This window comes from Rhinatrema bivittatum, chromosome 4 (genome assembly GCF_901001135.1).
Source record: "Rhinatrema bivittatum chromosome 4, aRhiBiv1.1, whole genome shotgun sequence".
Taxonomy (NCBI): domain Eukaryota; kingdom Metazoa; phylum Chordata; class Amphibia; order Gymnophiona; family Rhinatrematidae; genus Rhinatrema; species Rhinatrema bivittatum.
The window spans coordinates 146,531,340-147,490,641 of NC_042618.1; the positions used below are offsets into that span (position 1 = coordinate 146,531,340).

At 44.9% G+C, this 959,302-nt stretch overlaps 6 protein-coding genes across 12 annotated transcripts; 3 read left to right on the plus strand and 3 right to left on the minus strand.

Moving 5' to 3' along the window:
• Positions 1-8,633: 8,633 nt before the first annotated feature.
• Positions 8,634-16,921, minus strand: CFL2 (cofilin 2). The gene is made up of 4 exons (XM_029598943.1): positions 16,787-16,921; positions 11,842-12,149; positions 10,324-10,400; positions 8,634-10,220 (listed from the first exon to the last, which is right to left on the minus strand). The coding sequence occupies exons 1-4, from the start codon at positions 16,787-16,789 to the stop codon at positions 10,105-10,107; spliced, it is 504 nt and encodes a 167-aa protein (XP_029454803.1). The 5' UTR covers positions 16,790-16,921; the 3' UTR covers positions 8,634-10,104.
• Positions 16,922-63,166: 46,245 nt separating this feature from the next.
• Positions 63,167-577,493, minus strand: BAZ1A (bromodomain adjacent to zinc finger domain 1A). 2 transcript variants are annotated; one of them, XM_029598945.1, is made up of 29 exons: positions 577,351-577,493; positions 576,850-576,987; positions 568,316-568,594; positions 535,784-535,927; positions 509,960-510,061; positions 500,468-500,555; positions 487,411-487,433; positions 465,404-465,521; positions 440,478-440,565; positions 422,055-422,221; positions 421,296-421,391; positions 407,729-407,867; positions 406,591-406,737; positions 399,951-400,046; positions 379,261-379,485; positions 376,561-376,726; positions 337,945-338,058; positions 317,136-317,260; positions 315,584-316,165; positions 296,796-296,959; positions 273,147-273,295; positions 227,785-227,933; positions 199,269-199,361; positions 187,670-187,917; positions 160,483-160,676; positions 157,344-157,840; positions 135,556-135,701; positions 65,119-65,206; positions 63,167-64,161 (listed from the first exon to the last, which is right to left on the minus strand). In XM_029598945.1, the coding sequence occupies exons 1-29, from the start codon at positions 577,437-577,439 to the stop codon at positions 63,971-63,973; spliced, it is 4,845 nt and encodes a 1,614-aa protein (XP_029454805.1). In that variant the 5' UTR covers positions 577,440-577,493; the 3' UTR covers positions 63,167-63,970. The 2 variants fall into 2 exon arrangements, with proteins under 2 accessions (XP_029454805.1, XP_029454804.1); XM_029598944.1 differs by lacking the exons at positions 487,411-487,433; positions 509,960-510,061; positions 535,784-535,927; ... (1 more) ...; positions 576,850-576,987; positions 577,351-577,493 and having other exon boundaries at positions 465,404-465,545.
• LOC115090177 (piggyBac transposable element-derived protein 3-like) lies at positions 98,802-103,673 on the plus strand. Of its 2 annotated transcripts, XM_029598947.1 has the most exons (3): positions 98,802-99,125; positions 99,702-100,723; positions 100,956-103,673. In XM_029598947.1, exon 3 carries the CDS (start codon positions 100,957-100,959, stop codon positions 101,968-101,970), a length of 1,014 nt encoding a protein of 337 aa, XP_029454807.1. In that variant the 5' UTR covers positions 98,802-99,125; positions 99,702-100,723; position 100,956; the 3' UTR covers positions 101,971-103,673. The 2 variants fall into 2 exon arrangements, with proteins under 2 accessions (XP_029454807.1, XP_029454806.1); XM_029598946.1 differs by lacking the exon at positions 98,802-99,125 and having other exon boundaries at positions 99,288-100,723.
• Positions 577,494-626,967: 49,474 nt separating the features above from the next.
• Positions 626,968-727,254, minus strand: LOC115090178. 5 transcript variants are annotated; one of them, XM_029598948.1, is made up of 8 exons: positions 727,009-727,254; positions 701,345-701,466; positions 687,591-687,729; positions 671,218-671,339; positions 645,670-645,780; positions 631,566-631,672; positions 629,442-629,532; positions 626,968-628,387 (listed from the first exon to the last, which is right to left on the minus strand). In XM_029598948.1, exons 1-8 carry the CDS (start codon positions 727,103-727,105, stop codon positions 628,271-628,273), a joined length of 906 nt encoding a protein of 301 aa, XP_029454808.1. In that variant the 5' UTR covers positions 727,106-727,254; the 3' UTR covers positions 626,968-628,270. The 5 variants fall into 5 exon arrangements, with proteins under 5 accessions (XP_029454808.1, XP_029454810.1, XP_029454809.1 ...); XM_029598950.1 differs by having other exon boundaries at positions 726,914-727,245; XM_029598949.1 differs by lacking the exon at positions 645,670-645,780.
• Positions 727,255-741,328: 14,074 nt separating this feature from the next.
• SRP54 (signal recognition particle 54) lies at positions 741,329-882,389 on the plus strand. Its single transcript, XM_029598953.1, has 16 exons — positions 741,329-741,605; positions 767,754-767,862; positions 770,684-770,775; positions 783,787-783,871; positions 785,186-785,290; positions 786,144-786,210; positions 786,317-786,374; positions 800,660-800,810; positions 835,311-835,459; positions 841,894-841,994; positions 854,869-854,955; positions 867,574-867,647; positions 868,816-868,924; positions 878,127-878,297; positions 878,863-878,958; positions 881,893-882,389. Exons 2-16 carry the CDS (start codon positions 767,785-767,787, stop codon positions 881,982-881,984), a joined length of 1,515 nt encoding a protein of 504 aa, XP_029454813.1. The 5' UTR covers positions 741,329-741,605; positions 767,754-767,784; the 3' UTR covers positions 881,985-882,389.
• An 11,154-nt stretch (positions 882,390-893,543) lies between these two features.
• FAM177A1 (family with sequence similarity 177 member A1) lies at positions 893,544-936,749 on the plus strand. The gene is made up of 5 exons (XM_029598954.1): positions 893,544-893,700; positions 895,078-895,251; positions 920,090-920,156; positions 927,213-927,310; positions 935,327-936,749. Exons 1-5 carry the CDS (start codon positions 893,626-893,628, stop codon positions 935,528-935,530), a joined length of 618 nt encoding a protein of 205 aa, XP_029454814.1. The 5' UTR covers positions 893,544-893,625; the 3' UTR covers positions 935,531-936,749.
• Positions 936,750-959,302: the final 22,553 nt, after the last annotated feature.

Below are 959,302 nucleotides of genomic sequence, written 5' to 3' on the forward strand. Positions count from 1 at the left end.
TAATAAAAAGATCAGCCCGGTGGCTCAGGTGGTAAGTGCTGTGCAGTGGCATGTAGAAGGCCCCCCCCTCATCCTCATTCAATGCCCAGGTGGGCTGGGGCCTGGAATGCTGCAGAGGTCACATTCACAGCCTCCCCCCCCCCCCCCCCGCGAAGAGTTGTCATTGCTCAAGAGCAACACCTAGTGGTTAGTTTTAGGGCCTAAAAAGAGCCCTCGTGCAATGACTGGACTAAACTTAAACTGGGAGGGCATATAAAATAGGGAGGGAGGAATCCCTGGGTAGCAGTGAATGAAGGCACCAGATCACAACTGTAGTTCTGATTGAGCTGGAGGTACAAAAGAACAGGAGTAAAACAGGTCAAAAAAATTAAAGAGACAGTAGTGAGACTTTAACTTAAGAAAGGAAAGAACTGGAAACCTTTATAAAGATTCTGTGAAATATGATTTTAGAGTTGTCACAGCTATAAAGATCCAGGGTGGGAGGCTTTTGCATATTTCACTCTCATAGTAATATCATAAATTGGACATTTAAACCTTATATGTCAATATCCAAGTACAGGCAAAGATAATGTGAGGAATAATTTAAAATCAAAATCTTTCATTTTTAAATTATCAGGTGCAATGATGAGAATTACAAGAACTAGAATTCAGTAGTTGTTTTTATTGGTAATTTGTATTCTACTGATATTATCACTGTATCATGTTCAATACTTTAAACACTCTGGTCCCTCAACATGGCCATGTTTCGCTTGTTGGCTTCTTCGGGAGGGACTTAGCTGTCAATAATAGAAAATACACAAATTCAGAATAAAACTTGGGAGCAAATATGGTGAAAAATATTTTAAGTAAAATTAAAACTAACAAAATATTTTTCAGTCTTAGAAGTAACACCCTAAAATAGGTTAGGAAACAAACCAACACATACCTGAGACACCTGAATCAGCTTACTAGACAGTGAAATATAGAAAACTCGCTTTGAAAGAGTAAAATAAAAGGACTTAAAAACGGTGCAAAAGTATCACATGACCCAGAGGGTCCAATTAAAAAAAGGATCTCAAATTACATGACCTTAGATGAAAGTCGACCATTCAATGCTCCAGTTAAGGCCAAGTGGATATAGAGATTGTAACTTAAAAATCCACCTTGGTTCTTTCTGAATGAGGGCCCAATCTCTGTCTCCACCCTGAGGTCTAGGAGGGACTGAATCAATAGCATAAAACCGAAGATCTGTAATCAAGGGATTGAGTTCATGCCAGTGGGTTGTGAGAGGCGACGTTTCATTATGTCTCCAAATATTTCATTATTCTCTGGTGGAATCCTTCCATTTACCATCTGAACGTATTCTATTAATCACTTTAGACAGTGAGGCCCTGATTTGAATATTCCTCAACATTGAGCCTTAGCTACGGACCCTCGATCAATGACCCCAACCCATGTGGGTCTCAACAGATTTCTATTTACATTAACCTATCTAGCTCTGACAAAAAACTACTTTAAAATTTGATCACCATTTTTGCTTCAAATTAAAGGCACAGCAATGGGGTCCATGATGGCCCCTGACATTGCCTGTCTTCATGTGGAAGATTTTAGTCCATTATTTACTCCTCTGCATTCTGGTCCCTGATAGTTACAAGGTAGAGATTTATTGAGGGCATCTTTTTCATTTGGCGAGGCACTGAGACTCAATTGTTCATGTTTATTAACTGGCTTAATTTACAAAACCCTGGTTATCATTTGAGATAACAGACTTGTGATGGGAGGGACTACAGGTTTGCAGTTTGAGCCGTTGCCCTCTAGTCCCTCTTGTTGCAGCCTTCGGGCGAAACATGGGTCCATGTCAGGGGACACATTGATCTGTTTCCACTTTCATTTTGAAGGTCTTGAATAAAAATACAGTTACTATGGACAAAGCATCTCTTAATGACTACAGTGGTCACTACCAGCTATTGCCCACATTGCTTTGTATTGTCATCCTTTGGTTGCATAGTATTGGATTTGCCACGGACCCCAAAAGACCCCACTGTAGACCTCTTATGTTCCACCATATCATAGAGAGGACATGCACTGCAAATGCCATGTGATTAAGAACAACAGCCTGATTTTACTGGAGTCCAATCCTGCTGCAGGAGGGCTTTTACTAGGTCTCAGCACTGTGGCTCTTTCGTCCAGGAGGAATGCTCTCTCTTGTAATAAATTAATCCATGTTTCTATGAACTAGATTCTCTGGACAACAATGAGTTTGCCTTGGCAAATTTGACCAGAAACCCCAGAGAATGAAGGAGTCAAAGTCTTCTTGAGGGATTCCTGAATCTCCCACTGGGAGGAGCCTGTCACCAATCAGTTGTCCAGGTAGTGAAAAATACAGACCTGCCTGCCAGTGAAGGTGTGCTGCTACCACCACTAGACACTTGGTGAATACCCTTGAAGCTGCAGAGGCCAAACTCGAGAACCTTGTATTAGTAATGATTCCTTTGCACCACAAACCTGGAGGTGCTTCCAGCAAGATAGATGAATGGGGATACAAGCATAAGAATTCTTGAGAACCAGGGTGCACATCCAATCCCAGGGCTGACTGAATGGCAGAATCGTATGGACAGAGTTCATCTTTAATTTCACCCGAACCAGCAGTTTGTTCAGCCTTCATAAATCCAGGATAGGTCTCAGCACCCCGCTTTTCTTGATGAGGAAGTATAGACAGTAAAATCACTGAGCACATGCTTGGGCAGGAACCAGTTCTACTGTCTTCTGCTGAATGAGCAACTCCACCTCCTGCTGAAAGCATGCAGACTGAGACAGACAAACTTGATGGGCTGTGGGAAAATGAGAATTATGTAAGCAGTAGTCACATTTTCAGTCCCTAACAATCCTTGATGATCTTTTCCCATTCTGAGAGAAGGGGGAGGGAATCTCTTCAAAAACTAGGCCCAAGATTCACCTGTGGTTGTTGTCAGACCTTAGGTTGACTACATTCTCTTGGGGGTTGCCTGGCTGGAAGCTGTTGCATGAGAGGGGCAGTCTGATGACAGTGGTAAGAGCAAAAAGGGCATCCCTGAAAGAATGCTTGTTTATAAAAGAAATACTGACATTTGGATTATTGAGTCTGGTCATTGCCTCTGGCTAACAGAAGCTGAATAGTAGTTTGATGCTCCTTGGACTGAGCTACAGTTTCCTTGACCTGATCTCTGAACTTGTCTGCAGTACAAAGAACATCCATAAGCTGATCATGCATCCCTTCCAACAGACCACTGGCTTATAACCAAACCAGCCTACACAGCCAAAGGCCGATGCCGAAGTTCTGGCTGCAGTGTCAAACGCTTCTCATACTATGTGTCCTTCACTGTATTATGAACCACAGCTTGCTGTGGGTCTATCAATTCCAGAAGAGGCTTCAGTTTCTTTACTCACTCAAGCAGATATCTCAGCATATACAGCTGTTGTGCCATCATGTAAGTACTCAGCCTAGAACTCTAGAAGACAATTCCCAAAGGTGTCCAGGAGCTTTGCGTCTTTTCCCCAAAGAAGTATTGGAGATCACCAGAGATCTCTTGGTGTGACTGAAAGCCTACTCCACAAGAGTAGTGAGGAAACTGGACATCCCAAAACCAGAAGCTGATTGCACTCTATATTTTAAAGTTGAATTCCCTGGCTACCAGCAGGCAAGTAGTGGGATTCTGCCACTCCAGGACTTGAGGTCCAGGAGCAACTTGTGCACTGGAGTTACTGCCAAGTTTGCTGGTGGCTGTAGGCGCACCAGGTGGCCAAAAACCTCCATCCTCGGATCCACCTCTTTTCTAACAATAATGCCCAGCACATTTGCCAACTTGTCCAGAAATCTGGAATAGCAGAGGTCCTCTTGATGGAGGTGGAGGGGGAGGGGAAGAGGAATGTTGCACCGTTAGGAAAGGGATCTAATGGAATCCCTGTTGATTCTTTCTCTGACCCCGATAAAGGGGTTGGGAGGGCAGGGAGACCCTGATCCATGACCCCAATGATAAAGATGGTAACCGAGGCGGAGACCTTTGTCTTTCCAGAGAGGACATACCCAGGCGGGAAGCTGACCTAGCCAAGGCTCTGTCCTCTGACTTCAAATGGGATTCCCCAATCACAGGAGAGAGCTAATTACTATGGCTAACAACTCTTGTAGTGGGCTACACACAGGTATGGAACTAAGTGGAGCTCCAGTCCATGGAAATATTCCTCCTATTTTAGATAGGAAAGGTTCCAAGGCTCTTCTGTTCTCATGAGTCAAGGAAGTAAAGACATTTTTCAGCAACTCAGATAGCTGGTCCACAGGCTGTTGTGCTCTCTGAGCTAGAGGTGGAGAAGAGTCATCCTCTTCAGAAACCCCTCTTGTTGGAAAACAGCTGATGTACCTAGCTCCAAAGAAAAATTAGTTGTTGAGACACTCCATGCCGGTACCTCCATTGTGGCCTCCCGTGCCAACATGCTTTGAACTGGCGCCTTTCCTCCCAGAGCCACAGTTGTTGTAAGCTTAAACAGAGTCGGCTCTAGTGTCTTGAAACTCCACGCAAATGGCACCTTATGACTGAAAGCTCTGCGCTGCCACCATCGACAGCACCCTGGAAGGGATGATTTATTATTTATTTTAAAATGTCTACATTCTGTCCTATACCTGACAAGTAGTTCAGGACAAATTACAATTTAAAACATGAAAAAGCAGATGGGCATACTAATCACCATGAATAACATTAAAACTCAATTCCAAACTCATCAGGACATTCTTGTTTTACATAACCAGACATGGAAAATTTGAGAAATATGCGTTAAGCTGCTTCCAAAACATTCAAGAATCTGAAATTTACCGTATTTCTAATGGAATTTGATTCCAAAGCATGGAACCAGTAGCAGAAAAAGCCCACTGCCGGGTTAGGCACAAAGTATCTCTTTAATCATGATGTTATTTGAGCAAACTCAGCCACAGCCCTCGGTGCTGATAGCCCTGCAGCCATGGCCCATTGTGGCTTAATTTTCTTGAGTACCAAACAGGCTCCACCTTGGGAACAGGCCCACTTAGGCACCATCTTCCATTGCAGAGCACTTCCATGCCTTGCTTAATCCCCTGCCCGAGGCAGATCCAGGAACCAGTGCTACAGGGGGGCAGGGAGCTTAATCATGGAGTAATGACAAGGGGAGCCTCGACAACTTGGTACAGCGAGAGCCCCAGGACATCCTGCTCCAGGGCGAAGACCAGCTCTGATGTCCAGACTCATGCTGAACTCTACTCTTCCAGACCCGAAACTTCTAAGCCCTAGTGGAGATGCAACTGCAGGTAAAGCCATATCATGATAATTGCCCAGGCATTTATCGCAAACCTCATGGGAATCCATGATGAACATCTGGTGCTCATAGATGCAGGTCTTGAAACTGCTGCTAGGGGCTTCCTTTTTAGGCTTCTCCCCCGAGCCTGCCAAGAACTTGTTAAAATGTGTTTCCCCCCAGTCATAACATTGTGTATTTGAGGGCAAAGAAAAATTCTGAACTGCAATAAGGCAGGCCTAAAACATAAAAATCTGAGCGCGTTGAGTCAAAGGTCCGTATGAAAGCCTGGACAAAATGAAGATCGAAAGGCTAAATGGAAGCAGCACATGCTGACGAACCAGCAACCAGGGTCAGTAAGAACTTTACTGAGCTTTGAGAGATGAGTCTGTTCAGCACTGGATGACATCACCCACCCATCATGGCTACGTCACGCTTCCTTGTGGCTGAAGAAGCCTGTCTGGCGCGTGGTAGACTTCACAGCATCATCTTCAAGTACAGCCCAGCACTCTGAACATTATGTGGCAGCAGAGTGCACAGCTTGGATTACTGAGCTGCAACTGCCCTATTCATCACTTACTGTGTGACCTTCAACAAATCACTTAACCTCCTCCTGCTGTTGGTATAAACACACTGATCTTGGGAATGACGTTGTAGCGTCTGTATAGTGCGGACGACTAGATAAACACATCCACACAGGCAGCACTGCTACACAGCTCGCCATCTTCCTCATGAATGAAAATGCATGCAATATAAATTACTCTTATCCATCAGAAATGGGCTGAAGAACTGCAATCGTACATCCCCTTCTAAAATCCAGCTATGTATCACAGGAAGGATGTGCACACCATGCCCTTAGACTGCATTATTAAAAGCCCCCCAAAAAGGGGAATAAGCAAGACAGTCCCTAATCAAAAGAAAGAAAATAAAGTCAGTCACCCCCCCCATACACAAAGTCCTATTTTCAATAGGTCTCAATTCTGTTCCCATGGCATAAAACTTTTTTTTATAATCAGAATCTTCTGAGCCACACATACTAAGCATTTTTTCCCCCCAAACATAAAATGAGTAAGCCCTACTTAGTGCTTTTGACTTATGCTGGTTAATTTGTAGTGGGTTCTTTCTACTTTGAGCCTATGGGGAAAACCAACAAGTTGGATATTAGGCCCACTGTGGGCAGCAGTGCTAGGACATTATCACTTCTGAAATGATGTTGCTTGGTAAGTGCATCCTAAATGAAAAAAAAAAATAATGAAAACTTAAAACAGGCAAGCTCACAGGAACAGCTGTAAGCCTGAAATAAAACAGTCAGCCTTCTACAGCAGAAGTCCTCAACTCACTCCATAAACCTCAAATGGATTTTTACCCTTGTTGCTAATTCACATCAAACCACTCACCCCATTCTGAGGGGCTGCCTAACGAGAGGCAAGAAACAGCACAAAGATGGCCCACAGGACGAGTGCTTTCGCCAAAATGCTGAACTAGTAACAAGCAGTAAAGTTTCCCTCTGGCTCTCCTATGCTGACAGCAGTCCTTACTGTTTAGCCAGGGTAGACTGGCAGGCAAGGCAGGGCTCCCTCCTCCCTCACCCCCCCCCCCCCCTCGCAGAGCAGGAGAATCATGTCCACGTTTGCCATTTGTGGACAACGATGACAAGATACAAAAGCATGCGTTTGCCATAAATAGCTCTGGCTGGTGGAGAACTTGCACAGGAGCGGATCAAATTCTCTATAAGGAGAACAGCTTCTGGCTGCAGGCCAAACTGGCTGGCTGCCGGAGAGCCCTGCTATAGGAAGGCTGCCCAGTCCCACCCTCACAGCACTACACAAAGGTCCCTCATTCTAGAGATTTCTCCCACCGAGTCATGCAGCCCTGCTGAACCGCACTAGCTGTATATACATGTGGACATTTACACACATATACATATATATATATATATATATATTAGACAAGTCACCAAACTAAGACTAATTCTCAGGGTCTATCTGTTCAATGTCTCATGCAAATAAAATGTACATCGTCATTTGTCAAGTGTGCCGAAATATGTAAGGCATGCAGGCCTCCAAAGTAAGAGATCTTCCAAGCACAGACTAGACATGTCAAACTTACACAGTAAATTAAGGCACGTCAAAGCCTCTTAAAAAGACACTATCGCTTTTCATGCTGGATTTTTCTTTTTTTTTTTTTTTTTAGTAGTCAACTTCTTTTGACTTAAGATCAGAGGCAAGTGACTGAAACTGAAAAAAACAAATTATTTTCAATAAAGCCCATAATCTGTTTTCTGAAGGACTGCTCCAAAGTGGCAACTGCAGTTCTTCCTCACTCCGCCCCAGCACATACGTGCAAGAGGTAGTTTGCCAGGGCTGGGAGGGAGAGGGTGCAGAGCTCGGTGGACAGTGGGGTTAGACAGCGCAAAATACAGCATCATCATCATCAACCATGGTGCAACAGATGCCTTATGAAGGCTGACATCTCCCTCTATTTTATTCTAATTTAGTGCTCCTGGAAAGTGGACTGACAGAGCCTCCATTTATGCATAGCATAGGGCAACATGATCAGTGGCAGTGCCAGCTTCCCTCACTCACTGCCTTGCACTGTGACTCAACCCTGCCCTGGAAGGCGGACCTCTAAGGGTGAGTTATTTAGCCTCCATACTTGGGCAATCTGCAGCTGCTGCCACCAAGACTGCCAGGTAAAGGTGTCAATTAGCGCTACAGTGATTAAAAAAAATGTTTTTTTTGGCAATATAGCACTTCAGCGCTGGGAACTGCTTGCTGCAAATGGTAATGACATTTGAACCGGTGACCCAAAGGTGAATGGCGCAGGGTTACTGTGAACATCCATGCAGCTATCCAGCAATGGGATCTTTTGGAAGACAGCACTATAACAGCTTTGAATCATTATAAAGAAGTATGATTTAAAAAAAAAAAAAATCCCAGTGGTAAAAACAGAATTACTCAAGCATGACAATCAAAGGACATGCACTATTAAAAAAAAACAACAAAACACACCTCCCTGCAGAGAAAACAGGTCCCTTGAAAACAAACAAATTCCCAGCTAGGCTCCTGCCCTTGAGAATCAACGCTCACCATCCCAAAGGTGTCAGTGCAATGACTGCAAACTATTTCCTTTTGTTGCTGTCGGCGCTACAGAAGATAACCATGTGACAAAATTCCAGTAGTCCGCAGTGACCTTAAAAGCAGATTCGGCCACCAGTCTTCAGCAGTGAGTGGACAAACGACTACCAGTCTTGAGAAATGGCCTCTGCTGCTCTTATCTTCAGAAAATAAATTTGCATTCCAATTAAAATACATTGAAAATATGACTGGTTTTATAAAGAAAACAAGGCAACTTCCTATATTAAGCCACAATTTTTATTGTAGTGTGGCCATTTTGTTTTTAATCTCAAAAACATTGCTCCATTTAAGGCTCTTTTTTAAATACAGAAACTGTCATTGTGAATGATTTGTTTTGTTTTTAAATAAAAGAAAAATGTTGTTTACAGATTCCCATGGCAAGCAAAGTGATACAACTGGAATACTGAGGGTACATGTTCCATTTAGAGCGATCAGGCTCATCAATGGGCAGTATTTCAACTTGATGTAAAAGAACAAAATCATCAAAGAAATAAAGCACACCAGCACCCTGGCCGTCTGAAGCATAAGTGGTGAATCAAAGTCTCACATTTCTGGAATAGTGCCTTCTCCCCATTTTATTCTGAATGTTAAGTTATGTGGTTAATAAAGGGCCAATGGGCACAGTAGGCCCCTAACGGAGAGGAGCCTTTCATCCCCGAGTACAGCAGCAGTTAGCGCTGTAGTCTGTGATGTGCACAAGAGTCTTGCTGTTAAACCATTGCCTGAAAGCAGGGAGCATCTCAGTGCATGCGACAGAGGCAGGGGCAGCTCCACCATCACCAATTAGTAACCACTCACTGACTTTTCAATGCAATGGAGGTTGTGGCAGCTGATGGGACCTGTACCCCAATATTACAGTTTTCGCAGGAACTCCAGTTTAGTGGCTGGATATTGCCACGCAGCAGCTCCTGGACCCAACACACACCAATGGCTCTTGTTTTGCTTTTAAATAAAAATGATACTTGGGTCACAGGAATGGACACAGGCAAACAATGTGGCTCCCATGCAGCGACTTACTGGCAGTCTTTTGAACCATCTCCTGAAAGAATAAAATCAGTAGCCTGGACCCCATCCCCTTACAAATAAAAACCTATAAACAAAAGTGCTTCTGATATATAGGGCTACAGTTGAATACCTGCTGGCAAATCAAAACAACAGAAGGACACCATATAGGCTTGCCCCAGGCAGGTAAGGTTTAGACCTGCACAAAAGAGTGAGCTGGAACTGCAGTTTAGTGCAAATGTAAATGACACTGAATAAAAACAGCTACCAGTGGAGAATACTTTCAAGGCATTCAGCTTAGCTTACCCTTTTTGTCTTGTGGAGTTTGCTAAAACTATTCACGGTGACTACCATCCAATTCATTTGCAAGAGTTGCTGCACAGGGGGCACACTTGACGTCACCTGCGTCTGGGGGCAAGGAGGGAGGGAAGGAAAGGGGAGGATTTTGCTACAGGTGTATGATGGAAAGGCATCCCTTCGCTTTGACACAGAAAATCTACAAGAACGCAATAGTTCAGTGGCAGTGACTGCTGCCAGGATGCCGAGATCACCTTCAGATGGGAGGGAAGCAGAGGATGGGCAAGGACAAAATGAAGAATCCAAAAATAAAACCAGCTACAACTATTCCATGGGTTAGCACAAGAGCTGCAGAAATGGAAGCTCCCTGGATCAGGTGGCACTTTGTCCATCATTTCAAGGGGGTTCCTTCTAGTGAAACCACCACCTTCCCTCCCAGTTTCTCTGCAAGCGTGCAACGATCCTTAATGTCCTCTAGTCCGTTTACTTGCCACTCATGTTTAATACCTGAAAGGGAAACAGATGAAGAAGGCATAATTGATTTCAAGCAGCTCAACACTCAACAAGTCACCAGTGACCCAGGGCTGAGAGTTTCAGAGAATGCACGCACCTGTGAACTTCTTCTTAATAGCATCTTTGGAGCTGGCGTAGATCATCTTACTTTTCAGAGGTGCATTATCAGGAGCCCTAAAGAAACAAAACAAAAAAAAAAAAAGAAAGACACAAAATACTTGGCTTGGGTCATGTGAAGAAATTGAAAGAACTACAAGAAAGCCCTAGGATTCTTTATCCTATTAATGATGATTTGGCTTCTGCCAGTTTAGTATTTGGAGTCAAAATTATCAGTTAATTAAGCCAGCACTAAAGATGTAGTCAAATATTACAAACTAGTTTCATTTGGATAACTTCAGTACAAAATGCAGAATTTGAACCTGTAATAGTTCTATTTTATCTTTTGTGCTTTTCTGTGGGGCACATCTATTTTGACAGTTTTGAATATTCTAAAGGTGTCTACAGAATAAGACTAGCAACCAAGCACCAAGACTTCTATGCTGGCAACCCACATCTCCTTTTCAATGCTATAGTTTCTTTGCAATATCTCATTTTTATACTTGATAACACTTTTTTGCTTTTTTAGTTGTAGTATTAAAAGTAACAAACATATCTCCAAAACAAGACTGGAATTCTGCAGAATGGAAACAGAACAGAATGAACAAGAGATAAGGGAAACCCCAGAGTTCTCAGCATCACTTGCACAGAGTCCTGACATGATCTTTCAGAGCAAAGGACCTCTCCTGGCAGGCTTATAGTGCTACAACCTCCTTATTACAAACAGGACTAGTTTCTTGCTCCTATTAGTAATGAAATGATTCATCACATATCCTCTCTGCTGAGCTGAAGGATTTAAATGAGGAGAGAGGAAGTGACAGATCAGTTACACAGGAAGTAAAAGAACAGGGCGTCAGAGCTGGTAATCACAAAGGTTTGACTGCAAGCACAGCTGGTGGAATCAAGGTTACTAATTCACCCCAGGTCAATGAAACAGACTGATCCAATCTCAGTTTTTCACCATGTAATGCATGGAGTTGTTGTTCTGATTAGCAAAGGAAAATCAATGGAACAATCAGAACTACAACTCCATGAATACCATGGGGCAAAATCAAGATTACATCAGTCTGTTTGGTAGACCCGGGACCAATCAGCAACCTTAAGTGAAATCCAGGGTGGGGAGGAGGAGGGATCATAACTGCAATACCAATGAGGGCTGCAGGTTTTATTACAATAGGAACATGCTGTCTGATATCAGCAGCTATAATACCAATCTCAGCCTACCAATTGATGCCATGCAAAGCCAACTACCTGTAAAAAAAAAAAAAGGAAAAATACAAGTGAATCTTTCCTCTGTACCACATTCCCAATTTCTAATTTGTTGGTTTTGCAACATTGGCCCTCAGGAACGGACACTGCCTTCATTTGTGATCAGACCAGTTTCTAATTCAGAACACATTTTTTTGTTAACGGCTTTTACAGTTTATGTGAGCTTGCACAGCAAAGCTGATTTCAACTCCAGCACATGTACATTTCTCCAATAAACCCTACCATCAAAACAAATTTTATTTCTACACACCAGAAAATAAATACCAGGTCTTCTTTCTTGGACTCTCTCGTCTCATATGTGGCATCATACAAACCATATCGGCAATCATTCAGCGGTAGCAACTTTACAAAGGAGCCGTAAGGGTCTTCCACGGTGCTCCCAATGTCACCCACTAAGATCTGCTTCGCCTTCTCCACAATTATTTCTTTCTTGTCATCGCTGAGGCAGAAAAGAACAGCTTTCTTCCTTTTTTTAATCTCTTCTGCCGTGGAGGACTTCCGGACTTTCATATCATTGAAAACCTTAATGACTTCATCATTTACAGTGACTCCAGAAGCCTAAGAACAGCAACAGATGAACAGGAATTATAATTTTGTTTTTATTAGAGGACATAAGCAGGGATTTTAGGTATTTTAAAATTTGAGGCTTTGCAGGGTATAGTATCTTTTAATTTGTCAAAATAGGTCTAAAACCAAGGACCTCGTGTGGTCTTGAAAGCACTTTACTGTTGGTCTTCTAAAACGGGACTGGACAAAATTTCTCTGGATCTAGGAGCCAGCGACGGGGAGACCGCAGAATCCCCATTTAAGGTCTGCCACAGTTCCTTTAGGGCTTGACTTGCTAAGACTATTTTCCCTTTCTATCTCCATGTAGGGTAAAAACACTTAGTAAATCAGGCCCTTAATTTCAGTTTACAGTGGGTACCCACCAGTGTCCATCTCTCACCTGCTCATCACCATCAGTCTTCCCTTCTCAATCCCCGACCCGCTTACCGCCTCATGCCAGCCACACCTAATCCAAGCCAGTCACTCATCCCTCTCCTTTCCCCAGCCAGTCAACCCCAACTAGCCAGCCCTCCCGTTTTTCCACCCTGTCACACCCCAAGGCAGCCATCCCTGCCTATCCCCAACCCATTAGTTAGCTTCAGCCATCAGCATCCCGACTTCAGGCAGTTACCCCTCTTCCTCATCTTCTAGCTGTAGTTATCACTGTTGCCCCTGGAGGAACAGCTGTTCTCTTTAATCTTCATGTGCAGCTCTTAATGAATGTGAGCCGCAGAGTGCCTGAACTCCCACTCTGGTCTTGCTAGGTTTGAGATTGAGAGACCAGTGCATTAACTTGGGACACCTGGTAGTTCCAACTCACTAAGAGCCACGTGATGCAGGTCCTGAGCGAAAGAAGAGAGCTGATCAGACATCAGATGGAACAAGACTAGGAAATCCCAGGCCACCACAGCAAACTTTCAGATCATCATAGTGACCCAGCAATCGGGATTTATCATGCCCTGCTCTAAAACGTAACAAAGCATTCAGATACTCCAGTTTTCTCAAGGACCAGTATGGCTACTACAACTCTACACTGTAATTTGAAAAAGAAAGGGAAATTCAGAAGTAATGCAGCTACATCCTCTGAAAGTGGCAAAAGTCTAAATAAAAGGTGTACTGTCAGGTTTACATTTTGGCAACTGCAGTTTGACCTCCCCTGTGCACCTATAGCCCTGAGCTTGCAGCACTGGCTCTCACATTAATTAGATGTGTACAAATGGAATCCAAAACAAAAGATCAATGTGCACACACATTATTGGTAAGTCCACAAAAATACCCCGAGTTTATGTTGTTAGGACTGCATTCATGAATTTCTGGTTCTAGTTCTTAACGGCAATTTTCACTAAAACCGATCTATTAAAAGCCCCAACAGTTTTGCATGTACACTTTGCTCTTTACATAGAAATACAGAAGAACGTACTAGTCTACACATCCACACCAACTATTCAGCTTTACAATCCCTGCCACAGATAACCTCTTGAGTTTATCCCATGCTTTCTTGAATTTAGATACTCTTTTGTCTCCACCACCTCCATGGGGAGGCTTGTCCATGCATCCACCACGCTTAATGTAAAGAAATATTTACTTCTAAGTCTACCCCCTTTCACCCTCATCCCATGACTCCTTTCTAGAGCCTCCTTTCCTCTGAAAAGGCTCACCTCCTCTGCATGGAAACCTTGGAGGTATCTAAATGTCTCTATCATCCTCTCCCCTATCTCACCTTTCCTCTAGGGTATAAATGTTTACATTTTTAAGTCTATCCCCATATGCTTTAGAATGAAGACAGATGACCATTTTAGTAGCCACCCTCTGGACAGACTCCAACTGGTTTATATCCTTTTGAAGATGTGATCTCTAGAATTGTACACAGTATCCAAATGAGGTCTCATGAGGCACAATATCGCCTCCCTTTTTCTGATGTCCAAACCTCTCCCTAGCATCTTTCTGGCTTTTGCCATCATTTTACCCGTTCAGCTACCTTGAGATCATCAGATAAAATCACCCTCAGATCGTATTCTCCTTTCCTGCCTAGAAGAATTTCACCCCTATATTGTATCATGGGTTTTTGCATCTTAAATACATTACTCCATTTTTTTAGCATTAAATCTTAGCTTTCAAACCCTAGATCATTCCTTGAGCTTCACTTTTGTATTCTTTATATTAAATGAAATGGCATGCTGTCCAAAAGGCAGTCCTAAGGTGCAGTCAAGTAGATGAGTCCTCTTGGCTGCATGCTAAGTTCAAATAATAATCTGTAAACTGGTTGGAAAACTCCTCCAATGGTGTACTGGATGTATGCAGGATGTTAGCTCATCCTACAGTAGAGAGAGAGACTGGATGATGTCAGAGAGTTCTCTAATCACTTTACTATACTTTTTTCCCTCCAAATCTAGAAGTCAGACAAAAAATTACTGGCATTAGGCAACATGAAAGGTGCCTTTCAATCTGGTTTAAATATTCCAGTGGCATGCACAGGAATCTTGCCATGGAGTATTCACTTAGGAATCTCTCTATTTTACATATATACAAATATTCAGAAATACTGCCATGAGCGGAGTTTTCTTCCCTTGGTTGAAGCAGCAGGCCGAGAACCAGGAAAGCCAAGAATCAAATCCTGCTTCTCCCACTGGCATTCCTCATGACCTTGGGCAAATCACTTTGCCCTCCATCACCCCAAGCATAAACAAATTTTAGACCCTCTGGAGTAGGGAAATATTTACTGTACCTGAATGTAACTTGTCTTGAGTTCAGATTTGGAAAAGCGAGTAATCAAATCTCCAAATCTAATCTGAGAAGTTACTACTCCTGAAGCTGCACAGTGGTGATATCAACAATACTGGAATGAGGCTGCAGTGAAGTCACGGATTTTAGAGAGGCAGGGATGTTATTTGGGTATTACAGAAAGTGAGGAGTTTAGATAATGTGAATAGTAACTGAAAATAAAAGTACAACATTCACATTATCCACATTCCTCGCTTTGTTCATAATATATATTAAAAGTGCACATTATAAAAAAAGACAGTAATTCAGGGCTGGTGTTTCCAATAGGCAAACTAGGCGATCATCTAGAGCACCAAGATTTTGGGAACAGCAAAATCCTACCAGCATGATCCAGAGTGCTGCTGTCACAGCCAATGGAGCCACTGCCACCAGTAGGAGGGAGAACTGTGCTGGAACTGCTTGGGTGGGGGGGGGGGCATAAAATGACTAAAAGTTTGCCCAGGGCACCAAATATTCTTGCACCAGCCCTGCAGTAATTTCTCTGGCACAATGCCATCATTCAATCCTCACTCATTAGACGTGTTTTCAGTATCCTACATGCATGAGTTTTTGACAATACAGCTGTATGCACGTTATGACATTTCACACTGTTTGGCCACTGAAGTTTGCAGTACTTTGTAGGGGTCTGGGCGTTCACTGTTTTTTTCATGTAGGTTACTATCTGATGCACTGAGCTCGGAATCTGAAATCCCCCCTCTGCCCTTTTCCTGTGCGCCTCCGAGCCCCTTGTCCCCCCCAGTACCCATCTGTTCCACTGGTGCTTTCCCTTATCGGTTTCCCCCCCCCTCTTTCTTAGCCTTGCAGCGAGTCTGGCCGGCTACATCACGGCCTGAAAGAACTTCAGAAATGTGCGTTCCACCTAAACAGTTTCAGCCTCGGTTTAAAAACCCGCATCCCACATTCCAGGTGCTCCAAGGCACTTACAAACGAATTCCCCCCCCCCCCATCCTAATTTAGAAGAAAGTCAAACCGCCGCCGCCGCGTGCGCCATCTCGTAAGAAATTGTTGGGAGCAGAGACAACTTCAGCATCACAGGCAGAACAATCGAGCCTTTATCCCAATAAAGTTTCCGGTATTCAGCTTAACCTTCAGTGGTTTCCATACGATAATCTTATGAGTCGCACGGTTTCAGCACAAGCCACAATGAAATTGTATTCGTTTGTTATTTTCCCTAACACTGCGGCAACTGCCTAAGAGTGAACGAAGTGGAGCCCCTACAAGCAGAAGTCTGACCTACACGGGTTTTAAGGACAGGGCAAAGAGATCGAGCCAAATCTGTTTAACGTTGGGAAACCGGGGGGGGGGAGATCTAGCGTCCGGGGGCACAGGCGTGGCAGACCGGAGAATAAATCTTTCAGAAGAGCAGAATAAGTGTCAGGCCAGAAAACAAGCCCACGGGAAAGATCTAACGGAGCAGCCTTGCTCACGTGCAGAGGAAAAGCCTCCTCTTGCGGTAACGGATTGCGCTAGGAAACGTAAACAGGTGAGGGGGGAGGGTGAGGGGGAACCGCTCCCGGGCTCGGCGCGGGAGTCGCGGCACCGGAGCACGAGGTGCGTCACCTCCAGCAGCGTCGCCGGACGGCGAGAAACCACGGAAAGCGCCAGCGGGCTCGGCCCCCTCCCTGCTCCCGGGTTACGTGAAGGCAGCCCCGCATGGGGAGGCCTGGAGGACGAAGGCTCCGGAGATACGCGGGGGGGGCCTGGGGCTTGCCTCGCAAGGGGAGCCCGGCGCGCCTCCTCTATCCCCCTCAGCCCAAAGCGGGCTAAAACCAGACGAAAATGAGAGCGAGGGGAGGGTACCGGGGAGCCTCAGCGCCGGCCTGCCCGCCCGGCATTTCCCCCACCCCCGATCGCCCACAGCCTCTTACCATGGTGCCGCCGGCGTTATTGCTCTCCGGCGCTGCCCGGTACTGTGCAACGAGGGGGGAGGGGAGGGGGGGGCTCTGCCTGTCCCAAGCGCAAATACGCACAACTACCCGCCCCCTGCCCCAGCTCCTCCTCCCTTCCCCCCACCCCTTCCCACTTGCAACAGGTTCCAGCTTCCTGCTCTCCCCCTACCCGCTACTCCCACCAGCTCCCTGCTCTTCCTCAGCTCTCTCCCCCCATACAGCTCAGCAGTTCCTCTCCCAGAGCCTCTGGTCACCCAAACTCTTATTTATTCAATGCTCCATCCCAAAGATTTCCATTCTTCTATTTGTGAATGGTGCCATAAAAGCTAATCAAACTACCGCGTCCAAGGCTGTTAATTAAGAAATAGCTTCTGATTTGTAAACATTATACGTTTAAGTTCCGTCTAAAATTTGTAATTATGGGGTCAGTTTGATCTTTTTGACAATTGTCAGAGAGCTTTCATTTATAAGGAGTGTGGGTCGTGCTGGCTTAGGTCCGTCGATGCTGGCTGAGGCTGCTCCACTGCTTTCTGGGTATATAAAAAACCAGGAATTTCCTCTGTTGGATTATTAATTAGACATTTATTAGGAAAATTGGTACCGGCCCATTACTTGCTCCAGCAGGATAGCAACTACTATTATTTATTATTTTTATAATGCTATTAGGCAAATGCAGTGCTGTACAAACACATAAGAGACAGTTTACACCTGGGAGTTTACAATCTAGTCAAGGCAAATATAGATGACAAAAAAGTCTAAGATTAAGAAGAATTTAGGATTTAAAGGCAGTTTCAAAAGGGTGAACTTTTAAACTGTATCTGAAAATGGCAGGAGAGGGAGCATAAGGCATCAGCTCGGGAAGTCTATGCCACACATATGGCACAGCAAGGTGGAAAGCATTTATAGATGAATAAGAGAAGTTTGAACTGTATACAGAAGTGGATAGGGAACCAATGCTGCAACTTCAGAAGAAGAGTTAAATGAACAAGCAGATTGTGATAAATTGCAGGAAGACCTTGTGAGACTGGAAAATTGGGCATCCAAATGGCAGATGAAATTTAATGTGGATAAGTGCAAGGTGATGCATATAGGGAAAAATAACCCATGCTATAATTACACAATGTTGGGTTCCATATTAGGTGCTACAACCCAAGAAAGAGATCTAGGTGTCATAGTGGATAACACATTGAAATCGTCGGTTCAGTGTGCTGCGGGGCAGTCAAAAAAGCAAACAGAATGTTGGGAATTATTAGAAAAGGAATGATGAATAAAACGGAAAATGTCATAATGCCTCTGTATCGCTCCATGGTGAGACCGCACCTTGAATACTGTGTACAATTCTGGTCGCCGCATCTCAAAAAAGATATAATTGCGATGGAGAAGGTACAGAGAAGGGCTACCAAAATGATAAAGGGAATGGAACAACTCCCCTATGAGGAAAGACTAAAGAGGTTAGGACTTTTCAGCTTGGAGAAGAGACTACTGAGGCGGGATATGATAGAGGTGTTTAAAATCATGAGAGGTCTAGATGGGGTAGATGAGAATCGGTTATTTACTCTTTCGGATAGTAGAAAGACTAGGGGGCACTCCATGAAGTTAGCATGGGGCACATTTAAAACTGATCGGAGAAAGTTCTTTTTTACTCAACGCACAATTAAACTCTGGAATTTGTTGCCAGAGAATGTGGTTCGTGCAGTTAGTATAGCTGTGTTTATAAAAGGATTGGATAAGTTCTTGGAGGAGAAGTCCATTACCTGCTATTAAGTTCACTTAGAGAATAGCCACTGCCATTAGCAATGGTTACATGGAATAGACTTAGTTGTTGGGTACTTGCCAGGTTCTTATGGCCTGGATTGGCCACTGTTGGAAACAGGATGCTGGGCTTGATGGACCCTTGGTCTGACCCAGTATGGCATTTTCTTATGTTCTTATGTTCTTAACATAGCAATACTGAAGATAGATAAGTCATGCAGCTGAATTTTGAATAGATTGCAGTGGAGAAAGACTGTTAACCACAAATCAGCAAAAAACAAGTTGCAGTAGTCTAAACGGGAAGTCCTCAGATATTAGATGAACGTTTTGGTAGTATGCTCAGAAAGGAAGGGACAGATTTTTGTAATGTAATACAGTAAGATACCAACACACTTTTGCAGTGTTTCAGATGTGCATAGAGAAGGAGAGAGGCATCAAGGATGAGCCCAAAAATTACGGGAGAACCAGGAGGATGAGAGTGCCATCCAGAAACAGAAAAAGAGGGATGAGGAGAAGCGGGTTTCAGGGGAATGACAAGAAATTCCATCTTGGCCATGTTCAGGGCTGGATTAAGGCGAAATGAGCCCTAGGCAGTAGGGAGGGGAGTTTCCTCCCCCTCCTCCCTGTGGAGGGGTTAGTGCCGATCCCACCTGCCCAAATCCCTTTCTCCCTCTTCACCTCCAAGTCGCAGCACCTGAAGACGATGAAAAAGCAGCATGGGGCCTTCAGCAGCACTCTCAGACTGAGGAACTCTGTGATGCCCCCCATTGCTTGAGTTTTCATGGTAACGGGAAGCCCATGCAGTAGGAGGGGTTGGCAGGACACTATAGGATCTGTCAGTGCACAAGGAGTACTGAAGGTCTCGTGCTTTTTTAGTCATGCAGTGGTGGTGATCCGGCTCTTATAAGAATTTGGTGCCAGAGGTACTTGATTACTTTGCCTATGCCTAAATCCTTTTCTGCATCTAGATCACATACTTGACCAGGTTCTGACCTGAGCTTGGCTCCACTTCTCAGATTTCCCAGGCCATATATAGGTTTCCTCGAAGTTCAAAAGGAGAAGCTGGTTGAACTATGGGGAGCCTCTTGGACTGTAAATAATATATAGAGTAACAATGATGTCTTCAGTGATGTGCTTCCTCGCATCAGTTTGAGGGTTTTCTTAAAACATTCCATGAACCAAGTTGGTAGGTAGTAGACCAGGGTCTGGAGGGCTTTCTCTCCCAATAAAGCATAAACTTGTTGCATCACTCTGGACATGAACAAGATCTCTTGGTTGTACAGCACCTGCTTGGGCAATCTTACTGATAGGAAGATCTCCATCAAGGAAGTCACTACCATCTGGGTCTTCATTTTCCATATGGATATCAGGTGACTAGGATATATTTATTTCCATGAGCAGGTTTCTCCAAAGGTTCTACCACATCCTTAGCAATTCTCTCAAAGGAGGTAGCTATGATGGGCATTGGAACCAAAGCAACTGCTCAAACTCCAATGGGTTTGGTTGACTGGCACGTAAGACAGGACAGGCAATAGTCCTGGACTTGTTTGTACAAGCCAGGCCAACAGAACCAGGATTTTCTCTTTGGTCTTCTCTTCCCTTAAGTGGCCCCTTGGACAGGGCTTCCCGAACTTTTAGCCAATGTAACCCCATTTTAGCAGTCAAAAATTCAGTTTTCTTATTTTAAATCAAGCAATACAAAAAGTAACACTGGGTATGGCCTGTTAGCCAGGGCAACCAACATACTCATATGGATAGTAAAAAAAAAAAAAAAAAGGAACGCTAATAGAGAAAGGTTGGGGGGAAAGGCAGGGAAGTACACAGGTTTCAAAAATTGTCTTTACCTCTGAGTACTCAAAAAGGGGTGGGGAAGATATCCATCCCAGTGTCACCAGTTTGTAAAGGGTGCACCCTATCCCAAACACAAAATTGTGTGAAATTAAAACAGTTAAGAAAATGAAGAAGTCCCGCTTGATGGTGGAGCTGGATAGATAACAAACCAAATAGATGAGCACTGCGGTGTGTGGAAGGTCTCTCTCTCCTGGGGAACTTCTCCAAATGGTTTACCTGTTACTAAACAGAAAGCAGGCCTGGTTTCAGTCTTACAGAAAGACCATAGTCCATCAGCTTCTCTTTCCCTGTCCTATCTGTTGTGGCTATGGCAAGGGTTTATGCTTGACTTCGGCTGAAAGGCTGAAGTAGTTAAAATAAGATACTGAATTTGTGACAAAAAGCAAGGAAATAAACCTTTTCCCTCTCTGCTAAGATACTCTTTGTGCAAAGTTTAGATTACTTAACTCATCCTCTTAGTAGGGAGATCCAGCCATATGCTCCTGGGCCTGGATATCTCTGGAAAGGAAGTTGCTCAGTCACTCAGCTCCTGCCTCCTCTGTCCCTTGTTGGGATTTTATATGTAGCTTGGCTATGAAGCAAGAATAGCTGTCTGTCTCTCTATTTCCTCAGAGCTCAGACTTCTGTCTCTCCATCTTGATAATTAGCTCTTCAGGAGAAGAACTGATTGCAGAACTGCCAGATATACTCCTCTCTTCCTGGCTCCAACTTCTGACCATCCCCGCCCCTCACACACAGACAGAGCCAGTCAAATTGCATTTTTTCTACTTTAGTTGGTCTCCTAGCATTCATTTGGCTTCCTCCTCTGCTGGCTATGTAGTGCTGTTCTTTAGGCAAGTTAAACAGTACTGTCCTTTTCCCAACTTGTAACACTGCTGTATTCTGGTTCTTGCAGAACATTTGTCATTCACAGGAGACCACAAGGGATTTTGACATGTTTTTATATTCTTCACCTTGGCTGTGGCGGCCTGCAGTCTCTGCAGGGTTGAAAAGCCCTTTTTGGCAGGTCCAAAACACATCACTGAGATCCAGACGCAGCTTGGTCCACATTGTAAGGCTCCAACACGTCATAAACTTGTGGGGGCAGGAATGTTGGGAAACCCGGCTGCGGACAGCCGCAGCCGGGTCCCCCTCTCTTACCAGCAAACGCCGGTACTTCCCGCTGGATTCCCCATGCCTGCCGATCCGCATCAGGGCCTTCCCTCAGCGTTCTCCCCACGAGGGAGATGCTGCTGAGCTCTTCAGGGGACTCCGCCCCTTAGGTGCACACATGCATAGAAGGCCGTAATTTAAAGGGACCTCAGCGGGAAACCTCGGCCCGGCCCCAAACCTGACGTCACCGGCAGAGGCCTATATAAGGCCACTTCAAACCTCTCTGCTTTGCCTTGGCAACAGGTTGACTCTCCAGATTGCTCTTCCTGATTCTGATCCATTGTTCCTGTGTTCCTGTGTTCCTGACTCCACTCCAGTGTTCCTACCATCTCCAGCTCCTCACAGTTCCTGTGGTCCGCTCCTGTTCCCGCTCCTGTCCTCACTTGCTTCTTCGGTTTTGACTTCGGCCTGGTTCCTGTATTTCTCTGTCTGCTGCCTATCCTGACCCTTGGTGTGTTCTCCGACTTCGGCTTGTCTGCTGCCTGCCCCGATCTCCGGTCTGGTTCCTCGTGTTGCACCCTCGCTACCCGCCTCGACCCCTGGGCCGTCTCCGCCTCCTCAGTCTTCTGCCATTCTTGACTCGGACCATCCACCGGACTCCCTCCTCCAGGAGACGTTCACCTAAGTCGTGCAGCCCCAGCACCCAAGGGCTCAATCTGCGGGGAACGAGGGCTGGTATAGGTGAAGTTCCTGTCAGATCTCCTGGTCCAGTTCTGCCTCCTGGCTTCGAGTGCCACTGTAGTCTCCTTCAGTGGATCTTCCAACTCTCGAGCCAGCTCAAGGGTCCACGCTCACAACAGTTTCCAAGGTCATGGACCCGGCGGATCTCTCTGGCCTCCAGGCCATTCCAGGCATGGTTCAAAGCCTGCAAGCGCCCAGAAAACTCCCGAGCCTAAGCGTCTCTGGAGAGCTGACCTTAGGCTGTGTGAATTCTGCTCCCCAATGCATGGTTCCAGTACCCCTCACATACTCGGGGGGTTCGTTCTCAACATTGGCCTTCATTGATTCAGTGGCCGGAGGAAATTTCAGTCTGGATGTGGTGGAACAGTTACAGCTTCCTGTCCTGTCGCGTATCCCACCACTGAGGAAATCCTCTATTCACGGCACTCCTCTTCCAGGCCGAGTTTCTGCCACCACCGCTCCGGTGTCCCTCCACACAGGGGTGCTCCATGAGGAGGCGGTCTCCTTTTATATTCTAGAGAAAGCGATCCATCCAATAGTGGTTGGGCCTACCCTGGCTCCAGAAGCACTCTCCACTCATTGACTGCGATACCCTCCAAATCACCACGTGGAGTTCCACTTGCTTCTCTAAATGCTTGCCCAAGTTGCCTCGCCCTAGTGTTCCTCTGGCAACCATCTCCTTGATGCTGCCATTACAGTATGCGGAGTTCACGGACATCTTTTCTAAAGAAAAGGCCGAAACCCTTCCGGAGCATCGGCCCTTTGACTGTGCTATAGATCTACCCCTTGTCCCTACCGGAGACACAAACTATGATGCAGTACATTCAAGAAAACTAGAACCGAGGATTAATTCGACCCTCGACCTCCCCAGCGGGGGCTGGGTTTTTCTTTGTCGCTAAGAAGGACAGTACGCTCAGACCATGTATAGACTATCGAGGTCTCAATGCCATCACTCGCTGGGACAGATATCCTCTCCCACTCATCCCAGAGCTCCTAGACCGTCTACAAGGGGCTAAGGTCTTTACTAAGCTCGACCTCCGAGGGGCATACAATCTCGTACAGATCAGACTGGGTGACGAATGGAAAACCGCCTTCAACACTTGTGATGGGCATTACAAGTACCTAGTAATGTCCTTCGGATTGTGTAATGCTCCAGCGGTTTTTCAAAACCTCATGAATGAGGTCTTCTGGGACATGTTCCATTCCTCTGTAATAGTATACCTTGACGATGTGCTTATATACTTGAAGGACCTCTCCACCCATCGACAGGAGGTACGTCGAGTTCTACAGCATCTTCGAGAGAACCGCCTTTTCGCCAAACTGGAAAAGTGTTTGTTCGAACAGAAATCCTTGCCATTTTTAGGATACATTGTGTCTACTGCTGGATTCCACAAGGACCCCGAGAAGGTCTCCGCCATTAGAGACTGGCCGCATCCAGGAGGAATTAAAGCCCTCCAGCCCTTCCTTGGCTTTGCAAACTTCTACCGCCACTTCATTCCCCACTACTCTCAAAAGGTAGTGCCACTCACCACCCAAACCGAAAAAGGCGCTAACGCCAGGGAATGGCCACCAGAGGCCCTCCAGGCCTTTGAAGACTTAAAGCAAGCCTTCCTCCTCGATGCCTGTTTACGCCACCCAGATCCCACACGGCCCTTCATCGTGGAGGTAGATGCCTCTGATCTGGCTGTGGGAGCAGTCCTTAACCAAGTCTCCAGCAAGGGCACGCTGCTTCCCTGCTCCTACTTCTCACGGAAGTTATCTCCCACCGAAAGAAATTATGGCATAGGCGACAAGGAGTTCCTAGCCATAAAAATGGCCTTTGAGGAGTGGTGGCAATGGCTGGAGGGGGCCCAGCATCCCATTGTGGTATACACCAACCACAAGAACTTAGAATACCTGGGCCGGGCCCAATGGCTGAACACCCGACAAGCTTGCTGGTCCTTGTTTTTCAGCCGCTTCAATTTCTCGCTACGATACCGGCCGGCATCTAAGAACATCAGAGTCAATGCCCTCTCTCGCACTTCCGAACTTGAGAACACACCATCAGCACCGCAATTCATCCTAGACCCAGCTAAGGTCCTTCTGGCAGCGACTTCTGGCAGTGACTTGGTGTTATGAACCTGCCCTGTTTTAGCTGCATGGGTATCTTCTTAACCTCTCTTCTCCTCCTTCTTTAGCAGCGCAGAGGCTGCTGATGTTCTTCTGGGTGGCTGGAGCTGCTCCAGCACAGCTCTGGTGTTCCTTCACGGCCTGGAGGCCGCCGGCGTTCATGCATGCAGCAGGTGCCACTGCCATGACCCGTGGCAGGCCCGCCACCATCGTCTGTCTCCCTTGCAGCAGGGAATCACTGCTGCTGTCACTCCATCGTGGCAGGAGCCGCGCTTCTGCATCTTAAGCAACCAGGTGGCTGCCGACGTGGTTCCAACGTGGCTGGAGCCACGCCACTGCCTCCCCTGCGGCAGGAGCTGCTGTCTGTGTCTCCATGTGGCCAGGAGGCCGCCGCCAGCATTTTTATGTGGCCCGGAGGCCACCAACCTTACCTCCAGGCCCTTGAGGAGAGAGGGCCCTCAGCCCTGACCTTGCCTGAGTCCAGAGCCGCCTTGGTGACTTTCCATGCGGCAGGGAAGCCGCCTCAGACGTGCTAGGCCTGGTTCACGGACTAGCTCTTCTCCTGCAGTCTTCCTCTCAGTAGGGTCGCTATCCAAGGTCCTGCCCCTTCTTCCTAAGGGGTGGAGCTGCGTTTCTCTTTACATCTTAAAGGAACAGCCAGAGAGTGGTGCACCTCTGATATCATAAAGGGAGTCTCCTCTTCAGCCCTATAAAAAGGGCCTGGCTTCACTTCCACCTTGCCTTCGCAAGGAGCCAGTCCTCCTTAGGACTTCTTGTCTTCAGCTTCTCAAGGCACTTCGTTCTATGTGGGATCCCGTGACTTCGTCTTCTCCTGGTCTCTCGTCTCATCAAGCTTCTGTGTTCCAGATGTTCCTGATGTTCGTCCGTCAGATGTCTTCACGTCTAGATATCTCTTTTTTCCAGATGACCTTCCCGCTTCATGGCAATGCAAGTCTTCAACAGGTTCCAGCTTTTATCTTCCTTATCCTGATTTTGTCGCTGAGGCTGTTATGGGAGTCTCTGTTTGGTGGACCCTTGGGCTGACCCGCTGGAGACTGGGAAAGGTGGTCAATGTCTCTAGTGAATAGCAGGCCGGGAGGCACATGTTCAGGCAGGACGTAGATGCTCTTCACCCTGGAAGCTGGTGCTCCCCCGGGAGGAGTCCATAGGAGCCCAACCGCTGGGACTTATGTGTCTTCACCCTTGGAAGCCGAAGGCCCCCCCCCCCCCAGGAGGAGCCCGTAAGGACCCGGCCACTGGGACTTAGGCGGGTTGTGGATCAGGACAGGTAACTGGAACCAGACTAAGACAGTAGCAATACTGTAACTGGGTACGGATTCTGGAACCAGACAGGAACTGTAGCGAGACTCGGGTACTGGAACCAGGCAGGAACTGTAGCACGCAGGCTGGAACCAGGCAAGTACTGTAGCACGCAGGCTGGAACCAGGCAAGTACTGTAGCAGGCAGGCAGGGACCAAGCAGGTACTGTAGCAAGCGGGCAGGAACCAGGTAGGTACTGTAGCAGGCAGGCAGAAACCAGGCAGGTACTGTAGCAGGCAGGCAGGGACCAGGCAGGTACTGTAGCAAGCAGGCAGGAACCAGGCAGGTACTGTAGCAGGCAGGCAGGAACCAAGCAGGTACTCTAGCAGGAATGGAGCGACGAAGGAAGGCGAGTCACTCCGGGGCACAGCGCAACAGGAAACCGGGAGTCTAACCCGTTGCAAGGCAAAGACTAGGTGGCCGCGGCCGGCTTATCAAGGCCGCGGCGCCTGACGTCAGAAGTTGGGCGGAGTCACCAGTGGCGGGAAATGGACTAGAAAAGAGCCCAAGTGGCGTGCGCGCGCGCCTAGGAGCCGGGCGTCCATGGGAGGGCTCGCAGCAGCGCAGCCCCAGCAGGGATGCCGCCAACCAGGCTGCAGACCCGACCTTTGGAAGCGGGAGCAGGTCCGGGAACCCGGAGGTAAGGGCCTGGCCGCGGTGCTCGCAGCCAGAACCGCAACAGTACCTCCCCTCTTACGCCCCCTCTTAGCCGGTCCGGGTTTACTTGGGTGATCCCGATGGAACTGCCGTAATAAGTCCTTGTTGAGGATATTACGGGCCAGTTCCCAAGAATTATCCTCGGGTCCGCAACCCTCCCAGGCAAGCAAGTATTCCCATCGGCGTTGATGAAACCGGACACCCAAAACTTCACGCACTTGATACATGACCTCGTCCGGTACTGAAGGATCCGATGATTCAGGAGCCCGGGAGTGGTACCTGGATAACACAAGAGGCTTCAGCAATGATACATAGAAGACGTTATGTATGCGCATGGAGGAGGGTAGGCGTAGACGGTAGGAGACTGCTCCCACACATTCGGCGACTCGAAAAGGCCCACAATATTTCGGTGCTAGTCGTCTGGACGGTATCATAACTGTAGATTTCTGGTGCTAAGCCAGACACAATCTCCTGGAAGGAAGATGGGTGCTGGCTGATGATGCCTATCTGCCCACTTCTTAGCGGACAGGGCGGCCTTACGGATCTTTTCCTGGGTAGAGATCCACAAGGAACGAAGCTGGTGAGCTGAGAGTTGCACTGCCGGGAGTGCACTAGGTTCAGGCGAAGGTTAAGGCGGACAAAGTTGCTTCCCATAAACAACAAGGAACGGCGAACTTCCAGTGGCAGTATGCGTGTGATTATTATACGAGAACTCCGCCCACGGGAATAATTTAGCCCAGTTATCTTGACGTTCGTTCACAAAGGCATGAAGGAAAGTCTTCAAAGTTCGATTGGTTCGTTCTGTTTGCCCATTACTTTGAGGGTGGAACGCTGACGAAAGACTAAGTTGCACATTGAAGCGTTTGCATAAGGCTTTCCAATAACGAGCTGTAAATTGGGGTCCTCGATCGGAGACTATATCTTGCGGGAGACCGTGAAGTCTAAAGATATGCTGGGCGAACAAGCCGGCCAGATCAGGTGCAGAGGGTAGCTTAGGCAAAGGGACAAAGTGTGCCATCTTGGAAAATCGGTCCACGGTTACCCAAATGACTGGATTACCTCCTGAGGCAGGAAGGTCCACGATGAAATCAGTGGAGATGTGTGTCCACGGCTCCACCGGGATGGGCAAAGGTTGCAAGAGACCCCTAGGCTTCCCGATGGGCGGCTTTTGAACAGCACAAGTAGGGCATGAGCCCACAAAAGCTTGGACGTCCTGTCTCACCGTTGGCCACCAGTAGAAATGGTTTAACAAGTCTAAAGTCCCTTTCCACCCTGCATGGCTCCCAGTGAGGGAGTCATGGGCCCAAGCGAGAACTGCTCTCTGAGAGCGACGTAGAACGACGGTCTTCCCTTGGGAGGACACTGAGGTTGCAGCAAGACTTATTTTCTTAGTGTCCAAGATATATTGGGGTATATCAGGAGTCTCTTCGACCTCAGAAGAGCGCAAGAGCGCATCAGCTCGAACGTTCTTCGAGCCGGGTCAGTAGTGTAACGTAAAGTCAAACCGGTCAAAAAACAGGGACCACCGGGCTTGTCTTGGATTCAGGCGTTGAGCTTGCTTCAAAAATGCTAGATTCTTGTGATTGGTGTAAATCATAACCGGGTGGTTGGCTCCTTCCAACCACTGTCTCCATTCCTCCAGGGCGAGCTTCACGGCTAGCAACTCTTTGTCCCCAACACAGTAGTTGCTCTCTGCCAGGGAGAATTACCTTGAGAAATATGAACAGGGCAACAGCTGTCCGGAATCAGAGTACTGACTCAGTATGGCCCCCACGGCCACATTGGAGGCATCAACTTCCACCACGAAGGGCCGGTTGGGATCCGGATGGCGAAGGCAAGTGTCTAACAAGAAGGCTTCTTTGAGGGCCTCAAAAGCTTGACAGGCTGAAGCAGGCCAATCCACCACGTTAGCCCCCTTTCGGGTAAGGGCAGTTAACGGTGCCACAATACGAGAGTAATTGGGAATAAAGTGACGGTAAAAATTAGAAAAACCAAGGAAGCGTTGCAACGCTTTAAGACCCTTTGGCCGGAGCCAATTCTTAATAGCCGCCACTTTCTCAGGATCCATTCGAAAGCCAGCTGCAGAGACTATATAGCCTAGGAACGGCAGGGACATCTTCTCAAAGCTACATTTTTCCAGCTTCGCGTACAGACCATGCTCCCTAAGTATCTGAAGCACTTGTCGGACATGCTGATGGTGCGAAGACAGATCCTGGGAGTAGATTAACACGTCATCGAGGTAAACAATTACGCAGGTATTCAGAAGGTCCCGCAACACCTCATTCATCAGGTGCTGGAACACTGCCGGGGCATTACATAAACCGAAAGGCATCACGAGGTACTCGTAATGCCCGTCTCGGGTATTAAACACGGTTTTCCACTCATCCCCGGGACGGATTCTGACTAAATTGTACACTCATCGCAGGTCCAACTTTGTGAAAATCTTCGCTCCTTGAAGCCGATCAAGGAGTTCCGGGATCAATGGGAGTGGATAGCGGTCTCGCTTGGTAATAGAATTTAGGCCTCGATAGTCTATGCATGGCCTCAGTGAGCCGTCTTTCTTGCTGACAAAAAAGAAACCTGCCCCTGCGGGCGACTTGGACGGGCAGATAAAGTCCTTGGCCAGATTCTCCGCTATGTACTCGGACATGGCCCGAGTCTCAGGTACGGATAAGGGATAAACCCTTCCTCGAGGGGGCATAGTACCAGGTAGCAAGTCTATAGCACAGTCATACGGATGATGCTGCGGAAGGGTCTCCGCTTTGGTCTTGGAGAATACATCTGTAAAGTCCTCATAAGGTGCTGGAGGCACCATGGCAGAGTGCATCAAGGGAAGTACAGGAGTCTTAGGCACTTTCATACAATTAGCTAGGCAGAAAGGACTCCACTTGACAATCTGTAGCGTGTCCCACTGAATCGTGGGTGAGTGTTTTTGCAACCATGGCAACCCGAGCACCACAGGGTGGACAGCCTTCTCCAAAACTAGGAAGGCTATCTCCTCCAAATGGATTGCCCCGGTGCGGACCATAATGGGTGCTGTGGACATCTGGACGGGTCTGGGAAGAAGCGTCCCCTGGATAGAGGTAATTCGTAATGGGACCTCCTGTCTATGCATAGGGATTCGCAACTGGGAGACTAAGTCCTGCAGGATGAAATTACCTCTGGCTCCGGAATCCAGGAATGCCATCGTCTCAAAGGAGCCTCCAGGATATTCCAAGGTAATAGGGACAGTGCATTGAGGAGCTGTAGTACAACCTAGGAGGAGCTCCTCCCGACCTCCTAGGCTTTGGCGTTTTTCCACACGCTCCTGGCAGCATGCCAAGAAGTGGCCCTTCTGGCCACAATACAGGCACAACCTCAAAGAACGCCGACTTTGCCTTTCTTCAGCAGAGAGCGGGGCCCGTCCCAGCTGCATAGGTTCGCAGGTGGGAGCGTCTGGACGGAAACTCTTGGGCGAGGGCAAAAGTCTCGACCCACGAGCCGGGCTATGGCGAGAGGAGCGCTGCTCCTTGGCTCGTTGTTGTAGGCGGCGATCGATGCAGGCAGCCATCTCGATTAAGGCGTTGAGGTCCTCTGGCAGATCTCGAGCAGCAATTTCATCCTTTATGCGTCCAGAGAGACCTTCCAGGAAGATGGACTTAAGGCTACCATCTTGCCAACCTACTTCCTGGGCTAAAGTCCGAAACTCCATCGCATAATCTGCCAAGGAGCGAGCCCCCTGATGAAGTTGCAGAAGATCCGACGTAGCTGTGGCTACTCGGGCGGGCTCATCAAAGGCCTGGCGAAAGTTCGTGATGAACAGTTGTAAGTTCGTTAAGGAGGAACATTGTTTTCCCAGAGGGGAGAAGCCCAAATTAAGGCTTTCCCATCAAGCAGGGACAGGATATATGCCACTTTCACCACATCCGAGGGGAACAGCCGGGGCAACAAGGAGAACCGTACAAAACATTGGTTCAAGAAGCCGCGGCAGGTCCTTAAATCACTAGCATAACGAGAGGGTGCCGGTAGCTGAGTCACAGAGGAGCTGTGACCCTCGGGGGCCCCACCAGCAGAAGGCAAGGACTCCAGGCGCGAGAATAGCCATTCCACCGTGGCTGCCAAAGTATCTATGCAGCTCTGGTGCTGTAGCATCCTCCAGGCCATCCCGGGCAGATCCGAGGGAGCGGGTGCATTCGCCGAGTCCATGGCCTTGCAATCTGTTATGGGAATCTCTGTTTAGTGGACCCTTGGGCCAACCCGCTGGAGACTGGGAAAGGTGGTCAATGTCTCTAGTGAATAGCAGGCCGGGAGGCAGATGTGCAGGCAGGACGTAGATGCTCCTCATCCTGGAAGCTGGTGCTCCCCCAGGAGGAGCCCATAGGAGCCCAACCGCTGGGACTTAGGTGTCTTCACCCTTGGAAGCTGAAGCCCCCCCGGGAGGAGCCTGTTGGGACCCGGCCGCTGGGACTTAGGCGGGTTGTGGATCAGGACAGGTCACTGGAACCAGACTAAGACAGTAGCAATACTGTAACTGGGTATGGATTCTGGAACCAGACAGGAACTGTAGCGAGACTCGGGTACTGAAACCAGGCAGGAACTGTAGCAAGCAGGCTGGAACCAGGCAAGTACTGTAGCAGGCAGGCAGGGACCAAGCAGGTACTGTAACAAGCAGGCAGGAACCAGGCAGGTACTGTAGCAAGCAGGCAGGAACCAGGCAGGTACTGTAGCAGGCAGGCAGGGACCAAGCAGGTACTGTAACAAGCAGGCAGGAACCAGGCAGGTACTGTAGCAAGCAGGCAGGGACCAGGCAGGTACTGTAGCAGGCAGGCAGGAACCAAGCAGGTACTGTAGCAGGACCGGAGCGACGAAGGATGGCGAGTCACTCCGGGGCACAGCGCAACAGGAAACCGGGAGTCTAACCCGTTGCAAGGCAAAGACTGGATGGCCGCGGCTGGCTTATCAAGGCCGTGGCGTCTGACGTCAGAAGTTGGGCGGAGTCACCAGTGGCGGGAAACGGCCTAGAAAAGCGCCCAAGTGGTATGCATGCGCCTAGGAGCTGGGCGTCCACGAGTGGGCTTGCAGCAGCGCAGCCCCAGCGGGAACGCCGCCAACCAGGCCGCAGACCCGACCTTTGGAAGTGGGAGCAGGACCGGGAACCCGGAGGTAAGGGCCTGGCCGCGGTGCTCGCGGCCAGAACCGCAACAGAGGCATTGCCTCAAATCCTGAACCCTGTCTGGATCCTCGGAGTCTTCTACTTGCCTCCACTCCATGAATGAACTCTGTTTCCCGTTCCATCTCAGTGTGGTGCCTGCCTGGCCTTGATTGGCTGTACAGGGCACACTTCAGTGCAGGCTTCGTCGGAGTCTTCACTTCATCTTCTCTTCTCCCTGTGTGGGGAACCACCAGCGTGGTCCGTGACCTGTCTTCAGTGGCTGAGTAGGGCGCGTGATGTGGTAGTACCGACTCAGCATTCTGCAAGCAACTTGAGTGGGGAATCACTAACGTGGTCCGTGACCAGCCTACCTGGCTGTGTAGGGCGCACCGCCTGCATGGTCCAGGCCCAGTCTGACTAGGTTGTGGAGGGCGCGTGATGTACAGCACCAACTCAGTACTCTTCAAGCAACTCATGGCCTTCCTGAGTTTCTTTCTCTATGTGATCAGAGTCTCACTTCACTCCACATATTCAGAATCTCCTTTCTCTACGTGTTCAGAATCTCGTCTCTCTCCACGTATCCAGAGTGTCGTTCCACTCCACATATCCAGAGTCTTGTCTCACTTCAAGTCTTCGTCTTCATTGACGTCTTCGTCCTTCAACCACTGTCTGTCCTGTTGCAGTCGCTGCTCCTTTGTGGGGGGGTCCGAAAGGGCTATCAAGTAGTTGGAGGACCACTCTCGAGACCAACATTACGTTGTTTGGGTCTCTCTGCTGCGTACAGGTTTGGCTGTGGCCAAGGTTCCAGCAATACCAGCCTACACTTGGACACGCTTCACCTGCCTCGGCACTTGCCAGAGCTCCTCTGCGGCTGTGTTGTGGCCCAAGGATACACGAAATCACCAGAGATGGATCCGCTACCCGCGTTCCCACAACACTTGGTTCCCGCGGGCAAGACATTTGTACCCATTCTCCTGCGAAAGAAAATCCTCTCTTGGGCACACGATTCTTTGACGGCCAGGCATCCAGGCAGGGCCTGGATGCTGGAACTCTTAACCCGCCATTACTGGTGGCCACAAGTCAGTCGAGATGTTCAGGCCTGTGTTAGTTCCTGCCCAACCTGCGCCCGGCAGAAGCCCTTACCCGGTCATCCGAGGGGACTGTTGCAGCCATTCCCAGTACCAGCAGAACCCTGGACCCATATCTCTAAGGACTTCGTAGTTGATCTACCTCTGTCTGAAGGAAAGCAGGTCATCTGGGTCACCGTAGATAGATTCTCAAAGATGGCCCACTTCATGGCCCTCCCAAAGCTCTCTATTGCGCCAGAACTTGCCCGACTCTTCACGCAACACATCTTCCGCCTGCATGGGCTACCACAGCATATCGCCTCAGATTGAGGATCACAGTTCACCACTAAATACTGGAGGGCACTTTGCAAAATGTTTGGGGTCCAGTTACAGCTTTTCATCCACAAGGCAACGGCCAAGCAGAGTGGACCAACCGCTCCTTGAAGACATTTCTCCATACCTTTGTAGGAGACAAGCAGGATGATTGGGTGGCTTTGTTACCTTGGGCAGAATTCTCCTACAATCATAAGAACATAAGAAAATGCCATACTGGGTCAGACCAAGGGTCCATCAAGCCCAGCATCCTGCTTCCAACCGTGGCCAATCCAGGCCACAAGATCCTGGCAAGTACCAAAAACTAAGTCTATTCCATGTTACCATTGCTAATGGCAGTGGCTATTCTCTAGGTGAACTTAATAGCAGGTAATGGACTTCTCCTCCAAGAACTTATCCAATCCTTTTAAAAACACAGCTATACTAACTGCACTAACCACATCCTCTGGCAACAAATTCCAGAGTTTAATTGTGCGTTGAGTTAAAAAGAACTTTCTCCGATTAGTTTTAAATGTGCTCCATGCTAACTTCATGGAGTGCCCCCTAGTCTTTCTACTATCCGAAAGAGTAAATAACCGATTCACATCTACCCGTTCTAGACCTCTCATGATTTTAAACATCTCTATCATATCCCCCCTCAGTCATCTCTTCTCCAAGCTGAAAAGTCCTAACCTCTTTAGTCTTTCCTCATAGGGGAGTTGTTCCATTCCCCTTATCATTTTGGTAGCCCTTTTCTGTACCTTCTCCATCGCAATTATATCTTTTTTGAGATGCGGCGACCAGAATTGTACACAGTATTCAAGGTGCGGTCTCACCATGGAGCGATACAGAGGCATTATGACATTTTCTGTTTTATTCACCATTCCCTTTCTAATAATTCCCAACATTCTGTTTGCTTTTTTGACTGCCGCAGCACACTAAACCGATGATTTCAATGTGTTATCAACTATGACACCTAGATCTCTTTCTTGGGTTGTAGCACCTAATATGGAACCCAACATTATGTAATTATAGCATGGGTTATTTTTCCCTATATGCATCACCTTGCACTTATCCACATTAAATTTCATCTGCCATTTGGATGCCCAATTTTCCAGTCTCACAAGGTCTTCCTGCAATTTATCACAATCTGCTTGTGATTTAACTACTCTGAACAATTTTGTGTCATCTGCAAATTTGATTATCTCACTCATCGTATTTCTTTCCAGATCATTTATAAATATATTGAAAAGTAAGGGTCCCAATACAGATCCCTGAGGCACTCCACTGTCCACTCCCTTACACTGAGAAAATTGTCCATTTAATCCTACTCTCTGTTTCCTGTCTTTTAGCAAGTTTGTAATCCATGAAAGGACATCACCACCTATCCCATGATTTTTTACTTTTCCTAGAAGCCTCTCATGAGGAACTTTGTCAAACGCCTTCTGAAAATCCAAGTATACTATATCTACCGGTTCACCTTTCTCCACATGTTTATTAACTCCTTCAAAAAAGTGAAGCAGATTTGTGAGGCAAGACTTGCCCTGGTAAAGCCATGCTGAATTTGTTCCATTAAACCATGTCTTTCTATATGTTCTGTGATTTTGATGTTTAGAACACTTTCCACTATTTTTCCTGGCACTGAAGTCAGGCTAACCGGTCTGTAGTTTCCCGGATCGCCCCTGGAGCCCTTTTTAAATATTGGGGTTACATTTGCTATCCTCCAGTCTTCAGGTACAATGGATGATTTTAATGATAAGTTACAAATTTTTACTAATAAGTCTGAAATTTCATTTTTTAGTTCCTTCAGAACTCTGGGGTGTATACCATCCTGTCCGGGTGATTTACTACTCTTCAGTTTGTCAGTCAGGCCTACCACATCTTCTAGGTTCACCGTGATTTGATTCAGTCCATCTGAATCATTACCCATGAAAACCTTCTCCATTACGGGTACCTCCCCAACATCCTCTTCAGTAAACACTGAAGCAAAGAAATCATTTAATCTTTCCGCAATGGCCTTATCTTCTCTAAGTGCCCCTTTAACCCCTCGATCATCTAACGGTCCAACTGACTCCCTCCCAGGCTTTCTGCTTCGGATATATTTTAAAAAGTTTTTACTGTGAGTTTTTGCCTCTACAGCCAACTTCTTTTCAAATTCTTTCTTAGCCTGTCTTATCAATGTCTTACATTTAACTTGCCAATGTTTATGCTTTATCCTATTTTCTTCTGTTGGATCCTGCTTCCAATTTTTGAATGAAGATCTTTTGGCTAAAATAGCGTCTTTCACCTCCCCTTTTAACCATGCCGGTAATCGTTTTGCCTTCTTTCCACCTTTCTTAATGTGTGGAATACATCTGGACTGTGCTTCTAGAATGGTATTTTTTAACAATGACCACGCCTCTTGGACATTTTTTTACTTTTGTAGCTGCTCCTTTCAGTTTTTTTCTAACAATTTTTCTCATTTTATCAAAGTTTCCCTTTTGAAAGTTTAGCACGAGAGCCTTGGATTTGCACACTGTTCCTCTTCCAGTCATTAAATCAAATTTGATCATATTATGATCGCTATTGCCAAGCGGCCCCACCACTGTTACCTCTCTCACCAAGTCCTGTGCTCCACTGAGAATTAGATCTAAAATTGCTCCCTCTCTCGTCAGTTCCTGAACCAATTGCTCCATAAAGCTATCATTTATTCTATCCAGGAACGTTATCTCTCTAGCGTGACCCGATGATACATTTACCCAATCAATATTGGGGTAATTGAAGTCTCCCATTATTACTGCACTACCAATTTGGTTAGCTTCCCTAATTTCTCTTAGCATTTCACTGTCCGTCTCACCATCTTGACCAGGTGGACGGTAGTATACCCCTATCACTATAGTCTTCCCCGACACACAAGGGATTTCTACCCATAAAGATTCAATTTTGTATTTAGTCTCATGCAGGATGTTTATCCTGTTGGACTCTATGACATCCCGGACATAAAGCGCCACACCTCCTCCCGAGTGCTCCTCTCTGTCATTGCGATATAATTTGTACCCCAGTATAGCACTGTCCCATTGGTTGTCCTCTTTCCACCATGTCTCTGAGATGCCAATTAAGTCTATGTCATCATTCACTGCTATGCATTCTAATTCTCCATCTTACTTCTTAGACTTCTGGCATTAGCATACAAACATTTCAAAGTTTGTTTTTTGTTTGTATTTTCATTCTGCTTTTTAATTGATAGGTATAAGTTAGAATTTTTTAGCTCAGGTGAGTTTTTAGTTTCAGGCACTTGGACTACTTTTCTAATTATTGGAACCTCACTGTCGGGATGCCCTAATTCTAATGCATCATTAGTATCCTTTAAAGATACCTCTCTCCGAACCATGCGCTGCTGAGCGACTGTCGGCTTTCCCCTTTGTTCTAGTTTAAAAGCTGCTCTATCTCCTTTTTAAAGGTTAGCGCCAGCAGTCTGGTTCCACCCTGGTTAAGGTGGAGCCCATCCCTTCCGGAAGAGACTCCCCCTTCCCCAAAAGGTTCCCCAGTTCCTAACAAAACTGAATCCCTCTTCCTCGCACCATCGTCTCATCCACGCATTGAGACTCCGGAGCTCTGCCTGCCTCTGGTGACCTGCGCGTGGAACAGGGAGCATTTCAGAGAATGCTACCCTGGAGGTTCTGGATTTAAGCTTTCTACCTGAGAGCCTAAATTTGGCTTCCAGAACCTCCCTCCCACATTTTCCTATGTCGTTGGTGCCCACATGTACCATGACAGCCGGCTCCTCCCCAGCACTGTCTAAAATCCTATCTAGGTGACGCGTGAGGTCCGCCACCTTCGCACCAGGTAGGCATGTTAGCAGGCGATCCTCACGCCCACCAGCCACCCAGCTATCTACATTCCTAATAATCGAACCACCAACTTTGACGGCCGACCTAACCCTTCCCTCCTGGGCAGTAGGCCTTGGGGAGATATCCTCAGTGCGAAAGGACAATGCATCACCTGGAGAGCAGGTCCTTGCTACAGGATCCTTTCCTGCTGCACCTGGTTGGTGCTCTCCCATCATGAGACCTTCTTCCTCCAAGGCAGCACCAGGGCTGCCAGTCTGAAGTTGGGACTTGATTACTGTGTCCCTGAAGGTCTCATCTATATACTTCTCTGTCTGCCTCAGCTCCTCCAGGTCTGCTACTCTAGCCTCCAGAGATCGGACTTGTTCTCTGAGAGCCAGGAGCTCTTTGCATCGCATGCACATGTACAACTTCTCACCGGTGGGTAAAAAATTATACATGTGACACTCGATGCAAAAGACTGGGAAGCCCCCCTTCTTGCTGCTGGACTGCTGCCTTCATCTCAATTTTGATCAGTTCCTAGTTAAGTTTTAGGTTGCTATGGGAGTAGGAATGTGTCTAATGTCCTTTAAATGTATTAATGAATTCACTATGTGTCTGGTAGTGGCCTACCGGGGTCTGATCGAATTCTCAATAAACTTTTTGTTGATGTTTTGTTTTTTTTTTTGTGAAAGTGGCACCTGCCTATAAATTAAGGGATGAGCTAGGGGTGGGTGGGGGAGGGTTGGGAAATACAAACAGTCTAACTTCAGTTAGTCAGCCTGAGTGACTCACTGCTCTCTTGATTAACAAATGTTGGTCCCTATTCAAACCCAGTCACACTACCTCAACACCTTTCCAAGGTGAGTAACTGAGCTGAACTATTCAACTTTTTTACCTAGCTTATTTCTAGCTTCTGGCTACTTTTTGGGTTGTTTTTTGGGTTTTTTTTGTGGGTTTTTTTTTTTTCAATACAAGCACTCAGTTAGTATTAAATACAAACACTCAGTTCTTTAAAAGTCTAGGGAACACTCAGTTCTGCAGACTTTTAAAAATAAACACACTACCTACTGCTACCTTATTGACTGACTAAAAATACAAACAGTCTAACTTGTTTATTCACTGCCTAACTACTGCTACCTTATTGACTGACTATTTAAAAATACAAACAGTCTAACTTATTTATTCACTGCCTTTCTATTAAAGGCACAAACACACTAAATAATATTCCCAAATAGTTAACTTTGCCCCAATACTTTTAAAAAAGACAATGTCCCAAGCAAAAACTTACTGATTCCTTTCAGCCACCAGCAAGGTGATCCTCTCCTCTCAGTGGACAGGAGAGGCTCCTGTCCACTCGGCGACAGGAGCCTCTCCTTTCCAAATGGTGTTTGGTAAGCAACCTAAACCACCCTTACTACTTCCTCTGTCAGTGCCCTCACCTGCAGTCCAGCTCACAGCCCAGCAGCTCCACTCACTCTGGGATTCCACTCAAGTCAATTTGCTAGAAGTGGCAGAGGCCGCTAAGAGGGATACGGATATATACCGCCGCAAGGCTCCACCCTTCAACCTCGGAGATCGGGTCTGGGTAAGCACCCGCCACATCTGCCTTTGGATCCCTTCCATGCGGTTGGCTCCTAAATACATTAGACCCTTTGCGGTCACCGAACGCTTGGGTCCTGTCTCCTACTGCTTACGTTTGCCATCTAGCCTAAAGATACACAACGTATTTCATGTCTCACTGCTAAAGCCACTGGTTCTCTCATGTTTTCACCGCAATCCACCGGAGTTTCTGATCGCAGTGGTGGACGAAGATCCCATCTACCAAGTGCAGGAGATTTTGGACGTCCGGTTTCATCACCAACTTTGGGAATACCTAATCTTGTGGGAGGGCTTTGGTCCGGAGGAGAATACTTGGGAGCCTGCCTCCAATATCCTGAACAAATCCCTTCTCCTCAAATTCCATCAAGATCATCCAGACAAGCCAAGCCCCCCGGGGAGGGGGCGTAAGAGGAGGGGTACTGTTGGGAAACCCGGCCGTGGACATCCGCGGCCGGGATCCCCCTCTCTTACTAGCAGATGCCGGTGCTTCCCGCTGGCTTCCCCATGCCGGCCCGATCCGCGTTAGTGCCTTCCCACGGCGTTCTCCCCATGAGGGAGATGCCGCCAATCTCTTCAGGGGACTCCACCCCTTAGGTGCGTGCATACGCAGAAGGCCATAATTTAAAGGGACCGCGGTGGGAAACCTCAGCCCAGCCCCAAACCTGACGTCACCAGCAGAGGCCTATATAAGGCCACTTCAAACCTCTCTGCTTTGCCTTAGCAACCGGTCGACTCTCCAGAGTAGCTAGTTTTTTTTTAATTTTTATTTATTATTTTTATATACCGACATTTGATCTCAATCGAGATATCACACCGGTTTACATTCAGGTACTGTAGGTATTTCCCTATCCCTAGAGGACTTACAATCTAAGTTTTGTACCTGAGGCAATGGAGGGTAAAGTGACTTGCCCAAGGTCACAAGGAGCGACAGCAGGACTCGAACCCAGGTCTCCTGGTTCATAGTCCGCTGCTCTAACCACTAGGCTATTCCTCCTCCCTAGTTGCTGTTCCTGATTCTGTTCCAGTGTTCCTGACTCCGCTCCTGTGTTCCTACCATCTCCAGCTTGTCCCAGTTCCTGTGGTTCCGCTCCTGTTCCCGCTCCTGTCCTCGCTTGCTTCTTTGGTTTTGACTTCGGCCTGGTTCCTGGATTTCTCTGTCTGCTGCCCATCCTGACCCTTGGCATGTTCTCCGGCTTCGGCTTGTCTGCTGCCTGCCCCAACCTCCAGTCTGGTTCGTGTTGCACCCTCGCCGCCCGCTTCAACTCCTGGACCGTCTCCGCCTCCTCAGTCTTCTGCCAGCCTCGACTCGGACCATCCACCGGACTCCCTCCTCCAGGAGACCTTCGCCTAAGTCCTGCTGGCCCCAGCACCCAAGGGCTCAACCTGCGGGGAATGAGGGCTGGTATAGGTGAAGTTCCTGTCAGGTCTCCTGGTCCAGTTCCGCCTCCCGGCTTCGAGTACCACCGTAGTCTCCTTCAGTGGATCGTCCAACTCTCGAGCCGGCTCAAGGGTCCACGCTCACAACAAGGAACCTGGTTCATAGTAGCTTGCTACATAAAAACCTCCATCTTTCTTTCTTTTTCCTTCTTTTTTATATTTCTCAAATTTGTGAATGTATTAAATAGTGAATATCAATAAAATATATTATACTGTGTCTTACAATCGTTTCATTGTGTTACTATTTGTAACGTTTGGCCGGTTGCAGGATGGCCCCGCAACCAGCCACACTCACTCCGACGTCCCCGGCACCTCCTGCCTCCTCCACATGCCACGAGACGTCCCAGGAGCAGGGACACTGCACTGGTCCTTTCCCAATGCCATCAGCCCTGCATTGAGAGACCTTCTCCTATAAAAGACCCCTCGGCGGGGAAACCGGCGAGGCACAGAGTGATGATGTCAGCAAGCGGAGTATTCAAACCCCCACCGCACTCCCTGCAAATGCCTCAGCAACGAGCCCTCTTGCCTAGCGGTGCATGTTGCTTTTCTCCTGTGCCTTGTCTTGCTTTCCATTTCCTTGCCTCGTTGTCCTGCCTAGCCTTGCCTTTTTCTTGCACTTGTTCTGCTTCTGTAGTTTTACCTGCCCTGCCTAGTCCTTGTCTTTTGTGTTCTGACTCTGTCTTGTCTGTCTTGGCCTGTTTCCTGGTATTGACCTCTGCTACAGACCCAGACTACCGGCTTGCCTGCCGCCTGGTGTTAACTTCTGCTGCAGTCCCTGACACTATCTTTTGCTGCCTGCCCTGACCGCAACTAGAACCCTGTTTACTCGCTGCTGACTCTGACCTTCGCCTATATCCTAACACCTTCTGACCGCCCCTTATGGGATCCCCTCGCCTAAGCCCTGCCAGCCCCTCAAACCCAAGGGCTCAACCTGCGGAGAACAGGACTGGTATAGATGAAGTTCCAGTCTCTGTCCCAGTAAGGACATGTCCAACAGCTGTTGGTGTGGGCCTAGTAGGTTTGCCTGCTAGACTGCGTCAACTGGGCCACAGCACAAGGGCTCACAACCGTGACACTATTACGCAGCATGAACGTACTTTTATGTTCCACCGAACATTAATAACTAAATTCCACTTATCTTTTCTAACACTCCTGAGATGGCTAATTCCATATTCCCTCAACTTCTGGCCAATAAGCCACTTATGTTTTCATGCCACCAAAATAGAACAAAAGTGGAACAACACAAAAATGTGTCACTCGGAGAGCCCAGGAAAATGCCAAAGTGGTCCACTTTCACTGTGAGGCAGCTGCTTAAGGGCAATTTAAAAGTTCTGGAATAATTGCTTTCAAAATACTCATTTTCATGCTTTCAAAATGGAACAGTTCATGGAGGAGTCATGGTTAGCCAGAACATCCAGACTTGTGGCTAACCTTGAGAATCCATGCCCAGAAAGCCATTGCTTGCAGGTTTGAGGCTCGCCATGTCTGACAGTTTTTAATTTACTATATTGGTTTCCAAGCTACATGCGGAAGGATCTGGTGCTCAAGACAGAAGATAATAGCTCCCGACTTGTCTGGCATCAAGTAACTTTTGAAAACTTCAATAGTAGTCCATAATACCAGACCGTGTCATAAGCCAAAGACAGATCCATTAATGCTATTCTGGTCTTTTGGCACATCTGAAAACCCATCTCAACATATGTTGTCAGTGCAAGCACTTGATCAACACAAATTCTGCCTGGTCTGAAGCCTACCTATTCACTTGGTAGGGCAGCTTTTATGAAGAGCGAAGTACAAGCCATAATACATCTTTTCATCAATTTTAAGAGCTGTACAGAGAAGAAATACTGGTCTGTAACTTTCATTTTTTTTTAGGCAGCATTCCTAACTTTAGGAAGTAATTAATCACTTACTTTTACTTCCGTCTAGACAACATGTGTTTGTCTATCTGCTTCTCTGTCTCTAAAAGAATGAACTCATGAAGAGAACTCTAATAGCCAACTGCAACATTTCACTTACACACCTTTCAGAAACTTTGGAAAAATGCCATCCATACCTGCTGCTTTCCATGGCTTCACACCAATATAGCATCAATCTCAACTCCAGTATAGTAGAACATAAGGCTGTAACATTTACAACAATAATAAAAAATGTCACAATGCAATAAAACAATTAATAATTCCTAATACGAAATGTCCTATCCTCCTACTCTCACTAGGCTATAAAAAGAAACCAGCTGAAAACATGCTACATGGCTCAGTGTGCATCATTGAACATCATACTTTGTAAAGACCGGTTCAATTGGGAATGCATTTTGTGACATTATTAAGATTTTTTCCTTCTTTTCTTCAGATTTAAAACTGAATAATAGGAAGAGGGCACTACCATAACACCCAATGCATCAAGACTTGGCTGTCAGTGATGTTTCACTAGACAGCTAAATTTAGCCACTCAAATTCTGGGTGGTCCAGTAGGCAGAGTAAGGTCAGTGGGGAGAAAGGTGGCTAGCCCTGATTTTCAGTGCCAACTGTCCCACTTAGCCAGTTAAATCTAGGCGCTGTAAATCTGTCCAGTCAGCATTAAATCTAGGCACTGTAAACCTGTCCAGTCAGCATTCATCAACCCTCTTCTCTGCCTTGGATTATCCCTCCTGCCCACTTGCAGTGCCAACATGGACCAGAGTTAGATGATGCTGGCTATGGGAAAAATCAACCAGAATTTCTTTTGAAAGTTTAGCGTTAGAGCTGTAGATTTACTTACTGTCCCCCTTCCTGTCATTAATTCAAATTTAAGAACATAAGAAATTGCCATGCTGGGTCAGACCAAGGATCCATCAAGCCCAGCATCCTGTTTCCAACCAAGGCCAAACCAGGCCACAAGAACCTGGCAAATACCCAAACACCAAGAAGATCCCATGCTACTGATACCAGTAATAGCAGAGGCCATTCCTTAAGTCAACTTGATTAAAGGCAGTGAATGGACTTCTCCTCCGAGAACTTATCCAAACCTGTTTTAAACACAGCTACACTACGGGGTAGATTTTATAAATTTACGCAAGTGTGTACTTTTGTTCGCGCACCAGGCGCGAACAAAAGTATGCTGGATTTTATAAGATATGCGCGTATCTTATAAAATCCGGGGTCGGCGTGTGCAAGGGGGTGCACATTTGTGCAACTTGTGCACGCCGAGCCCGGCGCGCGCTGCCTGTTTCCTCCAAGGCCGCTCCGAAATCGGAGCGGCCTCGGAGGGAACTTTCTTTCCACCACCCCCGCACCTTCCCCTCCCTAACCCACCCCCCCGGCCCTATCTAAACCCCCCCTACCTTTGTTGGCAGATTTACGCCTGTCAAAAGCAGGTGTAAATCTGCGCGCGCCAGCGGGCTGCTGGCGCGCCATCACCCGACCCGAGGGCTGGTCCGGAGGCCTCGACCACGCCCCCGGGCTGGCGCCACATCCCCGGTCCCGCCCCGAACCGCCCTGGATATGCCCCCTCCCCTTTTACAAAGCCCCGGGACTTACGTGCATGCCGGCGGCCTATGCAAAATAGGCGCTCCGGGGTGCGAGTGCCCTGCGCACGTAAATCCAGCCAGATTTATGCCGCAGGGCTTTTAAAATCCGGCCCTAACTGCACTAACCACATCCTCTGGCAACAACATCCTGATGGGTCTTGACAAAGGCCAATCCTACCTACTGGCTCTTCTCGACATTTCAGCAGCGTTCGACACAGTAAACCATTCAATCCTCATCAATCGTCTGGCAGAAATCGGCATCACAGGTTCTGCACTCATCTGGTTCAAATCCTTCCTCAACAACAGGCACTACAAAGTTAGAATTAACAATAAAGAACCCCTCCCTGTCCCTTCCAATCAAGGAGTACCCCAGGGTTCATCACTATCCCCTACCCTGTTTAATATCTATCTGCTACCCCTTTGCCAGTTACTTGAAAGCCTTAACCTTACCCACTTTATATACGCTGATGACGTGCAGATCCTAATACCCATCACTGATCCCATCAACAGCACCCTAAACTTCTGGAACAGCTGCCTTCACTCCATCAATCTCCTACTCTCTAGTCTAAATCTGGTTCTTAATTTGTCCAAAACAGAACTCCTCGTCATCTCTCCCAACGATAATAACCCCCTCGTCAGCAACCCAATCATACCATTAGTAAGCCATGTGAGAGACCTTGGTGCCACTCTGGAGACCAGAATGAATTTCAAAAAATTCATTAACACCATCACAAAGGAATGCTTCTAAAAGGCTACATGTTCTTAAACAGCTGAGACCTCTCCTACACTTTCATAATTACCGTTCAGTCCTTCAAGCCATACTGTTTTCAAAGATTGACTACTGCAACGCGCTACTACTCGGCCTCCCCGCCTCCAGAACTAAACCATTACAGATGCTGCAAAACGCCGCAGCCAGGATCCTTACAAACTCTCGTCGTATGGACCACATCACACCGATACTAAAAAACTTACACTGGCTACCCATCCACTATAGAATACTGTTCAAGGCATTGACCATCATTCACAAAACCATCTATCATCAATCCTTACTCCAACTCATCATCCCACTCGAACTCCAATCTTCCACAAGACCGATCAGATCCGCATACAAAGGATCTCTCCAGGCTCCCCCTAACAAATCCTCCATACACAACTCCATTCAAAAACGAGCACTGTCCACCGCTGGACCATATCATTGGAATTCTCTACCCCCGGATCTACGCCACGAACAATGCCATCTCTCCTTTAGAAAGAAACTGAAAACCTGGCTGTTCTCTCAAGCCTTCCCCTGAAGAATCACTCCCCAACTAGCACTGACTCTCACACCTCTTCCTTATTACCTTCCTCCTCACTTGGACCCTTTACCCACATCCCCTGCCCCCCTCCAGCCCCTGACCTCCCTCGCCCCTTTCGGTTGCCTCCTCTGCCCCTTATCCAAAGGAACTGTTATGCTCGAACTGTTTATTTAAACTAGCTGCTAAATCAGCACCCCAAGCTAGTCAATTGTTTTCTGCTTTTTTGCACTACTCCTTTAGTAGCGTTAAGTTAAACTAATTCCTTCTCTCTTAATGGCCCTGAATTGTACACCCTGTTTATTCTAACTTTCTTTCTAGTTAAATGGTTTTCCCCCAGTTATGATGTAAACCGGTATGATAAGACTTCGTCTTGAGCATCGGTATATTAAAAGAATTTAAATAAAATAAACAAATTTCAGAGTTTAATTGTGTAATAAGTGAAAAAGAATTTTCTCCGATTAGTCTTAAATGTGCTACTTGCTAACTTCATAGAGTGCCCCCTAGTCCTTCTATTATCCGAAAGTGTAAATTACCGATTCACATCTACTCGTTCAAGACCTCTCATGATTTTAAAGACCTCTATCATATCCCCCCTCAGCCGTCTCTTCTCCAAGCTGAACAGCCCTAACCTCTTCTGTAGGGAATTATGAGCTGATGCAGTGGGTTAGCAAATCCTACTGACTCAGCCCTTTCACATACCTAGACTTCCCTATCTCCAACATGCAGAGCACAGCAAGACCCAACCTCCGTGAACTCTAAGCTTGTAAACCGCCCCCATTGCTTAAAGACAGGATGTCTGTCTGCATGCACACAGCTGCCTGCATGAGACATACACATATATAGTATAAGCTTTAGCAGCCCACGAAACTGCTCTTGACACATCCCTACTTCCTCTTATGTGGCTGTCACACTTAGGCAGCTAGGTTAGCACATCTCAACTGCCTCATGTCCAGCTTGTGACATCCCCCCTCCCTGCCTCAATACACTGCCCACTTGCACGTACTCAGCTAAAGGCCAGGACAAAGACATATATGGTATAAAGGCTGCAGCAGCCAATAATATGAGGGGCATGTATTTACAAGAGCCAATGATGTTATGGCACATCTGTATGCTATGTATAATGTACAATAAAAGGAGAGCCCCGGGGGGGATGAAAAGACCTTCCCGGGAGCCTTCACCACGAATCCTGCCTGATGCGTCTTAATTGCCGCGACATCTGGTGACCCCGACATGATAGCCCCCTGCTCACTCGGCTGGAACAGCCTAGGTGCGCACCGCAGCAGCAGACCCGCTCCCGCAATCGTAAGTATTTTTCAGCGAGTTTGCTCCCAACATTCGTGAGTATGGGGGGAGAATAGTCAGCTCAGCAGAGGCTTCATGCAAAAGAGCTGCAAAAAATAATAAAGAATCATTATTTCGTCACCAGGGGAGAAATAGCACAAATCAGATTAGGGGACTTAGAAAAATTGATAGGTGAAATAAACTGCCTTTGCCCATGGTATCTGGAGGCTGGAACTCTGGATGTCCACGATTGGATTAAGATAGGCAACAGTCTCCATGCGCCTTCCGCGCGCTCCCATACGGCAATTGTTACTCTGGCAAAAGTGCACAGAGGCCCTAGAACACATAAGGACTAAAAGTCTCAAGGCGCCATCTCCAGTTCATGTGTCCTTAGAAGCAGACAGTAAAGAAGCAGACAGACCGCCCATTAGTACACCTACCCCCCACACTCTTCCCCCACCATATCCGCAAACTCCCTCAGGGACGGCAACTTCGCTGTATCCTCAGCTTCCCATGCCAGAACCCATGACACAGCCCATTCTGACCTTCCAACCTTATTTAGAAAAACAGCCCTTAAGCACAATTGAGCCACAACCTGGCCCGTGCGGTGCAAGTCGCATGGGGTTTCACCAGGAACAGCAAAAAGGAAACCTTATAGAAGAAGAACTATTAGAAGGACTTCAAGCCTTTCCCATCACAGAAAGGATCAATGATCTAGGCGGGACAGAATATAATTGGTCCGCCCTTCCCTATAGTATTCTCAGAGAACTCCGCACAAGCATCAAGGAGACAGGGTTCCATTCCTCTTACACTCGAGGGCTGCTAGAGGGACTGTCTAATGGCTATAAATTAGTTCCCCAAGACTGGAAAGACTTGTCCCACATGTTCCTCACCCCAGCCCAGTATGTAGTATGGGAATCTGAATACCAAAGGGAAGCATTGATAGCAGGAACCACTTCGGGTGGCGCCTACCTACCAGAACAGCTATTTGGGTCAGGTCAATTTGCCACCATGGAACAGCAAGCAGTTGGCATACCAGCGGTCGCTTATCCAGCGATCGTCCGCTGCGTAAATAAAGCCTTTAAAAAGGTCCCAGAGTCTGGGAAGGTCACAAAGTCATTTACGATGACCCGACAAACAGCAACAGAGCCCTACACACAATTTATTGATCACTTACAGGAGACCATTAGGCGACAGGTAGATAATCCAGAAGCGAGCATGGAGCTCATAACAAAGTTAGCTTTTGAAAATGCGAATGCCGACTGTCGTAAAGTTTTACAACCCATAGTTGGCGGACCTGATTACACCCTAGCAGACATGCTCAAGGCCTGTGCAGCTGTAGGTACCCATGCCTTTCAAATGGATGCCCTCGCTGTTGCCCTACAGAAAGGTCAATTTCACAAACCCAAAGGCACGTGCTTTAACTGTAAGAAACCCGGCCATTTTAGGCAACAATGTCGAGTCCCAGGTGGCAGGGCGTATAAGGGAACCGATTCTGCAGGGGACTCTAGGTCACGACCAAAAACTGTGTGCCCCAAATGTAAGAAAGGGTTCCAATGGGCGAATCAATGCCGAAGTACCAGTCAGGGAAACTAGGTTCCGGGCCAGCGACAAGCCCCAGCCCAATTGTCGCAGCCCCTAAGATCAGGGCGCAATCAGCCACAGCGGCGACCATTGGCAGCACCGGCATAGATCTTATTAACCAAGATACAAAATTCGTAGCATTCCCAGGACAGGTCACTCTGATGCCCTCTGCCCGAGCAGACCGTCGGGTTGATTCTGCCTTGTTCCTCTGCAAGCAAGGCAGGGATCCTTGTCATTCCAGGGGTTGTAGATTTTGATTATGAGGGTACTATTATGATACACTACTCACAACAAGGGAGTCAGCGGTTAACCACAACATATAATCAATTCACAAAAAATGTGGAACCCAAAATATAACACTTCAATTAATGGCCTACGAAGGTGTCAGCAAGCCTTGACGTTATGTGTCACTCTCAAGTAGACACTAACCGGTCTTATCTATCATTCACCTTCATCATTATTTTAATGCAACAAAATATTTTTTCTTTTTTCAAATTAAAACAATCCTCCATTCATATGAACAAATGACTCTTTCATATACAGTTGGTAGGAAAGAGTCATTTGTTCATATGAATGGAGGATTGTTTTAATTTGAAAAAAAGAAAAAAGAAAAGAAAAAATATTTTGTTGCATTAAAATAATGATGAAGGTGAATGATAGATAAGACCGGTTAGTGTCTACTTGAGAGTGACACATAATGTCAAGGCTTGCTGACACCTTCGTAGGCCATTAATTGAAATGTTATATTTTGGGTTCCACATTTTTGGTGAATTGGTACTATTATGATCCAATTTGAAACCAAATCCTCCCTCACATTGCACAAAGGGGACTCCTGGGCACAGTTAGTCATGGTTCCCTGTGTCTTGCCCGTAGGAGGACAGCAGACTGCCAGAGGCTCCAGCGGCTTTGGATCCACCCAAGCCCCAGCACTGCACCCTAGCATTTTAGCAGTGACTCAGGCAATCAGAAAAGAGAAACCGAGGAGAACCTATATGCTAGACGGTAAGCCCTTTGAAGGCATTTTAGATTCAGGAGCCGATGTCTCAGTCATAACCACTGATAACTGGCCCACCGACTGGCCAACAGTAGACTCCCCCTCGGTGTGGGGAGTGGGGGGACGGCAGCTGGCCCGCTGCAGTGCTCGCTGGCTAACAGTGACAAATCCCTCCGGCTCAGGCACAGCAAACTCAAAACCAGTAATTCTTCCCATCCATATTAACCTTTGGGGATGAGATTTGATGAGTCAGTTTCAAGCCCGGCTAGTACTAGAAGATTAAGCATGTCTCACAGTAAACCCACTGCTCTCCCCTTAGCTTGGAAATCCACCACACCCATCTGGGTGGAGCAGTGGCCCCTGCCTAACGTTAAACTTCAGGCCCTCAATGAATTGGTAAATGATCAATTAGCTGCTGGTCATATTGAACCCACTGTTAGTCCATTTAATACACCTGTTTTTGTAATAAAAAAGAAATCGGGGAAGTGGAGACTCCTCCACGATCTCCGAGCCATTAATGCTATTCTGCAACCTATGGGTCCGCTTCAATGCGGCACTCCAAATCCGAACATGATTCCTAGAGATTATCAAATTTTAATAGTAGATTTGAAAGACTGCTTTTTCACAATACCACTATGTGAAAAGGACAAACAATTCTTTGCCTTTATGGTCCCGGTATTAAACAACCAGAGACCAACTAAGCGCTATCAATGGACTGTTTTACCACAAGGAATGTTGAACAGCCCTACATTGTGCCAACATTTTGTAGACAAAGCATTACAAGGGTTTCGAAAGCGTTACCCACAAGCATTACTTTATCATTATATGGATGATATATTAGTAGCTACATCCCTAATCCCAGATGACTGGCTGCCCCATTTATCCTCGGAACTAGCCAAATCCGGATTGAGAATTGCCCCTGAAAAGGTTCAAAAACATGAACCATTTCTATACTTAGGTCATAAGATGCTACAGACTTACTCCAGCCCTCAAATTCCACAGCTAAAAGTGAATGATGCATTTACATATGTACAATTACAGCAATTGCTGGGATCCATCAATTGGCTACGCTCTTATGTGGGTCTGCCCACACATATGCTAAGTCCTTTATTTGATGTGTTAAGGATCAGAATAAGTCCATCAGAATTGATTACGCTAACACCACAGCAGAAAAGGATTTTTCAACAGGTCAATGAAGCACTGAAACTAATATGGGTAGACAGATGTACTGAAAATGTTCCTTTCACTTTAATCCTGATTCCAACCGCAAAACAGCCCACAGCGACATTAACACAGCAAGTCGAGAAACAGACAGGAAACAAGACATTAATCATTGAATGGCTATATTTGCCACACACTCCTTCGCACACCATCAGCACATTACCGCTAATGCATGCGGAACTGATCTTTAAGGGATGAGAACGTAGCAGGGTTTTGTTAGGACTTGATATAGCAAACATAATAGTCTCTTTGCCTTTAAGGGACTGGGAACGGATGCTAAGTCAATCAGCAGCACTGCAAGCTGCGTTAGCCAATTATGTGGGAAAAATCTCTTATGTGCCATCCGACCCTCGCCTCCTCGCACTTAATCAAGTACCGCTTTCCATTCACCCAGGGCTGTCGCCCGCTCCCTTACCCCAGGCTCAGACTGTCTTCACTGACGGCGGCCCAAAGTGGGGAGCGGTCACCTGGCAAGTGCAGGGAAATTGGGTGACTAAAATTACGCCACCTCAGCAATCAGCACAAAGGGCAGAACTAGCTGCAGTCATTCTTGCTTTGCAATGTTTTATGACTATTGATTTAAATATTATTTCTGATAGCCAGTATGTTTGTAACGTAGCTACCTCTCTCCCTGGAGCCTATGTAACCCCCTCGTTAGACAAGAATCTGCTCTCCCTTTTTCTGACGCTGCAGTCAGCCCTCCAACACCGCACAAACCAACTTTACATTGCCCATATCAGAAGCCACCAGCCTTTCCCTGGATGGATTTCTGAGGGCAATGCAGTTGCAGATGCGGCCACAAAACAGGCAGTGCTTAGTGACACTCCCTGGAATAGTCATTCCATGTTCCATCAAAATGCTAAGTCTATCGCAAAACAATTTAATATCCCACTAGAACAAGCCCGAGCCATTGTGCAACAATGCCCCCAATGTTCACAAGTCACCTCTGCCCCTTCCATGGGCGTGAACCCACGAGGCTTACGTGCTAACGAAATCTGGCAGATGGATGTTACCCAATATCCCTCCTTCGTCCCCTGGAAGTTTTTGCATGTAACCGTTGATACTTTCTCGCATTTTCTATGGGCCACACCCCAAAAAAGGGAAGCTACCAAACATGTTATTAATCACTGCATAAAAACTCTCTCGATAATGGGATTACCCTCTGTTCTGAAAACTGATAATGGCCCTGCCTACAGCAGCCATTCCTTTGCTGAATTTTGCCAACAATGGAACATTAAGCACATATTTGGCATTCCCTACAACTCCACCGGACAGGCTATTGTGGAACGAACCAATCACACCCTTAAGACAGCCCTTAATGAACACAAACAAAAAGCAGGGAATGCCATTGGACATCCCCCTAAGCAGGACTGGCTGAACAAAGTATTTGTTTACTTTAAATCATCTAAACATATCAAATTCAAATCAGACCACAGCCGTGGATAATCATTATGGGACAAGGGTTAGTCACCCACAGCCATCTGTTTTGTATAGAATGTTACCTAACCCTGTCTGGCATGGTCCCGTTCCTTTGTTAACATGGGGACGTGGATATGCTGCTGTGCTTGTTCCCACAGGTCCACTTTGGGTTCCGAGCTGTTGTATAAAGCCGTGGAAAGATGGAATGGCATCAGGATCCACAGAACCTGATCCCAAACTTCTCCCTGAGCCTCCACGACCCTCAGAAGGACAGAGACCGGACTCCCCGCAAAAAGCAGCACCACATGACCTGGGGACAGATCAAATCCCTATCCAACCAATCTGCACAACTCTTGGAACAGCAAGGCCTTGAGAAAACTCCAGAGAACTTCTTATTAGCTGCCTTTTCTTGCCTGAATGCCAACTCATTAACAATTGTGTTCTGTACCCTCCTATTTTGCTTTATTTCTCCAGCTGTGGCAATTTCCGAACAAGGACTCTGGCGGGACAACATGTACATCATCGATACACAGATCTTATCACACCTGTTGAATCGAACAGGCTGTTGGATCTGCACACACATGCCGACCCATACCCGCGGAGGACTACTGATGCATGCCGTGCCATTTAATCTTACAGGATGGACTACTTACCCTTGGCCGGAAGGTTATCTCGTTAACTCTCCAGTTGGTAATACCATACTACCCATCGGTAGCCGTATTCAAGAGACTGCTGCACTTTGTTGGGAATATGATCCAGGGAATGGTAAGGGGCTTCAGGTGAGGAAATATCCATATTGTAGCCGAACCATTGTATTACAAGAAACCATGAACAGATCATACAATAATGTAAAAGCATACCCAACAAATATCACGGAATACTTGCATACCTTTACCCACTATATGTGCAATTGGCTGATCTCAGGATGTTCAGTGGGAGAAACAAAAAGGTGTGAAAAAAAGAGAATGATTCTCAGACGGGCAATTTAACCTTTGTCATTATGCAGCCCAAATGATACAACAAGTTAAACAGACCCGTGACTGGTCCATTAACCAGATAGGGAACGTTTGGATGTTATGCGGGCGTAGAGCATATAAGCACATTCCCCCAGGTGGAGAGGCAGATGCACTCTAGGCTACATCCTCCCCTCATACTACACAGTCAAAAATTTACCTAAAGCAAGACTCCGTAACAAAAGGGAGGCGATCAAGAGTCCCATAGATAAGTATCCAGAAACTCAGGTATCTAGGAGCCTGTTTCCCCCAATGGGAACAGCTATGAATTACAGAGACTTGCACATCCTAGCTAACTGGACGACTGCTCTATTTAATCAGACAGTCCATGCATTAAAACTACTCACAACAGAAGTTTCTCAGATTAGAGAGGTAGCATTACAGAACCGCTATGCCTTAGACACAGTCTTAGCTTCAAAAGGTGGTGTCTATGCATTAATTGGATCTCATTGCTGTGTATACATATCAGATTATAAAGCAAATCTCACACATACCATAGAGCAGATGGAGACCATGATTGCTGATGCACTGCTCTCAGACAGAACACCAGTATCTCCCTGGGACTGGCTATGGTCCTGGCTTCCTGATATCGGTGGTCTCAAACGAATCATTCCTATTGTAATAATCGTAATTGTCTCGCTTATCTTCCTGTGCTGCTGCATTCAGTGCATACCCAACCTCGTGTCCATGCTGAAACCTCGCTTTCCACCTGGATACAAAGATATCTTGTATGCTGCTTAATAGGGAATCATGAGCCCTGCAGCAGCTGGCAGACCACGCTGCATAAGCTCTAGGAGATGTGGGGAATCAAGAGCTCTGCGGTAGCTGGCAGACCACGCCGACTCAGCTCTTCTCTACACATCTCCACTTCCCTATCTCCAGCCTATACGCAAAGCACAGCAGGTTCCAGTATGGGTCTCAAGCATGGATACAAGGATATTAAATAAAACAGAAAAAGGGGAGATGTAGGGAATTATGAGCTGATGCAGTGGGTTAGCAAATCCTACTGACTCAGCCCTTTCACATTCCTCGACTTCCCTATCTCCAACATGCAGAGCACAGCAAGACCCAACACCGTGAACTCTAAGTTTGTAAACAGCCCCCATTGCTTAAAGACAGGATGTCTGTCTGCATGCACGCAGCTGCCTGCACGCAGCTGCCTGCATGAGACATACACATACCGGTATATAGTATAAGCTTTAGCAGCCCACGAAACTGCTCTTGACACATCCCTACTTCCTCTTATGCGGCTGTCACACTTAGGCAGCTAGGTTAGCACATCTCAACTGCCTCATGTCCAGCTTGTGACATCCCCCCTCCCTGCCTGAATACACTGCCCGCTTGCACGTACTCAGCTAAAGGCCAGGACAAAGACATATATGGTATAAAGGCTGCAGCAGCCAATAATATGAGGGGCATGTATTTACAAGAGCCAATGATGTTATGGCACATCTGTATGCTATGTATAATGTACAATAAAAGGAGAGCCCCGGGGGGGATGAAAAGACCTTCCCGGGAGCCTTCACCACGAATCCTGCCTGATGCGTCTTAATTGCCGTGACACTCTTCAGCCTTTCCTTATAAGGGAGCTGTTCCATCCCCCTTATCATTTTGGTTGCCTTCTCTGTACCTTCTCCATCACAACTATATCTTTTTTGAGATGTGGCGAACAGAATTGTACACCGTATTCAAGGTGTAGTCTCACCATGGAGCGATAAAGAGGCATTATGACATTTTCTGTTTTATTAACCATTCCCTTCCTAATAATTCCTAATATCCTGTTTGCTTTTTTGACAGCTGCAGCACACTTAGCTGACGATTTCAAAGTATTATCCACTATGATGCCTAGATCTTTTTCCTGGGTGGTAGCTCCTAATATGGAACCTAACATCGTTTAACTACAGCAAAGGTTATTTTTCCCAAATGCAGCACCTTGCACTTGTCCACATTAAATTTCATCTGCCATTTGGATGCCCAAACTTCCAGTCTCACAAGGTCCTCCTGTAATGTATCACAATACGCTTGTGATTTAACTACTCTGAATAATTTTGTATCGTCCGCAAATTTGATAACCTCGCTCTTCATATTCCTTTCCAGATCATTTATAAATATATTGAAAAGCACCGGTCCAAGTACAGATTCCTGAGGCACTCCACTGTTTAACCTTTTCAACTGAGAAAACTGACCATTTAATCCTACTCTGTTTCCTGTCTTTTAACCAGTTTGTAATCCACGAAAGGACATCGCCTATCCCATGACTTTTTAGTTTTCTTAGAAGCTTCTCATGAGGGGACTTTGTCAAATACCTTCTGAAAATCCAAATACACTACATCTACCGGTTCACCTTTATCCACATGCTTATTAACCCCTTCAAAAAAATGAAGTAATTTGTTAGGCAAGACTTCCATTGGGTAAATCCATGTTGACTTTGTTCCCTTAAACCATGTCTTTCTATATGCTCTATGATTTTGATGTTTAGAATAAATTTCCACTATTATCCCCAGCACTGGTCAGGCTAACTGGTCTATAGTTTTCCGGATCGCCCCTGGAGCCCCTTTTAAATATTGGGGTTACATTGGCCACCCTCCAGTCTTCAGGTATAATAGATGATTTTAATGATAGGTTACAAATTTTAACTAATAGATCAGAAATTTCATTTTTGAGTTCTTACAGTACCCAAGGTTGCATACCATCCGGTCCAGGTGATTTACTACTCTTTAGTTTGTCAATCTGGCCTACTACAACTTCCAGTTTCACAGTGATTTGGTTCAGTTCATCTGACTCATCACCCTTGAAAACTATCTCTGGATCTTGTATCTCCCCAACATCCTCATTAGTAAACACGGAAGAAAGAATTCATTTAGTTTTTCTGCAATGGCCTTATCTTTCCTAAGAGTCCCTTTAACCCCTCGGTCATCTAATGGTCCAACTGACTCCCTCACAGGTTTCTTGCTTCAGATATATTTTTTAAAGTTTTTATTATGAGTTTTTGCCTCTAGGGCCAACTTCATTTCAAATTCTTTCTTCACCTGTCTTATCAATGTTTTACACTTAACTTGATACTGCTTATGCTTTTTCCTATTTTCTTCAGATGGATCCTTCTTCCAATTTTTGAAGGATTTTTTTTTGGCTAAAATAGCCTCTTTCACCTCAGCTTTTAATCATGCTAGTAATCGACTTGCCTTCCTTTCCACCTTTCTTAAAACGTGGAATACATATGGACTGTGTGTCTAGGATTGTAGTTTTAAACAATGTCCATGCCTGTTGAACATTTTTAACCTTTGCAGCTGCACCTTTCACTTTTTTCTGTTTTCCTCAATTTATCAAAGTTTCCCTTTTGAAAATTTAGTGTTAAGAGTGGTAGATTTACTTATTGTCCCCCTTCTAGTTATTAGTTTAAATTTGATTATGTTATGATCACTATTGTCAAGTGGCCCCACCACATTACCACGCTCACCAAATCTTGCGTTCCACAAAGAATTAAATCTAAAATAGCTCCCTCTCTTGTTGGTTCATGAACCAATTGCTCCATGAAGCAATTGTTTATTACATCCAGGAACTTTGTGTCTCTAGCAAGTCCTCATGTTATATTTACCTAGCCAATATTGAGGTCATTGAAATCTCCCATTATTACTGTACTGCCAAATTGGTTAGCTTCCCTGATTTCTCTTAGCATTTCATCATCTGTCTAACCATTTTGTCCAGGTTAGTGGTAGTATACTCCTATCACTATACTCTTACCCAACACACATGGGATTTGTACCCATATAGATTCTACTGAGCATTTAGTCTCTTGTATGATCTTTATCCTGTTGGACTCTATACCCTCCCCTACATAAAGTGCCACACCCCCAAGTTGATCCACACTCTCCAACTGAACCCTCTATTACAGGAATAAACAGGTAATTTAAGATAAATCTATATAGGTGAGATATGGACCCCATATTTATTTTACTTATAGGTTTCATGTTTTAAGTCAAATCTTAACTTTTCTAATTCTGCTATGTCTTGGACCTGTTTTAGCCAGAATTATAATGGGATACAATTTTTAGAAGGTGGCAATAGTGAACTGAGTTGCCAACAGAAGATGGCCAACCAAAGGCCTATATTTAACCGTAATGCCCGAGTCAATCCATTGGCCCAAAAGTGACAAAGAGGGACCAATAAAAACAGGTGCATCCTGAATATCAGCTATCTTTTGTGTTACCTGTAACCAGCATTGACGAGTAATCCAACACTCTCACCACATGTGAAAGTGTGTGCTTATCATCCCACATCCATGCCAACAAATGGTTGAAGCACTTGAGAAAGCTTTTGAATAGAAAAGGGGTGTACAGTAGGTTCTATATAGTAATTTAATCATAAGTTCAGTTCATCTATTAAATATGGACAGGCAATGTGCCGTTACCGTATTTTTCTTCCAACCTGGGCATCAAGGTTGATATCTAAATCAGTATTCCAAGCAGAAATAAGTGTTTGTGGAGTAGTATCATCACATTTATCCTTAAGTATACCCCAATAAACAGTCACAATTCCCTTGGCTGTACCCTCAGTATCACTAAAAAAAAACCAAACCCCTCCAAACCACTCAATGACCTAGAAGGCTGGGCAAGATCTAAATAAGACAGAGCAGCTTTCAACTGCAAAATATAAGGCATGTGAATGTTGAGTTCTCTCAAATTTCTTGCACAAGGGATTGGAAAGTTTGAAATCCAGAATCATCCCAAAATTGAGCAATGAAAATCAGTCCACTATCCCTCTAGCTCTTAAAAACAAGGAAAAAGTACAACTCGAGATGGTGGGATTTTCATATATAGAAGTAATAGGTGAAAGAGCCTCATCTTCTTTTCTCACAAACTTAATACCCACCCCCATACCTGAAGAGTATGTGCAATAATGGGATGTCTGAAATGGGGCTCCTTCTTGAAGAATGCAAGGGTTTAGCCACAGTGTAATTTCAGTTTCACGTTGTTTGAAATTTGTATTCTAGTTGTCAGGTGTTGCGTGAGCTGGTCACATTGACAGTGAAGATCTGGCTGTAGGTGGCAAATGTGAAGGGTCAATAGACCTATCTGAAAGTCTGCAGCCATATGACACAAAACAACTAAGTCTTCCTTGTCTGTCAAGCGCTGAGGTCAACAGTTTGTGAATGAGTGATCGCAGATCATTCATCCATTCTGGCAGAAAAAAATCCCTTTCCCTTGCAGTGAATCTGTCCATGCCCTGATAAATTTAATTTTCTAGGTCAGCACTAAATGTGAATTTTCAAAATGCTTCAGAAAACTCAACTTCTTTAACAACTGAATTGATGTTTGCAAGAAGATTAACACTCCCTCCTGGAAGTTGGCTGTGACTAGCCAATCATCAGTTATGGGAAGACTTAGATTTCTTGATGTCGTAGATGTGCTGCTACCACCACCAGACACTTGGTGAACTCTTGGGGCTGCCGATAACCAGAAGGGGAGTACTTTATAGTGATAATGGGAAGAGTCCACTCTGAAGCAAAGATAATGCCAGTGAGTGGATGGATATGTGGGCAAGCGCACACCCATTCCGTCTTCTGGATAAGGAAAGAATTGTGTTGAGGGAATTCATATTGAATTTCTCTCAGTAGATGCTTGGTAGGCTTCTTAGCTCCAGAACAGGGAGGAGAATCCCTGTCTATGCTGGAACACAGGGACCAGCTCTATTGCCCACTGCTGAGGAAGAAATTCCACTTGTAGATGGAGCTGTATTAAGTAAGATGGATCCGGATTGAAAGCCAAACCAGGAGGATGAGAAGGGAGTCAGGAAAAATGCAAACAGTATCTGGATTCCACAATTTTGAGAATCAATCCTTAATTTTCCCTCACACCTCCAAAGAGACCTGGATTCTCCCTCCAACTGTAAGGGCGGTTGGTAGACTTGCAAAGAGATCAACAAATTGGCCCAGGCTTGGGCTAGTGCTACTTTAGGCTAACAGAACTTACTCTGTCGTGTACAATTCGGAAGTTGTTTTTGAGTAGGAAGAGGCGGAAGCCAGCATCTTTGAAAAGGCCAGAACTGGGTGTCTCCGGGATTATGGCCTTTTCAAAGTGTAGAAGGGTTTCTCTCAAAGAAGATTGTTGGTCAGATCTTGAGGAAAGGGATTGGACAGCTACATTTTGTGTTTTTATCTGAGCAACAATTTCTCTGAGCTTCTCTCTGAAGAAATGTTCCTCTAAACAAGGAACATCTGCCAACTTGTCATGATCATCATCACATAGGCTTACTGGTTCTCAACCAGGCCATGCTTTGTGCACTGACAAAAACTGTTGAGGTATGTTAATATAATAGAGTTGGTATACGCACTCTTCAGCATCCAGAAGTGGTTGTGGATAATTTCTGTCCTCAATAAGATTGTATTCACCGAATTAGGGATGCTGGGAGTCCCTCTTTTGGAAGCATGTTTGTAATGCCAGAGAGGAGAAGATAGAAAGCACCTCCTTTTTCTTTAACTAAAGAGGTAAAGATATTTTTCAACAGCTTCACTGGTCGAGTGGCTGACATTCTCTGACCTAGTGTGGGCAGTAGAACATCTTTTTCTGAGATTAGAATGAACTCTTGTTCTTGAATTAGAGGCCTATTATTTATTTATTATTTATTTATTTTATTTATAGATTTTTTTATACCGGAGTACGTAAGTAACATCACCTCGGTTTACATTCAAACAGTAATTCAGCATTGCGCTTTACAATATAACTTAGTAACTGAACGAATACAATACCATGTATAACTTTGTATTAATAGAATATAAACAATAAATGAGAAACTGTGGAAATTAGGAAGAGTAGTATAAGATTTAGTTCATTAATAGTAGGCTTTTTTAAATAACCAGGTTTTGAGGTTTTGTTTAAATTTTTTGTGACAACGTTCCTGGCGTAATTCAGAGGGCATGGTGTTCCATATTGTTGATCCGGCAATAATTAAAGATCGTTCTTTTGTACTAGAGAGTTTAGTCAGATTGGGTGCTGGAATCTTTAGTTTGGCTAAATTCTGGAATCTCGTTGGGCGGGAAGAAGTTTTGAATTGTAGTTGATCTGTGAACCAGAGCATATCTCTATTTTGAATGGCTTTATGTATCAGCGTCATAGATTTATAAATTATCCTAGAAGCCACGGGTAGCCAGTGCAAAGACTGAAGTGCTGGGGTGATGTGATCATGGTGGCTTGTGTCGGTGATAATGCGGGCAGCTGCATTTTGCAACATTTGCAAAGGTTGAATGGTGGCTTTAGGAAGACCCAGTAGCAGAGCATTGCAGTAATCAATCTTTGATAAAATAGTTGCTTGTAAGACTGTGCGGAAGTCATATTGGTATAAAAGAGATCTAATACGTTTAAGCGTGTGTAGCTTAAAGAAACCATTTTTGACTGTATCCGCGATGAATTTTTTAAACGTGAGATTGCTGTCAATGATGATACCAAGGCTGCGTACATGCTGTGAAATAGTGGAGTTGTCTTGTGAAATACCAGAGTTGATCAGTGTTGTATTTTTTGGAGGTGAAATTATGATAAGCTCAGTTTTATTGGTATTGATAGCCAATTGGTTGTCTGTGAGGATTGTTTTAATTTCTAATAAAGCTGCCTTCCAAGTACTCAGGGCATTTGTGATTGTGCTGGTAATAGGTATGAGTATTTGAACATCATCTGCGTAGATGAAGTGTTGAAGACCCAGTTTTGAAAGTAACCGGCATAGAGGTGTAAGGTAAACATTGAATAATGTGGAGGATAGAGATGATCCTTGGGGGACTCCTTGAGAGAGGTTTCTTGGTTTGGATTCACTTCGTCCACATCTAACGCTGTATGTTCTGTTGCTCAGGAATGACTGAAACCATAGTAATGCCGATCCAGAGATACCTATTTCAGAGAGGCAGATAATCAGGGTGTTGTGGTTTACCGTGTCGAAAGCAGCTGATATATCAAGAAGGGCGATGAGGTATGATTTGCCAGCATCTAAAGCTTTTAGTAGCACCTCAGAAAGTGATATCAAAAGCGTTTCCGTGCTATGGAATTTTCTAAATCCATACTGGGATGGGAAGAGTATTTGATGATCATTTAAATAACCAGTTATTTGTTTGTTGATGACTCTTTCCAAAATTTTTGAAAGGAAGGGTAGGTTTGATACTGGTCGAAAGTTTGCTGGATCAGATGAATCTAGGTTAGATTTTTTTATCATTGGAGTTATGATAGCATGCTTAAGTATAGAAGGAACTATGCCTGTGGTGATGGATTTGTTAAGAATCTTTGCAATAGGTTTTGCTATTGTAGAACGTATTAAAAGAAGAGTCTTAGTGGGTAAGATGTCTGTAGGGTGGAAAGCTGGATTCATTTTCTTTAAAATTGACTCAACTTCAATACCAGTAGTGATCTCAAGATTAGATAGCTTTGTTTCAAATTTAACTTGAGTGGTTGATGTAGTTTGGTTGGTGTGTGAAGGAGCAGGAAATGATTTGAATCGCGTTAAAATAGAACATATTTTGTTATAAAAGAACGTAGCTAGTTCCTCACATTTTGAGTCATCGTTGTTGTTTGGACTGTTGTGAGCTGGAGCTGTAACAAGGCTTTTGACATATTGGAAGAGTGCTTGAGGGTTGAATTGATATTGGTGAATTCTGGCAGCATAGAAATCTTTTTTTGTTTTATTGGTGGTTTGGCGATATTTGTGAAGCAATGATTTGAATTTTAATAATGTCGTAGAATTTTGGTTTCTGCGCCATTCTTTTTCTGTCTTACGTAGCTCCATTTTCATAGCTTTAAGATCGGTAGTATACCAAGGTTTTTTCTTTAATATTTTTTCAGAATAGATTTCTTTGGATTGAATGGGACAGAGATTCTCTGCTATGTTACTAGTAATTTTAAACCAAGAAGATGTAGCTGTTTCAGCGTCTGTGAGATCTAAGTTTTTGAGATCTTCTGAGATCACATTATTCATTTCATCTGTTTGACCTTGTTTTTGGAAGTAGATAGTTTTTTTGCTGTGAACATTAGTTGGTAAGTGCTTTATTGTACAGCAGGTGTCAATCCAAAAATGGTCCGACCAAGGAATAGGAGTGCAGAGGGGAGGTTTTGTTTCAATATGAGAGTTAGTAAAAATGACATCAAGGGTATGACCAGCTTTGTGAGTTGGGTTAGTCACAGCTTGTTGAAAGCCCAGAGCATTAAGAGAGGTCAATAATGCTTCACAGGATGGGGATAGAGGGATGCGATCAAAGTGTAGATTCAAATCCCCGAGTATAATTGTTGGGAGGTGATTATCCAAGTTTTTGATAATAAATTCTGTTAGTATAGATGGGTTATTTTCAAGTATTCTGGGGGGGGAGTAGATCAGGCAAATTTGAAGATCCTTAGATTTGAAAAGGCCAGTCTCCATTTTGGAGGAAGGGGAGGTAGTTTGAACTGTAAGGTTAAATTTCTTTTTGGCAGCCAGGAGAATACCTCCACCTTTCTTTTTGTTCCTTGGAATGGAAAAAACATTGTATGTGTCAGTGGGTAGTTGATTTATTATGGCTGTGTCGGTGTCTTTTAGCCATGATTCAGTGATCGCACAAATGTCTGGCTTTTCATCTGTGAGGATATTAGAAATAAGAGGCACCAGAGAGCACATAAGATTTGGTGTGTCTAAGTGCAAGCCAACAACTTTGTTGGGGTGAAGGCTCTAAGTGATCAGAAGGGGTACAGGTATATCTCCCTTTGCTGCTGATCTTGGTTGGCCCGTATAAAGATGTCTCAGTAATGCAACATGATGGGACTAATGTTGGAAGGCTCCACTGTCCAGGGCTCAAGGCATCAAGTGCATCGTAAATTTGTGTGTTGATGACATCAATGCTTTAAGTTTTGGTGTCTGTGATGTCTTATGTTTTGTCAGTGCTGGATGTTTCAATGATTTCGTGGTTGCATGCTTCGACTTAACATGTTTGGAGTGCATTGATGAATGCATTGAAAGTACCAATGATGCATATGTAGACAGCATTGATGTTCCATGCATTAACAGGGCATGAGTGCTATATGTACCGAAGGACCTTGGTCCTTCTTTGTCATTGGTTGTTCTAGTAGCTCCCCATTGTGACACTGCTTTTTCTTTGATGCAGGCCAGTCAGCACTACTTGACCCACAGATATTGGCCTGCCTTGCTGAAGGTGAAGTTTTTGAGGAACTCCAGTTCAACTCTTTTCTCAGCAAGGCAGATGATGCTGCACTGTGGGAGGAGGAGCGACAAACTTATGCAGTTCATCCATTTTATAAGCTCTGGTGCATTGTGCATGTGGTGACATCCATCTGCAATTACAGCAGTTGGCGTGGTCATGTTCTGGACCCAGGCAATGGCAGCAGAATACATATCCATCTGTAATGGACATTATTTTCCATAAATACAGTTTTTGAATCCATATACTGCAGTCTTCTTTTTGCTAGACATCTTGAAGAGGTAAGTACTTTTAGTTTTGCTTTTCTTTTCCCCTTAGCACTTAAAAGTGCTGTTAGGAGTGCTGTTGAGGCAGTTTTATTAAGAAAAAATACAAAAAGTTCAGAAAAAAATGAAAATAATTGAAGAAAACCCACAGAGACAGAGGATGCATCTGTGCTCTGTTTGGATGAAAAAAGATCAAGGCGGCTCATGAGGTAATGCTCATGCAGGAATTCCTACACATATTCAATAGAGCTAAAAGCTCTACAAGTTGGAAGAGACAGGTCCATGCAGTACTGCCAGATGTCACCCATATCATGGCTAATTCAATTTGGTTTATCGATGGAAAAATGCATAAGCAGAATACCTGAATGTAATCCACTTTGAAGTGCCTGAAAAGCAGAATATACATGAAATAAGTGAGATGTGTTAATTTTTCAGTAAACTTAACCTCTAATATGTTAAGGAAACAAATACCCAGCAAGCTGCAAATAAAGGTCCTTTGTGGCTCAGTTTAGAGCACCTCTCTCGGTTACAGCAAGCAGGAATGAGAGAAAGCCAGGAGACTAAGAACTCTTATTGAGGAAAAACAACTAAGGGAAGCAAAAAAACCCCAAAAAAACAAAACTTGACCATTCATTGTTTCATAATTATGTGGCCAGCTTATCTGGCAGAGATCAGATTTGTTTTGGTTTTTTTTTTTAATCTTTTTCATATATTGCCAGACCATATTAAAGAAAAATCCAGATTTGCTTGGAAAAACAAATCAGTTTATTTGTACATGTGAAAAATGCACATAAAAAATTAGTATTAGTCTTGTAAAGTCCTTGGTACTGGAAGAACTGCCATTTAAGTTTTATTTTTATTTTATCAGGTTATCAAAAAGGCAAAAACAGACAAAAATGAGGGGAGATCCATGGAAAGATAAGGAACTCTTCAGGTACAAATTTTCATAAATATAAACAAAAATTCACAAAATTACTTTGAATACTAAATAAATATCTACTTAAAGTCAGCCAGTATTGGTACAGTACCTGAAATAATATGCCATTATACACATTCATGTGTAGTGTTGAAAACCAGATGCTCCCCAAAACATGTTTAACAGGCATTTGCACAGCTTCTGAAACTGTACTAGAGGAGAATATTTTATCTTGTCAATAAAGACCTACATACCACAAACGCCTCTAGAAATAGAGAGAAATCACAAGATATAAGAAGAAAAAGATAAGGAAAGGTATTCCAGGTAGATAAACCTGAGCACATGAATGTTTGGAAAAGAGTGTACAAAAACCTGTGTAAACTAGTACTGTATTCAATATACAAATCAAAAGTGTATGAAACGCTGAACAAAAACTGTAGCAAAAGAAATCCTTCCTACAGTCTCCTGAGTGCTTGACAATATTAAAAATGAGAATATAGTGCAGGCCCGGTTCCGCAATGGTGGAACGGTCTTTATTGCTTTATGAAGAGCAAGTGGCTGTTCTTCAGCATGATTTTAGGCTTCTCATTCATGAAGATGTTTGCAAGGGGTAGTTAGGTGTCCACAATGTCAGATGCGTGACCTTTTGGCTGGAGGAGTGTAGTAGTCCATATTGCTGTGTGAGATGTGCAGTCCAAGTTTCTGAGCCTGGCTGAAGAAGAAAGTCTGAAGCCTTGCTCCAGCTTTAGCTTCATTAGTGTGGTGAGGGTTGTACTCAAAACAGTTTGAGAACATGAGCTCAATGTCATTGATAAATTCAGCTGTTGGAGCAAACACATGAAAACAAGGCTCAGTACACTGATTAATGCAAAATAATCAGCACAGAAAAACCTTTAAGATAGATTCTGATAAGGAATATTTAAAAAATAAATTGAGAGTGGGATAAGGTAGAGAGGCATGCTTAGAAACATGGAAAGATTATTGTCATATACAGCCTATCCTGGGTTGGAATTAATTTAGCACACAACAATTTTCTGCCTTTCCCAACAATAAATCAATCTTACTTAAATGAGAAAATGATTTTATTTTCTAATTTGTTGAAAAGGCCCATAAAAAATGGCAGGCTGAAACAGCTTCGCCACATGTGCACAGAGAATTAAGCTGTGTCCCTCCTCCCAGTCTTACTACCACTGCTGCTCTGGCCATCCTCTGGTTCATGTGAACTGCTTCACTCCCAGAGTGGGTGCATTTGTCTAGCAGCCCACACAGTCTGCTGCTGTCTTCAGCTGCCTAGTGCACCATTGGGATGCGTGGTGCTTCTGATCCAACAGGCTGGCAACTACATGAGATCTGCAGGCCCACCCCCTACCCTCAACAGGTGGATGGTATATATTGCCTCTGCATGCCCAACAGGGCAACTGAAACAAACGTGATGTTAACAAATAAACTATACATAATGTATGATTATTTTCTCTTTTATACAATCCCACTCCAGACAAAATGTGCCTTGTTGATCAGGAGGGATAGAGGGAAGTCTCCCTCAGCACTACTTTTCTGACCAAGGATGGCAGCAATTTTCCCTCTGTACCTCCTTAGGAGCCAGTATTATCACTTCTGCAGCACATCAAAGTCTTAGACAAGGGAAGAAAACTCAATTTCCTCTACGATGGTGAAGTAGCCTGAGCCAAAGGGCTAGCCAGACAGAGCAATTATTTGTAGGGCAGCATGAACAAATGGCATAAAACATGAGTAAAGAAATGAAAATTCCCACAACTTACAAGCTAACTTGTATTCACATTTGTTCACTTTTTCACGGATAACATTCAAGGCAATAGGTTTTTTGATGATATCATAGTAGTCTGGAACCTATAAAAAAAAAAAAAGTAATCTCTCAATATTTTGATTAATTTGACTATCCTTTTAATATAACAAGATAACAAACATTATAATCACTTGCAGACACGAATGTGGCCTAATAAGTCAGAATAGGAATCCTGCATTTACAATAGTCAGTGTGCTGCGGACAGCAGGCAAATATTTGCTGACCTAATGGTTATTTATTTTTACCATTTTTGATCTATACACTATGTAACAATACTAATAGCTTTGTTAGCAGGCAGTAACCACTTAGCAGGTTCAACACTTTTAGAGGCCGATGCAATAAAACACACTCAGCCTAGCTCACAGTTTAACCCAGCAGTTGGAAGCATTAGACTAATACCCAATGTAATAAGGGGATTAGCGCATCCAAAAGCGTAACTAATAGCACTTATTACACGTAAATGCGATGTAGATAAGATGTATTAGCTATTAACCCCAATGCAAAAAATCGCCATGTACCCGATGTGCACTTTTAAGAACATGGTAAATCTAATGCCAGCCCCGGGTACTGGTGTAAAGTCTTGCCACACATCAAGGACTCAACTAAAAACCAAAAATTACTGCTTTTCTGTGGATCCTTCTACTTAATATCATCGTGATACTAAGATCTACTCCTTGCGATGACTAAAAATTATTTAAAAAATGAAAGGCTTGATGAAAAAAAAAAATGTTTGAATGCACAATATTCATGCTCTAGGCTGTGTATATTGTGTGTGCATATTGTGCCGGTAATCTGCCATACTATTGTTGAACCCACCTTGTGTAAAAAACTTTAATCCCAACTTTGAAATTTCTATTGTAGAGCAATCCCTCTTAATGAGTTATCTTAAAAAAATTTTAAGAGAGGAAAGTGGAAGTTTCATATGCAATGTTGTTATACAGGTACCATTCAGGTTACCCACATAAATTTATTATAATCATCAACATACCACCATCCACCCATATATTAAATTGCTTTTTCTCATAAAAAATATTATTGCTGTGAAAAATGTTTGCTGATCTCAATGCGTCTCAGCAAAATGGTTACAATTCTTAATTATAATGCCAAAACCTCTTAGTCACTCATCTATGTTCTTAGCTGTTAATTGATCCCACTTATTTTTACCGCTCAGAATTGGGACTTATGAGCGGTAAAATGAGTGGGATCAACTAACAGCTAAGTATATCGATGAGTGACTAAGAGGTTTTGGCATTATAATTAAGAATTGTAACCATTTTGCTATCCCTATCCTAACTACCCTGTTTTTTTTGGTTTCACCTTTTGCTCCTGCCAAGGAACAGGAGCAAGTTGCAGCGCCAGCACCCTGCCGACGCATGATCCCCCGGCACAGCAGCAAATGGCTGCTGTGCCTAGTGCCTCTAGCCCCACCCAGCGGACCACCCCGCCCCCCGAACTGCCTCATTTTAAAGCCCCGGCACTTACACGCATCCCAGACTTTACGTGTGTGGCCGGGCCCGTTTGAAAATTGGCCCGGCGCGTTAAAACCCCAGGATTTACATGTGCCGGGGTTTTAAAATCTACCCCTATATGGGTGGATGGTGGTATGTTGATGATTATAATAAATTTATGTGGGTAACCTGGATGATACCTATATAACAACATTGCATATGAAACTACCACCTTCCTCTCAAAATTCTTTTAAGATAACTCGTTAAGAGGGATTCCTCTAAAACAGAAATTTCAAAGTTGGGATTAAAGTTTTTTTACACAAGGTGGTTTCATGTGGGTTCGACAATGGTGTGACATTTTGGTTATACCTGCATGTTTGGTTTAGGGTTGTTTGGTTTGCTAAATTATCTGCAGCAGGATGTTTGTACTGAGTGTCCGTTTTCCTAATATGCACGCAGCACATCTCCTGGGCGCCCAATGCTTTTGAGTGCTAGGAATGCACAATTTATCCCTAGCGCATCCCATAATATTGTATCGCGTGCCCAGGAGAGGTAGATATGCGCGTGTTGAAAAACAGTCTCCCAGTCTGGACACATGTTTTTACGTGTGTGATACTGCATTGGCCCTGAAGTATGTAGGGCACCATGACCCTAGTAAACCAGGATAGACAATTTAAATAAACACTAAAAAAAAATTCCAGCTTAAATGGAGCCCCCCCCCCCCCAATATATTCTCTTCCTGATCCATGTGTTATATTCCATAGGAGCCTTTTGGTTATCTAATAGCTTGTATACCCTTGGCTAATAGCCCATGTGATCAAATACTACAGCTCTTGTGAATAATGAGGCTTCTACAAGGACTATATTGAGTGGGAGAATCCCTGACCATCTCAACTGGAGAAAAAGGAGGAAAAATACAGGGAGTTTCCTCCTCTGTGCTGCTATACTAGGGAGAAACTGAACAGCCATTGAATTGTCACTGTATTTTCATTTCATTACTTTTGTTCCCATTCTTGTTGCCTAGTTAGAATGTCCGAAGTCATGTGGTTATGTCATGCATTGTAGTACTCACAAGGATTGGAATCCATTTAGCGACATGCACCACCATTCACTAACACTTGGATTACTATGGCAAAAGTGGCCAACTCTGGTTCTCAAGAGTCAGTCTGATTTTCGGAATATTCACAATGAATATGCATGACAGAGATCTGCCTACACTGCTTCCAATGTATGCAACTATATCTTATGCATATTTATTACAGATATACTGAAAACCAGGCCTGTTTGTGGCTCTTGGGGACTGGAGTTGGCCACCCCTGTATTATGAATTACTCTGATCTATATAGACAGCCCTCAATACTTGGTAAGACTTTTGACGCCTTACATTCCAGCATGCAGTTTGCATTCTGTTGACAAAGAGTTATTGATGGTGCCGCCTGTAAACATATCTGCATGAGACATGTAACCAAGCATACTCAGTAATTGGTCTGACATTGTGGAATGCTGCTCTTTTGGCTATCCACTATATTACCGATTACTGAGATTTCCATTAAAAATTAAAGGCTTTATGTTTTCAGCAAGCTTTCACCTCGAGTTATTAAGTTTAGCGGGGCAGTATCAATCTATTACCTGAATTCCTTGTGTGTTATGTTTATGAATATTTTAGTATAATTGTAGTTTTGTTCCGGTTATGTTTGTACAATTAATCTGTGTTTAAACATATTACAAAGTTTGATGTTTTAATTTGTGATCCACCTAAGATGACTGGCTTTCATATTTTTTCGCAGAAAGGGTGATGGATGCATGAAATGCCTTCCCAAAAGACGTGGTGGTCAAAAACAATAAGAATTCAAAGGGGATAAACACAGAGGATTCCTTAATGGCTAGAGGATGGAAATTAAAAAAGGGTATACCTATGGTAGCTTTAGGTGTAACATTTCTGAAGGAAGGTAATCTGCACAGAAAGGCAATTACAATTCTTAACAGCTTCCTGGGCAGACTGGATTGTCCATTTGGGTCTTTGTCTACCATCATTTACTATATTATTATAGGTGGAATATAAAAACTTAAATATGTAGAGTCAGCAGTTCCACAAACAGAGGAAAATTGAACACTGTGGCCTCGTTTTCTTTCAACCCAACCAATTAAATATATAACAGTTGTTTCATATCATAAAGTAATGTCATAAGAACATAAGAAATTGCCATGCTGGGTCAGTCCAAGGGTCCATCAAGTCCAGCATCCTGTTTCCAACAGAGGCCAAACCAGGTCACAAGAACCTGACAAGTATCCAAACACTAAGATCATCCCATACTACTGATGCCAGTAATAGCAGAGGCCATTCCCTAAATCAGCTTGATTAAAGGCAGTTAATGGACTTCTCCTCCAAGAACTTATCCAAACCTTTTTTAAACACAGCTACACTAACTGCACTAACCACATCCTCTGGCAACAAATTCCAGAGCTTAATTGTGCACTGAGTGAAAAAGTTCTTAGATTGGTCTTAAATGTGCTACTTGCTAACTTCGTGGAATGCCCCCTAGTCCTTCTATTATCCGAAAGTGTAAATAACCGATTCACATCTACTGAACAGCCCTAACCTCTTCAGCCTTTCCTCTTAGGAGAGTTGTTCCATCCCCTTTATCATTTTGGTCACCCTTCTCTGTACCTTCTCCATCGCAACTATATCTTTTTTGAGATGCAGTGACCAGAATAGTACACAGTTTTCAAGGTGCGGTCTCACTATGGAGCAATACAGAGGCATTATGACATTTTCCGTTTTGTTATCCATTCCCTTTTTAATTCCTAACATTCCGTTGCTTTTTTGTCTGCTGCAGCACACTGAGCCGACGATTTCAAAGTATTATCCACTATGATGCCTAGATCTTTTTCCTGGGTGGTAGCTCTTAATATGGAAACCTAGCATCGTGAATTACAGCAAGGGCTATTTTTCCCTATATGCAACACCTTGCACTTGTCCACGTTAAATTTCATCTGCCATTTGGATGCCCAATCTTCCAGTCTCGCAAGGTGACTGGCTCACAGGGGACAGTAACTTTTAAACTGGCGTGCAGGTGCATATGTGCGTTAGCCTGTGCTTAGGGATGTGGCCATTTTATAACATACACCTGTAAATGCGCAAATGTTATAAAATAGATTGACTATGTCACAATTTTAAGTGGTGCACCCCCTCGTGTGCAAATGCCGCTTCTACCATGAAAGTGGGGGATTTTAGTAGAGATGCATATCGACGCCATTTCCAGTTTTCCTAGTTTACCCAGTAAAGGCATAGAACTTCCAAACCACTCTAGTTTATTAGCATCCCATTTTCCCTGTTAGCCCCTACCTTCAAAACCCTGCCAATCTATTTTTCTTTATTACTTACATGTCCTCCAGAGCAGAAGTAAAGTTATGTGGCAGGGGACCCTGGCATGTGCCTGTGCATGTAAGTATTTACGTGCAATATTGAAATTGAAATCCAGTAACACCCATGTCTCGCTCGTTTTTCAGAACTTTTCATTTCTACATGTAGTGGGAGATATGCGCGTTTGTGGGCACCTTTTAAAATCTACTCGGTATGTGCTGGCCTGACATTCGCGTATCACTTTGTGTTGATGCGTGCCAGGCTTTTAAAATTCGCCTTTAACTGTCTGATTTACTAAGGCTTTTCTCCCATTCTGTCTCTATAGGAAACACCTTGATGAATCAGGCCCTAAATATGTTAATGTTAATTTCCTTGCATGCTCGGAACCTAGGTATAATTATGGAGTCCTCTCATACTTTGGCAATATATTAATTCCTTAAACAAATCTTCCTTTTTCTAAAAGTGCATGCTTTGTTCTGTGAAGCCATTTCTTTGCTCTTCTGATTTTCTTGGTATTGCACAAGCTATGGTTCTCTCATCTTTAGACTATTGCAATTCTATCTACCTAGGGTTACCTGCATCCTCTACTAAATCTTTACAATTAATCCAAAATTTGGTGGCACGCCTAGTGACAGGTACCCCAATTCACGAGCAAATTTCTCCAGTTCTGGCTACTTTGCATTAGCTTTCTGTGGCTAGTCGCATTCTCTTTAAAGTGTTATGCCTAGTCTTCAAAGTGCTTCATAACCTTGCTCCACAATGTATTGTTTCTGCTTTTCAGAAGTATCACTCTTTAAGGGCATTGTACTCTGCTTCACAAAATCTCTTGGAAATACCATAAGTCCATTAAACTTGCTATGCAAGCACCAAGAGCATTTTAAAAACAGCCCAGTCACATGCATATCTCCTGATACACGTGGAAGTGCCGAGCTCGGTAAAAGGGGCGGGCTGGGGGAGGGGTCTGGCTGGGCCAGTGGCCATTAGGCCCTGTCCAGGGAAGCGTGCAGGAACTTACTACTGCTCAAAGGAGTAGGTAAGTTCAAAAATAAAAAAAAATAGGTTAGGGTAGGTTTTGGAGTCGGGGGAGGAGAGGGGAAATGAGAGGAAAATTAGGCAGGGGGGATAGGAAAGTTCTCTCCCAGTCCGTTCCTTAATTGGAGCAGAGTGGGGGGGAACTGGGATAGGCCTGATCGCATCGCCGCATGTTTTTTACTAAAACTCCCACCTTTTGCATGCTCGAGTTGCAACCCACCTGCACATGCACGCGCCAATATAAAAATCGGGAGCGCATGTGTACGTGGGTATCATATTTTATAACATGCACATGGCGACACACACATGTTATAAAATCGCCATGTCCATGTTTTAAAATCTACCCTTTCTTCAGCTGGTCGCTAAACCAGGACAAAGTTAAGTGCATTAAATTATTGCAGATTTTAGGGCAAATTTTTCTGTGCCTTGACGTTGGGGGGGGGGAGGAGAAAGCCCTTGATGTTTTTTTCCTTAGGAAAAGATTAGGTAATCTGTTAGGTTACAAACCTTTATTTTTTTCAAAAATGATTTTGTTTTAAAGATATATTTATGTAGCTTTTTTCTTTTTAAACATACCCTGATGTAACCATTTGGGCTTAAAATATCACTAAAAATTACCATATTTTAACATGGCATGAAGAAAAGTTTATTTAATGGAGTAAAAATAATTTAATTAAATGGGAATTTTTAAAATCATGCTTAGAAAGTCAAATATATTATATACTGTACTTTGTATGTATGCTATTATCCTGTCTAATACTGTTTATGTCTATTGTAATCTGCTGAGATCTGTGGATTGGCTGGCTATACATTTTATAAAATAAATAAATAAATTACAAATTTGGTAATCTGCTGTGAACAATGCTCCATTGTTCGCAGTGGGTTTCAATAAAAATTTCCATAATTAAAACACAAACATATGTACATTGGTTATAGAAAGTATATACCCCCATAAATTTATGACATACCTGCATTTAAATTACATTTTCCGCTCATCAGCATATCATACTCCACACCTTTTAGAGTCAAAAATGTTTTATTGTGATAAAACTGCATATACATATCAAACCCCCCCCCCCCCCCCAAAAAAAAAACCAAACAAACCATGAAGTCTCACAATTGGATAAGTCGGCACCCCTAAGTCAATACTTGATGAAGCACCTTTTGCAGAAATTACATCTGTGAGTCTGTTGGGACAGGTCGCCACCAACTTTGCACATCTAGAAAATCATACACCGATACACAAATCACATTACACCACAACAGACGGAGAACCTAAAAAATAGGCCATAGAGGCCACAGGCTTAATCACTAAGAAGAAAAAGGAATATAGAAAACCTGTTAAACTGCATTAGACTACCTTACCCATATTACTAACTGATGCAAATAACCTAGGCACAATCTACCTCTGAATCTCTCGCTTAGAATCTACAAGTGCTCTTAAATAGGAGGGTTCCCAAAATACATATTTCATCTCATTAAATATCACAATACATTTTCAAGGATATTGGATAACACATGCAGCTCCTAAAGAGACAGCCTTGGGTCACATGGCAAGAAACATCTTTCTGTGCTAGCTAGATCTAACAAGATTAGGAAAAACCCAGTTTGACTTTTAAATAATGCTTGACAATTGTGAAAATATAACCAAAATATATTGTGATCTTGAAGAAAAAAATACCACAAGCAGAATAGCTCTGCTGGACACCTCTTCCTCAGATTTCTCAAAAAAATCTTGATACATCAAGACTGCGGAAATTAAAATATCTTATTAATCGGAGGAATACAAGACACAGAAATTCACAAAACCTCCTTCAAATAAACTTTCAAGAGTTCCAAAGAAGAAAAATGTCATTACAGGAAAATTTAATACACAAAAATGTAAAGATCTAGCAGAATTTTCCCAATGTTCTACTCTTTGATGTAACATCATTTGATTTTTTTATATTTGCTTGAACCTCCTTAATTTATATACCCAAGGTCTCCAACAAGGTTGTTTTATTTTCGCATGCAGGCACCTTTTTATCCTGAGTATGAAATTTAGAATATATATCTATAGTAAGAGTTACTAAAGAGGAAACTGATTTTTCAAGGATGGTCATTGCAGACCAAAGGCTGTCCAAAATCACTACTGGAGGTTTATTCAAAGATCTCACCTTTAAGGCAGCTAACACATCTGAAATCTTCAATGGGCCAACCATAGCCTTCTGAGAGGATTGAGGACAAACTCCTTCCTTTCCAGATGCTATTTGGGGGGGGGGGGGGGTAGCTACTTCACTTAGCTCTTGGGCAAGGTGAATGTCTTGCTCCATTTCCAAAATGGCTCTTCCACGTACAGAATCAGATGGGGAGATACTAAATGACACGGCAGAGTTGCCCTGAGATTCACACAGCTCTAGTGACTTCTACTTTGCCAAAAGAAAACTGTAGGAAACTTGCGTCACTGAGCTGTTTTCAGGGCTGAGATAGTAATCACCAGCAAGCTGGTGGTTAGTGAAGTTAGTGTACCTGGGTTTTAAAAAAGGTTTGGATAAATTCTTGGAGGAGAAGTCAATTAACTGCTATTAATCAAGTTGATTTAGGGAATGACCTCTGCTGCTACTGGCATCAATAGCATGGGATCTTCTTAGTTTTTGGGTACTTGCCAGGTACTTGTGGCCTGGATTGGCCACTGTTGGAAACAGGATGCTGGGCTTGATAGACCCTTGGTCTGACCCAGTATGGCAATTTCTTATGTTATGAGTCGATTACTCTCTACATCCTACTCTGAGCAGTCAATCCAATTATCCTGGGCCGCCCTTGGCTGCAAAAGCACCAACCCAACGATTGGACCATACTCAAACTGGCCCACTGGGGGTCGGTCTGGTCTGCTTTTCCTCCTGTCTTGCCCCTGTTGCTCCATTTCCCATTACTATTGTCGCTGCACAGACGGGGCTACCATCCCAATATGCAGACTAATTTGGATGTGTTCTCCAACCTACAGATGGAGACATTGCCTCCTCACTGCTCCTATGATTGCGAGATCGACCTTCTTCCAGGCAAAGACCCTCTATGGGGCAGGGTGTATCTGCTCTCGGGACCGGAAACAAGGCTATGAGTAACTATATCCAGGAAAATCTTGCCAAAGGCTTTATTCATATATCATCCTTACCTGCTGGTGCAGGTTTCTTCTTCGAAGTGAAAAATGATGGAATGCTACGATCCTGTATAGACTAAAGATGCCTGATTGCTAGCAACAAAAAGGATCACTACCATTTGCCACTGATATCCAAGCTGTTTGATAGACTAGAGGGAGTGTGAGACTTCAAAGAGGTAAAAACTCACAATAAAACTTTAAAAAATATATCCAAAGTAGAAAGCCTGTGAGAGAGTCGGTTGGACCATTGGATGATCAAGGGATTAAAGGGGCACTTACAGAAAATAATGCCACCACGGAAAGTTTACACAATTTATCACTTCGGTGTTTACTGAAGAGGATGTTGGAGAGATATCTATTCTGGAGGTTTTCATGGGTGATGATTCAGGTGAACTAAACTAAATCACAGTGAACCTGGAAGATGTTGTAGGTCTGATTGACAAACTGAAGAGTAGTAAATCACCTGGGCTGATGGTATACACCCCAGGGTTCTAAAAACTGAAAAATGAAATTTCAGACCAATTTCAATTAATTTGTAACCTATCATTAAAACCATCTGATGTACCTGAAAACTGGAAGATGGCCAATATAACCCCTATATTTAAAAAGAGATCCAGAGGTGATCGGGTAAACTATAGACCAGTGAGCCTGACTTCAGTGCTGGGAAAAATCATGGAAACAGTTATAAAGAATAAAATCACAAAACATTTGGATAGACATGGCTTGATGGGACATGGCCAACATTTATTTATTTATTATTTAATGCTTTTATATACCGACATTTGTTTGACACATCACATTGGTTTACAGTATAACTTAGGAAGGAGGAAAGGGAAATTACATCATAACAAATTGAGTAACTGAGTCTTAATAGTAACAATAAGTAACAACTATGTAGTTAAGTGGCAGGAAGGAAGTAGGAACGTAAGAGATCAGGAGCAGATAGGAACAAATAACTATAAAATTGTGACTGTAAGGTGCAGGGGGGTATTATTTACAGGAAGGTGTTGAGGGGGGAAGAAATTGAGTGTTTGAGGGCAGGAGAGAGGGGGGTTATTGGTAGGCTTGCTTGAAGAGCCATGTTTTCAGTTTTTTTTTTTTTAAGGTTTGAGTGTTGGGTTCAAGCCTTAAGTCAAGGGGCACTGTGTTCCAGAGGGCAGGGCATGCAAGGGAAAAAGCACGTTCTTTTGTGGAGCTGAGGTTAGTGAGTTTAGGGAAGGATATGGGTAGAGTGCAGTTATTGGCAGATCTTGTGGATCTTTGGGGGGGTTGGAAATGGAAGGAGGTGTTGAACCAGTTCATATGTTGGTTGTGTAGGGTTTTGTGTACTAGGGAGAGCCTTTTAAAGTGAATTCTGAGTTGTATAGGGAGCCAGTGTAGATTTTTTAGAACAGAGATGATGTGTTCGGTTTTTTGTGTGTGTTTGTGAGGATTCGGGCGGTGGCATTTTGGAGCATTTGTAGGGGCTTTAGTGAGGTTGCTGGGAGACTTAAAAATAGGAAATTGCAATAGTCTATTTTGGATAATATGAATGCCTGGAGGACTGTTCTGAAGTCCTATAGATGAAGGAGGGTTCTGATATTTTTTTCGTACGTTGAGTTTGTAAAAGCTGTCTTTTACGGTTGTGTTTATGAAGTTTTTAAGGTTTAATTCATTGTCTATTATGACACCAAGGTTTCTGACCTCTTTTGTGAGGGGGGGGGGGGAAGTGTTTGTTGGAGGGAGGTTTCGGTGATGCTTAAATCAGTTGATTTGTGGTTTATTAGGAGAAATTCCGTTTTGTTGGTGTTGAGTGCTAGTTGCATTTGGTTGAGGAGTTGCTTGACGGAGGAGAGGTGATTGTCCCAGAGCTGTAGGGCTTTGGGAATGGAGTCAGGGATGGGAATAAGGATTTGGACGTCATCTGCATATATGAAAAAGGTGAGTCCTAGGTCGGTTAAGAGTTTACATAGGGGGAGCATATAGATATGGAAGAGAGTGGATGAAAGAGAGGAGCCTTGAGGGAAGCCTTGCGTGAGTTTGATGGGCTTGGATTCGGTCTTACCAATTTTAACTTTGTACTGCCTGTTTTCTAGGGATGAGATGAACCATTGTAGTGCAATACCAGTTAGACCAATTTTGATTAGTCAGTCAATGAGGATGTTGTGGTTAATGGTGTCAAGGTTGCGGAGATGTCCAGCATAACTAGGATGAAGGACTGACATGGCTTTAACCCAAGGGAAGTCTTGCTTCACAAATTTCCTATACTTTTTTGAAGGCATGAATAAACATGTGGACAAAGGTAGATGTGGTGTATTTGGATTTTAAGAAGGCATTCGACAAAGTCCTGCATGAAAGGATTCTAAGAAAACTAAAAAGTCATGGGATAGGAGGTGATGTCCTTTTGTGGATTGCAAGCTGGTTAAAAGACAGGAAACAGAGAGTAGGATTAAATGGTCAGTTTTCACTGCGGAAAAAGGTAAACAGTGGAGATGGAGCAGCTTTTCAACAGGAACAGAAGGAGGGCCGACAGTCACTCGGCGGTGCGTAGTTCGGAAGGAGGTGTCTTTGAGGGATACTGGTGAGACATTAGAGTTGGGGCATCCCAGGAGAGAGGTTCCAATAGTAACAAAAGTAGCTGAAGTGCCTATAATTAAAAACTCACCTGAGGGAGAGAGAGGAGGAAACGCTTGCTTTGGACCATCTACATTGCCTTGGAACTACTGGGTGAGGAGAAATCCCGGCACAAATTGATTATTTTACCTCTAATTCTCAGCGGGTGAGGAGAAAATCCCGGCCCCATACCGAGGTCGCTGCGCTCTGATGTCATCGGGGGGAGGGACCAGGAGGTCTAAAACCGGCCCCCCCTGTGGCGAGAACTCAGGGAGAGGAGGAGGAAAAACTTGCTTCAGACCGTCTACATTGCCTTGGAACTACTGGGTGAGGAGAAATCCCGGCACAAATTGATTATTTTACCTCTAATTCTCAGTGGGTGAGAAGAAAATCCTGGCTCCATACCGAGGTCGCTGCGCTCTGATGTCATCGGGGGAGGGACCAGTAGATCTAAAACCGGCCCCCCCCTGCGGTGCGCAGATGCCGCCGGCGCACGGCTTTCTTTGATTTTGACTTTTCTTGACTTTATTATTGCTTGTTGGCGCTATTTTTGTGGATACTTCTCCTGGAATTTGGCCCCTAGTAAGTAATTACTATTCTTTTTTTTCCATCTTCTCATACTCCCACCCAAGAGATACTAGATTGAAAATAACCAACAGAGATAAACGTAAAGTAAAGAGAATCTGGTCTCTATTTCTTTAAATATTACCTTAAATTGACATGCCTCACACCAAGAGAAAGCCTCGAATTTGGGAGGCTATGTCTTTGTCTCCCTTACCTGGACCAACACAGCCTTAGATTTCCTTGTTCTTTATGGCTGCAGCAGAAGTGGTACTGGAGGAGAAGGCCGCAGTTGAGCTAATAATTCCTGAGCGAGAAACTAACTCTCAGGCCGAAGCCATCTCACTGAGCCCCAGAGCTCCCAATACCCCCTCTCCCCACCCCTTTCTTTGTTAAAAAAATATTGATAACCCTCTTTTAGTTGAAGAAAGTTTTTAGAAACTAATATTCACCATATAGCAGGGTTGGGAAACGGGGACCAAGCTGCAGGGGGAGATAAGGAGGCTATGCCTGTGTTAGAAATAATTATGCCTACAAAGGCAACAGAAATTACCATGGATACATTGTGGGCTGCAATTAAGTCTCTGGAAACTGCAATTATAAAACTAATATTAATGTAAACTCGCAACAGAAAGTATTAGATTTGGAAAATTCAGTATCTCAATATAACAACAAAATGCGAGCTCATGAAGAGAGGTTAGAAAAAGTTGAGACCTTATAGAATAATTTAGTCAAGACAGAATTATCTAATTTTAAGAAATTAGAATATATAGATAATAATTTAAAATATGTTAACCTAAGGATTTTAAATTTTCCATTTCAGAAATTGATCCCCCCCTAGGGAAATGTTTAGTGAATATTTACAGCACATCCTTAAAATGCCATCTCAATCTTTTCCTGCTATGGCAAAAATTTATTATCTACCCAAAAAAACAGGGGTAAGAGACACGCAACCAGAGTTATCCATGAATGTTTCTGAAATATTAGAAACTACTCTAGACACTGATATATCGATAAGAGCATCGATGTTAGTATCATTTATGTTCCCTACTGAAAGAGATACTGTGTTACGTCTATTTTTGAGACATAGGATGGAAAAATTTCATGGGCAACAGATCTGAGAAGATTTATCCAGGCAAGAATTCCTTAAATTAAAATCTGAAGTTCTTGCTAGGGGTGCCAGATTTATGTTAAGGTACCCCTGTAAATGTGAGATAAGGCTTAAGGAACATAAATATGTTATTTATGAAGTAAAGTGTTTGCAGGCATTTCTTGAATCTCACCTCCTTAATGCAGAGATTGGATAGAGAGCATAAGTAAAATATTGCTGTTATCTCTGGTTTTGAAAAGGGAGAAGTTCTTATCTCCTTTTTCTTGATTTCGTTTATATCGCTCATATACCCCTACCATACCAGATGACCTAGCGTTCAACAAAGCCACGGAGCTGGCCATCTATTTCAAGAGAAAAATAGTTAATCTCATAAAGCCACTTTCCGCCTCTCACTTGGGAACCCCCCCTTCTTTCACTACATCTCCTAATCGAAACCCCATTCTAGAATCCTTCGAGACTTTGTCTTCTCTGGAAATTGAAAACATCCTCAAGATGCTCAAACCCTCCTCACACCCGTTGGACCCAATACCCTCCAACCTTCTTCTCTCCATCCCAAACATTATTTCAAAACCTTTAGCAGATATCATTAACCGCTCTTTGACACAAGGGTGGGTACCAGACCAACTAAAACTAGCCATTCTTAAACCCTTACTAAAAAAAACCCCAACCTTCCGACTACTGACCCTGAAACTTCCGACCTATGCTTAACCTACCTCTGATCTCCAAAATTATGGAAAAAATAGTAAACAAACAACTCTCAGAATACCTGGAGGAGAACAATATTCTTTCCCCATTCCAGTTTGGATTCCGCAAAACTTTAAATACAGAAGCCCTTCTAACCTCGCTGTCGGACACCATCCTCCTAAACCTGGAAAAAAAACAGCCTTACCTCCTAGTACTACTCTACCTATCTGCGGCATTTGATACCGTCAATCATTCCATTCTTTTAGAGCGTCTATCAGACATTGGTATCCAAGGAGTGGCATTCAGTTGGTTTAAATCTTTCCTTGACAATAGATTTTACAAGGTTAGGATCAACAATAAAGAATCACACCCCATCAGATCAAACCTGGGAGTTCCTCAAGGTTCATCCCTCTCTCCTACCCTTTTTAATATTTACCTGCTCCCACTTTGCCAATTACTTTCTAACTTAAAATTAACGTATTACCTATACGTGGATGATGTCCAGATTCTTCTCCCAATCACAGATTCTCTTCAAAAAACCTGGTCCCACTGGAATAATTGTCTGCAATTGATCAATAGTCTTCTCACTAGCCTAAACCTGATCCTCAATACAAATAAGACCGAAATCCTCATCATATCACCGGATGAAAACCACGTTCTCCTCAACTCCCCAAGCGCTTCACAATTCGCTAAAACAGCTATCAATCACTCCTTTTCTGTCAGAGATTTAGAGGTTCGGCTCGACAACCAATTCAATCTTAAATCATTTGTCCATAACACCACTAAAAAATGCTTCTTTAAATTACAAGTACTTAAAAAACTGAAACCTCTCCTGCATTTTCGAGACTTCCGTCTGGTGCTGCAATCCATTATCCTCTCTAAAATAGACTATTGCAATTCCCTCCTGCTAGGTCTCCCTGCGTTAATTATCAAACCTCTGCAGATGGTCCAGAATGCTGCCGCTAGGATACTTACCAACTCAAACAAAAGAGACCATATCTCTCCCATCCTTCAGTCACTTCACTGGCTACCCATCAAATTTAGGATCTCTTTCAAAGTTCTCATGATGATCCACAAGGACATCCATAACATCGCCCCTCTCAAGCTCAGCAACCAATTCCGTCCGCACACTTCAGACAGACCAGTTAGAAAAGAGCGTACAAAGGCTCCCTGTATGCCCCCCCTGCTAAATCTTCTCTACGAAAGCGAGCGTTATCAACAGCAGGGCCCACTCTATGGAACACTCTTCCACCAGATCTCCGTCAAGAACTTTGCCCTCAAACTTTCAAGAAATATCTAAAAACTTGGCTTTTCAGTCAAGCCTTCCCCGGAAACCCAAGCTCACTCTGACGCCGTTCTAAGGACATGGACTAAGGCGCGTGGTTAAATGGGCACGCCGCACTCTCTACCCAGCCCTCCCAGGCCTCATCTGGGTTTTTCCTCTTCCTCAGTTTACTGCCGTCCGCTTTTTCCCTCCCTTTCTCCTGCCCCCCTAGCCCTCCCTCCCACCCTTTATTTCCCCATATATTCCTCTTCTTTTACCCCTGAATCCAAGCATCATGTCTAATATTTTATATTCTCTTATTCTGTATTGAAGCCTTATATTCACTCTGCATTGAAGCTTCTCATGGTTTGTAAATGTTCCTTTGTTTTTCTAAACGTTCGAATGTTCTAATGCTCTAATGTTTAATGTAACGCCCTCCCGCGACGGTTCTGTTTTACTGTAAACCGGTGTGATCTGTATAATTTACAGGAATGTAGGTATATAAGAAGTCAAAATAAATAAATAATCTGTATCTTTTGTATTTCTTTTAGGAAAAAACTGATATAAATTTGATTACCTAAATGTGTTGAACATTTAAGAAATTAACATTCATAGCTTAGTTTCTGTATCAGTATACATTATAATGTGTATGTTATAATATAAAAAAATTAATAAATTAAAAAAAAAACACACCTCACCTGAGCTAAAATATTCCAATTTATCCCTGTCAACTGAAAAGCAGAATGTAAATACAAACAAAAAACTCACTTTGAAATGTTCGTGTGCCAATGCCAGAAGTCTAAGTAGTAAGATGGGAGAATGTATAGCAATGAATAATGACAGACTTAATTGGCATCTCAGAGACATGGTGGAAAGAGAATAACCAATGGGATAGTGTTATACCGGGATACAAATTATATCGCGATAACAGAGAGGAGCATCTTGGTGGCGGGGTGGCGCTTTATGTCCGGGATGGCATAGAGTCCAACAGGATAAAGATCCTGCATGAGACTAAACATACAATCAAATCTTTATGGGCAGAAATCACTTGTGTGCTGGTGAAGAGAATAGTGATAGGAATATACTACCTTCCACCTAGCCAAAACTGTGAGATGGACAGTGAAATGCTAAGAGAAATTATGGAAGCTAACCAAACTGGTAGTGCAATAATAATGGGAGATTTCAATTACCCCAATATTGACTGGGTAATTGAAACATCAGGGCATGCGAGAGAGAGAAAGTTCCTGGATGGAATAAATGACAGTTTTATAGATCAATTGGTTCAGGAGCCAACGAGAGAGGGAGCAATTTTAGATCTAATTCTCAGTGTAGCGCAGCATTTGGTTAGAGAGGTAATAGTGGTAGGGAAGCTTAGCAATAGTGATCATAATATGATCAAATTTGAATTAATGACTGGAAGGGGAACACAGTATATAAATCCACGGCTCTAGCGCTAAACTTTCAAAAGGGAAATTGACAAAATGAGAAAAATAATTAGTAAAAAACTGAAAGGTGCAGCTACAAAGGTAAAAGGTGTGCAACAGGCGTGGACATTGTTAAAAACCCCCCAAAAAAACCCATCCTAGAAGCATAGACCAGATGTATTCCATGCATTAAGAAAGGTGGAATGAAGGCAAAACCATTACTGGCATGGTTAAAAAATGAGGCGAAAGAGGCTATTTTAACTAAAAGATCTTCATTCAAAAATTGGAAGAAGGATCCATCAGAAGAAAATAGAATAAAGCATAAGCATTGGCAAGTTAAATGTAAGTCACTGATAAGACAGGCTAAAAGAAAATTTGAAAAGAAGTTGGCCATGGAGGCAAAAACTCACAAAAACTTTTAAAAATATGTCCCAAGCAGAAAGTCTGCAAGGGTGTCAGTTGGACCATTGGATGATCAAGGGGTTAAAGGGGCACTTAGAGAAGATAAGGCCCTTGTGGAAAGATTAAATAATTATTTGCTTCCGTGTTTACTGACGAGGATATTGGAGATAGACCCGTTCCGGAGGTTTTCATGGGTAATGATTCAGATCAACTGAACCAAATCATGGTGAACCTGGAAAATGTGGTAGGCCTGACTGACAAATTGAAGAGTGGTAAATCACCTGGACCGGATGGTATAGACCCCAGGGTTCTGAAAGAACTAAAAAATGAAATTTCGGACCTATTAGTAAAAATGTGTAATTATTATTAAAATCATCCAATGTACCTGAAGACTGGAAGATGGCTAATATAACCCTGATATTTAAAAAGGGATCCAGGGGTGATCGGGAAACTATAGACTGGTGAGTCTGACTTCAGTGCCGGGAAAAATCGTGGAAACTGTTATAAAGAATAAAATCACAAAACATTTAGATAGACATGGTTTGATGAGACACAACCAGCATGGATTCACCCAAGGGAAGTCTTGCATCACAAATCTACATTTTTTTTTGAAGGGGTGAATAAACATGTAGGCAAAGGTGAACCAGTAGATGTGGTGTATTTGGATTTTCAGAAGACGTTCAACAAGGCTTCTAAGAAAACAAAAAACTTGTGGGATAGGAGGTGATGTCCTTTTGTGGATTGTAAATTGGTTAAAAGACAGGAAAAAGAGTAGGATTAAATGGTCAGTTTTCACAGTGAAAAAAGGTGAACAGTGGAGTGACTCAAGGATCTCTATTTGGACCGATGCTTTTTAATATATTTATAAATGATCTGGAAAGGTGTACAATGAGTGAGGTGATTAAATTTGCAGATGATACAAAGTTATGCAGAGTAGTTAAATCTCAAGCTGATTGTGATGAACTGCAGGAGGATCTTGCGAGACTGGAAGATTGGGCTTCCAAATGGCACATGAAAGTTAACGTAGACAAGTGCAAAGTGAAGCATATAGGGAAAAATAACCCTTGCTGTAGTTCTATCTTAGGAGTTACCACTCAGGAAAGATCTACGCATCATAGTGGATTGAAATAGTCGGCCCAGTGTGCTGTGGCGATCAAAAAAGCAAACGGAATGTTAAGAATTAAGAAGGGAATGGAACATAAAACAAAGGATGTCATAATGCCTCTGTATCACTCCATGGTGAGACCGCACCTTGAATACTGTGTGTGCAGTTCAGTGGTTACTGCATCTCAAAAAGGATATAGCTGCACTGGAGAAAGTGCAGAGAAAGACGACCAAAATGATAAGGGGCATGGAACAGCTGCCCTATGACCAAAGGCTAAAGAAGTTAGGACTGTTCAGTTTGGAGAACAGACTGAGGGGGGATATGATAGAAGTCTAGAAATTTATGAAAGGACTAGAATAAGTCAATGTAAATCAATTATTTTCTCTCTCAGATAATAGAAGGACCAGGGGGCACCCCATGAAGTTAATAAGTAGCTCATTTAAATAAATGAAAGAAAATTCTTTTTCACTCAGTGCATAGTTACTGCTATGATGGCAATTAATAAGCAATAGTAGCTTGTGATTTATCTAATGTTTGGGTACTTGCTAGGTACTTGTGTCTTGGATTGGCCACTGTTGGGAAGAGGAAACTGGGCTTGATGGACCCTTGGTCTGACCCAGTATGGCATATCTTATGTGCCTCAGGGATCTGTACTTCGACTGGTGCCTTTTAGTTTATTTATAAATGATCTGGAAAGGGGTATAATGAGTGAGGTTATCAAATTTGCGGATGACACAAAATTATGCAGAGTAGTTAAATCTCAAGTGGATTGTGATGAACTGCAGGGCCACCTTGCGAGACTGGAAGACTGGGTTTCCAAATGGCAGATGAAATTTAAAGTGGACAAGTGCAAAGTGATGCATATAGGGAAAAACAGCCCTGGCTATAGTTACACAATGTAGGTTCTATCTTAGGAGTTACCACCCAGGAAAGAAATCTAGGCATCATACTGGATAATACATTGAAATCGTTGGCTCGGTGTGCTGTGGTGATCAAAAAAGCAAACAATGTTAGGAATTATTAGGAAGGGAATGGCAAATAAAACAGAGGATGTCATAATGCCCCTGTATCGTTCTATGGTGAGACTGTACCTTGAATACTGTATGCAATTCTGTCACCGCATTTCAAAAAGGATATAGCTGCACTGGAGAAAGTGCAGAGAAGGGCAACCAAAATAAGGGGCATGGAATGGCTGCCCTATGAGGAAAGGCTAAAGAAGTTAGGGCTGTTCAGTTTGAAGAAGAGACGACTGAGGGGGATATGAAAGAAGTCTACAACATCATGATAGGACTTGAACAAGTTAATGTTAATCAGTTATTTACTCTCTCAGATAATAGAAGGGCCAGGGGGCACTCCATGAAGTTAACAAGTGTCTCATTTAAAACAAATCAAAGAAAATTCTTTTTCACTCAGTGCATAGTTAAACTCTGGAATTCATTGCCAGAGGATGTGGTTACAGCAGTTAGTGTAACTGGGTTTAAAACCGGTTTGGTGAAGTTCCTAGAGGAAAACGCCACAAACTATTACAGTAATTAATAAGCAATGGTGGTTTGTGATTTATCTGTTTGGGTACTTGCCAGGTACTTGTGACTTGGATTGGCCACTGTTGATAACAAGATACTGGGCTTGATGGACCCTTGGTCTGACCCAGTATGGCATATCTTATGTTCACGAAGTTGGATCTCCAGGGCGCATACAACCTCATCTGAATCAAGCATGGGGATGAATGGAAGACTAATTTTAATTCAAGGGATGAACATTATAAATATTTAGTTATGCCCTTTGGTCTGTGCAATGCTCCAGTAATCTTCCAAAAAATGGTGAATAACATTTTCTGGGACCTTCTATACTCTTCTGTTGTGGTATCTCTCAATGACATCCTCATATTTTCCTGTTTTCTGACTATCCACAGATCCCAGGTAAAACAGGTACTCCAGCACTTATGCAAAAATCATCTGAATGACAAATTAGAAAATTGCCTCTTCAAGCAAGGGAACCTGCCTTTCCTGTGGTCCATCATCTCCTGTATCGGACTCAGCATGGACACTGCAAAACAGAAGGCGATCCTGGAATGGCCCCAGCCAGTGAGTTTGTGGGCACAATGATTTATTGGATTTGCAAATAATTATCAGCAATTTATCCATGGATTTTGAAAACCGGTCGATCCATTCACTGCCTTAACCTAAAAGAGAGCAAATACTAGAAACTGGCCGAAGCGGTTGAAGCCTTCCAGAAGCTCAAACAAGTCTTCACCCAAGGACCCTGTCTCCGGCATCTGGACACTTCCTGTCCTTTTATGCTTGAAGTAGATACCTCTTCCCTTGGGGTTGGGGTTATTCTCAGTCAACACTGCACAGAAGGTAAACTTCTTCCTTGTTCATTTTTCTCTGATTAAGAAAAACTATACTATTGGAAGCAGTCAAACTTGCCCTGGAAGAGTGGCGGCATCTCCTAAACAGCACTCAATACAAAATCACCTTATACACAGATCATAAAAACCTAGAATACCTTCCACAGGCTCAATGCCTCAATCTTCGGCAAGCCCGTTGGTCTCTCTTCTTTTCTCAATTTGATTTCAGGCTCCACTACTGACCTGCCAAGAAGAACCACCCAGCAGATGCATTATCCCATCCCTTCCTAATTGAAAATATCACAGAAGCATCATGACATTATCATTGACCTGGCAAGGATCCCCACTTCCATCCCTGCAGAGAAGATTGCTGTTCCCAAGAGACTCAGAGAAATAAAGTATTGAAATGGGAGTACGATTCCCTTATAGTAGGGCACCCAGGAATATCCAGAACCATCAAACTCCTGCAGCACCAATACTGGTGGCTGTGTATCAAGGAGGAAGTAAAAGACTAAGTAAGATCCTGCCCATCCTGCGCACAGAACAAAACTGATTGTGCCTGGCCCTGTGGGCTGTTACAGCTGTTGCCGGCCCCCAGGGAACCCTGGACCCACATATCCACCAACTCTGTGGTAGATCTTCCCCTCTCACATGGCTCCACGGTAATATGGGTCATCACTTAGTGCATCTTGCTGGACCTCTCCCTCAGCTCCTGAACTAGTCTGCCTCTTTGTGCATTCTTTTGTCTACACAGATTAAGAATATAAGAAACTGCCATACTGGGTCAGACCAAGGGTCCATCAAGCCCAGCAACCTGTTTCCAACAGTGGCCAATCCAGGCTACAAGTACCTGGCAAATATCCAAGCACAGAGCAGATTCCATGCTACTGATGCCAGTAATAGCAGTGGCTATTCTCTAAGACATCTTGATTAATAGCAGTTAATGGACTTCTCCTCCAAACCTTTTTTAAACCCAGCTACACTAACTGCACTAACCACATTCTCTGGCAACAAATTCCAGATTGCCGTCCCATATTGTCTCTGACAGGGACATTCACCTTACTGTTATCGAAAGGTCTTTCATCGCAAATTCAGCTTCTCTCTGGACTTCATTACAGCCTATCACCCACAAGGCAATGGGCAGACCAAAAGAACTAATCAGAGGCTCAAAGCTTTTCTCAGCCCATACGTAACAGAAGACAGGATGACTGGGCCCCTCTACTGCCTTGGGTGGAATTCTCCCATAACAATCACAAACAGTGCCACCGGTTCTTCACCCTTCCAGATTGTGTATGGAAAACACCCGTGGGCACTACTCCCGCTGCCTTGCGCTGTTGTTTGCCTGACAGCCAGTCTCACTGCTCAGGAACTGAATGCCCTCTGAATTTAGACTACTCAACTAATATTGCAAGCTGCCGCACGAGCTAAAAAGTATGCTGACACCAAATGCTGACCAGCACCTTAACTCATGGAGGGCTATCTGGTGTGGCTTAACACCCAACACCTACATCTCAGAGTTCCTTCTCTTTGCCTGGCGCCACATTTCATTGGACTACACCCCATTCAATGGCAGATGGGCCCTGTCACTTTTCTATTAAAGCTTCCCAAAACACCAAGGATCCATGACATGTTCCACATGTCCTTGCTGAAACCATTAATCCTATCCTAGCCCTCCAGAGAGCTTCCTACTGCCACAGACGAAACTTTGGAAGAAAAAATTTTGATCTCTCATAGGCGGTGTGGCAAACTTGAGTACCTCATCGCCTGGAAGCATTCTGGCCCAGAAGAAAACTCTTGGTAACCTGCCACCAACCTTCAAGCACTGCATCTGATAAGAATTCCCCTCAAAACCAAATCCTTGGATTCTAAGGGACTTAAGTGGGGGGCTATTGTTATGCTTGCTGGCTGCTCCTGCAAGCTGGCTCACTCACCTAAACACCGTTCCCCAAGCGCAGCAGAATACCTCAGTCTCATCAATGCATGGCATGAAGCCACTGCTCATGCTGCCTTGTGATACGCCCCAAACTCGGCCAGATTTAAAGGGGCTGCAGTGGAAAAAGACCTGTGATGCCCTAAGATGACGTCATACACTTAGCCCTATAAAGGACTTCCTCTATTCCTCTCTTGCTGTCTCAGCAATGGGTCGACTACCATTCTGATAGTGTGAGTTGCTGCTTTGGTATCTTGTCTTCATCTTCAGCATCGTCCAGCCCTGCCTTGCCTTCTTCAGCCTTAATCTGTCTTCCCTTGGGCTGACCTCCGATACTGACCATAGCCTATGACTTAAACATCCTTGTTCGCCACTTGCCTCGACCATAGCCTGTGACCTGACCTTCTTTGTCTGCTGCTGCCCCAACCAAGGCCTGTGTCCTGATCATGCTTGATTGCTGCCAGCCCAGACCACAGTCTGTCATCGGTACTTCTCATTGGTCCTCACTTCAGAAGGCATTTGACAAAGTCCCTCATGAGAGGCTTCTAAGAAAACTAAAAAATCATGGGATAGGAGGCGATGTCCTTTCGAGGATTACAAACTGGTTAAAAGACAGGAAACAGAGAGTAGGATTAAATGGTCAATTTCCTCAGTGGAAAAGGGGAAACAGTGGAGTGCCTCAGGGATCTGTACTTGGACCGGTGCTCTTCAATATATAAATGATCTGGAAAGGAATACGATGAGTGAGGTTATCAAATTTGCGGATGATACAAAATTATTCAGAGTAGTTAAATCACAAGCGGATTGTGATACATTACAGGAGGACCTTGCAAGACTGGAAGATTGGGCATCCAAATGGCAGATGAAATTTAATGTGGACAAGTGCAAGGTGTTGCATATAGGGAAAAATAACCCTTGCTGTAGTTACACGATGTTAGGTTCCATATTAGGAACTACCACCCAGGAAAAAAATCTAGGCATTATAGTGGATAATACTTTGAAATCATCGGCTCAGTGTGCTGCAGCAGTCAAAAAAGCAAACAGAATGTTAGGAATTATTAGGAAGGGAATGGTTAATAAAACGGAAAATGTCATAATGACTCTATATCGCTCCATGGTGAGACCGCACCTTGAATAATGTGTACAATTCTATTCGCCGCATCTCAAAAAAGATATAGTTGCGATGGAGAAGGTACAGAGAAGGGCAACCAAAATGATAAAGGGGGATGGAACAGCTCCCCTATGAGGAAAGGCTGAAGAGGTTTGGGCTGTTGAGCATGGAGAAGAGACGGCTGAGGGGGATATGATAGAGGTCTTTAAGATCATGAGAGGTCTTGAACGAGTAGATGTGAATCGGTTATTTACACTTTCGAATAATATAAGGACTAGAGGGCATTCCACGAAGTTAGCAAGTAGCACATTTAAGACTAATTGGAGAAAATTCTTTTTCACTCAATGCACAATAAAGCTCTGGAATTTGTTGCCAGAGGATGTGGTTAGTGCAGTTAGTGTAGCTGGGTTCAAAAAAGGTTTGGATAAGTTCTTGGAGGAGAAGACCATTAGCTGCTTGATGGACCCTTGGTCTGACCCAGCATGGCAATTTCTTACATGTTTATTAACCCCTTCAGAAAAATGAAGCAGATTTGTTAGGCAAGACTTCCCTTGGGTAAATCCATGTTGACTGTGTTCCATTAAATCATATCTTTCTATATGCTCTACCATTCTGATCTTGAGAATAGTTTCCACTATTTTTCCCGGCACTGAGGTCAGGCTCACTGGTCTATAGTTACCCGGATCGCCCCTGGAGGCTTTTTTAAATATTGGGGTTACATTGGCCACCCTCCAGTTTTCAGGTACAATGGATGATTTTAATGATAGGTTACAAATTTTAATTAATAGATCAGACATTTCATTTTTTAGTTCCTTCAGTACCCTAGGATGCATACCATCCGGTCCAGGTGATTTGCTACTCTTTAGTTTGTCAATCTGGCCTACTACATCTTCCAGATTCACAGTGATTTCATTCAGTTCGTCTGACTCATCACCCCTGAAAACCATCTCTGGAACTGGTATCTCCCCAACATTCCAACAAAACTTCTACCTGCTAGGAAAGGATTTCCGGTTTCCTTTAGGTTTGTTCTCAAGCAACCTATGAGCCTTGGACTCGCCTAAATGCTTGACTGACTTCTCCAAATCCTCCCCAAAAAGCAACCTGCTATGAAAGAGAAGATTGCCAAGCTGAGATTGGGACCACTTGTTCATTTATTTATTTATTTATTTATTGGTTTTTATATACCGGAAGTTCCTGTATACAATACATATCACTCCGGTTCACATTTAACAGATATAGCTATCGCCGGGTAGGCGGTTTACATGGAACATATCAAATATAATATAATGAACAGAAGAACTATAATACAGTGTAATATATTATATTAAGAAACAACTAAGATCAACTTAGGTAACAACTTGGAACAAAAAACTGACTCAATGTGAGCATTACATTATTGTGGTAAGACAAGGCTGGATGTTTGTTCTTCCTGCTTTAGCTCTCTGGGAAAGCTTGAAGGAAGAGCCAAGTCTTGAGTTTCACCTTGAACGTTGTATGGCACGGTTCTAGGCGGAGGTCCGGTGGTAGTGAGTTCCAGAGTGACGGGCCCGCTGTGGATAGAGCGCGTTTCCTCAGGGTAGATTTTGCAGGTTGGGTGATCATTCTGTTCTGGTATGCCCTTCTGGTTGGTTTGTTAGAAGAGTGTAGTTGAAGCTTTCAGCTGGTCCGCCACCACCGCCGGCCCCACACGCTCCACCACCTGGCTGTCCTCCATCTCGTAGCGGTCCATTTGGCCCATTTGCGTAGCCATAGCACATGCCTCGCAGACACTGCTGAAATCATATTCCTGGCTGTTGTGCAAATTAATCATACAAGGATTCTGTACTAAAGACCAACCTGGACTCTAGCTCCATCTCTCTCTCTTGGAGAGAGTCTCTTCAGAATCTGCCACAGGGATCTGCTGCACCTAGCATAAACAGGCCCAGGCCATGAAACTGCTACAAGCTGCCTCCCTGAGCACCAAAAAAGAAACCTCGAACCTCCTCTTAAGATGGATCGCCATCTCACAATCTTGGGAATTCTTAATAGCCCCGCTCCCTCAACAAGAATAGTAGTTTTACTAGTAACTACAGAAACGTAGACATCCACCCTGGGCATTCTCAGAAACAAGGTCCAACTCTGCCACCATGGCTTTGCCAAGCTTCAGACCAGTCTCTGGAACATGCCACTATTTAAAGACCAAGACCTTTACCTTTTGGTGAAAAGGGAAAGCCTGAGAAGGACCCATTAACACATCCAATATGGGATCTTCATCTTCCTCTCTGGGTCTCCCCTGCTCTTCTTAATTGCTAACTCTGTTAAGGCTTTAGCAATCATGGCAGGCAACTCCTTTTGCTTAAAGAGTCTAACCACCTTGGTGTCATCCCCCTCCAGTATTGGACTCTCACCTTCCTCTAAAGGAGATTCTTCCACGTCGTTGTCATTCCCTGAGAGGTCTACAGGAATCTCTGGGGTGAAATTCTCATCCGAGCCCCTGACTCTATGTCCAAATCTCCATGAGTCAATCCTCCTTTACCTGGGATGCGATGGACCCAAGAAGCCCCCCCCCCCCTTCCCAAGGAGGCCCCTTTCTGGAGAGACCCACCAGCTGCAGCACCATTCTTAATTAATGCCTTGTGCATTAACAAAGCTTACCTCTGGAGAAAAGAGTTCCTCCTGATGCTCAATACTCTTCCTCCCCGAAGCACCCCCTGACTTGACCTGTACAACCCCATAACCTCTCCTGACTGTGGTGAGAAGAGAGGGCCAAGCAGAAACTCCTGTTTGATTACTCTGCATCATGGAACAAACAGGTAACATGGCTGCTGTTCCTTGCCTGCCCACATCTGCCTTGGATCCTAAAATTGAGCCCTGGGACTGTTGTTTCTTTATCTGGCCGTAGTTCACTTCCATGGCTGCTGTCCCCTCTCCCAAGAAGCCCTCCCCGTTGCTCCCATATAAATCACAGAGAAGATGTCACTATCCTGAGATCCCAACATTTCCCGTGCTGTGCAGGAAGGACCATGCTGTACTTGCGTAGTGAGAAAAAACAACTGGTTGACTTGTTCTGATTTCTCCTTTCCCTCCATGCACAGCAAATTCTTGAAAAACTCTTCCCTGCACCAAAGGAGGAACGGACCTGATCCCCTATCCTCTCAGTGTTAAGGTAGCTCTGGATGCTCACAGTTCCACTGAGGTCTAGTCTTTTTTATTTATTTTTTTAATTATTTGAAGGGGAATTCCCTATACTAAACTAAGGCAGCCCAAAGAAAGAAATACTTTTTTTTTTTAAAGGTGTCTTCTGCCAGGGAGGCCCTGGATTCGCATAGAGTGGGAAGGAGAAGAAAGAGAGAGGAAGCCAGCTTCCCTGGCTATCAGACCTTCCTTGAGATAAGAGTCAAAGACAAAGAAGAGCCAAAGATCCCCTGCTCGGCCCTATTCTTCCAGGGGGAGAGCCCAATCATCAGGATCTTACACCCTGGAAGCAATTTCAGTACAGAAGTCCAACTGCAAGTTAGACACCCCTATCTGCTGGAGACAGAATACAGAGACTGTAGGTAACATAGTAATTTAAGTACAGTAAAGCATTTGCCTTCTGTTTCCATCTGCTGGTACAGGAAAAAAACCCATCCATCTGGCCTGGTCTACTGGGACAATCAGGAAGCAAAACCATTCTGTTGAATAATTTTGCATATGAAGGATAAGTCACTAGTGCTGGAAATTTTGGGACCATATCTTCCTAAAGCAGTTGTTTGATCTTTGAGTTATTTAGTTTCAGTCCCAGGACTAAGGCTCTCTCTAATGATGTGGGGAGATCATTGATGTAGATGATAGAGACAAAGGTTCTGGCAAACTGATACTGGCATAAACATGACTTTCGAACAATTCCAAATATATACATTTTACTGTTGTACATTTGAGAAATATAATATGTAAAAGAAACTCTTGCCTGACGTGATATTTTTCTTTTTGCAGTTAATAAAAAGATTACAATTGAAAATAGGTTATATTTTGGTTGCTCTGTTGTCTATTTTCTTTCCCTATACTATCAGTGACAATAAAAAGTTAACAAAAAAATTAAAGTATGATCTCCAATGAGTTTTCACAGGGTTGTTCTTTGAGGGAGTATTATAATTCTTCAGTCTAATTACCAAATTCTGGGGGTGAAGGAGGAGGGGAGGGGGGGATATATGATTTCTAGTTGAACTATAAGAACATTTTAAGGTTAAATACTTGAGATTAAACATATATATAGTCTCAAAGAAGGGTCCCATCAGCTGAGTGATGACCACACTGAGATCCAAGGACAGTGCAGGTGGTTTTACAGGAGGTTTAAGTAAAGTAGGCGTGTTATAAAACACATTTTTATATTATGGGAAGGAATTGTTTGTTCCTTCCTCTTGATTGTGATAAGCAGCGATTGCACTAATAAATTCTGATTGAATTTGCTTTTAAGCCAAATTTGGATACATGGCGAAGACAATCTAGCAAAATTTGTTATAGGATAGAAGAGATTTACGCTCCTGCTTGTACACATACAGAAAACTCCTCTCCCTCTTGAATGTGTAAGATGCTCTATTTGTCAGTATTCTTAATTGAAGTAGAACGTGAGAAACATTGCTTGAATAGCCAAGTGAGGCTAAACATTGAAACAGATGAATTCTGTCTCTTCTGAAGAATGCTGCAACTACCACTAAGCACTTGGTAAAAACATGGAGCGGGAGTGACGCAACTACCACTGGAACTTGGTGAAAACATGAAGATGGGGGAGACTGAGAATAGGTTGAAGGGTAGTAACCTGTATTGAAGGTATAGAGATCCAAAGAGCAACCTGAAAATCTAGTCTATGATCTGGGTGTATTAATGTGTTTATATATCTGACATCTAGAGAACAAAGCTGGGCAAGATTATGAGCAATGTTATCTTGAAAATTCTTTGTGAAAAAACTTATTCAGGGCTCTGAGATCCAAGATGGAATGAGGCTCCCAGGGTTTTTTTTATATTAGAAGGTATCAGTAATAAAATGTTTTCCTATTCCCAAAGTAGAATATACTAATTAGTGCTTACTTTGAGTAGGGAAGAGATTTCCTGATCTAATAAATCTTGATTTTAGATTTGAAAAGAAGATTTTATTGGAGGAATCCTTAGGCATTGTAGTCTATGTCCCTCCAAGATTTTGAGTTAACTTGAACAGCTGGTTCTCAATAAGGGTTAGTCTTCCCTGAGGAGGGATTTGTATTAGCTTTGAGATTCTGATACTGTCAGTCAAGTCAGGATTCTTTAATGGTCATGAGATCTTTATCTCTGAATGGGAAGAGAATTTATTTATTTATTTATTTTAAATCTTTTCTATACCGTCGTTTGGAGGATACCGTCACAACGGTTTACATCAAGGCACATAAAATTAATGATACTGTGATTTGAACATTTACAAGTGTGCCATAAGGTTCGGTAACATAGTTTATTAGGTGTAACATCTGTGATAAAAGAGCTGCCGCTTTTGGGAGGGTGCTCAGAACTTTCTGCTAGTGGGGGAGGGCCCACAGTTGCAGAGTGTCTATAAGATGGAGCAGTGGTCTTTTATGGAGATTTGTCTCTTTTACTTTATGCCTATTGTACAAGGGGCATTGACCAATCTTTCATGGACATCTCAGAGCAGAGGGCTTAAAGCCTATGTTTGCCTATGCACAGCTCTACCTTAACTAGGGTGGATCCTGGTTGCTGGTGATATTTTTTTTAAAAAGAGCAGCTTTTAAACTAATTCATGGAGGAAAGCAGACAGCTACTCAAGAATGCATGGTTCAGATTGAAGTATCTTCAAAGGATACTGGCAAAATAGGGAAGTCAGTATATACCGATGGAATTAAATAGACAAATATGAAAGATGCCAAATTATCTGTATCAACTGCTAATAAGCAAGTTGTGAATAAAAATACAATATATACTAAGTTGACTGTATGCAAATGCCAGAAGTCTAAAAAACAAGTTTACAGGCTGATACAATAAGGCATGCTTGGCTGAGCACACCATTTAACCTGCAATTGGCCATGTGTTTTCGATGCGCGTCTATTACCCCTTATACAGTAAGGGGTTTAGCGCATCAAAAAATTGCGGTCAACCCTCCCCCCCCCGAAAACTAATAGCGCTCATCACATGCAAATGTATGTTGATGAGGCAATAAGTTCCTGGGATACTGAAAGTAAAATATGCGGCCAAGCTGCACATTTTATGCACAGAAATAAACATCTACCCAAAGCAGGCGATATTATGTCAGATGAACCAAAACTTAAAAAACAAAAGTAAAAAAAAAAATGTGCCCGCTGGTCAGCAAAACAGACGCTCAATTTTACCAGCATCCTTTTTCCTAACCTGTAGCTGTCAGCAGTTTCAATAACCATAAAGACATAAGAACATGCCATTCTGGATCAGACCAAGGGTTCATCAAGCCCAGCATCCTGTTTCCAACAGTGGCCAATCCAGGCTACAAGTACCTGTGCCAAGTACCCAAAAACTAAGTATATCCCATGCTACTGATGCTAGTAATAGCAGTGGCTATTTTCTACGTCAACTTGATTAATAGCAAGTAATGGACTTCTCCTCCAAGAACTTATCCAAAACTTTTTTTAAACCCAGCTACACTAACTGCACTAACCACATCCACCTGGCAACAAATTCCAGAGTTTGACTGTGCATTGAGTGAAAAAGAACTTTTGCCGAATAGTTCTAAATGTGCAACATGCTAACATCATGGAGTGTCCCCTAGTCCTTCTACTGTCCGAACGAGTAAATAACTGATTCACATTTACCTGTTCTAGACCTCTCATGATTTTAAACACCTCTATCATATCCCCCCTCAGCCGTCTCTTCTTCAAGCTGAACAGTCCTAACCTCTTTAGTCTTTCCTAATAGCGAAGCTGTTCCATTCCCTTTTTTTGTTTTTTATATTTTATTGAATTTTGTTAAATTACATGTAACCATGTCAAAACATTGCAAAATACAACAATAAACTATGAACAAGCAAATAACGAAAGAAATTTGTGACTGTGGTTACTCCAAACCCCCTTTCTCACTCCCTCCCCCCCCTTAACCCCTGAATCCCCGCCACTGGCACAGTCCAACAGTGTCCAACTGAAGATAGAGGTAGGAGCTCCCAGTCTCTGAGATCTCCTTGCTGATGCCCCAATGTAGAAGATACGCCATCTCCAAGGTGTCGTTGAAGGGTTGTAACATAAAGCTGTTTAGCGATTGAAAGAGTCCAGTTTTATGTTTCTCGATGAACAAGGAGCATGAGATAATCCATGAAGACAGCCCATAGCCATAAAAGCTATGAAATAGCTAGGAGACAGGCAAGAAGTGCCCAAAAATATAATAACTTCCATCAGGTTTAATCGATATACCATATACAATAAGACATTAGCTATTCATGTTGTCAACATAAAGGTTCATAGCAAATCGGTATGTATGATCGCTACTGGAGATGGTGCTACTGGATTAAGCCTAAGAGTGGGACGGATAATAATCAAATTCAGAGAAAATCACTTGGTGGGCGCAACGGTTTCCATATTGCTATGTGCTTGGCAACTTTATCATGTTGTAATGCAGTAAAGAAGTCCAAACCTTTATGAATATGCAGTTTCCCTAGTACCTCTTCTAGTGTGGGAATTTTAGTTGATTTCCAGTGCCGAGCAATAGAAAAGCATGCCCAGAGCAGGATGTGCATACTCAGTGTTTGTTGGTTTCCATTTAACAGGGCTACAGGGGCATTCAACAGGGCAGAGATAGGCTGTAGGGTAACTAAGTCCAAATATCTGGATCAACCACTTATTCAGGGCTTGCCAGAAAGGCACAATCAATTTACATTCCCACCATATATGAAAATAAGATCCAAAAGATCCCTGCAATCCCTCCAGCATTTTGGCGATATGGAAGGGTAGATTTTGTTCAATTTTTCTGGATCCATATGCCACCTATATAACATTTTATAGCTATTTTCCTGTAAACGGGCGGATATTGAACATTTACTCGCTCTTTGATATAGTAGAATTCGCATTTTAGAGGGTATTGGGTCCCCTAGATCGGCTTCCCATTTTAGCAGATGGGGCAGAGATGGCTCATCACAGTTTGTGAACATAGAGTATAGTTTGGAGACCCCTTTAGAAACTGTATAGGCCTTTATACACAGATTCTCAAACAGTGATCGAGTCCCTCTCATGCTCTGGCAAGTACATAAGTCATGAAGAAAGTGTCGGACCTGTGCGTAAGGCAGAAAGCTATCTTGCGATAGATTATATTTATCCAGGACTTGTGCCATGGTCATTATCTCCCCTCCCTGAATCAGGTGTCCAAGCGTGGTGATGCCCTTAGAGTGCCATTCCTGAAAAATCTTAGCTTGATGACCTATTGCAAACAGTTTATTATAAGCTAGGGAGGTTTGATAATAGAAGAGATGATTACCCACCACCTTCCTCCTCCAGCAATCCCAAATTTTAAGAGTGATTTCTAAGGACCATGGTATACAGGAAATTTTCAGTCAGGTATATTTTGGTTGCCAGAGCATGGCAGCCATAGGCATTGCGCCAAGTATGCTTTGGCCTGCTTTGACCCATTGTTTGAGGTGAGTAACCCTGTTCATATCGAGTACTGCTTTCAATTGCACTGCTACATAATAGGCTTGTAAATCTGGCACTCCAAGCCCCCCCCCCCCTGTTTTCTGTGCTGATAAAGAACACGCCTGGCTTCCCTAGGGGGACGTTTGCGCCATATGAAGGCAAAAAGTTTCCTTTGCGTTTTACGTAAGAAAGTTGTTGAGAGGAAAATAGGCAGTGGTGAACAGATATAGAAACCGGGGTAAAACATTCATTTTGATTATGGCTATTCGACCAAGCCATGTAAAAGGCCCTTTATGCCATTTATCTAGGTCACGATCAATGGCTTTGGAGAGGGGCGTGTAGTTAAGAGCATGAAGGTCAGTGAGATTAGCGTTAATATGGACCCCTAAGTATTTCAGAGAGTTCTTAGCCCATCTAAAAGGATGTGCGCTAGTAATTTGACGTATATCATTCGAGGGCAGATTTATACTTAGTAGCTCAGATTTTTCCAAATTTACTTTGAAGCCAGAAACATTACTGAACCGTTGGAGTTCAGACTCCACCTCTACTAATGAACTAGTGGGGTGTGACAATGTAAACATAATGTCGTCTGCAAAAAGTGATAGCTTAAAAGTGCTATCCTTCAGGCGAATTCCCAAAATGCCTTCAGACCTCTTAATTCTAGTGGCAAAGGGTTCGAGAAAGAGGGCGAATAAAAGTGGGGATAGGGGACACCCTTGTCGAGTGCCTCTCTGAATGTCAAATCTGTCGCCATATCCTCCATTGACTTTTACCGCTGCTTGTGGTGAAGTATACAGTTGAGATATCCAGCTTAAAAAGAAAGGTCCAAAATTCATTTTAGATAGAGTTTGGAACAGAAAAGGCCAGTGGACCATGTCGAAGGCCTTCTCTGCATCTATAGATAACAATGCAGCAGGGATATTCTCCTTCTTCACCCACCACACCAAGTCCAGAATTTTCCTCACATTGTCGGCCGCCATTCTATGTGGCACAAATCCCACTTGGTCCGAATGTACTAGGGAAGGTAAATATTTATTTAGCTGAAGGGCTAGAATGTGGGCTAGAAGTTTTAAGTCTTGGTTGATGAGAGAGATGGGCCTGTAATAGCCACACAATGTGGGGTATCTGCCAGGTTTGGGTAGAACAGTTATGCCCGTTGTGTTGGATTGTGCATAAAGGGAGCCAGCCTCCCTCCCTCAAGTAATTAAAAAATTCCACTAGGCATGGAGCCAAGCAGTCCGACAGAGTTTTATAATATTCCCTGGGTAAACCGTCTAGTCCTGGTGATTTTCCATTTTTTAGGGTTTTAATTACCAATATCACTTCTGCAGTAGTGATAGGAGCGTCCAATTCTTGTTGAATATGAGTTAGTATAGGTAGGTCTATATGATCTAGATAGGCAGCGATGTCCTGCTCTCCAATCTGAGGGTTAAAGCTATACAAAGAAGCATAAAATTCTGTGAAGCATTGTCTGATATCGACAGGGTTCCTAGATATTTGACCATTAGAGGTTTTAATTTTGGTTATTATACTGTGCGCTAAACGCTCCTTTAGCTGATGTGCTAAGAGTTTGCCTGCCTTATCACCACCTTCGTAGTATTTTTGTGTTCTTTCTAGATTGAAAGCCAAGTGAGAGTCGTCCAACGTAGCTAGTTGAACGGCCTAAACGGAGGATAACTCACAAACCAGGCTTGTCTTCAGAGACTCCATCAGATCAGGGTTAACTCGGTGCAGCAGAGTGGGCTTCAGATGGTGAACACGCCATCCTGCGCAGAAAGACTCCATCATTAATGCAGGGCAACAAGCTGAAGACAGAAGATGTAGGATCACTTCAGCTGAGCAAGAACTTCTAAAGTTTCAGGTTCCATAACTGCCTTTGGCAGCGCATGCTGCAGGGAGCGCGGTTTACAGTATATTTAGTATTCTCCTGTTTTAGCAACGGGTACATTTGATAGTTATCTTGTGTTATCATTACAAATATTTAGGTGGGTGGGGGATGGGCGGGAAAGATGGCCTCTGGTACGACATGGCGAATCCCCCTACCAAGGGATCCATAAACATCGACCTCCGGATCATGCAGGCACAGTGGGATTACCCCAGCCTACGGCCACAAATGGTAAATGGTATCGCAATAGTGGTAGATATTTTCACTACTTTCTACAATGTATTTCATGTTGTCTTGGGCGTGAAACTTGGGGGAATGGATTGGAGCTCATGTCTAATCATTTTTTCTACCAATTTTTACCACCTTGAAAGGTATGTCAATTAGAATAGCTACGCTCAATGTTAAGGGCCTCAACACTTACCGAAAGATATATCTATTGCAGAGAGACCTTAAAAGGCTTAAGATTAATATTATCTTTTTGCAAGAGACACATGTAAGGAAAAAGACATGAGCGCCTGATATCTTTCCGAGATTTTCCTCATGTTTATTTAGCTGCTGCTGGAAAGGACTGCAGATATTCTGGCACTGGCATCCGTATCTCATCGACCATTTTATTTGATACACTGGAGCACCTCATAGATGACAAAGGTCAATATGTTTTTCTTAAAATCAGAGAGGGCAGTGATGTCTATTCCCTAGTATCAATTTATGCTCCCAATCACAATCAAGCAGAGTTTATATCCAAAATACAATCCATAATAGATAAGCATGGGGAGGGGAATCTCATCTGGGGAGGTGACTTTAATATTACATTACAAGCAGACGTTGATAATTCCCACACGAGCAGTTCGATTTCCTCCTCCCAAGGCCAGAAAGCAAGGAACATACTACGGTCTGCCATAACAAGGGGCCATTTAGTAGATATCTGGCGTCACCGCAATCCAAAGACCAGAACTTATACCTTTTATTCAACCCCCTCACACTTCCTACTCTCGCATTGATTACTTTCTAGTGGACAAATGTCTAGTCCCAAAAGTTATATCAAGCACAATAGAACCAATTACATGGTCCGATCATGGGATGGCATGGTTTGAATTAGAGAGTCAAGGGGGTCAATCTTACTGGAAGCTCAATACATCTCTATTAAAAGAAAAAGCCTTTGCCCAGTATCTGACTACCCAACTAAATGAATATTTCCACCTCAATAAAAGTGCAGAGATTGTCCCGAGCTGCTTATGGGAGTGTTCGAAAGCAGTAGCTAGAGGACATTGTATAGCTAAAGCCACAGTGGTTAAAAGGGAATGGGAAAACAAGCGTCAACAGCTGCTTACAGATATTAGTACCCTCTCTAGCCGACATTATCAAACTCAATCCCCTAAAGAAATTTCACATTAATATTTTTGTGATAAGTGAGATATTCCCATATTGACTCTAATTCTTTGTTTCTAAATAGTTTTTGCATCCATTGGTATCATTTGAGGTATATTTAGTCTCTCTGTGTTTGCGGCAGCCATCTTGAAAGTTGACCTTTTACAACAGCCACGTGTGTTTTTGGTTAAAAAGTTCCTCTACAGGTAAAAATAAAATATTTTTTACAAATTTTGCTGGAAAACTATACAAAAGTGTTTAGTTATCATTTTGATTTTATTTATTTTAAAATTGAAAATGTTTATAGATATGTAAATTGCATCAATTCCGTGATGTTCCCAAATGGGAACAATGGGCACAACTGTGACTATGTTCCCATTTGGGAACATCCTTATATTTAAGTGATTTAATATTCAATATGCTGTTATATCTTTACAGAATGTCTAAGAAACGACTTTCCAGTGCAGAAGCATTAACATTCTTTTTAGATGAGTATCAAAGTTGTGAAGATGGTGAATCCTTAGAAGAATATGAACGTTTAGCCGACGTTATCGACGAAGCCGTAGAAAGTGATGACATAAGAGACATAGTGCTGCTACCTCCAAATAAAGTTGATAATGTGTCTGATGAAGAAGTGATTGACGAAGATGATCTACTGCCTTCGGCTCTGCCAAATGAAGTGCCTGGAACTGTAGCTATACTAAAGGATGCGGCAGCCATAGAAAATCCATTATGCCATGAGGTATTCTTTGATAACTTCTTCACCTCATATGATCTTCTTCTGGCACTGCAAAAGCAAAACATCAAGGCCACTGAAACTGTTCACGAAAATAGGTTGAAGCAGTGCTCATTGATGGAGACAAGCCAAATGAAAAAGAAGGAGAGAGGCTGCTTTGATGCCGTATGCGACGGACATGTCTTGGCTGTGAAATGGCATGACAACCAGTGTGTTATTGTAGCTTCAAACTACAACAACATAGAACCACTGGGAAAAGCAAGAAGGTGGAGCAAAGCCAGAAAGTGTCCAGTTGACCTTCCACAGCCAGCGGTAATTGGCTTATACAATACCCATATGGGAGAAGTGGACATACTGGACAGATATATGGCAAACTACCGTCCAGTGTTTCATTCAAAGAAATGGTGGTGGCCTCTATTTGTCAACGGCATCAACATGGCAGTTGTTGCAGCTTGGCGTCTTCATGTTGAAGTAGGAGGTACATTTGATCACCTGGAGTTTCGTCGGGACATTGTTCGCACCCTGCTTCAGCTTTCAGAACATCGCACACCATCGAAATCTGGACCTTCCAGTAGACCAGTCAGCGATGTGAGGTTTGATGGTTATAATCATCACCTTACTTCATCAGAGAAACAAGGAAGATGTAGGATGTGCAAGAAAAACTCCCGCCTGGTGAGCACCAAGTGCAGGGTTCCGCTTCATCTTCATTGCGAATAGCAGTATCATACCCAATGATCATTGGATCAAACAAACTCTGCTAATTAAATGGTTTTCTGTAGTTACTAGTTTTCCTCAAAACTGCTTAAAATACTTGAGTATGATTTTAATGTCATTAGTTCATAATTAAAACAGTGTTGTTCCCAAATGGAAACACAGTACCATATGTGCCCATTGTTACCAAATAGGAACGAAGCGCCATCTTGTGGACGTGACAAATATTAAAAAAAATTGTTCAGTCAATGATCCTCTCATGTCATGTGTTTCAAACTTTAAGCTAAACCAATATTGCTTCACTACGTAAGATTTGGGCATTAATGGGCTATGGGCCTCGATAAAGGACATTCCTTCCTGTTAGCGCTCCTTGATATCGCCGCAGCATTTGATACAGTAAACCACACCATTTTAGTAAATTGATTAGCAGACATAGGAATCACGGGATCAGTACTCAGGTGGTTTGACTCATTCCTCAGCAAGAGAGGATATAAAGTTAAAATCAATAAGGAATCACCATGTACCAATTCCCCACTTGGAGTCCCCCAAAGCTCCTCCCTATCCCCTACCCTGTTCAATATCTACCTCCTCCCTCTTTGCCAACTATTCACGAATCTAAAACTGGAATTTTATATATATGCAGATGATGTACAAATTTTGATCCCCGTAGTGGATTCTTTGGCAAAATCACTTAAGCAATGGGACTCTTACCTGCAACTGATCAAACTTCACCTTACAAGCCTTAACTTGGTACTAAACACAGCCAAGACAGAACTCCTTCTCATCACACCAGAAGACAGTGACCACCAACAGCAGTCGCATGTTAACACTCAAATCACCCAAGCTAGAGACCTGGGAGTCATAATCGATAGACGTCTGAGTTTCAAGAAGTTCATAAACCTTACCACCAAGGATTGCTTCTACAAACTACAGGTGCTCAAAAGACTCAAGCCTCTGCTATACCATCACGACTTCAGAACTGTCCTACAGGCTATTTTGTTTTCCAAGGTAGATTACTGTAATTCGATTCTCCTAGGTCTCCCAGCATCTACCATAAAACCCCTCCAGATGCTCCAAAATGCGGCAGCAAGAATCCTGACAAACACTAAAAGGAGAGATCACATCACGCCCATACTCAAGGACCTGCATTGGTTCCCAGTGAATTTTAGAATCCTTCACAAATCACTCACTATTATTCGCAAAAGCATTCACCATCAGGTCCCTCTTGACCTGCAATTTCCACTCAAACTACACATCACAGCCAGACCTATTAGGGAAGCTTATAAGGGATCCCTATATGCCCCACCATATAAAGCTGTGCACCGATCATCTATCAGAGAATGGGCATTTTCGATAGCTGGTCCTTCTAACTGGAATTCTATCCCCCCGGACCTACGACAGGAATCCTGTCTTCTGACTTTTAAAAAAAACCCTCAAGACATGGTTGTTCGGTCAAGCTTTCTTTCCCTTGAGTCTATTCTTTCACTACTATAGCACAGCCATGACACAGACTAAATGTAGACCTCCCGAGATTCTACCACTTATATAATTGTATTTAGTTATCTAATTCCCACCTGCTTTTCTAGTTCCCAGTTGCATTCCCTTGTTTTATTGTAACTTTTTCTTCTCTTTCTAGTTAATGTTTATTGTAGATTGTTAATGTTATTGTTAAGATCTTTGTTACCTGTAAACCGATTTGATTTGTATCACGAAAGTCGGTATAAAAAAAGCTTAAATAAATAAATAAATCCTATTTTCTTCTCTTGGATCCTTCTTCCGATTTTTGAATGAAGATGTTTGGGCTAAAATACCTCTTTCACCTCACTGTTTAACCATGATGGTAATCGTTTTGCCTTCCTTCCACCTTTCTTAATGTGTGGAATACATCTGGACTGTGTTTCTAGTATGGTATTTTTTTTAAATTAATTTATTTATTTCAACAATGTTCACACCTCCTGCACACTTTTTACCTCTGTAGCTGCTCCTTTCAGTTTTTTCTAACTATTTTTCTCATTTTATCAAAGTTTCCCCTTTGAAAGTTTAGCACTAGAGCCGTGGATTTGCTTGCTGTCCCCCTTCTGGTCATTAATTCAAATTTGATCATATTATGATCATTATTGCCAAGCAGTCCCAACACCATTACCTCTCAGCAAATCCTGTCCCCCACTGAGAATTAGATCTAAAATTGCTCCCTTTCTCATCGGTTCTTGAACCAATTGTTCCATCCAGGAACTTTCTCTCTCTAGCATGTCCTGATGTTACATTTACCCACTCAATACCAATGCCGGTAGAATAGAGCGTCGGTTGTTGGACCCGCTTACAGCCACCTCTACTGCTAATAAGGAGGCGCTATTGTCCCTAGCGTCTCCTTATTAGTGCACCACCTAATTAAAATATTAGTGCACCACCTAATTTAAATTTAAAGTCTCCAAAATACAGTGTTTCTTCCCCCTAGCAGAGACCCCTAAATACTGTCAGGCCGATAGGAGCGCACTGTTAGCCTGCTATTGGACGCGCGTTTTCCCTTACCCCTTATTCAGTAAGGGGAGGAAAACGCGCGTCCAACCCGTGGCACCTAATAGCGCCCTCAACATGCAAATGCATGTTGATGGCCCTATTAGGTATGCGCCCAGCAGCACGGCAATTTCTTATGTTCTTATGTGGCTGTTTGTTTTGCTGAATTTAATTGCAAAATTAATTAGTGCTCTTTCTTTACAGTGACAATTCTAGTAAGTGACAGTTCAACCCCAGCTTTCAGCTGCTGCCAACCTTCACTTTCTACAAGACAGTTTTTAATGGACCACACTCTTCAGACATCAACAGAGGCCAAACCAGGCCACAAGAACCTGGCAATTACCCAAACACTAAGAAAATCCCATGCTACTGATGCAATTAATAGCAGTGGCTATTTCCTAAGTAAACTTGAATAATAGCCGTTAATGGATTTCTCCAAGAACTTATCCAAACCTTTTTTGAACCCAGCTACACTAACTGCACTAACCACATCCTCTGGCAACAAATTCCAGAGCTTTATTGTGCATTATGTTTCTTATATTTAAAAAGAATTTTCTCCGATTAGTCTTAAATGTGTTACTTGCTAATTCATGGAATGCCCTGTCCTTCTATTATTCGAAAGTGTAAATAACCGATTCACATCATTCAATGGCATTAGGTTGATCATTTTTCTCACAGTTTAGAAAGTTTAATCCTGCTTTCTGAGCATGCATGAGTCTTCCTGTACTAGCATCTCTGTGTGGGATTCTCCCTTAGTCTTTTTCCAAGTTATTCCAATTTCCCATGGAGGAAGGAGAGATTATGTGGCTTTGTTTTGCTATCCATGGAGAAAGCAAATGTTGCTTACCTGTAACAGGTGTTCTCACAGGACAGCAGGATGTTAGTCCTCACATATGGGGGACATCATCAGGATGGAGCCTAATCATGGAAAACTCTGTCAAAGTTTCCAGAACTTTGACTGGCCCCTACTGGGCATGGCACTAACCCTGCAGCCAGCAGGGGACCCCTTCAGTCTTATTTGAAAGCTACAGGTAGTGCCGAAAAATAAAATAACAAAATGTTACGAACCCAACACCGCGGGGCGGCGGGCGGGTTTCGTGAGAACTAACATCCTGCTGTCCTGCGAGAACACCTGTTACAGGTAAGCAACATTTGCTTTCTCACAGGACAAGTAGGATGGTAGTCCTCACATATGGGTGAGTACAGAGCTGAGGATGTCCGAAAATGCACCAAATGACCCAACGGCGTGCAACAGGCACGACAACTGGGGTGGAATTTGGTAGAGGGCATCTTGAACCCCACTGGGCAGGCGGAAGGGTGTAAGCACGTCACGTTGGAAATAGGTTACGCAGGACAGACTGGACGAAGATGGAATCTTGTCTTCCGGCTTTGTCCAAGCAATAGTGGGCAGCGAAAGTGTGGAGAAAACTCCAGGTGGCAGCCCTGCAAATGTCAGGAAGCGGCACCAATCGGAGGTGTGCTACTGAAGTTGCCATGGCCCTCACAGAGTGTGCTTTGACACGGTCTTGAAAAGGAATGCCTGCTTGCTGATAGCAAAAAGCTATGCAGTCTGCCAACCAGGAGGAGAGAGTCTGCTTACCCACAGCCAGCAGGGGACCCCTAATTTATTGGAATGGAAAGAGACGAATAACTGAGTACTCTTCCTGTGGGCAACTGTACGGTCTAGGTAGAACGCTAGAGCCAGTTTACAGTGAAGGGTATGCAGAGCCTGTTCCCCTGGATTGGAATGGGGCCTGGGAAAAAAGGTAGGTAGTATGATGGATTGATTAATGTGAAACTCTGAAACTACCTTAGGTAAAAATTTAGGGTGAGTGCGGAGTACCGCCCAGTCCTGCAGGAGTTTAGTGTAAGGCGGATAGGTAACTAGGGCCTGTAACTCACTAATCCTGCGAGCTGAAGTGATAGCCAAAAGGAAAATCACTTTCCATGTGCGATATTTTAGGTCACAGGAGTGAAGAGGCTCGAATGGTGGTTTCATGAGCCGACCAAGAACCAGATTAAGGTCCCAAGAAGGGGCCGGAGGACGTAAAGGTGGCTTGATATGGAGCAAGCCCTTTAAAAAAGCGTGTTACGAGGGGTTGTACTGATATAGGAACATCCCTGACACCTTTATGGAAGGCGGCTACCGCACTGACATGCATTCTGATTGAAGAGGTCTTTAAACCTGACTCTAACAAATGCCAGAGATAGTCCAAAAACCTTGAGATTGGATCAAAAGGGATCAAGGGACTGCGAAGTGCACCATGATGTGTACCTTTTCCATTTATAGGAATAAGATTTTCTTGTGGAAGGCTTTCGCGAAGCAATCAGGACACGAGAGACCGAATCTGAAAGGTTAAGTGGTTGAAAGATTAACCTTTCAACATCCATGCCATCAGGGACAAGGCCTGAAGATTGGGATGGCTTAGGCATCCGTCGTTTTGAGTGATCAGATGCGGGTCCATTCCCAAGGGAATATGCCTGCGGATGGAGAGATCCTGGAGTATAGGAAACCACACTTGGCGTGGCCAGTGAGGTGCTATCAGGATCATGGTACCCTTTGTCCTGACGCAGCTTCACGGGAGTCTTCGAAAGAAGAGGAAGTGGAGGGAATGCATAGAGCAGACCGGTTGCCCACGAGAGGGAGAATGCATCTCTGGGCTGAGAGCGCTTGCTCCGAATGAGGGAGCAGTAGTTGTCCACTTTGTGGTTCTGAGGGGACGCAAAGAGGTCTGTCTGGGGATATCCCCATTGGCGAAAGATTGATGTCGCTACCGAGGGGTTGAGAGACCATTCGTGCAGTTGGAAGACACGACTCAGTTTGTCTGCCAAGACATTGTCCACTCCCGGCAAGTAGGTGGCCCTGAGGTACATCGAGTGGGAGAGCGCTTCCGACCAAATTTGCGCAGCTTCCTGACACAGAAGGAAGGAGCCTGTGCCTCCCTGCTTGTTGATGTACCACATGGCCACCTGGTTGTCCGTCTGAATCAGGATGACATGATTTGACAGGCGTTCCTGAAAAGCCCTGAGAGCATATCGCAGCGCTCGAAGTTCTAGGAAGTTTATTTGATGTTTGGCTTCCCTTGGAGACCAAGACCCTTGTGTCTGTAGATTGTCCACGTGGGCTCCCCACCCGAGGTTGGAAGAGTCGGTGGTGAGAATGAGTTGAGGATCTGGCACTTGAAAGGGCAGACCCTGGAGGAGATTGTTGTGATTTTTCCACCAGGCGAGAGACAGACGGAGTGAGTCGGTGATGTGGACAATGGTCGACAGAGGCTGAACAGCTTGAATCCATTGTGACCTCAGAGTCCAATGCATGAGTCTCATGGCCAGGCAGACCATTGGTGTGACATGGACTGGGGACACCCTGTGTCCTAAAAGGACGAAGAATTGGCGAGCTGTTGCTGTATGCTGAGACTGCAACTGGTGGGCGAGAGACACGAGGGTTAGCACTCGTTGTTGAGGGAGAAAGGCTTTTGCCCGCAAGGTGTACAAGTCTGCCCCAATGAACTGCAAGGTTTGAGATGGGACTAAATAGGACTAAATAGGATTTTTCGTAACTGACGAGAAATCCTAGAGAAATTAGTGTTGTGTAGAGTCAAACTGAGGGACGACCGAGCGGCTTGCTGGGTTGGAGCCCTGATTAACCAGTCGTCCAGATAGGGGTAGAAGTGAACACCTTCTTTCCTGAGAAAAGCTGTGACAACAACGAGACATTTGGTAAAGACTCGTGGTGCCAAAGCTAGGCCGAACGGAAGCACGCGGTATTGGGCCTACTAAAAACCTGAGGTACTCGCGATGAGCTGGAGTTATCGCAATGTGTGTGTATGCGTCCTGAAGATCCAGAGAGCAGAGCCAGTCTCCTCTTTGCAGAAGAGGTGGAAGCGAGCCCAAAGTTATCATCTTGAACTTCTCTCGCTGTAGGTACTTGTTGAGAGCACGTAGGTCCAGAATTGGACGAACTCCCCCGGATGTTTTGGGGATCAAAAAGTACCAGGAATAGAAACCTAGGCCTTGCTGCGAGAGTGGGACGGGTTCTATTGCTCTTAACTGGAGAAGAATGGAAACCTCCTGCTCCAGAAGGACAGAATGGTCGGATACTCTCCCTGCTTGCAGAGGTGGTGAGTCCAGTGGAAGAGCAAGAAAGTTTAGGTGGTAACCCTGAGCAATGATTGCTAGCACCCATTGGTCGGTTGTGATTGATTGCCACATACCGTGAAAGTGGCACAATCGACCTCCCACTGGTATGCTTGGCAGAGGAATCAGGCTGCTGCTCTCCAAGTGAAAGTCAAAAACCTGAAGCAGGCCCCGGCTGGGGAGCTGCTTGCAGCTTTTACTTTCGGGCCTGGCAAGGCTGAGGTTTTTGAGAAGGCCTCGTAGCTCGGGACCTTGCTGGTGGAGGATAGTACTTATTTTATTTATTTATTTATTTTTTATATACCGACATTTGATCTCAATTGAGATATCACACCGGTTTACATTCAGGTACTATGGGTATTTCTCTATCCCCAGAGGGCTTACAATCTACGTTTTTGTACCTGAGGCAATTGTACTTCCTTGGATGGAAGAATGACTTCTTAGAGTCCTTCCTAAAGGGCTGTCTTGAGGGGAAGTTGGAAGGTATCGATGAGAGCTGTTTAAGGGTCTCATGATGGTCCTTTAATTCAGCCACTATTTGCTGGATCTGTTCACCGAACAGATTGTCTCCTACACATGGTAGGTCAGATAGCCTGTCTTGTACTTCTGGCCGAAAGTCAGAAGATTTGAGCCAGGCCCATCGTCTTGCCGAAATGGCAGCTGCAGACACTCTAGTAGAGGTGTCGAAGATATCATAAGCTGTTCTTATCTCATGCTTTCCTGCTTCAAATCCCTTGTTGACAAGATTTGAAGCTGTTGTTGGAATTGTTCAGGCAGGGTTTCAGAGAAGTCCTGTATCTGCTTGAAAATGACCCTATTGTATTGGGTCATATACAGCTGGTAAGCAGCAATTCTGGAGATGAGCAAGACCCCTTGGAACACTCGACCACCAATATTGTCTAGGAACTTGTGTTCCTTAACAGGAGGGGTAGATGAGTGAGATTTCGTCCTTTTTGCTTTCTTCTGAGCCGATTCCACCACAACTGAGCGGTGGTCGAGCTGAGATTTTTGAAAGCCAAGGGGGGACTGTACTAAATAGGTAGTGTCAACTTTTCTGTGGACTGGGGCAATGATCCTGGGTTTTCCCAATTTTTTTTGAGGTCAAGAAGAACTTGATGAACGGGAATAGAAGTGATCACTTTAGGGGCATCCAGGAATTGGAGGAGCTCCATCTGGTGCCTATCAGCCTGCTCCGTCTGAAGCTGAAAAGGGACCAACTCAGACATTTCCTTCACAAAATTAATGAAAGAAAGGTCCTCTGGAGGAGAACGCTTTCTACTTTCAGTAGGAGAGGGAGGTGAAGGTAAGTTATCGGTGTCTGTAGAAGTATCATCACCCCAGGTGTCATAAGGATCAGCAGACTGACCTGTAGGACGAGAAGGGGGTTGGATACCCGAAGGCCCCGGCTGAGGCTCCGAGAAAATCGAAGGAATCGCCGGGGGCACCGTGGATGGCCTGGAAGGCATTGGTGCCGGTATCGAAGGCATCGATGGTGCCGATGTGCGTATCGCTCCCGATGAATGAATCTGTGGCGAGGGACGAAATGGCATCGATGTCTGAGGCAAAACTCCCGAAGGAGGGATGCAGAACGGTGTTTCTCCTCCCGATGAAGCTGTCAATGGGGAGCGCACCGGAGCCATCGGAGACCCGGGAATCACCGGAAGGGCGGTCATGAGCGCCTCCATCTGGGATAGCAGCGGTGCCAGCGCTGCTGTCATCGGGTCAATGACCGGTTTCCACTCTCTGTGCCGGTGTCGGAGGAACCTGGAGCCGTTGCATCGCCTTGTCGATGGCCTTCTGGACCAGCCGATCCAGTTCTTCCCGGAGACCTGGAGCAAGCAGCCCCGGCTCCGTGACGGAAGAGGGAGGTGGAGGCATAGTCGGAGAGACCACCTTTACAGGCGGAATCGCGACTCCCAAATCCCGATCGGGTGAGGGTGGCCTCGATGTCCCGGTCGCAGGAAATGGTCGGTGCCATTTCTGGACGGGGCTTCTTCGATGGTGGCTCGGTCGATAATTTCGCTCCCTCGACGGTCTGAGACTTACGATGCCGATGGCGATGTTTCTCCCTACGATCCCCTCTATCTTGAGGGGGAGTAACGGGAGTCGATGGCCGTGAAGACGTCTATGGCGGATGGTCACCGGATGGAGGTCGATGCTGGTGCGACTTCGACGGTGCTGGTTCCGATGACGTCGATGCGATGGACGGCGTCGGGGTGTGAGCATGGAAGAGGAATCCCATCTTCTCCATTCTGGCTTTGCGACCTTTTGGTGTCATGAGGGCACATTTGGTGCAAGTCAGGTCATCATGCTCACGGCCTAAACACATTACACAGACTCCAAGAGGGTCTGTGATAGACATGGTACGAGTACAGTCTGGGCACAGACGAAACCCCGACGCCATGGCCATAGAAAAAAATCGAGCCGCAGTACGGTAGATGGCCAGTAGGCCGCGAGGGCCAAACTAGACAGTAATCGACAGAAAACGGGTAAAAACTTACCGGAGTACCGTGGTCTGAGAAAAGTTAGAGGAGGGACCCCTGTGGGGCAATTTAAGTTTAATTAACTCCGTGAGGACAATTCCTGTCAGGAATCTCTTCAGAGCTCCTAAACCGCGAGGCTACTGCTGTGCGGAAAAAAGAAGACTGAAGGGGGACCCCTGTTGGCTGCAGGGTTAGTGCCATGCTGGGCATGCCCAGTAGGGGCCAGTCAAAGTTCTGGAAACTTTGACAGAAGTTTTCCGTGATTGGGCTCCATCCTGATGATGTCACCCATATGTGAGGACTACCATCCTGCTTGTCCTGTGAGAAAGTCTTCCATGTGAGAAATTTAAGATCACAGGAAGTCATGGGTTCAAAAGGAGAATGCATGAGTCTTGTTAAGTCCAGATTCAGGTCCCATTCTGTGACAGGTGGCCGAATTGGTGGTTTAAGGTGAATTAAACCTCTCATAAATCTACTGACAAGAGGTCAGTAGATTTATCTCTGGTGCATCTCCCATCTTGTTATGGTAAGCCGAGATTGCACTTAAATGTACTCTTACAGATGAGGTTTGGAGATCAGAGTCTGAAAGATGGCATAAGTAGTCTAGCAAAGATGGTGTGGGGCAGGAGAAAGGGTCAATGCCCTTTTATGTGCACCACAAAGTAAATCTTTTCCATTTTGAAGAATAGTTTCTTCATGTGGAATGTTTACATGAAGCTATAAGCACTTGAGAGACATTAGTTGAAAGATTGAGTGGTTGTAAGATCAAGCTTTCAACATCCATGCTCCGTGAATAGAAGCCCGAGTTCCAAGGGCGAGCAAAGGCGTCCTTGGCTGGCTGGTGTTTCTGTCCGTGCAGAGCGCAGAACTCGTCCACTTTGTGATTCAGGTGTGATGCAAAGAGGTCTATTGCTGGTTGCCCCCAACGCTGAAATATCCTGTCGCTACTAAGGGATCCAGGGACAACTCGTGTGGTTGGAACTGACGACTGAGGCAATCTGCAACTATGTTGTGGATGCCCGCTAGATAAGTGGCCCGGAGAAACATGAAATGTGTCAAGGACCAGTCCCAAATCTGTGCAGCTTCTTGACAAAGGAGATACGAGCCTGTACCTCCTTGTTTGTTCAGGTACCACATGGCTACTGTATTGTCTGTTTGAATCAGAACAGTCTTGTGTGAAAGGCAGTCCTTGAATGCATGCAGAGCATAACGTATAGCTCGAAGTTCCAGGAAATTGATTTGAAATGTTGCTTCGAGTTTTGTCCAAGTACCCTGGGTTTGGAGATTGTCTATGTGAGCTCCCCAACCTAAGATGGATGCATTTGTAGTTAAAGTTATCTGTGGGACTGGTTGTTGGAAGGGCAGGCCCTTGCTCAAATTGTCCTTGTTTGCCCACCAAAGTAGAGATGAATGTAGCTTGTGTGTGACTTGTATTGGAGAGGACAGTGGTTGAATGGCTTGGATCCATTGTGATCTTAATGTCCATTGGGTTATTCTCATGGCTAGTCTGGCCATAGGAGTGACAAACTGTGGAGGCCATATGACCCAGTAAAGTGAGAAACTGATGAGCTGTTGCTTGTTTGTTTGAGTGTAGCAAGTTTGCCAATAAGGCAAGTGTTACTGCTCGATCCTCGGGTAGAAAGGCTTTTGAGAGGATGGTGTTCAATTCTGCTCCTATGAATTGAAGCAGGTGAGACAGAATGAGATGGGACTTTTGATAATTGATGAGAAACCCCATTGAGTGAAGTAGAGTAATTGTTCAGTTGAGAGAAGCCAGAGTTCCTTGTTGAGATTGACTTCTGATGAGCCAGTCGTCTAGATAAGGGAAAACGTGAACACTTTCCTTGTGTAAGTGTCTGCTATTACTGCCAGGCATTTCGTGAACACTCTGGGAGCTGAGGCAAGTCCGAATGGTAGTACTCTGTACTGGAAATGTTGATGACCCACCAGGAAGCGCAGGTACTTGCGATGAGGAGGGAATATTGGAATGTGAGCGTAAGCGTCTTGTAGATCCAGAGAACAAAGCCAATCTCCTGTTTGAAGAAGGGGAAGCATGGTGCCTAGAGAAACCATCCTGAACTTTTCTTTCTTTAGAAATTTGTTGAGATTTCTGAGGTCTAGGATGGGACGTAGGCCTCCGGTTTTCTTTGGAATGAGGAAATAACGGGAGTAGAATCCTCTGCCCTGCTGAGTCCGGGGCACCAGTTCTACAGTTCTGGCTCTCAGAAGGGTGGATAATTCTGTTTGTAGATGAATTATGTGAGTTTCGTGTAACGAAAGAGGCTTTGGAGGAGAGTCTCTTGGAGTTGAGAGAAAATTGAGTTGGTAACCTCGAGACATTACTGAGAGTACACATTGGTCTGTTGTTATCTGTAACCAATGAGTGTAGGAGGAGGAAACTCTACCTCCTACTGGCAGGTTCAGTTTTGGATTGTGGAGATGGCTTTGGTCTCTGGTGGTGGCCTCAAAAACCTGCAGCCGGTCCCATCTGCGGGATCTCAACCCAGACAGCTCTAGGCTGCCTGGGTTGAGATCTTTGCTGCAGACAAGAAGATCTACCCCTGGATGCTGGTGGGTAGTAACGTCTCTGCCTGTAGAAAAGGTTTTTGAGATTCTTTCCTTGGAGGATGGCGAGACGATGATTGGCACAAGGTCGCCGTGTGTTCTTTCAGTTGGGCCACAGCATCCTGCACTTTCGACCCAAAGAGGTTGTCACCTATGCAAGGCAAATCCACCAGTTTTTCCTGTACCTGAGGCCTAAGGTCAGAGGCTTTTAACCATGCTCAGCGACGTGCACTTATTCCTGAGGCCGCTACTCTCGAAGCTGTTTCAAAGTTGTCGTAGGCGGCTCTGACTTCATGCTTTCCAGCTTCAAGTCCTTTGTGTATGATGGCCTGAGCTGCCTCCTGGTACTGCTGAGGTAGGGAGTTGGAAAGTTCCTGCATCTGCTTCCAAAGATTCCTCTGGTATTGCGTCATATATAGTTGATAGGACACAATCCTTGAATTGAGCATAGCTCCTTGGTATACTTTTCTGCCTAAGAGGTCCAGGAATCTATGGTCCTTTCCAGGAGGAGTGGAGGAATGAGGTTTTACTCTTTTGGATTTCTTTTGTGCTGACTCAACCACAACTGATTGATGTGGCAACTGTAATTTTTGGTAACCAGGAACATTTTGGACAAAATAGGTGTTATCCACTCTTATTAATAGGTGGAACCGAGCATGGATGTTCCCAGAGTCTATGCTGCAACTCCAAAAGTACCTCGTGGACAGGGATGGCCAGGACCTCTTTTGGAGGGTCCACGAACTGTAAGACTTCTAAAGTCTGCTGTCTCGTGTCTTCCTCAGACACTAAGTTGAATGGTATTGTGTCTGCCATGTCCTTTATAAAATTAGTGAAGGACAAGTCCTCTGGTGGAGATTTCTTCCTGCCTTCCGGAGGAGAAGGGTCAGACATGAAGCTTTCGGAGGAAGTATCAGAACGCTTGTCTTCCCATGAGTCACATGGGTCTTCTCTGTAAGGGGAAGTGGGAGACGACCTCAGTGGTCGAAAAAGTCCCGAAGGCCCTGGCTGAGGATCATCGATAGGCCTCTGTCCAGGAACTTCCTCAGTTGGCTTAATTGGGACAGATTCTGGTGGAAGAGCACCGACGATGGCATATCTCCTCACTGCACCTAAGCACCCAACTACGTCCTCACTCTTCATCTAGACCCATCAGAGGAGCATATAAAGGCACACTATGTTCCCTCAACAAAATCCTCGCTTCAGAAACGTGCCATATCTTCAGCAGGCCCCGTTCAAAGGAACACGCTCCCGCCAGACATCCGTCTAGAGCTCTGCCACTCTTCATTCAAAAAGAAACTTAAAACCTGGCTCTTCAGCCAAGCTTTTCCAGGACCATGAGCATTTTTTCCCCTCTAGCTAGCAAGAGCTCCTCACCATCGCAAACCCCATGTTTTATACTACTACTTGACTCTGTATCTAATCCCTGCTGCAGGACACATGTGACATTTACAGTTATGCTTTATTTTATGATTTTGATGCTCAATGAGACCTGTTAGCCAAGATGCTTTCTTTATGTTCTTAAATTTACAATGTTAATTTTGAACTAGTTTACCCTTTTCCAAGTTCCGTAACCTTGTTCTATGTAATGCCTCCAGGCGAAATTTATGTTCTGTTTCAATGTAAACCGATGTGATCTGTATTTCATACAGGAACACCGGTATATAAAAATCTAAAAATAAATAAATAAATCCATCAGTAGTTGAAATAAAGCCAATTCTGGTTGGCCTGGAGCCCCAGGTAATGGCATCGGTACCGTCGGGGCTGGTTCCGGCATTGGTCCGGGTACCGGCGTCGGTAGAGGCGTATGCATCGGAAGAGGCTTCGGTATCTGTGCGGTCACCGGCTTCGATGTTGGTATCGGCATTGGTGCGGGCCCCGGTATCGACATCGGTGCGGGCATCGGTGTCGATGGTCGATGCTCCTGTAGCACCGCTTGGCAGATAAATCCGCTCAATTCCTCCGTGAAAGCTGGTGCAGGCAGAGCAGCTACATGTGGTGGCGGTGGAGGTGTTATCGGTCCTTCCACAGGGCCCTGTGGAGGTTCGATGGCTGGCACATCAAGAGAAGGTGAATGCCTCAGCGTCGAAGGCCTCGGTGTTTCCTGCAGGCGAGGCTGTTTGGTGGTCGATTTCTCCGGGGATAATAAGCCTCCGGAATCGATGGGTGGCGATGTCGATGCTTCGCTGCTGACCTAGTCGATGCCACGGATGGGGGTCGGTAATGAACGATCCCCTGAACCTTCCAGATGATGTTTTTTAAGAATTAGTCGTTTCGAAACTCCAGCCGGAGATGACTGAGTGGACGTCGATGGAGAAGGTTTTCTTGTTGCGCCTTCCGACCTTTAGCGGTCATTTCGGCACACTTTGGGCAAGATGTTACATCGTGTGATTGGCCCAAGCAAAGTACACACTCGAGGTGTGGATCCGTAATGGACATGGTCCGATTACAATTGGGACATTTTTTGAATCCCGAGGCCATGTTTCAGTCGACAGCCGTAGATGAAAATGTGAAGAAAATGTGTTTACTCAAAAGAGTCAGAATGAGAAAAAACGTACTCACCGGCCGGTGGTAATGTGGGAGACCCCGATATGGGAGAGAAATTATCACTTTTAAATCTGTTTTTTAGTAAGAAATGTGTGAGAAAAACTCACACAGGCTCCTCCTCCGCAATGCCAAAAGCAGCGTGGAAAAATGAAGACTGAAGGGAGACCCCTGTGGCTGAGAATATCATGGCATGCTGGGCATGCTCAGTGGGCTCAGAGTGCCAGTCAAACATTTCTAGAAACTTTGACAAAGTTTTTCGCAATAGGGCTCCATCAATGTCGTCACCCATAAGTGAGGACTAGCATCCTGCTTGTCCTGGGATAATGGGTTTTAGTGAGTGACTTGACTGGAATCATAACACCAAACAGCCTCGCCTCTTTGCCACCTATTATCTAAACTGGGACTAAAATTCTTCTTGTATGCTGACGACGTACAAATACTTATCCCCATCCAAAAATCCCTCAACGAAACCCTGCACTTCTGGGAGACATGCCTTGCATCTATCAACATCCTCCTTTCCAACCTACACCTTGCACTCAATACTTTAAAAACCGAAATCGTTATTATTACTAATCAACCCAGCCTATCCATCCACCAAATGCAACAAAACACTTCACAAAATCTCACACTTCCGCCCACTGTCAGAGATCTAGGAGTCTCCTTAGATACACAACTAAGCTTCAAATCCCACATCAAATCGCTCCTAAAAGGGGGCTTCTATAAACTCCAAACCCTCAGAAAACTTAAGCCTCTCCTCCACGCACATGATTTCCGTACTGTTATGCAAACCACTATACTATCAAAACTTGACTATTGCAACTCACTGCTAATAGGCCTTCCAGCTTCCACAATCAAACCCCTCCAAATCTTACAAAACGCCATGGCTCGCATCCTTACAAACTCAAGAAAGACTGATCATATTACTCCCATACTACAAAACCTCCACTGGCTCCCAATCACCTATCGCTCTCAATACAAAACACTCACTATCATACATAACACGCTATACAAAAATAACTCCCCCTGGATCGAAGATATGCCACACTTCCACCAGGCCAACCGCCCTACCAGAAACTCCCTTGCTGGCACCCTCCACACCCCTTCACTCAAAATTGCTCACCTCACAAACACCAGAGTGAGAGCCTTCTCCATCGCCGGCCCCACCCTCTGGAACTCCCTCCCCACCGAGCTCCGACTAGAACCATCACTTAATCAATTCAAAAAAGGAATCAAGACCTGGTTATTTAAACAGGCCTATCCCAACGCCTCTCAATCCTAGCATGACTTCCCCTCAACACTCATTATTTCCCCCTCCCCTGTACAGTTTCCCCCTGCCCCCCCCACACCCCCCCATCCAATTTATGTCTTCCGATATTCAGTCACCATCTCTCCTTCCCATCGCCACCCCCTGCTCCCTTGTACAGTTCCAACCCCACCCCGCCTCCCATGTGCGCTTCATCCCCTTCCCCCCCGCCCTATCCCCCACACTGTCACCTCTTGTATATAATTAATTATGTCTAACTTGGTTAACCATATGTAATCTCATTTAATAACTGTGGCGCCCGTTGGCTCTACAGTAAAGTTAATTTACCTTTAACTATCTATCCTTCCTCCACCTATCATTGTAATTTCCTTTCTCAGTTGTCTGTAAACTGACATGATGTTTTTTACGAATGCCGGTATATAAAAGTTATAAATAAATAAATAAATAAATAAATAAGTATGGAGTACATCTCTATGTAGGCTGATGGTTTTGTCTCTATTTTCTGCCTGTTTTGTGGCTGCTGACCTTGCTGCTGTGGCTGGTGCAGTTACATAATAATTCGGGCACTGCCCAAGAAGGGTTTTACCTTCTCTTATGGAACAGTAGCATGATCTCTTGTACGGTTCCTGTTTATACCTATGCTGCATTATTGAGTCCTGATGCATAGAAGTGAGAGACTGCAAAGCTGTACTTTGATTTTTTTTTTTTTATTGCCTCTATTGCCTCTCTAACTTTATCTCTAAATAAACTATCACCTGCACATGATGTGTCTGCCATTTTTTCATAGACTTCGTCTCTGATGCTCTTAGCCAAGCTAGTCTTCTTGCTACAATTGCTGTTGCTGATACCCTTGTGGTGGTATCGAAGGAATTATAAATTGACCATATGTTTAGCACAGTCCTTGGTGTCTCTGCCATGATTTCACTGAAGGGTGATTATTCCTCTTCTGGTTATTTTTTTTTTTTGTGTAGCTTTTCAAGGTTATTGTATAGATACTGGATCTGGTATGCCCCTATTCTTGCTTGCAAGGTAGCTCCCTGATATACTCTCTTTTCTCATTGCCTTGGATCTTTCACTGGAGGTGAACTGGAAAAGGATTTAGTTTTCTTAGCTTTTTTCATCGCAGATTCCAGAATAATGAATTCATGCAGATTTTGAACTTTTTCATGCTCCGGGCATATTTGTATCTTATATTTTATATCTAGATTTTCATTTGAACCTTCATCAGAGCATCATGCATTGGTAGTGCTCTGTACTACTTTGGTGGCTGGATGAACCTTTGAACTCTTTATAAGTTACTAGCTTTGGCCTAGAAACCTAGAAACAGGATGCTGGGCTTGATGGACCCTTGGTCTGACCCAGCATGGCAATTTCTTATGTTCTTATGTTCTTATGTAGCTTCTTCAGAATCTCTCTCTAAACTGAATGTTATTGATTCAGACATTTTCTGTAGGAAATTTGGGTATGTTGAATCTTCCAGTGACTGTTTGGGTGTCAGATTTGATGGAAGATCTGGTGATGGTATATCCAAGTCTAATAAAATGGAATACATGAACTCTGTGAATCATCAGAAATTGTACAAATAAGAACTACCACTATATAAAACATGGATAAAATTATTACACCATACTGCATTATATGAAATTCAAAGAAGAAAAGATATTCAAAATCCTCATCAAAAAATAAAACAAAGAAAATATTGCCAATTATGGAAAAATGTTTTGTTATATATTACTTAAATATATTTAAAGGAGAATGTTTATAATAATTAGAAAAATATATTGATGTTATTTATTTAGAACCAATTCTTTATTATAAATATAAGGAAAAGTATTTAGGGAAAGTAGTTGGGAAGACTTAGTAATAAAAGGGGGGGGGAATAGTTGGGTTTGGGAAAGAATTACAAATTATATTTTAATTGTAAAATTTTTAAAGAAAATTGTTATTGTCTAATTGAATTTATATTTAATTTGTATATTATGAAAATTTCAATAAAAATATTAATTAAAAAAAAAAAAGAAATTGTACAAATAAAGCTTGGTCCTACTATTTTCTCTTCTTTTTTTCTGAAAAACAGAAGGTGGTAGGCTAAGAGAATATCTGTAGGCAAAACTTTCAAAGACCAGCTGAAAGAAGTATCTTTTTCAGGTATTTACATCATGTATGTATTTACAAACAGCACCCATAATTTTTGCGTAAAGGCATGGCATTCCTACATTGGCTGTTGCGATTGAATGCTTGGACTTAAATATCTTGATGCTTTGGTCTGAAGCTCCAGTATAGGAGATGAAGACACAGAACTTGATTCTGCGTGCCTTCTTTTCCAGTTATTTCAACCAGATCTGATGATGAGCTTGAGGCTGAAAAGCAATCTTATGGCATGGTACAATGTTGGTGCCAAGGGTTTTGGTGCTGAGTGATCTGCGTTTGGTTTCTTTAGTACCTATGAATCTTGGCACCAAAGGTTCTGCACCATTTTTTTTGGAAATAATGATTCTCTGCTCTGATGCCTTGTCTCCTATGGATCAGTACTGTGTTCTACTTTGACATCAACTGTTCTCAACCCAGACTCGATGCCGACAATTCACAGCTGAGCCCCTTAAGCACTGACACGTCATGGCTCCGATGCTTCAGGAACTATTGTCTAACTACGCTGACTCAACACCTATGATCTCCTTCAAGATCTGGAGAAGCTGTTTGAAAGTGGGATTTCATTTTACTCTGATCCAGTGAGCTTGGCTGCTCATGTTTAAATCTGAGCTTCCTGTAAGATAGTGCCCTTGGGGGACATACATCTGCAGGGATCCATAGTTAGTTGAATTATGTTTTGGCCCTAGGCATTTTAGGCAAAGGGAATCTAAATCTAGTATGGACATTTTGTCTCCCCACTTTACATTTTTTAAATTGATTTTTCCCATTCCTCTCGGAAGCAGTTTTTCCTGATGACATTGTGAAGATATATGTGATGACACTGTATGAGAAGTTTTCAAGACCATTCGCTGAGTGGATGAAAACAGAGGATCCCGCGCAGAAATACTAGTGCAGTAAGACCCGCGCATGCCCAGAAGGTAAGATTAAACTTTCTGAGCTGTGAGATAGCAAATGTTGCTTACCTGATGTAACAGGTGTTCTCACAGGACAGCAGGATGTTAGTCCTCACAAATGGGTGACATCGAGGATGGAGCCCACCACGGAAAACTTCTGTCAAAGTTTAAACAGAACTTTGACTGGCCCCTACTGGGCATGCCCAGCAAGGCACTGACCCTGCAGCCAGCAGGGGTCTCCCTCCAGTCTGATTTTCAAAGCTACAGGCAGTGCCTAAAAAGTAAAAACAAAACGAACCCAACACCGCGGGGTGGCGGGCGGGTTTCGTGAGGACTAACATCCTGCTGTCCTGTGAGAACACCTGTTACATCAGGTAAGCAACATTTGCTTTCTCACAGGACAAGCAGGATGGTTGTCCTCACAAATGGGTGAGTACCGAGCTGAGGATGTCCCGACTTTCACCAAATGCACCCAACGACGTGCAAGAAGCACAACAACTGGGGTGGAATTTGGTAAGGGCATCCGCACCCTACCGGGAAGGTGGAAGGGTGTTGGTACATCATGTTGGAAAAAGGTTACGCAAGACAGATTGGCCGAAGATGGAGTCCTGTCTTCCAGCTTTATCCAAACAATAGTGGGCTGCAAAGGTATGGAGAGAACTCCAGGTTGCAGCCTTGCAGATGTCAGGAAGCGGCACCGATCGAAGGTGTGCCACCGAAGTCGCCATGGCCCTCACAGAGTGTGCTTTTACACGGTCTTGAAAAGGAATGCCAGCTTGCTGATAGCAAAAAGTAATGCAGTCCGCCAACCAGGAGGAAAGAGCCTGCTTACCCACAGGTTGCCCTAACTTGTTAGGATGGAAAGAGACGAATAATTGAGTGCTTTTCCTGTGAGAAACTGTACGGTCTAGATAAAAAGCTAGAGCCCGTTTACAGTCTAGGGTATGCAGAGTCTGTTCCCTGGAGTTGGAGTGGGGCCTGGGAAAAAAGATAGGTAGTATGATGGATTGATTAATATGAAACTCAGAAACTACCTTAGGTAAAAATTTAGGGTGAGTGCGGAGTACCGCCCGGTCCTGCAGGAGTTTAGTGTAAGGCGGATAGGTGACTAAGGCCTGTAACTCACTAACCCTGCGAGCTGAAGTGACAGCTAAAAGGAATAATACCTTCCATGTGAGATACTTTAATTCACAGGAGTGTAGAGGTTCGAAAGGTGGTTTCATTAGCCGACCAAGAACCAGATTAAGGTCCCAAGATGGGGCCGGAGGACGTAAGGGTGGCTTCAGATGGAGCAAGCCCTTAAGAAAGCGTGTTACCAGGGGTTGTACTGAAATAGGGACACCCTGTATGCCTTTATGGAAAGCGGCTACTGCACTGACATGCATCCTAATGGAAGAGGTTTTAAGACCCGATTCCGATAGATGCCATAAATAGTCCAAGAACTTAGAGATTGGACAGGAAAGGGGATCAAGGGACTGGGAAGTGCACCAAGATGTGTACCTTTTCCATTTATACGAATAGGATCTTCTGGTGGAGGGCTTTCGTGAAGCTATCAGGACACGAGAAACCGAATCCGAAAGGTTAAAAGGCTGAAGGACTAACCTTTCAACATCCATGCCGTCAGGGACAAGGCTTGGAAGTTGGGATGGAGGAGGCATCCGTCGTTCTGAGTGAGCAGATGCGGATCCGTTCCCAGAGGGATGTGCCTGCGGATGGAGAGATCCCGAAGAATGGGAAACCACACCTGGCGTGGCCAGTGGGGTGCTATCAGGATCATGGTTCCTCCGTCCTGGCGAAGCTTCACGAGAGTCCTTGACAGAAGAGGAAGTGGAGGGAATGCATAGAGCAGACCTGATGTCCACTTGAGGGAGAAGGCATCCCTCGGCCGAGAGTGGTGGCTCCGAAGGAGAGAGCAGTAATTGTCTACTTTGTGGTTTGAGGGGACGCAAAGAGATCTATGTGGGGAGAACCCCACTTGTGAAATAGAGAGGTCGCTACCAGAGGGTCTAGTGACCACTCGTATGGTTGGAAGACCCGGCTCAGCTGATCTGCCAATACATTGTCTACTCCCGGCAGGTAAGTGGCCCTGAGGTACATGGAGTGGGAGAGGGCTTCTGCCCAAATCTGCGCAGCTTCCTGACACAGAAGGAAAGAGCCTGTGCCTCCCTGCTTGTTTATGTACCACATGGCCACTTGGTTGTCTGTCTGGATTAAGATTATCTGATTCGATAGATGATCTTGGAAAGTTCTGAGCGCGTAGCGGATTGCTCGTAGTTCCAAGAAATTTATCTGGTGTTCGGCTTCCTCTGGTGACCATAACCCTTGAGTTTGGAAATCGTCCACATGGGCCCCCCAACCGATGTGGGAAGCGTCGGTGGTTAGGATTACTTGTGGATCTGGTAGGAGAAAAGGTAAGCCCTGAAGGAGGTTGACTTGAGTCGTCCACCAGGTTAGAGACAGGCGTAGCGCTTGTGTAACTGTGACTATGGAGGACAGAGGCTGAAAAGCTTGAATCCATTGGTGTCGCAGAGTCCATTGTGTTACTCTCATGGCTAGTCGGGTCATGGGAGTGACTTGAACTGAGGATGCCATGTGTCCTAGGAGAATGAGGAATTGGCGAGCCGTGGCCGTGTCCTGAGACTGGAGCTGGCGAGCTAGGGACATGAGAGTTTGGCCCCGCTGCAGCGGAAGGTAAGCCTTTGCCTGTAAGGTGTCCAAGTCTGCCCCAATGAAAGATAAGGTTTGAGATGGGACTAAGCAAGATTTCTCGTAATTGACAAGAAACCCTAAGGAAAAAAGTGTGTTGATTGTCAATTTTAGGGAGGAGTGGGCAATCTGAGGGGTGGAGGCCCTGATTAGCCAATCGTCCAGATAGGGGTAGACGTGGACACCTTCCTTCCTGAGGAATGCTGCTACCACTACGAGGCATTTGGTGAAGACTCGTGGAGCAGATGCCAGACCGAAAGGTAGTACTCGGTATTGATAATGGTCGCGGCCTACCAGAAACCGCAGATACTTGCGATGGGATTGTGTTATCGCAATGTGGGTATAAGCATCCTGTAGGTCGAGGGAGCACAGCCAATCCCCCCTTTGCAGCAGAGGGAGTAGCGTACCCAGGGTTACCATCTTGAACTTTTCTTTTTGAAGGTACTTGAGGGCCCGAAGGTCCAAAATGGGACGTAGCCCCCCTGACTTCTTTGGAATTAGGAAGTACCTGGAGTAGAATCCCTTGCCTCGTTGAGAGGAAGGGACGGGTTCTATAGCATTTGATTGCAAAAGAAGGGATACTTCCTGTTGTAATTGAGTCAAGTGGCTGGATAGACTCCATGCTTGAAGAGGCAGGGAGTCTGCCGGAAGAGTTATGAAGTTGAGGTGGTAACCCTGTGTGATAATTGCCAGCACCCACTGATCTGAGGTAATCTGTATCCAATGCTGTAAAAAGTGGCACAGACGACCCCCCACAGGGATGTCGGGAAGTGGGATATGGCATGTGCTCCGTACCGGGAAGTCAAAGGCCTGCCGCAGGCCCAGGAGGTGGGGCCACAGCAGGTCTTTGTTTTCGAGGTTGGTGTGGCTGAGGTCTAGTGGAGGATCGAGCCGGACGAGGCCTAGCCGACGGAGGATAATAATGACGTGGCCGAAAGAAAGACTTTTTAGAGTCCTTCTTAGGTGGTGGTTTGGAGGATACCTCAGATGGAACAGACGAAAGTTGCTTCAACGTCTCGTGGTGATCCTTCAATTCTGCCACAATTTGTTGAATCTGTTCTCCAAACAGATTGTCCCCTAAGCACGGTAAATCGGCTAGACGATCCTGGACCTCTGGGCGAAGGTTAGATGACTTTAACCAAGCCCAACGTCTGGCTGAGATGGCAGTAGCTGAGACTTTTGTGGAAGCATCGAAGATATCGTAGGCCGTTCTGATCTCGTGCTTCCCAGCCTCAAATCCTTTGTGAAGAAGGGCTTGAAGCTGTGGCTGGTACTGGTCCGGTAACGTGTCAGCGTAGTCCTGCATCTGTTTAAGGATGGCTCTGTTGTATTGAGTCATGTAAAGTTGGTATGAAGCTATGCGAGATATCAACATGGCCCCATGATACACTTTCCGTCCCACACTATCTAGGAATTTGTTGTCCTTGATAGGGGGAGTGGAAGAGTGTGGTTTTAGGCGCTTGGCCTTCTTTTGTGCAGACTCAACTACAACAGAGCGATGATCCAGTTGAGGCTTCTGAAATCCTGGTGCTGACTGAACAAGGTATGTGGAGTCAGCTTTCTTATTAACTGGTGACACAGATGAAGGAGATTCCCAGTTTTTCTTTAAAAGATCCAGAAATACCTGGTGAATGGGGATGGAAGCGATGATTTTTGGGGCATCCAGAAATTGGAGCAGTTCCATCATCTGGTGCCTGTCATCGGTCTCAGATTGCAACTGAAAAGGTACAATTTCTGACATCTCCTTTACAAAATTAATAAAGGAGAGATCTTCAGGAGGAGATCGTTTTCTACTCTCTGTAGGAGATGGTGGGGATGGCAAATCTGTATCAGAAGATGTATCATCACCCCAGGTATCATAAGGATCATGTGGGGCTTGCAGACCTGAAGGACCTGGTTGAGGATCCAAAGGCATCGATGGAAATCTGGATGGAATCGGTGCTGCAAGCGGAACTGTAAACGGCATCGAGGGCTTCGGGGCTGCCGATGGAATCGGTGCCGGTCTTGGAATCGATGGAGCCGAGGGATAAATCGGTGGAGAGGTATGCGAAGGCACCGATGGGACTACTCCGGACGGGGGAATCCGAAACGGTGTTTCTCCTGCCGATGAGAATCCTGCCGGAGACGATGGTGTAGTCGGTGCTACTGGAATCACCGATGGAAGGGCCCGCATGAGTGCCTCCATACGATTCAGTAGCGGTGCCAGCGCTTCCACTAGAGGCTCGGTGGTCGGTTCCCTCCTCGGTGGCGGAGTCGGTGCCGAGGTCGGTGCCTGAGGTGGTGCCAGAATCGGTGCCGGAGACGGTGCCGGTGGAGGCTGGAACCTTTGCATCGCTTTCTCGATGGCCTCCTGGACCAGCCGGTCCAGTTCTGCCCGGAGACCAGGGGTAACGATACCCGGCTCGACGGGAGAGGGAGGCTGAGGCAGAGCCGGAGGGACCACCGTAACCGGTGGGATCACGGCTCCCACACCCCGAGAGGGTGAGGGTTTCCTCGATGCCTGCGAACGAGACGTGGACGGTGCCAGGTCTGACCGAGGCTTTTTTGTCGGTGGCTCGGCCTGTTCAGAGGTCGATGGCTGTGGATCCTCGACAGGCCGAGACTTGTGCCGCCGATGGCGATGCTTGTCCTTCCGATCTCCTCGCCCATCCGGGGAGGGGACAGGAGTCGACGGCCGAGAAGTCATCGGTGGTGGACGGTCACCGGAGGGTTGACGGTGGTGGTACAACTTCGACGGTGCCGGTTCCGATGACGTCGATGCTATCGATGGTGTTGGGGTGGGTGCATGGAAGAGGAGCCCCATCTTCTCCATCCTGGCTTTACGACCCTTAGGTGTCATTAGGGAACATTTAGTGCAAGTCAGGACATCATGCTCACTTCCCAAACACAGAACACAGACCCTATGGGGGTCTGTGATGGACATAGTCCGGGTGCAATCCGGACAACGACGGAACCCCGTCGCCATGGCCTAGGGCCAAATTTAGCCGCGGGATCGGTAAGTGCCAACAGGCCTCAAGGGCCAAAATCGAAGGCAGTCGATGAAAATCGGCAAAAAACTTACCGGATTCCGCGAAGGTGACAAAAATTTGTCGAAGGGAGACCCCTGAGGGGCAAATTTTCTTCGGAAAGAAAAAACCGAATTCCTGTCAGGAACGTGGTAAGAGAGCTCCTTTCACCGCGTGGCAGCTGCTGCGCGGAAAAAAGAAGACTTGAGGGAGACCCCTGCTGGCTGCAGGGTCAGTGCCTTGCTGGGCATGCCCAGTAGGGGCCAGTCAAAGTTCTGTTTAAACTTTGACAGAAGTTTTCCGTGGTGGGCTCCATCCTCGATGTCACCCATTTGTGAGGACAACCATCCTGCTTGTCCTGTGAGAAAAAAACAAATGACCTGGTACTGTCAAATGACATCACCTATTTTATGTGGCTGTTTGTTGTACTTGTCCATGGAGAAAGGTTACTATGTAATCCCTTTTCTTTTATTCCTGCATGCTGCAAGGCAGATTTGTGTGATATCTTTTACATTCACTGTTCCTCCGTTTTAATAGCAAACTTTTTAGTTTATTACCATTGTATTTGAGACTGACTTCATCTCAAGTACGTGAGACGCTGGATGATCTTTTGCATGTGTGGTCTGTGATCATTTTTGTGAGTCACAGTGTCCCCAGAAAAACCCTCAGGAAATAGCTTTGTGGGCAGTATACTTGTGCAAAAACAAGCAGAACTCTAGTAGCTGGTTACCAGGAGCGAGGCATGCACGGAGGTGAAGGTGAGACCTGTGAAGTATCTACTGGGACTCCCAGATGGTCATGGGTTCAAGCCCTGGTGAATGTTGGAGAAAGTACAAAGGTATTATACAACAAGGCTCCAGAGGTGATCCAGGAAATTATAGACTATGAGCTGGATGTTTGTGTCCGGCAAAAGGGTAAGAGCTATTCTTAAGAACTAAATTACTGGTAATATGGATAGCTATGGCCTAATCAGGGATGAGCCAACATGGATTTAGCAAAGGGAAGTCTTGCCTGACCAATCTACTAGATTTTCTTTTGAAGGTGTTAAACATGTGGATAAAGATGAGTAGGTCAATATTGTGTTACCTGGATTTTTAAAAGGCATTTGACAAAGTCCCTTATGAGAAACTCATCAGAAAATTAAACAATCATGGAACACAAGGTAATTGGTTAAAAGACAGGAAACAAAATAGGACTAAATAATCATCATTCCCAATGGAGAAAGGTAAATAGTGGAGAGCCTCAGTGATCTGAATTGGGAGTTATGCTGTTTAACACATTCATAAATGATCTGGAAAAGGAAGCAATGAGTGAGGTGATCAAATTGCAGATAACACAAAATTATTCAAAGTTGTAACAAAATGAGCAGATTGTGAGGAGCTGCAGAAGGTCCTTGCAAGACTGAGCAACTAAATGTCAGATGAAATTTAATTTGGACAAGTGATGCATATGGGGAACAATAACCCTAACTATACATACATAATGTTAGCTTTGTATTAGGTAACACCACTCAGGAAAAGGATATTGGAGTATCTGCAGACAATATATTGAAATCCTCAGCTCAGTGTGCAGCAGCATTAAAAAACCCCAAATAGAACGTTAGCAATGATTTGAAAAGAGGGCAGAATAAAATGGAGATCATAATAAAGCCTCTATATCAATCAATGGTTTGATCGCACCTTTGAGATTATGTGCAGCTCTCGTCATCCCATCCCAAAAAAGACAAATCAGAACAAGAAAGAGCAACAAAAATAATAAAGGGGATAGAGCGATTCCTTCAGGAAGACAGGCTTAATAGGTTATTGCTCTTCAGCTTGGAGAAGAGACTACAGAGGGGATATAATAGAGGTTTAAAATATCACGAGTGGAGTGGAACAGATAAATAGGAGACAATTATTTACCATTTTAAATAGTACTAAGACCAGGGGACATTTCATGAAACTAATAGATTTAAAACAAATTGGAGAAAATATTTTTTTTCACTCAGCACACAAATCAAGTTGTTAAATCTGTTGCTGGAAGACAGTTAAGACATCTAGCTTGCTGGTTTTAAAAGGGGTTTGAACAAATTCCTGAAGGAAAAGTCCTTAAACTATTATTAGCCAGGTAGAATTGGGAAAGCTACTGCTTATTCCTGGGAGTGAGCAACAAATGAATCTACTTTGTGGGATCTGCCTGATACTTGTGTGACCCAGATCGGCCACAACCTTGGTTTGACTTAGTATGGCCTATCTTATGTTCTCAATATAGGTTTCACTTGTATCAAGATAAACAGCATTGGCATGGAAAGTAAAGTACTAGCTCATCGAGCATGCTTGAAGCAAAGTTAGATGTCAAGCAAGGTGGTCATATACATTCTAAATCTTTTTCGTATACTCCTCCCAGTAAAGGCTCCAAAGCTGTTGTGGAAGATAGCATATTCCCTTATGTAATCAAAGGGGACACTAGCTTCATGTAATCAAAGGACGATATAGGAAAATCAATTCTTATCTGCTAATTTTCATTCTGTAGTACCACAGATCAGTTCAGACTCCTGGGTTTTGCCTCCCTTCCAGCAGATGGAGACAGAGAAAGTTTTACTGACATTGCATATAACCTAGTGTGCCACCTGCAGTCCCCTCAGTATTGACCTGTACCAAAGCAAGATAGTAGAAAACACTAACACCAACTACTAATAAATATCCCCTGAACAAGCAGTGGGAAGTGGAACCTTAGAACAGATGAACTTGTCCCCATTAAAAAACATGAAGGCCCAAACAAACCCTGTGCCATTCTTCAGTTTAATTAACAAACAGATCGAGCGGACTCTCCAAATCTCCCTTCCCCAACTGGGCAGGATTCTGGACTGATCTGTAGTACTACAGGAACGAAAATTAGCAGGTAAGAACCAATTTTCCTTTCCCTATACGTACCCAGATCAGTCCAGACTCCTGGGATGTACCAAAGCTTCTCTAAATGAGGTGGGACCATGAGAGTCCTGCTCAAAGAACACTCTCCCCAAAGCCCATGGCTTATGGGACCTGAACATCCAAACGATAATACCTGGCAAAAGTGTGTAAATACTTCCAAACAGCCGCCCTGCAAATCTCTTGCGGTGACACTTGCTGACATTCGACTCAGGATGCCGCCTGGGAACAAGGAGAATAAGCCTGTAAACCCACTGAGACCAGACGCCCCCGACATATATGCAGAGCCAATGGCTTCTTTTCAACCACCACACAATTGTGGCTTTTGACGTCTTATGCCCCTTTTTCGCACCATTCCACAGCACAAAAAGATGGTCCGACAATAGGAAGCTGTTAGTAACTAAGATACCAGAACAATGCGCACTTGACATCCAAAAGCTGAAATTCTCTCGCATGAGGCACTGAAGCCTCCAAATTTGGGAAAGCCAGGAGCTCCACTGACTGATTCAAGTGAAATGACAATACCACCTTTGGCAGAAAGGCTGGAATTGTCCACAAGGAGAACCCCGAATCCAAAATTCTCAAGAAAGGATCTCTACAAGACAAAGCTGGAAGCTCTAAGATCCATCTAGCAGAACAAATCACCACCAAGAAAACCACCTTCAAAGTGAGATCTTTTATAGTAGACCTTCTAAGAGGCTCAAATGGCACCACACACATGTTTTTCAGGACTAATTTAAAGCTCCAGGAGGGACACAGCTTCTGAACCAGAGGGCGTAAATGTTTTGCCCCCCCCCCCCCCAATGGAAACACATCACACCAGGATGAGCAGCCAGAGCCGCTACTTGTACCTTGCCTTGAAGACAACCTAACATTGCCACTTGAACTCTGAGGGAGTTAAAGGACAAACCTTTTACCAAACCTCTTTGCAAGAAAGTAAGGATATTTGCTACAGAAGCTCACATAGGGAAAACCCCCTTCCTGGTGCACCAATCTTCAAAAACTCTCCAGACTCTCAAATATGCCAAGGAGATGGAAGACTTTCTAGCCTGCAACAGAGTAGAAATAGCATTCGCAGAGAATCTCTCTCTCTCAAGCATTTCCTCTCAAAAGTCAAGCCGCGAGACAGAAGCAAGCCACCTGATCTGAAAATATGGGACCTTGATGCAGAAGCTTTGGCAGATGAGCAAGTCTCAATGGGCCGTCTACCGCTAGATTGATCAAATCTGCAAACCAAGCTCTCCAAGGCCATTCTAGAGCCACCAGAATCATGTCTCCCGGATGACCCCACACGCCACAAAATCTTACCCACCAGCAGCCACGGCGGAAACACATACAGCAGAATGTTCCACAGCAAAGGAAGAACCAAGGCATTGACTCCCTCTGCTCTGCATTCTCCTCTGCGACTGAAGAAGTGGGGTACCTTGGCATTTCGTTGAGTTGCCATTAAATCCATGTGAGGCTTGCCCACCTGCAACAGATGAGAGCCATCGCTTCCTCAGACAGCTCCCACTCTCCAGGATCCAACTGTTGATGGCTGAGAAAATTTGCCTGCACACTGTTGGTCCCAGCTATGTGAGAAGCCACTATCAGTGCCAGATGCTACTCCGCCCAGTGGATTAGCTCCTAAGCCATCGCTCAACCTCCTGGTTGATATAAACCACCGTTGTCGCATTGTCGACAAGATTCTGACTACGCGGCTGCGGAAGAGGGGAAGAAATGCATTCAGTGCCAACCGCATCACTCTCATCTCTAGACAATTGATAGACCATGTCACTTCTTCCGCTGACCACTGGCCTTGCACCGACTGATGTTGGCAGAGAGCCCCCCAACCAGAAAGACTGGCATTGGTGGTAACCACTGTCCACTTCAGAACTTCCAAGCCCATCCCTCAACACAAGTGGTCCTGACCAAGCCACTACGAGAGACTGGATCTGGTCAACTCCGCAGCAGCAATGGAAGCTGAAATTGCTATGACAATGGATCCCACCAGGAAAGCCGCCTGCAGAGGCCTCATATGAGCAAATGCCCAAGGCACGAGTTCCAACGTGGACATCATAGAGCCAAGGTCTGTAGGTAATCCCAGACCCTGGGAACCTGGCACTCCAACAATTTGAAAACTTGCGATTGCAACTTGACAATGTGCTCCTCCGTAAGGAAAACCTTTCCCAGCTTGGTATCGAAGCGTGCTCCCAGAAATTCCAATACTTGAGATGGGATGGAATAACTCTTGGACCAATTCAAAATCCAACCAAGTGACCACAAGCGCAGCAGCAGCAGGTCCACCACTTGTCTGCACTGGATCTCAGACTTCACCCGAATGAGCCAGATACCCAGATACGTGTGAACCAGCACCCTATCCTTCTTGATGGCTGCTGCCACCACCACCACCATCTTGATGAAAGTCAATGGAGCCGTTGCCGGCCTGAACGGCAGGGCGCAAAATTGAAAATGCACACAGAGGATTTTGAATCGCAGAAACCTCGGATGGTCGGGCCGAATTCCTATGTGGAAGTATGCCTTGGTCAGAATCCAGAGATGCCAGGAGCTCCGTCTTGTGCACTGCTGCAATGACTGAGCGGAGAGTTTCCATACGAAAAAGAGGAACCTTGAGAGCCATGTTTACTTTCTTCAAATCTAGAACTGGGCAAAGTTCCTTCCTTCTTTGGAATGATGAAATAAATGGAGTAATGTCCCATTCCTTGCTCTTCCAAGGGGACAGGAACAATGGCTCCCAGCATCTGTAGACTGTCTGCTGTACCACCCGTCTTTTCCATGGAGGCGTAAAGGGAGACCACGAACAGGTCCCTTAGCAGACAAGCAAATTGTAAAGCGCAACCTTGCAATATCACGCTTAAGACCCATTGCTCTGTAGTGATTTTGGCCTACTCCTCTTAAAAAAGAGTCAAACGACCTCCTATAACCGGGACAGAGGAGTGGACTGGCCTCGCTTCATTGTGAGGATTTGGCTCCAGTGTCCCCTGGCCAGAGCCATCCCTGTTCGGCTTTCAGCCTCGAAAAGATTGGTTCCAGGGCTACTGGCTCCCTGAAGTCCGTCTCTGGCCTCCTCCTGAAGACCTCCCCTCTGCCGAAACCGCCTATTCCCTTGAATCAGAGAATGTCCAGAGGAGGAACTCCCTGTCCCTTTAGGCCTGTCCTCGGGTAACTTGTGAACCTTATTCTCTCCCAGATGCTTTGTCAGCTCCTCCAGACCCTCTCCAAAGAGTAACTTTCCCTTAAAGGGCAATGCTCCTAATTGAGACTTGGAGGAAACATCCGCTGACCAGTTTCTCAACCAAAGAAGTCTCCTGGTCGAGACTGCTGACATCATTGTCCTGTAAGATGTCCTAATGAGGTCATACAGCGTATCAGCGCCTCCCAGGAGGCGGAGCGGCTGGGAGGACAAATCCATGTCCTCCCAGCCGCTCCGCCTCCTGGGAGGACATGGATTTGTCAGCCTGCAACTGCTGCACCCAACGCAGCTCAGCCCAAAGTATAAAACTGCTGCACACCACAGCTCATATCCCAAGCAGACACTTCAAAAATCTTTTTCATATGGACTCCAAGCTTTCTATCCTGTAAATCTTTAAAGCCGCTAAACCGGCCACCAGGATAATCGTTATCTTATTCACGGCTGACACTGAGGCATCCACCTTCGGGACCTCGCAAGAGTTCCAGATGGTCCTTGGACAAAGGATATAACTTATCCATAGCCCTTCCAACCTTCAAGTCATTCACCGGAGTCTCCCACTCCTTGACCACCAGCTTCTTAACGGACCTATTGAAAGAAAATGCATTCGCTGGACCCCATAAGCCATCCATGACTAGATCTACATCCTCCTGATCGGATTCTTCCTGTGGAACCTTTATTCCTAACTCTGCCAGGACAAAGGGGATCAGGGGTCCCAACTTTTCCCTGTGGATCAGACCACCTTAGGATCGTCCCCTTCTAGAGGTATACTTTTCCCCCTGACCCTCCTCCACATCCTCCCCCAACAGAGAAGATGCACATCAGGAGGACCCAAATCCTACCGTGTCCTGACCTCGGAACCATCCAAAATATTGTCCACCGTGGAACCCTGCGAGGCCACTCTAAGGGCTTGCTGAAGCCTGGTAGCCCCTGTAGACCCTAGATCTCTTCTTGGGCTGTGGACAAGACAAAGCATCAAGCTTGGACCCCTACCACCCCACAACTTTCTGGGCCAAATAAGCCTTATGTAATACAAGCACAAAATCCATTGAAAGAGAGGAAGAATCATCTGAACCTTCCCCCAGGAGGTCATCTTCCATCCTCAAAAGATCCCCTCAGACCCCCCCGGGCCTCGGATTGGCTGGAGACAGTGGTGGAGGGAAATCCCCTCCCCAGCCTCTGTAGCAGCTGTTAAGGAAGCCAAGATGGCCGCTGTTCCCACGCTGATAGGAAGCGGGTCTGATGCTTCCTGCGGCATGGCCAGGGCCCTACTCATTGGAACCTTCCCGCGAGTGATCCTGAACTACCCTCTCCCCCAGAGAGGCAGTGAGAGCAGAGGCCGTTCTGGGAGATCCACGCATTTGCTGCCACGTGGCATGCTGCTGGACATCTGCCCGTGGGAGACTGTCGCCTGAGGGAATAAAATTACCAGAACCTGCAAAAGCTAAACCGTGACCAGCATCAGGCCCACACTGCTGCCAGATAGCAAAAAAACTTTGCTCAACTTTTCCTCCTTTTTTTTTTTAAACTTTAATTAAATGGAAAATAGAAAAGAAACTTCCCTGCACTGAAGGATTGGCAGTAAGCTCCGCTGTCCCTCCTGGAGGAAAGGAAACTAGCTCCACCAGCTTTTAGCCTCCGGAAATGGAGGATCGAGCAACTAAGACTCCCCAACCCCCTGTTTGTCCACTACAAGTCCAGGAGGGATGGCTCCACCAGGACCTACCAACCTCCTGGGAAAAATCATAAAATTTCTCCTGTCCGGTCTTCCTTTTTTTTTTTTTTTTTTTTTTAATAGGTACAGACTGCAGGTTAATCACCTCTACCATCTGCTGGAGACAAATTCTGAGAACTGCAGGTGGCACACTAGGCTATATGGCAGTGTTAGTAAAACTTTCTCTGTCTCCATTTGCTGAAAGGGAGGCAAAACCCGGGAGTTTAGACTGATCTGGGTATGTAGGGTTGGAGGTAAAGGAGATGTTATTAATGTAATTTGCATCAATATAGATGCAGCTGGTATAAATTAAATCTCCTTCTGCCTGGGTCTCTTAGGAAGGCAGATTTCTATGACTTCGTTATCAATGGACTGAGCCAATGAAATGGATCTATGTTGCAGCTTTGATATTTGAGCCTGATTCTTGGCCTTGATAACTCTTCCCTCTCACACTTAAACTTGCCTACTTATCTAGGGGAATAGGTGAAGAGCGACTATTCTTAGGTTCAATTTTTGCAAGCCTCAAGCTCGACTTTCAACAGGAGCCAGCCTTCAATATTAAAGATTTGTTGGGCAAAGGCAACAAAGCTTTTCAATGCTTACTTCAAATGTCTGGACACCAATGTTTATATTGGGTTTAGAGTAGTCGAAGATATCCTGAAATCAAAGCTTTCACAGTTTCATAGCCCTAGGAGACATTTCAACATTAAGCAATTATGTCCAGTTTCTAGACAACAAATATATGTAAAATTATCAATAATAAACATTTTCTTATTACAGAAAGGGCACTATTTGAACCTTGTGATTTTCCTGTCAGCCACTGAAGGGAAAATGGTGTCTGCAATGTTAAACAAAAAAAATTTTCAAAGTAATGAAAAAATATCCCAGATCTCTATTGTTTGAAGGGGAAGTATGTCAAAAGAAAATATTTAACAAAAAACATGAATGTTAAGGGAGCCTTATGACAGAAGAAGAGTTTCCTGAATTGGGAACACATCCAACTTATTCTGAGAAGAGAGAGAGACTTAAAGGTTTGATGGTACACAGATGTGAAGTACCAGCTGCGCATGAGCAGAAAAGCCTCCTAGGCTTTTCCAGCTGTATCTATCATATCTTCTGAATTTAACACCATTGGGTGACATCGCCTACATGCAAGACTGATTTAGTTCTGCTTGTCCATGGATAATAGACGCTGGAAAACAATACTGAAAATGAGCAACCTTCTGGGATCAGTTACTGGAGGTAAATGTGTTTCTCAGCATTCAAATTTAACCATAATTTAACTGAAATGACAAGGATTTATGCCAGATGCACTTGGCTTGCGCAACATAATTGTCAGAGACTGCATGTTGTTTCATCTTCCAAATTATTGCCCACTAACTGGTTGAGGGAAGACAATCTGTGCATTAAGTTCAATAACCATCTTCATATGAAATGATGTAAATATTGACAATAAACAAACCATGGTACTTAAAGAGAAGTAGAACCATGATACATTGCTTATACCCCTCCTCCATACCTGGAGTTTGGAAACCAGTTTCATGAAAGGCCAGCTGTCGTCATGCCGTACGAGCTCTACAATCAGCTGCTCACAAGCTGACAGCTCATGTACCCTATACTGACGACTTGAGCTCCTTCGGCTCAGAAACTCTGCAGTGGACAAGTCTGAAAAAGAACAGGCAACAATTTAAATAATTAAAAATAAGTCTACAGTGTCCCCCACATAAAACTGTTACGCACTAATGATCTGACTGAGTTTATAAAAACCAAAGTAGAAAAACAAAACTATCTGTGATGTCCTCAGCTATAAGACAGTATATTCCAATAACAAGAGACTTGATAGTTCAAAATTAAAAAATAATTTTGCTAGATTTATAGAGCTGAAAATTCCCTTCAAGTTCAAAATTGTCAGCTCTTAGTGAAATAGCTGTCTTGTATTTTCCTCTTAGGGCCTGATTCACTAAGGCTTTTCTCCTATTCTGTGTCTATGGGAAAAGAAATTGATGAATCAAGCCCTTAATTTGAAGTAAAACTTATTTTGGATCCTGTCCTGCAAGTTCACAAACCCTGGCAGATTGTCATGTGAACAGGAATCCTCCTGAAACACAGATGGTTTCGTTACTTGGGAAAGGTAGATAGATTATTAATTTCCTCATGACAAACAGATTTGCAGCATTCCATTGAATCAAAACTGCAATTCAACTAATGTAAGCTTTCTAGACGAAATTCTGGTCACAGTTTATGTGATGCACATAGAATGGAGAAATTACTTACAGATGGACTCAGGACCAATGGGTTATGCTCCCCTGCCAGCAGATGGAGACAGAGTCAGATTTCAAAGCTGACATCACCCTAGATACACCCTTGCAGTCTCCTCAGCCCTTCAGTATTTCTCCATCTCCAGCAGATGGTGGACATACCTCTCCCTATGGGGACTGCTGTACTTTTGGAAGGAGAAATTCAACATTTAAATTGGAGAAAAAAATTGAGCCCCACTCTCCTGTGGTGATACCTAAAGGTCCCCCCCCAGTTGAGAATTCCTGAGGCAATTTCCGAGATCCCTCAGAGATGTGCCTTGGTCAGGTAGCTGGTTGCCAGTATAGACTTTTTGCTTAAGCAGCTGAAAGGCAGCGGATGCAGGAAGCCGAGCACAGCTGTGACGGCCAAAGCTCTCTCACCCCACAGCTGGAGACCGTCTCTGTACTCAGCCGGTAAGCGCTGAGCCCAGATAAGTTAAAAAAAAAAAAAAAAAGAGAAGATTTACCTCCTGAATCAGAGACATTTGGAGGGGTTTCGGTAAGACTTCCTCCAGTTAGGGCTGTTCATCTTGGAGAAGAGACGGCTGAGGGGGGATATGATAGAAGTCTTTAAAATCATGAGAGGTCTTGAACGAGTAGATGTGAATCAGTTATTTATACTTTCGGATAATAGAAGGACTAGGGGGCACTCTATGAAGTTAGCAAGTAGCACATTTCAGACTAACCGGATAAAATTATTTTTCACTCAATGCACAATTAAGGCTCTGGAATTTGTTGCCAGAGGATGTGTGGTTAGTAAGTTAGTGTATCTGGGTTTAAAAAAGGTTTGGATAAGTTCTTGGAGGAGAAGTCCATTCACTGCTATTAATCAAGTTGACTTAGGGAATGGCCTCTGCTATTACTGGCATCAGTAGCATGGGATCTTCTTGGTGTTTGGGTACTTGCCAGGTTCTTCTGGCCCGGTTTGGCCTCTGTTGGAAACAGGATGCTGGGCTTTATGGACCCTTGGTCTGACCCAGCATGGCAATTTCTTATGTTCTTATGCTCGGCACACCTTACTAACGTTGTTCTCGATCCCATCAGGGCTTCCAAGCGGGATGAGCGGCCCACCGGTGGGCTAGGCCCCGCTTTAGGCTTGGTCAGCACACCGCATGGTAGGCCTGGTGGCGCAATCTTGCACACATCTTTGTGTGTGCCGTATTGCCCTCCATAGAACGTTGATATGCGCAGTGTGTTGGCTCTGTGCACGCGCTTTGTACATAACGTCGCGCACGTACATACGCGCACAACCTAAGCACAGTATACAGGTAAACCTGGCATACAGGCTGTGCATGCGCCTCGCCATATCCCGCCTAGGCACCCGAAATCTGTGTGCATAAAATTTTAAGCGCGAGCCAACAGAATACACAGCTACCACAGTCAATGGCTCTGGCAGCCAAGAAACATAAGCGCCATTCTCTCTGCGCTGCTGACCTGGATTCCAACTTATGTCAGCACCGTGAGGAAGCCCAGGGAGAGCTGGCCTCCCTGGACTTTGCTAAGACCTGCTCCTCCCATTCAGAGGATGGGTTAGCCACAGCCTTAACTGGAAGTACCCCAGATCTGAGTACCCCCGGGACTGGGTCATCCATGGGAGAGGGAAATTCAGCAGCACCTACCCCAGTAATTCCTGGGCTAAGCATGGACCCAGCTGCCTTCTCTTGGGTGGAATTTTACCAGGGCCTTCAGGCCTTCGTACAGGTGCAGTCTGCTACCTCACTTGCCCCTGTCCGGACGGAACCTCGGTCAGTAAGACCTCCCTCTCCCAGTCCTATTGGCAGATCTCAAGGCATACTTTGCTTCACCTGGGGTATCCCTGGCAGGGATCCGTATGGCACGGATGAAGACGAGGATACAGATTCCTTGGAAGATGGGGAAATTCCCCTGGTTTAGAACTGTATCAGACCATGTTACAGTTTTTCCATAGAGACGAATTGCCGGTCCTGGTTTCCCAGACCCTGAAGATGCTGGGAGTTCCTGGGGAAAACTCTGTGACGGAACCAAAAAAGAATCCCATTCTGATTTCCCTACAGAAAGCCTCTTGCTACTTTCCAGTACTGGAATGGGAATGAGAATGGGATGACCCAGAAGCAAGTTTTTAAGGGGATGAGCATTAGAAGCTCTAACCCACTGGATCTGGCAGTGAGAGAGCATTTGTGTTTCCCTAAAATGGATGCACTGGTCTGTGGATGCACTGGTCTGTGCCATCTCTAAGCAAACAACTCTCACAGTGGAGGGAGGAGTGGCCTTAAAGGATGTGCACATTAGATGGATGGAGCCCATCCTTAACAGGCCTTTGACGCAGTAGCAATGACCTTACAGATTGCTTCTTGTGCTCTGGTAGCTTATTCGTGCCTACTCCTCTCTCAGGAGGTGGCTGACTCGGGGGGTGAATTCCAGAGGGGTTATGGAACTTGCCGCCACCTTCTTAGCTGACGCAGGCTTGGATCTAGTCCGTACTTTGGCCAGAGGAGTGGTCTCAGTGGTGGTGGCCAGAAGACAACTATGGGTGCGGAATTGGTCAGCAGATGCAACCTCCAAGGCAAATCTTACAAAGATGCTCTTTAAAGGATCACTCCTTTTCAAAAGCGAATTGGAAAAGCTGGCCAGTAAATGGGATGAATCTACAGTTCCCCAGCAAACAGAAGGTAAGCGAAAACAGTTACAGCACCCCTCGCCTATGAGAGGTCAATCCATGGGCTCCCAACGCTTTCGCCCCTACAGAGGTCTCGGCCTTTGGGAGGTCTCAGTCCTTTCGTAGTTGACAGCCCAAGAGAGGGGCAGGCTTGGGTTCAAGTTGGCCTAACAACCCCCCCCCCCCCCAAATCAATTTTTGCTGACCCACCCTCGGAACAAGGAGATGGGGGGGGGGGGGGGGGAGGGTCGACTGTCCCTCTTCTACCAGAGGTGGGTCGAGATCACTTCGGACAAATGGGTATTGGAGGTCATACGAGAAGGCTATGCGCTCTAATTTCACAGCACTCCTCAGGACATATTCATGATGTCTCCTTGCCACTCCCAGCACAAGAAGTATGCAGTGGAGACTAGTTTTTTAAGCCTCCTTAGGATGAGGGCTATAGTCCCAGTCCCAGCACCCCAGGAAGATATGGGGCGCTAATCCATCTATTTCATCGCATCCAAGAAGGAAGGTTCCTTTCGCCCCATCCTAGACCTCAAGAATGTCAACCGACATCTACAAGTAAATCATTTCCGCATGGAAACTATGTTCCATGATAATGGCTGTACAATTGGGAGTCTTTTTAACCTCCCTGGACTTACCCGATGCCTACCTACATATTCCAATCCATCAAGAACACAGTTTCCTACGCTTTGCGGAACTGGGTCGCCATTATCAGTTCCAGGCACTGCCCTTTGGCCTAGCCACCGCCCCCAGAACATTTTCCAAGTTTATGGTGGTCGTTGCGGCAGCATTGAGAAAAGAGAGAATCCTGGTGCACCCATACTTGGACTGGTTGATCCGGGCCAAATCCGTGGAAGAGAGTCTCTGGGTGACCAACAGGGTGACCTCCTTGCTTCAGGAACTCGGTTGGGTCGAAAACCTGGACAAAAGCAGTCAAGCCCTCCCAGTCCTTGGAATATCTGGGAGTCTGGTTTGATACCAAGCAGGGAAAGGTCTTCCTTTCGACCACACAGATAAGGAAGTTGATGTTCCAAGTGAGTTAGTTGATGAGCACTATACGCTCGACGGTGTGGAGCTATCTCCAAGTTTTCGGTTTGATGGCGGCAACCCTGGAGGTAGTGCCGTGGGAGAGGGCACACATGCAACCACTTCAACGCTCACTACTCTCACGTTGGAACCCGCAGTCTCAAGACTATTTGATTTGCCTCCAATAACCAATGGGACTATGCTCTCGGCTCCAGTGGTGGCTGTAGGAAGCTCATCCGAGCAGAGGTGTATCCGTCTTCTCCAAACTGGCTGTTCTTCACAATAGATGTGAGCCTCTGGGGCTGGGGAGCTCACTGTCAGGAACTGACAGCCCAGGGATGTTGGACCGAGGAAGAAGCCCCTCTGGAACATCAACTGCCTGGAAGCCTGGGCAGTCAGATTGGCATGTCTACAATTCAGCCACAGACTCTAGGGTCAAGCAGTTCTTGTAATGTCAGACAACGCAACGACAGTAGCCTACATCAACCGCCAGAGTGGAACCAAGAGCCAAGCAAGTGTCACAGGAGATAGATCTCCTTATGGAATGGTCAGAAATACATTTACAGATGTTCTCAGCCTCCCACATTGCAAGAAAAGACAATGTCAGAGCAGACTTTCTAAGCAGGGAGAGTCTAGATCCAGGAGAGTGGGTGTTGTCGGCCAAAACCTTTCCTTTGATAGTAGATTGTGGGTCTCCAGTTCATCGACCTGCTGCCTGCATCTCACAATGCGAAGGTTCCCCAATTCTTTAGTAGCAGAAGAGTTCAGTGGTCCCTGAGGATCAATGCTCTTGTTCAGACCTGGCCAGAAGAAGAGTTGCTATACGGCTTTCCCTCTGTGGCCCCTGCTGGGCAGGCTCATTTGCAGAATCAAGAACCACAGGGGATTATTCCTACTAGTAGCTCCAGATTGGCCAAGGCATCCATGACATGCAGACATGTGGAGACTCCTGGTGGAGGCCCCCCTGTGCCTCCCACCGCACAGGAACCTGCTACAGCAGGGACCAGTCCTTCACAAGGATCCAACTTGATTCTGTCTTATGGTCTTGGCCTTTGAGAGGGCTCGCCTGATGAAGTGAGGATATTCTGCAGCACTAACTGCCACCTTACTTCGCGCATGGAAGTTCTCTATGTCCCTAGCATATATGCGGGTCTGGAGAGTATTTGAGGCCTCGTACGAGGAATGCAATGTCCCCCCTCGGGTGGTCAAATCCCACTAATTCTGGAGTTTTTGCAGGACGGCTTGAATAAAGGTTTGACCCTTAACTCCTTGAAGATCCAGGTAGCAGCTCTCTCCTATTTCAGGGGCGAGGTAAACGGAACCTGCCTGTCAGCTCATCCGGTCGTGGCCCGTTTTCTGAAAGGGGTCAAGCATCTCTGGCCACCCTTACGGTGGCTGGTTCTCTTGTGGAATCTTAATTTAATATTAGATTTTTTGGCAGGGCTCTCTTTTCGGCCACTGCACAGCTTTTCCTTGCGTTTATTAACCTTGAAAATGGTGTTCCTAGTGGCTATATGCTCAGCACGTTGCATCTCTGAACTACAGGCATTGTTGTCACGAACCATTCCTCCGGGAGACTCCAGGAGCATTACAGCTTCGTACCATTCCATCCTTTTTGCCCAAGATAGTCTTGGAGTTTCATTTGTATCAGTCCATTTCGTTGCCGCCTGTTTGTCCTTCACGGTGGAAGGAAGCGGGGCAAACCAGCTTCGCAGGCTACCATAGCTCGTTGGATTAAGGAGGTGGTCATGGAAGCCTATGTAGTGGCAGGAAAGATAGTACCCTCTCAGATTAAAGCTCATTCCGCTAGGGCTCAGGCGGTCTCATGGGTGGAAGCTAGACTGCTGTCTCCCGTCTATATCTGCTGAATGGCGACGTGGTCCACCTCGCACACTTTCTCCAGATTCTATCGCCTGGACGTACAGGCCTGAGAGGATTCAACCTTTGCAACGGCTGTGTTAATCCGACAGCGGGCAGCCTCCAGCCCCGATCAGGAATAGCTTTTGTACATCCTGTTGGTCCTGAGTCCATCTGGCTACATGCTAGGAAATGGAGAAATTACTTACCTGATAATTTTGTTTTTCTTAGAGTAGACAGATGGACTTCAGCATCCTGCCCACAGCTACCCAAGAACAGTGCCAAGGATTTGCCTGTGGAATGGATATCAATTCCAAGAGGTTACAAGTAAGCTGTCATACACTCCCTTGATCAGGGCATCTATATTCTTACTGGGATTCAGTGTTTATGATTGGTTGAGTATAGTTATGGTTATAAGTTTTTAATCATATTTTAAATAAAGTTTTTTTTTTTAATAGTATCTCCACAGTGCCTTTTGACAAGAATACTGAAGGGCTGAGGTCACTGCAGGGATGTATCTAGGGTGACATCAGCTTTGAAATCTGACTCATCTCCATTTGCTGGCAGGGTAGCATAACCCATTGGTCCCGAGTCCATCTGGCTTCAAGCTAGGAAAGCCACATTTTCACCACCACTAGTCTATAAGTAAACATTAGTATTGGCATAAAAAAAAAAAAAAGTCACTTGGGAGGTCGCATACATCTTTTTAAGATGATCATTTTACTTAAGTGGCTATATGTTTTCCAGAATTTGCTGATCATGAAAGCCAAGGATGTTAAAAAAAAAATTGGAACGAGGGATGTGGATGTTCTTTTGGAAGGGTAAGAAATCTAGAATAGTGTTACGTAGGCTGAATGATAAATGGGGAGTAGGGGGTCTTAGCATCCTGGATTTTCGCCTTTATAACTTGGCTAGTAATCTCAGGGTGGTGAGGGAATGGTTGGTGGGAGACACTTTTTATATTAACCGTCAGGTTGAGTGAACTCTTCTCGGTTCCCTGGACCTGTGTTTTGCCTTACAGATCACGGTGGATAAATTGAATTTACCCGAGCATTTAGCTGGTCTGGTCTCTCCAATCCGACAAGCATGGCATCAGTTAACTAAATTGCTGTTATTACCCAAGGTGTGTGCATATATCTTATCTCTGAGGGGCAATTTAGACTTCTCTCCGGGCTCTATGTCTGCAGTTTTCAGAACTTGAGCAGTAAAGGATATCACACAACTGGGACATATTTTAGATGACACAGGGCAGTTACTAACCCCTCCAAGAATGTTAGAACTCTATGACTTAAAAAACTTTTCAGTGTTTTCATGTCTGCAAATTCTCCACTATGTTAAATCGGTACCAAGAGCCAGTTTACTACCAACCGTGTTCCAAGTTGTGGCATATTTTTTTCTTTTGGAGAAGGCGACCGTGCTTCACTTTCGCACTACTATAAAAAATTAAGGAAAGCTGCCTATCAGAATCCGTGTTCTGTATTATTGGAAAGATGGGACAAGGATGGAGTATTTCGGGTTACAGAAGCACAATTGGGTGCCTGCTTTAGGCATATAGAGGTGGTCTCACCCAACTCATATTATCGAGAAATGCAATACAAATTTCTATGGCGAGCGTACATTTCCACGCAGGTAGCATTTCATACAGCCTTGATACCGGTGGCAACGTGTGGGAAATGTAACAAAGAAGTTCGTACTCTATTGCATTTGTTTTGGGAATGTTTTTTAATTAAGCGGTTTTGGGGACGCATAGTACGCTACCTGGCTGGGCTGTTGGGCATCCCTTTGCAAACGTCCCCTCTATTGCTCCTCTTTGAATGTATTCCCCCCCTGCTAATTCGAGATGCGGGCTCCCGCCTGTTTATGAAAGCATGCTTTGTGGGGAAAAAATTAATACTTCTCAATTGGAAGGAACCGATGGCACCCTCCTTTTGGGCCTGGCGCAACCACTTACATCACATGATGCAAACAGAAAATTTGATGGCTCATATTTCCCCACGACTTCGACGAAAGTTCTTGCAGATATGGGATCCTTATATTCAAGCTTTACCACAAAGCACAAAGTCAGATTCTGAATGATTGAATTTCACAGGTTATCTCTGCGTTTCGTTTTAGATACTCAGACACATAGTTGCAGCATGGAATTATCCTGGTGGGGGGTAGGGGGAGGGCAGAGCAATCGGGTCTTAGTTCAGGGCATGTTGCTAGTAACCTTACATGTTATTGCATTGCTATGTTGAATGCATGAGAAGCACTGTGTTCACCATGATGTACTGTTTATGTGTTATTTTAAAAAACGCTATAAAAAGTACCCTGGTGGCATTATCAACCTGGCCGAGGCACCCTCTAGCGACGCTGACCTTTTAACTGGCTTCTTCTTTGGTCTCTTCGCCGGTCCCGGCGAAGACTGTGTTGATGGTGATTTTAAAAGGAAAATTAGGTTCTTACCTTTGCTAATTTTCGTTCCTGTAGTACCATGGATCAGTCCAGACAGCTGGGTTATGCCTCCCCTCCAGCAGATGGAGTCAGAGAGAAAACTGAAAGCACCCCCTAGATATACTGGTGTGCCACCTGCGATCCCTCAGTATATGTGATATCAAAGCAGAAGTAAGAATCCAGCCACTGCAAATACTGCCCCCAATAGATTTCCAAAATATAACGTTACTTATTGTAATTTCAACTTAGAGGTCAGATCAAACAGTAACCTCCTTGATAACAGACAAATCAGAAAAACAAGTAGGACACCAAAAGGTGTACAGTCAAAACATGAAACAATGACAAATCGTACATTGAAAAAACACTGCGTCTGTGGTGGATATAAACTGTAATGTAAAAAGAAAATTATGGAACACGAGCGGACTCCCAGAAGACCGTGGGCGGGCGTCTGGACTGATCCATGGTACTACAGGAACGAAAATTAGCAAAGGTAAGAACCTAATTTTCCTTTCCCTGTACGTACCAGGATCAGTCCAGACAGCTGGGATGTACCCAAGCCGCCTCAACTGGGGTGGGACCCTGAGAGTCCCGCTCGAATCACGCTGCTTCCAATCGACTGTGTGGACGGACCACTGACATCCAGGCGATAATGCCTGGCAAACGTATGCCAAGATTTCCAAGTGGCCGCCCTACATATCTCCTGAGAAGAGACCAATTGATTTTCTGCCCACAAAGTCGCTTGAGAACGCAACGAATGAGCTTTAAGCCCATCAGGAACAGGCTTACCGCAGCCAATATACGTGGATGCAATAGCACCCTTTAACCAGCGTGCAATCGTAGCTTTGGACGCCTGAAGACCCTTCTTGGGTCCATTCCACAACACGAAAAGATGATCCGACTTTCTAAAGTCGTTGGTAACCTCCAAATAGCGCAAAAGAATTCGACAGACGTCCAGACGTCTCAAGTCCTTACCTTGAGAGGACTGCATGTCCTCTTCTGAAAAGAAAGGTAACTCTACCGTCTGATTGACATGAAACGCTGAGACCACCTTAGGTAAAAAGGAGGGTACGGTTCGCAAAGAAACTCCCGAGGCAGAAATATGCAAAAACGGTTCTCTGCAAGAAAGAGCCTGAAGCTCCGACACACGACGAGCCGAGGAAATGGCCACAAGAAATACCGTCTTGAGGGTCAGATCCTTTAACGAAGCCGTTTTAATAGGCTCAAACGGGGCCACACACAAGCCACGGAGTACCAAGTTCAAGTTCCAGGAAGGACAGGGAAACCTAAAAGGAAGACGCAAGTTTCTAACACCTCGCAAGAAACGAGCCACATCTGGGTGACACGCAAGGGAGGACCCTTCAACCTGGCCTCTCAAGCATCCCAGAGCCGCTACTTGGACTCGAAGCGAATTATACGCCAAACCCTTTTTCAGGCCATCTTGTAAGAACATAAGGATCTGAGGCACGGTCGAACGTCTAGGCGATATACTTAACACGGCGCACCAATCATGGAAAACCTTCCAGACCCTGGCATAAGCAAGCGTAGTAGAAGACCGACGCGCCCGAAGTAGAGTAGACACAACCGCATCCGAATAACCTCTCTTCCTTAACTGCTTCCGCTCATAAGCCAAGCCGCCAGACAAAAGTGATCCGCCAGATCGAAAACTACCGGACCTTGACGCAGAAGATTGGGAAGATGACTCAGACGTAGAGGACCGTCCACCGCCAGATTGACGAGATCCGCAAACCACGGGCGACGCGGCCATTCCGGAGCCACGAGAATCACCTGACCTTGATGGGACTCTATGCGTCGTAACACTTTCCCCACCAGGGGCCACGGAGGAAACACATAAAGAAGGATGTGACGGGGCCACGGAAGTACTAGCGCATTCACCCCTTCCGACGCGTGCTCTCTTCTTCGACTGAAGAAACGCGCCGCTTTCGCATTTTTGTGAGTCGCCATTAGGTCCAAACGCGGAGTCCCCCAACGCCGAGCGATGAGACACATCGCCTCTGTCGAGAGCTCCCATTCTCCTGGATCTAGGTGCTGCCGACTGAGGTAGTCCGCTTGAACGTTGTCCACGCTGGCAATGTGGGAGGCCGCGAGGCGCGACACGTGTCGTTTCGCCCAGGCCATCAACAACGCCGCCTCTGTCGCTACCGCTTGACTTTTTGTGCCTCCTTGCCGATTTATGTATGCCACTGTGGTCGCGTTGTCAGACAGAATTCTTATCGGTCGGCTGCTCACCATGGGAAGGAGGCGACGCAAGGCCAGACGTACCGCTCTGGTCTCCAAGCGTTTGATGGACCAAGTGGACTGGCGTGCTGACCAGGTACCCTGAACTGCTCAGGACTGGCAGACCGCCCCCCAGCCTGAAAGACTGGCATCTGTCGTCACCACCATCCAAGACGGAGGTTCCAGGTCCACTCCCTGTAGGAGATTGTCTGGAGTTAGCCACCAGGAGAGACTGGAGCGGGCCTCCTCCAGCAAAGGTAGTTCCATCCCGTAATCCTCTGATCTGGGATCCCAATGAGATAGAAGTGCTCTTTGTAAGGGCCGCATTTGCGCAAAAGCCCATTGTACCATCTCCAAAGTAGATACCATATGACCAATGACTTATAAATAATCCCAAACCGTGGGAGTCGCAAGATCCATCAGGCGCCGCACTTGTGTCATGAGATTGAGCATGCGTTGACGAGGAAGAAAGACCTTGCCCACCAAGGTATCGAACCGAGCGCCCAAAAACTCCAACTGTTGGGTCGGCTCGAGTCTGCTCTTCACGAAGTTGACTACCCAACCCAACGACTGAAGTTGACGCACTACCAAGGAAACTGCCCGTTTGCAGGCCGCATACGACTTTGCCCGGATGAGCCAATCGTCGAGATAGGGATGTACAAGTACTCCTTGCCGACGGAGAGAAGCCGCGACCACTACGAGAACCTTGGTGAACACTCGCGGCGCGGTGGCCAGTCCGAAGGGGAGGGCACAAAACTGGTAATGGGACCCTAACACCATGAACCTCAAGTATCTTTGATGTCGCTCTCGGATTCCGATGTGGAGATATGCCTCGGTCAAGTCCAAAGAAGCCAAGTATTCTCCCTTGTGGACGGCCGCAATAACAGACCTTAGAGTCTCCATCCGAAAGCGAGGCACACGTAACGCCTTGTTTACCCCCTTGAGATCCAGAATTGGCCGGAAGGTGCCCTCCTTTTTGGGAACCAGGAAGTATATGGAATACCGACCCGTCCTGAGTTGGTCCAGCGGGACCGGAGCCACTGCTCCCAGAGCCTGTAGGTGATCGAGTGTTTGAGCTATAGCCATCTGTTTTTCCCGCGGACCGCATGGCGATATCATAAAAAGATCCCGGAGGGGATGTACAAAATCCAATTCGTAGCCGTACCGAACAACGTCGAGGACCCATTGATCCGAAGTTATTTTGACCCACGCCTCCCAAAATCGGGACAGCCGACCTCCGATAACGGGAACGGAGGAATGGGCCTGCGCACCTTCATTGCGCGGGCTTGCTGGTAGCGAAACTTTGTGAGGAGCCTCCTCGTTGAGGCCTCCTGCCACGAAAGGAAGGAGACCAGGACTGGGTTCTCGTTGCCTGTTGCCTCTGGGGAAAAGCATCACCTCTTCCCGCACGGAAACACCTTTGACCCCGAAAGCGAGCCCTAGCATTTCCAAACAACCGAGATTGACGAGGCTTATCCTCCGGTAACATATACTTTGTTGTCTCCCAGGTCCTTAATGAGCTGATCTAGTTCCTCGCCAAAGAGCAACTTGCCCTTAAAGGGGAAAGAACCTAATCTTGCCTTGGAGGTGGCATCCGCCGACCAACGACGGAGCCACAGCAACCTCCTGGCTGAAACCGCCGATGACATAATGCGAGCTGAAGTGCGCAACAAATCATATAAAGCATCCGCTGTATAAGCGACCGCAGCTTCCACACAATTGGCCTGCTCTGCCTCACCCGGAGGAAGCTCCTGCATGGTCAGCAACTGCTGGACCCATCGCAGGTTGGCCCTCTGCATAAGGCTGCTGCACGCCGCTGCTCGGACACCTAGGGCCGCCACATCAAAGATGCGCTTCAACAAGACCTCCAGCTTACGGTCCTGGAGATCTTTCAAAGCTATACCACCCGTAACAGGGATAGTTGTATGTTTGACCACCGCCGTGACAGCTGAATCCACTGCAGGTGTCTTTAGAAGATCCAGAGATTCCTTAGGCAAGGGATATAGCTTTTCCATAGCTCGAGTCACCCTCAGGGAAGCCTCTGGCAGCTCCCACTCCTTCGAAACAATCTGTAAAACTTTGTGATGGAATGGGAAAGTCTGAGGGGGGGCCCGAAGTCCCGCCATAACGATATCCCCTGTAGAAGTGTCAGTGTCCTGGGGTGGTGCTGTCAGCTCCAGCAAGACATGGAGAATAAGGGAGCTTAACTCATCCTGCCGAATAAACGGAGTACCTGGGGGTCATCCCCTTCTACGGACATCTGTTCGTCCGCCGTCAGCAAATCCGAAGGCTCCGGAGGATTCAGGGCAGCTTCCGCGTCCCCTGTGCCCTCAGCCCCCCCCCCCCCCCGCGGGCGGGGAACATTAGCCCCAGAGGACCCTACGCCTAGCGGCTTCCCCTGGGGCAAGGAAGTTTTGGGGATCTTCGGAGGAGAAGGGACTTCCGCCTCCCAACCAGACTCAGCCTGTAAAAAAGCTTTGTGCATTAGTAGCACAAAATCGGAGGAAAATGGCACTGACCTTTTTAGGTTCTTTTTCATGGATCCAGAGGGAGGAGGGGCTTGAGGGCTCCCCAAACCGGCCGGGGATCGCGGGCTCCACTCGCTAGGGGAGGGAGGAGGGGAGATTTCCTCCTCCGATGCCTCCGATTCTGCCTGCCTCATGGCCAAGATGGCCGCCGCACTCCTCCCCGAGGGAGGAGGGGCCGGAGAACGGCTGACTGAAGCGCCGCGATGCCGCGGTGAAGAAGGAAGAAGAGAGTCGCTGCGGGCAGCGCTCGGCCCCCGAGAGGGTCCCTCGTCCCCGGGAAGACATCGGGGACAGAGGCCCTCTCGGGAGAGTCGCGCCCCCGCCCCTCCACAGGCTGCACAGGCCAAAGATCGCGGCATCGCTGGAGTGAAGATGGAGCCCCGAGGAAAAAAGGCGCCAAAATTGAGGTGAGTAAATAAACCTCACCAGCACAGCGCGCCGGGTGACCAAGCCATCCCCTCCGGGGTCCGTAGAGGCTCTGGCAGGCCGGGGTTAAAGAAAGAAGAGCTCACTGCCTGTTCCCAACAGGCCTTAAGTGGCTCAAACAGAAATTAAAAAGAAACACTTTTTTTTTTTTTAAACCCCCTTCAGAGCTGGAACCCCTGGAATTGGGGGGAGGGTGACCGGCCCACCGGTAAGCTCTGCCCCGTCCTCAAGGACCGTCTAATTCCGGGAACTTTCAGAGGGCACTGCCCTCTGTGCCTGCCCCACACTGAGCTCCAAACCGCACTGCGCTCAGACAAACACCGACACAAACAGACAGGAGAGAAAGAAAGGAAAGAAACCAATTGATCTTGTCCCTCTATTAGGTTTTTTTTTTTCCCCAGTACTAAAACTGACCAGGTCAGGACCGCAGGTTATGCCTCTCAATCTGCTGGAGTCAGAGAATATACTGAGGGATCGCAGGTGGCACACCAGTATATCTAGGGGGTGCTTTCAGTTTTCTCTCTGACTCCATCTGCTGGAGGGGAGGCATAACCCAGCTGTTTGGACTGATCCTGGTACGTACAGGGAAATGCGAGATTTTTTCAACGCGTTGCCTTGGGGGCGACATACGACCACAGTCTCGACATGAAGCTTGGTCATGCTCCGGGCCCAGGCAAATATAGCAGTAATTATGTCCATCTGTTATGGACATAATTTTACCGCATTGGAAGTCCTTAAAACCAGAAGGCTTAGAAGCCATCACTGCTAAGGAAAAAGTGAAAAATTCGAAAAAGTAAAAAAATTTCTCTTTAGAGATAAGGAGGAGAAAAACCCCACGTGCAGTCCTGCTCGCGGAAAAAAAGAGACTGAGGTAACAAGGTAATCGCGCGGGAAGCTCACTGTGTAGCCGTACAGAGTTCAAAACTCTGTACTAACGAGGAAGTGACGTCACCCGAGGCGAATGGCAGGGTAATCTCCTGCTCCGGGTAGCTACGGGGAATAACAGCATTAAAAACAAGCGAAACGGCCCGATAAGAAGCCCCCGAAGCGCTCCCATTCCCTGGAGAGAAGGATGGCAACTCGCCGCAAAACTATAGACCTCTCTGACTTCTCATACAGAGGATCTGCCGCGAGCCCGTCTGTGCCGCCGACAGAAGAGGAAGGCAATATGGCGGACGGAGCCGTGCGGTTAGCAGGACAGAAATCGGAGGCCAGTGCTGGCAACAACTCAGAGGGGAATGAAATTAAAATATGGCTCCAGGAGGCAAAAAAGGAAATAATATAAACGCTGAAGATGGAAATAAAAGAGAGCATAGAGGTGCTGAGGACGGAGGTGGAAGAAATTGGTGAGAGGCTCCACGTCCTCAGTCGAATTTGAGGAGCCCTGGATGGGTATGATTCTAAGGTGCTGGTGAATCCTGTTGCGGAGGTTCAAAGGAGAGACAATCTGGCGCGGATGCTGCCAAGTTTCGTAACACACAGCTTTTGGGGGGGGGGGGGGGGGGGGAACACAAAAGAGCGTTATGCGTATGTTGGAAATGATGCGGGAGGATGGTGGGGCAGTTTCTGAATTGGCAATTGTATTCTATAAAGTTAAGTTGTTTGGTAAACGCTACACGGGATGATGTTATTCCTCCTATATGTTGTGGGTGAGGATGAATACCTCCCTAAGAATGGCTAGGGCTGGGGGGAGGGGGGCATACGGGGGGGGGGGGGTATGTGGCAAGCATCTATAAGAAAATAGGGGGGGGGGGGGGGGTAGTACGAAGTGCGGATGAAACACTGGACGGGAGGCTCTTCCACAGCCTGTTATTATTTAACTATCATGGCTGATATACGTATGGTATCCCTAAATGTTAAAGGCCTGAATCATCCAAGGAAACGTCAGATGTTATTTAAGGATGCGAAGGCACAGAAGGCCTCCATTTACTTTGTACAAGAAACACATTTGCTGAGAAAAGATGAGAAATTAATCCGGGATAAGTAGTTTCCCAATATTCTTCTAGCCTCTAATGGGGAAGGAAAAAAGACGGGAGGGGTGGGCATTCTGTTTGCTAAAAACCTTAGGGTAGAAATTTTAGATAGTAAAAAAGATCGTCAAGGTAGATACATCACAGTGGTGGCTAAACTTGATAATATTCTGGTCACTTTGATTAATGTATACGCCCCCAACCAAACTCAAGGGGCTTTTTTCACCCAGTTAGAACAAGCACTCGGTGGGTTCATACAAGGAACCTTGTTGATGGGGGGGGGGGATTTTAATACTATTTTGAACCCGCAATTAGACCACAGTAAATGGCCTGGTGGGGGGAGTAAAGAGCATAGGGAACGGCTGAAACTGCTGATGGACCACTGGGGACTGGTGGACATCTGGTGCCAACAGCATTCAAGGGACAGGGACTACTCATTTTTTTCCAGAGTGCATGGGACTTATTCACGAATAGATATGTGGTTGGGGAGCAAGCTCTGGTATATGGGTTGTAGTGAGACTAAGATCGGTAATATTACATGGTCGGACCATGCAAGTATACAGGGTACCTTTCGATTGGTGCAGGAGGAACTAGGGACTCAATACTGGAGGCTGAATAACGGCCTACTAGCGGATACACACTTCTGTGAATCCTTATCACAAGACATCCAGGATTATTTTGAACTTAATGATAACGGCGAGGTGTCCTCAAGGACAGTGTGGGATTGTTTTAAGGCTGTAATACGTGGGAAACTAATTGCCCGGGTGGCGGCCAAACAAAGAGAGAACAGAAAAGTGAGGGAGGAGCTGCTTCTGGCTATTGGGAGACTGGAAAGGAATCATAAACAGTATGGAGGGTGGCGCATATTACGTGATTTAGATAAAAAGAGAAATGAACTACGTATCTTACTGGACGGGGAAATACTGGATAAGCTAGATAAGAATAGGGGGCTTCACTTTCTAGAAGGAAATAAGCCAGGGAGGTGGTTGGCTAGACAGTTAAAACAACAAATTGCCCAGAGTACTATATTTAAAATTAAAGACTCGCAGGGCAAGTATATACTGGATAACAAGGGCATTCAGAATAGATTTGCGCAATTCTATACTGAACTATATTCGTCAGGACCCCATATTTCGCCCGAGCGGATTGAGGCATATTTACAGGAGATACAGATGCCAGCTTTAAAGGATGCCCAAGCCCGGATTTTAGATATGCATATCACTAAGGGGGAGATCTTGGATGCTATAACAAGTCTGAAACCTTTTAAGGCGCCTGGTTTAGATGGATTTACAGGCCTTTTCTATAAGAAATTTAAGGATCTTTTGGTCTCACGCTTGCAGGTGGTCTATGATGACCTGCTCTCTACCACTACTTTGCCGGCTTCTATGGAGCTAGCAGGCATAACGGTGATACCTAAGCCGGGGAAGGATAAGTCTGTGTGTGGCTCCTATAGACCTATATCCCTCCTTAACTTGGATTTGAAGATACTGGCTAAGGTATTGGCCCATAGGCTGAATATGGTGATGCATAAGCTAATACACCCTGATCAAGCGGGGTTCATTCCGGGCAGACAAGCCGGAGATAATATCAGGAAGGTGGTTAACTTAATATGGACAGCGCGAATGCACAATATCCCTTCCGTGTTAATCGGAGTGGATGCAGAAAAAGCATTCGACAGAGTAAACTGGGATTTCTTGTTTGGTGTATTGAGAAAGGTGGGGATGGGAGACAATTTTCGGACATGGATTACAGCGATGTACTTGTCCCCTAAGGCATGCATCAAAATAAATGGCTCTTATTCTCCCATCTTTGTTCTGGGACAGGGTACGAGGCAGGGGTGCCCTCTATTCCCTCTGTTATTCGCGCTGTTCATGGAGCCCTTTGCGGCTAGGGTTCGACAAAACAAGGATATTAAGGGCATAGTAAGTGGGGAAGCCCAATATAAGATCTCGTTATTTGCAGATGACATCTTATTCTCTATTGCAAATCCACAGTTGACTATGCCAATTTTGGTACAGGAATTGGAGCGCTTTGGCGCCATATCGGGATTTAAGGTCAATATGACAAAAACGGAGATTTTGAATCTTACGCTTACGGATGCCCAGAGACTTAGTATCCAAGATCATTTCCCATTTAAATGGTCCACAAGGGGTTTAAAATATCTTGGTATTACGCTTAGTGCAGATTGGAAACAATTGTTTTCCTTAAACTATGTGCCTTTGATGTCGAAAACAACTAGGGATCTAGAGATATGGTGCCCCTATAGGTTATCCTGGATGGGGAGAGTGGCCACAATTAAAATGAATGTGCTGCCACGGTGGCTTTGTTTCAGACATTGCCAATAGAGGTACCAACTAAATTCCTGAAGAGGCTGCATGCTAACATATTTCACTTTATTTGGCAGAGGAGACCACCTCGTATCACTAGACAGGTTCTGTATAAACCCCGGGAGGAAGGGGGTCTGGCGGTGCCGAATTTTGGCCGGTATTATCAAGCCGCCCAATTAAGGGTCATTCCGGAATGGGTGGTGGGAAAGGAACTGAAATTATGGGCAAGGATTGAACAAGACACTGGAGGTGGGGTATCTTTATCACATAGAATCTGGGGGATGCCTAGGAAATCAAGGTCTCAGGATGTGGCTAACCCCTTTACGCAGGTCACAGTGCGGCTGTGGCAGAAAAATAGATCTCGCTTAACAGGGTCATGTCTGGTTACACCGTTGTTACCAATTGGTTTATATAAAAATAACAACTGGGTACCATGTGAGGGAGGTTCGCCTGACCGCTGGGGACGGTGGGGGATCTGGTATTATGGACAATTGCTAAAGGAAAAGCAAATTATACCCTTTCGGGACTTACAAAGCCAATATGGTCTTCCAGAAACAGAGTACTATTATTATTTACAACTGCGGCATTGCTTGCTGGACTTATCTCACACAGTCGATGTGTTTCGGAAGAAAACGGACTTCGAAGCCATGTGCTGTACTCAAATGGGAATGAAGGGCGCTATCTCCAATATATATATATGGCTGGTGGAATCGGGTCTCCCAGAGGCTCGATACCAGCGAGAATGGGACAGGGAGTTAAAACTACAGTGGACTGCTACACAATGGAAGCAATGCTTTGGATATCTAATCCAACACTTCATCTCTGCTAATATACTGGAAACCAATTATAAAGTGTTGTCCAGATGGTACATAACACCCGTTAAATTACATAAAATGTATCCCACTCAAGGGGCAATCTGCTGGAGGCAATGTGGTCAAGAAGGTTCTTTTCTACACATATGGTGGACCTGTCCCAAACTAGTGCCATTTTGGAAACAGATACAAACTATGATTCACCAGATGCTGCATATCTATATGGCCTTGAAGCCAGAGGTTTACTAGCTCTCAGCTTATCCGGACTCATGGAACGGGTTGAAACGAACTTTAATTCATCAAGTACTCTGTGCGGCACGACAGGAAGTAGCGGCATGCCGGAGGTCAGCTTGGGTGCCGACAGTGCTTACTGTCTCGCATAGACTCTGGCAGATGTATTATTGGCACTATCTTCAGGCACAGCAACTTGACAAGATAGAGAAGCATGTCTTAGTCTGGGAACCTTACCTGCGATGGTATAAGGGACTTGTGAGACAATTGGGATCTTGGGAAATGGGAAATATCCCCCAGTGATAGCAAATGGGTACCCCATTATTGGAGACTTCAGGGGAAGGTGCAAAGAGAACTTAGTGGGATACGATGTGGGAGAAGGGCGGAGATGAATAGCTGGAACTGTAGTGTCGACCCGTACAGTAAATTTAGAGCTATTTTTCAGCATGGGGGGGGGAAATGGGTGCAAAATAAAACTGAGGCATTCATGTACTATGTTCAAAGTTTAATGCAATTTGTTTATATGTCATATCAATGATTACTGTTACTGTATTGTTTATACAGACTGTGCCAATAAAAATGTAAAATTAAAAAAAACAAACAACTCTGTACTAACTGAGAAAACTCTGCTTACTGACTGGTCGCGACACACTCCCAGACAGCATGGCTAATTCAGCCCTGCTATCGACGGGAAAACTAAAAGTCATATGCAAAACCTCCAAATTCCTATAGTAGCTCAGGGGTAGATTCTATGGCATATTTGCATGTCGTAGATATTTAATATAGAATTTTACTTTATAAAAATAGTCATTTTCTGACCTCTGCTATGTCTGGATTATCTATTTTTTTGGGAAGTAGGGGAAAAGGGATCTTAGTAATTGGTGCAGGGAAGGATAGGGGCATCAGCAATGGGGATAGAAATTTGGAGAGAAATTAAGAGAGAAGAGGGGATCTTAGGGACAGGAGAATCAAAGATTAAGGAGAAAAGGGGATGGGAAAAAATATTAAGGGATCAGAAGAGAATCCACTTTCACACATCCTCTCCCTCACCTGGCAGATACCCTCTTGCTCTCAAAATAGAAATCCCTCCCCCCATATCATCTCTCCTTTCACACACACATTCATGCACCTGCCACTATCTTCTTTTTTCACAGCCACATTCTCTCATCACCCTTTTTTCACATTCACATCGCACACCCAGCTACCATAACCTTTTATCACATACCCTGCTTGGCTTCCCTATTGCCTCTCTCCAATGCCCCCTGCAATCCCCTTTCACTCCCTCCCTTTCCCAGCCAATCCCTTCTCTCATCTCATCACTGATTCCTACCCCTGTCCCCCATCATCTGCCAACTCTCATTTCTCTCACCCATGCCTTTTCCTAGCCAATGTGGACTGGCAGTCTAAGTAGATAAGTGGCAGTGCTTTGACTATATTCTCCAACTGTTTAGGGCCCAACTGTCACGTGGTTTAAAGTGTCTTTCAGTACTCCAGTGGCAGGACAATGACAAGGTAGCCCAACACACTCCTGTGTAGGCCCCTGCTACTACATCACAGGAAACCTGAGCATAGAATGTCTCCTACTGGAATATTATGGCCACTTTTCACTTCCACCTTATGTGCACACTGACTGAAATACTCCTTTGTATCAACAATTAAGAGATTCACTTTAAAATGGCAATCTCTATCAAACGTGTCGTTTCTTTACCACTTATTTTAAGCAAAATAAACTTTTATACTACATGTGCTAAGGTTTAGCAGGGTTTACCTCTTATGTAACAGCTACTCTTGGCCAAGAATTGTTACCTAGGAAAAATGGAGCTCATCAAAGGTACCCTGCAACAGCAGAACCCTTAGTTACTGAGTCAAAATCTAAATACCCTTCCTACTCCTAATTTATAAAACCTGACTTCCATCTTGTAAAATTAAGTTAGCAGCTTCTTACAGTTCAGTACAATGCCCCCAGATCACTCTATTAAGCACTCAATTTTCTTTAAGCGTTTGGCAGGTTTTCAAGTAGAACTTCTTTTAAACAATTTACCTAGAATTATTATGCATACTCCTTAACTAAACAAGAAAAAGATGTACAATGTTTAAAATTAATATGAAAATTAGAGACTGCCAGCAATTCCTGCAAAGGAAATTGAGTGACCCGAAAATGTTTACACTATTAAACAGGAAGTCATAACCTGACATCAAAGGAGAAGGAAAATAAATCACTGCTAAATGTTTAGATACCCTGCAAGAATAATCTCCAATCATGTCCAGTATGAAATTTGTGCTCTGTTCAAATTAATGCCTTCTCCAACTAAAGTTAGAGTCAAGTCTGCCCTGGTTACTACTTTATGAACATGTCAATTTTACTGCATGGTAAGATCTGACTACTAACATCTCTCATCAACCAGTAATTATAGTATTCAACCATGGTAAGTAGCACACAATCCCATATAATCATTCTGGCTAGTAAATTTGTTATGTAATGACAGTTTTATTTATTTTTGGGGGGGCTTTTTTTTTTTTTTACCTGTGGATTGTCGTTTCTTGCCTCTTCCCTTTGTTTGAGGAAGCAAGTTCTGCGTGGAATCATGGAAATGTCTTGTTTTTTGAACAGAGTCTGTGGAGTCTAGTTGAAAGAGACGGAAAACAGATGAACTGCTGTCTGAAGAATGACTAGCACTCCTGTAGCCTCGGCCCACTCCTCGGCCTCGGCCTCTTCCTCGACCTCTGCCTCTTCCTCGTGGTGCCACTATTTCCATAAAGGATCCATTTCCCTCAGATGAGCCTTGGCTTAGACGTAAAGTGTGGCTGTTAATTCTAGAAGATGGCTTTGTTCCTGGAATAGGGGCAGATCTAGTCTTCCTCCCTGTGCCTCGGCTTGTGATGTTAGATACAGGACAGTTTTGCTTAGGTGTACTCTGCTGACTTCGAGTTGATCTCCCAGCATCCTGTCGCTGACCTCCACGACCTGTGCCTCTAGTCTTTAGTGGTAGCCGAAGCTGTGACCTTCCTCTCCTTGGCAAGCTGCAAAGAATATAATACAATTTTTTGGGAGGGCCTGCTTGGTTCCTTCTACTTCTTTGGGGTTCCAGCTCAACTGTAACTAGAACCATGGGCCTTTATTCACAATTTCTCAGGGATTTTTCCATCTATTTTGTGTCCCCTCCCAGCTTACACAGCCCAATTACCTCAACGATAATCCTTAACTGAGGGCCATGCATCAGGGCTTCTTCTGGAATCCTGAGATCAGAGTACTATATCTGACCGTTAGGTGTCACTGTTACTCTATGACTGGGTTCCCTCCCACACAGGAGATGGGAAAGCTGCCTCTGCAGTAACCCCAGTCCTATCTGGCCTGAGCAGCAAAAAAATTTAACAAGGAACTAAACCCAGATTCTCAGCCAGTAATATATAATTATTGGATAAGTCAAACAGTACTAGCAAAAAAAAAAAATAAAAAATTGTTGATTTCTTAGCAAAATGAATGGTGTTAATTTTTTCCCATTCTAAAATTTTACAAAACTTAGCTAGCAAAAATTGTGGATGGTATAAACCCTCAAGTAAAAAGTAACTGCTGACTTTACATAAAAGCAGATAGTTTGAAAATTGCTCCCACAACCCTTTAAATATACTAGAAAAATGAATTTTCTTTTAAATACCCTCATGCTTCTTTCTTCCTAATGGTTTTCTGGCTTCTGCTGTATTTAGCTTTTTTTCTGCTGAATCAGTTTCTCTATATCACCTGCTTTTACCCCGCATACTCCTTATTCCTTATCAGCCTACTGAAAGATTGGCACTGGCACTGCTGGGCTTCTGTTATATTGGACTTACCAAGTAGACTACAAAAGACTCTACAAATAATATCTCCTATAGTACTGAGATTCTCATTTCTTTGCCTGTTTGTTCATGCACCATCACTTTTGAATAGTTGTTCATGGGGACAATTTGATAAGCATATCTCAAAACTGACATATTACCCAACCACCAACTATCTGATTGGCTCAGTTAACTGTTTTGGTGAATGTTGTTTCAAGGTCAGATAATTCCAGCTAACCAACCACCATCAGCTTACTTATTTGGACCTCAGTGACCATTGTTCTAAGCCTCTCTCACCCTCCTCTTTCTTTTTTTTTTAATTTTAATTTTTTTTTTGCTTGCCCTTCCAAATTATGCTTAAGGCAGCTTCAGTATTAGAATTTAGGTACAGCAAGTCCCTGCCCCAAAGAGCTTTCAATCTAAGTGGGTACCTAAGAAAGTGACTTGCCCAAGGATATAAGAAGTGAGAGTGGGAAAAGTTGGATATGAACTCTGGTTTTCTTGGATCTCAGATCATTGCTCTAATCACTAAGCTACACCTTCTTACTTAACTGTGCCAATCAGATGATAGATCAGTTGCAGCATCTATTTATCAAATAATCTCTTTGTCTACACATCAGCCTTGCATCATTAGCACCTTGGGCATACCCCTCTCTCAGGACTACCACTATCTCATCTTTCGTTTTGCCTTTTTTCTATTTTCTGTCTCCAAGAGCTCATTTAGTTTTTGATATAGTTATGAACAGAAGTCTATATAACCAACTTTTCCCATTATTCATTTATCCCAGGACCTAAGGAAGTTGGATAATAGGTCAGTTCCTATGGTTGTACAGGGATGCTTCTATTTGAAATAGAAGTTACTATCAGGCCGATACAGTACAGTGCGCTCTGGCGGAGCACACTGTTAACCCGCGTTTGGACGTGCGTTTGACGCGCTAGCGTTACCCCTTATTCAGTAAGGGGTATTAGTGCATTGAAAATGCGCGGCCAACCCCCCCCCCCCCCCCCCGAAACTAATAGCGCCCGCAACATACAAATGCATGTTGATGGCCCTATTAGTATTCCCGCGTTAATTTCTGCCGGCACCAGGAAAGTGTACAGAAAAGCAGTAAAAACTGCTTTTCTGTATACCTTCCGACTTAATATCATGGCGATATTAAGTCGGAGGTCCCAAAAGTAAAAACTAATTAAAAAAAAATTTAAAATCAGCCCACAGCTTGAAAACCGGACGCTCAATTTTGCCGGTGTCCGGTTTCCGAACCCATGGCTGTCAGCGGGTTTGAGAACAGATCCCATGCAAAATTGAGTGTCGGCTGTCAAACTCACTGACAACTGCTGCTCCTGTCAAAAAAGAGGCACTAGGGACGCGCTAGTGTCCCTAGCGCCTCTTTTTACCGCAGGCCCTCATTTGAATACTGAATTGCGCGCACAGGAGAATGGCCTTTGCGTGCGCCGGGAGAGCGGGCGCTCGCCTGCTCTCCAGTGACATTTACTGTTTCGGCCTGTGAGTAATGAGGAACAAATGAAGGCAAACCTGAACAAAGAGACCTCCATTTCAGACAGAAAAACCTTAACACCCACTATTATTAATGTGCTGAATTTTAAAAACATATACTAAATTTCTGGTCTTTATACACAAAAATAAACATGAAAAAGCTATGTCAATCTTTGTTCCTCCTTTTTTGTTTTTGCTATGCTTGTTTAAATAAAACATTCAGAGCATTACAAAGAGAAAGGAAGTCTTTCCAACAAATGGCTGCAATGGAGCCATCCACCGCAATAAAGAACAGGTACACAGGCAATCTGCAGGATGAACACATTACTGATTTTTCAGGCCTTTCAGCAGTTACCTCTCTTCTTCATCTTCATCTTGTTCTTCTAGTTCCTCCTCATCTTCCTGTTCACTCAGTCCCTCATTTTCATCCTCAATCTCTACATCTGAATCCACTTCATTTTCTAGGGAAGGTCTTTGTCTGGAGGAGAGTCGCCGTGATCGCTGTTTGGGACAACATTCTGGGCAGAACCAATCTCCTTCAGGAATCATCTGTCAAAGAATAAAGTGCTATGAAGTACATATGCAACCCATATCTTGCATGCAAGACCCTCTTAGTAAACTGTGCAAGACTACTGAAGAGAAGGGAGAAACTTTTCTCAATCTCCCTTTCTCCTTATGATCAATATAAAAAAAAAAAAACTAGAGGAAGTCTTCATTCTCAAAAGTGGCCTCACCTATCTTTTTCCAATGCCAAACTTCTTTCAGCTTTCATTCATAAAATAACCTATACATAGAACACTCTGCGTTCTGCAGCAGCTCAAGGGTAGATTCTGCAGCAATTCTATGGCATATTTATATACACTTGAATTAATGTCACATTAATGTCAATATGAAACCCATTTTTTATTTTTCATTTTAAATTCTTAAATGTTTTTTGGAAACCTATTAAAAACAAATTTTCAACCAGTTTGGATTTTTATTTTCATTATTTCTTGTTTTCTATATCAGTTTCTCCCTCTTTATTCATTTACTTTAAATTCTCTTGATTTACTCACACACCTTTCTTTTCTTCCCTTCTTTACATCACTCTCTCACATATCCCAAATGATTTTCTTTTTCACTCATTTGACTGCACTTCTCAATCATTCCCCCTTCTCTTCAAGTCTCTAAGCTTCCTCATTTCTCCCTTCAGGTCTGTCATTCTCTCAATTTCAACCAGCTTTTCCTTCTTCCTCATCTTTTCTTCTTCTCCACATGGGTTCATACTCTTCCTCTTCCCTAATCTCCAGCTCCTTTTTATTTCTTTTCTTCCCCTTTCTTTTCACACCATTAGCTCTCTTTCCTTCTCTTTTTTCAGAACTCTGGTCCAAAACAGCTGCAGCTCTCTCCTTCCTGCAGTGGATGTCTTTAGAGAGCTGGCCAGAAATAATGAAAGAAGACACCAAATGTTGCTTATCTGTAACAGGTGTTCTCACAGGTAAGCAGGATGTTAGTCCTCACATATGGGTGACATCATCAGGATGGAGCCCAATCACGGAAAACATCTGTCAAAGTTTCCAGAACTTTGACTGGCTCCTACTGGGCATGCCCAGCATGGCACTAACCCTGCAGCCAGCAGGGGTCCCCCTTCAGTCTTATTTGATAGCTACAGGCAGTGCTGAAAAAATAAAACGTTACGAACCCAACACCGCGGGGCAGCGGGCGGGTTTCGTGAGGACTAACATCCTGCTCTCCTGTGAGAACACCTGTTACAGGTAAGCAACATTTGCTTTCTCACAGGACAAGCAGGATGGTAGTCCTCACATATGGGTGAGTACCGAGCTGAGGATGTCCGAACATGCACCAAATGTACCCAACGGCGTGCAACAGGCACAGCAACTGGGGTGGAATTTGGTAGAGAGCATCCTGAACCCCACCGGGCAGGCGAAAGGGTGTTGGTACGTCACGGTGGAAATAGGTTACGCAGGACAGATTGGCCGAAGATGGAAACCTGTCTTCCGGCTTTGTCCAAGCAATAGTGGGCTGCAAAAGTGTGGAGAGAACTCCAGGTGGCAGCCCTGCAAATGTCAGAAAGCGGCACCGATTGTAGGTGTGCTACTGAAGTCGCCATGGCCCTCACAGAGTGTGCTTTAACACGGTCTTGAAAAGGAATGCCTGCTTGCTGATAGCAAAAAGCTATGCAGTCCGCCAACCAGGAGGAGAGAGTCTGCTTACCCACAGGTTGCCCTAATTTGTTGGGATGGAAAGAGACGAATAACTGTGTGCTCTTCCTGTGGGCAACTGTACGGTCTAGGTAGAACGCTAGAGCCCGTTTACAGTCAAGGGTATGCAGAGCCTGTTCCCCTGGATTGTAGTGGGGCCTGGGAAAGAAGATAGGTAGTATGATGGATTGATTAATGTGAAACTCCGAAACTACCTTAGGCAAAAACTTAGGGTGAGTGCGGAGTACCGCCCGGTCCTGCAGGAGTTTAGCGTAAGGCGGATAGTTAACTAGGGCCTGTAACTCACTAACCTTGAGAGCTGAAGTGATAGCCAAAAGGAAAATCACTTTCCATGTGAGATATTTTAGGTCACAGGCGTGAAGAGGTTCGAATGGTGGTTTCATGAGCCGCCTGAGAACCAGATTAAGGACCCCAAAAGGGGCCGGAGGACGTAAAGGTGGCTTGATATGGAGCAAGCCTTTCAGGAAATGTGTTACGAGGGGTTGTACCGATATAGGGACATCCCCGACACCTTTATGGAAGGCGGCTACCACACTGACATGCATTCTGATGGAAGAGGTCTTTAGACCTGATTCCGATAAATGCCAGAGATAGTCCAAAAACCTTGGGACTGGACAGTAAAAGGGATCAAAGGATTGCGAAGAACAACATGATGTATACCTTTTCCATTTATAGGAATAAGAGTTTCTTGTGGAAGGCTTCCGTGAAGCAATCAGGACACAAGAAACTGAATCTGAAAGGTTAAGTGGTTGAAGGATTAACCTTTCAACATCCATGCCGTCAGGGACAAGGCCTGAAGATTGGGATGGCATAGACATCCGTCGTTCTGAGTGATCAGAAGCGGGTCCGTTCCCAAGGGAATGTGCCTGCGGATGGAGAGATCCTGGAGTATGGGAAACCACACTTGGCATGGCCAGTGAGGTGCTATCAGGATCATGGTTCTCTTGTCCTGACGGAGCTTCACGAGAGTCTTCGAGAGAAGAGGAAGTGGAGGGAATGCATAAAGCAGACCGGATGCCCATGAGAGGGAGAATGCATCTCTGGGTTGAAAGTGTTTGCTGTGAATGAGGGAGCAGTAAGTGTCCACTTTGTGGTTTTGAGGGGATGCAAAGAGGTCTATTTGGGGATAACCCCATTGCTGGAAGAGGAAGGTCGCTACCGAGGGGTTGAGAGACCACTCGTGTGGTTGGAAGACACGACTCAGTTTGTCTGCCAAGACATTGTGCACTCCCGGCAAATAGGTGGCCCTGAGGTACATCGAGTGGGAGAGAGCTTCCGCCCAAATCTGCGCAGCTTCCTGATACAGAAGGAAGGAGCCTGTGCCTCCCTGCTTGTTGATGTACCACATGGCCACCTAGTTGTCAGTCTGAATCAGGATGACGTGATTTGATAGGCAATCCTAAAAAGCTCAGAGTATATCGCATTGCTCGAAGCTCCAGGAAATTTATCTGGTGTTTGGCTTCCTCTGGAGACCAAGATCCTTGTGTCTGTAGATCGTTCACATGGGCTCCCCACCCGAGGTTGGAAGCGTCCGTGGTGAGAATGAGTTGAGGATCTGGTAGTTGAAAGGGTAGTCCCTGGAGATTGTTCTGATCTTTCCAACAGGCGAGAGACAGACAGAGTGAGTTGGTGATGTGGACAATGGTCGACAGAGGCTGAGTAGCTTGAATCCATTGTGACCTCAGAGTCCAATGCATGAGCCTCATGGCCAGATGGGCCATTGGTGTGACATGGACTGAGGACGCCATGTGTCCGAGAAGGACAAGGAATTGCCGAGCTATTGCTGTATACTGAGACTGCAACTGGTGAGTGAGGGACACGAGGGTTTGCTCTCTTTGTTGAGGTAGAAAGGCTTTTGCCTGCAAGGTGTCCAAGTCTGCCCCAATAAATGACAAGGTTTGAGATGGGACTAAATAGGATTTCTCGTAATTGACAAGAAATCCTAGAGAAATTAGAGTGAGTAGGGTCAAATCCAGGGACGATCAAGCTGCTTGCTGGGTTGGGGCCCTGATTAACAAGTCATCTAGATAGGGGTAGACGTGAACACCTTCATTCCTGAGAAAAGCTGCGACAACTGTGAGACATTTGGTAAAGACTCATGGTGCCGATGCTAGGCCGAATGGACGCACTCGGTATTGATAGTGCTTTGGGCCTACTAAAAACCTGAGGTACTTGCGATGAGCTGGAGATATCGCAATGTGGGTGTATGCACCCTGGAGGTCCAGAGAGCAGAGCCAGTCTCCTCTTTGTAGAAGAGGTAGAAGCGAACCCAAGGTTACCATCTTGAACTTTTCCCACTGGAGGTACTTGTTGAGGGCACGTAGGTCCAGAATTGGACGAAGCCCCCCGGATTTTTTGGGGATCAAAAAGTACCGGGAATAGAACCCTAGGCCTTGTTGCGAAAGTGGGACATGTTCTATTGCTCTTAACTGGAGAAGAAGGGAAACCTCCTGGTTCCAGGAGGAGAGAGTGATCGGTTACTCTCCACGCTTGTAGAGGTGGTGAGTCTGGTGGAAGAGCAAGAAAGTTTAGGTGGTAACCCTGAGCAATGATTGCTAGCACCCATTGGTTGGTTGTGATTGATTGCCACATGCCGTGAAAGTGGCACAATCGACCTCCCACTGGTATGCTTGGCAGAGGAATCAGGCTGCTGTTCTCCAAGGGAAAGTCAAAAACCTGAAGCAGGCCCTGGCTGGGGAGCTGTTTGTGGCTTTTGCTTCTGGGGCTGGCGAGGCTGAGGTTTTTGATAAGGCCTCGTAATTCGGGACCTTGGTGGTGGAGGATAGTACTTCCTTGGGTGGAAGAATGACCTCTTAGAGTCCTTCTTGAAGGGCTGTCTAGAGGGGAAGTCAGAAGGTATCGATGAGAGCTGTTTGAGGGTCTCATAATGGTCTTTTAATTCAGCCACTATTTGCTGAATCTGTTCACCGAACAGATTATCTTCTATACAGGGCAGGTCAGAGAGAGCCTGTCTTGTATTTCTGGGCGAAGGTCAGAAGACTTGAGCCAGGCCCAGCGTCTTGCCGAAATGGCAGTTGCAGACACTCTAGTGGAGGTGTCGAAGGTATCGTAAGCTGTTCTTATCTCATGCTTTTCTGCCTCAAACTCCTTGTTGACAAGGATTTGAAGATGTTCTTGGAATTGGTCAGGCAGGGTTTCAGAGAAGTCCTGTATTTGGCTTGAAAATGACCCTGTTGTATTGGGTCATGTACAGCTGGTAAGAAACAATTCTGGAGATGAGCATGGCCCCTTGGAACACTCGTCGACCAATATTGTCTAGGAACTTGTGTTCCTTAACAGGAGGGGTAGAGGAGTGAGGCTTCGTCCTTTTTGCTTTCTTTTGAGCCGATTCTACCACAACTGAGTGGTGGTCGAGCTGAGATTTTTGAAAGCCAGGGGCTGACTGTACTAGATAGGTAGTGACAGCCTTTCTGTGTATTGGGGCAATGGATCCAGGGTTTTCCCAGTTCTTTTTGAGGAGGTCAAGAAGAACTTGATGAATGGGAATAGAAGTGATCACTTTAGGGGCCATCCAGGAACTGGAGAAGCTCCATCATCTGGTGCCTATCATCCTGCTCCGTCTGAAGCTGAAAAGGGACCAATTCCGACATTTCCTTCACAAAATTAATGACAAAAAGGTCCTCTGGAGGAGCACGCTTTCTACTTTCTGTAGGAGAGGGAGGAGAAGGTAAGTCATCGGTGTCTGTGGAAGTATCATCACCCCAGGTGTCATAAGGATCAGCAGGCTGACCTGTAGGACGAGAAGGGGGTTGGATACCTGAAGGACCTGGCTGAGGCTCCGAGAAAATCGAAGGAATCACCGGGGGCACCGTGGACGCCCTGGGGGGGTATCTGTGCCGGCATGGAAGGCGCCGATGTGCGTATCGCCCCCGATGAATGAATCGGTGGCGAGGGACGACATGGCATCGATGGCTGAGGCAATACCCCGAAGGAGGAATGCGGAACGGTGTTTCTCCTCCCGAAGAAGCTGTCAACAGGGAGCGCACCGGAGCCATTGGAGACCCGGGAATCACCGATGGAAGGGCGGTCATGAGCGCCTCCATCCGGGATAGCAGCGGTGCCAGAGCTGCTGGAATCGGGTCGGTGACCGGTTCCACTCTCTGTGCCAGTGTCGGTGCCGGAGGAACCTGGAGTCGTTGCATCGCCTTGTCGATGGCCTCCTGGACCAGCTGGTCCAGTTCTTCCCAGAGACCTGGGGCAAGCAGCCCCGGCTTCGTGACGGAAGAGGGAGGCTAAGGCACAATCGGAGGGACTACCTTTACAGGCGGAATCGCGACTCCCAAACCCCGATTGGGTGAGGGTGGCCTCGATGTCCCAGTCGCAGGAATGGTCTGTGCCGTTCCTGGACGGGGCTTCTTCGTTGGTGGCTCGGATGGTGGCTCGGTTGATGATTTTGCTCCCTTGACGGTCTGAGACTTATGATGCCGATGGCGATGTTTCTCCCTACGATTCCCTCGATCTTGAGGGGGAGAAACGGGAGTAGATGGCCGTGAAGTCGTCGATGGCGGGTGGTCACCGGACGGTGGTCGATGCTGGTGCTACTTCAACGGTGCTGGTTCAGATGACGTCGATGCGATGGACGGCGTCGGGGTGTGAGCACGGAAAAGGAGTCCCATCTTCTCCATTCTGGCTTTGCGACCTTTTGGTGTCATGAGGGCACATTTGGTGCAAGTCAGGACATCATGCTCACGGCCTAAACACATTACACAGACTCCATGAGGGTCTGTGATAGACATGGTGCGAGTACAGTCCGGGCACCGACGAAACCCCGATGCCATGGCCATAGAAAAATCGAGCCGCAGTACGGTCAACGGCCAGTAGGCCGCGAGGGCCAAACTCGACGGTAACTGACGAAAAAACGGTGAAAAACTTACCGGCCTGAGAAAAGTTAGAGGGACCCCTGTGGGGCAGTTTAAATTTAATTAACTCCGTGAGGAAAATTCCTGTCAGGAATCTCTTCAGAGCTCCTAAACTGCGAGGCTACTGCTGCACGGAAAAAAGAAGGCTGAAGGGGGACCCCCTGCTGGCTGCAGGGTTAGTGCCATGCTGGGCATGCCCAGTAGGGGTCAGTCAAAGTTCTGGAAACTTTGACAGAAGTTTTCCGTGATTGGGCTCCATCCTGATGATGTCACCCATATGTGAGGACAACCACCCTGCTTGTCCTGTGAGAAAAAAGCAATTTTCTACAATTTCAAGTCAAGGGAAAAATTCTGCTGCAATTGCCATGGTACTGTGGAAAACTGGGGGTGCTGCCTGCCACTTACATCAAAGTACTACTAAGGACTTTATAAAATAAAAATGTGTAATAGTAATGAATGAGCAAACAAGTGACTTCACATTAGTGGATGAGTAGAGGTAGCTTTAGATGAAAAAAACCTGAAAAGTCAGTATGAAGTGACAAGTATAATAATAGGGATGTGCATTTGTTGCTTTATTCGTTTCAGCAGTAAGTGCGCCAAAATGGATGGCGTATGCGTATGTAGTCTGCATACCTATCTATTCGTGCGTACTGTCTAAATGAATGGAGCAACCAATGTACAACTCTGTATAATACATAATAAAATAAATGGTGAAAAAACATACACAAAACTGAAAAGCACCAGAAATAGATATAGTACCACAAAATATGAAGTCCTGTCAATTCTATTAGTTCTCCCACTAGTTTGTTCATAGTGTTCACCTCCTCCCTTCTCTCTCTGCAGGCAAACGTCAATAACTTCAGCCTAGTCTTGATGTTTGACCGGTTGACCATATGATCAAGATCTCATTCTCCCCATTAGATAAAAAAAAACCTTTCAGAATCTTACACACTAACCATAATAAATATTTAGAGAATTCCTTAATAAACTCAAGTAAAAGATTAAAATTATAACCCAGATAAAACTGGCCCAGACTGGAAAGAGAACTATTATAAGATAAGAGTCCAATTCTATTTTGATTTCCCTTCCACCCCAGTCTGGACCAGAGGGAAATACCAAAGCAGTATTTTATTAAGTTTATCTAAAGATGCCAATGTGTTGATTCTATAGGCCGGTTAGTCTGACCTCTGTTGTAAGCAAATTAATGGATTCACATTTAAACAGAGAATAATGCAGTTTCTAGAATCCAATGGATTGGGTGACCAGAGAGTTGGATCAAAGGAAAGCATTAGACATAGTGCACTTGGATTTCAGTAAGGCTTCTGACATGGTTCCATACAGAAGACTTATAAATATATTGAGCACCCTTGGTATGGAACCTAGAGTGAGTGACTAGGTTAGAAACTAGCTGTGTGGGAGGTGACAAAGAGTATTGGTAAATGGGAGTTTACACCGAGGAGAGGGGCGTAACTAGTGGTGGGCTTGAAGAAAGTCCTGGGACTGGTTCTTTTTGCATTTTTGTGAGTGACATAGTGGAAGGATAGTCTCGAAAGGTTTGTTTTTTGCTGATGAGACTGAATTCAATATAATAGACAGCCAGGAAGATGTGGAAAACATGAGGAAGGATCTAGTGAAGCTAGAATAATGGTCTAGAGCAGTGGTTCTCAACCTTTTTTCGGCTGGGACACACCTGACAGATGGTTCTCACATGCGTGACACACTGAACATGTGACCGTCATGGGGCTATATGTAAACATACACTCTGTAGCCACAGGAACCCCCTCAACCACCAACAATGGGTCAGAACAGAACTACATTTTACCCATACAATTCACCATGCAAAAAAGATATTCTGGTTCTGGTGACATTTCAGAAAACGCAAACAAACTCCCTTTACTACTAGGTACAATAGCCTTCCTTATGAACATAAGAACATAAGAAAATGCCATACTGGGTCAGACCAAGGGTCCATCAAGCCCAGCATCCTGTTTCCAACAGTGGCCAATCCAGGCCAAAAGAACCTGGCAAGTACCCAAAAACTAAGTCTATTCCATGTTACCATTGCTAATGGCAGTAGCTATTCTCTAAGTGAACTTAATAGCAGGTAATGGACTTCTCCTCCAAGAACTTATCCAATCCTTTTTTAAACACAGCTATACTAACTGCACTAACCACATCCTCTGGCAACAAATTCCAGAGTTTAATTGTGCGTTGAGTAAAAAAGAACTTTCTCCGATTAGTTTTAAATGTGCCCCATGCTAACTTCATGGAGTGCCCCCTAGTCTTTCTACTATCTGAAAGAGTAAATAACCGATTCACATCTACCCGTTCTAGACCTCTCATGATTTTAAACACCTCTATCATATCCCCCCTCAGTCGTCTCTTAATTTACCACTAATACATATCCTATTGAGAAAACCCAACAAATAAGATTGATACAAATGCCTACATGCTAGTAAAATACCTTACCTCGGTCACACACAAAGCCGACCTTCACCAAGGACAGAAAGACCACAAATTATAAATATGGAGACAGAAACTGAAATGGAAAACAAAAAAAAGCCACTCTTCATGCAGTGCAAACCTGGAGAAATTGAAACAAATATAGCACCTAACATAGTCCCAGGATCTGTAATAATGCACACAAACTAATCTACACAAAGTTACACCTGCATTATGGCATGCACTCCAACAGTAACAACCCTATCTATGAAAAGGTAACACTACAAATATTAAACCAGGCCCTAAACACCAATATACTTCCTATTAGGAAAACAGAATAAGTCAAGCTGATATAGAACCCCATGCAGAAATAATTGTAAAACTATACTAATAAATGTTACAAAACAGCTGATGAACAGAACATCCAACAATTAAAAACTCATAAAAAATTAAAATATTGTCCAAATACCAATTAAATATTTCAAAACAGATATTACGTAATACCCAATAATTAAAATGGCAGTCAATCAAGAAAAATAAACTTAAAAAGACATTTTTACTTACTATCTCCAGCAACTCTCCTACTTCTTTTTCTTGCAGGCCAAAAACACACACCAGAAGCAGCAGCGGCTGCTGAAGCTGTGTCCTCTCGATCCTCCTCTTAGGGCCCACAACCAGTCATCTCACTCACACACACATACCCCAAATGACACCCCATGACTAGACTCTCTCTCTCACCCAGAAACACATCACCTCCCTGACCAGTCTCTCTCTCAATCACACACAAATGATCTCGGACCCACTCACACTAGCCCTCACCCAGGCACCCCTTTGTACTCACACCAGCCCTCATCCAGGCACCCCTTTGTACTCACACCAGCCCTCATCCAGGCACCCCTTCGCACTCACTCACACCAGCACTCACCCAGGCTCCCATTCTCACATGCATGCACCGGGCCTCACCGCCAAACTTCTTCTTCCTTCGCTGCAGGGATGGGCTCCAGTTCTGCCGTGGCTTTACTCCAGCAGGACTTCTTTTTCGCTGCCATGGGGATGGGATCCCGTGGCGGCCTTACTTCATCGGGTCGGGCTTCTTCACCGCCACGGAGATGAGCTCCCGTGGCGGCCTCGCTTCGTCACTGCCACTCCTCCCAAGCCCCACTCCCGGCCTATGCTATGTCCCTTCTTCCTGCCTCACCAGCCAATCAGAAGCTTCCTCCCTTCTTCCTACTCCCACTGGGAGGAGGCTTCCGACTGGCCTGCGCGGGGCAGGAAGAATGGAGAAGGCTTGCCATTGGCACGCGGGGGCAGGGAACAGGGAAGCACAACTAGGGCAGTGGGACCCTGGGAGCTGCAACACACCTGCTGGTGCTTGGTGACTCACCGGTTGAGAATTGCTGGTCTAGAGACTAGCAGCTAAGATTTAATGCTAAAAAAAAATGCAGAGTAAGGCATTTAAGGCTTAAAAAATCCAAAGGAGAGGTATAGTATTGGAGGTGAAATTCTTTTAAGCACCAAAGAAGAGCAGGATCTGGGGGTGATTGTATCTGATAATCTTAAGATGGCCAACAGGTGGATAAAATGATAGCAAAAGACAGAAAGATGCTTGGCTGCATAGAGAGAAAGGTCAGCAGAAAAAGGGAGGTGATATTGTATAGGTCCCTGTTAAGACCTCATTTGAAATACTGTATACAATTCTCTTGACTGCATCTTCAAAAGAATATAAACCAGTTGAAGTTGGTCCAGAGTATGGCTACTAAAATGATCAGTGTTATCTTTGTTCTAAAGCAACGTCAAGTCTGTTTTTACCAAAGGAAACAAAGAATTGCGCGGACTGCCTGTGGGCTGCCGTGTGCTCAAGATAAAAGGCAAGAAAGAGCACGCTTGCAGTCCAGGCTGTGCATAGCCCATTCACCTTGATGGGAATGGGGCTACGAAAAGGTGGTGGGCAAAACTATGGACTGAAATGGAAATCAGTCACAACCTTAGGCAGGAACTTAGGGTGAGTGTGGATAACAACCCTGTCATGAAGGAACTTCGTATAGGGCGGATATGTCACTAATGCCTGAATCTCACAGACTCTGCGAGTGGAGGTGACTGCAACCAGGAAAATGACTTTCCAGATGAGATGTTTAAGCTCGCAGGAGTGCATAGGCTCGAAAGGAAACTTCATGAGCCGTGCTAGTACCACATTGAGGTCCCAGGGCACAAAAGGAGGACACAGAGGAAACTTCAGTTGCAACAGGCCCCTCATGAAGCAGCCCACCAAGGGCTGCACAGAAATGGGTGTGCCACTTATCCCCTGGTGAAAAGCGTCAATAGCACTCAGGTGGACTCTGATCAGGGTTGGCTTGTAGCCCAGTCTCCGAGAGAGACCACAAATAGTCCAATAGTCGTGAAGTGGGGCACGAGAAAGGGTCCAGGCCTTTCTCCTCACACCAGACACAGAACCTCCTCCACTTCAACTGGTAAGACTTCCTGGTGGAAGGCTTTCAGGAAGCCACCAGTATCTGCGACACATTATCAGAGAGGTCGAGGACTGCAAGACTACCCTTTCAACATCCAGGCAGTAAGGGCCAGCGACCGGATGTTTAGGTGGTGCAATCTGCTCTGATCCTGCGTGATCAGGTCAGGTGAGGTGCCCAGATGTTTGGGCTACTGGATCAACAGATCGCGAAGGATCAGGAACCAGACTTATAGCGGCCAGTATGGGGCCAACCAGAATCATGGTGCTCCTGTCCTCATGGAGCTTCACGAGAGTCTTCCCCACCAGTGGGAGTGGAGGATACTCGTACAGTAGGCCCTTGCCCCAAAACCGGGCAAAGGCATCCAAGGCTGTTTCACCGTCCTCCCTCTATAGGGAGGAAAAGTGGATCACTTTGTAATTCCGGGGGGAGGCAAAGAGGTCCATGTCCAGAATGCCCCACAGGCAGAAGATTCTGTCTGCAGCTGTTGGGTTGAATAACATGTCTGAGTGAATGTCCAACTCAGGCGGTCCACCACCACATTTTATATCCCTACAAGGTAAACTGCACGCAAGAGCATGTCCTTGGACAGGACGCAGGTCCAAATCTGTACCGCCTCCTGGCAAAGCAGGAAGGAGCCTGTGCCTCCCTGCTTGTTTATATACCACATCGCGACTTGGTTGTTGGTCTGGATCAAAACCACTTTGTAAGCCAGGTGAACCTGGAACGCCGAGAGGGCATACCTGATCACTCGCAGTTCCAGTAAATTTATTTGACAACTCGCCTCCTGCTCTGACCACATGCCTTGGGCTGGGGAGCACATTGTCCACATGTGCTCCCCAGCCCAAGGTGGAGGCATTGGTAGTCAGTAACGCCGGGGGGGATGGCACTTGAATGAGGCGGCCCCTTCCCCAAGTTGGCCAGTCCCTCCCAACAGGCGAGGGAGTCTTGAAGGGTCGAGGTGACCCGTACTGGTGCTGAGAAGTTCTAGGTGGCTTGAAGCCACTAAAAGCGGAGTGTCCACTGCACCACCTGCATAGCTAGTCGGGTTAGTGGAGTGACATGAACAGATACCACTAAATGGCCCAGCAAGTGGAGCAGTACCTGGGCAGTGACCGTCCGATGCCGTCGGATGGAGTGTGCCAGTGACGCCAGGGTCTGAACGTGGCCCTTGAGGAGGAATGCCCTGGCCAGAGTTGTGTCCAAGAGAGCCCCAATGAATGCTAGCTGCTTGGATGGGCACAGATGGGATTTGGGAAAATTGATTACAAATCCCAGTGACCGTAGCACCTTGGTCGTCAAGCAAAGGTAGCTTAGAGCGCCCTCCTGCATGGTGCTCCTGATAAGCCAATCGTCAAGTTAGGGGAACATGTGCACCCCATTGCAGTGCAGGTGTGCCCCTACCACTGCCAGACATTTCGTAAAGACCTGCGGGGCTGAGACCAGGTGGAGTGGCAGCATCCGGTACTGGAAATGTCTGTGGCTCACTACGAAGTGGAGATATTTCCTGTGAGGCGGGAATATTGCTATGTAGGAGTAAGTGTCCTTCAAATCGAGGGAACAGAGCCAATCTCCTTTTTGAAGGAGAGGAATCAGGGGCTCAAGGAGACCATTTTGAAGCATTCAGGCTGCAAGAACCTGTTTTAAGGATCTGAGGTCGAGAATGGGTCGGAGGCCACCTGTTTTCTTTGGTATCAGAAAATATCTTGAGTAGAACCCCTGGCCCTGTTGAGAGCGGGGCAAGGGTTCTACTGTTCTAGCCTTTAACAAGGTCGAGAGCTGCAGCTCGAGAGTTTCCTGATGCTACGACAGGTCCCACATTGACAGTGGTGGAGAATCCGCCAGGATTGTCCTGAAATTCAGGCGGTACCCGTGTTGTACAATGGCCAGAACCCAATGGTTTGTGGTAATAGGAGGCCAGCTGTCTATGTACAGACACAGCCAGCCCCCGACCGATGGGTAGGGGGTCCATGGGCACTGCAAGTTGGCCTCCACTCTCTCACCGCCAGTCAAAAGCCTGCAGCTGGACTAGGCTGTGGGGCTGGTTGGGGCCTGGGAACACGCTGTTGGCGAGGCCAGCCCCTGGTCATAGAGCATGGAGCCCTGGCATGGGAAGCCAGAGGGTAATATCTCCTTTGGCGGTAGAAGGATTTGCAAGGTCCATGATACAGAGACTTGCGCACGGAGGATGGTGGGTCTGAGGTACTGGCTGAAAGCTGCTGCAAGGTCTTATGATGGTCCTTGAGCTGAGCCACTGCATCACTGACTGATGCAGTGGCTTTCCCCGATGAGATTTTCGTCGGGGAGATCTTTGGCCAAAGGTCAGAGGCCCGAAGACAGGCCATGCGCCAGGCACTAATGCCTGCAGCCAATACCCTGGCCGCCATCTCAAAGACATCATAAGTTAATCTTACCTCATGCTTCCCGGCCTTCAGGCCCTTTTGTACTATTGTCTCCAGTGCATCCTGCTGCTGTTGAGGCAGGTGCTCTGCCAACTCTTGGACTTTTTTTTCCACAAGTTCCTGCTGTATTGAGCCATGTACAACGGGTAGGAGGTGATATGGGCAATCAGCATTGACCCCTTAGAAGACCCTCCTACCAAGGGTGTCCAAGGCCTATGTTCTCGGCCTGGAGAGGCAGAGGAATGGGTACGAGATCTCTTGGCCTTTTTTAAGGCAGACTCCACAACCATGGATTGGTGGGGGAGCTGGCATTTTTGAAAGCCAAGGGCTACTACCTCCTTCGGAACATTCACCAACTGGAGAACTTCTAGACTTTTGTGGCGGGCATCCTCCTCCGTGAGGAGTTGGAAAGGAATGGTTTCCACCATAGCCTGGACAAAGCTCGCAAAGGAGAGGTCTTTTGGGGGAGAGCAATGTGTCTCATCCGGCAGAGAGGGCTGGAAGGCAAGTCGCCAGAGTCATCAGAAGAGGATGCTGATGAATCATCACCCCAGGGATCATTTGGCACATCCTCCTCACTAACGTAGACAGGGGGATGGTGAGGGAGGCCAGCGCCCATGCCCAGCGGTAGTGGCATTGAGGGTTGCCTCGGCAGCCTCGTAGCCGGGGGCCTCAAGAGCATAGATGGCACTGGGGGCATTGATGGTGCCGGAGGCACCCAGGGCCCCAAGGGAACAGATGGCCTTGGACTCTTGATGGCCCAGGAATGGGCTCAGGGAGTGTGGGCACCTTCAAGGGCCTTGGGTGCGGTTGTATATCTTCCTCCTTGGAGGATCCAATAATCGGTATCGCTCCAGAGGGGGACTTTGGTAGCCGATGGGGACCTTAAGGAGCCCTGGGCACCGGTTGCATCAGTGGAATGCCTAACAGGATGTTGAGATGCTCCAGGAGGGGCACTAGCAGGTAGGTGCTGGCTCTAGCGCCAGTATGCGGGCCAGCACCGGGGATGGTTCAATGCTCCGGAGGGCTCGGAACACCACCTATTGCAACCTGCGGTCCAACTCCTCCTGATGAGAACATGGATGATGGACGAGGAAGAGGAGTTGTCACCGGAGCCTCCATGGGGGGCCGAGGAGGCTCGATACCCGGCACTGCACTCGGTAGGGAAAATCTGGGACTTCCAGGTTTCGAAGAGGTTGGGGCCTCTTCACCACAGGGTCTCTTCGGGGGAGGCTTGGCATGGGCCGGTGCTCCCCTGGCATTGGCATCAGTGCCATGCGATGATGACTGCTGGTGTCTATGTTTCTCTCGGTGCTCAGCCTGGTCCTCCAGCGCCGCAGGAGCCGATGGTCCAGATGCCTTAGAATGGTCAGACAATGGAGAGGGCCGGTCCCCCGAGCCCCTCTCTTCACGAGGAGGGATCGGATGGAACGTAGAGGGTGACGCTGAGTCAGAGGGGTCATCATGACCCTTCAGTGTCGATGGAGTCAACTTTTTGACGCCAAAAAACTGCTCCATTTTGTCCAGTCGGGAGCGATGGCACTTGGGGGTCATCTGAGCACAGTCGGGGCACCTGCAGACATCGTGGGAAGCCCCCAGGTAGAGGATATAAACCTTGTGCGGATCCGTGAAAGACATGGTCCGCAGGTACTGGGGGGCACTTTCGAAAACCGGATGCCATGAAAATAAACTGACGAGCAGTCGATGGCCAGCAGCCACTGGGAGGTGACAGACTCGGGATTGACTGCAAGAAGGAAAGGAATACCTACCAAGACACCGGGAGAATCAACCGCGAAGAGGTACCCTGCGTGGAGGAAAAACGAAAGAGAAATCCTCGATGAAGAGAAAAATTTTGAAAATTCTGGAGAGACCTCTGAGAACCGCGAGGCAACTGCTTCGTGGAAAAAAAACAAGACTGAAGAGGGACCCCGCGTGGCTGTGCAGATAGTGGCATGCTAGGCATGCTCAGTGTGGAGGCAGTGCATGCAAATTTCTCTCATGCATATTCATTGTGGATATCCTGAAAATCTGATTGGCTGACTGGTTCCCCAGGACAGATTTGGGAACCACTGTCCTAGGAGATCACCTATACTAGCCACCTCCCACGCAGGTTGAGCCCTTGGGTTCTGGCAGCAGGCAGAACTTAGGTGGATCCTTAGGGCTATGCTGAGTGAATGCAATCTGAACAATGGTTGTGGCAGGCAGAACAGGTAACAGGCCAGAGGTCAAGGCAGGCAGCCGAAGGTCAGAGGTAAGACCAGGGATCCAGATAGTCAGTCCAAGGCAAACAGGACAGACAAGACACACAAGGCCAACAAGAAAAGCAAGGAAGGAAACAAGCAGGATAGCCAGGCAAGGAACCAGACAAGGAACAGAGCACAGAGGAGAAATCAAGACAAGAAACACCAGGAATCAAGACAAGAAACACAGAACAAGGCACAGGACAAGAACAAGACAAGGCAAGCACCTCGCACTGGACCACAAGGGCACCAGGGTTGGTTGCAAAGGACATCTTTATATACTGATGGAGGATGTGATGTCATCAGCCAGTACTACAAAAAGTCCCAGCTAGGGGACCTATAAGAGGAAGCCCAGAGTCAGATGAAGTTCTATCCTGGGTCCTTGGAACGCCAGGCTGCCAGAGGCTATGCAAGAGTCGCTTTGGATCAGAGATGAGGGGCGTAACAACTGCTTTGTGATGGAAATCATCATGAGAAAACAATAGTACTTGATTAAAATCAATGATATTTTTCTTCATAAGTCCTTATATGTTAAATTGTTGTGGAAAAAATTGAATATAGGATGGATGGTGCAATCCTGATTTAAAAAAAAATAAAAAATCCAGAGCAATAGTAATATGCTTAAAGGTGAATTTTCAAAACGTTTTGCGTGTAAAATATAGCATATACACACATAAGTAGCCTATACTTGCATATACCATATTTTAAAAACAAACAAAATACATGTGCATGTTTGAGTGTAAAAAAAGGGCATTCTTAGGGTATTCCAGGGCAGTTGCTATTTTAAAAAATACTCATGTGCATACATTTTCTAATGTACTCACGAATTTTACATTTGGTAATTATGTGGTAAAAGTGATATTTAATGTGTTTGTTGTTAGTACTGACAGGGTGGGAAGCCTGGATGAGCTAGGGGGAGTTCAGATTGAAGAACTAGGAGGGTTCGATGACCTGGAGAATGATTGGATGAACTAGAGGACTATTTGGTAAACTGGTTAATTTCCTCGATGCTTGTATGTTTTAAAATTGGCCAACTTACATGAGTAAGTCCTAATTTACTTTCATGCATAAAATATATGCATGTATTTACTATATTTAAAATAGGTAAGTAAAGTAGATGTTTTCAATCCATTGATATATATGGTTTTAATGCGCTGCATGTAAGCCTACGTATGTGCGTATGTTGCATGGTAGAATTATATGTATTTAAATGTGTACATATCATATGTGTATATTATAAAACATTATAGCAAATATGTGAGTGGCCACACACAGCATATATACTGCTGCACACAACTGTTTGAAAGTTATCCTCCCTGTTGACCCATTAAAATAGATACAGCAATCTAGATAGCTCTGTTCCTAGAGCTAAACAGAGGATAATATAAACCTAAGGTTTTAGGAAAAGGATGTACTCCCAATGAGTTTAAATTTCCTGTAATCCAAGGAGCACAGATTATCTTATTCTTGCTAGAAGAATTAACCAAGTTCCCCAGATCATCTGACAACGTGATAGACAGGGACAGATGACTTTCTTTTGTGAAGCAGAGCTGAAATTTAGAAAAGAATCATACAAAACCCAGTAACAACGTAACTAATAGCTGAAAAATCCCTCTAAGTGGTCCATCCAGTCTGCTAGCTGCAAATTCTTCCATTTTGGGTAGATAAGCATTTAGGTTTTCATACCCAACTCAAAATTAGTTCCTCATTTCATGTCTTTTGCCTGAACTTTCAACCCCTTTCCTACCACTGTCTTCCACATCAATACCAAGCATATCCAGAATCGGTTAAAGTACAGTTCTCCACCACCTCCACTGGTAGGCCATTTCAGGCCTTGTCATTTTCCTCCATGATTCTTACAAGACCAAAATTAAACCAACACCCAGGTCCACTTCCATCTCATATTACCAAGTTTTCTAATAATCCATAGGCACTAAAATTAGCAAAGCCATTGTCCAAAACATCCAAAACATTGTCCATGTTCATTGAAGTATGAGTTTTAACCATAGTCATTCAATATAGGTTTCCCCAATGCCTTCTTGGAAGTTCAATGCAGCCATTCCACTGCTGTTAGGGTTGTAACTGTGGCTTTGTGCAAGTTACCCCAATGCCTTGTTGGAAGCCAAAAACAATCATACTGCCAGGGCTCTCTCTCTGGTGGGGGGCAGGAGTGGAAGAGGGGAAATTGAGGTGCTCTCCCCAAGCAGAGTGTGCTTTAGAAGATTCTGTGCTGCCATGGTAGTCCCAACATCACCTCAGGAGAGCAGGAGAGACAAAGATGCTCTTCACTGCTTCTGTGCTTTCTGATTGATTTTGCAGGTTGATGCCAAATTCCTCTCTCTTCCCTCATGGGACTGTTCTTTGCAATATTGCAACCCGGCCAACATTTCCGAGTTCAAGCCTGATATCGGCCCCTCTGTCTCCCCATTATTCAAGCCAGTCCCTTCTAGCAGCTGGCTAAAAATAAACTTTGGGATTGGCAGGGCTGCTGGCTCTAAAAGGGGCACCATGAGCAGTGAATCAAGTTACAAAAGAACAAAACAGTAATTGGTTAGGACTGCAGGCATGGAGGCCCCTTAAAGAGATAGAATCCCTGACCCTGCTCCTTGAATGCTGGGGGAGGAGGTGGAGCAACTGCAGCAGCCAAAGCCCCCTCCTCTTTGCTCTTAAATTCCAGGGGAAGGGAGGAGATGACCCACTCCCCCACAGCTCTTGAACCTCTGTGTGATGGTGCTCTAGGTAGATTCCCCTGGGCCTCAACCCCTCCTAGGATCATACCTACATACTACTGCTGTTAGGTTTGTAACCACTGTTCTGTACAGGCTATCCCCTTGGCTAGCGACATGGCCTATTGCCAGGTGAAGCCAACTCTGATCCTTGAGAGTTACAAACAGGCCCCATTTTTATCCACAATGAATAAGCATGAGATAAATTTGAATACACTGCTTCCATTGTATACATATCTATCTCATCTATATTCATTGTGGATATCCTGAAAACCTAGCTTTTTTATAGCTCTCAAGAACTGGAGTTGACCACTCCTGGCCTATGCTGCCACTCTATCATGCTTCCGTTATTCCTTCATTTTTGCAAGTAAGAATCCTCTGTGTAAATTCCATAACTTTTTGAAGTCTGCTAACATTTTAGCTTTTACCACCCATTCTCAGAAGGTATTCAAGCCATCCACCACACTTTCTGTGAAAAATATACTGCCTGACATTGACTCACATCTACCCCCTAGGAGTTTTATATCATGATCTCTAGTTCTATAGCTTTATCTCCACTGAAAAAAGTTTACTATTTGTGCCTTAATACCTTTAAGGCACATATATATATATATATATTTTGGATACTATTTACTCATCTTATCATATTAACACCCATAATAAATAAATTTATAACCAAAGTCATTTTTTTCAAAAAAAATAGGCAAATATAATTTTAACAGAGATAGCCAAACAACCTTAAACTAAAAACATCAAAAACAAAACAGGTCAAGATAAAAAAAAGTTTCACCTTTTCTCGAGTCGAGGGCATACACTCTTTCGGATAATAGAAAGACTAGGGGGCACTCCATGAAGTTAGCATGGGGCACATTTAAAACGAATTGGAGAAAGTTCTTTTACACTCAACGCACAATTAAACTCTGGAATTTGTTGCCAGAGGATGTGGTTAGTGAAGTTAGTATAGCTGTGTTTAAAAAAGGATTAGATAAGTTCTTGGAGGAGAAGTCCATTACCTGCTATTAAGTTCACTTACAGGCTGATACGGTAAAGCGCGGCCGCGGTTACCCTGCTTCTAACCCGCTTCTAACTCACAATTTGGCCGCGTAAGTCCAACCCGCGATTCACTATCCCTTTTAACTCATCCTTACCGCTTCTTTAAATCAACCGGTAATCCTTTCCGCCCGCATGTATATGAGATGAAAACGCTCCGATTAGCTATTCCCTCTCATACAGCAATGTGCGCCCCGATTATCTCCTTTTTAATCTGTAGTTTTGCCGCGCGTTTAACCTGCTAACTCACCGCCTACCCTTACCCCTGCGTTAGTGTGGAGCGTCAGGTCAGAGAGACGAAATTTCATGGACAAACAACCCCCTCACCCCCCGGGACCCTTACCCTGGCGTTAGTGTGGTGTGACAGCAATAGGCAGGCTCCGGTCAAAATCCCCCCCTCCTGAAGCAAGGTGCAGGGCGAAAATCGGCTCGACATGTCATTAAAACAAAAGTAAATAAAGTATAATAAGAGTAAACTTACTACATGTGAATTTTCTTTGAACAGTCGCCTCTCCCCTCCTCCCGAGGCGCGTACTGCGGCTCCCCTGCCTCCCGGGGGCAGCCGGCGGCGAAAGCGGCGGGCTAAAGCGTACGGGCGGGCGGGCGAAAGCGTACGGGCGAAAACGGACGGGCGGAAGTGAATGAATGCACGCCCGTATGCGGCAGGAGCCAGCGGGCGTGCATTCATTCACTCACTTTCGCCGGCAGGCGTGCATTCATCCAGGCAGAGGGAGCCAGCGGCGAAAGCGGCTTCCAGCAGCCCCTGCCGGCGAAGGTGAATGAATGCTATTAATTGCATCAGTAGCATGGGTTCTTCTTAGTGTTTGGGTAATTGCCAGGTTCTTGTGGCCTGGTTTTTGGCCTCTGTTGGAAACAGGATGCTGGGCTTGATGGACCCTTGGTCTGTCCCAGCATGGCAATTTCTTATGTTCTTAAGTTCTTAATGTGCACCTGTGTGTGCAATTTGGTTGCTCAAGGCGTGACGTCACGACGTTTGGCGTCACGGCGTGTGACGTCGGCGTTCGCTAATGCACTGCCTTGAGCGCCCAAATTGCATTCATTCACCTTCGCCGGCGGGGGCTGCTGGAAGCCACTTTGGCTCCCCTGCCCCCGCTGGTGAAGGTGAATGAATGCACGCCTGTACGATATAATTTGTACCCTGGTGTGGCACACTATCCCATTGATTATCCACCAAGTATCTGAGATGTCATTCAAGTCTATCTTATTTACTGCTATACACTAACTCTGCCATCTTATTTCTTAGATGTCTGGCATTGGCATATCGACATTTCAAAGTGTGTTTTTTGATTTTATTAACAGCCTGCTTTTCAGATGACGGGGATAATTTGGAATCTTTTAGCTCAAGTATTCTTATAGACAAATGGACTACTTTTGCTTTTATTGGAACCTCTGTTGGGATGCCCTAACTCTCCTACTTTATTAGTATCCTTCAAAGATACCTCCCTCCAAACAATGAGTTGCTGAGCGACTGTTGGCTTTTCCCTTTATTCTAGTTTAAAAGCTGCTCTATCCCCTTTTTAAAGGTTAGTGCCAGCAGCCTGGTTCTAATCTGGTTAAGGTATAGCCCATCCCTTCAGAAAAGACTGCCCCTTCCCTAAAAGGTTACCCAGTTCCTTACAAAACTGAATCCCTCTTCCCTGCGCCATCATCTCATCCACGCATTGAGACTCCAGAGCTCTGCCTGCCTCTGGGGACCTGCGCTTGGAACAGGGAGCATTTCGGAGCATTCATTTTCGAATATAATATGTATCCTGATGTAACCTCAATTCGCTTATGTTAAGATTACTAACTACCATTTGAATCTTGTAAACCTTTGTGATGGCTTCACCGGACGGTATATAAATCAAAATGAATAAATAAATAAATAAATAAGATTCTGTATTTCAGCTTCCTACCTAAGAGCCTAAATATGGCTTCCAGAATATCCCTCCCACATTTTCCTATGTCTTTGGTACCCACATGTACGACAACAGCTGGCTCCTCCCCAGCACTGTCTAAAATCTTATCTAGGTGATGCATGAGGTCTGCCAACTTCACATCAGGCAGGCATGTTTCCAGGCGATGCTTGCACCCACCAGCTCTCTACATTCCTAATAATCTAATCAACAACCATGACTACCCTGCTGGGCAATAGCCCTGGGAGAAAAATCGTCAGAGCAAGAGGACAATGTATCACCTGTAGAGCAGGTCCTTGCTACAGGATCACTTCCTGGTGCACCAGGTTGATGCTCTTCATCCAAGAGACCTTCCTCCTCCAAGGTAGCACCAGGGCTGCCAGACTGGAGTTGGGACTTAGCTACTATGTCCCTGAAGGTCTCATCTATAAACCTCTCTGCCTCAGCTTCTCCAGGTCTACCACTCTAGCCTCCGGAGATCAGACTCGTTCCTTGAGAGCTAGGTACTCTTTGCACTGGGTGCACACATACCACACTTCTCACAGGCAGGTAAAAAAAATCATACATGTGACATTCGATGCAGAAGACTAGAAGGCCTCCCTCTTGCTGTTGGATTGCTGCCTTCATCTTAATTCTGTTGAGTTCTTAGTTAAGTTTAGGTTGCTAAGGGAGTAGGGATGTGTAAATAAAAGTCCTTTAAATTTATTGTATATTCACTATTAATCTGGTAGTGACCTGCAACAGGATAATTAAAGTCTTGGGGCAATCCTGTGTTTTAGATAAAAGGCTGATTGATTTTTAATGAGAAAGTGTTTCCTGCCTATAAAGGATCAGCTAGGGGTGGCTAGAAAAGAAAATCAAACACAAAACAACCTCAAAGCTTTTTCCAATCTTTTGGCTAGCTTTTTATAACCATCCTCGACATGGCCCCTAAGATGCAATCCTGCCTGGGCATAACAGAAGGAGATGCAGTCTGCTAGCCAACCGGAAAATGTCTGCTTGGCAACGGCAATTTCCAATTTGTTCTGAATAGAAGAAACAAATAGTTGGGTAGACTGTCTATGGGCTTATGTCCACTTCAGAGAGAAGGCCAAGGCTCTCTTAAAGTCCAAATTGTGCAGAGCTTGATTGCCTTGGTGCAAATGGGGCCTTGTAAAGAATGTTGTCAGGATGATGGAAACTTAGGCAAGAACTTAGAGTTCTTATGCAAGACTACCCTATTAAGAAAAAAAATAGTGTAAGGTGGATAAATCACTAAGGCCTGGAACTCACTGTATGCTGAAGTGACTGCCACCAAAATATGACCTTCCAGGTCAGGTACTTCAGTTCACAGGAGTGCAGTGGCTACAAAGGAGCTTTCATCAGATGATCCAACACCATGTTGAAGTCCCAAGACATAGTGGGAGGCCTTAGCGGAGGCTTCAAATGAAGCAAATCTTGCATAAAATGTGCAACCATGGGCTGTACAGAGATGAGCTTACCCTCTACACCATGGTGGTATATGCCAATTGCACTCAGATAAACCCTAATGAAGTTGGTCTTCAGAACAACTTCTGAAAGGTTTAGAAGGTAGTAAAGCAGTTTTTGTGGTGAGCAGGAGAAAGGATAGAGGGCATTTTTCTCATTCCACATGGAAAACCTCCTCTACGTCAGTCCGTAGGACTTTCTAGTATAAAGCTCTCTCGAAGCAACAAGGACCCAGACACACAGAGATCGAGTGGTTGCAGGATCAGTTTCTCAACATTCATGCTGTGATCAACAGGACCTGAAAGTTAGGTTGGCACAACCTTCCTTAATCCTGCATGATGAGATCTGGAGAAGTCCTCAGTCTGATCAGTTCCCAGATGGACATCTCCTGGAGGAGTGGAAACCAAACCTATCTTGGCCAATGAAGGGTTATGAGGATCATAGTCCCCTTGTCCTCGCAAAGCTTCAACAAAATCTTCGCCACCAATGGAGCTGGAGGATATGCACACAGGAAACCATGCCCCGATGACGTGAAAGCCATGGAACAGAGAATCTGCAGGTAATCCAAAATCCTGGGAAATGCGTGCTCCAACAAACTGCAAACCTGCCTCTGTAGTCTGCAAATGTGTTCTCTGGTGACAAACATGCCCCCAGGAGTTCCAACACCTGAGTATGGATAAGATGACTCTGACAGATTCATTACCCAACCCAAGGATCTCAGCCGCTGCAGTATCACTGCCACTGCTTGTCTGCAAAGAACTTCTGATTTTGTCCGAATAAGCCAATCGTCCAGATATGGGTGAACTAGAATGCCCTCCCTTCCTGAGAGCTGCCGCCGCCACGACCATCAACCTTGGTGAAGGTCCTTGGAGCAGTCGCCAACCTGAATGGAAGGGCGCAAAATTGAAAATGAGTCTCGAGAATCGTGAACCTCAGGAATCTCCGATAAGGCCAGATTGCTATGTACAAGTATGCCTCTGTCAAGTCTAGAGAGGCCAAGAATTCTTCGTGCAACACTGCAACGATCGAGTGCAGGGTCTCCATCCGAAAATGAGGAACCTTGAGAGCCACATTCACTTTTTTTAATTGCAAAATCGGACAGAAGGTCCCTTCCTTTTTTAGAACCACAAAATAAATGGAAATCCTTTTCATCCCCTGTTCCTCTACAGGGATGGGAACAATGGCCCCCAGCATCTGTAAGTGGTCGATGGTTTCCTGTATCACCTGCCTTTTGTTTACGGAAATGCAAGAAGAGACCATGAACAAGTCCTTTAGAAGGCAAGCAAATTCTAAAGCATAACACTGTCTTATCACACTTAGGGCCCAATAAACCTTCGTGATCCTGGCCTACTCCTCAAAGAAAAGAATCAACCGACCCCCCTATGATCGGCACCAAGGAGTGGACTGGCTTAGATTCATTGGGCGGACTTGGCTCCAGATGCCCCTTGGTCGGAACCATCTCTGTTCGGCTTTCGACTTCGAAAAGGACTGGTTCCAGAACTGCTGCCTCCCAGTGCCTTGTCTCTGGGCTCTATTCTGCTGAAACCACCTAGTCACCCTAAAGTGAGGCTGTGTAGAAAAGGACCCTTTTTCTGCCCTTCAGCTTATCCTCTGGGAATCTATGCCCTTTATTCTCTTACAAATGCTTTACAAGCTTCTCTATTTCCTCTTTTAAAAGCAATTTGCCTTTAAAAGGTAACACTCCTAACAGACTTAGACCAATCGTCCGCTGACCAGTTCCTTAACCAAAGGAGCTGCCTGGCTGAGACCGCTGACATTATAGTCCTAGGCGATGTTCTGATGAGGTCATATAACACATCTGCTCCATAGGCCAACACAGCTTCCAGTCGCTCGGCCTACTCTGCAGCAGTCATCCAGTGCATATGCATTTCATTAGCTTACTGAATCGGGAGTTTAAAAATGAAATTAATCTGGGCTCTAAAAAGCAGCACACGATTTCTTAACACCAAGATTACTGCATCGGTCTGGGTTTTACTATGGCATCTGTATGTCTTAAACAGGTAAAAACTCTCAGAGAAATTTGAAGCAGATGTTGCATGTAAATCATGGCTGTCAATATTACATTTATGGTTATGGTACAAATTTTCTTTTGATACAATAGACATTTTTGCGATGATACCTTCCTTTGAAAATAATTTTACATTAAATAATTGTCTATATAACCTACTTTTTTCATATTGTATTGCACTCCACAGGTCATACTGATCTGAGGATCCAGAGCAAGTGGAAACATGATTGCCACCTGAAGAACAAGCAGCTCATACAGAATGAGGACAGGATCCTTGAACCAAAAGCCTTGATTCACAACTAATCATGGATTCCCCCCCCCCCCCCCCCCCCCCCCCCATTTTAACAGACTCTCCCCACTGTCTGGTCATTGTTGCATCAGGAGCCATGCATCAGGGCACCTTCAGAAACCTTGTTTCTTAGAAGCTGTAGGAACACTGCATACTAAGGCAGACTACATGGGCCTTTTCTGCTGTTTCCCTCTCTAACTCGAAATGCTGTCCCTTTTTCAGTGTCCCCTTTGCTAGTGTATGAAAGACAATTTTACCTTCAAATTTTCATGCCTAAGAAAAGATCATGTAGTCTAGTAAGAGTATACTCATATATTCTCTCAATTTTAACAGTCATTTTTACACCACTGTGCTAATAGTTTGCTGGTATTTTACTAAACTGTCAGCAACTTTTAACTCAGCCTCAGGGAGGATGGCAGGAAATTTTTGACACTTAGGGAAACAAGTCTCAGGCTTTTCTGCCATCTCTGCTACTGCAAGCTCCCCACATTCTCAGTTGGCAGAAAACCAGGCATACACAAACAAAACATGCAACAGAGGCACAACTTCTCTTCAATTAGGTTGCTATCACCTTCCCTATCATCAAGATGTTGGTAGGAAGCCAGTACTTCACAGGCTTAGCAATTTCCTATCTCTCTTGCCTCTGTGCTTTTCTGGCTCCAAGCTTTGTTTCTTTGGAAACAGATTCTGGACTTGGAGCTGCTTACCAATAAAAAGGAGAAAATGTTTGAACACAGACTTCCACAAGTAAAGTTCTTTAACTGTTTGAAGTATAGGTCCCTACCAGAAGAACACATGCCAACTCATCTCTCCTGCACAGATCAAAGGACAAATAAGGAAGACAGCAGGGGATCCTGGTCATGTGGAGCTGCAATCATTGATATCTACCTGGAGAGAGAAAGAGGAGCTATACTCTAAGCTCCAGATTGAAACAAGAATGAAAACAGCAAGCTTACTCTTATGGGATGGCAGTAACCTGACCCTCAGTCTTCTGTCTCATAATATACCTGCAATGTCCATTTGAATGATTTAAATTAAAAAAAAAAACCCCACACATTCTACTCTATCAATCCATTTTTACATGCCAATTATGACAAACCTTTCCCCATTACTTGAATATATTAGCATTACAATATACTAAGCAGAATAGTTGTAGATCCTACCACATGTTCATTCCATGGCAAAACAAGCAGTACAAATGGTCATCTTTGTGTATACCTGTGGTTGCAATTTATCAAAACAGCATTTGTACATAAAAATATAAATCTATTTCTCATTATATTTATTTTATCCTCTTCTGCATAGTGTCTCCTTATTGTCCATCTCTCTAATCAGAAAAGTAATATGCATGGCTTTCAGCATTCTCCAAGTCACAGCTCCAGCAGTACAATGATTTCCTGTGCTCAGGACTTACCTTCAACTTAGGTCTAATACAGTAAATATGGTGCCCTCGATTACAGCCATCACATAGCAGCATGCTTTCTGCATCGCCTTTCTTCCGGCACATTTTACAGCGTGCATTCAGTATAGATTTGGACCAGATAATACTACGATCCAGGGTGGAGAGATGAAGGAATACTTGGGACAGGCTGGTAGACGAAAGGAGAGATTCCCTCCAGCGGTCTAAGACTGTCTTGTGTAAACGTCCAGAGTCACTGGTATCTAAAGGAGGAGAGAATCCCAGCAATATAAAGACAAGCCAATAACATAGCTGTCTTTTTTTTTTTTTACACAGGACATGCCAGTGTGTTCATATATGGATCCTGTCCTTACAGAGAGAATGATAAAGTGAAGCAAGCAGATCTGGATTAATGCAAATAAAGTTATTTTTTAATCTTGATATGCAATAAAGTAAACATATACAGCCAGGTGTACTATTTAATCTAGGAACAAATGCAACTGTAATGCACATACTGCAAATACCCACCCAGCCACTGCAGAAATCGTAACCAATCTATATTATACTCTTGCCTCTAATTTTGTACATTATCCAGTCTCCCCCACTAATTTTACTTAATCTAGTTTTCCTCCCTCTCTACTCTTATCCTCCCCCTCTCCAACATAATTAATGATATTCATATTTATCGCCTTTGTTATCACGTTACCTGTACACATATTCATTATTATTATATTACGAAGTTACTTGTTTTTCATATGCGTTCTATGTAATTGTTTTGCCATATATTTAGGCCTTGTTCACCGATGCGATGTGAAAACGGTTGTCGGTATATAAAAACTATTAAATAAGTAAATAAATAAAATACCTTTCTTAGGAAAAGCAATAACCAAACCAGTAGCTAATAAATGTTTTTCACTTTACAGCTGTGAATTATTACATAATTATTATATGTAAAAGTTTAAGCACTCCTGGTCAAACTATGTTTCAATGAATCTATAATTGAATAGAAGCTGACAAGCTCTACATGGTGCAAACTTAAACAAGCCAAAAAATAAAGAACCAAAGCACTTGTTTTGTCAATCAAATCGTATACAACCAAAAAAACAAGTATACTATAGTGTGAACCGTATCTTCAATGTGCTGTCATCAAACAAAATTTCAAAAAATATATTGTATTTTACTTTGAATTTATAACCGCATCAGCAAGCCAGACAACGGCAGTGAATTCACTTGCCGTCCGGACTACTCGTCATTTGCGGCATGGTGGTAAATCAACTGAATGATGCATATTATTTCTAAGCGGGACTTAGAAGGCATTTGCAGTTACATCTAGCTGATACAAAAACAGTTGATTTACCACCATGCCGCAAATGACGAGTAGTCCGGACGGCAAGTGAATTCACTGCCGTTGTCTGGCTTGCTGATGCGGTTATAAATTCAAAGTAAAATACAATATATTTTTTGAAATTTTGTTTGATGACAGCACATTGAAGATACGGTTCACACTATAGCAAACTTAAACAAGACATCTTTCTTCAATTTTTAATGCTAAATAAGTATTTGCTTATTTTAACTGATTGGAAAATAATATACAGCATGTACAAAGGTTTGGACACCTTTCCAGTTGATACTTTTTTTTTTTTTTTAAGTTGTGTGCCTGACTAGTTAGGCCTTTAATTAGTCAGATGAAGACAATTCCACAGTTGAACAAATACTCTGATTCTTCTAACCTCTGAGTTTGTGATTGCTTTTCTATATACTTTCAACAATCATGGGTTCCTCAAAGCAGCTGTCTGAACATTTGAAAAAGACGACAATTCACTCCTACAAAGTACAGGACGGCTATTAAAAAAGCCCTCAATTCTTCCAGTTATTTTCCAACTGACGAAGAAACATTAAAAAAAATAGAATATGAAACTGTTGAGGTCCAGGTAAGCTCTAGAAGACCAAGAGAAAATCTGATAGAATTGCCTAAAAATAGGTCAGAGCGGCAAAACAGAAGCCACAGATCACTGCAAACAATTTGCTGAAAAGTTTAGCTGACAATAGAGTAGTTGAACATTGTATATTTTTCTTATGCAATGATCTGCACTGGAGAGTTGTCAGAAGGAAACCTTTACTATGATGTTATCACGAAAGTAATCACTTAAAGTATGCAAAATAAAACCTTGACAAGCCTGAAACTTTTAGGAACAAACGGGCCGATACAGTAAAATGTGCGGGAGAGTCGGCCTGCTCTCCCGAAGCGCGCCCAGGCCCTCTCCTGGGCGCGCGATTTTGTACTCAAATGAGGGCTTGCGGTAATAAGGAGGCACGAGGGACACTAGTGCGTCCCTACCATCTCCTTATTGGCAGAAGTGGCGGCTGTCAGCGGGTTTGACAGCAGACGCTTAATTTTACTGGCGTCGATTGTCAAACCAGCTGACAGCCACGGTTAGGAAAACGGATGCTGGCAAAATTGAGCGTCCGTCTTCCAACCTGCAAGCGCAGGCAGATTTTTTTTTTTTTTTGGGGCCTCCGACTTAATATCGCTATGATATTAAGTTGGAGGGTGTACAGAAAAGCAGTTTTTCCTGCTTTTCTGTACACTTTCCCAGTGCCGGTCAAAATTAACTCCTGCCTTTGGGCAGGCGTTAATTTCTGAGAGTAAAATGTGCGGCTTGGCTGCAACATTATACTTTCTGTATGGCGCGGGAATAACTAATAGGCTCATCAACATGCATTTGCATGTTGCGGTTGCTATTAGTTTTTGGGGGGTTGGACACGCGTTTTCCTCGCATTATGTATAAGGGGTAATAATGTTTTGAAAACGCGCGTCCAGACGGGGGCTAACAGTGCGCTCGGCTGAGCGCACCATTCTGTATTGGCCTGAAAGTGCTTTGGGCTGATTGAATGAAAATTGAACCTGTCACAATCACAGAAGATACTATAGTAATTTTCAGTTCTTAATATTTCTAATAGTAAAAATCACTGGCTGGAAGAGTTTGTAGAAAATTTTTAACAGCATTTCCCTGCTTTGTAAGAGTGAACTATTTTCATTTTCAAATGTTCACCTGACTAACTGAAGGCCTAAGGAGTCAATCAACATTTTGGGCCATATTAACCACTTTAAAAAAAAGAAAGAAAAAAAAAAAAAGAAAATGAATCAACTGCTGTTTTATTTTCAATTTGTTGAAATCAGCAAATATGTTATAGGCAATCAACATTTTTTTCCTGGTGGATGAGCAGGATATATCAATCACACAAGTGCAACTTCCCTACCTAAAGATAGTATTCCAACAAAAACAGAAACACCACCAACAGGCACATAAAAAATATGCTTATGTTGTAAGGATTAAAAAAAAGCAAAATTGCTTACCTTGTAATAGGTGTTATCCCAGGACAGCAGGATGTAGTCCTCACATATGGGTGACGTCACTGATGAAGCCCTATTGCGGGAAAACTTCTGTCAAAGTTTCTAGAAACTTTTGACTGGCACTGTGAGGCCACTGAGCATGCCCAGCATGCCATGATATTCTCTGCCACAGGGGTCTCACTCTAGTCTCGTATGTAGCAATAAGCTTTAGCAAAAATAAAATAAAAGGAACGTGACCCAACTCCGCGGGGTGGCAGTTGGGTTCTGTGAGGACTACATCCTGCTGTCCTGTGATAACACCTATTACAAGGTAAGCAATTTTGCTTTATCCCAGGATAAGCAGGATGCTAGTCCTCACATATGGGTGATTAGCAAGCTAGAGGCTGAGTCATTTTGTAGAGAAGCAACAGTGAAATATTGCTGTTGAAAATGAGTCAGCTGAAGATCACAGCAGGTTGGATGTAGAAGGAGTTGAGATTAAACTGGAAACAAGTTCTTTAAGACAGATTGTCCATAGGCTGAATCTTGTCGTCCTTGTTTGTCCAAACAGTAATGAGCTGCAAAGGTGTGAAGAGAATGCCATGTTGCTGCTTTACATATGTCAAGGATTGGCACTGAACGATAGTGTGCTACTGAGGTTGACATTGCTCTTACTGAGTGTGCCTTTACTCGCCCTTGGAGAGGAAGGCCTGTTTTTTCATAGCAAAACTGTATGCAATCTGCTAGCCAATTGGATAGAGTATGTTTACCCACTGCTTTACCCGGTTTGTTTGGCTCATAGGAAAGAAAAAGTTGATTGGATTTCCTGTGGACTGCAGTGCGGTTTAAGTAGAAAGATAGTGCATGCTTACAGTCCAAGGTATGTAAGGCTCTTTCTCCTTGGTGAGAATGCAGCCTTGGGAAGAATGTGGGTAAAACTATGGATTGGTTCAAGTGGATTTCCGTAACTATCTTGGGAAGGAATTTTGGATGTGTACGGAGAACCACTCTGTCATGTAGGAATTTTGTATAGGGTGAGTATGTGACAAGTACTTGTAACTCACTAACCCTTCTAGCTGATGTAATGGCTATGAGGAAGATAGTCTTCCATGTGAGAAATTTAAGATCACAAGAATCTATGGGTTCGAAAGGAGCACGCATGAGTCTTGTTAAAACCAGATTCAGGTCCCATTCTGTGACTGGTGGCCGAATTGGTGATTTAAGTTGAGTTAAACCTCTCATAAATCTACTGACGAGAGGTTGTGAGGATATAGATGCATCTCCCATCTTGTTATGGTAAGCTGAGATTGCACTTAAATGTACTCTTACAGATGAAGTCTGAAGACCAGATTCTGAAAGATGGTATAAGTAGTCTAGTAGAGAAGTAGTGGGGCAAGTGAAAGGATCAATATTCTTTTGTCTGCACCACAAAGTGTATCTCTTCCATTTCAAAGAATAGTTCTTTTGTGTGGAAGGCTTACGTGAAGCCATAAGCACTTGAGATACATTGGTTGAAAGATTGAGTGGTTGTAAAATCAAGCTTTCAACATCCATGCTGTCAGGGATAGGGACCGAAGGTTGGGATGGTGCAACCGACCCTGATCCTGAGTTATGAGAGTGGGAGCTACTCCTAGACGAATTGGATCTCTGACTGAGAGGTCTAGAAGTGTGGGAAACCATACTTGTAGAGGCAAATATGGTGCTATGAGAATCATTGTCCCCCTGTCCTGTTGTAGCTTCACTAGAGTTTTTGTCGATCCGCCACAACGTAGTGGCGGATCGACTGAGTCGATCCGCCACTACGTTGTGAATGCCTGCCAGATAGGTGGCCCGGAGAAACATTGAGTGTGTTAGGGCCCAGGCCCAAATCTGTGTAGCTTCTTGACAAAGGAGATACGAGCCCGTACCTCCTTGTTTGTTAATATACCACATGGCCACTGTGTTGTCCGTTTGGATAAGAACAGTCTTGTGTGAAAGGCAGTCCTTGAACGCATGCAGCGCATAACATATAGCTCGAAGTTCCAGGAAATTGATTTGAAATGTTGATTCGAGTTTCGTCCAGGTACCCTGGGTTTGGAGATTGTCTATGTGAGCTCCCCAACCCAAGGTGGATGCATCTATAGTTAACATTATCTGTGAGACTGGTTGTTGGAAGGGTAGGCCCTTGCGCAAGTTGTCCTTGTTCGCCCACCAAAGTAGAGATAAACGTAGCTGGTGGGTTACTAGGATTGGAAAGGACAGTGGTTGAATGGCTTGGATCCATTGTGATCTTAAAAGTCCATTGAGTTATTCTCATGGCTAGCCTTGCCATAGGAGTGACGAACTGTGGAGGCCATATGGCCTAGTATGGTTAGAAACTGATGAGCTGTTACTTGATTCCTTGAGTGAATCGAGTTTGCCAATAAGGATAGTGCTTCTGCTCGATCCTCGGGTAGAAAAGCTTTTGAGAGGATGGTGTTCAATTCTGCTCCTATGAACTGGAGTAGTTGAGATGGAGTAAGATGGGACTTTTGGTAATTGATGAGAAAGCCTGTGGAGTGGAGTACCGTAATTGTGTGATTGAGAGAAGGCAGAGCTCCTTCTTGAGATTGACTTCTGATGAGCCAGTCGTCTAGATATGGGAAGACGTGGACACCTTGCTTGTGTAAGTGTGCTGCTATTACTACCAGACATTTTGTGAATACTCTGGGAGCAGAGGCAAGTCCAAATGGCAGAACTCTGTATTGGAAATGTTGATGACCCATCATGAAGCGCAGGTACTTGCGATGAGGAGGGAATATTGGAATGTGAGCATAAGCGTCTTGAAGATCCAGAGAACAAAGCCAATCTCCTTTTTGAAGAAGTGGAAGCATGTTGCCTAGAGAGACCATCCTGAACTTTTCTTTCTTCAGAAATTTGTTGAGATTTCTGAGGGCTAGGATGGGATGTAGGCCTCTGGTTTTCTTTGGAATGAGGAAATAGCGGGAGTAGAATCATCTGCCCTGCTGAGACCGGGGCACTGGTTCTACAGCCCTGGCTTTCAGAAGGGTGGATAATTCTACCTGTAACTGAAGTATGTGATTTTCGTTGAGATGAATTAGAGTCTGTGGAAAATCTGTGGGAATCTAAAGGAAATTCAGTTGGTATCCTCAAGATATTATGGAGAGAACCCATTGGTCTGTTGTTATTGGTATCCAATTGTTGTAAAATTTGGATAATCTGCCACCAACTGGGAGTTCTGGTCGAGGATTTGAAGAGAGGCTGAGTTCTCTGGGTGAATTTTCAAAAACCAGCAGCAGGACCAGTTTGTGGAGCAGGTTGGGGCCTAGCTGCCTTTTGCTGACGTGGTTGTGGTCTCTGCTGGGTTCTGGAGGGTCTGGGTCTAGATGCAGGAGGGTAATATCTCCTTTGACGATAGAAAAGCTGTCTTGTGTCTTTCCGTGGAGGCCTATGGGTAGGATGCACAGAGGGGTCCTGTGGGAGGGAGGATAGTTGTCTCAATGTTTCTGTGTGTTCCTTTAATTGAGACACAGCTTCCTGCACTTTGGATCCAAATAAATTGTCTCCTATGCAGGGGAGGTCAACTAATTTATCCTGGACCTCAGGCCTAAGGTCTGAGGCCTTGAGCCAAGCCCACCTTCTGGCACTAATGCCTGATTCAGCTACCCTTGAAGCCGTCTCAAAGCCATCGTAGGCAGCTCTGACTTCATGTTTTCTGGCTTCTAAGCCTTTGTTAACAATAGTTTGTGCAGCCTCCTTGTATTCATTTGGAAGAGATGGAATAAATTATTCAATTTGTTTCCATACGTTTCTTTGGTATTGGGTGATGTAAAGTTGATAGGATGAAATCCTAGAGTTCAACATTGCACCCTGAAAGACCTTGCGACCCAGGGAGTCCAAAAACCTGTGGTCCTTTTCTGGAGGATTTGTAGAGTGGACTTTTGTACTTTTAGATCTTTTCTGTGCTGATTCAACAACTACTGAATGGTGGGGTAGTTGTGACTTTTGATATCCAGGAGTGGATTGCACTAAGTAAGTGGTGTCCACCCATTTATCTACTGGAGAGACAGAACAGGGATGTTCCCAAAGACGATGCTGTAGTTGTAGGAGAACATCATGTATGGGAATTGCTACCACCTGTTTTGGAGGGTCAACAAATTGCAAAACCTCCAAGGTCTGTTGCCTCGAATCTTGTTCTGATTCCAATTTGAAAGGGATAGAGTCAGCCATCTCTTGCACAAATGTGGTAAAAGTAAGATCTTCTGGAGGAGACTGTTTTCTAGGATGTGGTGGCGAGGGATCAGACATAAAGGCTTCTGATGAAGTGTCTGAGGCAGTATCACTCTATGTATCATATTCTGGAGTTTTTGGTTGTGGTACTGCAGGTTTAAGTGGAGGAATAACACCAGAAGGCCCTGGCAAAGGGTCTTCAGGAGAAGAGTCCTCTTCTCGTGGGTCACTTGGGTGAGAATCCAATAAATACTGGTATCTTTTTTGTAAAAGAGAATATAGTTCTGCTTCTGAGGATCCTGGAGCCCCAGGAAGAAGTGGCACTGTTGATGTAGTCTTTGGCATCGAAGGTATCGATGTTTTCGATGTCTGTTTAGTGGGTATCGTTGATGTACCACTTTTCTTTTGTGACGGTGCAGCAGTAACGATAGACACCGAGACTGGAACCGATGACATCATCTGAATCGATGTAAACTCTGAAAAAAAGAGAAGGCATCGACATCGGCATCGATGGTGTAGTCGTGAGTGGCATCGCTGTGAGCAGCATCGGGGATTTCCCCGGCATCGGGAGTGTACCCGGCATCGGCGGTGTCGCCGGTACTAAAGCAGTCATCGGTATCGATTGTACCGGCATCGGAGACGTCCCAGGTAGGGAGGTGGTCACCGGCATCGGCGATATCGCCAGCATCGACGTGGTCGCCGGTAGATTTTCTTTTATCGCCTGCAGTACTGCTTCTTTGATGAATGCCGTCAAGTCTTGTGGTACCAGGGGAACGCTCGGCACCGGTGGAGGTGGGGAAAGTATTATAGGTTCCACCGAAGGAGGCCTAGGTGACGGCGAGGTATGTTTGTGTTTCGGCCACTTTTCGGACGGTTCCTCCTGGGAGGGAACTGACGGTGATGTCGAGGCGTGACGCTGCCTATGCTTATGTTTAGGCCTTACTTCGGTCTCCGATCGCACCGATATCGTCGACTGTGTTGGCGAGGTTTTGTCCACAGAACTGTCCGGTCGACGTTTTTTCAAGAGAATTTTCTTGGTACCTGCCACCGGTGAAGATTTTGATGAAGTAGACGGTGAAGGAATAAGTTGCAGGTGAAAAAGTTGATCAATTTTTTCCTGCCGAAGTTTTCTTCCTTTCGGTGTCATTTCCTGACATTGCTGACAGGAAGAAATATCGTGGTTTTCACTTAAACTGACGATGCATTCTAGATGCGGGTCTGTGACAGACATTTTCCGATTACAGGCTGGGCATTTTTTGAAGCCTGAGGCCATGGTGATATCGACGGCCGTCGATGAATGAGAGAAAAATTTTATTAGTGTTTTGAATAAAAATGCTGAAAAAATATCTCACCAGCCGGTGAGAGAGAAAACGAGTGAGATCCCGTGAGGGAGAGAAAATTTTTAAACAATGACTTTTCAGTCAGAAACTGAGTAAAATCTCAGAGGCTCTGATGACCGCGATGCTGAGAGCAGCGAGGAAAAACGAAGACTAGAGTGAGACCCCTGTGGCAGAGAATATCATGGGATGCTGGGCATGCTCAGTGGCCTCACAGTGCCAGTCAAAAGTTTTTAGAAACTTTGACAGAAGTTTTCCCGCAATAGGGCTCAGTCAGTGACGTCACCCATATGTGAAGGCTAGCATCCTGCTTGTCCTGGGATAACAAAAATAACCCACACAAAAAACAAAAGACTGACCAAAATAATAAAAATGGACTAGAGAGGAGATGGAGCAGTTCCTACTCCTCAAGAGAAAATGGAGGACAGTCTGACCAAACCTGTCACATCAGGAGTCAGTGTTCCAACAACAGGAAGTTAATGCTAAATAGAAATCCATACTGCAGCCTTACAAATTTCAGAGTTCAACCTTAGATAGGCAATCGACACAGCCATTTGTCTGACAACATGAGCACTGATATTACTACCTAGTGGGGGACTGAACTGTTAAATATCAATTCATTAATGAGCAATTGTTCAACCTGTTCACTGTTGGGGGTTGTTTGAATAAGATTTATATCTGTAAAGGACATTCTCTGATTAAAAGGACATTTACAATTTATTTATGATGAGATGCATTAATCTCCTTAAAGTTACCAAAATTTCTTGATTATATGCAACCACACTAAATGCTATCGCAGCACACTATTATATATTTTTTGATTTCCTCATTTGTGTGTATTCTATGCATCGGTCCACCGTTCGTTTATTATATTTATCTAGTGTTAGACCTAATCAGGCATAAAAGGGAATGCAATCTGTTATTTACTTGGAAATATGCTGGACTACAGCAAATCCAAGATTGTATGGGTCAAAAGAAACAGTGTTGGCTGGACCTTCTAAGGACTTTGGTATGCTCCAAGCAGAAGGTAATGCCTCTTTTGTAAGCCAAACTATGCAGGAAGCTGGAAAAAACTGATGAGATTAAAGTGGAAATCTGACACTAATTAGGCAAGAACTTGGAATAAATATATGGCACTACTCTGTTATGACGATACTTAAGGTAGATAACTCGCTAGAGCCTAAAGTTCACTATATGAGCTCAATGACTACAACTAAAATATGGCGAGACGGATAGTGAAATGCTAAGAGAAATTAGGGAAGCTAACCAAACTGGTAGTGCAGTAATAATGGGAGATTTCAATTACCCCAATATTGACTAGGTAAATGTAACATCAGGACATGTTAGAGAAATAAAGTTCCTGGATGGAATAAATGACAGTTTTATGGAGCAAATGGTTCAGGAACCAACGAGAAAGGCTCTCTGTGTGCAACTTTTATATTCCTATAGGAGGGGCATGTAATAGCTGGAGGTGAGGTGAGGTGGTGGTTTAGGGCCAGTTTATCATGCAGTGTGAGACATACGAACAGCACAGTATACTTCGGTTTAGATTTGACATCATTTAGTGTGAGAAAGGTCTCACAAAGAGGAAATTTCTACTATGTTCTCTCACCGTAGCTTGATGGACTCTATAACAGTGAACCATCAAGCTAGGCCAAGATAAAATAGTACAAAATTTCATCTTTATGAGACTTTCCTCACTCCAAATGATGTCAAATCTTCACTGAGGTGTACTGTGCTGTTCATACCTCTCTCACTCTGTATGATAAACTGGCCACTAAACCACCACAAACACCTCACCTCGAGTTCTTAAATGACCCTCCTATAGTTATATAAATACTTGTCTACTATGAAAGCCTTATAGACTCTCTCGCAGCGCGAGATGCAAATTATCACAGGGCGTGAAAAGTTTATCGCACCATGCGATATTACTGATGCAAAGTGATATGTTATCGCGTGGTGCGGTAATTCTAAAATTTCCATAAACACGCCCCTTTTTCTTATGCAGGTGTTATGCATGTGTTATCGCATTTTGATGAATCTAGGGGTGTGATATGTAAAATCTAGGGATGTGGGGGATGTGATATGTAAAATCGAACACCAGTATATAAAAACAAATAAATAAAATAAAGTACCAAAAAATCTGTTCTGAGACAAGGAGAGGAAGAAAGAAGAGAGAGACTGAGGAAGCTGAAATCATAAATATTCCCTGAGGAGAGAAACATGAAATGTATCAGGTCTGTGAATTAAAAAAAAAAAAAGTAAAAAAAAAGGGTTGTAGTAGCCCCCTGCGTAGATATAGTGCAGAAGTCTTGTGCATGTCAAATAAAGCATTCTAGGCGTTCCTACAACTTGCTAAGAAATGCTCTATGCTAGTTCTATCTGATGTCACCTGCTTGTGTGGCTGATATATCCTACTAATCTATGGAGAATGAGTATAACGTAAGTGGGAGCTACTCTCTCCATTTTAATTTATTGTACTTTCAACGTGTACAGTAGCTTAGTGGTTAGAGCAACGGACTGAGAACCAGGGAAGCCAGAGTTTAAATCCCATTGCCGATCCTTAACTGTCCCTTCACCCTCAATTGCCTCATACATAAAGTTAGATTGTAAACCCACTGGAACAAGGAAAATACTTTTTCTACTTGAATGTAACTCACCTTGAGCTACCAATGTAAAGGTATGAGTTAAATACACAATACATACATAAAAATAAAAAAAATTAAAAACTTACCATCCCTCTCACTAGATTGATCTTCCTCTCTCTTTTTCTTGTCGTCTTTTTTCTTTTTGTCTGCTTTTTGGTCCTTTTTGTCTTCTGCATCTCCTAAGTTTCAAAATCAGGACATGTAAAGAGTCTGGAAATTTCCTTCCGTTCCACTAGACTTCAAATCAGGTATGTGCCTCTACAGGGCTGCAATGCCATGACTTTCATTCACAGCTAAGTTTTTTTTTCCCCCATTTTTAATGAACCTCCCCTCTCCCATCCAGTCCAGCCATTACAAGTAGCAGTCCTTGGCCAGGAGCCACAAACCACATCTCTTTCCAGAACCTGGCAGGCATGCATATCGAATCTGGCCAGTAATTACCATACAGTATGATAGTGGAGGATTCCCTCCACCAAAGGGGAAAAGATTTGTTTGTTTTTAGCTAAAAGTGAAACCACAATGCAAATGAATTTAACATGTATGTAAATGAAATTCTAGTAAAAATACATTTTCAAAGCTTTCCTACATAAGATATACTTGTACCTCTGAGAATCAACTGCTTATCACAAAACAACTGTGAAAATACATATATCCCACACAATAGCACGCCTCACAGTAATGGAATCCAACAGGTTCCATCCTACTCTTAAATACACATAATAAATGGTAATCTTATATAAACCCAACCAAAAAAAAGAAAATTGCCTAGACAGTAAAAAAAAAAAAAAAAAGTGTTAAAATATGCAATCCTTGGACAAAAATAGGGTTAATTCTTTAAAAGAAAACCACGGGCTCATCTAGTGGCAATGTTACATACTGCCATGCAGAAGGATCCCCAGTTCCATTCTGGTAATATGCCTTCTGCACTCTTGGGGGCTGATGCTATAAAAAATGCGGAAAGCAGGCGCTAAAAAGTTAGTGCCCGCTTTCTTAATGCACGCATGGCGCCCACAAGGGGGCCGCCATGTTTTACGCAAATTAGGGAGTCTCGCTAGCAAGGAGGTGCTAGGGTCGCTTGCTAACGTGACTCCGTGGTTACTGGTGGTCTGCCGGTTATGATCACTGACGCCGATAAACTTGGCGTCGGTCTTCAATGCGGCGATTGAGGGTTTTTTTTTTTTTTAAACTTTTAAAGAAGTACAGACAAGCATTTTTTTCTGCTTTTCTGAACTTCTTTTCAATGCGCTAAGCTATTAATGCATGCTCCAGGCAGGCGTTAATATCTGAGTGATAAATGTGCATGTGATGGGCACTCTCTCATTTACTCCGTGTCGGACGCAAGTTAAATAGGCGCTAATCCCGCTATTGCAATAGGAGGTGGATTAGTGCCTATTTAACCTCGGCTGAGCACACTTGTATTGCATCGGCTCCTTGGTTGGCTGGGTCTGGAACGCTGCAGAGGAAGCATTTGCAGCCCATGGGAAAAGGAAGTCAGTCAGATGGCTGATTTAGAACCCATAATACAGAGATTCCAAAAGTAGCCCTGGTGCATGGCTCCCAAACCTCAGGATCGTTGCAGCAATGACCAGACTAAGAGAAATGTCAGTTAAAACAGTGGAAAAAGACAATATATAAAAGACAATATATAAAGACAAAACCCAGATTCCCTGTGCTACAGCTGGAATTGCCACCTCAGCAGATAGGTCAACCCAAACAGGCTGATCCAATCCTGGTTTTGCCTCATTTCATGAATGAAATGTAATCTTATATTTCTTAGAGAAATCAGATCTAATACCATATGCATGCAAACAGGCCAAAACCAGAACTGGATCAGCTTGTTTGGGCTGACTGGGAAAGCCATAGAGTTACTGCATGCACTACAAGTATGGCCCTTATGTGATTATTTTGATAATCTGTCTTGGTATTAAAGTAATGCAAGACATATCAATTGCTTTGATCAATGCATCAAGACTTCTTAAAAGAATGTTCCTCAAAGTAAATTAATTATCTTATATCTGTTTTATTTGCAGGTAGAATACACACTAGAAAATATGCACATATATGTGAAAATGTAATGTTTGTATATTCTAACTCCCCTCCCCCATATCACACCTCAAGAAACTGGGTGATTTAACTCTGGTTTATCCCACAATGGCGTTGCGCAAAAGGTTGATCGATTTGAAGCACTTCTCATTTGAATCTGGAGGCACAAAGAAACTGGCGAGCCAATTGAGTGAGATGGAAGGAGAAAATGGCGATGAGGAGGCAGGCCACGAAGACGACTCAGTCCCTGTAGCAATGCCAGAGAATCAGGTAACTGAGCCGCTCTCTTGAGCAGACTTCTCAAACTAGTTTAAGACACTCAGAGATATGCTGAGCACTTTGAAAAAATAAATTTGCTCAATAGGGGGTGACCTACAGAGGGAATGTGGGAGATTGGGTAGATGCTACAGAAACCCAATTAGATGAGTAGGAGGCTGTATGGGAGATTGCCCAGCAAGTGATGAAACTGTTGAAGGAAGATAATCTTCTTAAGGACTGAGTCGAAGATCTAGAAAATAGGGAACTTATACCGGAGGAAGCAGAGCACATGGACTGTGTGCAAGTGGGAACCAGCATTTATACATTGTTGCTGGGAAATGAAGCAGAAGGAATCATGATTAAAAGTGAACTGGACAGAGCTCATAGAATCCTAGCGAGACCTAGAGTAAATGTGCCCAGAGATATTGTGGTATGCTTTCATGAGTTTTCTATGAAAGAGAAAATTATGAGTATTGCAAAGAAATAAAAGACTTTCAATGGAAAGGCCACAAGTGGAAATTTTTCAAGATTTGTCACCAATGACTATTAGAAAAAGGAGGTCTTTTCAGAGAGGTGCTTCTAGTGCTCCAGAAAGAAAATCTACGCAGCAAATGGTTTCCCTTTGGCCTTCAAATTTACCATCCAGGGGTTAACCTCTTCAGATCTTACAGGCCGAGGCCTGTTACACAAAATGGCTAATGCGCTTGGTACCTCCTCTCCCCTACTACATAGGGGAGAGGAAGTACCCGCAATATGGAGTTCAATATGGAGGGGAAAAGCTGCTGAGGCATTCCAGGGGATCTTCACTTATGCAAGCAGAGGCCACTTGAAAGGCGCCTTCAAGGAAGAGGATTGTGACTGCTTGAAAGTGTTGAGAGACTTTTGTGGTTTTCTACTGATGGCTAGATTGTGCATTGGCTAAGGTTATTTCCAGGAAGTTGTTCTTTACTGTGGAGTGCTCTCGATTCAGGGAGGGTTGTTTCTATCAGGTGTCTTTTTCTATGGAGGGGTGGTAGAGTGGGCTTTATTCAACAGCTATGAGATCTGGTGATGCCATTCCTCAGGGCATTGGTTGGAGAGGTTTTTTTTTTGGGGGGGGGGGGGGGGGGGAGGAGAGTAGCAGGTAAAAGGGCTGGGTGGGTAATTATGGTGCCTATATTGGATGGGTAAGAAAGTAAGCTGGGTGACCTGTTTGGCAATTGGCTGACAGTGGGGAATTACAATATGGGTTGTTTTGCAGGGAGAGGGGGTGGATTTAGGACAGTTGCTTACCTGCAACAGGTGTTCTCCTAGGACAGCAGGATGTTAGTCCTCACTTATGGGTGACATCATCGGATGGAGCCCGGCACGGAAAAATTTTGTCAAAGTTTCTAGTAGCTTTGACTAGCACACTGAGCATGCCCAGCATGCCACTATCCACGTGTCCAGGCAAGATCCCCCTTCAGTCTCGTAACAGATAAAATATGAGCGAAAAAATAAAAACAGCAAACCGAAAGGACAACCCAACTCCACAGAGTGGCGGGTGGGAGTCCTGAGGACTAATATCCTGCTGTCCTAGGAGAACACCTGTTACAGGTAAGCAATTGCACTCTCTCTTAGACAAGCAGGATGGTAGTCTTCACATATGCGTGAATACCATGCTCCAGGCTGTCCCCAGCAGCAGGTGTGACCAACAGTCACCAAAGTGCCAACGGGAACATCAGCAGAGGACTGTCTTGTCCCAAACAGGGGGTACTATGCAGGAAGAGTTGGATTCAGGTCTGGAAGAGATTGCGTAGGACGGACTGACTGAAGGCACTGTCTTGTCGACCATCTTTGTCTAAGCAGTAGTGGGCTGTGAGCGTGAGAAGGGTATTCCACGTTGCTGCATGGCAAATTTCGACGACAGGGACTGCTCGCAGATCAGCCACCGACATCGCCTTGGCCCGCATTGAGTAAGCTTTGATGCGGCCTGTCAGCTGAAGGCCCAATTGTGCAAAGCAGAAGGCGATGCAATCCACTAGCCAGTTAGATAAACTCTGTTTAACCATCGCCACTCCCAGCCTACTGGTATCGAAGGACACAAATAAGAACATAAGAAAATGCCATACTGGGTCAGACCAAGGGTCCATCAAGCCCAGCATCCTGTTTCCAACAGTGGCAAATCCAGGCCAAAAGAACCTGGCAAGTACCCAAAAACTAAGTCTATTCCATGTTACCATTGCTAATGGCAGTGGCTATTCTCTAAGTGAACTTAATAGCAGGTAATGGACTTCTCCTCCAAGAACTTATCCAATCCTTTTTTAAACACAGCTATACTAACTGCACTAACCACATCCTCTGGTAACAAATTCCAGAGTTTAATTGTGCGTTGAGTAAAAAAGAACTTTCTCCGATTAGTTTTAAATGTGCCCCATGCTAACTTCATGGAGTGCCCCCTAGTCTTTCTACTATCCGAAAGAGTAAATAACCGATTCACATCTACCTGTTCTAGACCTCTCATGATTTTAAACACCTCTATCATATCCCCCCTCAGTCGTCTCTTCTCCAAGCTGAAAAGTCCTAACCTCTTTAGTCTTTCCTAATAGGGGAGTTGTTCCATTCCCCTTATTTTGGTAGCCCTTCTCTGTACCTTCTCCATCTCTGTACCTTCTCCATCGGCAAAGAGCTGAGTGGACTGCCTGTAACCGGCTGTGAATTCTAAATAGAAAGCCAAGGCTCTCTTGCAGTCTAAAGTATGAACAGCTCATTCCCCTAGGTGGGAATGAGGCCTGGGAAAGAAGGTGGATAAAACAATGGACTGATTGATGTAGAAATTAGTCACTTTAGGCAGGAGCTTAGGGTGCGTACACAAGACCACATGATCATGAAAGAATCTTGTGTATGGCGGGTACATAACTAAGGCCTGAAGCTCAATGACTCTACGAGCCGAGGTACTCGCCACTAGGAATACAACTTTCCAGGTAAGGAACTTCGGGTCGCAGGAACACAACGGTTTGAAGAGAGGACACATGAGCTGCGCCAGGACAATGTTGAGGTCCCAGGTCACACAGGAGACCGAAGAGGGGGTTTCAACTGAAGCAGGTCTCTCATAAAATGACCCACTAAAGGCTGCTCTGATATAGGTGTGCCAGTGACACCTCGATGGTATGCATTAACAGCGCTAAGATGGACCCTGACTGAGCTAGTTTGAAGCCCAGACTCGGAAAGGTGCCACAAGTAGTCTAACAGCTTGGGAAGGGGGCTTGTGAATGGATCCAAGCCATGCCCCATGCACCAGGTGGAGAATCTCCTCCATTTCAAACTATAAGACTTCCTGGTGGAAAGCTTTCTTGAAGCCACCAGCACCTGGGAAACAGGGGCTGAAGAACTAGGTGCTCAACATCCATGCCATTAGGGCTAAGGCCTGGAGGTTTGGATAAGCAGGGCACCCTGGTTCTGAGTTATCAGATCGGGTGCAGTTCCCAGCCGAATGGGGTCCCTCATCGACAGATCCTGAAGAAGAGGGAACCAGATCTGCTGGGGCTAATAAGGCACCATGAGGATCATGGTCCCTCTCTCTCCTGCTGAAGCTTCAGCAGGGTCTTCAAGAGGAGTGGGAGAGGAGGGTATGCGTACAGCAGACTCCTTCCCCAATGAAGAGAGAAGGCGTCGCAGGCCAGATGTCCACCACCCAGCGACAGGGAGTAGAAACTGCTCACCTTGTAACTGCACGGGGAGGTGAAGTAGTCCACATCCAGGGTTCCCCACTGATGAAAGATTCTGGCCCCCGCCTCTGGATTTAGGGACCACTCTCGTGTGGCTGAAAGGAGTGGGTCAGCCAGTCCGTTCAGAATCCCAGGCAGGTACGTCACTCGTAGCAATATCCCGTGTGACAGGGCCCAGGACCACACCTGCAATGCCTCGTGACAGAGGAAGAATGATCCCGTGCCTCCCTGTTTTTTTGACATACCACATTGCAACTTGGTTGTCCATCAGGATCAGGACTTACTTGCGTGACAACCGGTCCCTGAACGCCCAGAGGATATAATGGATTGCCCGAAACTCCAAAATGTTTATTTGTCAGCAGGCTTTGTGAGCGGTCCATAGACCCTGCCTGTAGAGGCCATCCACATGGGCTCCCCAGTCCTGATGGAAGGCATCGTTGGTGAGGACCACCTAGGGCAGGGCAGCCTGGAAGGGAATTCCCCAAATTGGAGAGGTTTTCCCACCAGGACAGAAATGTCCTCAGAGGTTCTGTGACTGAGAGACAGTTCTCGAGGTCCTGGAAGGCCTGTTGCCACTGCAACCGCAAGGTCCATTGTGCCCTTTGCATGCACAAGCAAGAGAGAAAGGTAACCTGGACAGAAGCTGCCATGTGGACCAACAAATGGCGCAACAAGGCGGGCACTCACCTGCTGGCTTCTGCGTATGAAAGGTGCCAACAAGGCGAGGGAAAGAACCAGATTGCAGGGCAGAAATGCTTTCACTTTCACTGTGTCCAGCCTGGTTCCTTTTAAATCCAGCTGGGGAGACGGGAAGAGGTGAGACTTTGGGTAGTTGATTACAAATCCCAAGGATTACAGAGTCTGCAGTATCAGGGCTAAAGTGCTGGAAGAGCGACTCCCGCCCCTGTGTGGGAGTCGCTCTTTATCAATCAGTCATCAAGGTATGGGAAGACGTGCATTGCACGACGTCTGAGGTATGCAATCACCACCGCTAAGCATTTGGTGAAGACGCGAGAGGCTGAGGCGAAACCAAAAGGCAGCACCTTGTACTGGTAGTGAGCTTTCCCCACCACAAAGCAGAGGTATTTTCTGTGGCCAGAGAAGATAGTAATGTGAGCGTAAGCCTCCTTGATATTAAGGGAGCAGAGCCAGTCTCCTCGTTTGAGGAGAGGTATCAGAGTGCCCAGAGGAACCATCTTGAACTTTTCTTTTAAAAGACATTTTTTCAACGCCCTGAGGTCGAGAATGAGGCGCACACCTCCGTTTCTCTTCGGAATTAGGAAATACCTTGAGACCCCTTGGCCCTGCTGAGGGCGAGGAATGGGATCTACAGCTCCTGCTGAGAGAAGGGCAGAGAGTTCTGTCCGAAGTATGACCTGCTGGGCGGACGAACCCCACGACGGTCATGGGGGAGATTTCTCTGGAAGCTGTCTGAAATTGAGTCGGTATCCCTGATGGACTATGGTAAGGACCCACTGGTCCGAAGTGATAGCCCTCCAGTGCTGGGTGAAACCAATCAGCCTGCCTCCTTTTGAGGTATCTGGAGCCGGGGGTACGTTTGGCTGACTCGTGCTCCCTCACCACCAGTAAAAAGCCCATAGCTGGGGCTTGCTGGGGTGCTGGTTGAGGTCTGGGTGCTCACTGTTGACGGGAGCGGCCCCTGGAGCTAGTGCGTGGTGTGAGAGCTCGAGAGATGGGGGGGGATAATATTTCCTCTGCCTTTAAAAGGACTTCCTGGAACTTGGCCTGGAAGATTTCCTGACAGAGGAAGGGGCATCCAAAGTCCTAGCTGGGAGCTGTTGGAGGGGTTCGTGGTGGTCCTTCAACTAAGCCACCACATCCCAGACCTTACCCCCAAAGAGATTGTCACCTGTGCATGGGAGGTCAGCCACTTCTCCTGCACCTCCGGACAGAGGTCAGAAGCCCGGGGCCAGGCCATTCTACAATGCCCACGACGGCTACTCGGGCCGCAGTCTTAAAGACATAGTAGTGGACCTCACCTCATGTTTGCCAGCTTCTAGAACTGCAGGACGATGGTAGAGAGAGACTCCTGGTTGCTGCTGTGGGAAGCTCTCTATGAAGTCCTGGCCTTGTTTCCTCAGGTTCCAGTTGTATTGGGTCATATACAACTGGTAGGTGGCAATACAGGCGATGAGCATAGTGCCCTGAAAGACCTTTCTGCCCAAAGCATCTATCTCCCTATGTTCTCGCCCCAGAGGGGAGAGGCATGGGTGCGGGAGCATTTGGCCTTCATAAGGGTGGACTCCACGACCACCAACTTGTGAGGAAAGTGACGCCTCTCGAATCCCAAGACTTGCTGTACCAAATAGGTGGCATCTGCCTTCCTACTGACTGGAGATATGGATATCATGTGTTCCCACATCCGAAGGAGAAGATCCTTAAAGATGTCATGGATGGGAACCGCCACAATTTCCTTAGGAGCGTCGACAAACTGGAGTACTTCCAGCATCTTATGCCATGCATCATCCTCCGTAAGAAGTTGGAAGGGAATAAGCTCGGCTATGGCCTTGACAAACCCCACAAAGGAAAGATCCTCTGGGGGAACCGACGCTTTTCCTCCAGCGGGCAAGGCTCGGAGAGGGGGTCATCCGAGAATTCGGATGAAGACTCAGAGGAATCCTTCCCCCACAGGTCATAAGAGCCTTCCTCCTCACTATGGCCATAGCGGGTCTGGCGTGGGCGAGACCTGTGGAGGATCTTAACCCTGGGCTCCGAAGGCACAGAGGGCCCCATGGGAATCGATGGTTCCCCCAGCAACAAGAGGACCAAAGGCCATGGGAGGCCAAAGGGCCCAGGCAAAGGCTTGGGGAACCGAGGCCTCGGGAACATGGCACTGGCCATGTCTTCCTCCTCCTTGGAACCAATGATACAGATCACTCCCGAGGGGGGCACTGGTGGCCGCTGGGGAACTGAAGGTCCCTTGGGCATCGGCTGTGTCAGGAGGGCGCTGAGAAGGACGTCCAGACACTCAAGAGGGGAACTAAAACAGATGGCGCAGGCTCAGGCACTGGTATGGGGGCCGGTGGCGGGTGCGGCTCAACGCTCTGCAGAGCTCGGAGCACCGCACTCAGCACCCTGCAGTCCATCTCCTCCTGAAGGTCCGGAGAAGCCAGGACTGAGGGAGGGGGATGAGGCATCACTGGTGCCCAGCACTGATGTCGGTGGGGAACACCTGGGACTCCCAAGAATATCAGAGGATGGGGCCTCCGGGCTACGGAGTTGCTTCGGTGGTGTTATGGCAACTGCCGGTACTGCACCGGAAACTGGAGCCACGTGCCGATGGCGACCGGTGTCGATGCTTGCAGGATCTCCCATAGTGCTCAGCTCGGTCTTTTCCAAGCACCAAGAAAGTGGCTGCGTCAGGAGGGCACCGAGAAGGACATCCAGACGCTCAAGCAGAGGCACCTAAATAGAAGGCATGGTCTTTCCCTGTTGCTGAGGAAGTGGAGAATCCTGATGTCCTGGAAACTGGCAAGGTCATAGAAGACCACTCACTGTTCCCTCGGTCCTTGGAAGACACAGTTGGAGCAGCAGCAGCAAGGGGAAGCGTGTCAAAAGGCTCCCTCCCCGGGTGTCAAGGACTTCGAAGCGGGTGTGGATTGAGAAGAGTTTTTGGCACCGAAAAGTTTCTCCATTTTATCCAGGCGTGTAGGACACCCTCTGACATCGTGCAAGGCCCCCAAGGCAGAGGATGCAAACTTGCCCAGAGCATCTAAGCTCCCTATGTTCTTCCCTTGGAGGGGCAGAGGCATGGGTGCGGGAATGGTCCGTGGGCACTGACGGCACCGGCGAAAACAAGACAACACCATGAAAAAAATAACCTGCACGTGGTCAATGACTGGGGGCCACAGAGACTGGGGTACTGGGAATAGACCACAAAAGGGACAAAACATTTTTTCTACCTACCATGTTGAGGAGAGGAACCAACTGCGAATGGGGACCCAGTGATGGGACTGAGCAAAAACCCGATTTTAAAAGAAAAAAAACCCAAAGTAGAAGCAGAGCTCCAGAACCGCAAGGCAACTGCACTGCGGAAAAAGAGAGACTGAAGGGGGACCTCGTGTGGACGCGCGGATAGTGGCATGCTGGGCATGCTCAGTGTGCTAATCAAAGCTTCTAGAAACTTTGACAAAAGTTTTCTGTGCCAGGCTCCATCGGATGATGTCACCCACATGCGAGGACTACCATCCTGCTTGTCCTATGAGAACCAATGTGTTCTTTTCAGCCAGGGAATTTGGAGGATTTCCAACTGTTTTGTATGATAGAAACATAGAAAGGACGGCAGAAGAAGACCAAAGGGCCCATCCAGTCTGCCCAGCAAGCTTTCACACTTTTTTTTCCCTCATACTTATCTGTTATTCTTGGCCCCCATCAGCAACCCCATGGTTCCAGTTTCCCTACACCCCCGCCATCGATGTAGAGAGCAGCGCTGGAGCTGCATCCAAGCGAAGCATCCAGCTCAATTGGTCAGGGGTAGCAACTGCTGCAATAAGCAAGTTACTCCCACGCTTATTTGTTTACCCAGCCTGTGCCATTCAGTCCTTGTTGTTTGAATATAATTCCTCTTGTCTTTATTTCCCCTGCCGTTGAAGCAGTGCGTTGCGCTGGATATGTATTCCCAGTGAAGTATCAAGCTTAATTGATTCAGGATAGTAACCGCCATAACAAGCAAGCTACTCGCATAATTATTTGTTTGCTCAGACTATGTAATTCATTCCTGATTATAAATCCTCTTTCCCCCCTGCTGTTGAAGCGGAGAGCTATGCTGGATATGCACTGAAAGTGAAGTATCAGTCTTTCTTCCCTGCCGATGAAGTAGAGAGCTATGCTGGATATGCACTGAAGTGAAGTATCAGACTTATTTGGTTTGGGGTAGTAACTGCCGCAACAAGCAAGCTACTCCCTGGTTTTTTTTGTGAATGCAAATCCTTTTTTTCCACATTTCCTCTTGCCGTTGAAGCATAGAGCAATGCTGGAGTTGCATTGACAGTGAGTATGTTTATTGAATAAGGATATTAATCTCCAGGTAGTAGCCGTAATTCCCGCAAACTACTCCCATGCCTCTTCTCTTCATTCACATCCTTTAGACTTTATGGATCCACAGTATTTATCCCACGCCCCTTTGCAGTCCTTCACAGTTTTGGTCTTCACCATTTCCTCCGGAAGGGCGTTCCAGGCATCCACCACACTCTCCGTGAAGAAATACTTCCTGACATTGGTTCTGAGTCTTCCTCCCTGGAGTTTCAAATTGTGACCCCTGGTTCTGCTATTTTTTTCCAATGGAAGAGGTTTGTCATTGTCTTTAGATCATTAAAACCTTTCAAGTATCTGAAAGTCTGTATCATATCACCTCTGCTCCTCCTTTCCTCCAGGGTGTACATATTTAGATTCTTCAATCTCTCCTCGTAAGTCATTCGATGAAGACCCTCCACCTTTTTGGTCGCACTTCTCTGGACCGGTTCCATCCTGTCTCTGTCCCTTCGGAGACACAGTCTCCAGAACTGAGCACAGTACTCTAGGTGAGGCCTCACCAAGGACCTGTACAAGGGGATAATCACGTCCCTTTTCTTGCTCGATATTTCTCTCTCTATGCAGCCCAGCATCCTTCTGGCTTTAGCTATCGCCTTGTCACATTGTTTTGCCGACTTCAGATCTTTAGACACTATCACCCCAAGGTCTCTCTTCTGCTCCGTGCACACCAGCCCTTCCCCCCCATCGAATACTGTTCTTTCGGATTTCCACACCCCATATGCATGACTCTGCACTTCTTGGCATTGAATCTCAGCTGCCATATCTTCAACCACTCTTCCAGCTTCCCTCCAGCGTGTCTACTCTGTTGCAGATCTTAGTGTCATCCGCAAAAAGACAAATCTTACCTTCTATCCCGTTCGCAATGTCGCTCACAAAGATATTGAACAGGACTGGTCCCAACACCGATCCTTGCAGCACTCCATTTAACACCGCTCTCTCTTCAGAGTACGTTCCATTTACTGTCACACATTGTCTTCTGTCTGTCAACCAGTTTGCAATCCAGGCCACCCACCTTGGCACTCACTCCTAAGCTTCTCATTTTATTCACCAGCCTCCTGTACGGGACCTTATCAAAAGCTTTGCTAAAATCCAAGTAGATGACACCCATCTGGACAAAATGGTCAGACAGATGATGAAATGCTAAGATGGGTGAATTAACAATTTTATCCTGGAATGTAAAGGGCCTCAGTATTGAAGCCAAGCAGAAACTACTGTTAAAAGATGTCTGGGAGGGTACAGAGTCCAACAGGAGAAAGATCATACAAGAGACTAAATACCCAGTAGAATCTATATGGGTAGAAATCCCATGTGCCTTGGGTAAGAATATAGTGATAGGAGTATATTACCATTCACCTGGAAAAAATGGTCAGACAGATGATGAAATGCTAAGAGAAATCAGGGAAGCTAACCAATTTGGCAGGCAATAATAATGGGAGATTTCAATTACTCCAGTATTGACTGGGTAAATGTAACATCAGGACATGCTAGAGACAAAGTTCCTGGATGTAATAAATGACTGCTTCATGAGCAATTGGTTCAGGAACCAATGACCAAGGGAGCTATTTTAGATTTAATTCTTAGCGGAGTGCAGGATTTGGTGAGAGAGGTAACGGTGGTGGGGCCACTTGGAATAGTGATCATAACATGATCAAATTTAAACTAATAACTGGAAGGGGGACAATAAGTAAATCTACAGCTCTAACACTAAATTTTCAAAAGGGAAACTGATAAAATGAGGAAAATAGAAAAAAATGAAAGGTGCAGCTGCAAAGGTTAAATGTGTTCAACAGGCATGGACAGTGTTTAAAAATACAAACCTAGACGCACAGTCCAGATGTATTCCATGCATTAAGAAAGGTAGAAGGAAGGCAAAATGATTACCGGCATGGTTAAAAGGTGAGGTAAAAGTGGCTATTTTAGCCAAAAAAATCCTTCAAAAATTGGAAGAAGGATCCATCTGAAGAAAATAGGAAAAATCATAAGCATAGTCAAGTTAAGGGTAAAACATTGATACGACAGGCGAAGAGAGAATTTGAAATGAAGCTGGCCATAGAGGCAAAAACTCATAATAAAAACTTTTAAAAATATATCCAAAGCAAGAAACCTGAGAGGAAGTCGGTTGGACCATTAGATTTCCAAGGGGTTAAAGGGGCTCTTAGGGAAGATAAGGCCACTGCAGAAAGATTAAATGAATTCTTTGCTTCCGTGTTTACTAATGAGGATGTAGGTGAGATACCAGTTCCAGAGATGGTTTTCAAGGGTGATGAGTCAGATGAACCGAACCAAATCACTGTGAACCTGGAAGATGTAGTAGGCCAGAAAACAAACTAAAGAGTAGCAATCACCTGGACCAGTTGATATGTATCCTAGGATTCTGAAGGAACAAAAAAAATGAAATTTCAGATCTATTAGTTAAAATTTGTAACCTATCATTAAAATCATCCATTGTACCTGAAGACTGGAGGGTGGCCAATGTAACCCTAATATTTAGAAAGGGCTCCAGGGGTGATCTGGGAAGCTATAGACCAACCAGTGAGCCTGACTTCAGTGCCAAGAAAAATGGTGGAAACTATTCTAAAGATCAAAATCACAGAGCATATAGAAAGACATGGTTTAATGGAACATGTTAAACATGAATTTACCCAAGGGAAGTCTTGCCTCTCAAATCTGCTTCATTTTTTTGAAGGGTTAATAAACATGTGGATAAAGGTGAACCAGTAGATGTAGTGTATTTGGATTTTCAGAAGGTGTTTAACAGTCCCTTATGAGAGGCTTCTAAGAAAACTAAAAAGTCATGGGATAGGATGCAATGTCCTTCCGTGGATTACAAACTGGTTAAAAGATAGGAAACAGAGTAGGATTAAATGGTCAATTTTCTCAGTGGAAAAGAGTAAACAGTGGAGTGCTTCAGGGATCTGTACTTGGACTGATGCTTTTCAATATATTTATAAATCATCTGGAAAGGAATACGAGTGAGGTTATCAAATTTGCAGATGATACAAAATTATTCAGAGTAGTTAAAACACAAGTGGATTGTGATACATTGCAGGAGGACCTTGCGAGACTGGAAGATTGGTTATCCAGATGGCAGAGGAAATTTAATGTGAACAAGTGCAAGGTGTTGGATATAGGGAAAAATAAACCTTGCTGTAGTTACATGATGTTAGGTTCCATATTAGGAGCTACCACCCAGGAAAAAGATCTAGGCATCATAGTGGATAATACTTTGAAATCGTTGGCGCAGTGTGCTGCAGCAGTCAAAAAAGAAAATAGAATGTTAGGAATTATTAAGAAGGGAATGGTTAACAAAACGGAAAATGTCACATTGCTTCTGTATGCTCCATGGTGAGACCGTACCTTGAAAACTGTGTACAATTCTAGTCGCCACATCTCAAAAAAAGATACAGTTGCACTGGAAAAGGTACAGAGAAGGGCGACCAAAATGATAAAGGGGATGGAACAGCTCCCCTATGAGGAAAGGCTGAAGAGGTTAGGGCTGTTCAGCTTGGAGAAGAGACGGCTGAGGGGGATATGATAGAGGTCTTTAAAATAATGAGAGATTGGGGGGGCGCTGTTCGCCACGACACAGGATGGCTGCATGTGTCTGAGATTCCTGCATGGCCTTCTCCCGGACCAACGTTTTCGCCACCCTAAAATCTCAATAACACGACTCCTGCCACAGCATCAGAGGGCAGGAGTTGTTGCCTCCAGAAATCAGCTACACCACCGAAGGAGCTGTTCGCAGAGAGGCAGGAGAGCTGAGGGGGGGTGCGTAGCTCGGGCTCTGCTTTTCCCCAGCCGCCATTTTGCCGCGCAAACAACAGCAGGGAAACAGTTAACGAGCACAGCAGTCAGAATCTCTCTCAGCCCCAAATTGGGTGAGAGCTGCCAGTTAAAGGGAACAATCAACAATAAAATATAAACAAGATATTAAAAAAATAGCAAGTATTTAATAGGTGGGTTGTTATTCGTGAACCGGGAGGGCTGCTAGCCGTTTGGGATTCTCTCTCTCTGCAGTCCCCCCTCCCGATCTTCCCTTTCTGCGTGCGGCACGATCTTAACGGGGAAAATTGCAAAATAAACTCACCTTAATTAAAAATAGCCAAAGGCAGAATTTCTGAGGAGGAGTGATGTCACCATCCAAGATGGGCGCTTAAGCCTGCCTCTCCTCCCTCCCCGCGATTAAACAGCACAACTTACATCCATCGTTCTGTGTGACAGCATTTCAGTTACAGAGCCGGGCGAAGCTCAGATTCCTGATGACCAGCAAAAAAAAAAAAATGCCGTTGATCTGGCGAAATTCTCGTTTGATGCAGGAGGATCCAGATTTGCGGCCTTATCCGAGGATCCCGATACTGCGGGTCCTGTGCCGCCGCCAGAGGTAAGCGCTCAGGGAAATCAGCCCCCTGCATCGCCAACCGAGATACTGACAAAAAAGGATTTCCAGGTATGGTCTGAAAGGCTGAGGACTGAGATTAGATCCTTGAAAGATAACATGCAGGCTAACATTGAAACCTTGCGATTGGATCTGAGAGAGCTCAGCCACCGGGTGGAAGAGACAGAGGGAGTAATAGAAACCCACAGAACACAATTAACTGAGCTCACGAATGAAATTGCTGAGTTAAAATCACGCCAGGAAGAAACTGTCCTAAAATTGGAAGATTGGAAAATTGTTTCCGGAGGGCGAACATCAGGATTCGGGGTCTCCCGGAGATCCCGGAATATGCGGACGCCATGATGGTGGTGTGCAAAATTTGCCATGCATTTTTGGCAGCGACCCCGGGGAAAAGTACAGAGGAGGCAGCGCCTGTGGATGTTGTAACAGAGAAGGCACATTGTGCACCACTCCCCGCAATACTCCAAAAGACATCATAGTCTGTATGCACAGCTTTCTATGTTAAAACTGTTTTTATTATTTAGAAGACAAAACAAAGGGAGAGTGGCGTGGTTCTGAACCACTCCCCTACAGCAGTGAACACAAGTAATTTAACTATTTATTTTCTCCCCTAACCCCACCAACCCCCACCCCATAACCCCAATCCACTTGTAAAAGCCAGTGTCCACTGATAAACGCAGTCATCCAACAAATTGGACTAGTATATAGCCCCAGTCAAAGGTTGTCCACACGAGATCACTCATTCAGAATAAAGCTACGAATACGTTGAGAAAGAGACTGTAAGTAGACGTCCCATACATCCAGGAAACGCTTCTTGTGACGTGGAGACAGCCGCATTACTGCCACATCCAGGAGCATCATAAGATGAAAGCAATTGCGCCAAGTCCAGTAGGAGGGAGGTGACGAGTCTCTCCAGTGCAGCAGGATGACCTTCTTTCCCACCAAACAAGCTTTACGAACAAGCGAGGTCCCAAGCCACGGATTCGTAATGGAGAAATGCAACCAAAAAGTAACCACAGGTGTGACAGAGGGATGTGGACCCCTAATAATGTTTCCATATACCGAACCATCTTAGTCCAAAGACTATGTATAGGAGGGCACTCCTAAAAAGCATTGGACAAAGTGCCAAGCGTGTTTCCACAACATATGCACGCAGGGGAAGGAGAAATTTTTAGATGGAAGGCCCCCTGTGGCGAAACGTAACTCCTGCATAAGAATTTGTATTGCATTTCTCTAAAATAAGAATTCACCGAGATTTGGGAAACTTGCTTAAAAGAAGCTTTAAGTATATATGCAGTGACTGTAAAAACCCCATCTCCATTCCATCTATCCACCAAAACGGAACACGTGTCCACTACCGTCAACTGTTTAAGAAGCCTATAATATTGCGATAGCGAAGGCACCTTCTCTTTTTCAAAGGAAAAAATGGCATCAAGCGATTGAAAATGAGAGGCTTGTCTAACAGAGGAGGGGAGGGAGCCCACATAATGTTGCAACTATAAATAAGAGAAGACCTCCGCAACAGAAAGAGCATATACCTCCCTAAGTTCAGCAAACGGCAGAATCGTACCCCCAGGGGTCAAGACATGTCCCAGCAAGTGAATACCCTGGACACACCATCTTTTATAAACCGCTGTTTGGGAGCCCGGGGTAAAGTCAGGGTTCCCCTGGATGGGGAGAAAATAAGCGCATATACGCGGGATCTGCAACAGGCGCGTGAGCTTGAACCAGGAGGACCGAATGGGTCTGGTGAGAGCATTCTACATCAGAAACATGGGCAAAGTGGTGGCCGGGGGCTTGCAATACAAATTTAAGAGAAAAGGAGGTGGTCAGTTCCCTCTCCACAGAACAGTGGAGATATCCAACAGCCAATCTCTCATCACCCGGAGATTACTAGCCAAATTATATAAGGCAAAATCAGGGACTCCCAGTCCCCCCCTACCCCAGCGCTCCCGCATCCAGACCAAGGGAATTTGAGATTCCCCACCCCTACCCCCCCCCCGCCAATAGAATTTACACTGAGCTTTGTCTGTCTGAGCTCCGCTGTACGCAACTGTAAGGGTAAATTCTGAAATAAATATAGCCATTTTGGCAAGATAGTCATTTTGAAAAGATGAACTCGGCCTCCTAGAGAGAGAGGTAACCGAGCCCAAGTGAGCAGTTTATCCTGCGTATGCTGTAACAAGGGAAGTACATTTAATTTATATAAATGCGTAAGCACTCGGGGTATAATGATTCCAAGGTACTTAAAAGAAGGCCCCGCCCATTGGAGGGGAAAGTCCTCCCCCAAGTGGTTTGCAAAGAATCCGGGAATGCCAAGGCCATAGACTTATCCAGATTTAAGCGAAGGCCTGACAAAATTCCGAAGGCCCAGAATACTGGAGTAGGGGTTGAAGAGAATTCCGGGGATCTGTGAGGAATACTAAAATATCGTCCGCAAACGCAGCATATTTAAAAGTGGAGGATTGGAAACGCATACCCTTAACCATTTTTGCCATCTGTATTCTTTGCAATAAGGGCTCGAGCTGAAGAATAAACAAAAGAGGAGAAAGGGGGCAACCTTGTCTCATGCCCAGAGTGATGGAAAAGGCCTCAGAGTTAGAGCCATTCACTATGACAATAGCTTCAGGAGCTTCATAGAGAAGCCGGACCACATTTAAAAACAAGCCTTCGAATCCCATCTGCTGTAATACCCAAAAGAGATAACCCCATTCCACCCTATCAAACGCTTTTTCAGCGTCAAAACTCACAACGAGGAAGGGGGCGCTCCTCTGTTGACACATTGACATAGCTGCCAGCACCTTCCGTATGTTAGTCAAGGCATATCTCTTTCGGACAAAGCCCACCTGATCCTTGCCCACAAGGGACGGAAGTATTTCAGATAAACGATCTGCCATAATTTTGGCCAACAATTTTTGATCAAAATTTAGTAATGAAATAGGACGGTAGGATTCAGGTGCCAATGGATCCTTCCCCTGTTTAGGAATGAGAGTAATATTGGCTATATTAATGTGGTCCGGAAAGGCGCCTGTGGTGGACAAAGCGGTGATAACATTCACTAACGGGGGCCCCACGAGGTCCAAGATACACTTGTAAAACCCTGCACCATATCCATCTGGCCCAGGCGCCTTAAAAGCTTTAGCCTTCTGAATCACCAAAGTTACTTCCGGTAACGTAACTGGCATATTAAGGAATGCTTGTTGATCCTGGGCCAGGCGAAGGAGAGAACTGCTCACAAAAATGGGTACATGCTGCAGAGTTCCAGCCCTCAGAAGCATACAGATGACTGTAAAAATCTCGAAAGCGACGCAAAATGTCAGCTGTATCGGTCAAAATCCGACCAGACGCAGAGCGCAAAGCTGGGATATATCGGGATCCGCGGGCTGCGTGAACTAGGTTTGCAAGCATCTTACCCGCTTTATTACTATGCTGATAAAGCTTGTACTGGTAGTACAAGAAACTCTTCCGGGCTCTCTGATGTAGTAAAGTATTGAGCTCTCCCTGGATCGTGAAATACCGTACCCTGGCACTGTGGGAATTGGTACTATTCAACAAGGTCTTGGCCCGATTCAGTTGAGCAGTTAACGCTAAAATTCTATGGTTAATAGCCCGCTTCCAATGGGCCATATAGGAAATATCTCCCCTTAAAACAGCTTTGGCGGTGTACCAAAACAAAGCCGGTGATTCTACATGCTGAGCATTTAAAGTGGTAAAAATCCAACCAGCAGGCCCGTAAGTACTCCTGGAACTTAACGTCAGTAGCTAAATAGAAGGGAAATCTCCAATGAAAAGAGGCAGGGCGACAGCCCCCAAGTTGCAACTCCAAACATACCGGAGCATGGTCAGAAATTATAACTTCCTCAATAGTCACAGCCTCCACCTGAGCAAGACAACGTGCACTTATGAGAAAGTAATCAAGGCGGGATAAGGTGCCATGGGCTCGAGAGATATTACATAAAATCACCTTAGTTTGTTGTAATTCAGCCACCAAGATAATGTAGCGCCCTAAGGGGTCTTTTATCGTAGTATGAACCCGGAGGAGAACATGTTTGCTAATCCAAATAACTACTCCGGCAGATTTAGAGGTACCAGAGGCATAATAAGCCTCCCCATCCCAACATCTATTTAATTTATCATGCTCAATGTCAGTAAGATGAGTCTCTTGTAAAAATGCAATATTCGCTTGCTTGCGCTTAAGAAGAGAGTGTATCTTGGACCGCTTAATAGGTGAGTTAATCCCACAGACATTCCAAGTAACTGGACTAGTAATATTACTAGAGAGAAATCCAATAAAAGTATCCCAGGAAAGAACCAAGCAAATTCAACGGCAGCAGAGGCCCTCCCAGCTGGGAACTCCAGCTACCCAACATTGGATGACTGAATAGCATATACTTAGGAAGTGGACATAGCTAATGAAAATTCACAAAGTGGACCCAGAACATATCCCCCCCAACATCCCAACTCCCCAATCAAACCCCCCATTTGCGAAAGCATACTCCCCATACATCCTTGAGATCACTGCCATGCTGGCACCCCCCCACCCCCACCCCATTTGCATCTTAGGTAAACAGGTAATATCCATGAGATTATTATAAAAACATGTCAACAAGTTAACAGCTTCTCTGTAAAATAACCCAGAATAACACATGAAGGCATGTGAAGATATCAGAAAAAAAACAACCATTGCCCACCGGAGGAATATGAACAATCATAACCTCGCAAACTATGAGGAATATAAACCATTATAAACCTACATATCCTCTTCAGTGGGTACTCGTGTAACAAACTCCACAAAGCAGGCCAGAAAGAAGAAAAGAAAAAAAAAATTTAGATGCATAATGATGCAAGTCCAATTATAAACTAATGATGAAGGTGCATGAAGCCTAAGGATGACCGTCACGATACATAATAAATACATTGACAGAAGAATCATGGGAGACATACAGGAGAGCAAAACAAAACCTCTGGCCAATGTTATTACTGAATCGTTAGCAGCCTCAGCAGAAAAAAAAAACTGAGCACCACCAATCTGCTATTAGCAGGGCCAAAAAAAATAAAATGTTTGTTTTATGCAGGACATACAAAAATAACAAAAGGAAAAGGCTACTGGCCTCCTGAATTGTGGAAAAAACAGTCTCCGGATGAGAAAGAGAGACATCCAAGTCCTGGGTCCATGTGAGCCCAGGGACCCACACCACTGAGACCAGCTTCCAGTCTGGAAAATTAAGCCAGCTTGGAACCCACAGCAGCTGACCCAGTCTCTCTCAATAATGATTTGGCTTCTTGGGGTGAAGAATACCATGTCACCCTGGCTTCAGTCACCACCCGCAAACGTGCTGGATAAAGCAAGGATGCCCTGCGCCAGCAGTTGAGAACAGATCGGAGCCATGGCCTTCCTTTGAGCTGCAACAGCCATTGAGAAATCCTGAAAAATAAGAACTCTGTGATTCTCATAGTGCAGGGTATGTCCCTTCTGCATGGCTATCAGGATTTCCTGCTTGTGTGCAAAGTTAAAGATTTTGGCTACCACTACTCGCGGCTTAGGCGCATCCGGCCTCTGGGCTCCCAGCCGGTGTGCCCGCTCAATGCGCAGGCGGCCATGTGCTGAAGAGAGGGAAAGCTCCTTTATCAGCCAAGATTCAAGCAGCGCCGGGAGGGAGCGATCATCTAAGGACTCCGGCAGACCCACAAAGTGCAAATTGGACCTCCTGGATCTGTTTTCCAGGTCCTCGAGTTTGGCGGTATGTTTTTCCACTTCTGCCTTCAAGGCAGCGATGTCTAGCTGCGCCGTATGGAGGCCATCTTGTGTCTCTGACACGCGGATCTCCAGTTCAGCGAAATGGCCCTCAAATCTATTTAGGTTTGCTGATATTTCAGTTACCCGCCGTGGAAATTGTCTTTAATTCGGGTCCCAGTGCCTCCAACACCGTGGTTTTAATTTCGGCGAGCGCCAGGGCAGAGTTCGAGTTGCCGGAGCCTGCAGCAGCCATGACAGGGTCCGGAGAGGGAGGAGCTGCGTCGGTCCCCTTTTCTCTAGCCTGCCTCGCTGAGCGAGCCGGCATACCAGGCAGAAACACGGCAGTACAAAGAGCAATGCTCCACAGATCAAAATTGCACTTATCTGAGTATTTTTTGATGCGGATGGAGTGTGATGCTGAAGGCTGGCTGCCGAGAGGGAAGGAATCACATCCTCCTCCCTCAGTGCATCACGTGATCTCCTCATGCACAGCTTTCTAATAAAAGAAGATATAATGTGCTGTGCACACAGAGTTAGTCCTTTTAGCTGTGAAAAGCACGACTTGCAGATCTTTCAGGACTTGGTGCCTGCTACATTGCGCCGGCAGAGAGCCCTACAACCTCTCACCCAGGCACTTCGAGTGGAGCAAATTAAATATAGATGACTCTACCCCTGGGGTTTAGCCTTTACTGTTCAAGGGGTAACCTCACAAGTTAAAGTGCTGGAAAAGCATCCCTATCCTACAGGCAGCAGGTATCACATTACCACGAGGGGAAACCATGGCGCAGAGATCCAATCCGCTAGCCGTCCCGAAGTGGCAGCGGGTGGAGAAGTGGGGGATGTCTCCTCACACGGCAGACTGCCAGCAATGATTTTTCTCCCATGGATAAGCCTGCGTGAGGTATGGACTCCATTTTCTCCACCCTGTAGAGGAAATGGCGAGAAAGTACCCCCATCTACCAATGGCGCGCCACCCCAGCTCTATTTCTCGAGTTGTTCATAATAGAGACAGTGTATAACAGAGTGGGAGTGCTGTGGACAAACCTGCAGGCCGTTTGGCTCGATTAAGCGATGAGTTGGCTGAAGAGTATTATGTTGGACTGTTGTAGAGGTTGCAGTTTACAGTTTAATGTTATTCATTTCAGTGTTGAAGTTGGGCAAGGAACATACAGGTTAATCGTGGGGAGGGAGTAGGAGGGCGGATCCATCCTGAACTGAAGTCTACCTTTAAGGTGGGCCGGGAAATGGAAGGGCAGGGGGGTGGGGGAGGAGGGAGAGAGAGGACAGGATGTGGAAGGGGTTGGGGATGGGAGGAAGTGTAGAGGTAACAGGTGAGGGGAGAGGGAGGGACGTGGACAGGGTAGATGTGTAGATGTGAATCGGTTATTTACACTTTTGGATAATAGAAGAACTAGGGGCACTCCATGAAGTTAGCAAGTAGCATATTTAAGACTAATCAGAGCAAATTCTTTTTCACTCAAAGCACAATTAAGCACTGGAATTTGTTGCCAGAGGATGTGGTTAGTGCAGTTAGTGTAGCTGGGTTTTAAAAAGGTTTGGATAAGAGGAGAAGTCCATTAACTGCTATTAATCAAGCTGACTTAGGGAATAGCCTCTGCTATTACTGGTATCAGTAGCATGGGATCTTCTTAGTGTTTGGGTACTTGCCAGGTTCTTGTGGCCTGGTTTGGCCTCTGTTGAAAACAGGATGCTGGGCTTGATGGATCCTTGGTCTGACCCAGCATGGCAATTTCTTATGTTCTTTAAATTTTACTAAACAATTTCCCCGGGTAGATATGACACCTCAAAGAAATAGAAAGAAAAAGGTTGTGACAGGTTAGAACACATATGGGATGGCGAGCAGGCGACTGATTTCTCGATGATAAAAGCAAAGTTTGGTCTCTCACAAGTTGATCACTATTTCTATCTCCAACTACATCATTTCATACAGCAAAGAGTAGTCCTTGGAGGTGTTGAAGGGGGGGAATCCTTGTTTGAAGGATTTTGTGATAAGGCACGATGAGTGACCAGAGGGATTTCTAGAATATATGGTTTATTGAATATGGATCTTAAATGTCCACCCTCACATATCTCCACGTGGGAAAAGGATCTGAAAATGTCTTTGGGGGAAGGGATTTGGGAGGTCTGTTTTCTACACATCAAAAGCAGCTCTATTGAGGCTTCTATTGTGGAAAACAACTATAAAGTATTATTCCAGTTGTATCTGACACCTGCTAAACTGCATTCTTTCTACCCCGCTCTGAATAATAAGTGCTGGAGAGAGTGTGGGCTGGTGGGAAATTTCTTCCATATTTGGTGGGAATGCTCTAAAATTGGGGCCGATGCAATACAGTGCACTCAGCCGAGCGCACTGTTTAACCTGCAGTCAGACGCTGGATAAATAGGCGCTAAACCACCCCCTAATGTAATAGAGGATTAGCACCTATTTAATGTGCATTCGATGCGGAGTGAATGAGATAGCGCTCATGTGAATGAGCCTATTACTCATTCACTCTGAAATCAAAAAATAAATGTGCATCTCAGACGCATATTTATTGCTCAGATATTAACGACTGCCTGGAGCTGAGCGTATTGAAAAGAAGTACAGAAAAGCAGAAAAACTGCTTTTCTGTACTTTTTTAAAGTAAAAAAAATAAAATAAAATAACTCAGCAGACCGCCGAGTTATGAAGACCGACGCCGATAAACTCAGCGTCGGTTTTCATAACCTGCCTGTCTGCCAGTAATGAAAATGACCGCCGATAAACTCCTCGGCCGTTTTTATTACTGGCAGACAGGCAGGTTATGAAAACAGAGGCCGAGTTTACCGGTGTCGGTCTTCATAACCGGCAGCTGCGGCGGGTTGTGTTAGGAAGGAGGCGCTAAGGTTGCAAGCGACCCTGATCACCTTTACCTGCATTCACTTTCACACATACCTCCATGCTGTTCCTGTGTACCAAGCTCACCCTTACCTCCACGCACCTTGTATTAAACTCCCTCCAGCCAGCTCCCACCACCACAGGCATCCTCTGCATACCCTCAGTTTCACAAAGCTCCAGACAGTATCCACACATTCCTGCCTGCACCAGCCAGCATCAGAGGCTCTACTACTAGTCCTACTTCTCTCCACCATAAGTCACTCCTGCAGGTGGTGTTCACTAACCAGTGCCCATTTGTAACAGTGCTAATTATTTTATGAATCTGTACAGATGAAACAAAATATATAATGTAAACATTATATTAAAGATTTTGATGTCACTTTAATGAATTGTATTTAATTTTGCTGGATTATTTAATTATTGCTTGCACTTACCCTATTTATTTCATATTTTGTTTTTTCTTACTTTAGCCAGTTGCTTTACTACTACTTTTACTACTAGTACTAAGCATTTCTATAGCGCTACACGACATATGCAGTGCTGTACAAACATACAAAAAGACAGTCCTGCTCAATAGAGTTTACAATCTAATGAAACAAACATACAGGACAAGACATGTCGGGTATTTCATAAAGCAAGTCAATGGTTAAAAAGAAAAGAAAGTTAGTTAACAAGACTAAAAGTAATCAGATGGATTTAAAAGTGGTTTCAAAAAGCTGAGTCTTTAGATGGGATTTAGACATGGCAAGAGAGGGAGCATGAAGCACCAGCTCAGGAAGACTATTCCAACAACATGGCACAGCCAGGTGGAAAGCACAGAGTCAGTAATTGGCGGTAGAGGAGAAGGGCACAGATAGGAGTGACTTGTTAGATAAGCAGAATTCAAAAGGAAGGGTGTAGAGAGAGATAAGAGGAGAGGTAGTAAGGTGCTGCAGAGTGAAGCCATTTGTAGGTGAGAAGCAGGAGCTTGAATTGTATGCAGGAGTGGATAGGGAGCCACTGCAATGACTTCAGAAGAGAGGTTATGGGAGCATAGCTGAATTTAGGATAGATTGCAGTGGAGAGAGATGGTTTGCCAGGAGACCTATGAGGAGCAGGTTGCAATAGTCTAAGCGGGAGGTGATAAGAGTGGATAAGGGTTCTGGACGTGATTTCTTCATTGGTGGCTCTGTCGACACCGAGGGCTTGCCTGGATCAGTGGACTGAGCCTTCCGATGCCGGTGTCAACGCTTTTCACGATGTTCTCCTCAGCCCTTCTCCTGAAGCGAAGAGGAAGTTGACGCCGGTCGGGCAGTACCAGTGTCCCGCTGCTGGCGAGAGGTCGATGGCACTGGCTCAGACAAAGCGGTCAATGGAGTCGGGGGTTTTGAATGAAAAAGAAACTCCATCTTCTCTAAGCGGGCTTTACGGCCCTACGGTGTCATTTGGGCACATTTGGTGCAAGTTAGGGTATTATGGCCAGACCCCAGGCACAATACCCAAACTCTATGCGGGTCTGTGATGGACACTTTCAGAGGAGAATCGTGGCACCGACAAAACACGACGCCAAGGCTTCGACAAAACTTTAGCCGTGGTGCGGTCGATGGCCAGTAGGCCCTGAAGGGAAAACTTGACGGGAATCGACCACAAATGAGGGTAAAGCCTTACCTTTCGACCGTGGAGTACAGATATTGATAGGGGGACCCCTATGGGGTAGAATTTTTTGAAAATTTTTAAAGAAGTTCCGTGAGGAAAATTCCTGTCAGGAATCTCTAGAGAGCTCCTTAACCCACGTGGCTACTGCTGCGTGGAAAAAAAGAGACTGAAGTGGGACCCCTGCTGGATGCAGGGTTAGTGCTAGGCTGGGCATGCCCAGTAGATGCCAGTCAAAGTTCTAGAAACTTTGACAAAAGGGTTCCGTGATTGGGCTCCATCCTGCTGTCGTCACCCACATGTGAAGACTATAGTCCTGCTTGTCCTGTGAGAATGGCGGCTTCCCTCTCTGAAGTTGAATGGCTATAGCTTAGTACAGTAGGCTTTGGTGCCGAATCACGATACTGTGAACTCTATACCGGGGTCAAGCTACTCAGTGCTAGGATTAGAGTCTGAAGGATAGGGTTGGTCGGCACCACAAACTGTTTTGAAGTGATCAGTGTTGGTACTCCAGCTTGTCTGAAATGCCAAATGAGAACCTCCATGATCCTCTTGTCCTCCTCAAATTCTTGCAGGCAACACAGAAGATACAGTAGGAGTAAACAGTTTCTGAGTCACTAGATGGGAGGAATCGATGGCAGGGGCATGGGTTCTTAGAGACTGTTTCGGTTTAGCACTTGAGTGGGTGACAGAGCTAACCTCAAGGCAAAGCCATTTGGAAGTGGGCAGAAATGCAGCAGTTATTTCCTTGCTCTCAGTCTCAAGCATCAGAAACAATAGGCTCTGACCCTCCATTGTCTTCACACTGTGCTCAGAGCTGTGCCCCTTCAAGATCAAACTCTATGCCAACAAATCCTTTGCAAACTTCGCATGGGAAGGTTCCCTGTTTCTGTACCTTCTCTTATGTCTTGGCTATGAAGACTTATTTTGAGCTTCTGGCATCAACATGTAGCCAGTGTTCAGTGGGGCTCCAGAGTCCATTGATGCCATGGGTACATCAGACTTAGAAGATGATCCAAACATTTCCTGTAATTTGAGTCTTTGGAAAGCAAAGGTCCTAGGTGATCTTTTTGAGCAGAAGATAGTTAGGGATATTGTGATCTAGGCTTAAAGAGCAAATGCAAACCCAGTTATGTTCTGTCTTACACATCTTGCGACTGCAGTCAGAGGATCATTTGAAGCCACTGGCTTACTTCTGGACTGCTGTCATAAAAACAGCTAGATAGCCCAAGGCTCAAATGGTAAATGCTGTGTATTGCTGAACAATGTTTCTGATTCATGCCTCAGGTCAGATCTTTCACTCCCTAGGTTGCCCAGAGCTAGTGATGCTGCGGATGAGGGGTGTGAAGGAGTCATGGTATTGCTTAAGGGTGCACCTAATGACTGGATTAAGGGCCCATAATTGCAGGGTTATGGAAGAAGTCCTATTACATGGCCCTTAGCCCATGACAGTCATTGTAATGACTAGACTGAATTTAAGTTGGAGATGATATAAAATTGGGAGGAAAAAAAAACTCAAGTATATGTGAATTAGGGATGTGCATTGTTCTTTTGACGGATGAAATATCATACGATATTTTCTAATCCATCATGTATCGGGGGTCCCTGAAAATGATAGGAAAACCCCACAAAATTTTCGTGTGGTTTTATCGTTTTGGGTGGGGGGGGAGAAAGGGCTCACAGAAAAAAACAACCCCAAACCCACCCCGACTCTTTAGATCTAATTATTTACAATCCCCCACCCTCCTGACCCCCCCAAAACTTTCCTAAAGTACCTAGTGGTCCAGCGGGGGTCCCGGGAGCGATCTCCCGCTCTCGGGCTGTCTGCTGCCACTAATCAAAATGGCGCCGATGGCCCTCTGCCCTTACCATGTGACAAGGGCTATCGGTGTCATTGGCCGGCCCCAGTCACATGGTAGGAACAATGGACGGCCGGCGCCAGCTTAAAAAAAAAAAAATGGTGTGGGCCATCCATTGCTCCTACCATGTGATAGGGGCCGGCCAATGGCACCGATAGCCCCTGTCACATGGTAAGGGTAAAGGGCCACCGGCGCCATTTTGTTTACTGGCAGCAGACGGCCCGAGCGCGGTAGATTGCTCCCGGGACCCCCACTGGACCACCAGGTACTTCAGGAAAGTTGGGGGGTGGGGGTCGGGAGGGTGGGGGATTATAAATAATTAGATTTAAAGAGTTGGATGGGGGTTTTTTTTCGGCTCGGGACAACTGAAAAAAAAAAAATTCTGGACCGCGGGAAACGGAATTTCCCGTGGGTCCACAATTCCGAAATCGGAACAGATTCCGGCACCCGATTCACATCTCTAATATGAATGAAGGCTCATGGTGTCAGATCCAAACCCTGGTTCCAAGTGAGCTAGAAGCATAAAGGGGCAGGAGGAAACTGCTAGGTCAAAAAAGAAAAAGGAAAGCAAAATTAGACAAAGCAAAATTTAAATTCTGGTTGTGAAAAAAACAGGCTGACCACAGCTGTTTAATAGCAAGCCTCACAAACCTGAGGGATACAGCCCAAAGAATAAAAAACCAAAATTTAAAAATTGCCTAAAATCTTACCTGGATTCAAGAGAAGGGTAAGAAGGCAGCTTTCTCTTCAAAAAGAAGATATCCCCCAGCAGTAAATTAAGAAAAATTCCACAGGAAGAAGAAGAAAACATGTCTTCCTTAGTCATCGATACAAAAAAAAAAAAAAAAGACCGTTGAGGCACATAGGTAGTTCAGAAACTGCCACACATGCTCAGTAAATCCTTCTAGGCTTTTCTTCAAGCTATGGAAATACTCTGTGTACAGCACTATCAGATGACATTATGTGCGGCTAATAAAATCCTGCTTGTCATAAGAAAAACATTGTAGGAGGCGGTAAGATTTGTATTACAAGATAATGGATAAAAAGTACAGGGTACTTACCAAGCGGTGCTTTAAGAAACCTGCGTTCCATGCCTTGCTCTATCTGGTATAGTGCGAGTGCCAGATAGCGCACTGCGTTATTAACAGGCTGAGGAGTACTAGTACTTGTGGAGGCAGAACTTGGAATTTCAATCTTCAGCTCAAATAGTCTGGATTTAAATTATTAAAAAAAAAAAACACACACACACACACCAGTGTTTAGAAAGTGCAAAAATTAGCTCTAACACCACCATGTCAAAGAAATATCAAAATAAATTCATGGATTTTATTTTTTTTTAATTAAAATTTTTGATTACATCTCAAGTGGCCTAATATAGAAACCATTGCAATCGAACCCAATAATATAACTTTCAAACACAGACTGAAACAGGGAATCATGAATTTCAAGTTTCTGAGATCTTCCCCCAAAACCTGGCTTCTCCACTCTTCATGGATTTTTTATTTAGCCCAATTTTTTTAACCCATTTTCAAGACACAAAAAAACATTATAAAATTTTTGAATTACAAAATATAATTCGGGTAAAACAGGTTCCATCATAGCAGTTCAGAGTATTCTTTCCCCCATTTAAACAGTCAAGGTACATATATAGTCTTCTGTAGTGCCTAGTAAGTTCCACAAACATGCTCATATCCTTCCAAATTGTCCTTAAATCCTCTCCATGGAAGCTATTTCTGCTACCACACCTTTCCAATGTCCCAATTGGGGCATGGTCTTCCAATAAAATGCAATAAGTATTTTAGCACATGAAAAAGATGAGAGACCATCTGCTTCACTTTAGATACCAAGCACTGTGTTTGCCATCTCTATAAGAATGCAAACTGATTAAAGGTTTGTCCTATTATTAACTGAATATCTTTTCTGCACAGCAGACCAAAATCTTCCCACAACTCCAACCATATATGAAAATATGAAGCCTGATCTCCACATTCGCTTCAAAAGTGGACTAGCGTTAGTAAATCTAGAAAAATATAATGTTCTATGCAAATATATACATTAATTCTTTACCTGTGGTACAGCAGAGTTGCTTACCTGTAACAGATGTTTTCCCAGGACAGCAGGATGTTAGTCTTCACATTTGGGGTGACATCATCAGGATGGAGGCCAATCACGGAACACTTGTCAAAATTTCTAGAACTTTGACTAGCACACTGAGCATGCCCAGCATGCCACTAACTCTGCATCCAGCAGGTGTCCCCCCTCAGTCTAGTTTGTAGCAAAAAGTACGAGCGAAAAAAATAAAATAATAAAACGTAAGCGAACCCAACTCAGCGGGTGGCGGGCGGGTTTTGTGAGGACTAACATCCTGCTGCCTGGGAGAACACCTGTTACAGGTAAGCAACTCTGTTTTCTCCCAGGACAAGCAGGATGGTAGTCCTCACATATGGGTGAATAGCGAGCTACAGGATGCCAGAGTAAGTGAACCAAAAGCACCCAATGACGTGCAACAGGCACAACAACAGGGGTGGTTTTGGGTAGAAGGGCAACCTGAGTTTCACAGTGGGATGCAGGAAGGAAGTTGGGTTATTAAACTGGAAACAAGTTACACAGGACTGACCAAAGATGGAATCTTGCCTGCCAGCCTTGTCGAGACAATAATGAGCTGCAAAGTTGTGGCAAGAGCTCCATGTGGCAGCTCTGCAGATGTCAGCAAGAGGTACATGACGTTGCCATGGCTCTTACTGAATGGGCTTTTACACATCCCTGTAGCAGAAGGCCTGCTTGTTGGTAGCAGAAGGTAATACAGTCCACCAGCCAGATGGACAGGGTCTATTTGCCCACCAGAATTCCCAGTTTGGTTTTATCGAAGGAGACAAACAGTTGGGTGGACTTCCTATGGGCTGCAGTGCGTTCTAAATAAAAAGCGAGCACACGTTTACAGTCCAAGGAATGCAGAGCCCGTTCACCTGGGTGTGAAAAGGGTATTTATAAAACTGGGTAGTATTATGGACTGATTTAAGTGGAAATCAGATACTACTTTTGGCAGAAATTTAGGATGAGTGCGTAGTACCACACGATCATGAAGAAATTTTGTGTAAGGTGGGTAAGTTACTAGCGCCTGTAGTTCACTGACTCTGTGAGCCGATGTTAAAGCAAGTAGGAAGAGCACTTTCCAAGTGAGATGCCGTAGCTCGCAGGAGTGTAGGGGCTTAAACCGTGGTCGCATGAGCCGTGCTAGTAACACATTGAGGTCCCAATCCGCACCCGGACGCAGTGGAGGCTTCAGTTGGAGTAAGCCTCTCATAAAGCGCCCTACAAGGGGTTGCGCCAAGATCGGGGCATCTCCTATGCCTTTGTGGTAAGCGGCTATGGTGCTGACATGCACTCGGATGGAGACGTTTGTAGACCAGACTCCGAAAGGTACCAGAGGTAGTCCAGGAACCTTGTTGTGGGGCAGGAAAAAGGATCTATTTCCTTTGTTGTGCACCACAAGGAAAATCTTTTCCATTTGGAACAATAAGATTTCCCAGTAGAAGGCTTTTGTGAAGCTATGAGTACTTGGGACACAGTGTCTGAAAAGTTTAGGGATTGTAGTATTAACCTTTCAACATCCATGCTGTTAGAGACAGGGAGTGGAGGTTCGGATGACACAACAACCCGTTGTATTGAGCTAAGTTCCTTATAAACCGATATGATGTTCCCACGAATACCGGTATATAAAAACTTTTAAATAAATAAATTAAATAAATTGTTCTGCGATATCAGAGTTGGATCTGTGCCCAGGCGAATTGGTTGCTGGATTAATAGGTCACGTAGGATGGGAAACCAAACCTGTCGCGGCCAGTGAGGGGCTATGAGGATCACTGTGCCCTGGTCCTGCCGTAACTTCACGAGAGTCTTGCTGAGAAGTGGAAGTGGAGGGTAGGCATATTGTCATCTGTCTTGACTGTCATCGGAGGCTAAAGAGACCTCTGGAATACTACCATCTAACTTGCTCCGCTAAGCCCTGTCCTATTGCCACGCTTGTTACCCCTCCCTGAATCGTAGCTCCATCCCTGGGCGTCGTCATCCAGAGCATCCGCACCAGCATTGTGCGCTGGGCGCCGAAGGAGCGTGACAAAGGGGCATGCCCCTTTGTGCGCCCCTTCGTGTGGCCCGACAAAGACAGCCATAAAATCGCCAAGCCTTCTACCGATTTCAAATTCAATTTAATTTACTCTCATTTTACTAAAGAATAATAATGGCCAATGGAGTGACTACCAGTCTGCATAAGATCCCAATCTGCATTAACTATGGAAAAAATGAGAAAGCTCCAAGGACAAAGAAAACGAAAAGTGAGATTAAACCATTTATGAAGTCAGACATTCACCCGACCCTGATTAATATTTCTTGTAGGAATCATAACGCTTTAACTAAATGCTTATTTTTCACCTTTTTCTTAATTAACATTCAAGCTATAGCAAAAAAAACAAAACAAAAAAACAAAAACCAGTTCTGATTAGACTTATATGAAAAAAAAAAAACAACCCAGACTTCTTTGCTATAACTGAAACTTGGTTGAAACCTACAGATAATGTATTGATTAATCAACTGGCAAACTAACTACGATGTATTTTCAGTCCCTAGACCTCAACGAAGATGCGGAGGCCTAATGTTGACAGTAAAGAAACAGTTTAACTTTAAAATTTCTCCTACTAACATTGCTCAACCATATGAAAAGACACTTTTTGAATCGGACCAATTACAAATTTGCTTACTGTATTGTCCCACTGGACTCTTGGAGCATAACATCTCTCCCCTTACTGAATTTCTGACTATCACTAAATCCAAATAAACCATCTATAATTTTAGGTGATTTTAATTTACATATGGACATTACTCCACTAGAAAATACATGTTCTATTTTACTTGAATCACTTTCTGCACTAGGATACAAGCTCTCTTCTAATTCTTCCACCCATAAAGCAGGGCATTTCTTTGATCTGATTTTTACCAACCTAACATTATGTAAAAATACAACCATCATTACTACACAAGTCAGATCATTTTCTAATTCAGGCTCAAGCAGAATTCACTGTTCCATCAAAGCAAAACAATGACGATAGTATACATATATTCTTCCAACCACAACCCAGACCTGAAGATTTACACCCTGAATTTGAAAATTTAAGAGGTAAAATTAATATAGTAAATAGCATTGATGCTACTCTCACTTGGATACAGGAATCACACAACATAGCGGACAAACTATGTCCTATTAGGACCAAATTAAACCAAAGAGCCTACATAATCCATTGTATAATTTAAATCTAAAAACCCCTAAAAAAGTTGGAAATAAACTGGAGAAAAAATAAACACCCCCCTCTCCTTAGGAGCTTACTGAGCCGCTTTAAATCATTATAAAAAAACAAACCATAGCAGAGGCTAAAAAAGAATATTTTAAGAAAAAAATTGAGAGAGATTCTCCCACAATCCCAGAACATTCTTCTCAATAATTAAAAATCTAACCAATCCACCAGCTCAAATATAACACTTTACCAGAAGACAAATGCAATGAGATTGCTGAGTTTTTCAAAAAGAAAATAGACTTACTAAACTCTAATATTGCTTTGAAATCTATACAGGAAATCAAGATGAACACAAATTTAGATATAAACTGGAATAGCTTTGAATCTACATTAGCTTTAGAAATTGAAGCAATTATAAAAAGATTAAATCCAGCAAAGCACCCAATTGATGCAATCCCAGTCTCGGCCCTTAAATCCATTGCTAACACCATTGCACCAACAATTGCCACAATAGTTAATCCGTCCTTGTAAGAAGGTAACTTTCCGGATATTCTAAAAAATGCAATTATAAAACAGATTCTTTAAAAGACCGATCTAGATACTACACAATTAAATAATTATAGACCCATCTCTAACATCATTTATTGCAAAAATTTTAGAAAAAAATTATACAAACACAGCTTGATTATTTTTTTTATTTTTTTTAGAGTCTAATAATATTTTATTCTCCAAACAAATTGGTTTTAGAAAACATTTTAATACAGAAACGCTCATTTCAATGACATGCTGTTTTAAGAGGCTTTGACATGGGCAAGAGTTATTGTTTAGTTCTTTTAGATCTGGTAGCTGCTTTTGATACAGTGGATCACAATATTTTATTGAATCATCTTAAAGAAATAGGAATTGCTGATATAGACTTGAAATGGTTTGCCTCTTTTCTCAATAAAAGATCTTTTCAAGTAAAAATAAAAAATTCTATCTCCAAAAAAATCCCTCTTGAAACTGGGGTTCCGCAAGGGTCAACACTCTCTGCCACTCTTTTTTTTTTTTTTAATTTAATTTTTATTGAAAATTATTTGGCAAGCACAATCAATTGAGATTGACATATACAGCTTTGAATGTCACAAAATGAAATAAACAAACCTGGTATAACTCTTGACATCAATGCGGTCTCCTTTATGTAGTAACATGTGCTTTATGATGAATTAACCTTTTCCTGGCCCCCTCCCCTCCCACCCACCTCTCCCCTCTTTGGAAGGCATTCCTGCATCTGCCTACCGAACCATGAAACATACATATAGATACAGATGTAGCATCACCATATACAGATGAACAATTAACGTGCATGACAGTCATTGTAAATCCACTCTATATATTATAATGACAGCAGTTACGTTCTTAGTATGCATAAAACTAGCCCTCTAGCAATGTACTCACCAACAAACTGCCACTCATACTTCCCCTTACACATTGTACCAAATGACCATTTACTCCTTGATGATATGTAACAAAAAAAAAAAAAAGTGAATATGGTTCTCCCATCCCTTCCCTTTTTCGTCCTGGGACCACCACAGGGTCAGGAGACCCCAACCCGTAGTGGCAACAGAACCGGGTAAGAGGCGCCGCCGACCAGCCAACGCTGCCTCCCGCCCAAACCCTAGCCACGCCCACGACTCTTCTTTGGGCCTATCAGAGGCCAGCGACGTGCTCACGCAGAAGGCCCTTTAAATCAGGGCTTCTCCTCTTCTGCGCCCTTTCATCCCAGGACCACCACAGGGTCAGGAGACCCCAAATGTAGTGGCAACAGAACCGGGTAAGAGGTGCCGCCGACCAGCCAACGCTGCCTCCCACCTCCCGGCCGAACCCTAGCCGCGCCCACGACTCTTCTTCGGGCCTATCAGAGGCCAGCGACGTGCTCACGCAGTCGGCCCTTTAAATCAGGGCTTCTCCTCTTCGGCGCCATGCACCAAAGGAGCGCGACAAAGGGGCCTGCCCCTTTGTGTGCCCCAGAACACCGCTCAGTAATAATCCTCCACCTTCTCAACCTCCTGCAAACGGACTCACATTCAGTATACTAACAGACGGATCCTCAGCCAGCATCCATCCACTTCCCAGCTCGCCACCTGACGGCCTCTCAGCATCCATCCACTTCCCAGCTTGCCACCTGACGGCCTCTCAGCATCCATCCACTTCCCAGCTTGCCACCTGACGGCCTCTCAGCATCCATCCACTTCCCAGCTCGCCACCTGACGGACTCTCACCGAAAACCCTCTTTCTTTACCCCTCAACAAGAGAAGCATGACACAAGGCTATCCAATCCCCATCCTACACCACAATCTCCTCTCCACAGGAAATTCACTCATATACTCCCGGACTCACTCCACCAGGAACCTCATACCTATCATGATCTCCCCCTTTACCCAACTCCTAGGTCTGGCACTATTCTCATTGACACTCTTCAACGTACAATCTCTCACAAAGAAATCGCCTATTCTCAATGATTTTCTCCTTGATTCAAAACCAGACATTTGCGCCATAACGGAAACCTGGCTCAAACCCACGGACATAGTCTTGATAAATCAGCTACCCACACATCTTTATGATTTCTTCTCACTTCCCAGACCAAAGAAAAGCTGCCAAAAAAAGAGCTGAGGCTAACCCTTCAACCAGCCAAATCTACATCAAAACTGGAAATAGGTCTGTTCAAATCTAACTTGCTTCAAATCCTCCTCCTATACGCTCCACCAGGACTTGTAGACTCAGATGCCTCACCGATGATAGAAACCATAGCGAAGTATCTAAACTTGGATTTACCAGCTTTAATCCTAGGGGACTTCAACCTCCACGTTGATTCAACCCCACCCCACTCTCTAACAACTGTAATGCCAAGATTCCCCAAACCCACAACGACCCAATTGACATCCCCCCTCCCATCCACACATGGTCACAATTCACACCCGTTGCTTCCACAGAAATTGAACCTATCATCAGAAAAACCAACCCTGCATCCCACCCTTTAGACCCCATCCCCATCAAAACCCTAAAACTCATCAGAGAGATTATTGTCAAACCAATAACCTACATCATTAACTTATCCCTAGAACAAGGAATCTTCCCAGAAAAACTCAAAAACGCCATCATCAAACCAATCATCAAAAAACCTCAACTCGACAAATCCGACCCAGCAAATTACAGACCAGTCTCTAACCTCCCATTCCTAGCAAAAATCATCAAAAAAACAGTCAACAATCAACTCACAGAACACCTTGAAACCTATAATGTTCTACAGCCTGCACAGCATGGTTTCAGAAAATTCTTCAGCACTGAAACCCTCCTCCTCTCTCTCACTGATACCATCCTCAGAGGCCGCGACAAAGGCAAATCGTTCCTCCTGATACTTCTTGATATATCTGCCGCCTTTGACACCATCAATCACAGAACTCTCCTCACCAGACTTAAAGAAATTGGTCTCCAAGACACCACAATCAAATGGTTCAACTCCTACCTCTCAAACAGATCTTACATCGTCAAGACGAACTCATCTGAATCCTCTCAAGTGCCCCTCACTCATGGAGTCCCACAAGGTTCTTCCCTATCCTCAACCCTCTTTAACATTTACCTCATCCCACTATGCAAATACCTTTCAGAGGCAAACCTCACCTACTTCATCTATGCAGACGACATACAAATATTACTCCCCATAAACAAGTCCATTCAACTCACCATGGAAAAATGGAACAAACTCAGCTCAAATTTATCCCACTTGCTATCTCAATTATCACTATGCCTCAACCAAGCCAAAACAGAAATCATTCACATCCACGATGACCGTCCCTCTCATCCACTCAAGTGCACCCCCTCTGACCACCCAGGAAGCTCAACCAACCCGGGAGTGCCACAAATCTCACCCACGCCATCCACAAGAAACCTAGGCGTAACAATCGACAGCCAACTCAACTTTAAACGACACATCTCCAATACAATCAAGGATGGATTCTTCAAACTTCAGACAGTAAAAAAACTCAAACCCCTTCTCCAAGAGCACGATTTCCGAACAGTCCTTCAATCAATTATCTTCTCAAAACTTGACTACTGCAACTCCCTCCTCCTTGGCCTACCAGAAATCCACATCAAACCCCTCCAAGTTCTACAGAACGCTGCCGCCAGAATCATCTCTAACAACAAAAAATCCTCCCACATCACACCCACTCTCAAAGAACTCCACTGGCTACCCATTACACAAAGAATCCAGTATAAAACCCTCACCCTCATGCACAAAAAAATAAACAACAATATGAACTGGCTAAACAACGGAATACATCCTTACCCCACACAAAGAACTCTCAGATCCACCAACACTGGCCTCTTAGCCGTCCCCAATCTCAAATCTGCACACCTCAACGTCACCCGCAAACGAGCCATAACAATAGCGGGCCCCACCTTATGGAACTCCCTCCCCACCTGTCTCAGAAATGAACCTTCATTGCAAGTCTTCAAAAAACACCTCAAAACATGGCTGTTCTTAAAAGCTTTCCCACCTTACACGTAACCCGCCCAAATGCAACACACCACGCCCCCACACAAGCATCTCGCGTCACCATCTTCCCTCCCTTGCACTACCTTCCTCCCACCTATCCCCCCCCCTTTCAACCCTCCCTGCTATCCTTACCCATAAATTATCCTCATCAACAAGTCATTTAAGTACATATGTTATATACTATAATCAAATGTTCCATGTAATCCTGTTATTTCTGTTATAATTCATTATATTTATTACAATGTTATAATTTATTATATTTACTACAATGTTATAATGTAAAATAGGGCTGTTACTACCCTATTCTTTTAGTTATCTGGAAACCGATGTGATATCTCGATCGAACCTCAGTATATTAAATAAATAAATAAATAAATAATGCTTTTCTCACCTCCCTCATGGCCATGGGCTTCAAACAAATCATCAACAAGCCCACCCATAAAGCTGGCCACACACTCGACCTCATTTTCATAAACTCAGGCTTCACACACTCTTCACCACCTGTGTTCCAGTCCCCTGGTCAGACCACTTTCTGATCTCCACCACCCTTACGATGAATGAAAATACTAGCTCTCATCCCATCCAATCAACATTTCACTACAGGAGACTGTGCACTTCTGATGTCCTCAGCGAACACCTAGCCAAAGAACTTCTTAACCTAGATGTATCAAACCCCAAATCGGCCCTACTCTAATGGCACAACATCACTGAATCGGTAGCTAATAAATTATGCCCATTGTCGGTCACAAAAATCAGACCGGCTTTAAAAATTAAACAACCTTGGTTCTCCGATGAACTCCAAATGCTTAAGCAAGACCATAGACAGAAAGAAAACAAATGGCGCAAAGCCCCCTGCCCCAACACGTTAACAGCCTACAAATCCGCCCTCCACTTCTACAGGAACTCAACACTACGAACTAAAAGAGACTTTTATGCTCACAGAATGCACGACCTTGTATTTGACGCTAAGGCACTATTCTCCTATGTATCTGAACTCACAAAAACCACCACCCTATCCATCCCAGATGACCAAGCACAATCTAAGGCCAATGAACTTGCAACCTTCTTCCAGAGCAAAATCTCGAACCTCCTAACACTCTTACCCCCCAGTTCCACCCCACCTCCCATCTCCTCCTCTACTTTGTCAAAGACTGGAGCATCACTTGATTCATTCAAACTTACATCCGCATTGGAGATTGAAACCATACTAAAAAGAATGAAACCCACTACCCATCCCTCCGACCAAATCCCAACTAAACTACTCCTATCGGTGCCGGACACTATCTCCAAACCTCTGGCTGACATTATAAACTGCTCTCTATCATAAGGAATCTTCCCTGACGTTTTAAAAATCGCCACCCTCAAACCCCTTAAGAAACCAAACCTGGACCCCAAGGAACCTAATAATTTCCGTCCTATCACCAATCTACCTTTTGTCGCCAAGATTATGGAAAAAATTAGTCAACACCCAACTCTCAGAATATCTTGAAGATCATAAAATACTCCACCCATCTCAATACAGATTCCGCAAATCGCTAAGCACCGAAACCCTCCTCATCTCTCTCACAGACCACCTCATCATGGGTCTGGACAAAGGACACTCCTACTTGCTAGTACTTCTCGACATCTCAGCGGCCTTCGGACACGGTAAACCATTCCATCCTCCTAACTCGACTAAACGACATTGAGATAACAGGAAAAGCATTCAGATGGTTCGACTCCTTTCTTAAGAACAGAGGCTATAAAGTAAAAATCAATAACAGAGTCCCCACGCATCAATTCATCTCTAGGAGTACCTCAGGGCTCTTCCCTATCCCCCACCCTTTTCAACATCTACCTCCTTCCCCTCTGCCAGCTGCTAACAAGCCTAAAACTAAAACACTATCTCTGTGCCAACGACATACACATCCTGATCCCTATAACCGAATCATTACAAAAACACTTAAATTCTGGGACAAGTGCCTCCAAGCTATCAACAACCTCCTCACCAGCCTAAACCTGGTACTTAACTCCACCAAGACGGAACTTCTACTCATATCCCCTGAATACAGTGATACCCCTCATCTGACCCACCCCAACACTATAGTCACCCAAACTAGAGATCTCAGGATAATAATCGACAACCACCTGAACTTAAAGAAGTTCGTCAACCGCACAATCAAGGACTGCTTCTATAAACTACAGGTGCTAAAAAGACTCAAGCCTCTTCTGCACTTTCACGATTTCAGAACTGTCCTCCAGGCCATTATATTCTCCAAGATAGACTATTGTAATTCCATCCTGCTAGGCCTTCCTGCCTCCTCCACCAAAGCTCTTCAGATGCTCCAAAACGCGGCTGCTAGAATCTTAAACACCAACAGAAGAGATCACATCACACCCATCCTCAGAAATCTACACTGGCTTCCAATAAGCTTTAGGATCCTACACAAATCCCTCACCATTATTCATAAAACCATTTACAATCAAGTCCCCATAGACCTGCAATTCCCACTCAGACTCCACACCTCTTCTAGACCGATCAGGGAAGCTTACAAAGGTTCTCTACATGCCCCTTCTGCCAAGTCTACTCATCTTTCAACCACTAGAGATCGGGCCTTCTCGACAGCAGGACCAGCCATTTGGAATGCCATCCCTCCAGATCTCAGACAGGAACCTTGCCAGTTAACATTCAAGAAAAAACTCAAGACCTGGCTGTTTCAGCAAGCCTTCCCCTAACTTAATCATGTCGCAGATATGCCACTTTTCACATTCGAAGGCCCTCCAATCAGTGCTCGCCTTCTAAGACATTGTAATTGACCTGTTATAGTTACTGAGTTACCTGTTATAGTTACTGAGTTACCGCTTTCCTACTGTCTTCTTCTGCTCCCCAGTTCCATTACCCTGTTTTATTGTAACTTTTGCCCCCTCCTCTTTGTTTAGGTTAAGGTTATTACCCCCTGTTCCTTGTAAACCGACATGATATGATCTGTATCATGAATGTCGGTATAAAAAAGTACTAAATAAATAATAAGTAAGCAGGGATTGATTTGGCATTACAGTGAAATAAGACCATGTCCGGTGATGTGAGCCTAAAGAATTATTCCTAATTGCAATTAAATATGCCAATCGCTGATGAGAACGGAGCTTGATCAAGACTTCGGCTAGAGTCAGAATGGTTGAAGATTTCCAACATCTAGCAATCAGCATTCGGGCTGCTATCCACACCTGTCTACAGAATTTGTGTTGATCACCATCTAGCTCTGTTATGGACCCACCCAGCAAGATAATTTTAGCCTCTAGTCTTATCTGTGCTTTCATCGTGGTATTTACCCAAGTCAGCAACTCTAACCAAAATTGTTCAACCCTAGGGCAGGTCCACCATACATGGTAATAGGTGCCCCGTAATCCGCACCCTCTCCAGCACTTCTCTGATACCTGTGGGTATATATTATAAAGTTTCTCCGGGACTAAGTGCATTTTATAACAGTTTTCTTGGAGCTTTGCTGATATGGAACACCTGCCCGCCATGATGAATGTGTGTTCCCACTCTTTAGGTGGTAGTGATTCTCCCAGATCCCTTTCCCATTTCTCGACGTGTGGTAGCAAGGATTGGTCAGATGTATTAAAGTATGCCATAGATTTTTTAGGTCACTTTACCAATTCTGTCTGCGCCTTGGCATAGACTCTCAAATAGAGACCTTGTATCCCTCATGTTTTGTGCCCTTTTCTGGGTGTCTATGAAGTGTTTAAGCTGGGCATATGCTAGGAAACTCTTGTCATCCAAGCCATATTTATGACATAACTGATTGAGTTCTAATAAAAGTCCCTTGATACACCGATCTTCTTTGTTTCTTCGCTGCTCAGCAGTATTGGATTGGCTTCCGCTTTGTTTTTTGGGTCCATAACTCGTGACGTGAGCAAACCCCCCCCCCCCCCCCCCCCCCCCCCCCCCCCCCCCGGTGGATATGTCCGATATTGCGTTTTCCTGCCCATTTCCAAGACTCAAATATGGCCGATTGAATGCCGGCCCTCTGCCACTCTTTTTAATATTTATTGCTATCTGCCACTTTTACTCAATGGTCTTAGTTTACATTTTTTTTATAAAGGCGGACGACATACAGTTCCTGGTCCCAATTGAAGATACATTAGAACAAACATATAAAATGATTACAGTATATATAACCACTATAAAACAACTTTTACACCATATGAAAATCTTAAACATGGGAAAAACGGAAATAATTCTGTTAGAAAGAAAGTGTAGGCTCAATGCTATTCCAACTCTTGATTTCGAAAATAATATTAAGATTGCACCTTCACTGTATGCCAGAGACCTTGGAGTTACAATAGATACTGAACTTAGTTTAAGAAAACACATTTCCATTAAATTAAAAGACTGCTATTTTAAACTTTTAACTCTTCGAAGACTTAAACCGCTTTTGGAACCTAATGACTATAGGACTGTACTTCAAGCGTTAATATTCGCAAATGTCGATTATTGCAATGCATTACTATTGGGGTTGCCACAATCTACCATTAGGCCCCTCCAGGTACTGCAGAATGCTGCTACCAGGATTTTAACTGGGAACAGAAAGTGTGATCATATAACACCAATTTTGATCTCTTTGCATTGGCTGCCGATTAACTATCAAATACAATACAAAACTGCATGCATAGTACATAATCTAATTCATGGTCAAAGAACTGAATGGCTTAATACCTCTTTGCGTTTACATATCCCACAAAACAAAATTTGAGATCAATGAATAAGGGATTATTGTCAATTCCAACTATAAAGTCAGCTCAACTCAATCAAGTAAAGGAGCATGCAATATCGATAGCGGGCCCCAAGCTTTGGAACAATCTTCCTATGGAAATACGGTTACAAGAAGACAAAAAGAAATTCAAAGTATTATTCAAAACATGGCTCTTTAAATGTACATACTCAGAGAATGAATGACAGGCACCCACAAGCTTGACTTCTATTTTACTTGTTTTATCTTTTACTATTTTATTTTTGACATTGTAGTTTGATGATTTATGTGCTTTTATTGTTTTAGAGGTTATTTTTAATATTTTTAGGTACTTTTAACAGCTATATTCAAGTATTCTCTCTTTCTTTCGATAGTATTTTAGCTGTTATTACTATTTATTGTATTTAATGTATTTCCTTGTTTAATACAATTGTAAATCGTTGTGAAGGTTCGTCAGATGTGATGGTATATAAAACTAATAAAACCATAAACTGTTGTCCACGAGTGGGCGAAGGCATCCCGTGGTGGTGTCTTATGGCTGCGGTGTAGAGTAGAAATTGTCCACTTTGCTGTTGCGGATTGATGCAAAGAGGTCTATGTGCGGGTGGCCCCACTTGTCTGCTACAGTGGGATTTAAGGACCATTCGTGGGGATGAAAGGTCTGGCTGAGATTGTGCGCCATTACATTGTCCATGCCTTCCAGGTAGGTTGCTCTCAGTAGCATGGAATGAGGGAGAGCCCAGGCCCAGATCTGCGCTGCCTCCTGGCATAGCAGGTAAGAGCCTGTGCCCCCTTGTTTGCTGAGGTACATCGCTACATGGTTGTCTGTTTGAATTAGATTACCTTGTTGGAGAGGCAATCCTGGAAAGCAAATAGGGCGTATCGTATTGCTCTGAGCTCCAGAAAGTTTATTTGGTGTTTTGATTCTGCTGCAGTCCAGGTTCCCTGGGTTTGCAGGTTGTTGATATGGGCTTCCCAACTGAGGTTGGAGGCATGTGTTAGTGTAATCTGAGGTTCTGGAGATTGAAAGGGTAGTCCTATCAGAAGATTGGACTCCTGAATCCACCAAGCTAGTGAGAGACAAAGCTGTTTGGTGATGAGGACAATGTGAGACATAGGTTGAGATGACTGGGACCACTGGGTCTTTAAGGTCCATTGTGTCGCTCTCATGGCTAAACGAGCCATTGGGGTAACGTGAACCATGGACGCCATATGACCTAGTAAGGTTAATAGAGGACGAGCTGTTGTGTTTCGGTGAGTCTGTACTGTTTTGGCCAAGGTTGGTAACGTATGCGCTCGGTCCCATGGGAGAAACGCTTTGGCCTGTATGGTGTCTAAATCTGCTCTGATAAAGGACAGGGTATGTGATGGGATGAGATTGGACTTGGGATAGTTTATCAGAAACCCCAAGGATTGTAGTAGCTGTAGAGTAAGATGAAGGGAGTGAAGAACTACTTTCTTGGATGGACCTCTGAGTAACCAATCATCTAGATAAGGATAGACGTGGATGCTTTTTTGTCTTAGGTAAGCTGCTACTACTGCTAGGTATTTTGTAAACACACGTGGTGCTGACGCTAGGCCGAATGGTAGCAATCGGTATTGGAAATGTCGGTGACCGACTAAGAATCTGAGGTATTTTCGATGCAGAGGGGTTATTGCTATATGAGCATATGCCTCCTGAAGATCTAGAGAGCAAAGCCAATCTCCCCCCCTTTGGAGGAGAGGGAGCATGGAGCCCAAGGTTGCCCATCCTGAATCTTTCCTTATGTAAATATTTGTTTAGGGCACGTAGATCCAATATAGGTCGAATGCCGCCTGACTTTTTTGGGATTAGAAAATAACGGAAGTAGAACCCCTTCCCACACTGTACTGTGGTGACAGGTTCTATGGCATTGGACCAGAGGAGGGTTGAAAGTTCCTCCTCGAGAATTGGAGAATGGTTGGTTATTCTCCACACAGGACAAGGTGGAGAGTCCGGTGGAAGCGAAAGGAAGTTTAGATGGTAACCTTGGGCCAATACAAAAAGGACCCATTGGTCTGTTGTGATTGTGTGCCATATGTTCGCAAAGTGGCACAAGTGGCCTTCTACAGGAAAAACTGCTGGAGGTTGGCTGGTACTCTCTAGAATGGAGTAAAAAACCTGATGCAGGACCCGACTGCGGAGCTGATTGGGTTTTGGGAAGTCTGTGTTGGCGTGGTTGACCTTTCTGATAGGGTCTGGATGGACGAGACCAGGATGAGGGGAGGGTAATACCTATGGGTTTTATAGGTTAGTCTCCTGGGATCTCTTCTGAACTGCCTTTTAGTAGTGGACGAAAAGTCAGAGGGAACAGTAGAAAGTTGATGCAAAGTCTCATGATGGTCCTTGAGTTGCGCAACTGTTTCTTGTATTTTTTCCCCAAATAAGTTGTCTCCTGTGCAGGGGAGGTCTGACAACCTTTCTTGGACTTCTTGACGCAAGTCTGACACTTTCAACCAAGCCCATCGTCTGGCACTTATGCCTGCTGCGGACACTCTGGAGACGGTGTCAAAGATGTCATAGGCAGCTCTCACTTCGTGTTTTCCAGCATCAGGGCCTTTCTAGAATATAGTAGTGGGACCTTCTTGAAATTCTTCTGGCACGAGTTTCTGAGAAATCTTGCATTTGCTTCCACAGGTTTCTAGTGTACTGAGTCATGTATAGCTGGTAGGCTGCTATATGTGCCATCAACATAGACCCTTGGAATACTCTTTGTCCAAAGGAGTCTAGAGATTTCTGCTCCTTGCCCGGTGGGGCAGAAGAATGAGGCCAGGACCTCTTTGCTTTCTTCTGAGCGGATTCAACCACTACGAAGTGGTGAGGTAGCTGGGTTTTTTGGAAACCTGGAGCTGATTGGACTAGATAGGTAGCATCAGTTTTTCTGTTCACCGGTGGAACTGTACCTGGGTGCTCCCAGGTATGATGCAATAGGTCAAGAAGGACTTCGTGAATTGGGATTGCCATCACTTCTTTGGGGGCATCCATGAATTGGAGAACTTCCAGCATCCTGTGTCTGGCATCCTCTTCAATTTGTAGCTTAAAGGGAATGGTTTCAGACATTTCCTTTATAAAGCTTGCAAACGAAAGGTCCTCTGGAGGGGAGCGCCATCTCTCCTCAGGAGGTGAAGGTTCTGATGGGATGTCCTCAGAATCCTGAGAGTCAGAGGAATCATCACTCCAAGGATCATAAGGCTGGTCTCCTGCACCCTGTGGTTCTTCTGATGGTGGAAGAAGTCCTAATCCAGCTAAATAAGGAGGTGGCACCGAAGGAACCGGTGGAGGTATCGAAAAGGGTGGAAGCGGCACAGAGGCCGGTGGAGGCACTGATGGTACTGGTGCTTTGGATGGGCATCGGGGTGGTATAATACCTGGTGGCCCTGGAATCGGGTCAGGCATCGATGGGTCACGGTCTTCGTCTGATGAGAGAGGAATCCGTGTCGATGGAGGAATTGGCGGCATCGAGGGAAACGTGGACCCGGAGGGCATGGGCACCAGTGGAAGTGTGCTGATAAAGGTGTCTAACCTTTCCAGTAATGATGCCAGCATAGTAGGCATCGGGTCGGGCCTCGGCATGGGAGTCTGTGCCGGTGGAGACTGGAATCTTTTAATCACCTAGAGAACTGCCTCTTGAACTATCTGGTTCAATTCCTCCCGGAAAGCTGGTGTAGGTAACACAGCTTCCGGGGTTGGAGGCTCCAGAAGCATCGCCGGAGGGTCCACAGTAGTATGTGGAATCTCAGTTCCCAACACCACTGCTGGTGGGGATCGCCTCAGTGTCCCAGGTCCAGAGGAGGATGGGGGCTCCTCTCCCCCGGACTTCTTTGTCGGTGGTTCCATCGATGCCAATCTCGATACCTTGTCGGTGCTGGCACTGGAGGAATTATCTTTTCGATGCAGATGCTTTTCTCAGTGTTCAGCGTGGTCCTTCTCCGGCGAAGATGAGGATGTCGAAGCTTTTGAACGAGAAGACCCCGATGATTGACGATCACCGGTGCCTCGATGGTGCTGAGAAGCGGATGGCGACGGAGTCGAGGACGAGGATATCTTCTGAGCCGGTGCACTTATAGCTGGAGTAGACGGGGTCGAACGCTTAGATTTATTTTATTTTTATTTATTTTATTTAGAGTTTTTATATACCGGCAATCATGAAAACATATCTTGCTGGTTTACATAGAATGGGGGTGCAATAAAATACTTAGAACTTAAGAACATAGAACTAGAACTGTGGTGACAGAAGGTACAGTTACATTTAACAAAGGTGGCCAAACTTGGAGTAGGAAAAATAGAAAAGAGGATAGAAATGGTTAAACAATATACAATTTAAATGTAGTATACAAAATAAATGTTATAAACAAACGGCAAGGTGATTTAGGAGTTATTGGATTGTGTCATTGAGTTGTGTCCGGAAAGGCTTGCTTGAATAACCAAGTCTTAAGTTTTTTCCTAAAATTTGGGAGGCAGGGCTCCTGTCTGAGGTCTGTAGGAATGGAATTCCACAGTAGAGGGCCAGCTGTGGAGGTGGCACGATCTCTTACAGTGATGTGTTTGGTCGTTTTCGCTGGGGGAACCAGGAGGGAACCTCTATATGCATCTCTGGTAGGTCTAGTGGAATTATGTACTTGGAGAGGGAATTGGAGATCGAGAGTGGTGAGTTGATGTATCGTTTTATAGGTGATAGTTAAGGCTTTATACATGATGCGGAAGTATACGGGTAACCAATGAAGCTCTTTTAGGATGGGTGAAATGTGGTCTCTTTTCCTTGCGCCTGTCAGAATACGGGCAGCTGAATTTTGAACCATCTGTAGTGGTTTGGAGTATGATGAAGGTAGACCTAGCAATAGGGAGTTGCAGTAGTCCAGTTTCGAAAATATGACTGCTTGGATGATCGTTCTGAAGTCTTGAGCGTGGAAAAGAGGTCTTATCCTTTTCAGGACCTGGAGTTTATAGAAACAGTCTTTGGTTGTTTTGTTGATGTGTGCCTTGAAGTTTAGCCGGTTATCTATTATCACTCCTAGGTCTCTAGTTTGTGTGGTAGGAAGATTGGTGGGAAGAGTACTGTTGTTGGTGTTGTTTTCAGGCGAGATAAGAAGGATCTCAGTCTTGGAGGAATTTAAGATGAGGTGTAAACTGTTGAGTAGTTGTTTGATTTTTTGGTGGCATGATTCCCAGTAGTCAAGAGTATTAGAGTATGTGTCTTTGATAGGGATGATGATTTGGATATCGTCTGCGTATAGAAAAAACTTTAGATTGAGGTCGGTGAGAAGTTGGCATAAAGGAAGAAGGTAAATATTGAATAGAGTCGGAGATAATGAAGAACCTTGTGGGACTCCTATGGTAGAGTCAAATCTTGAGGATTCCTTGTTTTGGAGTTTGACTTTGTAACCTCTATTGTTGAGAAAGGTTTTAAACCAGGAAAGGACGGTGCCTCTGATTCCTATGGATGACAACTGGTTTAGGAGGATAGCGTGGTTGACCGTGTCGAACGCTGCGGATAGGTCTAGCAAGATCAAAAGGAATGAGTTTCCTTTGTCGAGGCCCAGTAGGAGATGGTCTGTCAAAGAGATAAGGAGAGATTCTGTGCCTCGGTTTTTTCGGAATCCGTGTTGTGGGGCGAAGAAGAGATTATTGTCTTCGATGTAGTTTGACAGTTGAGAGTTGACTAGTTTTTCCATGATCTTGGCGATGAATGGGAGGTTAGCTATGGGTCGGAAGTTGTTGGGGTCCTTCGGGTCAAGGTTGGGTTTCTTTAGGAGTGGTGAGATTGAGGCCATTTTGAGATCATCTGGGAAGGATCCTTGGGCTAGAGAGCAGTTGATGATGTTTGTTAATGATGTGGCTATTGAGTCAGGAATAGATAGGAGTAGTTTGGTGGGGATGTGGTCAGCAGGATGAGACGAAGGTTTCATTCTTCTCAGGATGGTTTGTATCTCAGTGGAAGAGATGGGCTCAAAAGTGTTTAGGCTGGAGTTTATGAAAGTCGGGTGATTATATGTCGGGAGGGCATCAGCTGTATTGGAAGGCAGTTGAGTTAAAAGATTGTTGATTTTATTTTGGAAAAACTGGGCGAGTTCTTCAGCTTTGGATTGTGCCAAGTCGCTGGGGATTTCTCGAGGTATGGTTTGAGTGAGGCTGGATACATAAGCGAAGAGGGCTTTAGAATCAAAGACCAAGTTGTGAATCTTAGATGCAAAATAATCTTTCTTTGATTTTGAAGTGAGGGCTTTGTATTGGTATAGAGTGGATTTGTATGATGAAATGGTGAAGTCACAAGGAGTTTTACGCCAAGTCGCTTCTTTCTTTCTTAAGCTTTGTTTTAGTTTTCTGAGTTCATTGGTGAACCAAGGTTGTCTGTTGGAGGCATTGGTGTGAGATTTTTTTATAGTTGAAGGGCAGAGCTTGTTTGCTATATTTTCTGTTATATTATTCCAGGAGCGAATGGCAGTGTTCGGGTCGGTGAGATCTAATAGAGGGAGCTGTGCCTCCAGCAGGTTGTTGAGATCATCTGGGGAGCATCGCCTCCTGTATTGGAATGAGGGTGAAGGGATATTAGGAGTGGTGGTTTCTTTCAAAGTGAAAGAGGTAGAGATAAGAGTGTGGTCCGACCATGGTACTTTTTGGATCTTCAAATTTGATGTAGTCGTAATGCCTTTGTTGCTGAAGATCAAGTCCAATGTGTGACCCGCTTTGTGAGTGGGTTCGTTGACTAATTGTTGGAATCCCATTGCTGACAGGGCTGTGAGGAGGGTTACGCAGCTATTAGATGGTGAAGGATTGTCTATGTGCAGATTGAAATCTCCTAAGATGATTGTTGGAGAATCCAGGTCTATGAGTGTGGTGGTGATTTCGAGGATTGGGGAGATGTCTGCTTCTAGGAGCCCTGGGGGGGCGTAGACAAGCAGGATTTGAAGATGTTGTGATGTGAAGAAACCGACTTCCAGTTTTGTGTTAGAAGTGAAAGGGTGTTGGGTGAAGTTAAGACTTTTTTTAGTAGCTAGAAGGATTCCACCTCCTCTTTTTTTCAGTCTCGGGAGTGAGAAGAAGTCGTAGGTCAGCGTAGGGAGTTGGTTTATTAAAGCTGTATCTGTGGGCTTAAGCCATGTTTCGGTTACAGCACAAATATCAGGCTTGGCGTCGGTGAGATAATCGTTGAAAATAAGGGATTTTTTTGTTAGGGATTGTGCATTGAAGAGTGAGAGTGAAAAGAGGGTGAGGCCTAAAAGCTGGGTGATTGGTGCAATCAGAATAGGGGTGAGTGATTTTAGATGTGAACAAGTGTTCCATTTTTTTCTAAGCGGGCCCGGCGGCCCTTCGGTGTCATTTGGGTGCAACTGGTACACAGTTGAACGTCATGGGAAGGCCCCAAGCATAAAACGCATACAATCATGCGGGTCTGTAATGGACATAGTCCTCGGACACTCAGGGCACTTCTGTAAGCCGGTCACCATTTTTAAAAAAAAAATAAACCCGGCGCGCAGTCAGTGGACAACGGGCACCAATGAGAGTATCGTTGGATACCAACCACAACAAAGCAGGTAAAAACTTACAGATGCTAGCAAATGTCGATGTTCAACGAGGGGGAACCCTGGATAGGAGAAATATTTTGAAAATGTTTGAAAAGTTCCATGAGGAAAAATCTCACAGGGCAACTGCTGCACGGAAAAAAAAAAAAAAGAGACTGAGAGAGGACCCCCTGCTGGATGCAGAGTTAGTGGCATGCTGGGCATGCTCAGTGTGCCAGTCAAAGTTCTAGAAACTTTGACAAAAGTGTTCTGTGATTGGGTTCTATCTTGATGATGTCACCCCATATGTGAGGACTACCATCCTGCTTTGTCCTGGGAGAAAGAGTGAAATCTTGGATTGATCATCAGATCACATGCCAGTCATCAGCATCCAGTGCCATACAAAGATCTGCATTCCATGTACTCAATAAGACTCATCTCTGTTTTTGTCTCCTTACTTAAATAATAAATCTATGAGACAGTTTTACCAGCTAATCTTCTCCAAGCCATTTCTGATCCACAATTAACTTAATTTTCCTCTATTCTTAACGATATTACTTAATTGCAAAAACAAGTAATATGTATGAGTTGGTGTAATTTGACATACCAACTCATACATATTGTTTTCTTTGCAATTAAAGAGGAATATCTTTAAGAATAGGGGATAAAGGAAACCCGAGCCTAGTACTTCATTGTATAGTAAAGGAACTAGGTTGCCAGACAGCGATAACCTGTGCCTTAGGATTCAAATAAAGTGCTTTCATCCAATCTAGGAATTCAATAGGAAAATGCTTTTGTTTAAATACTAGAAACACACAATCCCATGAAATCCTATTGAATGCTTTATCCGCATACAATATTATTATTAAACCTGAGATCTTATGTTTCCTGGAGATATGCAATATATTGAAAAGTCTTTCTACTGTTAACTGGCTGTTCAAGCAAGCTTACCCCTGAGACCTGCCCTACTTCTCCCACCTCTTAATCCTCCTTTCCCCTAGTGTAACTAGCAAAGCGAATCCTTCTGACTCAATTGTAAAATGTAAATAATCAATTGCTAAATGTAAATAATTTCACTAACATTTCAATTCTTAGCCCTATTCTGAAGCGCTTGACTTTGTAATTTAACCTCCCTTCTTTACAATTCCGACCACTCTACTCCCCCCTTGTACCCTCAAATATGCCTCTCATGCTCCTAGTGCATTCCCAGCATCCTCTACCCCAATAGCGACATCATTATCGCATATTTAATGATTGTACATAATTATTATCAGAATTACTATACTATAATGACTGTACTATATTTACCGAAATATCCCCCTTTTTTCTCTTTCTTTCCCCCTCCCTTCATAGCTTCTATTATGTAGTGTCCCCCTTCCCCCAGTTTCCCCCTGTTCAAAATCAGTTTAATTGTAAAGCCTGTTGCTGCATTCCTGCTTTATGGAAACCAATGTGATGTTATTAACGAACGTTGGTATATAAAAAACGTCAAATAAAAAAAATAACTGAAAATGTTCCCTTTCAGAAAGCATGTTTAATCTTCATCAACTAAAAAAGTAATAATTTCAAGTTGAAGTTGGAGTATTTTATCAAGCACTTTAATATCCTCATTAATACTGTAAGGCAGAGCTTTCCAAAGTGTGTGTCGGGACACAGTGTGTCGCCTGTAGTGTGGAGGTGTGTCGCCCGGTCCACAGGGCCGGCGGAAGCAGGGAACTATAGCAGGAAGATCGGCGGGCAGTGGTGGAGCTTACATCAACACGGCCCGAAGAAAAGGGTCACGTTCACTCCTCCTCCTTCCTGCCTGTGCAGCCCTGGAAGAAAAACGTTGCCGGAGCCGCGTGGGCAGGAAGGAGGAGGAGCATCTGCTGCGTACAGAAGAAGAGCAGCATTAATGGGCCGTTGCGGATCCCACGTCGCGGCAGCCCGAGAAGAGGAGGAAACCCGATAGCAGGGCCGCTGAAGATCCCATGTCACGGCCAGGGAAGATCAGGGCCTCTGAAGAGCCCATCCTTCGGCAACCCGTGCAGAGGGACAGCATGTGCCAGTGAGAGCCTGTGCTTGAGCAAGAGAGCATGTAGGAGTGAGAGAGCCTGTGTGTGTGAGAGTGAGACAGCATGTGCACGAGAGAGACAGTATGTATGTATGTATGAGAGAGAGGCATGTGAGAGTGAGAGCTGTGGATGTGTGAGATTGCATGTGAGTGAGAGCCTGTGTGTGTGAGAATGTGTGAGATAGCGTGTGAGAATGAGAACCTGATTGTGTTTTTGAGGGAAGACAGATGGAGAGAAAAGAAATAGAAAAAAAGACCCTGTAAAAGGAATTGGCAAAAAAACAAGAAAGGAAAGGTGGAAAAAAAAGCCTGTGACCAACCGATTAGAAAAATAAGATCAGACAGCAAAGGTAAAAAAAAAATTACTTTTTAGTGATTGGCACATGTAATCTTTGGGAATGTGCAAGAGTAGCACTTTCTCTATGCCGATCTCACAATGTACGAGATCAGCATGGAGGAAGTGGAAGCCTGCAAATATTTATTATGAGATAGGTTGTGTTGTGAAACATTTTATTTATGTATATATTTAAGGAAACATACATAAATTGTTGAAATACATTTTGTTCGTTTAACCTTTAACTTCTGGTTTGCTGGTAGACTGAATTACTGTGTCACGAAATTATGTTTGTCTAAAAAGTGTGTCACCAACATGAAAAGTTTGGAAAGCTCTGCTGTAAGGGATGTGGGTCTGTAAACACTACAAATCCAAAGGGTCTTTCCCTTTTTTATATGGAGAAATGAATGATTACCTGATAATTTCCCTTCCTTGAATCTTCTAGACGAGCCAGATAAGTGGGTTACTCCCCCATACAAGCAGAAGGAGGAAGAAGAGAAGTTTCTCTGCCCTGATCAATATTGTTTGAAGAGTGCAGTACATAAAAACTTTTAAATAAATAATCCATCACTACTACTTACATATGGTATAGCTCACACAAAGCCAGTATTCCTAATATAAAGCACTAAAAACTATAAACAAGAAATGCATTCAAAACTTGAAACTGCAGCTTGAGAAATCAAATAGGATTTACTTAGACAAGCTACCTCTCCACTTTCCAAGTGACAGAAGACAAATAACCAGAAATGAGGATTCAAGTGACAAAGAATAATCCCTAAACATTCCTTATAAGAGTCTCTCCAAAGCATCAGATGCCTCACACTGAACTGTACACTACTTCCCCACAAATGCCAGGGCAGATACTTCCTAGGAGGGTCCTGGACTGGTGTATTAAGACTCAAGAAAAGAAAGTTATCAGGTAGGCTTACATTTCTCATCATGATCCTTCTTCACCAGTCCAAACCAAGTATCAAAGCCCAACCAAACTAGGAAGGAGGAAGTTAGGACCACCTTGAGGCTCCAAAGACTGCATCCTTCTCAACATGCACATCCAATCTATAATGCTTAGTGAAAGAATGAAAATACAACCAAATGGCTGCTTTGCAAATAATCTCCAGAGCTATAGCCAATCAATTCCATCCAAGATGACTGCGTTCTTGTTGAACAGACCCGAACAACTTCTGGAGCCTAATGACCCTTAAGCATATGAACTGAGGCAATTATTTCTTTAATCCACCGTGCTAAAGTGGCCCTAGGAGGCCACCTTGTCCTTACATGGTCCTCCAAACAAAACAAATAAATTCTTTCTGGAAGTTAAATAGACTATTTATTTACTGTTTTTTTCTTGACCGACCATCAGAGATATCATGCCGGTTTACATGTAACAGGGGAGAATGAAGTAGGAAAAAAGCAGTTACAAAAAACAGGGTCATGAATAACTGAGAGGTGCATGAGGAAGATGCACAGAAAAGGAGAGCATCAGGCATGAAGGAGAAAGCAAACTTAAATACACAGTAGCAAATGTAAGTATACAATAGCAAACATAAATATACGATGTGTGTCCCAAACTTAGGTTGGGATGTAAATGCACAGGTAGATGGGGGCATGTAGAAATTAGTGACCTTCAAGTCCCTGATGAACATCCAAAAACCTTAAAGACCTGTCACAACACTGACACTCTTCTCTGGAGAAGGCTGGCACCAAAACCATCTAATTTAGAAGGAAAAACAGAGACCGCTTTCGGCAAGAAAGAGGGAACTGATCGAATAGAAACAGAATCTGCCGAAAAAACAGGAAAGGATCTCTAAAGGATAATGCTTACAACTCAAGAAATATATCTAGCTGAACAAACAGCTACTAGAAAAACTGCCTTTAAAGAGAGGTTCTTGATAAAAGCATCTATCAGAGGCTGGAATGGAAAAGCTACTAGAGGTTTAAAGAATCAAATTGAGGTTCCACCGCAAGGCCACTAGTGGAAACAAAAGAGTCTCTTCACTCCTCGAAGGAACTGAGCAACAATCTGGATGGTAAGAGACTGAGACCTCTTAGTCTCTACTCCTGTAACAGGAGATTGCAGCCATCTGGATCCTTGTTGAAACAAGGTCAAAATGCTAGGGATTAGTCTTTTATATACATCTGAAAAAATCATTCCCTTCCCTCAATTTTTTCCCTCTCCTATACATATTCAGCGGCTACAATATGGCACTTGATTTTTTGATTTTGATGTTTTTTGATTTAACTAGATTCTTTATAATTTATTAACCTTTTATTTCATTTTATTACTATTATGAGATTTGTGTAATTTAATTACTTTTTACTTTTATGTTTTCTACATTTATGTAAACTGTTTTGACTAAACTTTGTTTGTAAAAGTGGTATAGAAACACTTTTAAATAAATAAATAAAATAAATATCTACTTGCTATGTTGCTTATGTTGCTTACCTGTAACAGGTGTTCTCACAGGACAGTAGGATGTTAGTCCTCACATATGGGTGATATCACAGGATGGAGCCCTGTAAGGAAAACATTTCTGTCAAAGTTTCTATAAAGCTTTGACTAACACTGGCACACTGAGCATGCTCAGCCTGCAATTATCCCTGTGACCACAGGTGTCTCCCTCAGTCTCTTCTTATAGCAAAAAGCACAAGCGAAACTAAAATGAAAGTAAAAACGTATACAGATCCAACTCCGCGGGGTGGCAGGTGGGTTTCGTGAAGACTAACATCCTGCTGTCCTGTGATAACACCTGTTACAGGTAAGCAACATTTGCTTTCTCACAGGACAAGCAGAATGGTAGTCCTCACATATGGGTGAGTACCGAGCTGAGGATGCCCGAGAGTGCACCAAATGCACCCAAGAAGTGCAAAAGGCGCAATGACGGGGGAAGAATTTGGAACGGAGGGCATCCTGAAACCCTTAATGGGTTGGTGGAAGGATGTTGGGTAGTTAAACCGAAAAGAATAGTAGACGGACTGGCCAAACATGAAGCATGCCAGCTAGTTGTATCTAAGCAATAATGGCTGCGAAGGTATGGAGAGAGCTCCAGGTCGCAGCCTGATAAATATGTACAAGCAGCAGCGGCCAAAGGTAAACTATGGAGGCTGGGGCGGACGCAACAGAGTGTGGTTACACACAGTGTTGTAGTGAAATGCATGCTTGTTGGTAGGAAAAAGAGATACAGATCGTCAATTAGGAGGAATAGGTCTGGTTTGCCCACTGGAACTCGCAGCTTGACTCTTGCTACAGAAGGAAAGTTAGGTGGAATTCCTATGGAGTGTAATGCGGTCTAGATAGAATGCAAGTGCACTATTACAGTCCAAGGAGTGGAAAAAACCCTCTCGCTTTGGTGAGAGAGAGGTGTTGGGAAAGTGGGCCAAGTATATTCTGAGTAAGGTGAGATGCAACGTCTACCTTAAGAAGGATATGAAGTTGAAAACGTAAAACCACTTGGTCACGGAGGAACGGAGGGTCGGGTGAGTATGTAACAAGGTGTGTAACTCACTGACCCTGTTGGTAGAAGTGATGTCTATGAGGGAAAGAGTTCCCCATGGCAGACTGTTAAGTGAGAGGAACGGAAAGGCTCGAACAGAGAACGTATGAGTCTTGTAAGCACGAATTACATGTCCCATTCCGTGACTAGTGAAACAGAGGCGGCTTGATCAGTGGATAATCCATGGTAAGCCGACTCAGAAGGGGTTGACCGTTAATTGGGTATCCCCACTCCCAAGTGGTACGCCAATTGGAACAGAGGTGTACCTATGTGAAGGATGTCTGGGGAGCAGAATCCGAGGGAGTAAGAAAAAAAGAATGGTGTAGAAAAAAGAAAAAGGGTAAAACCCTTTTGTAAAAGTCATGTGGTAAATCATGCCATTTTTAATGGTAGGATTTGGGTGTGGAAGGGTTTTTGTGACGCTACCAGTACTTGAGAACATCAGTGAGTCTATGATATGAGACTGACTTGTGAGAAGGCGAATTGGTTACTGATGTGATAGACCGAGAAGTATGGGAAGCATACTGGTCTCGGCCAGGAAGTGGGTCTGAGGAACAGTGAACCCCGTTCCATTTCAGCATTAGAAGAGTGCTAGCTATGAGACGCAGCGGAAGAGACACATATAAGAGGGCCTTGATGGAACAAAGGCACCTATGGGAACGCATTGGAAACATATGTAGGGAGGAGAATCCATGCACCGTATGGTTCGATGCGGACGCAGAGGGCAAGTTAAGTTGACCTCGGCGCTAGAAGATTTCTCTCGCTACACATGTAGTCAGAGACCATTCGAGAGGATGGAAACCTATATGGTGAAGGTCTGTTAGTGCGTTCAGTAAGTCTGTTAGCTAAGTGGCCCGAAGATGCATGGAGCGAGCAAGGGCCAAGAGTAGAGTTGCAGAGCTTCCTAGCAGAGCAGCTAAGAGGTTATGCGTGCTTGTGTGTTAGAAAAGCACATTGTCCCTATGCTGTCTGTCTGTATGCACAAAGATTTGTTGCAGAGGCAGTATTGGAAGGCATAAGGGGATAACTCATGGCTACAAGCTCCAGGAAGTTCATGTGAAACTGTGCCTGGAGCGGAATAGACGCATAATGGGTTGAGAAGATGTTAGGTCAAACTTTACAACCCTGAGTAAATGCGAGCATTAGCAGGACCAGACTAGGTTTTGGTTCTAGATCTGCAATATGGATGAGGGACGAAAGTGGTTGAACAGCTTAGACCCACTGATAATGAAATTTCACTGAACCTAACCCATAGCAATTTTGGATCTATGAAGAAAGTGCATAGTGAAAAAACCCCATGGCCCGACAATGAAAGAATTGAGGGGCTGAAGTTACGGAATATGCGCGCAGGGACATATAGGAATTTGTTAGAATGTCTGCGTGGTTGCTGGACAGGAAGGTCGTTGTGACTGTGGTGTCCAGAAGTGTTCTATAAGGGATTCATGGCAGTGACAGCAATCCCAGGTAGTAGATTTATAGTGAGAGTCATGAAGAAGTAAGAGCTCCTTGCTTGGATTGACTGTGGTTATGTAGCTGTCCATGCAAGGAAAAGCGTAAATGATGTACTCCGTAGAGAAACAGCAGTCACAGATAGTGATTTAATGAAATACCCCAGTTGCCGAAGCTGGTGCAATCGGCAGAGCTTGGGATTGTAATATTGTTGACTCACCATGAAGCACATAGAAAGATTAGAGGCAATCTACTTACTGCGATATGGAAGCAAGGTGACGAGAGACACCATTTTACCTGTCCCTTCTGAAGAAAGTTGATATTTCTGAGGTCCAGGATGGGCAGAGAGTAACTACTTTCTGTTGAAAGAAAGAATAGTGAGATTAAAACTCCCCCACCCACCCCACCCCCCTCTGCGCTTTGAAGCGTCCGGGGGACTGTACCCTGAACCTTGGTACAAAGTGGGGTGGCCACTCAGATATCCAGCAAGTTGAGAGACCGGGAGGTGTCCAACTGGCAGGGCTGACGTAATCAGGATATCATGTAATCTCCCACGGGAATGTGAGCGGTAAAAGTCGTACCCGCATTTGCGTGTGCTATACAAGAATGTCGAGACCTGTCGCCAGGTATCGAGGTGGACTTGCAATTGAGACAGTGTTTGCTGAATCTCGTGTTTAGCAAATCAGCGAATGCATCTGGAATTTCGGTCCTTAATTAGGAACCAGAAATCAGAGTATTAATCAGTACAGAGTCCCGTTGCTAACAAATGGGAGGATGTCTTGATGTAATCCCAAATGATTGGTAGAGAGGTTCTCTTGGTATTGTGTCCAACATAGCTGGCAATAGCGATATGTGACACTAATACGGCTCTTGGAAGGCCAGACGACCTGGAACCTATCGAACCATATGGCCCGGTTTAGAGAACAGGTCTCAATGGGATTGTCGCTGAAGCAGGATTAAAGTAGAGTACTTACCATCTGTCGTGGATCGTTGTCCCATTGTCGTTAAAGGCTAGGTATTCCTTAATCTCCTCCCCCAGTTGTTCTATAAAAGCTTTATCATCTAATAGGGAGTCACTTAGCCTCCAGTACCGCTGGCCCTTGTCATAGTTTTGGAAAGCAATGGTAAACCACACCGGAGAATGATCAGACCATAACATTGGCTCATTATATGTTTTGGAAACTTGATTAACCAACCCCTTTATCAACTAAAAGCATATCTATATGAGAATAGGCATTGTGGGGATTTGAATAAAAGGTAAAATTTCTAGATTTAGGGTGCCTCGCTCTTCAAACGTCTATTATGTTCTCTTGTGAGATAAGTCACTTGAGACGCGCTAACTTAGGGTCTGAGCTTTGCCCCCTAGAATTGTCCAACAAGTGGTTAATGATTATATTAAAATCCCCCCCCCCCCAACTATTAATTTCCCTTCTGCTTTGTCCTGTAACATCTTTCTCAGTGAATCAAAGAAAGACTCTTTCTGGGAGTTTGGGCCATATATATTAAGTAGAGAGTAAGTTTTCCTGCTGTCTTTAAGTATAAGTAACAGTTATTGCCCCTCTGGATCAGCACAGCATGATTGTAATTCAAAGTGAAAGTCCTTTTTGAAGAGAATTCCCACACCAGTGTATTTAGCGGCTGGCCTGCAAGCTGCCCAATATCGGTGTTGAAATTTGGCAGATCTCATTAATGCCTCATATCTTTCCTTTGTGTGTTTCTTGGAGAAACACGATATCTGCATGCAATCTTTCTAGCTCTCTATAGAGCATGTGCTTCCTCCAGAAAGAGTTGAGGCCCTTTATATTTAATGAAATAAATTTGAACTCTGTCATATCCTCTACTAATAAGGTTCTCAACTGAATGGCAGCTGAGCAACACACAAATAAAATCCCCAATTCTTCCCTAATTCTCTGCTCTTTTATGCTTAATCAACGAACTAGCAAAAGGTATTATTGCCCATTTTTCATATTTGACAGCATTCCTAGGTAACCTAAAAAACAATGTATCTCTGTACACACAAATAAAAAGAATAATAAACAAAGCTTCTCACCCCCAAACCCTACCCCTGTGTAATGGGAAATTCTCTTCACTAACTGAGGAAGTAACAGAGTTCAAATGAAACACACCCAAACGGGCTCAGTCAAGTCATCATTGTTAAACCAAGACAATGTATAACACACAGTATACAGACATCTGAGAGTATAGTATACCCATTGAATCCTTAACTCCAACCAGAAATCAGCTCACTCTGGATTGAGACAAGCAAGTGAAATTTAAAATAGTGAGTATGCGTAAGGTGGTATCGTGCCGCCGTTGTATTTTCATGTAGTCTCCGATGCTTTTGTGGAGCCTTCCAAATTGCGGCGTAATCTTCGCCCACCTTTTGTGCCAGTGTGGGGGTTCCTCCCTCATCGGGTGTGAGGCCTTCAATGGAGTCTGCACTGTTGAAACTGCAGCACCTGCTTCCTTCAAAATTCTTGCTGCTTCTTCTACTGCCTTTACCCGATGTGAAGCACCTCGATTGCACTTTCACAGTCCGAAGTGAAAGAGTCATCTACAGCCTATGTTTTCGGAGCATAAACAGCTTGTAATGTCCTGAAAATCTTGCCTTTTCTGCAGGTGACAGCAGATAAGTCTGTGAAGATAGCCACCTTGACACTTCCATATTCTCTATTTTCTGGAGATAGTGAATATTTTTTCCTTAAGCGTAAGAGTGAAAATAGACCACTATATCCCGTGGTCTGTTCATCAACTTCGGTGCCAGCGCTCGTGCACTCTCTCCAGCTTAACGATCAGTTCAGGTGAGGTTCCTCACTTCCATTTTCTGCGAGCAAATGGTGACATATATTCTCTACAACAGAACTGCAATCAGAAAACTCCTCAGTCTCAGGTATGCCCAGAAATCGCAAATTTCACCTGCGATTTCTGTTTTCAAGGTCTTCTAGTTTTTCTGATAGTGTGGCGAAGTCAGTTTGTAAAGCTGCATGGTCTTTCTGCAATACTTGCCAGGCCTCGGCTTGAGAGTCTAAGCGCGCGTCTGTCCCATCGACCCTACAGCCTAGATCCGTGACTTCTTTGCAGAGATCCGCACTTAAAGCTGTAATCTCCTGTTTATAGGATTTTATATCCCACTGCAGTTCCCCGAACCACTTGGCTCTTGTTGGAAAGTCAGAGCCCAAATTAGGTACCTCCGGCAGCGAGTGTATCGGGGATCGATTGTCACATCCACCGCCATCGTTTCCAGGCCGCTTTCAGTGCTCTCATCCATTTTTGTAAACGAGAATTTGCGAAAATCAACAGTTTTCTTTTTTACCGACATTCGCTGGTTGTAGGAATCTTTTGCACTCTTTCGGTTTGCAAATCTTCCTCAGATGCCGCTATTTGCAGGATTAGCCCGCTATGTTGAGGAGCACGATTTTAGGCTGCTATCATGGGCAGTGATGTCACTTCCTCCCTTATTTAAAATATTTTTAAGCTCACTGTGTCAGTTATTGGAGGGTCTGAGGATATATTTTACATTATATGCGGATGATCTGCAATTTCTATTTTCACTGTGAACCATGGTGGTAGAAACTAGTAAATCTATTGCAACAGTTGTGGAGAGAGAAAATGGTTGACTTAAGGAAAATGCCCTGTTTTTGAACATTTGTAAGACCAAGGTTTATACATATTTCATATAGGGATGATTTTTTTCTTTCCAAAATAAGTATAGATAATATGGAGATAGTGCGTGGGAAGGTGGCCTTATGATCTGGGAGTTTATTTGGATGAGTCACTATCCTTTCAATATCAATTGCGGAGAGTGGTAAAAGTGGGCTTCTTTAAGTTGCAGAAGTTACGCCGTCATTATATATTGGAGGAAAATGATTTTAGGGCATTAATTCATTCTTTTGTTGTTTTAGTATTGGATTATCGGAATGCCCTTTATTTAGGACTACTAAAATGCTATTTATGTTCGTTGCAACTTTTGTTAAATGTAGCTGATCGGTTGGTGGTTCAAAGATCTTTATGGGATCATACAACACCAATATTATGTAAGCTTCATCGATTGCTGATCGAGCAATGAGTCAAATTTAAAATTCTGACTTTAGTATATCAAGTGATTTATAGAAATGATCCGACAAATTTGAAAGCTTTGTCGCCTTTATATCATCAAAGCAGGCTTTGTGATCTAACAGTCAGCAACTGTTGAGTGTTCTGGCAGTATCTAGTGCAAAATTACATATACAAGTAATCATGCTTTGTCTTTTATGGCCCCAGTCCTTTGGAATGACCTTCCTGGAAATTTGTGCCAACAGATTATAAAAGTTTAAAAAAAGATTTTAAAGGCTCAGTTATATAGTGTAGCATTTCGTAGTTTGTGTTTTAATTATTTTGTTTATATGAATTGTTTACAGTATATATACGAGTGATTTTATTATTTTAAAATGATGTTGTGAGATTGTTTTAATTACAAAGCAACCCTCAGGATCCCTATAATGTTTAATATTCAAAGGAATGCTTTGTGAATCAATACACAGACTCTGCGAATCTTAGAATTATATAACGTGACCCACCCAATCTGTTTAGTTTATCATGTTCTTTCTTAGCCATATGAGTTTTTTGCATAAATGCTTAAAAAATCGTAAAATTCTAGTTCTTTTAATCAGAGTAGAGATACTCCCAAAATTAATTAAAACTATTTTAAATTTAGAGCTCACATACCAGAGTTCTACAATATATATGAAAATGCCAATAGCATATACTAAGCTAATAATATTGTATAACTGACTGGTAAGATGTTTACCCATCAGCATACCATGCTACATGCTTAATGTACTTGTCTTGCTGTAACTTTTGTAATTTTTCCCTAAAATTTAACCTATAACTGTCACCCTTTCCACCCCCTCTAACCCAAAAAAGAACCATTATACGTTTATTATTAGATTTTATTATGTTGCCTTTTTAGTATTTATTTTTTACCTTTTGATGCATTATTTGTAACTATTTTATTAATTTGCTTTTAATGTTTTTGATTTGAAATATAACAGTTAATATCTATTCTTTTAAGTTTTTGACTTTTACGGTACTGTTTTATGATAGTGTAAACCGTTGTGATGGAACCTCTCTAAATGACTGTATATAGCAAATGGTGCTTACCTGTAACAGGTGTTCTCACAGGACAGCAGGATGTTAGTCCTCACATATGGGTGACATCACAGGATGGAGCCCAATCACAGAAAACTTCTGTCAAAGTTTCCAGAACTTTGACTGGCCCCTACTGGGCATGCCCAGCATGGCACTAACCCTGCAGCCAGCAGGGGTCCCCCTTCAGTCTTATTTAAAAGCTATAGACAGTGCCGAAAAATAAAATAATAAACATTACGAACCCTATACCGGGGGGCAGCAGGCGGGTTTCGTGAGGACTAACATCCTGCTGTCCTGTGAGAACACCTGTTACAAGTAAGCAACATTTGCTTTCTCACAGGACAAGCAGGATGGGAGTCCTCAAATATGGGTGAGTACCGAGTTGAGGATGTCCGAACATGCACCAAATGTACCCAAAGGCATGCAACAGGCGCAACCCGTATTCACTGTGAATACGGGATAGAGGTGCTGCTGCTTGCCACCGCAAGCACATTCAATAATATCGGCACATGAATAGCAGTGCATTTGTGAGTGAATGAGAGACAGGGGCACCACTGCCCGTACATGTTTTCCAAAGTCTGTTTAATAATCAGCTGTTGTAGAGTCTTATTTAAGACCTGGATATTTATTAATCAAAACACGACACAAGTTGAGCCCCTGATGTAGCCCCATTGAAAGAGGGCGAAACTCGGCCAGAGTCGGGCTTGTTTACATATTCATGTTACTGCTCAATAAAGAAATCCAGTTTGGACATCTGGCTGCTAATCCTGTTTTCCTGATCGCATGCTTGCCTGCCTCAAAACCCTTGTTTACTAGGGTTTGTAGCTGCTCTTGAAATTGCTGAGGCAGGGGAGTCCGACAAGTCTTGTATCTGCTTAAAAATGACCCTGCTATATTGGGTCATATAGAGCTGATAGGCGGCAATCCGGGAGATGAGCATCGACCCTTGAAAGACTCGGCGACCTATGGCATCTAGGAACTTCTGTTCTTTGCCAGGGGGAACAGGCTTTGACCTCTTTGCTCTCTTCTGTGCAGACTCCACCACTACAGAGTGGTGATCCAATTGTGATTTCTGAAAGCCTGGAGCTGACTGCACCAAATAGGTAGGGTCAGCTTTCCTGTGGACTGGAGGAATGGAGCCAGGATGTTCCCAGTTCTTCTTCAGGAGATCCAGAATAACCTGGTGGATAGGAATAGAGGTTATTACCTTGGGGGGCATCCAGGAATTGGAGTAACTCCATCATCTGGTGCCTATCATCCTGTTCAGTCTGCAATTGGAAGGGGACCAATTCAGGTATTTCTTTCACAAAATTTTTAAAGGAGAGGTCCTCTGGAGGAGAACGCTTCCTACTTTCAGTGGGTGAAGGTGGTGAAGGTAAATCATCAGTGTCTGGAGAGGAATTATTGGTCCATGTGTCGTAGGGATCAGCACCTGTCCCTCTAGGAACTAGAGGGAGACAGGGTGGTGGAATACCTGAAGGTCCTGGTCTAAGCTCCAAAGGAATCGGAGGAAATATCGGAGGTACTGATGAAGGCATCGAAGGTACCAGCGCAGGCATCGAGGTCTTCGATGGATGGCTCGGTGGCGCTGACAGACATATCGGCACCGATGGCTGGATCGGTGGTGAGGGACGTATCGGCATCGATGGCTGAGGCAGAACTCCCGATGGAGGGATGTGGAACTATGTTTCTCCTCCCGATGACAATGTAAGCGGGGAGGGCACTGTCACCATCGGAGACCCTGGATCCATCGGTGGAAGCGCGGCAATGAGCGCTTCCATCCTGGAGAGCAGCGGTGTCAACGCTGAAAGAATCGGGTCGGTGGACGGTTCCGCAATCGGTACCGGTGTTTGTGCCAGAGGAACCTGGAGTTGTTGCATCGCCTTGTCGATGGCCTCTTGAACCATCCGGTCCAGTTCTTCTCGGAGACCTGGAGCAAGCAGCCCCGGCTCCGGAACAGAAGAAGGAGGCAGAGGCATAGCTGGAGGGACCACTGTTAAAGGTAGAGTCGTGGCTCCTAATCCCCTTTCGGGTGAGGGTTGCCTCGGTGACTCGGTCACAGAAATGGTCGGTGCCTTTTCTGGACGGGGTTTCTGCGACGGCGGCTCGGACGATGGCGAGGTCGATGATTTTGCTCCCTCAATGGTCCGAGACTTACGATGTCGATGGCGATGTTTGTCTCTATGATCCCCTCGGTCCTGAGGGGGAGTAGTATGTGTCGAAGGCCAATAAGTCGTCGATGCCGGGTGGTCACCGGCCGGTGGTCAATGCTGGCGCAAAGTTGACGGTGACGGCTCTGACGACGTCCATGCAATGGACGGTGTCGGGGTTTGAGCACGGAAGAGAAGTTCCATCTTCTCCATTCTGGCCTTGCGACCTTTTGGTGTCATTAGGGCACATTTGGTGCAGGTAAAGACAGCGTGCTCGCATCCTAGACACATAACACAGACTTTATGGGGGTCTGTGATGGACATAGTGCGAGTACAGTCTGGGCACCGACAGAACCCCAACGCCATGGCAAAAAATCGAGCCGCGGTACAATCGATGGCCAGTAGGCCGCGAGGAACAAACTTGACGGTAATCAACGGAAAATGGATAAAAACTTACCGGAGTACCGCGGTCTGAAAAAAGTTAAAGGAGGGACCCCTGTGGGGCAAATTAACTTTTAGTAATTCCGTGAGGAAAATTCCTGTCAGGAATCTCTGTAGAGCTCCTTTACCGCGAGGCTACTGCTGCGTGGAAAAAAGACGACTGAAGGGGGACCCCTGCTGGCTGCAGGGTTAGTGCCATGCTGGGCATGACCAGTAGGGGCCAGTCAAAGTTCTGGAAACTTTGACAGAAGTTTTCCGTGATTGGGCTCCATCCTGTGATGTCACCCATATGTGAGGACTACCATCCTGCTTGTCCTGTGAGAAAAAAATGTTACAAATAAATAAATAACCACAAGCCAATATACCCAGCAGTTACTAGCTGAGATAAACTTTTAATTTCTGTACTAAAATGAAAGCATCTACCCACTTTCTTAAATGTGGGGCCTGAAATAACAGTTTTCCACATTCACTGGGTAGGACTGCCTCCCCTCTCAACCAACAATTAAACTGGAACCATTCAAAAACCCCATGGCCCTTTCCCCACTCTGCAAATAAAGATCATCCTGGTTCTTTTCATCTTTAGTACAATCCAGTCAGTTCTTCTTCAGGGTAATTGCCCTGCTAGGCATATACTGCCTACCACGGGTTGTTGCACAGCGGTCAACATGCCATACCTCAAGGTCCTCAGTCCAACATGGTTCCTGGTGTCCTGATTGTCTGGTGCATCCTGCAGCTCTAAGGGGCCTCTCACCAACTCAGCAGTTTTATAGGCCCCAGCATATAGATTTCCTGTGGGCACATCCTGATATCATCATTAGCACTTTCCTATAAAAGAAACTCAGTCCTCTGAGTAAAAGGTTTTGGTTCCATGTGCTCCTTTGCGTTGCTGCTTTCACCTGTGACCCTGCCTAACCCTTGATTCTGCCTTGTCTGCTGCCAGTCCTGACTTCTTGCTTGCCTCTTGACTGTGACAGAACTCCGCCAGCCCTGACCTTGACCTACCTCCTGGCTTTGCATGAACTCTGCCGGTCTACTTCTCTGCCTGATTCTGTACTGGTGCCTTGGTCCTGACCGTCAGCTGCTGTGTGTCCGTTTCTAGTCTGTGACACTAAAATCCTTTGACCTGCTGCTCAGAGGAGCATTCTCCAGGCTTAAATTTTATGTCAGTCTCAATACAACAAAAATTCTGAGGGAAGGAAAAAGTATCAGTCATGCAAAAATCGAATTCCCCTTTTGCAGCAAATGACAATCAGATGCACATGTAAGTTCCCCCATTGCTCAACTGCACTGTTTTTCTGAAAGATTCAGCCACCGCTGCACATCATTAAGAAAAATATTGAATTACTGGAACAAAACGGAGAACCAAGACCCTGCAAGTTATATTGCAAAATGGCATTCAGAGCTCTTTGGGCTTGAGCTGAAGGGAGGTCACATAAAGATTGGCTGCTCCCTGCCAGGTCAGAATAGCAGATCTAGAGTGGATGTAGCCTAGCTACACGACTGCAGAGACAAACAATTGATAATGAAGGCTGCACAGAGGTGTGGAGATTTGTCTTTTCAGGATTTTTCTCAGTTGGTGCAGAAACAGCACCAGAATTTTACAGAGGTTAAATGGCAGCTTAAACAGAGTCCCTCCCATATGCAATGGTTTACCTGACAAAGTTAAAAGTAATGAAAGCTGGAAAGCTCCTCATGTTTAATATGCCGAAGGAAATGCATACCTTTTCGCAGCAAAATACAACTGAAACAAATAGCCACATATGAACTTAGTTTAAATAAGTGGTGGTAAAATATATGGGATGGGGTGGATCACTAGATTACTAAGTATTGGTGCCCTCAAATCTCTCACTGCTTTTTCGTGTCTGTTTTCAACATCTTCTCTCATATCTTTATTTTTGTTATTGAATGCATAGTGACACTGCCTTTTAAAGTATTTGTGCAACAGTACTGGACTGATGAGTGGATAGTATTTTAACATTTTGCAGACTTCCAAGTTATAGCTAGAGAGGATTCTGGCATATTATGTATAACCAAGCAGCGCTCTCTTATTTCATCAGTTACAATTTTCTAGATCTTACTGCTTTTCATCCATAGCATTTTGGCCATAACTAATCAAGGCATCCTCCAGGTCACAGATGCTCAAATCTATACCATTAATTTTTCTTCTTGCTCCAGCACAGAAGAGGACAATTATGCTACATCCTCAACAACTATCTTTAGTTTTGAATCTCTCCTTTTAGTGATTTATTGGTCTTTAAAAAAATTGTCAATACCTTTTAAGAACAGCAGCCAACTCAGTTGATTCATTTGAAGTATTCCAGTTTTCTCCACTGGATGATGAAACCTTGCTAACATTTGGTGCACACTTTTCAAGAAAGGCAATGGAATGCCTTTTTTGTTGGGGAAAGCGCCTCTTCCTTTCCCTCTCCCCGTCAATCCCACCCCCTTACCTGTCTAGGGATGTACATATGCCAATTAAAAAAAAAACCAAACAAAAAAAACAGCCCCACCCCCCCAAAAAACCTGTCACCCAAAAATAAAGCTTCTTGGCAGGGCACTTTCCTCTGGCTCCCACCTCCCTTATGCCATCTGTGGGGCTAAATAGCACAGGAGAAATCCTCAGTCATTTCTGCACCACTTTGGGGCCGATGCAATAAATATGTGCTGAACAGTCAGTGCCTGCTTTCTTAACATGCCCCCAGGCGCCCCCCTTGGGGGTGCCATGCAATATTTAAATTAGGGGGTTGCGTTAGCAAGGAGGTGCTAGGGTCACTTGCGCGCCCCTAGTGCCTCCTTGCTAACGAGAACCCGATCGGTGTCAGCCATCCGCCGGTTAGGAAAACCAATGCCGAGTTTATTGGCATCTGTTTTCCTAAACGCCGTACAGCCAGGGGGGTTCAGGAAATGGATGCTTGTCAGTTGAGCGTCTGTTTCCTGCACCCCGCTGCCGGTGTTTTTTTTTTTTTTACTTTATTTTGTTTTGTTTTTCCCCCTACTTAATATCACAACAATATTAAGTAGGAGGCAGTACAGAAAAGCAGTTTTTCTGCTTTTCTGTACTAGTTTTAAGAGTGCTCAGCTATTAACACCTGCTTCAGGCAAGCGTTAATTTCTGATTGCTAAATGTGCGTCTTAGACGCACATTTTTTTTTTTGCGTCGGGAGTGAATGACTAATAGCCTCAATCACATGCTATCAGATTCACTCTGTGTTGGACATGCATTGTAGAGGGGCTAATCCCCTTATTGCATAAGGGGATTAATTAGTGCCTATACAACCCGCATCCAACTGCGGGTTATACAGTGTGCTCGGCTGAGCACATTGTATTGCAACGGCCCCTTCGTTAGTCTTCAAAATGGTGCTGGCTGTCAGAGACCCTGTTTTGCATGGGGGACTGGGACTATCATTTGTAACAGCAGAAGTCTTAAGAGTGCCTCAAACTGCTCCTTGTTTGGTGATGAAAGCATAGGGAGATATCATAAAAGCATAGGGCAATGAGCTTCAAGGCATAACTGTGGCAGTTCAACTAAGACTCGCTGATCTGATGTGATGTGGGTCCACTCCTGATAGAACTGCTGTAAACGACCGTCTATTGAAAACAGAGTGTGAACCTGCTGTGCTTCATTGAGGCCCTACCTGTTCCTGATGAATTAGCTGGGTTGGACCATGACTTGCAGAAGCCTCTAAAAGACTGATTCTTACCCCTGCAATCATGTGGGCCCCAAAAGGAGTAAAGAATCACCTGCCTAGTCTATAGCATCTAGCATCCTGAAACTGACTTTGACCTTCGTTAGACCAACAGAAGAACTGAGCTTTGTACTCAGGACATGTCTGCAGCTTTGGATTCCCCAAATTTTTAACTCATTATTCTAGAACCTAAGAACATAAGAACATAAGAAAATGCCATACTGGGTCAGACCAAGGGTCCATCAAGCCCAGCATCCTGTTTCCAACAGTGGCCAATCCAGGCCATAAGAACCTGGCAAGTACCCAAAAACTAAGTCTATTCCATGTAACCATTGCTAATGGCAGTGGCTATTCTCTAAGTGAACTTAATAGCAGGTAATGGACTTCTCCTCCAAGAACTTATCCAATCCTTTTTTAAACACAGCTATACTAACTGCACTAACCACATCCTCTGGCAACAAATTCCAGAGTTTAATTGTACGTTGAGTAAAAAAGAGCTTTCTCCGATTAGTTTTAAATGTGCCCCATGCTAACTTCATGGAGTGCCCCCTAGTCTTTCTACTATCCGAAAGAGTAAATAACCGATTCACATCTACCCGTTCTAGACCTCTCATGATTTTAAACACCTCTATCATATCCCCCCTCAGTCGTCTCTTCTCCAAGCTAAAAAGTCCTAACCTCTTTAGTCTTTCCTCATAGGGGAGTTGTTCCATTCCCCTTATCATTTTGGTAGCCCTTCTCTGTACCTTCTCCATCGCAATTATATCTTTTTTGAGATGCGGCGACCAGAATTGTACACAGTATTCAAGGTGCGGTCTCACCATGGAGCGATACAGAAAGAAGCTTCCCCTCATATAGAAGCTTCTCCAATCGTAATTTCAACCAGAAATCTGCTGACCAGATGCAAAGCCAGAGGAATCTTCTGGTCACCGCGGCTGAAGCCACCAATAAGGAAAAAATTCCGGAGCAAATTATATAAAGCATCAGCTAGGAAGGCCACAACTGACTCCATGTTGGCTTCTTCCTCCCCTTCTGGGAGTTACTGGATCCAGCACAAAAGTGCCTGCATCAAAGTTGCTGCAAACAGAAATTTGCACTGCCAGAGTTGTAAACATAAATAGGTGTTTTAAGGGAAATTCAATGTTTCTATCCTGAGGATCTTTCAGAGAAGTGCTACCTTTTACTGGAAGTCATATACCTGGTAACCACAGTCACATGAGTATCCAGCTGAGGAATCTGAAACAAGTGTTAAACCATGTTTGGCGAAAGGGGTTACAAATTAATAAGGATTCTTAACTCCTTTGAGGCCACTCTTCTACTCTGCCACTCTTCTACTCAGCCTTGTACACTCTTCCACCTCAGAGTGTACAAGGGAAGCCTTGATGGATTTGCAGACCCATTTGAAGATGGTGCCACAAACAAGAACTTCCTCAGTCTTGGAATCTGCAATCCGGAGACTGGAAACCACCTGGTCAATTAACGCCAGGATCTCGTCTCTATGAAACAGGTGAACAGGAGAGTTCTTCTCTGTCTGAGGAAATTTCCCCTTCTTTCAGCAAAGTACAACTGGCAGAGTCCAAATGCTCCGCAGGATCCTCCTGCATTTTTTTTTTAATTTAACATTTATATATCGCTTTCCAAATTAAATCAAATCGCCCAAAGCAATATATACAATTTTACTTTAAATTACCGAAACAAATAATTCAGTCACAATACAACTAAAAAACAAATTCGTAAAACAGACTTCAATAGCTGTAATCCATCAATCTCCCTCCTCACCTATCCTACACCCCATTTCCATCAAGTTAGGAGAAGGCGGCTCCACAGAACAAAAAAAAAAAAAAAAAAAGATACTTGCTGGATCACTCACTGGACAGATTCCCCTGGAAAGAGCTTACTGAGCCCAGGCGAGGTTCTGCGCTTCCCCTCTGGTTTCTAGAAGACACAAGAGCCTTGTCCAGGAAACAAAAGAACTCTAGGGACAAATCTTCCAGTCCCTTAAACTAGCCTAAAAAATTCTGAATATAAGGGTAGGGGTAAAAATCATGGCAAAGTCTGCCCGATGCTGCTGCGAACCTGAGTTACCTGAAGGAGAAAAGCCCCAAATGGCTGATGCTCCCACTAAATTTGCAGAGCCTGTGGCCTTCTCTGGTGTGTGCTCTGATTATGGCTCAGAAAGTAAAACCACCTCCATGGTTGCGGGAGCCGCGGTTGCCACCCCAGAGGTCTTAGAACAATTTTCTGGAACCTCCCCTGCACACAAACACAAAATCTAGACAAGAAGGCCCTGAAGCCAAAGCAGCCCTCTTGGAGCAGAATGCTCCACAGTGGTGGCTAGACTCGATTTTGCTATTACTAGCAACAGTAGCGTAGAATAGACTTAGTTTTTGGGTACTTGCCAGGTTCTTATGGCCTGGATTGGCCACTTTTGGAAACAGGATGCTGGGCTTGATGGACCCTTGGTCTGACCCAGTATGGCATGTTCTTATGTTCTTAATCCCTTTTTTTTATTTCTAAGATTTATAACATTATAAACAAAGTACATACTTTGATACAGAAAACATGATACTGAAAGCAGAAAAAGGAATCCAAACATTAAATATAACTTTCAAATATCCTTTAGACCATAAAAAAAAAGAGGGGGAGTACAACAGAATTAAGGTAGATCATAGGAAAACAAAAGAAAAAGCATAGCATGAATAGTCTGCGTTCTACAAATTATGGACTAATCGGAGGCCGAAATGGGAAAGCTAGCTGGAATAGTACATCTCTTGGAATCTGAGAAGGCATTTCAACTGTTCAGAATTAAAGAAAACAAAACAATCATTGTTGACGGTACGCTTACAGGGATATCTCAAAATAAAAGATGCACCTATAGCGCGAGTTTCCTGACGTAAAGCTAAAAACACTTGCCTTCTTTCTTGTGTAGCTCTTGATAAGTTAGGAAATATCCTAACAGTGTAACCCATAAATAAAGCAGATATTTTCCCAAAATATTTCTTCATAACAGAACTCAAATCATATTTATAATGAAACTAATAAAGTGGCCCTTTCAATAACTTCATACTTGGAGGATTCCAAGACGGCTGATAGATCCCCATCAGTTGCTGCAGGTTGATTCATTTGACCCTGAGGTAAAAAATATACCTTATTGATGGGGGGGAAGAGATTCTTGAGTGAACAAAACTTCTATGACGTATCTATTTAAGCTAACACAAGGTTATTTCCCCACCACTTTAGGGAAATTCAAACACTGCAAGTTTAAATGTTTCAGCCTGTTTTCTATAAATTCCACTTTTCTATGGATACCTCCACAATCCTGTATGATAGTAGACTGAACCTTTTTGACCATACTGACTTCACTCTTCAAAGAGATATTAACTGAAAAATCTTGTTGATATCAAGCTGTGTCCACAGTCAAAGATTCACATTAGTTAGAAATATCATTTACCTTCATTGTACTCACAGAGAACGTATATCCAGGCTTAGCAGTAAGATTCCCCCATAAGGCATCCAGAGTAACAATCACTGGTTTCTGTGGGAGAAAACCAGCACCAGCCAGTGTAAAGTCCACGGAGGGAGGACTCCCTCCCCTTCTCGACTGCTGGTCCTGCACTCAAAGCTGAAATGCAGCCATTTCTTCCCTGCGAAGGACTTGCTTCAACGTTGCCTCTACTTCCTTCAGCTCCCTCAAAGCCGACGCAATTGCCTACGCCATCAGGTTGTGATGGTGACGAGTCCGGGGTAGTGCCAAGAAGGTCGGGCGAGAGCTGAATGTCCAAGGGGCTCAGAGAGATTGCTGCTACAGTTGGAGATAACTCTCCCTCGTTAACTCCGGCAGTGGGCACAACCAGTCCCGAATCCAACGCAGATGACATGAACTGCAGAATGGAAAGCTACCGTGGAGAAGGCAGAAATTCTGAGGGAAAACCCCTCTCTTTCTCCTTACGTTTAGCAGGCATTTTAGATAAGGAAAAAGAACAAGAGGAAATCTTAACGGACAGCTGCAGAGAGCATGTCCTCTTCATGCTGCCATCTTGCTCCTCCAGAATCCCTGTTTATGGGCTTCTCTCCTGAACAGATCAGATGCCTATACTCAGTTGAGTCAGAGGTGCTGAAGAAATCCTGCTGCACCATCAGTAAGTGCTAAGATCTGCTAAAGGTAGAGAATACCGGTTCCTCTCAGTGCTACACCACACCTCTATGTATTAGCAATGATGAAATGGAGGAAAACTACAAAATACTAGCACAGAGTGAGAAAAAGCAATGAATTCAGCGTCATATAAACTGCTTTCAATCTGCCATATTGGATCACTAGTGTTTTAATACAGAAGGTTTCAAATATCTTGCGTTTACTTCATGGTGGTTCTAAATTTTCATCAACTGTTCTTTGAAAGACATACCATCTGACTATGGTTATTGGAGGAACTATTTACATCTTCATTTCTTTTCAAGTTGGATCCCATTCCGAACCTCCACTTTGGAGATTCAGGTCAGTGTAAACTGTTCAATAATTATATAATGCATTTTTTACACTATTTTTCTGTTCAATCATACATTTAAGATTTTGAAGTTTTTCTTGAATAAAAGACTAAAGGACATTTTAAGGTTGATTAAAACTGAATGCAATAAAATATAATAATAAATAAATAAATAAATATAATAATAAGTAAATAAATATAATAGATAAATAAATAAATAATAATAAACAATAAAAAATAAAATATAACATGTTATAATCTGCTTTTGCTGAGATGATATATATATATATTCTATTTTTTGTTTGATGTTATATTTATAATTTTATAACTGTTCATTGTATGAATTTGTTACACTGTAAACCAGAATGAAGGCATTATGCTATATTTCGGTATAAAAAAGAAAATAAATAAATAAATAAATAAATAAATAAATAAATAAATAAATAAAATGCTTGTTATCTAATATGGCAGATTAAAAGCACTTTACCTTATGCATTAAAACACTAGTTTATTCAATATGGCGGATTGTAAGCAGTTTATATGACAGACTTATTTGATTGCTTTTTTGTGCACCGTGCAGTATATTTAATGAATTCAGTCAGAAAGTGGTAAGTAAGTCAATAGGCAGGGAAGCCTACCTAGTCAATAAGAGGTAAATAAAAAATGGGCATGTTGGTGTAAATTTCACAAGTACCTGTGCAGTTTGCATCAATAATCAAAGCAAAACAATGCTGTTAGTTTTGCTTTGATTATTTTCTAAAGAACAATTATGTGCATAGATTTGCACCTGCTTTTTCTATGTGGAGTGTTTCAACACAGAACCAGGATTATTGTTCCATTCTGTGCTTTCCCTCTCGTCACCTTACCCTGAGGAACATCTCAGCAGTATACAGATAAAACTACACGTTGAATGCGCATATTTTTAACCACATACAGGAAAATAATAAAAAGAGTTCATTTCCACAGGTAGAAGTTCTACTCGTGGAAATGCCTTTGATTATTGCTCTCCCTAAGAGCTAACTGTTGAAGTTACGTAATTCACCAGAAAAAATTTATTTTTATAACACAGGAGGTAATTAAGCATAGCTCAGGTAGAATAGCAAAAATTTGACTAACTGGATCTCATGGCTGTTACCTGTCTTTGATAATAAGCTTTGTTTGGTCATCAATTTCCATCTCTTCAAAGTTCACAGTCTTAATCACTCCATTTTCTCTTGTTTCTTCATTCAGCAAGTCATACCAGCCATTCTCCAATGCTGCTCTCCAGGACTCTCTATCTGGCACCTGCATCCAATCAAATCTTTGCTCAGTGTATACATATTAACGCTTTATAAACTTCCAACAATGGCTTATCCAACAATCTGTTTAAAAAATTCACTAACAAAGTAAAGACTAAGAATATAATTATATTTGATTATATTATGCACTTATGAAAAAGAATGGACATGCTTCAAATCTGAACGAGATTTAATTTTTTTACACTTTTCACAGCAATCAAAATACCTTATGTCAGGCTGCAGTGCTAGCTCTGAGGCAAAAGACCTGCCTTCAATATTTCCTAAATCTATTATTTTTAGGTTGAAATCCTTAGGCCTTTACTTTTTCCAGGAAGATCAAACTACAAATATAATACATATTTACTTCTCAATTACATCACTGGTGAAATGAGGATTTGTGTGTATATTGGGATTTCCTGTTATGGTCTAGGACCTTTATCTTCCCCATTAAGGACTCTACCCCCTTGCAAACTTCTTAAGTTGCCTTATAAGTGTTATCCTGATTTCTGCAAGATTCTGCAAATGTTCTGAGGTTCCTGGCAGCATGAGGCTTATGTGTCAGCTAGGGCAGAAGTGTGCAAGCTTTTATGTGCTGGGGCCACATTATACGAAGTCAGCCATGATGGGGGGGAGGGGGGTTGGGGAGACCCCTTTTAGCTCATCATTAAAAGTACATCATAACTTCAATAAATTAGCAATAATCATAAGAATGGAGCAAAGCAGAATTTGTATAGTTCACATTACAACTCAACATGGAAAAATTAAATATATTCAAATTCTGGTGTCACTTCAGTAAAACAGAACCCTCACTGCTAAACACTTCGCAAACTAACACAAACCTCCACCAAAAAAAAAAAAGTCACCTAGAACTTTGCCATAATCATACAATTACAGCACTGACTCTCAGGACTCAAACAGCAGCAAACTTATTTATGAAAAGGCAACAATGCAAATATTACACCAAGCCCCCAGAAAGCAAATGTTGCTTACCTGATGTAACAGGTGTTCGCACAGGACAGCAGGATGTTAGTCCTCACAAATGGGTGACATCGAGGATGGAGCCCACCACGGAAAACTTCTGTCAAAGTTTAAACAGAACTTTGACTGGCCCCTACTGGGCATGCCCAGCAAGGCACTGACCCTGCAGCCAGCAGGGGTCTCCCTTCAGTCTGATTTTCAAGCTACAGGCAGTGCCTAGAAAGTAAAAAGAAAACGAACCCAACACCGCGGGGAGGCGGGCGGGTTTCGTGAGGACTAACATCCTGCTGTCCTGTGAGAACACCTGTTACATCAGGTAAGCAACATTTGCTTTCTCACAGAACAAGCAGGATGGTTGTCCTCACAAATGGGTGAGTACCGAGCTGAGGATGTCCCGACTTGCACCAAATGTACCCAACGGTGTGCAGCAGGCACAACAACTGAGGAGAAATTTGGGAAAGGGCATCCGCACCCTACCGGGTAGGTGGAAGGGTGTTGGTACATCAGGTTGGAAAAAGGTTACCCAAGACAGACTGGCCGAAGATGGAGTCCTGTCTTCCAGCCTTGTCCAAACAATAGTGGGCTGCAAAGGTATGGAGAGAACTCCAGGTTGCAGCTTTGCAGATGTCAGGAAGCGGCACCGATCGAAGGTGTGCCACTGACGTCGCCATGGCCCTCACAGAGTGTGTTTTAACACGGTCTTGAAAAGGAATGCCAGCTTGCTCATAGCAAAAAGAAATGCAGTCCGCCAACCAGGAAGAAAGAGCCTGCTTACCCACAGGTTGTCCTAACTTGTTAGGATGGAAAGAGACGAATAATTGAGTGCTCTTCCTGTGAGAAACTGTACGGTCTAGGTAAAAAGCTAGAGCCCGTTTACAGTCTAGGGTATGCAGGGTCTGCTCTCCAGAGTTGGAGTGGGGCCTGGGAAAAAAGATAGGTAGTACGATAGATTGATTGATATGAAACTCCGAAACTACCTTAGGTAAAAATTTAGGGTGAGTGCGGAGTACCGCCCGGTCCTGCAAAAGCTTAGTGTAAGGCGGATAGGTAACTAGGGCCTGTAATTCACTAACCCTGCGAGCTGAAGTAACAGCCAAAAGGAATAACACTTTCCAAGTGAGATATTTCAAGTCACAGGAGTGCAGAGGTTCGAAAGGAGGTTTCATTAGACGACCAAGAACCAGGTTAAGGTCCCAGGATGGGGCCGGAGGACGCAAGGGTGGCTTTAGATGGAGTAAGCCCTTAAGAAAGCGTGTTACTAGGGGTTGTACTGAAATAGGATTACCCCCAATACCCTTATGGAAGGCGGCTACCGCACTGACATGCATTCTGATAGAAGAGGTTTTAAGACCTGATTCAGAGAGATGCCATAAATAGTCCAAGAATTTGGAGATTGGACAGGAAAGGGGATCAAGGGACTGAGAAGTGCAGCATGATGTGTACCTTTTCCATTTGTATGAGTAAGACTTTCTTGTGGAAGGCTTTCGTGAAGCTATCAGGACCCGAGAAACGGAATCTGAAAGGTTAAATGGTTGAAGGACTAACCTTTCAACATCCATGCCGTCAGGGACAAGGCTTGGAGGTTGGGATGGAGGAGGCATCCGTCGTTTTGAGTGAGCAGATGCGGGTCCTTTCCCAGAGGAATGTGCCTGCGGATGGAGAGATCCTGGAGTATTGGAAACCATACTTGGCGTGGCCAGTAAGGTGCTATCAGGATCATGGTTCCTCCGTCCTGGCGTAGCTTCACGAGAGTCCTCGACAGAAGAGGAAGTGGAGGGAATGCATAGAGCAGACCGGTTGTCCACTTGAGGGAGAATGCATCTCTCGGCCGAGAGTGCTGGCTCCGAATGAGAGAGCAGTAATCGTCCACTTTGTGGTTCTGAGGGGACGCAAAGAGGTCTATGCGGGGAGAACCCCACTTGTGAAACAGAGAGGTCGCTACCAGAGGATCGAGTGACCACTCGTGTGGTTGGAAGACACGGCTCAGCTGGTCTGCCAATACATTGTCTACTCCCGGCAGGTAAGTGGCCCTGAGGTACATGGAGTGGGAGAGGGCTTCCGCCCAGATCTGCGCAGCTTCCTGACACAGAAGGAAGGAGCCTGTGCCTCCCTGCTTGTTTATGTACCACATGGCCACTTGGTTGTCCGTCTGGATTAAGATTATCTGATGAAATAGATGATCTTTGAAAGTTCGGAGCGCATAGCGGATTGCTCGAAGTTCCAGGAAATTGATCTGGTGTTCGGCTTCCTCTTTGGACCATAACCCTTGGGTTTGAAAGTCGTCCACATGGGCTCCCCAACCGATGTGAGAAGCGTCGGTGGTTAGGATTACTTGCGGATCCGGTGGAAGAAAAGGTAAGCCCTGAAGGAGGTTGACCTGAGTCGTCCACCAGGTTAAGGATAGGCGCAGCGCTTGTGTGACTGTGACTCTGGAGGACAGAGGCTGAAAAGCTTGAATCCATTGGTGTCGTAGAGTCCATTGTGTTACTCTCATGGCTAGTCGGGTCATGGGAGTGACTTGAACCGAGGATGCCATGTGTCCTAGGAGAATGAGGAACTGGCGAGCCGTGGCAGTGTTCTGAGACTGGAGCTGGCGAGCCAGGGATATTAGGGTGTGGACCCTCTGAAGAGGAAGGTAAGCCTTTGCCTGTAAGGTGTCCAAGTCTGCCCCAATGAAGGATAAGGTTTGAGATGGGACTAAGCAAGATTTCTCGTAATTGACAAGAAACCCTAAGGAAAGGAGTGTTTGAATTGTCAATTTTAGGGAGGATTGAGCTATCTGTTGGGTGGAGGCCCTGATTAGCCAATCGTCCAGGTAGGGGTAGACGTGGACACCTTCCTTCCTTAGGAATGCTGCTACCACTACGAGACATTTGGTAAAGACTCGTGGGGCAGAAGCGAGACCGAAAGGTAGGACACGGTATTGATAATGGTCGTGGCCTACTAGAAACCGCAGATATTTGCGATGGGATTGTGTGATCGCAATGTGGGTATAAGCGTCCTTGAGGTCGAGAGAGCACAGCCAATCCCCTCTTTGTAGCAGAGGGAGCAGCGCGCCTAGGGTTACCATTTTGAACTTCTCTTTTTGAAGGTATTTGTTGAGGGCTCGAAGGTCCAAAATGGGACGTAGTCCCCCTGATTTCTTTGGTATTAGGAAGTATCTGGAATAGAATCCCTTGCCTCGTTGAGAGGGAGGAACGGGTTCTATAGCATTTGATTGCAGAAGAAGAGATACTTCCTGTTGTAATTGAGCCAAATGGGTGGATAGACTCCACGCTTGAAGAGGCGGGGAGTCTGCCGGAAGAGTTATGAAGTTGAGGTGGTAACCCTGTGTGATAATTGTTAGCACCCACTGATCTGAGGTGATCTGCAACCAAGGTTGTAGAAAATGGTACAGTCGACCTCCTACAGGAATGTCTGGAAGAGGGGTTTGGCATGTGTTCCCTACAGGGGAGTCAAAGGCCAGCCGCAGGCCCAGGAGGAGGGGCTACAGTAGGCCTTTGTTTCCTAGGCTGACGCGGCTGAGGCCTAGTAGAGGATCGAGCTGGACGAGGCCTGGCCGATGGAGGGTAGTAACGGCGTGGCCGAAAGAACGACTTCTTAGAGTCCTTCTTAAGTGGTTGTTTGGAGGAAACCTCAGACGGAACAGAAGAAAGTTGTTTTAACGTCTCGTGGTGATCTTTTAATTCAGCTACAATTTGCTGAATTTGTTCTCCAAACAAATTGTCCCCTAAGCAGGGTAAATCCGCTAAACGATCCTGGACCTCTGGGCGAAGGTTGGATGATTTTAACCAAGCCCAACGTCTGGCCGAAATGGCAGTAGCTGAAACCTTTGTGGAGGCATCAAAGATGTCATAAGCCGTTCTGATCTTGTGCTTCCCTGCTTCAAACCCTTTGTTAAGAAGGGCCTGAAGCTGTGGCTGGTATTGGTCAGGTAATGTGTCAGCAAAATCTTGCATCTGTTTAAGGATGGCTCTGTTATATTGCGTCATGTAGAGTTGATATGAGGCTATGCGAGAAATCAGCATAGCTCCATGGTACACTTTCCGTCCCACACTGTCCAGGAATTTATTGTCCTTGACCGGCGGAGTGGAGGAGTGTGGCTTTAGACGCTTGGCCTTTCTTTGTGCGGACTCAACCACAACAGAGCGATGATCCAGTTGAGGCTTTTGAAAGCCTGGTGCTGACTGGACGAGGTATGTGGAGTCAGCCTTCTTGTTAACTGGTGATACAGATGAAGGAGATTACCAGTTTTTCTTTAAGAGATCGAGAAACACCTGGTGAATGGGGATGGAAGCGATGATTTTTGGAGCATCCAAAAATTGAAGCAGTTCCATCATCTGGTGTCTGTCATCGGTCTCAGATTGCAGCTGAAAAGGTACAATTTCGGACATCTCCTTTACAAAATTAATAAAGGAGAGATCCTCTGGAGGAGATCTTTTTCTACTCTCTGTAGGAGAAGGCGGTGATGGTAAATCTGTGTCAGAAGATGTATCATCACCCCAGGTATCATAGGGATCACTTGGGGGTTGAAGCCCCGATGGACCTGGTTGAGGATCCGAAGGCATCGAAGGAAACCTTGGAGGAACCGGTGGTACAATCGGTACTGGGAACGGCATCGAGGGTTTCGGTGCTGCCGATGGAGTCGGTGCCGGTCTTGGAACCGATGGAGCCAAAGGATAAATCGGTGGAGATATACGAGAAGGCACCGATGGGACCACCCCGGAAGGGGGAATCAGGAACGGTGTTTCTCCCGCCGATGAAAATCCAGTCGGAGACGATGGCGCTGTCGGTGCTACTGGAATCATCGATGGAAGGGCATGTACAAGTGCCTCCATACGTTGTAGTAGCGGTGCCAGCGCTTCCACCAAAGGTTCGGTGGTCGGTTCCTTCCTCGGTGGCGGAGTCGGTGCCGGGGTCGATGCCGGTGGCGGTGCCGGAATCGGTGCCGGAGACGGTGCCAATGGAGGTTGGAATCTTTGCATCGCTTTCTCGATGGCCTCCTGGACCAGCCGGTCCAGTTCAGCCCGGAGACCAGGGGTAACAATACCCGGCTCGACGGGAGAGGGAGGCTGAGGCAGAGCCGGAGGGACCACCGTAACCGGTGGGATCACGGCTCCCACACCCCGAGAGGGTGAGGGTTTCCTCGATGCCTGCGAACGAGACGTGGACGGTGCCAAGTCTGATCGAGGCCTCTTAGTCGGTGGTTCGGCCTGTTCAGAGGTCGATGACTGTGGATCCTCGACAGGCCGAGACTTGTGCCGTCGATGGCAATGCTTGTCCTTCCGGTCTCCTCGTCCATCCGGGGAGGGGACAGGAGTCGACGGCCGAGAAGTCATCGATGGTGGACGGTCACCGGAGGGTTGACGATGGTGGTGCAATTTCGACGGTGCCGGTTCCGATGACGTCGATGCTATCGATGGCGTTGGGGTGGGTGCATGGAAGAGGAGCCCCATCTTCTCCATCCTGGCCTTGCGACCCTTAGGTGTCATTAGGGCACATTTGGTGCAAGTCAGGACATCATGCTCACTACCCAAACACAAAACACAAACCCTATGGGGGTCTGTGATTGACATAGTCCGGGTACAATCCGGACATAGACGGAACCCCGTTGCCATGGCTTAAGGCCAAATTTAGTCGCGGGCTCGGTAAGTGCCAACAGGCCTCGAGGGCCAAATTCGACGGTAGTCGAGGAAAAAGGCAAAAAACTTACCGGTTTCCGCGAAGGTGACAAAAATTTGTCGAAGGGAGACCCCTGAGGGGCAAATTTTCTTCGGAAAGAAAAGTACCGAATTCCTGTCAGGAACATGGTAAGGGAGCTCCTTTCACCGCGTGGCAACTGCTGCGCGGAAAAAAGAAGACTGAAGGGAGACCCCTGCTGGCTGCAGGGTCAGTGCCTTGCTGGGCATGCCCAGTAGGGGCCAGTCAAAGTTCTGTTTAAACTTTGACAGAAGTTTTCCGTGGTGGGCTCCATCCTCGATGTCACCCATTTGTGAGGACAACCATCCTGCTTGTCCTGTGAGAACACTAATACACCACCTACTGGAGTAACAGAAAAAGCTAGACTGCTACCAATACCTACAGAGAAACTTCACGCTAGCAGACATACTGCATCTCAGTCACACATGCAGACCATAGATTGACCCTTACCTAATACAAGAACAACAGACTACAAATTAGAAACAAACATGCAGACAAAACCAAAACAGAAAGCCAATTAAAGGGATAACTCAAAAGTTAGCTGTCTAAATAGCAAATGTGACATTCAGTCACTTGTCTACCTAAATTATAGCCAGATAAGTTCTTATCTGGCTATAATTTAGAAGAATAATAAAAGGGGCATTTTGGGGGCATTCCAGGGAGGGGCAGAGATATCCAGTTAACCTAGACCTGCTTCTGAGCAGGTCAAAAGTTAACCGCCCTTGTGTGACCAGATAACACGCTACTTAACCAGATATGTTTAAAAGATACCCATCTAAGTAGTGCTGTCAATACCTTATAAAACAAATGTTAAGAATAGAGGGCGGCCAATCTGCCAATCCCCCCCCCCCCCCCCACTGCTAAAGATTTGCCAGACCATAGTATCCTACTCCTACCCCTCCTCTCTACCCAAACCTTTTTAAATCTTGAGAAAGTGCCCAGCACTAAATGCTGTTCACCAGTCCCAAACATTAAATACCAGTCTGGGTGCCTCCTCCCCTCAACGAAGGTTCATGGCACCTGCCTCGGCCAAACCTCCCCATCCTAACCAATACTTATCTTTGCTGGGAGTGAGGCCCCCTCTGTCCCACTCCTGGCGTGTCCAGCACTGCTCTGACAGCAGCAGTGCTAGAAGCAGGGTAGAGGGTCCCTCGCTCCCAGCACAAGTTAATAAGATGTTGGCCAGGAGGTGGAGGGCAGGCATCATGAATCTTCATTGTGGGGGGAGAGGGAAAGGCAGTCGAACGGGTATTTAATGATAGGGATTGGGGACTGGGGCCCGGCATACAATGCTGGGTACTTTCTCAAGATTCAAAAATGTTTGGAAATGGGGGTTGGGGCAAGTCTTTAGCAGATTTGGGGTGGGGTGGAATGGCGGCCCTCTAGTCTTAACCTTTGTTTTACAAGATGACGACAGCTGGATATCTTTTAAAGATATCTTGTTAAGTAGCATGTTATCCAGCCAACAAGCCACTTGTTGAACATTGCCTATCCATAATGCATGAGTTTCAACAAATGAGATTTTTTTTGTCATTGATATGGTGCAAAAAAATCCCAGAGGTGGAGATAGGGATAGAATGCTCACACAGACGGAACAAAGATAGATTTACAGATTAAATAGCTTGGAACCGGACAGTATAAATGCTGTCATTGAATAGTGTCTCTTCTTATAAAACAATACAAAGTTTTTGAATTGATAAAATAAACCAAAGAGGAGTTTTGCTTTTAAGCCAATTGTATTGCGTCACGTGGCAGGTCGTGATTGCACCATCAGTGCATTTAAAGATCAACATCAGGTCTGCATGCTGCCTTCAGCCATTTTCTTTGAATTTGTTAGACAAATGCAGTCATGGTGAAAATATAACGTTATGAAAGACATTTCTATCAGTGAGTTCATTAATTTTTAAAAGAGATTTCTCCCGTTTATGTTTTTTTCAAATTTCTAGTTACATATTAGGGGCAAAGAAAGATTTTCCCTGAGGCAGTCCATTCGAGCGAAATGCTGAGCTTCGGAACAATCAGGAAGATTTAGTTAAGTGCTTTATTTAAATTTTGGAGTTTTCTCAAAGGACTATTTTATGATTCATGCCCATATACATTGTTTACCAGCCGAACAGGCAAAAACAAATAAAAATCGCATAAAATTATAAAATCATTATTATGGAAGCAAACATATAAGAAGCATTGATTGAAGTTATAGTTGTGTTGCTATCCATTTTGGAGGCTTTTGATTAATGATTTAACCAATTCATAAGGCTGTTGACTGAGAATTGGCATCTGAAGTCTTTTTCCTCCATACAAATTTGAGTTTTTCAAATAAACATATGCTGACATTAATGCCTATGCACATTGTATGAATACTGATGTGCAAATAGCCTATGTGTATTTTCATAAAACTTTTTTTTTCTAATCAATTGCTCTTGATCTCTTTTTTTTCCACTTTTCCTTCTAGGTCTTTTCCTAATTTCTTTTTCAGGGACTCTCCTCACTGTTTCTTCTATCTTTTCCCCTTCCTCCCTCACTCACCAAAACAGGCTCATGCTTTCTCACAGGCTCCCTTCATACATACCCCACTAGCTCTCTCTCTCTCCAACACACATACAAGCTCTCATTCTCACATGCTCTCCCATACAAGCTTACTCACACTCTCTCACATACACAAGGTTACTCTCACATTCTCTTCCACTCACACAAACTCTTCTACATGCTCTCATACACACACCACCTGTCACATGCTCTCCCACAAAATCACAAAGCTTACTGGCACATGCTTTCCCCCACACGCTTTTTCACATAAACACACAAAAGCTCTCATTCCTATGCTCTCCCACATACACAAGCTCTCATTATCACATGCTATGCCACCACCACACTCAAGCATCCTCCCCAAAACACACACATATACATGCTCTAAGTCTACCCTTCACACATACAGGCTCCCATACAGACACAGGCTCCCACTATCTGTCTGTCTGTCTCTCTCACCCATGCTCCAATTCTCTCTCAGACACATACAGGCCAAGCTCCCATTCTCACTAGATCTCACTCACATACACATGGCATCTTCGGCCACTGCCAGACCCCTTCAGCTGCCATGGGATGGGATCCGCAGCAGCTTCATTACAGCAGGCTTTCTCCTTTGGCATCTGCAGGATGCAGGCTCTCTCCTTCGGCTGCTGTGAGATGGGTTCAGCAATGGCCTCGCTGCTGCAGGTCCTCTTTCATCCTCACGGTACGAGATCCACAGTGGTTGGTCTTCAGGCCTCTTTGGGTGTCAGAAAGTCTCAGCAGGCCACAACTAATACTACTTTTAAAAGACTTGACAGGGCATAAGGAAGATAAGGATGGGCTGGATTTGGACCGTGGGCTGTAGTTTGCCAATCCCTGAACAAGGGCTGAAGACATTAAACCTGCTACATTAACTCGAAGGCATTTACTGCTTGTTCCTCCAGTTTCATCCGAAAGTTCTAACATTGTAACATTCTGAGAATGTTAATGTTATGCAGTGTTACTGTTTAGGAAGCCAATTTTCTAGATTTTGATTGTTCTATGGAACAAGCTCCAAGAGAGCTAGCTAAGAATTTGCCTGAAATCTTCAGTCTTGACTAGCAGCAGGGCTGGCAGGATTTTCCAGGCCTTGTCAACTGAAGTGAAAGTGGAGTGAAAGTGGACCTGGCGGTACTTTCCCAGCCACGCCAGCCTAATTGGAAGAGGCGCTGGCAACTAGATCCACAGGGCTGGAAAGATTTTCCAGGCCCTGCTCACTGAAGAACACAAAAAGGCAGTGTCTGGAAGCAAAAGAAACAGAGGAGGGAGATAGAGGTAATGGATGTGGAAGGGGAAAAGGGACATGAATATGCTAGCTACTGGAAGGAGGAGAGGAAGAGTGCTGGGACTGTTGAAGTGAAAATCTAAGTACGTGTTTTTTTTAAATAGATTGTTAATTTGAAATAAAAGCAAAGCAATCAAATGTAACAGCAACTCAAATTCAGTGATAAGCATCTTCAACATCCCTTCAAGTTGTTGGTCTTTGCCTGTCTTTTTTGTCTGCTTGTTTAGGTTCCTGAAAGAGCAGAGTGATTGTTCATGGAGCAAGGCAGAATGGGTGGCAAGTGGTGACAGAATGGATAGGAGTGTGGTACGCAAGTCAGTTGAGCACAGCTAAGGAGGGTGGATAGGGCATGAGGAGAGGGTGCAGCAATAAATCTCTGAACCCAATTGGCCCATGCACACAAAAGATACTTACTCAATAACACAGACAAAAGGAAAGGGAATTCATGAAAAATAAAATAAACTTAGGAGAAACCCAACTCCATGGGGTGGTGGGCAGGTTTCGTGAGGACTCCCATCCTGCTGTCCTAGGAGAAAGCAAATGTTGCTTACCTGATGTAACAGGTGTTCTCACAGGACAGCAGGATGTTAGTCCTCACAAATGGGTGATATCGAGGATGGAGCCCAACCACAGAAAAACTTCTGTCAAAGTTTCAGGAACTTTGACTGGCCCCTACTGGGCATGCCCAGCACGGCACCAACCCTGCAGCCAGCAGGGGTCTCCCTTCAGTCTTGTTTCAAAGCTACAGGCAGGTGCCGAAAATAAAATAAAAACTTACCCAACACTGCGGGGTGGCGGGCGGGTTTCGTGAGGACTAACATCCTGCTGTCCTGTGAGAACACCTGTTACATCAGGTAAGCAACATTTGCTTTCTCACAGGACATGCAGGATGGTTGTCCTCACAAATGGGTGAGTACCGAGCTGAGGATGTCCGGACATGCACCAAATGTACCCAACGGCGTGCAACAGGCACAACAACTGGAGTGAAATTTGGTAGAGGACATCCGCACCCTACCGGGAGGTGGAAGGCTGTTGGTACCTTATGCTGGAAAAAGGTTACGCAAGACAGACTGGCCGAAGATGGAATCCTGTCTTCCAGCTTTGTCCAAGCAATAATGGGCTGCAAAGGTATGGAGGGAACTCCAGGTGGCAGCCTTGCAGATGTCAGGAAGCGGCACCGATCGAAGGTGTGCTACTGAAGTCGCCATGGCCCTCACAGAGTGTGCTTTGACACGGTCCTGGAAAGGAATGCCAGCTTGCTGATTGCAAAAGGAGATGCAGTCCGCCAACCAGGAGGAAAGAGCCTGCTTACCCAAAGGTTGACCTAATTTGTTAGGATGGAAAGAGACGAATAATTGAGTGCTCTTCCTGTGGGCAACTGTACGGTCTAGATAGAAAGCTAGAGCACGTTTACAGTCAAGGGTATGCAGAGTCTGTTCCCCGGAGTTGGAGTGGGGCCTGGGAAAGAAGATAGGTAGGAAAATGGATTGATTAATATGAAACTCCGAAACTACCTTAGGTAAGAATTTAGGGTGAGTGCGGAGTACCGCCCGGTCCTGCAGGAGTTTAGTGTAAGGCGGATAGGTAACTAGGGCCTGTAATTCACTAACCCTGCGAGCTGAAGTGATAGCCAAAAGGAATAACACTTTCCATGTGAGATATTTTAGGTCACAGGAGTGAAGAGGTTCGAAAGGAGGTTTCATAAGGCGACCAAGAACCAGATTAAGGTCCCAAGATGGGGCCGGAGGGCGTAAAGGTGGCCTCAAATGGAGCAAGCCTTTAAGAAAGCGTGTTACAAGGGATTGTACTGAATTAGGGACACCCCCGATACCTTTATGGAAGGCGGCTACCGCACTGACATGCATTCTAATGGAAGAGGTCTTTAGACCTGATTCTGATAGATGCCAGAGATAGTCCAAGAATTCAGAAATTGGACAGGAAAGGGGATCAAGGGACTGAGAAGTGCACCATGATGGATACCTTTTCCATTTGTAAGAATAAGATTTTCTTGTGGAAGGCTTTCGTGAAGCGATCAGGACACGAGAAACTGAATCCGAAAGGTTAAATGGCTGAAGGACTAACCTTTCAACATCCATGCTGTCAGGGACAAGGCTTGGAGGTTGGGATGGAGGAGGCATCCATCGTTTTGAGTGATCAGATGCGGGTCCTTTCCCAGATGAATGTGCCTGCGGATGGAGAGATCCCAAAGTATGGGAAACCACACTTGGCGTGGCCAGTGCGGTGCTATCAGGATCATAGTTCCTCTGTCCTGACGTAGATTCACAAGAGTCTTCGATAGAAGAGGAAGTGGAGGGAATGCATAAAGCAGGCCGGTTGTCCACGTGAGGGAGAATGCATCCCTGGGTCGAGAGTGCTGGCTCCGAATGAGAGAGCAGTAATTGTCCACTTTGTGGTTCTGAGGGGACGCAAAGAGGTCTATGTGGGGATAACCCCATTTCTGGAAAAGAGAGGTCGCTACCAAGGGACTGAGTGACCACTCGTGTGGTTGGAAGACACGGCTTAGCCGGTTTGCCAATACATTGTCCACTCCCGGCAAGTAGGTGGCCCTGAGGTACATGGAGCGGGAGAGGGCTTCTGCCCAAATCTGCGCAGCTTCCTGACACAAAAGAAAGGAACCTGTGCCTCCCTGCTTGTTTATGTACCACATGGCCACCTGGTTGTCCGTCTGAATCAAGATGACATGGGTCGATAGGCAATCTTGAAAAGTCCTGAGAGCATACCGTATTGCTCGAAGTTCCAGGAAGTTGATCTGGTGTTTGGCTTCCTCTGGAGACCAGAATCCTTGGGTTTGTAAATTGTTTACATGGGCTCCCCAACCGACGTTGGAAGCATCGGTTGTGAGAATTAATTGAGGATCTGGTAGGTGAAAAGGCAAGCCCCGTAGGAGGTTGGATTGATTTGTCCACCAGGCAAGAGACAGACGGAGTGCATCGGTGATGCGAACAATGGAGGACAGAGGCTGAACAGCTTGGGTCCATTGTGATCTCAGAGTCCATTGCATGACTCTCATGGCCAGGCGGGCCATGTGAGTCACATGAACCGAGGAGGCCATGTGTCCCAGGAGAATGAGGAATTGGCGAGCTGTTGCTGTGTGTTGAGACTGCAACTGGCAAGCTAGAGACACAAGGATTTGGACTCGTTTATAAGGAAGGAAGGCTTTTGCCTGTAAGGTGTCCAAGTCTGCCCCAATGAAGGATAAGGTCTGAGATGGGACTAAGCAGGATTTCTCGTAATTGACAAGAAACCCTAGAGAAAGCAGAGTTCGAAATGTCAGGGTTAGGGAGGACCGAGCGAGTTGCTGGGTTGGGGCCCTGATTAACCAATCGTCCAGGTAGGGGTAGACGTGGACACCTTCCTTCCTGAGAAAAACTGCAACCACCACGAGGCATTTGGTAAAAACCCGTGGCGCGGATGCCAGGCCGAAAGGGAGCACTCGGTATTGGTAGTGATTTCGGCCTACTAAAAAACGGAGGTATTTGCGATGAGATTGAGCTATCGCAATGTGAGTATAGGCGTCTTTTAGGTCTAGAGAGCATAGCCAGTCCCCTCTTTGCAGCAGAGGGAGAAGCAATCCCAGGGTTACCATCTTGAACTTCTCTCTGTAAAGGTATTTGTTGAGAGCCCGTAGGTCCAGGATTGGTCGAAGACCTCCTGACTTTTTTGGGATCAGAAAGTACCTGGAATAGAACCCTAGTCCTTGTTGTAGGGGAGGAAAGGGTTCTATAGCGTTTGACTGGAGGAGAAGGGAAACTTCCTGCTCTAGAAGAACGGAGTGATCGGTGAGTCTCCACGCCTGTAGGGGTGGGGAGTCCGAAGGAAGAGTCAGGAAGTTGAGGTGGTAACCCTGTGCGATTATCGCTATCACCCATTGATCTGTGGTGATGTGATGCCATTTTTCTAGAAAGTGGCTTAACCGACCCCCTACTGGTATGGTAGGAAGAGGGATGTGGCATCTGCTCTCTAACTGAAAGTCAAAAACCCGAGGCAGGGCCAGGTTGTGGAGCTGCTGCGGGCTTTTGTTTACGAGACTGGCGAGGCTAAGATTTATGATAAGGCCTCGCAGACCTAGACTTGGCTAGTGGGGGATAATACTTCCGTGGATGGAAGAATGACTTTTTTGTGTCCTTCTTAAATGGCTGTTTAGAAGGTAAGTCAGAAGGAATGGATGAGAGCTGTTTAAGTGTCTCATGATGATCCTTCAATTCAGCGACAATTTGCTGAATTTGCTCCCCAAACAAATTGTCTCCGAGACAGGGCAAGTCAGAGAGCCTGTCCTGAACTTCCAGGCGAAGGTCAGACCATTTAAGCCAAGCCCAGCGTCTGGCAGAGATGGCCGTAGCAGAAAGTCTAGTGGAAGCATCAAAAGCGTCATAAGCTGTTCTTATCTCATGCTTCCCAGCTTCAAACCCTTTGTTTAGGAGGGATTGAAGTTGTGGCTGGAACTGTTCTGGTAAGGCATCTGAGTACTCCTGTATCTGTTTAAGGATGACCCTATTGTATTGGGTCATATATAGCTAAGAGGCTATTCTGGAAATCAGCATGGCTCCTTGGTATACTTTCCTACCTATACTATCTAGGAATTTATTTTCCTTAGTAGGAGGTATGGAAGAATGTGGCTTTATTCTTTTTGCTTTCTTTTGAGCTGATTCTACCACAACAGAGTGGTGATCTAGCTGTGGTTTCTGAAAGCCAGGTGCTGACTGTACAAGATAGGTAGTGTCAGCTTTTTTGTTTACTGGAGCAACAGATCCAGGAGATTCCCAATTCTTTTTTAGAAGGTCCAGAAAAACCTGATGAATTGGAATAGAGGTGATGACTTTAGGGGCATCCAAGAATTGGAGCAACTCCATCATCTGGTGCCTGTCATCTTGCTCCGATTGAAGCTGAAAAGGGACCAACTCCGACATTTCCTTCACAAAATTTATGAAAGAGAGGTCCTCAGGGGGAGAACGCTTTCTACTTTCCGGAGGAGAGGGTGGTGAAGGCAAATCGTCGGTGTCTGTAGAGGTATCATCACCCCAGGTGTCATAGGGATCAGGTTGCTGACCTGTTGGACCATGAGGGGGCTGAATACCTGAAGGCCCCGGTTGAGGCTCCGAGAAACTCGAAGGAATTACCGGGGGCATCGAGAATGTCCTCGATGGAATCTGTGTCGGCATCGGTGCCCGTGCCGGCATCGAAGAAATCGATGTCAGCACTGAAGGAATCGATGCCGTCATCGGTGGAGCTGATGTGCGTATCGCCCCCGAGGAATGTATCGGTGACGAGGGACGACATGGCACCGATGGAACTACCCCCGAAGGGGGAATTCGGTACGGTGTTTCTCCACCTGATGAGAAAGCTGTCTGTGACAGGGCAGTCATGAGCGCTTCCATCCGGGCAAGCAACGGTGCCAGTGCCGCTGGAATCGGGTCGGTGACCGGTTCCACTCTCGGTGCCGGAGGAGTCTGGAACCGTAGCATCGCTTTGTCGATGGCCTCCTGGACCAGCCGGTCCAGTTCTACCCGGAGACCTGGGGTAACGAGACCTGGCTCAACGGGAGAGGGAGGCTGAGGCTGAGCCGGAGGGACCACCGTCACCGGTGGAATCGCGGCTCCCAAACCCCAAAGGGGTGAGGGATGCCTCAGTGTCTGCGAGACAGAAGTGGACGGTGCCACTTCTGGTCGAGACTTCTTCGAAGGAGGCTCGGACAGTACTGAGGTCGATGACTTCGATTCCTCGACGGTCCGAGACTTATGACGTCGATGGCGATGTTTCTCTTTCCGATCCCCTCGATCTTCGGGGGAAGGGACAGGAGTCGATGGCCGTGAAGTCGTCGATGGCGGACGGTCACCGGGAGGCTGTCGATGATGAGACTTCGACGGTGCCGGTTCCGATGACGTCGATGCAATCGATGGCGTCGGAGGGTGAGCATGGAAAAGGAGTCCCATCTTCTCCATTCTGGCCTTGCGACCTTTTGGTGTCATTAGGGCACATTTGGTGCAAGTCAGGATATCATGCTCACTCCCTAAACACAAAACACAGACTCTATGTGGGTCTGTGATGGACATAGTACGTGTACAGTCCGGGCACCGACGGAACCCCGACGCCATGGCCGTATGCCAAAAATTTAGCCGCGGGATGGTCGACTGCCAACAGGCCTCGAGGGCGAAATTCGACGGAAGCCGACCAAAACTTATGGCAAAAACTTACCGAAGTCCCGCGGAGAAAAAATTGGAAGAAGGGAGACCCCTGAGGGTCAAATTTTTCTTCAAGAATTAGTTTAAAGAATTCCTGTCAGGAATGTGGTAAGAGCTCCTTAACCGTGTGGCTACTGCTACGCGGAAAAACGAAGACTGCAGGGAGACCCCTGCTGGCTGCAGGGTTGGTGCCGTGCTGGGCATGCCCAGTAGGGGCCAGTCAAAGTTCCTGAAACTTTGACAGAAGTTTTCCGTGGTTGGGCTCCATCCTCGATGTCACCCATTTGTGAGGATAACCATCCTGCTTGTCCTGTGAGAACACCTGTTACAGGTAAGCAACTCTGCTTTCTCCTAGGACAAGCAGGATGGTAGTCCTCACACATGGGTGAATATGTAAGTTACAGGCTGCTCCCGAACTTTACTAAACCCAAAGGCACCTAACCGGGTGCCTACGGGCACAACTCCTCCGGTGCTGTGGAAAAACTGAGGGAGACAGCCTGAACTTAAAAAAGGGCCCTAGGCAGGAAGAGTTGGGTTCTATAGCTGAAAGAGATTCTGAAGGACAGACTGGCCGAAACTGCTGCTGAGTTGGCCATCCCTGTCCAAACAGTAATGGGCAGCGAACGAGGGGTGGAAATTCCACTTTGCAGATCTCGGTGACAGGGACCGCTCGAAAGTGGGCCACCGAAGCCACCATGGCTTTGACAGAGTGAGCCTAGACATGGCTTACAAGCTGAAGGCCCGCCTGTGCATAGCAGAAGGAAATACAATCCGCCAGCTAGTTTGACAGTGTTTGCTTTTTAACTGCAAATCCCAATCTATTCTTGTCGAAAGAGATGAAGAGTTGCATGGACTGCCTGTGGCCTGCTGTCCACTTGAGGTAGAAAGCTAAGGCCCTCTTGCAGTCCAAACTGTGCAGAGTCCATTCGTCCTGATGTGAATGGGGTCAGGAAAAAAGGTGGGCAGAACGATTGACAGGTTAAGAAGAAAATCAGTCACCACCTTAGGCGGGAACTTAGGGCGAGTACGAAGGACCACCCTATTATGAAAGAATTTTATGTAGGCGGATATGTCACCAATGTCTTAAGCTCACTGCCCTGAACACCGAAGTAACAGCAACCAAGAAAATGACATTCCAGGTCAGGTACTTCAGATCACAGGAGCGCAGTGGCTGGAAAGGATCTTGCATGAGCCAAGTCAACACCACTTTGAGGTCCCAGGACACAACAGGAGGCCACAAAGGGAAGGCTTCAGGTGAAGCAAACCCTGCATGAACTATCCCACTATGGATTGCACAGAGATAGGCAAACTGTCAACACCCGGGTGGTAGGCCTCGATGGCACTCAGGTGTACTCTGAACAAGTTGGTCTTCAGGACATCAGACAGGTGTAGCAAGTAGTCAAGCAACCTTAGAGTGGGGCAAGAGAATGGATCTAAGCCATGGCTCTCACACCCAAACAGAAAACCTCTTCTACTTCAGGCTATAAGACTTCCTGGAAGCTACCAGGACCCGAGTCACATTGTCAGAGAGGTCAAGGGGCTGCAGAACTAGCCTTTCAACATCCAGGCCATCAGAGACAACACCCTGAGGTTTGGATGGTGCAGCTTGCCCTGATCCTGCATGATCAGGTTGGGGGAGGTCCCCAGACCGATCGGTTCTATGACCGAGAGATCTCGCAGAAATGAGAACTAGATCTGCTTTGGTCAATGAGGGGCTATGAGGATCACGGGGCTATGAGGATCACTAGAGAAAGTGGAGGATATGCATACAGAAGGCCCTCGCCCCAATGGGGGGCAAAAATATCAGAGGCTGGCTTTCCGTCTCCCCTGTACAGGGAGCCTCACCTTGTTGTTGCAGGGGAGACAAAGACGTCCTCATCCTGGATCCCCCAAAGGCGGAAGATGTGATCCACTACCGCCTAAATCCAGGGACCACTCATGGGGTTGGAATGCTGAAATCAGCTACTCTACCACCACATTCCTTATCCTGGCCAGTTACATGGCTCGGCGCAGCATGCCTTGGGACTGAGCCCATGACCAAATCTGAACAGCCTCGTGACACGGGAGGAACGATCCTGTACCTCCCTGGTTGTTGAGGTACCACATCGCCACTTGGTGTCTGTCTGTATCAGGACCTCCTGGTTGGACAAGCAATCCCGGAATGCACACCAGACTGCTCGAAGCTCCGGGAAGTTGATCTGACATTGAGCTTCCTGAGTGGACCAGAGACCTTGCGTTCAGAGGCCATCCACATATGCACCCCAACCCAGGGTGGAAGCATCTGTGGTAAGCACAACCTGGGTTGGAGGGGACTAAAAAGGAACCTCCTGCTCCAGATCGTGCAGACTCTCCCATCAAGATAAAGAGGTCTGGAGAGGCAGCGTGACGCAAGTGCGTACACTGAGGTCCTGGATGGCCTGCTGCCACTGAGACCGCAGGGTCCACCTAGCCCTCCATATATGCAAGCAAGCACAGGGAGTAACATAGCAGATATGACCATGTGACTCAGCAAGCGAAGCAGAAACCGGGCTGAGATCTGCTGGCTAAGGCAGACTAGTCTCGCCAGAGTAAGTGCTCGATTGCAAGGAGGAAAGGCCCGGGCCTGTGACATGTCCAGGCGGACAGTGATCAAGTCTGAGGTGATGGGGTGAGATGAGACTTCAGGTAGTTGATGACAAACTCGAGGGACTCCAGCACCTGAATGGTCAAGTGCAGGAAGCAAAGCGCCCCCCTCCTGGGTGGCGCTCTTGACCAGCTAATCGTCCAAGTAGGAAAACGTGTAGCCCCAGCTGGCGAAGGTGCGCACCCACTACCACCAGGCATTTGGTGAAGACATGTGGCGCCGAAGCAAGGCCGAACAGCAATGCCCTGTATTGGAAGTGCCTCTCGCTCACCAGGAACCGTGATACTTCCTGTGACTGGGGAAGATCTCGATGTGAGTGTATGTGTCTTCTACGTCGAGGGAGCAAAGCCAGTCCCCTCTTTGCAGAAGGGGAACCAGAGTGCCCAGCGAGACCATCTTGAACTTTTCTCTCTGAAGAAATGTGTTCAAGGCCCTTAGATCCAAAATGGGGGAAAGCTCCCCTGTTCTCTTTGGAATAATGAAACAGCAGGAGTAGAACCCCCGCGCCCTTGCTGCCACAGTGGGGACACCAAGAAAGTTCAACTTGTACCCTCAATGAATGATGGACAGGCCCACTGGTCTGAGGTAACCTGGGGCCAGCAGTCCACAAAGGACCATAGCCAACCTTGACCGAAGGCCCCAGGACCGAGGGTATGGTCAAGGGGCTTATGCTCCCTCACAGCCTGTCAAAACCCCATAGTGGGGCTCTGCTGGGGTGCTGGCTGAGTCCTGGGGGTTCGCTGCTGCCTAGAGCGGCCCCTAGAACCCACGCATGGTGTACGGGCATGTGAGGCCAGAGGATAGTACTTCCTTTGGCGATAAGAAGGACCTCCTGGTGCTCTGACATGAGGATTTTCTGGCGGATGGTGGGTCCAATGTACTGGCCAAGAGAATTTAGAGGGTCTCATAGTGATCCCTCACTTTCTCTCCAAAGAGATTCTCACCAATACAGGGCAGGTCTGCAAGCTTCTCTTGGACCTCCGGACAGAGATCAGAGGCTCGGAGCCATGCCATTCTATGGACGCTGATGCCAGCCACCACCACCCTAGCTGCCGTCTCAAACATATCATACATGGACCGCACCTCGTGTTTGCCACACTGCAAGCCTTGTTGGGCGACAGCCAAGAAGGCCTCCTGCTGCTGCTGAGGGAGGCGTTCCAACAACTCCTGAACCTGCTTCCAGAGTTCAGAGTGTATTGGGTCATATACAGCTGGTAGGAAGCAATCCAGGCGATCAGCATAGTACCCTGGTACACCTTCCTACCTAAGGCATCCAGTGCCCTATGCTCCCAACCTGGAGGCACAGAAGGGTGGGTGTTGGAAAATTTGGCCTTCTTGAGGGCAGACTACACCACTACTGACTGTTGGGGAACTGATGTCTCTCAAATCAAGGCCTATTGTGCTAAGCAGACTGCATCCGCCTTCCAGTTTACTGCAGGCACCAAGATGGGGTACTCCCAAATCCAAAGGAGTAACTCCTTAAAGATGTCATGGACGGGAACAGCCACTACCTCCTTTGGGGCATCCACAAACTGGAGAACCTCCAGCATCTTGTGACGGGCATCCTCCTCTATCAGGAGCCGGAAAGGAATGGCTTCCGCTATAGCCTGCACAAAGTCTGCAAAGGTCAGATCCTCCGGTGGGGACAGGAACCTTTCATCTGGAGGGGCGGGTCCGAGGGAAGATCCCCTGAAACATCAGAAGACTCTGAAGTATCATCCCCCAGGGATCATACAGGGCATCCTCCTCACTAAAGTCCCCTAGGGGTCCTCGTGTAAGGCCCTCACCCAAGCCTCTTGGTTTTAGCACTAAAGACCACCGAGGGCACCGTGAGCACCAATGGCAACACCAGCACCGAAGTCCCTGAGGGACCGGACCAGGTAGCACAGGGAACGACACCAAGGCCTCCGACAATGCCCCAGGCCCCGACACATCGTCCTCCTCAGAAGAACCCACAATGGGAATCACTCCAAAGGAAGGAGGTCCCGGTGGCCGCTGGGGTATCCAGGGACCCCCAGGCATCGTTAGCTGCTACGTAGGCAAGATGGCCAGCTGGATGTCGAGGCGCTCCAGCAGTGGTGCCAACTTTGCAGGTGCAGGCTCTGACACGGGTGGAACTGGCAGCTCGATGCCCTGAAGAGCTCGGAGCACCGCCAGTTGCACCCTGTGGTCGAGAGAGAGATCAAGAGAGAGCGCAGGAGTGGACATTGATGGATCTGCATCCATCGGCTCCCTGCGGCCTTTTGATACCCATCTCCAAACCCACTTCATTCTATAGCAGAATAGTACATGCTTCTATAGTGCCATGCACCTCAAACTGTGCACTAATCTGTTTCTGATACCCATCCCAGAGAGCTTACATTGCAACTTTTAAGTATGCACTTCATTTTGACTTGCATTTCAAACTTACCAAGCAATCAGCCTTCGCTGTATTACCCTTCAGAGAAATTCTGGGCCAGTACCAACTGCACAAGGATTAAACAGTCATGGCTGCTTCCAACAAACTTGGAGACAACACTGATGATCTTCATGTTCATACTGCAGACAATTTCTATATACAGGGAGTGTAAATGCTTCCTGTTACGGGATGCCATTTCTCCCCCATGTGAGGGAATAAGAGCAACATGGGTGCAATCAATTGCACTAATTACATTCGGCATGCCAGTTATATCAAATATAATATGCTTCCATCTACTGCCACTCCATAAGCTGCTGGGGATACTTGAGGTACTGCCTGACCCTTTTAATCATGGCCCTCAGTACCTGGATGAAATGCCTTGAAAACTGGGTGGCCCAGGCCACTGTGTTCTGGAATGAGCCTGTGTTGAGAAAATGTAAGGCACCGAGAAATGGGACCAAGCCTGTAATGGCACATCCACGCTCTGTTAGAGGATCTATATTATCCTTGATTTCTTCACAGAGAGAAAGAATTGCCCTGGAGCTGTTTATACATCCACAACACATCTGTTTCCAGCAACCCCAAAAACGTTGTGCTCAGGCGGAATATCCGCTGCCTTGTATGCCCTTCTGCAAATAGCCTGAACCAAGTCCTGCAGCTCTAGGGTCCTCCTGCTTCTACAATAAACTGTCTTCTTGCTGTCTGTTCCCTTTCTTCCTCTCTGTAAAGCTTCTGCCGCTTTTATTCTTTGGCTGACTCGCAAAATGTACCAAAGCATTAAAAAACTGTGTATGGAATCCATAACAGAAAAGCACCTACATACAGCCACACAAATGCCAGCAAAGGACAAAAATGGCCACCAGACATGTGCTTTAAATTTGACCCTGCCCTGACCCAGGGGTTAAAAAAAAATCAAACAATAAAAACAGGCACTAAAAGTCTTCCTGCATTGCCCAGTAATAGCTTAATTTACATGGCATTTGCATGTGCCCACACTAAGCCAACGGAATGTTTTCATTCTGATTTTTGCTCAGGTTTTTTTTCCACTAAAACCTATAATACATACATGAGTAAAGTTAACACCATAAAACCTGCGCAAAAATCAGAGTAAACACACATGATTGGCTTAGCATGGCTTATTACATTGACACAAAAATGCTTACATTTAAGATTGTAATGCCACAGCCTTCTCTCTCTGGGGATCACATCCAAGAAATTAAGATAAAGACAAACACAAACAGCTCTCCTTTACTACTAATTATCTGCTGAACATATTTACAGATTTGGAAGTATGACACTCCACAGTCTATTGATTTCTGGAATATTTCTGTAATTAAGCTCAAAGATGTGGAATTTATTAATCAATGCTGCAGACTAGAAGCCAAGAAACAGACATTTATAGCTTCCCATAGCTTTCCTGATTCGATTATAGCATTGTGGCTCAATGAACAAGCCCTCACTGTCACTGTTCACTCTTCTGAATCCTAACTCAGTGATTTGTATTTGTGTTTATGACAAGAGCTTTTATTAAACAGGTTAAAAAAAAAACCCTACATGTCATGGGATATTTCTGCTGTTTAAGGTACTATATCTAAGCAAACTCAAGGTTTCCAGTTCAAATCCTTGGTTTACTCAACTTTCACCATTCCAAAATAGACAAAATAAATACAAAATATAAAGTAATAAATACAAAACAATCAATATGTTTAAAAAGTTTTGACTAAAAACACCAAATAACTCGCAATTTATTTTTTCTTTTTTTTTTTTACACAGTACCTTAATTATCCCAAGTGTTCCCTGGTAGATGCGATCTTCAATATCTATAAGGAGGTCTCGGAGTCTGAGCTCTAGCTGTTTTTCTGCAGACATCAGGGAAGTGTCAGGTATACTCTGTCCTCTTCCACGCCCTAGAAAGGGTCTGCTCTCTGGCTGAGGTTTCACTAAAATAAAATCAACTGTTATCTTCCCCTTCAAGATCTTCTATTTACAGTAAGATTTTCCTAACAGAAAGTAAAATGAGCTAGTCAGTAAGAGAAGATTAGTAAGAAGTAAGTAATTGTCCTCAGTGACCACAAATCCCTTAAGTAATTATGCCGATAAGGTAATTACCTCATTAACAGCCCGATACTGTAAAACCGCTCTCCCGCTCTCCTTTGGGTCGGCGCTAATTTCTTAGAGTAAAATGTGCGGCTTGGCTGCACATTTTACTTACTGGATCCCACGCGCATACCTAATAGCGCCCTCAACATGCATTTGCATGTTGAGGGCGCTATTAGGTGCCGCGGGTGGGCCGCGTGTTTTCCTCCCCTTACTGAATAAGGGGTAAGGGAAAACACGCGTCCAGAGCAGGCTGACAGTGCGCTCCGACGGAGCACACTTTACTGTATCGACCTGTAAGGTAGGGTGAAATTTGTCATCCTTTTTCACAATGCAGCAACTGAGTACTATACCATTTTGCCACAAAGTGCTGATAACACTGGAGAACACAATTTTCGTTGAGTTAGATCTGACACTTGTTTTTGACTTTTGACATCTGAATCCAAAAATGACCCCAGTTTTTCTCTATCATGTCAACTTTTTAAGGTACAGTATACCCTTTGTCCCAAAAATCATACAAAATGTACATACAAAGGAAATAAAAGAAAAAGTTACCTGAATATACTGTTTAGAGTTATTTTATTCATACAAAGGCTATATATTACTGTAAGTCAAATTGTGTACTAGTAAAGTTCTGCTACCAAACATACATCTCTCTCTCCCTCTCCCCCACCCATTACAACAATTCTGCCACTTACCTACCTCAAAGTGTGAAAGTTATCCAGATAGACTGTTTATCGCAAAGTGCGCTATTACCATACAACACGCCCCTTTTCCTATTGCATACGATATTTAGTGCATTTTGATAAATCCAGGCCTAAGATAGGCTGTGGAGAAAAAACTTGACGTGATAGAAAACTAACTGCAGTTTTAAATCAGCATGCCTATTTAAGTCTAAAACAGCTAAAAAAATCAAACTCAACAGGAATTATGTTAAAAATTGTTCCCCAGTGTAATTTAATATGCAGTATTTCTTGTTGGTTGTTTACTGCATTTCTCTTCCAGAATAATAGTTAAACAAAAAAAATTTTTTTTTGAAAGCTAGAAACAGACATGGACTACTACTCAGTTGGTCCATATATGTGCTTCCACAATTTACTTAATCTGTCGTCTTCTTCCTCTGCCACAAAGGTCCTCTTGTGGTTTGTTCCAAGTATGCTTGAATTCTCCACTATTTTGGCTTTTACCATCTCTGATAGAAGTCTGTTACAAGTGTCCACCACTCTTCTCAATAGAAAAACATTTTCTCACATTCCTATGGCTCCTCAATCAATGGAGATTTCTGGTACCTTATTGAAGCCTCCTAAATATATGAATGTTTGTGTCATAACTTTCCTTTCCCTTCTTTCATCTAGAAAGCATCTTTAGCTCTTGAAATGTGTTGATACATGGCTTGCAGTGAAGACCTTGCACAATTTTGGTGTACCTCCTTTCTACTGCCTCCAGCCAATCAATGCCCTTTAAAAGTGGTCTTCAGAGCCAAATACAGCACTTAAGGTGAGATGTCATTAGAGACCTGTTCATAAATAATATTACTTCCCTCTTCCTACTATTAGTCATACTTTTGTGTCTTGACAGGAGAGGAAGATTTGGCTGGCGGATGAAGAGGTTTGGTAAGTAATACTTGCTGGGTAATATTAGGACTTAAAACTTTGGTGAGAAGTGAAATCGTGTAAGAGCGCGAGTATGAGTGTGCAAATGTCTCTTGATTAAAAACTAGGAAAGGTAGGTAATTTCTTTTAGTGTGTATGCACCTGATTTTAAAAAAGAAAAGACTAGGAGTGGTAGGTAATTTCTTTTAGTGTCTCTTTCCTTCCCACCCACCCACCAAGTTCATTCTTTGATTTTTAAAATTCTTTTCCCATAAAAAAAAAAAGAGGACAAAACACATTTTCACATCAATAATCAGGGATTTATCTAAAACAAGGAAGTGTCCTAGCCTTTATCAATTAGGTTAACTATCCCCTCCTTGCAGGTCACTGCTAAATGATAAACAGATCACATAAATTTAATGGACTGAGTGTTTGAAAGGTAGAATATAAATCAAATAAAGAAAAATAAACTAAGGGGGTCATTCTCTAATGCTATCGTACGTGAAAAGTCCCTTTTCGCGTGCAATAGCTAGCACAGGGTGGAGTCTGCCCCGGAAGAGGAGGAGTTGGGGCGGCACCGAGGACCAACGCTGCGAACACATTTCTGGCGGAGAGGACTCCATAGGCTCAAATGGAGGTAGCATTAATTGCTCCAACACAAGGTTGAGATACCAGGCTACCGGTGGTATGGATATTGGGGGCCGAAGATGGTATAGGCCTCTAATGAATCTGGTAACAAGTGGATGGTTAGATATCGGGTGCCCCTGGTGCGGTTTGTGGTAGGTTGCGATGGCACTCAGATGTACCCTAACTGAAGCCGTCGCTAGTCCCGCTGTGTATAGCATGTATAGATAGTCTAGGAGGGTTTTTGGTGAGCAGTCAAAGGGGTCAAACTGGTGAATAGCACACCAGGAGGAGTATTGTTTCCATTTTAATTGGTAAGTTCTCCTGGTAGAGGGTTCCCTGGCTGCAAGAAGAATTTGAGCACTCTGTGAAATTCCTTGTTCTCTCAGTAGTGACCGCTCAATCTCCATGCCGTCAGGTGCAGCGAGTTCTGCATCGGGTGCTGCATCGGGTGCAGAAGAGCACCCTCCTCCTGGGATAACAGGCCGCTCTGGTCGCCAAGCAGAATGGGAGTGTCAGACAAGCGGAGGTGGTCGTCTGGGCCATGCCGGAACAACCAGAATCAGGTCCGCGGTATCCTTTATGCACTTCTGAAACATGAGCGTGATGAGTGGAATCGGTAGGAATGTGTACACGAGTCCTTCCAACCACGGAAGCAGAAATGCATCCTGCGCTGTGCGGAGAGGACTGAGAAACAGTGAACAGAAATAAGGCACCTTTCCGTTCTTTTCCGTGCCAAAGAGGTCTATGGTCGGTACTCCTCAGTGTGCGAAAATGTCGTCGGCCACTTGCTGGTGCAACGACCACTCATGAGAGTGGAATATTCAACTCAACTTGTCTGCCCAGCTGTTGGCTATGCAGGGTAGGTATGTCGCTTGAAGGTGGGTGACATGGCAGGTTGCCCATTCCAGGATGAGGAGTGCTTCTCTGTAGAGGATCCATGAACCTGACCCTCCTTGCTTGTTGATATAAAACATGGCCACTTGGTTGTCAGTGTACATCATGACCCTTTTTCCCCGTAAGTTTGTGACAAATGTTTGAAGGGCATACCTGATGGTCCTCAGTTCGAGAAGATTGATTTGAAATGACTATTCCTGCGGGGACAACTGGCCCTGCGTTTGTAAGTGGTCGAGATGGGGTCCTCATCTTTTCTGGGAAGCATCCATTGTCAGTACTACACTGTGAGGCCGCGGACTAAATAGTGCTCCCTTTATGAGCGTGTGTGGTTTTAGCCACCAGTTCAAGTCCTTGACTATTTCCCGCATTAGGGAGACTGTCCGAGATAGCGGTTGACAATGTTGTGACCATTGCCTTTTGAGGCCCATTGAAGTCAGCATATGTGAAGACGGGTATTTGGAACCATATGAATGGCCGCTGCCATATGGCCCAAGATGGTGAGAATCTGATGGGCCAATGGCCTTGCTGAAGAGCAAAGTTCTCCCGTTAATCGCTTGAGTACTATCCTTCGGTCCCAGGGAAGGAAAGCCCTGTTCAGGCTGTGTTGAGCTGTGCACCTATAAGCTGAAGCGTCTGGGAGGGCTAGAGGCTGTATTTTTCGTAGTTGATAATGAGCCCCAGTCTCTGAAGACAGGAGATAGTTTGGAGAAGGTGGGATTGAAGAGTCTTCGGGTCCGAGGCTACCAAGAGCCAATCGTCTAGGTAAGAGAACAATTGGATCCCTTGTTGTCGGAGGTGGGCCACCACCACTGCCATGCACTTTGCGAATACTCGAGGAGCGGCCGATAGGCCAAAGGGGAGAACCTTATATTGGTAGTGCTAAGCATTGAACTTGAAACACAGGAATGGCCATGAAGGAAGGGTGCATCGGAATATGTATGTAGGCATCATTCAAGTCCAGCGAGCACATCCAATCATGGGTTAAAGGAAGAAGAATGGTCTTTAGGGAGACCATTTTGAATTTTTCCCAGACCAAATACTTGTTCAACTCACAGAGATCCAGAATCGGACGCAGACCCCACCCCCCCACCCCCCGATTTTTGGGGAATTAAGTAAGGGGAGTAAAACCCTGTATTCCAAAGCGGTGGAGGTAGGAACCGAATTACCTGTTGAAGTTGAAGAGTTGAGACTTCTTTGGCTAGTTGTAGACAATTGGTCCGTATGTACTTGACAGGGATGAGATTTGGTAGAGGGGGTCTGGATGCGAAGTGAAGTTGATAGCCATGGTGGACTATTTCCAAAACCCAACGATCGGTGGTGATCTGTGACCAGGTGTCTATGTATGTTATCCTTCCTCCCACTGCTGTGGGGGGTGGTGGCCGTACTGAAGTTAAAAAGATGGTGGAGCTTTCGAGCTGGTAAAGGGGTGTTGGCCCTGCTGCCCCTGTGTTCTTGGCCTGCCTCAACGTTGTTGGAGTTGTTGCAACTGTTGGCAAGGCGGCTGCGGATAGGAGGATGGGCGATATGAAGGATAGGCCCAAAAAGGACGGCGTTGGTATGGTGCTCGACAAAGAGGGGCGAAGTATCGGCGAGAGAAGGCACCAAACGTTTGAAGGTTCGTTAAGGATTATACTGCCATGCTTTGTTCTTTTAGTTGGGCAACCATCTCTTGTAGGTGGTTGCCGAAGAGATTACCTCCTCAACAGGGAAGGTTGGCTAATTTTTCATGGACGTCTTCCTGTATGGCACTGGCATGTAGCCAGGCCAAGCATCTGGTGGCGAAAGCTGACGCAGATGCTCTGGAAGACGACTCAAACCCTTCATAAACTGTAAGGAGGAGATTATATGCCTTCCTCCATATCCTGGACTGGTTGCAGTGGGGGCAGTGTGGAATCTGCATCTGGCAGAAGCCCCTTGAGTTGCTGGAGGGATTCGTATAGGAACTGTACTATATAAAATTGGTGCTGGTGAATTTGAGCTCCCAGCATGGCTGATTGAAAACATTTCTGGGAAAACTCATCGAGGTACCTATGGTTCTTACTGGGAGGTGTACTGGAATGCAATCTAGTCTTAGCGCATTGCATTGCAGATTCCACCACAATAGAGGTGTGTGGAAGTTGTGGTGGTGAGTAGAAAGGGGATTGCTGCATATGAAATTTTAGGTCGGTCTCCCTGGATACTGGAGTTATAGTGAACGGTGTCTCCCAGGATTTCTCCAGGATCACATCCAGTACATGGTGTGATGGGAGTGCTGTTGGTTCGGACAGAAGATCAAATATCTTCAAAATCCCCAAGGTCTCTGACCTGGGATCTGGCATTTTGTGAACCTTGATGTTGAGGACAGAACCAACTTTATTGATGAACTTTGGATATGAGAGATCTTCCAGTGGAGAATAAGGTTCCTGGGGACCCTCTGGAGGGTCGGAGGGGTACCCCGTAGAGGAACCCGGTGACGATGGTGAAGAGTCAGGCTGCAGAAGCAATCGTGGAGAGGTTCGGGGTGCAGGCAAATGAACCGTATGCTCTGGTGACTTCCCTGAGATAGGAGAGCATACCTTTCGAGGTGTAGGTAAGGGTATCCTTGGTGACATGTCTCCTCCACAATCGCCAGGGCCTTCGCCGGACATGTGGGGGCTGATTGGAATAGGCTTAGGGTAGGAGAAGCCTGATTGCAGAGAGGCAAATAATCCTGAGAGGGCCGTTGAGATCTCGGTGATGGCCTTTTGAGCCATGTCTGGCAATGATGGTTGTGTGTATTGTGGCTTAGCACGTTTTCGGTGGTATAGAACGGCCGCCAGGAGGATGTCTGAATCTGGGGCCTGTGGGTGCTGTTTGTAGGGCCCCAAGTCCTCCTGAACCTGTTTCCATTTAGCTAAGGGTTCCTGCAACTGCGGAGAAGAACGTCGTCTTCTAGAAACTGAGGAGAGGTCTGAGAAGACCTGTACTGAAGAGGAAGATGAAGGGGGTGGGGAGTACAGCAAAACATCCACCCATTCCTCATCCGACCCAGGAGGGGATTCTGGTCTGCTGGGATCAGGTGCTCGTTTGGTCATGTCCGAACCTGGAGGTGGAGTATGCCTCCCCCCCCCCGGGAAGGTGGTTCTTAAGATCTTGTTACAGTGGTCTTGATACGTGCGTCAGTGATTTTTGTGTCAGACGCCTGGAAGAGCTATAATCTGAATGGTGCTTTGAAGTGGAAGGCAGAGTTGGAGTTGTATGAGTCAGAGGACGTTCCGATGCAGAGTACCTCGATGTTGGCACCACCGATATCTGAGTCGATGGATGCGTCAGTGGGTGCATCGATGGGCACGTCGAGGGCAGCGCTGCTGAGTTGTGCATCGATGAGTGCATTGGTGCAGTCGAGGCCGAATCGGCGGTCTTTGATTTTGAAGGCCTCGGTGGTGCCGCTGGCGCCAACTCCTCCGAGGTCCAGCAATCGCGTCGGGTTTTCCGGCTCGAATCATGGCTTTTATGCCACGGTGTGTTGCAGTGTTTGCCCTTGAATTTTACCACCTGTTTTTGAGGTGCTGGGTCCTAGGGAGGCTGCTCGCTTCTGCGAGGGGGCCTGTGTCAGCACCGGTGAACAATGGGCATCCAAGGGGGGGGGGGGGGGGGCATATGAGCCCTGCAGCGCTATTTTTAATTTTTCAATTTTTAAGGCTCGTTGATGTTGGGCCCTAGGCGACATGTGTCCACAATGCTTACATGTCCCCTGGTCATGGGAAGGGCCAAGACAAATGTAGGAGACCTCTTGTCTATCTGCAATGGACATAATTTTGCCGCAGGCACATGGTTTGAACCCCGATGGTCAGGGCATTTCTAATGTGCTGTGGGGTCAATAGTATCGCTGAGATTTTTCTCTCTCTTTGTTCGGTATTTTTTTTTATTTGTCCGGCTGAGAAGACAGCAGCTCCGCATGCATTCCCACTCACAGAAAGGACAGACTGAGGAGAACCTGCCTTCCTGCGCGGGAACACACGCACAGCCGCAAAGAGCTAAACTCTGTAACAGCTTGGTTAAGCTCCGCCTCCGAAGCCTGACAGAGAGTCCCATGACAGCAAGGCTTTAACGACGGGGAAAAAAAAATTGCCAGAAGAGCACAGTTGGGAAAAATCCATTGATCTGCCTTTCTTGCTTACTTGCAAAAACTAGCTATGCCTGCACCCCAAGGTCAGAAGTCTCGTCGTAAGTTGCATGGAGGGGCTGCCAATGCTGCACCACTGCCCGGGGAACCAGGAGATGCATAGCTCATGGCTCACCTTGAGCAGATGGGAAAACAGGATGGGCACAGAGGCAGAAAGGGAGGCACTAGGAACAATGTCCATGTCCCAGTAGTCAGCCTGGACACTGTTGGAGTGCAGCCAGATGTGGACGATGCAGCAGGGTGAGCCAGACCTGGGTCCGTCAACAGACAGGGTGCAGCAGGGTAGTCGATAGTAACCTTCACCCTCAGCAATTAGGCCTTCAGCCAGGCCAGTTGGGAACAGGGGGATTGCTCATCTACCCACCATGGTTGGCCATCCCTGGGGGAACTCAGGCTGGGAGCTATCAGACTTCCACATGGAGACTTGCTGAGGCTGTGCGCGCGGGATGGCTAACCTGGGCTAGCCCCAGTGTGCCTATGTAAGGCTGGCATTTTGGGGGTGGGGCTTCTCCTGGGCCTTGGTCACCTGTGCAACCCTCATGGTCGCATCCACAAGCTGGGGGGCTCCTGGTCACCTGCCTCAATTCAGCAAGGGGTACCCGCATATCCACCCACTCAAGCTGAGGACAGCTGCCTTTTGCCAGCACTGCTGGCAATGCAGAGCGCGGTACCTGTACCAGGCAGGGAAGCCTCACTGGAAGCTGAGCAGGTATGGGTGTCAGGAGCGCCAGCAATGAGGGCTTTCGCATCGTGGGTTGAAGCAGTTTATGACACCTCAGCTGACCCAGCAGTGGCCGCACAGTCTCAGGATGGCAAGTCTAATGTTGATTCAAATATTGTTGAAGGAGAGGCATTCCAGAACACCACTGATGTAGTGGAAAAAGGGAAGAACCATGGAAGAAAACAAAAACACAGGGGCAGAAGACACTCTAGGGGTTCCAACTCATCTAGCAGCTGGAATTCCTCATCGGTAACTTCTATCTCACGCGGCTCTTCAGTGGTGCAGGGTGCAGGAAACTCTGGCACAGGGTTGCAGGCCCTAAGTACCACTAAACAGCTTTGGCAGGGTGTCCCATGAACTCTGCATCAGCATATCAGATATCTGCAATATGTAGACATCTTTAGCTTACTAGAGGGGTGGAGGGGAGACAGCTCCCGGAAAGGGCACAGGAGGCATGAACCACCAGCGAGTGGGATAACAGTGGACAGGAACATTAACAACTGGGTCCGCTCATTTACCAGCTGTCATCAATAGCTGGCAAAGTTGAGCCCTCACAGCACTTGGCCATGTGGTCATATCTAGACACTATTGTCGATGTGCACGTGGAGTATGAGGGTTTTGCTTGACTCAACTATAAGCAGTTTTGAAAGCGTATGGCAAACACCCCAGCTATGGCATGGAGTTCACATGATGTCGAGCTATGGCTCACTAATATGACGGTGAAAAACACAGATGCGGCAAGCAGCCAAACATTTCGTGGCCTCGACAATGTCCAGGAACAAGGGCGGACAGGAGGTAGTATCGCAGAGGCATGTTGGCGATTTAACAAAGGAGACTGCACTGCTCAGGATTGCAAAAATCAAGCACATTTGTGCCACCTGCGCAGAGGGCCAACCGGCCACCAGATGCCTCTAAAAGGGTCAGAGTAGAATGGGAAAAAAGTTTATAGATAGAGCCCCTACCCCAGTGCAGCAGCTCCTGCTGGAAAGGAGTTGTCGTTATACCCAGACCAGCAGACAGCCAAAGTACTGAGGGAAGGTTTCAAAATACCCAACCTAGGTCCCTCTTTAGTCACTCCATGCAACAACATGCCTTCAGCATCCAGGCTGGTTCCTGTGGAAAGGGAAAAGTTGACAGCCGAGCTAAAATTAGGTAGGATAGCAGGCCTGTTCCCACATCCTCTTTTTCCTAACCTGAGGCTCTCATCCTTGGCAGTGGTCCCCAAGGAGGAGCCTGGTAAATTCAGGTTGATCTATCTTACCTCATCAGCATATCAGTCAATGACATCATCCCTCAGAATGGTGCAGTATGTGTCATTCAACAGCACACTAGACCTCCCCATTTTGGCTCCTCACAGTACACTCAGACAGCTTCCATTTGTTAGGCTTTTCATTTGATTGTGCCTTTTACTTTGACAAGTGCACGCCGATAGGATATTCCATCTCATGTGCTTACTTTGAGGCATTTAGTACCTTTCTGCACTGGGAGCCGTCTTGCAGCACGGGTCTGTCTAGTGTCAAGCACTATCTTGACAACTTTGTCTTTGTCACCCCCATGGCTCTGCTGTGCGCTGCGCTCTTTGATGGATTTCAGTACCTAGCACCCACTGTCAGGGTACCACTGGCCGCAGACAAATTGGAACTGCCAATCTTGCCTTTGACGTTTCTTGGCATTGAGCTGGACTTCACTCTCATGGTGTCCAGGCTCCTGGCTGACAAGGTGCAGAAGCTGTCTTCGTTGGTACGCTCAACATGCCTCAGTCGCAAGATTACCTTAGAGGCTGCCCAGTCCTTATCGGGTCCCTAGTATTTGCATATAGGGTTATCTCCATGGGTTGAACGTTTTTGCACAGCTATCAAGAAGAAAGATAATAGGTTGAAGGCTATGCACTCGATGTGGGAGGATATGAGGATTTGGGAGCAGTTTTTGACTGATTTTAATGAAACAGTCATATGGCTTCTCCCCCGACCGATATCCAGCGCTGACCTTCAACTGTTCTTGGCTGCTTCAGGGGGAGCGGGGTTTGGTTTATATTGCCAAGGGGCATGATGTGTGAAGTGTGACTGATAGAGTGGACCCGGTCAGGTGTCACATCCAGAATCACTTTTCTGGAACTTTTTCCGATTGTTGTGGAATCGCACATTTGGGGCAAGTGCTTGGCAAATAGGAAGGTGGTATTTGGGTGCAACAATTTGGCTATAGTTCAGGTCATCAATTACCAATCAGCAAAATGCACTCCTGTATCCGAATTACTTGGGGAAATGGTCCTAAGGTGCTTACAGTTAAATACAGTGGCTCATGTACGGCACATTCTCAGTCTGCGCATCGAGATTGCTGATTGTCTTTCTCGCCGTAAGTGGGAAGAGCTCTGGAGGTTGGTGCCAGAGGCTGAGGAGTCAGGATCACCTGTGCTGAAGCACCTTTGGTCCATTGGAGTGAGGATGCACTTGAGTTGCTGCGGGAATCTGTCAACCCATTGACATGGTGGTCCTATTTCAGAGGCTTCAACACTGTCATGCAATTCCTCAGTGATTCACATTGGCAACAAGCTCCCACGCCATTCCTGCAGATAGTGATGAGATTGAGTTTCTAGGGGCCTGATACAAGCAAATCTAACAGGATACTCTCTTCGTGAGGGCTCAAAATTAGCCCAATCCAGTCAAAGATTTTGCAGACAAGAAGGTGCTGGTGGGTTGGGCCAGGTCTAGACCTTCAGCTCCTGACGAATGAAGACCAATTCTGCACGATCACCTACTTTTACTTTGGCACACATTGCCAGCAGTAGTAGCAAGTGATTACGAATTAGCCTTATTCTGCTCAGCCCTCACCATGGCCTTCTTCGGCGTGCTAAGAATAAGCGAGTTAGTGGCAGCAGCCAGTTGCATGCGCGAGTGTTCTGGTCTGCACGCTTCCGAGGTTTTTCTGGCCGATGGAAGATTAAATCCATATCAGGTGGTCAAAAACAGACCAGACAGGTCGAGGTGCAGTGGTCACACTTGCCGTGGAGGGCCTGCCTACCTGTTCGGTAGCGAATGCCATATGCTTTGCCACCATTAGGGCAAAAGGGGCATTGCAATTCTTAGCGATGGGAACTGTCTTCCCTTGAGCAAGTGCCAATTCAGTGCCATTTTTAAGTGATTCCTGGAGATGGCCGGCTGCAGGCAGAACAATTCACTACTCACTCATTTGGGATAGGTGCAACATCCAATGCTGCCGCATCCTGTTTTCCGGGTATGGCAATTCAGCATATAGGCAGAAGGCTCTCTTATCAGCTCTCTTGAGCAGCCCTTGATGTTCCTCTCAATTCATTGCTGTCTTACTTGTTCCTATGTTAGCCCTCTCTCCCCCACCTGTTCGTTGTATTTTCCTCTCTTTAGTTAAGATGTAAACCGATATGATGTCCCTACGAATATCGGTATAAAAAAGTTTTCAAATAAATAAATAAGGCGATCTGCAGCTTACTTAAACTATATTAGACAGAAAAACGGGGCACCTCAGTAGATATCTAAAGCTGTTTCCCCTCCCATCCCTCCCCTGAGGGATTCTGACAGCTTGTCCTTACTTTTTAACTAACGACATCACTGCCATATCATTTCAGGTCTTCCCCAGTAGAGGATGGTGTGGATCACAGGGCATTCATTTGTATTTTGGGCAGAGCACTATGCAAGAGGGAGCGCCTTCGGATCGCATTTAGGTCTGGCACCAAAGGAAGTGGTGGTGCGATTGCTTGGCAGAAGAGGCATGCGCTGGGACCAGCTCATTCCACTCCTGCAGCAACTGCTGGTCAGATCGTCCCCTCCGGAGGTACTCTTGATTCACCTTGTAGGCAATGATCTGGGAGGTATTCCTGGCCAGCAGGTATCGGAAATGACATTGCATTCCTGTCTGCATTAATGCTCTGCATGAGGGTCGTGTGGTCAGAAGCCGCTTTGGGGGCGCTGGATGGGCAAATTAAATAAGTAGGTAAATTCATGGAGCTGGGGGGGGGGGGGGGTTATCATATCAGACATGAGTGGGTTTGTGTGCAATATGAAGACCTGTTCCAGAAAAAAAAGAGTTACACCTGATATTGCGCAGGATCTATTCCTAAACAACCTGAAACTGGCCATTCATCATACATTATCCATAAAGTTAATGGTAGCCGCAGCTGTATGGGACCAGATGTCCCATTTATGTGAGCTGTCACCTTGCTTGAGTGTGGTGGGCTGACTGGAGCACCCACTAGGAGCAAGCGCCTCTCACGAGGATGGGCTTTGCATGGCAGTGACAAGCCCCGGAGTCCAGAAGTGATGCACCGCCTGCCCGGTGATAGTACACACGCTAGCTAGTAAGCCATTGTTATGGCTCGGATATATAGTTTATTACTGTAACCAGTTTGTGTATGAATAAAGCTGTAGTTAATTTCCAAATGCTTGTTGTTTCAATATGTGTGGTATTTACTGTGTGGGCAGCTTCCACATCCCCCATCAACACCTGGCGACGAATTGGTTGCTGGGGCAGCACCGGGCCTCTGAGCAGATGCTGCGGGTAACCTGGCGCCACACACGGAGCTGGAGTGGGGGATCACCGATGCATTTACTGCATGGGACATGATATGAAGGGGCCTCCTTTTTTGCCGTGTGTCAGCACGAGACATTGCCTGGTGTTCTGATGCTAGCCATCAGCATGCTATTCCTGCAGCATTGCGTCAACAGCCCAGCAACATCATCCCTTTGTACCACCGTTGCAGTGATGTCGTCGCTGGGCTGGTGTCGCAGCAGTGTGCACTCAGGGTAGACAGGATTAAGGGCAGCCCTAGGCAATCCAAACGTTGCGATTCTCTGACCCTTTGGCTCCTGCTCCCCTTGCTGTGAGGACATGCTGCGCTCCCTCCTTCCCACCCAATCATTTGTGGGCAGCTAGTCAGTAGTCCTATGAAAGTTATTGCTATAGTTACATTTATGTTGTCACAGCTTGGGGTTGGGGGGTATCTGAGCTGGGAAGGGGGGGGGGTTGCTGTTTAAGGGGGCCAGTGCATGGTATCACTGTTATGCTGTATGTGATGTGAGAGACGGTCTGCCATCAGGGTTGATGGTAGACCTGATGTCCCGTTTATGCGGGTTGTCACCTTGCTTGAGTGTGGTGGGCTGACCAGAGCACCCACTAGGAGTGAGCACCTCTTGCGAGGTTGGGCTTTCCTTGACAGTGGGGAGCCCCAGAGTCCGGAAGTGATGCATTGCCTGCCCAGTGATAGTACACATGCTGGCTAGTAAGACATTTTTATGGCTTGGGTACATAGATCATTATTGTAACCACTTTATTTCCAAACGTTCATTGTCTCAGTATGTGTGGTATTTACTATGTATGCGGCTTTATTCTCCCTCCTCTCCCCCCACATACACACACCCACACACAACACCTGATGAAGAATTGGTTGCAGCTACCCAGATTATGCCTAATTCCAGTTCTAAACAGGTTAATTTACAAGGCTTCATCAACAGACCCCTGACACCATGTTAATTTTATTTCTGATACTGCTGCAGAGAGGCAATTAGAAACAATTAACTTGCTTTTTGCTTGTGACTTGTCTCCTAGCTTGTGACGTGGCTCCTAGGCGTAGAGATTTTTACATGGCAAAAAGAATTCTGTGTTGCTCTGTGTGCTGGGGTTCCCCCCTCCAAGCACACAGAATGAGATAAAAGTACAGCAGATTGTATCAGACAAGTGGGCAGGAAGAGAATAGCCATGCTGCAACTCTGAGCTCTTCTACAAATGGGATTGTGTCATGTAAGGGATGTTACATTGCGTTATTATTATTCCTACTACTATACGTATCATTTCTTCTTGCATTATTCTCATAACCAAGCATATATAATAAATATTAATTGTCCTGAGATCTGCTGTCGTGCTGCATTGAAGTGTGAATGTATGAGAATATTGTGCTGCATCTAATGTACTGGATACGATCAGAGAATGGGTCTAAAGGATCTGGGTCCTGGGTGTTTTGGTATCCTCACCACACCCACACACAGCATGTGACTGAACAAATATATAGCATTTAATGAAGAGGTAGACATAATTAGCATATCTGAGTCTTGGTAGAAGGAGAATAACCAAGGGGACAGCGAGATACCATAGTACAAACTATATCACAATAAGGTGGATTAAACTGATGGGGTTGTAGTACTATATGTCAAGCACGGCAGAGTCAAGAAGAAAACGATCCTGCATGAGACCAAATAGATAGAAATCTTTATAGAAAGAAATCTGTGTGTATCAGTGAGAGTATACTACCATCTGCCTAGCCAGAATGAACAAACAATGAAATGCTAACAGAAATTAGGGAAGCTAACAAATTTCCAACACAATAATATAGGAAAACTTCAATTACCCCAATACTAACTGAGTAACATGCTACAGAAAACGGTAATGATTCTAGATAAAATAAATGACACTTTCATGGAGCAGGTGGTTCAAGAAATGACAAGAGGGATCTACTTTAGACCTAATCCTTAGTAGATCGCAGGACTTGGTGCAAGAAGTAATGGTAGTGAGGCCATTTTACAATAGCAATCATAATGCAATTAAATTTGACTTATAACTGGAGGGAAGGACATTAAGGGACACTACTACTCTCTCAAAAGGAAGCCTATAACTTGAGAGAAATAGAAACAAAACCCTAAAAGGTGCAGCTGCAAAGGTTAAGAGTTTATATCAGGCAAACGAATTTCATGCATTAAAAAGGTAGACGGAAGGCCAAACGACTGCCAGCATGGTTAAAAGGTGAGGGGAAAGGATATTATCACTAAAAGAACATCTTTTGAAGAATGGAAAGAAGTTCCAAGTGAAAAGAAATGGGAAAAAGCATAAAGCTCTAGCAAATTAGATGTAAAATACTGATAAGACAGGCAAAAAGAAAATGTGAAGACACGCTTGGCCTTAGAGGCAAAAACTCCTAATAAAAACGTTCATGTACATCCAAAACAGGAATCCTGCAAGACAGTCAGTTGGACCATTAGATCAGTATTTCCCAACCAGTGTGCCATGGCTGACTTGAGGGTGTAGCGTGAAAAGAGACCAATACGAAAAGTTGAGGCACCAGCAGTCTTCATTACTTCTTTCCTTCCTGGCCTGCAGAATGTCCTCCAGAAGCAGAGAGGGGTCAGAGAGCAGCACCCATCTGCTGCTTCCCTCTGCAATTGAGACCGCATAAGGCTCTGTAGTCTTCCGAGACTTGCTGGCCTTGTGTTGTTACTACTGAAGAGGCAAGCTGGCAGAGGAAGAAGCAACACCAGGTAAGCGCTACTTAGAATTCTGTTGGCTCCAGGAGATGTGGGAGGGAGGATAAGCAGCAGCTAAATGTGCCAAGAGGTGTCGGGGAGGGAAAAATGAATGTGCCACAGGGTGTGGGGAGAGGGAAGAGAAGGTGATTATGCCAGGGAGAGGAGGAGGTGTTGCCATGCCAGGGAATGGGAGAGAGAGAAGAAAAGATTATGGTTCCAGGCAGGTGGGAAGGGGAGGGGAGGTAATGATGCTGGGGGGATGCAGTGGTAGGTGAGTGGGAAGGAAAGGGAAGGTAATGATGTCAAGGGGTGGGGAAAGGGGAAGGTGTTGATGACAAAGGCTAGAGAGGCTGGGGAGAAGGAGAACGCTGATAATATACCAGGGGGCTAGACGGAGATATAAGGGAAAAAAGTGATGCCAGGTAAGAGGAAGATAAGGGGATGTTGTTGCCAGAATGGTAGCGGGAGAGGGAAGAGAAAGTGGTGATGATGCCAGGGGGGTTGACTGAGATGGAACATAAGGTGATAACGCCAGGAGAGAGGGGGTGGTGATAATGCCAGAGAGGCAGAGAGAGGGAAGAGAAGGTGGTGATGATGCCAGGGGGGTTGACTGAGATGGAACATAAGGTGATAACGCCAAGAGAGAGGGAGTGGTGATAATGCCAGAGAGGCAGAGAGAGGGAAGAGAAGGTGGTGATGATTCCAGTGGGGTGGAGAGAGAAAGTGGTGATGCCGCCACAGGATGGAGGGGGAGGGGGAGGGGCTGGGGAGAAGGAAGGGAAGAAGGTGATGATACCAAGGGAGAAGCAAAAGAAAGCAATGATAATACCAAAGAGGGGAGAGGGGAAAGAAATGATGCCAAAAGAGTGGAGGGAGAGGGAGAGAAGGTGATGATCCTAGATGGAGGGAGAAAGAAGGTAATGATGATGCCCTAAGAGTGGAGGAAGATGGAGGGTAATGATGCCAGAGGGTAGAGGAAGAGGGAAGGCAATGGTGTCAGAGGTGGGGAGGGAAGAGGGAAAAGAAGAAAGGAAGATAATGATGAAGATGGTGATATGCCACAATGAAGTGAACTCTGTGCTGGGTGTGCAATGACACAAAAAAGGTGGGAAATTACTGCATTAGATGAGTGAAGAATAAAGGGAGCACATAGGGAAAACAAGGCCATAGCAGAAAGACTAACTGAATTCTTTGCTTCGATGTTTACTGAGGAGGATATTGGGGATATACCCATGCCAGAAATGTTATTTAATGGTGATGATTTGGAGGAACTAACAAAACACAAGAAACCTAGAGGATGTAATAGGGTAAACTGACCAACAAGAATAGCAAATCACCCTGTCTACTCTGGAGGAGAGGAGGTGCAGGGGAGATTTGTTAAAACCTTCAAATACCTCACAGATATCAATGAGGCATAAACTTCAAACCTTCTCCACTGGAAAGGAAAGAGTACTATTAGGGGTCACAAGATGAAACTCTAGGAGGGATGACGAAGAACAAATATCAGGAAATATTTCATCAGAGAGGGTGGTGGATTCCTGGAATGCCCTCCTACAAGAGGTGGTGAAGACCAGAACAGTTAATGAATTCAAAAGAACATGAGAAACACTGCAGATCTCTAAAGATTTAAAGAAAGGGATGGTATAATATTTCAGCATGGGGAAACCTGCACAAAGTGACTTATTACCCTTAACAGAAAGCATGGGGGTAGCTTGCATGGAGTGGCAGTTACTACCCTTTACAGAATGCATGGAGGTAATCTGGAAAGAGTAACAGGTACTATTATAAGAAAATAGCTGGGTAGACTAGATGGACCATTTGGTCTTTTTCTGCTGTCATTACTATGTTACCTGGATCAGATGGTATACACCTCAGAGTTCTGAAAGAACTCATAAATGAAATTGCAGACTTATTACTAGTAATTTGTAATCTATCATTAAAATAGTCTATTATAGATAAAGACTGGAGGGTGGCCAATATAATGCCAATCTTTAAAAAGGGTTCTGGGAAACTGCAGACCAATGAACTTGAAATCAGTGCTGGAAAAATTGTAGAAACTATTCTAAAGAATAAAGCCTTCGTTTAATGGGACAGAGTCAATATGAATTTATCCAAGCCCAAGTCTTGCCTCATCAATATGCTACTTTTTTTTTGAAGGGGTTAATAAACATGTGAATTATGATAAGTCAGTGGATATAGTACAGCGGATTTTCAGAAGGTGCATAATAAAGTGCCTCATGAAATACTACTGAAAAAATTAAAAAGTCATGGAATAGGAGGCAATATGCTATCGTGGATTGTAAATTGGTTAAAAGATAGGAAAGAGTAGGACTAAAATATCAGTTTTCTCAATGAAGGAAAGTAAATAGTAGAGCGCCCCAAGGATCTGTACCTCAACCGGTACTTTTTTTTACATATTTATAAACTATCTGGAAAAGGGAACAAGTGAGGTGATCAAGTTTGTAGACCCAAAATTATTCTAAGCTGTTAAATCACAGACTGAGAGAAATCTCAAGAGGATTTGCAAGACTGAGCATACAAATGGCAGATGAAATTTAATATGGACAAGTGCAAAGTGATACACATATGGAAAATGAAAGTAGATGTTTACTCTTTCAAAAAATAAAAAGATTAGAGGACACCTCATCACAATTAAGCTGTGAAATTAATTGCTGGAGGAAGTAGTGAAGGCAGTAAGTGTAGCTGAGATTAAAAAAAAGTTTAGACAAGCTCTTAGAGGAAAAGTCCATAAATTGTTATTAACCAGATAGACTTGAGGAAGACACTGCTTATGCTAGGTCATAAGCAACATGAAATCTATTTGGGATCCTTCAAATGACCTAGACTGGCCACTGCAGGAAACAGGATACTGGGCTTGATGGACCCTTGGTCTGATAGAGTATGGCAGTTCTTATGTTGGCTCTCTCTCTTGAAGTGACACCAGTAGAGAATGACTTTCATATTATTCAATACCAGCTTCTGAAATAATCAGCCTGAGTCTGCATTCCACTACTAAACTGTCTCATGAAGGATGCCATATCTAGACACCAGAAGTTTTTCCAATGTTTTCTCTTAACAGAAATGATACCAAACCTTCTCATAAACGCATTCTTAATGTTAAAAGTTTCTCAAGACCAAGTGATTACTGTTTTCTTAATTCTAACTATACAATCATGTTTAGTTGTAATATGGCTGAAACAGGACTGTTTTAGAACTCAGACATATACCTGGAAAATGGAATCTATCCATGGACAGGCCCCGAAGTTGCTCACATATCCTATTTTTCTCTTGCAAGAGTATGTCCTTGAGGGCATTTTCCCTGTGCCCTCGAGTGTTCAGTGCTTCAATCAGCTGTTCCAATTGTTCTTCAGAACTATAATAGCACCATCGATTCGGCTTGTCTACTGGTTGTGAAGACACCATAATAATTTGGTCACTGGAGGAGGTAGATTCAGAAGACTTCTGATATTCTCCAGTTTCAGTGGATTCCTGAGATAGGTCTGTTCCATTCATGTGTGTGCTTTTAGCTGGGTGAGGTAACAGCATGTCCTCTGTCAGACCTGAGTAGTCCTCCTCAATGAACAGCCCAGGGACAGAGGAAAAGTTCCAGTAGCGGCGGTATAAGCGATCACGTCCCAGAGGGAAAACATTGGTGCAGGTGGTAGCACACTGGATCTTCTCTATCAGTTCCTGCTCTTTTCTTTGTTGTTCCCACTTTAAAGATTCTTCCTCTTCAGCGTTTAAGGGTTCTTTCTTTTCTGATGACATTTCTAAGTCCTGATTAGTAGTTTCTTTTAATCCTCTTCCTCCTTAAAAATACAGGGGAAACCAAAAAGTGTAATTCCATGCTTTTAATATTAGGCATACAATAGCTATGGATGACCTGAAGAAAATTTATAAAGTAGCTTTGTGTACAACTAATTTGTGATTGACTTAGTACTAGTTTGGAAAAAAAGGCATCCATTATGATCAACTTTCTTAAAATTTACCAAACTTAAAATTTGGTAAATTTGAGATTAGATTAGTACTTAAACTGAATTATAACAAGCTGTTTTACTACTACTACTTTTCGTATCATTCGTTTTCTGAAAAGCTACAGGTACTGCAAATGAAAGCATTATAAAGGAAATCAGATTGCAGAAAAAAGAGAAAGTCTCAGACCATGAAGGAACAAAAATAAAATGAGTGAGAAAAAGTAATTTGGCAGAATAAGGCTAATAAATGCTTATAGATTTCAAGCTTTCAAGACTACTGAAGTCATTTACATCTGTAAACATTAGCGTGATAAAAGAAAATTATTTAATTTTATTTTTAGTAGGTTAACATGGTACTTTTGTTCTGCCTGAGCAAAAAGCAAAAAAAAAAAAAAAAAAATGGGCAACAGCAATATCACACAAGCAACATCAGAGTTCCTTTCAGGTTAAGTTTTTTGGGAACTAATAGACTTATGAGGAGGTAATATAGGTTAGTCTATGAACTTATCTCTGAACAACAAAGATTAAAGTTAAGCAGTTATATTCCAACTACTTTCTTTGGTAACCTCACAGCAGCAGCTAATTCCAAAGAGCTGCTCTCTAAACCTTGGTCAGAATACAGATACCTTTAAAACCACCCATCTACCTAGATCAGAATACTTTAGGTTTGAAAATAAATACCTTATTTACATTATATTTTGTAAATATTTTAAAGCATTCTAGGAAAGGCAGCATATAAAGCCCAAGTTAATTTTTTTCTAGAAGGGCTTTTACTTCCTAGCCCTCATTACATTTTGTGGTTTACCTCTTCTTCCTCTTTGGATGGGTAAAGATTCCTCCTCATCCTCTGTCACAGCATCTTGATCATGTTCCTTCTGTTCTGTTTCTCTGCTTTCACTGCTCGTATCCAGATCTTCTTGTTCCTCATCCCTGAAGAGAAAGTAAAACTCAGTAAAAGATCAACAGGCAAGGCAATACAGACTTGTATTTATCTAGCACTGGACTGCTTCCATCAGACAGGCTAAGTAAGACTACTTCGTTACAATACCATGGGTTATATACCAAAGTAAACCAACCATTAGTGATTTTCATTAAATAAATAAAAACACACATTGATTAATGGCTTCAATGGCTGGTAATTGCCAGGTTCTTGTGGCCTGGTTTGGCCTCTGTTGGAAACAGGATGCTAGGCTTGATGGACCCTTGGTCTGAACCAGCACGGCAATTTCTTATGTTCTTAAGTGGTTAGAGCAGCAGGTTGCAAACCAGGGAAGACAGGTTCAAATCTCATCACTGCTCCTTGTGATCTTGGGCAAGTCATTTTACTCTCCATTGCCTCATGTACATACTTAGGACCTCATTTATTAAGCATTTTTCCCGTAGACACAGAATGGGAGAAAAGCTTTAGTAAATCAGTTCCTTAGATTGTAAACCCTCTGAAATTAGGGAAACACAATACCTGAATGTATATTTATCCCATTTTTCTGCAGTTCAAAGTGGATTACATTCAGGTACTGTATTTCCATTAATCAATATATATATGGAAATACAGTACCTGAATGTAATCCACTTTGAAATACAGAAAAATGAGATAAACATACATTCAGGTATTGTTTCCCTAATCTCAGAGGGTTTACAATCTAAGGCACTGATTTACTAAAGCTTTTCTCCCATTCTGTGTCTACTCACATACAAAACAAAAAAGGACTTTCCTCCTATATTATAATTAGCTATTAATCAACTCAATTGGAAACATTTTTTTTTTTTTTTTTTTTTTTTTTTACAAGATCAGGTTTCCTCAAAATTACAAAAAAATATTGTTACTGCAATTTTAAATATCAAAGCTTTTTATATAAATTCTATTAGTTTATCTAAAATCAACATGTATCCCAAAACACAAAATATTGCCTTCACTCCACCATTCATACCATATCACAACTTAAAAATTTTATTGGAGGTGATCCTTATTTTCAAACAGTGCAGTTTCTAAAAGAACAGAGAATTTCAATTCTCTGTTTTCCACTGTTATGAAGATGTTATAGCCAGTTCCAGTGGCAAGGAACACTTCAGTGCTTGCCAGCTATTTATCAATAGCTGGTATAAGTTTAACAATGACTGCTTTAAGATGCCATAAATAAAACCCCAGAATAATTCTTCGCCAGCTGTTGGTTATAAGATGTCACAATAAAGCCCAGGACAATTCATCAGCTTCTACCAGATATTACCAAGACCCCTACAAGGGCCTTCATTTCACCCTATCACAGCTTCATCAGGATGATAGAACATCAGACTACATCAGCCGTTTGGACAAGATGAACCTCTTGAATGGATTTCACCATCAAGTTCAATGTATCACTGCATCTCATTGTGGAGTTCTTAAAAAATTACTTACTGAAACCTGCATTACCACCTATCTACTGAACAAAAGAGGCATGTCGTTCTGAATAGCTGCATGATGGTGGATTAGGAACCACTGGTCTAAAGTATGAATGGCTTTCTCCCCATCATGCATATGGGGCCTTGGGAAGAATGTAGGAAGTACAAAAGGTTGATATGTATGGAAAGCTGAAATTATTTTCGGTAGAAACGTGACATGAGTTTTGGAGGAGGATGTGATAGAATTGTAGATGGGGGGAGGGAGTAGTGGACAAGAGCTTGAAGTTTACTAACCCTTCTTGCCAAGGTGATTGCAACAAGAAAAAATATTTTTCAGATTAAGAACTTCAAAGGAATAGTTTACAGAGGCACGAAAGGAAGCTTTGTCAATTGAGTGAGAAAGCAAATGTTGCTTACCTGTAACAGGTGTTCTCACAGGACAGCAGGATGTTAGTCCTCACATATGGGTGACATCACAGGATGGAGCCCAATCACGGAACACTTTTGTCAAAGTTTCTAGAACTTTGACTGGCCCCTACTGGGCATGCCCAGCAAAGCACTAACTCTGCAGCCAGCAGGGTTCCCTCTTCAGTCTTGTTTAAAAGCTACAGGTAGTGCCGAAAAATAAAATAATAAAACGAACCCAACACCACGGGGTGGCGGGCGGGTTTTGTGAGGACTAAAACCCTGCTGTCCTGTGAGAACACCTATTACAGGTAAGCAACATTTGCTTTCTCACAGGACAAGCAGGATGGAAGTCCTCACATATGGGCGAGTACAAAGCTGAGGATGTCCAACAGGCACAACAACTGGGGCGGAATTTGGTAGAGGGCATCCTGAACCCCACCGGGCAGGCGGAAGGGTGTTGGTACGTCACGTCGTAAATAGGTTATGCAAGACAGACTGGACGAAGATGGAATCTTGTCTTCCGGCTTTGTCTAAGCAATAGTGGGCTGTAAAAGTATGGAGAGAACTCTAAGTGGCAGCCCTGCAAATGTCAGGAAGCGGCGCCGATCATAGGTGTGCTACTGAAGTCGCCATGGCCCTCACAGAGTGTGCTTTAACACGGTCTTTGAGTGGAATGCCTGCTTGCTGATAGCAAAAGGTTATGCAGTCTGCTAGTCAGGAGGAGAGAGTCTGCTTACCCACAGGCTGCCCTAATTTGTTAGTATGGAAAGACACAAATAATTGAGTGTTCTTCCTGTGGGCAGCTGTACGGTCTAGGTAGAACGCTAGAGCCCTTTTGCAGTCGAGAGTATGCAGAGCCTGCTCTCCTGGATTGGAATGGGGCCTGGGAAAGAAGGTAGGTAGTATAATGGATTGATTGAGATGAAACTGATACTACCTTAGGTAAAAATTTAGGTTGAGTGCGAAGTACTGCCCGGTCTTGCAGAAGTTTAGTGTAAGGCAGATAGGTAACTAGGGTCTGTAACTCATTAACTCTGCGAGTCGAAGTGATTGCCAAAAGGAAAATCACTTTCCATGAGAGAAAGCGAAGTTCACAGGATTGGAGAGGCTCAAATGGTGGTTTCATGAGTCGCCCCAAAACCAGGTTGAGGTCCCAAGAAGGGGCAGGAGGATGCAGTGGAGGCTTGAGGTGAAGCAAGCCTTTTAGAAATCATGTAACAAGGGGTTGTACTGAAATAGGGACATCCCCGATACCTTTATGGAAGGCAGCTACCGCACTGACATGCATTCTAATGGAGGAAGTTTTAAGACCTGACTGACAAGTGCCAGAGGTAGTCTAGAAACTACGGGATTGGACAGGTAAAGAGATTAAGGGCCTGAGAAGAGCACCATGACATGAACCTGTTCCATTTGTAGGAATACGATTTTCTCGTGGAAGGCTTCCGTGAAGCAATCAAGACACAGGAGACTGGATCAGAAAGGTTAAGTGGCTGAAGGATTAACCTTTCAACATCCATGCTGTCAGGGACAGGGCATGAAGATTGGGGTGGCGAAGGCACCTGTCGTTTTGAGTGATTAGAAGCAGGTCTGTTCCCAGAGGAATGTGCCTGCGAATGGAAAGATACCGAAGAATTGGAAACCACACTTGGCGGGGCCAGTGGGGTGCTATCAGGATCATGGTTCCCTTGTCCTGACGTAACTTCACGAGGGTCTTCGAGAGAAGTGGAAGTGGAGGGAATGCGTATAAGAACATAAAAAACTGTCATGCTGGGTCAGACAAAGGGTCCATCAAGCCCAGCATCCTGTTTCCAACAGAGGCCAAACCAGGCCACAAGAACCTGGCAATTACCCAAACACTAAGAAGATTCCATGCCACTGACGCAATTAATAGCAGTGGCTATTCCCTAAGTAAATTTGATTAATAGCCGTTAATTGACTTCTCCTCCAAGAACTTATCCAAACCTTTTTTGAACCCAGCTACACTAACTGCACTAACCACATCCTCCGGCAATAAATTCCAGAGCTTTATTGTGCGTTGAGTGAAAAAGAATTTCCTCCGATTAGTCTTAAATGTGCTACTTGCTAACTTCATGGAATGCCCCCTAGTCCTTCTATTATTCGAAAGTGTAAATAACCGATTCACATCTACCCGTTCAAGACCTCTCATGATCTTAAAGACCTCTATCATATCCCCCCTCAGCCGTCTCTTCTCCAAGCTGAACAGCCCTAACCTCTTCAGCCTTTCCTCATAGGGGAGCTGTTCCATCCCCTTTATCATTTTGGTTGCCTCTCTCTGTGCCTTCTTCATCACAACTATATCTTTTTTGAGATGCGGCGACCAGAATTGTACACAATATTCCAGGTGCGGTCTCACCATGGAGCGATATAGAGGCATTATGACATTTTCTGTTTTATTAACCATTCCCTTCCTAATAATTCCTAACATTCTGTTTGCTTTTTTGATTGCTGCAGCACACTGAGCAGACGATTTTAAAGTATTATCCACTATGATGCCTAGATCTTTTTCCTGGGTGGTAGCTCCTAATATGGAACCTAACATCGTGTAACTACAGCAAGGGTTATTTTTCCCTATATGCAACACCTTGCACTTGTCCACATTAAATTTCATCTGCCATTTGGATGCCCAATATTCCAGTCTTGCAAGGTCCTCCTGTAATGTATCACAATCCGCTTGTGATTTAACTACTCTGAATAATTTTGTATCATCCGCAAATTTGATAACCTCACTCATCGTATTCCTTTTGTTTAAAAGTCTACTTCAGAGGTAAAATAGTTTATAAGAACAACTCTGATTCTACTTTTAATTTATATTCTTTATTGGAAATCATATGCTATTCATACACAAAACAGATCAATACTCAGGAAGCAAACAGTACACAGGAAGCAAATATAGCAAATATATACTTACATAATAAAGAGCTCAGCGCTGGGCTCTGCAACAGATACAAAATCCTCGCCAGCCCTACTACATACCAGCTTTGCTTATATAGGTGAAAAATCCAAAGTCAGCTAATTATCTGATTTCTGCTTGCATGCTTCACACCACTATATTGTTACGCTGTCTGCCTACAGGCAGATCATTTAAATATATATATTGAAAAGCACCGGTCCAAGTACAGATCCCTGAGGCACTCCACTGTTTACCCTTTTCCACTGAGAAAATTGACCATTTAATCCTACTCTCTGTTTCCTGTCTTTTAACCAGTTTGTAATCCACGAAAGGACATCGCCTCCTATCTCATGACTTTTTAGTTTTCTTTGAAGCCTCTCATGAGGGACTTTGTCAAACGCCTTTGGAAAATCCAAATACACTACCATCTACCGGTTCACCTTTATCCACATGTTTATTAACCCCTTCAAAAAAAATGAAGCAGATTTGTTAGGCAATAGACCATGATAGGGAGAACGCATCTCTTGGTGGATAATGTTGGCTGCGAGTGAGAGCAGAAATTGCCTACTTTGCGAATCTGGGGTGATGCAAAGAGGTCTATTTGAGGATAACCCCATTGTTGGAAGATGGAGTTCGCTACTGAAGGGTTTAGAGACCACTCGTGTGGTTGGAAGTTGCGACTCAACTTGTCTGCCAACACATTGTCCACTCCCGGCAAGTAGGTGGCCCTGAGGTACAATGAGTGGGAGAGGGCCTCCGCCCATATCTGTGCAGCTTCCTGACACAGAAGGTAGGATCCTGTCCCTCCTGGTCACCTGGTTGTCCGTCTGGATCAGGATGACATGACTGGACAGGCGATCCTGAAATACTCAGAGCATATTGAATTGCTCGTAACTCCAGGAAATTTATTTGTTGTTTGGCTTCCTCTGGAGACAAGGAACCTTGTGTCTGGAGATCGGCCACATGGGCTCCCCACCCGAAGTTGGAAGCATCGGTGGTTAGAGCTTTTGAGGGTTTGGCGCCTGAAAGGGCAAGCCCTGTAGAAGTTTGATGTGATTCGTCCACCAGGCGAGAGACAGACGGAGTGAGTCGGTGACGTGGACAATGGTCGACAGGGGCTGAAGGGACTGTGTTCATTGCGACCTTAAGAGTCCACTGCATGATTCTCATGGCCAGGCGGCCCATCGTGTGACCTGAATTGAGGACGCCATGTGTCCTAGAAGGATGAGAAAACTATGAGCAGCAGTTGAGCGTTCAGACTGCAGCTGATGTGCCAAAGACACGAGAGTGAGGGCTCGTTGTCGAGGCAGGAAAGCCTTTGCCTGTAAGGTGTCCAAAGTCTGCCCCAATGAACGCTAAGGTTTGAGATGGGACTAAGGAGGATTTGTCATAGTTGACTAGAAATCCTAGTGAAAGTAGAGTGTTTAAGGTGAGATGTAGGGATGACAGAGTGGATTGCTGAGTCGGAGCCCTGATTAACCAGTCGTTCAGACAGGGGTAGACGTGAACACCTTGAGACCTGAGGAAGGCAGCAACCACAACAAGGCATTTTGTAAAGACTCGTGGTGCAGATGCTAGGCCGAATGGAAGCACTTGGTATTGATAGTGCTTGGGGCCTACGAGAAATCTCAGGAATTTGCGATGAAATGGAGTTATTGCAATATGAGTGTATGCATCCTGAAGGTCAAGAGAGCAGAGCCAGTCTCCTCTTTGAAGAAGAGGAAGCAGGGAGCCTAAGGTTACCATCTTGAACTTTTCTCTCTGAAGGTACTTGTTGAGGGCTCGTAGGTCCAAAATTGGACGGACACCTCCCGATCTTTTGGAGATTAGAAAGTACTGGGAATAGAACCCAAGGCCTTGCTGAGGCAATGGTACTGGTTCTATTGCTCTGGACTGGAGTAGGAGGGAGGCTTCCTGCTCCAGAAGCAATGAATGGTCGGATATTTTCCATGTCATTAGAGGTGGGGAATCTGGAGGAATGGAGAGAAAATTGAGATGATAGCCTTCAGCAATTATTGCTAGGACCCAGTGGTCCAAGGTGATTGATTGCCATATGTTGTTGAAATGGCACAAGCGGCCTCCCACTGGGACATTTGGTAATGGAATCTGGCTGCTGCTCTCTATGCAAGAGTCAAAAACCAGAAGCAGGGCCCGGTTGGGGGGCTGTCTTGGCTTTTGCTTTCGGGTTTGGCGAGACTGTGATCTGAGGAATGGTCTCGCAGACCGGCATCTGGCTGCTGGCGGGTAGGACTTCTTTGGTCTATAAAAAGATTTTTTAGAGTCCTTCCGGAAAGGCTGTTTAGAAGGATAATCCAAAGAAATCAGGGAGAGCTGTCAGAGTCTCATGATGGTCCTTTAGTTCAGCCACTGTCTTTTGAATCTGCTCACTAAAGAGATTGTCTCCTATGCAGGGGAGGTCGGACAAACGCTCCTGCACTTCCGGACGAAGGTCCGAAGACTTGAGCCAAGCCCATCGTCTTGCTGAAATAGCGGCTGCAGACACTCTGGTTGCAGTGCCAAAGATATCGTAACATGATCTAATCTCATGTTTGCCTGCTTCCAAACCCTTATTAAGTAGGGTGTGGAAGTTTTCTGGAAGTGACTGAGGTATGGAGGTTGTCAAGTTTTGTAGTTGCTTAAAAATGACCTTATTATATTGGGTCATATATAGTTGGTAAGCAGCAATTCGGAGGATCAGCATTGATCCTTGAAAGACTCGGCGACCAATGGTATGCAAAAACTTCTGTTCCTTGCCAGGGGGAAAGGAGGTATGAGTTTTCGACCTTTTTGCTTTCTTTTGCGCAGATTCAACCACCACAGACTGGTGATCCAACTGAGGCTTTTGAAAGCCTGGAGCTGACTGTACTAAATAGGTAGAGTCAGTTTTCCTGTGGACTGGTGCAATGGAGTCAGGATGTTCCCAGTTCTTTTTGAGAAGGTCAAGAAGAACTTGATGACTGGGGATGGAGGTGATCTCCTTGGGAGCGTCCAGGAATTGAAGCAACTCCATCACCTGATGTCTGTCGTCCTGTTCCATCAGTAACTGGAAAGAGACCAATTCACAAAATTTATGAAAGAAAGGTCCTCTGGAGGAGAACGCTTTCTACTTTCAGTGAGTGAAGGTGGTGAAGGCAAATCATCGGTGTCTGGTGAAGAATCATCAGTCCAGGTATCATAAGGATCAGCATCTGTCGCTCTAGGAACTGTAGAGGGACGGGGTAGTTGGATACCTGAAGGTCTCCGTTTAGGCACAGAAAGCATCGGAGGAAGAACCGGAGGTACCGATGAAAGTAATGAAGGCCCTGGCGCAGGCATCGATGGCATCTGTGGACGGCTCGATGGCGCCGATGGAGGTATCAGTATCGATCTCAATGGCTGAGGCAGAACTCCCGAAGGAGGGATACGGAACGGTGTTTCTCCTCCCGATGATAAAGTCAGCGGGGAGGGCATCGAAGCCATTGGTGACCTGGGGTCCACCGGTGGAAAAGCAGCAATAAGGGCTTCCATCCTCGATAGCAGCGGTGCCAATGCTGCTGGAATCGGGTCGATGCTCGGTTCCACTATTGGTACCGATATCAGTGCAGGGGGAACCTGGATTCGATGCAACGCCTTGTCGATGGCCTCCTGAATCATCCAGTCCAATTCTTCTCGGAGACCTGGAGCAAGCAGCCCCGGCTCCGGAACAGAAGAAGGAGGCAGAGGCATAGCCGGAGGGACCACTGTTAGAAGCAGAGTCACGGCTCCCGACACCCTGTTGGGTGAGGATTGCCTCAGTGACCCGGTCGCTGAAAAGGTCGGTGCCTTTTCTGGACGGGGTTTCTTTGGCGGCGGCTCAGACGATGGTGAGGTCGATGGTCCAAGACTTTCGGTGTCCAAGACTTTCGATGGCGATGTTTCTCCTTACGATCCCCTCGAAACTGAGGGGGAGAAGAGGGTGTCGAAGGCCGGGAAGTGATCCATGCCAGGCGGTCACCGGTCGGTGGTCAATGCTGACGCGACGTTGACGGTGCTGGTTCAGATGATGTCGATGCAATGGATGGAGTCGGGGTTTGAGCACGGAAGAGAAGACCCATCTTCTCCATTCTGGCCTTGCGACCTTTTGGTATCATTAGGGCACATTTGGTGCAGGTCAAGACATCGTGCTCTCGTCCAAGACACATTACACAGACTTTATGCGGGTCTGTAATAGACATGGTACGAGTACAGTCCAGGCACCGACGGAAGCCCAATGCCATGGCCATAGAAAAATCAAGCCGCAGTACGGTCGACGGCCAGTAGGCCGCGAGGGCCAAACTCGACGGTAATCGACGGAAAACAGGTAAAAACTTACCGGAGTACCGCGAACTGAAAAAAGTTAATGGAGGGACCCCTGTGGGGCAATTTAACTTTAAATAATTCCGTGAGGAAATTCCTGTCAGGAATCCTTGTAGAGCTCCTTAACAGTGTGGCTACTGCTGCATGGAAAAAAGAAGACTGAAGAGGGACCCCTGCTGGCTGCAGGGTTAGTGCCATGCTGGGCATGCCCAGTAGGTGCCAGTCAAAGTTCTAGAAACGTTGACAAAAGTGTTCTGTGATTGGTCTCAATCCTGTGATGTCACCCATATGTGAGGACTACCATCCTGCTTGTCCTGTGAGAACCACATTAAGATTACATGGGTTTCTGAACTGGGGATTTGACATGCCAGAGATCTTTCATAAACGAGAAGCTAGTGGATGCGTAGAGATGGGTTAATTATGCATAAAGGTGTGGTATGCTACAATTGCAGTCAGATGGACTCTTATTGAAGAAGTTGAGAGACCTGAATGAGACAGATGGAGCAAGTATTTAAATAGTTGTGGAGGTTCACAAGAAAAAAGAAGCTTTTTGCTGACACCAGATAGAAATTCTTTTCTATTTGAAGGCATTTCTCCTGTCAAAGGCTTTCTTGAAGATACTAGGATATCTTCACTCTCTGGTGGTACTTGAAGATTTACAATCACTGCATGCTCAACATCCATGTTGTCAGGTTGAGAGCTGTGAGCTTGCCATAGGAGCTTGCCATAGGAGAACAAGGTTCAATCCCAATGTATGTGAGGACTGCTGGAATGTATGGCGAGCTATACTACATGTACCAAACTTGCCTGAGCCATGCCAGTGCAATTAGGATCAGGCAGGCTGGATCCCAAAGAAACTCTGTACTGCAGGACTTTCCAAATTTTTATCCAAAGAGACCTCATTTTGGAACTTGAAAATTCATATGACCTCAGAGGCATACCTGGGAACGTTTGATTTCCTGTCACCCTGAGATTGTTGAGGGTTTAGGGGGGAATAGCACAAACTTTCTCTCACACATTAGCACACTCACATGTTCACTCACTCACATACTCATTGATTTCTCTCCCTTGTCTGCATACATATGCACACACTTCTCTCCTTGTTCCAATACATACATGTAACTCACATACACATGCACTCACTCCTCTCCCTTTTACACACTCACTCTCTTCCAAACATACATAACTCACTCACTTCTCTCCTTCCACACACATACACTCACTCCTGTTTTCCACACACACAAACTCACTTCTCTTCCTCTTCCATACATATACATGCACACTCACTCCTCTCCCTTTTCCACATACGCCCATAAATGAATACACACACACACACATACTCATTTACTTCTCTCCCTCTTCCACACACATATGCACTCTCACTCTCTTCTCATTTCAATTCTTATTAGCCACAGGAGCCTCCTCTTTCCCCAGGCCCGCAGGACATGTGCTCCACTTCCTCCTCCTTCTGCAGTGTCGGGCTGCTCTGCCCTTGTTTTATTTTCAGCGTGTGGCCCAATGTTGTTGCTCCTCCTCCTGCATCTGTAGTTTCTTGTTTCCTGCAGGGGAGGGCAACGCTTCTGCTCATCTCACTTTTCACGTCATTTTCCTGAGGCACAGGTGCTAATGCTCTGCTTTCCTTGAACTTGCGCTGCTCCAAACCCTTTTTCTTCCGGCCTTCTGCAGCAGGGCACCCGGAGTTATCAAGTGTTGGCCCAGAGACCTGGCAATTCATTCAGAATTCCGGAGTCTCCAGTCCAAACCAGGAGAGTTCCCAAGTATGCCCAGAGGATGACCAAAACAAATTAGCAGTGATGAGTTCCCCTCCATCAATCACTCCTTCCCTCCCTCTAACTTCTTTTTCACATCTCCCTTCTTTTTACATCCCTCAGTTGATCTTCTGTCATTCCTTCTCTCTCTCTCCAGAAGAAATCCCTCCCCACCTTATCCAACACAAAAAAAAACCCCTCTTCCAAACATCTCACTGGCCAGAGTCAATGATAAAATTTTCCTTGGGCTCTGGGCAAAAGGTGGATGATAACAGTGGGAAGAGAGAGCAGGCTGATGACAGGGGCAACATTTTTCTCTTGGTTAGGTTCAGTGTTTGGTGAGGGGAGGGCAGCAGTGAAAATCTCCACTGGCCATACACTCAGCCCTCCCCTTCTTTCATGGCTGGTCCCATGATCCCTTCTTGTGCAGGGCTTCCTGCAACTATAGAAACTCATGTAAGGGCTGTGCCACTGCTCAGTCTGTGTGTGCCCATTTACAGGCCCCATGTAACTTCCACTACTAATGCTGCTGCTGTTGGCACCTAAAGAGTGCTGTCACTTGAAGCACTTGTGACCCCAACTGAAGGATGTATGACCCCATTTGGGGACCAGACCCACAGTTTGGGCTGTACTGTTTTAACAATGAGAGATATTGGTGAAAAAGTGTACATGAGACTTTGGCTTCAATCAAGAAGAAAAGCATCCTGTGCGGTGGTTTACCCGCTTCTACGTAGGCTGCCTTGATAACTTCTTTGACCCAGCGGGCGATAGTTGCCCTTGAGGCCGCTTCCCCTTGCTTCTTCCCGCTGTGTAGAACGAACAGATGGTCCGTCTTTCGTATTGCTTCGGACACTTCCAGGTATCTGGACAGTAGCCTGCCTATGTCGAGATGGCGCAGAATTCGACCGTCTTCTGACTTCTTCAAACTGTCTGTGGTAGGTAAAGAGATAGTTTGGTTGAGGTGGAAGTGCGAGACTACTTTGGGTAAGAAGGAAGGAACTGTGCGAAGATGGATGGCTTCTGGCGTGATTCGGAGAAACGGATCACGGCAAGACAGTGCTTGTAGCTCGGAGACACGGCGTGCGGAGCAAACAGCCAGCAGGAACACCATCTTCAAGGTTAACAAACGGAGGTACAGGCCTCGAAGTGGACGGAAGGCGTGCCCCGCTAGAAAGTCCAAAACTAGGTTGAGGTTCCACAGAGGTATGGGCCACTTCAGTGGCGGACGAATGTGTTTGACTCCTTTCAGGAAACGTGAAACGTCTGGGTGTGTGGCGATGCTATTGCCGTCACTCCGTGGACCGTAGCAGGAAAGTGCTGCCACTTGGACCTTGATAGAATTGAGGGACAGACCCTTCTGAAGACCCTCTTGCAGGAAGTCCAAAATGATAGGAATCTTAGCGGATAGGAGTTTCGCACCAAGCTTCAAATACTCTCCAGATCCTTATATAAGTTAGCGATGTGGAGAACTTGCGTGCTCTGAGGAGTATCTATTACCGGTCCTGAATATCCTCGTGTCTTCAGTCTAGCCCTCTCAATGGCCAGACCGTAAGAGAGAATTGAGCCGGATCCTCGTGGAGTATGGGACCTTGTCGCAGCAGGTCCCTGTGCGGCGGCAGAGGTAGTGGAGTCCCTGCCAGCAATCTTCTCATGTCTGGTACCAGGGTCTTCTTGGCCAGTCCGGGGCCACTAGAAGAACCAGACCTCTGTGCCGCTGAATCCTGTGTATAATGGCGCCCAGCAGGGGCCATGGCGGAAAAGCGTACAGCAGAATCCCCTGGGGCCATGGTTGTACCAGTGCATCGATCCCCTGAGACCGAGGATCCCGCCTGCGGCTGAAATATCTGGATACTTGAGCGTTGGACCTGTCCGCTAGTAGATCCATGCCCGGGGTCCCCCACTGATTCACAATCATCTGGAACGCCGTGGGTGACAATTGCCAATCCCCGGGATGTAGACTTTCTCTGCTGAGGAAGTCCGCCGCAGTGTTGTCCTTCCCGGCGATGTGGACGGCGGAGATGTCCTGGAGATTTGCTTCTGCCCAAGTCATCAGAGGAGCTATTTCTAGTGATACCTGTTGGCTTCTGGTTCCGCCCTGTCGGTTGATGTATGCCACCGTGGTGGCGTTGTCTGACATCACTCTGACTGCTCTGTGTCGCAGTCTGTGGGCAAGTCGCAGGCACACTAGCCTGACTGCCCGTGCCTCTAGTCGGTTGATGTTCCATCCCGACTCTTCTCTGCTCCACCGCCCTTGGGCGGTGAGTCCTTCGCAATGTGCGCCCCAGCCGCTCAGGCTGGCATCTGTTGTGAGCAAGGTCCAGGTCGGAGAGGACATCCTGGACCCCCGGCTCCTGTGGCTTTGCTGCAGCCACCATTGCAGCTGATTCCGTACCCTGGCTGGTAGAGGGAGGTGTACAGTGTAAGATTGTGATCGCGGGCTCCACCGGGATAGGAGGGCGCGCTGTAACTGCCTCATATGCACCCGTGCCCATGGTATCACCTCCAGAGTGGATGCCATCAGGCCGAGGACTTGTAGGTAATCCCAAGCTGTGGGCCGGACGGCGAGCAGCAGGGCCTGCAGACGATTCTTGAGCTTTTCTCTTCTTTTGGGAGTCAAGCTGACTGTCTGCCTGAGTGTCGAATAGGACTCCTAGGTATTCCCTCGACTGAGACGGCTGTAGGGAACTCTTGTTTAAGTTTACTACCCAGCCTAGGCTCCCTAGAAGAGCAATCACTCGGCTGGTTGCCCGATGGCTCTCTTCTGGCGATTTTGCCCTGATCAACCAATCGTCCCGGTAGGGATGGACGAGAATTCCCTCCTTCCTGAGGGCCGCCGCCACTACTACTATGACCTTGGTAAAGATCTGCGGCGCTGTGGCTAACCCGAAGGGTAACGCCCGAAACTGAAAGTGTTGGTCCAAGACTTTGAAACGTAGGTAGCGCTGATGATCCCGATGGATTGGGATATGCAGGTAGGCTTCTGACAGATCTAGGGATGTGAGAAACTCCCCTGGCTGTACTGATTTTTTGACAGATCGCAGGGTTTCCATGCGAAAGCTGGGGACCCGTAGGTAGCGGTTGACTGACTTGAGGTCCAGGACGGGCCGGAAAGTGCCCTCCTTCTTGGGCACTATGAAATAAATGGAATAATGCCCAGAATTTATCTCCCCTGCAGGCACTGGAATTATGGCCTTGAGGGAGAGAAGCCTCTGTAAGGTAACAAGGAGATTCCACAAACTTGTCTGGCGGGAGTCGAAGAAAGTCCAGGTAGTTTATTTATTTATTTGTTTATTTATTTATTTAACATCTTTTAATATACCGGTGTTCGTGGAGCACATCACGCCGGTTTACAGTAAAACTTGTGAAAGGAGGAAATTACAGAGAACAGGGAGCGGGTGAGGGTGCAGGTGAGAAAAAGGGGGCGGGAGTGAGGGGGAAAGAAAGGAGGAAAGGATAGCAGCTGAGAAGATAAAGAGTAACCATATATATGGAGAGGTTATTTACAGCAGGAGAAATTTACAGCAGGGATACTGCAGAGGAGTTATTGTTTAAAGCAGTTATACATTGCAACTTATATACAGGAGGGTATAGTATACTAATAACTTATGGCAAAAGTAATCGGATACATTACACCTTTTATACAGCAGGGTATAGGGTACATTCGGATACATTACAACTTTTATACAGCAGGGTATAGGGTACAATTTACTTATGGGAGAAATATTCAGATAGCAAGCTAGAGAGGAATCAGTAGGGGGGTACAGGAAATGCAAGGGGTGACAGGAGGGGGGAGGGGGTGAGAGGGGGATGTTTTTTTAAGGGGGGGTGTCTATTGGGGGTTGGTTTCTGGGTAGGCTTGTCGGAATAGCCAGGTCTTGATGCCTTTTTTGAAATTGGGCAGGGAGGGCTCAAGATGGAGGTGTGTGGGGAGAGAGTTCCAGAGGGCAGGGCCTGCGATGGTGAATGCTCTTTCCCTGGTGGTGGAGAGGTGTGCTGTCTTGAGGGGTGGGGTGTGTAGGGTGCCTGCAAGGGTGGATCTTGTGGGATGATGGGAAATGTGAAAGTGGGGCATTTCCTTAAGCCAGGCGGAGTTGTTTTTGTATAGAATGTTGTGGAGTATGGTTAGGGTTTTATATTGGGTGCGGAAAGGGATGGGCAGCCAATGCAGATCTACAAGAATGGGTGTAATATGCTCTCTTTTACGTGTGTTGGTTAGGATCCTTGCCATAGTGTTTTGTAGGGTTTGCAGAGGTTTGATGGTAGAGTATGGGAGGCCTAGCAACAGGGCGTTGCAGTAGTCCATTTTGGAGAAAATGGTGGACTGCAGGACTAAACGGAAGTCCTGTGTGTGGAGTAGTGGCTTAATCTTTTTTAGGATCTGGAGTTTGTAGAAGCTCGCTTTGAGCAGGGATTTGATGTGTGGCTTGACGTTGAGGTGTTGGTCAAGAGTGACTCCCAGGTCTCTTACAGAGGGGGGTAGGGTGTGGGTGAGGGTGGAGGGGTGGAGAGGGGGGAGGTGGAAGAGGAGGCGTGTTCAGGTTGCTTGGATATGACGAGTAATTCAGTTTTGGTTGTATTGAGTGCAAGGTGAAGGTTGGCTAATAGGGAGTTGATGGAGACTAGGCAGGATTCCCAGAATAGAATGGTTTCATTAAGCGTTTTTTGAATGGGGATGAGAATTTGCACATCATCTGCATATAAGAAAAAGTCCAGGCCTAGGTCTGAGAGTAGGTAGCAGAGGGGGAGGAGGTAGATATTGAAAAGGGTGGAGGATAGGGAGGATCCCTGAGGGACGCCTTGCATAAGGGGAACTTGAGCAGATTCAAAGTTATCGATTTTTATAAGGTATTCTCTGTTTGTGAGATAAGAGGCAAACCAGACAGTGTCAAAGGCTGCCGATATATCCAGTATGGCAAGCAGGAACGAGTGTCCTTGGTCTAAACCAATGAGTATGGTGTCAGTGATTGCTAACAGGAGATTCTCGGTGTTTCGTCCTTTACGGAATCCAAATTGTGATGGGTGCAGGAGATTGTGGTCTTCGAGATAGTACCCCTCTCGGATGATGGTGAGGACCCACTGGTCCGAGGTAATCTCGGCCCACCTGCGGTAAAAGAGGGTCAGCCTGCCCCCTATGGCTGCTACCCCCGGATGGGCCGGCTGATTGTCATTGTGGGGTGCGGCCGGGGCCGGAACCCGAGCCGGCTCCCCTCTTATTGTGCTTAGGCCGAAAGGACTGGTTCCTGGCTTGCGACCAGGGTGCCTGGTATCGGGTCCCGTAAGGGTTGAAGCGCTGAGAGGTTCTACCTCTGGGTGGTCTAGAAGATGGGCGCTGCCTCCTGCGTGGCCTGTCTTCTGGTAGACGAGGTAAAGGAGAGGCGCCCCATTTATTGGCCAGCTTCTCCAGGTCACTGCCGAACAGGAGAAATCCCTCGAAGGGCATTCTCGTGAGACGTGTCTTGGAAGAGAAGTCGGCCGACCAGTTACGTAGCCAGAGCTGCCTCCTGGCTGCCACTGAGGATGACACTCCCTTGGCTGCCATACGGACGAGGTCGGAGGCTGCGTCAGTAAGGAATGAGAGAGCTGATTCCATCCCCTCTCCCGGGGCGTTGTTCCGAGCCTCAGATAAGCAGGAACGTGTCACCACCATGCAGCAAGTCGCAATTCGTAGGGACATGGCTGCCACTTCAAAGGCCTGCTTCAGGATGGCGTCCATACGCCGGTCATGCGTATCCTTGAGGGCCGTCCCTCCTTCCACCGGGATGGTGGTGCACTTCGCAATTGCGCTGACTATGGCGTCTACCTGAGGGCACGCCAACATGTCCTTAGTTGCCGGGGCTAAGGGGTACATGCCAGCCAAGGCCCGACCCCCCTTGAATGGAGCCTCCGGTGCAGCCCATTCCAGATCGATCAGCTGCTGTGCCACTTGTAGGAGGGGAAAGTGGTGAGAAGTTCGGCGCAGGCCCTCTAACAGGAGGTTCACTCTAGGTTCCCCTGGGGTGTCATGGCCCGGAAGTGCCAGTTCAGACAGGCATTGCGAGATCCGGTCTGGAAGATCCGCTCTGGGAAAGAAGCGCGCATGGTCCGATAAGGTTCTACCCCCGAGGGAAGCGCTTCCTCCTCGGGGGGGGGGCTCATCTTCTTCTGCTGGGTAGTCTGAATCCCCATAATTGGGGCTATCAGGTGGCGAGTGGCCGCGCCTAGGCCGTGAGGGTCCAGGGACCGGGTCATTCTGGACGTACGGACCCGGTCGGGGAGCTGACTGCATCGTGACAAAGGTATGAATCCCTTTGAATAATTCCACCCAGGAGATCGAAGCCATATCTGGCCGCATGGGAACCAGGCCCCCCTGGTTCACTGGCTGCTCCCCGCTGCTTGCTGGCTCCGGAGTGCTCCCTGAGGAACCGGCCAGAATGTTGGGCTATGACCGGCCCTGGCCCGGGACTCCCAGGGCCTCTTCACATTGGGCACATAGGGAGTCTGCATCCTCATTCTGTGTGGCCCTGAGGTTGCATGCAGAGCAGAGATTGATGCCTGATTCTGGAGGTGCCGGCACTGCCAAAGCCTGGTCACTCTTACGCTCCATGCCGCCGGTGAACTCAATAAGAGTCTGCGCTGTGCGCGAAAAGCAACGTGCGCCTAACAATGTGCACCTATAAGTGTGCCTATAAACGGGCACCTAAGCTAGCGATGTGCGCCTATGAACGGGCGCCTAGCAATGTGCGCCTATGAACTGGCGCCTATCTAGGAACGTGCACTTATGAACGGGCGCCTATCTAGGAACGTGCGCCTATCGCCGTGCGCGTAGCAACGTGCGCGTAGCAATAGGCGGGACACATCAGGTAGAAGATGATGGCGAGCAGGCAGTCGAAATGGCGGCCTATTTACTGGCCGCCCCAGAGGCACACTCTGCTTCTCCTCGGAGACCAACAAGTAAATATATATACGCCTTACCTCGTCTTCGGCGCTTCCCAGCTGCAACCCGGGTGGTCTCCGGCTGCGGGGGGAGAGGGCGAGTACCTTCACCGCCACGCTCGAGGAGGTGCACCCGCTGCCTCTAGGCCGCGCCCAAACTCATCTCGCTCGGGGGCCAAGTCCACGCCGGGACCGAGGCTGCCTCTAGGCCGCGCCCGAGCCCTTCTCGCTCGGGGGCAGGTCCCTGCCGCGAGTCGGCCACCGGACCGAGGCACTTACCTCCGAGGGACCACGGAAATCACCTCGGGAAACTCAACTGGGGGAGTGACCAACTGGTATCACTGCAGGAGTGCGGGGCTCGTCGTTAGTAAATATCGTCTAGGAATTTAGTCGTTAGAATTTGGAAGAACGCTCAGCGAGCGTGAAGGAGCTCCAAACTGCTTTGGAGACGGAAATTACTGAATTGCTTCACTTCCTGTGGGGATATATGTACCCGTGCTGACGTCAGATCCGTCTCCAACTGCTAGCACGAGCACACTATACCCACTTGTTTTGAGTCCATCTGCTACACGCTAGGAAAATGGTAATTTGCTCTCATTCTTCAAGTTAGTCCTCATCTCATATGTAAAGGTTCCTCATCTCATATGTAAAGGTTTTCTTGAAATTTGGGGCATTAGCTGCATTGTATCTGTTCTAAGAATATTTTCTATAACCTTAGATGAAATGTCAGTTGGTCTCATCCTTGCACTAGTTCTAGATATGTTTCTATAATCTTAGATGAAATGTCAACTAACTAATTCAGTTCAAAATGTTCTACAACCTTGTAGCTTAGCAACTTTATCTAGTTTATAGCATCCGACTATCTAGATAAACAGCTACAAGGTTGTAACACAAATGTCATGTTACAATGTTATGCTTGTTAAAAAGCTGCCTATGATCAAACATCAAAAACTCAGAACAGAAATGACGACCTTTTGTGTGACTTGTCAGAAAGTGTTTCATTGAGACAAAGGGCCTATGAGCACCTATATCAAGGGGGCTTCAGCCACAGCACATGAGATCATAATCACCAGTGCAATTCTCTCGTCATCAATGGTGTGAGTGTGTACCACTGAAGAGAGGGGCTGAGTGGGCTGATATCACTGTGACCGTAGACCCCACTGTAGATACCGCATGCAGAAGTGTGTTAATAGTGTAACGTGTATGGCTGCAGCCATTTGCCCTAGTATGACTAGGAGCTTCCTGGCCATGGATCAGAAATTGGAAACTGGTGTCTGGATGAGTAAGATAATAGTGGATCTGAAGTTGCTAGGCAAGAAAGCCCTCTAAAACTCTTCAAAAAAAAAGTTTAAAAACATGGCTCTTCAAAAAAGCTTTTCAAAATGAGAGTGGGGAGTAAGTAATACTAATGAACAAGAAAAAGAACTCCTAAACACAGTTAAAAGTCACCAAAATAACATATATGCTTTTATTATTTTTTCGCATACTTAAGTATTAGTTTAAGAAAAGTACAGTATATCTCATGTTTGATGGAATTTCCAATCCACATTTCATATAGCAATATTATTTGAATCATGTAACCAAAATTTATTGGCACCTACTTATTTACGTGCCTATCTGTAAACCGTTGTGATGGTATATCACTAAACGACGGTATAAAAAAGTTTTTAAATAAATAAATAAAAATAAAACGGAAAATGTCATAATGCCTCTGTATTGCTCAATGGTTAGACCACACCTTGACTACTGTGTACAATTCTGGTCGTCGCATCTCAAAAAAAAATATAGTTGCGATGGAGAAGGTACAAAGAAGGGTGACAAAAATTATAAAGGAGATGGAACAGCTCCCCTATGAGGAAAGACTAAAGAGGTTAAGGCTGTTCAGCTTGGAGAAAAGACAGCTGACAGGATATGATAGAGGTCTTTATAATCATGAGAGGTCTAGAATGGGTAAATGTAAATCGGTTATTTACTCTTTCGGATAACAGAAGGACTAGTGAGCACTCCATGAAGTTAGCAAATAGGACATTTAAAACTTAGAGAAAATTCTTTTTCACACAACAAACAATTAAGCTCTGAGTTTGTTGCCAGAGGATGTGGTTAGTGCAGTTAGTGTAGCTGGGTTTAAAAAAAGGTTTGGACAAGTTCTTGGAGGAGAAGTCCATTAACTGATATTAATCAAGTTGACTTAAAGAATAGCCACTGCTATTACTGGCATCAGTAGTATGGGATCCACTTAGTGTTTAGGTACTTGCCAGGTACTTGTAAACCTGTATTGATCACTGTTGGAAACAGAATGCTGGGCTTGATAGACCCTTGGTCTTACACAGTATGGCAATTTCTTCATTTTTTTTTCTTATGTTCTTTATGTTCCACATGGGATCCAGGCAAATCATGGCTATGGCACTTAGGAGACAATGACATTTTCTTTTTAGGTACCGGTCTGTCAATGTTTCTTTTCTCCTTATCCAAAGGAGAAGGCATTTGACAATTTAATTTAAGCTCTTCTATATGAGAGCACCTGGGGGGGGGTGGAGGTGTTTTTCTTCTATTCTTCCATATGCAGAACAATTAGCCATTTCATGATTGGATTTTAGGCAGTAAAGACAGATCATGCAGTTCCAGGCTGGTCATTTTCTGCCTGCAGTTAAAACAGTTTGAAAGGGGTTTGCTTTTTTGGGGGGGGGAGGGGCGGGGGGTTCCCCTGATCTGAAACTTTTTTCCAACATTGTTGTTTTAGGTAAGAGATGAGAAGGAAAAAAAAAACTTTATTTTTTTTTTTTTTTAGATGGGCTCAAGCAAAAGAAACCCACAAAAAAACATAAAACACACAGGCTATAATTACAATTCCCTCAAGAGCACAAAATCTCAGAATAAAATCTACATCTCAAAGCTAGACAGACACAAAGAAAAAGTGATCATACCCTGCATTCATTTCTGTCAGGCCTCTTCTTTGCTCATATTCCTTCAGCCTTTCTTGTTTATCTCTCATCTTGAGTTCCTGTTCTTTTAATCTGTCTTCCTTCTTTTTCCGAATCCTAACAAAACAAGAATCAATTTATTGTTCATTATAAACAGAGTAACATTTTCCCAACTTGTCTGTCTGCATGCCTGTCTTTTCTCCATTCCTTAATATTCAAAGTAGGATGTGAAGAAAGCAGAGTTGCTTACCTGTAACAGGTGTTCTCCCAGGACAGAAGGATGTTAGTCCTCACATATGGGTGACATCATCGGATGGAGCCCTATCACGGAACACTTTTTTCAAAGTTTCTAGAACTTTGACTGGCACACTGAGCATGCCCAGTACGTCACTAACCCTGCATCCAGCAGGGTCCCCCTTCAGTCTCATTTGTAGCAAAAAGTACGAGCGAAAAATAAAATAATAAAACGTAAGCAAATCCAACTCCACGGGTTGGCGGGCGGGTTTCGTGAGGACTAATATCCTGCTGTCCTGGGAGAACACCTGTTACAGATAAGCAAGTCTGCTTTCTCCCAGGACAAGCAGGATGGTAGTCCTCACATATGGGTGAATAGCAAGCTACAGGATGCCCGAATAGAATGAACCAAAAGCACTTGACATGCAACAGGCACAACAACAGGGGTGCTGTTGGGTATGAGGGCAGACTGAATGTCACAGCGGGTCGCAGGAACGAAGTTGGTTTATTAAACTGGAAACAAATTACGTAGGACAGACTGGCCAAAGACGGAATCCTGCCTGCCAGCCTTGTCGAGACAATAATGAGCTGCAAAGGTGTGGAGAGAGCTCCATGTGGCAGCTCTACAGATATCAGCAATAGGTACGGAACGGAGGTGCACCACGGCTCTGATTGAATGCGCTTTTACGTGTCCCTGTAGCGGAAGGCCTGTTTGCTGGTAGCAGAAGGTAATACAGTCTGCCAGCCAGGTGGACAGGGTCTGCTTGCCCTCCGAAATTCCCAGTTTGGTTTTATCAAAGGAGACAAAAAATTGGGTGGACTTCCTATGGGCTGTAGTGCGGTCCAAATAAAAGGCAAGCACACATTTACAGTCCAAGAAAAGGAGTGCCCGCTCACCTGGGTGTGAGTGAAGCTTTGGGAAAAAAGGTAGGAAGTATTATGGACTGATTTAAGTGGAAATCCGAAACTACCTTTGGTAGAAATTTAGGGTGAGTGTGGAGTGCCACACGATCGCGGAGAAATTTGGTGTCAGGTGGGTATGTTACTAGTGCCTGCAGCTCACTGACCCTGCAAGCCGATGTTATAGCAACTAGAAAGATCACTTTCCAAGTGAGATGTCTGAGCTCGCAGGACTGTAGGGGCTCAAACAGGAGGTTGCATGAGCCTTGCTAGCACAACATTGAGGTCCCATATCGCAATTGGGGGACGAAGAGGAGGCTTCAGCTGAAGTAAGCCTCTCAAAGTGCCCTACCAGAGGTTGTGCCAAAATCGGGGCATCTCCTACACCTTTGTGGTAAGCGGCTATGGCACTTAGATGCACTCAGAGGAAGTTTTTAGGCCAGACTCCGAGAGGTGCCAGAGGTTGTCCAGGAACCTTGTTGTGGGGCAGGAAAAGGGATCTCTTTCCTTTGTCATGCACCACAAGGAGAATCTTTTCCACTTGGAACGATAACATTTCCTAGTAGAAGGCTTCCATGAAGCTATGAGGACCTGGGACACATCGTTAGAAAGGTCAAGTGATTCCAGAATCAACCTTTCAACATCCATGCCATCAGCAACAGGGAGTGGAGGTTCAGATGACGCAACAGCCCATTGTTCTGCATTATTAGAGATGGATCTGTGCCCAGGCGAATTGGTTGCTGCACTGAGAGGTCACATAGGATGGGAAACCAAACCTGCCACGGCCAGTATGGGGCTATGAGGATCATTGTGCCCTGGTCTTGTCGTAACTTCACAAGAGTCTTGCTGATGAGTGGAATCGGAGGGTATGCGTATAGAAGACCGTTGTCCACAAGTGGGCGAAGGCATCCCTTGGCGGTGTCTTGCGGCTGCGGGGTAGAGAGTAGAATTGGTCTACTTTGCGGTTGTGAATTGACGCAAAGAGGTCTATGTGTGGGTGGCCCCACTGGTGGAAATGTTGAGATTACTTACCCGATAATCTCCTTTTCCTTAGTGTAGACAGATGGACTCAGAACAAGTGGGTATAGTGTGCTCGTGCTAGCAGTTGGAGACTGATCTGACGTCAGCACGGGTACATATACGCCCACAGGAAGTGAAGCAACTCAGTAATCTTCCTTGCAAAAGCTGTTATGGATATATGTGTACTGACGATCAATGAATTAGTGAAACAGGATTCCCCTGACCGATTGATAGTAGCTGGAGACCGCCAGCGCTTCCAACCGGAAGGCGTTGACACCTGGTAGAGTGGACGCTCTTATGTAAGAAAATGACATGGCTTACCTTGAATTGGTGAAACCCATGTACACAGGAGATTATCAGGTAAGTAATCTCAACATTTCCTGGCGTGTAGCCAGATGGACTCAGAACAAGTGGGATGTACAAAAACTTTACTCCCGGACTGGGCGGGAGGCTGCCTGAGGACCGCGTAGGACTGCCCTCGCAAATGCTGTGTCCTCCCTGGCCTGAACATCCAGACGGTAAAACCTGGAGAAGGTATGGAGGGAGGACCATGTCGCCGCCTTACAAATTTCTGCGGGCGACAGCATCCTAGATTCCGCCCAAGATGCTGCTTGCGCTCTGGTGGAATGAGCCTTGACCTGTAGCGGTGGTGACTTCCCGGCCTCTACGTAGGCCGCTCTGATAACTTCTTTGATCCAGCGGGCTATGGTGGGCCGAGAGGCCGCTTCCCCTTGCTTCTTCCCGCTGTGAAGGACGAACAGATGGTCCGTCTTTTGTACTGCTTCTGTCTTTTCCAGGTATCTGGGTAGCAATCTGCCGATGTCAAAGGTATGGTTTGATTGAGGTGAAATTGTGAGACTACTTTAGGTAAGAAAGAGGGAACCGTGCGAAGATTGATAGCCTCTGGAGTGATTCTCAGAAAGGGATCACGGCAGGATAGCGCTTGTAGCTCTGAGAAGCAGCGTGCGGAACACACTGCCAGCAAGAACACCATCTTCAAAGTTAGCGAACGGAGAGACAGGCCCCGAAGGGGTCTGAAGGTGGATCCTGCGAGGAAATCCAAAACTATGTTGAGGTTCCACAGGGGCACTGGCCACTTCAGTGGCGGACGAATGTGCTTGACTCCTTTCAGGAAACGGGAAACATCTGGGTGCGTGGCAATGGTCTTGCCATCCCTCCTGGGACCGTAGCAAGACAGCGCAGCCACCTGCACCTTGATGGAGCTTAGGGAGAGACCCTTCTGAAGCCCATCCTGCAGGAAATCCAGAATAGGGATTGTGGTCGCATGTGGATTGGTGCCATGAGTGTCGCACCAGGCTTCAAATACTCTCCAGATCCTTATGTAGGTGAGGGATGTGGAAAACTTGCGAGCTCGGAGGAGTGTATCTATCACCGGCTCCAAGTAACTTCTTTTTTTCAGTCTAGCCCTCTCAATGGCCAGACTGTAAGAGAGAATTGAGCCGGATCCTCGTGGAGGATGGGACCTTGATGAAGCAGGTCCCTGAGAGGAGGCAGGGGAAGGGGCTCCCCTGTCAGTAGTCTTCTCATGTCCGCGTACCAGGGTCTTCTTGGCCAGTCTGGTGCTACTAGAAGAACTAGGCCTCTGAGCCTCTGAATCATGTGTATAACGGCGCCCAGCAGGGGCCACGGAGGAAAGGCGTATAGCAGGGTCCCTGGAGGCCATGGCTGCACCAGGGCGTCGATCCCGTGAGAGAACGGATCTCGCTTGCGGCTGAAGTATCTGGATACTTGAGCATTGGACCTGTCCGCTAATAGGTCCATGTCCGGAGTCCCCCACGATCCACAATCATCTGGAAGGCTGTGGGGGACAGCTGCCATTCTCCTGGATTTAGGCTTTCCCTGCTGAGGAAGTCTGCCGCGGTGTTGTCCCTTCCGGCAATGTGGACGGCGGAGATGTCCTGGAGATTCGCCTTAGCCCAAGCCATCAGCGGGGCTATCTCTAGGGACACCTGTTGGCTTCCGGTTCCGCCCTGTCGGTTGATGTATGCCACCGTGGTGGCGCTGTCGGACATCACTCTGACTGCTCTGTTCCTCAGTCTGTGAGCAAATCGCAGGCAGGCTAATCGGACTGCCCGTGCCTCTAGACGGTTGATGTTCCACCCCGACTCTTCTCTGTTCCACCGCCCTTGGGCGGTGAGCTCTTCGCAGTGTGCTCCCCATCCGCTCAGGCTGGCATCTGTGGTGAGCAGAGTCCACGTGGGGGAGGACTTCTTCGACCCCCTGCTCGTGTGGTTGGACTGCAACCACCACCGTAGCTGGGTCCGCAGTCTGGCTGGTAGAGGTAGATGCACGGAGTAATTCCGGAAGCGTGGGCTCCATCGAGAGAGGAGGGAGCGTTGTAGTGGTCTCATATGGGCCCGCACCCAGGGTACCACTTCCAGGGTGGATGCCATGAGACCGAGAACCTGCAGATAGTCCCAAGCTATGGGCCGGCTGGCTCCCATCAAGGACCGTAGACGCGTCTGGAGTTTTAACCTTCTCTTGGTGGTGAGGCTGACATTGTCTGCCTGGGTGTCGAACCGGACTCCCCGGTATTCCAGTGATTGGGAAGGCTGTAGGCAACTCTTGCTTAGGTTGGCTACCCATCCCAGGCTTTCCAGAAGGGCGAGCACTCTGTTGGTTGCCCGATGGCTCTCCTCTCGGGATTTCGCCCTGATCAGCCAATCGTCTAGGTAGGGATGGACAAGGATTCCTTCCCTTCTGAGCGCCGCTGCTACTGCTACGATCACCTTGGTGAAGGTCCGCGGCGCCGTGGCTAACCCGAAGGGCAAAGCCCGGAATTGGAAGTGCCATCCCAGAACCTTGAAGCGTAGGTAGCGCTGATGATCCCAATGGATCGGGATATGCAGGTAGGCTTCTGACAAGTCTAAGGCTGTGAGGAATTCTCCTGGCTGTACTGCGGTCTTGACTGAGCGCAGAGTTTCCATGCGAAACCTCGGGACCCTTAAGTATCGGTTGACTGACTTGAGGTCCAATACGGGTCGGAAAGTGCCCTCTTTCTTGGGTACCATGAAATAAATGGAATAGTGCCCAGAATCCATTTCCCATGCAGGTACTGGGATTATGGCTTTCAAGGACAGGAGCCTCGCAAGGGTAGTTTCCAATGCTGCCTTCTTGTGGACTGGACACGGAGATTCCACAAACCTGTCCGGAGGGATGTGATGGAAGTCCAGAAAATACCCCTCTCGGATGATGGCGAGGACCCACTAGTCCGACGTAATCTCGACCCATCTGGGGTAAAAGAGGGTTAAACCTGCCCCCTATGGCTTCGACCCCCGGATGGATCAGCTGATTCTCATTGTGGGGTGCGGCCGGGGCCCGAACCAGAGCCTGCTCCCCTCTTGTGCTGCTTGGTCCGAAAGGACTGGTTCCTGGCCTGAGGACGAGGTGCCTGGTAGCGACTCCTATAGGGAGTGAAGCGTTGGGAGCTTCTACCTCTGGAGGGCCTCGGAAAGGTGCGCTGGTTCCTCTTGGACCTGTCTTCCGGCAGTCGAGGTACTGGAGAGGCACCCCATGTGCTGGCCAGTTTATCTAGGTCGCTGCTGAACAGAAGAGACCCCTTGAACGGCATTCTAGTGAGACGTGTCTTAGAAGGAGTGTCGGCTGACCAGTTCCTTATCCAGAGCTGCCGCCTGGCTGCTACTGAGGATGAGACTCCCTTGGCTGTCGTACGGACTAGGTCAGAGGCGGCATCCGTAAGGAACGAGAGAGCTGACTCCATGTCTGCTGCCGGCGCATTGTTCCTGACCTGTGACAAACAGGAACACGTTACCACTGTGCAGCAGGTTGCGATTCGCAAAGACAGAGCTGCCACCTCAAAGGTTTGTTTCAGGGTGGCGTACAGGCGGTCATGAGCCTCCTTGAGGGCCGCCCCCCCCCCCCTCCACTGGAATGGTAGTGCGCTTGACCACAGCGCTAACCAAGGTGTCCACCTTAGGGCACGCCAGCATATCCTTGATTGCCGGGTCCAGGGGGTACATGCCGGACAGGGCCCAACCCCCTTTGAATGAGGCCTCTGGCGCTTTTGCGCCGCTTGCAGGAAGGGAAAATGGCGGGCTGTGGGACGAAGACCCTCCAGCAGGGGGTTCTGCGTAGATGCCTCCATGGTGCTGGGGCCTGGAATAGCCAACTCAGTCAGGCACTGAGAGACCAGGTCGGAGAGATCCTCCTTGGGAAAGAACCGCCTCATAGTTCGATATGGCTCTATCCCCGAGGGAAGTTCCCCCTCCTCGGGGGGTTCGGACTCGTCCTCCGAGACATCAGGGTCCGCAGGAGCCGGACTGCCCGGAGGCGGGTGCCCGCGATAAGGGCGAGAAGGTCCGGGGACAGGGTCAGCCGGGGCAACAGGGCCTGGACGGGAAGCCAACTGCATCTGTACAAAGGCGTGAATCCCTTAAATAAGTCCACCCAGGAAATGGAAGCGGTCTCTAGCCGTCGGGGTACCAAGTCCCCCGGAATTCCTGGCTGTTCAGGACACCCCGCTAAATCCGGTGCGTTCAGCAGTAGGCGCTCAAGAATATACAATATGCGCTCAATAACATTCGCTTAGTAATGTATATGCTGCGTTGTGCGCCTATCCCCAGGCGCCTATCCGTGGGCGCTCAATACCTTAACAAGGCAGACAAAATGGCGACCTCCACGGCGTGTCGCCTACTGGCAACGCCGCCGATCCTCGTACCTCGGAGACCAAAAGTAAGAGATGTACGCCTTACCTGATCTTCGGCGCTTCCCGGCTGTAACCCGGGCGGTCTCCGGCTGCGGGGGGGAGAGGGGAAATACCTTCACCGCCGCGCTCGAGGAAGTGCACCCGCTGCCTCTAAGCCGCCGAACTCGCTCGGGGCTAAGTCCACGCCGGGACTGCGGCGCCTTTCAGCCAGGCCTGAGCCCTTCTCGCTCGGGGCTAGATCCCTGCTGCGATTCGGCCACCAGACCGAGGCCTAGACCTCCGAGGGATCGCGGAAATCACCTCGGGAAACTCAACTGGGGAGGGACCCGAGGGTATCACCGCAGGAGTGCGGGGCTCGTCTTCTGGTATCTTCTTAGAAATGTAGAAAGTCGAAAGTAGAAAGTAGATTTGGAAAACACACTCAGCGAGCGTGCAGGAGCTCCAAACTGCTTTGGAGATGGAAATTACTGAGTTGCTTCACTTCCTGTGGGGGTATATGTACCCGTGCTGACGTCAGATCCGTCTCCAACTGCTAGCACGAGCACACTATACCCACTTGTTCTGAGTCCATCTGGCTACACACCAGGAAAATTGTGTTTGCTACAGTGGGATCACATTAAACCCAAACTTAGGGACCTCCACTGGCTCCCAATTCGCTTTAGAGTCCTCCACAAGAGTCGCTCTATAATTCATAAAACCCTGCATAACCCAAGTATCCAATGGCTAGAAGACTCCTTGCACTACCACGCATCGAACAGACCTACCAGAACTCGCTCGGGGCTAAGTCCACGCCGGGACCGAGGCGCCTTTCAGCCAGGCCTGAGCCCTTCTCGCTCGGGGCTAGATCCCTGCTGCAATTCGGCCACCAGACCGAGGCCTAGACCTCAGAGGGATCGCGGAAATCACCTCGGGAAACTCAACTGGGGAGGGACCCGAGGGTATCACCGCAGGAGTGCGGGGCTCGTCTTCTGGTATCTTCTTAGAAATGTAGAAAGTCGAAAGTAGATTTGGAAAACACACTCAGCGAGCGTGCAGGAGCTCCAAACTGCTTTGGAGACGGAAATTACTGAGTTGCTTCACTTCCTGTGGGGATATATGTACCCGTGCTGACGTCAGATCCGTCTCCAACTGCTAGCACGAGCACACTATACCCACTTGTTCTGAGTCCATCTGGCTACACGCCAGGAAAATTGTGTTTGCTACAGTGGGATCACATTAAACCCAAACTTAGGGACCTCCACTGGCTCCCAATTCGCTTTAGAGTCCTCCACAAGAGTCGCTCTATAATTCATAAAACCCTGCATAACCCAAGTATCCAATGGCTAGAAGACTCCTTGCACTACCACGCATCGAACAGACCTACCAGAACAGCTTACAAAGGAACTCTTTACATTCTCTCCCCCAAACCTACCTATCACTTAGCCACGAAAGAACGGGCGCTGTCCATTGCCGGACCATCCTTATGGAATTCAATGCCCCCAGATCTACACCAAGAACATTTTACCAGACCTTTAAGAAAAAACTAAAAACTTGGCTATTCTCACAAGCCTTTTCATAAACTCTCCTCATCCAATCCTCTGCCACACCTCACTTTGTATCATGTCTCTTACCCACTCCCCCCCCCCCCCCCCAACTAAAGTGGCCATACTACGATCAGGTCCACCTCATCCCCCCGCCACACCCCTTCCTCTTGCTTAATTTCCCCCTATCCCCCTCTACATAATCCCTTAAGTATATACAACTATTCGTAAATTCTCGATTTCCTTAAATATATACCTCTAATTGTAAATTCACGATTCTGTTACTTGACTCTTCTTTTCTATTCCTCATACACCCAAGTTCCAGTTCTCCCTTGTTCCATGTAACTTTCTAATTCCTTTTCCAAAAGTTAACTGTTTTCCCTGTTCAATGTAAACCGATGTGATGTTCCTATGAATGTCTGTATAGAAATGTTTTAAATAAATAAATAAATCTAGGGACCATTCGTGGGGATGAAATGTCCGGCTGAGATTGTCCGCCATCACATTGTCCACGCCTGCCAGGTAGGTCGCACTCAGTATCATGGAATGGGAGAGCGCCCAGGCCCAGATCTGCGCCACCTCTTGGCACAGCAGGTAAGAGTCTGTGCCCCTTGTTTGTTGAGGTACCACATCGGTACCTGGCTGTCTGTTTGAATTAGGTTTACCTTGTTGGATAGGCAATCCGGAAAAGTGAATAGGGCATACCGTATCGCCCTGAGCTCCAGAAAATTTATCTGGTGGTTTGCTTCTGCTGTGGTCCATGTTCCCTGGGTTTGTAGGTTGTTGACATGGGTTCCCCAACCCAGGTTGGAGGCATCTGTGGTTAATGTAATATGAGGAACTGGAGGTTGAAAAGGTAGTCCTATCTGAAGATTGGACTCCTGTATCCACCACCCTAGTGAAAGTCGAAGCTGGCTGGTGACGTGGACAATGTGGGACAAATGTTGGTGTGATTGGGACCACTGGGACTTTAAAGTCCATTGTGTTACTCTCATGGCTAGTCGAGCCATTGGGGTAACGTAAACTGTAGAAGCCATGTGTCTTAGCAAGGTTAGCAGGTGACGAGCTGTAGTAGTGCGGCGAGTCTGCACTGCTTTGGCTAAGGTTGACAAATTGCGTGCTCGGTTCTTCAGGAGGAACGCTCTGGCTTGAAGAGATCTGCTCCGATGAACAAGAGGGTGCGTGATGGAGTCAGATGTGATTTGGGATAGTTTATGAGAAACCCCAAGGATTGTAGCAGGCATGTAGTAAGACAGAGGGATTGAAGTACTACCTCCTTGGATGGGCCTCTGAGCAGCCAATCGTCTAGATACGGATAGACATGGATACTGCACTGCCTTAGGTAAGCTGCTACTACTGCCAGGCACTTCGTAAACACTCAGGGTGCTGACGCTAGGCTGAACGGTAGCATTCAGTATTGGAAATGTCTGTGACCTACTATGAATCTGAGATATTTTCGATGAGGAGGGGATATGGCTATAAGGGCATACTCCTCCTGAAGATCTAGAGAGCAAAGCCAATCTCCCTTTTGAAGGAGGGGGAGCATGGTGCCCAAGTTAAACATCCTGAACTTTTCCTTGCGAAGATGTTTGTTTAGGGCGCAGAGGTCCAGTATAGGACGTATGCTGCCTGACATTTTTGGAATTAGAAAATACCGAGAGTAGAACCCTTTTCCTCGCTGCAGTTGGGGAATCGGTTCCACGGCCTTGGACTGCAGGAGAATTGACAGTGTGGTTGGTTAGACTCCATGTCGAACGCGGAGAAGAGTCCGGTGGTAGTGTAAGGAAATTTAGATGGTAACTGTGGGCAACCACAGAAAGGACCCATTGGTCGGTGGTGATTGTGTGCCATGTGTTGGCAAGGTGGCACAGGTGGCCTCCCACAGGAAATATTATCGGAGGCGGAGGCAACTAGTGCACCATTGGACGTCGTGGGAAGGCCCCAAGCATAAGAAGCAGACACCACGAGGGTCCGTTATGGACATGGTCCACGGACACTCGGGGCACTTCCGAAAAAGGGGGCGGCGCATGGTCGGTGCTCGTCGGGCACTGATGGAAGCAACGCCAGGAACAGACTGCAAGGAATGAGGCAGCTATCAGCGTTCGTGGAGGTCACGGGCAATGGGGGACCCCACGACGGGGTAAAATTTTGAGAAAAAGTTCCGTGAGGAAAAAATTGTGAGAAATTCTCACAGAGCTCCTAAGAACCGCGAGGCAACTGCTGCGTGGGGGGAAAAAAGAGACTGAAGGGGGACCCCTGCTGGATGCAGGGTTAGTGGCATGCTGGGCATGCTCACTGTACCAGTCAAAGTTCTAGAAACTGACAAAAGTGTTCTGTAATAGGGCTCCATCCGATGATGTCACCCATATGTGAGGACTACCATCCTGCTTGACCTGGGAGAAATAAAATATCAATTTAAAAAAGTGATTTTTTTTTTTTTTTTTAATGGACTAACAATAATATATTTCTTGACTAGCATTTCCCACCTGGGGTGCAGCTTCCAAAAACTAGTCAAGAAATGTCTTAACTTAATCCAATACAAAAGTATCACTTTGCATTGACCATTATTTCTGCACATTGAAATGGATTAACATGACAGCCACACTAGTTTATCTAAAGGACTGTAAAATTACAAACCAAATTTCAGGTGGTACATATTTCCATCATGCCTGAAGTCTGTTCTTCTTTTCACATGTCAATGTGCACTCAATCCCCATTAAGCTGGCAGGTTGCAAAATAAATATTTGAAATTAGAAAACTTAAATTTTTCTCTAGTTCTCCTGTTAATCCAATTTCAAGGTTTCACCCTGGTTTAACCCACTCCAACAGCCTCATGGGATCCAGCACACTAAGACATCACATAAATATCTGCAAGACTGTGCCCATCACAATTTACCTTTTACTTGCATAATAGCACTTTTGAAATTACGAATAGGAGCACTCGCTCTCAAAAAGATTTCAGAAAAAACAACTTGATACATTAAACTGTACCAGCACTTCTCTGCTCCACCCTGGGACCACAGATGAGAAACACCATGGCAAGCACAGAGGAGACACTATACCCGCTCCTATTTTGTCATGACTTTTCTTTCTCCAGTATGCTTCTTTTACAAACAAGATGGGTGCAGATGAAGGGCAGAACCCATAGGGTAGGGAATGCATGCTCACACTGTCCCCATGCTGGTGGCTGCAGGCACTGTTCCTTCTGCAACCCAGTTGAGATGAAATTGGTACTAAGTGGGAAAAAGGAAGTACTAGGAAGAACATGGAGAGAAATGAGATGGAGATGTAGAAGTTGGAGGGGAAAACAAACAATTAAGGAGAAGATGAATGAAGATTTGGAAGATGGGACAGAAAGAAAGAATAGTAGTGTGACAATAGAGACAAGGGAGAGAACTGAATATGTGACAAAGGGAAGAGGTATAGAAAAGAAAGGCATGATGAATAGAGACAGGTTGTAGCAGGGATGAGGCAAGACAGACCAAATAGGAGTTAGTTTTCTTTTCTCCGAATTATCAGTGCAAACTTGAAAAAATATTGGCTTTACATTTAATAAACTGTATCAATATTACATACAGAGCAAGATTTTTTTTATTTAAAACTTTTATATCCTGAAGTTCGTATGGACATCACAAACGATAGGGAGGAAGAGGAAGAGAAATCGGAGGAAAAAGTTACATTATAACAAAATAACTGCTTGACTAAATGCGGCTAAGAGAAGTGAGTAAGGATAGAGGAATGCGGAGAGGCAAAGAGGGGGAAGTTAGAGGAACATAGAATTAACTCATAAAGGGGAATATGTACAGTGGGGGGGGGGGGGAAGATGGCAAAAACAGGAGTGGCAGGATGTTATGAGAAGGCCTGTTTAAAGAGCCATGTTTTTAATTTATTTTTGAAGGTCTGGGCGCAAGGCTCAAGACGAATATCAGGGGGCATCGAGTTCCAGTGATAGGGGCCAGCGATGGAAAAGGCACAGTCTTTGGTGGAGTGGAGGTGTGTGTGTTTGGCAGGGGGGGGGGGGGGTTTTGTGAAAAGTGTGCCGGTGTAAGAGGATCTGGTGAGTCTAGTGGGAGTGTGGAAGTATAAGGATTTGTTTAGCCAATGCATGTTTGAGTTGTGGAGGGTTTTATGAATTAAGGTGAGGGTCTTGTAAAGAATTCTATAGGAGATGGGGAGCCAATGTAGGTTTTTTAGGATGGGAGTGATGTGATCGCATTTTCGAGAGTTAGTGAGAATACGGGCAATGGAGTTTTGGAGCGGCAGCAGGAAAGCCAAGAAGGAGTGCATTGCAGTAATCGAATTTGGAGAAGATTACTGCTTGGAGGACAGTGCGGAAATCGTTTAGGTGAAGGAGGGGGTTGAAGTTTTTTTAAGGACATGAAGTTTGTAATAACAGTCTTTCAAGGTGGTGCTAATACATTTTTTGAAATTGAGGTTGCAGTCAAGGGTGACGCCTAGGCTTCGTGCTTGGTGGAGTAAGAGGGAAGAGGGGGAGGAGGGAATGGGGACAGAAGGAGGGGAGGGGGGTTGGTTGTGTGTGAAGAGGAGAAGTTCAGTTTTTGAGGTGTTCAGTGCTAGCTTTAAGTTTGAAAGAAGCAAATTAATAGAAGATAGGCAGTTTTGCCAGGTTTGGAGAGAAGCAGTGAGAGTTAGTGATAGGAATGATAATTTGGATATCGTCCACATAGATGTAATGGGTTAGGCCAAGGTCAGAAAGGAGACGGCAGAGGGGTAACATGTAAATATTGAAGAGGGTTGATGACAAGGAGGAGCCTTGGGAGACCCCACGGGTGAGACTGATGGGTTGCCTATTTTTACTTTGTACGTTCTATTGTCAAGATAGAATTTGAACCAGTTGAGAGCTGAACCAGTAAAACCAATTTCAGCTAGTCTGCATAAGAGGATTTTATGGCTAATAATGTCGAAAGCTGAGGAAATGTTGAGTAGGGCAAGTATGTATGATTGGCCGTTGTCAAGACCTTTGATAATGGTGTCGGAGAGTGAGAGAAGGAGGGTTTCAGTATTAAAGTATTTCCGGAACCCAAACTGTGAGGGGAAGAGAATGCTATGTTTCTCGAGGTGTTCGGAGACCTGGGTGTTGATGACTTTTTCTAGTAGTTTAGCAAAGAAGGGGAGATTAGAGATGGGTCTGAAGTTGGCAGGTTCTGTGGTACTTAGGTTGGGGTTTGTTTTTTTTTTAGAACGGGTTTGACTATGGCCTGTTTGAGGATGTCAGGGACAGTTCCGTGGGTGAGAGAGGAGTTTATGATGTCAGCTATGGGTTTGGCTAAGGTGGAGGAAATCGATTTGAGGGTGTTGGGTGCAATGTGATCAGTGGGGTGGGCAGCAAGTTTTATTTTCTTAATGAGGGTTTCAGTTTCGAAGGCGGAGATGGTGTCAAAGGAGTTGATGGAGGTGTTAAGAGTTAACAGGGGGGATACGGAAGTTGGGGGTCAGGTGGAGGAAGGTTCATCATGATGTTGGATATTTTGTCATTGAAGAATTTGGCAAGGGTGCTGCATTTAGATTTGAATTCAGCGTCAAATGGGGGGGGGGGGGAAGTAGGAGGTCTGGTGAGCTCAGAGACATAAGAGGAGAGAACTTTGGGATCATAGAGGAAGTTGTGGATTTTATTGGTGTAAAAATCCCGCTTGGTTTCTGGAGAGCATTTCTGTATTTGTGAAGGGTGGATTTGTAGGTGGCAAGGAGGGTCCTTCCGCCAGTTTTTCTCAACATTCCTTAGGAAGCGTTTAAGGTTTTTGAGTTCAGCGGCGTACCAGGGTTTTTGTTTTTTGAGTGAGGGTTTATTGGTTTAGATATGAGAGGGCAATGCTTGTTAGCAATGGTGAAGTTAATTTTAGACCATGTAGTCTAGGTCATCTAGGGCTGTATTAAATGAGGTGATGAGGTCTTCTTGGTTACATGATTTGCTGTAATGAATGAAGGTGGTGTGTGGAGGAGAGGAAGGGGATTTGTTTATGGAGAGGGAAGATTTTATAAGAGTGATCAGACCAGGGGACTCTTGAGCATGAAGGAGGTTCCAGGAGGTGGAAGAAGGAGTTTATGAAAATGAGGTCGAGGGTGTGACCAGCTTTATGGGTGGGCGTGTTGATAATTTGTTTGAAGCCCATGGCATCTAGGGAGTTTAGGATGGCTTCGCAGCTAGGAGAGAGAGGGAAAGTGTTGATGTGTAGATTGAAATCGCCTAGGATGATGGCTGGGGAATCGACGTTCAAGTTTTTTGTAATGAATTCAATGAGAGGGGAGGGGTTGTTTTCTAGGAGACCAGGGGGTGAGTAGATAAGGCGTATTTGGAGGCGGGGTGATTTGAATAGGCCAAATTCAATTTTGGAATTGGAGTTGGAGGGTTGTTGTCGGAGATTCAAGGGTTTTTTTTGCGGCAAAGAGGCGGCCACCCCTTTTTTCTAGGAGTGGAGAAAATATCATAGAGATGGGAAGGGAGTTGGTTGACGAGGACAAGGTCAGTGGGTTTAAACCAGGTTTCAGTAATAGCGCAAATGTCAGGATTAAGGTCGAGGAGCATGTCATTAAGGATTGGGGTTTTTTTTAACGAGGGATTGAGAGTTGAAAAGTACAATTGAGAAGGCTGTTAGCCCGAGGAATTGTGTTAGGGGGGGATATCATAATGGGAATGAGAGATCTTGTGTAGGCAGGGGGGGGGGGGTAAGTTTTGAGTGGCAATCTGAGGATGGGGGTATGGGGTGAGATTTTGGGAATGGGGAGAGCTTCCATGGTGGAGGAAGAGGGAAAGGCAATGTGCATCTCAGAAGGGATATTTATTTAGAAGCAGGTAGGTGTCATCAAAGTTGTGAGCAGATCGGGAGATTGGAGAGTCTCTAGTCCGGTCAGCGGGAGGCAAGGTTAGGCTAAGGGGGGTTGGTGGGAGCGTGATTCTGGGTTCGGCGCCTCCTAAACTTTTGAATTTAACAAGCCTGCACTCCCAGCCCTAAGTACAAACTTCCTCCATAAACGCAGCTAATAGCTTTAAAACAGCAAAAGTGAACAGATTATACCCAGTAGCAGCCTCAAGGAAGGGCTTTTGGAATACAATTACACTGGTTGTTGTCCAGGAACACCAGTTAATGCACATAAAACAGCAATAGCTAGAATACTCAAAATATGAAAGGTTATTTCTTGGCACTCCTGCATCGCCCCAAATCTCAGTGCAAAGTTTCCTGTTTGGTCTTGAAGTATTTTATTTGTTCTGTATTTATATATTTGAAATTTTAAAAAGGTGCCTATCAGCCAAATCCCATTTAAAAGCTATCCTTCACAAATGCTACTCTTCTGCTGTTTGAGTACTATTCCTTTTCTAAATATATAAGCTTAATGCCTACATGGGGTCACGAAATGAAACACCTAGGGGAAGACTCAAGAACAATGTCAGGAAATATTTATTCATAAAAAGTGGTTGATGCATATTATGCGCCCAGAAAGGGGGGATGAAAACAAGCACAGTAATGGAATTCAAATGGGCATGGGACAGAGGATCCCTGCAGCCTAGACAATGAAAATGACCAAATGGGTAATTTTACTATTGACCACAGAAGTAGGAGCTGATAAACCACACTAATGTAACTCAAATGTGATCACCATGGGTGAAAAAGATTTTTGGCTCATTTAGTTGACCTCATACACGGACATAATTGTAATGCTAAGTAGCATGAGCTTATATGCACCAAACAGTATCGTCATAGGTCTTAAATGAATTTTCTTTGCTTCGTGAGAAAGTCCAATTTTGAAATTAAGATCAAATAGTGAAAATCAAAAGTGAAGATCAATAGTCGAAATTATATATATCACATGCATATTGCAAATTTCGCTGTAAATAATATTTTACAAAACAAAAATACACACTTTTAGTACTTGCAGACAGCACTCAATGATGTAGTACTAACATGTTGTGAATGGCTTTTCTTGCCAACCTGCAGGTAGTGCGTTTCCTCAGCCAGAGGGGCTGCACTTGTGCCAATTTTTAAAAGGAAAACAGCCAATAAAAAAATGCCACGTGGGCAAAAGATGACGTCAGTGGTTGCTACTGTCAAACAAGCCCTTTAAATGACAGAATACCACTCTACTGATGCATTTAACCATTAGGTTGTATGGCATTTAAATTGAAGATCCACTGTTGCTCCCTGAGGTTAAAGAGAGGTTGCGGATCACCCCCCCCCCCCCCCCCCCTCCCTGATAGATAAATTCGATCTACCACTCGCCACTTAAGATCCACGAACTTATGCTTTTACAAAAGACAGTGTGCAACAATAAGAGCTTGGGTTTTTTCAGCCGAAAGGCAACTCCGATGTTCAGTAAGCCTAATACGGATCGGTCGTTTTGTACAGCCAACATAAATTTTATCACAGGGGCAGACAATGATGTAGATCACGTGTGAAGTTAAACAGTCAGAATAAGATCTTGCCAAACGGAGTTTCCCTGTATTATCCGTCCATGAAGGGCCTGATAAGGTTTGTGCACATGAACATTTGTTGCATGGCCAATGTCCAAGCGGAAGGTCAGACTGAGTGCTGATATCCTGTGGAAGGAATGAGTGTGTTAATATATCTCTCAAATTTTTTCCCCGACTGTATGAAATCAGTGGGACATCAATAAAAATAGGATGTATCTTCAAAATGTGCCAATATTTACGAATTATAGAAATGATGAATGATGCTTTTGTAGAATATCTGAGCGTGCACACCAAGGGGAATTCCTCTGAATCATTAGAATTGTCCAGTAAAAGCCATTGTCGCTGGGCATTGGACGCATGTTTCAAAGCTTTTCTAATAGTACGTGATGGATAATCACGTTGCAAAAGGCATGTTGCCATTTGTTGAGCTTGAAAAGAAAAATCTTGTTTATCAGAACATAACTGGAGGAGTCGAAGAAATTGCCCAATCAGTAAATTATTTTTAAGGCTGAAAGAATGAAAGCTAGAAAAATGCAGTAACATTTTTATCCGTAGGTTTTTTATACAACGAAGTGACAAAATAATCGTCCCGGCAAGTGATAAGAATATCCAAGAAATTGATGTGTTCATGATGATATTGCATTGAAAAAAATAAATTACTGTCCAGGGAGTTAAGCCAACCAAGAAATAAATGTAAATTATGTTCATCACTATGCCAGTGGAAAAAAATGTCAATGTATCGGATCCAATGTGAAACATACTGAAAATTTATGGAAGGATATAAATGGGTATCTTCAAAATTGGCCATAAACAAATTCGACAAACTAGGGGCCATAGTGGCACCCATGGCAGTACCATGGACCTGCTTATAAAATTGCCCATTGAACAAAAAATAATTCTCACACAAAGCTAATTCAGCTAGGGCTGACAAAAAAGAAGTAGGAATCCGATGTGGACGTGGTCTTGTGTCCAAACTTTGTTCCAAGATAAAGAGAGATTGTTCTTGGGGAATGCTGGTATATAAGGCACGTACATCCAAGATGAATCAGTACCACTGCTCCAGATTTGCCTGGTGAGGGTGGCAAATAGGAATTTATAAAATTTACAATCCATATCTTTTCAAGAATATACAGCTGTATGCAAAAGTTTAGGCACCTCTAATCAAACTGTTTCAATGAATCTGTAAAGTGAGCAGAAGCTATCTCTACATAATACAAAGTTAAACACATGGAAATAATTGATAGTGTGCGCTAAAAAAAACAAAAAAAACCAAAACGCATTCAGAAAATCAAGTCTACCACACAAATATCTTGCTAATGCAGCTCAAATACACACAAAAAATGCATTTTTAAATGCATTTTTCAACATGAATGCTCTCCAATATACACAGACACAAAGAGCAGTTATATTTTTAACCTTTTATTGGATTAAAAAAAGATTTCCTATACTCCCTATTCCTATTGTACTTCTGGTATTGGCTTAACACAATCCAAAATGAATCCCTACAATTCCAGTTTGTGCTCAACAGTCCATATTACAATCCCACCAACACTGGCTAATGTTTTGGTGATAAGCCTGCCTTAGGAATTCAGAAACAAGGAAACTACTTAACTGGTGCTGGCCTATAAGCAGTTAAAAGTCAGCTTTCACAACCACAGAAACTAGAAGAACTGGTCACAAACATGGAGAACAGTTTATAACCAGTTCTACTAGATTACGTGACCATGAAGGATGAAAAAAATGAAGCACCTCGCTCGGTGGTAGCAGCATGGGAATACCCGCACGCAAAAGATTTTTTTTTCTCTCTGAGCTCAGGGAGAGCATGCTCCATTTTTTATGACTGTCAGATGACAACCCCTTGTGTGGCTGTTTTACTCCTGCTTGTACAAAGAGAAAAGCTTTACTGCGCAAGGGAGTTCCTGCATCTGCTGACTCATAAGCCCCTCAGTCTTCTGCAGAACTTAAGCTTTTGCGAGGTAGTCCATTCTTCAAGGCAGGCAAACAATAAGCTCAGCTAATTCATCCTGCTGTCTACAGAGAACCCTATTTAACAGTAAACAAATGTACTTTCTCTGCTGACAAGCAGGGTTGAATTAGTCATAACTTATGGGGAGTCCTAAGGTGAGGGTTGCGCTGCAAAGCAATTACCCCCACCAGTGAAAAATGGACTACTGAGTGAACAAACTGCACAAAACTGGCTGCACAAAGCTACTATCACTTCTCGAAAACTCCAGACAGTATAGGATGTGCTAAGTGTGGTGACAGCCTTTGCCTTCAGGGAGGGTGATGAAGGACAACAACCTGGACTCCAGCCTTTCTTATACAAAAATAACATTTACAGAAGGAAAGCATCAAAAGTTTGCTTACCTTAGCAGCGCCTGTCTCAGAATTTAGGATATTCATACTTACAAGATTTTAGCATAATATCTGGTGCTTCCTCCTCCTGTCCCAAGTCTCTCTGTTCTTCCCTGGCCCTTAGCTTTTATTCTCTTCCCCAAGGAAGCAACCTATGACCTGGATTCCCTCTCTGTGAAATTTTTAAGGTGATCTGAATTAGATATTCTGGGGTCTCTTATATATCCCAGTCACAGGGGATGTGATTGTAGATGACCAAGGTTCAACTTTGTAAGCGCCCTCAATGTGGTTTGCTACTGAAACTATCATGGCTCCCACATGATGGAGCCTTGACATAGCCTATAATCTGCAAGCGAGCCAATGCATTACAGTGCACAATACAGTCCACTAGCCAACTGGACAGAGTTCTCTTGACTTCTGCCACTCCAATTCTATTGGAATCAAAGAACACAAACAGTTGAGATGCTTGACAACAATGTTGAGTCCTTCTCAAATATACTACAGCTCTCTTACAATCCAAGGAATGAAGAGCCTTTTCTCCCTTATGCACATGTAGTCTTAAAGAATGCTGGCAATACAATCGCTTTGTTAATGTGAAAAGCAAACACTACTTTTGGCAGAAAGTTAGGGTGAGTACACAGAACCACCATGTTGGAAGAACTGAATATATGGTAAATATAATATGAGAGCTTGCAATTCACTGGCTCTCAGAGAAGTAATTGCTATGAGGGACATGACTTTAAGTGAGAAACTTCAAACTCACCCATTTCAGAGGTTCAAAGGGAGATTTCATGAATTGTGCTAAAACTATATTAAGGTCCCAAGATACTGGAGATTTAGTATCCAAAGTCTTGGAATTCCAGAGTTCTTTCATAAATTTGGAGACCAAAGAATGGCTAGAGATTGGAGCTCCTTCAACCTACTGGTGATATGCTGCAATAATGCTGACAGGAACTTTCACCGATGAAATACTAAAATCTGAAGAAGAAAGGGAGAAGTACTGAAACAAATCCCTTGAAATACAGGAAAAAAGGTCTAGAGAGCAGGACTGACACCAGGGTGTGAACCTCTTCCAATTGAATTTGTAGATTTTCTAGTTGAAAGCTTCCTGGCTGATACTAGTATATATTCCACTCGCTTAGGGAAGAGCAAAGAGATGCTTAGCATCCACGACATGAGGGACAGGAAGGATAGATTCAAGTGGCAAAGCCTGTCCTGCTCCTACATGATGAAATTCAGAGGAGCTCCCAATTGAATTGGAGACTAAACTGACAATCAGAAGAGATACAGAAACCATACTTGTCGTGGCCAACCCAGCAATGAATAAAATGTTATTCTTTGATTCAAGGAACATTCATGCAGTGGTAAACTCTGCTAAGATAGTCCCATTAGTGAATTCTGAATTCTTGGAAGATAGGTCACCTGCAGGTGAGCCCTGTGAAGGACAGACTTTAACCATATATAGATAGCATCTTTACAGAGGGTTAACAAGCCCATGCCCCCTTGCTCCTTTATGTAGAACATAGCCACCTGATTACCTGTCTGGATTAAGATTCTCTTTCCTGACAATAGGTGAGAGAAAGCTTCCAGGGCATAGTGAAAGACAGTTCTAGTAAGTTGATCTGAAAGCACCTCTCCCATTAAGGACTACACTCCCTGTAACCCTGGCCATGCCAGTATGAGCCCCTCCCCCGGCATCGGTGGATACTGTCACCTGATGAGGCAGAATCCACAGGAGACCCACACTCAGAACTGTTGGTTTCAACCACCATCACAAAGAATATAAGAACATAAGAAATTGCCATACTGGGTCAGACCAAGGGTCCATCAAGCCTAGCATCCTGTTTCCAATAGTGGCCAAACCAGGCTACAAGTACCTGGCAAGTACCCAAAAACTCAGTATATCCCATGCTACTGATGCTAGTAATACAGTGGCTATTTTCTAAGTCAACTTGATTAATAGCAGGTAATGGACTTCTCCTCCAAGAACTTATCCAAACCTTCTTTAAACCCAGCTACACTAACCACATCCCCTAGCAACAAATGCCAGAGTTTAATTGTGCGTTGAGTGAAAAAGGATTTTCTCTGATTAGTTTTAAATGTGCTACATGCTAACATTATGGAGTGCCCCCTAGTTGTCCTATTATCTGAAAGAGTAAATAACCGATTTGCATTTACCCGTTCTAGACCTCTCATGATTTTACAGATCTCTATCATATCCCCCCTCAGCCTTCTCTTCTCCAACACAAACAGCCCTAACCTCTTCAGTCTTTCCTCATAGGGAAACAGTTCCATACCCTTTATCATTTTGGTTGCCCTTCTCTGTACCTTCTCCATCGCAACTATATCTTTCTTGAGATGCGGCGACCAGAATTGTACACAGTACTCAAGGAGCGGCCTCACCATGGAGCAATACAGAGGCATTATGACATCCTCCGTTTTATTCACCATTCCCTTCCTCATTCCTAACATTCTGTTTGCTTTTTTTGACTGCCACAGCACACTGAGCCAATGATTTCAAAGTATTATTCACAATTTCAAAGTATTATCCATGAATGTTTTCATTCCGGTAGTCACTAATATTGAGCGTGACAATGGTTGGCTTACCTGGTCCCATTGGCTATGAAGACCCCATTGAAGGCATCTCATGTTTCACAGAGTTGTGGGAACTAAATACACCACCGCTGTCTTGTGACCAAGGAGGATCAAGACTGCTCTCGCAGAAGGAAGGTCTCCATATTCCTCTTAGTATGGTCCTCTTATTCTGGAAGAATGCTCACTTCTGAACACAGTCTTATCCATGCACATGGGAATTAAATCATCAGAACTAAAGTAAGACTAGTCTTGGTGAAGTTGATTAGGAACCCCAGGATCTGAAGGAGGCAGATGGACTTTTCAAGGGACTCAAACTCCTGAAGGGATTGAGCCCATCACTAGCCAATTATCTAAGTAAGAGAATATGCAGACACCCAGTCATTGAAGCTGTGCCAGCACCAATACTAGCACTTCATGAAAACCTGAAGCCAATGAGGCCAAAGGGAGGAATGTTGTACTGGTAATGAATGCACTTCACCACAAATCTGAGGAATTTCCTGTAAGACGGATGAATGAGGAAGTGTGCATAAACATCTTGATATCCAGGGATCACATGCAATCCCTGTTGAAAGGAAGAGAAGATTGTGTGGAGAGAGCTTATCTTGAATTTCTCACCGATCAGCAGCTTGTTGGTGCTTTGTAAATCCAAAATGAGTCTCAATCTTTCCATTCTCTTGGGAATAAGACTAGGAGTAGAAACCCTGACACACCCCTGGCAAGATATCAGTTTGATTGCCCTCTACTAAAAGAGCAACTCCACTTCCAACAGCAGTTGGGCAGATTGACACTGGTCTGAAATGAAGGCTGAAAAAATGCTGCTTCAGAGGGAGGCAAGAAAAACACAAGCAGTAGCTACACTCCACAATCCTTAGAATCCACCAGTCCTTGGTGATCTTTTACCACTTCAGAAGCAAAGATTAAACCCTTCCAAAGATTAGGGAAGTGGAAGGATGGGTTTTAGTTCCATCAAAAACTTGGTTCTGGTTTTGATTATATCTGCTGTAGTCTTCTCTTAATGCCTTTCCCTTTGGTGTCCCTAGCAGGAAGCTGATGCAGAGTGGAAGGGGCTCAATGACACTGGTAAGAGAAGGTACGTCCTCTGGAAAAATGGACACTGGCCAGAAGTTGCTGATCTATTTATTTAAAATTCATTTTATTAAATTGCTTCCCCATCTCTTAACATAGAATTGCCCAAAGGAAACATGCATAATATTAAAAAAACAAAATGCTATATATATTCAATGTAATCTACAATCTAACACCTAATCCTGATACTTTTGAGAAATGCCACACTGCTAGGATTATCTAACCACACTATTAGTACATCATTAATTATTAATTTGCAAGCCAATATTGTATTCAATTACCAAGAGAATAAAGTCTTGACCTTCTTACGAAAGGTCAGAATTTCTCTCCATCCTAATCTCAATCAATTCCAAAATAATGGGGCTGCAATCGAGAATGTTCTAGCTAACAGACGTATTAACTTCTTTTAAGGAATTGAGGCTATTACCAAAAAAAAAAAAATCCTTGACTAGAAACTTAATTGTTGGCTTGGTACATATCAAAACAATTTCTTACACAGATATTCTGGTCATATCCCAAATAAGAACCCAGAAAGTCAAAATAATCTTGAACTAAACAAGTTCTAAACAGTAGCCAGTGCAAAGATCTCAATTTAGGAGAACTAGGTGCCTTATGAGGACATCCTGTCACCAACCAGGCTGCAATGTTTTTAACCACTTGAGACTGTGCACGAGTCTCTCTGGAAGTCCCACACACAGGCCATTACAGTAATCCAACAGAAATGTAATCAATGTATTGTAAAGGCTTCCATTTCTAGAATACATTCTGTAGTGTATGAGAAATATACTACTCCAGAGAAATTCAGAATCCAAACCAATCCCAAAACCTTTGACACTCTACAGTTTTCAGTTTTGATCCAATCTTAATACATATATCACAAAGTTCTAAAGTCTGCTTACCCACTCTCAAAACCTCAGTCTTTTTGACATTCAGAACTAATTTGTTAGCCAAAAGTCAATTACAAATAATTGTAAAATCATCATTCAATTGGGCAATATACTTGCCCTCCTTACATCCACTCCCAAAGGAACAACAATCTGAATATCATCTGCATAAAAATATATACTCAAACCAAGCTCACAACATAACCTGCCCAACAGTTGCAGAAAAATATTGAGAGTGGAGATAATGTGGCCCTGTGAAGCACCCACAATTTAGATCTAACAGAAAAGAAAAATTACCTTTACTATGCCCTTAGCACTTCTGTCTGATTAAAAAAAATATCAGTAATCCAAGCTAATACAGATCTACATAAAGCTATATTTTTACATCAGGAAAATAAAAAAAGCATGATCCACTAGATCAAAGGCAGATAAGAGATCCAACAAGATTAAAAGCACCTGTTGTCCCTCATCCATCCAATGCAAATCATCATCACAAGCCAAAATGACCACCATTTCAATATTGTGCCTGGCTCTAAAACCTGCCTGATTTGCATTCAACCCTTCCTTCTCTTATAAATAGATTGGTGATGGCAGGGTAATAGCTTTTTCCAACATCTTACCTAAAAAAGGAATCAGTGACAGGTCTATAAATTGGCACAATCCATGACATGCAGAGTAGTCTTCTTTAAAATGGAATTATTAATGCAACTTTGAAAACTGAGGGAATAATCCCTTCCACCAAAGATCCACTGAAAATATTTAACAGCAGTAAAACAGACAGACCTTTCATCACACCTTAGTTTCACAATAATCTAGCCAAAGAGTGGCTTTGGTCTGAGTCAATACCTTTTTAAAATCAAATAAGTTTAATTATTTAAAATTCACTAATGCATTACATGTGGATAAAGGTGAACCGGCAGATGTAGCTTGGATTTTCAGAAGGCGTTTGACAAAGTTCCTCATGAGAGGCTTTCTAGGAAAAGTAAAAAAAGTCATGGGATAGGTGGCGATGTCCTTTCGTGGATTATAAACTGGCTAAAAGACAGGAAACAGAGAATAGGATTAAATGGACAATTTTCTCAGTGGAAGGGAGTGGGGCAGTGGAATGCCTCAGGGATCTGTATTGGGACCCTTACTTTTCAATATATTTATAAATGATCTGGAAAGAAATACGACAAGTGAGGTAATCAAATTTGCAGATGATACAAAATTGTTCAGCGTAGTTAAATCACAAGCAGATTGTGATAAATTGCAGGAAGACCTTCCGAGACTGGAAAATTGCAGGAAGACCTTCCGAGACTGGAAAATTGGGCATCGAAATGGCAGATGGAATTTAATGTGGATAAGTGCAAGGTGATGCATATAGGGAAAAATAACCCATGCTATAGTTACACAATGTTAGGTTCCATATAGGTGCTACCACCCAAGAAAGAGATCTAGGCATCAGTGGATAACACATTGAAATCGTGGGTTCAGTGTGCTGCAGCAGTCAAAAAAGCAAACAGAATGTTGGGAATTATTAGAAAGAGAATGGTGAATAAAACGGAAAATGTCATAATGCCTCTGTATCGCTCTAGGGTGAGACCGCACCTTGAATAATGTGTACAATTCTGGTCGCCGCATCTCAAAAAAGATATAATTGCGATGGAGAAGGTACAGAGAAAGTTGACCAAAATGATAAGGGGAATAGAACAGCTCCCCTATGAGGAAAGGCTGAAGAGGTTAGGACTTTTCAGCTTGGAGAAGAGGTGGCTGAGGGGGGAATATGATAGAGGTGTTTAAAATCATGAGAGGTCTAGAACGGGTAGATGTGAATCGGTTATTTATTCTTTCAGATAATAGAAAGACTAGGGGGCACTCCATGAAGTTAGCATGTGGCACATTTAAAACTAATCGGAGAAAGTTTTTTTTCATGCAACGCACAATTAAACTCTGGAATTTGTTGCCAGGGGATGTGGTTAGTGCAGTTAGTATGGCTGTGATTCAAAAAGGATTGGATAAGTTCTTGGAGGAGAAGTCCATTACCTGCTATTAATTAAGTTGATTTAGAAAATAGCCACTGCTATTTCTAGCAACGGTATCATGGAATAGACTTAGGTTTTGGGTACTTGCAGGTTCTTATGGCCTGGATTGGCCATTGTTGGAAACAGGATGCTGGGCTTGATGGACCCTTGGTCTGACCCAGTATGGCATGTTCTTATGTTCTTACCCTTAAATTCTATTACCTATCCTCTCCACCTTCCCATCTCCACTCCTTCCTCCGATAGTCAAAATGACTTGATGCTCCTGATTTTGAACTATCTTGACTTTGTCTCCAAACAAATTATCATTGGTAAAGGGGACATCTGCAAGAAAATCATAAATATATTTAATAGATCACAAGGTCATAACCACAACAGTCGTATTGCCCCAGTGGATGCCACTGAAGGTCTGCCAGCATTATTAAATGCTTCATAAACCAACTTATCAGATATTTTACTCTTCCATATCCTTCATCACTTTACAAAAATTAGCCTTCTCTGGATCTGACAAATCCGACAAGTTCTTTAACTTCTTAACACACTCAGGTATGTATTTGTACCATACACAACCAGGTGTGTAACATGGAACTCCGAACTACGTTTTTGCCAAAGATATCTGGAAGCTTTGGATTCTTCCCAGAGTCTTCTTGGCTTGTTTGAGAACTGACCCTGCCACGAGTGGCAAAGAAACTGGACCATTCTAAAACCATAAGACCATAAGACATGCCATACTGGGTCAGACCAAGGGTCCATCAAGCAAAGCATCCTGTTTCCAACACTAGCCAATCCAAGTCACAAGTACTTGGCAAGTACTCAAACATTAAATAGATCCCACGCTACTATTCCTTATTAACAGCAGTTTATGGACTTCTCTCGAAACTTATGCAAACCTTTTTTTAAACCCAGTTAACCACCTAGAAGAAAACAATATACTATACCCAAACCAATTTGGATTTAGAAAAAACTGCTCAACAGAAACCCTACTCATTTCCTTAGCCAACCCTATACTACAAGGCTTTAACAATGACTCATATATCCTGGTACTAATTGATTTAACAGTGGCATTTGACACTGTTGACCACCCGCTTCTATGCCACCAGCTAAGAAAAAATGGAATAGATGAAAATGTTAAATGATTCTCATACTTTCTAAAAGATAGGACATTCAAAGTTATACTGGGCAATCAAATTTCATGCACCTTCCCTAATACAAGCATTCCCCAAGGTTCAGCACTTTCGGACACACTACTCAACATACCGTATTTTTCGATCCATAAGATGCACCTGACCATAAGATGCACCTAGGGTTCAGAGGGGGAACATTTTTTTTAAAAAGGTGTGTTAACTGGCTCCGTTCCTGGGCATCTGTGTGTCTTATGGAGTGTCCGTTTCCAGCATTAGGTGTGCATACAATTTTTTTCGTCACTGTTTCATTTTCGGGTCTGGGGAGGGCCATTTCCATCCAATCCCCAGATCGGAAAACTTATCGTGCTATTTTGTGGGGGAAAAAAAACAAAACCCAAAAAACCCACCCCCAACTCTTCAAATGTAATTAGCTACAACCCCCCCCCCCCCAGACTTGCCAAAAGTCCCTGGTGGTCCAGCGGGGATTCCGGGAGCGATTTCCTGCTCTTGGGCTGTCAGCTGCCAGTAATCAAAATGGCGCCGTGTCCTTTGCCCTTATCATGTGACAGGGGCTACAGATGCCATTGGTCGGCCCTGTCACATAGTAAGAGCAATGGTCGGCCGGCGCCATCTTAAAAAATGGCGTGGGCCATCCATTGCTCTTACCATGTGACAGGGGCCAACCAATGGCATCTGTAGCCCCTGTCACATGGTAAAGGCAAAGGGCCACCAGCGCCATTTTGATTACTGCAGCAGAATGCCTGAGAGGGGGAGATCGCTCCCAGGACCACCGCTGGACCACCAGGGACCTTTGGCAAGGCTTGGGGGGAGGGGTGTCAAGAGGGCAGGGGGTTGTAGTTAAATTTTTTAAATATTCACTCCATAAGACGCACAGACATTTCCCCCACACTTTTGGGGGGAAAAAAGTGCGTCTTATGGAGCAAAAATATGGTATATCTGCTGCCTAGAAACATATTACTAGCAAATCTAGGACTCAACTTCTTCCTATAAGCAGACATACAATTCTATAACCCATTCGACAAAACATGTGAAAAAAAACTGTGTTGTCTATCAATATACATGAAGGTCATACAACAAAAACTTGCTCAACTGAAACTAACTTTAAACCCAAAAAAACAAATAGTTTGGATAAGGAAAGACAACTCACTAATCAAACTACCAACACTAGACCTAGGAATTACTAATATTAGTCCCTCAGATCAAGTATGGGACAAGAGCTTCACTATTATTTATTTATTTATTTAAGGTTTTTCTATACCAGCATTCATGAAAGCGTTCACATCATGCCGGTTTACATGAAACAGGGGTGTGAAGAACAAACCAAGAACATAACTAAACGTGATGAAGAGATGCAGTTACAATTAACAGGGGCTGTAAACTGGGAGGAGGAAAAATAGAGAGAGAAAGAGGAGGTTAATTATATACAATAGTACAGTATATATACATAATCCGAAATATATAGTTGCTGAGTGGAGTCTTTAATGGTTGGCGTGTTAAGTGGAGTTCGGGAAGGCTTGCCTAAACAGCCATGTCTTAAGTCTTTTCCTAAAAGTTAGGAGGCATGGCTCATTTCTGAGATCTGGTGGGATAGTGTTCCATAATTGTGGGCCTGCTGTGGAGAAGGCTCGGTGTCTTAAGGTACTGTGGTTAGTGGTTTTGGTAGGTGGAACAATGAGGCATCCTTTGTAAGCTTCTCTGGTCGGTCTTGTGGATATGTGTGGACGTAAAGGAATTTGTAGGTCAATTGTAGTGTGATGGTGAATGATTTTGTATATTAAGGTGATAGATTTGTAAATTACTCTGAAATGAATTGGTAACCAGTGGAGGTCTTTTAGGACTGGGGAGATATGGTCTCTCTTCCTGGTGTTAGTTAGTAGTCTGGCTGCTGCATTTTGGACCATTTGGAGCGGTTTGGTGTAGGAGGAGGGGAGGCCAAGTAACGTAGAGTTACAATAGTCTAATTTGGAGAATATGAGAGCTTGGAGGATGGTTCTGAAGTCTTTGGTGTGGAAGAGGGGTCTTATCCTTTTTAAAACATGCAGCTTATAGAAGCAGTCTTTGGTTGTTTTGTTTATGTGGGCTTTGAAGTTTAGTTTATTGTCAATTAGAACACCTAGATCTCTTACTTGAGTAGTTTGTAGGTTGGTTGGAAGACAAGTTGAAGGATTGTTGTTCTCCGGAGAAATGAGTAATAGTTCTGTTTTATTGGAGTTAAGTACCAGATTTAGGCTGTTGAGGAGGTTTTTGATTTCTTGATGACAGGACTCCCAGAAATCAAGTGTTTTTTGAGTAAGATTCTTTGATGGGGATCAGTATTTGTATGTCGTCTGCATAAAGAAAGTGATTTAAGTTGAGGTTGGTGAGGAGTTGACAAAGAGGCATGAGGTAAATATTAAAGAGTGTAGGGGATAAAGAGGAGCCTTGAGGGACTCCAATGGTCGAGTCGAAACGTGATGATTCTTTATTTTGGATTTTAACTTTATAACCTCTGTTAGTGAGAAACGATTTGAACCAGGAGAGCGCCAATCCAGAAATTCCTATTGTAGATAATTGGTTTAAGAGAATAGAATGATTGACGGTATCAAAGGCTGCTGAAAGATCTAGAAGGACCAATATGAAGGATTGTCCTTTGTCTATGCCAAGAGTAAGGAGGTCTGTGAGGGAGGTGAGGAGGGATTCTGTGCCTAGGTTCTTGCGGAATCCATATTGCGAGGCGTATAGCAGTTTGTTATCTTCAATGTAGACTGATAATTGGGAATTCACCAGCCTTTCCATAATCTTGGCAATGAAAGGAAGATTGGCTATAGGTCGGTAATTGTTAGGGTCATTTGGTTCCAAGTTTGGTTTTTTTAAGAGTGGTTTGAGAGAGGCCTGTTTGAGGTCTTCAGGGAAGGCACCTTGAGAGAGTGAACAGTTGATGATGTCTGCCAGTGTTTTGGATATAGTGTCTGGGATTGAAAGAAGAAGTTTGGTAGGGATATGGTCCGCTGGGTGCGAAGAAGGTTTCATTCTTCTAAGGATAGTTTGGATTTCGGCAGCTGTGGTAGGTTCAAAGAATTCGAGGTGATTGTTTTTGATGGGAGGCAGTAGAGATGATGGAAGGGGGGCGATTTTGGAAGGAAGTTGAGTCAGAAGATTCGTGATTTTATTTTGAAAAAATAGTGCAAGTTCTTCAGCTTTAGATTGAGCTTGATTACTAGGGCACTCTGGAGAGGGTATTTGGGTGAGGGTGGATACATAGTTGAATAGGGCTTTGGCGTCGAAGACCAAGTTGTGGATTTTAGAAGCATAAAAGTCTCTCTTTGATTTGTATGTGGAGGCCTTGTACTGATGAAGCGTGAATTTGTAAGTTGAGAGTGTGTTGGCGTTTGGGGTTTTTCTCCAGTTGGATTCCTTTTGTCTTAAATTTTGTTTGAGCCTTCTATGAAAAAGCATATAAGCAAATTAATCAAACAGGGTACTACAAGCTAAGAATATTACATGAACTGAAACCCTTGATAACAACAAGATTTCCATACTGTTTTATAAACACATATTTTCAAACTCTCTTCTACTAGGCCCACCATCGAGTCTATTAAAACCACTACAGCGAATCGAGAGACAAAATGGCCGCCGACGAGTGAGCAGCGGAAAGCGGAGCTCCGTGGCGATTTCGCTTTTCTTTTCTCCAAAAAGATTTCCTATTACATTTTCCTTAAAAATTCGGTTGTGGTATCATGCCACATACGAAGCGTAAGGCGAAAATTAAAGAAGTTACCTCTACTCCGATCCAAACCTTACATCAGCCACGGATAGAGGAGCTTTTCGCTGGCCTGTTGCAACAAACGCCGGAAGGAGGGGCCGTTGGAGGAGACGACGGAGAGCAGCCGTTGAGCCTTCTGGCCACAGAAATATCTTTGAGCCCCGGCGCGCCAAAAACCCCCGAGGCACCGCTTAAGGAATTAGAGACCGACGCTAACATCTATGCACTGCTGGAGAATAGAACAACTCTCCAGGTAGGAGAAGCCCAGAGAGGAAGGGAAGGTTTTCCAAATTCCTCGGTGAGTTTAGAGGAGTCTAACTCCGGGGCCCTACGGGTTGTTAAACCCCAGCGAATCAGCGAAGGTATCTCTTTTTTCTTGAAGCCTGAAATGAGGAAAGAGAATGAAATGCGGGTTGTTTGCGACTCTTCACACTCCATAACCCCTAATGTGACTTTGGAACATATATTAAATGCTATTTCCACTATGGAAAAGTCTATTGCTTCCCTGACCGTTACAGTCAGGGAAAGTATTGATCTGAGTCATGGATTGGAAAAAAGACTGGAGAAAACTGAATCCATAACATCTGTATTGGAAAAGAAAACAACTGAAATAGAAAAGATTCAGATGAATCTGATTAAATCTGAGTCTATACAAATGACTAAAATGGAAAATCTGGAAAATCTCGTAAAAAGGAACAATATAAGAATCTTAAATTTTCCTAAGATGAGATTATTATCACACCGTGAACTGCTTAGATGTTATTTTACAAATGTTTTAAAATTTGCTGAGCAGGATATTCCTAAAATAAAGAGAATATATTATATACCCCAGCCAAATGAAGTAAAATCATGTTTAGATCACAGGGAGAATATGGAGGATTCTTATGATCTAACCAACATCCTAGAAAAATCCTTTGAATTGGAAGTGAAGGAGAGAGCTACTCTATTTGTTCAACTTGACTCATCTGTGGAAAGAGATGTGATCTTGAAGTTGTTTTTTCGAAATCAGAATCAAAAATTCTATGGCTTCACTGTGAAAGTTTTCCCTGACCTCACTAAAATAACTCAGTTAAGAAGAAAACGATTCCTGGAAATGCGGGGAGAAGTTGTATCTAGAGGGGGGAAATTTCTCTTACGATTCCCATGTCAATGTTTAATCATATATAAAGATTCTAGGTATAAGTTTAAAGAGCCGGAACAATTACGTATATATCTCGATTCTCATTCCAGTCAGCCTGAGGGGAATTAGGCATATAGAATTGTGCACAGGTTAACTCAGAAGCCTATGTTAATGTTTAAGACTATCCTCAAATTACTGCTTATTTCAAATTGTCTCTCCCCTATTTCTTATAATTTCTTGGGCTAAATGGAAGGGATGTATTCTTTATTACAATATATTTGTTTCTTAATAATAATTGCCTTTTCCCTTCTATTGTGAAATGCTGATACTTATCTGTAAAATTTGTGAAAATTCAATAAATAGATAATTAAAAAAAAAAAAAAAAAAAAAAAAAAAAAAAAAACCACTACAGCTACTTCAAAATGCCTCTGCAAGATTCTTACTAGGAACAAGGAAATTTTAACACATCATTCCCCTTGCTGATTGAGCTGCACTGGCTTCCCATACAATCCAGAATTCACTATAAAGTTTTAGCTCTAATATTCAGTGTCATCAACAACATTAGCCCAAGTTTATTAGGAGTGACAAGTCAAAACTACACACTTCAGAGAGACCTAAGATCACAAAAGAAAAGGTCTGCTTATAGTACCTTCAACTAGGAAAACACACCTAACACAAATAAGAGACTGAATGTTTTCCATAGCAGGACCCAAGTTGTAGAACTCCCTTCTATAGTCAATAGATAAAAAGAATTTCAAACATAACTCTTCAGAAAAGCATACGATTTAACATAAAAGACCAATAATCTGATAACATCTACATCAGTATCAGAGATATTAACGGAGCGAACAATAAGCAATGAATGATGTGATGTAAATTGATGTTAACAGTGTAAGCAATAAGTAATGAATGATGTGATGTACATTGAAGGTAATGGAACGAGCAATAATGAATGTGATGTAGACTGTTAGTATGAAAATGCACTAATATGAACTAGAACAGAAAATGTACAAATAAGAACTAGAATATACAGTAGCTAGTGTAATTTCCTAAAACACTTATGATTATTTTTATTTATTTTATTTATTTAGTATTTTCTATACCGGCATTCACGGAGTTCGTATCATGTCGGTTTACATAAAACAAGGGGTGAGAAATACATTATAACGTAAATAACTAATAACATAAGATTATGAATGAGAACATGTATATAATGCGGTGTCAAACTAGAAGGTGAATTCTAATACACAGTATGTAATCGTTGATCGTGAATATGGATGCGGATCTTGTAAACCGTTGTGATCTTCGTTTGGAACGATAGTATATAAAATGTCTAAATAAATATATTAAATAAACTGCCATAACCACATCCTCTAGCAATGAATTCCAGAGCTTAATTATGTATTAAGTAAAACAGAATTTTCTCCAATTTGTTTTAAATGAGCTACTTGTTAACTTCATGGAGTGCCCCCTAGTCCTTTTATTGTCAGACAGAGTAAATAACTGATTTACATTTACCAGTTCAAGTCCTTTCATGATTTTGTAGACCTCTATCATATCCCCTCCTCGGCTGTCTCTTCTCCAAGCTTAACAGCCCTAACCTCTTTAGCCTTTTCTCATAGGGGAGCCAGTCCATCCCTTTTATCATTTTGGTCACCCTTCTTTGTACTTTCTCCAGTGCAACTATAACATTTTTGAGATGCAGCGACCAAAACTGCACACAGTATTCAAGATGCAGTCTCACCACGGAGCAATTCAGAGGCACTACGACATCCACAGTTTTATTCGCCATTCCGTTCCTAATAATTCCTAACATTCTGTTTGCTTTTTAGCCTGCCACAGCACACTGAGCCGACGATTTCAATGTATTATCCACTATGACGACTAGATCTCTTTCCTGGGTCTTAATTCCTAATATGGCGCATATCGTGTAACTATAGCAAGGGTTATTTTTCCCCCTTATGCATCACCTTGCATACATTAAATTTCATTTGCCAAAAGCAGCTTTCACCATGTACTTTAAGTCAAGCTTACATATCACCAGCAAATGAAGTGGGAGACTGCCTCAGCCTTGTCTGTAAATCCTAAAGCTGCTTATGGTACTGGAATCATTGCAGAGTCCACTAGTTGTTGTAGGAACTGTAATAGCCCAAAGACATCAATCCTTGGGTCAGCCTCCTTCCAGACACTAAAGTTAAATCGCTTTTGCTAGCAAAGATCTTTGGGAGGAAAAGTATTTATTTATTGATTTAAAATATTTCTTACCCATGCTCTCCAAAATTTGGGGTGGGGACAAAATAATATAGATACATAATTTAAAACAAACATACACAATAACAAAGCAGATGAACACTACAGCAAGTGTTACATTCCTGATAAAACAGCTTCTGTGCCAAGCCTGTAAATCTGTTATTCTAAAGGCATCTTTAAAAAGAAATGTCTTAAGTGCCTTTTTGAATGCCTTGATTTCCCTGATATTTCAAACCTGAGCTGGCAAAGTGTTCAATAATATTGGGCCAGTGATTTAAGTATGTCGAGGCAAGTCCAGTAAGGAATCTGATGGAATTCCCATAAAATTTTCCTCTACTCCCGACCAAGGGAAAATGCTTAGCTCCAATGATGAAGATGGCAATGGGGGTGAAGACCTCCACTGTCTCAAAGGGAATCCCTTTGGGGCCGAAGCCTCTTTCTTTACCCTCTGACATATGTGACTGTCCTCAAATAAACTAATCCTGCCTCACTTGCTGTGGGCTTAGGCCTATGGCTGGCAACTCCTGTGGTTAGGCATGCACTGGTGTTGAGATGGTTGAGTGGTCTAAGGTGCCGACCTTAAGTGTTCCTTCATCTCTGTGCTTTGTATTCTGGTCTCCTGCTGGAGTTGTGGGTTTGAAACCCACTTCTGACATGTCCTTGGACTCTTGGTCTGACCCAGTATGGCATGTTCTTGGACCCTTGGTCTGACCCAGTATGGCATGTTCTTATGGGAATCCACTATGTGGGAATACTTCTTTCATTTTGGATAGGAGAGACTCCAAACTCTTCCTCCTGTCCTCTGGTGTTAAAAAGGCAAAGAAACTTTTCACCATCTCAATCAATTGGTCCCTGGGCAGATGTGCCCTTTAGGCCAGTTTGGAGGAGAGACATCCTTCTTCGGAGACTCATTTGGGTTCTCTCCTCACTCTACTGAGACACTGTCAAAATGCTAGGTTCCAACGACTAACATCAGCATTGGCTCAGAGATGCTCTGTACTGATGGAACTAGATTTTAGACCTTCTTCCATACCAGGGCCTCTCTCAAGATCTTCCGTACCAAATTATTGTCCATCCTACCACTCCATTCAGCGCATGCACAGCTTTTAGTCACACTGTCTTAAATTGACTCATTTTGAAGAGACAGGTGAAAAGGCATTTCTTTTACTGGCACTTTGGAATTCTTTGCCTGAGCAACTCAGAAATTCAGTATATGTAAAAACTTAAAAAGCTTTTAAAAATGTATTCATTCCAGTCTTCCTTCAACTTGTGAGAAAGAGACCTTGCATAGGTTCTTTATTTTTTAAACGAAATACCTGATACAGAACCTACCAATTTGAAATAGAAGGATCTAGACAGGCTTCCTGGTTGTCAGGCTTTTATTGTTTTTATGTTAAGTAGTCTGTTAAGAGTTTATCTTGTTTTAGATGTTATATGTTTTTTATGAATGTTTTTACTGTAAAGCACTTTGAAATATAACTAAAATGTAGGTCTCTGCACAAAATGCACTGACGACACTTTGGAATGGGTGCTTCACGCCTACCCTATAGACAGTACCATCGCAGGGGCTGGGGTCTAGGTGAAAAAGGCATGTCAGCACCATGGGCACTTTACACATTATGAAAGATGGCACTTACACTGACCTGGCTCTGCCCCTTCTTCAATGTCAAAAGTAGACCCACAGCAGAGGGGCCTTGCCTAGGCAGAAACCTCTGTTTCTCTGTCTCCAACATGGTTCCTCCAGAGATGGACACTACAAAGGCCCTTGCTTTACACATCTTCTGACATCAAATGCCTTTTTGCCTTGCTTGACCCCTGTTCAGAGATGGATTCGGTAACCAGCGCCACACAGGTTAGCTCTCCCAATTGAGCAGGGAATGGTGGGGATTTGGGGGGGGCAGAGGGGAAGAGGTGAGGAAACCCAGCCTTACTCCACGCACCAGAAGCCTGACATCAGCCCATTCCGAGAGGAGGAATGGCTCTGATGCTTACACTTAAAACACTCTTCTTAAATCTCATATTTTCCAAGCTCTAGACTGTTTAGTCCTGGGGGAATTCTTGAATTCTCGCTATTGCAGAGCGCAGAATTTACGCAGAATTCTCCTCCCGAGCAGAATTTCAGAGAAACACCCTGAGGGCAGCGAGCAAATGGAGTCCGTCCCACTCGCGGCGAAGATAAGGCCCAAGAATCAGTTGGCCAGCAGCAGAGCCCATCCTGCTGTGGCAAAGATCAGGCCCAAGGCAGCAGCTGGCCGCGAGCAGAGTCCATCCCGCTCGCGACAAAGATCAGATCCCAGGATCAGCTGGCCAAAAATCAGCAGGTCCAGCAGCAGAGAAGGCCCAGCATGAGAGGCAAGAAAGCTCATGAGCCTGTGTGAGGGAGACAGTGTGTGTAAGGGTGAGGTACACATTGGGATCCTGTGTGTGTATGAGAGAGAGCAAGAGAGAGTGAGAGAGCCTGTGTGAAGGTGTGTGTGTGACAGACAGAGGGAGCCTGTGTGTGTGTGTTTATGAGAGGGAAAGAAGGAAGCCTGTATGAAGGCCTGAATGAGAAAGGGGTAAAACTGTGGGAGTGGAAATAGAAGGATTTGAGTATGGAGGGGGAGGGGACAGTGGAGAGCAGAGAGGGGAGAGGAGTGGAGTTGGGCCTAAAAGGGCAGAGTGAAAGAGGTCTGGCCAGGAAAGTAGAGAGAGAAGTGAAAGGGACACTTTTACAGTGTATTTCTAGGGGAATTCTACTCAAAATATTTTAAATTCTGCATCTTTGAGTAATTTTTCTGTATTGTATTTTAATTTCTTAAAGACTAATGCGCTTAGGTTTCTTAGTCACCGGCACCATTAGCTCATCAGTATACTTAACAAGCAACTGAAGAAGTGCATCCAGCCAATACGTGTTGAAAAAATTTAAGCACACAAAAGTTAGGTCTATGCACTGCAAAACTAAGCACAGTGACACTGCGCTAGACCTGGGCACACAACCAATACATTTTAGAATGTGCGCTCAGGTAGCGCACCCAAAAGAAACTAGGCGCACAATTCAGATACACAGCCGGACGCACTGCTCACACCGAAGGTCCTGTAGAGGGCAGCCAAACATGCAGAAAAGCACGCAAAAACGCTGATGTGGCCTACCACGCGGTACACAGGAAAAGTCTAACAGTGGAGCCTAACCCACCCGGGCTGCTCAAGCCGCCAGGCTGCCCAGTTCCCTTAACCCCAACGGAAGTGGGAATGAACGGCTAAATGGTGCGCCGAGCACGGAGAACGGAGGAAGTCCTACACAACCTCTCTACTGTCTCTGACTTTCCTTTAAAAAAAATAAAAATAAAAATTTACCTGAGCTCAGCTCTTCCTGGGTGAGTACAGACTGTCTCTGGCTGCAGGGGGGGAGAGGGCATCTGTTGTCACTACCGCGCTCGGTTTCCTGCACCCGCTGCCATTAAAGTTGTTCAATCAGTTAGGTCTATGCAGACTGAAAAACCAGTTACTGGACCAAGGCACATATCTGAGGGACCACAGAAATCACCTCAGGAATTCTCAACTGGGGGAGAGACCATTTATAATCACCGCAGGAGAGCGGGGCTTTTTCTTTACTTTATAACATTCTCCTTCTAAAATCTGAAGCAATCCCAGTACGGAGATGGACGCCCACCAACTGCTGGAGATGGAGAATACTGGCAGGCTATCACTGATGGAGTATATCTACTATGACGTCAGTTTGCTCAGTCTCCATTTGCTGGCAGAGGTGCATGATCCACTGGTCCTGAGTCCATCTGTCTACATGCTAGGAAATTTTAAATTTTGTGTGCAGAATGTTTAATTTTTGCGCATAATTCCCCCAGGATTAACTGTTGCAGTTTGGGAGACATACAGCCACAGTTGTAGCAGTTCGCTATATTTTAATCTGGACCCAAGCACTTGTAGCATGCTTCATGGAACATCCTGCACCCTCAAATGCAGACCCGCTAATGGAAAGCTTCTTGGACTGACACTTTCCTTCAACAACTCAAGTTGCAAAAGGAGTTTTTACTTTTTTTTTTTGGCTAGCACTTAAAAATGCTGTTGAGGGGCTGCCAAGGCAGAGGGCAGCGATAATAACTGAAACAAGGCAATAAACATGAGAAAAACAATCTCAAGAACAGAGAAAGAGATAGAGAGTAATACATATATAAGGTAGCTCAAACAAATACCAAGGGATTCACAAGGCAGCACATGTATACAAGATTTTCCACATGTGCTCAATCACGGTTTCACTCAGTTATGAGATATGGGTTCATTTAGTGCCATTGGATGTAGTCACCCTAATCATGGCTAATTCAGCCCTGTTGGTTGGCTGAAGAAATGATTCAAAAGCACCTGCTATATCTCCAGGGCTTGATACACTAATTTCTAACAATATGCCTTGTGTTCCATCCATTGGAAACCAAAATTAATGGGATGAAGACCTATACTTGTGATATAAACAAAAAAACAAAAAAAAAAAAGACATTGCTGCAATTTTTTTTCCTTCCTGTACTATAGTGGGGAAGAAAACTCATTTAATGAAGAACCAGTACTAGCTACTTCTAAATGCATCTGTTTTAAAGTTTTTCTTTATTATAAAGTGACATATTCAGTATCAAGTGTTGTCCTCACCTGGCAGCTGCTTCCTCTCTCTCTCGGCGGTGCTGCTCTGCTTTTAGTTCTCTGAATTCCTGTTTTGCCTGTCGTAATATTTCAACATAGTCCTCAATGAAATCCCGTGTGGAGACTAGTGTCAGTAGCTTTCCACAAAGAGCGTGAAGAATCTTTAGCTTTTCTCCTAGCAAAGTTCATAGTATAGTTAGAAATGGCGGCAGAAGCTTTTGCCAGTTTCTGGCAGATTGGACTTTCTGTGTAAGGGTATTTTCCTAAGCTATAGTGAGACTATGAAACAGAAGAAAGCAGACAAAACCATACATCATTTGTACTTCCTCCAAAGCTGCAGTATTATATTTGTGTTAAACACGAACCCTGTAGGATCCAGAAGTGCAAGCAAGTTGTGGGACTCACACTTCTGTCTTTAATGAGGTCAAATATTAAAATTGCAGATCTATAACAGACTTTTTCATTTTATATCAGTATTTTCACTCAGACAGGGCAAGTATGAAACTCAGAAAACTAACTCCTTGTCCTACTTTTTCAGGCAATGGTTACCTGGTATTGCTTTTTCTAATCAATCAACTTTACTTAGGTGTTCTTGTCCTTACCAAATGATGTTCCTGTCTTTAGTCATTTGTTTCCATCTTCTATGAATATTCTATGCCATTAGTTCATCTTAACACTGCTATAGCTGGAAATACTAATTAGAAAACAGCTCTAGCTATCATGTTCTGTTAGACATACAGAGAAACAATGCTATAAAAAAAGTCCTAAAGCCTTTAACTTCTTCCACATTTGGTAAGTGAATGTAATCTGCTATTGACCCACTTATGAATCCCTCTCTAACAGGCCGATACAGTATAGTGCGCTCCAGCGGAGCGTACTGTTAACCCACGTTTGGACGCGCGTTTTTGACGCGCTAGCTTTACCCCTTATTCAGTAAGGGGTAATAGCGCATCGAAAGCGCACGTCCACCACCCCCCCCCCCCCCCCAAAACTAATAGCGCCCGCAACATGCAAATGCATGTTGATGGCGCTATTAGTTATTCCCGCGTGATTCAGTAAGTAAAATGTACAGCCAAGCCGCACATTTTACTTTCAGAAATAAGCACCTACCCAAAAGGTAGGCATCGGGAAAGTGTACAGAAAAGCAGTAAAAACTGCTTTTCTGTACACCCTCCGACTTAATATCATGGCGATATTAAGTCGGAGGTCCCAAAAGTTAAAAATAATTTTAAATAAAAAAAAATTTTAAATCGGCCCGCGGCTTGAAAACCAGACGCTCAATTTTGCCAGCGTCCGGTTTCCGAACCCGTGGCTGTCAGCGGGTTTGAGAACAGATGCCGTCAAAATTGAGCATCGGCTGTCAAACTCACTGACAGCCGCCGCTCCTGTCAAAAAAGAGGCACTAAGGATGCGCTAGTGTCCCTAGCGCCTCTTTTTACCGCGGGCCCTAATTTGAATATTTTTTTACTGAATCGCGCACACAGGAGTGTGGCCTGTGCCCGCAACTTTTACTGTATCAGCCTGTAAGTTGGGAGTTAAAAGGAACAGCTTGGCCTGCTCCTCCATGCTGGCCATGTGTTACACTGAGATTGCTAAGCAGCATTCTGTCCAGTCCTGGCAGTAGAGCCTGAGAAGTAACAGGTCTGAGGGCCCCAAGACTAACAAAAAAAAAAAAAAAAGGGAGCTGGGAGGCCTTACAAGACATCAATTTTCAGCAATAAACTCCTACATTCTCTCTCATATTAATAAATAAATACCATTTTAATTGTATTTTCCCATCTTTGAGATTCCTCAAATGCAAAGGATTTATGGTGGGGGGGGGATGGGGACATTTTAATTTATTTTTTTTTTAATCATAAACTGCTCCATTTCTGAAGGATAGCTGTCTGATTACAAAACCTACCACAGAATAAATCATTTGTGCTACCTTTTTTGGTAGTCTATCATGTTCCTCCTGCTCCTTTGGGTTTTTAGTTCAATTAGAATCAGGCTCTTCTAAAGTATGAAAGTACGAGTCCTTATTTACAACTACCCAGGGTTTTAACTATTTTATAATCCCCTTCCTCTCCATCTAGCACAGCTATTACATTGATAGTCCTTAGCCTGGGGTCACAGCCCAGCATTCTTTCCAGAACCCAGCACAGGTGCAACCTGCATCTGGTCAGTAGGTACTTGCTATTGAGTGATGGCCAAGATTTCTTTCCCACCCACAGGCTACAAAATACTGTGTCTACAGTAGTAGGGGTCCCTAAACTTGGCCCTCAAGGGCCCCAGTCCAGTGAGGTTTCCAGGATTTCCATAATGAATATGCATGAGATCTATTTATATGCACTGCCACCATTGTATGCAAATACAGCTCATGCATATTCCTTGTGGAAAACCTGAAAACTCAATTGGGTTGTGGTTACTTAGGATCAAGTTTGGGGAACCCAGCTACAGCATCCTCAACTCTTGCCAGTCTGAGGAGCAGATGCCAGGCTCAAAAAATGAACTCAGGTTTTCCACATGCCAATGCACTAATACTACTATATAAAAAAAAAAGTGGTCATTCCTTGATTCAAACATCAACCTTCTCCCAGAAAGCTAAGCATCACACCCAGACTCAGTGAGAAGTTATGGCCTTTTGCACACTGCAGTAAAGAAAACCATGCAAAGATCTAAACCAGAGTTCCAGAGTGGTGACCAACTTTGGAAAAATTTTATTTTTACCTGGTGACAAATCATACACCAAAGTGTTGGAAAGTTTCTTCAGTAGGGCCGGATTACTGAGTCTCAGCTCCATGCACGCATCATCTGTGGTATCAAAGCCTCCACGTTTCTGATATCGATACTTTGCATTGGCAGAGGTCACATCAGCACCCGATGCCAAAATGTGAAGTCTGAGAATTTCAGTGAGAGTGCAGCTATCGAGATCTAAGCTTTTCAAACTGCAGCCTGAAGAGATTAAACAAGCAAGAGTAATTATAAATTAGAAAATAAATGTAATCTATGAATTCCCCTGCTTCTAACAGAGGTCAGTAATAATGTGCAGGGAATGTAGAAGACTAGGGCCATGGGCCACTGCTATAGTCTGCAATGGATGATTTGGCTCCTCCACTTCTTCCTCTTTCCTAGCAGCATAGCTCCTTCCTTTCAGTTTGGGCACTTCTTCAGCTAAATGTATACAATACACACAGACACTAAACAGAAAGGCAGATTACGTACATTCTCTCCACAAAAATCTCACATTACATTTAACTGGTAAGTTTTCCTTTTCATGTTGCTCAACTCTTTCTATATGTATCTCACCTGAAAAAGCTATAAATGAGAAATACAGGGAGGGATGGAACTGGCTGCCATTTAGAGTTAATAGAAAGAAAACTGGCAGTTAAGAACATTTCTATTATACTCATTGAACAGTCAGTAAAGATTGGGATGTGCACCTCATTAATATCATAGCCTAGAGAATTACCAGTCAAATTTCCCTCTTCATCACTACCATTCCATCACATTATTCTAGTCTACAGGAGAAAGGCCTTGTGTTAGATACCTTTAAGTTTGGAAGAACTCTCCTCTATGATAGAGGTTCCTCTATCACTTTGGTTCTAAAGACTTCCTACATACTAAAATGAATTGGGAGTGATTGATAGGCAAAAAAGAAATAAAGACTCTGACAGACTGCCCTGGTGAAGAGGGGAATTTTACTAACAATTATTATGGATGCAAAATTATAGGTTATTCTAAGGTCCTGATAAATCTCTAGTTAAACCCTCATGGAGGCATATTATAGCAATACATGGCTGATGGACAGGACAATGGTTTTTCTCATCATCTAATGACAGAATCTGCTTTTGGAAATTTACATTTTGTTACTATTTGCTATAAATGAACTATATGTAGAAAGTTAGATTGTAATTTTCTAAATATAATTTTAAAAAAAAGCAAGTGTATCTTTATGGAAAATTTCAAAAACATCTGTAAAATTTACAAACAGTTGCTTTACCCCTTTGAGTTATCTGAAATGCTTACAATGCTGATTTATTTCATGATACATAAGTAGTTATAGGGTAGTTTGTTCTGACAGGTGGCCGTGCCCACTTCCAGGTCAAGCCCTGCCCATTGATTCTCTCTCAGCTAATCAGCATTCTAGCTTCGACACTGTTAAGCTACATTTCTGTCACTATTTAGTCCATTTTTTGGGGGCCCCTTGCATAGAAAAATTGCTTACCTGTAATAGGTGTTATCCTAGGTCAGCAGGATATAGTCCTCACATATGGGTGACATCAATGATGGAGCCCTGGTACGGAAAAACTTCTGTCAGTTTCTAGAAACTTTTGACTGGCACACTGAGGCCATTGAGCATGCCCAGCATGCCATGATCCCTGCAGCCACAGGGGTCTCCCTTCAGTCTCGTTTGTAGCAATAAGTGCGAGCAAAAAAAATAAAATAATAAAATGTATCTGATCCAACTCCACGGGGTGGCGGGTAGGTTTCGTGAGAACTATATCCTGCTGTCCTGGGATAAAACAAAATTGCTTACCTTGTAATAGGTGTTATCCCAGGACAGCAGGATGTAGTCCTCACATATGGGTGACGTCACTGAACGGAGCCCAGGCGGGAAAACTTTGTCAAAGTTTCTAGAAACTTTTGACTGGCCCAGTGAGGCCACTGAGCATGCCCAGCATGCTATGATATTCTCTGCCACAGGTGTCTCTCTTCAGTCTCGTATGTAGCAAAAGCGTTAGCAAAAAGAATAATCAAGGTAGAAGGCCCAACTCCATGGAGTGGCGGGTAGGTTCTGTGAGGACTACATCCTGCTGTCCTGGGATAACACCTATTACAAGGTAAGCAATTTTGCTTTATCCCAGGACAAGCAGGATGCTAGTCCTCACATATGGGTGATTAGCAAGCTAGAGGCTGAGTCATTTGGTAGTGAAATATTGTTGTTGAAATGAGTCAGCCGAGGATCACATAACATTGGATGTAGAAGGAGTTGGGTTTAAGCTGGAAACAAGTTCTTTAAGACAGATTGTCCGTAAGCTGAATCTTGTCTTCCTTGCTTGTCCAAACAGTAATGAGCTGCAAAAGTGTGAAGCAAACTCCATGTTGCTGCTTTACATATGTCAAGTATTGGCACTGAACGGTAATGTGCTACTGAAGTTGACATTGCTCTTACTGAGTGTGCTTTTACTCGCCCTTGGAGAGGAAGGCCTGCTTGTTCATAACAGAATTGTATACAATCTGCTAGCCAATTGGATAGAGTATGTTTACCCACTGCCTTGCCCGGTTTGTTTGGGTCATAGGAAACAAAGAGCTGATTTGATTTCCTGTGGATTGCAGTGCGGTTTAAGTAGAAAGACAGAGTACGCTTACAATCCAAGATGTGTAAGGCTCTCTCTCCTTCTAGCTGATGTAATGGCTATGAGGACGATGGTCTTCCATGTAAGGAATTTTAGATCACTGGAATCTATGGGTTCAAAAGGAGAACGCATGAGTCTGGTTAGAACCAAATTTAGATCCCATTGTGTGACTGGGTGTCTAATTGGTGGTTTTAGGTGAATTAAACCTCTCATAAACCTGCTGACAAGAGGTTGTGTAGAGATAGCTGCATCTGCTATGTGATTATGGTAAGTTGAAATTGCACTTAAATGTACTCTTACAGATGAAGTCTGTAGACCAAATTCTGAAAGATGGTATAAGTAGTCTAGTAAAGACTTTGTAGGGCAAGTGAAAGGATTGATGTCGTTTTGCTTGCACAACAAAGTGTATCTCTTCCATTTGGAAGCATAGTTCTTCCTTGTGGAAGGTTTACGTGAAGCTATAAGAACTTGGGATATGTTGGATGAAAGACTGAGTGGTTGTAAGATCAAGCTTTCAACATCCAAGCTGTCAGGGATAGGGATTGGAGGTTGGGATGGCGCAACCGACCCTGATCCTGAGTTATGAGAGTGGGAGCTACTCCCAGTCGAATGGGATCCCTGACTGAGAGATCTAGAAGTGTGGGAAACCATACTTGTCGAGGCCAATATGGGGCAATGAGTATCATGGTCCCCTTGTCCTGTTGTAGCTTCACTAGAGTTTTGGTTATGAGAGGTATTGGAGGATATGCGTAGAGTAGGCCTGAGGTCCAAGGGCGAGCAAATGCGTCCTTGGCTGGCCTGTTGTTCAGGTTGTATAGGAAACAGTAGTTGTCTACTTTGTGATTCAGATGTGATGCAAAGAGGTCTACTGTTGGTTGTCCCCAATGTTGAAATATCCTGGTCACTATTGTGGGATCCAGGGACCATTCGTGTGGTTGGAATTGACGACTTAGTCTGTCCGCCACTACATTGTGAATGCCTGCGAGATAAGTGGCTTTGAGAAACATGGAGTTGTTCAAGGCCCATCCCCATATTTGAGCTGCCTCTTGACAAAGGAGGTATGAGCCTGTCCCTCCTTGTTTGTTGATGTACCACATGGCTACTGTGTTGTCTGTTTGGATCAGCACAGTCTTGTTTGTAAGGCAGTCCTTGAAGGCATGCAGAGCATAACGTATAGCTCGAAGTTCCAGGAAATTGATTTGAAATGTTGCTTCGAGCTTTGTCCATGTTCCTTGTGTTTAGAGATTCCCTATATGAGCTCCCCAACCCAAGGTGGATGCATCTGTAGTCACAGTTATTTGTGGGACTGGTTGTTGAAAGGGTAGGCCCTTGCACAAATTGTCCTTGTTCACCCACCATAGTAGAGAAGAACGTAGTTGGTGGGTTACTTGAATTGGAGAATACAGTGATTGAATGGCTTGGATCCATTGTGATCTTAAAGTCCATTGAGTTACCCTCATGGCTAGTCTTGCCATAGGAGTGACATGAACTGTGGATGCCATGTGGCCTAGTAATGTTAGAAACTGATGAGCTGTTGCTTGTTTCTTGGAGTGAATCGAGTTTGCCAGTAGGGAAAGTGTGTTTGCTCGATCTTCTGGTAGAAAAGCCTTTGAGAGGCTGGTGTTCAAATCTGCTCCTATGAATTGTAGGAGATGGTTTGGAGTTAGATGTGATTTGGATAATTGATGAGAAATCCCATGGAGTGTAGTAGAGCAATTGTTCGGTTGAGAGACTGTATTGCCCCTTGTTGAGATTGGCTTCTAATGAGCCAATCGTCCAGATATGGGAAAACATGTACACCTTCTTTGTATAGGTGTGCTGTTATTACTGCCAGACATTTGGTGAACACTCTGGGAGCAGAAGCTAGTCCGAATGGCAGCACTCTGTATTGGAAATGTTGAAGGCCCACCATTAAGCGCAGATACTTGTGATGAGGAGGGTATATTGGTATATGGGCGTAAGTATCTTGAAGATCCAGAGAACAGAGCCAATCTCCTGCTTGAAGAAGTGGGAGCATTGTGCCTAGGGAAACCATCCTGAACTTTTCTTTCTTTAGAAATTTGTTGAGATTTCTGAGGTCGAGGATGGGACGTAGGCCTCCAGTTTTCTTTGGAATGAGGAAATATCTGGAGTAGAATCCCCTGCCCTGCTGTGACCTGGGCACTAGTTGAATAGCCCTGGCTTTCAGGAGGGTGGATAATTCGATTTGTAATTGAATTATTTGAGAATTTTGTTGTGGGTAGGAAGTTGGTGGGAATTCTGGAGGAATTGAGAGAAAATTTAGTTTGTAGCCGTGAGCTACAATGGAAAGTACCCATTGGTCTGTTGTTATCTTTTCCCAATTTGAGTGGAAATATGAAATTCTTCCTCCCACTGGTATGTGTTGTTTGGGGTTTAGGAGGGAGGGCCTGTTCTCTGGACCGTTGTTCAAAAACCCGTAGCTGGACCAGTCTGTGGAGGAAGCTGGGTACGAGCTGTTCTTGGTTGCCTGGACTGAGAGCGCCGAGTAGGCCTAGAAGGTCTAGCCCTTGTAGGCTGATTGTAGTACCTTCTTGGTCTGTAGAATGGTCGTCTAGGTTCTCAACGAGGAAGACGCCTAGGGGACTGAGTTGTTGGTTCTTGTGGTAATTGGGATAGCTGTCTTAAGGTCTCCGTGTGATCCTTAAGTTGTTGGACAGCATCCTGTACTTTTTCCCCAAACAAATTATCTCCAAGACATGGCAGATCTACAAGCTTCTCTTGCACTTCAGGCCTGAGATCTGATGCTTTCAACCAGGCCCATCTTCGTGCTGTAATGCCAGCTGCTGCTGTTCTTGAGGCTGTGTCAAAATTGTCATAAGCAGCCTTTACCTCATGTTTCCCAGCCTCCAGGCCCTTAGCAATGATGGTTTGTGCAGATTCTTGGAATTGTTCTGGGAGAGAATTTGTAAAGTGTTCCATTTGCTTCCAGAGATCCCTTTGATACTGTGTCATATACAGTTGATAGGCGGAGATTCTGGAAGATAGAAGTGCACCTTTTCTGCCAAGGGAGTCTAGAAAGCGATGATCCTTCCCTGGAGGAGCTGAGGAGTGTGGACGTACCCTTTTGGATTTTTTCTGGGCAGATTCTACTACCACAGATTGATGTGGTAACTGTGTCTTTTGAAAACCTGGTGCTTGCTGCACTAGGTAGGTAGTGTCCACACGTTTGTTAACTGCTGGAACCGTGCATGGGTGCTCCCATACTCGTTGTTGTAGGTCCAACAGCACTTCGTGGATAGGGATTGCCAGAACCTGTTTTGGTGGGTCCACAAACTGCAGTACCTCTAGGGTATGTTGCCTTGAATCTTCTTCTGATGAAAGCTTGAAAGGTATTGTGTCTGCCATATCTTGGACGAAACTGGAAAAGGATAAGTCCTCTGGTGGGGATCTTTTCCTTGATTCAGGAGGGGAGGGTTCGGACATGAACTCCTCAGAAGAGGTGTTTGACCTTTGATCATCCCAAGAATCTTCTTCATCTGGTTCTTGATAGGGAGTTCTTGGGGTTTTTCTTAAATTTGTGGAAACACCTGATGGTCCAGGTAAAGGTTCATCGATGGAAATCATTGGAGGGATGTTTTCTGTGGTTTTCTGAGGAGTTGTGTCGATGACTTTTTGGTATTTTTGTAGAAGACGTTGAAAAAGTGCTAACTCCTGAGGGTCACTATCATCTGGTACTGTTGAAATGATAGGTGGCCTCGATGTCGTTGTCGAGGGTGGTCTTCCCGGTGTCGATACTGTCGACGGCGGTACCATCGATGTCATCGGTATCGATGAAAGAGATGGGATTTCATATATCGACGTCAATGACGTAATAATCTTTGGTGTCGACGTCGATTCCCTCTGTACCAGAGTCAAGAATGACCCCGGCATCGGTGTTACCACCAGCATCGGCAAGTTTGCCGGCATCGATGTGGTAAGCATCAGCATCGACAGAGAAGTCGGTACTGAAAATTGATCCTTCAGAGCCTGTGAAATCGCTTGTCGGATTAAATCTGACAATTCCGGCCGCACAACCGTTGGGAGCAGAGCGGTTGAGGGCGGTGGCGTAGGCTGAAGCACAAGTTCCTGAGACGTACCTTGTGTTGGATCTGTCGCCGGCAATGGAGTCGAGGTAGGCCGAGGCGTTGAAAACTCCGATGTGTCCTGATGTTTAGCCCGCTTCGCTGTCGAGGCTTCCTGGGAAGCAGAGTCAGACAACGAGGGGCTTCGATGCCGGTGTCGATGTTTCGACTTCGATTTTTCTGTCGATTTTGTCGACGTCGAGGACGATGAAGGGGACAAATGATCCCCCGACGGTCCCGGGCGAGGTTTTTTGAGTACTATGAGCTTAGTCGCTCCAGCCGGAGACGACTTCGATGACTGCGATGGAGAAGGTATGAGTTGCAGGCTGAATAAATGTTCCATTTTTTCGAGCCTGGTTTTCCGGGTTTTTGGCGTCATCTCCGCACATTGTGGACAATTTTGTACATCATGTTTTTCACCCAGACACAGCACACATTCGGTGTGTGGGTCTGTAAGTGACATTTTTCTGGCACAAACAGGGCATTTTTTGAAACCTGTTGACATTTTTGTAACGATCGACGGCCGTCGATTCGACTGAGGAGAAATTTCTTTACTCCCCGAAACAGAAAATTTGAGACTGGGTTACTTACCGGCCGGTAAGGAAAGACCCCGAGAGATTTTTTGTGAGAGAGAATATCAATTTTAAGACTATTAAGTCGAGAGAAAAAGTTGAGAAAACACTCAACGGCTCCGGACCCGCGATGCTAACTGCAGCGCGGAAAAAACGAAGACTGAAGAGAGACACCTGTGGCAGAGAATATCATAGCATGCTGGGCATGCTCAGTGGCCTCACTGGGCCAGTCAAAAGTTTCTAGAAACTTTGACAGAAAGTTTTCCCGCCTGGGCTCCGTTCAGTGACGTCACCCATATGTGAGGACTAGCATCCTGCTTGTCCTGGGATAACACCTATTACAGGTAAGAAATTTTGCTTTATCCCAGGACAAGCAGGATGCTAGTCCTCACATATGGGTGATTAGCAAGCTACAGGCTGAGTCATATTTGTTTTGGACCAACAGCGCACAACTTGTGCAACAGGCACAACAACTGGTGTGATGTAGGAAATAATGAGGCAGCCTGAAATCACAGCAGGTTGGATGTGGAAGGAGTTTGAGATTAAACTGGGAACAAGTTCTTTGAAAGAGATTGACCATAGGCTGAATCTTGTCGTCCTTCCATGTCTAAACAGTAATGTGCTGCAAAGGTGTGAAGAGAACTCCAAGTTGCAGCTTTACAGATATCAGCAATAGGCACTAAATGGTAGTGTGCTACTGATGTTGACATAGCCCTTACTAAGTGTGCCTTTACTCGCCCCTGGAGAAGAAGGCCTGCTTTCTCATAGCAGAATTCGATATAGTCTGCTAGCCAGTTGGAGAGAGTTTGTTTGCCCACTGCAACTCCTGGTTTGTTTTTGTCAAAAGAAACGAAGAGTTGGGTGGATTTCCTATGGACTGCAGTGCGGTCTAGGTAAAATGCAAGTGCACATTACATTTACAATCCAAGGAGTGTAAAACTCTCTCGCCCTGGTGAGAGTGAGGCCTTGGGAAGAAATTGGGCAAAACTATGGATTGGTTAAGGTGAAAATCTGTTACCACCTTAGGCAATAATTTGGAGTGAGTGCGGAGGACCACTCAGTCATGTAGGTACCTTGTATAGGGTGAGTAAGTGACAAGAGCTTGTAACTCACTGACCCTTCTAGCAGATGTAATGGCTACTAGGAAAAGTACTTTCCATGTAAGAAATTTTACATCACAGGAATGCAAAGGCTCAAACGGGGACCGCATGAGCCTTGCAAGGACTACATTTAGATCCCATTCCATAACTGGTGGTCTTAAGTTGGAGTAAGCCCCTCATAAACCGGCTCATTAGGAGTTGCACTGTTATCGGGGCATCTCCTATTCCCTTGTAATATGCTGCAATGGCACTCAGGTGTACACGCATAGAAGTCTGGAGATCAGAATCTGAGAGGTGGCACAGATAATCTAAGAGAGAAGGAGTGGGGCAGGAGAAAGGGTCAATACCTTTTAGTGTGCACCACTCGGTAAATCTAGTCCACTTGGAGCGGTAAGATTTACGTGTGGAAGGCTTTCATGAAGCTACGAGAACTTGAGAGACTTGAGTGGAAAGATTGAGCGGTTGTAGGATTAAGCTTTCAACATCCAAGCTGATAGGGCAAGGATGGGATGGCGCAACATGCCTTAGTTCTGAGTTATGAGAGTGGGTGCTGTGCCCAGTCGAATTGGATCTGAGATCGAGGAGTATGGGAAACCATACTTGTCAAGGCCAGTACGGGGCTAAGAGGATCATGGTCCCTCTGTCCTGCTGTAGCTTCACGAGAGTTTTGGATATGAGCAGAATCGGAGGATACGCATATAGAAGTCCTGTGTTCCAGGGGCGAGCAAAGGAGTCCCTGGGGAACATTTGTCGACAGCTGTGGAGGGAGCAGACCCTTTCCAATTTGTGGTTCAGTTTGGACGCAAAGAGGTCGATGGTTGGGTGACCCCAGCGTTGAAAGATTTTGCTTGCTACATAGGGATCCAGAGACCATTCGTGGGGATGGAAACGTCAACTGAGATTGCCCGCTAGGACGTTTTGAATGCCTGCCAGATAAGTTGCTCGGAGATGCATGGAGTGCCCGAGAGCCCAAGCCCAAATCTGTACTGCTTCTTGACATTACAGGTAAGAGCCTGTGCCTCCCTGATTGTTTATGTACCACATTACTACTGTGTTGTCTGTTTGTATCAGCACAGTTGTTTGAGAGGCAATCTTTGAAGACATAAAGGGCATAACGAATCGCTCGAAGTTCTAAGAAGTTGATCTGACAGTTCATTTTGAGCGTAGTCCACGTACCTTGTGTTTGAAGGTTGTTGACATAAGCCACCATCCCAAGTTGGAGGCATCGTTGGTCAAGATGACTTGTGGCGTCGGTTGCTGGAACGGTAGACCAGCTTGTAAGGCAGTTTGGTTTGTCCACCAGTGGAGCGAAAGTCGTAACTGGTGGGTGACCTGTACTATGTACGACAGAGGTTGAAAAGCTTGGAGCCATTGAGATTTCAAAGTCCACTGAGTTCTTCTCATGGCTAATTTCGCCATGGGGTCACATGTACTGTAGAAGCCATGTGGCCTAGTAGTACAAGAAGTTGATGGGCAGAGGCGAACTCGCAGTGGGTTATAGAGTTTGCTAAGCGTGCGAGATTGTTCGCACGGATGTCTGGAAGAAAAGCTTTTGCCACTGTGGTGTCGAGGTCTGCTCCGATGAACGTGAGGAGCTAAGACGGGTCGATGTGGGATTTTTGATAGTTGATTAAAAATCCCAGGAAGTTTAATAGTCTTATTTTGCTTTCTAAGGCAGATAGAGCTCCCTGTCTGGATGGACTCCTGATTAGCCAATCGTCTAGGTAGGGAAAAACATGAATTCTGTTTTTTCTTAGATGCGCCGCAGCCACTGCAAGACATTTCGTGAACACTCGAGGTGCAGAGGCTAATCCGAATGGTAGGACATGATACTGGAATTGATGTCTTCCCACTATAAATCGTAGGTACTTGCGATGTTGTGTGGAAATGGGTATGTGTGCGTAGGCGCCTTGAAGATCCAGAGAACAGAGCCAATCTCCTTGGTGTAGCAAAGGAAGGTTGGTTCCCAAGGATACCATCCAGAACTTTTCTTTTTGAAGAAATTTGTTGAGATTGCGGAGTTCTAGGGGGAAAGGAGAGACGAGGAGGACCCGGAGAGGAGCGGTTTTTCCAGTTACCAGCTGATTTCATCATACTCTCGGAGGAGGGTGAGGACTTAACCCGGCCCAACAAAGAGAGGCGTTTCTGCTGACGTCATCAGGAGGAGACGGAAAGATTTAAAACCGTGCGTAGCAGATGTCGTATGGCTTCTTCGATGTCTTGAATTGAATTAGGAACCGGGGAAGTTGGGTCCGTTAGCTCTGAATTGTCCTTCATATGTTGTACACATTCATAGAGATATTGGACAATATAGAACTGATGGTGGTTAATGCGGGCTGCTAGCATGGTCGCCTGGAAGGCACGCTTCGCAAACTCATCTAAAGACCGAAGATCCCTACCCGGAGGAGTCGCAGAATGTAGTCTGGACTTTTTTGCCTTTGTCGTCGCTGATTCAACGACGATAGAAGCATGAGGTAACTGTGGTGAAGCGTAATAAGGAGATTTTTGCATCTTGTATTTAAGGTCGGGTTTTTCTCGAGACTGCTGGGAGCGTGAAGGGGGTCTCAGGATTTCTCCACTTCTGTGTCAAGCACTGCGTAAGCAGGTAGTGAGGTCGGTTCCACCGGAAGATCAAATATCTTCAATAATCCTAGGGTTTCGGCCCTCAGATCCGGCACCTTCTGAATATTGAGATTAAGTACCTTGCCTATCTTCTCCAAAAATTTCAGATAGGTCAGATCTTCTGGCGGGGAATAAGGCTCTGCTGGTTCCTCTGCCGGGTCGGAAGGATATTCGGTGGAGGTGTCTGGAGATGTAGATTGAATATCAGGAGAAACCGGCTGAAGCAGAGGGTCCTGAGATTGTGGCATCTGGATTGGCACCGGAGATGGGACCAGCAGTGAAGGTGATCTCAGACGTATTGGTGACAAGTGCACTGACGGTTGTGGAGACGCAGCCGCACTACTAGGGGAGGAGGCCGGGAGCTGGTTTGTAGACTGCATGATCTCAAACAAGCCTGATAAAGCTTGTGACAGATTGGAAGCAGCTTCCTGTGTCTGAGGAGGCATGGTCGGTCGAGGTGGTGCAGTTGGACGGGTTGTCCACCGCCGCCAGCAGGATATCGGAATCTGGTGCAGTCGTGTGATGTTTATGGGTGTGTAGTACCTCTGACGCCTTACGTTTTTTTAGAGAGCGGTTCTTGTAGTACGTCTTCCCTGGAACGGTGTTTGGAGGCAAAGGAAAAGTCCGAGAACACTTGGAGGGATGAAGTGGATGACCAAGGGGACGGCGAAGTACTTAGTGGGACCACTTCCCCTTCGGATCTCGACGAGTAGTCCAGTGAACCCGGTTCAAGAGACAATGGAGCATGTCTAGGGGCTATGAGTAGGGCACATCTAGTTGGAGACGTATTGACCAGCTGCCCCCTCCCCCCTTTTGCTTCTTAGCAGGTGGTAAGGGATTTTACATAGATGACTTCGAGTCTGTCCTAGGCGTCAGCAAATGCATCAACCACGTCGTCTTGCGCCAGTGGAGATGCAGTATGCGTCGTTTTGCTTAGCTGCATCAGCGCCAGGGCTTTGTGCCTCGATGGAGTCTCTTTATGGGCCATTGAAATGTGAGTCGGGCGGTGAGTCAGCATTGCGGTCGACGCACTAGGTCTTTGCTTCGACTTCAACGTCTTTGTCTTGTGCATCGGGTGCGAAGGTGCCGCTCTCGGCGGTGTCTGCGCCGCACCGATCTGCTGATGGGTTGGTGTGTCGTGCGCCGGGGACTTCAACACATGGGGTATGCCGTGTGCGTGCGTCCCCGATTTTGGCCTCCGCCCCGACGCATCCCAGCTCCGTCCTTTTGTGCGGGTGGGGTCTCAACCCCGGGACGCCTCAGACTTGTTCTTCTGCCGGTGTTCCCCTCTGGGCCTGGAGGTGGGGGCTCCATGGAGGATGCTCGACACTTCGGAGGGGGCGCTGGTGTGGGAGGCCTCGGGGAAGATTGGGCTTTGGACGGCGGGGCGCATGATCCCCCTACGCCAATTTTAGGGTAAGGATCTTTTCCGCCCTTTGGCGGTGAGCCCTGGTAGACATCCGGCCACAATGTCGGCAAGTTTCTAGCGGGTGGTCTGGGTCCAGATACCGATAACAGCGGTCATGTCCATCAGTAATGGACATGACCTTTCCGCAGAGGCAGGGTTTGAACCCTGAAGGCCGGGGAAATTCTTTCCTACCGTGCTCTTTAATGTTTTTCTAACTTTTGAACTTCTCTCTCTTCAGAAAAGAGTAATGCTGAGGAGGTCTGAAGCTCCGCGTGCGATTCTGCGCATGGAAGAATCGACTGAGTCGTCGATTCCAGCGCAGGAACCCACGCGCAGCCTCAGAGCAAAGCTATGATGAAGCTCCGCCTCCCGGGCCTGATGGATAGTTCCCATGATAGCATGGCTAATTCAGCTCTGCTATCGACGGGAAACAACATATCATACTAAGGCCTTAGGATTTAACCTATGGAGTTATTGGGCTGGAAATTAAAGAAGAAGTAAGAACATTTTTCTTTTTCTTAGATAAAAATGCTATCAACTGTGAAGATTGGAAAAATAGGAAAGATACCCCCTGATGTTCAACAAGACATTTACATGGGTATTTTAATAGGAATAATGAGCCTAACTCCTGAACTTGGGGTCTCAACAGCAGAAACTGTCTCCTTCTCTGTGTTATTTTTGACAAGCCTGGAAAAATCTGAATTTTTTGTTTCAAGAAAGGCTCATTCCGGTATTGGAAATAGCATTTCAAAATCCATATGTACTGTGCATCTGACTGGGATGTCATTTCCATGAAATCATTAAACATGACTATCTCTGCATGCTCCAAGGTCTCTGAAATCAACAAAAATAATAGCCATTGACTGAGCATGCCCAATGACCACCTCATTTCCTATGAGATCATAAAACATGGCAACTTCCACATGCTCCGCGGTAATGTTTACTGCATATGATTAGCCTGAGCTTGTTTGGCCATGTCGTCATTTCCTGCCCCTCATACTCCCCTGGCACAGCAACATCTACACAAACTGGTAGAAAACAACGTGTAGTTGAAACTGTAGTATTTTTATTATGTGTTTATATCATATTTTATTACAGTTAGTTTCTAAGTACACAGATTACAAAACCAAAAATAAATACAAATGAAGGAGGGAGTTTGTGATTGGGGGTTAAATACTGCCTCTGGATGGCAAAAAGCAGGGGGTGTGTGGGTGCATTGCTGTTTTTGGCCTCCAGATGGCAAAAAGCAGAGGGGCCATATGGGCATTGCCTAAAGCAGCGGGGTGGGAGGGGTGCAATACTGCTTTTGGCCTCAGGATGGCGAAAAGCAGAGAAGTTGTGTGGTAGTTTCCATGGTGGTAGCTACCCAGGTTGCAATTTTTTCCCAAGATACCTTGCTCATTCCATGATGGCTGCCAAAGTAGGTCCGAGTGCTTGGTCTTATTTTTTTCTTTTTTCATAGCTAATAAAACATTTCACTTGCTTTGGAATGCAGTGTTGATTTTAAAAAACAATATATTTTTTCTATATGCTTGTGCACTGTGTAATGGCTTCAGCTGTAATAATAATAATAATAATAATAATAATAATAATAAAATGTCAACGGAACTTTAGTGGAAGGAGGAGGAGAGAGGCTCTGGAATGCCTAAAAAAAATAGCAGCTAATTTATGACTTGCAGATAAAACAGCCTTTTTTGCTTTTACAAAACAAAACAAAAAAATCCTGGCTTCTACTCATTTTTATAATTATACAACTGCTCAAAAACTATAATCTTGGCTGGGGTCTGTCTTTAGTTTCATACATTTAAAAAACTAAAAAAGTGAGGACAGGGTGTATGTTTGAGCAATAAATGCAGTTCCCACTTTGCTCAATGCTTTCTGTGCAAACTGCAGCAAGTACAGGGGATGGGGAGATGTGGGTGGGAGTAAGCAACGAGTGGTTGTAAAGTCTCTGAGATGAGAGCTTTTTATTTTAAAACTGGTCTTTTCTGTCTTTTTCTCAAACATCACAATGTGATTTAAAAAAAAAAAACATGGGCACAAAAAAATTTTTGCTTTGGTGGCAGAAAAAAAACAAAAGGATTTTTTTTTTTTTAATTTTAATGACAGAAAACAGAATGATTTTAATGACTGATATAGACTACCCTTTCAAACCCCATAGCTGCTTACTAAGCATGTTCATTGCTTCCAACATGGCTGCCCTCCATGCTCTCTCCTTCAGGCCCATTCAATAAAGTCCGCAGGAGAACCGGCGCTCTGAGGCGAGCGCCCACTCTCCCGACGCGTGCCCAGGAACCTCTCCTGGGCGCGCGATTATTTAAATTAGGGCCCGCGCTAATAAGGAGGCGTGCTAGGGACACTAGCGCGTCCCTAGCACCTCCTTATTGGCGGAAGCGGCGGCTGTCAGCGGGACTGACAGCCAACGCTTAATTTTACCGGCATCAGTTGTTGAACCCACTGACAGCCACGGGTTCGGAAAATGGACGCCAGCAAAGTTGAGCATCCGTTTTCCAACCCGTGGGCAGATTTTTTTTTAGTGCCTCTGACTTAATACCGCTATGATATTAAGTCGGAGGGTGTACAGAAAAGCAGTTTTTTCTGCTTTTCTGTACACTTACCCGGTGCCACCTGAAATTAACGCATGCCTTTGACAGGCGTTAATTTCTGAGAGTAAAATGTGCGACTTGGCCGCACATTTTACTTTCTGTATTGCAGGTGACTAATAGGCTCATCAACATGCATTTGTTTGTGATGAGCGCTATTAGTTTTGTGGGGGGGTTGGCCGCGCTTTTTCTACGCGCTATTACCCCCAAACGGGGGCTAAACGGTGCGCTCGGCCGGGTGCACCGTTCTGTATCAGCCTGCTTGTAAAGAAAAGGTCTGAGCATGGGTAAAAATATCATGGCCGGTGATGTAATTCCAAGATGGCTGCCTACAGTATGGTTCATGTCACCATTAAAATGCACTTTGATCTGGTTTTACTGCACATGTGCAGCTGTGACATCATTTCTGCCCCTCCACAACTGCCATCTTGGATGCGCATCATTTCCTGTCTCCAGGCACCTGCTGGCATATTTCTGGTTCCAATCTGCGCCAGCCATAAGGGCCCCAGACAGGGGGTGCTACCGGAAGTGAAGTCATCAAAAAGGGGCAGAGAGTGGGCAGGGCTATAACAGATGCACAAATGGGCGGGGAACAGGGTGGGGCTTAGCCCTGAAGTGACCACTGATTGTTATGGGGTTACTGGGGAGGGCTTGACCCAGAAGTGGGTGTGGCCACCTGTCAACAAATTTTGTTAAGTGCTGTACCCTATAACTACTCACACCTGTGTTTTTGCAAGTTGTTTCCAAATGCAAAAGCCAGTGTACTAAATTGTATTAACATATGTAAAGCAGAGTTGCTTACCTATAACAGGCCTATAACTAGCCACCCCGACAGACTGAACCTGGCAATGTTCGTAAGTGGTAACGGGAGATAGAATTCCTCCGACAGCAGGTTCCAACGGGACAATAAAGCCACTTGCAAAGGTCTCAAATGCGCAAAGGCCCACGGAACTAACTCCAAGGTCGAAGCCTTGGAGCCAAGAACCTGTAAGTAATCCCAGACTTTGAGCACGGAGGCTCATAGCAGGACTGTACGTGACCATGCAATTTGATGATTCTGCCCCCGGAAAGTAAAACCTTGCCCACTTGAGTGTCAAAACGGGTTCCCAAAAACTCCAGGACCTGGGAGGGGACAAGATAACTCTTGGTGAGGTTGACCACCCAAGCCAGGGAGCGCAGATGGCATAAGACCATGTCTACAGCTTGTAAGCATAAGTCCGACAATTTCGCCCAAATGAGCCAGTCATCCAGATAGGCGAGCACCAGCACTCCCTCCTTCCTCAAGGACGCCGCAGCCACCACCATTACCATGGTGAATGTCCGCGAAGCTGTTGCAAGGCCGAATGGTAGGGCACAAAACTGTAAATGTTGTCAGAGGATCATAAATCTGAGGAACTTCTGGTGATCCCTGCGAATGCCTATTTGTAGATAGGCTTCTGTCAGGTCTAAGGACGCTAAGTATTTGCCCTTTCGCACCGCTGCAATGACCGACCGGAACATCTCCATGCAGAAACGAGGCACCTTGAGGGCTACATTGACCTTCTTTAAATCCAGGATGGGCCGAAAAGTTCCTTCTTTCTTAGGGACGACGAAATAAATGGAATAACGTCCCTTCCCCTGCTCTGCCAGAGGAACAGGTACGATAGCCCCTAGACTCTGAAGGCGCCCCAGGGTCTGGCGAACAGCAGACTCCTTTGCTGGAGAATCGCAAGGGGACACCAGAAAAAGGCTTTGGATCGGGCGAGCAAATTCTAACGTGTAGCCGTGTCCTATCACACTGAGAACCCACCGGTCTGACGTGATATGGACCCACTCCAGAAGAAAGATAGACAGCCACCCCCCTATCACAGGATCCGTGGAGTGGGCCAGCCTCAATTCATTGAATGGACTTCACCACTGTGGTGCCCTGTCCAGCTCCGTCCCGGGATGCGGGACAGCCACGGTAGACCGGGGACCAAGACTGGAACCTCACAGAAGTTTGTCTTGTTGCTCGAGTTCTGAGCCCTGCTCTGACGAAAATGCCTCTGGCCCCGAAACAAAGAGAGGGTGGAGAAGGCGGCTTTCTGGCCTTTCAGCCTGTCCTCTGGCAGCTTGTGGACCTTATTTTCACCCAGATTCTTGATCAGCTGCTCCAGGTCTTCTCCAAACAGGAGCCTGCCCTTAAAAGGAAGGGCCCCCAACTGGGCTTTAGAAAATACATCCACAGACCAATTCTGCAGCCACAGAAGCCTCCGGCTGACACTGCTGATACTATAGTGTGCGACGACGTGCACACTATAGTACAATGCATTCGACCCATATGCCACTGCGGCCTCCAAACGTTCTGCTTGTTTCGCCTCTGAAGGCGCAAGATCTTCTGCACCCATCGCAGGCTCGTCCGGAGCATGTAGCTGCTGCAGACCACAGCACGAATGCCCAAGGCAGACACTTCAAAAATCCTCTTGAGGTACCCCCTCCAATTTGTGATCCTGCAAATCCTACAATGCCACTGCCCCCGCTACAGGAATAGTCATCCGTTTAGTAACCGCAGAGACTGATGCATCCACCTTAGGACTCCCAGCATCTCCAACACTTCCTCAGGCAAGGGATACAACTTCACCATAGCCCTGCTAATCTTGAGGCCTGTTTCCAGGGAATTCCACTCCCGAAGTATCATCTGCCTTAGCATAGTGTGCAGAGGGAAAGTTCAAGAAGGACTGCGCAAGCCGCGAGGATAGGGTCCACTGTGTCCGGACTTGGTTCAGCAGGAGGATCCACTATGCCCAGTTCCGTGAAGACATGGGGAATCAAAGGCGCCAGCTCGTCTTTCTAATATAGCAGACCATCTTCGGTTCGTCCCCCTTCACCGGAGGGATCTGGTCCGACATGGCACCAATGTCCGGAGCATCCAAGGGAGGGATGGGGACCACCGGCCCCTCCTCCTGGTCCGAATCATCGGAAGAGGACTCCCGCACAGACCCCCGCGCCCCAGGGCTGTACCTGACGAATCCGCATCACTACTGGCGTTTCCTCCCTCCTAGGGATCTTGCATGGTGGCCCAATAGGCCCCTGCGGAGGAGAGGGCCCCCTTTTTTCTCCACTACTGGCTAGGAAGGGCTGATGCATCAATAATATGAGCTGCAGGGAAAACATTGTGGGCCCCGCAGAAGTACTCTCTAGGGGGTCAGGATTCACATCAGGGGAGTCCCCCATGGCTCCTTGGACCGCCACGGGGCTGGAATCGGCCAGGGACAGGGCTGGAGGGAGATCCCCTCCCCCAAACGCTTTGCCATCTGCAGCGCGAAAGGCGCCCAAAATGGCCACCGTTCCCGCACTGAGCGGGAACAGATCAATCGGGGCCTCCAATGCAGCGAGCAGCCTCCGGCGCTGCACTGCTGCATATCGGCCGCCGCGGTCCTGCCGGAACTGCTCTCCCCGCTGGGGAGGCACTGGCTGCAAATTCCCGATATTGTGCGGCTAGGGAACCGATCGCTGCAGGGCAGCTGCCAGCCGGCCCCGGGAGAGACAACAGAAAAAAAAAAAATTCCCAGGCTCCCTGCTTCAAAACCACTCCTGCCCTACCTGCTGCCGAGAGAGAGAGAACCCAAGACCTCCCCACACCGTTGTTTTTTTTTTTGTTTTGTTTTTTTTTACCACAACTTTAACAAACAGAAAATCAAATACTTTCCTGAAGAGACTGTTAGAGGCAGTGGAAGAGGAGCGTAGGATGGGAGAGGGAGCTGTACCACCAGCTATCACCCCGCGAGCAGACTCAGGAACAAAGATCAAGGTTCCCAACCCCTGCTTGTCCAAATGTCTACAACCAGGGGAGGATGGTCCCACCAGAACCTCACAACCCCCTGGGAGACTCCAAGGTGAGATAAAGTGCTAAATCTTTTTTTTTTTTGCTTGGATCAGAACCACAGGTTTTGCGCCACCTCCATCTGCTGGAGACAGAGAAATACTGAGGAGCAGCTGGTGGCTCACCAGGTTAAGAGAGGGCACTCTACATTTTTCTCTGTCTCCATCTGCTGGAAGGGAGGCAAAACCCAGCAGTCTGAACTGATCCATGTACATACAGGGAACCACCCTTTTTTGGCCTTTAGTTTAAGGATAAGTATACAAATTTCCCTCTTTGCTCAATAGAGGAAGGAAAAATAGAACTGTAAGCAAACACATATCTTAGTTTCCCCAGCCTTGACAACAGTTGTTGGTGATCAAGCTCCAGTTAAAGTCTTCATCTCTGTTCTGGGTATACATTTGAAGAGCATTTAATGACTGAGAAGCTGCCATATCTCATAAATTTGGAGGATCTGTCCCTTTCAGGATTTGCTCACCTTTTATCCTGTTTTTACACCTCTATTATCAGTGATAAAAACGAAAAATGATCGGTATGAAAAGGACTTATTAAATCTTGCCCAATTCTGGCCGAGTTTCGCTCTCCATGGAGCTGCCTCAGGGGCTACTAGAAACAAGTATAAAACAAGTATAAAACACACATACATAAATATATGTAAAACCAAAAACCAGTACATATATAATAAATTAAAATCATTGTCTTAATTTTGTACACATTCATATATTTATATGTACATAGTTATGATTTTATATTTTATGATTTATTTATGATTTTAATTATATATGTACTGTTTTTTGGTTTGACATATATTTATGTGTGTGTGTTTTATACTTGTTTTATACTTGTTTCTAGTAGCCCCTGAAGCAGCTCCATGGAGAGCGAAAATCGGCCAGAGTTGGGCAAGATTTAATAAAAGTCCTTTTTCGTTTTTATCACTGTATGGCTATTGTAAATTGGCTTCCGCTTTGTTTCTTGGGACCACCTCTATTATCAGACAGTAGAAGTCAGTACTCATCCTCTCAGAAACAAAGTGTCTAGGACAGTGCTTCTCAGCTCAGTTCTTAGGGCACATCTAATAAGTAAGTTTTCAGGATATCCACAATGAATATGCATGAGACAGATTTATTTATTTTATTTAAAATCTAGCATCGTTATTTATTTTATTTAAAATCTAGCATCGTTAAGCTAGATACCATCACAACGGTTTACAAAAAGGCAAAAATATTAATGCTGGTAGATGTTTTGATTTCTATTCACTAAACAGGTGCCATCAGGTTACGGTAACAGTTTTATCATAAATACTAAGTGGTGGGTGTGATACATTATGTCCATTCTTATCTGTGACCACTTTAAAATAGATTAATCATAATATCTTATCCTTTGGTGGTGAATGAAAATATAAAAAAATACAATACACACACATATAGATTAGGGCAATGTGTGTGGGTGTTTACATGTATGCAAATCTGTCTCATGCATATTCATTGTGGATATCCTGAAAACCTGATTGGCCAAGTGGGCCCCGAGAACTGGGATGAGAAGCATAGGTCTAGGAAATTAGTATATGAATATACAAATGTAGATGAGCAGAGGTTGTCATTAAGTGTCCTTAGCATATGCTAGCTGTCGTGATATACAGAGTAGCCGAAGAGACACTATCCAGTCACTATTCGGTTTTCTCAGTACCATATGTGATGCTACCTGCATCTGTCTTCAAAAGGTTATCTATTAGGTATCTAATAATATAGTTACCTAGTCTAGCAAACCACATTCCTCATAGTGAAGAGAAAAACAGTAATATGCCTTTAGTTACAGAGAAAGAATTATTTGCCTACCCTGATGTAACTGTGGCCAAGCAGCTGCCAAAGCTGCAACTGCTGTCAAAGCAGATTTTGTAGGGTCTGCATCTTCATCCAAGGCCTCAGTTAAATCTGTCAGGAAACAATTATATTTCAATTAAGGCAAAGCTTGCAGAGGAGTTTAACAAATTTATTTGAAGCTAGCTTCTGTATTGCATCAAGTAAAACACACTGGTGCATCAAAAGAGCTTGCGATGACACAGCCTGAGCAAACCCTTCTGGCTAAAGGTGGCAATGAAGAGTCTGGCTAGCTAAATTTGCAAATTCTCCCTGGCCCATAAATCAGCTAATAAACAAAGATCACCCAGCACAATTTTCTCCAAAATTTAAAAAAGAGAATAGCAGGAAAGAGAAATATTTAAAATTTAAAAAATCTTAACCACAAGGCATGCACATGAAACAAAAGCAAAATCTTAAATTAATCCAATGCAATAATTAACAACATTATTAGCTTAGCTGTAGAAAAAAAGTGTCAAAGATTCTTGTCTATAGTGCAGGAGTTAGTTTAAAAAGACAAATGAAAATTAGTTCTTACCTGTTAATTTTCGTTCCTGTAGTACCACAGATCAGTCCAGACTGTGGGTTGAGCCTCCTTTCCAGCAGGTGGAGACAGACTAAAACTGAAAGGATATCCTATATGAGGACAAAGCCTATCCTGTAACCCTTCAGTATAACGAATGTCAAAGCAGAAAATAACAAAACCAGAGTAGGATCAAGCAAGTAACCATAAAACTCAATGGAGCAGATGTAGAACAATGTAATAAATATGGTATGACTAACCGCTCTTGCATATACTTGGTGCTGGGCAACCAAGGCTTCCGGTGTATTTGCTCAGTATTCATGCACAAAAAAGATGTGTGGAAATCTACAAATCTGCAAGAGAAACAAGCTTCAAGAGGACAGAAAAAAAGACAAACAGGGAAGGGCATCTGGACTGATCCGTGGTACTACAGGAACGAAAATTAACAGGTAAGAACTAATTTTCCTTTCCCTGTACGTACCCGGATCAGTCCAGACTGTGGGATGTACCAAAGCTTCCCTAAACCGGGTGGGACAGAGACAGTCCCGCTCGAAGCACTTGTAGCCCAAAAGAACCAAGAAGCGGAGCTTGCACATCCAGATGATAGTGTCGAGCAAAAGTATGCAAGGACGTCCAAGTGGCGGCACTGCAAATCTTCTGCGGAGAGACTGATTGACTGTCCGCCCAGGAAGTAGTTTGAGAACGCAGTGAATGAGCCGTAAGGCCCTCGGGAACTGCCCGTCCTCAACAAAGAGAGGCCGAGGAGATCGCTTCCTTCAACCATCACGCGATAGTGGTCTTAGACGCCGGCGTACCCCGAATGGGCCCACTCCAGAGGACAAAAGATGAACCAAGACCCGAAAGCCATGGGTAACCTAGAGATAGCGAAGTAGAACTCGTATAGTATCAAGTTTATGGAAATCGTCCCCAGTCACAGGGAAAACGCAGGGAGTTCTGCCAACAGGTTGACATAGAGGTTACAAGAACCTTCACTAAGAAGGAAGGGCCCATCACGCGGGATACCCCGGAATCGGAAAATTGCAAAACAAAAGGTTCCCGACAGGACAGCGCGTGGATCATCGAGATCCGAAGAGCAGAAGAGATAGAGACCAGAAAGACAGTCTTAAGCGTAAGAGCTTTCAAGGTAGCGCGACGGAGAGGTTTGAACAGAGCCGCACAGAGGGCCCGAAGGATCAGACAAACTCCCCGACGGGCAAGCGGCCGAGAAGTTGGACGTAGATGCTTGATGCCTTTCAAGCACCAATCACATCCGGGTGGCCCGTTCAGTGATGACATTCTACCCGACCCAGGAGAGAGCCGAGAGGGGAGAAGATCTTCTTGGGGAAGAGAGGACTAACGAGATTGGGGCGGAGAGCGCTGAGATACCAGACTCCGCACAAACAGCTTCAAACACGTTCCAGATACGCGCGTACGCCAGGGAAGTAGATTGTTTCCGGGCCCGCAACAAGGTGAAGATGACCTCCTCCTAATAGCCCTTGCGCCTTAGGCATCAATCTTTCAAAAACCAGGCCACTAGAAAGGAGTGATCGGCCTGGTCGAAAAATACAGGTCCTTAATGAAGGAGCAGAGGAAAATGGCGTAGCCGTAGAGGTCCGTCCGGCGGTAAGTTGAGAAAATCCGCAAATCACAGCCTGTGCGGCCACTCCGGTGCTACCAGAACCACGGGACCCGGTGGAGTTCCATTCTTCTGAGAACTTTCCCGACCAGGGGCCACGGGGGGGGGGGGGGGGGGGGAGACACGTACAGAAGGACGTCCGCTGGCCAAGGAGAGCCAAAGCATCTACGCCCTCTGAGCCGTGTTCGCTCCAGCGGCGGAAGAACCAATTTGCCTTGGCATTGCAAAGGGTCGCCATAAGGCTCAGGTGGTGGGGGACCACCTGTCGACGATGAGATTAATGGCTGCGTCAGAGAGTTCCCACTCCCCAGAATCGAGCAACTGACTGAGAAAATCGGCCTGAACATTCCCCTTGCCCACAATGTGGGAGGCCGCCGGGCACTGTAGATGTCGCTCTGCCCAGGCGAAGAGACTGCTGGTTTCCAGGGCCATCAGTGGACTGCGTGCGCCTCCTTGGCGATTGACAAGCCACAGTGGAGGAGCTGTTGGACAAGACCCGTATCGCCTTGCCGCGGATGAGTGGGAGAAACTCCAGAAGAGCTAGGAACATCGCCCGAGCCTCCAACCGAATGATGTGCCAGCGAGACTGAGCTGCCGGTCAGATCCCCTTGGCATACTGAGAGAGGCAGACCACACCCCAGCCCGAGAGACTGGCGTCCGTGGTTACTATCGTCCACTGAGGGACTCTGAGAGGCTTTCCCTGTAGCAAATGAGGAAGGGAAAGCCACCACTACAAGTCGGCGACGGTAAGGCCCAAAAAACAGGAGGACTGTGTGAAACTGTTCAGACACTGTCTGCCAACGGGACAGCAAAGCTTTCTGGAACGGTAGCATATGAGCAAAAGCCCAAGAGACAAGGTCGATGGCAGAAGCCAAGGGGCCCGAGACCTGCAGACAGACACAGGCCGCCGGAGAAGACAGCAAGACCAGACTCTGAAACCAGCCGATCAACTCGAGAGCCCGCGCGCAAGGCAAGAAGACTTTGCCCACCCGGTTGTCAAGGTGGGCTCCCAGGAATCCTAACTCCTGGGAGGGCTGAAGGTAGCTCTTGGAGAAATTCAGAATGCACCCTAGAGATGCAAGGAGAGGTAACACGCGATCCACCACCTGCCAGCAAAAGCCTCCGCCTTGGCCCCGACGAGCCAGACGTCCTGGTAGGGGTGAACAAGGATCCCTTTCCGGCGGAGAGCTGCTGCCGCCACCACCACCATGACTTTGGTGAAGGCGCGAGGTGCCGTCGCGAGACCAAAGGGAAGCGCCCTGAACTGGAAGTCCCGGTATAGGATGTGAACGCGAAGAGACTACGGTAGCCGCGATGAATCGGAATATGGAAACACACCTCTGTCAAAGCAAGTGAGGCGAGGAACTCTCCGGGGCAAAATGGCATGAGGACCACTCGCAGAGTTTTCATCTGGAAAGCGGGATCTTAAGGGCCTGGTTGACTCTTGTGAGGTCTAAGATCGGACAAAGACCCGTCCTGTTAGGGAACGACAAAGTAAATAGAATACTGGCCTACGGCAAGTTTGCTGTCTGGAACCGGGACCACCACGTCCAGACACAGGGTCCAGGCGGGGGTTTGCTCCACCGCTTGCCACTGGGACCGACCGCACAGGGAAATAGAAAAAGGATCTCGAGAATCTCGAGCAAAGCGAAGGCATACCCGTCTCCTAGGACGTCGAGGACCCACTGGTCCGACATGAATTTGACCCATGCCACGAAAAACAGGGAGAGTCAACCGCCTAGGAAGGGGACAGAGGAAAGAGTCAAGTGAACTTCATTGTGTGGCAGGCGTAAGGATGGAGCGCGTGGGCTGGCCCTCACGAAAGGAATGGCGCCCACGGGAAGGCTGCGACCAAGACTGCGAGCAAGATGGAAAAACCCCCTGAGGAGTCACCCTGCTCGCATGGGGTATACCGTCTCTGGTCCAGATAACGTGGACAAGAGGGTGTAAAGGAACGGGATGGTTTCGGACGGTCCTTCGGAAGCCTATGGACCTTACATAGAAACATAGAAATGACAGCAGAAGACCACCAAACGGTCCATCCAGTCTGCCCAGCAAGCTATGCACTTTTTTTTTTTTTTTTCCCTCTTACTTGTTACGCTTGGCTCTTAGTACCTTTTTGTTCTATTTCCCTTCCATCCCACCATTAATGTAGAGAGCAGTGTTGGAACTGCATCTAATTGATTATGTAGCTTAGTTAGGGGTAGTAACTGCCTCAATAAGCAAGCTACACCCATGCTTTTGTTTACTCGACTATGTAATTCAGTCCTTGTTGATTGTTGTCTATATATAGAGCCTCTTTTCTACATTGCCCCTGCCGATGAAGCAGAGAGCTATGCTGGATATGCATTGAAAGTGAAGTATCGGACTTTCTCCCCTGCCGTTGAAGCAGGGAGCTATGCTGGCTATGCTTTAAAAGTGAAGTTACTTTCCCCCAAGGAATCCATAGTTTCTCAAGGCCCTTGCCAAGGAGCAGCTTACCTTTGAACAGCAACGTGCCCAACCGGGCTTTGGAGGACGGATCGGCCGACCAATGGCGCAGCCAGAGGAGCTGTTTGGCGGACCTCACCGTAGCCATCGCTTTTGCCTGGACGTGGAGGAGGTCGTAAGCGCAGCCTCTGCCCACGGGGGGTCCCGGGTGCAGAACAACTTTGAACCCACCTGAGACCTGCCCGCAGCATGAGACTGCTGCAAATAGGCGCACGCACCCCCAGCGCCAGGACATCAAAAATGCGCATCACATGAGCCTTGAGCATGCGGACCTGTGTGGCTTTAAAAGCCGGGAAACCCTCCTGAATTGTGATCGCATAAGTAGTCCCCGGAGGGATTATTGTCTTTTGTTTTGGTTTTTTTTTTTTTTAAATCTAAGCATACCTCCGGGAGGGGGAGCTTATCTAGTGCACGGCCCGCCTAGAGTCCCGTCTCGAGAGTGTTCCATTCCCGCAGGCGCTACAATTTGTGCGTGGGATGAGAGGGGAAGGCGATTGCCGGATCCCTGATTTCTGCCAGGACCGCATCCATATCCTTGGGCAAAGAGGCCGTAAGGGGTGGAAGAGTATCCTCCGCATCCGGATTAGCGGCAGGATCCAGGGGTACAGGATCCACCGGGAGGGGCACTCCCGGGACCACCCGCGCCCCAAGGGACCCCGGGGGCTCCGCAGCCGGTCTGTCAACGGCGTGGAGCGAGGAAATTTTTATTTTTTTTTTTTGCCGGGGAGGGACGACACCTTCCTCCTCCTCCTGCAGGCTAGCTAAATAAGTTCTTCGCAGGAGGAGGGCAAAATCAGATACAAAACGAGCCCTGGAAGTCCCGGAGAGGCAAGAGGGTGACAGAAAACCCATCCTGGGGGGCCAGGGGGCTGAAATCGGGGGGTAGCTGCAAAAAAAATAAAAAAAATCGCCCCCCCCCCCCCCCCCCCAGCACCAGGGAGCTCCAAAAACGGAGCAGACAAAAAATCCAAAATGGCCACCGTTCCCAGGCTTTCCCGGCCTGGCCAAGCTCTGGGGAGTTGATCCCTGGGCTAAATTTGCCAGCCCTGCCGAGGAGGGACCTACCCCACCCGGCAGGGAGGCAGAGAAGAGGTCCCCTCGCAAAAAAACACAAAGGGACTGGCAGAGAAGAGGCAGGCTGCCTGCCACGGCAAAGAGAGAGCCGCCCTGAAGAAAAAAAGGCTGCAGAGAAAAAGTTTGATTGACAGCTTGGAGGCCCGGAGTGAAACAGGGGGAAAACCTGCTGACTCCTGCCTGTCTAGCTGCTGGTTCAACCCAGGTGGGGGAGAAAGACACAGAATATTGGTCTGCTGCTGTAGGTAAGTATTAAAAGCACTGGGAGCACTTTTAAACTTAAGCCTGTTTCTGTGACACTTTTTTTTTTTTTGTAAATAAACTGAGCACAGCAACGTAACATTAAGACCGTTCGGCAGCCAGAGGGGGGGGGGGGGGGGGGGAAGACTAGCCCTGGACAGACTCGGTCCCCACACCTGGAAGCGGTAACGAACACAGGCTATACACTGCACAAGGGGCAAAGCACCCCTGAGTCCGGCAAGAGCCAGGAGACGGAACAGTCTCCTGAAGAAAAAAATCCACAACTTCCTGACTAAACTTTTTAACTTTATTTTAACAGGAAGAAAACAACTACAAAATCCCTAAGGAATAAGTACTTGCTTGATCCCAGAAGGAAGGAAGAGAAAGAAGGCTGACTAGCCTAGATCAGGAGACCGAAGGGAGACGTGCTGCACCTGCTGGAGACAGACAAATACTGAAGGGTTACAGGATAGGCTCTGTCCTCATATAGGATATCCTTTCAGTTTTAGTCTGTCTCCACCTGCTGGAAAGGAGGCTCAACCCACAGTCTGGACTGATCCGGGTACGTACCGGGAAAAGACAGACTACATGAATAACTGGCATCACCTGTTTATCAATACTTGCTACAAACCGTCATAATTCAAAAGACCTCTAACCTTTGGTGTCAGCCTCAGTTATCTGTTCTTTGGCCACTTCCTCTTCCTCTTCAGCCATGGCTTGAAAAATGGCAGTCAGGAAGAAAAAAAGTAACTCACAGAGTGGGCCTTCTGGATCATTTCCTACAAGAGCTTCTTCTAAAACTTCTAGAAACAGAAAAAGATATATCATCCTGTCATTTGAGCTGAAAGGAAGCAGATACCAGTTAAACAGCAAGGGACAGCCACTTTTTACAGATTTAAAAGCTGCAGTTATTTTCTTAAATCACCAAGAGGAAAAAAAAGAAAAGTATTCTTACATCCATAAATTAATTATTCTCATAATTCACATCAGTGCAGTACCTCAAAATAAAACATCTCACTGCAATACTACTTCTAGTTTTGTGTATACTCCCACTTGCAGACGTTCCTTGTTAGCTATCCTACTCTGAATTTTGGGTCTGGCCTTCCAGGACTCTTTGTTGAAAGGACTTCTTCATTAAAGAGAATGGGTGGTTTCCTTGAATTTACCACAATTTGGATCTTTTATGTGCTCAAACTTCTTACCCAATAATAACGAAGATTCTGCTCAAGTGAAATTCCTACAAAGGGAAAGGAGCCATCTAAATGGTGGACAACTATGTTTGGTTTTATAGTTAATGAAATACATAATATACATAACTGAAATTAGTCAAGTTTGAATTAGTTTCCTAAAATCCTCAGAAACCAACTGGATCTATACTGCCATGTTGTGGCTGGCTAACATCTAGCAAGATCACAGGAACCATGGCAGCAGCAGGTTCAGGCAATAACCTTAACCTAAACAGCTAACAAACTTGTGTTACACAGCTTGACTAGAAAGATATGGGGAGGGGCTATGTGTTGGATTAAATATGAAAAATTGTATGCTCATTTATTCAGGATAGTAGAGAACCTATCAGGAAGCAACTAAAACTAGGACCTGGACAAAATGTGGGTCTACAAGCACTCAAACTTCTACAGCTGTCAATTGAGATATATCCTTAGTAGTACATTCAAGCTAATTTGTCTTTAGCTGTTATCTATTACATTATTATATGTGACTTTTGGAAATTCATTGTGTACAGCTAAACAAGACTTAAGATTGATTGCTTCTGCTTTAAAAAAAAAAAAATCATACCTAGTGTCACTCCTTCAGGAAACTCATCCTGGAGATCAAATAGCTCCCCAAATGCATAGAGAAACTCCAGAACCATAAGGGCATCACCGAAGAGCTCTGGAGGAAGTCTGGTCTTTACTGGAGTTGGAATGGGAAGTTCCTGAAGCAGAATTGAGCAAATCAAGTAATAGTTCTACACCAAATTTTATTTTAATGTCTTAATAAGCATTCCAAACAAAATTTTGTATTTTGTTCCTAAGAATTTGAGTTTATTTCTTTACCTATATTCCCATTCTGTTTACTTATCTCACCAGACATTACAGAATCATATTTTTGAAAGTAGTAAAAAGCACAGCTGAACCCAAATTTCTCTCCCAATATAGGGTAGGTATAACAAATTTTGAACATACTAAAAATTGTCATCCACTGTACAACATATTGTTTACTGCTTAAAAGATTAACTTTCATTTTCTAAAATCCTGATTAAATTTGGTTTTGGCTGGATACTTCCCTCCTGCTTTTTTGAGATTCCAGTCTAGAGTGCCACAAGCTTTTATTTATAGCTAATCTGGGATACCTCAGTTTTTAAATCCTTCCAGTTTCCCTTGCCCATCCCATTGCTACAACAACTTCCAGCTAGGTGGCAGAGATCATGGCTTTTTCTGGAATCCAGTACATATACAGCTTGAGTCTGGCAAGCAAGGAGAAAATACTTCTTGATAATTTACTTTTCTCTAAAACAGGCAGGCTAGTTCATACAACTGGGTTATGCATACCAACCAGCAGGTGGAAACAGATCAACAAACTTACACCACTCTCATATACTCTTGTACAGACATCAGCCTACCAGTATTTCTGGAAATGCTGAGTTTGAACAACTTAAAAAAAAAATTAAAAAAAAAGGAAAGTTTTTTCATTTCAAGTAGAACAAGCAAGTACTTGATCAAGGAAATCTCAGAAAGAAAATGTGAAAGCAGAAATGACGAGATATCACTTTACCAGGATCAAAACAACCTTGAGCTCACTGCAAGCTTTCAATTCTCCAAACCTGAAAATTAATCTAAAAAGTACAAGCAGCACAGAGGAAGCAAATAGACTGACCTGTCTGTCCTAGAGAAAAGGAAATTGCAAGGTATGAAGTAAATTTCACCTTCTTCATCCAAACAGGCCAATCCATGCAACTGGGATGCACCAAAATTACTTCCTCTTAGGGTGGGAAACTGCCTGAGATACCCTCAACACTGCTATAGCAAAGGTTTAGTCTTCCTTAACTCTAATAACCAGCCAATAATATCTGGAAAAAGTATGTAAGGAAGACCATGTTACTGCTTTATATATCTCTGATGGAGACACTAGCTGCAATTTCGCCCATGACATCACCTGAACTCTCATAGAATGACCCCTTATTTATGACTTTCCAAAGCCAAAAAAGTGGCATTATGACCTCCTTAATCCAAATTGCCACCGTGGCATGCAAAGTTGCTTCCCCCTTCTTCATGACCCCGTAAAGGACAAAAAAATGGTCTGATCTCCGAAAGGCATTGGTAACCTTGAGGTAACACAAAAGATGCCTTCATACATCCAAGACATGCAGTTGCTCAAATTCTTGCTCATCCATCCATATAACAAAGGCAATGAGTGACTTATTTAAGTGAAACCCTGATATATTTGGTAACCAAAAAAAAAAAGACCACACAATTCGAATTTGTACCCTGATGAGTAATCAAGAAAGGCTCCCTACAAGACAACGTCTCCAATTCTGATATTTGTTGCGCAGACACACCACAACCAGAAACATGGTCTTTAATGTAAGCAACTGCAAGGAAATTCACTTAAGTGGAAGAAAGGTAGTCCCTGATAAAAACTTTAGGAATAAATTCAGATCCCAAAGAGGCACTGGAAGCCATAGCTGCTGCTGAATATGTTTATTACCCCTCAAGAAGCTGGAAACATCTGGATGTGAATAGATCGATCGACCTTGAATTTGCCCTCTGTAGCAGGCTAGGGCCACCACCTGCACCTTCAGAGTATTAAGGGCCCCTTAACCAAGCCTTACTTTAGAATCAAAGGTACCAATGCCTGAGCAAGTAGGTACCTCCATCCAGAGCACCAATCCTCAAATTCCCTCCATACATGGATGTAAGCCAAGGATGTAGAAAACTTACAGGCTTTAAGCAATGTGCTCACCACAACTAAGGAATAATGTCTCTTTATCAAGCAAGTCCTTTTAAGGGCCAAACCACAAGGCAAAATTGATCCTGTTTCTCGAGAAGAACTTGTCCCTGACTAAGCAAATCCTTGTGTACAGGCAACCAAAGAGGAATGTTGACTAACAGATGCTGGAGGACTGCATACTAAGGCCTCCGTGGTCAATCCAGAGCTGTTAGAAAAACTAGTCCTAAGTGTCCTGCTATTTTCTGACGTTTTTACCAACCATGGGCCAAGAAGGAAAGACATACAGCATCTCATTCTGTGGCCAAAATTGCACCAGAGCATTGTTACTGGCTGCTCAAAGATCCCGTTTGCAGCTGTAAAACTAGTGAACCTTTGCACTCAATATTGCTTGCCATCAAATCTAGCTCCAGCTGACCCCATTGGGAAATGATCAGCTGGAAAGCTTCATTCATTAGTTCCCATTCCCCTAGGTCCAGATCATGATGACTGAGCTAATATGTTTCAACGCTGTCCATGCCTGCTATGTGAGATGCTGACAGGGCCTGAAGAGGTGTTTCTGCCCACAGTAGAAGACTATCCATTTCCAGAGAAACCTGATGACTCAGAGTTCCCTCCTGATGATTTATATATGCTACTGCAGTGGCATTGTGTGACATCACGCTTACTGCTCGCCTGATCAATTGGTACATGCCTCCAGGCGATTGATGGAACTGCTCATCTTCTCAGGAGACCATTGTCTACACTACCAGCTTCTGGCAGTGAGCTCCCCAACCCTTGAGACTTGCATCCATGATGACCACTGTCCAAACTGGGGCTGCAAGGGATCTAGGGGATACATGCCAGACAAGGATCTATCTACTTTAAAATTAGACTCAGGGGAAAACCCAGTTTCAAATCAGTCCATTTCTGCATGGCTTCATGCAAGGGAACAACCTCCATTACATGCAGGGGCTGCAACTTCATTCCCTTGGCCACATGTGCTCACTTCAGCCATCAGCCCAAGCTATGGAAACCAGTTTCAGGAAGACAGTTTCACAGAGTAGTTGTGGGACCAAGGATTCCACCAGGAGAGCAAGGCCTTTTGCAAAGGATGCATGTGCATCATGGCCCATGGAACCAATTCTAGAGTCACTGCCATGGAACCTAGCACCTGTAGATAAGACCACACAGATGGACAGTTAGCCATCTACAAATTTGACACTATAGCTTTAGGATTCTTGGCTCTGGCAGAAAAATCTTGCCTGAGCTGCCTAGAATTGGGCTCCTAGAAACACTTGATTTTGAGAGGGTTGCAGAGTGCTTTCAGATACACTGACCATCCATCCCAACTTCTGCAACACCTAAACTACTCTGAGATACTACAAGACTCTCCTGGCTGGATTTTGCACAGATCAACCAATCATCCATACAAGTGAACCAAGATGCCTTCCTTACAGAGAGCCGCCACTAACATCACCACCACCTGCAAGAAGATCCTGGGAACCGTAACTAGACCGAACGGCAACACATGAAACTGGTAATGAAGCCCAAGCACTGAGAAGCATAAAAAATGCTGATACTCCTCAAATTGGGATATGAAGATACACCTCCATCAGATCCAGAGAAATGAGAAACTCTTTTCTGCACCACCAAAACTATTGACCACAAGCTTGTTATTCTGAAATGAATGACCTGCAAAACCTTGTTGATCCACTGCAGGTCAAATATTGTTAAAAAGGATCCTTCCTTTTTAGGAAATACAAAATAAATGGAGCAGACATGTTCCTTCCTGAATCTCTAGAACCGGAATCACTGCTTGCAATACCATTAACTGTTGCAGCATGGTTTGTATGGCAGCTCTTGTCTTGGCAAAGCACTGATATCCACCTCTGACAGAACTGAAAAAGATGTCTGACCATTTTCAGGACTGGAAGAAGGAATCCAAACCTTCATCGCAAAGATCTAAAAGTCCCACCTCCCAAAGTCCTGTTCTTCCCTAACTTCTATGCTTGAAATGACTGATACTGACTAAAAAAGCAAGACCTCTGACTCCCCAAAACTTTCCCTGGCTTTTCTGGAGTTGCGAAACCTCCCTCTAGAGAAGGCAAATCATGAAGAATGTCTTCGATCTTATGGAAACCAAAGAATCTTCAAATCTGCCCAGGTTGTGGCCATTTTTCCCAATTCATTGCCAAATAGAAGACATCCCTTAAAAGAAAGTTTCATCAAATCTGACTTGGAGATGACTTCTGGTTATAGAGGCACACTGAGAAGATGTCACCACGCATCTGCTGAGTTAATATTAATCATACTTGCCGCAAAGTGCTATTCGATAAGGGAGGAGTACTGGAAGACCAATATTGACATCAAAAGAAAGTGAGGAGAGTTAAAACAGCTCACTCAGTGAGGGAGAAAAGTCAGGTGACAGAATCTAAAATGGCGACAGACTCACCCAAAGCTGAATCCGAGAAAGTTGTGGTGACAATGTCCAATGAGAATATTCATGTTTTGCCAAAAAGTGTCTCAGCAGCTTTAGAAGATAGGCTATCTAAAATCCATTCGACAACTGAGGAAATAAAAGGGCTAGAAACGCAAGTCTGGCGTTGACAGAAAGCAGAGTTGATTACCAATAACAGGTGTTCTCCCCAGGACAGCAGGATGTTAGTCCTCACATATGGGTGACATCATCAGGATGGAGCCCTATCATGGAACACTTTTGTCAAAGTTTCTAGAACTTTGACTGGCACACTGAGCATGCTCAGCATGCCACTAACCCTGCATCCAGCAGGGGTCTCCCCTTCAGTCTAGTTTGTAGCAAAAAGTACGAGTGAAAAATAAAATAAAACGAAAGCGAACCCAACTTCGCGGGGTGGCAGGCAGGTTTCGTGAGGACTAACATCCTGCAATCTTGGGAGAACACCTGTTACAGGTAAGCAACTCTGCTTTCTCCCAGGACAATCAGGATGGTAGTCCTCACATATGGGTGAATAGCGAGCAACAGGATGCTCGAAGAGAGTAGACCAAAAGCACCCAACGACGTGCAACGGCACACAACGGGGGTGCTATTGGGTATGAGGACAGCCTGAATTTCCCAGTGGGTCGCAGGTAGGACGTTGGGTATTAAACTGGAAATAAATTACGAAGAACAGATTGGCCAAAGAAGGTATCCTGCCTGCCAGACTTGTCGAGACAATAATGAGCTGCAAAGGTATGGAGAGAGCTCCATGTGGCAGCTTTACAGATGTCAAGAATAGGTACAGAACGTAGGTGTGCCACTGATGTTGACATGGCCCTGACTGAATGCGCTTTCATGCGTCCCTGTAATGGAAGGCCTGCTTGTTGGTAGCAGAAGGTAATACAGTCCACCAGCCAGGTGGATAGGGTCTGCTTGCCCACTGAAACTCCTAATTTGGTTTTATCAAAGGAGATGAAAAGTTGGGTGGACTTCCTATGGGATGTAGTGCGGTCTAAATAAATGCAGCACAAGTTTACAGTCCAAGGAATGTAGGGCTCGCTCACCTGTGTGTGAGTGTGGTTTTGGAAAAAAGGTAGGAAGTATTAAGGACTGATTCTAGTGTTTGGGTACTTGCCAGGTTCTTATGGCCTGGATTGGCCACTGTTGGAAACAGGATGCTGGGCTTGATGGACCCTTGGTCTGACCCAGTATGGCATGTTCTTATATTCTTATGGAAATCAGAGAATACCTTTGGCAGAAATTTAGGCTGAGTGCAGAGTACCACATGACTGTGGAGAAATTTTGTATAAGGTGGGTATGTTACCAGTGCCTGTAGCTCACTGACTCTGCGAGCCAATGTTAAAGCAACTAGAAAGAGCACTTTCCAAGTGAGATGTCGGAGCTCGCAGGAGTGTAGGGGCTCGAATGGAGGTTGCATGAGCCGTGGTAGCACAACATTGAGGTCCCTTGCCGGAACCGGAGGACACAGTGGAGGATTCAGCTGTAGCAAGCCTCTCAAAGCGTCCTACAAGGGGTTGCGCAGAGATCAGGGCATCTCTTACCCCTTTGTGGTAAGCGGCTATGGCACTGATATGTACTCGGATGGAGAATGTTTGTAGGCCAGACTCCAAGAGGTGCCAGAGGTAGTCCAGGAAACGGGATCTATTTCCTTTGTCATAACACAAGGAGAATCTTTTCCATTTGGAACAATAAGATTTCCTAGTAGAAGGCTTTCGTGAAGCTACAGGGACCTGGGACACATTATCAGAAAGGTTAAGGGATTGTAGTATCAACCTTTCAACATCCATGCTGTCAGAGACAGGGAGTGGAGGTTCGGATGACACAACAGCCCGTTCTGCGAATTGGTTGCTAGACAGAGATTGCGTAGGATGGGAAACCAAACCTGCAGCGGCCTGTAAGGGGCTATGAGGAACCGGTCTTGTTGCAACTTCACGAGAGTCTTGCTGATGAGTGGAAGTGGAGGGTATGTGTATAGAAGACCCGTTGTCCTCGAGTGGGCGAAGGCATCCCTTGGTGGTGTCTTGTGGCTGTGGTGTAGGGAGTAGAATTTGTCTACTTTGCGGTTGTGAATTGTCGCAAACAGGTCTATGTACGGGTGGCCCCACTGGTGGAAAATTGTGTTCACTACAATGGGATCTAGTGACCATTCATGGGAATGAAATGTCCAGCTGAGGTTGTCCGCCATCACATTGTTCACGCCTGCCAAGTACATTGCTCTCAGTAGCATGGAATGGGAGAGAATCCAGGCCCAGATCTGCGCCACCTCCTAGCATAGCAGTTAAGAGTCTGTGCCACCTTGCTTGTTGAGGTACCACATCGCTACCTGGTTGTCTGTTTGGATTAGGATTACCTTGTTGGACAGGCAATCCTGAAAGGCGAATAGGGCATACCGTATCACCCGGAGCTCCAGAAAATTTATCTGGTGCTTTGCTTCCGCTGTGGTCCAGGTTCCCTGGGTTTGCAGGTTGTTGACATGGGCTCCCCAACCCAGATTGGAGGCATCTGTGATTAATGTAATCTGAGGATACGGGTGTTGAAAGGGTAGTCCTATTTGAAGATTGGACTCCTGTATCCACCAAGCTAGTGAGAGTCGAAGTTGGTTGGTGACGTGGACAATGTGGGATAGATCCTGATGTGATTGGGACCACTGGGACTTTAAAGTCCATTTGTTACACTCGTGGCTAGTAGAGCCATTGGAGTAATGTGAACCGTGGATGCCATGTTTCCTAGCAAGGTTAGTAGGTGACGAGCTGTGGTGGTTCGGAGAGTCTGTACTGCTTTGGCCAAGGTTGACAAATTGCATGCTCGGTCCTTTGGGAGGAATGCTTTGGCTTGAACGGTGTTTAGATCTGCTCCAATAAACGAGAGGGTGCATGATGGAGTCAGATTTGACTTGGGGTAATTTATGAGAAACCCCAAGGATAGTTGCAGGCGTATGGTAAGACGGAGGGATTGAAGTACTACGTCCTTGGATGGACCTCTGAGAGCCAATCGTCTAGATACGGATAGACGTGGATACTGAGCTGTCATAGATAAGCTGCTACTACTGCCAGGCATTTCGTAAACACACGGGGTGCTGAAGTTAGGCCGAATGGTAGCACTTGGTATTGGAAATGCCTGCGGCCGACTAGGAATCTGAGGTATTTTTGATGAGGAGGGGCAATGGCTATATGGGCATATGCCTCCTGAAGATCTAGAGAGCACAGCCAATCTCCCTGTTGCAGGAGAGGAAGCATGGTGCACAAGGTTACCATTCTGAACTTTTCCTTGCGGAGATGTTTGTTTAGGGCAAGAAGGTCCAGTATAGGATGAATGCCACCTGACTTTTTTTGGAATTAGAAAATATCGAGAGTAGAACCCTGTTCCTCGCTGCAGTTGGGGAACCCGTTCCATGGCATTGGACTGCAGAAGGACGGGGATCTGTGCCTCGAGAAGTGGAGTATGGTCGGTTAGACTCCACACAGGACGTGGTGGAGAGTCTGATGATAGCATAAGGAAGTCTAGATGGTAACTATGGGCAACCACAGAAAGGACCCATTGGTCCCTTGTGATTGTATGCCATATGCTGGCAAAGTGGCACAAGCGGCCTCCCACAGAAAATTTTGTTGGAGACGGGGATCGACTGCTGCTCTCTAGAAAGGAGTCAAAACCCCGATGCAGGACCAGTCTGAGAAGCTGGTTGGGTTTTTGGGGGCCTGTGCTGACGAGGCTGACCTCTTTGAGAGGGTCTGGTTGGTCGAGTCTGGGATGGAGGAGGGTAAAACCTACGAGTTTTATAGGTTAGCCTCCTGGGTTACAGTCTAAATGGCCTTTTGGTGGTAGACGAGAAGTCCGAGGGAAAATAGATAGTTGGCACAGTGTCTTATGATGGTCTTTGAGTTGTGCCACTGCTTCCTGAATTTTTTCTCCAAATAAATGGTCTCCTGTGCATGGAAGGTCTGCTAACCTGTCTTGGACTTCTTGACGTAAGTCTGAAGACTTCAGCCATGCCCAGCATCTGGCACTTATGCCTGCTGCTGACACTCTGGAGGCAGACTCGAAGATGTCATAAGCAGCTCTGACTTCGTGTTTTCCAGCATCAAGGCCCTTCTGGAGGATGGAATTCAATCCCTCCTGAAACTCCTCAGGTAGGGACTCTGAGAAATCCTGAACTTGTTTCCAGAGGTTTCTAGAGTATTGTGTCATGTATAGCTGGTAGGCTGCTATTGGTGCCATCAACATAGATCGCTGGAACATCCTGCGGCTGAAGGTGTCCAAGGACTTCTGATCTTTGCCAGGAGGGGCAGAAGAATGAGGCTGGAACCTCTTAACCTTCTTCTGAGCAGATTAGACTACTACGGAGTGGTGAGGGAGCTGGCTTTTCTGGAATCCTGGAGCTGATTGAACCAGGTAGGTAGCATCAGTTTGCCTGTTCACCGGTGGAACTGTACCTGGATATTCCCAGGTATGGTGTAACAGCTCAAGTAGAACTTCGTGGACTGGAACTGCCATCACTTCTTTGGGGGTGTCCACGAATTGAAGAACTTCCAGCATTCTAAGCCTGGCATCCCTCTTCAGTTTGCAGCATAAAAGGGATGATTTCAGACATTTCCTTTATAAAGCTGGCAAACGATAGGTCCTCTGGAGGGGAGTGGCGTCTTTCTTCTGGAGGTGAAGGCTCTGATAGGATGTTCTCAGAATCCTGAGAGTCAGAGGAAGCATCACCCCAGGGATCGTATGGTTGGTCTCCTCCACCTTGCGGACCTTCCGATATAGACAAAATTCCTAATCCAGCCGGATCAGGAGGTGGCACAGATGGAATTGATGGAGGCACCGAAGTAGGTCGAGGCGGATCCGAGGCTGTTGGAGGCACCGATGGCATTGGTGTTTTGTATGGTTGTCGGGGTGGAAGTATACCCAATGGCCCCGGAATCGGGTCCGGCATCGACGGATCTCGCTCTTCATCGTCCGACAGAGGAATCAGGGTTGATGCTGGTTGAGGAATTGATAGTCTTGGAGGCATCGTCGGTCCGGAAGGAGCAGGCACCGATAGAAGTGGTCTTCCTCCTCGGAGGACCTAATTATGGGTATCGCTCCAGATGGAGGCATTGGAGGCTGCTAAGGACCTGATGGTCCACTGAGCACCAGCTGCATCGGAAGGACACCTAAAAGGTCCTCCAGACGCTCTACGCTCTAGCAGGGGCACCAAGAGAGTTGGTGCAGGCTCCGGCATCAGCATGGGGACCGGTGCTGGTTTGATGCCCCGCAGGGCTCGGAGCACTGCCAGCTGAACCCTGTGATCCAACTCCTCCTGAAAGTCCAGAGAAGTTAGGACAGACAAAGGAGGAGGCGGCATTACCTGAGCCTCCTCAGAGCCCTGAGGAAGCTATGTGCTCAGCACTGCCATTGGTGGGGAATGACTCTTCCCTACGGGGTTGCTTCTGAGGCGGCACGGTGGCCGCTGATGATGCACCGGTCCTGGAGCAGTGCGTTGACAGCGACCAGTGACTATGTTTGCAGGACTTTTCTTGATGCTCGGCCTGGTCTTTCCCTGGCACTGAGGAAGGTAAAGATCCGGTCTTGAAGTGCGACGACACTAGAGCCAGCCTATCTCCAGCTTCTCTCTCTCGAGACTGGCCCGCTGGGGGAGTGGAAAAGGACAGAGTATCTAATGGCTCCCCTTGGCCTCTACGTGTCCACACCTCCAATGCCAGAATAGATGGATCAGACGTTTTGGACCCAAAAACCTTTTCCATTTTGTCCAGCAGGGTATGATGGCTTTTGGGGGGGGGTTATGTGATCACACAGATAGCACCCACGGATGTCATGCGATGCCCCCAGACAGAGCATACTGATCTCATGTGGATCAGTAACAGACATGGTCCGCGGGAACTGGGGGGTACCATCGTAAACCGGACGACACCATAAAAAACAGCCAGTGAGCAATCGATGGCCAGCGGCCACTAAGGAGTGACATGCTGAGAATAGACTGCAATGAAGGGGAAAACAAACACCTACCACACCATTGGACTGAGCACCAACTGGAGAAGAGGGACCCGGCACAGAAAAAGTCAGGAAACAACCAGGAAACACTTTGAAGAAGCACTATAGAGCAGAGCTCCACCACCGCGAGGCCACTACTTCATGGGGGAAAAAAAAAAAAAAAGAGACTGAAGTGGGACCCCACGTGGACATGCAGATAATGGCATGCTGGGCATGTTCAGTGAGCCAGTCAAAGTTGTAGAAACCTTGACAAAAGTTTTCCATGCCAGGCTCCATCTGATGATGTCACCCATCTGTGAGGACTACTATCCTACTTCTCCTAGCAGAAAATGATTTCCATGATGTAAATGGAAAGATTTGATGTTAAATTAATGGCAAGAAGCGTTTCTGTAGAATATATTCAAGCTTCAAAATGTTTTTTTGATATGATAATGAAAGTGACCGACTGCTACTAAGGTAATTGGGATATTCCTTTGCTGGAGGTTGAGTTTAGGTGATGGAGCTAAACCTTCACTTTCAAAAAATCAAAAATAGAGGTTAAGAAGGGTGAGTCAATGTGGAATGAGTGATGGAGAGGGAGGGGTAGGGGGAATGGTAGGGGGGGAACTCATAAGAGAAAGATTTGAATCAAAAAGAAGAAGCGGCTTGATGAAGTTTATTAACTATTCATGTTTAAGAATATGATAGTTTGTCTTGTTAGCTAATGCTTAGTTGAAAACGAGTAATTACTGTTGTTAATTTGTCAATCCTAAATAAAATAAATTTAGAAAAAAAAAAATTTTGGTTATATGATCAGGAAGGTACTGGCATATTAATTCAAGTGTTTCTTGCACTTACAAATTACCAATTCTAACTAAAACTCTATGAGAGAAACAAGTGCCCATACCTTGTTAGTGTCTGTGCAAGGCTGTGCCTGGCTGCTGAAAAATCATCGGTCATGGTGTCTCACCTGCTGGGAACATGTTGGAAGGGGGTTCTCTCTGCATACAATATCAGCCTAGTTTAAATGGAAGATAATTATAGCTTCTTGAGGGGGGAACTAGAAAAATTCTCTTCCAAGCTGGAAGTGGCAGAAGAGATGTCAGAGTTCTTACTGATGTTCCATGTGACTGCCCCAGTTCCTTTTTTTGGGGGGGGGGGGGGGTTTATATATAGGTTTTCCTCTGCATGTCTTAGCTCACACAGTCAGTAATTAGCCTTCAGAGTGGCAATCCGATTGGTCCAGCACTGCTTGTTCTTTTCAAATGCAGCAGGTCATCCTTGGGCTGGCACAAGACTGACCAGGCTTTGCAAAGCAAACATCTTCCAATAGGTTCACAAATGCAGATTGGGGAATTCAGGCAGCAGAATCAAACCCCAGTCTTCTTGGCAGCAGGGGCCAGGTATCTGTTTTGACAGAGCAGGCCTTCCCTTTGTCTTAGGACAGCTCTGCAAATAAGCTTGTTTACATAGCCTGTTAACATACCATGTTGGCTATGTTAACAAAAAGGTCCAGCTTTTCTGTGCACATGAGGAGAAAAACAAGTCACGTCTCATTCTTGTTGCCAGACTCCATTTTGTATGCCACATACACAGTTAGAAGGTGCTTATAAGCCTTAAATCCTACAGGATGGGTCTCCTCTTTTGGCTAAAGTGATATAAAAGATGATTCAGTTTCCGGAACCACAACTGGTAAAAAGCCTGATTTATGATTTTATGGTGCCAAACAAGATGATGATGCAAAGGGTGCCAATATAGATGGTGTGAAAAGGTCTCTGTGCCATAAGTGCTGATTTCATCAATGCAGATGTTCTTTGCATCAATGATTTGTCTGCGCTATGGCGAGATTTATGTGCCAATGGAGGATCCTTTTTTTTTTGCCTTTGTTCAACTGGCACGGAAGGAAGAATTTCTCTATTCTGGCACTTTGGAGACTAGTCAATCCAAAGATTTGGCTTTTTCCTTTTGAAGAGGAGTATCATAACCTCAATTTTAATTCCCAGAATTTAAAAGACCTTGGTGACATTCTTCCACATGCTTTACAGTTGAAGAAATCATAACATGGGCCAAGGCAACAGATACAAATGTCATACAAGTCTGCTATAACCATTTTGTGCTTGCAGTCTGCACAAAGTTTGAAAGGCTTTCTGACAGACATATTCAAACACAGAAAAAAGAATTTTTCCGTTTCTGAGACTCCAAAGAAAAACAAAAAAAAAATGAAGAAACTAAAGGAAAAGAACAAAAGCGTAATGAAAACTGCAAAAAAAACAAAATGCAGGCAGCACAAGAGAGCAAATATATCCATTCAGTTTGGCAGAAGAATACAGACTGAGGAGACTTTCAGAATGGCTGCATGGGAACTCCTACACATGCCCACAAAGATTGTGTCTTTCTTAGTTTGTAGGGAGCACGTCCATCATGGAACTATTGGATGTCACCTTACCTGTGCTGCTGAATTTGTTCCTAATTGTCCATGGAGAAAAAAGGGTGAGTGAATCACATAAAACAAACAATCAGTAGCCCTGCTGGGTTAACCCAGAGTCAGACTTCCTTTCATTGTTTCAGGATTGGGATGGGAACATACTCCCTTCTGCATTATTCATGTTTTTCCCCTTGTTTCTGAATTTTTATGGTCATCATTAACAGCTGTATTCTGGAAAGCAGGGACTAAGTTAATTCTGAGAAAGATGCATTTATTCTCTCCCCAACAAAGTTTGATCCATTGTCAATAAGGATTAAAAGCCAGGACTGGATGGGAATGTGGTGATTATGGATTTTTATTTTATGGTGTATGATTTAACAGTGTTTAGGTTTTAGATTTTTTGTCAAGGAGACTGACATTTTAGATTTGGTATTATTTTGGATTTGTTTGTAGTTATATCTGTGAGCTGCCCCAATTGTGCTCAGAAAGATAACAAATACTGTCAAATAAAAAAGTAGTATCTTTTCTATATTGAATTAAATGTGGTCTCCACAACAAATCAGGACACATACCTTCAGATCATCGCATTCCATGTCTTCTCTGGGCTTGCTCCACAACTTCAGATATTCAGCATACTTTCTTTTTTCCTCACGCAGCTTCTCTCTTTCCTGCAATTAAAACTTTGAAAGATAAAACAAGCAAATAGAAGAACTTTTTATCACTGTTTTCCTGATAAAAGGGCTAATGTTTATATGTAACAGCAAATTACCTTAATAGACAAAAGCTGATTTTTGGGCTTAACTATTGACTGAACAAGCACATAACCCATGGTAGTGCTGGAGAGAGCTGCACTCTCCCTCACCTATAGGGAATTATACAGCTACTGCCACAGAATGTTGCATTTGATGATAGGGAATGGAAATGGGCTAGAGAGAGAAACAAAACAGCAAAAAGGCCAGAGCACATGGCATGCAAACTGAACTGCATGGCTGTTCTTTACTGGCACCTTAAGTTCATTTTTCTCATCATATATAGCGCATTTCATGTCTTTCTTTTTGGTGAGAAATACAATTGAAAGCAAGATTTTTATTTTTTAACGTTTAGAAAGACAGTTTGTATAATGCATCGTGTGTATATAAGGAAAGGTGCATGCAAAAAACTGGAGGAATAAGTAATCATGACCTGTATTTATTCCACTTTACCAGGAACTGAACATATCTAGATTTGATGAAGTTTGGGTTTTCTTACACCAGAACTTGGGAGGTCCCAGTATAGAAAAGCTTGTGACTGCTTCCTTCTAGTGCTGTATACCTCATAAGGCACAAGATTACCTTCTCTTTCTCTAACTTGAGTCTCTCCTTCTCTTCTTTTTTCTTTAGTTTTTCTTCTTCCAGCATCTTCCTCCACTCTTCACGCCTCTTCTCCTTGTATTCCTTTTCCCTTTTCTTGGCATCTACAGTATCTACCCGGTCTTTTATTAATTTTGCCTTTTCTACAGCTGTGCACAAAGGAACCATTTTAAACAGAGCTTCACAGGAAAGAAAGCAAGTTTGCTTATTGTAAAAGTGTTTTCCATAGATAACAGGATGAATTAGCATTGACATGTGGGTGATGTCATCCAGCTGTACTGAACAGTCCTCTCTCTGGGCTAGTAGAGCTTTTGCTCTTCTGAGCATGTGCGGGAATTCCCATGTAGACATTGCCTCGAGAGCTCCCTGAATTGATTTTAAATTAACCTAGGCTAGGTAGTCAACTTTCCAGGGAAGCAGGTAGGAATTTAGCATGGCAAGTTCATCCTACTATCTATAGAAATCATTTACAATAAGCAAACTTGCTTTTTCCGTTGATAAGCAAGACTGAATTTGCCATGACATGTGGGGAGTCCCAAGCTGAGGGTTGCAGAGGAGCTTTTACTGAGTAAGCAACCTGGAACCCAACATGGAAAGTAGAATACTGGGTGAACAGGTTATGTGAAACTGCCTGTCCAAATTTACTGTCAGTTTTTGAGAGACTGTCCAGAAAGTAATGGGATGCAAAGCTGGGAACAGACAACAGACAGAGTTCTTTTCTTGTAGTAAGCCAGTGCCATTTTACAGTCCAAGGTATCAAGGGCTTTTGCTCCTTCATGAAAAGTGGCCTCAGGAAGAATGTAGGCAACACGATGGATCAATATGAAAAGCGAATACTATTTTTGGTAGAAATACAGGCGAGTGCAGAGCACTACCCTATTGTGGAAGAATTGCATATAAGGAAGATAATGTACCAAGGCCTGAAATGACTGCTACAAGTAATATAACGTTCCATGTTAGAAACTTGAACAAAGCTGACTCCAATGGTTCAAAATAGTGGGTTCATCAACTGTGCAAGAACCACATTTAGATCCCATGGTGCAAGTGGTTTTACAACAGGTGACTTCGTATGCCATAAGCTTGTCATGAATGTAGATACTATGGAAATGGTAAGCTGTTATAGCACAGAGATGTACTCTCATAGATTCCATAAGGTGGCAACACATGAAGCAGAAAGAAGAATAAGTTGCTCAGTAACTCGTTGAGTTTGCATGTAAAAGGATTCAAGGTACTGTGATGATACCATGTAGAGAATCTTTTCCATTTAAAAATGTAGGCTCTTCTAGGTTTTTTTTGGCAGACAGTGTAAAGTCCTAAACCCCTTTAGATAGAGAGAATTTGGTAATTACTGAGCGCCCAATATTTAAGCTTTCAATTTGAGAGAAGACATGATGGGATACAACAGGTGGCTGGCTTTTGAGTCAATAATGAGGGATCTGATCAGAAAAGGTTCACAGGACTGCTGGACTGTTTCACCAGGTATGCAAACCAAACCTGACTGGGCCAAGCTGAAACTATGAGGATCAGTCAGGCTGGTTTTTGATAACCGTTTGCACCATTCTAGTTATCAACAGTTATCAGTGGGAAAGCATACATGAAATCTGCAATCCAACAGAGCAGAAAAGCATCCTTAACAGAGCTGAGCTTTTTAGGAAGAATGAAGCAAAACGTTTCTAGTTTTCTGTTTTGCTCTGACGCGAATAGGTTGATGGCTGAAGTCCTCATTGACTGAAAAGTTAGTCAGCTGCCGATTGCTGTACAGACCACACATGTGGTTGAAATACTCTGTGGAGATGGTCTATAGACCTCTAGGAGGTAATTTGCTTGCAAGACAGCTTGATGACTACATGCCCATTCCCCTTATCTTTAATGCTTCTTGGCAAAGAGTCCATAACCCTGTGCCTAGTTTGTTTACATAGAATATGACCATCTGGTTGTCGGTTTGAATGAGAATGCTCTTCCCTTGGAGAAAACTGATAAAGGTTGTCAGGACATACCTGATCGCTCTCAGTTCTAGAAGATCAAGTTGGAATTGTTTTTCTATGAATGCCCAAGTTCCTGGAGTTTGAAAAAGGGCTGTGTGGGCTCCCCAATCTTTTGTGGAGCTAGAAATGTCTCTGACCAGGGCCAGCAGCGAAATAGACCGGCTAGAAAGGAAGCTGAAAGACACACTAAATAAGATGGATGACCTGAAAGAACATGATCATCTTCTATTTATAAGACTTCCTTTGGAGTGGGCAGCATTTAATATTTTCACTTTATTGGGGAAATGCTACTGCAGAATAACTGCCAGAGGCCAACCACTAGGAGCTGGAAGGAGTGCAAGTGCATGGTGCACACATTCTATTTTTACAGAATCTGTTTTCACCTTTAGATCAAGCAGCTTTGGAATCCAGTGAAAGAAAAAGGTAAGCAGACTGGAACACCCTTCTCTAACTACAGCAGGCCCACTATACAAATATTTTTATAGTGGCCATGGTTTTCCTGATAATTTCCTTTCTATGAGTTCAGCCAAACCAGTCCAAACGCATGGATTATATCTACCAACCAGCAGCTGGAGGTAGAGATTAATACACTTGCTGCTGTTTTACATAAGCTCCCATGCTGCCCTCAACCTTCCAGTATCCGGTAACAAGCTAAGAACAATGTGCTAAAAGCAAACTTCCCCCTCCCTCAAACTATGGGGATTTCTAACAAACATACCAATAAAACACCACAATAAGAATAAACCAAACAGATTAACATCCCCTTACACTGTCCACTGAAAGTTTGATTTAAATTATATATAAAGTTCCTGAAAAGAAATAACATATGTTTGGCAGTTAAGGGGAGGTTCCTGGCAAGGTCTGGCCAGACTCAAGGAAAGAAAACGCATGGGATGTACCCAATCTATACAGTGAGTGAGCTGGATACTGCCAAGCCTGTTCTCAAGACCTCCAAACCAAAGAATGCTTCCTCCCTGATTCAAAGATCGAGATGATAAAACAAGGTAGCCAACTCTGGTTTTCAAGAACCACAAACAGTGACTGTATACTATTTCCTCCACTGCTCTGTATATCAAGTCAGCTGGCATGTGCTCAGAACACTTAATGACATCTGCTCATCTAAATATGTATATTCATGCACTCGTCACCTAGACTCATGCTTCTCATCCCAATCCTCTGGGCATACCTAGCCAATCTGGTTTTCAGGATATACACAATGAATATGCATAAGATAGATTTGCGTACAGAGACAGTATACAAATCTCTTTCATGCATATTCATTGTGGATATCCTGAAACCCAGCTGGTTTCTGGCTCCTGAGGACCAGAGTTGGCCACCCCTGTGATAAAGCATCACAAAAGAAAGCAAGGAAGACCAGGTTGCCACTTTGTAACTCTTCAGTAGTGAAAATAACCAAAGCTTGACACAAGAAAACTGCTTGCATCCTGTTTGAGTATGGTATCCCTGTTACTATGTAGGCCATAATTAGGACTTCTTTAAATCAGCACAACAACGAAGCTTTCATAGCCACATCCCCTTCAAATGACCTTGAATGGAGTACAAAGTGATGATCTGATCCACTAAAACTATTCATGACCTTAATTCCACAAGAGAATAATCTGCATATCCAAGGAATGGAGCAGCAAATATACTTCCCCACACAACACTCTAGTTGGATAGTATGTCTTCTTTCCTTCCATAATGTGAAAATGCAAATCACTTCCAGAAGGAATGCCAAAACAGGGACTGGACTGCTTCATGTTGCTCCTTTATTTCAGAACCTATTTCTCTAAGCTTTTCACCAAAAAAGTGATCAACTTAGCAGAGGACATGCACCAAATTGTTGTAAACATTGTCCAAGAGGCTACTGGCTCTCAATTAAGCTATGTGGAATGCGCAAATAGATGCTGTCAAGGTACATGCTGTGGTATTGAACACTTCATAAACAGAGTGAATAAGATGGTATATACAATCTTCAGCATCTAGGAGTGGCTGAGGGTACGCAACTTAGTGTTCACTAGGAGGGAAGAAAAAGCTTCAGTTTCTGTATACAGTCATGTAAGTATTGAACCAAAGCATGCTATAAACAAAACAATGACAATGATTATTTTGATGTATTACAATTGGTGGGTAGAAATCCATGCATTTAGAATGGAGCTTCGGAATACTTTCTTTCCAAAATTGTCAAATATCTTGGTATACCTTCCTGTTGGAGTATTAAGAGTATATTCTTGTTTTCTTTGCTCTTTAAGAGCTGATTCCACAACAATGGATTGATGAGGTAAATGCATTATCCCAAATCCCAGGGATTTTTGCACTCTATATTTAAAGGTCTAAATTCCATGCAACTGAGCATAACAAATAGGACTTTCCTACCTCCTAGTGTTGCGGTCCCGGTGTCCTTCCCTGGGAGGCCATGCCGGGTCGCAGCGAGTGTCAGGCCTGCCGGGCCACGTTGCAGCAGAGTCTCCACGAGGGAGACACCGCCGAGGTCCGATCTTAGCTCCACCCCTCCGGGAGCACGCGTGTGTGCGAGAAGGGAGCTAACTGTTCAACACCTGCAGGCAGAGGACAGCCCCCTGGGATGACATCAGACGCCGGCAAGATACTTAAGCCGGCGTCTGCCTGCTCAGAATTGCTTAGCAATGAAGTTTCTTTTCAGAGAGTGTAGTTGCCATCCTGCAGTTCCAGCTCCGGTGACTCCTGCTCCGGTGACTCCTGAGCTTCGGTGACTCCTGCCTTGCAGAGCCTGATCTAGTCCACGGTATCTGTTTCAAATTCCCTAGCTTGATTCTCTGGCTCTTGACCTCAGCTTCTCGTCCAGTTCTCCCGTCTGCCACTTGCTTCAACTTCTGGATAGTCTTCTCATCGCTTCACATCACCGTCGCCTAAGTCCCAGCGCTCCAGGTCCTCACGGGCTCCTCCTGGAGAGATCTTGGACTTCCAGGGTGAAGACTTCCTCTTCATTACCATCGCCTAAGTCCCAGCGGTCCGGGTGCTCACGGGCTCCTCCCGGGTGTACCATGGACTTCCAGGGTGAAGCTTCTACACGGTACTCTGTCAGCTAGCCGCCAACCCGGTCTTCTCTTCAGCGGAGTCCAACTTCTCTTCCAACTCTTCTTCGCAAGGCCGGCCCGAGGGTCCACATTCCTGGTCACAACACCTAGTTTGTAATTCTTGTAGGCTATCAAGGATGGAGATAACTGCTGGTTTCACCAGTGCCCAAAATTTGGAGGAGACCAAAGTACCTATGCACAGGGATCTTTAACCTTGTGTATACTGATTGCTTTTCCCAACTTGTCCAGAAAGCTAGCATAGCTTTCTCCGATGGAGATGTGTATTTTGAAAACTCTTGTAGAGGATTCCCGTCGACCCCTCTTCACAGTCTACAGGTGAGAGAACACTAATACAGGACCCCAATGATTAAGTAGGTGACTGAGGAGGGATTCTTGGCCATCTTAGAGGGGTATACTCCTGACGTACATCCTCTAATTAACTGGACTCCGCTGCAAGTGATTGCCCTGGCTAAAAATACCTGGCAGAGGCTCTGATAAAGAGTGTATCCAAACCTGAGATTTTGGAACTCATTTTCATGGGAGTTGATCAGATACCCTGGAAAGGAGCAATTGGAAAGTGCTTTTCTTTACCATCATAGAAGTAAAAAAAAAGTCCTTCAGCGAATCAACCAAATAGTGCAGTTGCTGATGTGCCCTTTTGCCCTGGCATGGGTGGTGGAACATCCTCTTCTGATAAAAGTATGGAATCCTGCACATCTTCTGGAATCTTTAAACTCTGAATTGGGTGCAGATTAGATATGAGAGGTACCAGAGTGCTCCAGGCATAGTCCATTTTCCAGTATTTTTGATGGTGTAAAGTCCCTGCTGCTCCTTTTAAGTTTGTGTAAGTTGGCATAGAGCTGTGCTGGAAACTTTGAGACGTGTTTCGAGACGACCAGGGGCTGAAGGACTAGGTGCTCAACATCCAAGTCGTCAAGGCCAGCGCCCGGAGGTTTGGATGGCGCAGGCTGCCCTGGTTCTGAGTTATCAGATCGGACGCAGTCCCAAGTCTGATGGAATCCTTAATCGATAGATCCCGAAGGAGAAGGAACCAAACCTTGCCTGGGCCAGTAGGTTGCCACAAGGATCATGGTCCCTCGACCCTGTTGAAGCTTCAGGAGAGTCTTCAAGAGGAGTGGAAGAGGAGAATACACATACAGGAGACCCTTTCCTCAGTGAAGGGAGAAGGCATTGGAGGTTAGAGTCCGTCCCATGTGAACTGGGAGCAAAAATTGCTCATTTTGCAATTGTGTGGGGTGGTGAAGAGGTCACATCTGGGATTCTCCACCAGTGGAAAATCCGGGCTGCCACCTTCGGATTCAGGGACCACTTTTATGGCTTGAAAGAGTGGCTTAGGTGGTCTGCCAGCAAGTTCAGAGTCCCGGGAAGATACATCGTTCGCAGTGACATCCTCTGCGATAGAGCCCATGACCAGATCTGTACCGCCTCTTGACAGAGGAGGAACGACCCCGGTGCCTCCTTGCTTGTTTGATATACCCACATCATGACTTGGTTATCCGTCCGAAGCAGGACTGTCTTGTTGGACAACTGGTCTCGGAAAGCCCAGAGAGCATAACAATCGCCCGAAGCTCTAAGATGTTTATCTGGCAGAGCGCTTCCTAAGCAGTTCAGTGACCTTGTGTGTGGATACCATCTACATGGGCTCCCCAGCCCTAAGGAGAGGCATCGGTAGTAAGCACTACCTGAGGGCAGGGTAGCCTGAACATAAGAAAATAAGATATGCCATACTGGGTCAGACCAAGGGTCCAGCAAGCCCAGTATCCGGTTTCCAACAGTGGCCAATCCAAGTCACAAGTTCATGGCAAGAACCTGAACATTAGATAGATCTCAAACTACTATTGCTTATTAATTACCATCATAGCAGTTTATGGATTTATCCCCTAGGAACTTATCCAAACCTTTTTTAAAACCAGTTACACTAACTGCTGTAACCACATCCTCTGGCAATGAATTCCAGAGCTAAACTATGTACTGAGTGAAAAAGAATTTTCTTCAATTTGTTTTAAATGAGATACTTGCTAATTTCATGGAATGCGCCCTGGTCCTATTATCTGAGAGAGTAAACAACCGATTTACATTGCTCAAGCCCTTTCATGATTTTGTAGACTTCTATCCTATCCCCCCCTCAGTCATTTCTTCTCCAATCTGAACAGCCCTAACTTCTTTAGCCTTTTTCCTCATAGGGCAGCGGTTCCATGCCCCTTATTTTGGAAGGGGCAAGGAATGACTGCCTGGAAGGGAATCCCCTGCTCTAAATTGAAAAGATTCATCCCACCAAGACAGTGAAATCTTCAGAGGTTGTGTGACAGAGACACGCAACTCAAAGTCCTTGGATGCCTGCTGCCATTGTGACCGCAACATCCATTGTGCGCTATACATGCAAAGATGGGCTATTGGGATAACATGGACCGAGGCCGCCATTTGGCCCAGCAAGCGAAGCAGAAGGCATGCACTCACATTCCGACTGTTGCGCACGAAGGTTGCCAACAAAGAAAGAGCTAGGGCCCAATCGTGGGTCAAGAATGCCTTCGCCTGAACTGTATCCAGTCTGGCTCCTATGAAGTCGAGCTGGGCAGGGAAGAGATTTTGGGTAGTTGGTGAGAAAACCCAAAGATTGCAGTGTCCACATAGTCCGGGCCAGAGCATCCAGTGCCCCTGTGCAGGAGTCGCTCTTCACCAGCCAGTCGTCCAAGTAAGAGAAGACATGCACCACATGGCACCTGAGGTGCGCTGCTACAACTGCCAGACACTTGGTGAAGACACGAGGGGCTGAGGCCAAGCCAAAGGACAGCACCCTGTCCTGGTAGTGAGTCTTCTCCAGCACAAGGTCTTCTGTGCTCGGGGAAGATGGCAAAGTGGGCGTATGCATCTGAGATCGAGGGAGCAAGCCAGTCTCCTCTTTTGAGGCAGGGAATCAGAGTGCCTAGAGAAACCATTTTGAACTTTTCTCTTGCGAGAAACTTGTTCAACACCCTGAGATCGAGAATGGGGCATAAGCCCCCAGTCCTCTTTGGTATGAGGAAATATCTCGAATAGACCCCTCGGCCCTGCTGAGGACAAGGAACAGGCTCTACCACTCCTGCTGCAAGAAGGGTTGTTAGCTTTGTTTGAAGTATGACCTTCTGGGCAGAGGAATCCTACAATGGACATGGGGGAGAGCCCCCTGGGATATTTCTGAAATTAAGACGATACCCCTGGCGAACTATAGTAAGGACCCAGTGATCCGAGGTAATGGATGCCCAGTCTGCCTCCCACTGGGGGATCCTATGTCAGGGGTACATCTTGCTGGGCTGTGCTCCCTCGCCTCAGTCAAAAGCCAGTAGCCGGAGCCTGCTGGGGGGGCCAGCTAGGGCCGGGCTCACCGCTGATGATGGGAGTGGACCCTGGAGCTAGTATGGGGATGTGCGAGTGAGAGGCAGGGGGGTAATATTTCCTCTGCCTGTAAAAGGACTTCATGGAGCTGGGTCTGGAAGATTTCCTGGCAGAGGTTGGAGAGTCTGAAGCATTAGCAGAGAGTTGTTGAAGTGTTTCGTGGTGATCCTTCATCTGAGCTACCGTATTCTCTGATCTTATCCTCAAAAAGGTTTTCACCTGTACATGGTAGGTCAGCTAGCTTCTCCTGCACCTCTGGTCAAAGGACAGAAGCAGAGAGAGCCAGCCATCCTATGAGCGCCAATGCCCACGGTGGCCACTCAGACTGCTGTCTCAAAAACATTCTAGGTGGATCATATCTCGTGTTCCCAGCTTCCAGACCCTGCTGCACAACAGCAGAGAACGACTCTTGTTGCTGCAGCAGGCATTCTGCCAGCTCCTGGACTTGCTTCCACAGGTTTTGGTTGTACTGATTCTTGTACAACTGGTAGGAAGCGATACGGGCTATAAGCATAGCACCCTGAAAAAAGCTTTCCTACCCAAAGCATCCAGTTCCCTATGTTCCCGCCCCAGAGGGGCAGAGGCATGGATGCAGAGCGTTTGGCCTTTTTGAGAACAGACTCCACAACTAGACTGGTGAGGGAGATTACACCTCTCAAACCTAAGGCCTGCTGTACTAAGTAGGTGACATCCGCCTTCCTATTCACTGGGGAGATGGATATTGGGTGTTCCCACATCTGAAGGAGATTATCCTTAAAGATGTCGTGGATGGGAACAGCTACTATCTCCTTAGGCGAGTCAACAAACTGGAGGACCTCCAACATTTTATGTCGCGCATCCTCCTCTGTGAGAAGCTGGAAGGGGACAGCTTCGGCCATGGCCCTGAAAAAACCCGCAAAAGAGAGGTCCTCCGAAAGGGAATGACGCCTTTCTTCCAGTGGTGAAGGCTCTAGTAGGGTGTCAGAGACCTCAGAAGAGGACTCCGAAGAATCATTCCCCCATGGGTCATAAGGGCCTTCTTCCTCGCAGGACTGACACAGGTGAGGCCTGTGTGAATCCCTGGCCCTCGAAGGCCGCGAAAGTACCAAGGGCATCAATAGTCCCTCCAGTAACGGGGGCACTGGGGGGCTGCCGGAAGCTAGATGGTCCAGGCAAAGGCTCGGGGAACAGAGGCTTCAGGATTGCGGCACCAGACGCATCTTCCTCGGAGGAGGACCCAATGATTGGAATTGCTCCTGAGGGAGGCATTGGTGGCCGCAGGGGAACAGAGGGTCCCTTGGGCACCGGCTGCGCCAGGAGGGCACCCAAGAGGACATCCAGACACTTGAGCAGGGGTGCCAGAATAAATGTCGGCGGCTCCAGCACCAGTATGGGGGCCGGTGGCAGGGGCAGCTCAATGCTCTGTAGAGCTCAGAGCACCACATTCTGCACCCTGCAGTCCAACGACTCCTGGAAGTCCAGTAAGGACAGGACTCAGGGAGGGGGACAAAGCATCACTGGTGCCTCCTCAGTTCTTCAAGGGGGCACGGTGCCCGGCATCAATAGCAATGGGGAACACCTGGGACTCCCGGGTTTGTCTGAGGATAGGGCCTCCATACCACGGGGGTCGCTTCAGTGATGATACGGCAGCCGCCAACACCATATCAGAGTCTGAGTCCTGCGCCAACTGTGATCGGGGTCGATGCTTGTGGGATCTCTCACAGTGCTCGGCCCGATCTTTTCCCGGCACCAAGGAGGCAGAGGATACCGATGTCCTGAAAACCAGTGAGATCATGGAGGATCAGTCACTGGCCATTGGGGTGTAACAAGGAGAAGCATATTGAGTGGTTCCCTCGACCCCCGACTGACGATGACTCCGATGCGGGAGTGGATTGAGCAGATTTTTGTGATCCAAAAAGTTTCTCCATTTTGTCAAGGCGAGTATGACGGCCCTTGGGGGATCATGTGATCACACAGCTGACACCCTCTGACGTTGTGCAATGCCCCCAGAGGATGCAAACCTCATGCGAATCCGTGATAGACATGATCCGCAGGCAATGAGGACACCTACGAAAGCCATGGACAATGCCATGAAAAACAGCCAGCGCACTGTCGATGACAGGGGGTCACCAAGAAGTGAGAGATGCCAGGAATCGACCGCAAAGGAGGAAGAAAAATGTTTATGTACCTCACCAAGGAGGATACACCGATCGCAAAAGGGGACCAGACGATGGACCAAAGAAAAATTGCAAATTTAAAACGCAAAAAGGCAAAATGAGCAGAGCTCCAAAAACTGCGAGGCAACTGCACCACGAAAAAATAGACTGAAGAGGGACCTCGCCTGGACGCGCAGATAGTGGCATGCTGGGCATGCTCAGTGTGGTAGTCAAAGCTTCTAGAAACTTTGACAAATGTTTTCCGTGCCCGGCTCCATCTGATGATGACACCATCCTGCTTGTCCTAGGAGCATGGATATGCTCTTGCCACAAACAGTCTTTGAATCCACTGACTATGAACTACTTCTTCCCAGACATTCTGAGGAAAAAAAAGTTCTTAATTTTTCTTTTGGTAGCACTTTGGAGGCTGATGAAGCAGCAAGGCAACTTTTAAGAGAAATGTGATAAAAAAAAATTTTTTTTGATAGACACACAGAGATACACGTCCATATTGATGCTCTGATGAAAAAAAGATTGGGGGAGCTCATGAGGCAATGCCCGCAAATTCCCATACATGCTCAGAAGAGAAAAAGCTCTACTAGCTGAGAGAGAAGTCCATTCTGTGCTGCCAGATTATTTCACCCACATCATGGCTAATTCAGTCCTGTTATCAATGGAAAAATTAAAATAAATGTCAATGAAGAAGTTCAGGCAGTGTGTTAATAGGGGACTGCTAATTCTGTTGAAAATAAAAATGAAGTAGGAATGTGTATGACTCATGTCTAATAGTCACATATAATATTTAAACATTTGCATCAAACAGAGGAACATTGTTAAGTTGGATCAGACTTCTTGGTCTGGAAATTCATTGAAAGTTCCTGTAAAAATGTTGTTACGCCATGTCAACAACAGCAGTTCATAAATATTTACCATCAAATCTGCTCGGTATAGACTAAAGACAGAAAGCAAAATTGCTTACCTTGTAATAGGTGTTATCCCAGGACAGCAGGATGTAGTCCTCACATATGGGTGACATCGGTAATGGAGCCCTATGTATGGAAAAACTTCTTTAAAAGTTTCCATGAAACTTTTGAATGGCACCGGAGTGCCTACTGAGCATGCCCAGCATGCCATGATATTCCCTGCCACAGGGGTCTCCCTTCAGTCTTGTTTTGTAGCAATAAGCGTTAGCCAAAAATAAAATAATAAAACGTACCGTACCCAACTCCGCGGGGTGGCGGGTGGGTTTCGTGAGGACTACATCCTGCTGTCCTGGGATAACACCTATTACAAGGTAAGCAATTTTGCTTTATCCCAGGACAAGCAGGATGCTAGTCCTCACATATGGGTGATTAGCAAGCTAGAGGCTGAGTCATTTTGTAGTGAAGCAACACTGAAGTATCGTTGGTGAAAATGAGGCAGCCGAAAATCACAGCAGGTTGGATGTAGAAGGAGTTGGGATTAAACTGGAAACAAGTTCTTTAAGGCGGATTGTCCATAGGCTGAATCTTGTCTTCCTTCTTTGTCTAAGCAGTAGTGAGCAGCAAATGTGTGAAGAGAACTCCATGTTGCTGCTTTACAAATGTCCAGAATAGGTACAGAGCGAAGGTGCGCTACTGAGGTTGACATCGCTCTGACTGAATGTGCTTTTACTCGCCCTTGAAGAGTAAGGCCTGCTTTTTCATAACAAAATTGTATGCAATCTGCTAGCCAGTTTGACAGAGTATGTTTACCCACTGCTTTACCCGGTTTGTTTGGGTCATAGGATACAAACAGCTGACTGGATTTCCTTTGGGCTGTTGTGCGGTTTAAATAGAAAGATAACGCACGCTTGCAGTCCAAAGTATGTAAGGCTCTTTCACCCTGATGGGAATGAGGCCTAGGAAAGAATGTTGGTAAAACTATGGATTGGTTCAAGTGAAATTCCGTGACAACCTTAGGAAGGAATTTTGGATGTGTACGGAGTACTACTCTGTCATGTAAGAACTTTGTAAAAGGCTCGTATGTGACTAGAGCTTGTAGTTCACTGACCCTTCTAGCTGATGTAATGGCTATAAGGAAAACCGTTTTCCAAGTAAGGTACTTAAGGTCACAAGTATTTATGGGTTCAAATGGAGAACGCATAAGCCTGGTTAAGACTACGTTCAGGTCCCATTGTATGCTTGGGGAATGAACTGGAGGTTTAATGTGAGTTAGGCCTCTCATGAATTTACTGACGAGAGGTTGTGTTGAAATAGATGCATCTCCCAGCTTGTTATGGTAAGCTGAGATTGCACTTAAGTGTACCCTTACAGAAGACGTCTTAAGACCAGAGTCTGAGAGATGGTAAAGGTAATCGTGTAGCGAGGTAGTGGAGCAAGTGAAAGGATCTAAATCTTTCTGAGTGCACCACAAAGTAAACCGTTTCCATTTGTAAGAATAATTCTTTCCAGTGGAAGGTTTACGTGCAGCTATAAGTACTTGAGATATAGAGGATGGAAGGTTGAGAGGTTGTAAGATCAAGCTTTCAACATCCATGCTGTCAGGGACAGGGATTGAAGGTTGGGATGGCGCAACTGACCCTGTTCCTGAGTTATGAGATTGGGAGCTACTCCCAGGCGAATTTGATCCCTGACTGAGAGATCTAGCAGTGTGGGGAGCCATACCTGTCGAGGCCAGTATGGGGCTATGAGTATCATAGTCCCCTTGTCCTGTTGTAGCTTCACTAGTGTTTTGGTGATGAGTGGTATCGGTGGATACGCGTATAACAGGCCTGAATTCCAATGGCGAGCAAATGCGTCCTGTGGTAGGCTGTTCTGCTGTCGGAGTAGAGAGCAGTAATTGATCACTTTGTAGTTGAGCTGGGATGCAAAGAGATCTATCGTCGGTTGAACCCAGCGTTGGAAGATCTTGGATGCTATTGCTGGATCCAATGACCATTCATGTGGTTGGAACTGACGACTGAGGCGATCTGCTACTATGTTGTGGATGCCTGCTAGATAAGTGGCCGGAAGCAGAATTGAGTGTGTCAGGGCCCAGTCCCAAATTTGTGCTGCTTCTTGACAAAGGATATAAGAACCTGTCCCCCCTTGTTTGTTGATGTACCACATGGCCACTGTATTGTCCGTTTGGATCAGAACAGTCTTGTGTGATAGGCAATCCTTGAATACATGTAGCGCATAGCGTATAGCTCGAAGCTCTAGGAAGTTTATTTGAAAGGAGGCTTCGAGCTTTGTCCACTTGCCTTGTATCTTTAGATGACCAATGTGTGCTCCCCACCCTAAGGTGGATGCATCTGTAGTCAGAGTTACTTGTGGAATTGGTTGCTGGAAAGGTAGACCTTTGAGCAAGTTGTTCATTGATGTCCACCAGATGAGTGCAGCTCTGAGTTCTGGTGTGATATGAATGGGCGTGGACATTGGTTGAGTGGCTTGTATCCACTGTGCTTTGAGTGTCCATTGCAGTAGCCGCATGGTCAATCTGGCCATGGGAGTTACATGAACTGTGGAAGCCATGTGCCCTAGAAGAATTAGGCACTGATGAGCTGTTACCTGGGTTTGGTTGCGAAGATTGTGAGTCAAAAGGACAAGTGTTTGAGCTCGATCTCTTGGAAGAAAAGCTTTTGCTATGGTAGTGTTCAGGTCTGCACCTATGAACTGTATAAGATGAGTTGGTTAGGTTGAACAAAGGAATAGATGCCAATAGTCTTGAAAAAAACTTTATTGAAGTGGAGACACAAAGTAGCCCGACTCAGGCCGAGTTTCGCCGTATCAAGACGGCTGCCTCAGGGGCTATTCCTTTGTTCAACCTGACGGCTTTCATAGATCGCCTTCCTTCGTGTTTTTTTAAGATGAGTTGGTGACAGATGGGATTTCTGATAGTTGATGAGAAATCCCAAGGAGTGAAGCGCATGGATAGTGAGCTTGAGAGAAGTGAGAGCTCCTTCTTTTGATTGACTCTTGATGAGCCAATCGTCCAGGTAAGGGAACACATGCACTCTTTGTTTGTGGAGGTGTGCCACTGCTGCAGCCATGCACTTTGTGAATACTCGTGGTGCTGATGCAAGGCCGAATGGCAGCACTCTGTATTGGAAGTGTTGATCCATTACCCGAAATCGCAGGTACTGTCGATGAGGGGGAAAGATGGGGATGTGAGCGTAGGCATCTTGAAGATCCAGAGAGCAGAGTCAATCTCCCCTTTGAAGAAGAGGTAGAATGGTGCCTAAGGACACCATCCTGAATTTTTCTTTTTTGAGAAATTTGTTGAGATTTCTGAGGTCTAGAATGGGTCGAAGGCCTCCTGTTTTCTTTGGAATGAGGAAATATCTGGAGTAGAATCCTCTGCCCTTTTGAGGTCCAGGAACTGGTTCTATGGCCCTGGCTGTCAGAAGGGTGGATAATTCTGTTTGAAGAATTATGGAATGTTGATTTACTGTCCAAGATGGAAGTGGTGGGTTTTCTTTTGGAACAGTAAGAAAATCCAGTTTGTAACCGTGGGCTGTGATGGATAACACCCACTGGTCGGTGGTGATGGAGGTCCAAATTCTGTGGAAGTATTTTATTCGACCCCCCACTGGCATATTTGGGAATGGGTTGATCTGGCTGCTGCTCTCTGGGGCTTTTCAAAAACCAGATGTAGTGGCCGTTTGTGGTGGCGGTTGAGCTCTTGCAGGCCTTTGTCTAGGCTGTTGGCGTTGAGATGGCCGGGTCGTTCTGGGCCTACTTGCTGGGGGGTAATATCTTCGTGGACGATAATAAGGACGTCTAGTATCACGTCTAGGAAACTTCCTTGCAGAAGGCTGAGTGTCCTGTGGTATTGAGGACAACTGCTTTAGTGTTTCTGTGTGGTCCTTTATGGTTGCCACAGCTTCTTTTACCTTCTCTCCAAAGAGGTTATCCCCCAAGCAAGGAAGATCAGCTAAATGTTCCTGTACCTCTGGGCGTAGATCAGAGGCCTTGAGCCATGCCCACCTCCTTGCAGCTATACCAGATGCTGAAAGTCTTGCCGCAGTCTCGAAACAGTCATAAGTGGCTCTGACCTCATGCTTCCCTGATTCGAGACCCTTGTGAATGATATTCTGCAATGTTTCCTGATACTGCTCTGGAAGAGAGAGAGCCATTTCCTGAACCTGCTTCCAAAGGTTCCTTTGGTACTGGTTCATATATAACTGGTAGGAAGATATCTTAGACACTAGCATAGACCCTTGAAATATTTTACGCCCTAGGTTGTCAAGAAACCTACTCTCCTTTCCAGGTGGCATAGAGGAATGGGATTTTTGTCGCTTCGCCTTCTTTTGGGCGGATTCGACGACAACTGATTGGTGAGGCAACTGTGCTTTCTGAAATCCTGGAATAGGCTGCACCAAGTACGTTGCCTCTGATCTCTTATTCACCGCTGATACTGATGTTGGATGTTCCCAAATCCTGTATTGCAGTTCCTGGAAAACCTCATGGACAGGGACTGCCAGCATCTCCTTAGGAGGGACCACGAACTGTAGCACCTCCAACGTTTTTTGTCTTGCATCCACCTCTGTTTGTAAAGGAAAGGGGATGGTTTCAGACATATCTTTCACGAAATTTGTGAAGGAGAGGTCCTCAGGAGGTGACTTCCTGTGGTCGTCTGGTGGAGATGGTTCTGAAAAGATATCTTCATCCGAAGAATATTCAGAACTGGTGTCCACAGGCACCTCCCGTGGAGTGTGGTGAGTAAGTGGTTCCTTAGGCCTTGATGGCAGAAAAGGAGAACAAGGCCTTGGAGGTCTTGGTAATCCAGACGGACCTGGAACGGGTTCCTCTGGTACCTTGCTGGACAGAAGATCCAGGAGTGTGTCCAATTTGGAGATGACCGGATGGAGTATCGACACATCCTCCTTGGGCATCGGTGTAGGCACCGGTGGCACCGGTGAGGGTACCGGAATGGGCATCGGGACCGGTTCCCGTGGCATTGTCGGTGTCATCGATGGTGATGGATCCCTCGGGGTTGGAATCGGCATCGATGGAGGTGTCGATGGCTGAGGCGGAATCGCATCGCGCAGAGCCTGTTGCACCGCTTGACGTATGAACGTGTCAAGTTCCACTCTCATAGCTGGTGATATCAGAGCAGCTATGGAGGGAGGCGGTGTTGGCGATGCCGATTCCTCCTCAGAGCCCTGAGAAGGTACGGAGCCCGGCACCGATATCGGTGGGGATCGCCCTGGATCACTAGGCCTCGAAGCCTCCGCCCCCGTCCGGGGTTTCTTTGCGGGTGAGGCCGTACCTGACGATGGGTCCTCGGTCATCAGTGCTTGGCGTCTTCGATGCCGGTGTCGATGTTTTTCTTTTTGTTTCTCGGTGCTCGAAGTCGATGCTTTGGATGATACTGAAGGGGATGGCGTTGAGGCATCTCCCGCCTCCGGACGAGTCTTTTTCAGGAGAGCTTGACGGACTGATCCCGATGGCGATGACTGTCCTGAAGTCGAAGCCCTTGGAAGCAATTGTATGTTAAACAATTGTACCATTTTTTCGGCCCGGAGACGACGGCCTTTCGTAGTCATCTCTGCACAGGATTTACAAGTTTGAATATTGTGGTCTTTGCCTAGGCAAAGAACACATTAAAAGTGAGGGTCAGTTATCGACATTGTCCTCACACAATTTGGGCATTTTTTAAACCCGGAGGCCATGGTGCCGGACAGCAGTCGACGGCGATGACCTAAAAATATCGGTCCCAGCCGGAAACCGAACACGGAAAAAAGTTACCGCTGCGATAACTGAGGGAAACCCCTGCGATGGAAGTAATTTTTTCCGAAAAATATTAACTTTGGAAATAGGTGAAAATCACCTCAGGACTCCAATAGCCCGCGATGCTAACGGCTTCGTGGAAAAAAGAAGACTGAAGGGAGACCCCTGTGGCAGGGAATATCATGGCATGCTGGGCATGCTCAGTAGGCACTCCGGTGCCATTCAAAAGTTTCATGGAAACTTTTAAAGAAGTTTTTCCGTACATAGGGCTCCATTACCGATGTCACCCATATGTGAGGACTAGCATCCTGCTTGTCCTGGGATAAGTATATTTATGGAATCATGAGAAAAACTAATATCAGAACTGGGCAAACTGAATGAAAAAGTCCATCTTCATCCAAACAAAACGTCATGTCAAACTTCCATAGCATCCTACCAGTATTCAAAGGATATTCTTTCCTTAGCTTATCAGTTCATTTTTTGAACTTAATTTGTCACAATCAGCAAGAAGTATTCAGCCATATTATTTGACAGAGTGTTATGTCTGGGAATCTCATGTTCACATTTTATAAATAATAACATACATAAAAACATTACAATGTTTTTAAATTATGACAGAAATTCTGCTGCTCCTATCTCCTTTACTAGGAGGACACAGACAATAGTTATTTGGGAAGCACATGAAGAAATCTTAAGATGGTGAAATGGTAAGGGAAAGTAACAGTGCATTAAATATGAAAATTCATTTTCTTTCACTGATAAGTTAAAATTGTGACAAATAACAGTGCAAGCTAACAGCAGAAAATTGACAATATTTCCCAAACTCCCTTTGCTTCAGGAAAGAATGAGAGCAAAGTGAAATGAGTGGACACATGACATTGTATAACATCACAGTTTACTAACACTGGACAAGTCAACAAAATAAAACAAAACCTGAGCTCATATGTTTTTACTAAGCAAGTGCCAAAAAAGTGTTTGCAAGATAGAAGATATAGCAGATATCCTAATAGTCATTAAAACAGTCTCAAGCCAAAAGTTGTGATTTTACAAACCAGTTTGTAGGTGAAAAGACTATACTCAAAGTAACAATATGAATATTAAAAGACAAATCTGTTATAATTAGGTAAAAGGTTAGACTTGCCCATAGTCTTTATGTCTTCTTGTCTTAGGAGTTCTTCTGTTTCTATGGCAGCTTTACTATTTCCATCACCATTTTCCCTGTTAAACTTCTAAAACCAAACCAAAAAAACCCCCAATTTATATTTTAAAAATATATATTCAGTAAATTGAGAACATGCAGTTTGTCTTCATCCCAAGGAAAAACACAAATCTTTAGGTCTATATTCTATCAAAGAACAGCAGCACAGAGAACTGTCAAAGTGAGAGTCATATCTTTTCTCAGAAGCCAATCAATGGTGCGTTTATCAACATTACTGAAAAAAAGCTTGCAGTTTAGATTGGGGGCATGTGCTGGATGCAGGGTATTTAGATGTTAGCAAAATTTGTGTTACTACCCTGTATAAGAGGCTCATAATCAAACCAAGCAGTAAAGAGTAAGATCTAAGGTGGTGGACTGGATTAGAAACTGGTCGAGGTATAGGCTAAACAGCATAAATAGAAATCCTTCGTAAAAAAGAATGAGCAGAGTGCCTCTGGATTCAGTTCTTCAGTTGATTCTCTTCAATCTCTTTGTGAACACGGGAGGTCAGATGTGGAGTGGAAAATGTTCCAAAGGTTTGTTTTTCTTTTTTAATTGGAAATTTTCCACTTATGGAAATTCATCGTTACTTAAAATTCACTAATAATGAATTAATGCTTGGCAATTTCAGAAATTTCAAAGTTTAAATTAATGTTTTCAGGCAAGTAAGTACTTTTTTGTTTTATGGATTGCAAACTAGAAGGTATATTCACTTAGATGATTAGGTAAAGCAAAAATCAAGTTCAAAATTCATATAAAGCAGAGTTGCTTACCTGTAACAGGTGTTCTCACAGGACAGCAGGATGTTAGTCCTCACATATGGGTGACATCATCAGGATGGAGCCCAATCACGGAAAACTTTTGTCAAAGTTTCTAGAACTTTGACTGGCACCCACTGGGCATGCCCAGCATAGCACAACCTTGCAACCAGCAGGGGTCCCTTTCAGTCTCATCTTATAGTAAAAATACAAGCGAAAAATAAAATACGAAAAACGTAAACGAACCCAACACCGCGGGGTGGCGGGCGGGTTTTGTGAGGACTAACATCCTGCTGTCCTGTGAGAACACCTGTTACAGGTAAGCAACATTTGCTTTCTCACAGGACAAGCAAGATGGTAGTCCTCACATATGGGTGAGTACCGAGCTGAGGATGTCCGAACATGCACCAAATGTACCCAAGACGTGCAACAGGCACAACAACTGGGTTGGAAATTTGGTGTAGGGCATCCTGAATCCAAACGGGTTGGAGGAAGGTGTTGGTACTTCAATTCACAAATAAATTGCATAGTATAGACTGGCCAAAGATTGAATCTGGTCTGCCAGCCTTGTCTAAACAATAATGGGCTGCGAAGGTGTGGAGAGAGCTCCAGGTAGCAGCCTTACAAGTGTCAGGAAGCGGCACCAAGCGTAAGTGCGCTACTGAAGTTGCCATGGCGCTGATAGAGTGTGCCTTGACACGGTCTTGAAGCAGAATTCCCGCCTGCTGATAGCAAAAGGCAAAACAGTCCGCTAACCAGGAGGAGAGAGTCTGCTTACCCCACAGGCTTACCCAATTTGATGGAGTCGAAAGAAACAAACAATTGAGTGGATTTTCTGTGGGCAGCTGTACAGTCTAAATAAAAAAAAGCTATAGCACGTTTACAGTCGAGGGTATGCAGAGCCTGCTCTCCTGGGTAAGAAAGTAGGTAGTATAATAGATTGATTAATATGAAACTCAGATACTACTTTAGGCAGAAATTTAGGGTGAGTGCGGGGTACTACCCTATCATGCAGGAGTTTAGTGTAAGGCGGTTAAGTAACTAAGGCCTGTAACTCACTAACCCTGCGAGCAGATGTGATAGTCAAAAGAAAAATCACATTCCAAGTGAGATAGCGGAGATCACAGGATTGGAGAGGCTCAAATGGCAGTTTCATGAGCCACCCCAAAACCAAGTTGAGGTCCCAGGAAGGAGCCAGAGGGCACAGTGGAAGTTTAAGGTGGAACAAGCCCTTCAAAAAGCGTGTAACCAGGGGTTGTACTGAAATAGGTACATCCCTGACACCTTTATGGAAGGCGGCTACCGCACTGACATGCACCCTGATAGAAGAAGTTTTGAGGCATGACTGACAGGTGCCAGAGATAGTCCAGAAACTTCGGTATGGAACAAGTGAAGAGATCGATGGACATAGAAATATACCATACCATAAACCTGTTCCACTTATAACGATAAGACTTCCTAGTGGAAGGCTTTCGTGAAGCTACTAGGACACGGGAAACTAGCGCTGAAAGGTTAAGAGGTTGAAGTATTAACCTTTCAACATCCAGGCAGTCAGAGACAGGGCCTGGAGGTTGGGGTGACGAAGGCAGCCATCTTTCTGAGTGATCAGAAGCGGGTCCTTCCCCAGAGGAATGTGCCGGTGTAGACAGGTCTTTGAGAACTGGAAACCAAACCTGGCTTGGCCAATGAGGGGCTATCAGAATCATTAGTCCTTTGTCCCTTCGCAACTTCACGAGAGTCTTCAAAATGAGTGGAAGTGGAGGGTACACATAAAGGAGACCGCTGGCCCACAGGAGGGAGAAAGCGTCTCTTGATTGAAAAGTGTTGGCTGAGAGTGATGGAGCAGAAATTCCTTACTTTGCAGTTGTGTATCAACGCAAAGAGGTCTATATAAGGGTAACCCCAACGCTGGAAAAGAGAGTCCACTACCGTGAGGTTGAGGGACCACTCATGCAGTTGAAAAGTGCGACGCAGCTTGTCCGCCAACACGTTGTCCACTCCTGGCAAGTAGGTGGCCCTGAGGTACATGGAGTGAGAAAGGGCCTCCGCCCATATCTGTGCAGCTTCCTGACAAAGGAGGTAGGAGCCCGTTCCCCTTGCTTGTTGATGTACCACATGGCCACCTGATTATCGGTCTGAATCAGGATGACCTGATTGGAGAGGTGATCCTGAAAAACTCTGAGAGCATATCGGATTGCACGAAGCTCCAGGAAATTGATTTGGTGTTTGGCTTCCTCTGGAGACCAAATGTGCTGAGTTTGCAAGTTTGCAACATGTGCACCCCAGCAGAGGTTGGAGGCATCTGTTGTCAAGGTCATTTGAGGTTCTGGAGCCTGAAATGGAAGGCCTCGCAGAAGATTGGATTGGTTTATCCACCAAGCCAGCAATAAGCGGAGCTGGTTGGTGATATGGACAATGGAGGACATTGGCTGAGAAGACTGAGTCCACTGCATTCTTAGAGTCCACTGGAGTACCCTCATGGCAAGGCGAGCCATGGGAGTGACTTGCACCATGGAAGCCATATGACCTAGTAACATTAGAAAGTGACGCGCAATCGAGTGGTGTCGAGACTGCAGACGATGGGCCAGAGAGGCTAGGGTGAAAGCCCAGTCTTGAGGTAGGAAGGCCTTCGCCTGTAGAGTGTCCAAGTCTGCCCCTAAGAAGGACAGGGTCTGAGAAGGAACTAGCCTGGATTTTGGATAGTTGATGAGAAACCCTAGGGAGATCAGGGTATGCAAAGTGAGACATAGGGACATCATTGCAGTTTGCTGAGTAGGAGCCCTGATCAGTCAATCGTCGAGATAGGGATAGACGTGGACACTGACTCCTTAGGTAGGCAGCTACCACTACGCGGCACTTGGTGAAGAATCGTGGGGCAGATGCTAGGCCAAATGGTAACACTCGATATTGGAAGTGTTTTGGGCCTACTAGGAAGTGCAGGAACCTGCGATGTGATGGAGTGATTGAAATGTGCATGTAGGCGTCCTGAAGGTCTAGAGAGCAAAGCCAGTCTCTTCTTTGAAGAAGAGGAAGTAGAGAAGTGGGACAACCAGCCTCCGACCAGAATCGTTGGAAGCGGAGGCTGGGGACGAGTCAAAAGCCAGATGCTGGACCTGGTTGAGGGGCTGGCTGTGATTTTGGAACTCTAGGCTGTCTGGGCTGGCCTTTCTGATAAGGCTTAGAAGACCGACCTCTAGACGCTGGGGGATAGTATCTTCTCTACCGGTAGAGTGGTCTTTTAGAATCTCTCCGAAAAGACCTTTTATTTAACACTTTTCTATACCGACCTTCATGAATAAATTCAAATCAAATCGGTTTACATGTAACAAGGGGTAGAACTTAATCAACCATTTAACAAGAGGCGAAAATTACATATAACAAGGAGGTAGTAACTTGGGGGGGCTAAGTTAGCCCAAGACAAAGGACAGAAAAACTGAAGAAGAAGGATCCCTCCTCTTCTTCTTTTAGAAGAAGAGGAGGGATCAGCAGGCAGTAAGGAGAGCTGGCGCAGAGTCTCCTGGTGGTCTTTGAGTTGAGACACTGCTTCTTGAATCTTTTCACCAAAAAGATTATCCCCTGCACAAGGTAAATCCGCCAATCTGTCCTATACCTCTGGTCTGAGGTCGGAAGATTTCAGCCAGGCCCATCTTCTTGCACTGATGCCGGCCGCTGACACGCTGGAGGCGGTGTCGAAGCTGTCATATGCTGATCTTACTTCATGCTTCGCAGTATCTAGACCTTTCTGTGCTAGGGCATGAAGTTGGTCTTGGAATTGCAGAGGTAAAGCTTCAGCAAATTCCTGGATCTTTGTGAACAAGGCCCTGTTATATTGGGTCATGTACAGTTGGTAGGATACAATGCGAGAGATGAGCATTGATCCATGTAATATTCGTCTTCCAAGCACATCCAGAAATTTCTGTTCTTTTCCTGGGGGAATGGAAGAGTGGGGCTTGGAGCGTCGAGCCTTTTTCTGGGCTGACTCCACAACCACTGAGTGATGATCCAATTGAGTATTTGAAAGACAGGGGCTGACTGGACTAGGTAGCTAACATCTGCTTTTCAGTTAACAGGTGCCACAGAACCAGGATGTTCCCAATTCCTTTTTAGTAGGTCCAAAAGGATGTCATGAATAGGTATGGACATGATTTCCTTAGGAGCATCGAGGAATTGTAGAAGCTGCAGCATCTGATATCTAGAGTCCTCCAGTCTGAAGCTGGAATGGAACCGTTTCAGACATCTTCTTTACAAAACTGATAAAGGATAGGTCCTCTGGAGGGGAACGCTTCCTTTCATCAGGAGGAGAGTGCTGTGAAGGCAGATCATCAGAATCCTGGCTTTACCCAAGGTAAGTCTTGCCTCACAAATCTGCTTCACCTTTTTGAAGGAGTTAATAAACATGTGTGAACCAGTAGATGTAGTGTACTTGGATTTTCAGAAGGCGTTTGACAAAGTTCCTCATGAGAGGCTTCTAGGAAAAGTAAAAAGTCATGGGATAGGTGGCAATGTCCTTTCATGGATTACAAACTGGCTAAAAGACAGGAAACAGAGAGTAGGATTAAATGGACAATTTTCTCAATGGAAGAGAGTGGGCAGTGGAGTGCCTCAGGGATCTGTATTGGGACCCTTACTTTTCAATATATTTATAAATGATCTGGAAAGAAATACGACAAGTGAGATAATCAAATTTGCAGATGATACAAAATTGTTTAGAGTAGTTAAATCACAAGCAGATTGTGCTGAATTGCAGGAAGACCTTGTGAGACTGGAAAATTGGGCATCCAAATGGCAGATGAAATTTAATGTGGATAAGTGCAAGGTGATGCATATAGGGAAATATAACCCATGCTATAGTTACACAATGTTGGGTTCCATATTAGGTGCTACAACCCAAGAAAGAGATCTAGGCATCATAGTGGATAACACATTGAAATCGTTGGTTCAGTGTGCTGCAGCAGTCAAAAAAGCAAACAGAATGTTGGGAATTATTAGAAAGGGAATGGTGAATAAAACGGAAAATGTCATAATGCTTTTGTATCACTCCATGGTGAGAGCGCACCTTGAATACTGTGTACAATACTGGTCACCGCATCTCAAAAAGATATAATTGCGATGGAGAAGGTACAGAGAAGGGCTACCAAAATGATAAGGGGAATGGAACAGCTCCCCTATGAGGAAAGACTAAAGAGGTTAGGACTTTTCAGCTTGGAGAAGAGACAGCTGAGGGGGGATATGAAAGAGGTGTTTAAAATCACGAGAGGTCTAGAACGGGTAGATGTGAATTGGTTATTTAACTCTTTTGGATAATAGAAAGACTAGGGGGCACTCCATGAAGTTAGAAAGTGGCACATTTAAAACTAATCGAAGAAAGTTCTTTTTCACTCAATGCACAATTAAACTCTGGAATTTGTTGCCAGAGGATGTGGTTAGTGCAATTAGTATAGCTGTGTTTAAAAAATGTTGGATAAGTTCTTGGAGGAGAAGTCCATTACCTGCTATTAACTGAGTTGACTTAGAAAATAGCCATTGCTATTACTAGCAACGGTAACATGGAATAGACTTACTTTTTGGGTACTTGCCAGGTTCTTATGGCCTGGATTGGCCAATGTTGGAAACAGGATGCTGGGCTTGATGGACCCTTGGTCTGACCCAGTATGGCATGTTCTTATAAGGATCACCACCGGCTCCCCCATGCTCTTCAGAAGGGAGGAATGGTGTTATTCCAGAAGGCCCTGGCTTAGGCATCGATGGGTTCGGAGTAGGTATGGAAGGCATCGATGGAGGCATCGAGGGCATCAATGGAGGTACCGATGGAATCTGTGACATTGATGGATGTGTCTGTGGCAGCACTCCTGAGGGTGGAATGGAGAACGGTGTTTCTTCTTCTTCTTCCGATGACAAAGGTATCGGTGAGGAAGGAATCGGGCCCATCAGTTCCCTTGGATCCACCGGTGGAAGGGCACCAATTAATTTGTCCATTCTCGCTAACAGCGGTGCTAACGCTGTGGGTATCGGATCGGTGACCGGCGAGGTACCGGCACCGGTATTGATGGAGGTTGGAAACCCTGGAGTGCTTTAGCGATGGCCTCTTGGATCATCTGATCCAATTCCTCACGGAAACCTGGGGCATGGATACCCGGTTCTGGAGTAGGTGGCAGCACTGGCGTAGCCGGAGGGTCCACCGGTGAAGGTGGAATCACGGATCCCGGCACCTGTCCAGGTAGGGAACGCCTCGGTGACCCAGAAACAGAAGAGGACGAAGCCTTTTCTGTACGGGATTTCTTTGTTGGTGGCTCAGATGACGTCGATGCCGAGGGCTTGCCTGTATCGGTGGCCTGAGCCTTACGATGGTGGTGTCTATGTTTCCCTCAATGTTCACCTCGGTCTTTTCCCAAAGGAGGACCAGAAAGGGTAGACACTCTCGGAGTCATCGAAGCCAGTCAGATAGCAGCGGTTTCCCGGTGCTGACTCGATGTTGACGGTACTAGTTCAGACGACGTCGAAGCTATCGACGGAGTCGGGGTTTTCAGCCGAAAGAGAAGTCCCATCTTTTCTAGCCGAGCCTTGCGACCTTTAGGTGTCATTTGGGGACATTTGGTGCAAGTAAGGACATCATGGTTGGACCCCAAGCATCACACAGACCGTGTGAGGATCCATGATGGACATCTTTCAAGCGCAGTCGAGGCACTGACGGAAACCCGATGCCATGACCTCAACAAAATTTAGTCGCGGTGCAGCCGATGGCCAGTAGGCCACGAGCAAAGAACTCGATGGGAATTGACCGCGAACAGGCAAAAAACTTACCGTTCGACCGGGGAACAAAAGCATCAATACGGGGACCCCTGTGGGATAGAATTTTTCAAAATTTTTTTATAAACTTCCATGAGGAAAAATTCCTGTCAGGAATCTCTGAAGAGCTCCTTAACCAGCGTGGCTACTGCTGCACGGAAAAAAGAAGACTGAAGGGGGACCCCTGCTGGTTGCAGGGTTGTGCTATGCTGGGCATGCCCAGTGGGTGCCAGTCAAAGTTCTAGAAACTGACAAAAGTTTTCCGTGATTGGGCTCCATCCTGATGATGTCACCCATATGTGAGGACTACCATCCTGTCCTGTGAGAACTGGCTATGCTGGTCAAATCAAAAACCAATTATATAAAAATAGCTAATAAATATATCATCCAAAAATCAAAAGGAATGAAACAGAAATGCATATTAAAAAAATGTGTAGTTTTATAAGTCTAGTAACTGTCACAATACTATAAATTAAATTGCAGTACAAAATACATATACTGATATAACAAACAAACAAGACACAAATACCCATAGACTAAATAAGCCCAGTCTCCAGAAAGATACAACAAGCCCTTCCAATAATCCAGAAATATTCAGACAACTAAATGAAAATTTCATCTTTATTTTAGAAGATGCCTTCCCACACTATCGTCCAAGGTAACTTACAATTAAAAAAAAACAAAAAAAAAACCACATCTTAACTGAACTTTTGTTTTTCTGTACTTCTATCAAAAAAGAAAGTAAAACAGATCTCAAAGTTCACCTGCCTCTGAAGCATGCTTATCCTCTCCATTGAGGAAAATCTGGCCCTGTGGAGCATCAAAACAGGCACCTAAATTGTCTAGAACCTGGAGTCGACTGCAGCTTGTTCTTCTGAAAGTTTATTATCCAACCTATACCTGTAACCCGCCTGGTATTGAAGATAGGCGGGCTATAAATTCATGAATGAATAAATAAATAAATAAATAAAACTCTGCAACATTATAAATCACCCTGGATGTGTCTGATGTCTTTCATCCCCCTACTTTGCTCGAATCAACCAATGTCCAGATACAAGTGAACTATAACCCCTTCCTTTTGGAGCACTGCCATTAACACCACCCTTATTCCCTGGAGAAGCCTAAAACTGAAAATGGTGACCTTTGTGGACGGAATATGAAGGTATGTTTTGGAAAGATCTAAAGATGTTAAGGATTTCTCCTTTCCAAACCACCACAATCATGGACTGCAAAGGTTCCATTCAAAAATGAGAACATCTTTCAACACGCATTCACCTTCTGCAAATCCAGAAGAGGCCTGAGAAGGAGCCTACCTTCTGCGGAATTACAGAATAGATCCCACTCACCTCTGGGCACTGGAACGATCGCTGCCAATTGGAGAGACCAGTCCAGAGTTGCCCACACCACTTCCCTCTTTGTTATGGAAGCACAGGGGGAAACTACAAACATGTCCACAAATAAACAAGCAAATTCTAAAGCACAACCTAAGAACATAAGAACATGCCATACAGGGTCGGACCATGGGACCATCAAGCCCAGCATCCTGTTTCCAACAGTGGCCAATCCAGGCCATAAGAACCTGGCAAGTGCCCAAAAACTAAGTCTATTTCATGTTATCGTTGCTAGTAATAGCAGTGGCTATTTTCTAAGTCAACTTAATTTATAGCAGGTAATGGACTTCTCCTCCAAGAACTTATCCAATCCTTTTTTAAACACAGCTATACTAACTGAACTAACTAACAAATTCCAGAGTTTAATTGTGCGTTGAGTGAAGAACTTTATCAGATTAGTTTTAAATGTGCCACATGCTAACTTCATGGAGTGCCCCCTAGTCTTTCTATTATCTGAAAGACTAAAAGACCTTTTTCAGTTGACAGAACCCATTGGTCTTTAGTAATATGGGTCCACTCTTTAGAAAACTGAGTTAATTGACCTCCCATCCTTGGTAACAAAGAATGAATCCCTTGATACTCCTTGCATAGCTTTCCCCTCTTCCCATCCTCCTCTAAAATGCTTTGGAGGGTACGAAGAGGTAGGTGACAGAGAATCTCCATGGACAATAACGGCAAATCTCTCTAAAACTTTTGTCTATTAGAGAGTTTCTGAAAATACTTGAGTCTGACCTCTGGCAGTTCAAGTGACTTGGAATCACCATAATGCTTCATCAGTCTCTTCAAGTCCTCATAAAACAGGAGCCTCCCTTTAAAGGAAGCTTTCCTATCCGTGACTGAGTAGCCAGCCACTGACCAGTTTCCCAATCACAGCAAGTGTCTAGTAGAAAACAACACAATCCTAATGAGATCATAGAAAGCATCTGCCAGGAAAACTAGACCAGCTCTAGTCTGCCTCCCTCAATATGACTGCCTGTTCTGACATGCCCATAGACACCTGTTGTGAGAGTAGGCACTTATATGGCTGCCACAAACCATAGCAGTAACAAAGCCACCTCAAAACCTGCTTGAGATAAATCTCTATCTTCCTATCCTGTCCATCTCTTCATAAGGCCACACAACCTCCAGCAGGTTTGTAGCCTTCTTCATAACCGCCAATACTAAGGCATCTACCCTGGGAAATTCCAACAGATCCAAGGGCTGAGGATTATAACTTAGCCATCTCTCTGCCCACTTTAGCCCAGCCTTTGGAATATTTCACTCCACCGCAACCAAAGCCTTAGGATATAACTTAGCCATATCTCTGCCCACTTTACCTATGAAAGGTAAACGTCTTTGATAAGACTGCAAAACCTTTCAAAAAGGGAGACTTCCTTGCCCTGTGGTGATTCTGTAAGCTGTTTATTGATCCCTTACTCCGCCAAGGCCCGAGTAATCATTTACAGAAGCTTCTTTCAAACAAAAATCGGACAATCCAGAATCATCCCCTTCGGCATCTCTCTCTTCTACAATCAGTCTCGCTCCAGTTTGCTGTCCAACTATTCCAAGTTAGCCAGATCTTTTAGAGAACCCACTGTGGATCCCTTCAAGCTGCCATCCCAGGGCGGGTCAACCTCCTTCCTGGGACTCTGAGCAAGATGGCACTAGCAGTGGCAGGAGTTCTCCACTAGAGGAATAAAGCAGCATACATCAAGGCTACAAAATTGGGGTAAGGGGTACCAACAACAGTGGCCTGAACCCCCAAAGACTGCACTAGAAGAGCAAAGTGGCACCAAGTACGGCATAAACAGCTCAAGGCATATTGAAAGGGGAACAAAGCACCAAACAAGGCAGGAAAACCCCAAAAGCAGTGATAGAGGTTGAACACAAGATAAAGAGTATTATGAAGATCCTGAAGCATCATGAGAGGTGCAAAGCAGCAAGAACATGCCAAGGGTCCAAGTGAGGGGCAAAGGACACCAACCAAATTGGTTAAAAGCCAAAGGCTTGGGGGTTGTCTTCTCCTTTCCTGTGTATAATCTGATTCTCATCCTTATCAGTATCATCTGCTCCTCTACCTCATCTAAAATGCTACTGATTAAAGGCACAAAATGCTCTTCAGTCACTAGCTGTTTAATATCTTGGTGATTCAGGAAGCCAGGACACGAGTCTTCTTTGGAATTAATCTTTGTAAATACTGCCTCCATTATCTGATAAGCAGTAATAACGGAGAAACACAGTGAGTTTTGGGTTCTGCACTTCTGCTGCCTTTGCCTTTTGCTGTGGCACAATTCATTGAAGGCTAAATACTGGATGAAACCAATAATTTTAAGAACTGTAACAGATGGAAGTATGAACACAAAATATAAGAGAGCATGAAATCATTAAAGATAACTGAGTAAAAAGCATCAGACTGAAGGGCAAGACCAAGAGTCAGCAAGTACCATAGGGGAAAGGGATTTGTAAAGAACCTTGACGACAACCAGAGCAGAAGAGGAAGCACCCTAAAGTACCAAGAGTAGCTTGGAGCAGCAGCTGTGGGCTGGTTATTAAAATCAAGAATGCTAGGGGCAGAACATAGCATAAACAGTGGCAGCAACAACACAAGATGTACTGTAGATTAAAACTGAATACTACAAAAACAGAATTAATATTCCTATCATTAGTACCTGACTCACTATTCCAACCTCCTGCTACATTTACATTTGAAGGACAAGCAATCACAATAAAATCATATGCAAAAAATCTAGGTATAATTATCAATGCCAGACTTTCCATGACAAACAACATATCAACATTAGTAAAGAAATCATTTTTTAAACTTCATGCGCACGAAAACTAAAACCTTTGTTATTGCCATCAGACTTCAGTTCTGGGACCCAAGCTCTAATTTTAACAAGTCTAGACTACTGCAATGCTTTGTATTTAGGTTTACCCATCTCCACTACTCACCCTCTCCAACTTGTCCAAAATACCACAGCTCGTGTATTGTACAATATTTCACACAGAGATCATATCACGCCAACTTTACAACACCTACATTGGTTAACAATACCCTATCGCATTACATATAAAATTCTCACAATAATACATAATCTACTATACAACACCAAATCAGTATGGCTTTGCACACTAAGAATTTACAAACTGACCAGGCAACTACACTCAATGGATAAATGCATTCTGGAAGTACCGTCAGTAAAATTAGCTCATTTAGAATTGACACGTAAACGAGCCTTTTCAGTTGCAGGCTGGGTCCTCTGGAACACCATTCCAGAGAAAATTTGTTTAATAGCAAACAAGAAAGAATTTTAAAAAGCTTTAAAAACACATCTTTTTACTGTAGCGTATAAAATCAGTTAACTAATTCCTATCGCAGTAAAAACAACCCGCTGATGGCAGCATTTGTCTAACTCGACTGCTATGTGTTCAGGCGCTAGCCAATGTTGAGATTACTTCCTGATAATCTCCTTTTCCTTAGTGTAGACAGATGGACTCAGAACGAATGGACTCAGAACGAATGGGTATAGTATCCGCGTGCTAGCAGTTGGAGACAGATCTGACGTCAGCACGGGTGTATATATACCCCCACAGGAAGCGTAGCAACTCAGTAATCTTCCTTGCAAAAGCTGTTATGGATGTGTGTACTGACGCTCAGTGAAAAGTGAAACAGGATTCCCCTGACCGATTGATAGTAGCTGGGGACCGCCAGCATTCCCAAACGGAAGGCGTTGACACCTGGTAGAGTGTACGCTCTTATGGAACATATGACATGGCTTACCTTGAATCGGTGAAACCCATGTACACAGGCAGCTGGGCGGGATGCTGAGTCCATCTGTCTACACTAAGGAAAAGGAGATTATCAGGTAAGTAATCTCAACATTTCCTGGCGAGTAGCCAGATGGACTCAGAACAAATGGGATGTACAAAAGTTTTACTCCCAGCCTGGGCGGGAGGCTGCCTGAGGACTATGTAGTACCGCCCTCGCAAATGCTGAGTCCTCCCTGGCCTGACATCCAGATGGTAGAACCTGGAGAAGGTATGGAGGGAGGACCACGTCGCCGCTTTACAGATTTCTGCAGGCGACAGCATCCTGGATTCTGCCCAAGATGCCGCTTGTGCTCTGGTAGAATGAGCCTTGACTTGTAGAGGCGGAGACTTCCCGCCCTCCACGTAAGCTGCTCTGATAACTTCTTTAATCCAGCGGGCGATGGTGGGCCGAGAGGCCGCTTCCCCTTGTCGTTTCCCGCTGTGCAGGACGAACAGATGGTCTGTCTTTCGTACGTCCTCTGTCATGTCCAGATATCTGGGCAGCAATCTGCCTATGTCGAGATGGCGTAGCAAACGCCCTTCTTCTGATTTCTTCAAACCCGCCGTGGTAGGCAAGGATATAGTTTGATTAAGGTGAAATTGTGAGACCACTTTAGATAAAAAGGAGGGAACCGTGCGAAGATGGATAGCCTCTGGAGTGATTCTCAGAAAGGGATCACGGCAGGACAGTGCTTGTAGCTCTGAGACGCGGCGTGCTGAACAGACCGCCAATAAGAACACCATCTTCAAGGTTAAAGAACGGAGAGACAGGCCCCGAAGGGGTCTGAAGGTGGATCCCGCGAGGAAATCCAAAACAAGGTTGAGGTTCCACAAAGGCACTGGCCACTTCAGTGGCGGACGAATGTGCTTAACTCCTTTCAGGAAGCGAGACACATCTGGATGCGTGGCAATGGTCTTGCCATCCCTCCTGGGACCATAGCAAGACCGTGCAGCTACCTGCACTTTGATGGAGCTGAGGGAGAGACCCTTCTGAAGCCCATCCTGCAGGAAATCCAGAACAATAGGAATTGTGGTCGCATGTGGATTAGTGCCATGAGTATCGCACCATGCTTCAAATACTCTCCAGATCCTTACATAGGTGAGGGATGTGGAAAACTTGCGAGCTCGGAGGAGTGTATCTATCACGTGCTCCGAGTAACCTCTTTTCTTCAGTCTAGCCCTCTCAATGGCCAGACCGTAAGAGAGAGTTGAGCCGGATCCTCGTGGAGGATGGGACCTTGACGTAGAAGGTCCCGGAGAGGAGGCAGGGGAAGGGGCTCCCCTGCCAGTAGTCTTCTCATGTCTGCGTACCAGGGTCTTCCTGGCCAGCCTGGTGCCACTAGAAGAACTAGGCCCCGGTGTTTCTGAATCTTGTGGATGATGGCGCCCAGCAGAGGCCACGGAGGAAAGGCGTATAGCAGAGTCCCTGGAGGCCATGGCTGCACCAGGGCATCGATTCCGTGGGAGAACGGATCGCGCTTGCGGCTGAAGTATCTGGGTACTTGAGCATTGGACTTGTCCGCCAGTAAATCCATGTCCGGAATCCCCCAGTGATCCACAATCATCTGGAAGACTGTGGGTGACAGCTGCCACTCTCCTGGATTTAGGCGTTCCCTGCTGAGGAAGTCTGCCGTGGTGTTGTCCTTCCCGGCAATGTGGACGGCGGAGATGTCCTGAAGATTCGCCACTGCCCAAGCCATCAGTGGGGCGATCTCCAGAGATACTTGGCGACTTCTGGTTCCGCCCTGACTGTTGATGTATGCCACCGTGGTGGTGTTGTCGACATCACTCTGACTGCTCTGTTCTTCAGTCTGTGAGCAAATCGAAGGCATGCCAATCGGACTGCTCGAGCCTCTAGACGGTTGATGTTTCATGCGGACTCTTCTCTGTTCCACCGCCCTTGTGCGGTAAGGCCTTCGCAGTGTGCACCCCAGCCGCTCAGGCTGGCATCTGTGGTAAGCAGAGTCCACGTGGGGGAGGACATCTTCGACCCTCTGCTCAAGTGGTTGGACTGCAACCACCACCGTAACTGGGTCCGTACTCTGGCAGGAAGAGGTAAGTGCATGGAATAGTTCCGTAGACGAGGGCTCCAGCAAGAGAGCAGGGAGTGTTGTAAAGGTCTCATATGGGCCCTTGCCCAAGGTAGCACTTCCAGGGTGGATGCCATGAGACCAAGAACCTGCAGATAATCCCAAGCTATGGGCCGACTGGCTCCCATCAAGTACTGGATACGCGTCTGAAGTTTCAACCTTCTCTTGGTAGTGAGACTGACTGTGTCTGCCTGCGTGTCGAACTGTACTCCCAGGTATTCCAGTGACTGGGAAGGCTGTAGGCAACTCTTGCTGAGGTTGATTACCCAGCCCAAGCTTTCCAGAAGGGCGATCACTCTGTCAGTTGTCCGATAGCTCTCCTCTCGTGATTTCGCCCTGATCAGCCAGTCGTCTAGGTAGGGATGGACCAGAATTCCTTCCCGTCTGAGAGCCGCTGCTACCACGACAACCACCTTGGTGAAGGTCCGCGGTGACGTGGCCAATCCGAAGGGCAGAGCCCGGAATTGGAAGTGGTGACCCAGAACCTTGAAGCGTAGGTAGCGCTGATGATCCGGATGGATCAGGATATGCAGGTAGGCTTCTGACAAGTTCAATGCCGTAAGGAATTCTCCTGGCTGTACTGCGGTCTTGACGGAGCGCAGAGTTTCCATGTGAAACCTTGGGACCCGCAAGTATCGATTGACTGACTTGAGGTCCAGTGCAGGCCGAAAGGTGCCCCCTTTCTTGGGTACCATGAAATAAATGGAATAGTGTCCAGAATTCACTTCCCAGGCAGGTACTGGGATGATGGCTTTCAAGGACAGGAGCCTCGCCAAGGTAGCTTCCAATGCCGCCTTCTTGTGTATGGGACATGAAGATTCCACAAACCTGTCCGGAGGGAGATGATGAAAGTCCAGATAATACCCCTCTCGGATGATGGCGAGGACCCACTGGTCCGACGTAATCTCGACCCATCTGGGGTAGAAGAGGGTTAACCTGCCCCCTATGGCTCCGTCCCCCAGATGAATCGGCGGAATTTCATTGTGAGGCGCGGCCGGGACCTGAGCCCGGGCCTGCTCCCCTCTTGCGCTGCTTGGTCCGAAAGGACTGATTCCGGGCCTGAGGACGCGGCGCCTGATAGCGACTCCTGTAAGGAATGAAGCGCTGTGAACTCCTGCCCTTGGAGGGCCTTGGAAAGGCGCGCTGGCTCCTTCGGAACCGATCTTCCGGCAGTCTAGGCACTGGAGAGGCGCCCCATGTACTGGCCAGTTTATCAAGGTCGCTGCCAAATAGGAAAGAGCCCTTAAAGGGCAATCTGGTGAGGCATGTCTTTGAAGGCGCATCAGCTGACCATTTCCGGATCCAGAGCTGCCTCCTGGCAGCTACGGAGAATGAGATCCCCTTGGCTGTTGTCCGGACTAGATCTGATGCAGCATCCGTGAGGAACGAGAGAGCGGACTCCATGTCAGCTGCTGGAGCGTTGTTCCTGACATGTGACAAACAGGCACGCGTCACCACTGTGCAGCAGGTTGCAATCCGCAAAGAGAGAGCTGCCACCTCAAAGGTCTGTTTCAGAATGGCGTCCAGTCGCCGGTCATGAGGCTCCTTGAGGGCCGTCCCCCCTTCAACTGGAATGGTAGTGCGCTTGACCACAGCGCTAATCAAGGCGTCCACCTGAGGACACGCCAGCAGGTCCTGGATAGCCGGTGCCAATGGGTACATGCCCGTCAGGGCCCGGCCCCCTTTGAAGGAAGCCGCTGGTGCCGCCCATTCTAAATCTATCAGTTGTTGTGCTGCTTGCAAGAATGGAAAATGGTGGGCTGTAGGGCGAAGACCTTCCAGCAGGGGGTTCTGCGCAGAGGGTACCGTAGCGCTAGGACCTGTAATATCCAACTCCGCCAGACACTGAGACACCAGGTCGGAGAGATCCTCCTTAGGGAAGAACCGCCTCATGGTTCTATATGGCTCAATCCCTGGGGGAAGTTCCCCCTCGTCTGGGAGTTCGGACTCGTCCAGTGAAAACTCCTGGTCTGACTGATCTGGGCTGTCCAGCGGCGGGAGGTCCCGCTCACGATAAGGGCGTGAGGGTCCAGGAACAGGCTCCGCAGGAGCCGCCGCCACAGCAGCCGCCGCAGTCGCAGCCACCGCAGAAACCGCAGGAACAACAGGAACCGCAGGAACAGTGGGAACAGCAGGGCCTGGACGGGAAGCCGTTTGCATCTGTACAAAGGCATGAATCCCCTTAAAGAGATCCACCCAGGAAATTGAAGCAGCCTCTAATCGCCGGGATACAAGATCCTCCGGGATTCCCGATTGGTCGAGACTGCCCGCTAAATCCGGGGTAGCCCTTGGGGAACTGTCAGCAAATCGTGGCTGAGACTGGTCCTGGCCCGAGGGCCCCACGACCTCCTCACATTGGGCACATAGGGAGTCTGGCTCGTCACTGTGCGTGGCTCGAAGCTGGCATGAGGAGCAGAGGCCGAGGGCTTTAATGCCGGAGGCAGGCGGCGCCCCCGCTGAAGCGTTCTGTTCCATTGAAAAGTATGCGCTGAATAAAAAGCGGGCACAATATACGCTTAAGAGAACAGGCGCTCAATAATATGCGGCAGCAATATACGCTGAATACAATAGGCGCACAATGAGAATATGCGGCAGCAATAGGCGCTTAATACAACAGGCGCTTAATAATATGCGGCAGCAATATACGCTTAATACAACAGGCGCTCAACAATAATAACAATATGCGGCCAATATTGCCCACAGGCGCCTAGCCCAATACGGCTCACAATATACGCACAATGATAAGCAATAGGCTCTCAGCAATATGCGGTTAGCAATACACGCTCAATGGCTTTCAATAGTCTCTCAGCAATATGCGGTAGCAATACACGCTCAATGGCTTTCAACAGGCTCTCAGCAATAAGCGGTTAGTAATAAACGCTAAATGGCATTCAATAGGCTCTCAGCAACAAGCGATTAGCAATACACGCTCAATGGCATTCAATATACTCTCAGCAATAGGCGGTTAGCAATACACGCTCAGTGGTATGCAATATGCTCTCAGTAATAAGGCAATATACGCACAAGGAGGAATAGAGCTGCGCCTATTACGGGCGCTCAATACCTGAACACGGCCCACAAAATGGCGCCCTCCACGGCGTGCCATGCCGCCGATCCTCTGTTCCTCGGAGACCAGAAATAAGAGATGTACGCCTTACCTGATCCTAGGCACTTCCCGGCTGGAACCCGGGCGGTCTCCGGCTGCGGGGGGAGAGGGCATGTACCTTCACCGCCACGTTTGAGGATATGCACCCGCTGCCTCGTCCACGCCGGGACCGAGACGCCTCGTATTCCTCACCCGAACCTCGCCCGGGGGCTATGTCCCTGCCGCGATTCGGCCACCGGACCGAGGACTTAAACCTCCGGGGGATCACGGAAATCACCCCGGGAAACTCTACTGGGGGAGGGACCTTAGGGTATCACCGTAGGAGTGCGGGGCTCGATGTTGTAGAAGTTGTAGTTGAAAGAAAGTAGAAAGTAGAAAATAGAAAGTAGATTTGGAAAACACGCTCAGCGAGCGTGCAGACTCTCCAAACTGCTTTGGAGATGGAAATTACTGAGTTGCTATGCTTCCTGTGGGGGTATATATACACCCGTGCTGACGTCAGATCCGTCTCCAACTGCTAGCACGCGGATACTATACCCATTCGTTCTGAGTCCATCTGGCTACACGCCAGGAAATGTAGTTTTATAATGTATATTGTGCATTGATTGTATTGTCATTTTAATTAGGTATGTTTTTACTGTAAACCGCTTAGACGGTCAGGTCTCTGCCCAATTTGCAGTATATAAAATCTTTTAAATAAATAAATAAATCATAATGTGAGTAAAAAGGGTCCAGAGAGACTCGGCTTTCTTATTGGAAGATCTTTGCTTCAGCAAATAAACTTGGTGCAAAGCAGGGGCAACATTCCCCTCTTCCTGCACTCTCCCCCACTGCTCCTGCCTGCTTCTGGGATGACATTGCCTCATCAACTGCAGACAAAAGTCATTAGGTACTTGTGACCACCCCTCCCCCAGCAGACACTGTGAAGCGGGAGATGCTTACGTTTTCTCTTTATGCCCCAACCAGTGGGGGGGGGGGGGGGTTGTCTGGAGAAAAACTCTCCCCCCCACCGCAGGCCTGACATAGACCAGTACCTGTAATGCTGCCATGGCATCCTCACATGGGTCATTTCTTGCTGGCTCCCACCCTATGGACTCCTCGACCTCCAGAAAACACTTCCCACTCTGTCCTGCTGCTGCTTGTAACCAGCTGTCCCTGCTCTCCCAAGTCCCGCCAGCAGACACACTCACAGCCTCTTCCCCCCCCCCCCCCCCCACACACACACACAGAGTTTTAAAGACACAGGCACCCAGCCAAATTGCAGGCAGAAACGCTCACGCAAACAGAAAAAGGAAGAAATGCTTCCCTGCAGTTTTTTTTTTTCTCCAGGGGTCAAAGGCCAGGGCAGCAGACAGGCAAGGGGAAAGGAGTGGGAAAGAACCAGCACCACTGGCTTTCAGTCCTCCTTGGATGTTAGGGCTTAGGCAGAAGAGATATCACCGACACTCCTGTTTCCTTGTACTCTCAATCAGAAGTCGGGGGATTCTAAAAAGACCACACTATCCCTCCCTCTGAGAGTCCATCCGCTTTCCCGCGGCGACCAACGCGATCGGAGGACGCCCGAGCAGAGGCAGAAGCAGGAGCTGGGAGAAGGGGCCGCGCAGTCGGCGCTTGAGCCCGTCGGGGTAAGGCCCACTTTTTTCTCGCTCTTACCTCCGAGGGCCCCTGCGCCGACCACGGGCCATCAGGCAGCTCATCTGCCTGCCGTCCTTAAACCGACGAAGCCCTCAAAGACGCCGATCGCCTTACACAGGCGCCCCTCCTCCACTGGACGCACACGTGACATCATCACCCCTCGACCTAGGGGGATTTAAACTTGGGAGCCGCTCCCAGGCGCCGCACGTCGCGCGCACGAAGGAGCGCGACAAAGGGGCCTGCCCCTTTGTGCGCCCCTTCGTGCGGACCCTGAGAGCGGAGCTGAACCACACAGAGGCAACCAAACACACAGCACAGCCTTACCAAACATTCATCATCCAGACTACCACTCTTCCAAACAAGCCCTCTACAATACAGACAACCCAATGAGACGCCACAGTCTGCACTAACGACACAGCTTAAACAATAAGTCTTCACTGCTCAGACAACCAGAATCCACAGTTGCAGACAAACAGACTGCACTGACTGATAATCAGACTACACAGACATCACAAATAACGAAACTAACTAAACTACCAGACGCCATCACCAGACAACTCAACCACTACCCAGACAACCAGACGCTATCACCAGACAACTCAACCACTACCCAGACAACCAGACGCCATCTCCAGACAACTCAACCACTACCCAGACAACCAGACGCCATCTCCAGACAACTCAACCACTACCCAGACAACCAGACGCCATCTCCAGACAACTCAACCACTACCCAGACAACCAGACGCCCATCTCCAGACAACTCAACCACTACCCCAGACAACCAGACGCCATCACCAGACAACTCAACTAATACCAAGACAACTAAACGTCATCAATTAAACAACTCAGCTACTGATCTGACATCCAGTCGCTTCATCACTGACAACTCAGCTAGCTCCTAACAATGCAAAAAATGTGCCACGGTCTCCCAATACCGATTCTCCATCATCGAACGCTACTCACAGGAAAACCAAACATACTCTACAATCAACGCACCTACAAATCCCTTATCCCTATCATGATTACTCCAACCACACAACTTCTAGGATTCACTCTTTTTTCACTGATATTATTTAATGCTCAATCACTATCCAAGAAATCTCTGATTTTAAATGACCTTCTCCTAGATGCAAACCCAGACCTCTGTGCTATAACAGAAACGTGGTTTAAATCTACAGATATAGCTTTAATCAATCAACTACCAACTCAGACCTACGACTTTTTCTCGATCCCACGACAGAAAAAAAGGGGTGGGGGCATTCTCCTAGCAGCTAAGAAAGAACTCAGATTCTCTCATCACCCAATCAAATCTGACTCGAAATTGGAAACAGGTCTTTTCAAATCAGACTCTCTACAAATCCTTCTAGTATATGCCCCCCCAGGACTTCTAGAAGCGGATCCATCACCCTTCCTAGAAATCTTAGCATCTTATCTAAAACCAGACTCCCCAACGATAATCCTAGGAGATTTCAACTTGCACGTTGATAACACCACACTCTCTACCAGCTGCGAAACCATTCTTACAGCCATGTCTGCAATGGGATTCAAACAAATAATCAATGAACCTACCCACAAGGCAGGTCACATACTGGACCTTATCTTTGTGAACTCAGGTATAACACATTCAGTACAACCCACTTGCAAAAAAGTTCCCTGGTCAGACCACTCTTTAATCTCCACCACCTTCTCAATGACCCAAACGAGCAATAAACCCTCCCCTCAACACTCATTTCTCTACAGAAAAGTATGCGTCTCGGATGAACTCAGCAATCATCTAATCACGGAACTCTCACACATAGACGTCACATCACCTAATGCAGCCATAAATTCCTGGTCTACTATAACAGAAACTGTGGCAAACAAACTTTGTCCGTGGACAACAAAAAAAGTCAAACAAGGCGAGTCAAAAAGACAGCCATAAGAACATAAGAACATAAGAAATTGCCATGCTGGGTCAGACCAAGGGTCCATCAAGCCCAGCATCCTGTTTCCAACAGAGGCCAAACCAGGCCACAAGAACCTGGCAATTACCCAAACACCTAGAAGATCCCATGCTACTGATGCAATTAATAGCAGTGACTATTCCCTAAGTAAACTTGATTAATAGCAGTTAATGGACTTCTCTTCCAAGAACTTATCCAAACCTTTTTTGAACCCAGCTACACTAACTGCACTAACCACATCCTCTGGCAACAAATTCCAGAGATTTATTGTGCGTTGAGTGAAAAAGAATTTTCTCCGATTAGTCTTAAATGTGCTACTTGCTAACTTCATGGAATGCCCCCTAGTCCTTCTATTATTCGAAAGTGTAAATAACCGAGTCACATCTACTCGTTCAAGACCTCTCATGATCTTAAAGACCTCTATGATATCCCCCCTCAGCCGTCTCTTCTCCAAGCTGAACAGCCCTAACCTCTTCAGCCTTTCCTCATAGGGGAGCTGTTCCATCCCCTTTATCATTTTGGTTGCCCTTCTCTGTACCTTCTCCATTGCAACTATATCTTTTTTGAGATACGGCGACCAGAATTGTACACAGTATTCAAGGTGTGGTCTCACTATGGAGCGATATAGAGGCATTATGACATTTTCCGTTTTATTAACCATTCCCTTCCTAATAATTCCTAACATTTTATTTGCTTTTTTGACTGCTGCAGCCATGGTTTACTAACGAACTTAAAAACCTCAAACTTAACCTGCGTCAAAAAGAAAGTAAATGGCGTAAAGCCCCTTCCCCCTTTACACTTTCTACATACAAACTCGCCCTCCAATCATACAAGAGCTCCACTTTAAAAACAAAAAGGGACTTCTACGCACATAAGATTCATGACATTATATTCGACTCCAAAGCGCTATTCACATTTGTCTCCAATCTAACTCAGGCCAACCCTCCTGACATACCACCTAACCAAGCTCAAACAAAAGCTGATGAGCTGGCATTATTCTTCAGTAAGAAAATCACAAACCTGCTAACACAATTAAAGCCTAATACAGGCACACCAGCCAGCAATTACGCACTCCATAATAAAGACATCTCCCTCCAGTCTCTTGAACTCACCACTTCCTCAGAGATCCAAACACTTCTTAAGAAAATGAAACCCTCATCTCATCCACTAGACCAGATCCCATCTAAATTACTACTGCTAATCCCGGACACCATAACCAAAACCCTAGCGGACATCATAAACTGCTCATTCACCCAGGGTTTCTATCCAGATGACCTCAAACTAGCATCCATTAAACCGCTCCTCAAGAAGCCTAACTTGGACCCCAAAGATCCTAACAACTTCCGTCCAATCTCCAATCTGCCTTTCATTGCCAAGGTGATGGAGAAACTAGTTAACACACAACTATCTGATTACATAGAAGAACACAAAATTCTATTCCCTACTCAATTCGGTTTCAGAAAAGCTTCAAGCACAGAATCCCTTCTAATCTCACTGACTGACTACATTATATTGGGCCTCGACAAAGGACAGGCCTTCCTACTGATTTTATTGGATCTATCGGCAGCTTTCGATACTGTTAACCACGCCATATTACTAAACCAACTGGCGAACATCGGTATTGCAGGATCAGCACTAACATGGTTCAAGACATTCTTAGAAAACAGAGGTTTCAAAGTTAAAATCCACAACAAAGAATCCCCCAGATACCCATCTTCACAAGGAGTTCCTCAGGGTTCCTCTCTCTCACCAACACTTTTTCAACTTATACCTTCTCCCGCTTTGCCAACTGCTAAACAAATTGAACCTAAAACACTTCATATTCGCCGACGATGTCCAGATTGTGATCCCCATATCAAAGAATCCATCACTAAAGCTCTAGAACTTTGGGAAAACTGTTTTCAAGAAATTAACGATCTCTTATCCAGCTTAAATCTTATTCTAAACCAATCAAAAAGCGAATTCATGCTAATCTCTCCAGATAATTGCAAAATCACTACAAACCCGCCAGCCAACTTGCAAATCTCAAAAGTAAGAGATTTAGGAGTTTCTATAGACAACCGGCTAAATTTAAAATCGTTTATCAACCAAACAACCAAAGACTGCTTCCACAAACTGCACGTATTAAAAAGAATAAACCCCTATTTCATTTCCATGATTATAGAACAGTGCTCCAAGCAATAATATTTGCGAAAATTGATTACTGCAACTCTATCCTACTAGGCCTCCCATCATCCCACACTAAACCTCTCCAAATGATACAGAACACGGCAGCAAGAATTCTAACAAACAAAAGGAGAAGAGATCACATTACACCAGTCCTTAAAGACCTTCACTGGTTACCAATCCACTACAGAATAATTCATAAGTCCCTCACCACAATCTACAAAAATATCCATGGACTGGCTCCACTCCATCTACAAATAGCTCTCAAAAAACACTCCTCCAACAGACCCATCAGAGAAGCATATAGAGAATATCTACAAGTACCTCACAACAATACTACCCAACATATAACATTGAGAGATCGGGCCTTCTCCACAGCAGGTCCCCCACTATGGAACTCAATCCCCTTAGAATTACGACAGGAACCATGTCTTCCAACCTTCAGGAAGAGACTTAAAACATGGCTGTTCATGAAAGCATTTCCGGACCCTTAATGATTCACTTCCATCAAATGCAGCAACACTGAGCATCTTCTATTAAACTGAAACAGACAATACCAACCAATCACTACAATGTTTTACCTCTTGTTAAACTTTTTATCTCTCCTCTAACTCTAATCCCAGTTAGAATAACCCCTGTTTTATTGTAACTTTTTCTTCTATGCACTTGTTATACTTTTGTAATGTATACTCTTACGTTTTAGCTATGTACGTTATAATGTATTGCTCACCCCTTGTTTTATGTAAACAGACATGATACGAACTTCCGTGAATGCCGGTATAGAAAAACACAAATAAATAAATAAAAAAAATAAATAAATCTAACACTTCCTGCAGGTTTGGCACCTCTACCATCTGCTGAAGACAGAGAAATACTGAACTGCTGCTCACTGCTTTATAAGGCCGTTTCCAGCAAAGTTTTTCTTCTCTGTCTCAATCTTCTGGCAGAGGAGAAAACCTCAGACGTGTGGACTGATCTGGTATGGACAATAAGGAACTTTTTTTTTTTTAATACACAGAAGAAGTTTAATGATCATTTCAGACATGAGAATGTACAACATTTAGCAAGACAGGCCTTACTGCACACTCCCATTACCCCATTCCTCCAATCAGCATATTTGATATTGGCCAGCCTGTTTTACTGCATACTTCATTGTAACTAAAGGCATAAAATGGTGCAAGTTTTTAAATCATGCCACTTACCTGGCTGCTGACACCATGGCGCTCAGGAGGCCTGTGTCTTCGGCCTTTATTTGCAGGAGTAAACATGAAAGTGGGAGGCTCATCAGGAAAGTAATGCCAGTAGTTTCTTTTCCAAAATCTTGTATTTAGCCACTGAAATTGCCTTTGTAAAAAAAAAATAAAAAAAAAAATTTATATATGTATATATATATTCAGTGTTTAATCAACTGTAGCAACTTTACATACTTACTTTTACAAACTAAAATGAATGCATTCAAATATTCTTTACAGAAATAAGACCGTGTACTGTGGAAAGGAGTCTTATTATAATTAAGATGCCCCACTCCGGCCGAGTTTCGCCTGAATGGCTGCATCAGGGGCTGTAACAGTAGTAAATATTAAATATTATACCAATTAACCTTACAATTTTACATTTAAAAACATGAATATCAATTAGTCTAGACATCAGAACATATATATAAAAAAATTTTTTTAACACAAACATGTTTAAACTTATACATAAGGAAATATGTTTTTTACCTCAATTCTTCGGTCTGCAAAATGTTTGTAGCATTAAAATGGCACGGCGGTAAAAAAGATGGCAGGTTTATCTCTGTGTGAGCATAGCTGCAGACTTTAATCCGACAGCGTTAGAGGACATGATAGAGGACTTAGTCTGACAGTGCCCTGAATTATAACTCTAAAAATATGATCTTATGTATATTTAGATATTACCTCTAAATTAAATTAGATGGGTAAACTTCGTGGAAAAGTTTTTTTGCAAAATGTTTTTAACAGCACAACAGTAAAAAAGATGACCTGTTTAGTTTTGTGCAAGCGTGGCTGCAAATTTGACAGCAATAGAGGACATGATAGAGGACTTATGTCTGATAGCATTTTGAACTACAATTTCAAAAATATAGTTCTATGCACATTTAGAACAATTAATATGGTAGGATATTATTCTATAATGAGAGTAGATAGATAACCATCATATAAAATTGAACTACAGAAACGCCTTTAGCATCAAAATGGCACGGTAATTTAAAGGATTTTAGGCTTGAGTCCGGCAGCGATTAGTAATTCAATTGTGCCCAGTATTTATTATAGCAGGATTCTTTTGTAATATTAATTTTTTATTAATTCTTTATTTACTAAATTTGGATAGAATGAACACTTTTTAATATAATTTTTACAAATAGTTACCTACTGTATGTAACAATATTCAATAGAGAATAAAATATGAAGTTAATTAACATTTAACTCAGTTGATAGGTGGATAGTCAAATCACATATATATAGGAAAATTGATTCTTACCTGCTAATTTTCAATCCTGTAATACCACGGATCAGTCTAGACAGTGGGTTGAGCCTCCTGTCCAGCAGATAGAGACAGAGAAAAACTGAAAGGGTATCCTATATTAGGACAGTGCTCACCCTGCGCCCCTCAATGTAACGATATCAAAGCAGAAAAAACAGACTCGAAATGAATCCGAAGATCAAGCAAGTAACCAATCAAACCTGAAAAATAGAATGTTAACTTGAAAACAGGTCAGGAACAGCTCTTATATAGATATCCATGTAGGAGATACATCCGGTGCCTCAAAGTACTGTCATATCATAGTTCTGCAATGAAGAAGTCATTTCCCATGTATCTGTGCAGAAAAAGCTTCGAGCGAGCTGAAAAATAAAAAGGAAATATAGGGAGGGAGTCTGGATTGAGCCGTGGTACCACAGGAACGAAAATTAGCAGGTAAGAACCAATTTTCCTTTCCCTGTTGTACCTGGATCAGTCCAGACAGTGGGATGTACCAAAGCTTCCCTAACTAGGGTGGGACCAAGACAATCCCACTCGAAGCACCTGACTGCCGAAGGAATCACCGGTGCCTGCACGTAAAGACGAAAATGCCGAGCGAAGGAATGCAGAGATTTCCAAGCAGTCGCTCTGCAAATTTCCTGTGGAGAGAACAGCTGACTTTCCGTCCACGAAGTAGCCTGCGAACGCAAAGAATGGGCTTTTACAAACCATCCAGAACCAGACAGCCCCGACAAAGGTACACAGACATAAACCCCTCCTTTAGCCAGCGAGCAATGGTAGCTTTAGAGGCCTGTTTAACTATTTGATCCGCTCCAGAAAACAAAGAGATGATCGAAGACCCGGAACTCATTGGTAACCTGTAAGTAATGTAGCAGGATTCTTTTAACATCCAAATGCCTCAGGGACCTATCAGTGGTGCTTGCAACCTCTTCCAGAAAGAAGGCGGGAAATTCTACAGACCGACTGACGTGAAAGGAGGACACTACATCAGGCAAAAAAGTTGGAACAGTCTTAAGGGAAAAAACCTCCGAAACCGAAAAATGTAGAGAAAAAAAAACTCCCTACAGGAAAAAACCTGAAGCTTGGAAACTCTCCTTGCTGAGCAAAGAAACCAGAGTCACATCTACTAGGACTATCCAGGTCCTTGAGGTCTACCCTCAAGGACCTGGATAGTCAGGTCCTTGAGGGTAGACCGCCGAAGGGGTTCGAAGGGAGCCTCACAAAGAACAGGAAGTACCATGATTAAGACTCCAGGACAGACAAAAGCCCAGACAGGCGGATTCAAGTGCTTATACCCTTAAGAAAAACGGACAATTTCCAGCAGGATCGCCACCACATACCCGTGTATTCGCCCCAAGATGGGACAGACAGCCAAAACCTGTACTCATAAAGAGCTGAAAGACAACCTTTAGTGAGGCCATTCTGAAGAAAGGAGAACTGAGGCCACCGAAACCTTGCACGCAGAAACGCAGGATTCAGCCCACATATTGTCCAGCAAACTCCAAACAAGAACATAAGCCAGAAAGGTAGAGTTTTACATGCCCGCAACACTCCTCCTTAATTCCTTTCCTTCCCAGTCGCCGCTGCACAAGAGCCAGGCCACTAGACCAGTGATCCGCCTGATCAAAAAATACAGGACTGTGTCGAAGAAGATTGGGGAGCATATTGAGACAAAGACGACCTTCCGATGTGAGGGTGACTAGGACCGCGGACCACGGCATCCGGGGCCACTCTGGCGCCCCGAGAACAACTGGACCCTGGTGACATTCTATCCTTCTGAGAACATTTCCCCACCAGGACCATGGCGGGAACACAGAGGAAAACTTCGCTGGGCCAGAGTAGAACTAAGACAGACATCGACGCCTTCCGAGCAGTGCTCCCTTCTGCGACTGAGGAATCTGGGAACTTTCGAATCCCGCAAGGTGGCCCCCTCAAGTCCAAGTGGGGAGCTCTCCCCTTGTGTACGAACAAGTCCATCTCCTCTTCAGACAATTCCCACTCTCCAAAGTCTAGGTGTTGACAACTGAGGAAGTCGGTTTGAATAAACTCCTTCCCCGCGATAAGGGATACCGCCAGCCGCTCTAAATGTCACTCTGCCCAGGAGAACAGGTTGCTGGCTTCCAGGGCTACTAGGCGACCCCCGGAGCTCACTTGGCGATTGATGTAAGCTACCGTGGGGGAATCCTTGGAGAGAACTCTCACCGCATTGCGACGGACTAAGGGTAGGAAGACCTTGATCACCAGCCGGACATCTCGGGCCTCCAGCCGGTTGACGTGCCACTTCGATTGGGTCAAGGACCATTGGCCCTGAATCAACAGATTCAGACACAACACTCCCCAGGCTGAGAGGCTGGAATCTGTTGTTACAACAATGCACTGAGGAGTCTCCAAGGGCATGCTCTTCAATAGGTGAGTGAGGGAGAGCCAACACCGGACGCTGGCAACGGGAGATTCGGAGAGCGATAGGGGCGTCCTAAACTGCTCAGAGACCGACTTCCAACGGGCCAGCAAAGCTTTCTGTAAGGACCGCATATGAGCAAAACGCCCATGGAACAAATCTATAGCTGAAGCCATAGAGCCCAGCACTTACGGATAAGTCCCATGCCGTGTGCACAGTCATGAGCTTGAAAGTCTGGGCCTCGGGCAGGAAGACTGTGTTGAAGCGCGTTCCTAGAAATTCCAGGACCTCTGAGGACTCAAGGTTCTTCTTGGTGAAAAAGACTAACCACCCGAGGGAAGTTGACCACTGTCACACCGAGCTTCTGCAACTTTGCCCGGATGAGCCCGTCGTCCAGGTTGCCTGCCCAGGATGTTGAGGCGAAGATACTTCAGGTGTTCTCTGCAGATCAGGCCTCCATGAGGTCTAGGGGTGCAAGGAACTCGCCTGAGCGAGCCGCAGCTATGACCGCCCACAGGAAGTAGATGGAATACTGGTTTGATCCCTGTTCCCCTGGGGGAACTGGGACTATGGGTCCGAGCTCTTGAAGCCTGTGGAAAGTCTGGCACACCGCTGGACGTTTCAGACTTCCGCAGGGAGAGACCCCGTAGCAGTCCGGGAGATCCCGAGCCGGTTGTAACGCGTAGCCTCCTTCGATCACTTCGAGGACCCACCGATGTGCAATAAATCTTTGGCCCCTTCCGAGGAAAAGGGACAGATGTCCCACCAAGGCGGGATCAGAGGAAGGGCTGCCCGCATCTCACTGTGAGGACTTCATGGTGGAGTTACCTTTCCGGAAAGACCGACGTCCCCAAAAGGAATGAGACCATGCTTGCGATCGGGTGGGGGCAGTTCGCTGTAAAGACCCCCACGGCTTGTTGTATCTGCGCTGTCCCCAGAAGAGAGAGTGCGAAGGAAAAAATGATCTGAATTGTGTGGGATGGTCCTCAGGCAGCTTATGAACCGTGTTGTTGCCTAAGGATTTAATAAGCTGCTTCAGGTCCTCACCAACAAGCACCTTGCCCTTGAAGGCGAGAGTGCCCAACTGCGATTTTGAGGAGTCCGCAGCGCAATTTCGCAGTCAGAGCAGGCATCTGGCCGACAACGCAGAGATCATGGCTCTGGCCTGCACCCGGAGAAAATTGTAGAGGGCATCAGCGGGGAATGCAATCGCGCCGTCCAACCATTCTGCCTCTGCAGACGGGATATCCTGGGTGCTGAGTATTTGTTGAACCCACCTGAGGCTTGCCTGCTGCATGAGACTGCTACAGACTGTCGCCTGGACCCCTAATGCCAGGACTTAAAAAATACGCTTGAGAAGCCTCTCCAACTTACGATCCTGAAGGTCCTTTAACACCGTTGAGCCCACCACCAGGATGGTGGTGCTTTTGGTGACTGCGGACACCGAAACATTTACATCAGGGACCTTAAGTATCTGAAGAGACTATTCAGGCAGGGGATAAAGCTTATCCATTGCTCTTTCCACTCGAAGCCCAGAGACTTCCACCTTCGACGAGCGGATTGGAGGGCGACAAATCCAGGTCTGAACCGGATCTAACAGAGGCGAGGGCTGAGGAGGGTCAGTCGGGTCCGTCACGCCCGGCACAGTTCTGACCCTAGTGGCATCCGGAGATTCTGAGGCCCCGGGGCCATGTCCGATGGCTATCCAAGGGAACTTAGCTGGGGGGAGGGGGCTGGGGAAGGACTCCCCCCTGCTCCCCTAAGCTTGTCAGATATGAGCCCTGCCTCAACAGCACAACTCAGTGGAAAAAATGGTGTTGTGCTTTATTCCCCCCTTTTTTTTTTTTTGAACCACAGGGGAGAAGAAATCCCAAGTGAGGGGTCGGGGGCTGCCTCCGGGGGGCCAACGGGGCTCAATTGGGCTGCAAAAACGAATGAAATCCGGCTCCCCTCCCCCTTAAGGCTCCGAATCGGCAGGGAGGACCGGGAACAAAATGGCCACCATTCCCACGGTTTTTTGTTTGTTTTTTTTTAACTTGGGGAGCCAGCCTGCCTTCTCAATCAATGGCCCGACCCCGGGCCGTAGATTTTCCCATTGCTGCGAAGGGTCCCTCCACTACGGGTAGGTAAACAAAGTACAGCCCGTCGCAGGAGAACCGCAAAGCAGGCTCCCTACTGGCTATGCAGACAACTGAGCGCAGCATCGGAACCAAATCTAACTGCCGCGGAGGGGAGAAATCAGCTGTGCTTGCTGGAACGGAACTCAGAGGCTAACTAAAACAGCCCCGCTCCATACTTTCCCCTGCCTACAGGACCAAAATCGCGGGAAGTACCTGCTCTTTTTTTTTTTTTTTTTGTTACTTCAGAATAGCAGAGGCATGAAACATCTGTGTGTGTGGACCAGAGGCATGTCACATCTCTAGGGTCAATGGAAACAAAAGAGTAGGGTGATCCCACGAATAATATACACTAGAAAAAGGGAGGACCATATATAATTATATGGTCCTCCCTTTTTCTAGTGTACATCTCTAGGGTCAGCCAGACACAAAAAGGGGGAGTGACTGGACCACCAGTATCGCCCCTAGGCAGGGAGAATAAAGGGTCACAGGGAATAGGAGGTCCTAGGCTGAGTACTCAAGGGGAAAAATCCCCAACAGGACCTCATAAGAGCTAGGAGACAAAGCTGTCTCCTGTGGAGATAAAACACTGTTTTCTTTCTTTCTTTTTTTTTTGTTTCAGAAAATACTTGCTTGATCTTGTGAAAGTAGTGGCAAGAGAAGAAAGCAATCTTGCACTAAAAAAAAAGAAATTCAGCTAAAAGGAGGTTACCGCAGATTTGTCCGTCTGCATCTGCTGGAGACAGAGAAATACTGAGGGGCGCAGGGTGAGTACTGTCCTAATATAGGATACCTTTTCAGTTTTTCTCTGTCTCCATCTGCTGGACAGGAGGCTGAACCCACTGTCTGGACTGATCCGGGTACATACAGGGAAACTTGGATTATGAATTTTAGTCGAGAGAACTCTTCTCACACAATTTTAGATTATTATATGAATAATTGGTGAATACTAATATAAGATTGTGATTAATGATTGGTGGACATTTTAATTTATAATACTAATTCTGTCTCATTATGAATTATTACCAGTGTTGGTTTAATTAAAAATTAAAATAATCTTGTCTATATACTTGGGTTTTTCCAGCTATCTTTTGATGTATTGTTACACATGAGAACATTTGTGTAATAATATAAAAGAAAGAAGAATTGAGGTAAAACATTTCTTTATGTATAGGTTTTAAAAATGTTTGTTTTAAAAAAATTTGTATATATATATATTTAGCTATTTATGCTTAATCTCTGTATCCTTTGCCAAGTTCCGCTGCCCCCCCCCCATATTATCTGTTATATTGTTTATCTTGTTGCAATGTAAACTGCCCACTGAGGCGTCAGTTTGAGTTCCTTGTAAACCGGTGTGATATGTATATTATACAGGAACATCGGTATATAAAAACCAAAAATAAATAAATAAATAAATATATGTTCTGACATCTAGACTAATTGATATTCAAGTTTTTAAATGTAAAATTGTAAGATTAATTGGTATAATATTTTAATATTTACTACTGCTACAGCCCCTGATGCAGCCATTCAGGCAAAATTCGGCCGGAGAACATAAGAACATAAGAAATTGCCATGCTGGGTCAGACCAAGGGTCCATCAAGCACAGCATCCTGTTTCCAACAGAGGTCAAACCAGGCCACAAGAACCTGGCAATTACCCAAACACTAAGAAGGATCCCATGCTACTGATGCAATTAATGTTCATCAACCAACCTCTTCCCTTCAATAATAATTCTATAACATATACCAATACAAGGGACGCTTGTGTTCTGGTATTACTTATGTACGGTGGCTGTTATTCAAGGACAGCCAATTTTGTGGGTGTCCTTCTTCTTAGCCCCGTCTATTAATCTTTATTATCCAAAATTCAATGTAGATTTTCGTGTTTTTCTATTTTTCATTTCCTTTTTATCTAAAAAGATCCCCTTATCTCCCCGTTTTATGAGGCGACCCGCTACTTGTTTGTCAATACTTATCAGGGCATCCGTCTCAATTGCTTCTCGCGGGAATCGCGTCTGCCTGCCCGACATGGGCCATGTTTCGGCACTCTTGTGCCTGCTTCAGGGGCTACGGGGGGGGTTGTGCTGTGTCCTAAACAGGTACTCGATATCTGTTAGTTCTCCAGCTATAAAAATAACACAGTTAATTCTCATCTTTGGTCTATTGCAGCAGACTTTTTCATATACCGATTACACATTCAAAAAATACTTACTGTCATGTTGATAATGTTCCTACTCGTGGACGGCGCCTACCTTCTGTGTCTGGGGCACGCTCGCCTATGCCACTTTTTATACTAACCATGGGTCCACACCCATTAATTTCGTGAAACCGAGACTAACTATAGTGATCTTAATCAGGTTGATTAGTGTCATGGGCCCGCCTCTGAGGGCTTGATGGACAGCTGGCCCCTCCCACACCCGCCCTCTTTGTCACCTTAGGGGTGTGTTCGTTGTTTTTTATTTTCTTGGACCCGCCTCAATTGATGCCGCTGCAGCCTCTGCGAGTAATCTATGGCTTTGGCACTGGATATTCTGCTGAATGTACTCAGGTTTCGATGTGTCAGTCCTGTGTTTAGCCTTACGATGATCTCGTAGTCCATTCGAATTTGCTGGCCGCCAGAGAAGAGAGTGGTGGACAGCAGGGCCACCATAAAAAATGGGGCAAATGCAGTGCATGTAGTTTTGTCTATGAAGGCACATCACTCATTATACCAGGAAGGAAACCCTTTAGATTTCAGCATGTATATGATTGTGAGTCAACAAAAGTCATCTATGCGCTATGGTGTACATGTCCAAAAATCTATATAGGGAAGACTATGAGAAAGCTGAAGAACAGAATCCAAGAACACGTGAGTCGCCTCAGACACCAAGTGGAAGGAGCGCCTCTCACTGACCATTGGTTGGCATCAGGTCATCCACCAGAAGATTTCCAGGTAGCAGTGATTTTCCAATTACAAACACACCCAAGAGGGGGAGACCTAAATCTAAAACTCACACAAATGGAACAGAAGTTCATCTACACTTGGAACACCACCATCCCCAATGGACTTAATCGTGAGATAGATTGGACAGTATTTAGTTAAGCGTACTGATATAACCAAGTGGAAAGATGTAGTAAGGAGTGCAGTTTCTTGAACATCACGACACGACCAGGAAGAAGCCATCCATATATATATTTCTACATCACAATGCCACACAGAGTCAACGGACATTATAAAACAAAAAAGGACTATATATGTAGCCCTAGCCCACACACAAGCCCGAAGCATGTGGAGATCAATTAACAGTCGACAGCCGATGACAGCCGGGATCTCATATACAGAGAGACATAATCAAGAAAGTTGAGTAACTTTAATAAAGATATAAAGATCAGAGAGATCAGCTCATCGTAAGGCTAAACACAGGACTGACACATCGAAACCTGAGTACATTCAGCAGAATATCCAGTGCCAAAGCCATAGATTACTCGCAGAGGCTGCAGCGGCATCAATTGAGGCGGGTCCAAGAAAATAAAAAACAACGAACACACCCCTAAGGTGACAAAGAGGGCGGGTGTGGGAGGGGCCAGCTGTCCATCAAGCCCTCAGAGGCGGGCCCATGACACTAATCAACCTGATTAAGATCACTATAGTTAGTCTCGGTTTCACGAAATTAATGGGTGTGGACCCATGGTTAGTATAAAAAGTGGCATAGGCGAGCACGCCCCAGACACAGAAGGTAGGCGCCGTCCACGAGTAGGAACATTATCAACATGACAGTAAGTATTTTTTGAATGTGTAATCGGTATATGAAAAAGTCTGCTGCAATAGACCAAAGATGAGAATTAACTGTGTTATTTTTATAGCTGGAGAACTAACAGATATCGAGTACCTGTTTAGGACACAGCACAACCCCCCCCGTAGCCCCTGAAGCAGGCACAAGAGTGCCGAAACATGGCCCATGTCGGGTAGGCAGACGCGATTCCCGCGAGAAGCAATTGAGACGGATGCCCTGATAAGTATTGACAAACAAGTAGCGGGTCGCCTCATAAAACGGGGAGATAAGGGGATCTTTTTAGATAAAAAGGAAATGAAAAAATAGAAAAACACGAAAATCTACATTGAATTTTGGATAATAAAGATTAATAGACGGGGCTAAGAAGAAGGACACCCACAAAATTGGCTGTCCTTGAATAACAGCCACCGTACATAAGTAATACCAGAACACAAGCGTCCCTTGTATTGGTATATGTTATAGACTGATGCAATTAATAGCAGTGGCTATTCCCTAAGTAAACTTGATTAGTAGTTAATGGACTTCTCCTCCAAGAACTTATCAAAACCTTTTTTGAACCCAGCAATAACCACATCCTCTAACAACAAATTCCAGAGCTTTATTGTGCATTGAGTGAAAAATAATTTTCTCCGATTAGTCTTAAATGTGCTACTTGCTAACTTTATGGAATGCCCCCTAGTCCTTCTATTATTCGAAAGTGTAAATAACCGATTCACATCTACTCATTCAAGACTTCTCATGATCTTAAAGACCTCTATCATATCCCCCCTCAGCCATCTCTTCTCCAAGCGGAACAGCCCTAACCTCTTCAGCCTTTCCTCTTAGGGGAGCTGTTCCATCCCCTTTATCATTTTGGTTGCCCTTCTCTGTACCTTCTCCATCGCAACTATATCTTTTTTGAGATGTGGCGACCAGAATTGTACAAGTATTCAAGGTGCGGTCTCACCACAGAGTGATATAGAGGCATTATGACATTTTCCATTTTATTAACCATTCCCTTCCTAATAATTCCTAACATTGTTTGCTTTTTTGACTCCTGCAACACACTGAGCCAACGATTTCAAAGTATTATCCACATTGATGCCTAGATCTTTTTCCTGGGTGGTAGCTCCAAATATGGAACCTAACTTTTTGTAACTACAGCAAGGGTTATTTTTCCCTATATGCAACACCTTGCACTTGTCCACATTAAATTTCATCTGCCATTTGGATGCCCAATATTCTAGTCTCGCAAGGTCCTCCTGTAATGTATCACAATCCGCTTGTGATTTAATTACTCTCAATAATTTTGTATCATCCGCAAATTTGATAACCTCACTCTTCGTATTCCTTTCCAGATCATTCATATATATATTGAAAAGCACCGGTCCAAGTACAGATCCCCGAGGCACTCCACTGTTTACCCTTTTCCACTGAGAAAATTGACCATTTAATCCTACTCTCTGTTTCCTGTCTTTTAACCAGTTTGTAATCCACGAAAGGACATCACCTCCTATCCCATGTCTTTTTAGTTTTCTTAGGAGCCTCTCATGAGGGACATTGTCAAACGCCTTCTGAAAATCCAAATACACTACAGCTACTGGTTCACCATTATCCACTTTATTAACCCCTTCAAAAAAATGAAGCAGATTTGTTAGTCAACATGGATTTACCCAAGGGAAGTCTTGCCTGTGTTCCATTAAACCTTGTCTTTCTATATTGCTCTACGATTTTGATCTTGAGAATAGTTTCCACTATTTTTCCAAGCACTGAAGTTAGGCTCACTGGTCTATAGTTACCCGGATCGCCCCTGGAGCCTTTTTTAAATATTGGGGTTACATTGGCCACCCTCCAGTCTTCAGGTACAATGGATGATTTTAATGATAGTGGGGTATTTTACATAATTATCGTAATAAAAGACTACTTTCCACGGTATACGTTCTTATTTCTGTTTTGTTTGCCTTGGCGACATTGGACCATTTCCCGATTTGTTTTTTTGGACCTTCAAATATTCTTTAGGCATAGTTGGTCTCTGTACTCACAGAAAGTTAGTTCGCTATTCATGCACACTCATATACGCACCCACTGTTTGCACCCATAATAGCACCCACTATTTGCTTTAGGAAGCAGAAAGGCCACAACTGGAGCAGAGTGCCTCCAATCCACAACACATCTAGCAACATAGCAGCACCAGCTAACAAAAAGGACAGCAGTAATAAACAGCTAAACAGTGCTCTTAATGCAGATGGCATAAGAACATAAATTGCCATGCTGGGTCAGACCAAGGGTCCATCAAGCTCAGCATCCTGTTTCCAACAGAGACCAAACCAGGCCACAAGAACCTAGCAAGTACCCAAACACTAAGAAGATTCCATGCTACTGATGCCAGTAATAGCAGAGACCATTCCCTAAGTAAACTTGATTAATAGCAGTTAATGGACTTCTCCTCCAAGAACTTATCCAAACCTTTTTTAATCCCAGCTACACTAACTGCACTAACCACATCCTCTGGCAACAAACTGAGATTAACTGTGAGTTGAGTGAAAACGAATTTTCTTTGGTTAGTCTTAAATGTGCTACTTGCAAACTTTATGGAGTGCCCCCTAGTCCTTCTATTATCCGAAAGTGCAAATAACCAATTCACATCTACTCATGTGGCGACCAGAATTGTACACAGTATTCAAGATGTGGTCTCATCATGAAGCGAGCAGAGGCATTATGACATTTTCTATTTTGTTAGCCATTCCCTTAATTCCTAACATTGTTTGCTTTTTTGACTGCTGCAGCACACTGAACCGACGATTTCAAAGTATTATCCACTATAATGCCTAGATCTTTTTACTGGGTGGTAGCTCCTAATATGAAAACTAACATCGTGTAACTACAGCAAAGGTTATTTTTACCTATATGCAATACCTTGCACTTGTCCACATTAAATTTCATCTGCCATTTGGATGCCCAATCTTAGTCTCGCAAGGTCCTCCTGCAATGTATCACATTCCGCTTGTGATTTAACTACTCTGAATAATTTTGTATCTGCAAATTTGATGACCTCACTCATCATATTCTTTTCCAAATCATTTATAAATATATTGAAAAGCACCTGTCCAAGTATAGATACCTGAGGCACGCCACTGTTTACCCTTTTCCATTGAGAAAATTGACCATTTAATCTTTCTCTGTTTCCTGTCTTTTAACCAATTTGTAATCCACGAAAGGACATCGCCTCCCATCCCATGACTTTTTAGTTTTCTTAGAAGCCTCTCATGAGGGACTTTGTCAAATGCCTTCTGAAAATCCAAATACACTACATCTACCAGTTCACCTTTATCCACTTTTATTAACCCCTTCAAAAAAATGAAGCAGACAACACTGCAAACTTGCTTTTACCCATCAATAAGCAGGCTGAATTAGCCATAATATGTGGGGAGTCCCAAGATGAGGATTACAGCAAAGATTTACTTTGTAAGCAACCTAGTCCACACCGTGGAGAGTGAACTAAAGCAAGAAGAGATTTTGATAATTGCTTGTCCAAATTTACTGTCAGTTTTTGAGAAGTTATCAAGACAATAGTGGAACATAAAGGTATGAACGAAAGATCAGGTTGCAACTTTGCAGATATCTTCAACAGGTACTTCTCAAAAACAAGCAACAGAAGAACCCATGGCTCTCACTTGGTCAGCTGTCACAGAATCTGTGACTTGCAGTCCTACTAAAGTGTAGCAGTGGTGAATGCATTCATTTAGCCAAACAGAAAAGGTACATTTGTTGACTGCTACTCCTAGCCTATTGGGATCTTAGGAGATGAACAGTTGTGGCCGAGTTAGTTTCTTGTAGTACGCTAATTACATTTTGCAGTTCTGATCATGTAGGGCATACACACAGGGTCTAAGAAAAAAAGATCAGCAATGCGACTGATTGATAAGGAAAGCAGAGACTATCATTGGCAAAAACTTCGGGCGATTATGGAAAACCACCCTGTTATGGAAGAATTGCATATACGGAGGATAATGAACAAAGGCTTGAAGTTCGCAGGCTCTTCTCACAGAAGTCACTTTGAAGAGGACCACCACCTTCCATGTCAAGTACTTTAAAGGAGCTGGCTCCAGTGGCTCAAAGAGAGGCTTCATCAATTGGGAAAGGATCACATTTAGGTTCCATGGAACAGGTGGCTTTTGTACCAGAGTCTGACATACCACAGACCTTTAATGAAACAAGATATCAAGGGATGAGTAGAAATCTGTTTACTGGCCTCTTGCGCACGGTAAGCTGTACTCACATTGAAGAAATAACAAGGCTTGAGTAAGAAAGGTGGAGCAAGTATTTCAGCAGATTCTTAGATTCACAAGAAAGTGGATCCAAAGTGTTGATACTATCTGGAGTACCTATCTATTTGAAGACATAATTTCTTCAACTTGAAAGCTTTCTAGATGAGATTAGTATGTTCGCAGTCTCTATAGGTAAGTGGAAATCCGCTATCACTAAGTACTCAGCATTCAAGCTATGACATTGAGGGCCAAAAGGTTGGGATAATACAATGTCTAGTCTTCCTGAATTAACAGTGCAGGATCTGTTCCGGAATGTTTGGGAGGACTGCTGGAAAGTTGTACGAGATATGCATACCAGATCTGTCTGGGCCACAATGGGGCAATGAGGATCACGAGCGTGATCAAAAGGTCAAAAGGTTCTGAAGAACCTTTTGACCTGTTCTGGCAATAAGCTGTTAACAATAGAAAAGCATACATGAGGCTTTGTTCCCAGTCGAGGAGGAAAGTATCTTGATCTAATATGCAATTGCTTAGCAGAAGTGAACAAAATTGATTTAGTTTTGTGTTCTATGGTAATGCGAAAAGGTCCACTGACTGTAGACCCCATAGGCTGATTGCTGTAAAGATCACTCCTGTGGTTGCACACTCTGCTGATCTGGGCTTCTTGGCAGAGAGACCATGTGTTACGGTTGTGGAACACTGTGCGGTTGTATGGTTGACTCAGCCATACGAGCGAACCTGTGTGGCCCACACTGACCGTGGGCAGTGCCTGGGTGGGACTAGCTTGAGCTTTACCAATACCAATCGTCGCTCCCGCAGGTTGAGCCCTTGGTGCAGACACCCAGTAGGACGTAGGCGAGTCCCAGGGGCAAGGCAAAGAAGAATATCCGGTTCCAAGCAAAGGTTGAGGTGGGTGGCATACAAGGAAGTCCAGAGAACGAAGGTAGGTCAGAGCCAGCAGAAGGCTGTTTGGTCAGAAAGCAAGAATGCTCTTTCCTGCAGCGATTTTATCCAAGCCCCGATGAAACAGTCTGAGTAGGCTCTATGCTTGATTTCTCGAAGCTGACCAGAAAACCTAGAAGGTGTAGAAGAGCTATCATTGAGCTCAGGGAGCAGAACACTTCGTCTCATGATTTCACTGTGATGAGCCAATCGTCCAGGTATGGGAAAGACTTGTATTCCCTGGTGACAGAGATGAACTGCTACTACTGCAAGGCATTTCATAAAGACCCTCGAGGTTGACGAAAAGCCAAACAGAAGTACTTTGCACTGGTAGTGTTAAGAATCCACCTGGAAGCAGAGATAGCACCAATACAAAGGCTGGATAGGTATGTGAGCATTTACATTCTTTAGCAAGGCACACATCCATTTGTTAGAGCAATGGGTTTCAAACCAGGTAAGGCAAGGTTCAAATCCCACTGCTGGTCCTTATAACATTGGGCAAGTCACTTTACCCTCCAATTCCTCAGGTACAAACAGACCGTAAGCCCTCTGGGAATAAAGAAATAGCTACAGTACCAAAATGTAATTTGCTTTAACATGTCAAAAGGCAGAATATTAAAAATATATATATATTATATATATTTCTGATCACTGCTCAGTAACTTGTGTCCTGGGAGGTAAAATGTTGGGGAAAATGGGGGGAGATGTGGAGAATGCCAGTTTAGTTACACCTGGATAAAAAGTTCCTGGTTTTCTTAGAGAAGTGGGCAGATTTTACTATTAATAATGTGGATCATATTAAAAATAAATACATAAATAAATAACGCGGATCATAAAGATAACCCAATTCTCCTTTGGGAAACCGCTAAAGCAGTATTAAGAGGAGAGATTAGTTATATTTCCGCTAAGAAGAGAGAGATGGAGAAGATTTTTTTTTATTATTGACCAAGTCCTTAGCTATAAAAAAGGAACTGTGGGCTTTAAGGTCCTGCGCTCTTAAGAGACAAATTGATTACACAACGCTTGCTAAATGAGAAGTTATAAAGGGCAATTTCCTCTTTACATTCTGTAAGATACAGATTAATTCTCTAAGGGAACAAGTCGGGCAAATTATTAACCAGTCTGATTAAAACTAAAAGGGGCTCTACATTTGTTACGGGGTTGCAGCAACCTCCTCCAAGGAAATTCGTGAAGGTTTCAAGAAATATTACCAAGCATGTCGGATAGGGTAGAACATGAGCATCTGCAGAGCTTTTTGGCTGATACAAGGTTCCCCCAAGTGTCAGGGCAACAATAAGAATATTTGAATTGCCCTATTAGAAATTCAAAAATAGAATCAATAATAGCAGAATTACAACATTAAGTCTCCAGGTCCTGATGGTTCGACATCACTACTTTACAAATCAATTCAGACCTTAGTTGCGGGAAGTCTATGAAATATGTTTGCCTTACAGACTGAGCAGAGGGAAATGCAGAGACCCAAACCAGGCATGGATTCTATCTTGCCAGGGTCACACAGACTGCAGAACCTAGATATAAAGATTTTCACTAAAATCCTAGCCGATTAAACATTTTACCAGCAATAATTTCAATGGGACAAGTGGGTTTTGTCGAGGGGACGAAATCCAGTGCACATGTCCAAAGTGATATTTTTTGAAGAATTTTGGAGGATTAAGATCCTAGACCCGATCGTCATATGCTTCAATTAGGTAACATGGCTTTTTCTGAAGGCAAAATTAAATAAATATGAGTTTTGTGGACAAATAGCAAATGTTGCTTACCTGTAACAGGTGTTCTCACAGGACAGCAGAATGTTAGTCCTCACATATGAGCGACATCATCAGGATGGAGTCCAATCACAGAAAACTTCTGTCAAAGTTTCCAGAACTCTGACTGGCCCCTACTGGGCTTGCCCAGCATGGCACTAACCCTGCAGCCAGCAGGGATCCCACTTCAGTCTTATTTGAAAGTTACAGGCAGTGCCAAAAAATAAAACAACAAAACGTTATGAACCCAACACAGTGGGGCGGCAGGCGGGTTTCATGAGGACTAACATCCTGCTGTCCTGTGAGAACACCTGTTACAGGTAAGCAACATTTGCTTTCTCACAGGACAAGCAGGATGGTAGTCCTAACATTTATTTATTATTTATTTATTTGAGTTTTTTCTATACCGGCATTTGCGATGGAATCGCATCATGCCGGTTTACAATTAACAAGGTGTGCCAGAAGGAAAAATAATAATAACATTAACAGGTGCTAAAAGAAAAAGTAGCAGTTACAATAAAACAGGGGCGTAATACAACTTGGAATGGTGAAGAGATGATAGTAATTTAACAGAGAAAAAGAAAAAATGCCAAATCTGGCAAAGTTTTTGATTACCCTGTTGGGTGGTCAGATTTGATTAAGGTGAATTAAGGTTCAGTTGGTGTCTGGAAAGGCTTTCATAAATAACCAGGTTTTAAGTCTTTTCCTGAATGTTGGAAGACAGGGTTCCTGTCTCAGTTCTGGTGGAATGGAGTTCCACAGAGTAGGTCCTGCTGTGGAGAATGCCCTGTCTCAGAGTTATGTGCTGAAAGGTTTTGGAAGGAGGAACTTGTAGTGAATCTCTGTAGGACTCTCTGATCGGTCTGGCGGAGGTATGTTTTTTAAATGGGATTTGAAGGTTAAGCGGAGAGAGTTGATGGATAGCTTTGTAGATGGTGGTAATGGACTTATATAAGATTCTATAATGAACTGGCAGCCAGTGCAAGTCTTTGAGAATAGGAGATATGTGGTCTCTTTTTCTTGTGTTTGTCAGTATTCTGGCCGCCGTGTTCTGAACCATCTGGAGGGGTTTAGTGTGAGAAGACGGGAGACCTAATAGAATGGAGTTGCAATAATCTAACTTAGAGAAGATTATTGATTGCAAGACTGTTCTGTAGTCGTGGGAGTGGAAAAGTGGTTTAATTCTTTTTAAGACGTGAAGTTTATGAAAGCAGTCCTTGGTAGTTTGATTAATAAAAGATTTTAGATTTAGCCGATTGTCAATGATAGCTCCTAGGTCTCTTACTTGTGATGTTTGAAAGCCGATTGGTGGATTTGAAGTGAGGATACTGTTTTCAGGGGAAATTAGAAGAAGTTCGGTTTTTGAAGAATTTAGGATTAGATTTAGGCTGGAGAGGAGGTTGTCAATTTTTAGCAGGCAATTTTCCCAGAATTTAATAGTTTTTGTGAGGGATTCTTTGATGGGGATGACGATCTGGACATCATCCGCATATAGAAAGTATTTGAGGTTCAGTTTGGTTAATAGTTGACATAGGGGGAGAAGGTAAATGTTAAAGAGCGTGGGAGAAAGGGAGGAGCCCTGCGGAACTCCTAGGGTGGAAGGATAAAACAGATTCTTTGTTGTGTATTTTGACCTTGTATCCTCTGTTTCCTAGGAATGATTTGAACCAGGCAAGTGCAGAGCCTGTTATTCCAATGTTCGCTAGTTGATTTAGGAGGAGGGAGTGATTAACAGTATCAAAGGCAGCCGATAGGTCGAGGAGTATCAGTAGGTAGGCATGACCTTTATTGAGGCCCACGATGAGGTAATCTGTTAAGGATATGAGAGAAGTGATTCGGTACTAAAAGATTTTCGGAAGCCATATTGAGTAGGGAATAATAAATTGTGGTCTTCGAGGTAGTCTGATAATCTGGCGTTAACTAATTTTTCCATTACCTTAGCTATGAAAGGGAGGTTGGAGATTGGGCGAAAGTTGGAAAGGTCTTTGAGATTTAAATTAGGTTATTTTTAAGAGTGGTTTGATGGAGGCAATTTTCAGGTCGTCTGGATAGATTCCTTGGGCTAAGGAACAATTGATAATGTCAGTCAGGGCTTTGGAGATGGTATCTGGTATTAGCAGCAGTTGTTTGGAAGGAATATGGTCGAATGGGTGGGAGGAGGGTTTCATTCTCTTCAATACTGATTGGGTCTCTGATGTTACGATAGGTTCAAAGGCTTGTATAGAAAAGCCTTTGCAGGGATGGAGGTATGCGATGGAAGGCACTAAGGTATTATGTTTCAGCTGTGATTGCAGGTTGGTTTTGTTACTGAAGAAGATGGCTAACTCCTCTGCTTTTTCGTGCGCTTGGTTGAGTGGGATGTCCGGTGGGTTGACTTGAGTTAAATTCGAAACGTAAGTAAAAAGGGCTTTTGAATCGAAGATGAGGTGATGGATCTTGTGAGCGTAGTAGTCCCTTTTTGTTTTTAATGTAGCACTCTTATATAGGTGGAGTGCAAGTTTGTAAGCCGAGAGGGAGGTCGGTGATGGTGCTTTACGCCATTTACTTTCTTTTTGTCGAAGGGAGTGTTTGAGTTTTTGAAGTTCTTCGTTAAACCAGGGTTGTCTTTTGGAGACGTTGTGTTTCGGTTTTTTTGTTGCCAGTGGACAGAGTTTGTTTGCTGCCGATACTGTGATGTTGGACCAGGAGTGGAGAGTTGAGTTGGGAGTAGAGATGTCTATGTGAGGGAGTTCTAGGACAAGGTGTTTGTGTAGTTCATCGGATGAGCAAAGTTTTCTGTAGGTAAATTGAGGTTGAGGATCGTGTTTGTTACTCGATTGTGCCAGCGAAAATATGGTAGAGATTAATGCGTGGTCTGACCAGGGGACTGATTTGCATGTGGGTGGTGCTGAGTGTGAGATGCCTGAGTTTACAAAAATGAGATCCAAAGTGTGACCTGCTCTGTGGGTGGGATTGTTGATTATCTGCTTGAATCCCATGGCAGTCATGGCGTTTAGGAATGTTTTGCAGTTTGAGGGAGATGGGTCGTCAACATGTAAGTTAAAATCTCCCAGTATAATGGCTGGAGACTCAAGGTTTAGGTGAGTCGCTTTTAATTCTAGCATGGGAGAGGCATCTGAGTCCAGAAGTCCTGGGGGGGGCATAAACTAGAATGATTTGCAGAAGGTCAGATTTGAAGAAGCCGGCTTCAATCTTTGTAGGAGAGTAAATTGGGAATTGAGTAAGTCTCAGCTCTTTTTTGGCTGCAAGGAGAATACCCCCACCCCTTTTTTTCTGTCTGGGAATAGAGAAGAAATCGTGGGTTTCAGTTGGAAGTTGGTTTATTAGTGCGGTGTCCGTATGTTTAAGCCATGTTTCAGTTATTGCGCAGAGGTCAGGATTAGTGTCCAGAAGAAGGTAATTGAGTATTAGTGTTTTTTTGGTAAGAGATTGGGCGTTGAATAAAATCAAAGAGAAAAGAGCTAGGCCTAGCATCTGTGTAAGAGGGGAAATCGTGATGGGGATGAGGGATTTGTAGGTAGGTGGACGGGAAATCATTGAAGGTTTTCCTATGAAAATGGACCTTTGTTGGAGAATTGGTATTGGGAGACCAATAGGCATTGAAGATTGTAATAACTGGTTAGATGGTTATTAGAGAACTGATTAGTAGTTTCAGAGAAGAGGTTGATGCGGTTGATGAGCAATGGATGGAGAGGTTTGATTGGTGTTTGGGGCTGGATTGAAGAGTGTAGAAGACTTTTAGGATGAGTGCTGGAGGCTGGTTGGATTAGGTGTTTGATGAGGATTGAGCAGGTGCTGGGGGTTGGTTTGGCTGGAAAGTTTGATGTGGTTTGAAAGAGTGCTGAATCCTCGATAAGTGCTGGAGCCTGGAAGGATGAGCACTGGATGAGTGCCGGATGTGGAAGGATGAGCGCCGGATGAGTGCCGGAGCCTGGAAGGATGAGCGCTGGATGAGTGCCGGAGCCTGGAAGGATGAGCGCCGGACGTGGAAAGATGAGCGCTGGATCAGCGCCAGAGCCTGGAAGGATGAGCGCTGGATGAGCGCCGGAGCCTGGAAGGATGAGCGCTGGATGAGTGCCGGAGCCTGGAAGGATGAGCGCTGGACCAAAATAGGCAGAGGCAGGAGGAGTGCAGGTTTGTTGGTAAGCTGGAAAAACTACTCAATGATTACTTGAGTTGCGAGGGGTTTTTTTTTTTGTTTCTTTTTTATATGAGGTACTACACTTCGGGGCACAACGAAGGGATGAACAAAGGGGCCTGGCCCCTTTGTCGTGCTCCTTCGGCGCGCGGCGCCTGTGAGTGGTTCCTGCATTTAAATCCCCTTTTAGTCGCGCGGGGAAGATGTCATCGGCGCGCCCAGTGAGGGGGAGGAGGACTCCGATCGTGTCGGAGAGCGGATCTAGCGAAGCAGACGGGCTGCAGGAAGACACGTGGTCAGTGTGGGGCCCTCGGAGGTAGGTGCGAGAAATAATGGGCCTTACCCAGACGGGCTCATGCGCCGACCGCGCAGCCCCTTCTCCCAGCTCCTGTTTTAGGTGTCCTCCATCGGTCTTGTAGGGACATATGGGTGAGTACCGAGCTGAGGATGTCCGAACATACACCAAATGTACCCAATGGCATGCAACAGGCACAACAACTGGGGTGGAATTTGGTAGAGGGCATCCTGAACCCCACCGGACAGGCGGAAGGGTGTTGGTACGTCACGCTGGAAACAGGTTATGCAGGACAGACTGGCCGAAGATGGAATTTTGTCTTCCAGCTTTGTCCAAGAAATAGTGGGCTGCAAAGGTATGGAGAGAACTCCAGGTGGCAGCCCTGCAAATGTCAGGAAGCAGCACCAATCGCAGGTGTGCTACTGAAGTCACCATGGCCCTCAGAGAGTGTGATTTGACACGGTCTTGAAAAGGAATGCCTGCTTGCTGATAGAAAAAGGATATGCAGTCTGCCAACCAGGAGGAGAGTCTGCTTACCCACAGGTTGCCCTAATTTATTAGGGTGGAAAGAGACGAACAATTGAGTGCTCTTCCTGCGGGCAACTGTACTGTTTAGATAAAAAACTAGAGCCCTTTTACAGTCAAGGGTATGCAGAGCCTGTTCCCCTGGATTGGAATGGGGCCTGGGAAAAAAGGTAGGTAGTATGATGGATTGATTAATGTGAAACTCCAAAACTATCTTAGGTAAAAATTTAGGGTGAGTGCGGAGTACTGCCCGGTCCTGCAGGAGTTTAGTGTAAGGTGGATAGGTAACTAGGGCCTGTAACTCACTAACCCTGCGAGCTGAAGTGATAGCCAAAAGGAAAATCACTTTCCACCTGAGATATTCTAGGTCACAGGAGTGAAGAGACTCAAATGGTGGTTTCATGAGCCAATCGAGAACCAGTTTAAGGTCCCAAGAAGGGGCCGGAGGACGTAATGGGGGCTTGATATGGAGAAGCCTTTCAAAAAGCGTGTTACAAGGGGTTGAACTGATATAGGGACATCCCCGACACCTTTATGGAAGGCAGCCACCGCACTGACATGCATTCTTATGGAAGATGTCTTTAGATCTGACTGACAGATGCCAGAGATAGTCCTCCCAAAACTTCGGGATTGGACAGGAAAAGGGATCAAGGGACTGAGAAGAGCACCATGATGTAAACCTTTTCCATTTATAAGAGTAAGATTTTCTCGTGGAAGGCTTCCATGAAGCAATCAAGACACAGGAAACTGGATCGGAAAGGTTAAGTGGCTGAAGGATAAACCTTTCAACATCCATACAGTCAGGGACAAGCCTTGAAGATTGGGATGGCGTAGGCACCCGTTGTTTTGAGTGATTAGAAGCGGGTCCTTTCCCAAGGGAATGTGCCTGCGGATGGAGAGATCCTGAAGTATGGGAAACCACACTTGGCGTGGCCAGTGAGGTGTTATCAGGATCATTGTTCCCTTGTCCTGACATAACTTCACGAGAGTCTTCGAGAGAAGAGGAAGTTGAGGGAATGCATAAAGCAGACCGGTTGCCCATGAGAGGGAGAATGTGTCTCTGGGCTGAGAGAGTTCGCTGTGAATGAGAGAGCAGTTAATTGTCCACTGTGTGTTTATGAGGGGACGCAAAGAGGTCTAGTTGAGGATATCCCCATTGTTGGAAGATGGAGTTCGCTACCGAGGTGTTGAGTGACCACTCGTGCGGTTGAAAGACACGACTCAGCTTGTCTGCTAGCACATTGTCCACACCTGTCAAGTAGGTGGCCCTGAGGTACATCGAATAGGAGAGGGCTTCCACCCATATCTGCGCAGCTTCCTGACACAGAAGGAAGGAGCCTGTGCCTCCCTGTTTGTTGATGTACCACCTGGTTGTCAGTCTGAATTAGGATAACCTGATTTGACAGGGGATCCTGAAAAAGCCTGAGATCATATCATATTGCTCAAAGCTCCAGGAAATTTATTTGATGTTTGGCTTCCTCTGGAGACGAAGAGCCTTGTGTCTGTAGATCGGCTACATGATCTCCCCACCCGAGGTTGGAAGCATCGGTGGTGAGAATGACTTGAGGATTCGGAGTCTGAAAGGGCAATCCCTGGAGGAGATTGGTTTGATTTTTCCACCAGGTGAGACACAGACTGAGTGAGTCAGTGATGTGGACAATGGCCAACAGAGGCTGAATAGCTTGAATCCATTGAGACCTCAGAGTCCAGTGCATGAGTCTCATGGCTAAGCGGGCCATTAGTGTGACATGGACTGAGGACGCCATGTGTCCCAGAAGGACGAGAAATTGGCGAGTGGTTGCAGCGTGCTGAGACTGCAGCTAGTGAGCGAGAGACACGAGAGTTAGTGCTCGTTGTCGAGGCAGGAAAGCCTTTGCCTGCAAGGTGTCCAAGTCTGCCCCAATGAACAACAAGGTTTGAGATGGGACTAAATAGGATTTCTCGTCAATTACAAAAAATCCTAACGAAATTAGAGTGTGTAGGGTTAGACTGAGGGACGACAGAGTAGCTTGCTGAGACTGAGCCCTGATTAATCTGTCGTCCAGATAGGGGTAGACGTAAACACCTTGTTTCCTGAGGAAAGCTGCAATGACTACGAGGCATTTTGTAAAGACTCGTAGTGCAGATGCTAGGCCGAACGGAAGCACTCTGTATTGATAGTGCTTGGGGCCTAGTAAAAACCTCAGGTACTTGCGATGAGCTGGACTTATCGCAATATGGGTGTATGCGTCCTGGAGGTTGAGAGAGCAGAGTCAGTCTCCTCTTTGTAGAAGAGGTAGAAGCGATCCCAAGGTTACCATCTTGAACTTTTCCCGCTGGAGGTACTTGTTGAGAGCACGTAGGTCCAGAATTGGACGAACACCCCGGGAATAGAACCCTAGGCTTTGCTGAGAGTGTGGAACGGGTTCTATTGCTCGACTGGAGGAGGAGGGAGACCTCTTGATCCAGTAGAATGGAGTGATCGGATGTTCTCCACGTCTGTAGAGGTGGGGAGTCCCGTGGTAGGGCAAGAAAGTTCAGATGGTAACCCTGAGCAATGATTGCCAATACCCATTGGTCAGTTGTGACTGAATGCCACATGTTGTGAAAGTGGCACAGTTGACCTCCCACTGGTATGTGCGACAGAGGAATCTGGCTGCTGCTCTCCAAGCAGAAGTTAAAACCTGAAGCTGGGGAGCTGCTTGTGGTTTTTGTTTTTGGGTTTGGCAAGACTGAGGTTTTTGATAAGGTCTCTTAGCACGGGATCTGACTGGTGGCGGGTAGGACTTCATTGGACGGTAGAAGAGTCCTTTCTAAAGGGCTGCTTTGAGAAGTCTGAAGGCATTGAAGAGAGCTGTTTTAGGGTCTCATGATGGTCTTTTAATTCAGCCACCGTGCATTGGATCTGTTCACCGAACAGATTATCTCCTACACACGGTAGGTTGGACAACCGGTCTTGTACTTCTGGGCGAAGGTCAGAAGACTTGAGCCAGGCCCACCGTCTCGCCGAAATAGCCGCTGCAGACACTCTGGTAGAGGTGTCAAAAATGTCATACAATGTTCTGATCTCATGCTTGCCTGCCTCAAAACCTTTGCTTACAAGGGTTTGTAGTTGGTCTTGGAATTGCTGAGGCAGGGAATCTGAAAAGTCCTGTATTTACTTAAAGATGACCCTGTTATATTGGGTCATATAAAGCTGATAGGCAGCAATTTGGGAGATGAGCATGGCCCCTTGGAATACTCGTCAACCAATGTTATCCAGGATTTTCTGTTCCTTACCAGGAGGGGTAGACGAGTGAGGTTTTGACCTTTTTGCCCTGTTTTGTGCAGACTCTACCACATCCGAGTGGTGATCAAGTTGTGATTTTTGAAAGCCTGGGGCTGACTGAACTAAATAAGTGGTGTCAGCCTTTCTGTGTACTGGAGCAATTGATCCAGGATTTTCCCAGTTCTTTTTGAGGAGATCGAGAAGGACCTGATGGATGGGAATAGAGGTGATCACCTTGGGGGCATCCAGGAATTGGAATAACTCCATCATCTGGTGCCTATCATCTTGTTCCATCTGTAGTTGAAAAGGAACCAATTCAGACAGTTCCTTCACAAAATTTATAAATGAAAGGTCCTCTGGAAGAGAACGCTTTCTACTCTCAGTGGGTGAAGGTGGTGAAGGTAAGTCATCGGTGTCTGATGAGGTATCATCACCCCAAGTATCATAAGGATCAGCAGACTTCCCTCTAGGAAGTAGAGGAGGTTGGATACCTGAGGGTCCCGGTCTAGGCTCCGAAAGAATCAGAGGAATTACCGGAGGCACCAATGAAGACATCGAAGGCACCGGTGCAGGCATCGAGGACGACTCGGTGGCGCCGACAGTCGTATCGGCACCGATTAATGAATCGGTGAGGGACATATTGGCATCAATGGCTGAGGCAAAACTCCCGATGGAGGGATGCGGAACGGTGTTTCTCCTCCTGATAATGCTGTCAACGGGGAGGGCATCAGCGCCATCGGAGACCCGGGATCCATCGGTGGAAAGGCGGCCATCAGCGCCTCCATCCTGGATAGCAGCGGTGCCAGCGCTGCCGGAATCGGGTCGATGATGGGTTCCCCACAGTCGGTGCCAGAGGAACCTGAAGACGTATCGCCTTGTCGATTGCCTCCTGAACCAGCCAGTCCAGTTCTTCTCGGAGACCTGGAGCAAGCAGCCCCGGTTCCGGAACAGAAGGCGGCGGCAGAGGCATAGCCGGAGGGACCACCTTTACAGGCAGAGTCGCAGCTCCCGAACCCCGATCGGGTGAGGGTTGCCTCGGTGACGCGGTCACAGGAATGGACAGTGCCTTTCCTGGACGGGGCTTCTTCGACAGTGGCTCAGACGATGGCGAGGTAGATTATTTCGCTCCCTCGATGGTCCGAGTCTTACGGTGTCGATGGCGATGTATCTCCCTTCGATCCTGAAGGGGAGTAGAGGGTGTCCATGGCCGTGAAGTCGTCGATGGCGGTCGGTCACTAGTCGGTGAACGATGCCGGTTCTGACGACGTCGATGCAATGGACTGAGTCAGGGTTTGAGCACGGAAGAGGAGTTCCATCTTCTCCATTCTGGCCTTGCGACCTTTTGGTGTCATAAGGGCACATTTGGTGCAAGTCAGGACATCATGCTCACGGCCTAGACACATTACACAGACTTTATGGGGGTCTGTGAGAGACATGGTGCAAGTACAGTCCAGGCACCGACGGAACCCCGACGCCATGGACATTGAAAAAAATCGAGCCACGGTACGGTCGACGGCCAGTAGGCCACGGGGGCCAAACTCGACGGTAATCAACGGAAAAACAGGTAAAAACTTACCGGAGTGCTGCGGTCAGAGAAAGTTAGAGGAGGGACCCCTGTGGGGCAATTTTAACTTTTAATAATTCCGTGAGGAAAATTCCTGTCAGGAATCTCTTCAGAGCTCCTTTACCGTGAGGCTACTGCTGCGCGGAAAAAAGAAGACTGAAGGGGGACCCCTGCTGGCTGCAGGGTTAGTGCCATGCTGGGCATACCCAGTAGGGGCCAGTCAAAGTTCTGGAAACTTTGACAGAAGTTTTCAGTTATTGGGCTCCATCCTGATGTCACCCATATGTGAGGACTACCATCCTGCTTGTCCTGTGAGAAAGCTTGATATATTAAGGTTTTGTATTCTAATCCAGTAGCTAAGATCTGGACAAACTGCATGTTATCTGAACCTTTTGCACTGTATGGAGAAACTAGGCAGGAGTATTCATTATTCCCATTGCTGTTTCTTATCTATGGAACCAATGGCCTATAAACTAAAATCGTTGCTTTCATATTATGGCAATGAGGGGGCGGTTAGACTCAAAGCCCTGCTATTCACAGATGACATTCTTTTACTGGTCCCAAAAGCTACAACATATCGCCCCTTAGTCCTTGATTTATTTGATTCCTATGGGAAGATTTATTTTTTATTTATTTAAAAGCTTTTATATACCGCGAATTGGCAGTAACCTGACCGTCTAGGTGGTTTACAATAAAACATTCACAGTTAAAAGACAAAACAAGCAAATCATAAAATTACATCTCATTTACAATGCATCATAATTCAACCATATATAGCTATTTGAGATAAATATGATGAAAAATTTCCTGTTGGAATGGGTTTTTATGGTTAATAGATATTATAGGCGGTGGTATAAAGATTTTAAAGATTTCTTAAATTCTTTGCTACTTGCAGTTAGTCGAATTTGTTCAGGAATAAAGTTCCAAAGAATTGGACCTGCAACGGAGAAAGCTCGTTTGCGAGTTAATGCCAAACTTGCAATTTTTACAGATGGTACTTCTAGAATGCATTTATCCATAGAACGGAGCTATCTGGTAGCTTTGTGTATTCTTAATAGGGAACAAAGACAAACTGAGTTAGAGTTGTATCGTAGATTATGGATAATTGTAAGAATTTTGTAAGTGATGCAGTAAGATACCGGTAGCCAATGAAGATGCTGCAAAACAGGTGTGATGTGTTCCCTACGAGATAGATTAAATAGAATCCGAGCTGTAGCGTTTTGGACAAGTTGTAGGGGATGGATGTCTTGATGTGGGTAGCCCTAAATATAGAGAATTGCAATGGTCTAGGTTTGTTAAGATTAAAGCCTGTGTGACTGAACGAAAATCTGCCGGAAATAGGGATTTTCGTTTTTTTAGCATTTGTAGTTTAAAAAAAAAAAGATTTCTTTACTACGGCTGATATGTTATTGGTCATAGATAGTCTGGAATCAATGAGCATGCCTAAGTTTTTTGCGTATGATTTAATTGGTATTGCTTGTCCTTCGAATATGAAATGTTTGGGTGGTTGCTGAATTGAGTCCGGTACTGTAGATAGAAAAATTAACTCTGTTTTTGAGGCGTTCAATTTTAGTCTGTTATGGGAGAGCCAGATTTGTATTGTTGTTAGGTAGAGTTGAAGTAAAGAAAAAAAGTTTTTGACCAGGATTCGGAGAATGGAATAATGAATTGGATGTCATCTGCGTAGATTTTGAAGTTTAGGTTAAGTCCAGCTAAGAGGTGACACAACGGTAAGAGATAGATGTTAAAAAGGAGCGCAGAGAGGGATGATCCTTGTGGTACACCATTCAGATTTTGAGTTTCCATTTATGATTCTTTGAGGATGGTCTGATATACAGGAAGAGAACCATTGAAACACTGATCTGTTAAAGCCTATTTGTGTCAAGTTGGATAGAAGAATGTCATGATTTAGAGTCTCGAAAGCTGCGGATATGTCGAGTAGTACCAAAATGTAGATCTTGGATTTCAAACTAAATTTATGTAATTCAGAAGCCCTGTATATCCTGGGTGCTTTGGCAGGAACTTGGGACAGTTTTCCTTTACACTGGACAACTGATTTAATATATACTGTATATATAATGTTATGCTTGTATATAACTTTGGGTGATTTTATTTGGAAAGTGATACAGAAGTGAAATGAAATGAAATCAGTGGTATACACACACACACACATCTATAAAACACACACATATATAAAACACAAAGCCCAAAATACATACATATATATATATATATATATATATATATATATATATATATATAAATAAAACCCAAAATACATATACAATAAAACACAACAGTACGATAAAACCAAACAAAAATATCACCTAAATTAGTAACAGATACCACAATATTAAAACCTGGCCATAGCTAAACACTGAATAAATTTTACCCTGTTCCACATCCATCATTATCAAGCAATCTTATAGGATATTAACCATGTTTTGAGTCCTTTTCTAAACCCCAAAAGATTGACTACTTCTCTTAATGAAGATGGAAGAGAATTCTATAAGCAGTGAAAAGCCACAGAAAGGCTCTATTTTGAAGCTGTAGATGGCTAAAAGCTTTCGCCCCTGGAAGCCATAAACAGTTTTCTGATTAGGTCAAATGGCCCATCTGTTCTTATACCAACCTATCCTCTCTCTCAAATGTGGTGGCAAATTACCTCGCCAGATTTTAAAAGCTAAATACCAGACATTTAAACTGATAGCATAAAGAAATTGGTAGCCTATGTAAATGCAATAACAAAGGTGCTACGGGTACTTGTCAAGGGCTGCCAGTTAGCAACCTTGCAGCCGCATTCTGTAAATGAATAGCTTTATCTGGCAGCCCCAAACGTACTGCATTGCAGTAGTCAAACTAAGACATTTATTTATTTATTTAAAAGTTTTTATATACCGCACTAGGGGTAGTAGTCTATCCATCTTAACGGTTCACAAGAATTAAAACATGCACAATAGCGTCATAAGTAACAAAGGTCATAGCATACATGAAAAATCATTACATAATAATTACCTTGCAACAGTTATTGATGTCACAGATATTGAAATAGTCATAACTAAAGCATAAGTGATATCCTTCAAAGCATCCATATCCAAAAAAGGTTTCAGCTGCCTCAATTTTAAACCCAAATATACCCTCTCTGCTGCAGCTGAGATCTGACTATCAATGGTTAACTGGAAGTCCAACATAACCCCCAGAGATTTCACGTCCTGTGCTGTTACCAGCAACTGATTATCAAATAAAATTGATAATGGACATCAGGCCGACCCCAGAAGTAATAGTTCTGTTTTATTAATACTGAGAACCAAATCATTCTGCTTTAACCAAACACACATTCTTAAGAGATTATTGATGAGGAAGACAGTCTACAGAATCCTTATCTAAAGGGACAAGAAGTTGTATATTACCAGGATAGATATAAGGAATGAATCCAAAGGACTGGATAAATTTTCCTAACAGTGCTAAAAAATATATATAGATATATCTCTCTCCTTACAAAACTTCTGAAGTATCTCCCTGAAAAGCCACCATTTGTACTCTTCCTTGTAAAAAAGAAAATTTTCATTTTAATACATGGAATTTGTGATGGCAAGGGCAGGTATCTCTCAATCAAAACAGAGTGATCTACCAAATCAAATGCACTCGACACGTCCAACAACATGAGACAACAGCCTTCATTTACATCAAAATGAAGTAATACGTAGTCTAAGAAGGCCATCATAATAGTTTCAGTACTACACCAGATCAAAAACTTCCTTGTGCTACATCTAACTTTTCAAAAATTTCACAAGAAGCTGAAATTTGCTTAGTCACCACCTTTTCAATTAACTTAACAACAAAATGGCAAGTTGGATACTGGCCTTGAATTACTACAGGCCACTTCCATATGAGAATCCTTCAAAACAGGGGTTATTGCAGCCCTGTTTCCTTTTCACATAAAGAGGTATTTACCAAATTCAACAAAGTCAAAAGGACTTCATCAAGGAGCATTCAAATTAAATATGATGGGCAAGGGTCTAGTCTTACGCCAGCTACAGGGAGCGACATATATGTTGCAGCCATGTGGCCCAACAGCCTCAACATGTGCCATGCTGACACCTGCTGGCTCACTTTGAAACTCTGCCACAATGGTCAAAGAGATGGCCCTCTGGTGCAGCAGGAAAGCCTTGGCCTGAGCTGTGTCTAGCACGACTCCTATGACTGACTGTTATGGCGGTGCATCTTCGCAAACTGAGAGTCTATTTTTTTTTCCTTAGCTGGATGATTGACTGGTTAAGAGTACCTCTTGAGCAGGGGCCAAGGAGTTCATGTTCTTGACCATCCGGGTGCTGGTGTTTGTCAAATCTGAGAGCCTTCTGGATAAGATAAATTGTTTCTGCCTTCTTGTTGATGAGAGGAACAGAGGAGTTGTTCCCACATCCTCATCAATAACTTCAAGGATTTCGTACACTCTGTGACTGCCAAGATCTCCTTGGGAGGCTCTACGTACTGGATGATATCCAGCATTTTATGTTAAGTATCCTCCTCAGTCTGGAACTGAAATGGGATGGCCTCCATCATCTGGACAAATCCTGCAAAGGAGAGATCTTCGGAGAAGACTCCCTGCTGTTGTCAGGAGGAGATGTTTCCAAGGAAAGACTATCCAATGCACCATAGGAAACATCGGAGAAGTCACTCCCCACAGGAGTCCTAAAGGCCTTCGTCCTCACTACCCGAAGGAGGGGATGGTGCCTCCAGCCAGTGGTATAGGCACCAACTCAACTGGCCATGGGAGCTCAGGCCCCAGTGTCGTTCTAGTCCCCGACTAAGCTTCCTCCAAAGAACTATGGCCAAGCACCAGATTGGCCAGTGACACCACAGATGCCTGCTGGGTGTTGATGCAACCCTGGGAACAGATTAACACTCCAATAAGCACATGCAAGGATTCAAACAGCAGCTTGAGGAGGGACGGTGCTGGTCTTGGTGCCATCTGTGCCACAATGCCAAATCTCCAAATCCAGCTGCCTTCATCTCTCCAGCTCCTCCTCGAACAGCACTGATGCCAAGACTGACTTGGACCCAGGAAGTGTAACTACATCCTCTTCGGAATAGAGAGGAAGACAGATGGCGGGCATAGGAACAGATGGAGACCATCATGTACCCCAGGTATCGATATAGGACTGGCTCTCCTCACCATGGGAATGATTAGGGGGTATCACAGCAGAAGCTGGTGCATCCTCATGCCCAGCACCCTGCATCAATAGGAACCTGTTGATGCCAAAGCTTCTTAGGCTTTCTTTTATGCTTGGATCGAACCTTCCTTGGTGCCAAAGTTAAAGATGAACCAGACATCTTCGACCTGGGGTAGGCAGACGATGGCCTGTCTCCGGCATCCCTAGCAACCACCAATTGTCCTGCCTATGTCAATGGCTCATTATCCATAGGTGTGACTCCAGGACTTCTCAAAAGTCTTCTCCAACCTAAAGAGTCGCTCCATCTTGTTGAGCCGGATCTTATGCCCTTTAAGGGTCATCTGGGCACACTTGCTGCAAACCCGGACATTGTGCGATGCCCCAGGCAGAAGATACATCGATCATGGGTGGTCATGATTGACACAGTCCCCGAGCACTGGGAGCACTGCTTAAACCCAGACGTGGACATGTCAACATGAAATAATTGGGATGCAAAATCAAAACAGATGGTGGTAGCATGTGATGACTGGCAGGCACCGAAGGCACCACTGCCCAGAGGAAACATCTGCAAAAGACCTGGATAAGACAATAAGGGAAGAACTGGGTGAGACCCCACACTGATCGTGGAAAAAAAAAAAAACACTGAAAAGAAAACTTCCTAACAAGTTAGAAAAGGAGAGAGAATCTTGTCACAATGAGGCTCCGCAGGAAAAAAAAAAAAAAAAAAGAACCAAGGGGCCTCCAAATGCGTGGTATAATGCATGCCTAGCATACTCAAAGAGGCTCAAAATTCTAGAAAATGTGACAAGTTTTCCATGCTGGGCTCTGATATCACCCATGTGTGAGGACATCCATCCTGCTTGTCCTTGGAGAATTTCATGTATCACAGCATAATAGTAATGGAATGGATAGAATAAAATCAAAACACCCACTGAATTAAGGGGTATTTTGGCTCCATTTTATAAAAGGGTCCCAGAGATGCATAAAGAAATAAAGTGAGTCCTTATGAAGGGCAGTTAATTTCCCCCATATAAAAAAATACTCCAAAGTCATAGTTAATGTCAGAATCGAGGGTGTTGTAACCTTTCTCCAATGAGCAGCAAGCTCACACTTAGTAGCAAAAATGATATGGGCCATCACATACACCTTTTTTCTGGTGTATTATTTTGAGTTCTGTCCATTACAATTTAATTTTTTATTTATATTCTGCATTTTGTGATTGGTCAGCCACTTCAAAGTGGATTATATTCAAGTATCATAGATATTTCCCTGTCTCCAGAAGGCTTACAAACTGTTTGTACGAGAGGAAATAGAGAGTAAAGTGATTTGCCCAAGGTTACAAGTGGTAGGAGGATTTGAACCCTGATTCATAGCCTGCTGCTCTAATCACTCGACTACTCTTCCACTGCATGGTACCATTTAGCCCAAGTTAGTAAAAATGCATCAATTGTAATTCTGGAAGTATATAGCTTTGGGCAAATAACTGAATAATCTGTTCAATGGAAGTCAAAAGAACTATCAAAAATAAATGGAAAAATAAACGGTCAAGTGAAAAAATTCAGGGACAGGGTATTTGGCCCTGTGCTACTTATAATAGAAACATAGAAATGACGGCAGAAGAAGACCAAATGACCCATCCAGTCTTGCCCAGCAAGCTTTCACATTTATTTTTCTCATACTTATCTATTATTCTGACTGCTGAGGTCAGGGCCCTTATTGGTAACATTTTTATTCTAATTTCCTTCCACCCCCGCTATTGATGTAGAGAGCAGAGCTGGAGCTGTATCAAAGTGAAGTATCAAGACTAATTGGTTAGGGGTAGTAACCGCCGCAATAAGCAATGGAAAAATGTTCAGCTAGAATTTGAAGGTGCACCTTGAATATTAGTCCTCTGCAAGCTGCTTCTACACTGCTGGGTACCTGAAAATCAGGTGACAGCAAAGTCAATTATTATTCACCTACCCAATGGCAGGGGAAGGGATCTGTGGAATAGCAAAACCTCAAATACTACATTTTTTTTTTTATTAAAGGATCAACTTAAAAGTATCAACCAACTAATACAACCCAATAGGCAAACAGATTCTTAAAAATCTACGGTACGGTAGACGGTAAACCATAACATCCTACTAAACAGATTAGAAGAAATAGGCTTAAGTAACAAAACAATCAAATGGTTCCAATCATACCTAGGAAACAGATACTACCAAGTACAGATAAAAGACACAATGTCAAAGAAAATAAACCTTCAAACTGGAGTTCCACAGGGATCAGCCTTATCAGCTATCCTACTCAACATATACCTACTACCACTATGTCACCTACTGGCTGGTCTGAACATCTCACACTACATCTACGCTGATGATATCCAAATAATTCTACCCATCGACGATACAATTGAAAAGACACTAAACATAGCAAACATGTATCTGGATTTCATCAAGCAATTACTAAACCAGATGGAATTAGTGATTAACATCGATAAAACAGAATTCTTACTCCTGGAACGCAAAAACATTGAAATCGTCCAAAACCCCATCACACTTGAAGACAACCAAAAAATTGTTCTAACTGAGAAAGTTAGAAACCTCGGAGTAATAATTGACACAGAACTTAACCTAAAACATCACATATCTTTAAAAGTAAGGGAAGGATATGCAAAACTCATGACCCTCAGAAGACTAAAACCCCTACTAACAACAAATAACTTCCGCTCAGTACTACAAGCTCTAATTTTCGCTAGCACTGACTACTGTAACGCCCTCCTACTTGGGTTACCATACACAACGATTAGACCACTCCAAATAATGCAGAACACGGCTGCAAGAATTCTGACTGGTAAAAATAAAAGAGAACACATCACTGAAAGCCTAATGGAATTACACTGGTTACCAATCAAGCAAAGAATACATTATAAAACACTATGTACCATACATAAATTAATACATAATGATAAAGCTGATTGGCTAAACACAGCACTACACGTCCCAAACAGAAACCTAAGATCAGCTAATAAAGCTTTACTGACCATCCCCTCAATCAAAACAGCCAAACTAACCAAGGTAAGAGAGAGAGCACTTTCCTTAGCAGGCCCTATGCTATGGAACTCCATTGCCTGTCGAGATCCGCTTGCAAAGAGACATCAAAACCTTCAGAAAACATTTTAAAACATGGTTATTCAAACAAGCGTTCAACAAAGAGAAAGGAGAGTAGAACACAGGGATAAAATGGCGACTGGCAAAAACACCCAAACTCAATACCCAACTATACCCGGGTATCTTGCTCCATTTTTAATTTTTTATCATCTTTATTCTAAATCCGGTTCTATAAATACGGCAAATTACAACACACTCTTTTAAGTATATATAAAGATCTTTGTTACCGTAAAGTCTTGGCACATGTTTAATGATAGAATTTTCGAGCTATTCCTAATAGTAATATTTGTGCCTTATTGTAAACCGTTATGATGGTACCCAACTGAATGACTGTATAGAAAAGTTTTTAAATAAATAAATAAATCTCACAAATGTTATCCTCAACACTATTCTTCTCTCACATCCATATTTTCCTATGTGGTATTACCTTTATTTTCATCACTCCATCTTGTGCTTCACAGTGTTGCTTCAGAAAAAGCTTAAGTCGATCACGATTAAATAGATTTGGTTTCCGACTGGTTGAAGAAAAAAAATTAAATTAATGCCACAAATATATATTAGATCAATCCTACACAATACTAAAAAACAAGAATGTATGCAAGAGCTCAATGGTTAACTAGTTAACTTTTGGCATATTATATACACAAACACACACATATACATACACACACACACACAATATGCAACCTGGCTTTGAATAACTTCTTATATATGAGTACTCAATAAATCATTATAAATGTGTGTTCAGGACTATCTCCTCCAATGTCACATTTATGTTATTAAATATACAAAAGACATTACAAATATCAATGAATCAATTAACAAACTCAAACATTAAAAAACGCAACATCAATCGCTTGCTATTATATTAATTTCCTAAACACACATTCACATTATGAGCTCAACACACTATTCAATCATTCATCCAGTGAAATTATATTATCCTTCTACATGTAGCTTAATACAAACTCATGTTGCACTCTTAAATTCAGTACCACCATATACACACATGTGAGTTTTACAAAAATTTAAATGCCACAATACATTGTTACTAAGGAGTTTCTCAGATCTAAGAGCTAATATTAACTTCTTTGACTAATAACCTTGTTGGACTTCAATCAATAATAATAGTATATCCCTTTTTCCATGAACATTTCACACCACAATTTTGTTCCTTTGATAAAGTCTTGTTATATTTCGGGGATGCCAGAGAGAGAGAAGGGGGGGGGGAGAGTCTATCAGGGAGTGGAGCCAGCAAGAGAGATTCTCTCTCCGCCCCCAAACCGGCTGATAACATCATTTGTGGGGACTCTAGGATCTTAAAAGACGTGCCTGCACCATGAACTGGGACACCAAAGAGAGAGAGAGAGAGAGAGAGAGGCAGTCTGTCGGGGAATGGAGCTGGCGAGAGAGATCTTCCCTCCCCCACAAGAGGCTAGTGATGTCATCTTTGGGGACTCCAGGCACTTGAGAGTCCCCAAAGATGACGTGCCCCTTATAGAACTAATTTCTTCGACCTAATTTATTCCCCAAATTGCAATTCTTTTATAGGGAATAAAACAAAAAAGAAATTACCAATTCTAGTGACACCTGTTCTGGGTCCCATGGATCGCCATGTGACTCATGTTAACCCCCCAGTATCAATGGGCGATGTTGGGGAGGGCTCATTTTCATCAGGAGCCTCCTTTAGCCCTGGCTTTAACCCCTCACCTCTACAACCAGTACATCTTGAGCTATACTGAACTTTCCCAAAGTACAGGTGTAAGTCCAGTTGGCTCTTCAACTCCTGAGAATGCACCTACTTAGCTCTTTTTAGAGGATACCAAGAGCTCAATCTCAACACCAACTGCCGATAACCTGCCTCTGGTGTCAGACAGAAAGGTGAGAAGGGGGATGACTAGAGGGGCGTTGATATCTCCTAGTTGTGTGACCTCTGAGAATATTTTTTTTTGTTAGACATCTGGAAGGTTGTTTCTAGATCTGAAAGATCTTTATTTCAGCTAAGTGAATGTGTGGGAAAATTGTCCAAAGATTTTTTTCTAGTTAAAATACCAAGAATATGATACAAGTATCGGACAAATGGAGAAAGCACTTTTAGAAGTTAAATAGTCTATTACTGATAATCAAGATAAAAAGCCAAATCTTGTCAAAGATAATTTGGTTATTATGAATCATCTTGAAAAGATGGAGCATTTATACCATGGGGAAAATCTAAGGTTTTTAAGTTTTCCAATTACTCATTTATATTCAACTGAGTTATTAAAAAAAAAAAAAAAAAAAAAAAAAAGTATGCATGTCAGATTTTAGGCTATGCAGAAGATAAGTCATCCCCGATTTCCAATGCATATTATGTTCCTAAAAGTAAATAAAGTTGAGGGGGCCCTTGAATAGCTGATTCTCGGTGAACCTTGTACCTCAACATTCTTGAAACTTCAGTAGATATCTCAGAGTCATTTTGTTAGTCTCTTTTGGTTTAGAAAGAGATGAAAAGGTTCTTTTTTGGAAATATTTTCCCTGTAAAAATGTCTTTTGTGGACAAAAGGTATCTATTTTTCCTGATATCTCAGCAGCAACCCTTACTAGGAGGTGGCAATTTCTGCTTTTAAAGTAGAGGGTGCTCTCAATAGGTGCTACTTTCTTTTTCAAATATCCTTGCAAGCATCTTATGTTTCAAGATAACTATTTTCTTTGACCAGGATCAACTAGCTAGGTTTTTCAGTGATAAAGAGGCAGGTTAGTAGTGTTGTATTTCATAAGCAAGGTGATGTATATGGATATACTAAAGCACTTTGTTAAATATTTCTCCTTCTCTTTCTTTTCTCAGCTATCTATCTTTCGGTTAAAATTATGGTGCAGAATGTCCCCTCATAATATGGGCTACAAGATGTATTATTTAGAATGCTCTATTTGTGTTTTGGCCTTGTAATAATTGTACATGGCATATACTAGAGAATCTTTTTGATGATAATTCTAAAACTCAATAAAGATTAAACTACAAACTTGTTAAATTTCATTTATTCTAAATGATAAATCCTTTGTTCAAAATTATTATAAACCCTGGTAATATTTCATTAGTCAATACCCGTCTCGTAAGAAATTGCCATGCTGGGTCAGACCAAGGGTCCATCAAGCCCAGCATCCAGTTTCCAAAAGAGGCCAAAACCAGGCCACAAGAACCTGGCAATTACCCAAACACTAAGAACCACCCATGCTACTGATGCAATTAATAGCAGTGGCTATTCCCTAAGTATAATTGATTAATAGCCATTAATGGACTCCTCCTCCAAGAACTTATCCGAACCTTTTCTGAACCCAGCTACACTAACTGCACTAACCACCTCCCTCTGATCATTGTTTCACCTAATATATAGGACTCATCAGGGGAATACTTCTGGTGAAATCAAAGTGACAATCTGTAGATCACCTGAGATCATTAGACAGGGCTCTCTTCCAATTTAATGTGTAAATATAGTGGGTAAACTTCAAACCGCAGAACGGCAGTAAAAAACCAATAAGGTAATGCATTATATTCACATTCAGAATTGACTGTTTATAAAAAGCATAAAACATTTTCCAAATCTCCAACTAATCTCGCACTGAACTGTTTTGCTCGTCATCTTGTCTCATTATTTAGTATGTTTATTTCTCAAATATTTGTCACATCCTTACACCTATCATTTCCATTAAAATATAAATATAACCTGATTTACCCCTTGTTGACAACACTGTACTGTATCCAATATTGCACTATGGGCGCTTCTAATACAACTCACATGTTGGATCATTTGAGATTTAATTGATCTCTTAATATGGGCAATATACATTTTTGTACATAGACATACAGAGCAAGTTGTATACGCGACAGTATTACAAGTGAAGTATCCTTGAAAATGATGGATAACAGATTTACCTGGAAGGGCAATTTGCTTGAGTGCACAAAACACATTTTTCACATGGGACTTGACCAATGGGTAAGATTGTTTGTATTTGTTGATTCCCTAATATCCTTACTAATGTGTCCCGTAAATCTTGATCCCCTTGTATTTGCAAGTAAAAATTTGTAACCTATCATTAAAATCATCATTGTACCTGAAGACTAGAGGGTGGCTAATGTAACCCCAATATTTAAAAAGGGCTCCAGGGGTGATCAGGGAAACTACAGACCAGTTAGCCTGACTTCAGTGCCAGGATAAATAGCGTAAAGTGTTCTAAATATCAAAATCACAGAACATATAGAAAGACATGGTTTAATGGAACAAAGTCTGCATGGCTTTACCCAAGGCAAGTCTTGCCTCACAAATCTGCTTCACATTTTTGAAGGAGTTAATAAACATGTAGATAAAGGTGAACCGGTAGATGTAGTATATTTGGATTTTCAGAAGGCGTTTGACAAAGTTCCTCATGAGAGGCTTCTAGGAAAAGTAAAAAGTCATGGGATAGGTGGCGATGTCCTTTTGTGGATTACAAACTGGCTAAAAGACAGGAAACAGAGTAGGATTAAATGGACAATTTTCTCAGTGGAAGGGAGTGGGCAGTGGAGTGCCTCAGGGATCTATATTGGGACCCGTACTTTTCAATATATTTATAAATGATCTGGAAAGAAAGACGAGTGAGGTACTCAAATTTGCAAATGATATAAAATTGTTCAGAGTAGTTAAATCACAAGCAGATTGTGATAAACTGCAGGAAGACCTTCTGAGACTGGAAAATTGTGTTTTAAAACCTCGGAATGAATAAGACTAGTAGAGACTAGCTTTAAGAATCTAATCAGTGAGAGGTTTTAATAAAAGAAATGCGTGGTTTCTTTGGATTAGCAAGACATACAAAGCAAGGGTTGTACGCTCAAACCTGCACAAAGATCTAACGTGCGGGCATAGCATTTTATAGGATTACCTTCAGCCAATCAACAGGCGTCTGCATTTGCCCGCCCATTATCTCATAGTCAATTAATAAATTTATGCATGTGTACGTGCTCTGTTACTATGGACAGATGCCCCCCTGCAGGTATTTCCAGAGAATAAGTCCTAGTTAAGTTTTGTTTACTTAAGTATGATGTCATCTGTGCTGGCTGTTAATCTAGTAAATTTCGTTTTTACTCAGCTCTGAAACCTCTTGTGCTGGCTATTATTACATTCCCCCCCTTTGAAGGGTTTCTCCTAGGAACCCTTCACACCTATCTGCATCGCACATCGCCTGTCTTAGGTTGTTCCGCCTAGTTAAGGCTATTCCTTACTGGCTAGAGACTTACCCGTCCTAGTACCAATGTGCTCATTTTTTACAGATAGCTATTATAGGTGGTGGGGAATGGTTCAGTGTCATCATCGGAATCCAGGAGCATCAGGTTCAAGGTTTCAGCTTGATTTAGCATGATCCGTGCGCTGGTCTGGGTTATCAGCATTTCAGATACTTGATCGCGGCATCTTCGTAGGCAGATGCAAAGGCATGGCAAGCAGAGGCAGACAACAAGTCCCAGTAAGGCAATCGTACACATGGAGCCAATTAGAATTTTGAATCCTGAACCTAAACTAGAGAACCATGATCCAAGGGATCCAAATGGATCACTGTCATCAAGTCCTTTCCAGGTTTGCACAGGTACATGTGCAATTGACATCATGTTGCGGGTGATCTCTTCAATTACTTCACCCTGGTCGTCTATTTGAAAACAACAGTTACTGAGGTTAAATTTACCACATAGTCCTCCTTCTGAAGCTAGTATGTAATCTAATGCTAGACTGTTCTGGTAAATGGCATTCCGGAAACCCTTTTGCTGTACAGCTAATATTCTCAGTGCTTTTACAGTTACATTAGTAATTATTTCAACAACAGCTTGTAGTCTTACAATACGATTTAACATGTAGATAGGAGTTCTGTAACCCCAAGAGCCTCCTGAGCCCAGGACGCCGGATCATAATAGGTCACAATACTGGGCCAATAGGAAATTACCCTTTGAGCTTTCGTGGTATAGTTGAGGAAAGATTGTGACAAGCAAAAGGAATTGCCTACAGCTATAGTGTGTAATACTGTGTACGGTCTATGGGTGCACTATGTTGCAACAATGGAGTGGGCCAATATCCACTGTGCTTTACATGAGATCGGATCGGTGCTTGTACATATGGGTGTCACCAATATACCAACCAGGAAGGATAACCTAGCAAAGCAGTTGAACATCATTCTTAACAGGTACAGAGAAAGTATTAAGAGGCAATCCATTGTAATGGACAAGGAAGAAAAGGAAAAACAACAGACAAAACCATAAGACACGTTCTGGTCATAGGTAGGAATAGGATTAGTTGCATATCCTAGTGAGAGTAAGCCTCAGTTAGAATGGGTGAATCTCTACAAGGAGATCAATCTCAGAAAAAGAAGATCTAGAGAAAGAGACATAGTCAAAGAATAAGGAATTCCAGAAAATATCTGATCCATACTGGGACAAATCTCACTCTAAGAGGGCAATCAGTGGGATATAGTATGTGAGTAATGTGATCAAGGCAGCTTTCATAGACAAGGGTAAAGAAAGACATATTACATAATCATTTAGCTGATGCAGTGAGGAAATGCATATAAGAGGTTGGAGTTAGACTGGAAAATACTACAAAACTTGGAAAAACAGCATTCATTCGGTCTAAATAATGGCATTTGCAAATAGGTCCAAACAGCATCTGAGCAAGACATCAAGCAATACACACACAATTGGGCATCCAAATGGCAGATGAAATTTAATGTGGATAAGTGCAAGGTGATGCATATAGGGAAAAATAACCCATGCTATAGTTACACAATGTTAGGTTCCATATTAGGAGCTACTACCCAAGAAAGATCTAGACGTCATAGTGGATAACACATTGAAATCGTCAGTTCAGTGTGCTGTGGCAGTAAAAAAAGCAAACAGAATGTTGGGAATTATTAGAAAAGGAATGGTGAATAAAACGGAAAATGTCATAATGCCTCTGTATCGCTCCATGGTGAGACCACACCTTGAGTACTGTGTACAATTCTGGTCGCCGCATCTCAAAAAAGATATAGTTGCAATGGAGAAGGTACAGAGAAGGGCTACCAAAATGATAAAAGGAATGGAACAGCTCCCCTATGAGGAAAGACTAAAGAGGTTAGGACTTTTCAGCTTGGAGAAGAGATGGCTGAAGGGGGATATGATAGATGCGTTTAAAATCATGAGAGGCCTAGAACGAGTTAAGGTGAATCAGTTATTTACTCTTTCGGATAATAGAAAGACTAGGAGGCACTCCATGAAGTTAGCATGTGGCACATTTAAAACTAATCGGAGAAAGTTATTTTTCACTCAACGCACAATGAAACTCTGGAATTTGTTGCCAGAGGATGTGGTTAGTGCAGTTAGTGTAGCTGTGTTTAAAAGAGGATTGGATAAGTTCTTGTAGGAGAAGTCCATTACCTGCTATTAATTAAGTTGACTTAGAGAATAGCCACTGCTATTATTAGCAACAGTAGCATGGGATAGACTTAGTTTTTGGGTACTTGCCAGGGTCCTATGGTCTGGATTGGCCACTGTTGGAAACAGGATGCTGGGCTTGATGGACCCTTTGTCTGACACAGTATGCCATGTTCTTATGTTCTTACCTTAAAAGGCGATTGGGTCATCAATACGTTCTAATGTCTCTTGATAATTATTTGAGCTTGTGAAGAACACGTGGAATACGGTAAAACGCAGACCGATCTACTGGGTCCTTTCTTGTGGGTTGTAATAACAGCATTTAAAGCGCATTTAAAAGCGTGTTTGTGTTGCGTCCGGTCGCAGACGGCTGTGACCGCTCTGCCTTACCTCTTTTTCTCTCCCCTCTCTCTCTCTTTGGGCAAGATGGCTGTCTCCGGTGCCGAGTGCCAAGGGCCTCGGCGTTTCCAGACTAGCATGGACATCCCCATCCGCCATGCTCACTCCCGGTCTCCTAGGGCGCGAGCGCGCACATCTGAGACACACAAACGTCATGGCAGGAACCTCGGGGGCGGCCCCACCGCATGACGTCAGTACCTCCGGGTATATCTAGCCTCCACTTCCGCTACCAATTGGAGTTAGCAAAGACTTCGCTTCTCTGCCTGCAGTAAGCTGTACGCTTAGACACCACTTTCACGCTAAGGGCCTCGCTCCAGCAGAAGCTCTAGACACCCGCTCCTTGGGGGTCTCTGGCTTCCAGCTTCCCTTCGGGGTCCTCACTAACCAAGACAACCGTTCCTCGCGGGTCTTTTTCTCTCTATTTATTCCTGGATATTGGACCACTGGGTACTCGCTCCTCGAGGGCCTATCTACTTCATATCCTACACCACAGACCTTCGGTACCACCATTCTACCTTCAAGAAGACGCCTTCACTCTGAGTACCTCTACGATCCGGCGCTCCAACTCCACCCACCAGACGCGGCGATATCAACAAGGAGTAAAACCAGTAATTGCTATGTTTATATTTTAGTGGAAACGATTGGTTTAAGGATGTGACAAATTTTTGAGAAATAAACAAAATATTGAGACAAGATGAGAATCAAAACATCAATTAATAAGACTCAATGTGAATGTAACTTATTACCTTATTGTTTTTATTTACAGACGTTTTGTGGTTTGAAGTTTACCCACTATATTAACACGTTAAATTGGAAGAGAGCCCTATCTAATGATCCCAGGTGGTCTACAGATTGTCAGTTCAATTTTACCAGAAGTATTCCCTTGATGAAACCTATATATAAGGCGAAACAGAGATATTTGTTGGGACAGGAATTCACTAATGAAATGTTACCAGGGTTTGCAATAATTTTGCACAAAGAATTTATCATTAAATGATTGAAATATAAGACTTTATCAAAAGGAACAAAATTATGGTGTGAAATGTTCATGAAAAAAGGAATATACCATTGTAATTGATTAAAGTCCAACAAGGTTATTAGTGAGAGGTCAATATTAGCTCTCAGATCTGAGAAATTCCTTATTAACAGTATACTGGGATGTTTAAATATCTGTAAAACTCACATGTGTCTATAGTGGTATTAAATTTAAAATTGTAACAAGATTGTATTAAGAGTTACATATAGAAGGATAATATACATTTCATTGGATGAATGATTGAATAGCATGTTGAGCTCATAGGGGCGGATTTTAAGAGCCCTGCTCGCCTAAATCCGCCCAAATCCGGGCGGATTTAGGCGAGCAGGGCCCTGCGCGCCGGTGAGCCTATTTTACATAGGCTCACCGGCGCGCGCAGACCCCGGGACTCGCATAAGTCCCGGGGTTCTCCGAGAGGGCGTGTCGGGGGGGCAGGCCCGAACCGCGCGGCGTTGAGGGGGGCGTGCCGGGAGCGTTTCGGGGGGCGGACCCGGAGGCGTGGCCGCGCCCTCCGGACCCGCTCCCAGGTCGCGTCCCGGCACGCAGGAGGCCCACTGACACGCGGGGATTTACGCTCCCTCTGGGAGGCGTAAATCCCCCGACAAAGGTAAGGGGGGGGCTTAGACAGGGCCAGGTGGGTGGGTTAGGTAGGGGAAGGGAGGGAAGGTGAGGGGAGGACAAAAGGAAGTTCCCTCCGAGGCCGCTCCGATTTCGGAGCGGCCTTGGAGGGAACGGGGGTAGCTGCGCGGCTCGGCGCGCGCCGGCTATACAGAATTGATAGCCTTGCGCGCGCCGATCCAGGATTTTAGTGGATACGCGCGGCTCCGCGCGTATCTACTAAAATCCAGCGTACTTTTGCTTGCGCCTGATGCGCCAGCAAAAGTAGGCCTATTCGCATAGTTTGAAAATCTACCCCATAGTGTGTAGGAAATTAGTAATATCATTAAAAGCAATTGATGTTGCGGTTTTTAATATGTTTGAGTTTGATATGTAATTGAGTCATTGATATTTTTAATATAATTTATGTATTTGCCAGAGTGAATTTTGGAGTTCAAAAAATAGTAAGTGTTGATTTTTACCTTATCTGAGATGCCTTAACAGTAACCGATTCATAGAGTTCTTTTTTAATAGGCTTCACCTTGTATTTGAACAAGGAAGGATTTATTATGGCTTTTTTCTTCCTGCAAAAGACAAATAAGAATCTCAGAAGTCACCAACTCCATGCCAAACAAGTACAAAGCATATAAATGTATTTATTTCACTTATTTTAAAATATTTATGCACTGCCAAACTACAGCTCTAGGCAGCTTAAAGGTCAAAACATACATAATCAATCCAAAACATACAAATATAGATTAAAATAGAAACAAAATAAGACAATCAAAAAAGTATCAAATAAACTACCGTATTTTCCGGTGTATAAGACGACTGGGCGTATAAGACGACCCCCCCCTTTTTTATACATATTTTTAAGAAAAAAAATAATTTTACACTCAAACAGGAGCAACCCTATCTATGAAAAGGCAACACTACAAATACCGTATATCAGGCCCTAAAAACCAATATACCTCTTATTAGGAAAACAGAACTAGCAAGCAGCTATAGATCCCCACACATAAATAATTGTAAAACTATACTAATAAGCAGAATAAATGTTTCAAAACAGCTATGAACAGAATAACATCCAACAATTAAAAACTCATAAAAACTATTAAACATTCTCCAAACACCAATAAAATATTTCAAAAAAGCAGACACATCACATAATATTAAATAATTAAAATGGCAGTCAATCAAGAAAAATAAACTTAAAAAGCCACCTTTCCTTACCCCCTCCAGCAGCTCTCCTATTCCTCTTCCTCTTCCTTAGGGCCCATGTCTCTCACACACACACCATACCAGTCATGCCCCCATGACCAGTTTTCTGTCTCTCACGCACCAATCATTTCCCAAACAGTCCTTTGACACACACACCAGACACCTTCCTGAACAGTTTTCTCTCATGCCACACACCCACACAGGCTTCCCACTCCCGTGTTCTGCTTACCGTACATATACGGGCTTCTCACTCTCATAATCACTTTCTCTGTCTCACACACACACACACCAGTCTCTCTCTCATTTCCATGCTCACTCTCCACGTGCACAGGCTTCTCATTCCCTGAATCACATTCTTTCTCTCACATTCACACACAGCAGTCTCTTTCTCTCACACACACCGTCACCTTATCAACCAGTCTCTCTCTCATGCACGTGCACACACACAGCCAGTCCTCCCGCTCCCATGCTCTCTCTCACATAATCAGGCTTCTTACTCCCATGCTTTCTCACATACCCAGATTTCTCACTTCCATGCTTTTTCTCTCTCTCACACTCACATACACATCAGTCATCTCTCTGAGCAGTCACTTTCATTGTCTCTCACACACATGAGCTCGCTGACCAGTTTCTCTCAATCACACACATGCTCTCAATCAAATGCATTCTCTCACTTACACACAGGCTGGCTGCTTCTCTCTCTCTCTCTCACTTACACACAGGCTGGCTGCTTCTCTCTCTCTCTCACTTACACACAGGCAGGGTGGCTGCTTCTCTCTCTCTCTCACTTCCACTCCCCCCCCAGCACAAATAGTAGCTGCAGCAGCTTCCTCCTCCCAGCCCCCGCAGGCCAAGAAAGAAGAAACCCATCGGCCGCGGGGAGGCTCACGCTGCTGTCTCCTTTCCCGATTACCAGCTCCTTCGACTGCTCGGGGGCCGATGCTGCTGCGCCGCTGCTATTTTTTCACGCGGCACGGCTCTTTCTTCCTGCGCATCACTTCCTGTTCCAGTTCAAAGGGGGGGGGCGGGAAGAAGACAAGGCCAGCCGCGGATGACACAGCTTTTTTTTTTTTTTTTGCACCACTGCCTTTCCCGCTGGGCTTGAACGTGCTTTTAGCCCAGCGGCAACGGCAGTGCGGTGCGCGGGAAGGAGAAAGCCGTGCCGCATGAAAAGATAGCAGCATCGGCCCCGAGCAGTCGAAGGAGCTGGTAATCGGGAAAGGAGAGAGCAGCATGAGCCTCCCGCGGCCGATGGGTTTCTTCTTTCTTGGCCTGCGGGGGCTGGAGGAGGAGGTGATGCAGCTACTATTTGTGCTCGGGGGTGGAAGTGAGAGAGAGAGAGAGAGAAGCAGCCTGCCTGTGTGTAAGTGCGAGAATGCATTTGATCGAGAGCATGTGTGTGTGATTGAGAGAAACTGGTCAGAGAGCTGATGTGCCCGGCGTATAAGACGACCCCCGACTTTTGAGAAGATTTTCTTGGGTTAAAAAGTCGTCTTATACGCCGGAAAATACGGTAGCTAGTTGTATTCTGCTGCCATGGGAATCAGCAGTGCTGTGTGAAGCAGAGCACAGACTGCATTTAAAGGATCCCCAAGACAGTGCCTGCAGCTTAATTTTTATTAAAAACAAAATTTTAACCAGCACCTTAACAAGATTCAAGGCAGGGAAAATTTAAAATATGGAAAAATTAAGACTTATCTGATAACTTCCTCTCTTTTGCTTATGCTCAACCAGTCAAGAAACATGTGGGTATCTTTCCTCATCCAACTCCTGGAGGCAGAGTTGAAATTCTTTTGATAATATCACCTATATATGTCATCTGTGGAATCTTCCCAGGCAGTATACCTTTGTCAAAGTTCACTTTAAAATTGGGCCTTGAAACCCCCACTTAATCAGTTCTGGCAACTTCCTAGGTGGGATTCTTGACTGGTGGAGCATAAGTAAAGGAAAGAAAATTATCAGGTAAGTCTTAATTTTTCCTTCATTGTCCTATTCTCTACCAGTCCAGAAACAAGTGGGAAGTACCAAGCCGCATATTCTAAAGGTGGGTAGACTTTAAGCTCACCTTTAATACAGCTGCCCCAAAATGGGTGTCCTGTTTCGTGAAAACATCTAGCCTACAATGCTTTGCAAACATACTCAATGTAGCTCAAGTAGCTGCCTTACAAATATCAAGGGGACTATCTGCTCCATATTTAGCCCAGGAAGAAGCTTGTGCACAAGTTGAATAACCCTTTAATCCCTTTGGTGAACGTTTCCTCTGCAACAAATACATTGAAACAATGGTTAATATAATCCAGCAGGAGATAGATGTCGTTGACACGGTCTCACCTGTTCACGAACCACCAAAAAGCAGTCTGACTTTCTAAAATCCTATGTTACCTGCAGTGTCTCAGGAGACATCTTTTTACATCCAAAAATGATTAAGACCTCCAATGAACCCTTACTGTCTGACCTTTTAAAAAGGCAGCAAAACAATTTTCTGGTTCAAATAGAAAACTGAAATCACTTTTGGCAAAAACAAAGGAACAGGCTTCAGGACTACCAATTCCCTATTAAACCTTAGATAGGGAGCGAGGCATGACAATGACTGCAATTCAGAAATTCTTCTTGCCACAATTATCGACACTGATAAAACCATCTTCAAAGTCAAATTATTTAATGTAGCCTGTTCTAATGACTCAAAAGTGGCCACTGTCAGAGCCCATGACACCAAATTTAGATCCCAACATGGAACTTACAATCTAACTGGAGGCGTCAATCGCTTTACTCCCTGAAGAAAACAATCAAGATCTCTGAGCAGATAGTGATAAACCTTTAAACTCTCTCCCTATAACAGGAAACCACTGCAACCCGAGCCTTAAGAGAATTATATACTAACCCCTTATCAAGCCCTCTTTGCAAAAAGGCAAGAATATCACCAATCTGAGAGCACCATGGGGAGCAATGGATCTCCTTGCAAAATGACTCCACATCTCCATATTCTCATGTAAGTTAATGAAATAGTTAACTTCTTTGAGTTTAGTAATGTTTTAATAACTGAAGGTGCATACCCCTTTTTAACTAACTTTACCCTCTTGAGAGCTAGGTCATGAATAATGAGAAAGATCTTCCATTAGAACGGGACCCTGCTGAAGCAAGCCCCTGCTTTCTAGCAGGTGCAACAGACTGTCTAATAATCCTTGTAGATCTTTATACTGAGGCCAATCTGGCACCACCATAACCACAAACTTTTTCTCTCTCTATTTTCCTTATTACTCAACTTATCAGTGGCCAAAGGGGGAAACAAAGCATTCTTTGGCCAATTTTGAACAAGCGCATCTATGTCTTTGCTGCCATACTTCCTTCAGCAACCGTAAAACCTTAAGGTCTTTGCATTTTGCCTTGTTGCCATTAAATTCAAACATGGATCTCCATATCTCTGCACTTCATTTGGAACGCCCCAGAACTTAGTTCCCACTCTCTGATCTATCCTATCCATGTGGACATTCTCCTGACCTGCAATATGCAGGACGGAGATTTGGACAAGATTCTCCTCTGCCCACGGAAAGAGAAGATGCGTCTCTGCTGCTATATCCTGACATGGGGTACCCTCTTGCTTGTTTATATAAGCCACTGCCATGGAATTGTCGCTAAGAACTCGCACTGTGCATCCCCTGATTATCTTTGGAAGTATATAAGTGCCAGTTTCATTGCCCTGTTCTCTAAATGATTTATTAACAAATGCCTAACAGAGACCATTGGCCCTGTGCATAACAATTCCAGAAAAGTACACCCCAGCCTGAGAGGCTGGCATCTGTTATGATGATAATCCAATCTGGGCCTCTAATGGAATATCCCTTTACAAATTTACAGGATTGGTCCACCAAAGCAAAACTTTCCCTTGTCCGCTGAGACAGCAGAAGGCAGACCTTGTAACCCTGCATCTGTACCTTCCATTTGGTAAGCAGAGCTAGTTGAAGTGGCATCATGTGAGCCCTTGCCCATAGCACTAGGACCCATGTGGAGGCCAGCTGAGGATATCCCCATGCAGATGATGCTTGCTCTCTTGAGAATTGCTTCACTTGAGCAATTATCTTTGAAACCCTCTTCACTGTTAAGGTCACAGATCCCTCTCAAGAGTTAAATTGGGCTCCTAAATGTTCTATAATTTGAGTTTAATTGGCTTTTTCCAAAATTATATACCCCAACTTTTAAAACAGGGAAACACAGTGGGTTGCAGGCAAACATTCCGCATATGTTTTGCTTGAAATCATCCAATAGTCCAAATATGAATGCACTAGGATCCCCTGTCTTCTTAAATAGGCTGCAACCACTACCATGATCTTTGTAATGGTCCTTGGGGCTGATTGCTAATACAAAATGTAGAGCCCTGAATTGGTAATGCTTTCCTAAAATGTGAAAAAACAGAGAATCTCTGGATGTTCTCTCATAAGAATATGAAAATATGCCTCTTTCAGGTACAAAGAAGTTAAAAACTCCTTTTCTTACTGAAGAAATTAAGGATCTAAGAGTTTCCATGTGGAAACAGGGAACATACAAGTCATACAAGTATTGTGTTACAAACTTTAAATTAGATGGAAATTGCCACCTTTCCTGGGGAAACAAAATAGACTAGCATCCCTTTCGCTGCTCGCTGAAAGGTACTGAACAAACTGCTTGTAAATTTCTCAACTTGTTGAGGGTAGAATGAATTGCCTCTATTTTTGCTGGTGCAGAGGCTGGCAAAATTACAAAACTTTCTCTCACAGGGACTTGGAAATCCAGAGAATATCCATTTCGAATTATATCTAGAACCCACTGATCTGACGAAATCTGGATCCACTCCTTGAGAAAATCTTCTAGTCTTCCTCCTACTGGAGTAATCAAGGAATGGCTGGAGGTTGAAGTCTGTGCCGAATTCTCCAAGGCCTTCTTGCCCTAGAAAAGGCTAAGACCTTCCTTTCCCATTAGCAGACTGTTGCAGGAACCTTTTTGAAGGCCTAAACCTCCATGGCTTCACAATACTGACTGTAGCCTCAAAAAGAGCGGAAACTTGAACTTGACCTATCCCCTGACAGTCTGTGAGATTTGGTCTCTCCTTGACTTTTCACCAATCTGTATATAACTCTTTGCCAAAGAGATAATTGCTTTTATAGGGCAACCTAATCAGGCAAGCCTTGGAGAAAGAGTCTGCTGCCCAGTTACGGAGCCAGAGGACTCATCTGTCAAATACTGTCATATAATCAGTTAGCTAAATAAGCAGCAGACTCCAACCTAGCAACGTCATCTTCCTCTGATAGATGATGGATCCAGTGCTGCAATGCTTTCACCAATCCTAGCCGATGTTTGCCCATTATTCACCTTAATCCCAACCTAGCCTATACCCTTACCTGATCCTTATCTACCCCCCCCCTGCAACCTTCCCCCCCCCCCACCCCCCCCCCCTCTGTAACCGTCACTGTGTATCAAGTGCACAAGCCCCGCACTACTGTAATCAAGTTCCACATGCTAAATGTGTCAAGTGCACATGCCATGTAACATTGTATATTAGTTCATTTGCATATATAACCCTAACCGAATGCAAATAGTTGTATCGCTGCTTGTTAAATATCCTCTCTTTACTTGTGTACTCACCCAGTTATCCCCTCCCCTGTTCATTGTAATTTCCTTCCTTCTCAGTTTTTGTAAACCGACATGATGTGTCCTACGAATGCCGGTATAAAAAAAGTTTTAATAAATAAATAAATAAATGTAGCTGGAATGGCTGCCTGGAGCATGACAGAATTTGCTGAAAATATATAAGAATCAATTCTATCCTTCAGTCTTGGGTATCCCTTAAGGCAGCCTCCTTCTAAGGGTTTGATGGTTCTCCTGGCCATGACTGTCACCAATACATCTACCTTAGACAATTGAAAAAAGCATTCCTGCGGCTCCACAGTTAATGGATACAGCTTATTAAATGCCCTTGGGCGTCAATATTCTGCTTCTGGTAAATCCTATTCCTCCAGCATCATGGGCTCACAATCTCTGAATGTAAAGAGAAGAGAGACAACGATCTGCGTGAACCTTTTAAAATTGGGTCCCAATCAGAGTACTACTCAACCCTTTCCTCACTCAGTCTAAGACCTGATGTCACTTGAGAAATCAGGGCAGACATCTCCTCCTTATGGAAGAGCCTAATAGATTTCTACTCATCCTGAATTTCTCCTTCTTCCAAAGAACCTAGACTGCTAACAATTAAATCCTGAAATCTCAAAAAAAGATATAGTTGCACTGGAGAAGGTACAGAGAAGGGCAACCAAAATGATAAAAGTGATGGAATGGCTCCCCTATGAGGAAAGGCTAAAGAGGTTAGGGCTGTTCAGCTTGGAGAAGACACGGCTGAGGGGGGAATATGATAGAGGTCTACAAAATCATGAGAGGTCTAGAACAGGCAAATGTGAATGTTATTTACTCTTTTGGATAATAGGAGGACTAGGGGGCACGCCATAAAGTTAGAAAGTAGCACATTTAAAACTAACCTGAGAAAATTCTTTCACTCAACGCACAATTAAGGTCTGGAATTTGCCAGAGGATGTGGTTAGGGCAGTTAGTGTAGCTGGGTTTAAAAAAGGTTTTGATAAGTTCTTGGAGAAGTCCATTAACTGCTATTAATCAAGCTGATTTAGGGAATAGCTACTACTATTACTGGCATTAGTAGCATGGGATCTACATACTATTTTGGGTACTTGCAATGGAGAAATTACTTACCTGATAATTTTGTTTTCTTTAGTGTAGACAGATGGACTCAGGACCAGTGTGTTTATGCTCCCCTGTCAGCAGATGCCTGCAGTGACCCCAGCCTGCCAGTATTCTCTATCTCCAGCAGATGGTGCATCTCCCTATGGTGTTTGCTTTGAGCTTTTTGAAAGGAGAAATTTGAAATTCTAAATTCAGGAAAAGAAAGTCCCGCTCTCCTGCAGTAATACCTAAAGGTCCTCCCCCAGTTGAGAATCCCTGAGGCAATTTCTATGGTCCCTCAGAGGTATGCCTTGGTCTGGTAGCTAGGTTAAGAACATAAGAACATAAGAAAATGCCATACTGGGTCAGACCATGGGTCCATCAAGCCCAGCTGTTTCCAACAGTGGCCAATCCAGGCCATAAGAACCTGGCAAGTACCCAAAAACTAAGTCTATTCCATGTTACCATTGCTAATGGAGGTGGCTATTCTCTAAGTGAACTTAATAGCAGGTAATGGACTTCTCCTCCAAGAACTTATCCAATCCTTTTTTAAACACAGCTATACTAACTGCACTAATCACATCCTCTGGCAACAAATTCCAGAGTTTAATTGTACGTTGAATAAAAAAGAACTTTCTCCGATTAGTTTTAAATGTGCCCCATGATAACTTCATGGAGTGCCCGCTAGTCTTTCTACTATCCGAAAGAGTAAATAACCGATTCACATCTACCCGTTCTAGACCTCTCATGATTTTAAACACCTATATCATATCCCCCCTCAGTCGTCTCTTCTCCAAGCTGAAAAGTCCTAACCTCTTTAGTCTTTCCTCATAGGGGAGTTGTTCCATTCCCCTTATTTTGGTAGCCCTTCTCTGTACCTTCTCCATCGCAATTATATCTTTTTTGAGATGCGGCAACCAGAACTGTACACAGTATTCAAGGTGCGGTCTCACCATGGAGCGATACAGAGGCATTATGACATTTTCCGTTTTATTCACCATTCCCTTTCTAATAATTCCCAACATTCTGTTTGCTTTTTTGACTGCTGCAGCACACTGTACCGACGATTTCAATGTGTTATCCACTATGACACCTAGATCTCTTTCTTGGGTTGTAGCACCTAATATGGAACCCAACATTGTGTAATTATAGCATGGGTTATTTTTCCCTATATGCATCACCTTGCACTTATCCACATTAAATTTCATCTGCCATTTGGATGCCCAATTTTCCAGTCTCACAAGGTCTTCCTGCAATTTATCACAATCTGCTTGTGTTTTAACTACTCTGAACAATTTTGTGTCATCTGCAAATTTGATTATCTCACTCGTCGTATTTCTCTCCAGTTCATTTATAAATATATTGAAAAGTAAGGGTCCCAATACAGATCCCTGAGGCACTCCACTGTCCACTCCCTTCCACTGAGAAAATTGCCCATTTAATCCTACTCTCTGTCTTCCTGTCTTTTAGCCAGTTTACAATCCACGAAAGGACATCGGTTTCCCGGCGTGGGACTTAGCTGCTAGTGCAGCTGAAAGGCAGAGGGTACAGGAGACAGAGCGCGGTACTGACGGCAGATGCCCTCTTCCCCTGCAGCTGGAGACCATCTCTGTACTCAGCTGGTAAGCGTTGAGCTCAGGTAAGGTTTATATAAAAATAAAAAAGAGAAAGTTTTACCTGAATCAGAGACAGTTAGAGGAGTTTCAGGACTTCCTCTGGACTCTGTTCTCGGCACGCCATGCTGACATTTGCTCCTGCTCCCGTTGAGGTTGGGGAACTGGGCAGCCTGGTGAGTTGAGCAGCCCCCAGTGGGCTAAGCCTCACACTTAGGCTTTTTACTTCACGCCGCATTCTAGGCCGCGGCGGCCATTTTCGCACACTCTTGTGTGTTCTGCTGCCCTTTATAGGCTGTCTGTGTGCACAGTGTTTTGGCTCTGCGCATGCATTATGCGCTTGGTTTTTGGGCGCGCTTTTAACACAAAAGTTTACACGCATTTCATTTTTGAGCGCAAGCAATGGCGCTAGTAAGCAAGAATCCTAAGCACCTTCCTATTTGTATTGCTTGTCATATTAGAGCTTCACAGTCTGACCTAGCTTCTAACCTGTGTCACCGCTGTTCAGACACTCAGGGAGAGTTGTCTTCCTCAGATTTTGCTAATCCTGGCTCTTCCCATTCTGATGATGGGTTGGTCATGGCCTTGACTGGGGAAACGCCAGATCTTGGTTCTCCTTTGACTGGCTCCTCCACCAAGGGCAGTTCTGTGTAAATAGCTCCAGTTTCTTCTGGGCTTGGTCTGGACCCGGCTGCTTTTATCTTGGGTGGAATTTTTTCAAGGTTTAGAAGCCTCTCTTCAGGCACAGTCCTCCACTTCCCCCATTTCTGTGCCCTCCCTCTTCCAGCCCTATGCTTAAGCTCAGGGGCTTGCCTCGGCTCCCTGTGGGTGTTCCCGACAGGAATCCGGATGGTACTGATGAGGGTGATCCTGATTCCCTGGAAAATGGGGAAATTCCTCTAGGGCTGGAACCATATCGAACCGTGTTGCAGTTCTTTCATAGAGATGAAGAGCCAGCCCTGATTTCCCAGACCTTAAAACAGCTAGATGTTCTTGGATCGGAATCTATGTCAGAGCCGAGGAAGAATCCCATTTTGGTTTAATAACATAAGAAATTGCCATGCTGGGTCAGACCAAGGGTCCATCAAGCCCAGCATCCTGTTTCCAACAGAGGCCAAACCAGGCCACAAGAACCTGGCAATTACCCAAACACCTAGAAGATCCCATGCTACTGATGCACTGATGCAATTAATAACAGTGGCTATTCCCTAAGAAAACTTGATTAATAGCAGTTAATGGACTTCTCTTCCAAGAACTTATCTAAACCTTTTTTGAACCCAGCTACACTAACTGCACTAACCACATCCTCTGGCAACAAATTCCAGAGATTTATTGTGCGTTGAGTGAAAAAGAATTTTCTCCGATTAGTCTTAAATGTGCTACTTGCTAACTTCATGGAATGCCCCCTAGTCCTTCTATTATTCAAAAGTGTAAATAACCGAGTCACATCTACTCGTTCAAGACCTCTCATGATCTTAAAGACCTCTATTATATCCCCCCTCAGCCGTCTCTTCTCCAAGCTGAAAAGCCCTAACCTCTTCAGCCTTTCCTCATAGGGGAGCTGGTCCATCCCCTTTATCATTTTGGTTGCCCTTCTCTGTACCTTCTTCATTGCAACTATATCTTTTTTTTTTCCTTATATAAAGCCTCTTGATTTTTCCCAGTGATGGATGCTATCCAAGAATTGATTGATCTGGAATGGGCTGCCCCAGAGGCAAATTTTAAAGAGGGTTGGACATTGAAAGGCCTGTATCCGGCTGTGAAAGAGTGTTTGCATTTTCCCAAAGTGGATGCTCTGGTATGTGCCGTGTCTAAGCAGACGACTATCCCCGTAGAGGGAGGAGTAGCCTTGAAGGATGTACATGAAAGAACTGAGGCTATTCTTAAGAAAGCTTTTGAGGCAGTGGTGATTAATTTACAGATTGCCTTCTGTTGTGTCCTACTGGCAAGATCTTGTCTGCTTCTCTCTCAGGAGGTTGATGAGTCTGGAGGGAATTCCAGAGCGGTTATGGAGCCTGCTGCCAGCTCTTTAGCACACGCAGGCTGCGATTTGGTCCAGACCTTGGCCAGAGGAGCAGCTTCGGTGATAGCAGCCAGGCAAACTCTGGTTGCGAAATTGGTCAGCTGACAGCTTCCAAAGCCAATGTTATCAAGATGCCCTTTAATGGCTCGCTCTTTTTTGGGAGTGAATTTGAAAAAAACTGACCAGTAAGCGGGGCGAGTCTCTGTTGCTGGAAGATAAGAAACAGTTACAGCGCCCCTTTAGTACGAGGCGTTATTTCAAAGGTTCCAGGCATTTTCATCCCTACAGAAGGACGACCTTTCAGCAGAGTTGGCCTTTTGGAAGGTCTCAGTCCTTTCGTCCCCGGCAGCCCAAGAGAAGAGCGGGCTCAGGTGGTGGACCTTCCCGAGCTTCCCAATGAAGGTTTGCCAACCCACCTTCCGGAACAGGAAATGGGGGGGGGGGAAAAGACGTCTTTCTCTTTTATCAGAGGTAGGTCAAGATCATGTCAGACCATACGTGAAGGTTATTGCACTGGAATTTCGCAGTATTCCTCGGGATGTGTTCATGGTGTCCCCTTGCCACTCCCTGCAGAAGCAGCAGGCAGTGGAGTTCATGCTTCAAAGGCTCCTCAGACTGAGGGCTGTGGTTCCTGTGCCCACGTCTCAAAGTATGGGGAGATATTCCATTTATTTTTTTGTGCCCAAAAAGGAGGGCTCCTTTTGTCCTATCTTGGATTTTGAGAGGGTCAACCGTCACTTGAAGGTGACTCATTTTCAAACAGAAACCTTACGGTCGGTAATAATGACAGTGCAATCAGGGGAATTTCTGACCTCCTTGGATCTGTCAGAGGCTTACCTTCATATTCCCAACCGATTGGAACACCAATGCTTTCTACGCTTTGCGGTGTTGGGGCACCATTATCGTTTCGGGTGCTGCCTTTTGATCTAGCCACTGCTCCCAGAACACTTTCCAAGATTATGGTGGTGGTAGCAATGGCCTTGCAAAAAGAAGGAATCCTGGTGCACCTGTTGGAGTGCTGATTCGGTGCCATGCCAGATCATAAAAATATCATCAATGTAGTGCTTCCAAAGAAATGTGTGAAACAAAAGAATTCACTACCAACCAATACACGCAATTCCCATCTTCACTTTACTTTTCAATACAGACCAGAAACTATATCATTTTTAGACATACAAATCTGCCTGAGCCACAGCAAATTGTTTTTCAATTTTCCGTAAGCCCATGGACTGAATCAGGATACTGCACTATTCTTTTCCATCCACATCATTTATGTGATAAAAATTGTCCCACAGGGAAGTTAAGGCTTAGAAGACTTTGTTCAACATTGGATGAATTTCAAACACAAGTGGAAGACATGAAAATTAGATTCCTCCAACAGGGGTATCCACTTATAGTAATAAAGGTGGCTTACAAAAGAGCTAGATGGGCTAATAGAGATCTTCTATTACAGCCGATGCCTTCTCAACAATTAATTTGTGTTTTACTATTTACCCCCTCATACACAACAGCTTAAATCCAGTATAATGAAATATTGGCCACTTTTACAGATTCATCCAGTCTTCCAAGAGAAGCCTATCTTTGCTTTTAAAGAGCAAGAAATCTGAGGGACTTAGTTGTGCTTTCACATTTGTCAGCTCCTTCATCAGTACAAGAGGACTTCCCCATTCCTGGTCACTACAGATGTGGCCAATGTAATGTTGGTCAATACATGTATCAAGGACCATCTCTGGAAATCCCAGTACGACGATCATTTCATTTTCATCAACATTTATCATGTGATTCTGAAAACATTATATATGCACTTTGGTGCCCTTGTAACCTGATATACATAAGGAAAACAACATGCATGTTTAAAATCCGGGTACAGGAACATCTCAGCCGCATCAATACACAGCAGGAAGGGGCACCTCTGGATGAACATTGGCAGAGGGCAGGACATCAAGTACACGATTTTACAGCAGCAACACTCATCTTGCACGCCCGCTGCAAGGAGGCGACCGTAATTTGAAATTAATTCAAATGGAGCAACGTTTTATTTTTTCATGGCACACCATGACCCCCAACTGGTTAAATCGCAAAATAGATTGGTCAGTGTTTTATTAATTTAATTTCATAGGACTTTTTCCTGGGAGTAGGCCAGAATCTAGATGTGGATGTGGTAGAGAACGGGGTGTCCCCTGCAGCGCAAGAGCGTGCATGATCAGCAACAGTAATGCCTCCATAGCAGACAGGGTTGGGAACTTTAAGTAGTTGCCGGGTCCGCTCTCTAACAGTGCCTTGATCACGTCAGTCTCATTTTGACGCTTCCAGGGTGATTGGCCCGTTAAATGTTTAAAAACTAGCATAGGAGATACAGATGCCGTCTGACAATATCAATGGTGCAGAGATAGAATTTTCAACTCTCTTTAAGTGAGTAAAAAATGGATTTGGTAATGTGTTTCTGAAATAGGTAGACTTTTTAATCTTTGGCTTGCATTCCATAGAGCTCTCCTAAGTCCCTGAAGCAGACAGCTTTTTGTTGAAACACGGCCGATGTCCGACAAATGGCCCAGACTCATGCTGAAAAGTTCAAATACAGCAAGAGGGACAGTGGTCCACTATATTCTACTAAGATAAGTACAGCGACGTTTTGAAAATTTCACGAGTCGGGTTAATCAACAAGGAGAGTAAACATTGTCAATTATCACACGAGTCAAAGACGAAGGATTATAATTAAATCAAAAAAAAATTTTTTTAAAGAAGAGGGGGTTCTTGAGAGACTTTAAATTATGCATTTTGAAAATAAAACTGTCATAACCAGTATATAGTTATCACATTCATGAGTGCTACCGAACACCAGAACACATTACACTAAACGAACATCCCGTTCAGTTGTTTGTTGGATTTATATAGGGGGAATTTGCAAGGTCTTATTCTTTGTAGTTAAGGCTTTATTATTTGTGGCAAAAATATGAATGGAAAAGTCAAAAACGATTACTTGCAGGGATGAAGTGAAGAGACAAATATGAATTTACATACATGGCTAGAATCCCTATAAGAAACCAAGCTGAAAAACTGTCTTGTACAAAAAAAAAAAAAAAAAAAAAAAATCGGACTACTACTAATGAACAAAGGAAGAAAGCTGAGAAATGGGTATGCTAGAGAAAGCAAATGTTGCTTACCTGTAACAGGTGTTCTCACAGGTCAGCAAGATGTTAGTCCTTACATATGGGTGACATCACAGGATGAAGCCCAATCACGGAAAACTTCTGTCAAAGTTTCCAGAAGTTTGACTGGCCCCTACTGGGCATGCCCAGCATGGCACTAACCCTGCAGCAAGCAGGGGTCCCCCTTCAGCCTTGTTTAAAAGCTACAGGCAATGCCGAAAAATAAAATAAGAAAACTAACCCAACACCGCGGGGTGGCGGGCGGGTTTCGTGAGGACTAACATCCTGCTGTCCTGTGAGAACACCTGTTACATCAGGTAAGCAACATTTGCTTTCTCACAGGACAAGCAGGATGGTAGTCCTCACAAATGGGTGAGTACCGAGCTGAGGATGTCTGAACGTGCACCAAATGTACCCAACGGCATGCATGCAACAGGCACAACAACTGGGGTGGAATTTGGGAAGGACATCCGCACCCCACCGGGTAGGCGCAAGGGTGTTGGTACGTCATGTTGGAAAAAGGTTACGCAGGACAGATTGGCCGAAGATGGAATCCTGTCTTCCGGCTTTGTCCAGGCAGTAGTGGGCTGCAAATGTATGGAGAGGACTCCAGGTGGCAGCCCTGCACATATCAGGAAGCGGCACCGAGCGAAGGTGTGCTACTGAAGTCGCCATGGCCCTCACAGAGTGTGCTTTAACACGATCTTGAAAAGGAATGCCTGCTTGTTGATAGCAAAAAGAGATGAAGTCCGCCAACCAGGAGGAAAGAGCCTGCTTACCCACAGGTTGCCCTAACTTGTTGGGATGGAAAGAGACGAATAATTGAGTGCTCTTCCTGTGGGCAACTGTACGGTCTAGATAGAATGCTAGAGCCTGTTTACAGTCAAGGGTATGCAGAGTCTGTTCCCCAGAGTTGGAGTGGGGCCTGGGAAAGAAAATAGGTAGTATGATGGATTGATTAATATGAAACTCCGAAACTACCTTAGGTAAAAATTTAGGGTGAGTGCGGAGTACCGCCCAGTCCTGCAGGAGTTCTGCGAGCAGAAGTGACAGCTAAAAGGAATAACACCTTCCATGTGAGGTATTTTAGGTCACAGGAGTGAAGAGGTTCGAAAGGTGGTTTCATAAGCCGACCAAGAACCAGATTAAGGTCCCAAGAAGGGGCCGGAGGACGTAAAGGTGGCTTGATGTGGAGCAAGCCTTTAAGAAACCGTGTGACAAGGGGTTGTACCGAAATCGGGACATCCCCGATTCCTTTATGGAAGGCGGCTACCGCACTGACATGCATTCTTATGGACGAGGTCTTTAGACCTGATTCTGATAAATGCCAAAGATAATCCAAGAACCTAGGGATTGGACAGGAAAAGGGATCAAGGGACTGAGAAGTGCACCATGATGTGTACCTTTTTCATTTATAAGAATAAGATTTTCTTGTGGAAGGCTTTCGTGAAGCAATCAGGACACGAGAAACTGAATCCGAAAGGTTAAGTGGTTGTAGGATTAACCTTTCAACATCCATGCCGTCAGGGACAAGGCTTGGAGGTTGGGATGGAGGAAGTATCCGTCGTTTTGAGTGATCAGATGCGGGTCCGTTCCCAAGGGAATGTACCTGCGGATGGAGAGATCCTGAAGTATGGGAAACCATACTTGGCGTGGCCAGTGTGGTGCTATCAGGATCATGGTTCCCTTGTCCTGACGTAGCTTCACGAGAGTCCTCGACAGAAGAGGAAGTGGAGGGAATGCATACAGCAGACCGGTTGTCCACGTTAGGGAGAATGCATCTCTGGGCCGATAGTGTTGGCTCCGAATGAGAGAGCAGTAATTGCCCACTTTGTGGTTCTGAGGGGACGCAAAGAGGTCTATGTAGGGATAACCCCATTGCTGGAAAAGAGATGTCTCTACCAATGGATTGAGCGACCAGTCGTGTGGTTGGAAGACACGACTCAGTTTGTCTGCCAAGACATTGTCCACCCTCGGCAAGTAGGTGGCCCTGAGGTACATCGACCGGGAGAGGGCTTCTGTCCAAATCTGCGCAGCCTCCTGACAGAGAAGGAAGGAGCCTGTGCCTCCCTGTTTGTTGATGTATCACATGGCCACCTGGTTGTCCGTCTGAATCAAGATGATGTGATTTGATAGGCAATCTTGAAAGGCTCTGAGAGCAATTCGGATTGCTCGAAGCTCCAGGAAATGTATCTGGTGTTTGGCTTCCTCTGGAGACCACAATCCTTGAGTTTGTAGACCGTTTACATGGGCTCCCCAGCCGACGTTGGAAGCGTCTGTGTTGAGAATTATTTGAGGATCTGGTGGGTGAAAGGGCAAGCCCTGTAGGAGGTTGGATTGATTTTTCCACCAGGCAAGAGACAGACGGAGTGCGTCGGTGATGCGGACAATGGTCGACAGAGGCTGAGTGGCTTGAATCCATTGTGATTTCAGAGTCCATTGCATGACTCTCATGGCCAGACGGGCCATTGGAGTCACATAAACTGAAGACGCCATGTGTCCCAGCAGAATTAGAAATTGACGAGCTGCTGCTGTTCGTTGAGACTGCAGCTGGCAAGCTAGGGACACAAGGGTTTGGAGTCGTTGATGAGGAAGGAAGGCTTTTGCCTGTAAGGTGACCAAGTCTGCCACAATGAAGGATAAGATTTGAGATGGGACTAAGTAGGATTTCTCGTAATTGACAAGAAACCCTAGAGAAATTAGAGTTTGAATAGTCAGGGAGGACCGAGCGATTTGCTGGGTTGGGGCCCTGATTAACCAATCGTCCAAGTAGGGGTAGACGTGGACACCTTCCTTCCTGAGAAACGCTGCAACCACCGAGACATTTGGTGAAAACTCATGGTGCGGATGCTAGGCCAAAAGGAAGCACTCTGTATTGATAGTGGTTTGCGATGAGCTTGAGCTATCGCAATGTGGGTGTAAGCGTCTTTTAGGTCGAGAGAGCAGAGCCAGGCCTTTCTTTGTAGCAGAGGGAGAAGCAAGCCCAGGGTTACCATCTTGAACTTCTCTCTGTGAAGGTACTTGTTGAGGGCCCGTAGGTCCAGGATTGGTCGAAGTCCTCCTGACTTTTTTGGGATCAGAAAGTACCTGGAATAGAACCCTAGTCCTTGTAGAAAGAGAGGAACGGGTTCTATAGTGTTTGACTGGAGGAGAAGGGAAACTTCCTGTTCTAGAAGAACAGAGTGGTCGGTAAGTCTCCACGCTTGCAGAGGTGGAGAGTCCGAGGGAAGAGTAAGGAAGTTTAGGTGGTAACCGTGTGCGATTATCGCTTGCACCCACTGATCTGTGGTGATCTGATGCCATTCCTCTGTAAAGTGGCTTAATCAACCTCCTACTGGTATGCTTGGTAGAGGGATTAGGCATCAGCTCTCTAATTGGAAGTCAAAACCCCGACGCAGGACCTGGCTGTGGAGCTGCTGCGGGTTTTTGTTTTCGAGGTTGGCGAGGCTGAGGTTTTTGGTAAGGCCTCACTGACCTAGATTTAGTTGGTGGGGGATAGTACTTCCGTGGACGGAAGAATGACTTTTTAGAGTCCTTCTTAAATGGCTGTTTAGAAGGGAAGTCAGAAGGGATCGATGAGAGCTGCTTAAGGGTCTCATGATGGTTCTTTAATTCAGCAACTATTTGCTGAATTTGCTCACCAAACAAATTATCCCCTAAACAGGGCAGGTCAGAGAGCCTGTCCTGAACTTCCGGGCGGACGTCAGAAGACTTAAGCCAAGCCCAGCGTCGTGCCAAGATGGCCGCAGCAAACACCCTAGTGGAAGCATCGAAGATATCATAAGCTGTTCTGATCTCATGCTTCCCAGCTTCAAAGCCCTTAGACACTAGGGCTTGAAGTTGTTGTTGGAATTGTTCTGGTAGGGTATCTGAGAATTCCTGTATCTGCTTGAAATGACCCTATTGTATTGGGTCATGTACAGCTGATAGGAAGCTATTCTGGAAATAAGCATGGCCCCTTGGTATACTTTCCTACCTATAATATCTAAGAACTTGTTTTCTTTAGTAGGAGGTATAGAGGAATATGGCTTCACCCTTTTAGCTTTCTTTTGAGCTGACTCTACCACTACAGAGTGGTGGTCTAGCTGAGGTTTCTGAAAGCCAGGTGCTGACTGTACAAGGTAAGTAGAGTCAGCTTTTTTGTTTACTGGAGCAACAGATCCAGGAGTTTCCCAATTCTTCTTTAGAAGGTCCAGAAAAACCTGATGAATTGGAATGGAAGTGATGACTTTAGGGGCATCCAGAAACTGGAGTAACGCCATCATTTGGTGCCTGTCATCTTGCTCAGACTGAAGCTGAACAGGGACCAATTCAGACATGTCCTTCACAAAATTTATGAAAGAGAGGTCCTCTGGGGGAGAACGCTTTCTACTTTCAGCAGGAGAGGGTGGTGAAGGCAAATCATCAGTGTCTGTGGAGGTATCATCACCCCAGGTGTCATAAGGATCAGGCAACTGACCTGTAAGACCACGAGGGGGTTGGATACCCGAAGGCCCTGGTTGAGGCTCCAAGAAAGTCGAAGGAATCACCGGGGGCATCGAGAATACCTTCGGAGGCATCGGTGCCGGCATCGAAGGCATTGGTGGCGCTGATGTGCGTATCGCCCCCGAAGAATGTATCGGTGGCGAGGGACGACACGGCATCGATGGCACAACTCCCCAAGGAGGAATTCGATACGGTGTTTCTCCACCAGATGAGGCTGCCATCGGGGAGCGTATCGGTGCCGGTGACCCAGGAATCACCGGTGGAAGGTCAGCCATGAGCGCTTCCATCCGGGCTAGCAGCGGTGCCAGCGCTGCTGGAATCGGGTCGGTGACCGGTTCCACTCTCGGTGCCAATGGAATCTGGAACCGTTGCATCGCCTTGTCGATGGCCTCCTGGACCAGCCGGTCCAGTTCTTCCCGGAGACCTGGGGTAACAAGACCCGGCTCCGCGGAAGAGGGAGGCTGAGGCTGAGCCGGAGGGACCACCGTCACCGGTGGAATCGCGGCTCCCAAACCCCGATTGGGTGAGGGTTGCCTCAGTGTCTCAGAGACAGGAGTGGACAGTGCCACTTCTGGTTGAGACTTCTTCGGTGGCGGCTCGGACGGTACAGAGGTCGATGACTTCGATTCCTTGACGGTCCGAGACTTGCGATGTCGATGACTATGCTTCTCCCTCCGATCCCCTCGATCATCGGGGGAGGGGAGGGGAGTCGATGGCCGTGGAGACGTCAATGGCAGACGGTCACCAGGAGGTTGTCGACGGTGGTGCGACTTCGACGGTGCCGAGGACGTCGATGCGATGGACGGCGTCGGAGTGTGAGCATGGAAAAGGAGTCCCATCTTCTCCATTCTGGCTTTGCGACCTTTTGGTGTCATAAGGGCACATTTGGTGCAAGTCAGGACATCATGCTCACTTCCTAAACACATTACACAGACTCTATGAGGGTCTGTGATGGACATGGTGCGCGAACAGTCTGGGCACCGACGGAACCCCCAACGCCATGGCCATTGACCAAAAATTTAGCCGCAGGACGGTCGACAGCCAGCAGGCCGCACGGGCCAAACTCGACGGTAATAGACTAAAACCGGCAAAAACCTTACCGAAGTACCGCGGACTAAACTTAGAGACAGGGGGGACCCCTGTGGGGCGAATTAAAAGTTAAGGAAGTCCGTGAAGAAATTCCTGTCAGGAATGTGGTAAGAGCTCCTTAACCGCGTGGCAACTGCTTCGCGGAAAAAGAAGACTGAAGGGGGAACCCTGCTGGCTGCAGGGTTGGTGCCATGCTGGGCATGCCCAGTAGGGGCCAGTCAAAGTTCTGGAAACTTTGACAGAAGTTTTCCATGATTGGGCTCCATCCTGATGATGTCACCCATTTGTGAGGACTACCATCCTGCTTGTCCTGTGAGAACACCTGTTTCAGGTAAGCAACATTTGCTTTCTCATAGGACAAGCAGGATGGTAGTCCTCACATATGGGTGAGTACCGAGCTGAGGATGTCCGACAAATGCACCAAATGTATCCAGGTGCGCAAGGCACTAGGACTAGGATAAAATTTGGTCGAGGGCACCCTGAACCCTAACGGGCAGGCGGAAGGGTGTTGGTATGTCACATTGTAAACAGGTTACGAAGGACAGACTGGCCAAAGATGGAATCTTTTCTTCCGGCTTTGTCCAAGCAATAGTGGGCTGCAAAGGTGTGGAGAGAACTGCAGGTGGCAGCCCTGCAAATGTCAGAAAGCGGCACCGATCGTAGGTGTGCTACTGAAGTCACCATGGCCCTCACAGAGTGTGCTTTAACACGGTCTTGAAATGGAATTCCCGCTTGCTGATAGCAAAAGGATATGCAGTCTGCTAACCAGGAGGAGAGAGTCTGCTTACCCAAAGGCTGCCCTAATTTGTTAGGATGGAAAGAGACGAACAATTGAGTGCTTTTCCTGTGGGTAGCTGTATGGTCTAGGTAGAATGCTAGAGCCCGTTTACAGTCAAGGGTATGCAGAGCCTGCTCTCCTGGGTTGGAATGGGGCCTGGGAAAAAAAAAAAGTAGGTAGTATGATGGATTGATTTAGATGAAAATCCGAAACTACCTTGGGTAAGAATTTAGGGTGAGTGCGGAGTACTGCCCGGTCCTGTAGAAGTTTAGTGTAACGCGGTTAGGTAACTAGAGCCTGTAATTCACTAAGTCTGCGAGCTGAAGTGATTGCCAAAAGGAAAATCACTAACCATGTGAGATATCGAAGTTCACAGGCGTGAAGAGGCTCGAATGGTAGTTTCATGAGCCGACCCAAAACCAGGTTAAGGTCCCAAGAAGGGGCCGGAAGACGTAGTGGAGGCTTGGGTGAAGCAAGCCTTTCTGAAAACGTGTTACAAGGTGTTGTACTGATATAGGAACATCCCCGATACCTTTATGGAAGGCGGCTACCGCACTGACATGCATCCTGATGGAAGAAGTTTTTAGACCTGACTGATAAATGCCAGAGATAGTCCAAAAACTTTGTGATTGGACAGGTAAAGGGGTCAAGGGACTGAGAAGAGCACCATGACGTGAACCTGTTCCATTTGTAAGAGTAAGCTTTTCTCGTGGAAGACTTCCGTGAAGCAATCAAGACACGGGAAACTGGTTCAGAAAGGTTAAATGGCTGAAGGATTAACCTTCAAACATCCATGCCGTCAGGGACAAGGAGTGAAGATTGGATGGCGAATGTGCCTGCGAATGGAGAGATCCTGCAGTATTGGAAACCACAACTTGGCGTGGCCAGTGAGGTGCTACCAGGATCATGGTTCCCTTGTCCTGATGTAACTTCACGAGAGTCTTCGAGAGAAGAGGAAGTGGAGGGAATGCGTAGAGTAGACCCGGTTGTCCATGAGAGGGAGAATGCATCTCTGGGCTGAGAGTGTTTGCTGCGAATGAGAGAGCAGTAGTTCTCGACTTTGAGGTTGTGAGGAGACGCAAAGAGGTCTACCTGAGGATATCCCCATTGTTGGAAGATGGAGTTCGCTACCGAGGGGTTGAGAGACCACTCGTGCGGTTGAAAGATACGACTCAGCTTGTCTGCCAACACATTGTCCACTCCCGGCAAGTAGGTGGCCCTGAGGTACATCGAATGTGTGAGAGCTTCCGCCCTTATCTGTGCAGCTTCCTGACACAGAAGGAAGGAGCCCGTGCCTCCCTGTTTGTTGATGTACCACATGGCCACCTGGTTGTCCGTCTGGATCAGGATAACCTGATTTGAGAGGCGATCCTGAAATGCCCTAAGAGCATATCTGATTGCTCGAAGCTCCAGAAAATTTATTTGGTGTTTGGCTTCCTCTGGAGACCAAGAGCCTTGTGTTTGCAGATTGGCCACATGGGCTCCCCATCCAAGGTTGGAAGCATCGGTGATGAGAAATAATTGAGGGTCTGGAGCCTGAAAGGGCAAGCCGCGGAGGAGAGTGATCTGATTTTTCCACCAGGCTAGAAACTGACGGAGTGAGTCTGTTATGTGGACAATGGTCGACAGGGGCTGAATGCTTTGAGTCCATTGAGACCATAGAGTCCACTGCATGATTCATGGCCAAACGGGCCACTGGTGTGACCTGAACTGAGGACATCATGTGTCCCAGGAGGATGAGAAAGTGGAGTGCAGTCGCAGAGTGCTAGACTGCAGCTGGTGTGCAAGAGACATGAGAGTGAGGGTTCGCTGACGAGGCAGGAAAGCCTTTGCCTGCAAGGTGCCCAAGTCTGCCCCAATGAACGACAAGGTTTGAGATGGGACTAAGTAGGATTTGTTGTAGTTGATGAGAAATCCTAATGAAATTAGAGTGTGTAAGGTTAGACTGAGGGACGACAGAGCAGCTTGCTGAGTGGGAGCCCTGATTAACCAGTCGTCTAGATAGGGGTAGACGTGAACACCTTGGGTCCTGAGGAAGGCTGTAACTACTACGAGGCATTTTGTGAAGGCTCGTGGCGCAGATTTTGGGCCGAATGGAAGCACTCGGTATTGATAGTGCTTGGGGCCTACTAGAATCCTCAGGTATTTGCGATGCGATAAGAGTTATCGCAATATGAGTGTATGTGTCCTGGAGGTCCAGACAGCAGAGCCAGTCTCCTCTTTGTAGAAGAGGAAGAAGCGAGCCTAATGTTACCATCTTGAACTTCTCTCACTGGAGGTACTTGTTGAGGGCCTGTAGGTCCAGAATAGGAGAACGCCTTCCGATTTTTGGGGGATTAGAAAGTACCGGGAATAGAATCCAAGGCTATGCTAAGAGTAGGGTACGGGTTCTATTGCCTTGGACTGGAGAAGGAGGGAGACCTCTTGATCCAAATGGACGGAGTGATAGGATGTTCTCCACGTCGGTAGAGATGGGGAGTCCAGTGGCACGGAGAGAAAGTTCAGATGGTAACCCTGAGCAATTATCGCCAGTACCCATTGGTCTGAGGTGATTGAGTGCCATATGTTGTGGAAGTGGCACAATAGACCTCCCACTGGTATATGAGGCAATGGACGCTGGCTGCTGCTTTCTAGGTGGAAGTCAAAAACCTGATGCAGGCCCTGGCTGAGGAGCTGCTTGCGGTTTTTGTTTACGTGTTTGACGAGACTGTGCTTTTTGAAAAGGTCTCGTGGCACGGGATCTGGTTGGTGGCAGATAGGACTTCTTCGGGCGGAAGAATGACTTTTTAGAGTCCTTTCTGAAGGGCTGTTTAGAAGAATAGTCAGAAGGCATCAGAGAGAGCTGTCTTAGGGTCTCATGATGGTCCTTAAGTTCCGCCACCGTCCATTGAATCTGTTCGCCAAACAGATTATCTCCTATACAGGGCAGGTCGGATAACCTGTCTTGTACCTCAGGGCGAAGGTCAGAAGACTTAAGCCAGGCCCACCTTCTCTCCGAAATAGCAGCTGCAGATACCCTTGTAGCAGTATCATAAGATGATCTGATCTCATGCTTGCCTGCCTCAAAACCCTTGTTTACTAGGGTTTGGAGCTGATCTTGAAATTGCTGAGGCAAGGAGTCTGTCAAGCATTGTATCTGCTTAAAAATGACCTGTTATATTGGGTCATATAGAGCTGATAAGCGGCAATTCGGGAGATGAGCATTGATCCTTGATAGACTTGGCGGCCAATGGCATCTAGAAACTTCTGTTCCTTGCCAGGGGGAAAGAAGTATGAGGCTTTGACCTCTTTGCAGTCTTCTGTGCCGATTCTACAACTACAGATTGGTGATCCAATTGTGGTTTCTGAAAGCCCGGAGCTGACTGCACCAAATAGGTAGTGTCAGCTTTTTTGTGGACTGGAGCAATGGAGCCGGGATGTTCCCAGCTCTTCTTTAGGAGATCCAGAAAAACATGGTGGATAGGGATGGAGGTTATTACTTTGGGGGCATCCAGGAATTGGAGCAACTCCATCATCTGATGCCTATCATCCTGCTCAGTCTGTAATTGGAAGGGAACCAATTCAGACATTTCCTTCACAAAATTTATAAAGGAAAGGTCCTCTAGAGAGAACGCTTTCTACTTTCAGTGGGTGAAGGTGGTGAAGGCAAATCATCGGTGTCTGGTGAGGAAACATCACTCCAGGTATCATAGGGATCAGCCCCTGCCCCTCTAGGATGTAGAGGGGGACGGGATGGTGGGATACCTGAAGGTCCTGGTCTAGGCGCCGAAGGAATAATTGGAGGCACCGATGAAGGCATCGATGGATGGCTCGGTGGCACAGACGGTTGGATCGGTGGCAATGGACGTATCGGCATCGATGGCTGAGGCAGAACTCCCAAAGGAAGAATGCGAAACGGTGTTTCTCCTCCCGATGACAGGGTGAGTGGGGAGGGCACCAGCGCCATCAGTGACCCAGGGTCCAACGGTGGAAAAGCGGCAATGAGCGCTTCCATCCTGGAGAGCAGCGGTGCCAACGCTGCTGGAATCGGGTCGGGGATCGGTTCCGCAATCGGTACCGGTGACGGAGGAATCTGAAGTCGTTGCATCGCCTTGTCGATGGCTTCCTGAACCGTCCGGTCCTTCTCGGAGACCTGGAGCAAGCAGCCCCAGCTCCGGAACAGAAGGAGGAGGCAGAGGCATAGCCGGAGGGACCACCGTTAAAGGCAGAGTCGTGGCTCCCAATGCCCTTTCGGGGGAGGGTTGCCTCGGTGACCCGGTCGTCGAAAAGGTCGGTGCCTTTTCTGGACGGGGTTTCTTCGACAGCAGCTCGGACGATGGCGAGGTCGATGATTTCGCTCCCTCGATGGTCCGAGACTTTCGATGCCGGTGGCGATGTTTATCTCTACGATCCCCTCGGTCCTGAGGGGGAGTAGAGGGTGTCAAAGGCCGAGATGTCGTCGGTGCTGGCGCAAAGTTGACTGTACCGGTTCTGACTATGTCCATGCAATGGACGGAGTCGAGGTTTGAGCATGGAAGAGAAGTCCCATCGTCTTTCTGGCCTTGCGACCTTTAGGTGTCATAAGGGCACATTTGGTACAGGTCAAGACATCGTGCTCTTGTCCAAGACACATTACACAGACTTTATGGGGGTCTGTGATGGACATAGTGCGATTACAGTCCGGGCACCGACGGAACCCCGACGCCATGGCAAAAAATTGAGCCGCTGTACGGTCGACGGCCAGTAGGCCGCGAGGGCCAAACTCGACTGTAATCGATGGAAACACGGGTAAAAACTTACCGGAGTACCACGGCTTGAAAAAGTTAGAGGAGGGACCCCTGTGGGGCAAATTAACTTTTAGTAATTCTGTGAGGAAAATTCCTGTCAGGAATCTCTGCAGAGCTCCTTAACCGCGAGGCTACTGCTGCGTGGAAAAAAGAAGACTGAAGGGGGTACCCTGCAGGGTTTTCCGTGATTGGGCTCCATCCTGTGATGTCACCCATATGTGAGGACTACCATTCTGCTTGTCCTGTGAGAATAATTTGTACCATTATAACTGGTCCAGCCAGGCTACACAGATTGAATTTAGTGACTGCATATGTATAAAGAGCATCAGTAAATGCTAACTAGTTTTGAAGAGCCAGTTGTACAAGAAGCAGTGGAAATGTTTCTGTCAGAGGTATGATGCCTTAAGACAGCAGCACTTTAATTTTCAACATTACAAATTTACAAATGTAATTTCGAAAGTGATTTGTGAAGTCTTTTACCCATTTTGTGCAGAAGCTTTGGGGGGTTCAGGCTCCTCGTCACTGTCGCTAATCACTATTGGTTCCCCAGAATTGCTGCTGTGACCATTGGCCATTCCATTCTCCTGGGGTGGAGCCTTGACTTCTAGAATCTTGCACTGCAACCTGAAAGGAAACAAACATTACATTTATATGCAAAATACAGTTCACAGAAGAAAGCCAGAACTAAAAATGTGGTACCAGTTAGAAGCCACTGTCATACTACAAAGGGTGCAAAGCCAAGAGTCCTTGAACTAAGTAGAGACTCTGGTAACTATACTCCAAATACTTAGAAAACTATATTACTGCCCATGGTTTGATGGGAATCTACCTTATTTTCAGAAGTTATAAATCTACCATATAGGCCAAAGGCTGGCCCAGTGGCTTGGCTATATACCATTTTCACAGTGCAAGAGACTAATTAGAATCTTTTGTCCAATAAAGTACATTGAAAGGGTGATACAAACTCCAGGAAGGGAAACATGATGGCATATAGGTGCAAACTCTGACAACAGAAGAGCGGTGCGGAGTTTCAGTTTTTATGAGTGACTTAGGCCCTGACTTCAACCACTGAGGGAACTGAAGTTACAAAAATTGAAGAGAGGGGATTGACATGGGCGATAAAGGGTGGGGGGATGAATTACATAAAATGACTAAAGTGGCAAGCAACAGGTGCTTTAGGAAAATATACATTAATCCTGGGGGAATTCTGCGCAAAAAATTTTTTAATTCGCATAAAAATATAACTTCTGTGCACAAAAACTTAAAATTCTGCAAACGTTATATATTGGTCAAAATAACAATTTACATGACGGTCCTTAAGTAATTACATTTTTAATTAATAAAGAAAAAAGTTATTTCTTAAAGATGCAGAACTTTAAATATTTTGAGCAGAATTTCTCTAGAAATTCACTTCCACTCTCTCCCTACTCCCCTGGCCACTTTGCTCTCTCTGGCCCCAACTCCTCCACCTGCCAGTATCTCTCCCCTCCATCTCTAGGCTCAACCCCTTCCTCTCTTATCTCCACTCCCAGAGTTTGACCCTGTTCTCAGTACTGTCCCACCCTCTCTCACACACATGCTCCATTTCTCTAGTACACATACACACACCCTCATATAGGCTCCCTAACTCTATCATACACACACACATCCCCCATAAAGGGTCCCTCTCTCATGCATGCACACTCTCACAAGCTCCCTTTCTTTCTCACGCATACACCCTCACACAGGCTACATATGCCTCTCTCTCACGCACCCCTTCACACACAGGATCTCTCACACATACACAATCCCTTCACACAGGCCAGCACCCTCACATACATAGGATCCCTTTTTCACACACACCAGCTCCCAATCTCTCTCTCACACTCACACACACACTCCCTTCACAATCTCCTCATATAGGCTCCCTCTCTCTGACACCCACACTCAAACACCCCCTGCGTTCTCTCACAACCACCCCCCCCCCCCCCGCTTATCCTCCTTGGTCTCTCTCACCCCCCTCCACTCACTCACACTCCCTCCCCTCACACACACACATACCCCTCTCTACATACATTCATCCTCACCAGGGCCTTCATCTTTGCCGCGAGTGGAGTGCGCCCGAGGAAAGCAGGGGCCCTCATGTTCGCCGGGAAATGCGCACGCGTTCCATTTGCAGCACGCCAGGGGCCTTCATCTTTGCCACGACCGGCACACCCCGTTCGTGGCATGCCAGTTTCTCCTCTGCCATTTTCTGCACAGGGGGGTAATTCTGTGCAAATTCTGCACTCTGCAGTAGCGCAGAATTCCCCCAGGACTAATGCATTATACAGGACAAGTATAGTATGGGGCTTCTCTGTCATATCCTTCCAATTTCAAGCAATCATGGTTTAGGGAAGCAATGAACCCAGGATAACACCGCTGACTTAAGTTAGATTAATCACAGACTAGTTTATCTTCCATAAAATTTGTCTAGCTTTTTAAACCCAATTATACTATTTGCCTCCAGAGCATCTCATTTGTAAATCCTCTAATACCACCTAAATTATATTAACCTTTGTTATTTCTGTTGTAAATCAGAGCAGTGTTTTGAAAGAACTATTTACAGTGGCTCCAACCCAATGATATACAGTTATCAGTTGGGTTGAAAGACGACCAGTCCATTATATTCCTCCTCTAAATTCTAACAGCACTCTCTGCATGATACTCCAAGGGGGAAGCCTATCCTCCTCCCCCACCCAGTAACAAATTATATTCAATAGCAATGGAAAACATTCCTTCCTGTAGCAGCATATTAAATCTATTTCTCTAAAAACATGCTCAATTCACTTTTGAATTGATTTAGTATTTTTAAAAAATCTGTTTTTTGGAATATTAATGGTCAAAATAGAATGATATATGTAAGATTGCTTTTTTCCTTTATGCGTATGTTACTTTAACAATGCTGAGTGTCACATGCAAATATTATTGCTACTCACTCTGTTCTGAAAGATCCATTTGCAACTTCACCAATAGCTTTGGCTTGGTCTATAATAAAATGAATCTACAGGACTGCCACTTTACTGCTTTCTTGCTTTCAGGAAAGTTGATGTATATACTGAATAGATCTGGTCTCAGCATGTTCCTAGTGGGACATTCATTTTTCTTCAGTATGAGAACTAATTGATTAGTCCTACCCTTTGATTCTCTTCTTTCAGTGCATTTTTGATCCATAAAAAATCTTTTTTTCTCTTATTTCATAAATGTCAACTCCCAAAAGCTAGTCAAAAATGTTATCACGTGTATTATTGACCTTTATTTCTGCACAGTTCAATCTGAGAACTGACCACTGAAAGTGAAATTGCTTACCAGTAATAGCTATTCTCTAAAGACAGAAGTTCACCAGTTACATGTGTGTCATCATCACATTAACACCAATAGAATATTTTCCAGAAATTTCTACAACATTCAGAGACCTCTTTCAGCATACACAATAGCTCCCATTTCCACATAGCATGTCTCAGTTCCATGATTAAGTTAATGAGTTCAACTCTACACGATGAGTTGAGAGAGTTTGTGTAATTGATAAACTGCTTACAAAGAACGGATATCAGCAAGCAACTTTATTTTCTCTGAAGATAAACAGCTCATCATAGTCCCCTAATCTGGACTTCTTCATTTAAAGAGGTCTCCATAAAAATGGGGAAACCATAACCCCGAAGTGGCCACATCTTTTTGGCAGGATAGAACTCCTTTCACTAATTTTAACAAGGCGACAAACCTAAACAAAAGAAAGGGGACTTAAGGGGCTTAGAGCTGGGTTTTAACCCTCAAAAACCCTGAAGAATGCACTGCTCAAACCTTCCATTAAATTGAGATCCAGTAATGGAATGTGAATATATGAACTGAACTCCAGATTGCCGCTTTATATATCTCTTCTATAGAAGCTACCCACACAGTCAAGGACTTGACATATTTCTAAGGACAAATCTGCTTAGGCATAAGCGAAGGCTATGCAATCTGTTATCCAATTAGACAGTGTTCTCTTCGACATTCTGAGGCATAAATAAAAGCTAAATGGACTTTCTAAAGTCTTTAGTCCACTTCAGAGAAAAGGCAACAGCTCTCTTGCAATCCAAAGTGTGTAGGGCTCATTCACACTTGTTGGTTTGTGGCCTTGGACAAAATGTTGGAAGGATGAATAAAAATGTAAAATTTGATACCACCTTAGGTTGAGACTTGGGATGCACTGCCGAACTTATCACCACCAAAAAAAAGGGACCTTCCAGTTTAGGTATCCCAGCCCATAAGATGTTACACCAGGGGTAGGCAACTTCAGTCCTCGAGTGCCACCAACGGGTTGGATTTTCAAGAGATCCACAATAAATATGCATAACAGATTTGCATGCTCTGCCTCTATTGTATGTAAAGATATCTTATGCATATTCACTTACCTACCCTTGGACTTACCTCAAAAGCTTTCATCAGCTGCATTAACACAACACTGAGGTTCAACAACTAGTCCTGGGGGAATTCTGAGCTATTGCGGAGCGCAGAATTCCCCCCTGTGCAGAAAATAGCAAAGGAGACCCCGGGATGCCGCAAACTGAGCACGCGAAGACAAAGGCCCGCATGTGCCGCGGGACACGCTCCGTTCGTGGCAAAGATGGAAGGCCCCAGCGCGCCGTTCGCAACGAAGATGGAAGGCCCCCCCCCCCCGTGTGCTGCGAATGGAGTGTGCTCTGCTCGCAGCGAAGATAAAGGCCACGGTGAGGGAGAATGGGTGTGAGAGAGGGGAGGGTGAGAGCATGGGAAGTAAGAGCAGTGGTGTGTGGGTGTGTGTGAGTGAGTGAGTGAGTGAGAGAAAGATTGGGAGCTTGTGTGCATGTTAGGTGCTAGCCTGTGTGAAGGGGTGCATGAGAGAGAGACATAGGTAGCCTATGTGAGGATGTATGTATGAGAGAGATAAAGGGAGCGGTGTGGGTGTGTATTTATTTATTTAAGCGTTTTTTTTATACCGAGGTATAGCTAGCAGCCTTCACCCCGGTTTACAAGTACAACCACCTATTACATTTAACCAGTACAACAAACCTATTACATTTCACAGTGAACAGAGATAAACTGGGGAAAAAACCTGGAATTAACTTATTTCATGCAACTTCAAAACATTTATAATAGGGTATAAAACTGTGTTCAACCATTTAATTTCTATCTTAAAAGTTTTTTTGTTAATAGTCTTAGTAGAAGGGTATATCTTTGCTCAGACCGATTAATTTTTATCTTAGAAAGTTTTGTATCAATAGTCTTAGTAGTGCCATTGCATATCCGATCACGGTTATGCTTTACTTGAATCCTCCCACTATGTTTACTCCTAGGGGAATTCTGTGCACAAAAATTAAAATTCTGCAAACTGTGTATGCGCGAGAGAGTGAAGGCGCCTGTATGAGGGTGTGTGTATGTGTATTAGAGAGAGGGAGCATGAGTGTGTGAGAGAGGGAGGGACAGAATAAAATCAGCCACATGTGGGTGACATCATCTGAGGTAGGTTTTTCTGCTCATGTGCAGTCTCTCCCCTCTCCATATATAAAAGCTTATAAAAAGTCATTCTTAACTCCAAGAGGAGAAAAAAAGCTTGTGATTTATCCTGCTGTCCACGGAGAAAGCAAAAATAGCTTTCCTGTAATAGGTGTTCTCCTAGGACAGAAGGATATAAGTCTTCATAGGTGGGCAACATCACCCAACAGAGACCACTCAGTAAAGCTTACTATAAAGTTTCTCGAGGTTTTTGGTGTGCTCCACTGAGCGTGTGCATACCATGCCACATCAAGGACACTGCACAAAGTTCTGTCAGTTCTTAAAGTAACTGCCACTTAATACAGGATCCAACTCCAAGGGGAGTATTTGCATTATGCTGCCCTTGGAGATCACCTGCTACAGGTAAGCAACTTTTGCTTTCTCTGAGGATAAGCAAGACAGTATCCCTCACAGGTGGGAAATCCCTAGCTACAGGCTGCTCCTAACAAAATAAAGGGGAAAACCAGAAAAACATTGCCAACAGCCAAAATATTTTTGGCAGTAACAAACCTATACTTTTTTTTTTTTGGTTTTTGGGTTGGTTTTTTTTTAAAGGGCAACTTGGAAATAATGGGCCCTAGTGAGGATGGTGTTGGATTCTAAGCACCAAATAGACTCCACAAGACAGACTGACCAAACCTACTGGAGCATCAGGAGTCTTTATCTAAACAGTAATGGGATGTAAACATGTTAACTACATGTCACACCCTTGCAAGTCTTTCATGGAGGCTAACCTCAGATTTGCTAAGGACATTGCCATGTCTCTAACACTATGAGCCTTAACACCCCTGACTCAGCTACTAGGACTTACGACCCTCTCTATAGTCCTATTCAATGCTCAATCCCTCTCCAAAAAAACTCACATCCTCAACTATCTACTACTAGACTGCAAGCCTGAAATCTGTGCTGTCACAGAAACCTGGTTCCAGGATTCTGACACGGTCCTCCTTAATCAGCTCCCCACCCTCACATATTATATACTCTCTATCCCCAGACTCAAAAATAAAAGAGGTGGAGGCCTCCGCCTTGCAGTCAAAAAGCAACCCAAAATCCAACCACTGTTTATTGACACTCCGCCCAGACTCGAAATTGGCCTGTTCAAATCCCCTGAACTGCAAATCTGCCTCGTTTATGCAACCACCCGGCCTCCTTGAACCACAACCCTTCCCCCCTTCATAGAATACATAGCCGACAACATTAACATTGGCACCCCAGCTATCTTACTAAGAGACTTCAATCTCCACATCGACGCCACTCCCCTTCCTCTGAAACCTTCCTTAATTCACTCCAGGCGATCAGCTTTAGACAACTCATCGCCTCGCCCACCCACAAAGCCGGGCATACTCTTGATCTTATATTCATTAACTCCATCATCCTTTCCCCCAACACCACCATATGCACACCGGTACCCTGGTCAAACCACTATCACATCAATGCTCTCCTCTCCATAACTGCCCCCACTACTTGCAATAACTCTCACAGCAACACAATTGTCTTCAGAAAATCTTGCCCCACTGAGAACCTTATTTCAGCTCTCAACATGTCCCTGACCAAACTTGACTGCTCCTCTCCTGAAGCTGCCCTCTCCTCTTGGCACAACCTCACCTCTGATATAGCAAAAAAATTATGCCGCTCACTATCACACAACATTCTCCCAGCACAAAAAAATTAAAAACCATGGTACACACAGGAATGAGAAGAATGAAAAACAACCTTAAACTGAGAGAGAGAATTTGGCGCAAAGACCCCACCCCACAGCAAGCCGCCATCTACAAATCAACCATGCACTCCTATAGACTTTCCATACTTAAGACCAAACGCGATTTCTATGCCTCCAAAATACATGAATTCAAATACAACCCCAAAGCCCTGTTCGCCTACGTCTTCGACCTCACTAAGTCCTCCCCTCCCTCCATCGCCGACAAAGACGCTAGTAGTAAATGCGAGGAACTCGCCCTCCTTCTTCCACAAAAAAATTAACAAACATCCTCCTCAGATTCCCCCTCCACGGACACCCCCCCACAAATCCCCCCCTCCACTACCAAAGCCAACCTTGAATCCCTTGACCTCACCTCATCCAAGGAAATTGAATCTATTCTCAAAAAGATTAAACACTCATCCCACCCTTCTGACACCATCCCCACCAAAGCTCTCCTAACTATTCCCAATACTATCGCCAAACCATGAGCAGATATCATTAACTGCTCCCTCACCCTCGGCATAGTCCCTAACACCCTCAAGCATGCAGTCATCAAATACCTCCTCAAAAAACCCTCTCTGGACCCTACAGACCCAGCTAACTATCGCCCTATTTCGAACCTCCCTTTCATTGCCAAAATCATGGAAAAGGTGGTCAATTCCCAACTTACGGATTACCTAGAAAGCAACAATATCCTTCACCCCTCACAATTCGGTTTCCGCAAACACCTCAACACTGAAACCCTCCTCCTTACCCTCACTGACTCCCTCCTCATAGGCCTAGATCAAGGTCAATGCTTCTTACTTGCCCCTCCTTGATATCTTTGCTGCGTTTGATACAATAAGCCATAATCTCCTCCTCTCCCGCCTATCAGACATTGGCATCACAGGCTCACCCCTCCTTTGGTTTAAATCCTATCTGGCTAACAGACAATTCTCTGTCAAATTAGGTAACTCAGAATCTTCACCTCTCTGCCTTGCCCAAGGAGTTCCCCAAGGCTCCTCCCTCTCTTCTACCCTCTTCAATATCTACCTAATCCCCCTCTGCCAGCTCCTGTCTGACTGTGGCCTTAAATTCTACATCTACGCGGATGATGTACAAATCATCGTACCAATACAAGAATCCATCTCCCAATCCCTAAAATTCTGGGAGAAATGCCTTGCCTCTACTAACTCCTTACTCAAATCTCCACCTGGCCATCAATTCGTCTAAGATTGAACTTCTCTTCATATCTAATCCCCAACATCTCAAGCCTGCACTCTCAAGCAACCCTGCATTCAGTGTCATCTCCTCACATCCCTATGTACGAGATCTCGGTGTCCAGATTGACCAGCACTTAAACTGAAAAAAACACATCAACTCTGTTCTAAAGGAAGGCTTTTTCAAGCTCAAAGTTATGAAAAAACTCAAACCCCTACTTCACACCCATGATCTCCGCACAGTCATTTAAGCGACCCTCTCCGCCAAATCAGACTACTGTAACTCCCTACTCCTAGGCCTCTACTATAAAACCCCTCCAGATGCTGCAGAATGCCGTTGCAGAACCATTACAAATGCCCGTAAATCCAACCACATAACCCCTATCCTTAAGGACCTCCATTGGCTCCCAATCCCCTCCCGCATCCTCTACAAAACACTCACCATCATACACAAATCCATCTACAATCACAACTCCAGCTGGCTCGAAGAGCCCCTCCGCTTCATACAGTCCAACCGCCCCACCAGAGCAGCCCGTAAAGGTACCCTCTACACCCCTTCCCTTAAGTACGCGCACCTCTCCTTCACAAGGGAGCGAGCCCTTTCCATTGCAGGCCCCAACCGTTGGAACTCACTACCCACGAATCTCCGCCTTGAGCCATGCACTATCAAATTCAAGAAGAAGCTAAAAACCTGGCTCTTCAAACAGGCTTTCCCAGATTAGGACATATCTCCCAACCTCATTGCAACAATATTATGCTACCAGTTTTAATTGATACAATATTGTTTACCTGTTTCTTGCGCCTCTCTTCTCTATCATGTAACCAGATACGCTAGTTATTTTTCTCTGTACTCCCATTCCCTGCCCATTGTATTTTCTACCTATTGTTTGATGTAAACCAACATGATGTACCCTCTGTCGGTATAAAAAAGTCGCTAAATAAATAAATAAATGTCCAGAGTCAGACCCACCTAAGCATAACAGAAAGATACAATCTGCTTGTTGTGCTTGACAACAGCAATTCCAGGTCTGCTGAAGCCAAAAGAAAAAAGCAGGGTGGACTTTCTAAGAGCTTCAGTCCAGGCTGGATAAGAAAACAATGGCTCTTTTGCAATGGACATGTGGCCCAAGAAAAAAATGCTGGTAGGACAATTGACTGGTTACGGTGGAAGTCCGACAATATCTTACACAGGAACTTAGAATACATGTACAGAATCAAGCTATTATGAATAAATTCAGTAAAGGATGGAGAGGTCCCTAGGGCCTGGAGCTCACTGACTCTGCATGCCAAAGCGACTGCCACCAAAAACCTGACCTTCCAGATTAGGTAATTTAACTCACAGAAGTCAAATGGCTCAAAGGAGGCTTTCATCAACTGGGTCGGTACCACATACTAAGATCCAAAAAAACAGCATAAGGTCTGACAGAAGACTTCACTTGAGTAAATCTCACATGAATCTGACAACTAAAGAATATACAGAACGTTTACCTGTGGTGATAAACATCAATTGCATGGAAATAAACTGTAAACATGTTATTCTTCAGCTTAGACTCAGAAACATGCAGAAAGCATTCAAGCAGTTGTGTGGCGAGATAGGGTCTATGGTCTTTCCCTCATAACAGAAGGCAAACCTTCTCCATTTGCAACCATACGATTCCCTGTGGAATCATTTCTAGAGGCCAGAAGAATTCAAAACATATACGCAGGTAGGCTAAGGGAATTTAGTGCTACCTCAATATTTAGGCAATAAAGATTAGGACAATGCTGGGATGAAGCAGTGCTCCCCGATTTTGCCTCCTTAATTGTTCGGCTGATGCCTAAGAAAGAGTAGTCAACTGTAAAAAGTGCCCTCAGTGCAGACGCTTCTCATCAATCACAGATCACCAAGAAAGATGTGTGCTCTGCCTAGGGGACAATCTTGTCCTCAAGAAGGGTTCCATAGGCAAGATGACTCCTAGGGGACATTTTTCCTGCCAGTAGGTCATGGAAAAATTCACTGGGGAAAAAAAAAAAAAAAAAAAAAAAGAGTCTGGCCATCAATATTCAAGGGCTCAAAAGCTGCAGACACAGGAGGTACAGCGACCTACCTCAACATCAAAACACCCACAGAAACCAAGGAGCTGGACCATCATCTAGCCTCCCTCATCTGATTAAAGTAGTACTAGATCAAGGAGCTCTCCTTTATCAATTTTGTGAAAAGAATGGCAGAAACCATTCCCTTTGCTTTTCAGAAGGAAAAGTCCAGAGCAAAAAAGCTCAATATCCTCTATTCTGCAAATTCCCAATAGAAACTGTGACAGTGTATGTCCATGAAATATACTTAAAATATTTATATTCTGCTCTACCCAAGACCTAGGCAGAAAACATCTAAAAACATTCATAAAATACAAAGGATACAAACCCAAGTCAAACAAATAACATACTGATAAAAAAAACTTGACACTGCTGTAGCTCCTAAGTTTTAAAACCTCCGACTTGCCTGCCTCAAGAATACCTAGAAATAACTGTCAACCAATTACCCATTACATCTCCAAACCAAGAGTTCCAAATGCTTCTTTAAATAAAACTGCCTTCTGCTGTTTGCAAAAGATCTCAGTTCATCAGAGAGAGCAAGCCAAGTCTTAGAGCTTGTACAAAAATAAATCATTTTGTGCACTCCTGCAGGAGACAAATGAAATGGAGAGAACTCTCTCTCTTCGTCATCAGTGAATAAGATGAACACTCTTAAATTCACTTTTAAAAAAACCACTACTTGGTGCCCCAGGGAAAGATTCCCGTACTTTGACCACATTGGAAGAAAGGTATACAAGAGTGTTGATTGTAATGCACCTTGAGACTTAAATGGAAAGGCAGAATTATCAAATGTTTATAGATTGGAATATGTAAAACAAAGACCATCTCCCTCAGATGAGTGATACCCTAGTCATTAGTGGGCAAAGGCATGGCATGTGGAAAACACCTGGATCCATACGACTTATGTTGTTTATGAAAGGGCATCAAGTACAACAGATATTGGCACCCCCATACTTACATGACTGCAAGCATGAGACCTTAGACAAAATGTCCAGGAAAGACTCACATACTGTATATGCCATGCAACTGTAAGCAGGTTTATGGGTGCATGGATCTGTCTGCTACAAGACACTGCCAGCTGCCCTCCCACCTTACTTGAAATCGTAAGTCAGGGAAAAGACAACGTGTATTCTCCTCAGAAATAGATTTATTAGATTTGGCAAGACATAGGAATTGTTGTTATTTTCTAAATGCTATCTTTAACATCCTGGCCACTAAGCATCAGTTTTCCCTAAAGAAAGTTCTGTATCATGGGTGGTAACAAAAACATGCCATAAACCTTAGCTTGCATAAGATATTAATACTTATGATTAACTTACTTACCCCTGATTCCAACTTCAGGCAATACCTCTGTTCACCTCTGAAGCAGGTTCCGGCTGGACAGCTGGAGAATGTGGGCAGGGCTTGGAGCTGGCAGAGTGAGCAAGCTGTGCAGGAAGGAGGCTAGCTTCTAGCTCTGGTGCTTGCCAGCTGTCTGGGCTGGTTCTCACCCTTCCTCATCCATGACTCCGTGTCACTCTCTGCACCTGAGCCAGGGTCTCCTCTCTCCGCCCACACCTATTTTTCTCCCTCGATAGCTGGTTTGCATCTGAGCCCCCTTTCGCTTCCAGGGACACCTCAGCACAGGTTCTTGCTCTCTGGGTTTTATTCCCGGTTTTGCGTTCAGGGTTTGTGCCTCCTCTTCCTCTGGGGGGTCCGTTGCTTGCCTGCCTGCTCTCTTTTGATTTCAGGGTTGCTCTCCCAGGGGGTCCATCCTAATCTTTTTCTTCCTTGCCCCCTTATAATTCCCAGCTGATAAATATGCATAAGCTCATTCATAACCTCGTGGTGGGTGGAGGGTCTTTTGCCGCATTGCAGTCTTTTTCCCCCCCTCCCATTCTTTTGGGGGGAGAACTGCCACATCTGTATGCCAAGCTGTGTGTCAGTGTTTTTCTCCGTCTCAGGCTGCTCCTCCCTCCAAAGGTGAGGGTCTTTCTGCTTATTTGCTTGAATATCCCTGACACTTGCTTAGGATCTTAAGTTATTGCCTCACCGTCTGCTTTATATTTGCACAGAAACTGACAAACAGGCACATCTGATAAGGTATCCTTCAGTGTTTTAGGACAAGGCCTCTTCATTTTCCACAGCGCCAAGGTTTTAAAGTTCACCTGGGCAAAATTCCTTCTCTTACTATGACAGCATCTGGGACCTGTCAGAATTTGGCCTGTACATGGCTATCATAATTCATAACTGGTGCATCATTGGTAACAGGAGATATCACCCTACACAACAGAAAATCTCTGAAGAAATTGTTAAAGTAATGGCACAAATTAAAGACTACTGTGCTACATTAGACCCACTCTAGGAGGTATTTAAGTGAAGTGCCAAGGAGACACATCATTCTCTATCCCTGGCTCTCCTCTCTCAGGCATTAGCCAAAAAATTAATGAAGAAATATCAAATGACTATTTTTAAAAATCAGAACTGAGGAGGAGGAAGTGACATCATCCATCAACATGGACGCTTGATCCCGGGGATCCTATCTTCCACTTTGCTATCTTTGCAATCACGGCACCCACTGACCTCCAGGCTCTGTTTATCAATGCGCTTTCCTTTACGGCATTCACAGTGATGGCGATGAACAAAAAAAAAGCAGAACTAAAAGCATTTTTCTTTCTCCAGCAGAGAGGTACTGTGTGCGGTGGGCCTCGAGGGGGAGGAGTCTGGACACATGGCGGCTGCCACAGACCGCGAAACTGAGGGGGGCAACCGGGAGGAAGAAAACAACTGGGTGCATACCTGCGCAGAATTCCGCCACTGGTTCGCTGAAGTATGGCAGGATATGGTGATGCTTCGCTCCAAAGTCAGTATTTTGGTAGCTGAAGTGAAGGAGGATGTCACGTCTCTGGGACACCGCGTGGAGGATGTGGAATCACGATTGGTTGAGGAGGTAGTGGATCTCACTGCGCATCAAAAGGAGGAGCAGGTTCTATCGTCTTCGATTCAGGCTCTTTAAGAATAAACTAGAGAACCCTGAGAACAGGTCTCGACAAGCCAATTTGCATTTTCATGGAGTTCAGGAAATCCCTGAACTTGCAGACTACTGAAAGACAATGAGCAGCATTTGCACCACCATCTTGGAAGCTGAAGAGGGTATTGCACATGACACAGAGATTAAATTGGACAGAGCACATAGAGCTCTTAGTGGTCCCATGAGGCAACTTCCCGAGGGACATAGTGGCCTGCTTTCACAATTTTGCCATTAAGGAAAATTGGTTTCGATTGCTAGGAGAGTGGGGCAAGTTGTGTTCCAGGAACTGTCAGTGACTACTATCGAGAAGCATAGGGAATTTTGTGGCGTTATCTCCACCCTGGGGAAATCAGAGATTAAATATCGCTGGCTATTTCCCTTTAGATTACAATTTTCTATACAGGGCACGTCCACCAAGGTGCAGACCTTTGCAGTGGCTTTAGTTTTTCTGCGAGATATGGATTTCATTGTGGCAGAGGAGACTCAGGCTGTCCTCACCATGACTCAGCTCAAGAGAAAGGAGGAGCAGACCCGCTGTCAGAGGGTAGCAGGTTCGGACTGAAGTTTACAGTGACAATCAGATAAACCCTCGTTACTGGGAACGGCAAGTGTGTGATGGGACATACTGCTAGATCCTGTTAGACCTTTGGAACACTGACATCTTTGTGACCTCTTCGGGGGGGGGGGGGGGGGTATGCCTTGAGTCCCTGGAAATTTTGGGGTTGGCACTTGCATAGTTTCAAGGTTGTGCAGCGCAGTTTCAAGAGTGGAGCTGGGCTGATAGCTTTTTTGTTTGATAAGGCCATTCCTCAGAGGAGAGGAGGCCACTAATTGTGGAGTGCTGGTATATTTGTGGGGGTAGGGTCTGCGTGGGGGTTTGTTGGGAAGTTTGACTGACTTCCGGTACTGTAAGTATCTGTGTGCTCACAGGCTGGCGCTTGACTGGAAAAATAATTTAGGATGGGGGTGTTAAATATAGTGTCTATGAATATGAAAGGCCTGAATGCTGTGAAGAAACGAAAATTGTTTAAGGAGGCAGAGGTTATGAAAGCCAATATTTTCTGTCAGGAAACTCATCTTAAGGCACAACACTGCGCTTTAAAACATTCTAGAAAATTCCCTACACAATATTTTGCTGTGGCTTTTAAGGAAGGCAAATATGGTGGCGTGGGTACCTTGTTTACCAATAATCTCATAATGGATGTTAAAGCTTTAATTAGGGATTTGAGAGGCCAATTTCTAGTTCTGAAAGTCCTGATACATGGGGAATTATTCACACTGATTAATGTTTATGCCCCCAAACACTGGTAAGGGATTCTATTTGGATTCTTTGTCCAACCCACTATCTGGTTGGGCAGAAGGACACCATTTGGGTGGTGACTTTAACATGACCCATTAACCTTTTCTGGATAATTGCAGTGGGGGGGGGGGGGGCACTGTGCTCTACAGACGCAGAGGCTGAAGGTATTGATGGATACTTGGGGTTTGGTTGATGTGTGGCACACTTAGGAATTCTACAGTACAAGATTATACCTTTTTACTTTAATCCACATAAATCATACTCCAGAAATGACTATTTTTTTTAATAGGACAGAAGGCTAGTGGGTAAAGTTGTGAATGCAGGAATTGGTAACCAATACTTGGTCTGATCACGCCCCCAGTGTGGGCAGATTTGAGGGTGGGTAGAGAACCATTGAGACGGACTTTTTGGAGACTCATTGAAGATCTAGTTGCAGATAACGTCCTTTACTATCAGCCTTTATTGCAGATATTGAGAAGTATTCAACCCTAAATGAGATGGGAGATGTGAGCCCCACAATAGTCTGGGAAGGGCTAAAAGTGGTTATTAGGGGTAAGCTGATTGCTAGGGCCTCTTATTTAAAAAGGGAGAAGGAATTGACTAGGGTCCAACTGATGCTTCGGATTGGGAAATTGGAATTAAACCTAAGTGATGTGGTGATGGAAACCACACTCTCCTCCCTAGAAGCAGCAAGACCAGAATTGAGAGTTCTAGACCTAGCTGAGTTGACATTCAAATTAGAATGGAAAAAAACAAATTTTTTGAATTTGGTAATAAAGCAAGCAGGCTGTTACCTAGGCGCCTAAAAGACCAATGTTTGTTAACCAGATTCTTAAAATTTGTAATAGAGAAGAGAATTTAATATGATAGTAAACCAAACTTCTAACAGATTTGCTCAATTTTATGCAGAGCTCTATTCCTCAGACTCTACCATTAAAGAAGAGTCTATAGAGAATTATCTCCTGGGTACATAAGAACTTAAGAAATTGCCATGCTGGGTCAGACCAAGGGTCCATCAAGCCCAGCATCCTGTTTCCAACAGAGGCCAAACCAGGCCACAAGAACCTGGCAAGTACCCAAACACCAAGAAGATCCCATGCTACTGATGCCAATAATAGCAGAGGCCATTCCCTAAGTCAACTTGAGTAATAGCAGTTAATGAACTTCTCTGCAAGAACTTATCCAAACCTTTTTTAAACCCAGCTACACTAACTGCACTAACCACATCCTCTGGCAACAAATTCTAGAGCTTAATTGTGCGTTGAGTGAAAAAGAATTTTCTCCAATTAGTCTTAAATGTGCTACTTGCTAACTGCATGGAATGCCCCCTAGTCCTTCTATTATCCGAAAGTGTAAATAACCAATTCACATCTACTAGTTCAAGACCTCTCATGGTTTTAAAAACCTCCATCATATCCCCCCTCAGCCATTTCTTCTCCAAGCTGAACAGCCCTAACCTCTTCAGCCTTTCTTCATATGTATAGTAGTGAATGATGACAGACTTAATTGGCATCTCAGAGACATGGTGGAAGGAGGACAACCAATGGGACAGTACTATACCTGGGTACAAATTATATCGTAATGACAGAGAGTCAGTGTGGCGCTTTATGTCTGGGTTGGCATAGAGTCCAACAGGATAAACATCCTGCATGAGACTAAATGCACAATTGAATCTTTATGGGTAGAAATCCCTTGTGTGTCGGAGAAGACTATAGTGATAGGAGTATACTACCGTCCACCTGGTCAAGATGGTGAGACGGACAGTGAAATGCTAAGAGAAATTAGGGAAGCTAACCCAAATTGGTAGTGCGGGTAATAATGGGAGACTTCAATTACCAAATCCAAAATCTCTCTTACTATATAACCCCACGACTAAAATAATCTGTGAATGGAAAACGTGGTGCAGGAAAATTTATCAATTTATAATGCTGTATATGACAATACTTATGTATGCTTAAAATATGAATTTAGGGACCATCATACCACCCACTGTGCTCACAAGTTAAAACTTGTATCTCATGCACTTCATTGGGTCACGTTTAATCATTGGTCCAAATGGGCTAGCATCCAAGAATTCAATTTCAATTTTTTATAATTTTTTATTTTTTTTTAAACATTGTATTTTAAAAGTATAAACTTCCCTTTTGTAGCTGTCGGGTTAATCGTCCTGCAACACGTGTTTCCATTCACAGACTTCAATTACCCCAATATTGACTGGGTAAATGTATCATCGGTACATGCTAGAGATATAAAGTTCCTGGATAGAAAAAATGACATTTTTATGGAGCAATTGGTTCAGGAACCAACAGGCGAGGGAGCAAGTTTAGATCTAATTCTCAGTGGAGCACAGGATTTGGTGAGAGAGGTAACTGGTGGGGCCGCTTGGCAATAGTGATCATAATATGATCAAATTTGAATTAATGACTGGAAGGGGGACAGTAAGCAAATCCACGGCTCTCATGCTAAACTTCAAAAGGGAAATTTTGAACAAATGAGAAAAGCTGTTAGAAAAAAATTAAAAGGAGCAGCTACAAAGGTAAAGTGTGCAAGAGGCGTGGTCAATGTTAAAAAATACCATCCTAGAAGCACATTCCAGATGTATTCCACACATTAAAAAAGGTGGAAAAGAAGGCCAAAACGATTACTGGCATGTTTAAAAGGGGAGGTGAAAGAAGCTATTTTAGCCAAAAGATCTTCATTCAAAATTTGAAAGAAGGATCCAACTGAAGAAATAGGATAATGTATAAGCGTTGGCAAGTTAAATGTAAGACATTGATAAGACAGGCTAAGAGAGAAATTTGAAAAGAATTTGGCTGTAGAGGCAAAACTCACAGTAAATCTCTTTAAAATATATCCGAAGCAGAAAGCCTGTGAGGGAGTCAATTGGACCGTTAAGATGATCGAGGGGTTAAAGGGGCACTTAGAGAAAATAAGGCCATCGTGGAAAGATTAAATTATTTCTTTGCCTTCGGTGTTTACTGAAGAGGAGGTTGGGGAAGTACCCGTACTGGCGAAGGTTTTCATGGGTAATGATTCAGATGGACTGAACCAAATCATGATGAACCTAGAAGATTTGGTAGGCCTGATTGACAAACTGAAGAGTAGTAAATCACCTGGTCCGAATGGGTAAATACCCCAGAGCTCTGAAGGAATTAAAAATGAAATTTCAGACCTATTAATAAAAATTTGTAACCTATCATTAAAATCATCCATTGTACCTGAAGACTGGAGGATAGCTAATGTAACTCCAATATTTAAAAGGGTTCCAGGGGCGATCCAGGAAACTGCAGACCGGTTAGCCTTACTTCAGTGCTAGGAAAAATAGTGGAAAGTGTTCTAAACATCAAAATCACAGAACATATAGAAAAAACATGGTTTAATGGAACAAAGTCAGCATGACGTTACCCATTTTTGAATGGTGAATAAAACGGAAAATGTCCATAATGCCTCTGTATCGCTCCATGGTGAGACCGCACCTTGAATACTGTGTACAATTCTGGTCGCCGCATCTCAAAAAAGATATAATTGCGATGGAGAAGATACAGAGAAAGGCGACCAAAATGATAAAGGGGAATGGAATAGCTCCCCCTATGAGGAAAGACTAAAGAGGTTAGGACTTTTCAGCTTGGAGAAGAGACGGCTGAGGGGGGGGATATGACAGAGGTGTTTTAAAATCCATGATAGGTCTAGAACGGGTAGATGTGAATCTGTTATTTACTCTTTCAGATAATAGAAAGACTAGGGGGCACTCCATGAAGTTAGCATGAGGCACATTTTAAAACTAATCGGAGAAAGCTCTTTTTCATTCAACGCCACAAAAACTCTGGAATTTGTTGCCAGAGTATGTGGTTAGTGCAGTTAGTATAGCTGTGTTTAAAAAGGATTGGATAAGTTCTTGGAGGAGAAGTCTATTACCTGCTATTAATTAAGTAGACTTAGAAAATAGCCACTGCTCTTACTAGCAACAGTAACATGGAATAGACTTAGTTTTTGGGTACTTGCCAGGTTCTTATGGCCTGGATTAGCCACTGTTGGAAACAGGATGCTGGGCTTTCATGGACCCTTGGTCTGACCCAGTATGGCATGTTCTTATGAGGGGGAATTTCACCACCTATTAAACGAAAATGAATTCTACCGCTGGCCAGCAACAACTAGCACAATCTTTTTTTTTTTTTTTTTTTGTTACAAGAGACCCACTTTACAGATGCTGAACATGCTAAACTCCATTGTAGCTGGGTGAGATCTGTTTATTTACTCTTCTTATAATTCGCAAAGTCATGGAATTTGTATCCTAATAGATTAAAAAAAAAACTTAGCGATTCTGAGAGCAGGTTTTTTGTTTTTTTTCAGACTGTACTCTGGGATCATTTAATTTCACATTAGCTATCATCTATGGCCCTAATACTGGCCAGACTGAATTTTTTTCTTAAACTCGATGATAGCCTGGTCAGCTTTGGGTTTGGCTCGTTATATATATAGGAGGAGACTGGAACATAGACCCTTGGTTAGGCAAGTCCTCTACATCTAATTTGAATGTCTCACATCTGTTCCCCCTTAAGGTTTTCAATGATATTTTACGGTTAATAGATGTATGGCGTGTTGCTCATTCTGGGGTCATAGACTACACCTTTCTTCTCCCCTAGCCAATGTACGTACTGTCGATTAGTTTATTTTCTCTGTACTAAAAATATTTTATCTTATGTTGACAGTTGTGATATACTACCCTGTACTCTTTCCGATCACCACCCAGTTCAACTGCGGTTTTCCTTTAAAGAAACATAAGAAAATGCCATACTGGGTCAGACCAAGGATCCATCAAGCCCGTTTCCAACAGTGGCCAATCCAGGTCATAAGAACCTGGCAAGTACCCAAAAGCTAAGACTATTCCATGTTACCATTGCTAATGGCAGTGGATATTCTCTAAGTGAACTTAATAGCAGGTAATGGACTTCTCCTCCAAGAACTTATCCAATCCTTTTTTAAACACAGCTATACTAACTGCACTAACCACATCCTCTGGCAACAAATTTCAGAGTTTAATTGTGCACTGACTAAAAAAGAACTTTCTCCAATTAGTTTTAAATGTGCCCCATGCTAACTTCATGGAGTGCCCCCTAGTCCTTCTACTAGGGGGCACTCCATGTATAATGTAATACTACAATGTAATTACTTCATGTAATACTACAATGTATTCCGCCCTAGAGGCGACAGTTCAGTTCCATGTAAACCGGTGCAATATGTATTGTATACAGGAACATCGGTATATAAAAATTAAAAATACATAAATACATAAATAAATACTGTCCGAAAGAGTAAATAACCGATTCACATCTACCCGTTCTAGACCTCTCATAATTTTAAACATCTCTATCATATCCCCCTTCAGCCGTCTCTTCTCCAAGCTGAAAAGTCCTAACCTCTTTAGTCTTTCCTCATAGGGGAGCTGTTCCATTCCCCTTATTTTGGTAGCCCTTCTCTGTACCTTCTCCATCGCAATTATATCTTTTTTGAGATGCGGCGGCCAGAATTGTACACAGTATTCAAGGTGCGGTCTCACCATGGAGTGATACAGAGGCATTATGACATTTTCCGTTTTATTCACCATTCCCTTTCTAATAATTCCCAACATTCTGTTTGCTTTTTTGACTGCCGCAGCACACTGAACTGACGATTTCAATGTGTTATCCACTATGACACCTAGATCTCTTTCTTGGGTTGTAGCACCTAATATGGAACCCAACATTGTGTAATTATAGCAAGCATTATTTTTCCCTATATGCATCACCTTGCACTTATCCACATTAAATTTCATCTGCCATTTGGATGCCCAATTTTCCAGTCTCACAAGGTCTTCCTGCAATTTATCACAATCTTCTTGTGATTTAACTACTCTGAACAATTTTTTTTTTTTAATTTTATTTTTATTGAATTTACCACAATTTACAATAGTATTCACTATACGGAAATACTTGGGGGCTACATACACAGTAATCAAATTGAATATATATCTCGAATTATGATATATTAAACACTTTGATGAGAAACGAAGATGGTATTTTGCATTTCTAGATATAACCTCGTTCCGCATGACCAAAAACTGTTTTCTTCTTTCCTGCGTAGTTTTCATTATATCAGGAAATACACGAACTTGCTGACCAAAAAATTCTTGCTTCTGGTTTCGAAATGCCAATCTCAACACGGTATCTCTCTAGGAGACAAATACAAAGGTAACCAGAAATGTAGCTCTGGCATCAATTATTATTTCCTGTGACATTTCAAGTATAGCAGATAAATTCAACAATGAATCATTCAATATATCAACTTTCCCCTCACTTTTAGAGGGAATATAAAAATTTTTTTAAATTGCTGGAACAGCTTGCTCAGGAAATTTAAGGACGTTGACTAAATAGCTCTTAAATATATCTCTCGTGGTTACCATTCTCAACTTAGGAAAGTTTGTTATTCTTAGATTCGCTCTCCTTAATTCGTTTTCCACTGTTTCCAATCTTTTATTACAGATACTCTCCGATTTGATCAAATTATTCTGAACCTCTTGAATCTTTTCTATTTTAATGTCCACTTCTTTCATAGAAGTTTCAAAAGTGTCCAACTTCTTATCCAAAATCTGAACTTTGTTCATACTTTCTTTGACCACAAAAGTTAATGTATTCAAAGAACTATTCATGGAAGTAAGAACATTCCAAATTTCCTCCAGGGTGATCTTTGGGGGTCTCAGCAATGGTTTATTACAAATTACCTCTAATTCTGGTTCCTTCATTCCCTTCTCTTCCTGGCCTTCCCCTCCATTCTGGCCGAGCTGTGCCTCTCCCTTCGAGGCTGAGGAGCTCTGAAACACTGAGCTCACCGAAGCTAGCATGTCTCCTCTGCTCCTTCTCTGGGCCTCGTGATCCTCTGAGGCAGATCTCTTTATCAGCTCTGCCATCCTATCCTCCGATACCATCAGGGATCCAGGAACGGCTGGCGCGCCGGGGCTCAAAGATGTTTCTTCTGCCATAAGGAATGGCGTCTGCCCCACACAGATTCCTCCCGCTGCTCCTCCCTCCGGCGAACTCAGAGCATGTTGCGCTAGGATCGAGTCAATTCTCTGCTGTCTTTCATCTGGCAATGGCGTCAAGGTAACATTCGCTCTTATTCTTGCTTTTCGTTTCGTATGTGGCATAAGAAATGTAATAAGGAAAGCAAGCTGAAAAAATAAGCAAGATTCAAGACCTCCAGAAAGACACCAACGCTAGCCTGTGTACCGTGCAGCGGCCATCTTGGTCTCCCCTACTCTGAACAATTTTGTGTCATCTGCAAATTTGATTATCTCACTCGTATTTCTTTCCAGATCATTTATAAATATATTGAAAAGTAAGGGTCCCAATACAGATCCCTGAGGCACTCCACTGTCCACTCCCTTCCACTGAGAAAATTGTCCATTTAATCCTACTCTCTGTTTCCTGTCTTTTAGCCAGTTTGCAATCCATGAAAGGACATCGCCACCTATCCCATGACTTTTTACTTTTCCTAGAAGCCTCTCATGAGGAACTTTGTCAAACGCCTTCTGAAAATCCAAGTATACTATATCTACCGATTTACCTTTATCCACATGTTTATTAACGCCTTCAAAAAAGTGAAGCAGGTTTGTGAGGCAAGACTTGCCCTTGGTAAAACCATGCTGACTTTGTTCCATTAAACCATGTCTTTCTATATGTTCTATGATTTTGATGTTTAGAACACTTTCCACTATTTTTCCTGCACTGAAATCAGGCGAACCAGTCTGTAGTTTCCCGGATTGCCCCTGGAGTCCTTTTTAAATATTGGGGTTACATATGCTATCCTCCAGTCTTCAGGTACAATGGATGATTTTAATGATAGGTTACAAATTTTTACTAATAGGTCTGAAATTCATTTTTTAGTTCCTTCAGAACTCTGGGGTGTATACCATCCAGTCCAGGTGATTTACTACTCTTCAGTTTGTCAATCAGGCCTACCACATCTTCTAGGTTCACTGTGATTTGATTCAGTCCATCTGAATCATTACCCATGAAACCTTCTCCATTATGGGTACCTCCCCAACATCCTCTTCAGTAAACACCGAAGCAAAGAAATCATTTAATCTTTCCGCGATGGCCTTATCTTCTCTAAGTGCCCCTTTAACCCCTCGATCATCTAACAGTCCAACTGACTCCCTCACAGGCTTTCTGCTTCAGATATATTTTAAAAAGTTTTTACTGTGAGTTTTTGCCTCTACAGCCAACTTCTTTTCAAATTCTCTCTTAGCCTGTCTTATCAATGTCTTACATTTAACCTTGCCAACGTTTATGCTTTATCCTATTTCTTCTGTTGGATCCTTCTTCCAATTTTTGAATGAAGATCTTTTGGCTAAAATGGCTTCTTTCACCTCCCCTTTTAAACATGCCAGTAATCGTTTTGCCTTCTTTCCACCTTTCTTAATGTGTGGAATACATCTAGACTGTGCTTCTAGAATGGTATTTTTTTTTTTTTTTTTTAACAATGAACACGCCTCTTGGACTTTTTTCTTTTTACTTTTGTAGCTGCTCCTTTCAGTTTTTTTCTAGCAATTTTTCTCATTTTATCAAAGTTTCCCTTTTGAAAGTTTAGCACGAGAGCTTTGGATTTGCACACTGTTCCTCTTCCAGTCATTAAATCAAATTTGATCATATTATGATCACTATTGCCAAGCGGCCCCACCACTGTTACCTCTCTCACCAAGTCCTGTGCTCCACTGAGAATTAGATCTAAAATTGCTCCCTCTCTCGTTGGTTCCTGAACCAATTGCTCCAGATAGCTATCATTTATTCATCCAGGAACGTTATCTCTCTAGCGTGTCCAGATGATACATTTACCCAGTCAATATTGGGGTAATTGAAGTCTGTTGCAAAAACGTTGTACAGTAAATGCTTCCGATATTTATGTGTGTATTTAACTAAATATAATACATTTTCCGTAGCTTGTTAGGGACCGTCATAACACCCGTGGACTACACGCATTTAATGCTTGTGTTCTCAGCCACTTTTGGGTCATTTTTAATCATCGGTCCTGCAAACTTTAAAACATTTTTATCATTTTTGTTTTTGTTTTTTTTGTTTTGTCAATGTTTTTAATAATATGTGGAAAAATACTTCCCTTAATGAAGCAAAGTCTCGCTGTTATGAGTCCAATGCCTTCAACCCCCACGTCTCGGCGAACAGATTGCCTGCTTCTTCTGCGTTTTTTTTTTATTTTTGCCGCACTGGGTCTGGTGCCGCCGCACTGTCACGCCGCCGCACAGATCTGTACTCCGGTGCCGCCGCGTTGTTCACGGAAGGTCCTGCTTTGCCGCACGGGTCTGTCCCGTTTGTTGTTTTGCAGCGCCGCCGCACTATGGCATTAGTCTAGCGCCACCGCACTATGTACCGAAATCCGGATATCACAGAACATATAGAAAGACATGGTTTAATGGAACAAAGATAGCATGGCTTCACCCAAGGCAGGTCTTGCCGCACAAATCTGCTTCACTTTTTTGAAGGAGTTAATAAACATGTAGATAAAGGTGTACCGGTAGATGTAGTATATTTGGATTTTCAGAAGACGTTTGACAATGTTCCTCATGAGAGGCTTCTAGGAAAAGTAAAGAGTCATGGGATAGGTGGCAAATGTCCTTTCGTGGATTACAAAACTGGCTAAAAGACAAGAAACAAAAAGAGTAGGATTAAATGGACAATTTTCTCAGTGGAATGGAGTGGGCAGTGGAGTGCCTCAGGGATCTGTATTGGGACCCGTACTTTTCAATATATTTATAAATGATCTGGAAAGAAATACGACAAGTGAAGTAATCAAATTTGCAGATGATACAAAATTGTTCAGAATAGTTAAATCACAAGCAGATTGAGATAAATTGCAGGAAGACCTACTGAGACTGGAAAATTGGGCATCCAAATGGCAGATGAAATTTAATGCAGATAAGTGCAAGGTGATGCATATAGGGAAAAATAACCCATGCTATAGTTAACACAATGTTAGGTTCCATATTAGAAGCTACCAACCAAGAAAGAGATCTAGGCGTCATAACACATTGAAATCGTCGGTTCAGTGTGCTGCGGTAGTCAAAAAAGCAAACAGAATGTTGGGAATTATTAGAAAGGAAATGGTGAATAAAACGGAAATTGTCATAATACCTCTGTATCGCTCCATGGTGAGACCGGACCTTGAATACTGTCACAATTCTGGTAGCCACATCTCAAAGATATAGTTGCGATGGAGAAGGTACAGATAAGGGCGACCAAAATGATAAAGGGGATGGAACAGCTCCCCTATGAGGAAAGACTAAAGAGGTTGGGACTTTTCAGCTTGGAGAAGAGACGGCTGAGGGGGGATATGATAGAAGTGTTTAAAATCATGAGAGTTCTAGAACAGGTTAATGTGAATCAGTTATTTACTCTTTCGGATAATAGAAAGACTAGTGGGCACTCCTTGAAGTTAGCAGGTGGCACATTTAAAACCAATCGGAGAAAGTTCTTTTTCACTCAAAGCACAATTAAGCTCTGGAATTTGTTGCCAGAGGATGTGGTTAGTGGTTAGTGTAGCTGTGTTTAAAAAAAAGGATTGGATAAGTTCTTGGAGGAGAAGTCCATTACCTGCTATTAATTAAATTGACTTAGAAAATAGCCACTGCTATTACTAGCAACAGGAGCATGTGATAGACTTATTTTTTGGGTACTAGCCAGGTTCTTATGGCCTGGTTTGGCCACTGTTGGAAACAGGATGCTGGGCTTGATGGACCCTTGGTCTGTCCCAGTATGGCATGTTCTTATGTTCATCTAAATTCATAAAGATTTCTTAATAATGACTGCCAAAATTTACTATCATGGTGCGAGTCAGAAACACATCAACTAGCAATTTGTGTAGAATGCCACCATAAACAGTAAGACATTTTGTAAATACTTGTAGAGCTGATGCTCGATCACAAGGCAGTACGCCATGACAAGATGTGTTCCCTACCACAAATCTAAGATGATTTTTTGAATTTGGATGTATGCAAATCGCCGGACTCTTTAATATCTTTAAAAAAAAAAAAAAAAGTGCATCAGGTAACCATCTTTAACTTTTCTTCCAGAAGCTACCTGTTCAAGCCCTTCAGGTGTAGGGTGTAATGGTATTCCATAATATTTTTCGGAACCAAGAAGTGCCTGGAATAGGTCTGAGGTGAGTCACATTCTGGAAGCTGTTTATTGGAAAAAGCATGCTTCCTGGGCTCCCAATGCTGGTAACTGCTGAAGGAAGAGGCTGGTTAGGAGAGGATCTGAAGTATCGGAACACCCACAGTTTTCTTGACCTGATCTCCAAATAGATTCCCTCCGGTACAAGGCAAACCTTATCTACATGTCTTCACAGAGGCCAGATGCATACATTAAAAAGGAGTCCACCTTTAACAAGAACCCATCACAGTGGCCCTAAATGGCATCACAGAAGCATTATATGCTAAGTGTATTAGATGATCTTCACACTTCTGACCTTGAGCCATCAATGAAGGACATACACTGACTCTCCTGAGGAAAGCACTCAATTTCTGTGCCCTTTCCAAAATACGGGAGTTTTGTTGAAACAGGAGTTGCAGAGCTTAGGATTTGGCACTGGCTACTTAATTGATATGGTATCACCAAGCCTGTCACCACTATCACCACTTCCACTGCTGTTCAGACAGACATCTTAATGCACAGTGAGGAACCGGCTCAACATGAAAGATGTCTACAGGTCGACTTTCTCAGGAAACAAATGGTACAACTCAGAGGAGGCAAGACTAAGAAGCATCCTGAAGAATGAGTATGATATCAATGAAATGGACATCAAGGCATCAAAAAAAGGAATACTCTAGCAGAGGGAAAGATGTAACTGGATCATAAGATGACCGCAGGGCCAGATTACTATACACATTGAACCCTACACCTCAACACAGATTTCCCTTGAGCTGAAGAACCAGTATGCAGCTTTGGAAGCAGAAGTAATAAAATTATTTCAGGATGAGGAGGAACTGAAACTTGTAAATTCCAAAGTTGCAGGTTCAACAACCACTGCACCTACAAGGCAAAAGATAGTGATGATTGACGACTCACTTCTGAGGGTCACTGAGGCATCCATCTGCCAATACATATTGTCCTGGGAAGTATGATACCTGCCAGGAGCCAAGCTTCAAAATATTATGGAGAGACTGCCAAAGATCCTTAAGTCTAATGACTATTACCTGATACTTTTATATCATTTTACACATTGCGTTTGTTTAAAATCAGAAGTCTGTTTAAAAAAAAAAACAAAAAAATACACCTTCCCATTTAAAAAAAGGTTACTGAATGGGGTTAGGTTTAGTATTTAAATGCTTCCTCACTATAACAGGATTGTTCAAGTAAGCTACATTTCTTATGTTTTTGTTTTAAGTTTGTTTTTTATGAATGTTATTTTGTATGTCGCCTAGACCTTTATTGTGTTAGGCGACTAACATTTGAATAAATGTAAATGAATGGTACTGCTAGGTACCACACAGATTATATCAAAAGTGACTTTCTAGCTCTGAGAGGAAAAAAAAAAAAAAAAAAAAAGAGTGTAGCAGTCAGATGAAGGTGGTAGTCTCCTCAGTCTTCCCAGTCAAGGAGGCTCACTTTCTAGAGATTAATGACTGCTTTCAATTCCAAAGGTTAAAACGGCACATTTGAATAAATTAAGGGAAAGAGCATCATCAATAGCTGGTCCTAAACTCTGGAACTCAAGTACAACTGAGTTAAGATTAGAGCCAAATATTTAAAAAAAGATTTAAAAAGCTGGTTATTCACACAAGCCTTTAGTAATAAGTTAACAACATAATGGATGAGTGGATCCTGGAGAAATATATTCTATCATAACTTTTTATTTTAACTAATTTTAATGCTAATTTCATTTTTAGCTTTATTTTAGTTTTAACTTTAATGTTTGTTATTGACTGATCTTATTTACTAAGAAACTTATTTAATGTAAAATCTGATATTGTATTTTGTATATTGTTTTAAGTGAATGTTATTCTATTTATATGCTTTAAACTGTTATGATTGAAATACAGAATATCTGTATACAAACTAATAAATAAATAAAATAAATATTGACTGTATAGATGGTCAAGAGTATTTCTGCTTCCTACACTATAGACAATGTTTCAAGGACTGCTGAGCAGAGATGGAGTCTGCCTGTCGAAAAAGGGACAATATCTTCCAGAATAGACTGGTAAACCTACTTAGGAGAATTTTAAACTAGGATCAGGGATAGCTGAACAAAGTCTTCAGGTAAGCAGCACATTTAAAACAAATCAAAGAAAACTATTTTTTACTCAGCACCCTATTAAGCTCTGGAATTCATTGCTGGAGGATGTGTTAAAAGCAGTTAGTGTAGCTGAGTTTAAAAAAAAAAGGTTTGGACAAGATCCTGGAGAAATTTATAAACCATTAACAACCAAGTAGTCTTAAAGGTGAATTTTCAAAGAACTTTGCGCATAAAAATTAGCAGATGCACATATAAATAATGCATATTCGCATAAATGCTATTTTATAAACCTCAAGCACATATGTGCAAGTAAAGGTGCAAGAATAAATTTGCTCTATATAAAAGGGAAGGACCAGGAGCATTCCGGGACAGGGCAAACATTTACATGTGTAAGTTGCTATTTTATAACCTGCCAAAGTGATGAGTGTACATGTTATTTGCTTATGTCTACACCTGCTAATTATCTGGTGTAAGTGAGAATAAAATTCTTTATAGCCAATAATGACTAGGTGAGGAGTCAGAGTAAACAGGGGGGGAGTTTAGGCTTAAGAACCAGGAAAGTCTAGGTCCTACAGACTGGGTAAACAGATGGATTGATCTAGGGGACACGTTTCTTCATGTGAACATGTTACAAAATTTGATGGTTTACAGGTGTAAAAGCCAACAAGTACCAAGGCAAATACTCTAGTTAAATCTACATGTGTAAATGATTAAAATTAGAAGCACAAATACTCGCATGCAGGAAATTTGCACCACATATCTGGACAAATTTTGTCTTCACCGGGTAAGTAGTGACTTTGCTGTCACAGCCACTACTTATGTGGCTAAGCAATATTAGTTGGATAAGTGATAAAAGGCTACTTATCCAGCTATGTTGAAAATACATGCCATGTAGCTTTTAGATACCCATTATAATGCAGTTTCCGGAATCCAGTTGATTACAAGAACCTAGGCAGCATGATTCTACCAGAGGTAGGTCTCAGACAAATCTAATCAATTTCTTCCATTGGGCGACCAGAGAGTTAGATCAAGGAAGAGCACAAATCAGTGTACTTTAATTTCACTAAAGGACTGACTTATAAATTGAATACCCTTGGTATGAAGGAGATAAGGAGCTTTCTCTGACTTCTGGGAATGACAGAACAGAATACCACTCTGATATTTTGTGGCACTGAAAATCTGACTCCTCATTCTAAGAAGAGTGGCGGCTCCACTGCCTGACCTTGCACTGAAGCTTCATGCTCTTATCCAACAGCATCTTTCACAGGGCCTCTAACGTCTAGGTGTAGTACAGCTGTGCTCTTGGGAGATATCAAATCACAATTGTTGCAGTTGGAGACAACAAAATCCAGGCACAGTTATCAACAGACAAAATGGGTGTCCAAAATGGGCATCCAGAGCTCACAATAGCAGTCTTAAATCCAGTTTATTGGCTTTGGATTTCTCCATTTACCCTTCCTTCTTGAATTATTTTTTTCTAGAACTGCAAAGTTCTATTGAGTGACTGCCAAGGCAGCAGCACAATAAAAAAAAAAGATTCAAGGAGGCAGAACAGGACATAAAACAAGGACAGAAGATAGATAGTTAGGATAGTAAGAATATATGTCTGCATAGTAGTTCGGATTAAGAAAGACTGAAGGGCTGACTGGGCAGTGTATGCGCGTATGCAGGAATTCCTGTGCATGCTCACAAACTTTTACTGAGCTCCTGAGAGCTCGGTCTGTGTTGGTGTCATTGGATAACATCACTACACATTATAAATGATTCATACTTGCGTGTCAATGGATAAGTGACAGAGAAGTGACCTTCCCTCTATGTAATTGCTACATGGCAGCATGACAATCATGGGAAAGGTATAAATAACTTATCAACACCTTTCATGTCATAACACTAAATTACATAAACAAAAATCAGAAAACTATAAACAAGTCTGCAATTCTCTCTCTGTTATGGTGGCTCTAAAACTACTCCGTGTTTGGTCATGTGGTTTATATCACCATACAGATCTGTACTTTAACTCTCCTTTTTTGCCACTCAATAGTTTTTCTATGGTAATATATCTATATATAGAATGTATGTACTACTGACACAAGCTGTTCTGTAGCACACATGAGGTATCTAAACTAATCTTACAGAGGGTATCCACAATGAGAAACTGTTATAGCTGGCTGGGGTAGGGGAGGAGATAAATGCTTCCCACAAACAGAATGAAGAATTCCTCTATTACACTACAGATAAAACAGAATTTCCTGTTAACATACTGGGTATATGCTTTGTTTAGTTTTAAAAACACCTCCTAAAAACCGCAACCAAACTTTATGTAAAATGTTATTATTCGCCACCCCTTTAATTAAAAATCATCCTGAGAAGTGTAGACTTTAAAAAAAAATAAAATAAAAATATACATTCACAGCAAATAAGGGCCAAACATAAAAATAATAAATAAAAAACACACTTTCTTGAAAACAGCGCAAAGCAGAGAAGGAACACACTACATTTGTATCCAATGTCACACTAGCTCCATAGAATCCCCAAATCCAATCTACCAAATCACAAGTACTAATCTGAGTAAGGAAAAGGAAAAATATTCAATTAAACTATAAATACACATACAGATATATTGTTTCTATGCTTGGAAATCTCCATATCTGGTTTTGTATTCGAAAGCTTATCTGTAATTTAGCAGATATTATAACATATGTTTATTATAATCTCCACCAAATTACAAATTTTGTGTACACATATATATACATTTTTTTTAAATTTGTTTTTATATACAGTGGCTTGCAAAAATATTTAACCTCCTAAAATATCAGATGTGTGGATTATAAATTACACTTACACAGATTACTCCAGACAGTATGTTTACTGCAAAACAGTATGCGCTTAAAAGTTTTCAAAGTCATAATTCATTATTTCTCTGCATTTTCTGTAAAATAAAATTAAAAACTGAAAAATGCTGCTTTCATAAGTATTCAACCCCTTCAGACTAGTACTTGGTAGAACCAGGTTTTGCTGCAATAAACAGCTTTAAGTCTGTTGGGTAAGTTTTTACCAACTTTGCAGACTGTTTGGGAGTGATTTTTGCCCATTCTTCCTGGCAGATTTGCTCCAGATTATTCAGGTTGGTTTAATGACTCTTATGGACTACAGTTTTCAAACAGTTCCACAGATTCTCGATAAGACTGAGATCTGAACTTTCACTTGGCCACTGTAGAACATTTGCCTTTTGGTTCAACCACTCCTGTGCTGCTTTGGCCTTGTGCTTGGGATCATTGTCCTGCTAAAAGGTGAATTTTCTCCCAAGTTTTAGTTTTTTACCAGACTGAAGCAGGTTATTTTGCAGTATCTCCCTGTTTGTTACACCATCCATCTGTCCTTCATTTTTAACAAGATGCCCAGTCCCCACTGAAGAAAAGCATCCCCACCGCAACACTTTACTGTTGGGATAGTGTTTGCTGAGGAATGGGCAGTGGAAGGTTTGCGCCACACATAGCCTTTTGAATTTTGGACAGAAAGCTCCATTTTTGTCTCATCTGACCACAAAACCTATTTTTAGCTGGGTCACTGATGCTTTCTGGCAAACTCCAGAAGTGCTTTAATGAGATTTTTCTTCAGTATTGGCTTCTTTTGAGCCACTTTCCCATGCAGGCAGTTGTATGCAGAGCTCTTGATATGCTGACTGGTGCACCTCCACTCCAGTGTCAGCCACTGAACTCTGTAGCTCCTTCGAAGTAATTGTTGACCTCTCTGTAACTTCCCTCACAAGTCTCCTCCTTGCTCTGATGCTGAGTTTTGAGGGACGGCCTTGTTTAGGCAGTGTCTGAGTGATATGATGCAGCTTCCATGTCCTTATAATTGATCCAGTGATCACTGCAATATTGAAGTACTTGGATATTATTTTGCAGCCTTATCCTAACTTGTACATGTCTATCTTTCCTTAGAATGCTCTTTGGTTTTCATTTTCACAGCTTTCCTTCAGATTCACAGTCTGACCAATGCTACTGGAATCAGGGGGTTTCGTGATTCACAAGTAGACACCAATTGTAAGACAATTGTTAGGGCAATATCTTTCATCTGTGTAAACTTGGAGCTTCCACAGCACAGGGGTTCAATACTTACACAAGTAGCATTTTTCAAGGTCTAATTTTATTTTACAAAAAAAATGCAGAGAAATAATGAATTGTGACTTTAAAAATTTACTTGATGAACATACTGATCTGCAACATACTATCTGGAGCAATCTAAGTGTCATTTTAATCCATACAAATTAACTTTTAGGGGGTCGAATACTTTTGCAAGCCACTGTATATGAAAGGCTTATCAGTTGTATCATCACACTGTCATGTCTGTGGCCAACAGGTGGCACCAGGAACAGTGAAAGGTGTAATGTGCAAAGACAATATGTTCTGGCTGCAAAGCACTGTCGCAAACATGCACAGGCATTTGCATATGGACACATACAAAAGCACCACACACACAGGCTCCCCCAAACACACACATACGCAGAGTCATCACAAATACACTGTTTTTTGACCAAACAATCCTGGCAACTCCAGGTATTGCTCACTAATATGTTCTGTTTATGAAGTCCCATTTCTCACGCTCCCACACACAGGGGCAGGCAGAGGTACACACAACACAGGCACACAAAAGCTTGCATACAAGCCTGCACAAGTGCAAAGAAACCCACACAAGCATGTAGAAGCACCACAAGCTCCCATATATATACAGGCAGGCACATACATACATATAATCACAGATATCCACACATACACAGATTGTTATAGACCAGACTACCCAAGCAATGCAGGGCACTTTGCTAGAGCGTGTGTCTGTGTCTATGTCTATACATGAGACAAGTCAGAGCCATATGACAAATTTAACTATGAACACTGAAAAAGCACTTTACCTTGCACCACTGTTCCTTACAACTTCCACTGTTTCTCCAACAAAAAAGCGATCCTTAACATAAGCAAAGATGTCATCACACATTTCATGAAGGCGTATGCGATGGGTAAGTGTGGTTAGGTACAGTAGTGGTACTATCAGTGCTTCTGGAAAACTCTGAAGACTATATCTGGCTTTTTTTTCCGATTCAAGTGCTTCTTGATAGGTAAGTCCAGACTTCCCAGTGATGGCACAGCTCCAAACAAGGCTGTTACACAAAATAGTGCGCTCAAAAAACTCACTGCAATAAAAAGAAAGACATAAGGCAAAGCAAAAACCTTAACTAGCAACTAAGTATGAGAAATAATGTCTTGCACAAGTAAATTAAATATCTATCAAGCATTCATATAATCTATTGTTTAGACTAAGCACAAGGATGTCTTCTTAGCCTCTTTTTGACTAAGATCAAAATACAGGGTCCTAATAATGAGCTGGAGGACAGTCCTTTCTTGGCCCTTCAGATGAAATTAATGCCCCACTACCCAACTCTTCTAAGGCCAAGAAACTATTTTGAAACCTGGCAAAAATCAGAAAAGACTAAACCTACCGTTAAGCTGGTTTGCGTTTTTGTTTTATTTAATCAAGCTTTACAACAGCACCATATCTTGTTTAATGCACTGGTAATTCTGCCAATAATAGTTATCCCTACCTGATCCCATCCTCATGTGACTGAAAATACCTAATCAAGTTTAGTTACCGATTCCAGCTTATGAACGATTTGTGACTTTAATTTTCATCAACAGTGCAGTATGAAAGTCAAAATTTAATTTTAAGGGGAAATCACTCAGTAACAAATATTTCTTATTCCACACAAAACCAATATCTTTAAACACCACCAGACTTAAATAATGTGAATCCTAGCTCTACAACTAAGATAATGTATTATAATGATTAACAGTTGCAACAAGCCACAAAGATGGTTCTCCCCTCTTATTTTCAAATGTAACCCACCAAAGAAAGAGTACAGACCAGCCTGATACTTCAGTAAATTACAGATATTGCAGAATGCTGCAGCGCAACTAACAACGAGAAATTCTACAGGGTTCCAGCTAGACCACTGACACAGTACCGTATTTTTCGGACTATAAGGCGCACATAAAAACCTACGATTTTCTCAGAAATCGGAAGTGCGCCTTATAATCTGGTGCGCCTTATATATGAATTCTGCTGCCACTCCTTTTATATTGTCTTTTTTTCTGTTTCTTTTCTCTCCATCTTCTTCCCTCAAACACACAGGTTCTCATTCTCACATGCATTTCTCTCTCTCACACACACACACTGGCTCTCACTGTCACATGTCTCATACAATCATTCATACACTCAGTCTCAAGCACAGGCTCTCACTCACCTCTAGGCCTCCTCTTTGCGGGTCGCCACAGGATGGGCTCTGCAGTGGCCCTGCTACCGGGCCTCTTCTTCTTCTCGGGCCGCTGCGACTTGAGATTCACGGCGGTCCGTAAACGCAAGTGCTGCTCCACTTCTGCACGCGCTGATGCTTCCCCTCCTTCCTGCCCACGCGGCTCCGGTAAAGTTTACTTCCGGTGACGCACAGGCAGGAAGGAGGAGGAGTATCAGCGCGTGCAGAAGTGGAGCGTTTAAACGCGATCTTTTTCTTGCTACTGCATAATTTAATTGACGGTTTGCCGACCGCATATGCTCTCTTTACTCTTTTAAAGGGTTTACCCGGATTCCTCCTGACCCGAGCGCAAACGATTAAAAAAAAAGGCTCTGAGCCGTGCAGGCAGAGACTTAGACCCGGCTCTTTTTTTAAAGGGTTTACCCAGATTCCTCCTGACCCGAGCGCAACCGATTAAAAAAAAAGGCTCTGAGCCGTGCAGGCAGAGACTTAGACCCGGCTCCCGGGGCGGCCGCCCACCCCTCTCTACGCAACACTATTTTGCAGGATCCCCGCGGAGTATCTGTGCTCCAGCATTAATGTGCGTGCATTCAATAAATGTTTATACCCACTACTCCAAAATGCCTCCTGTTAAGAGACATGCTTATGATGCAGATTTTAAGCTTAAAGCTATAAGTCATGCAGTAGAGCATGGAAATAGAGCAGCTGCGAGAGAATTCAACATTAATGAATCTATGGTGCGTAAGTGGAGGAAACAAGAAGATGCCCTATGCCAAGTAAAGAAGACCAAACTGAGTTTCCGAGGAAACAAAGCAAGATGGCCACAGTTGGAGGACAAAATAGATCAGTGGGTTATCGAACAGAGAACCGCAGGTAGAAGCGTCTCCACTGTCTCTATTCGACTCAAAGCCACAGCGTTAGCACGCGACATGGAGATCAAGGACTTTCGAAGAGGTCCTTCATGGTGCTTTCGTTTTATGCAAAGGTGTAATCTCTCCATCCGCACCAGAACTACTGTCTGCCAGCAACTGCCAAAGGATTATGAAGAGAAGCTGGCCATTTTCCGCACCTACTGCATAACCAAGATAAAAGAAAAGAATATCCAGCCAGAAACACATCACTAACATGGATGAGGTCCCCCCTCACTTTCAATATCCCCGTACAACGTACTGTTGAGAAAACAGGGACCAGTACGGTATCTATACGTACCACAGGAAACGAGAAGTCATCTTTCACTGTAGTTCTCGCCTGTCAGGCTAATGGCCAGAAACTACCACCCATGGTCATTTTCAAGAGGAAGACTTTGCCAAAGGAAAAGTTTCCTGCTGGTGTCACCATCAAGGCTAACCCAAAGGGCTGGATGGACGAGGAGAAGATGATTGAGTGGCTGAGGGAGGTCTACGTCAAGAGACCGGACGGCTTTTTTCACAAATCCCCATCCCTATTGGTCTGTGACTCCATGCGCGCCCATGTGACCGATACTGTCAAAGCCCAAGTGAAGAAAACTAATTCAGAGCTTGCCGTAATTCCGGGTGGATTAACCAAAGAGCTCCAGCCGCTAGATATTGGCGTCAACAGGTCATTTAAAGTTAAATTGAGAGCAGCGTGGGAGCTGCAGAAGGTGACCACACATTCACCAACACAGGGAGGCAACGCCGGGCGAGTTATGCCACTATGTGCCAGTGGATCGTGGATGCCTGGAAGAAGGTATCAGTCTCCAGTGTCATCCGAGCTTTCATGAAGGCTGGAATCATCACTGAAGAGCTAAGCAGCAGCAACGAGACCGACTCGGATAATGATGAGGGGGACCCGAGCATGCTTGATATAGAAATCGCCCAACTGTTTAACTCAGACACTGAAGATGAAGGATTTGATGGATTTGTGGTGGAGGAATGAACTGAAAATGTAGGTGTCCTTTTTTTGCTCTCACTAACAGTTGTGTTTTTTGTTTTGTTTTTTTTTAACTGAAAGAAACAGGTGCTAATTTTTAAGTGCCCCGGAATTTCCATCTCTTTATGCTAGTTTATGAAGCAAGATGTGGTGTAATGCCTGAGGGACACATCTATCTCTGGTACCCTCTGTGCTAAGGTGTATTGATTTGCAGTTACAACTGAACAAGTTGAGAGTTATTGTGAAAGGGAGGCAACGCCGGGCGAGTTATGCCACTATGTGCCAGTGGATCGTGGATGCCTGGAAGAAGGTATCAGTCTCCAGTGTCATCCGAGCTTTCATGAAGGCTGGAATCATCACTGAAGAGCTAAGACCGACTCGTTACAACTGAACAAGTTGAGAGTTATTGTGAAAGAGTTGAATAAAGTCTGCCCTATGGTCTGAGCTTTGTTTCATTTAATGCGTTGTGCCTTATAATCCGGTGCGCCTTATATATGAACCTGGACGCCTTAACAGGCGCTCATTGATAATGCGCCTTTTAATCCGGTGCACCTTATAGTCCGAAAAATACCTTCCTCTCTCTCTCTACAGTGCCAATTTAAGTGCTTGGTGTCAGCCATTAAATTTATGAAGGGCTAACATCCTCTGCATTTGAAAAGAAAACTTAGTTGCTACTATAGTGGGCAGGTTTCCAGGTCTTTCCAGAAATTTCTATTACAGCTTACATTAGTAAAGGCTTTTCGTCTTCTATATTTGCAGCAATGGGCTTTTGCTGCGGCTAATAAGAAACTAAGAACATAAGAAGTTGCCATACCGGGACAGACCGAGAGTCCATCCAACAGTGGCCCATCCAAGTTACAGAAGATAATAATTTGTTACGATTCTGGAAGGTTCCGAAAATGTGGATGATGTCAATGGTTCAAATTTTAAATTTTTGAGTGAGGCAAGGTTGATTTATTGTTTATTTTTGTTTGCCTTTATTTTATATAAATTAAATGTTTGTAATTTTCTGATTGCACATTGCTTTGAGAGATTTTTATTTGTAAAGCGATTGATAAATATCACTAAATGAAATGAAACAGTTCTATGCAGGGATCTGGGTTCAGTTCCCCATTCAGGTCTTCCACTCCTCAAGACAGTGTTCAAAGTAACTGAAAGAGAGTCAGTCATCACACAATGGCACCTAGTAGCTAGATTTAGGGCCCATACTTGCTGGGTTCCAAAAGGATTGTTGCTGCTATGACAATTAATTTGGGAAGGGATATTAAAATAGGGAAAAAATTCCAAGATCACTGCAAATGGAAGTTCATAGTGCCAGATTCCAGCCCTGGTTCTGCGCAAGCTAGAAGGCCAAAAATACCACAAGAAAGGGTCATAAAAAATGAATAGCAAAACTGTATAGTATCAACACTTCCCAAAATGGTTATGTATATAAATTTATGCCGAACACACAATTTTACACCTACTTGAAAATGGGTAAAACTCTGCTATGCAAGCACTCAACTTTACTGATTTGTTTTTGGTTCCAAAACATCCTGTGAGATCCTTTAAATTTGGAGGTCATTTTATCAAAACTCGCCAACACACATTAATTTAAATTATTAACATGTATTAGTTCATTTTGATAAAATGGCCCTTCACAACCAACTGATTTTTGTTTTTACAGTTGAAATTCATTATGAACTATGTATTTTCTCTCAAGTCATCATCCTCTCGGATTCAAAGTGTGCAACAGCAATACAGTTGAATAATATAACTAAATAAATATTATAGTTATCATATGAGTCCATAATCACATTGCAACATAATATATTGCAAATTAATCACATCCATTTAACCAGCTTATACAGCCGCATTAGGTTTTTACTGCTCAACTATAAAATTCTTGATATTATGTGAACAGGAAGCCAATCATAATTCAAATTATCTAGCAATAACCATGTCTATGCCTACTAGATTTAATTTCTGATAGTAACTAGTATGGGAAATATGAAAAGTGTCCATGCCATCAAGATATGTATGTGCATGGTCTGATCACATAATTCACACAGAAGATGACTCTTGGCTTTATTTTGCCTTAGTATTTTCATGTGTGGAACACAAATTTAATTTTAGCCAAACATTCAGATCACTATAACCACTATTAAGAATTTTCTGCCTATTTGTAATTGAAAAAAAAAATCTTCTTGCCATAAAAGAACAAGCCCTAAAAAATGTTTCCTGCAAAAAAAAAAAAAAGTGCATTCACAGCTGTTCAAGTTTCATCATTTTGGCTGTTTTTTAACTGTGATTGTGTGCATAAAGATGATAGTGGGGGGGAAAGGGTTAAGCCAAATCATGCCTTTTCAATACCTTGTCCCTTTATAAGTTGCACAATCTTTATTTATAAAATGGTTTAGAGTCCCCATAAGTGTTGGGTACAGGGTAATAACACATTCACTTCCACCCTCCCCCAAATATTGTATAGGGCTGTTTAGAAAGCAGATAATGATCACAATACATGAGTATTTCCTGCTATTGGTGTTAACCTGAAACTGTAAAGAAAAGTGTTGTGCTCTCCCCAACCTGTTTATAACTAGAGCACTCTCACTAGTACTATGTCTTGTGATATCAAATTCAAAAATAGGACCACAGATCAGCATACATGCAGTCAGATACTTTTTTTTCTACACTGTCTGAATCTTCTCACATCTCAAAAGCACCATCATCTATTTCAAGTTTTTCCATCTAGAAAGTTCAAAACATGTTATACCATGGTAAAGCTACATTCATAGTCTTACAAATAAAGGTAAGTATATCTTAGAATAAATGATTCAAAATAAGGCAAACAGTAGCAGTTCCAATAATTTAGATAAAAGGGAAAGCACATGGAGCATCATTACATATACAATCTCACAAACAAATGACAGGTACAGAGCAATAGTTCTCAAGACTAAGTTAAAGAGAAGACAGAGCCATCAATACATTTATACTCTCACAAGGAGACAGATGAAAGCAGTGTTACAGCAGGTCGGTGTCTGAAATTTTAACATTTACAACAAAAAAGGGGTAGGGGCAATCAATACATTAGGTTTCATTAGAAAGTGACTAAACCAAATTACAGTTCAGGAGCCAGGAAATATCAGATGGATAACTAATAAAATGCCATTTTACAATGGAGTCAAAATGGAGGAACATAAATCACTATTTTCAAGAATTTGCACTTTTTATCCCTTCCATAAATAAGCAGATTCTGAGGCTGCTCCTATATTAGAACTTGTTTGATTTTACAATTTCTTTGAACAAGATGAAGAGAGTGATTCTCATACTGCAATCTAAAACATTTAAAAATAAACACATGGAAATCAGTTAGAGAAGTATACAGCCCAATTGGGGCACTTTCTGCACTGATATTTTTTCTTCAAAACTTTTAATACTATGTTGATTAACAACAATTTATATTTGCAGGGTAGAATTGAATATCTAGAAAATAAAGCTCAATATAGGAATTTGGGAGGGTAATTTTGCTAGGGAGAAACAGATGTCACCACATGAAACAGTTAAAAGATATTTCATTGAAAATGTAAAGATCTTGACTCAAAATATGCCACCTTCATGTAAATTGCATTATGTTTCTCTTTGGAAGTGTTCATTGAATGTACAAGAAGGTAGTGTACAGCCATTAGTTTCGGCTGACAGTTTAGACTTATAACTTCATCAGAGTCATTGCAAGAGGTCAAGGTAACCAGGGGGACTTTGGTAATCTCCTTTGCTTTGGAATTAGATAGGTATTTGATAACAAAACTTTTTTTTAAGTATAGATCATCCTTGTTTATGAGGGAGGAAGGGAGGGAGGAGGATTAGTGTCTCTCCTGATTTTTGCAAGTCTGCTCAAATTGCAAGGAAGAACTATTTGGAGCTAAGAACAAAAGGGTAGGCACATCCCTTTTTACTTAAATTTCTTTGTTAAGTGCACAGTAGGGAAATACATTTGTTTTCTATGAGGCATCTTAGTCAACAAGGGTTTATTTTAGAAATAAAATAGCAATGTAGGATAGTCTGTGCTTATACTGTATGTGTATTTTGAATTCTATCTTTTTTTTCTACTCAATGTAGTTTTACATTGTATCCTCTCCATTGAGACTTAATGTAAATTAATTTCTGAATGTATTTCTTATGTTGTAATTGTACATGTTGCAATATTTCCTCTATTTCAATATACTTTTGCATGTTAAAAATTTCATTAGAGTTAAAATAATTTGGCCAATGGCAAACAAAAAACGAGCATATCACTGAAAAAACATGCTTTAGGATAAACATAGTGCGCTAAATTATTCCAATGTCATTTTACTGTCACTTTTTATTCAGTTTGCCATAGACCATAAAAGTGTTAATCTACAGAATGCCAAGGACATGGATTAACAACAATTAATGGAATTGTTAATGGATTGCCAGCCTACCTAAAGATAAGTGGATTTCTTTGATGGTGCTTCTAGTCACAGGCATCGTACTATGCCTACAGAATGACCGATTTCTCCCGTAAAGGGTATTTACGCCCACTCTACGATCAGCGTGGTGAAAGCAAACCTCTTCGTTTGAGAGGAATAATGAGCCGTGAGCCGGAGAGCATGCACAGACTCCCAGCCCCAGCGCTTATACAATCCACCGCTGAGGCGCCTTCACCCATCACTCCAACCAAAATCTTTCCACAATCCAGGGGGAAAAAAAACAAACCCTCAGCAACTCTGAAACCTCCACTGACAACAGAAAAGAACGAAAAAGAGAAAGAAAACAGCAGTAGTCTAGTCTCTTCACGGGCCGAGTTGTAACAAAACAATGAGTCGGGAGGCACATGTCACGGGCTCCATATGCCAGCGGCTGCTTCCTATCCCCCATCCCATCCCATTTCTTTCTTCACTTTAAATACAAAGGAGTGGCGGTATCCCAAGACTGCAAGGTGATCTCGCCATAAAACGAGCAGTTTTCCTTCCCCGACCCTTCCCGGGCGAAGTTTTTCTATTGGCGGTAGGAGTCAAGAGTTTCCCACGAGCCTAGGCCTGCAGCCGCTTGTGACAGAAAGCGTCCCAGCAGCGCAGCCCCCGGCGAGAGGGGGGGGGGGGAGAGGGCTAAAAACGCTATTACCATAGCCTCCCCCTCTTCTCCTTCAACAAATCCAGCTCTCTACCACCCCATAGCGCTGTAGACCCCCGTCCCCCAAACTTTTGCTCAATAAATTAAAAAGGAGAGGAGAGTCGCGCCCCCGGTCTTACTCGTAGTCCCTGAAGATCTCCTTGGTCACTCGGCAGTAGAAAAGTTGCTCGTCCGGCCGCAAGTCTGCGGGGGGTTCCCGCCTGGTGAACGGCTTCCTGTGCAGCAACGGCATCTTCGCTCCGAACTCCGGCGCTGCCCTGCGCGACAAGGGAGAGAGAAATGAGCAGGAGCGAGCGATGACGGGCTGGTAGGGGCGGGGGGGGGGAGGAGAAGGGAAGCGGTCCCCCTTCCGCGCCCGGTTTCCCGTCGCGCGCGCTAGTGACAGCACAGTCCTCCCACCCGCCACGAGCCTGTACTTGTCAGCGAGCGGCAGAAACACAGGCCCAGCGACCGGCGGAGAAGGCGCGAGCGCTTTTTTTTTTTTTTTGGCGGGGCTTTATAATATCTGTTTGACAATAGGCGGAAAGAAAGAAAGGCACCACCCCTGGCCCCTCTCTGTTCCCTATGCGAACTGAATTACTGTTGTTGTTATTATAAAATATTTAGCGCGCAGACCCTACCTTCTTTTCTTCTGCTTCTCGGATATATCAGCGAGTTTTCGCAGCCTCCGAAAGGAGGAAGGGCTGTGCCCCTCCCCCGCCGCGCGCATCTATTGGCCGCGGAGCCGGGAAGAGCCGCTGGAGCCGGCCTGCACCAGTCAGCACAAAGCAGGAAGCTCGGGAGCCGTGCTACAGGCGCAAACACGCGCACGCGCTCCATTTTTTTTTTTGTTTCATATTTGAATAGTACTCGGATCTGAAAGAGAATGAACGTGCACGCTCGTCCCTTCTGGAGTAGCTCCTGCTCAGGTCGGGAAGCATGGTTGTACGAGGTTTTCTTTACAACTTGGCACTAAGGCAGGTTTGATTGGTTGTAAGGAAAGGAAAATTTCCTCACGTATTAACCGGGCTCCCCGAAAATAAAAGAATGTGAACAGAATCTAAAGAAAAGTGTATTCTGCCCACTGTGCGGCATTTCAGAAGTGCAAATGGCCAGTAGTAATATTCACCCTGTGTAAATCTATATCATGTTACCTAATTATTGTTTGTTTTATGGAGGAAGGAATCTCTGGGAGCAGTCATGTCATGTTACCTAATATGAAACTAGGAAGTTAATTGCTATCATCCATTGTGTAGCATTGTACTATTAGTCAATAGAGACCAAGCAGATCCAGAGTGTCCGAGATCATTTGCAATTTTTGCTAACATCGTAAATGATAGCAAATGACTAATTGACCCATCCAGTTTCCCCAGTTAAGATTCTTTTGCTGGTTTTCTAGTACCTTGGGTACATAAGCATACAAATTCCCCTATTCAAACCAACGCTACCCACCCTCAGACTCCACCATCTCTTCCACTTGCCCTCCCAATCCTCTCTTATCATCCACAAACCTGTCCTATATCTGCCACAGAACTGGTTTTTACCACTCCAGTAGTAGGCCATTTCAGGCCTTATTATCTTTCTTTTTGATTCTTACAAGACCAATACTTAATACAATAACGCAGATCCTCTCCATGTCTTCTTACCAAGTTTTGCAGCAATCACACAGTCATCAAAATTAGGGAGGCTGTGTTCAAAACATCCAACATCATTTACATTCTGGTTTTAACCACTGCCCAATCAAAGGGAGGAATCTATTGCAGAGGATATGGTAAAGGGGACAAGCATAGCGGGTTTAAAAGAGATCTGGACAAGTTTTTGTAGGAAAAGTCTGTAAAATTATTAGCTAGGTAGACTCAAGAAAGCTATTACTATCCCTGAGAGTGAGTAATGAGAAACATCTGCTTTATGGATTCTGCGGTGTAATTGTGACCTGGATTGGCTACTGTCAGAGACAGGATGCTGCTGGGCTCAATACACCTTGGTCTGACCCAGATTGGCTTTGTTTATGTTCCTATGAACACTGTACATTATCCCAGCCTTCACATAAGACTAACACAGCAGTACTTGTAACTTCTGGTTGTTGAAGCTTGTAGCTTCTGGTTGTTGTAGATTACTCCAGTGCCTTCTTGGAAACTTAATGCACGCCTATCACTAGGGTTGGAAATGCGGCTCCCTGTAGATTGTCCCAGTGTTTCTCTACCATCCTGGTTAGATGAGCATACAACATTCCATATTTAATCCAACATTCATAATGTACTGCTATTTTTATGACAACTCCTAAAATCAAGAGAGTTCACAAGGAGAGCATGCCAAAACTGGAAGAAACAGGAACAATATTCAAAGAAAAGCCGCAAAAAGAAATTGACTACAATTTAAGATGGTATAATAAAAATTATAGAAAATATGTAACTGATAACATTTTTTAAAACAATTATGGGTTGATGCAGAAAGATAAAGACCTAAAGAAGAGATTTGGAGAAAATTGCCACAAGATAGCTGCCAGAACAGCCAAGGAGCATCAGAAGAGGGATGTTGACAAAGCAGGAGCAATTAAAGGAGGTAACAGGTGAAATACATGTCAATGAAAATAGTGCAACACATGAGCCAGAACAATTGGAGGAGGTGAGATACTAATGATTGAGAATGGTGTAACACGAGGTTGAAAGCAATACAAGACAGGCAAGGAAGCAGATAGGGCCGCTTTTACTCATGGGCAACAAGGACGAACCTTGCATAACAGTGCTCTGCCCTGATAACTATTGGCCAGAACCCCCAATTTCGGGCAACAGAGAAACTGCCCTTGCTTCCTGCTTCAGCATCTCCCTAGAGAGCCTGCAGAGAACAGGAGAGGGGAGGTCATACTGGAGCAGTCAGAGTACAAACTACAGCAAAGAAGAGCTACTTTGCTCCCTAATTCAGCCCCTCCCTTCCTGTCATTCCTGGTCAGAAGGGAGATGGGGCAAGCCTGGAGCAAAAGCTGCAGAGCACATAATTAAATTGTTGTCTGCATATTTCTGTTTCTAATTTGTAGTCACTTGTTCGGTATTTGGTGATGATCTGTGGTGTGTGACCAAGGTGAGATATTCTGCTGTTGTGTAGTTTCTGTGTAAAGATCTGTAATAGTTAAGCTTATTCTGTTTCCCAATAGGAGGGATATAGGTGTTTTAGGGCTGAGTGATATATTTGCAGTGTTGCTTTTTCATATAGGGTTGTCGTTGTTAGTGCTGTTTTGGTAGGGCAAATATGCTCTATGGGAATTGAGTGATATTTTTGCAGGGCTTTTTGTTTCTTCACAAAGTGTCTGATCCAGGGCATAGCCAGAACCAAATTATTTTTTGGGGAAGAGGGAGGCAAACTTAACATAGAAACATGATGGTAGAAAGATCATTACAGCATATCCAATCTGCCCATCCACACCAACTACTCAGCTTTATGATCCCTACCACATCCTCACATAATCTGTGTTTATCCTATGCCTTCTTGAATTCAGATACTGTCCTTGTCTCCACCACCTCGATGGGAGGCCATTCCATGCATCCGGTACTAGAGCTGTGCGTCGTTTAAGATTTTCTGGTCGGGCTGCAGTTCGGGTACCTCAAGGAAAATGTCATTTTCCTGCAGCTCGGGGTTTTTTTTGGCGATTTCCGATGAAACCCCCCCCCCAAATCCTTCAAATTTACTTAATTACAACCCCCCCCCCAAGACTTACTAAAAGCCCTGGTGGTCCAGCAGGGTCCCAGGAGCGATCTCTCCCTCTCAGGCCGTCGGCTGCCACTAATCAAAATGGCACCGGTGGCCTTTGCCCTTACCATGTGACAGGGGCTACCGGTGCCATTGGTCTGCCCCTGTCACATGGTAAGGGCAAAGGGGCACTGGTGCCATTTTGATTCCTGGCAGGCCTGACGGCCCGAGAGTGGAAGATCTCTCCCGGGACCCCTGCTGGACCACCAGGGCTTTCAGTAAGTTTTGAGGGGGGGGGATCGGGATGGTGGGGGCAGTTGTAATTAAGTAAATTTGAAGGGTTGGGTGAGTTTGGGTTGTTGTTTGTTTTGGTTTTTTTTTAATAAATGTGCTCCTCCCCTCTGCACTAACCCAAAAAATGATTTTTCCCCGGAATTTCGGGGAAAGCCCAATTGTTTTTTGGGTCCTCCGATCCATGCCGAATTGGACAATTTCGTTGAAATTTTCCAATTTGGCAAAAACGAATGCACATCACCTTTCACTCTCATCCCATAACACCCGGTTCTAGAGACTCCTTTCCTTTGAAAGAGGCCCACCTCCTTTGCATGGCAACCTTTGAGGTATTTAAATGTCTCTATCATATCCCACCTTTCCTCCAGGGTATACATGTTTAGAACTTTGTCTATCCCCAAATGCTTTAAAATGAAGACCACTAATCATTTTAGTAGCCACCCTCTGGCCAACTGGTTTATATTTTTTTGAAGATGCAGTCTCCAGAACTGTATGTATAAAATATTCCAAATGAAGAATCACCAGGGGCTTATACAGGGGCAATATCACCTCCTTTTTTTCTGCTGACTAATCCTCTCCCTATGCACCCAAGCATCTTTCTGGCTTTTGCCATAACCTTATACATCTGTTTGGCCACCTTAAGATCATCAGATACATTCACTCCCAAATCCCACTCTTCTTTTTTACTTAGAAGAATTTCACCACTTATAGTAAAAAAGACAGGAGTCAAGTGGCACCATATAGGCTAATTTATTAAAGCATGAGCTTTCAAGGATAAAGTCCATTTCGTCAGATGCATATGACAAAATGGACTCTGTCCTCGAAAGCTTGTGCTAATTTAATAAATTAGTTAGACTATAAGGTGCCACTCGACCCCTGTCTTTTTTTGCTACACCAGACTAACATGGCTATCCATCTGAAGATTTTTCACTCCTTATAGTATTACTGTCCCCTGGGGTTTTTGCATCCTAAATGCATAAAACTGCATTTTTTTAGCATTAAATCATAGCTGCCAGACCCTAGATCATTCCTCAAGCTTCACTAGACCCCTGTCATGTTTTCTGTTTCTCCCTGGCTGCAAGTTTTTTGTATCATCAGCAAAAAGGCAAAGCTTTTCCAAATATTCCTTCCACAATGTCACTTACAAAAAATGTTGGTGATGTAATCATTTGGAATTGTTTGGAATTTATACGTTTTGAATGTTTTTATTTGCTGTTGATGTGTTTTTAATTTTATAAACTGCATATATGTGATGAAATGCAGTATATAAAATGTTAATAAACTTAAACTTACATTGAGTGCTCGCCCCTGATCCAATTCTGGCTACCTGATCAAAGAAATTGATCAAATTTGTCTGACAAGATTTACCTCTGGTAAAGCCATGGGTGAACAGTGTCTAGACCCTTACCCCATCTTATGTGAGTCTTCATTGCAGTGGCTAGAAAACCCTTTAATTTCTGGCAGCACTGTGAATCATCTATCTTTTCACTCTCTCCTTGCTGAGTTGTTTCTGTTCTCACTTTCCTTCTGTGGTTATGGCAGCTAATTTATACAAGATTCAGATAACTTCAGTAGCATGACAGTTTTACATGCGTTGCCAAAGTAACACGTATCCCTACTTGTTATCATTTTGTATTTTTTCCTTTCTTTTCTTACCCTTTTGTCTTAATCATTTTGTAGACTATTTTGGCAACACATGTAAAATCGTCATGCCAATAAAGTTATCTGAATCTGTAATATTCAGAATGATAGAAATAAAAGGGTAAGAAAAGAAAGGAAAAAAATTTAAAAAATAAGTTAAGAAAAGGTACAGGTTACAGAAAGTGCAGCATCAGGGACATGACTCAGGTTTTGGTTCTGGTTCACATTGTCTCTAGTCAGGTTTCATTTCTGGACTGGTGGCAGGATACTACATATTTTTCTGCTATAAACTGTTCCTAGGGCCTGGACCTTTTTATCTGGAGTTGTCACTTCCACAAGTTGTGCTTTTTGCTTTGTGTTCACTGTATGTATAAGAATAAGATGACTTGTTTGCCTTTTTATCAAGGCCTGGTGTATTTGTAGCAGTTTGACCCAGAGAGAAAACATGTGATGTCTACAGTTAATATTTGCTCATGGCTCTTGTCCTTTGTATTGTGTGGCAAAGATGCACTGTAACTAACTTCTGTTTGACTACATGTTGATGCCAATAACATAACAAGATTGTATCCCCCTGTACAAATGTGCATACCATTTCTTGCTTCCGTGTAGATGTGCAGAAATGAAAGTCACAGGATAACGGTATTGATGGGGAAAAATATTAGCCAGTCAACCAGTGCTACATCACAGGCTCACTATGGTAACCTCTTTGGCAACCCCTCAAGCACAAAAACAGCTGAAGATGGATTCTCTGCCTTCATGACACCATAGTATTTTACATGTCTGCTGCTCTCCCAGCACAATACCAATTGGTCCTATAAGGATAAGCAAGTCACCTTAAAATGAATGTGGAACTGAACCAAACTTTGTGTAGGCCTGAACAACACATAAGAACATAAGACTACCATACTGGCTTAGACCAAAGGTCCATCATGTCCAGTAGTGGAGACGTCGGGCAGCGACTGTCGCAACAGTGAGCCAAGATTTGTCCCATTCAACTATGACTATATATTCAGCAATTTTGTTCTTGATGATAGTTTCTACCATTTTGCCTGGCACAGATGTCAGACTCACTGTAGTTACCTGGATCACCCTTGGATCCCTTTTTAAAAATTGGCATTAAAGGTTCCATAGACAATTTTAATGATAGTTTACAAATTACCAAAATCAGGTCTGCTATTTCATTTTTCAGTTCTTTCATCATGCTGGGATGTATGCAATCTGGTCCAGGTGATTTGCTACTCTTTAATATGTCAACTTGCTCTAGTACATCTTCCAGGTTCACTGAGATTTGTTTTAGTTCCTCTGAATCATCACCTTTAAATATCACTTCTGGCATTGGTATCTGCCTTATATCTTCCTCAGTGAAGCCAAAGCAAAGAATTCATTTAGTCTCTCTGCTATGGCCTTGCCATCCCTAAATGCCCCTTTTACCCCTTTATTATCTAATAGTCCAACATTCCCTTGTAGGCTTTTTACTTTGAATGTATCTGAAAAAGTTTTTATGAGTTTTTGCTTCCATGGAAAGCTTCTTTTCAAATTCTTTATTTGCCTTCCTTAGCAATGCTTTGCGTCTAACGTGTCAGTGCTGATACTGTTTCCTGTTTTCTTCATTCAGATCCCTTTTCATTCTTTAAAATTGTTCTTTTAGCTATTATACAGCCTATCTCATCTCACCTTTTAACAATGCTGATAGTCGTTTAGCCTTTTCTAATGCATGGTATACATCTGGTCTGTTCCAAGATGGTATTTTTAAACAAGGTCTATGTCTGATGTAAACTGTTAATGTTTGCAGCTGCTCCTTTCACTTTTTTCCTAACCGTTTTCCTCATTTTATCAGTTACTCTTTTGAAAGTTACATGATGTCGCAGTAGATTTCTTTAGTGTCCTGCTCTCAGTTATTAAGTAGAATTTTATCATGTTGTGATCAGTATTGCTAAGTGGCTCCAACTGTGTTACTTCTCGCACCAAGTCCTGTGTTCCACTAAGGACTGGGTCTAAAATAGTTTCCCTTTTTGTTGGTTCTTGTATCAACTGCTTCATAACCCCGTCATTTATTTAATCTAGTAATTTAACCTCTCTAGTATGTCCTGAAGTGACATTCAAATCTCCCATTATTATTGTGCTGATGATTTTGTTAGTTTCCCTAATTTCATTTAGCATTTCATTGTCTGTTAATTCTGGCCAGTTGGACGGTAATACACCCTCACTGCTATTTTATTTCCCTTTTCACCTGGAATTTCTATCCATAAAGATCAACATTGCATTTTGTTTCCTGTAGAACTTTTATCCTGTTTCACTCAATACTATCTGTAATATATAGTGTTACCTCTCCACCAATTTGATCCATCTTATTATTTCGGTATAATTTGTACCCTGGTATCACAGTGTCCCATTGGTTATCCTCCTTCCACCAGTCTTTGAGTTGCCAAATATATCTTTCTTTTCATTCAGTCCTATACACTCTAACTCTTCCATCTTATTTTTTAGACTTTTAGCATTTGTATAGAGAGATTTCAAAGTATGTATTTTGTTTGTGTTAACAACCTGCTTATCCGTTGACAGTGTTAATTTTGAATCTTTCTTCTCTGTCTAATCTTTACTTAAAAGGCACCTGATCCATTTTAACATTTATTGCAAACTCTCTACTGAGATGCCCTAACTTCCCTGTTCTCTTAGTATCCTTCAAAGATACATCATTCCAAACCATGTGCTCCTGAGTGACTATCGGCTTTCCCCCATCATCTGATTTATTCCCCACCAATCCCTAGTATGGAAAAGGTTATGGAATTAGTGGAGTTTATTGGAGTGGAACAGCTTCCCTATGAAGAAAGGCTGAAGAGGTTAGGGCTGTTCAGCTTGGAAAAGAGACGGCTGAGGGGGGGAGATGATAGAGGTCTTTAAGATTATGAGAGGTCTTGAACGAGTAGATGTGACTCTGTTATTTACACTTTTGGATAATAGAAGGACTAGGGGGCACTCCATGAAGTTAGCAAGTAGCACATTTAAGACTAATTGGAGAAAATTCTTTTTCACTCAACGCACAATTAAGCTCTGGAATTTGTTGCCAGAGGATATGGTTAGTGCAGTTAGTGTAGCTGGGTTCAAAAAAGGTTTGGATAAGTTCTTGGAGAAGTCCATTAACTGCTATTAATCAAGTTTACTTAGGGAATAGCCACTGTTATTAATTGCATCAGTAGCATAGGATCTTCTTGGTGTTTGGGTAATTGCCATGTTCTTGTTGTTGTGAACCTGCCCGCACTCCTTGCAGCAGCCAGTCGTTGCCTTGCAGCAGCCAGTCGCTCCTTGCAGCAGCTAGCGTTGCCTTCTTCGCGGCAGGCGTGCTGCCATCACCGGGCTCCTCCCTGGCTGCCTCCTGCCCTGCGTGGCAGGGCCGAGCCACCGGGAGCTCTCCCTTGCAGCTGGGATTGGCCGCTGCCGCTCCTGTGAACTCCGACACGGCTGGAGCCGCTCCTGCTTCTTCTTGGGGTCCTCGGATGGCAGGGAGCCGTCCTCACAGATGCCGGGGCTTTAACCGGCAGGGAAGCCGTCCCTGCCGGTGCCTGCTGATGTCTTCTTTCTTCTGCAGCCTGCCTTGCTTCTTTGGGCCTTCCCTGTGGCTGAGAGGATGCCACCAATGATCCTGCTCTTCTCTTCAGCTCTCCTTAGGCGCAGGCATGCGCCTCTCTTCTCCTTTTCAAGGGCCAGCCAGGTGTGGCCCCCGCAAGCTCCTCCATGGGCGTTGTCCTCTTCAGTCCTACATAAGGGCCCAGCGTTCATTCCAGCTTTGCTTTCGCAAGGAGTTAGATGCTCCTGCATGTTCCTGTCTTCGCTCCAGGAGTCTTCTCTGTTCCAACTCTTCAAGGTCCTGTGTTCTCTGTTTCCTGTTGGAGCTCCATGTCTTGTCCTGAAGTTTGTGATCCAGTCGTGATGTCCGTCTCCTGTTCCTGATACCTGTGACCCAGTTCTGATGTCCGTCTCCTGATCCTGATGTCCTTGATCCAGTCCAGATGTCGTCTCCTGTTCCTGATGTCTGTGACCCAGTTCTGATGTCCATTTCCTGATCCTGATGTCCATGATCCAGTCCAGTTGTCCTGAACCCCTGGTTCCTCGTTGCCACCCTTCCTGGCGTGCCACGTTGTGGTCCATGACCAGTCCCACGGGTGGGCTGTGTAGGTCGCCTCGTGGTGCAATGCCTTCCTCACTTTTGCAGCACAAGCCTCTGGGAGACTTCCGCTTGTATCCTTGTCCCTGGTCTACGGAGTCCCTTGTGCTTGCTCCGTCCATGCCAAAGACTCTGCTAGTACCTGTGCCATCCTAGCGTGGTCCGCGACCAGCCACTGGCGGCTGTGTAGGGCGCGCCCCAGTGCAGGCCTCTACAACTTCTGAGACATGTTCCTTTCTTTACTCCACATCTCGTCTAGAGGCTCTTCGAGTCCAGTGTGGTTCACAACCAGCCGCACGGGTGGGCTATGTAGGGCACGCTGCATCGCAGTCTCAACCCAGTACTTTACTTGACTCTCCTGAATACCTTGAACCTAGCTTGAGTCTTCGTCTGTGCATCCAAATACCTCGTTCCTGAGTCTTCGTCTGAATCTCCATGTTCCGGTCTTCGCAGCCCTGGCCTCCTCCATCCAGCCTGCCGCTTCTTGCCGTTACCCAGCGGCAGGTCCAAAAGGGCTTGGAACAGTCGGAGGACTGTTCATAAAGACCACCATTGCATTGCTGGTCTTCCCGAAGCGTGCAGCTCTGGAGGAGGGTCAGTATCTTCAGTCATCTGTCTTTAGTCCAGCCTCGCTCCTGTCCAGCCCATGCTCGGGCATGCTTCGCCTGCCATGGCCCCTCTTCGGAGTTCCTCTGGGGTCGAGCCGTGGCCCAAGGACACACAATCCCCTGGAAAGCAGAACCGCTTTCCTAGCGCTTCCTAACACTTGTGGCCTGGTTTGGCCTCTGTTGGAAACAGGATGCTGGGCTTGATGGACCCTTGGTCTGACCCAGCATGGCAATGTCTTATGTTCTTAGGTGGCTTTGCGATTCGAAAGGCTGATAGTGTTAGGAGATTTTAATATACGCGTGGACGATGTTTCTTGTAAGAAAGTGTCCATGTTTCTAGAAGTTTTATTGTCTTGGGATTTGGCACAATGGGTAGGTTTTAGCACTCATCGGGGGGAGGGATCATGTTTTAGATTTTGTTTTTGGCACAGAGAAAATTTTAAGAGAAGATTGTTTCAGAATTCAGGGAAATGAGGTTATGTGGTCTGATCATAGGGTTATTTATGTGATCAAGGAGGGGAAGGGAGATTGAATTTACAGGAAAAATAGATAAGGAGTTTTATTTAAGGTGAGGGAACATGGAACAGGGGGGAGAATTCTAAGGAAGATTTGATAGGGAACAGGAATCGGTTATTGAAGAAGGTTCTGAATGAAGTTGCTCCAATGAAGAAAAGGAATATAAGGTTGAGAGAGAGTACACCATCATATTCTAGAGATCTAAAAGAAATTCAGAAGGTTGTATGTAAAAAGGAAATGAAATGGTTGAAGTTCTGTGTTTGGGCAGATAAATTGTCTTGGAGACAGACTGCCAATTTATTTTCAGGGAGAATTAAAGTTACTAAGACGTTATATTATGAAAATAGGATCAGAGCTGCTACATATAGGTCAAAAGAAATTTTTGCAATTACACAGGAAATACTGGGGAAAAAACTGTTTGCCCAAAGCAGTTATTCCAGAGAGTTTGAATAGTGAAAGTTTTGCATGATTTTGAAAAAATAAGATACAAAGTTTGTGAAGTAATATGCTCAGTGAGTTAATTTTGATTGGGGTGAGCTGTTTGGAAGAACAGAGGATAATAGATGAAGGAGTTAGGGAAGGGTTAGGTGTACTTGAAGAGATGGGATGGTTGGAACTCCGGGAAATATTATGTAACCCAGCTACATGTAGTTTAGACCCTTGCCCCTCATATTTGATAAAAGATCTACCAGAAGATTTGTTAGGTGACTTGCAATTGATTGTGAATAGCTCTCTCATGGTAGGAGTTTTCCTTGCCTCATTGAAGAAGATATTGGTCCATCCATTACTGAAAAAAGCAGATTTAGAGAAGGAATTAAGAATAAATTACATGCTGGAGGCAAATGCCTCATTTTTAGCAAAGGTATTAGAAAAAGTGGTTACAGTACAATTATCTAGATATATGGAAGAAAATAGTATTTTGGATAAGAGCCACTCAGGCTTTCGCATAGGATATAGTACAGAGACTATTCGTGGCATTGAATGATTCCATTTGTCTGTTTTTGGATAAGGATGAAGTAGTGGGGCTAATTATGTTGGATCTTTCTAGCGCTTTTGATCTGTGAGATCATGAGATTTTGTTGCAGAGGTATAGAGATTTGGGATTGCAGGAATATATTTTGAGATGGATCTCCCCCCTTTTTAAAGGTTAAATTGATGGAAGTATGCGTGAAAGGAGAGTGTGTGAACCCTTATAGTCTGGTTTGTGAGGTTCCACAGGGATCTCCACTATCCCCCTTTCTTTTTAATATTTTTTTAACCGTTGGGTCAATTGATTCATAGCTTGGATTTTAGAGGCTATATTTATGCAGATGATGTACGATTAGTGTGCTCTTTGGGGAGGGATCTTTCAAGATATTTTGGTAAAGTTCAGGAGAGTTGAATATCTTGGGTGAATGGATGGTTGGTATTGAATGAAGGTAAGACCGTGGATTGTTTTTACAACACAAGTGCCAGGAGAGCTTTACAGTTAAAAATTGGGGAAATGAGCTGTGTTAATTCTTCAGAAGTTAGGAATTTGGGGGTACTGTATGATGATAAGTTGTCCTTTGACTCCCACATCTCTTTGATGATAAAGAGGATCTTTCTAAAATTAAAACAGTTGAAGAGAATTAGGGGATGGGTGAGTTTAGAGATATTTTGGACCATTGTACAAGCATTAGTGACCCTAATATTTGATTACTGTAATGGGGTTTTGTTAGGAATAATGGTGAGGAATTTGCATCGTTTACAGGTAATGTAGAATATGACAGGGAGATTGATATTTGACTGCCCATGTAGGATTAGTGTGAAGCCCCTTTTGGCCGAGTTACATTGGTTACTCATCAGGGAAGGGATCATGTTTATGATCATGACCCTGATGTTTAAAGCTGATAAATCCCAAGGTGGAATTTATTTAAGGAATCTGATACAGAGGCATATACCAATTCAAAATGTATGTTCAGCAGAGGGTATTTTATTTGAGGTACCGGGGGTAAGGTAGGAAAAAAGGGAGGGGTTCCGAAAGAAGATGTTTTCGGTATGCTGGCCTTTGATGTAGAATTCAGCTTCATTTTTAATCAGATAGGAGGTTAATTATGCATCTTTTAGGGTGAAGGCATGGCTGTTTGTACAAGCTAATCAGTGAAAGGTAACGCTATATTATAATATTTGTATTTTAATTGTTTTAATGTGTTTTTAATTTGTTTTATTATTTCATTTTATATGTTGGTAACTGCCTTGGTCAGCTTGCTATTTTGTGAAGTATATAAAAACTGTGAAATAAATAGTTTTTAAGGCTGCACTATCTCCTTTTTAAAGCTTAATGCCAGCAGCCTGGTTCCTCAAGATGGAAGTTGAGCCATGTGATGGTCTCTGCAGTTTTAATGTGAATGCCAGCAAGAACTACACTAAAGAGAAGCTGCTATTGTTCTCCATATCACGAAATCAGTCTTCTTCTTACAATTTAGCTGGTACCACCTGAGACAAACTTCCTGAGCTGTGGCTTTGACAAACTTTGTATCCAGACATGAGGCACAATTCAGTGCACTAGATGTCTTCCAACTTGTGTTATCATTCACAAATCTGCATACTTGTACCAGCTAGGAAGAAGGCAGGGGATTGTGGTAATCTCCAATCAGTAGTGGCTTTTGGATCCCATGTATATGCCTATGCATGAAGTACTGCTGAAGAAAAGACTTTGGACTTCTTAACTTCCACACACAAATGTGCAAACTTTGAATTCAAGATTTTTCCTGAGCAACTTTTAATGAAGCCTCACACCAAGCTTTGAAACTGAGCTCCACTCAGCACAGCCTTGCTCCATTAACTTTGGAGAACTTGCCTAATCATACTTGCCCAAGACTTTGCAAGCCAAGCCAATTTTTGCTCTTGTCTGCATAACTTACAGAGCTTCGCTATGCACTCTGGGTTCGCCACCGCCCTGGGACTGTTAACCTGTTGCTTGCCAGCTGTAGGTCCAGCTGAGTGCCTTCTGTGCCACAAGACAGGACTCTTGCCAAACCCTTTGAGAGAGACAACTCAACTGCAGTGGATAGTGAGAGAACTTGAGACATCTTCTTGCACTCCTGATCAGTTTAAGATTAACTGGCTAAATCAGTACTTTAAAGTGGGGTAGTTAATTGGTAATTTGTCTTTAAAGTGCAAGTTAACCTCAGGTTAGACACAAGTGTTTTCATAACCTTTGCAACAAGAGTGGTTTACTCTGTTAAACCAAATGTAAAACAATTACTACCATATATAAAATCATTGTATATTTTCTGCTGCATTGTAGAGATTACTTACCTGATAATCTACTTTTCCTTAGTGTATGCAGATGGACTCAAAACAAGTGGGTATAGTGTGCTCATGCTAGCAGTTGGAGACGGATCTGACGTCAGCACGGGTACATATACCCCTGCAGGAAGTGCAGCAATTCAGTAATCTTCCTTGCAAAAGCTTTATGGATATATCTGTAGCTGACCGATCGATTAAATGAACAGGATTACCCTGACCGATTGATGGTAGCTGGAGACCGCCAGTGTTCTCAACCGGAAGGCGTCGACACCCGGCAGGGTGGATGCCCTATTATAAGAAAAAAACATGGCTTACCGTGAGTCGGTGAATCCCCATGTATACCGGCAGCCGGGCGGGATGCTGAGTCCATCTGCATACACTAAGGAAAAGGAGATTATCAGGTAAGTAATCTCTACATTTCCTAGCGTGTAGCAGATGGACTCAAAACAAGTGGGATGTACAAAAGCTACTCCCGGATTGGGCGGGAGGCTGCCCGAGGTCCGTTCAGGATTGCCCTCGCAAATGCTGTGTCCTCCTTGGCCTGGACGTCCAGACGGTAGAATCTGGAGAAGCTATGGAGGGAGGACCACGTCACCGCTTTACATATCTCTGCAGGCAACAGCATCCTAGTTTCTGCCCAAGAGGCTGCTTGCGCTCTGGTAGAGTGAGCCTTGACCCGTAGAGGCAGTGGTTTCCCTGCTTCTACGTAGGCTGCCTTGATAACTTCTTTGATCCAGCGGGCGATGGTTGCCCGTGAGGCCGCTTCCCCTTGCTTCTTCCCGCTGAGAAGGACGAACAGGTGGTCCGTCTTTCGTACTGCTTCCGACATTTCCAGGTATCTAGACAGTAGCCTGCTGATGTCGAGATGGCGTAGTATTCGACCTTCTTCCGACTTCTTCAAACCTTCCGTGGTGGGCAAGGATATGGTTTGGTTGAGGTGGAAGTGTGAGACCACCTTGCATAAGAAGGAAGGAACCGTGCGAAGATGGATAGCCTCTGGAGTGATTCTAAGAAATGGATCACGGCAGGACAGTGCTTGTAGCTCTGAGATGCGGCGTGCTGAGCATACAGCCAGCAGGAATGCCATCTTCAAGGTTAGCAAACGGAGGGACAGGCCTCGAAGGGGTCTGAAGGCATGTCCCGCTAGAAATTCCAACACTAGGTTGAGGTTCCACAGGGGTACTGGCCACTTCAGTGACAGGCGGATGTGTTTGACTCCTTTCAGGAAACGTGAAACGTCTGGGTGTGTGGCGATGCTGTTGCCGTCACTCCGGGGACCGTAGCAGGATAGCGCTGCTACTTGGACCTTGATGGAATTGAGGGACAGACCCTTCTGAAGTCCATCTTGTAGGAAACCCAAAATGATAGGGATCTTTGCGGCATGTGGATTGGTGCTGTGAGTTTCGCACCAGGCTTCGAATACTCTCCAGATCCTTATGTTAGTGATGTGGAGAACTTGCGTACTCGGAGGAGGGTATCTATTACCGGCCCCGAGTATCCTCTTTTCTTCAGTCGAGCCCTCTCAATGGCCAGACCGTAAGAGAATTGAGCTGGATCCTCGTGGAGGATGGGACCTTGCCGCAGCAGGTCCCTGTGTGGAGGCAGGGGAAATGGAGTGCCAGTAATCTTCTCATGTCTGCGTACCAGGGTCTTCTCAGCCAGTCTGGGGCCACTAGAAGAACTAGGCCTTTGTGCCACTGAATCTTGTGTACAAAGGCGCCCAGCATGGGCCATGGAGAAAAGGCATATAGCAGGACCCCCTGAGGCCATGGCTGTACCAGGGCATCGATCCCCTGGGATAGCGGATCCCGCCTGCGGCTGAAATATCTGGGTACTTGAGCATTGGACCTGTCTGGTAGTAGGTCCGTGCCCGGTGTCCCCCACCGATCCACAATCATCTGGAAAGCTGTGGGAGACAGCTGCCATTCCCCTGGATTTAGGCTTTCTCTGCTGAGGAAGTCTGCCTTGGTGTTGTCCTTCCCGGCGATTTGAACGGCGGAGATGTCCTGGAGATTTGCTTCCGCCCAAGTCATCAGGGGGGCTATTTCTAGGGATACCTGTTTGCTTCTGGTTCCGCCCTGTCGGTTGATGTATGCCACCGTGGTGGCGTTGTCAGACATCACTCTGACCGCTCTGTTTCGAAGTCTGTGGGCAAATCGCAGGCAAGCTAGCCTGACTGCCCGTGCCTCTAGTCGGTTGATGTTCCACCCCAACTCTTCTCTGTTCCACCGCCCTTGGGCGGTGAGTTCCTCACAGTGTACTCCCCATCCGTTCAGGCTGGCATCCGTAGTGAGCAGAGTCCAGGTTGGGGAGGACATTCTTGACCCCCGGCTCACGTGGCCGGGCTGCAACCACCACCTTATCTGATTCCGCACTCTGGCTGGGAGAGGTAGGTGTATGGTGTAGTTCTGTGATCGTGGGCTCCACCGAGATAGGAGGGCGCGTTGCAATGGTCTCATATGAGCTCGCGCCCATGGTATTACCTCCAGCGTGGATGCCATGAGGCCGAGGACCTGTAGGTAATCCCAAGCTGTGGGCCGGGTGGCACTCAGCAGGGCCTGCAGATGATTCCGGAGCTTTGCTCTCCTCTTGGCGGTCAGACTGACCTTGTCTTCCTGGGTGTCGAATCGGACTCCTAGGTATTCCAGCGACTGAGAAGGCTGTAGGGAACTCTTGTTCAGGTTTACTACCCATCCTAGGCTTTCCAGAAGAGATATAACTCTGTTGGTTGCCTGGTGGCTCTCCTCCGGGGATTTCGCCCTGATCAGCCAATTGTCCAGGTAGGGATGGACGAGAATTCCTTCCTTCCTGAGGGACGCCGCCACTACTACTATGACCTTGGTAAAGGTTCGCGGCACGGTGGCTAACCCGAAGGGTAAAGCTTGGAACCAGAAGTTTTGATTCAGAACTTGGAAGCGTAAATAGCGCTGGTGATCCCGATGAATTGGGATATGCAAGTAGGCTTCCGACAGATCTAGGGATGTGAGAAACTCCCCTGGCTGTACTGAATTTTTGACAGACCACAGAGTTTCCATGCGAAAGCTGGGGACCCGTAGGTGTCGGTTGACCGACTTGAGGTCCAGGACGGGCCTGAAAGTGCCCTCCTTTTTGGGCACTATGAAATAAATGGAATAATGTCCAGAATGTATCTCCCCTGCAGGCACTGGGATTATGGCTTTTAGGGACAGGAGCCTCTGCAAGGTAACTTCTAGTGCCGTCCTTTTGAGGGGTGAACAAGGAGATTCCACAAACTTGTCCGGTGGGAGCCAAAGAAAGTCCAGGTAATACCCTTCTCGGATGATGGCGAGGACCCACTGGTCCGAGGTAATCTCGACCCACCTGTGGTAGAAGAGGGTTAGCCTGCCCCCTATGGCTGCTACCCCCGGATGGGTCGGCTGATTGTCATTGTGGGGTGCGGCCGGGACCCGAACCCGAGCAGGTTCCCCTCTTGTTGCGCTTAGTCCGAAAGGACTGGTTCCTGGCCTGTGGACGAGGTGCTTGGTAGAGAGTCCTGTATGGGTTGAAGCGCTGCGAGTTTCTACCTCTGGATGGTCTAGGAAACGGGCGCTGGCTCCTCCTTGGCCTGTCTTCTGGTAGACGGGGTAATGGAGAAGCGCTCCATTTATTGGCCAGTTTCTCGAGGTCGCTGCCGAACAGGAGGGATCCCTTAAAGGGCATTCCCGTGAGACATGTTTTGGAAGAGGAGTCTGCCGACCAGTTACGTAGCCAGAGCTGCCTCCTGGCTGCCACTGTGGATGATACTCCCTTGGCTGCCGTACGGACTAGATCGGAGGCTGCGTCAGTGAGAAACGAGAGAGCTGATTCCAATTCTTCTCCCGGGGTGTTGTTCCTGGCCTGTGATAAACAGGAACGCGTCACCACGGTGCAGCAGGTCGCAATTCGTAGGGATATGGCTGCCACCTCTAAGGCTTGTTTCAAAATGGCGTCCATGCGCCGGTCATGTGTATCCTTGAGGGCCGTCCCCCCTTCCACCGGAATGGTGGTATGCTTCACAGTTGCGCTTACTATGGTGTCTACCTGAGGGCACGCCAGCATTTCCTTAGCTGCCGGGTCTAAGGGGTACATGCCAGCCAAGGCCCAACCCCCTTTGAATGAGGCCTCTGGCGCATTCCATTCCAGATCGATTAGCTGCTGTGCTGCTTGTAGGAGGGGAAAATGGTGAGTCATTTGATGCAGGCCCTCTAACAGGGGGTTCATTCTCGGTTCCCCCGGGGTGTCATGGCCCGGAAGAGCCAGTTCCGACAGGCATTGAGAGATCAGGCCTAGAAATCCTCTTTCAGAAAGAAGCGCCTCATGGTTCGATATGGTTCAATCCCCGAGGGAAATCCTCCCTCCTCGGGCTCTTCATCTTCCTCAGGGCAGTCTGAATCCCCGTAAGTGGGGCTTCCGGGTGGCGAGCGGCCATGCCTAGGCCTTGAGGGTCCAGGGGCCGGGTCATCCGGTACATATGGACCCGTTCGGGGCGCAGCCTGCATTGTGACAAAGGCATGAATCCCCTTAAATAAATCCACCCAGGAAAGCGAGGCCGAATCCGGCCTTAGGGGCACCAGGTCTCTCGGGTTCCCTGGCAGCTCCCCGCTGCCTGCTAGGTTCGGGGTGTTCTCTGAGGAACTGGCAAGTACGCTGGGTTGCGACCGGTCCTGGCCTGGAGCTCCCAGGGCCTCTTCATATTGGGCACATAGGGAGTCTGCTTCCTCGCACTGTGTGGCTCTGAGGTTGCATGCAGAGCAGAAGCTTATGCCTGATTCTGGAGGTGCCGGCTCCACAGACGCATGGGCTCTCTTACGCTCCATCTCGTCTATTAACCCAGCTAGAGTCCGCGCTTTGTAATATGCGCGAAAGATGTGCGCCTAACAAAGTGCGCCTATCCACTGGCGCCTATGAACGGGTGCTTATTATGAACAGGCGCTTATCGACGTGCGCCTATCTACACACGCCTATCAGCGTGCGTCTCTCAACGTGCGCTTAGCAACTGGCGCCTATGCACTTAGCGACGGGCGCCTAACTGTATGTGTGCTTTTTGCGAAGCAGACAGGCAAAATGGCGACCCCCTTGGCGGGTTGCCACATAGGCAGACTCTGCTACTCCTCGGTTCCTCGGAGACCAATAAGAAAATGTACGCCTTACCTTGTCTTCGGCGCTTCCCGGCTGCGACCCGGGCGGTCTCCGGCTGCGGGGGGAGAGGGTAATTACCGTCACCGCTGCGCTCGAGGAGGTGCACCCGCTGCCTCTAGGCCGCGCCCAAACTCGTCTCGCTCGGGGGCCAAGTCCACGCCGGGACCGAGGCTGCCTCTAGGCCGCGCCCGAGCCCTTCTCACTCGGGGGGCTAGGTCCCTGCCACGAACCGGCCACCGGACCGAGGCTCTTACCTGAGGGAACGTGGAAATCACCTCGGGAAACTCAACTGGGGGAGTGACCGAATGGTATCACCGCAGGAGTGCGGGGCTCGTCTTCAGGTAGGTTTCTTCTAAGAATTTAGTTGTTAGAATTTGGAAAAATGCTCAGCGAGCGTGGGTAGCTCCAAACTGCTTTGGAGACAGAAATTACTGAATTGCTGCACTTCCTGCGGGGGTATATGTACCCATGCTGACGTCAGATCCGTCTCCAACTGCTAGCACGAGCACACTATACCCACTTGTTTTGAGTCCATCTGCTACACGCTAGGAAAAAGGCCTTTAAGGCCCGTAAAGCAGGCAAAAAGAGATCCCTTGACCTGGTCCCCCCACCACGAGCCCCGAAGAGAGGCAGGATTGCAGAGGACCCTGGGCCTTCATCAGGCCCCGTACCCACCCACTTGAGAACCCCATGGGTGGATACGGATACCTCCACCGATTCGGATGACCCCAGTGGCCTGGAGTCTCCCACTCGGACCCTGAGGGGGGTAGAAGGGGAATCAGAGCCATTTACGAGTGGGGCCCGGGGGGTCTCATGGACGGAGGGCGACAACCCGAAGGTCATCCACCTGTTTCGTAAGGATGAGTTAGAGCCACTGATTCCAGTGATTTTCGGGGAATTGGGCATTCCCCTTCCTCAGGAGGAATCTCTGTTGGGGGCTATGGATCCCGTGGTATTGGGGCTCCAGGGTCCCCCGTCCTCCTTCCCATATCATTTCTCGGCTACCAACTTACTTTTCAAGGCGTGGGACACGCCGGATTTGGGCCTTAAGCTGGCTAAGGCCATGGATAAACTCTATCCGCTACCTGAGGAGGCTTTGGACCTCTTACGAGTACCTAAAGTGGACGCAGCGGTGGCGGCGGTCACGAAGAAGACCACCATTCCGGTCACAGGGGGAACAGCCCTTAAGGATCTTCAAGACCACAAGCTGGAAGTTCAACTTAAAAAGATTTTTGAGGTTTCCGCCCTGGGCATCCGTGCGGCGATGTGTAGTGATTTTTCTTTGCTGGCGGGCCTGTGTTGGGTTCAACAGCTTTTGGCTAATTAATCGCTATCTCAAAAGGAATCTCTTCAAGCTGGACGTTTAGAGGTGGTGATAGCCTATAGTGCGGATGCCTTTCACGATTTGCTCCATACATCGTCTAGGGCTATGGTGTTGGCTGTTTCCGCCAGGCGTCTGCTGTGGCTCCATCACTGGGTGGCGGACATGTCCTCCAAATCTCAGTTGGGTTCCTTACCGTTTAAAGAAAAGCTACTCTTTGGAAAGGAACTCGAGGACCTAATTCAGTCCTTGGGCGAGAATAAAGTACATCGGTTACCAGAGGATAGACCGAAGTCGAGGGGTACCTTTTCCTCCAGGGCTCAGTTTTGGGGAGGCCGGAGGGCTAGGACCTCTCGGGGGTCGGCTTCTTCCTTTCGTCACAATGCCACTTGACAGCAAACGTATTCCCAGTCCTTTTGGGGCTGCCGTTTTGGGAGACCTGGCTCCGGCCAAGGTGCTCCGGGCAGAAAGCCTTCACAATGATGGGCGGCCGGTCCGTTCCTTGGTTCCCAGGGTGGGAGGCAGATTGTCTCTGTTTTACCAGGAATGGGCCAAAATCACATCGGATCAGTGGGTACTGTCTGTGATAAGACACGGTTACGCGTGATTTTGCATGCCGGGTCTGTCCGCAATTTGTGGTCTCTCCATGGGGTCATGCCACCAAGCATCGCGCAGTAAAAGACACCCTGCGGCGGCTGATCAACCTAGGCACCGTGGTGCCGGTTCCTCTGCCGGAACTTCGAAGGGGTCGTTATTCTATTTACTTCGTGGTACCGAAGAAAGAGGGAACTTTTCGACCCATTCTCGATCTCAAGCTCATCAACAGGTGCCTGCGTATTCCTCGATGGAAAAACTATGGTCCATAATTGCGTCAGTTCGGTAAGGGGAATTTCTTGCATCTCTAGGTCTCACGGAAGCGTATCTACACATAGGGATTTGGGCCGATCATCAGAGGTTTCTGAGATTCGCCGTTTTGGGTCAGCACGAACATAAGAACATAAGAAATTGCCATGCTGGGTCAGACCAAGGGTCCATCAAGCCCAGCATCCTGTTTCCAACAGAGGCCAAAACCAGGCCACAAGAACCTGGCAATTACCCAAACACTAAGAAGATTCCATGCTACTGATGCAATTAATAGCAGTGGCTATTCCCTGAGTAAACTTGATTTCAAGCCCTTCCGTTCGGTCTGGCCACTGCGCCTCGTACCTTTACCAAGATTATGGTGGTGGTGGCGGCGCAGCTCAGGAAGGAGGGGTTCCTAGTGCACCCGTACCTGGACGACTGGTTAATTTGGGTGAAGTCGGAGATGCTTTGCCGGGAGGTGATAGATCGCATTCTTCAGCTGTTGAAATCCCTCGGCTGGGTGGTCAACTTGTCCAAGAGTCACCTTGTGCCATCTCAGTCATTGGAATTTTTGGGAGCTCTGTTCGACACTTGTCAGGGTCGAGTGTTCCTCACGGAGGAGAGGATATTCAAGCTCCAAGGTCAGTTGCGCGCCTTGGCGTCCAAACCAGTTCCGACGGTGTGGGATTACTTACAAGTCCTAGGTTCGATGGCTTTGACTCTGGAATTAGTCCCATGGGCATTTACGCATCTGCGGCCTTTACAATCCGCGTTGCTTTCCCGATGGAACCCGGTTTCGGAGGAATTCCATCATCCTTTACCGATGAGTCTACACGGGACAGCCTGGACTGGTGGTTACTTCCGGACAATTTGCAGCGGGGGGTTCCTTTAGTGGTCCCCGACTGGACTGTGGTCACCACGGATGCCAGCCTGCACGGTTGGGGAGCTGTTTGCCTGAGAAAGTCGGTACAGGGGCTGTGGTCCCCAGAGGAAGCGCAATGGTCCATCAATAGCTTGGAGACTAGGGCGGTGCGCCTGGCAGTACAGGCATTTCTTCCGATTCTCAGGGGCAAGTCAGTCTGAGTTCTTTCCGACAATGCGACCACAGTGGCTTACATGAATCGCCAGGGGGGCACCTAGAGTCATCCGGTGGCGTTCGAGGCTCATCTGTTGATCTCGTGGGCGGAACGGCATTTAGTCAGCATCGCAGCTTCTCACATAGCCGGAGTGGACAATGTACATGCGGATTTTCTCAGTCGTCATTCTCTGGATCCCAGAGGGCGTGGACGCTCTGGTTCTTCCTTGGCCCACCAACGTTCTTCTGTATGTGTTCCCACCTTGGCCTCTCATAGGCCGGATCCTTCGTCGCATCAAATTACATCCCTCGGAAGTGATCCTGATTGCTCCAGAGTGGCCGAGACGTCCTTGGTTTGCGGATCTGATCAATTTGACCGTCGATGGCCCCTTGCGATTTCCAGATTGGCCGAACCTGCTTCATCAGGGTCCCGTTTGTTTCGACCAGGTCGAGCGCTTTTGTCTAGCGGCATGGCTTTTGAGAGGAAGTGGTTGAAGTCCCGAGGATACTCGGATGCCGTTGTTACTACGCTTTTGCGCTCCTGGAAGACTTCTACATCGTTATCTTATGTACGAGTGTGGAAGGTTTTCGAAACATGGTGTTTTGACCGGGTTCTTCTCCCTACTCGGGCAGGGATACCGGACATTTTGAGTTTTCTTCAGGCCAGTCTGGCGAAGGGGTTGTCGTGTAGTTCCTTGCAGGTACAGGTGGCCGCTCTCGGCTTGTTACGAGGTAATATTCAAGGTGCGAGTTTGGCGGCACATCCTGATGTTGCTCGTTTTCTGCGAGGGGCTAAGCATCTGCGTCTGCCTGTGCGACAGCAGTGTCCCTCTTGGAACCTCAATTTAGTTCTTAAAGCCTTGTGTGCAGATCCTTTTGAACCTCTCCATAGAGCGACATTGAAGGACCTTACCTTAAAGGTAGTGTTCCCTGTGGCGATTGCTTCTGCTTGCCGGTTGTCGGAACTTCAGGCCTTGTCGTGTAGGGAGCCTTTTTTACGGATTTCGGACTCTGGGGTATCTCTGCATACGGTGCCTTCCTTTCTTCCCAAGGTGGTGTCCTCATTTCATCTTAATCAGTCGGTAGAGCTACCTTCCTTTTCTGACTTGGATAGGGGGGATCCCTTGTCAAAGGATTTACGAAATTTGGATGTGCGCAAGGCGTTGTTACTCTACCTGGAGGTTACCAATGGTTTTCGAGTTTCAGATCATCTCTTTGTGCTCTGGAGTAGGCCCCGGAGGGGCAACATGGCCTCTAAGACTACCATTGCTAGGTGGCTCAAGGAGACCATCAATTCGGCCTATCTGTTGAGCGGACGATCTTTGCCAGAGGGCCTTCGGGCTCATTCGACTCGTGCTCAAGCTGCTTCCTGGGCGGAATGTCACCTGATTTCCACCGAGGAAATTTGTAGAGCGGCTACTTGGAAGTCATTTCATACTTTTGCCAGGCATTATCGTCTGGATGTCCGGGATTCCGGGTCCGCTAGTTTTGGAGAAGGTGTGCTCAGAGCGTGCCTCTCCGGACCCCATCCCAAGTAAGTACAGCTCTGGTACATCCCAGGAGTCTGGACTGATCCGGGTACATACAGAGAAAAGAAAATTAGGTCTTACCTTTTATAATTTTCGTTCCTGTAGTACCACAGATCAGTCCAGAGTCCCACCCATGCTACATTTGAAGGTAATGGAGAGTCCGCATAGTTTTTTTCTTTATTAGTCTCGACAGCATACTTCAGGTTCTGTTCTCTTATGGGGTTTATGAGCCGGTTCTCCGGTTGTTAGGTTACTGTATATAGTTAGTTTGGATTTTCTTGTTGGATCCATTCTGCTTTGACATTAAGTAATACTGCCAGTCTGTAGGTGGCATCATCCTATACAAGGCGGAGTTTTTGTTGATAAACTTCTTTCTCCATCTGCTGGAGGGGGGGCAAAACCCAGGAGTCTGGACTGATCCGTGGTACTACAGGAATGAAAATTATCAAAGGTAAGTCCTAATTTTCTTTTGTTGGGCCATGTCACCACTCACTGTAGAGCTATTCCAATGAGCTCTGATCTGCCCATTCTTGATCCTCTCCTTTTAGCAGCTAATACTTTTTCCCCCATGAACGCTTCTCTCCAACTCTACCATCCAACTTTTGAGCTAATGCCTTCTAGCCTATTGCACCTTCCTCCAGAGATAAACTCAGTTGCATATTTTTTTCCTTTCAGTACATCTGCCCTCAATTATTCCATTTTGCCACACTTTTCCTCAGCTAAGTGAAGGTTTGTATCTAGCACACATTAATACATATGTGGCTGACTTCGTCTTTGCCTACTTTCAACTTTACTAATGCACACAGCCGACCACCTAAGGCCCTATAGTTCATATGTTTCATGTTTGGATGTGTATGCAGATTTTATGGACAATGGGAGTAATTAGAAAAGAGATCATGATTCAAGAAATAAAATGGCGATCACACCCCACTCCTATCCACCTATCAGCATATAAAAAACAAGCTATCTGTGTACCAGGAAGCAGTCACAGCTGCACGAAAGTCTTATTTATATACCAAACTTTCTGAGGCCCTCAATAATCCATAAGAACTATTTCATTCTATTAAGCAGCTCTTCTCCCCTTCATCAGTATCATATGCTCTTCCTGCCCCTATGCCCAATTCTAACCTCACTGCGACCTTTGGCACTTTTCTGAAAAAATAGATTTATGATGTTCATCTTTCAGACAAGCTACTAGACTATTCTCCAACAATCTTTATATGAATTGGAACTATTTGGGACAAGTTTGATGAGATATGCCAACCAGAAGTTGAGACAATCTCAAACCCTGACTCTATAACTAGTCCCATCATAATAAAGATAATTCATCGTGAAACTTCTGGTTTCATTAACACGTTCAGTAATGTATCACTAGCTACTGATGTTTTTTCCTGATTCTCTAAAACAGGCAACTTTCTGCCCAATTTTAAAATCTTCCAGTGACTCCATCATTCTCTAAACTACCATTCCATCTCATCCCTATCTTATCTTGCAAAAATCACAGAAAAATGTTGTTTTGCATTAGTTATCAGATTTCATGGACTCTCATTCTGCACTAGACCAATATGAGTTCAAATTCTGGAAATATCATAACATAGAAATGTTACTTTTTCTAGTTTTGACACTGTATACCGTAGTTTTGATACTGGGATCGAATACATGCTCATCCTACTAGACATTTCTTCAGCCTTTGACATTGTATATCACTCAATCTTACTGCCACATCTCTCTCCTCTTGGGATTTCGGATCAGTTCTTCTATGGTTCAGATGTTATTTATCTTAATGCACCCAACAGATTATTTTCAGTTCTGACACCTCATCTTGGTCTTCTCTTAACCTCTACTGCTTTATCAGCAGCTTTATTTAACACCATTATGTCGCCTTCTTGTCAGCCTTGCAGGGCCGGCGTGTCCCAGTAGGTGAACTAGTTGGTCACCTAGGGCGCCAGCCATTAGGGGCTGGCAAAGAGCCATATGGGGCCTCGAGCGCAGCCTATCCCACTCACAGCTGAGGAGTAGAAACAGCGGGCTGCGAGCAGCAGAGACTAGGCAGGCCACAAGTAGCACCCATCCTGCTCACAGCCAAGAGAAGGAGAGACTCGACAGGCCACGAGCAGTACCGACCCTGCTCACATCAAAGAGAAGCAGAGACTTGACAGGCCACGAGCAGCACCCATCCTGCTCACATCGGAGAGAAGCAGAGACTAGGCAGGCTGTGAGCATCCGCCCATCCTGCTTGTGGCTGAGAGAAGCAGAATCTCAGTGAGCCATGAGCAGCGTGTGTGTGTGTGTGTGCGCGCGCATGTGTATGAGACAGGAATTGTGTGTGTATAAGTGAGCAATGATGTGAGAGAGAGCCTGTGTAAGGGTGCGTGTGTGAATGAGACAAGGAACCTAAGTGTGTATAAGAGAGGGGGCCTGTCTAAGTGAATGAGGTCAGGGCCTGGGGAGGGAGGGAGGGTAGAAGGCAGAAGGTTAACCTAGGGTGCCTAATATCCTTGCACTGGCCCTGCAGCCTTGAGGTGCACCGTAAACTCTATGCTGATGATATTCAGTTCTTCTTTCCTCTTAAATCCTCCTGGACATTTACTGAAGAATTCGCTTCTCTCTGTCTATCCTTGATTCAAAGTTGGTTACGTCAAAACAAATTATTCAATGTTAACAAATCTGAAATTGCTATTCTGTCTCAATTTCCTTCTGTTAATGCTTCTTCTGTCCTCTGTTTTAGGAACCATCACATTCCTATCTCTAAAATTGTTTGCAACTTTGGTCTTGTGATCGACCGAGCTCTTTCCATGCATGCTCACATAAACACAGACTGTCAATCTCTGTTCTTTAAACTTCATCTGCTTTGCTCTATTAAATGTGTTAGAGCCTTCTGATTTTCACACTGTTCTGCAAGCTTTTCTTTTCTCAAGTCCTGACTATTGTAATTCTATCTTCACTGGTCTTCCTGCCAATATTATACATCCTCTTCAAATGGTTCCGCTCATTTACTTACTGGAACTTCAATCAGAAAACATATCGCTATCAGATCACTACATTGGCTTCCACTCTCTTTCCAAATCCAGTATAAGCTTGCAATTACAATTCACAATATTCTGAATAATATTACTTCTCCTTGGATTTCTTCAACTTTAAAAATATATTTCCCCATCATGCCTATTACATCTTCAATCCAAGGTCTCCTTGATATACCTCCTTCTAGCTGGCCCATCTAGATGAGACCCATGAATGGGCCTTCTCCACTGTCAGACCAACTCTCTGGAACTCTCTCCCCATGAATTAAAGGAATTTGAAAGAAAAAACCTTGTTCCAAAAGTCACTGAAAACTCACCCCCGGATCGCGTCATCATTAGGGCCGGAGGGAACTTTAAATTCCCGGCTCTCACCGCTGGCGTCCTCTTCTCTCTGCTGCTCACCACCGCTGCAAGTTAGGGCTCCTGCGCGATCGGCGCTGACCCACCGGGGTCCCGGAGCCCCCCCGAGCCCGAACAGAACCCACCTCCCAGACACGCGGCTCTGTTAGGGCCGGAGAAAACTTTAAATTCCCAGCTCTCACCGCTGGCGTCGTGCGCCGAAGGAATGCGACTAAGGGGCCTGCCCCTTAGTGCGCCCCTTTGTGCTCCCCTGTACCCTTATCAGCCCATTATTCCCCCATCCTCTCCTTCCCTGTCCTGTTTCTCTTCATTGTTTAGATATGCTCCTTTGTTTAAGCCTTGGCAACTAGAATCATTGCTACTTCATTGCATCTTGCGGTCTTCCTTACTTGAATTTCTGGATATACTGGATCCCCTATATATGGTATACTTTGTGATTTGTGCTTCCCTGTGTCTGCCCCTGACTTCCCTTAAGTAACCCTGCCTACCCTGCTAGCCCCAGTGGGCCCACAATGGCTAGCTACCTTAACTTCCCAATCCCACGTATCCATTACCCCACCCGCAGATCTCCCCACCTCACACATCACAGCCTTCCCACACATCGTAAGTCCCTTCTCCCCATCCTCATTTCACCAGTCACACAACTCTTAGGACTCACCACCCTAGCCATAATTTTCTTCAGTGCCCAATCACTCTCTAAAAAAACCCTAATTCTTAATGACCTCCTAATCTACTGTCAGCTGGAAATCTGCGCTGTCACAGAGACTTGGCTTAAGGACTCTGACACTGTCCTCCTCAATCAGCTCCCCAATCTCACGTACGACATCTTCTCCATCCTGAGAACCAAGAAACTAGGCAGAGGCCTCCTCCTAGCAGTTAAAAAACACATAAAACTCAAACCTGTAAACATTGAACCCCCTCCTAAATTCGAGATTGGGCTGTACAAATCTCACGAGCGTCAGGTCTGCCTAGTCTACGCCTCCCCGGCCTCCTAGAACTCAACCCTTCCCCCCTTATCAAATTCATTAATGACAACATCAATATTGAAGCCCCTGCCATTATCTTAAGAGATTTTAACCTCTACGCCCCCCCCTCCCCCCGCTCCTCGTCCTGCGAAGCTCTCCTCAACTTCCTCCACGCCATTGGATACAAACAAATCATCTCCTCCCCGACCCATAAAGCTGGGCACCCGCTAGATCTTTTGTTCATTAACTCTAGTATCCTCTCCACCAACACGCCCTCATGCACCCTTGGTCAGACCATTCCCTCATCAAAACTATTCTCTCAATAAAGACACCCACACTGGATCATCCTGCCCCTAACAACATCATTACTTACAGAAAATCCTGCCCCAGTGAGGATCTTAGCTCAGCCTTCTCCGGTTCCCTATCCAAACTCGATTGCACGAACCCTGATGCTGCGATCGAATCCTGGAGCAAATTCACCCTAGATATTGCAAATAAACTATGCCTGACCATCAGACGTGAGCTGAATCCTGCGGCAAAAAACCTAAAACCTTGGTATACCGCTGAACTGAAACAAATGAAAAATGATCTCAGACAAAAAGAGAGAGCCTGGAGTAAAGACCCCTCTCCTCAGAAAGCCTCCATCTTCAAATCCGCCCTTCGTTACAGATCCTCCACCCTGAATGCCAAACGTGATTTCTACTCCACAAAAATACACGACTACATCTACAATCCAAAAGCCCTCTTCTCATATGTCACCAAACTTACCAAGTCTGACCCTCCCCCCATCCCTGATAATGAAGCAAATAACAAAAGTGAAGAACTGGCCCTCTGCTTCCACAACAAAATAACAAACATCCTCCTCAGATTCCCTCCCGACCCCCAATGCCCCTCCCTGGGCCCACGCTCCACACCTGCTACACTCAACTCCCTTGACCTCACTTCATCTATAGAAATCACTTCCATCCTCAAAAAGATTAAACCTGCTACCCATCCCTCTGACACCATTCCTACTAAAGCCCTCCTCATGATACCTGACACCATAGCTAAACCATTAGCTGATATCATTAACTGCTCCCTCTCCTCAGGCATAGTCCCAGACACCCTCAAGCATGCAGTGATAAAACCTCTGCTCAAAAAACCCTCCTTAGACCCACAAGACCCAGCCAATTATCGTCCCATTTCTAATCTCCCTTTCATCTCAAAAATCACGGTAAAGGTGGTCAATTCCCAGCTAATGGACTACCTTGAAGATAAGATACTTCACTCATCACAATTCGGCTTTTGTAAGCACCTTAACACAGAAACCCTCCTACTCTCCCTCTCTGATTACCTCATCAGAGGCACAGACCAAGGACACTGTTTCATCCTTGCCCTCTTGGACATTTCTGCTGCTTTCGATAATGTAAGCCATACTCAACACCTTTCCCGCCTAGCCGACATTGGCCTCTCTGGCGCTGCACTCCAATGGTTCACCTCCTATCTTTCTAATAGACAATATTCAGTTAAAATAGGAAATGCTGAATCTACCCACCATGCTCTCTCCCAAGGAGTTCCCCAAGGCTCCTCCCTTTCATCTACCCTTTTCAATATCTACCTCACCCCTCTCTGCCACCTCCTATCAGATCTCGGCCTCAAATTCTACCTCTACGCCGATGATGTGCAAATCATTAAACCCGTTCATGATTCCTTAACCAACACCCTTGAATTCTGGAGGAACTGCCTTGCCTCCACCATTAATACCCTCCTCTCTAATCTCCACGTGATTTCTACTCCACAAAAATACACGACTACATCTTAAACACCTCTAAAACAGAACTGCTCCTCATCTCACAACACATACCCCCCAAACCCTTCCTTGCGAATGATCCTGCCTATAATGCCCACCTCATGCAGCCGTGTGCACAAAACCTCGGGGTTCAGATTGACCAGCAACTGAACCTAAAAAACCAAACAAAATCCTCAAGGAAGGCTTCTACAAACTCAATGTGATGAAAAAATTAAAACCCTTTCTTCACACCAGAGACTTCCGCACCGTCATCCAAGCTACCCTCTCTACAAAACCTGACTACTGTAATTCACTCTTCCTAGGCCTCCCCTTTTCTACTCTAAAACCCCTCCAAATGCTTCAGAATGCAATAGCGAGAACCATTTCTAATGCCCGTAAATATGACCACATCACTCCCATCCTCAAAGACTTGCACTAGCTCCCGATCCCCTCCCGTATCCTCTACAAAACCCTCACCATGATCCACAAAGCCATACACACCCATAATTCCAACTGGCTTGAGGAGCCATTCCGACCCATATGCTCCAACCGCCTCACTAGAGCCTCTAATAATGGGACCCTTCATGTGCCCACCCTAAAAAAAGCTCACCTCACCTCCACGAGAGAACAAGCTATTTCCATCGCTGGACCCACACACTGGAACTCTTTACCTACCAACCTCCGGCTCGAGACATGCCCCTCTAAATTCAAAGCTATCTTAAAGACTTGGCTCTTCAAACAAGCGTACCTTCAATAACCTCCCCGCTCCCCCCCCCCCCCCCCCGCTCTTCCCCCCTCCTTTCCCGCCATGCCAGCTTTTAGCTGAATACTTATGACAGAACTATGTATAATTGTTATACAATTAGTTGATGTTTTTTACTGGTTACATTTCATTGCAAATTCTTTGTTCCTATGTAATCCCTCCCCTGATACCTGTTTATTGTAATTTCCACCTGCCGTTCTGCTGTAAACCGATATGTCGCCACTAATATTGGTATAAAAAAGTGTATAAATAAATAAATAAAAATAAATAAATAAAATGGTGTTTAATGACCTTCAATAACAACATCTCATGTTTTTTACCTTGGAGTTCCTTTATAATGTTTGAAATTTTTATTGCTGTTTTATCAGGTTTGTTACTATACTGACACATTGTACCCCACCCTGAACTGTGGAAGGACAGGTAACAAATCTTTTAAATAAATAAATAAATACTTCAGACAGATATCATGAAATGTGAAGGACAGACATGATTATAATCATTGGCCATTGTCAATACACCTGAAGGCTGCTAGACCAGGGATGAGAAGAAAAACACAATAGATGACAGTGCTAAATAAAGCCTGGGCTTTTTGAGGTGAGCTGATGAGAAAGAAACATTTTGCATCTTGCTCTGGGCCTTTTCCACAGATGACTATTTTTGAGAAGGCTTAAATGGGGGATGAGCCCTTCAAAGGTCTGATTGACACACCTTGGAAAAATGGCCTTGAGAACTAAGACAAGGTATGTCCAAGTGCACCAGTTCCTACACACCAGAAGCAAAAGGCCTGCAAAGTTACAACTAGGAGGTCACTAGCTGCTATGATGAGGAAACACCCTATCTCCAGCAAACTGGCAGGATACATTGCAAGGCAAAACACACACAAAGGGCTGGTATGCTGGCTGCAAGTGTCCCAGCTATCTTCCCTATGGCATCTGTGTGAGGTACAGAAAAGAAAACTTTAAATAGCAGCTACATTGTTAATGTGCACAGTTAATTGCACGGCTTTGTGGCCATGCCAGATGAGGTGTCGTCTTATCAGAGGGGCTAAGTGTTACCACTCCCTTGGCACATTAAATACCTTGTCATTTGGAGTTGGAGGTGAGAGTGAATTTTCATTACCCGAGGAGGTCAAACAGAGTCTAGGAGCTGCCTAGCCCAGTCGGGGCCTCTGAGATATTTCCGGGACGCTGATGTCATCGGGGAAGGATGGGCCTGCAAGATATAAGGCCCCCCTCCCGTTCTAAGCTCCGAGGTGGAGGTGAGAGCGAATTTTCATTACCTGATGAGGTCAAACAGAGTCTAGGAGCTGCCTAGCCCAGTCGGGGCCTACGAGATATTTCCGGGACGCTGACGTCATCGGGGAGGGACGGGCCTGCGAGATATAAGGCCGTACCCCCTGCGGCGCGTCACAGCCGTCGGCGCGTCGCCCAAGCAGCGCGTGGCTTTGTTTGAACAAATTTCCAATGTATTTTCTTTAACTGACTGCTCCTCCACCTCTGGTAAGTTAACTAATATTTTTAAAATTAATGCTGGATAAAGTAGTAAGCTCTGCATACACCTTCCTTATTAAGGGTCCAAAGGGATACATTTCAACCGCTATATTGTGTGAATTTGGACATCTGATTATAACATAAATGCCCCATAGTGTCAGAAAAAGAAGGGCTAAGAAGGCAAACCCTGGAACCTCCCTAAACCCTATAACATCTGGACCAATGGATGCACACATAATTCGAGGAGGAACTGAATCGGGTGTGCAGTCGCTAGAGGAGGGAGCTTCAGAATTCTCTCAAGCTCCACTGCCTAACTCTGACATCTCATTATCCCCGATTTTGAGAGTGGCGCCAGCAAACCCTGCCACACTTAGAGCCCCAGAATCGGAGTTGGAAATACTGCAGGCCGAAGATGCCTGCAATTTTGAAGATCCATGGTCTCCTAAACGGGGAGAACTAAGTGAGGACACTGGGAAATTGGTTTCCGGTGAGTTTGCTGGCAGTTCAGTGAGGGGGATTCAAGGATCAATGACTGGACTTGACTCTTCAACTCCTTCCTATGCATTACAGAAACCAGCAGAATTTACATTAGAATTTTTATGGACTGCATTTGAGAGTTTAGGAAAATTTATTGCTAATAAAATTCCTCCTATAAGAGAAGCTGTAGAAAATCATGAAGTAAGAATACTATCAATAGAGAAGACATTGAAAAGTGTTACGGTGCAAAATTTAGAAGTTAAGACTCTTTTGGGTTCAAATAAAGATTCTCAAGAATCTATGATGAGGGATAATATGAAGATGTTGAATAAATTGGAAAGTATGGAAAACTCATTAAGAGTAAGAAATTTAAGATTTGTTAACTTCCCTAGATTAGCTCATATATCCCCAAAGGAGATGTATAGAAAGTATTTAGCTGAGATATTAAAAGTTGCTGAAGGAAATATACCTCCAGTGGTTAGAGCTTTTTATCTCCCACAGGGGGAAAAAAATGTAGAAAGAAAAAAGGAAGGAGGGAATGAAGGAGAAATTCAAGAAATGAATAAGGAGACTCCATTGTTAAATCTGAGTTTTTAGAAGCTTCAGATTCTGTTACAGCTGAACCCAGTACTATGATAGTAACATTTGCATTGGAAATGGATAGGGACTGGATATTTAAATTGTTTTTTAAATACCGATTGTGCATCTTTTTAAATATGCAGGTGAGGATCTATCCTGATGTGTCAAGAATGACACGAAGGAAAAGGAAACAATTCTTGACTTCAAGTCCAATAGATAGGTGCAAGTTTCCTATTGAAATTCCCTTTGTAGGTGTCAAATTGGTTATAAAGGATCGACATATCTTTTTTTCCTTCCAGAACAACTAGTTAATTTCCTGTCTGATAACGATAAAGTACAAGAGAGGGTAAAGGAGTAATTACCAGTTTGATCTGAGATTCCCCCCTAATACACTGATACTATCTCATATATAGAAATGTTCTCCTCTTAGCTGTTTGAAATGTAATGTTTATTAATTATAGTGTGATAATAATTATTATGTGGACCCTTAATAAGTGGTTAGTATAGGAGATCCAATTATATGGAAGTATTATGCTTGTGAAAAGGACACAATAGGATTATGTTTAAACCTATGATGTTACTATAATTATGTAAGAATGGTTATTGATACTTCATTTTTTCTATGTCAAGAGTGTTTCTTGGTATGTGAATTTAATTAAAATTTCAATTAAAAAAAAACAAACCTTGTCATTTAATATGCAAAATCTGCCTTCTTTCACTGTCCTTTAACTATCCCTCAGGTTTACCTTCTTTATAGAGGCAGTTCTTCCATTGACTTACAGACGACCACTGACTCCTGTAATAGCACCCCCCCCCCCCCCCCACCAAAAAAAAAAATGGGACAGAGAGGGATAGCTACAATGGAATACCCACGCTGCCGTGATCATATCAGTTTTTAGGAGGCATGACTTTTACTTACATGTAAAGTAGTGTTCTACGATTCTTCTGCGAATCTGGTTCTTACTATGTGTGGTTTTCGGATGATGAGCAGGGAGGGATACACTGGATTTCCTCTAGATCCCAGTTCATCTCAACGAGGATATCATTCCTGATAGCTATATTGTGAAGCATACTTGCCTGCTGCATGCTTCACAATACACCTATCTCAACTACCGTGTGAGGATTATAGTGCAAGGCCCCCATTTCCGTTTTCCCAAAATACTGGAAATGACTTTTCAACACGCCAAAGGTGCGCTTGCTGATGGAGCATGTGGACCTGAGTGTCTTATTGTACCTCTTCTGTGCTAGGGGTGAGAAGACAAGACCAGCAGGCACATTTTATGAGACACACACTGACAACTGAGATGCAGTCATTTCAATGGTTACAGCACAGGGATTTGGCTTTAGCCATGCAACACCTTTATGAAAAATGTTATAGCTGGAACTATGGCTTGCCATCACACAACCAACCCAACTACTTCTGACCAAGTCCATTGATATCACAATAAACAATATGGCTATGCTGATAACTTCAGTACATCCATGTAACTGCTGCTACATCTAACACCTGTCTCATCTATGCTGTTGTAGTAAAAAAAAAAAAAATCAGCCATCCAAACAGCCACTCATGAATTTGGCAGTGTTACACTATGGTCATGCCACTTTCTGTGTACGATGTAAATAGTCACTATTTGTTGATCAAAAATAGATAACACGGGACTTTTTCCACAGATCTTCTCTTTGTACTACATATGAAGCAAAGAATATATTATATGATGACCCAGCAAACTTCTTTATATTCCTTACCTACTCACAGCCAGGCCAAGCATTAATACAGCGGGAATATGATAAATGTGTTGTAGTGAAGACTAATAATGAATGCATTCAGAGAAGTAGTTTGTACTTTTCTGAGTGTGGCTCCTGCTTCTCTTACCATAAGCTTTACTATATGTACCTATATGCCATGTGTGAAATGCTAAAGAGGCATTGGTAAATGCATTTATAGTGATCTGTCACATGCACTGCAGCTAGTATCCTAAGCCTTACATGTAAGTGCTAGTAATTGTTGGTGAATGGAACACATAGCAACAAACATATAATAAATGATGGTAGCTAACATGACAGTACATGTGGCAAAGAAAGTGTGAGGACTCCTCTACATGTACACAGTAGTAATGTCCACATATACAACAAAAAAGGTGTTTTAAGGCACAAAGTTGCATAATCTTCTCTTTATATTTAAATATTCCTAGTTCAGCCCTGCTATGTAGAGCTTACCATATAATGAACATGAACTGACAGTGCACAAGTGTCATTTTTAGTCAGACTTTTTTTTTTCTGTGAGGCTGAGAGGGATAATTGGGGGTCATGAGTGAAAAACTTCCTTCCAAGGAGGTAGCCACAGTCTTGGACACCCTCCATTCCCAACCATCCAAGTAATGTGACAAGGTCAGGCTGTGAAGAGTATGTAGAGAAAAACTTGTCAAGGAAGGCTGTCACATATCGCCCAGGCATATACATTGAAGATCTTGAGAGTGAAATGGAAGAAGCAGTCTTACCAAATAACCAGCCATTGCCAAATGTGCTGATTGCTACAGGATATAGGCATCGTAGGTGGCTCCCACGTACCACAGCACAACCTTGAGGATGCGCATTGATGCATCACAAACAACGTGCCATTGAGGGAATAGAAAAGCTTACGGTTATGGTAAGACTCCTTCCTCTGACTGGATGGGATGAGGGTTACATGGGTGCAGTCTATAGTCCCCAGGATACAGGGGAACTGCACCGTGGCATAAAAAACCTTTTCAAGGCCTGCAATTCCTGTCCGGGTGAGGCATTTGATGCAAGTACGAATATGGCTGCTTATAGCTCCTAGTACTTGGTGCAAGCACCAGAAAAAAGTGGCCTTGGATTGTGCCCCTGCTAACACTGACTGGTTGGGAAGGGGCCCAAAGCTATGAAATGCAATGAGCGCAACAATTTCACAAGGTCCAGACAAGGATGTCTCTGACTAGATCGAGGTCACTCTGAACTCTTCATATAAAGCCATTATATCTCAGAGCTCAAGCAGTACATCGTGATTACCTTCTCCGTCGGAAGACCTAGTAATGGGCAGGAATGAATCGCTTCTGGTGGGTCGTGTGTGGCCTCCTGCAGGGTGATCATAGACTTGGGCCCTGCTGCCACACCTACACCTGTTACTGCTCTACCCACCCCAGGTGCATCTCTGCCTCCCTTCTTTCTTGGTGCTGCTGTTAAGCAGCCTCAAGCATCCAGTATGCTGAAACCACTAAATGCTCAAACAAGTATGCTTGGAAGAAGACGTTTTGTTTTGTTTTTTAATAGATGCAGAGCAAAGTAAGTGTGGCTGGATGAGTTTGAATAAAAGAACATGTAAAACTGGCAATTTTTGCACAATATTTTCTGCCAAATCTGTCACTAAGGATGGAGAAAAAGTACTGTGCTTGGGTAGTCTGGAACCGATGTCTTCTGCCTTAAGCAGCCGCCGTTCTGCGCAGGTTGGGCTCTTGAGTACAGGTGGATGCCAGGACTTGTCAGGCAGAAGCTGTAAACCAGAACCTGAGCAGGACACAGGAGCAAAGACTAGGACTGGAACCAAGAACTAGGAGCAGAGCCGGGGACAGGGAAAAAAAAAAAAAAAAACAGGGAACAGCAGAATCACAAGAGCAAGCTCTATGAGGACTGTTAGAGTAGCAAAAGCGTGTCAGGCTAGGGCTCTTTATATCCAGCCCTCAAGTTGGGATACACCTCATGCTGGTCAGTAGGGAGTCTGGCTGCAGGTCTCCTTAAGTCTGTTTACCTTCATGTTTTCTACAAGATTCTTACTGATTCAGAGTCCCTGTGACTCCACTACAAGATTGGCCTGGCCTTGAACGCTCAGGTGTGTAGGTTCAATCCTGCTATCTGTCACAATCCTAAATAGCTACAATCCAAAGCTGTAGCAATTTTTCCCTTTTTCTTGCAATATTTATTGAAAAACGTGTTATTTCAATTCAAGAAGCTGAAGGGGGCCCTCATTTACATGACTTGCATACAAAGCAAAAAATATTTTACCATGTGGTATTTCAAATACTGTATGGTATTTGCTGTTTCAAGGTTGTAACAGCCAAATACTGTGTGGTAAAGCCCCACTGCACCATAGTAAATTATTCTTAGACTATATTTTCAACTCTATATGCATTATATTCCATGACAACAGTACCCACACAAAAAGCAGGGACAAATGTCTGCTGGCCAATTTTAAAGTAAAAGTACACACATACTTTCACTTTAAAAATTAATTCAAAGTCCATGAGTAAAAAGTAGACTATGAAAAGTGCAGCTAAAGAGGGAACATGAGAAGGTGAAGAGTGAGGAAAGAAAAGGAATGAAAGAGTAAAGAAGTGTGAGAAGAAAGCTTAGGGGAAGAAGTGCAAAAGTGGAGCAGGAAAGAATAGAAGGGGAAAGGGGAGCATAAGAGGAAGGGGGAATAAAACAGTATAAGTTGAGGAGGGCAGTAGAAAAGGAGCACATTAGGAGGACAAAGGTGAGAAAGGGAGAGTAGAATGAGGAACAGAAGATAGGATGTGAAAAAGTAAGGTGGAGAGGAAGAAGCAAGGGAAGGAAAGAGGAGAGGTAAGGGGAATTAAAGACAAGAAGATGGGAGCAGAAAGGGGGAATGAGAAAATGTGTCAGGCAAGAGGAGAATGGAAAGAAAGGGCAGAAAGAAGGAGCATTGAAAATAGGAGAGGGGAGGTGAAAAGACAGGAAGGAAAAAGTGATAGGGAAAGAAGAATGATGGGCTACGAATGGTGTAAATAAAAGAGAAGGCAGCAGAAAAGAGGGGGGGTGAGGAAACAGGGTCACATAGATGGGGAAGGAAATGGCAGAAACAAGTATAGAGAAGTGGAAAGCGGCATGAAAGAGAGAAGGGTAATAAGGGTAGAGAAGAGGAAGAAAGAAGGGATCACCCATAAGGGAACAAACTGATAAGGGGAAAGAAGAGAAACTGGATATGAAGAAAAGACAAAGGCTAGAGAAGAAAGGGGAGGGAAAGAACAAATGAGAAAGGTGAAAGGAGGGAACGAGAACATGGAGAGGAGAGGAGAAGGGAGAATCAGGATGGAAAAGGATAAGAGGAAACAGCAAGAATGCTGAAGGAAAAAAGGGAATCAGATGGAAATAAGGGGAAATATATGAAGAGCAGGAAAGAAGAGATAGTAGGGATGGGATAAGAGGGGGAGAGCAAGGTAGGGGAGATAAGAATGGAGAGGAGAAGGAATAGAAGGATATAGTGAGGGTAAAGGAGAAGAGGTTAGAGAAGAAAGGAAGAGAGCATAAGGGACAGAAAACAGAATACATGGTAAAAGAGGGAAAGGAAATGCAGAATGAGAAAGAGAAATAGGGGATAGGAAGCAGGAGAGAAGAGAGGCACAGAGGGATGGGAAGGAAAAGGAAAAAGATGGTGGAAAGGATGTGATGGGGAGCTGTAAGGAAGAGAAGAGAATCAAGGAAGAGATTGAGGGTTGGATGAAGTAAAGGTAGAAATTTCCGTTTGAGTTTGCATTCAGCCCTGTGTTGCCCTCCCCTCTTACTTCTTTTTGTAGTTTAGCCCAGGAAGCCTCAGGTCCAAGTCAGCAGAGCTGCTCACTACTCAGTTTCTTCTGAAATCCTGCTGCTCCCAACTTACTCAGCCCTTTATAAGCAATCATTGTGACGTTATCATGACAGCACAACAGAGTGGGAGAGACCATGTGAATCTGATAGGGGGGGAGAGGAGGCAAAGAAGGATGTATTCCCAACTCACGTGTAGCCCTGGCTGTTTATGTGAGCCAAGCACAGGAGTTCTTGGCTGTTGGAGCAAGGGGAGAATATTCTCCAGGGCTCTCCATTGGGGAGAACACAATCTCTTTTAACTAGAGTTAAATATCACAAAGAAAATAAAACATAATTAATTTACGTTCCCTGACTTCTTTTACTTAGAGGCTGATAGTAGATAAATATTGACAACAGAGTACACAATTCTTTTGCTTCCTTTATTAGAGGGAAGGTTTTGGCAATGAATATTACTTGAGTAATTCCCTTTCTTCAACAAAATCTCCAACTTTCAACCTAGTGTGTTACTTTCAGTAGAGTGTTGTCTTCTGTACACCCACTGAAACAATCTGGGGTCTTTGCTCATTTCCCAAACCGAACTTGACCGATCAAGATCAGACGAACCTCACTGCTCAACATATTCCAGGCATCTCACACAAAACAAAATGAAAGACAAAGAACTAAGTCCTTTTGCTCCAAGGGACTGTATATCTTCGGTTCTACCCACTAATTTCTCTTCCAATCTGAAGACACACCTGAAGATCTAAGGCATTGAAGCTCTGCAAATACACTAACTAAGCAGGAGGAAACCATCAAAAAAAGAAGACAGCAAGTATCCTCAACCTCTAGAAAATAAAATGCCAGAAAGAGGCAGAAGCACACAAATTAGTTCAATCAAACGGTTTTCAATGCTGGTTGAAGAACTGCAGCATAAAACCCTCTGTGCCACACAGTCACAAAATAAAATGCACTTGAGCAATTGAAATAAAAATGAGGAAAAAAAACCAAGAAAAAACATACACTGGTGATACTCAACATCGACATCTGTAGAAATGTAACATGCAGGTTCACGGCCTATAAATCCCAGGGTTATGGGTCATATCCCACTGACCCTGCAGAATGCCCCCTTCCTGATGGGTGGCCTCTGGACACCCCAAAGCCCACCGTGGTCCCAAACCCAATTTAGGGAGACACAGTCTCGAGCAAACATGAGTCCAGGCATGGGAACTCAAACTAGAAGAACAGAAGTCACAGAGTTTACCAGTGTGGGGGCAGGCACTAAAGCTGTGGTAACAACTGACTCTGACTTCACCGGTACAGGAACTAACTTGGCTTGGCATTGCTGAGACATGGCAGGAACTGCTTAGCTTGGAGCAGAGTCATATTAGGAACTGGCTTGGCTTCGAGCAGAATATCAGGAACTGGTTTGGCTTGCCATTAAGATTATAAGAATATAAGAAATTGCCATGCTGGGTCAGACCAAGGGTCCATCAAGCCCAGCATCCTGTTTCCAACAGAGGCCAAAACCAGGCCACAAGAACCTGGCAATTACCAAACACTAAGAAGAACCCATGCTACCTTTGCAATTAATAGCAGTGGCTATTCCCTAAGTAAAATTAATAGCCATTAATGGACTTCTCCTCCGAGAACTTATCCAAACCTTTTTTGAACCCAGCTACACTAACTGCACTAACCACATCCTTTTGCAACAAATTCCAGAGCTTTATTGTGCGTTGAGTGAAAAATAATTTTCTCCGATTAGTCTTAAATGTGCTACTTGCTAACTTCATGGAATGCCCCCTAGTCCTTCTATTATTAGAAAGTGTAAATAACAGAGTCACATCTACTCGTTCAAGACCTCTCATGATCTTAAAGACCTCTATCATATCCCCCCTCAGCCGTCTCTTCTCCAAGCTGAATAGCCCTAACCTCTTCAGCCTTTCCTCATAGGGGAGCTGTTCCATCCCCTTTATCATTTTGGTTGCCCTTCTCTGTACCTTCTCCATCACAACTATATCTTTTTTTAGATGCGGCGACCAGAATTGTACACAGTATTCAAGGTGTGGTCTCACCATGCAGCGATACAGAGGCATTATGACATTTTCCGTTCTATTAACCATTCCCTTCCTAATAATTCTTAACATTCTATTTGCTTTTTTGACTGCTGCAGCACACTGAGCCGACGATTTTAAAGTATTATCCACTATGATGCCTAGATCTTTTTCATGGGTGGTAGCTCCTAATATGGAACCTAACATTGTGTAACTACAGCAAGGGTTATTTTTCCCTATATGCAACATCTTGCACTTGTCCACATTAAATTTGATCTGCCATTTGGATGCCCAATCTTCCAGTCTTGCAAAGTCCTCCTGTAATGTATCACAGTCTGCTTGTGATTTAAGTACTCTGAATAATTTTGTATCATCTGCAAATTTGATAACCTCACTCGTCGTATTCCTTTCCAGATCATTTATATATATATTGAAAAGCACCGGTCCAAGTACAGATCCCTGTGGCACTCCACCCCTTTTCCACTGAGAAAATTGACCATTTAATCCTACTCTCTGTTTCCTGTCTTTTAAACAGTTTGTAATCTACGAAAGGACATCGCCTCCTATCCCATGACTTTTTAGTTTTCGTAGAAGCCTCTCATGAGGGACTTTGTCAAACGCCTTCTGAAAATCTAAATACACTACATCTACCGGTTCACCTTTATCCACATGTTTATTAACCCCTTCAAAAAAATGAAGCAAATTTGTTAGGCAAGACTTCCCTTGGGTACATTCATGTTGACTGTGTCACATTAAATCATGCCTTTCTATATGCTCTACGATTTTGATCTTGAGAATAGTTTCCACTATTTTTCCCGGCACTGAAATCAGGCTCACTGGTCTATAGTTACCCGGATCGCCCCTGGAGCCTTTTTTAAATATTTGGGTTACATTGGCCACCCTCCAGTCTTCAGGTACAATGGATGATTTTAATGATAGGTTACAAATTTTAACTAATAGATCAGAAATTTCATTTTTTAGTTCCTTCAGAAACCTAGGATGCATACCATCCGGTCCAGGTGATTTGCTACTCTTTAGTTTGTCAATCTGGCCTACTACATCTTCCAGGTTCACAGTGATTTTGTTCAGTTCTTTTGACTCATCACCCCTGAAAACCATCTCCGGAACTGGTATCTCCCCAACATCCTCATTAGTAAACACGGAGGCAAAGAATTCATTTAGTCTTTCTGCAATGGCCTTATCTTCCCTAAGAGCCTCTTTATCCCCTCTGTCATCTAATGGTCCAACCGACTCCCTCACAGGTTTCTTGCTTTGGATATATTTAAAAAAGTTTTTATTATGAGTTTTTGCCTCTATGGCCAACTTCATTTCAAATTCTCTCTTTGTCTGTCTTATCAATGTTTTACACTTACCTTGACAATGCTTATGTTTTATCCTATTTTCTTCAGATGGATCCTTCTTCCAATTTTTAGTATTTTGTTTGGCTAAAATAGCCTCTTTCACCTCACCTTTTAACCACGACGGTAATCGTTTTGCCTTCCTTCCACCTTTCTTAATGTGCGTAATACATAGTGACTGCGCCTCTAGGATTGTATTTTTAAACAATATCCAAGCATGTTGAACACTTTTAACCTTTGCAGCTACACCTTTCAGTTTTTTTCTAACTATTTTCCTCATTTTATCAAAGTTTCCCTTTTTAAATTTTAGTGTTAGAGCTGCAGATTTACTTATTGTCCCCCTTCCAGTTATTAGTTTAAATTTGATCATGTTATGATCACTGTTGCCAAGTGGCCCCACCACCGTTACTTCTCTCACCAAATCTTGCGTTCCACTAAGAATTAAATCTAAAATAGCTCCCTCTCTTGTTGGTTCCTGAATCAATTGCTCCTTGAAGCAATCATTTATTACATCCAGGAACTTTATGTCTCTAGTAAGTCCTGATGTTACAGTTACCCAGTCAATATTGGGGTAATTGAAATCTCCCATTATTATTGCACTGCCAAATTGGTTTGCGTTCCTGATTTCTCTTAGCATTTCATCATCTGTCTGACCATTTTGTCCAGGTGGTCGGTAGTATACTCCTATCACTATTCTCTTACCCATTTCTACCCATATAGATTTCTACCCATATAGATTCTACTGAGCATTTACTCTCTTGTATGATCTTTATCCTGTTGGACTCTATACCCTCCCGGACATAAAGTGCCACACCCCCGCCAAGTTGATCCTCTACTTGAGCTCACCACCCCAAGATGGACGCATCAGTAGTTAGGACAAATTATGTTGGGAGATTTTGGAAAGACAGTCCCTGTTCCAAATCCGAGAGAATCCATCACCAGGACAAAGAGTTCCAGAGAGACGGAGTGACTCGAATGTGAGCCTGGAGGCTCCGCGTGGCCTGGTGCCATTGTGACCTCAGGGTGTACTGGGCTCTGCGCATGTGCAAGCATGACAAGGGAGTAACATGAATGGTTGCAGCCATGTGACCCAACAGCCTCAACATGTGCCGAGCTGAAACCTGCTGGCTCTGTTGAATCACTGCCGCTATGGACACCAAGGTGACCACCCTGGAATGAGGCAGAAAGGCTCTTGACTGAGCCATGTCCAGCAGGGCTCCCATGAAAACCAATCAAGGTGGCAGGCTGAGATGGGACATTGGGTAGTTGATGATGAACCCTAGTGACTCCAACACCCAGATGGTCAAACACAGGAATTGATCGGCCCCGCCTGAGGCGTGCTCTTGACCAGCCAATTGTCCAAAGGAAAACATGAACTCCCAGCCTGCAGATTTATGCCCCCACCATGGCCAGGCATTTTGTAAAGATGCGTGGTGCCGATGCTAGCCCGAACAGCAACATTCTGTGCTGGAAGTGCTGTTTTCCCACCACAAATCTGAGATACTTCCTGTGACCTGGGAAGATCTCAATGTGAATGTATGCATCCTTTAAATTGAGGGAGCATAGTCAGACCCCTTTTTGCAGGAGGGGAATCAGGGTGCCCAGGGAAATCATCTTGAACTTTTCTTTTTTGAGAAACTTGTTCAAGGCCTTCAGGTCTAGGATGGGATGGAGTCCATCTGTTCTCTTTGGAATCAGGAAGTACCGGGAGTAGAATCCCTGCCCTCTTTGCCTTGGTGGGACAGATTCAACCACTCTGGCTGTTAAGAGGGTGGAGAGCTCCCATAACAGTACTTCCTGATGTGCCTTTGGCCCTCAAAATGGGCATGGAGGACAATTTGGTGGGACATCCACTAGGTTCAATTGGTACCCTTGACGGACGATGGACAGAACCCACTGGTCTGAGGTTATACTGGGCCACCAATCCACAAAGAATCGTAGCCTGCCCCCAACCAGGGGGTCCAGCTTCTTGGGTACAGGTGGCTGGCTCATGCTCCCTATGATCCAGTCAAAAACCTATCCCAAGATTTGACTGGGGTGCCGGCTGAGGCTTGGGAGCTCTCTGCTGCCTGGGATGGCCATGGGAGCTCACCTTCTGTGAACAGGAGCGAGAGGCAGGAGGATAGCATTCTGCAGGCATTGATTCCCACTTCAGAGACTCTTGATGCTGTCTCGAAAACATCGTAGGTTGAATGAACCTCGTGTTTTCCATACTCCAGGCCCTGACACACCAGCGATAAGAAGGTGACTTGCTGTTGTTGAGGCAGCCGCTCGGCCGCCTCCTGCACCTGCTTCCAGAGGTTGTGCGAGAATTGGCTCATGTCGTGGCTCCCAGGCGCCGCGCGCCTAAGGAGCGCGACAAAGGAGCAGGCCCCTTTGTGCGCCCCTTAGTGCAGCACCTTAGGAAAGCCTGCAGAATTCTAACCGAATTCAATCCACCTTTAACGCGCCCCTCTCCCCCCCCCCTGCCCCGCAGCTAGAAGATATCAGGGACCCACAGCTCTCTCTCTTCAGTCGTGTTTAGACCCTGCTCGACCCTCGCTTCCTCCCTCAAGATCAAACTATGATCGCTTACGCCATTCCAATCATCCACAACATCAGGAGAACCACAGCAATTAAACACACTTCGCCCTCCATCCATCAAGAAAGGCTCATTCCAATCATGATTTCACCACTAAACCAACTACTAGGCCTCGCAATACTCTCGCTAACCCTTCTCAATGCAAAATCCCTCTCAAAGAAAACTCACCTTCTCTATGACTACCTCATGGAAGACCATCCGGATATATGTGCTATCACCGAAACGTGACTAAGACCAGAAGACACAGTGCTAATTAACCAACTTCCACAACATTCCTACGATATCTTCTCTATCCCCAGACCGATAAAGAAAAGAGGAGGCGGGCTACTATTGGCCGCAAAAAAAAAACCTAGGATTGACCCTTCAGCTTACAAAAGCTTCATCTCCCCTAGAGTTTGCGGTCTTTAAGTCTACCCAACTTCAGTTAGGCCTGGTTTACGCCCCCCCCCACCCCAGACCCTTCGACTCTAATTGAACTCATAGCCAAACATATCAATATGGACGCACCTGCCATACTATTGGGAGACTTCAACCTCCATGTGGATGCGACATCCCGCTCATCCAGCTGCGATACTTTCCTTAACACGCTTGGCTTTATGGGCTTCAAGCAAATCATCAAGGAACCCACACACAAAGCTGGGCATACGCTGGACTTAATATTCATAAACGAGAGCTTCATCCCTCCCTCCCACACTGTCTACTCGCCAATCCCATGGTCAGATCATAAGTTGATCTCCACTTCCCTGCAAAATAGCCAACCCTCCCCCGCACCGATTCAAAAAACCATAGTTCAATTCAGGAAATTATGTAACAAAGACACCCTTAGTACTCACCTTGCTCCTGAATTAGAACATCTCGATTTTTCAGACGTAATCTCAGCCTCATCCTCCTGGTCCACAATCACCAAAAAAGTGGCAGATAAAACCTGCCCTTTAACCACCAAGGTACTACAATCAAACAAAGACAACAGGAAACCGTGGTATACTCCAGAACTAAAAACCGTTAAGCGAGAACTCAGAAAGAGAGAACAAACATGGCAGAAAACCCCATCAACTCCCAACCTGCAGGCATACAAATCCCTCATGCACCAATATTGGATCTCCATCCTCCGAGCAAAGAGAGACTTCTTTTCACAAAAAATCCATCACTTCATTTTCGATCCAAAAGCTCTATTTTCTCTGGTCCCCTCACTCACCAAACCTGCCTCTGCGCCCATCCCGGAAGACCAAGCCGCAAGCAAAGCCGAGGAACTAGCCATATACTTCAAGAACAAAATCACAAATCTCATGGCCTCCCAGACGGACAATCTGGACCTCAATACACGATATGCTAGCACGATATCATCACCTCGGACCACTATCCTGGAAACCTTCGAGCCCACCTCATCTCTAGAAATCGAAAATGTGATCAAGAAGATCAAACCGTCATCTCACCCAATGGACGTGATCCCTACCAACCTTCTCATCACCATCCCTGAAGCCATCTGCAAACCTACTGCAGAGATCATCAATTGCTCGCTATCTCAAGGAATAGTCCCTGACCAGTTTAAAATCGCCATCCTCAAACCTCTATTGAAAAAACCAAATCTATCTCCGGATGACCCGGCCAACTTCCACCCCATAGCAAACCTACCGTTCATTTCCAAAATTTTGGTAAAAATAGTAAACAAGCAACTCTCGGAATTCTTGGAAAACAACAAATTGCTCTCCCCATCGCAATTCGGCTTCCGCAAAGCCCGAAATACGGAATCCCTACTGATCTCATTGACAGACTCCACCCTCCTGTCTCTCAACAATAAACAACCATGCCTGCTCATCCTCTTGGACCTATCGGCGGCATTTGATACGGTGAACCACGCCATTCTAATCGACCAACTATCGGACATTGGCATCAAAGGCATCGCTCTCAACTGGTTCAAGTCGTTCCTTCAAAATAGATATTACAAGGTCAAAATCAATAACAGTGAGTCACACCCCGTCAGTGCCACCCTGGGAGTCCCACAAGGTTCCTCTCTATCCCCAACTCTATTCAACATATACCTATTACCGCTTTGCCAACTCCTCACGAATCTAAACCTTACTCATTACATATACGCAGATGATGTTCAGATTTTATTACCTATCACTGAATCCCTCTCCAAAACCTTAGAATACTGGAACTCCTGTCTTCAATCCATAAACAACCTTCTAAAAGCCCTTCACCTGATTCTGAATACCAAGAAGACGGAGACCCTCCTCATTACCCAAGAAGGAAAATTCCCATTGTCCAACACACACCTTGCCAACCTACCAGGATTCCCAGCCCAAGTCAGAAACCTAGGAGTCATCATGGACAGCCAACTGACCTGCAAAAGCTTCATCAACTCCACCACCAAGGACTGCTTTTTTAAACTTCAAGTCCTAAAACGTCTGAGACCTCTCCTCCACTTCCAGGACTTCAGAACAGTTCTCCAAGCCATCATTTTTTCAAAGTTAGACTATTGCAACTCTCTCCTCGCCGGCCTCCCAGCTAATATCATCAAACCATTACAGATGCTTCAAAACGCTTCAGCAAGGATTCTGACAAAGTCCAACAAAAGAGACCACATAACACCCATCTTGCGGAACCTGCACTGGCTCCCAATCAAATTCAGAATCTCCTACAAAGTTCTAACGATCATCCATAAAGCCATCCACAATATCTCCCCGCTGGATCTTAAGTTCCCATTTCGACCTCACATGCCATCCAGACCAGTGAGATCAGCTTACAAAGACACCCTGCTGGCCCACCCCATTAAATCCACTTTAAGGAAGAGAGCCCTCTCCACGTCGGGACCGTTGCAATGGAACTCCCTCCCTCCGGAGCTTAGACTAGAACAAAGCCCAAACACCTTCAAGAAAAAATTAAAGACTTGGTTGTTCAGCAAAGCCTTTGCCCAACCCGGATGACCTTTCGGGCTCATGTCAGGCAGTGTTGTTAGCTGAACCACATCACTAGCAAGCCGCCTCTAAGGACTGACATGCCATCAAATGTTTTTCAGCTTTAATACTCTAACCAAGTTTTCCACTTGTTATCCCCATTTGTTGGTTCCAAGTTTTGTTATCCCTGTTCTATGTAATGCATCCTTGTGCAAAGGTTATTGTTAGAATGTAAACCGAGATGATTTGTAACCTGTTTACAAGAATATCGGTATATAAAAGTGCCAAATAAATAAATATAGAGCTGAGAAAAGGCAATGCGAGCAATGAGCACAGCTCCCTGGAATACTTTCCTTCCAAGAGCATCCATTGCTCTGTTATCCTTCCCTGGGGGTGCTGAGGCATGGGTCCGAGAGCGCTTGGCTCTCTTGAGAGTGGATTTGACTACCCATTGCTGTGACAGCTGATGCTCTCAAATCCGGTAGCCTGTTGGACAAGGTAAACCCCATCCATCTTCCTGTTTACAGGAGGTACCATAAGGAATGTTCCCAGATCCTCAGCAGCAACTCCTTAAAGATCTCATGCACCGGGAACTCCCCGTTCCCATTAGTGGCCTCCATGAACTGGAGGATTTCCAGCATCTTGTGCCTGGCATCCTCCTCCATCATCAACTGAAAAGGGATGGCCTTGGCCATCGCCCACACAAAACCTATGAAGATCAAGTCCTCCAGTGGAGACTTCCTTCGTTCTTCAGGAGGAGACGGATCTGAAGGAAGATCCTCTGAGTCCTCGGAGGAGAATTCTGCAGTGTCATCCCCCCAGGAGTCATACAGGGCCTCATCCTCACTGTAATCCACAGAGGATAGGGCCATAGGTGCTCGGCCTTCGTCCAGAGGCATGGGCACTGATGGCACCAGTGCCAGCCCCGGCAAAGCTGGATGAGGGGGCTACAGGCTTTGGTGTGTCCCTGCTAGCCTGAATGGAGCCAGCAACAAGCACTGTATTGGTCGGGGGAAGCATCAATACCCCGCCAAGCATCCATGGCTTCCCAGGTATTGACGCCAACTGGGTCGGTAACTCATTGATGAGCACATTAAGCCATTCCAGCAGTGGTTCCAGCAGAGAAAGTACAGGCACAGACACTGTCGGTGCCACTGGCTCAATGCCCTGCAATGTCTGCTCCACCACCAGCTGGACTCTGCGCTCCATCTCCTCCTCAAAAGTTGCCGATGCCAAAACCAACTGAGAGGCAGAAGGGGTGGCCAATTCTTCCTTGGATCCCCAAGGTGGATCGGTGACTGGTACCAGGACTGGTGGAGATGTCGCGGACCCCTGGTATCAATGGAGGATGGGCAATTCTCATCGTGGGGTCACTTTGATGGCATCACGGCATGAGCTGGCACCTTCCTGAGCCTGGCTCCATACATCAAATGTGACCAGTGCCAATGCTTCCTTGGCTTCCCCCAGTGCCAAGGTCAATAACAATGAACCTGATGTCCTCAACCAGGAAGAGGCCGATAGGGGCTGGTCCCCAGTGCCCCTATTCACTGGAATCGACGGAACTGATGGCCCCGCCGATGTCGATGGCTTAGTGTCCATCTGTGCAGCTCCAAGGTCCATCGGTGCAGATGCTGCCAATGCCGATGTCGATAGCTCGGACTTTCTTGACCCGAAGAGTTTCTCCTATCTTATCGAGTTGAGCGTGACATCCCTTAGGGCTCATATGGGCACACAAGTGGCAACCCCATACGCTGTGCAATGCCTCCAGGCAGAGGACACACATCTCATGGGTGTCCATGATGGACATGATCCTCAGACACTGGGGGCATTGACAGAAACCAGACGAGGCCATGACGAACGAAAAGAAGGGGAAAAGCGAGAGACGATGATGGCAGGTGGTCAACGCTGGCAGACACTAAGGCACCATCATCACAGAGGGAATGGAAGTGAAATCTAAATGATAGTAATTTTACAAGAGACAGCAAACTATACAATAGATTTCATATCATAATGTAAATAATGTAAATATTTTAATCCCTTCCGTTCGTCTCTCTCATTCTAATTTCTCTTCCCAGTTTTAAGACCCTGTTGTAATGTAACTTTTGTTCTCCTTGCACTTGTTTTTCGTTTCTTGTTCTCACCCCTTGTTTTATGTAAACCGGCATGATGTGGTTTCTAATCATGAATGCCGGTATAGAAAAACGCTAAATAAATAAATAAATAAATAAATTAAACTTACCGAATCGCTGAAAAACCTGACTGAGGAGTCTAAGGGGAACCGAGAGGGATCCAGCATCGATGACCACACAAGAAAAAGACACTAATCAGTGAAAAAGTTTCAAAGGCAATTTCTTAAAAAAAAAAAGCCAAGAGCTCACTTAATTGTGAGGCGAAAGCTCTGCAGCAAGAAAAAGACTGAAGAGGGACCTCGTATGGACATGTGATTTAGGGAATGCTGGGTATGCTCAGTGTGCACAGTCAAAGTTCCATAAACTTTTACATATGATTTCCATGCTGGGCTGCTTGTCCTAGGAGTTTCCCAGGTACGGTAATCCACCTTGGATCTGGGATACCTGAATCTAGGACTTCCACACCCAAAGACTCCATGTCTGGACCATGTTGGTACAGCACCATAGTCTAACACTAGTCCCAGAAATGTGAGTTCATTTTACTCCACCTTTGATCCAGGAGTTAAATTTCCACATTAAGAAAGCAACAGCTAAACCTGAAGGGCTTTAACAAACCTCCCTGCATTGGAGATTAACAACTAATACCTTCATTAACATGGAATTTACATGGAGGAGTGCTAATTTGTGAGCACATATTTACTCCCATCTGTACACTAAATCCTTATTAAATTGTGTGTGAAGTTATGCATACAAAAAGGAGCAAACGTGCATTCAGCCTAGCATAGTTATTGCATTGGCCTCTAAGTGAAGAAAGGTAGGAAGTTGGCAGAAGGCATGGTTTTGCAGGAGTGCAGGAGAGGTGTACTCGTATAATGCACGACTTAATGTTGGTTTTCTTCTGATGTGTTGCAGAACATGACACAGCTGAGAAAGAAGAAATGTGTTATTTTCCCTAACCATCCTCCATCTATTACCTATCTTTTCATTTTTAAAGTCTGGTTCATTAGTTTTTCTTCTATCAAGTCAAACTCCTAAATTTCACTTAAGCTGTTATCCATATTAACAAATCCAACTCCCTTCTAATATTGTGGACTGAAGTTGTGTTAAGGATCTCAATCCATCCCCACACAGAAAGCATGTGTGAAAACCCTCTAAAGAACGAACTATGGGACTTTTCCCCCACAACTGCCAATTTTAACAACTAGCTAAAAGTTCCCCTCTGCTTTTTTTGCCAAGTTTTGGCCTGCATAATTTTTTTTTTGTGGATTCTTTTCCCTTCCAAAACTTGCAGGAAATGAAAACCTGGTGGACTGTGCAAGCGAATGAACATTAAGTCTCGTTGTGCTTTTTTGGGGTCTTTTGTTTAGAAACAATCAAAAACAAATCAGCATAGAGTAGATTTTCTGAGGAGTGCGAGGCTCGTGTTTCTCAAGGTCTGGTTTTGAGGGTTTGAGCATATAACATCAGGCCTATTCTGGTCCCACCAGTCTGTCAGATGGGCCGCAGCTATAGGACCTGGTACAAATGGATATGACTAAGAGATTCTTCATCTGTTTCCTTGCCTATGTACACGTTGTAGTCCAGCTGTACCTCTTTCACCCACTGGCTGAGATCTATACCAGTCTGAAACAAAATAGTAAGGCAAAGGTGTATTAATACAGCAAATGCCAACTTTTCAGCACGGTTACTAAATGGCTCCAGAACAGGCTAGTCCATGCTCAGTAGCAATTTGGTAACCCAAGATTTCAAATACTATAGAAACTATTTCCCAAAATTTCTCATCTCTGCAGAATACATTCAGAAAACATTTAAAGCAATTAATGCAAATACAATATTCAAATATTCAAAGACTCTTGGCATGCCATTGATATAGATTTCCAGTAGGTTACCAGTTAAAGGTGTTTTCCCACCAAAAAAGTATACAGATGTTAACAGTAATTGCAGCCAGCATAGGTAGCAGGGGGTGTGCACCAGACTATTGTGACCCTGAATTTCCCACCAAGTGTAAAGCAGTAACTGGATGCATTTAAGAACATAAGAACATAAGAAAATGCCATACTGGGTCAGACCAAGGGTCCATCAAGCCCAGCATCCTGTTTCCAACAGTGGCCAATCCAGGCCATAAGAACCTGGCAAGTACCCAAAAACTAAGTCTATTCCATGTTACCATTGCTAATGGCAGTGGCTATTCTCTAAGTGAACTTAATAGCAGGTAATGGACTTCTCTTCCAGGAACTCATCCAATCCTTTTTTAAACACAGCTATACTAACTGCACTAACCACATCCTCTGGCAACAAATTCCAGAGTTTAATTGTGCGTTGAGTAAAAAAGAACTTTCTCCGATTAGTTTTACATGTGCCCAATGCTAACTTCATGGAATGCCCCCTAGTCTTTCTACTATCCGAAAGAGTAAATAACCGATTCACATCTACCCGTTCTAGACCTCTCATGATTTTAAACATCTCTATCATATCCCCCCTCAGCCGTCTCTTCTCCAAGCTGAAAAGTCCTAACCTCTTTAGTCTTTCCTCATAGGGGAGCTGTTCCATCCCTCTTATCATTTTGGTAGCCCTTCTCTGTACCTTCACCATCGCAATTATATCTTTTTTGAGATGCGGCGAGCAGAATTGTACACAGTATTCAAGGTGCAGTCTCATTTGAGGGGAACACACTGACCTGTAGGCTGTGGAGGGACTCCTCCAGGCTCGGCACAGTCACCAGGAAGGTGCCTTTTTTCCGCACATTATTGCTGATGTATATCCAGGCCCTGAAATCCATTTCACAAAGTAACTTATTATTTGGAGTTGCAAGAATTTAGGCCAGTCAAAGATATTTAAGAATTGGTACGAGGTCTCATGGTATCAAGCAGGAGTTGAGTTTGCTTTCTGGCCAGAGTTCCTGCTCCCTGGTCTAGTTGGAAGTTTCCTGCATGACCCTTGCTGGCAAAGAGTATCACGAAGGGATCAACATCAAAGGCCATTTCCTTCCAGCTCTTTCCCAACTGAGGGCTTTCAAAGCTGTGGGAGGAGGAAGGAGGGGGGCAAAATGGGGGGAAAAAAAGCCTCTCCAAATATAACATTGCCAGTGGTATAGCAAAGAAAACAATCCTATCCCATAAACAATTAACTTAGATAATGAAGAGAAATAAAGGTACCCATACAAAAGACTGTAAAGTAGGATCCCCAAACTTTACAAGGGAAGAATCACATAGGACATTTCAAGTCACCAAATGGACTGGAGTGCACCCCCCTTCATCTTGGATTTTTAGTTCGCTGAGCAGGGAGTGGAGGGGGTGTCTTCCTCAGAGCTTGCTGCTGAGAGGTGGGGGGGGGGGGGAGCCATGTCTGTCCTTGCTTGTTGCAGCGGTTACTACCCCGAACCAATACTTCACTTTGAATACATATACAGCACAGCTCACTGCTTCAACAGCAGAGTGGGAATGAAGAAAAGAGGATTTATATTAAGACAACCAACAAGGACTAAATTGCACAAGCTGGGTAAACAAATAAGTGTGGGAGTAACTTGCTTATTGCGGCGGTTACTACCCCTAACCAATTAGGCTTGATGCTTCACTTTTATGCAGCTCCAGCACTGCTCTCTATATCAATGGCAGGGGTGGAAGGAAAATTAGAACCAAAAAGTTACCAATAAGGGCCTTGACCTCAGCGGTCAGAGTAACAGATAAGTATGAGAAAAATAACTGTGAAAGCTTGCTGGGCAGACTGGATGGGCCGAATGGTCTTCTTCTACCGTCATTTCTATGTTTCTATGATAACTTCAAATACTGGGAAAAGCCAGAGGCAGGGTTCCCAGGGTGGGAGCATAAGTGAATAATAATATTTCTAGATTTCTCAGAAAATATCAACTCTGTCACACCAGTACGAAAACCTGCCTCTCAGATGTAAGAGCACGTGTGGCACACTTCTCCGTTGACTCTGACTCCTACTCACTCCTTTCCCTCCTTCCTCTCACCTCAATCTCCCTCGTCTCCATTCCTTCCTTCTCACTCCACTTGCTCATCTCCCCTCAGCCCTCTTTCCCTTTCCACCCATCTCCCCTTTCATATTCTTTCCCTCTCACCTCCACACTTGCTCCCCTCACACTCACTCCCCCTTTTTTTCTCCCCTCCCTTCCCTCTCACACACCCTCCCTTGCTCCCCCTTTCCTCTCTTACTCCCTCCTCTCATTCCCTCAGCTCCTACTCTCCCCATGCCACCTCTTTTTGCTCTCACCCAGCTCCATCTTCAGTTGAAAGGGCTTGGCCAATCCTGGTTGTTATCCCTGATGCAATGTAGCCATCTGGTAAACCAAGATTTCAAATATCAAAAAAAGCTACTTCCCATTTAGCAGAGCAGGTCAGCCAGCTTATGTTCTGCTGTTGGGGTCTGTCCTCCCCATCAATGGCTCCATTCAGCAGCATGGGTCAGCTGGTTTCTGTTGTATTGATGAGGCCTGATCTCCCCATCAGCAGCTCCATTCAGTGGCACGGTCGACCGGCTCCTCTTCTGCTGGCAAGGTCTGGGAAACCCTGCCAGCTTTTCTGTTGTTGCTATCACCATGATCTATCATCTGCTTCTGCTGGTGGGGCCTGGGAAACTCTGCCATCCTTTCTGCTGCTGCCTTCACTGCACATGAAAGAAAATCCTTCCTCTACAAACAGGATTTCGCAACAGGAAGGCAAAGGATGGCAGGCAGAAAAAATGAGCTCTGAAGGCCATAGTTTGGGGACCGCTATCATGAAGAATGCAAAACTAAGCAACACATCAAGGGGGCAATTGAGCTTTCTGCTCCAAAACATACCTGGACTGCTCAGTTTCCTCCAGGAAATATTCAAAGACATTGTTCAGCACTATAACATCTGCAGCCTGTAGGAGAGATGCCTGGGTGCAGACATCTGCATGGATCACCTAGGGAGAAAGCAGTTTAAGCAAAATTAACAAGGAGGCAAATCTTTGACAATGAACAGCGTAGCAATATGCTTCCCAACCATTCATTTATTAGGTGATTAAAATCCATTTCTAACGTGAGACGGTTAGGTTGTAGCTTACTACAGCTGTTCATGTCACCAGTTAAGTTCACTGTCAATACACATTCATTTAGGAAGCTCCTTTACGCTGATAGTACTCCACTTTGGGTGTTTTAAATTAGAAAGATGGATAACAAAAATTTGGATTGACTGATTTGATTGCTTGTCAGACACTAGGCTGTCTGTCCTCCCTAGAGAGGTATCGATAGTGCCAATTCTTCAGATGAAGATAAAAAAAACCCTGGTACAGCTATAGGCCATGATGTAATGTAGCCATGGACTCACTGTACCAGGAGACAGAACACATACGTTAATGAAAAAATAAAGGAGATAATATACTGCTGTCTTATGCCACATACCCTGTCTTTACATCAAGAGAACTCACAAAAAGAGCATACAAAAAATGGAAGAGAAAAACTAATAATCAAGGAAAAACTGCAAAAAACAACTGAACACAATTTAATATCTTTAATAACCAAAATTAAGTATGTAAGTTATCAGGGCCAAGTTAAGCCAATGTGCACCATAGGTAATGGGGGGGGGGGGAGTTATTCTCCTCTTCCTTCCTGTTGGGGGGGGGGAGGGAAGGGTATGGTCCCTCCTTCCCTATGCTCACCTCACAGTTGTGACACTGGCTCCGATTGTAACAGAAATAAAATAGGAGAAAAAAATCAGTCCAGGGCCTTCCACAGCCCTTTTGCACTGACGGGACCTGCGGTGCTATGTTCCCTTCTCCTGCACGGGCTTCGGTTACCAAGGAAACCTGTGCGAGGGGCAGAGCACCACGGTCCCATCAGTGCAAAAAGGCTATGAAAGGCCACGCACTGATTTTTTCCTGTATTTATTTGCTGCTGTGTCTGAGCCAGCACTGCAAGAGAAATAGTGGCACAGTAACAGAGATCGATTTAGACTTAGGAAGCGGTAGCGACACTCCAGAGCCTATAAACATTTTGTGCCAGGGGCAGTTGCTATATTGCCTATGCCTAAGTCAGTGCTTGTAAGTGATAATATTTTAAAACAATTAAGGGCTGATGCAGAAAGAAAATAGAGGCCGAAAGAGGAGATTTGGAAAGAAGTGCTAGAAGAAATGTGCCAGAACAGCCAATTAGCACCAGAAGTGAGGTCTTGGAACAGTCAAGGGGCAGCAGAAGAAAGGTATCAAAAAAGTCAAGGAGCTCCATAAGAGAGGTGTCAAAACAGCTAGAACAGTAATGAAGGTAATGGGTGAGATACCAGTGACTGATAATGGTGCAACACCATGAGGAGTGAAGCAATTTAAGACCAGGGCTAGTGCTAACTTTTTTGCTGCCCTGTGCAAACAATTACTGTGCTGCCCTCTCCTCATTTATTTATTTATTTAAAATACTTATATACAGCACCCTGCAAAGTTCGAGGCGGTTTACAATGGAAACATACATAAAGATAAAAATAAATAAAACCAACAAAAGAATGTAACTTTCTAAAACAAAATTTTAAAATTATTTAAAAAAAGTAGACATTAAAATAAATGTTAAATTGCCATAAATAATAAAAGAACAAAACAAAGAAAGAGGAAATGTGGGAGAAGCAATGAGGAGGGAAACATAAAGTGATAGTGTTGAAACAGTGTAGAATGGGAGCGACATAGTTAATCTGGAAAGGCACATTTGAATAAATTCTTTTATTAACATTTACTTTTCGTTTTTCCAGTAACTAACATACAATAGGAAGCAGTCTCTGTTTCAGTTTCTCTCTCTCTAGCACATACTGTCTCACGCTCTCTGAGTCTCACTTTCTTTTTTTTGTAATGTAGTTTTTATTGAACATATATTAACTTAATGAGAATGTTCAAGTATATGCAGGAATATAACTCCACAATTGCCAGCGATACATTAATATAAACAGATTGATAAACAACCTAATAAACAACGATTAGTGTGATACACATAAGAAAGTCTATTTATTTATTTGTTTTTATATACCAACATTCGATCTGGCATATTACATCGGTTTACAGGACAACACATGAAATAATTATGACAACGGTGTCTAATTATTCTTTACATAGTAACAGTGTAACTTAGTTAACAATTTGGCAATTTCGTTTGATATACAAAGAACACATGAGTTGATGAGACAGGGATCTAAATGTCATCTTTTCCAGTAGTGGCAGGAGGCTGCTGTTAGAGAGTCACGACAGTGGTAGGAGGTGGACTGCCCCTCCATTGTATGTATGGATTCCACACCTGAGTGAATCGTGGTAGTATGTGATGTTTCTGGGCAGTAATCTGGTATAATGTACCATCGTGAGTAGTTTATTCACTTAGCTATCAAGGTTTGATGTGTGTTATCGTCTTTTAAGCACGTTAGTGTCTGATTTCTGGCTCGGGGAAGGCAGGAGCTCGTGATCATGCGGTCATCTTGCTCCATGGCGAGAGCACCCCCCCCCCCCCCCCTGCTGAGTCTCACTTTCATTCACTCTCACATTCTCTCTCTCAGTCTCTGCTCTGGGCTTCCCTTCCCCATTGAAAAAAAAATCAGCTCCTTTCCGTGATCCACACTTTAAATATTGACACTCCCCTGTTACACCCCCTCCTCCCCTAAACCCATCTTACCCTATATGCAGGTTCAAAGTGCAGGTTCAAAATGTTTAAATAGAACAGAAGCAATGCTTGTGGTGTTACGCAGCAGTGAGCCCACCCCCTGGACATTTCCTGAAAGTGGCAGGCCTGCAAGTGGTTCACTCATCTCCCGTGCCCAGCACCACTGACCTCCTGGTGCGGCCTTGTGCTGCTATCACAGCCTTGTCTGTTGATGCAGCCAGAGCACCAATTCGTCTGACACCGCCTCTGCTGTCTATGCGGTGGGGAAGCATCGCCAAGGCTGCTGTGGTCTTCCTGGCCTGTGGGCTCGCCAATATCCATCCTTGCTCCTGCATGCCAGTCTTTCCTTAGGCGCGCATACCTTAGCCTCAGATTTGAAGGGCCTGTGGCGGGAAATGCTGCAGTGGCCCCCCAATTATGTCATTTCCAGACAGCCCTATTAAAGTGCTCTTCAATCTTTGTTCTGGGCCTTCGCAAAGGTCTAACACTTTCAAGGTCTTCCATGTTGCTTGTTCCATGTTCTTGGTCTCTGACTGGTTTCTGGTTCCTGTCTTCAGCATCTTGTTCCTGAGTCCAAGTCATCAATCCTGCGTTCCATGTCTTGTTCCTGGTTCCTAGTCTTCGTCCTGTCCAGAGTCTCCAGATTCTTCATTTGCTGGTCCAAGTCTCCGGAAGTCCCTTGATTTTAAAGTCTTGATCCAAGTTTCTGAATTCTGGGGTCCCATCCCTGGTTCCGAGTTCCTGAGTCTGAATCCGAGTTCCTGTCCCGGTCTTTGGAGTTCTTGTTCCAGCTTCCAGTGCCTGCATTGCTATTGTCGTGGTCTGCAACCAGCTGGCGTGTTGTGCAGGGTGCACAGCAGTACAGGGCACTCCCAGAGTTTTGTCTTGTTCCAAGTGTTCAGAGTTTCGTCTTGTCCAAGCCTTCGTCACGTCTCGAGTCCTCTGCCTTCATCTGTCCCGATGACAAGCCGTTCCCAAGCAGCAAATCTGAAAGGGCTTTTAAGTGGCTAGAGGGCTATCCCAAAGACCAGTATTGCGTTACTGGTTCTCATTTCCTGTGCGTGCAGTTTCAGCGAGGCCTTCAAGTGTTCTGAGTTCAAGCCATGTTCCAAGACAAGAGTGTTCCAGTTCCAGTCAGCCCATATCTAGATGCGTTCCCCTGCAGCAGCGTGGACCGTGGCCAGCCCACAGATTGTGCAGGTTGCACAGGGGCTCACACTCTCGAATGTCCCATTCCACGCTCACAACATCTGGGTGCACAGAGAGATCAGAGCGCCAGGGAGTTAGGAATCTCTTGACCTGCATGTTTGTCTTTAATTTAAGCAGCTGGATTCTGCCAGAACATGGCTGTTAAGCTCTCATTATTCCAGTACAGCTCAGCCACCACGGTCCAGAATTCGATGATGTAGTGACACACGGTTTGAAAGCCCTATCAAAGGCGCAAAAGATTAGTTGCTACAGAAGAAGAGAGGCCTGGTTCCTCAAAAACCCCATGAAAATGCACAAAGAAATCATCCATTTTGTTTAGGATATAGTGATTTTGCTCCCATAATGGGGATGCCCAGGCCAATGCTTGTCTAGTGAGAAGGGAAATCATATAGGCCACTTTAGCCCAATCCAAAGAGAAGCTTGCAAATTGTAGTTTAAATATAATCTGGCATTAATTCAAGAACCTCCTCAGGCCTTAGGGTTCCCATCACAGTGTGGTGGTGGAAACAGATGGATACCCAAGGCTACAGGCGGAAGCTGTTGCTCTGGAGGAATATAAGCACTAACTGAAGGTTGAGCCATAGTGTTCTAAGATGGGAGTGAATCCAGATGTTGGCACAAAGTCTGCACCAAGTCCATGAGCTGCTGGACTTGTAGAACCAGTCCTTGCAGGAGCTGGAGCACTGGCTACTTAGCAGAGCTCAACGCCTTGCAATCTGTCACACTGAGTGGTAGTGAGCCCTTGGACCACTGTTAAGTTGACACAGCCTTAACAGGTGGTAGCTGACTCACCACGAGACTGGGTCTTCCACCTGACCAACCACCTCCCCTTGGGTTGAGCCCGCCAAGTTCTGGCGGCCAGCAGGACTTAGAAGCTGGACTGAGGTTGAGGCAGGCTGAAGATGAGACAGAGCTGAGGTCCAATCAAAAGTCAAGGTTCAATCCAAAGTCAAGGCTGGCTGAGAGTGAAGCACAGTCAAGTTCCAATCTGAAGTGAGGCACAGGGAGACAAGACAGGATCAAGACAACACAGAGTGAACTGAGTAGTAGACAAGACAAACACTCACAGGCAGAGTCCAAGTATGAAGCAGAGACAAGAGAACAAGTAGGAACAAAAAGAGAGCAGAAGCACAGGCAAGAGCTGGAATGCAGGTAGTCGGGAACATTGGAAGACAAGAACACTGGAACATTGAGCAATACACACTGCTGAGATGCAGGAGACCTGTTGCAAGGCGAGGAGGATCATGCGGCTGGAGTTTAAATCCCTCCCATAGGCTGATGTCATCATTCAGCACCCCAGGTGCAATTCATGCTATGGGGGGTTGAAATGTGAGTAGTGCGCTTGCTCGTGCACATGGAGGCCACTGCTATAGCCATAGCTGCAGTGAAAAAATCAGCATCTCTGAGGATGAGTATGGTGGACCATGGATTGGCAACCACAGCCTGCCAAACATGACATGCACTTTTTCATACACTATCTCTCTTGCACATGCTCTTATACACACATACATTCCCTCTCTCACACTCAGGTAGGCCTCTCTCTCTCTCTCTGTAATTTTCCACCACCGGGGGGGTTGGGTTTCTTCCTCTCTTTGAAGTCTTTGGCCACACTGGGCCTCTTCCTCTTGTTGTAGTCTTCAGTTGCGGGTATCCCACACCAAGCCTTTCTCTCTTCAGTCTTTAGCTGTGGGTGCCCCATGCCAAGCTTCTCTTTCTTCAGTCTTTGGCTACCAGTGGCTCCATGCTGGGCCTCTCCCTCTTTCCTGCTTTCCCTCTCTTCTACACCATCACTACAGCCCCCCCCCCCAGGTGTCCTATCCTATGCAATAGCACAGTTTGCATACCCCATGGCACCAGGCCTGTATAAGACAGGACAGGAAGTCCTCTTTCAGGTCCTGAAAGAGGACTCAAATCAGTATAATCGTTCATTACATAGACGACCTGTTAGAAGACTTGCTACCTGATTGACATTTGATAGACGTCATATCCGGAGGAAATGGTTATATACCCTGCATTCTCGCCATTTTGAATTAGCAGGTCGGAAAGCGGACCGCCAACGAATGATTGTATAAAAGACGCCATTTTGCTTGCCGATTTGGAAACAAATATTGAGGCTCTACATTCAAGGATTTAGAAGATTCGACCCCTGAAGCAGGACCTGGGTGGTCCGAGGTTTGGAGCTAAGTACTGCAATGATTTGCAGTGAGATTTTCTCGTTAGACAAAAGCTGTTTGTGGCTTTGTTTGAATTTTTTACATTTATTTCCCATGGCAATATTTTTTGAAAAAGACTCTAAGAAATATTAAATAAAGCAATGTGACTCCTCCTTTGTTGGGTCTGACTGTTATGCAGATCCAGTTGGCAGTGGTCCTACATATTCTTTTATAATAGAAATTTCATTTATTTATGTGGCGTATGAAAATCAACAAATTGACCTGGAAACCTTGTTAGATTGTTTGTATTTATACTCCCAGTTTCTGGAAAATTGGGCTTGTTTGTTGTGATTTGTATCGGTAGATATTCAAATGCCATTTAGATGGATAACTGAGAAGTTAGGTTAACTGGTTAACACTGGCCGTGCTGCAGGCAGGGCTAAAGTTAGCCGGATATACCTATCTGGCTAACTTTTAAGATAGTTAGGTATATTCAGTGGCACGACTGCACCACTGAATATCCCAGTTAAGTTAGTTGGATAGGTCTATCCAGCTAACTTATCTAGCCACTCAGCGGTTGAATATGGACCCCTATGTAAACACTATAACATCATGATACAAGAAAAGCACTGCGATTATGATCCTGAATGAAGTAGTTGTGATTACCTGGGACATTCCTATTCTAACCAATAAAAAGCTTGATGGAGGATGGCCAATGTGATGCCAGTTTTTAAAATGGGTTCCAGAGGTGATCTGAGGAAATATTGACTGGTGAGCCTGATATTGGTTCCAGGGAAAATTATAGAAGCTATTCTTAAAAAGAAAATTACTGAGCACATAGACAGACATGGTTTAATGGGAGAGAGTCAACCAGGTTTTTGCAAAGGGAAGTCTTGCCCTATCAATTTATTAGATTTTTTCACGGGTGTACATAACATGTAGATAAAGGTGAGACGGTCGATATAATGTATTTGGATTTTCAGAAGGCATTTTACAAAGTCCCTCATGAGAGACTCCTCAGGAAATTGGGAGGTCATAGGATCAGAAGAAGTGTCTGATAATGGATTGGTAAATGGATAAAAGACAGGAAACAGAGGGTAGGACTAAATGGTCAGTTTTTCAAATAGTGAAAAGTTGTTAATAAGTACCCCAAGGGTCTTTATTGGGACCTGTGCTATTTAGCATTTTTATAAATGATCTCTAGAAAGGTGACCAAATTTGCAGATGGCACAAAATTGTTTAGAGTCATTAAAATGGCAGATTGCGAAGAACTGCAGAAGGTCATTGTGAGACTAGGAGTCTGGGCTTCTAAAGGGCCAATGAAATTTAGTGTGGACAAGTGCAAAGTAATGCACATAGGAAAAAAATAATCTCAACTACAGGTACACAATTCTGGGTTCCGTGTTAGGAGTCACCCAGGAAAAAGAAATCTGAATCATTCTGGACAATACCTTAAAATGTTTGGCTTAGTGTGCAATGGCAGTCAAAAAAGCAAATAGAATATTAAGAATTATTTGGAAAAGCATAGATAACAAGACTGAGATTATCATAATGTTTTTGTATAGATCCATGGGGAGACTCCACCTTGAATACTGTGTGCAATTCTGTTGCCCCCATCTCAAAAAAAGACATAATAGACATAGAAAAGATACAGAGAAGGGCAACAAAAATGATAAAAGGGATAGAAAAGCTTTCTTATGGATAAAGGCTAAATAGATTAGGGCTCTTTAACTTGGAAAACAGAAGACTGAGAGGGAATACGATTGAAATTTGTAAAACATGAGTGGGATGGAAAGGGTAAATAAGGAACAGTTATTTGCTCTTTCAAACAACACTAGAACTAGGAGCACTCCATGAAACTAGCAACCAGTAGATTGAAAACAAAATTAAGGAAGCATTTTTTCAGTCAACGCTGAATCAAGCTATGAAATCTGTGGCCAGAAGACATGATCAAGGCAACTAATATAGTGGGGTTCAAAAGAGGATTGGACAAGTTCCTGAAGAAAAAGTCCATAAACAGTTATTAGCTAGGTAAATGTGGGAAAGCCAATGCTTATGCCCTGGGAGAGAGATACAAGAAACAGATGGAACTATTGGGTATCTGCCGAGAACTTGTGACTTGGATTGGCTACTGTCAGAGATAGAATGTTGGGCTGACCAGCATGACGTCTTATGTTCTTATGAAAACTGGATATTGTAATACAGGAGACAAGCACAAAAATGACATTATTCATAGAAGTGCCAGGATCAAGTAACTATTCTGTGGATTGTATGGAGAAAGAGAAGATCCTCAAGTATCAAAAGACGAAATCAGAGATCAAGAAGATGTGGCAAAAAGTAAAGTGTCAATTTTTTGGGCTCCAAAGGACTGATTAAAAAGAACTTTCAAGTACACCTTATCATCTATTCATATTCAGGTCAACTCCAAGTGCATCTTGTTATCTATTCATGTTCAGGTCAACTCCAAGTGCACCTTGTTGCCTATTCATATTTAGATTGATTCTAAAAGAGTTGCTCGCACAAAAATGCCCACATACACATGTATGTGGGCCACATGAGAGCAACACAGGTTTTAAAAAGCAGCAAAATACGCGCATCTGTACCTGTGCACGCAAAAAGAGTAAGGGAGCAGAAAAGGGGTGGGGAATGGGCATTCCAGAGCGGTGACAAGATTTACACGTGTAACTTCGAATTTTAAAACAGAAAACCATAGCGAGCATATGCTAGATAGGTGTAACTTTACTGCTGCTCCCGATGAGGAACAAATCTGTAGAGCTCGTGTTTTAGGGCTTATAGAACAGGGTAAGGGGTCTGGATCAACTGTGGTGTGTGTTGGATGAAGAACTAGAAAGGTCTGAAAGACCTTGCTATTAACTGGACAAACTGGTGGACTAATTGCAAAACTGGAAATGTGCCTCGTGCAAATATGTTTTGAAATTCGCTGACATACACGTGTAAGAGCCTACAAGGTCCTATGGAAGACATGCGCAATAGCTGTGCTCGAGTAAGCTCTTAAAACTAGGAGCATACTTACGTGCGGTTGGTGCATTTTAAAACATGCGTGCACAATTAAAAATTCCAGCATATCCTTGCTCACGCTCCAATACATGTGTGTATGGTCGTGTGTGCTTGTTTTAAAATCAACCTCATTGTATCCTATGAACTCCAGAAGGAGACTTTCTTTGGTACAATACAAGTATTAAGAAAGGCATCAGCAGTAAATTTGAGAGATTGCAATCATATCCAGCATACCCTGGCTTACAAATGATGTTCATGCCTGTCAAGGTATGTGCAAAACTGATCTATTTGGAGATATTAGCCCCATGAGAGAACAAGACACCCCCTTTGTAAAAGAGCTAACTAGTGCTTAACTGGTAAACTGAGCAGACAGGCTACAGCTGGCACAGAACAAGGTCTCATTGTTATAATGTGGTTTTTATTCTCAGAGACACACTATTTATATTTGGTTAGTAACTGTTCCTATATGGAAGTATAGTTCTAAATAGCTTTAAGAGAATACAATCGTTTACCTCTATATTCTGGAGGCAATCCACATCAGGACTTTGCAGGGTATGAGTCCTAAATTGGGGGAGCACCAAATATGTACACAAGCTGACATGACTAGTCACAGTAAGGAACCCTAAATGGCTGTTAAAAACTTGATTTGATTTGTTTCTCCTAAGTATCATGATCTGATAGATAAAAAAGAGGTGAAGACTGTTTCCTCTAAGAACATGCAGGCCTGTCAACACCTGTGTAACTGCTGGGTGCCCTCCAGTCATCTTGCAATTTGAACCATACAGGACCCTGTAGTCTGGCACAAGCTTCCAGTTCCCTGTGATTCAAACAACTAGATCGCTGGAACACACCCAGCTGATTACATAAGTGTCAGCTCCAGCATAAGAAACAGAGATGTGTATGGGGGCAGAATACAGAACAAGTAAAGCACAGACAGACGTTGCCCTGTGACTCCTCAGGATTTTATGATGATTTTATGATGATTCATGAAACCTATCTGGTTCTCAAAGGAGGTGGCTGACAAAATAAAGGCTAAAAGAACAGCGTTCAAGAAATATAAAAGATCCCAAAAGGAGGAACACAAAGAAGAATATCTGGTAGAACTGAGGGAGACGAAGAAATTAATCAAGATGGCAAAAAGTCAAGCGGAAGAGAGGATTGCCAAAGAGGTAAAGAGTGGTAACAAAACATTTTTCAGATACATCAGTGAAAAGAGAAAAGTTCAAAGTGGTATAGTGAAATTGAAAGGTGGAAAGGATCAATGTGTGGAGAGAGACGAAGAAATGGCAGAAATATTAAATGAATACTTCAGTTCTGTGTTCACTAAAGAGGACCCTGGAGAAGGACCGACACTAGTTAACAAGAAACTGGAGGGGAATGGAGTAGATGTAACTCCATTCACAGTAGAAAATGTATGGAAAGAGCTGGTGAAACTGAAAGTGGACAAAGCCATGGGGCCTGATGAAGTTCATCCCAGAATACTGAGGGAGCTCAGAGATGTGCTGGCAGGTCCGCTGTGTGACCTATTCAATAGATCCCTAGAAACGGGAGTGGTGCCGAATGATTGGAGGAGAGCGGTGGTGGTCCCGCTTCACAAGAGTGGGAACAGAGAAGAGGCTGGTAACTACAGACCGGTTAGCCTCACTTCGGTGGTGGGAAAAGTAATGGAGTCACTGTTGAAAGAGAGAATAGTGAACTATCTACAGTCGGGAGAATTGCTGGACCAGAGGCAGCATGGATTCACCATTGGAAGATCCTGTCAGACAAATCTGATTGACTTTTTTGACTGGGTAACCAAGGAATTGGATCAAGGAAGAGCACTCGATGTCATCTACTTGGATTTCAGCAAAGCTTTTGACACTGTCCCGCACAGGAGACTGGTGAATAAAATGAAAAGCTTAGGAGTGAGTGCCGAGGTGGTGGCCTGGATTGCAAACTGGTTGACGGACAGAAGACAATGTGTGATGGTAAATGGAACTCTCTCTGAAGAGAGAGTGGTTTTAAGCGGTGTACCGCAGGGATCGGTGTTGGGACCGGTCCTTTTCAATATCTTTGTGAGCGACATTGCGGAAGGGATAGAAGGTAAGGTATGTCTTTTTGCGGATGACACTAAGATCTGCAACAGAGTGGACTCGCCGGAAGGAGTGGAGAGAATGAGACGGGATTTAAGGAAGATGGAAGAGTGGTCGAAGACATGGCAGCTGACATTCAATGCCAAGAAGTGCAAAGTCATGCATATGGGGAATGGAAATCCGAATGAACTGTATTCGATGGGGGGAGAAAGGCTGATGTGCATGGAGCAGGAGAGAGACCTTGGGGTGATGGTGTCTAATGATCTGAAGTCGGCGAAACAATGTGACAAGGCGATAGCTAAAGCCAGAAGAATGCTGGGCTGCATAGAGAGAGGAATATCGAGTAAGAAAAGGGAAGTGATTATCCCCTTGTACAGGTCCTTGGTGAGACCTCACCTGGAGTATTGTGTTCAGTTCTGGAGACCGTATCTCCGAAGAGACAGAGACAAGATGGAGGCGGTCCAGAGAAGGGTGACCAAAAAGGTGGAAGGTCTTCATCAAATGACTTATGAGGAGAGATTGAAGAATCTAAATATGTACACCCTGGAGGAAAGGAGGAGCAGAGGTGATATGATACAGACTTTCAGATACTTGAAAGGTTTTAATGATCCAAAGACAACGACAAACCTTTTCCATAGGAAAAAAATCAGCAGAACCAGGGGTCACGATTTGAAGCTCCAGGGAGGAAGATTCAGAACCAATGTCAGGAAGTATTTCTTCACGGAGAGGGTGGTGGATGCCTGGAATGCCCTTCCAGAGGAAGTGGTGAAGACCAGAACTGTGAAGGACTTCAAAGGGGCGTGGGATAAACACTGTGGATCCATAAAATCAAGAGGCCGTCAATAAAGAGTGGGTGGCTAGCCAGAATGACGGCTACTGCCTGGAGACAATACCCTTATTCAATAAACATACACATGGTTACTGTGACTCCAACATCGCTCTAAGCTACAACAGCAAGAGGAAATGTGGAAAAAAGGATTTGCACTCACAAAGTGGGGAGTAGCTGGCTTGTTACGGCGGTTACTACCCCAAACCAAATAAGCCTGATACTTCACTTTCAATGCATATCCAGCATAGCTCTCTGCTTCAACGGCAGGGGAGAAGAAAAACTGATACTTCACGCATATCCAGCATAGCTCTCTGCTTCAACGGCAGGGGAGAAGAAAAACTGATACTTCACGCATATCCAGCATAGCTCTCTGCTTCAACGGCAGGGGAGAAGAAAAACTGATACTTCACGCATATCCAGCATAGCTCTCTGCTTCAACAGCAGGGGAGAAGAAAAAAGGATTCGCACTCACAAAGCGGGGAGTAGCTGGCTTGTTACGGCGGTTACTACCCCAAACCAAATAAGCCTGATACTTCACTTTCAATGCATATCCTGCTTCAACGGCAGGGGAGAAGAAAAACTGATACTTCACGCATATCCAGCATAGCTCTCTGCTTCAACGGCAGGGGAGAAGAAAAACTGATACTACAAGCATATCCAGCATAGCTCCCTGCTTCAACAGCAGGGGAGAAGAAAAACAACCAATAAGGGCTGAACAACACAGTCTGGGTAAAACAAATAAGCATGGGTGTAGCTTGCTTATTGCGGCGGTTACTTCCCCTACTACCCATAACTAATCAAGCTTGATATTTCACTTGGTTGCAGCTCCATCACTGCTCTCTACATTAATGGTGGGGGTGGAAGGGAAATAGAACCAAAGAGCTAAGAGAAACAGATAAGTATGAGAAAAAAATGTGAAGCTTGCTGGGCAGACTGGATGGGCCGTTTGGTCTTCTTCTGCCGTCATTTCTATGTTTCTATGTTTCTATAGTTTACAGTGGGCTAATTCTTAAACTCAGCAGAGGAGATAGGAGTCACAGATTAAGTCTGTGGATTGTAATTGCCACTGGTTTTCAGAAGGGGGCAGTGAGAACCCATTTAAAAGCAAATATACATGCATTTGGAGAACAACATACCTTTATACCAATATAGGGTCCAATGTAATAAGATGCACTGGGCTGTACACACAGTTTTACCTGCAAATGTGTGCACATTTTTTCAGTGCAGATTTTACTTTAGATGCAGCAAGTTAAGTTAGCGCTTCTCCATTTAAATCAAATGTTAATGAAGGCATTAGCTATTACTCCCCAATGCTGAGAAGTGTGTTGTCTTAATGCATATTTTCTTATCACAGTAAATTTAACTTCTAGTCAGAGCTGGAGTAAAGTTATTCAGGCTAATGTTAATATTGGTGGTCTCAGTTCAGTTCCACCTAAACAGGTTTCCACAATACAAAGAAAACTCTGCATAATTTATCACTGTCTCAGAGAGGTCAAAGGTTGCCCAGGCATGACGACTGAATGACCCTCTCTTCTTTAGAGATGGTCTCTCCAGAGCGGGGTAGTGGGGTTGTAGCTTCCACTGTCACTCTACCTGTTGCATGTATAAATGGCAGAGCCAACGTAAGTCTATTTGGCACCCTAAGCAAATCTTCAGTCATACACCACTCTCTCCCGACTTACCTATTGGTGGCAGCTCCAGCACAGCACTCTCTCCTGCCGGTGGCAGTGGTTCCAGTACAGCACTCCCTTCTTTGGTACTGGCTCTGGCAGAACACCCCTCTAAGCCTTGTGTGGATGGAATTTTCCTGCCCCCAAAATTTTGGTGGTCTAAGCAACTTCCTAATGGAAGCACCTGCCCTAATCAATGGAGCACTCTGGTTTCTAGAGCTGATCTTGGTCATCTTTCAGAAGCACTAAATTCACTAGGAAAATATATACACAGTTTTTGGGGGGCAACAAATGTTAAACAAAAATCCTGCATATAAAATACTCAGTGTGAAATTAAAGTAATACCTGAATTCTATCAGCAAAGTGATACTTCCTGAGGATCATTTCCTGGAGTCTGCAGAATTCTGCATTTATTTCCACTCCTTGGAGCTGGGCTGCTGAGCTGTAGAGATAACCCTAGGACAGGCAAGAGATTAAACCTCAGCACTGACACAAAATGAAGTTGTTTAATATAAAATATTGCTGTATGAAATGTAAGGATCAGGTACCTGATTAAAACATGCTTGCAATTAATCAACTCTGGCACACATGTACCTGAAGGAACTTGTTGGGCCTAGCAGTATCTTCTGCTCCTTTGGGTTTCCAGTTCAATCAGAAGTAGCCTACTGGATTACAGAGCCATGAGGCTTCATGGGCAACTACCCAGAGCTTTTTATCCAATTTTTATACCCCCACCCCTCCCTCCCTCCCAACACAGCCCAGACACCCCAGCGAGTCCTTGGCCAGGAGCCACAAACTGCAACTTCCTCCAGAACCTGGCTAACATGGCCCCCAAGTGTCACCAGTGAATGATGACTTGGAATCCCTTTTCTACTCGCCCGCACCCCCCCCCCCCCCTCCCTCCCCCATGGGCTGTGAGTACTGCTTCTGCAGCATCCCTAACCCCTGTTAGCTTGGCTAGCAGAACAGGACCTGGGAATCAAAGAAAGGTAATACACATGGCTGTGTGCATAACTTGCCACTGAAACACCAGTTCAGCCCTATCTCTGAACGATTGACAAGCAAGTACGTACATCCTACCATCACATTGAATTTTAATCATTCTGTGACATTTTAAGATTGTTCACACTCATTTTGTGGGCTTCCTGAAGAAGTGAAGAGTTCAGGTTTGTTAGTGAGTGTCATACTTCAGACCTTTTGAGTTACAATCATCCTGAGATTGCTGTTATGTGTATGTGTGTGTGTGGGTGTGTGTGGGAAGGGGGGGGGGGGGCCAGGGGATAATAAAAAGAAGAAGGAATAACGAGTATCAGAGAAACTAAAAAAGGTAACGACCTATTCTAGTCTGCCCATCCACACAATTGCTCAGCTCTACAATCTCTACCACTCCCACAAAGATCCTCTTTGTTTATCTCATGTTTTCTTATAGAAACATAGAAATGACGGCAGAAGAAGACCAAACTGCCCATCCAGTCTGCCCAGCAAGTTTCACATTTTTTTTTCTCATACTTTTCAGTTACTCTTGGCTCTTAGTAACCTTTTGGTTCTATTTCCCTTCCACCCCCACCATTAATGTAGAGAGCAGTGTTGGAACTGCATCTAAGTGAAATATCTAGCTTAATTAGTTAGGGGTAGTAACCGCCACAATAAGCAAGCTACACCCATGCTTATTTGTTTACCTAGATTATGTAATTCAGTCCTTGTTGGTTGTTGTCTGTATATAGATCCACTTTTCTTCATTCCCCCTGCCGTTGAAGCAGAGAGCTATGCTGGATATGCATTGAAAGTGAAGTATCAGGCTTATTTGGTTTGGGGTAGTAACAACCGTTACAAGCAAGCTACTCCCCGCTTTTTTGTGAATGCAAATCCTTTTTTCCACATTTCCTCTTGCGTTTGAAGCTTAGAGCAATGTTGGAGTCGCATTAATCGTGTGTATGTTTATTGAATAAGGGTATTATCTCCAGGTAGTAGCAGTCATTCCCACGAGCCACCCACTCTTCATTCACGTCCTCTAGACTTTATGGATCCACAGTGTTTATCCCACGCCCCTTTGAAGTCCTTCACAGTTCTGGTCTTCACCACTTCCTCCGGAAGGGCATTCCAGGCATCCACCACCCTCTCCGTGAAGAAATACTTCCTGACACTGGTTCTGAGTCTTCCTCCCTGGAGCTTCAAATCGTGACCCCTGGTTCTGTTGATTTGTTTTCCCGACGGAAAAGGTTTGTCGTTGTCTTTGGATCATTAAAACCTTTCAAGTATCTGAAAGTTTGTATCATATCACCTCTGCTCCTGCTTTCCTCCAGGGTGTACATATTTAGATTCTTCAATCTCTCCTCATAAGTCATTCGATGAAGACCCTCCACCTTTCTGGTCGCCCTTCTCTGGACCGCCTCCATCTTGTCTCTGTCTCTTTGGAGACACGGTCTCCAGAGCTGAACAGAGTACTCCAGATAAGGCCTCACCAAGGACCTGTACAATGGGATAATCACTTCCCTTTTCTTACTCGATATTCCTCTCTCTATGCAGCCCAGCATCCTTCTGGCTTTAGCTATCGCCTTGTCACATTGTTTCGCCAACTTCAGATCATTAGACACTAGCACCCCAAGGTCTCTCTCCTGCTCCGTGCACATCAGCCTTTCTCCCCCCATCAAATACAATTCATTCGGATTTCCACTCCCCATATGCATGACTCTGCACTTCTTGGCATTGAATCTCAGCTGCCATATCTTCGACCACTCTTCCAGCTTCCTTAAATCCTGTCTCATTCTCTTCACTCCTTTCGGCTTGTCCACTCTGTTGCAGATCTTAGTGTCATCCGCAAAAAGACAAACCTTACCTTCTATCTCGTTCGCAATGTCGATCACAAAGATATTGAACAGGACCGGTCCCAACACCGATCCTTGCGGTACACCGCTTAAAACCGCTCTCTCTTCAGAGAGAGTTCCATTTACCATCACACATTGTCTTCTGTCCATCAACCAGTTTGCAATCCAGGCCGCCACCTTGGCATTCACTCCTAAGCTTCTCATTTTATTCACCAGTCTCCTGTGCGGAACCGTATCAAAAGCTTTGCTGAAATCCAAGTAGATGACACAGAGTGCTCTTCCTTGATTCAATTCCTTGGTTACCCAGTCAAAAAAGTCAATCTTGAATTCAGATAAAACAGAGTTGCTTACCTGTAACAGGTGTTCTCACAAGACAGCAGGATGTTAGTCCTCACATATGAGTGACATCGTCAGGATGGAGCCCAATCACGGAACACTTTTGTCAAAGTTTCTAGAACTTTGACTGGCACCTACTGGGCATGCCCAGCAATGCACTGACCCTGCATCCAGCAGGGGCCCCCTTCAGTCTTATCTTATAGTAAAAAGTACGTGCGAAAAAAAAAAAAAAAGAAAATGTAAACGAACCCAACTCCGCGGGGTGGCGGGCGGGTTTCATGAGGACTAACATCCTGCTGTCCTGTGAGAACACCTGTTACAGGTAAGCAACTCTGCTTTCTCACAGGACAAGCAGGATGATAGTCCTAACATATGGGTGAGTACCGAGCTGAGGATGCCCGAGCAATGCATCCAAAGACGTGCAACAGGCACAACAACAGGGGTGGAAATTTGGTTAGGAGGGCATCCTGAACCCTGAATGGATTGGTGGAAGGATGTTGGGAAGTTAAACTGAAAACAAGTTGCGTAGAACAGACTGGCCAAAGATGGAATCTTGCCTGCCAGCTTTATCTAAACAATAATGGGCTGCAGCCTTACAAATATCAGCAAATTGGGATGTGAATTGGTACGGGACTCATTTCCGGTATCGGGTTCGGGTAAAAACCGTGGGAAATCTTCGTTCCCACGGTTCTTAGTGTTTTTGTCGGCTGTCTCGTGCCGAAAAAAAAACAAACACCCCGACCCTTTAAATTTAATTATTTCGAATCCCCCACCCTCCCAACCCCCCCCCAACTTTTTAAAGTACCTGGTGGTCCCAGCAGAGGTCCCGGAGCAATCTCCCGCTATTGGGCAGTCGGCTGCCAGTAAACAAAATAGTGCCGAAGGCCCTTTGCCCTTACCATGTGATGGGGCTATCAGTGCCATTGGCTGGTCCGCCACATGGTAGGAGCAATTGACGGCTGGCGCCATCTTTAAAAATGGCACGGGCCATCCATTGCTCCTACCATGTGATAGGGGCCGGCCAATGGCATCGATAGCCACTGTCACATGGTAAGGGCAAAGGGCCATCGGCCCCATTTTGATTAGTGGCAGCCGAAGGCCCGAGAGCGGGAGATCGCTCCCGGGACCACCACTGGACCACCAGGTACTTTAAAAAAGTTTTGGGGGGGGGGGGGGGGTCGGGAGGGTGGGGGATTCGAAATAATTAAATTTAAAGGGTCGGGTGGGTTTGGGGGTTGTTTTTGAGTGCCCTTTCTTCCCACCCACCCCAAAACGATAAGAGAACCCCACGAAATTAATCGTGGGGTTTTCCTATTGCTATAGGGGACCCCCCTGATATTTGACGAGTTTGAAAATATCATATGATATTTTCAATCGTCAGATAAACGATTCACATCCCTATCAGCAAGTGGCACAGAACGTGGGTGTACTACTGATGTAGCCATGGCCCTGACAGAGTGTGCTTTTACATGGTCTTGCAGCGGAATGCCAGCTTGCTGGTAGCAAAAAGAAATGCAATCCGCTAACCAGGAGGAGAGGATCTGCTTTCCCACGGGATTTCCCAATTTGATGGAATCAAAAGACACAAACAATTAAGTGGATTTCCTGTGGGCCAACGTGCGGTCTAGATAGAAGGCTAGAGAACGTTTGCAGTCCAAAGAATGCAGAGCCTGTTCTCCTGGGTTTGCATGGGGCCTGGGAAAAAAGGTAGGTAGGATAATAGATTGGTTAATCTGAAATTCTGACACTACCTTCGGTAAAAAATTTAGGGTGAATGCGGAGCACTACCCTGTCATGCAGAATTTTAGTGTAAGGTGGATAGGAAACTAATGCCTACAATTCACTAACTCTGCGAGCGGATGTGATAGTGAGAAGGAAAACTACTTTCCACGTGAGATAACGGAGATCACAGGAGTGGAGAGGCTCAAACGGAGGTTTCATGAGCCATCCTAAAACTACGTTAAGGTCCCAAGCAGGGGCCGAAGGGTGCAGTGGAGGTTTTAAGTGGAGCAAGCCTCTCATAAAGCGCGTTACTAAGGATTATGTGGAAATAGGAACATCCCCTACGCCTTTATGAAACGCGGCTGCCACGCTGATGGAGGACGTTTTCAGGCCTGCCTCCGACAGATGCCAGAGATAGTCCAGAAACTTCACTGTGGAACAAGTGAAGGGGTCTAAGGACATAGAGGTGCACCATACTGTAAACCTCTTCCATTTGGAGTGGTAAGACCTTCTCATGGAAGGCTTTCGTGAAGCTACCAGGACTCAGGACACTGACTCTGAAAGGTTAAGAGGTTGGAGTATTAACCTTTCAACATCCAGGCAGTCAGAGATAGGGCCTGGAGGTTGGGGTGGCGCAGGCATTCATTGTTCTGAGTTATCAGACGTGGATCCTTCCCCAGAGGAATGTGGCGGCGTACTGATAAATCCTGGAGGACTGGAAACCACACCTGGCATGGCCAGTGAGGAGCTATCAGAATAATTACACCCTTGTCCTTCCGTAACTTCACGAGAGTCTTCGATATGAGTGGAAGTGGAGGGTATGCATAGAGGAGACTGCTGGCCCACGAGAGGGTGAAAGCGTCTCTCGGTTGCGAGTGGTGGCTGCAAGTGAGGGAGCAGAAGTTTACTACTTTGTGGTTGTGAACTGACGTAAAGAGGTCTATGTGAGGGTAACCCCAACTTTGGAATACTGTGTCCGCTACTGTGGGGTTGAGAGACCACTCATGCAGAAGAAATGTGAGGCTCAACTTGTCCACCAACACATTGTCCATGACCGGCAAGTAGGTGGCTGTGAGGTACATCAAGTGGGAAAGGGCCCACGCCCATATCTGTGCAGCTTTCTAACACAGGAGGTAGGAGCCCGTTCCCCCTTGCTTGTTGATGTACCACATCGCCACCTAGTTGTCAGTTTGAATCAGGATGATCTTGTTTGAGAGGCAATCCTGAAGGACCCTGAAGGCATATATGATTGTAAGAAGCTCCAGGAAATTTACCTGGTGTTTGGCTTCCTCTGGAGACCAGGTTCCCTGAGTCTATTGTGGTGGAGACCCATCACGTGGATACATACTATTGTTTAGTGCAGCGGTTCTCAACCGGTGTGTCGCCAAGCACCGGCTGCTGTGTTGCGTGCTCCCGGTCTCTCCCGCTGCTCTTTCTTCCCTGCTGCCGTTGCCGCCGGGCTATCAACACGTTCAAGCCCAGTGGGAATGGCAGCAGTGCTAAAAGAAGCTGTGGCACCCGCGGCTGGCCTTTTCTTCTTCCCGCGCCTGCCCCCCCCCGGTGACCCAGAACAGGAAGTGATACGCGGTGCACGGGAAGGAGAAAGAGCAGTGCCGCGTGATAAAGTAGCAGCGGCGGCTGCAGCATCGGCCCCCGAGCAATTGAAGCAGACGGTAATCGGGAAAGGAGAGAGCAGCAGGAGCCTCCCACGGCCAATGGGATTCTACTTTCTTGGCCTGCGGGGGCTGGAGGAGGAGGCTGCTGCAACTACCATTTGTGCTCGGGGAGGGGCGGGGAAGAGGAAGTGAGTGAGAGAAAGAAGCAGCCAGCCTGAGTGTGATTGAGAGCATGTGTGTGAGTGAGAGAAACTGGTCAGAGAGCTGATGTATGTGTATGTGAGAGACAATGAAAGTGACTGCTCAAGGAGATGACTGATGTGTATGTGAGAGTGTGAGACATTAGTCAGGGAGGTGACTGATGTGTGTGTGTGTGTGTGTGTGTGTGTGTGTGTGTGTGTGAGAGAGAAAAAGCATTGAAGTGAGAAATCTGGGTATGTGAGAAAGCATGGGCGTAAGAAGCTTGCTGTTGGGGGGGGTGGATGTGTGTGAAAGAAAGCATGGGAGTGAGAAGCCTGATTATGTGAGAGAGAGAGCATGGGAGTGGGAAGCCTGTGTGTGTGTGCATGCATGAGAGCGAGAGACTGGTTGGTAAGGTGTCGGTGTGTATGAGAGAAAGAGACTGGTGTGTGTGAATATGAGAGAAAGAATGTGATTCAGGGAAAGAGAAGTCTGTGCAGTGGAGAGCGAGCATGGAAATGAGAGAGAGACTGGTGTGTGTGTGTATGTGTATGTATGTGTGTGTAACAGAGAGAAAGTGATTATGGGAATGAGAAACCTGTGCATGTGAAGAGTGAGCATGGGAGTGAGAAACCTGGGTGTGTGTGAGACACAGCATGGGAGTGAGAAGCCTGTATATCTGAAAGAACATGGGAGTGGGAAGCCTGTGTGTGTGTATGCATGAGAGAGATCAGGTGGCTGGTGTGTGTGTGTGTGTGTGTGAGAGAAAGAAAGTGATTATGGGAATGAGAAGCCTGTGCATGTGGAGAGAACAAGCATGGGAGTGAGAGACTGGTGAGTGTGTGTGAGACAGAGAAAGTGATTATGAGAGTGAGAAGCCCGTATATGTAAGTAGAACACGGGAGTGGGAAGCCTGTGTGTGTGTGTATGGCATGAGAGAAACTGTTCAGGAAGGTGACTGGTGTGTGTGTCAAAGACTGTTTGGGAGATGATTGGTGTGTGAGAGACAGAAACTGGTCATGGGGGCATGACTGGTATGGTGTGTGTGTGTGAGAGACATGGGCATTAAGGAAGAGGACCATGAGTATAGAGCTTAGCCTCTACTGCTGCTTCTGGTGTGTGCTACCGCCTACATGGAAGAGGAGTAGGAGAGCTGCTGGAGGAGGTAAGTAAAGGTGGCGTTTTAAGTTTATTTTTCTTGATTGACTGCCATTTTAATTATTTAATATTATGTGATGTGTCTGCTTTTTTTGAAATATTTTATTGGTGTTTGGAGAATTTTTAATAGTTTTTATGAGTTTTTAATTGTTGGATGTTATTTTGTTCATAGCTGTTTAGAAACATTTATTCTGCTTATTAGAATAGTTTTACAATTATTTCTGTGTGGGGATCTATAGCTGCTTGCTAGTTCTGTTTTCCTAATAAGAGGTGTATTGGTTTTTAGGGCCTGATTTAATATTTATAGTGTTGCCTTTTCATAGATAGGGTTGCTCCTGTTTGAGTGTGTGCGGATTAGTTTATGTGCATTACTACAGATCGTGGGAGTATGTTAGGTCGGTTCTGTGTCTGTTACCGAGATGAGATATTTTACTAGCATGTAAGAGTTTTATCAGTCTTATTTGTTGTGTTTTCTCAAGAGGACATGCATTGGTGGTAAACTGCTGTCTTTTCATAAGTAGGGCTATTGAGCCTGGAAGTAGAAGGAGTTTGAGTTGCTGTTACTGAGATGACACCAGAACCAGAATATCTTTTTTGTAGGGTGAGTTGTATGGGGAATGTCATAATTCTGCTTTACATCCATTATTGTGGGTCAGGGGGGTTCCCGTGGATGCAAACTGTACTTTTACATCTAGCCCCATGACGATCATGGGTCAGTGTGTCACGCATGTGAGAACCATCTGTCAGGTGTGTCCCGACAGAAAAAAGGTTGAGAACCACTGGTTTAGTGCATATTACTGCCCTATGGTATAACTGATTACCCTCTTTTGAGGCAATTTGGGGTCCCTTCACAGCTTTGCTTCAGTCCCATGACTGAGTAGCATCTTTTGGATAATGTTACCTAGGGAGTTATATATTTTTTACATTTTTCTTACATATTTTTATATTTTTCGGCTTTTTCTTTTGATTTATGCTCTTAGTACAACTTTGCTGTATCATCATTTTGTGCTTAAGTTAATGCTGTTTTTCATACAATGTACAGTGCTATTATTCTGGGCATCTTCTGTGTATGTGATGATTTGTTTGGTGGGGGATGGGATGGTTGATATATCTATGCGTATATATATATATATATATATATATATATATATATATATATATATATATAGAGAGAGAGAGAGAGAGAGAGAGAGAGAGAGACACACTGTTTTGGGAGGAAAATGAATGTGTGCATATCCACGATGTTATTTTGTATTTAGTTATGCTGTATCATCCAATAAACATTTTCAATTATTAAAAAAAAAAAAAGGAACAGTGGTGTTCCTTCAGAAAACACATTTAACAGATCAGAAAAATGAAAAACTAAAGAGGAAGGGCCGGATTTTAAATGCCCTGCGCACGTAAATCGGGCCGGATTTACGTGCGCCGGTGCGAGCACAGCCCCGGGACGCACGTAAGTCCCAGGGCTTCGTAAAAGGGGCAGGGAGGGGGGGGTGTCAGGGGCGTGTCCGGGGTCAGGGACGGTTCGGGGCGGGACTGGGGGCGTGGCACCGGCCCGGGGGCGTGGTCGAGGCCTCCGGACCAGCCCCCGGGTCAGGTGATGGCACGCCAGCAGCCCGCTGGCGCACGCAGATTTACGTCTGCTTTCAGCAGGCTTAAATCTGCCAACAAAAGGTAGGGGGGGTTTTAGATAGGGCCGGGGGGGGTGGAAAGAAAGTTCCCTCCGAGGCCGCTCCGATTTTGGAGTGGCCTCGGAGGGAACAGGCAGCTCGCGCCAGGCTCGGCACACGCAGGTTGCACAAATGTGCACCCCCTTGCGCGCGCCGACCCCGGATTTTATAAGATACGAGCAGCTACGTGCGTATCTTATAAAATCCAGCGTACTTTTGTTCGCGCCTGGTGCGCGAAAAAAAGTACGCGCTCGCACAAATTTATAAAATCTGCCTCGAAGTGTGTTAGCCATGTTTTCTCTGCATCTGGTACCTCTGAAAGTTGTGGAGGGATCATATTGATCTATAAAAATATTAGTTTTAAACCTATCAAGTCCATTTGTGACCCAGGTGGGCGATATATGCTGGTATTGAAGGAAATGTATGGAAAAAAGTAATTCTTATGTCTGTTTATGCTCCAAAGCCATATAGCCATATATTTTTTTTAATTTGGTGACAGAGTTAGGCACTTATCCACTATTCATGGAAGGAAATTTAAATTGTATAGTAGATCTTCCGTAGGATAGGCCCCCAAGAGGACACCCTTCTTATCACCCATTCTAGTCATTTGTCCTCTTTGTGGGATAGGCCCCCAAGAGGACAAATGACTAGAATGGGTGATAAGAAGGGTGTCCCTTTTTTTATATAGTCAACTTAATTTACTTGATATTTGGAGAGTGTTACAACCTATAGAGAGGTATTTTACTCTTCACACTAGAGCACATCACACCTCCACTAGAATTAATTACATTCTGGCCTCTGAATGTCTATTCCCCAGTGCACAAAAAGCAGAGATTGAACTTCTCCTAATCTCAGATCATTGTCCAGTATTGTGCGTGTTTGAGCTGACACAGTGGCAAACTAATTGAAATTGTGGAGAATGCCTGTTGATTTAATGCATGATACCAAATTCTCAGAATTTGTATGTGAAAAATGGGATCTCTATGCCCAGACAAATGCACAACACAGGAATAATTTGTTATGTTTTGTAGGGTCTGGGTGGACCCTTGGACACTGTGGCAGCTGCCACACCCATGGGGGTGAGCCCCGTGAGGGGCCACAGGTCAAGCTCAGCTCCGGACACACAAACACAGATTATATCTTTTATTAGACAGTTTATGAAGCCACCAGAGGTGGCGGTAGTGAGTAGAAGATGGAGTCCGGCTGGGCTAGTATTCCTCAGGGCACTGGAACAACGGCTTCTCCAGTAGCAGTGCTGTAGGAAGAAGAACTGAGAAAATGAGTACACTGAGATATTCACAGAGTCCCCAGTATGGAGAAGCCCCGAGATAGGGAGAACTGGCCCTTGAGGAGCGAGTATCAGATCCCTGGGCACAGAGACTCGTTGACAAGTACTCACACAGCAGTTCTCCGTGGAAGATGGCACTGGTGCTGGAACAGAGGCAGGCCCTCGAGGAGCGAGTACCTGGTTCCAGGGAAACAGCTCTGAGGAGTAGATGGTAGTTGTACTCACAGATGGTGTCTGTAGCGAATTCTTCCAAGTAGAAGAGGAGATGGACACAGGCAGCGAGTCAGGGAACATGGGCCCTCAAGGAGCGAGTACCGGTTCCTGATAGCAACCTGAAAGAAGCAGAGAGGCCCCTGAGGAGCAGGTACCTCGTTAACAGAAAAAAGTCCAAATAGAAGTTGGAGGCAGAGTAGCTGGGTACGGAGAGCGAATCCCATCCGTAGGAATTCCCTTGCTAACGCAAAGGCTAGCAATAAACAACAGGCTTAAATATCCAGGCAGCGTAAAGTCATCACAGGGGGACGCCCCTGAGGTTCGCATCATAGAGGAAATATGAATGAAGGCCACGTGGCGTGCCCGCCCTAAGGTACCTGAGGAGCATGGCGGGAGGCAGCGCCCAAGCCAGTCCGGGGATGCCGGAGAGGACGGCGGGCAGATGCCGCGGCAGCCAGACATCCACAGGGAGCAGGAGGATTCGCAGAAAAAGAAAGGTAGGCGGATTGAAAGCTGTCGGGCCGCGACTGTTGCAACATAATCTTACTCTGTTGTGGGAAATAGCCAAAGCCTTTTTAAGAGGAGACATCATAAATTATGTGATAACTAAATGGAAAAAGTTCAATGCTGATATTCTACAATTAGAAAAACAATTTAGACTGTGTAAGTAACCATTTATTGCACGTCCCGTCCGTGCCCGGCCCATGCACGGGCCTGCTCACCTCGCTAGCTCCTTTCAGGTCATGGGTCTGCCTCCCCAGCAGCAGCCGCGAGCTCCTCCAGGCCTCAGCGTCCTGAGGTGGCGGTCGCTGGGCCTTACACTGCACACCAGGCCTCACGCCAGAGTTCGGCATCCCCAGTGGCGTTGGCCATGCCCCTACATGCGCGGACCGTCTGGCCTCTTGTAGGGCCAGGGGCGGGTCCTAGCTCCGCGGCACACCCTGATTGAATGTACGATATAAGGAAGTCCCTGCCTGCACGTCCTTGCCTTGGCAATCGGGTCGGCACTGTATGTGTACTAGTTTGCCTCCGCGTTCACAATCTTGTTCCAGCGTCCTACTGTTCCAGCCTTATCCAGTGTCCTTCTGTTCCAGTATCTGTCAGTCCTGTCTCTCCAGGTCTGACCTCTGCCTGTTCCTTGACCATTCTCTTTGCTGAAAGGATCTTGACCTCTGCCTACCTTGTGACCTCGGCTGACCTCTGGAATCCTGACCCCTGCTTCATTGACTACTCCTCAGACTGATCCTCTGATTCTGACCTCGGCTGCCATTGACCATGTCTCCTGATTCTGGCTTTGTCCCTTGCCATCGCCTACGCTGTACTGGCCTTCCTTCCTCCTCCAGACCTGCAGCCTAGAGTCTGACCGTGCTCCCTTGCTGCTCGTGGGCATGCCTCTCTACTACCTCTCCGGGCGACCCTGCGAGGCCCACTTAAGTCCAAGCGGCCCGGGGTCCCTACGGGCTCCACTCGGGGGGACTGCGGGCTTCCAGTGGTGAAGCTCATCCTAGCCTCTGTCTCCTCCTGTGCTCCGCCATCTGGGGGCAGATGCTTCCTGGTCCCTACCAGGGAGCCATTCTCCACTGCTCCAGGACAAGGGTCCACCTCCAAGCACAACAGGTTGCCAAGGCCATGGACTCGGCAGAGTCTCCCGCCTCCAGGGCCCTACCGGGTTTGGCCGCCACAGTCCAAGAACATAGCAGGGCTTTGGAATCGCTAGCCTCTTCGGTGGAAGAACCTCATTCCCAGCTGCGAGATACAGCTCTGGCCAATCCTGTGGGCCTATCGGCCTCTATGCTACCCAAAGCATCGTTGGCGCTCCCTGCACCTCCACGATACAACGCGGACCCACGCTCCTGTCATGGCTTCCTCAATCAGTGCTTCATACAATTTGCACTGCAACCCTCCTTGTTCCTGAAGAAAGCCACTAAAGTTACCTTCATCCTTTCCTGTCTGGAAGGGAAGGCTCTTGCATGGGCCTCTCCTTTATGGGAATGCTCTGATCCCATGCTTTCCAAGCTATCCGAGTTTGTTGCTCTCTTCAAGCAGACATTCATAGACCCAGGCCGCCAAGCTGTAGCCAGCCATAATCTACTCCACCTCCGTCAAGGGTCAAGGACCCTCTCCGAGTATATGGTGGAGGTTCAGAACCCTGGCTACTGAGCTCAGGTGGCAAGAAAATTGTCTGCAAGCCATCTTCCTAGATGGACTCTCCATTGCTCTCAAAGATGAACTCTCTGTCTGTGAGACTCCCACGTCTCTAGAGGACCTGATTTCCCTCACCGGGAAGATCGACCATTGTCTCTGGCAAAGGCGCCTAGAAGTAAAGGCTTCCCGCTCTCCTACACCGCGTCCCACGTGTGTCCAGATGCCTCCAGCCAAGACTCCATCACCACCACCTCCTCCTGTGGTAGAACCTATGGAGGTGAACCTATGGAGAAGCGACTGTCTCCGACCGAACATCTCCGTCGGAGGGTCTTTGCCTTTACTGTGGCACTTCCAGACATCTTCAGCAGTCCTGTCTGGAAAACTGCAATGCCTGATCCTGCCGGGGGTCCCGAGCTTAGGTGCTATCACCAGCCCCCAGCTCCTGCTTCCAGTCTCCCTGGGCATCGAGGCCCACTCCTTCGCCACCACTACTCTTGTCGATACAGGAGCAAGGGGCAGCTTCATCACGAATGACATTGTCAAGCTTCTGAACATTCCTCTTCAGCAAATAGATGTGAGCCTCCGCATCGCCTCCATTCAAGGAGAACATCTTCCAGGGCTCATCACCCATCGAACAGTGGCTTTCCGTCTTACCGTGGGCACTCTCCACTAGGAGGAAATGTCCTATGTGTAAAAACGTTCTACACATCCAGTCATCCTGAGGCTGCCCTGGGTCCAGGTCCACGAATACCAGTTCGACTGGCATTCCCTGCAGTTGCTGGAGTGGGGTTCTAAATGCCAGAAGACATGTCTACATCAACTATCCCCAGTAGTCTCTGTCTTGAAAACTACCACTCTATCTGGTTTGCCTACCCAGTATGTTGAGTTTTAAGACGTCTTCTCGAAGCAGAAGGCAAATACCTTGCCTCCGTTATGCAAGTTCAATTGCTCCATAGAACTTCTGCCAGGCACGATGCCTCCCAAGGGCAGAACTTATCCATTGTCTCCTCCAGAAACCCTAGAACTTAGAAAAATGTTCATTCGTCCCTCTGATTCTCCCGCTGGAGCGGGCTTTTTCTTCGTCAAGAAAAAGGACGGCGGTTTACGCCCTGACTACAGAAGGCTCAATGCCATAACCTGCAAAGACCAGTACCCCCTGCCCCTTATCAGTGAGCTGTTTGACCACCTTCAAGGGGCACAGACCTTCACCAAGTTGGATCTGAGGGGTGCGTACAATCTGGTACACATCCAACCTGAAGATATCTGGAAAACCGCATTCAACATGAGGGATGGTCACTATGAATATACCATGATGCCCTTTGGGCTATGCAAAGCCCCAGCAGTCTTTCAACGCCTTATGAACGAAATACTCTGATACCTCTTGTATTCATTCGTAGTGGTATATCTTGATGACATCCTGATCTTTTCCAAAGACCTTGAATCCCATCGAGATCATGTTCGGATCATCCTTCAACGTCTAAGAGAAAATCATCTTTATGCCAAGTTAGAAAAGTGCCTCTTCGAGCGAAATCGCCTACCCTTCCTAGGGTACATCATATCTGATCGAGGTTTCTCCATGGATCCAGATAAAGTCCAGGGGATCCGAGACTGGCCCCAACCAGTAGGCCTATGGGCCTTACAATGTTTCCTTGGCTTTACTAATTATTACAGGAGTTTCATTGCCAATTATTCTACCCTAGCTGCTCCACTCACCGGACACTCAAAGCACAAGCTGCCTTTCAGACGCTAAAAGAGCTTTCTGCTCTGGTCCTTGTCTTCAGCATACAGACCCAAGATGCCCATTCGTCGTTGAAGGTGACACCTCTGCAATTGGAGCAGGAGCCGTCTTAAGTCAGTTTCCTCCAAAGGGTAAATTGATACCTTGTTCATTCTACTCACACAAGTTCTCTCCTACAGAGCAGCACTACACCGTGGGTGACCGAGAACTTCTAGCCGTCAAGTTGGCACTCCAAGAGTGGCGCCCCTGGTTGGAAGGGGCGCAACATAAATTTACCATTTTCACCGACCATAAGAATCTTGAGCACCTTAAAGAAGCTCAACTCTTGAATCCTAGACAAGCCCAATGGGCGCTCTTCTTTAAACAGTTCAATTTCGTTCTACGTTATCGCCCAGCTTCCAAGAACCTCTGTTTCCCAGTTGGGAAAACCGTCATTCCACGTAGATTATGTGAACGAGTTCTGAAATGGGCCCATGATTCCAAGTTGGCAGGACATCCGGGTCGTACCAGAACCCTAGAGATGTTGCGGAGATATATTACTGGTGGCCCAACATGGTGCAAGACTCTCATAACTATGTAAATTCATGTCCTGTCTGCGCCCAACAGAAGCCACCTACTGGATGGCCTTGGGGCCTACTCCAACCGCTTCCAGCACCTACCGAGCCACGGTCCAGCATCTGAACGGACTTCATCACAGACCTGCCTCCATCCCAGAACAATACTGTAATCTGGGTCATCATCAACCGTTTTTCGAAAATGGGTCACTTCATTCCCCTGCCAGGCCTCCCATTAGCCCCAAGCTGTTCCTGAAAAACATTTTTCGTCTCCATGGACTCCCAAAGGAAATTATATCCGACCGAGGACCACAGTTTGCCGCCAGGTACTGGCACTCCTTATGCAAGAAGTTTAACATTGCCTTGAATTTCACGTCTGGCCTGTCACCCACAGGCCAATGTTCAAGCTGAAAGGACCAACCGGACCTTGAAAACATTCCTTTGTTCCTACGTGAATGACCAGCAGGACAACTGGTCTGATCTGTTACCCTGGGCTGAGATGTCGCATATTACCCACGTCGCTGCTGCCACAGATGTATCTCCGTTCTCCATGGTATTTGGACGACAACCTGACTGTTCCTTCTCCAGCTGCGCAATTCATGGCCCATACCATTCGCCAGGTGTGGAATCAAGTCAAGGTGTGGAATCAAGTCAAAGAACGCCTTATCCAGGCCACTGAGCGATCCAAGCGCACTTCTGATGCCCATAGACGTCCCGCTCCACTCTTCCATCCTGGTCAGGTGGTGTGGTTAAGCACCCGACACATAAGGTTGAGACTCCCTTCTCATCGCCTGACTCCCAAGTATATTGGCCTGTTTCCAGTGCTTCGAAAAGTGGGAGCAGTGTCTTATCAACTTCAGCTACCTCATGCCATGGGCATCCACAACACATTCCATGCCTCTCTGTTGAAGCCTTTGGTCCTCTCCTGGCCCTCTCGTAGAGATCCTTCACCTCCACGGATCTCTACTGAACTAGATTCGTCACTCCAGGTAAGAGAGGTCCTCAATGTCTGTCAACATCAAGGCAGATGGGAATACCTCTTAGCCTGGGAGGGTTATGGGGCCGAGGAGAACTTGTGGGAACCCTTCCACAACATTCTCAATAAAGAGCTCCTCAGGACCTTCCTTAGGACCTATCCTGAAAAGCCACGACAGCGTAGAGTGAGGCCTAGAAGGGGGGGTACTGTTGCGTGCCCCAACCGCACACAGGCCTGCTCACCTTGCTAACTCCTCTGCAGGTCACGGGTTGGCTCCCCCAGCGGCAGCCACAAGCTCCTCCAGGCCTCGGCGTCCTGCAGCCGCCGGGCCTTCCACTACGCACCAGGCCTCACGCCGGAGTTTGGCGTCCCCAGTGGCGTTGGCCACGCCCCTACACGTGCGCGGCCCGCCCAGCCTCTTGTAGGGCCAGGGGCGGGTCCTAGCTCTGCGGCGCACCCTGATTGAATGTACAATATAAGGAAGTCCCTGCCTGCACTTCATTGCCTTGGCAATCAGGTCGGGACTGTAGGTGTACTAGTTTGCCTCCGTGTTCACAGTCTTGTTCCAGCATCCTACTGTTCCAGCCTTGTCCAGCGTCCTTTTGTTCCAGCGTCTGTCTGTCCTGTCTCCCCAGGTAGTACCTCCAGACTGACTCTCTGGTATTGACCTCTGCCTGTTCCTTGGCCATTCTATTCGCTGCCTGGATCTTGACCTCTCCCTGTTTTGTGACCTCGTCTGACCTCTGGAATCCTGACCCCTGCTTCGTTGACTACTCCTCGGACTGATCCTCGGATTCTGACCTCAGCTGCCACTGACCACGTCTCCTGATTCTGGCTTTGTCCCTTGCCTTGTCATCGCCTACGCTGTACTGGCCTTTCTTGCTCCTCCAGACCTACAGCCTAGAGTCCGACTGCGCTCCCTTGCTGCTCGTGGGCATGCCTCTCTACTACCTCTCCGGGAGACCCTGCGAGGCCCACCTAAGTCCAAGCAGCCCGGGTCCCTATGGGCTCCACCTGGGGGGACTGCGGACCTCCAGTTGTGAAGCTCATCCTAGCCTCTGTCTCCTCCTGTGCTCCGTCCCTTGGGGGCAGTTGCTTCCTGGTCCCCACCAGGGATCCATTCTCCACTGCTCCAGGACAAGGGTCCACCTCCAAGCGCAACACCATTACTGATACAGCCCTCTAAATCAACCAAAGAAGCCTTTTTTCAGGCCCAGAAGGCTTTAAATGATTTATTACACTAGAACAGGGGTCGGGAACCTTTTTGGCTGAGAGAGCCATGAACGCCACATATTTTAAAATGTAATTCCGTGAGAGCCATACTAACTACAACCCCCCACCCTCCTGACCTCCCCAAGACCTAACAAATTAATTTACTACAATCCCTACTCTCCTGACGCCCCCCAAGACCTGCCAAAAGTCCCTGGTGGTCCAGCGGAGGTCCAGGGCTCGCAGACAAATCTTTAATAAAAAAGTAAAAATCTAACAAAACCCCCCACCCTCCTGATGCCCCCAAGACCTGCCAAAAGTCCCTGGTGGTCCAGTGGGGGTCCAGGGCTCGCAGACAAATCTTTAATAAAAAAGTAAAAATCTAACAAAAAAACCCACCCTCCTGACCTCCCCAAGACCTCCAAAATTAATTTACTACAACCCCCCCACCCTCCTGACGCCCCCAAGACCTGCCAAAAGTCCCTGGTGGTCCAGCGGGGGTCCAGGAGCGGTCCGGGAGCGATCTCCTGGACTTGGGCTGTCGGCTGCCAGTAGTCAAAATGGCGCCAATGGCCCTTTGCCCTTACTATGTCACTGGGGTCGACCAATGGCGGCGGTAGCCCCTGTGACATAGTAACGGCAAAGGGCAGTCGGCTGCCAGTAATCAAAATGACGTTGACTGCCCTTTGCCCTTACTATGTCACAGGGGCTACCGCCGCCATTGGTCGACCCCAGTGACATAGTGAGGGCAAAGGGCCGTCGGTGCCATTTTGACTATTGGCAGCCGATAGCCCAAGTCCAGGAGATCGCTCCCAGACCGCTCCTGGACCCCCGCTGGACCACCAGGGACTTTTGGCAGGTCTTGGGGGGTCAGGAGGGTGGGGGGTTGTAGTAAATTAATTTTGGAGGTCTTGGGGGGCATCAGGAGGGTGGGGGGTTTTGTTAGATTTTTACTTTTTTTTTTTATATATATTTATTTATAAGATTTATACATTTTTAGACAAATAAACATCTTGTCACTGAAAAGGTACATATATAGGTTATCAATCCTTAAACACTTTTAACAAAATAAACTTATAAAAAGAAAACAATCCATTTCCCTTATACATATACCTATTTATAAGGAAAGAGAAGACCCAAGTTTCTTATTTCTGGAGCAAATTACAGGTAATAATTAATCTATAACAAATAGGTGCATAAGTGATGCAGCCATAAAAAACTGTCACTTGGGTAGGGTTTTAGACCCTTTGATAATTAGTTGTGACACGGAAAAAGCCTTTGACTGTGTCTCAAGGTCTTTTCTTTTTGCATGTTTAACAGTTTTTAGAATATACAGTCAAATTGTGGAGCTTATTTCTCCCTTATATACCAACCCATGTGCGGGAATAAGTATCAATGGTTCTTTATCTGACTCTTTCTATTTTATAGGGTCACCAGACAAGGCTGCCTTCTATCACCTCTTCTCTTTATTTTGTCTTTAGAACCGTTTATCTGCAAAATTCGCAACTCTCCAGGTATACACTGCATTCAGGTGGGGGAGGTGGCCTGAAAAAAAACCTGTTGTTTTCAGATGATATTCTATTGCTGCTTTTCAGGATGACTAAATCATTACCAGAGGTGTTACAAGTTTTTTCTAAATATCACAGTGTTTCTGAATTTAAATTAAATCTGGATAAAATGGAGGTGATGGATATATTGGATAACCTGTGTCAGACACAGGAGAATTTCCCTATTAGCTGGGCCAATTATAAAATTAATTATTTGGGGTTTCAGATACATAAAAATCCTATTGCTATGGTATTCTTTGAATTATAAACTGATAATTAAAAGATTTCAGGAGCTATTAGAGAGCTGGAAATAACTTTCTGTATCATTTTTGGGTAGGACTGCACTGGTAAAAATGATGCTGGCTCCCAGACTTTTATACCTGATTCAAATGTTACCTATGCCTTTATTAGTGAAAGATATTCAAGAAATTAATAGAATTTTTAGCTGCTTCTTTTGGAGAGGAAAGAAGGTGAGAATTTCTTATAACACACTGATGGTGCCTAAATCAGAAGGAGGAATGGGAGTCCCAAATTTTCGCATGTATTAGCGGCACAGATAAGAATCTTAGGGGATTGGTTATTACAACAAAATGACTACACGTATCTTAAAGTTGATATATGCTGTGACTTACTGTTTGGATTTACAAGACATATTGCATGTATCAGATACAGATTTATCACCAGATATTCATTCTTCAATGTTAGTATCTCTGATAAGAAAGGTCTGGTGGTGGTTGCATTGCCACATGTCTTTAGATGCTCAAGTTTCTTTATTTCTCCCCAACATAGGCAATCCACATTTAAGTGAAATAGACTCCTATATATTTAAGAGAGTAAAGCCCGGATTTTAAAAGGGCTACATGTGTAAATTTTGGGGTTTACATGCATGACCGGGCCTTGCGCACTGTGCACATTTTACAACAGGCCCAGGTACGCGCAGAAGTGCTGACCAAGGGAGAAGGGGCAGCCTGGGGGCAGGCCAGGACAGCGCCATTAGCTGCTGTCCCGGGGAAGCGCAAGCCAGCAGCCGGCCGGCGCGCCAGATTACTTCTGCTCCAGAGGAGCAGTAAGTATTAAAATAAAAAATAAGGGATAGTTAGGGTAGGTTTAGGGGGCGGGGAGGAGAGGAGAAAAGGGAGGAAGGATAGAGTTAGGTGTAAGAAAGTTCTCACCCAGTCCGCTCCTTAATTTGGAAAATATCCATGATGGATCTTTTTATGATGAATACAGGTATCACAAGCCCAGAAGAAACTTAATCCAACTTACATTCATCAACATTTTGAGTGGATATTACAAAGCATTGACTCGTGACATTTGGGATCTTTATCCGATACTTTGATCCTACTCCACATGATCTCTTCATTTATTTTTTGGATTTCTTAGGTGTCTTAATTAGGAACTGTTTTCTCTTAATAATGCTGGAAGACATTGTGTGGATCTACAAGAGCTATGGGATGGGAGATGGGAAAGGGGGCGGTTTATATTTGTAATAAGAAAAGAATTAGATTGATTTATTTATTTGTTTTTCTATACCAGTGTTCGATCTGGAATATCACATCGGTTTACAGTGTAACTAGGGTTTTTGAGAAGACTGGGGCTACTTATTATACATTGAAACTTTATAATATTTTACATTGTATTTCAGCTGAACAAGGGGGAAATATGGAATTGCTATCAGATCATTTGCTGCTTTATTGCTGTTTAATAAACACAATTTGAAAAATAATTGTCCATTGTACCTAAAGACTGGAGAGTGGCCAATGTAACCCCTATATTTGAAAAGTACCCCGGGGTGATTCGGGAAACTACAGACTGGTGAGCCTAACTTCAAGGCCAGGAAAAATAGTGGAAATTATTCTAAAGAACAAAATCACAGAGCATATAGAAAGACATCATTTAATGGGACACAGCCAGCATGGATTTACCCAAGGGTAGTCTTGCCTTCACAAATCTGCTGCATTTTTTTGAAGGGGTTAATAAACACGTGGATAAAGGTGAACTGGTAGATGTAGTTTATTTGGATTTTTAGAAGGCATTTGACAAGTCCCTCATAAGATGCTCCTAAGAAAACTAAATAGTCATGGGGTAGGAGGCGATGTCCTTTCATGGATTGCAAACTGGTTAAAAGACAGGACACAGAGAGTAGGATTAAATGGACAGTTTTCTCAGTGGTAAAATGTAAACAGTGAAGTGCCTCAGGGATCTGTATTTAGACTGGTGCTTTTCAATATATTTATAAATAATCTGGAAAGAGAAATAACCAGTGAGGTAATCACATTTGCAGATGATACAAAATTATTCAGAGTAGTTAAATCACATGCTGATTGTGATAAATTGCAGGAGGACTTTGCAAGACTGGAAGATTGGGTGTCCAAATGGCAGATGAAATTTTATGTGGATAACTGCAAGGTGATACATATAGGGAAAAATAACCCATGTTATAGTTAAACGATATTAGGTTCCATATTAGGAGTTAAAACCCAGGAAAAAGATCTAGGCATCATAATGGATAAGAACATAAGAACATAAGAAATTGCCATGCTGGGACAGACCAAGGGTCCATCAAGCCCAGCATCCTGTTTCCAACAGAGGCCAAAAACCAGGCCACAAGAACCTGGCAATTACCCAAACACTAAGAAGAACCCATGCTACTGATGCAATTAATAGCAGTGGCTATTCCCTAAGTATAATTGATTAATAGCCATTAATGGACTTCTCCTCCAAGAACTTATCCAAACCTTTTTTGAACCCAGCTACACTAACTGCACTAACCACATCCCCTGGCAACAAATTCCAGAGCTTTATTGTGCGTTGAGTGAAAAAGAATTTTCTCCGATTAGTCTTAAATGTGTTACTTGCTAACTTCATGGAATGCCCCCTAGTCCTTCTATTATTCGAAAGTGTAAATAACCGAGTCACATCTACTCATTCAAGACCTCTCATGATCTTAAAGACCTCTATCATATCCCCCCCTCAGCCGTCTCTTCTCCAAGCTGAAAAGCCCTAACCTCTTCAGCCTTTCCTCATAGGGGAGCTGTTCCATCCCCTTTATCATTTTGGTTGCCCTTCTCTGTACCTTCTCCATCGCAACTATATCTTTTTTGAGATGCGGCGACCAGAATTGTACACAGTATTCAAGGTGCGGTCTCACCATGGAGCGATACAGAGGCATTATGACATTTTCCGTTTTATTAACCATTCCCTTCCTAATAATTCTTAACATTCTATTTGCTTTAACTGCTGCAGCACACTGAGCCGACGATTTTAAAGTATTATCCACTATGATGCCTAGATCTTTTTCCTGGGTGGTAGCTCCTAACATGGAACCTAACATCATGTAACTACAGCAAGGGTTATTTTTCCCTATGTGCATCACCTTGCACTTGTCCACATTAAATTTCATCTGCATTTGGATGCCCAATCTTCCAGTCTTGCAAGGTCCTCCTGTAATGTATCACAGTCTGCCTGTACCAAAGCACCCCTAGACTAGGCGGGAAAAGATCTGCACCAAAGGACCCTTCTTCCCGCGCCATCACAACTAAACGGTAATGTCTAGTGAAGTATGCAGAGGGGACCACACTGCCACCCTACAAATCTCCTTAGGTGACAGTAACATTGAAATCATTGGTTCAGTGTGCTGCAGCTGTCAAAAAAGCAAACAGAATGTTAGGAATTATTAGGAAGGGAATGGTGAATAAAATGGAGAATGTCATAATGCCTCTGTATTGTTTCATGGTGAGACCACATCTTGAATAGTGTGTGCAGTTCTGGTCACTGTATCTCAAAAAAGATATAATTGCACTGGAGAAAGTACAGAGAAGGACGACCAAAATGATAACTGGGATGGAACGGCTCCCTTATGAGGAAAGGCTAAAAAGGTTAGGGCTGTTTAGCTTGGAGAACAGACAGCTGAGGAGAGATAGGGCATACGTCTATAAAATCATGAAAGGACTAGAACAAGTAAATGTGAATTTGTTATTTACTCTTTCAGATAACAGAATGACTAGGGGGCATTCCATTAAATTAGCAATTAGCACATGTAAAACAAATTGGAAAAAATTATTTTTCACTCAGTACAACAAGCCTTACCCACAAAATGGCAGGAAGTCTTGCCTGAACCTTTCATTGGTTGGGGATAACCTAATATACAAAAGGCTGGTAACATGGGAATAACCCACTTCTTTGTTGTCAGGATAAATTGAGCACTCTCTTCCCAATACTGATGTATTTTAGGGCAAGACCACGTACAGTGAGGATGTTGTTAGGGCAGTTATTGTAGCTGGATTTAAAAAAAAAGGTTTGGATGTTTTTGGAAGAGAAGACCATAAACTGCTATTAATCAAGTTGATTTAGGGATTAGCCACTATTACTTACATTAGTAGCATAGGATCTAGTTAATGTTTGGGAACTTGCCAAAAACTTGTAACCTGGATTGGCCACTACTGGGAACAGGATGCTGTGCTTGATGGACCCTTGTCTGATCCAGTATGACAACTTATGTTATATTCATATACTGTATTTGGACAGACAGCGACTTTCTCAAGAAAATATAAAAAAGATGGTTGCACTGTATTTCAATTCAAAACAAAAGCAATAGTTCACAATTTTAGCAAGTAAAGACATGTTAAAATCTTTGAAATGACATTTTACAATTTGTAAGATATGTCTTTACTTGATGAATAGTTGATTTTTGCACTTGGTAAATTTTGGATTTGTATATAGTTTAAATATTTAAAAGCAAACAATGTGAATGGTTTTTAATTTAAAAAATTATTTTTTTTTGCATGGTCTGGAGTATGAACCTTTATACCAATTTGCTACAGAATTGCTGCAGAATCTTGAAAAATCTGCTTTAACTTGGAGCTCTGCAAATAATAAGTGGGTAACCTGAAACACATGGAAGTCCTAAAGTCAGACAGTCACATGTCAGTAAATCCAAAATTAGAATCCCAAGGATCCAAACCTTCATAAAATCAGACAGAGTTTGCCAACTTGCCCCAGCTCCACTGAACAGGCTGATCCAATCCTGATTTTGCCCCACTGCATGCAAGGAATTGTAGTTCTGATCATCCCATTGATTTCCCTTAGACAGTCCAAAATACAAGTCCATGCCTAGCATTTTGTTGTCACTTTGAAGGAAGTAGTGGGAATTTAAAAACAAAAGTCATATTAAAAATTAACAATTATTATACAATAACTAAAAGATCAAAATATTGAACACCACAATAAGAAATAACAGAAAGACAAATATAAATCCAGTTATTTATAAAAACCTGTCTTGCCTATGTTTCAGCAGATCTGCGTGCATCAGGATTAAACCTTAGATAAATTTCTTAGAAATATAGCAGTCCAAATAAGTTAAGAAATGGAACTAAAATATAATTCAGTTCAAAAATAAATGCTTAGACCTTAAAAGGGTGCTGTCCACATAGTACATAAAATGCTCTCTGAATCCACTCAGGCAAAATTTACACTTTATTCTCACATATTGTTATGGGGATCACTTCATGTCTTATTATACCTAATGGACCAATAAATCTTTGCAGCCACTTGGTGGCAGCCAGTTCACCATGAGGGAGTCCAAACATATAGATAGACAGATAGCTGTGATTCCGGATAAACATACCTATGTAATTAAAATCAAATACATTTGTCTGGCAGGCAAGAGACAATTATTCAGGGGGCAATTTTCAAAACAGCCTGCATAATTTCAAAGTCAGCAGGTACTTTTGCCCATGAACTTTGTATCATTTCAAAAAGGGGAAGTATGACCATACTTTCCTTTAAAACTTATGTAGGGAAAAAGTATCCATAGAGATTTGCACCTGCTTTTTCCCTCCAAAATAAAGCGCATCTTTTGAAAACGCAATATTAAGTGCGTTATTGCATTCCCCACCCTATGCCCATGCCGAGAACGCCTCTACTAAATGTGGGGAAAAGTGTCCACACTATCAGGCCGACACAGTAAAGACGCAAGGAAAACAGGCACTCAGTGTTAAGCACCCGCTTCCCTAATGCGCACCCAGCCACCTCTCCTGGTCAAGTGATACAATATTTAAATGAGGGGGTCACGCTAACATGGAGGCGCTAGGGACAACTGCACGCCCCTGGTGCTTCCTTGGCAGTGGAAACCCAGGAGAGGCGGCTGTCGGAGGGTTAGGAAAACGAACGCTCAGTTTTATGAGCATCCCTTTTCCTAACCTGATCGCTGGCACACTTTTTTTTTTTTTTTTAACCTCTTGGTTTTTCCAACTTAATACCGCCACGATATTAAGTCAGAGGCTATATAGAAAAGCAGAAAATACATTTTTGGGCTACTCGGAAATTAATGACTGCTCTGGGCTGGCATTAATTTCTGAACATTAAAATGTGTGGATCGAACGCACATTTTTTGTATCTGGAGCAAATAGCCTCATCAACATGCATTTGCATATGATGCGCGCTATTAGTTTTGAGGGGTGGGGGGGTGGACGCACATTTTGGACATGCTAAACCCCTTATGGTATAAGGGGTAGTGGACGCGCGTTCGCTCAGCTGACCGCACTGTTTGTATCGGCCTGTATGGAAGAATGCATATACTTTTATCTGCAGCAGGGTTCGCAGTTTTCAAAAACTCCTTTTACTCGGGTCAATAGTCATGTACTCATGTAAACAACATTTGAAACTTGCCCTTGGGTAAAGCACACAAAACAAACTTGCTGGAAACAATTTATTACCCCAAAGAGGACTGCACCAAGTCTGGATCCAGTATCAATGAGGATCTTGCCCGTCAAGTCAGGAAGCACATGCTGATACAGAAACTTCAGCTCCACACGAGAGAAAGAATGAGATAAGAATTCTGCAGTCAAAACACAGCAGAAGTCAAAGCATCCCTTCATAGCAAAGCCCAGAGTGCAAGTCAGGACACAAACAGCAATGTAAAGCACACAGGCACACAGTATTACAGTCCTTATTGTCATCTTCCTGCAAACGCAGTTTAAAATGGGTTTTGTGTGAAAGTTACTTGCGGACTAGACTGGACTATCATAAGCAAATTCCTCTCAAAATTATTTCTGTGCACTATGGGGCCTCTGCATTAAAGGTTAGCGTGCATGTTACACCATTTTGTGTGCACACAGAATACTGGGTAAAAAGATATTAGCAAGAACATGGTAAAATTAGTGCTTATCCACATGTAGATGAGGGAAAATGGCTGAAAGGCAGAATATAAAATAAATAAAATAAAAAATCATTTGAAAATGAGGCTTTAGAGCAGGGGTCGGGAACCCATGGCTCGCGAGCCAGATATGGCTCTTTTGAGGGCTGCATCTGGCTCGCAGACAAGTGTCGCCATACTTCGCGGTTCCCCGCTGACCCAGCTGCTCCCCGGTCCTCCGCCGCCCGGGCTTAAAATGCTGTCAGCCCGGGCGGAACGCGGCAGGACAGCTGGAGTCAGCGGCACCGGAGTGCTCTCTTCTCCCCCCCCCGCGGCCCGGAAGAGGAAGTGGAGAGCATCGGGTGCCTGCGCGGGAAGAAGAGAGCACACTAGCGTGGTCTCTTCTTCCGCGCAGGCACCCGATGCTCACCACTTCCTCTTCCGGGCCGCGGGGGGGAGGAGAAGAGAGCACGCCAACTGGAGTCATCCGGGTGCCTGCGCGGGAGTCATCAGGTGTCAGCCGGGTGCCAGCGCTGGAGTCATCGGGTGCCTGCGCGGGTCTTCCCGCGCAGGCACCCGATGCTCTCCACTTCCTCTTCCGGGCCACGGGAAGAAGAGAGCACGCCGGTGCTCTCTTCTTCCCGCGGCCCGGAAGAGGAAGTGGAGAGCATCGGGTGCCTGCGCGGGAAGACCCGCGCAGGCACGCTAGTGTCCGACGGGAAGAAGACTGCAGCGCGGCTCGGAGGAAAATGAAAATCTTCAACCGCGGCCGATGGGACTCCGCCTTCGCCTCCGCGAGGGCTGAAAATGAAGGAGGTTAGCGTTGGGAGGTGGCTGCTGCTGCCGCGAGTTCCCGGGGGGGGGGGGGAAGGGGGAGAGAGAGAGTGAATGAATGAGCGAGCAAGCATGTGTGTTTGAGATCCTGTGTGTGTGAGTGAGAGATTGCATGTATGTGAATGATTGAGAGCCTGTATATGTGAAAGAGAGTATGTCTGTGATTGAGATCCTGCCTGTGAGAGAGAGAGCATGAATGTAAGTTTACCATTGGGAACCTGTATGTGTAAGTTTGTAATTGAAAACCTGTTTGTTTGAAAGAGTATGTGTGTATGATTGAGATCCTTTGTGTGTGAGAGAGATCATGTGTATGTATGATTAAGAGCCTGTGTGTATAAGTAAGAGAGAGATCATGTGTGTCTGTGTCTGATTGACAGCTGGTTTAGGTGATGGAGCATGTGAGTATGTGATTGAGAGCCTGTGTTTAAATGAGAGAGAGAGAGACCATGTGTGTCTGTGTGATTGAGAGCTGATTTAGGTGAGGGAGCATGTGAGTATGTGATTGAGAGCCTGTGTTTAAATGAGAGAGAGAGACCATGTGTGTATGTGTGTGATTGAGAGCTGATTTAGATGAGGGAGCATGTGAGTATGTGATTGAGAGCCTGTGTGTAAATGAGAGAAAGAGAGGACATGTTTGTAAGCATGTGAATGAGAGTCTGTGTGTGAGAGAAAAAGACAGCATGTATTTATGTGATTGAAAGCCTGTGTGTGTGTAAGCGTGAAAAGATAGACAGCATGTGTGTAAATGTGTAATTAAGAGCCTATATAAGTGAGAGAGAAAAAACATATGTGAGTGACTGAGAGCATGTGTGTATAGGTGTGTCATTGAGAGCCAGTGTGAGAGAGAGCGCTGGTATGTGACTGAGAGAGGAGAAAGTTCCAAGCAAACCACCCCACCTCCTGCTAATTCAGAACAATCTCAGGACACCTGGATATCAAACGTTCCCAGGTATGCAGAGCAAAAAAATTTTTGTATCCTTATTATTTTTCATTACTGGATCTTTGTGTCTGCTATTTTGAAATATTTTGTTGGTATCTGGAAATGTTTTATATGAGTTTTTAATTATTGGATATTCCACTCATCAGCTGTTTCGAAATATGTTCTTTTTGTTAGTACAGTTTTACTGCTGCTGATTTTATATTTCTTGATTTGTTTTATAAGGATGTTGTTACGGCGGTGGCTGCTGTGCTACCGCCTCACCACCAGGGGTCCCTCTAGGGCTGGCTTTCCTGACAGGCCCAGTCCATCTCCTATGTCCACTCTATGCTCTGGGTGTGCCCTCTTAACCCTGCCTGACAGTTGCCTCGGTGCTTCGGCATCGAGCTCACCTGGGCTCCCTGCTCTAGCCTGCCTTGCGCGGCCTTCGGGCCTATCCTTGCCTTGCCTTGCATGGCCTTCGGGCCTATCCTTGCCTTGCCTTGCCTTGCCTTGCGTGGCCTTCGGGCCTATCCTTGCCTTGCCTTGCGCGGCCTTCGGGCCTATCCTTGCCTTGCGTGGCCTTCGGGCCTTTCCTTTCCTTGCCTTGCCTTGTGCGGCCTTTTGGCCTTCTTCCTTGATTTCCATACCTGGCCTACGGGCCTTCCGTGTGTGTGTGTGTGGCCTACGGGCCTTCTGACCTGCCTTGCCCCGCTATTGGTGTGTGGCCTACGGGCCTTCCGTGTGTGTGTGTGTGGCCTACGGGCCTTCTGACCTGCCTTGCCCCGCTATTGGTGTGTGGCCTACGGGCCTTCCGTGTGTGTGTGTGTGGCCTACGGGCCTTCTGACCTGCCTTGCCCCGCTATTGGTGTGTGGCCTACGGGCCTTCCGTGTGTGTGGGTGTGTGGCCTACGGGCCTTCTGACCTGCCCTGCCCTGCTTACTGTGCCCTGACCCAGCCTGGACCCAGACACTGCTGACTGCCGCCTGCCCTGACCCAGCCTGTACTTGACACTGCCACTTGCCGCCTGCCCTGACCCAGCCTGTACTTAGACACTGCCACTTGCCGCCTGCCCTGACCCAGCCTGAACCCAGACTCTGATTCTTGCTGCCTGCCCTGACCCAGCCTGGTACCTGACTCTGTTCGAGCTTCCTGTCTCTCTCCACCTGGAGCCACCCTGCTGGGTGGTGTGCACGACTCCTGTCCGGAGCCCTAGCGTAACAGATGTGTGATGTTTCTTTTTTCCTTTGTTACACTGCATACAGAGACTCTGGCTTGTTGCAGTTTCCAATTCAGTTTTTGTCTACATGCTTCTTGTTATGCATTTTGGTCTCTTTATTCTATGTTAGGTGAGGGACAGCACGTGATTCAGGTGAGGTTTTCTGCTGGCGTGTAGTTTCTGTGTAGGACTCTATAGCAGCCTGACTTGGTCCGTTTTCCTAATAGGAGATGTATTGGTGTCTTAAGGCCTGGTGTAATATTTTCAGAGACTTATTGTACTTTAAAAGTGTGATCTTACATAAAATGCACACATTTACTTGTATTTAGTTTTAAACATATTGTATGGCTCTCATGGAATTACATTTTAAAATATGTGGCGTTTATGGCTCTCTCAGCCAAAAAGGTTCCTGACCCCTGCTTTAGAGAATGCACTGTTCCTCTAGTCATTATTTTCATTGTCCCTCTAAGCCTAGAAGTTATAGACTTTAGTCATCAGGGGTTTTATTTTGTTTTTGTTCATTTGGTTTGTATATTAGGATGTTTGCCCATATTGGTGTTTGGGTTGCTCTTCTCTGATTATGGGCTGGATTCATCATGCTGTCATGGGATCTGTCAATCAGGCCCAGGAGGCAGAGCTTGTCAAAGCAGAGAACAGAGCTTTGCTCTCTGTGGCTGCGCGTGTGTTCCCACGCAGGAAAGTAATGGAATCTCCTCAGTCTGTGATTAAGCCTTAGTGTAGTCGAAGACTTGGTGACTGCCAGGGAGGAGGGTGGGTCAGCATGGCTAATTCATCCTGCTATCTACGGAAACACCGTTTACGGTAAGCAAACTTGCTTTTTCCCGTCGATAGCAGGGCTGAATTAGCCATGCTGTCATGGGAGTCCCAAGCTCCTGATCACGTTGTTTATGATATATATATATATTTGTACGTGATCCCTGACAGTGTGGCGGTCACCGTGGACAGGAGGATAGAGATTGCAGTATTGCTTACCCTATCTTCGCATCAGTGGCTGCTTGTTGATCAAGGCAGTAGTGAGATGTGAAGGTATGGAGCGATGACCATGTTGCTGCCTTGCAAATGTCTATGGGTTGCACATTCTTAAGCTGTGCCAAAGAGGCTGCTACTGCTCTGACTTGGTGAGCTTTAGGAGCAGAATGTAGTTGTAAATTCTGTTTATCGTAACATAATTTGATGCACTGTACTATCCAGCTGGAGATGGTGCGTTTAGCCACTGGTAATCCAGGTGCCTTCGGATCAAAGGAGACAAAGAGTTGAGAAACACGGGAGTCCGAGTTTGTCCTTTTTTTGTAGTATGCTAAAGCTCTTTTACAATCTAATGTATGCAGTAATTTTTCCCTATCATTTGCATAAGGTTTAGGGAAAAAGGTGGGTAATTCCATGGTCTGATTGAGATGGAATTGAGAAACCACTTTTGGTAGGAAGGATGGGTGAGTTCGGAGAACTACCTTTTGGTGATGAAATTGTAAATATGGAGAATAATGGACCAAGGCCTGTAATTCACTAACTCTATGTGCCGATGTTACTGCAACTAGGAATACAACTTTCCATGTGAGGTATTTAATATGTGCCGAGTCCATGGGTTCAAATGGGGAAAGCATGAGCTGTTCCAGAACTATGTTGAGGTTCCATGGAACTGGAGGCTTAGAGATCGGAGGACGAATGTGAGTTAGCCCCTTAATGAAACGAGATAGTAAGGGGTGATTGGATATAGGAATATTGTTAACTGGTCTATGATATGCCCCTATGGCACTGAGATGAACTCTGATGGATGATGTTGCTAGACCAGCTGTATATAGTGTATGAAGATAATCAATGAGCAACTCAGATGAGCAGTCCAATGGTGGTACACCTTTGGAAGTGCACCAGGTAGAGTAACATTTCCATTTATAGATATAATATATAATATAATATATAATATATCTCCTTCATTACATCAAGTCCTCCTCACTGTAATTAATTTTGCATCATTGTAAATATTTTTGCTTTCAGTTAAACTCCTTCCTCTCTCCTCTCTACTTCCAGTTGTGCACCTCCCTGTTTTAATGTAACTGCTATTTTCTAACCATGCACTTGTTATAATTCGTTGTTCGCTGTATAGCTCACTCCCTGTTTATTGTAAACCGGCATGATATGATTCTTATCATGAATGCCGGTATAAAAAAAACACTAAATAAGTAAATAAATAAATAAATAAATACTTTTTCCTTGTGGAGAGTTTCCTGGATTTTAACAAGATGAATTGTGCCGAGGTGGAAACTCCCTGTTCTGTTAGAAGGAGCCTCTCAATCTCCACGCTGTCAAGTGGAGAGATGAGTGCAGCGGGTGTAGAAGCATCCCTTGATCTTGGAAGAGAAGATCCTGGCGATTCGGTAATCGAATTGGATCCATGATGGATAGTCGGAGAAGGAAACTGTACCACGGTTGCCTCGGCCAAGCCGGGGCTATGAGTATCAGTTGAGCTTTGTCTGCTATGCATTTCTGAATTGTCCTTGTTATGAGTGGTATGGGAGGAAAGGTGTATAGGAGGCCTGTCGTCCACTGGATGAGGAAGGCATCTTGAGCGATCCTGAATTGGCTTGGTCTTATCGAGCAGAATTTGGGAACTTGAGCATTGATCTCTGTTGCAAAGAAAACTACTGAAGGTGTCCCCCACTGCATGACTATGTCTTGGGCTATTTCTGCACTGAGTGCCCATTCGTGAGGATGAAAGATGCGGCTTAGCTTGTCCACTCTTGTGTTTGCAACTCCTGGTAGGTAAGTTGCCTGGAGATGTATGCAATTTCGGTGAGCATGTTCGAAGATTGTCAAGGTCTCCTTGCAAAGGGACCATGAATCGGACCCTCCTTGTTTGTTGATGTAAAACATCGCGACTTGGTTGTCCATGTAGATCATGACCCTGCATCCTTTCAGGTGGTCTTGGAACACTCATAATGCATTCCGAATTGCTCTGAGTTCCAATAAATTTATTTGCAGGTTCTGTTCCGAGATTGTCCATAACCCTTGTGTTTCATAAATCGAGGTGTGCACCCCAGCCCTTGCAAGACACATCTGTGGTTAAGACTGCGTTGTGAGGAGGGGAACTGAACAGTGCTCCCTTCGATAGGGTGGAGTCTAGGAGCCACCATGTTATATCTTTTCTCATTTCGGCGGTTAATGATAACTTCTGTGTCAATGGTTGCGAATGTTGTTTCCATTGACGTTTCAAGCCCCATTGCAGGTGTCTCATGTGTAGCTGGTGTTGGGAACCATGAAATTTGCCACTGCCATGTGGCCGAGGACTACTAAAACCTGTCTCGCTGAAGGTCTCTGAGTCTGGTTCAAGAAGTGTAACAGAGTACGGAATTGTGAAATTCTGTCACTTGGTAGGTATGCCCTGTTGCACGTAGTGTCCAGACATGCTCCTATGAACTGTAACTGTTGTGTTGGTTGTAGGTGTGATTTCTGAAAATTGATCACCAATCCTAATTCTTGCAAGCATTGTATCACTCGATGGAGGTGTTCGAGTAAGATGTTTGGAGTTGGGGCGATTATGAGCCAGTCGTCCAGATATTTAAAGATGGTTATACCTTGTTGTCTGAGATGAGCCACCACCACTATCATGCATTTGGTGAACACCCTGGGTGCAGCCAATAGTCCAAAGGGGAGAACTTTGTATTTGTAGTGTTGATGGCTGTAGCGAAAGCAGAGGTAACGCCACGAGGATGGGTGGATTGGAATGTGTGTGTAAGCATCCTTCAGGTTGATGGAACACATCCAATCGTTGGTTTGAATCAGAGGAAGGATTGATTTCAATGATACCATTTTGAATTTCTCTTTGGTGAGAAACTTGTTCAATTCTCTTAGGTCTAGGATGGGGCGAAGGCCACTCAACTTCTTGGGTATGAGGAAGTATGGGGAATAAAATCCTACTGATTTGGTCCCGGGGTAAATCTGTCGAATTGCTTGTTGTTTGCGAAGCAAAGCAATTTCCTCCCCCAGTTGTGGTTGGACGTTGTGAATCTGGAGTATGGAAAGATGAGGTAATATGGGTTTTGTGACAAATTGGAGTTGGTAGCCGTGACGTACTATCTCCAAAACCATTGATTGGATGTTATTCTCTCCCAGGTTGTCAGGCAGGAATGAATCCTGCCGGGTGGTGCTTGATGTTGTGGTGGTGGCTGGGTAACTAAAAAGATGAAGTCGCTTTCACTGCAGTAGCCGGCTGTTGTGCCTGCTTGTCTCTGTTACGTGGTTTACCTCTACGTTGGTTTGAGGTATTCTGTTGTGGAGCAGGAAGCTGGTACGCAGGGTAAGTCTGTGTACAAAAGAACTGATAAGATCTGTAGGGTCTCCTGGCATATGATTGCCTACGAGTAGATCCAATATATCGTCATGTGGTTGAATAGTTAGGATGTGATGTTAATGATTGTACTGCTAGAGCTTCTTTTTTCAGTTTACCCACTGTGTCCTGAAATCGTTCTCCGAACAGGTTATCTCCTGTACATGGGAGGTTCGTTAGTTTCTCGTGCAAATCTTCACGTATGGAACTTGAACGTAACCATGCTAGTCTGCGGGCTGCAATGGCTGTTGCCGATGCCCTAGACGATATTTCATATGCTTCGTAGTTTGACCGCAAAAGGTGTCGAGAACACTCTTCCATGTCATGAAGAGGCGGAGGTATCTGATCCTCAGTCGAGGAAAGCATACCTTTTATAGCTTGTATGCAGTCATATAGGTATTGTACCATGTAGAATCGATGGTGCATAATTCAGGCATTCAACACTGAGTTATGGTATATTTTCCTGCCAAACTCATCTAAATATTTGTTGTCTTTGCCTGGTGGGTATGAGGAATGTGACTTTGTTTTCTTAAATCTTTGCATCGTCGACTCTACTACAATTGAAGCAGGAGGTAATTGTGGTACAGAGTATGGTGATGTTTTCCTCATACAGAATTTTATGTCCGTTTTTCTGGAAACCGCTGCAATTGCATAAGGTGTTTCCCAGGATTTCTGTAAAACTGAATGTAGGAACTCTTGTAGTGGAAGAGATGTTTGTTCCCCTGGAGTCTCAAAAATGTTTAGGAGACCTAGGGTTTCTGACCTAGGGTCTGTCTCTTTTTGGACCTCTAGATGTAGTATTGTACCCAATTTTTCTAGAAAGTTTGGGTATGTAAGGTCTTCCAGAGGGGAATACGGCTCCTGATGTTGTTCCTGCGGATCTGATGGGAATACCGTAGATGATGATGGGGATGTTTGCGGTGAAGAAGAATCAAATGATATATCTTGTTTATAATTTGGTGAAGCTGGTCGGTTTACAATGGGAGATGTCGGAGGCTTCACTGACTGTTCTCTATTAGTGTGCGTCTTATGTTCCGGAGAACTGTCATAAGAACATAAGAACATAAGAAATTGCCATGCTGGGTCAGACCAAGGGTCCATCAGGCCCAGCATCCTGTTTCCAACAGAGGCCAAACCAGGCCACAAGAACCTGGCAATTACCCAAACACCTAGAAGATCCCATGCTACTGATGCAATTAATAGCAGTGACTATTCCCTAAGTAAACTTGATTAATAGCAGTTAATGGACTTCTCTTCCAAGAACTTATCCAAACCTTTTTTGAACCCAGCTACACTAACTGCACTAACCACATCCTCTGGCAACAAATTCCAGAGATTTATTGTGCGTTGAGTGAAAAAGAATTTTCTCCGATTAGTCTTAAATGTGCTACTTGCTAACTTCATGGAATGCCCCCTAGTCCTTCTATTATTCGAAAGTGTAAATAACCGAGTCACATCTACTCGTTCAAGACCTCTCATGATCTTAAAGACCTCTATGATATCCCCCCTCAGCCATCTCTTCTCCAAGCTGAACAGCCCTAACCTCTTCAGCCTTTCCTCATAGGGGAGCTGTTCCATCCCCTTTATCATTTTGGTTGCCCTTCTCTGTACCTTCTCCATTGCAACTATATCTTTTTTGAGATACGGCGACCAGAATTGTACACAGTATTCAAGGTGTGGTCTCACCATGGAGCGATATAGAGGCATTATGACATTTTCCGTTTTATTAACCATTCCCTTCCTAATAATTCCTAACATTTTATTTGCTTTTTTGACTGCTGCAGCACACTGAGCTGACGATTTCAATGTATTATCTACTATGACGCCTAGATCTCTTTCTTGGGTGGTAGCTCCTAATATGGAACCTAACATCGTGTAACTACAGCTAGGGTTATTTTTCCCTATATGCAACACCTTGCACTTGTCCACATTAAATTTCATCTGCCATTTGGATGTCAGCAGGAATATTAGTCATTTTGAATGATGACTGAAGAGTTTCATAAAAACCTGCTAAGGATTGGGACAATTGATAAAATGCCTCTTTTGTACGAGGGGGCATTATTGTACGATCATCTGGTTCTTGTGACTCACATGCTTTAGAGTGCATTGGTGTGTTCTGAGATAAAGTAGTGTATACTTTATGGTCTTTCTGTTTTTTGTCGCATATGATGTCCCTCGAATCCTCTGAAGCTGTAGAAGCGGTAGAGGAAGCAACTTGTATTACCTCTCTGTGAAAGAAGGTATTTGAAGTTGGTATGTGAGATGATTTAGAAGTTGAAGGGCTTACTTCCCATGTTGCACTCCTCTTTTCCGACCTTTTGTGGTGGAAGTGTCGTGAGTGCTTATGATAATAGTGTGACAAGGAGTCTGTATGACTTCTCCATGAAGACAGTGATCGTTTTCTACGTTTTATTGTAAACTCTGTCGAATCATCTCTCGAAGAAAGGGAAGTACCCAAACGAGGTGAGGTTATTGGTGAAGAGGCTGAAGAAGACCTGTGTGCGGGTCCATGTCTTCGTTTCAAGTCAAGAAAAGGCCCTTTTCACATGCGATATGGCCTTATCGCACGCGATAACGCTTTGAAAAAAAACTAAAATAAAACAAACATAGGGGTTAAGACTAACTGCTAGGGATACATTCATTTGAAACAAAAGTGTAAAATGTGACAAATGATCCCATTTTTGTTTCATTTAAATGAATCAAAAAATGTAAAAAAAAAAAAAAAAAAAAATTTCATAGTGCGTACTATTAGCAAACAGTGTCCACTGTTTCCCAAAAACAAAAAAATTAAAAAATTAAATCCCATAAAAATAAAAAATCTTCAAAAACAAAAAAATGTGTGCAATTCCTACTAACTGCTTTAATATTTTTATCTTTTATGATGTAATTTGTCTTGGGGTGCATCGGTTGAGAAAGAAATCAAAATAAACAAATACCTACTTTAGACCAAATGTTACATTTTTTGGCATACACTGTACTAAACCAGCCCAACATCAAAGGGTCAGTTTACACAGGGGATTTCATCCCCCAAACCCCCATCAAAATTGTCCCAACATCCTGATCCAGTACCCAACCCTCCCTATCCAGATCCCTCGACTGATCCATCAACATCCAGGCCATAAACCAATATCAAGATTGCTCCATCATCCCTATCCAGGGCCCAACTCCTTATTGTATGTGTAGCTGCTTTGGTAAAGAGATCACTGTGAGATCCTTGAGGGGCAATGGATATATCTGTCCATCTTTTTCTTAATGAATTAGCCCCAGTTTAGACAATCTTTAGGTATATTTATAGCCCTTTATTATCGGGAAGGGCTATTTTCAGCCCCTCTACAAATACTTTGTACTCCGCAGCCAGCAAGCCGATTTTCAAAAGGATATTCTCCACAGAGATTCCCTTTGAATATCCTTTCCTTGGCAAGGCCTGTGAGTACTTAAGTACCCACAGAGTTTGCAAGTGCAAGCTCCCCACCAGAAAGTAAACACAGAGATTTAAAAATAAACTTCCTGCACTCACTTTGCAGAGATGGCTTTAGCACTGCCACCATTGCCATCCCTTTTTTCTGCCAAAGGGCCAAGGGGCAATTTTTGGGCTTTTTTCTGTAGATAAACACCCATTTACTCATGGAAATCCCTTTGAAAATTGTTCCTTTAGTGGTCTTTCCTTGTACCTTTTTAATATCTGGACAGAATTTTGGATGAAAACCCTGTGGTCTGACAAACTTCTTATCCAGTGGTATGAGAGTACCCTCCTCCTTTATTTTAGCCCATTTAAGGCAAGAATTTGTAGCTGCTGCTGCTGCTAATTGACTGTGTGTGCTCACTCCCAGTCTGCTAACAACTAATACACCCACATCTTTTTACTGGTAAGTGTTTGTATTTATTGTCCCTTTTCAAAGTACTGCAAATGCCTAGTTTTCTACTCCAAATGCATTATCCTACCTTTCTACAGATTAAATCTCATCTGCCAGCCCCAGCACCGGATGGCAAGTACATCTTTTCAGCCAACAAAATTGGGTCATACAGAGGCTCAGTGGCTTGACATCTAGCAGGTCTGGCCTTCCTGTTCAAAGCATGTGGATGAGGAGATCCCACCAAAACCTTCCTGTTGAGGAGGTGGTTGATGGGTTGGTCAAAAACGTTGGGGACGACTATGGCTTCCAATAACAAGCGACCTGCTGGGGACCCTTGGCATGAATACTCTTGGCATTCATCTGCGCTTTTGACTTCAAAACCAGCCTCTTCTTTGCCTTCCAGCTGGCCTTTTGGAGCTTTATGCTTGAGCGAGTTGTCATATTCAACAAGAATGATCCGAGTTCCTGTGGCATGCTTTTGCAAGACATGACATATACACCTCTAGCGCTCCATATCAAGACAAGTATGCGTTTGGACCAATTGTTGCCCCTTCTTCGGCATTTGAGGGATTCGATGGCTGCTCCACATGCCATCATTATACATTTGGGGGGCATCAGCTTTGATGAATTATCAAGCAAGCAGCTAATTAGGAGGATCAAGAATGATTTGCCTGAGTTATCTGCTTAGTTACCGCATACTTATTTCTAGTGATCAGATATTATTCCTCATCCAAAATTGAACGATTCAAGACTGTGGAGGAGGGGACACAATTAGGTCAACTAATGGAAAGATATCCAATGTCAGGGTTTGTTTAGGCCGGGCAGAGTCCATCTTTCAGACATTGGCTATGATATTCAACAATGCTCTGCAGGAGGCTCTGGAGGGATGGATGTTGGGGATTGATGTCGGCTGCAGCCATGTTGGTGGGGGGCATGAAGCAAGGGCACACCCTACTTCATGGTTACCCGGGCCAGTAGGGGCATTTTGGACGTGGTGCAGGCAGGCATCACGGTCCAGGTCAGCAGTAGACTGGCACCTTGGGTGCCATGGGTGCCTCAGGGCGCTGCAGGGTGTGGCATGCCGGACGTTGGGGGCCCCCTTGCTTGGGAACGAGGTGGGGGGCCCAGGTTCGAGGCTGCCTTGCTTGGTTATTGCAGCGGGCAGCGAAGGTGGTGGTGTAGCCGGGTTTTGGCAACTGCCACACCGGCTCAGGTACCAGTTTGTCTAGGGATATACATATATTGTTAATAAAGTTGCGGCCTTTTTCATCCAATCTCTGTGTCCGTTGTTACCCCATTGTATTAGAGAATGTATGCACGTATGGATATGGGTCAATTGGAGGAGATGGGGTGGTAGGAGTATGGGGAGTGGGAGGAACATAGACGGGACAACACTACAGTTGTGGTTGCTAGAGTTAATGAGTGGGCCCGTGCCCCCCCGTTCCCAGAGGCCACAAGTAACCTGGTGCCATGCTCGTGGCGGCCTGGTTGCATCTGAGCTGTGGTGCAGCTTCCCTTCCTTCCGCCGCCTGGGGTGGCCGAGGTGCATCTGGCCTCTTCTTTTCCTACCTAGTGTCTCTCTCCCACCCCCCCCTTACTTTGTTAAACAGGAAATTTCTGGTCGATTAATGTTAGAATTTTTTATGTTAGTCAATTGTATAGCTATATCTGTATTTGACTGCTTGTATATGAGATAGCATAAGAACATAAGAACGTGCCATACTGGGTCAGACCATGGGTCCATCAAGCCCAGCAACCTGTTTCCAACAGTGGCCAATCCAGGCCATAAGAACCTGGCAAGTACCCAAAAACTAAAGTCTATTCCATGTTACTGTTGCTAGTAATAGCAGTGGCTATTTTTTAAGTCAACTTAATTAATAGCAGGTAATGGACTTCTCCTCCAAGAACTTATCCAATCCTTTTTTAAACACAGCTACACTAACTGCACTAACCACATCCTCTGGCAACAAATTCCAGAGTTTAATTGTACGTTGAGTGAAAAAGAACTTTCTCCAATTAGTTTTAAATGTGCCACACGCTAACTTCATGTTAGCACCCAATGTTAGACAGTGTGGCATGTTTACTATTGTAGTATGTGAATGAGGCAGCTAGCAGCACATGTTAGGTAGTCACCCGATGGCGAAATGTGCAATTGTAAGGTTAATGTCGCAGTACAAGGGGGAGGAGGATACCCGGGTCGTCAGGGGCATTTCGGATGTGGCGCAGGCAGGCATCACGGTCCAGGTCAGCAGTGGACTGGTGCCTTGGGCGAGGTATTCCGTTCACCGGAAGTTGGGGGCCCTTTGCTGGGAGACGAGGCGGGGGCCCGGGTTCGAGGCTGCCTTGCTTGGTTACTGCGGCAGAGGTGATGGTATAGCCTGGTCTTGGCAACTGCCGTACCGGCCTGGGTACCAGTTTGTCTAGGGGCATATATAGATTGTTAATAAAGCTGCGGCCTTTTTCATCCAATATCTGTGTCTGTTGTTATTCCATTGTTTTAGAGAATGTATGCATGTATGGCTATGGGTCAATCAGAGGTGATGGGGGCAGTAGGAGTGCGGGGAGTGGGAGGGACGTAGATGGGATGACCCCACAGCCATGGCTGCTACAGTTAAGAAATTGCAGATATAATTAGGGATCACCCGGGTGCTGAGGAATGCAAGGGCATTGAAGGTCTGCTTAGCTGCAGGAGAAGAGTGAAACATTTAATATCTGCCTTGTATAAGTCGCTAAGGGTGGCTTTATGTGAAAAAGATACCATGCCCAGATTCCTTTCTTGTATAAGTTTTATAGGAAGCTTATCCAAACTGGCCATCCCAGTGTCGAAAGGTTTGCTGAAATCCAGTTATACCATGTTCCGAACATATCTCTGATCTAGTTCTGTGGTCACCCAGTCAAATTGATCAGATTTGTGATCCAGATTTGTGGAACATAGATATGTGGAACATATTTGTGGAACAGATTTGTGGAACATAGATATGGACAAAGAAATGGACAGTATAGACAAAGTTAAACTGGAAAAGGTTACGACAAATCACTAAATGTTATAAGGGGTAGGGGTTACAGTATAAGCTGCTAAACAGGCTGTACCGCACTCCGTTTTTGGGGTTTTTTTTGCTAAATTCAGCAGTGTCAGTTCAAACTGTTGAAGAGAGTGCGGACACAATTTAACATTTTTTCACATGTGGTGGGAGCGTCCAGACACTCAAGTATTCTGGGCTAAAGTGTCTGATTGTATTTATGATGTATGCGGACAAAGACTGATGGTTAATCCTGCTGTTTTTCTGCAGGGGAAATGGTTTACTAGATGGGAAATGAGAGGGTATAGGAAGCTGGTGGGTCACTTGTTACATGCGACGCATTTGATAGTGGCTCATCAGTAGAAAAGCTCTCCTACTGTTACATGCTAGGAATCTAAGGTGTTGGATATTGCTTTAATGGGAAAATTAACTTTTGCCTTGAAGAACCAGGCAGATAGATACAAAGCAATATGGGGGCCATACTGGAGCTGGGGGGAGTGGTTGTAGTTTGATCTCTTGTAAGGTATATGCTGGAGTATATTTTCTATGCCTTTGTTGTGTCAAAATGTCATTATGTTTATAGCTGTATGCTTGTTTGGAAAAATTACAAATAAAGAGTGGAAAAAAAATCCCCTTGATTGAAATCTGCGACACCAATGTGTGAAAGAGGAAAGAGATACATAGCAGAATCCTCTTATATGCACACCTTGGGAAAATATTCACATTTTATATCCATGTGACTTCTGCTGCGTAAGTTGGGGCATTTTAAAAGGGGTGCGCGTCCATGTCACTGCCAGTTTCACCAGTTTGACTACCGGTTTGCACAGTTAACAGCTAGTTCCTCCAAGATCCCTGGTTTGCTAGTCTGCATTCCCCCCAGTTACCCTAGATCCTTTAAATCTCTGAGAAATGGCTTTTTCTTTTTATTAACTTACAACTTGACTCAGGTAAACTTATGCAGCAGGGGATTTGTGTGCAAGCCCAGGCGCGTAAGTATTTATGCACATATTTCTTGGCCATAGCCCGAAACACCCATGTCCCGGCCCAGATCACACCCACACCCACCCCTTTCTGAAAACCTTTGAGATGTGAGTGCTGTGGGAGATACGCGTGCATCTGGGCAGCTTTTAAAATTTGGTGGGCGTGCATCTCCCGATTTTGGCATGCACTGGGCTTTTAAAATTCACTTCTATGAGGTCTATATTCAGACACAGTCCAGATAGCAAAGTTAGCCAGATAAACCTATCTAACTAACTTTGGAGGCACAGTCAACAGTGCAGCCACACTATTGAATATAGCCAGCTATCTTAATTAGTTAGCTGGCTAACGATAGCCGGATAACTTTAGGACAGTTTTGACTCAAACAGACTTCATCTGGCTAACTGAATATCATAGTTAGATGGTTCACTTAACTGGCTAATTCAGCTCCTCCTAGTTACGCCCCTACACTGCTCCTAACTTATCCGGCTAAATTCTAGTTATCTAACTTATTAGCCAGCTAGAATTTAGCTGGATAAAGACTGAATATAGCTGGGTCAGCCAATTAGATGGATAACTATTATGTTATCTGTTTAAATGGCTTTTGAATATGGACCTCTATGAGATTTGTAGGTCCCTTTCTCCTATTTGGAAACACTGGATTCCAAGAATCAGAACTTTACTATTACTACTAGTACTTATCATTCAAGAAGGAGTTAAAATTTCAAGACACCTCACCAGTTCTGACAGCAGGGAAATAATGCAAAACCAGCCTGAACCAATACACTTACCTAAAGGAGCAATCTGATGAGAGCCACAAGTTGCACAGTAATGTCTGCTCATTTTGCCTTCCTCACACAGTGTGTCTACAAAATCATCACAGTACAGGAATGCATCGACATGAATGGTGGGCACTGGATTCTGCTGCATCTGAAAGAAATACAAAGGGTAAATCTTTGATGACTAGGACAGCGAGATCATAAGTGCCAGATGCCTTGGAATTAGACTAACAAATCAGGACCAATTTATCCTGTCTCTGAGCTGTACATGTCTATTTCTAATGCTCCAGAGAGAAATGGAGAAATTCTTCTCAGAGGGTCAAAATGAAAAAAGAAAAGAGAGAAAGAGAACAGCGAGGGCAACTGAGCAGAAAATCAAGATGACATCATACTAAGTGAGGAAATTCTTGGTGGAGCAGAAGAGGCAAAGGAAAGCAGCAGCTGTTCTGACGACATTGATAGATAGCACCAGAATAAACTAAAACACTTGAGCAGCTTTATAAAAAAAAGCTCTTTTATCAACTATTAAATAAATATTCTTACAGTAACATGTCAAACAGTAAGCTATGCTTCCTCGCCAGCTTTTTCAAACAGATGAGACCTCACCTAGGGATGTGTATAGAACACCAATTTGCCACATATCTGAAACAAGCAGTGCTAGAGCTAGCAAATCAGCAACTGGAAATAATTATAAAATATGAATTTTGTACTCCTGTCGCTGCTTAGGACAGTCAGAGAGCAACTGTCTGCTGTTCTGGTCAAGCAGCAGCTGCTCTTGCATTGCTTGGGCTCCAATTGCAGCTGGAAGCAGAAGGTAATGAAAAGTTTCAGCCATTTATGTCTGGCATCAGTATATGAATTTAAAAAAAGCATAAAGATGTATCTAAAGTTACATAGGCACTCACTTGAAGAATCTGGGTTATATCTCAACAGATTTACCAGTTAGCCCAGATTAATGTTTTAAGGGGTTTGGACTCTGTTGTAGAATCAGACAATTATATATGTTTGATGTTTATTTTAATGAGTAGATGGGGAAAGATGGATTTTGTTGTTATCTGAGGGAGATTATGTCACACAAATCTGATCAATTTGACTGGGTGACCACAGAACTAGATCAGAGATATGTTCGGAACATGGTATAACTGGATTTCAGCAAACCTTTCGACACTGGGATGGCCAGTTTGGATAAGCTTCCTATAAAACTTATACAAGAAAGGAATTCTCTTACATTCCAGCACAAGTTGAAAACCTGGCTCTTTCCTGATATGGAAACATCTTTGGTGGTGGGACTAATGGATTGCCTTTGCAGATTTCATTATGATGTGCTGTTTTATTTCTTTGTTGGGTGGCTGAGTTATTTTTCTTGGATTTTGAAGTTTATTTTATTTTTATCACTGGTTGTACTCCACTTTAATTGGTCTCTTGATTAGGAAAACAATATAGAAGAATTTTCAAATAATAAACTAATAAATTATTGTTCTTTTTGCAATCCATTCCATTTCAATTCTTGAATCTTGTATTTTGGCATCTGTATTTTCTGAGGGGATGTCTCCAATTTGGATAATTTTTTTTATATCCTTTATTTTTTAAATTTTTCAAATATAACAAAAAAACCCAACAAAGGCACTTACAAGGCCATGAGTTAGGAATCAGTAAACATCGCCCCCCTCCCACCCCCCAAGCGCTGTCCAATATAGTCCGGAATCAGAGTACGCTCTGCAATAGTGCAGTAATATATAAAATATTAACGACAGTATGATAGGACACCCAGGTAAGTCCACAGATCAGGTAAGTGACCAGACCAGATAGGCAACGACTCCTGTTTGCCACTGGTGTGTGAAGTCCATAACATAACATGCTGCATCCGAAAGTCCTTCTTTGTGTTTGGGGATATGGATGGGGTGAAATCATGTAGACTGATCCAGAATTTTGCTGCGGGCTCGATGATTGACGGAGAGCAGGTACGGGTTCCACATGTCCAAGTACAGATCGTATCATTTGCAAGATGGTGAATACTTCGCCGACAAGCGTTCATAAACGGCTAAATGGTGTAACTTCAGCCGCCAATGTGTTAAGGATGGAGGTTCTCTATTTAACTACTTGGCCAAAATTGTCTGTTTCGCAATTACTGAGAAAAAGACGTTGGACTTGCTGGTGCATTCCTGGAACCGTGTCCTTCATAAGATGTAGTAGGCATACTTTCGGGTCTACAGGTAGATCCAACTTGAGAAGACCACCGAGGTAGTGGAGGACTTTAATCCAAAATTGTTGGATGGGATTACAGTTCCAGAAATTATGTAGAAGAGTTGCACAGTTCGAAGGGCATTTGAAACAGTTTGGGGAGGCCGTCAACTTCCATTTGGACGACTGTAGTGTGGAAATATAAATTCTATGCAAAAGTTTATATTGGGTTTATCTCAATTGCACATTTTCCACACATTTAGCTATAGCGGTGAAACATTGCTTGAGCTGAGCAGCAGATGTAGGACTGTTGAGATCATGAGTTCACAGCTCCGCTAGTGTGAGAGTTCTGTCCGAGATTTCCAAGGGGAGAAGTTTTTTCACAATACTGGAACATGACATACTTGGCAGTGGTACTGGCTAGATACAACGGTGGGCTGGCATGCCCACATTTGTAAAAAGTGACAGATCTGTAAGTAAGCGAAACATCCAGTAGAAGGCAGGGCATATGCTGTTTGTAGGTCCGGAAAAGATCGTAAGTGGCTTCCAGTGGGGTCAAGCAGGTGATGGACGTGGGTTAAGCTAGCCTCTTGCCATAGGTTGAAAACAGAATGTTCCCAACTGGGAGAGAACGTCAATAGTCCCTTTATTGTAGCAAAGGTCAAGGTGCGCCACGAGACACGCAGCTGTGTACATAGCCTTTTCCACATTAAGCGACAAGCCGCAATGTTAAGGAAAGTCTTGAATATGTGGGGGCAAGCTCGCCCTCGTAGCCACCAAGAGATTGCACAGTGCAAAAAGTTGGCCCCAATCCTGAAGTAGAGACGTAGGTGTTAGGATGCTAGTGGCACCTAGCCAATCTCGTATATGGTTTTCACTGGAGAAACAAAAAAGCACGCATTAGCCTGACAGTGTTAATGCAGCCTTTGGCTGCCGGAGGTCTGCAGTGCCCCAACATCCGCATCTATAATGTTGCTAACTTTGTTCTTTGTATAAGTCCGTGAGATGCAGCTGTTGAATCCATATCGGTAACATATGTAGGACATATAGCCATTTAGGCAGCTCAATCATTTTAAAAAATTTGTACGTGTCTAGATATAGATAATGGGAGGGTCATCCAGTCCTTCAATTTTTGTTTGGTTCTGGCAAGAAGAGGGAGAACATTGGCCACATATAAATTTCCAATATCAATCGGAATGTGTATCCCCAAGTACTTCATTGAGTTGGTGACCCATTTCAAGGGAAAGTGTCCCGGCCAGATCACGTGTACCTGGCCAGTGACATCAAATCCGAATTTTTGTGAAACAGAGAACATGTAATCCCAAGCCACCTGGTTGAACTCTTTCTCTGCGAATCCTACCACTAGGGCCAGGATATTTCTCGCCTTACAATGAGTCATGGCCACCCAGAGACTGAGGAGATGCTTGCTAGCCTTTCTGCCTTTCACAAAGCCAACCTGGTTATCTGATATCAGATGAGGCAGTATTGCACTCATCCTTGTGGCCAGTATCCTTGCAAATAATTTGACATCATAATTTAACAGAGAGATGGGCCTATAGGATGATGGATTTAGTGGATCCTTGCCAGGTTTCGGAAGTACGGCGATATATGCAGTGGTAGCTTCCCTAGTAAACCCTTGATGGGAGACTACTGCAAAATAAAACCTCAAGGAATCCCCAATATCAGATTTTAACAATTTATAGTAGTCAGCATTGAAACCATCTGGACCTGGTGCTTTGTGTGACTGACTAGACCCAATATTTTCTCAGCTTTCCTGTATTGTAAATGGGGCATTTAACACTTGTAACTGCTTAGTGGTGAGTGTAGGTAAAGTAAGGGAGCTGAAAAAAGCATTTTCCTCAGTGGCTGCATGGGCCTGAGGTTCTGCAGCATAAAGCTTCTCATAAAACGTTCTAAATATTTCGCAGATTTTTTAACCTGAGGTGTGTTGTACCCCTTGTCTGTCTTTGAGGGCTGCAATAAATGCCGTTCCACGTTGGGCTCGGACTTGGTTCGCCAACAATTTACCCATTTTATTTCCAAATCTGAAAAGCTTATGCGAATAGCAGAGTAAGTCGTGTTGTGCCCTTTGATGTATGTAACAATTTAGAGTGTTCAATAAGTCCCGATATTTCTGTTTGGCTTGACTAGAGGGATGCGTCACCAACTTACGTTTCGCCGCACGTACTTCCTTCCTGAGATCTATGAGCTGTTTAAAAACAGATGAACATGCCATACTAGGTCAGACCAAGGGTCCATCAAGCCCAGCATCCTGTTTCCAACAGTGGCCAATCCAGGCCATAAGAACCTGGCAAGTACCCAAAAACTAAAGTCTATTCCATGTTACTGTTGCTAGTAATAGCAGTGGCTATTTTTTAAGTCAACTTAATTAATAGCAGGTAATGGACTTCTCCTCCAAGAACTTATCCAATCCTTTTTTAAACACAGCTACACTAACTGCACTAACCACATCCTCTGGCAACAAATTCCAGAGTTTAATTGTACGTTGAGTGAAAAAGAACTTTCTCCGATTAGTTTTAAATGTGCCACATGCTAACTTCATGGAGTGCCCCCTAGTCTTTCTATTATCCGAAAGAGTAAAAAACCGATTCACATCTACCCGTTCTAGACCTCTCATGATTTTAAACACCTCTATCATATCCCCCCTCAGCCGTCTCTTCTCCAAGCTGAAAAGTCCTAACCTCTTTAGTCTTTCCTCATAGGGGAGCTATTCCATTCCCTTTATCATTTTGGTCGCCCTTCTCTGTACTTTCTCCATCGCAATTATATCTTTTTTGAGATGCAGTGACCAGAATTGTACACAGTATTCAAGGTGTGGTCTCACCATGGAGCGATACAGAGGCATTATGACATTTTCCGTTTTATTCACCATTCCCTTTCTAATAATTCCCAACATTCTGTTTGCTTTTTTGACTGCCACAGCACACTGAACCGACGATTCAATGTGTTATCCACTATGACATCTAGATCTCTTTCTTGGGTAGTAGCACCTAATATGGAACCTAACATTGTGTAACTATAGCATAGTTTATTTTTCCCTATATGCATCACCTTGCACTTGTCCACATTAAATTTCATCTGCCATTTTGATGCCCAATTTTCCAGCCTCACAAGGTCTTCCTGCAATTTATCACAATCTGCTTGTGATTTAACTACTCTGAACAATTTTGTATCATCTGCAAATTTGATTACTTCACTTGTCGTATTTCTTTCCAGATCATTTATAAATATATTGAAAAGTAAGGGTCCCAATACAGATCCCCGAGGCACTCCACTGCCCACACCCTTCCACTGAGAAAATTGTCCATTTAATCCTACTCTCTGTTTCCTGTCTTTTAGCCAGTTTGTAATCCACGAAAGGACATCGCCACCTATCCCATGACTTTCTACTTTTCCTAGAAGCCTCTCATGAGGAACTTTGTCAAATGCCTTCTGAAAATTCAAGTACACTACATCTACAGGTTCACCTTTATCCACATATTTATTAACTCCTTCAAAAAAGTGAAGCAGATTTGCGAGGCAAGACTTGCCTTGGGTAAAGCCATGCTGATTTTGTTCCATTAAACCATGTCTTTCTATATGTTCTGTGATTTTGATGTTTAGAATACTTTCCACTATTTTTCCTGGCACTGAAGTCAGGCTAACCGGTCTGTAGTTTCCCGGATAACCCCTGGAGCCCTTTTTAACTATGGGGGTTACATTAGCTATCCTCCAGTCTTCAGGTATAATGGATGATTTTAATGACAAGTTACAAATTTTTACTAATAGGTCTGAAATTTCATTTTTTAGTTCCTTCAGAACTCTGGGGTGTATACCATCCGGTCCAGGTGATTTACTACTCTTAAGTTTGTCAATCAGGTCTACCACATCTTCTAGGTTCACCATGATTTGTTCAGTCCATCTGAATCATTACCCATGAAAACCTTCTCCAGTACGGATACCTCCCCAACATCCTCTTCAATAAACACCGAAGAAAAGAAATAATTTAATCTTTCCACAATGGCCTTATCTTCTCTAAGTGCCCCTTTAACCCCTCGATCATCTAATGGTCCAACTGACTCCCTCACAGGCTTTCTGCTTCGGATATATTTTTAAAAGTTTTTTACTGTGAGTGTTTGCCCCTACGGCCAACTTCTTTTCAAATTCTCTCTTAGCCTGTCTTATCAATGTCTTACATTTAACTTGCCAACGTTTATGCATTATCCTATTTTCTTCTGTTGGATCCTTCTTCCAATTTTTGAATGAAGATCTTTTGGCTAGTTTGTTAACTAGTTTCCGCTGTCTGATTACATATGCAATTATTTCCCCTCTCATCATGGCTTTACCCACGTCCCAAAACAAGGTGGGGTTATCTTGATGTTGGGAATTGTGAGATTTATAATTTTCCCATTTTTCCTGGAGATAGGCTCTAAAGCTGCTATCTTCAGAAAGGTGGGCTGGGAAGTGCCACCGAGGCCGTTCCTGCCATGGGCCCCCCCAGACGAGCATCTAGCCAGATCATAGCATGATCGGAGCATTCTTCGGGGCCTATCTCTGCTTTTCCAATTTTTTCAAAACACTGGGGAGAGACTAGGATATAGTCTATTTGTGACATAGATTGATGGGCATGGGCTATGTGTGTATAGTCTCTCTGTTCAGGATGGAGGATCCTCCATGGATCAACTAAATGCAAGTGGTGACAAAGATATGGGAGTCTTTTGTGCAATGAGACCTGCGCAGTTGAGTGTGGGTTAGATCGGTCCAAACTGGGATCCATCACCTGATTAAAATCCCCAGCTATGATAGCTAAACCTTTCCTGTTCAATGTTATGTTTCGTGCTAAAGTTGTAAAGAAATAGTGCTGATATGAATTTGGTGCATAGACACTACAAAGGGTAACTTCAACCCCGAATAATTTCCCCACCACTAAGACAAAGCGGCCCTCATTGTCAGAGATTACACGGGCATCCTCAAAAACTGTTTGCTTCCCAAGTAATATTGCAACTCCCGCTTTCCTATTCTATGCCGGGGAGTAGAAAACTGTCCCCACCCAATCCCGAACTAGCTTTTGACTTTCTTCCTGTTAAATGCGTCTCTTGTAGAAATGCAATTTGTGCTTTATTCCTGCATAGTGATTGCAGTACTTTTGCTCTTTTTACTGGCGATCCAAGACCAGCTACATTCCAGGAGATGCAGCTTAACCTATCAGCCATTATCAGGCGGTAGGGGGGTAACGTAAGTGTTAGTGGTAGTACAACTGAAGAGCCAAGTGGCACACCCCTCCCAGCCTAGAGCTGTTACCATTGGGCTTGCCATGGCACCTGGTAGTGTCTGCATTCATTCAGGGAGCGTACATCCGTGTCCCTTAAAATAAAAAATATATCTATAGAGACAAACTCAGCGCTGCCCCATTCCCCACCCCCTTCCCCTCCCAATACCCATAAACCCAACTGTATAATCGCACATACTACCTCCATAAACGGAGATAGGAGACCACCCGAACTACCTTTCTGGCTCCCCTGCCAAAACATAGTAATTGGGGTAAGTAGGTCAAACTGTGCCACAGTGGTTAGAACCTCCAGTTTCTTGTTCCCTGTACATTTGTAGATACAGGAACTGAACAGGATATGGAGAATAAAAAAAATGAGAAAAAACAGTTAAATAACCATGAACTGGTACAAATAGGAGGTAGAGAGAAAGAGAATACAACGATAATAAGGTTCACCGTGAGTCTAGGGTTCCCGTTATGAAGTGTTGAACTGCTTCCACAGAATCAAAGCTATGCCAAGTCCCATTATGTTCCATCCGGAGTTTGGCTGGCTACTGTAACGTGAATTTTACTTTTCTTTTGAATAGGTCCGCACAAATAGGAGAGAATTCTCGCCGTTTCGCTGATAGCGCTATAGAGTAATCCTGAAAAATCATGATTTTGCTGTTCTCATAGGTCAGATGCGTATTATGCCGAAAAGCCTGGAGTATAGCAGTTTTATGGCAAAAATTTAAGAATCTCGTCAGCACTACCCTAGGTCTTGTGGCATCCGATTTCTTTGTCCCCAGTCTATGTGCCCTCTCAACCGTCACGCTGCCTATAATCTCTGTGAGGCCAAGCTCCTGCAATAACCAGGTTTCCAGATTTTTTGCCAATTCCTGCTCAGGAACAGTCTCTGGGATCCCCACAATCCTCAAGTTATTTCTTCTAGATCTGTTCTCGAAATCCTCCACCTTACATTCAAGGGCAGTCACCTGTTTAACCAGCACTCCCTGCTTTTGCAATAGGTTTTAAGTCTCTGTTTCCACATCAGCAATGCGCTGTTGTGTGTCTGCTACTTGAAGTTTGATTTCTTGTAGAGTTTCATTACCTGCACTTATTCTTTGAGCCAGATCCATGAAGCGGGGTTACATCGCCTTCACTACCGCCTGTGTAACATCCCCCACGAGGTCCGATTTTTCTGCTAGCGCATTGGGGCTCGGGGGTCCGGCGGCCATTTTCCACTCGGTCTGCCGGCCTGTTGTCTTTTCTCTTCTCTTTGCTGTGGTTGTCACCGCCATTCTGGGCTCACTGCTGCCAAAAAACGAGTCAATTGTCAGCTGAGAGGGACCCGATTCTACTGGGGCCGCCACGGTGCGAGTCTGGCGATTTTTGCGCCGGCTTTGGGAGCTGGCGCAAAAATCCTGGCTCCTGGCTCCTGGCTTGCGGGGGAGCCAGGAGCACGATTTGCCTGCTGCCTACCCACTCATCAGGTCACGTGATCTCTTTGGATATTTTTTTTTCTGTTTTCTATGTAAGAGTTTTTGGATTTAATTGTCCTTTCTGAAGGAAGATTATATGGATGGGGATGTTTGTAGCTCAGCTCAATAAACGTTCGGCATTCTCTGTACGTACATTTGAGAAGTATTTGTTTTCATCCTCTGTTCTAGTTTTCTGGGAATATGGTTTTTTTGTATTGTATCAATAAGACCTGTATTGTTACTGATGAGACCTGCATTACTTTTTAAGCATTACCTTTATGAAGTCTCTAGTAGAGGTGTGATTTTTTTAAATTTACTACATCATTTTTTTATTTTCCCTGCCCACACAGACGAGGAGTAGTATCCTTAACTTATAATGCTAGAAAAGTTCAGAAACACTTTCAACGAACTGTAAATAATCTAATAAATGTAATTTAATTTGATAACTGCAACCTATTTGCTTAATGCCCAACCACTCAAGTATGTATAGGAGCTCTGTCTCACTCATAACAATCTGTTGCTTTGAACTATAGGAGTTAATATGCCGAGAAACCTAACAGGTTATTCACTAAAGTATATAGAAGGGAACTGAGAGTTAAAAAGATAATGCTACTGGGAGGGGAGGGGGAGGTATTATAGGTGAAGTATTGAGTTGATGTTCACATCTTTGGAAATATGTAGTACTGGTAATATGTGCTAGGACTTTATGATTAATCTATGTTTCTTCTTTTTTCTTTCTGTAACTCATTGTATCCAAAACCTCAATAAACATAGTTTGCAAAAAAAAATTTTTTTACTACATCGTACCCTAAACAGAAGGCACAGGTGTAACCTGCGTGGAGCAGCAGTTATAACCCTGCTGGGCAGACTGGATGAACCTTTTTGGTGTTCATCTGCATTATTTGCTATGTTACTAGGTTTTATTTTTAGTTTTTATGGTTAGCATTACTTTGTATAATATTTATTAGACTAGTGTGGTCTGTTTGTATTAATCTCTATGAGATTTCTTGTGACGTCATGTATTTTGTTTGTAAGATGAGAGAGTTTTGTGGACCAGAGTGTCTTCTGGTCATAGGCAGGCTAAACTGTTTTTCAACTAGATGGTCTGTTTTTCTGTTTATATTTTAGATATTCGCTTATGTTTTCTGTGTGTTTGACATTGTCTTAATTTGTGTTTTTGTAATTCCTGTAAAGGAAGTTTTTAGATTGTACTACGCATGGACATAGGTGCCAGGTCTGTGGGTACATTGGGTACTTTGGCACCCTTAATTTTAAGCAAACTCTTTTATGCCCTCCAGGGAGGATAATTTTATAAAGTTTAGCACTGCCAATAATTTTGAAAAAATTTGGTTCCCATGCACATGAAGCATCTTTATTTATTGATGAGACATGTAATAAACAAATAAATAAAACAGCTTGGGATGAACCCAAGGTACTGAGATAGAAACTAATTTAATGGTAGGAAAACAGTGGTATTAGTAAATGGTGTACAGTCAGCAGAAAGAAAGCTTATTGGTGGAGTGCCTCAGGAATAAGTCCTGGGGCCGGTTCTGTTCAATATTTTCCTATGTGATATTGCAGAGGGGTTATTAGGGAACGTTTGTCTATTTGCAGATGACATTAAGATCTTCAATAGAGTGGACCACTTCTGAGGGAGTAGACAGAATAAAGATGTATCAAAGGAAGCTTGAGAATTGTTCTGATTGGCAGCTAAGATTCAAGGCAAAAAAATGGTAATTTTCTAAATATCGGTGGTGGCCTCCACCTTCTATTTTTTCTCATTGGGGAAAAGGAAGCAAGGACAAAATGCTCTGGATTGGTGACCTGGCAGAAAATCACCACTGTAGTTAGGGTGCAGAAATCCAAGGAAGCAATAACTGATGAGGGGGTGAGAAAGTGTTGTTCACCAAGCAGGAGAAATACCTCTGGGTTATCATATCTGATGATCTCAAGGTAGCAAAACAATGTTAACAAGCCAATGGCCAGAACCAGATAAATGCTGGTGTACATAGGGAGGGTATAACCAGAATAAAAAAGGAGGCAATAATACCTCTGTATAGTTCATTAGATGTTATTGTTTGTAAGGTTTTGGTGGACCCTTGGACACTGTGGCAGATGACCACGCCCACAGGGGGGAAGTCCCGTGAGGGGCCACAGGTCAGGCTCAGCTTAGGACACACAACACAGAATTGTCTTTTATTAAACAGAGTTGTGAAGCCACCAGAGGTGGCAGTAGTGAGTAGAGATGAAGCCCGGCTGGGCTTGTAGTCCCTCAGGACACTGGAACAGCGATCCCTCAATGGCTGTGCTGTAGAGGAGAGAAACTGAGATAGTGAGTACAGTGGAACATACACAGGGTTCTGGTATAGAGCCTCGTTGGTTGATTACTCACACAGCGGTTTCTCCCGGAAGGTATCACAGAAGCTGGAATAGAGGCAGGCCCTCGAGGAGCGAGTACCTGGTTCCAGGGAACAGCTCTGAGAGAAATCGAGATGGTAACTCACTGATGGTGTAGGCAGCGGGTTCTTCCAAGCAGAAGTGAACTCAGGCAGTGAGATCGGGAACATGGGCCCTCGAGGAGCGAGTACTGGTTCCAGACAGCGACCTGAAAGAAAAGAGAGAGGCCCCCGAGGAGCGGGTACCCCGATAGAGTAAGTCCAATAAGGAGAGGCAGAGTAGCTAGGTCCGGAAAGCGAATCCCATCCGTAAGGAGATCCCTTGCTAACTTGATTAGCTAGCAAATAGAGTAGGCTTTTGTATCTGGGATGCGTGACATCATCACAGGGGGACGCCCCTGAGGTTCGTGCCAAAGAAGGAATAAGAAGCAGGGCCACGCGGCGCGCACACCCTATGGCAGCTGAACAACATGGCGGGATGCAGTGCCCAAGCCGGACCGGGGACGCCGGAGAGGATGGCAGGCAGACGTCACGGCAGCCAGATGTCCATCAACCGTGGGAGGAGTTGTCAAAGAGGTAAGGAGGGCTGAGTGGAGACATCGGGCAGCAACAGTCGTAACATTAGAGAGATCTCAGCTGTATATAGATCGGGAGACCAATGAAGGCCCTGACTTTTACAGTCTGGAAACTGATTAGCATGGGGGTAACCTGCAAGGCATGGCAGATACTACCATAAGAAGTTTGCTGGGCAGACTGGATGGACCATTTAGTCCTTTTCTGCCATCATTTCTATAAAATGGTTCCTACTCTGCATCAAAGTCTTATGAGATGAGACTTATGGACCTATATTTGTATACGCTAGAGGATAGAAGAGAGAGTACAGGATACGATAAAAACATTCAAATACTGTAAAGGTAAGGGGAGGATTCAAATGGTGGCCTGAATGTCAGCTCTGCTTTTGCACCACTGTTTCCTTTTGGATTATTTTCTATCATTTCATTTTTGGAGTTCAGAAGGTGTTTTCATGCCTTTTAAATGTAAAGGGAAGGTACGGCTCTAACCCTCAGAGCCCTTACCGGCCTCGGGGCAATTGACTATTGAGCAATGTTTGGCACCCATGTTAGATCTTGAGGCTTTGGGTCCTCTTGCCGGGGCGAGTATTGGAAAGCTTATCCCAGCCTTGGACAAGGCATCTTTGAGCCCTCTTGATGATCTCCTGCTGCTGGCTGCCCGGAGCTCTACAGCCGAACCCTTGACAATGGTCTCAGACAAAGATATCCTGTTTGCAGAGAGAGAGAGGGAACTTCGGGGTCTAGCAGCCCTGTTCAGATACCTCCACTGGAGTTAGGAGGCTGCTCCGGAGCGTCTGGTCTTGGCGCAGTTCCCTCCACGTCAGGGTCTTCAGTCCAGCATGACCATCTTTTCTCCGGAGAAACCGTCAGTCTCTAGGTGAAATCCAGAGAGTTCCCAGGTATGAAGAACTAAGGTCCTTGTCGGTTGTCATAGCCTATGTTTCTAAGGGAAACACCTTGAGGTCCATGTTCAGCTGAGTGCAGATTGGCAAGTTAGCTAGATAAACTCCTGCTGAAAACTGCTCTCGGTCCCTCCATCTGCTGTTCTGGCTGAAACCAACACCAAGAATGTTGGACCTTACCCCTTCCTGCTGACATCCTGTTGACCTCTAAAAATGGCCTGCCATGGAAGGGGAGAAGAGAACTGGAAGCCAATTCTTTGGGGAGCTTCTTGGGAGCAAACTAGGAGTGAATGGGTCTATAAGCATGGAGGAATTGTGTTTAGAAGGGCAGAAATGAAGAAGGATTAACAAATGTTTGGGAGTAGAGGATGGGATATATTTTTTATTTTCTTTATCTTTAAAGCCTATCCCCGCTATTACAGTTTTACTTGGAAATTTATTCCAAAAGTTTCTTCGAAGAGTGGAGTAAGTGGGTGTTGAGCTTTTGATAGATTAGTTATGGGAATGTTTTAGTAATGTTATGTATAATTTAGTTTGTATGATTTGCTTTGGCCCTGTTGGTCTCTTTCCCTAATCAGAGTGAGAGGTGCCAGGTGTATGATAGGTAACTGATTATTATTATTGTTGTTGATTATAGTGTATATTTCTATTTTTGTATTTATTTATAGAATTTTATAAAATGTTTTAAGAATATATGATATATATCTTCTCAACTGTTGTAAACCACTTAGGGCAATCTTCTGGGATAGATTAGCAGGTTATAAATGCAATAGAATAAAATAAAATGACTTGCCCAGATTCAGACAGAGATCGTGGCAGAAGGGATTACTGAAGTCCCATCTTCTGAATCATGGTCCATGTATGCTTGCTAACCATTAGGTCACTGCTCCTCAAAATACAATCGCTCAGTGAGTACTATTTTACTTTATTGTATTTTACTGTTATATAATAGAATAAAAAAAGCAGTGAAAATATAATTTTGTTACTTTTTCAATTGCTCGATGTTCTGAGTCTAGCATTCCATCCATGGGCATGCAACTCCGAAGATCCTCTGCTATGTTTTGGAGTATCACATCATTGTTTTCCCAGACTAATTCATCAAAATCATCTACAGCAACAGAGACAAAAGGAAAGATGTTGTAATATAGCATGTGCACCTGGATTCTGACTGCTTTTGGGTTAAAACCATGAAGGAAAGGGTGCAACATAGCAGACTAGATCTGTAATTCGGGGGGGGGGGGGGGGGGGGGGGAAGATGGGGAAGGAATGTTTCTCATATTTATAAACTTTTAATAAAAAAAAAATATTGCTTAACAATGAAAATAGAAATAATTTGGATTGTTTACTACAGTAAAATGAATTGAGAAACAGGACTGCTTTACATTTCTCTTACTCAGCTAGTCACATCTCACAGGTGCACTCCACATAATCAATTCAAGTCAGTATAGTCATTGTCTAAGGGATATATCATATATTGCTAAATACTGGAGATGTATCTATCCTTAATACAAAGCCCACAAGCTACACAAATAATAGTGCCACATGTAACTCCCCTTTTCAGTGGTTGTCTGGAATATAGGGGCTCTCTATTGTAACACAGCAACCAGTTCTCTTGCCTGGGGTGCCAGGATTCTTTCTGGTGAGGAGGAGTATTCAACCTCTCGGGCCTTAGGCTCACGGGATAGGCACAAAACAAACAGTCCTTTGGTCTCTCAGCTGTTTCTCTCACAGCTGTACTCGCTATTTGAATGTCCTTGCTTTAGGGCACCTCTGACTCTCAAAGAAGATGCTGGATACTACGGTTCCCTCTAATCTGTGCCTGTGTGCGCGCACACATATAGGTCGTGAACCGTTGCATGCAGCAAAACATAGAGCGCACAAGATTATCCGATATTATTTGCATTATACAAGTTTGTGATACACAAATTTAAACTCAGTTTATAAAAAGTTGAACAAAAGAAATATTTTGCAGACATAGACTATCAAAAATTAGAGGGAACATTGCTGGATACTCTGGTGGAGGGTTCCAGAAATAGTTACTGTAACAAAAAATACTTCAGGGTAGATATTCAGAAACATCTTGTTAAGTAAGTTAGCCAGATAAGACTTATTCAGCTAACTTACAAGGGATATTCAGCAGCACAACTATCCTGCTGAAAATCCCTGAATAAGTCACTAGTTAGTCGGATAAGTCTTATCCGACTAACTTTAGAGCTGCTATTGAGCAGCTCTAACTTATCTGCTTAACATAACTGGTTAACTTAATAGGATAAGTCTGAATATCACTACTAATCCAGCTGAGTTGATCGGATAAGTATCTCCTCCTCAAAACACCCATATTCCACCCACAATTTATCTGGCTAACTAAACTAGATGAGTATTTATCCGGCCAAGTGCAATCACTGAATGGAACCGAATATTCAGCCCCTCCCACTTAGCTGTACTCATAGGCTGTTCCATGCATGCATTAACCTTTCTGTGAAGACTTTTTTTTTTTTTGACCTGGCAGATTTCTCCTGCTTCTTTGGGCCTCCAGCTTAATCAGAAGCAGGGGACTTCTCTTCTCTTACTTTATATTCCTCTCCCTACCCCTCATACCCATAATGTATTTAGTCAGGTCATTGCTCTGACAGTCCTGGGCCGGATACCAAGCAACACTGCTCCTCCTGGAACCCTGTAATCATGGGCCCTGAATCCGGCCACTAGGTGTCAGCCTTGAGCAGGGATCATGACTTTACCCGCCTCCCGGGTGCTGTAAACACTGCCTCCACAGCATCCCCAACCCCAGCTGACCTGACTGGTGAAAGACCTGACTTGGGAATTGAACGAGGGGAACAGTTAGCCACCAGACTGACCTGAAGAAATTCTCTAATGCATCTTCTGAGTAAACCCCCTTTTAGCCTCATATATAATTTATAAAAGTGATTAATAAATAAAATAAATTAAATGAATGTCATGCTAATTTCTTTGAGAATTTCTTTTCCACAAGAAGATAGTTGCTTCTTGTGTTAAATTATTTATACCTTTTGAGCTATTTGAATGTCTCTATCAAATCCCTACCTTCTACAGTATATCTACTTAGGATCTTAAGTTTTATTTCATAGGGCTTTTGTATCATCTTGTATCATTGCCTTCTTTTGGAGGTACAACCTAAAGAATGTCATTATTATTCTGCCTTCACCTCATCCCAGCCTTCCCATTCCACTCATTTCCACCCAACTATCTGTCTTTTACCAAGCCCAGCCATGTATCTTCTCTTTTCCCTTAATCCCTCTCATTCACTTCTCCTCTCACCCACTCCTCATACCCCACCCTCTCTCTTTGTGTCCCATTTGTTAATCTTTCTCCGTCCCCAGTGTCTTTTCTTTCCCTCTTCCTTCCCTGCTATGGCTCCCCCTGCCTCTGACTCGTTCATCTTGCTTGTGGCTTCTGCTGACCCTCACCCTTCCTTCCTCATGCTTCTTCTGTCAAATCTTCCCTTCCTCCTTTATGCCCCCCCCCCCCCCATTTTGTGTCTTCTCCTCCCTCATGTCACAAGAACATAAGAAATTGCCATGCTGGGTCAGACCATGGGTCCATCAAGCCCAGCATCCTGTTTCCAACAGAGGCCAAACCAGGCCACAAGAACCTGGCAATTACCCAAACACTAAGAAGAACCCATGCTACTGATGCAATTAATGCATCAACTAACCTCTTTCCCTTCACAAACAATTCTCCAACATCCACTAATTCAAGGGAAACCTTGTTTGGTGGTCTTTTTTTGTACGGTGGCTCTATTCAAGGATAACCAATTTTTTAGTTATCCTTCTCATTTGCCCGGTGTATTACTCTTTATTGTTTATGCTTCAATCTTCCTTTTTTTATGTTCTTTTTTTCTTATTTTCTCCTTTTATTTTTTACCTAGAAAATCCCTTCTCCCTAGCTGCTTATCCGACCCACTTGTCTGTTCTTATTGTCATATACTTATCAAGGCTGCCGCCCTTGTCTCTTCTTATGGGTTCGGATCTGCCCGCCCGACAATGGCCATGTTTCGGCACCATGTGCCTGCTTCAGAGACTGCGGGAGAGAAATCTACTGTGTCCAATCAGGGTTCACAGTGTCGACATATCTTTAAATACATAAAATAGAATTAAAATGCAATATTCTCATAACACACTTTTGGCATAAATCCATTATCTACCACCTGTAAGGTATTAACACTTACTTTTTTCATGCTGCATGTGTAAATGTGAGCGACGCCTTCCGTTTACATCTCAGCCGTCTCTACCTACTCTGCCTGCTTTTATACTCACCGCGGGCTGACACCTCCCTGTCTTCCCCAAACCGAGACTACCACCGGTGCATTTAATTAAATTCGATTACCCATGCTTCCTCCTCTACTTCCCGTTATCTTATTTCCATGTTTCCGTTCAATTGTCCTACCCCCTATTTAAGTTCCTATTGTTTGTACCCGGTTGTTTTATTGCTATATTAATTTTATGTATCAATTTATGATTTGATTTTTGGCGTTCAATAAGGACCCACTGTCACTGTAATCGGACTTGAGGGAGGCCCGTGCTTCCATTCACTCATTGCAATTCTATTACGCTGCGGACCTGATGGAGGACTGAACACCTCTACGTCCGCTCAGAGTCTTTGGTGTTAATTTCAATTAGCGCAGTAATTTCTAATGGGTACGGACCTGAGAGAGACCCGTGCTTACATTCACCTATTACTATTTCATTTCAATGCGGACCTGGTGGAGAACTGAATGTCTCCATGTCCGCCCACAGCCTATGACATTAATTCTAATTGACGCAGCCCCTCCTTTAATTAGATGAATATGTGTTTCAAGATTCTAATGCGTTCTGTGTATATGGGCGTTCTCTAGATATGGTTTTTTATACATTCATCTTCCCTTAGACTATGTGATCACTGATGAACTTCTAATCACAAATCTGCCCGATCCTGTTTTACGATACTCCTCCCTTCTCCTCGATGGACCACGCCTGCTAGGCACGGTTTTTTCCTTTTCCTTTTTTTCTCTCTTTTTTTCTCTTCTTCTTTAATCTAGATCTAAGTGGCACTCGTCCACCGTTATATGTTTCTGCCCTTGCACGGTTACCTATCTCAGTAATCTCTAATATTGTATAGTACTATGAACTTTCTATATATTGTACATGTACGTCTTATTATGTCCCGCTGATTTTACTTCACTGGACCCCCAATGCCCCACTAATTGTAGTTATCAATGTTTCTGCAGATATATGATTTAGCTTCTCAAGAGGTACACATGGAAGTTGCTATTTTATAAAAGATTTATGCAAATACATTAGGCAACTTATTTGTGCAATTTTATACCTTCTAATTATGTAACACAACTGATATCTGAGTCGTCTGATATCGCTGTTTTTAAATGGGAGGTCTGGCGGGGGAGTTCAGGGTGAAGTACTAGGAGAGTGTCAGTGAACTACAGACAGACTGGGTGAAATGATGGTGATATTGGCAAACTGTGGATTTCAAGTATATGTACATAATTTAAAATATTCCTGCCTCCACATATAAATCAGGGTTTTACATGCACATAATATATTTTTTTCATGGAAAAATATATGTTTATAAAATAGGTGGAGAAATTAAGCACATAAGAAATTGCCATGCTGTGTCAGACCAAGGGTCCATCAAGTCCAGCATCCTGTTTCCAACAGAGGCCAAACCAGGACACAAGAACCTGGCAATTACCCAAACATCAAGAAGATCCCATGCTACTGATGCAATTAATAGCAGTGGCTATTCCCTAAGTAAACTTGATTAATAGCCATTAATGGACTTCTCCTCCAAGAACTTATCCAAACCTTTTTTGAACCCAGCTACACTAACTGCACTAACCACATCCTCTGGCAACAAATTCCAGAGCTTTATTGTGCGTTGAGTGAAAAAGAATTTTCTCCGATTAGTCTTAAATGTGCTACTTTCTAACTTCATGGAATCCCCCCTAGTCCTTCTATTATTCGAAAGTGTAAATAACCGAGTCACATCTACTCGTTCAAGACCTCTCATGATCTTAAAGACCTCTATTATATCCCCCCTCAGCCGTCTCTTCTCCAAGCTGAAAAGCCCTAACCTCTTCAGCCTTTCCTCATAGGGGAGCTGTTCCATCCCCTTTGTCATTTTGGTTGCCCTTCTCTGTACCTTCTCCATTGCAACTATATCTTTTTTGAGATACGGCGACCAGAATTGTACACAGTATTCAAGGTGTGGTCTCACCATGGAGCGTTATAGAGGCATTATGACATTTTTCGTTTTATTCACCATTCCCTTCCTAATAATTCCCAACATTCTGTTTGTTTTCTTGACTGCCGCAACACACTGAACCGACGATTTCAATGTGTTATCCACTATGACGCCTAGATCTCTTTCTTGGGTGGTAGCTCCTAATATGGAACCTAACATCGTGTAACTACAGCAAGGGTTATTTTTCCCTATATGCAACACCTTGCACTTGTCCACATTAAATTTCATCTGCCATTTGGATGCCCAATCTTCCAGTCTTGCAAGGTCCTCCTGTAATGTTATCACAGTCTGCTTGTGATTTAACTACTCTGAATAATTTTGTATCATCCACAAATTTGATAACGTCACTCATCGTATTCCTTTCCAGATCATTTATATATATATTGAAAAGCACCGGTCCAAGTTCAGATCCCTGAGGCACTCCACTGTTTACCTTTTTCCACTAAGAAAATTGACCATTTAGTCCTACTCTCTGTTTCCTGTCTTTTAACCAGTTTGTAATCCATGAAAGGACATCACCTCCTATCCCAACACGTTTTAGTTTTCGTAGAAGCCTCTCATGAGGGACTTTGTCAAACGCCTTCTGAAAATCCAGATACACTACATCTACCGGTTCACCTTTATCTACATGTTTATTAACCCCTTCATAGGTTGTTAGGCAAGACTTCCCTTGGGTAAATCCGTGTTGACTGTGTTCCATTAAATCATGTCTTTCTATATGCTCTACAATTTTGATCTTGAGGATAGTTTCCACTATTTTGCCCGGCACTGAAGTTAGGCTCACTGGTCTATAGTTACCTGATTGCCCCTGGAGCCTTTTTTAAATATTGGGGTTACATTGGCCACCCTCCAGTCTTCAGGTACAATGGATGATTTTAATGATAGGTTACAAATTTTAACTAATAGGTCAGAAATTTCATTTTTTAGTTCCTTTAGTACCCTAGGATGCATACCATCTGGTCCAGGTGACTTGCTACTCTTTAGTGTGTCAATCTGGCCTACTACATCTTCCAGGTTGACAGTGATTTCGTTCAGTTCGTCTGACTCATCACCCCTGAAAACCATCTCCGGAACTGGTATCTCCCCAACATCCTCATTAGTAAACACAGAAGCAAAGAAATCATTTAGTCTTTCTGCAATGGCCGTATCTTCCCTAAGAGCCTCTTTAACCCCTCGGTCATCTAATGGTCCAACCGACTCCCTTACAGGTTTCTTGCTTTGGATATATTTTAAAAAGTTTTTATTATGAGTTTTTGCCTCTATGGCCAACTTAATTTCAAATTCTCTCTTCGCCTGTTTTATCAGTGTTTTACATTTAACTTGACAATGCTTATGTTTTATCCTATTTTCTTTCCTCATATTGGAAATCTTCAGGCATACTGAGACATACGCACATATCTCTGCGGTATTTTATAAAACTGTGCAGCTCCCACCACATAATTTATTAAAAAGTAGGGTAAATCTCTGCATATCCACTTAAGTGCATAAATGCTGTACCATGAATAGTTTAGAAAGTTATCCTCACTGTCAGAATCTTCACATCCATATTAAGTAGCGATATAGAAATAACACAATAGGGATAAAGTAATAACAGCCTTATACAAAGAATCTGATAAGATCCCTTTCTGCAGAATATGATTAAACAATGCCGTTAACTTAGGAACTAATATCCCTTGGAAGATCTTATAAAATTCAGCTAGTAAGCCATCCTCACCAAGAGCTTTAAAATAAGACAAACTTTTAATCACTATAACCATTTATACCTCAGAGAATGGTCTCACCGACCGATCACTTTGTTCCTAAGAGATTGTAGGAAATACCACATCTTTATAGAGCTTTTCATATTTATCATTATCTGGTCTCACTTCAGATATATATAACTGCTAATAATATTCTTTAAATTTCTTCCCAATGTCCTGTGATTGAATGACCAGATCCCCTTTTCATTTTTTAATTGCCGTTACTACTCTATCTCTAGATAGTAACTTAAGCAAATGAGCCAACATTCAACTACTTTTATTTCCATTAACTTAAATTTTGAATTTTGCACAATATTTTATTTACAATAATTTATACTTACTCTGTTTTAGAGATTTTATCAAGTGCACATTTTGACAACTAATTTTAAAGATTCAAAGCTGAAGGAAACATAACACCATTCTCTCCTCTTTATCTCATGATTTAGAAACAATATCTACTGTCTTTTTTTTCTGTTCTGCAGAGGCTTGAAAGATAATGCCTTTGAACACTGCCTTCCTTGCTTCCTAAATTGCTTCCCAATATACAATCCCCAATACAAATTTTCCTTAAAATAATTCTCAATTTCTAATTCACTTTTCTCCTTACATTTTTGTCTTTCAGAAAACTAACATTCATTTCCCACCTACAGGTTGCACTATTCAAGAACAGACCAATTGGATGTTAGGAACACGACTCGCAGGAAGGACCTGCGAGCCGCTGTACTCACCTTGATGCTGCCAAGAGAAGTCCAGGACACCATCAACATATTCCCGCAGTTGGGATGCCATCATCTCTTCAATGCCGCCGAGCACAGTCCCATGCTGCTTCTGTCCTGGAACTTCCTTAGGCACGTGTGCTTGCATATGAGTGCATTATGTGGTCTCCATGATGAGAAATGCTGAGCGGTACCCTCCAATGACCTATTTAAGAAAGGACCTCGCAGCATTTCCTTGCCTCAGCAGCAGGTCTCCTCCTGTTGCGACTGTCGCTGCTCGACATCCTCACTCCGCTCTCTTTACCTCTGTGGCGACTCCCTCCGGGTCTGATGGATGGCTGGCTGCCGTGGCGTCTCCATGCCGTCTCCCTCCAGCGTCCTCAGACTGGCTTGACTTTGCAGATCCGCCATGTTGCCTGAAGACCTAGGGCGCGCGCGCTCTGATTGAAGTACCAGCAAGGGCACAACCTCAGGGGTGTTCCCCTGAGATGACGTCATCCGCTTCCAATATTTAAAGGTCTCTATTTTGCTAACGAATTGAGTTAGCAAGAACTCGCTTCGGCTGTCCAAAGTTACTCTGCCTTGGGGATTGCTTTGGCTACACCTCCCAAGCTACTCTGCCTCCTCGAACTTACCAGAGGTACCCGCTCCTCGGGAGCCTCGCGCTTTTTCTTTACCTTTCAGATTCAGATAGGAACCAGTACTCGCTCCTCGAGGGCCCATGTTCCTGGACACTCTGAAGATTCTCTACTGCTTGGAAGCTATCGCTGCTACAGACAATTGTGAGTTACCATCGCTCTCTCAGAGCTTTCCCTTGAACCAGGTACTCGCTCCTCGAGGGCCTAAACCTTTCCAGCTCCTGAGCTTCTTTGAGACCTTACGTGAGTTTTGTCATCTAGTTCTGTTCATGAACTCTGTCTACTCTGCCTACTCACTTTCTACAGTTTCTCAACAGCTCAGCCATCCTGGTTCGCTGTTCCAGTACCTGAAGGACTACAGCACTGCTGGGCATATCAGCTCACTACTGCCACCTCTGGTGGTTTCAAAAACCTGTTTAATAAAAGAACTAATGTATGTCTGTCTCCATACTCAAGCCTAGCCGGTGGTCCCTCTCAGGATATCCTCCTGGGGGCGTGGTCATCTGCCACCGGCCCAGGGATCCACCCACAACTATATCAGATTCATTACAGATTGCTACACCTTAGCAAGACGATATCTGAGACACTACATGATTTCTGACTCCTCCTTCTTTAGGAGCCATTAATATCTGATTGCTCCGCCCATCTGGCATCAGATCTACATCAGATTGCGAACTCCTAGCTCTAACACAGAGCTTTCCTAACACCTTCCTTGCAGTTCGTGTTGCTTAGCATTCTCGATTCTTGTGTTCCTATTTCTCGCACAGCCTTGTCTTCCAGCCTTGCCTCATTCAGCCTGGTCTTCTCCAGCATTCCTCATCCAACCTCGCCTTATCTTATCCGTCTTGTCCAGTATCTTCAGTGTGTCTTTGCCAGCCTTGGACTGACTCTCCAGGTTTTGCCTCTTGCTTGGACCTGGCCACTCTTGCTAGCTGCCTTCCCAACCTTGGCTTGATCTGACTCTATTAGTCTGCTGCCTACCCTGACCCTGGTGTGCTTTTGGACTGTAGTTATCTTCACCGCTCTAGGGACTTGTCTAAGTCCTGTCGGCTACAAGAACGCAAGGGCTCAACCTGCGGGGGAGGCAGCTGGAAAAGGTAAAGCTCCAGCCCTTGAGGCTGTGTCAATTACACTGCAGCACAAAGGGCTCACACAACTGCTACCCTTCACACAGGAGAGTGATCTGATAGTCCTGATGAGCGAATTAGAGCCATCTTCATATTCAGGCCGATATAGTAACGTGCACTCAGCTGAGCGCACTGATTAACTCCGAATGGACACGCGTTTTGGATGTGCGTCCACCACCCCTTATGCAATAAGAGGTTTAGTGCATCCATAATGCACGTCCAAACCCCTCCCCCAAAACTAATAGCACTAATCATATGCAAATGCATGTTGATGAGGCTATAAGTCATTCACCCCAGATACCGTAAAAAACATGTGCACCTGATTGGCACATTTCACGTTCCTAAATGAACGCCTGCCCAAGGTGTTATCCGGGTAAGTATAATCACCCCGATCCGCCCTCTGCCCACCCACAAAGTTGTCAACCTAATGTTTTAGATTGGTGAATCTCTTCAGGATTTTTCACTCTAAATGTTGCCTTTATTTGAAACCCAGTCTCAAACTTTTTCTGTTATGATCTTTTACATGGAATGACAGTATATAAAATGTCTAAAAATAAATAAATAATAGATAGCCGGATAAGTGACTGAACATGAGCAGATATTCAGCGGCTGCTAGATAGCCGGGTAAGTCTTACTTATCCCACTATATGCCATTTGAATATCGGGCCCCAGACCTTTTCTAATCAGAATAGATACTTCCCTTTGTTTACAAGAAAAGAAGCTGTAAAACACTCAGTGTTATTCCAAATTTTCATGTTTTTTTGAAAGTAAAAAGGTTTCCCTTAACAATACTACTTCCCTATGTAATAAATCTAGGTAGATTTATTTTATTTTATTTATTTAAGTTTTTTATATACCAACATTCAAGACGATTGTCCCATCATGCTGGTTCACAAGAAACAGGAGTGCAATTATAATAAACTTAACAACTTGAACAATAGTGCAGAAGGAGCAGTTACATGTAACAAGGAAATATAGAACTTGGAGTAAGAAGGAAAAAGAAGATCAGATAATTACATATAATTAGATTAGATGAATAACTTTGTTCATGTAACTGGATTATGTTATGATATCGAGGTGTTTGGTGGATTCTTAGATGCAACAGTGATAGTGACTCCTACGGGGAGGAGCCCCGTAGGGAACTGTAGCAGCTTGTATGGTTCACCAGAGGTGGCAGTAGAGAGTGGATTAGATAGCAACAGTCTGTGATTCTCGGCGGAGGAGACCCGTCCCACAATGGTGGTATAAGGCCCCGATGCAGATATCCAGTGAGGCGCTGTAGGAGAGACAGACTGGCAGATGTTATTACACACTCCCTTTTAGCTGAGTAGATAGAGTTCCCAATAAGCAGTAGAGAGAGGATAGGTAGCGTTATGATATATCAAGGTGTTTGGTTGAATCTCAGGGGCAACAGTGATGTTATCTCCTACGGGGAGGAACCCCGTAAGGAGACTGATGCACCAGGCTAGACTCAATAGCACAAACTCAGAGATAGTTTCAGCTAGGATGACCACCAGAGGTGGTAGTCGAGAGCAGGTTAGCTGGTAACAGTCTGTAATCCTTGGCGAGGGAGACCCGTTCCACAATGGTGGTGTAAGGCCCCGATGCAGATGTCCAATAAGGCACTGTAGAAGAGACAGACTGGCAGATGTTAAACACACTCCTGTAGCTGAGTAGAGAGAATCCCAATGAGCAGTAGAGAGGATAAGTGTTAGCAGTCCGTGGTCCTCGGCAATGGTGGTGTAGGGCCTGATGCAGAGAGGTAGCGAGGAACTGATGAGAGACAGACTGGTAGAAGTTGTACTCACTTTCTGTAGCTGATAGATGGATTTCCAGCAGATTGAAGAATGAAGCAGGCACCAGGATAGACACACAGGCCCTCAAGGAGCGCGTACCTGTAAGAGGATAGGCACCTGTAAATAAGCAGAGGGCCCCCGAGGAGCAGGTACCCAGATTAGAGAACCCCGAAGGGTGAAGATAGCTTCCAGTGGATAGAAGCAGCAGAGTAGCTTCAGACCGCGGCATACCGATCCTTGATAACTCGGCAAGAGTCAGCAAATGGGCAACCTTAAATATGCGGAAGCAGTGACATCACTCGAGGGGGACACCCCTGAGGATCGCACCAACACTGCTACAAAGGTAGGGACGCGCGTGCGCCCTAGGAGGCCTCGGCTCAAGATGGCCGAACGCTGCGCCAGAACCGCTCCGGGGAAGCTGGAGGGTGCGGCAGGGAGACGCCAGGTGAGGCATGTCAGGCGAAATTGTCTGAGCCTGACGGATGCAACAGGTAGCAACAGCGTTTCTCAAGCAAAAAATTAGGTTTCGTTTGGTTTAAACAGAGGAGAGAACTTGATTCTATGAATTAATCCCTTAAATTTAGAAACAGATTCCTGAAGCAGTTAAAGATATTGAGAATAATATAGCCATAATTTAGCAAGAAATTTTAATTTTGTTTACAGTGAATAAAAAATCTGTGTCTTGCCAGTATAGGAAGTGCGGAGTTGAAAAGGTTTTTTTTAAAAGAAACATAGAAACATAGAAATGACGGCAGAAGAAGACCAAACGGCCCATCTAGTCTGCCCAGCAAGCTACGCACTTTATCCATTTTTTTTCCCCTTTTTTTCTCTCTCACCTGTTACTATTGGCTTCCAGTACCCTCCAGCCCTAATTCCCCTCCACCCCACCACCAATTTAGAGAGCAGCGCCGTATCTGCATCCAAGTGAACGTCCAGCTCAATTAGGGGTAGCAACCGCTGTAACAAGCAGGCCACACCCTTACCCCATACTCTTACCCACCCCTGTTTTTATTTTTTTATTTTTTGAGATAGCAGCCCTCCATCCTTCCGCTCCGTGAAGGTGGAACACCAACTACTGGCCACTGGCATCCCGCTCCGTGAATGCCTCTGTGGCTACTGCCGCTCCGTGCAGTGTTTGAATGCCTCTGTGGCTACTGCCGCTCCGTGCAGTGTTTGAATGCCTCCTCTTTATTCACGCCCTCTAGACTTGATGGATCCACAGTTTTTATCCCACGCCCCTTTGAAGTCGTTCACAGTTTTAGACTTCACCACTTCCTCCGGAAGGGCATTCCATAGAGCGTCGTTATTGGAAGTTGTTTAAAAAGGTGTGTGTATGTGTATAAGACAGAGTTGTGAATGGTAATTATGGGAGAAAAGACAGAGAATTGAGATTGTTTTGATAGTACAGAGAGACATTGAAAAAAAGTTATGATTCCTATTCTTTGACAAGCAATCACTGTTAGGGGTTGCTACATTTAATGCAACCCCTCCCCCAAGCTTTTTTTCCTGCAAATCCAAATTGATTTTATCAAATTGTATAGTAGACTTAATTCTAATTTTTTCCTGTGTGCCAGATTTTAATATTTTCCAGATTGACAGCCTTCCTGCCATGAGAGATAAGAAGATGAACACTTTGCAGCTTATTTTCTTTTTCATTTTAAACAGAATTCTGATTTTTGTTTTCTACTGGATCGATCCAAAAAAAATTTTTTCCACATTTTCCAAATTTTTTTTCACATTTTTTCACACATCTTTTGATTTTTGATCTAATTTTATTTCTGTTACATCTTGATATGAATTTTGAGCTCCAATTATGTGTTATCTGTTTGATGTTAAGAAGATGAATATTTGTAGGATGGATGAATGTGTGTCAGTCTTGTGTAACATATATTTAATGTAATGTCTGAAATACTTGTTGTTTGTGGTTCAGCCTACTGCAATTGACTTTTCCTTCACATGATTAATTTGAATTTATGCTATTTTACTATATTAGGAACTCATACCACATTTAGGCCTCGATGAATGAAAAATTGATACACCTTGCTGAAAGATTGACTACAACATTTTTCCAAATATTTTCCAACCACATTTTGATTTAATTTTTTTTTTCTCAAAAATATGTGTTCATTGTTTGCCTGTCTTTTGTGTTATGTGAGTGAAATATATGTTTTTATGTAATTGTCTATACACTTAAGTTGTTTCTTCATTGTTTTTAATAATAAAGTGGGAAAACATTATATAAGATTAGTATAGTAGAGTTATAGCCATGATGAAATATTCTCATGAATTAATTTGACTGAATACACCATTGATTTTCAGAAATCATCCCATCAAGCCTTTTCCATGCTTTTGCCACAGAGGACATCCTGCAGCCATCATTAGGAACTGCACTGTTGATACTTTTTTCCTAATTTTCTCTTTGCATTTGTTTTGCTCTAGATGTGTTTCCTTTGCTTAGATGAGAACCTGTTATCCTTCTGACACCACAATCAGCCCTCCAAAGGTTGCACACACCAACTTTACATTGCTCACATTAGGAGCCACTTACATGCTAATACTATCTGGCAAATGGATGTTACTCACTATTCTCCTTTTGCCCCTTGGAAATTTTTACATGTAACCATTGACACTTTCTCACATTTTCTATGGGCCACCCCCCAAAAAAGGGGAGGCCACCAAGCATGTTATTAATCACTGTATAAGAACCTTTTCGGTCATGGGATTGCCTTCTGTTTTAAAAACTGATAATGGCCCTGCTTATAGCAGCCATTCCTTCACTGATTTTGTCAACATTGGAACATCAAACACATATTTGGCATCCTTTACCACTCCACTCACTGACAGGCTGTCGTGGAGTAAGACAGCCTTTGACAAACACAAACTAAAAGCAGGAATTGCCCCTAGTATTGTTTACCTTAAATCATTTAAACATATCATATTCCAATCAGGCCACAGCTGTGGACAATTATTTTGGGAACAGGATTAGCAATCCACAACCATTAGTTTTGTGTAGAATATTATCTAACTCTGTTTAGCATGACCCTGTCCCCTTGTTATCATGGGGAAAAGGATATGCTATTGTGCTTTCTCCCTCAGGGTTCCTTAAGCCGTGGAGAGATGGCGTAGCACCAAGAACTGCAGAATTCTATTTCAAACTTCTCCCTGAGTCTTCACAACCCCCAATCCACACAGCTCCTGGAACAGCAGGGACTTGAAAAAAACTCCAGAGAACTTTTTGCCTTCTCCAGAGAACGTTTTGCTTGCTACATTTACTTGCTTGAACGCCAATTCATTGACAATTGTGATGTGCATCTTCTTATTCTGCATTCTCCCTCCTGCCATGGCAATATCTGAACAAGAACTATTAGCAATCCAATATGTACATTACCGATGCACAGACTTTATCACAACTATTGAACCAAAACAGATTGCTGGGTTTGCATGCATATGCCAACCCATTCCAGAGAAGGACTATTGATGCATGCAGTTCTTTTTAACCTATCAGGATGGACTACTTACCCATGGACTTACAGAACGGTCTTTATAAATTCACCAGTCAATTACACAGTAATGCATTTGGATAATAGGGTACAAGAGAACGCTGTTTTTTGTTGGGATTATACTAATGACAGTATCACAGGGCTCAGGATAGGGAAATACCCATATTGCATTCACACATTCATCCTGCACCACAACATGTCCAGAATACACTCCTTCCTTAATGTAACCATTACTGAACACATGCACAATTTCATAACATCTGACTTGGCAGGTCTCAGAAAGACAATTCTCATTGTATTACTTTGTATTGTTATTTTAATATGTTGCTGTATTCATTGCTTACCCAATTTGGCTAACATACTTTTACCTAATTCACTACGTAAGGATTTCCTTTAAATTTATAAAGAAAAGGTGAGATGTTGATATGCAAACTTTTTCTCTTCTGTTGGCAAACCACAGAGGCTGAAGGGCCTGCATCAGCACTCCTCACTGAAAGGCCTACATTAACACTTCTTGCTGAGTTTGCATAATCTCGTTCTGAACAGACACAGAGTCTGCATTTCTTAAGCTGTTATTTTTACAGACTTACTCTTACCCTCTGCCCTAGATGATCACTTGACATAGAAACTGGCACAGCATGAGAGATTGTAGCCATAGCAACGTAGGCATGCACGCAGGCAACATGTGTCAGCACGTAGGACGTATTAACCAATCATATACTGTATAGTAGATGCTGTGGAATTCTGTAACTCGATATAATAAAAACAACATCCTCAGCCTGGGATCAGATGATGATCAGAGGATGATGGCTCCCTAAGAATCCTGTCTGACGTGTCTCTCCTTTCCCTGCGTCGCTACATTAACAGTGAGCTCCATATCGGCCTGTAAGTTGGTAGCTGCATAGATGGAGATCCCAGTTGGCAGAAGTAGTTGAATATAGGCACCGAGGCAGGGAGAACAGGCCCTCGAGCAGCGAGTACCTGATCCCTGATAGGCACCTGAAAGAAAGCAAAGGGCCCCCGAGGAGTGGGTACCCAGGTTAGAGAATTACCCCGAAGGGCAGAGAGAGCTTCCAGCGGCAGCAGGGAAGCGGCAGAGTAGCTTAGACCGGACAAGTCCAATCCTTGCTAACTCGATTTGTTAGCAAATGAAGGGCAGGCTAAATACCCGGATGGCGTGACGTCACTCAAGGGGGCCGCCCCTGAGGTTTCCGCCATGATGTGGATAAAGACATGGGTGGCGTGCGCACCCTAGGAGGCCCTTAGGAGAAATATGGCGGATTGCCTTGCCATTGCCGTTCCAGGGACGCCGGAGAGAGCAGCATGCAGACGCAGCGGTAGCCATCTTCCCAAGGCTAGCGGGGAGAGCACAGAGAAAGGTGAGGCACAGAGGTCAAAGCAGTCTGAAACCGGACGCAACAGGGTCAAATGTTCCAGGTTCTTGTGGTCTGTGAATACTATAAATTTGTACTGAGGGCCCTCTAGCTATGGGCGCCATTCTTCAAGGGCTAGTTTGATGGCAAGTAACTTGCAAACTACGATACTAAAATGTTGTTCTGCAGACGAGAACTTGAGAGAGTAGAGCGAACATGGAACTATGGATCCAGAAGCAGTGCGTTGGCTCAGGACCACCCCAGCTCCAATCGCGGAGGCATCCATTTCTACCTGAAAGGGGCGGTTTGGGTCAGGGTGATGAAGACAAGACCCAGCCTGGAAAGCTTCTTTAAGGTGGTGGAAGGCTGTGATGGCTTCCGGTGTCCAGTTGAGTGTCTTGGCCCTTGCGAGTCAATGCAGTCAGAGGGGTGGCCAAGTTTGAATAGTGTGGAATAAAATGGTGATAGTAATTTAAGAATCCTAAGAACCTTTGGAGAGCCTTAAGACCCACGGGCCGGGGCCAGTCTCGGATTCCTTTTAACTTGGCAGGGTCCATAGAGAATCCTCGTTGGGAGATAATATACCCGAGGAAAGGCAGACTGGATTTCTCAAATAAACACATCCAACTTTGCAAATAAGTGATTCTCACAAAGGCGTTGGAGGACGGTATGGACATCAGTGCGGTGTGTGGCCAGATCTTTAGAAAAGACAAGGATATCATCCAGGTATGCCACAACCTTGGTGTACAGAAAATCTCTGAATATTTTGTTCATCATTCGTTGGAAAACTGTGGGCGTGTTACAGAGACCGAAGGGCATCACCAGGTATTCGTAATGCCTGTCTCTGGTGTTAAAAGCTGTCTTCCAAATATCGTCAAGGCGGATTCGTACCAAGTTGTATGCCCTGTGTAGGTCCAACTTGGTAAATATAGATGCTCCATGCAGGCGATTGAATAGTTCCGAGATCAGCAGCAGAGGGTACTTGTTTTTAAAGGTAATGGAGTTCAGGCCGTGGTAGTGGATACACGGCCTGAGAGACCCATCCTTCTTAGTCACAAAAAAGAATCCTGCTCTGGCAGGAGACGTAGAGGGGCGGATGAATCCCTTCGCAAGATTTTCTTGAATGTACTCCATCATGTCCTTTGTCTCGGGAAGAGACAGAGGATAGATACGCCCTCGGGGAGGCGTGGTCCCAGGTAGGAGGTCTATGGGAGAATCAAACCTCCGAAGAGCTGGAAGGAGGTCTGCTTTTTGCTTGGAGAATACATCTTCGAAATCCGCATAGGGAGCGGGTATGCCTGAAGAAGTGGCAGCTAGAGGAACCACAGGTGGCGGAACCACTTTACGTAGACAGGACTGGTGGAACCCCATTCCACCAGTTGAAGTGAACCCCAATCAAATTGGGGAGAGTGACTTTGGAGCAAGGGTAGTCCTAAGACCACCGGATGAATGGATTTCTCCAATACTAGTAATTCAATTTCTTCCGTGTGGAGAGCGCCAGTGCATAATTGAACTGGCTCTGTGGTGAGGAATATTCGACCGGGTAACTGTTCCCCATAAATGGAAGCTATGCATGGGGAAGTCTCCAGAGGACGGGTCTTTATACCCAGGAGTTGAACTAGATCCTTGAGGATAAAATTACCTCCTGCTCCGGAATCCACCAGAGCAAGGACTGGAAAGGACTGGGAATCCCAGATCAGGGTGACCGGTACAGACAATTGAGGGGCCGGAGAGGTTGCGCCCAAGTTCAGGACCCCTACTGAACTTAGGCCAGGAAGTTTCCCGGACAGACGGGGCAGGTCTGTAGATGGTGGCCAGGCGCTCCACAATACAGACACAGACCAGTTTGTCTCCGCCAGAGGCACTCTTCAGGGGTCAGCCGCCCAAGGCCCAGCTGCATGGGCTCTTCCATCTTGGCCACAATAGGGACCCCACCGGAGGCAGGGCTGGTGGTCAGTGGCGAACGGGATCGAACCTGAGAGGGCTTTATGGGCTTCCGACTCTCCCGGTGACGCTCCTGGAGACGATGATCAATTCGGCCCATTAAGTCTATAAGGTCCTCAAGAAAGGAAGGGAGCTCCCGTGCAGTCAGCTCATCCTTCAGCTGCTGGGAAAGTCCATCCAGGTAGATAGCTCGTAGGCAGTCTTCCTGCCGAGCGAGTTCAGAAGCCAAAGTCCGAAATTCAATAGTATAGTCAAAGAGATTCCTTTGTCCCTGACGAACGTGTAACAAATGGTGCTTGCCACGGCATGCTGCCCTAGATCATCAAACGTCTGTCAAAACACAGCCACGAACCGGGACAACTCCCTTAGAAGGGAGACCGATCGTTCCCACAGGGGAGAAGCCCAGGCCAGCACCTTCCCTTCAAGACAAGACAGGATAAAGGTGACCTTGGTTAATTCATCCTGGAAAATGGAGGGCTGCAGAGCGAACTGCATATAGCATTGGTTGATGAACCCAGTGCAGAGCTTGGAGTCACCATTGAAGCTCGGGGGTGCTGGTAGGGCCAATATGGCTCGAGGCGTAGAAGGTGGCGGCTGTGGATGAGAAGGAGCCAGTACTGGAACTGGATTGCTGGTGAGAGAATTAAGCCGGGCATGAAGATGCCCAGTGGAGGAGGCCAGCACCTAGAGAAACTGTTGCTGTTCTTGTACTTTGGATGCCAGGCCAGGCCAAAGCCTGAATAAACCAAGTCCAGGTAGTAGGCTGAAGAGGCATCAAAGAACAGGCTTGAGTCAGGGCTGGTGGCAACCTGGAAGCAGTGGCAAGCAAGGCTGAGGTCTGAACACGGAGATGGTCAAGCATAGTCAGGCAATGCAGAGGTCTTGGTCTGGAGAGAGGCAACGACAGTCAGACAATGCAGAGGTCTGGGCTTGGAGAGAGTCGGTGTCGTGGTCAGGAAAAGCAAAGTCAAAATCCGTGTAGCCTATCTGAGGAAAGGTGAAGAGCAGGAACGTAGAAGCAGGGAGTCAGGAACCAGTAACAGCGAGTAACAGGAACACAGGAGTGAGACGAATCTCTCAGGAGGCAACAAGTACTCGACCAGCGAGGAGACCTGTTGCAAAGGCAATGCTAGGGAGCGGAGCCCGGGCTTAAGTACCGGAGCTCCGCTGACGTCATCATCTGGGGCCACAGCTCGGTTCCCGCTGCGGGCCCTACTTAAGCATTGGTGATGCGCGCGCCTAGGGAGGGGTGTGGTGCTGCGTAGTAGCGTATCTCTGCGGGCCACACGGAGAGGCCTGACGTGAAGCAATGGAAGTGGTGGCTGGACCGGGAATGCCAGGTACTGTAGCTGAGCTGGAGGCACCGGGGAGGCCCGAGGACGGAGCTGGCGGCCTACTGCCACCAGAGATGAGGAACCAGGAGCTGGAGTTACTGCAGAGAGGTGAGAACGCCATGCCGCAGGGCTGCCCGGATGGCACGAGCAACAAAAAGCACTTTACTTCAGTGCATAAATTTACTTCTGATATTTAAAACTAAAGAAACAGTTTAAAATGGTACATAGGGCCTATTTGGATAGGGTTAGAGGTCTTTGATTCCAAGTGTTTGATTGTGATATTTGTTTTAAATGTGAAATGAAAGCTGGTACCTATGCACATCTCGTTCTCTGATGTAACAAATTACTGCATTTCTGGTTTGAGTGAGTTTTTGGGAAAATGATTTTAAAAGGCCTTGTTCTTGAAGCTGAGGACAACTGTTGGGGCTGATGGTTTAAATATTATAGAACAGCAGTTTATGTGGCAGTACTGTAAGTTAAAAAAAGCATTCCGAATGTGTGGGTGGAAACTCATCTGCCTGGAAACGCTTTAAGATAAACTATTTTTATAATGTCTGCTTCCATCTCAAGTCTGGGAAGTCTCTGAAGAAGCAGGGTGCTCCTCAGATTAGGTATCTTTTCTGCAACACTTTGCCTACACAACTTCGAACTTCAGTTGCATCTTTTGTGGCCTTACACAGTGATTCATGAAGGAATATTTAGATTGAATGATTGGGAGATGTGCGTGTGTGTGTGTGTGAATGGAGCACTGGCCAGAACATGTGTATTTTTCTGATGCGATTGGTTTATTATTGGAGGTGAAGGAAAAAAAAAGTGTACCAGAAGACCTTTTCTTTCCTTTTTTGATGGGTTCCACTGACTTGATTGTTCTATTTTTCCTCTATTATTTGTTCATATTAGGGTGAATTTTTAAAGGGCCAGATGTGTAAAAATCAGGATTTAGCGCGTGGCCAGGCCCTGCGCAAACATTTTCAAAAAGGCCTGGGCACACGCGTAAGTCCCGATACTCGCACAAGTGCCAGGCCCTGAAAAGGGGGTGGACCAGGGAGGCGTGATCGGGGTGGGGAGGGGCGGGGCAGGACAGAGGCCGGCCAGGACAGCGGCCATTAGTCGCTGTTCCGGGGAAGTGCGTGCCGGCAGCTGGCCGGCACGTGGTAGTTGCTTCTGCTCCAACGGAGCAGTAAGTAAAATAACAAAAAAATGGGGATAGTTAGGGTAAGGTTAGAGGTCGAGGTAGGAAGAGTAGGATTAGAGATAGAAAACTTTCCTCCCAGTCCGCTCCTTAATTGAAGTGGACCCGGAGGGAACTGGGGAAGGCCCGATTGCATCGCTGCACGTAATTACTAAAATTCACCAATGCTGCACGCGCTGTCCGCACATGTGTGCGGTTAACGGATTTTATAACATGCAGTGCCATTTTTACCATCTGCATCTTGATGTTTGTCTCCTGATTAAAATAAAATATTAAATACAAACATATATGACTGAAAGTGAGGTAAAACAATCGATTTTCAGAACAGTGTGTTCATGAGAAGCTCACTATACTTAAAGTAAAGTAGATAAGGCAACGGGGCTGGATGGGCTACAGCTGAGGGTATTAAGGGAACTTAGACAAGTCCTAGCAACTTGGCTGGCTGACCTTTTTAATGCTTCTTGAGAGGCGGGAGTAGTTCCAGAGGAATGGAGACAGGCAGATATGGCTCCTATTCATACAAGTGGAAGTATGGAAGAGGTTGAGAACTGCAGGCCCATTAGTCTAATCTCTATGGTGAACAAATTAAAGGAATTGCTGCTAAAAAAGAGGATAGTGGAGTTTCTGGAATCCAGTGGTTTTAGTAGAGGTTAATTGTCAGACAAATCTGATCAATTTCTTTAATTGGGTAACCAGAGAGTTGGATGAAGGGAAAGCACTAGATGTAGTGTACTTGGATTTCAGTAAGGCCTTCGACACAGTTCTGCATAGGAGACAAATAAATTGAGCACTCTTGGTCTGGAACCTAAACTGACTGACTGGGTTAGAAACTGGCTGAGTGGGAGATAACAAAAGGTAATGGTAAATGGAATTTACTCTAAGGAGGAGACCATTGCTAAAGGTGTGTCTCAGGGATTGTTCCTTGGACTGATTATTTTCAACATTTTCAATAGCAACATAGTGAAAGAATTGTCGATAAAAGTTTGTATTTTTGCCGATTTTACCAAAATCTACAACAGGGTAGACAGCCAGGAAGATGTGGGAAAACATGAGGAAGAATCTAGCAAAGCTCAAGGAATAGTCTCAAGACTGGCAGCTACGATTTAATGCAAAAAAAGAAATACAAAGTAATGCATTTAGGATGCAAAAACCAACGGGAGAGGTATAATATTGGAAGTGAAATTATTCTAAGCACAAAAGAAGAGCTGGATCTGGGAGTGATTGTATCTGATTATCGTAAGGTGGCCAAACAGGTGGATAAAGTGATGGCAAAAGCAAGAAAGATGCTTAGGGAGAGGAATGGTCAGCAAAAAAAGAGAGGTGATACTGCCCCTGTATAGGTCCCTTGTGAGACCATATTTGGAATACCGTGTACAATTCTAGAGACTGCAAACTTAAAAGATATAAACTGGTTGGTCCAGAGGTTGGCTACTAAAATGATCAGAGGTCTTCATTCTAAAGCATATGGGAATAGATTTAAAGATCTAAACATGAATATCCTAGAGGAAAGGTGAGATAAGGGAGATATGCTAGAGATATTTAAATATTAAAATTTTCCATGCACAGGAGGCTCTAGAATGAGAGGTCTTGGGATGAGGGTGAAAAGGGGTAGACAGGAGTAATCTTAGGAAATATTTCTTTACAGAGACGGTAGTGGATGCATAGAATGGCCTCTGTGGAGGCAAAATGGTACCTGAATTCAAGAAAGCATGGGAGTGATTGGAATTGTAAGGCTAGATTAATTGGGCAGACTAGATGGGCCAGATGGTCCTTTTCTGCCATCATGTTTCTCTGTTACTATTCCTAACATTCTCTTGACTTTTTTGACCTCCAAATTGAATTGAAGATTTCAATGTACTGTCCACGAAGACTCTAAGGTTCTTTTCCTGGATGGTGACTTCCGAGATCCAAACATTGCTTACTTGTAGTTGAGATTTTTTCACCCTGAGTATCACTTTGCCACATTAAATTTCATCTGCCTTTCAGATGCCCAGTTTTCTAGTTTCATAAGGTTCTTCTATAATTCATCACAATCTGCTGTTTTAACATTTGAAATATTTTTCTATCTGCAAATTTGTTCACCTCACTCGTTCCCTTTATGAATATGATAAATAGAACAGCTCCCAAAACCAATTCCTGTGGTACTCCACTAATGACCTTTCTCCATTTGGAAAACTGACCATATAGACCTACCCTCTATTTCCTGCTTTAAACCTGTTACATTACCAATCCACAATAGGACACTACCTCCTATCCATGATTTTTTTTTTTTTTTTTTTATTTCTTGAGTCTCTCAAGGAGGACTTTGTCACATACCTTCTGAAAATCCAAATACACTATATCAAGCAGCTCCCATTTATCTACATGTTTATTTACACCTTCAAAAAAAACCCAATAGATTTGTAAGGCAAGACTTCATTTTACTAAAACCATGTTGAGTCTTCCCTGTTAAGCCATGTATGTCTATATGGTCAGTGATTTTGATTTTAAGAATAGCTTCTACCATTTTACTCTACACTGACATCAGGCTCACTTGTCTATAGTTTCCCAGATCACTCCTTGGAACCATTTTTAATAAATTGGCATTACACTGGCCACCCTCCAGTTCTCAGGTATTTGGCTGTTTTAAATGATAGTTTACAGATTACAAGTAACAGGTCTGCAATTTCATGTTTGAGTTTTTGGAACTCTGGGATGGTTACCATCCAGTCCTGGTGATTTCTTATTCTTTAGTTTGTCAATTTGATCTTTTACATTTTCCATTGTCACTGAGAAATGTTTTAATTGCTCAGAATCATCACCAAATAATTTTTCTTGTGAAAGTATGTTCCCAACATCCTCCTGAGTAAAAACTATGCAAAGTATTTATTCAGTTTTTCTGCTATTTCCTTGTCCTCCCTGAGCACTCCTGAGCACTCCTTTTGCAACTCAGTTATCTAGCGGTTTAAATGACTCCTTCACAGTTTTTATGCTTCAAATACAATTGAAAAACATTTGTATTTTTTTTCCTCTCTAACATCTCTTGGCCTGTCTTACTACTGACTTACATCTACATTCCAAAATTTATGCTCTTATCTATTTTCTTCATTTGGGTCTGCTTTACATTTTTCCAATGATGCTTTATTGGCTTTAATTACCTCTTTCACCTCACCATTAAACCATGTTGGTAGTGTTTGGTTTCCTTTGACTTTTTTTAATGAATGTGATATATTTTATTTGGGCTTCCAAGATGATATTTTTAAACAATATCTATATCTCATGCACATTTTTAATTTTTGCAACCACTCTTTTTAGTTTTCTTCTAACTAATTTCCTCATACTACTTTACCTTTTTAAAAAGTTATATGCTATAGTAGTAGTTTTACTTAATGTCCTCCCTCCAGTGACTATATCTAATGTGATTGTATTATGATAGTTATTCTAAGAGATCCCACTAGAGTAAGCCCTTGTACCAGATTGTGTGTTCCAATAAAGACTATAAGGTAGTTGCCCCTCCGGTCGGTTCTAGGATCAGCTGCTCAATGAAGCAGTCATTTATGGCATCTAACAACATAACATCTCTGGCAGGTCTCAATGAGACACTGCCCCAATCAATAATGTGGTAATTGAAATCTCCCATTATTGTGTTGCCAAATTTATTTTCCTAATTTCTTCTAGCATTTCACAATCTGTTTCTTCATCTTGGCTGGGTAGATGGTAGTATACACTCAATGGGCCTCATTTTCCAAGCCGCTCGCACGCGAAAAGTCCCTTATCGCGTGCGATACCAGGATGGGGGCGGAGTCAGCCCCAGAAGAGGAGGAGTCGGGGCATCACCGGGGCCAACTCTGCGCCAAGGTAGGTGCCTTTTCGCTGCCAATTTCGCTCCCAATAGCTACGCCTCCTATGGTGGCGCTATTGGGTGCGAAACTAGCAGCGATCGCACCACAGGCCCACTCCCTGCCCCTCATCTTCTAAAGTATCGCAGGCCTGCGATACTTTAGAAAATGAGGCCCAATGTTATACCCATCACACATGGAATTTCTAGCCTTAAGAATTCCATAGTATTTTGTTTCTGCAAGATTTTTGTCTTGTTTGAGACACTATGCCATCCTTTACAAATAGTGACATTTCACTAATTTGCTCTGCCCGGTCATGTCAATAAGTAAATGACCATACAAGAGTAGGAGAAAGGGATTCAGCCATGAGGGAAAAGCAAATCAGGAATAGGGAAGGTGATAGTAAACAGTGCTAAGAGTTTCACAGCAAAAGATAAAGTCTGTGGATTCTTACCAGTTGTCACAAATCAATGACAAAGTGGGCAGCAGAATTTGCAGATTTGAAGCAATCGGACAGGAATTGTGAACACCTCTGCTATGGTCACTGAAACTTGATGAAGACCATCAACTCATTTTATATAGCCTGCCTTTATAAATCCAAACTGACTAGAGTGGTATTTGAACTGGTAGCTAGCCTATTTCCCCTAAGCCATCCTTTCCTCACATTGCAATAACTGAATTGCAACAAAAGTAGAAGCCCTGGTTATAAAACTAGCTTATTTTGTATTTTTTACAGAATGACAGCAAGAAAGTGGTAAAAAAACAAACACCCCAAAAGAACCTGGGATTGCATTTTGACTGAGAATGGCTTATGCTTCTAAAGAAAATACTGAAATAAAAAGTTATGATTGGCTACTATATCCTTTTGTCAGAGTATAATTTTTTAAATCAAATAACTACCATACTAATAAAATTGTATCCTTCCTAAGCTAAGGGCACATATGGTCAAGGTTAACCTGCACCTCAGCCACATGCTTTTTTTTTTTTTTTTGCTTTATTTTGAAGAAAGAGCCTTATATGTTTCTTAACGGTATTATAACATGCATCCGCAAAATTACATTCCATAGAAACTGAAGCAAACATATTTTATTCAAAAGGAACGTACCATGTAACCTGCATGCAAAAATAAAATAAAATAAATTTTAAAAAAGACAGCAATCGGAGCAGGTCATCAAAAACTTGAAAGTAACTGCCGCTTACTGGTCGTTTTCAGCCACTGAATAAGTTTTGGCAGTTCCCTTGGAGAAACCTTTCCCAGCAGGCTGAGGACTGCGCATTTAGCCACAGGGAAATCCATGTTTCAGACTGGCTACCCAAAGGACTGCAGCAGGAGGGCCGAGAGCAACTGCAGGGTTCCTAACCCAAGCCAAGGGACGGTTCAGGCACAGATAACAGTTTTCACTCTGAGGCGGGAGGAAAACAGAACCGCAAATAACTCAAGCTACGTAAGAGGAAATTTAAAGTCCCTCCAGGCCACGCCTAGTGTTGCTACGCACACGCGTACCCATGGAAGCGGGCTGGGTGGGGGAGGAGTGACAAATGTCGGGTTCCTTGCACGCTTGAAGCGTATGGCGGCCATCTTTGATTCAGGCAAAAAGGTTTTTTAAATTGTTTTGGGTAGGATTTGGGACGTGTAAAGGTCTGTTTTTTTTGTATTTTTTTATCCACTAAAGAGAACGTGGTCCTCACTGGTAATTTCAAGGTTCCTTGGGTCATTGCTTATTTAGTTTCCTCTCAATGTCAAGTTAAACAAGTGCAATAAGAGCCTTCCGCCCTGACGTTTTGCACCTCTAGCCTACACAGATCTATTACTTCTTTATATTTTATTTTAAAATATATTCGTAAATTATGCCAACATGATGGATCCAAACTGAATCGATGTGTTGTCTACAGATTGCCAGCCTGAACTTTGTTATTCGTGATAAAAAGGAACTTTTTATTTGGCATCCTTGTGATTCATTAAATAGTAACATAGTAGATGATGGCACAAAAAGGTCAATTAACTCATGCATTGGGCAAAACTATTGTGGTCAAAAAGGCCAATTAACTCATGCAATTGGCAATTTCTGGTCCACGTTGCCAAATTTGTAGGCTATTGCCCCTCATGCAAGCCAACTTTAGCTGCCCTCCTTTTTGGTTCTCCACCATTTCATGCAGTCTTAGTATACGTTTCCTCACAAAATCCAACCCCCAAGCCCTGCAACAATCCAAGCAGCCACCAAAGCCAGGGAGGCTATTGCCCAAATATTCAGTTGCCTAGGTCCCCAACTACTTAGCAACCAACCTGCCCGCACTGAGCCACTTGGTTTTTGGGGGGAGAGATGACCTGTGGGTACCAACCTGACACTTATTTGGTGTGCTGTGTCATCAGATTTACTCTGCCTCACAACCCTATTATTGCCAGCCATATCTGATCTCCAAGCATGTCCATATTCCATTACAAGAACTGGTCTTCCCTACCTCTGCTGGTAGGTTATTCCAGGCTTTGTTGTCTTCCTCTGATTCTTACAGTCCTATACTTAAGTCAATGTTTAGACCCTCTTCATTTCCATGCAGGCTCCAAAAACTAAGGAGCAGTTGTTACTTTATTGTTTCCTGATACTTTTTTTCTTGACTTTTTAATAGCATATAACATAAGCAACATTTTTACAGTATTATGAATGCTCCGTATACAGAGAGCCACTATATACTATATGTTTCCCAACCTCCTTTAAGGATGGATAGGCTGACTGACTAATAATAAATTGTTTATTACATTCCCCTCCCTCATTTTCCTAAGGTGCTTTTAACCAGACAAGTTCTCATAGTATGAGGTAGTTGTTTTTTCCTGTACAATACATAGTTATTGAATAGATTCCATATGCTGTGTCCATGAACAAAGTAACTCATGACAACTCTCCTACAACCATGTTAATTACTAAACAGATTCCCTGTCCTACTAACCTATGGTCCCCTTCCTCAGTTGAGACGTATAAGAACATCACCCTAGATTCATATAACCCTATTGAGTTCTCCCAATGTATCTGCCATACCAAAATATGTATCTTACCAAAGTACGGTATATGTAATACCAAAATGTATTTTACTAAAGTGTGTGTTAGACCAATATGTATTACACCATAATGTAATGACTGCAAGGACAAATGTTACTTTTGTAAACTGTTGTGATCTTCACTTGGAACAATGGTATATAAAATAACAAAATAACTACATAAATAAATAAAATGTTTTTATTTTTTTAATTACATTTAATAATTCTTATATAAATATATACTTACAAAAGAAAAAGAAAACAAACAAGCAATAGATAATCTCAAATGCTCAATGAAGGAAAAAAATAAAATGTTGATTGCTTATAGAGAGCTCCATATAATTAAAGAAAGAGGGTCTAGAAAACTTAGAAAGAAAAGGGAAAAACAGAACATAAGCAGTCTTCCAAAATGATAAAATACTCCCTATAATATTCAACACCAGACTAAGTCCCTACTAAACCAACCCTCACCTAGCACTTCTATAATATGCTGCTGACCAGGGGGTGCTGCACAGCGGTTAGCATTCTGTACCTTAAGGTCCTGAGTCCAGCATGGTTCCTGGCATCCTGATTATCTGATGCAACCTGCAGATCTGTCTACAGGGCCTCACCAACTCAATAGTTTGATAGGTTCAGTGCACAGCCTGATGGCATCATCACTGCTTTCCTATAAAAGAAGCTCAGTCCTCTGAGCTGATGCCTGAGCAACAGGTTTTGGTTCTGTGTGTTCCTGTGCATTGATGGTCTTATTGCTGCTTTCACCTGTGACCCAGCCTGACCTTTGACTCTGCCTTGTCTGCTGCCTGTCCTAACTTCTTGCTTTCCTTGAGACTGTGTTTGAACTCCACCTGTTCTGATTCGGCCTGCCCCCTGACATTGCATGAACTTTGCCTGTCTCAACCCTGCCTGAGTGACTATGCCTCTGCCTCCTGATTCTGTTCTGGTGCCTTGGTCCTGATCATCAGCTGCTGTGTGTCCACCTCTAGTCTGTGACAACTTCAGGAAGCAGGAAGGCTTTCACTACTATAAGCTCTAGAGTCAATAAAAAAATCAAAGCTGAGAGGGCTCAAAGAAAATACATTTTCTATAAATAATACAATCATACATTTACAAGGAAAATATAAATAGAAGCTATAACCTCATTACCCATACTTAGACATTTTTTTCCTCCTCTCTTGGATTGCTCTATAAAAGTCAGAAAGTATCCAATCTTTAAAGCCTATAAATAAAATATGACCACAACAAAAAACATTTTAAGAACCAAATCCAGATCTTGTAAAGAGGTAAATGTTACTAATGATGTGGCCCTATGTACCTCATTGACCACCATTGATTCCAAATTTGAAGAAATATCCGGAACAGTCGTCACTTGGTTAGCCACATCTTGACCAGCATCTCGAGCTTCTGTCCCTCTTCCAAGTACATTCCGCATATAGGATTTGAATAGCTCAGATGGGGATATCTTAGACATTACAAGAAAATTCAACACCCGTAAATTCAACATTCTTCAAGAATTTTCCAAATTTTCCAATCTACAATGAACCACATTCTTGCCCTGCATAAGAGATGCTTGAAAGGAAAATTAGGTTCTTACCTTTGCTAATTTTCGTTCCTGTAGTACCATGGATCAGTCCAGACAGCTGGGTTATGCCTCCCCTCCAGCAGATGGAGTCAGAGAGAAAACTGAAAGCACCCCCTAGATATACTGGTGTGCCACCTGCGGTCCTTCAGTATATGTGATATCAAAGCAGACAGGAATCCAACTATGATAAATGCCACCCCCAAAATTTTCCATAAACTCAGAGTGTATGCCAACCTAGAGGCCAGATCAAACAGGAACCTCCAGAAACACAGACAAACAAATAGAACATCAAAAATGTACAGGTAACATGCAATAACCGAACAGGGTACCGCGAAAACACGCGTCATCTGTGGCGTGGACACGAACCGGAAATAAAACACGAGCGGACTCCCAGAAGAAGAGGGCGGGCGTCTGGACTGATCCATGGTACTACAGGAACGAAAATTAGCAAAGGTAAGAACCTAATTTTCCTTTCCCTGTACGTACCAGGATCAGTCCAGACAGCTGGGATGTACCCAAGCCGCCTTAACTGGGGTGGGACCCTGAGAGTCCCGCTCGAATCACGCTGCTACCAAACGACTGTGAGGACGGCCCCCTGACATCCAGGCGATAGTGCTTGGCAAACGTATGCCAAGATTTCCAAGTGGCCGCCCTACATATCTCTTGGGAAGAGACCAATCGATTCTCCGCCCACGAAGTCGCCTGAGCACGCAACGAATGAGCCTTGAGCCCATCCGGAACAGCTTTACCGCAGCCAATGTATGTGGACGCAATGGCCCCCTTCAACCACCGAGCAATCGTAGCCTTAGATGCCGGCAGCCCCTTCTTGGGCCCATTCCACAACACGAAGAGATGATCCGACTTTCGAAATTCGTTGGTAACCTCCAAATATCGCAGGAGAACTCGCCGGACGTCCAGACGTCGCAAGTCCTTACCTGGAGGAGACCGCAAGTCCTCCGCCGAGAAGGAGGGTAGCTCAACCGTCTGGTTGACATGAAACGCCGAGACCACCTTAGGTAAAAAGGACGGCACGGTTCGCAAGGAAACACCCGAATCAGAAATACGCAAGAACGGTTCCCTGCAAGAAAGAGCCTGGAGCTCCGACACTCTCCGAGCCGAGGAAATAGCCACAAGAAAAACCGTCTTGAGGGTCAGATCCTTCAACGAAGCCGAGTGTAGAGGCTCAAACGGAGCCACACACAAACCACGTAGAACCAAATTCAAGTTCCAGGAAGGACAGGGAAGCCGAAGAGGAGGACGTAAGTTCCTAACCCCTCGCAAGAACCGAGCTACATCGGGATGACACGCAAGGGAAGACCCGTCCAACCGACCTCTTAAGCATCCCAGAGCCGCCACCTGGACACGAAGCGAATTATAGGCCAACCCTTTCGTCAGGCCCTCCTGCAAGAACATGAGGATCTGAGGGACCGTCGAACGCTTAGGTGTGATACCCAATCCGGCGCACCAAGCATGGAAGACCTTCCAAACCCTAGCGTAAGCAAGAGTAGTAGAAGACCGACGCGCTCGAAGCAGGGTAGACACCACCGCGTCCGAGTAACCACGTTTCCTCAACTGTTTCCGCTCATAAGCCAGGCCGCCAGACAAAATCGATCCGCCAGCTCGAAAACCACTGGACCCTGACTCAGAAGGTTGGGAAGATGACCTAACCTTAGAGGGCCGTCCACCGCCAGGTTGACTAGATCCGCGAACCATGGACGACGTGGCCATTCCGGAGCCACGAGAATCACCGGACCTTGATGGGACTCTATGCGGCGTAACACCTTCCCCACCAGGGGCCACGGTGGAAACACGTACAGAAGGATGTGACGGGGCCACGGCAGTACCAGCGCATCCACTCCTTCCGACGCGTGCTCTCTTCTTCGACTGAAAAACCGCGCCGCCTTCGCATTTGCTCGAGTCGCCATGAGATCGAGGTGTGGAATCCCCCAGCGCTGCACGATGAGCATCATTGCCTCCGGCGAAAGCTCCCATTCGCCGGGATCCAGATGTCGTCGACTGAGGTAGTCTGCCTGCACGTTGTCTACGCCGGCAATGTGGGAGGCCGCTAGACGCGAAAGGTGGCGTTCCGCCCAAGTCATCAGCAGCGCGGCCTCTATCGCTACCGCACGACTTTTCGTGCCCCCCTGCCGATTTATGTACGCCACTGTAGTCGCGTTGTCTGACAGAATTCGGACCGCCCGGCCGCTTACCAGTGGAAGGAGGCGACGCAAGGCTAGACGCACCGCTCTGGTTTCCAGGCGGTTGATGGACCACGTGGACTGGCGTGCTGTCCAGGTGCCCTGAACAGCTCGGGATTGGCAGACCGCCCCCCAACCAGACAGACTGGCATCCGTAGTCACCACCAGCCAAGATGGGGGTTCTAGGGTCACTCCTTGGAGCAGGTTGTTCGGATTGAGCCACCAGGCGAAACTGGAGCGGGCCTCCTCCAGTAGAGGGAGTTCCAGACCGAAATCCTCTGATCTGGGATCCCATCGAGAAAGCAGAGATCTCTGTAAGGGCCGCATATGCGCGAAGGCCCATTGTACCATCTCCATAGTAGATACCATATGACCAATAAGCTGTAAATGATCCCACACCGTAGGAGATGGGAGATCCCGCAAACGTCGGACCAGGGTCATGAGATTGAACATGCGCTGACGAGGAAGAAAAACCTTGCCCACCGAGGTATCGAAGCGCGCGCCCAAAAACTCCAGTTGTTGTGTCGGTTCGAGTCTGCTTTTCGCGAAGTTGACTACCCAACCCAACGACTGAAGTTGAGTCACTACCAGGGAAACCGCCCGTTTGCAAGCCGCGTGCGACTTTGCTCTGATGAGCCAATCGTCGAGGTAAGGGTGCACAAGTACCCCCTGCCGACGAAGAGAAGCCGCGACCACGACGAGCACCTTGGTGAACACCGCGCGGCGCGGTGGCCAGACCGAAAGGAGGGCGCAGAACTGGTAATGGGACCCTAGCACCATGAAGCGTAGAAACCGTTGATGACGCTCTCGGATACCGATATGGAGATAAGCCTCCGTCAAGTCCAAAGAAGCCAAATATTCTCCCTTGTGGACGGCCGCAATAACAGACCGTAGAGTCTCCATCCGAAAGCGAGGCACTCGCAGGGCCTTGTTTACCCCTTTGAGATCCAGGATGGGTCGGAAAGTACCCTCCTTTTTGGGAACCAGAAAATAAATGGAATACCGACCTGTTCGCAACTGGTCCGGTGGAACCGGAGTCACCGCCCCCAGAGCCTGTAAGTGATCGAGCGTCTGAGCTATAGCCAGCCTCTTTTCCATCGGACCGCACGGCGATACCAGAAAAAGATCCCGGAGGGGACGTACAAAATCCAACTCGTAACCGTACCGGACCACATCGAGGACCCATTGATCCGAAGTTATCTTGACCCATTCCTCCCAAAACCGGGACAGCCGTCCTCCGATAACGGGAACGGAGGAATGGGCCTGCGCACCTTCATTGCGCGGGCTTAATAGCAGCAAAACTTTGCGAGGAGCCTCCACGCTGAGGCCTCCTGCCCCGAAAGGAAGGAGACCAAGATTGGGTTCTCGTGGTCTGTTGCCGCTGGGAAAAGGAACCGCCTCGTCCCGCACGAAAACGTCGTTGACCACGAAAGCGAGCCCTTGCATTCCCAAACGCCCGAGCTTGGCGCGGCTTATCCTCCGGCAACTTATACACTTTGTTGTCGCCTAGGTCCTTAATGAGCTGATCCAGCTCCTCACCAAAAAGCAGCTTGCCCTTAAAGGGAAAGGAGCCCAATCTTGCCTTTGAGGTGGCGTCCGCCGACCAACGACGGAGCCACAGCAACCGCCGAGCCGAGACAGCCGAGGACATGATGCGTGCCGACGTACGCAACAAATCATATAAGGCATCTGCGTTATAAGCGACTGCAGCCTCCACACAATTGGCCTGCTCAGCCTCGCCCGGAGGAAGCTCCTGCGTGGTCAGCAACTGCTGGACCCATCGCAGGTTGGCCCTCTGTACGAGGCTGCTGCACGCCGCTGCCCGGACACCTAGAGCCGCCACATCAAAAATACGCTTCAGTAAGACCTCCAGCTTACGGTCCTGAAGATCTTTCAAGGCTATCCCACCCGTGACGGGGATAGTCGTATGCTTAACCACTGCCGTGACCGCGGAATCCACCGCCGGTGTCTTTAGGAGTTCCAAGGAATCTTTAGGCAAGGGATATAGCTTTTCCATAGCCCGAGTGACCCGCAGAGAGGATTCAGGCAGCTCCCACTCCTTGGAAACAATCTGTAAAACCTTATGATGGAACGGAAAGGTTTGAGGAGGGGCCCGGATCCCTGCCATCGCGATATCCCCCGTCGAGGTGTCAGCGTCCTGGGGGGGCGCCGTGAGCTCAAGCTCCTGGAGGACATGCAGAATTAGTGAGCTTAATTCCTCCTTACCGAATAAACGCAGCACCTGGGGGTCGTCCCCCTCCACGGGCAACTGGTCGTCAGCCAACAGCAAGTCTGACTGATCCTGAGAAGCCAGAGCAGGATCCGCGGCCTCTGTGCCCTCAAGCCCCCCCCGTGGGCGGGGAACACTGGCCCCTGCGGACCCCATTCCCAGTGGCTGTCCCTGAGGTAAGGAAGGTTTAGAAACCTTAGGGGGAGAAGGGGCTTCTGGCTGCCAACCCGCTTCAGCCTGCAAAAAGGCTTTGTGCATAAGCAGCACAAAATCAGAAGAAAAAGGGACCGACCGTTTTAAATTTGCCCGAAGGGATCCCGAGGGAAGAGGGACTTGAGGGCTATCCGAAACGGCTGGAGACCGCGTGTTTCGCCCGCCAGGGGAGGGGGGAAGGGAAGCCTCATCCTCCGAAAGCTCCGGGTCCGATTGCCGCGTGGCCAAGATGGCCGCCGCACTCCTCCCCGAGGGAGGAGGGGCCGGAGAACAGCTAGCAGGAGCGCTGCGATGCCGCGACGGGGAATGCAGCCCTGAATCGCTGCGGGCAGCGCTCGGCCCCCGGGAGGGTCCCTCGTCCCCGGGAAGACATCGGGGACAAAGGCCCTCCCGCGAGAGTCGCGCCCCCGTTCCAGCACAGGCCACACAGGCCGAAGATCGCGGCATTGCAGGGACAAAAAAACGGCACCAGGAGAAAAAAGGCGCGAAAATCGAGGTGAGTGAATTCCTCACACTAGCACAGCTCGTCGGGTGGCCAAGCCACCCCCTCCGGGGTCTGAAGAGGCTCTGGCAGGCCGGGGTAAACAAAGAAAACCACTGCCTGTGCCCGACAGGACTAAGGTGGAGAAAAATCAATCTCTTTTTTTTTTTTTTTTTTTTTTTTTTTTTTAATTTATTTTAAAACCCCCTTCAGGGTTGGGACCCCTGGAAGTGGGGGGGAGGGTGACCGGCCCACCGGTAAGCTCTCCCCCAGCCTCAAAGACACCTATCCCGGGAACTGTCACAGGGCAGAGCCCTATGTGCCTGCCCTAAAGAGCTGAAAACCGCGCTGCGCTGAAGGAGAAAAAAAACAAAACACCAACACGGACAGACAGGAGTGAGGACAGAAAGATACCCGATGATCTTGTCCCTCTGTCAAAAATTCCCCTTATTTAATTAATTTTACGGTACAAATAACCTGACCAGACCAGGACCGCAGGTTATGCCTCTCAATCTGCTGGAGTCAGAGAATATACTGAAGGACCGCAGGTGGCACACCAGTATATCTAGGGGGTGCTTTCAGTTTTCTCTCTGACTCCATCTGCTGGAGGGGAGGCATAACCCAGCTGTCTGGACTGATCCTGGTACGTACAGGGAACTGAAGATATTTTATCTATTGTTTGTTTCAAGTTTGCAATCTGTTCGGACTGAGCCACCAAAGAAACTTCTTGAGATCGGATCTGACTGTAAATATTAGTGGTGACAGATACTGCTCCACAGCAGAAAAGACTGACCAAATACTATCTTGAGTGATAGGGGAGGTTTTAGGCATACAAGATCTAACCTCCAGAGCATCAGCAGTCATTCCTTGAAGGCGTATAGAAACCGAAGTCATCAGAGAATGAGAAATACCAGCCACAGAAAGCAGTTATGCTCCCTCACCCACCGAATCCTCACCCAATATGCTGCTGACTCCAGGCGCCATTCAAGCTGGCATCTTCCGAAGTTGCTCCTTTGGCTGCCACCATCCTCTCGGCACCTCTGTCCAGGCCATTACCTGCAGAATCCAAGATACCAATCGGCACCTCCGACACGGAAATGCCAGTGAAGGGGGAACTCTAGAGTCAGGACTCAGCAACACGTCTGAATCTGACCCAGATTGCTGTGCTGCTCCTTCAGCTCCAGTGACAACAGGGCCAATTCCAAACCAAGAAGAGTTCTGAAATTGCCATCTGCCGTATTGGGGTTTTCTGGGAGTGAACAGGGGGAACTCCCCACAGTTTCCCCTTCCACTTCACCATATAGGTAATGAAGAAAGCAAAGCAGGCAGATTTAGATCATCTCTCAACATGTCCTCTCATGCCACCAATTATTTGATTTATATTCCACCTTTCAGATACTTCAAAGCAGATTACATTCAGATACTGTGGGCCTTCATCTCCATGTTTTAAAACCTCAGGTTGCGATCCAGTGCTGTGTCGCAATGCACCAGTAACTAGGTTAGCTGCCCTGTTCTTTTTCCTGCACTAATGATTTTTTTAAGGTGCCAAAGCTGAGCATCTGCCTGACCCAAAGCCCTAATGGTAGTGAAGGAACAGGGTAGACCTACCCTCTCTTGTAAATCTCCAAGCCATACACAGCCCTCCAACTCCCCCCTAGAGGACTTTCTTCTAGTGCCACAATCCTCACATGCAGAGAGCATGAGAACAAAGCCTGTGCTCACAAGCCCTGCTCAAGAAGTAGGGTCTGTGAACATAGGCATAGTCCCTGCACTCCCTGCATGTGAGTATCATGTTTCTGGAGGGAGGTCAGGTGGCTGGGTTGGAAATGAGAGGTCCTGGGTACAAAGTGGCAGTGGCTACAAAGGCTCACAGCAGTGCAGGACCTATATTCCTGTGTTATTGTTGCGTTGCTGGAAGGTTGGGCTGTCGAGGTGAGGGAGGGGATGGATTGAGCAGGGTGGCTAGAGAGGATCATATAGGAGCAGTGTGGGACCCATACTTCCACCTTGTTCTTGTGGTGTTTGGTGAGTATGGGCAGACGTCTGTCATGAAATGGCCATATGGGGGAGCTGGAGGGGCTATACTGAGTGAGCAATGAGTTGATTGGGGATGAGGAGTCCAGGATCCCTGCATCTAAGAACTCCGAGTCTGTGACCATGCTGGTACAGAACCAGTGACTAACCCCTGAAATGAGTTAACTTTACCCCATATCAGAAGTTAAATTTTCAACATTAAAAATACTAGCATTAAGCCTTCAGGGTTTTAAAGCACTTCCCTGCATTGGGCAGTAACAGCTAATGCCTTCATTAACAGATTTGCATGCAGGCATGCTAACATGAACCAACACATATTTAGGTGTACATTAAGGGCCAGATTTTAAAAGCCCTACGCACGTAAATCCAGTGGATTTACGTGCGTAGGGGGGGTTATGCGCACCGGGCCTATTAAAAAAAAGGCCCGGCAATGCGCGTAAAGCTCTGGGATGCATGTAAGTCCCGGGGCTTGCAAAAAGGGTCAGTCCGGGGGTGGGGCCAGAGGCCTCCAACATAGCGGCCATTTGCCGCTGTGTCAGAGGATCGCGCGCCAGAAGCCCTGCCCGGAGGCAGGCGCAAAAGGCAAGACAAAGGTCGGGGGGGGGGGGTGTGTTTAGAATAGGGAAGGGGTGGGAAGGTCAGGCGAGGGGGAAGGGAACGGGGGAAGGCAGCGCGGCTTGACGCGTGCAAGGTGCACAACTGTGCACCCCCTTGCGCATACTGACCCCCGATTTTATAACATGCAGGCACTTGCACGAGCATGTTATAAAATCAGGCGTACATGTATGCGCGCGTGCACCTTTTAAAATCTACTCCTAAACCAAGAATATGGTTTGTGTACCCAAAATGTGTGCATAACCATACACTAATGTGCACATAACATGAGCACCTTATTACATTGGTCTATGAGAAATGGAGAAAGTGACAGAAAAGGAGACCTGATATTGGGAGCAGTACTTTCATTTTGTTATCCAGACTAGTAAGAGATCAGGGACATTAAATGCAAGTGAAGTAACCTAATATTGGTTCATTTGCTTTTACCATATTTATAAGTTATAGTGTGTTTAAAGTACAAGTAAGATAAATATCTAGATGATGTGAAATGGTTACAGCTAGCATCTTTATGGGGAGAAGTGGGTTTCTTCCATTGGGTTCTGACATTTTTTGTTTTCTACTATCTCTGGGGAAAAAAAGTTTGAAAACCAATCAACTATCTTTTCTTTATGCATAAGATAGGGTTCCTATAGCAAACAGAACTGGGAACATGTATCCTTATGCAATGCAGTGATTTATTTTCCATCAAATAAGCATTCCACATATGTAAGCCATTGCAGTTTTCCTGGCATGGAAGGGGGTTGAAGGGAAAAACTTTTTTTCCATGTGGTAGCTTTCATCTCTGATTCTTTTCTAAAACGGTAATAAACCTGTTCACTTGTTAACTTGAACCTGTGTCCAATGTTTTCTTGGGTCACCATCTTGCTCAAATAATACATTTTAACTGTAATTAACTCATTTCATGACAAAGTGAGGCCCATTGCTTTCAATATTGTAATACAATGCCTTCTGGTGAACATTTCAATCTTGTTAACTTAAATGAAGCTTTTCTGTTTTTTTACATGTTTTATTCTATTTGCTGTAAATTACAGCAAGTAGGATGTTCTGCTGTTTCAAAAGTTAGAATTACCCCATTGTATTAGTCACAAAAATTACACTCTTTTAACATTTAAAAGTTGGCCCACCTCTAATATGTCTGGACAAAAGTCCATTTAATGTATCAAAAAAAATAAATTATTACAAATGGTTTATTTTCCACAGTGGTAGTCCAGAGTCTGCAGGTATTAGCCAAAGGTACTAAAGTTTTTTTTCCTATTTTGGGCCCCTGTATTAAGTATTTTTCTCAGCAATGCAAAATGAAAGAAAAACTTTAGAAGACAATTTTCAGCATTTAAGTGTGTGTGTGTATAATGATTTCATACTGGATCTGAGCAAGGGTCCATGAAACCCAGTATCCTCTTTCCAGCAGTGGCCAATCCAGAACACCAGTATCTGGCAAGAACCCAAAAGTAAATAGATCCTATGCTGTTATTGCACAGTGATAAGTAGTGACTTTTCACTAGTCTACTTGGTTAATAACAGTTTATGCTTGTAAAACTGGCTGCTTGAAAATTGTCATCCAATGTGGTTAAATGTATGTGTGTTATAGAATAACAGAGAAAAGAAACATTCATAGATTGCATTTTCAAATCTATGGGGCTGATGCAATAAGCAGTGTTAAAGCTGCTGTGGGTTTTTGCACATACTTGTGCAGGGTTTTCATGTGTTTTTCCCATGTTAGCCTCACGTGGGTATGAAATAAAGTGTTTGGCGTGGGGAAAACATGCTCATAAGCCCGCTTTAAAACATGTGGCTAGTTTAGCACAAGTGCATGCAAATGAGGCAATCATTTGCATGCACTATTCATGAGCTATACAGGGAACTGCACATCAATTACTGTGGGTTTATGAACGTGGGTTTTTTAGCATCTGGGTCAAGGCAGGAGTTAAGTTAAAGCATGTGTCTGGAGACTGGTTTACTCTGAGGTAATCAAGGATTACCTTCACTTACTCCAGATCTTTGGAACATTTTTGTGGGTCGGCTGTAGAAATATCTGCTGCATTTCAGTGCCTGCCAGCATTCGCCAGTACAGCTCCACAGGGTCAGAACATGAAGGGATTAGACACTGCTCTACCCACCTTCAGTTCCATTCCCGGATCACTTTGTCAGTTTTGTAAAAAGGGAAAGCTTTCACCCTGAGAATCACTCGTGGGTCCTCACATTAATGCTGATTTTAGCATGGGTTTCTGTGCAGTTTATTACATAGGGCCGTGAACGCGCAGGTTTCACTTAGTGATTTTCTATGCACATCTCATTTGCATATGCACCCTTTATTACATCACATGAGGCGCCTGAATTTGTTGCACGCTCTAAAATAAATATGTGCTGACAACTAGTGCCGATTTCACCATGGATCTTATTTCATTGGCTCCTATGTGTGCAAACATATTATCCACTGAATATATCAAAACAAATATACATTTATTTTTTCATTACAAAAGTGGGGCAGGGCCAATGCCATTGGCAGGCAAAACGAGCACCTACTTGGGGATCAAGCCAAAGGGTGCAGGAAGATAGTGGGATAGTGGGACAAGCTAGACATCTCTAAACCTGCAGGTGTGCTCTTTGGGCTGGCCAATTGTATATCCTCCAACGTGGAGGCGGGAGCGCCAAGACTAGCCGGGGGTAAGGGGGCAATATTCGTGAGAAGGGGTTCGCCAATCTCAACCCTAGGTTCCTAGCCCAGGGTAAAGTATTCCCCAGCTAGGCAACTATGGTTCCTTACTAGCGCAAAGTCCATAGATAAAAAACACCCGTTGACTTTGTCCCAATGTGGGCACTCCGAAAATAGCCCTCCTTTATGAAGGTCCCTTTCTGCTTTGGGGAAAAATTCTTAGTACAAAGATCCTTTACGAGGTGTGCTCTTTAAAATTGTTCCCTGATCTCTACAGGTTTCCATAGCCCCTTCCAAGAAATTTCGTTGGAATAACTGTGGGCGACATCCTGATTTTACTGGATATTTAGCTGCATTAAATCAACTAAAAAATAGTACACGCATCCAAGCCTCTAGCATAACACACCCCTTATCTCTCTTCTGTCTGTTATTTCGCACATCCGACTTGCGGCAGTGGCGAGAGGGCGGCACCGTTCCATTGACCCGGAAACGGAAGTGGCTCTGTGTAGTGAAAGGTCGCCGGTGAATGGTGACGTTTCTAATGAGAGCGGAGCGAGTTGAGGAGAGGGTGGAAGTTGACAGTTGTAGACGAACGGAGATTGCAGGGCGGCGGTGGAGAAGGACTCACCGTAGCTTTTCCTATTCCCCTGTGACGGGAACGGTTGTCGTTGGGAGTGGGTTGGCTCTGAGCTCCCCTCCGGAGGCGGGGCTGGAGCGGCGGCTCGCCCGCCTCAGGAGCAGTCTGACGGGAATTTTCTCGGTAAGAACTGTGGTGTTTATGTTCCTTGTCTGGTACAGAGCGGAGGACGTATTCCCGGCCGAAACTGTATTGGAAGAGCCACAGAAGCTTCTGAATTTGTTCCTCTAGACTGCCAGGGCAGCTGGTAATAGTCTTGCCCGTCTGGACACACATTACGTTTTTCCCGGTCTCTTCCGTTGTATGTGAATAACCGGGACATAGCTGCTTCTCACATTCGAGATACACAGGTAGAAAGACCTGGGCCGTTTGCTGTTAACTTGCAGTCCGGTCTACTGGCAGAACCCGACAAATCCTAATTAAAAAATGTTTTCCATATTGCTCACTCCTAGACGTAAGCAATGGAGACACCCAAGTCTAACGATAATAATTTATGGACGTGTTCTCCAGAAACTTGTCCAAACCTTATTTTTAAGACTCTATTATGCTACTAACGTTTTGACCGCAATCTCTGGCTGCGAAATTAATTAGCTTAATTGTGGATTGAATGAAAGAACACTTGTTTAGGCTTGTTCTAAATCTTCCAGTTAGTTTCATGGAGTGTCTTAGTTTAAGTACTATTTGCTAGACTAGATAACTGTTCTCTATTAACTTCTTCCAAACCACTTGTAATTCTATAAATCTCTGATATCCCCCCTAAACCTTTAATTCTCCAAGCTAATGAGCCCTAAACGGTTTAGCCTTTCTTCACAGAGGAGCTGTTTTGTCCCCTTTATCATATTTGTTGCCCTTCTCTGAACCTTTTCTACTTCTGCTGTTTTTTTGTTTTTGTTTTTTTTAAAAGATGTAGCAACCAGAGCTTCACACAATACTCAAGATGTGGTTACGCCATGTATCAATACAGAGGTAGCATATTCCCTGTTTTGTTTGCTATTCCTGTCTGATAAATCCTAACGTTTTATTTACTTTTCTGGCATTTTATTTATTTTTTTTATTTATCATCCATAATGTCTCAAAGTTCCTTTTTCTTGAATGCATAAATAATTAGAATTATTTTCCCTATGTGCATCTCTTTACACTTTTTCACATTCAGTTTTATCTACCATCTAGATGCCCAGGCTTACAAAGTCCTTCTGAAATTCTTCATAATTTGCTTGTCGTTTAACTGCTTTGAATAACTTTGTATAATCTGCAGATTTGAGTGCCTCATTGCTCCCTTTCAAGATCATCAATGATTGTTAAACAACACTGGTCCCAGTACAGATACAAGAGGCACTCCACTATTCTCACACACTTTTGGGAAAACTGATGGTTTAGATTCTCACTGCTTCATATCTTCCTATAAAAAAATAGGACATTGCCCCCTATCCTATGACTCTTTAATTCCCGAGGAGTCTGTCTTGTGGGACTTTGTCGGATGCATTCCAAAAATCCAGATAAATTATATCTACGTCTGCCTTACCTACCTGTTTGTTTACATTTTCAAAACATTATAATAGTTTGATAAGGAATTTCTCTCTCTTGCCAAAACCATGTTGACTCTTTCCTGTTAAGCCATGTTTGTTCATATGCCCAATAATTCTTTTCCTAGCTATGCTGCTACCATTTTGCCTGGCACCAACATCAGGCTTACTGTCGTAGTTTTCTGGATCACTTCTGGAGCCCTTTTTAAAAATTGACATTACATTGGCTACCTTCCAGTCTTCAGGTAGAGTAGTATATTTTAATAATAGGCTATAGCATGAGTAGGTATCGCTGGCCCTCGAGTGTCACAAACTGGTCTGGATTTCAGGATATCAGTAATGAATGTGCATGAAAGATATTTGCATACACTGCCTTAATTGTATGCAGCTATCTCATGCATATTCATTGCGGATATCCTGAAAACCAGACCAGTTTTTGTGGCATTTGAGGACTTGTTGCCTACCCATGGGTTACATGTTACTAGTGGCAGATCTGCAGTTTTACTTTGAAGTGCTGAAAAAAGTGCAAAAAGTGGAATATAAATCTAAATAAAAAAACCAAAAACACTCTGGGGTGAATACTGTTACGCTCCGCGGCCACAGATAGCTGTGACCTCTCTTGCTCATCTCCTTTTTCTCTGCTTTGGCTCCGTTGGGCGAATCCGCGGCCTCTGCCAGCCACCATTGACCTTCCTGCCTCCATTCCTGGGCCCACCTGAGCAGCATGGATGCCGCCGACCGCCATTTTACCCTTGGGGTTCCCTATGCACGCGCGCACACGCCCGCTCCCAGGCCTGCTTTAACCACGTCATGGCAGGAACCTCGGGGGCGTCCCCCTCAGATGACATCACTCATCTTAGATACTTAAGCCCGTCTACTCTCAGTCTCTGGGCCAACCCTTTGGAACAGCATGCCAGTAGACCTACGCCAAGAGGTATGCCATAAAACATTCAAACGAAAACTCAAAACATGGCTTTTCACTAAGGCCTATTCATAGCGCTCTTCACCTCAACATACCTATAGTGCTTCTCAACGCTATCCTTTTTACTGACTTTATTCTCCCCCTTCCCACACAACCGTTCATCCTCCTTTCCCTCCCCCCTCAATGCACCACCTTCCCATATCCCCACCCCCGACAGATCCTTCAGTTCTAAATACTTGGTGTCTCATACGATGTCTATCTCTCACAATCGCATTTATCTTGTAAACTTAACAATTATGTCATGACTTATATAACTCAAATGTATATATTGTAAATAGATCCTTGCCATCTCCCCCTTCCCTCCTCCCCCTCCCCCCAATCTTTCCCTCCTGCTTCCGCACCCAAACATTTCTCCCAATGATATCCATATTTATCTATATTTACCAATAACCACTAGCTAAGTTTCTACTTTAGAAACTAGGCTTAATGTAGGCTTAATTTTTGTAGTTTTATTCACTGTTCTCTTATAAGTTCTATGTAAAGCTCTTGTTGCTGAATTTGAAGTTCTATTGTAAACCGATCTGATGTTTCTTTACAAAGTTCGGTATATAAAAGCCACAAATAAATAAATTAAGCCCGCTGGCCAAGACAGCTGATGACTTGGCAACGAGTTCATCGTGCTGAATCCACCTTCTCTCGCTTCAGTGCTTATTGCGGTTCCTGCTTCCATAGTGTGAGACTACCGGGTACCCGCTCCTGGGGGGCCCTCCCTTGTCTCTCGGCTATCCGCTCCTCGGAGGGCCTCTCACGCGGACTCCTGCTTGCCTAGCTTCCCACGGAACTACTACTTGTCTTCAGTCACTATTAGTAACCATGCTATGGACCACTGCTGTGATATCTACCTTTAAATCCTCTCCGGTGTACCCCGCTCTGCGGACCATTGCAGTGATATTGCTAGAGGAACCCTCTCCGGGTCATCCCTGCTCTGTGGACCTGTGCTGTGATATCGTTAGAGGAATCCTCTCCAGTGTACCCCGCTCTGCGGATCACTACAATGATCCTTACCAAGGAACCTTCTTGTGTACCATCTCTATGGACCCCGTGTAACTTCAGTGACTGTACTTTCGCTCTGCCCCCCGCTCCTTGGGTAGTGCCGTGCCTATTGCCTGACTCCAGTTCTCAGAGCTGAGTCTGACATCAGCATCTATGCTGTCGCTCCGTGGCCCGTCTTCAGGGGTCACTCTCTCCTTCTCTGCCTCTGTATATTATCCTGCAGCCGATGGTGAGGCTCAGGGGCTCCTCCCCTGGGCGGTACCATCCCTCACCTCGACCAAAGGGCTCACATACCCACAAATCCTAACAAATACCATCTGGTCCTAGTGATTTGCCACTATTTAACTTGTCACTATGCTCTAATAGGTTCTTCAGTTGTTTTTTCAGTTCCTCTGGCTTATCACCTTCAAAGAATGGTTTCAGTGTGGACATCTCTTGAGGATAGGCTGATGCAAATGTGTTTTTCTGCAATATCCTGGTCTTCCTTGAGTGGTCCTTTTACCCTCACATAGGTACAGTAACATGCATGTAACATAGAACTACTGAAGAAAATGAAGTTTTATAGGTTGTGATTTTGACTTAAAAACGATGTGGTAGTATATGAACTTTGAAGCGCTCACAGATCTCTTTCGATGTCATAATATAACTACATAGGAAGAGAATATGACTGTAGGTAAAGACTGTAAGACCTATCTAGTCTGCCCAATTTAATTCTTGTTGCATTGCCTTAGGTCCTTAGTTGATCTCGTGTCCCATTTATTTCCTTGTGACTAAGGACCTTTCTGCACTAATACCAGACATTTTTTAAACTTTGTATTTAATCAAAAGTAAAAACTGTTGACAAAAATTACATCAAATTAGACACAAGATTGTATACATAATTCAAGCAGCCATGAAACCCTCAAAGCAAGTAACATATCAAGAATAAAGACAAGAAAATAGAAAAGGAATAGACAAAGAGATTATCAAGAACCATCCCAGTACAGCCAGAACATTCCCTATGTAGCATCATCTTTCTGTTTTTTTTTTCTCCCATATAGAATAAGTCTTTCAATAATAGCAGTTTTTCCAACATACAGGCCAATACAGTATAGTGCGCTCCAGCGGATTGTACTGTACAGCGGAGCGCACTGTAACCCGCGTTTGGATGCGCGTTTTCGACACGCTCGCTTTACCCCTTATTCAGTAAGGGGTAATAGCGTGTCAAAAATGCACGTCCAATCCCCCCTCCCCCGAAACTAATGGCGCCCACAACATGCAAATGCATGTTGATGGCCCTATTAGTTATTCCCGCGTGATTCAGTAAGTAAAATGTGCAGCCAAGCCACACATTTTACTTTCAGAAATTAGCGCCTATCCAAAGGTAGGCGTTAATTTCTGCCAGCGCCGGGGAAGTGCACAGAAAAGCAGTAAAAACTGCTTTTCTGTGCACCCTCTGACTTAATATCATGGCGATATTAAGTCGGAGGTCCCAAAAGTTAAAAATAATTATAAAAATTTAAAATCGGCTCGAAGGTTGAAAACAGGACACTCAATTTTGCCGGCGTCCGGTTTCGGAACCCGTGGCTGTCAGTGGGTTTGAGAACTGACGCTGGCAAAATTGAGCGTCAGCTGTCAAACTCGCTGACAGCTGCTGCTCCTGTCAAAAAAGAGGCACTAGGGATGCGCTAGTGTCCCTAGTGTCTCTTTTTACTGCGGGCCCTAATTTGAATTTTTTTTTTTTTTTTTTTTTTAGTGAATCGCGTGCACGGGAGAGCGGGCGCTCACCCGCGCTCCCGCAGCTTTTACTGTATCGGCCTGATAGTAGGAAGGAGATCTCAGGCTTTTTTTTTTTTTTTTTTGAAGTATTACTAATCTTGTCTTTACCACTTCCAGTAGGAAACTATTCCCTATAGTTGCAATCCTTTTAGGGAAGAAATATATTCTTAGTCCTAAGATTCTGAACCCAATATCATGACATCTTGTTTGTTTTCCAATGAAAGTTAGCTTCTTGAGCATTATTTATATCTTTGAGATACTTGAATGTCTTTGTTCTTTCCCCTGTTTTTTCTCTCTTCTAGGTTATACATAATAATTTTAACCAGATAGAAAATATTATGCAAACAAACTAACCCATTGGGTGGGTAAGTTTAGGGGCAGTGATGTTTTTAACTGAGTGTAACAGCTTGAGTTTACTATGCATTGGGGCTGATGCAATACAGTGGGCTCAGCTGAGCACACTGTTTAACCCCCTGTCGGATGCGGGTTAAAAAGGTGCTAATGCATTAAGGGGATTAGTGCTTATTTAACACGCATCCACCGCAGAGTGAATGAGTTAGCGCTCATCACATACAAATGCATGTGAATGAGGCTATTAATCATTCACTTCAAATGAAAAAAATTAAATGTGTGTCTCGGATGCACATTTATCGCTCAGCTATTAACACCTGCCTGGAGCAGGCGTTAATAGCTGAGCGCACTGAAAAATAGTACAGAAAAGCAGAAAAAACTGCTTTTCTGTACTTTTTTCAAAGTGAAAAAAAAAAAGTAAAATAAATCTCTGCTGGCCGCTTTGAAGCGGGTGCTGAAAAGTCAGCGCCCGCTTTCCGCGAATAATATTGCATCTGCCCCATTGGTTGGTAAGCTACACTGCTCCTTACGAGATATCTTATAATAAAATTGAAAATGTATTTTTTACCTTACTAGCTATTGGTATTCAATGTTTTACTAACTCCCCCTACAGCCTCTGTAGGGGCCACTTGTAAGACCTTACCTTTTAATTCTGGAGGTCATAACAAAAAAAAGAGAGAGAGAATGATGGTACTCCAGAGCAGAGCTGCCACCATGGCCCTGAATTTGCACCACAAGTCTTATAAGTTGAAACGTAAGAAACTAAATATGTAATCTCGCATATAATAAGACTGAATTCTTGTAATTTATGATTTCTTGTAAATTGAGCTCAGAAGGCATAAATAGAACTCGACCTTTAACATAAGAAAATGCCATACTGGGTCAGACCAAGGGTCCATCAAGCCTAGCATCCTGTTTCCAACAGTGGCCAATCCAGGCCATAAGAACCTGGCAAGTACCCAAAAACTAAGTCTATTCCATGTTACCATTGCTAATGGCAGTGGCTATTCTCTAAGTGAACTTAATAGCATACTTTTTAGTATTTCAACTAATGTAATGACTGCACCGATTAGACTTGTAGAAATAGAATTAATCTCATTGTGCTATAATTACTTTCTATTTCTTCACCACCACCAATCAGTCTGTCTCCATAGAAAACCCCCTCAAAGCACCCTTACGAGGCATTATAGCCTCCTTTTTCTCCAGATTATACTTCTGTTTATGCACCCTAGCATTACTCTGGCCATTGCTGCTTTGTACTGTTTTGCTACCTTCAGGTCATCAGAAATGATCTCTCTGAAGTCTCCTGGCAGATATATTTCACCCCCAATTGCATATTGCTGTCCCAGATGAATGACTGTACTTCGTTGTATTGAAACTTTTCTGCCAAGCACTTGACCATTCTTTGAGCTTTCTTAAAACATTCCTCATTCTGTCTACTTTCTCAAGGGTGTCCATTCAGATACAGATCTTAGAGCCTGATTTACTAAGGCTTTTTTCCTACTCTGTATGTATAGAACAAAATGCTTAGTAAAGCAGGCCCTTAGTGTCATCTGCAAAAAGACAAACCTTTCCCGCTAACCCCTCTGAAATATCGCTTTTGAAGATATTTATTTATTTATTTTTATATACCGACATTCGAACTGAGATATCATATCTGTTTACATTCAGGTACTGTAGGCATTTCCCTATCCCCAGAGGACTTACAATCTAAGTTTTATACCTGAGGCAATGGAGGGCAAAGTGACTTGCCCAAGGTCACAAGGAGCGACAGCGGGACTCGAACACTGGTCTCCTGGTTCATAGCCCACTGCTCTAACCACTAGGCTATGTAACAGAAAGAAGTCTGGGATAGATCCCTTATACACTCCACTTATCACCCTTCTTTCCTCAGAATGACCTCCATTTACTGCCATCTTCTGTAATCTGTCAGTTTGTAATCCATTCCACCATCTTGGGGTCCACCCCAAGTTGCTTTTTTTTTTTTTTTTTTTTTTTCTGAGCCTCCTAAGCAGGATTGTATCAAAAGCTATGCTGAGATCAATTATATCACATCCAGAATGCATACTTAATCTAATTCTCTGGTTACCCAATCAAACATAAGATTTGTTTGTGATTTTCCTCCTGTAAAACCATATAGGACCCAGGGCAGTATCTTGCTGAATTCTGGATACTTCACTATCCATATTAACATATCAAATGACAGATATAAATTTAAAATGGCCCACCCAGTCTGCCTGCCTGAGACTTGTCTACTTTGAGGTGATATGCATGTAAATTACCATATGCAGCCTAACATCAAATGTCCCTTCCTCCCTCATGTCTCTTACCTAACCTATCAATACTTTTTCTATTACTGCCCTCCAAATCTGTTCCAAGCATGCCCAAAATCCATTAGTGATGGCCAATACCAACTCTGCTATTGGAAAAATGACTTTCCTGATAATTTTGTTTTTCTTAGTGTAGACATATGGACTCAGTTCCAGTGGGTTTATGCTCCCCTGCCAGTAGATGGAGAAGGAGCAAGCTGATGTCGCATTATATGTCTAACCTTGCAGTGACCCCAGCTTGCTAGTATACTCTTCAAACGCAACTATGGACAGACTAGCAAAAAATTTGATTAAAAACAGGTAGCTAGAACTGTACTTAACCAATTATAAACACTGAACTCATGTAAGATTCTAGGTACCCAAGCTAGGGACTGGATGAACACTTACCAGTAATCCCTTGGGACCCAGAGTTCCATAGAAGGACTATTGACGCACTCATGCAGCAGCAGAGGGCGGGAAGCTGAGTCCATCTGTCTACACTAAGAAAAACAAAATTATCATGTAAGTAATTTCTCTATTTCCTAGCGTGTAGACAGATAGACTCAGGACCAGTGGGATGAACCAAAGCTGCTCCCCAACGGGTGGGAGGCTACCTGCAGTCCAGTCACCACCGCAAGTGCAAAGGCTGCATCCTCCCGGGCCTGCACATCCAGACGATAAAACCTGGAAAAAGTGTGTAAGGAGGATGACATCACAGCTTGGCAGAAAGCAACAGGAGACAACAAACTAACCTCCGCCTATGACACTGCTTGAGTCCTAGTTGAATGAGCCCTAATCAGAGTAGGCAATGGCTTTCCATCATCCACATATGCGACTGTGACTACCTCCTTAATCCAACGAGCTATGGTAGCCTGTGAAGCAGGACTGCCCTACTTATTCCCGCCATGGAGAACAAACAGATGATACATCTTTTGAAAAGGTTCAGAAACCTCCAGATACTGCACAACAAGTCGCTTGACATCCAAGGAGCGCAAGAAGCGATACTCCTCCGCATCCCTGACTTTATCCAGGGATAGCAAGGAGATGGACTGATTCAAATGAAAGTCCGAGACTACCTTGGGCAAGAAGGATGGAACAGTAAATGGCTGTAACACTGCTAAACGAATGGCTACTGGGAAGACTAGGCCTGTATCTCAGAAATTCAACATGCTGAACATATAGCCACCAAGAACAGTCTTCAAGGTCAACAACTGCAAGGAAAGGCTAAGCAGCGGTCGGAACTTAGGGCCCGCCAAAAATTCCAGCACCAAGTTAAGACTCCACAAAGGAACCAGTAACCTCAAGGGAGGCTTGAGAAACTTCACTCCCTTCAAAAAAAAACCCAAAAAAAAACAGGCCACATTAGGATGAGACGATAAGGAAACACCATTCACTCGGCCTCTGAAACAGGCAAGAGCCGCAACCTGCACCTTCAAGGAATTAAGGGTTAATCTTTTATTCAACCCATCCTGCAAAAAATCCAGAATGAGGGATCTTAACTGAACGAGGAAGAACATCCCACTCCTCACACCAGGCCTTAAAAAAACTCTCTAAACCCCCACTTAAGCCAAGGAAGTGGAGAGTATGGAGGAAGGTGGCAATCATCGCAGAGGAATAACCACGCTTTAACAGGCGAGCCCTCTCAAGAGCCAAACTGTACCGAATCGCATCCTCGTGAACAACCAGTCCTGCTGTAACAGATCTATGTATGGCGGAGGGCAAAGAGGGGGGGGTGTCTCCACTAGGAGTCTTTGCAAATCTGCATACCACGGATGCCTGGACCAGTCTGGTGCCATCAGGAGTACTAGCCCCCTGTGGCCTTTGATCTTGTGAATTATCCTGCCCAGCAATGGCCACGGAGGGAAAGCATAAAGCAATTTTCAAATAGTACTCCAGGAGAGATCCAGAAAACTAAGGATCAGTGGAGCCTGACATTGGTGCTGGACAAAATAGAGGCAATTCTTAAGAACAGAGTTATTCGTCATATGGACAGACATGGCTTAATAGGGTAAGAGCCAACATGGATTCAGAAATGTAAACCTCGCCTTACCAATCTACTAGATTTTTTGAAGGTGTAAATAAATATGTAGTTAATAGTGAGCTGGTCGATTTATAGTGTATATAGATTTTCAGAAAGCATTTAACAAAGTCCTAGTTGAGACTCCTCAGGAAATTAAAAAGTCACTGGATTGTCAGCTGTGTCCTGCTGTGGGTTGTTAACTGCTTAAAAACCTGAAACAGACTAGGACTAAATGGTCAGTTTTCTCAATATAGAGAGGTGGATAATGGAATGCCCTAGGCATCTGTATTAGAATCACTATTGTTTAACTTATTCATAAATAATATGGAAAAGGGAGCTACAAATGAGGTGATCAGATTTGCAGATGACACAATTATTCAAAGCTGCTAAAATGTGAGCAGACTTTGAGGAACCGCAGAAAGACTTTGCTGGTCTGAAGAACTGGACAGAGATCTGGTTGTTCTCACAGGACAAGCAGGATGGTAGTCCTCACATATGGGTGACATCAGGATGGAGCCCAATCACGGAACACTTTTGTCAAAGTTTCTAGAACTTTGACTGGCACCTACTGGGCATGCCCAGCATGGAACCAACCCTGCATCCAGCAGGGATCCCCCTTCAGTCTCTTTTTTTTTTTTTCCCACACAGCGGTAGCCACGGGGGTTAAGGAACTCTCTGGAGATTCCTGACAGGAATTTTTCCTCACGGGACTTCTTTCCAAAATTTCAAAGATTCTACCCCATAGAGGTCCCCGTAGAGATTCCGTAGTCCACGGTCATAAGGTAAGGCTTTACCCTCATTTGCGGTCTATTCCCGTCGAGTTTTCCCTTCGGTGTTTACTGGCCATTGACCACACCGTGGCTAAATATTTGTTGAAGCCATGGCGTCGGGTTTTCGTCGGTGCCCTGATTGTCCTCGGACAATGGCCATGACAGACCAGCATAGGGTTTGTGTGTTGTGTTTGGGGTCGGACCATGACGTCTTCTTAACTTGAACCAAATGACACTGAAGGGCCGTAAGGCCCGCTCAGAGAAGATGGTGTTTCTTTTTCAGGCAAAGCCACAGATTCCATCAAGCGCTTCGACATCGTCTGAGCCGGTGCCATTGACCTCTCGCCAGCAGCGGGACACCGGTGCTGCCTACCCGGCACCAACTACTCTGAAGGCATCAACTTCTTCCTCTTCGGCTCCGGAGAAGGACAGAGGAAAACATCATGAAAAGCATAGACACAGTCATCGGAAGGCTCAGTGTGGTGATCCAGGCAAGCCCTCGGCGTCGACAGAGCCACCAACAAAGAAATCCCGTCCAGCGAAGGCCCCATCCTCCTCTGTGACTGGGTCACCGAGGCGTTCCCCCACCTTCATTGGTGCCAGGAGCCGCGACTCCACTTTCACCGGTGGACCTTCCGGCTACACCAGTGCTGCTTCCTACTCCAGAGCTGGGATTGCGCGCCCCAGGCTTCCGCAAGGAATTGGATCGGATGATCCAAGAGGCCATCAGAATGGCACTGCAGGGCTTCCAACCTCCAACGCCGGCACCGATGCCAGCCCTAGTTGCCGACCCGATTCCCACGGCGCTCGCACCGCTACTCAGGCTGGATGCGTTGATCGGTACCCTTCCACCGGTGGAACCGAGGATACCGGTATGTCCAACACCTTCCACCTCGATTCCTTTGTCATTGGAGGACGAGGAAACACAGAGGCCGGAACCTATTCCCGGGCTGTCTGGGATCTTGCCACCGACTCGCCCATCGATGTCACATATTCCATCGGTACCCATCCTGCCATTGATACCGCATCGTCCTCAATCGATGCCGTCTGTGCCTAGGCCTGATCCATCAGGAATAGCACCATTACTTCCCTCTGGACCGATGATTCTTCCCAAGATACTGATGATCTATCTTCAGAGCCATCTCCCCCTTAAGAGAGAAGATGTTCTCCTCCAGAGGACCTGTCCTTTATTCATTTTATAAAGGAAATGTCTGAAACCATACCATTCCAACTTCAGACAGAAGAGGACTCCAGGCACAAGATGCTGGAAGTGCTCCAATTCGTAGATGCACCCAAGGAGATCATGTCCATACCTGTTCATGAAGTCCTCCTGGACTTGCTGAAGAAGAATTGGGGGCATCCAGGCCCTGTACCACTGGTAAATCGAAAAACAGTTGCCACCTACCTTGTAGAAACAGCCCTTGGTTTCCAAAAACCAGAGCTGGATCACTATTCTGTGGTTGTAGAGTCAGCCCAGAAAAAAGCACGACGTTCTAAGCCTCATTCTTCCATACCTCCAGGGAAAGAACAGAGGTCCCTGGATGCATTTGGCCGTCGTGTTTTCCATGGCTCAATGCTTATTTCTCGCATTGCTTCCTACCAGTTATACATGACCCGGTATAACAGAGACCTATTCAAGAAGATCCAGGTTTTCTCTGAGTCTTTACCCGACAGCTTTAGGATCAACTCAATGCCCTGGCTCAGAAGGGGCTAGATGCTGGCAAGCATGAGGTCTGCGCTGCCTATGACATTTTTTTGACACTGCTTCTAGGGTGTCCCGCAGTGGGGGATTAGTGTACGAAGATGGGCCTGGCTGAAGTCCTCTGACTTAAGTGTTATTATTTGTAAGGTTTTGGGTGGACCCTTGGACACTGTGGCAGCTGACCACGCCCATGGGGGGAAGTCCCGTGAGGGGCCACAGGTCAGGCTCAGCTTTGGGACACACAACACAGTTGCCAGAGGTGGCAATAGTGAGTAGAGGTGAAGCCCGGCTGAGCTAGGGTTCCTCAGGATACTGGAACAGCAATTTCCTCTATGGCTGTGCTGTAGTGGAGAAAACTGAGATAGTGAGTACAGTAGAGCATACACAGAGTTCTGGTATAGAGCCTGGTTGGTAAAGTTACTCACACAGTGGTTTCTCCCGGAAGGTGACACAGAAGCTGGAATACAGGCAGGCCCTCGAGGAGCGAGTACCTGGTTCCAGGGAACAGCTCTGAGGAGATAAAGCTGGTAACTCACTGATGTAAGCAGCGGTTTCTTCCAAGCAGAAGAGAGAAGTTCAGGCAGCGAGTTAGGGAACATGGGCCCTCGAGGAGCAAGTACCGGTTCCTGATAGTGACCTGAAAGAAATGAGAGGCCCCCGAGGAGCGGGTGCCCCATTAGGATAAAGTCCAAAAGTTGGAGGCAGAGTAGCTAGGTACGGAGAGCGAAGCCCATCCATAAGGAGTTCCTTTGCTAACTTGATTAGCTAGCAAAAAGTGTAGGATTTTTGTATCTGGGATGCATGATGTCATCACAGGGGGACGCCCCTGAGGTTCGCGCCAGAGAGAGAATAAGAAGTAGGGCTGAGTGGTGCGCGCGCCCTATGGTACCTGGACAACATGGCAGGATGCAGCGCCCAAGCTGGACCGGGGACGCCAGAGAGGACGGCAGGCAGACGCACACCGCGGCAGCCAGATGTCCGTCAACAGTGGGAGGAGTCGTAAAAACGGTACGATGGGCAGAGTGGAGAAGTCGGGCAGCGACAGTCGTAATATTAAGACCAGAAGTCCAGGAATGGTTGGCTGACTTGCCCTGCGCTGGAGATAATCTCTTCGGGGACAAAATCCAGGAGACTGTAGCACAGCTCAAAGACCACCATGAGAAGCCACGCCAGCTTTCAGTGCCTTCTGATTTCTCGTCCACCTCTAAAAGGACATTCCGAAGAGACTCTAAGCAGCTGTCCTTCAAGCCATGGAGATATTATTGTCCTGCTTCTCGGTCGTCCCTCCAGACCTTACCAGAAAGGTCAGACCAGACAATCCCGGTCTCAGAAAACTCAGCCAGCTCTCCACCGGGTCCAGCTGCTGGATTTTGACTTTTTGCTGGAGAGCATAAGCCAACCTCCTCTACTGTCCGTACCTGTCAGCGGTCGGCTGTGCCACTTCGCCAACGAATGGCACACGATCACTTCAGATCAGTGGGTACTCGCTGTACTGACTCAAGGTTACCACCTCAATTTCCTGACTGTACCGGCAGCCTCCCCACCTTGGCTGACATGGGGATCATCCGACCACTCCTCTTTTCTGGAGGAGGGAGGTTTCAACCCTCCTGAAGTCCCGGGCGATAGAACCAGTGCCCCTCTCCCAGCAGGGGCAGGGGTTCTATTCCCGGTATTTCCTTATTCCAAAAAAGTCAGGGGGCATTCGTCCAATCCTGGAGCTGCGTGCCTTAAACAAGTATCTACAGAAGGATAAGTTCAGGATGGTAACCTTGGGCTCTCTACTTACTCTTCTGCAAAGAGGAGATTAGCTTTGTTCTCTGGATCTTCAGAATGCATACACACATCCCGATCACTCTGTCTCACCGCAAATTCCTTACATAAGAACATAAGAAATTGCCATGCTGGGTCAGAAGAAGAGTCCATCAAGCCCAGCATCCTGTTTCCAACAGAGGCCAAACCAGGCCACAAGAACCTGGCAATTATCCAAACACTAAGAAGATCCCATGCTACTGATGCAATTAATAGCAGTGGCTATTCCCTAAGTAAACTTGGTTAATAGTCGTTAATGGACTTCTCCTCCAAGAACTTATCCAAACCTTTTTTGAACCCAGCTACACTAACTGCACTATCCACATCCTCTGGCAACAAATTCCAGAGCTTTATTGTGCGTTGAGTGAAAAAGAATTTTCTCCGATTAGTCTTAAATGTGTTACTTGCTAACTTCATGGAATGCCCCCTAGTCCTATTATTCGAAAGTGTAAATAACCGAGTCACATCTACTCGTTCAAGACCTCTCATGATCTTAAAGACCTCTATCATATCCCCCCTCAGCTGTCTCTTCTCCAAGCTGAACAGCCCTAACCTCTTCAGCCTTTCCTCATAGGGGAGCTGTTCCATTCCCTTTATCATTTTGGTTGCCCTTCTCTGTACCTTCTCCATCGCAATTATATCTTTTCTGAGATGTGGCGACAAGAATTGTACACAGTATTCAAGGTGTGGTCTCACCATGGAGCGATATAGAGGCATTATGACATTTTCTGTTTTAATAACCATTCCCTTCCTAATAATTCCTAACATTGTTTGCTTTTTTGACTGCTGCAGCACACTGAGCCAACGATTTTAAAGTATTATCCACTATGATGCCTAGATCTTTTTCCTGGGTGTTAGCTCCTACTATAGAAGCTAACATCGTGTAACTACAGCAAGGGTTATTTTTCCCTATATACAACACCTTGCACTTGTCCACATTAAATTTGATCTGCCATTTGGATGCCCAATCTTCCAGTCTTGCAAGGTCCTCCTGTAATGTATCACAGTCTGCTTGTGACTTAACTACTCTGAAAGCACCTTTTAAGCTTTTAACCCGTACTCTCTACGGTAACACTCATTATTTATTTCCTGCCTTATCTTCTTTCCAGCTTGTCGCAAGCTTCCAAGTTCTCTTTCCCTGTTGATTGTAACTTTTCGACCTTTTTCCTACCTACTGTTATCTTTCGTTTTTTACTTAAATTGTTACTCCAGTTTTTTCCCTTGTTAAATGTAAACCGATCCGATATGGTTACCTACTATGAAGGTCGGTATAAAAAAACTGTTAAATAAATAAATAAATAATTTATCAGTCTGCTTGTGACTTAACTACTCTGAATAATTTTGTATCATCCGCAAATTTGATAACGTCACTCGTATTGTAACCGTCTCTAATCTCAGAAAGGAGGCCCAGACAACTGATCCGTAAAGATAGACTTTTATTGCCAGCAAGATGCAGTTAAGACAAAGGCTTAGTACAACTGCATGCCCCTCCCCTTCAGGAGCAGACTCTAATGCACTTTACAGTTCTTATCTTTTACACATGCGTTCTAAGCATTGCTGAGCAAGCATATTCCAGCTGAGGGGCTACGGACCCCCTCCTTAGACAACCTGGAACCTTCGTGAAACTTCTCCCATGTTCTGCAGGAGAGGCTGCCGGGACTTGCAGTTCTGGAAAGGAATTCACGAGTCTATAGTAATACAGCCCTTCACATAATACATCCATTGTTCTATTCTAGGTTACAGTGAAAGCTTATCAGAGAATAAGAACAGCGAAGCCAAAAAAAATGAAAATGTGCAATGTGCTGACAGAGAGTTTCTCAATGTCCTAATTACAGCTGTATTGTAGACTGTAAGTAAACCCGTCATGAAGTAGGGAATTCTGGTACATGAAGTCCTGTTTGGCAGGAGTTTCAGGTTGTCCTTTGTCAGGTTGAAGCCTTCAGACCCCTTCATTCCCCCCTTTGATACTTATCATTCTCTATGAAAAGTATCACACCATCACAACGCAGCTGTGGAGCTGAAAGAAACAGAAACAAGGAAAATTAGCAATTTGAGTTCTTAGAGGGCCCTAATTTCCCAAACAGTCCGATGGTTTCTTCACGGGTTTGAGACGGATGGGCCCTATTGGCTCCACCCCCCTTTGTAGCCCGAACTTGTCATGTATGGGAAGATGGCCCAGGATAAAACATCAGGATGGTTAAACAGGTTCTATAGGCTCAGAGGAATACATGTACAGTGACAGGAGCTGCGTGGCTGTTTCGCGTTCAGCAATGTCCTCCATCATCCAACGAAGGCGATTTGAGCAAGAAAGGAATAATTCAGGGTCCTAAAAGACAAAACAGAATTAAACTGGCTAGGATAACAAACGAGCTCTTAAATCCACCGATCATGGAAAACCAACCACGGAATCCGTTGGTCCAGTCCTAAGCACTATGCCATCTCGACCATGCGATCAGTGATGTCTTGGATAACCTTGCTTTGGTCATCTCCCTGTAAACAATTGGAAAGGTTAAATGTTCCACAAACCCTTCTTCCTGGGCCAGAGAGTAATCTAAAACCAATCTATTCTGGTACACTGCAGTCATAATTTTGGTATTTTGTTTTGCCCAGAGCGAAAGCAGTCGTTGGTGATGAGCTCCAGGACTGCCTGAAGCCTGATGATTCGATGCAATTAATACTGCTTGGAAGGGTTCCCGAGTTGCCCCTTTTTGCTGCTTCATCTGCTCTCTGATTTCCTTGACAATAGGGTTTGATTTCCTGGTGTGTGCTTTGCAATGCATTACAGCCACCTTGCGAGGTAGCCAAACTGCGTCTAGTAATTCACGTACTTCTGATGCATTGTTCAATTGTTTTTCTTCTGCAGTCAAGGAACCTCGTTCTTTGTATAATGTTCCATGTACTTGAATTGTAAGAAAGGCATATTTAGAGTCTGTATAGATATTTACAGTTTTTCCTTCTGCCAACTGCAGAGCTCGTGTAAGGGCAATTAGTTCAGCTTTTTGTGCAGACGTTCCTGGGGGAAGAGGTTGAGCCTCAATGATTTCATCTTCGGATACTACAGCATCTCCAGCAGAACGTATCCCATGAATGATTTGGCTGCTCCCATCAGTGAATAAAGTCCAAGCTCCTTGTCAGGGTTCATCCCTCAGGTCTGGCCTACTGGAATGTATTGTAGTCATGACTTCTTCACAGTCATGGGCAACTGGTTCAGGTACCGGCATAAGAGTAGCCGGATTCAAGTTTTTGCTGTCTTGTATTTGAATTTCAGGTGTTTCACACAGTAGGGCTTTGATACTTGACGAGACGTGAATTAGTCATCCATTTTGGTCCATGAGTTTCAAGTAGTCCTTGAATAGTTGAGGAGTTGTCACTTGCAGAGTTTGTCCAAATGTTAATTTAACGGCTTCAGGTATTAATAAGCATGCGGCAGCAATGCTTCGAAGACAGCCAGGCCATCCTTTAGCAACATTGTCCATTCCTTTTGACAAATATGCAACAGGTCGTTCCCATGATCCTAAAGTTTGAATCAATACCCCAATGGCCATGCCTTTTTTCTCATCTATGAACAAATGGAAGGGTTTCATTACATCAGGTAATCCTAGAGCAGGGGGTGAGATCAAGGCTTCTTTCAGTTGATGCAGATTTGCTAGTTCATGTCCCTCCCACTGGAAGGGATGAGATTCCGATTCTTTTCCTCGTAGTTTATCATATAATGGTTGGGCTAAAATTGCATAGTTAGCAATCCAAAGTCTACAGTATCCTGCGGCTCCTAGGAATGCACGAAGTTCTTTCTTGCAGGTAGGTACAGGTTGATCTCTTATAGAGCTTGTACGAGAGATTCCAAGTCAACGAGTGCCTTCTCTGAGACGAAAACCCAAATATTCTACTTTTATTTCATAAATTTGTGCTTTCTTTTTACTCGCACGATACCCTTTCGAGTACAAAGTTTTCAACAAGTATAGGGTTGATACCGCACATTCATGGTATGCTTCCCTAAATTTCAAGAGATCATCCACATATTGTACAACTGGCCCATGTGTGACCCGGTACATCTTCAGGTCCTTGGCCAGTTGCTCCAAGAACAGAGTGGGCGAATTTTTAAATCCTTGGGGTAGGCGAGTTAAGTATACTGCTGCTTTTCTCCAGTTTGCGCATTTTTCAAGTGAAGGCAAAAATTTTCTGACATTCCTCCGCTACAGGAACAGAGAAGAAAGCATCTTTGAGATCAATAACACTGTACCATTTGGAACTAGAAGAAACTTGAGCCAGGATTGAGTACGGATTTGGCACAAGTGCTACCAAATCTGCCACTTGAGTATTCACTTTCCTCAAATCCTGCACGGTTCTTGCTGGGATTTGGGCCATGATGGAATACGGGTTGGGACCAGAGCCACCAGGTCCATGATCTGGCTGTTGACCTTCTGCAGGTCCTGAACTGATCTGTATTCTGTGGAATCTGGTTTCTTTCCCGGCAACAGAGGCGTGTTCCACTCAGATCTGGTTGTTTCAGGTGTTTCTGGTCCGATTACTGCATCTGGCGGCATATGGCACGGGGTATTGGGTTTGGTTAACTATTTGGGCGCCTTGCTTTAGTTCGATCCAGACTGGGGGCGTTCACGACTAATCCTCCAGGACAAATCCCGTCTCTGTCTGATGGGGTGTCTTCTGGGTATTGACTGGTTGAGGAAGTAATCTCCATTTCTCCCTGAGGGGGCAGATGAGTATCACTGAATGGTCCCCGAAGGAGGCTTTAACTTCCCCTGTTGGTTGAAATCTCAGTGTGGCCTGTAGTTTACACAGCAGGTCCCGTCCGATAAGGGATACCATGGTCCCGTCTACTTGTATAGTTCATTCTTTCTGCAGAGGGGCAGTGAGTACCTAACCTGAGGCACCCACTATAGAAACAGTCTCTTTCGTCGGGGGGCCAATTGGTGCAGTCATGACAGATCGTTGGCCTCTGAGTCCAACAGGCCCCTGATTTTGTTGTGTTCCCTCGTGGATCTCCACCAGAGGGTCAGTGGGGATTCTTCCCTCCCGGTCTCTTCAGGCTGTATGCTCCTTGTCGCCTTCATGGAGTGCCTCAGGGATCTGTACTTGGACCGGTGCTTATATATATATATATATATATATCTATCCCTGAGGCACTCCACTGTTTACCCTTTTCCACTGAGAAAATTGACCATTTAATCCTACTCTGTTTCCTGTCTTTTAATCAGTTTGTAATCCATGAAAGGATATCACCTCCTATCCCATGACTTTTTTTAGTTTTCGTAGAAGCCTCTCATGAGGGACTTTGTCAGACGCCTTCTGAAAATCCAAATACACTATATCTACCGGTTCACCTTTATCCACATGTTTATTAACCCCTTCAAAAAAATGAAGCAGATTTGTTAGGCAAGACTTCCCTTGGGTAAATCCATGTTGACTATGTGCCATTAAATCATGTTTTTCTATATGCTTTACGATTTTGATCTTGAGAATAGTTTGCACTATTTTTCCCGGCACTGAAGTTAGGCTCACTGGTCTATAGTTACCCGGATCGCCCCTGGAGCCTTTTTTAAATATTGGGGTTACATTGGCCACCCTCCAGTCTTCAGGTACAATGGATGATTTTAATGATAGGTTACAAATTTTAACTAATAGATCAGAAATTTCATTTTTTTAGTTTCTTCAGTTCCCTAGGATGCATACCCATTCGGTCCAGGTGATTTGCTACTCTTTAGTTTGTCAATCTGGCCTACCACATCTTCCAGGTTCACAGTGATTTCGTTCAGGTCGTCTGACTCATCCCCCCTGAAAACCATCTCCGGAACTGGTATCTCCCCAACATCCTCATTAGTAAACACGGATGTAAAGAATTCATTTAGTTTTTCTGCAATGGCCTTATCTTCCCTAAGAGCCCCTTTAACCCTTTGGTCATCTAATGGTCAAACCGACTCCCTCACAGGTTTCTTGCTTTGGGTATATTTAAAAAAGTTTTTGAGTTTTTGCCTCTATGGCCAACTTCATTTCAAATTCTTTCTTCGCCTGTCTTATCAATGTTTTACGCTTAACTTGACTGCTTATGTTTTATCCTATTTTCTTCAGATGGATCCTTCCAATTTTTGAAGGATTTTTTTTGGCTAAAATAGCCTCTTTCACCTCACCTTTTAACCATGACGGTAATCATTTTGCCTTCCTTCCACCTTTCTTAATGCGTGGAATACATATGGACTGCGCCTCTAGGATTGTATTTTTAAACAATGTCCAAGCCTGTTGAACACTTTTAACCTTTGCAGCTGCACCTTTCAGTTTTTTTTCTATTTTCCTCATTTTATCAAAGTTTCCCTTTTGAAAGTTTAGTGTTAGAGCTGCAGATTTACTTATTGTTCCCTTTCCAGTTATTAGTTTAAATTTGATCATGTTATAATCACTGTTGCCAAGTGGCCCCACCACCGTTACCTCTCTCACCAAATCCTGCGTTCCACTAAGAATTAAATCTAAAATAGCTCCCTCTCTTGTTGGTTCCTGAGCCAATTGCTCCATGAAGCAGTAATTTATTACATCCAGGAACTTTGTCTCTAGCAAGTCCTGATATTACATTTACCCAGTCAATATTGGGTTCCACCAAGAATTTCAAATGGTGTATATTTATTTCAAAATGCTGAACTGGCAACTCCACTTTTAAACAGCAAATAACTTATAAAAGTCCCCCGACACGGTCCCGTGTTTCGCCGTGGCTGCGTTGGGAGGGACCATAGACTTCGATATGATCTGTAAAAAATATATACATACAAATAGTGGAACGAAAAGAGATAGCTACCATGTTTCAAACAACAGTATAAACATATACCTTTTGTAATGACACTGAAAATTTCACCAAGGAGCGCAAACGCTCTCATAGGTGACAGGCATTTAAAGGGAAAGAAAGGCGCGAAACGGGAATCCATCGCGAGATTCATACGGACCAATCACTACAGAGATAGAGGGTGTCCAATCAGTCATACAAACAAATACCACTCAATCTCTCTATTCAAACCTTTTGGACATACAGTATCAAGGGTGTGTATCCATCTCTGTTCCCTTCGACCTAGATGTTCGGAGAAATCACCTCCCTGGGAGGGGCGTGTGACCACCTCCACCACGAAGAAGAAGAGATCAGAGATGGAATGCCCTGTGTGAGACCAATGAGCTACCAAGAGTTCGTCCTCTCTCTGATGCCGAATATTGGAACAGTGCTCAATCATATGTGTTTTTACCATCCTAATAGTTTTGCCCACATACAGAAGGGGGCAAGGGCATCTCACTACATATACAACGCCTTGGGTGGTACAGTCTGAATCAGAGCGTAGTTGAAAGATGCGTTTAGTGACAGGATGTTCAAACGATGAAACCATATCTGTATGACTGGACATCGTGCAGTGCCCACAGGGTCTATGTGTCCCTCCTAAGCGTGGTAGTGTCGATGCCCTCGGAAACCTAGTATGAACTAGTCGATCACGAAAATTTCTACCCCTCCGAAACGTGAACCACAGAGGACCATGAAATAGATTCGACAGTGATAACGCTCGCCAATGCCTCCGAACAATGTCTACCACCTGTTTACTCAAAATTGAAAACGGAATGATACAATTGTTACACTCCTCATCTGACACCGATGGGGGAAGAAAGAGAGCCAATTGCGATTAGTGTACAAGGCTCATTTAAAAGCCCTTTTAGTCACTCGCGTCTGATATCCCCTTTCCACAAACCGTGCAGTCATCACCTGAGATTGAATTTAAAAAGTCCGACCGAGATGAACATAAACGGTGGAGTCTCAAGAACTGACCAATTGGAATATTATCACGTAAAGCTTTCGAGTGGCAACTCTGGTATGATAACAGGGTATTCCCATCAGTGTCTTTTCGGAATAATGTTGTGTCACAAAGCTATTCCCCTCCACTGAAATCAATATGTCCAGAAAGGGAGATTTGTGACGAATTAATACAAAAGTTAAATTGAAGGTGACAATTCAATGTATTCAACCAATCAATAAACATGTAGAATTGTAAGTCAGTACCCACCCAAATGATAAATATGTCATCAATAAACCACAGCCATAAGTGTATGAAGCGGTACCACTCAGAGGAATAAATAAAGGTCGCTTCAAAGTGAGCCATATCCAAGCACGCCAAACTGGGGGCCATGGTGGCCCCCATGGCTGTGCCTTTTACTTGTTGGTAAAAGATCTTGTCAAACTGAAAGAAATTCTTTGTGAGAGCCAGTTCTGATAGCTGTACCAAAAAAGCAGTAGAAACGCGGTTGGGGGCGGGACGTGAGTTCAAAACATCTAAGGGCAGCATCCTGGGGAATGTTCGAATAAAGCGAGATCACATCCAAGGTAACAAAGAAAAAGTTCTCAGATGGCACCACCAAGTCAGCTAAGATAGAAATAAGATGAGAGGAGTCTCTAACATATGACCTGATCTGCGGTACGAAAGGTTTTATAAAAACATCCACAAATTTCGACAAAGGCTCCAATAAGGAGCCAATCCCAGTTACTATAGGGCGACCTGGTGGCCGGGTAAGTGTTTTATGGATTTTGGGGAGGGTATAAAAAACCGGCGTAATAGGGGAGGAGGCGACCAAAAATTTGGCCTCCTTATTCGTAATCATTCTGCAATCTACCGCTTGCTGAACTAACAACTTAATTTCTTCATGAGTGATTCTGTCTGATCCCCCAGCAAGGGTAAATAGAATGCTCATGACCCAGAAAACCACCCAGTCAGCGGGCGTGATCAAGAATGAAGTAGGAGTCGGGGCCAAGACCAGGGGGTGGCAGTGCAACCGGGGGGGGGGGGGGGGCGCAAGGGAGAATGCTCGCCTAGGGCGCCAAATCCCCTTGCACCGGCCCTGCCTCCCGGCAGATCCAGCTCTCATATACCAGACCAATATTCCCCGGCACTTACAAGTAACAGTCGACAGTTTGGCAAATTGGAGTAACCTACCTCTTTCCTTAAGTGGCCGTGTCAATTTATTTAAAATGACCATTCTGCCCAAATGGCTCTACCTTCTTCAAAATTTACCAGTTATATTGAAGCGGGCAGATCTCCATCGGCTAGATAGCGTGCTTCGGCGGTTCATTTGGAGGGGGGGGGGGGGAATCCCGTTATCCCATTATCTTGGTTGAAGGTGAGATGGGGGAGGGGTGGGCTGGGGGTGCCAGACCTGGATGCTTATAATTTGGCATGCAATTTAAGGATTGTTAGAGATTGGCTGAAGGATAAACCAGTCTATACCCCGTTGCACGCCGATGGTGCCTTAATGGCTCCGGTGGCCCCTGCTTATGCTGTCCAATCTAGCTCTGCTCATCTCCCGTCTTTTCTCATACACATAGTCCTGGTGCGCCCGTTTTGGCAGACGTGGAGGAGGTTGACAAAGTTATTGAAGATACCCACCCTATGCATATATTTTCTGCTGGTATGGGGGAATTCTGAATTTACCCCTGGCTCTCAGTCCTCCAGCTTTGAGATTTGGGAGTCCAGGGGGGTGACTCGCCTAGGTCACTTGCTGACACAGGAGGGGGTGATTCTCTCTCTTTTAAGTCTTCCAGGCGATTTATGGCTTGGGGGTCACACACACCTTCCCTTATTTACAAATTGGGCATTACCATCGGGCAGTACAGGACATACATAAGAATCCCTCTGTGTTTCACGCCCTGGGTCAGATGTTTCACTTTGAGAAAGCTACTGTCCCGTCTTTGTCGGCCTATTATAAGCACATAAAAAAAGCGCTCTGAGATAGACGTGTTCGATCTTAGAATCCCGCTGGAATAAAGATGGGGATTTTTTTGTTACTCAGTCCATTTTAAGGGCGTGCTTTCGGCACATAGCCAAGATCTCTATCAATATGTATTATAGAGAACTACAATTTAAATTCTTAAGTCTGGCGTACGTGACGCCCCAAGTGGCCTTTCATTTAACTATAGCCTCTTCGGCGGGATGTACCTGTTGTGGGCACGCCATGGGTACTCTGTCTCATGTGTTTTGGACTTGCCCTCCCATACAGTGCTTTTGGTGCCGCGTGGCAGATTACATGGCTGATTTACTAGATGTAGCTTTCCCAGCCACCCCTTTATGGATATTATTTGGGTGTATATTCCCAATCCAGATTTGAGATCTTGGCTCGCGCGTGCTTTTACACAAAGCTTGTCTTATGGGTAAAAAGGCGATCTTATCAGTTTGGCGCTCACCTGATATCCCGTCCTTTTGGGCCTGGAGAAATTGTCTACATGCCATGATGAATATGGAATGCCTGGCATCCCGGAAATCCCCACGCTGTAGGCGAAGATTTCTTACAATATGGCAGGCCTATCTTCAGTCCCTCCCACATCATGCTCGTAGCCTTGTAGTGAATGACTAACCGCAATGTTTTAAACTGTGTGATGTACCCAGATGGCGCATATTGTTTTGGCTGAATGTACCTCACCTGATTATTAATTTTTTTTTTTCTGGGGGATAGGGTGGAAGAAAATTGTTGATTGATTACTGTTGGCGTTTAGTTCTGAGGAGGGTTCAGGATCCCACCCTACTCAGTGTTGTATTATTGTTGCTGTCAAAATTTAATAAAAACGTTTAAACATAATGGTTCAAAAGGAGGCCCACACAATACTCGAAAAACCCAAATTAACATGACTTCACAAATGAGAAAGCTATTCTTTTGAAAGGCAAACACTATGTACTACCCTCAGCAAGACTTACCAAGAATCAGTTCAAGTAGTACAAATTTCCCTAATATGGTGCAATAGGGTGTTCCAGCAACATGAAGGAGCTCTGCTTTCATGACACTTTACATATGGAAATACATTTTTGACAAGTTCTCTCATAAAGGTGAATACTACTATAAAATAGCATTAATATACACAGGAGCAAAGAATGTTTTATAACAATTTTTTATCGTTTTAAACTTTTATATTATGAAGCAAATTTAACTGGTAATTCACAACACACATGCATGCAAAGGGTCTCAACTCTACAATATAAGTGGACATCCCAGCCTTAATATTCCTGAATACATTTCTCAACTGCTCCAAAGTATTACATTTGTGATAGTTGGTTTTACAGACAGCAGTTCACCAGTCCTTGTGCGGACAGTAGTAGTGCATGAAAATACATTCAACTGAGTAAGGCAACTGCAGTTATGCTGCATTTTGAGAGAAACCTATTTGAATCTGTTATGCCCAGTGCATTTCAGTCTTGTGATATAGTACTTTCCACTCTTTGAAGGCATATATAACTTCAAAATAAATTATTGTTGAAGGGGGAATGGTAGAAAAATGCAAAACAATTACCCCCAAACCCCTCCATTGTTGTCTTTCCGTATAGGCAGCAGAACTGGGTGGACCATTAAGGCCATGGCCCAATCAATATTTTGTCCCGCAGAGCATCAGCAACTAGGGAGTTTGGGGGGAGGGTAGGGATGGAAGTTGGGTTTTGTATTTTGGTGTTTTTTTTGCCGCCTTCCCTCTCCAAATCAAAAACATTTCTGCTGCCCTGTCCTATATTTTCTGCAGCATTGTTTTGTGAAAGATCTGAGGTCTTGTGGTATTGGGCAATTGAACAAGTGTTATATTGCCTTACCCACTGGCACAGCAAAGCAGCTGCACTACATATCTGGAAAGAACCAATGCACCATGTAGAGTAATACAAAAAAGAGGAGAGACATAGGAGATTGAGCAAAAGATATGCAGCATTTGCCATTTACTAAGGTTTTGTGAAGACTTCCAACAGCAATTATGGCTCAGACTTAAGTCACCAGTATTCCTGTAAGCTCCATTCACTTGCCCAGTGGTAAAGCAGTACTTGTGAAATATTTTCAGTTGTTGACTTGGAACAAAACCTCTTCTCGCTGGTGGTTCCTTGTCTTCTGCTGGGTGTTCTTAGAATACCTGCAGTCCTTCACCTTCTTCCTTGGAAAGCACAGAGAGGGCTAGAGGCCAAATGGGAATGGAAAGCAGAAATACAGCTCAAAAAATAGTTAATAGATACTTTAGGTATCAGTCAAACAGTACAACTGATTTTTTGTTTCTTTTCACAGGTTACATTGGGTGTAATTTAAAGTAGCCAAAATGGTTTTAGCAGACCTTGGACGGAAAATCACTTCCGCTCTGCGTTCATTGAGCAATGCAACGATCATCAATGAGGAGGTATGGAAGAATTCTTTAGAAATGAAGGTGCAGAATAACAAACCACTTTAAAACTAGTTCATTCCCTTGGCAGCAGAGAAATAGTTATCCAATTACCATCTTCATTAGTAAGGTCAGTAATTTCAATGCATTTATTTAATCCTGTGTATGACTACACTGCAGTGATGAGGTGACAGAAGCTATCCAAGTCCCTTACAACTTGAGTACAGTATCTAGTATAGGGCTTTCCAAACTTGTTCATGGGGAGCTATAGTCAATCTGAAAATCTATCTACAATGAATATGCATAAGAAATTCGCATACAGTAGGTTTCCAACATATATGAACTTTATCTAATGCATGTTCATCGTTGATATCCTGAAAACCTGACTGGCTATGGGATCCTCAGGATGGATTTGGGAAGCCCTGACCCAGTAAAATTATTTATGTAGTGTTTGTGTCCAGTGTACTTTACAGACATACCACTGGTCTTGCAAGGACTGGCAATTGCATTATCCATTCCAGGATTTGATTCTAGCAAACTCATATTTACATAAATGTTACTAGCATATGCCTTTTATTAGTGTTTCCCATTCTATTCCTAGAGGCCCACCTACCTAGTCTGTTTTGGTTTTTTTGCATAGTCACAATGAATATGCATGAGAAGGATTTGCTCACATTGGGTTTCCAGTATGTGGAAATAAATCTCTTGCATATTCATTCTGGATCTCTTGAAAAGCAGACTGGTTTAGGTGCACCTTGTGTTGCCAGCTCCAGTTGGATCAACTGTGAAAACTCTCCAGCTTGGGTAGAAATTAGTTAGAACCAAGTTGTTGCACAGTGGTGTCAGCATAGCTGGTTGCTCTAAGACTGGCACAAATTAAAAGGATGAAGAAAGAGGGATGGCTCATGCCCATTCTCTTGCTCACACACTTTCTCGGATATACACCTTTTCTATTTTTGACACGCACATGCTTCTACTGCTTCTCATGTGCTCAGTGAGTGTCTCCTTCCATGGACTGGCTAACCAAGAGCAGTACAGCGTCATATAACATTCTGTACTTGCTGACAGCCCTTACCCAGCCTGCAGCAGCCACTTAAACGCTTTGTCCTCCCTTCCCAGTCTTCAGGACACGGTCTCCAGATGCTCATTCCATGGTCAGTTGGTCAGCCAACTGCGTTCTCTGAGAACAATCCAGCTAACTCCCACTGAGGCCTGTCTAGTAGGGCATGGAACAACCCTTGGCTCCCAGTTGCACAGTGTGAAAAAAAAAATTACTGATAAAATGTAACCTTCTCATTGTCCTCTTCTGCTTCGGTCAGTCATAAGGTGATAATAAAGTTGCAACTCTTGCTTTTTTTTTTTTTTTGGTTGGTTGTGATTTTCTCCTAGCAGAAATAGCTTGACCATAATGTCATTAGATTCTATGGGGGTCTGTTGGCAGGGAGCGGGAAGATACTGAACCAGCAGAGCATATTCTGAGGAGTGAAGGGGTAAGATTAGCAAGCACAGTATTCTGGCCAGAGGAGATCTCGTTCTTTCACCTTTCTGCTTCCAGATATGCTCCATAAGTAGACAGCACAATGGACATTTTAGAGCTGTGAGAGAGTCACAGATTTGTAGCTAAATTTTCCAAAAATAGCTAAATTAGCTCCCTGTCCATCTGGTTCAAAAAGTCACCAGATTTAGTGACAAAATCACTAAACTTGGAAACACTGGGTCCTCCTCCAACAAAGAGTTGGAGGAGGACCCATTACTTTACATCAGAGCTATTCTTCTACCGTGTTTCCCCGAAAATAAGACATCCCCCAAAAATAAGACCTAGTAGAGATTTTGCCGAATTCCTAAATATATGACCTCCCCCGAAAGTAAGCCATCCCTTGTAAACAGGGGCGGATTGACCCATCGGGGGATCGGGCTTCCCCCGGTGGGCCTGTCAATCCTGTGACGTCAATTTTTTTTTTTTAATAAAGTTTCCAAAGTATTAGGGGCAGACGCGAGCAGTGGTATCCCAAGGGGAGCCAATGCCCCCAGGCGCAAGGAGGCTCATGCGGCCGCTGAGCCTCCTTGCCCGAAGAAAAAGATCGCGTTCAAACGCGCTGATGCTCTTCCTCCTTCCTGCCTGTGCGGCCCCGGAAGTAAACGTTGCCGGAGCCGCGTGGGCAGGAAGGGAGGAAGAGCATCAGTGCGTGCAGAAGAGGAGCAGCCGTGGGCTGCTGCGAATCCCAAGTCACAGCGGCCCAAGAAGAGGAAGAGGCCCGGTAGCAGGGCTGCCGCGGCCCGAGAAGTTCAGGGCCGCTGCAGAGCCCATCCTGCGGCGACCCGCAAAGAGGAGGCCCAGAGGTGAGAGAGGCTGATTCAGGGGCAGCCAGCAGCTCTATTAGACATCCCCTGAAAATAAGGCCTAGTGCATCTTTGGTAGCAAAAATTAATATAAGACACTGTCTTATTTTTGGGGAAACAGGGTAGTTTGTCGCAAGAAAGAAACTTCAGATTCCTCCCCCCCCCCCCCCCCCCCAGCTGAATCAGAATCACAGCTGTGATTTTTGGCACCTTGAGCTTTCATTCACAACTGTCTAGGGATTTTTCCCCCTATTCTATCAGTCCCTCCTAGCCCCTGCACTGTTCCTAGTTTATCACTTCAGTGGTCCTGAGACTGGGAACCATGCACCAGAGCTGCTTCTGGCCATCAAGAGGTGCCCTTAATGATAACCATGACACCTTGTCTATACAGAGGTCTTGGTTTGCTTTTTTAAGTACATGTTCAAAGGAATTGGATAGAAACTGGTGTTTGGTTCGTTAGTAAAGAGTGCAAGTGATTAATTCTCTTCTTTATGTACAGGTCCTAAGTGCTATGCTGAAAGAAGTATGCACAGCTTTACTAGAAGCTGATGTGAACATTAAGTTGGTGAAACAGTTGAGAGAAAATGTCAAGTAAGTACATTGGGCTAAATACCTGAAGCTGGCCTTGTGCTTTCGGTTTCTACTGTGCTAAACTACACAGACCTCGGATATCTGTATGTATCTCTTCAAAAGCAGCAATTCTATTTAGCAAACATTGCGCAGTGGGAAATGTTACCTGTGCCATTTATGTTAGAATAGCAAAGAAAATAACCTGCCATGTAATTCAAGTGAAAGAAATGCAACGTGCAAAGTGTAAAGAAATTGAGCAGGCTCAGCATTAATGTGGGGGTTGCAGCTGCATGTTTGGAAAATGACTTTGTCTGCCACATGTTTGACTGAGACAAGAAGTAGCATCAAGTTTGGATTGTGAATAATTTTGGGCCAAAATAGTTTGATGTAGTTTGTTTATCCCTTTAGCCTCCAAGAAAATTGAGTACGGTACCTAAAATGTTATAGGACAGAACTATGTAATAAATCTGGAGAATATACACACCTTATGGGTAGGAGCATGTTATTCTGTCTGCCTGTCTTCTCCAAAGGACTTGGTATGAAGTTATGGAAAAATAGGCTACAGATGCTGGTTAAGTATGTGCACTATTTTAGACATAAGTAGATAATAGCAGTGGTTGGATAAGGAAGTATCCTGGCCTGCTGTGTCTATGGAGTATATGAACATGATAGTTGAGGTTCTCTACAGTGATTATAGTGCACAGTCCCCCACCTAGTTAAATATCTGAGGCTGAAAAAGCCAGAGTTGCAAGTTGTATAATCCCAACCAGGGTGGAGGAAGTACACTGTATTTGCAGCAGTAGTGACATAAGAGAGAAAAAGTCTATTACAGATTCAGCTGCATGACATATTTTGCTTTGGTGCCATTACAATCATGTAACTCCACAAGTTACTACTTTAATTGCCCATCTGCAGCCACATATGGTTCAAGCATTTTCCTCCTTCTCACTTATAAGTGCCTTAGCTATGCAGCTCCTTATTACCCCTCCACATCCCTCCTCCTTGCCTCCATTTGCTGGGTAAGCTGCCCTTATTTTTGCCTTTCTGTTCTATTGCCAGCTCTATGCTTTCCACCTTGCTGCACCATTTGTATGGAACAACCTTCCTGAGGTGGGTCACATGCCCCTTCTCTGGCCATATTTATGTTCCATTTAAAAATGGACCTTTTTCTGGATAATTGTAAACCTTGGTTCTTTCTGATCCATAACCTTGTTGATTTTATTTTTGTAAAATTTTGATTTTCAAAGGACAAGCAGCATGGTAGTCCTCGCACATGAGTGACATTAGAGCCTGACATGGAAAACTTATGTCAAAAGTTTCTAGAATTTTGACTTGGCACATTTGAGCATGCCCAGCATACCCTTTACCATGTGTCCACATGGGTCCCTCTTCAATCTCTGTTTTTCCGTGGAGCTGCAGTATCGTGGTTGGTGAGCTGCTCTTGGCCTTTTCAGTTTATTTTGCAAACATTTTTTCTTTTGCTTCTTTTTGCAAAATTTTTGATGTTCGACTCCAGGTCCCCCTCAGTCCATCCCCGATAGTGTTCCTAGTTAGGGTTTTCGTCATAAGTAAGTTTCCTTTCGCAGTCTATTACCTCGCGGCAGTGGTGCTTTGGTGCCCACCAGCAATTGACGCCCATCGCTATTGATTTTGATTTTCCATCCCTTTTATTTTGTCCCATCATGGCTACGTCTGGTTTCCGGCAATGTTCTCAGTTTTCAAGGATCATGTCCATTACAGACCCACATGAGACAAATGTCCTCTGCCTTGGGACATGGCATGACGTCCGGGGTTGCCGCCAGTGTGCACAGATGACACCGAAGGGACATTGTCTTTGGCTCGACAAGATGTAACAACTCTTCAGGTCGAGGAAGACCAAGGCATCGGCTTTGAAGGACCTCAAGGCCACTCTGATAGATACCTCGCCATTTGACATAGGTGCTGTTGGTGGATAGGGTTGCCAGGGAATGACCACATTCGAGCTCCTCCAGGCTGAGGACATTTGGTTCCTCATCATTGGCCTCTGCACAGGGGAAGGACCAGACTCAGCTGTGATGCCCCTGTAGCAATTCCGCAGCGAGGAGTGCCAGTCCTCAATCGATGCTGGGGGTCTGCAACTGTCTCCACCGGTCCTAATGCCAGTCACCAATCTACCTTGCTGGTCCAAAGAGGATCTGGCCACCCCTCCTTCCTCCCAGTTGATGTTGGCATTGGTAATGTTCAAGGAGGAGCTTGAGTGGCAAGTCCAACTGGCAGTGAAACGGGCAATGCAGGTCATCTGTCTTGTGGCATCGACTGCACTGGAGCCAGTACAGTCCTGGAACTGCTACTGAAGAAACTCAATGCATGCATTGGTGCATTATCGACCTAGCGGGCATTGGTTCCCGGCCAGCGTCTGTGTGCACATCTGGGCGTTGCAGCTTCCCCCTACTGATATGGTGGTCATTGCCATTTCCTTGGCAGAGGAAGTTCCGACCAGGCTGGCAGAGACACTGAGCCCTGTAGACTACTGTCCAGCTCTGCCGGTTGCTGCGCCTAGGGCCCCAATCCCTGTTTACAGAGAGAATGAGGGTCCCTATGGCCCTTGGGGGGGATAACGCCACAGAGCCCTCCTCAGAGGGTCTCCCATCAGACCCTTCTACTCTAGAAGGGTGAGGGGAGTCTCCACCTTAGGACTACCTTCGCAGGGTTTGTGAGGGTGATGGTGGAGGCCATCTCATTTCAGTTACTGACGGAGGAGGATGCCAGGCACAAAATGCTTGAGATCCTACAGTTCATGGAGCCTCCTAAGGAGATCATGGTGGTCATGGTGCACGATATCCTTAAGGAGTTGCTGCTGAGGATATAGAAACACCCCCTCTCAGTGCCTCCCATAAATAAGAAGGCTGATGGAGTTTATCTCGTACAGAAGGCTCCTGGATTCAATAAGCAACAGCTGCCCCACCAGTCGGTGGTGGTTGAATCTGCTCTCAAGAGAGCCAAGCATTCTCTGACCCATTCCTCTGCCCCCCCCCCCACCCCCCCAGGAAAGACCACAAAGCGATGGACCACCTTGGGAGAAAGAGATGTTTCAGGGAGCCATGCTCATTGCCTGCATAGCTTCCTATCAGCTCTATATGATATATGTGGGACATCTGGAAGCAGGTGCAGTAGATGGCCAAGCAGCTGCCTCAGAGCAGCAGGACACCCTCATGTCGCTGGTGCAGAAGGACCTGGAGTGCTGAAAACATGAGTTCTGAGCGACCTATGATGATTTTGAGACTGCATCGAGGGTCTCTGCAGCGGGAATTGGTGCCTGCAGAATGGCATTGCTGCGGGCCTTGGATCTCCAACCAGAGGTACAGGAACGATTCGCTGATCTGCCGTGTACTGGGAAGAATCTCTTCAGAGATGGGGTGAGTGACATGGTGGACCAAATCCAGGACCACCATGAAATCCTCCATCCCAACTCTCCACCAGCACACTGGACAAAATGTGGACAGATGAAGTCTTTTTCGTCAGAGGAAGTACTATCTTCTGTCCCCTTGCTACCTTCAACAGCATCTGGGCTCCTGCTGCCATCCCAGGCAGCAGAGATCCCCTAAACCCCAGCCAGCACCACTGTCAACTCCAGGGACGGGGTTTTGACTGGGTTGTAGGGAGCATAGGCCAGTTATCTATACCCAGGACTGTGGTCCTGCTGGTTGGGGCAGGCTGCAGTTATTTGCGAACCAGTGGCCCTATATAACCTCAGACCAGTGGGTTCTTTCCATTATCCACCAAGAGTACTAATTGAACCTGTTGAGTGTCCCACCAAATAACCTTCTGAGCCCATTTTGGGAGCCAGTAGCACATCAGGAGGTACTTCTAATGGAGCTCTCCTCCCTCTTAACAGCCAGACCGGTCGAGTCTGTTCCACCAAGGCAAAGAGGGCAAGAAATTTACTCCAGGTACTACCTAATTAAAAAAAAAAACCCAGGACTCCATCCCATCCTAGACCCTAAGGGTCTTGAACACTTTTCTAAGAAAAGTTCAAGATGGTTTTCATGGGCACCTTGATACCCCTTTTGCAAAAAGGGGACTGGCTATGCGCCCTTGATCTAAAAGATGTGTACTCATGTATCAAGATCTTCCCCAGTTACTGGAAGTATCTCCGATTTGTGGTGGGGAAAACAGTGCTTCCAGTATTGTTGCCATTTGGGCTAGCATCCGCTCCACGAGTTTTCACAAAATACGAGGGTTGTGGCAACACAACTCTGCAGGCTGGGGGTGCACGTTTTTCCCTTATCTAGATGATTGGCTGGTCAAGAGCACATTTCAGGCAGGGGCCGTCAGGTCCATGTGCTTGACCATCCAGATTTTGGAGTCGCTAGGGTTCATAAACTACCCAAAGTCCCATCTCAGCCTGTCTGTTCAATTGGATTTCATAGGAGCCCTATTAGACACGGCTTAGACCAAGGCTTTCCTGCCACGTCAGAGGGCGGTCAGTCACCTCGCCCCTCCGGGACTTGTTGTCCTGGTGGCAGGTACTTTAAAATCTGGACCGGAAGATCAAAGACATCCTACCCAAATTGTCTAACCATGGATGTGTCCACCCTGGGCTGGGGAGCTCCTGTAGGTGGGCTCAACACCCAGGGTCTCTGGTCTGCTCAGAAAAGCTGTTGTCAAATCAACTTCCTGGAGCTTCAGCCAGTCGGATACGCGCTATGGGATTTCAGATATCTGCTGTCCAACAAAGTTGTCCTGATCCAAACTGACAACCAGGTGGTGATGTGGTATGTCAACATGTAGGGAGGCATGGGATCGTACCTTCTGTGTCAGGAAGCGTCCAGGTCTGGTCATGGGCCCTGTCCCATGGGATGGTGCTCAGGACCGTGTACACCTGGCTTATATGGAGAACATGGTAGTGGAGAGACTGAGTCGTGCTTTCAGACCCTACAAGTGGTCCCTGGACCGAGGGATTTCAAACGGATATTCCGTCTCTGGGGGAGCCCAGACATGGATCTATTTGCATCCCCTTGCAACAGCAAGGTGCTCAATTCTGCTCCCTGTACAGGTCAGAAAGCAAATCAGCCTCTGGCGCCTTTCCTTGGGGCAAGGGTCGTCTTTTTTTTTTTTTTTAATTTTATTGCATTTTTACATTTATAATAGTAATATTACAATGTGAACTATACACAATACAGATTGGAAAAATAACATTTCAGAAACATACATTTCTTAAGAATCCCACATCAAAATATACAATCTGATTGTGATACACATTGAATTTAAATAAAGAAAAGAGCGGAGACTAAGAATAGAAACATAAGCAGATACTTAAAGGAAATACAATTACTAAATATGCTATGGCTGTAAGGGCACATCTTACTCTCCTTATTACCAATACCTTAAAGAGAATCTCAAGAACTAGATCTATCGTTTAAATATGACCTAAGTTGTTCTGGGTCATTAAAAATATATTTGATATCTCCGCAAAACAAAATGCAGCGACACGTAAAATGTAAAACAAATTTTACCCCTCTATCTACCACCTCCCCTCTCATTACCAAAAATTTCTTCCTCTTTATTTGGGTTATCCTCGCAATATCAGGGAAAATTTGGATTGCTTGCCCATGAAATTTTAACTTTTGAAACCTGAAATAATGTCTTAACACATTGTCCCTTTCAGATATATAGGAAAATTGCACCAATAGCGTAGCTCTTGATTTATATCCGCCTCAAAAGATTTTTCCAAAAAATCAGTCTAGTCCAAATCTGTGTCCTCTTTCTTTTCCTGTTGGGATGTACCATTCTCCAAGGGTTGTCTCACAGGTAAATAATACATCATGGATATTACTGGTAGTGAACTTGATGAGAATTTCAAAATATTTAAAAGATAGCTTTTAAATAACTCCATTGGAGAGGATAACTTGGTTTTAGGAAAATTTAGAATCCTCAAATTTGCCCTCTTAGACTGGTTTTCAAGAATTTCCATCTTGTTTTCTATCATTTTTTCAGATTTTATCAAGATAAATTGATATCTTCGATCTCTCTTACTTTCCCATCAGTTGTTTTTAGTTGTTTTTCCATTGTTACTACTTTTTCATCCATTAACTGCACTTTGGTAATGGCTTCTTGAACTGTAACAGTTAAGGTGTTAATCGACTTCTGCATTGATATCAAGATATTTCTTATTTCTTCTAAAGAGGGCGCGAGAGCTGGAGTGGCGGTAAATAGTGTAATATTGTTATTACTCACAGTTCCTGGCACCACTGCTATTTCAGGGTCCACTTCTCCTATGTTGTTCTGGGGTTGATTGTTTCTCCTGGTTATCAAGGCTCCTGGAACCCAGTTTCCCATGGTTCTCCAAAGAATCGGAACAGCTTTGCGTTCTCTGGTCGCCCGCTGCCGTTAAGAAGTTGTCAACAATTTCCTGCGACTCTCGCGGTCTGTCCACGTTCGGCATATCCTCGGGGTATCCCGTGGTGGTTCCGGTATTATTGGTGTGCCCGGGCTTAATGATATTTCCAGGGTCAGGGAGCTCGGTAGCTGCTCCTTACCGGCTCCAGCGACGTCGGCATCCGGGCTGTCTATCGGCGTTTTAGTAAAGACCTCGTCGATCCTTGGTTGACAAGAATCCCGCTCCGGGGTAGAGGTAATTTCCCGTATGCAAGCTTTCCTTTTAGTGTGTGGCATATTCATTTTTTTTTTTTTTTTTCCAGGAAAATGGGGCAAGGGTCTTCTGTTTGCCTATCCTCCAATTCTCCTAGTGGCGAAGACTCTTTTGAAGCTTCGCGAAGACAAGAAAACTATTATTTTCATAGCTCCTTATTGGCTGAGACAGCTCTGGTTTCCACTCCTACAGGAGTTGTCCATCCGGAGACTCAACAGTCTGGGGACTTCCCCAGATCTCATCACGCAAGATCGAGGCAGGCTGCGACATCCCAATCTCCAGGCTCTGTTGCTCATGACCTGGATGTTGAGAGGTTAATACTGCAACCACTTGATCTCTCAGAGGATGTGAATCTGGTCTTGGTGGCTTCTAGAAATCCTTCCACTAGAATGTCCTATGGACTGAAGTGAAGGAAGCTTTCCTTGTGATGTGAGCAGAAGACACTAGATTTGTTCTTCTTCCCCCACACAAAAACTGCTTGATTACCTTCTACACCTATCGGAAGCTGGCTTAAAAACCAACTCTGTTAGAGTTCATCTCAGTGCACTTGGCACATACCACCATGGTGTAGATCAAGGGGTCCCCAACCACCGGTCTGCGGACCGGGCTGTGGGAGTTTTTTGCCGGTCCGCGGTGCCGCCAAGCACCGGCAGGTGTGTCGCGCGCTCCCGGTCTCTCCCGCTGCCGTTGCCGCCGGGCTGGCAGCACGTTCAAGCCCAGTGGGAACGGCAGCGGTGCTAAAAGAAGCTGTGCACCCGTGGCTGGTTTTTTCTTCTTCTCGCGCCTGCCCTCCCGTGACCCGGAACAGGAAGTGGTACGCTGGAAGGAGAAAGCGCCGCGTGGAAAAGTAGCAGCGGCGGCTGCAGCATCGGTCCCCGAGCAGTTGAAGCAGCCGGTAATTGAGAAAGGAGTCAGCAGCATGAGCGTCCTGCGGCCGATGGGATTCTTCTTTCTTGGCCTGCAGGGGCTGCTGCAGCTCCCATTTGTGCTCGGTGGGGGGGGGGGGGGGGGAGGAAGTGAGTGAGAGAGAGAGAAGCAGCCAGCCAGCCTGTGTGTGATTGACTGGTCAGGGAGCTGATGCGTGTGTGTATGTGAGAGACAATGAAAGTGATTGCTCAGGGAGATGACTGATGTGTATGTGAGAGTGTGAGACAGTCAGGGAGGTGACTGGTGTGTGTGTGTGTGAGAGAGAGAAAAGGCATGGAAGTGAGAAATCTGGGTATGTGAGAGAGCATGGGAGTAAGAAGCCTGGTGTTGGGGGGGGGGGGGGATGTGTGTGAAAGAAAGCATGGGAGTGAGAAACCTGGGTGAATGTGCATGCATGAGAGAGAGAGACTGCTTGGTAAGGTGACGGTGTGTGTGAGAGAAAAAGATTGGTGTGTGTGAATGTGAGAGAATGTGATTCAGGGAATGAGAAGCCTGTGCATGTGGAGAGTGAGCATGGAAATGAGAGAGATTGGTGTGTGTGTAACAGAGAGAAAGTGATTGTGGGAATGAGAAGCCTGTGCATGTGAAGAGTGAGCATTGGAGTGAGAAACCTGGGTGTGTGTGAGACACAGCATGGGAGGGAGAAGCCTGTATATCTGAAAGAGAACATGGGAGTGAGAGACATGTGTGTGTGTGTGTGAGAGAGAGACTGGTGAGTGTGTGTATGTGTGTGTGTGTGAGAGACAGAGAAAGTGATTATGAGTGAGAAGCCCATATATGTAAGTAGAACACGGGAGTGGGAAGCCTGTGTGTGTGTGTATGGCATGAGAGAAACTATTCAGGAAGGTGACTGGTGTGTGTGTGTGCCAAAGACTGTTTGGGAGATGATTGGTGTGTGAGAGACAGAAACTGGTCATGGGGGCATGTCTGGTATGGTGTGTGTGTGAGAGACATGGGCACTAAGGAAGAGGACCATAAGTATAGAGCTTAGCTTCTACTGCTGCTTCTGGTGTGTACCACGGCCTGCAGGGAAGGGGAGTAGGAGAGCTGCTGGAGGGGGTAAGTAAAGGTGGCTTTTTAAGTTTATTTTTCTTGACTGCCATTTTAATTGTGTGATGTCTGCTTTTTTGAAATATTTTATTGGTGTTTGGAGAATGTTTAATAGTTTTTATGAGTTTTTAATTGTTGGATGTTATTCTGTTCATAGCTGTTTTGAAACATTTATTCTGCTTATTAGTATAGTTTTACAATTATTTCTGTGTGGGGATCTATAGCTGCTTGCTAGTTCTGTTTTTAGGACCTGATTTAATATTTGTAGTGTTGCCTTTTCATAGATAGGGTTGCTCCTGTTTGAGTGTATTCCATAATACAGGTGTAACTGTGTGCGGATTAGTTTATGTGCATTACTACAGATCCTGGGAGTATGTTAGGTCGGTTCTGTGTCTGTTACCGAGATGAGATATTTTGCTAGCATGTGAGCATTTGTATCTGTCTTATTTGTTGTGTTTTCTCAAGAGGACATGCATTGGTGGTAAACTGCTGTCTTTTCATAAGTAGGGCTATTGAGCTTGGAAGTAGAAGGAGTTTGAGTTGCTGTTACTGAGATGTCACCAGAACCAGAATATCTTTTTTGTAGGGTGAGTTGTATGGGGAATGTCATAATTCTGCTTTACATCCATTATTGTGGGTCAGGGGGGTTCCCGTGGATGCAAACTGTACTTTTACATCTAGCCCCATGACGATCATGGGTCAGTGTGCCATGCATGTGAGAACCTATGGTGAGTTGAGTCAAATTCACATTATAAATGTCATAATTAAATGATAAGTATGCACTAAAATCCAACCCCCTCCATAACCCCGCCCCCATATGACCAAAGCCCCGCCCCTGCCGGGCCATGGAAAAATGGTCTTGCTTGAAGCCGGTCCCTGGTGCAAAAAAGGTTGGGGACCACTGGTGTAGATGATATACCCATCTCCATACAGCATGTAGTTGTACGATTCATGCGGTGCCTGCTTCAGTTGAAGCCTCCCCTGAGGCTTCCTGCTGTGTCTTGGGACCTTAACATATTAGCTCAGCTGATGAAAGCTCCTCTTGAGCCGCTGCACTCCTGTGACCTGAAGTACCTGACCTGGAATGTCATATTTTTGGTGGCAATCACCTCCGTACGCAGGGTTAGTGAGCTCCAGGCCTTAGTGACTTATCCACTTTACACTAAGTTTTTTATCATGACAGGGTGGTCTTGTGCATGCATCCCAAGTTCCTTCCTAAGGTGGTGACAGACTTACTTCTTAACCAGTCCATCGTCTTGCCAATATTCTTTCCCAGGCCCCATTTGCACTAAGGCGAATGAGCACTGCATGGTTTAGACTGCAAGCAAGCCTTAGCTTTCTGTCTGGAGCGGACAGAAGCATATACAGTCCATCCAACTTTTTGTTTCTTTTGATAGAACTAGGTTGGGAATTACCGTTACCAAACAGACACTATCCAATTGGCTAGCAGGCGGGAGTACATCTTGGATCCTGGCGAGGCTCGTTCTGTCAGAGCCATGGCAGCGTTGATGGCCCACTTGCGAGCACTTCTCATGGAGAAGATCTGCAAGGCTGCGACGTGGAGTTCTCTCCACACATTCAATAAGTAAAGTTTTCATGATCTGAGTGAAATATGCATGAGATTTGCATACGCAATGTCCAGCATATTTATTATGGATATCCTGAAAGCCCAACTGGCTAGGCATGTCTCCAGGAGAGGTCTGGGAAACGCTCTTTAGTTAACTATTTTCCTGTTATGACTCTTGGGCACTGCAGAGGTGGAAATTTCTCTCTGGTTTAAAGCTGTTTAATCTGCATATTCCCTCAGTGGCAACCTGTGGGAAGTTTATATCTTTTTATGTTTGTTATAGATGTTGGTCATTGTAACTGTTTAATTTATAGTGGCTTGTTGGAACTTTATATGCTGTTGTAAATACATGTAGCTCTTTTTTTTAAACATTCTCTGTATTCAGTTTTCAATTTCAAATATGTACAATACTTGAAAAAGGAAATACAGGATATATAATCAATGAAGTAAATGAGAGGAAAAATAAGGTAATGATATGCAATCCTTCCTTACACCACAACTTCTGGGGGGGAGGGGGGAATAACCAGAAAAGGTCAATGGAAACTAGACCTATGTATAACAGGAAAAAAACCCAAAAGAATAAGACTGCCAACATGATTAGGGATCAAGCCATGAATTTAAACTACACTTCTTTACCAAATGATTAAGTTCCATCTTCCCTCTTAGAATCCAGAAAAACTCTTAATTGCACAGGATCAAAGAAAACACATTTCTAATGAGAATAAATAAAACGTTTGCAGGGAATACTGTACAACACATGTAGCACAAATAGACAAAACCTCAGGATGCATTAATCAAGAATTTTTTTTCCTATGCTCCTGTGTGGAGCAGGAGAGATCAGGAAAAATGCAAAATGTTTGTCCTTGTAAAGAAGACTTGGCAATTACAGAAGTAGAGACAGAATGTTATTACGATCTTGAGGAAAAATATAAATGACTCTAAAAGTATTATTCTAGAGAACTTCTTCCTCTTATGTCTCAAGAAGATCAGACATTCAGGCTAGCAGAAGATATTTCCTGAATTCCACCAGGTTCTACTCCTCCTTCACCACACTTTTTTGGAAGATAGAAAGTTTTTCCCCCATTAACAAAATAATCTTATGGGATTTGCAAAACCTCCTTAAGGTAGGATTTAAACAAATCCAGAGAAGACATCAATCTTATCACAGGAAAATTCAAAATATAGAGGTTCAGGAACCTAGTTGTATTCTGTAAATTTTCCACACATGTGAAGCAAATTATGATCTTTAATCAGTCTCTTGAGTACCTTTTTTTTAAAATGTTTAATCTCAGTCTCAACGGAAGTCACTTTATTTTCAAGTTTGATCCGTTTAATATCTTGGAAATATATTCTAGAATGAATATCCACAGAGACAATGACTAGCGCAGAACTTGATTTTTCCAAAGCTAAAACTGCATTCCAAAGGCTATATATTTTGTAACTTCAGCTGGCTTTTTAAGGGGAAATGTCACCTGGAGAATATTCATAGCTCCGACAACCTCAACAGAGCCTGGAATATGTGCCTCTAAGTTCAGCACACCCTCTACAGCAGCGTCGGACGCCATTCCAAAGAGGCCAGCAGTTGCACCCATGCTAGTTAATGGCAAACTTCCTCTCCCGACTCCAATCCAGGTGTAACAGGCAAAGGAAGAGTTTGAGAGACACCATCAGATAACCTGGCTAAGGCTCGACAAGGCACAAGAAGTGTTGGCTAACCTCTGCCGAGTGCTTCAAATCCAGGAGGCTTCGGTGTAGGGTGGTGGTTGGGGCTGAGTGGGACCTCAGTTTTCAACGGGCTTGTCGTCCCAAGACCTGCCAAGCTGGACTCTGTGGCTGCAACTTCATGGCTGAAAATTCAGGCTGCGTTGTTTGTTGAAGCACAGGTGAGGATATGGCTAAACCTCTACCTCTTACTGTCCCTTTCTGTTTCCCAGTGATGCAGGAAAAACAAGAAAATCAATATCAAGAATTGGAAAAGCAGGGAGCTCCAATGTCCTGCTTCTAATCAGTGGCAGCTATCCTGGGTCCCTCTTCTAATCACAGATCTGTAATACATGTAGTTTATCACTCTTTTTAGATTTAAAAAAAAAAAAAAAAGTCTTTGTGCTTTGCCTTGTAGTGTCTAGACTAGGAAAGTGAATTAAAAATGGTCAGATTAAATTAAAACATACTGCCCATGATACACAGACTATGATCCCTTGGTTCAGTGATTGGAGGTGGTGGTTAACCTGTGAGGACTGTTAGATCAACTGGCACTTTACTTCTCTTTCCTAACCTCTTATGCACACGATTATTAAAGAAAAAAAATCTTTACACGAAAAAAGGTTGTAGTTTGCACACCGCAAAAAATATCTGTAATAAAATGGACTGAATTATAAAACAAATGATTTATAAAAAAAAAAAGTATTCTGTCCTAGGTTTCTAATAACATTCTGACCCATGCAGTTTGTTGGCACCTTTTACAAACATGGCATGAAGGATTTCTAAGGCTGTTTTTATTATAAAATGCATTTTATCATTTACATGAGCAATAATCCCTGATGAGATGCTTGTTAGGGGATTTTGATCTGCATAAGATGAAGGCTTCAGTGGCTTCAGCATCTGTGTATTACCTTTTTTTTTTTTTTTTAAACATACCCTGAATGTGTTGGTATACTCACAAAATGGCATAGAAGCAAAAATGTCTGTGGGGTAAAATAGTGATTAACACTATTCATTATTATATGAGAGATTACTAAAGTTGCATTGCCATTGATTGTCTCTGCTGGATTGTGCACTAAAGGAGCTTTTCTCTACTGTTACATTACAATGCTGTATACTGTCCTTCATTTCTTCAGGATGTTTTGTTTGATTTTAGGTCTGCTATTGATCTGGAAGAGATGGCCTCTGGACTTAACAAAAGGAAAATGATTCAGCATGCTGTCTTTAAAGAACTTGTCAAGGTACCAAGGCTCCATGAGTTATACCTACCCAACTGTATGTCTGCTTTTAAGAAGCCCCTTATCTCTGTTGGGCAGTTTATCGTTATATGTAAACCGGAGTGATTTGTAGTCTCTATAAGAACCTCGGTATATAAAAATTTAAAATAAATAAATAAATAAAAATAAAATAAATAAGAAGATGATTGTTTCAGTTAATAAAGTACTAAATGGGGTTAGGACTTTTTTATTTTTTTTATTTTGATCTAGCAGTTTCCTCCTCCTCCTACTTTGTGCATACAACTGAATCGGAACCAGGGCTGGGATCTGTTGCATGAACCTTTTTATCTAAAACTTTGCAGGGTTTTTCCCACTATTTTATGTTCCCCTTTCCAACATATCTAGTCTGGTCATTGCAGTAACAAACCTGAGCATAAGGGTGCCTTTTAGAATCGTCTAATCATGGGCTTTGAATCTGACCACTAGGTGTCATCTTTAAGTCATGACCATGAATTCTTTCCCCAGGTCTCTGAAAGTTGCAGTCACAGCATTCCCAGCCCCAGACAGGGAGTGGAAGCTCCAGGGACCCTGTATGTCAGTGTATAGCATTAAGCCATTAAACTAACCCTTGAAATTTATTTTTTTTTTTAAATTCCAACTAAACTCGGGGTTTTTTCTGAAAATCAAAATATTTCTGTGTAAAAGAAATTACTTGCAGTTTTTAAAGCTTTTTTACTCTTTCCTAGCCCTTTCTTCTTTGTGTAATTTTTTGTTGATGTTAACAAGGAAATTAATCCCAAATAAGGGGAATCAAAAGCCTGGATTCTCTGTTTTAACGAGGCAGATATAACTGTATTGTACAATAAAACTGACGTGAGGGACACAGAATCTAATCTGTGTAAAATTCCATAATAAGACTTGGGAGTGCCAGTAATCAGATGCTCACAAAATGAGTAGTGGCAATGATAGGATTTAATTACCAAAGGCCTTTATGACTGTATTGCACTGGGAAAACTGGATTCTTCCAAACTGACTAAATTTTGCTTTTACTGGTGTACTATTTCCCTGTTTATGGACTGTTTTTAATTTCTAAACAATTTTATGTCCCTTTTATGTCTATGTTCTGATGCTTGCCTTTCCTCAACTCAAGTGTATCAACAACCAAGAGTATTGAGCTGGTGCACAAACACAACTTTTGCGGTGTGCCCCATGCCTTGTCTTGCTTTGAGTCTCTTCCAGTATTGTTCAGGGAAAATTCACATAGCTTCTTATATACCTAAAATGATCCATTGATGCTCCAACTTGAACCTTTCTTGTGTGTGTTGTTCTATGTTGCAGCTGGTGGATCCAGGGGTGAAAGCTTGGACACCTACAAAAGGAAAACAGAACATCATCATGTTTGTGGGGTTGCAGGGAAGTGGTAAAACCACGACATGTTCAAAGGTAATTTCTATAGTGTTTGTTTTTTGTTTTTTTTCCAGTAACTGAAGCCTTTATATTTATTGACTAGACCTGGAGCCTTAGAAGTAATAGAAAGGACACTGAATCTTTGGAACCTTTTCTGCTGTGGCAGGGTGGAAAGAAGTTTGAAGTAGGGAATTTTTACCAAATAGGAAAGACAATTCTACAGTGTAGTTTTATGAGGGGACTTTGTCATTAGCATAACCAACAAATTAAGTGAGGAACACAAGGAGCTTAAAACCTTAAATGCTTCAATAATTTGTTTACTACTTTTAGTTTGCTCTGTATTTTGGAGCTCTTCTGTTGGTTTACAGGTAAATTGTGGCAGTAGTGGATCCCCAAACAGAATGAGTGAGGCTTGCAACTTGAAGCAGAGAGACTTTAATGCATGTGCATTTTTTTCTCTGTTTTGCTCTCTTTACATGCATTCGTACATGGGGAGGGGTTCTGTGTTTAAAGTCCCTCACAGTTACAGCTGTTTACCTCCTGAGTGTCTAGTATTCGAATCATTCTGTTTACTTTGATAATGCAGTAAGACTTGGGATAGAATTTGAAAGAAAAAAAAAGGTAATCGCAGTAGCATTCCTAAATTGTTGATTAAAGCACAGCACAAGATAAACTTTTTACACTGTCTGCAGTTTTAGATGATTGGTTCAGTTGTCCCAAGCTACACTGTAATGCATAAGCAAGTATGATAAGTCTCAAGGTTTGCTAATTCAGTCTGAGACCAGAGGTTTTGTATCCCACTTAATTTTGTCTTATTTCCTCCTCTTCCTCTTGGTACTGAATTAAATTTGCTTGGTGGTCCTCTAATTACTTTTGATCTTTTTGACAGCTGGCATACTATTACCAAAGAAAGGGCTGGAAGACGTGTTTGATATGTGCGGATACGTTCAGAGCAGGTGAAGTCTTCCTTGTTTTTCTTGTTCTAAGTGCGCTTCTTTTCTCTGGCATTCTGTGAGCAGACAGCCGCAGATGGTTCTGTAATGCCATCTCCTCATGTTACAGGTGCCTTTGATCAGCTGAAACAGAATGCAACAAAAGCAAGAATTCCATTTTATGGCAGGTGTGTACACTTCTTTGAGTAGTTGTCCAAAACTGTGTTTTGTACATAATTTTATAAATTGTACTTCTTATACCCAATGCCTTTTTCTCTTATTCTTCCAAATCCTGGAGTTTTTTCATCTTTATTTCCCACATTGCCGGTGAGTTAATGCCTTAAACTTTCTCCCAGTTATGGAGTACCACACCTGAGAGAGCAGTCTTCTCTCCTCCTGCACATGTTGAAATGCTACAGCAACTTCATTTGCTAAGAAAGCAGAAGTCTATATTTGCTTCCACTGTGACCTTTTGGGTGGCCAACTGATGTCATAAGAGCTGTACTTGGTGCTTAACACGCTTTGTCCCACTGATCTGTCAGGAACCTAAAACAGGGTTCAAACTCCGAACTCCATTAATGGAACCAGAATCGTAAAATTTATTTTAAAACAAGAAGTTGCATTATTGGGTCAGACTGAGGGTCTGTCAAGCCCAGCATCCCATTTCCAACAATGGCTTATCCAGGATACAAGTAACTGGCAACTATCCAAACATTAGATAACATGCTACTAATGACTGTAATAAGCAAAGACTATTCCCTAAGACAACTTGACTAGACTCATCCAGGAACTTGTCCAACCCTTCTTTTAAACCCAGCTAACTCTCTTAACCACATTCTCTGGCAACAAATTCCAGTACTTAATTGTGCATTGAGAGAGAGAGAGTTTTTTCTGATTTGTTTTAAATGTGTTACTTGCTAATTTCATGGAGTGCCCCCTAGTCCTATTATCTGAGAGTAAACAACCGATTCACATTTACCTGTTCTAGTCCTGATTTTGTAAACCTCTATCAAATCCTTCCTCAGCTGTCTCTTCTCCAAGCTGAAAAACCCTAATCTCTTTAGCTTTGCCTCATGGGGGAGGTGTTCCATCCCATTTATCATTTTGTTTGTCTTTTTCTAGTGCATCTATATCTTTTTTTTTTTTTTTTTTTTTGAGAAATGGCGACTAGAATTGAACACCGTATTCAAGGTGTGGTCTCAGCATGGAGTGATAGAGGCTTTATGACATTCTCTGTTTTATTGACCATCCCCTTCCTAATAATTCCTAACATTGATTTTTGACTAGTGCAGCATACTGAGCCGACAACTTCAATATATTATCCACTATGATGCCTAGATCTTTTTTCCTGCATGGTAACTGCTAACATGAAACCTAACATCATGTAACTACAGCATGTGTTGTTTTTCCCTATATATATCACCTTGCACTTGTCCACATGAAAATTCATCTGCCATTTGGATGCTCAATCTTCCAGTCTCGCAAGGTCCTCCTGCAATTTATCACAATCCGCTTGTGATTTAACTACTCTGAATAATTTTGTATCATCTGCAAATTTGATCAACTCACTCATCGTACTCTTTCTAGATCATTTATAAATATATTAAAAAGCGCCGGTCCTAGTACAGATCACTGAGGCACTCCATTATTTACATCTATCCACTGAAAAAACTGACCATTTAATCCTACTCTGTTTCCTATCTTTTAACCAGTTTACAATCCACAAAAGTGCATTGTCTCCTATCCCATGACTTTTTAATTTTCTCATGTGGGACTTTGTGTTTGGCAATCTGAAAATCCAAATACACTACACCCTCTTCAAAAAACTGTAGCAGATTTGTAATGCAAAACTTCTCTTGGGTAAATCCATGCTGGCTGTGTCCCATGAAATCATGTCTATTCTAAAGAACAAAATCACAGAAAATAGACAGTTCACAATTTTTCTCAGCACTGAAGTCAGCCTTACTGATCTATAATTTCCTGGATCACCCCTGAAGCCCTCTTTAAATATTGGGGTTATAGTAGCCACCTTCCAGTCTTCACGTACAATGGATGATTTTAATGATGGGTTATAAATTACTAGTAATAGATTTTAAATTTTATTTTGGAGTTTTTATAACCCTGGGGTGTATGTCATTTGGTCCAGGCTATGTGCTACTCTTCAGTTTGTCAATCTAGGCTACTACATTTTCCAGTTTTACTGTGATTTGGTTCAGTTCATCTGAATCACCCTTTATTTTAAAACTCATATACTGCAAATTAAAATTTCTAAGCAGTTTAACAAATCATTTTTAAAAAACATAAAGACATTGACATAGTCAGTACATAAGAAAATAACTATTATAACAATTTCCATCTACCTTCAGTTTATAGTTCACGCTCCAGAATTTTGTGGTTGATTGCTCCCTGCTTGCTACATATTATCGGGGAATGCTTGAGAGAACAAGAAGGATTTTAATAGCTTCCTGAATTTTAACATAGGATTCCTCCTTCAGACTGCGGGGCAAGGAATTCCATAAAACAGGATCTTGGACATAGACGAATCTAGAGAAAGGCTTTTCTAAGTGAATAATTCTTGGTGAAGGACTGTTCAAAAGGAATTGACTAGCTGATCTAAGCGTACATGATGGATAGTACAGTTTTAAAGCTGTGGGGTGAGACGCTACTCAACCCTTTAAATACTAGCATTAAGATTTTAAAGGAAATTCTCCACTTGGTGGGAAGTAAGTGGATGCCCTTCAAAACAGGTGAAATATAACTGGGACAATGGTTTGTGAGCATTACTCTTGAAAACCATTTCTGGAATAGGTATCTCCCCAACATCTTTAATTTATAAACACCAAAGCAGAGAATTAATTTAGTCTTTCTGTTATGGCCTCCTTATCCCTAAGTTCCCCTATAACCTCTCGATCATCTGACAATCAAGTCAATTTCCTCACAGGCTTCCTGCTTCGGATATACCTTGTTTAAAAATTATTGTTATGACTTTTTGCCTCTATGGCCAACTTCTTTTCAAATTCCATCTTGGCCTGTCTTTTTTACTTTTAACTTGCTAATGCTTATGCTTTTTCCTGTTTTCTTCAGATGGATCTTTCTTCCAATTTTCGAAGGAAGATCTTTTGGCTAAAATACCTCTTTCACTTCGCCTTTTAACCAAGCTGGCAATAATTTGGCCTTCCTTCTACCTTTTTTAATGTGTGGAATACATCTGGACTGTGCTTCTAAGATGGTATTTTTAAACAGTGTCCATGTCTGTTGTACACTCTTAACCTTGGTAGCTGCATCTTTCAGTTTTTTTCTAACTATCTTCCTCATTTTATCAAAGTCTCTCTTTTGAAATTTTAGTGTTAGTGCTGTAGATTTACTTATTTTCTGTTGATAAGCAGGCTGAATTAGTCATGCTGTCTTGAGTGATGTCATCTGACAATGCATGAAGCAGATCCTTATCAAACAGAGCTTTGATGCTCTGCTTATGTGCAGCAGTTCCCATGTGATTGACTGGTTCAAAGTCTCTTCAGTTACTTTTTTTTCCCACACCAAGGCATGGATGTGTAGAGATCCTTCTCTCCTCAGATTTAAACATTTTTTTTGCTGCCTAGAGATCCCCAGAACAGCACTTTTAAGTGCTCTTCATGTTGAAAAAAGCTCTGGGCTTCAAATACTGCCAGTGTGGACATATTATGTCTGCCACAGATGGGCATAATTATTGTTATACCTGTTTAGGCCCAGACCATGACCAGGCTGTGTGCTATAATTGTGGCCGCATGTCACCACAGGCCCATCTGCAAAGGGCCCAGAAGATTGCCTGGCTGTAGGACAAAGAGGTCTTCTTGTCAGCTTTGGGCAGTTATGCATCCTCTCCTCTGTGATCCACCCAGTTTTCCCCAGGTCTAAAGACTCAACACCATGGGAAATGGTGACACGCATCCATAGGCCTACAGGAGCTTTAGAATCGAAATTGAAGCATCCTAAACCTCCTGAAGCTGGACCTCTCCTAACTAATAGTAGCAGAGTCAGAGATGCACAAAAAGTTGAAAATTTCATCAACTGTATCATCCATGTCTCAAACTAAAGCTGCATTGAAATCCACAATGCAACCTCGATGCAACGCTTATGCATCTCCTCAATGCTTAACAGCCGCCGAAGAAAATATTGACTCTGGCCAATCCCACGTTGTACTGCGCACATCTGGCTGCATCGAGTGATACATCTACCCACACGCAAACCAAAGCATATGATGTAACATGCTGTCAGATCTGCTTCAACAAGTAAGGACGTGACACACAGAAAAGCAAAGCTATAGGGCAAGATGACCAAATGTCCTCCTTTGTCTATTCCCTAAAAATGTCCTACAACTCCAGAAACTACAAGGCCCTTTGACTCGACAAAGACAAGAGAGGCTCAAGAAAGGGTGTTGCCCCACAGAGACATCCTAATTGATGTAGATCCTGTTCTGCACACCTTTTCAGAGAGGCCCTGGTTGTCTCAGACAAGACCATACTCTGTTATCTCTTTCAGCTCATTCCAAAGTGGCATGAGCGTATACTCCAACTTGTCTTTAGAGTCATTATGAAAACAGAGACAATCTCATTGCCAAGAAGCACTCTTTCTGAGAGACAAATCTCTATGGGAAGAACCTTTTAGAATTTGTTCCAAATCTTCCTCCAGCTTCAGATATCAAACTAGCAGCTATTCCATTGCCTAGAACCTACTGGCAAACCTGTCAGTTCTCTACCTCGTCAGACCACACTGGAGAAAAAGGGCCTCCCCTTATCTCTGGGTTCCAGATCCACACAGGCAATGGAACAAATTTCTTTTATCAGAAGTCTCTTTACTACATCCCCAAGTGCAGCCTCCGGAGTTACCTCTCAAGGTTCCAGAGCATGAAGAGGCTGAATCACAATCCCAGCACATACCACCCAAGGACAAAAGTCCACGGGATTCTTCATCACAAGATTGCCAGGGCCTATGAACTCCTGTAGAAGAGACCAGTCTGCCTGTTTCTCCTCAGTCAAAGCAATCTCCTGCTCCATCTCCTTGTTTGTCTACAGGGCTACCTTCAGACATCCCTGACAACTCGAACACTCGTCTCCACCAGAAGACCTTACTCAGTCTGTGGAGAAAATGAAACACCTTGAACATAGAAGTGCGTAAGATACTTGATCCATGTGCGGAAATATTTGGTATCTTAAAAATACTAGACAATACCATCAGAACTGAAGCATTACCTTCTCATGCTGTTCTAGATTTAGTCTTGCTGAAGTCCTGGGAGTCCTTGTATTATAGGCTACCGGTGGTTAGGAAGCTGAACTTTAAATTCAGTCTTAAAAAAATCTCTGGGATACGGACTCATGCTTTGGTGATGGTGGAGTCCACCATGAGAATGGCAAAGAAAACAAGGCTCCATTCCAGCATTCCACTAGGGAATGACAACAAGATCTTAGATGACTTTGGTAACAGAAGGTATTCTAAAGTTCTATGCAGACCTCTTGCATTGAACAGCACCAATTTTATTTGGTGTAATATTTGTACGAACGCCTGCCACAACTAAAACCTTTTGTTTTGGTCTGAAACTGGAGAGCAAATAACACCGCAACCGCTCCATGACTTGGAGGAAGGACTAAGACACCTGCTACACTCAGTTTATGAAGTGTTTGAGAACATCACGTACATCTGCAGCTTACATTGCAGCTCGGCACATGGTGTGGTTGAGAGCTAGTGTGATCAGGGAAAGTCATACATGAGAAGCTTGCTGATTTGCCATGCTTGGGTGACAACCTCTTCAGAGACAAGCTCAAGGAAAGTCTCCCATATTAAAGAGCAAAACGTAGTGGTACACTCCTTAACATTACCCTACTGACCAGCCATCCACATTCAAATGGTATTGCTCCCAGTACAAGAAACCATGTACCAACGAAAACTGTACAAGCAATACCAACAGTACCACCTTCTGGCTTACCAGCACCCTTGGATACAGCCACAACAGACACAACTAAGAAGGCCATCCACAAGACCATAGGTATCAAAGAAGAAACAAAATTTACCTTAAGGAAGATGGAGCCCCGCTCTCCTGTGGTGATACCTAAGGATCCCTCCCCCAGTTGAGAATTCCTGAGGTTGATTTCCGATATCCCTCAGAGGTGTTCCTTGGTCCGGTAGCAGGTTCCCGGCGTGGACTTGGCTCCCAGTGTAGCTGAAAGGCAGTGGTTGAAGAAACGAGCGGGGCGGTGAAGGTAATTCCCTCTCTTTGCAGTTGGAGACCGTCCAACACACGATCGGTAAGCGCCGACACAAAGTAAGAAAAAATCTTTAAATTCAGGTCTCCAGAACTTGGATTGCCGTTCCGAATCCGTCCCCGGCGAGGGTTAGAAGGGAGCACCGATCAGGTTGAGCAGCCTTGGTTGGGCTAGGCCCCGATCCGGTACAAGGGTCCACACACGTGGAGACCCTTGGAGCCGCCATCTTATGTGCGGGGATTGTCTGCGCCATCTTCCCTTCTCGACCAGTGCGCGCGGGGCAGGCCGGACGGCTGATGAGCTTAACTTGCATGAGTCCAATACAGACGCACGCATAGCTGCGTGCACAGCGGCGCGCACAACTGAGCGCACCCGGGCGCATATTTACACGCACAGCTGCATTTACAACTGCACACACACACAAACACATAGAGATAATGGCACCGGCACCCAAGAAGGCCAGAAGGCACTCTCTTTGCACAGCCTGCAACATAAGAACCGCGCAGCTTGAATTGGAGTCCTGCCTGTGTCAACATTGCGAAGAAGCCCATGGGGAACCAAAGCCTGGCCCCTTACTGTTGGGAGATGGTACCGGAACTACTGACGATAGCTCCCAGGAGCTTCCCCACATGAGGGCACCTCTGGAGCCCCTACTCTGACTCCCCCTGGGGTTAACATGGACCCCAGGACCTTCTCCTATTTGGAATTTTTCCTAGGGCTGCAAGCCTTCGTTCAGGCGCTGTCAGCCCCAGCTGTGCCCCAGACTCAACCCCTACCGGAAGCACAAGTTCCTCCCAGCTCAGATGCCTCGAGACATGCCTCGCCTAACCAAGAACTTCCCTAACAGGGACCCAGACACCTCAGATGATGAGTGACTCCCTGGAAGAAGGAGAAATCCCTCGAGGAATGGAACCATACCGAACCATGCTTCGCTGCTTCCACAAGGACGAATTACCAGCCCTTGTTTCCCATACTCTGAAGACGCTAGGTATTCCTGGCATGGATCCTATGGTAGAACCAAAGAACCACCCCATCTTGGTGTCCCTTCATAAGGCCTCATGCTACTTTCCAATGATGGAAGCCATCCAGGAACTGATTGAGCTGGAATGGGATGCCCCGGAGACCAGCTTCAAAAGGGGTTGGGCCTTGGAAGCCCTATATCCTCTAGAACCAGCATCCAAGGAACGCCTGCATTTCCCGAACGTGGACACTATGATCTGTGCCGTCTCAAAACGAACAACGATTCCGGTTGAGGGAGGGGCTGCATTGAAGGACACTCAGGACAGACAATTGGAATCTATCCTTAAGCAGGCCTTCGACGCAACATCAGTGACACTGCAGATTGCTTCTTGCTGCGCACTGGTGGCACGTTCCTGCTTGCTGCTCTCGAGAGATGCAAATAACTCGAATGTATACCAGTGAGACGATGGAACCTGCAGCAGCCTTCCTTAGGGACGCAAGGTCAGACCTAGTGCGCACCTCAGCCAGGGGCGTTGCCTCTGTAGTGGCAGCCAGAAGACAACTATGGCTATGGAATTGGTCTGCGGACGCGACATCTAAAGCGAACCTCATAAGAATTTATTTATTTAAAAAATTTTCTATACCATCACAACTGTTTACATTTCGGCACGAAATAGGTTGGTTTGGTTTCTAAGATATCCATGGTGTGCCAATAGTTTACGGTTACATAGATCAGTAATATACTCTAAATGAGAGATGGGTTGGGGTTACCCTTTAAAGGATCTCTTATGTTCGGAAGCGAATTGGAGAAGTTAGCCAGCAAATGGGGCGAATCCCCAGTGCCTCGGCTACTGGAAGATAGGAGTACAAGATCTCAGCATCCCTCACCCAAAGGAACCAAGGGCAGAGGATCACAGCGCTTTAGATCCTACAGGAACTCGCAATTTCAGGCACTTTGTCCCTCCGGAAGGTCCCAGCCTTTTCGGAGGAGCAGGCCTGGGGGCAGGCTCCAGCTGTGCTCCACAATGAGAATGGGCCGACCCATTCACAGGAAGAGGATATAGGGGGTTGACTTACCCTCTTCTACCAAAGATGGGTCAAGATAACGTCAGACAAATGGGTTCTAAACATCATTCGAGAAGGTTACTCTGGAGTTCCGCAGCATCCCTAGAGACAAACTTATGATGTCACCCTGCCACTCCCAATCCAAGAGACTGGCAGTAGAAACCACTCTAACAAGACTACTCAGTCTGAAGGCAATAACTCTGGTTCCCACACCCCAACAAAATACAGGGCGCTATTCTATCTATTTTATCGTTCCCAAGAAGGGAAGGATCATTCCGGCCCATCTTGGATCTCAAGAACGTCAACGGTCATCTGCGGGTTCTATACTTCCGCATAGAAACTCTTCGCTCCGTAATAATGGCAGTACAACCGGGAGAGTTTCTAACCTCCCTGGACCTTTCCAAAGCCTACCTTCACATCCATCAGGATCACCTGTGCTTTGTGATACTGGGTCACCATTACCAGTTCCGAGCACTACCCTTCGGTCTATCAACCACCCCCAGTACCTTCACCAAAATCATGGTGATCGTGGTGGCAACACTGAGGACGGAAGGGATTTTGGTACACCCTTACCTGGACGATTGGCTAATCAGGGCAAAGTATGTGGAAGAGAGCCGGCAGGTGACCAGCAGAGTCTAGAGCCTACTGCAGAAACTTGGTTGGGTTGTGGACATGGGCAAGAGCAGTCTGCAGCCCTCTCAGTCACTAGATTACCTGGGGGCCCGTTTCGACACCAAACAGAACAAAGTCTTCCTCCCTCCTCCGAGGAGAAGGAAACTGATGGAACAATTATGATGATTGATGACCAATGCACGCCCCAAGGTATGGAACTATCTTAAAGTCCTTGGCCTAATAGCATCAACCCTGGAGGTCGTCCCTTGAGCAAGGACCCATATGCGACTGCTCCAGCGCTCCTTACTGTCACGATGGAACCCACTGTCCCAGGACTATTCAATTCGCCTCCAACTACCAGCAGAGGTACATTCTCAGCTCCAGTGGTGGCTACAGGAAGACCACCTAAGCAGAGGAGCAAGCCTATCCCCAATTGGTGTATATCTCGCTCTGTCGATCCTTTCACTTGTTCACCTGAACAATTGCTTAACTATTTATACCTTATTTACCAAATAGGACTCCAGACTTCATCAGTTCATTTAAATGCTATTGCAGCATATCACAGCCAAGACAAAGGGCTATCCATCTTGATGCACCCTATCACCTAATGTTTTATGAGGGGCCTGCTTCATTTGCATCCTCCAGTACGAAAACCTCTGGTTCCTTGGGACATTAATATTGTCCTGAAAGCTCTCATGTACATATTGTATATAGGCTATATGCCATTTCTATATACCCACATCTAATATTTAATTTTAATTTTATTCATATGTTACAATGTTCCTTATATTTATTGTTTAATCAACTGTTCTCTTGTTACAATGTAAAATAGGGCAGTTCCGGCTCTATTCAACCTGTTTTCTGGAAACCGATGTGATATCTCGATCGAATGTCGGTATACAAAAGAAATAAATAAATAAATAAAATGTCGGGCCCATTTGAGCTGTTGGAAACGGCATCACTAAAATATCTAACATGGAAAGGGCTGGCATGTCCCAATATGCCAACTAGGTAGTCGCCTAGGGTGCCAGCCATTAGGGGATGCAAGCGGAGCCCATCCCACTCATACTGGGAGTGGCAGAGATTGGCGGGCCACAAGCAGCACCCATCCTGCTCGCGGCTGAGAAGCAGAGACTGGCAGGCCGTGAATGGAGTGGGTATTTCAAAGTCTCCTACAACAACAAATCATCCAACGCCATCCCTCTCGAAACAGGAGTGCCACAAGGATCGGCTCTTTCACCAATACTATTCAATATCTACCTTATACCTTTATGCCATCTCCTATCAAGCCTAGGCATCACGTACTACATGTACGCTGATGACATACAAATCCTCATTCCAATAATTTCCTCCATTGAAGATGCAATGTCAAGTGCAGCCTCACACCTTGAAGCAATCCGAAACATGCTAATTAAAACTATGTTTAAATATGAGCAAAACTGAATGTATCCTAATCGCAAGAAAAAACTCTGGATCAAAAACCACACCACCCTTCCAAATCGATAACATCCACATTCAAATTAAAGACAACGTAAAAGACCTAGGCATATTGCTAGGCAATGAACTAAACTACAAAAAACACATTACTACTAGAACAAAAGAGGGCTTTCATAAACTACAAGTAATTTAAACACTTAAAACCGCTGCTTCAACCCCATGATTTCAAAACCATCCTACAAGCCCTCATCTTTACCAGTTTGGACTATTGCAACTCTCTTCTGATTGGTTTACCTAAAACATCTTTAAAACCCTTGCAGTTACTTCAAAATGCTGCTGCCAGAGTCCTGACGGGTAAAAGAAAATATAACCACATAACCCCCGTTCTCAACAATTTACAATGGCTACCAATAGAGAAAAGAATAGCATTCAAAGTTCTCACAATTCTTCACAAAGCAATTTACAAAGCAGACTACACAGCCCTGGACAACATTATACATATTCATAGATCACTTCGCACAACAAGTAAACTCCAATTAATCCCATCTCTTCCACATGCTAAACTGTCCTCCACTAGAAACAGAGCCATTTCCATCATCGGCCCGAAGTTATGGAATTCGTTACCTCATCACCTGACCACTCAAGAAAACATAAAATCTTTTAAAAAAGACCTTAAAACCTGGCTACTCAACCAAACTCTCTAAGACAACACTCTCAATGTCTATAAAGGATAAATCAACAGATCTATCCTTTGTGTGTTCCTCCATCTGACACACAATCTCCCTACAATTACTAACTTTCTTTCTAACTACCAGAATCATTCCCATTTTGTTCTACAGCAGATATCCCCTACATGATTTGAATTCAGATTTTTTTACATATTTTATTGTATATCTTAATCAGTTATATGCTATTGTTCTATACCAGTGTTTACAGTTTTGCTGTTAAATTACTTTAAATGTATGAGGTTGTTGTAACTGTAAACCGGAGTGAAGGCAACTCTGCTATACCTCGGTGTATAAAATATGCTAAATAAATAAATTAGAACATTGTAGTAGACTTCGGAATGAAGTAGAAACGGCCCCACTGGTGAAGCATTGGCGTGAATATAAACATACAGTAGAGGATCTCCGTTTTTTTGTGATTCAAGAAATAAAGAACAGACAAGGGGGTAATTTGAACAAAACATTGTTGAGAGTGGAGCAGAGATGGATTTTCTCTTTAGGAACTCTATTGCCGAATGGATTAAATGATAGAATTGACTTGGTCGCGTGCCTTTGATCATTTTGGATGTGCGGTTGGTTTCAGAAATAAGTATGTATAAGGTGAGAAAACATTGTCCTCTTAAAGGATTGGTTTTGAGATAGGTTAATGAATGGAGTGGCCCTTTTAAATCATCGCGGGCAGTAGAAAAAGGTGTGGCTATAGTGTGGACTGTTTTGATTGGTGATGAGGGATTTAAAAGGAGGCAGAAGGGAAGGAGTTGATTTATCCCTTTGACTCACTTGATGGCGGCGTTTGAACGCTACGGAGGTAGTGGCGTGTTTTAGAATTGGTAAGGTAAGTTTCCTTCGATTTTCAGCATATATAAATTTTTTCTCCTGTGTGGAGAAAGTATGGGAGGGAATTTCCCTGAGTTTGTAGAGGAATTTGGGAATTGTTGTTGTGATTTGATTTGCTATAGGTAATATGCAAAGGAAGTTCACACCGGATTGCAAGAACCGCGGTTTTTGTGGGAGCTTATTTGAGACGTGCTGAAGAGTAAGAGTCAGGGAACGTATCTGTTTGTACGTCAATTTTTCTTGGACGTACTGGTAAAATATGTGAAAATGCTGTTGAAAGAATAACTTTTTGTGTGTAGAGTTTGTTGGAGAATATACTTTCACTTAAAAAAAAAGTTACTCGTTGTAGATGAAACCTGCATGGGAATATTACATTAATGAACATGCAGCAGGAAATTCTTTAAAGTTCTCCTGAAGAAGCCTGTGAAAAGGCGAAACATGTTGAGAGGATGAAGAGGAATTGAAGGAATTTCGTTTTGAGAATGAGAGAATATTTGAGAAATAGAATTTTTCTCTGCTTGTGAACAGAATTATTTTGAAGATCTGTATTGTAATGAGAATCTCTATTTACATGTAAAAAATTCGTTCTGAGAGCAAGAGAAAATTTGAGCAATTTTAATGTTTGGGAGTCGTCATGGAGAATGTGTGTAAGTGATATGAATGGTGTGTGATTATGGGTTGGGATTTTTAGATGGGTATTCCTTGGGGTAATGTGAAATTTTGAACATAAAGTCCTTTAGAAATTTCTCTTTTTGATATTAATAAAGATTGTAACATTATATATGTCACTATATGTTGATTGGATCAGTTTTCAGCATCTGACAGTTCAGTTGGTCAAGTGGGTTTGAGCTCCAGAGGAGACAGGTAGAGACTACAACCTAGGTGGATGGTTATAAAAAAAAAAAAACAAAACAAAAAACAAAAAAATTTCACAGCAACCCTTAGCTTGGGACTCCCCAGGACAGCATGGCTAATTCAACTTGCTTATCGATGGGGGGAGGGGAAAAAAGCAAGTTTGCTTACCGTAGATAGGATAAGTTAGCCATGCGTACCCCCCTGCCTACCTGGTCAGTCTCTACCTTTTTGTCTGACACAGTCCGTCAGTTGCACAGTAACTGCCACGCATGAGCAGAGTATCAAAGTTCTGTTTGTTACTTTGAGAAGGCTCTGCATCATGCACAATCGATGATGTCACCCGAGATAGCATGGCTAAGTCATCCTGCTATATAAGGAAAACAGTTTACAATAAGCGAACTTGCTTTTAGCCCTCTACCAGTCATTAATTTAAATTTGATCATTATGATCACTATTACCAAGTGACACCACTACTGTTCCACTAAAAATTAGATCTAAAATGGCTCTTTCTCTTGTTGGTTTCTGAACCAATTGCTCAATGAAGCAGCCATTTATTTCATCTAGCAACTACCTCTCTAGCATTTTGTGATATTAGATTTGCCCAGTCAGTATTGGGGTAATTGAAATCTCCCACTATTACTGCATTGCTAGATTAGCTTCCCTTATTTCTCTTAACTTTTTATTGTCCATCTTAACACTTTTTGGCCGGGTGGACAGTAGTATTTCTATCACTATACTTTTCCTCCAACACACATGGGATTTCTGCCCATAAAGATTCTACTGTGCATTTAGTCTCTTGCAGGATCTTTGTCCTGTTGGACTCCAAACCATCCCAAACATAAATCGCCACCCTGCCTCGAGTTGATCCACCCTTTCATTGTGGTGTAATTTGTACCCATTGGTTTTCTTCCTTCCACCAGGTCTCTAAGATGCCAGTTATGTCTACCTGTTCATTCAGTGCAGTATACTTTAACTCTCCCATCTTACTTCTTAGACATCTGGCATTGGCATTCAGACCTTTCAAAATGTTTTTTGTTTTATATTAACCTGCTTTTCAGTTAACAGGGATAATTTGAAATCTTTTAACTTATAGGCATAAGAACTACTTTTGCTTTTATTAAAACCACTCTATTGAGATGCTATAACTCACCGGTTTCGTTAGTCTCCTTTGGAGATACCTCACTCTGAACCATGTGCTGCTGATTGACAGTCTGATTTCCCCCTTGTTCCAGTTTAAAAACTGCTCTATCACCTTTTTAAAGGTTAGTGCCAGCAACCTGGTTCTATCCTGGTTATGGTGGGGCCAAGCCTTTTGGAAAAGACCCCCCCACCCCCCTTCCCCAAAAGGTTGGCTATTTCTTACAAAACTGAATCCTTCTCTGCACCCTCATCCACGCATTGCAATTAACTGTATGTAATAGCTGTGATGATCCTTGGTTCACTTCAGTGCAATGAATTGCTGACCAGAATAATCAAATGTCAGTATCAGTGAGACATTAAGTAGCTCTTGAATGATACCTTGAGCACTTGGACGATCAGTGGCATATATTTTTTATTTTTATTTTTCATATTTAGAAAATTGAACTGTATGTATATTTTATTTGATATACACATTTTACAGCTCTCTTCTCTTTTTATATATTGGAAATCTTTTACTTTAAGGTATGTCCGAGCCTAGCACTTGTACTATACTAAATTTCCTTACAAGCTGCCTGAGCAGTGTATTTTTTGCTTTCTTTAATGCAGTTACACAGAAATGGATCCCGTGATTATTGCCTCAGAAGGGGTTGACAAATTTAAGAGTGAGAATTTTGAGATAATCATTGTGGATACCAGCGGACGTCACAAACAGGAGGATTCTTTGTTTGAAGAAATGCTCCAAGTGGCCAATGCTATAGTAAGTAACTGCTCGAATGGAAACTTATTTTGTTGAAGGATTTTTGTTTCTAATTTAAGGAAATTAGCTAACTGTTAAACTTGTGCGTACAAGAAATCTTCATAGTGCAGCATGCTATGGTGCAGAAAAGACTCCATAGCTGAACTGATGCTGGAGCCTATCTGGAGGGAGGGTGATGGAGTGCTACAGGTACAGTCTTCGATGGTTTGCAAACAGCAGTAAAAGGCTCAGCCTTAGAAATTTCTTTTGCACAGTTCAGTGAATCAGGGCATGGACATTACCTATATGATCACGACAACAGAGGAGAAAGTGAACGATGTTATAGATATTATCCCAGGATGCTAGTCCTCACATATGGGTGACATTGATGGAGCCCTATTGCGGAAAACTTTGTCAAAGTTTCTAGAAACTTTTGACTGGTGCTCTGAGACCACTGAGCATGCCATGATATTCTCAGCCACAGGAGTCTCCCTTCAGTCTTCGTTTTTCCGCGCTGCTGTTGGCATCACGGAGCAGGAGCCTGTGTGAGTTTTCTCACAGTTTGACTAAAAATCTGATTTAAAAAGCATTTATTCTCTCCCATATCAGGGTCTCTCATGTTACCACCGGCTGGTGAGTAAATTTAGTCTCTTTTTTACTCTTTGAGTAAAAAGTTTTTCCTCTCACGTTTTCTCTCTTTCATTGATGGCTGTCGGCGAAAAAATATGGCCACTGGATTTTAAAAATGTCCCAACTGTAATCTGACAATGTCCATTTCAGATCCACACCTCGAGTGTGTCCTTTGTTTAGGTCAAACACACAACGTAACAACCTGTCCCAAGTGTGCCGAAATGACCGCGAAGGGAAGAAAGGCCCGCCAAGAAAAGATGGAGCATTTATTCCATCTACAGCTTCTGCCATCCCCTTCCACATCGACTCAGTCGTCTTTGGCCGGAGTCTCTAAACGTATAATACTGAAAAGGCGTCGTCTGGAAGGCTCAAGAGATCATTCATCGCCGACACCATCGATAGCATCGAAGTCAGCGATGGAACACCTTCCGAAGCCTAGCCATCGGCACTGACACCCATCGATACCAGAGGCGCTTCTCTCTCCGGAGGAATCGACCGCGAAACGGCCTAGACTCCAGGAAACACCGGTGCCTTCGCCGCCGAGGCCTTCACCCCATATCGAAGCACCAATAATCAAACCTCCACAGGGCCCTGTAGAAGGACCATCAACACCTCCACCGCCACCACGTGTAGCTGCTCTGCCCGCACCAGCTATCACTGAGGAATTGACAGATTTCATCCGTCAAATGTTGCTCCAAGCATTGAAGAATCAGCAGACATCAATACCAGTGCCTACACCGATGCCAGTACCACAACCAAAGTCTAGAACGAGGCGATCATAGATACCGGTGCCTGCACCGATGCCGGTACCACAACCAAAGTCTAGTCAGAGGCGACCATAGATACCGGTGCCCGACCCGATAACGTCGATGCCGATGTCACCTGGGGTTCCAGGACATCCGGAGTTCACACTGTTCCAGCTTCTAATGAACAAATTCGATGAAATAGTTGGTGCTCTTCCATCGACTACATCCAAGCCACGAGAAGAAGTCCCTGGACGGATTCCTTCAGATGATCCACAGCCAGGTTCTTCAGGGCTTTCTCGTCCACCAAGGTCTTCTCAAACGTCTCCATATCAAGATGACCTGTATGATACCTGGGATGACAGGCATACAGACACTTCTTCTGAAGGATTTATGTCTGATCCTTTTCCTCCAGAAGACAGACAGAAATCTCCAACAGAGGATTTATCCTTTGCAAATTTTATTCAGGATATATCAGACACCATACAGTTTACTCTGGTAGCTGAAGAGGACACAAGACAGCAAACACTGGAGGTCCTCCAATTCGTGGACCCTCCAAAACAAGTCTTGGCTATACCTGCCCACGAAGTCCTCCTAGACTTACAGCACAGACTCTGGGAGCACCCATGCTCAGTACCATCCATAAATAAGAGAGTGGACACTACTTATTTGGTACAATCTGTCCCTGGCTACCAGACAGCACAACTGCCACATCAATCAGTTGTTGTGGAGTCTGCACAAAAGAAATCTAAACGGATAAGACCTCATTCCTCCACTCCTCCAGGCAAGGATCATAGATTCTTGGATTCCCTGGGCAGAAAAATTTATCAAGGAGCCATGCTAAACACAAGAATTGCATCATATCAGTTATACATGACGCAATATCAGAGAAACCTATGGAAACAGATGCAAGGTTTTTCAAATTCGTTACCGCAGCAATATCAAGAAGCAGCCCAAGTAATCATACACAAAGGACTTGAAGCTGGCAAGCACGAAGTCCGAGCCGCTTATGATAATTTTGAAACTGCCTCCAGAGTAGCGGCTTCTGGTATAAGTGCGTGTCGCTGGGCATGGCTTAAGGCCTCGGACCTCAGGCCTGAGGTCCAAGAAAAATTGGTTGATTTGCCATGTGAGGGTGACTACCTTTTTGGCTCTAAGGTACAGGATGCTGTAGCACAATTAAAGGAACACACAGAAACCCTGCGTCAACTGTCATCAGTTCCACAGGACTCTGCTACATCATCTCGCCAACCTCCAAGGAAGGAATCTCGACTATCCTTCTACAGACAGAGGCGTTATTACCCTCCAGCATCAAGAGGCAGATCTTCTAGGCCGCAGCAAAGATCTCAGCCCAGACAACCTAGCGCTGCTAGGCCTCAACCTCCGCCGCAGACGGGACCGGCTGCAGGCTTTTGAGGCCATCCTCGGAGACCAAAGCCATCTCTACAACCCTCAACCAGATCACCCGGTAGGAGGCAGAGTATCCTCCTTTTACAACAATTGGGTACAAATAACAGACCAATGGGTACTTGCAATAATATCTCGAGGGTACCAACTCAATTTTCTCTCAACTCCAAGAGATTCTCCTCCAAGATCTCTTACACTAAGTGAAAATCACATAATCGATCTACAAGTAGAATTATCCACCCTTCTGAGAGCCAGAGCTGTAGAGCTGGTGCCCCGGACTCAGCAGGGCAGAGGATTCTATTCCCGTTATTTCCTCATTCCAAAGAAAACCGGAGGCCTGCAACCCATCCTAGACCTCAGAAATCTCAACAAATTTCAGAAGAAAGAAAGGTTCAGGATGTTTCTCTAGGCACCATGCTTCCACTTCTTCAAACAGGAGATTGGCTTTGTTCTCAAGACGCTTATGCTCACATTCCATTATTCCCTCCTCATCGCAAGTATCTGCGCTTCATGGTGGGTAATCAACATTTCCAGTACAGAGTACTACCATTCGGACTTGCATCAGCTCCCAGAGTATTCACAAAATGTCTGGCAGTTATAGCAGCACACTTACACAAAGAAAGTGTCCATGTCTTTCCTTTTCTAGGCGACTGGCTCATCAGAAGTCAATCTCAACAATGAGCTCTGGCTTCCCTCAGTCGGACTATTACTCTACTTCACACCATGGGTTTTCTCATCAATTACCAAAAGTCCCATCTCATTCCATCTCACCATACTTTCAAAAGCTTTTCTACCCGAGGATTGGGCAGATACACTTTCCCTATTGGCATACTCGCTACACTCAAAGAAACAAGCAACAGCTCATCAGTTTCTAACCTTACTAGGCCACAAGGAATCCACAGTTCATGTCACTCCAATGGCAAGGCTAGCCATGAGGGTAACCCAATGGACTTTAAGATCACAATGGATCCAAGCCATTCAGCCACTGTCCTCTCCAATTCAAGTGACCCACCAGTTAAGGTCATCTCTACTTTGGTGGGCGAACAAGGACAACTTGCGCAAGGGCCTGCCCTTCCAACAACCAGTCCCACAGATAACATTAACTACAGATGCATCCACCTTAGTTTGGGGAGCTCACATAAACAATCTCCAAACCCAGGGTACTTGGACAAAACTCGAAGCAACATTTCAAATCAATTTCCTGGAACTTTGAGCTATACGTTATGCGCTGCATGCGTTCAAGGACTGCCTTGGACACAAAACTGTTCTGATCCAAACGGACAACACAGTAGCCATGTGGTACATCAACAAACAGGGAGGTACGGGCTCGTATCTCCTTTGTCAAGAAGCCGCTCAGATTTGGAACTGGGCCCTAACACACTCAATGTTTCTCCGGGCCACTTATCTAGCGGGCATCCACAATGTAGTGGCAGATCGTCTGTCGTGAGAAGAGTGGTCCCTGGATCCCTTAGTAGCGACCAGGATCTTTCAACGTTGGGGGCAACCAACAGTAGACCTCTTTGCATCACATCTGAATTACAAAGTGGACAAGTTCTGCGCTCTGCACAGACAGACACCAACCAGCCAAGGACACCTTTGCTCACCCTTGGAACTCAGGCCTTCTATACGCGTATCCTCCGATACTGCTCATAACCAAAACTTTAGTGAAGCTACAACAGGACAAAGGGTCCATGATACTCATAGCCCCATATTCGCCTCGACAAGTATGGTTTCCCACACTTCTAGACCTCTCGAACAGAGAACCAATTCGCCTGGGTATAGCTCCCACACTCATAACTCAGGATCAGGGTCGGTTGCGCCATCCCAACCTTCAATCCCTATGCCTGACAGCATGGATGTTGAAAGCTTGATTTTACAACCACTCCATCTTTCAACCAATGTATCTCAAGTGCTTATAGCTTCACGTAAACCTTCAACACGAAAGAATTATTCTTCGAAATGGAAAAGGTTTACCTTGTGGTGCACAGCAAAGAATATTAACCCTTTCTCCTGCCCCACTATTTCTCTACTAGACTACTTATACCATCTTTCAGATTCTGGTCTCCAGATATCATCTGTAAGAGTACATTTAAGTGCAATCTCAGCTTACCATAACAAGATGGGAGATGCATCAATATCCATACAACCTCTTGTCGGTAGGTTTATTAGAGGTTTAATTCACCTTAAGCCACCAATTCGGTCACCTGTCACAGAATGGGACCTGAATCTAGTCTTGACAAGGCTCATGCGTTCTCCTTTTGAACACATGACTTCCTGTGATCCTAAATTTCTCACATGGAAGACTATCTTCCTTATAGCCATTACATCAGCTAGAAGGGTAAGTGAGTTACAAGCATTGTCACGTACTCACCCTATACAAAATTCCTACATGACAGTGGTTCTCCGTACACATCCAAAATTACTCCCCAAGGTAGTTACGGAATTCCACTTGAACCAATCCATAGTTTTACCCACATTCTTTCCAAGACCTCATTCTCACCAAGGAGAACGGGCCTTACATACCTTGGACTGTAAGTGTGCGCTAGCATTTTACTTAAACCGCACTGCAGTCCATAGGAAATCCACTCAACTCTTTGTATCTTATGATCCAAACAAACCGGGAAAAGCAGTGGGTAAACATACTATCTCCAATTGGCTAGCAGATTGCATACAGTTTTGCTATGAAAAAGCAGGCCTTCCTCTCCAAGGGCGAGTAAAGGCGCATTCAGTAAGAGCAATGTCAACCTCATTAGCACACTATCGTTGAGTGCCAATTCTTGACATATCCCAATTAAGAAATCCCTACAAAATTCTTTAATCTTCTGGGAGAATTGCTTTCATGAAATCAGCGCCCTCCTCACTAAACTCAATCTAGTAATCGACAAAGACAAGACGGAATACCTCATCTCCCAGGAAGATAACCCTTTGTCTAGAGAAACAGCCTCATCCTTAAATGGTCAACCACAAATAGACTTCAACTCTCCCTCCAACCTCACATCAACTTTCCTGAACAACCTCAAAAACTCAACCTTCGTAAGAGACCTAGGAGTGCTCCTCGATAATCAGCTCAACATGAAAAAATTTGTAAACACGACAAAAGAATGCTTCTTTAAATTACAAGTTCTGAAAAAGCTAAAACCGCTCCTGCATTTTCAAGACTTCCGCTTGGTTCTACAATCTATCATCCTTACAAAAATTGATTACTGTAACTCTCTACTACTCGGTCTACCAGCCACCACCATTAAGCCTCTACAGATGTTACAGAACTCTGCGGCCAGGATCTTGACTAACTCTAAAAAAGAGACCACATCACACCTATCCTCTACAACTTACCAAGGCACCCTATTCGTCCCTCAAGCCAAAACCTCGCTAAGTAATAGGGCACTATCCACTGCAGGTCCTACCCATTGGAACACCCTCCCACCAGAACTCAGACAAGACTCCTGCCAGACTTCGTTCAAGAAAAAACTGAAAACATGGCTATTCAGTCTTGCATTTCCTTGAAGGTCCACAACTTTAATTGGTTCTATTTGTTATAAATTCACCCTCCCCTATCTTACACCACCTTTTTCTTTTCGCCCCTCCACCCTATCCCCCATGCCCCGTGTCTGCCCCTATTCCACCATCCCAGTATTCCTTCTCAATCCAGACAATCATTCGCCTGATTTCGTTTTAACATTAATGGCACATTTACTCACATTCGCTATAAGAATTGTCACCAAAGGCTTCTAAATGTTTAAATGTTTAATTGTTCCTCGTTTTTTATGTAATGCTCGCAAGCACTATTATTTTGTTCCATGTTCTTTGTTCCATGTAATGCTACTAGGCAAGTTGAATTGTTTTACTGTAAACCAGTTTGATTTGCATCCAATGCAAGAAGATCGGTATATAAAAAACCAAAAATAAATAAATATGTAAAGCAGCAAAATGGAGTTTGCTTCACACCTTTGCAGCTCATTATTGTTTGGACAAAGAAGGACGACAAGATTCAGCTTATGGACAATCTGTCTTAAAGAACTTGTTTCCAGTTTAATCCCAACTCCTTCTACATCCAACCTGCTGTGATCTTTGGCTGCCTCATTTTCACCAGCAATACTTCAGTGTTGCTTCACTACAAAATGACTCAGCCTCTAACTTGCTAATCACCCATTATGTAAGGACCAGCATCCTGCTTGTCCTGGGATAAAGCAAAATTGCTTACCTTGTAATAGGTTGTTATCCCAGGACAGCAGGATGTAGTCCTCACAAAACCCACCCGCCACCCCGCAGAGTTTGGTACGATACGTTTTATTTTATTTTTTGCTAAAGCTTACTGCTACATACGAGACTGAAGGGAGACCCCTGTGGCTGAGAATATCATGGCATGCTCAGTGGGCTCAGAGTGCCAGTCAAAAGTTTCTAGAAACTTTGACAGAAAGTTTTCCGCAATAGGGCTCCATCAATGATGTCACCCATATGTGAGGACTACATCCTGCTGTCCTAGGATAACACCTATTACAAGGTAAGCAATTTTGCTTTCACTTTGATTCAGAAACTTTCTCTGTTCTTCATCAGCACACTTCTCACTAAATTAGACATTTACATCACTTTTGTATTTTATCTCAGTTGAACATGTCATTTGCCCTTTGCTGGCCTCTATCCTCTTCAATATTTCTTACCTGTTTCTCCTGTTATTGCAATTTTCTTTAGCCCAGTAGCTGTATCTGCAGAGGTGTCTCTCCTGGTGTGTTATCAACCATGGCCTCTTATCTGTTTTTTCAGGACGTGGTAACTGAGGAATAAAATATACAGCAGATGGATATGAAGCCTCATATAACTCTAATTCCTGGTGCATATTTATTGACCATTGTCCATTCTTGTTCTGCTGACTGAAAGTGTATCAGTTCATGACTAATTGCATAAGAATTGTAGTCAGACTGCAAAAGGTTTGACCACTGTTAAAGCACAGATCTGTGATAGTCAGAAACACTAGTGCCACTATTCTTTGGCTTTGTCATTGTACATGCAGACCATAGAATATAGCTGTGCCCTGTGTACTGAGTATCTTCTGACGATAAGCAGGATGCTAGTCCTCGCTCATCAGGTGGAGCCCTGATGTGGAATACTTATGTAAATGTTTCTAGAACTTTGACTAGGCACACTGAGAATGCCCAACATGCTCTATACCACACATCCACATGGGGTCCCTCTCCAGTTTTTCTTTTTCCGCGGCGCTGTAAACCTTGCAGTGTGAGCAAGCTCATTTTGGCTATTTGGCTTTGTGGAAAACCTGTCTATTCTCATTTTTTTTTTCATCATTGTTCTGTTGCTGGGTCCCTCTCTGTGCCCTCAGTAGCGTCTCCTAGTCAGGGTTTTCAGCAATTGGGTAAGTTTCCTTTTGCAGTTGATTCCCTGTTTCGGTGGTGCATCAGTGCCTGCTGTCCTTTGACACCCCTCCGCCATCACCTTTTGTTTTGTCCATCATGGTCATGTCTGGTTTTCAGCAATGCCCCCAGTGCCTGAGAACCATGTCCATCACAGATCCATATGAGATGTGTTCTCTGTCTGGGGGCATCGCATGACATCTGGGGTTGCTACTTATGCACCGAGAGTGCCCCAAAGAGGGATGTATGCTTCGACTTTACAAGATGGAGTAGTTCTTCGAGTTGAAGATTATCTAAGCCATTTGCATCGAAGGACCAAGGAGCCACACCGAGCCATGGACATCGGCAATTCCATTGGTTCTGTCAATGCTGCCGGTGGATAGGGGTGCCAGAGATAGACCATTGTCAATCTCCTCCAGGCCGAGGATGTCTGGTTCCTTATCGGCCTCTGCACCAGGGAAAAACTGGGCCAAGCATAAAGGGAAGCCGAAGAAGCATTGGCACCGGTCCCCATCTGATTGGTGCCAGGTACAGGAATGCGCACGGGCTTTTGCCATGATGCTCCTGAAGTGACCCTGCAGCAAAGAGTGTTAATCCTTCATCAGTGCCAGTAGTCCACGACTCTCTTCACTGGTCCTGATGCCATTCACCGATCCACTTCATGGTTCGAAGAGCATCTTGTCCTATGGCACAGACGGCACCAGACCCAGTGCCACTCTTCCTCGTACCACTTCTGGAGAAGCTCTCTGTGCTCATCTGTACATTACCAACCCAGCTGGCGCCAGTTCCCAGGAAGGCACCTGTGCCCTGCGGGGAACAGAAGCCTTCCCCTACAGATAATGATGATCATTGTCAGTTCCTCGAGGAGGAAGCTCCACCAAGGCTGGCAGAGATGCTGCGGCCTGCTGCTCCTCATCCAGTTCTACCAGTATATACACCCCTAGACGAAGGTCGAAAACCTAGGGACTCATCCCCTGTGGCTTACAGTGAGGATAAGGAACCCTATGATCTCTGGGGGGATCATACTTCAGAGTCGTCCTCCGAAGGTGGTCTTTCAGAACCTTCTTCAGAGGAGCGAAGGAAGCCTCCATGTGAGGACTTGACCTTCACAGATTTTATATGAGTGATGGCAGAAGCCATCCCTTTTCAGTTATTGATGGAGTGATGTGTTCTCCGTGAGGAGTTAGCAGTCTGTTGTCAATCAGTTAACAAAGCTCTGTAGAGAAAGCTGGAAGTTAGCAATCTGTCAGAAAGCTCTGTTAAAGCTGGTATTTAGCAATCTGTAGTTATTTAGAATAGTTGTGGGTGGATCCTTGGACCAGTGGCAGGTGACCACGCCCTCGGAGGAAATCCCGAGAGGGACCACTGGTCAGGTTTAGTGTAGGAGACAGACACACACTAGTTCTTTTATTAGACAATATAGTAAACCACCAGAGGTGGCAGTAGTGAGCTGGAAGCGCCCGGCTGGGCTTTAGTCTCTCAGGTATTGGAACAGCGATCCCAGGGTGGCTGAGCTGTAGAGAAACTAAGAAAGTGAGTAGGCAGTATATGCAGAGTTCTGGAACAAGTCCTTGATGGTAACACTCACACAATAGTCTCTTAAGGCAGCCCAGGAGATGGTATGCATTAGGCCCTCGAGGAGCGAGTACCTGATTCTAGGGAAAGCTCTGATAGATGGAAACTCACAATGTTGTAAGCAGCAATGACTTCTTAGCAGAAGTGGTATTCAGGAGCAAGTCCGGGACGTGGGCCCTCGAGGAGCGAGTACTGGTTCCAGACTGCGACCTGAAAAGAAAGAGCGAGGCCCCCGAGGAGCGGGTACCTCTAGTGAAGTCTGAGGAGGCAGAGTAGCTGGGTTTGCGGAGAGCGAATCCCATCCGCAGCGACCAGGAAGAAGCGAACCCTTGCTAACTCGTCTTGTTAGCGAAAACTGAGCTGTTGACGTCATCTCAGGGGGACGCCCCCCTGAGGTTCGAGCCAACGCTGGTACATTTTGCTGATGTATATGGGCCTGGAGTGCAGAAAACATGAGGTCCGTGTGACCTATGATGTTTTCAAGACTGTATCAAGAGTCTGCAGCAGTAATCAGCACCCACAGAATGGCATGGCTGAGGGCCTCGCATCTTCGACCAGATTTACAAGAATGACTTGCTGATGTGCTGTGTACTGGAGAGAAACTCTTCGGAGATAGGGTGAGGGCTGCTGTGGCCTAATTTAGGAGCCACCATGAAACCCTCCAACAACTCTCCGCCAGTACTCTGGACCCATCCTCTTCTAGGAGACGGGCGAGCCTGGGGACAAGGAATTATTTATTTTGCAAAAGGAAGTACTATCCTCTGCCTCCTCACTCCTGTCAACACCAACTGGGCTCCTGCAGCTGTCCCAGACAGAAGAGAGCCCCCAAGCTCCAGCTGGCTCCTCAATCAACTCTGAGGATGGGACTTTGACTGGGATGTAGAGAGCATACACTTGTTGGCCATGCCCAAGACACTGGATCATCCGGTTGGGGAAGGCTGCGGTTCTTTGCAAATCAGTGGCCCAGTATAACTTCGGACCAGTGGGTTCTGTTCATCGTTTGTCAAGGGTACCAATTGGGTGTCCGGCCAGATTGCCCTCTGTGCCTGTTTTGGGGGCCAGTAGCACATCAGGGAGTACTACTAGTGGAGCCTCCCTCCCTCCCAGAGTGGTCGAGCCTGTACCACCAGGGCAAAAAGGGTGGGGATTCTACTCCAGATACTTCCTGATTCCAAAGAGAACATGAGGACTCCGTCCCATCCTAGACCTAAAGGTCTTGAACAAGTTTCTAAGAAAAGAAAAATTCAAGATTGTTTGCCTGGGCACCTTGATCCCCCTTTTTGCAAAAAGGGGATTGGCTATGCTCCTGGACCTAAAGGATGCATACACTCATATTAAGATCTTCCCTGGTCACCGGAAGTATCTCAGATTTGTGGTGGGGAAAACAGCACTTACCGTACCGGGTGTTGCTATTCAGTCTCGCATCAGCCCCATGGGTCTTCACAAAAATGCCTTGCCGTGGTGTTGTGCACCTTGCAGGCTGGGAGTGCATGTTTCCTGTATCTGGACAATTGACTGGTCAAGAGCACGACTCAGGCAGGAATCACTAGGTCCATGCGCTTGACCATCTGGGTGTTGGAGTCACTAGGGTTCGTTCTCAACTACCCAAAGTCCCATCTCAGCCTGTCATTTCAATTGGACGACATAGGAGTCCTGCTAGACAGGCTCAGGCCAAGGCCTTCCTGCCTCATCAGAGGGCCATCACCTTGACGACCATCATAGTAGGGATCCAACAGAGTCGGCAGGTGTCAGCCTGGTACATGTTGAGGTTGTTGGCCCACATGGTCACAACCGTCCATGTCATGCCCTTGGCACGATTACACATGTGCAGAGCCCAATGTTCCTCGAGATTGCAGGTGTCAGGCCACTCAGAGCATCCAGGATTGCATCAGTCACCCTATCTCTCCAGGACTCATTGTTCTGGTGGCGGGTACTTTCAAATCTGTAACGAGTGATCTCATTTCGAATTCCCCCTACCCAAAATGTCCTAACATGGATGCTTCCACCCTCAGGTGGGGAGGTCATGTAGATGGGCTCAGCACTTAGGGTCCCTGGTCCACCAAGGAATGCTCTTGTTAAATCAACTTCCCAGAGCTTTGAGCGATCAGGTACGAGCTATGGGCTTTCAGAGACTGACTGTCCAACAAAGTTGTCCTGATCCACACTGACAATCAATTAGCTATGTGGTATGTCAACAAATAGGGAGGCATAGTCGTATCTCCTGTGTCAGGAAGTGGTCCAGAGCTGTTTGTGGCCCCTCTCCCATGGGATGGTGCTGGCCAGGATGAAGAATGTGGTAGCGGACAGGTTGAGTCAAGCCTTCAGACCCTACGTGTGGTCTCTGGGCCGGTTGTAGCAAATTGGATATTCCACCTCTGGGGGAGGCCAGATGTAGATCTATTCATGTCCCCCTGCATCAGGAAGGTTCCTTGGTTCTGCTCCCTGTACGGGTCAGATAGTACACCAGCCTTGGATGCCCTCAGTCGTCATTGGGGCAAGGGTCTTCTGTATGCGTATCCTCAGATTCCCTTAGTGGCAAAGACAAAGTTTCACAAGGACAGGGGGACTATGATCCTTTTAGTCCCTCAATTGGCCGAGACAGGTCTGGTTTCCACTCCTATGGAAGTTATTCATCCAGAGATCAATCGGTCTGGGGATTACCCCAGATCTCATCATGCAAGATTAAGACAGGCTGCGGCATCCCAACCTCCAGGCCCTGTCGCTCACAGCCTGGATGTTGAGAGGTTAATACTACAGGTGCTTGATCTTTCGGAGGATATTTCTCAAAGTCTTCTAGTTGAAAGTCTAATGAACTGAAGTGGAGGAGGTTTTCTGTGTGGTATGAGCAGAAGGCCCTAGATCCGTTCTCCTGTCCCACACACAAACTGCTTGACTACCTCCTACACTTGTCGGAGGCTGGCTTAAAAACTCACTCTGTCAAAAGTTTATCTCAGTGCAATTGGTGCATACCACCAAAGCTGTAGATGGTACACCCATCTCTGTACAACCTATATTGTACCCTTCATGTGGGCCCTGCTTCAATTGAAGCCTCCCCTAAAGCCTCCCACTGTGTCTTGACCTAAGTGTGATGCTAACTCAGCTGATAAACTCCTTTGAGCCATTGTGAAGTATCTGGCCTGGAAGGTCATAATTTTAGTGGTGGTCACTTCAGCACAAGGGTCAGCGAGCTTTCAGGCCTTAGTGACTTATCCACCTTATACTAAGTTTTATCATGATAGGGTCATATTGTGTATGCACCCTAGGTCTGCCAGTTTTCTTTCCCAGGCCCCATTCATCCCAAGGCAAATGAGTACTGCACAGTTTGGACTGCAAACTAGCCTTAGCCTTCTATCTGGAATGGACAGAAACCCATAGTTAATCCACCCAGCTTTTTATTTCTTTTGACAAGAATAGGTTGTGCTTTACTGTTGCCAAACAGATACTATCCATTTGGCTAGCAGATTGCATCCCCTTCTGTTATGCCCAGGCAGGACTGCATCATGGAGGTCATGTCAAGGCTTATTCTGTCAGAACCATGGTAGTGTTTGTGGCCCACTTATGAGCAGTTCCCGTGGAGGAGATCTGCAAGGCTGCGACATGGAATTCTTGCCACACATTAACATCTCATTACTGTCTGGATAGGGATGGCTGAACACGACAGTAGGTTCGACCAGTCTGTCTTTCAGAAGCTGTTTGAGATGTAAAACCCAACTCCCCTGTCTAGGGCCTGTTTGGTTTCAGGCAGTCTCCCCCCACTCTTGTTGTGCCCGTTGGAACCTGGTTGGGTGTCTGTTGGTCCCTTTTTGTGTTGGGGAGCAGCCTGTAACTAGGGATTCATCTATGTGTGAGGACTACCATCCTCCTTGTCCTCAAAGAAAGCAAAGTTGCTTACTTGTAAGAGGTGTTCTCCGAGAACAACAGGATCTTAATTCTCACAAAACCCATCTGCCACCTCGCGGTGTTGGATTTATCCTATTTTTTTATTTTAAGTATAATTCTATGTTACGAAACTGGAGAGGGAACCTGCGTGGATGCATTGCATAGGGCATACTTGGCATGCTTAGTGTACCTAGTCAAAATTCTAAAACCTTGACGTAAGTTTTCTGCATCGGGGCTCCATTTGATGTCACCCATGTGTGAGGACTAACATCCTGCTGTCCTCAGAACACCTATTACAGGTAAGCAACTCTGCTTTTATTTCAAAAGTGCACACAGCAAGCAATAATACTCATTTGCTAATTAAAGCAGAGTTCTAGTAGCTATGTTGATACCAGAAAAATCTGAATTCACTGCAGGTTATATATACCATGTATAATATCTGAGGTTGGTACCTATGAGGTTTTAAATGCTCAAAGAAACAAATGGCAGGAAAAGACCTTCTTTAGCTTCCCCATCCATACAACCTCTCAGCTCTACAATCCCTACCACCTCTTTGGAGATCCTCTGTGCTTGTCCCATGTTTTCTTGAATTCAGATACTATTCTTGTCTCCACCACCTCAGCTGGAAAGCTGTTCCTGCATCCACTACCCTTTTTGTAGGGAAATACTTCCTTGCATTATTCCTCAGTCTACCCCCTTTCACCCTCCTTCCATGACTCCTTATTCTAGAGTCTCCATTGAATTAGAACAGCCTCCTGTGCATTAATATCGGAGTTATTTGAACTTCTCTATCATATGTTGCCTGTCCTCTATGCCACAACCTCTGTTTATTGGTAATTTATTACTGTTAAAATCTCTTAAGCTGCTCTCCTACCCTTCTCTGAGCCTCTGGGAGCAGCTGTGTCCTGAACTGTTTCACAAATACCCTTGTATGGAATTGGGGATAATCCAGAGTCCATAGTTTCATGTGTTAGACCAGTCAGACCTAGTATATGATCTAATTTGTGACTTTCTACCCCCATTTTCTTTTTGCCCACTCCTTTCTCAGGATGGTTGCATGACCAGCAGCTGGAAGAAAAATCAAAATCTCAGCCACCTTCAGTATTGCAGGAAGGGTGACAACAGCAATACTCAGCTTTCTTTTCCCTTCTGGTGCCCAACCGCATCACTTCATGATGCTTATGAGCCCCATTGGCCCAAATGTCTGGGAGATGGGAGTTAAGCATAGTCACCTCTAAGCTGAGAGCATGAGCAATTGGTCATACATTTCGGAGTGTTGCTCACAGATTTTACATGGTCCTTTACATAAATGTTTCTTTATGCTATATACAGAAATGCACCGCTAATACTGGTGCTCAAAAATTGTTGGTGTAAAAAAGTTGTTGCTCACATGAAAAAATTTGTACACACTTAGTTACTCCTTGGAGGTAGCATTTGGAGTTAAGTCTGAGTTTCTTCCACTGTAGCAGATCTTTAGTATCAATGTAGGGGATAAAGTTTCCATTTGAAAATTTAGACTACAGCAAAACAGGTACTTTGAACCCATGGATTTTAGCTCTTGCTTTATAGCAAGTGCAAAAGTACTCACAGGGCTTTCAAAATGAAATTCCAGGCCTACTCACACTCTCAGACCTGGTTGCTCCTTTTCTGCCATGGGTAAAAGTACTCACACTATGATAAAGAAGTGCCTTTAAAGTTCGTAGGCCAATATTAAAAAGGATTAGACTCTAAATTTAGAGATTTTGTTGGACTCCAAATTTTGGCTGAAAATAGATCTCTAACTTTAGGTGCCTGAATTTAGGAAGGTGGGATTTTTGATAATTGATGAGAAAACCCATGGAGTGAAGTAGAGAAATGGTTCGACTGAGAGAGGTGAGAGCTCCCTCTTGAGAGTGACTTCTGATGAGCCAGTCGTCTAGATATGGAAAGACATGCACACTTTGCTTATGTAAATGTGCTGCTAGTACTGCTAGGCATTTTGTGAATACCCTGGGAGCAGAAGCAAGTCCGAATGGCATTACTCTGTACTGGAAATGTTGATGACCTACCAAGAAGCGCAGATACTTACGGTGAGGAGGAAATATTGGAATACGAAGATCCAGAGAACAAAGCCAATCTCCTGTTTGGAGAAGTGGAAGCATGTTGCCTAGAGAAACCATCCTGAAATTTTTCTTTTTTCAGAAATTTGTTGAGATTTCTGAGGTCTAGGATGGGACTTAGGCCTCCGGTTTTCTTTGGAATGAGGAAATAACGTGAATAGAATCCTCTTCCTTTCTGAGACCTGGGCACCAGCTCTACAGCCCTGGCTCTCAGAAGGGTGGATAATTCCATTTGAAGTTGAAGGATGTGATTTTCGCTGAGATGAGTGATTCGGTGGAAAATCTGTGGGAATTGAGAGGAAATTGAATTGGTATCCTCGGTGTATTATTGAGAAGACCCATTGGTCCGATGTTATTGAGGTCCAATTGGTGTAAAAGTTGGACAGTCTGCCTCCTACTGGTAGTGCTGAGTGAGGATTCGCATATAGGCTTTGTTCTCTGGATGTGTTTTCAAAATCCAGTAGCAGGGCCAGTTTGAGGAGCTGGTTGGGCCCTAGCTGTTCTCTGTTGCCTCTGTTGGGATCTAGGAGGTCTCGTCCTAGATGCAGGGGGATAATACCTGCGTTGCCTTTAGAAAGGACGCCTGATGTCTCTTCATGGTGGCCTGCGTGCAATATGCGTGGAAGAGTCATGCGGAAGGGCGGATAACTGTCACAACGTTTCCGTGTGTTCTCGTAACTGGGAAATTGCATCCTGCACCTTGGAACCAAATAAATTATCCCCAAGGCAAGGAGAATCGACCAGTTTATCTTGCACCTCTGTTCTTAGATCCGAGGCCTTGAGCCAGGCCCACCTTCTGGCACTAATGCCTGATGCAGCAACTCGTGAAGCCGTCTCATAACCATCATAGGCGGCGCTGACCTCATGTTTGCCGGCATCTAACCCCTTGTTGATAATGCTTTGTGCAGCTTCCTGATATTGTGTGGGCAGTGACGGCACAAACTCCTCTGTTTCCAGAGGTTCCTCTGGTACGGAGTCATATATAAGTGGTATGCCGAAATTCGGGAATTTAGCATTGCTTCTTGAAATACCTTGCGGCCCATTTGGTCCAAGAATCGATTGTCTTTCCCGGGAGGTGTTGATGAATGGACCTTTGTTCTTCTAGATTTCTTCTGTGCCGATTCCACTACCACTGAGTGGTGTGGCAACTGTGTCTTTTGATATCCTGGTGTGGATTGTACTAGGTAAGTTGTGTCTTATTCACCGCAGGAACCGTGCAGGGATGCTCCCAGAGACGTTGTTGGAGTTGCAAGAGGACTTCATGATTAGGAATTGCAACTGTATGCTTAGGGGGATCTACAAATTGGAGGACTTCCAAAGTTTGTTGTCTGGCGTCCTGTTCAGATTGCAGCTTGAAAGGGATGGAATTTGCCATTTGCTGCACAAAGATTGGAAAAGAAAAGTCCTCTGGAGGTGATTGTTTCCTGGCATGAGGTGGGGATGGATCAGACAAATGTTTCAGATGAGGGATCTGAATCAGTGTCAGACCAAGTATCATATTCTGTAGGTTGGTGTTGAAGAGGTGTAGTCCTACTAGGGGGAGGTACACCAGAGGGTCCTGGTAAAGGGTCATCAGATGGAACATCCTCTACCTGCTCTTCTACTGGGTTAGATGGCAGGGAGGACAGTAAGTCATGGTACCTCTTGGTAATGATACCATGCAATACTGAGTCATCAGACCTTGGAAGCTCAGAGAATGTTGGTGGACGTTGAGTCATCGAGAATTGCAACTTAGTCGATGACTTCGGCCTCGATACCGTTGTTTTCTTAGCCAGAGGTATGGTGGGTGCCATAGTGTACACGGGTATCGGTTATGGAACCGATGGAACCGTCAGTGTCTATGTTGAAAGAAAAGAAAACATCGATATTGGAGTTGAAATTGAAGTTTTTGTAAGTTCCAAGGAACTTGTCATCGATGGCAATTGTACCGATGACATGGTTGTCGAAGACGGCATCGGCGTGGTTTGCGGCATCGATGTTATCGATGGCTGACATCGGCGTGACCGCCGGCATTGACAGAACCATCGGCGTGAGGGCCGGCATTGGTGTGACCGCCGGCATCGGCGATGTCGCCGGAACTTGCGCCTGTAAGGCCTCCATTACCATCTGCTTAAGAACAGCTAAGTCCTGAGTAGTCGATGGTAACTGTGCTGTCGATGTGGGTGTCGACGTCGATGGAGCAGACGCTGGCACCGTAGACACGAAGGTTAGTGGAGCATTGGTGGGTGGATTTATGCCGCTTTACAGATGGTTCTCCCCGGGGGGGGGGGGGAGAAGTGACGGGGACGCCGCGGATCTGCGATGCCGATGTTTTGTTTAGGCCTCTGTTCCGAGACTGACCTGGTCGGTGCTGCCGATGGAGTCGGCAGCACACCTACTTCAATTCATAGGTGCAGACTTGGATACTATCCTATCAAGAGCCTTTCTACCCAAGGATCGAGCAGAGACATTATCCCTGTTGGCAAGCTCACTTCGCTCAAAGAAACAGGCAACAGCTCATCAGTTTCTAACCTTACTAGGCCACATGGCCTCCACAGTTCATGTCACTCCTATGGCAAGGCTCGCCATGAGAGTAACCCAATGGACATTGCGATCACAATGGATTCAAGCCATTCAACCACTACATTATCCAATTCAAGTAACCCACCAGCTACGTTCCTCTCTCCTTTGGTGGGCAAACAAGGACAATTTGCGCAAGGTCCTACCCTTCCAACAACCAGTCCCACAGATAACATTAACTACAGATGCATCCACCTTGGGTTGGGGAGCTCACATAGACAATCTCCAAACTCAAGGGACTTGGACAAAACTCGAAGCAACATTTCAAATCAATTTTCTGGAACTTCGAGCTATACGTTATGCGCTACATGCGTTCAGACTGCCTTTCACACAAAACTGTTCTCATCCAAACGGACAACACAGTAGCAATGTGGTACATCAACAAACAAGGAGGTACGGGCTCGTATCTCCTTTGTCAAGAGACTGCACAGATTTGGGCCTGGGCCCTGAATCACTCAATGTTCCTCCGGGCCACTTATCTGGCAGGCATTCACAATGTAGTGGCAGATCGACTCAGTCGTCTGTTCCAACCACACGAGCAGTCCCTGGATCCCTCAGTAGCGACCAGGATATTTCAACGGTGGGGACCACCAACGATAGACCTCTTTGCGTCACATCTGAATCACAAAGTGGACAACTTCTGTTCTCTACACAAACAGAAGAACCAGCCAGCCAATGACGCCTTTGCTCCTCCTTGGAACTCAGGCCTACTATAAGCGTATCCTCCAATACCGCTCATAACCAAAACTCTAGTGAAGCTACAACAAGACAAGGGGACCATGATACTCATAGCCCCGTATTGGCCTCGACAAGTATGGTTTCACACACTCCTAGACCTTTCAGTCAGGGATCCCATTCGTCTGGGAATAGCTCCCACTCTCATAACTCAGGATCAGGGTCAGTTGTGCCATCCCAACCTTCCATCCATCTCCCTGACAGCATGGATGTTGAAAGCTTGATTTTACACCCACTCATTCCAACCAATGTATCTCAAGTGCTTATAGCTTCACGTAAACCTTCCACACGAAAGAATTATTCTTCCAAGTGGAAGAGATTCACTTTCTGGTGCAGGCAACAGAATATTGATCCTTTTATGTGCCCCATTATTTCTCTACTAGACTATTTATACCATCTTTCAGACTCTGGTCTCCAGACTTCATCTGTAAGAGTACATTTAATGGGATCCCTGACTGAAAGGTCTAGGAGTGTGTGAAACCATACTTGTACCTACACAGTCCTCACAGACAATTTTACATCCCCTCCTGTTAATCTCGACTGTGGCGTTCCCCAAGGATCCTCCCTCTCTTCCACCTTATTTAACATTTACATGCTCCCCCTTACAAACCTCCTCTCCAACCTTGGTATCACACATTTCATCTATGCGGATGATGTGCAAATCCTCATCCCTTTCAAAAACTCTGTGCTCACTGCTATCCAAAACTGGAACACCATTCTCGCCTCAATAAACCAGCTCCTCACTGACATGCACCTAGCCCTCAATCCGCAAAAAACTGAGCTCCTCCTCGTCTCCTCTAGACATGCAGCCACACCCACCCTCTCCACCCTCCATTCCCCCAACCTTCTCTCTAACACAAGAAACCTGGGTGTTATACTTGATAACCAACTAACCTTCAAACCATATATCAAATCTATCCTTAGCAGCTGCTATTTCAAACTACAAACCCTCAAAAAACTAAAACCCCTTCTCTACTTTTCCGATTTCCGTACAGTACTCCAATCCATAATTTTTTCGAAAATTGACTACTGTAACGCTCTCCTACTTGGACTCCCTTCTACCCACATCAAACCTCTACAACTCCTCCAAAACGCTACTGCTCGTATCCTCACCAATGTCAATAAGAAAGACCACATCACTCCCACCCTCATTGATCTCCACTGGCTTCCCATTCACTCACGAATTATTTACAAGACCCTCACCCTCATCCACAAAAGTATTACTAACGAACACTACAACTGGCTAAACCCACCCTTCCTCCCTCATACCTCCACAAGACCCACCCGTGCTTCCCTCCGTGGAACCCTTATCCCCCCCCTCCATAAAATCCACTAGACTCATCTCCACCACCAATAGAGCCCTTTCCCTTGCAGGCCCCTCCCTCTGGAACTCTATGCCTCTTGACCTACGTACCGAAACCTCCACACCTACTTTCAAAAAGAAACTCAAAACCTGGCTTTTCCTCCAAGCATACCCCCTTTCCTCATCAGCTCCACCAACTAACATGCTAGCCCAACCCTCATCTCTCTCCCACATCCCCCGTTCAGGTCCTACACCCAATACCCTCCCCCTCTAATGATTCATACAATTTTTGTATATAACAAGTGTACATATTTCTCCCTCGAATCCCAATTCATATCTTATCCCCATGTGTCTGTTTGCACCCTCCCCCTGCCCCCCCATTTGTCTCGACTACCCCCCTCCATCCCTCCCTTAGTTATTTAGTTATTTATTCTGTTACTGCGTTTGTTATACACCGTTCTCTGTAAAGGCTACGCCTATATATCTTTTGTTGTAAGTTACTTGTAAACCGGCACGATGTGCAAACGGTTGCCGGTATATAAAATTAAATAAATAAATAAAATAAAAATAAGTGCAATCTCAGCTTACCATAACAAAATAAGAGATGCACCAGTCTCCACACAACCTCTTGTCAGGAGGTTTATGAGAGGTTTAATTCTACTTAAACCACCAATTCGGCCACCAGTCACAGAATGGGACCTGAATTTGGTATTAACAAGACTCATGCGTTCTCCTTTCGAACCCATAGATTCCTGTGATCTTAAATTTCTCACATGGAAGACTATCTTCCTTATAGCCATTACATCAGCTTAGAAGGGTTAGTGAGTTACAAGCACTTGTAACATACGCACCCTACACAAAATTCCTACATGATAGGGTGGTTCTCCGTACACATCCCAAATTCCTTCCCAAGGTAGTTACGGAATTCCACTTGAACCAATCCATAGTTTTACCCACATTCTTCCCACGGCCTCATTCTCATCGAGGAGAACATGCTTTACATACCTTGGACTGTAAACATGCTCTATCCTTTTATTTAAACCGCACTGCAGCCCAAAGGAAATCCAATCAACTTTTTGTGTCTTTATGATCCAAACAAACCAGGGAAAGCAGTGGGTAAACATACTCTATCCAATTGGCTAGCAGATTGCATACAGTTTTGCTATGAAAAAGCAGGCCTTCCTCTCCAAGGGCGAGTAAAGGCACACTCAGTAAGAGCAATGTCAACTTCAGTAGCACACTATCGTTCAGTGCCAATCATTGACATATGTAAAGCAGCAACATGGAGTTCTCTTCACACTGTTGCAGCTCATTACTGTTTGGACAAAGGACGACAAGATTCAGCCTATGGACAATCTGTCTTAAAGAACTTGTTTCCAGTTTAAACCCAACTCCTTCTGCAACCAACCTGCTGTGATCTTTGCTTGACTCATTTCAACAACAATACTTCACTGTTGCCTCAATACCAAATGACTCAGCCTCTAGCTTGCTAATCACCCATATGTGAGGACTAGCATCCTGCTTGTCCTGAGATAAAGCAAAATTGCTTACCTTGTAATAGGTGTTATCCCAGGACAGCAGGATGTAGTCCTCACGAAACCCACCTGCCACTCCGCGGAGTTGGGTTTCAGATTTTTTCTTACTTTATTTTTGCTAAAGCTTATTGCTACATTCGAGACTGGAGTGAGACCCCTGTGGCAGAGAATACCATGGCATGCTGGGCATGCTCAGTAGCCTCAGGCTACCAGTCAAAAGTTTCTAGAAACTTTGACAAAAGTTTTCCCCGCGATGGGGCTCTGTCAGTGACGTCACCCATATGTGAGGACTACATCCTGCTGTCCTGGGATAACACCTATTACAAGGTAAGCAATTTTGCTTTTTCCTAACTCCTGAAGTTAGGTGCTTAGATCTTTTACAGGGAACCAGTTTAAAGTGATGAAGTGCAAGTGCTAATTGAGATAATACCTGCTTCTCATAAGTACTTTAATTATAATTTTTGTGTTTTGGGATTTTGTTTTGTTTTTTTACCTGGCAGTTTCTTCCTGCCTTTTTTTTTTTGTTTCCAGCTCAACCTGAATTGACCTTTACTAGGGCTACAGTGCCATAAGACTTCATTTACAACTACCCAGGGTTTATTCCCATTTAACCCTTCCCTTCCATTTAGCACAGTCTGTGAAACAGGTGAGCAGTTAAGGCTTTTTCTTTTAAGTGCTTTTATTTCCTAGCGTGTAGCAGATGGACTCAGGACCAATGGGTATAGTGTACTCCTGATAGCAGTTGGAGACGGATCAGATTTCAATCTTACGTCAGTCCTAGTACATATACTCCTGCAGGACGTGCAGCTCTTCGGTATTTTCTGTCTCCATAGCAGTTAGGGACTCTATGCACGCTAGCACAGCGTTAAGAGTATTTTAGCAAAGAAAACCAAAACAAGAAGAAATCTTACCTCTACAGATGAGCCCCGCTCTCCTGCGGTGACACCCATTGGGTCCCTCCCCCAGTTGAGAATTCCCGAGGTGATTTCCGTGATCCCTTGAAGGTAAGCCTTGGTCCGGTGGCCGACCCTCGGCGGGGAGCTAGCCCCCGACATCGGGTGAGGCTGAGAGGCAGCGGGTGTAACTTTGAGTGCGGCAGTTAAGGTATTTTCTCACAGGAGAAGCAGGATTGTAGTCCTCACATATGGGTGACATCACAGGATGGAGCCCAATCACGGAACACTTTTGTCAAAGTTTGTAGAACTTTGACTGGCCCCTACTGGGCATGCCCAGCATGGCACTAACCTTGCAGCCAGCAGGGGTCCCACTTCAGTCTTCTTTTTTCCACGCAGCAGTAGCCATGCGGTTAAGGAGCTCTGCAAGTATTTCTGACAGGAATTTTACTCACGGAATTATTTAAAGTTAAATTGCCCCACAGGGGTCCCTCCGTTAACTTTTTTCAGTCCGCGGTACTCCGGTAAGTTTTTACCCGTTTTCCGTCTATTACCGTTGAGTTTGGCCCTCGCGGCCTACTGGCCGTTGACTGTAGCGCGGCTCGATTTTTCTATGGCCATGGCGTCGGGGTTCCGTCAGTGTCCGGACTGTACTCGTACCATGTCCATTACTGACCCGCATAAAGTCTGTGTAATGTGTCATAGACGAGAGCATGATGTCTTGACCTGCACCAAATGTGCTCTAATGACACCAAAAGGTCGTAAGGCCAGAATGGAGAAGATGGGACTTCTCTTCCGTGCTCAAACCCCGACTCCGTCCATTGTATCAACGTCATCGGAACCGTCAACGTCGCGCCAGCATCATCCACCAACCGGGGACCGCCCGGCGTCGATCACTTCCCGTCCTTCGACACCCTCTTCGCCCCTTCAGGACCGAGGGGATCGTAAGGAGAAACATCGCCATCGAGGCATCGAAACCATCGACCTCACCACTGTCCGAGCCACCGCCGAAGAAACCCTGTCCAGAAAAGGCACCGACCTTTTCGGCGACCGGGTCACCGAAGCAATCTTCACCCGACAGGGCGTCGGGAGCCGCGACTCCGCCTCCAATGGTGGTCCCTCCGGCTATGCCTCTGCCTCCTTCTTCTGTTCCGGAGCCGGGGCTGCTTGTTCCAGGTCTCCGAGAAGAACTGGACCGGATGGTTCAGGAGGCCATTGACAAGGCGAAGCATCGACTCCAGGTTCCCCAGGTACAGATATCTGTAGCAATAGTGGAACCGAGCACCGACCCAATTCCAGCAGCATTGGCACTGCTGCTATCGATGATGGAAGCGCTTATTGCTGCTTTTCCACTGGTGGATCCCGGGTCACCGATGGCTCCGGTGCCCTCCCTGTTGACTTTATCATCTGGAGGAGAAACACCGTTCCGCATCCCCGCTTAGGGAGTACTGCCTCAGCCATCAAGATCGATACCGCCATCGATGCCTACGCTGGGGCCTTCATTACTTTCATCGGTTATTCCTCTGATGCCTTCAGAGCCTAAACCGGGACCTTCAGGTAACCAATGACACCGTCCCTCTACAGTCCCTAGAGACAGGTGCGGATTCTTATGATACCTGGCCCGATGATTCTTCACCAGGCACGGATGATTTACCCTCATCACTTTCACCTACTAAAAGTAGAAAGCGTTCTCCTCCAGATGACCTTTCTTTCATAAACTTTGTGATGGACATGTCTGAATTGGTCCCCTTCCAGTTACTAACGGAACAGGACAACAGACATTAGATGATGGGAGTTGCTTCAATTCCTGGATGCGCCCAAGGAAATCACCTCCATTCCCATCCATCAAGTTCTTCTTGACTTTCTCAAAAAGAACTGGGAGCACCCTGGCTCCATTGCACCAGTCCACAGAAAAACTGACTCTACCTACTTGTTGCAGTCAGCTCCAGGTTTTCAAAAGCCTCAATTGGGTCACCAATCTGTGGTGGTTGAATCTGCGCAAAAGAAAGCAAAAAGGTCCAAAACTCATACTTCCTTTCCCCCTGGCAAGGAACAAAAGTTTTTGGATACCATTGGTCGCCGAGTCTTTCAAGGATCAATGTTGATCCTCTGAATTGCTGCTTACCAACTAATATGTCCCAATATAATAGTCATTTTTAAGCAACTTCAAGACCTGACAACCTCCATGCCTCAATCACTTCCAGATAAGTTCCACACCCTACTTAATAAGGGATTGGAGGCAGGCAAACATGAGATTAGATCATGTTACGATATCTTTGACGCTGCAACCAGAGTGTCTGCAGCAGCTATTTCAGCAAGATGATGGGCTTGGCTTAAGTCTTCCGATCTTCGTCCAGAAGTGCAAGAGCGATTGTCTGACCTCCCCTGCATAGGAGACCATCTCTTTGGCGAGCAGATTCAAAAGACAGTGGCTGAACTAAAGGACCATCATGAGACTCTCAGGCAGCTCTCTGTTCCCTTTGGATTATCCTTCTAAACAGCCTTTCCGGAAGGACTCTAAGAAGTCTTTTTATAAACCAAAGAAGTCCTACCCACCAGCAGCTAGATGCCACTCTGCGAGACCATTCCTCAAATCACAGTCTCGTCAAACTCAAAAGCAAAAGCCACAGACAGGCCCCCAATCGGGCCCTGCTTCTGGTTTTTGACTCACATAGAGAGCAGCAGCCAGATTCCATTACCAAATGTCCCAGTGGGAGGCCGCTTGTGCCATTTCAACAACATATGGCAATCAATCACCTTGGACCACTGGGTCTTAGCAATAATTGCTCAAGGCTATCATCTCAACTTTCTCTCCATCCCACCGGACTCCCCACCTCTAATGATGTGGAGCACATCTGACCATCCATTGCTCCTGGAACAGGAGGCTTCCCTCCTACTCCAGTTCAGAGCAATAGAACCAGTACCATCGCCTCAGCAAAGCCTCAGTTTCTATTCCCGGTACTTTTTTAATCCCCAAAAGATCAGAAGGCATTCATCCAATTTTGGATCTACGAGCCCTCAACAAGTACCTCCAGAGAGAAAAGTTCAAGATGGTAACCTTGGGCTCCCTGCTTCCTCTTCTTCAAAGAGGAGACTGGCTCTGCTCTCTCGACCTTCAGGACACATACACTTATATTGCGATAACTCCATCTCATTGCAAATTCCTGAGATTCCTCATAGGCCCCAAGCACTATCAATACAGAGTGCTTCCATTCGGCCTCGCATCAGCACCACGAGTGTTTACAAAATGCATCATCGTAATTGCCGCCTTCCTCAGGTCTCAAGGTGTCCACGTCTACCCCTATCTGGAGGACTGGTTAATCAGGGCTCCGACTCAGCAAGCTGCTTGTCCTCCCTACATCTCACCTTACACACTCTAACTTCGCTCAGATTTCTCGTCAATTACAACAAATCCTCCTTAGTCCCATCTCAAACCTTATCGTTCATTGGGGCACACTTGGACACCTTACAGGCAAAGGCTTTCCTGCCTCGACAACGAGCCCTCACCCTCGTGTCTCTGGCACAACAGCTGCAGTCTCAACACTCGACGACTGCGCATCGTTATCTCCTCCTTTTAGGACACATGGCGTCCTCAGTTCAGGTCACACCAATGGCCCGCTTGGCCATGAGAGTCATGCAGTGGACTCTAAGGTCGCAATGGATACAGTCGTGCAGCCCCTGTTGACCGTTGTCCATGTCACCGACTCACTCCGTCTGCCTCTCGCTTGGTGGACGAATCACATCAATCTTCTACAGGGCTTACCCTTTCAGGCACCAAACCCTCAAATAACTCTAACCACCGATGCTTCCAACTTCGGGTGGGGAGCCCATGTAGCCGATCTCCAGACACAAGGTTCCTGGTCTCCAGAGGAAGCCAAACACCAAATAAATTTCCTGGAGTTAGGAGCAATTCGATACTCTCTCAGAGTATGTCAGGATCGACTGTCCAATCATGTCGTCCTGATCCAGACGGACAGCCAGGTAGCCATGTGGTTCATCAACAAACAGGGAGGGACAGGATCCTACCTTCTGTGTCAGGAAGCTGCACAGATATAGGCCGAGGCCCTCTCCCACTCAATGTACCTCAGGGCCACCTACATGCCGGGAGTGGGCAACGTGTTGGCAGACAAGTTGAGTCGCAACTTCCAACCGCACGAGTGGTCTCTAAACCCCTTAGTGGCGAACTCCATCTTCCTACAATGGGGTTATCCTCAAATAGACCTCTTTACGTCACCCCAGAATCGCAAAGTAGACAATTTCTGCTCTCTCACTCGCAGCCAACATTATCCACCAAGAGATGCGTTCTCCCTATCGTGATCAACCACTCTCCTATACGCATTCCCTCCACTTCCACTTCTCTCGAAGACTCTCGTGAAGTTATGTCAGGACAAAAGGGAACCATGATCCTAATAGCACCCCACTGGACCCGCCAGGTGTGGTTTCCAATCCTTCAGGATCTTTCCATTTCCAAGCACATTCTTCTGGGAACAGACCTGCTTCTAATAACTCAAAATGACGGGTGCCTTCGCCACCCCAATCTTCATGCCCTGTCCTTGACAGCATGGATGTTTGAAAGGTTAATCCTTCAGCCGCTTAACCTTTCTGATCCAGTCTCCTGTGTCTTGATTGCTTCATGGAAGCCTTCCACGAGAAAATCGTATTCCTACAAATGGAACAGGTTCATGTCATGGTGCTCTTCTCAGGCCCTTGATCCTTTTACCTGTCCCATCCCGAAGTTTCTAGACTATCTCTGGCACTTGTCAGAGTCAGGTCTCAAAACTTCCTCCATTAGAATGCGTCAGTGCGGTAGCCTCCTTCCATAAAGGTATCGGGGATGACCCTATCTCAGTGCAACCCCTTGTAACACACTTCTTGAAGGGCTTGCTTCACCTCAAGCCTCCACTGCGTCTTCCGGCCCCTTCTTGGGACCTCAACCTGGTTTTGGGTCGGCTCATGAAACCACCATTTGAGCCTCTCCAATCCTGTGAACTTCGCTATCTCACATGGAAAGTGATTTTCCTTCTGGCAATCACTTCAGCTCGCAGAGTTGGTGAATTGCAGGCCCTAGTTACCTATCCGCCTTCCACTAAACTTCTGCAAGACCGGGCGGTACTTCACACTCGCCCTAAATTCTTACCTAAGGTAGTATCAGAGTTTCATCTCAATCAATCCATTATACTACCCACCTTCTTTCCCAGGCCCCATTCCAATCCAGGTGAGCAGGCTCTGCATTCCCTTGACTGCAAACGAGCTCTAGCGTTCTACCTAAACCGTACAGCTGCCCACAGGAAGAGCACTCAATTATTTGTGTCTTTCCATTCTAACAAATTGGGGCAGCCTGTGGGTAAGCAGACTCTCTCCTCCTGGCTGGCGGACTGCATATCCTTTTGCTATCAGCAAGCGGGCATTCCACTCCAAGACCGTGTTAAAGCACACTCTGTGAGGGCCATGGCGACTTCAGTAGCACACCTACAATCGGTGCCGCTTCCTGATATTTGCAGGGCTGCCACTTGGAGTTCTCTCCATACTTTTACAGCCCACCATTGCTTAGACAAAGCTGGAAGACAAGATTCCTTCTTCGGCCAGTCTATCTTGTGTAACCTATTTACAATGTGACGTACCAACACCCGGCTGCCCGGTGGGGTTCAGGATGCCCTCTACCAAATTCCGCCTCAGTTGTTGTGCCTGTTGCATGCCTTTGGCTACATTTGGTGCATGTTCGGACATCCTCAGCTCGGTACTCACCCATATGGGAGGACTACCATCCTGCTTGTCCTGTGAGAAAGCAAATGTTGCTTACCTGTAACAGGTGTTCTCACAGGACAGCAAGATGTTAGTCCTCACGAAACCTGCCCGTCACCCCATGGTGTTGGGTTCGTTTTATTATTTTCTTTTTCGGCACTGCCTGTGGCTTTTAAATAAGACTGAAGAGGGACCCTTGCTGGCTGCAGGGTTAGTGCCATGGTGGACATGCCCAGTAGGGGCCAGTCAAAGTTCTAGAAACTTTGACAAAAGTGTTCCGTGATTGGGATCCATCCTCTGATTTCACCCATATGTGAGGACTAACATCCTGCTGTCCTGTGAGAACACCTGTTATAGGTAAGCAACAGTTGCTTTCTCTCTCCCCCTGCAGCCAGAAACCGCCCGGAACGAGACTGGGAAGCACTGAGACAAGGTAAGGTAGAAATCTATTTAAAAGTCTCTGGTCTCCGAAGCTCGAGGAGTCGCACAGGTCGCCAGCCGGCACCAGTGCCACCGGGTTGATCTGCCCTAGCAGGGCTAGACCCCGGTCAGTTTCGAGGGTCCTCTCACGTGGAGACCCTCCAAGGTGGTCGCCATATTGTCCGTGTGGTCGCAGTCATCATCTTGACCTGTCCGCCTCCCCGATCCGTACGCACAACGTCGTGCATAGCCACACGCTTACTGTGCCGGGCGCATACCGTCTACCTGTGCGCACAACTTCGACGCACTGGAGCGCATAACTAAGCTACCTGGGCCCTGTATTTTACGCGCACAAGCCATGGCACCACTGAAGAAGAAGCTCAAAGCTCAGGGCCTTTGCCCAGCATACCACATTAGAGCTGCACAGAATGAGAAGGCCATGCCCGGTGAATACAATGCGAGGAGGCCCTGGGGAATCCAGCCCATGGCCCTACCCAGCCGGTACCGGGTTCCAGCTTCTCGAACAGTGCGCCGGACCCAGCGTCCCCCAGTGGGACCCTCCCTCAAAGGGGGCTCCCCAGGGACACAGCGCCTCTTAATTTAGACCCAGCAGCTATCTCCTGGGAGGAATTTTTCAAAGGCCTGCATATCTTTGTTCACATGCAACCGGGGCCTCCGATAATACTGCCACAACCTCCGCCAGAGGACCTCAACATCCCGGGACCCTCTATGTCCAGGGAAGTGATTCCACCGCCCAGAAGCCCCACCTTTGGGGACACGGACAACTCAGATGAGGATTCAGAGCCCCTAGAGGAAGGGGAACTCCCCCCGGGGACAGAGCCCCACCGAACCATGAGGTGCTTATTCACCAAGGACGAGCTTCCAGACCTGTTCACACACAGCTTGAAAGAGCTCGCTATCCCGGGCACAAGTGCCTCGAGGGAACCTAAGATGAATCCCCTCCTAGAGGGACTCCGTCAGACCTCCCGTCATTTCCCACTATTACTAGCCGTCCAGCAGCTAATTGACCTGGAATGGGATACCCCGGAGACTATGTTCAAAGGGGGGCGTGCCCTGGCAGCTATATACCCTCTGGACCCAGCTGCCAAAGATCTCCTGGCATGTCCGAAAGTGGATGCCATGGTCTGCGCGGGTCTCGACGCGCACTACTATCCCAGTTGAGGGAGGAGCAGCACTCAAGGATGCTCAAGACAGACGTCTGGAATCCATCCTCAGTCTTTTGACGTCTGCGCTATGTCTCTACAGATCGTGGCCTGCTGTGCCGTGGTGACACGCGCCTGCTTATCACAGACCAGGAACAACACTCCTGGGGAAGCCCTGGAACCAGCAGTATCATTCCTCATGGATGCTGCTTCTGATCTGGTGCGCACCACAGATAGGAGTGTCATCAGCCGTGGCAGCCAGAAGACAACTCTGGCTCCGAAGCTGGTCGGCCGACGCATCTTCCAAAACGAGACTCACAAGGGTGCCCTTCAAGGGAACTCTCCTGTTCTGAAGCGAACTAGAGAAGCTAGCCAACAAATGGGGGCGAATCCCCACTGCCGTGGCTACTGGAGGACAGGAATAAGAGAAACCAGCAACCCTTCCCCTGAACTTCCAGGGGCAGAGGATCACAGCACTTCAACCCATACAGAAGCACATATCAAGCGGCTCGCCCCGCAGGCAGGAGCCAGTCCTTTCGGAACAAGCACAACAAAAGGGCAGCCGGCTCTGGCCCAGGCCCCAGCCGCACCACACAATGAAAATCAGCCGACCCGTCCAAAGGAAGAAGGCATAGGGGGCAGACTTGCCCTATTCTACCAAAGATGGGTCGAGATAACTTCGGACAAATGGGTCCTAGCCATCATTTGAGAGGGATATTTCCTGGATTTCCACCACTTCCCTCTGGACAAGTTTGTGGAATCCCCTTGCCATGACCCTGCCAAGAGGATAGCAGTGGAAGCTACACTGACCAGACTGCTAGCCTTAGAGGCTATAACACCGGTGCCTGCACAACAAATAAAAACTGGACATTATTCCATCTATTTTATCGTTCCCAAGAAAGAAGGAACGTTCCGGCCCATCCTGGACTTCAAGTCAGTCAACCGCCACCTGACAATTCCTCGCTTCCGCATGGAAACCCTACGCTCGGTAATAAGGGCGATACACCCGGGAGAGTTCCTTACATCCCTGGATCTGTCTGAAGCCTACCTACACATTCTGATCCATCAAGAGCATCAGCGTTTTCTATGCTTCACGATCCTGGACCGCCACTACTAGTTCCGGGCACTACCATTCAGGTTAGCCACAGCACTCCGGACGTTCACCAAGATCATGGTGGTAGTAGCAGCCACATTGAGGAAGGAAGGAATCCTCGTACACCCTTATCTAGACAATTGGCTGATCAGGGCGAAATCCCCAGAGGAAAGTCACCAGGTGACCAACAGTCAAAACTCTACTGGAGAACCTTGGACTTCCTGGCAAACCGATCCAACGCCCAAGCGCTCAGCTTCTTCAGCCGCAGGCGGGAACCTCAGTCCCAGGGAATCGATGCCCTGGTACAGACCTGGCCAAAGGAAACTCTATTATACGCTTTCCCACCGTGGCCCCTATTGGGCGCAATCATCCACAAGAGAGAACACCACAAGGGACCAGTACTTCTAGTGGCTCCGGACTGGCCAAGAAGACCGTAGTACGCAGATATGCGAAGGTGGCTGACAGGGAGCCCCCTCTTGCTACCGCCTCACAGGAACCTGCTCCAAAAAGGGCTGATCCTCCACGAGGATCCAGCTCAATTCTCTTTTACAGGCCTGGCCATTGAGAGGACTCGCCTGAGAGAGAGCGGATACTCGGGGGCAGTAATTGACACCCTGCTCCGAGCACGCAAGTTCTCCACATCCCTAACATACATAAGGATTTGGAGAGTATTCGAAGCCTGGTGTGAGGACCGCAACACTATTCCATGCTCAGTCAAAATTCCTTCGATTTTGGAATTCTTGCATAACAGCCTACAGAAGGGATTGTCTCTCAACTCCGTCAAGGTACAGGTGGCCGCATTGTCATGCTACGGAACCAAGAGTGAGAGCGGCAGCCTAGCCTCTTACCCGGATGTCTCCCGCTTTCTGAAAGGAGTCAAGCAGATCCGACCACCCCTAAAGTGGCCGGTGCCTCTATGGAACCTCAACCTGGTCCTAGATTTCTTAGCAGGAGCCTCCTTCAGACCTCTTCGCGGCCTGTCTCTCAGACTATTAACATTGAAGACAGCCTTTCTGGTGGCAATCTGTTCAGCCCGTCGTAACTCCGAGCTACAAGCACTGTCCTGCTGGGAACCATTCCTCAGACTCACTCCAGGAACCATCCAGTTATGCACGGTACCATCCTTCCTCTCCAAAGTGGTTTCTCACTTCCATCTCAACCAATCCATCTCGCTACCATCGCCAGATGAGCATAAGAATTCGGAAGAGTCTTGCAGTCTACGCCACCTCAACGTCGGCAGACTCCTAGTCCGATACCTGGAAAGGTCGGAATCCATATGAAAGACGGACCATCTATTCGTCCTTCACAGTGGGAAGAAACAAGGGGAAGCGGCTTCGCGAGCAACCATAGCCCGCTGGATCAAAGAAGTTAAGGCAGCCTACGTAGAAGCAGGCAAGCCACCGCCTTTACAAGTCAAGGCCCATTCCACTAGAGCCCAGGCAGTGTCCTGGGTGGAAACCAAGATGCTGTCACCCACCGAGATCTGTCAGGTGGCGACATGGGTCCTCCATCCACACCTTCTCCAGGTTTTACAGCCTGGATGTTCAGGCTCGAGAGGACACAGCATTTGCAAGGGCAGTACTAAGTGAGCCACGGGCAGCCTCCCACCCAGTTCAGGAGTAGCTTTTTTACATCCCATTGGTCCTGAATCCATCTGCTACACGCTAGGAAATGGAGAAATTACTCACCTGATAATTTCGTTTTCCTTAGTGTAGACAGATGGACTCGGCATCCCACCTACGGCTGCCGTTATTCATGAATTCTTGGGTGACATCCCCGAGAGCGAGTGATTCACGGGTAAGTCATGCTTTCCTCTAACTAAGACACCCATCCTACCGGGTGTCGACGTTTCTCGGTTGAGAACACTGGCGGTCTCTAGCTATAACCAGTTCAAATTAATCAAGTTATCCAAGTTATTCAGTCATGCATATATCCACAATTGCTTTTCGAGGAGAATACTGAAGAGCTGCACTTCCTGCAGGGGTATATGTACTAGGACTGACATCAGATTGAAATCTGATCTGTCTCCAACTGGGTCTAGACTGAGTCCATCTGTCTACACTAAGGAAAACGAAATTATCAGGTAAGTAATTTCTCCATTTACAGTACAAAATTGTCAGTATTCACAATTAGTTATCCCAACTCATTAATACAAATTCAAAATAGGCCAGATATATTGAAGGGGCTGCCTTCCCTTATAATGCACACATAATACAGGCAAGCTATTCTAAGGGGTTGCCTCTCCCTTGCTACAAATGATCAGGTTGCCTTCTCTTGTAGTTCCTGGGCCTTCTTTCCTCGTGGGGCTGCACTCTTTCTCCCCAGTATGGTATCTTGCCTGGGACCAGAATTCCTGCAGCATTATTCCTTAAGGTGGATCAGGCCTCATAACTGGAGCTGGTCCTTAAGGTGTTCTAAGGCTCTTGGGTACATGCTCTGTCACACAGCCATTGCAGTGACAGTCTTTAGCCAGGTGCCATAGACTGATGCTGACCCCAAGCAGCATCCCCAGCTTGAGTAAGCCAAAGAGCAAGAGCTGGGTTCAGGAATCAGAACCAAGTCTCCTGCATGACAGCATATAGTACTGCTGCTGGATCAACAGGCTGGCCCTGATAACTTGAATGTGTTTAATATTCAATATAGCTTTCCTGTAAGGATTCGATTAATAAAACATGGCTACCTTCTACCTTGGCTTCTGCATTCTGTAATTATAGCATGACTTTATAGCCTGTATAACAGGAAAGCTATTCATAGAGTGCAGTGGAGTAGCACAACTGTTCTTTTCACAAATCTGGCCTTCCATCAGAATATGGAGCTGTGACTCTGTGAGGTCTTATTCTTTAGTATGCCTTTTTTTTGTCTGGTCTACTAATGGATTTTTTTCCCCACTGACTAACATTTCTACTTCAAAGCATGTCCTTACTAAAAAGATAGTGAGCCTTACCTATAAAACAAGTGAGGGAGCAGAATGTGCCCAAAAGATATCTTTTTAATTTAATGTATGATGTTAAGTCCCCTTAAAATTTGTTTCTAAATCATGACATAGAACAATGCGGATCCAGTCAGCCCTGCAATTTTGAGGCAATATTCCTATAGAGGTCTATGAAGGACTTGATCAAGATGCTAGAGTCCTGCATCACTCTCCATCTTATGGCTTATAAACAAAACTTGTATGTGAGGAGCAGGATGGCCTCAAAAGATGTGGGGGGAGGTTTAGTTTTTTTATTGCTTTTTTGAATGACTTCTTTCTTTGTACTTTTTCTTGTGATGACATGGGGGGGGGGGGGGGGGGGACCCTTTGAGCAGAGAGCTACTTTACCCACTGTGGTTTCCATCTTGTGTAAGTATTTGATTTTTATAGTTTTATTTTCTTTCTTTCAAGCAACCAGATAACATCGTATATGTGATGGATGCCTCCATTGGTCAGGCATGTGAAGCTCAGGCAAAGGCTTTCAAAGACAAAGTGGATGTAGCTTCTGTAATTGTGACAAAACTCGATGGCCATGCAAAAGGAGGAGGTGCACTTAGTGCGTAAGTATCACTTGTGGCATATTTCCTACCATAGTCAGTCATGAGTCAGTTCTGATGCTGTGAATAGGAGGAACCACTGCTAAAAAAAACAAACAAACCTGTTACCTGATTTGGCTCCAAACAAATTAGAAGCTGTGACAAAGAAGAATTAACTATTTTCTCACAGGACAAACAGGATGGTAGTCCTCACATATGGGTGACATCACAGGATGGAGCCCAATCACGGAACACTTTTGTCAAAGTTTCTAGACCTTTGGCCCCTACTGGGCATGCCCAGCATGGCACTAACCCTGCAGCCAGCAAGGGTCCCCCTTCAGTCTTCTTTTTTCCGCGCAGCAGTAGCCACGCGGTTAAGGAGCTCCACAGAGATTCCTGACAGGAATTTTCCTCATGGAATTATTAAGAGGTTTCATACCCCACAGGGGTCCCTCCTTCAAATTTTTGACTCCGTAGTACTCCGTTTTCGGTCGATTCCTGTCGAGTTTGGCCCTCGTGGCCTACTGGCCGTCAACCATGACTGGTCGTCATGGCCATGGCGTCCATCGGTGCCTGGACTGCAATCGCACCATGTCCATAACAGACCCTCATAAGGTCTGTGTAATGTGTGTCTGTGAGCACGATGTCTTGACCTGCACCAAATGTGCCCTAATGACACCAAAATGTCGCAAGGCCAGAAATCATTGACCTCACAATCGTCTGAGCCGCCGTCGAAGAAACCCCATTCAGAAAAAGCACCAACCTTTTCAGCGACCAGGTCACCAAGGCAACCCTCACCTGAAAGGGGATTGGGAGCCGCGACTCCACCTTTAATGGTGGTCCCTCTGGCTATGCCTCTGCCTCCTTCTTCTGTTCCGGAGCCGGGGCTGCTTGTACCACGTCTCCGAGAAGAACTGGACCGGCTGGTTCAGGAGGCCATCGACAAGGCGATGCATCGACTCAAAAGTTCCTCCGGCACAGACACCGGTACCAATCATGGAACCGACCGCTGACCCGATTCCGGCAGCGTTGGCACTGCTGCTCTCGAAAATGGAAGCGCTCATTGCCGCTTTTCCACCGATGGATCCCGGGTCACCGATGGCTCCGGTGGTCTCTCCGCTTACCTTGTCATTGGGAGGGGAAACACCGTTCCGCATCCCTCCATTGAGAGTCCTATCGATGCCGATACGTCCACCACCGATCCATTGATCGATGCCCTCAATGCCTGCACCGGTGCCTTTGATGCCTTCATCGGTGCCTCCAGTTATTCCTTTGATTCCTTTGGAGCCTAGACCAGGACCTTCAGGGATTCCACCGTCTCGTCCCCCTAGGGCTCCTAGAGGGGCAGATGCCGATCCCTACGATACCTGGACAGATGATTCTTCACCAGACACCGATGACCTTCCTTCACCACCTTCTCCTTCTGAAAGCAGAAAGCATTCTCCTCCAGAGGACCTTGTTCCCTTCCAATTACAGACTGAACAAGATGATGGGCACCAAATGATAGAGCTGTTGCAATTCCTGGATGCTCCCAAGGAAATAACCTCCATCCCTATTCACCAAGTTCTTCTGGATCTCCTCAAAAAGAACTGGGAACACCCTGGCTCTGATGCTCCAGTCAACAGGAAGGCTGACACCACTTATTTGGTACAGTCAGCCCCAGGTTTTCAAAAATCTCAACTGGATCACCACTCTGTCGTGGAATCTGCCCAAAAGAGGGCAAAGAGATCAAAACCTCACACTTCCTTTCCCGCAGGCAAGGAGCAAAAATTTCTAGATGCCATTGGTCACCGTTTCTTCCAGGGCTGAATGCTCATCTTCCGAATTGCGTCTTATCAGCTCTATATGACCCAATACAACAGGGTCTTATTTAAGCAGATACAAGAATTGACGGACTCCCTGCCTCAACAGTTCCAAGATCAACTTCAAGCCCTAGTGAACAAGGGCTTTGAGGCAGGCAAGCATGAGATAAGATCATCTTACGATATCTTTGACACTGCTACCAGGGTATCTGCAGCTTCCACTGCCTTAAATACCAGTGGGAGGTCGATTGTGCCATTTCCACAACAAGTGGCACACAATCACCTCAGACCAGTGGGTACTTGCCATAATCTCTCAGGGTTATCACCTGAACTTTCTCTCCATGCCACCGGACTCCCCACCTCGGCTGACGGGAACATCCGACCACGCACCACTTCTGGAACAGGAGGTCTCCCTCCTTCTCTAGTCCAGAGCAATAGAACCAGTGCCCTATTCCCAACAAGGCCTAGGATTCTATTCCCGGTACTTTCTAATCCCCAAAAAATCAGGTGGTGTTCGTCCAATTCTGGACCTACGTGCCCTCAACCATTACCTCCAACGAGAAAAGTTCAAGATGGTAACCTTGGGTTCCCTCCTTCCTCTTCTGCAAAAAGGAGACTGGCTCTGCTCTAGACTTCCAGGACGCATACACTCACATTGCGATAACTCCATCTCATCGCAAATACCTGAGATTTCTGGTAGGCCCCAAGCACTATCAGTACCGAGTGCTTTCCTCCGGCCTCGCGTCTGCACCACGAGTCTTAACAAAATGTCTCGTAGTAGTTGCAGCCTTCCTCAGGACTCAAGGTGTTCTCGTCTACCCCTATCTAGACGATTGGTTGATCAGGGCTCCTACTCAGCAAACTGCTGTTGTCCCTACATCTTACCTTACACACCCTGATTTCGCTAGGATTTCTCGTCAACTACGACAAATCCTACTTAGTCCCATCTCAAACCTTATCATTCATAGGGGCAGATTTGGACACCTTGCAGACAAAAGCTTTTCTACCTCAATAACGAGCGCTTACTCTCGTCTCTCTCGCACACCAGCTGCAGTCTCAGCGCTACATGACTACACGCCGCTTTCTCATCCTACTGGGACACATGGCGTCCTCAGTTCAGGTCACCCCAATGGCCCGCCTAGCCATGAGAGTCATGCAGTGGGACTCTAAGGTCACAATGGACTCGATGCATTCAACCCCTGTCGACCATTGTCCACGTCACCGACTCACTCCATCAGTCTCTCACCTGGTGGAAAAATCAGATCAATCTCCTCCAAGGCTTGCCCTTCCAGGCTGCAGACCCTCAAATAATTCTCACCACCTATGCTTCCAATCTCGGCTGGAGCCCATGTGGCCAATCTGCAGACACAAGGAGATTGGTCTCCAGAGGAAGCCAAACACCAAATCAATTTCCTGGAGCTTTGAGCAATCAGATATGCTCTCAGGGTATTTCAGGATTGCCTCTCAAACAAAGTCATCCTGATTCAGACAGACAACAAGGTGGCCATGTGGTACATCAACAAACAGGGAGGGACGGGCTCCTAAATACTGTGCCAGGAAGCTGCACAGATATGGGCTGAGGCCCTCTCCCATTCGATGTACCTCAGGGCCACCTACTTGCCGGGAGTGGACAATGTGTTGGCAGACGAGCTAAGTCGTGCCTTTCAACTGCACGAGTGGTCCCCTTAGTGGCGGACTCGATCTTCCAACAATGGGGTTACCCTCATATAGATCTTTGCGACATGTCAAAACCGCAAAGTAGAGAACTTTTGCTCTCACTCGCAGCCAACACTCACAACCAAGAAATGTGTTCTCCCTCTCTTGGGCGACAAGTCTCCTATATGTTCTGTCTTATGGTTAGGTCCTTGAGAGGGCTCGCCTGTTGAAGCGTGGATTTTCTTCTGCAGTGATTGCTGCCTTACTCCGCGCTCGGGAGTTCTCCACTTCTCTAGCATATCTGCAGGTTTGGAAAGTGTTTGAGGCCTGGTGCAAGGAGTGCGATGTTCTTCCTTGTTTGGTTAAAATCCCGCGCTTTCTGTATTTTTCGTTGAATAAGAGACTAGCCCTTAATTCCTTGAAGGTTCAAGTTGTGGCTCTTATGTCTTTTAGAGGCACGGTAAGTGGAGTCCGCCTATCGTCCCATCCTGATGTGGCCCATTTTGTGAAAGGAGTGAAGCATGTTCGGCCTCCCTTGTAGTTGCTGGTTCCTTTGTGGAGTCTTAACCTGGTGCTGGATTTTTTTAGTAGGCCATGTTTCGACCACTAGTATATATAGCCTTTGCTTGTGGTTATTGACCCTGAATACAGTGTTCCTGGTGGTTATATGTTCTGCATGTCTCATTGACAACGAACTAAGCCTCAAACAACACATATCAATAAAGGTTAAGGAAGGATATGCTAAACTCATGATACTAAGAAAACTCAAACCATTACTATCATTACCACATTTCTGTACTGTGCTTCAATCGCTGATTTTTGCCAGCACAGACTATTTTAATGCCCTGTTACTAGGCCTACCTAACACTACAGTAAGACCTCTACAGATTTTACAAAATGCTGCTGCAAGAATCCTCACTGGAAAAAACAAGAGATCACATAACAGATACACTCGCCACCCTACATTAGCTTCCCATTGAACAAAGAATACAGTTCAAAGCACTGTGCCTAATACACAAACTCATCCACGACGATAAAGCAGAATGGCTGAACACAGCACTTAGAGTACATGTCCCACACAGAAATCTAAGGTCAGCAAACAGAGCACTCCTTCCCATTCCTGCTGTGAAAACTGCATGACTTACCCAAGTGAGGGAGCGAGCTCTGTCTCTAGCCGGTCCCATATTATGGAACTCAATGCCCCTTGACCTTAGACTCCAGAGCAATCACAAACTTTTCAAAACACAGCTCAAAACCTGGCTTTACATACAAGCCTTCAAGAAAGAAAACTGATGCAGGCTATTTGAAGTAAAAGATATGCGGCATAAAGCACCAAATGCCTAATTTTATAAATCCTTACTGAATTATTTCAACATTTTTTTAACTGTAGGCAACCTTCAGGTCATATTGCTATGATACACTTAATCCCCCTAATAAACGCCTTATTGTTACCGAACACTATTGGCACCACCTATGTAATGTACGACCCATATTTTTTACTGGTTCCCTATTGTAAACCGTTGTGATGGTGAATAACTTAATGACGGTATATAAAAACTCTTAAATAAATAAATAAATAAATTTCCAAGTTGCAGGCATTGTCTTGCCAGGAGCCATTCCTTTGAGTGACTCCAGGGGTGTTGCAGTTGCATACTGTTCCATGCTTCTTGCCTAAGGTTGTCTTGGAGTTTCATTTGAATCAGTCCATTTCTTTGCCGTCCCTGGATAAGGTCAGGGATGTGGAGGAGTATTGCTTCCTGCGTTCCTTGGATGTCAAGAGACTTGTGCTGTATCTGGAGGTTTCTGAACCTTTCCGAAAGTTGGATAGTCTGTCTTTCATGGTGGAAGGAAGCAGGGTAAACCAGCTTTGCGGACTACAATAGCTTGCTGGATTAAGGAGGTGGTCATGGCCACGTATAAGGATGCTGAAAAGTCGTTGCCTATTTAGGGTAAGGTTAAATCCACTAGAGCTTAGGCAGTGTCATGGCGGTGGTTAGGTTGTCTCCCGTCAACATTTGCTGAGCTGCAAAGTGGTCCTCCTTTCACACCTTTTCCAGGTTTTATCGTCTGGATGTGCAAGCCTGGGAGAATGCAGCCTTTGCACATGCGGTGTTGACTGGACTGTGGGCAGCCTCCCACCCTGTTCAGAGTAGCTTTGGTACATCCCACTGGTCCTGAGTTCATCTGTTTACATTGTAGGGAATGGAGAAATTACTTACCTGATAATTTCATTTTTGTTAGTGTAAACAGATGGACTCAGCTTCCTGCCCTTGGCTGCCACATGAGTGTGTCAATAGTCCTCCTGTGGGGCTTTGGATCCCAAGGGATTACTGGAAAGAATTCATCCAGTCCCTATATTTCTTACGTGAGTTCAGTGTTTGAGTGCAGTTATGGTTGCCTTTTTTAAGCAAGTTTTTTGCTAGTCTGTCCATAGTTGCTTTTGAAGAGAATAATGACAGGCTGGGTCACTGCAGGAGTGTATATATATATATATATATATATATATATATATATATATATATATATATATATATATATATATATATATATATATATATATATATATATACTGTGACATCAGCTTGCTCCGTCTCCATGTGCTGGCAGGGGAGCATAACCCACTGGTCCTGAGTCCATCTGTCTACACTAAGGAAAACGAAATTATCAGGTAAATAATTTCTCCATTTAATTATTTTGTTTTCAGGTAAGTGACAAATTTTGGTGGGATACTTAGAGTTGATCCTAAGAAAATAAAATTGGTCATTAAACTCCCCCAAAAAGATGGTACAGATATGGTTTTTGGAGTGTGAATAACAGTGACCAGCACACACACAGTAAATTATATAGAGAAATGGAAAATATTTTTATTTTCGATTAACACACACTATTAGTCTTGTGAAAGAAAGTACTCTCTTAAGATGTCCTTCTATTGGTCCTGTTTGAGCTGGCTGATTAATGACGTTTTAGTGTAATATAACCTTTATTTTTCTTTTTATACAGTGTTGCTGCTACAAAAAGTCCTATTATTTTCATTGGGACTGGAGAGCATATAGATGATTTTGAACCTTTTAAAACACAGCCCTTTATCAGTAAACTTCTAGGTAAGTCTTATATTCACAGCAATAGACTTCTGGGAAGAGGCCTGTCCCATATCATTCTGAGATCTATAACCTTGCTTTTCCTATTGATAAGAAAAGATTATGGTCTTCAGGGTATTAAATATACAGGACTCCAGTAATATGGAACAGTAATGGTCACTATGCCTTGCAGGTCATAGCAAATCTATATTAGAAAGAACTTTGACTTTGTCAAGGAAATGTAAAAATAAGTGCTGTGCTTAATTTTGCTATCTTTTTCCTGTTTTATGTTTTCTTTCATAACTTGGGTTTAATTATGAAAATTACTGCAAGGAAAAGAGAAATTTTAGTCTTACTCGATAATTTCCTTTCCACTAGTCCAGAAGTGTGGGTTATTTCCCCCTACTAGCAGATGGAGATAGAGGACACACCTTTTTCCATAACATTATCACTAGTGATTATCATAGTGCAGCTCCAGCAAAAAGCTAGTATTCTTATGTCAAAGCCATAGAAGAAAAAACTAATAGCAGATTCAGTCTCTTAAATATGTACAAAATTTTGAAACACTAAAAGGATCCCTCAAAGAAATGATTCTTCCAAGCTTTTCTTGAATAAATGACGAGGAAGAAAATAATCTTTGGAAACTGTGGTACACCGCACAGATCCAGCTTCCAGGGAAGGTCCTGGACTGACATAGCAGGATTCAAGGAAAGAACATTATCAGGTAATACTAAATTTCTCCATCCTTTTCATCCTGCTACACCAGTCCAGATGAGTGGGAAGTATCCAAGCCCAGTTAATGTGGGAGAGAGGAAGTTAGAGCTGCTTTGAATGTCAGCTTCAAAGGCTGCATCTTTTGCATGAACATCTAGACTGAAATGTTTAGTAAAAGAATTTAAGGAAAACAAAGTGATTGCCTTATAAATATCCTCTAGGGCAAGAGCTCTGGCCAAGAAGAAATTTGAGCTTTCACCCAGTTTGCCCAAATGACTTTTGGTTGCTCTCTGTCAGCAGGTGTCTCCTCTGAACTTGGCAGTGCATGTCATAATCCCAGATGCCAGGAAACTTCAGTCTAGATCTCCACAAACTCTGTGCTCTAAGCCATATGGCTGCTACTGTTTGTGGTGCAGTAGTGAATTATGCTCTTGAATTTTAAATTAGGCCAGAAGTTAATTTAAATGTCTGTAAGCTTTCTCCACTGGACTACACTGGAAAGAACTTAAATTTTAATGATTAGAAGACCTTATCATTGGGCCCCATTAAAATAACACTGATGTCAATCTCTGTGTTTGCAACCAATCCAGTGCCTGCCTTAGTGTGTGTACGTCACACTCTGTTTAATGAACTGATTAGATGGAATAATAGGACATTAGAGGAGAAAGTCAGTTATATATATATATTTTTTTTTTTTTGTTTTGAAAACAAAGATGGATGTATAGACCTCCGTGGTCCTGTTCAACATCTATATTGCCCTATTGACCTGCTTACTATCCACTCTCAGCTTTTCATACAGAATTTATGTAGACAATACCCAGTTTTTCTTTCTTGTCAAAACTTCCTGGTCTTCCACTGCTCAATATGCCTTTCTCTCTCTTCCATTAGAGCATGGTTAAATCACAACAGACTTTCATTCCATTTACAAAAAAATGAAGTCATGATTTAGACCATATTAGTCTGACACACCCTCACAGTTATAATTTGACTCTCAGGTCATAACAATTGACAAAACTGTCTGAAATCTCGGCTGGGGCTGGACACTATCCTTTCTATGCATGCTAATGCAAAGGCAATAGTTCACGTCTCATTTTGTAAACTATGCCTTCTTTGCCACCTCAAACCCCCTGCTTGAACTGAACACATTTAGGGTCAAACTGCGGTCACTGTTCCTTACCTCATTACACTATGGCAATTTCCTTTATTCGGGCCTTCCTTACTACACACTTAAGCCACTACAGATACTCCAAAACTCTGCAGCCCATCTTCTCACAGGTACAATCCTCTGCACTCAGGCAGGCTAATCCACACTGGTGGGGTTATGCACTCCTACCAGCAGATGGAGACTAAGACAACTGATTTGCTGATGTCACTGTATATAGCCTTAACCCGACTCCCTAGTGGGAATTGCCTATTTAAAAAATAAAAAAAAGAGGAGAAATGGATTTGAGCTCCTGAGGTGAAAGCAGTCTGGTACCCTCCCTCAGCTGAGCGATTGAGCCTCTTTGCCTTGCTAGGTTTAGGCTAAAAAAGAAAAGAGAAGGGAGAGCTCGGGAGTGAAGACTTGAGCCCTCTTCCTCCATAGCCACTGGCCCAGTCATGACTTCAACTGGCAGAGGTCTGAGCTCAGATTAAAAAAAAAAAAATAATAAAGGGGATCTCTTCTTCCTATTAGGCCGTTTTTTCCCTTTGGCTCTACCTGCCCCTTTGCACTTCTGATCAAACTACTGGAGGGTGGAGGGGAGCAGCATACCGGTGGTGCCCCTGGCATTAGTTTGGTCAGCAAAAGTGCTCTTGAGTTCCTGCACTGCTGTCTCTGACTGTTGGCTGTGTGAGTCAAGGATAGGCCACTGCGACAGTAGGTTAGACGGTGGCTGAGGTTTGTTTTTTTTCCTATGAGCGAGTGCCTGCAGTAAGGCTGAGCTTAGAGTTCTATGCACACAAGGCTGCAGACTAGAGTTTTGTGCATCTGTGAATGGGTATGACCAAGTGCCCTAGTATGGCTTTTGGCTGTTTTAGTATTGTACAGGAGGGCAGCCCTTTTGTGACAGATAATGGCGCTGTGTGACTAATAGGGCAGAGGCTTCCCGTTTGTGCAGCTTGCCATATAAGGGCAGTCCAGCCGTTGCCGCCTCTTCGCCAATGCAGTGTTGCCTGGAGGCTCAAGGACAATTGCCCTCCAAGGATTTTACCACTGTTAAGGTATCCCCCTGCCAAATGAGGATTTGCAAGGGTGCCCAGCGAAGGCTAAGCAGCCCCAAAAGGAAGAGAAGCATCCTAGGCTGCCTTACTTAGTGTCTATTGGGAAAGCCCCTTAAAGAGGAAAGCCCATTTGAGGAAGAGGAAGAAGAGCCTCACAACCCAACTGATGATTCTGGGGATAATTCAAATTCCTCACCTTTGGAAGACTGTGAAATTCCGCCTGACCTGGAGCCACACAGAACTCTGCTCCGATTCTTCTAGTGGGACAAGTTGCTAGGTTTATTGGCTGAAACCCTGAAAATGATTGGAGTAAGGTGAACAGGATGGGGCCCTTCTTCTGCATGCACGTCTGGGAGTGCCGTTATGGGCATGCAGAAGAAGGGCCCCCATCCTGGTCACCTTACGCAAGGACCCCCCCCCACACACACACACACATTCCTTGAGCCAGTGCAGGAGTTGATTGACCTTGAGTGGAACACCCGGGAAGCAAATGTTAAAGGGGAGTGATCATTGGTGGCCTGTACCCCCCTTAGATTTGAAGGCAAGGGAGCAGTCTCGATTTCCTGTTGTGTGCTGCCACTAAGCGAACCACCATTGCGGTCGAAAGGGGTGGAGGGGTGCTGTTTTAAGGATACCCAGGGTAGAAAGATTGAGGCTATCCTCAAGCAGGCATTTGAGGCAATAGTAATTTATTTATTTAGAACTTTTATATACCGGCATTAGTATGCAAACATCATGCCGGTTTACATCATAACTAACAGACTGAAAATACAATTAACAGGGCAGGGTAAACAGGGCGCATAAATACAGGTGCAGACAGTAAGGAGGAAGAGAGCAAACATCAACTTTGAACGGTGACAGGAAGGCAAACTAAAGTCTATATACAATTTAGGTACTATTTACAGGATGAATTTGCTAATAGCTTCTGGCTGCTTAGAAAGAGGAGCCACATTTCTAGATGATGCAGGCTGTGACTTGGTGCATATGGATGCTAGAGGAGTAGTTTCTATTATAGCAGCTAGATGTCTTTTGTGACTATGAAATTGGTCAGTAGATATGATTTCTAAGTCAGATTTGACCAAGTTACCCTTTAAGGGTTCTCTCTTATTTGGAAATGAGTTGAAGATAGTGAATCAATGGAGTGATTCCAGGATTCTGTGGTTGCTGGAAGACTAGAGTAGCTTTGCGCTCTTTTGGGGAGAGAAATCTCTCCAGGGATTCCTGTTTTCACCCTTACCAAGAGATTGATGTTGGAAGTCTCATCCTTTATGAAGATCAGTCCTTTAGCCCGAAGAAGCCAAATAAGGACTCAGGGTCCAGTGCCGGAGTATCTTGGACCTCGCAATGAAGGTACGGGGATCCACCTACAGGTTCCGGAGATAGGTGGGTGACAATTTCGCTTTTATCAAAGGAGGATCCATATCACAACAGACCCATGGGTCTTAGATGTAATAAGAGATGGCTATGCTCTAGCTCAGGGGTCAGGAACCTTTTTGGCTGAGAGAGCCATAAACGCCACATATTTTAAAATGTAATTCCATGAGAGCCATACAATATGTTTAAAACTAAATACAAGTAAATGTGTGCATTTTATGTAAGATCACACTTTTAAAGTACAATAAGTCTCTGAAAATATTACACCAGGCCTTAAGACACCAATACATCTCCTATTAGGAAAACGGACCAAGTCAGGCTGCTATAGAGTCCTACACAGAAACTACACGCCAGCAGAAAACCTCACCTGAATCACGTGCTGTCCCTCACCTAACATAGAATAAAGAGACCAAAACGCATAACAAGAAGCATGCAGACAAAAACTGAATTGGAAACTGCAACAAGCCAGAGTCTCTGTATGCAGTGTAACAAAGGAAAAAAGAAACATCACACATCCTTATAAAACAAATCAAGAAATATAAAATCATCAGCAGTAAAACTGTACTAACAAAAAGAACATATTTCGAAACAGCAGATGAGTGGAATATCCAATAATTAAAAACTCATATAAAACATTTCCAGATACCAACAAAATATTTCAAATAGCAGACACAAAGATCCAGTAATGAAAAATAAGGATACAAAAATTTTTTGCTCTGCATACCTGGGAACGTTTGATATCCAGGTGTCCTGAGATTGTTCTGAATTAGCAGGAGGTGGGGTGGTTTGCTTGGAACTTTCTCCTCTCTCAGTCACATACCAGCGCTCTCTCTCACACTGGCTCTCAATGACACACCTATACACACATGCTCTCAGTCACTCACATATACAAATGTTTTTTCTCTCTCACTTATATAGGCTCTTAATTACACATTTACACACATGCTGTCTATCTTTTCACGCTTACACACACAGGCTTTCAATCACATAAATACATGCTGTCTTTTTCTCTCACACACAGACTCTCATTCACATGCTTACAAACATGTCCTCTCTTTCTCTCATTTACACACAGGCTCTCAATCACATACTCACATGCTCCCTCACCTAAATCAGCTCTCAATCACACAGACACACATGGTCTCTCTCTCTCATTTAAACACAGGCTCTCAATCACATACTCACATGCTCCATCACCTAAACCAGCTGTCAATCAGACACAGACACACATGATCTCTCTCTTACTTATACACACAGGCTCTTAATCATACATACACATGATCTCTCTCACACACAAAGGATCTCAATCATACACACATACTCTTTCAAACAAACAGGTTTTCAATTACAAACTTACACATACAGGTTCCCAATGGTAAACTTACATTCATGCTCTCTCTCTCACAGGCAGGATCTCAATCACAGACATACTCTCTTTCACATATACAGGCTCTCAATCATTCACATACATGCAATCTCTCACTCACACACACAGGATCTCAAACACACATGCTTGCTCGCTCATTCACTCTCTCCCCCTCCCCCCCCCCCCCCCCGGGAACTCGCGGCAGCAGCAGCCACCTCCCAACGCTAACCTCCTTCATTTTCAGCCCTCGCGGAGGCGAAGGCGGAGTCCCATCGGCCGCGGTTGAAGATTTTCATTTTCCTCCGAGCCGCGCTGCAGTTTTCTTCCCGTCTGACACTAGCGTGCCTGCGCGGGTCTTCCCGCGCAGGCACCCGATGCTCTCCACTTCCTCTTCCGGGCCGCGGGAAGAAGAGAGCACGCGACTCCGGCGCTGGCACCCGGCTGACACCCCGATGACTCCCGCGCAGGCACCCGGATGACTCCAGTCGGCGTGCTCTCTTCTCCTCCCCCCCCGCGGCCCGGAAGAGGAAGTGGTGAGCATCGGGTGCCTGCGCGGAAGAAGAGACCACGCTAGTGTGGTCTCTTCTTCCCGCGCAGGCACCCGATGCTCTCCACTTCCTCTTCCGGGCCGCGGGGGGGGGGGGGGAGGAGAAGAGAGCACGCCGGTGCCGCTGACTCCAGCTGTCCTGCTGCGTTCCGCCCGGGGCTGACAGCATTTTAAGCCCGGGCGGCGGAGGACCGGGGAGCAGCTGGGTCAGCGGGGAACCGCGAAGTATGGCGACACTTGTCTGCGAGCCAGATGCAGCCCTCAAAAGAGCCATATCTGGCTCGCGAGCCATGGGTTCCCGACCCCTGCTCTAGCTCTTTTTGACTCCCTCTGGATACCTTTATGGTCTCTCCATGCACTCACTAGCAAAGAGAGTGACAGTGGAGAGCACGTTACAAAAGCTGATGGACCTCAGGGCCATAATTCCAGTTCTCAAATCGCAGGAAAATACAGAGCAATATTCTATTTATTCAGTTGTACCCAATAAGGAAGAGAGCTCCTTTCGACCGTTTCTGGATCTGAAAGGAGTCATCCAGCATTTGCACATGATTTGCTTCAGAATGGAAACCTTGCACTCTGTCATTGTGGCAGTGCTAAGAGGGGAGTTTCTCATGTGTCTTGATCTGATGAAAGCATATCTGCATATCCCCATATGACAGGATCATCAGCAGTTTCTATGTTTTGCCATTCTAGAATGGCATTATCAGTTTTGAGCCTTGCCATTCGGCCTGGCTATGGTGCCCAGGACCTTCTCCAAGATCATGGTGGTAGTATTTATTTAATTTATTTAAAGGCTTTTCTATACCGATGTTCATGTAATAGTACATATCGCGTCAGTTTACAGAGAACTAAAGTTAGAAATTACATCGAACAGAGGGATACATATAACAAGGCGTGCCTAATAAGCATTATAGATAAACCAAAAAACTTAGTATTACATCTAAAGTAGTAAGCATGAGAGATACATATAACAAGGTGAATGTAATAGGAATAATAGTTATACAACCAAAATTTTTGTATTACAACTAACTTATTAAACACAATTGTATGAAAAATGTGAGAAAATAAGTGTATGCCTGAAGACAGACGAATAAAAGGACAAAAGCTCCAGCGATTTTTCTAGCCCTGGATCATGGTCCAGGAGTAGACTAGCACGGGATAAGGTTAAGAATGAGAGAAGAGCGGCCAGAATAAAGCTGAGGTGATGGGGTTATTGAAATCTTTAAGTGAAGGGTTTTGTGAAAAGCCAAGTCTTAAGCTTTTTCTTAAACGTTTGCCTACAAGTTTCTAGTCGAAGGTCTGTGGAGAGGGCATTCCAATGTGTGGGACCGGCAGTCGAGAAAGCACGTTTCTTACGCAATGACTTGGCTGGAGGTGCATAGAGTGTGCCTAAATAACTGGTTCTGATTGGTCTGGATGATGAGTGATGACGAAGGGGGCAGTTTAGTTCTAGCGAGGTTTGGGAGTGGATGGTCTTGTGGGTTATGGTTAGAACTTTGTACAAGATTCTGGATTTAATGGGGAGCCAATGTAGGTTTTTAAGGATAGGTGTGATGTGTTCTCCTCTGTTAGAATTGGTTAAGATCCTGGCAGCGGAGTTCTGTAACATTTGTAGTGGTTTGGTGATAGCTGGAAGGCCGATTAGCAGAGAGTTGCAGTAATCAATTTTTGAGAATAAAATTTCTTGGAGAACTGTTCGAAAGTCCTGAAAATGGAGGAGAGGTTTCAGCTTTTTTAATATGTGAAGTTTATGAAAACATTCTTTGGTTGTATTGTTAACAAATTTTTTTAGGTTCAGCCTGTTGTCAATAATTACACCGAGGTCTCTTACGTGTGTTGAGGAGGTCATTTGGGGTGTGTTGAGGTTGTTGACAACCTGCGCGTTGTCATCCTGAGTGATAATCATAAGTTCAGTTTTTGAAGTATTGAGTACTAAGTTAAGGCTGGTGAGGAGGGTGTTTATGGACTGTAGACAATTATTCCAGAAATTGATGGTGTTTGAGATTGGTTCTGTGACTGGTATCAGGATCTGGACATCATCGGCTTAAATGAAGTGCGTAACCTTTAGACTTGTGAGAAATTGACATAGGGGGAGAAGATAGATGTTAAATAAGGTGGGGGAGAGGGAGGATCCTTGAGGGACTCAGAGTGTGGACTTGACCGGGAGAGACTCTTTATTGCTTATTTTAACTTTGAAACTCCTATTGTCAAGGAATGATTTGAACCAGTCAAGGGCTGTTCCTGAAATACCTATGTCTAAGAGCTGATTGAGGATGGAGTGCTTCACAGTGTCGAATGCTGCAGATATATTGAGAAGTGCCAGCAGGTAGGGGGTCTTTTTCTCAAGGCCTGTGAGGATGCTGTCAGCGAGATTAGAAGGGATTCCGTATTGAGATATTTGCGGAATCCGAATTGGGCAGGTGTAAGAATCTTATTTTCCTCTAGGTATTCCGAGAGTTGTTTAACTATCTTCTCCATGAGTTTGCCGACAAATGGTAGATTAGCGATGGGGTGAAAATTGGCCGGGTCCACTGGGTTCAGGTTGTGTTTCTTGAGTAGTAGAGGTTTGAGGGAGGCTAGTTTTAGCGAGTCCGGAACTAATCCTTGCATTGTAGCGGCATCTCTGGGCAAGGAGAGTATTCTGGTCCGTCCATACCTGGACGGTTGGTTGATTCTAGCCAAGACTGCGGAAGAGAGTCGGTTGGTATCTATAAAGTGATCTGTCTCCTTCAAGTGCTGGGCTGGATAGTAAATTTAGCTAAAAGCAGTCTACAGCCAACACAGACCCTGGAATTTGATATGGTGCAGGACAAGGTGTTCCTGTCAGAGCAACGTATCTGAAAGTTGGAGACTCAAGTTCAGTCCTTGAGATTGTCCATTCATCCAGTGGTGTGGAGTAATTTACAGGTCTTGGGGGTCAATGACAGCAATGTTGGAGGTGGTACCCTGGCGAGGGCGCATATGCAGCCACTTTAGGAGACTCTGCTATTGCAGTGGAATCTGCAGCACACATGAGTATACTGTGAGGCTATCCTTGCTGCTGGAAGTAAGCATGAAATTGCAGTGGTAGTTGAAAAATGAATACAAAACAAGAGGCACCCTTAGGGACCCTGAAATGATTGGTGCTCAGAACGGATGTGAGCCTCCTGGTTTAGGGGATTCACTGCCAAGAGTTAATAGTGTAAGATTGGTGGAATTCTGAGGAATGACAGTGAATCATCAATCGATTGAAAGCTTGTGTGTTTCACTTGGCATGCCTACAGTTCACCGAGCAGCTGACAGGCCGAGCGGTAAGGGTGATGTCAGACAATGCCATGACAGTTGTCTACGTAAACCATTAGGGTGGAACCAGAATCATCAGATGATGGAAATAGATGCTATCATGGAATGGGCAGAGCAACATATACAGATGCTATCACCCTTTCACATTGCAAGGACAGACCATGTGAGGCCAATTTCTCAGAAGACATGCCTTAGATCCAAGAGTGGGAGCTGGTGGACGATGCCTTTTAGTTCATAGTCTGTTAATGGGATCAGCCTTATCTGGATCTGATAGCGAATTGCAACAACACGAAGGTATAGTGGTTCTACACTCACAGAACGGTCCCGAGGATATTGGGAATCGATACTCTTGTTAAACAGTGACTGCAGAGTGAGATGCTGTATGTATTCCCTTCTTAGCCGATAATCGGCAGAATAATATGGAGGAATGTGAGTCATCCCAAGACTTCTGATGGCAGCAGATTGACCACGGAGACCTTGATATGTGGACCTCCAACATTTACTGATAAGCAGTCCTATGAGGCTGCTGATCAAAAAAGGATCTTTATGACTGGGGCCGATTTGTATACAAAAGTTCGGATCAATTACAGTTTGGCCCTTAAGAGGCTGAGAAATGGTTATTTTCTGGCAGTGGTGTCCACACTGCTTCGAGTTAGGAAGTTTTCTATATCCTCTGGCTTATACCAGGGTTTGGAGAGTGTTCAAAAGTTGGTGTGGGGTGAGAGATTGTCACCCTCTGAGTGGAAATGCCACTAATTCTAGAGTTTCTGCAGGGTCTGACCCTAAACACCTTGAAGGTTCAGGTTGCAGCATTGGCTTGTTCCATATTAGGAGCTACCACCCAGGAAAGATCTAGGTATCATAGTGGATAATACATTGAAATCATCGGCTCAGTGTGCTGCGGCAGTTTAAAAAAAAAAAGGGAACAGAATGTTAGGAATTATTAGGAGGAGAATGGTGAATAAAACGGAAAATGTCATAATGCCTCTATCGCTCCATGGTGAGACCACACCTTGAGTGCTGTGTGCAATTCTGGTTGCCGCATCTCAAAAAAAATATAATTGCAATGGAGAAGGTACAGAGAAGGGTGACCAAAATGATAAAGGGGATGGAACAGCTCCCCTCTGAGGAAAGGCTAAAGAGGTTAGGGCTTGTTGAACTTGGAGAAGACAGCTGAGGGGGGATATGATAGAGATCTTTAAAATCATGAGAGGTCTAGAATGGGTAAATGTGAATCGGTTATTTTACTCTTTTCAGCTAATAGGAGGACTAGCGGGCACTCCATGAAGTTAGCAAGTAGCACATTTTAAAATTCTTTTTCACTCAACACACTATTAAGCTCTGGAATTTGTTGCCAGAGGATGTGGTTAGTACAGTTAGTGTAGCTGGGTTTAAAAAGGTTTGGATAAGTTCTTGGAGGAGAAATCCATTAACTGCTATTAATCAAGCTGACTTAGAGAATAGCCACTACTTTTACTGGCCTCAGTAGCATGGGATCTACTTAGTGTATGGGTACTTGCCAGGTACTTGTTACCTGGATTGGTCACTGGTTGGAAACAGGATACTAGGCTTGATGGACCCTTGATCTTGACCCAGTATGGCAATTTCTTATGTTCTTATGATGATTCTAGATTTTTGAAGGAAGTCTAATATCTACATCCTCCTTTGCATCTGTTGGTGCCACTTTGGGATCTCAACCTGGTGTTGAGATTTTTGGCAGGCCCCTAACTTTCAGCCACTGCATGATCTCCCCTTGCGACTACTTACCTTGCAAATATGTGTTCCTGGTTGTTATAGGTTTGGCGAAGTACGTTTTTGAGCTAAAGGCTCCTTCTTGCCATGAGATTTTTCTGTGAATAACTTCAGAGGCGGAGGACTGTATCTTCTTTTTTGCCGAAGGTAGTGGTAGAGGTCCACTTTGGTTTATTTTCCTGCTGGCCTGGACAAGGAAAGAGATGAGCAAGAAGCCATTGCATGCCTTACATATGATGTGACATCTGTTAAGGTCCCTGAGGGTCCACTGCTCCTTGCAGAAGACTGATGAGCTGTTCGTTCTTCATAGTAGAGGTAGACAAGGAGTATGGCGTTGCGGGCTACAGTGGCCCGCTGGGTTACAGAGGTTATCACAGCAGCCTCTGTATATGCAGAGGAACCATTGCCTAGGCAAGATTAGATTGTTGTCTCTTTCCGAGATTTGCTGGGCAGCAACATGTTCCTCCTTACATACTTTCTCCATGTATTACCACTTGGATATTAAAGCTCAAGAGGACATGGCCTTTGCTGGACGGTGTTGATTGGAGCGCAGGCAGCCTGTCACCCATTTCGGAAATAGCTTTGGTACATCCCACTGATGTGGATTGGCCTGCTTGAGTGCGGCTTAAGGTGAAATTACTTTCCTGATAATTTCCTTTCTTCTAAGGAAGGCTGGTCAATCCACAATTCTGCCCTGGGTTGCCTATTTGTGGTGTTTTCGGTTTCATTTCTTTCAGGGGTCGCTTGAAGCACTGGTAAGTGAAGTACCAGCCTATATAATCAGTTGTAGTTAATATTCTTTATTGAGTTCGGTACTTCCGAGTTGGCTGGAAGTAACAAGGTGCTGGCTGTTAATAGTCATGGTTCAAGTATAATTGGTTATCTACAGTTTGCTTTTCTAGAGATACTGGCAGGCTGATGTTAGGGCAGGGCTGAATGTCAATGACATCAGCGAATCAGTTGTCTCCGTCTCCAACTGCTGGTAGGAGTGCATGACCCCCAGCAGTGTGGATTGGCATGTCTTCCTTAGAGGAAAGGAAATTATCAAGTAAGAAGTAATTTCATCTTCCAACATAAACACTCTGCTCCTCTTCCCAGTCACTCTTGGAAATCCTCTCCCTACATTCTGCCAGACTATCAATAACACATGAGAGCCTTCTTACTTGCCGCCCCGACTCTTTGGAATTCTCTCTCACGGTGCTTATGCACTCTCAGCGGCTCGAAGGCATTTAGGATGGCTTTCAAACACATCTGTTTGCGGCTAGCCTGACATCCACCCAGCAATAATGTCCCTGACATGCCCTATTTTGATATCTGTTGGCATGCACATAACGCAGTCAAATGACTCGTTTATTTCATTGCTTGTTTTTATTTTGTTTTTAATAATTGTGTATGTAATCTTACTTGCCCCGAACTTTGGAGGGTGCAGGGTATAAATAATTTTAAATAAATAAATTATACTACTTGCAAAGATCTCGTTATGTACATGGTATATATTATTTCTTCACTAGATATTTTTTGTATCTTTGCCCAGTTTAGCTAAACTTTGTTTGCTTGTTAAAGGTTGGGGGTGGGAGGGTGGGGGAGGAAGTTTAGAAGTTATTTGCAGCCATCCACAGAGCTTCTACAGTCAAAATGTTCTCTTGCGTTTTGTCCTTCAGGTATGGGGGACATTGAAGGGTTGATAGACAAAGTCAATGAGTTGAAGCTGGATGATAATGAAGCCCTCATTGAGAAGCTCAAGCATGGTAAGTCATGAAACCCGCCCTCTGATTCCATAAGTTTGTGGAAGGAAGATGGGACTCATTGTCTTGCTTCATACTATATGCTCTCTGTGCCTCATTTTGTCCTATTTTGAACCTGGTGCCAATAATTGCCCTGTAGGTATGTTCTTTAACAAAAAAAATAGTTTTTAGGAAAGCTGGAATGCTGCTTTGAATGTTTTATATCAGGCTGTTCTGACTGTTTGCCAGAACCTGTCCATGAAGAGGAAAATTGTGTTCAGATTCACTGAAATGTATGCTAACCACCTGCAACCACTCAGCAGCTTGTAAAGAACATCTGAGGAGGAAAGAAGAATTGAATAAAGTAAATTTCCCTCATAAAGTCTTGCTGAGCATGTTCACATGTTGACTTTGTAAAATATCTAATTAAAATCTGAGCAAGGCAACCACTACTACTGAAGTATGAAAGGAAGCAAAGAGAAAAAGTCCACTGACCGCACGTTACCAGGGATAAAAAGGTGCCCACCTTTAGCTTCAGCATTAGGACTAATGATGGTAGTGATAATACAGAGCTTTCAGGTGAAGATAAAATCCTTGGTACGGCCGTAGACCATAGCAAACCATTTGTGGACCCAATGCAGCAGGAGACAGACCATAACAATTAATGAAAACTCGAAGAGGAAGATATACAATTATGTGGACCCCTGAAGATAAAAATGAGATAATGACCCTCTGTTCTTATGCCATATACCCTATATTTTAATCGGGAGGGTTCACAAAGAGAGCATGCCAAAAACTGGAAGAAAGAGGAATCATGCCTGAATATGCTGCCTATACATACAGTATTTCATTTTATGAACTCCACAAGGATGCTCTTTTGTGGCACAATTCAAATACTGAGGCAAGCACTAGTGGGACTATGCTCAAAGTCTGCGTACCATGGCTTATGAGTGAAGCTTATTCTTGTCAAGGTATGCACAAAACACCCTATTTGGAAACATTACCACAAGAGAACTTCATTTTTTATTTTATTTTTTTTAGCAGGAATATTAATGCTTTTTTTAAAATAATAATATAAAACAACAAAAATGCTCTAATTTTGTAGTATTCCCATTCTTGCTGTTTAAGAATTTGTTCCAGGGATGGAATGCACCCCTAGGATGTGTACAGTACTACAATATAGCATCATATTATCTCAAAAAGACAAAGGAACGCAAATTTTTCTGTAATTTGGAACATAAAAAATAATTTTTTGGCATATACTATTTTTATTTCTTTATACTTTACATAACACACAACCAAAAAATATAAGATGCAAGAACATACTCACAATAAAGCCAATTCAACAGGTAAACTTATCAAGTCCACATTACATGGGGGAGCTAACACTTAAGAAAAGAAAAAAATAAATAAACCTCCCCTCCCAAAAATCATTGGGATTTATCTATAATAAATGAATGCAATTGTATTGGATAAAAAAAGATGAAATTATTCCGCTGATACATGGCCCAAAAAAATATTTATCCCAGGACAAGCAGGATGCTAGTCCTCACACATGGGTGATGTCACTGACGGAGCCCTATTGCGGGAAAACTTTCTGTCAAAGTTTCTAGAAACTTTTGACTGGCACTGTGAGGTCACTGAGCATGCCCAGCATGCCATGATATTCTCTGCCACAGGGGTCTCACTTCAGTCTTTGTTTTTCCGCGCTGCTGTAAGCATCGTGAAGTGAGGAGCCCTGTGAGTTTTTCTCACAGACTTACTGACTAGAAAGTCATTTATTTTTCAAAAGATTTTCTCCCATAAGGGATCTCTCATATTTCCACCGGCTGGTGAGAAATCTTAGTCTTGTTTTTACTTCAAGTAAAAACTTTCTCTCTCAGTATTTTCCCCTCTTTTCATCGACGGCTGTTGGTGAAAAGATGGCTTCAGGATTTTAAAAATGTCCGATATGTAATAGGACAATGTCAATAACAGATCCACACCTTGAGAGTGCATTCTCTGTTTGGGAAATAAACACGATGTCTCATCCCTCAATGGGCAGAGATGACTCCCAAAGAAAGAAAACTTAGACAGGAGAAAATGGAACATCTTTCACCTTCAGCTTCTTCCTTCTCCTTCAACATCGATATCGTCCCCAGCAGGAGTTTCCAAAAATGTTTTGCTGAAAAAACTTCATCTGGAAGGATCGGGAGATCAAGCATCGCCATAGACTTCGGCATTGATAAGGTCGGTAGTCGAGCATAGGCCCAAACATAGGCACCGATATCGACACGCACAGACTTCAGCGTTAACCCTCTCCCCGGGGGAACCGACTGCTAAACGGCAAAAGCATCAGGAAACTCTGCTACCAGCGTCGGGGCCTACATCATCGATCGAACCTACACAGGGATCTGTGGAGGTATTATCAACACTCACACCGCCACCACATACAGCTGCTCCATCTACCCCAGCTGTATCGCAGGAATTGTCTATGTTTATAAGACAAGCGGTGATCCAGGCCTTGAAGGAACAGACACCTATTCCGGTGACTGTGCCGGTGACGTCACAGATGCCGGTTCTCGAACTGATGCCAGTATCTTTGCTAATGTCGGTGATCCCACCAACACCGGTCACCATACCGATGCGACGACCCTGTTGATGCCGGCGCCGATGTCAATAATTGCATCTATGCCGGGGCCTAAATAGATGACAACTACGGTGACTTCAAAGCGACCACCGAAGACAACCCCATCTTCGGTTCCAACGCCATCACCATCGGTGCCACTCCTTCCTGGGGATCCAGGACGCCCAGAGTCAGCACTATATCAGATCTTAATGAAAAAATATCATGATCTGCTCGATTATCTTCCCTCTAATCCAGTGGTTCTCAACCTTTTTTCTGTCGGGACACACCTGACAGATGGTTCTCACATGCGTGACACACTGACCCATGATCGTCACGGGGCTAGATGTAAAAATACAGTTTGCATCCACGGGAACCCCCCTGACCCACAATAATGGATGTAAAGCAGAATTATGACATTCCCCATACAACTCACCCTACAAAAAAGATGTTCTGGTGTCATCTCAGTAACAGCAACTCAAACTCCTTCTACTTCCAGGCTCAATAGCCCTACTTATGAAAAGACAGCAGTTTACCACCAATGCATGTCCTCTTGAGAAAACACAACAAATAAGACAGATACAAACACTTACATGCTAGTAAAATATCTCATCTCAGTAACAGACACAGAACCGACCTAACATACTCCCAGGGTCTGTAGTAATGCACATAAACTAATCCACACACATTTACACCTGTATTATGGAATACACTCAAATAGGAGCAACCCTATCTATGAAAAGGCAACACTATAAATATTAAATCAGGCCCTAAAAACCAATACACCTCTTATTAGGAAAACAGAACTAGCAAGCAGCTATAGATCCCCACACAGAAATAATTGTAAAACTATACTAATAAGCAGAATAAATGTTTCTAAACAGCTATGAACAGAATAACATCCAACAATTAAAAACTCATAAAAACTATTAAAAAATTCTCCAAACACCAATAAAATATTTCAAAAAAAGCAGACACATCACATAATATTAAATAATTAAAATGGCAGTCAATCAAGAAAAATAAACTTAAAAACCCACCTTTACTTACCCCCTCCAGCAGCTCTCCTGCTCCTCTTCCATGCAGGCCGTGGCACACACCAGAAGCAGCAGTAGTGGCTAAGCTCTATAATCATGGTCCTCTTACTTAATGCCCATGTCTCACACACACACACCATACCAGTCATGCCCCCATGACCAGTTTCTGTCTCTCACACACTAATCATCTCCCAGTCTTTGACACACACACCAGCCACCTTCCTGAACAGTTTCTCTCATGCCATACACACACACACACACACAGGCTTCCCACTTCCGTGTTCTACTTACATATACGGGCTTCTCACTCTCATAATCACTTTCTCTGTCTCACACACACCAGTCTCCCATGCTTGTTCTCTCCACATGCACAGGCTTCTCATTTCTATAATCACTTTCTTTCTCTCACACACACACAAGTCACCTGATCTCTCTCATGCATACACACACAGGCTTCCCACTTCCATGTTCTGTCTTACATATACAGGCTTCTCCCTCACATGCTGTGTCTCACACACACCCAGGTTTCTCACTCCCATGCTCACTCTCTTCACATGCACAGGCTTCTCATTCCCATAATCACTTTCTCTCTTACACACACATACACACACACACACACACACACACACACACACACCAGTCTCTCTCTCATTTCCGTGCTCACTTTCCACTGCACAGGCTTCTCATTCCCTGAATCACATTCTTTCTCTCATATTCACACGCACCAGTCTCTTTCTCTCACACACCCCGTCACCTTACCAATCAGTCTCTCGCTCTCACGCATGCACACACACACAGGCTTCCCACTCCCATGCTTTTTTTCACACACACCCCCTCCCCCCCCCCAACACCAGGCTTCTTACGCCCATGCTTTCTCACATACCCAGATTTCTCACTTCAGTGCTTTTTCTCTCTCTCTCTCTCACACACACACACACCAGTCACTTCCTTGACTGTCTCACACTCTCACATACATATCAGTCATCTCCTTGAGCAGTCACTTTCATTGTCTCTCACACATACACCACATCAACTCTCTGACCAGTTTCTCTCACTCACAAACGTGCTCTCAATCACACGCAGGCTGGCTGCTTCTTTCTCTCTCTCACTCACTTCCTCCCTCCCCCCCCCCCCCCCCCCCCGGGAGCACAAATGGTAGCTGCAGCAGCCTCCTCCTCCAGCCCCCGCAAGCCAAGAAAGTAGAATCCCATCGGCCGCGGGAGGCTCTTGCTGCTGTCTCCTTTCTCAATTACTGGCTGCTTCGATTGCCCGGGGGCCGATGATGCTGCCGCTGCTACTTTATCACGCGGCACGGGCCGGCTCTTTCTCCTTCCCGCGCACCGCGTATCATTTCCTGTTCCGGGTCACAGGAGGGGGGGGCGCGCGGGAAGAAGAAAAGGCCAGCATAAGCGCCACAGCTTCTTGTAGCGCTGCTGCCGTTCCCGCTGGGCTTGAACATGCTGATAGCCCGGCGGCAACGGCAGCAAGGAAGAAAGAGCAGCGGGAGAGACCCGGAGCACGTGACACACTAGCCGGTGCTTGGCGACACACTAGGGTGTCTCGACACACCGGTTGAGAACCGCTGCTCTAATCCACAGGAAGAGCATACTGAGGAGTCACCTATTGAGGATCCATTACCAGGACCTTCAGGAATTCCTCCACCGCCTAAGACTTCCACAATTTCTCCGCAAGTCCAAGATCCATATGACGGAGCGATACACAATCAGATACCTCATCTGAAGAGTTTGTCTGATCCATCTCCACCAGATCCAAGGAAAAAACAATCCAAAAGAATTAGGCCGCATTCCTCAAATCCCTCAGGAAAAGATCATAGATTTTTAGATTCCCTGGGACGGAAGGTCTACCAAGGGGGCCATGTTAAATTCGAGAATATCTTCATATCAACTTTACATGACCCAATATCAAAGAGATTTGTGGAAGCAAATGCAAGAATTAATTCCATCTCTTCGATCACAATATCAAGAAGCAGCCCAAGCCATCATCCACAAAGGGCTGGAGGCAGGCAAACATGAAGTACACGCAGCCTATGACGGGTTTGAGACAGCTTCCAGAGTAGCTGCATCTGGGATCGGTGCCAGGTGTTGGGCATGGCTTAAAGCCTCAGACCTCAGGCCTGAAGTCCAGGATAAATTAGTAGATCTGCCATGCCTAGGAGATAACCTCTTTGGATCCAAAGTCCAGGATGCAGTTGCTCAATTAAAAGAAAATACTGAAACCCTGAGACAGCTTTCCTCGATCCCACAGGCCTCAACGAAAAGAGACTAGAAGACCTTTTTATAGACAAAGACAGTACTACCCTCCTGCATCTAGGACCAGGTCTTCTAGAACACAGCAAAGACCTCAGCCCAGACAACCTAGGGCGACTAGGCCTCAACCGACGCCACAGACAGGGCCTGCTGCTGGCTTTTGAGGCCACTCCCAGAGAACACAGCTTCCTCTCCAATCCTCAGCCAGAACTTCTGGTAGGAGGTAGAGTATCCTGGTTTTACAACAATTGGATTCCAATAACAGACCAATGGGTACTTGCAATAATATGTGGGTTACCAACTCAATTTCCTCTCAATTCCAACAGATTTTCTTCCGAGACCTTTCTCTCTCAGCGAAAATCACATCCTCCAATTGCAAGTAGAATTATCCACCCTTCTGAGAGCCAGGGCTGTAGAGCCTGTACCCCAGTCTCAGAAGGGCAGAGGATTCTATTCCCGTTATTTCCTCATTCCAAAGAAAACCGGAGGCCTACGTCCCATCCTAGACCTCAGAAATCTCAACAAATTTCTGAAGAAAAAGTTCAGGATGGTTTCTCTAGGCACCATGCTTCCACATCTTCAAACAGGAGACTGGCTTTGTTCTCTGGATCTTCAAGACACGCTCACATTCCAATTTCCCTCCTCATCGCAAGTATCTGCGCTTCATGGTGGATCATCATTTCCAATACAGAGTACTACCTTTCGGACTTGCCTTTGCTCCCAGAGTATTCACCAAATGTCTGGCAGTAATAGCAGCACACTTTCACAATGAAAGTGTCCATGTCTTTCCCTATTTAGACGACTGGCTCTTCAGAAGTCAATCTCTACAAGGAGCTCTCACTTCTCTCAATCGAACAATTACTCTACTTCACTCGATGGGCTTTCTCATCATTTATCAAAAGTTCCATCTCACTCCATCTCACCTGCTTCAATTCATAGGAGCAGAATTGAACACCATACTCTCAAGGGCTTTTCTACCAGAGGATCGAGCGACCACACTTTCCCTTTTGGCAAACTCGCTATGTTCAAAGAAGCAAGCAACAGCTCATCAGTTTCTAACCTTACTAGGCCACGTGGCCTCCACAGTTCATGTCACTCCTATGGCACAGCTCACCATGAGAGTAACCCAATGGACTCTAAGATCACAATGGATCCAAGCCATTCAACCACTACATTCTCCAATTCATGTCACCCACCAGCTATGTTCATCTCTACTATAGTGGGCGAACAAGGACAGCTTGCGCAAGGGCCTACCCTTCCAGCAACCAGCCCCACAGATTACTTTAACTACAGATGCATCCACCTTGGGTTGGGGAGCTCACATAAACAATCTCCAAACCCAGGGGACTTGGACAAAACTCGAAGCAACATTTCAAATAAATTTCCTGGAACTTCGAGCTATACGTTATGCGCTTCATGCTTTCAAGGACTGCCTTTCACACAAGAATGTTCTGATCCAAATGGACAACACAGTAACCATGTAGGTACATCAACAAGCAGGGAGATACGGGCTCGTATCTCCTTTGTCAAGAAGATGCACAGATTTGGACTTGGGCCCTAACACACTCAATGTTTCTCCGGGCCACTTATCTGGCAGGCATTCACAATGTACTGGCGGATCGACTCAGTCGTCAATTCCAACCACACGAATGGTCCCTGGATCCCTCAATAGCGACCAGGATCTTTCAACGTTGGGGACAACCAACAATAGACCTCTTTGTGTAGAGAACAAAATATGTCCACTTTGTGATTCAGGTGTGACGCAAACAGAAGAACTAGCCAGCCAAGGATGCCTTTGCTCGCCCTTGGAACTTAAGCCTTCTATACGCATATCCTCCAATACCGTTCATAACCAAAACTCTAGTGAAGCAACAACAGGACAAGGGGTCTATGATACTCATAGCCCCATATTGGCCTCGACAAGTATGGTTTCCCACACTTCTAGACCTCTCAATCAGAGATCCAATTCTCCTGGGTTCAGATCCCAATCTCATATCTCAGGATCAGGGTCAGTTGCGCCATCCCAACCTTCAATCCCTCTTCCTGACAGCATGGATGTTGAAAGCTTGATATTACAACCACTCAATCTTTCAACCAATGTATCTCAAGTGCTTCTAGCTTCACTTAAACCTTCAACACAAAAGAACTATTCTTCGAAATGGAAAAGGTTTACTTTCTGGTGCAAGCAAAAGAGTATTGATCCTTTTACCTGCCCCACAACTTCTCTATTAGATTATTTATACCACCTTTCAGACTCTGGTCTCCAGACTTCATCTGTACGGGTGCAATTTCGGCTTACCCTAACAAGCTGGGAGCTGCATCAATATCCACCAACCTCTCATCAGTAGACTTATGAGAGGTTTAACTCACCTTAAATCACCAATTCGGCCACCAGCCACAGAATGGGACCTGAATGTGGTTTTAACAAGACTCATGCTTTCTCCTTTTGAACCCATGAATTCCTGTGATCTTAAATTTCTCACATGGAAAACTATCTTCCTAATAGCAATTACATCAGCTAGAAGGGTTAGTGAGTTACAAGCACTTGTCACGTACTCACCTTACACAAAATTCCTTCATGACAGAATGGCTTTCCGAACGCATCCAAAATTCCTTCCCAAAATAGTTATGGAATTCCACTTGAACCAATCCATAGTTTTACCCACATTCTTTCCAAGACCTCATTCTCATCAAGGAGAACGAGCCTTACACACCTTAGACTGTAAACGTGCACTGGCTCTTTACTTAAACTGCACTGCAGTCCAAAGGCAATCCACTCAACTCTTTTTGTTTCTTTTGATCCAAACAAACCGGGTAAAGCAGTGGGTAAACATACTCTATCTAACTGGTTAGCAGATTGCATACAGTTTTGCTATGAAAAAGCAGGCCTTCCTCTCCATGGGCGAGTAAAGGCGCATTCAGTAAGAGCAATGTCAACCTCAGTAGCACACTATCGTTCAGTGCCAATTCTTGACATATGTAAAGCAGCAACATGGAGTTCTCTTCACACCTTTGCAGCTCATTACTGTCTGGATAAAGAAGGACGACAAGATTCAGCCTATGGACAATGTCTTAAAGAACTTGTTTCCAGTTTAATCCCAACTCCTTCTACATCCAACCTGCTGTGATCTTCGGCTGCCTCATTTTCACCAACAATACTTCGGTGTTATTTCACTACAAAATGACTCAGCCTCTAGCTTGCTAATCACCCATATGTGAGGACTAGCATCCTGCTTGTCCTGGGATAAAGCAAAATTGCTTACCTTGTAATAGGTATTATCCCAGGACAGCAGGATGTAGTCCTCAGGAAACCCACCCGCCACCCCGTGGAGTTGGGTCTCATACCTTTTATTTTATTTTTGCTAAAGCTTATTGCTACATACGAGACTGAAGAGAGACCCCTGTGGCAGAGAATATCATGGCATGCTGGGCATGCTCAGTGGCCTCACAGTGCCAGTCAAAAGTTTCTAGAAACTTTGACAAAGTTTTCCCGCAATAGGGCTCCGTCAGTGACGTCACCCATGTGTGAGGACTACATCCTGCTGTCCTGGGATAACACCTATAACAAGGTAAGCAATTTTGCTTTATTGCTCTGCCTTGGCTCTCTGTCCCCCCACCCCCACCCCCTTTACTGAGCCTGTGAGACAGATGTGTCTTTCTATTCAGTTTCTTGGAGGACCTTTGTAGGGTTCACAGGAAAACTGGATGCACAGCATTCAGAAGAAAGTTGTACAATTATAAGGAAAAACTACTCCTCATTTAAAAGTGATTGGTTTATGTAGGCTGGCGAAGTGACAGCTCTGGGTTTGATTCTGGACCCAGTTCCTGGGGCTGGGGATGCTTCAGAGGCAGCATTCACAGACCCTGGGGGTGAGGGTGCCCTGGCTGTGTTGTAGGTACACCTTCTGGCCAGAGTAAGGCATGCTTGCACCAGCCTCCAAAAGGAGCTATAGCCTGTGTCTCTTGACAGAGGACCATAGCTGCAATGGCTGATAATTGGGAGGAGGAAGATCCTGTAGCTGCAAATGAAAACTCCATGGCACCTGAAAAGGTTGACTGAAGCCCTGTACTGACTGGCAGTGAAAACTACCAGGATGTAAAAAGAATAAATGAATTTAAAAAGTGATGATTTTATCCCTCTCTCTTGGGGAATATAGTGCATTATTTTACCAGTGGGTGTCCATGAGGTAGCAGTTTAACCAAGCTGACTTTGTTGGCTAGAATATAATGTCCTTAATTCTAAAACATTGCTTCAGATCCCTGCTTTTTGGTCTGCTACTAGTACATCAACGCTGAAAAAAAGTGCATCCTCAAGAAAAAGAAGCATTGAACATCAGAAACTAGCAGGTGGGGTGCAACTGAACACGAAGCAAAATCTGGTGATGCAGTGCTTCAGGCATGTCTCCTCTAAGAGGGAATAAGTCTCCTGCTGAGCAGCAGCTGGATACAGTACTCCGGCAGGGAGGCTTCTGGTGCAGAGTGACAGTTCTCCTGCTTTATCTCCTTCAATGGAAAGGAAAACTGCTACTTACTCAGGCTGTAATTGTGTGTTGCGAATGGCAATAGTACTAACACACAAAAAAAAGTTACCCCTTTTTCAAAATTTTATGTAGCACCATTGCAGAAACAAACTTAAAGTGGAGCGGCATTTTAGCTAGTCATGTTATTGGTGATGCGCATCTGACATCAGTGAAATTCCATCAAGGTACTTTATTTGTGTTCCTTCTTTCTTCCTTTTTCAACTAAAAATATGTAGTAGACATACACAAGAATAATGCAACAGTATTTTTTGACCCTATACAGCTGAGGGATTTTCTAATGGGCCATCCCCCAGAGAATCCTGTTGTGTGACCGATTAAGTATATTTAGGTTGCTCACCTATCCTATTCCTTAACTTAATATATCTTGAAATTTCTGTTTAAACTCGTTCTATGTGTACTTGCCTCCGTAATTCTTATATTTAGGAATATATTCGGAAAGAAAAAAATTTTTCCCCTTTTTATTTTTGTTTCTGTTTAAGATAAAGAATAATATGATTCCGGAATATGTACCGAAATTCTCATAAAGCTGTATTTCATGATTTAATTGTGGAAAATTTGAAAATAGAAAAAAAAAAAAGAATAATGCAACAGTGCTGCCATTTCAATGAGTATGTACGGGAGTGAAATAGAATTATAGCATTAAGTAAAATGTTAAACTGAAAAATGGGGAATATTTGTAGTCTGGTTATGCAGTTCTCATGTATGCTGATGCCATGCATAGCATACATGAGTTGTAATCTGAGTTGGCATGGTCTCCTTTAATCTAGCCAGCACCAAAGTTAGCCAGGCTGAAATGCTTTTCATGTATGTGTAGTGCTATATTATAGTGCTATATCTGAAGATCATTTGTTTTAAATATTGTATTCCTTTTCTTCCTTCATTCCCCAAATAATTGCTCAGTTGTCTCTGGTCCCCTTCACAAAAAGGTTATCTCGAAATCCTGAATCCATCATTTCTACTAATATCCTGACAATGGTTGTTCCTGCTGTAGTAGTCTACCTTCCTTGCATTACTTGTATTTCCTACTCACATCTCACTGACTCCTAGATACATAAAAATGCTATAATTTTCGCATGGATAACTCCTGTGATAAGAAAAAAGGGCGTGGCTATGATGATTTTAGAATTACCGCACCGCGTGCTACCTTAGTGCTTCGCATACGTAGTGTATAGAGAGTGACAGAGACTATAAGGCCTTCATAGTAGTCAAATATTTATATCACTATAGGAGGGTAGCTAGTAACTCGAGGTGAGGTTTTGATGGTGGTGTAGGGTGGTGCCACCCCAAAGTTTCCCTCTCCCTCTCCCCTCATGCCCAAAAATGCCAATTGTGTTACAGCTGTATCGGACATATCGCACAGCTTAATGCCAGGAAAAAAAAGGTATAGTTATTTCTGGCATTAAAAGCGTGCAATAACATAATGCACGCTATCGCACGGTGCGATAATGCCTCATATTTTCATTAATCCTGCCCAAACCCCTCCCCAATCCCGCCACTTTTAATAAATTTGACAAATTTGCATTTGTGCTGTGATAACTATCGCATGTGTGTGGGCATTAACGCCATAATGCACTTTGATGAATGACCTTGTGAGTTCTCCTCTCTAGCATTATGATCAAGCCACAGAGATGAAGCCTAATTTGACTAAAAAGTTCTCCATAAGTGTTTGAATTCTACCAGGTGTCCAATACCTGACTGCTGATTGACTCCCCCTTCCTGCCCTCACTCCCAAAATGTATCTGGAGGACAGCTACAGGAGCACGAGACTGAGAGACCTAGCAGAGTCTTAATCTATACTAGAGTAGAAACAAGTTCTCTGAGCATTCACCAAGCTCCAGATGATAGAAGAAAAAACGTTATACTAGTTACTTGCTTCTTAGTGTTGATAGTGCTGTATTTGTTGGGAGCATTTTTATCTACGTAGTAAATAATGGCAGATAAGTACCATTTGACCCATCCAGACTGCCCAGTTGTCTTCCTTTTTGGTTCTCTACCAGTTAAATTCTGGACTATTACTGACTTTTTGCCTCCCCTCCCAAGAGTTGAACCCAAGTTCATCTAAATGATTACCCATCTACTGTGGAGTTTTATAATGAGTTGTCAATGCTGCTTTTCAGATAAGTGCTAACTCTTCCCCCAAGAATGAGGTTCTCCAATGGTGTCCCTAACCTTTCCCTTTTTTTATGTTTTAGGTCAGTTCACATTGAGAGATATGTATGAACAGTTCCAGAACATCATGAAGATGGGCCCCTTTAGCCAGATACTGGTCAGTGCTCTGAATGCCTGGTATTCCATGTCCCTCCTTTCACCCCAGGAAGGACAGGGGGCTTGCCATTATTCACAAAGCAAGGCTCTTGTCAGCAAGATGATAACATAGGTTAAGTGTCTGATGGTTCAGACTGTTTCATTAGGTAAATAGCCATAAATCCTCCTCCCTGTAATGTGACAGCATGTAGATTGGGTCGAAACCCAGCACATTGCTGTACTGACATGGTCATGGATTAGTGTGGTAATGTTTATTTTTTTTTTTATTTCATTCTGTCCCCAATACAATCTAAACAAATATAACTAAGATCAGGTCAATAATAATGCCAGTGAATATGTGTACCTTCACTTTTTTTCCTAAAGGAACACTCATCAGTATCCTTTAAGGCCAATGGTAGCATGTTCTAAAGTAAAGGTGCTGCTACAGAAAAGGTTCTATAATGAGCAATCTGTAACCATTTGATCTTAAGCAATGATACCATCAATAAAGATGTATCCTTTGAATGCATTAACCATACTGGAGCATGCTCCATGCACAAGATTCTTAATGTACCATTGGCCATCCTGTCTATAGGCTTTGAATAAAATCATCATAAGCAGCCAGTGAAGCTTGATTAGCTGTGCAGTTACATGGTCAAATTTTTGACTGCCTGTAATCAAATGAGGACATACATTCTGAACAATCTGTAGGACTCACAGCTAACACTTTGGCAAGCCCTGAAAAAGTGCATTGCAATAATCAATAGGACATTAAGACTAACCCTGAGCAACACTTTGGAAATCACTAGCAAGAAGAATATACCAGAACTATTGTGTCGGTAATCAGGTGAGCAATTAAACATGTTTAGAAGTCTGAAAAATACTTTCTTATGATGTAAGGTAGACTATATTTGTCTCTGAAGCAGTCTCCTACCAATGAATCTCAGAGTAGTACTGTGTTCTGTCATTTGGAGTCTTCATAGTTTATGAATTGCAAGGAAAAATTGCTTTTAAAAATTCACTTACTGAAAAATAACTTGAGTGTATATAAGATGTACTTGAGCACATTGTTTCTCTTCCTTACTGGTACCTTGTCTGGATTTAATTGACCATGAGCCCAAAAGGCATGCCTAGCCACATAATACACTATCTTTACCTCAGGACAAATGTGTCTCTTATTCCCCATACAGGGCATGATACCTGGCTTTGGACAAGATTTTATGAGCAAAGGCAATGAACAAGAATCAATGGCAAGGCTAAAGAAACTGATGACAATAATGGACAGTATGAATGATCAAGGTAAATGGACACACCATTCTAATTGAGGATGGTGATATGAAGCAAGAAGGTTCTAGCTGAATTTCTGGTCACTGTGGGTGGGGTGGATTGATGACAGTTGGAGCGCTGAGAGTTCATTTACTGCTGTGCTACAGGTGAACCTGGTATTCCCGTAGTTTCTTCCCATCTCATGGGTTTGCTCTTCAGGCAAGCATTACTGAAAGAAGGCAATGTGTAATGACTCCCTGTTCCCTGTACATACCAGGATCAGTCCAGACCATGGGTTGTCTCCCCCTTCCAGCAGATGGAGTCAGAGTAAAAACTGAGAAGGCGGACCCTTATTAGTAAGAGCGCCCTCTGTATCCCTCAGTATTCCTCTGACTCCAGCAGATGCCTGGTTTCACATACGGTTCCCCACTAGCCTTAGAAGTGATAGAAACTTTTTGACAAAAGTGTTCCGTGATTGGGCTCCATCCTGTGATGTCACCCATATGTGAGGACTAACATCCTGCTGTCCTGTGAGAACACCTGTTACAGGTAAGCAACATTTGCTATACATGTTATCCCAGGACAAGCAGGATGCTAGTCCTCACATATGGGTGACGTCACCGAACGGAGCCCAGGCGGGAAAGCTTTCTGTCAAAGTTTCTAGAAACTTTTGACTGGCCCTGTGAGGCCACTGAGCATGCCCAGCATGCTATGATATTCTCTGCCACAGGTGTCTCTCTTCAGTCTTCACTTTTCCGCGCTGCCGTTCGCACCGCGGACCGATAGCCCTACCGTTGGGAATCTCTTTTTTGACTGAAAAGTCATTTTTCTAAATATTCTCTGTCACGGGAAGATCTCTGTCACGGGAAGATCTCTGTCACGGGAAGATCTCTGTCACGGGAAGATCTCTGCCTCGCCAGATCTCTGCCTCGCCAGTCTCTGTCACGGGAAGATCTCTGTCACGGGAAGATCTCTGCCTCGCCAGTCAAAAGTACATCCAGGATGTACTTAATACTGGCCCTGTGAGGCCAGTATTAAGTACATCCAAGCATATGGGTGACGACACCGTTCGGTGACGTCACCCATATGCTTGGATGTACTTAATACTGAGGGGATACAGAGGGCGCTCTTACTAATAAGGGTCCGCCTTCTCAGTTTTTGCTCTGACTCCATCTGCTGGAAGGGGGAGACGACCCACGGTCTGGACTGATCCATGGTACTACAGGAACGAAAATTAGCAGGTAAGGAATAATTTTCTTATAAATTGAATGAAAAAGGAGTAAGCCAGGCCTTGCAGGAAAAGACAAAGAAATCGCTTCTATATTCTGCTTGTGCTGCTGCAAGGATGTTGAACAACGGTAGTACCATTAAGGTACTCAGAGGTATAGAGTAGAGATTGGCAAACTTCATCTCACAGGCCACATTGGGCCAGCAGGAGATTTCTATCCAGCTTACAGTGGTGAATCTGGTCCTAGCCTGCCACACCGAGAGCATGTCATTACTGTTGCAACACTGACATCATTAGGCCAAAAGTGATGCTGTCATTGGCTCATCGTACCTACAACAGCCCCCCCCCCTTTACAATCTCTCCTTCTTAGTCTTCTGGAGAAAACTCTTATTCTCCATGAACAAACACAACAAATGAGCCACACAAGATGGGGTGATGTCATCTGTCTCTCACTCTCTCCTAACCCAGAAATTTCTTTCTATATGTTTTGAGCGTTTTCTGAGAAGTTCCTGTGCTAATGCCACCACATGCTTCTCCCTCCATCTAATTTATTACATTTCATGAACAGTCAGGTTCTCTCTCCTCTAGCATCAGCTGCAACAACAACAAAAAAAATCTACAAAAGAAGATATTAAGGACCAGGAAACATCTACTAATTTCCACTCTATTCAGAAAGAGACCATACTGTTCACTCCAGCCAGTAATTTGGTGGCCCAAGGCTGAGCCTTTTCAGTGCTGTTTAAGTTTGACCTTAACTCCTCTATCACTTGCTCTCTGCATATGTGGGACTGAATGTGAGGGACAGTGCTGACCTAGGTATTGCCTTAAGAGTGCTACATAGGCAGCTGCTCTCTCCAAGGTGCTACTCTCCTCTGCTTTATACATTTTTGCCCCACCCCTTCTCTGTACTCAATTTTGGTGAACGCCACAGTTTGTTTCCTGCATTTCTGCACCCACTCTGCAAAATGTCTGGTAAAAATCCCATTCCCATTTAGACTTCTTACATTTCAAATTCATGCTTTCCTTCTTCCAGTCTATTAGGCTTAACAAGCAAGCTTACTATTTCTAGCTAACTTTGCCTCCAATCCTTGCCATCTTTTTGCTACCTTTTTCTCGTTCTTCATATGGCCATTACCTCCCACCCTCCCTCCTGTCACCATCTGTAACTGACTTCTTTAATGACCAGATTCACATGATTATTCTTGAGTTCTCCAAGGACAAGCAGGAAGGTAGACCTCACCCGTGGTCAGATGGAGTCCCGATGCGGAAAACTTATGTCAAAGTTTCTAGAACTTTGACTAGGCACACTGAGCATGCCCTATACCACGTGTCCACACGGGGTCCTTCTCCAGTCTTTCTTTTTCTAGAGAGCTTTAAGCATCATGGTGTGAGTGAGCTCACTTTGGCTGTTGGCCTTGTGGAAAACTGTTTTTCTTGGGGGGGCGGGGGGGGGGGGGTTGTTTTGCAGGTATTTTTTTCTTATTCCATCTCCAGGACCCTCTTGGTGCCACCCTGAAGTGTCTCCTAGTCAAGGTTTTTGGTAATTTCGGTAAGAGAATCTCTTCAGTGGTCGGATGAGGGAAGCTGTGGCCCAACTTCGGGACCACCACAAAATCCTCCAACTCTCAACCAATACTCAGGACCTGTCCTCCTCATCCAGGAGACTGGTGAGACCAGGGCCAAAAAAGTCTTTCGCCAAAGGAAGTACAATCCTCCGCTGCCTCGCTTCAGGTAAAACCATCAGGGCTCCGCGACTGACCCAGGCAGCAGAGATTACCCAAGCCTCAGCCAGCTCCTCAGTCAACTCTGGGGACAGGGTTTTGATTGGGTCGTAGGGAGCGTAAGCCATTTGCCTATACCCAGGATGATGGATCCTCCAGTTGGGGGAAGGTTGTGGTTCTTTATGAACCAGTGGCCCAGTATAACCTCTGACCAGTGGATTTTGTCCATTGTCCATCAGGAGTGCTAATTGAACTTAGTGAATGTCCCGCCAAATTGCCCTCCATGCCCATTTTGGGGGCTGGTAGAGCATCACAAAATACTACCAGCAGAGCTCTCCTCCCTCTTAATGGCCAGAGCGGTTGAACTCGTACCACCAGGGCAACGATCGCAGATTATACTCCAGGTACTTCCTGATTCCAAAGAGAACAGGAGAACTCCATCCCATCCTAGACCTAAGGGCCTTGAACAAGTTTCTAAAAAATGAAAAGTTCAAGATGGTTTCTCTGGGCACCTTGATTCCCCTCTTGCAAAAAGGGGACTGACTGTGCTTTCTCAACCAAAAGGATGCATATACCCATATCGAGATCTTCCCTGCTCATAGGAAGTATCTGTGATTTGTGGTGGGGAAAACAGCATTTCCAGTACCGGGTGTTGCCATGTGGGCTTGTCAACCCCATGGGTCTTCACAGAATGCCTAGCCATGGTAGTGATTCACCTCCACAGGCTGAGGGTGCATGCTTTCCCGTTTCTAGACAATTGGCTGATCGAGAGCGCATCTCAGGCAGGAGCCACCAGGTCCATGCGCTTGACCATCCAGGTGTTGGAGTCACTAGGATTCGTTTTCAAATACCCATCTCAGTCTATCAGTTCAATTGGACTTAATAGGAGCCCTGCTAGACACGTCTCAGGTTAAGGCCTTCCTGCCTCACCAGAGGGCCATCACCTTGACGACCATCGAGGCAGAGATCCAACAGAGCCAGCAGGTATCGGCTATATGGCTGCAACTGAGGTTGTCACTCCCATGTCATGTTTACACATGCGCAGAGCCTAATGGACCTTAAGGTCGATTTGGCGCCAGGCCGCTCAGAGCCTCTAGGATTGAATCTGAGTCACCTCGTCTCTCCAGGACTCATTATCCTGGTGGCGAGTACTTTCAAATTTGGAACAGGGGATCTCATTTCAAAGTCCAGAGCTCCCCTGCATCAAATTTACTTCACTTACCAATACTAAATTTGTGATCGCTGAGAATTTTTGGCATAAACAAATTGCTTAACTTTCCCAGATGGCTGCCAAGTAGAAAACTACTGATCCCAAGCAATATTCATTTAGCAAAACAGCAGCGGCTCTCTAGCAAGAAGGAAGAGATGAGCATGCAGGCCAAAGATGGCGGTGACAAAGTGGCTGGGGCTTTGGCACCTGACCCAGCAATAATAACAGGCCCTCCTGATTTCCCTTCGAGGAACACGAGCTTCATGGTTGGTTTTCCAATTTGAGGGGTGGACATGAAGCAGCATAAAACAGAGCTACTGGCATCCATTGCTGAGATCCTCGAAGACTTCATGGCCCTGGGGCCCAGGGTCAATGAACTGGACCTGAGAGTGGAAAATCACAGCTCATGCCTGATTTGGGCATGCTGTATTACTAATTGCCATTCAGTGTTGTTTTATCTACATGGATGCTAAGTTCTATTCTCAGCGAAGTTTTCTATGCATATTTTGAGAAGGTTGACATACTGTTTGCAATGTAGGGGTGAATGGTTGGGAGCTGTTGTTGGTTCGATGTTTTTGTCCCCAAAGGGTAGTGGGATTCACTGGATAGGCTGGGCGAATCAGTATGGGGGTTGTGGGTTTTCTCAGGGGAAAAGTCGTATGTTCTACTTTTGTTTTTAAAGCATTGGTATGGGACCTTCTTTACTTTATGCTATCTGAGTATTTTTTTAAGCTATTCACTTTCTGTGTATTCATATCATTATGGAGTCTAAGATAGTTTTGTTGAATGTAAAAGGCTTTAACATACCGGAAGAGGTATTTACTATCCTGAGAGCTAAAAATCTATAAAGTTTCCATTGTACTACTTCAGGAAACACATCTTAGGAAAAGACACAAACATCTTTTAAATCTTCCTGATTATCCCCATAAATACTTACCTGCTAATACTAAAGGTGCCAGGTATGCTGGGGTGGGTATTCTATTCTCAGCTCACTTTGTTCATGACGTGATATTTAATCTGTCAGACCTGTTAGGCTATTACTGTTTAGTAAAACTACAGGTGGGGAGGGAGATATTCAAGATAGTGTTTATGCTCCTAATACTGCTCAGGGATCTTTCTTTCAGCTTCTTAATAAACTTTTGCTGGACAATGCTGAGGGCTCTTTGCTGATTGGTGGGGATTTCAATCTCACTAGAAATCCTAAACTTGATAATTCCTGCCTAACATCTGCCTCCTCTTCTTTACAGAGTAGTAGACAACTATCTCTACTCTTATCTAGCTGGGGTCTCGCTGATATTTGGAGGCAACTTTATCCAACCTCAAAAATGTACACTTTTTATTCCTCAAATCAGGAGAATGTGCACAGTAAATTCAATGTCCACACACAATTTTGAGTGAGGAAATGTATTCTTTTGAAACGGCAACTCCAGTGTTATAACAGGATATAATTTAAAGCGGGTCCCCTGACACAGACCCGTGTTTTGCCGCGAGGCTGCGTTGGGCGGGACAAACAATACTTTATTTCTTCTGTAACTGGTTTCACATTCATAGTCTCTGGGAGTGCCACATAGAACATACTGTCATCTCGATTATTTTTTCACTGATTCTACCTTGCAAAACCATGTTGGGGGGTGGGTATTGGAGATATCACATGGCTGGATCATACCCCTGTGTGGCTTGAAGTTAAATTTACTGATGTAGACAAGGTATCAGCTTTTGGCGTCTTAATGAAAGCCTACCAAAAGATGACTTTCTCTAAGTTTCTGGGGGAACATATTCAGTCCTATTTTCAAAATCATGCCTCCACCTCTGTGTCTAAAGAGGTTGTTTGGGATTACTCAAAGGCAGTGGCGAGGAGTGTTCTTATATCTCAAGTGACCTTTTGTAAAAAGGAAAGAAGAGAACCCGGTTAGAGTTAACTAATAAAATTTCCCAGCTCTCTTGTTTACATGTGAAATCTCAATCACTGGCTGTCTTCAAAAACCTATCTTTGGCAAGAACTGCTTTACAATCCTTAGATAATAAAAGGATATCCTGTCATCTTGCATTAGCCAAACAAGCCTACTCTGAGGGAGGCAACAAGGCTGGGCATTATTTAGCGAGAAAACTAAAAACTATTACTGCTAAAGGACCCTCAAGGGCAGTGGGTTACCGCTTCCTTAGCTATTACAGAGTGCTTCTCTACTTTTTATGCCTCTCTATAGTTTTGATGCTATGATAGATGATTTACAAATTGAGGATTATTTCTCTTCTATTTCTCTTCCCACCCTCACTAAAGAGAATTTTTAGACAGGCCTATCAGCACTGCACTGAAATCTGGAAATCCCCGGGTCTGGATGGTTTCTCTTTTGGGTTCTATAAACAGTTTTCATATATTGGCAGCTCCTCTTACAGATATGTTCAACTCTCTGAGGCAGGGGTGGGTCTTTATCACTTCATTCTAATTCTGCTGGTATTTGTCATTGCCAAACCTGGATGAGACCCTTCTCTTTGTGGGTCTTACCGACCGATTTCCTTGATTAATCTAGACCTCAAAAGTTTGGCTCGAGTTCTTGCTGAAAGATTTAACATATTTTAGTCGTCTTTAGTTCATCCTGATCAGGCAGGCTTTGTCCCTAAGCATATGGCGGCCGAAAATGTTCGTAAGATTGTTATATTATGGTGGGTCTGCAAGGAACAAATACCAACTGTCTTGCTCTCCATTGACACTGAAAAAGCCTTTGACTTAGTCCATTGGCCTTTACTTTTTAGAACTCTGGCAAAAATGAACTTTGGGCCTTTTTTCCTGCAGTGAATAAGGAAGCTATTCAAACAACCGAAGGCTAGAGTTAAGGTGAATGGTGGCTATGGAGCTAGCTTTGCCATAGGCAGGGGGCAAGAGCAGGGTGTCCATTATCTCCTTTATTATTCGCTTTATTTTTGGAGTCCTTTACCACCAGGGTCCATTATTCACGAATCAGCGGGGTTAGACTTGGATCACTTCACTTATAAACTATCATTATTTGCTGATGATATGTTCAAAGTGACTGAACCTGGTTCTTCCCTGAGGGGTATTGTGGAGGAGTTACATGCATTTGGTAGAGTTTCAGGTTTTAAAGTTAATTTTGATAAATCAGAGCTGTTAAATATTAATCTAAGCAGTGAAGAGGTTGCTGCCATCCAGCAGCACTTTCCATTTTGCTGGGCCGCCCGCTCTATTAAGTACTTAGGAGTTCAAATAAGCCCCAGTGTAAAAGCTCTTTTTTTTTTTCCTTAAATTTTAAAACCCTATTGCAGACATGCGGAAATAGCAAAGGGATACCTTTTTGTGGCCTGGACGTGTAGCTGTTATTAAAATGAATGTTCTACCCTGTTTTTCTTTTTCTTTTCTACCTTCCCCATCTTTCTCACTGCTGCAATATTGAGATCATGGCAAAAACTAATTTTTTACTTTATTTAGTGTAAGCATCCTTCACGAGTAGCTAGAATAACTTTTTCAGCCATGTCTGAGAGGTGGGTTGGGGGCTTCCCACTTGGGGTGGTACTTTGCTGCCTCCCAGCTTTGTCCCATGATTGATTTACATCGAAAGACATCTATTCCACAGTGGGTTCTTCTTGAACAAGCGATGGTAGGTGCTATGCCATTATCCACTCTTCCTTGGCAACCAAAATCCTCAAGGCGCCCAGTAGTCTGTTTTCCTTATGCCTTGCATACCACAATGAGAGTTTGGTCCCAATGGAAACGTAAGCTAGTGGGCAGTTATGCTTATTTTTTCCTCTCTCATCTTTTCCATAATACTACCTTCTCACCTGGGCTACAATCGCTGACTTTTCAGAGTTGGATGGCTGCTGGGGTCCTGTGTATTAACCACTGCTTACATCAAGGTTCTCCCCTTGTATTCCCGGCATTTCAAAATAAGTACAGTATCCCAGCTCAACATTTTCTGGCTTATGCACAGTTTCTTAGATTCCATATTGCGTAAAGGTATGCTAAGCCAGTCGAAGTCCTTGTATGAGAACTTTTATGATCAAGCTGATAGTATGCAAGGACTAATATAAAAAATTTATAATACTCTCAATGGTCGTTTTCTTGAAACCCTGAAATACATTAAAGCATGGGAATCACTTAGGTGGACCCTTAAGCGTTGAAGATTGGGAATTGATTTACACTTATGCTAGAAAATGCTCTCTCTCTGCTTCTTTACAAGAGAATTGCTATAAACCTTTTTATATATCGCTGGTATATCACCCCTGTAAAATTCATTGCATATATGCCCATGTATCAGACTCCTGTTGGAGGAAATGTTGGTACTTTCTTTCATTTATGGTGGCAATGTGAGATGGTAGTATCCTTCTGGGATCATCTTTTTCAGTGGGTTTCCCAGTCCCTAGTCATAATAGCAACTAAAGATCCGAGGTATGTTTTATTAAATATTCCTTGTCCCGGTTTAGATAAATATGCTCAACGTTTGTGTCAGCATATCTTTATTGCAGCTAGAATTGAATTGGCTTCCTTTTGGAGGTGATCTGAGACACCTCCCCCGGTTATGAAGGTTATTCATTGTTTATGTAATACTTACCATTTAGCACATCTCACTGCTATTAGACGTAATCGATCACCTGCTTTCTGAAAGACATGGGAACCATTGACTCGGTGGCTTCAAGTTTCAAAAACTTCATCACTTTCCTGAGGTATACGATATATATTTCTAGACCTGTACTTTCTCTTTGGGATGTTAATCCGAGTTTGATAATGGATTGGCCCTTTCATCGTCGTCATTATCAATGCCTTGGTTTTTACTTACTGGTATACTACTTGATGTATTTTATGATGCTGTCTAATTTTCTTGGAGAGCGTTAGGATTAAGTACTTATTTGTCTAGCTCCCATACCACTTTTGTATTTCTATATTTTACATCTGATTTATGACAAAAAAATATTGGAAGTTATATATATCTGTTTATTGTATATGCTAACTTCTAATTAAAAAAAAAAACTGAGTTCAGATCTTGCCACCTGGAGGGATTTAAGTAATAGCTGATCATCACAGACCACCATGTAGAGATGACAACCTTCTATCATTCTACCTTGTTGCAGAACTTGATAACACAGATGGTGCCAAACTCTTTAGTAAACAGCCTGGAAGAATCCAGAGAGTGGCACGGGGGTCTGGAGTTTCTACCAGGGATGTCCAAGAGCTTTTGACACAGTATACCAAATTTGCACAGATGGTGAAGAAGATGGGAGGCATCAAAGGACTTTTTAAAGGTAAAAGCAGAAATAATCAGATTTCATGTTTTAAAAGAGAACTGTTGGCTGTTTCCTGACTCCGATTCTCACTGTGCAGCTCTAATACAAATTAAATTTGGGCCTTTTTATTTTAATGCTATTAGAACCTTCATACTTCTGTCTCAGAAAATGAAATTTATACAGCTAATACAGATGCATGGAAACCAAATGGAATGTTCCTGGCAAGGCCAGTTTGGTGGGATGAAAGTGCAGTCATGTTGTTTTTTCAGGAAAAAAGTATGACTTCACCATCATATGAAATGAGGAAAAGGAAACCAAAATCTTTATTTAGGGAGATAATAGAATAGTTCAATTTTTGGATGCCACTATTTAAAGTTTCTGGTTGTGGCCAAATATTTGAAAATGCTCCCGCTTATGGGGCAGGTGAACAAGACAGTGCTATCGTGGTAGGCTTATGCTAGCAGAGGGCTTGGCTGTCTCCCCAGATGCATAACAAACAGGAAGAGAAACTAGATATGTTGCAGTGCTGGCAATACTTTGTGAAGAAATATAATTTACGCCTGAATAACATTTATTTTTCTAGGAGGTGACATGTCTAAGAATGTGAACCCATCGCAGATGGCAAAACTGAACCAGCAAATGGCTAAAATGATGGATCCCAGAGTTCTGCATCACATGGGTAGGTCTTGTTTATTTACAAGGCATGGCTTTCATTTATAGTGGGTCCTGACTATTGGATATTGCCTGGTGAAACTAAATATTGCTTTCTGTGAACTTGTAGAGTTATGTAAGATATGATATGTGTTTATTAAGCCTCCGGGATCTTTATTCTTAAAATCCTGTTTTCAGGAATTTGGTTCCTGTATACACTTAATCCACACTGGAACAAAATTTGTGCTCGCCTGTGTCTGTGTTAGTAACAACAGCAGAACAACGTAATCAGATAATAGCTTAGAAGCAGGCAAAAAAAAGTTGAGAATACCTCTTATATTTACTGAGACCAAACAACCCAGCACCAGGGGCACCTGGTACAACCTAGTGTGTTTCATACAAATGCATGTCTTTGGGGATTAGAGTATGCATTACCATGCTTAATCCAGCCAGAGCACCAAAATAAAAGCAACTTTATTCACAACAGAAATTAAAAACAATACATATTACAGCCAGTCACTAAAAATATATGTTTTTTTGGGGGGGGGGGGGGGCATTATCAGCAGATTTTATGTAAATAATTCATTAGATAGGAGTACCCTGAAATCAAATAGCAGGGCAACAAAACTTTCTTTGGAATAAAAAAATATCTTGAATACAGTAGTATATTCACATATGCTATATTTAAGGGGAAGTTTTTGGCAGTTGCAAAGTTTTTGAGTACTTTCTTAAAATGTACTTTTATATGGTATCTATATCACTTTGGATGGGGCTTAATAAAGTCTGGGGAAGTAGTTAATATTTTAAGGTCATGAACTAAATTCTCAGAGGGAAAGTACATGCATGAAAATTGCCTAGAAAAAAAGTAACTGTAGAGACTTGCATCTGCTTTTTCTGCAGCTATATTTTCCCTGCCAAATAGTTCATGTAGTTTTGAAAAGCAAAAGGGTGTGCATTGTTGCCTCCCTTGACCTAACCCTGCCTCTGAGCCATGCAGGTAGAAGTATATGTGTTAATCCCTGTGCACACTTTTACCTGTGTTCTGGGTGAGCAAGTTTCAGACAGCCTGCTTACCAGGGTAAATGCCTTTTGAAAATTGCCTTCCATATAAGTAAATTTCAGTCTGCCCAGAAACAGCTACATAAAAAGATATTAAATCACTCTATACCACCCGTTCTTTGAATCCAGAATAGGGAAAAAGAGGTGGGAATCTCCATGTATAGGTCACTAATGAGATCCATTGTTGACTACTGTGTTCAGGTCTGTTGGCTCATATGGACATTGAGAATAGAAGTGATTCAGAGAGAGGCTATTAAAATAATAGGTCTGTGACACAATCCCTATAAAGAGACTTAAGACACTCGAAATGTGCTCACTTGAGGAAAAAAGGGACAGGGCGAGATGATAGAAATCTTCAAATATTTAACAGGCTTCAGTAAGTTTGGGAAGGTGAAATTTTCCATAGAAAGGGAAATTCGGAGACAAGGGGTCTTCACCTGCAGTTGTAGGGAGGGAAGGTTCAGAAGAAATTGAAAAAAACACTTCTGAACTGAGAGGGTGCTATATGCCTTGAAGAGCCAATGGCAGAGGTCGCAGCAATCAAAATTTCATGACAGAATGTAAAGATGCTCAGGACAGATTCAACGCAGTGGTAAGTGGGTGGATAAATGGGCAACAGGGAAACAATACAAGTGGGGGTGCAGCTGTATCAGGCTTCTAAAAAGGATGGGCTAGCCTGCACTGAGTGGCTATGGTTATTACTTTAACATCAGCAATACAACTGCATCAGGCTTCCTAAAGTCTGGAGTAACATGTATCCTAACATCAAGGCGGCTGGATGCTTCAAACAGTTCTTTGTATGTTGGTGCTTTTGCCAGATGTAAGCACAGTGTAATGCACTCTGACAATTTCCTCTTAGCCCCCCACCCCCTACACATACACACTAAATACATATTGTATGGAATTGTAGTTGTCTTAATAATTACAGTGAAGATATTTTTAAACTTTTATATTTGTCTGCTGCTTCTTATGCCTGTTATCATTGGATGTGGTCCTTGTTTTGCTGTTTGTTTTAACCTGTGAACAGCACAGAAGACTAAGTTCATTTGACTGCAAGCACTCATATGGATTGAATAACAGGGGGTTTCCTGTTCATACCCCAGATCAGTCCAGACAAATAAGTTTTGCATCCCTACCAGCAGATGGAGGCAGAGAACTTAAAATCTTTGTGAGAGTGCCGCCTGCAGTCCTTCACTATTTCTCTGTGTCCAGCAGATGGTAGAGATGCAAACCTGCAGTTAAGAAAAAAAAATAAAAAGAAGGAAGGGACAGATGAAGTTAGACACTCACCAAGGTGTTAGGTTCCTTCGTGGGCTATCGCTCAGGTTGAGTTGGGTGAGCAGGGGGTTGTTACTCCCTGATCAACTTTAGCCCACAGCAGATCCAGGGGTTTTACAGCCAGGGGCCCTGGTTCCCTCTTATCCCCGAAGGCTCCTTCCCAGAGGTGTTGCCTGCAGCAGGGAAGTATTCCTTTTTTTGCTTGACTTTCTTCCTTTGCTGTGGCTTTTTTTCTTAAAAAAAAAAAATTACATTTTTCTTTCTAGTTTGATCAATGGGGCATGCCCGGGCTGGGGAAGGGAGCAGAGTAGCTCCTCCATTCGAGACTTCGGGCTGCTCGGGGAGCTGGAGGCTGCATTGGGCCATGTTCTCCTCCTCTCCTGCGTGCCATAATTGCAGAGCTTCTGTTCCTCTGCAGCAGGCCCAGCCGCGTGGAGTCAAGGTGGCTCCTACAACAATTTCCCAGCACAGGAAAGCTTCAGGCTGCGTTGGCCAGTGTTCCCCCTCCTCTCCAGAAATGCCCCTTTACATTAAAGGAACCAGATGAACACCTTGTTCTGTAAAGCCCATCTGCTGTAGCTATTTCACTTTGACTTAACACTTCTCCATATCTCCATTTTTTCAGGTGGCATGGCTGGTCTTCAGTCCATGATGAGGCAGTTTCAACAAGGTGCTGCTGGGAATATGAAAGGCATGATGGGATTCAATAACATGTAAATCCAGCACCTTAATATGGACTGACTTGGTTGAAGACACTTACCAAGGCTTTAATAGGAAGGAGTTCAGCGGTTTCTTTTGTTTACTGAAGAGGCAGAGCGGGAAAGGCAAGATGTGACCTTTCAGACTGTTCAGAAATGGTTCAGACGTTGTTCATAGTTTCCTGAAATGTTTTATTTTTGCTTAAATCGGTTCCCCTGTTTAATTTCATCTGGAAAAACCCAAGAGTTGTTTTTAAGTTTAAAAATAAAAATCATGTCAGATTTAATATTTGGAAATATTGGGTTTTAATTGTTTGTATCAATTGGCAAAACCTTATTTGTAAACCAGTGAAATCTGGACTATAGCAACATGAACTGCAACACTGTAAAAAGAAAAATAAATTTTTAAGTGGTTGTAAATTGAGGGTTCATCTTTCTGGTTTTGAAGTTCTGATTTGGAGGTCTGCATCCTGCTGTTATATAAAATAAAGTTTAAAAAATGGGTCACAGTCTGTGACTTACTCTCATAGATAGAATAGTGTTCAAGTAGTCATTGATCTCTGTGATCGTGTTTGATTACTCCACAAAGGACATCAGCATCCCACAGAGTTAAGCCTCTATATAGCTATACATAGTATGTAGAAGGTCTAGTTTCATTTGCTCTAATATTATTTCAACTGCTTCAGAGCTATCCATTTGTTATAATCCCTGAAGTATTTGTGGGTTGCAATACCTACTTATTGGCTCAACATTAGAATTATCCAATGAAGACAGTGGGTCTTAGTATTCAAGACCACAAAGCATCTTATCTTCGGAGGGCTTGTAATCACTCTAAGATGCTTCACAGCTAGCAATACACAGTATTCTAGAATAGCCTTAGGAAATCTTTCAAATGTGTAATATGCTTAGTTGTAATTGAATGGCATGGATAGGATTACTGACTGGCCGTAGAACAAAGCAGCTCCCTGGCAAATCTTATTGCTGTTACACAATGTATGCTATATGTGCAAAAAATAATTTTCTTTCAGTAATGAAACTATTGGGATTTTAAGAATGACTGACTATGCATAGTCTGTCTAGAAAATGTTTTTCTCCTAGCACAAGCAGGATGGTAGCCCTCACACATGAGTGACATTAGATGGAGCCTGGCACGGAAAAATTTTGTCAAAGTCTCTAGAAACTTTGACTGGCACACTGAGCATGCCCAGCATATCACTATCCACACGGGATACCCCTTCAGTCTCTTCTTTTCCTCGCAGCTTTCGCCTCGCAATTGTGGAGTTCTGCTCTCTTCAGAATTTTTCCTGGTCATTTTTTGTGTCTTATCTGCGCTACCACCCAGGAAAATGATCTAGGCATCATAGTGGATAATACTTTGAAAATGTCAGCTCAGTGTGCTACAGCAGTCAAAAAAGCAAACAATGTTAATTATTAGGAAGGGAATGGTTAATAAAATGGAAAATGTCATGCCTCTGTATCGCTATATGGTGAGACTGCAACTTGAATACTGTGTACAATTCTGGAAGCCGCATCTCAAAAAAGATATAATTACGATGGAGAAGGTACAGAGAAGGGCAACTAAAATGATAAAGGGGATTGAACAGCTCCCCTATGAGGAAAGGCTGAAGAGGTTAGGGCTGTTCAGCTTGGAGAAGAGACAGCTGAGGGGGGATATGATAGAGGTCTTGAAAATAATGAGAGGTCTTGAATGAGTAGATGTGAATCGGTTATTTACACTTTCGGATAATAGAAGGACTAGGGGGCACTTCATGAAGTTAGCAAGTAGCACATTTAAGACTAATCGGAGAAAATTCTTTTTCACTCAACACACAAGTTAAGCTCTGGAATTTGTTGCCACAGGATGTGGTTAGTGCAGTTGGTTGTAGCTGGGTTCAAAAAAGGTATGGATAAGTTCTTGGAGAAGTCCATTAACTGCTATTAATCAAGTTTACTTGGGGAATAGCCACTACTATTAATTGCATCAGTAGCATGGGATCTTCTTGGTGTTTGGGTACTTGCCAGCTCTTGTGGCCTGGTTTGGCCTCTGGGAACAGGATGCTGGGCTTGATGGACCCTTGGTCTGACCCAGCATAGCAATTTATGTTCTTCCCCATCGGCGCTTCTATAAGAGTGGTGTGGTTTGTTTTTGTTTTTTTTTGTTATTGGTGGTGAATTCCCAACACTGTCGCTCTTCAGTGGCCGCTGGTCATTGACCGCTCGCTGACTCTTTCATGGCGTCTGTTTCGCCAATGTCACCTTTGTCTGTGGTCTATGTCCATTATGCATCTGCACAAGGCATTGCACAACGTCCAGAACATAGTTTTTGTGATCCAATGACCCCGAAGGGTCGTTGGGCCCGTTTAGACAAGACGGAGAAACTCTTTGTATCTAGAAAGACTGATCCTTAGACTGTGGCGTTGGGTGCATCAAGAGGGAACCGATGTATGTGGATCCATCATTGTCTGTTCCCCCGCCAGGGCCCTCTCGAGAATGAGGGGCCGGAGATAGGCCCTCATAGGCGTTGTTATGCTTCAGGACATTAGGATCATCTCCATCCTCTGCGCTGGGGAAAGACTGAGCTGATCATCATGGGAAACCTCAGAAACATCACTGGTCACAGTCATCGCATGGTACCTGGCTTGGGTCGGCACTGGTGACCATCGTGATGCCCCCAAAGCAACCCCGCAGAGAGGAGGCATCGACCTCTATCGAGCCCGAGAGTCCCAGGTGTTCCTACAATATCTATACCGGCCACCGAGCTTCCTTGAGGCTCCAAGGAAGTTCCAGTGATGCCTCTTCCTCCTCCTCCATCCGTTCTGTCTTTGGATTTTCAGGAGGAGCTGGACATTATGTTGCAACAGGTGGTGCTCTGAGCCCTTCAGGGCATCAAACTGCCAGCTCTACCATGCCTCCCCTGGTCTCTAAGCCTGCCCCTGCGATGATGGCACCACTGCTGGTGTGCCTTGACGACATCCTTGCCATCTTGCCCATGCAGCAGCCACCAGCACCCAGGGTTTCCTCGATACCCCAGCGGCCACCAGGTCCTCCTCCCTCCAGAGTCATCCCCAATGTGGGTTCCTCTGAGGAGAAGGATATATCGTGGTTGGGGGCCCCATCTGGGACTCTGGTACTGTGCCCAGTTTTGCCCAGTCCAATTCCCTCTTTCATCGGGGACCTTTGTGCCTTCGGTGCCCCTGGTGCTACTGATGCCCTCGATGCCACCGTTGCTGTTAGAACCAAATCTGAGGGGCTTGGGCAGGGGTTCTCCACAAGAGTTCCCAGGGGACTTCAATGAGGAGGAGGCCCCATATGATTCCTGGGGGGTTGAAACCTCTGAGTCGTCTTCGGAATACTCAGGGGATCTTCCCTCAGACCAGTCTCCTCCAGATAAGAGGCATCAGTCCACACTGGAGGATCTAACCTTTGCAGGCTTTGTGTGGGTAATGGCAGCACTTAATGGAGGAGGATGCCCGTCTCAAAATGCTTGAAGTTCTCCAATTTGTTGATGCCCAAAGGTGACGTGGCTGTTCCCATCCATGTTATCTTTAAGGAATTACTCCTTTGGATGTGGGAACACCCCATCTCGGTGCCTTCGGAAAACCAGAAAGCAGATGTGCTCTACTTGGTATAACAAGCCTTGGGCGTTTGATAGGCGTCAGCTTCTGCATCAGTCAGTGATGGTGGAGTCTGCCCTCATGAAGGCCAAGCATTCCTGCACCCATGCTTCCGCATCTCCAGGTCAGAAACACCAGGCATTGGATGCCTTAGGTAGGAAGGTGTACCTGGGTGCTATGCTGATCACCCAGATTGCTTCCTACCAGCTGTACATGACTCAATACACTCACAACCTCTGGAAGAAGGTTCAGGAGTTGTCAGAGTGCCTCCCTCAGCAACAGCAGGTAATCTTCTTGGCAGTCGCCCAGCAAGGCTTGAAGTGTGGCAAACACAAGGTGCACTCCACCTATGAAGTGTTTGAAACAGCAGCTAGGATGGTGGTAGCAGACATTGGCGCCCGTAGAATGGCATGGCTCTGAACATTGGATCTTCATCTGGAGGTCCAAGAGAAGCTTGCGGACCTGCCCTGTACTGACGAGAACCTGTTTGGGGACAAGGTAAGAGATGCTGTGGCTCAGTTGAAGGATCACCATGAGATCCTCTGGCATCTCTCAGCCAGCACATCGGACCCTCCATCCTCTGCCAGGAAGTCCTCTTATCAGGAGGTCCTTCTGTCACCAGATTAATTATTGCCCTCCAGCCTCGCATTCCCCAATATGCCGCGAGTGGGTTCTAGGGATTGTTCTAGACAGCAGCGGACCCCAGATCTCAGCCATCACCCTAGCAAAAGCCCCGCTACGGGGTTTTGATTGGCTGCGAGAGAGCATAAACCTGGTGACCGAACACTCGACATGGGGGTCGGTTACGGTCCTTTCAGGACCGTAACCGACCACAGGTTACCTCAGAACAGTGAGTTCTTTCCATTTGTTGAGGGTATCTGTTACTTCCTGGGTGTCCCTGAGGACTCTCCCTCCTGCCCATTGAGGGGCCGGTCCCCGCATCAGGAAATTCTCTGGACAGAACTCTGCCCTTGCAATGGCTCCTGTACCACTGCATCAACAAGAGCAGGGATTCTACTCCCAGTATTTCCTGATTCCAAAGAGAACAGGGAGGCTCAGCCCCATCTTGGATCTAAAGGCCTTGAACAAATATCTGCGAAGAGAAAAGTTCAAGATGGTCTTGCTGGGCACTCCGATTTCTCCTTCTGCAAACAGGGGACTGGCTTTGCTCCCTTGACCTCAAAGATGCATATGCCCACATTGAGATCTTCCCCGGTCACAAGAAGTATCTACGGTTCCTTGTAGGGTATTGCCGTTTGGCCTAGCTTCGGCCCCATGGGTCTTCACTAAATGTCTGGCAGTAGTGGCTGCGCTACTCCACCAGCTGGGGGTGCACATATTCCCCTGCTTGTACGATTGGCTGGTCAAGAGGCACCACCCAGGAGGGGGCACTTCGCTCCCTACACTTGACCATTCAGGTGCTAGAATCGCTCTGGTTTGTCATCAACTACCCAAAATCCCATCTTACCAAGTCATCTCAGTTGGACTTTATTGGTGCCCACCTGGACACGTCCCAAGCCTGGGCCTTTCTTTCTCACAATCAGGCACTTGGCCTGGCAAGTCTAATCCACCGAAACAGACAGGTGTCGGCCCGGCTTCTGCTTCGCTTACTGGGTCACATGGCTGCATCTGTCCATGTTACTCTTTTGGCTCACTTACATATGCAGAGAGCTCAGTGGACCCTGTGGTCTCAGTGGCACCAAGCCACCCAGAGCCTCTGTGTACACATTTGTTTCACGCCACCTCTCCAGACCTCCCTGTCGTGGTGGGAGTCTGCCCAGTCTGAAGCAGGGGGTTACCTTTCAGCCCCCCCCCCCCCCCCCACCTTGTGCTTTCCACGTATTCTTCCACCTTGGTTTGAGGTGCACATGTGGATGGCCTCTGCATGCAAGGTCTGTGGTTTGCTCAGGAAACTCAATGCCAGATCAACTTCCTGGAGCTTCGGGTGATCAGGTAAGCACTCTGGGTGTTCTGAGTTCACTTGTCCAACTAAGTGGTCCTGATAAAGACCGACAGCCAAGTGGCGATGTGGTACATCAACAAGTAGGGAGGTACAGGATCATTCCTCCAGTGTCAGGAAGCTGTCCAGAGTTGGTTCTGGGCTCAGTCCCACGGCATGTTGCTTCAGGCCATATACCTGGCCAGGACAAGGTGGTGGCGGACCAGCTGAATTGAGCATTCCAACCCCACGAATGGTCCCTGGATCAAGCAGTGCCGGATTGTATCTTCTGCATCTGGGGTATCCCGGATGTAGACCTCTTCAGCTCCCCCTGCAAGAACAAATGAGCCACTTCTCCGTGTACAGGGTGGGACGGAAAGCTAGCCTCGGCTGCCATTGGGGCAAGGGCCTTCTGTATTCATATCCTCCACTTCCTGTGGTGATGAAGACTCTCCTGAAGCTCTGGCAGGATGGGGGGACCATGATTTTCATTGCCCCTTGTTGACAGAAACAGGTCTGGTTCCTGCTCCTGTGGAATCTCTCTGTCAGAAATGTGCAATGACTTCCAAGTAGCCGCCCTGCAAATCTCTTGCGGTGAAACTTGCTGACATTTGGCCCAGGATGCCGCCTGGAAACGGGTAGAATGAGCCCTTAACCCCTCTGGGACAGGATGACCCTGACAAATGTACGTGGACCCAATAGCATCCTTTAACCACCATGCAATCATGGCTTTTGATGCCTTATGCCCCTTTTGCACCACTCCATGGCACAAAAAGATGATCCGACAAACTGAAGCTGTTAGTGGACTTTAAGATACTGCAACAACGCCCTTCTGCTATCCAGATGCCTTAATTCTTTTGCATGAGATGCACCAACCTATAAATTTGGAAAAGCTGGCAGCTCAACTAAGTGGAACGCTGAAACCACCTTCAGCAAAAATGACGGGACCATCTGCAAAGAGACTCCGGAATCTGAAATCTGCAAAAAAGGTTATCTACACAATAGGGCCTGAAGTTCTGACATCCTTCTAGGTGAACAAATTGCCATCAATAAAACCACCTTCAAAGTGAGATCCTTTATAGTGGCCCTTTTAAGAGCCTTAAAAGGTGCCGCACACATGCCCTTGAGGACCAAGTTAAGGCTCCAGGAAGGGCACACCTTATGAACTGGGGGGTATGTTTTGCCCCCCCCCCCCCCCACTGGAGGAAACGAACCACATCCGGATGCACCGCTAGAGTTGTTCCATGAATCTTGCCTTGCAAACAACCCAGGGTTGAGTTGAGACCTGAACTCTCAGGGAAATAAAGGACAAGCCTTTCGTTAGGCCTCTCTGCAAAAAGGCCAGATTCTGTGCCAGCGCAAACGTTTTCAAAATGGCTGCCATTCCAGCACTTAGCAGGAACGGGACAGCCACTTTCTCCAAAGCAGCCAGCAACCTGCCATTCCCGTGAGGTACCCTCCTCACTGGAGAGGCAACGGGAGCATCAGCTTACCTTGGAGCAGTGCTCTACACACGTTGAGCATCAGCTTGCAAGTGGCTGTTATGGTTTAGCGGTGTTTGGGTGGATCCCTGGGTACTGTGGCAGATGACCATGCCCATGGGGCTCCTCCCTGTAGGGAGCCACAGTACTGGGCTAGACTTGGGAGGCACAAACACAGTTAGATCTTTTATTATACAGCTTGTAGTATACCACCAGAGGTGGCAGTAGTGAGGTGATCCAGAGGTAACAGTCCAAGGACCCTAGGCAGAGGGAACTCGTCTCACCAAGTTGGTATAGGGAGATTCCGGTGTAAGTTTCCTAGCACGGCAAAGCTGTAGGTGAGAGAGACTGAGAATTAGATTACTCACTAGATGGTAGCTGTAAGGTTGGCGATTCCACCAGGTTGAAGTAGATGGTAACAGGCACCGATGCAGGGAGAGCAGGCCCTCGAGGAGCGAGTACCCAGGTTAGAGAATACCCTGAAGGGTAAGGTAGAGCTTCCAGCGGCAGAGTAGTATAGACCGGAAGAATCCAATCCTTGCTAACTAACAGCTCGATACAGTAAAGTTCAGTTGAAGATTTCTCGTCTGTAACGAGCTCGCTGCGCACAATTCGGACACGTAAGGCAAACCAGCGATACAGTCTCCAGTTTTGCGCATCCGTAGCGCTTCTTAAAACAGACGCGTAACCCTTCCCGCACCCGGCATGTAAATGAACGAATTAGCTGTATAATGAAGGAATTAGCTATTCCCCTCCGATACCGTAACGGGCACTCAGGTTCTCTCATTAGTAACGCACTGTTTTGCCGCGGCCGTAACGTGTTAGTTTACCGCCTCCCCCTAGTAGGAGTTAGGACTGTGAGTCTAGTAACAAATCCATCGACACCGCTTAAGACACTCAAAAACAATAAAACACAATTTAAAAAAAAAGCAATACAGAGATGATCGAGAAAATGTAATGATGTGGGACACATAAAACCTGTCAGAAGAAAAAATAAAAATTTTTAAATACCTGTCGGAGGGCCGCGTGGGTACAGGTGGCGGGAGCCGAGTGGTCGCGTGTTAAATCTAGGCCGCGGGCGGGTGGGTGCCTGTTCCAGGTGGCGGCAGCGGCGGCCGGGGGACACGCGTTAGTTCGAGACGGGCGGCGGGTGGTCGCGTGTTAAATCTAGGCCGGGTCCGCACAGGCGCGCATTCATTCATTCACTGCCGGTGGGGGCTGCCGGAGAGGTAGCCCCCACCGGCAGTGAATGAATTCATTCATCCAGGCGGAGGAGCCGGCTGCTTTCGCCACCGGCTCCTCCGCCTGGATGAATGAATGCGCGCCTGTGCGACCCCTGCGATTCGGCGCTCAAGGCAGTCACATGCCGTGACGTCACGCCTTGAGCGCCGAATCGCAGGGGTCGCACAGGCGCGCATTCATTCACTGCCGGTGGGGGCTGCCGGAGGCAGCCCCCACCGGCAGTGAATGAATGCGCGCCTGTGCGGACCCGGCCTAGATTTAACACGCGACCACCCGGCTCCCGCCGCCGCCGGCCGAGTGGACCCACGCGGCCGTCTGAAACTAACGCACGCCCACCCGCCCGCGGCCTAGATTTAACACGCGACCACCGGCCCCCCGGATCCCGCCGGCCGCCTGGACCCACGCGGCCCTCCGACAGGTATTTAAAAATTTTGATTTTTACACTTCCTGGTGCCTGTCATTTGAAATGACAGGTACCAGCGCACCCAGGTTACTGTATAGGCGCTGTATTAAGCGCCTATACAGTAAAATGGGTTACGCGGGCATAACCCTTCCCTACCGCTTTAAAGCCGCGGCATGCATTTGCATGCGATTAGAGGAGAGTATCGGGGAGTTAGTGAAGAGAACTGTGCGTGCGGGGAGGAAGGGTGCGCCTGACACTACCTCACTGTTTCTACCTTGACCTTACTGTATCGACCTGTCAATGAGTTAGCGGTGTTTGGGTGGATCCCTGGGTACTGTGGCAGATGACCCTGCCCATGGGGCTCCTCAATGAGTTAGCAAACAAGTGAAGGCTAAATACCTGGATGTTGTGATGTCACTCGAGGGGGATGCCCCCCAGGTTCGCGCCATAGCTGGAATAAGGACGTGGGTAGCGCGCGCGCGCACACCCTAGGAGGCCCTTGGGAGGAACATGGCAGAAGGCAACGCCATAGCTGTTCCGGGGACACCGGAGAGAGCGGCTTGCAGACGCGGCGGTGGCCATCTTCCCAAGGCTAGCGGAGAGAGCTGAGAAAAAGGTGAGGCACAAGGGTTAAAGCCATCTGAGACCAAAGGAGCAACAGTGGCATGGCTTGGAGCGACCCCGACAGCGCAGCACATGCTGAGACAGAGATGGGATCGGGAGAGCCGCAAAACTGATCGTCTTCGACCAGCCTACCTCCTCTGTGCCGGTGACAGAAAGAGCTGGCAGAAAAGAAGTACCGTTTCCTCTTCTCTCTTTCTACTTTTTTTTTTTATATATAAACTTTACTGAAAAAGACATAAAGCTCACTTCCTTTTAAAGAAGAGTGGCAGAGGCTTGCATCGATCCTTCAAAAGGGGAGGGAACTGGACCACCAGCTTTCACCCTTGGCATGACGTGCTCGTCCAATCCTACGACCAGCAAGGATGGCCCCACCAGGACCTGCAAACCTCCTGGGAGTAAAAACTCAAGAGGTCCAAAAATCCTTCTTTTTTTTTAAGTTCAGGTACAGAACAGCAGGTTTTGCAACACCTCCATCTGCTGGAGACAGAAATACTGAGAGACTGCAAGTGGCACACTGGGTTTAGAGGCGGTGCCTGTGAATCTTTCTATGTCTCCATCTTCTGGAAGGGAGGCAAAAGCCAGGAGTCTGGACTGATCTGGCTATGTACAGGGAAATGCGTGTATCTCCCACAACACACATCTCAAAAGTTTTCAAAAAGGGGCATGGTTTGGGTGAGACATGAAAGCTTTGGGGCATGAACCTGAGATGTTCACATAAATACTTATACAATCCGGTGCACGCTGAGGTCCTCTGCCGTGTAACTTTACTTTTGCTATGATGTGTAAGTTAAAGAAATAAAGAAAAATAGGAAGATCTGTAGGATTTTAAGGGTCAGGGCTAAGTAGGGGGGAGTGAAGGCTATTAAATTAGGAGGTTATGGAGGACCTCTCTTTTAGCTAAGTGAACTGGGGACAAACTGGTAAAACTGGGAACAACTTCGGCACACGCCCCTTTTAATATCTGATTTACAAAGTAGAAGAGGCATTTGCACACTTAAAATTTGGTGCACATGTGAGTGCGGCCAGGCTATTTTCTAACGTGTGCATATGTTATACATGTGTGCGCGTATGTTATAAAATGGCCCAGCCAGCATGGCACTCTAGCCAAAAGTCTCACTTTCTTGCACTTTTCTTCTTCCAGACCTGCTCACTAACAGGCAATTCAATAAGCTCTGCGGCACTCCGAGGCGAGCGCCCACTATCCCGACGCGTGCCCAGGCACCTCTCCTGGGCGCGCGATTCAGTATTTAAATTAGTGCCGACACTAATGAGGCGCTAGAGACACGACGCTTAACTTTACTGGCGTCAGTTGTCGAACCCACTGACAGCCACAGGAATGGATGCCGGCAAAATTGAGCGTCCGTTTTCCAACCCGCAGATTGCGGGCAGATTTTTTTTTTTAATTTTTGGGGCCTCAGACTTAATATTGCTATGATATTAAGTCGGAGGGTGTACAGAAAAGATTTTTTTTCTGCTTTTCTGTACACTTGCCCGGTGCTGTCTGAAATTAATGCCTGTCTTTGGGCAGGGTTAATTTCTGAGAGGAAAATATGCGTCTCACACGCACATTTATCGCTGAGCGCACTGAAAATAAATGTACAGAAAAGCAGAAAAAACTGCTTTTCTGTACTTTTTTTTAAAGTTAAAAAGAAAAGAAAAAACCCTCTGGTAGCCGCTTTGAAGACCGATGTCGATATGCTCAGCGTCAGTTTTCATATCCGGCCGGCTGCAGTAATGAAAACCGACACCGATAAAGTCAGCGTTGCTTTTCACAATTGGCTGACTGCAGTTATGAAAATCGACGCCAAATTCATCGGAATTGGTGTCCATAACCGGCAGACCGCTGCTAACCACAGGGTCGCGCGACCCCCTAATTTGTTTATTGCATGGCGCCCCCTTGCTTTCTGCAAATTTTATTGCATTGGCCCCACAGTGCGCTCGGCCCCACTGCATAAGGGGTAATAATAGCGTGTCAAAAAAATGCACGGACAAGGGGCTAAAGGGTGTGCTCGGCCGAGCGCACCGTTCTGTATTGGCATTTTAGTAGGGAACCCGATGGAAATTTTAGAGCTGTAGCTAAATTATTTAAAAAAAAAAAAAAAAAAAAAAGGTAAACTAGCTTCCTCTCGACTTCTAAAATTTCACATCGAGCTCAAAAAGTCGACAAATCAAGCGACAAAATCGCTAAAATTGGCACAAGAAAGAGTGAGAACTATATGATATCGCCCTTGACATTAGAGCCAATCGCGGCGTGCTGTGCTAGGATAGAGGCTTGGAACGCATGATGCTTTCTTTCGGGCCCGGCTGCTTCCGGTGTTTTCCTGTGACGTCACTTCCCGAGAGTCTAGATCCCGGGGATGGAGAGCGGTTTGTCGGTTGTCGCGCTCTGTTATACTGACGTGAGGGTTCCTGTATCCATGGACGAGGAGAAGGTAGGCTGCAGCCGGGCCCGGGTTCTCTCTGCACTCTCCACTTCCTCCCGTGTTTCCAGGCTCCCGGGGCTGGGCGTGTTGCAGCCTGGAAACCAGCGCATGATGTGTTGGAGGAGGCTCTCGGAAGCTCTTTGGTGAATTATTTTCTGGAAACACCGCCTGGAATAGAGCTCCTCAGTAAGAAACTGACAACAGATCACTGCTGGGCACAGACCTGCAGCTGAGCAAAATAAATGCTGTCAAACCCTGGGGGCAAATGAACCTGTCTCTGTCAAGCCTAGTGTGTACACGCAGGACTCCTCCGCCATGGTATACTCAGCTAGTGTTGACAGTGGTTAGGTAGGATCCGTGACAGCGCATTTCATCATGTGCCATGCTTTGGTAGGACACCCACAAGAACATCAGAATTCCAAGACTGGGAGAAATAAAACTTTTAAAAAATAATTGGGGAGGGAGAGATTTTAATTCCCAATTAAAATGTATTGGACTAGAAGACATTTATGAAGGAAGAGAGCAGAAAATATATAAATTGAAAAGGGCAACCACAGGAGCCAGACCTGCTAGGAAAGCACCGAAAAGTACTTTTTATTAGGTTATGAACATAAATTAGTTTTTGTTTATTCTTTTTTTTTTCACTGATTCCTTTCAATTTAATTAAACTTATACTTTGTTTAAGAAGATGCATCACAGATGTTTTATTGACATTAAAAGTTCATAATAGGCTTATGACCATGAAACAGAACTGAGACCATATTTTCCAGTCCAGCTATTTTGAAGAGCTTAGTCAATACAGAGATAGCCAAATGAGGAAGTATAAAGAACAACAAAGAAGGAAGTACATTACTTAAATGTTGGTTAATGAGTAGCTAAATTGTTTATGATATTGGATGTCTTATTTCCTGGTGTGACAATTGTACTGTCACATTGTTGTCTGAGGTAGTAAAATAGCTTCTGTAGAATTGGTTTATGTTTGGAATAATCTTATATATAAAATAATTTTCATATGTCTTCTGAGTGAGATTTTCTTGAGTCATGACATGTACAGTTATCCCTTGAGGGGAAACAGATTGGTTGTATATGCTTGTTAGCCTTCCTCCCTCTCTGTCTTTATCCTGTCCCCTCATTCTAGTAATCCATTGCAATTCCAAATGGTCCCCTGACCAGAGTTATATAGACTCTTCCTCTTCATCTGATCCAGCATCAAAGTGCTTCCTCTCTTCCTTCAGAGCCCTTCAGTGTCCTAAACTGTAACTAGAATCTCACTTGGGAGGTAAAGGCTTTGAAGAACGAGTTTAAATCTCACCCCCATCCCTTTGTGTGCCTCTTTTAGTAGTTAAAACTGTTTAAGTGCCTTAAATACTTTGCTTAATATTACAGTTGCAGCCAGATGGTGCCAAAGAGTTTGAGAATGTGGAACTGGGGATTGTAGGGAAGGCAAAGAAACATCCCAGGAGGATCATTCATTTTGCAAGTGGGGAAACGATGGAGGAATACAGCACAGATGAAGAGGATGAACAGGAGAAACAAGATCTCTTGCCCTCTATTGACCCTGTAAGTCTCAGGCAGATATGTTTGTTTTTGTCAGACTTTTATAAAACATCCTGGCACGAGTGAGATCTCTTCCTGGTCTTACAGTTATAGCCAAGTTTCAGTCAGTTTTTAATCCTACCTCACAATATTTTTAAATGAATATTACTATATAAAATTGAGTTTGCTGGCAGATTCCCTTGTCTTAGTTGGGAGGCTCTTAGGTCATCTGCTACTGCTATTATTATTACTACTACTACTACTACTACTACTACTACTACTACTACTACTACTACACATTTCTGTCACGCTACATGACATACGCAGCGCTGTCCAAACATACAAAAACATAGTCCCTGCTCAATAGAGCTTACAATCTAATAAGACAAACATACAAGACAAGAGACTTTGGTATTTCATAAAGCAAGACAATGGTTAAAAAGAAAGTTAGTTAACAAGACTATAAGCAGACAATCAGGCATAAGATTTAAAAGCAGTTTCAAAAGGTGGGGCTTTAGATGGGATTAAAACATGGCAAGAGAGGGAGCATGACGCACCAGTTCAGGAAGACTATTCCAAGCACATGGCGCGAACAGGTGGAAAGCATGGATTCTGGAATTGGCAGTAGAGGAGAAGAGCACAGATAGGCGTGGCTTATCTGACAGCGGAGTGCACGAGGGGTGTAGAAAGAGATAAGAGAGGAGAGGTAGTGAGGTGTTGCAGAGTGAAGGCATTTGTAGGTGATGAGCTTGAACTGTATGCGGGAGCAGATAAGGAGCCAATTCAGTGACTTCAGAATAGGGGTTATGTGAGCATAGTGACTTTGGTGAAAGATAAGTCATGCAGCTGAATTTAGGACAGATTGCAGCGAAGAGACATGGCTTGCTGGGAGACCTATGAGGAGCAGGTCGTAATAGACTAAGCGGGAGGAGATGAGAGAGTAGATAAAGAGTTCTGGTAGTGTGTTCAGAAAGAAAGAAACAACATGTTTTAGCAGTGTTTTGGATATGGCACAATAGACCCGCTTACCAGTTCAAGCAACCAATCAGCGAGGGAAAGGATCATTTAAACAAACCTGAGCACGGACGCTGCTCGTCAAAGGGGTGCGAAAAGGTGGTTGCCCTTCTGTGGGCCCCTTCGTGCTGCCCCTGAGCAACCATCTTTCCGACTCCACTCCCCCGCGACTCAAACAATCCCTCTTGAATCAATTAACTCATCGGAAAGTGAGGCCTGGAAATAACAACAACCACCCAGGACCCTTAACCAAGGCTCATCTCTGCTCTCACAATAAGTCCAGAGTAACACAAATATGATGACCCAACATATTCCCATCAGATATCACCGCCACCTCTTCAACATGCTCCCAGCTCAATCCCCTACAGCAAGAACTCCCAAATCTCTCATCCCTATCTTGATCACTCCCCTGACTCAGCTCCTAGGTCTAACACTTCTCTCAGTGACCCTATTTAATTCTCAATCTCTGACAAAAAAAACTCATATCCTCAACGACTATCTCTTAGACTGTAACCCTGACGTCTGCGCCATTACAGAAACCTGGCTAAAAAACTCGGATATAGCGCTAATCAACCAATTACCTACCCACAAATACGATTTTTTCTCTATACACAGACAAAAAAAACGAGGGGGCGGCCTATTACTAGCCTCCAAGAAAGAACTTAGACTAACATCTCATACAATCAAGACAGAATCCAAACTAGAATTAGGTTTATTCAAATCTAATCATCTGCAAGTCTTACTAGTTTATGCCCCTCCAGGAGTATTGGAAGCAGACGCCTCCCCCCTTATTGAATCCATTGTTAAACATATCAATACTGACTCTCCTACCATAATCTTGGGAGACTTTAACATACACTTTGAAGCCTCTCACCATACGCCCAATTGTGAAGCCTTAATCACCGCCCTCAATGCAATGGGATTCACCCAGATCGTCAACGGACCCACACATAAAGCAGGACATACATTGGACCTTATCTTTATCAACTCTAATTTCTCCATCACCAAGGATCCGGCTTGTACCCCCATCCCCTGGTCAAACCACTATCTGATAACAACCACCCTCACTTCAAATAAACAGACACCCAACACCTCTCCTCCATTCACTTTAGGAAATCATGTGCTTCCGAGACACTCAATGAACAGCTCACTAAGGATCTCAAAAATATAGATCTATCCAACCCCAACACAGCAGTGCTCTCCTGGCACAAGATCACAGAAGATGTAGCAAATAAGCTCTGCCCATCTATCTCGAAAAGAATTAACCCCACAAAAAAAGGAAATCAACCTTGGTTCACCCAGGAACTCAAACAGTTAAAACAAGAACTACGTCACAAAGAAAACAAATGGCGTAAAGCCCCTTCCCCCTCCACGCTTTCATCATACAGAGGAACCTTACATTATTACAGGTCATCAATTTTAAAAGCTAAAAAAGTTTTTTACGCAAATAAAATCCATGACTTCCAATATGATGCGAAGGCTCTCTTCTCATATGTGTCTCAAATTACAAAGTCACTACCACCACCGATCCCAGACAAACAAGCTCAATCCAAGGCAAATGAGCTAGCCATATTCTTTCAGCAGAAGATATCAAACACGATCTCCCTCCTCCCACCCAATACCAACACCCTCGTTTCATTTACCAATACCCATATGCTTAAGGAAGCCAAATTAGAAAACTTCGAATTAACTTCATCTAAAGAGATCGAATCCATTCTCAAGAAGCAGAAACCATCCAGCCATCCCACAGACAACCTACCAACCAAGCTACTTCTACTCATACCAAACACTATATCCGGACCACTGGCCAACATCATAAACTGCTGCTTAACCCAAGGACTGTACCCAAACATCCTAAAAAACGCCTCTCTCAAACCCCTACTTAAGAAACACAACTTAGACCCTAGTGAACTAGCTAATTTCCGCCCTATATCGAATCTTCCATTCTTAGCCAAACTCACAGAAAAGGTGGTTAACACCCAGCTATCAGAATATTTAGAAGATTACAATATTTTATATCCTTCACAATATGGTTTCCGCAAATCACGCAGCACAGAAACCTTGCTCATCTCCCTAACTGACCATATTATTATGGGACTAGACAAAGGACATTCTTTTCTTCTAATCCTTTTAGACATATCAGCGGCGTTCGATACCGTCAACCACGCCATCCTCCTGAATCGTCTATTAGACATAGGCATCTCAGGACAAGTCTACAACTGGTTCAAGTCTTTCCTTAGCGATAGAAGTTTCAAGGTCAGAATAAATAATAAAGAATCACCACCAACAAATTCATCACTTGGAGTACCTCAAGGATCCTCCCTGTCCCCCACCCTTTTTAATATCTACCTCCTCCCCCTATGCCAACTATTAACAAGCCTCAACCTTATTCACTACATTTACGCGGATGATGTGCAGATCCTGATCCCCATAACGGAATCCATCACCAAATCACTCTCGATCTGGAACAACTGCCTACATTCTATCACTAATCTCCTCAACAGTTTAAATTTGGTCCTCAATGCTAAAAAGACCGAACTCCTCCTCATTTCCGCCTTCCAAGATAACTATCAGTCACAGGCCCAACATAACCACGCCCTCTCTCATACTCAAGTTAGAGACCTTGGGGTTATACTTGATAACCGTCTTAACCTAAAGAGTATGATTAACACTATAACCAAAGATTGCTTCTTCAGACTACAGGTATTAAAAAGACTCAAACCCCTTTTATATTTCCACGACTTTAGGACAGTTCTTCAATCATTGATTTTTGCCAAAATAGACTACTGCAGCGCGCTCTTCACAGGATTACCCAACTCATCCATCAGGCCTCTCCAGATGATACAGAATGCTGCAGCTAGAATCCTGACAAGCACCAACCGGAATGATCATATTACACCCATCCTCCGAAATCTACACTGGTTACCAGTCAATTACAGAGTCCTTCACAAATCTTTAACATTAATACACAAATTCATCTATAATCTTCTTTATCTCGACCTTGAAATTCCATTAAAACTCCATACTTCTAACAGGCCAATGAGAGAAATATCCAAAGGAACGCTACAAGCCCCTCCAACCAAAGCCACACGACTCATCGCATCCAGGGACCGAGCATTTTCGACAGCAGGCCCAGCCATCTGGAACAACCTCCCTGCAGAACTTAGGCTGGAACCTTGCCTGCTAACTTTTAAGAAAAAACTCAAAACGTGGCTGTTCCGCCAAGCCTTCCCAGAACCCTGGGATACACATTAGGCGTTATCTACCCATGATTAATGGATCCTCCCCTCCTCTGAATACCTTGACAGCATGGATACCGACTCTAACATGTGGACTATCTCTAGTCTGGACTACCTCTAGTCCGGAATTTGTTTCTCTCCCTTTAACTTAACTTTATATTTCTCTTCTAGCTTCCTAAGCTTCCAAGTTCACAGTCCTCGTTGTAATGTAACTTTGTTTTTTCTTCCTTTATCTAGTTATTTTACCCCTGTTCGATGTAAACCGTCCTGATATGGTATTTAACCATGAAGGTCGGTATAGAAAAATGTTAAATAAATAAATATGTGTAGAGAAGGAGAGAGAGGCGTTGAAAAGGATTCCAAAGTTACGGGCTGATTGGACTGGGACGACGACCGAGTTACTTTATTTAGGCATTTTATATACTGTCATTCCAAAAGAAGATCACAATGGTTGACAAAAGCAACCTTCATATTCTAGGTCAACACAACATCAAAAACATGTTAACTAGGAGGCTAGGACAGTAGTTTGTGATACATAAGTTCCATTTCAATAACCTTCACGAATTAGTCAGTAAGTTGTCTTAATACACTTTACATCTCTCATTACTTGTAGCTCATTCTTCTAATATTATCTATGTTTTTGATAGTTAATTTATCTGTATATTGATATTTTAAGTTAGATCATATGCATTTTTGAAGAGCCAGGTTTTCAGCTCACGTTTGAAACTCTTTCTGTTATCAGACCTAACGTCTCTGGTAGAGAATTCCACAATTTGAGGCCCGCTATGGAAAACATTTGGTCTCTTATTTGTGTTAGATGTGTACTCTGCATTGTAGGCACAGTTAATAGTCCTTTGTTTTGTGATCTTAAGTGTTCGCTGCGGTGTGTATGATTGAAGCGTCACTCCTATTAGGCAGGGGTTTATGTCGTTGATGATATTAAAAATTAGTGTTAATACTTTATAATGAATTCTAGATTGTACTGGCAGCCAGTGCAGTGGTATCAGCGAGAGGGTGATGTGGTCAAATTTCCTTGTCACTAATAAAAGTCTTGCTGAGGCATTTTGAAATAACTGTAGTAGTTTTAATAATCCTGAAGGTAGGCCTAGTAATAGGGAGTTGCAGTAATCTATGTTTGAAAATATTAGTGTTTGTAAAACAGTGTGGAAGTCCTGTAACGTTAGTAATAATTTCAACCAATGTAATATTCTCAGCTTGGAGTATCCTGTTTTAATTAATTTGCTTATGTGCTTTTTCATTGTAAAGTTCTCATAAATCTGTATTCCTAGGTCACGTACTTGATCTGAGGGTGTAATGTGAAAATTACCCAGGTCTAGAGGTGGTGGTGACTATAGAGGAGTTTCTCCTTAACCACACGATTTCAGGTTTTTTTTTTTGTGTTTAGTGTTCGTTTCAGCAGAGTTAGTTCTTGTTGTATTGCCTTCATGTATGTTGAGAGTGTCGATGCAATTTTTTCAAATGAATTGGCTAATATACAGTTTTACACTCTGTCATTTGTGGATAAGAAGTTGATTTCTAGTTCCACTACTGATGTATGTACACAGAGGCAGCATGTAATTGTTGAATAGTGGTGTTGAGAGTGCTGAACTGTGGGGGGACAACTGTATCAATTGGGAAGGTGTCAGATATATGGTTGTCCAGTTTGACTTGGAATGTCCTATCTGCTAGGAAGGAAGAGAACCATTTGAGAACATTTCTTCTATTCCAATTTTTCTCAAGTGATGGCATAACAGGGTATGGTCCACAGTGTTGAAGGCTGCTGTTAAATCAACTTGTGCCAGGATATAAGATTCTTCATTGTCAAACCCCTGTAGTACAAGGTCCATTAAAGAATGAACAAAGATTCTGTTGATCCATATTTTCTGAATCCGGATTGGTTTGGATATAGAATATTATTGTCTTCTAGGTCGTTTTCTAATTGAGATAACACTGCTTTTTCTAGGACTTTGGCGATAAAAGGCAAGTTGGATATTGGTCAATAATTGTCCCAATCATCAGTTCTGCCAGTTTTATTTTTTAGGAATGATTTGATCATTGCTTGTTTTGCCCCAGCAGGGACCAATCCTTCTGATAGCGAGTGGCTGATTATGGTTGCGATAGTTGGAGTGATTACGCTGTGTGCTATTTTCAGGGAACTTGCGGAGGATTGGGTCCAGCGGGTGGATAGCAGGCTTAATTTTGATAATGTTTTGGTTAATTTCGAGTTTAGTTACTCTGTCGAATGTGTTCCATTTGATCTGCCTATGTTTTTCTTCAGGTTCTTTTGTTGACGAGCAAGTGGAGAATTTTGTTTTTAATCTATTGATTTTATCTAACAAAGAAGTGGCATATTCATTGCAGGTATTCTTTGAAAAGTGGTAGTTACTCGAGATGGAGGAACAAGATAGGTCCCTGAAGCTTTTGATGGTTTTGACGAGTAGTTTGGAATTATTACACTTTTTTTTTGCTTTATTGATTTGTGCACTGTATTTTGTTAGGCGGGATCTGTATTTTCCTAGAGATTCTGCGGACGGGCATTTCCGCCATTGTTTCTCTGTTTTTCTCAGTGTAACCTAAACTTGAGCGCGTATTTCTGCAGGTACTTGTGCCCCTACAACCTTGGCCTATACGAGCGCATATTTGCACATGTATTTGTGCATGTATAAATGTAACCTAGTCTTGAGTGTGTATTTGCGTGCGTCCCGGAGGGGTGTGAGAGTATGCTCGAGTGGCATTGGTATGCGCGCAGGATGCTGTCTAGTTCAGGAGAGCTTGGCGCTGTGGACGAACAGGACCAAGCACCTTGCTGTCTGTGAGGCTAGCCATATGATATCAATTCAGTCCTCACGCTCTCTTCGTTTGTGTCAGCGCTGTTTAGATTCTCAAGGTGATTTTGACTATTACAGATTTTGCCCATGTTGGGACATCCCCTCAGCCTATGATGTCTCTGGAGGGGATTGGAGTGGGAGGTGAGGCAATGGTCAGTTCTCTTCCTCCCTTGTTCTCGAGGGCAAAAACTTTCCTGAGAGAGAGGTTGGAGAGAGCAAGTTTGGGCCTATGGGCTCTGCTATAGATCCAGCCTCCGTCTCCTTGGTGGAATGTTTCCAGGGCCTAGAGATCTTTCTGCAGGAGTGCATGCTTGGGCCTCCCATTTGTCAGGCACAGTGGGCAAATGCTGCAGGGAAGCTGTCCTTGGTAATGTTCAAGAGGATGTGGCTCATGAGACATCAGAGGATTCTGATGGGGAATTGGCTTTATCACCTCTAGAAGAGGGAAAATTGCATATGATTGAGAGTTGCTTCAGACTCTTCTCAGATTTTTTTTTTCTTTTTTTCACAGGGATGTCTTGCTGAGTTCGTTGGCTTAGACCCTGAACATGCTTAGTGTGGCTGGAGGTCAATTTTAAGTTGAGTCCTGTTTCTTTCCTCCCTGTATCCAGTTCAAGAGATATTGGATTTAAAGAAGGTAAATGCGTCTCTCAAGGTGCCCCATTTCCGCATGGAAACTCTGAGGACCTTCATAGCGGTAGTGCAAGGGAGAATTCTTGGCATCTCTTGCCTTGACAGAGGCGTATCTGCACATAAGCTATCAGGCCGGAGCACCAGAGATTCATGGTCCTAAGGGAATATTTCAGTTTCGAGCCCTTCCCTTCGGCTGGCGACGGCTACACGTACCTTCACAAAGGTGGTGGGGGTGGCCACATTGCAAAAGGAGAGTATGTTGGTGCATCTGTATTTGGACGACTGGCTCATTTGTGTGAAATCAGAGGACCTCAGTCGAGAAGCAGTACAAAAGATACCGATAGCCTTGAAGTCTCTAGGATGGGTGGTGAACCTAGCAACGAGCCATTTAGTCCTCTTTCAAACTCTGGAGTATCTGGTAGCTCAATTCAACACACTAGCAGGGAGAGTGTTTCTCATGGAGAGAAAGTGCTGAAATTGCAGAGTCAGATTAAACTTCAGCTAGAGCTTTTGGTGTTCATGGTCTGGGACTATTTACAGGTCCTGGGTTCTATAGTATCAACGTTGGAATTGATGCATTGGGCTTTCATGTATTTGCAGCCACAGCAGGGGGCTCTTCTCTCCTGCTGGAATCCATTATTGGAAGAGTTTCATCTTCCTCTCATGTTAAGGGAGAATTCAGGGATGGTCGTTCATGGTGGCTTACTCACACCAATCTTGAGCATGGTGCGGAATTAGAGGTTCCGAATTGGGTAATAGTCACCACCAATGCAAGCCTCTCCATATGGAGGCTGGTGTGGCAAGATAAGTCGGCGCAGGGCCAGTGGTCGAAACAGGAAGCCTCACGATCTATCAGTCGGTTAGCGACAAGAGCGGTGCATTTTGCGTTGCTTGCCTGTCTGCCAAGGTTACGCTGCCATGCAGTACAGATCTATCAGACAATGTGACGATGGTGGCCTACGTCAGCCCTCAAGATGGAACCAAGAATCAGGCAGTGGATCAAGAGGCCCGGACGTTTATTCTCTGGGCAGAGCAGCACTTGGAGCAGCTGACAGTGTCTCATGTTACCGGCGTGAAGAACATTCAGGTGGATTTTCTCAGTCGAAGAAAGTTAGACCCCAGGGAATGGGAGCTGTCGGAGGCAGCGATGTGTTTCATTCACAGAAGCTGGAGGTATCCTGACTAGAGAGAACACCAAGGCGTGGCGGTTTTACTGCTGCTGAACAGAACACAGTATGGAAGGAGTCTGAGCTCTGGTGCTGCTGTGGAGTCTTTGTCTTCCCTCCGTGGCCTCTGGTGGACAAGGGATCACGGTGGCTAGAGAAACATCCGTGCAACGTGATCCTGGTAGCTCCAAAGTGGCCACATTGACTGTGCTTCTCAGATCTGATCAACATGGCCATAGACAGGCCCCTGAGGTTTGCTAATTAGTTGACTCTTTTCCACCAGGGCTCAATCTTTTTGTCTCACAGTTTTGCTTCTGAGAGGAGGTGACTGTGATAAAGGGGATATTTCAAAGTGGTTATTGCAGGCTAGGCGACCTTCAGCATCCTTGATGTATGTGCAAATTTGGAGGATCTTTGAATCCTGGTCTTCTCTTGACTGAGTACAGCTTCAGCCTGTTTAGGCTATGGTGTTGCATGTTTTGGCTTTTTTACTGAAAGGATCTGGGCAAGGGACTGGCCTTCAACTCTCTGAGAGTCCAGGTAGCAACTCTGGGTTGACTCCGGGGTAAGGTGCAAGGAGCTCTGTCCACACATCCGGAAGTTATATGCACTTGCATCTTCAGGTGCGGAACGTTTGTCAGTCTTGGAATCTGAATCTAGTCCTTAGAACAGCGATTCTCAACCAGTGTGTCGCCAAGCACCGGCAGGTATGTCACGGCTCCCGGTGTCCCACTGCCCCGGTTGTGCTTCCCTGTTCCCTGCCCCCCCCCCCCCCCCCCCGCGGGCCAGTGGCAAGCCTCCTCCCTTCTACCTGCCAGTGGGAGTAGGAAGAAAGGCGGAAGCTTCTGATTGGCTGGTGAGGCAGGAAAAAGGGACATAGCATGGGGTGGGGGGTTGGGAGGAGTGGCAGTGTCTAAGCGAGGCTGCCATGGGAGCTCATCCCCGTGGCGGTGAAGAAGCCCGACCCTGATGAAGCAAGGCCACCATGGGATCCCATCCCCGTGTTGGAGAAGAGGAAGCCTGACCCTGGCCGAGCAAGGCTACCACTGGAGCCTATCCCTGTGGTGGCGAAAAAGAAGTCCCGCTGGAGTAAAGCCACGGGGGAACTGGAGCCCGTCCCTGCAGCAAAGGAAGAAGTTTGGTGGTGAGGCCTGGTGCATGCATGTGTGAATGGGAGCCTGGGTGTGGGTGCGAATGGGAGCCTGGGTGCGGGCTAGTGTGTGTGGGTGCAAATAGGCGTGAGAGCATTTGTGTGTGATTTTGAGTTTGTATATAAGAGAGAGCATGTGTGTGATTGAGAGAGAGACTGGTCAGAGAGATGTTTCTGGGTAAGAAACCAAGACTGGTCATGGGGTCTCAATTGGGGTATGTGTGTGTGAGTGAGTTGACTGGTTGTGGGCCCTAAGAAAGAGGATCATGAGGACAGAGCTTCAGCAGCCGCTGCTGTTTCTGGCGAGTGCTTTTGGCCTGCAAGAGAAAGGAGTAGGAGAGTTGCTGGAGAGGGTAAGTAAAGGTGGCTTTTTAAATTTATTTTTCTTGTTTGACTGTCATTTTAATTATTGGGTATTATGTAATCTGTTTTGAAATATGTAATTTATATTTGGATAATTTTTTTAATAATGTTTGAGAGTTTTTAATTGTTGAATGTTATTCTGTTCATCAGCTGTTTTGAAACATTTATTAGTATAGTTTTACAATTATTTCTGTGTGGTGATCTGTAGCAGCTTGGCTTATTCTGTTTTCCCAATAGGAAATGTATTAGTGTTTAGGGCCTGGTCTAATAGTTGTATTTCTTAGATAGGGTTGTTACTGTTGAGTGTGTTCCATAATACAGGTGTAACTTTGTGCGGGTTAGTTTATGTGCATTATTGCAGATCCTGGGACTATGTTAGGTGCTATATTTCTCTTTCCATTTCTCCAGTTTCACACTGCATGCAGAGTGGCTTTTTTGGTTTTCCATTCCAATTTGTCTCCATATTTATAATTTGTGGTTTTTCTGTACTTGGTGAAGGTCAGTTCTGGGTGTGTGACCGAGGTGTGGTATTTCACTAGCATGTAGATCATTCTTATGTTGTGTTTTCTCAATAGGATATGCATTAGTGACAAATTACTGTCTTTTCATAATAAGGGCTATTGTGCCTGGTAGTAAAGGGAGTTTATTTTGCTTTTACTGAGATGTCACCAGAACATCTTTTTTGTATGGTGAGTTGTATGGGTAATGACCTAGCTCTGTTCTGACCCATTGTTGGGGGTCGAGGGGGTTCCCGTGAATGCAGAGTGTATGTTTACATATAGTCCCGTGATGGTCACATGTTCAGTGTGTCACGCATGTGAGAACTATCTGTCAGGTGTGTCCTGGCCGAAAAAAGGTTGAGAACCATTGCCTTAGAGCAGGGGTGGGCAATTAGTTTTCCCATGGGGCCGCATGAGAAATTGGGATGGTTTTAGAGGGCCGGACTAATATAATTAACTCAGTTCTCAATAGCCCTACTTATGAAAAGACAGCAGTTTACCACCAATGTATGTCCTCTGAGAAAACACAACAAATAAGACCGATACAAACGCTTACATGCTAGCAAAATATCTCATCTCGGTAACTGACACAGAACCGACCTAACATACTCCCAAGATCTGTAGTAATGCACATAAACTAATCCGCACACAGTTACACCTGTATTATGGAATACACTCAAACAGGAGCAACCCTATTTATGAAAAGGCAACACTACAAATATTACATCAGACCCTAAACACCAATACACCTCTTATTAGGAAAACAGAACTAACAAGCAGCTATAGATCCCCAAACAGAAATAATTGTAAAACTATACTAATAAGCAGAATAAATGTTTCTAAACAGCTATGAACAGAATAACATCCAACAATTAAAAACTCATAAAAACTATTAAACATTCTCCAAACACCAATAAAATATTTCAAAAAAGCAGACATCACACAATTAAAATGGCAGTCAAGAAAAATAAACTTAAAGCCACCTTTACTTACCCCCTCCAGCAGCTCTCCTACTCCCCTTCCCTGCAGGCCATGGCACACACCAGAAGCAGCAGTAGAAGCTAAGCTCTATACTTATGGTCCTCTTCCTTAGTGCCCATGTCTCTCACACACACACCATACCAGTCATGCCCCCATGACCAGTTTCTGTCTCTCACACACCAATCATCTCCCAAACAGTCTTTGGCACACACACACCAGTCACCTTCCTGAACAGTTTCTCTCATGCCATACACACACACACACACACACACACACACACACACACACACACACAGGCTTTCCACTCCCGTGTTCTACTTGCATATATGGTCTTCTCACTCTCATAATCACTTTCTCTGTCTCTCTCTCTCTCACACACACACACACACTCACTCACCAGTCTCTCACTCCCATGCTTGTTCTCTCCACATACACAGGCTTCTCATTCCCAAAATCACTTTCTTTCTCTCTCTCACACACACACACACCAGTCTCTCACTCCCATGTTCTCTTTCAGATATACCGGCTTCTCCCTCCCATGATGTGTCTCACACACACCCGGGTTTCTCACTCCCATGCTCACTCTTCACATGCACAGGCTTCTCATTCCCATAATCACTTTTTCTCTCTCTCTCTCTCACACACACACACACACACACACACACACACACACACACCAGTCACCTGATCTCACTCATGCATACACACACACACAGGCTTCCCACTCCCAAGTTCTCTTTCAGATATACAGGCTTCTCCCTCCCATGCTGTGTCTCACACACACCCAGGTTTCTCACTCTCATGCTCACTCTCTTCACATGCACAGGCTTCTCATTCCCATAATCACTTTCTCTCTGTTACACACACACCAGTCTCTCTCATTTCCATGCTCACTCTCCACGTGCACAGGCTTCTCATTCCCTGAATCACATTCTCTCACATTCACACACACCAGTCTTTTTCTCTCACACACACAGTCACCTTACCAAGCAGTCTCTCTCTCTCATGCATGCACACTCACCCAGGTTTCTCACTCCCACAACTCCAGGCTTCTTATGCTCATGCTTTCCCACATACCCAGACTTCTCACTTCCATGCTTTTTCTCTCACACACACACACACACACACATCAGTCACCTCCCTGACTAATGCCTCACACTCTCACATACACATCAGTCATCTCCCTGAGCAATCACTTTCATTGTCTCTCACATACACACACACATCAGCTCTCTGACCAGTCAATCACACACAGGCTGGCTGGCTGCTTCTCACTCTCTCTTACTCACTTCCTCTTCCCCCTACATATGTCACGGAGTTTTTTGCCGGTCCGCGGCGCGCGCTCCCGGTCTCTCCCGCTGCCGTTGCCGCTGGGCTGTCAGCACGTTCAAGCCCAGTGGGAACGGCAGCGGTGTTGGAAGAAGCTGTGGCACCCGCGGCTGGCCTTTTCTTCTTCCCGCGCCTGCCCCCCCCCCCCCCTCCCGTGACCCGAAACAGGAAGTGATACACGGAGCGGTGCGCGGGAAGGAGAAAGAGCCGTGCTGCGTCTGCTGCAGCATCGGCCCCCGAGCAATTGAACCAGCTGGCAATCGAGAAAGAAGTCAGCAGCATGAGCCCCCGCAGGCCAAGAAAGAAGAATCCCTTCGGCCGCGGGAGGCTCATGCTGCTGACTCTTCTCGATTGCCGGCTGGTTCAATTGCTCGGGGGCCGATGCTGCAGCCGACGCGGCACGGCTCTTTCTCCTTCCCGCGCACCGCTCCGTGTATCACTTCCTGTTTCGGGTCACGGGAGGGGGGGGGGGGCAGGCGCGGGAAGAAGAAAAGGCCCAGCCGCGGGTGCCATAGCTTCTTCCAACACCGCTGCCGTTCCCACTGGGCTTGAACGTGCTGACAGCCCAGCGGCAACGGCAGCGGGAGAGACCGGGAGCGCGCGCCGCGGACCGGCAAAAAACTCTGTGACATATGTAGGAAAGAAACTCGAGCGAAGGCACGCTCCCCGATTGGCCGGCCAATCGGGGAGCGAGGGAGCGGAGAATGAACTGCTGCCTTCCCTCTGCAAGGGAAGGCAGCAGTGCCTCATTCCCCGTCTGCTCTCAGCAGTGGGCGGGCCGGATTCAGCCCGCGGGCCGCCCCTTGCCCAGGTCTGCCTTAGAGGATTGTGTTAGTCTTGGTTTCAATCACTAAAGAGAGCTATGTTTAAGGACTTGACTCTTAAAAATAGTTTTGGTGGCTATTTGTTCAGCCAGGAGAATTTCGGAGCTCCAGGAACTGTCATGTTGAGATCCCTTTTTACAGCTGTCGGATTTGGGTGCCGCCTTTTCTGCCTGGGTAATTTCGGCATTCCATCTTAGACAGTAGAGCTTCCAGCTTTTTTGGATTTGGATTCCTCTACGCCTCACACGGGGGAGCTTAGACTCTTACATGGAGGCATGCATTATTGAGGTATCTAAAAGTCACTTATGATTTCCGTAGATCAGATCCTCTTTGTACTGTGGAGTGGCCCAAAGAAGGGGGAAGTAAGGCATCTAAGGCTACAATTGTGCGGTGGCTGAAGGATGCGATCAAGTCGACATACATTTCTAAAGGGCGCCTGCTGCTGGGGGGTTTAGGGTTCACTCAGTGCATTCTCAGGTGACTTCCTGGACTGAGTCACAACGTGTCTCCACACGAAACTTGCTGTGTGGCTACTGGGAATTCCCTGTACGTACCCGGATCAGTCCAGACCGTAGGTTGAGCCTCCTGTCCAGCAGATGGAGACAGACTAAAACTGAAAGGCTCTGTCCTATATCAGGACAAAGTCTACCCTGCAGCCCTCCAGTATTTGTCTGTCTCCAGCAGATGGATCAGCTCACCCTCCGGTCTCCTGATCTGGGCTACTCAGCCTTTGTTTTCTTTCCTTTTCGGATCAAACAAGTAGTATCGTAGTTTTACCATTTATTCAATCTTTTTAAAAAAAACATTTTTTAATTTGTTTTGTATTGGGCTCCGTCTCTCTTCTTTTCACAGGAAACGCTTCCGTCTCCTGGCTCTTGTTGGATCTAGGGGGGCTTAGCCCCTTGTGCAGGGCATAGCCTAGGTCCGAGACTGCTTCCTCGGTGGGGGGGGGGGTGTCGATATTGGTAGTCCAGTCAGTCACCACCACCACCCCCCCCCCCCCCCGGCTGCCTTGAGGGCTCAGGGCTCTCCCTCTTCTTCCCCTCAGTAAAAAATAAATAAAAGGACAATAAATTTTGTTCTACTACAGCAGACTTGCTAAAAGGGGGAAGGATTTTTAAATCTTAAGCAAGCTGGCCCAGTTGGAGCGTGTAGGATTCACTATCCTGCCTCCACTCCTTACTGGCACTTCAAATGCCTTTTTCTCTCAGCTGTTTTTTCTTTTGTGCAGTTCGCGGCTCCTCTTCATTGGGGATGCTGTGTCTGAGTGCCTGTCTTGCATGTGGGGAGCCCTCTGCGCGCCTATCACGCGAGGGGCTCTGTTCAGCGTGCCTGCCAGGTGAGGAGGGTCCCTCCTCGGCAGCGCTGCCAAATTTAGTTCGCGGTCGTGCTTCCCTCTGCATGGCTAGGCCATTCCTGGAACGGCGGCCATTTTGGGAATTTCGGCAGCTCCCGATTCAGAGCTGCCAGGGGCTGGGGATGCGATTTTTTTTTTTTTTTTTTTTGCAGAGCTTTCCCCCCCAATTTAAGCCCCGTATCGCCCCGGGATGAGATCCCTGACCCCCCTCCCCCCTCCGGCAAGGCTAGGGCCCATTTTTCTTCAGAATTTAAGAACATAAGAACATAAGAAAATGCCATACTGGGTCAGACCAAGGGTCCATCAAGCCCAGCATCCTGTTTCCAACAGTGGCCAATCCAGGCCATAAGAACCTGGCAAGTACCCAAAAACTAAGTCTATTCCATGTAACCATTGCTAATGGCAGTGGCTATTCTCTAAGTGAACTTAATAGCAGGTAATGGACTTCTCCTCCAAGAACTTATCCAATCCTTTTTTAAACACAGCTATACTAACTGCACGAACCACATTCTCTGGCAACAAATTCCAGAGTTTAATTGTGCGTTGAGTAAAAAAGAACTTTCTCCGATTAGTTTTAAATGTGCCCCATGCTAACTTCATGGAGTGTCCCCTAGTCCTTCTACTATCCGAAAGAGTAAATAACCGATTCACATCTACCCGTTCTAGACCTCTCATGATTTTAAACACCTCTATCATATCCCCCCTCAGTCGTCTCTTCTCCAAGCTGAAAAGTCCTAACCTCTTTAGTCTTTCCTCATAGGGGAGTTGTTCCATTCCCCTGATCATTTTGGTAGCCCTTCTCTGTACCTTCTCCATCGCAATTATATCTTTTTTGAGATGCGGCGACCAGAATTGTACACAGTATTCAAGGTGCGGTCTCACCATGGAGTGATACAGAGGCATTATGACATTTTCCGTTTTATTCATCATTCCTTTTCTAATAATTCCCAACATTCTGTTTGCTTTTTTGACTGCCGCAGCACACTGAACCGACGATTTCAATGTGTTATCCACTATGACACCTAGATCTCTTTCTTGGGTTGTAGCACCTAATATGGAACCCAACATCGTGTAATTATAGCATGGGTTATTTTTCCCTATATGCATCACCTTGCACTTATCCACATTAAATTTCATCTGCCATTTGGATGCCCAATTTTCCAGTCTCACAAGGTCTTCCTGCAATTTATCACAATCTGCTTGTGATTTAACTACTCTGCACAATTTTGTGTCATCTGCAAATTTGATTATCTCACTCGTCGTATTTCTTTCCAGATCATTTATAAATATATTGAACAGTAAGGGTCCCAACACAGAACCCTGAGGTACTCCACTGTCCACTCCCTTCCACTGAGAAAATTGCCCATTTAATCCTACTCTCTGTTTCCTGTCTTTTAGCCAGTTTGCAATCCACGAAAGGACATCGCCACCTATCCCATGACTTTTTACTTTTCCTAGAAGCCTCTCATGAGGAACTTTGTCAAACGCCTTCTGAAAATCCAAGTATACTATATCTACCGGTTCACCTTTATCCACATGTTTATTAACTCCTTCAAAAAGTGAAGCAGATTTGTGAGGCAAGACTTGCCCTGGGTAAAGCCATGCTGACTTTGTTCCATTAAACCATGTCTTTCTATATGTTCTGTGATTTTGATGTTTATAACACTTTCCACTATTTTTCCTGGCACTGAAGTCAGGCTAACCGGTCTGTAGTTTCCCGGATCGCCCCTGGAGCCCTTTTTAAATATTGGGGTTACATTTGCTATCCTCCAGTCTTCAGGTACAATGGATGATTTTAATGATAAGTTACAAATTTTTACTAATAGGTCTGAAATTTCATTTTTTAGTTCCTTCAGAACTCTGGGGTGTATACCATCCGGTCCAGGTGATTTACTACTCTTCAGTTTGTCAATCAGGCCTACCACATCTTCTAGGTTCACCGTGATTTGATTCAGTCCATCTGAATCATTACCCATGAAAACCTTCTCCATTACGGGTACCTCCCCAACATCCTCTTCAGTGAACACCGAAGCAAAGAAATCATTTAATCTTTCCGCGATGGCCTTATCTTCTCTAAGTGCCCCTTTAACCCCTCGATCATCTAACGGTCCAACTGACTCCCTCACAGGCTTTCTGCTTCGGATATATTTAAAAAAGTTTTTACTGTGAGTTTTTGCCTCTACAGCCAACTTCTTTTCAAATTCTCTCTTAGCCTGTCTTATCAATGTCTTACATTTAACTTGCCAATGTTTATGCTTTATCCTATTTTCTTCTTTTGGATCCTTCTTCCAATTTTTGAATGAAGATCTTTTGGCTAAAATAGCTTCTTTCACCTCCCCTTTTAACCATGCCGGTAATCGTTTTGCCTTCTTTCCACCTTTCTTAATGTGTGGAATACATCTGGACTGTGCTTCTAGAATGGTATTTTTTAACAATGACCACGCCTCTTGGACATTTTTTACTTTTGTAGCTGCTCCTTTCAGTTTTTTTCTAACAATTTTTCTCATTTTATCAAAGTTTCCCTTTTGAAAGTTTAGCACGAGAGCCTTGGATTTGCACACTGTTCCTTTTCCAGTCATTAAATCAAATTTGATCATATTATGATCACTATTGCCAAGTGGCCTCACCACCGTTACCTCTCTCACCAAGTCCTGTGCTCCACTGAGAATTAGATCTAAAATTGCTCCCTCTCTCGTCGGTTCCTGAACCAATTGCTCCATAAAGCTATCATTTATTCCATCCAGGAACGTTATCTCTCTAGCGTGACCCGATGATACATTTACCCAGTCTATATTGGGGTAATTGAAGTCTAAATGCAGAAGAAGCTAAACCATGCACATAAGCAAGACACACAAAACGCTGGTGCAGGATAAATGTTAAATCACCATTCAGTGATGCACTTTAATAGATTCCAAGAAAGCTAAGTATGAGGGTTCATAACGGCAACTCCGTAGATTCAAAATCAACCATGGGGGACCTCTTATTACATGGTTGATTTTGAATCTACGGAGTTGCCGTTATGAACCCTCATACTTAGCTTTCTTGGAATCTATTAAAGTGCATCACTGAATGGTGATTTAACATTTATCCTGCACCAGCGTTTTGTGGGTAATTGAAGTCTCCCATTATTACTGCACTACCAATTTGGTTAGCTTCCCTAATTTCTCTTAGCATTTCACTGTCCATCTCACCATCTTGACCAGGTGGACGGTAGTATACCCCTATCACTGTAGTCTTCCCTGATACACAAGGGATTTCTACCCATAAAGATTCAATTTTGTATTTAGTCTCATGCAGGATGTTTATCCTGTTGGACTCTATGCCATCCCGGACATAAAGCGCCACACCCTCCTCCCGACTGCTCCTCTCTGTCATTGCGATATAATTTGTACCCCGGTATAGCACTGTCCCATTGGTTGTCCTCTTTCCACCATGTCTCTGAGATGCCAATTAAGTCTATGTCATCATTTACTGCTATACATTCTAGTTCTCCCATCTTACTTCTTAGACTTCTGGCATTAGCATACAAACATTTCAAAGTTTGTTTTTTGATTGTATTTTTATTCTGCTTTTTAATTGATAGGGATAAGTTACAATTTTTTAGCTCAGGTGAGTTTTTAGTTACAGGCACTTGGACTACTTTTCTAATTATTGGAACCTCACTGTCGGGATGCCTTAATTCTAATGCAACATTAGTATCCTTTAAAGATACCTCTCTCCGAACCATGCGCTGCTGAGCGACTGTCGGCTTTCCCCTTTGTTCTAGTTTAAAAGCTGCTCTATCTCCTTTTTAAAGGTTTGCGCCAGCAGTCTGGTTCCACCCTGGTTAAGGTGGAGCCCATCCCTTCGGAAGAGACTCCCCCTTCCCCAAAAGGTTCCCCAGTTCCTAACAAAACTGAATCCCTCTTCCTTGCACCATCGTCTCATCCACGCATTGAGACTCCGGAGCTCTGCCTGCCTCTGGTGACCTGCGCGTGGAACAGGGAGCATTTCAGAGAATGCTACCCTGCAGGAGGAGGAGGTCCCCTCCCCTCCCCAGGTCCCCTCCCCTCCCCAGGTCCCCTCCCCAGGTCCCCTCCCCAGGTCCCCTCCCGGCAAAAATCCCAAGACCGACTCTGCCGCCCGTCTTCTTGACCCCGGAGCCGCAGGGGTCTGTTAGGGTGCTGGTGGTCCCGGGGATACCCCCCATTCCTGACCCCCCGGCGCCCCTAGTTACTCTGGATCCCACCACAGATTTGGCGGGGGCACTCCCCCCCCCCCCCCCCTTGGAGGGGGATGACCCCCGGGTCCTCCGCATGTTTCAAAAGGAGGAGTTGGAACCCCTCATCCCCTTTGTCCTCCAGGAGCTGGGATTGGAGGGGCCCCCTGCGGATACGCTTATGTCTTCTTTGCCCAAGGATATGGACCCGGTCCTGGCGGGACTCAGGGCTTCGGCAAGTGCCTTTCCCTTCCACCCTATGCATAAGTTGCTGCTCCTATGGGAATGGGAAGCTCCCGAAGCGGGGCTCCGTGTTGGGAGGGCTATGGACAAGCTCTACCTCCTCCCGGAGGATTGCTTGGACATGCTGAGGTTTCCCACCATCTATTCTTCCGTCTCTGCGGTCACCAAGCACACCATTATCCCAGTGGTGGGGGCGACGGCCCTGAAGGACGTACAGGATCGTAAGCTTGAAGCCCATCTAAAGCGTATCTTTGAGGTTCTGGCCTTGGGAGTCCGGGTGACTATCTGCAGCAGTCTCATGCAGCGGGCAGGTCTCAGAGTTCAACAATTGCTCAGCACCCAGGACCCTCCCCGTCTGCAGAGGCGGAGCAGGCTAAACATTTGGAAGGCGTCATCGTGTATGAGGCAGATGCGCTCTACGACCTCCGCATCCAGGCGAAAGCGATGGTCTCGGCAGTCTCCGCTAGAAGGCTTCTCTGGCTGCGCAATTGGTCCGCAGACCCGTCCTCCAAGGTGAGATTGGGCATGTTGCCTTTCAAGGGTAAGTTGCTTTTTGGAGAGGACCTTGAGCAGCTTATTCCTTGGTGGAAAACAAGGTTCATAAGCTACCGGAGGACCGTCCAAAACAATCTTGAACTTTTACGCCCTCCCGTCCTCACTTCCGGGGTCAGCGGAGATATACACCCCATGGACGAGGTTGCTCCTCCAGAGGTTATTCTTCCCGGTCTCAATCTTGGTCCCAGCCCTTTCGTGGGCATCGGTCCTTCGGCGAGGGACCGTCCCAGCGCGCCAGCCCCACAGTGAAGTTCGGTTGACCCATTCCTCGGCCCCTCTTCCGGGCGGTCGTCTCTCCTTGTTCTTCGAGGAGTGGGTCAAAATCACGTCGGACCAGTGGGTCCTCGAGATTGTCCAAGACTGTTACGCTTTAGAATTTGCTCGAGACGTACCGGACCTCTTCGTATTCTCCCCATGCGGCCGTCTCAAGCGGGAGGCGATAGACCAAACCCTCACCAGGCTTCTGAGTCTGGGTGCCATTGTCCCGGTTCCGAAGGAGGAACTTGGCGCCGACCAGTATTCTATTTACTTCGTGGTACCCAAGAAGGACGGTGCCTTTCAGCCAATCTTAGACCTCAAGTGGGTCAACCGGGCCCTCAAGATCCCACGTTTTTGCATGGAAACCTTGAGAGCGGTCATCGCGGCGGTTCATCCCGGAGAGTTCCTCTCCTCTCTTGATCTGACAGAGGCCTACCTCCACATTCCGATTCACTGCGATTACCAGAAGTATCTTCGCTTCCACATCCTCAACCAGGATTTTCAGTTTTGGGCGTTGCCCTTCGGCCGCACCACGCACCTTCACCAAGGTCATGGTGGTGGTGGTGGTGGCTGCCGTGAGGGAGTCCTAGTCCACCCCTATCTGGATGACTGGCTCGTGAGGGCCAAGTCAGAGAGTCACTGCAGGCAGGCGGTGGATTGGGTTCTAGCTCTCCTCACATCCCTCGGGTGGATAGTAAACTTCCCCAAAAGCAATCTTTGGGCCTTCCCAGGTGTTAGAATTCCTGGGGGCCCACTTCGATACTCGGATCGGCAAAGTGTCCCTACCTCGTGCTCAGGCTCTCACATTGATCAACCAGGTACGGAATCTTCTCTCACTCCCTCTCTCGACGGCATGGGACTATCTCCAGGTCTTGGGCTCGATGGCCTCCACCATTGACCTCGTCCCCTGGGCATTTGCTCATATGCGACCGTTACAGAGAGCTTTGCTATCCCGTTGGCAGCCGGTGTCGGAATAGTTTCACGCAGTTCTCCTGCTTTCAGCCTCTACCGTCGCCGCCTTGCAGTGGTGGCTTTCGCTTCCTCATCTTCTCCGGGGAATGCCTCTTCAGGCTCCACAGTGGACAATAGTAACCACGGATACCAGTCTCTCTGGCTGAGGCGCAGTCTGCCAGTCCCAGTCCACGCAGGGGATCTGGTCTCCGGTTCAGTCTCGTTGGCACATCAATCGGTTGGAGGCCTGGGCGGTGCGTCTGACTCTACAGGATTTTCTGCCCCTGATCTGTGGTGAGGGTTCTCTCCAACAACTCCACCAACGTGGCTTATATCAACCGTCTGGGAGGCACTTGCAGTCGCCTGGGGGTTCTATAAGCCAGCCGTCTCTTCGACTGGGCGGAACGGCATCAGGATTGCCTGGCGGCCTCCTCAAAGCAGGCAAGGAGAATGTACAGGCCGATTTCCTCAGTCGTCAGTCTCTTGATCTGGGAGAGTGGGAACTCTCGGAAGAAGCCATGGACCTGATCGTTGACAGGTGGGGTCCCCCTCACCTGGACCTCATGGCGACCTTGCGCAATGCCAAAACCAACAGGTTCTTCAGCCGCTGGAGACAGCACAGCTCGGAGGGAGTGGATGCTCTGACTCTTCCCTGGCCTGCAGCCATCCTTCACGCGTTCCCTCCGTGGCCTCTGGTGGGAAAAGTTCTCCGAAGAATAGAACTCCACCGAGGGCCAGTGGTTCTGGTAGCACCCGAATGGCCTCGCAGACCGTGGTTCGCGGATCTCGTCAAACTGGCGACGGACCTCTCCAGCTCGGCCATCTTCCTCGTCTGCTTCGGCAGGGGCCCGTATTTTTCGACCAGGCTGATCGCTTTTGTCTAGTGGCCTGGCTTTTGAACGGAGACGCCTGAGGCGTAAGAGCTATACGGAGGAGGTTATCTTCACTTTGCTGCAAGCTTGGAAGCAGTCGACTTCTTCTCTAGCTTACGTGCGCGTTTGGAAAGTCTTTGAGACTGTTTGTTTGTGCGGAGTCGGGGATCTCAGCAAGCTCCGCTCCGGTTTCATTGGTTCTTTCCTTTCTACAGAAGGGTCTCTCCAAGGGTCTCTCTTTCAGTTCCCTACACGTGCAAGTTTCCGCTCTCTCCTCGGACGGGTTGAGGGTCATCCCTTAGCGGGCCACCCGGACGTGATTCGGTTCCTGAAGGGAGTCAAGCACCTGCGACCGCCCGCTTGCTCTACTTGCCCATCGTGGAATCTTAATCTCGTCCTCCGGGCTGTCTTTGTGGCTCCTTTCGAATCTCTCCATCAGGCTACGGTAAAGGACCTCATGCTCAAGACTGTCTTTCTCGTGTCTATCTCTTCCGCTCGGTGGGTTTCAGAGATCCAAGCATTGTCCTGTTAGGAACCTTTTTTGCGTTTTTTCCGATTCCGGAGTCTCGCTCAAGACGGTGCCTTCTTTCTTGCTGAAAGTTGTTTCCGCTTTGCATGTCAACCAGTCGGTGGAGCTTCCAGCATTCTCCCCAGAGGAGATTGCGGGTACCGCTGGGGGCGATTTCCACAGGCTCAATGTCAAACGAATACTACTCCACTATCTCCAGGTTACCAATGACTTTCAGGTCTCGGATCACCTTTTCGTCCTCTGGAGTGGTCCCAATCAGGGCAAACCGGCTTTTAAGACTACTATTGCTCGGTGGTTGAAGGAGGCGATTTTCTCGGCCTATCTTTGCCAAGGTCGGGCGGTTCTAAGGGCCTAAAGGCTCATTCGTTGCGTTCTCAAGCTACTTCCTGGGCGGAGAGCCAATCTGTTTCTCTGCAAGAAATTTGCAAGGCCACTACGTGGACGTCCCTGCATACTTTTGCTCGTCACTACCGCCTGGATGTGCAAGCACCGGTTTTTGGGTCCTTTGATCGGCAAGTGCTTCGAGCGGGACTGTCTTGGTCCCACCCGGTTTAGGGAAGCTTTGGTACATCCCACGTTCTGGACTGATCCGGGTACATACAGGGAAAGGAAAATTAGTTCTTACCTGTTAATTTTCGTTTCTGTAGTACCACGGATCAGTCCAGACGCCCTTCCCTGTTGCGCTGTTCACATTACCCACTTGAAGCCTTTCCTACAGGTATTAGGATGTCAGTATTGTTCTATCCTCTTCTGAACACCGGAAGCATTGGTTATTAATGACCAAGTACATGCAAGAGCGTTTCTTTCTACAGAGCTCCTTACAAGGTTATAAAGTTACTCCATTGAGTTTTTGTTGTTACTTGCTTGATCTTGTTCTTTATCTTGTTTTTTTGCTTTGACAATAGTTATACTGAAGGGCTGCAGGGTAGGCTCTGTCCTGATATAGGATACCCTTTCAGTTTTATTCTGTCTCCATCTGCTGGACAGGAGGCTCAACCCACGGTCTGGACTGATCCGTGGTACTACAGAAACGAAAATTAACAGGTAAGAACTCATTTTCCTGTCGTTGCACACTTTTGCTAGGCGGCATCACTTGGATGTCGGGGCTCCGGCTTCTATGTGCTTTGGTGAGAGTGTTCTACGAGCGGAACTCTCCAGGTCCCACCCCAGTTAAGGGGAGCTTAGATAAATCCCAGGAGTCTGGACTGATCTGGGTACGTACAGGGAAAGGAAAATTGGTTCTTACCTACTAATTTTCATTCCTGTAGTATCACAGATCAGTGCAGAGACCTGCCCATTTACTTGGGGGGGGAGGGAGGCCTTCTGTTCGTTGCTTTGTACATAGTGCAGAATTGTTGGAAGTTTTCAATGCTGATCACTTATGTTAAATTTGGGAAACGTGTTTTCCATTGTCTTTTTGGGCAATTTCACCTTCTTCTGGCTCGTTGGAGGGGAGGGAGTTTGCTTAGAAATTTATGGTTGTTGCTGACATCTTGGCTTGAGTACAGGTCAATACTGAAAAACTGCAGGTGAAGCACTGGGTTATGTACAGTGTCAGTGAAACTTTCTCAGTCTCCATCTGCTAGTTGGGAGGGAAAAACCCAGGAGATAGTACCTGGAGATAATTTGAACGAAAATTAGCAGGTAAACAATTTTCCTTCCCACACTTTCTCTTACTGTTACTGTTTTCGTCTCCACCACTTCCACTGGGAAGCTCTTCCATGCATCCACCACCCTTTCCGTGAAGAAGTATTTTCTGATGTTAGATAACTGTTATTACTGGATTTCTGCTTTAGATGCTCCCTTCATTTTGTTTATACACTGCATTAGTTAGTCATCAGGTCTAATGCTTTCCTTCCTTTCTCATTGCAGACAAAGCTGACCTGGGGCCCCTATGTGTGGTTTTACATGCTGAGAGCAGCCACATCCACCCTTTCAGGTACCAACTAATGTCTTATGGCAAATTCCTGGAATTTGGTGATTTAGGGGAGGGCTTTGGAGCTCTTTTGGCAGCTTAAACCTTTAGAAGTTGCCTGCCACAAGGAGTATTATTGCTCTGATAAGCTGAAACTCTTTAAAAGGACACTATCAGCCAGGCAGAACTTCTTAATAGTTGTCTTCTCTCCACAACCCCCACCAGCATGGCCTCAGTTGCATTTGTAGTCCATTGATGGCTTTCTTTTACCCTAGCTCTGACATAATTTTCAGGCTTGTATTATTCAGTCATTGTAGCTCAGTGTCAGAGACATTACATTTTTGGTTAACTCGTTATTGTTAATGCTGTTTCTGTCATATACCTGTTAAAGCCTATTACTTCCGTAGATCCTCTGAGGCCCCTGCCCTGTTCCATGTAACTTTTTTCTTTTACTGTTAACAATGTTCATGTAAGCCGGCATGATGTACCTACGAATGTCGGCATATAAAAATCCTAAATAAAATAAATTACTAGCACTGAGCAGGCATTGATCCCTGCAGTCCGAGCACACGGCCACACCTCTCTCTTCCTTTTGTGTGCATGCATAGCAGTGGCTGGGGTTGGATTTCCTTTACATACGTTCCAGAACAGTTAACACTCCCCTCAGGAAGCGAGTTTACTTTCTTTGTCCAAGACAGTGTGGCCATTTCCAAGGCAATAGTAAGAATGTCTTTTAAGCGTTTGTATGAGTACATGTACACGCTGTATTTTATGGGCAGTGATTGCCTACCTGTGATGCTGATTCATTACTGCTAAGCTGTTCTTTTCCCTGCAGCTTCAGACTGTATAGTTATGGAACTGCACCAGGAGCTGTCTAGTTATGCCAGCAAACCAGGCCACTCTTCTCTGATATATACGTGACCCCTGGATGCTTCAGAGGGGAGCAGAGGCAGTTGCAAGTCATCTAAACATCTGTTTATTGCAGCATTTCCACCAGTACCTTAACCAGCATTTTGACTCCCTTCCCAAAAAGCAGCAATGTTAATCTGCAATGATTTTTGTCTAATCTGTTATCATGCTTGTGTAATGATATTGTTTTAATGTTTGCTCCTATTATGTATGTTTTTATGTACCCCACCCCAAACTTTGGAGGGTGTGGGTAATAAGCAGTTTAAACTAAATAAATATGCATACTCTAGAGCAGCAATTCTCAACCGGTGTGTCGTGGCTCCCAGTAGCCCATTGCCCCAGCTGTGCTTCCCTTCTCCCCAGGGGTGGATTGGCCTATCAGGGGATTGATCATTCCCTGGTGGGCCGATGCAGTTGGTAGTGGAGGACCGGCCAGCGGGGGCTGAAGAGCAGAGTGATGTGGAGTGCCACTGCCAGAAGCCAGGCTTATTGGGCCAAACAATGAGAAGAGCCTCCACATAAGAGAGGAAAGTTGCTTGTGTGTAGTGTGTGAGTGGCAGCTTGTCTGTGTGTGTGTGTGTAGTGTGTAGTGTGTGTGTGTAGTGTGGTAGAATGGGAGCAAGAGAATTTGTGTGATTGAGAGAGACTGACTGGTCAGGGAGGTGACTGGTTGTGGGCCCTAGGGAAGAGGACTGTGAGGACAGAGCTTCAGCAGCCAGGTGGCTTTTTAGGTTTATTTTTCTTGATTGATTGCCATTTTAATTATTGGTTATTATGTGATGTGCCTGCTGTTTTGAAATATTTTTTGATATTTGGACAATTTTTAATAATTTTTATGAGTTTTTAATTGTTGGATGTTATTCTGTTCATCAGCTGTTTTGTAATTATAGTTTTACAATTATTTCTGAGTGGGGATCTATATCAGCTTGGCTTATTCTGTTCTCCTAATAGGAGGTATATTAGTGTTTAGGGCCTGGTTTAATATTTGTAGTGTTGCCTTTTCATAGGTAGCATTGTTACTGTTTGAGTATGTTCCATAATACAGGTGTAATTTTGTGCAGATTAGTTTCTGTACATTATTACAGATCCTGGGACTATGTTAAGTGCTATATTTCTCTTTCCATTTCTCCAGGAAAAAAAGCCACCCTGCACTGCATGCAGGGTGGCTTTTTTGGTTTTCCATTCCAGCTTCTATCTCCTATTTATAATTTGTGGGTTTTCTGTACTTGGTGAAGGTCAGTTCTGGGTGTGTGACAGAGGTGTGGTATTTTACTAGCATGTAGGCATTTGTATCAATCTTATTTGTTGTGTTTTCTCAATAGGATATGCATTAGTGGTAAATTACTCTCTTTTCATAAGGAGGGGTATTGTGCCTGCCAGTAAAGGGAGTTTATTTTGCTTTTACTGAGATGTCATCAGAACCAGAATATCTTTTTTGATTGATGAGTTGTATGGGTAATACCCTAGTTCCGCTCTGCCCCCATTGTTGGGGGTTGAGGGGATTCCTGGGGATGCAGAATGTGTGTTTACATTTAGCCCCGTGATGGCCACATGTTCAGTGTGTCAAGCATGTGAGAATCATCTGTTAGGGGTGTCCCGGACGAAAAAAGGTTGAGAACCACTGCCCTAGAGGAAAGACAGGATAGGGGAAATACGATAGACATTTTAATACTTTCAAGGTTTCCATCCACAGCAGGCGGGATTCTTACAATGGAAAGGAAGCTCTGGAAAGAGGGATCATGGAATAAGGATGAAAGGTGGTAGACTCAGGAGTAATCTAAAGAAATATTTCTTTACAGAAAGGGTGGTGGATGTTTGGAACAGTCTCCCAGTGGAAGTAGTACAGACAAGAACAGTAGAAATCCCTTGTGTGTTGGGCAAAAGTTTAGTGATAGGAGTATACTACCGTCCACCTGGTCAAAATGATAAGATGGATGATGAAATGCTAAGAGAAATTAGGGAAACAAACCAATTATGCAGTGCATTAATAATGGGAGATTTCGAGTAACCCAATATTAACTGGGTAAATGTAACATCAGGACATGCTAGAGCGGTAAAGTTCCTGGAAGGATTAAATGACTTCTTCATGGAGCAATTTGTTCAGGAACCAACGAGAGAGGGAGCTATGTTAGATCTAATTCTTAGTCTAATGCAGGATTTTGTGTGAGAGGCAATGGTGGTGGGGCCACTTGGCAATAATGGTCATAATATGATCAAATTTGAATTAACTGGAAGAGGGGGCAGTAAGTAAGTCTACAGCTCTAGCACTAAACTTTACAAAGGGAAACTTTGAGAAAATGAGGAAGATAGGAAAAAATTGAAAGGTGCAGCTACAAAGGTTACGAGGGTACAACAGGCATGGACATTGTTTAAAAATACCATTTTTAGACGTGCAGTCCAGATGTGTTCCATACTTTTAAGAAAGGCCAAACGATTGCCGGCATGGTTAAAAGTCAAAGTGAAAGAGGCTTTTTAGCCAAAGGAACTTCTTTCAGAAATTGGAAGAAGGATCCATCTGAAGAAAATAAAAAGCATAAGCATCAGCAAGTTAAATGTAAAACAATGATAAGACAGGCTAAGAGAGAATTTGAAAAGAAGTTGGCCATAGAGGCAAAAAAAAAATCATATATTAAAAACGTTTTAAAAGGGAGCCAGCCGACCAGTTAGATGATCGAGGGTTTAACGGGGTACTTAAGGAAGATAAGGCTGTTGTGAAAAGACTAAATGAATTCTTTGCTTCGGTGTTTACTAATGAAGATTTTGGGGAGGTACCTGTTCTGGAGATGGTTTTCAAGAGTGATGATTCAAATGAACTGAACCAAATCACAGTGAACCTGGAAGATGTAGTAGGCCAGATTGACAAACTAAAGAGTAGCAAATCACCTGTACCAGATGGTATACACCCCAGGGTTCTTAAGGAATTCAAAAATGAAATTTCAGATCTATTACTAGTAATTTGTAAACTATTATTCGCCTATTGTATCAAAGACTGAAAACTGTATTTGGGCGAACCTGACTTCAGTGCCTGGAAAAATTGTAGCCCCTACTCTAAAGAATAAAATCACAGAACATATAGATAGACATGGTTTAATGGGACACAGCCAACATGAATTTATAAGGGAAGTCTTGCCTCAGAAATCTACACTGGGTGAATAAACGTGGATAAAGGTGAGCTGGTAGATATATAGTGTATTTAGATTTTCAGAAGACGTTTGACAAAGTCCCACATGGGAGGCTTCTAATAAAACTAAAAGTCATGAGATAGGAAGCAATGCACATTTGTGGATTGCAAACTGGTTAAAAGACAGGAAACGGAGAGTAGAATTAAATGGTCAGTGGAGTGCCTCAGGAATCTGTACTTGGACTGGGGCTTTTTAATATATTTATAAGTGATCTAGAAAGAGGTATGATGAGTGAGATGATCAAAATTAATCAGAGTAGTTAAATCACAAGTGGATTGTGATAAATTGCAGTAGGACCTTGCGAAACTGGAAGATTGGGCGTCCAAATGGCAGATCAAATTGAATGTGGACAAGTGCAAGGTTATGCATATAGGGGGAAAAAAACCCCATACTGTAATTACATGTTAGATTCTATATTAGGAGTTACCCCCCAGGAAAGAGATCTAGGCATCACAGTGGATAATACATTAAAATTGTTGACTCGGTGTGCTGTGGCGGTCAAAAAAAGCAAACGTTAGGAATTATTAGGACGCGAATGGTGAATAAAACGGAGAATGTCATAATGCCTCTCTGTCGCTCCATGGTGAGACCGCACTTTTAAGTACTATGTTGAATTCTGGTCGCCACATCTCAAAAAAGATATAGTTGCACTGGAGAAGATACAGAGAAGTGTGACCAAAATGATAACGGGCTCCTCAATAAAGAAAGGCTAAAGAGGTTAGGGCTCTTCAGCTTGGAGAAGAGACGACTGAGGGAGGATATGATAGAAGTCTATAAGATCATGAGAGAACTAGAATGGGTAAATGAATCGGTTATTTACTCTTTCAGATAGTACAAGGACTAGGGGGCACTCCATGAAGTTAGCAAGTAGCACAATTAAAACAAATCATAGAAAAATTTTTTAACTCAATGCACAATTAAGCTCTGGAATTCATTGCCAGAGGATGTGGTTAAGGCAGTAGTTGGATTTAAAAAAGGTTTGGATAAGTTCTCGGAGAGCAGTCCATAAACTTTTATTAATGTTGTCTTAGGGAGTAGCCACTGCTTATTACTGGCTTTCGTATCATGGGATCTGTTTAATGTTTGGATACTTGCCAGGTACTTGTAACCTGGATTGGCCACTGTTGGAAACAGGATGTTGGGCTTGATGGACTCTTAGTCTGACTCAGTATAGCAATGGCAGGGGGAAAGGGGGAATTAGATTCAGAGAGCAAGGACATTGGATTTTACGGTCTGGGAAAACAAATATAAGCATGGGGTAACTTGCTGGTGTGGCAGCTATTACCCTTAACCAACATGCCTGACACTTTGGATGCAATGCCAACATTGCTTTCTGCTTCAATGGCAAGAGGTAACAGGGAATTGGACTCCGACAGCAACCAACAAGGCCCTGACTTTGACAGTCTGGGAAACAAAGTAAGGGGGTGACTTGTATGGCGCAGCAGATGCTACCATAAGCTTGCTGGGCAGACTGGATGTGGGACTGTTTGGTCCTTTTCTGCCGTCATTTTCTATGTTTCTATGTTTCTATGTTATGTTCTTGGATGATCTTGGTCCTTTTCTGCCGTCATTTTCTATGTTTCTATGTTTCTATGTTATGTTCTTGGATGAATTCAAGAAAACATGGGATAAACACAGGGGATTTCTGAGGGAGTGATAGGGATTGTAGAACTGAGCAGTTGGTGTGGATGGGCAAACTAGATAGGCTGAGTGGTCTCTTTCTGCTGTCATATTTCTGTTCCTGGTTTTGAAACAGAGAAGATAATTGGCAGAAAAGGACCATTTGGCCAATCCTGCTTGCCCATTCGTGCCTGCTTACTGTGCTGTTGCAAGGGTCTTACTTGATTTGGGGTCTTCTTCCTCCTTCTGTTGTTAAAATCCCTTTGTGTCTATCCCATGCCTACTTGAATTCTGTCTCTGGAAATCTGTTCGAGATGTCTGCAACCTTTCAGTGAAAATGTACTTTTCACATTTTTTTTTTTGAGCCTCCCTCCTTTTAGCGTCATTCCATTCCATTCTATGGCATATACATCCTTCTGGAACTTTACTGAAGCCTGCTTCATACGTTGTAGTTATTTTGGGCATATTTGTTAAGGATTTTCCAAGAGAATATAGCATGGAGATATCCAAGGGTAATTAAATATCTTGAAGTCTTGGGTACCAGGGAGAGAGGATTTTATTAGTGAAAAACACCTAGTGCTGTTGCTCTGTCTGTAATGCATATATTGTCCTGTCCCTGCATGGATTTGCTGAAATTCGATAGGATAATCTTTTACTAGGAAGCCAACACTTTTGCCAGATTTCCACCAAATCTGTCCATGGGGAGGGCCGTCAATAGATGTGCCAAGAGAGTAGGGCCACTCATGAATTGGCAGGAGTACCCAGCATTCAAAGCAAGAAGCCTACAAAAGGTGCCTTCCTTGATTTACACTAGAAGTATACACGTCAGCTTGCTTTCTGTCTTTTTTTATTTTGTTCTTTGGTTTTCCTGTGCTCTCCCCTCCATCTTATTCTTTCTCTAGCCTCCGTTCAGTTTTTTTTTTCCCCTTAGCTTGTTCTTCCTACCTCATCTTTTCCTAATGTGCCTCGGTGGCATAGAGCTGCCCTTCACTTTGGTGGTTCCTCTCTATCCAGTGGCAAAGTTTGGGCTTCTTTGTTTCCAGGATTTTTCTGTCTCTGGAGAGAATCCAGATTGAATGTTGCCATTTGTGGGCAATCCTTGCTTGCTGTTTTCAGAAGCCTAATTTATATCCGTGCTTTCTGCTGCATCGTGGATGGAGCCTGCAGAGGGGGATCTAGATTGAAGGTGGCCTAGCTGATGGGGTGAGGGAGAATAGTGGGGCTTAGAGCTCCTGCGTCTCCAAACAGTAAGCAGTGCCAGCAGAGGTTAATCTGTATGTCTGAGAGTGCTTTTATTTTTGCAGACTTTACTCTCCCTATAAAAACCTGTTTAAGTATTGTCTTTGCATTGTCCCTTATTTTTTTTCAGTGTGTGACTTCCTTGGGGAAAGAATCGCCTCCTTTCTGGGTATAAGTACCCCCAAGTACCAGTATGCGATTGATGAGTATTACAGAATGAAGAAGGAGGTGTGTTGTGCTCTTTCTTTAGTGCCACTTGCATTTCAGGCCAGCATTTATATCTTTTTTTATTTTACCTCATCTTGATATGAATATTTAGTGCCTGCAGGACATGCCAGACTAACATAACTGAAATTCTCCATTTCCTTAGAGATGGTGACAGTGAAAGCTTCCCCTGCACTACTCTTCCGCTGTGCTTCACTGTCTCTCCTGTAGATGTGAAGGAGCTCAGCTTTCCTTCTGAGGCTACAAATATACCTTCTTTCATGATGGTGACATTAGTAACTTGTTTCATTTATTGTTGCACATTCTTATTTTGTGTGTAGAAAACCTTTTCCACTTTAATTCTTGCCTGTATGTGGCCGCAGAGCTATTGAAGAGTGTTACAATTCAAATGTAAAATGGATAACTTTTGACTAGCCCTCTGACTCAGGCCCCAAAACTTTGTTACAGTGTGGGCGATCCTGATTCAGTACTCTGTCTGCCAGGGCTTGGGCACAATGTGGAGGTGGTGTGCTCAGGCCTGGGAAGGAAGAGAAAACAGCTACTGTGGCCACCCCTGCTGGCCCATGAACATCCCTAAGGGTCGACCTCCGAGATAGCACACCGTCAGCCCTTGGGCCCCTGAGCTACCTGGGCACGCCATCTTAGAAAGGAGGCGTTAAAGATGGATTGATGATAAGAGGCAAAAAAAGAAAGCCAGGTACCTTTGTAAATGTTAGTATGCAGTTGCATCTTGGGAAATACTTGACATTGCAGCCATCCTGATGCCTGCATGACTGTAACTGCCGTATGTCTCTCTTCAGAATAGTGCTTTTTTATTATATCTGTATTGTGAGTAGAGAGAGAGAGAGTCAGAATTTACAAAATTCAGGTAACTGGGTCTGTTACACTGCTGTCCCGAAAACCATTCACTTTTCTGGATGCAAATGTAACAAGATCAGGAAATACGGCTTTGTCTACTTTTGAAGGAAGAGACTTTAAACAGCAGTGTGGTCAAACTTTGAACCCTGGGATGTATACCTTTAGATTCGTACCTGTGCCCCTGCAGTCTGTTAGGTAACTGGATAAGTTTTGTACTTATCAGTCTGTTCTGGAATGGGTTCTAAGTCCAATTTTGATATTGTAGTCATTGCATCACTGTACAGGTGAAAGAAGTTTTGAGTTCATGTTACAGACAGTTGCTTAGGCTGGAAACATTATGATGTCATTCTCTCAGGCTTCCTGGATCAGTCTTTCACGGAATCATGTTAGATTTATATGCAGTTGAGTGACAGCTCGATGACCTTGGAGTAGACATTTAAGGGTTGATTTTTAAATCCGTGCTGCGCGCACATGGACACAATCATTTTATAACATGCGTGTGTTGGCGTGTGCATGTTATAAAATATGTTCTCACAGGACAAGCAAGATGGTAGTCCTCACATATGAGTGACATCACAGGATGGAGCCCAATCACGGAACACTTTTCTCAAAGTTTCTAGAACTTTGACTGGCCCTTACTGGGCATGCCCAGCATGGCAGTAACCCTGCAGCCAGCAGGGGTCCCTCTTCAGTCTTCTTTTTTCCACGCAGCAGTAGCCACGCGGTTAAGGAGCTCTGCAAGTATTCCTGACAGGAATTTTCCTCACGGAATTATTTAAAGTTAAATTGCCCCACAGGGGTCCCTCCATTAACTTTTTTCAGTCCGCGGTACTCCGGTAAGTTTTTACCCGTTTTCCGTCGATTACCGTCGAGTTTGGCCTCGTGGCCTACTGGACGTCGACCGTACCGCGGTTCGATTTTTCTATGGCCATGCAATCGGTGTCCGGACTGTACTCGTACCATGTCCATTACAGACCCGCATAAAGTCTGTGAAATGCACGATGTCTTGACCTGCACCAAATGTGCCCTAATGACACGAAAAGGTCGCAAGGCCAGAATGGAGAAGATGGGACTTCTCTTCCGTGCTCAAACCCCGACTCCGTCCATTGCATCGACATCATCGGAACCGGCACCGTCAACATCGCGCCAGCATCGTCCACTGACCGGTGACCACCCGGCGTCGATCACTTCCCAGCCTTCGACACCCTCATCTCCCCCTCAGGACCGAGGGGATCGTAAAGAGAAACATCGGCACCGAAAGTCTCGGACCATCGAGGCATCGAAACCATCGATCTCGCCATTGTCCGAGCCGCTGCTGAAGAAACCCTGTCCAGAAAAGGCACCGACCTTTTCGGCGACCGGGTCACAGAGGCAATCCTCACCCAACAGGGCATCGGGAGCCGCGACTCCACCTTTAATGGTGGTCCCTCCAGCTATGCCTCTGCCTCCTTCTTCTGTTCCGGAGCCAGGGCTGCTTGTTCCAGGTCTCTGAGAAGAACTGGACTGGATAGTTCAGGAGGCCATCAACAAGGCGATGCATCGACTTCAGGTTCCCCCGGCACAGATATCTGTACCGATAGTGGAACCGAGCACCGACCCGATTCCAGCAGCATTGGCACCGCTGCTATCTAAGATGGAAGCACTTATTGCCGCTTTTCCACCGGTGGAACCCGGGTCACCGATGGCTCCGGTGCCCTCCCAATTGACTTTATCATCGGGAGGAGAAACACTGTTCCGCATCCCTCCTTCGGGAGTACTGCCCCAGCCATCGAGATCGATACAGATACCCCCATTGGCACCATCGAGCCATCCACCGATGCTATCGATGCATGCGTCAGGGCCTTCATTACTTTCATCGGTGCCTCCGGTTATTCCTCCGATGCCTTCGGAGCCTAAACCTGGACCTTCAGTATCCAATTACCCCGTCCTTCTACAGTTCCTAGAGACACAGGTGTGGATCCTTATGATACCTGGACCGATGATTCTTCCCCATACACCGATGATTTACCCTCACCACCTTCACCTACTGAAAGTAGAAAGCGTTCTCCTCCAGAGGACCTTTCTTTCATAAACTTTGTGAAGGACATGTCTGAATTGGTCCCCTTCCAGTTACTAACGGAACAGGATGACAGACATCAGATGATGGAGTTGCTTCAATTCCTGGATGCGCCCAAGGAAATCACCTCCATCCCCATCATCAGGTTGTTCTTGATTTTCTCAAAAAGAACTGGGAGCACCCTGGCTCCATTGCACCAGTCCACAGGAAAAACTGACTCTACCTACTTGGTGCAGTCAGCTCCAGGTTTTCAAAAGCCTCAATTGGATCACCAATCTGTGGTGGTTGAATCTGCGCAAAAGAAAGCAAAAAGGTCCAAAACTCATACTTCCTTTCCCCCTGGCAAGGAACAAAAGTTTTGGATACCATTGGTCGCCGAGTCTTTCAAGGATCAATGTTGATCCTCCGAATTGCTGCTTACCAACTATATATGACCCAATATAATAGTCATTTTTAAGCAATTGCAATACCTGACAACCTCCATGCCTCAATAACTTCCAGATAAGTTCCACACCCTACTTAATAAGAGTTTGGAGGCAGGCAAACATGAGATTAGATCATGTTACGATATCTCTGACACTGCAACCAGAGTGTCTGCAGCAGCTATTTCAGCAAGACGATGGGCTAGGCTTAAGTCTTCAGACCTTCGTCCAGAAGTGCAAGAGTGGTTGTCTGACCTTCCCTGCATAGGAGACAATCTCTTTGGCGAGCAGATTCAAAAGACAGTGGCTGAACTAAAGGACCATCATGAGACTCTCAGACAGCTCTCTCTGTTCCCTTCGGATTATCCTTCTAAACAGCCTTTCCAGAAGGACTCTTAAAAAGTCTTTTTATAGACCAAAGAAGTCCCACCCGCCAGCAGCTAGATGCCGCTCTGCGAGACCATTCCTCAAATCACAGTCTCGTCAAACTCGAAAGCAAAAGCCACAGACAGCCCCCCAACCGGACCCTTCTGGTTTTTGACACTCACATAGAGAGCAGCAGCCAGATTCCATTACCAAATGTCTCAGTGGGAGGCCGCTTGTGCCATTTCAACAACATATGGCAATCAATCACCTCAGACCACTGGGGCCTAACAATCATTGCTCAAGGCTATCATCTCAACTTTCCTTCCATCCCGCTGGATTCCCCACCTCTAATGACGTGGAGAACATCCGACCATTCATTACTCCTGGAACAGGAGGCTTCCCTCCCAACTCCAGTCCAGAGCAATAGAACCAGTACCATTGCTTTAGCAAGGCCTCGGATTCTATTCCCGGTCCTTTCTAATCCCCAAAAAATCGGGAGGCATTCGTCCAATTTTGGATCTATGAGCCCTCAACAAGTAACTCCAGAGAGAAGAGTTCAAGATGGTAACCTTGGGCTCCCTGCTTCCTCTTCTTCAAAGAGGAGACTGGCTCTGCTCTCTCGACCTTCAGGACACATACACGCATATTGCGATAACTCCATCTCATCGCAAATTCCTGAGATTCCTCGTAGGCCCCAAGCACTATCAATACCGAGTGCTTCCATTCGGCCTAGCATTTGCACCACGAGTGTTTACAAAATGCCTCGTCGTAATTGCCGCCTTCCTCAGGACTCAAGGTGTTCACGTCTACCCCTATCTGGACGACTGGTTAATCAGGGCTCCGACCCAGCAAGCCGCTTTGTCCTCCCTACATCTCACCTTACACACTCTCACTTCACTCTGATTTCTCGTCAATTACGACAAATCCTCCTTAGTCCCATCTCAAACCTTATCGTGCATTGGGGCAGACTTGGACACCTTACAGGCAAAGGCTTTCCTGCCTCGACAACGAGCCCTCACCCTCGTGTCTCTGGCACAACAACTGCAGTCTCAACACTTGACGACTGCACATCGTTTTCTCATCCTTCTAGGACACATGGCGTCCTCAGTTCAGGTCACATCAATGGCCCTTCTGGCCATGAGTCATGCAGTGGACTCTAAGGTCGCAATAGATGCAGTCCCTTCAGCCCCTGTTGACCATTGTCCATGTCACCGACTCACTCCTTCTGTCTCTCGCCTGGTGGACGAACCAAATCAATCTTCTACAGGGCTTGCCCTTTCAGGCGCCAATCTCTCAAATAACTCTAACCACTGATGCTTCCAACTTCGGGTGGGGAGCCCATGTGGCCGATCTCCAGACACAAGGTTCCTGGTCTCCAGAAGAAGCCAAAACACCAAATAAATTTCCTGGAGCTTCGAGCAATAAGATACACTCTCAGTGTTTCAGGATCACCTGTCCAATCAAGTCATCCTGATCCAGACAGACAACCAGGTGGCCATGTGGTACATCAACAAACGGGGAGGGACAGGATCCTACCTTCTGTGTCAGGAAGCTGCACAGATTTGGGCGGAGGCCCTCTCCCACTCAATGTACCTCAGGGCCACCTACTTACTGGGAGTGGACAACGTGTTGGCGGACAAGTTAAGTCGCAACTTTCAACCGCAGAGTGGTCTCTAAACCCCTTAGTGGCAAACTCCATCTTCCTACAGTGGGGTCATCCTCAAATAGACCTCTTTGCATCACCCCAGAATCGCAAAGTAGACAATTTCTGCGCTCTCACTCGCAGCCAACATTATCCACCAAGAGACGCGTTCTCCCTATCGTGGTCAACCGCTCTCCTATACGCATTCCCTCCACTTCCACTTCGCTCGAAGATTCTTGTAAAGTTACGTCAGGACAAGGGAACCATGATCCTGATAGTACCCCACTGGCCCCGCCAAGTGTGGTTTCCAATCCTTCAGGATCTTTCCATTCGCAGGCACATTCCTCTGGGAACAGACCCTCTTCTAATCACTCAAAACAACGGGTGCCTTCGCCACCCCAATCTTCATGCCCTGTCCTTGACAGCATGGATGTTGAAAGGTTAATCCTTCAGCCGCTTAACCTTTCTGATCCAGTCTCCTGTGTCTTGATTGCTTCACGGAAGTCTTCCACGAGAAAATGATATTCCTACAAATGGAACAGGTTCACATCATGGTGCTCTTCTCAGGCCCTTGATCCTTTTACCTGTCCCATCCCGAAGTTTCTAGACTATCTCTGGCACTTGTCAGCGTCAGGTCTCAAAACTTCCTCCATTAGAATGCATGTCAGTGCGGTAGCTGCCTTCCATAAAGGTGTCGGGGATGTCCCTATCTCAGTGCAACCCCTTGTAACACACTTCTTGAAGCGCTTGCTTCACCTCAAGCCTCCACTACGTCCTCCGGCCCCTTCTTGGGACCTCAACCTGGTTTTGGGTCGGCTCATGAAACAACCATTTGAGCCTCTCCAATCCTGTGAACTTCGCTTTCTCACATGGAAAGTGATTTTCCTTCTGGCAATCACTTCGGCTCGCAGAGTTAGTGGGTTACAGGCTCTAGTTATCTATCCGCCTTACACTAAACTTCTGCAAGACTGGGCGGTACTTTGCACTCACCCTAAATTCTTATCTAAGGTAGTATCAGAGTTTCATCTCAATGAATCCATTATACTACCTACCTTCTTTCCCAGGCCCCATTCCAATCCAGGTGAGCAGGCTCTGCATACCCTTCACTGCAAACGAGCTCTAGCGTTCTACCTAGATCGTACAGCTGCCCACAGGAAGAGCATTCAATTATTTGTGTCTTTCCATTCTAACAAATTGGGGCAGACTCTCTCCTCCTTGCTAGCGGACTGCATATCCTTTTGCTATCAGCAAGCAGGCATTCCACTTCAAGACCATGTTAAAGCACACTCTGTGAGGGCCATGGCGACTTCAGTAACACACCTACGATCGGTGCCGCTTCCTGACATCTGCAGGGCTGCCACCTGGAGTTCTCTCCAAACTTTTACAGCCCACTTAGACAAAGCCGGAAGACAAGATTCCATCTTCGGCCAGTCTGTCTTGCGTAACCTATTTACGACGTGACTTACCAACACCCTTCCGCCTGCCCGGTGGGGTTCAGGATGCCCTCTACTAAATTCCGCCCCAGTTGTTGTGCCTGTTGCACGCCTTTGGCTACATTTGGTGCATGTTCGGACATCCTCAGCTCGGTACTCACCCATATGTGAGGACTACCATCCTGCTTGTCCTGTGAGAAAGCAAATGTTGCTTACCTGTAATAGGTGTTCTCATAGGACAACAGGATGTTAGTCTTCACGAAACCCGCCCGCCACCCCGCGGTGTTGGGTTCGTTTTATTATTTTCTTTTTCGGCACTGCCTGTAGCTTTTAAATAAGACTGAAGTGGGATCCCTGCTGGCTGCAGGGTTAGTGCCATGCTGAGCATGCCCAGTAGGGGCCACTCAAAGTTCTAGAAACTTTGACAAAAGTGTTCCGTGATTGGGCTCCATCCTGTGATGTCACCCATATGTGAGGACTAACATCCTGCTGTCCTGTGAGAACACCTGTTACAAGTAAGCAATATTTGCTATATACATCCGCGCGTGCATGTGCAGGCGGCCTGAGACTTGGGAGGTGGGGGGGGGGGGGGTGTGACTTTTTTCGAAAATAGTACGCATGGCAGTGCGATTGGGCCTTTGCCCAGTTCCCTTCCAGGAGTGGACTTTCCTTTAGCCCTATCTACCCTTCCTCCCTTTCCCTTCTCCTTTCTGACCCCTAAACTAACCCTACCAACCCCCCCCCCCCCCATTTTTTAATTTTTTTTTATTTTCATACTTACTGATCCTTGGGAGCAGAAATTAACTCCACGTGCTGGCTGCCTACTGGTGTGTGCTTCCCCAGCACAGTGGCTAATGGTGCTGGCCCGGCCCACTCGCCCCTCCCAGACTACGCCCCACTGGCCTGCCTCTTTTGCAAAGCCTGGCACCTGGCACTTCTGTGCATAACGGGGGTTACATGCGCGGCCGGGCCCATTCTAAAATGTGTGTTATCCCCGGTTTTTACGCATGTGGCTCTCTTAAAATTGGGGCTTTAATCAACTCTAGCACCCTATGATCCCCGCTGCAGCCTCTTGAAGCCTGTATTTGTGTGTTTTGTAGTGCTAGGTTTGGCTTAGTTCTAATAATGATTCATACGGTGAGACAGAGGTTTTACTAGGCCTCTGTGGCTCTAGACTTTATAAAAAAAAAAAAATAATAATAAATAACTTTTAAGGTTAAACTATTCTTTTGATCTTGCTAGGAGGAAGAAGAGGAAATGGAGAATAAGATGTCAGAAGAGGCAGAAAGACGCTATCAAGAGCAGCACAAGAAACAGGATAGTAGTGGTGTCGAAACGGACCAGCCTGAGGCATCAAATTCCTTTGTGAATGTCAATTTTGAAATTGAAGCAGATGCTCAGGCCACTGTGAAACATAAACAAGATGCAACGGCTGTTTTAACTTAGATTGAGAACAACTTGTGCAAGAGGATTTAACAAGAGACCAGCAACAGTTCTCATCACAATCGCTTTATTCTTCTGTTTTTTAGTTTACACAACCAGAATAGTATTTTTTTATTTGCATTAACTGAGGCCATGTTATTTCTCTGCAATTACTTATTTCAATGTATAAATGTCTAAAAATCATGATTCCACCTGGAATGATTGTGGCCTTAACTTTGACTATTTTGGTGGACCTTTTAAAGGTTTTTCACATTTTCCCCCTAACACCATTTTAATTGGTTCAAAGTTTTATAAAGGATCCTGGAGAATCCTTTACAGATATGAGAGTGGGGAAATGTCCATCCCACAGTAACATTTTCCAACTAGAACCCTAATTGTTACTGTCTTCTGGGCTGTAGATAGCAGAAATAATTTTTACCCTTTAACCAGAGACTAACTGAATGTCTAATACCTGATTTGACACTTGCATGTTTAAGGGGAGTGGCTTGTACAACATCCTGTGATGTAAGTTTAAAACCCAAATGATATTTCCCCTTTTGCTTCAGCTTCAGTGCAGTCTGGGCATCAAAATGTGTTGGCAGGATGTCCGTGTCCTGGAAAGCTGTATGCTCGTTCCTGAGGGGTCCTATTTGGATGGAAGGCTTAAACGCTGAATGAAATCCAAAGTGTTGTTAAATAATGAAGGGATATGTATATAAACCTATTTATTCCACTTGGATGCAGTTTCTCTTGGCTAGACTGGTTCTTGTTTTTGATTCTCTCTTCCAAAGCTATTTTTATATATGATATGTATAGATACATTTCTTCTCCTCTTGATGGGTGAGGACAGTGGCATAAAGTTCAGTTATTCTGTATTTCAAGAACCTTGGGAAGCAGCAATTCTGACAACAAGAGAGATGCCGCCTGCTGTTCCTGTGCACTTATTCTCACTGGAACAGAACATGATATGTAAATAAAATTCATGGAACAACCATCTATAGTGTGGCCCCAGGGCAGCTTTGCTGCAGTCCTGAGTGTGTAAGTAGCAGCACACTGTACAGATAGGAACATCCTTAAAGGGAACCCTGCTGCAGCAGTTTGAGGAATGCAGCAAGCCGAGCAGATAGATAATTTTCTCTGATCACATATCAATGTATGAATAGTCTAAAGAACACTAAGTTGTACAGGATCTTGCTGCTGTTCCATATAAATGCTTTCTGGACTTTTCTAAGGCAGGACATGCCACTATTGTCACCAGTGGAATTATTCCTTCAAGTAGACCTTGGTTGAGTTTTTTTATTAAAATAAAAAGTGAAGTTGCTTACCTCTAACAAGTATTCTCTGTGGATAGCAGAACAGCCAGATAAGATGGGTGACATCATCAGAGTTTGGTCACTTTTCTCTCAAAGCCCAGAACTTCTACGTTGCCTTTTGAGCATGCGCAGGCTTTCCCATGCTAGCATCCTCGTGTGCGAGTCTCCTCAGTCTTTTTCCAAACTTAGTAAATTTCCAGCAGAGAAGGGAGAGATTTTGTGATTGCTCCTCTGTTCACTGAGAACACTTGTTACAGGTAAGTAACTTTGCTTTCTCCATAGTTAAGCACAACAAACGGACACACCAGATGGGACTTGGCATGCTGTTTTGTGTATTGCGGGAAGTATGTTTCAATTATTTATAAAGGTTCTTATGCACTGCTTATCCAGACAGTAATGCTTTGTAAAAGTATGTATAGTTGACCATCTGGTAACCTTACAGATTTGGATTGATGCCGAATTGTGATGTGCCATGGATACATGATGCGCCTTTATTGTGCACAGTATTTCCAATCTTATGATTGCATAGCAATGAGATGCATTGTGTCAGTCATCTTGATAAAAAAAAATTCTTGAAGAGCTGACACTCTTTTTAGATGTATCATGAGTGTTTATGTTCTAAGTAAAACAAGAGGGATCTCTTCTGCAGTGCATTGTTTATAATGCTTGTATAGCCGTCGTTGCATGTGATTTAGGAAAGAATGTTGGTGGTATTTCCGATTTACATGGAATTGTGGTACAACTTTTGGAAGAAACTTTGGGTGAGTCCTGAGGAGTACTTTGCTTTAGAATATTTATGTATGGGGGGAATAGGTTACTAAAGCCTGTGGTTTACTTACTTTTTTTAGCTGATGTGAATGCTTTTAAAAATAAGGTTTCTCTGCACTCAGGTAGGCTATACTGGTAGGTTATGGAGACAGAGACAACTGACTCACTGATGTCCCTGACATGTATCCCTGCCTGCACATCAGTCTGCCAGTATTCTCCATTCTCCACGAGATGGTGGACATGCATCTCCCAAATGGGGGGGGGGGGGGGGGGGGGGGTGCCTGTTAAAAAAAAATAAATAAAAAGAGGAAATAGATTTGAGCTCCTGAGGTAAGCCCAGTCTGGGGCTCTTCCTCAGTGGAGAGATTGATCCTCTGTGCCTTGCTGGGTCTAGGCTTAAAAAAACAAACAAAAAAAAACAAAATTTGGTGGTGAAGGCTTTTGCTCTCTCTCCCTTGTAGCCAACGGCCTAGTTGTGATTTTAGTCAGTGGAGGTCTGAGATCAGGTAAAAAAAAAGAATACAAGGGGTCTTGTATACTAGTGGGCCATTTTCTCCCCCACCAGTGCTAATCCCCCACTCTCTCACCTCCGCTTGATCTCTGGGGTGTGGAGCAGGGTAATGAAGAGGTGATATTGTGTGTTGGGCGGGCAGTGCACTTCTGAGCTCCCATGCTGCTGTTCCTGTATGTCTGCTGCATGATGAAAGGCGGTAAGGTCATGGCTGGGGTTTTTTCCTGTGCGTGCAATAAGGCCATAGGCTGGATCCACACACACAGATATGCACATAAAAACCGCAGACTTCTGTTTTGTGCATACGTGTGCAGGCATGACCGTGCGGTGTTTTAGAAGCACACGGGAGGCTGCTGGACAGGAGGCTGCCCCTTTGAGAAGGATAATGGTGCAGGGGTTTAGAGAGACTGAGAGGCCTCCCATGGTGCAACTTGCCATGTAAGGGTAATCTCTTTGCTCAGACCAGCATTGTTTGGCAGCTCAAGGAGAATCCTCTGGTGGATTTTTCTGCTGTTTTGGCATCCCCTCTGCCAAATGAGATGATTGGAGGGCAGTGCAGGAGGTGATGTGCTAGTCAGTGACAGTTCTCCCCCCCCCCCCCCTTCTCCAGGGGAGTGGCATCCCCATGGGGGAGGGGCCATGGACTCAGATGGATTCGGCATCCTTTTCCTGGGTGGAAATTCTTTTCCAGGGTTTGCAAACTTTTCTGAGAGGGTGCCAAGTAGGGGCCAAGTAGCCCTGCAAGGAAGGGAAGTGTCCTAGGCCTTCCCACTCTGAGCCCAAGTCAGGTAAGTGCTGTAAAGAACAGCTTGATGGATGATTCCAGGGAGGATTTGTGTTCCTTGCCTTTGGAGGAAAGTGAAATCCCACCTGACTTGGAGCCACATAGGTCTCTGCAAAGTTTCTTCCACAGGGTTGTGTGTTCATTAGCTCAGACCCTGGAGTAGATAGGTGTGGCATTATGGGAATGCAGAGAAAGATTTCCATCCTGGTCTCCTTAAGTAAGGCGTCTGTTTTGTTTTGTTTTTTTGCCATTCCTGGAACAATTGCAGGAGCTGGTTAACCTGGAGTGATATGTCCCTGTAGAAAATTTTACAGGGGGAGGTGGTGAGATTTGGCAGGCTTGTGACCTGAGGGCAAGGGAGCTTTTGGATTCCTGGAGGTTGATACCTTGGTGTGCACGGTCACTGCAAACCACCATACTAGTCAAAGCAGGGACAGCTCTGAAGGAGCCGTGGCTAAAAAGATTGAGACTATCCTCAAGCAGGCATTTGAGGTGGTGGCAGTGCATTTGCAAATAGTTTCTTGCTGCTGTATGGTGTCTTGAGCAGGCTTGTGCCCCACTCAGGCCTGCATTGGAACTGGAGCCGCATTTCTAGTTGATGCAGGCTATGTCCCAGCACATACATTTGCTAGAGGAGTAGCTTCAGTTATAGTGACAAGATGCCTTCAGTGGCTGTGGAATTGCTAATGTCATGGGCCACATTGCCAGAGACTGTGGTTAAGGCAGCTAGTGTAGCTGGGTTTAAAAAAGGGTTGGATAGGTTCCTGGAGGAGAAGTCCATAAACTGCTATTAATCAATGGAGAATAGCCACTGATTGTTACTGGCTTTAGTAGCATGGGATTTATTTAATATTTGGGTACTTGCCAGGTACTTGTGACTTGGAATGGCCAGGTTGGAGACAGGATACAGGGCTTGATGGACCCTTGGACTGACCCAATATGGCATGTCGTATGTTCTTATGAACTGGTTGGAAGATACGGTTTCTAAGTTGAATTTGACAAAGTTGCTCTTTAAGGGTTCTCTCTATTGTTTGGAACTGAGTAGGAGAGGATGCTGAATCAATGGGATGATTCCATGTTTGCCGGAGCACTAGAAAGTGGCTGCATGCTCTTTTGGGGTGAGGAGTTGCTCTAGGGATTCCTGTTTTCACCTCTACAGAGGACTGACCAATCAGAAGTCGTGTCCTGTTGAAGGCTTGCAGTCCTTTTGACTGGAGAGCTGAACATGGACTCTGGCCCGATGCTGGAGCACCTCAGATCTTGCAATAAAGGTGCGGGGGTCCACCTACAAGTTCCAGAGATGGATGGATGACAATCTTGCTTTTATCCAATTTTGCTTTAGAGTTTATTCGACTTCCTCTGGATGCTCTTATAAGTTACCCTTGCAACTCAGTACCGAGGAGTAGGGCAGTGGAAAGAAGTCTGACAGACTTCAGGGCTGTATTTCAAGTTCCCAAACTGCAGGAAAATATTGGGTGCTGGTCCATTCATTTTGTCATGCCCAAGAAGAAAGAGCTCCTTTCGCCGCCACCTTGACTTGAAAGGAATGTTGGCAGTTTCTGTGTTTTGCTGTACTAGGGCGGCATTATTAGTGTCAAGCCTGGCTCCGGCGCTCAGAACTTTCTCAAAGATCATGGGGAGAGTAGCGGTGTCTGAGCAAGGATGGTATTTTGGTCCATCTACATCTGAATGACTGGGTGATTTGGACCAAGTTTGCGGAAGAGAGTCAAAGGTCGTCTCACAAGGTGATCTGCCACTTTCTCAAGCTGGGCTGCATAGTAAACTTACAAGTGCAATATGCAGCTAACACAGACTTGGACTACCTCAAAGTGAGATTCAATATAGCATAAGGCAGGGCCTGCCAGAACAACATCTAACAATTGGATATTCAGGTTCAATCCTTGAGAATGACCATCCGTCCAATGGTGTGGCTATTTCTGGGTCTCAATGGTGATGGCAACATTGTAGATAGTACATTGGACAAAGGTGCATATGTGTCCACTTTAGCAGGCTCTGCTGGTGTAGTGGATTCCACAGTCACAGGTGATGGAAGTGTGTGACGTTGCTGTAGTGGTTGACAAAGGGAACACCTCCTGAGAAGGGGTGCCCTTACAAACCTCGGAATGGTAAGTGCTCACAACAAGGCCAAGCCCCCTAGGTTGGGAGGCTCCCTATCAAGCATTGATAGCCTAAGGTCAATGGAATGCTAAGGATCGACAGGGGACCATCAGTTTTGAAAGCTTATGTGCTTATAGTTCATCAAGCAGCTGATAGGATGAGCAGTGAAGATGTCAGACAAGGCCACCAAAGTTGCCTATCTAAACCATTGAGGCAGTAGCAGTTGTCATCAGGTGTTGGTGGAAATAGATGCTCTCATGAAATAGGCAGAATAACATATCCAAATATCAGCTTCTCATAGTACCAGGACAGACAATGGGAGGGCTGATTTTCTCAAAATGTGATCTGGATCAGGAGAGTGGGAATTGTCGGAGGACGTTTTTCAGTTCATAGTCTCTCAATGGGACAAGATGTATCTGGATCTGAGCACGTGTAACTACAAAGCAACAATGTGACTATTCTATAGTTGCAGATGGGATCCGGGTATGTTGAAAACTGAGACTCTAGTTCGACAGTGAGCTGTGGAGCGAGATGCTATATGGGTTCACTCCCTGGCCCATGTTTGGAATGGCCACAAAGACTGTGTTTTGATTACTGATAGACAGTCCTATGGGGCTGGTCCCAAAAGATCTTCTACACCAGGGACTGATCTTATATGAACACCTGGGTCGATTCTGTCTTACGGTTTGGTCCTTGAAAGGGCTTGGCTGCCACTGTTTGCCAGCAGTGGTGTCTACAGTGCTCTGAGCTAGGAAATTTTCCACATATCTGCCTTATATCAGGGTTTGGAAAGTATTCGAAAGTTGCTGCGGGGTGAGAGATTTTCACCCTCTCAGAGTGGAAATACTGCTAATCCTGGGTTTTCTGATGGAAGGATTAGTAAGGGTCTGGCCAAAACTTACAGGTTCTGGTTGCAGCACTGACATGTTATAGAGGTCATATTAATGTTAGGCCTTTGTTTTCCCATCCATATGTTTCTCTGATTTCAGAGGGAGTGCAACATCTACATCCTTCTTGACGTCTGCTGGTGCCTCTTTGGGCCCTCAGAGTGGTATTGAGGTTTGGGGCAGGCCCACCTTTTCGTGGCTGAGTAGTCTTTCCCTGCAATTACTTCTATTGAAAATGATTTTCCTGGTTGCTATATGTTCAGTGAGATGCTTTTCCAAGCTGTAAGCTTTCTCTTGCCATGAGTCTTTTCTGTGGATAACTCCAGGGGTGCTGCAGATTAGGTTTGTACCTTCTGGTTTGACGGAGGTGATGTCTGAGTTCCACTTTAATTAGTCTATTTCCCTGCCGGTGCTGGACAGGGACAGAATCGAGCAGGAATAGGTCATTATGTGCCTTAGATATGAAGTGACATTGTTGTGGTACCTGAGGGTCACCCGCTACTGACGAAAGACTGTTTGTTCTCCATGGTGGAGGTAGACATGGAGACCTGGCGTTGCAGACTGCAGTGGCCCATTCGGATAAAGAGGTTATCCCTGCAGCCTATGTAGGTGCAGAGGTACCATTGCCTAGGCAAGTCAGGGTGCTTTTCACTAGATCGCAGGCAGGCTTGGGGGGGTGGAGACTAGACTGTGATCTCATTCTGAGAATTGATGGACAGCAACGTGCTCCTTCTTACATATTTTCTCCAAGCATTACCACTTGGATGTTAAAACTCAAGAGGATGCGGTCTTCATGAGCACAGTGTTGACAGGAGCGCAGGCAGCCTCCCACCTGTTTCGGGAATAACATTGGTACATTCAGTCAGTGTGGATTGGCTTGCCTGAGTGCACAGGAAGGTGAAACTACTTCTTATCTTATAATTTTCTTTCCTCTAAGGAAGGCAGGCCAATCCACAATCCTGCCTGGGCTGCGAACTTGTTTTGCTTTCAATTCATCCTTTCCTTCAGGGACAATGCAGATTGTTCCTTGTTCTTAGTTATCTGAAGGACTGGTGAGAACCAGCTTATGTAATCAGTTGTAATTAATATTTTTACCTGAGCTCAGTGCTTTCGCATTAGGTGAGGGTAACAAGTCGTTAACTGTGAAGAATCATGTGTTCAATATAATCAGTTGTCCAGTTTGTGTTTTTAGAGATAGTGGCAGGCTGATGTTGGGACAGGGCTATATGTCGGTGATGTGAGTGAGTCTGTTGGCTCCATTACCATCTGCTTGCTAGTAGGAGTTCATAACCCTTCAGAGTGGACTGGCCTGGCTTCCTTAGAGGAAAGGAAATTATCAGGTCAGAAGTAGTTTAACCTTTTCCATGCCAGGAACTTCATATCTACAGTAGCCATTGGTTTGAACGACAGGTTCATAAACTGTCAATATGATTTATTTTATTTAAAAGCTTTTTTTGATTGATTAAACATCGCTTGGTGATGTACACTATATAACACAACAACAGAATACAACAACAGTAATATAAAATAAATATAAAAATAAACACAAAACTTGATATTCAAGTCTCATTGAGGTGCAGATTCTTTTAGTGGCAATCTAAGGTTGTACAGTCCTTTTATAAATTTAGCCGCTATTGGTTGCTTAGAAGTTGGTTTTCCATCAATTGTATTGAGATAAGTTATTGCGCTCAAATGTACTCTAATGGAATTTTGTTTTTAGTCCAGAGTCCACAGGCTGAAGTAAGTACTGTTGCATTCTGTGATGATTTTTTCAAACAATAAGGCTGTAGTTTTGTGATTGGAGATGCAAATAGGGCTACTTCTGGTGTGCCCCAAGTTATGAAAAGGTTCTGTAGTATGAGAATGTTGAGTAATCATTTGTGAGGTTGCAATAGTAACATGCATAGTAACATAGTATTGTTGGCAGAAAAAGACCAAATGGTCTATCCAGAAAACTGCCCATGGCAGCAACTGCCGCTCCATGCAAGTTACCTCTATGTGTCTGTTAAAGGTAAGAGATGGCTCAGTATGTTGGCTATTAAATTATTTTATGGTAGGTAGAGTGCCAAAATCTGCATTCTCCTTTTGGTTGCCCAGTTCCATTTAGCCATGGACTCTTTGCAGAGTAGCTAAGATCATTTTTTTTATTTATTTATTTATTTATTTATTTATTTAGTGTTTTTCTATACCGGCATTCGAGATAAGAATCACATCATGCTGGTTTACATTTAACAGGGGGTGTAAAATGAAAATAAACTAAAAACTGTAACAAGTGTTACAGTTAAAGTTCCTCTTCTTACCTCTATGTTAAACCCAATTCCATGGATCCAAGTTTGGTTCATCCTTGTTTAATGTAATGCATTCTTATGCAACGGTTATTGTTATAATGTAAACCGAGGTGATTTGTAACTTGTTACATGAATATCGGTATATAAAAGTGCTAAATAAATAAGTGAAGAGAAACTCTGAAGTTACAATAAAACAAGGATATTCAAAATTGGGTGGAGGAAAGTCTAAAGGAGTGTAACAGAGCAATTATTTACAATGTTCTAAGAATGTCTGACTGTGGTTGTCGTTGCATTGAGAATCAGTTGGGGTCTGGAAAGGCTTGTTTTAAACAACCACATCTTAAGCCTTTTTCTGAAAGTTAGGAGGCAAGGTTCTTGATGTAGATCTGGTGGGATGGAGTTCCATAGAGAAGTTCCTGCTGTAGAGAAAGCCCGGTCTCTAAATGTTATATGTTGAGAGGTTTTGGCATGGGGTACATGTAGTGATTCTCTGTAAGCTTCTCTAATGGGTCTGGAGGAGGTATGTTTTTTGAATGGGATTTGTAGATTGAATGTTCCTTCCTGCTGGTTTATATAGAACATGGCTATCTGATTGTTTGTATTTGTAGGCGTAATGGCATCTAAAAAAGCAAGTGGAATCAGCTTATTAAACCATTTTTCACTTCACTGTTTGTGGACTTTGTAGCTTACGTAGCTTACTGGTTTAATGAGCTGATTCCACTTGCTTTTAGATGTCATTACGCTTGTCTCATTTTTAGTTGTACTGTTGGTGTTACATGAACTGTTGGTGCTATGTACTTGAAAGGTTTTAATGATCCATGTTGTCAACAAACCTTTTTCATTGGAAACAATTTATTAGAACTAGGGGTCACAATTTGATACTCCAGGGAGGAAGACTTAGAACCAATGTCAGGAAATATTTCTTCACTGAGAGGGTGGTGGATGCCTGGAATGCCCTTCCGGAGGAAGTGGTGAAAACTAAAACTGAAGGATTTTAAATGGGCATGGGATAAACAGTGTGGATCCCTAAAGGCCAGAAGATGGGAATAAATAAAAAAAAAAAAAAAAAAGCTAAACCAGCACAGAGCGGCAGTTACAACCCTTAAGAGAAACATGGGGGTAACTTGCAAGGAGTGGCAGTTACTAGCTTGGGAAGCTTGCAGGCCAGACTAGATAGACCATTTTGATCTTTTTCTGCCGTTATTACTATGTTACTATATGTGTCCCTTCTTTTAAAGAAACTGTTGAAATATGATGTAATCTATATGTCAATTTCTAAACAACATCATGTAGGCCAACAAGCTTTGCCATTGCCAGAGTAGTATTATAGATTAACGAGACCTCATATGTGTGGCGGGCTATTCAAACACAAGCCCTACTGCCACTATTAGAAAGAAATGCGGTGATGTTGATAGCTTTTGCACCGTCTTAATGTTATAATCATTGGTCTCACAGAAGAAATGGGTATGTAACCGTAACATGTCAGTTTACAAAGCAGTAAAGGTTTTTTTCACTTATCGTAGCGTGGTGTTGCAGATGGGGTATAACCCTGGCTCTGGCCCGACACGGTCCGTGTTTCTGTGAACCTTCTTCAGGGGCAATTGTTCGATATGCCTCACCTTGACCTCTTTATCTACATGGCAAGACTCTATCTCGGGCTGTGACTTTCATTTAAAGGGATAATCATACTGTACATCAAAAAAGTTGTATATTCTATTTGTTGTCCCTGCAATTTACTTTATATTGGTTGTACAAAATGGATGATTAAGACATCTTCTGGAACATAAAAGTTGTCTTTCTATTAAAAAATGATAGGCTCTGATGGTTTCTCACTGTATTGAAAATTCACATACTTTTTCTGATCTACAATGGTGATTTATAGAACAAATAACATCCACTGGTTATGAATTAAATTTGGATTATAAACTCAATTTTAGGGAACAGTTCTGGAATTTTGCAACAAATTCAATTTTTCCTTATGGTTTGCATGCTGAGATTGATTGGTATTCTTTGCTCTGAAGATTATAACACTTGTCCTGTTCTGGAAGCAAATCCTTTTTCATCTTAGTAACCAGTAACATCAATTTTTTTTTTCAACTAAACAATAAAAAATCTGACCTCAAAAACAGATGCTAGTAACCAGTGCTGTCATCTACTCTTCTCAACAAGCCAATCAAGATTCTTTATCTAAAAAAAAAAATAGACTAATAATTTTGGAGTGCTTCTGGGATTGGGTTAGAACCTGCAGACCTGTTGATTGTTTATATGAAGGGCAGGTGTGTCTCTATCCATTATACTATGTTAGTATTCTATTTTAAAGCTTTCCTTTGTATTTCAGTATTGATGCTTCATAAGATAATCCCCTGAAGCAGAGCTTTGCCTCAAAACATGGCACATGTCAGGACTGATGGGATTTCTATATTTGACCAAAAAAAGACAAAAGATAAATGTTCACTTTTATTGTAATTACATGAAAAATACTCAAATATATTAAAACTCCTGGACCTATGATTATTTAAAAAGGAATGAAGGGCTACAGCCAGCTACTGCTTTGTATGATGGTCATTTCACTCTAGGTTTTGGTACAAGGTTTGTGCTGCAGCAGTGTTTTTGGTGACCATGGTATTGATTACAAGTAAATACATGCCAATATTCCATTTATTTCATTGTACCCAAGAAGGAAGGTTCCCTTTGCTGCCATCCTGGATCTCAAGGGAGTCAACTATCATTTGTAAATGACTTGTTTCTGCATGGAAACCTTATGCTCTGTGATAATGGCAGTACAGTCGGGGGAGTTTCTTACATCTCTGGATTTGTCAGAGGCATACCTGCATATTCCCATGCAGCTGGAGCATCTTCTGTTTTGAGGTAACATCACTTTTCAGCACTACCCTTCAGATTGGTCATGGTGGTAGTAACAGCAGTGTCGAGAGTGAATGGCATTCTAGTCCACCCATACTTAGACAATTAGCTAATTTGGGCCAAGAGTATAAAGAAGAGCCTTCAAGTCTCTCACAAGCTGATGTCCTTACTACAGAAATGAGGTTGGGTGGTGAATTTGGCCAAGAACAATCTGCAGCCATCCCAGACACTGGAGTAGCTCAGTGTTTGTTTAGACATGAAGCAAGGCAGTGTGTTCCTACCAGAGAGCTACATTCAGAAACTGATGCAGGTGCGGCTTTGGACAATGGGGCAGATTTTCAAAGGGGTATGCGTGTATCTTACGCGCTCCCCCCCCCCCCCCGGATAACCTACCCCAAGTACCCCCTGCGCTGATTTTAAAGGATATGGGCAGCTATGCGCGTATCTATTAAAATCCGGCGTACTTTTATAAAATCTACCCCAATATGCCTGACTGAATGGTCTTATGTACAGATGCTCGGGTTGATGGCAACTACCCTGGAGGTAGCTCCATGGGCAAAGGTGTATATGCCGCCTCTTCAGTGCACACTGCTTGCAGGTTAGAGTCCACGGTTTCAGGACTAGATTCGGCTTCACTTAGTGGTGGAGATCAGCATCCAACTGCAGTGGTGGTTGCAGGTGGATCATCTAAGGAAGGCATGCCCCTTCAAACACCGGACTAGCTAGTACGCATGATGATGCAAGCCTCCAGGGTTGAGGGGCTCTCTGTCAGGAGTTGACAGGGCAGGGGCACTGGAGAACAGAAGAGTCTCTATGGGGCATCAATTAGCTAGAAACCCATGCTGGTCAGTCGGCATGCTTGCGATTTGTCGACTGCTTGCAGGGTTGAGTGGTCCACATAATGTCAGACAATGTGATGACAGTAGCTAACATAAAACGCCAGGGAGGAACCAAAAGCCAGCAAGTGTCACAGGAACTAGCCTAACTCATGGAAGCACATCGTCAGGAGATCTCAGCCTCACACATTGCAGGAAAAGACAATGTAAAAGCAGACTTTTCTCAGCAGACCGACTCAGGATCCAGGAGAATGGGAATTGTCAAACAAAGCGTTCCAGCTCATAGTGGGCTGCTGGGGCCTCCCATTTCTAGACTTACTGGCGAGGGTAAATGTGAAGGTTCATCGCTTCTTCAGTCGCAGGAGAGATCTGAAGTCTTTGGGCATCGATGCTGGAAGGCAAGTTCTATATGCCTTTTCCTCGTGGCCCATGTTGGACAGAGTGACGCGGAAGATTGAGAGATGCACCATCCCAGTGTAACATCTGCAGAGCTCCTAGTGGATTCTCCTCTCCGATTACCTGTCCACAGTGATCTGTTGTGGCAGAGGTCTATTCTTCACAAAGATCCAACTCTGTTTTGTTTTTCAGTATGGCCTGTGAGAGGGCTTGTTTGCTAAAGCGTGAATACTCCAATGCAGTGATTTCCACCTTGCTTTGAGTGTGAAAGTTCTCCACTTCCTTGCTGAGTGTTTGAGAATGAGGGGTTCGTCCTCATTCGGTTAAGATCCCACTCATTTTGGATTTTTTGCAGGATGAGTTTGTTAAGGGTTTGGCCCTTAATTCCTTGAAGGTACAGGTGGTGACTCTTGCCTGGTTCCAAGATCAGGTGAATCCTTATCAGCCTATCTGGATGTGGCCCGGTTCTTAGAAGGGGTGAAGCATCTTAGTCCTCCCTTGTGATTGCCAGTGTCCTTGTGGAGTCAATCTGGTTCTGGATTTTCTGGCGGGTCACACCTTTCGAACCTCTCCTTGAGGTTACCTACTTTGAAGATTGTGTTTCTGGTGGTAATTTATTCTGCACGTAGAGTTTCCGAACTGCAGGCCTTATATTACCGGGAACCATTTCTGCAAGAGACTCCAGGGGCAGTACAGCTGTGAACTGCTCCGTCCTTTTTGCCATAGGTGGTCTCAGATTTTCAGTTGAATCAATTTCCCTGCTGCCACTGGACAGGGGGAGATATGTGGATAAATATTGCCTGTTACGGACCTTGGATATCATGAGGTATTTGGAGGTTTCTAAACCTCTCAGGAAGACAGAGCAACCGTTTATACTCCACGGTGGGAGTAAACAAGGTGAGCCAGCGTCGTGGGCTATGATAGCCTGCTGGATTAAGGAGGTTATCATCGCTGCGTATGTGGCTGCTGAGCAGTCATTGTCTAGGCAGGTTAGGGCTCATTCCACTAGGGCTCCGGCAGTGTCATGGGTTAGATTATTGTCTCGTCAAGATTTGCCAAGTTGTGACATGGTCTTTCTTACACATTTTCTTCAGGCAATACCACCTGAATGAATAGGCCTGCGATGGGCAACTTTTACACATGCGGTGTTGCTCGGACCATGGGCAGCCTCGCACCCTGTTTGGGAGTACCTTAGGTACATCTCACTGGTGTGGCTTGCCCTGTCTGCATACTAAGAAAGGAGAAATTATTACTTACCTGATAATTTCCTTTTATTTAATGAAGACAGGTTAATACACCTTCCCACCCTTGGCTGCCAGATGGTGGTGCTATTGTCCTCCTGTGTGGCTGCGTTTCTGGGGATTACTGGTAATTATCAGATCTAGTCACTAGCTTAGTGATATTGCATTCCTTGTCTGAGCTCAGTGTTTTCCTGTTAACTGAGTGCTTGAATGGTTGTTTGTTAATAGTTATGTTTATGGATTGTTTAGTTGTCCAGTTGGCTTTTGCAGCTTTGCTCCATCTCCATCTGTTGGTAGAGGTGCATAACCCACTGGGGGTGGATTGATTTGTCTTCATTAAAAAAAAAAAAAAAAAGGAAATTATCAGGTAAGTAATAATTTCTCCTTTTAACATAGCACTGTGATTAACCACCACACTTCCAATTATTAGAGCAATAGCTAATGTGCATTCTTGGTCTAGCCTGCTAGATGGGAAAGAATAGTGTCAGGTGTGCATGCATCTGTTATTCATTGCGAAAAGCACTTCTGCTGATTTTCCACCACTGCGAAAAGGGGACATTCCTTGGAGCAGGGGAATGACTGTGTAAATACCTTTTTTGCCTGTCATATTTGATGGACTCATAGATATAAAAATCCATGCTTTATCTAACTTATACTAGTGTAAAGAGCCCAACAAAAATGAGCAAAATAGGCATACGCATGTAAAAATCATACCTCCACCCCAAGGAATGCCCTTTTTCTCAGTGGTGTGAACTTTCTAGCGCAGATCAAAGTGTAAGCACCGTTATACCATATGCAGACTTTTACCCACATCGAGGTCAAGCTGTTTACCCTCACACACAGGCTCACTCATATGACAAGCATAGAAACTTACCTTCTTTACATGTCCCAAAGGAAAGGAAGTATTTCTTGTTAATTAAGTTTATGAAAGGACAATTTTTGGAAGGATACCAAAAGTAGACCATAAGGAAACAAAATCTATCAGTAAATGTCCCTAAAAGTCAGGGCAAAGATGATTTTTTGGAGCTTGTCATAGTGGCCAACAAACAAAAACAGAGCAAATTACGTTTGTAGAAATGTGTTCTGTGGTTCACAATATCATAAGGAAAAGAAGGAAATGATAGTAGGGTAGTCAGGTCTTATAACCTATTCCTATGGTCAAGCAGGAACAGGCCAACTGAAAACCTGCACTTGAGTTCACATATACTGGATTTTTATTGTAAATTAAATTTCTGAGTGTGTTGAGGGGAGTGAGGAAAGTTCAGTTTGTATTTATACCCAGAACTTCCTATGTAACTACTAAAAAGTAATAGTTATTGTGACAAGAGATCATGCTTTTTGGACCAAGGGCAGGTGTGGAGTCACTTGAGAGCCTGCTCAGATTTCCCCTGCCATTTACTGAAACATCTCTAGGACGTATATTATTGTATTTACTGTGCCTTAAATTTATTCCTGACATTTTATCATCTATATCCCTTATATGCTTTTCCTGTAAGTATATTAACACTGTTTAATATTTTTATTTAATATATTTAAAACAAATCAACCCAATTTGCCTGGCTGAGTCTCTCTTTTCCTAAGTACCATGCTTTAACCCCACTTCAGGCTCCAACTGTCATGGCATCTCAACAGAAACAGCAGGTGCTTTTTCCTGCAGTCACACACACAGGTAGCAACATTTTCAGAATAGTTGGGCACTAGCCAAAATTTTTAGGAGCCAGGAGAAAAGTACCTGCACCCCCAGATTTTTTTTTTTTAATGTTTCTTACTCTGTTAATTTTGTCTGTTGGATTATATTTATTTTTTGTTTATTTTACTCATTCATTTACTTCAGAGGGCTAGCCGTGTTAGTCTGGTATAGCAAAAACACCGAGTCGGGTGGCACCTTTATAGACTAACCAGTTTATTGAACCATGAGCTTCGGAGGATAGAGTCCATTTTGTCAGATGTATGAAGTGATCTACAGGAAATAAGAACATAAGAAAATGCCATACTGGGTCAGACCAAGGGTCCATCAAGCCCAGCATTCTGTCTCCAACAGTGGCCAATCCAGGCCATAAGAACCTGGCAAGTACCCAAAAACTAAGTCTATTCCATGTTACCATTGCTAATGGCAGTGGCTATTCTCTAAGTGAACTTAATAGCAGGTAATGGACTTCTCCTCCAAGAACTTATCCAATCCTTTTTTAAACACAGCTATACTAACTGCACTAACCACATCCTCTGGCAACAAATTCCAGAGTTTAACTGTGCGTTGAGTAAAAAAGAACTTTCTCCGATTAGTTTTAAATGTGCCCCATGCTAACTTCATGGAGTGCCCCCTAGTCTTTCTACTATCCGAAAGAGTAAATAACCGATTCACATCTACCCGTTCTAGACCTCTCATGATTTTAAACACCTCTATCATATCCCCCCTCAGTCGTCTCTTCTCACGGAGCGGCGACGCAAAGCAGCAGAGAGCCGAAGCAAGAGAGAGCCGAAAACAAAAGCAAAACCCTTTTTTTTTTTTTTTACAAAAACGCTTGTCACTGTCCACGGTCTTGGAGCCCTAGTCCAGCAGGGGTGAGTGAACTGGGCTCGCCGGTGTCACCCCTGACGCTGCTACTGGAAAAGCCAGGTCCTCGACCCTAGCAGCGGCCTCAACCGGGGGGGGGGGGGGGGGGGGGGGTAGTCCCCTCAGGACCTCACAACCCCCCTGGGAGGCAGGGCGGACAGGACCTCAGTGACAATTTAGCAAAATCAAAAATCCCAATTAAAACCACTAACTGGCCTAAAATCAAGAAAAAGACATGAACCGACCCTGACGGAGAACCAGAACCAGGGCAGGAAGGAGCTGTGACCGCACCTGCACCATCTACTGGAGACAGAGTAAGACTGAGGGGCTGTGACTGACACAGGGGCATATATGGCTCCGCCCACAAGTTTTAGTCTGTCTCCATCTACTGGTGCGGAGTCACAACCCAGGTGTCCTGGACTGATCCTGGTACGTACAGGGAAATAACAGATTCACATCTACCCGTTCTAGACCTCTCATGATTTTAAACACCTCTATCATATCCCCCCTCAGTCGTCTCTTCTCCAAGCTGAAAAGTCCTAACCTCTTTAGTCTTTCCTCATAGGGGAGTTGTTCCATTCCCCTTATCATTTTGGTGGCCCTTCTCTGTAAAATAGATACAGAACATGGATAAAATAGATACAGAACATGGTGTGGAGAAGTGTTAATAGCATTATAGTATAGCCTACTGACAACTGAGGTAAGAAAAGAAAGAGTGCTCTGAGAACAGTTAAATTCATGGATAGTGGTAGTGTGGCATGAAGCCATTGTCCCTGTTCAGACCTAGAGTGATGGTGTTAAGTTTTTGATGAGTTCCAATTCAGCACGTTCACACAGGGCTGTTCCTTTGCAGGAGTATGGAAACCATAAGGTCAGATAGAAATGTTCTCAAAGGCTGAAATGTTCGCCTATTGGTTTCTGGATGTTGCCATTTCTAATGTCAGACATGTACATTTATTCTTTTCCTTAGGGATGGACCTGTTTGTCTTACATAGAGGGACACTGCTGGCAGGAATTGGCGTATACTTCATTGGAAAAATAGCAGGTGAATGAGGCCTAGATGGTGTTGGATTCTGTGAGGTGTTGTCTGGGTTAATGTGTGGACAGAGTTGGCAGCTGAGTTTCTGGCAGCTTCTGGTTGCAGAGTTAGTGTCATTATTGTACAATTTAGGGTTGCTGGTGAGTATCCATTTGAGGGCGGGGGGCTGCTGGTAAGCCAGGATAGGTTTGTCACCCATGGCCTATGAGAAGGTGATGTCATTGACAGAATGGGTTGTAGATCCATGCAGATATGTTTTACATATCAGTTGTTTTGACCCCTCTGAGAGGGACTCCCCTCTGCAGAAATTACAACAGACATTTTTGGAATTACAGTATTCACCCAATAAGGTAAAAAGTAGGTAAAAAGCAAATTAACAGACAAATACCCAGGAACACTCTACTACAGGATCATCTCCAAAAAGAAAACAGAAAGTAGAGTTGCTTACCTGTAACAGGTGTTCTCCCAGAACAGCAGGATATAGCCCTCACATGTGGGTGACCTCAGCATACAGTGCCCTATCACAGAAAATGTTTCTGTCAAAGGTTCTAGAACTTTTGACTGGTACACTGAGCATACCCAGCATGCCATAATTCCTGTAGCCACAGGGGTCTCCTTTGTAGCAAAAGGTATGAGCAAAATAAAATGATTTCGGACCCAACTCCACAGGGTGGCGGGTGCGTTTCGTGAGGACCACCATCCTGCTGTCCTGGGAGAACACCTGTTATAGGTAAGCAACTCTGCTTTCGCCCAGGACAAGCAGGATGGTAGTCCTCACATGTGGGTGATTAGCAAGCTCCAGGCTGACTCATATTTAATTTGGACCAACAGCATACAATTTGTGTAACAGGCACAACAACTGGTGTACTGTTGGTAAAAAAAAATAAAAATGAGGCAGCCTGAAAATCACAGCAGGTGGATGTGGAAGGAGTTGGGATTATACTGGAAATAAGTTCAAGATGGATTGGCCAAAGGCAGAGTCTTGACATCCTTCCTTGTCCAGGCAATAATGTGCTGCAAATGTATGAAGAGAACTCCATGTTACAGTTTTACAAATCTCAGCAATCGGTACTGAACGATAGTGTGCTACTGCGATTACCATGGCTCTTACCGAGTGTGCCTTCACTTGTCCCTGGAGGGGAAGGCCTGCTTTTTCATAGCAGAATTCGATACAGTCTGCTAGCCAGTTGGAGAGAGTTTGTTTTTGTCAAAAGAAACAAAGAGTTGGGTGGATTTCCTATGGACTGCAGTGTGGTCTAGGTAAAAGGCAAGTGCACGTTTACAATCCAAGTGTGTAAAACTCTCTTGCCCTGGTGAGAGTGAGGCCTTGGGAAAAAGGTGAGCAAAACTATAGCTTGATCCAGGTGAAAGTCCGTAACCACTTTGGAAAGGAATTTAGGGTGAGTACGGAGGACCACTTGGTCATGTAGGAACCTTGTATAGGTTGAGTATGTGACAAGTGCTTGTAACTCAGTAACATTTCGAGCAGATGTAAAGGCTACTAGGAAAAGAACTTTCCATGTAAGAAATATTGCAAGAGTGCAAAGGCTCAAAGGGGGAGCGCATAAGCCTTGTAAGTACTACGCTTAGGTCCCATTCTGTAACGGGTAGGCGTAGATGGGGCTTAAGTTGCAACAGGCCACTCATAAACCAACTCACAAGTGGTTGAGCTATGATCGGGGCATCTTCTGGTACACTGAGATAGCACTAAGGTGTACTTATACTGAGGAGGTCTGGAGACCAGAGTCTGAAAGGTGCCAGAGATAATTTAATAGAGATGGAGTGGGGCAGGAAAAGGGGTCAATACCTTTTTGTGTGCACTACGTGGTAAATCTTATCCACTTAGAAAATAGGATTTTCATGTGGAAGGCTTTCATAAAGCTACAAGCACTTGAGAGATATCAGTTGAAAGGTTGAGCGGTTGTAGGATCAAGCTTTCAACATCCAGGCTGTGAGAGATAGGGTTTGAAGGTTCGGATCGTGCAGCATGCCTTGGTTCTGAGTTATGAGATGCGGCGCTGTGCTCAGGTGAATGGGTTCTCAGATCTCGAGGTCGAGAAGCATAGGAAACCATGCTTGTCGAGGCCAATACGGGGCTATGAGAATCATTGACCCTTTGTCCTATTGTAGTTTCACAAGAGTTTTGGCTATTAGTGGTATCAGAGGCTAGACATAGAGGAGGCCTGTGTTCCAGGGGCGAGCAAAGGCATCCATGGCAAATTTGTTTTGCTGCTTGTGCAGGGAGCAGAATGTGATTACTTTGTGATTCAGTTCAGTTGCAAATAGGTCTATTGTTAGTTGACCCCAGCATTGGAAGATTTTGTTCATGACCACTTGTGGGGATGGAACTGTCGACTGAGGCGATCTGCTACTACATTCTGTATGCCTGCCAAATAAGTGGCCCTGAGATGCATGGAGTGTGCAAGGGCCCAGGCCCAGATCTGCACAGCTTCTTGGTAGAGGAGATAAGAGCCTGTGCCTCCTTTTTTGTTCAAGTACCACATTGCAACTGTGTTGTCTGTTGCCTTTCAACCAAGACTGTTCGCATACAATCTTTGAATGCAAACAGAGCATAGTGTATGCCTCGAAGCTCTAGAAGTTGATTTGAAACTTTGCTTTGAGTTGTGTCCAAGTTCCTTGGGTTTGAAGGGTGTTCATATGAGCTTCCCAACCCAAGTTAGCTGTGTCTGTGGTTAAAGTCACTTGAGGAACTGGTTGCTGGAAGAGTAGACCTGTCAGGAAGTTGGCTTTGTTTGTCCACCAGAGAAGTGATAGACACAGCTGGTGGGTTACATGGATCTGGGATGAAAGAGGTTGAATGGTTTTGAGCCACTGCGATTTCAAAGTCCATTGAGTTATCCTCATGGCCAGCCTGGCAGTAGGAGTGACATGGACCATGGAAGCCATGTGGCCCAGCAATGTGAGGAATTGATGGGCTGAGGCTGTTTCTTTTGTGCGCAGAGACATAGCTAGCTTGGAGAGTGTGTCTACACGGTCGTTGGGCAGGAAGGCCTTTGCGACAGTGGTGTCCAGATCTGTTCCGATGAAAGTTTCTGATAGTTTTTGGATTTCTGGTAATTTATGAGAAACCCCAATGAGTATAGCAGATTGATGGTGAGCTTGAGAGCTCCTTGTTTGGATTGGCTCTTGATTAACCAGTCGCTCAGGTAAGTAAACACGTGTATGCTGTGTTTGCGTAGATGGGCCGCAGCCACTGCTAGGCACTTTGTAAATACTCGAGGCGAGTCCAAAAGGCAGAACCCGATACTAAAACTGCTGATGTCCCACTATAAAGTGCAGGTATTTGCGGTGATGTGGGAATATTGGAATGTGCGTGTGCATAAGCATCTTGAAGATCCAGAGAACAGAGCCAATCTCCTTTTTGTAGAAGGGGAAGCATGATGCCCAGGGACACCATCCTGAATTTTTCTCTCTGTAGAAATATGTTGAGACTGCAGAGGTCCAGGATGGATCGGAGGCTGCCTGATTTCTTTGGAATGAGAAAATAGCAGGAGTAGAACCCTCTGCCCTGCTGTGCCCAGGGAACAGCTTCCACAGCCCTGGCACTCAGTAGGGTGGACAGTTCTGACTCTAGGAGGGTTGTATGATCCTTTAGCGTCCACAATGGGGTGGGTGGTGAAGCCGGGGGTACCTTGATAAAGTTTAGATGGTATCCTTGGATTATGCTAAATATAACCCATTGGTCTGTGGTAATGTTGTGCCAGTTGGTTATAAAGTGCTGCAGCTGACCTCCTACCTCAAGTCTGGTCTTGGAGTTAGAGAGTGGCCGCTGTTCTCTGGTTACGTTTCAAAATCCAGAGGCTGGGTCTGTTTGCGGGGCTGGCTGAAATCTGGACGGCTTGGTCTGACGTGGCTGTCCCCTTTGTGGTGGTCTGGCTGGTCTCACGTGAGATGTAGGTGGGTAGTACTTGCGTGTGCGATAAAAGGGTCTTCTGGCATCCCTTCTGGTAGTTTTACAAGCCGAGGAAGGAGGTTCCGTGGAGAGCTGACGCAGGGTCTCATGGTGATCTTTAAATTGAGCTACTGCATCCTGAATCTTGTCACCAAAGCGATTATCTCCGGTGCAGGGAAGATCAGCTAGCTTGTCTTGAACTTCAGTTCGCAAGTCAGATGCTTTAAGCCAGGCCCATCTTCTGGCACTGATTCCTGTTGTTGAAATGCGAGACGCCATCGCGAAGGAATCATATGTAGCTCTGACCTTATGTTTTCCTGCCTCGAGGCCTTTCTGGAGAACGGCAGTGAGGTGTTCTTGCTGTTGTTGAGGCAGAGAATCCGCTATGCCTTGGACCTGTTTCCACAGGTTCCTCTGGTATTGTGTCATGTATAATTGATAGGCAGCTATGCGTGACACTAGCACAGAACCTTGAAAGACCTTTTGGCCCCAACCATCCAAGAATCTTTGGTCCTTTCCAGGGGGAGCTGAAGAATGGGGGTGAGGCCTCCTTCTGCACCGATTCCACTACCACTGACTGGTGAGGTAGCTGTGGCTTCTGAAACCCTGGAGTGTGCTGGACTAAATAAGTTGCATCTGTCTTTCTATTAACTGGTTGAACAGTGCAAGGATGCTCCCATAAGCGATGTTGCAGATCCAAGAGGACTTCATGGACTGGAATGGCCATAATTTCTTTGGGAGCATCTACAAATTGAAGGACTTCCAATGTCTTGTGACGTGTGTCCTCCTCGGTGACTAAGTCAAACAGGATGGTCTCTGACATTTCCTTTATAAAATTAGCAAAGGAAAGGTCTTCTGGAGGAGACTGTCTCCTTTCTTCTGGAGGAGATGGCTCCGAGAGTATGTCCTCTGTAGAAGTGTCGGTGTCAACATCCTCCCATGGATCATACGGGGTCTCAGGCTGAGATCCTGAGGGAGGGGAAAAAACCTGCTACTCCAGGACATGTTGGTATCGGTGGATCCCTCGATGGAGGATGTGGCGGCACTGATGGAGAGTGAGGCAGCATCAATGGCATCGAGGGTAATCGTGGGCATCTCTATCCCGAGAGCCCCAATGGACCAGGAACCGGTTCCGGCATTGGTGGAAGCGGAGTTGGAAGAGGACTGGAGTCCGTGCCTTTGTCTTCTGAAGATCCCAGAATGAGTATTGGGGGTTTCGGAGACTCAGTAGGTTGTCTTGGTACAGATGGCACAGGCTGGGTCGGAAGAGCACCGATGAGTGTATCCAGGTGGTCGAGCAACGGTGTGAAGATCGATGGCTCCGGTGCCAGTGCCAGTATGGGGGCCGGCCTCGATGGTTGAAGGTTGCGGAGGGCATCTTGCTTTTCTGACTTACCTCCGTTATCAGTAGGCTATACTATAATGCTATTAACATTCTCCATAGCATGTTCTGCCTAATCCAATACCTTTACTTTGTTCTGTATATATTTTACCCATACCCTGTACATCACTTTATGTATTAACAAAGTGGACACTGTCCTCAAAAGCTCACACTTCAATACATTAAGTTAGTCTATAAAGTGGCACCTGACCCCTCTTTTTTTTCATTTATGTACTGTTTGCCTTTTCCTACCATCTGCACATTTCCCTCTCTTTCCAGCCTCACTAGGATGTTCCTTCTGGCTGTGGGAGTGGTTTTATTTCTTTAGCCTGGGCGATAAGTGATAGCAGTATCTCTCACTGTGAGAGGCTGAAGTGCCACATCAATTTAAGTAGGTAGGGGCTTTTCCATCATACATCAGTGAGAATGTGCAGCTTTCAGAGGACAGATACCAGATAAAGAAAGAAATGGGGTATGAAGGAAGGTTCCATAATACCGGGCTCCACCAACTATGCTTTAATTTACCAAATGGTGTGGTGATTTTCCAAAGGTGGTCTGTTAGTCATGAGCAATTTTGCAATACTTCTACCATATAAATAAGGGAGTTAGTACAGCTGGAGCAAAGGAGTCATAGCTGCTGGACTCCAGCTCTGCTTACACAAATAAAGAAAGTCCTAGTCAGCTCCTTATTTCACCACAGCCACATAAGAAAGCCACTGAGTCCATAGTATTCTACTGCTGCAAAGTTATTTTGTAAAAATGAAAGCTTTGGCTTGGTAACCTGTCACATGAGTACTGTACACTACATGCACTTGGATTTTAAGAACATAATCAACATTTTGCAATTTATCCTAAAAGCAGAAGAGAAGTCATACAAAACCAGGAAGAATTGGATAAGAAAAAAA

Coding starts and splice junctions, on each gene's coding strand:
- SRP54 (XM_029598953.1), top strand. CDS start 767,785: ATGGTTTTAGCAGACCTTGGACGGAAAATCACTTCCGCTCTGCGTTCA. Junction 783,872..785,185: donor TCTTTAAAGAACTTGTCAAG/GTACCAAGGCTC, acceptor TCTATGTTGCAG/CTGGTGGATCCAGGGGTGAA. Junction 786,375..800,659: donor AGAATTCCATTTTATGGCAG/GTGTGTACACTT, acceptor TCTTTAATGCAG/TTACACAGAAATGGATCCCG.
- CFL2 (XM_029598943.1), bottom strand. Junction 10,401..11,841: donor GACCTGGTATTTATTTTCTG/GTGTGTAGAAAT, acceptor TTGTTTCTTTAG/GGCTCCTGATAATGCACCTC. Junction 10,221..10,323: donor TATTAAGAAGAAGTTCACAG/GTGCGTGCATTC, acceptor TTTCCCTTTCAG/GTATTAAACATGAGTGGCAA.
- BAZ1A (XM_029598945.1), bottom strand. CDS start 577,439: ATGCGCGCGGCGGGGGAGGGGCACAGCCCTTCCTCCTTTCGGAGGCTG. Junction 400,047..406,590: donor AACTGAGGCTGACACCAAAG/GTTAGAGGTCTT, acceptor GTTTCCTGACAG/ATTTAACTGAGGCCTTGGAT. Junction 317,261..337,944: donor CTGACAGAAATGAATGCAGG/GTATGATCACTT, acceptor CTTTCTCTTCAG/GGATGAGGAACAAGAAGATC.
- FAM177A1 (XM_029598954.1), top strand. CDS start 893,626: ATGGAGAGCGGTTTGTCGGTTGTCGCGCTCTGTTATACTGACGTGAGG. Junction 893,701..895,077: donor TATCCATGGACGAGGAGAAG/GTAGGCTGCAGC, acceptor TTAATATTACAG/TTGCAGCCAGATGGTGCCAA. Junction 920,157..927,212: donor AGCCACATCCACCCTTTCAG/GTACCAACTAAT, acceptor ATTTTTTTTCAG/TGTGTGACTTCCTTGGGGAA.
- LOC115090177 (XM_029598947.1), top strand. CDS start 100,957: ATGTCTAAGAAACGACTTTCCAGTGCAGAAGCATTAACATTCTTTTTA.
- LOC115090178 (XM_029598948.1), bottom strand. CDS start 727,105: ATGGATTTCCCTGTGGCTAAATGCGCAGTCCTCAGCCTGCTGGGAAAG. Junction 701,467..727,008: donor TCAGTGGCTGAAAACGACCA/GTAAGCGGCAGT, acceptor CTGTTGCTGTAG/ATGATTTTGATGAATTAGTC. Junction 628,388..629,441: donor AGTCCCTCCACAGCCTACAG/GTCAGTGTGTTC, acceptor ATTTTGTTTCAG/ACTGGTATAGATCTCAGCCA.